We start from the raw sequence: 982,965 nt of genomic DNA on the forward strand, positions 1-982,965 counted from the left end.
AATATTTAAAATAGGCCTAGGCCTATATTATCAATATCGTATTAGTAATAGTAGATAGACTAGGTAACTAATATAGAAATCATCATAAATAAATAAGTCATATTCCATAATTATTTTCTTTTTTTAACAGATAATAATACATACAGTACTCACAACTGTACAAACTAATGGAATACCAAGTCCAAGTGGATTAAAATTAGGAACCATGTAACTGCTCAATGATGAACGTACTCTGCATGAATTCATTATCATTCAAATAACTAAGATATGAGTATCTAACTGGAAGCCTTCATCATGTACTGTTTACAATGGCTTCTGCCCGTACTTCTGATGCCTTTGCCAAAAACTGGGCTAGGCTTCGTCAATATTGGTTTGCTTCACAGCCACGCAATGTTCATCATTCTCTATCTAACAAGTTTCTTTTTAGAGAGACGCCCTTGCACCATATGTACAATAGTCTTTAGCGTTGCTTTGGGCCTGGTCTGTTATAACTGCTTAGGAAATTGTGTGTTCTTTTGTTGTAATGAAAGTGGTAGCTGTGATGCTATGGAAAGTTTGTAACATTGTCACCAGCCAGCATTTGATGACAATCATGAATATCAACATTATGGTGAAAATAGAAAACATGACGATGATATGAGAAATCCAGTTAAGACACACAAAAACATTATTGCAGAATCATAAGAACCTTTGCATGCAATGTGACAGTTTGGTTATAACGCATTAAAGTATGTCAAGTATAAACTAGTATTCAATGCACAGTTAAAAGCAAAGTTAGTGGGTCACATGATGTCCTAACTAAAAGTTTACCGGGTCACATGATGGCCTAACTAGATTACCGGATCACATGATGGCCTAACTAAAGATTACCGGGTCACATGATGGCCTAACTAGATTATTACCCGGTGACATGATGGCCTAACTAAAAGGTTACCGGGTCACATGATGGCCTAATTAAAAGGTTACCGGGTCACATGATGGCCTAATTAAAAGGTTACCGGGTCACATGATGGCCTAACTAGATTACTGTATTGGGTCACATGAAAGCCTACCATAACCAGGAAACATGAGTTTATTATTAATGGTTGCTTTATGTTATATGCTTTATTATGTTATTTCATATTTTATAGTTGTTCTTTTAGATAAATTTGAAAAAAATATTTTTATTGCTATTATTTATGTTCGACTATTTAGACATTCCATTAGAATAATTAATAATATGGCAATAGTAAAATATACTACAAGTAGTGAATTGATCTAATATGATGGTAATACGATTTAATAGATTAAGAGTTGTTTTGTATTTAGTTAACAAAAATAAGATTTCTTTTGTTAATTTGGCCTAATAATATAGTATTTGCTTATCTACATCATAGTCACTATTGACTATGTCTATACAGGTCTATACATACACTGTTGTGTTTTTACTTTTAGCACAGCAGGTAACTTGTCTCCTCCATTTTCTGATTGTATTATTCATTTTATAATAAAAGATCATGAATTGTATGAGAGTGTGCTTTTATTTTTTGTTTTAATTACAGTATAGTGTTTTATAAGCTATGTATTTTGTATAATATTAATAAGTTCTTCCCAGATATCAAAGATGTGTGCACTACTATCTCTCAACAGAGGGCGTAATCTGTAATGGTTCGCTCTTTTTAACACATGGGGAGCGCCATTTATCGCACGTCACACAACACATGTTGTGTATGCTGTCTGGCCGTTAAAATGACTTCAGAAAAAGACACGTCACTATTTGACGAACATACTTCCAACCTAATTCTTAAACGTTTAAATGCTTATGGTAAATTGATAATTCAGTTATTATGTTTTGATTTCTATTGTTAATTTTTTTAAATATTATCTAATATAGGATAAACAACTGTTTTAGTGTAGGCCCCCTGGTAGTAGGCCTGACTACACTACAGTCTAGCTCGGGTCGGCGGCGGTTCAGAGCAGAGCCAGATTACTTGAATCCGGGATGTTTCGACCCAAAACGTTTTTTATTATTTAGTGGTAAATGTTATAAACAGCATCGACGTTATCATCCAGTAAATTTAAAAGAATGAACTAAGGAACCAACCAATATAATCATCAGAATGTTATCATTTATTTTTAATTTATTAATAAATTAATGAAGTCTAAAAATACAAACAATGCATCATCCTCCCTACCACCAGCATCCATCATGCCATAGTTACTGTAATGATATTTATTTTGCACTTTTTGAAAACATGATATTGAATGGCGGGCATTTAAATAATAATTAGAAAATTTTATATGGTAGATAGTTGACCTCTGAACTGACTGAAATGAATTCACACGCAGAGCAACCAAAATGGTCCTTACCTTCATTTGATTAAATTTATTTATAGGAGATAGTTTACTTGAGGATGATTCCAGCAAAATAATAAGAAAGAAAAATGCAGTTGAAGTGGATAAAAGAAATGAGTCAAAAAAGAGAAAGAAAAAAAGATCAACTACCATGACAACAAATGATAACGATTTATTAACGCAAAAACACAAATTTACTGACTTTGACAAAGAAATTGAGATGTTCAAAGAATCGGAACATTTTAAAAAAGAACACAAGAAGAAGAAGAAAAGAAAGAAGAAACTCAAAACACAAAAAGAAGTAGAAGTGATTGTTTTTAATGACCCATCAAAGAGAAAACATACACAGGTATGATTAAATGTAATGACCCATCAAAGAGAAAACATACACAGGTATGATTAAATGTAATGACCCATCAAAGAGAAAACATACACAGGTATGATTAAATGTAATGACCCATCAAAGAGAAAACATACACAGGTATGATTAAATGTAATCCCATTGTCAATTTAATAAAACTTATTAAGTTGTAGAATTAAAGAAAACACAAATTTCAATAAACATTAAGACGTCTGATGTTAGAATTAACAATAAAATATGTCATTCTCAAGCTCTTAGCTATTCTCAAAAAAAGTTGTTTTGTGTGTGAAATTTACCACTTGCTTGCACTTGCTCATTGAAATCCGGATAAATATTACTTTATAAAAACATTATCTGTGTTAGAACTATTTGCACTTTATTTTAAAAGTTAAGTTTGCTTATTAATTCTGTACACAGGATGAAGACACGGTAGCAATGGACTCGAACACTGGCATCATGAGTTTGAAGAAAGCTAAAATTGACGTTCATCAGTTTGGTCTCAGTGGATTTGATTACGAAGACAAAGAAAAAATGGAATTGCAACGAGCGATCAGGCTTGGTGCTCAGGTAATTAGAAGTTCTTAAGCGCTCTGTCTACACTATTAAACTAGTGTGATGTTCCAAATATGGTAGTGATATGACATCATCATGTCCATATATGGGCACATCACATTTTTCTGTTGTCACATAAAGTTTGATAGTGTAGACAGAGCTTTACACAGTTCTAAAAATTGTTTAAATATCACATGTGCCTGTTTAATGTTTAAAAAGTGCGTATGAAGATCATGTTTTATTTTTTTTTTCTAGGCACCGAAAAAAGAATATATGAATTACAAACAACTAATAGAAACTAGGAAAAAAGAGCGAGAAACTGAAGCTAGTCAAAAAGAGATTGTAAGTATGCTTTGACCTGGAGCTATTGTGATAGGACCCTGGAATCAATGCTTTGCCTTGGTAAATTTACCTTGAATTTTAACCAGTATTTTTTTTTCTCTCGCAGAACCGTAAGCTGGGAATCAAAGTAAGAAAGAATCCAGAGAAAATAGTTTTGAAGTAAGCAACATTTATGACTTGTCTTTAGAATTAATGAGAACTTAATTATTATTTTTTTTATAGTGGAAAACAAATCAAGCTAATATTAACATCTCCTATATTGATACATTTCAGGAACAAAGGATTCTGGGTAGATCCAACTCAACAACGAGGTGTTTACATTGATGGGCAAGTTGGGAAGTTCAGGAGGGGTATGCAGATTGTCTCGAAAAAAGATTTAAAAATCAAATCAAGTAAATCCAAAATGCATAAAAACAGTCATATTAAGTTATAATGTTGTAAAATAAATAATAAATACAAATATATGCTATACAAGTTTTATTTTGTAAATGGTTTGTTTTTCTATTCTACAAAATTCTTATAAAAAGTACTGTATCATTTTGTTTTATTCTTCATTCCTTGTTAATTGCACAGTTTAATAAAAAAAAATAGGAATGAATATTAAATAAGAATCCTCAATAATTTGTCATACAATCATTTACTTCAGAGTAGGGCAAAACATTGACCAATTATAATCAAGGTGGTTTCTTAATTTACATATTTCAAAATAATATAAAAAGGTTTTTAAACAGGAAGTGAATTCAAAACTGACACTGACACTTCAAATATGTTGATAAAACAACTCTTTAAACATTTAAAAAGTTACCAGAAAACATTCAAACATTGATCAAAAGTTCTTTAAAATGTTAATTTTTAACAATATATTGGTTGTGGTACTACAGCATACAGTTTCTTAATTGTACTTAACAAAGTATCAAGGCTTATAATTAAGAGAGTGAAAATTGGAGTTGTTTAAGTAAAATTTGTGCCTCAGTAGTTAATATGAGCTACACAGTTGATAATAATTGACCCTGCAGTATCTAGTCCATCACTTGTATCTGGACTCATTTGTTGTTAGCAGAATAATGTTCTGTCGCCTTGTTGTTATATAGACATCTATCTCTGCATTAGAACAACCATTCCCTAACTTGTTTTAAACCAACTGCCTGAAAACCAGGAGGGTGCCACACCATCTACGTTTCGCAGCACCGATACCTCTGGTTTCATTAGACCGCATTTTCACATCATAGTCTCAATCTCTGATTTCAGGTGCATAACAAATTAACCATCAACAATAACATAATAGTTAAGATGTGAACATGTAGTATAGAAGCTGTTGAGAGTGGGTAGAAAAAATCATTGGGCAGTTCCACTTTCCACGGGGGTATTTCAGCAAGGACAGCGTCTGGATAGGTTGAAACGTCAAGGAATGCTACCGAACTAGCTATCTCGTACTTCTGTCTTAGATTCTCAGTTCCAGCCTGGCAGTACGGTCCTACACACTGCAAACAAAAATTACAAGTTCTGCTTATATCCTTTTTACTCTTATAAATCAATAAATAAGACGGTATTACACGGAGTACAATTTCACTCTCATGTACTGTAGATAGACATGGAAATCGACCATTTTAGTTCACAATGATTTTGCTTCTTACCTGGTATGTAAGTTTACCCGGAATGAATGTGTACTTAACTCCAACAATTTTAGCTTGTGGATTAGCCAATGAACCAATATTAGCATACAGAATCTCAATGCTTAAAGACAGAATGACATTATCACATTGTCCTGCCACGATGCTCTAGAAAATGAAGGAAGTTTACAGTAAAAAGTCAAACTTGATTGTGACTTAATTCACTAATTTCAAAGATCAAAACATCAAATACACTACTCAAAATAAAAGCTACTAGTGTATTTCTGATACCAATAATGGTAAAAGCTATAGGTATTTGACTAAGTAATAACCTTAACATAATTCAACCAATCAAGACAAGGGTGGATGATGATCCATTGCGTCATGATTGGTCAATTTACTTGCATTAAAAATGAACTTCTTACTGTGGGTTCAGCAACCGGTTCTTGGATAATAACTGGAACCCAATCTCCTACAATTCCCACATCAGAATTGCCAAACATTGCAACATACATAGATTGTGGCATTTCACCTGCAAGTGCTTGCTTTGCTATGGCATTTATTGCAGTACAAGCCTCAGTGACATCAGAGAACGATACACTGAAATAGAAAATGGTAAAAAGATAGTTGCCTTGCCTCACTGACATCTGAGAACGATAACACTGGGAATAGTCAACAGATAGTACAGTTAGTAATGTTTAATTCAACCATTTATCCTTAAAATGGTTGGCAAAGGGGTGACAAGAACACTCAAGTACAATTACATAAGTACGAAATAAAACGTAATTACTACGTTTCCAAATGAAATTATTTGAGAATTTAGAAAGAACCTAACCTTATAAGGCAACCTGATCGAATATCCTCTCCAAAGACAACCGGTATTCTCGAGTCTGGATCTGAAGAGCAAGTTCCACTTGCTGTAGCGGTCACCACTGTCATACGATTATAGCGGTCTTCACTTAATGATATTGCATATGTAATTAATGTTAGTTAAAGACAAATTATAAAAAAAAGTAAAATCCTTTGGGACACCCTATTCAGGGACACTTGTCCACAGTCCTAAAAAGAAAACTTCAAATATTATTGACAATTAAATGTTATCTAAAACCAAAAAAGTCAAATTTAAAATTCATTATTCAACTTGGATGGCAAATTAAATTTCAATCAAATTTTATGCTTAACTGTTTGATTTTGATGCATTGTTTCTCCTGGATGTAGTTGTTGCTGCTTGCATAACTATACTTTTATTCAGAACCCAACACAATTTACCCTTAATACTGTAGGAGTGTGTCCCCTGAAATGGTGTTGGCGTTACATACTGTATGTATAATGAAACTGAATACATTTTAAAGTAAAGGATATTTGACGTAGACCTCCTCGGTACCCTCATCTACACTTTCTTCATACGATGTAAGATTACCAGCAATAAGTGGTTCACCAATCACGTACCCGGGGTTACCACTCCTAGCAAACACATCCTCTTCATCAAACTGAAAGATAAGTATTTATTAGTATTTTATATTCACCTTCCTTGCCTTCCCCAAATAACTTATTTTATTTCAAGAATTATGAAACAATTTACTAAAACAAATGATAACTTTTTAAAGCAAGAAATTACATTTTGTTTAAATCGGTAATCAGATTTTACAAATAACTTTTTTTTAAATATTTTAATGACTGGTTAATAAACAGAAATATTGGTTTAGTAAACTAAGCTTATATGGCATGCAAACCAAAGAAGAACGAACATAAAATATTGATTCAGTAAACATACCTTCACAAAGCTTGTTGAGAACTTTTGTAAAAGTGGAAAACTTTCAGCATTCACAGTTGATAAAACAAACAACACTTCAGCATCAACTATACCATCAGTGGCATTATGGGTAATGGTATAAAGAACTTCTGTCACGACGTTGCTACAAGTCTCTGTAACATTGTTGTATGTCGGCGTTTGAAAAGATGAAATATTACAGGAAGTGCGTATATCAAGAAGATTCTCGCAAAATGATGGCTGCGCCAATCGAATCGGAACAAACTCTTCTCCGGAGTACAAACTTGGAGTCGTACTTGGTGTCTGCGTCGATGCGTTAACCTTGGGAGCGTCTGTTGTCACAGGGAAAACTGTTGTCAAATTATAATCTGTTACATTTACAAACATATCTCGAATATAGGCTGGTACCTAAAATCAAAATATAACACAAAAGCAAATTAAGTTTGTCCTGAAATGGATTCCTTATTTCAGCAGGAAAAGTTTTTTCAAAAAATGTACAACTGACCAATGAAAAGTTTAAAAGAAATTTACAACTGACCAATGAAAAGAAATAAAACAAACTTTTTTTAGTGAATATAAATAATTGCTCTATAAATTCCTTAGCAAGCAAAAAGATATAAAAAACAAACGACTTACAGCGACAATCTTAATTTCATTGTAGTACGAGTAACTCGACAAAGAGGGCAGTGTTTGGCATTCTGTCGCAAGGTCGGTAACCGTACGAACGCACTCTGTGTTTTCATCAACTAAGTATCCTGTTGAAACAAACAGGGTGTTGTACAGATTTCTTTGAATGAATAAATTTACCTTGAATGATTATCGTACATTGAATATGATATAATGTTACTTACTGGCAGGGTTGTTATCAGTACAAGCATTGGTGACAAGCAAAGCTGGTAGACCAAGGTACCCCAGAGCAATTCCTTTAACTCCCTCAAATAACGTGTAGATTTTATCACCATACTTTAACAATAAAAAAAATATCCATTCATAAACATTCATAATATAATACAGGAGTCTAATGTATAGTATGAAAAGTCCTATTAAATAATCACTGAGGCGTGCTATTTCTTATGCTTCAGAGGGTACAGTAAAGTACAGTACAAATATTAAATATAAATTATGATATTATAATACATGACAAGTTTCAAGTTTTCTGTTGATTGTAATGCTCAGCACTTAGATACGCCCTGTATTTTTTGCTATATAAATTGAACATTATTATTATTTCCATACTGTATGAATCCCAAAGTAGCTGAATGTATTGCCCATGGCAATAAAACTTTGGCTAGCCTGGGTAAAAATAATCTTGCTATTGAGCTTGAGATTGGACGGCAAGAATATTAACCACCAAGCTACTATACCACATTGGTTTCAAGGAAGACTTACCCTATAGTAATCACAAGGAAGACTTACCTTATAGTAATCACCAAATGTTTCATTAGTTTCTGATTGTTTAGCAAAGTTATAAGATCCATATTCTGTAACAAGTTCATCAAAAGTGTCAATACTGTCCACTGTATCTGGAACTGTGTAATAATTACGATCTTCATCTGAAGAAACAAAACATAATTCAAGTAGTTGAGAATTAAAACAGGAACAATGTATATTAAAGCTATAATATGGGCACAGCTCTGGTAGTGGTAGAACAAGAAGATGGATGTCCAGTGTACACATTTGGATTGTGTGCACTTTTCATGCAAACTTCCATTATTTCTATCTATCTATCTATCAAAGTTACAAATATGTTCAAATAGTGTACAATATTGTGTGTATTTTGTTGTGATGCTCTTTTTAAAATGTTGTGATACCAGACAACTAAATAATAAATACTGAGCACTATAATAAATCATTCATTCATTCTTACTGCAGTTAGATTCTACAATAAGAAAAGATAATGCTGTGCAATATGATTCTGATTTTATTTATTTGTTTTTTACCATATTTTAGATTTGTTTATTATTGTTGTGATTGCGCTTGCCTTGTATACTTTTTAAACGTTTTTTAAGAAATTGTATTACCACAAATGAATTTGAAATAATACAATTGTATTGTATTGTATGATTCTTACAGTTATCTGTATAAATACAGAATAGGCCGCCAACAGTCTCTGTTGTTACTTCGTCATTGTTGATGTTGTAAATTGTTTCTTTTGAGAAACAGACTCTATCTTCATTGCTAAAAATTATAAAGAGAAATTTTAAAGAATAGTAAGAATGTGAAAAAGATATTATTTGTGAAAAATGTTATATAATTTCATTTGCAGGACTTTTTGAGGGCGCTACTCAAATTACAATACACAAAATTAGACACCATTGGGCTGGCTCAAAAGCTCTGGTCAGGCAGATCCATGCTTCACCTTTGACCGCTAAAATAAAATTACTTTTTTGACATCTACTTTTTACAGACTAAATCATATTAATACCATATATTAAAAATATTATGTTAGCGCTCCTTCGTTAAAAAAATCCTAGATCCGTCCCTGGGACTGGAAAAGTTTGGTTTTCAGATTTTTCATTCTCAAAGGGAATCTAAGTGACTGATGGAATTTTATATTTTTAACCATGTTATATAGAATCATGTGAAAATGGTCTTTTACCTTAAATCTTGATTGTTACAGAAACTGAAGGTAGAGATATCATCAGCAGAACAATCTGAATCACAACAACAATTCACATCGCAAGCATTGCCAGTCAAATCACAAGTACATGGCCCAATATCTACAGAATCAAAACAGATATTAAATATATAATGGCCAGTAACAATAAAAATAAAACTATTTTTCATTAATAATATTAAACAAGAAATATTTCTTACAAAAAACGCTGCTCGACATTTTAAAATTAATCGTTGTTCTTTCTTCAGATATATATTTATGATTAATTATTTGCAAAAATATGGTCAATTTTTAACTTTAATGTGCTGTGTGTGTGTGACCTCAACCTGTTGCCATGCAACTGAATACCCTCCAGAGACAACATGACTTCACGGCCGCGTACAAGTGAGAAAATTCTTCCCAGTCTGTTGATTCGCGTCAACCAATCAAAGGGCGAGAATCTAAAATCGTTCAACCGTGAGCGCTCATAGACTCTCTTTTCACAGACATTTTTTGGGTCCAGCAGCTAGGATCTATAAATTATAGTTGAGTTTACAAAGTCGCAAAACTGTCGGCCTTAGATACTATAACTGCTGCTTGCTTTAGCTTCTGAATGAGTAGTCCTCATGGGACGTGGCTGGCTAGAGAGCAGCAGCGTGACAGTGAAAATACAAAGATTAAGAATATAATATAACATTGATCATTAGCCTTATAGGTGCTCAAGGCAATAATAATAGTAATTACTAACCCGTATTTGCTTGTATTGTACTGTATTCTATAGACATTTCTTCAGGCCTAGTAGGTGTTGTCTGTTGTTGTGGGTCGACGGGCTCCGGGACCGAGGTCGTTTCTCCGCCAGCAGTATCGGTCGTTGGCTCATCGGTGGTTGGCTGGTCACTCGTCATGCTAGGCTCAACTGTCGTAATATTGGGATTATCGGTACTATTTGTAGTTGAATTCATGTTCTGACTATTTACTAACAAAATAAACGTACATCCTAGGCTTATTACCAATAAAAGTAATTCAGGTATGCCTAGGTTTTGCTTCGCCATAGCGACGCACTTTTCCCACAAAAAAGAAAAATGTTTGTAAACAACCGATAGAGATTGAATTGAGAGAGGTATATTCAGAACGTCATTCTGACGACTGGAGCATTCTCTACTTCTCTACGGAGCGCCATTTATGCCTTTATTAACTTCAGAAATAGAAATAGTACTACGGTAAGCGTAAGTAGATCAGCTATCTTCCTATTCTTTATAATAGAAAATAATTAAGGTAATGAATTATTCATGATTTCTGCCAACGTTCGTCCTGGAAAAAAAAAATACGCCTACGGTAACTGGTCCAGTGGATCAAATTTGGCACCGGTGGAGCACAGTGATATAAAATAGAAATAAGTCACTAATTTAAATATATTTTCGTATGTTAATAACACTGTGCTCAAGTGGACCCAATTTGGCACAAGGAGAGCACAGTGATATAAAATAGAAATAAAATCACTAAAATGTTATATCTCATTCGTATGTTAATACACTGTGCTCAAGTGGACCCAATTTGGCGCCAGTGGAGCACAGCGATATAACAGAAATAAAGTCACTAAATGTTAATATCTTTTCGTATATAACTATTTTTTTTGTAGTTTTTTTTAAGTCGCCTCCATGTATAAACATTTAGCACTACAAACACTACTGATTTCAATATGGTACTATATAAAAGAATCATTACAAAATATGATTTATAATTTTTCTTTCGGTAATAAAAAAAAGTGAAATAGATTGAATCATGGTTTTGGTATTTGCCTCTTATATATACAAATATATTTTATAAAAAAATAATATATGACGTATAAATGCATACACATTATGTTGACCATATTCTAGAAAATAATGTAGCGCTTATTAAATAATATAAAATTATACTTTAAAGATGTATTATCCCCCAAAGACATGAACAATGAAAATTACTAAAATCAAACTTTCCGTAGAAAGAAAAACTCCAAAACAATGTTTTCACCTATAAAAAGACAAAATAAACGGTTAAATTCAACCAATTTGACTATTTTTGCTTTAAATGTTTTCAGGTAAATTTTTTTTTTCCGAGTATTAAAAAAATTTTTTTTTTCCGGGAGACAATATATCTTTAAATAATACGGTACTTTAACTTCAATCTTTAGATTCGATTGTGAACGGTATATGTAATATGATGCATTTATTTGTAAATGTGTTCTTTCATATTAATTGGTCTGGTTTTATTATATATTAACCCACCATATTATATTATGTTTTTTATTCACTAATGTGTACAATGACTGTAGCCAAATGATGTATATAGTATTGGTGCTCTTTCTTTGGCTACGGTACCCTAGGGGGAAAAGAGCGTTTTAGACCAGTCACAAACACCTATACACAAGGTTGTGGTAGGCGTAAGTTGATTGATGGAATGTTTGTGAATATTTATTACGTTTAATCATGTGACACGTCATCATAACGAGGCGGTCATTATAATGTGTGCGCATTGTCCTCGTTCGTTTAAAAGGTGCGGACATTGACTATGTAGGCCAATAGAATGTGGATATCCGTAAGTTGATTGGTGGAATGTTTGTGAATATTTGAAGACGTTTGTCATGTGACACGTCTTCATAACGAGGCTATCATTCATAGGCGTATACGTACGCAGTGACGGTGTGCGTTTATACACATCAACAAGTGTATACGTACGGACATTGAATGTGTACACGTGAGAATGTGTGTATACGCTTAAACCTACTACATACAGAAAATGTGTAATATATTATATTATACAATTATTACAGGTTTCAGGTGATGTATTATTTCTTAGAATGACTTCCAAGGAATTGTAATAAAAGTTTTTACGAGATAATAAAAGAAGAGAATTAATGAATTATTATTTTTAAAGTATTGTTACATCGATTAAGCATATTTGAATACCTACCTTACATGTTCGACAATACAGTGTCACATATCTCTCTTTAAAAAAAAAAAAATATTCATAAAAAAAAAATATTCGTTGAGGTGGTTCGAACCCCAGCCGATAGCACTCAAACCTGAGCATTACCCGTTACGCCACCAAGTACATGAATGACAAGCTGATAATAGTCTATTTATACGTGTATTACGTAATTCATCATTACGTCATAAATATCCTATTAATCTTGCTAAAACCAAAATGATCAGTTAGCTCAGTCGTCTGAGCGTCGTGTTAACAACACGTATGTCGTGGGTTCGATTCCCACGCTGGTCGGTGGAATAGAGTTAAAGGCATGCGGCCACTGTGTTTGGGGTTCACAGATCATACGTCCCCCTTTCCACCACACATCATGAGGCGACAACATCAATGCATCTGGTGATGTGGTGGGAACGACCCCAAAAGGCTGTGGCAGGGCCTTAGTGCTGAGGCAGGGAGAGCACATTTACCATCTTTTTTTTTTGGCTCTCGCAAACTGCTTCGGTGGTTTAAATTTTATGTTTAGCGCCCTCAATTTATTTTAATATAAAAAAAAGGGATTTAATTCTCTTCGTTACGTGTTTAGAAGAGAATTAATTTTATCTCATCGTAGCTTGGTATGCCGTGCGTTTGTTATGCAAATGAGTGTGCACATGTGCTGTGGGAAAGATGGTATTGTTAGTCATTCGCGATCAACACACAACACTGTTCAATTTTTATTTGTTAATCTTTTACATTAGAATTATAATTCTACCGTTATCTACCAATATCCGTTTCATGCAAGATATTGTATTGTAGGCCTACTAATATGTTGTGAATAAAAGTTTATGGTAGAATAAATAAATAAATATGTTTTAAGCAGATCTTCGAAATTGAAGCATATGAAGTCAAGTTTTTTAAAACCCAACCTAAAATTGGCATCTGGATAGTTGAAATTTAACATTATAATTATCAAAGGTGATAATTGTAATTGTTTTCTAAATTATAGAAATATTAAAATTAGTAAGTAGGCTTTTGTGTGCCAACTCTGTTTATATTTCATAATTTTGTTTTGTTGAATTACCGTGACGGCCGCGTGCATTGCATGTCTCACACTTGGGAAACAATCACCATTGTATGGCTGGTCCTGAAGACTTTTATATTTCGTTTCATTTCCGGGGACTAAGCTTTCATCCTTAGCTCTGCCCCAACCATGGTGAGCTTAACTGGAGACTTAATGTTTAATTTCATATTTCAATAAATATTTTTTTCAAAATTGTCTTTGCTCAGCCCCAATCATGGTGGGGTAGTGAAGACTCTTATATATCATGTTTCAAAATACTATAGGTGTCATTTCTGAGGACCTATTTTAAACAGTTTGGTAAGCCATGCGTTGTTATGCAAATGAGTTTGTGCAGGTGTAATGCGGAAGATGGTATTGTTAGTCCTACGCGGTGAACACGCCACAAAATTAAATTTAAAAGTTAAATTTTTATTTTGTTAATCTTTATTAGAAATTCAAATCATGTAAAGATACAATTTTCCGGGCGGGAATCTAGAAACTCTCCTCCTTTAGTTTACAAAAGTAATCTTGAAAAGAACCCCATGTGGAAAATAAGCTTATCCGTTGAAAAGAAGCCACCGTACCCAAGAGTAATAAAAAATGAGGAACATTCGGGGTGTATATGGTCTCTATTTAATGGAAAAATGAATGCCATACACTTTTGTTTATGATTTAAGGTCCACTTGCCTAGGCCTGACATTTTCAACCCTCCAAATATCTCTCTTTAAAAAAAAACCAATATTCATAAAAAAATATCCGTGAGGTTCGAACCCGGGCCAGGTGATACCCAGAATAAACATGTTTTAAACAGATAGTTTGTCTCCGATGGTTTTTGTATGGGGTTAATGGATAGGGAAATAAGATCAAATATAGAACATTTGCAAAGATGCCGATTTTTTTCAATTTCGAAGCTTAGACTAATTCCGCCGCCGGGCTAGGCCTTAGGCATATACGAAGTCGTTTTAAAGTAGAAAACCCCACCTAAAATGTTGAAGTCGCATCTGGCTGGATAGTTGAAATTTTAAAATTATCATAATTATCATAGGTGACTATGTATAGTAATAAGTATAAGTAAGTGCATTTCTGGGCTCTATTTTCATTGCTCTGCCTCAACCATGGATGGGCTAGTACTGGAAACTTAATATTTAATTTTATATTTCAATGAATAGGTGCACTTTCCGGGGACAAGCTGATATAATATTGTCCTGGTGAGTCTTCATAGTTTGTTTCATTCAAATCATGTAACGCCATTTTTTTCGGGCGGGAACCTACTGTATACAGCTCTTTTTTTCAAAATTGTCTTTGCTCAGCCCCAAGCATGGTGGGGTACTGAAGATTCTTATGCATGTTGTTTGAAAACATAATAGATGTCATTTTCGGGTACCTTGTAGCTCTATTTTAAACAGTTTGGTATGTGCGTGCGTTGTTATGCAAATGAGTCTGTGCAGGTGTATTATGGTGAAGATGGTATGTTAGTCATTCGCGGTCAACACGCCACACTGTTAAATTTTGATGCTATTATTATTTACATTAGAAGATTTTTAAAATCATGTAAATAAAATATTTTCCGGGCGGAAAGCTAGCAGTTCCCCTCGTTTAGTTTGCAAAAGTAATCTCGAAAAGAACTCCATGTGGAAAAGAAGCCCACACAAGAGTACTAAAAATGAAGGAGCACATGGGCTTCTTTTCGAGGTTTTATGGCAGTCTATTTAATGAAATGAATGCCATGCAACTTTGTTTCTGATTTTAAAAAGGTCCACTTCCATTCCATTTACAATCCTCAAAATATCTCTCTTTCAAAATAAAAGAAAAACAATATTCATTATTTTCCATTTTAAAAAAAATCCACTTGCGCCAAATTGGGTCCACTTCAGCACAGTGTATTAACATACGAAAGGATTGAAACTTGAGTGACTTTATTTCTATTTTATATCACTGCTCCCCTGGTACCAAATTGTGTCCACTTGAGCACAGTGTTTTATACGAAAAGATATTAAAATTCAGTGACTTTATTTCTATTTTATATCACTGTGCTCCACTGGGGCCAAATTGGGTCCACTTGAGCACATTGTATTAACATACGAAAAGATATTAAAATTTAGTGACTTTATTTCTATTTTATTTTTTTATTAAACCTTATTTTGTGAGGGTGACCCTAAACAGCATATGCAGACAGTCAAAAAAATATATGGAAAAAGAAAAACGGATAAACTATGTTAAAAAAATATAAAAATATATAATATATATGTACTTAAATACAAAAATATAGCCTACAATACTATTATACAAAACGTTGAGTTTTTTCTTTTGGGATTAAATATTTTTTTAGAGCAGACTTAAAATTATTTATTGTTACCGCATTTCTTAGTTTGGTGGGTAGCAAATTTAGGTATATTGGTGCTCTAGAGATGAAGCTGTTCTTAAAAGTTTAAGTTTTAGGGAAAGGGACGACAAATTTCCTCTCACTGACAGGCAGCCCAGTTGTAGATGCATGCTAACCAAAAAACTACAGCAATAGTCAATGTGTGGGAGGATTATAGTGTTATAGAGGAGTATGGATGTGTGTTTATTAATGAAATGACCGAGCACGCGATAAGATGGAGATGGACAAGCCCAGTTTGGAACGGAGTTTATTTACATGAAAAGAAAAAGATAAATTTGAATCAATGTGAATGCCAAGATGTTTCTGTTTGCCAGTTTGTGATATGAGTATATACGAAACGATATTAAAAGTAGTGACTTTTATTTCTATTTTATATCACTGTGCTACCCTGGTGCTAAATTGGGTCCACTTGAGCAGTTACCGTAGTACTATTTCTATTATTGAAGTTAATAAAGGCATAAATGGCGCTCCGTAGAGAAGTAGAGAATGCTCCAGTCGTCAGAATGACGCTCTGAATTATACCTCATTGAAATATCAAAATAACTGTGAATTGCGCCCTCATACTGGCACAACAAGATCTTTTTAGAAAAGTACTGATGTACCGTAGGCACTACATATTAATATTTTTAATAAAAATGTGACTATAGGCCTATCAGATCCATTTAATTCACACCCCAAAGCAAAGTAGGAAATATATACACATGTATGCATCATGACAGTTCATTAAGTATTTATGACATTCACATTTATTCAGCAATAAATATATTTTACAATATTGCAGGGATTACAGATAATTTATGACGGTAGGAAAAGATAGCTTACCTATTTCCTACATTAACCTAATAAATAACCCTATAAATATCTCTCTTTAGATTTTTTCAACCTCTTATTTGAAAAAAATAGTGGGAAAAACTCTTTAGAAATAGGAACCTTTACAGAAATAGGAATCGGAAGTTTTTCTACCAGCCCGTCTGCCAGGTAACCGGTATTACAAATCACTGTCATTTATTTTATTTAGGAACTGCAATAGGAACCGGAAGCCAAGTAGGCCGATACTGCGGGTTTTAATCGCGTCTTTCTATTTGTCTTTTTATAGGGCTAATAGGTGAATATGTTTTGTGGTTTTACATGAAGTGAATAACTTGATTAAAAAACAGGTAGCTGAGTCAACTTCGAATGGGCCTTAGTTAGGCCTAAAGGAAGTTGTTTTTCCAGTTTTCCAAGCACTGTGAGTCCATCTTATTCTTAATATATTGTATTCGTTTGCTGGCAAATTGGTAGGGAATCTCTCAAAAATTATATTGTAGTAGCATTCACACAATTTACGGCATTTCTTTCAACAAAAAAACCCTCTTCTTGCAATGTCGGCTAATCTAAAAAAAAACCCCCACCAATGAATACCGGCCCATGTTCCGTCATGAATTAATAAATCACATCCGATTCGTTGACTAGGGGATGAATATCGTTTTGTATTTTAATTCCATTAATTGAAATGAATGTTTAATCTATGTTTTTGTGATGACAACGAAAAATCGATATTTCTTATTGTTATGATGAGTGGTTCAGAGACGAAGCAGAAGATTTAGTATTTTGACTTTCGCGCCAATTTCAAAATGAATTGCCTTGCGCGGATGAATACCACAGTCTTGTTTTTTCTCTAATTATTTGATTTAAGTCTGAGCAAAACTACTTCATTCTATATTTTAATTAAACCGTTTGTGTACATTTATTATATTAGAATGCCTTTTATAATTTAATAGTCAAATTTATGGTTGTCGATAATTAAACTACTTTATTATTAGTTATGATACTTGAGTAAAACGGCCTTTGTCTCCTCTATATCTCCTCACCACACACAAAAACTGACGATGGAAAATGTTGAGTATGCTTTACATAAAACCTAACTAAAATGGTGAAAACGAGACATAATGAATGTGTTGAAGATGACGAAGGATCGGCCTTTATTAGCTTGAGGAGTTTAAGAGTTAGTAGACGATCAGGATTACAAGGAAATCAGGTATTCTTAGTGCAATCTTCCTACCCTATCTGACTGTCTGTGTGTAGGCTCGTCAAAACGGGACAAGGCCTTGCTAAGCCTTTGTCGATTGGTGGAGCTCTCCATATTTTTGGCCGACCAGCAAGATGGATTCGAGTAGAAATCTTGCTTTACGAAGGCTTGTTGGTAGGCCTAGCCTAACTGGAAACTCTCTGTAGGCCTATTTAAGTATGACGTAAATTAGAAAGTATATATATTTAGTTAGGCCTAGCTAGGCTACACTAGGCCTAGGCTAATTAATAAGCAAATAAACTTAAAACTCTAGGTAGGGCTAGGCCTAGCCTAGGCCCTAGCTAGAGTAGGAAGGAGGCTAGGCCCCTACTAACTAGGCCCTACAGCTAGGCTAGAGTAGAGGCCCTAAAAACTAGACTAGCTAAAGATAGTTAGGTCTAGCCTACTCAGCAGGAGAGGTTCTGGGACGTTTACAATATTATTGGGCTCGACTACCTACCTAGTAGGTCCTAGTAGCTAGCTAGGACCGCCCATCCATGTCGGGATTGGTATTACCAATTAATAACGAACGGTGAGGTTTTATTAAAATTTCCAGTTCTACTGTGTATACTCATATTTAATGATTTATGAAAAAACAAATACAACAAAATATTATGGCAATAAATTTTATTAAATTATAATTTCTAATGAAGCTTACAAAACATAATTTGTCTGTAGGATGAAGATGATAGTAGTCCTGAAATTGTTATGTCAGAAAGAAAAAGACGCCGGATTAGCAGAATTGAGAATAATGAAAAACATCAACAAGTAAATTGTACACATGCACCGGAAAATAACGAGGAAAACCCACCCACATTGAAGTAAAATATTTTGCTTTGTTCAAGATTTATTTTTATTATTCATTGTAAAATGGAAATGAATTAGAGAACAAGTATATGAATATACAGTAATTAATAAAAGGACATTTATACATTTATATTTAAAAATGTTGAAGAAAAATATTTATTTTGACATAAACAAAAATTAATTTTTTAGAAAAAGTAAAATAAAAAGACGTGTAAATCGGGATGAAGATAGTGGAGAGAGTATTTACAGCAATCACACGGTAACAAGAAAAAATTGGCGGTTACAGAGACGGAATCAGGTGAACGGTACGAGTATGAAAGATGAAGAGGTTGAAGATTCGGTGCGAATAAGAAGAAGTGGTCGTAGCCGTCGTCAAGTCTACAACACAATGAATACTAAACTACTGGGTAAGACAGCTTTGGCTTGGCATCTAATTAAGTTTGTACATAGGGAAAATATATTTTTTTACATTTTTTGTTGAATATGCCATTTTAATTTCACTTAATAGTTATTAACTTTAACCAAAAAATTGGATTGAAAAAAAAATAATTTACCAGAAAAAATTATAATTTAAAGTAAAAATAGTCTAATTGTCAGACAATGGATTTTTGGTTAAAGCTGTTTGTTTGTTTTTTTTTGCCTTTTATCTAAGTGAAACCATCATTTTGGTTCCATCTTTGTTTCTACTACCAAATGGCCTATTCGAAGTCTGGTTTTATTAATCTTCATTTTTCATGATTTTTGGGGACAATACATCTTTATTACGCTTGTGTTCTCTTCATACTAAATCTTATTTTTGTACAGGGGACTTAATGATGAGTGGAGGAATAAACTTAGCAACAGGACCAACAGATGAAGATGAGGAGGACCAAGAAGATGAAGAAGTGGAGGAAAGAGATGAGGAAGAAGAAGAAGAAGAGGAGGGTGCTAATAACGAAGGAGAGGCTGCAAGTGATGAAGATGGGGTAAATAGATTTTTAACATTTTTTTTAATTTGACTAATATATATTTGCCAGTCTTTAAGAAGAATTTCTATTATTATTTTATATGATAATGGACAAATAAAGATTTTCAGTATTCTGTATTCAAATTTATGTCAATGAAATTAAATGAAAACCATTAAATACTTATGGAGTGATTATTTATTGAAGAAGGAAGCATTAGTATTAGTGCTGATGTATTCCGTTACCAATACAAGAAGGAAAGCCAGTAGATAATGGCACTACTCATTGGCATGGTACCAGTGATAATAGTACTCTAAGCCAATGATACATTAAGAATATTAACAAATTCCTTAAACCATAATTGCATTTTTATAGGGTTTTTTAATTAACGTTTTTAAAAATATATATACATATTTACCTTTTTGGCAGGTCCATGACAGTCTTTCTTTCTCCATACTTCTCTATTTAATACTTAAATATGTATTTTTTTTTTTTACTTTTACAAAGTATATGATGTTTATATCTATAAAATTAGGAGTTGGAAAGCATGGATATGTACTCTCGTGTGAAACGACGTCACATCTTGGCAAGGAAAAAGCAGGATGCTTTAGAAAAGGGATCTGGATCGTCAGATGGAAGCTCAGATGATAGTGATGGTAAGCAAGTTGTTTACTGTTTCCCACCCCTGCCCAAATATGGTCAACACTATGTTTGTCCTCTCCATCAATGACTTTTTTTAAAATGATAGATGAATAAAAAAAAAAAAAATTTATGAATGAATATTAAATATTTTAAAAGTATATTTATACATTCAACATTGTGAATTTAAATTTTAAATATTTAAAGATTCTTCAGATGATAGCTCAGATGAGGAGGAGGAAGAAGAAGAGGTGCGCCCTCAACAATCAAATTACAGTCTACGAACAAAAAGATCAGTCACGAAGCGGTTTGAAGTTCCAATAGAAGCCCACAAAAAGAGGAACAAAAGGTCGTCACTATTTGATGGTGGCGCATGTTCCCCTTTTAGAAGTTACCGCCGACGCAAGCCAGGACCATCTACACCAGTCAGGAGCCCTGTTAAGAGGTAAGGTTTCGACGTCTCCACTTTATTTTTAAAGATTATCAATGAAAATTGTTATTATGGCTTTTACAGACGCATAGTAGTGACAGTGAAGACAATTACAGAGCTTTGTTTGAGACAAAGACATTTTTAAATCAACCAAACACAATTATGAAACAAACAAGATGTATATGATGTCTCAAACTCATTCTTTCCCATTAATCCAGCTCTCAATCTCAAATTGCTTCAAGAAGAATGAAATTTGATGGAGAGAGTAAATCTTTACAATTTTTAGAGCATAACTGTTTATGTGATTGTTTTTTCAGAATGAGGCGACGTCATGCCACTCACAATCGTTCTTCCACAAGTTCTGACTCGTCTGATGATGAACGCAGATTTGAACGGAGGAAAAAGAAAAGCATGGCAAAGGCTAGAATGAGGTGACATTTTTAACAATTATTTATAGCTGTTTTAATATCCCTATAGTGAAAATCCCATATGGTTCATTTTGAGAATGTTTAGAATAAATTGTTGTCATTTTTTTTTGGTTGTTATAATCATTAATTAATAACACATATATGCTACTGCATTCCATATCTATAGTATTATACTAAATGAGTCAATTTTTTTTTTATTATTAAACTTTGTTTAATGAGGGTGACTCATAAGAGAAATTTGTAATACCGATGCCTTCACTATTCATACCTGTACAGTATATTATAAATATTTTTGTGTAATTTGTTTTATAAGTATTTTAAATATGTTATATATGGTCTTTTTATATTTATATTCTTGCCAAGGAAGACAATTTTCATAATGTAATTTTATTTATTTTATGATGAATAAAATTTTATCTATCTATCTATAACAGCTGAGGCTGACATGCATGAGGCCCTCAACACTTAATAGGAACGATACAAACACAAAAAACGGATGACAAAAATGGAAAAAAACAGACCAATATATACATATATTACATATGCTCTACCTTGGTATTGAGCACTCTATCTATACATATATTACATATGCTCTACCTTGGTATTGAGCACTCTATCCTAACGGTCTGTTAATTTCAACCTGAATATATTACATATATATGTAATTTGTAAATATATAGAATTAAAAATAGGAATATAGTTTAAGAAAGGGAGAATCATGTGTTTTTTTTAGTTTCACAAATATTTTACTTAATGACTGGTTTTCATTTCAGATGCCTCCCAATGAATCTGGCACCTGATGACCTCACAGGTGTAATGAAAGATCGTCAGAAGATAGGTAGTAGTTTGGCAGACATCGATCCTATGACTATTGATTCATCGGTAATATTATTCATTTTCTTAATACTGTCGACTCTCAAAACCAGAAACTCTCTCAAAAGCAGAAACTGTCTCAAAACCAGACATGTCTTGTTGCCAAAAGGTCTTAAATTCTTGTTACCATTCAAAAAGAAACCCAAATTAGACCAGTCCAAGAGTGTCCGGCATTGAGAGAGTTGACTGTTGTCTCTAGGACTAGTTTATATTGAATCAATGTTTTACTTTTACAGTTCAAAACAAGTCTTTTTCCTTTCATATTATTTCATGTTTTTTTTTATTAGGTTACATTTGAAAATGTTGGTGGCCTTGGTAAACATGTTCAAGCACTTAAAGAAATGGTGGTGTTTCCTTTACTATACCCAGAGGTGTTTGAACGTTTTAAGATCACCCCACCCAGGGGAGTACTCTTCCATGGCCCCCCAGGTACAGGCAAAACCTTAGTTGCAAGAGCCTTAGCAAATGAATGCCGGCATGGGGATAAGCATGTATCTTTCTTTATGAGGAAAGGAGCTGATTGCCTCAGCAAGTGGGTTGGAGAATCAGAGAGACAATTGAGACTCCTCTTTGACCAGGTTAGTTATTTCATGTTTCTATGCATTTAATACAACAAGTATGAAAGTGATCAAATGTATAACCAGTATATATTTAGTAATGAAAGACTGAAAGATGTGGAAAAGAAAATAAATAAAGTTTGATAGAATGACAGTACTGTATGCCTTAATATGTAATTTGTCAAGTGATTATGATGTTGGATGAAAGGAATAAATGATTAAAAAAGACTGAAATAATATTTAGTGTGAATTCTATCATCTTTTAGGCCTGCACGATGCATCCTGCAATAATATTTAGTGTGAATTCTATCATCTTTTAGGCCTACACGATGCATCCTGCAATAATATTTAGTGTGAATTCTATCACTACATCTTTTAGGCCTACACGATGCATCCTGCAATAATATTTAGTGTGAATTCTATCACTACATCTTTTAGGCCTACACGATGCATCCTGCAATAATATTTAGTGTGAATTCTATCACTACATCTTTTAGGCCTACACGATGCATCCTGCAATAATATTTAGTGTGAATTCTATCACTACATCTTTTAGGCCTACACGATGCATCCTGCAATAATATTTAGTGTGAATTCTATCACTACATCTTTTAGGCCTACACGATGCATCCTGCAATAATATTAGTGTGAATTCTATCATCTTTTAGGCCTGCACGATGCGTCCTGCAATAATATTTAGTGTGAATTCTATCATCTTTTAGGCCTACACGATGCATCCTGCAATAATATTTAGTGTGAATTCTATCACTACATCTTTTAGGCCTACACGATGCATCCTGCAATAATATTAGTGTGAATTCTATCATCTTTTAGGCCTGCACGATGCGTCCTGCAATAATATTTAGTGTGAATTCTATCATCTTTTAGGCCTACACGATGCATCCTGCAATAATATTTAGTGTGAATTCTATCACTACATCTTTTAGGCCTACACGATGCATCCTGCAATAATATTTAGTGTGAATTCTATCACTACATCTTTTAGGCCTACACGATGCATCCTGCAATAATATTAGTGTGAATTCTATCATCTTTTAGGCCTGCACGATGCGTCCTGCAATAATATTTAGTGTGAATTCTATCATCTTTTAGGCCTACACGATGCATCCTGCAATAATATTTAGTGTGAATTCTATCACTACATCTTTTAGGCCTACACGATGCATCCTGCAATAATATTAGTGTGAATTCTATCATCTTTTAGGCCTGCACGATGCGTCCTGCAATAATATTTAGTGTGAATTCTATCATCTTTTAGGCCTGCACGATGCATCCTGCAATAATATTTAGTGTGAATTCTATCATCTTTTAGGCCTACACGATGCATCCTGCAATAATATTTAGTGTGAATTCTATCACTACATCTTTTAGGCCTACACGATGCATCCTGCAATAATATTTAGTGTGAATTCTATCACTACATCTTTTAGGCCTACACGATGCATCCTGCAATAATATTTAGTGTGAATTCTATCACTACATCTTTTAGGCCTACACGATGCATCCTGCAATAATATTTAGTGTGAATTCTATCACTACATCTTTTAGGCCTACACGATGCATCCTGCAATAATATTTAGTGTGAATTCTATCACTACATCTTTTAGGCCTACACGATGCATCCTGCAATAATATTAGTGTGAATTCTATCATCTTTTAGGCCTGCACGATGCGTCCTGCAATAATATTTAGTGTGAATTCTATCATCTTTTAGGCCTACACGATGCATCCTGCAATAATATTTAGTGTGAATTCTATCACTACATCTTTTAGGCCTACACGATGCATCCTGCAATAATATTAGTGTGAATTCTATCATCTTTTAGGCCTGCACGATGCGTCCTGCAATAATATTTAGTGTGAATTCTATCATCTTTTAGGCCTACACGATGCATCCTGCAATAATATTTAGTGTGAATTCTATCACTACATCTTTTAGGCCTACACGATGCATCCTGCAATAATATTTAGTGTGAATTCTATCACTACATCTTTTAGGCCTACACGATGCATCCTGCAATAATATTAGTGTGAATTCTATCATCTTTTAGGCCTGCACGATGCGTCCTGCAATAATATTTAGTGTGAATTCTATCATCTTTTAGGCCTACACGATGCGTCCTGCAATAATATTCTTTGATGAGATTGATGGCTTAGCTCCTGTACGTTCCAGTAGACAGGACCAAATTCACAGCTCCATTGTGTCAACATTGCTAGCATTAATGGATGGGCTTGATAGCCGGGGAGAGATTGTCGTGATAGGCGCCACCAATCGGATTGATTCTATTGATCCTGCATTGAGAAGACCAGGACGTTTTGACAGAGAGTTTCTGTTTCCGCTTCCTTCAAAAGAGGTAACAACATAAATAAATAAAACTAGACATGAAACTCGTCACTTTGACGAGTTAGTTATCCGCACCACGACAAACGCCACGTGCACGTCATACGTTGGAATATTGCACACAGATAAAGATTATGGCATTATGACAAGAACTGAAGAATATGACATGCTGTTAGTGCTGAATTTTGTGTCATATAGTATATACATGCAAACAGTATAAGCTGTATACATATTACATACAGTGTAGAATAGGTGAAATTACGGGACCCGCCATTTATTCCAATTTTTAACATGGCGACGGTATCAAAATGAAACACTTAGATAGCAATTTCAGAAGGAAATTATCTCAGGAACAACATATTAACGTGTAGAAGAAATTTGAATACGTAAAATATAGATGCGCACCCTTTTAAATGTGATGAACTATTACGCAAAATATGAAAATACGACTTTTTTTATTCAACTGGCCATATGATGACATCACAACATCCGATTGGCAAAATGTTTACATGAATTCGTATCTACAATCCAATAGCTTCCAGAAAACGTTTTAATCGTGATTATCACATTTTATTCTTACGAGCTATTACAGATTAAAATTTACTGTAAAGATGAAATTAATGACCCACGTAATTAAAATTTTTAGGCATGATGACGTCATAAAAATTAAAATATTTTTATCTCATGCTAAAGAAAGTTGATTGACCTACACAATATATAAATGTAGGAGAAAAAGGAATACAGATAAGCGCGATGCGCTCCATTGAATGTGATGAGCAATAACGAAAGAGACAAAAATCCTATATTTTACATTCGTGTGGCCATACGATGACGTCACAATGTTTTTTTAGCCTTATTGATGCATGATCCGATATCTACAACTCATCAACTTCTAGATTTTGTAATAAAAATAAACGGTTAACGGTTTACTTTAGAAACTATGACTGTTTAAAAAAAGACATAATTTTGACGATTTTTTAAGCTTTTTCATAAAAAACGCGCACGAATTGTCTAATTCAACGTGTTCGTATGGCGTTATTTAAACTGGAAAAGGTCTAAATTGTTTTCAAAATCACTGGGAAAGGCTTGAAAAATATAATTCAAGAGAAAAAAATATGTTTTTAACGCTACGTGCGCACCGCGCGCATAAAAAATTGCGCGCCCGTGGGAATTTTTGACATGCTCAAAATGACAAGAAACGCGTAAAAAGTTGATTAGAAATTAATTTTGCGCATTTTGAAATTTTAAATGCGCGTGCGCGCGTAACTTCTTGTCAAACATGCCATTTTTAATCCGTAGAAAGTTTGCCCCTGATATGACTTAAATTTTGTCAAAGTGTCAATACTAAATGACTTTTGGTTTTTAATCTATGATCAATCATTGAAATTCATAAAATTGCGCATAAGTCACGTTGCGCAACTATGACGTCATTCAAAAATAGGAGGTGCACAACTTCACGTAAATGCCCATATGTTGTCAAAGTTATGAAATGTTATGTTTACACATTTTAGAGGAACACGAATCACAAAAAGGAAGGAAGGAAAGAAGAATAATACAGAAAAAAAATATTGATCTCATACAATTACAAGGAGTTATCCGCTTGGTATACCAAGCGGATAACTAATAAAGTAAAATCATAGCATCCAACAAATTTTAAACTAGTTAGTCCTATTTATAAAATAGAAACGATAATATACATTTTGTTATTTTTTTAAAAATCTTTCACAGGCTCGCAGTCAAATCCTATCAATTCATACCAAAGAATGGAATCCCAAATTATCTGAAAGGTTTATCAACGAGGTTGCGGAAAAATCTGTTGGTGAGTTGTTGTTGATAAACGTTGTCGACAATCATTTGTTCATAATTCTGTTTACATTTTTTAATTTAATATGCTAATGTATTTAAAATAATAATGATAATGTATTTAATATGTTAATGTATTTAAAATAATAATGATAATGTATTTAATATGTTGTTGTACTTAATATGTTAATGAATTATTGCAGGTTATTGTGGTGCCGATGTGAAGGCATTATGTACAGAAGCAGCATTACAAGCACTAAGACGTCAGTATCCACAAATCTATGCATCCAAAGAAAAACTACAACTAGACCTCAGCCAAATACAGATCACAGCTAGAGATTTCCACCATGCTATGCAAATCATTGTACCAGCTTCACAGAGGGCGGTCAGTTCTCCCGGTAGAGGTTTATCGGTTGTTGTAAGGCCGCTGCTAGAATGTAGTTTGCAACAACTTGTAGACCTTACACGTAAGGTTTTCCCACAGTCATGGAAAAAAAGATCTGGTCTTGATATGAAGGGTAAATACTGTGTCTCCTTTTTATTTTGGTATACAAAATGCATGACATTGGTAATAATAATATAATAATTTTCATACCAGATTTAGTATTTTTATATGGATTATTTTTTATACCAATAATAATGAATGAAGTAAAAAAATTATAAAACAAATTTTTTTGTTAATATAAATAATTATTTTGTAATACATTTTAGAAGAGAAAGTATAAATAATCTTGTTAAAATACAAAATTGTTTTATTTTTATTTCAATATATACAGGTTCTTCAGATGCATCAAGCGTTGCCATGGCGTTATTGAATGATGATGAATACAGTGATGATGATGCTCCTAGTATATATGACAACAATAAAGGTCGTAGGTCAACAACTGAACTCAATGGACCAATTAACCCGTTTCTTAACTTTGCCTTGTAAGTCAGTGTTTGGAAGATTTTAAAATGCAGTGATGTAGAGATTTTTACAGGCATAAAAAAATCAGGTTTCACATTTACTTACTGTGTGTAAGAAATTGGTATTGTATTAGAAACAGTTGTATTTGAAATATTAGGGTTTTTTTTCTTACAGATCAGCCTATAACACACCATCAACATATCAACCTCGAATCCTGATAACAGGAGCACGTCACTTGGGTCAAAGTTCACATTTAGCGCCAGCGTTGCTACATAATATGGAGCATTTACCAGTGCACTGTCTAGATCTCCCAGCCCTCTATGCTGTCACTGCCAAGTCCCCAGAAGAATCATGTGCTCAGGTGATATAATATAATTTTTTTTTTTTCATCTATAACAACTTTAAAAAGATTTTTTAATCCACTAAAAGTTCTCAAAGAACTAGTCACAGAATTGGTAGTTTTAGTTTCTACTTTATACTTCATTAATATATGCCTCGGCAAAAAGGTATGATTTTAATGAATTTTTAAAATAATTAATTGTATGGCGATATGTAGAATGTTAATTGGACTGTGTCTTGTACTGCACAATGATTACACATGTACAATTAACCTTAAAATAATAAAAAACTAAAAATGAATGATATATATATATAAATATGAATGGTTATCTTCTGTAGGTGTTTCGTGAAGCGCGACGTACTTGCCCAAGTGTAATCTACTTGCCCCACGTTGTTCAATGGTGGTCAGCTTGTACAGAAACCATGAAAGCCACATTCCTGACCTTGCTAGAAGATCTACCATCAACCACACCCATCTTGTTACTTGCTACGTCCGAATCAAGTGATGAAAACATCCCAGAAGAGGTAAGGCTCTGTCTACACTATCAAACTAGTTAAGTGTGATGTGCCTAAATATGTTAGTGATATGACATCATTATGTCCATATATGGGCACATCTCATTTCATATGTTTAGCAATGTTAACTGGCTTTAGAAACAGAGCACTGCACTGCAGCTTATTGACTTGTTGAATTTTAGACAAGTTAAGCAACTTACAATTGTGAACAAGTTAAGCAACTTACAAATGTAAACAAGTTAAGCAACTTATAAATGACAAGTTAAGCAACTTACAAATGTAAATTTGGATGCATTGGTTATGATTACGATTATACCTTGCAACCTGGACAGTGATATCAATATTATGACCAATTCACTTCAAAATACATTTATTTCTCAAAATAAAACGGAAATCTTCTTCTATAGCAATAACAGCAACTTAGCAAAGATGTAATAAGTGTTTAGTAATATTTATCGGGTCTTTTTCAGATTGATGAATTATTTAGCACCAAATTCCGAGTAAAATATCCAACTGAAGCGGAAAGGAGAGAGTTCCTGAAGGAGTTGATAATCCAGCAGGCATCCAGAGCACCTCCAAGAAAGAAGAAAGCAGCAACAAGGGCTTTGATAGAACTGCCTGTAGCCCCAGCGCCTGAACCAAAGCGTATGAACCAAACTGAACTAGACAGACTTGAGAAGTTTGAGGAGAGTCAGCTTAGAGAATTACGATTGTTCCTGCGTGATGTGGTGTCTAGACTTGCCAAAGAAAAGAAATTTAGGGTATTTGCTCACCCTGTAGATCCAGAAGAGGTAATACTTTATTCTTAACTTGAAACATTACTTTCTAGTTTGGAAACATCAATCAAAATATATGAATGTAGCCACCATGATGTAAAAATGAAAAATATTATTCATGATGTTCAAAACTAACATGAAAAATGTAATTTTAAATGTTTCTATTTCTAGGTTCCTGACTATGAAGAAGTGGTAAAGACGCCGATGGATCTAGCTACCATGATGTCAAAGATTAACATGAAGAAGTACACATGTGCAAAACAGTTCTTAGAGGACATTGACCTTATCTGTAGCAACGCACTGGAGTATAATCCAGACAGAAATCCTGCAGGTTGGTACAGCAGCGTCTTTCAATAACATTTATTGCAAATAACTTGTATCCAAAGATGTACTAGGTTCTTTAAACTACACATGAGCTAGATGCTCTGGACCTACGGTTTATTGTTCCTTATCCACCAGAACCTTTGCCCCTTGATTGAACCTAATTGAATTGATAAGACCGATTATTTTTATAAAATGATTTACACTTTCTGAACATGTACACATTTGTTATTTCAGATAGGATTATAAGATTCAGAGCATGTGAGTTGAAAGACACAGCTTATACAATAATAGACGTAGAGATGAACTCAGAATTTGAAAAGTCATGTGTTGACATCATGCATTCCAGAAAAAACAGAGGTAACATTTGAATCTTGAAAATAAACTTGCGCCTGATTTGTCATTTGACATGTCAAACCTTTGAGCACTCGAAGTAAGAAACAATGTTGCCTGCTTTCTGCCTGAAACAGTATAGGCCTATTTAACAATACTGACAAATATAAAATAAACAGGAATCTGCTTTGACATATTGTCCCCCGGAAAAATATAAAAAAATATTTCAATAACTTTATTAAAACTGTAAAATTGCCTATTTAAAGCCTGATTTTATTAATCTTCATTTTTCATGTTTTTTGGAGACAATACAACTTTAAGAAGTAGAATTGATTTGAGGGTATTTAGTTATCTTTTCACTTTGTCTACATAACAAGTATAGTTAACAGAGGTGTAGAGTAAAAGCAAAAGTTGCACATAGGATGCTTAACCAACATTCCTATATCGACACACTACCTTCCTTTCTATGAACTTATTGCAATTATATTGAATGTGTTAAATAACTTAACTTTTCTTAAAATTTCACATTATAGGTGATAGTCCCACCAAGCATATACCAGATTTTTTCAGAGTGTCGCCTAAAAAAAAGACATCCGTAAACCGATTAATGAATCGTGCACATACGCATTCGCCAGCTTCCCAAGACACGCCCACTATGTCAGATGTGTTGACAGACGAATATGAATTGAGAAGCAGCGGTATGCGCCGAAAAAGGCGACGGCGTTCTGCATGGGCACGTGGATTTATACCATCAAACAGAAAAAGAAAATTAACGGAAACTTTTGAAGAAAAAGATACCGAAGAAAAAGAGGAGGATGAAAAGGAAGAGGAAGATACAGATAATGAACGCCCTCACAGGACGCGGTTTAGAAATCTACGTAGACCCTCTGCCGTGAGTCCTGTAAAGGCTCTCAGGGATAATAAACCAGAAAGTGCAAATGCTATTGAACCACATACTGTGTGTGAGAATGAATCACATACTGTGTGTGAGGATGAACCACATACTGTGTGTGAGGATGAACCACATACTGTGTGTGAGAATGGAACAGTTGAACCTAATGAGGCTGAGATGTCATCACACTCTAGTGGTGCTGATCCACCAATATTACACCCTATTCAGGATGTTGATACAGCAATTGTAACAAATGGACCTGAAGTATTACAACAACCTAATGAGGAATGTGATAAAGAATCAAAGAAGGAAGAACATTCTACGGAATGTAATGAAGAAGAAGAAGTAGAATTGGAAGACAGTGAGCGTGGTCAGTAATTGTCTTTATTATTTGAATTTCATTTATGATTATTAGATTTGATAGTTATTACACTTTTGTTAAAGATGTGTCCCCTGAAAAAATATTTTTTTTGTTGAATATGCCATTTTAATGTCACATAATAATTATCCATTTTCACAAAAAATTGGATCAAAAAAAAAATTATTTATCTGAAGAAACTGTAGTTTAAGGCAAAAATAGTCAAATTGGCAGCTGTCAGCCAATGTGTTTTGGTTGAATTTAACCATTAATTTGTCATTTTATAAGTGAAAATATTTTTTTTCTACAGAAGTGATTCACTTTATTAAACTACAAAATAACCTATTCAAAGTATTATTTAATTAATCTTCATTTTTCATGTTTTTGGGGGACAATACATCTTCTGTATGTTCTTCCTCAATAAGGTCCATAACGGCATATCACATTTATTGTTATTATTTTCAGTGACTCCAATAACTGTACGTATGACTAGGTCACGTGGGGCTAGTAAAACAGCCCAGAGGGCGCTGCAGATTTTAGAAGAACCTTTACCAGAATTGGTTGTTGATGTTGTCAAATTACAGGTATATAGATTGCATTTGGACATTTACTTGGCAATAAACAATTTTGCAATGGAACATGCCACATGGAAGAAGGAACAAAAACAGTTTCCTATAAGGGTCCTGCAAATACAATTAATTGAACAATTACACAAACCAATGTAACATCATCATCAGTTAGGTTGTCATCTTGCGAAATGCTTTACTTTGACGCTTTTCACACATTTTTACCATTTTCCTCCATCACAGGCAGGGTTGCAGTTACATATTTTTGTTAAAGCCTATATAAGGAAGTTACACATTTTAAAAAATGTCTTAAAAATTAATAATTACAGAAATTGTTAGAATTAGCTGTCAGTTTGACTGTCAACTATACAGTAAGCAGACTTGAAAGGTTACACAGCGCCCTCAGTCAGTGTATCTACCTCCATCGTAGGGATTACGATAAAACAAACTTAACCCAGGTAAGTTCATTTCTAATATTCTACGTGGTGTCTCTCTTTCATTGAGCCTGTGCGTTAAAGATATAGATGAATTTCCAAAACAATGTTTTTAATGTGATTGGTTCTACTTCTTGCGATAACCACCACACTCTCTTTGTATGATAACCACCACGTCACTCTCTTTGCATGATAACCACCACACTCTCTTTGTATGATAACCACCCCACTCTCTTTGTATGATAACCACCACACTCTCTTTGTATGATAACCACCACACTCTCTTTGTATGATAACCACCACACTCTCTTTGTATGATAACCACCACACTCTCTTTGTATGATAACCACCCCACTCTCTTTGTATGATAACCACCACGTCACTCTCTTTGTATGATAACCACCACACTCTCTTTGTATGATACCCACCACACTCTCTTTGTATGATAACCACCACATTCTCTTTGTATGATAACCACCACACTCTCTTTGTATGATAACCACCACACTCTCTTTGTATGATAACCACCACACTCTCTTTGTATGATAACCACCACACTCTCTTTGTATGATAACCACCACACTCTCTTTGTATGATAACCACCACACTCTCTTTGTATTATAACCACCACACTCTCTTTGTATGATAACCACCACACTCTCTTTGTATGATAACCACCACACTCTCTTTGTATGATAACCACCACACTCTCTTTGTATGATAACCACCACACTCTCTTTGTATGATAACCACCATGTCACTCTCTTTATATGATTATATGTCCACCTACTCATTATTTTTTTATAATGTATGTAACTATATATTGCTGAATAAATGTGAAAAATGTGAATTGAAATGATATGTTATGCTATATTTTTCAAAGCTTCTAAGCTAACTCATTTTCTTTTAGGATATGGAGAATGAGATCTTAAAACTAGCCAGATGATACAAGCATGTGCTCAACTTGCAAGTACTTCAGTTCTTTTTAATTTATTTTAGTGTTCACTAGGAAATTATTTTTATTTATAGACAATTATCAGGTGTAGAAAAACTCTTTGTCTCTCTGTTTGTCTTTGTTTAATATGTACAATCCATCATCAGTACTGAAACCCCTATTGCTATGTTTTGCATTCTCTCCCTCATCAATTGTAATACTTAATACTTAATAATATTAAAGCCTCTCATTAGAAAAGAATTTCAAATCCTGGAAGTGGAACTATTTTTGTTATTCAGCCTAAGCAACATTAATAATTGAATAAAGACCTCATTGTATACAACATTTTCTGCTGAGCAAATCTTTAATGTGTACATTAATGTTGTACTCAAGAGATAATGTCTATAAGTCACCCGAGTAGCATTAACATTGTACTAATGTTGTTGCAAGGGCAAGTCTTTCAAACATGTACTTAGTACTTGCTCTCTCACATCATTATGTTAGTACTCAGTAAATGCTCTGTTGGCAAGTCTTCCAATATACTTGTTGAATTAAGACCTTCTATGTCAAACATCAGGGCTCCTAATATATATATATCGTACATGAATTCCAGGACAAATATTGTAGTTATCTGTATGTGCCCAATGGTGCACATGCATTAGTTCTATAAACCAGTAGCTAAGTACTAAACCAGTACCTAACGGTTAGATTTATAAACCAGTAGCTAAGTTGTAAGCATGTACTTGCAATCAACAAGTATTTGTTTAAATCAATAATCTGCATTTGATGTTACAAACATTGCTGCTTTTATATTTTGTTTTCAAAGGAAAAAAATTCTTAATTATAACTACCTCACCGCCTCAAAGTTATTGCAACACTTAGAAAAATAACAAATGTATGTTTTTTTAATTTTTTTTTATTTTAAGAATGTTATTGTTTTTAATATTACCAAGAACATTTAATTTGTCACATTATAATGTGTATTATCAATTTGCTATAAATTTAATTTATTTTTACAATAGTAATGTAATGTATCTTATTCATTTTACATTTTTTAAACATTTTTGTCAAATGTAAATGCAGTACTACTAATTACTAATGAAATGGTTTTTCACATACAATCATCAAATGTCAGTAGTGTATTATTATTAAAAGTATTTGGTTTTGCCTACCTCAGAATCACTTCCCCATCACAGATAACATTCCCTCTGATGGACTCTTTCTAGTTGTGTTCAATCCATCAATACACTATTGATACTTTGATGATGATATTGTTGTAGACAGTAACCACCTGATTATCTGTACTGTATCTCACATATGGCATTGTATGTCCAGTATCATAGACAATTTCTGTAATACAGTGTGACATGTATTACATGGAACACCTGTGAAGGTTAGGCTTGTGGCCTATGATACTGGCGTTACATTTTACAGCATTTGCGTATGATACTGTACAAAATGATAGATACAGTACTGAGAATCGGCTACAGTAACTATGATGAATTTGTGATTCTAAAATGGCCTCCTCCTCCTCCTCAACAAGAGCGCCCACATCTTGATTCAAAGACTCAGGAAATTAAAATGCTGCATAATAGGGTTTCACTTGAATGCATAGATGTGGTACATGTCCTAAAATATTGCTGCATGCATTTTGAATACAGTTGAGTATCTTAGCTCACATAATTGCGGTGTGTCTATTGTAGAGCTAAGATCGTCATACTATTGTTTGCCGCCATTCCATCATTCATCAACTACTTCATCTTAAGAAGTGTATTATTTTGTGTGTGTGCATTGTTTACTGTTGAGATGATTTCTCATTCCATGTTCAATGGCCTTTTTGTATAAATTGTACAATAAAGAGAGAGTGGGATATTTGCTCATTTGTAATGTGTGATTCTTGTTTCTGTATACCTTGTGCTGTCGAGTAGTGAACTATCATTGCCACTCAACTGCTTACTCCTTGATACAGTACAGCCCCTACTTTGGGAGACACATTCAGGGGACACTTTCCATGGCATGATCGAGACGAAATATATGTTTAACACAACTAACCGCTATTAAAGGACGCATTCCCATTACAAATTCAAATAATCTTTATTGCAATCATAATATTTATAAAATAAATAAGGTTTGATAATTATAATTCATATAAATACAAAATAACTCTTATCATAACACGCATACAATTTAAAATTACCCACTACTAAAAGAGCGAGAGGAAATATATGTTTTAACAAAACTACAACCAACCTCTATTCAGGAGACACTTCAGGAGACACTTCAGGAGAAACTTATTTGGGTCCTGAAGATGTTGCCTTATAGATTTCCTGAAAACTTAGTGAATCAGTTATTATTACTCAATAGTTATTTATTTGCACACACATTCAATACAAGAAACAAACAAGTTAACTTCATACATAGAATAAACACAAGGTACAGTACGTATCTTAAGTGACGTCGGAAATGCACACGATATCTAGGACGGGCTCCGAAGACGTATGTTGAAATATCGATGCGTGCTTTAGAATAAGAATTAATAATATAAAGGACAGTTTGTAGAAGTGATGTCTTAACATGGAGGTGAACATAATAAATATAATATTTCACTTCCCTGCTAGTAATAAATATACAGTACTCCATAAGTGATGGGGTAGTAGATGTGTCCTAAACATAATCTGGAACGCTTAGTGAACATGAATGTTCAACGACGGCGAAGAAGTGATGTCCCAAACAAAATCTGGAACGAACATTTTGTGAATGTCGTAGCCAACGTGAACATGAATGTCTGCTTGCATGCCTACTACGATCATGGGTTGACATGGATATCGACGACGGCGAAGAAGTGATGTCCTAAACACAATCTGGAACGAACATTCCGTGCATGCCGTAGACAACGTCTACCGGAATCTCAGCTCGTGCTACTTCAGTAAATGTTTTAGCGTTGAGTATTAATAGGAAGGGTGGTTGTTCGCCTTTAAGGTGAATCACGGATGATAGGATAACTCCTATAAATAGAACAGAGTAATCATTTACAAACTAGTAGTCACGTGGTTCAAAACATAAAGCTCTGTCTACACTATCAAACTAGTCCGACAAAAAAAAGTGTAATGTGCCCAAATATGGTAGTATTATGCTTATATATGGTAGTGATATGACATCATTATGTCTATATATGGGCACATCACATTTTGTTGTCACATAAAGTTTGATAGTGTAGACAGAGCTTAAGATAGGAAAGGAAGTGGTGATTTACACTTACCCTCGTCTTCTTGCTGAGCGTTGGGTGATTCAACGAATATCGGCTCAGACGGAAACCAGTCAACCTCTCTCCATGATGTACTGGTCTTGGTCGAGATGTCCACTTTTAACAACTACATAAAAACAAGTACAATCATATCGGAGACTAGGGGATCGATAGTAGTCATTGGTGTATGGTAGTGAGCAGTGGGAGTAAAAGAGGCATATCGGAGACTAGGAAATAGCGCCGATATCATGGGTGGTTTAGTCAGTAGCGGAGATAAGAGAGGGGTGAACGGATTTGACAGTTGCGGTATTCATGGTTAGGTGATGTTACTGTATTTGTAGCCGTCTTCTTCTGAAAACATATGACTCGAGATCTACATTTACACCATGCTATACCTTTTATATTAGTTACTGATTAGTGAGTTTAGTTGGTAGAGAAAAGTAAGAAAGTGTTCTTACGGTTTGTAGTCCGTATCCAAGTCCGTAGAAGTAACGGTATGGTTTACCGTTATAAGATGCGTAGTTTATCTGTGGAACTTCCACAGCTGTAAAAAAAATGTTTAGATATCAATTTCATAATTGTATTTTTATAAACTTACAGAACCTCACAGTGGTATGAGATAAATTAAACAACTCCGATGGAGATTATGAAATCTTCTTTCATGGTTTGGTTCAAATTCATTTCTATACCTACTAGATTACAGCTTGAGCGAGGGTACAGTAAAACCTATAGATGTGTCATATTTGTTTTTAAAAGATAGACTTAGAAGAGATTCCTAAATATCAATATTATAGTGCGTTATTATTATTTTTAACAACCAACAGCAGTGTACTCACAAACGTCCGAAATCATTTCTGGCTCTACGTACACATGGTCAATTGATGTTAAATAGGCCCTTGCGTCACTTCCTGCCAACGTGACCAGTTGCTCTTTTGAAGTTCCAATATTCTAATTGAGATTATTAAAAAAAACATACAAACTGTTACAGCACTCGCATATTCCTTAATTGAATATGACATTCAGCAGAAGGGCTCAGAATCATCCATGCATTCTGTCCTCAGACAATACGGATGCTCCCTATATTATCAATTTGTACTTTATAGTACATAGTTTCTAGTTGTAAAACATAAAGCTCTATCTACATTATCAAACTTTATGTGTCAAAAACATGTCTATATATGGACATGATGATGTCATATCACTATCAGATTTGGGCACATCACACTTTTTTGTCAAACTAGTTTGGTAGTAGTATTTTTCCGAGGACTAATAAGTTATAGTTACGGTATCCTATGTGTTAACATCCTCCTAAATACTCTAAATGATAACATTCTCAGCTAGCTTTTCTTTCTATACCTGTTTGTAATCTATATTTACCTCAGCTTCTATAATGGGAAGTACAAATCTCATTGGTTTATTATCAGTTTCTGGAATAAACCCTGTTTTCATATTTTTAATCTTGAAAAAGTTCAAAACATCTACATTTTCATAGCAACACATATCGACAACAACATGGCCATCTTGTTCAAACGCGTTGACATGATGCAAAGTGAAAAACGCTTTGGCTGAGTAACGCGTTTTTACATGCTCCCCTGTGTCCCTACGAATCAGGTGAAAATACGTTCTTTTCGCAGGATTCCAATCCAAGCACGAGTCCATTGGGTTACCAAGCAACCTAAACGTTAACGCTCTAAACGCGTTTATTGTTAACGGTTGTTCAACAAACACTACAAAGTTTGACGTTATACCGAAGCTATGGAAATATGAAGGATGGATTCCTGGACACGTGATTCTAGACAGCACAGAAGCACGATTCAAGTCACCGCCGCCGGATCCTATGGAAATAAACAGACATTCATTTAAAACAATATTGTATTATTTTTTAAAAACACATCATAAATTCTTTGTTATCTCTATTTTTCAGTGAACGAGAAAGGAATGTAATTCTCTATTTTGAGAAGTCTCGTATTGTAAGATTTCCATTAAATAATATATCTATTGTAATGCAAATCATTTATACACATCGAAGAATATATCTTTGTATAATATGGAGAAAGTAACATTCGTCGTGGAATTTTGGTATTTCGAAAGCCATGGCTATTATGCTTGGTTTTCACAAGAACGAAACACAATTATACGTAAGTGCAAGCAAATTGACCAATGACAAGCTACAGTTGAATAATCCATTCGTGATTGGTCAAATTACTTGCGTTGTCTGGCGTTGTTGCGCGCGTCGTCCAGTGTGAACCAATCATAATCCTGGATGATACCATGGATGTGGTAGGGAGAGAAATAATAGCAAAGTAATATTCATTCGTCACAAAACAGTTTTGACCAACACCAATTAAGTAAGACCTATACGTCACGAATGTTAATCGTTGGAATGAACATATCACCATGACAACCTCACATCTATAAGCAATTAGGCCTTGTACAATTTATGTTTTAAAATTCTAATCATTAATAGTAAGTGGGCTAGTATAACTCTAATTCAAATTCTAATCATTAATAGTAAGTGGGCTAGTATAGCTCTAATTAATGGTAATCATCATAACATTAGTTGGTTTCTTTTGTCATTTTTATCTACGAAATTATCATCATGTTCATATATGGGCACATCACATAAAGTCTGTTAGTGTAGACAGGGCTTAATGATACAAAATATTACGGATTTATTTATAATATAAATAGGGAAGAACGCGCTAGCTCAAGACAAATGCAACTGTACACGACTATTCATTTTGTTGGAATGACCCTCATATACGATCAGCAGCAGCTGCTCTTTTAAAATAAAGTTAGAATAATCAATTGAGGATATTTCCCTTCTCTCTGACCTATTAAAGCAAGCAAGTATAAACACAATACAGTAATACCTTTTATTGTCTTCGGTGGAATTTCAATAATGTTGTATCGAATTCGATAATCGACAGAAGTACCCATGTTGTATACTGTTCCATCAGCTGCCGTGTGAGGATGCGCAGTTTGAGCAATCAAGGGAACATACTTACGAATATCGATCTAAACATGAAAAACAAATTTATTACTGAGAAAATGTTACTTAATAGGTACCTGTATGCTAAGTATGGGTCCTGTATTCTAACTGAAGTATTGTAACTTACTGATAATGCTACAACTTACTGATTCTTCTGTATCTAACGTACGGTCATTTATTTTTTGAATTGTGTAGGATTCTGTGAGAGCAAACATATCTTTGCCAAGAACCATTAAGTTTACGTTACAATTATCGGTTGCTGGTATTTCAAAATACGACATAAATCGATGAAATAGACTCTTGCATGGATCAGGATAAGTGACGGTACCAAAGCCAACATTAGTTAATTGTCCACAGCGTTGAGCGCTCTTATACCCCTCACTTTGAATTAGTTTATGGTCGTATGTCACAGCACCCTGCTTAATTTTGTATCGGTGTATCATGGCAAACCCGTCAAACCAGTGATCAAACTGCTGTTTACCAACTTCGAACTTGCCCGGTCCAAGTCTGAAGAAGTTGCCACATAGCCATTTTGGAATGGTACCTTAGATGAAATTTAAACACATCAGTGCATATATTGGGAAAAAAAATGTTTTTAAATTAAATATAAATACACATAAATTAATTTATATAAAATGAATATTAATAGGCCCAATGCTAAAGTGTCTCTTTACACACGTCACCCAGCAGCCACCGCCGCCTACCGGGTTTATGATTCATTACTCAAATTAAGTGCATATGTTATAGTATAATGCATGTATTTATCCATTGCAGCAGTGATTATGAAAACACTCGGTTTGAGCAAGCCAAATTGCTTGATTTGATTTTGGTCGAAATAAAATGTTGAATTGAAAGACGAATAATCGAGTCAATGAAGTCTTACCTGTAACTCGACCTGCTACGGGATGTTGGACATCTTTTGATATTGATGTGTATGAGATATGAGGGAATGTAATCGGTGCCTTCTGTGAACTTTCCATCGAAATACGCAACCTGTAGGCCTATGTGAAAATATTAAATAGAGAGTGCAAGGGAAATCCATATTATATACCACCAAATGATCAAAATAAATTGCCCCAATGTCAGCAAAAATAAAAGATAAGCTTAAATATACAGTACTGTAACAGGTGATCAACATTAAATCTGTGCATTATATTAATAAGTAACATTGATTCGGTAGTAGGCCTACTGCACGTCTCGCATCAACGCCTCCGAAAAATGAAGTCAACATTTATATCAGAATATAATATATTATATTAAATGAGAAAAAATGACGTGATTCTGCTAAAGAACCGTAATAAATCGTCAGCAGAGTGTAATACCTGATCTTGTTTGGTTCCTCAGCAGAGAATATTATTGATGAGTGACGTACGACGTGACTATGTGTACTGTCAATCCAGTATCTTCTTTAGGGACTTAATTGGATGAGTACGCATGCGCAAATAAGCAATGTTATTATCATAATTAATTATAATTACTTTTTCCTCATTATATGGTATTGCAGAAATGCCTTGTATTGTTTGAATCAAAATCTTTTAAAGGATAATGGAGCAATTTACGAAAACCATTTTTGTTAACGACATATCGAACATAATCGATTGCTTTTGCATGCTATCAAGCGAAAAGTTCGATAGATAGATCAAACAAGTTAAAACTGCCTCAATATAAGTTTCAGGCATAGCCCATCATGAGGTGAGAATTGTAACAAAGGATAACATATATCATTCACAAAATTATATAATAAAACAAATCAGCCAATAGATGTTAACAAACGAAAGGCATAGTTATAAAAACACGCCTTCAAAAGCATAATTGTTTACAGACAATCTCAACCAAAAAAGATGGTCTTATTTTTTGTGTACCGTTTTTTGTGGATATGAAGTCCAAAATATAAAGAGAAAATTAACTGAATAATTATATAAATGTCCGAAACGTTAATTCGTGAGGGTTCACAAAGAGCATATGTAGTTTTTGTTCTGTTCATTTCAGTTTTTTTTTCTTCTAAAATATATTCTTTTCATTCTTGGTTTTTTTAAATATTATATATTGGAATTTATAAAAAAAGGCATTTTATTTGATTTATCGAGTAATATTATATAAACTAGATGGTTATTTCAGAGTATTATTAATAGAGGGCGGGCGACTAATATGATTATTTTTGGCACCATTTCTTTTTCTTTTCTCAGCAGCTCATACAGTACACACAGTGCATACATTAGTATTCATTCGCATTTTGCGAATAAAATATAGTCCAAATAATATTAGTGGAAATGTTTTATAATAGTACGAAACAGAAGTACACTGTATGCAAATAGTTTTCTACATATTTATATATAGGCCTATATGCCTAAAGGGATAATTGTATCGAAATAGTAATATTTAAGGTCGAAATTTGATAAAAGATGATAAACCGCGGATTAATAAATTCATTAAAATGTGTATAGCTAGTTAGACAAGAAACGCATGGTGTTGTAGTAGACCACCGGTCATTTTAACGGCGTGTGTGAGTAGTGGTCTATTAAATTCAGTAAAAAATTGTGAAAAAGTCGTGTATTATTAACTTATTTTAAATAAAAATGGATGGCGTAAAGGTAGAATCAGTAGGTAAGTAAATATTACATTTTTTAAATTATGAAAAATATGTTTTTCAATGTTATAATAATGAAGTAATGACACCCATTGTTTTGTTGTCTGTGTGCACGATGGATGTGTGGTGTGTGTTGTTAATGTGAGCTATTGTGGTGAAAGAAAGAAAGAAAGAAAGAAAGCGGGATTTTCATCACATTTTTGTTGTCTGTCTGTAGGCCTACATCGATGACTTAAAAGAATGTTGTTTTCTTTACAATTTATTCCCTTTAAAGCTAGCTAGCTAGTGCCACAGTTTATGCTAGTAGGTTCTATTCTAGTCGCAGTAGGCCTAGATTAAGTAGAGGAGTTGGCCGAGGCTGGCTCGGTAGAGATACAGTGGGTATTGGCCGCGCCGTCATTCACTTCGGCCGCCGTAAAAAATATCCCTCTAGTCTATGTGGGATCTATAAATGTACTACCACATCATATACTGTAGTATAACCAATTGTTATAATTTGATTTCAGATGGCGATGGTGAACAACAGAGTATCATCAGGACATCATCGTCAACAGAGTTGATTGAAGTAAATTCAACAAAACCAATACGGTTAGAAGCTAAGGTCCGCATACCTGTAAAAGAGCACCCAAAGGTATGCTAATCGGTTAACTGTATATTTCTTTTAACTCTTCTTTACATGGTATCTAGACAGAGTTTTTTTAAAAAGTCAAATTGTTGATTGATTGTTGAATATGTTGGGAGAATGTACCAGTTGTGGCTTGGTGGTTATGATGCTTGGCTACCAATCCAAGGCTCCTGGGTTCAAGTCCCGTCACATGTCGGGATTTTTTCTAAGGACAAAATTACAACTCCACTCCCAAAGACTTGTAATAAGACTTTGTTTATGTAGAGCATCTTGTGTATATGTTTGTCTTGTGAACCTCTGAGGGTCCCTAATGATCAGCAATTGCTGGTTGGATCACCCTCATGAAATATGGTACAAACAAAAAAAAACAATGTAAAGCTCTGTCTACAATATCAAACTTTTATGTGACAAAAAATGTGCCCATATTTGAGCACATCACACTTTTTTGTCAAATTAGTTTGATAGTGTGGACAAGGCTTTAGGTGCAACTTTATTGTATGTAATTTTATGAACATTTTACAAGTTTACAATTTACTTTTAGTTCAACTTTATTGGTAAATTACTTGGACCAAGAGGTAATTCATTGAAGAGAATGCAAGAAGAGACAAAAACAAGGATTTCCATATTAGGGAAAGGGTCAATGAGAGATAAACAGAAGGTAAGAAGGCCTCTTGTAAACTTAATCTTGTGTGATAAAATGGTGGCGTTTTTATTTTTCACTTTCTGTTTTGTGATTTAATATTGTAGAATAATGATGTTCACAATTGACTTTGCTGTGTTTAATAATTGCCAATGTATACCAGAATGTTGCATAAAAGAAGACAGCAGCAATTCTCAGCCTTTTTTGCTGTCATGCCATACTTGTAGCCATATTTCCTTTTGACACATTGATTACCAACATGTACACGGAAATTATTTTAGTGAAGCTGTAGCTTGGTAGTTAATGTGCTTGCCTTCCAATCCCAAGGTCTAGGGTTCAATCCTGGCCTAGTGCCAGGGTTGTAACTCTCTTTTAACTCCACTCCCTAAGCCTCAAGTACGATAAATTGTTGAGTTAATCGCTGTTGGATGCTGGATGAAATTGATAAAAATAAAAATAATTTTTGTTTTGTTTTGTTTTTTTTTAAATAGGAAGAAGCATTACGTAATGAAGGAAACCCAAAATTTTCACATTTAAATGATGAATTACATATTCACATAGAGGCATACGCACAGGTTGTTGAGGCTTATCAGAGGCTGGCTACCGCTCTTGCTGAAGTCCAGTACCACCTTGTTCCTGTAAGTTTTAGCATTTTTATTCTATCATACAATTGTATGATAATAATATCAAACATTATAAGCGTCTTTACCATGAACATGAAAAGACTAACTTTTGAAATAGGTGAGTTTTCAGGACAAATTTGATTGCATGATTATCAAACCAAATTGTTGGAACACATTTTTTGATACTTTGTATTTTGTCAGGATAACAATGATGAAATCCGAATAAACCAGATCCAAGAAATGGCGATGTTAAAGGGTTCATTTGCAGAACCAATCGTAGGAAGAGGAGGCAGGCGAGGTGGGCCACCGCTTCGAGGTGCTCCACCACCAAGGGGGGGAAGAGGTATCCCAAGAGGAGGACCATCATTAAGAGGAGGACCAGGTAGAGGAGGACCACCTAGGGCAGGATTGAGAGGTGCAGCACCACCTGGTAGGGGACCATTGAGGGGAGGGCCATCAAGAGGAGGAGCTCCACGGGGTGGGTATGGCGGCCATGTTGGCTATCAGGGATCTAATGACTATGTGAGTACCCATTTGACAATTTGCTATTTAAATTGGTTTACAACTTTCTTAATTTAATTTATCAACTTTTATTACAATAATTTTGGATTAATATTTGTTCTTGTTTTATTTTCAATGGACATAATTTAGTATGAATATGGCCAGCAGTATGACCAGTCATATGATGACGGATATAACACACAAGGGTGAGTAAACTAAGTGTACTTCCCCCCTCCACTACCACTGATTAATATAAGCGTACTTCCCCCTCCACTACCACTGCTTTCATGGGTCCCAAAAATAAAATAATTATAAAAAAAACCTGAAGATAAAAATATAATTTTGATCTTATAATAATGCTTAAATAACTTAATACAGTATTTGTAAATCGCGGGATAAGATCTATTAGACATAAATATTTTAAATGGTATGCATCTGTGTAATGTATAAATTAGCTATATTTAAAGAATATTAATAATAATAATAATAATAATGTATCTGCAAAGTTTTTACACTAATTACAAACAATGATGTCATCAGTTACATCACATTTCATACAATTTTACACAAAAATAGAATTCATTGGTGCATCTAAATGGTTAAGTCATCACTGATCAACACCGAAAGTATCATAAACTTGCAGTTTTCTGGTACAATAACACTGAAAAGTCTATTTTATACATGCTACAATAACACTGGACTATATAAAATATACTAGTCAATAAATAAAAATACATAATTAAAATAAGTAAAAATTGTAATTTTTTTACAAAAGATTAAAATAAATCTATAAATTTAATATCCTAAACTAATACTTAAAATAAATGTTAATTAATGTTGTTGTCTTCCTTGTAGCAATGATGGTTACGGTTACGAGGACTACACGGGCAGTGCTATACAAAGCAGTGGTGATGGCTATGGTAAACACACCTACCCTTAATAATAATAAAACAACTAAACATGATTTAAAAGAAACAAGCTAGTTTTAGTATTAAACTAAACAAGCTAGTTTTAGTATTAAACTAAACATCATTTAAAAGAAACAAGCTAGTTTTATTATTTAATATTAAATTAATACATTGAAATAACATTTCACAAATAAACTAAACAAGTAAATGTGTATATTATTAATCATACCATACATAAAAACCCAATAGATGACATGTTTTAATGATTGACTAGCCTCAGCAATATGGAACATACTATGGTGTAAAACAAAATGTTTTTTTAATTTTATTAATGAAATGTTTTTATTATAATTTGGCCATGACATTTATGTGTTGTTTGTTTTTATCTTGTAGGTGGCGATGACACTTGGAGCCAATCCATGTTGCATACAAAGGCTCCAACCACCCAAAAGACGAACGCCAGGGCTCACCCGTACACTAGGTAGGCTGCTTGCATCCGACTTGGCTCAGGGTTGTTAAAACCCACATAAACATGCATTTCTCTCGCATGACTACTGTTTATTATTTGAATTTTCATACATTGTCCATTGTTCAGTACATCTGTCCCTTAAATTTTTTTGTTATCAAATTTTAAAAAATCTTAAAATATGTTTAAAAAAAATAAATAAAAGCCTAAAGTTTCAGATAATGTTCGTATCAAATGGGGTTTGGATTGATTGGAGCAACTAAATAAAATAATTGTTAAAAAATATTAAAAACGAGTAAAAAAAACATTAATAGATTGGTATTGTCTTGTGATAGATAAGCACATTAATTAGTTAAGTTAAAAATGTCAGATGTTAACTTAAATAGATCATTAATTAGATAAGTCATTAATTATGTAAGTTTAATTAATCATTAATGTAAGGCTCTATAATCATTAATTATGTAAAATGTTAAATGTAATTGTAAGTTTGTGTTAGTGAAAGTGATCTTGTAATAAAGTAGGTAAATAGACATAAACATGTTAAATGTAATTGTTGCTCATAATATTGTTGACTATAATAATAATATACAGATAATATATAATCTGCGTATCCCTATAAAATATAAACGTCCTTTAATTAATAATATGTGGTACTTTATTAATCAGAATGAAATCAAGAAATATGTGCTTCAATAACAACTTAAAAGATTATGAATATAAAACCATTCCCCTGAACAGCTTAAATGTTATTATAGAAATGATTATTATTTAATTGAATGTTGGGAAATGTAACATTTAAAATCATGTATACTTATTAAGAATATTTTTATCTAAAAAATAATAATACCAACATAAGCCTTGAAAGGTGTAATACAATCATCTTTTTTTTTAAATTAGAAAATAATTTTTTGTTAACTGAGTGAAATAATTTGAAAATACAAAAGTCGGAGAAACAAATGTCAAAGAAACTAGAATTTAACATCATTCTAGATAATAAAAGCGCAGTTTTACAGACAATTGAAGTTTACTAGAAATACAACATTAGTGATATATATACTTATTGTCTACTTTTAAATTGCCTGATTACTTGAAACATGTTTGCATGAAAATGTATTGCATTGAAGGTGTATATATACGCTAATTAGTAATCCTCAATAGGTGAGTAAGAATCAGGATAAATAGAGTAAAACACCTTTATGCTAATGAGGAAAAGGTCAAATACAGGTGCCACTATCTAATATGCTCTTGACTTGTCATTATGCTAATTAGTAAGTTGACATTACTAGTGTCAGCAATTTGTATTTTGAAGGCAGTATGTTCAGGTTTTAACTTTTGATGGATTGTAATAAAGGTTTTACGCCAAATTTATGCATTTAATTCTTTCCTACAAAGTTTAAAACATTCTCAATGGACCAGGTTCGATGGAATTAAGAGAAATCACATTGGTTGTTTCACCTGGTGCGAATCACCTGATAAATTTAAATTTAATTTATTATTTTAGCTGAAACGTAATTACTTTATATTCTCTTGGATTTCTTCTAAATAATTTAATAATAATATCCTGGATTTATATAGCGCCTAATGTTGTGAAACCTCTAAGCGCTGTACATAAACTAATACGATAAAAGGGATTCCAACCATGCCAAAAAAAAACAAAACAACAAACAAAACTTCGTCGCTAACCAGGGATCGGTCTAATTGTACCCCGGTCAGCATCAGTTGTGTTTCGGTCATCCCAGCGCCTAACTAGAACTAAAACAATACCAGTTGTTCATATAGCAGTGTTTCTAATATAAATATTTAAAATATAAAAATAATACTGAATACTGAGGAAGGGCTAGTATTACCCAAAAGGTCTGCAATTTCTTTCTGGCTGTTTTACTTTATAGTTTTAATTTAGCCTATTTACCAACATTTTTTCCAGCAATTTTCCTTTGTTTTTTTTTAAATATTAAAATATTAAATTAGTGTAATTGTAGGAAGGCATCTCTTCATCTTCCAAAATAAAATGTGCTAACAATTTGCTAACATTATTAAAAGAAATGATGATAAACAATTACTAACAAATCATAATGATATTTTTAAAAAAAGTAACCCATTGTAGTTTTGAGAACAGAAGACTGGATTCCATTACATTCTAAGCATACAGTATTTCATTTAAATACAATCATTTTTTATATGTAACATTTCCTGCCGATGGGTAATAGCTGTGATGTGTAACCATGTAACTCAATTATTGTTGAAATTACAGAAATACAACTGATTTATGATTCAAGTGACTGCTGCTGAATAACATAATTGCTTCTCTATAGGATAAAAACTAAATCATACTCAAATTAAAAAACTAAATTTTTAAGAAAAAGTACAGAGTATTTAAAAAGGAATGTTCAATCTCATAATGCATAATAATGAATCTAATTTTTGATGCAGTTAAAAGGTTTGTTTAAAACTAAAATAATTTCACACTTCACCTGATTAAAATAATATAATAAATAACATTGTAAATGTTACATGAACTGTATCGTAAGCTAAACAAGACTGAATTGGTAACGATGCACTTTCTGACTATAAAAAAATACATTGCAGTTTTGATGATGCTCTTTTTACATTATTTACTGAAGAGCTTTTAAATCTTTTTTTTCATAAAGACGGTTAATGTTCCAGTTATAACCAATGTTTATGGATACACTATCAAACTTTATGTGACAAAAAATGTGATGTGCCCATGGGCATGATGATGTAGCACTACCATATTTGTGCATATCACTACCATATTTGTGCATATCACTACCATATTTGTGCATATCACTACTATATTTGTGCATATCACTTCCATATTTGTGCATATCACTACCATATATGGGCACATCACTTCCATATTTGTGTAGTTTCCTCCTTGAACCACAACCAAGATTGATATTCAGAAGCTAAATAATATTTTTAGTAAATAAAAATAACTTATAATAAATGCCTGGTAATGGTACTCTGAGAAGACAAATGATGAACATGCAGTTATTTAATGTTTCGCAATTATCAGTTGAGAACGCTAATAATATTCTTTTAATATTTGCTGCTTGTGCTTGTAATATCACATTTTAATACCCCTGCACTGAAAATTAAATTAAAGTTGGATTGTATAAGATCGGTGTGCTACAATATAATTTACTCTATTTTGGAAATTTAGACCCTTATTTCTTATTCCAGCCGTACCTCAAAACATGATTCTGAACCGACATAGGTTTATAAACATCTGTAAATATAACATTCCACTTTTTACAGAAACATGTAAAATAAAAGTACAGAGCCGTAGCATTTCAACCTTTTTTTTTAAAAAAAAAGCAGAGATATTATGCTACCCCAAATTTTATTTATTTTTTTCTTACAACATTAATAATATCAACATTATCAAGTAATGATTTCCTATAGTAAAAGACATTAATAAATGATTGATAGTATCATTTCATATTAATAATTAATGGTAATTGATAAATAATTTAATAATTTGTGGTTAATAATTGTATGCATTAATATTGATACTGTAATTCACTGCTGTACCAAAAAACAGCAAGATTTATAGAAAACACCTTTGGATGATCAAGTTCTACATGTTTAAATAAACTATTTATTTTTATTATATTTCTCCATTAAACACACATATTCTTGGTTTAAAATAACACTTAACTAAAGGTCAGAGTTCGGCCATAGAGTGAGGCAATAGCAGATAATAATCTTATATGCATTCATTTTGATTACATTTTCAGTGAAGGATTTTGGAAATGATGTCCTAAATAGCAGGTAATAACAACTTCTTATATCTATAATGTTGTCATGATGGTGTAGACGTGTTAATGATATTAAAGGCCAGGTGTGGTCATGGTGGTGTAGACATGTTAATGATATTAAAGGCCAGGTGAAGGCAAAACATTTCTATTGATCATATATTCCAATATTTATCAATCTATAGTTTCCCCTATGTTTCATAATTTTTGGGTTTTATTTTTGTTACACGATCAGTGGGGGATAGTTCAAATTACACAGTAAAATCTCTCTTTTGTACACAAATCCTGTAAATAGAGAGGCATTTTAAAAAACCTATGAAAACTAAACGGCGTGGTAAAAAATCATCAAAATGAATAAAAAAAAAACATACAGTAGGCCTAATACTGTACAAACATGAATATTAGAATTTTAGAAACTGCAGATCGATATTAAAGGTGACCAGAACAAATAATGATTTTCCTTATAAAAGAGACCAAATAAATGGTTAAATCAAAATCCTATTGTCTTTTTGAAAATGGGCTCTCAATTGATGTTCTTTTACCGTTTTTTCAGGTTAATATAAATGTATTTTATTGTTCATTCTAGGTGATGTTGGTCTTTTGTGTGGAGTGTGGTGCTATGGCTAAGGAAATGATTCAACTCTGCAAAAATAATTTTTATATAATGTAAATAGTAAAGACAATTGAAACTGTGATACAAAATGTGGTAAAGGATAACCTGTGTTTATATTACATTAAAGTAGAAAGAGTTATGGTTATAACCAAAATATTAATTTACTAATACAGTATTTACAAAGCAAACTGATTTAATAATGAAATATAGGAGAAGAATGTTGCCTTTCTGTGTAAGGTAAACCGCAACGTTTTCCACTAGTTAATTGATCGTTTTATTTTAAAAGCAGGCGAGTTGTTATGCATTTTTCTGTTGAAAAAAAACTTTCATATTCTTTCATGATTTGCAGATTTCTTGTTAGTTTAATATCCTCCTCATTACGTTTGTGTTTTATTTTGTTATTTTTCTGTAAAGTGGAATTAGTATAAATGTAGATGACTGATCTTTCCAGTATTTTGTGTTTTTTCCAAATGTTACACCAACCTTGAAATGTGTTCTGTTTCCTTTTGTATGTATGTCCAGTCTGTGAATGTTCTTTTGTAAAAAAAAAGAAAAATAAAAAAAAACATTGTGTACAAAATGATTTTGTGTTTATTGGATTTCATTTTGTTATTCACCCAGCAGAAGAAAAATGCAATTGTATGTAACTGTAGGCTCTGTCTACAATATCAAACTTTATGTGACAAAAAATGTGATGTGCCCATATATGGACATGATTATCATATCGATATCATATTTGTGCACATCACACCTTTTTTGATAGAGCTTTACAGCAGATTTGTTCAAAAGATAATCTTATTGTTGAATAGTTTGACCCGGAATAAAATTATAGTAAATCGGTTTTGGCATCACTGGAATTTGTTGCTGATCAACATATCCATGGATTAAAGAATAATCCATGACATATATCCAAAATCCGTCTTGGTCAATTTTGAGAATGAATGGTTTGAATTATTTTTAAAGATGTATTGTCCCCCAAAAACATGAAAAATGAAGATTAATTAAATAAGACTTTGAATATGTTATTTTGAAAAAAAAACAAAAAAAATTGTTTTCACTTGTAAAATGTCAAAATAAATGGTTAAATTCAACCAAAAATCCATTGGCTGGCAGCCAATTTGACCATTTTTTCAGGTAAATACATTTTTTTTCGATCCAATTTTTGGTCAAAGTGGATAACTATTATTTTACATTAAAATAGAACATTCAACAACAAAATTTGCAGAAAGTAAAGATGTAGCACGCCACCTGGCGATTGGGTTAAAAAATGTCATTCATTTGATGTGCAGTGATGTGTGACAAAACAACGGCGGTGTTGTTGACAGTTTTCGTATAAAAAGCAAAGATCTTTGATAAAAAGGTAGCTTTTCTTGAGGTTTGTTTGTTTATTTATGCATTTTGCAAATGATACTTAGTTTATTATGTAAATAGGAACCACTGAAAAGAGATTTTATTATGTATATATGCCAGTTAAAGTGCAGGATCTGCACTCTAGCATCACAGTTAGTCCACCACTCTTCTTCATCTTTCATTCTTCTGTCTGTCTCCTCCACGACGCCTCCTTTTCTTCCTTGATGCCCCACCACTATAGCTAAGATTAAGACGGTAGATGGTAGGCCTACGTTGTACCTAAACAATTATCAACATACAGAAATGTGTTGTATAATAAGTATGTTCTAGCCTCTGTATTATATTTTGTGTGTACAAAATTTTATTTAAAGTATTTTTTTAATTATTTAAATTTTTTTTAATTGTTTTAATTTTATTCAATTTTTGTATTTACAGAATTGTTTTAATTTTGTTTTTAACTACCACTAGATTTTGATATTGATAGTTGTTGGCATTTACGATATTTAAATTGTTCATTTCTGTAGTAGCCCTAGCTTAGGCATATTTAATAATAATAGTAATAATAATATTTCTCTATAAGAAAAGTATAATATCGAACATTATGACATGTTTGTTGAATCGGGAATCGACATAATCACTTTAAAAAATGTCTATCAAATAAATTTGCATCTGCCTTCTGTGTATCTAAAAATATGTTGTTGCGTCAGTTAAAAAAGAATAAATGTGCTGGTATTTAATACAATTCATTCAAAATTATCAACATTTCTTTTTAGATATAAACACATTTAAATTTATTAAGTATTAATGTGGTAATTATGATACAGTCTATTAAAAAGTAGTTTTATTTGAGAACAAGCCGCTAATAAATTAATCAATGAGCCAGTGAACAATAGATTTGTGTGCATTTTAAAGGAATAATTATTAATGTTGTTTGCATTCAGTTAAAAATTAGTTTGTTCATATGGTATAAATAATTGATATTAAGTCTTGTTCCCTTGCATCAATAATGCTCATTAGAAATAGTAAATTACAAAGAATTGATTAAGACTTAGATTACATTATAATGTATGAAAGGTAATCAATATTAATAGAATGAATATGAACTGGGTTTCAGGAGTGAGCGGAAATCAATGTAAACAGCATGTGTAAGAACACGAATAAAAGGATTGAATGATATAACAACAGACTTGAAAAAAACAAAACAAATTCATGAGTGGATACTAAATGCTGATCACATGACATCACAAGCGTGTACAGCTGTTGAATTAAGTGTTTGGCTGAAAGTGAATCTGAAATAATGTACTGCACACTTGAAATCCGACGGAAAGCATCAACTTCAATTATTTGAATCAGAAATTCGTAAAAATACTAAATCACATGACGCCTTCCATTGTCAGGTGACTGGGTGCAACATTCGGTTTTTTGTGAACAATAAACTTTGCTGACGATTTTGTCTGATGTGCTATTAATAACTGCAGCTTTACAGCAATTTATTCTAAAATTTAATGTATGATTTCATACTACATTGTGATTGGCTGAAAATGAGTAAATATCTGTACTTATCGTGTTTTTTAAGCCTCGTACTTATCTTGAGTTCTCAAGGTCATCAATATGGACAATACAGTTACGCGAGGTCAAATGAAGATGGACGATTGGCCGGAGATGTCCAGAATTGGGCCATTCTTATTCAGAATTATATACTTCAAGTAGGTGTTATTTTCTTTTTATATATATTTTTGTTATCACGTTATTGATTTATAATTTATAGTATATTACAATGAACATTTTCGCAAGTGTAGCGTAGCCAAATTCTACATGATCCCACCTTGCTGTTAGCTACCCATTTATCAAAGACTAAGATAGCAATACAATGCAATAAAAAACTATATTTCCTATTAAAATTGATTGGTGATGGCTAATGAAAAATGTCAATGTATTATACCTTACAATAAAACCACATTATATTGGTAACTGTCAATTTAGAATTTATTATGATAATGAGTTCCATAATATGTGGTACCTAGTTTAGTTAGATAGAAAGGCTTAATTGTAAGATGCTGAACCAATATACTCAATACTGCGATCATTTAAATTATTATGGATTGGCACCTTTGTGTATTATTTCTTCTAATTGTCTTTGTCGGTTTTCTCTTGGTGTTATTGATTTCTTTGTTTAATTTCTTTTTGTGACTCCAACAAGCATGGAGTGTAATTTTCTATTATGCGTTGGACCATGAAAAGACAAAAATTAAAATACTTGCATTTTATGTTGTTTTTTTGTTTTTAAAGTAAAAAATGGTACCCATGCTTTTGGTGCAGCAAGAATAATATTTTATTAATAAAACATCAATAGTAATATTCTTAATTTTGAAATTTACAGTACACTATAATGTACTTGTGTACTATTATTGCTGTTATTTGTCACCTATAACAGTCATGGTATTATTTTTTTAAGCCAGTGTTTTTAAAGATGTATTGTATTTGTCCCCCTGAAAAAAATAATTTTTTAACATTTTTTGTTGTTGAAATATTCCAATTTAATGTCACAGATATTCACTTTGACCTAAAGTTGGATTTTAAAAAAATATTTACCTGAATAAACTGTAATTTAACTAAAAAAATAGTCTAATTGACTGGAAGTCAATGAGTTTTTAGTTGAATTTAACCGTTTATTTTGTGTTTTTATAAATAAAAACATTAAATTTGTGTTTTTTTTCTACAGAAGATTAACTTTCTTAAAGCTGTGAAATGTCCTATTAAAAATCTTTTTATTAATATCATTTTTCATGTTTTTGGGGTACAGGCCTACAATACATCTTATATATTACAAATGTTTTAAAACCTTACCTTTATTTTTACTTACTTTTGTAGGTTACCAGTGATGGCTTGCAAACACAGTGGACTCAAAAGTTCTATGATCTTGCAAATTATACAATAGATATTAAAAACGGAAGCAAAACTATTGAGAAGGTACAAGGAATTCTGGGAGATTATTTCACAAAGAAAGAGCAAGCAGCAAAGGTAGAATGATCTCCATCTTCTTTTTCTTTTTTTTTCTTTTTAACAACAGAATAATAATAATAAATAACATTTATAAAGCGCAAGAGACAAAGGTTTCAAAGCGCTGTGTTTTCCAAGATCTGTGCAAGTAGTAGCGTGTGATTATGCTTCTCTGAAGAGATGAGTTTTGAGTTTAGTTTTAAATGTGATAACAGATTTTGATGAGCGTTCCAGATCTAAGTCACTTTCAAGATGTGTTTTGTGTAAATAAAAATAAAATTACACGTAAGAATTACGAATTAAATTTAAAAAATAAGCAAAAAGTCATTGGTGAAATGTAGTTATACCATTGAAACATGTAGGAAACCTGTTCCCCAATAATATAAAGTATAACTTAATAGAGAAAAATTGCAACAAACTGAATTTATGCCTTTTTGACTTTAACTTTAATATTACTTTTGTTTTGTTCTGCCCTGCTTTTGCTTGGTCGTCCAAGCTGTGACCGGGAATGTACTGTATGTGACATTCTTGTGTCTATTTTTTAATAAAGAATGATTTGCTAGAAAAACATTTTGAGTCAGTTCCTGGTATTTGGGACTGTAACAAAACATTTTTAGAATAGTGCGTTGTACTGGGGATTAAAATCCGGGCACCACTGCTTTACACTAGGGGTGTTGACTGTAAAAAATATATTTGTTCCTTTTATAGAGGATTGTTAAAAAGATTGCAGATCTGCACAGCAAATTTACAGCTAATAATTCCTATGAGCATCTATCTGAACTTGACATTGATGAATATAAAGACGCTGATATCCCTAAACGTTTACCAGAACCTCTGGTTTTCAACCCGTAAGTACCTAGATAATTACCAAAACCTCTGGTTTTCAACCCGTAAGTACCTAGATAATTACCAAAACCTCTGGTTTTTAACCCATAAGTACAGTACCTAAAAATTTACCAAAACCTCTGGTTTTCAATCCGTAAGTACCTAGATAATTACCAGAACCTCTGGTTTTCAACCCGTAAGTACTTAGATAATTACCAGAACCTCTGGTTTGACAGGCTTTCCTTCCAATCCCAAGGTCCAGTGTTCAGTCCTAGTGTGTTGTGTTTGTAACTCACGGCTGTTTCCTCTCCACTCCCTAAATGAGCATGATCAATCATATTGTATACATCTTGTCATTTCTTGCTTTTGGATGCATATGAAATATGAAATGAATGAAATGTTGTGGTGGTGGACGGTCTTTAACTTACTTCTTAATAAGTTGTATTTTTGTATCTTTACAGTTACTTTAAACAAACTGTAAGTATGACCAAAAGTACAGTAAAGATATCTGATGAAGTGCCACGAGACGACAACAAGACGATTCAAACCATCCTGATGTTTCAGGGCCTGGATGAGGTCTTTACAAGTAACTCTAAGAAAGATCCATTACTAAGGTCAATACACTGTCAATATTGTTATTTTTATGATTAACTACAACAAGACGATTCAGACCATCCTGATGTTTCAGGGCCTGGATGAGGTCTTTACAAGTAACTCTAAGAAAGATCCATTACTAAGGTCAATACACTGTCAATATTGTTATTTTTATGATTAACTGGAAGCACGAATTCATTTAAGTTGAAACATCATCTATCTCAAACTAACTTGAGGCAGGGATACTTATCTAGGAGAACTGTAAATCAGCACTGCAACTTATTATTATGGAAATACCATGTATTGTGTTTATTGAGTGGCAGTGTTTTTGTTCCACTGAGGATGGTTCTAACTCACAATGTTTCATCCATTTTCATTTCTGATATTAACCCTTGATTTCTTTAAACATCCATTTCATTAGATGGCAATATTTTGGGTCTTCTGAGGGGATGGTGTGGACATTTCCAGGTCGTGAATGGGACACAAATTTTGCTGGTTTTTACAATGACTACGACCCACGAGTACGGCCTTGGTACATCGCAGCAACGAGTGGACCCAAGGATGTAGTTATTATAATGGACTGCAGGTTGGTTCTGTTCATTTGTTGGTTCATCTGCAACAAATCAAGTGTAAAACACTGCCATTAGTAACAAGGAAGTCATTCACCATGAGTAAAAAAGATTAAATATAATAAAAATAGGTTCCTTCAACTACCCATTTAAAATTAAAAATTGGTATCATCCATATTTTACAGCTATTCAATGAAAGGCAAAAAATTTGAAATTACCAAACAAGTGGTAAATGCTGTACTGAGCACGCTCACAAAACAGGACTATGTGAATGTAATCTGTGCTAGAGCTAGCCATTGGGACGAGGTTGGCAAGTAAGCTATATTTTATTGGTTTAATTAAACATTTTATTTATATTGTTTATTTTTTATCACTTTTCTCAACTTTTTCTTTTCATTAGACTTCTTAAGACTACAGAAAACAAACTTTTCTCTGTTAGAATCCCTGCAATATTGATGTAAATATATATTGCTGTAATGTACATTTAAATTGTATTGTACTTTTAATTTTAAACTTGTTTAGAATGGGTGCAGTGAATCGGCGAGACTTGCCATCCTGTGAATCCTTTTTTGTTTCCATAGACTCATTGACTTGCCATCCTGTGAATCCTTTTATGTTTCCATAGACTCATTGACTTGTCCTTTGAAGGGGATTCCAGCCACTTTGTTTATATTTCTATATTTTTCCTGTTTAGATGGCATTATTATAATACAGAAGTATTAAGTTGTAAGGATGACCGCCTTGTACCTGCATCAACAGCACATCGTAAAGATTTAAATGAAAAGACGGGGAACTTGGTACCAGGAGGAACCAGTGAGCTCAAGTTAGTATAAACTAAAGTTCTGTCTATACTATTAAAAAAAAGTGTGATGTGCCCAAATATGGTAGTAATATGCTCAAATATGGTAGTGATATGACATCATCATGTCCATATATGGGCACATCACATTTTTTTGTCTCTTAAAGTTTGATAGTGTTGAAAGAGTTTAACACAGTAGTGTTATGTACCTAATTGCAGTACACCCATCAAAGTGTTACTTAAATTGGAGTGTCTCCTGAATAGGGGTTACGCAAAGGGGCTGTATGTACATTTGAATAAAACCCAAAACATAATAACCATAGTACATTAAAACTTTATTTCTGTATTTATTAAAGGAAAGGTTTTGAGAAGGCCTTTGAACTTTTAACTGGTCCTTCGCGGACTGGTTGTCAAACTTTGATTGTCCTTATTACGGACGGTCAAGACACAGACGGTGAGCATGTACGCTGTGGTCCAGGTAAATTATTCTTTTATGGAATTTTCTTTTTTTTTTTTACTTTTTTTGTTAATTTTTTTTCTTTATTTGACTTCATCCTATCTACAATAATTCAAATATTACAAGGATGTGCTCAATGTTTTCTGTTTTTTCTCTTATCTAGTTATTAATGTGTTCTTAATATTTGGTTGTTTAATCTGTAATTTAAAATTCGTGTGAATTTTAGTAAATATTTGACCTATGTTGGAATTTGATGATTCAATTTAAGATAAGCATATTTTAATTAATAAATAGGTTACTATACAAGGAGTGGATACGTTCCTGGACCTATTTGCCGCTATAACTGGACTAAGGTGTTTGATTTTGTTGAACAAATGAATAAAAACATGAACCCAAAAGTAAGTATTTTTAATTTTTTGTAAACATTTTATTATATTGTGTCTTTTTTATCTAAAACAAAGCCAGGTATGAAGAAGTGAAAAATTGTGTTGTGCCCAAATATAGTAGTGATATGTTTAAATATGGTAGTGATATAACATCATCATGTCCATATATGGGTACATCAAAAAAACTTCTGAAGACTACACTAATCTCTCACTTGTTAATAAATGTGTTGATTTCAACATTTTCATTTCTGTTCATAGACCAGAATATTCAGTTATCTGACCAATTCTGCTGGCGAAGAGTTCCCTGGTAAACTAGCATGTGACAACGGTGGTCACATGCGGAAATTGGAGGACGGTACAAATCTCATCTCGCAAATGAGTGACTACTTTGATTTTCTTGTCACCAACTCAGTAACGCAAGAAGGTCTTTGGACAGCCCCTTACCTGGATGCCTGGGGTCTTGGTTTGATGGTTACATATGCAATACCTGTTGTTAGTACATCAAGTAAAAAGTAAGTAATAAGTTTGAATTAGGATACAGAAAACACTGGTTATATAGATGAACCTAGGGTAATCATCATCTCAGTTGCCAAAATACACTAGTTTGGTTGTTAAAATACATTTTATATAATTTTCTTTTCAGTCCTAACTAATGGTCATGAATTATTATTTTTCATTGGATGATCTTTGTATTGGTTTGTTTCAGATTATTAGGTGTGGTTGGTATTGACGCAACCCTAGATGAGATTGAGAACCTGATTGTAAGTGAGAAGTGGGGGTCAGTTTATGCATTTCTTATCAATAAGGAGGGAGAGACAATCTTTCATCCACTTCTCAAACCAAGCAGTAAGGTAAGAAACTACTTAAGTATTTGTAATAAGACTTTGTTTATGTAGAGCATCTTGTTTGTCTTGCGAACAGGATTGCCACCTTTAAGAAGGATAATGAATGAATTCGCTTATGGTTATCCTTGGCGATTTACCTAAATATAAATTTTCTCTTTTTGATAATGAAAATAAAGATGACTGATTACTGTCAAAACCTTTCTAAATAATAAAATGGGTTTATTTATATTTTAGTTATCGGATGATCCAATCTTTATTACCATATCAAAGTTAGAACAACGAGATGGAAAACCTGAGGAATTCAGTCAAGTAGAGAATGACATGAAAGCAGGGAAGAGTGGATTTAAATACATAAAAGAGGCAGTCCGTGGAGTTCCTAAAGTACGACCAATTGTCGTTTTCTTTTTCTTTAATATTTTTTTTTTTTTTGGTATTCATTTGTATTTATTCATAAAGCAAAAAGATTAAAACATGGCAGTAAAAATGGTGAATTGCGTTTCAATTTACAAAATATGTATAAAATTAAAATTACTTTAAAATATTAGAAATTACAGCTACAGTATAGGTCATAAAAAAAAAATTGAACATCAAAATACATAAATGAAGAAACTACATTAAAAAGCAAATCAGTTAGACTTAACAGATAATTATTTTATATAATAATTATATCATATTTAACCAAAATATTTTAAATGTACAATTTATTCTTGATTATTTAATTTTAGGGTGATTTTTCAGACGGTGTGAAGGTGTTAATAATGCCAGCCACTTATTACTATACATCTCTCAACCAATCAGATTATTCATTTGCTTTTAGCCTTGCTGATACAGACTCTGTAAGTATTGTCCAAGAATCAAAATATTCTTCATCTATGATCATTTTTATTTTTAGTAATTACTCAAGTTTCAAGACCCAGTTGAAGTCTTTCCTTTTCAAACAAGTTTTTCATTAATTTAAATTATTGTCACTTCTCGTCTATTTTAATTTATGTACAGCGCATTGAGAGCTTGCTGATTATATGCGCTATATAAGAATGAACTATTGTTATTGTTATTACTCAAGTTTGCACACTGTTTTCTGGATAAAGAATGTATGACATTTCATTTCTGATTTGTTGTAGACGTTATTTATTTCATTTCTGATTTGTTGTAGACATTATTTATTTAATTTCTGATTTGTTGTAGACATTATTTATTTAATTTCTGATTTGTTGTAGACGTTCCGTCGTTCAAATGAACCTCAAGATAAGTCATCTCTACCGATGAGTGTTTTCAACATTTTGACCGAGTACAACAGTTCATTGGCTAGGAAACGTTTGAAAAAAGACGGAACAAGTATTTATTGTTTGTTTTCTATTTTAATTTTCAGAAATTTGTAACAGATTTTCCCCATTTTACTCCTGTAATGTAAATGCATGGAACCAGTTCTCTGTTTACACAAAATCTCTTATTTACAACATATCACCATAAATATGTTTTCAATGAAAAAAATGGCCTATGTATTATTTAGTTTTGTATAACACCTACATAAATTCCTGTAATTTGATTGGACGATTGTGGGTCACATGGCGTGCAATAGTATGAACTATTTAACGATTGTTAAATAGTACTTTAAAAAAAATATGTTGTGTACGAACATTTAAAAAAAATTTTTTTTTTAATACCATTGCTTGGAAACCGAACAGCGAGCCAATTCTGCCGCGATATTACGAGTAATGTGTGTCTTCCCTTGTAGCATGACGGAAGTACATTTTTGGAGAAATATGTAATAATTTAGACCCAAAAATTAGCTTTAGATTGTGATGATGTGGTGATTGTTTCAATGTGAATCAAATGTAGACCTAGGCCAACCTTTTATTAAATTTAGATGTAATATTATACAAATAATGAATGTTTTAAATAATGAATGGTACAAATAATGGCATGAGGTGAATGGTGAAAGGTTATTACATAGCCTACAGTATGTAAATATGTGAACGTGATTGGTTGAAACTGCATCACCTGACTACCAAAAAGTGATGAAGATATGATTAATGTTTTAAATATGTTATTTTCTTCAGTTTTATATAATTTGATGGAGATAAAGGACAATGAGCCTCGATATAAAGGATTAACAGTGACTTATAAACATTCATCAATAAAGTTTGCACCAAAGTGTTACTGTAACCCAAACAAGTTCATCTTTGACGATGACTTAGGTCTCAAGACGGTGGTGGCTCATGAGTTTATGAATGGAAATGATAATCCTGGATGTCCTAATGGAACCTTTGAGAAGAATATCAAGTAGGCAGCTCAGTACACTTTTATTTATTAAATATTTCTAGTTCCAAGTTTCTTAATCTGATGTACTGTATTCATTGACATTCTTATTAAGTTTTTAAAGCTTACAGGTTGATATTACTGTACATTCTTGTTACATTCTTATCAACTTGTTGATGTTGATATATTGATAATGTATTGTTATCAACTTTTTTAAAGCTGATGTATTAATACTACTGTACATTCTTATCAACTTTCTAAAATCTAATATATTGTTACTACATTCTTATCAACTTTTTATAGTTGATTTATTGATATTACATTTCTTATCAACTTTTTTTAAAGCTCATATATTAATACCACTGTACATTCTTATCAACTTTCTCAGAGCGGATGTATTGATAACATCACAGATTGAAGCAATATGGAAGAAGCGTAACTTTGACCTTTTAAAGGATGTCAAGTGGACATATATTGGTTGCCGTAGTGGAGTATTTAGAACATATCCAGGTCATAGGTCAAGTCGGCCATATGACCCTACAAAGTAAGTACTGCATAGCATATATGTTTAAATAAAAACAAAAATCGCTATCAATATCATGCATCAACTGCAAAGTTAGTCATCATCTTGCCATATTAATAAATATTGACTAGGTAGCGCTCGTCAGTTGTTTTTATATTCAATATTTGCTGTGATAACCCATGATCATGGTCAACTTTGGTATCGCCTTCAGCACTTCTAGTGGATATGTGCGCTTTATAAATTATTATTATTATTTAAATATTTATTTTAGACGTCCATGGTATCATCGTGTGATTGTAAGTCCTCACAAAACATCCATATCAACAGCCTACATGGATGCTGCAGGAGCTGGCAAGATTATCAGCATTTCACAGGCCATCTTTGAGGGAATGCAAACACGCAATAAATCAGAATGTGAAGGCAATGAGGGACAATTGATTATGGGAGGCTGTGTCTGCACTCATGACTCAGATTGTGCTTCATGTAAGTGACAAAGAACTAATTCAAATGTCAGAAATCCTTTACTTGTAGATTTATAATTTCAGATGTTTATAAATGTTCTTTTTTGCAGCTCGTTGCTATGTAAGTGATGCCCCAAGTTACACTGACAGATCACGCCCTCGCTGTGCCATGGAAAGAGTGGAAGCTGTCACGTCACTGGATATTCTTTACAATGATTTTCACAAAGCTGTTTATGAACGAATGGAAGCAAGTGATGGCAACCACTCATGTGAAGCCAAATACCCATGTCCTGATGGAGAACCAGGCTGTCAAACACGGTTAGTATTATATCAAGTTTAAGGTCAAGCAATGCGGGGTAGCAAGTAGCAAGAAGCTCCACTTAACTCATTTACATAATACAGGTGATATACTCACTAAAGCTTCTTTCCCACTTGGATGCATTGACCAATCACAATGCGGTGGATCACCCAAGCTGTTGCTTATGATTGGTCAACTCACTTGCATTGTTGTTGCGTTTTGTCTAAGTGGGAACTAAGCTAACATATGTAACTAAGGAATATATTAAATAGACACGTAATACTCCACCAGTATTCATGAGAATAGGAGAAAAAATATGGTCAGAGTCAGACACATGAGAAGTTCCAGTTAAACTGAGAACAAAGTAAACTAGAATTATTGTAAGCTAAAACAACCACAACTTTTTAGAATCCATTCTGAATCATTTTGCCCAAGGATGGTTTTGGATAGTTCAAAATATTTGTTGTAAAACCTTCTATCTCAACATTGCAGGTGCTACTTGTTTGATAAGAATGCAAATATTGTGATTGATAAAGATTTTTTGGAAGCAACAGCATTGGATGAACGTAAATACAAACGGGTATCACTTGGCAAGAAAGAGGGTGAAGTCATGCATGACTTGATCTACAAACACCAATTCTTTGTACGAAAAGAACAGATTGATTTCCAAGGATCATGCAGTGTGTCTCCTTACGCACCAAAGGTGAATAACCATCAACTCTTAAACATGATATTTATTATTTGCAATTTTGTTTTCATGTTGAGACACAATAGCAATAGCTCTGAATAGATATACAGCTAAAATAAAATTATTAACTATTTTATTATATCCATGTTAGACTATTTTAATATTATATGTTAGCGCTCCCTTGTTTTTTCTATAATTATTGTTACTCAATGATAAATGGCTACATTGACAGCCAGACTACTGTCTGCATCTGTCTCACAGAATCTCTTCTCCCAGAGGTGCTTTAGGGTTTGAGAATGCCCAGTCCGAGTTTCCAAATACCCATTTTTTGCTTCCGTCCTCTTTGGTGCGTAAATCCTGGATCCGCCCCTGTAATAGTACTATAAATGAATCATGTGATAAATGCGTCCAATGTCTATATTACTTGGTTTCAGGTGAGCCTGAAGGGCATACCAATGACACCTGGTGAGTTGGATGATTACTACAAGACCAAGGGGCCTACCCCTTCCTTCTCAAACTCTTTTGGATGTATTCAAGATGTTGTTGGTTATCAGGCTAATGATAGTGTTGTAGGTATGTACACACATTATTTACTACATTAAGGAGTTGGGTAGCCAAGTCGTTAGGACACTTAAAGGTCATACGGAGAAACCAGGGTTCAACTCCCAGTCTACTCAGCTGTAAATGAGTACCTGGTTGAAAATAATAGGGATGATAAGGTGGCGTTGAAAGGAACTGGCCACCCTACCACATAATGCCAAGGCTTAGTACAATGAGCTCCTAACAGCTCATTTCCCTACGTTCAGAAATGGCAACAGGGCTTACTTTTATTTACTACAACTTAAGACTAAGGAACCTATTTTTCTCAAATCATTTTTGCTGTATTTAAAATGATATTTTTAAAGCACAAATTAAATCGCTTCTGAGGTTGATCTGTATGCAATGAAATGTGAAAACTTCACTGTTTGTGTGTGTAATCTAATCTTCTTTAATTATTAAATGATATTTTGATTTGCAGAGGCCAATGGAATTATAACAGGGAATGTATCAGGGCCGTGCAAGTCTGGTTTCTATTATGTGTCAGCACTCCCCAAGACAAATCTTTACCTGCTTGTTATTGAGAATTGGCGCAACACCAAGGAAAAAACTAAATACTTCAATTTCAACTGTAAAATTACAAATGCGTAAGTAAAACTTCTTGAATTTTCTTCTTCAAGAAAGCAGAAACAATAACTGTTATGCAAGATTTTCATACACACTTTATCTGGACCTGTTCATTTTATCTGGACCTGTTCACTTTATCTGGACCTGTTCACTTTATTTGGACCTGTTCACTTTATCTGGACCTGTTCACTTTATCTGGACCTGATCACTTTATCTGGACCTGTTCACTTTATCTGGACCTGTTCACTTTATCTGGACCTGTTCACTTTATCTGGACCTGTTCACTTTATCTGGACCTGTTCACTTTATTTTGTACTTAATGTCCTTGTTTTATAGACATTTAATTATGTAATTGTATGGTTTTACAAAAATCTAAAACATCAATTCGTTTCTTCTGCAACAGTAAAGCATACATTTGATCTATTTCCATATGTCCATTCTTGAATACAATTACAGACTTACTGACTAAATTTTGCTGGTTAGACCTTCAATAATTTGTAAATAACAATGTTTTTTGTTGTTTTTTTCAGTATTGCTGGAACAGGAGCTTTTCGTATCATCAATGGAACATGTGCACACAATGATGACAAACAGAGTTTAGCTCAACAAGATAAATGTCCCATGATAAATGATATTGAGGTGCCGTGTTTATACAGTGGTGCTGATACAACACTCGTACAAAGAAAACTACTACTGTTACTCATCTTTATAACGTTTATTACCTCGTCTTATTTATGAATTTTTCACTTCTTTCTTTTTGTAATTATTTACCTGAACCATGCCTCAACACAATTCTAGTTCAAATGTTTGTGGACTATTCCATTGATCTTGTAGGGGTACTGTTGAGCAGGGCACTACTATTATTTATTAGTCAATAATATGACTGGATGTTCATCATTGCACTGCGCTAATTACTGGCTGCAACATTATGTTTCCAGGCGTGTTTGATCCAAACATGACAGGGTAATTTTTATTTTATTTATTTGACTAAAAAACGACAATAAACCAGTCAGGAAATCAAAAGTGACCTAGACCAATGATGAGAAGCGCTTAGAAGTTTTGTGCATTAAGCGCTAGGTAAGATCATTGACTCAAAAGCCAACTTACAATTTTGTATGTGATTAATGTTTTGTAAGATATTTGTAATATTATGGTACTTGACACAATTCTTTTTTAATTATGCAATAATTTATTTACAAATGTTATTAACCATCACTATTTTAAGAAGTAAGTTACGTAAAAAGAATTCAAGATAATGTATATGCAATTCATTTTATAGATTGATAATGTCATCAAATGAAATTTGTTTCAATCAATGTTTATGAAGAAACTAAATACACAGAGTTTGTAAATGGAAATTAGAACTTTTAGTTTAGTAATTGCACCAAGCTGAAGCTTTACATTTAAATAAGATAGTTACACCTTTATATATAAGTACATACAAGTGATTTACCAATACAGTATTGTTTAGAAGAAGTATTGATAATTCTTAGACTAATTGTCACCAACCAGTGACAAACATACAATGTGTGATACCATCATAAGGTGTGGTACAGTACCATCATAAGGTGTGGTACAGTACCATCATAAGGTGTGGTACAGTACCATCATAAGGTGTGGTACAGTACCATCATAAGGTATGGTACAGTACCATTATAAGGTATGGTACAGTACCATCATAAGGTGTGGTACAGTACCATTATAAGGTGTGGTACAGTACCATCATAAGGTGTGGTACAGTACCATCATAAGGTGTGGTACAGTACCATCATAAGGTGTGGTACAGTACCATCATAAGGTATGGTACAGTACCATCATAAGGTATGGTACAGTACCATCATAAGGTATGGTACCATCAGTAGGTATAGTGTAAATATTTGTCTAAATACAACATAATTATTTTACAAATGTGAAGGAATGTGATTGATGAATAATGTATAACTTTCAAAGTACATTTGTAATTGTAAGTGTTTCAATTTTAGAATATTATTGTGCAATAGAAAATAGACATGTTAAAGACATTTGAGTTACAGTTACAATAACTCACACAGTGTATTATTATAACTGTAATAATACGTACAAGTTGAGTTATCAAAATAATAATTGTTGTTATAAATGCACATGCTCTGGGTATCAGATAATAATTGTAGAACACTGACAAGAAGTGAAAAAGGTTTATTTACCAATAACATAAAGGAATTTGTTATTTAAATTTAAAAACATTCATCTACTTTCAATCCTGTTTTTAATTAATACCTTAAATATTATACCTTGCTTTTTATAATATTTTAGCAATATGTGACATTACCTAAGATCACTTAAGATAAATTTATTTTAAAATGTTAACACACCTCTTGTATTTTTATTATCCTTGCTTTTCTTGTCGCTTTCCACCCATTGGTTTATCGCAAATAGCATGGGCGACGCATGATGGGAAGGGTTTGGGAGCAAACGTCACAACGTTCACGTACATGATTTGTAGTTTGTACGTACGCGTCGCGTGACGTTTGCTCCCAAGCCCTTCCCATCATGCATTGTGCAATGACGTTTATCGCGAAATCAAGGTATTTGCGATAAACCTTATTACAATGACTTTGAGTGTTATCTGTAAATATTTTATTGTATGAAATTTAACTTTGTACTTTTGTAGATGTTATATAGATGTTTCATATTGATATTTATTATTTATGTGTAAACAAAATAGTAACACGGCAACCACAAAACAAAGAGGGAAACATACAATAGGGGTGCCCTAAAAAGGAATAAAGTATATGATAGAATAATATGTAATATAAGATTTGGAACATCTAAAAATAACCAATAAACGACTAAATATAAATGAAAGATATTCCATTCATAAACAGTTAAAAAACAAGTAATAGTTCCAGACCTAAAAAAAAATTAAAATAGAAGAAAAATGGTACAGAAGTAATTTGCATTTTATGACAGATTCTGGCAGTAGCCTTTAATATTAAATAATTGTTCTGTATTTGTATGATTTTATAACTTATTGTTAAGCTGTGTCTACACTATCAAACTAGTTTGACAAAGAAAGTGTGATGTGCCCAAATTTAATAGTGATATGACATCATCATGTTCATATATGGGCAAATCACATTTTTTTTTCACATACAGTTTGATAGTGTAGACAAGACTCTAGACTATAGTATTTGAACAGTGGATAGTGGTAATGAATTTGTGCAATATATTTTAGGGCGTTCAGAATATCGATAGACACGGTTGTTCAGCATTCATTTCATAATAGGTGAAGACAGCATGTATTTTAATCGTAGAGAATATTACATAAGTTCACTAAAATCATGATAAATAAATTCATTTGAATAGTAAATACTATATTAGGCCCAAAATATCAACTTATTATTACTATAGTACTGTACAGGGATTTTTTCCAAAAATTGCCAAAATACACACTTTTTAAAATATTGTTATTATGCAATAATATTGCTATATATGCGCATATATTGCGTTATAATCATCTTATAGACGTATAGTAACCATTTATGTCGAAAAATAAAAATGTCGAAATTTGGCCATTTTTCGAAAAAATCCCTTACTATAGTACAGGGATTTTTTTTCCAAAAATGGCCAAAATACGCACTTTTTAAAATAGTCTTATTATGCAATAATATTGCTATATATGCGCATATATTGCGTTTTAATCATCTTATAGACGTATAGTAACCATTTATGTCGAAAAATAAAAAGGTCGAAATTTGGCCATTTTTCGAAAAAAATCCCTTACTATAGTACAGGGATTTTTTTCCAAAAATGGCCAAAAAATGGCGAAAAATAAAAAGGTCGAAATTTGGCCATTTTTCGAAAAAAATCCCTTACTATAGTACAGGGATTTTTTTCCAAAAATGGCCAAAATACGCACTTTTTAAAATAGTCTTATTATGCAATAATATTGCTATATATGCGCATATATTGCGTTTTAATCATCTTATAGACGTATAGTAACCATTTATGTCGAAAAATAAAAAGGTCGAAATTTGGCCATTTTTCGAAAAAATCCCTTACTATAGTACAGGGATTTTTTCCAAAAATAGCCAAAATACGCACTTTTTAAAATAGTCTTATTATGCAATAATATTGCTATATATGCGCATATATTGCGTTTTAATCATCTTATAGACGTATAGTAACCATTTATGTCGAAAAATAAAAAGGTCGAAATTTGGCCATTTTTCGAAAAAATCCCTTACTATAGTACAGGGATTTTTTTCAAAAATGGCCAAAATACGCACTTTTTAAACTAGTGTTATTATGCAATAATATTGCTATATATGCGCATATATTGCGTTATAATCATCTTATAGACGTATAGTAACCATTTATGTCGAAAAATAAAAAGGTCGAAATTTGGCCATTTTTCGAAAAAATCCCTTACTATAGTACAGGGATTTTTTCCAAAAATGGCCAAAATACGCACTTTTTAAAATAGTGTTATTATGCAATAATATTGCTATATATGCGCATATATTGCGTTTTAATCATCTTATAGACGTATAGTAACCATTTATGTCGAAAAATAAAAAGGTCGAAATTTGGCCATTTTTCGACAAAATCTCTTACTATAGTACAGGGATTTTTTCCAAAAATGGCCAAAATACGCACTTTTTAAAATATTGTTATTATGCAATAATATTGCTATATATGCGCATATATTGCGTTATAATCATCTTATAGACGTATAGTAACCATTTATGTCGAAAAATAAAAATGTCGAAATTTGGCCATTTTTCGAAAAAATCCCTTACTATAGTACAGGGATTTTTTTTCCAAAAATGGCCAAAATACGCACTTTTTAAAATAGTCTTATTATGCAATAATATTGCTATATATGCGCATATATTGCGTTTTAATCATCTTATAGACGTATAGTAACCATTTATGTCGAAAAATAAAAAGGTCGAAATTTGGCCATTTTTCGAAAAAATCCCTTACTATAGTACAGGGATTTTTTCCAAAAATGGCCAAAATACGCACTTTTTAAAATAGTGTTATTATGCAATAATATTGCTATATATGCGCATATATTGCGTTATAATCATCTTATAGACGTATAGTAACCATTTATGTCGAAAAATAAAAGGGTCGAAATTTGGCCATTTTTGGAAAAAAAATCCCTTACTATAGTACAGGGATTTTTTCAAAAAATTGCCAAAATACGCACTTTTTAAAATACTGTTATTATGCAATAATATTGCTATATATGCGCATATATTTCGTTATAATCATCTTATAGACGTATAGTAACCATTTATGTCGAAAAATAAAAAGGTCGAAATTTGGCCATTTTTTGAAAAAATTCCTTACTATAGTACAGGGATTTTTTCCAAAAATGGCCAAAATACGCACTTTTTAAAATACTGTTATTATGCAACAATATTGCTATATATGCGCATATATTGCGTTTTAATCATCTTATAGACGTATAGTAACCATTTATGTCGAAAAATAAAAAGGTCGAAATTTGGCCATTTTTCGACAAAATCCCTTACTATAGTACAGGGATTTTTTCCAAAAATGGCCAAAATACGCACTTTTTAAAATACTGTTATTATGCAACAATATTGCTATATATGCGCATATATTGCGTTTTAATCATCTTATAGACGTATAGTAACCATTTATGTCGAAAAATAAAAAGGTCGAAATTTGGCCATTTTTCGACAAAATCCCTTACTATAGTACAGGGATTTTTTTCAAAAATGGCCAAAATACGCACTTTTTAAACTAGTGTTATTATGCAATAATATTGCTATATATGCGCATATATTGCGTTTTAATCATCTTATAGACGTATAGTAACCATTTATGTCGAAAAATAAAAAGGTCGAAATTTGGCCATTTTTCGAAAAAATCCCTTACTATAGTACAGGGATTTTTTCCAAAAATGGCCAAAATACGCACTTTTTAAAATAGTCTTATTATGCAATAATATTGCTATATATGCGCATATATTGCGTTTTAATCATCTTATAGACGTATAGTAACCATTTATGTCGAAAAATAAAAAGGTCGAAATTTGGCCATTTTTGGAAAAAATCCCTTACTATAGTACAGGGATTTTTTCCAAAAATGGCCAAAATACGCACTTTTTAAAATAGTGTTATTATGCAATAATATTGCTATATATGCGCATATATTGCGTTTTAATCATCTTATAGACGTATAGTAACCATTTATGTCGAAAAATAAAAAGGTCGAAATTTGGCCATTTTTCGAAAAAATCTCTTACTATAGTACAGGGATTTTTTCCAAAAATGGCCAAAATACGCACTTTTTAAAATATTGTTATTATGCAATAATATTGCTATATATGCGCATATATTGCGTTATAATCATCTTATAGACGTATAGTAACCATTTATGTCGAAAAATAAAAATGTCGAAATTTGGCCATTTTTCGAAAAAATCCCTTACTATAGTACAGGGATTTTTTTTCCAAAAATGGCCAAAATACGCACTTTTTAAAATAGTGTTATTATGCAATAATATTGCTATATATGCGCATATATTGCGTTTTAATCATCTTATAGACGTATAGTAACCATTTATGTCGAAAAATAAAAAGGTCGAAATTTGGCCATTTTTCGAAAAAATCCCTTACTATAGTACAGGGATTTTTTCAAAAAATTGCCAAAATACGCACTTTTTAAAATACTGTTATTATGCAATAATATTGCTATATATGCGCATATATTTCGTTATAATCATCTTATAGACGTATAGTAACCATTTATGTCGAAAAATAAAAAGGTCGAAATTTGGCCATTTTTTGAAAAAATTCCTTACTATAGTACAGGGATTTTTTCCAAAAATGGCCAAAATACGCACTTTTTAAAATACTGTTATTATGCAACAATATTGCTATATATGCGCATATATTGCGTTTTAATCATCTTATAGACGTATAGTAACCATTTATGTCGAAAAATAAAAAGGTCGAAATTTGGCCATTTTTCGACAAAATCCCTTACTATAGTACAGGGATTTTTTTCAAAAATGGCCAAAATACGCACTTTTTAAACTAGTGTTATTATGCAATAATATTGCTATATATGCGCATATATTGCGTTATAATCATCTTATAGACGTATAGTAACCATTTATGTCGAAAAATAAAAAGGTCGAAATTTGGCCATTTTTCGAAAAAATCCCTTAATATAGTACAGGGATTTTTTCCAAAAATGGCCAAAATACGCACTTTTTAAAATAGTGTTATTATGCAATAATATTGCTATATATGCGCATATATTGCGTTTTAATCATCTTATAGACGTATAGTAACCATTTATGTCGAAAAATAAAAAGGTCGAAATTTGGCCATTTTTCGAAAAAATCCCTTACTATAGTACAGGGATTTTTTCCAAAAATGGCCAAAATACGCACTTTTTAAAATAGTCTTATTATGCAATAATATTGCTATATATGCGCATATATTGCGTTTTAATCATCTTATAGACGTATAGTAACCATTTATGTCGAAAAATAAAAAGGTCGAAATTTGGCCATTTTTTGAAAAAATCCCTTACTATAGTACAGGGATTTTTTCCAAAAATGGCCAAAATACGCACTTTTTAAAATAGTGTTATTATGCAATAATATTGCTATATATGCGCATATATTGCGTTATAATCATCTTATAGACGTATAGTAACCATTTATGTCGAAAAATAAAAAGGTCGAAATTTGGCCATTTTTCGAAAAAATCCCTTACTATAGTACAGGGATTTTTTCCAAAAATGGCCAAAATACGCACTTTTTAAAATAGCGTTAATATGCAATTATATTGTTATATATGCGCATATATTGCGTAATAATCATCTTATAGATGTATAGTAACCATTTATGTCGAAAAATAAAAAGGTCGAAATTTGGCCATTTTTGGAAAAAATCCCTTACTATAGTACAGGGATTTTTTCCAAAAATTGCCAAAATACGCACTTTTTAAAATACTGTTATTATGCAATAATATTGCTATATATGCGCATATATTGCGTTATAATCATCTTATAGACGTATAGTAACCATTTATGTCGAAAAATAAAAAGGTCGAAATTTTGCCATTTTTTGAAAAAATTCCTTACTATAGTACAGGGATTTTTTCCAAAAATGGCCAAAATACGCACTTTTTAAAATACTGTTATTATGCAACAATATTGCTATATATGCACATATATTTCGTTATAATCATCTTATAGATGTATAGTAACCATTTATGTCGAAAAATAAAAAGGTCGAAATTTTGCCATTTTTTGAAAAAATTCCTTACTATAGTACAGGGATTTTTTCCAAAAATGGCCAAAATACGCACTTTTTAAAATACTGTTATTATGCAATAATATTGCTATATATGCGCATATATTGTTATAATCATCTTATAGAGGTATAGTAACCATTTATGTCGAAAAATAAAAAGGTCGAAATTTGGCCATTTTTGGAAAAAATCCCTTACTATAGTACAGGGATGGCCAAAATACGCACTTTTTAAAATAGTCTTATTATGCAATAGTCATAGTAACCAGTTATTAAAAAAAAATGTCCCTGTACAGGGATTTGAAATCTTTCTAGCTCACAAGCATCAGCAAACTAGATCTATTAGTGAACAAGGTTATTGATCAGAAAATAAAATCTATATTTCCTTAATTCTTTATTACAAAATCTGGGTATTATATCTGGGTATTATATCTGGTTATCGTCTGTTATGTTATTTTGTTATTATATTTAGTTAGTTTACATGTCAATCTACAGCTCTACATTGTAGCATATTTTATTATGAAATAATAAATAACACAAATCATGTAAGAATCTTGGCAGCACAAATAAAAATAAAACTACAAAGCAAAGGTAATATATTTCTGTATCAAACTGGATTTACAAAGTGGTAGGTTTTAGTATACTAGAATTGATACCATGATGAATGTAATAAATGTAAGAAAACTGGAGCATATGTTGACCTTTGACCGGCTTGGTTCTTTTTCAGCTTCTATAAAAGAACAAAGATATTTAAATTATTATCCAAATACGAATGATGTATTGGCAACAAAAGTCACTGGTCTAGTATACCATGATTGGGAAAATGAAATAGTAAAATAAACATGGTAAAAACAATTCTGTACGTTAATGAGAATGCTGTTCAATATAAACCTGAATTTATTTGCTTTTTAACATTATTTTAGATTTTTTATGTTGTGATTGTGCTTGCCTTTTGTGTACTTTTTAAATGTTTTTATGAAATTGTACAACCACAACCAAACAAATTTCCCCGGAGTGGCATAATAAAGTTCTTATTGTAATGTATTATAATGATGAAATTAAATTATAATTAATTGGAAATGGAAGTGAAATTAAATGGTGAAATAAATGTGGAAATAAGGTAAAATCAGGGTAAAAATATGAAGTAGAATTATTGTAAATGAAAATAAACGACATAATGATGAAATAAGGATATAAACCTTGAACTGTGAATAGCGCCTCCATGCCAGCAAAGATGTGATCATTGACGTGGCAGTGTAAAAGCCAGGTTCCTACATTGTCTGGCTCCATCTCAATTGTCTTGTATACACCTGCAATGTAAATCATTTCATGAATATTCATGTACATGTAAATTGAATTTGTTGAATAAATATATTATTATAATCATATGAAAATATGAAAATCCATCAAAAATATCGAATTAAACAAAATAGAAAATTTTACATCGAAGAAGAAGATAATAATTTTTAAAACATTATTTGGAAAGGGTAAACATTGAAATTCACCTGGAAACAGTTCAAAAACATCGGCTCGCTGCGTTGTGTCTGTCTGGTAGGTTACCGTTTGAGCATGAAAATGCACAGAATGTAAATCAACATCTGTTCCCATGGAAATCAGGTACCAGTCGATTGTTTCTCCTTTTATCATTTCAAGTCCCTTTAAGTTTGTGTAAATAAAGCCATTGATTCCTGAAATAAAACAAAAGAGCCTGTAAGAGTTTGTGTAAATAATATTTCTATAACGTTACAGTCAATTAGGTCCTGGCTGCTTACGTGAGACAAGAAGATAATAATATAAACTGTACTAAATAAAATTATTAATATTTTATTTAAAAAGTACAAATGTCAAGAAGGAACACTACAATTTGGCTATTGAAATACATGAATTGTGAATAAAGTCTTTCTAAATTTGTTATTTTGTAATAATTTTTTTTTTTTTACCCATATTTAAAGAGGGTGATCCATCCAGCAATTGCTGATCAGAGGTTCACAAGACAAACATATACACAAGATGCTCTACATAAACAAAGTCTTATTACAAGTCTTTGGGAGTGGAGTTGTAATTTTGTCCTTAGAAGACATGTGACAGGACTTGAACCCAGGACCCTTGGAGTGGTAGCCAAGCATCATAACCACCAAGCCACAACCCCACTCTTAATATTGTCTCAATATTTACCATGCATTAAGTTGCTCTCCTCAAATTCTGGGTCAGACGCATCCACCATGGCTGGTGTGCCTGTGAATAGGTTAATATTTTCATCAAGATACCAGCTCTGATTTTCATCCATAACCATAAAGAGAAGCGCAAATTCACGATCAACATCCTTCCTCGCACCTGAATCATCAAGAACATCTTTTTTACACACCACTAGAGGGCCTATCAAGCCTGAATAGATATCTCGAACACGGTCCGCAGTTGAATAGTATGAATACGCCACGCAATTTGGGTCAGTATCTGTTGGAGCGACGCTCGTAGGTGCATTCCAAACGTAAGTGTAAGTTTCACCAGGTGCTACAGATTTCATTTTATTGCTTACAACGATGCCTTGCCCGTCAATTGAGTAATTTCTTGTGGCCATGTTTTTAAACACAATGCAGATCTTTTCATCCACTTGCATCCTGATGAGTGGTCCTAATGTTCCAAGATATGTTTCATGTTCACTTTGAACTTTGAACTCTTCATCTTCATACTGACGATAGAGGGCCTTTTTGTAAACACTTCCAATTAATGTCTCATTTTGAGTGACAAAGACGTGACCAGAACTGTCATGGTAACAAATTAAATGTACATTGTTAACAACAGTTGTCATGGTAACAAATCAAATGTACATTGTTAACAACAGTTGTCATGGTAACAAATCAAATGTACATTGTTAACAACAGTTGTATTATATAATCGAGCATGAACAAAAAATAAGGGGTGGGATTATATTTGGAATCAATTATCAATGGGGTGGGATTACACTTGAGTATGGGATTATATTCGGTCATATATGATATTTTTAAGCCCTGTCTACACTATCACTACACAAAAAAATGTGATGTGCCCATATATGGACATAAGGTATATGCCCATATTTGGGCACATCACCCTTTTTTTCCAAACTAGTTTGATAGTGTAGACAGAGCCTAACATGGGGTAACAATATCAACTTTGACAATCCATCTCATAGCCTGTGGTATATCGCCTCCAGCTACATAACAGCTTTTGCGAAAAAAAAACATAAATAATAAAAATCTTGGTTAAAAAACTTGCCTGTCCGGATCTTGCAGGGAAATATTGCGAATATAATCATATTTTTCCTTAGCAAAATCCCAATTCATCTCTACAGCAGCAATGTAGTATGTACGATCACAATCCTCCTTGTAGCTTTGACTTGGTAGACTGTTGCAGTTCTCAACTGAGAATCTTGCGATCATTCCACTGTCTCTTTGCACGGCTGATTGGCTCTCAATAATCCATTGACCTTATTATTCAGTAAAAAAAATGGATTGTTATTGACATTTGGCAAAAATAGAAAAAAATAATGCCTTAAAAGCCCCTTCTGGAATAAAAATCTGTTCGCTAACCTGATAAGCTTGGTCTCATTACCACAGTCTGATAAATTCCAGGAAATAGGGCGACCGAGTCTGTGCGAGCACCATTGAATATGAAGGTGTTGCCATGGAAATAGACCGTTGTTTGGTCCGTCTCTTTCCCTAGTGACATCAAATGCCAACTTACACCATCACCTTGACACACCTTAATGTCAGGAAGATTTGAGAAGGAAAAACCATTGATAGCTGTAAAAGAAAAAAAAGGTATCATCAGAACAATTTTATAGTTATTTATTTTGGTATAAATGTCAGTACAAAGTCTGTTTTCACAAATGAACAAATATAATAATGTAATTTTAATTAGATCAATTTTGAGAAAAAAATGTCCATTTTTTAGTCAATATAAAAACAAAGTGCGCAAAATGTATTTATACTTTGTGTTCTTCTATATAATCACACATTTCCCATTTTTAGAGAGACTAGAAAGGTATTGTAGGTACTGTAGTTTTCAGATAGTGTGTAAATTGAGAGCATGCACATTAGGCCAATCATAACGCACCACTCATTCTATTGGATGCCATAAAGTCTTCATCATCTTTCATCAACGTTGGATCAGTTGTATTTGCTGCAATGTTTTCATCAATATACCAACTTAAGTTCTCATCAGTTGTGAAGAAAAACAGAAATTTCTACAAAAATTCCAATAAAATAAATCTGATTAAATTTACATGCAACATTGAATTGACATATTGAATGTCACAAAAACATAAATAAAAGTAAAGTGTAAGGGGTGCGAATAGGCTGTGCAATTATTATATTTATACTAGACATCATTGTTCATATAAAAAAAATATATTAATTTTATTTTTTTAACAGTATTTGACGATCCAAAGCTGATCATTAGGGACTCTCACTGGTAAATTTATTGTTAATCTGTAATAATTGTTTACCTGTGTTGTGGATGATAGTGTTCCTGGTCTGCATGTAATCAAAGGGCCAACAAGACCAGAGTACAAATCTCTTTGAAGATCTACACCTGAATAGTACATCCATGTAAGGCAATCTTCATCACCTCCCATTGGTCCATAGTTATCAGGAACTGACCAATAGTAACTGTATGTTTCGCCTGGCTGCACATTAGCATCAACTCTGTCTTCCTCTGAAAGATTTGTTCAGTGTCCTTTAATTTAAAGCTCTGTCTACACTATCAAACTTTATGTGACAAAAAATGTGATGTACCCATATATAGACATGATGATGCTATATCACTACCATATTTTGGTACATCACTACCATATTTGGGCACATCGCAGTTTTTTTGTCAAACTAGTTTGATAGTGTAGACAGGGCTTTAGTCATGAAATAATAATATGACAGGCCTAGGTTCTAAACAACACTTACAAATGACTAAACATAGGCCTATAATATCCACCTATCATAGTCACAAAGCAGCCTAAAATGAATGATCCACAAACCTGAAGTTCCATCATTATAAAACATTCCCTCATTCATCTTATCATACATCACACCCTGGGCATGTATACTGTAATTTCTAGTAGCTAGGTTACGGAATGTTACATTAATCACATCGCCAACTTCAGCTTTGATGACAGGTCCCAAGTAACCATGGTGTTCTTCCTCCGGTGTTCGCACTTTTTGTTGTGTGAATGTCGCATCTGTGTACTCTCGATAAACAGCTTTCTTGTAAACTGATCCTATTCTGTTGGCTGCTTTGTTGAAAAATGGCTCCCTACAAAATACACAACTCTATGTTTATAATGAAACTTCCAATAATGGAACTAAGGAAATCACATAGATAAATATTTTATTTTACGAGGGTAGTCCATCCAGTTGAATTAAGGACCTTTGGCATAATACAGTTTGACAATGACAAAGACAATGAAAAATGAAAATCATTTGAGAACAATTACACATTAAATAGTTTATATAAACTACTCATTGTTCTGAGCATCTTTTATGCTATAGCAAGAAACATGTTTCTTAGTAAAACAAAAACACATTGAATTAAACAAACATTTTATGAAGTTAAAAAATCAATGTATGAACCACGAAGACAATACTAAATTTATTTATAAAATACTCACAGATTGTTTTCCGATGTGAGTGGATCTTCACCAATAGGCAAATAATCCCACTCTATTTCAACTGCTGCAATAAAATACTCTCTTACAGTTCCTGTCATTGGTGTAGGCTCCTGTCCGGTCACAGTATAAATAGCTTGAGACCCATCTAGTGAAAATATTTATATCTCTGTAAATTTGTAGAATAGAAATGAGCAGCTCCTATAAAAATTAGAACACTGGAAAACGATCCCCTACTTTTTTTTTAATTGGGTACCAAGTTTTTTAACCAACAGCTTATTGGAAGAACATTTTCAGACTTCTTAAAATTAAAAAGAAACATCACATACACACCTTGATAGTGTGATGTGACCGCATCGGTTATGAGCCAAGACCCTACGTTATCTGCAACCATTCTACCTGTGAAGAACGCTGCTGGTTCTACACTGATTGAGTCAGTTCGATGATTTCGGACATCCTGAAAGAAAAAAAGCAACTCTATAGCCACGAGATTTAAAGTGGTACAGCATCGTAAAAAGTGGGTTTGTCAAAGACCTCTGTCAAAGAGTAGTCAGGTTGAAACCTTACCAACCGTACAGGTGGGAACTAAGATAAAAAAAACCTCTATTATAAATGAACAAATTTAACAACATCACTAGGTGAAATTAAACCAAAATGTGTTGCAAAACCTACAAGAATATTGCCGTGGAAGTAAGCAGTGTGTATATCAGATTCAGTGCCCATGCCTAGTACATGCCATTCAACCCTATCACCTTGATTTATCTCCAATCCAGGCAAGTTGCCATACAAATAGCCATTGATTCCATCTTTCAGAAGAGACCCCTGGAAAGCTTCATCTTCTAAAATACCAATAAAATTAAGAAATAAAAAAAATGAAATGTAGATATAACTGTTATAGTATATACCCCATTCACACTGCCAGCAAAACTATATAAAAACTCATCAAATACTAAATAGGCAGTTAGGATGTGTAGCAATTTAAATCTAAATTTACTACTGAAAATATTGCAGTCTTTTGTTTTACTTAGTTTTTATAGGCCTTTTTTTTCAAATTAAATAGTTACACCATTTAAATAATATACGCTTGTTGCCCATTTTAATAGAATTCATTCAGTATTAATGGTGGTTTTAAAATTCTTAAACAAAACTTTGGGGGTGGAGATGTTTTTTTTCATGAAAACAAATCTGTACATCTGATGGGATCTGAGTAGTCAAGTATCTCAACCACCAAGCACTATAACCACACATGTTTAGGCAATGTAAATTATTTATATATTGACAGACTATAAATTACTGGGTTTATTACCTTTATCAATGGGGCTGGTAGCAAATTCTTGGATGTTTTCATCCAAGTAGTAGCTTAGGTTCTCATCAGTTACCGTAAACATCAAAACAAACTCTTTATCTACATCTGACCTTTGTCCATTTTTATTTAAGATACCTGTGCAAAAAACGATTATTTCTTAGTGAAGAATTTACACATTTAATCAAGTTCTGTAAGTTAAGCCTACATAATTAATGTTGTTATTGACAAACTGTGTGATGGATATAGGGGCGATAACAGTGACATTAACCCACAATTTTTCTCATTCCCATTAAAAATCAAATATGAAAAGCTTGTCTTGTTTTACCTAACTCACATGATTCATTCGGTTTTTTTTTAAGGTATAGGATATTGCGAAATACAAAAAAAAACATAATTGGCCCCTGTCCAAGTTATAGGCATTCATTTGATAAGAGTAAAGTATGTTTTAATTCTCAATAAGGAAAAACAATTTTGTATTTTAATACAAAATTGTATTAAAAGCTGTGTATACACTGCTGTGAAACTAATTTGACAACAATTAAAAGTGTGATGTACCCAAATATGGTAGTAATATGCCCAAATATATTAATATGACATCATCATCATCCATTATGGACACATTGCATAGACTTTGATAGTGTAGACAGAACAGTACACCGAAAGCAAAATTATTTTGTTCCCATTGGAGTATTCTACAAAGGAAAGGAAGTGAACAAAGCTAGAATTGACTGAACCCGTTATCAAATTAAATTATAAACTCTCCTCAATGCACAGAGCTGTAGCCACAAGAAATAAAGTGGTGAGCTGATCGCAAGAAAAGGGAGCAATCTCTGTTCAAGCAACAGGGTTGTCAAATGCTTTGTGAAAAAGTGGTCATGGTTGAAACCTTACCAACGGCCCTCATGCAATACATTTCATTTGTGCAAATCAAGTGGTATCATGATGAAGCATTTTATTACTGTCTACTGTTCTCAATGCAGGTAAGCCCATTGAATCTCTCTGTCTTTTTTATGTTGAATAAAGGACATAAAACACACAATATTTACAGATATGCTCCATCAGACAGGAATGTTTCTATGTATTATTAGGTTACTGTATGTTATTTGATATGATTGAATACTGAAAATAAGCAACACGCATGTTGTAAATATGAATATCATAATTATTAATAAATAGATTTTATATAAATATTATTAACAAATCACTTTCATTAGAAATAGAATACTGTTGATATAAAGTTTGCGGTACACCATGTATATTAGTTCTGAAAAGAACTGTTGAGTTTCTAATTGTTAAATATTAAACAATATATATTTCTAGAATACTATTATAAAATGGAAAGGTGGCAAACTTTTAACAATAGATGAAGAAACAAAAGGAAGTAGTTACATGTTTTGAAAAGTAATACTTTGTTTGTTGACTCCTTCTTGGTTGTGTTACTGTTTTGCATAACAGATTATCTAGGTACTTTTTTTAAATTGTTACAAAGTTATTGTTTGACCTAAAAATAACTGAAGTACTTGTTATCTATGAAGTGCAGCAAGTTCATAGAAATACAATAATGCTAAAATACTCTTTGTACTTAACCTTGTTTCCTGACTTGCCTAGACTTAAGAAACATTGAGAAAAAAAACAAATTCAAAAGTGGATTCTATGGTTTTTAATTATACAGTACGTATTCTTGAAAACTAAAAAAACACATTGGAGGACTGCAGCAGCGTCTTCATACTCAGGCCGAGCCGAGCAAGCTAATTATTGATAATCTTTATTGGTAGAAGTAGCTGTTTTAAATATGGTACCATATTAAGTCATCTTCATGTTGAAAATATTTATTTAGCCCAGGACTAACTTATTGCACATCACTTTAATTTATTATAAAAGTTACAAAATAAAATAAACAACTAGAATTTAATTCGTCACTTTGACGAATTATAGGTGATCATTTTTATCATTTTACTGAAATTAATTTTTTTTTAAACATGCACGTACGTTAACATACGATCGGAAAATGTTGATGTATGCCATCCTATTATATGCTTATAGTGCTGAGTTGTGCCTATATGCCATATACAATATGTACAGTATATACTGTATATCTATATACAGTGTAGCATAGGTGAAATTACGGGACACATGTTCTAATTTTTTGGCATGATGACGTTATCAAACTAAACTTTAAGATAACAATTTCGAAAGATAATTAATTGAGCAAAAAAATATAAGATTTGGAAAAAAATTTGGCACGTAGAAGCGCTGTGCGCGCTCTTTGAATTGTGTATAACTTTGACGAAAAATATGAAAAAACTACTTTTTCACTTCAACTGGCCATATGTTAACGTCACAACATCCGATAGGCTTAATTTTTATATGAATTAATATCTACATTTTATCAGCTTTCATAATAAATTATAATCATCAAGGTAACCTTCAATTCTGAAGAGCTGTAAGATATTCAAATTTACTGCGAAGGTGAAATTACACGGCCTACGTTATTTAAGTTTTTACGCATGATGACGTCATTAAAATGAAGGTAGTGTCAACTCATGATAAAGATAATTAATTAAGCAAGCACATACTGAAAGTTGTGTGAAATTCGAGCACACATAACCAAGATGCGCTCTGTTGAATGTGATAATCTACACAAAAAGATAACAAATCCTAATTTTTAAATTCAAGTGGCCATTTGATGACGTCAAAACATTTTGTACGTAAAGTGTGTACATGAATTCATATCTACAACTCAATGGCTTCCAGAATAAGTTAAAAAAATCGGGGGTCATCTTGCATTCTGAAGAATTATTTTCATTTTAAAAAAGACCTATTTTTCACCATTTTCAGAACTTTTGTAAAATTAATGTGCGCATTTTGTCATTTTTAACGTGCTCGTATAGCGTTATTTTAAGTCGGAACTGACTCAAATTTGGTGAATGTACTAAGGATGGTGAGTAGAATGAGATTTGTAAAAAAAATTCATATTTTTTACGCTTTTTAAGTATCGCGCGCGCAAAAACGCATTTTTGCGCAGTAATTTTTTGAAACACGCAAATGGCCTAATTCATGCTCTAAATTGATCAAAACTTAATTTTGAGCGTTTTAAATTTTTAACGCGCGATATCACGCGCATGAACCTACGTGCGCGTGCGTTTTTATTTGCTAATATTTTTACCCTTGATCTGAAGTTTACGTGTAGTGAATTTCATTAATATGTGATAATGAATTATGGAGATATGATTGATAATGTGATTTCGCAAAATGGCGTATAAATGTCGTCACGGATGAGTGATCACGCTGGAAAGCTTATTAGGATTAAGTTATATTATTTGAAAGATATTCTGAAATTTTTGTAATCATTGACATTAAACTTTTTGAGATAATTGTTACACAAAATAGTGTACAGAAACAATAAAAAGACTAGACATGAAACTCGTCACTTTGACGAGTTTGGTTATCCGCCGCGCAAGTGGTGAAACATGGACGTTTAACAACGTACCTTTTAACATTAAGGGGATAGGTTGAGGCCAAAAGGAAGCGTTCACGTTGGCATAATGACCTACAGGCCGGACAAGCAACTGACAAACAAACCAGAAAATGTAATAGAAATCACATACCTCCTAACAACGATGAACGGCTCTGATACGAAAAAAATATTGTTTGCCTCCCTCTATCCTATAAAAATAACGTCTTATTTGGCCTGCTACATTATAGAAATAGGTAGGAAGTAAACGATTTTGGGCTATTCCATTACAGTCGGTATAAACAGTAAAATCTGTTTACATATTACATACAGTGTAGATTAGGTGAAATTACGGGAGCCGCCATTTATTCCAAATTTTAACATGGCGCGGCATCAAAATGAAATACAAAGATAGCAATTTTGGAAGGATATTATCTCAGCAACAACATATTAACGTGTAGAAGAAATTTGAATACGTGAAATATTGATGCGCGCTCTTTTAAATGTAATGAACTATTACGCAAAAAATCAAAATACGACTTTTTTTATTTACCTGGCCATATGATGACGTCACATCATCAGATTGTCAAAATTTTCACATGATTCCGTATCTACAATCCAATAGCTTCCAGAAAACGTTTTAATCGTGATTATCACATTTTATTCTTACGAGCTATAACAGATTTAAATTTAATGTAAAGATGAAATTAATGCCACACGTAATTTAAATTTTTAGGCATGATGACGTCTAAAAAATTAAAATATTTTTAACTCATGCGAAAGATAGTTGATTGACCTAGACAATATCAAAATCGGGGTGAAAATGGAAAATGGATAAGTGGAGATGCGCTCTATTTAATGTGATGAGCTATGACGAAAGATACAAAAATCTTAAATTTTATATTCGCATGGCCATACGATGACGTCACAATGTCCGGTTAGCCATATTAATACATGATCCGATATCTACAACTCATCAACTTCCAGAAAATGTCATCCACAAAAAGTTGACCGTGCAGTTTAGAAATTACGACTGTTTAAAAAAAGGCATAATTTTGACGAATTTTTGAACTTTTTCATCAAAAACGCGTGCAAATTGTCCAATTCGACATTAAGGGGATAGGTTGAGGCCAAAAGGAAGCGTTCACGTTGGCATAATGACCTACAGGCCGGACAAGCAACTGACAAACAAACCAGAAAATGTAATAGAAATCACATACCTCCTAACAACGATGAACGGCTCTGATACGAAAAAAATATTGTTTGCCTCCCTCTATCCTATAAAAATAACGTCTTATTTGGCCTGCTACATTATAGAAATAGGTAGGAAGTAAACGATTTTGGGCTATTCCATTACAGTCGGTATAAACAGTAAAATCTGTTTACATATTACATACAGTGTAGATTAGGTGAAATTACGGGAGCCGCCATTTATTCCAAATTTTAACATGGCGCGGCATCAAAATGAAATACAAAGATAGCAATTTTGGAAGGATATTATCTCAGCAACAACATATTAACGTGTAGAAGAAATTTGAATACGTGAAATATTGATGCGCGCTCTTTTAAATGTAATGAACTATTACGCAAAAAATCAAAATACGACTTTTTTTATTTACCTGGCCATATGATGACGTCACATCATCAGATTGTCAAAATTTTCACATGATTCCGTATCTACAATCCAATAGCTTCCAGAAAACGTTTTAATCGTGATTATCACATTTTATTCTTACGAGCTATAACAGATTTAAATTTAATGTAAAGATGAAATTAATGCCACACGTAATTTAAATTTTTAGGCATGATGACGTCTAAAAAATTAAAATATTTTTAACTCATGCGAAAGATAGTTGATTGACCTAGACAATATCAAAATCGGGGTGAAAATGGAAAATGGATAAGTGGAGATGCGCTCTATTTAATGTGATGAGCTATGACGAAAGATACAAAAATCTTAAATTTTATATTCGCATGGCCATACGATGACGTCACAATGTCCGGTTAGCCATATTAATACATGATCCGATATCTACAACTCATCAACTTCCAGAAAATGTCATCCACAAAAAGTTGACCGTGCAGTTTAGAAATTACGACTGTTTAAAAAAAGGCATAATTTTGACGAATTTTTGAACTTTTTCATCAAAAACGCGTGCAAATTGTCCAATTCGACGTGCTCGTATGACGTAACTTTAAGTCAAAATTGTTTAAAAGTTGGTAAAATGACTAGAAGAGGCTGGAAAAACATAAATCACGCGAAAAAATAATGTTTTTATTGCTACGTGCGCACCGCACACGTAAAAATTTGCGCACGCGTAAGAATTTTTGACATGCTTAAAATGACATGAAACGCGTAGAAAGTTGATTAGAAATTAATTTTGCGCATTTTGAAATTTTAAATGCGCGTGCGCGCGTAACTTTGTGTAAAACACGCAATTTTTTTTCAACAGAAAGTTAGCGCATGATATAAATTAAACTTTTGCAAAGTTTCACTTTAAAATGTTATTTGGTTTTTGACATATGTTAAATATGAGAAAATCGTTAAATCGCGCGTACGTCACGTTGCGCAATTGTAAACATCATGAAAAGCTTCGCTTGACGACGTTACATAAATGTCAAAATGTTAACATAGTTAACAAAATGTTATGTTTGCAAGTTTTAGAGAAAAGCGTTACACAAAAATCATACAGAAAGAAAGAAGAGAAACTAGACATGAAACTCGTCACTTTGACGAGTTAGTTATCCGCACGACAAACGCCACGTGCACGTCATACGTTAGAATTTTGCACACAGAAAAAGATTATGGCATTATGACCTGATCTGAAGAATATGATATGTTGTTAGTGCTGAATTCTGTCAATTTTGTGTCATATAGTATATACAGTATAAACAGTATAATCTGTATACATATTACATACAGTGTAGAATAGGTGAAATTGCGGGACCCGCCATTTATTCCATTTTTTAACATGGCGACGGTATCAAAATGAAACACTAAAATACCAATTTCGGAAGGATATTATCTCAGCAACAACATATTAACATGTAGAAGAAATTTGAATACGTAAAATATAGATGCGCGCTCTTTTAAATGTGATGAACTATGACGCAAAAGATGAAAATACAATTTTTTTTGTTCAACTGGCCATATGATGACGTCACAACGTCGGATTGGAAAAATTTTGATATGAATTCGTATTTACAATACAATAGCTTTCAGAAAACGTTTTAATCATGATTACCGCTTTTTATTCTGACGAGCTATAACAGATTGAAAGTTACTGTAAAGATGAAAATAAGTGACCCACGTTATTTACATTTTTAGACATGATGACGTCAAAAAAATTAAAATATTTTTAACCCATGCGAAAGGTAGTTGATTGACCTAAAAAATATCAAAATCTGGGTTAAAATGAAAAACGGATAAGCGAAGATGCGCTCTATTAAATGTGATGCTCTATGACAAAAGATACAAAAATCCTATATTTTATATTCGCATGGCCATACGATGACGTCACAATGTCCTGTTAGCAATATTGATGCATGATACGATATCTACAACTCATCATCTTCCAGAATACGTAATAAAAATAACTTTTACCGTTTAGTTTAGAAACTACGACTGTTTTAAAAAAGGTATAATTTTGACAAATTTTAAGGAATTTTTGAACTTTTTCATCAAAAACGTACGTAAATTATCCAATTCGACGTGCTGGTATGACGTTAATTTTAAGTCGAAATTGTTTAAAAGTTGGTAAAATTACTTGAAAAGGCTGGAAAAACATAAATCACGCGGAAAAAATTGTTTTTAACGCTACGTGCGCACCGCGCGCATAAAAATATGCGCGCGTGTGGGAATTTTTGACATGCTCAAAATGACATAAAACGCGTAGAAAGTTGATTAGAAATTGATTTTTCGCATTTTGAAATTTTAAACGTGCGTGCGCGCGTAACTTCGTGTAAAACATGCCATTTTTTCCTCACAGTCAGTTAGCGCAAGATATAACTTAAACTTTTTCTAAGTTTCAAATTAAAATGTTATATGGTTTTCGATCTATGTTAAATACGCGAAATTCATAAAAACGCGCGTAAGTCACGTTGCGCAACTCTGACGTCATTCACAATAGCGGGTGCACAACTTCACGTGAACGCCCACATGTTGACAAAGTTATAAAATGTTATGTTTACACGTTTTTGAGTTACGTGTGACACAAAAATGACAGAAAGAAAGAAGAATACAGAAAAAAAAAAAGATGATGAAACAGGACAGTTACAAGGAGTTATCCGCTACTAAGCGGATAACTAATAAAAAGATGTTGATGTTGATGATTTCGTACAATCACAAGAGGTTATCAGCAACTTCGTTGCGGATAACCAAAAAAAAAAAAAGAAAAATAATAATAAAGATTTTATACAATAACAATAGGTGATCATTTTATTCTAAATGATCACCTAAAAACAAATATAAAACTATGCCTTATTTGATTATTCAATTTAAAATTGAGTGAAACAAGAAAAAGAAAAAAAATTGATACCAACCTTTTCTGCAAATGATCATTGACCCGACGAGGCCGCTATTTGTTCCGTGCGGACTTTTGATATGTGAGTGGTACATCCACGGTATGCAGTTAGTATCATCATTAGCTGGACCAGCTCTCTCATTAGCAAGCCATATGTATTTGTATTCTCCATTTGGTGCAATGTCATCATCTAGTTTGTCTTTACCTTTAGTACCATCTACGTAAAGTGCTCCTAATGAGAAATAAGTTATTTTATCAAACTAAAGTTTATTTTAATTTTATCATGCTGTCAGAATTTCGGCAACATTATTCACGACATCATCTTACACACTTTGGTGTCAATTGGAAAAGAGTATGGGTCCCTGGATACCCCACACCCTTCTTTGTGGAGTATTATTATTGAAACAATCAGAGAATCTGTCAAAAGGGAGTAGAGTGGGCCTCTTTATCACCCCCGTCCCCTTCTTTGTGGAGTAGTATTATTTTGAAACAATTAGCTTACCTTCGGAGTCTTTGTTATAAAAGACCCCATGGGGGTGAAGACTGACTGCTTTTGTAGCATTGTTTTTAAAATGGATGATGATGGTTTCACCCACTTCTGCATAGATGATTGGTCCAAGATATCCCAGCCAATCAGGATGCTCTAAAGCAGCCGTAAATGTATCATCACTATATGCTCTGTACACCAATTTCCTAAATATTGTTCCAATTCCATTTTCGCTAAAAAATTAATAAAGTTTTTGTTTTGTTCATTATAGTTTCCTGGTGGGATGCAACTGCGTAAAGCTCTGTCTACACTATCAAAGTAGTTTGACAAAAAAAAATGTGATGTGCCCAAATATGGTAGTGATGTACCCAAATATGGTAGTGATGTACCCAAATATGGTAGTGATGTGAAATCATCATGTCCATATTTGGGCACATAACAATTTGGTGGCACATAAAGTTTGATAGTGTTACGTGTAGACAGAGCTTTAGAATATTTAGCCTTCCTCCATGATTTCATATTCAATACTCAAGTACTGTAATATTTCCCAACTGTGGGAAAATTATTATCACAGTACATACTGCACGGCCTATACTAAAGTCCTGTGATGTACCACATGGCGTGTGCCATGGTACTTATCTTATTTCTTTGCTAAGAAAGTTTAGACCCGGTAGACTAACCTTGGTGGAAGTGATGTATTCGTTACAACATTCTTTCCAGTCGGAGCGTAGTTCCATATGATTTCTTCGGCCGCCAAAAAGTACGTACGTTCCTTAGCGCAATCAATTTGTTTGATATTTAGCGAAAAATACAGCAATGTTAAGTAAACCAAACGCAACATTATTGAAGATTTATGGCGAACACAGAACAGAGGTTAACACAACAAGTAATGAGACCCATGTGCCGTTGTGTGCTGTGATTTAAGCCCCGCCTCCCATCAACATTGCATCCAATCATTGACCGGATCAGAAAGTGAGGTCGCGTGTTTAGTATTTTTGTTTTTCAGTTTATTTAACCACGTGTGTATCAATACAAAAGTAAACACAACTCAACGAGAGAGCAGTCAGGGAAAATGGCAAAAGGTTTCCTACTTTTTATCAGATAATCTATATTGTTTTGAGAACGAAAAAGGATATTTTATATTGAAGCTGTGCAGTAGACCCACCACATTCATAAATCATAAATGATAATGAAAATATCAATTATTAGATATATATATTTTTTGATATGCCATTTTGATGTCACAAAAAAGTGATTTATTCCTTTCAGTGAAACATAAAAAGGGAGCACTAAGGAGAGACAAGAGCTGTCAAAGGCAACTGTCACCAAAGTTATTAAAAAATTGTCTCCTAGCAATTTGTGTTTTTTTTTTAATTTAACCATTTATTTTGGTTTTTTTTTTATATAAAATCATTATTTCTGTTTATTGAATAACTTTATTAAAACTTCAAAATCTTCTATTCCGAGTGAGATTTGATTAACTACATTTTTCATATCGGGAGACAACACATCTTTAAATAAAAAAAAAGATAATAATGGTAATCGATGTCTCAATGCAATGATTCATCCATTTATCCCCATGTATCTTTTTCATCCATCCATTCATTTCATCATTTTATTGTCCATCTCTCAATTACTCCATCTTACTACTTCCATTGTTTCTTTTCCATTATAATACAAACAAACTAATATTTTACACTATAAATTATTTTATTGAAAAGCTTTGCATAAAATTCTACTGGGCCTTACATCTGACTCAACAAGGCTGTATACATTAACTTAGCTACACTACTGCGATAAATGTAATTGTGATCCACACATTAAAATTAAAGTTTAATTCAGCTTTAACAAGTATTCAAACTTACATTCCAACTTACAAAGACTCAGCATTTTTAATAAATTTATTTACTTTTAACTTTCTTCCAGTTATTATTGTAACATTGTATAATGTTTTGCTTTTGACTGTATTTTAACAGAAATCGTCAAATTCTGTTACCATGTATTTTTTACCCAAATTGTCTTCAAAGTTAAATTATATACAATGCTTATAAATATAAATACCTTACCATAAATATTCCAGATTATAGATATCAAAGTGTAAAATTAAATAATTTAAATGAAAACAATTGTTAGTGTATCAGTAAATGCATATAAATAGACAACAGTTCTATCCTGTAGTTGCATGGAATACCTCCTGAAACAATTCATTAAATACACGTCTAATTAATTGGCAAAAATCTATATTCTATAGGAAGAGATCAAAATATACTTTTTGATCTTGAAAATAGCGAACATAAAAAACATGGCACAATGGTAGAGCGCAGCTGCTTTAATCTCCTTAATGATAATAAAGACTCTGAACATATTCAGATTTTTATATAAAATAGTTGGCACAAAAATAAATAATTGGCCCAAAAATAAATAATTGAAACAAAAATAGATACTTGGCAAGATATGTTAAGTATCACGGTGCTGACGTCACGACGGTAGGTGGCGCTGCGTGGTTGCTAGCCAACCAAAAATGCGTTCAACTTGCCTGAGTGATGCGTAGGTCACCAATGGTTTGGAATAGGCTTATTGAAGTAGTCATTTTAAAACTTAATAATTTTCAATAAAAACAAACTAAAATTTCAAAAGATCACTAAATATTTGTTTTTAATAATCTATTTATTCTTCAACTACAGTTTAAGTTAAAAAAAGTCAAGCTAAGATACATAATTTGATAGAAATACAGATCTATACAGCTTATCAACATAGTAGCGTTGAACACATTTTTTCACCGCGATACTCTATATATGGACATGATGATGTCATACCACTACCATATTTGGGCACTTCACACTTTTTTTTGATAGTGTAGACATAATCCTTATTTGGAGTTACCCTGATCATATTAATAATTTATAAGCAAGCAATAGTTAAATTAAAGCAGGAGCATAGACATGGGAAGTAGGGGAGCAGGGAGGTCAATTTCACAAAAATATAAATGATGGAGGTCAAGAATAGGTTTTTGACCCACCGACCTTTCATGATAGTTCTGCTGCTTAAAACGTAGAAAATAATCAACGTAAACCAATCATTAAACAACCCTTTCGATCAATAAATAAAATGTTCCATTCTTTGCTCAGTGTTTCTCGCTCGGTTTGCACCTCATTATCATAAATATTACTTTGACCCCCAAAAATCTGCATCGCTAGGGAGAAGGAGTAAGAGGGGGTACTTTAAGCAGAAGAGATGTATTGAATTTCTTTCATTCATTCTCTCTTTATTATGATGCATTGTGGGAATGCCATATTGAAACAGATTCTTCTCTGACCTCGGACTGTTACTGATGAGTGATGCATCGTGGGAATGCCATATTGAAACAGATTCTTCTCTAACCTTGGATTGTTGCTGATGAGTGATGCATTGTGGGAATGCCTAATCGCTGACTTACAATTTCTAGCATAATGTTAACCATTCCATTGAGGTCGTATTGGTGGCGCCAACCCCAATCCTTTCTAGCTCCTGAATCGTCAAAAACTTGTGGCCATGAGTCAGCTATAATAATACAAAAATAACGTTTTTTTTTTTTAAACCACACTCTTTGAATACTAGAAACTCTCCCAAAACCAAAAGATTTATAATTCTTTTATAAAAAAACCAGATTTGAAAAATAAAAAAAAACAGTACAGAGTATACACTTCTTACCGTATTCTCCAATACATTCTCTATTCTAAAAGCCACTTCAAAATGGGTTTTTTTACTGATAAGGCATGTAACCTTTGGAATCTTTCACTTCTTAAATTTAACATAAATGCCTTCACAATCCTAAAGCCTTGTCTACACTATCAAATTTTATGTAACAACGAAATGTGATGTGCCCATATAAGTATATTATGATGTCATAGCACTACCATATTTTAACATATCAATCACTACCATATTTGGACACATCACACTTTTTTGTCAAACTAGTTTGATAGTGTAGGCAGAGCTTAACATGTGAACTTACCTATAGCCTGCCTGACAGGATCGACGTCATACTCCATTATCAACTGTGGGATGTGTTTGCGTAATTCAGCAACAAGTTCTTCAGGTGTAAAGCTAAAAGCTGCTAAGTTGTACGTCCTTAACTTAAGTTCACTTTGTTGCGCTTCTAACATCTCAGTGATTCCTCGGAGACAGTCGTCGATGTAAATCATCGGCAACTTGCAATCAGGTCGAAGATAACAATTAAATTTACCAGATTTCAAGGACTCATCAAATATTGATACAGCGTAATCTAACAAATAATTTTGAGTATTTAAATTCTCATAATCATAAACTTCAATCAAGTTCCACAATATTTAAATACAGGAAATTATCATTAGCAAATAATTTTGAGTATTTGAAATTCTCATAATCTGTTAAGTACTTTAACCAAGTTCCACAATATGTAAAAACATCTGTTTGCAAATGATTCAAATGACTAGATTATTCAAATATACTTCTACTTCTACAAAAAAAGTTGATTTGTACGGCTCGTTAATAAACCTTTTCAATTTCAACATTTCTTTAAAATATCCTAACAATGCTCATGATAATCAACACAACTTTGCAGTATTTCATGACAACACAGTCAGATAGTATTATTAACATTTGTAATAATTCAAATTTATAATCAATACTGATCAGGCACAGACTGATTGATTATTATTGATCTTTTCTCACCTGTTGTACCACCACCTGGCTTTGTGTCACCTGATATAACACCTGGTAATCGTAAACACCTGAAGTCAAGTCCAAACCGATGATTGTAATACTAAGAAATATAAAGTATAGTTTTTAGTACTAAATATAAGTGAATACTAAGAACATAAAATAATTATAGATTTTAATTTTAAAGTAAGTAAATTATAATAGCAATACTAATAATAGCATATTCAAAATACTATTTTATTATAATATTTATTCTTTATACTAGGTGATCTCTTCAGTCAAAGATTGTTCACCCAGAAGGTCCAGAGTACCATGTTATGATTAGCGATATGACAGTGGCTGTGTGTGAACTAGTACACCTAGGTAACCCCCTACTCGTCTTGAAAGATGTACCAGGTTCGTGCACATGAGCCAGATGTGTACATCTGACCTGTTTATAGTCCTTTTCTGAGAAAACTCTACTACCAGATACATGGGGCGAGTGAGCCTTGCCAACCATGTTATGGCTATGGATTGCGGTTCCACTGTCTTAACCGTACTCACTCGCTCAACAACATCAATGGTTTCAAACTAAATATTTTACAACCAAATTAAACCATTTCGGTACAAATATTTCCTGAGCTTACCTCTCCCATTAATTCTGCATGTACTTTTGAGACGCCATATATTGTCCTAGGTCTCTGAATTGTGAGATCTGGAGTAGGATTACGAGGCGAGTCTGGTCCAAATGCGCCGATGGTACTGGGACAAAAAAGCCGTAACTGGTACATTTTGGACAGTTCCATTATGTTGTGTAGACCTTGAATATTTACCTTAATTGCCAATGGAACATCCTGAAATATAGTAATAATAATTAAATAAATTTTAAAGCAATTAATCTACAGTACATTTTATATACTACTGGTTTACAATATTCATAATCAATGGATCCATGTATAGTAATATAATTACCTGTTCACCAACTGCACTTAAGAGGGCGCTAAAGTGAACGAGCCAGTCAATGTTGTTGTTAACAACAATCTCTTGTAGGTTTTTAAAGTCTAAAATATCAGCATAGAGGTATGGACCTGTAAATAAAAAGAGAGAGAATAATCGATAAAAATCAAACAAATATAATAGAGTACAGAAACATAAAAGAAAAGTGGCTTAGTAAATAACAAAAGCCGATCTATGTTCAATATAAATTGTTTATTTTATTATCTATTTATGATACCTCCCCTGGCTCTGCTGTTAAATAATATCCATGTTAAGAAACAGCCAAAGTTCAAACATAAAAGATTTTCCAAAAATTCCCCTGATGTGTCCCATATTGTACACAGTTTGTCAGCATGGGAAATTATTTCTCCATATTATGTATGATAAGTAGGCTGAGATGTACATGTATGCATAAGGTTTTATAATTTGTCAATATATTTTAACTATTATCAGTGAATAATATAATAAAGCTAAGTTAATTATTAATGTTCATCAATTGAAATATGTCACTCATTATGATTATGAAAAAACATGATATAAAATTTGTAATTATTAATGTTCAACATTAAACAAATATAAATAAAAAAAAAATTTTCATATGAAATTGACATAAAACTTGTAATTATATTCCACTGGTAAAGTGTGCTACATTGTGTCATGTTAAGAGTATGTGAAACAGAAAGTCAAGGATTTGTGTGTGAATGCACGCTGTCTCTGAATACAGGCTGCCTCTGAATATTAGCTGTGTGTGAATACATGCTGTGTGTTGAACTATAACAATTCATGATGAAATGCAGGCATGAGACATTAATATTAAATATATAAAAACTAGAATTGAATACTGCACATTAACAAACATTAAAATATGCAGTTAAACTATTTGAATAATCATAGCCTACTTTACTGTCTTTTTATTTTCCTACATTAAACTGGTATATTTGTATTTATGATAATGAGCGTCATATTATGAAAGCACGATAAAATCGTAGGCGAATGTGCATCATATTATTTTCAAATTGTAGGTGAATGTGCGTCATAATACTGTCACATTGTTTATGGTTTATGATTAGAATTGTTGATGTTCCAGTTGAATTTTTATATTTAAAAAAAATATACATTTCAATTGCTGGTTATAGGTCCCAATTAATTTATTTTGTAGTGATAACACTTTTTTAGATTAAGTTTAAAGCTTTTTATAATAATTAATATTATGACATAATATTATTGTGTTTTTCATTCTGAATGCTTACCACTTTCTAAGATATGTTTTGGAGCTTTTATAATATCTGACATAATGACGTTGTCTTTTCCATATTTCTGCCGCAAAACACGAGCTAATCCTTGTCCAAGTTGACCCAATGAACCTTCAGAAAAAATATTAAAAAATTAATTAAAAGGAACAGTGATATTGGCATTGAAAATGGAAAGACAGTTTCAAATTTGGACATGTGTATAATGGACTGATGATCTACAGTATCGTTGAGGAGGTTGAATATTTTTATCACTAGGGAGTCAAACATGGTACTTAACTTAAGCACTGTCTACACTATCAAACTAGTTTGACAAAAAAGTGTGATATGCCCAAATATGGTAGTGATATGACATCATCATGTCCATATATGGGCACATCACATTTTTTTGTCAAATAAAGTATAATAATCATATTATCACTAATATAGCTGCCTGGCTTTACATGACAAGTTTGTTGCTACCGGTCTAAAAAAAATTCTAGTCCAATTAATATAATTAAGTCACCTTGTAATCTAACCTTTAAGTAAAAACATTTGTGGATACTAATTAAGAATTGAGTCACAAACTAATGTCACAGGGAACGTGGCAAGTGGCTTATACAAGGATTAAGAGATCACAGACACACACTGGAGGTTTAACACATGTACAGGATAAACTAGATTAAATTTCTATAAGAATATCCTCACTTCAACATATGTTTTAACAAATCATATTTTCAAAAAAAATCGCCACATCATGAAAAAGAAAAGTTGTCTATAATTTATTTTTAATATAATATTCATTTACAGTAATGATTTTGAATTTCTAAAGCGAAAAAAAAAGTCTCAAAGTGAAAAGGGAAAATAAAAAGTGCATACCAGCACCAGAGCAGACGTCTGTACTTTGTGTCTGGTTGGAGGTTCACTACACTTGCATTATAAATATTCTTATTCATTCAAATATTACAAAATGCTAATTCAATATCACTACAATATTTGGCCTTGCACTTTGTCTTACAACAAAACACCACGTTATTATACTTGCTTAGATATTTATTCATACAGTAAGTGCAAACATTATTGTTAATTAAATATCATTTGCATAGATTAGTACAATCAATAGACAGAACAGAACATAGTAGTCATTCTTATAAATGTCATTCTTGCGTAAATGTATGAAATACCGCTACATACAGTATGTATTTAACTTTAAAAATATGGAGATGGATTTAGTCTTACAAAATGGAATGTGTTTTCTATAAATAACCATAATCTTACTATTCTGTTCTTTTTAGTGTTTTTTTTACTGTTTTGACAAAAAATAAATAAATTTTCAAAATATTATTGAACAAAAATATATCTTATTTTATTATCTAAACACCACAGGCACAGAAAAATTCTAAACCACCCGGTGATATATAAAGATGAGGAAATGTCAGAATGAGGAATATTGAAATACACACTGACCTGTGATGAGTATTTTTGGATTGTCAAATGTATCAACATCAAAGACTTGATAGTTTTTAGGTGTTGATGATAAGTACACAACAGGGTGGCATCTTGTGAGTTGTCCAGCAACTTGTTGTCTTTGGTGGTGACACCCAGTTACAGCTTTTGTCACGAATCTTCTGAACATTCTTTGCCACTCTTCCTAAAATAATAGTACATTCAACTTTGAAATATACTGTAATGCCTAGAAATTTACAGTATTTTAAAATTCTTTTATAGAATAGTAGAATAGAATAGATTAGAAGTCAATCTGAAATTAGGCCTAGGCTACTATTTTTATGTGTGTAAAATACTTAAATGTGTACTCCATGGTACTAAACAATATAGTCAGACAATATCAAGTATGTTGTGTGAATCAATATGAATTAAAAAAACCCTTTTTAGTTTTCATATACAACAAGTTTAGACAGCCAACAGACAATTCATGGCTTCGATACAGAAACCATACCATACATATTTAGATCAGTTTCCGCTAAGCCCGTTGTGGTCAGTTGCAATTGGTAGTGGCGGATTTACGGATCCGCCGACATGGAATGTGTGTATTGTACTCCGCTACTATAAAACAAACAAACTGCAGTTCTAGCCTACTGCCTAGAGTGTGAGACACGTTGTATCCCATGACATCTGTCATCGATATTAAACATTGTAAAATTAACTTACCGTAAATTTAATCGTATCCTCCAAATGTATATTGATTAAAGTTTTGAAATAAATAAAAACTTTGTGCAGATTTAAACAAAAAGTATTTTATTTCCTGATATAATGACGATGATATTATTTTCTATTCTCGGTTTATTCGCCTCCGCTCTCTCTCTCCCTTCTTCAATGAAATCAATCATGTGTTGCCGTCGTCGCCTTAATGAATATTCATAGATTTAGTGACGAGCCTCTTTATTTTAGACCAATTACAACAGAGGATACTATGACACACCTCCTCTATAAATTATTATTTTATTATAAATTAAATTATATATTTTGCTACAATGTTGAATTTATATAAATAATGTCTCTTTTCATGGCCCAAGAATCAATAAAAACAAATTATAGAATAGAAAGAAATCAAATAATAATTTCAAATTGTATAGTAAACCCATTCCCAGTGTTTATAACAAAATTAAATCATCATGATTAATATGTCAAAACGATCCCAAATTGTGCGCGCGGCTCTGGTTAATTAACTTTTTTTAAATTCCTATTTATTTATTATATTATTTAATATTGCAAAGTACTTGGGTGGTAAGCATAAAGGGAGTAGACGATAGTGCTCTTTGCTCTTATGGAGATAGACGCCCTCTATCTTATTGACATCAACAAAGGACACGACGACGCCAGTATACAGTAGTAAGTTTATTTAGGCCTAGTTCTTTTTGCTGTGCTATTATTAGATAATGGAAGAACTTCGTACAAGGTCTAGACCTAAATACTGAATAACTAATTCGGGCTAGTAAATGAGTATATTATTCGGTAGTTAAGTCAGGCTTTCTCGAACTCCGCCGCTTGTAATTTTATTTTGAGAAAAGCAGATAACCGCTTGACTCATTTGGGCCGCCGGTTATGGAACGCCCAAATTCATAGCACGCCAATCGGGACAAAATGTTAATCTACATCATGCTAATTTCGGGCGCCAGGTATGGTACGCCAACATAGCAAAAACATACTACTGCATATACAGTATATATATTATGTCACAATCTTCTAATATGAAACCCTGGTAAATCATTTTTTAAAACAAAAACAAACATTTTAAATACAATACATTCCAATGAAGAAATGTCATTGGCATAAACAAGTATTAATGTAATGCAATTAATTTCAGTTAAGATGTCCGTGGTACCGCTGTATAGTCCTGATGGACAGAGACTCAAAACAGAAGCTTCTGAGAGATCATACTATCAGCCTATCATTGATAGAATATTCAAGAAACAACACAACTCAACGTTCTGTGGGGTCGTTAGCAGCGTGCTAGCAATGAACGCCTATCTTATTGGTACACATGGCAACGATGAACAGCTTTCATTCAGTGAAGCAAACATGTTTTCATTCAAAGAAACTAAGAGTATTTTGACTGAATCAGTGGTAACCAAGGAAGGGTGCACTCTGCGGCAAATCACAGACTTGGTCAGAGCTCATGGTTACCTAGCAACTATGTACCCAGCAGCAGACAGTTCAGTAGAAGAATTTCGTACAAAAGCAAAAAGCGCTCTCAGTCACAAGGACTCAAGTTCTTCGGTGATTATAAATTACGATTTAATGGCGATATATCCAGGTCAGACTGTTTCTGGTCACTTTAGTCCTTTGTGTGGCTATCACGAGGACAGCGACAGCTTCCTCATCTTAGATACGTGGCCTGCAACTGATGAATGCTGGGTAACATCTCATCATTTGTTTCATTCTATGAACACAATTGATACATCAACTTCTAAAACTCGTGGTTATGTCATTGTATCACAATAATTCAATTGTAAAGGAAGAATGGTATGCAGTATGGAAACCATGTGTTTACTGTATCAATTTTAAGCAACAATAAGGGGTCAAACCTGGGTGGAATGGGGTGAAATCATATGTTACTGGCTCCCAGAATAATTGCTTGGAATTTGGGCAATGAAAAGAACACTATATAGAATCAGCAGGAGAAACTAATTTAATGTCCTTATGATTTCTTGTGCCATGTATTGTTTTCTGTGTTTCTTTCCAGTAAATTCTCAGTGTATTTTGCAGTAATGTATTTCAACAAATAAAGGTTTATTTCTTCAGCTTGAAATGAAAACATCATTTTGAAAAATAAAATTGAAGAGTACATCTGTTTTATTATATACAGTATTTGTTTTTTGGAAAAACCAGAAAGTGTCTGTAAATAAAGTAGATTGTGCTTAAACATCTGTTACACACTCATGCATACCAATAAATTATGGTCCAAATCTATCTTTGTTTTTATGGGCATTCCTTGAAAATCATAGTTTTTACCTTTTTTTTTTCTTTAAATGACACCATATTTTGTTTTGGTGAAATAAACAAAATTAATATGTGACTACCTCAAATTAAGTACTGTATCAGTAGCTCATCAAATAAAAGTAAATTTATCTATAATTAAAATATATACACAGTATTTATTGCAGCAGCCTATAAAATTATATTTTTAAATTACTGTAGTGTATCTCTACTACATTGAAAACTTCTACTATTAATATTTTGTCCAAATTAATAGATAAGTTGGTCCTCATTGTACATACTGTACCATAAGCTAACAAGACAGTGCATTCATATTTAGTTTTTTGTTCCTTATCATGCAGCATCTTTTAAAATAAATGTCCTTTTTTAAATCTGATTACAGTATATGACATGCACTTAACATTAATACATAAACAATGTTCTCCTATTTAGTTTTGCCAGCAAGAATTGCGAGAATAAATTGGTTGCCAACAGGTGTAAAGTATAAACATAGTATGCAAATTAGGCTGGATTTGACACATGTATTATTTTGACCTTTATGTAGTTAAATTATATACATTTGATATTATACTTTGAATTAGGAGAACACTGTATCAACATGCACCAATACACTGTTTACTTTAACATTGTTGATAAATAAATGTTGAATGGTGATTTGGAACAGTGTTGTTGCCATCTTTCTTTATCAATAGACTTACCATCATCTTCCACTCAATTAAATTAATAATTTGTTTGTCATTTAAACAATGTTAACCATCATCTTTTGCTGATGAATTTAATATTCCATCCGCCTCCTCTCTAATTGTCCTTTGTTTAGCAATTGCTTTTGAATTCATCAAAAATGTATGCTGGTACGTGGGCTTCTACCATCTGAAAACAAGAAAATGAAATATTCTGTGGGTGTTTAATAAGGTTATATGGCCAATTCAAAATTTAAGCTTTGTCTACACTATCAAACTAGTTTGACAAAAAAAGTGTGATGTGCCCAAATATGGTAGTGATATGCCCAAATATGAGCACATCACATTTGTTGTCACTTAAAGTTTGATAGTGTAGACAAGGCTTTAGACAGAAAAGTATGTTAATAGCAGTAGTAGACCCAGAGGGCGCTCATTCTTGATCCATCTTACCTCCCCAATCAAGAATGTATTTTATTTCATTTTTTGGTTGGACATCAAATGAGCTGAGTTTTGCCAGTACAGGATATTTGTGGTCACATGACACACACAGGAGATTTAAGAACAAGTTACAGCAGCTACTTACCTTTCTAGGCAGGGAGCCATAGTGTACAAAATCATCAAGAAAGGCCAATACATTCACAGCTTCAATAGGAAGTTCTGGAGTCTTGGACCTGCAACATAATAACAATATCGAATATTTATAAAGCACTTTTTACCAGAGTCTCACAACGCAACATGAAAAGAATAACTATTGAAATAGGTGAGTTTTCAGGAGAGATTTGAATTAAAATGGAATCCATCTTTTAAAACAGCAAAAAAAAAAAAAATAGATGCAGCAAATCAACTCTGTTGTTGAATACAATTATTGCAATTATATTAATACATTTTAACCCTTTCTCAGCTACGCATTATTCCCACTTTATTCTCTGTGCATAATATATATTTAAGAAAAACATATGATATTTTAATAAATTGCAAAAAAATGCTAATTGAGATAATTGTGTAATTATTTTTGTGGTGTGTGATGGGCAAAGGGTTAGTCTACAGTTAGGTATAAAAAAAATTGTAATTTCCACATTGATGATGTCATGTGACGTCATTACAGGTATTTTGGATTTCGTGTTTTTTATCAAATCAATGAGAAAAACTATATTTTCTATAAGAAATTCTTATGGAATACGTTTTTCCAACTGGATATTGATGAAGATACGTATAACAAATAAAAATATAAAATTTGAATTATTTTTATTGTTTTATAAAAATTATGCACAAATCAAAGTTTTGGGGCAAAATCGTGAAATAATGACATTTTCCAAAAATTCACTATAGTACAAAAAGTAACTATTGTTTCTGATTTTTTTTTTTTGCATGTTGTGATAAACATGATGTTGCCCTATTGGGCGGGTAAATTTTGTTACTATTAAAATGGCCGCCATGACGCTACTCAGAACAAAAAATATAGAGGGTGATATATATTATAGGCAAATACGATTAAATCATTGTTTTGCCCATACCCGGTATTACCGTGTATACGTATTTCAACGACATTTGCTTATACCCAGTAGTACCGGGTATACGCAGTGAAAGGGTTAAGTACATTATGCATAAAAAAAGCCCTAGCAAAGTAATAAGATTTCAATAAAATAAACAGAAAAATAGATGAAAAAGGAAATGAAGGTGAAGTACATACACAGTGGCAGCAGCCTCCACGTGAGATCGGACATACTGGCCTAGAAGAGCAAGAAACTGATCGGTGTTCTCTGAATGGAACTGCTTGAGTAGTGTAATGGTTCCAGCAATGAAGGGAGGTCCATCAATAGGATCTTTAATCTGACGAGCAATCATACTTCCTGTAAACACAAACAATATAATATTTAAAGATATATTGTCCCCCTAAAAAAACATATTTTTTTTCAATTTTTTTTTAATATGCCATTTTAATGTTGCATAATAGAAATTCAAAAACACAACAGTTTGATCAAACACGTTTCTCACTTACCTACAGACTTGACATATTGGAGCTTTGGTAACTGTGACGTCACAAACAGGAAGGTGATTAAAGACAGATATGGCACTCGCTTTGTTGTGATATAAATCTACAAAATAAACAAATTGAAAATACAAGAAAATGCGTAACTAAATACAAGTTAGGAACACAGTGTGTTCAGTATACACAAATACTGAATGGAGTGTAATGGGGTTGAAAGATTGCAGAGTTGAATAGGACAGTACACAAACACTGAATGGAGTGTAATGGGGTTGAAAGATTGCAGAGTTGAATAGGACAGTACACAAACACTGAATGGAGTGTAATGGGGTTGAAAGATTGCAGAGTTGAATAGGACAGTACACAAACACTGAATGGAGTGTAATGGGGTTGAAAGATTGCAGAGTTGAATAGGACAGTACACAAACACTGAATGGAGTGTAATGGGGTTGAAAGATTGCAGAGTTGAATAGGACAGTACACAAACACTGAATGGAGTGTAATGGGGTTGAAAGATTGCAGAGTTGAATAGGACAGTAAAGCTCTGTCTACAAACTTTATGTGACAAAAAATGCCCATATATGGACATGATGATGTCATATCACTACCATATGTTGGCATATCACACTTTTTTGTCACATTTAGTTTGATAGTGTAGACAGAACTTTAGGAATGCGAATGCAAAATACACTGAATGAATACAAAACATTCATTGGTAGGTTGGGTTGTATTGCATGGCTACACTTATATATAATATGTGTTAAAGATGTATTTAATACTGACCTTGGCAAGTGGTTGGCAGAAGCCAGCAGACTCAAGGTAAGATGATAGTTCATACATGAGTGGGTTCTCTTCCTTAGGGTACGGTAAAGTTGGGTCTTGATAGTGAGCTTCTACATCCTTTAGTAACCCCCTAAAAATTTAAAATTCATTAAAATTAAACTTAAACTCTGTCTACACTATCAAACTTTATGTGACAAAAAAATGTGATGTACCCATATATGGACACGATGATGTCATATCATTACCATATTTGAGCATATCAGCACTCTATTTGGGCACATCACACTTTTTTTGTCAAACTAATTTGATAGTGTAGACAGAGCCTCAAACATTATAATTAATTGCTGACCCAAAGGTATAGCTATTATACCATAGATCAGTAAAACAGTAATACTTGGTGCTTTAAAATATTGTTCATACTGTATACAATGAATTTGTTAGTACGGGAAAACACTCGATTAGCGAAAGCTATTTTTGTTTGCCGATATATTTATTGAAATGCTATATTTTATCTTTATGTGCTACTTGGTAAGATGATTCACAGGCTCTTGTCATAGGGATTTAGTTCCCTTTTGTGTTTCCTGCCACTTACTTTGTAGTTGTTTGTTTGTTGTTGTTGTTGTTATGATTGGTAATAAAAAATAAAAATATAAACTGCTGTATAAGTAGACTTACTTGTTCATGGTTTCCAATCCATTTGATAAGAAATTAGAGTCAAATTTGCAAGTGAACTTAAGGTCATTTGCAATGAGTCGCCGTAGTAACTGCATCTGTCCCACCTTTAGCACCATAATGATAAAAGGCTGCCACATTTTGTTGGCTTTGTTTATGAATTGTGAATAATGCTTTGCTGGGTTAGCTGTAAAAAACAAAATTACAAAACGTTGAAATGTTTTATCAATGTACTGCAACAATCAATCACACCCACTAAATAGGTGTTTTACTGGGCAGTTTTTATCTAAAAGAAAATCAAAATACAAATAAATTCAAAACAAGATTACCTACTAATCCTCTGACAGGATTAAGAGATTTCATAAGACTACCAAACATATCCAGCCATTGCTTATCCCTTAGCACACCTCGTTCTAGAATGGCCAAAAAGTTTTGCAGTTCCCGTACAATCATGAAACAGAGTAGACGGTCAACTCCTGTCAACCCACAAGTACCAATGCTTTGCTGAAAAAGAAAGTATGATATGTTTTACGCATCCAAATCACACTTAGGTATAACAATACATTACAAAGTGAAGTAACCTTGGAACTATGGGTGAACCATAGACTGTACTGTATTTAGGTGATGAGAATTACTAACATATACATATAATAATTCATTGTTTATTTGCATAATAGATTTTCTCACCTGCATTTTAGAGAAGATTCGCTTATCAAGAACTTCAGTCTTGTTCTTCAACTCATACCAGGTGTTCATCTGGTCAATGAAAGAAGTCGTCCTGAAAAAAAAATATCATTCAACAAAATAAATTGCTGCTAACATTTTAAAATCATGATCATTTTTTCTTTTAAACCATACACAATGGGATGTTAATACACATTATACTTGAAAGTAAAACAAATGAAAAACTGAATATTATTTCTGTTACTGTAACTTTAGGATTTTTATAAAATTTATCAAATTTCTTGAAAATTAATATAGGATGCAAATAACAAACATACAAAACAAAATATCTTGGCATTTTGCCAAGTAATAGTTGAAATGTTTAAAAAATAAAATGCAATCTGATACATACAATGGGTCAGTCATCCGTAGAATCTCTCTGACAAGTCTGCCCATAAAGTTAATGGAAATATCAACTGGAGGGAATCTTGGGATAGGTATAGTTGGAGACTGGTATACACTCTCCCAGTCATGGACCTGCAACATTTAATAATTAGTTCTTACATTAACAATTACCATGCTACTACTTCTTCTTGGTATATTATTAGGAATAAAAATCTAGTCATCAAGAATCATAACTTAATTTCCTTGCAGGTGAATTGCAACACACATTATAAAAGGAATAAACACAATAAATTGTGTACATAGTACAGTAATTCTACCACATGTACAGGCTACAACTCTCACCTTAGTTCTCAGAAAGCTGTTACATTCTTGCTCAATATTGTAATTAATTATGCGCGATACTTCTTCATGCCAGATTTTGAGTCCATAAATGTTAACATAATCCTGAATATATTCAAATGACCTCACAAATCCGTTCATCTTCGCTCCTAGGCCGCCCAGTCTAGTAATCAAATCACCATTCTTCAAAGAAACAAACATTAAATATGTGAACAATTACATCTGGCTTCAATGTAGAATAATGAAGTCTAGTTAGTTGGAAAACATACTGGTTTATATATCTATGAACTTTACTTTATTAAACATTAAATTTCAACCACAATAGATTTTGATTTTAATTTATCAGTAACTCTAACTAATATATTTACTGAATTTGCTTACCTTGTTTTTAGCATTAAATGTCAGACCACTGTGCAGTGCTGAGGCAACCTGCATTACAAGCTCTTTCCTAATACCATCTTCAAGAAGTTGCTTTGGATCAATCTAAACAAACAAAAATTCATTAAATTTAATATTGGGTATGACTTTCTAAGGCTCCAAAACCTAGTCACATTATTGCAATTATCAAAAGCTTTTTAAGATAATCGTGCACCTTGTTTATTGAAGTGAATGCCTCAAGTATATACATTGAAACAATCCGAAAATTATTGCAGTAAATAAAATGGTTACTGCAGTAACTGGCATGATCTGTAACGGGAGAGTCTGTTGAAGTGAAAGTTATGTCCAGATCAGTAGAAAGTGAGACATCTCACTTGTCTGTCACTTTAATTAACAAATCAGGTAAACAATCGGCCACTGAAGTGAAATGTGTAGAAAATGAAGTGTACAGAATAAAAGGAAGATGCTATAAAGAAGGAGATTGGAAGATGAGTATCACTGCTAGAGGAGACCAGTGAATATTAAGGCAGAAGCAGTAGGACTTGTGCATACCATTAATGACATACAACATCTTAAAATACATGATAAGAATTACAAAGTTAATGATGTAATATTAGATAAAGATGGATATTTAATTGTATCTAGTTTGAGTAAAGATGTATTAAAGTTTAATCAAGAATATTCATTTATTGGTAGAATAGAGGTACCAGAAGATGTACAGGTTTCTTCCATGCATCAGATAGATAATGGCCCAATCAATGAACAAAACTGTTGTCATGTGTGACGATAAATTTCAACAAATTTGTACATTTGGACAAGGAACTTTAAAACAACCACATGGATTGACAGTGAATAAGGAAACTAGAACTATGTATGTTGCAGATAGTGAAAACCATTGTGTGTTTGACAAAAATAAGATGGTATTAGGAAAGAGCTTGTAATGCAAGTTGCCTCATCACTGCACAGTGGTCTGACATTTAATGCTAAAAACAAGGTGAGTAAAGGAAAGGAACCTGATTGTTGTAGATCATTTAAATAACAGAATACAACTGTTTGATCCAAATGGTAAATTTATGAGAATTCTCATAGAGCACAGTAGAAGAGATGGTTGTGTACGTTACCCTCAGGATATAGCCATAGATTGTGATGAGAACATACTGGTATCAAGTAGACACAAACTACACCAATTTGATAACAATGGTGTTTTTTTTATAAAACAAATAAATAAATAATGATGGGTTACATTTTCCTATCAACATAATTGTAACAATAGCCCAACTTTCAACTTAATCACTAAATGTCATACCGCCACCTATTGGCGGTTACTATGGTTGTTATTAAAATGGCGAAGGCCTGGAACTTTAGTACAGTTTGATCTATTCATGTCCTGTTCCTATCACATACCTAAACAATAATATCTAAAAAGTAAAATACCAAAGAGGATAGCTGTGGCAGAGTTTGGAAGAAACAGAGTGAAAATATATAATTATTAATAATGTATACAACAAATTAATATATGCTCATTAATCAGTATTGTGGTTTATATTATACCTTATATTTATTTTCTTATTTATACATAAAGAAATGTAATCAATTTTAATGATTTTGTATTGAAAAGTGTCAAACATCTGCAGGATTAAGGTTGGACACAGTTTTGGAAAGGAGTTGACTGGGAAATAATAGCTGTTACTAAATCAGTATGGTATCACCCATTTGATAATGGTTTCACCCACTCCCATTGAACCCACCCACCAATCAGCTTTACAAGACAACAACATGTATCAGTAGACTATCGATTGCTATAGACTACAAATAATCACTTCCTTTCTTTTTATGGTATATTTGACACGATTTTCATTGTTAAGAAAAAACGGGCATAATAAATGTAAGTATTTATAAAACAATTTCATGGTGTAAAACTGTAGTAGTCAGCAAAGTTTACACAAATAAGCACTTATTACATATAAACCTTCAAAATGTAGAGATTTGATTTAAAGATCAGAACATCACTATTCTTGCATTAGCCAGCTACTGAATATTTTGGAAAGTCCAACTAACTATTTTTAGAATATGACATCACTTCCTGGTTTTCTGTGCCTGGATTAATTGTATTGCAAGTTCGTAAGATCTCTTTAGATTCATTGGTTGCACGCTTTTTTTGTATTCCTTGTATAATTGTACGTAAATCAAAATGTAAACCAACCAACCAAACTCATTTGTACCTCATTGATAAAATGACAATAAATAATATTGTATCGTAAACATTTTAAAATACCAACGTCTCACTACATCCTGAATACTTGCTGCTAAATTTTCTCTTTTGTTTAAAGTTTCTGTAACTTATGTTATCATAGTATTACTATTGAACTTAATCTGTGTAATAATTATGTAGTATAGGTATAACAATTAAGATTATTCATAGACTTAATTGTTTCATTTTTTACAGATGTCTAAACAAAAAGCATTACAATTCTTGGACAAGAATGATCTTGAATGTGCAATCTGTCTAGAAAGACTGACAGAACCAAAAACACTTGAGTGTCTCCATAGTTACTGTCTTCATTGCCTGCAGAGTTTGATTAAAACAAGCGGCAAAATAAAATGTCCAAAATGCTGTAAGATGTACGATGACCTAAATCAATTTGATTTGAAAGATCTTACTACAAATGAAATGTTAAGTTATCAAGTTAAATTTGTTGGGAATATTGAATCTGAAAAACCACCAAAGTGCTCAAGCTGTGATAATCAACCTGAATACTACTGCTCTGAATGTCAAATGTATTTATGTGGACAATGCATCAAACATCATAAAATAATTCCATCATTGAAAGATCACCCATTGTACACACTGGACAACATCGAAGGAGAGGGTAAAGATCTACATAATAAAATTGACTTTGAGAAGATTGAATCTGCAAAACCACCAAAATGTTCAAGCTGTCAGAACCAACCTGAATACTTCTGCTCTAATTGTAAAATTTATCAGTGTGGTCAATGCATCCAACAGCATAAAATAATTCCTTCATTGAACGATCACCCATTGTACATACTGGATAAAAATGAGGAAGATGATCTGTTAAATAAATGTAAAGTTCACAGAGACCGCATGCTTGAATTTTACTGCAGAACTTGCTCCAAAAGTGGATGTAAGAAATGTGAACATGTTCTTAGTTGTTATCACAGTGAACACAATGTGATTCCATTCAAGATCGCTGTAGATGAGTTTAATCAAAATGTTACGGAAGTTATGAAAGAGGCTGAGGATATTAAAGAAAAACTAAACGGAACACGTGATACTATAACTAAACAAAGATCAGACTTTGAATCTCGAATACAAATATGCAGAACAGCGATTGACTTACAAGAAGAAAACTTAATCAAAAAGATTCAAGAGAAAACCAGAGCAATGGCGACTCATCTTGACAAGGTTGACAAAGAAAACAAAGAACTTGTTGATGATCGAGTTAAACATATTGACCAACAGTTGACTAAGGTTAATGAGATTATGCCATTAATCAATACAATGATGAACCAACCAGAAGAAAGAGAAACACTTAAATCTCATGAGGTAAATATTAATGTTGTTAGAAAAGAAACTCTGGAATCAAAGTATGATGAATCAATCAAGATAACTGCCCCTACTTTCATTCCATCTAAAAACTTGGATAAAGTGTTAGATTTGGAAGGTATTGGTAAAATGTCAAATGCTGAATATACATATGAGGTTGCTGAAGATGAAGTACCTATTACAGTCACAATGGGACAGACATTTGAAGTGAAAGTTGTGTCAAGTTCAACAAAAAGTGAGGCATCTCTATTGACTGCAACTTTAAATAACGAATCGGGTGAAGAATCAGCAACTGAAGTAAAACACCACGGAGGTGTAGACTACAGAGTAACAGGAAGATGCCACAAAGAAGGAAAATGGAAGATGACAATTATTGCTAAAGGAGAACAAATCAAAGGATCACCAGTAAATATCGGAGTAGAAGCACTGGGACTTGTACACACCATTGATAACATAAAACAGCTTAGTAAGGGTAACAAAGTAGCAGATTTAATATTAGATAAAGATGGATTTATAATTGTATCTAGTTTCAGTAGAGTTTTATTAAAGTTTAACCAAGAATATTTATTCATTGGTAGAATAGAGGTACAAGAAGATGTACAGGTTTGTTGTATGCATCAAATGGGTGATGGTCACATATTGTATTCTGATTACTTAAACAACACTGTTGTCATGTGTGATGATCAATTTCACCAAATTTCTACATTTGGTCAAGGAACTTTAAAAATACCACGTGGATTGACAGTGAATAAAAACACTAGAACTATGTATGTTGCAGATTATGGGCATCAGTGTGTGTTTAAATTTAATGTTGATAATGGCAAACTTCTTGGTAAAATAGGTTCATATCGTGTAGAAGGAGGAGAAATGTATGAACCTCAAGGTGTTGCTCTGACAAAGGAAGGAAACATAAATGTTGCAGACTATGGAAATAACACAATACAAATGTTTGATGCAAATGATAAGTTTATGAGAATTCTTGTAGACAGTGGAAGGAAAGATGGTCATGTTTATAATCCTCATCATGTAGCTATAGACTCTGAGGAAAACATGCTAGTATCAAGTAATCACAAACTTCAGTTATTTGATAAAAATGGTATTTTTATCAAACGAATAGATGATGGTGGGTTCACTTTTCCTTTTGGAATTGCAATAATCTCTAACCAACCAAGAAGGGTTGCTGTAGCAAACTATGGGTCAAACAATGTAAAAATATATAATTATTAATTTAGCACATTTAATATACTTCAAACTAGCAGAAAAACAATTAATTTCTATATGCACACTCAACATATGTTGAATAGTGGTAACATCCTTGTTGCTTGTGTTTGCAAACATATGCTCCATAACTCTAAAATGTATTGTAGATGGAGAAGCATTCTATATACTTAAGTTTAGAGTTTATGATTTTTCTTTTTCTGTTTATAAGTTTATTAATATGAATGATATTTGCGAAATAAAAAGAAATTGAAATTGAATTGAATACAACTGATGATGAACAACAGACCTGTTTTGTATGAGAATATTTAGTGATTTCCTTTAATTTGTTAATAATATAAAACTTAAAAATAATCAACATATACATGTACTGTATTATAGTATCAAGTAAGTAATAAAAGTTACTAAAATTTAACCAAGCATATTTGTTATTTATTTTTTGTACATTCAACAAAAAGAAAGATATTCAATGAGATAAAAATATGTAAAGTAAATATTATGGTTTGATAATCATCTTTTTAAGATAATCATGGACCTTGTTTATTGAAGTGAATGCTTCAAGTGTATACATTGAAACAATCCGAAAATTATTGCAGTAAATAAAATAGTTACTGCAGTAACTGGCATGATCTGTAACGGGAGAGTCTGTTGAAGTAAAAGTTATGTCCAGATTAATAGAAAGTGAGACATCTCACTTGTCTGTCACTTTAATTAATGAATCAGGTAAACAATCAGCCACTGAAGTGAAATGCGTAGGAAATGAAGAGTACAAAATAAAAGGAAGATGCTATAAAGAAGGAGATTGGAAGATGAGTATCACTGCTAAAAGAGACCAGATTAAAGGATCACCAGTGAATATTAAGGCAGAAGCAGTAGGACTTGTACATACCATTGATGACATACAACATCTTAAAATACATGATAAGAATAACAAAGTTAATGATGTAATAGATAGATAAAGATGAATATTTAACTGTATCTAGTTTGAGTAAAGATGTATTAAAGTTTAACCAAAATTATTCATTTATTGGTAGAATAGAGGTATACCAGAAGATGTACAGGTTTCTTCAATGCATCAAATAGATAATGGCCAAATCGTTTATAGTGACAAAATGAAAAAAACTGTTGTCATGTGTGACGATCAATTTAAACAAATTTGTACATTTGGTCAAGGAACATTAAAACAACCACTTGGATTGACAGTGAATAAGGAAACTAGAACCATGTATGTAGATAGGGAAAATCATTGTGTGTTTGACAAAAATAAGATGGTATTAGGAAAGAGCTTGTAATGCAAGTTGCCTCATCACTGCACAGTGGTCTGACATTTAATGCTAAAAACAAGGTGAGTAGAGAACAGAACCTGATTGTTGTAGATCATTTAAATAACAGAATACAACTGTTTGATCCAAATGGTAAATTTATGAGAATTCTCATAGATAGATATAGCCATAGATTGTGATGAGAACATACTGGTATCAAGTAGACACAAACTACATCAATTTGATAACAATGGTGTTTTTTTTATAAAACAAATAAATAAATAATGATGGGTTACATTTTCCTATCAACATAATTGTAACAATAGCCCAACTCTCAACTTAATCACTAAATGTCATACCGCCACCTATTGGCGGTTACTATGGTTGTTATTAAAATGGCGAAAGCCTGGAACTTTAGTACAGTTTGATCTATTCATGTCCTGTTCCTATCACATACTAATAAAACAATAATATCTAAAAAGTAAAATACCAAAGAGGATAGCTGTGGCAGAGTTTGGAAGAAACAGAGTGAAAATATATAATTATTAATAATGTATACAACAAATTAATATATGCTCATTAATCAGTATTGTGGTTTATATTATACCTTATATTTATTTTCTTATTTATACATAAAGAAATGTAATCAATTTTAATGATTTTGTATTGAAAAGTGTCAAACATCTGCAGGATTAAGGTTGGACACAGTTTTGGAAAGGAGTTGACTGGGAAATAATAGCTGTTACTAAATCAGTATGGTATCACCCATTTGATAATGGTTTCACCCACTCCCATTGAACCCACCCACCAATCAGCTTACAAGACAACAACATGTATCAGTAGACTATCGATTGCTATAGACTGCAAATAATCACTTCCTTTCTTTTTATGGTATATTTGACACGATTTTCATTGTTAAGAAAAAACGGGCATAATAAATGTAAGTATTTATAAAACAATTTCATGGTGTAAAACTGTAGTAGTCAGCAAAGTTTACACAAATAAGCACTTATTACATATAAACCTTCAAAATGTAGAGATTTGATTTAAAGATCAGAACATCACTATTCTTGCATTAGCCAGCTACTGACAATTTTGGAAAGTCCAACTAACTATTTTTAGAATATGACATCACTTCCTGGTTTTCTGTGCCTGGATTATGTCAAACACTAAACGCTGCTGACAATCATTTGTCAATCATTGTATCGTAAACATTTTAAAATACCAACGTCTCACTACATTCTGAATACTTGCTGCTAAATTTTCTCTTTTGTTTAAAGTTTCTGTAACTTATGTTATCATAGTATTACTATTGAACTTAATCTGTGTAATAATTATGTAGTATAGGTATAACAATTAAGATTATTCATAGACTTAATTGTTTCATTTTTTACAGATGTCTAAACAAAAAGCATTACAATTCTTGGACAAGAATGATCTTGAATGTGCAATCTGTCTAGAAAGACTGACAGAACCAAAAACACTTGAGTGTCTCCATAGTTACTGTCTTCATTGCCTGCAGAGTTTGATTAAAACAAGCGGCAAAATAAAATGTCCAAAATGCTGTAAGATGTACGATGACCTAAATCAATTTGATTTGAAAGATCTTACTACAAATGAAATGTTAAGTTATCAAGTTAAATTTGTTGGGAATATTGAATCTGAAAAACCACCAAAGTGCTCAAGCTGTGATAATCAACCTGAATACTACTGCTCTGAATGTCAAATGTATTTATGTGGACAATGCATCAAACATCATAAAATAATTCCATCATTGAAAGATCACCCATTGTACACACTGGACAACATCGAAGAAGAGGGTAAAGATCTACATAATAAAATTGACTTTGAGAAGATTGAATCTGCAAAACCACCAAAATGTTCAAGCTGTCAGTGTCAGAACCAACCTGAATACTTCTGCTCTAATTGTAAAATTTATCAATGTGGTCAATGCATCCAACAGCATAAAATAATTCCTTCATTGAAAGATCACCCATTGTACACACTGGATAAAAATGAGGAAGATGATCTGTTAAATAAATGTAAATTTCACAGAGACCGCATGCTTGAATTTTACTGCAGAACTTGCTCCAAAAGTGGATGTAAGAGATGTGAACATGTTCTTAGTTGTTATCAAAATGAACATAATGTGATTCCATTCAAGATCGCTGTAGATGAGTTTAATCAAAATGTTACGGAAGTTATGAAAGAGGCTGAGGACATCAAAGAAAAACTAAACGGAACACGTGATACTATAACTAAACAAAGATCAGACTTTGAATCTCGAATACAAATATGCAGAACAGCTATTGACTTACAAGAAGAAAACTTAATCAAAAAGATTCAAGAGAAAACCAGAGCAATGGTGATTGGTCTTGACAAGGTTGACAAAGAAAACAAAGAACTTGTTGATGATCGAGTTAAACATATTGACAAAAAGTTGAATAAAGTTAATGAGATGTTGCCATTAATTAACACAATGATGAACCAACCAGAAGAAAGAGAAACACTTAAATCTCATGAGGTAAATATCAATGTTGTTAGAAAAGAAACTCTGGAATCAAAGTATGATGAATCAATCAAGATAACTGCCCCTACTTTCATTCCATCTAAAAACTTGGATAAAGTGTTAGATTTGGAAGGTATTGGTAAAATGACAAATGCTGAATGTACATATGAGGTTGCTGAAGATGAAGTACCTATTACAGTCACAATGGGACAGACATTTGAAGTGAAAGTTGTGTCAAGTTCAGTAGGAAGTGAGGCATCTCTATTGGCTGCAACTTTAAATAACGAATCGGGTGAAGAATCAGAAACTGAAGTGAAACATCACAAAGGTGTAGACTACAGAGTAACGGGAAGATGCCACAAAGAAGGAAAATGGAAGATGACAATTATTGCTAAAGGAAAACAAATCAAAGGATCACCAGTAAATATCAGGGTAGAAGCACTAGGACTTGTACACACCATTGATAACATAGAACAGCTTAGGGGTGATAATAAGGGTAAAGAAGCAGCAGATTTAATATTACATAAAGATGGATTTATAATTGTATCTAGTTTCAGTAGAGTTTTATTAAAGTTTAACCAAGAATATTTATTCATTGGTAGAATAGAGGTACAAGAAGATGTACAGGTTTTTTGTATGCATCAAATGAGTGATGGTCACATATTGTATACTGATTGCTTAAACAAAACTGTTGTCATGTGTGATGATCAATTTCACCAAATTTCTACATTTGGACAAGGAACTTTAAAAATACCACGTGGATTGACAGTGAATAAAAACACTAGAACTATGTATGTTGCAGATTATGGGCATCAGTGTGTGTTTAAATTTAATGTTGATAATGGCAAACTTCTTGGTAAAATAGGTTCACATGGTGTAGAAGGAGGAGAAATGGATAGACCTCAAGGTGTTGCTCTGACAAAGGAAGGAAACATAATTGTTGCAGACTTTGGTAATAACAGAATACCAATGTTTGATGCAAATGATAAGTTTATGAGGATTCTTGTAGGCAGTGGTATGAAAGATGGTGGTGTTTATTATCCTTGTCATGTAGCTATAGACTCTGAGGAAAACATGCTAGTATCAAGTAGTGACAAACTTCAATTATTTGATAAAAATGGGGTTTTTATCAAACGAATAGATGATGGTGGGTTAAATTTTCCTTTTGGAATTGAAATAATCTCTAAGCAACCAAGAAGGGTAGCTGTAGCAAACAGGGGATCAGACAATGTAAAAATATACAATTATTAATAACACATTTTATATACTTCAAACTAGCAGAAAAACAATTAATTTCTATATGCACACTCAACATATGTTGAATAGTGGTAACATCCTTGTTGCTTGTGTTTGCAAACATATGCTCCATAACTCCTGTATTGTAGATGGAGAAGCCTTCTATATACTTAAGTTTAGAGTTTACGATTTTTCTGTTTATAAGTTTATTAATATCGATGATATTCGTGAAATAAAAAGAAATTGAAAATTGAATTGAATACAACTGATGAACAACATACCGGTTTTGTATGAGAATAATTAGTGATTTACTTTAATTTGTTAATAATGTAAAACTAAAAATAATCAACAGATACATGTACTGTATTATAGTATCAAGTAAGTAATAAAAGTTACTAAAATTTAACCAAGCATATTTGTTATTTATTTTTTGTACATTCAACAAAAAGAAAGATATTCAATGAGATAAAAATATGTAAAGTAAATATTAAGGCTTGATAATCATCTTTTAAAGATAATCATGGACCTTGTTTATTGAAGTGAATGCTTTAAGTATATACATTGAAACAATCCGAAAATTATTGCAGTAAATAAAATAGTTACTGCAGTAACTGGCATGATCTGTAACGGGAGAGTCTGTTGAAGTGAAAGTTATGTCCAGTCAGTAGAAAGTGAGACATCTCACTTGTCTGTCACTTTAATTAATGAATCAGGTAAACAATCAGCCACTGAAGTGAAACGCGTAGGAAATGAAGTGTACAAAATAAAAGGAAGGATGCTATAAAGAAGGAGATTGGAAGATGATTATCACTGCTAAAGGAGAACACATTAAAGGATCACCAGTGGATATTAAGGTGGAACCATTAGGACTTGTAAATACCATTAATGACATACAACATGTTAAAATACATGATAAGAATAACAAAGTTTATAGTGACAAAATGAACAAAACTGTTGTCATGTGTGACGATAAATTCCAACAAATTTGTACATTTGGTCAAGGAACATTAAAACAACCACTTGGATTGACAGTGAATAAGGAAACTAGAACCATGTATGTTGTAGATAGGGAAAATCATTGTGTGTTTGACAAAAATAAGATGGTATTAGGAAAGAGCTTGTAATGCAAGTTGCCTCATCACTGCACAGTGGTCTGACATTTAATGCTAAAAACAAGGTGAGTAAAGGAAAGGAACCTGATGATTGTTGTAGATCATTTAAATCACAGAATACAACTGTTTGATCCAAATGGTAAATTTATGAGAATTCTCATAAAGCACGGTAGAATAGATGGTTGTGTACATTACCCTCAGAATATAGCCATAGATTGTGATGAGAACATACTGGTATCAAGTAGACACAAACTACAGCAATTTAATAACAATGATGTTTTTATAACACAAATAAATATTAAATAATGATGGGTTACATTTTCCTATAGGGATCAACATAATTGTAACAATAGCCCAACTCTCGACTCAATCACAAAATGTCATACCACCACCTATTGGCAGTTACCATGGTTGTTATTAAAATGGCGAAGGCCTGGAGCTTTAGTACAGTTTGATCTTGTGTTTATATTCATGTCCTGTTCCTACCATATACCTAACAATAATATCTAAAATACCAAAAAAGGGTAGCTGTGGCAGAGTTTGAAAGAAACAGAGTCAAAATACATAATTATTAATAATGTATAACTGGGTAACAATTAATATATGCTCATTGATCAGTATTGTGGTTTATATTGTACCTTATATTTGTTTTCTTATTTATAAACATAAATTGAACACTATATATTTATATAACATTTTAGGTTTGTGAATAAGAAATATGTCATGTGATGTAATAAATTTAATGATTTTTTTATTGAAAAGTGTCAACATCTGCAGGACTAAGGTTGGATACTTCTTTTCTTTTCTTGGAAATCCAAGAAACATTTATTATATATGGCCTTTGGCCCAAATAATATACAATGTAATACAGTAGTTAAATAAATATCATTTGAGTGTGTTTAAAAATTCTGTTCTACGTTTAAATGAAAAAAATAAATATTTTCCAAGTTTAACAATAAGATCAGTATTTGTGGTAGACATAAGATAAATATATTTTAATTTAGTTGGGTTGTTTGTATAAAAGGAAAACATATATTTAGTTCTAATTTCTGAATAAAATGGACAAACTAAAGTGAAATGCTATTCATCTTCAATTGATTGTAAAGCACATAATTTGCATAATCTTTCATTCATTTCTATTTATACAATTCCATCTTCCTTTTTCAATTTCTAATTCTAATATTTCTAGTCTTATCTTAGTCATAATTTGTCTATGTTTGTAATTTGTTACTTTACAGTTTTGGAAAGGAGTTGACTGGTAAATAATAGCTGTTACTAAATCAGTATGGTATCACCCATTTGATAATGGTTTCACCCACTCCCATTGAACCCACCAATCAGCTTACATTACAAGGCAACAATAAGTATCAGTAGACTTTAAACTGCAAATAATCACTTACTTTCTTTTTATGGTATATTTGACACTGTTTTCATTTAAGAAAAAACGGGCATAATAAATGTAAGTAAAGTTAGCTGCAAATTTAAATTTAATTTTGTATTAACAATTTCATGGTGTAAAACTGTAATAGTCAGCAAAGTTTACACAAATAAACACTTATTACATATAAACCTTCACAATCTAACAAGATCAATACAACATCACTATTCTTGCATTAGCCAGCTACTGAATATTTTGGAAAGTCCAACTAACTATTTTTAGAATATGACATCACTTCCTGGTTTTCTGTGCCTGGATTAATTGTATTGCAAGTTCGTAAGATCTCTTTAGATTCATTGGTTGCACGCTTTTTTTGTATTCCTTGTATAATTGTACGTAAATCAAAATGTAAACCAACCAACCAAACTCATTTGTACCTCATTGTCAAAATGACAATAAATAATATTGTATTGTAAACATTTTAAAATACCAACGTCTCACTACACTCTGAATACTTACTACTAAATTTTCTCTTTTGTTTAAAGTTTCTGTAACTTATGTTATCATAGTATTACTATTGAACTGAATAATAATTAATCTGTGTAATAATTATGTAGTATAGGTATAACAATTAAGATTATTCATAGATTTAGTCGTTTCATTTTTTCCAGATGTCTGAACAAAAAGCATTACAATTCTTGGACAAGAATGATCTTGAATGTGCAATCTGTCTAGAAAGACTGACAGAACCTAAAACACTTGAGTGTCTCCATAGTTACTGTCTTCATTGCCTGCAGAGTTTGATTAAAACAAGTGGCAAAATAAAATGTTCAAAATGCTGTAAGATGTATGATGACCTAAATCAATTTGATTTGAAAGATCTTACTACAAATGAAATGTTAAGTTATCAAGTTAAATTTGTTGGGAATATTGAATCTGAAAAACCTTCAACATGCTCATGTTGTGATAATCAACCTGAATACTACTGCTCTGAATGTCAAATGTATTTATGTGGACAATGCATCAAGCAGCATAAAATAATTCCATCATTGAAAGATCACCCATTATACACACTGGACAACATCGAAGGAGAGGGTAAAGATCTACATAATAAAATTGACTTTGAGAAGATTGAATCTGCAAAACCACCAAAATGTTCAAGCTGTCAGAACCAACCTGAATACTTCTGCTCTAATTGTAAAATTTATCAATGTGGTCAATGCATCCAACAGCATAAAATAATTCCTTCATTGAACGATCACCCATTGTACACACTGGATAAAAATGAGGAAGATGATCTGTTAAATAAATGTAAATTTCACAGAGACCGCATGCTTGAATTTTACTGCAGAACTTGCTCCAAAAGTGGATGTAAGAGATGTGAACATGTTCTTAGTTGTTATCAAAATGAACATAATGTGATTCCATTCAAGATCGCTGTAGATGAGTTTAATCAAAATGTTACGGAAGTTATGAAAGAGGCTGAGGACATTAAAGAAAAACTAAACGGAACACGTGATACTATAACTAAACAAAGATCAGACTTTGAATCTCGAATACAAATATGCAGAACAGCTATTGACTTACAAGAAGAAAACTTAATCAAAAAGATTCAAGAGAAAACCAGAGCAATGGTGATTGGTCTTGACAATGTTGACAAAGAAAACAAAGAACTTGTTGATGATCGAGTTAAACATATTGACAAAAAGTTGAATAAAGTTAATGAGATGTTGCCATTAATTAACACAATGATGAACCAACCAGAAGAAAGAGAAACACTTAAATCTCATGAGGTAAATATTAATGCAGTTAGAAAAGAAACTCTGGAATCAAAGTATGATGAATCAATCAAGATAACTGCCCCTACTTTCATTCCATCTAAAAACTTGGATAAAGTGTTAGATTTGGAAGGTATTGGTAAAATGTCAAATGCTGAATATGAGGTTGCTGAAGATAAAGTACCTATTACAGTCACAATAGGACAGACATTTGAGGTGAAAGTTGTGTCAAGTTCAGTAAGAAGTGATGCATCTCTATTGGCTGCAACTTTAAATAACGAATCGGGTGAAGAATCAGAAACTGAAGTGAAACATCACAAAGGTGTAGACTACAGAGTAACGGGAAGATGCCACAAAGAAGGAAAATGGAAGATGACAATTACTGCTAAAGGAGAACAAATCAAAGGATCACCAGTAAATATCGGAGTAGAAGCACTAGGACTTGTACACACCATTGATAACATAGAACAGCTTAGTAAGGGTAACAAAGTAGCAGATTTAATATTAGATAAAGATGGATGTATAATTGTATCTAGTTTCAGTAGAGATTTATTAAAGTTTAACCAAGAATATTCATTCATTGGTAGAATAGAGGTACAAGAAGATGTACAGGTTTCTTGCATGCATCAAATGAGTGATGGTCACATATTGTATTCTGATTACTTAAACAAAACTGTTGTCATGTGTGATGATCAATTTAACCAAATTTCTACATTTGGACAAGGAACTTTAATAATACCACGTGGATTGACAGTGAATAAAAACACTAGAACTATGTATGTTGCAGATGAGAATTGTCATTGTGTGTTTAAATTTAATGTTGATAATGGCAAACTTCTTGGTTCACATGGTGTAGAAGAAGGAGAAATGTATGTAGGTGTTGCTCTGACAAAGGAAGGAAACATAATTGTTGCAAACTCTGGAAATAACAGAATACAAATGTTTGATGCAAATGATAAGTTTATGAGAATTCTTGTAGGCAGTGGTGAGGAAGATGGTCATGTTTATTATCCTCATCATGTAGCTGTAGACTCTGAGGAAAACATACTTGTATCAAGTAATCACAAACTTCAGTTATTTGATAAAAATGGTATTTTTATCAAACGAATAGATGATGGTGGGTTAAATTTTCCTTTTGGAATTGCAATAATCTCTAACCAACCAAGAAGGGTTGCTGTAGCAAACTATGGGTCAAACAATGTAAAAATATATAATTATTAATAACACATTTTATATACTTCAAACTAGCAGAAAAACAATTAATTTCTATATGCACACTCAACATATGTTGAATAGTGGTAACATCCTTGTTGCTTGTGTTTGCAAACATATGCTCCATAACTCCTAAATGTATTGTAGATGTAGAAGCTTCTATATACTTAAGTTTAGAGTTTACGATTTTTCTTTTTCTGTTTATAAGTTTATTAATATGCATGATATTTCCGAAATAAAAAGAAATTGAAAATTGAATTGAATACAACTGATGATGAACAACAGACCGGTTTTGTATAATTAGTGATTTCCTTTAACTTGTTAATAATGTAAAACTTAAAAATAATCAACAGATACATGTACTGTATTATAGTATCAAGTAAATAATAAAAGTTACTAAAATTTAACCAGGCATATTTGTTATTTATTTTTTGTACATTCAACAGAAAGATATTAAATGAGATAAAAATATGTAAAGTAAATATTAAGGCTTGATAATCATAAAGTTCTTGTTTAATAATAATCTCAATAAATAACTATTTGATTACCTTGATAATTCCAACTAGCGTGGTCTTCATCATCAGTATGCCCTCAGTGAACACGGAGATGGAATGAGTTAAGCGTGCAACCTAAACAAAGGCTTACATTGTTAGTACAGGAACAAAATCTTGGTTCAAGTTCTACTGAGAGTCAGTGACGTAACACAAAGGCCCCTGGTTTGGGAACCCTAGGTGGCCTCCAATGCTGGAGGCCTTAGCCTTTCTAGACATATTATTTTAATGCCTGTGTTTTCCTCTGGGCACTGCTCTGCGGTCATAGCTGTTGCGCCACTGCTGAGGGTAGAGCAAAACATGAACAAGGTACAAAGGTACACACATTAAGTCAAAGGGTAGGATCATACTTGGATTGAATCAACAATGGATTTAACAAAGTTTTGTGTCTGTTGCGAGTGAGCATGGGATTCATATTCATATTCAATTCATATACAATATTAAATTGTATCTCTTGACACTAATTTTGTAGATATGTATTTTATCAATAAAATAGTAACTTTTGATTACTTATCCTAATTATAAATTTTCACCATTTGTATAATCATGGATAAAAAGATGGAATGCAAAAACTAAAATTGACTTACTTCATATCTAAGATCAAGCTGAGCAAAGTCTCTAAGTTTATCTTTCTCTAGCCTTGTTGGAACCTCTTTAATTGAATTGGTCTGTAGCTGAATGATCTGAGATAACAGGCTGAACATGGTACGTGGTATTATCTGGAGCACTTTACGTACATATGAGACGAGTTCACCTGAGTAGTACTGAGATACACTAACAAGATCAGGACTTTGTGCTTGATTGATACGGAGTAGTGGCAGATCAAGAGCTGACGCAAGCTGGAAAGTAAATGAAAAAACAACTCAAAGCATCAAAATTGTATATAGTTAGTAGTAGTAATAATAATTTATTTGGAAGCTACACTTTTGAAACAGTGGCACACTTCTTGAATGAAGGTGCATCCAGAATAAGTAAAATAAAAGTAAAAGTTATTTAAGAATAGGCCTATTTATACTAAATTATGTACAAAATATTAAGGTTTCAATAACAAAGATAATATATATATATAGTTGGTTGTAATTATTATACGGCTGAAATAAACTATAAAAATAACAATTAAAAACCTTTAAGAATGTTGCTCTGAGCTTAGTGACAAGAGCTGGATTGCTCTTAATTCCAGCCTGCATGTAGTTTGTGTATCTATCAATCAACTCCCATGCGTATGATAAATCAGCTACAATCTGCATTGTGATCAAAACCTCTTCTTTGATGTTGATGGTGCGAATCATTTGGTGAAGGTACGTACGCGTCTCAGCCAGGAACTGACGCACCTGTAGGTTGGCTTCTAACTGGTGGAACTCTTGAACCTGAAATCAGTTAATTTGTTTTATTCAGTAAACATGACAACCATACCATAATGTTGAAACAGCTTATTTCGAATGGATTCCAATTTAACTTGCTTGTTATACACCAGTTTCATTTCTCAATTTCAATTTACCAACACATACTGTACACAGTAGAGTTTAAAAAGTGTAATCCACTATCTATTATGTAAAACCTATTTTGCTATAACAGCAGTAGGTAACTGTTAAGCCTTTTATAAAAATATCATCAAAATAATAATGTCTTTCTTCATTTGTACCTCTTCGAGAGCTTGGATGAGTTGAATAATTTTCCGTCCAGCCGATGTTGAGTCATCATAATCCAACGATCCAATCTGCTTTGCCATCTCACTAAACCACATCTTAAGATTATCTAAAGTAGCAACAAAATCGACCCTAAAACTTGTTACTTTCACTGAAAATGAACTCATTGCATTTTTTTGCATAGACATACATGAATCATCCGCCACATTCAAACAACTCCTCAAACCCCACCTTTTTAATTTTCAACATTAACTTTTTGGCCTTTTTTTCTGTTGATTGTTCAGAGCTTAGAAGCGCACTGTATTTTGTGCTATATTAAATTGAACATTATTATTATTATGGAATATTATTCCACTATAAAGAATGTAATTCCATGTGCCATTCCATTGATGAATAGAAAGCAATGATCAGGATTGATTTTTTTTATGTAGGCTTCCCACAATCCTATAATTTTTGTAAATGTAAACAGACAAACCAAATTTCATTTGTACCTCGTTGTTAAAATGACAATAAATAATATTGTATCGTATCCTGTGCACATTTAAAAAAAATGTTTGTACACTTTTATTACCCAATATATGTTAATCTTTTAAATGCATAGTTGAAAGCTCATACCGTTTCTGGCAATCCTGGTAAGTGGCTTAGTTCCTGAGAACACATCTCCAAGTTCTTCCATTCTTTCTCTTCCTTCTTTTTGGTAATCCTCCCATTTCTCTTGCTTCTCATTCAGCATTTTCTTAAACATCTAAAACAAAGTTAAGATTGGTTATTTTCCACCATAACTTCCACTGTTGGGGCTACCACATAGTCCATGTATTCTGTCTTATGTATGGTTTTCCCACATTATACTAATAATCCTTGAAGTGTTATACATATAAGATAAGATAACAAATTATCAAGTATAAAGCAGTAACTAACCTCTTTTAATTTAAATTCAAGTTGAGCCGTATCAAGAAGCAGTTCAAATAGTTGTTGATGGTTAAACTTAGAATCAAACAAGACTTGCTCTCTCACTTTAAAACACTTCTTATTCGTGTCCCATGCTAAAATAAAATAAAGTAAACTTAGAATCAAACAAGACTCACTCTCCTAATTTTAAACACAAAAACATATTTAATTGGTTGCTCAAACTCAAGTAGAAATAAAATTGAAATACATTGAACTAACATGGACTTCAATTTGAATCCTGGTTTGGTAACTCTTTCTATCTTTTGCTTTCATATTGAATTGAATTAAGAAAATCAAAAATGATGTTGTGAGTTTTGAAAAAGATGTAGAAATAAAGAAAAATACATACATCCCTCAGCCGTGTGCAGCATTAGCCATCGCATGGTCACATTACATTCACGCAGACAGTTCATTAATTTAGGTATGTTATCAAGTACATACTCCTCAGTCAATGAGCCTTCCGTCAGATAATGTTTGGTTGCTTTACGCACTTTACGTATACGCTCGTCATATCGATTGCTCTAAAATGACAAATATACCGTTTGTAAGTAAGTCATTCTAATTAAGGACACTGGACTTAAAGCAGAAGAGCTGTCAACAACTATGACAGATATAACCACCTGGAGAGCAATCATAGGAGTACGACCGAGGTCGCCTTAAGTAAGTAAGTAAGTAAGTATTTTAAGTAGTATCCAATTTTTCTTCAAAAATTACTTTATCTTCATTTATACACTGTTCATAAAAAAGGCTTCATCTTTGAGGTTTAAATGAAGCGATAGAACATGTAAAAGCAGCGATAGACAATCTACAGAGTATTATTGAGGATGTAGGCAAGTATACCTTAAAATGTGTAGTAAATTTGATTATACATTAGATAGAAATATAATGCTGAGGGGGAGGGGGGCTAAATTGTTTTGGGGAAAACTAACTTAACAGAAGTCAAGAAGTATACTTACCAGCTCTTTGATGTTAGTCGGATCAACTGTATTAGTGAGGGCAGTATACGCTGCCTTATATGGCATCCAGGCATCCATCAGATTTACACTAATCCCCATGTAAATACTAATCACCTAATATACAAAATACAAAAATGCAAAACAAAAAAAAAAATTACAAAATCTACCATATTTATAGTTATGTGTTACAATTAAAGCTAGGCTAGGCAGCCAGAAATATACAAACTAGGATAAATTATAATCTAAATAATTTCTCCATGATACATACAGTACATCTAGCATTTCCCTTATGTTTATGGGCTACAATCAACCTAGGACTGGCAGCTTGTGGAAAATAGCAAAGTGCCAAGGAATGTATGAACAAGCAATAGCAATAACAAATATATTTATATAAAAACAGGATGAGCAAAATGTGATGTGCCCATAAATGGACATGATGATGTCATATCACTATCATATTTAAGCATATCACTACCATATTTAAGCATATCACTACCATATTTGGACACAAGATTATTACCCAATTGTCTGGAAAGTGTTTATCAACAATTTCTCGCATCTTCGATTGTTGCGTTGCCAATATTTCAGGAGCAAAATAAAGAATGACGTACAACATGGCCGCTTGGGTTGCAAGAGCTGTACTACGATGCTCTGGTAGCGGGTATGCCGATATCTGATTGTAAATATCATCTGACCTTAATCGACCAATCACCATGTTTACAAACATCTTGTTAACTGGTATTCGACTGAAAAAAAAAAACAATTTTAAGACTGATTTTTGGATGAATTGAGAACCCAGTACGTCTTATAACTTAAGTTAGTTAAGTTGGTCAACTTAAGTATATAGTTTACCTGAAGTATGACGCTGGATAGTTAGGCACCCTCTTAGCGTTTGGATGAGTTGAGAACCCAGTACGTCTTATGACTTAATGAATGGTATATGTTAAGTTAATCAACTTAGTTTATATTTTACCTGAAGTATGTCTCTGAATAGTTAGGCAATCTCTTAGCGTTTGGATGAGTTGAGAACCCAGTACGTCTTATAACTTAATGAATGGTATGTTAAGTTGGTCAACTTAAGTATAGTTTACCTGAAGTATGACTCTGGATAGTTAGGTACTCTCTTAGCGTTTGGATGAGTTGAGAAGCCAGTACTTCTTAGTAGCTTGCAAACATCATCCATGTTGGAATCAACTGCAGCACGTGCAGCACTGGAAATAAAATAAATAAAAATATATAATAAACTAGCCTAATCTTTATGATCTATCTTACCTACTTTGGACAGGTAGATTTCTACCCTTCTGGGGAAGAAGACCAATGAACTACTGTATGTTGACTGTGTTGCAAGAGACACTAGCAGTAGCAAATTTATTCACTACCAAATCAGATGATGAACAAATGACTGTGGTGTTGCATTGTGAAATTCATCTCAGATATGTCTGCTTGATGATGATGATGATGATGATGATGATGCTGAGCATGTTGAACATGTGTCTGTCTGTCTGCAACGTGTATGAGATCCTCCCCCAGTGTACTATTGTGCAGAATACCAAGTGAGTCAACTTACCTGTAGCGATGATAAGACACTAGCATTCTCTCTCTAACGATACCTTCTATTCTCATGTCTACTAGAATAAGCATCACACCATACAGGTACAAAGCTTCACACTACAAAACAATACAAATCAATTCTTTGCTTATTGACTATAATATGTGTGAATACTACAATATTATTATTATACAATATTACTTTATTTTAATTTAATTTTTTCAATGTCTTTAGGCAAGGATTACCAATACTAAACTAATCACTTTCCTATCAAATACAGTAGGTGGTAATCTCCCTGTTACATGGACTATCTTGTGAACCAGTTCACCGGGGTAAATCCCCTACTCGCCTCAAATGATGAACTGAGTTCTTTCAAGTTCACACACGATTACAATCAATATCTTAACATTTAACATATTTACCAAAAGTTGTTTGCCATCTTCATTTAATAATACACTTTCAAGTGTTTGTTGAATGAACACGCCTTCATCTAAATCGTCTAAAAATCTGAAAGGAAAACAGACATTAATATATTAGGTTTTATTTTGCATATTGTTGTTTTTCAAAAAGCTACACAGCCATTACTGACAAAAACTGATTTTCATAATTGTTTTCGAATATAAATAGAGATTTCAGCTTTGAGTCATTTGTTATATTTTAAGTAGGTGTTACAGTAGGTTTTAAACTTGCATATTCCTTGGAAACTTTCAATATATGGAAATAAATAATAATACTAATAATAAACGTAATCAAAATCCTGTATACCTGTTTAAATCTGAAATGTATTTATGAATGCTTTCAAATGCTAGATAAAATCTCCGCAATATATCAATATTATTTTCACGGAATTCCTCATCTAAATCTTGCAATTCCTGATGAGAGAAAAAAGTACAATTGCAAACTAAAATGTTACCTATATTTTGTTATTGTCATAAATTGAAAGATCTGTGAATTAAGAAAGTCTAGAAATAGTTGGAAGTGAATTGTGAGAATAAATCCTGACAGCACTGCATGCAGGATTTGAACCAGGGAACCAAGGTTCAGTAGCTGAGCATCCAAGCTACAAATTACAACCAATCAAGTGTTTTTTAACAAATAGATTACACTTTAATTAAGTAAAATATAATGCTTGATGATTAATACATAAGTAAGAATCTTACTGGCTTTGAGTCAATCTTGTTATCATAATAATCAGAGGCTTTGAAATAGTTAAAATCAAACAAGATCTCTGAGTACTTCATTTGATCCTGCTTAGTTTCCAAACGGAATACCGGTGGAATAAAGTCTGCCAGTCGCAACAACTCAGCAATGATCGCATTTCCACGGGAAACCAACTTCACAATAATTTGCCCACAGGCATTGTTCTCAGCTAGAAAGTCAGCCATGGTATTACTAAAATGTAAATCAACAATTTATGAAATAACATTTTCGAAAAGTTAGAGCATCATCAAAACCGTTTCAAAATTGTTTAATTTTAAAGACCCCTTCCCTGCAATTTTGGACGTTTTTTGGAAAATAATACATATATATCACTTTAAAAACATTAAACCATGTCATTCCTTGTCTTAAATGTACGTTTTATGGTAAATTATGATAAAAAGTGAGAAACAATGCACTACCTAAGTAGCTCGCGGCGATCGACCTCTCGTGGACGGTCTTAGGCCTAGCCTAGCTAGGCTTAGTTTTGTAGGCCTAGCTGGTAAACATCGGTAACGTACGAACATCGTACGCTAGCTATATACCTAGCCTGACGTTGTATAGTTGCTGCATTAATTGTCTTTCTATTTTTGCCAGACTCCGTTGATACAAGTTGGGGAAAACCCGGTATTTTCACTGAAAGGTTAGGAGTCTTCCATTTGTTTTTGCCTCACGATTGATCGAAAAGTGGGCGAATTACAGGTGAAAAACAAAAATATCAATCCGCGCGCAATGCATTTTGGGATTTATAGCGGGCCGCTATAATTATTAGAATCGACTTATTTTTCACATTTTTAACCGTTTAAAGACGAAAAAAATTATCGCAATAGGACCATATAGTATTATTTTTACATTAAATATAGTTTGTGATGTTAAATTAGATCTAAAAAACGTAGGGAAGGGGGCTTTAACCGAAATAAACAAGCAGTCAATTACTATGGCCGGCTACACATTATTACTGATATTTAACATTATTTACTGAAAGTAAAGTTGGCCATTTGGTTTTTTTACTATGGGTCAGATCTAACTAATAAAATGTCAGGTTTTCTATCTCAAAGTCAACTAGCCTAGGCCTATACTAGGCCTAGCCTAGACTAGGCCTAGTATCCATACATAATATTCCAAAATAGCCACGGCCTAGGCTAGTATTAATTATGCTAAACTCTATTAACCAACCTAGAAAAATTAACTCATGGTGTCTGTTAATAAAATTGACCTAGGCCTAGCCTAGCTAGCCTAGTAGCTAAAGCTGGCCTAGCCTATTACTAGAGGGCGTAGGGAGAGAATCTAGGCCTAATCCCGTGACCAGTCATCTGACGATGGCTGGCCTGTCACTTTCAGTAGAAAATTAACACAAACCTCTTTATGATTAGTTAAACCGTAATCACAAAACACTTGCTGAGCAGATTAGCTTATCATAGGCCCTTTCTTTTCATGTATTTCCATGGGATAAAAAAAAATGAAAGAGAGGAAATCACTGCAAAAAGGAACCAACCGGACGGCGGATGTTTGTTGTGTAGAAAGTTATAATATGGAACGCCAAAAATGCCTTTCAACTCGGCTGGTAAGTGGAATCAAAGATGGTATGATCTTTGGTGGAAAGCGAAAAATAAAGAGTAGAGAGACGGGCAAATCTATTTATTGAAATACAGTATTTATTGAAAAAGGTAGTCATTTACAAAAAAACAATAATCAAAGATACATTACAATAAAAAAAAAACATATTTGGAAAATTAAATGTCAGTAAAACAAACAACTTTCGATTCTGGTTGGTTAAAAAATATTTCTAATTAATCTACACTTGAATGAATCAACGTTTATATTTATAAAAATAAGAAATGCTCATTTTTTAGTAGACATTTCATGGTGAAATTGAGTCCATTTCTGGGCAGCTTTACATAAAATAATTAATGCTCAATCTATTAGTCATACATGAGTGTGGAGTGAGGTACAATCTCTCATCATTTCATGTCAAAATTGTCAACACCAATCTTCTCTCTCAAAGCATTTTATATCAAATTTGAAATATGCATTCCTCTGTCTCATGCTAAACATGCACTAAATGCAACAGCATTTAAAAGTTGTTGAAATTTACACAAGTTCCTTTTTTACAATTCCTATTCATTCATAAAGCCCATGTTTGTTTCTATTTCCTGACATCAAAACTATGTTTAAAAACAGGTTGACAACATAATAAGCATAACATTTCAGATGTAAAATAGCTATAAATTGAAGCAGTAATTCCAAATCATGTCATAGATTGTGAATTATTTTAATGAAAGGTAATATCAGCATTTATACAAGGGTAAATCCATGTAATACTGCACTCATTGGCGAGTTCTACCACTAGGTTTCATGTCCAGTATCTAGTAATATTTTGCATAGAATATCATAAATATATATAATATATTAAGCTCTGTCTACACTATCAAACTACAGTAGTTTGATAAAAAAGTGTGATGTGCCAAAATATGGTAGTGATATGACATCATCATGTCCATATATGATGGCACATCACATTTTTGTAACATAAATTTTGATAGTGTAGACAGAGCTTTAAATTGTATTATTCTTGATGGGTATTCTTGACCACTTTGCCTTGAGGGTCAGCTATTTTGAGGGTCAGTGGTGTTCTTATTTGTCAATTACGATGTGTTGTGTTGTTTATTTGTCCTTCGCTAGTATAACAGTGTGTTGTCCTCCCGCTGATACCATAATAGCTTTACGATTTTCAAGTTGTTTGGATTTGATAAGTACAGGCGTTAGTTCATCATCTTCTAATCCTGTTCCAAGCTGTAAACTGCTACCCATTCCCCATGAGTACACCTCGCCTGCAAAAAAACGCATCAAATTTATCATTTATCGTCACCTTAAAATACCAACATACTAGAGAAGTACAACGATACAATTCTAAGTTTCTTATTATGTGGGAAAAGCTAAAATATTGGGCATACCTTCTTTAGTTGATGCTATGCTCATGCTAGCCCCACAGTCAACACTCGTCACGTTGCTCTTTTTTATTTTTTCCAACATTCGTGGAACGTATGACTCTTCAACATTTTCTCCAAGTCCCAGTCGTCCATAATCAATTCTACCTAGAGAATAAACTTTACCTAAAAAGAAAAAATATACAAATATTATTACATTTTTTAAAAGAATTGCCAGCAGTAGTTTGTTTGTGACAAGTCATTGATGCTAAAAACTATTTGATGAAAGTGTATTTAGATTGTTGTTTGCACGCATTATCTCAGCTGTGGACATTCAGCAATGTAAATTTGTCAATATGCGCAATATAAAAATAATTAATAAATAAGAGAGTCAGTTTCTCTCTGTAAAAGAATAAATAAATAGAATAATACACACAACCAAATACAGTAGAGCTAGCAAAACAGAGTTGGAGGAGCAGAGTCTTCACTTATGAAGTTGACAAGAAGAAGAAGATATATAACAAATTATTATTGTATTATTACTAACCTTTAGTATCAAGAAGTACAGTGTGATGCTGGCCACCACAAATCCATTCAACTTCAATATTAGAGAAACCTTTCACCTTCTGAGGTACAAACCACGTCCTAGTGTCCTTGATTCCAAGATGGTGATAATTATTTAAGCCCCACCCATAAACGTCGCCCTCATTAGTGCTTGCGAAGGTACAGTACGAAGAACACCACACATTACTAAATACCGGTGGTCCAGATCCTCGTATTGGCTTGAAACGAATTTGTGTTGGACTCAAAACTAAACCTAGTGATGGAATAAAAAGAAAATGATGTGTCATTTTGTATACATGATATTCACAGTAAATTCTCCTAATACAAGAATTCAAATCCCAAACTCCGAGGAAATTAATTTGGTTGTGCGAGATTCTTGAAAACATTTTACATTGTAAGTACGAACTTTGGATGCTTTCAGTTCAGTGCAAGTATACATCATTCACACACTAAGGGAAACATTTAAAAAAATCTCTTAAATTAATACAATTTAAGGGAAATGCCAATAGAATGCAACGCAATAAATGATTTGACTGACCAATCACAAGTGATAGATTATTCGAACTGTCCTTTGTCAACATATTTGTGTTGCGTCTAAATCCTTGCATCCCTAGTGGGAACCACGCTTAAGACTAGAGAAGCAGCATGATGAATTTTATGCCATTTAAAGCCAGGCTGTAATATAGCATAATAGTAGATACTTACCAAGACCCTTGCGACCACCTCTCAATGAAAAACATTCTGCCACTCGTCCTAACTGGCCTTGGTCAGCGCAGCCCATACTGAATATCATGCCTTTATCGGTCAGTAAGCATAGATGGTCATTACCAGATGCTATCTGAACTATTTTATGATCTAATGGTAAATGAAAAGGCTCCCTCACTACACCCTTCAATGTTAATCCAATGACACCCATTCCATCCTGCAAAAAAAATAATAAGTGTTAAAAATTACTATTTTGTTGATCTTTTTGTTTTCGAGGTGTTAACATAATACAGTTTTATGTTGTTTACAGTTATATTAATTTTGTGCGTAAACCAACATTTCTTCTAGATTTCTCATTATTTGAGAAGAACATCATTTACACTTTTAGAAAACAATGTCATAATGATCATGAATTATTTAATTGTTAATACTGTACAGTAGTTATATAACTTCAAACACAAATTAAGGCTATCTTATCTATTAACAAATGTGTGACATATCACAATAACATTTAACTTCACACAAAGAACCTGTGATATGACACAATATAAAAGATAATTACATTGATGACTTTCTAGGGTGTAATCTTTAGGGTGTGGCCAATTTGTTGGGTGGGAATTACTGTAGAATACAACCCTTTTAGTTTTTAAAGTCATGGTTTTGGCAATGATTGGAAACAAAATAGATGCCTTACCCTAAATGAACCCCAAATGTAGACTATACCATCATCTGTGAGAGCAGCTGTATGTGAATCACCGGCACTTATTTGTACCACCCTTACATTTAAATTCTCAACCTCTCTAACTTCAAACTCTGACCCTTCCACCGTCGTATCCCGACCAAGAGCACCGTCGTCATTGCAACCAAATGTAAAAACCTAAAATTATTAAAATTAAATTCATAATTAAAAGAGTATCGTTATGAGCTGAGGAAACTAAACAGTGCATTGAGAAAACAACTGTCAATGGGTAAAATCAGCTGGTTGGAAAAAGTTTTAAAGCAGTGTATATATAAACCGTAAATAATATATGTTTTCATCTAATACAATGTTTCTAAGCGTTTAAAACACAAAAATGATCCATAAAATATCGTAAGATAGGCAAAAAAAAAATCAAAAGCATGATGCACTTACTTTCCCACTTGATGTGAGGCAAACTGTATGCATGCCACCAGCAACCACCTGCACTATATTACCCTGGGCTTCTGCAGGAAACACCACTAAACCTGGCTTCTTCTTTTCATTTATGTCTTCACCTAGGCCTAACTGACCAACATCTCCTTGCCCAATAGTTAAAACCACCCCTGGTTCAACTCTATGTGATGGATGGCTCACTAAGAAATAAAATATTCATTAATTCAAAATTTAATGTCAAAATAGTGATAAAGAATGCAAATAAAAACCACTGATCTCTATAAAACTACAATTTCATCAACACATTAAATTAGACAGTAATATTAAATAAAAAAAAATTATAAAGACAGTATTTTGTGAAAAAAACATAATGGCTTAATTCAAAGATTAATTATTAAAATAGGAAATTAAAATACCTTTATTAGTTTTTGTTTGCTTGGGTTTAACAACTTCTTCCTTGGTGATTTTGTCTGTATTCTTTCTTTTCTTGGCTGGCATTTTGTATATAATTATTTTACTAAAAAAAAATGAAGTAGCATTAATTAATAATAATTAAACAGATAAATATAATAATAGTATTTATTTTAAAAGACATTCACTTCAGCAGAATCATAATGTAACCAAGTTTATATACAATCATAACCAAGTATATGTAACATTGGCTGCCTAGCAGCCTTTGCGGATGTCACCTGTCTGGTAGGTGGGTCAGCCGCTATACATCCATCATCATGCACTACTCGCCACTCAATGCGCCTAGCCTAAAAGGTAGTAAGTAGGCTAGCTCTACCGGTGTCCGCTCTATCTATCTATTACTGGCCTACTAGCTAGGCCTAGAGTCTACGAGTAGTAGGCTATGTTCCGGTCGGAGTTATTTTATGTTTATTGTACCTAGGCCTAATACGTTTGATCAAATCTGAATATTTTCTATAAAATATCGTTAACTTTAAAAAGTAATTTACCTTAACAAACCTTTTCTTTGCTTATAAAAATTGACTACAAACTTCGAACGAACATTCAAAATGATGCACGTTTGCTACAAACATCCGGCACGCGGTGGTAAAAACTACCGAAGCGTGACGACTCCTCGCGCTCGATTCAATTTTGTTGAAAAAACGCCCTCATTGTTACTGCCATTGTTTACTTTTTGGTCCCTGGGAAATATAGAACTTCAACTAGTGTTGTTGTGAGTTACAGCTTTTTTTTTTTATAGATTTTCTGCAATAAAACTCACCATAGCATTATAGGCCTACTCATAGGAAATTAGGTTTGTATTTATAAATATATTGACAAGACAATCTGGGCTGGAATACATTAAATAAAAGCAGGCTGCAAAACTAGCTAGGGCCTAGCTAGGCCTCTATCTATCTAGGCCTGGGTGGGGCCAGGCCTAGGCTAGGTTACAGGTATAGCTATATAACCTCTATCTATATAACTAGAGCACTAGACCTCCTAGCTAGGTAGCGTTTTAAGCCTTTATCCTATAGCTAGCTAGGCTAGCATTAATAGTAGGCCTACTAGTATACTAAAGTAATTAAGTAACTGCCTCAAGCATCCCTGCCTTCTCTGTACTACACTAGGCTAGGTACAGTGCAATCAATGATCTTCTTTTTTTCACTTTACTATAAATTATAAAGAGCAATAATAGTATTTTTTTTACTTTTTATTCATTAGAAAGAAATTACTTAAAAAGTAATTCTCCCTTTTTTTTCAGAATAAACTAAGATGGCTACTGCTAAGGATGAGGAGTATGTAATGACAACAGAAGACTGGACAAATTCCTGGACCTCTGGACATGATAGTACATTTATATCTGAACCTCATCCGTATGAAACTTAAAACTTTATTTTTAAGAGAACAGAAATGCCTGCAGGGTTTACCCAAATTCGGGCCCAAATTATTTAATTATTTATTTATAACAGCCAACCTTTTACTAAAAACACTTACATGCTGACTTGTGACTGCTTTTGCCTTTTTAAACTTTTGATGTGTTTTCTTTCTGTTTCTTTTATTTTTTATCTTTTCATAAAAATTTTACATTTTTAATGTTGTCTTAATTCTTACACATTTTTATGCAATATTTTTTACATGTTTTTTACTTGCAAATTGGCCATTTGGCTGAGATGTAAAATTGGTCAGTATTTTTTGGAAATAAAGAGAATATATATATTGCAATATACACTCAACAGTCTTGTTTAACTCATGAGCATTTCCTTGTTTTAATGTTGTAAAATAACAATACTTTTTATATAATTTGTTGGCAGAGCACTGGTTGCAAACATTGATACTTTGACAGCAGAAAAATCTAGTTGCAAAATATTTGTACCTCTTTGTGGAACCTCTGTGGATATGAAATGGTTAGATGTGATGACAGGTTTTTTTAAATTTACATATTCCATGTATTTTATTTAAATACATTAAATTAAAGCAATACATTTTGTAGAGTTACAGTATATACACTATTCTGATTTTTAGTTTAATTTTTTAAAATATTGTTTTAGTTATTGTAAGATTAGTTGTCCCTAGTCTTTAAGGACACTGTTTAATCATAACAAAAAAAAACAAAAATGAGTGATAGTTTGCAATGAATTTTACCATAGGTTAGCTGATAGAGGACACAAAGTGACAGGCTTAGAATGCTCAGGAGTTGCTATAAAGAAATTCTTCAAAACAAACAATATTGAGTTTATTCAAGAATCAGTTAAGAACATTGAAAATGCACAAATATATAAGGTAAAAACACTCTTTTTGGCGTGAGAAATAAACAATTCTGACAGGATTAGCCAAGCATCTTTTTAATCACCAAGCTAAGAATCTTTTGAGTGTTTTATCAAATCATATTTATTTCTAGGCTACTGATGGGAGTATTGAGATATACCAGTGTGACTTGTACACATTCAATGTGTAAGTATTATGTATTTTTTCATATACATTTTTATTCATTTTATTGTTTGTTAGGCAGGATAGTCAGATGCTCACATCACTATGACACTGGTGAATAAATAGCTAGCTTGTCTTGACAAGTTAGTGAAACAGTGTGGTGATGTGAGATTCCGTTATCGGACTTTTTTTCTGTTGTCTTGGTCAATTTATTCGGTTTTCTTAGGCTATTTGTGGTTTATTTTACATCAACATTTTCACACTTGTTCTAAACAGCACACACAGACTATTTGTATTTTGCGCTATATAAATTTAAAACCATTAAACCATTACAGTGCTTTAGTATAACCAATATAAAATAACATTATCAACAGAAAATGACATTAAAAAATATTTAAAATAAAAAATGAGTCGCATTCATCACACTTAAAATACAGTACTTGTGTACATAGTAGATGGTTGTTTTACTTGCAGGGATGTTGTAGGAAAGTTTGACTGTATTTGGGACAGTGGATCTCTGGAGGCCATTAACCATAAGGACAGATCAAGGTAATGTACACATAGCAATCAACATTTTATTAATTTATAATTCATAATTATTGTCTTCAGTTCATATGTGACTTTTTCTTATTTGTTTTTAGCTATGCTAAAATTCTGACGTCAATAATGGCCAACGAATGCAAATATTTTATTCACTCTTTCTCATATGACAAAAGTAAAGTAGAATTTGGTAAGTAATCAGCATATTATCTTATTCTTCCTAGTCTTTCATTAGTTTTTGATTACCGACAATCAAGGACCTAAATACGAAGTAAGCTATGTCTTTGGATTTATACTATAAATACTGCAGCAGTGTCACCGTAATCTATGAGTCAATTTATTCATATTTATTTGATGTTGTTTAAGGGCCTTACATGTTCAGTACAGAAGATCTTCAAACAATCTTTGGTGAGTTTGGAATGTAATTGTGTTGAGTTGGGACACCCACCTTTAATGTCATCTACCCCGCCCACTAAATGCTATTGTAAGACCTTGCACCCACCCTAATTGTGTCCATTTGTTCTCACTCACCCTCAACTTTTTGACACAACCCACCCATGTCTCTAGCTACACCCATGTTAATGTATATAAATACATGTTCCCTTTCAAATTAGTTACATTACTACTTCATTACAAGTTTTATCTTAATAATATATTTTATTTTTGTAGGTGACCAGTACAAAGTAGAGTTGGTATCTCGATATAAGATGCCAGACAACTTCTTGAAGGCTTATGATTTTTCCCCAGATTCAAATTGTTATGGAATCCTCCACCTTGTCACACAGACTAGGTGAAAAAAAAAATGAACCTACTTTATATTGACAATGTCTTATGACTCCATACATTGAATAATAATTGAATTTATAAACAAGATGTAAACAGATATTTTATTAAATTTTTAGATAAAATTAATAGATACTATTGTAAATATTTTTTACCCATTTTTCGGGAAATGTTCACTTAGTCATTATATGATAGAAATATTTTAATTTGATGTTTCATGTAAAAATTATTGCTAATTTTAATGTTACTCTAGACTGATTATAATAAAAATTATATATTTTAAATGCGTTTGGGGTTTTTTTTCCAATCACAACCAACAGTGAATGAAATTCAGCTATTTAAGGTGGCTTATACAACATTTATTAGAAGAAAAATAGACAAAAAATTAAATTACTTTGGCTAAATGTATATGAACTACTGTAGTATCAATCGTATTAGATGAGTTAGTCTAGGATTGATATTTGTAAAAAAGAATTTGTGCATACTTTGCGTGTCATAACTGTATTTGAGATGAAGTTTCGTAAAAAAGTGAAAATGCCCGATGTTGGCGCTTAAAAAAAACAGTATTATTACCATGAATGTTGACGATTCCACTTGAACATGACAACACCAATGAAGAAATATAAGCACTGTGTACGCAAATAAACAGGAGTAATATATCACTTTATTTCTACAAATATAAAATAACACAGATAAAATGGACGGATTAATTCATACACACATTTTTCAAAAACGACACATTACCTGGTCAGCTTGGAAGTAATCAAGTATTATGTACAGTGCTTTAGTATAATCAGTATAACATCAAAAGAAAATGACATTCAACTTAAAAAATAGTTAAAATACAAAAGTCACATTCATCACACACATTCTACGGACGGGCCGACTGGGCACGCCCCCTTGAATCCGCCCCTGTGTACTGTACTTGTAGGCCTACAGTTGACTGTTCTAAAACCAGAAACTCACAAAACATTTGCTGTGTCAAAACACAGGAAAGTTCGGTTTTGAGTTTTTTTAAAGTATTTGTTATAGCTGTAATGTAATATTTTGAAATGACTACTCGCCGCTGCTCAGTTATTTTTTCAGCCAATCACAATCCTTATAGGATACATCTTTTGCATGGCTTCATCTGATGGGTCCATTTTCACGACAACCACAAACTTGAAACGTTTTACTCTTGATTCAAGAAACTGGTCTGAATTATATTCTTTGCCATCAGATTCTTTGATAAGCTTTGTATACCTTAAATAAAAAAAACAAAATATTGGAAAGAATCAATCATTTAAATCATGTATTATACCACCAAACTTTTGAGTTAAAATCAAAATCGGGAACTAAGTACGCTGCACTAGATACTAACTTTTCTGGTTTCATTATCTCCTTTGTGATAACATCTTCTAAAAGTCCTTTACTAACTTCGTCAAATCGTCGTGCACACGCTTCAAACATGTCAACTTCTTGCATATCAATTACAAATGGCTTGCCATACCTGCAACAATAAATCAAACAAAAATTTGTATGTGAAATAAAAAATATGGTGAATAAATTATGAAAGAGTCAAAACTTCAACAAACCAAAATCAATTGTAGTATCGAAACATGTGTTGGGAAAGCCATACTAATTATCTTAAACACAGAGATAACAGTAGAACACATCCCCTCCCTTCTAGCAATTTATTCTTAATAGCCACCTTTCATGCACATGCTCAGAAACATTTTGACCATATGCAGAATGACTGTTAGACTCAATAGCTGCATAGTCATGTGGTGTAGACGTCGATAGTAAACACACACCTGAGGGCGCCAAGTAATGCCATTCTTATCATCTCTGGTTGCATTCTAGATGGGTTTAAGGCATGTAGGTAGTTTGTATCTTGGTAACGAAGAAATGTACTGGTTCGATCTGAGCTATCAATTAATATAGGCCATCTAAAAATAAACAAAATATAATACTTTTAAACAATGCATTTTATCGTATTCTAAATTCCAAATTTTAACAATAATGTGTGTAATTTTTTGTTTATATTTTATATATATGTCTGTTTTTTTATCGTACTAATATTTTCCAATTTTTAAGATGAATTTCTATTGTTATTTTATTATGATAATGGACAAATAAAGCTTTTTGGTATTCAGTATACTGAAATCATGTCACTCACACAACTACTGTTAAGATGATTTTATGTGGCTGAGGTGGATTAACAAGTTTATTTGATGACAACCTACCTGCCATCAGCTTCCATCTTGCCTCCTACATCTCTCATTAACACATCATCTAGTTCCTTGATGTTAACTTTTACTCCTGGAAGTTCAACTCCTTCTAGATCTGGTAAAGAAAAAAAACTTGTATTTAAGAGCAGAAACTGAGAACGGTTTAAAGTCAACCTAAAAAACAAAAACACAAGAAAGGTCTTATTAAATTAATATTTTAGCTTATTTTTGTCTTCAAAATTCTACTTACCCTGTCCTTGTCGTTTTTGCTCTCTTTTCTTTAATTTCAATTGTGATAATTTGTCTCTAGTTTCTTCTGCGGCAATCTTGCACATTTCAAGTTCATGCTCCGCATCATGCACAACCTAAACATTCAACATTGTTCCTTTATAAATATTCAAACCCGGTTGTCAACATTTGTCTGGCTCTTCTACTTAAGCTTGGTTCACACTAGGACGCAAGGATGTAAGCACAACGTAAGTAACTTGACCAATCACAAGCGATGGATTATCCAAACTGTCGCTTGTCATTGGCCAATTCAATTGCGTTGCGCTTACATCCTTGTGTTGCGTCCTTGTGGGAACCAAGCTTTATCGTTAATGTAGGCCTACTGTATACATGTTTACATTTATCATTTTAAACGAGGGTCCCTAGATATCAGCTGGCCAGTGAGTTCAGCTGGAAGGGTCACCCTCTCTAAATAAAGTTGAAATAAATAAATATATGTTTATCACATAACACGTTATGTTTCATCTGTGCATCTGTAATAGTTAAATTTTACATTGTGTCGTTTGCAGACGGGGACACTAGAATTTTAAAGCGTTCATTGTCTAATCCACAACCTGAGTTTGTACTTAGATGTGCATGTCACATGTGATTTTAGTACCTGTATAGTTATCTCAGTTTTGTGACCTGATAGGGCACATTTGTCATGTTCTGTTATACGTTTCTCAAGTTCTTCATAAGCTTTCTTTAGTAACTTTTGTTTGATGTTGTTATCATTCTCAGCAGCTTCTATTTGCTTCTCAAGTCTGAAAAGTAAAAATGAAAATAAAAAAATGAACTTTTGATTGAGAAAATTGTGAAAAATTACAAAAGAAGTCTGTTTAGCTGTATGCATGTAATCGATAACCTGTCTTCCAGTGTTGGAAAATTGAACATTTATTATTATTCTGGAAGTATTTATTTATTACATTCAGTGAAAAATAAAAAGGTAGCACTGAGAGAGACAAGAGCTGTCAAACTATAGCAAGGAGGGTGTCATACTTACTTTTGCATTTCTGCCTCTCTTTTTTTCTTTTCCTTCTCTCTTCGTTCATCATTTACTTTCTCAATCTTTTCAAGAAGTCGTTCAGTTTGTGTGATATCCCACCCTTGGAGCAGCTTCACTACAGCATCCACTGATGCAATCTACAATATCAATCACATTTAATAATATCTATTTGGCAAAGTAGTACATAGCTGCATCAGCAGCAAGTAATAGGAATGAGGCCTGAAACAGAGTAACTGTTCTTTTTCTGCTCCATCAACAGTTTTTCACTACACTAAAATAATTATTTGCATTATGGAACGCAAAAACAAAACCTAAAGTATACAATACAATATGAACATCAGTGGCGTAACGGCTATGAGTGCTCACTGGCTAAACCTAGGGGCCCCAGAGCTTATGGGAGCCACTGAGCAGGGCTCAGAGGAAGAAAACAGGTATTAAAATAAAATATGTCGAAAAGGGCTAAAAACGCTTCCAGTGTTGGAGGGCCACTTAGGGTCCTAAACCTGGTGCCTCAGGCCTCTGTGTTACACCACTGACAAACGCGTTATTTGAGATACTTAATTAAACAAAAACAGAATAAAGTAAGTAACCTGTTCAGGAGTAGCACCGTCACTAGCATAGAGACGAGGATCAGCACCACATTCTAGAAGCACCTGACATGCTTCAAGGTGGCCCCCAAATGCACACCTACAAAAACAAACAACATTTCAAATAAACCGATCAAAACAGATTTAGATACTGTGGTTCAACAAGGCCGTAGCGAAAGGTTAAAAACAGACGAGGCAAAGATGCTTTATATACAATTATCATATAAAATACGACAAGCTGTGCTGGGGGATTGGGGTGGGTGGTAAAAACTGAAAATTTTAGACGAGGCGCGCTGTCTGCTTCATGCTGGCTACGGCCCTGCTCAGTGCGAAGATAATAAGCTGACTCTATTGTGAAGAATCTTACTATTCACCTGTACAATGGTGTCCTTTTAAACTGGCCTTGAGAGTTAACATTTGCACCTTTCTCAATCAGATACCGTATTGTGTCAGCATTCCCCCCACCTGCAGCCTCAGACAATGCAGTGTTCCCATTCGCATCTTCACAATCGATGATGTTGAGAAGATCACGTGACCGCACTGCTTGCCCAATCACATCGCTGCCAATGTTACTTTTCTTATGTTCATCTTCTACCTACAGAACAATTTGAATATCTAATTTTCCATTACCTAGTTTACTTGTTTTGTAAAGCGCTGTCTATACTATCAAACTAGTTTGTTTGTGTGTGTGATGTGCCCAAATATGGTATTGATATGCCCATATATATTTATAATATAACCTCATGACAACAAACCTCTTGTACAATGATTTGAAGTTCATCTGTGTCTCCATCAAATGCTGCCTCCAAAAAACGTTTTCTTCTTTTTAATTCAGCTTTCTTTTTTCTTCGAATTTCTTCCTCTTTTTCTCTTTCCAGTTCTGCTCGTTCTTGCTCTTTCTTAACCATGGCAACAAATGCCTGTAATATTTACATAATTATTAGAAAATATAAATTATCTCCATACACGTGCATCTATTATCAACCATTTTCATTAAATGTTTCACAACTTTTGAACTGGGAAGCGCACATTAGCATAAAATTCAAAAGATTGAATTGAATTTATGTATATATTGTTATAGTTTATTATGCTTAGATTCAACCTGTTAGTGGAGGTTTCATCGGTTGTGAACTGAATAAAATAAAAAAAAAACTGGAATGATATAACCTCTTTTTCTAGCCTTTCCATTAACTCCTCATAATCTACCTTCTCCTTCTTCATCTTTACAAGCCTTTTCTTTGCTAGAAATCTTCTTATCCATTTCTGAATGACAATTGCTGCCAAATCCTGCTTTGTTGGTCCTTTCTTTGTTGCTGGTTGTTTGGGAGCTGTCTTTCCATAATTAATCATAAAATGTTTTTTTATTTATCTTTTTATACATTATATATAAACAAATTGGAAATATAAAAATTACTTTACAATATATGACTAAAAAAGACAATAGTTTTATGTTATACTAGGTTTATCTGTAAATTAAAATATACAGTAATATACTGTAAAACCTTATAACTTTATTCAAACAAGTACAACTACAAGTTTGTGTTTTTAATTTTATATAAAGTTTGATATTAATAATTAACAAATAAAAACACCATGCAGCATTTTGAAGGGTAGTAATTTAAATTACCTTATTTGTATTTTTTGTACCAGCCTTATTTTTACTTCCAACTGATTTGCCTTTAATATTACTGACAGCAGTTTTCTTTGAAATTGAAGCTGAAAAAAGAGAATAAACTTTTCTGCAACTTTTGTTTTTTGGACGATAGGCCTAGCAATTAATTCAGTAATAATAGAAAGAATGGCATGTGATTGCTCATCCCAGGCCTACAGTTATAGAAGGACTATCAACCAAACCTACTAGGCCTGGGCTTATCAACTCTCTCGTCCGCCGGCTATGTGGGGGAGAGGTCCATAATAATTTCACTCCCCTCTGCTGCATGCTGCCTGCTGCGGCTGCATATTATTATTATGCCGCTGCAGCAGCTGGCCTAGCTAGGCCTAGCCTACCTTTTTGTTGATTTACACTTGCCACGGGACTTTTTGAGTTTGCAATGCTCTTATTATTTGTTTGAGAAGTTTTTGTTTGACGAGATACAGGTTTAGTTATTGGCTTTTTTGGAGGCATTTTGCAGAATTTGCTTCACTTTTCACGGACGAGAACACACAAAACTAGCACCTTACCGTTACGCCATTTTGTGACGCTTTTTGGTTGCTATCCTTGCCTCTCCGGATCTATTAGTCAGGTTCAATATCCAACAACGGTTCTGCTGTGAATGGATCCGACTGGACTATTCCATTGCGTTCATGGGGTATTGTGGAATTCCCATTATTATTGTACCATTCAGGGTAGATCAGTGATATAATAACACTTTAATATTTAGCGGCCTATATCGCGCGCGTTGTGGTTGTTACTTGCGTTGTGCTTACGTGACTAATTGCATTACGTCTTAAAGTGGGAACCAAGCTTGCACAACGCAAATAATGTTATGCTTCCCCCAGACGTAATTACGCAACGACGCCGAGTGCAAGAGACTTTATAATTCATTGTTAGTCATTTATCATTTTAGCTTCAATGCTAACCAGGGCCGCACCCTAATTATGTCAATTTTTTTAGGCCTATATGTGACCAGGTCATGTATGTCTATGATTCTTCTTGATCTTCGTTAATTATTATGAAACATAATTTGTATGCATAGATAGCCAAGTACAATAATAATAAAATTCAAAATTTGCAAACGGCAAGCATTTATTTAAACATCTTATGTTAAATTCATTTATTGAATTATTGTTTATATAACATCGATAACTAATACTATAGATAACGTCCACAGGTGGTTAGAGGCATTGATGTATTCCTCTCCGCTCTATATAATATTCTTAACAACTCTCTAAAAACGTTATCATCTTCTTAACAAACATATGACAGTTATTGAGCAATAGGTTGTAGGTTCCTTCCACCAGGTGGTAGTTTTCAGCCCATGTTGTTGCCTCCTCCAGGCTGCACCTGCTTGTGCCACGAGGAGCGTCGTCCCACGAGATACACTTGCTCTCACTCTTCCTGTCCATCCAACCAAAGTTCCGGGATATCGGCGAAAGCGGCAGCACTCCCCATTCAAACACTTTACCGCGGAAAGTAAGCATGCTGTGAGTGAGGCGTAACTCGTCGATTGGGTTTGGGGGAGGTCCCCGTTTGGTGGGGTCTTCGTTTGGGCTTGGAAGAGATCGTCTGAGTCGTTTGTTCCATGGAATACCACACATCAAGTCTATGAACTCCACTTCTCCAACTGAGAAACTACCTCGGTCTTCTGAAATAATACCGTATAAAAATGATTGTTATTATTAAAAAAAGAACGGATTAATTAAAGAAACATTAAACCGAATCATGCTATAAATAGTCAGTTAGGTGTCTAATAGAGAAATGTGACGCAACGGCACACGCAAACTATATCACCACCTGACACTCTCTTATTCTTTGTTAAACCGGACAGACCGACAGACAGGCAGAATAATAGTCACTGAAGGGTTGCGAAATGTTCTCAGTAACTTTCAATACAGACAGCAGACGTTCAACGGAAAAAAGCAAATTACAAATTGCAATTCAAGTTAAAGGCAAGACATGTAAAATAGTTCTTAGAATGGTGATTGTTATCGTTAAGCTAGTGGAATTGCAACAGTCACCCAGCCACCCTCCTTAATATTGTTATTAATGTCCGTCAATAATCAAATCACATGGATATTGAATAAGGCCTTATCGAATTATCCAATCGTATCCTAGCATCATATCCATTTCATTGCATTTCTCTACATATTGTATAAGTTTGAGATTTGAATTGATAATTAATTTGTTTTTGTTTGTAAAAGTTCACTACCCTTGGATATTAATCTAGTTATCGAAAACAAAGAAGGCGATAATTGAACTGTTCCGTCAAACTTCAAGTTAGAAAACTACTTTTTTTAAATGTAGGCCTATTTATTACAACTTTAGTAATCACTGTATTAGAGTCATGGCATCAAGCCGAGTTATGACAACAAAAGAAAAAGAAACAAAACAGACTTCTTGGTCATCAGAGCCGCATACTTTAGGCAGGAAATTATTAAGAACATTATTTAGTATGTTTATGATTTTGTGAATGGAAAAAAAAAGAAAAAAAAAGCATTATTAGATGATTGTTTTACTTTTTCCTTTCATGAATTTAATATTTACATTTCCTGCTAACGGGGTTCAGGCGTGCCTTACAAGAAGTATATAAACAAAACCATTTTTTTCAAGAGCAAGGAAGGAGGATATTTCAAGACACTCAAATATTTGTTTACATACAGTATTCTTATTCCTTTCTTTAACAACAAAATAATTGCGAAATTATGCGCAAAAAGGTTATCTTTACGGGAAAATTACCACTTATCTTTTGACTTATACATTGAATTTAAAAAATGAGCAGCACGATAGTAAGTTTAACTGAGCTAGCTTAATATTAGGTTTTTAGAATTAACGTTTTCTCAAAATGTATATGTCTCAATTAATTGTTAAATTGAATTGTATAATAACTTTCACCTAACTTACCCTGACTAACAGTAGACACATCAGATGCAACTGCTTCTGTTGGTGATGATGTTGTCGTCTGTGTGGAAGATGGATTACAACCCCAAGCTATGTTTACCGCAAATAGTAGAAAAAACAATGTTACTGTCATCTTCTCTCTGGATTCTGTGACTTTGAAAATGTGAGTAGTACCACCGATTGTGTGTGATTAGCCCCGTCGTATAGGGTTGTTAACTTCGTAGATGTGAGTACACATTCACTAATACTACAGTTGTGTCACGATTGGTGGTGTGTTGCAGAATGTGGCCAAAGGAAAGGAACTTGTGAATTTATAAGACTTTCCTGTAAGAACACTTCCCGCCCTCAAACAACCGGATAAACTTATCCAGTAATTATGATTGAAGTGTTTTTATAACGATAAAAGTATCGTGTCAGATTCAACAAACAACATGTCATTGAAGTAATCTCAAAGTCGTTTAACGTTTTACAATAGTTGTTTTATACATGTTGTGTAAATGACGATTATGAAAACGTAAACACGGGTTGCCGTTATGGAAGTTATTAAACACTTTTATTGTACAATTATATTTACGTAACCTTTTACAAATCGTCCTGTATTTTTGATCATTTTGATAATTAACATCACTACAAGAAAGTTGGAGCTTCCGTACCTTGTACTAAGTTATATATCAGCATGAACATCCCTCGTGTCTAAAGCTCTGTCTATATATCAAACTAGTTTGAAAAAAGTGTGATGTGCCCAAATATTTTAGTGATATGATAAAATACGATAGTGATATGACATTATCATGTTCATGCGCACATCACACATTTTTGTCAAATAAAGTTTGATAGTGTGGACAGAGCTTGAAGTGTCCATACTAATACTAAGAGAGGAGAAAAAAAACAGTATTTGTTAAATTATTTGGGGTTTTTATTGTGGGTATACAGAAACGACCTTTGTTAAAATAAATATGTATACAAAAATGTATAATTCATTTTAATCAATTGCAAATTTCAATACATTTAATCATGGACCTATAAATTAGAAAGGTCTCTGCTTTAACAGTAATAAACACTTTAAAGTACTGGACCTATAAATTAGAAAGGTCTATGCTTTAACAATAATAAACACTTTAAAGTACGGCGAATATATTGCCAATAGAGGGCGGCATATAGCATATAAATTAATCATTATAAACATGAACAGTTTATGTTATGGTTTAAAAATTAAAAAAAAAATAAACTAAATTTAAAGAATAGAATTATAAAACATTCAACTTGTAGAAAACCTTACGAATAAATGTAATCTTTATTAAAGGTACCAGCTCCTAGCCAATTAATGTGATCTTTATTCAAGGTACCACCTCCTAGCCAATTAATGTGACCTTGATTCAAGGTACCACCTCCTAGCCAATTTGTTAGAAAATAGAAATTCTACATGAAATTGTAGTACGCTAGTTTCCAGAAACTTTTTTTTTTCAAGACATTATTTGGTCAATGTATTTGTAGGGTACTTGAATTGTAAACATTTACAATATTTACATTTGAAACAAATAGTTCACAAAATGCAGATCAAGTAAGCTAAGAAGGTGTTGGCTTCTTTCCAGGCCACACCTCCTTTAACTGTAGATCAAATAAGCAAAGAAGGTGTTGGCTTCTTTCCAGGCCACGCCTCCTTTAACTGTAGATCAAATAAGCAAAGAAGTAGTTGGCTTCTTTCCAGGCCACACCTCCTTTAACTGTAGATCAAATAAGCAAAGAAGGTGTTGGCTTCTTTCCAGGCCATGCCTCTTTTAACTGTAGATCAAATAAGCAAAGAAGGAGTTGGCTTCTTTCCAGGCCATGCCTCCTTTAACTGCAGATCAAATAAGCAAAGAAGGTGATGGCTTCTTTCCAGGCCACGCCTCCTTTAACTGCAAATCAAATAAGCAAAGGAGTTAGCTTCTTTCCAGGCCACGCCTCCTTTAACTGCAGATCAATAAGCAAAGAAGGTGTTGGCTTCTTTCCAGGCCAGGCCTCCTTTAACTGCAGATCAAATAAGCAAAGAAGGTGTCGGCTTCTTTCCAGACCACGCCTCCTTTAACTGCAGATCAAATAAGCAAAGAAGGTGTCGGCTTCTTTCCAGGCCATGCCTCCTTGGGAAAGTACTTTTTCTTTGGTTCTGCTGGTCCCACTGGTCCAACTATCGGTACTGATACCGGGTTAACTTGTGGTACCACACTTGGTGCTGGGTTAACGTCCGGTGCCAAATTCGGGGTGTGCATAAAGCTCAATGTTGAGCTCATGAGGCCATATTTTGGGGAGGTGGGTGAAATGGCCGACGATGAACTGGACTCTTCTTGTGGCAGGTCAGAATACAATGAATTGTAATTAAAACCTTGTAAACGTTTATTTATACTTTCTGTTGAAAACGTTGAATTGTCTGATCGGCGTTTCTGAACACATAAATAAAATAAATATGCATAAATACAAAAATCAATAAGATGGACACTAACATATTACGTTACTAATTATGTTATCTCCACCTTTTTTAGGCGACATAATTGTTTTTGAAAGTTCTGATGCCGTTTGTTTTGTTGCTTGCCTACCTTGATGTTAATTTTATTAAATTTGTTTTGATGTATTAATAAAGAATTGAATTATTATGGTCAGAAGCACAATTATTCTCACCTTTACAGGAACTACCGATGTTTGCACTAGGTTTCGAAAGCGACCAACAGAGGGGTCAATGTCCTCTGAAAAAATACAAAGTAATGATTAAGACACATTTGCATTTGCCTTTCACACAATATTACTTTTAAGATCGTTCAATGTCAGTTCTGATTTTCAGTTTATGTTAAAATTCATAATTGCATCTTACAATTAGGAGTATTCTCCTTCTTTATTCCATCATAGATTAGTAGTCATTTATTCAAACACAGTAAAATATAGTACATGGTTTGAAATTATTTTCATTTGTTCAAGTTAAAAATTCACATAAAAATGAGTTAAAAAGGTTAAAATTTGGTATAATACAGATAAAATACATTGTTTAAAATATAGATAAAATACATTGTTTAAAATACAGATAAAATACATTGTTTAAAATATAGATAAAATACATTGTTTAAAATATAGATAAAATACATTGTTTAAAATATAGATAAAATACATTGTTTAAAATATAGATAAAATACATCGGTTAAAATGAAAGATTGGTGTGTGCAAGGGTATAGCATAAAACCTTACAAACACCAATCTTGCTTGCTTCCTGTTTTCCCATTGGCTACATTATTCAGTACACTTACCAGGATTAATAATCTCATCATCTTCACTGAAAACAACGTTTAAATGTTTTCGTTTCCTTTTGGCACGTGCAGCTTCAGTGGCGGCCGATTCTTCTATCCCAACCGCCGTCAGACGCTTATTATGAGCGGTATTGAATTCTGTTAAATTCTAAAAAACAACAATATAATAATGATTACTACAAATTCTATTTTCAAGGGGCACTAGATAACATATAGTCATACAAGTCTCTTTCCTTGATCATGGTTCTGGTGGTAGAACAAGATACAGAGTTCAGTGTATACCTGTGCACTTTAAAGGACCCATTGAATCTTTTGGAAAGTAGGGGGTTACATTGTGTGTACTGGCCCATCTCAATTCCTATCATTCAGTGGCAGCTGTACAACACAATACGGTTTTGTGTCATCCACACCTATGCGCAATTCGGCCAAGTAAAGCTGATACACCCCCACAATTTACTTTTTACTATAATGATATCAAAAGTAACTCTGGTAGCAATTATGGGAAAGACAAGGAGATCAGGTAATAGTTATTCATTTATGCTGCAGGTCTAGACTTGGCAACAAGGACAATGGAAAGTGCCCATATATGGACATGATGATGTCATATCACTACCATATTTGGGCTTATCACTACCATATTTGGGCTTATCACTACCATATTTGGGCATATCACTACCATATTTGGGCACATCAAACTTTTTTTTGTCAAACTAGTTTGATAGTGTAGACAGAGTTTAAGACTACTCACAGCCAGTTCCGTTTCTTCCTCTGGTAACCCTAATAACCCTCCATGCATTTCTTCCTCTTCTAACTGTTTTTCAGAGTGTTCCGACTTGTTGCCAGGGGTGATAGCATTCTGCGGTTTTTCTCGTAGAATGTACGCCCTCGTTGAAGCGCCAAATCTGATTGTACTGTCTATTGGTACTTGTTGGGGTTTCTTTCTTTCAAGTCTTATACTGCCAAGGTAAGTGCCATGTGCTTGAGAAAAAAAGAACATCTTTACTTTACTTAATAAACTTTGTCTGTATTGTATTCTATGTATGCTATATTACAGTATTATAATTTTAATCACAACATACCGTTATTGATGGGTGTTCCAACTGTATTCTGTTTACAGAATTATGCCATATAGCTCTCGTTCATGCACTCTTTTTTATTTTGTTTTATACTACTCAATGGTACTTCATCTTATTATTAATGTAAAATTGCTATTTTTGATTGAATTAAACAAAATGAATTTAGTATAGAAACTAATATTAGAAGTACAGTACTATTACTATGGTTTTCAGCCATAGTAGCATTATCACCTATATTTTATTACTATAAGATGTAAAATTAAAAACAGCAAATAATAATCATATGTAACATAATAAATGCTGAGAGACTTACTGCTGTTTAAATCAATAATAAAAGACCGATTTAAATGTTTGTGGTACACGAGGGCAGCATGCACGCGTGAACAGGATGCGTGATCAATCACAAAATCACACGTCAATGAATTTCTTCCAAATAAATAGTATGTCTTCTCATCTATCATCATTTTCTGAAACAAATCAATTTTTATTTTATATATTTCAATTTTATTTTATCTTCACCCTACAGTAACCACAAAAGGCATTGGGTTGAAATACCTAATTAAATATTGTATAAATTAAATATTTTTTACATGCGACAAAACCTTCCGACAAATGACAAGAAAATATGAACTGATCAACTTCAATAAACATAGTAACTGATGTAATTACTACCTAACTTAACTTTGGCAGACAATTTCAGAACTTAAATGTTATCAATTAATTGTTGTTATCATATTGTTGTGAAATGTTTTATTTTTATGTAATAATATTCTATTTTTTAAAAATGTTTTTAATGTATAAACAAAAAGACAAGCAATGTAAATTGTAATCAACTTCCCTTATTTAAAGTTAAACACAGAATGAATAAAATGATTTTAATATTTATATATCTGTATCTTTATTTCTCCAACTCTTTATATTATTATATTGTTTAATTACCTCAATCATTTTTCCATCTTTAAGAACATCAAGATGAAGCCCAGGATGAGGTTTACCAGCCCTGTAAAAAGCATTGTCAAATTTATTAATAAATTCGAGACAAGTATTTCACATAAATCACATTTATGATAAAATCAAGATAGGCAGGGTAAATAAGGTAGCTCTAGCATAACACAGAACGAAAAGACTCTAGGACGAAGCGACCTCGTTTTACGTCCTTGCGGGACGGACCGGGTATTAAGAAAGCCAGCCAACATCATAGGAGGCATAACCCTAGGCCTAGATGGTCATACAAACATTTAGATTTACACTAAGGTTAACAAACTTTGGTTTTATATTATGCAATACAATTTTGGAATTTAAATAATTCTTTAGTTTTGATGTAAATATATCTAAAATGCAATATTTTGAGAATAAATAAATGAAATTTCATACCATGAGGGCACATCGAATTCAATAACCTCCGCCATCACAAAAAGCGTCTCTTACCGGAAGATACCATTTGGAAAAGAGGGTAGACTAGACGTACACGTAGAGATATCAGAATTGAAATGACGAGTTTATTGACGTTAAAAAAAAGAAAAACAGCATTGTTTTCAACATATCATAAAAAACAAATAATTTTCCCAATATGAACAAACAGAATATATGTGCATAAATACTGTAAGAATTTTAATTTTGTCAAAGTGACATTTTTATTGTTATTTCATATAAACTTGATTGATTTTGTTTTATAATTAATTTTATAAAAATTTGTATTTTATTGAACCAGTGTTATTAAAAAGACCATACATGGTGAAGATTTTATGTAAGAGGCCTAAACAACATGCCATAATACAAAACGTGAGAGAAAAGATACATCGTAAACATTCACGTTAATCACTTGCCCATAATAGGATATATTTGTCAAAAATAGAATTTCTAAACAATTAAAAATAACATTCGTGTAAGAACATTTCATAGAAAGTGTGTTAGTAACGAAAGTGTGATTAACACTGAAACCAACTAGTAGCAGGAAATGCTCATGTCACGTTTTATTGAACATTTTTAGAGTATAGGTTAGATTATCATTGTCAACATGTTATACAAACTATAATAAAAGTATAAAGAGCCTGTCCGATATATTATTAGCGATAGAAGACACCTTAATTTATGATAGGAGTAGGCCTATAGTCACTCTGTTGCATTTCCAATGGATTCCTAACCTGTTCACGTACGAAATCAATACGGGATTTCGAGAGTTTCAGAATTGTCGTCAACTACGTGCTAGGTTGAGAGCGGCCTAACATTAAAGATGGAAATTGATCACATGAGATACGATATTCGACTGAGTGCTCAAGAACTGTTTGAACTAGATCCAGCCTTGCCTAGTCTCGTTGGAATTGTGAAAAATGAAAAACAATTACTTTCACCTACTACTACGTTCGAGTCAGATATGGTGATGTTACACTACCGTTGGAATCTAGAAACAGTTCAGCTTAGAATACCAAGTAATCTTGACGATTCTAAGTCCAAACTTTATTTACCAGTTAGCTACAGCGGATGTTTTAATGTAGTTCATGATTGTTCAAAGAGTTTTTATACCGCAGCAGACTTGATTGAAATAAATCCTCAGCAAGTTCGTATAATGTCGAAGCTTACAAATGTTTCAAAATTAGTGAATATGCTTAAATTAGAAATTGGAGAAATAATACGCATAGTCCGAATTCGACGCTGTGCTTTCATTGACGGAATAAAGCCAGTTTTAAGGTAGGTATATTTTTAATTGTCACCATTGATAATGCTTGATTCACACTAGAGACGCAACAAAACGACGTAACGCAACGTAAAGGATTTGACCAATCATAAGCGATGGATTATTCGAACAGTTTGGCCAACTTGCTTGCGTCGCGTCCACATCCTTGCGTTGCGTCTCTATTGGGAACAAGCTTAAGGGATTTGACCAATCACTGAGCGATGTAGTTATTTGACTATCGATTGTCATTGGTCAACTCGTTTGCGTTGCATCTACGTCCTTGCGTTGCGCCGGCCCTAGTGGGAACCGAGCTTTAAAGCCTTAATTATTAGTCCGTAGCTCTAATGGAGCACCCCGTGGATGATACTTCTTTTTTATCGTTTATTTATTTCCAACTACTTTCATCAACAGTTGTGTGTGTCGGGAAAACATAACATTTACATTAACAACAAGCACAATTGGTTATTTTGAGGTGATCCCCGACGTGTTACCATATACTATGCAGGAGATTATAAACAAGTTTACTTTACCCGTCAAACTTCGAATAACTGGCGACCTCAACGACCACGAACCAGAATTTCTTTCTCGTATGAACAATTACACATCACACCCAATTGTAGCAGAGAAAACATGCGCAGAGGAATACTACGCGGGTTGTTCGTGTAATAATACTGGATATAAAACAATCTTTCTATTTTCTCATCTGGCTAATTTACAATTTTATGTTAGTGAATCTCTACTGACAAGACAACGTGAAAAAAAGGAAGCGGTTGAGACTTTTGGTCCAAAGTTTACATTGAGCAATATTGATGTTGTTCGGTTATTAAAATTTGACTATCCTCAGTTAGTGGTGGACACTAAGAAGGAGAATATTTATTGTCCGTCGCCTAAACTGCCCAGGCGAACTACATTGGACAGTACAGTACCTATTATGCCATTGTCAGATGCTACTATGTCTACTGAACGGAAGGGCATCGGTAAGTTTACTAATTCTGCAAAATTGAAAACTGCGCATCTAAAGTTTTGAAACATTTAAGTTTGCTTTAGTATACATTTAATGTGAATAACTAATAGTACGTAGATAATTGATAATGATGCGAAGGAGCAAAACGTTACATTAAGTTGATCTAGTAGATCAACCGGAGAGTGCGATCATGCAATTCATCCGAGCCATGGCGGTAAACCAATAGAACAAACATAAAATACATCGAGATGCGACTTCAAAGTTTTAGGTGGGTTTTCTCTACTTAAAAAACTCGGCTTCATATCCTAAGCGGCGGATAAGTCCAACTTCGAAGTTGAACTAGACATCGGCATCTTTACAAAAATGTTCGATATTAATTGTTCGTAATTTCCTGGATTAGTATAACACGGGTTCCTAAATTGAGGGCGCTAACCATAACATTTACAAGATCGAATACAGGTACGGTGGCGTAGGCCAAAGAAAAGAGATGTTAAATGTGCTCTCAGCACTAAGGGTCGTTTCCACCACATCACCAGATGCATTGATGTTGCTACCTGATGTGTGGTGGAAAAGAGGACATATAATTCTATGGACCCCAAACACAGTAGATCGCATAGCTTTAACTCTATACCACCACGATCAGCGTGGGGTTCGAACCCACGACACTCGTGTTATTAACACGACGCTCAGCCGACTGAGCTAACCGGTCATCTTGTTTATAACCAGGTTATTACACTAATAGTTTGGTTCCCTCAATATTACGTTCATGAATATGCATATTTATGACGTAACGATGAATTATGTAATATGAAGCACGTATAAATTGAATAGACTATTGTCCGCGTCAAATCAACGGAATTTTGTTATTAAATTAAAGAGAAAATTAATATTGTTTTTCTTTTATTTTAAAAGAGATATTTAGATTGTTAGGTTAAGTAGGATAATGGTAAGCTCTTTGCGATGCTCACAGCCATATGCATGATGCATACATTCACTATCTATTTACACTTATAATGGCTATCTATTTTAGCGGGACGCCTCTTGCCACCGCAGGCATGCCTGCCGCCTTCTGTCAAAAATGCACACATTGCACTCAAATCGGTTTTGGGTTCATTTAATAAAAAAACTCTTTAACACATTTTTTGTATTTAAGTTAAAAAAAAAAATTCAATCACAAATTATAGCCGCAACAAATCAAAGTAGTTTAAAATAAAAGCTTCATATGACGTCATTCTAATTGTAGCCCAGTCGACCGATTCATTATTGTAATTGTTTATGAATTGTACAAATTATATTAAATTTAGGCTTTTGCTCGCGCTGTTTGTATTTTATAATTTTGTTCCGTTGAATTTCCTTCATCATGGCCCACATGAATTGCATGCCTCGCTGGCTCGCACTCGCAATCTACCATGGTTGGGGCTGAGCTAAGACAAAAATAGAGCTGCTAGGTCCTCATAATTTGCACTTAAACTTGGAAAATGTCAGGCCTATGCCTAAACAAGTTTTTTTTCACCCGCACCCGCTCTATAAAATATACGTTATTCTTCTGATCATCTTTTTTATTATTGTTTTGCAATACATTTATTCTAATATAGATTGCCTATGCCCTATATTGCGTGCAGAACTCGATTTAAACTCATTATACATAATCGATACCATAGTCAAATATAGCGTTAGAATAAAAGTGAAAACAAAAGCAAACCTTTAGTAGAATTCTTCGGACCATTATTTATGTACTTATTCATGACAGAACGAGTGAATACAGAGAATTTTGATAATAGACGTATTTCAATGAAATCTGCCAGTGAGTATTACACGAGTGAACCAGTGACTCCATTATGCAAACGGAATCTCAACCACTCTGCTCCACAACTCGACCACACATCAGATGATGACTCCATCGGGTATACTCGTAGCTCTAAGAATACGAAAGCTAAAGCAACGACAGTCCTGCACACATTGTCAAGAAAGTCTCCTGAACTCATTGGTAACACCTTTTTGCATAGCCTAATTTTGTTAGTATTTGATGTCAGAATCTTATAGACTTCAGCTCTACACTATCAAACTTTATGTGACAACAAAAATGTGATGTGCCCATATATGGACACAATGACGTCATCACTATTATCACTACCATATTTGGGCACATCACACTTTTTTTGTCAAATTAGTTTGATAGTGTAGACAGAGCTTAAGTGGACTAAGACAATTGAATTATATCCTAGTACTATTTTACTTTCGAGACTATTATATATAATTATTTTTTTTTTTATCATCAAATATATTTTTTAGAATTCGTTAAAAAACGGCAATCAGTAGTTCCAAGGCCTGTGCCACCTCCACGTATAGATAGCAAAAAAGATGCTGCCACCCATCGGCTGCTACTCAACAAACCTGGTAATTCGAAAAGCAGATTCCACTGGCATTTTTTTAAAACTTGATGGTAGCTGCTGAGAACTTTCAAACCTTTCAAATTACAATACTAACTACAATTAAACCGCCGTTTTATTAAAACATTTGATAGTACTTTCTATTTTATAACCAATGTTTTGTGTATTTTTTTGTTGAGCATAACAATCATGCAAAGAAAGCTAAAAGTTAAGAAACAGGAATTGCGTATACACCGCCGTAAACGTACGTATTAATGGTTTTTCTAAATAGTTGCTGGTTAGTAGTAAAATACTAATATTTAATATAGAAAATAACATTATTTTGTTTGTAGAATAAAACTCTCTTACTTTCGTTTCATCATTGTTGAAATTACTTACTTTACCATCTTTTTCTTGAAGCATCAAATCATTTTATATCTGGTTTCAATTTTTTTACCTTATCAATACAAGTGAAACTTGCTGTACTTTTCTGTGCTATAGAGTAAAATGCGGAAATGATTTCATTTTAATCATATTATTCTTGTTGTACTTAATTTCAGTTGAAGAATCCAAAACTTTAACTAAATTAAAGTCTCAGCAACTTGGTCATCAATGCTACAATACAAAAGATTCAGTAAGTATTTATTAATGTTACTACATAACGTTGTTCCACAAAGTTTACATGTAAAATTGATAGCTAACTCTAAGCATAGTAATGTAATGTCTAAATGAAGAGAATGTAAATCCTTTTTAAAAAAATACAAAGAAGTAAACCATTACATTAGTATTAATAACTTTTTTTGGCCTTTAAGCATATTTTACACCATAAATTGTTCATATTTTTAAAGCATACATTTTAAAATGTTTAAATATGTGGAACTTTAAAAGCCACCAGAAGACCTGTGAAAACAAGGAAACTTTTTAATGATGAATGTGAATAAAAGTGGGTAGTTTGGAAAGAAAAACAATTTTTCCAGATTTTGCAGCATTCATAAACGGTTTAGTATTCTTCACACATTCTCAATAGGCAATATATTCTGCTGTGAGTATTACAGTTGAGGTATTCTTACACTATACAAGAAACCTTCCAAAAACTCACTATAAAACAATCTTCTTCTGAGAACGAAAGCTTTGGTGTTTCGTTCATGATCATCTTATTGTTTGCATCCATGATTTATATTCTTATAATATTCAATATTGTATTCTACAATAGGGGGACTCCGAAGACTGCTTGACACATGACGTCATTACCATGGTCGACAAACCACAGGTCAACAGATTTGCAACAATACAAGTAAGGCAGATGGTTATAGTTTTTACTAAAAAAAATTAAAATATATAAGTTTTTAAGTTCATTTTTTGAGTTTCTCAACAATTGTAATTACACGTTCTTATTGTCTTTTTAATTTTGCTTCTAGAGAATAAAGCGAGGATCTAAATGGCCATTTAGGACCCGTCGTAAATTATCTCAAGCTAAGAGTGATACCGAAATTCAAGAAAAACCAGACAGCAAATGTATTAGCAGAAATGCGTCAATGAACACTCCTATACGCGTCAAAACAATCAAACGACGCCCAGCTGACCCCCTACCAACCCCAAACACCACTATCACTATCAGTGCTTCGGTTGACAATCTATTTGAAGATGAACGTATATACGATATTGATAGTCGACCTCCGATGCCACTGCCCCAAATTAAAAAGACTAGTGAACCTAAACGATTATTATCAGCATTGCCATGCCGACCTCCTCCATTACCGCCAAGAGCCTGTCTGTCGCATCAGCGGACGCACACTACTGAAGATAGTGGCTCAGAACCTTCTCAGGACGGTAACACCAGCTCTAGTTACGAGGACATGGCGCGTATGGCACCAGGTTCGAGTGGTCACGTTGGTGGCACTATTAATCCAACTGAAGATACATATTACGTAACTGCAAAAGATTATAAGCCAGTGAGCTCCTACTATGGCTATAGGAAAGGACGTTGCTATCGTTATAACAAACGGTATGGCGAATTCGACAGCAGAAGTGAAAATGTCAACATACATGAAAGAATTACTTCCGGGTTAAGTACATCGCAATTAATTAAACATTTAAAATCACTGAAACTGAACGTGTCTTGTGATGAAAAGGTACGGAATCAAGCTATTGATGGATCCCTACTCTTAGATATGTCAAAACAATTGATTCAAGATTCGTTGGAGGTGACCAAGTTAGACGCACTTAAAATCTTTAAGTTTGCACACAAAGGATGGAGTCCATTGGTTAACAGTGATGATGGTTTTTAAAAGTGCATAATTAATACATAAAGTGTGATGTGTCAAAATATGGTAGTAATATGCCCAAATATGGTAGTAATATGACATCATCATGTCCATATAAAGGCACATCACATTTTTTTGTCACATAAAGTGTGATATATTGAATATTTGATATTTGAATTATGTCTTACCGACCGAAATTGAATCAAAGTATATTCCAACTTTATTAAAAGGACACATCAACATGACATCACTTCAAAATTTCGTAAAACAGCATTTGCACGTTTTTGATGCGGTTAACATCTTCAACTCTCCATAGGTTTATTATTCTCTTTTTCTTAAATTCACATACAGTTTGATAGTGTAGACAGAGCTTTAAACGCATCAACAAAAACAACAGGCTGAACAATAACGTGACACTCTTTAGGTGTATGGATTTTAAAGGCTAGCGGGTTTAAAATTGATATTGTTTATTACAAAATAAAACCTTTGCAACAACATTTATAATAACACCTTATTTTTCGTCATCGGTAAAGCAGAACTATAGCATTGCGAAATAACATCGCTTTAAAAAAACTTTATACCTCCGGAGCTATCCTTTAAGGTTGTTTTCTGGTATCATCAAGTACGTGGAAGGTTTCCATAGGAACGAACGCAAGGACGCCGCACGCTCACTGTAAGCTAGCAACGGATCAACCAAACTGGCGCTTGTGATTGGTGATTATGCGCGTTGCGCGTACGTCTTTGCCTTGTATGCTAATTGCGAACATTGATGATTCTCAGACGAAAATAATATATAATTTAGCAGCTCCTCCTGCATTCTCTATCAATTGGTTTTATAAAAAAGTAAAATCTATGATTCACTTTGAATATTTACACTGTGTCATTTCAATTTTTATATCAAAATTGTGTAATTCTATTAGATTATCCTCCAGAAAACAAACAGGTTAATAAACAATTATTAATATTTCTGCTTTAAACCTTAATTGGTGTAACTACGTTGCTAAATGGAAACACTTATGTACAGTGGTATAGGCCTACGTTTGTACGAAAAATATACCTTGAATTTTGAATAATTTTATATCATATCATATCATTTATTTCGTCAAACAAAAACATAGAGCAAACAATATGTATGTTTTATTTCCTTATTCTCTAAAACTGTTAAAACTGACGAAACTCATTGGCGTCAATAAATACAGCAACATTAATGTTATGACTGCTCTTATTTGGAAATAAGTTTCGACTTCATCTCAGTTTTGTATACGTTTTGTGATTATTATATTACTTTCTGTATACAGAAATGAGTAATTCCAGAATATCCAAATAAATAATAACTAAAAATATATTTCTCGTTTGTTTTTGTTTCATAGGGAAAAACACAATCATGCACCTAATTGACGTCGCTCTCGAAATATTACTGTTGTCTACACAGTGTACGTGCAATCGTTCACTGCGCGTGCGTGCATGACCTCGCTGTCGGGAAGACGTAAGCGCACCGAACGTATTTTGACCAATCACGGCGCAATTTATCATCCAAATTGTCTCGTGTGATATTGGTCAACTCACTTGCATCCAAGTGGCGTCTTCTGTATCGTTGATTCAAGGCCATGCTCATGCACTGTGCGAATAGAAACCAGCGATAGACTGAGCGCAGATATCTATAATGGGTTGAGATAGAAGAAGATGGTCGCTTCAAAGTATTTCAACTGACTATTAAAACACAAACTTCATTGGCTATATACGGAAGTTTGTCTACGTAATGGTTTCGTGTAATTTGCTATATCATTACCAGGCAATCTATTTTTCATTCTTTCCAAGGAAAGGATGGGCCTACGTAAAACCATTCAGGAAACAATACATCAAAACAAATAATAATAATACATTTAAAGGCGGTGGGTTTCGTGTCAACATGCTTAAGCGTACTTCATATTAAATGTCAAGTAAATAAGATTAGGTACAACAACAACAACAACAACTCCTATATATATAGTGTGTATACACACGTCCCTGTACTAATAGGTACTTGTTACCGGTTTTTACAGGATTTATGACGTGCAGTACCAAAAAAAACCCCCATTAAAGGAAATTATAACATAAGGAAATAGGTTATTGAACGATAGTCAGTATTTAACAAGCCTTGCCAAGTCTACAATGTTATTTTCAGTTTTGAAAGCAAACAAGCTGGTGTAAAATGACAGAAATTACAGAGAAGATGAAGCACCGATACACATCGTCCATCAGGCGTTTACGTCGGCAGTACACTTGTAAAAGTGAGGACCATACCGTAGAATGGCGGGACAAAGCCGTATCTGCCATGTACCTACATCAGCGGGAGTTAATGTTACCAAACATCGTTAAAATTGCCAGGCCCAGAGAAAATAACAATGAAGATAAAACCTATGTATTACATAAAAAGTACACAAACGAGGTGTTTATCGCTAAGCCTGTTACTGAAACATCAAACAAGTTTGCCCTACCCATGGACTATAAAGGACGATTCCACGTTCTGTATGACACTACGCGCGCGTATACGGTAGCACAGATTTCACGCATTCTTCCAAAATCCGTAAAAGTCACAGCTCAGTTAGAGAATATTTCAACAGAAGCGAATCAACATAAATTTCGTGTTGGATCCATCATCGATGTAGAAGGTATAGCGTCGTATGCTACCAGAACTGGAGTAACACCATTTTTAAGGTAAATTATTGTTACTACCAACCACATACATACACTACCGTATTACCGGTAGGCCTAACTGATAAACGCGCGCAAACTGATAAACGCGCGCAAATACCTTTTTAGTTCACTCTCACTACAATTGTCAATTAACCTATTTTAGCCTAAATTATACTTTTGTATTGAAAATTAGGTTAATACCTTAACACATGCTCTTAAAGGTTTGTGGTACACCATCGTGTGTTTCTAGAAAGGAAATATTATGATTTATGAAAACAACCTTTACGTTTCGGCATGCTTAATTACCTGGAAACACAATGGTGTACCACACAAACCGTATTTTAATATAGTACCTATGATAACATTTCATTTTCTTAAATTTGTTTGCAGATGTTCTTTTCGAGGAAAGAATTTCTTTACGTTGAACATGGATTGCACTGGGTATTTTGAAATCGTACCGGATCCTCTTCCATACACATTGCGACAGATAGAGTGCAAGTTTCCAGTACCACAGCGCGTGCGCGTTATTGACGAAGATTCAACCAATCACGAAGACTTATTTTGCAAATCAAAAAAAGGTGAATTTATACTGGAAAAAACTAGCAAGGAGGACTTTTTGGCGGGAAACTGCAAGGCAGACAACAGTATAATAGTATTTTCTTCAAAATCAGAAGTCAAGTTTCAAATTACGAACGCAGTGATTCAGGGAGAAAGAGATGATCGCATTATTGCAAGGCATTATGGGAACGAATACATGTCAGTTGATTTCACAAAAATTATCGGTTTAAATGGAATTTCATTTGTTGAATTAAAAAAAAGTCCTGAAATAATTTATGAAACAATTTAAATATAAAATACAATAATTATATTTAAATTGAAAATGAAAATCAATTAGTTATTATTACGTAAAATACAACTTCTAAAATGAGTGTCATTTATTCGTTTAAGATCGCATTTTTAACATTTTGTACAATAATTGATGATCAGTTATGGAACTTCTTTTAAATTAAAATATTTGCCTTTGCATGAATAAATAAATAAATGGATGTACGTGGACGGAGATTTTGATTTGTAAATATAGCATTTTGTATAGGGGTTGGGAAGGGGGTGGCGCTGTCACATCTCTAGCACCGTCCTCTTAGTCGTGTTCTCTTATTATTCAACATCTCAAATGCATATAAAAAATTAAGTTGGTACTATTGGCATATATACATATAAATCGAATCATTAATAAAAGTTGTCTAAGTTGCCTATTCAATATGTTAAACAGTATTATGTACTGTGTACTATAAGTGTGTATGTTTTGTATACTGTACGCGTAGGTCAATCAAATTTTCTATGAAGAATCTTACAGTAAAACAAAGGAGGAACACATTTTCCTTTTCCGTATAATTCCGTAACTTATCATTTACTTTTAACAATCCCTTATTATGAACAAAATACAATTGCGCCCTCAAAATCAATAAATTAACCGATAAACTGCCCGTGGAAACGGTGTTTAACCGATAAATATCTCATTCAAATCAGATAATTATCGGATAAATGCGATAATTTTTAACCCTGAAGGACAAATTGTTGCAATGTTATTGGGCTTGGTTGTTTGGTAATGACTGATCAATTAACCGATAATTTTGTTTTGGCTGCGGAAACACGGCCTATGGCTCTGCCGTATTGTGAACAGCGCTACCAACGGCCCTAATATGGACAAATTAAGTCCCTACAACGGTCAGATTTCATCAACCCTATTGGGCCACTGTAGGATCATACTTTACAGCTCGGTGTATAATATTATAAATAAGGAATAAAACATTTTATGGCCATTTCAACATAGATGGCAGCATACACGATTGTGTTAGTTTCACATTATGGTCATCCATAGTTTCACTATCTCAACACTGCTTCCCGATTGGTTTACAACATTTATAATAAATCCATTTCTGGTATTTGTTTGGTCTGTATACAGAAGAAACGGAAGTCACATGGTCCAATTGTTCTACCTATGTTTTCACAGTGACTAAACCAGTTATTATATTTCTGTTATTGTTATTGGTCTGCAATGCGTGACGCACAACAGTGCTGCATTGGGTTTACTAGTAAACACGTAGCCTATATTTGAAAAAACGAACGGTACACACTTTTGGTCCGGTAATGACCATGCTCCACACTTTCTAAAAGAGGTTGTAAAGTATACTAAACACAATGGTGAGTACAAGTTTCATTTTTAAAAGTATACTAAACAATTTGATTAACGAACCAAAAATACAGTGTAGTCTAAGATGCTGCTCTAATAAAACCATTTCTTAAGAAAACGGCAAAAGCATACAGACTGGTTGACGCAAGACGACGTGCACGCGACGCAAGACGACGCAACGACGTACGCGCAACGTTAAGCTTGGTTCCCACTAGAACGTAACGCAAGGACGTAAACGCAACGCAAGCATTTTAACCAATGACAAGCGAAGTTATAGACAGTTAGCAATCACAAGCGAATAAGCCATCGCTTGTGATTGGTCAATTCACTTGCGTTGCGTTACGTCCTTGCGTTGCGTTACGTCCTTGCGTTGCGTCGCCAGTGGGAACCACGCTTAAGTAATTTCACCAATTGCAAGCGAAAGTTCGAATGGTCTGTCGCTTCCAATAAACGCCTGCTTTGAATAAATCACCCTATACCTCCATAGAACATCGTTCTATTAGATAAATAAATAAACTCCCCGTCCCCCACCCCCTTTCCTCAAATAAACTTTCCGCCATATGTACATACACAATACGGTAGGCCTATTATAACTAATTATTACTAACTATTTGTAGACTAGACAATTTACCAAGGATATTGATACAATTTTTACTGTATCATATCACTTATTGGTATTTTAAAATTGTGTTGCATTTTTTAAAATCTAGGGGAATTTAGTTGATTATACAGGTTACATCCACAAAAATAAACGCCTTCTCCAAATTCAAACATAGGCCTACTTTCATCGTTAATAACACTCGAAAGACACATATTTTACGCGCGCGCGCATATGCCACCTACAACCATCATTTCCACGCGCGCGCAAATGTTACACTGAAAAGTTAAGTTAATTATATTTGAGACTTAAAGAAGAGTCATAATATTATTCTCTTTTGACAGAGGTCGATCAGAAAAATCTTCAAACGATCGGTTGACAATCTGGATGCCGATATTGAGAAAAGACCTAAATTAAAAACTCCAGAAACAAGTGATAGCGAAGGCGACGGTTCTTATGATTCACCAGATGAAATATTACAGTTCTCAAACAGAACAGAAGATGATTTGTCCCCAACACTTCCAACACGTCCAGTTTTTCATTCACCGTATTCCCCACCACCCCAGTTACAAACACTTCCACTTGTGTCACCTGACTTCCTGCAGAAGACACGTGTAAATTTGAATCGTAAGACGAGTGAAACACCTGTTAATAGAAAAAAACCATTGCTGCCGCCTAAGCTAAAATATCAAGTGTCCTGTGAAGAAGGCATACGGCCACCCGCAATACCAACAAAACCAGTAGGCTTCCCAACCAACAATAAGTTGGTGAACGTTGTCACCCCGATTATTCAACCACCTTGCAACAGAAGGATCGAAAGGGGTCTCCATAAAGAAATTGTTTATGTTCATAAACAACGTATGAGTGGTTTAAATTTACTTGAAATCAGCTTCAATGGTAAACCACCAATACCAAAGAAACCTGGCAGTCGAATATTGATCAAGAAACCACCGCCTTTACCCATTAAACCAGCTATTTCGTCAGCGAATGACAACAGCAGCGGTAGCAGTATTGATAGTAGTAGTGATGACGAAAGCAATATCGAGACAGTAAAAACGCTATCTGTGACTGAACTTGCAGAAGAAATATCAAAATTAAATGTACAACAAAAAGTTGTTGAAAACGTTAAAAAATTAATGGTCGATGGAGCACTGGCAACAAAAATGAGCAAAAGTCTAATATCGAGTTCTCTAGAATGCAACAGACTGGACACGTTAAAAATCTACCAATACATATACCATGGCTGGAAGCCGAATGTGTGATACCTGCTCTTGTATCGAGTTCACCGTAGAATTCAACAGACTGGACACGTTAAAAATCTACCAATACATATACCATGGTTGGAAGCCGAATGTGTGATACCTGCTCTTGTATCGAGTTCTCTAGAATGCAACAGACTGGACACGTTAAAAATCTACCAATACATATACCATGGCTGGAAGCCGAATGTGTGATACCTGCTCTTGTATCGAGTTCACTAGAATGCAACAGACTGGACACGTTAAAAATCTACCAATACATATATCATGGCTGGAAGCCGAATGTGTGATACCTGCTCTTGTATCGAGTTTACTAGAATTCAACAGACTGGACACGTTACAAATCTACCAATACATAATAGACCAGTATAAACATTCTTCGACTTAAAAGGCCATATGTAATTTATAGATTGACGCAGATAACTTTGGGTTGACAATCATCGAAAATGAAACTATAGAAATCCAGTTTATTATAACACGTATACGGATATAATACTCGTTTTTGAGTGAAAAATAAGGACTCGAAAACAAAAACAAAAGTAATATTTGTTTGGTATCAGCATGGACCTATAAATTAGGGTTGCACTATTCTATTTTGAACTCTGCTATCTGTTTTTTGTAACAATTCATAATAACTGTCTTTCTTTTCTCCATGTCTACAAATTATTCCACAAAAATTGCCCTTTTTTTTTTAACATTGTGAATTGTAAACAAGTCGATGTTTGATACAAAGATTGGTATGACGTCACCGCCACCCTGTTAACAAAACATGTGTATTACAAAAGTGTTTATAATAATTGCATTATATTGTATGTGCCATAGAACATTATTTATTTCACAAAGACTAGCTGCAAAGAAATGTAAATAAGTCTTGTAATGTTACCATAATAGGACATGCAGTTAAACCAGTATATGATCTGTCCTCGCAATTTATTGTGTTAAGTTTTATCACAGCAAGTTATTGACAATTATTTACTATTCGTATCATATTCGTAGAAAAATGACCATTCTAGTATCAATTGTATCTAACATATTGTGTATATACACTTAAAAATCTATACCAAATTTAAAAATAAATAATTTATCACTAATGCAAATAATAACAAACCAGATTTTTTGGTTTTTCTTCCTCAAAATAATGTTTACATTGTGTTTATGGTTTATCATGGGGAAATTAAACTGATTCCTACATGTGCATGGTTAGTATTTTATACCGTATTTTGAATACAAAATAATGTACTAAGACCTACTCAGTATATTGTAAAGAATTGCTTTTAAAACGTCTGAACGCTGGCAATAAAGTAATTTAAATAAGAAATAATGAATGCCTTTATCAGCAGTATACTTTTACTTCTGTACACAGGTTATTGTGTTTACTCTATAGTCTTTTCTATCGAACTGTTGAAACGGTTGAAGTACCACATTGTTAAGAGCATATTTTGTTATAAGTTATTTTTAACAAAATGTTTTATACCGTCATAATAATGGAAAAAGATATAATAGCTCCGAAATATTTTATTTATGTATTACAAAACGGGACGGGATTGTTTCTATGATTTAAATGAATACGGTACGGTACTGTAATTTTTTTTCACAAAACTAAAATTCTTTTTTCCCCAGATTTATTTTGTAAAAGACAGGACTACAATGCAACACATGTTGTTCTTTTACCTGATTGTGTAATCCTGGATAAAGATATTCTTAAATAAATAAATAATAGTTAATATATAATTTTAAACAACATTGTCTTGTTTTTAATGAATGTATAGAATATGTATAGTATTTTATTAACAAATGTACCATTGTATATTGTAAATAATTGTATTTTTGTATATAAATATATATATATATTTTTAAAATTTTATTTTTCTGTAATATTTGTTCTACTTTACCTAATAATTTTATATTTTGTTATTTTTGTTACATTTGAGTTAAGTTGAGTAAAATTTAAATAATAACGCGTATATCTACAATAAACTGTTTTAAAATGTTTTTTCACAATATCTCATCGTCTTTTCTTATAGGGTATTTACAATTTTGGAATATATTTCTATATTTTGCTTTGATCATCATAAATACTTCTCCTTCATTAACTTGTCTAAATTAAAGAAAGAAATAAAATAACAAGATTATTCAAGCAATAAACTAGAAATTGGAGATGATAAAAACTTCAATAAAATTAAACATTAAAAGCAGACAATGGTGTATATATTTGATGATGACGTTTTTGTATTTTTTGTTTATAGCAAAAATAGGTGAAATTGTTGATGACCATTGTAAACAATACTGCTGCATGGAGGTATACAACGACTGTACTTAAATGTATCGTTTTTATTAAGTTTATTTTGATTTTTTATAAAGTAATTTATTTTTAACTGTATTGTGCTAAAACACACCGTTTTCTAACGTTGGGGTTGTTGTATTACCAAATACTCCTTGCTTTATTTCATCTATTATTTTTATTCAGTCGGCCTTGCTTTACCTCATACCATACACCTATAAAGGTCTATGCTGATTCAATTTACTTTACCAAAATCGGTTATGCGATTTCTTTTATTTACCCATTCTATTCTATACGGTTCGTTGTTTAAACAAATACAATGTACCAAATGTTTATTTAGACTTCGTTCTTTACTATTTGGTTTACACGGAAGTTGTGTCGAATAAGGAAGCACTCACATAATTACTACCAAGTAAGGAACAACCATGATGGGTAGTTTGTATTGAAACATTATGCTTAACTACTTCCTCCTAATCCCTGTAATAATAATAATAACTAGTCGGTACCCGCCCAATGAACCGGCACCATTTTATAATGATTTTAAGGTTCGGGAAGCAAAAAGATAGTACAGCATAGTGCAGTATACACACATCTAAATGAATGTATAGTGCCGAGAGGTACATTGTACAGCATTTATATTAGAATGAAGATAAATTTAACAGACAGATGACAAATGTATAGTCCTGATAGTAGTCATGTATCTTTATTGGATATTGACTCTGAATTGGAAGATGAATATTATGCTTTACCTGGTTTTCAGAATCACACATCAGCATATGAAAAATGTGCTAATAGGTTAAAGCATAGTCTTGGTCTAAAAATCGGTCACATTAATGTGAGAAGTCTTATAAATAAGGTCGATGAAATAAGTTTTCTTTTACACATGACCACTCTTGATATTTTATGCATTTCTGAAACTTGGTTAAATTCAGACGATAGTGAACATTGATGGTTACAATATAATCAGACGAGATAGGAATACGACAATCTGTAATGGTAAAACGAAAAGCAGGGGAGGTGGAGTGTGTTTATACATAAGGAATTCACTATGTTGAAAGAGACGAACTTAATGTGTCAATATGGAAGCTTTATAGATTGAAATCACTAATAAAAAAAATAATCTGCTTGTTGGAAGCAATTATATCGACCCCCTAACGCAAAAAATCTTATTATTGAAATGCTCGAGAATATGGCAAACGAAAACAAGGAAATTGTAATCTTAGGAGATTTTAATATAAATTATGACCTTAATGTTGACCTGAACTCAAATCCTATAAATCAAATAAAGAATATGTTTGTACTTGTAATTGTACAACTAATACATAAACCATAAACCTACGCGAGTTACAAAAACGTCTGCAAAATGTATTGATCTGATACTTACTTCCATTCCTGACAACCATATTTATTCTGAGGTTGCACACATTTCTCTTAGTGTTTTATCTATACATGTATTAAATCTAATGAAAAAGTTAACGAACACAAAAGCATAACGTTTAGGAACTTTAAACAATTTAACCAAGAATCTTTTATAACTGACTTAAATAAATACTTTTTTCTTTCAAATAGTATATATAATTATGAGGACATAAACGTTTTTTGGAATGATTGGAAGAACTCCTTCTTAAGTAATAAACACGCTCAACTAAAGACAATGCGCGTGAAAGATCGCTTTTGTCCATGGATATAATAGAAACTATGTATAAACGAGACCATGAAAAGGTCCACTAGTATAACAAAATGCCTTTCCTCGTTAATAGACTTATCTATTGATTTAGGTACTGTGCCAGATGATTGGAAACTGGCTAAAACAACAACTATATAATATGAAAGGGATGCAATCAAACTATGAGTAAATATAGACCGATATCTGTGGCATGCCATATTTCGAGAATTGCTGAAAGAGTAATACAAAATCAATTAGTTAATTATTTAAATGAAAATGATTTCATAAGCGTGGATCAATATGCGTTCAGAAAGAACCACTTCACTGTTACTTGCCTCCATCATGTTGTGGATGAATGGATGGAAAATTTAAATGACCGCGAGTTGATTGGAGCCTGTTTTCTCGATATATCTAAATGCTTCGACTCCATTGATCACACAATTCTACTTACTAAATTGGAGAATTATGGGCTAAAAGGTAATGAAATTAAATGGTTCAAAAGTTATCTTTCCCAGCGTAAACAAATAGTTAAATGTAAAAAAAAAATAGTCAAAATTGGCATACCACAAGGTAGTGTCTTAGGACCAATTTTATTTCTTCTATTTATAAATGACCTTCCTCAATATGTATACCCAGGATCTTGTAGTATTTTTGCTGATGATGTTGTCATCTAAACTACTGGAAATGCAGTGGAAAATATCAACATCAAACTGCAAACAATTATGAATAATATTGGCAATTGGTATAATCATAATAAATTACGAGTACATTCTGGTAAAACTAAACTTATGTTAATTAGAAATCGTAATGTTCGCCCTCAGTCTTCTCTGAATATTCATGTTGGTAGTGAAACCTTTGATGTCGTGAAGAATATCCGGTATCTTGGACTTCAAATTGATGAGAATCTGAATTGGAATTATCATATTGGGCAATGAAATAAAACTATAGGATACAAAATTAACATCCTAAATAAGTTGTCTGAAACGAATCTCTTTTAAATATGCTATAGGCCTATACCAGCGTAATTCAGCCCTGTATGGACTATGCTATCTCTGTGTGGGGAACTACTTCTCAAAAAAATAAAAATATTCTTTTAAGGTTACAAAAACGTGCCGCTTGAGAAAAAATAATTTTGACTTCAAAAACTATCGTGGGATTGATTGTATTAAACAAAATAAATGGGAATTGCTAGATGAACGTAGAAACTACGCTCTAGCTTGTATTATGTACAAATGTATACACAAGGTATTGCACCTCCCCGTCTGTGCAACGATATTGGAATGGTTTGCGACCAACATGGATACTTTACGAGATATTCCCAATCTCTGAATTTTATACCACCTATGCCAAATTGCTTATTAATGAACGGATCGCTAAAGATTGCAGGAGCAAAAGCTTGGAATAAGATCCCTGTAAAAATTCAAGAAAGTGTGTCTGTAAACAGTTTTAAAATTAATTATAAAAAGCATTTCTTTAAAAAATAATTGTATTTCCCACGTATTATTATTAACGTTCTATATTTACTGATTGTTATATTTTTTTTTTTTTTGGATTTTTTGAATTTTTTGTGCTTTTTTTTTATAGTTGTTTCATTGCAGGACCATATTGAAAAACTTTTCTGAACTATGTTATCCTGCCTAAATATGTTTTAATAAATAAATTAAAATAAAACAGGCATACTGTATTCTTTAATTTCAGTGTCTATATTTCAGGAGAAACACATCGCTTACAGTTTGCAAAAGGTCTCTTTCCAACACACCACCCACACAATACCTATACACCTCTCCACCTCCCCACTCTACAAAATAAAACTAAGCAGAAACCTTCATTGAAATATCGCCAGACTGTACGTTTTTCTAAAGTTAGTTCCAAATCAAATATTTATAAAAAGTAAAAAATGAATACAAATGCGGCGCTGCACTGCCCATTGGTGGTCCACGAATTGTTGGACGTCATCAACTTACAAGATACAGACTGCCCTCAATAGTCCACCTTTATGAAAGCAGTAACATTTCATGGTAACGTCAAATTATTGCGGCATAATATTGATATAATCTAGGTTTAAGACTGAGTTTTGAATTAATATTAAACAAAATATAAATATTTTGGCACATATTGTGTCGAATCGAAACGCCGACTGGTGGAACTAACATAGAAATACAAATTAGAGACTTCGGGAAAATCTACATTAGGATGAAACATTAAATTAAATTTGATGTTTCAAATTGTGTCTTACCACTGAAATTAAATCAAAGTATATTCCAACTTTTTTGAAAGGAATATCTAGAGAGTTACTTAGGCCTACAGAAAATTCATTTACAGTTACAGTTATTTTTCCAAAATTTCGTAAAACAGCATTTCAACGTTTTTGATGCGGTATAACCTCTTTCCATAAGTTATTATTATTCTTTTTTTTTCAATTCATATTTTACGGTATTTTGCATGAAATTTAAAAAAAATAAAAAGTAGATGTAGAAAAAAAAAATGCTTTTAAAGAAAAGTGCGATGTATCACATTGAAAGAACGTTGGTAAAATAGCAACAGCTGTTTACATGTAAAAACAAAAATGACCAAACTGTCCCCCTACAGCAACTACAGCCAATCGGATATCGTGTGAATGTCACACGGTGCCTTTCTAGTGGTTTGCAGGGTTTGTGTTGTTTCCATGTATGGCCTAAAGTTAGTGTTAAGTATTATGCCACTGGCTACAGTGTCACGTGGGAGAATACTAAAGTATAGTGTCGTCGGAATGTGACATCATGCTAGGCTGTGAGGTAGTTCGGCTTTCACCTACCATGTACAGATGGTCCACCCAAGAGCCGATCCACCTGTAGTATTTCTTATTAAATCTTCGAGATATTTTCTGGCAGGTTTTATTTATCATCAGAATTTTACGACGTCATCGCCAGTGCCAATAATATGCCGCGCGCGTACAAATATTGATAATGTTCAAATTATATAGCGCAAAACAATCAACAGAAAATTGAAAAAGCACAACTTTATTATTAAAGATGTATTGTCCCCTTAAAAACTTTTTTTTTTCTGTCAGACAAGGTTTTTTTTGGTTAAAATTAAACGTTTCTTTGGTCTTTTAAAAATGAAATAATTTTTTTTTACAGAAATGAATAACTTTATTAAAACTGCAAAATGGCCTATTTAATGTCTGATTTTATCATGTTTTTCTTTAATGTTGAAAGTGCAATGTGTATCGTATGCTCGTATATTATAATAGGTTTCAGATAGATTGAACTTGTTTTAAGGAAAATACGAACAACACGAAGATGTAAGGAACCGCACAGAGTTGCGTTGCGCTAGAGTGACTACCATAAATCAAAACCAACCGGATATCGTGAGATCATTAGCGGGCTAACGTGCTTAACCAACTTGCTTGATTAATAGACATGTCTTTATACTTTTATATAAAAGAAAAACAATGAAAACAAGTTATTGGTATTTCGGATACTAATACATAGGCCTACCCCTACAACCATACAACACGACGAGAACATTAAATTAAAATTTAATTTTTGAAAAGATAATATTAATTCGCTATTCAAAATGTATTAAGTCTCAGGATAGTATCGGTAAAGTGTAAATTCATTCGTTGACGAATAGTATTTATACTGAAAACAAGCCATAGCTTCAAAATGGAATGTTCCATTTTCAAGTAAGAAACATATTCTGAAAAAAACTTTAATAAAACAAACTTAAAATATATAAATTATAGACTTTTAAAAACAATAAAATATTCAAAACATTGTACTCACAATGTAAAATTCAAACAGGAGCATTAATACATATTAAGTACTGGTGGTATTAGCATTTATATATGTATTATCGGTGAAAATGAATACCCCTACTTGAGAATGGTAGCGGCTAACCCGAAATTATTAATAACCATGGAGTACAACTTTATGAACTAATTCTGAATCTAACTACAGCACGGAAAGAAAGAATCAAATTCTTCCAAATTTTATTCACAAAAAATCAAAAAATAGATAATCTATTTAGCAGTTTAAACAGTCTGCGTATAAGTTTATGAAGTCATTTTAAACATTGAGCATACTGTGTTCTGAACCGGAGTAGCATAATCACCTGCTGTAGAGATGACAAAAACAGCTATAACCCATGGACAGAGACATGAAACACATACTGAGGATGCTGGAAAACCAAAGAAGGGTCGTAAACGAGGGCCTAGAAAACTGATAACACACGAAGAAACATACGACGGAAGTAGTGGAGATGAGGACCAGCAAAATGGAAGAAAGAAAGGACGATCCATAGGAGCGAATGCTGCGCGTGAACGATCGCGCGTTAAGACGCTCAGAGACGCGTTCTTAGATCTACAACGGACATTGCCATCTGTGCCACCAGATACTAAACTATCTAAATTAGATGTCTTAGTTTTGGCTACAACTTATATTGCTCATTTAATGAGAACATTAGATATGGAAAGTGGAGACAAATTACACGACACTGAAAGACAACATCGGTTACAGGCAAACGGTTACTTACATCCGGTCAAGGTAGGAAATGTATATTTTTTGTATTCTTGTTTTGTATATTGTAAAAATTAAGAAACATATTAAATCTAAATGCAATGAGTTAATTCAATCGACTAAAAGTATGGCTAGGCATCTCAGCTGTTAAAACATTTCTAAATTATAAGTAATTAAAAGAAAAATGACAAAATAAACGAAAACTTGGAATAAAAATAACATCGGTAAAGAAAGACCACATCAATATCGAAATTCTTATTTTGTAAAATCTACTTATAATGTGTATCTTGTTTTTTGTTGAAATAATTTAGGAATTTTAAAGTGTTAGATATTATTATTTTTTAAATAATTATCCATAATTTCCAAAATTAGTATTATTTTCATAATAAGAATTAACGGACAAACATAACTTAAAAAACATTTTAAAAAAAAAGACTGGCTAAAAGACAACACTATTAGAAAATGCAGTTATTTTCGCTAATATTAGAATATTACCAATATCTTGGTTTAGGTTTTCAACGTTAGGCCTACTGATATTTGAGGCACGATTTGATAAAATAAATAAACCTCTGAAATCACCATCTAATTAATGACAGTGAAAACATCGCTTAAGAAAACACAACAACGTGAATGGCGGTGAAGTAAAGATAATCTAAAAGTTTTGATCCAAAGCCATCCTAATAATTAATATCAGTGGATGCATCGTTACAATAAAACAACAAAACAACAATTGGTGAAGAAACAGCAAGTTTGAACAACTGGAAAATAAACGGTTAGAGTGACAATGACTGATGCTGAAACAGCTATCATCATTTATTATTCCATCACAACATTTGTGTTTGTAACTAATTTGGTACACCACAAAATGACGTCAAATATACGTCAATTAAAACAACACTGATTGTCTTATCGTATAGCTTCATATAGTCTACAATTGTATAATAAAAAAAAGTTAAAACTGAAATCAAATTAAAAAGCAACAATGCTGTATGATACAGTGACTGGATCTTAATATAAATAAACTAAACGTCAACAAAAAGTAAGTGAAATGAAATACATAGATATATAAAATACTATTCTCTCGTTGGGGCTGATTAACAAATGAAATACATAGATATATATGAAATAATATATCATAATAATCAAAGAATGAAATAAGTGGCTGCTCCATTCAACTTAGAGTATAGCACCAGCACTGGCTTGAGTCTAACATGGACGGCTAGTCAAATTAGTTAGCATATTAAAACATTATAGATCCTATAGAGAAACTAGTAACAATTAATTGTTACTGTCCAAATTAATCTTGTACACGCGTTAAATATAATCAGTCTTATTACAAATTTTGACCAAAACTCACGAATTGTCCATGAAAACAATATGAGTGGTTACAAGCGCTTTACCTTGGCTCTAAACCGTCAATAAGCACGTACTTACAACACCTAATCAGGTCAAAATGGTGGTATACCGCGTGTTACGTCTCGTGGAGTATTACTCCTTCCTCGTGGTACCAAGCCTACCTTAATACCACTTATTCGTTAAAACCATAGTCCAATAGTGTGATTTCATTTCTTTAAAAACAATATTGAAACTAATCAGTAGTTTTAATTATAAGTTAGGTAACTGTTGATATTCAACGATTTCCAATTTCTTACCTAGTTTTCAATTTGTTTATTACATAGAAATAACGGAGTTTCATTTTCTAACTAGCTTAAACAAAATATCGTGTTCAAAATCCTTTAATCTTTAAAAAAAAAAATAGTTAATTTTAAAAAGAAAATCTTTATCGTTCAAATTGTCTTGTTTTAAATAAATTGTTGTTTACAAGGAAATTCAATTATAATTAAATTTAAGTTAAATGTCCATTAGAAACTAGGACAGATAATCGGCTGTTGATAATTGGCCTAAATGAAAATGTTCGCTATCAAAGTGATTTAGGAACTGTTAAACTCAATTTTTAGAAAAAAAAAGCCGAGTGCAAATTCGGCCATACATTTCTGGTTTTCAGATTAGATTTTAGTTACCCAAGAAAATGCATGGTTGAGAAAGTATCGGAAGAGTTTAGTCGAAATAGGACTTCATACTTTTCTTTTGGAACTATGTTTAATTTAGTAACTTTTCTCCTGCATTTTGTTTTCTTCAAATTCTGGTATTTGTTATAATAAAGGCCTAATTGTTGAGGTATATTTTTCCCCAAATTTGTTATTTCATAAACGACTGGACAATAACTGTTGCAAAACATCACGTGACCAAAAAGTACAGTAGATAAATTAGCCTAGTAGTTTCATTTATTGTGTTTATTTTAAGCGTCTGAATAGTAACAGCTTTAGGTAGGATGTATAAGGGGGAAGCCGACATGCTAGGCCTACACCTATAGCAGTATTGTATATCAATTTTAATCTACAGGGTGCCATGCAATTCTTGAGAAAACTCCCGCGGCAACGATTGCTTCAACCCCGCCGGTAAAAGTTGAAAGTCATACGTCGGAATAAGCCTAGGAGAATGGTTGAACATTTCATTATTAGCTGTGCTTGAGTCTAATTTGTTTTCTTTTCTATAATCTACACGAAATGTGACATGTGAATTATCTTGAGGGTACATCTTTAAGACAAATTGCACCACAGAAGTAACCCATTCACACAATAGTATAAATGCAATTATTTAAAACAAAACATTCCGCTGTTTTTATTTGGAGAAAAAACAATTATATCTATTGTATAAAATTACGGTCTACTAAAATAATTCAAAAACTTTCAGTTGAAGTAATATACGCTTGTTAAAACGCTAAGTTATTTTCATAAAGCACAAAACATTTGAAAAATAAATCGGTGTTGCAATTATAGACCTACTAAGTTTTGTTTTTATTATCAAACATGTAACATTTTTGATGGGTTCTTTCCACTCAAAGGAAACATTAAGTTCGTTCTTATTTTAAAACATTTTCTTCTAATAGTAAAACGTGAATCAGTACACTAAACATTTGAAATAATCATAAATTAAACATTAAACAAAGTTATATATTTTCGTTTCGTAATAATTGCATGTTTTAGAATTTGAATATTGCATATGTCTGTAAAATAACCAATATCTTTTTTTTGTCGCATTTAATGTTATTTACTTGATAACTTTAATTGTAAAACATATAATACCATATTATATTGTGGTATCTGTATAAAACTTATCAAAATGTGGAAATAACGTTTGATTGATGTTTGTTTACATATGTTTAGTAGGCCAACTAAAAACATTCGGATGCTCATTTTTGAACTTCCTAATAGACTGATCATGAGAAAATGCCCTTGGCTACGTGGTCTAACGTTGCCTAGGTATAAACTCACGGAAACCTGGTCAAGTGTACGTACCCAAGGCTTAGGTACGTCAGGCCCAGTTGGCCAGGGACGTACAGGTGCGGTAGAGAAACTGTTTCGCGGGGCTAGAACGCTGCTTGGGGCTTCTAATTAAACTGTGCATAACATCAAGCCTGGCTTGAGGGAGTATACCTCATCTGGGAACCTCACTAAGAACAATAGACTACAACAATTTACTGGTTTTGATTGAGAAATTTAAGAATTGGAGAACAACATCAAACAGTCAGGAACGATGTAATGACTTGAGAACTTGAAGTGCAAGAAAACAAAATATCACATGGCGCTAAACTAAACTAAAATACAAAACAAACATCAATATTATAATTAATTAATATTATTGTCAATTGAAGCAGGTGCTATACCATATGTGTCTATAAATAGAATTTAAAAATATATATTTACTTCCAACAGCAATACGTATACAGGCCTAACATTTTATTCGAACAAATTATTGTTGTCTCCTAATCAAACAAGCTAATTAAATAAATAAAAAAGCTATAAGATAAATTATGTGAACGGTAGTATATGTGTCAGCGTGAAGTACTGTAATATTTAACAAATATTTATATTCATATTATTTTAACAAGGGCGTTTAACTGTAATTAGGCCCCTACTATATTTGGTTTTGATTTCCCTTTTTTTAATTGTCGCTTTGGTGTAATTTATGTATAATTATTTCTATTTCTTCCTCATCTTGGGATGAGGATGGACAAATTAATTGAATTGAATTAATAATTTTGAAGATTTATTTCTAACACATGATTATTGATATAATTTGATCAAGAAGCCGAGGGAATCACGAATTTATCTGACGTTGACTTAATTTAGAACCAAAATTAAAGGTAAATCACTGGGGGAAAAATGGAGATACTAATAAAATAAGAAAAGGCTGTAAATCAAGAAGATAAAGTAAAACAGCCAGAAAGAAATTAGGAAAAAGCGCTTTCGGGTAAAAAAAAAAAAAAAAAATGTATAACATTAGAAAAAGATAAATGAAACATATGGAACACAAAATTTAAGAAAGAAATCGTTGCTCACAGCAAATTAAGTTCATACTAATATGGAAAATACCAAAGACGCTCAGGATAGTCAGTACTATATGAGTCGTATCACAGTACATCTCCACAAATAAGTACAAATAAATCGGCATATTTATTATTTGTTATGTAAACTTGTTTATATTTAGGCGTAATGAAAGATCGTAAGTTTATTTATAAAATTCAGTAGCATAACTCTAATTCCATGAATCTCACCGATCTATGCGCTATACCCTTGCCACACGCAACGTTCAGAATAATTACCCGAAACTTTAGAAGCAAACCAAGATATTTTAAGCTGAATACACCGACCGCAAAAGCTGTAAGAGTCAATATTTTGATCATAGAAAATGTTTCGGAACATGTAAAGATTGTGACGTCAGAAATGACTATACCCTCCAGCCGGTTACCTGCGATCATGAACTTTAGTTGTCTCCCAAGATCTAAGAAGATCGCGAAATGACGAACAGGTGCGCACTGGACCGCAGTACCGCCTTGCTATGGCTTCCATTTCTGGGTTATACATACCATGGATATGATCTATCAGAATTGGTAATAAAAGAGTCACTTAAAAGGTGCATATCGTGCCGGTTCGCAGTGGGTGTTGGATGACAAAAATCAAACTTAAAACAACTATTGCATGGTTTACTAGATAATCTTCGTTCACACTCAGCTTGCTTACAATAACCAAAGATCAATTTCTTCAGAAATAAGATCGAGATATCGCAAAACAACATCAGTTTTCTGAAATAATCTATATAGGTGTAGGCCTAGTCCACTAAGTTGAAAACGTAGGTATACGTACACCTTTTCAGATAAACCAAATTATAGAATAATGTTTTTCTTTTTTCCACTTTAAGTTTATTTTGTTATGCAAATATTTTTTATTTTTATATAATTTTACCTTTAAAAAAACGTAAAAATAAGCTCAGAGAAAAAAAGATCCTAATTCATCCATACAGAAATAGTTAATCGTAATCTACATCTTTATTTAAGTAATACAGATTTCTATTTATTCATTGGTCTGTCACTGACACACTAACCCTATTCGAACCCGTTTTCAATAATATTTAAAGCTGATCCACTTTCTACCACAGGACGATGGAATTCGGTCAGATTGTATCAACATAATTCGTCCAATTTACGAATAATAACGTACGCCCGATTAACAGTTTCCGTTTGGTAAAGTTGACTCTGGTGAAATCAAATATAGACCCCTCTTGTTATGAGATAGGCTACAACCAAACGAAAGCAAACATTAAAAGTAGACTTTTGCAGAACAAGGATTAAAATTCGTTAAAATAAAGCAAATGATACCATAAGAAGATGAACACAAATCTACCATTATTCATAGCACCATGAATCTACTACTAGTAAAATATGATAGAACACTAACGCCTATAAGTTTTCATTGCATTATAAGTAACAATGTGAATTAAAAGACAGCTATTTAAGATTTACATTTTGAAAATTTTTAAAATCACGATCGGAACAGAAAGTCAAATGAACCATTATTTATCTCAAATTAACACAAGTTGATTTAACTTTTAAGTTTGCTTAACGACATTTCACGATAAACATTGCTTAGTTGTTTAAAAAATGAATCAAATGAATGAATTTAAACTTTAATATATTTTTGTTTCGATCAACATTTAATTTCTTTCTGTAAAATATTAGAATAAATTAAAATATTCGTTTATTTATTGATTATATATGAATGCGATTTAGGAATTAATGTAACTTAGTAATAAAGTACGATGTAAATGTTTAATATACACTAACATTATCTCGATAGTTCGTGTATTTATATCAACAAAAATCAATCAATTATTTACATTAAAATATTTAAAAAGATATTCATCATATGACTAACTACTAAATGAACCATTTTAATTCCGTAAAACATACGTATAAGTTACAAAATTCGTTGACAGTATTCAACATTTTAAAGAACATCACCATTTTGTTTGACTGAAGCGACACATAGCTAATAGTGGTGAGTGGTTTGTGAACCATTTAGACCCCTACTAAGCGTTTGAGTTCGCTGGCCTGAGTTGCACATCATGGCGGCGGCGGATGTAACACAATTTACTTGTTTATCCAATACAAGAACCACATGTTTTCTCGGATAACTCGGCATTATTGTTGTTTACAACATTTTTCGTGTCTTTTATTTCATCATCTTTTAAAATATGTAATTAATATTAATAAAATCAATAAATATAAGTAATATTGTATAGTGCATGCCATACAACAGAACTATAACCTTAATTTTCAACATATTTTTGAATTTTTTGTTGTTAAATCATTTCCATGCTTGTGAACTACATTTTTTAGATAAAATATTTTAAAAATCATTATTAACTTTAACAACTAAAAGATAACATGGAGAATTAGTATAAGAATATATTCTCTGGTTGGATGCCATGTTACAAAGTAATTTGGACATTCATAGTAGAGATTATAACAAACTGATTGGAAATTGATATATAAATGATAATTTTAATTTGTGTCGCGGTTTACGTATTCGTCAGAAAATTACATGTTTACACTTATTATTGTTAAATGTATTTTTGAATATAGGCCCTAATTAATAAAGTATAATAATAATTTTTGAAAAAATGATTTGATTATTTGTTATCTATAACTTAAATAGAAATAACGAAATATCTTAATAAGTGGTCAATAGCATATCAAATGTATACATATTGTAGTTATATCGATACTGATATCAAATGTATACATATTGTAGTCATTGCAGCGAGTACATTTTATGGTTTTTTTGGTTTCTTGTTGAGAACAATTTTTTGTTTGTTTTTGTTTTTTGTTCTTGTTGGTGGCGCGTTGTATTTTTAGAAATGAAATGATATTAATAAAAAAAAAGAATACATTTTATATTTGTTTTGTTTATTTCCATAATTATTATCCCTTCCTAAATTATTTTTTTTTCTTTTGGCAGAAATGGCCTATGCGATCCAGACTTTATGTGGGGTCAATAACAACGTCAACACCTAACAACCAATCTCAGATGCAACAAACTGTATGAAATGAATTACGTAATGATGTCAAGTGCAATTTGCTAACCAAACCTGCACATGCGTGATGACCTTTAAACTCAAGTGCATTATGGATAAATATAGAAAACATTAAACGAATCACAACACTTTAAAACGTTTGTTAGTAGTTACGAATAAGATGACCGTTAATTGTTAACAAACACCTTGACGTTTTTATATATTCTACGGAAAAATGACATGAATATATAATGTTGTAACATGAAATTTTACTAAATAGTAGACAAATAATTTACTATATCTATTTGTATTTTAGGTCGTTATTTCGTTGATATAGAAATAAATATAATAATAAACGTTTAATTTGAAAAAACGCTTTTTGCGTTATCTATTTTGGAAGAAGATAATTCTATTTAATAATACATAACAATAGCAACAATAATAATGTATTGTCAATGTATAAATTTATTTTGCGCGTAACCACGTGTTGCTTTGAATGTAAAAATAGTAGTGTAGTGTATGAAACAATAAAAATAATTTGTTATATTGTATGGAATTATGAATAAAATGTAAATAAACTCGAAAGTAGTATTGAGTACGTTGCTATTTATTGACGCTGGCTACCGATGGTACAGTAACGATCATATTGTGCTGAGTGTGAATGAGACGATCGATCATAAACGTTGATTTCTCACTAGACGCGCGCGTGCCGCTATGACATGCGCGCGTGTCGCTATGACGTACGCGCGTAACACAATTAATTCGACCAATCAGAAGCGACGGATCATCCGAATTGTCGCTTAGTACACATTTATGTTGCATCCGTGTGGGAACCAAGCTTTAGATTAGGGAAAAACCTTCAAGTGTAATTTATTTAATATTTTATCTGAGATAATTAGTCACGTGACGCCTACATTCTCAGAATTGGTTTCATTATGTTTCACTAGACCATTGTGTCTCATCCGCATATTTTATACAGTAAAACATTTAGATACAATTTGATCATTACCACGTCATAAGTGAGGCCTACAAAGAGAACAAAATGTATTATATAAACACAGAATTTTATACGTATGCTGGGCGCTACCCTAAGTAGGTATAAGTAAGACCAAACAACTGTACACCTACTGTACATCATATTTAACTAAGTGAGTCACATAGCAAGGACGACTGGTCTATTATGGATATGCCAAGACCGATATAAATAAACGGAATTTACGATGTGTTACTTAAGGTATGTTACTATTTCCTCAACATTCTGTGTTTCATCATTTCATCTTATATTATTTCCTTGACTACATCAAGATCCTATCAAATGTATCCTCAACGAACTACTTGAATCTGTCAACAATTTCCTTTCATTGTTGTCACAAACACATGCGTGTCTAAGAAGTTTTTTTTTCTAAAAATACTTTAAATAAGATCTCATAACAAAGATTATCACGAAATAGTTTCCTGTGAATAATAAAATGCTTATTAAAAATTTTAAAAAATCCTCCAAAACTGGAATGGAAAATGAAGAAACGGTAAAATCAATACCGTATCAAAACCAAATGAATATACAATATGAAAACAACTACAAAACAAGTCTTAGACACTATGGAGTATTCATTGAGTTCATTGAGTGCGTGAGGACTCTCTTTTGATTATTGTCGTTGGCGATGACGTCACAGTCAAAATATAAACTTACCGGCATCGGATACAATATCAGTATAATTCATTACCAATCTATTTTTATATTTGAGGAAAAACATTACAATAAATCTTAATCGTATATAGTTATTATTATTATGTCATATTGACTAAAATTATTAATGATTCACTTGCTCATGATTAGTTTAAAAAAAATGAATGAATAACATTTGAATTAATAATATCAGTTAAGTTACTTTAGATAAGTTACCGTAGATAAGTTACCGTAGATAAGTTATGGTAGATACGTTACCGTATATATGTAACCGTATAGATAAAGCCTAGACGAGACGAGACGAAACGAAATAAGGGCAGAAAAATGATAATAAAATGTAAATGAAAAAAAAAAGAATTCAGTTCCATTGACCAAAAATCTGTATTACATGATAAAAAAATAATACAAAGTTGGAGGAGTTGACCAGTAAAACTGCTCAGTGGTGCTGAGATTAAAATGACATTTTATAAATCGCTAACGAATACTTCCAGAAAAACTTACATTTCATATTAATTTTGGATTTTGTATACATACATATAACACACCTAGGCCTATAAAAAAACCGAAAGTTGAATTTTAACAAAAGACCAATATTTGTTAAAGATGTATTGTCCCCCAAAAACATGAAAAATGATTAATTAAATCAGACTTTGAATAGGTTATATTGTAGTTTTAACAAAGTTAATCATTCCCGTAGAAAAAAAAACCACGAAAAAATAATGTTTTCACTTATAAAATAACATAACCAATCAAAAAATCCATTGGCTGGTAACCAATTTGACAATTTTTTTGCTTTAATTTACAGTTTTTCAGGTAAAAAAACATTTAAAAGCACTATATTTCAAACAATGTTACGATACTAATTGATGTGAAGCGCCGCTGATTATAATTAAATGTTGTATAAATGTGCGCTATACAAGTAATAATAATAATAATAATAAATACATTTTGTTTAGATCCAATTTTTGGTCAAAGTGGATAACTATTATGTGATATTAAAATGGCATATTCAACAATTTAAAATAATTTTTCAGGGGGACAATACATCTTTAATAAAAGAAGAAGATATGTTCTGTTGCTTGCAATGTTGTGTCACTATAGGCCTATTCCGAGTTAAAAAGTCAAAAAACATAAATCGAAAGGTTAATGACAGACAATATGGACACGAAAGAGAATCATTGGAACGATTGGCGAACGTTATGTCTACCAAGACGAAAAGCGTAATAGATGATGATGATAATAATCTGAGTTATTGAAACAAAAAATCAAATTTCGTTTAGAGTGAATTAATTCAATCAATTCAAATTGTAAAGCAGTAATACAACGAACTTAGCTTCGGTTTACATTCAGAAAACATGCAATTAAATTTATTGAATTAAAACAAAAATCAATATATTCCGTATGGTAAAATCTAAAACATCGGATAATAAACGGGCAAATAATTTGCCATCCCAAATCTTTAATTTTTGATTAAAATTAAACAAACCGACATTTTGGTTGCAAGGTCTCTTCTCTTTTGCAAAACAAAAAAAAGGACAAAATGAATGAATAAAATCAATAACTTTCCAATCAACGAATATCGCCGAAATATTTTGTTTTAACAATAATTTTATGTAATATTTTTGTGTGAACATGAACTAGAGGACAATAACCCGGAAGGCGAGACTTGAGGCGTTTAATTACTATCACTGCCTCATGTAAAAATAACTAAATTAATATCACACCAAGCGCTGTCATAATTGAGTAACTTGGACAGAAAACATTCCCAAGCTAAGCCTCATCATCTGCAAGAATGACTACAACACCAGTTAGGGTCGCGAGAGCCAGGCGATATCCAGGCGATAGGTGTTACCTGCATTAACATTAAGGGAGATGCAAACCGGCCTGGAATCCCCTAAGGTCTTACAACAGCCGTTTGTCGGTATATGAGAAGTACATAAAATACCAGACACATAGCCATGTCATTATCAATATGGTTTTGGATCGAACGAGGGTACAGGGTTGGACCCGTTCAAACCTTTGTTTGCAATTCAAATTAACACCGTATTATAATCTTAGCACATGCTAATTGTACACTTGCTTAGGTACAGTGACACTCAAAGCAATTGGTCATCAACACAACAACTTAAGTTCGTCCACTAATATATCACTTAATTAATGACAGAAACTTAATCAAATTCGTTATATTTTATAAGTCATTCACTCCTGAAGATGATCGAAGCATATTGATCGAAACATCGAAAAGATTAAAATACATTTGCGAAACAGCTACAGCCTAGGCTTGTTATTCTGTTTTACACTATTCTTAACTTTAAAGCAACGAAAAACAACTCGAAATAACTAAAATAAAAACAGTAAAGATAGGAAAATATACGGACAGACAACCAAATTATGCCTACCAGCGGGCCATTTTGGGACTTTTATACTGGTTGATTGAAAACAACTTTTACTTAACATAATATTTTAATTTATATTTTTATTCATTATTCATTAGGTCCACTAGACAAGAAAACATTTTCTGAGAAAAAAAACAGTCCATTTTTGGGATATCACAGTTACTAAAAAATATAGGCAATTTATGACGATTTGCTTGTTTGAATGTTATTGTTATTTGCAGCAGAAAACGTTGAAATCGCCATGTTTAAACTCTCACGATAATATGACAAAACAAAGTGTTTTCCGTTTGTGGTAACAAGTATAAAATAACCTACATCGTAGAATGCATGTAAAGAAGTAAAACATTTAGTAATAAGTTGTTTACACAGCTTAAGCAGATTGTGAAAACGCCATCTACGGGTTGAGTTACGGTGAAGGTTATAGCCTCCAGCCACGTTCGTTCGTTGTCCAGCTTCGAATCAATTCACAATGAGATAAAACATTCGATCAATAACTATTAATAGTTTGTTTAATTGTATAAAGCAGGTAGTAATGTTAATATACAGATAAAGATCTTAAAGGTTTGATAAGGTTCAAAGGTCAAATGATTTATGGTGTACAATAACAAAGTTATAAAAATCACTCAGAAAGTAAAACAACATATAAAACAAAACAAATTATTTTAATAAACTTATTAATGTGACATATATACTTTTTCCAATGGATTAGGTGACAACAAAAATAATAAAAAATCAGAATTTACTCAGTAGCTGTTTATGGAATTGTAGGCCCTAATTTGTCTTTTTAGTATTATTATTATCTGATTACCATGTACAGTAGAACCTTTGGCACACACACACCTATTCAGGAGAAATCCCTACTAATGGGACACATTTCCCCTGGAACAAACAAGGAGAAATATCATGTGTCTTATAACACTGCGGCCAATGTTGAGTTTTGTAGTAGTTCTACTAATAAGGTCTTTGGAACTATTATCTATTAATTTTTTTTAATTTTATTTATTTATTTTAATGTGTCAACTATAAAGAATTTGTCCGTATTAAATCACATTCTAAAAATGTAATTTGTACAAAAATAGAAACAATGGTCTACTAACAATTACAACTGATTTCTCTTTTCATAAGAGTGCAGTGTATCCTGGTGTACAGGAAATGACAATTGCTAAACAGCCTAAGTAATTCCCTTTTTTGTTTTAATTATTATGTCACCACCCCTCATATTATATAATAAAAACAAGAAACTAAATTGCAAAAAGGAACTGGATTATACCAGTCTACTGGGTTTAATTATTTACTGATTCATGTATTAGCAAATTCCAAAAAGGAACCAGACTGTACCAATAAACATGTTTCCTGTACGAAAATGAAAATTAAAAAAAACAGGAATATCAAAATGATGAATTTTTTGAACTTTTTTTAGGTATATATCATCATTCACACAATACAAATCGTATTACAAAAATAACGTAATTGTTCCCACTTATAAATAAACAAATAAGACAATGTAGAGGGCGCCAAATGATAATATAGTTTACAAGATATTTGAAATGTACAGTAATTTGCATAAAACCTGCAGATGCAAATCAATTACTCTATTAAAAAAAATAGTTGTAATAAGTAATATACTGCCGCACTAAACAATGAAACACATTGGTCCTTAGATATTCTATTGTGCTATCCTATAAGATATTCTATTAATAAGACTTCTTGAAAAAAAGTATGTTTGTAAAATGACAACTGTCAGGCCATAAGTAATTTTTAAAAAGGATGACACATAGAATAAATGATGGCTCAACATAGTTTGTAATTTCTACAGATTTACAGTAATCTTCTCTTTGAGATTACCTAGTAAATCATTTGTTAATAATGTTTTGTACTTTGACTGGTGTGACCAGCCAGCTGTGAGTGTAACCGGTAGGTTTGAAACAAATGCACTCAACAGAGGGCATTCTTGAAACGCATAATAGATTTTAGAACAAGCTTTGAATTATATGAAATATAAGCACACCTAATCAAGGTATAAAAAAACTACAGCTAAAAATACATTTATACAAAAAATGTTGAGTAATTGCACATGTACTACAATTACTCAAAACCAAACATCATAACATACAAAATCCAAGGCCAACAAGTAACACAGGCCTGGGCCAGAGCACCATAAGTAAATAGTCTCATGTGATATTCTTTACATCAGTCACATTGAGGGCGCTACAACACAATTTTGTGTTTGTAAATAAACTAATTATTAAAAAGCACCAACAACTCACAGTTTGTGATTAAACACGTAAAATATACTTTACCATCCTTTCTGATAATGGCCTCCAAATGAGCCCCTTCCTCCTCCTCTACCTCGCCCTCGTCCTCCTCCTCCACGTCCGCCACCTCCTCGGCCTCCTCTTCGGAATCCATCAGCAGCGGCATTTTCTGCATCTAACTTTTCTTTATGTCTCTTCCATCTTTCAGCCATTTCAATCAACTCATCAGGAATTTCCTGCAAAATGTGGTTGAAACAAAGCAAAACTTTTTCATCATTGTTGAATGTAAATAAACTAAGTAGAGACTTGTGTAACTCACTTCTCTCATTATAAAAAGCAAGGAAATATCAGAATACCTGGTTAGCCTCTTGCATTATGTTGATGATGTCACCAGCCCATCTCCAATCTCTTCTCGTCATAAACGTTAAAGCTGTACCAGTACGCCTAAATAGAAATCAACATGTATTGTAACACCACATTCATGTTTGAAATGTTTAATCATACATTTGTAATTTTCTGTGTCAAAAATATATTGAACATAATAGTTTGCTTTCAATAAGTTAATTGTTGACTTGGCAGTGTTCAGATTTAGTTTCCACAAAGCTACGCAAACGATCATTATGCGCATACATGTTTCTGAGCATGTGCAGAAGGACTTTGAATCGATAGCATGTAGTCTAGTGGTATGTCACTATAAACACATCAGCAGCATCTCTTTTTGTGACCTGATTTTGACCGATGTATAAGTGGTATTGAGTCAATACTATAGAGATAATATTAGGCCGAAGGTTAGAGGGCGTACTAGGTGCCAGTAAATCAATACTTATTTTATATTTAGTATAAACATACCCAGCTCTACCGGTCCTTCCAACTCTATGGACATATTCTTCTATGTGACTTGGGCAGTCATAGTTCAGTACATATGTGATATCTTTGATATCAATGCCTCGTGATGCAACATCAGTAGCTATCAGGATCTTCACATAACCTGTACAAAACAAGATTTGTCAATGTTAGCTGGTTTTATTTAAGTGACAAACTTTTCATTCGTTGATGGTTTATGTCTGTTGTTGCCTTTATGTTCATGTAATGAAAGTTTGAAAGTTATAAATAAAAAAACAAGATTGAATATAAATGAGAAATAAGACGAAGTAGAAAGAACAAACGTGCTTCCACAAGGGAATGAAATATAAATTTTGAATATGAAAGTCTAAATGAATTCTACTTTCAGTACATTCAAAAGTAAAGAGCCCCACCAGAATGATGTTTTACTGCCACGCAGCTCTATTTGAGTAATGCTTTGTAACTTCATTTCAATTTTTGGAGGGGTGACAATGAAATCAAAACAATAGTATAATAGAATAATAGAGCTATGTACCAGTTTTGAAGTCTTCCAATGCCTGTTCCCTGTCCTCTTGCTCTCGTCCACCATGTATACATTGCACTTGAATACCCTGTAGACTGAGGTCACTTGATAGGTGATCAGCCCTGTGTATCAAACAAAACAAATAATAGATCAATTGTAGTTTAAAATTTAATGATAGAGCAATTCCATTTTTTTGTTTCATTTCTGATAGTACACAAACAATGTTATAAGTATCAATGAATATCAATATCAATGTAGACCAAAAGGAGCAGATCTTGAACAAGTTGGTCACCTAAATCTGATTCATTAGTAATTTAATTTTTCTGCCACTTACGTTACTTTACGTCCAACAAATACAAGAACCTTTTCCACTTCTGTCATCGCTTCAAAGAAATCTAAAAGCTGAGAGGGAATAAACAATTAGTTTGAATCTTTTTTTTCTCTAAAGCTCTGTCTACACTATCAAACTAGTTTGACAAAAAAGGTGTGATGTGCCCAAATATGGTAGTGATATGCCCAAATAGTATAATAAATATGGATAAGATAACTGACTTACTCTACTTCTCTTGTCTTCTTCATCAAGGACTTCAATAAGTTGCGTTACACTATGACAAGCCTAAATGTAACAAGTAGATGAGCTATTATCATTTTGACTATTAATATTATGCTACCCCCTCTAGAGTCCAAATGCAAGAACTTATCATTGTTACTAACACAATAAACACAATATTGTTAAACTGTACAGTATATTTACAATACTGACTGAATATTTGTATACAAATATAATCCACTTTTATTATTTTGTCTGCCCTAAAATAAACATATTAAAACCAACACAATATAGGTATGATGAATGTAGGTAGTGTTTACTTACAGCTAGATCTAGAGATCCAACATAGACCTGCATAGGATCCTTCATGTAGTTATTAGCCAGTCTCCTTACACCATCTGGCCAGGTTGCACTAAATGAAATAATTCTCACACATTAATAGATACAGCTTTATTTGCCTACATATTTACACAAGTTTTTGAGTCACGGTTTTATAATTATTTTTGTATATCAAATTACCTGGTCATCATTGTCTGGCGGTCTGGACGGACATCAAGTAAGATCTTCATAATCTGGGGTTCAAACCCTAGATCTAGCATTCTATCAGCTTCATCTAAAACCTGTTGAAATACAATTATTGATTTCAATAAAATTAAGAATCATTATCTAAATCCAAATATTGATTGTAGAGATTTAAATAAATTTAAGAATAATCAATATCTAAAATATCTCAATAAAAAAAATGTGTTTATAAAAATATGTAATTATATATTAATGTAATAAAAAAAAACTTACTAAGAAAGTAACGGATGAGACATCAATTATCCCATTGGAAATTAAGTCATTCAGTCGACCAGGAGTTGCTGAAAGCAAAGAATTAAAATATGATAACTGTATTTATTATTATTATTATTAATTTTAAAAAAATGGAGACTCATTATATTACCATGATGGCTTTACATTGATGTTTAAAGCAAATATGTCACTGGAAAAGTCTAAAAATCAAAAATTTAAAAATAATCAGCATCATGAAATAACAACTTACCTATAACAATTTCAACACCTTTTTTTACAATACCAATCTGCTCACGTCTATTTCCTCCGCCATATATACAAACACTGCAAAATGTAAATACAAAATGAATAAAGCAAGACTGATAACATTTTACGAGTAGTTCAAGACTATTTTTAGAGTTTTATCCATTGTTTAGTGAAACTTACTTTTGAATGACGAACGATGTAATAAACATTTTCAAAACTTAATTTTATATGATATAGCATTAATCTTACATTTTTTTTATTACTGTTTAACCAAACATAACATTTTGGAATGAGATAGAATTTCACATTCATTTGTTTTACCTCTTAATTCCTTTATAGTGGTATTTAATGACTTCAGAATGAATCTGTATTGCTAGTTCACGTGTTGGGGACAAAACCAAGACAGAAGGACCGGTTCGTTCAACACGAGGTCTGAAACGAAAAACCGCAAAACGTAAATTAACATTTAAAAGCAGTGCTAATAGAATGAATATTATTGTTACATGTTATAATGTTTAAACCAACTCTTATTTAATGAGAAAACACCCTGTTATTTTGACTGTTAAAGTTATAGTCAAAGTATCTTTATTTCTCCATTTAAAAATAACAGAAATTTGTTTTGAAAACTGGCATATCATCATATGTATAAACAAGGTCAAGTTAGTGTTTACCGACTGACATAGTGACTTAGTGAGACTTACACTGGCTGAACTTCAATGTGTAATAAAGCAGGCAAAAGAAACGCTATTGTTTTTCCACTTCCAGTTTGAGCAATCCCGATGAGGTCATGACCTTTTAGCGCTATCGGCCAACCTTGGCATTGTATCGGTGACGGTTTGGTGAATTTTTGCTTCTTAAGTTCACCAAGAATTTCATCTAAACATTTAAAAAATAATTTTAAATTAACTTGTTCATAATATAAGATTCTGATGAAGTTTATAATGATCAAAAACAGGTAAACAATTGTTTTTCCAAAAAAAAAATATTAATTTTTATGTTACAGAATCATAAATGTTTCTTTCTTGTCTTGCTGTTTGCAATCTATTTTTGTTAACCTGCATTATTTGGAAGGTCTGTTTATTTTGTTTTTTGACAATTCCCCAGAATGGTTTATGTTTTTCTTAAATTGTTTCCTTTTATATTATGTGTTTTTCTAAGGAAACAAACACATTTTTATATTTTGATTGAAACATGGTGTTATCTGAAACTATAACAATAAAAAAACAAACCATAATCGCCAAAAGCTTCCTCAAAGGTCCTGATAGGATTTGGAATATGTCTGTTGCCCTCTTCACTCAAGTCTTGTACAATTATGTTGTTGTTTTCACGTCTGAAAGAGTATAAATACATTCTTTAAGCACATTTTCAATTGAATATTTATATTCTATGTTGACAGCAAATCATCTTAGTAATATTTTAGTTACGTCGCAATGTTTACCTGAACTCTTCAACTTCATGCTGACTCATAGTTGCTACTTGCCGAGGTTCATTGTAAATATCTTTGATGATTGGCGGATGATCTACAATAAACAGGATAATTCACAAATTTCAATTTAAAGAATTTAGTCTTTAAGCTCTGTCTACACTACCAAACTAGTTGGACAAAAAAAGTGTGATGTGCCCAAATATGCTAGTGATATGCTTAAGTATGGTAGTGATATGATATCATCATGTCCATATATGGGTACATCACATTTTGTTTGCCACATAAAGTTTTATAGTGTGGACAGAGCTTTAGTGTAACAGGTAAAACGTTAATCTTTTTTTGGCCAGTATGTTTTTCTTTGTCTCAGTTGGGCAAGTTCCACTGTCAGATTCACTCATTCAACCAGGCTTGCACTTAGATGATATTTCACAAAGAAGACGTTTTGTTTGAGCTTGCAAAATGTGGTGTGCAGAAGAATGAATAGCGGGTGTAATTAAAACAATAGGATGATATGATACCAACACATACACTAAGTAGTAAAATTGACCCAATGAAATGCCTGGATTTGGACTAGTAACAGTTAAATTAAAATAAAATAAAGAAAAAAGGAACAGTGGGCTAGTGAGAAAAACATGTTAACCAAAGTCTGTTAATTGAGATTTAATTGGAATAAGTATACCTTTCCACCTTTCTTTTGAGGCTATGTCCGCTTCTTTGATGGCTTCTTGCCAATTAATTACCGGCCTGTCAGAAGAAATATTTCATACTAAATAATGATCAAATATATCTCAGCATTTTAGAGTTTTGAAATGAGATTATTAGCCAGTCTAAACCAATCAATTCAATATGATTATAGTAAAGCCCACCTTTGGACACTCTCATTCCTGAATAAGGAAATACAGCCAATCCTTAATCAGGGGACAATCCTATTACAGGGACAACTGGGTTCCAAAAGTGTGCCCTTAATTCAACCAATGTTCTAACTGTTATTGTATTTTAATTTCCAGAGTTTATTCTACTACCATTTTTTAAAAAACATTTCATTCAACAGAAACAAAAGTATATTATGACTAAATCTATTTGCTAAAAGTCCTACCTCTTTTCTGGTACATATGTCTCCTGGTAGTCTGTAAACAAATGTCAACAGAAAGTTAACAGAATATGATCATATTATATTCTTACAATAATTTGGCATGTCACTTAAAACTGTTTTTAGAACACACTATACAACCAAGGCAATCTAACAACAAGATGCTGAGCTCTGGAAATCAAAAGGTTTATCTGTGGCCGTGACATGTCCACGTCCCTTAACAGATACCAAGCGCGCAGAGAATATGTACATAGTACAGTGTAGTATTTGTCACAGCCAGACATAAGATCAAAGGACTGTTATGAGTTCCTATCTTCCTGTTGACAAAAAATGTTGTGATGTGCCAAAATATGGTAGTGATGAGCTTAAATTTGGTAGTGATATGACATCACCATGTCCATATATGGGCACATCACATTTTTCTGTCACATAAAGTTTAATAGCGTAGACAGAGCTATAGATTGCCTTGATACAACACTGCCATTCTGATTATAATGGCAGTGTTAATAATAACATCTCACCTGCATCAAATATTGATTTAGGATTGGCGATTTCATCTATGAGTATTGAAGCCTTCTCTACCGCTTCATGATTGCCACTGACGTGTACAGGTGTTGAATAATTATTGCTGTCTCTTGACACCTGTAAAATATTTAAAATAACCACCTGTAACGTTAAACTCAATTTATATACATTTTCATTGAATCATGGATCTATAAATTATATTTATAGGTCCATGATTGAATTGTTTATTCTTGTGATGTCTGCTTTGTTTTCTTGCTATTTATTATCTCAATCCACTTTTGTTTTACTATCCTTTCAACTTCTCCACTCATCCAAATCATAATCAACAATTCCAGCATGTTTTATTGTTTATACTGCATGTATATTCATTAATCCATGGACCTAAAAATTATTATAGGTCCAAGATTAATTCAAGCATGGAGAAATTCTCCTTCATCCAAGAGCAATTTCCAATGTTTGGTACATATCTCTTTGTGGCTGTTTTTTTTCTTCAAATGTTTATTTTTGCATATTTATTTTTTAAAATCATGTACAATCAGTTTATGTGATACTAATCTATGCCTAAATAAGTGATTTAGTTTTATGAATATTTTATAGTAAAAAAATTTGTATTGGTAACAAAAATCTGAGTCAGAGTGTTTTAAGTTTCTGGAATTCCCCTGTATGCTATTTTAGTTTTTGTTTTTATGCTTGGCTATTAATAACGATGACTAACCTCTGCTAGCACAAAAAGATTAAACGGTAAAATTGTAATTTTAAATATATTTTACTAACATGAATTCTGGCTCCACTCTCTTCTTGCAACTGTCGAATTTTAGAACCTTGCTTTCCTAAATAAAATATAAAAAAATACATTTTTAATCCATTATAGTGAACAGAGTTACATGCCAAATTATGATTGAACAGTAATTATTGGCATATTGATAGGCCTACTACTGTACTGTAAAATTATAAAATAATGGGCCGTAAATAATTGATATAAAAAAACATTTATGAAATCTATTTTATGCTTATTATATGCGGCCATACACTACAACATTACATATTTATTTGAAATCTACAAACACATGAACAAATCTGTTTAAATACCAATAATCTTTCCAATCATACTGCTGTCCACCTCAATGACCTTTTCATTTTCACTTCTTCCTCCTCCGAATTCTCCTCCTCCTCCTCGTCTATCTTGACGCTGTTGACCTCCTTGCCAGCCTCCTTGATCATTTCCATTCATGCTTCTACCATCTGAATTCTGTCTATAACCTCGACCAAATGCAGAAGATGAACTGTCATTATCTCTTCTCCAATTACCTCCATTAGACCTACCACGCCCGAAGCCCCTCATCTTGGAATTACTTGACCACCTGTCTTCCGCATTTTTCTCGCCTGAAAAGTTTCCCTCCCATGCATCGTTAGGGCTAGAACGAGGCCTAGCATTTGAATTATGATACGTTTGTGTCACAACCGGATCTTCTTCCCAGTTTTCCTCATCATCATGCATATTAATCTATGATATAACCGACTTGGTGGTTATACCAGTTTGGAATTTCTAATTGTTTTGACAAACAAAATACGATAAGCACATGTACTGTCTGCGTAGTATACGTGAAATTACAACAGTAACAGTAACACCAACACAACACGCGGACACTAAGTTAACAAATTGTCAGGCAGCGCCCTCAATCATAAGGGTACATCATGGAGAAATCCAAAATGACACCACAGAAAAATTAATATATACAGTAAAGGCAAGCATTAAAACAGACTGGAATAGTGTCACATCAATTTATTTATTATTACTGTAGAAATCTCATTATAAACAATAGTGACATTCTTCTTAAAGAGCATTAATAAATTTCATATCTTATTATAGTTTATACCTAGTTTAGATTTAGAAAATTTAATTATAGATGAAAATTATATTCATATTTCAGAAATAGTTGTATGACAAAAAGGTTTCATTTAAAATGCTGAATGTAATTATCTTGTCTTCTTTTCATAATATCTAATATGTTAAGCTTTGTTCCCACTAGAATGCACCGCAAGGACGCAGGTAATTTGAAACATTTTGTGATCCATCGCTTGCTATTGGTCAAATCGGTATTCGTGTTGTACAGTGCATCCTTGCAAATTGCGTGCTAGTGGGAACCAAGCTCACGTGTCTCAGACTGTACATTCTGACACTTAAACATCATTTCTAGTACATTATCTTTTTCATGCTTACTTGCTAACCACACGCCTACTATATTCCTATACTGCCTTACTATTTAGTTGCAGAAAAGATAAAATAAGTAAATGGAAATTCTGTAATACACCTAAATTCTGAGTTAATAATTATATTATTAAATACAAATAAAATAATAATTTGAAGCTATGACGAGTGACCATGATTTAAGTGTTCATATCAAATTGTAAACAATAATTATTTCAACCAGGGAGGGTGGATTTTGCTACAAATTATTTAAGGTGGGTGGCAAATATTTGAAGCCAAACAAAAAGGTATAAAACAGGTACCAAAATGGTGGGCATAGGGAAATATAGTGGAGTTAACTACAAGACAATCAACAGGTGAAAGAAAGTATTTTGGGTGACAAATTCGCCCCCTCCCCTCAACCCCACCCATTATTGCTATATATATTTATTATAGAGATTGAGATATTTGAACATGAAGTCAATGACATCTCCATGTTAGATCAGAGTATAAAACGTAATACTATAGTCAATTGAACAACACATACACATTTGTGTTAGGTATGTATTATTCAATATTTTGAGTTTGGGAGTAGAAACAGTTCTTACATTTATTACAAACTATAGCCTACCTACCACAAATCTATAACTGTTGCATAATATTGTCAATTGTGTTTTTTGTATAATTCATTATCTTCTTGTAACATTTGTTCCATACATTTAATATTATATCTGATATAAATAAATTCTCCTGAAAACATTCTACAATCTATAAATGTAAAAATGGCAGACATGTGTACTTATTGTATTAGTCTACAAATGACAGTTAGAAAATTGAATATTAAAAATGTTTTTTTTAAATCTAATATTACAAGTCTATCGTTTATAAATCTATACACTTTTACTTTATATTAAAGTACAGTATATCTTTCTTCTAAATTGAATGCAAAGCATGAATTATAGTGGCACAATACTTAGGCTATTATATATCCCCTCTCCTATAAATGGAATAGTCCAATAGAGTCCCAGTATACCTGTCTAAACTGTGCAATTTCCATATTTCATGTAACCGAGTAACCGGCTCTTGTCCAATGAGACTCATTAATGTATGTCGTGTCCATTACTATTTGAGTCACTTGTTGATAGTCACCTGGTTTTTAAGGATTCTTCAAGGTATATACTTTGAGAATGTTTGTATTTCTTTAGTTCGTTGAGGGCGTCCTTTATATTAAACCACATCCTTCTTCGACCTGTCAACAAATTAGGAACATCTTACTACACGTCTTAACACTAGGTTTGAGGGTCCTATCAATATTACAAAACCCCATCAATTGTTTTGCTTTTTAAACCTTTACATCTTTTGGAAGTGTAGCATAGTAAAGTATAATTAATGAGAATTAATGAAAAAAGGAGGTAATATGGAATAGAAAGTGATTACAAAATTTAAAATGTTATAGGCCTACCACTGACGGAAGTTGATCAAATTGTAATGATAAAAAACATTAGAAAATAACAAAAATGTGATAATAATGAAAATAATATGAAGATTTTATGGTGATGACATGAAAGATGATATTAATGTGAATAAAAGTGGTGCTTACGCCACAAAAGAGAAAAAAAACCACAAAAACTCATCAATTGATAAGGAATTGTTTCCTACAACATATAACTCATTTACCCCCTCAACATGATTGAACATGATTGCATTACTTACCTGATTCTGTTTTATCCAGCCACTCGTCCAACTCTTTCTCAAACAATAAACAAAATACTGAAGTCCTTTTCTTCTTTCCGCCTTCTTCAAGCTCAAAGTCTCCAATATGTTTCCCAACTCTACCAATAACTCCAGCCTAATAAAAACAAAACATTAACAACAGAGTTCGATTTATTTTGATATACAATACAAAAACAGATAAAGACAAAACAAAAAACGCAATAATTTTGTATGGTACCGGGTATAGCCCTCTAAATTCCTTAAGAGGTTTACATCCTGAGGCCCCCCCCCCCCCCCCCGAGTGTTGACCAATGAATCTGACCAATTTAGAGTACTACTTAAATATTTAAACATAAGCTACGTGAGAGTGGAAGAGAAAAAAAATGCATTGCTGACAACAAGATGTAAAACAACTGATTTATTTATTACTATACTGTACCTCCTCTTTGAGTTCTCTGACTGCTGCATCTCCAGCACTCTCCTCTGGTTCAAGTCCTCCACCGGGCACAACCCAGTTTTCAGGCGAGCCGGTTGATGAAACCAGTAGAACCTATATTGGACAAGCAAGAAGGGTGATAGACATTATTTGTATGAAAATGTTAAAAAGAAGCCAAGTGTAAAAAAATAAGAAAGTTTATTGTCCAATTTTTTTTTTTACTGTACTAGGAATACTATCTATACTGGTACTGATACCTTTAAAAAAATAGTTTGATATAGTTTACAGACACTAACAGTTGCTTGCCCAGGTTTAATTTTGTGCAAGTGTAATGTACGTGTCAAAATGTTTGGGGGAATTCCCGCCGTGATGGCAATTAAAATAACAAAAATGTAAATGTTGCGCAATCTATTACCATCCAAAATAATTAATAATTTAATATTAATACGACATACAGTTACAGGGATTTTTGTTTGGCATCCATATTATTAATATTAACAGCAGTACTAAATAGGCCTAGGCTTATTTTGTTTAACCATACCAAACGTCACACAAACACAGACAGGGGATGCCAAGCAACCAAACTGCGATCATGTTCGACTGATGATAACTCGCTTCCCTCTCATTCATGGCCTAGCTAGGCCTAGCCTATCTAGGTGGTCAATCGAAAGTTAATACCTCATCAAAGTCGGATGTACGAAAGCAAAGACTCGCAGACCGTTTTCGGTAACCATCGGCATAGTATGTTCTTTCTGAATTTGTTTTCTTCTTCATCTTGCTGTCTTTATTTCTAATTTCTCTCGCCATAAGTTCACTAAACCTCATGCCATCTCGCGCCGCCAGCAAAATGCTTATTTCATTTCAAAGGTCAACAATAGGTCAAATCGGTACTTTTATTACATCATCGGTACGTATTTTAATACGTGATACCACTTCAGAGACGGTATTTATCAGTTTACGTATGATGATTTCAATGACGGATTTAAATACACTGTACCTTGTATTTACAAAAAAACATTAAAACAAGTACTGATAGCACATTCTATAGAAAAAAATAATACAGAATATAGTACATTTGAAAAGGTCCAAAAAAAAGTTGAGAAATCAGATAAAGAAAACTTATATTTATTTGTTTTAAAAATTGTGCAATTATTCGGTGTTTGGTTATAAACATTATTCTTATCATAGAATAATCGTTGGATCTGGGCTGGTTGTATGTTACCAATTAACTCACACTCTTTTATCATCATCATTACTAATTCAAGAAATTTAAAATAAAACATTGGACAACAATTGTAGGCTATTGCACAAAGTTTATTTATAAAACCAGAATAGAAAACGATTTAAATGAATTAGGATATTGTTTATTTAAACAAGGTTCATTAAAAAACAATAGTTTGAACAGCATATTTTATCATGTTTATTTATTAGCATGCAGGCTGATGCAATCAATAGCCAATCACATTTTATGGAATGAATTTCTTTGGTTATAAAATATATAAATAAAATGTCATCAAGGTAGTCACATTCAAGGTAAATAAGTACATCATCCTAAAGCTTGCTTCCCACTGGCGACGCAACACAAGGACGTAGACTTAACGCAAACGAGTTGACCACTGACAAGCGACAGTCCAATAAATCCATCGCTTGTGATTGGTCGAAAATCTTACGTTGCGTTACGTCGTTGTGTTGCGTCTCTAGTGGGAACAAGGCATTGCTAATGCTTGGTTTCCTATATTCATGCTTAGTAATGAGGTGAAGACCTCTTGTTGCCGATGCCAAATATGTATCACTGTCTTTTGTTGCTGATGCCATAGTAGACCTACAGTAACTCTCTGGTGCATGTGCCATGTATCCATGTATAACTACAGTATCTATACATATGACTGTCTTTTGTTTCTGATGCCAAATGCATATCACTGTCTCTTGTTGCTGATGTCACAGTAGGCCTACAGTGACCTATCGCAGTTTCTCTCTGGGAGCATGTGCCATGTATTCATGTATACAGTACATCTTGTTGCTGATGCTATCACAGAGTACTACTTTCTCCTTGCTTAATGATGCACAACCTCTTTCTGCTCAATGATGGCATGTACTATATCTTCTTGGTAATTGGTGTCACCTCTATTCCTACCTCTTCCTACTCAACGACGCCATATAAATCCACAACGAGAGGATATTATTAGGGTAGGGATGGATGTAAACCGCAAGAGCAAATTCAATGTTAGCTGATTCATTCTCATGTATTCCAGTACTTTTGACTTTTTCAATCACAGTTTTCATGTCAGTGTAAGACATATGAAGAGGGAATCCACAAAGCTGTAAGAAAGACAAGCAAGTGATGGTGATGTTTACATGCTAAGAAGCCAAGTCCAACTAAATTTGTTCGTTTCACAGTCAAATGTTGGTGCCATTGCTGACTTGATTTACTATTTGGTTTGGTTGTATTCAGTAAAAAAAAAGTAAAATTTGCAATTATTTTGTTCAAATTGTAAAAACATTATGACATCATCAGTTTTACAATGACCAATCATCAGTTTCACTATTATGACATCATCAGTTTCACAATTATGACATCATCAGTTTTACAATTATGACCTCATCAGTTTTACAATAATGACATCATCACTTTTACCACTGTCGGACATCATCAGTTTTACAATAATGACATCATCACTTTTAACACTGTGACATCATTAGTTTTACAATTATGACATCATCACTTTTACAATTATGACATCATCACTTACATTGTAAGAACTAAGTATATCAGCAGCTTCAGTTTTGTTTTCAGTTACTCTGGATTTATTAAACTCCAAAGAAGTAAGTATTTTTCTAAAAACTTGAGTACAGTAGCGATTCCAGCGAGTAATATGACGAGGGCGCCAATTCATTATGGAATCACGTAGTTCCTTTTCAATTCTAGAAAACAAAGAAGAACAAAATATATTATACAGTACTTTTAAATAATGAACATACACAATATTGGAATACAGGCTAATGGATAGAACTTACTGTACCTGTTTTGAAGCCTAAGTACAGTCTGTGGGCTGGTGTCTATATAAGTCAACTTACCTGTCTTGAAGCCTAAGTACAGTCTGTGGGCTGGTGTCTATATAAGTCAACTTACCTGTCTTGAAGCCTAAGTACAGTCTGTGGGCTGGTGTCTATATAAGTCAACTTACCTGTCTTGAAGCCTAAGTACAGTCTGTGGGCTGGTGTCTATATAAGTCAACTTACCTGTCTTGAAGCCTAAGTACAGTCTGTGGGCTGGTGTCTATATAAGTCAACTTACCTGTCTTGAAGCCTAAGTACAGTCTGTGGGCTGGTGTCTATATAAGTCAACTTACCTGTCTTGAAGCCTAAGTACAGTCTGTGGGCTGGTGTCTATATAAGTCAACTTACCTGTCTTGAAGCCTAAGTACAGTCTGTGGGCTGGTGTCTATATAAGTCAACTTACCTGTCTTGAAGCCCAAGTACAGTCTGTGGGCTGGTGTCTATATAAGTCAACTTACCTGTCTTGAAGCCTAAGTACAGTCTGTGGGCTGGTGTCTATATAAGTCAACTCATTTGGCTGAAAAGAACCAATATAACAATTATGACCAAACTCAGAATAATAAGTGCAACATTTAACTATCTTTGTTTCATTCGTAAATGCAACCTTTGACCTTGTATTATTAATTAATTACTAATATTTTTAAGTAAATGCTATTGTTTTTAAATTCCCTATACCGTAATAAATTACAAATCCGCATACAAAATAGTACAAAAACATTTAAGAATAGCTAACCTGTACACTTGAGAGTCCGGGGTTTGGATAAGCACGATTAAAAAATGGTTTCCAGCATGTCGTCTTTGTGGTGTCAAAATCCATCATGTTTGCTGCATCTGATGGTTGAATGTTGGCCCAAATCTGAAGGAAGACAACCAAATACATGTACAGTATGTAGGTCAAGTGGAACAAAGAAAGATCTTTACCCGCATCATAAGAAGTTTGCAATGTTGAAAACAACTCAAACAATTAACAGACATGATCAATTACTCAAATGATGTTAGTAACACTGCTATTTGTTTGTACATATGGTCTTGTATCGAGATACAGAGAAAGAGACTATAACTAATGTTTTATTTCTAGTTAAGTTCAATGTTTATCACTTATGTATTATATATGAATCTGTAATTGAAAAATTTGATTTGAATACTACGGCAATAGATTTGATTAGTTATTATAGATGGCAAGTATCTGAATTAAAAGGAAAGGTATTTATTCTGGTCCTCAAGCTTAACATTAAATTTGGATTAGGTCTTCTATAGACACACGGCAGCAGTTCAGCACCTATCAGATCATCACAATACAGTACAATTAAAGATTTAGAAACTCACATTGTCATTATTCATCAAAGCTGTGACAGACTTCAAAGGACAGAAAGTGTCACTCTTATCATACCATTCACCGGTTGATGGGTTCCAGATCTTATACCCGTCATCATCAGCACTCAGCACATACACAGTTGAGCCTTCTGGAATGGCTGACCCTTTAATGACCCATGACCTCTTGCCCATCTGAAGGAAGTAGTTACAAAGAAGGACGGCGTGTTCTTCTTCATCACCTTGTAACATTTGTAGAAATTGCTACATGATGAAAAAACATAAAACTGTAAATTCAAGCTAATGCTATTTGTGTTATGTTACTTACAGACTCCAGATGAACCTCCAGAATATGGCTAAACGAGTTGTAGCGTACTGTACGTTGCTTAACCACTTGTCACTATTATTTCTCAATTTATTGTTTTCCTGTTTAAGTTGATTCTGTATGGTTTTATTTTATTGTACAATAATGCTATGTAAGTGGATTTCTTTGTAGAAATACTTACATCACAAGTGCTCCAAATATCACACAAACCTGGATACACGACACTGTCAGACACAAATGAGATCAAAGACACAAATCTGGCAACACGTTCCTAGAAACACAAACATTTGACAAGGTCAAACTTGTTTGATAGTGTAGACAGAGCTTTGTAGACAGAACTGTTTTTGATGTTGTATTGTTTTATGTTTCAAACCTGTTAGTGGCGGTAATTATCGCTGTTGGTTTTGATTGAATAAAATAAAATTAAAAAATGAAATTTAAGCGATCATTACAGACTATGCTAGCCAGTAACACAATTCATAGACTGTATGAAATATCTATGTACATGGTAACAGTGTAATGGCAACAATAATAAAAACATCAATTATCGCCAGTTTCAGTATTGTACAGTTCAGTCAATTCTCTCAATACTTGACTCTCTGAAAACCGGAAACTCTCCCATTAACAGACTTTTCTTGAGGACCAAAAGGTCCCAAATTCATTTTTAGTCGCGTAGACGCGACTCTATATTCACTATGTCGGTCGGTCGGTAGGTCGGTCGGTCAATCGGTCTGGTATCACTATGCGTTTTAGCACGCGACTTATGGCTGTTGGCCTTGTTACCTTTAAAAACACATTCTGAATACTAGCCTTTTTGAAAAACCAGACATATTTGGCCAGCCCAAAGGTGTCTGGTATTGAGAGAGTTGACCATTTATATATTTTCTTCATAACTGATTTCAAAATGTGTAACCTTTGAATTCATAAAATGACATACCATAGGGGTGAATTTGTTGTCGCCCTCTAGCACCTTGGTTGGTGGCGCTAGCGGTCTAAAATAACGAGTCACAAACACAGACTTTCCGTTGATGTCCATCACGGTTGTGATCACTTCTCGTTTCGGGAATTTCTTTTTGAATTCAACAACAAAATTGTCGGCATACGCAAGAAGTTTCTCATCCTCTTTAGAATCAAACTAAATGAAAACAATTTTTAGTTTACTTAATATCAATTACTGTTTATGATACACAAGTAGTAGAAATATGTAGACACTGTATATTGTACATGATAAAACACACACATTTAAAATAACTATACTTAATTATTAATATATAAGATGCAAATGTGGTTTATCATCAAAAAGTAATATAGGATGTAAATGTCATCTCAAATAAGCACATTATTTGTAATTTAATGTCACTACAGTAAGCAGCACATTTGAACATTTGCAAGAGCATCAGATGTGCTTTCAAAATCCAGTACTACTTGTACAGTGTACTAAAGTGTACTAAAATTCTTAAGTCATCATTTCTTAAGCTCTGGCTACACTATCAAACTAGTTTGACAAAAAAGTGTGATGTGTCAAAATATGGTAGCTATATTCCCAAATATGGTAGTGATATAACATCATCATGTCCATATATGGGCATATCACATTTTTTTGATATAGTGTAGACAAGGCTTCTTTACATGTACTTTCATACAGTACTAACCTTTTCCCTTGTGGGTTCCACTGGAGCCAGTGGTGGTTCAATTGTTATAAACATTGACAGGTAAGTTCTACCCAATGTATGTTGACCACGCTCGTAACCAAGAAGCGAGGTCGGAGCTTGAACACGAAAAGCGCCCTCAACCTAAAAACAGATGTTATTAAGCCATGTTAATTTTTAATGTGACAACATTTTGAAAATGACATTACTTTTTATGTTCTTGTAATTAGATCTTTCTGTTTCTGTTATGTGATGATTTAACTATAATTCATTATTTTAAAAAACTTTCTATTTTGTAAAAAACTTTTAGTCCAATTCAATTAATTTAGTTGTCTCATACATTATATTTAATATACATTTTACAAATTAAAATATCCAGGATAACAACATTGGGTCTCTATACTTAAACTAGTTACATTATTATATTTTATTAAAAATAGACAAAAAACATGCAAATAAAATGATGCATGTTTTCAACTACTGTACTGGTACATGCTTTAATAAATCAACATAAAAATGTTTGAAATATGAATAAATAAAGAGGCTTTTACATTATGCATGTAACTGTATCCTTCTGTTGTTAAATAGAGGTTATAAAAAATAACTATAATCAAATATTGTATAGGATGCAATAAAACAAACACATGCACAATCTATATTAATCATGCTAGATATGCTAGAGAATATAAATGTAAACAAACTGCCAATGAAACTATGAATTAAAATAATTTAAACTAAGGCATGGTACTGGTTAATGAAGGGCATGGGAACACAAGTATGGAGGCTAAAATGAAAAAGACAACTGTACTTAGGACAGACTGTATTGGCGATATCACAATGGCAATTGTTTGTAAAAACTGGATAAAGATGTCTAACTGTACTGTCAACAAGGAATTGTGGAATGTGTACTGTAGGTTGAGGGATCCAATAGCATATATAGAGCATCAATGAATGGTGGTTTGTAACAACTGGATAAAGATGTCTAACTGTACTGTCAACAAGGAACAGTATATGCATATACATACAGCATCAGTAATATCAATGAATGGTGGTTTTTAAAACTGGATAAAGATGAATGGTAGTAGTGGTACACTGTGATGTACTGGATTGGGGGATACATGCATGTAGCAAAGGCATCATTCAGAATCAACAGCCTGATACGTAATGTAAATGAGTGTACAGTATTTCTTAAAAATAAAATGTATGATATTTTTGGATTTATAAAATTATTTGATTGTGTGAGGTAAATTTAACTTAAATTGTAAATGGGCTGAAAATACTCATGTTGTATTCAACATTCATGATGTTTTAAAGAACCTACCACATTTGATTTGAAGAACTACAAAGAAAAAACATAAAAAAAATAATTACACAACACAAGTACTTTATATAGTACTACATTATAAAGACATAAAGTATGTGACAATGTTAGTACACTACAACAAAACAAGACATTTCTTAAATATAATTTGTTTTGAATATAAAAAATTAATATTTTACGAATATTGATCTTTTTAACTAAAGGACAGTTTAGAAATTTTAGGAAGAAAAGATTTCTAATAGAAAAAGACTGTTAAAACATGTTAGGTGTCCATAATGTATTAGTTTATAATTTTACTAAAGCAAAGTAAAATTAAGATGCAGCTACTAAACAGCATATTTCATACACACAGTAGAATAAATTATTTATTAAACCCTTCCAAATTCATACCATTGCTGACTGGTTGTTCTGTGAAAGATTAAACAGACAACAACATGTAAACAGTTATAGGTTTTTACCACAGGGCTACCAGGTGATTGACAACCACAACCATAGATTCACAAATTGATTGACAATAACAACAACGATCATTAACAGTAAAAACAACATTGACACATTCTGTATGTTATTTCAGGAACATTAAGTTAATCATATAAATGATGTTCGCTGCAATTACGATTTGAAAGCTTAGCTGAAGACTTTTCTTTTCAAACAATTTTTTAAAAGATTTTTCCATTCCTTGTTTTACTTTCAATGTATGTACAGTGCTTGTATGTACAGTGCTTATATGCACTATATAAGGATGAACTATTATTATCATTATCAGTATTATTACCCTTATTGAGTTTAGTGCTGTAGGCAAAAACGACTTAATAATTATTATTCATTCAAATAATTGTTAAAAAGAACTCCTGTTTATTCACATTGTCAGATAGTAAGGCTTCTTTAATAAACAAATAAATCTATATAAGATATTGCTGTGTCAAAGAAAACTTTGGAATGCAACAACATTTTGTAAGGTAAAATGCAGAGCTCAATGGTAACCAGTTAAAACTGAGCAACCGTGAGTTGAAACATAGCAATAATAATAATAATAGTAAATAATATGTTACCTTGCCCTGGAAATAAATGGTTGAGAATGGAATCTGAATACTGCCGAGCCAACGTCTCTCAACTCGTCGATGCACCGTGCTCGCTGACTCTCTGTTATCCTGTAACATGTCAATCAACACCTCATCAAACAGATTCAGGTAGATTAAGTCATTGATACTTTGTAAGTTGGTAGATGAGTAGTCATTATTTGGTGCTCTGTCAAAATCAAAGAGTAAAGCTCTGTCTACACTACCAAACTTAGTGTGACAACAAAATGTGATGTGCCCATACATGGACATGATGATGTCATATCACTACCATATTTGGGCATATCACTACAATATTTGGGCATATCACTACCATATTTGGGCACATCACACTATTTTTGTCAAACTAGTTTGATAGTGTAGGCAGAGCTTAACATTAATAATGTTTCAGGGTGTAATTTATTTACAGTTTATAAAGAAATAAGTGAAAGAAATTGATTGAAACACATTCTTACTTGAATGGCATTGCAATCTCTTGTTATTGTTTATACAAACACATTCTTACTTGAATGGCATTGCAATCTCTTGTTATTGTTTATACAAACACATTCTTACTTGAATGGCATTGCAATCTCTTGTTATTGTTTATACAAACACATTCTTACTTGAATGGCATTGCAATCTCTTTATACAAACACATTCTTACTTGAATGGCATTGCAATCTCTTCATTCCAGTTAGGATTTGGTCCTTCTGTTGTACTTGTTTGCTTCTTATTTTGCTGGAACAAAACCTCCACAAAAGGTCTTACAATATTCTAATATCAACAAGAACAAAGTTTACAGGTTAAAAAAAACAATGTGGAAGTTACAATTCTAATTTCTAAAACAAGATCACAAATAATAAAAGCAAAACAACAAACAAACCTGTGTTGTCGGACTTGATCCCGATTCAGAGCTGAAACAGAAAAAAAATACACTAATGTAAATAAAGATATTAAAGAAAATAAAATCACCATCATTTAAAAAGTATATTTTTACTGTCTGTCTTACCAAATACACACATTCATCCATCTACCATATGACAACCACAAATCATTGTTATTACCTTAATCCAGATGACCTGACAGGGATGTCAAAAGCTCTTTCAATGTTGATGAGAATATTAACATCAAGGCCTGCCAGATTCTGAGCTGTCACGGTCTTGCGTTCTTTCCTTTGAGGTCTGAGAGGGCGTCGTGGTTCAGCAAGTTTCAGAAGATTACCACCTAACAGTCTATGAAAAAAAATGATGTTAATTGGTACCTTTGTTACGTTGCATACACCTCATGAGTAGACACATACTAAAGTGTACCTACCCTATGTTTGGCACTGCCTCCTCATTCACAACATCTTCAAGTGAAAATTGATGCTGAGCTGCAAGAAATCTTGCCATCACTTGCTCACGTACCTACATTATATTGAACAAAACAATTATACTAGAATCAATTTTTTAATATATCATTTTGTCTGCGTGTATCAAAATATTGGCTGATACTGGTCTTAGTGGTAGGATTTAAAAAATAGATAAAGCAATAATATACCACACTATAAAACTCTACCAAAAACATTGATTCAAAACAGGACGCATTATAAAGTTTTTAACCTACTAAACATAAAGCTTGGACATTTTCAACTAAGAAGTTTCTCATCACTGCAATGGCTCACATTCTCCTTGACATAAAAGTTCAACTCTCTCTAATACCAGACTCTCTGAAAACCAGAAACTCTCCCAAAACAGACAGAAGTTTACAATTTACAAAAGGCCAGGCAGCGCATATAAGGCCAGATTATGAGTGTCTCACATTGGGAGAGTTGACTTGATATAATTTGTGATTTATACACAAGACCATATGTAAAACAGGTGCAATATCTAGACCTGATATGTTTTTATCCTGTCAAAATGTTTTAAATAAAATAAATAAATAAATAAAATAAAAATAAATAGAGAAACCTTTCCAAGGAACTTGGCTACTGCTGCTCTGTGTGGATCCATGTCAGCAGACACTAAGCCTTCTTGCTCTTTCTGCTTCCGTAATTCATAAGCCTGGAATAAAAGGAAATCAATATTTAAAAAACAAATTATTCAACAAAAGTACATTAACTAGGCTATTAATTCTCTAACAATTATGCTCAAAATTAACAAGAATATTAGTGAAGATTACCAAATATCTGAGATGAAAACAAAATTGAAACTCTTCTTTTAGAAGTCAGTAGTGGTCAGAATTTTTTGCTATGGTAAGCCCATTGTTAATAGAAGGTACACTTGACCATGGAGAAATAATTTCTCCATGACTTGACTAAACAATCAAGTAGTAAAAACCACAAATTACCTTAAATATATCATCTTGTATCTCCTTCTCCTGACATGGAACAAATTTAATATTCCTAAATTCAGGGATCTCCTTCTGCCGATATTCTATCATTTTAAATCTTTTAGAGAGAGCTAGTTCATCATCAGTTACAAAGTTGAACTCTTCTTGAAGTTGTTCAAGTCGAAAGAAGTCAGGAATATGACCTTGCTGTCCATCACCACCTCTCAACATCTACAAATATTTTATTCAATTTATTTTCTAATACACTGAAATCTAGTACAATAATTTAAACATTCTCAACATGCTTTTTACGAATTACACATAAATGCATGTTAAACTTACCTTGACCGAATGGATGATGTTAGCATTGACTGGGTCATTGGGGTCAAGTCTTGCGTCATTGATCCAATTAGAAAGCTTCTCAATGTCAATGACCCCACCAGCACCTAAAGCAGATAAGGCATCATACCGGTGCTGCATCCTAAAATTAATTGTAATTAGTTAAAAATGACATAATTTAAGTCAAATTGTCAATCATATAACAAATGGCAAAAACATGTAATATTAATAAAACATTGTTATATTAGATATTTGTATTTAAATATTCCAATTTGAAATATTTTGCTTTTACAGTACCAAAAAGTGTACTGTTTATATTTAATTTTTGTAAAACTTTTTGGAAATAAATCGTTTTTAGATTTAAAGGATCATATCCGACATCGCTCATATTTTTTTCAGTGTATTGTATTTTGGTATCTAATAAAAATAGCTAAATACATACTTGATATCTTGAGGATTCAGAGATTCTGGTGGAATCAAAGGTCTGTTATCATCCCCCACACCCCAAGCGACACTGGACACTATGGAACCAGAGGTCAACGGGGTCACATGCTTTACACTCTCCCCTTCACCAAGCTCCACTGTGTAACCTGTGAATTTTGAAAAATACATATAGATATATGGCAAAAATGTGTACTGCAGAGGTCCCCCAGTATAAAGAAGAAACAAACAAAACTTGCGGATTATGAGCTTTGTGAAAAATATTGTAGAAATATCATGAGATATGGTACAAATGATTTTTAAAAGGGGTTAAGCTCAATTAAGCAAACTCTGTGAAAAATACAGTACATTTTGGACAATTGGATCATAATGAATGTATATACACAACATGAAACCTACTAAACTACTGAACACTGAAAGCATTTTAAAATTAAAACCAACCAAACAAGTGATCAAAATCAAACTACTATTACTACTAGAAAAAAAATCTTACCACTGCCAACAGCACTGTGGTTATAAGATCTTTTATGGTCACTACTGAAGTCTATCTCCTCAAGTTCAACGACATCGGATGTCATCCTGGTGTCTGGTATCGGTAAAAAGACTTCTGCTATCATGTTGTTGAAGGCTCCAGATTCAAATACCTAACAATAAATATTCTATTAGCATTCAAGTACTATGATGCAGAATGCATTGAACCATCAAAATGTTAAAGGCTGCGGCGCAACGGCTATGAGCGCTCACTGGCTAAACCCAGGAGCCCTAGAGCTTACGGGGGCCCTGAGCAGTGTTCAGAGGAAACAACAGGCTAAAAAATGGCTGAAAATGCACAAGGTCTCCAGCGTTGAAAGGCACTTAGCATTCCTAAACCAGGGGCCTCAGGTTAAAGGCTGCTGTACATTCTACTTAACTAGAATAAGGGATCGTCTGGTATTACTGGCCATTTCATTATCAAAAGGACACCACTGCAAGGTGCAGTACAGTACAAAGTAATGCATTGTCAAATATCAAAATGAGTTAACCTACCTGCAGCTTAATGTTCAAAGGCCATTGAACAATCTGAACATTAAATATTTCTCCAAAACGAATTGTAAAATCTGATGATAATGTTCTGAAAAATCAAAATAATGGCCATTCAATGAATACACAGTAGAACCTCTATTATGAAACTGAATGTCCACTTAATAGGGTGTTTCAACAGTGAGAGGGGTGGGGGAGGTTGGTTCTACTTCAACTTTAAAAGGAATGTTGGTAATACAAAGATAAAACAATGTTTCTACTTTAAGAAAAAATTTTCTCATTTTATGCATTGTGTGATCTAAACAAAATAATACTTATACTGTATAAAGCCTTGTCTACACTATCAAACTTTATGTGACACAAAAATGCCCATATATTGACATGATGATGTCATATCACTACCATATTTAAGCATATCACTACCATATTTGGGCACATCACACTTTTTTTGTCAAAATAGTTTGACAGACAGAGCTTAAGAGTGACTCTATTTCTTTCTCTTACAAGACTACAAATGAGTCGACTATTACCTGACACCAGTTCTTGAGACCTCCTTGTCGTTGATGAGAACTTTAATGAAGCAGCGACATTTCTGCATGCCAGTTCGACGAGCTTGCTCAGACTTTGGACAATCACTAGGGGGCGTCACCACCGCAGTGTTACTCAGCTCAGGATAAATGTATGGTTCCCCTGTATCAAACAAACAGAATATTAAAAACAAATTGTCATCTTATAGGTTATTGGTGATAGTAGAATACTGCTGAAACATGTATATATAAGTGCCAAGTAAAGCTAACAATAAGTCAACTATATCTAGACTTAAAGATGTTTTGATGTATTTTATTCAAGCATTCAAGTCATCCATCTTCGTTGTTTTTTTTTGTCATTAATGGGTTGTCTTTGGTTAGCCCATTTCCTGGTCAGAGTCTAGATACTTTATCAAAGCGCTCTGATCTTTACGAAGTAGCTCTATATAAATGTCGAATTATTATTAATAGTAAACTTTCTTTTTACCTGGTTTTCTCCTAATCTGCTTGTACTTTTGTTTCAGTTTCATCTTCTCCTCATCTTCATTGAATGTTTTTTCTGGTTTTTCAGGTTTAGGTACTTCTACAGCATCATGTGTCTCTACGTCAGACTCTCCTTGGCTTTCTGCCAAACCTTCCCTTGATCCTCTCTTTGCTTTTCTGTTCTTTTTCTTCTGAAAATATAATTTTTCATTTTCATTTCATTTATTTATTCGACACAATCTTTTAATGAATAGACCATTGGTTTACACATGAAGAAATCTTGCACAAGAATGACATAAAGAATAGGAATTAATGTTGAGTACTCATCTTAAACTAGTTTAAGTGCACACTAGTGAATGATGCATTCTGGACTTATGATTTAAGACTTTCTTGAAGAATTCAATTTGGTATAACCCAATTATTATTACCTAATAATATTTTATTTTCTTTATGTTTATTTAAATTAATGGTGTCAACTTATGTAAGAGTATCTCTACCTGATGTAATGAAAAAAAAAAGAAAAAAAAGAAGAGGAAGTAATAAAGGTGGGTTGGTCACACGAAAGACAAAACAAAATATAGATTTGTTTGTTTGTACCCTTTCCTTCATAAATTGTTTCCATTGTTCCAGTTCTTGTTTGTACACTTTCATCTTCACATTATACTCCTTTTCATGTACTTCTTTAAGTTCTTCTAACTCTTCAGTTAAATCATATCTCCATGCTTGTTCATCAGTAGCTTTGTCGGACAGCTCTCTGGAGGCAAAAACAGAGATTCAGACCATTTAATATCTGCGTTTTTGTTTCTGTTTTTGCTCTATTATCTTTTTAGCGTTATTGTTATTTTCTACATTATTTATGAATAATTATTACTGGATGCAAAAACAGGGATCAGATTAAATAATTGACCATTTTGTTTCTGTTTTTTCTCTATTATCTTTTTCATTATTGTTATTTTGTACATTATTTAGTTCTGTTTCAGGGCAGTCCTTCTTAAGCTTTTGCTCTCCGAGATTTCAACTCTCTTATTTTTCTGTATTTAAAACTATTTTTTTTCATTACAATTATTGAGATAAGAGATATGAATGGAATTGAAATAAATTTATAATAAATAAATACTAAATAAATCTACTTACTTTCTAATGGTCAATTTAATTGGTGAATTTGTACATTCTTGTTTTTCTCTCAGTGCTTTTGTTTCTTTCCAAGTGTGTAGCAAGTTACGAAGTAGATTTCTATCACTTGACATTTCGCCATCCCGAAGCTTACGAGATTGTCTTTAAAAAAACATTTGCAATTTAATTTTTTATAATGGAACGACTTATACTGGTCTTATATACTTAACATCACAATCAATGCCACACAATCCTATACATAATATGTAGTACAGTAAAACCAGCACCTACAGTCGCTAATGCATATCTACTAAAAATAATCAACATCACTCCTAATACAACTGAAACTACAGTAACTCTCTAAATATTTCCTTTTAGAGTACTAAAGTGCAATAACACTATAACATAGGAGCATGATGTACTACTGTATTTTGTGTGTAGTGTGTGTGTGTGGTGTTTAGTAGGATCAACTAAATACAATTTCATTCATTTAACATACTACAGTGAACATTAAAACACAGTTATTGAAACTGAAAACGAATAATCACCAACTAAATACAAGTTTATTTCATCATTAACATACAATAAGGAACATTAAAACATATCTATTAAAAAGAATAATCACATTTTTCTGAGTATTAAACTTAATGAGAAATAACATTAAGTTTCATCAATTGTAAACTTTACCTGATTTCTTGCTGATAATTGTGAACTTTTGTTTCTAGTTCACTAACAATGGGTAGTTCAGAATCTTTCAGTTCAAAAAGTTGACCTTGCAGATTTGTCAACGCTGATTTCAAAACCCTCAACTAAAACAAAGAAAGTCATTTTTCAAACTCAAAGCAACAGAGAAGATGAATACAATATAATCAATCAATTAAATATATTTTTATTTTGTGAGTTGTCAAAATATAGTAAAAATTAGTTTGAAATAAAAATAATACATAAAGAGTAAATTGACTTAATCAATCAACTAACTATTTAATGGTTGCTCCTATTCAGATATTTGTATTCACTATGGATTAGTAATTATGAAGCATTGCTTTGAACATGTAATGATTACCTTATCAGAATAATACTCAGTCATAGCCTTCTTGTTCCTGGTCAGGTATTGGTCAAACAACTGCTGAAGTTTTGTGGTCAATAAATGCTCCTTGCTGAACATTGAATGATGTGTAAATATGAGCATGTTTACATCTATGTCCAGCTGGTACTGACCATAATCACTACCTTGACCATCTATGAAACGGTTGTCAAATTCTGAAAGAACCGGCTGAAAAAAAACCACTAATTTTCAATTTAGAAGAACCACACTCACTAACATTATATATTCATAAGTTTACATGAGTAGATTCCTGAAACAATTCTACCAAAAATAGACAATAAGTGAATTCTTTTCATACCGCTTTGTAGACAGTTTTCAGATCAACTTCAATATCTTCTGAGGTTAGGATCCTAGGCCTAGATGGAATAGTTTTGATCGGATTTGGCAATGCTTTGATCCTGCCGTCATCTCCAAACCAATTTTTACCCTACAAAAGATTCAGAAAGAATGAAGAATTTGTTGAACAATTTCAACAGAAGTTCAGACCTGTATGAACCAATAATCGAATAAATATGACATTCATACCTTATCAGAAGATTTCAAAAGCCTGGCCTCCATAACATTCTGGTTGCGTGAGGTCACCTGGGGTCTCACACCAACATAAAAACCTTCCTCTTCTAAATAACGAGGTTCAACGTCTTCTGATATCTTATCTTCAACAGCAACTGATTTGAAATATCAAATAAAAATATAGGAATATAAATAAAATTTCAATTACTACTACTACTACTCCAGAAACTAGTTTGACAAAAATAGTGTGATGTGCCCAAAAATGGTAGTGATATACTCAACTATGGTAGTCATATGACATCATCATGTCCATATATGGGCACATCACATTTTTTCTTGTGGACTATTTGTATTCTCTAGACACAATAATAATCAAGTATGTCAATAGCAAATTATTTCACTGTGCCGATATACAGGTGACATGGCATTCACAAAAACTTACTGGTGCGTACACTTGGTACAAAATAATAGCCCTCTAATTTATCTTCTCTCTCATGCATTGTAAGATAATCAGGTCCAAGATATTCTATGGGGCGATCACGCCAATCTTCTTTCTGGACAAAAGCATCTGATGTCAACGCCTCAAAATCATCTGGTTCTCCAGCTTCTTCTGGTTGGGGTTCTTGACTGGTGGATGGTCCTGCTTCATCCTCTACTGCTTGTCTTTCAGATTCTGGTGGGTTTTCAAAGTTTTTAGTAAAGAAATCGTAGCACATTTCATTGCTCGGGAGATCTTTCTGTATTTAAGAAAAAGAAATCAATAAAACAATTTGTGAACATTTTAGTGTAAAAAAAAGAAATTTATTGTAAAGAAGGAAAATAGATTGTTACTGTGCTGAATAATGGCTTATCACATGAAATTAAAAACATATTGTATTATACCCTCATTGCTATCACTGCCTCTTTCCACTTCTTTACTTTCTCTAATGCCGCAGCTTCTACCTCCTCATTCTTCTTTCTTTCTTCTTCCTTTGCTCGTTCCTCTTTAGTCATCTAAATAAATGTAATGATTAATAGTAAAACATACACCAGTCTACAATCAGAGACACAATATTGATAAATGAAACTGCACAATCTACTGTAGGAATACTACGACAAATACAAATGGAAGCAAACAATGATTTATAGTCTTTTCCGCAAAACTCTATTTAAATGCGAGCAAGTTTGTAACATAGAAATGGAAGTCCTATCTTACACCAACATACTCTTGCTGCTGTTTGTAATAAATTATAATAATCATTCAAATGGGTTTTATAATATTACTATATAAATATAAAACACTTTTTATTTACTGTAGTATGTATGTCTGAATAAACAAAACCAGATTAATAGGGATAGATAGGTGTATCAGAGAGACACAACATTGTTACAATTTATAATAATCATTCAAAATGGTTTTATAATATATTTTAATATAAAACACTATTTATTTAATATAGTATGTATGTCTGCATAAATAAACTACTAACCAGTGAAGGGTCATCAAATCTAGTGGTAGCAGTGGTCCTCGGTCGAGATCTTAAACGTCTCGTTGGCCGGTCCTTCTCTTGGTCATTCTCAACATCATCTTTCATTTTCTGTTCCTCTTTTTCCTATCAAGAAAAAATAATTATTGCTGGCTCGCTCCAAGAAAGTTGATATGTTAAAAGATTGTACAAGAGTTCCTACTCCAATAGGAGTTTTTTTAAATTTTTTAAAAATTTTGAAAGGTAAGTAATAATACAGTATATTGAAAATAATTATGAAATTTTGAAAAACCTTGGGATTTTGAAAGGTAAGGTATAATATTGATAAAGTCCATGTAATTTATGATCCTGCATTACATCATCATGTTCAAAATACTCAAAGGACTGGAGATGATTTAAAAGTTGCAGCATATTGTTTTAACTTTGCAAACAATATAAAACAAGGGGACTTCCAAATAAATGTTAAAAATCATGAGCCACTTGATTATAAGGGACAATATAAAACAAGGGGACTTCCAAATAAATGTTAAAAATCATGAGCCACTTGATTATAAGGGACAATATAAAACAAGGGGACTTCCAAACAAATGTTAAACACCATGACCCACTTGATTATAGGGACAATATATTAATATTACCTTATTAATATATGACAAATGTTGATATTCAGACACTGAGTATTAAACAGTTATTATCTCAAGTAAGGATAGAAAGTATTATTAGTACAATACTAAAACACTACAAACCTTTGTATGCTGTATCTTTCTTCTAATTCTTTCTTTGATTGCCGTGTTTAGATTTGAGGGCGTCTTATCGCCAGCAGATACTCCGCCTGCTTTTGCAGCTACCACTGCCTCATCCAAATTCATTGGTTCTGAAGATAAATAAAACGGATTTTACTACTTAAAACTCATTTTTAGGTAAATGCTTAACAGAATTGTATCAATAAAAACCAAGGGAAGTTACTGAAGATAACAAAAAATGACTATAATTTTTTTTTTACAGAAAAAAACCCAAAACTACTAATTCAAGAGATACAATTATAAAGAAATTATCTTTATTACCCTTACCATACAAAGTGTTGTCTATAGTTTGGACACTAAGTCTTCAATTATGTTTTCTTAAACTAATTGGATAGGATATATTAAATTAATTAGTTAAATATTGATTACCTTTTGATTGCCTAGCCTTTCTTCTCCTGCTGACTGGAACCTTTTCATTGGCACTTCCTTCACTGCCTTCTTTCTCCTCATCAGGTATCATTGGTATCTCATCTTCCTCTTGAAATGCCCGAGTCTTAGGCTTCCTTCTGGGTTTTGACACAGGAGGCTTAACACTGGACACATCCTCGGTAGATTCCAATGCAGTTGATAACTGAAATACACAATATAGGGCTTAGTTGGCACCTCTATACTTACACTATGCATTAAACAGTTGAGTTTAATTAAAGATATATTATTGTCCCCCTAAAAAAAATAATTTTTGTACAATTTTTTGTTGAATATGCCATTTTAATATCACATAATAGTTTATTCAATTTGACCAAAAATGTAATTAAAGCAAAAAATACCTAAATTGTCTGTTATAAGTGAAATAATTATTTTTAAAATTTTTTTTGAATAATTCAATTCAATTCAATTCAATAGACATTTATTTACAAAATCTGAATACATACAGTAGGAAAACAAGAAACAGGATTGTACAGAATTATAAAAGTATATCAGAAAATGAAGGCAAAAGCCCAGAAAGATGTTTGTAACATCTTGTGTTGGGCGAGCCTTAACACAAATAAAAAAGAAAAGAAATGCATTGAAGAAAATCATAATAAATTTCATAATCTAAAATATGAATAACAGAAAAAAAAAAAAAATCTGTTGGTACTGCAGATCGAGACATGACCGATTAATAAATATTTAATAAGTAGAAAAGGTGTATTTTTTTAATTTTGAGAGAAGTATCTTAGGGGAAGCAGATTTTAAAATGGAGGGTGGTAGGTTGTTCCATAGGGTGGGTCCAGAGTATCGAATGTTATGTTGGAAAAAATTTGTTCTATGGGAGGGTATAGATAATTTATTTTTAGTACGTGTGTGATGGGAATGATAGAAGGAATTGGAAGTAAATATATAACAAAGATGGTTAGGAAGGATGTTGTTTAAGGCAGAGTAGACAAAAATGGTTTGTTGAATTAAGTTGATATCATTAAGTTTGATGAGATTAAGATTTGAAAATAAATGAGAGGAATGGGAAAGCGGAGGCGCGCCAGATATAATTCTGATAGCCTTCTTTTGGAGGGTATGCAATTTATTAAGGTTTGTGGGGTATGTGTTGCACCAAACAATATTACAATAACTCAAATAGGGAAGAATCATAGAGCAATACAGGATGCGTAGGATATTAGGGGGTAAATATGAAGACAAACGAAAAATAATACCAAGGCTTTTGGAAATTTTGTTTTCAGTTACACTAATGTGTGTTTTCCACGTCAGGCCAGAGTCAAGATGGACACCTAAGAATTTTGCTGATTGAACAGAGGGGATGTTTATATTTTCAATGGTAATATTGTATAGTGATGGGTCAACATTTTTTAACTTCTGGGGAGTCCCAAACAGGATGAAGTTACATTTTTTATGGTTTATAGAAAGTTTATTAGCAGCAAAGTATTGGGACAACATCTCTAGGTGGGAGTTGGTAGTATTAAACAGAGTTTGGATTTCAGGGTGAGAATAAGTGACAGTTGTGTCGTCAGCGTATAGGTAAAAATCAAGTAATGGGGAAGAAAGATAGATATCGTTAATGTACAGAATAAATAAAAGGGGACCGAGTAAGGAGCCTTGGGGAACACCACAAGTTACATGATTGAAATTAGAGATTGAATTGGAGAATTTTGTGCATTGGACACGATTAGAGAGGTAACTTTTGAAGAGATTTAAAGCAGGGCCACGGATTCCATAGTGAGATAATTTGAATAAGAGTATATTGTGATCAATTGTATCGAAAGCCTTGGAGAGGTCTATAAAAATTCCTAATGTGAGGTGACGGTCTTCGAAACCATCAACAATTTTATTAGTTAGGTCGATTAGAGCGGATGCAGTATTGTGGCTTTTTCTAAATCCAAATTGTTTTTTGTAGAGAATGTTGTATTTATTTATGAATGAGGACGTACGTTCATAAATCACTCTCTCCAAGGCTTTCGAGAAAATTGAAAGAATTGAGATAGGACGATAGTTGGAGAGATCAGATTTGTTTCCGGACTTATAAATAGGAGTAACGCGCGCTATCTTCATCCTGTCTGGGAACACACCATTAGTTAAAACAAGATTAAAAATATGGGATAAAGGGAAGGAGATCAAATTGGCGACATATTTAATGGGTTTAGTTTTAAAATCGTCAATGCCAGGGGATTTGTTTGTTTCAAAGGATGTGATAATTTTTATAACTTCCGTCTCATCAACTGGATTAAGAAATAAAGAATTATGAGTTGGATTTGGCAGAAAGTCTTTAAATGAGTTGTTGACATTGGGAATTTTGTTAGCAAGGGAGGGACCGATTTCTACAAAGTATTTGTTAAAAGCATTACATATTGTATTGGGATCTTTAGTCAGTTCACCGTTACAGTTGATAGAGATATCAGAGTTTCGATTATTGGGGTTTTTGAGTAGTGAATTGATGGTTTTCCAGGTTGCCTTGATATTATTTTTATGTTTAATGAAAGTGTCCTTGTAATGTAATTTTTTAGCCAGTTTGACCAAAGTATTTAGTTTATTGCGAAATTTTTTGTATGTTTTTTCATTGGCGACAGAAGGACAGTGGAGGAATTTAGAATAAAGTTTCTGTTTATATTTAACTGAATTTAGCAATCCATTAGTCATCCAGGATTTTATTTTATTTATTTTTTTTTTTGATTTTTGGAGGGGAAAGTGTTTATTATAAAGTGATTAATAACTTTATTAAAACTGCAAAATGGCCTATTAATCATGTTTTTGGGAGACAAGAACTGATTTCAAGGCCTACACAGGTTCTTCCGACTTTGTTAGCCAACGTGTCTTGAAGATAGCTTGGAGACAACTAAACATAAGAATGACGACCCTTATTACCTCTTTTCTTTTTTCCTCTCTCATAGATGCAAGGTTTTCTACTAAGTTTTCCGCATCTTGTAATTCTTCGATTCTCTAGTATAAAAAAATAAAATGTATTTATTTAAGTTTATTTGTTAGCAAAACAATGTAATGTATTATTTCTTAAAGAGTAAAATCATAACATCATTAAAAACCACAGAACACATTTTTTAGAATTTGACATTTGTTGATCTATTTGATCATTTTCAAGAATCAAGAAAAATGGTTTTTCTCTTTTGTGGGGATATCCCATTTTTATTGCATACAGTATATGATAAATGGCGGATATTTAGATGATAGTACACAGTCTGAGGTCAATATGGTAATAGATTATATTCTTGAAAATAATAATAAAGGACAACTTACATCAACATCAGAACCACTCAAGTTGCCGTCCTCTTTATCACTAGCTTCCAAATTCTGTCAAAAAAAAAGGAAACATCAAATTATTTATTAGGATTTTAAAACAGTTTTAGCAGACTAGGGCTTAAAAATGGTTAAATTAAGTCCTGAACTTATCCTATCTTTTGCATTTTAATTTCTGAACTTTAGGCTGGGCCATTACTTGGATCTGCCTATGATTAGTCCTATAAATAGCTATTTATTATTGAGATATTAAAATAAAAAAAAAACATTTTAATTGTATTCCAGCAGCAGTTGTATCACTGCCTTTCTCATTTTCACAAAATATACAATTGAGTATATAAATGCTTACAGCTCTCGTTCTGAGTGGAATCGTATCCGCATTTTCCATTGTTGTTTCATCTTGAATGGTTGAATCTGTCATGGATTCCCTCAAATCCTTACGCCTCTTTTCTAGTCGTTTTTTTAGTGTTCTGTGAAAGGAACGTCTAGTTACATACTTTGAAAATGATTTTGAAAGTAAAACTTATTGGATGTGGGTATATAAAACAGGCTAGGCTCTAATTAGCCTCTTTCAGACCCACAGAACAGCTAGATTATGCAATAGCCATGTTATTGCAATATAGTATACTTGTGCAATTTTGATGGATGTTGCATTTTACTAAATAAAATCGTAATACTCATCATGTCATGCACATATCCCGATAAATGACAAATAAATTATAATAATATGGTATTAATAAAAGTAAAATAATAGTTTCTTATTATTAACTTCATTAAAACTTACATTTTATGATTAGAGCTATGATCTAAAATATCAATTAAATAATAGGCTAGGCCTAGTTTAGTATTTATAATTTTCATTTGGTAAAAAATAAAAACATTAAAATAATGACCAAAAAAAAGTACTTACGAACTCATTATTTTAGGCTATAAAGGTCTAGGCCTAAAAGACCTCCTGCCTGATCTGGACCCTACGTTAGAAGTTGTGGTCAGATTGTAAAAAACTCATTGGTCCAAACCTCAATGTAGTGCTAGCTAGGCCTAGGCCTAGATAGTAGTAGTAGTAGTAGTAGTAGTAGTAGTAGTAATAGTAGTAGCTGAGGTGAGTGGGTAACGGCGGCAGGTACGGATAGCGGTTGGTATTTCGGTAGGCTTGTTCGAGACTGAGCCTAGCCTAGGCCTAGGCTAATAATTTGATTCTGAAGCAGACATCTATTATATTTCTGAACGTTGAACGATCTTCAACAGATTAAAAAAGGTATATGCATATATAGTGGAAAATAATGTCTTATATCACAAGTATTAATAAGTAATGTATTGTTGTTTCTAACGTAAACAAAATGTACTTCAAGATTTATATTAGAGAGCGAGTGAGGGCGCTCTAAACATAACATTTACAGAGAGCCGGCCATATATATATTTACGAATTGAATGTGTGCGCATTTGGCTGCGTTCTCTTAAAAGGTCGGGCATTGACTATGCAGGCCAATAGACTACAATTTAAATTTTGTTAATCTATATATACTAAAGGAGGGGAGTTTCTAGATTCCCGCCCGGAAAATTGTATCTTTACATGATTTGAATTTCTAATAGAGATTAACAAAATCAAAATTTAACATTTAAATTTAATTTTGTGGCGTGTTCACCGCAGTAGGACTAACAATACCATCTTCCCCATTACACCTGCACAAACTCATTTGCATAACAACGAAGGGCTTACCAAACTGTTTAAAATAGCTGCAAGGTCCCCAGAAATGAAACATGACATATAAGAGTCTTCACTACCCCACGCATGATTGGGGCTAAGAAAAGACAATTTTGAAAAAATATTTATTGAAATATGAAATTAAATATTAAGTCTCCAGTTAAGCTCACCATGGTTGGGGCAGAGCTAAGAATGAAAGCTTAGTCCCCGGAAATTATGAAACAAAATATAAAAGTCTTCAGGACCAGCCATACAATGGTGATTGTTTCCCAAGTGTGAGACATGCAATGCATGCGGCCGTGAACGGTAATTCAACAAAACAAAATTATGAAATACAAACAGAGCGAGCACACAAAAGCCTACTTACTAATTTTAATGTTTCTATAATTTAGAAAACAATTAGAATTATCACCTTTGATAATTATAATGTTAAATTTCAACTATCCAGATGCGAATTTTAGGTTGGGTTTTAAAAAACTCGATCTGCTTAAAACATATTTATTTATTTATTTATTCTACCATAAACTTTTATTCACAACATATTAGTAGGCCTACAATATCTTGCATGAAACGGATATTTAAAAATACACTATAATGTGTAACGGTAGAATTATAATTCTAATGTAAAAGATTAACAAAATAAAAACTGAACAGTGTTGTGTGTTGATCGCGAATGACTAACAATACCATCTTTCCCACAGCACATGTGCACACACATTTGCATAACAAACGCACGGCATACCAAACTACGATGAGATAAAATTAATTCTCTTCTAAACACGTAACGAAGAGAATCTATTCCCTTTTTTTTACATTAAAATAAATTGAGGGCGCTAAACATAAAACTTAAACCATCAAAGCAGTTGGCGAGACTGAGCCAAAAAAAAAAAGATGGTAAATGTGCTCTCCCTGCCTCAGCACTAAGGCCCTGCCACAGCCTTTTGGGGTCGTTTCCACCACATCACCAGATGCATTGATGTTGTCGCCTCATGATGTGTGGTGGAAAGGGGGACGTATAATTCTGTGAACCCCAAACACAGTGGCCGCATGCCTTTAACTCTATTCCACCGACCAGCGTGGGAATCGAACCCACGACATACGTGTTGTCAACACGACGCTCAGGCGACTGAGCTAACTGATCATTTTGGTTTTAAGAAGGTTAATATGATAGTTATGACGTACTGATGAATTACGTAATACACGTATAAATAGACTATTATCAGCTGTTCAGTCATGTACTCTTTGTAGCTTAGCGGTTAATGCTCAGGTTTGGGTGCTGTCAGTTCTTGTAGATTGGGTTCGAACCTCAACGGATATTTTTTTTTATGGAAAATAATGAATATTGTTATTCTTTTATTTTGAAAGAGAGATATTTTGAGGCTTGTAAATGTCAGGCCTAAGCAAGTGGACCTTTTTTAAAATCAAAACCAAAGTTGCATGGCATTTTCCATTAAATAGACTGCCATAAAACCTCGAAAAGAAGCCCATGTGCTTCTTCGATTTTAGTAGTCTTGAGTGGGCTTCTTTTCCACATGGAGTTCTTTTCGAGATTACTTTTGCAAACTAAAAGAGGGGAGATGCTAGGTTCCCGCCCGGAAAATGTTTTATTTACATGATTTGAACAATCTTCTAATGTAAAGATTAACAACATCAAAATTTAACAGTGTGGCGTGTTGACCGCGAATGACTAACATATGATCTTCCCCATAATAAACCTGCACAAACTCATTTACATAACAACGCACGGCATACCAAACTGTTTAAAATAGAGCTGCAAGGTCCCCGGAAATGACATCTATTTTTTTTTTCAAATAACATGTATAAGAATCTTCAGTACCCCACCATGCTTGGGTTGAGCAAAGACAATTTTGAAAAATATTTGTTTGTTTTTTTTTTTTTTATTTATACTGGGCGACCTCTTCAGTCATTGAGCTCTATACTTTATTAAAATTTAGTGACTTTATTTCTATTTTATATCACTGTGCTTCCCTTTTGTCAATGGTCCACTTGAGCACAGTGTATTAACATACGAAAATATATTAAAATTAGTGACTTATTTCTATTTTATATCACTGTGCTCCACCGGTGCCAAATTTGATCGTAGTAGAGAATGCCTCGAATAAACAGTCAAAGTTGAGACATATTGGTTAGAATATTATTTTATTGTTTGGAATTCGTGAAATTTATATAAAAAATAAAATAGAAATTGAGTAAAACCAAATCGTCCCTGGGTGGGCTTGAACCACCAACCTTTCGGTTAACAGCCGAACGCGCTAACCGATTGCGCCACAGAGACATATCGGTTAGCATATTTTATTGTTTGAAATTTGTGAAATTTATATAAAAAATAAAATAGAAATTGAGTAAAACTATATCGTCCCTGGGTGGGCTTGAACCACCAACCTCTCGGTTAACAGCCGAACGCGCTAACCGATGGCGCCACAGAGACATATTGGTTAGCATATTTTATTGTTTGAAATTTATATAAAAAATTAAATAGAAATTGAGTAAAACCATATCGTCCCTGGGTGGGCTTGAACCACCAACCTTTCGGTTAACAGCCGAAGGCGCTAACCGATTGCGCCACAGAGACGTATTGTTTAGAATATATTATTGTTTGGAAGTTGTGTAATTTATATAAAAAATAAAATAGAAATTGAGTGAAACCTTATCGTCCCTTGGTGGGCTTGAACCACCAACCTTTCGGTTAACAGCCAAACGCGCTAACCGATTGCGCCACAGAGACATATTGGTTAGACTATTTTATTGTTTGAAATTTGTGAAATTTATTGAAAAATAAAATAGAAATTGAGTAAAACCAAATCGTCCCTGGGTGGGCTTGAACTACCAACATTTCGGTTAACAGCCCAACGCGCTAACCGATTGCGCCATAGAGACATATAGGATAGCATATTATTTTATTGTTTGAAATTTGTGAAATTTAAATAAAAAATAAAATAGAAATTGAGTAAAAAATTATCGTCCCTGGGTGGGCTTGAACCACCAACCTTTCGGTTAACAGCCGAACGCGCTAACCGATTGCGCCACAGAGACATATTGGTTAGCATATTTTATTGTTTGAAATTTGTGAAATTTATATAAAAAATAAAATAGAAATTGAGTAAAACCATATCGTCCCTGGGTGGGCTTGAACCACCAACCTTTCGGTTAACAGCCGAACGCGCTAACCGATTGCGCCACAGAGACATATTGGTTAGCATATTTTATTGTTTGAAATTTGTGAAATTTATATAAAAAATAAAATAGAAATTGAGTAAAACCATATCGTCCCTGGGTGGGCTTGAACCACCAACCTTTCGGTTAACAGCCGAACGCGCTAACCGATTGCGCCACAGAGACATATTGGTTAGCATATTTTATTGTTTGAAATTTGTGAAATTTATATAAAAAATAAAATAGAAATTGAGTAAACCATATCGTCCCTGGGTGGGCTTGAACCACCAACCTTTCGGTTAACAGCCGAACGCGCTAACCGATTGCGCCACAGAGACATATTGGTTAGCATATTTTATTGTTTGAAATTTGTGAAATTTATTAAAAAATAAAATAGAAATTGATTAAAACCAAATCGTCCCTGGGTGGGCTTGAACCACCAACCTTTCGGTTAACATCCGAACGCGCGAACCGATTGCGCCACAGAGACATATTGGTTAGACTATTTTATTGTTTGAAATTTGTGAAATTTATTAAAAATAAAATAGAAGTTGAGTAAAACCATATCGTCCCTGGGTGGGCTTGAACCACCAACCTTTCGGTTAACAGCCGAACGCGCTAACCGATTGCGCCACAGAGACATATTGGTTAGCATATTTTATTGTTTGAAAATTGGAAATTTATAGGCCTATAAAAAATAAAATAGAAATTGAGTAAAACCATATCGTCCCTGGGTTGGCTTGAACCACCAACCTTTCGGTTAACAGCCGAACGCGCTAACCGATTGCGCCACAGGGACATATTGGTTAGCATATCTTATTGTTTGAAATTTGTGAAATTTATATAAAAAATAAAATAGAAATTGATTAAAACCATATCGTCCCTGGGTGGTGGGCTTGAACCACCAACCTTTCGGTTAACAGCCGAACGCGCTAACCGATTGCGCCACAGAGACATATTGGTTAATATTTTTTATTGTTTGGAAGTTGTGTATGCCTAATTTATATAAAAAATAAAATAGAAATTGAGTAAAACTATATCGTCCCTGGGTGGGCTTGAACCACCAACCTTTCGGTTAACAGCCGAACGCGCTAACCGATTGCGCCACAGAGACATACTGGTTAGCATATCTTATTGTTTGAAATTTAGGAAATTTATATAAAAAATAAAATAGAAATTGAGTAAAACCATATCGTCCCTGGGTGGGCTTGAACCACCAACCTTTCGGTTAACAGCCGAACGCGCTAACCGATTGCGCCACAGAGACATATTGTTTAGCATATTTTATTGTTTGAAATTTGTGAAATTTATATAAAAAATAAAATAGAAATTGATTACAACCATATCGTCCCTGAGTGGGCTTGAACCACCAACCTTTCGGTTAACAGCCGAACGCGCTAACCGATTGCGCCACAGAGACATATTGGTTAGCATATTTTATTGTTTGAAATTTGTGAAATTTATATAAAAAATAAAATAGAAATTGATTAAAACCATATCGTCCCTGGGTGGGCTTGACCCACCAACCTTTCGGTTACCAGCCGAACGCGCTAACGGATTGCGCCATAGAGACATATTGGTTAACATTTTTTATTGTTTGGAAGTTGTGTAGGCCTAATTTATATAAAAAATAAAATAGAAATTGAGTAAAACTATATCGTCCCTGGGTGGGCTTGAACCACCAACCTTTCGGTTAACAGCCGAACGCGCTAACCGATTGCGCCACAGAGACATATTGGTTAACATTTTTTATTGTTTGGAAGTTGTGTATGCCTAATTTATATAAAAAATAATATAGAAATTGATTAAAACCAGATCGTCCCTGGGTGGGCTTGAACCACCAACCTTTCGGTTAACAGCCGAACGCGCTAACCGATTGCGCCACAGAGACATACTGGTTAGCATATTTTATTGTTTGAAATTTAGGAAATTTATATAAAAAATAAAATAGAAATTGAGTAAAACCATATCGTCCCTGGGTGGGCTTGAACCATCAACCTTTCGGTTAACAGCCGAACGCGCTAACCGATTGCGCCACAGAGACATATTGTTTAGCATATTTTATTGTTTGAAATTTGTGAAATTTATATAAAAAATAAAATAGAAATTGATTACAACCATATCTTCCCTGGGTGGGCTTGAACCACCAACCTTTCGGTTAACAGCCGAACGCGCTAACCGATTGCGCCACAGAGACATATTGTTTAGCATATTTTATTGTTTGAAATTTGTGAAATTTATATAAAAAATAAAATAGAAATTGATTACAACCATATCGTCCCTGAGTGGGCTTGAACCACCAACCTTTCGGTTAACAGCCGAACGCGCTAACCGATTGCGCCACAGAGACATATTGGTTAGCATATTTTATTGTTTGAAATTTGTGAAATTTATATAAAAAATAAAATAGAAATTGATTAAAACCATATCGTCCCTGGGTGGGCTTGACCCACCAACCTTTCGGTTACCAGCCGAACGCGCTAACGGATTGCGCCATAGAGACATATTGGTTAACATTTTTTATTGTTTGGAAGTTGTGTAGGCCTAATTTATATAAAAAATAAAATAGAAATTGAGTAAAACTATATCGTCCCTGGGTGGGCTTGAACCACCAACCTTTCGGTTAACAGCCGAACGCGCTAACCGATTGCGCCACAGAGACATATTGGTTAACATTTTTTATTGTTTGGAAGTTGTGTATGCCTAATTTATATAAAAAATAATATAGAAATTGATTAAAACCAGATCGTCCCTGGGTGGGCTTGAACCACCAACCTTTCGGTTAACAGCCGAACGCGCTAACCGATTGCGCCACAGAGACATACTGGTTAGCATATTTTATTGTTTGAAATTTAGGAAATTTATATAAAAAATAAAATAGAAATTGAGTAAAACCATATCGTCCCTGGGTGGGCTTGAACCATCAACCTTTCGGTTAACAGCCGAACGCGCTAACCGATTGCGCCACAGAGACATATTGTTTAGCATATTTTATTGTTTGAAATTTGTGAAATTTATATAAAAAATAAAATAGAAATTGATTACAACCATATCTTCCCTGGGTGGGCTTGAACCACCAACCTTTCGGTTAACAGCCGAACGCGCTAACCGATTGCGCCACAGAGACATATTGGATAACCTTTTTTATTGTTTGGAAGTTGTGTAGGCCTAATTTATATAAAAAATAAAATAGAAATTGAGTAAAACTATATCGTCCCTGGGTGGGCTTGAACCACCAACCTTGCGCCACAGAGACATACTTTGTTAGAATTATTTATTGTTAGGGATTGTGACATTTATTGAAAAAATCAAATAGAAATTGATTAAAACCATAATATCGTCCCTGGGTGTGGGCTTGAACCATCAACTCAGAAAACGGAATACAGTATTCATCTTTTACGCATGAATGAGTACAATATGACGTCATTTTTTGCTCATGTTTTTTTCCGGAAAACTGGAAAAAGGCCACGACACTCTGCGTTTCGTGAGGGGAGAGAGAGATAATAATTGTTTTGAACGTTGCTTATTAACTTTCTCCATTTTGTGGAGATGAATACAGAAGTCGAAAACTGCATTAGGAATAGCTATCAATACATTAAGCTTCCAGCAAATGTTAAGCAGGTAGGCTAAATATAGTTATGAGCGTATAAAATCCGAAATATGCTAGGCTAGTTAGCTAGGCTAGGCCTACTCGATCGTCAGTTATCTATATTTTACTATAGTTTTACTGACTGACACGCGCTGCAGAGGCCGACTAACTTGGCCTTGCTCACTCATTCTAGGCCTAGGCTTTAATGGCTATCTATGCCAATTCTTGGCTATACTACTATGCCTAAACATTAGACCAAGAAGGTAGTGCTGGTTTGTGTGAGTGCATTTTGCAACTGCATTAATTATTATATTATAAGGCCTACTATGACTAGGCTAGGCCTAGATAATAGATAGGCTTTTAGGTAGGCCCAATAAATTATGAATGAATTATTTAGGAGGTCTAATTATACTAGTCAAGTATTCCTATAGCTGGGGGGATAGGGCAAGCCTTTTAGTCTTAATAATTATAATTATTTCTTCTTTTTTTTTCAGACTCTTGGAAATTCAAGTAAAGAATATGAAAAGCAAGTTGTTAATTTTAGCATCAAAAATCAACTTCGATACCGGGGTAACCTAGGTAATGCTGTATAAATAATAGTTATGATAATATTATTAGATAAGGAATAAAAAAAAGAAATATATTCACATTGTCACTTACATAATGTGTAAACATATCCAATGTGTTACCTAGTAGTCTTGTAATTCAAATAGAGAGCAAAAACATAACAAAATTGATCAAAGTTCTTAATTAAAAACTTTGTGCCCCTGAATTAAAAACCTTTGAAGGCAAACATTTAGTAGATTAGTATTATACATTAGTCTAAAGCCTTGTCTACACTATTCAATCTTTATATGACAAAAAATGTGGTGTGCCCATATATGGACATGATGATATCATATCACTACCATATTTGGGCACATCACACTTCTTTTGTCAATGTAGTTTGATTGTAGACAGAGCTTTAACTCAAACTGAAAGAATGTTATTTTATTTCAACCATCTTATACATTATTGCTTGCCGGACAATACTGTAGCTTTTCATTTTTTTTTTAGTTTTCCATTCTTTATTACATCTTTCCCATTAATCAACATTTTGTCATCAGGTCAGTTTATTTTTATATCGTCATTCTCATATGTTATTCATCAAGAAGGTTTAAATCAATACCAACCAGTTTACACAATCTTTTTTCCTTAATTTCAGTGAGGCAGGTAAGAAAAGATGAAAAGAAATATTACGAGGAGCTATTGAAGTACAGTAATGAGCACCTGATGCTTTACCCATACCATCTATCAGACATAATGGTAAAAGGACTACGTATTACCCCATTCACCTACTATCATCGTATGATGCATGACACCATGTCCGGAGAACGAAGCTATGATTCTCTTCCCAATTTCACAGCTGCTGATTGTAAGTTATCAATATCTTCATTCATCTCAGCAAAACAATAAACATTGTGTTTCTTGAATACAATCAACTCTCCCAATACTGGAATCTATAAAACCCAGGGAATTCTCCCCAAACCAAGCCTTTTCTTTTCTTATTAAGACAGTCAAAGTGTATCTTTGGTATTGGGAGTGTACTATATACTGATACAATGTTTGTTTGTCTTTGACTTCTAAGAAACAACACATATTATGAAAGCACTGATAGTGTTAATTACACCTAGGAGCTATTTCTATTTTGGATAAAAATAAATATTTGATTCTGATGAATATTAATTAGATGTATATAATTTGCATATTTTGTTTTTTCAAGGTTTGCGTTTGCTTGGAATTGGTCGAAATCAGTACATAGAGATCATGAATCAATGCAGATCATCAAGAGTAAGTACAAGCTATCTATCGCTACATTGATTTGATTTGATTTGAATTGAATTTATTTGGAAAATCATCATAAAAAAAACATACAAAGTGATAACATAAATTACGGACATTACAAATAATACATTTATAAGAGATTTTCCAGGATAGCCCAAAAAGCTTATCAGCTTATTTCCATTGGGATCCTTTTACAATCTAAAATAAAAAATATAAACATTACAAACTGGTTATCTCGCGTCAGGGCAGACTAGCAATTAAGTACAAGCTATCTATCACTCCCGGGGATCAGCCAGTATAGCTAAAGTCCATGCTAAAATTGTGCGATAAATTGTGACATTTTGACACTTGACGGGCCAGGAACTTAAACTACTAATTTCACCCTTCATTTCCCACGCTTGTGCGTCCTCGTAAATGCGGCACCTCCTCGTATGTAAATATATAAGAGTGAGTACTGTAGATTTGTCATAATTGCTAGTCACAAATTTAAAACTAACTATTGTTTGCTGGTTGTAATTATTGAAGAAATAGATATTTTTTAATCTAGCAAAGTTACGTAGGCTTGGTGATCTGCCAATTGCCGTAAATTCAACTTTTTATAAAATTAATAAATTTACCAAACAATGTGGTTGCTTGATAGCAGCTTTGTAAAAACTCTTAGGGGTAGTGGACATTAACTATCACAACACTAATTAGTTTGTGCACATGCTCAGATGATTGAATCCTTAATTTAAACTGCATCAAAAGTCTGTCTCATTATGCTTCTATATGACCTGTGACCTGAACGGACAGCATGTGTACAAATGGTTTTAATACTGGCTTCAGTAGAGTAAACTAATATTCCAAATTTAATTAATACATTTGTGCAATTATGTTTAACAGCATTTTTTTGCTTTTAAAATACAGGATATATTTTATGCTTCAGTGGATACTGTAGGTTAAAGGTTATGCTCACATAATTGCATTTTTAGGTGGGGGTCTCAAAGACAAATACACTTTATACTGTTCACATAAAATAAATACTTTTTCTCCATTGTATGATTTGACAATACTAGGTCACCAAGACTTTCCACAGAAATCTTCAAAACAGTTTTAACGAATTTCACTGAATTTGTTTGCGTACATTTTAATCTTTATTAATTTTTTTCACCTTACTAATCACTTTGTTTTGATTTACTCATATTGCATTTGTTTAATTTATTTTACACAATTTTAGCCAACAATTAATCGCCCTGGTAGTATTCAAGTAAGTTAATACTTAGTGCTGCTAGTAGTGCTTGTAGAATTCATACTTATACTTATTCAGTTTATACTTAAGTTGACAATGTATGGAAATCTTGGAAATGTTATATCCAAGAAGGCTAACAATGTCAGCATACCTTAATTGCACTCTTACACACCACCAAGTTCATTTAAGTATTGCTTTAGTCAAATGCTTACTCTACTCTTAGTTGTATTTTGCACTTTCAGGCTTTTCTGCATTCCTCCTTCTGCCTTGTTATAATTTCTGCAGTTGTTGTGTGCATGGTAACATAGCTTCCATTGTCATATTGCTTATCTCATGCTTTTTCTTTAGACTAGGTTCATTTTAAACATTAACATAATTCACAAGAAAACATTCATTAAGCAAGTTATATTTCAAAATCACAATTACAAAATCCATACAAGCAACATACTTAGACCAACAAAATGGCTTATATTTCAAAATCAGTCATTTGTTTTCATAAAAGACATTACATGAACAATTATAGTGGGCTGTGTAAATAACACAACAAAAGGGTAACAACACATTTTATTAAATATTATGTACTGTTAGTATTTTTACCATGGGTACATACTGTAACTTTATTAGAGGTTCACAAAATCTGCTTACAATTATGTTGGTGTGTATGCTACGTATTAGAACATAGATTGTTTTTGGAGTTTTCTGAAACCATAATGTGGTGGTTAATGGTAAAATAGATAACTATTCTATATAATGTAATATTTTTCAGAAATTTTTCCGCAAGAAGCCGATCAAAGACCTTTTGCCAGTATCACCTATAGACTCTGTACCTATTGACCCTTGGTGGATCTCACAAGTTGGCTATATAACAGAAGATGATATCAAGGTAGTCACCAACTTGCACATTCATATTGTTATTTGTTTCAGAGTTTGCCTATGGGGATAAATAAAGTTTTAAATCAAATTTTATTTTTGTTGGTTATTGATCGTGTTTGATCATGTTTTCAGTCTTTCAATTAATTTTGCCAATTATATTAAGATAAATATTTCAAATATTAAAAATGTAACGTATATCTCCGGGTATAATCCCACTTCATGTCTAATCCCACCACCTATTTTATGTCTGATTTCACAAACAGGCATAGGATTTCACATACTGGGTATAGTCCCAATTGGGCATTGTGTAGCCTGGTATCTTAGTAGTAGTTTTCTAATATCTTACCATTCTTTCATCGTTTGTTTTTACTTAGTCTGTGTCTGTGGGAGAGAAAGACATTATTGATAAAGTGATTGATGTTGGTCCAATGAAGACGGGTGGACTTGATTGCTACTTAGTACAAAGTAAGATTATAAACCAATCATCTTAAACTAAGTAAGATCAACCATTCAACTTAAACTAAGTAAGATCAACCATTCAACTTAAACTAACTAAGATCAACCATTCAACTTAAACTAAGTAAGACCAACCATTAAACTTAAACTAAGTAAGATCAACCATTAAACTTAAACTAACTAAGATCAACCATTCAACTTAAACTAAGTAAGACCAACCATTTAACTTAAACTAAGTAAGACCAACCATTCAACTTAAACTAAGTAAGACCAACCATTTAACTTAAACTAAGTAAGATCAACCATTCAACTTAAACTAACTAAGATCAACCATTCAACTTAAACTAAGTAAAACCAACCATTTAACTTAAACTAAGTAAGACCAACCATTTAACCTAAACTAAGTAAGACCAACCATTAAACTTAAACTAAGTAAGATCAACCATTAAACTAACTAAGATCAACCATTCAACTTAAACTAACTAAGCTCATAAACCATTCAACTTAAACTAAGTAAGCTCATAAACCATTAAACTTAAAATAAGCTAAATCAGGTGAAATTATGTATGTGTAAGTGTTTAATATTTTGTATTTTTTAATTTACCAAATGTTTTATTCATAATTTTTCAAGAATTATATAGGAAAGGATTAATATACATGGATGTACCCATCCAAGATGATGATTGTATTGTTGGTGAGTTAACATACTTTTTAACTTAATGAAGGCTGCAGGTGAAATACATCCACTATACCATCTATATTATAATAGCAGTAACACAAACTAACTTACTCTATCTCCTAAACTGCAAGACCAAAATTAGTGCCATTTGAGATGATGCAACTTACAATTGCCTTTTAACCATTCGGCTATGTTAGGATGGCAACACATTGTATTTTTAGACCAATTTCACAATCAGGTCACAGAGAGGTCATCATGAATTGACTGCTAGTTTATTATTGTAATACAACATACTGTATTTGTGATGCATTCAAAATTCCAAGTTGAATAATATATGGCTAAATTATGACAATGTACAACAATAACTTGTTTATATATAATTCCAGTTCCACCTCTCGAGGGATTTGTAATGAATCGCGTCCAAGGTGATTACTTTGAAACTCTTCTCTACAAGATATTTGTATCTATTGATGAACATACAACTGTAGCTGAGGTAAGGAGCATTTGGGCTAAAACTAGGAACTTAAAAAAACAAAATTAACTTGTAGGTCATTTAAAGAGCCCAGTTTTCTTGTAAAAATAATTATTTTGTTCTCTATGATACTGTAATTATATACAGTAGCACTGTTCCGTGCTTTATGAGTAAAGCCTTGTCGACACTTAACAAAACAAAATTAACTTGTAGGTTAATTTGAAGAGCCCAATTTTCTTGGAACAGTAAAAAAAATTACTTTTAAGTAACTATATGTACCATATGGCTTTTAAGTAGGCCTACTCATCTAATAATACTACTATTACTGCTCTGTTTATTTATTCCTCTTTGATTTGAATGCAGCTTGCCAATGTGTTAGAGATTGATCTACAGTTAGTAAAGAATGCTGTGTCCATGTATTGCCGTCTTGGCTTTGCCAAAAGGAAAGGCAAAGATGCTGATCCTGAATCTTTACATCCGTCGTGGAATGAACCTTTGACTGCTATATCCACCAATAAGAAGTAAGTATGTAACCTTTGACTGCTATATCCACCAATAAGAAGTAAGTATGTAACCTCTCACTGCTATATCCACCAATAAGAAGTAAGTATGTAACCTCTCACTGCTATATCCACCAATAAGAAGTAAGTATGTAACCTGTCACTGCTATATCAACCAATAAGAAGTAAGTATGTAACCTTTGACTGCTATATCCACCAATAAGAAGTAAGTATGCAACCTGTCACTTTTTTTTTATTTTTATTTATTTTTTTTTTTCAACAATATTTTATGAGGGTTGTCCATCCAGCATCAGCTGATCATTAGGGACCCTCAAACAAACAGTAAATACAAAATAAACTATAAAAACACAAAATTAACAAAGATATAAAAAATAAATATATATATATATATAAAAATATACAGAAAGCCAACAATGAAATCAATAAGAAGTAAGTATGTAACTTTTGACTGCAAGTAAACAAGTAATTATTTAAGAAACATCTTAAAACTGACTCATTTCCAAAGTAGTGCTGATTTTTGTGTGTAATTGATTAAGTTTAATTTATTTAATGTACTAATCATCATCATTATCAACCAACACATTGGTCTTTCAAGAAAGACTTAATGAATAACTAAAATAATAATGGTGTTTAAATAATTGAGTTAATAAATGATTGAGCTTTTATCTTTCTTTTTTTTAATTCAGAACTTCAGAGAATGAAGATGTGTTACTGATAGATTGGACCGCTGGCATAAATGATAAGACACCCTCTATTGACAACTCTACTACAGCCTCTGATACAGCAAGTTTAGATGACCCTGGTTTGTATATTTCATTTGTTGGTCTAGTCAACATATACACTATAAAGTGCAAAGTGCCAGTGAGTGCTGCAAGCAGAGCTACAGTATAGCAATGAAGTGTGAGGTCAAATGAAGTGTGAGGTCAAATGAAGTGTGAGGTCAAATGAAGTGTGAGGTCAAATGAAGTGCGAGGTCAAATGAAGCATGAGGTCAAATGAAGCGTGAGGTCAAATGAAGTGTGAGGTCAAATGAAGTGTGAGGTCAAATGAAGCATGAGGTCAAATGAAGCGTGAGGTCAAATGAAGTGCGAGGTCAAATGAAGTGTGAGGTCAAATGAAGTGTGAGGTCAAATGAAGCGTGGGTCAATTTGCTTTGCAGAATGTGAATAGCTGCTACTAGGCAGCAAGTAAACAAAAGACCTTAATTAAGACAAGCAATTAGACCTACTGTATTACACCATTTTGTAACTAATACCATTATTCTATAAAGCTGTAATGTCTCCATCTAAACTTGCAACAGAGTAACACTACTAGAATGTTCATGCTCCATTGTGCTCTTCAGTCAATGTATGGAAGCTACCTTATTCCTTTTGTGTAAATCCATAAGAATAGTATAGTTTGGTTTTCTTGTAGAAATAATACCAAGTTTGATGAGTACAACATCCACAGCTCACAGTAAGAGGATAGCATTCCTGTTTGATTCAACGTTGACAGCATTTCTTATGATGGGAAACCTCTCTTCTGTAAGTGTGCTATAAGATTGTCACACCTATATATATAAGACACACCCATGACTGAGAGTGGAATATTGGGTCTCTATGTAGCTGATGTATAAAATGCACTTATTTCTAGGTAAAAAAATATCATCATCAAAACAATGTTGTGACATATTGTATATATATGTTAATATGTTATTGCACTGATGAATGGCTAGTGTTATTAGCTCTGCTTATTTTTCAGGCTGTTTTACTTTATTGCTTTGATTTAGCTTTTTGCTTATTTTATTTTATATCTCTGTTGAGATCCAGCCACTGATACCCACAACATTGTTATTTTTCCAGTGCTTATTTTATTTGTATCTCCATTGAGATCCAGCCACTGATACCCACAGCATTGTCAGTTTTCAGTAATTTGCCCTTGGATTTATATATGCTATTATATATAGAAGGTGCTATAGTAAATGAGCAAATGTTAAGATTAATGTTAATATTCAAGATAATATAGCTTTCAAAAATCTAAACATGGTTTTATTTTTACCTCCTCACATTATAGTTGCCTTCTTAGAAATAAGTTTTTAATTGGTCACATTAATTTGACAGGGACTAAAGAGTCATGCTGTCACAATGTTTGAAGTTGGTAAATTGTCAGATGAATCTCTTGATAGCTTTCTCGGAGAATTAGAAAAGGTAAACTACATTCTTGATATGCATTAAGAAAGGAAAACAACTGTAAATTGCAAAATTTATTACGGTAATTGCTAACATCTTGTCCCCAAATATGGTAGTGATATGCCCAAATATAGTAGTGATATGACATCATCATGTCCATATATGGGTACATCACATTTTTGTTGTCACATCAAGTTTGATAGTGTAGACAGAGCTTTAGAGTTTGTATTCTTTCAGAATAATTCCCAATGATTTGCTTATTTTCTAGGTTCCTGCTACAAGTTTGATAGTGTAGACAGAGCTTTAGAGTTTGTATTCTTTCAGAATAATTCCCAATGATTTGCTTATTTTCTAGGTTCCTGCTACAAGTTTTGCTGAGGGTGAAGCACAAAGATATTTTGAACATGCCGTCATTCTACGCAAGACAATATCTTATCTAAGGTAACTTACTACAAGAGTTAAAAAGTATTATTATTTTGGAACTTTTTTTTTATATTAATCATTTTCACTATTCATATAATATTAACAAAAAGAATCCACCTAAAAACAGAAATCGTAAAAAAAAAACATCAACAAAAACCAGGAAAAAAATAGGTATAGGTGTTGTGTGTAGACATTTATAAGTTCTAACTAAATGACAAATTATATTTTGAGTCGCGTACCTTCACACCCAATCGCTGATAACAAGTTAACAAACAAAAGCACAAATTATTTTGACAGTTAATTCAATTTGACTGCATTTTATGTTGATTTATGGTTTAACAAAATTTTACTTCGTCTTTTTAGGTATAATAAGGAAATTAGCCCAGACCCAGAGATGTACCCCACAGGCTTAGGCATTGATTTGTTAAGGTGTGAAAGTTTGCTGGGCTTAGAACCAGCAACATGTTCTAGGGTTCTACAAAAGAATTATGAGTAAGTAGCCTTACTGTAGGCTGTGGTTGGTTTTGGTGTTTATGAGTAAGTAGCCTTACTGTAGGCTGTGGTTGGTTTTGGTGTTTATGAGTAAGTAGCCTTACTGTAGGCTGTGGTTGGTTTTGGTGTTTATGAGTAAGTAGCCTTACTGTAGGCTGTGGTTGGTTTTGGTGTTTATGAGTAAGTAGCCTTACTGTAGGCTGTGGTTGGTTTTGGTGTTTATATGTACCTCTCACATAGTTCAATCAAGATCAATCGGTTGCCATGTCTTTCAAAATAGATATTTATAATAGCAGTTTATTTTGGTATTTGTAATTTTAAATTTTTGTAATTAAAAATGTGTTTAACATCTGCTGGCCTATGTATTTGGAAATAAATGCCCTGGACCTGAGTCTAGTGAAAAAGAAAAACGATTGGAAAGAAATGTTTTCAGAATGGAAAATGATGACTATTTGTTTTTGATTTGTCAGATTCCTAGTATCAATGGCACCTCTTAGTAATGAGATTCGTCCTGTAAGTAGTTGCATTCCACAACACATTGGTCCAGCCATACCTGAGGTAGGTACAAACAGTGTAAACAGATTGAATATGATTGGTAGTGGTCCACAATCATTACTTCTAAATGTTTAATGTTTGATGTTTTCTTTTCTAGGTGAATTCAGGATGGTTTAAGTTGTTCTTATATAGTAAGATTGGTAGTGGTCCACAATCATTACTACTAAATGTTTAATGTTTGATGTTTTCTTTTCTAGGTGAATTCAGGATGGTTTAAGTTGCTCTTATATAGTAAGATTAGTAGTGGTCCACAATCATTACTACTAAATGTTCAATATTGGATCTTTCTTTTCTAGGTGAATTCAGTATGGTTTAAGTTGTTCTTATATAGTAAGATTGGTAGTGGTCCACAATCATTACTTCTTGTTAAAGGTTCAAGACTAAGGTGTCTACCAAAGATGTTTCAAGTAAGTACAATCTTATCTTATCCAGCTTACCACCAGTGACACTACTTAATATCTAATTGATTTTTATAAATATTTGTCTTATTGTTTGACTAGTTAGTTAGAAAGACACATCCCAGTTGGATGATCCAGTATTTTGAGGGGAGGTCCTGAAAATGTTAAAATGCCTGAACCTAATGTCCTACCTTTTGCTTTAGCTGGCTTGAATCTGCATATACGCGATACATTAGTTGACAACTTCTCTCCCTCTTCAGAAATCAAATAAATAAATCTGGTAATAATGTGATAATTATTTTTATGCATTTAGGAATATGACAGATTATTGATTACGACATGGGGTCACGACCCTGGAATAGTTGCAACATCAAATGCGCTATTGACAATCAATGACGCCCTCTCACATTCTGCTGTACTTATTCAGGTAAGTTGTACACCTAGTCTACAATTATTTAGCGCCATTATTTTTAAATTCTTCATTGCTATAAAAACCTTTTCAATGTTTTTCATTTTATTAAAATCACAAAAATTAAATTGTTTGTAATGTATAATCATATATAAAGATATATTGTCCCCCTGAAAAAATAATTCTTAATTCTTAATAATTATCCACTTTGACCTAAAATTGGACCGAAAGAAAAATGTATTTACAGTACCTAAAAAACTCTAAGTTATAGCAAAAATAGTCAAATTGGCTACCACCAAATGGATTTTGGGTTGAATTTAACCATTTATTGTTTTTGAGAGGCAATACCATTTTTTAAAACATAACTAACACCAAAAGCTATGAAAAAGTATTAAAACTGATATTAGGAAATTTCACAGTACATATTTAGAACTGACATCCAACAACTTGAATAGACAAAGGAATACAACACAAGAATATTAAAAAGATTGGATCATTAAATATATGAATATATGTAAATGAATGACTGCTGTTTTGAAGGTTTCACTTATGTGGATTTCTGTTTTAGGTTCATGGCTGGCTAACAGACGGTGACACCACCTGCATACCATTCCCTCTACCAGCAGATTCTAAACAAGGTATTATTTTAATAGTTAATTACAAGTATTGTTAATAATCAGAAACACTGCCCAATTCGTTTTGAATCATACTGCTATCAAACATTGGCATATAACTATTTTTCTATAATTAATAATATATCAAAACAACAATGAAATTGCTTAGTTCTTTGTTTTTTAAATTCTGTATAGCTTTTGTTAATGTTATTTTCATAATTTAGTTTAAGTTTCCTTGTAAATAGGCCTATTGTTAAATTTTTTTTTTTTTAAATAAAATAAAATAAAAAATAATTTAGTTAAGTTTCCTTGTAAATAGGCCTATTGTTAAATCATTTTTTTAAAACTTTTATTTTATTTACTCTGGACGCACCTTCATCCAAATAAATTATTATATTATTATATCATAGGATTTTTAAATAAGATGTACATGGTTGAATTATGAACTAAGACAATTCCAATTCCATCTGGTTGAGGCATTCCATAAAAGGTGGAATTTTATCTTATGATTTTAATGAATAACTTCAGTTAGGTCTTGTTAAGATTGTATACTGAATGTGGAGATATATAGATTGAACTTAAATAGCACCTTCCAGTATGTAATGTAATGTTGTTCGATTTATATAGAACTTATACAATCAAAAGATTGTCCCAAAGCGCTGAGAGAAAAAACAGAAAGAAATTACAAAAAAAAAGATGGGTTTTTAAGAGTGTTTTGAAAACTATGATAGAGGATGCATTTTTAATAGGATCAGGAAGATTGTTCCACAGTTTAGGAGCTGCAACTGCAACTGCAAAAGCTCGATCACCATGGTCTTAAGGCGGCTGGGTGGAACAAAAAGTGCAGATGGATTATGTTTCCAACATCTAAATACTGAATAATAATGTTCTTTTTTTACAGATGAATTTAGTATGGAATGTATGCATCTTCACAGTGCAATAACTAACGTATCTAGCCTCCTTGATTTAAAACACTCCTGTGGTTATATCACGTTACTTAACACCGGCAAAGTTACGTTAAAACAACAACGCAAAATGCCGACAAAAACCTCATCAAGAAGTTCGGTAAACAGCAGCAATAGTGACGTACGCGTCATGCAGGAGCTTACAGATGCTGCGAAAGATCTCGACCAATCAAGTTCAAGTGCGTCGTTGTCATCGAGAGAGAAACTATCCCTAGATGTTGAATCAGCTTGCGATAAAGAAGCAAAGGAATCAGAATGGGTGTTGCTCGATTTATTCTTTGGCGTTCCTCTCTTTGATGATGCTGTCAATAGAGCAGTTTGTTGCAAAATGGCTGAAAATAAATTATGTCACAAAGATAGGTATGCCTATTAATATTTGTTTGCATATTTTAGTATATTGCTTGAATCACTGGCCTCATACCGGGGCAATCCATTCACAGAGCAATCACACACAAGAATGGCTTTGGGAATGGTTTTAAATCTTCAAAAAGAATTTGAACCTAGGTAGAGGCTATACTCTGAGGTGGAGGCTATACTACTCCACATGATGAGTTTATTATCACTATGAAATGTATACTATGAAAACCTGACCAGTAGAAATGACAATACAAAAACTTCTAAGCATTTGTTTTTTAATTTCTTTTTCTTTAACTTTTTCACTTTTTTGACTGGTATCCTAAAGAGTTCTACAAATACGTTAATTTCCTAATGTAAAATTTATTAATTTGTTTATTTTGTTGCAGTTTATCAGAACTACTACAATCAACTCGAAGACTTTCCTTACAGCTTTTAAATTTTATTGCAGAAAAACAGGTAAGCATAATTTAGTTCAGTTAGTTGCACTTTGGGTCGATATGCTTGCTTACTTATCCCAGGGTCCTAAGTTCAAATCTTGTCAAAGTTCAAATCTTGTCATAGTCCAAAAACCAATTCAGTGCTACAACTTGTTTAGAAAGTAGTCAGTTGATTTGAATAATAATAAACCTAAGATAGAATAATTTAAAAAATAAAAATAATCATTTTTAGAATTATACTGTTGTTTTATTACATTCATGAATAAGTTTTTATCTTATGTTTTTTTAATGCAGGACTTGCCTGTAATATCTGATCTGCCACTGGAGCCGAGTAGTCATAGAAACATCTCTGCTTCTCTCTCCTGCCCTACAGTGTCGTACCCAACTAAAAGTTTAATGTTTGATGGTGCTTTGTTAAAAGAATGGGCCGTAAGGTAAATGTCGTTGTCGGCTGCTGAAAGGAAATCTGTGGTGTTTTAGGGGTATTTTGATGATGTGATCAGTGGGTTTAAACATCCTGATATTTATAAGTGGCACAATGAAAACAGTAATGAGGGAGGGGGGAGAGGAATATTGTAAAAACTAATCTACAAAATGATAATTTAAATGTTAAAGTTAAGTGTGTCAATATGTTCTATACTATATAAATTCTGTACTATACAGAGATTTTGTGTTGTAAAAACAAAAATATTAATAGTACCGTAGAGATATTAAATCAATTATGATGTTCATATAGTTTGCAAATTATTACTTATTAAAATTTATGTTCAGTGACCAACAAGAAATTTAAATAAAAAATGTATTTGTATAGTGTACAATGTATGGAATTGACTACAGATACCCCTTAAATTAGCCACATAAAAATTATTGGAACATTTCTTTGTTAGTATTTTAAAATTGCAAGTTTTAACAACGTATGTCAACATACATAGTTATTTTAATTATATTCTTTTACTGTATATTAATGTATTATACTGCTAATTGACATTTTGTATTGTTTGTGATCATCGGCCATTGTGTATATATACCTCTAGATTTCTTATTTTTTATTGAATGATAATGTTGACTCTTCTAAAACTTGAATATACTGACAAATATAATTATTTTGAATCCTAGTAAAGAATTTTTGATCTTCTGACCGAGTAAAGTTGCATTCACACTTGTATCATGGAATAAAAGATGGCGCCATTCTATTCTCTAGGAATGTAGCTTGCATTCACACTTGTATCATGGAATAGAAGATGACGCCATTCTATTCTCTAGGAATGTAGCTTACTAAGTCTGTGAAATCATAAGTCATATCAGAGAGTTCTCTATACGATTTTCTATTATGTAACAAAACGGTGCCGTCAAGTGTGAATGGAGCTTAAGTCTGTGAAATCATAAGAGTTCTCTATACGAGTTTCTATTATGTAACAAAACGGTGCCGTCAAGTGTGAATGGAGCTTAAGTCATATCAGAGAGTTCTCTATACGATTTTCTATTATGTAACAAAACGGTGCCTTCAAGTGTGAATGGAGCTTAAGTCATATCAGAGAGCCAAACCACCGAACATGCAAACAAGTTATTTGTATTATAATTTTATTATCTCATTCATTTTATTATCTAATTTATTTTATTATCTTATTATATTACATAATACTTGACCAAATAGTGTGTACATTGTAAGAAATTATCACCATGTTTTAATACCTGTTTATAGACATAAATTGGACTGATGTAAGCAGTTGTTGATGTTTCTTTAAATTTTATCAATAATAAATTTATTTATGAACTGTGATTTTTTAAAGACTGATTTGTTTATTTCAACAAATTTCTTTATTTCTTTCAGAAAAAGTATTACATAACAATAAATTTAATACTGAATTAAAATATTTTATTATGAACACATTTTCTAACAAATAATCAACACAACAGGAAGCGGAGCTGAGGAGGGTTGAAGCATGGTCACCAAAAATGGTGTGACCCTCCTCTTTCTTTATATTGCATCTTTGTTTACTTTTATAAAATTATGGATATACAAATTAAAAATTATATATATTATTATTTACATTATTAATTATAATATTCTAATACCTGTCTGGATAGAAAAATTACTTAATTTGATGGTAACTTGATTTCAATACTGTTGTGATAGAGAGAACGATACTTTCAAATAATTATCAATGTTGATGGTTTTTGTTCTATTTCATCAATATCAGAATCAGATGTTTATTTTTGTTATTTATGAATAACTTGAAAAAAAGGCTGGTATATCAATGAACACATTTAAAATGGATCCAGCAAGGAGTTACTTCTATGCATAAACCTTGCAAGTACTGTAATCATTAAACCTCTTAAAATGGATTCAGTGAGGGGTTGGTTGTCTATCATCATCTATGCATCTCTTATCCAAAGATATTGGCTGGTAGTCCTCTGACCCCTAAACCAGTGACCTTAAAAATGGATCCAGCGAGGGGTTGCTTCTGTAACTCCTCCTCAGATATACCTTCTGCTGAAATTGTCACGTACAACTCATCGTAATCTTTTCCGCCAAAACAGCAAGACGTAACATTAGTGGCAGGAAGCGTGATCGTCTTTAGTTTTTCTCCTTTAAATTATTAATAAAATGTTATGATGATATCTATCTATATATCTATAGCAAAAAATAAAATATATAACTCTGTTCTGTACATTTTAATGTTACATTGCTATGTTATGATGACATAGCTGTAGGAAAAAATCAATAATAATAAATAATGTTACATTGGTAAATGTTATGATTTCTATTGTTGTAATTTTGTATTTTATTGTTGGAAGATAATGATTGGCTTTGCAGACCCACTTTTGGGAATCCTGTCTCTCTCTATTGTTTGTTTTTTTTTTCTGAGACAAAATAAATGAAATATAGATGTAGGAAAAAATCAATAATAATAAATAATGTTACATTGGTAAATGTTCTTTGATATCAACCAGTCAGAGGCAACGTAAACAATAACTCAACACACAAATCAAAGGTCATCTTAAATCTCATACCAAAGGTCATCTTAAATGTCATACCAAAGGTCATCTTAAATGTCATACCAACTTTTCAACAATAGATCAAAGATTGTTTGATTGATTTTCATTTTAGAAATTTATATACTTTTAATTATTATTTTTCACATAAAAATTCATAATAGAGTACATAAGAGAAGTAAAGTACAATAAAAGTATAAAAAGGATACCACAAGCAAGTAAAAGCTTTTAATCTGTGTGGCACCCTTAACCTAACAATATAAATGTTATCATCTCTTAAAATCTCTGTCTACACTATCAAACTTTATGTGGAAAAAAAATGTGATGTGCCCATATATGAACGTACCATATTTGGGCACATCACACTTTTTTTGTCAAACTAGTTTGATAGTGTAGACAGAGCTTTAATTACATGTTGTTGTTCTGCTCACTGTTCTTACCTGTGTTTGGGTTGTATCTATTGACTTTGGACTTTGAGAACATTGCAACCCACAGCATTCCTTCAGTGTCTATGCACATACCGTCTAGCAACCCTTCATTGTTGGGAACTTTTAGTATATGACGTCGATTTTCTAAAAAAAAAATCTTTTTATTATGAATATTTTACCATATGGATGAATGATTTACCTCCTCCATGATGTTACACACAGTTTGTATAAATGAATTCTAATATGACTGTGGTTACCTGGCTACATTCTAAAATCATTCCTCTCCCCCCCCCCCCCCCCCCACTAATTATTATTAACCCAACGTTTATTAACAATGGTATAAATGTCCAGAAAAGGGGAAAAAATCATCAAGGGATCCTAGGCTACATCCAAAATAAAAAAACCCTGGCTACGGGCGTGTCAAGTAAATTAGAATACATACTAATTTCACCAGTTTCTTTATTGTAGTCGAACGCATCAAGATAGCCTGGCAGAGTGTCTATGTAATACATAGTTTTGTGATCCAAACTCCAGGCTAATCCATTTGATATGTTGACTTGATCAAAATGTGATGTCACTTTAAGATCTGTGTTTAGACAATACATTGTTCCTTGATTTAATAACACCTCTGCTGGTTTCTTTTCAGGTCCCATTGTACCTTGAAATAAATATAATTTAGGTAAGTAAATTGATATGTTAAGTAAACCAAATTGTCATATATACTGTTGACATTTCGATCTGATATTATCAAATCATCATCAGACAATGATTGGTAATTGTATGTATAAAGATCTGTCTACACGTCACTATCAACAAAATGTGATGTGCTCATATATGAACATGATGATGTCATATCACTACCATATTTGGGCACATCAGACTTTTTTGTCAAACTAGTTTGACATTTTGGTTCTACAATTAAATTTCCCTATCTATAGTATAACAGGCAGCTGAAATTTTTTGTTGTTGCACATGATGTACAACAAATATGGCAAACGCGTCATCAAATTAAAATATTCTGCATATAAATAGCAAGTTGTACTTCTCACAGACCACATGGCTTTATTGATTGAAACATAACCAGGGTAATTATGGGTAATTACAATTCATCAATCACTGTCCATGTTTGCAATTTTTTTTCAATACAGAACTGAAATAGAAAATATGTACACTTTCCAATAGATTATAATCTGTGTTATTACAGCTCATATCAGCCGGCGGCTTTAATTTTAGCCACCACATACTTTAAATACGTTTATTTTGACATTCCATTCATGCCTACCACAAATTTTGTTTAAATAGAGGATGTACAGTAATTGGGAAGATTGGGATCAAATCACCTATATTTGATATATTAACATTGAGAAGAATGTAATTGATATATATGTTGTAGAAATGAATCACCTGCCCAGAATCTGCCAGCAGGATCACACTTCCCATCATTAAAACGATTATCTGGCTTATCTGAATCAACTGCCGCGATTTGATCTAGCTTGCCACTTGTCCAGTCTAAGAACGAGAAAGAGTGACGTCCAGCAATCAATGTCCGGCCATCCTTAGTGGGTACCACTGCTCCAACATTCTCATCTAAATAGATCAACCATGAATAATTGCATAACATATAAATTAAATAAAATTATAAAAAATCTCAATGTTTCCATTTGAAGCAGATGAGAATCCAAACCTTTCCATTGACCTGGGATATATTGAACAGAACCCTTCATTTATTAACAAATTTTGTTTATATAGTAGGCGTACTGTAATAATTATTACAAGTATTTTATCAAACATTTATACTTTCATTGTTGACAAAAAAATGTTGAGTGAAAACGACTTGCATGGGCATTCACCTAAAAATGAAACAAATTGATATTAAATTATGGCGAGAGTAGCGCACCATGCATTTGGGCGTTCCACATTTCCATATGCTTTTCTTATGATCCTTGTTCACTTTCACATCTCCGATTTCTCTTGCAATGGACCCCATTGGAAATAAATTGACATGTCGATTTTATGGGTCGTCCTTGCATCCATTCACTTTGGTTTTAATCAATTTTAATTTTCCAATTGTTTGTTTTTTTCTTTGTTATGTATTTTAAATGTATTGTTGAATGGATGCTAAATGAATAAATAAATGAAATGAAATGAAAATGTTGGTGTGGTCGTTTAATACAGTACATTCAGACTTTCCTATTAGTATTACGGAAGCCATCTTGACCTGCCGAGTGTAACCAACAGCGTTTTCAGGGACACCGTGTTAATTAAAACATCGTATCCCCTGAACGGTCGGTCGTATGAGAAAAAAAATTACTGTAAAAAATGTTCTTAAAAGATTGGCCTACATAACTGTGTGATTGAAAAAATTAAAAAAAACATTTTCACCGGTTAAAATCCATCGAAAAAAACACCCCAGTGTATAAGCATAGGCGTTTGTCACAACAATTTTTCTGCAGTGCAGTGCCTATGTTTATTTCACTGTGGTGTGTTTTTAACCGATTTACTAACCAATCTTAACAGACTGAAGCTTGTCTGTTTGTGGATGATAGCGATGTACGGCATTTCCTAATATATCAACGAATATCAAGGTGTCATTAGCTCCATCCCAGTGAGGTCCTTCTAGTAACTTTCCACAGTTTTTAACCACTAATTCCACCTTCTCCTCGCGAGCAGACATGTCACTGTGTTGAAGCAAGAGCAGATGACTCAATATAGTTATTATTACACTTTGAACCCTCGATCTATCGTCTAATCATATTAATAATTTGACTACGAATAACGACCTTCTTTTGTGATTTAAATCGCAAAGTTACAAAATGTTAATCGCATGTCACGTTGGTCTACAGAACACAAATAAATGAACTGTTTATTTGTCCCCATGGTGGGCTCTAATCTACAACCGGAGGCGATCTGCAGTTCAAACCAGGGTCGGACCTATAAATAGGACGCGAAAATTGTAAATGCGGAACTAACATTTACAAAATGGTCTAGGCCTATATAATAATATATAAAATAATTTATTTGGAAGCTACACTTTAGAAATAGTGGCACACTTCTTAAGTGAAGGTGTTCCACATGAAAATAAAAGAAAAGTGATTTGAATTATGGCTAGGCCTATTATTACAAAGAAATTAAATTATACTGTATTTACAAAATATAAAACTAACAAAAGTAATACAGGATTTGATGTAATTCAAATTGTGAATGTTTTACCATATTTTCTGTCAGGAAAACAATTTTTCCATGTACACATTTTATGTATGGAACACATAAAGATTTGATTTGATTTAATAACAAAGAACTAAGCATTTCATTTCATTTCATTTATTTATTTGACCAACAAAACATAATATACAATGTACAAAGATGAATTTGTCAGGGAAGTAATACGATTACTGTAACTACAAGAGTCAGCAATCCCATGATCTTAACTAAAATAAATATTAATTTTATAAACAAATAAAGTATAAAGCTGTGAGTATACAGGAAAAAAAAGAACAAATATTATATACAAAAAAAATGAATTAAATATACAATAAAAATCCCGTTTCCCGTTTCCGGGTGAAGCCTTTACAAAGTCGAAATGCAACTTCAATATTTCAAGGAATTAAGGTTGTATAATAATGAAAAAGAGAATAATCGGTATAAGGTAGCCCGAGAAAATGAAAAATGAAGATTTGTATAAAAGAACAGTAGAGATTGAGTGGAGTAAGGATGTAATTAAGATGGCTGACATGGTATCCTCCGATTAAATTAAAATACGTCACCATCTAAGATCGCACTCAGAGAGACTCAGCGAAAGACCAAAGACCGAAAACAACATTGATGGCAAAACATCAAAGTGGAAACTCCCTTCCAGAGTTGGTGGTTCTATAAAAGAGGTGGTCACTTAAGAGCCGGGGTGGTCGTTAAGAGAGGTGGTCGATTATGAGAAGCGATCCCTAAATAGAGATGGTGGTCCTAAGAGGTGGTCACTTAAGTGAGGTGTGGTCGTTAAGAGAGGTGTTCGATTATGAGAAGAGGTCTCTTATGAGAGGAGGTGATCCTCCTTACGAGAGGTGGTCAATTATGAGAAGCGATCCCTTAACAGAGATGGTGCTCGTTCAATAGAGGTGGTCCCTTAAGAGAGGTGGTCGATTACGAGATAGCCGCGTTTTGAAAATCGGTCGCTTACGAGAGGTGGATATAGGCTGATAGCTAATGGTCCGTGTGACGATAGTCAGGTGTCACGATAATAATCAGGTGTCGCATGCACATGAGTCAAGTGGACGAATAAGAAGGGAGCGTTGTGATGCGCGGGGGCTTTTTGGAAAGCTGTGTTGGGTGTCCGAGGAGACGAGGGAACGAGGGACTCGCAAGACGGTACAAGTCGGAGATGGTAGGCTATCCGGAGAGGAGATAAGACAGTGGATATGGGACTGTGGACAGTGTAATAAAGACTTGAAGTGAACAACTGTGTTCGAGACTTGAAGTGAGGCAGGACGCAAGGACAATGAAATGAAAACGTTTTGATTGGAATGTACGGATGCCTAGGCGAACCACCACTCGGTATCATTCGTATTGTCGTAACACCAGGGAAGAGTAATTTAACTCTTCCCTAGTAACACTAAGTAAATAGATGCATTTGCACATGATTTAGACCAGAGTTAAATTAATTGTAATTTAACTCTTCCCTGATTTAGACATAATAGGTTTGTAAAATATATATGTTTACATTAGTTGGCGATAGTAACTACATTATTAGCTGTGAGTGTGAGGCAATTTTCGTTACTACATTAGCTGTTGACCGTTCTACATTAGCTGGTGTTGATTTTTATTTACTACATAAGCTGTTGGTGTTTCGATATTAGCTGGTGTTTTCTACATTAACGGTTGTACAGTGAAACATGCTCTTCTGTCTGCTGTGTACGAGCTAGTCTCACTGGCTACTAGTACTAGGAGTTTTTGGATGGACTGTTGAACCCACAAATGTGGAAACAACCACAAATGTGAAAACGCATCACCCACAAATGTGGAAACAACCACAAATGTAATAGCGCCCACAAATTAATGTGAAAACGATCAGTAGCAGAATCGGCTGTGAGTTGGTTCAATACTAGTCTAGGATCCAGACGGAGTTTTGTCTTAACATAGTAAAAATATAAATATTTTGGCACATATGGCGTTTCATACGTGTATTACTTGAGTTTGGATATTTTCAGATAAAAATCGAAATAAAAACAAATAAATAAAAAAAAAAAGACAATGAATACAGACTTGGGGCAAGTCTAGTTCAATACTTATAATGGGTGCACGATGCGCGTTGGATTACTATATTAAGTCGTAGTAGTTTGTTTTTATGGGTTTGCTACGAACAGACATTGGAGAGCATATGCCCCCATTAAGATTTAAGAACTTGTGTGATCCATTGTAAGTTTGTTTATATTTAGACTGTGATTTTGGGCGACAAAGGGTGGACCTCGCAACCCTAGTGCTACCCCTCCCACTGGACCTGCCCCTGATCAGATTTACATGGTCTCTGCAGGTTTATTTTATACTGATACTGTAGACATTACACACATACTAAAAAAAAGATACCATTTAAAAAAACTTTATTATTAATATTTGTCCTCAAGAAAAAGTTATTTTACTCCCGTCATTGGAACAACATTTATAATAATTAACATTATTAATTATCAATAATAATTACATAAAAATATTCTAAAAACTACTGTATATACAAGACATAAGTTCATAACTATACACAGATGAAATATAACAATAAACACATTATACAATATATCAATTGCACGATTCATACAGAACTTATTTATTTACACTTATACTTTATTATACTGCAAAGTAGATTATTAATAATGCATTTAATATTGTCTTAATAACAGTAACACATTAATATATACACATTAATACATCACACATGTAATAGATAATGTAATATGGCAGTATGCTCACTGTATACACATTCACTACAAATGAAATATATCAAGATATTTTTTAAATAGGCACTGTTAAAGGGCCTAGTTTTTGTTTTGTGATTCAACCAAAATAAGATTTTGTGCAAATTTGTGTTTCATTGATTAATCAAGCAAGTATGAGATAAACTGGACATAGGCCTATCATATAAATTATAATTTAATGTTATATACTGTAGTGTATGTAATCATATATTACACGAAAAAAGAATACAAGAAAATCATTGTTTATAAGATTCATGTTTAATGTAAAAAAAAAATCAAAGAAGAGAGAGTGAAAAACTTTATATCACCCCTGTCTGTTCTAAAATACTTATTCTAGCCCTAGCCTAGGCCTAGCTAGTGCCCCAAGTCTTTACTAATACAATATATATTAATACAGTATTACTTACATTCAATCTACTTAAAAACTTTAACTTTCAATCGAATGACTGAATAAAAAGAACAACATTCCTCAAACATGTCAGACTAGACAAGCCGAGTTGAGGCAGCCAGTATTAGTAGGCCTAGCACAGGCAAACAAGATATAGAGGTTAGGCCTAGCTAGGCGCTACACAGTTTTGAGCTAGGCCTAGGGCTAGGCCCCTACCCTAGTTAGGCCTAGATAGAGAGACTAGCCGAGACTCATCATTTGCCTTGCCTATGTTGTAGTTACTCTATAGTAATAACATTTAATACAGATTTAATTACATTCTCTGTTGCTGCAGACTTTCAGTGTCCGATCTAAATAAATGTCTAGAATTAATATGAATTGAAAATGAAAATCGTATTTCTCTCTCCCCATGCCACACCACCAGCTAGCTGCTGCTATTTTGATCACGCGTATGATGTAGACGCGCGCGCGACAAGGAAGATGAATATGGATGAATTTAATGATTGACCAAAAGTATAACTAAAACAAACTTTATTTCTTAAAAAAACCAAAATTATAATAATAACCAATTATTATTAAACAGTTTTTATAAGGTATCGACTATATTACATGCCATTTTTAGATTTACAAATACAATTCTATTGAGAATTACAATATTGACACTTATCTGCTGCGACTTTTACAAATGCGCTGTTTATATGAATTGAGACGTACACTGTACAGTCATCGGTGGATGATGATCGTGAAATTATTTAATACATAAAACGTATGTTTCTATTTGAACACTCTTCGTGAATGTGTTTGATGGCATCAACTGATAGATTGCAACCCCTCATGTGAAGCACCTCCAGCTTAGGAAACATAATGAGTAATGAAGACATTGAATTAACATCAATGTTGTGAAGGTTATTACCATCGATATCGAGCCATTCTAATGCTAATTGAACTTGTTTGAGAGAAAATTCTGTACCCAAGTGATTGATTGACGTCACCTGATAGATTGCAATCACTCATGTCAAGGTACGTCAGCTTAGGACACATAATGAGAAATGATAACATTGAATTAACATCAATGTTGTGAAAGTTATTACCAGAGATATCGAGTCTTTCTAATGCTAATTGAACTTGTTTGAGAGAGCATTCTGTACCCAAGTGATTGATGACGTCACCTGATAGATTGCAATCACTCATGTCAAGGTACGTCAGCTTAGGACACATAATGAGTAATGAAGATATTGAATTAACATCAATGTTGTGAAGGTTATTACCAGAGATATCGAGCTCAATTAATGCTAATTGAACTTGTTTGAGAGAACATTCTGTACCGAAGTGATTGATGACGTCACCTGATAGATTGCAATCCCTCATGTAAAGCATCACCAGCTTAGGACACATAATGAGAAATGAAGACATTGAATTAACATCAATGTTGTGAAGGTTATTACCAGAGATATAGAGCCTTTCTAATGGTAATTGAACTTGGTTAAGAGAACATTCTGTACCCAAGTGATTGATGACGTCACCTGATAGATTGCAATCACTCATGAAAAGCTGCCTCAGCTTAGGACACATAATGAGTAATGAAGATATTGAATTAACATCAATGTTGTGAAGGTTATTACCAGAGATATAGAGAGTATCTAATGCTAATTGAACTTGTTTGAGAGAACATTCTGTAACAAAGTGTTTGAATTCATCAGAGTCACCCAATAGATTCTTAATAATCGTTACTTCGTCACATTCAGCTATGACTACAATGTGTGCAATTACTTTTCCCTTGCATTTCCCTGCCATCCTACAACTACTGGAACTGAAATGCACCATTTCATCCTTTAAGCGATTAAGTTGCATAATTAGACGTATGAAATGCCCATCACATTGTACACCTTCAGTAATGTGATCAATGAACATTCTTGTAGAGGTAGATATATCATCCAAATGATTGCTTATTTCTAAATCCTTGCTTTCCATGTAATTAATTAATTTATTTATCACAACATCTTTATGTGGTTCTTTAACACAATCTAAATACTCCGGCAAAGAACGATATGTTGACAAATTGTTTGTAATCCAGTGATTGAAAAATGCATACGCTTTATCACCAAGGAAACCGATTGCAAACTCTCTGGCCAAATCTAGATACCAGCTTTCTCTTATTACCTCCCATTCATTATCATCTAATGGTGTAAGTATTCGTCTTACATCTTCTGTGCATTCATTCTCGATACCTTCACTTTCACATAATTTGCACAAATAAAATCCCACCAACGACTCAACTATCAACTTGTGAGGAGGCATAAACATTCTTTCAAAATTAGATTTTGAAATTGGTGCTTCTTCGTAAACAAATCCAAGTTTTATGGCCATGTCAATCATATCTGTTGTGGATTGTGTATCATTTAAATCTTTCATGTTTATTGAAAGCTGATTTTCTTTTAAGCTTTTATACATACACTTTCCCAACAAAATCATAGCATTTACGTAATTTGCTGGAGTTTCTTCAAATTTAGAAATCTTTTGGAATTTTTCACGAGTTTCTTTAAACTGTTGTTTGTGAAACTGATTCAAAATACTACGAAAAAATTCTTTAAACAGGTCAGTCTTATCTTCAGGAAGACTTTGATTGTCTTCCCATAGAATACAAATTGAAAGAAGTAGCATTGGATTTTTGCACATTGAATATACCTCCTCGTGTTTTCGTAGCCAACCCTGATTCATAATATCTAATTCTCTTCTAAGGGATTTTCCCATTTCTGGTTTTTCAAAATACTCAAAGTGTTTGTCAATATACTTTCCTATGCTCTTTTCATTAAATCCCTTAACTATTACATGTACGTTACACTCTTTTTTAAATTCATCTATGTTTTCTGACCGGGAAGTAAGTATCACAGTACTTTTTTTTAAAGTGTCTTTTCTGAAAAGACTAATTACGCTTTGATTATTGAATCTCAATTCATCTAAACCGTCTAGTAGTAACACAACTTTATTGTCATGTTTCTTTATAAATTTCTTAATTAACCGTGGATCTTTTGGGAGATCTGTCTCTAAATTAAAATCTGTCATATCCAGCTGCTTTACAATTAAATCAAATATATCTTCATCTTTTTCCAAATCCCTTACACATAAAAGAAATACAATTTTACCTTCAAAGACATTAGATTTATTATGTGTAGCCCATGTGTATGATATATGCCTTAATATGGTAGTTTTTCCAATACCTCCCTCTCCTTCTATAAGAGCTTTACATCCAGGTGTGGAACTGATAATATCTACCATTTCTTCCAATGTTGTTGGTTTGCTTCCTTTATTGTTTTCAAGTTCTTTAATCAGTTCCATATCGGTAAACATCTGTGAAATGTCAACTTTGTATTTCTCACGCATTGTTGCAGGTGTAAATATACTGGCCCTGCTGCACTTGTCCTTTTGTATTTCAATCAGATATGTTTCTATCTTTTCTAAAAAACAAGGAAAGTTATTCAGTAGAGAGAATCTTACACTTAATCATATTTTATTAAGCATTATTATTGTTAGTGTTAATTCATCTTTTTGATATAATAATGTAGCACCGTGAGTTGTTGAACAATTAATGGTTTGATTGTTCTTTTAGCAGGCCTAGGTAATGTCATTGTAGGTATAATGAAATAGAAATTTGTTATAGAAATTGTTAAATTATTTAGTTTATGAAGTTATTGAAGTAATTGTTATTAGTTATACTAAAGAATTGGTTATAACAATATAGATTCAGATTGTTATATTTTTGTAAAAATTAGGCTATAGAGGGCGACAAACACATTTTCTTTTCTATCAAAAAAGAAAACTTTTGTTGAAAATATAATATATAATAATATTATAACTTTAGTTGGATTGACGCTTTTACAACAGCGGCACAAACCTACAGCGGCATCCTACAGTAATTATAAAATTACAAGAGAGGGCAGCAAAACGAAAAATAAATTTATCACGAATTTCAAATAGATGTTCAGGCCCAGTTTCCGAAGTCGTATAAATATGTAAGTGTCACTATTCTAGGCATCTTTAGTTGAAAATGTTGTTAATTTTGTTGCAATAACAGAAGTTTTCATATCCGACTGCACTGAGAACAATGCATGATGATTGGAATGCAATCTAAATTAGGACTAATAGTAGGAGCGCAATTCAGGAGTGAGTGAGTGGCCGAGCGGTTAAGACAGTGGAACCGTAATCACGTAGCCATAACATCGGCAGGGGTTCGAGGCTCACTCACTCCATGGTTCTGGTGGTAGAACGAGTCTTCTCGGATAAGGACTATAAACCGTAGGTCCAGTGTACACAACTTGCTCGTGTGCACTTTAAAGAACCTAGTACATCTTTCGAGACGAGTAGGGGGTTACCCCGGTGTATTAGTACATCACAGCCACTGATCACCAACTGGGCCCTCTGGGAGATCAGTCTTTGACTGAAGAGGTCACCCAGTATAAAGATAAAACAAACAAACAAACAAATACATTCATATGTAAAACTAGAGGTTTTTTTTAAATTATTATTTTTGTATTTCTTTTTTTTTTGTGGACATTGATCTTTAACCCTGACCCTTCAAAATGTAACCACAATTACATGATGAGTCATTGATCATTGTGGCTAAGTTTGGTGAGAATCGGATAAAAACTGTGGTCTCTGGGCAGTAAAATAGTTTTTTGTTAGATTTAGTGAGAATCGGATAAAAACTGTGGCCTCCAGGCTGTTCACAGACACACACACACACCCACACATGCACACACAAACATACAGGGGTATAATATGTCCATTCTATACACATTACCAATACAATGAATCATTTTGTTACTGTATGTCCTACATCCCAACACAATGAAATCATTTTGTTACTGTATGTCCTACATCCCAACACAATGAAATCATTTTGTTAATGTATGTCCTACATCCCAACACAATGAAATCATTTTGTTACTGTATGTCCTACATCCCAACACAATGAAATCATTTTGTTACTGTATGTCCTACATCCCAACACAATGAAATCATTTTGTTAATGTATGTCCTACATCCCAACACAATGCAATCATTTTGTTACTGTATGTCCTACATCCCAATATAGTGGTAACTAACCTGTTTGTAACATCACATTTGTTCGCATTCTTTTCTTACTACTAGTTGGCGCTTCCTCTGTGTCAAAAAAAAAAATTACAATGACTTTCACCTAGTGAATGAAAGGATTATTTCTAGAATTAATTGGAGTAAATTTGATAACTGGATTTCTTTGTCAAATTAATACATTTGTAAATTTTAATATTGTTGTATTATGGTTAATGTACATACTGTAAATACAATACCTGATTCTGAATTAGACCTGTTCGGCTGCTTCTTCTTCCTTCTTCTTTTTTTCATTTTGGATCGGCCCCTTTTATCCTTCTTTTCTATTCCTTGTTCGTTATTACTACTGGTCGCCGTTTCCTCTGTTTAAAATAAGAAAGAAAAACTGAATTTACAATGGTATCTACTTCGTGAATAACCAATGATTGGAGTATAAATCCCGCATATTATTTGTAACGTATTGTAGTAGAACGTCTAAGGGCGCACCTTCTGGACCCATCACATTGTCTCCTTAATAGGAGTGTCTCTCTATTGAGGGGACAATACTAAATTAAACTAATGTTCAGCATATTATTTGTAACGTATTGTAGTAGAACGTCTAAGGGTGCACCTTCTGGACCTATCACATTGTCTCCTTAATAGGGGTGTCTCCCTATTAAGGGGACACTACTAAATTAAACTAATGTTCAGCATATTATTTGTAACGTATTGTAGTAGAACGTCTAAGGGCGCACCTTCTGGACCCATCACATTGTCTCCTTAATAGGGGTGTCTCCCTATTAAGGGGACACTACTAAATTAAACTAATGTTCAGCATATTATTTGTAACGTATTGTAGTAGGAAGGGCGCACCTTCTGGACCCATTATATTGTCCCCTTAATAGGGGTGTCTCCCTATTAAGGGGACACTACTAAATTAAACTAATGTTCAGCATATTATTTGTAACGTATTGTAGTAGAACGTCTAAGGGCGCACCTTCTGGACCCATCACATTGTCTCCTTAATAGGGGTGTCTCCCTATTAAGGGGACACTACTAAATTAAACTAATGTTCAGCATATTATTTGTAACGTATTGTAGTAGGAAGGGCGCACCTTCTGGACCCATTATATTGTCCCCTTAATAGGAGTGTCTCTCTATTGAGGGGACAATACTAAATTAAACTAATGTTCAGCATATTATTTGTAACGTATTGTAGTAGAACGTCTAAGGGCGCACCTTCTGGACCCATCACATTGTCTCCTTAATAGGGGTGTCTCCCTATTAAGGAGACACTACTAAATTAAACTAATGTTCAGCATATTATTTGTAACGTATTGTTGTAGAACGTCTAAGGGCGCACCTTCTGGACCTATCATATTGTCCCCCTTGTCTCCCTATTAAGGGGACACTACTAAATTAAACTAATGTTCAGCATATTATTTGTAACGTATTGTAGTAGGAAGGGCGCATCTTCTGGACCTATCATATTGTCCCCCTTGTCTCCCTATTAAGGGGACACTACTAAATTAAACTAATGTTCAGCATATTATTTGTAACGTATTGTAGTAGGAAGGGCGCATCTTCTGGACCTATCATATTGTCCCCCTTGTCTCCCTATTAAGGGGACACTACTAAATTAAACTAATGTTCAGCATATTATTTGTAACGTATTGTAGTAGGAAGGGCGCATCTTCTGGACCTATCATATTGTCCCCCTTGTCTCCCTATTAAGGGGACACTACTAAATTTCCAATTTATAGGGTTCTCGCGGAAAAACAACAAATAAATATACCACAATAAACACTAATTGATATGAACTCAAGAAATTGAGAAGTGAAACTTTAGCAACCAACGTTTCACAAATGAAAACAGTCAAGCCAAGGAAAGTATCATAAATATTATGATATCCATTTTTTGTATTAATAACGAGTATAAATGAATGTTTATTATTTGTGTTGTGATGGGAAAAAAACCATTATGAACATTAAAACGCGTCTCCGTTCCCTTAGGATGTCCCTTGAGCAGGGGTTGGCCGTAGTGTTAAAACACGCCCCTCAGACCATTTCGAGGGAAAAGTGTCCCCTTAATAGAGGCGTCCCAAAGGAGGGGTTTCTCGTGTTACATGGTTGTACATTTTATTCAGACTGAATTGTACATTATATTATATGGTTAATTTGTATACTGTAAATACAATACCTGTTTCTGATTCAGACCTGTTCGGCCGCCTCTTCCTTTTTCTTTTTTTCATTTTGGATCCACCCCTGTTAGGCCTATTATCCTTTTTTTGTATTCCTTGTTCGTTGTTAGACATACTACTGGTGGTCGGCCTTTCCTCTGTTTAAATAAGAATAAGAAAGAAAAACTGAATTTACAATGTTTAAATTTTAGTTCAGAATCCATTTGAAAATTACAAATGTTATCATCTGTTGGAGGTCATGTTTTTAATTGAGTATTCAATCCAATAACAAGCCTACACAATAAGGCACTCAATATTTGTTTTTTTAATGACTGCGAGTGTCAAAAAGCATCCCAACTACGACGAGGCTAATGATCTCTCATATATTGAATACATATTGTGTTAAATAAAAACAAAATACACAAATTAACCTCTCTTTCCTACTACAACAATGGAAAACTGTGATGCCTATGTTTACACACTTATTTACGGTGTCCGGAAATTTTTATTTCACGTACAGTGAAAGAAAATGAAATACATACCTCTTCGTCTATCCTGTACAGATTTTCCAAGACAATCTGTAAACCTAGTAATGTTTGAAGATGTACTTAGAAGTTCTTCTTTATCTAGTATGAATACGGCATCCCATATATTTGTGAATTCAAATTTATTCAGTTCATCATAATTATGAATAACATTCTTCAACTCATCTTGTCCAATTTGTCTTAACATCTTGAACAGTTGTTTACGAGATGCTGCGAGCGTCTCTTCATCAACAAGTTGAACATTGTTATCTGCCATATACTGGTCAATTTGACCTACAGCTTCACTGAAACCTGTCAGATTAGCTATGTTGAGCAAAAGCCTGACTTTACGCGGTGTGATTTCACCGGTTCGTTGAAGTTCATTAAATAAACTCATTGCTGTAACATCATCACGATCAAGGTCTTCTAATTGTATGTATCCATGCAGGCAGAATCTCAACCACTTAAAATATCGACCATTATAGTGTTTGCTAAGTTGAAATTTTAAAATTTGGAACTTTTCTTTAAGGTCTTCATCACATTCAGTTTTGTCTGGCAAAACAATGACAACAAATGATGACAAAATAAAAATATGTCAATACATTAAAGATGTATTGTTCCCTGAAAAAATATTCTTAACAACATTTTTGTAGAATATGCCATTTTAATGTAACATAATAGTAATCAACTTTGACCAAAAAACTTTGAAAAAAATGTATTTATCTGAAAAAACTGTAATTTAAAACAAAAAAAGGTCAAATTGGCTGCCAGACAATGTTTTTGTTTATAAGTGAACTAATTTTTTTTTTCTACGGAAGTGATTAACTGTATTAAAACTACAAAATAACATATTATTATTAGGCTAGGCAATCAATCTAAAAAACAGCCCAAAGTGAAACAAATTGCAAACAGAGATTTTTTTTTAAACAAATGATGAGGAGATCAAAATTTGAGCATCACACCTCTGTCATTCATCCCGATGATATGCAAATTAGCGTAAATATGCAAATTAGGGTGAATCTACAGGGTTACCATCTAAAAGGAGAGTTGATTTTTTCACTGATTTATTCAAAATGTATATATTAATATTTGCTTTAATGAAGCATTAATTTTACGAAAAAATGACCGGAAGTACAATATTTGACCCTCAACCCCATTTCTCAATGTTTGCATACATAACGCGACTAAAATGTGTGTAGAGACTCAAATGACTCAGATACAGGTTTGCTATAGTCAGCATAGGACTGTTAAGTAAATCTCAAAATCACACCTGTATCACTCACCTCAAAAGTATGCAAATTATTAGTACAAAGTACATAAAATATGCAAATTAGGGGGTGAAATTACAGGTTCCAATATGTCGAAAACCACTAAGGCTAGAGAGTTGATTTTTTTTCAAAAACTTGCTCAGAATGTACATATTTATATTTGCTTTAATGAAACATTTTACGAACAAATGGCCGGAAGTACAACATTTGACCCTCAACCCCATTTCTCAATGTTTGCACACACAATGTGACTAAAATGTCCCTAGAGACTTTGTTTTGGACTCAAATGATTCAGATACAGGTTTCCAATAGCCAGCGTAGGACCGCTTTGTAATTCCCAAAAATCACACTTTAGTGACATACCTGGAAAGTACTGTATGCAAATTAGTTGTACAAATATGCAAGGAAGAGGGTTACAATTACAGTCGTCCTATATCTCGTAAACCACTCTTAATAGAGAGCAAATATAATTACATATATATTATTGTGAATAAATCAGTGAAAAAAATCAACTCTCTCTGACTAGTAGTTTTTGAGATGGTAACCCTGTAGATTCATGCTCATTTGCATATTTAAGCTAATTTGCATATCATCGGGATGAGTGACAGGTGTGATGCTCAAATTTTGATCTCCTAATCATATGTGACCATTTAAAAAAATCTCTGTTTGCAATTAGTTTCACTCAAAATGATAGATTGCCTAGCCTATATTTAAAGTCTGATTTAATTAAAATTCAAATGTCATGTTTTTGGGGGACAATACATCTTTAATTTTAAAAAAGCCAGTCAAAAACACTGTTCATTGTTTGTTACCTGTTGCCATGTTTTCAATTCAATTTTCTATCTTCATTTCTGACATCTGAAAATAGAATTGTTTACATACAAACCATGCTGTCAACTGGTTTTATCATTCTTTAACCCAACAAAACGAGGAAAGAGTTATACTGGTTAGGCCTAGTTGTCATCATAGTTGATCACAATTAATGGAGTGCTCAAACAATCATGGAGATACCTCCATGGCTCAATGTAATTCATCCTATAATTGTTTATGCCGAAATAATACTAATAGCCAAACAAATAAGTCGCTGTTAGTGTTAGTCTCCTGTAGCAAAAAAGAAAGTCTACTTACAACAGAATAATAATGGTGTTGTGGTATGTTCCCTCTTTATTTTAAAAAGACCAATGTTCCTCTACTTATCTGTGCTATATATATGCTCAATTTTTACTCAGGCTAATAAACTAGGCTGATAAAATAGGGCGTTTCCTCCATGGCATTAAACAATGGTGACTACTTCTTCGCATCATGCAGCTAAAGTAAAATGACGTCACCAAAAAGAACCAAGATGACATGATACCGGATGCAAAAATGGCTGCGCCACAATGGGATTTATACAAATCCATTCTTTAAACACACACCCTCTGTATTTTTAAAATTAAAATTCAGAATTCGTGTTTTGTGAAATAAATTTAAACCTAGGTAAACATATTATAATGCATATTATTTGTTCCTAATAACACTTATTAAAATGACAATGTGCTTTATGTAACAATAATATAAATATAATTTTCATAATATTTTATGGGGGTGACTTTATTATTTTCATTTTTAAAAGGAACCTACAGAGTGAGGGCAGTGTGTAGAGATCGCCACCAGAGCCATATATAGAGAGAGTTACGACTTCGAATGGATTAGAAGCCATGTTTGTGTCCAACTATTCCTATGTAGCGTATGGAGTTAAGTCTTTTGTTTTGAAAATGTATAACGTTCGAAAGGCTTTAATTATCGAATTTAATATCAAAACAATCAATTTGATTAAAGGTTTTTGTTAAAATAATAAAAAAATTATAAAGTTACTGCGAACATGATTTAAAACAACAAAAATAGCAATTTCGGAACGGCTCTGGTTGTGCGCTCCATGCACGCTCTACGCGTGCGCGTTTAGTTTGTACAGCGATTCTCTATAGTAATGCATTGTTTTTACATTTTGTTGTTTAAAATCATGTTCGCAGTAACTTTATGATTTCGTTATTATCTTACCAAAAACCTTTAAACAAATTGATTGTTTTGATATTAAATTCGATTTTTAAAGCCTTGTGAATGTTATACAATTTTTAAGCAAATGACTCGACTCCATACGCTACATAGGCATAGTTGGACACAAACATGGCCGGCGTGCACACCACGTGACTTTCTAAAATCTGTGAACGCAATGCCGTAACTCTCTCTATATACGGCTCTGATCGCCACAACTGCAGAGCCATATTATTATTGAGGGCGCTAAACATAAAATTTAAAACATCAAAGCAGTTGGCAAAGATGTTAATGTGCTCTCCCTGCCTCAGCACTAAGGCCCTGCCACAGCCTTTTGGGATCGTTTCCAGCACAGTTGGTCGTATACCTTTAACTCTATTCCACCGACCAGCGTGGGAATCGAACCCACGACATACGTGTTGTTAACACGACGCTTAGGCGACTGAGCTAACTGGTAATTTTGGTTTTAACAAGGATGATATGATATTTATGACGTAATGATGAATTACGTAATACACGTATAAATAGACTATTATCAGCTTTTCATTCATGTATACTTTGTGGCGTAACTGGTAATGCTGCTCAGTTTTAGCTGCTGTGGCAGGGCCTTAGTGCTGAGGCAGGGAGAGCACATTTACCATCTTTTTTTTTTGGCTCTCGCCAACTGCTTTGATGGTTTAAGTTTTATGTTTAGCGCCCTCAATTTATTTTAATGTAAAAAAAAAGGGAATTAATTCTTCGTTTCGTGTTTAGAAGAGAATTAATTTTATCTCATCGTAGTTTGGTATGCCGTGCGTTTGTTATGCGAATGTGTGTACACATGTGCTGTGGGAAAGATGGTATTGTTAGTCATTCGCGATCAACAAACAACACTGTTCAGTTTTTATTTTGTTAATCTTTTGCATTAGAATTATAATTCTACCGTTAAAAAAAATATCCGTAGAGGTTCGAACCCCAGCTGATAGCACTCAAAACTGGGCATTACCCGTTAAGCCACAAAGTACATGACGGAACAGCTGATAATAGTCTATTTATACGTGTATTACGTAATTCATCATTACGTCATTAATATCCTATTAACATTGTTAAAACCAAAATGATCAGTTAGCTCAGTCGTCTGAGCGTCGTGTTAACACACGTATGTCGTGGGTTCGATTCCCACGCTGGTCGGTGGAATAGAGTTAAGGCTATGCGAGCCACTGTGTTTGGGGTTCACAGATCATACGTCCCCCTTTCCACCACACATCATGAGGCGACAACATCAATGCATCTGGTGATGTGGTGGAAACGACCCCAAAAGGCTGTGGCAGGGCCTTAGTGCTGAGGCAGGGAGAGCACATTTACCATCTTTTTTTTTTTTGGCTCTCGCCAACTGCTTTGATGGTTTAAGTTTTATGTTTAGCGCCCTCAATTTATTTTAATGTATAAAAAAGGGAAATAATTCTTCGTTACGTGTTTTGAAGAGAATTAATTTTATCTCATCGTAGTTTGGTATGCCGTTCGTTTGTTATGCAAATGTGTGTACACATGTGCTGTGGGAAAGATGGTATTGTTAGTCATTCGCGATCAACAAACAACACTGTTCAGTTTTTATTTTGTTAATCTTTTGCATTAGAATTATAATTCTACCGTTACACGTTATAGTGTATTTTTAAATAATCCGTTTCATGCAAGATATTGTATTGTAGGCCTACTAATATGTAGAATAAATAAATATGTTTTAAGCAGATCTTCGAAATTGAAGCATATGAAGTCGAGTTTTTTAAAACCCAACCTAAAATTCGCATCTGGATAGTTGAAATTTAACATTATAATTATCAAAGGTGATAATACTTATTGTTTTCTAAATTATAGAAAGGCTTTTGTGTGCTCGCTCTGTTTATATTTCATAATTTTGTTTTGTTGAATTACCGTCACGGCCGCATGCATTGCATGTCTCACACCTGCAAAACAATCACCATTGTATGGCTGGTCCTGAAGACTTATATATTTCGTTTCATAATTTCCGGCGACTAAGCTTTCATTCTTAGCTCTGCCCCAACCATGGTGAGCTTAACTGGAGACTTAATATTTAATTTCATATTTCAATAAATATTTTTTTCAAAATTGTCTTTTCTCAGCCCCAGTCATGGTGGGGTAGTGAAGAGGTGTCATTTCTGGGGACCTTGCAGCTATTTTAAACAGTTTGGTAAGCCCTACGTTGTTATGCAAATGAGTTTGTGCAGGTGTAAAGATAGTATTGTTAGTCCTACTGCGGTGATTTTGTTAATCTCTATTAGAAATTCAAATCATGTACAGATACAATTTACCGGGCCGGAATCTAGAAACTCCCCTCCTTTAGTTTACAAAAGTAATCTCGAAAAAAACCTCATTTGGAAAAGAAGCTTATCCGTTGAAAAGAAGGTTCGAACCCCAGCTGATAGCACTCAAAACTGGGCATTACCCGTTAAGCCACAAAGTACATGACGGAACAGCTGATAATAGTCTATTTATACGTGTATTATGTAATTCATCATTACGTCATTAATATCCTATTAACCTTGCTATAACCAAAATGATCAGTTAGCTCAGTCGTCTGAGCGTCGTGTTAACACACGTATGTCGTGGGTTCGATTCCCACGCTGGTCGGTGGAATAGAGTTAAGGCTATGCGAGCCACTGTGTTTGGGGTTCACAGATCATACGTCCCCCTTTCCACCACACATCATGAGGCGACAACATCAATGCATCTGGTGATGTGGTGGAAACGACCCCAAAAGGCTGTGGCAGGGCCTTAGTGCTGAGGCAGGGAGAGCACATTTAACATCTTTTTTATTTAATTTCTTTTTTCAACCTGTATTCGATCTCGTAAATTTTCTGTTTGGCGCCCTCAATTTTAAATGACATTGAATTTTTTTTCATCGCAGGTGTACGATGATTATTGGTGCGATCGGTGGTACAGAAAATAAAATAATTCCGATATTGTTCCTGATAACAAAGAAGCAGATTAATATAGTTGTTTATTTGACCCATTTGGCTTAGATGCCTATATAGGCCTAGAGGACTTAATTAAATACAGTAGTCTAGAGTAGTAGTACTACAGGCCTCCATATCCTCCTTTATCGTTACCGCGTGGCATCGTACTAATGTACACTAACCCAGCTTACTAGCTAACTACACTCCCCGCCGCCCACTAGCTCTAGCTAGGTATGCACTGCACTATCACTAGGCCTAGCCTATTTCCCATGTCTTGCAGCATCTGAAATAACATACTAAATACTGTACATTATTATTATTTTTTATTCGCACTGGAAGTATCTAGGCTTTCATGTTATGTTAAAAAAAATTAAATATATTATTTATTATCCTCAGCAGTGAAAAAAATTATATTTTGTTGTCGAATATGCCGTGATTTTAATTGTCAACAACATGATCGTCAGTCGATGATGGCCGGCCGGCTCGGTTTCGATAAATCTGGCGTCGCGTGTACGTGTGGTGGTGGAAAACACTCTCAGCAAGTTTGCTTCATTATGACCCGCTTTGACTTGACGTCATTTTACTTTAGCTGCATGCGAAGTAGTAGTCACCGTTATTTACTTTTTCCTTTATATGCTGGTTTTTTAGTCTTAGGGTCAAAGAGAAAAACTCACTACAAAGAATTGTTAACTTAAGTTCTAAATTAATAGGTTGTCAACTTCGTAGTTTATCTTCTTTCTGTGACATGCAAACTCTAGAAAAAAGTAGAGCTATTCTAAAAAATATTAACCATGCCTTGTTCAGTGATTTCGAGCTCATGCCTCATGGGCGTCGCTTTCGATGCCCGGCATGTAGAACAAACCGGAAAAGGAATTCGTTTTTGCCAGTGGCTATTCGACTCTTAAATTCTTGAACCTTGACTCTTTTTTTTTTTCTATTTTGTACTGTGTATTGTGATATTTTGTATATTTTGTAAGATCATTTTAATCCAGACCTTTTTATTTGAATTGCCCCGTGTGGGATGATTAAAGAATTTTGAATTGAATTGAATTACCTTGCTATACAATCTTTGCGAAAACTCCCTATAAAGAGAGATAATAAAATGTGTGCGCGTGCGTGGATGATTCGGATGCGTATTCAGTTCTACGCGAATCATTTCGCGCGCAACATTTTGATGCATGCATTGTTTGTATTATTATTTATACGCGTCATAAACGCATTATAATATTATAGTTAAGCAGCAGATCAAGCAAACGGCTTCGGCGGCGACATCTCTTGTCATTTAAAATCCGACAATTAGGACCTAAAAAATACTATCATGGGAGGCTTTGACGCTACAGGATTTGTTAAAGACTTACTGGCTGGTGGTTGCGCAGCAGCAATATCAAAGACAGCAGTAGCACCAATCGAACGTGTTAAGTTACTTCTTCAGGTAGGCTAGGCTTCTGCTTTTTTCTTCTACCTAGCTACAGCAACTTTTAAAGTTACTTTTGTTTTGCTTATTGTTTCTTTTTTTCTTGCAAATGTTGCTTTGCCTAGGCTTGCCTCCTATCCTGTAGGCCTTGCCTAATACTAGGCTAGCCTAGGCTAGGCCTAGACTATAACTGTCCTATCTTTTTATCCTTTTCATTTTTAATTGCTAGAGGCTAATCTAGGCCTAGGGCCTAGGCCCATATCTTACTTATTAATATTATGCCTAATAAATACAGTTTTATAATCATACTTTATTCTGTTGATTGTACAGGTCCAGGCCGTCTCAAAACAAATCAAGCCCGAAGACCAATATAAAGGTATATTGGACTGCTTCAAACGCGTCACCAAAGAGCAAGGATTTACGTCATTATGGCGTGGAAACTTGGCCAACGTCATTCGATATTTCCCAACTCAGGCTCTTAACTTTGCCTTTAAAGACAAGTACAAGCGGATATTCTTGGGTGGGGTCGACAAGAACACACAATTCGCGCGGTATTTTATGGGTAATCTTGCTTCTGGAGGTGCAGCTGGTGCAACGTCACTTTGCTTCGTTTACCCGTTGGATTTCGCCAGAACACGTCTTGCCGCTGATGTTGGAAAGGCAGGAGGTGGACGTGAGTTTAAAGGACTTGGAGATTGTCTGACAAAGATAGCAAAATCCGATGGTATTCTTGGTCTGTATCGGGGATTCGGTGTGTCCGTCCAAGGTATCATCATCTACCGTGCAGCCTACTTCGGCACTTACGACACCGTTAAAGGTATGCTGCCAGATCCGAAGAACACACCGATCGTCGTGTCTTGGATGATAGCTCAAGTGGTGACCACTGGCGCTGGTATCTTGTCTTATCCGTTCGATACAGTACGTCGACGTATGATGATGCAGAGTGGTCGCAAAGACGTCATCTACAAGGGAACTCTTGACTGCTGGGCCAAGATCCTCAAGACCGAAGGTGGTGGGGCCTTCTTCAAAGGTGCGTTCTCAAACGTATTGAGAGGAACTGGCGGAGCATTAGTCTTGGTTCTCTACGACGAAATTAAGAAGCTTTTGTAATTTCTGCTACAGCTTATATAATAACTATTTTAGCATAACTTTACCAACGCACAACATAAGTATTTTGTTTTATTTTGAAATGTGCTCAGATCATTGTACAACATTAAAATGCTATAGTCATAAATAAATTTATGACATCGGAAAACATGTGTTGGTTATTATTTGAAGGGGGCCTACAACTTTAAAAGGAAGTGCCGGAATTGTGACCTAAATGTATAATACGGTCCCATGGCCCACCTCTCTATAGACCCATTGCTAAAGATGAGACAAACGAGTTAATTACCAATAATAACCAATATTTCTAGCTAATACAATTTTATAATTTAGTCGTTAAAAATCCTGCTATATTAATATTATTTATTTGTTAATATTTTATTTATTTATTTATTCAATTTAAAAAACAGATATATAAAAGACCTATGCTAGATGTTGAATCCAAAACAGACAAAAAATATAATGATGATTAGTACAAACAAAAATAATATTGCATAACAAAATGTGAGACAAAGCTATGGTTGTCCGTTGTTCGTCGTATTCCCTTTCCTTTGTTTAAATCTTTACATATTTCCTTTGTCTTCCCGTATTTTCCTTCACCACCCTAACAATAACTCTCTCTACACGCGAAAAATTACAATTTCTCATATTATTTCTCTCGCTCTGAAAACGTTGAGTTTTTCTGTTGTTTGCCAGCGCGTATCGCACATGTAGCGTACTTAACTTATAGTCTGCGACTGATATTGAAAGAATTAACCAATCACTGATAAGGGTTTTACCTTGATTGACCAATCGGAGTGTTTCTTTGACTGCTTACGGTCGAGTTCAATGACTGAACAAAGAACAACAAAGCGAGTGGCGGGAGATTGGGACACGCTTTGTGGTAAAATCCTTTTTTATTATGAATGGTGGCCACATGTTTTTGTTGTGTAATCAGAAGAAACGTGGGTTATCCCCAGCCTTGTCTACGACTTCATTGTAACCACATGGAACTTTATATCAAGGAATATTAATTGTTTATTTACATGTTTCGTCTTACAATGTTGGTACCTTGGAATGAATGGAATGGAATATATAAACATTAGTGGATAATTTAAATACATGGTTTTGGTGACGAGTTCAGTGTTTGTGGTTAGGCCGCAAAAAACAAGTGAATGTTGGGTGACAATAATATACTTATTTTGAGGTTAATACGACATTTTTGTCATCAATTGTTATAGAAGTGAATTATACACCATCTTCACAAACAGAATGAAGGCTAGGTGAGTATATTTTGTATTGAAATGAAACGGAAAAAGAAGAAGCAAGCCTGCCAAGGCTGCCACTGCCAGGCCAGCACTAGGCAGGTTGACTGTTCTTTTATCCTCCCACTCCCCCGGAGGAAGGCTGCTTCCGGTGCCCTGAGCAACCTGGCACTTCCTGGTTACTTTGGAATCAAGTGGGCTTAGTTAGACAAGACTTAATTTGATTTTCTATTTCAGTTTTCAAGGCATGTTGCCAAATTTCGTCGAATTTATATTGATAAAGGGGCTGGGCCACTTGTTGTTATACTACTAGTGGTTATTAATATTATTATAGTTACCATAAATAAATAATAGTTTAATGGTACTATTTGTATTGGTTGCAATTTATTCTGTTAGTAGTATGATCAGGACAGTACTACAAAAGTGTTATTCCCTCGGGCTGTACAAGGGGTATGAAAAAAGATTATTTTGAGATGCGGCTTGATTACTAGTTATATTAATCATGAAATATAGAATATTATAATTCTCTCCATATAGTGCAATATAGCGTTCATTTTTTTTTTTATCTTTTGTGGTTAACTACCACCTTTATTCAACAATTACAGAATCTCATATATATATATTTACATTATTTCCTGCATATTTTTTTGTTATGTTATCTATATTGTTATAAATATATTGCATGTTTAATGAAAAAGAATAAAAAATATAGCGTTCATTATCAGTAGGCCTCACACATCCTGCATGCCTACCACCTAAATTGTTTCTAGGTATCCGCTGATGGTCATCCTTACATACATGATGTAGGAACTCCCTGAATGTTTACAAACCTACATACTTCCCACGATCATCACCATAAATATGTAAATATGTTACATTAAGATATTTAAGTACAAACTTAAGTATCAGCAAAAAAAAGTGGAGGAAGATTAATAGGATTACATTCCCCTTCTCATCTCTATTTCAAAAAAATAAAAAAAAACTTTTATAAATATTATTTTGTTTACTGATAAAATTGTTTTTTTTTTGGGTGGGGGGGTGGGGGTGATTAATTGTAGGCAAGGGGTAGAAAGCTAGGAATGAAGTTACAAAAGAATGAAAAAAAAACATTCTTTTTATTGGTTCAATGTCTTTATTTTAGTTAATTAACATTTTAATAAGAAACTTGTAATGTTTACAAGGGATTTCCTGACTGCGTAGTGTGTAACCCCTACATACTGGTCATTGTTTCCATGGCGAAGACTTTTTCTTTTGTCTAGCGTTGCTCGGAGCACTTGGGTCTTTGTTTGCTCTATGGTCTGATAAAAATGATGGCTATTGTTCTCCAGTGATAGAAACCAAAATTGATAATTTGATTGTTTCAGATTTATTTTTTCATTTATATTGTTGACGTATGGTGTTTTTTTAATGTTTGATTTTTTAGTTTAGTTTAATATTCATTTAAAAATGTTGAAGACTGTAACATTTTTTTGGGATATTATTATTATTTGTTTTAATTTAACGATATATTGTCTCCCTGTTTTTACATTATTTTGTTGGATATGCCATTTTAAATTCACAATACCATTATTTACCTAAAAAACTGTAATTTATAGGAAAAAATAGTAAAATTGTCTGTCAGTGTCAGATAATAGGTTCTTGGTTTAATTTAACTATTTATTTTTTCTTTTAAAAGTGAAATCATTCTTTTTTTTGTTTTTTTTTTCCTATGGAAGGGAATAACATTAAAACTTTTCCTATTCCAATTCCGGTTTTATAAAATTTATCATGAAAAATAAATATTTAATATTTATTTTTATGATTTTGGGATACAATACATCTTTAAAGTTATATCCCGCCCCCAAAACATAGAAAAAATAAAGATGTATAAAACCAAACTTTGAATTTGTAGTTTTAATTATTTTTATTAACTTTTTAAAAATAAAAAATTTAAAAACATATAAAAAATGACGATTTCGCTTATAAAGAACACAAAATAAACTGCTAAATTTAACCGCAAGCCTGTTGAAATTCAATTTTAGATAAAATCGTTTTTATCAGATAAAGATAATTTTTTTCTATCTAATTTTTTGGGTAAAAGTAAAAGTGGTCAGGTTGAAATCAACTGCTAGGATTAATACTTATTTCATGTTTGTATGTTTGGGTACTGCAGTATTTATTAGGTGCTAACTATAGGTAGGATAACAACTCACTCCCCCCCCCCCCCCCCCCCACCCCCCTCGCATCATCTACCTCCTTCCCCTTTTTCCTATAGCTTCATAATATTGTACATATTTATAAATAGATTATAATATTCAAGACGTTACTGCTTCAAATCAATCACTTTCATAGAGGGCAGCAAACAGTATTTAAACAATAATTGTCACAAAATATTTAAAAGAATATTTTTACAACTTGTTATACTACCCTATGACCAAGTATAATCTCATGCTAGAATATTATCCCACCCCTTGTAGGACAGATTCAGACAAGGGTCTCCTTATAAAAGCTTTGCTTATTTAGAGTTTTTCTTTTTCATAACTTTTGATGATGTTGTGCATAAACCTAAGTTTTATAGAATACACATTGATTTAGAATGAATAAATGAAAGAATGAATTATTGATTCATTTATTGATTGATTGAATGATTGATTGATTGAATATATTTCAGCCAAATTTCATAGCCAGACATCTTGAGGTACTATGTGGTCATAAGCAGTATACAGTATGTATTTGTTCTTTTTAACTGTACCACTTTAACAACATTTGTAAGTGTGAAAAAGAATAAATATTTTCTCCACCCATTTACATAAACACACTCTAAAACATGCATTTTGAAGCCACTATCTTTTAACATTTCATTTCATTTATTTTGTCTCAGATATAAAAAACAAAAAACAAACAATAGAGAGAGACAGGATTTCCAAAAGCGAACTAAATCATGTGGGTCTCCAAATCTGAATCAACACTCATAAACCTAATAACAACAGTAAGACTTACTTAATAATATCCATGACTTAATTACATTTATTATGTGACCTATGACACAACAAGTATTGCCTACTACTACTACTCTAATAATAAGCTCATTAATCAAATCATGCATATTCATGAGCATGCCATTATATTAAAATCCTTTTGTCTTTGGCGATGTAAGGTGCAAATTGCTCGTCAGATATGGGCGATGATCGTGGATTTTATTACAATCATTTTCTATGTATTTTGGTGAGTTTTATTTTAAATATGTATATTAAAAATTTACAACCATGTTATGTAATTTTGTTAGGTGTGAAAGGTATAAGGAGTTAATTTAATATGCTGTTTAATTTAATTCTGTTCTATTATTTGAACACTTTGTGTATTCAAATCAGATATTATTGTTTATATTGTTCTTAGACATAAAAAATAATGTAAATGTAAAATAGGAAATAACCTACGACTTGCAGCCTACTGGGCTGAATTGCACACATGTGACACATACCACAACTTTCTTCTCCCCTAAGGGTTCCTTCGTGTCGAGTGCTGTCACCAAATGCTGCCCGTCGTCTGTCCACAACGACAGGGGCTGAATACACCAGTACATAATTCAGTAGAACCCCTTTTAATGGGACACTGCCAGGAGCTAAACAAGTGTCCCCTCAATAGGGGTTGGTGATCTTAGTCTTACAACATACTGTGTACTGTATATCATTACAATAAATCCCCAATAAATCAAAAAGACACCGAAAGAGGGACTGTGCTACCCCTCGTTCCACGGGAAAGTGTCCTCTTAACAGAACAAATTCTAATCTAACACTTTATTAAGAATTGATACATACATAAAACATTATTTAATCATTATGTTTTATATTATTAAATACTCGATTATTTATTGTACTTTTTCAAACACTAAAAGCCGTGATATTTTTAACATTGTGTCGGTAGAGAATAGTAGGTAGAGAATAGTAGGTAGAGAATAGTAGGTAGAGAATAGTAGGTAGAGAATAGTAGGTAGAGAATAGTAGGTAGAGAATAGTAGGTAGAGAATAGTAGGTAGAGAATAGTAGGTAGAGAATAGTAGGTAGAGAATAGTAGGTAGAGAATAGTAGGTAGAGAATAGTAGGTAGAGAATAGTAGGTAGAGAATAGTAGGTAGAGAATAGTAGGTAGAGAATAGTAGGTAGAGAATAGTAGGTAGAGAATAGTAGGTACAGTAGATAAGAGGAGGTCTATCTTTTTTTTGTCATTTTTAGTTTTATTTCAAATTCTGGATTATTTCTGAAATTGATTTGGAAGTTTTTCAAGTGAGCCACCTATTGGTGTTAACATTGTATTTTTTCCGAATAATGTACTTGGTGGTTTGTATACCTTCCAACTTTTCAGTGGCCAATATTAGTGAGACAAATAAATTAAAAATGTATAGCTCCCTCAATTGGTTAATCCTGTCTAGTGGTCCTCCTCAACCTCTGTTGTTGTGGACAGACAAATGATAATGCCGTTTGGTGGCAGCTTGACCTTTGAGGGGAGATGAAAGTTGACAATGCCATTTGGTGGCAGCTTGACCTTTGAGGGGAGATGAAAGTTGACAATGCCATTTGGTGGCAGCTTGACCTTTGAGGGGAGATGAAAGTTGACAATGCCGTTTGGTGGCAGCTTGACCTTTGAGGGGAGATGAAAGTTGACAATGCCATTTGGTGGCAGCTTGACCTTTGAGGGGAGATGAAAGTTGACAATGCCGTTTGGTGGCAGCTTGACCTTTGAGGGGAGGTGAAAGTTGACAATGCTGTTTGGTGGCAGCTTGACCTTTGAGGGGAGGTGAAAGTTGACAATGCTGTTTGGTGGCAGCTTGACCTTTGAGGGGAGATGAAAGTTGACAATGCCGTTTGGTGGCAGCTTGACCTTTGAGGGGAGATGAAAGTTGATAATACCTCTATTTTCCACTAAATTTATTGGGTTTTCCTGTGCTATATTGATCATAAAAATACATTTTAACAGGTCTTACCTATTAAGCTAGATTTACACTCAAAATTAATTAAATGTTATTTTCTAAATAAGACTTTTCTACTATGGTTGATTGTCTTGATTATTTGTCGTATGCACACTCATAATAAAGAAAAACAAAACATCACTCTGATGGCGTAATATTCTAGTAGTGAGCCCTCTATTGTCAGTTATAATTTAATCGTATTTGGCAATTCATAAATTACTTTATATAAAGTATACTTTGTTATTAAACTATTGTATTTTTTTGTCAAGGTATTATAATTAAATTTAAATAAATGAATAAGAGTTACAGCCAATAATTAATATTTATAATATTCATAAAACATAGAAATAAGTATACATGTGCTTGTCTGTAATTAACTGAGATTAAGTATATTACTATGGCCTTTAATACCAAACAAACCTGATTTGTGAATAATTAACAAGTGAGCCCCCTATACTTCAAAATTAGAAAATGATTTTAAAGTTTATTTTTTATGGTGGCGCTATACCGTACTTCAATAAATTATTTAAAAAAAATCAGAAACCAATAATCTAACAAATTCTGCATGATTTTTGTTGTTTTTTAGATAAGTAACCAAGTGTAGGACTTACTAAACTTAAGTTAGAAACAAATATTTTATGTATTAAAATATTGATAAACTGTGCACATAGTTAAAATTAATTCAAACAACCACCTGCTTTTGCTATGTAAAATGTTATAGTTTTTATGTTAAATGCCATATAACATTTAAAAGGTGTTTTGTATGTTATTTATGTTAAATGCCATTAACAGTTTGTGTATTTAGTGGTACTTTAAAAAGCAGACACTATAATCACATATTGTAAGAAATAAAAGTTGATTATAAGATTAAGAAAAATGCTTGAAAAAGAAAGTTATTAGAACATCTTCTCTTATATAAAAGTGATAATTTATCTTTGTGAAAAGGTTGTATTGTCACTGTAGGCTATGAATGATTCCCTTTCCTACTTTTAGAAGGCGGTTCCTATCACTTATACATTTATAAATAGCTAGAGATTTTCATTAAGAAATTAAAATATTTGACTCCTTTCAGTTATTTGTGATTCACTTTACAGAGAGGTTAACATTTGTCCTTATTTGTACATGACCATAAATTTAAAAAAAAGGGGATTTTTTACAGGGACAGTTATAAAAATCATAACTTTTTTGCTTGTAAATAATCCGTGATTTCAACCTTTGATCCCAGCCTTAATGGATTCTGTAAGCATGTGCAAATATAAGCACATGCTTTGCTTGCGATGTGCTCATGCTTATTAAAATGGCAACAATCACATCACACAATCATTCCAAACCACATGGAAACATTCTAGATAAGTTTTTTCTAACCAATTCATTTAAAAATGTTTGTTATTGTTAATTATTTTAATTATTATTTTATTATTAATACACTTTGTTTTCTTTTTTTAACATTGATAAAATAAAATAAAAATAAAAGTCTCAACTATACAAAGATAAGGACGTAGGTCTTCTTCTTAATGGATTCCTCCATTCCGGTTGATCCTGATCAGGCGCGGATTTAGCCCCCCCGCCCCACCAACCAAATTTAACAGCCATGTTATTTTAAAAGAAAAAAAAATGGCTATTTTTATTTTTCTGCAACCCCACAGATATATGAAATATTTAGTCCCCCTAATCTATAATGCTGGATCTGCCTCTGCTGGTAGTTAACACAATCTGAATTCTATTTATGTGAATTATTTTTATAATTTTGATTCGTATCACAAGTTATTAGTTCTTCCAATCATTTTAATCTGGCGTATTATTATCGTGATGATAATATCACTGTTACTTTCATTATAAAATACACACTGAGAAAAACACATGTGAAGTGATTCCGTTTGCTTCATGTTTTATCAGTTTGCTTGTCGGTGGGACGACTTGTATGCTGTATCCTCATTAATATTCTTTTAAAGTATTAAAAAAAAGACTGTTAAAGTCATTAAAAAGTCACTTAATATTTAACACTATAATCATGCATTCTGTTAAATATTGCAGATTCATTAAAATTCAATGGCAAACATAAAAAATGGAAAATTCCACTTGCGCAGTTTTAAAAATGTTCTGATCATCATCATCAGTTTATATTTTATAATTTTGAATTTACCAACATAGTTTTCTGTCATCTTATTTCAACATTGGAATAAAAAAATGCAGTTTATCTGATCTTAAGATTTAAGCTAGTGTTTAGGTGGTTACCAGCGTGGCTAGCTCTCCATCTCTCCAATTTAATTATTTCTTGTCTTATTTTTCATTGATTTTTGTGCTAAAATATATTTAAAAAATTTTACACAATATGATAAGGTTATTAAGATTTTTTTAAATGTGAAAATGTTATTTTTACATAATTTTAAAGTAAGTACAATTAAATTTGAAACAGAAAAAATAGTTTGTGAATAAAGTGATGCTTTGTTGGTAACATATAAATTGTTAAAAACAAAACAATTTTAATACCATGTATTTGATATTAAGACACTATATATTTAGAACATGGAAAAACCAACATACTTTTCCACTTATTTATATTTGAAATTGTTTTTAATGAAATGAAAATAATTTTTAAAAGTTAAAATAAAATGTTATTGGAAAAATGAAAATAATTCTTAGTTAACATCAATGAACTAAATTGCAACATGGTAAAGATAATATTTTGGTTTACTGGAATTTTTAATCAATATAAGTGTAAGCTCATTTTTTTTTCATCTATTTTGTCTGAAATGAGATAATTCCCCGTCTTGCTATCTGGAGTAATAGTGGTTTGCTAATCTTGCATCATGTAGTTTGAAGCCAAAAAACAAACCGGAGACAAAGCAGAATTTTGCCAGCAGATGGTCCGATGTAAGTGCATTAATTTATCCATCCATCTAACTCATTACCATTACAATGGAAAAAGTATTACAAGCACACAAGAGGGAGTAAGCATACACACACAGACAGGCAGTCATACGCACTCACAGTCACGTTATAAGCCTTCTTATAAAGATCCCATCAATTATTTTATGCGCTCACTCAGGCACGACTGTCAGCTGCCCTACCAAAGCTATCTAACTTGATTAAGAAAAACAAGAGCAGTCGTCGGCGATAACCCAGCAAGACTTTTGACTGGCTACTATTTTTAGAATCTGGTTGCTAACTTTTAGAATATCAATGCGTCGTAAATTAGTTGGTCCTGTCAATTCAAATCATTTGAATGGAACATGTTTATGAATATATTAATAAAACTTTTATTTGATATTTTTTTATACCAATTGTATGCAAATTTGTTAAATCATTTTCATAAATTATAGGCATAATGCAAACTAATAATTTTTACTTTGATGATAATTTTTTTTTCTATTATCTTTTCAATTTGGTTTTTATTTTCAGCCATATGATATATGGCTAATTCAACCATATTTCAGTGTTGAGGGTGATAATTGGTATTTTGATATACACCTTCAACATAACCCTCACCTTTAATGTATAGTAAACAACTTTTATACTAATAAAATGTCTAGACTTTAATATCAAGATGGTTATACTTTATCATATGATTTAATATTCCTTTTATATAATCCTAAATATTGCAATATTCTTATATTATAAAAAATTCATCACTCATATTTCAACATTATCTAATCACAAATTTTATCAATTTGAATTGGGTTATTTTTCCAAAAGTATATGTTTTTTAAATTAATCATTCAATGTTATTTTAATCTTTTTTTTTTTTGCTTTAGGAAGTTGCCTTCTTTTTACTCTACTTATTACTTTAATTTATTCATGTAGCGAAACTTAAAAAACTTGTTAGAATAGAAGAGTATTTCTAATTTTAATAATTTTGTATTTCTTTCTTTAACAACTGATAAATATTATCAAAGAAAGAACAAAGTACAAACATTATAGTAATAAATTTCTTATACAATAAATAGAATATTAGACATCATAAAAAGAAAATTTTTATAAGATACTATTTAAATAGAATACAATTTCAATTCACATGTATTTACTCATCGTTTATAAATATAGTTTCGTAGCATAAATGATGGCAAGGATCCTGCATAGAGAAGTTTACACTTCTGTTTTCGCAGGACCCTTTACATAAAAAACATAAAACAATAAACACAACATAATAGATATAAAATAAAAAAAACATTTCCTATATACATTTTAGAGTTGTTCATCAGCATAAAGCGATAGTGTTTTTCTAACATGATTATTTATACATTTATTTTTCTTAAAAAGAAGATATTCAGTTTATTACTTCCAGTACATGTGAATTCTTTCTTTAGGCCTAAATTTACAATTATTTAATTCATATAATCAACTTAGTTTTTGTTGTTTTACTGTATTTTCATAATTTCTTTTTAATATCAATTTGTAAGTAAGTTTTTACATTAAAACGACCTAAAGCTAAATTAATTGGCTTTAACCTTGCTTTAGTTTTTTCTTTTCATTCTAATCATACTAATTTTGTACTTAAGTGAGATCGTTAAAGTTCAACCCAAATTGTCTAATCAGTTTGCAAAATAAAAATCAATAATTGTCCAAAGTTGCTGTCAACAAACTCATAATACAGCAAGGTTATTCCAATCTTGGTCTTCAATCTTGTTAATATTGCTGGCTACTTTTCTGCGTTAAAAGCCAGAACTTGTTTCTATAGTTAGAGCCCCAGGCGGGCTAGAACTTCTTCATTCTCATGCAAAACAGGCCATTAATTTAGTCAGGGTCGCACACGCGTTCATCAATATGGATTGTTTTATATGTCGTGTGCCGGTATGACGCTTGCTATTAATATGCAAATTCAAAAGATAATACATTGGTATTGTAAAGATTTTGTTCTCTTCTCTCTCTCTCAAGTAAATACTTTCTCTCACTAGCGCGTAGCCTCAGGGGATTAGAATGGAGACTACGTTTTTGATTAGATCTAAATCATGATTTTGTTCGCTCTTTCACGTAATTTGAGATGAAAATAAAAGCTGGTAAAGAAATGTGAAACTGGATTTATTCCCGGGTCCGTATCCTTATTAGGATACCTGCCTAATTAGAAGCTTCTTTATTAATTTCATATCATTTTACATCATTAATTATCTTTGTAGACCATTTACTAAAAAAAAACTTTTCACTAGAGAAAAAAAACTAAAAAAAAAAAGTTAGATTTACCCAACCTGCTTGATTCTACTACATGGAGTTTCCTCCATGATTAAATTAATTCTTGTTTTAACTTTTGTTTTTAATGAAATTATTGCAATTTTTTATTATAATTTCACTTAATTATCTGTTTTAAATGTTTGTATTCAGTATGAGGGACACCAGGCTAATTTAAGTTTACAGCAAGGTATTGTTCATTACAGTAAGTTGCTCTTGTCCTTGTTTTATATGTTGTGTATTGTATGGTAATGTTATTTTATTTGATAGTATGCTGGTCGAATAATACAAACAAAAACGAAACGAAAGATACATACTGGAGAATAAACAATGAAACCATTTTCAAAATATAGATTAATCATTTTACAAATTATTTATGGATTTTAATTACATGTAGTCTCATTCAGTTTTATAAGAATCTATTTTCTCGAATCTTTTTATTGCGTCTTATTTTCAAACACATTTTTTGTGACGTTTAAATCTTTATTCGGTTAAAAGTAAACAGTATAATGTAAAGGACGTAAATCTTAAATTGATCAAAAAAAATAAGTAATTTTCAACTTAGAAAATTGATCTAATTTGTTTTATTTTTCCGATTTTCACATTAAAATATGAATATGACTGAATGTTCCACGAACATTGTTAAAATGGAAAATCAATCTTTTTTTTTTCTAAATTAAAATAGACATGCAACGGAGTAATAATAATTGATGATAACATTGATTATCAATATGTAGATAAATGTGCTGTCAAATCTATTCCACCCCTGCATATTTTAAACCAAGTGGATGAAAATTAATTTTAATAAAACATTCTAAAGTTGAGTAATCTTAAATGACATCTGCTTTTTTAAAAAAAAGTTTTTTTAAAATTTCAGTCGAGAATTTAAAATTATTTTTTTCCGTTGTAATTTAGTAATGTGTTTGTGTTTAGACATTTAAACATACTTTATTAATTAAGATATATCCCCTTGAAAAAATAATTAGTAATCAAGTTTGTGTGGAATAGGTCATTTTTAATGTTACATAATTTTAACTAAAAATTGGTTGAGATCAAAAAGGCAAGGATATTCTTTTAATAAGTACCATTTTCATTAAGTTTTAATATTTGTTTTTTTCATGTTGGTTTCACTAAATATAGGAATATTATTATCAACTCATCGACAGTTCAGTTGTGAGCCAATTTAAGTCCTTTGATTGTGAACAAGTTTATTTGTGTTAATACAAGCCATTCCCTGAGAAATGTAAATAAAATACTCATCTATTTCTTTCACTCGGTCGACTTCGTTAAAGCGTGAATGAAACGTAAAGATCATGTTTCAATTGGTTGGTATCTACCGCGTTCGGTTCACTCTTCAAGAATCAATACAATCTTTAAACGCATCAATATTTTATAACTAAACCAGAGCCGGTAACTATTGCTGTTGTCAGCAAATTTGCTATTGACCAACATTTGATGTGTTCAATATACGTGAATCATTACACCATTCAACGAGTAAATATTTAGACGATTGATCTATTAGCTTGTAGCCTAGTCGATGAGCATCCAATCAGAATGCTTGGTATAGAATTATGTTTATATCGATACTTTGAATAAGATTAATTATCATTGTACCACAAAGCTGAGTCGCTGAGAATCAAATTACATGTAAGGCGGCCCTCTGCCGCTTTTGTCTTCAACAAACAAGAAATGCTCTGAAAAATTTTCAATATAATAATTTGATTATTTTTCTCCATTTGGTGGAAATTTAGAAAAACAAGGATCAGGCATTTTAAATATAGTCTTTTCACAACTCAATAAGAAGAATTTAACATACTGTTTGCAGTCTTAGCTGCTAACCTAGATAAACTGACATAGGCCTTTAACTGACATAGGCCTTTAACTGACATAGGCCTTTAACTGACATAGGCCTTTAACTGACATAGGCCTTTAACTGACATAGGCCTTTAACTCAAAAAGCATTAAAAATGTTATTTAGTTATAGTTATTGCTCTCTCCTCAAAAAGGTCACTGTGTGTCAGTTTATCTGTGTATTGTATTGAGCAAAATAAACAATGGGCTTATGACATTAGTCTTTAGGTTAATTAAAGACAATAATATCTAGTTGAATTATATATTTAAACACTTAGATACACTTAATTGATAGGTCCATGCTGAGACTATTATGTAACTGCACTATTGTAGTCAAGGACAACAAACTTTGAACCAATCAAAATCCATACATTATACCTAGATGCAGCATTGCAGACTTGAATTGATTTAGGTCACAAAATCTTATCACCTTAGTATTATAATTACAGTCAATAGAGCATCGCAAATTAAGATGATGCCAAAATGCTGTGAAATCTATCATGTCTTGTCCGCACTCGAGGCTGGCTCTTACCCGAGTAGCGCCAACTAGATGTATGAACTGCCTTCACGCATCGTTAGACAGTTAATTAACATAAATTGCATTGTATGATGAGCTTGCTGTTTAAATACAATCACTCTCGTGATCTTTAGCAGTATTGATTTCTTTCAGTAATGCTGCCCTACTTTCACAATATTTTTTACGATACTGCATATATTGAGAAATCAGTCATTAATCACTTTACTATGTTTGGTTTTTTAGTAAAAATGAATTAGTCATTGAATAAATGTTGTATTAGCAATACTTAGATGGAAGTAATCAGTTTTTAGACCATTGAATGAAATCACTACCATATTTGGACATATCACTACCATATTTGGCTATATCACTACCATATTTAAATTGATTCCTGAATGTTTTGAAAATAGCATAAACTTTTAAACACAAATTTGTTTTCCATTATAATGTATATCAAAAAAAGGATTGCATACCAGTAATATACCGTACAAACAATCAAGTTTAATGTTTTTTCTTTGAATGATTGTAGATGAGTATTTGCATAATGTAACAGCATACATATTCATTCATTCACATTGTAACATTGGAACTTTGCCAACTTTTCATGTTTGTATTCATGCTTACTATTTATGCTGGTTGCTGCTTAGTTTTGCATAATCAGATTAAAACTTTCTTATGTTGATATTAATCTTCAATAGGTTGAATTGAGATAACTTTAATTAATAATTAATTGTTGAATCCATTTTTGATAAATAAGATATTGTTCAACCCATTCCCTACACTTACTGCATGTTTGTTGTTGTTTTATGTAGTGGTATACAATACCAGTCTATCATCACTCGTACAATTATTTATTTATTTATTTATTTATTTATTCTTTCTTTTGACTAGATTGTATTTTCAGTAACATAGTACTGCTTTTCAAAATGGTTCAGTTACAAGGTTTAAAAGTAAAGAAAAATATATACATATACATATATACAGAAAGTATACATAGGCCTAATTTGAAAGGTATATACAGAACAGATTTGCAAAAACTTCATTTCATTGTCTATGAATGTTGTTTAAAAAAAAATTATGTGACTCAGTATTTTTGTCTTGTAAATATTGTTTGTATCTGTGTCTCAGTTTTTTTTTTACATGTTTGATTTTTAAGGTGTATATACAGTAATTATTTTAATTTTAGATTTAGAATTACATAATTAATATTTTAATTTAAGTAATATTAATAATTTCAATCATATTGTTCATTATAAAATTATTTTTATATTACATTATGTATTAACAGGGAGATGTAAAATAATAATATTTTACATCTCATTACACCTGGTGTTAATAGACAGTTTAAATGTTATAAGATTCTTATGGTTGATAAAATAATATTAACAAATAAAAAAAATAATATGTACGAAATGATATTAATATTTTGCTTATTGGTTGCCAGACATATTCAAACATTTATGCAAATGTATTCATGTTTGATAACACCTACTATCAGACTAAACTCACAGCATCATCAAACCTGTCTTAAAATTGGCAGTTTGCCAAGATTTCACGAGAAAAAAAGCAATAGTAGAGCGTGCATTCCATTTGAATGAGTCCTCGCGACATAACATGTCAAGTGAAATCTCTCGTGGGATCAACGTAATGTTTACAGGCTTTAATCTTGCATCTAATTAGCATATAATTAACATTTGAATAAATGTGTGTTACAGTTATATTGAATCTCCATGCAAGTTAATAGTGAATTATTAATTTTTTAAAGCTAAATTTTAACAAAATCTTCAAAATGTTTAAAAATATTTATTATTATATTATAGTTCAAAACAGTCAAATAAAAACAACTTAATTTTGATTTAAGATTTATAATATTAATAAAATAACGAAATCTAATAGTAGCATAAATGTATCAATATTTATTATTTTAACTTTTTAAAAACAGGCAGATAAAAACAACATAATTATGATTTAAAATTTAATGATATTAATAAAATAATTCATGAAAAAAAGTCATGAAAGATGATTTCCCCAAAAACTTGTATTTATAAGTTTATTTACTGTTTTAACGTAAAGAATTGTTAAACAGGTAAAAAACCAGATGAAAAATAAATCAAACTTTGAATAAGCTATTTATTTAAGCTAGTTATTGACTATTGAACAAAAAAATGATTTCATTAAAAAAACAGTTGCGTTTAACCAAAAACCCATAATTTACTATTTTAATTATTCTCAAACATCACAAATTATTTTTCATTTTAAATGTAAGATCTTGGAATTTGACTAATTTCTGGAAATCCTGACGTATATGAAAATTAATTGGAAAGTTTTGCCACACTAATCTGGCTATTGCTTCACTTTGCATCACGTCTAATTAGAAAATCAATCGTTAATATCGATGGTAAATTAAACCCATTTATCAGATCTTAATATTTATATTTCGATCTTAATAATTAATCACTATCAAAGCATTAGTCATTTGGCAGAGCCTTTGAGGGTGTTGTTGTCAATAATCGGTACAGATTTTAGACCATTTTTTCAATCGTTCCACAGAAAAAAATATTTCACAGTAATAATATATAAAATTTTTAATTTAAAATTAGTAGTAATAGTTTAAAAGTAGTCGTGTGTCCCTCCTATAATCATGTTTTTCAAAAGATTAATTAAAATTTATTTAAGTCTACAAGTTGTGGCATGGTAGAGTTTGTCATTTAGTGGTTGATGCTAACAGGTGATATCAACTTTGTGATGTTTGATTCATAACCGTATCGGACCACGCTTAGGATTATGTTTACATTATCAATTGAAATTGGCGTATCCATCTAATACTGATGAGTGCTTAGCAGCCCTCATCATGGTGTCTTTGTTTGTCGTTTTACTCCCTAAAGTGGCACTGTACTCTTCTGTAATCTTAAGTAGTCATTTCTCTTTGTTTTAGATGATGTTTTTGGTCTGTCAAAGTTTATGAAGATTGCCAAGGCTTTGACAATAAAGTATGCCACCTTTGATTTTGATAATACAGTTTAAAATTTTTAGTAAAATGTTGTTAAATTGGATAAAAGTGATAAATAGAAGGATAAAGTAAACGATAGTAAAATAGTGATAAAGTAAATTTTGATTTGATAATTGACTATTCTAGAGGAAGGCCAAGCTGGGTTTATTCCTATGGATAGGTTAAAAAAGGCTTCTAAGAAATCATTTTTATTCTGGGGGACCAGAGGACCCCCCATCCCCTTAATCACTTTTTATGATAAGATGATGGGTAGTGATTTTTGTGATGTTGCAATTTTTGTAAAGTCAAGTACTTGCTTAAATAATGAAGAAAAACATCAATTTTTAGTTTGATTCTTAGTTTCTATAACTTTTTATATCTGTATTATGTTAGGAGTCATTGGTCCCTATTTTTTAAAGACTGGTTCCTTGTTGACCACTACCTAAATCATTAAATATTTCAATATAAAAACATAGGCTGCAATGATAATGAATATTGTTCTGGAGACTAGGATAAACCTACTGCAAAGAAACCCTACAGCTAATGTAATAAATCATACTTGAAAGGTCTCTATACCAAACAACATTAGTAATAACATATTATAGCCAGGCCTACTAAAATGTTATAGCTATGTTTACAGCAAAAGTTTATACAACCAATAACAAACAACGTGCAGGTCACATCTTCTGAAGTTACAAAAATACACTGTTAAGTTCAAGTATCAATCGTGAGGTTTTTTTCCCCTTTCCTAATTTAAGATTGTAGCTTATTTTTAAAAGTTTACTGACGTGAAGATTTATGTTGTGATCGTCTGTGAAGCTATCATTTCTGTATAAGACACGTAATCTTCAAAGTGTGTAGTAAATGACTGCACAATCCATCATGTATCTTGTCTGTATTCACAAGGGATTCATCCAACTGTAACCACACTGCTATAAAACTTTATATCACTGCAATCACATATGGTAGTGTGCTGGGTCTCAACTGGATTTATTGCACTATGTATGAATGCTGCTAAACTCTGTGTATTACCAAATGAGTGCACATTCTTTAGGGACTTATTTAAGAGTAGGGCTTAAGTCTTAAATACTTGGCTCACTCCAGGTCTTAATTGGTGCCAAAGGTAATAATGATTACTGTCACAAACATGGTTCCATTGTCCTCCGCTATTTTAATTATTATTTATTGATAAAGCAAAACAAATTTTCATTTTAAAGTGGACCAATAACATTTCTTGAATCTTGATATCAAAATGTACAATTGCATTGCATATCAATGATAAACTTTTAATATATTTATTTTTGTCATATGTAATTCACTTTCATAATTGTTTTGGTTTGGTTTTTGTTCTGTTGTCTTCTGCTTTTTCAATTATGGTTATAGTATTTATTATTTAATACATGTACATCATTGATGGCAGCCAATACAGTGTAAAAGGTGAAGAAGAGATTCTTTGATATATACAGTGGCTGTTGATACATTTGCTCTCTTTTTAAACTTTACTGAACTTTATTTCTTTGAAAGTAACGTCTAGAGGTGGAGCTTTGTGTTAACATGGTTTCCTTGTAATCCCAAAGTGAAGGGTTCAATTCTGTTGGTCTTTCTATTCTACTCCCTCGTTCCTAACCTTTAAATCAGTCATAATAGGTAGGATGTACACACTAGGCCTAACAGGTTTTAACGGTGGCTCCCAAACCTTTTTATTTACTTTTAGATAGTCCGTTCATAAATTTTTTTATTTACCTAACTTGATTAGTAAAAATATTTACATTTTAAAGATAGAAATTGGCAGTTTACTTAAAAATTGAAATTTTATTAGAAATATTTTGTCCAATTAAAAAAAAAATGATAAAGAGCGTACATTTGTTAATAAAAGATTTTTAAGATAACGATAAATTATTATTATTAAGATAATAAATAAAACTTACTGATATCCCTCAATTTTTGTTCACTTATTTTGTTTATTTATTTACCTAACTTGATTAGTAAAAATATTTACATTTTAAAGATAGAAATTGGCAGTTTACTTAAAAATTGAAATTTTATTAGAAATATTTTGTCCAATTAAAAAAAAAAATGATAAAGAGCGTACATTTGTTAATAAAAGATTTTTAAGATAACGATAAATTATTATTATTAAGATAATAAATAAAACTTACTGATATCCCTCAATTTTTGTTCACTTATTTTGTTATTGTATAAAAATGCAAATTAAATGCTTTATGGCCGTGAATGTTTTTATCAATTTCAAATATTTTTGGCATTACCGCTAATCCAATAAGTGCTGTGCTATTGCTTTTTGCTCAGGTTTAATTGAAATGCTACGGCTAAAATAACACCATTATTCAAATCATTTGTATATCTGCAGTATGTATTCATTCCATTCAGCTAAATCACCATAAATTTTGCATAATCTTTTTAAATAATTAATAACAATATATTAGAAAACCATTTCAATAGAATGCTATTCAATTATTATTTATTAAATTTCATTTAGGAGTCCAAATTTGATTGGTTCTACCAATCAAATAGTCAATTTATGCGATTACAAAATGGTGAGATGTTTGTAGGCTTTTTCCTGTAACCTACATCCATTGCTGAAACCCCCTGATTGATAATGGAGGCCTTCAAATCAAACATCCCAACTGTATTCTCCATCGTAGTCGCCTCTAGCTTTAAATCATCAGGGAGATATTTTAAGTTTTTTTCCAATCATACATTAGTAGTTCTGATGAAAATATGATTTCACACTTTGCCTAAAGAAACAAAGTGGCCCAGTTCCTGCTAGCAGCCAAGGGGTTGACCTTCCCACAACCCTAACAATGTCACAAGTCGTCCCATTTACCTCCCTATCTAGCTGATGGCAATGGCATTTAATGAAGACTGGGTGTAGGCAATATTACTCATATATGTACCACTCCAACAAGATGTATTAAATTAGGTCACCGTTCCTAATTCTTGATTGCCTCCTCAAGGAATCTAGATTACCACTCATTAAACTAGTTAGATTTTACCTTAAATTTAGCATTTAATTTATTCAGATTATATAATTGATTCTGATTCAAGCAAAATACAATTTATCAAAAACACATTTTTTGCAATTGGTCATGTCTTTCAACAGATAAAATGTTTATACCCCAGCCGTTTTAATAGGTCGAGACACCTTTAAAACTATATTGCTTATGGAATTATAGATGACAATTAAATTGAGATTAACTTTGACTTCTGTCCTTTTTAACATTATTTATATTTAACGCTTAGTATTGCTTGTTGATGTTGATTTAAGAAGAAAGTATTACTAGAGCATTACCAGCTTTGACTGGCGGTGTTGGCCTGGGTTAAATGAGCCTTGACAATCTTGATTTACAGCTTGTATTACAATGCTTATCAGTTGGTTGCCTATAAACTTAAAGTTTATTATATTCAGTGTTTTAAAGTTTTATGTTTAGCTCATTCTAAATAGGCCAGGCTTCAAATTTCACTATTATGTTTAGTGTTGATTCTAATGCAATTTATGATGAAAGATAATACTGGTAATTTTAATTGGTGAAACAGTAGGAATTATACACACTCACCGATTTAAATATCATTTGTATTGCGTATAAAAATCTTTGAAAAATAAAATTTTACAACTTTGTAGTACTCCTCTCTTAAATTTCTTCTTCAGATCAAATGATTTCACTAGAGTTACTGAGTTTGTATTTTCTCTATTTCTGAAAAATAACATTTTACAACTTTGTAGTATTCCTCTCTCAAATTTCTTCTTTAGATCAAATGCTTTCACTAGAGTTACTGAGTTTGTATTTTCTCTAGTTCTGAAAAATAACATTTTACAACTTTGTAGTATTCCTCTCTCAAATTTCTTCTTTATATCAAATGCTTTCACTAGAGTTACTGAGTTTGTATTTTCTCTATTTCTGTTTAAATTTTAATTGTTGGATGTTTATGTCATATTGTATTTTCGTGAGGGTCCCTAATGATCAGCTTCAGCTGGATGGACCACCCTCGTAAAATATTGTTGAAATAAATAAAATAAATAGAATTAATAATTTAATGTACCGATATCTTTCTTTCATATTCCTACTTTTAGTTTTACAAAAATTAATGTAAACAAATTAATTTTTAGGTAAATTCTTGTAGTTTATGACATAAAATGTCTACCAGTCAGGGAGAATTCATCAATGCATAATATTGGTTGTCTTCTTTTTCCTTATCTAGTTATTTTTTAATTTCTTTCACTTTCTCTGTTTCTGACCATCTAAATCATATTAACTTATTATATATAACACCTGAAGACAAATTGAGATTGTGACTAGAAATAGGTCATTGGTCTTAGCCATCCTACTTAATACTTAATTAAATTAAGTTTCAAGGGAAGTAAGTTCAATATACCCACCTTTTTATTATATATTATATTAGTATTTTTATTCAAAATAAAGAAAAAAATAGAAAAATAGTTGGGAATTTGAATTCAAGATTTGTGATCTGTAAAGTGGTGTAATATATTAAAGTTTTCTTTTTCTTTTAAATATTTTTTTTCAGGTTTGTAGGAATGGTTTCATTTCTATATTGATATTAAACACTCCTTCCTTAATTTTATTCTGAAATTTAAAATATTATGTAATGTTTGCCGCTGGTTTTGTAATCTTATAGGACTAACCAATCTTTAATTTGATATTGAAAATTGTTTTACTTGGCCAATCTTTTCCGTAGATGATTATTATTTCTCAATTTTTTAAGATTTCACTTTTGTTTTATTTTTATTTTTATCTATATTTTTTGTAAATCCCAAGCAAATCAGATTTCTCTGTGATTTGTGGATATTTGAATAGATAAATAAGTTTTCAAGTTATTTCATAAATGATTTTTAAGCCATAGAATGTTGATCTATCGTAGTACGTCGTAGCAGTACGACGGCCAATTAAATATTCTTTGCAATGTTTGGATTTGTATAATTTTACTACAATTTAAACTGTTAAACACATTAGTGATTTAATGAACAATTTCTAATACTGTATTATCTGTAGTATATATTTACTTGAGGGCAGTGTTTATAATATTAAACATAAACCAAAGGGTTTACAATTACGAGTATGTTACTTGTCCAATACAGCCTGAACATAATTCTTTATGGGTTACTTTATTATGTACCATTAATTATCTGACATTACTTTGAATTTTACTTTGGACTAGAGAAAACAGTGGTGTAGCCACGAGAAATAAAGTGGTCTGGTTTTCGCAAGAAAAGGGGACAATCTCTGTTCAAGTTCACAGGGTAGTTATAGTAGTAGTTTTGGAATAAAATGTTGTGTCTGTGACTATATCAGACTTTACACACAATTTGTTTTCTTGCCAGTTTACAGGAAAAACAATGAAAACTGGTGGCGATCTTGGTGCAGAAGAAATTTTGCACAAATTACTAAGGAAAAAAATTAGTAATAGTATCGTTTGTATAACTTGATTGAATGTCGCATACCAGCATAACTAATTGATAAAGTAGGCTGCGTTTTAACCGTAGCTTATAATAAAGTTTTATAAATTACATATTGGAGAAATTTAATATTCAAGTTACATTTAATGCACTAATTTCACTCATAAACATTTCTTTTACCGAGGGTCATGTACCTTGTAGATGTTATAAAAATATATCGTCTTGTGATATTTAAAATTATATTTAATTTTCTAAGATATACTTAAGTAATATGAATTCCCAACAATGATGTTTAATTTATTTAGTTTATAATTTGTTTTATCTACTAGTGTATTGAAAGTATTATTTACTTTTTAAAGTTTTTATTTTGTTAATTTGAAATAAGGTAAATAAATACAAAAATCCATTTTTTATTGCAGAAAAGTGCTAGAATTTCATAGAAACAATCACTGGTCCAATGTACTAAGGTAAGAGTGTTTAATGTTATCTATTTATTATGATTTAAACAAAGTCGCAGATGTTGATAAATGAAGATACAGCATAATGCGACCAACTCACCAATAAACAGCTAAAAGGCTGTTAAAAACATAGAATCTATGTTATTCCTTATTTACACACAACGCAGAGCGGACGCACGGTTTCCACCCAGGATAGATACAGATTCTACTTGGGACAAGCTACTCGTTTTTTAACGTTACCGCTCTGTCTGTGTAAACTGGCCTTTAGTCTGTGATTCCCACAATAACTTAAAGTGATATTAAATAAATCAATGTTAACTTTTTGGTTAAACCAGTTGACAAGTACTTACTTGCTACGTTTCAGCTACTTTCAGTAGCCTTGATCACGCAAATGACGTTGACATGATGTTCTGTCATTCGACAAGTACTTGTCAACTGGTTTAACCAAAAAGTTAACATTGATTTATTTAATATATATTTGAAACCAGATGAAATTTTTTGAGGAACTTAAAAGTGGGTAAGATATCCTACTAGTTTAGGAAAGTCTTACATAATATAACAACTCATTGTCAATTAATTGCATGATAATTACATTTAAATTGACAACTTTAGGAAGTGGCTTATTAACTTCAAAGGCTTGCTACATTTTAAGAGTAAACGTCTAATAAATTACAAAACTAATAGATAAGATAAATGACAATTTCAGGAAGTAATGATGTAACATCAGGGTTGTCCCAAAATCTTTGGAATATACTATTTTTCTTAAAGCTCTTATGTAAAACCTCCTAAATTAAAAAAAAATAAGATCTGTAGTCTGAGTATCATGAACTTGAATGAATGATGAATGGGAGATAAAGGAATAGTGCTTCTGAGATCTAATGGGCAATGAATACAAATTGTACTGATTTATATGTACGAGTACATCATCATTTACTATACATAGTAATGTTGTTGTTCAAAAGTTGTCGCCTGTGGCTAGTAGTATGGACTATTAAATCATTAACACTTTACATGAAACATCACATTATCGCTGGTTTATAAGTTCATTTCGTCTGATTGTTTTCTGTTTTTACATAATAATTGTTTGTTTTGCATTCAAACTGTTTATATGGTAGTTATAAAATTTCACTATTCGAAACCTTATGTACAAACCTGTTTAAAACTGAATCTTAAATTCTCTAAAGCTCTGTCTACACTATCAAACTAGTTTGACAAAAAAATGTCATGTGCCCATATGTGTACATGATGATGTCATATCACTACCATATTTGGAATTATCACTACCATATTTGGGCATTTGATACTGGCATATTAATGAAAACCATGTTTTTACACATTTTGCATTTTACAATATACCACTTGCCAGTGCCAATTCATCCGATATCAACTTATTATTGCTCTTTTGTTAAAACTTAAACATGAATTATAATTATTTTGAAATAAATTAGAATAAATTTTAAATAAATCATAACAGAAATAGTGGTATTACGCATTTTCCATAACCCTGGATATGCAATCAGCCAATGAGAGGTTGAGAAGCTCACGTAGCGATACAATTCATTTGCTACCCTGGATGTGTCATACAGCATCACTTGTAAATATTTAATTATTTTGCAATATTCTGTTACTATGTTTATTAGGCTTTAGTGAGTTTTAATTACTAAAATAATAGGTTTGATAAATCACAAATTATTAAATAATTATTCAATATGCAGGTGCAGATTTAGACGGGGCTAACATGCTAAAATTTAACAGCCATGTCTTTTAAATAAATTAATAATAATTTTTCTGCAACCCGACAGATCGGTTTTATCATTTACGAAATATTTAGCCCCCCCCCCCCCCCACTAAACTATAATGCTGGATATACTGTTACTGTAGAAGTTTTCCAGTTTAGTAATGAGCAATCATTTTGTAGAGAGTTGTCAGATGTTAAGTGAAACATAGGCGTCGCCAGGATTTTTTAGAAATTGTATTGCAATGCCAATCAAGATTGGCTGGGGTTATGAAATAATTAGCATGCATTAATGTTTTAAATAATTTTTATCAAAAATAAAAGTTGTGTTTGAAATATCACATTGCCATGGTCCCCCAGCATCCTTAGATGTTTCCATAAGATAGAAGCACCCAAGTTCAAATTCTGGTTGGAGCTTATTTTAATAGCTCTTCCTCATTGTTCATTTAATTTTTTATTTTATTTTTTTTTTGCATTTTTTTTTTTGTTAACTTTATAAATTCTATTTAATTTAATTTTTATTGTTACATGTTTATGCCTCATCATTTTGTATTTTTGTGAGGGTCCCTAATGATCAACTTCTGCTGGATGGACCACCCTCGTTGTTGAAATAAAACAAATAAATAAAAAAATGTTATATTATTTGTGAAATTTAGATTACTCCATCGCTTTGTAAAAATGTACATAAATAATAATGCTATCTTTTGTTCAAAAAGTGCTTATATAACAAATTGGGATTTTATTACTTTGAAAACCAATTACAGTCGTTTTCAAAATTGTTAGTGAATCATTGGAAAAATATTTAACGCTAGTTTGTTTTGCAACAACCCTGGATGGATTACGCCCTGCCCTGGATGATCAATAACGTTCAATATGACATTTAACTAACACTCGTAGCAGCATCGCATAAATTATATAGCATGGTAAAACATCATTTGATAGTTTATCTCATACAATTAGTTAAAATTTGCACTTTGTTGTACCATGTTTTAACAAAAACATAGAATAACTGACACAATTTTAAAAACTTATAAAAATAATTGTTTGAAATTAGTTGCATATTCAATTATTTTTAAAAAGGCATTGTATATAAAGGTACAACATTTTGACATTAAAGCTAATTATTTAAATATTATAAGACAAATTTAATTTGCTTGAACTAATTTGAAATGTACCTTTCTAAAATATAGTATAAATACTGTAGATATAAAATTAAATTTGCAAATAGATAATTAAAACAATTTATAATATGTTAAAAGTGTTATTAAAAGTGTTATTAAAAATGTTTAAATTAATTTATTTGTTTTTGATAGAAAAAAAAACATCTGGGCTTCTCAAGAGGCAATGAAGCTCTATAGCGTGTAAGCTAAAGTCCCAGCTTAAAATTTACGACATTATATACAGTACAAAAGTTAAAATTCATAAAATGATAAAATGATCAAACTATAAACTTTTTTGAGGTTTGCAGTTGGTCTGCGCTGTTTGCGCTTGGTTTGCGCAGTTTCGCAGTTTAGCAATACCCAACTATTACATTTACTTCTTGTGCAAAAATAAGAATTGAATAATTCCATCAAGTGTGAAGATCTCAGCACCTAAAACAAATTCAATTTTATAACTTAGGCCTACTTGTACACAGCGAAAATATCCAATAATGTACTTTTTGCAAATGGGTGTTTTTCCTGCAATATTGTATAAAACCATTTTATTTAAATAATATTCCACATTGTATTTTTTACTTTTAAATTAGTATTTTTGAATGATATTAAAATTATGGCCATTGTTGTTGCAATATCTCCATATAAGTACATATACATACTAATTTATGATATTACCTTTAAAAAAATTAAATATTAAAATATTCTTGTATTTAGCTACCATCACGCTACCCTGGATAGATAACAACCAATGAGAGAGCTATGTTTAAATATGGTGTAAGCAGTATTGCATAAATTATATGGCGTGCTTCTAAACACACGCGTCAGCTGTATATACATTATCTCGTACGTTCTCACGCTCTTGCCAGCTTTTTGGATTTCTTGCTTGATTTTAAAAGCGTCTGTGTTCGCGCCTCAGCGAGCATGCTCAATACGTGACAGAATTGCACTGTGTTTGAATTGTATTGTAATTAGGACAAACATAATATCATTATGCATCAACTACCGTTGCCGATTATGAAGACAATTTTAAGCAAACTAAACTTAATCAATACTTACTTTAACAATTTTACTCATGTTTTCTATATTTTGTTAATCAATAATTTTATATTAACATATTTTTTTTTCTTCATTTTCCATGCCTTATTTGGAGATGTTTTGAATTATTGATAAAACTGTCATGAATGTATTTTGATAAATTGATATTGCTCATAAAAACTGAAAATTAAAAAATTGAACAAAGACGTATTGTAGTTGTTATTCCAGTTTATAGAATTTGCTTTGAAATGTTGACATCATAAATAGTGTTTTTTTTAAATCAACAATTTTATGTTACTTCTCCTAATTTTGTTATTCAACTGTAATTGGCAATTTGTATTCACTTTTGGTTGAAAGAAATTACTAAAAGTAGAAAACTAGATTTCAATTAAAAAATTAATTATCCTTATATTGTAGTAATGTAAGTGCAAAAACCCACACAAAATATAGCAGTAAAAAGAAAAAAAAATATAGCAATAAAAAGACACACACAATTCTAATCAATCAATATGAAAAGGATTAAAAAAAAATTGTGCTTAAATTGAGATTTTGCTCCTCTTAATTTACTGTACATAACAATTTAACGATTCAGTTTTTCAGCTGGTGATTACTATTATTGAGATTTAGACAAACTACGTATAAAGTTGTTTTAAAACTAAAGACTGATCTGAATTGACACTAAAACTGATAAAAGTTTAACCAATACACATTGCCATCTTTGAATGTTTTCGCTGTTAAAGATTTTTATCTTTCTTTTGAATGCACTGTTCATGTTGATGCATGATGGCTACTAATAATAATAATGATGGTAGTCAGCGCCTAATACAATGTTTCTAAGAAAAATGATCTATAGTTTTACTTCCAAATATTAGTATTATAAAAAGAATCCTTGCCTTGTAAACATCTCGTTTAGAATTGTAATCAATATTTTTCCAGACCATTAAAACAGAATGGTTTAAAATATATTGTACATTATTACGATGTCAGCTGATTTATAATTCTATCAATACCATTACTTAACGCAATTAACCGTGCACACAATCGGAATTAATAATTAACCAAGACTGATTTGCATAACAATTATAATTATCGTGTGCTTGGTTAAAAGTTAATTATGATCAAAGATCCGATATTAATTCACAGTTATGGCAAAGTGTGCAGTTACTATGGTAATGAAGCAATGGTATTAACGCCGTAGAGTGCACCTCATCAAGTCCGCCGTCAAAATCACGATAGTAGTTCGTTAAAGATTATGCTGTATTGAAACAAGACTGTTTCTCTTGATTAATTTCTTTATCAGATTAGCAGGCACATTAATTACAACTATGTATTATCAAAGTCTACATTTCTGTTGTAGTTATCATGTAGAATTACTTTCTTATCTTCTCTTTGTCACTTTTGTATGTTTATTAAAATATACATATAAACTAATAATAAAACTAAATCAAGATTCAAGACATTTTATTGGTCTACTTTAAAATGGAATTCATTCTGCTTGGCATAACTAAGATAATAAAACAACAAGAAAAATACATCAAATTGCAAAAGGCAAGACAATGTTAAAATACTATTGAGGCCTATGTTAAAATATATTTGATGTAGACATATTTTGCAATTAATGATAATTTTCTTATTAATTAAATTAATTGATTTATTATTTTTTCATTTTGAACTATATATTTAATAAGCTGTATACATTGTATTTACTAAACAACTAATATTGTACTACAGTTACTTAAAAAAACTGCAGTAACATATTTCAATGCAATTGAATAGCCTCTGCTGCAACATACTTTATATAATTATATAAAAAAAATAATAAGTAATAAAGAAAAATGCAGTAACTGCAGTAACTGTAGAATAAGTGTTAACATTATAGTTCTTAACTTATTTTCCTCAAGGTGGAAGAAGACATTTTAGAGAAAGAGTAGACATATTAAGAAATCTAAAACTGATCATTAAACAAGTCACGTAAAATTCATTTCCATTATAATATATGGCACCAAAACATTAGTTGGATTGAGGAAGATCCAGTATCATATGTTGTTGTGACAGTTATGAATTTTGATTTCAAGCATCTCATCTTCCATATACAATTTGTTTTCTGTCCCAGAAAAGACTTGAACCTACCACAGGGTTGAAACTTAGAATATGATAGAATGATAATATCTGATTGGTCAATTGATGAACATTTTCTATTGGTCGTATACTCAACATTTACAAGGCCAACGTCTTGAAGTTTATGTATCTTTATAGCATGCATATCATGATTTTTGTTAAGAAGATGCTTTACCATTTAGGCATTATTTCAGCATTATCATTTTCAGAATTGATGAACTTGTATAGATAAATAATAATGTAGATTTTGGATACATAATGCCAACTTTTGTTTCATAACTATTAGTAACTGATGTACAGTAGTTGTATAGCAATTATGAAGACATTTTAATTGCAATTTATTTATATGGTTATCATTTCTTATATTTCTTCATCTTGTTTGTTTGATACATGCCTTGTATCCTCAGTTATTTGTATATAGGCAGCATTCAATTTGTCATATTTGAACCAGGTATCCATAGTAAACCTTAACAAAACAAAATAAACACTGTCTATCTTCATAACAACTTTTTTTTTGTGCCAGAAAATAGTTATTTTTTGTTTTAAATGACTTTTATCCCAAAAATAGGTAGTAATTGTTTTTTTAATTGATGATGACATACTTATTTATGAGCCAATTTTAGTTTAGTTAGGAAAGTTAAAGCTTAAACAGAAAGTACTTGAATGTTGATTTTTGTGATTTATGCTCAAATACTTAAATCTTTTTATTCATATTAAAGAGCTTATCTTAATCTGGCCTTTATTAATCTGTCTTTTGTTAATCCCTATTTTTTAATTCATGAAACCAGTTGATAAATTAAAGTTCAAATAACAATAGATGTATGTAATAAGAGATGTATTTAAATGAAATCAAATGAATTAATTGCCTGTGGCTAGGCTTCTCAATCTCTTTGCACAGGAGTACCCCAAAGCCACCTTCGATTTTTTATATTTGATATGAATGTGAGAGTGTGGAATCCCTGACGCATTCTGTTGTTATAAAGAATTGATTTTTTCACATGACTGCTTTTATCTGTTAAGTGAGCTGAGAATAGGGCCATCATTAAATCGGGCTTGTGTGATCGTGTTACCCTCAACTTTTTGATTATATCAAATAATGTTTAATTTAGACCAATACAATTGTTCCTGGATTGGTAGAGTACGAGCAGCTGCATTTGTTTCCATAGTGATCGGTCATCATATTTGCCTCTTATATTCTCTTGTATTTGTTGAAGCTGAAATGTGTTGAAATATTAGTTTGAACAAGATCTTGAGTACTTTAACAAATATTATTTTGTATTATTACTTGTTTGGATCAATATCATTTTTAGAACAAAGACTTAAATTTGATAAAATTATATAATAATAAGTTTAGATGTTTTAAGTGGTGTCATATGCTTTATATGATCACATTTTGTTTTATTTCATTTCATTTCAATCTTTCATTTTGGAATCTGTGGTCCATAGAAAGTAAAGTAAATTAATATAAAAAAAACTGTACTAATTACTACTACTCATCTCAGGATGGCATTCCACCTGAAGAGCATCTTTGACTTTTATAAGACGTTGTCTATAATCGTTGAGACTAAAACATTTATATTCACTTTCACAATAATAAAAGTTATGTTAAATACTCCTATCATTAGTAACGTATTACATCTTCAACTACAGATTCATTAATTTTATTTAGATGATAAGTGTGAATTTGAACAATTTTTAATATTAATGATAAATGTAAATAATGAGTATTCTATTTGATATATTTTTTGCACTTCAAGTTTTGTATAATTATTGAAGTACACATTCATAGGTACATTAAAAATGTTGTTTAGTTCATTCAACTGCGATATTGGTCCCGTAACAAGGTCAGATTGCCAGAAGGACTTGCAGAACACAATTTTATTAGGCAAACATTAATTGTCGCAATTCACAAAATCAATCTAGAATGAGAGAAAATCGTGCCCGGGGTTAGATCTTTACGTCCAGCGTGCTGAATTATGTATGATGCTTGCACCCTTGATCATTGTGAGGAGTCAAGATTCTCGCCGTAATGCTCGTATCACTTGATGAGTCGTCGTTAACTCAAGGACACAAACTAAATGGATATCTGTCAGAAAAAAAGTACATTTTTCTTCTCGTTCATAATCTTCAAACAATTTATAGATATTTTTCAAAAGATGATTATTTTTTAATCGTCTGTTTTTAATGATGTAGTAAAGTAGAAAAAGAATCTTCTAGTCTAAAATTAGCAAAATATAATCTTGTTGAAGAAAAAAAAATAACATTAATGTACTACTACTGCCTTTTGATAATAATAATAATAGTAAAGTAGAAAAAGAATCTTCTAGTCTTAATTAGCAAAATATTTTCTTGTTGAAGAAAAACATACAAACAAATAGCATTAATGTACTTACTACTACTACCTTTTGATGATAATAGTAAAGTAGAAAAAGAATCTTCTAGTCTAAAATTAGCAAAATATAATCTTGTTGAAGAAAAAAAAATAACATTAATGTACTACTACTGCCTTTTGATAATAATAGTAAAGTAGAAAAAGAATCTTCTAGTCTTAATTAGCAAAATATTTTCTTGTTGAAGAAAAACATACAAACAAATAGCATTAATGTACTTACTACTACCTTTTGATGATAATAGTAAAGTAGAAAAAAGAATCATCTAGTTGAAATTAGCAAAATGTTGAGTTTCTTTCATTATTTTAATTCATGTTTAATTCATTTATTGATGATAGTAAAGAAGGAGCAGACGACGAAGATATAAGTTTAGAAAACCAATGGCTGCTAGTTACAAGTGAACTAACTCTAAAAAAGTATGAAACCATGATCTTAATGAGGATTAAACAAATATGAAAAATTCACTAAATTCGATGTTTTGAATGAACAGTTAATGTTAACTTTGCTTAATTTTTATGTTTTTTCCTTTTATGGTTTTAACAAAGTATACCACCATTTCAAAATTACTTTAACAAAACATAGACATTTACTAAAGTTGTACCGGTAGTTCTATGACAAAAAAAAAAACACTTTTGTATGAATTTTTTATAACATAAATTTGATCTCAGTTGGTTTCATATGTTTATCAGTTTTAGCTATCAATTATTTCTCAATCTATTAATCTACCAAGTAAAAACACCTAAATTATTAAACTTCTGTGACGTCTATAACTTATGTTAATAAGTTCAATTTTTATTGATACTCCTACGTGACTGTTTGGCAAAAGTTTCCCATTTTGAGTAGAAAAACATGAAACCTGACAATTATTTAACTGGTCCTATTCTTGCTGATGCCAGTATGATTATTTATTACTAACATTGGAATGAGAAACACCGGTAAAGACACATAATGCACAGCACGACCATCTGCCAGCCTATTTCATCATAATTCCACCAAATTATCATAACAATGGTGATACTCTGAATAAGGTTTCATTTCACTGAAGATGATTAATATTCCAACTTAACACCACAACACCAGCTTCTTGCACAATTGGTTCACTTCATCTTTTTCTTTTCCTACTTTTAGCATAATTGTACCTCTTCTCTTGGTGGTTAATTTTGTATATATTTACATACATTAGTAATATTAGTTGTTAATGATGTGATATGTTTGTTAATGGGCTGTACCTATTAGTATTATCAAATGCCTTTAAAATGCTTTATATTTATGTGTTAAAGTTTTTGATATTAAAGATGTGTTTAATCTTACAAAAGGAGGTTTATATATATAAAAGTTAAAATATTAATTTTCATTTGTATTCAGGACATTTAGGAAGTTAATAATAAATACAGTAAATATAAGTCTGAAATTATCAAACTAAATTCTGCAAATATGATTAAAAACATAGATAAGTTTTTTATGGGGAATTTAAATAATTTTAGCAAATGGATTTTAAGAGAGATAACCATATTTTTCTCTTGTGTGATCAAATAAATTTCTGACAATAAATACAACAATTTTGTACAATAATCTTGTACGTGTATGTTAAAAAACATTAAGAAATTATCTTAAAAGTGATTTAAAAAAGTAGAACAGTTAATATTATTTGGATTCTGTTTTCGACAAGAGTGTTGTCATATCAACGTATCCTTGAAATGTTCTTTCATGTTTAAAGACATTGAGACCTATGTCATTCATTTTTATCTTAATTGCTGTTTCCTATATTTAAACTTTACAACGATTTGAATTAAGAACCGTTAAACTCCACATCCTTGCCTAGGTTGCTCAAATTTGTAAACATCAACTTATAAGCAAGGAAAACACAGTCTGGTAATCTTGTTTTCAGTAATGGAATTTCCCGTCCTTCCTAGGGAGTTTCCTTTAAACGGATTTCTCCAACTGTTTTACATTTCCTGTTAAAATATAAACAAATTAATTGCATTAAAATCTGTTATTTTTTTACCTTCAACCCAATTTATTTTCCATTTTACTTTATTCAACCTTACAGTAGAAGTAAATCAAACAAATCTTAGTCAAAAGACCAGTAAAGCATCCAAATACAAACTGTGCACATGCTAAGTTACCAGGAAGATTTAATTTGTATTTACCAATTTTATTGAATATCTTCGATAATTTTTTATAGAGGAGGTAAAAAGATTGAGAAATGTTTTGTATCCTACAGTACCTCCTCAACATTCTCCCCACCCCATCCTATCCCATTTTGTCTGATTTACAAGTTTGCAAAAAGGACCCATTCTCCAGTAATTTTTCCCTTATATAAATTTGATTACAAGTTTATAAAAATGACCCATTTTCCCCAGTGTCTGCTACGTGAATCCCTGCAGCTGTATAATTTGTATTCTAATACAGTTGTTGTTGACTGCTACTTTAGATTTATGTGTTCCTTGTGCTACAGATTGTTATACATTTCATCTTGAGTATTCATTTTAATAGCTGTGATTAATCTAATAATGCAAGAAGGGCGCCCTCATGGAGTGGTTGCTAACTTTATCAGAGCAAAGGAAGAATTAATGGAAGAAAGGAGTGTGACTTAACAGAAGGGCGCCCTCAATGGATGTTTGTTGAACATGAACATGAATGATAAAACTTCTTGAAAACTGGCACCATGTTATCGTATAGGTGTTTATCAGAACAGAAAGCAGGTCTTACTCTATCAGAACTGTTCTTGCTTATTCTACACTTTGTCTTTTCTCAGGTCAGAATAGAGTAAAGCCCAGCAAAGTCTTTCTCCACTAATTTTGCAACTTTGGTATAGCTCATCATCAAATCTGTTGAGAACATTGTAGTTAGGGATTTCCCCCTAATTATGCCCAGTTTCAGTGTTTCAATGTTTTCTATGTATTCATACCCTGCTTTTACTGATGGTTTCTGTAGATAGTAGGCCTATTGTTCACCAGGACTGAGATAAACATGTTAATATACAATAAGAACAGTTAGATAGAGGGGATTGTTCAGCACTGTGATGTCATACATTGCAATACCTTTCCAACGACTTGAACAAGTTTATATAATTTTATTCCTTGTGCACAATTTAGAACATGAATGTTTTCATTATTGCTGGAGATAATTTTAGTACATACTTAATTAGTATATCATGACCAGTATGACAGCATTGCATCATAGCTTTCCTATTAAGTTCGTATAGGCCTACTTATTCTCTGTTTTTATCAATTTAATAGTAGTAATAGGTGAAATGTGAATCATCCATCTGTCAGTCAATAAAGCCTTGTTCATACATTATGCATTCACTTCATTATAATAAAGTTTGAACATAAATATTCATCATGTGTGAGTTTTCTCATAATAAAACTCTTTATTAACTTTGTTTAAATTTTGTGTATGAAAATTCTAACAATACAAGTGTTTACACACTACGTACAAATATATATTTTTAATCCTATTATTCATTTCACTTTGCCATCAGCTTTAATGATTGTAATTTTGTGTTTTACAAAAAAAGATCTTTTTTGTTAGTTGTTATGATGTTAGGTTTCATTTCTTTTTTCTTCTTGATTCCACTTTAAAAAGAAATATTTTCAAGTTTAAAGGCATAAAAAAGATATTATAGTCCATATATATATGGTAGCTCTTTACTCTATTAGAGTTAAATTGCGGATCTACACTGCGGTTTAGCTTGTTCAATACACCAGGTGAACATTTGATATATCCCAGATAAGAAACGTTTGTCTGATGTTACATTCTGAAATCGGTTGTAAGCCTACATCTGAAACTTATCGTAGTTACCACGGATATAACTTGAATATGATTTGGATCAGCTTAAAGCCTATTTTCTACTAGGCGAATTTGTTCACGTGAATCGAAAGCGCCAACTTATAGGCATTCGTATTCATATTTCCATCTTCCTAATCCCTCTGTACGCATGCGTATAAGCTGACGCTTTCGATATGCCTAGTGAGCTTTAGCATGCATAGTACAGAGTTAACCTGTGTCATGGAAGCTAATATAAGATTAATATACAGATTCACTTCACTATCTTTTATCACACTTAATATTGCTGCTCATAAAAATATGTATATCATCTCATATTATGTAACAATTCCTCTCTTTAAACAAATATATTGCTTGCTTTTTCTGTGTTAAATTTCAATTTCAAATTTTATTTCTAAATATACGGTAATACATTCATCTTCATCTTATAGTTTCTGAATATTATAAGCCTACTTGATTAGAAATGGTAGTGCATAAAATATTATACATTTAATCCATGTTAAAACACATACGAGTTTAGGTACAATATTATACGGTCCATGTACACATATGAGTGTAGCATAATACATGTTTAAACACATTAGATTTGGAATTACCTTAAAAGTATAGACAAATTCACCTTTCAATACAACCTTTGAGCTTATCCAAAATATCTAATTTTCTTGAAATTTTGTGTTCTAATTTCGTTTTCCAAATGCATCTAAAATTTTCGATCTTTTGTGACATTTAGATTTAGATCCAGTTTCAAGAAAGCCAATTTATTCTTTAATATTTTTTAATTATTATAACATTCTTTTTTATTAATAAGTGTTATTCATTTATTCTACCCTGTGTAAATTTTATATTTAATTTTAAATTTTAATTACCGTTAAGGAACGATGGGAATGAACATCCTGTTGTTATTTTATCTACATAATTATTTTCTTGTCTAAATAAATATGTTTTCATTACCAGAATGTCTTAAAAAATGATGTCAGTTATTGGGACAATAAACAGCAAAGCTAAACACAGCTTCTTTCCAGTAAAATCAAAACTAATATAATAACTACAGAGTAAGTGTCTAAATTGTATTAAGTATACTTGTTTATGAGATATTCTTAGTCATTAGAATTAGTTTCTAAAGTAAAACATAAACATACTGTGAGAAAGCAACTTACAATAGAATTTATAAATTGTTATATGCTCAAATTTGGGGATAAATTGAGTAGTGATATCCCCAAAAATGGTACTGATATGACATCATCATGTCCATATGGGCACATCACAATTTTTGTCACATAAAGTTCGATAGTGTAGACAGAGCTTAAACATAAAATAGATATATAGTCTTTCACTTGGTACTATATAACTTAAATATCTGTTTATACTGCTTTAACTAAACCTGGTAAACAACTTCTCCTAAATATTTTTTTGATATCATAGACTTATAACCTCAATGGTATGAAACTTCCACTAAATATTTATACTATTTTAATACTTATATAGGCCTATAATGGTATAAAACCACCACTAAAGATATTCACTACATAACTACAAAGGTACAGAGCCTCCACTTATTTTGATAGTGCTTGTACTATTTGCTACCCACTTCCACCGATGGTTGAAACACACAAACACTCTGACGTTGTCGTATTCAAAATACTTACATCAATATCCAGCACTTTTCTCCGTTTAATATTATGGTACGCGGTTAAAATACCTGACGGTAAATGCTGTGCACGTTAATGAATCGACTGTCTTTGGGAGAACCAGCGTAAATACTAAATGTTCATTGATTACACCAAGCAGTGTTCAATAATATATTATATAAACTAATAAGATCACGTAAACAAGAGTGCAAGTCTATAGGTGGCAGCATAATAAACCCATACGCTTCAAGCTCGTCAATAATCAGTTGAAAAGTTCAATTATAATAGTCAATACGTTATAGTTTCTCATCAATTTTAATTTTCTCTCGTCTGCCGTGCTGTAATTCTCGCAATTGTTATAGGTTTTTGACCCTTGAATGAGATGGAATAATACCTTGGAAAATAACCACACCCAAACACATGCTTGGATTATCAAGAAAATTAATTTATTTTCATTGCAAAGCATTAGTCGTGTAAAAGTAATATCTTGTTTTTTTACTATCAAATATAATCGATTTGTGGAATGAGTCATCCGTAATTTGCATAATGTCATCGCAACTTATGCTGGTAGAATCGTCCTTTAGCCACTGTTGCTATGGAAACTATTTTAATCATGATAATGCCTATTAGAATAAAATAAGCCAAGGTTTTAAACATGCCTGTCAGAGCGCTTTACCGTAGTCATTAGCATTTAAATTAGTTCTATCGCTGTCTCGTTTGGCAACTTGCCAGACAACGTAAATGGGTAGAATATATTGACTAATGTATTGGCAACCAGATCATTATGGCCAGAATTTTTTAAGAATTTTTCCAAACATATCAATAATATCAATAATTCAATATTATTTTGATTTTTTAACTCCAAATGTAATCATAGAAATTATTTAATGTTTACAGTTATATTTTTAGAGTAAAAAGATAACTGAAATTAGTGAATGTAGAGTGTTATAAAGTTAAATAAGCCTGCAAATTAATTCAATTTCAAGTGTGGTATATTTATATTATCTAGCAACATTTTCTTATTTGCCTTTTCCACTTTTGTCGAACGAAAACTGTAATCAATAAAATATACTTTTTTCATTTATTATTTTTCTATTTATAATTTTAAATTCAAACTCTGTGAATAAATTGTAAGTAATCTTTTCAAATATTATTTTTTAATTTATTAATTTCTTTACAAACAGAATTTGAAATTGAGTGCATTTGAAATCTTACATTACAAAAATAAATTGTAAACAATCTTGATGAAAATTATACATTTTAATTCATTAATTTATCTTTACAAATAGAATTTTAAATTAAGTGCAGTTGATATTTTACATAACTATTCCATTTAAAGTGCACAAGTTTATCAATTTGAAATTAAGAGTGTATGCTTAAATCTTCAAAGCTGATGCTTAAACCCGCAGGTCAAATCTTGTGACCTTGACGCGATAGTATTCTTGTTTACGTGCTCAGTCGCAAGATTTTAACAAAGCCAAATAGAGTAATAATAATTTAAAATATAACGGTTTTGTTCCCTTTGGATCATCCAAAAGAAAAAAATGTATGAATATAACTGAAATTAATAGGTTAATAATTCTTAAAGGTCCATATTTGTTCTTTACAATACATTTTGAAAAGCGGAGATGTAGCATCCACAAAAACTGTACAGTTTTGAGAATGTAAAATTTACATTTTTACATATTATTTTAACTGCACTATTATTATAAAGTACTTTAATTGATAGTTGGAATAACTGAAATGAAAAGTGAAACCAATATCTTTTTCTATGTAAAATGAAGTGTTTCTCTTTAGTTACTAATAGTAATAGTTAGTCCTGTACAACTTTCTGTAATGTCTTTAAGTTTCTGAACGCTTGTTTTTTATCTTTTATGAATTCATTAACTTCCTTGTTTGTTTTACTCAAAATGCAATGGGCTCTGGCGGTCAATTCAAACGTTACTGCTGTAGTTGACTCATGGTCAGTGGCTGTCAATCAAATAACCGTTATTTTGCATTGCGGCTAAAAGTTTCACAGCAATTACTTTCATTAGCCTAATCTTTATGTTGCCAAATTGGCCACAATAAAATATTATGTCACTAGGTACCATAATTTTGACGTAATTGCTAATTGTTAATTTTATTTCATTTCTTTCATTTCATTAGCCCTGATAAAAATGGCATTTGTAACTCAATAATAGATAAATGTTGCATAATTTTATACATTTTCTGAAAGTAATTTAAAATATTGTTTTTCTTTTGTTTTGAAAAATTTACACCATCATGTTTTTTAAATAATCAATTTTTATTATAACTATAAATAATTCACATCGGAAGCTAAACAACAAATAAATATGTGATTTATATCATGTACCTCTTTAAATGATATGATTTGGGTTTTCTCTGATATGATGCCAAAATGTACATTAATAATGTAGAAGCAGCTTGCTAGTGATCTGGTTATGAGAGTTCAAGATGGTCAGTGTGTGTATGAAATATTGCAGAATCAACCACAGTTTGACCAATGATGATAGCGTACTGAATTTTATTTCTCGGAGCATGTTTTATATTTTAGTACATCAAAGGAGTTGTAATTTGTCATTAGAAAAAATCCTGACATATGACAGGACTCGAACCCAGGACCCTTGGACCCCAAGCATCACAACCACCAAGCCACAACTCCACTCTTAAGATGGTCAATGATGATAAGTACTCTATTGTGTTTCTCAAAGGAGTATGTTTTATACTTTCGTACGTCACTTTTATAAATTCATTCCAAAATATTTTTAAAAAATGATAGTTTATTTTAGTATAGCTGTAGCCTGGTCGTTTGTTGTGTTTGACTTGCCTCACCAAGGTCTTGGGTTCAATCCTGACCTAGTGCCACCGCCGTTGTAACTCACAGCTGTTTTATTCCAATCATTACGCCTCAAATGTAGCTAAAAGTAAAGCATGATAAAGTTGATTTATCCAGCAATAAGAAAGTTGTTTTTGGATGCAAATTAAATCATTAAAAACACATAGTAGACTTAAATCTATAATAATACAGAAACCAGAATGCATTCAACTATTTTCTAGATATTATATTGGTATCTTTATTTCCATAGAACAAGTGCCATGGTAACCAATAAGTTGAATTAGTTCACTCATTTACAATTGTTGAAATATATAAACATAAAAATCGTACATAAAAAATCATAAAAAAGATATTTATTGATTGCCTCTAATGAGATTTAGAATTAATTACTTTCATTATTTTTAATTACTTCTGTTTATGATGATTTATGAGTTGTCTTACAGTAATTTGTCATCATATTAATTAGGTAATAAAAATTAATTAAAATGGAAACAGTATATCCACTGGATTAAGTGTTAATATCGTTGTCGTTGATGAGCTCGTTAAGCGTTGTAGTGCCCTCTAATGTTGGTAGTGATTTTTGCTTATTTAACAAATACAACAATATACCTTGATCAAACTGTTTCACATTTTCATTAATATTTATTTTCCTTTTCTTTCAATCAAATACATAATAGAATACAATATACAATAGTGATAACAAACATAAAAGCTTAGGAAGGAGCAACATTTTTTATTTAAAACAAGTTATGGTTTTCAACATTTCAATATGCCAATGTTTTTTTTTTCAATCAGGTTTTTTCCCTCAAACTTTAGAAGTAATTGAGGTCAATGTAGAACTTTTTTTAAGTTTCAGTTTAAATTAACTCTTTAATTTCTGGTAAACTTTACTTGTCTCCTTTGAAAATTGCCGATGGTGTCAAAATGATTACTTATAATCTAATTTATTAATTTAAGTTTATTACTGTTTATAGGTCAATATACCTTGTGTTATTAATTAATTAAAATTAAAATTTAATTTAAAAAGTCTCTTGAAGCAAATTTGCAAACAGTGTGATATTAAACAAATTGTTTCTCTCTTCCTAAACAAATTGGTAATTAGAAATGACAGAAAACAAATTGACAAAAGTTTCAGGTGACTTTTAAGTAAGAAATTGGTGACCTGACTGGATGTCATCAGGTCATCATTAGGTCATCTGAAGATTAGAAGTTCTTCAAATAATTATAAATTTAATTTCTTTTTTTAGCCATAGTGTACCTTGGAGTACCCAAATTCGAGGACTTATTAATCCTCCTTTTGGTCATATTAAACATAGATTTATTCAAATTAATTTACATTTTTTTCCGAATGTTTTTGAATTCTGTATTACTCAAGTACCATACATACCACACTGCAAGTATGCTTTTTTAAATTTTCTAAATTTAGTCAATTTAATTTTACAGACAACCTAATTTTCTTCCTGTCGTAATCAAAAAAGAATGTTAGTTATTTTATTGTTCTTATATTGACACTTTAAGCGGGAAAATATTCCATTAAGAAATTGTACATAGATTTATGTTTTAATAACATATGTTTTGTACTGTTTGTTTTAATTATTCCCACCAGATATCGGCTATTTTAAGTTTTGAGTGGGAATGTCTTAGCAGGCTCTGTAAAGTCAATGGGTGTATAACAAGCAATAAATCACTGCCTCAGACACTATGATCAGATCCTCCACAATATCTGACATTAAACTCACTGTTGTTAGTGGTGTAATATAGAATGCCCCTCCAACACAGGGGACAGAGCCCTGCGCTAGGGCCCTGGGTTTAGCCAGTGAGCGCTCATAGCCATTACGTTACTGACTGTGTATTACATATGCATCCTTTGAACACTTGTGGGTAATGTTTTATATGATGTTATACTTGACCACCGATGACCCAGGGTACACATATGATGTTATACTTGACCGCCGATGACCCAGGGTACACATATGATGTTATACTTGACCACCGATGACCACCGATGACCTAGGGTACATGATGAGCTTTTACAACAGTCAATGTCAAAACTAGCATTTTTTATAGATTGATTTTAATGGAAGTTTATTTTGTAATATAAAACTGAAATACTATAAATATTCCTCTTCTACACAAGTCACTCCCAATATTTCATTGTGGTAATTGTTTAAACTAAAATTATAAATAGTATTAATAAATATATTTTATAATGTAATGAATAATCACATAAATTAATAAGCAAAACTAATAGTTAAATAATAAATTGTTAATAGCTAAAATTTAAAAACAATTAAATTAAATTCAATGTTGATTATTAGTTATGTTAATTTGTATTAAACATGATTAATATGCAAATAAGTTCTTGTTTCATTTTTCAAGACTGTTGGCAACAGGCTGAACAATTAATATGCTGTTTCCGTTCCGTTTAATTTATGCACATATAGCTTGTTGAGAGGACGTGGCACAACGATACGACTCACTGCCGTTCTTGCTATCAATATTTGGAAATATCGCTTTGTTGTTATTGCCCAGTATTCTTGTTTTATGAATGTTTAAATCTAAATACATTCTGTAGTAATCAAGGATGGCTTGTTTATTATTATTTACAAGGTAATATTATGGAATTCATTCTTGTTTGTTAGTTGAAATTTATAATCAGTGATAGTTGTTGTTGCTTTGTCGTTGAGTATGCTTACTATTATAATACGGTTACTGTGTATTGTTATACCATATCTACTCACTGTATGTTTTGCGAGTACAATTTGTTAGGATTATTATAATTCATTGTTTCATATGAAGGTATATTTTATACATTATTTCGTTTTGATATATTTTAATTATAATTTTTTACGTTACTTTTGCATTTTTATTGCTGCTGTAAAATTTGCTTTCCAAATATACTGGTAGTTTTTTTCTTTAAAAAATTAGATTATTCTAAGCAATAGTATAGCAATTAGTATATTTAACCATATTTCTATTGAATTTTTTATGATGATGAAATCATATCTTCATCAATTGCATGTTCATCATCATTGTCATCATCTCTATCATTGTCATCGTCCTCATTGTCATCATCATCATTGTCATCATCATTATCATCATCATCATCATCATCATCATCATCATCATCATCATCATCATCATCATCATCATCATCATCATCTCATAACCATCATCATCTCATAATCATCATCGTCTCATAATCGTCACCGTCATCGTCACCGGCATCTCATCATCTCATCATCATCATCTCATAATCATCATAATCATCATCATCATTATCATCATCATCATTATCATCATGCTTATTTTGTTGTTATCACCTTATCACCTCTCAACATTACATAATCCAAGCGCCTGCACCTACCCACCCTTTTTGATAGCAAAAATTAAATTGTGAACTACTTTTTAATATCTATTTTGGACATACTAATTACAATTATGATATATGTAATAACGTTCTCTGGTTTACAAAATCCTGGATCCTCCACCTCTGTTATTCATAACTAAAATAAGTAACATAGAGCCAATATGGATTTCTTTTATGACCAAACTATTTGCAGTAAACATGCCAGCAATAATTCAACTCTTTTTTTTTATTAATGCTATAATATAATTGAAAATATTGTTAATCAAATGTTATTGTTTTAAGAGGTCATGGAGATATTTCAACATTTTCTTTATGGTATGTTTGTCATTTATATAACAATTTATTTTGATCAAAAGAAGAATAATAGAGTGAGATGAAATAATAATTTCAAAACTATGATTTGATCTGTGAATCAGATCTAGAAGTTTGAACCAAAGTAAATAACACACCATTCATTTATGTAGTTTGATCTAGTTTGTGTGAAGATCAACATTTGCAGTAATAGTCCAGTTCCCTATGTATTTTCGTGTGCAAATCATGGGGAAAGTGTAAACATTGCGTTTTATGAATATTTGAAGCATGCTGGTTATAAAAACTCATGTTGTCAAATTTCTAAAATTCGTCTTTGACCTCTGACCTCAATTTGAATACTTTGACCCATTGAAAACAAAATGGTCATATCTTTGCAACGCTTAGATTAAATGAAATAATTTTAGTGTCAAATTATTTAGAAGATGCATATTAATATTCGTTCTAATGGAAAAGTTTGTCCAAAACAACTATTTATTTATTGATATAATTTCAAAGGAAAATTACTGAAAAATGACAATGCTGTGGGTATCATTGGCTGGATCTCAATGAAGATACAAAATAAAATAATCAAAAAGCTGAATCAAAACGATAAAGTAAAACAGCCAGAAAAGTTAGCAGAGCTTTCGGGCAACACTAGCCCTTCATCAGTGCATTTATTAATATCATGATGTTTATTTGACTTTTGTTTAGTATTTGTCTCTTAGAATGACAAGAGGTTATTTATTATTATGCTATATAAATGCATTATGAAATCTTGAGTTTTGTTACATAAGATGTTTATTTTAACGTTAGTTATTTGTGTCCTTCAGGAAGTCCTAAACTTTATTTTCTTTGTGTAGGACTTATATATAAATTTATTAATAATGATATATTCATATTGTTTAAAGCTTTTATTACAGAAAAGGATGTTAACATTATTTTATAGTGTAACACATGTCAATTACACATTGGTTATAAAGTTTAAACTTTTCTGTTTACAGAAAGTAAAGAAACCATGCTATAAGAGGAAATGAAACCAATATTATAGTTTTCATTTGATAAATTATCTCTTTAATTAGTTTCAGTTTGAGTTTTTTTGCAGAATACTATGTAGGAGTATATCACATGATGTGCACGTTCTTTCCATTTGGTCTATTCATTATTACCTTTTTGTATTTTTGTTTATTTCTTTCAGATATAGTAATACTAGTAGTGCGGCTATCGCACATTTTCTACATTTAATCATTGTTCTTTTAGTTCATTTAGTCCATCTATCCATTCATTATCTGTCTGTCTGTTCATCTCTTTGATTATTCATCCAGTACTCTATCTATCCAATAGTAGTATTGCGAGTGAGTGGCCTGGCGTTTAAGTAGGAGGTTACCCCAATGTACTAGTTCACACACAGCCACTGGGCCCTCTGAGAGAACAGTCTTAGACTGGAGAGGCTACCCAGTATAAAGAATAAATAATAAATAAAATAATATTTTATTTGTTTGTTCATTGAACCATAAACATTTTTATTTCATAGTAAATTCATTATAAATAATAATTATTGTTTTAAATTGTAAAAACCTGACCCTCAAACAATGTGCTAGATTTTCTGAAAGAACAAGCGACCAAAGGTTTGTAACCTTTAAACCTCTCACTTGGCAATTTACTGCTGCTGCTACATAGATAACTGGAAAACATACTTCTTTATTTTATTATTTTAAGAAATTTAATATTTTAACAGGAAATATTTCTCAGAATAATTAATTTTTAAAGTAATAATTAATTAAATATAATTATTATCCAGTATATTACCTATAAACTCCGAATACCAGTTTCTTTCCATTCAATAACACAAGGTGCTAGCTTATTCATATTATAATTACACACTAAGCAACATAAGGTAATAAAATACAAATTTACATTTTTTTTTTCAAAACAAAACATATTTATCATTTTATGACCTTATATGGTTCAATTCTTGGTGGTTGCAATCACAAGCAATTTTATGATTGAAATTATAATGAGTTTGTCTTCAATACCTCATTAAATATTCCCTGAATAATGTATAGCAGGATTGTGACTCTTAGAGTGGTTGATTTTAATACAATGGAATAACAATATTGAATCACATTCAATATTATTATACAAATACCAGTATTTTTACTAAAAAATGAACTTGAATCATTGCAGAATGAAAAATATAAACATTATCTCAGTAAAAATAGACGAATTAACTACCCAATGAAATTTCAAGCAGATTAGTATTATGTTTTACTTATATTTTATTTATTTTTTAAAATCTTGCATAAGATATTTCTATTTGAAGGCAAGGACAATTTTTATCAGTGTATCAAAAATAAAATTAGCAAAAAACACAAGCAAAAAATTCAGTGTAATTTTTTACTTGTCTACATCAACCTTTATGTGACAACAAAATGTGATGTGCCCATATATGGACAAGATGATATCACTACCATATTTAGGCACACCTTTGTTGTCAAACAGTTTTATAGTGTAGACAGAGCTTTAGATTATCTATTATTGCTAATCAAACTTTTCAAATGAAAATTTCCAATATCATTTGTCAGAAATAATTTGCCTTTATATATAAAACTATTAAATATCAGAAGTTAAAATGTAATTAATTGCAGAATGTTTTGGTAAAGAATGAATAAATTGGTTGGTTTTGTTTACAACCTCTCGTAAACAACATTTCTTGCATATAAACAATTTACAGTAAATTGCCTCGTTTGATCCTTGAATGATGAATCAATAGCCGTACACGCATATAATTGACCAAACCTAATAATCAGCTTCACGCATTGATCTACGAACAACTGCTACTTGTTAACGCGACAGCATGCTTTAGTGCGAGGTGTCCGGTTGATAATGAATTATAAGCTATATATTAGCAAAGCAATAAACGGCACAATCGATAGGTCTCAGTAACGAATACTGTGATTAGTCATGCATTCACTATCACACACACGTTGTTTTGACGCGAGAATCAATGGACTAGACTCTCGGCTTATTACTCATCATTTTGCGATTGAGTCATCGTTTCAAATGATGTCACACGATTGACTGGCAGGTTTTCTTCAATTAGGTTGATAAAAAAAACGATCTTCTGGCGTAAAGTGTTTTAATTAAATGCGGACAACAATCAATAACAATAATCTTGCAATAAAATGAGATGACACATTTTATTTTCATGTCATGTTACATGATATAATGAAATATATTTCATTTCAATTGTATGTCTTGGCATGTCAGTGATTCATTCATTCATGAGATACATTTATTTTATTTATTTGATTTCAACTATTATGCTGAATGTTGATTTTGGTATACATTTTTCAATTTTAGTTTTTAGATTATATGAAATATTTTGATGATCAAACATATTCCATTTCACATGGGTGTGGGTTTAGTGTCATTGCTTATAATAAAATAAATAAAATGTATACATTTATTTTATTTATTTGATTTCAACTATTATGCTGAATGTTGATTTTGGTATACATTTTTCAATTTTAGTTTTTAGATTATATGAAATATTTTGATGATCAAACATATTCCATTTCACATGGGTGTGGGTTTAGTGTCATTGCTTATAATAAAATAAATAAAATACAATTTAAAAAAAATTAAATTAAATAAACAGTCAACGTTTTTAAAAATAGTCAAACTTTTCAGTACAATCATATTGACAAATATATTTGAATATTGAAATAAATTATGTAAGTTTGTAGTTTTCTTGTTAAGATGATGTCAATAATTAGGTATTTAATCATTATTTAGTCAATATAAATACAATACTGATTATCTTTTAATCAATATGACAATAATATCTCGTTAACACATTTTAATTACAGATTATCTTTCATTATTATACAGGCCATAAGAACGTGTTATCTTGTGCTGTGTACGTCACGTCAAATTGAAAACATTTTGAGTATTTTATTGAAATATGGTTTATTTTGACACATGATTATAACAACCCATGTTTGAATTGAGTGATTGTCGCGTTTAAATCTCGCAATTCCTATATTCATCTTTTCAATGTATTGTTTTTTGATATCAATAATTCAACAAGTTGATGTTGTATTTAATCAATTTAGTTGATTAATGAATTACACGGCGCATAGAAACTGATCACAACACCTGTGGATCTATCCAAACAAGATTATTTTGACAGTTAAAAAATCTATAATCTATTGAACTGTTAAGTGTTTGAAATTATTTATCATTTTTCATAATGATTTTATGAGACTAAGCTATTGATTATCATATTGATACTATTTATGGTTAATCCACAGTAGTTGTAGAAATCAATACATGTGTGAGGGAGACTGACGATTGTTTGTTTTTGCAAACAAAACTATAACTATAAAATACCGGAATAATAATTTTATCCTTTTATACATATAATTACCATTGGTTTTATACTTTTATACAAATGTTTATATTTAGAATATGTAAATATCCTTGTAATTCAGCTTTGGCTGCGATGACGATATTTGAAATAAATGAAATGAAAAAAATAAATAAATAAACCAACCATAAGTAGCTTGTATTTAAGTACATACATATATATTGATGGAACTTTCATATACATTAGAACAAAACAATACTGACATATTATTTAAAATGGTAAAACATTGAGATATATTAGCAAATTAGGCTAAGTTTAATGTACAATAGAAATAAGGGAACACCTCTGGGACAAAGTGTCCCCTTAATAAGAGTGTCCCCAGAATAGGGTTGGATGTAGTTTAAAACATACTTAATAGGGATGTCCCAAAGGAGAGATTCTTCTGTATTGCCATATTTAGAGAGATGGGCCTGCGTTTATTTGCCTTCCCTCATGTGCTAGAATTGTAGTTGGACTTCTATATATTGAGATCTTGTGTAAAGTACTCAATCAAGTCAGACACTTAAGTATATTCTTGATCGAGAACCATTCATAAAAACCAAATCCAACTGAATTGCCGCCGGAAAACACAAACAGGTATTCTAATTACTTTATGGTATATTATTTATGAAAACTGTGTTAATTAATTATAATTTATGCAATAAAATAAATTATGAGGAAAATGTGTTAATTTATCTCTATTGTGACATGGATTCCTTACTTGTACTTTGTGTTAGAATAATTTAAAAACCACAGTTGATAATCAATTGTACTTAATGAATTTAAATTAATATAATTGTAAATGAACATCTGTTGATACGTAATTGTCTTTTTTGACAAAATTATTCTATCTTTCTGTAAATATTCAATAGTAAATATTGAATTGTAAATCTGTTTTGAATCATTGACTGGTTTTTGTCATATTTAAACAAAAACAAAACATATGTACAATTAACTATACTGTTTGTGTGCATTTAAATAATAGATTTGCATTTTGATATCAGACACAACTGTTAAAAATCAATAAGTGAATGGCAATGATCAAATCAACATTTAGATTTTTTTCATTTTGTTTTTTGAATCGTAAAGTAAAAGGCGTTAAATTTTCAGCTAAAACAAGAATTATTATTGTGTGTTATAAGATAGATTTGTGTTTGTCTCTGTAAAATCAATAACATTTTTCAATGATCAAGTTGATATTTAAAGGTTTTTTTTAGATTTGAAAATGAAAAAGTTTAACAATAAATAAAACATCTGTTGGGATTGTGGAAATTCTTATGAATATTTAATGTTATACATAAAAATTTCCAAGTATTTTAAGCGAAAGTAAAAAAAAAAATACTATGCAACAATAACAAATAAGAAATAACAAGAAAAGGAATATTATCACTTTTAAAACCTTGTCTGGATAAATTGAAAGCATCTGCTTTTAGTTTTACAAACAATATTCTACATCAGTTTATTTTCAGAATTTGAAGAAATAGTACAAGCAGATGTCACTCAATTGTAAAGTTTTACAGAAAGTATATTTTATTTATAGAATTTATAGTATTTAATAGTTTGATAAGATTTGATAGTTCAGAAATGACCTAACAAAACTGTTTTGAATGGGTATAGATATCATTGTTGTTATGTTGTAAGTAAGGCAGCTGTTCTATCAAACTATCAAGTAGCTCATCACTTAATGGTTACCCTCCCAAATAATGACATAACTACAATAGTAGGATGTTCAAACATCAAGTGATTACCAAATATGCTATAATTCTGATTTTAATCAATTTTCTTTCAGTCAAACTTGGTCTATAAAATTCAGTATTTATTTTGGAATAATTATATCTGGCGTTATCTACACCATTATTTGGATGCTTTTACTTGTGTACATACTTATTTTTTGCGTTATCAAAGCCATGGTTACTAATACATTGTGGTACGGTAACTATTTGTTTTGTAGTATATCACTACTTATTAAACTTGTTATGATAAGCGTGTTGATATTAAAAAGATGGAAATAATTTACAGTAACTAAACACAGTTTATTGAACTACACATGGTTTACTTACAAGTCCATATTCCTCACCAATTCAAGTAAACATTTAAAACATTAAATAATTAATTAATGTGAAACATTTAATTTACATGTACTATATAGGTCATTTGAATAATTGGTGGTAATCCAATATTAACATCTGCTAGTATTTAAGAAAATGTCAATTTGGAATTACAGCATTTTACCAAAAATCTAAAGAATTGGATTATTAACAATACACTGTACATTTTATGTGTCGTAGAGTTAGTTAATAATTTGAAAAGCTATTAAATAGCTTTTTGGTTTTCTATTATTTGTAAGAAATTATTAGTGCTTGTAATTGATAATGAGAACTTGCTTACTGTAGAAATATGTTTACCAATTGTGAAATATTCAATAAATAAAGTTAGGCTAAATGTTGTTTTTTCATAGTCCACCAATCTACCCTAACCCTCCTCCACTCTTCCACCCTCATCCACATAAGTGTATTATGTAAATATTTAAAACCAATCATAACCTTTTAATGTTTAGAATAACAGAATAAAATTTAGTTTAACTTAATTTTATTTATTTATTTATTTTGCTGTATTTATTTATTTTGCTGTATTTCACACAAAATGTTAATATTTTTTGCATTTATTTTGTTTCATTTTAAGTCATTATTTGGACGTACCTTTATTATCAAAGTGTGCTACTGTTGTAAACTTATAACTTATACCGTACTAGTAATAAGGTATCTTGCTCATACTTCTCCTGAAGAAATACTTAGCTAGTCTCAGTTGCCTACCAGTAATTTTGTAGATTAAAAGTTGTTGCATGTGTTATTATTAATCAATTATTGTATTCATAGGCTGTTATTTCAGTTAATAAGTAGAAAGGTGCAGGTAAGATCTTGCCCACTTCCTTTGAGCTATAAACAATTGTTTATTGTCAATGTCACCCTGTCCTGTTTTTAAATATCAATATCTTTTTATGACTTTTTTATTCTGTTGCTGGTAGAGATTATTAATTTATTATAATTGAATTATATACAATTTTAGAAATTAAGAATGAATTTATAGCATTTTTTTTTTGAAATCCATGCACAAAATGAATAACATTGACATGGTTCAAAATATCTCAGACTGCAGACTGCTATTTCCTTCATTCATATCAGAGATTCTGTACAGATTGGTTACCATGCTTCCAATCTCAATCTGGTACAATCAAATGCCAGGGCTAAGTTGTGATGCACAACTCTTTCTACTCCATTACATGAGACTTGGTTTATAAGCATGATTAGTTCCATCCTCTAAATGACGAGTTTCTCACTGTGGGATCGGTATGAAATAATAAAACAAATTTGTTTTAAAATGTCCACTAACAAGTTTTCGAGTAGGTTTAATATTATTTATATTTAATAGTATAAAATTAGATTATTAGATTTTCTTTATTAAAGTTTCAATTGCAAACTTTGTTTCAATCAATTTTGATAAATATAAATTTTGTTGATCTACATAAATTTACATTAAATTAAATTGAATATAACTGAATTTTTGAATGAATTACAATAACCGTTCAGCATGCATTATACATTTGCTATCACCTAGCATGTTTACTGTCCAGCCTTAAAGGCTCATTGAATCACAATGACTGAATTGTTTTCATTTTTGTTTACAGTTCACTTGCTGTAACAGCTAAGTAAACCAAAACCTATTGACCAAATATCAGTCCTTTTTCAGTCTTGATTCCGGAGCGTGTCCCGCTACACGCCAGAAAGCATTCTTTCTGTTCGTGCTCGCGTGGGTTGCCAAATATGACATATGTATATGTAGCGGAAGAACTTTGGCGTACACTTCTGTTTTTCTTTGACAGATATCGATTGATTTGATCGCTTGGTCACATGCTCAATTTGAATTATTGTTTGTTTCTTATTTTTGTGGTAACTGACACGTCATCCACTTGTGATTGGAGACAGAAAATTCAGCTTTTTTAAAATGAGCAGGTTCATTTTTAAATCTCAAATATCAGTTATTTTAATTAATTGCGAGTAATCAATAAAAATTTAATTGTCTAATTTATGAATTATGTAAACTTGTAATCAGTATTGGTAATCCTATGTAATGCTATATGCCACTGTATGTCACCATATCACAGTTACTGGTCATATTCTTAGTCCATCACTGATTTTGATGAAAGAACCTTCCAATACTGCTCTGTCAAACGCCGAAATAACCTATAAAGCTCTGTCTACACTATCAAACTTTATGTGACAAAAGAAAATAATGATGAAGAAACAGTAAATAAAGATTTGTGTGGTGCAAGTTTTGATAGGTGTTGTAGTCCCACCTGTGTATTCTCACGTATGTAATCAAGTGTTAAATTATGTTGATACAGACTTGGCTCTCATTGTAAAATAGCAGCCGGCCTAGCATAGCCCCACACACTCCATTGTATACCTCTGGGAATGTTTTACTAAAGCAATAATATCTAGGCCTACAATTTGAAAATTATTATTTTAATGACAAGGCAGTAGTGAATGAAATGAGTTATGATCTGTCCCATCTTGTACATTCACGTGAGAATGATAAGGGTACCAGATGGCTGCAAGTTTAAATGTTAATAGCCGTAACCTTGTCAGTATCGCCTTATAACACTCTGAATTATACCACAAAATACTTCAACCTATTCAATAATTAGCAAATAACATTATATAGTAGCTGTATTATTTGGTTATTTTTGTGGTGATGTTGTTAAGGCTTGGTGGGGTATAGTGTACCTGGTACAATGGAAGCCACCAGCTGCTGCTAACATACATTGTGCTCAATTTAATTGTGTTTTTTATATCTGGGGTTTTTGAATGCTTAATAGGGGATGTTAATAGTTGGTTGGTACAATAATTCCTTTCAGCTCCAGGGTCACAGAATTTGTTTTTATATTTTTTAATAAACATCAAATAAAAAGCTCCAGGCATAGCCAAGGTCTTACAAAAAAAACCATAATTTTCATTAAATTTAAATATAAAATATATAATATACAGTAACACTTTAGAATGAATAAGATTGTATTGGGCAACATAATCAAAATGTTTAGTTCCCACCTTTCCTATAATGAAAGACCCTTCCTACCCATCCTTTACATGATTCCTCCAATTTTAGTAGATCTTGAAACCAACTTTTGCAATTATTTAAATGTCATTATTAGCTTGTAATGTAACTTTTATTGCTGAGTATCATGAATTTCTGTATATTTGTAGTTTTTATGTGGAAATATAATTTTCTTTCTTAATGCTAATAATTCCAGATTTTTCCTTAATTTTTAGTTTAACACTGGATTGTAAATTGCTGGAACACACAATTTCAAAATGAACATCATCTTGAATGTGTGTAAACATGACTTTTTACACTTTGTGGCACAAAAAACTGAAAGCAATGGAACATAATATGTGAGTTTACATACAAACCAGTATAATATGTTTGTTAACTTTTGTTACAACAAAATGTGTGGTGTTTTTGCAGAAGCTACCAGAACATAAATTGGTTTGTATTCATGTACACATTATGATCTATTGTTATCTTTAGTTACCACTACTGTGTCAAGTCAAGAACACACATTGTTGCCAGGGTATGTTATCGTTTCAGTGCATTTTAAACAGTGCAGGCATTACTGATAAAATTATGCTTGTCTGGCAAAATGTAATATAATGATAATAAGTCTATCAACTGTTAACATTGCTGAATATTGGTACTATAATGCGCATCTCTCAATATTTGTGCACTAAAGAATTGATTGGTTGCACATATTATGAACCAATGGAAGTACAATCAGTGACACAATACAATAGAAAAAAACTCAGGTAACAAGTTACAATCATTAAGCAATAAAAAACAATAAAATAAGATAATATACATATCATACAGAAACACCTGTGTTTTACTAACCTCATATAACATGATATGCTCCGTCATTTGTACACAATCACAAATCCCAGCTTGTGCCATAACCAATCAAATATACTCACTCTTTTGTTAATTATGAGTGTCATTGAACAAGTTGATCACACGTTAAAACAAAATCAAAGTTATTTTTGAAATTAATGAAAAATATTGAATACTAAAATATAAACAACTGAAAAAAAAAAAAAATTCAACAAAAAGGTCATATTGTCCCTCGTTCGTTTCACAGGAAAGTATTCAGTTAAAATAGGGGTGTCTCCTCCTCCCCCAATAATGGGGGTCTCCTGAATGAGGTTGTCCTACAGGCCTTGCTCAAACCATCCTCTGGGAATATGGGGAAAGAAAACGAAACCATCCCAGAATATGACTTGTAGGGATAACATCAATGGACAAACATGCCATTCTACCAGCTTCTGGAGTCCGCCAAAGACCGACAAACATGCCATTCTACCAGCTTCTGGAGTCCGCCAAAGACCGACAAACATGCCATTCTACCAGCTTCTGGAGTCCGCCAAAGACCGACAAACATGCCATTCTACCAGCTTCTGGAGTCCGCCAAAGACCGACAAACATGCCATTCTACCAGCTTCTGGAGTCCGCCAAAGACCGACAAACATGCCATTCTACCAGCTTCTGGAGTCCGCCAAAGACCGACAAACATGCCATTCTACCAGCTTCTGGAGTCCGCCAAAGACCGACAAACATGCCATTCTACCAGCTTCTGGAGTCCGCCAAAGACCGACAAACATGCCATTCTACCAGCTTCTGGAGTCCGCCAAAGACCGACAAACATGCCATTCTACCAGCTTCTGGAGTCCGCCAAAGACCGACAAACATGCCATTCTACCAGCTTCTGGACTCCGCCAAAGACCGACAAACATGCCATTCTACCAGCTTCTGGAGTCCGCCAAAGACCGACAAACATGCCATTCTACCAGCTTCTGGACTCCGCCAAAGACCGACAAACATGCCATTCTACCAGCTTCTGGAGTCCGCCAAAGACCGACAAACATGCCATTCTACCAGCTTCTGGACTCCGCCAAAAACCGACAAACATGCCATTCTACCAGCTTCTGGACTCCGCCAAAGACCGACAAACATGCCATTCTACCAGCTTCTGGAGTCCGCCAAAGACCGACAAACATGCCATTCTACCAGCTTCTGGAGTCCGCCAAAGACCGACAAACATGCCATTCTACCAGCTTCTGGAGTCCGCCAAAGACCGACAAACATGCCATTCTACCAGCTTCTGGAGTCCGCCAAAGACCGACAAACATGCCATTCTACCAGCTTCTGGAGTCCGCCAAAGACCGACAAACATGCCATTCTACCAGCTTCTGGAGTCCGCCAAAGACCGACAAACATGCCATTCTACCAGCTTCTGGAGTCCGCCAAAGACCGACAAACATGCCATTCTACCAGCTTCTGGAGTCCGCCAAAGACCGACAAACATGCCATTCTACCAGCTTCTGGAGTCCGCCAAAGACCGACAAACATGCCATTCTACCAGCTTCTGGACTCCGCCAAAGACCGACAAAGATGCTATTCTACCAGCTTCTGGAGTCCGCCAAAGACCGACAAACATGCCATTCTACCAGCTTCTGGACTCCGCCAAAGACCGACAAACATGCCATTCTACCAGCTTCTGGAGTCCGCCAAAGACCGACAAACATGCCATTCTACCAGCTTCTGGAGTCCGCCAAAGACCGACAAACATGCCATTCTACCAGCTTCTGGAGTCCGCCAAAGACCGACAAACATGCCATTCTACCAGCTTCTGGACTCCGCCAAAGACCGACAAAGATGCCATTCTACCAGCTTCTGGAGTCCGCCAAAGACCGACAAACATGCCATTCTACCAGCTTCTGGAGTCCGCCAAAGACCGACAAACATGCCATTCTACCAGCTTCTGGAGTCCGCCAAAGACCGACAAACATGCCATTCTACCAGCTTCTGGAGTCCGCCAAAGACCGACAAACATGCCATTCTACCAGCTTCTGGAGTCCGCCAAAGACCGACAAACATGCCATTCTACCAGCTTCTGGACTCCGCCAAAGACCGACAAAGATGCCATTCTACCAGCTTCTGGAGTCCGCCAAAGACCGACAAACATGCCATTCTACCAGCTTCTGGAGTCCGCCAAAGACCGACAAAGATGGAAGGACTTGGTGCACTGTATCTCACCTACTACGCCCCTATGATATTCTAGGTCATGGGACAACTAAAACTCCATTTAATTGTTGGTATACAGAATATCTAAAAAAAGGAAGAATGTGAGTGAATTATTCCACAATATCTACCTTGGTATTGGATTATTTGCATGTGGTAATAATGTATAGAAAGCAATAGTGTAATACATTGAATGCCCAGGAGGTAGGAAAGGAAACGGTGTATTAAATATTGAGAGTTGATGGGACCAACACCAACTGTGCAAACCGCAACATGACAAGGCTGGCTAATTCCCACAAGTCCCCCTTATTGTTTGGTATTACATTCAATTTAATAATTTAATTCAAATCCCTCAACATTTTCATTTCTATTGTATTTTTGGAGACAGAAACTCTGAATGAAACACGAAAGTGAATCTATCTATACATTCTAGCTAGTATTATAATGAACTGTATGGGAAGATACAGATTTTGAATTTTCTTTATTTATAATATGATACGATTGCATCCTTTCTAAACTGTTGGTGGGGTTACTTTTAAAATGAACTTGTTTTGTCTTACGTGAGTTCGTCCCACTTTTATTTCTATGGTATGGTTCTCTTAACATGTCATCTAGTCAACTCTTTACATATTTTAACTTTATCTAAAATCTGGTGGAAATTTATTCCCCTTGAAAGGAGAAAAGAGGGTTCCTCCTTCCCCAACTGAAATGTTTAAAGGGTACATCATAATCAGAGTGTGGATTGACACTTGTGTTCGCATCGTCACTGCATTTAGACAGAACCACACAAAACAGGTGCAAAAGGATGGGTTCCGGAGAGGAGGAACTAAGGCCTAGATTACACCTAAAAACTGTAATAAATTACCGTTGTCTGCAAGCAAAGAATAGAAGATGGATTACTATTGTAATGCATCTGACTAACTATAGATTATCTTATAAATTTGTAATTTAATTTGTGTCCACATGGGATATGCTGAGTTTAGTGCCTCGTTTCTATCAGTAGTTTTACTAATTTTTCACCTTATTTAGTTCACGTGTTTTATAACTGTATACGTTTTACATCCTAATTTATGTCTTTATTTTTAGGTAAATCTGTAGAAAAAAACACAGGATGTCTGATTTGTTATCGATAACAAATATATTTTTATTAAAATAATTAATGAGGTATGTGTAGTTGACGACATCATCCTCCTTCAGATAAAAGATCGTGGGAAAGACTCACAAAACAATAGTTCATTAATTAAACACACTGAATAATGTAATTATAATAATTATGTAATACATCCAACTAAACAATGCTGATGTCTGAAAACAATTTGATTGGATAACCAGTTTATTTATAATTACGTGCAACAATGACAACATTTAATTTGTTGCTGCAAAACTTGCCAAATTGAGAGCCAGGGGATTCACTGCTTGTGTTGTTATACTAATTTATAGGCCACTTGCATCGTGAGAAGTTATTTTATTAAACCCACTTCAACACTTCTACAAGTTAATTAATTTGTCCTTTTGATTTTCATTAATGTATAAGTTGTATCAATGATAATGATAATGATGATGGTAGTGGTGATAATAGTGATGATGGTGATGATGACGATGATGATAATGGTGATAATACTTCTTCTTCTTCTTCTTCTTCTTCTTCTTCTTCTTCTTCATATTTGGAGCCAACTTCATATGTGAAGACTCTGCTCCTCCAACTCTGTTTTGCTAGCTCAACTGTATTTGGTTTGTGTATTATTATTCTATTTATAGTTATTCTTTTACAGAGAATTTCTATTTAGTTATTCTTTTCTATTTAGTTATTCTTTTACAGAGAGAAACTGACTCCCTTATTTATTCATAATTATTATGATTATTATTATCATTATTATTATTATTTTTTTATTTTTTTTTTTTTTCCCTTACTTCTCCTTTCACTTTTCTTTCTCTCTTTTCTTCTTTTTTTCTTCCCTTTCCCTTATCTCTTTTTTTTTTATTTTACTTATATAAATATATATACATGTTAGTATGAATATATATAATTATTTGATCTATCCCATCTATTATATAATTGTATAATAATGATCGTTGGTGGTGGTGATGATGATGCCTAAATGTTGATAATGCGGGAGATAGTGTATGATGGTGTTATTATAGTGTTAATGATGCTGGTGATATTATTGTGATGGTATAGTGTCATGAGGCGATAGTGTTATGATGGTGTTATTATAGTGTTAATGATAAGGTGATATTGTTGTGATGGTATTGTGTCATGAGGCGATAGTGTTTATGATGTGGGGTAGTGTTATGTATAGTATCATGAGGCGATAGTGTTTATGATGCGGAGTAGTGTTGTGATGGTATAGTGTCATGAGGCGATAGTGTTTATGATGTGGGGTAGTGTTATGTATAGTGTCATGAGGCGATAGTGTTTATGATGCGGAGTAGTGTTGTGATGGTATAGTGTCATGAGGCGATAGTGTTTATGATGTGGGGTAGTGTTATGTATAGTATCATGAGGCGATAGTGTTTATGATGCGGAGTAGTGTTGTGATGGTATAGTGTCATGAGGCGGTAGTGTTTATGATGTGGGGTAGTGTTATGTGTGTCTGGGCGATATTGTTATGATGGTGTTTGATGTAGGTCTAGATGATAGATGATTCTGAGAAATGAAGATTGTAACAATGATGCTCTTTTGGCGTGATTCCACTAGCATATTCTTTATCAACTTAATGTACACATTTCATGTCAATGACCTCACATTAAACAATGTAATATGTACGCGTTCATTTTAAAAGTAGGCCTGCAATGATCTCCCTTGGGCCTGTGTGCACGTATCAATCGCGGTTGCTCAATATTTGTATACCAGAAATTGTTTATACTTATGGGTACTTGTTTCTACCCGCATATTTTTTTAAGTACTTACTTATTGCCACTACTGTGGTACCTTCGAGTACGCCGCAGAGACTGCTGGATTGGTCCGTACTTACTAAATATACTGGTATTAAGCTCTTAGCTCTGGGTGATATAGAGTTATGCTCATGCAGACAAACGGCCGTAACGTCTCTTCAATATTTATGGTGGTATAATTCTTATATGGATTCTTATAATGCCTTTTTAATTCGATATCAACTAGAGTTTATGAACTTATCGCAAGCTGCATCAAAATCATCGTCATCATCACAGCCAATATCATTTGTATCATCGTAATCACCATGAAACGACTTTTTATTCTTTTTTTTATAATTATACTGAATATGGGTCTCCTTGTGTTTTAATTATCCACACATAATATGTTCCTTTCATATTAATGTTTATTAAAATCATAGTTAGTGGTGACGTCATAATTCATCATCTTTATCGTCAGTTCGTCGCCATCATTACAATTGTTAATCACGAGTATCCTATCATTACCTCCTCCTCCCATCATTGTAGCATCGTCATGTCGGTAGCTTATCATGTTTGTGTTGATGTCGTACATTTAACAATACACATCCATCATTGTACCGACTATTCCTGTTTCCTCGGCAGGTGTGCCAACATTAAAAAGGGAATTCCCTCGGGGAAATTACACATTATAATATCTTTTTATTATTTGATTGTATTGTGTGTGCATAATAACAAAGATACTGGAATTGATAACATGAATAACGGAGGATTTATAGACCTTCACCTTTGAACGGCCACTTTAGGCCCATGTCGACGAAAACCGCTAACATTCATCTAAATAAAAAATTATTTTATTATTTTTTTAAAATTTTATTTATTCTGCATCACATATCATTTAACAGTTAACAAACGTTATCATCTTCATAATTATTATAATCATTATCTTCACCATCATCATCATCAGTCATCGTAACCATCATCATCATCATCGTAACCACCAGCATCATTATCATCATCATCATCATCATCATCATCATTATCATCATCATCATCATCATCATCATCATCATCATCATCATCATCATCATCATCATCATTATCATCATCATCATCATTATCTCTGGTTAGGATAATCACTCTCAATCTATTTTGCCACTGATACCATTAGAGTTGCTGTGTGCGCGTACCATTTTTATCAACCTTTCAACCCGCACGTAAAATGTTTTTCCGTAGTGTTGTTACTATACAACGCAGATGGTACATTTATCGTAAGATCATGATTTCATATTCAAATACCTCATGTTTTAATTTTTGATTTTTCATTTTGCATGTTTCTCTTTGTTTGATGTACCTGTATTTGATTGACTCATCATGATTATTGAATGTTATCGATCATAAAGAGATAAAGAATAAACCGTGTGATGATTCGTGTAGACGTGATATTGTATTCAATAGCTTTATTGATCAAATTCATTTTAATCCTACCAACATCGATTGTTATAAACCTGTCTTTTGTTTTATTTAAAGGTGTATTGATCAATTAACCTGTTGATTAATATTTCAGAAAGGATTACGAAAAAAACAAAGAGCCTGATAGTGATTGTACGTTTGTGTTGTCACAATTAATATAACCTAGATAAAGCGATGCTTATTACTAGGCCTATATTATTTATTTATTAAATTAATTATTTGATGAAAAACAAGTTACTGAAAGTCAGAAATGATTATTAGAACTATTACACAATGAATGGTATCGTCCACCTTTTTAAAAACATCTTAGAATTATAAACAAATTCATAAGAACTTGACAATGCATGCCATATGCTATAAAGACTTTTCTGACGTCAACAGTTACTCGCCCAGAAGTTGTTTTTATTCCAAAATTGTTTACTTCCAAGTTTTTCTGCTTTTCTGCCATTGTTGTGGTTTTATTCCGGTAGGTCTATTAATAAAACTCCATTGAGACTAAAATGCCAGTTGGTATATACAATATTCGTGCACATAAAACGTCATACAAAATAGGTTTATTTGATTAAAAGAGTCCACATTGCTGTCTTTTTTAAAATTTGTTGTGAAATAAAGTTATTGTCTTTATTGAGGGTTTTATAACCATTGGCGTTAATTGTATAACCGTCCTGATTGGTTCAGTCGTGTCCTCATTTTTAACCGAAAAAAAACAAACATTCGGGGGGACCCGTACTTTACGAACTTGAATGTGTTTGTGTGATACATACCGCTAATGATATAAGTACAACCGTTTTTCAAAAGAATAAAGTACAACGGATGTGACACTAACCGTACCTTCTTCGTAAATTCTTATCGTCAACTCAAAATTACCTTTAACTCAATTTAATTTTATTGTGATCGCGGCACGCGAACCACTCATCATCTCATCATGTTATAGGGCCAATTGGTGCTATCATAATTATTATTCGTGTTATTATCATTATCATCCTCACATCACTGTGGTATAATCATTATCAGGACCAAAGGTGACGTGCATTATATCCTATTATTACAATAGTTATATAAACGATAAAATACCTGCGGTAAATATGTCTATCTTTAATACGTTAGTCCAGACATTTTGAAGAGTTAGCCATACACTGACGACTTCGGACGAGTAAAAGTTTATTTTGTGAGTTTGAAATGAACTGTGTTTACGTACTTTTAAATTTAACATGGTTAAGAAATGAAATTGAAGAGAGATGCTGGAATTGATCCTCATCGAATACCTTTACCAAAACAACCAGGAGTTGAATTCAATCGCAGTGCCAAACATAGTGTTTATGTGCATATTTAATGTAGGGAGATTCCGATTTTTTAAGGTCCGAGAGGACATCTGGATATCTCAAAGGTCCGAGGACACCTGGACACCTCAAAGGTCCGAAGACACCTGGACATCTCAAAAGATGATTTCCAAATGTCAGAATGTTCACTGAAATAATTTTGGATAATAACATAAGACGAGTGCAACTCCATACATAACACAATTCTCAAAATGTTCTCTCTCTCTTTTGAGTTGCACTCGTGATATTGTATGACGACACTTTGCAGGCGCGGCCTACATTCTCCCCACCTTACCCCCAACAACCACGCTTAAGATTTTACCTTACGATATGGAACCACATTGAGCACCTGTTTGTATTGACTTATTATTCTCAGGTGAAGTGCTATATTATCTTAACTTACTACATAATAGGTCTACTTTAGATACCGGAACAGACCTTTCCCCTTAAAAGCGCCGAAACGTTTACTATCAAAGCGTGACCCAATTGATAGACTGTCAAGCACGCGCCGTCGCGTGCCGTTCGCGTTCAAGTTCTGTTTGCAGACGAAAACGTTTATATTTGGCCTAGGTCCATATAAGAGATAGCAAGCACTCACCTACAAGTGTACCCACGCCGAATAATGTTTATTCACTTATTTGAGTAAATAAATGTAAATTTAGGTATCGCAATAAAAAAACGCTCTTGTTTGTTACCGTACTTTGGACCAATGCAGTGTTTGAATATTGTATTTTTTGCTAAAGAAATTACTATAGTTGTCATGGAGAAAATTTTTAAATGAGACGCTTGGGGTATTGATAAGTAATTGTGATAATATGTCCCGGATGTAACTTTACCTTACGACCCGAAATAAACACGTTATTATCAAGTGAACTACAATGCTACCAACATGGAGTCCTACATATCGTATCTGTTGGCCACTTGAGATTATTCGGCGACAAGGTTACCACAAACAGCAAAGAAACTGTTATGTTTCTTTAGATTCATTTTATATTAAGTACCGGTACTAAGAACACAACCTAGCAAACTGTGTCGCACACTTCAATACTTTAATTTATAATAAGCATATAATGTTTATATTAATGTTCAAATTTCGCTAATATTTCAAATTTTCAGTTTGTCTTTAAATCATTTAGGCCTATGCATAAAAACTCTCGACGCCATTTTTTTTAACTCGGAAGAAGGCTTATATAGTTTTCGAGGTACACGTAATCTTTAACACTTCTTAAATAGCTGATTATAACGGCATAAGGTGGGCTATTCAAGTAAAACGTTGTAGTGTATAGAAATGCCAAAATCCGTTAAAAGCCATTTTGGAGGATAATCCGGCGGCACGCGAGAATGCCACAGGGGGATAAGCGTGTTATTATGTACCTAACAACTTCACTGACATACCACCTCTTTTATTCTACCTTTGAGGTTTCTTTAGTAATCACCAGGTGGTGGAATATACATCACAATTCGCCTGCTTGATTGACAAACTTTACCTCCTCCAAACGTACTTAACTTCAATACTTTATTTGTTCATATTGAAAATGAAATCTCCTTTTTTAAGCTCGATTCCCACTTGAACGCACGACAATGACGCAACGCAACAACGTAAGCGCGCCGCAAGAATTTGACCAATCATGATGGATCTTGTGATTGGTCAAGTCACGCTGTGTCCACGCTTTACAGTTTTATTATGAAATTAAAAAGGGTGCACCCTCCACGTATACGGTTCTAATATTACATTTATATAGCATTTACATCAACATAAGGGCATGTTTAGCCTTAAGTAATATTGTTTTAAAAATTATTGTGTAGGCCTACATCCAGGTAGATTTTCAAAATCATTTTTCAGAGGTTTAAACTAATTTATTCGTGTTTTTGAAATTGCTGGTACTGGTAGACCGAAAGGCACAAATAAGGCTCCAATCATCATCGTGCAGGATCCGATATTCATTAATGTGTTATGAAAATCTGCCTAGCAACAACAAATAACTAATGCACTGGTACTTCTCGGGTTAAGCATTCAGTTTGATGTTAACTCCTGGTTTTAAGCAAACCCTCATCTTTATCTTAGCGTGACACAATAGGCAAGGCATGCAAACAGATGCCTAAATAATTAGCCCTCATTGCCACGCGAATCCAACAATGTAGATTATAGCCAAGGCACAACTCTATTGTCTTTTTTTGCTATCCCCCTTTAGAATTATTTTCTTAATTTAGTGTCGTGAATTTCTTTACACCTTTACAAAACTCTTTTTTCCTGATTCATTGAGGAAAAGTTTGGCGAATTCGATTGTAAAAGACGACATTTGATTGGTCAGATCTAGTTTGAGTGGCAGGTGTGTCGCGTGGCCCATTCATAACGGATAGTGTTAAGTATAACCTGTTTCTTAGGTGTGTGTACACCAGCAATGGCTACCTACATTTGAACTTTTTGTAGACCTGCAAGAAGAAAATGTATTTGATCCACAATAAATATAACAAAACAAAACATTTAAGAATGTATCAGGGAGACAACCAAAGTAACAGGTTATCTTGATCTCATGTTAGATGCCTATAATATCCTGTATCCTTGTATTGTATACAACTTCAGATAACGAACAGCCAAACCGTAGAGATATCATAGATACTATAATATCTCTATGACCAAACACACCAATACTAAATAGTATGGTAATTTACAAATCTAGATTCTGTGTTTATAACAGCGATAGTCAAATAAGTTTATGCGATTATTATCAAAAACTGTATAATTGTAGATCATCACTATACACAGATGACAGCTACACAAATACGTATAAGAGGATCAATATTGTTATCGGTCGAGTGGTGGCGTATGTTGATGCTATATCGGTCGAGTGGTGGCGTATGTTGATGCTTGTAATGCCATTTTATATACCAATCTTGTACTGAACTTGATGGCTAATTTAACATTTTCAACGCAAATGAATTAATTTCAAAATTATCAAAAAGTTACGACCAAAAAAAAAAAGCAGTTAGGATTTTTCACGCAAGCAAACTACCGTATTACTACACGACCATTGCCATCATCCCCACCATCAGCGCCACCAACAAAATCACCATCATTATTTTCATCATCATCATTATCGTCGTCGTCGTCGTCGTCGTCATCATCATCATCATTTTTATCATGATCAGTATCATCATTATTGTTGTTTCTCATCATCATTATTATTGTATTCTGGAACTGCAACCTTGTGAATTTCCTGTGAAGGATGAAATAAAGTTTATCTGTAGGCCTATCTTTATCTGTATCGTCATCATCATCATCATCATCATCATCATCATCATCATCATCATCATCATTTTATCATCATGATCATCGTCATCATCCCCATCTTCCTTTTGTCACTAATGTCTCAAACCTTGAGAAAAAGATGTCGGTCAACATAGTTAGCTTAAATGAGGCAGATTGACAAGTAGTATCCGTCACGTGACTAGGGGATTGACGTATAGAGCGTGGCAGTACATTACCTTTGTCGCGTGGGTACTTGATGGTATCTCAGTATCTAGCCACTATATACAGGTCAGCCTTGTTAAATATTTACTCACCGAATTGCTTCATAACAATAGCTGCTCTTAGATGTGAGAATATTTAACTTTATAATTACAAAAATCGACCCTATTCAGTCGGGAGAAAACTCATTTCAATGACGGATCGTGTCATTCAAATGGAATCACATCCAAATGCGTGTCTTTCATGAACGAGAATAATTAATTGCTTGATTTTGTTTATATAGTATTATTATTCTAGAATATAGTGTTTTGAACTTTTGGGGCACTTAATGAGTGGATTCATACACTGATCATGAACGTTCGTAGTAGTAGTAGTTCGTGATAATATTATTATTAATTATTCTGGAGATTTGGTTTTTGTTCTTTATAATTGTTTCGTACAAGTTACGTAGGTCCTGATGATTGACCAAGATACATGCTGTTAGTGTTGACCGTCACCATTCTAAAGATCTGTCTATACTATCAAACTAGTTTGTGATGTGCCCAAATATGGTAGTGATATGCTTAAATATGGTAGTGATATGACATCATCATGCCCATATAAGGGCACATCACATTTTTTTTGTCACATAAAGTTTGATAGTGTTAGTCCAATAGTCCAATTCTTTTTAACCCAGTGGTACCGTATATAAAGACCAAATAAATTCTGGTCGCGTGGCATATTTGACTCAATTGTGCCCCCTTTAATATACCCGGTACTGTATCTTAACCTTAATGGAGTTGAAAAATTGAATGAAATCGAGGCCAGGCTTATACGTTGATCCGCCTTGAATGGACTCATTAAAAAATGGTCGCGTGGCAGAGAATCTTTTCAATTGCTCCCATTGGTGAATTCAATACAACTTAGTTTGAGTATTAACGACTTTCAATTTCTTGGCATCAATTATTTACTAGAAATCAAACACGTCTTTTGTTCTACAGGTACCTATACAATGTGACAAGTCATCAAGAATAGATTGTAAACAGCTTTATTATCCTCCTCTGTCCGATATCTAGGCCTAGACCTACTTAGCATTTAGCCCTATTTATAACTATTCCTCGCAGTGGTTGCTCCCCAGGGAGTGCTTTCACAACGAGAAACTGTGATAAAATTAGAGATAAAATATGTTACTTTTAGGCCTATTCATCTAATAATACGTGTTGGTGTTCTCTCTTGTTTTTCTCGATGTGTTTAACCATTGGATAGGTCATTCTAATGCTATTGTATATGGAGTTAGAAATAGTGTCTACGAACCATATGCCATAGAATGACATTGGTGAAAACACCTCAACCTGGTTAGCGCTTACCAGAATAGCTTCAGTTCGATTATGAGGAAAATACCGTTATTTGTCCAATTCCAAAGGAAAGGGAACCGTCTACCATTCTGAATATATAATAGACCATGCTGTGGTCTTCGGCATACGTTATGTAATAAATAAAAATGGAAAGTAATTGCAGTGTTTATAGCCGACGTATCAACTACAAATAAACAAAATCAAACAGGTTGCTTCGTTTGGAACGAGACACGAGTTAAAGCGCTCATCCACACGACAGCCATAACGTGTAGAACGAGACACGAGTTAAAGCGCTCAGCCACACGACAACCATAATGTGTATTTATGTTTAATCTTGTAGCAATTACGTTCTGCTTTAATTAGTCCTCCTAACTTTTTGTCTTGCAGTTGTTTTCGTTTAATTCCCGTCCGTGTTCGTCACCAGAACTGGTAACAAAGCCGAATTACGAAGACATTAACATTCTTTACCAATACCGTATCAATTAGCAGCAGCAAAAAAAACAAAACAAAAAAGAAGAAGAAAGATGCACGCAAAAAAAGAAAAGAAAGAAAGATGCATGGAAGAATTAATTCTCCTCCATACTTTTTAGAGGTAGGCTATTAGGTTCAGCATTGGTTGGTCATGGCATCCAGGGAGACGCTCATTATACTTGCAATAAACAGAGAGTAATTAACCGTATTAGGCAAAGTTTTTTGTTTTAGTTATACTGTACTATATTATTAGTAGGTCATCGACATGTTACCAGTCTGAAACTGAATGAATCGCTTACATACATTTTCAACTTCAAGAAAATCATTTAAAATAAATGCAATAAATTGTTCCTGACGTGTGCCATAATCGAATGTTACGATTTTATTATCGGATTTTTTTTCCAGTAAAAATAAACAGAGGCGGCTCGAAAACCACGAAGGGAGTGACGTTTAACAAATTTATATCTTGATGGAAAATGGGAGGAATGGATTTAGTAATTATATTATGTATAGTTCAAACATGGAGAAGGTTCAATTGTAAACTAATCATAACAAGCACTAGTCATAATGTCATTTCCTTTATTTATTATATTGTGTATTAATCAGATGGATTTGAACACACAGGTAAAAAATTATAAAGCGTTATCATTAAACAAGAGTCCCTCTCTTTTCATATATTATCCAAGTAACATACCACATTAATGTCTTTTAATAACTTCAGGAAACTCACGCGAATGTCGTGTGTTGTTAATAAACGATCGCATATATTATAGCCTAATTTATCATCGTGTTTACGTTTTCGTGACTACTTCACCCATCTGCCGCCGCCGAGCTTTGGCGGTGTCTTTAGCAACCATTCATATTACTAGAGTCTGGGGAACGACGGTTAGTAAACAGAAGATCAAAATACAACAGAAAGCGTTAGCTTCTGTTTATTATCTTTGCCATTATATACGAAGAGTTACCCAACATATTAAAATATGTGTTTGGATTTTCCAGTTAGTGTTGATTAATTTAGGCACCTGTTTGTCCACGAGAATAAACCAGGTCGATCGTTTGAAAAAATAATGGGTCTTTTGTAAAATAGAGTCTGAAATACTTTACTTTTTTGTTATATTGTTGACCAATATTTCCGTGCAATTTAATTATCCTTTTCGATTAGCGTTAGGCTGAAGTATATAGGTACATACTTAGTTTTGTCTTCGTTGAAGCAATGCGAGTTTAAAAACTTCTCAATACCAATATAACGACAAATAGAGGTCGTGATCTTGTACGAAAATGGACGACGCGATTTAAACGTTATTTTGACCGTTAAATCGTAACCTCCGTACGTGAGCGAACTCAATGAGGGCAAGTTTACAGAACACGTGCCAGTCTCAAACGCGTGTCCCTCGCGTGGTTATCGTGGCTAAAGTTCACCACGCTTCAAAGATGACACCTGTTTCACATTTTATGCGCAATAAACTATAAACATGTTCAAATATGAGCACATCAACCTATCGTGCTCAATCTGCCGTATTTTATCTAATTAATTTAGTTGGCGAGGAGAGATTGTGGCACGCGACAAATTGTAGTTTTTAATTATTTATTACCTTTCAACGGTTCAATTTCAAAATTATTTGGTCATTTTATCTATTTTGAAAGACTTTTATTTCTGCCGCAAGGAATCACTTAATGTCTGTTGACATGATCACGTGATATAAACTAGCAGACAGCATCTGCTGCGAGTTAAATGTTTTATGTCATTTTGCTCTCACTTTCGTAAATTTGATCATTTCCACATTTTTATTTTCAATTTGGCGTCCTATATTTACGAATTTGTAAAGATGAGAGGGCCTGGTATATTGAAAGATAGTGAAGAAATGAAGCAGTAATATAACTGTAAACCACTTCAGTTAGAGGCTTGAAAAATAGTTGTTTGGATGTAGAGTCCGTCCTTTATTATTTTATTTGAATTAATTAAGAATTATTAAGATGTTTTTAAGATTAAAAACATGATAATACATTTTAAGCACTCGTTCTTAGCTGTAGTTACATATTGACCTTGCTTAAGTGTGCAGCTTGCTATATTATCAATTCTCTTGTAAAGTGATTGAATACAAGACTAGATCATTTTCCGACTGCTTTGCAGGTGCATATTCTCTAGGCCGGTTTGGGTCAAAACATCGTCCTTGGGTCATTCAATTTTACCCCTCTTAAGGACGCATTCGAAGACGACCAAATCAAACTGTTATCGGATTACGGCAGCTGGTCATCGTCCATACCCATCGATATTTTCTTATATAGGCTATTAAGGTAAACCCTATTGTTTGTGGATTTCGTATATCAGTTTAAACTCGTCGATAAGCTTGTTGGGATTGTATTTCTATAGATCCATTCATGAAGAAAATAGAGAAAATGATTCGCCACGCGTCGATATGGTGTCGCGTGCTGTTTGAACTAGAATTCGGGAAAGGTATGACCCTGTATAAAGCTCCTCAACAATGTTAGCCAGGGGCTTTTAGCCTATTCTTTTCACTGGTAACAAAAACTGATCAAACAGTCAAACCATCTGCTACTACCTGAGCTGAATAGGGTTATTGCAACGTGTGTCGTCGTCACTGTATTGAACAGAAGCATGCATCGAGTGAGCTTAAACCCCAAGTTGCACTTAGATTACCTGTAAACCCTTATCACAACCATACAATTGTATACTTGTGTACTCCCATAATAACTATGCAAATAGGAACATAATGTTTAATTATTCTAAATAATAAAAACAGTTCAAAGAGCCTTTAATAAACAGCAGATGGTGTCTGCCGGGGTTTGAGGTTACGATCACATATGGGCAATAATCGAACATTTTGTTATTTTAAAATTAATATTAATGAACTTGTCAACAAAGTAAACTAGGTCACGTGAGGATGTGATAATTGTAATGTTTGTCTTAATCAAGTATGGACGCCATTACAGGTACATGATTAACACAGGTGTAGGCCTAATGACTTTAGAAACATTATGTTAGAGAATAGAGATCAAAATGTATTAGGCCTATAGTATTATACTAGATTTTTCCCCTTTTCAGAGACTTTATTCAATAATATACTGCATTTTTTGGTGAGCAGGCATATAAAGTAACTTTTCGTATTTAAGTGTTATCAATACACAATTCGCCTGTAGGCCTATTATTTATTAAACTATATAGCATATTTCGCAACTTTTGCTCCCGCTCCCAACATAGAAAATACGTTTTATTGGATGAATCTCTGTTTATAAAATTAGCCTAAATCTATATTTTAAATGTGTCACAGTAGAAACTGTCCATTCTACACATGTCTAATCTGCTGGACATTATTAATTAATTCTTGAAAATAAACCTGTTTTTTAAAAACATCCGATGTCGTTGACGTTAAATTATTATACCATTAATAAAACTTTGAGCAGTAAGTTGCATAGCACCAATCTATTAATGATGATTTCCTGTTGGGACGATCGACTGGTTTCAATTTAGTTGTTTGTGATAATTTTCAAACGGCTACCACCGGCATGTTAATACACGGGAAATTGGCAAGTAAGAAGGATTAAACATTTGCCATTTTTCCAAGGAGACATGACGACGGTCACACAACGCGATCACTGTCCCACATTTTCGGCCGTCGTACTTTTTTATTTTCTTCAACCACCAAATAAGACTAATTGATTGCTTTCTATTTGCTTTTTGGATGGAAGAAACAAACTTTCCATTTGACAATTGAATGGAAAAAGACAAACTGTCTTGCCATTTGAATGGAAGAAAAAACTTTTCATTATTTTGAATAAGAAAAAACTTTCCATTTCACAGTTGAATGGAAGAAAAAACTTTCCATTTGACAATTGAATGAAAAATAACTTTACATTTACTATTTTGAATGTAAGAAAAAACTTTCCATTTAATATTTCGATTGTAAGAAAAAACTTTCCATATAATATTTCGATTGTAAGAAAAAAACTTTCCATTTAATATTTTTATTGTAAGAAAAAAACTTTCCATGTTTGCTAAACGGTAAGAAGTTTGCTATTGGAAGAAATAGACTTTAATATAGGGCGTGAAATATAATGATTCCATTATATTTCATTCTTTCCATTTCTTCAAAAGTAAAATAATATTTATTTTTTTTTTTCAGTTTTCAGTAATCTTATTACGGTACTTTTTTCCAAATTAATTGTATAAGATTTGCAGAGGCACAATTGAAAAAGACGTTTCCATTTACAACAGTAATACTGTACAATCAAGTTTAAATTTAGAGGGAAGAGAAAATGAAACACTTCATAACGATGTGTCTTTACACTTTTAGACTTCTTAAAAGTTCAGTACTTTTGTTATGTAAAAGTGTTTGAAGACATCACTGGGCTTAAGTAGCGCCAACACAACACGCTATTATTACTTTAAGAATGGTCGTGTGCCAGGGCTTAAGTTTCAAATGAGTTTTGCAAGGTCAAAATAAGTACACATCCACAAACACTAATAACAGAGTTGACACGTGACATAGTGACGTCAACAAGGTATACTTGAAAGTGAAAAACAACCGAGACAGAAATGCATAATAAAGTAGCATTTCCGGGCCTATTTATTTTAAGATTTAAAAATACATTTTAAGCGCCAAAAACTATTATGTTTACAGACGGTAATTTCATTTCTTGGAACTGTGCCAAAAATAAAATATATTAAAAAAACAAATATTCTTCAATAACCCAAATTACCATATATTTATTATTAACCTAAGTTATAGGTCACATGGTATTTATGCCTATGCTTATTTTTTCCCATTATTTGTATGTATATAAAAAGTCTATCAATTTTCAAAATTGAAACTTTTTCATTTGAGACAATAATAGGCCGATCAACAAACACTTACAAAGTTGTTTTCATTTATTAATACCAGGATCTTATTCTCTTTTCCGTTATTCGTGTTTATTCTCATGTTCCAAATATGCAATTAAACTTGATAGTATTTTATGTACCATACTATTACTGCAGCGAATTGCACAACGAATTCATAAAACCTGCCATGCCGACTCCTGCGGTATATCGCTGATTTCAACATCTTCATCCCCTGCAAATAAATTGGTGTCATTTCAATCTTTACAATTACGCTTTGTATTGGTGTCATCGCCATCTTTATTTATTGTTTCGAAGCAAAAGTGAAGCACCAATAACAGGTTGAATAAAACAATATTAGTAAAATTAAAATAATTTCTATCATATTGAGAAATTAAAAATATCTAAAGAATTCATTTGATAAAGGACAATCGTTTGATACAAACATTAACACGAGGAATGACATGAAGAAGGGTTTACGAAGATCACAAACAGCAGTAAAGTAAAACAACAAAACAAGATCACAATTTAACTACAAATTGTTCACTTTTCGAAATAGGGCTGCTGAATGAAGCAAAAAACTTGGAAGGAGAAAGGGTGGAGCAAATACAAAGAATACACCTTCATCAATATTACACCTAATAGCTCTCAACACACATTATACCTCAGTTATTTTATTTCGTGTCATGACAAAGTAAAACGGAATTTTCTTACTGTAAAGTTTAATTTTATTACGCTTAAACCGGTAAATATGATTTACAATGCCATATATTTTCTTCGTTTCAAAACAGACAGAGGGGTAGTATTTCTCAATTAGAAGTTTAATTTTATGGAACAGAGCCGTATTTACAGCAGTCCTTAATTTGTAGTGACATCTCGTAACTAAATCGAACAAGGCACGACCAAATGACGAGTTTGCGCAAACAATAATTACGAATTTTACATAAAAACAAGGCAAACATGAGAGATGGCAAGTGGATATTGACACGGAGGCCTGTGCTGCAAAATGACACTCATGAGAATACAGATTACCGGGTAAATAAATCTTGAAAATCTGCAGAATCGGTAGTGAAATTATTCCTACTTGTGTTTATTTTTATTGACCTCGTTTTTAGACTCTTATTAGAGAGTGCGATATATATAAAAAAAAAATTATATTTGGAAAACGGCTTGGTGGGACGATTATTGGATCATTGTTCATGGCGATGAGGACATTTATAGAACCTGAATTGGCAATGTTTATGTACCTCAAGTTCATAGCTGGGCACTCACGAACCACGACGTGTTTTCCCACTTCCGAGGTCATTCTTGGGGACGTATGTGGCTACACGATTACATCCACACGGACGCGGGGAAGGTGCACACAATTATATTTATGGTTCGTTTACAGTTCAAAGTCACATCACAATAATTGACTATCCTGATCAAACGTGATTAGGCCTAATAAAAGTGTTAGTTTCACGTCCCTACAATGTTTTAGGCCGCATTACTTTCTTTCACCATTTGCTGTTTTTTTTTAATGACATGGCCAATTTTAAATCAATATTGCGTGTTTGCAGACATTTGTTAAAAAAACATAGATTGACGATAAATATCACCATTTTTATTTTGTCGAAAAAATATCTAATAGGCCTATACCCATTCAGCTATTATACTAGTATGACGTCATCGTTACTGCGAAATTGCGCCATATTTCAATAATATAAAATTATATTACCGGTATACACATAAATTATTAAAACTAATCATATCAACGACCGGAAAAAATGCATTTGTACCAACGGTGATAAAATTCGTCCCAAGAAATGTAACGAACTTTCCACTTGAATGACGATATGAAAGTATACTATGTTATCTGATAGTCAGCTCTCTCGTATTCAATATTATTATTGGTACAGATACATGTAATTCTGTTGGAATAAACGCAAGAGAGATGACTACATGCATAAGATTTGTAAAGTATTTAAGCGGCAGATGGCAAGCGAGGGCTAGGCAACACAAGCACTGTCCTTGGCCATCGATGCGGGTGAAACTAATCCGTTGCCCAGCGTGTCTGTTTTATCTTCCCCTCGTTATGGATTTATAGCTGAAGCTTAAACATGATTGAAAAGTGCCAACTAGCATTAAATTATCAGAATTATTGCAATTTCAGATCAAAACAACTTGTCCGCTACCATGTCTTAAACAGCGCGAATAGATCGCGTTTCGAAAAGAAAAAGATCTTTAATAAATTAATCGGTCTTTAAGCTTCGATAACAGCGTACAGTGCCCGATCGATTTCGCGTTGTTTTGGACAAGTTTACTAAATCATTCTCACGTTATGTTAGTTTAATTTAGTTATTTCTATCATCACGACTGACTCTAGAAAGCGTGGTTCCCACTAGAGACGCAACGCAAGAATAATCCATCGCTTGTAATTGGTCAATCGCTTGCGTTGCGCTTACGTTCTTGCGTTTCGTCGAGTGGGAACTGGTGACTTTCCTTTATAAAACAACAAAGTGAAACTCTGTCTCCTTTTCTATATTAATTTTGGTCTTTTTATTTAGATAGATTTTATTAAGATTTCCTGGCCTACGTTTTCCCATAGAAAATCGTTCGCGCTTCCAAACAATATGTGTAAAGCAAATACATTTTTTACATCATTATATAGTAGAAATCCTCGTGTCATAAACAGAAAAAAATAGTTCCAGGTGAGAACAGGTGCGCGTGGCACACGTGGGTTTATTGTCACACTAACACCGAACTGTTAAAGTATTTTCACGGGTACTGATTCTTAGGGAAATTGGTTTCCGCGTGAGTCGAACGATCCAGTCAAAAAGAAAATCTTTACATTTGTCCGTACCGTGTAATTACTAATAGAGTAACGAAATATACATGTTAAATTTAACGGAGCGTATACCCATTTGGTTATACGCTTTGCAATCCGTCGGCCCACAAACTGTGCCGGAATAATACTACATTCTGTCCGCTCTGTACTTTTTATTGAACAAACACAGCGGGCTCCGTACTCCTTTGTACAGTAGGTGGTCTTTGGTCTACCAACATTTTAATTAATTTCGTTACTATTTCCTTTTTTTACATTAAAATTACCTGTTCGATTTACCTTCACCTTGTCAACAAATTCTTGTTATTTCCGTTTTCTTAATTGTCTTTGTCTTTTGTTTCGCTAGGTATACAGAGGACTATGACATGGTGAACGCAAAGACGACGTGCACGTAAGTGATTTGACCAATCACAAGCGATTTATCATCGTCGCTTGTGTACGTCATTGTGTGCGCCCTGTACGTAGGATATGACGTCATGAATTATGGTAATGTTTGATCTTCTCTTACTTGTGATTGTTATAGTTATTTAATTATTTTACTTACTTGGGGTTTTCCGACACTCGGTACGATATCGATGGCGGGAATTAAATGAGCCCGTTTATAAGTATCATTATTGATGTTATTATGAAACTGAAAGGTATTGATATTATCATTATCTTTACTCGCTTCAGAATACAATCGTTTGTTACAGTCTCTATAGTTATGAATTGTCCACCAGTCGGTGTTTCGATTTTCAGCTCAAATATTAAATTATACGTATGAAACGCCACATAGCCTATACGTCAAAGTATGTTACCATTAGTCCCTATATCTCATTATCTTTATTTCAACATTGAATATATAAAACATCAAAACAATTCAATGCAATAGTAGCCAAAAAAGCTGAGGATTTTTGTTACAAAAGGCCTTTACATAAATTGCAAACTATTTCATATAAATATCTATACCAATTAAGAAATTAAAAAAAGATTAAAAGTCTATGAAACAGATAGCAAACATTGTCTAAACGTATAATAAATACATTATTATATGATGTGTACGCGTGTACGTAATCAAGTGTGTTTTAAAGTTCTGTCAAGAGCTGCGCAACACACGCAATGATCCTTGGTACCTTATTTATCTGTTGAATGTAAACTTCGTATATGCGATATATAAATCAACTAGACACCTTAAAGTTATGAAACAATTATGATAAAAACAGTGAATTTAATGACAATTGATAGATGACAGTTGCTGCTGCCATGGTTCAGTCTCTATTGGTAATGTCTTAATTCAAATTATTACAACAACACTGAAACGGATGCTACATAGGACCCCCTTACACATCCTTATAGGCAACACTCATATATTATGGAATTATGACGTCATATTCCCTTGTAACGTCACAGAATCGTATTAGGGTATACACAACTGATGTGAGTTATGAGTCTCGGGAGAACGAACAGTTCATCAGATCGGAAATGAATGGTTATACACAGAAATGACACCATGGAGATTGATGGAGTGCAGAATACAAACGTACAGATACTAGCTAAATTAATTTAATAATGTTACCACGACCAAGTTTGTAGGCCGTATCATGAAACACTATATATTATATTGAGTCCAGAACATTCATTCCAGGACACTCATTCTAGGTCATTCTATCCAGGATATTGAGTCCAGGGCATTCAGTCCGGGTCATTCAGTCAAGTCATTTTGTTCAGGTCATTCAGTCCGGGTCATTCAGTCAAGTCATTTTGTTCAGGTCATTCAGTCCGGGTCATTCAGTCAAGTCATTTTGTTCAGGTCATTCAGTCCGGGTCATTCAGTCAAGTCATTTTGTTCAGGTCATTCAGTCCGGGTCATTCAGTCAAGTCATTTTGTTCAGGTCATTCAGTCCGGGTCATTCAGTCAAGTCATTTTGTTCAGGTCATTCAGTCCGGGTCATTCAGTCAAGTCATTTTGTTCAGGTCATTCAGTCAAGTCATTTTGTTCAGGACATTCAGTCCGGATATAGTTTTGTCTCCATTCTTCTTCCAGTACATTATCAGTCCAGGTAATTCCTGTGTCAGTTTGGTTTACATTACAGAATAAATGTAATCCTGTTTATAGGAGTTGATGGTTATTCCGTGATTATCTTATCCAAGCTAGCTATTTGATTGTAGGAGTCCGTCCTATGCAATAAAACTGTGTCACTCGAATTTCACCAAATGCGCGGCGAGAAAGAAATATAAAACCTTACTCCCGTGAACAGCTATTTAACCCAATTTAATCCCGTGCAGTATATTTTTATTTCATACTTATTTATAATTAAATCCGACGATTCGTGGATTAAGCTATTAATCCATGCGGATTATCCAGTTCACTTTACACCAGTTCGCGTATTCGTTGATCGTATCTTTTTTTCATTGATCCCTTTCCATGCTGTCGTTTTTAGTACCCATAATCCCCTCTCCCAATTTCCTGTTTTTGTAAATGAAGCCCGCGTGAAGCCACCATGTCACGTGATTTTATATTTGCCTTTGTTTCAGGCCGTCTCGTTGCTTAGATAGCGGATCAAGGACTGCAACTTAAAAGAACTAAAATTAGATTTGATTTTATTAAGTTAGGACCAAGTTCTTACTTCCCGGATGTAAAGTTCGTAGACGTGACGATCTTACCCTTCACGTGCCCTTTGCTTAGCAACAGGTGTTACGCCTTCTTCTGAACTGTATTTGACTGATCTGTATTCCATAACTTAGGCCTCCCTACTAACTACTGTTTGGGTTAAATTTAGTGGTAGGCCTAAACTTGTTTTTGCAATTCTTTTTTATATAACTACAGAGCGTTGCTGACATCACCATGCCAATAATTGTTATTAAGATTAACATCATAATCATCATTCATTCTATACATAAACAAACTATATCTAATTTTCGTCGTCATTTTTGTTCATCACCATAGAAATTATATATAAAGGTAAAAGAAAACCTATTTTGCATTGTAGTCCTGTCTTAAATACAAAAACAATCAGGAAAAAATGTTTAATTTTGTAAAAGAAAATGAGATCGATATTTTTATTTAGCTTTGAATGATTAATTTTAAACGTCTAAGCGCAACCTGTAATTTGACCAATCACGTTGAATGATGTATGATCCAAACTACTGTCGTCGCTTCTAAAACTCATTATGTTGCGCGTACGTCATTGCGTTGTGCGCCAAAAGTGGAAATTTGCTGAGGCTTTCAATATTTTAGTTCCCTTACAAATTTCATCATCTGTTTACCTTGTCAGCAGAATGCTAAGCTTACGAGAAGGAGTAAAAGTTCATATAGGCCTAGCGTGTTTACGTAAAGGCACGCTCTGCTTGATCCTTGACATGGGAGTGATGTTAAATAGTATCTCCACGTGTGTAAATAATATATAATGATGCTTAGCGTAAACATGGCTGTAAAAATAGATAGCACCTAATCCCCAATAAAATGCTAAAAACTATTTTTGGTTATAAAACTGGAATAAACAACTGGAAACCATAGCAACACCGAGGTCAAGATGTCAACACTTGAAGTTGTCTGACGTCAAAGTAATACAGAGTAGGAAACTGGTCGATGGGGACAAAAGCAATATGTTTTGGATTATTTCCGTCGATGCTATGGGGTGTAAAGTCTTTCCCAAGATTTTACTCCTGTTTTGATCTAAAGTGGGTTGAGTGTGGAAGTTTAGAATTAACCTTTTTATTGGGAAGTTTTGGATTAAATCGTCTGCCGATTGAGGGAATTAATTCCAACTATTTACCACAACTGACTGTGTAGGATAAAAGAATACCAACACCATACCCTTTGAATATAGGCCTAATGAAAAAGACACACTACGTGCAACTTGAGCAAAATGAAGGAAAAAAAAAAGAATAAAAAAAAGGAAATAATAGTAGGCTTAAAGTTAAAAACGAATAACGTTGAACGCAACGCAACCTAACGCGACGTATGAAAATGCCAATAATTGTGTTTTCCCCCGCCTGCGTGATATCAAATCTGTGATGTTGGCAGCACTGTTGCGTCGTTGGTTCCCATTGTGATTACGCAATACAACACTTTGCGTCAATACGTTGTTGCGTCGCTAGTGGGAACCACGCTTTAGTGAAACCCCTGCAATTACAATGACTTACAACAGTAGGACGAACAATCTGATACTCTGCCGCAAATCAAAATATGAGGTATATTCCCAATTTCGACTAGTCTACCATTGACCAAAGAAAATGTTTCCTTAGCTTATGCCTATACCAACTTCCAAGTCATTGCACTGCCTATGTACGAGTGGGCAACAACCCTAATATTAAGTACAAGAACATAATCCGACATTGGATACAACAATGAAATAATATAGATAGGTGCATTATGAAAGACGACAGGTGTATATGAATATGATTGTGATATTTATTTTTTCTTTCACTATATGACTATACGACGCAAGATTTGAGATGGGTTTACCAAAGTTAATTAAGTAAGCCTCTATAATAATCTTAGGCCTCGACATTACTAGTCTATACTATCACATCTTTCGTGCCTGAATAACAAATAATGTATACTTATATAAAATATTGGGGAAATACCAAGAAAAGGCATATAATAGATCACATAAAATAGTAGTATAGCCTCTTCCTAATATAAATACATATTATAATCAATTGTATATTTTAATGATATCTCGAAAGTTTATCATGGTGAATATAGATGTATAGATGGAGAGGGTGCACGGTATACCTGCCTATACGTCGGAATATAGATGTATGGATGGAGAGGGTGCACGGTGCCTGCCTATACGTCGGAATATAGACGTGTGGATGGAGAGGGTGCATGGTATACCTGCCTATACGTCGGAATATAGATGTGTGGATGGAGAGGGTGCAAGGTATACCTGCCTATACGTCGGAATATAGATGTATGGATGGAGAGGGTGCACGGTATACCTGCCTATACGTCGGAATATAGATGTATGGATGGAGAGGGTGCACGTTATACCTGCCTATACGTCGGAATATAGATGTATGGATGGAGAGGGTGCACGGTATACCTGCCTATACGTCGGAATATAGATGTGTGGATGGAGAGGGTGCACGGTATACCTGCCTATACGTCGGAATATAGATGTATGGATGGAGAGGGTGCACGGTATACCTGCCTATACGTCGGAATATAGATGTATAGATGGAGAGGGTGCACGGTATACCTGCCTATACGTCGGAATATAGATGTGTGGATGGAGAGGGTGCACGGTATACCTGCCTATACGTCGGAATATAGATGTATGGATGGAGAGGGTGCACGGTATACCTGCCTATACGTCGGAATATAGATGTATAGATGGAGAGGGTGCACGGTATACCTGCCTATACGTCGGAACATTCGTAACGAATGCTCTCAGCTAATAATTGCAGTCAAGATCAAAGAAATTATCGATGGACGATATCTTCATCTTTACTCAGATGGTCTCTCTCTTAACCATGCTCCACCTCCACCCAATTCCTGGCTACACCCCGCGATTAAACGACAGGTTGTTTGTCGAAAGACAAGTCATGTAGTTCTCCCGATGACTAGATTAATAATACTGAATCATATAGTTTATCAAATTGATGTCCGTTATTGGATGACACATGATGACGCAGTACTGCGCGTATCATATGAAGTAATAAATAGTATGACTCATTCCCAGGTATCAACAATATTATCGATATGTAAGTACCTGGACATTGATGTACGTACCTGGGAATAAGTACCTCGGAACATTGATTATAATATTTTTATTTTTTTTAAATATTATATTTCGTTAAATAATCACTAAAAATAGTGTTTTAACACATGATTTCATTTTATATATAGGCCTAGTAGCTGTATTCAAATAATGCATATAAAGCATACAGAAGCTGCATAATTTTGAAACATGGACATTTTAGGTAATTCTGTAACCAACCCTTACAAAAACAGAAACCAAATCGACCCATTCCAAATAAATTTAGTTAAGATATACTGAAACGACTCACAGATAACCATTCTTTATGTTATACTGTTTTAACATTAAAATGTATTGAACATGATTACAACAGCTGAAATGCATACATTTCAGTTTTTAATTCTGTGACCGTCGGAGTACAGAAACGTGCAGAAAATGAAATCGACCAATGGAGTTGTTATTATACAATATAAATTTAGTTAAAACCTAAAACATGAGCTCTGACAACCTTTCTTCAAATATGTTGTTAATGTATTGGACATGATTAGCACAGCTGAAATACAGATACAGATAAGCAGAAGGATTAAGATCCGACACAGAGCAACATTTTGAATCCATCAACAATAGCTCCATTGTTGACGAAGCTTGGGGAACGCCCGCCGCCGAGAGTTCATTGTCTCCAAAAATGCTCATTATTACAGCCTATATATAATTAATTCCAAATATGGTATAACTGTGATGTGTATTGTACACACACGTTGCAAATATATTTTCCTTGGAGTAAAATGGATTTGATTGTGTACTGAACGTTTGAGAGTTCGAAATATAGGCTAGGAACACCCGTTGCAACCTTACAACGTCAAAAGTGTCTAGCATAATAGCGAGATTTTTTTGGGGGGGAGGGGGGGGGGGGGAGGTGATATCTCTCGATGACCATGCTAGCGAGGTTTTGGGGTTTATCTCTCGGTGACCATGCTATCGAGATTTTGGGGGCTATATCTCGGTGATCATGCAAACGGGGTTTTGGGGGCTATATCTCGATGACCATGCTAACGAGGTTTTGGGGGCTATCTCTCGATGACCATGCTAGCGAGGTTTTGGGGGCTATCTCTCGATGACCATGCTAGCGAGGTTTTGGGGGCTATATCTCGGTGACCATGCTAACGAGTTTTTGGCGGGGCTATCTCTCAAGTTTCAGACATTGTTGTTTGAATGCACGAGTTGCTTGGAGACGAGTGTTAGTTCTAATGTAAGGAAACAAGTTTTACACAATATGTTTAACCGTGGATAAATCCGCTATCTGAAAACACGCTTAATTATTTTTTTAAAATCTCAAATTAAAATTAAACAAACTGATATGCAAATTAAAGAGGATTAGACAGGAGACTAAACTGATGCCAAATCTTGTAATTTTCCTGCCTCCAATTATACAACCTCCGTTATCAATCAACCCGTCTAACAAACCGTGAGAAATTTATCTATTTATTAAAAGTTTAACAAGTGGAACTTCCGTCAAAACTAACTCTTCTTCTCAATGACATCCTGTTGCTTCCAGTTGGTAACTCACCATGGTCCAGCGAATTTGGAAGGGGGAAACAGGTCTTTTTTTACCTCATGTCCCAGTATGACCCTCCCCTGCACATTGATTATAACGATTCCCAACTCTCACCTCCCAATTTTGTAAATATCGCAATAAAAGTTTATAGCCTTTAATTTTAATTGAATATGGAGTGTTCTTTTTTCTTTGGTCTTATTACACGAGTATCCATATTTGCAGCAGGCACCACAGATTCGGCCTGTCTTTTAATATAGTATTTAAATATTGAAACCACGATAATAAAATAACACAAACATTACTAAACATTGGTGAAATTACCGGTAAAAGTTCAGTAGGCCAGAATTGACAGAACAAAAGTTATGTTTACCATTTTAAAAACGAACACAATTGACGTCAATTGTCCCGTAAGAACCATGGCCTGCATTTTATTTAAATTCTCATAATCTATCACAATCCGTGTTTCCCACTTGTGTTTACCACTTTTAACCGACAAATTTAATTCAATAAAACATTAATTGGCAATAATAATTTAGTATTAAGTTTGTTTATCAGATAACCTGTTATAAAGGATGTGGGGAATGTATTCTAGGGCCAATCGAGGCCGGTAGCTGTCTACTGTTTATCAGGAAGGGTTCTGGACCACAATACCATCAATGAAGGCCGATATGATATATAAGTGGCGGAAATATTCAATATATACCTGGAGGTCGTCGATATGGTGCAGCAGGGCTATTTTTAGACTGCAGTGCGAACGTGAAGAAGCAGACGATTTTTACACCTGTGGAGTAAATAAGTTGTGACGTCATATTAACATGTGTCGCAGACGATAAGTGGCACACTTGATATCGATATTACCCTCTTTTACATGTGGCTCGTGCCCAGTGAATTCATATTCAACATTGCAGGGTTAATAATTGTTATATTGTATTAACAATGACGTCTCCTGGGTAAGTGTGTTGGCAAACAGATCATAAACTACCATTCGATTCGCAAATTGAGTTATATCGTCGTGGTAGCCAGGCCCTAATTGGCCAATTGCAGCCCGCCGTATTTGTCCACTTTTACGGGAAATGGGGTAAAAAAAGCAATTCTTGCCTCGTGGTAGACCCTAAGCGTTTTAACCAATTCTTGGTTGTAAATGTACTGTAGGTTTACATGTATTAAATCATACATGCTAGAATTAAGTCCCATAGTATACGGGCAACGTTGTATTCGAATACTGGTAAAGAACACAATCCATCAGGCAAAGATTGCATCAGATAATATTGTAATATTTAAAAAATCTTGAACAGTCGATTTGTTTTAACAATTGTCTTTATGAAGTATATGGTTGCACCCACTGCCCTCTCCTGCAAGGCGGTATAATTCTGATCGGTACGGGAGTCGCAGCAACCGTCAAAATAGTCTAGGCGTGTCGTACCGTTAGTATTTTCGAAACCGTTGGCGTGTCCGTTATCGGCAACGATGAAAGAATCTATGATGAATTGTGTTGGTCGAAAAAAGCTACCGGTACCAGTTTGAATAGACAAAATATACTATCTTGGCAGGTCACAACGTATACCCTTTCGGATTATACACGCAACTAGGCGTACAATGAGGCGTTTGTTGTTTCTGTCAAATACTTGCTGATGTTGTGTTCTAGAGACCTACTACTACCAGTATTCTTTATTCAGTTAATAGAATGTATTGATTGAGTTTAGTCCACATAAAACTTTATACGATGACGTTAATTAAATTATGACCACAAGGTATGGTTCAGTGTAACACCCACCCCACTCCAAAAAAAACCCCACCATTTTTTTACTCATTAAAATATGTTCATTAAAGTATTTTCATAACCTTATTTTATTACATAAAACTTCATTCAAACATAATATAAATACTATGCCTGATTCAGTTTTGTCACAATAAAGAAACTTAAATTAATTTATATATATATATAATATACACTTGCACTGATGAAGGGCTAGTGTTGCCCGAAAGCTCTGCTAACTTTTCTGGCTGTTTACTTTATCGTTTTGATTTAGCTTTTCGCTTTTTTTATTTGTATCTCCATTGAGATCCAGCCACTGATACCCACAGCATTGTCATTTTTTTCAGTAATTTGCCTTTGGATTTATATATAATATACATAAATATTAATTATATATAATATACATAATTATTATTGCGATTCATACCGTACTTATAAAAAAAACAAGCCGAATGGTGATACATTACTCCAAGCAATGATACTCACGATTACATACTTAGGACGTACACCTATAAAACATTATATATTCATTATTTCATAGAGAAATAAGTGCCTAACTTACGGTACTTCTCCGTGATTATATCTATTAAAATAACTCATGGTTAATAATGTAGTGAGGACTAAGGTTATCGTGCGTTTTTAATGCGTTTAATACGAAGAACATGCCCTCCCTAATGACAAGTTGGGATAATACCAAAAATCATAAATATTTAGAAATCAAATTAGTAATTGAAAACCGAATATCTTACTTAAAATTAAATCGACTACTTGACATATACCAGTTACTTGCTAAAAAGAGGGGGTGATTCTTTTGATTTTGGAACCACAATTTACCTGCGAAAACTAAGCCAAAGTACATAGCGCCCTCTCGTGACACACACCTGCTGAGGGGTGACCTCACTTTAACATTTTAATGGACTTTCAAATTTTATAGCTTACGAGCAACATACAATATAAACATTTATACCTGTTTTGACCAACTCGATCATACCTGTACATGAAAAAAAAAAACATCAGTATATTAACTGTAAGCGTTCGAAAGAAGGTGTGTGTATTTTTCGGTTTAATTATATTGATAAATTTGGCTGATTATTTATCGAGGATCACGTATGTCTGCTACAGTGTATGCAAGCCATTCACTGCTTACTTCACAAGGTCGTCTCTGATTGGACTACGCTCGCCGTAGCTCCGCCCCCGTTTACTTAGCAAGGGTATAAAGTGAAGCACACGCGTGTGCATAGGTAATTTAGTCACTTCTTGTCAACGAATTGCTTTGAAACAACGAATTCTGAAATACGAATTCTGTTGTAACTTAGTTTTTTTGTAACCTCTTTGGGAATTTACTTTTACAACGGACTTGTATTTTTTACCTGTGCTGTTTGCCAGCAAGTTACGATACATTCCAGTTGAACAATTTACACTACAAAATGGTTCCACAGCAGTCTTCACTTCTATCTCCGAGCGGTTCCAGCTCTAGCGGACCATCTTCACCAGAAAGCGAAGGCAATGTCGATATTTTTCATTCCAACTTGAAAATATCTGAGGATATTGTTCAGACGAATTGGAAAGCAAATAACGGACATATAAAGAGACCAATGAATGCATTTATGGTCTGGTCGCAGATTCAGCGACGAAAGATTATGGAGAATGCTCCCGATATGCACAACGCTGAAATCTCAAAACGACTTGGAAAGAAGTGGAAAACGTTGGACGAGGAGGAGAAACAACCATTTATCGAGGAGGCCGAGCGATTGAGGCTTTTGCACATGCACAACTACCCAGAGTACAAATACAGACCACGAAAGAAGGTAACGAAACCAGCTACTAAAACTACTACTGAAAAACCTAACGGACACGTTGTATCTAAAGGACGAGTAACTAAGCCAAAGTTGAAGGCTAATAAACCAGTACAATCACAACATAGCAAAGACCGAGTACCTAAACTTAGGTTAACAATTGACAAAAAATTCAGAGATAGTATTCGTGCAAGCAAAGCTGTTGAATTGGCACCAAATCAACTGACGCCACCAGCTGAAGTTCCCAGTCCTTGTGGAAGCCATCCGGATTCACCAATGGAAAACACAAGTATGTACGACGATTACAATTGTACAGTAAAACCAATCTACTCTCAACAACAAACCACGACCACACATAGGATCCAACAACTTGAACCTATTCCTTCAATGTTATCTGTAAGTAATACAACATTGCATCACCTTCAACAACAGCAGCAGCAACAGCATATTTCCCTAGTGGATAATAATCAGAACTTTACCTCACTTGAATATCCATTCGCTGCCGATTGGCCTGCACTCGATCTAGGCAGCATGCTTACGAATCTTGGAGATCTTTCTGACGAGCTGAGCCCACTAGATTCATGCGACAGCGGCAGCACACACTTCGAGTTCCCCGACTACACAACGCCAGAGGTGAGCGATCTGATCAACGTAGACTGGCTGGACTCAAGTTTATTATAGATTCATTTTTTATAGAGACATATTTATGTAAGATTATATTCCACGTTTGGACTAAATTTAACAACAGCCTTGGACAATGTTTGTATATTTTGTTGCTGATGATGAACCTTGTGGCCTCGGCTTCTTCTTCACAATTCATGAACGCTTACAGGACACAGTGGAAATTGTATCATAAAAGCTATTTATCATTGTATGCAATCATTTTTTATGTTAATTTTTTTAAATCATTATGTATTACTCTCGCTGCTTCCCTTTTTTAACAAAACTATTTTTATCAATTTTTTATATTGAATCTTAATTTTGTGTTAACGATCAATATTTAATGTTTAATAACTGGGTACATGTACTTTTTAAACCAAACTGAAACTGTTGTTTACGGATGCAAATTACAGCCTTTTTCACAGTTTTCACATTTCCTTTTAGAATAATTGTAATAATATATCTTAACGAGTTTCGTCCAATCACATTACTTGTAACTGGCGGGCCAGTATGTTTCCTAAAAAGTACAGTATTTTGCAACTCGTATATTTCTACAAACAAAACAATTACAATATTTAATAATCTTAATGTCTGTATAAACTGGTTTTGGGTAATGTTTTGTTACATTTCTTTAACTTAATATTTTTAACTTAGTATTTTTGTTACGTAACTCCTGCAATACATGAATGGTGAAAATATGCAAATGTCCTTCCCTATGTTTTCTTCGTAAAACCTTTTTGATAAAAATAATAATAATGATGATTCCAGTTTTGTATCCATTCATTACCTGTGCTGATTGAACTTCCAAATACTGTGTTTTCATAAGTCGAGCGTTTTCATAAGTCGAGCGTTTTCAAACCTTGCTTTATAGGTTGGGGGAGGGGAAATGGGAATTTGTTTCATTTCATGTAAATAAACTCTGTAACTATAAATCTAAATATTATCTGTAATATATTTTTGAGTAGAACTACCGTTGATTTGATACGAATTTGATAAAGAAAACAAATTTCTAGTTAAAAAAAATAAAAGAAAAAAGAAAATTTATGTTATGTTTCATGGTGTTTCTTTAAAGCTGTTCTATAGTAGCTGATGTGTACTATGAAATGATGATTCAAACATTTTGTGATGATGAAGACAAACTGATATTTTGTGCAGCAATAAATGTGGTGTGTATGAAAACGTGTTTGTGTGGACGAGGTTGCTCAAGTCTCGGATAACTGAAGATAACCATATCAGAATGACCATGGAAGAAATGACATTACGAGATAACCAACAATCCAGCAGGCAGCTGCACGACTCAACTGGCAAGCTAGGCTGCTAACACATGTGATGTATTATGTACCTAAAACAGCTGGGGGAGTCTATACAATTGTTCTCTATTCGCCTCAATAGACCCCTAACAATACCCTATATAAGCTACACACAAGTCCTATTAAGTTCCTACTTATTTCTTTTTAAAAGGTGCTAACTAAAGTGCAGGCCGCTTATATATCGTCATCAGGCAGAGTTCCCACTGTTACTTAAATCTACATTACCCTGAACTTAATACCTTCGTACTTCAACAATTCAAAACAAAATATATTGTTGCATACTCTATCATGCCATACATTAATTCGTATATAAACTCAATGCTATTATATGAATACATTATCATAGATTTTATATCGCGATATTAATTTACTTAGAAGCTACACTTTTGAAACAGTGGCACACTTCTTGAATGAAGGTGCGTCCAGAGTAAGTAAAATAAAAGTTAGAGAATTGATTTAACAATATAGGCCTATTTACAAGGAAAATTATTGACAACATATAAACAATAACATTGTGATACTGTATTGCAATAAAAATAAGTACACTAAATTTATATTTAAGTCCCTACTTAATTACAGTAAAATATACGGCCTATACCAGTACAATTAATGCAAGCAGAATGTTGTTTATGCACTGAATGGGTTATTTACAAAGAAGGGCGTTCCGAGCTACCTCCCAGCACAAGTGTATGTATTGCTTCTGGAGGTGCTACTAGGGTTACGTAATAAGCAATTTGACAGGGTACATTACCGATAAACAATTTTAGGACGCGATTGTATTTTTTCTAAATAGCAGGTTTGTACAGCGTCATGTTTTAGCAAAATAAACACATTGTATCATATCGATATTTATTTATTCATTTATAAACTTATTTTACATGGATGACATTTTCATTAAAAATAATGTTCTTACAAATGGTCCATGATGACAGAAATTTATGCATAAAAGTGAATATTCATAAGTTACAAAACATTTTGTTGTTGTTTTAGATTATAGAAAAACATACAAGAACAATTACATTTTAAATACAGATACAGAATAATAATAATAAACAGCTAAGTAAGTACATCGCAATTACACAGGTTCTCAAGTTGAGGTTTCTATTTAAATACATCATTTTTGTAGTGTTTTGTACTTATATTTAAACGCATTGTAAGAAGTCGCTTCTTGCAATGATATAGAAAGATTATTCCATACTTTACCACCAGCCACTTGAAGTGACATATTCATTTTGGTAACATTTATCTTGGGATATTATTTCTATGATTGCACTGTATCGAATGTAGGCCTATACTAGTTATGTCTAACAATTTAGGCTTAATTCTGAGATAGGAGACACAATGCAAAACTCGTGTAACCTTCTCAGATACCATATCTTACAATTTTAGAATAGGCCTACAGCTCCGTGATAATGAACGAATTTTATCGAAAGTGTGTCATCGTTCCTGATGATGTCATAATTAATGTTGAAATATTTATAATGTTACTTTCGTTTAGTAACTAGTAGCAGCGTTCCCATGTATAGTTCGTACTGTTGGTTCTTCGGACACTTGTGACTAAATTTATAGCTGCGTTGATATAGATTGCAATGTTAGAGTTCGTACTGTTGGTTCCTCGGACTAAATTTATAACTGGGTTGATATAGATTGCAATGTTATAGTTCGTACTGTTGGTTCCTCGGACTAAATTTATAACTGGGTTGATATAGATTGCAATGTTGTAGTTCGCACTTATGGCACATCGTGCATTATTTATAATATTATTGAGTTTATTAGTAGGATGTTCACCGGCAAATGACCCGCTTGTGACTGTAGCCTTGACCTACATCGTATGTTGTCTGTTGATTACTGATTGATTCATAAAATAGCTTACTCCTCCATACAGCTGGAGCTTGTTATCAAGTGGTCCGTTCAAAAACAAGCCTAGCAACAATTACTTCAATAATTAGGCATCGTGTATAATAATGATCGCATCCTTTAGTTATTATAGTAAAAGTATTAAACAACTCTTTGAAATTTCATTCGAACTCTTTGAAGTTACCGTTTAGTAAATCCACGATTTGATAATCCAAATAGTGCCATTCAGAAACACAGAAGAATGTGTAATCAAAATACTGTATATCCTATTCGATCACGTTGAACCAAGTAGAAAAAGTTGAACAACGATAGATATAGCTCTCGAAATAAAACAAGAAACATCTTGGAAAAACGTATATTATATTAGCTTACCAGTATTTATGTGTTTTACTTTGGTTGCTTCGGCTAACTATTAACGAAATGTAGATAAATAAACAATTATTATTAAACGAAATAAATCTCTCTTTTGTGAGGTTCACTCACCTTTATTTCTTTCAAAACATAATCATTTTGATTAATAAACAATTTTATTATGTTTGTGTATTATTAAATATATAATAAATATTAAGTTTCCCCCCTTACATCTTAAACAATTCTGCAAGAGATCATTCATACATTTACATTATACATACAAACTGAAAACGAAATACTCTTTTATTATGAGATAGTTTTTATAGATATGAGCAAATTCAAAAATACCAACTTGCGCTAAGAGGCCTTTTGATTTTATTTTTGTTTTGCTTTATTAATTTCTGTTTTTTTTATATACTGTGATTTTGTTTGACTCTATTTTGTTTTGACATAACTGCTTAGGACTAACATTGCCACTGTATATTTTATTTCTATAAGAAATACACAAGATGACCTTTGCTGTCGTCGTTTATAACTAATCTAAGCCACCGTACCTGCGTCATTTTGTATTCTTTATTTATCCTTCATAAACTAATATAATTTTCATTATAAATACATTTATAATTCGGATACATCAGGTTCACTGGCATCAGCATTATGGCTGTGTGTAACATGGTGTGAATCTAGTCCTACAACTTTTAGCTAGGCCTAGAATTCGTGATTTTTTTTGTAAAGGATTGAGTTTTGATGTTGACACAGCATTAGGCCTTCAATAGCCACCTACCTGCATCTATAGTCTAGGTCACAGGAGGCGGGTATAATGACCTCAGGCTGGGCCACAAGTTCGAGGTCCATTCGTCTACAAAATTAATATTAAACCTTTACACTTTCATATTCATTAACAATTGTACGGTTAATGTATGCCTTTTAATACGTTTTAAACTTTACAAACGTCTTTATCTCCCTTTCGACTTTCTCGCTAAAATGAGAGAGTATCGATATTAGCCGATTGCTGTTCAAGTTATCGACTGAAGGCTGTACATTATTGACAATACAAACAATTCAAGTCTCAATCATGTCACGGTCTCTAATTGAGTCTAATAATCAAATTAAAAAATAATAGCAAATTAATAGTATTTTTATCTAATTCGTCACAAAATTTTCACCGAAAACCATGAGACCACTATTACATTCAGATGTACTTTTATCAGTCTGGGTTCCAGACGGAGTTTTGACTTAATATTAGTAAAAAGATAAATATTTTTGCACATATGGGGTTTCATACGTATACTACTTGAGCTTGTATTTTCCAGACAAAAATCGAAACGTCGACTGGTGGACTAACATAAAAAAGACAATAAATACAGACTTGGAGCAAGTCTATTATATACTTTTAGGTGTAGGCCCTAACTGTATAATAAGAAGGTTGCTTATGATATATAACAATAATATAAGTGTATCTGTTCAAATTCCCAACTTCCGTTCGAATCTGTGATAATTAAAATAAAACAATGTTTCTATTCTATTAACTTTAATGCATCACAGATTAGCTGCAAATGATCTATTAGTACGGCTACGGATCGCAGCAGTGGGTCCGCCAATTAGATCATTAGGTCCAGACGTCACATATACAAAGTATCTATTTCCACTAAGGTATAAACGGAGACTTCGCGCATGCTCTGACGTCTGATTTCTACGACATGACATGATATAACTACTCAATATTTTGCATTTATCAGTCATATCTGTCATATTAGGAAAAAGCGGTCATGTCAATCTTCTCCCGGCAGGGCCCGTACGTCCGATAGGGCCCGCTATCGCCAGGTAGGGGCCCGCTATCGCCAGGTAGGGGCCCGCTATCGCCCAGCAGGGCCCGTACGTCCGACAGGGCCCGGTATCGCCAGGTAGGGGCCCGGTATCGCCAGGTAGGGGCCCGGTATCGCCAGGTAGGGGCCCGATATCGCCAGTTAGGGGCCCGATATCGCCAGTTAGAGGCCCGATATCGCCAGGTAAGGGTCCGGTATCACCGGCCTGGTGAAATTTCACTCTTTCCTGGTCATATATGCAATACAACATTCGCTAGGCTATGTGTTTGTTTACTCAATTTACATATAATAGTTTGTTTCGATTGAGCCTACAATTTTAACACTGTTTTGTATTCAAACAATAATTTCAATTTTATTAAATGTCAGTTGTACTTACCATAATATTGTATCAAGACAGTGTAAATAATCGTTATTTACAATATGCGTTATAACAACAAGATATTTATATAATTAGGTAAACAGGATGTGTGCGTAAGTAACAGATTATTTATTCTTAAGCATTCGCGTATTAAAAGCCAAGCTGGTTTACTTGTCAGCCCTTTTTACTTCAATTCAATTCAATTCAATTTTATTTAACCACGGAGGCCCAGATCAACACATGGTTGTTCTTCCCTGTGGCCGTGCACAAACAAAAAATTACAAATACAAATTCAACAATGTTTTTACAATATAGTATGTACATTATATAAATATATATTTAAAAGTTTTAATCAAGTTTATGTTTAAATGATGACCCTTTTACTTTACTCTATGCATGGCCTCCATAGCCTATCTCAGCTGGGCCCACCCTTCACGGATAAAATGTTCCAGTTAAAATACGGACGGAAGGCGATGAGCCTCTCTGAGTAAAATAAGGGAAGCCATAGAAGACATTGGATAGGCTTTAATGACGTCACTCAATCAATGGGTATTTAGTTAAATACCGGTAATTAACAGTATTCATTAATAGAACTTGAAATGCTGATGAACTCATCACACAGTTAGAATGAATAATGTAGTATTTTCTAATTTGTGTGTGGTTGTGTTTTAAGTATACATGCTTAAGTTGTCTTTTTACGACCAATTCTGGCGAAATACCACAAGATTTTGCCGAAATTTAATTCCATTTGGAACGAGGAACAGCTAGCATAAGTTTAGTTTCGGATCACTTCACAAGAGGAACTTTAGTTTAATAAGAAAACCTTGGGCGAATGACCCTATCAAGCCCTTCCACATAAGCCCCCTGCCCATGTAGACTAAACGATCGCTAATAAATAACTTAGCGGAAGCGATATATAACACATGTTTGTACCTTATCCCTAGGCCTAAAGTAGCAAGCAGAAACTTATCATGGTCATACAGGTAATCATGAGAGTTTCATGCCGAGCGACAACATTCTATACAATTATATTTTTAGACTGTGCTTATAACACCGTCTCTGTTATATTGTCTGCTTTTTAAATAGAAAGGAGCTTATGGAATATTGTAATAATTTGAGTTTTTCGGTAGGGGCTACTGTATCTAACCGAGCGATACAGCTTCACTAGTCCTGGGCCAGGAAACTCTTATATTTGTTAAAACGACGTTGAGATGCTATCACCTGACAGTAGGCACTTCCTTCTTAACCTAACCTTACAGGTACCACATGTCACACATAAGATGATACGGACATTTTCTGTGATGCTGGACAAAATATTGAAATACTCATGGACAAATCTACTACAGTTGTATACGGTATATGTGTGTGTGAACAGCATAGCCCGTTGGTTTGGTGCACAGACAGACTTTGAGGCAAATCTAAATGAATGAGCTCAATCAATCAAGACATGCATACATAACATTAATGTGAACTGTTTGAGTTCATTCATAATGTGACCAGCCTCTACAATCAATCTTATATAGGCCCGGTAGGTAGGTAGACACCGGGGTAGACACGTTTATCGGAATGTGAGAAAAATAACCTTAGAACATTACACCAAACCATGACGAAACAGATAAATAAACGTGTTTGTTTGAGGAATATAAACACTTCTGATTAGGCCTACTTGTAATGATAAGAGGGGTAAGTCTAAACTATGTTCAATGGTCCCTGTGTCTTCTGGCCTTGCAAGACACCCTGCAGCTAATCCCACCTACAACAGCCTGGCCTAGCCTGATTTAAAACAGATGTGTTCGTATAAATACTTCACAATTTAACATATTTCAGACAAACAAATTATATATTGTAATATTTGTACATAACATGTGTGCTACATAATTGTAACGGTTTCGTTTTGTATAATTTGACAGTCCATTGGTGTATTTTAAAAAGCAACGGTTTCATACGATAATTAATGGATGGATGAATTACCGTTCTCAATCGTTTTAAGCATGAGTGCTTATCGACGAAGATTTCGGTTAACCCTGCTGGAGGTATTAGTGTCTAATTCCTCCATGGGCTAACTTAGCACCAGGTTGGTACATTTTTAACTCGCTGGTCATCCGACGCATTGTGACAGTGGCAAAATTCAATTTTTATCATTTTAGTTTGTCATTGATTACCAGTTGCTTAAACCACGGAGTATTTTTACCTCATGCTTTAAATATGACTATTTTTATTTTGGGGATTTATAAGTCATATATTATATAATTAATAAGCCCCCGCATTGCGAGTCACCGATGGACATGTTATGTTAGCGGACATTTATGTTAATTAATGGACTTTCGCTTTCATTCAGATATGATTTAAATAAATCGAATGACAGATTTTAGACATGAATGCATTTAGACATATGAATGCATTATCCTAACATCAAAACGAATGAAGTAATATAAGAAATACCAAACAGTACATTTTACTCAGGAGTATATAGGCCTACTAATGTGAACAAGTGAAGTGTGACTTATCAACTGCCGGCCTCCTTTACATTAATGGAAATACTCTACCAGAGGGTGGGGGGGGGGGGGGGGGGATGACCCAAACGTGCCCTACTTTAATATAATTACCATACATTTTTGCAATAATATTAACTGTTTACATTTTTTTTTGTCTTGTGTGGATTCGTCCCACTTTTATTATAGTTCTCTGTTATAAATATAATAATATATAACTGTTTACATTGTACGCAAATACATCGCATGCATTGGCCCATAAATGGCCTATAGGAGGCCGTCGTGCAGCTGCTGCTGTGCTTAGCTTTTTCTGGCGGTTAAGTTTAAACCCCATTTCCGTTTGTATTCAAGCTGATTTCCATCGCGCTGGATGCTTTCATTCGGAACCATTTAGCCAGAAAGTAAGATCAAAGGAAGGATCAACATTTATGATATAGTTCTATCAATTATACGGATCAGCAGGCGCTTAAGCCGTGTTCCGACACGCTTCAGCTACCGATGGGGTAAGGACAGACTCCTAAATGTGTTTATTTACAAATTCAAACGGCAAAACGAAAGAAAATGAAGCATACCCGTCACCCGCTGATCCTGTAACAGCTGAACGTCTGTTTTTAAAAGTGAAAATTGAAACCCAACTTACGCAGATTTTGTGTGAGAACTTAAAACCTATTATAGTATAATATTATTTTTAAGTATAATTATTTTAACGAGTGTTGATAATTATATATTGTTGATTGCCATACACATATGCATTACGCAGGCCTGGTTTCGGCACTTTAAGATCCGTTTCTTCATGCATGGTTTTATTTCAATCACTTTACGATTTTACTAACACTGACCGACCGTGAGACAAAACCCATCAAATTAACACACAATTTTCATTAACTGTACCTATATGCATAATATTATGCCTAATATGGATAGAAGAGGATCGGAACATATCTTTGTATCTTTTATACGATCAAAATCATACTCAGTAAAAACCCCTTTAAAACACCCTGCGTTAATAACCCCCTTCCTAATATCCACTTTGTATTTAATTACACAAATAAACCAGGGAGTTGTTGTAACCATGGACCTAATTTAGAGGTAGTCCATGTTGTAATAGTGTATTGTAGTAGGGTGCGAGGGCTAAGCAAGGGCAAATTGATGTAATTATCAGATTCTGATGGAATTGATAGACCTTGTTTATTTCTCTTCTCGGCATGACAATGTTAAAGTGTTCTTGGAGGATGGAGTGATTACAGCTTGATTACCGTATATCACAGATTTATAGTTTATACTGAATTAATTCCTCCAAGACTAGATGAATCTAGGCTGTTGATTACAAACCTTGATTGGGGTGTAATTAGGGGATTACTTAGGGAGGTTAATACATGGTAGTAATTGCCTTGATTTGCGCTCATCATAAGATTATATTGGTTCCAACTTTCACATTATTAAGTGATTTAAATCTGAATCAACTTAATCTTAATCGCAATTGACAGTATCAACCCGCTATAAATGGAAAGACATATATCTGCGTATACCTTACGTTGAACATCCATGAATACAGAATGCTTACTATTTAGAAACGATTTATTAGATCTAAATTAATAGATTATAAGGTTAACCCTCCAAGATCTTTCAATCCACGAGTGTTTGCATTGATTAATATTAATTATAAATGCCAAATTTACACACAGGATAGATCAATGAGAGGGGATAAGCTGCAATGTGTCTATTGTTAGTCTTTTGACCAATATCGAATTTGCAAGATGGAATACTGTATGTACAAGACTACACAATTTGTAATTTAATTTGTTTCAGACGTAGGCTTATTCGTAAATGACTGATAATGACGTCATCATTAGTAATTAGGCTTTGATATTATGTTACATTGATTGTAGGACAGGTAAGTATTAATCACGTTTGATGTTGTACAGATACACAGTACGGTAAGTTAGTAGTAAATAATATTGATGAATGAGTCAGATTTAGTACGTCACACCAGAAGTATACGAGGCGACTAATCATTATAGAGGGCGGGCTTTGCCGAATCGATCCGTGAGTCAATGAATCACTCCGTAATTGCATAGTTTACAGTATGACTAATTAGTGAAATTGTAATAATTAAAGTAGGCTTAAACTATAGTATTATACTGGGTTAATTAGCGCTAACATATAGCAGAGTCTGAACATCGTGTGTTTGGTCCCATCATTACCGTATAATGGTAGGCCAGGGCCAGGTAGCAAGTAGGCCTATATATAAAAACTAAAATTTATTTTATTTATTTATATCGCATGATTGACAACAACTTCGTTCCCACTCTAGGACGTAACGCAAGGACGTACGCGCAACGCAAGGACGTACGCGCAACGCAAGGACGTACGCGCAACGCAAGGACGTACGCGCAACGCAAGAGAGTTGACCAATGCTAATGATCCAATGATCCATCGCTTGTGATCGATCAGTTGCGTTGCGCTTATGCGTTGCGTCATAGAGTGAGGACGAAGCGTTACACTAGGGCAGGCATCACAAAATGCGTTACCCGTACTTAACCGGTTATGTTGTCCTGAAGAATCTTTAATCATTTTTCACCCGTATGTAGGTGGTGTTATTTATGTATCGCGGTTTCTATTTTCGTCTGTGAGTTTGGTTCATGAATGAGAGAGGTTCGTTTGTTGGAAATGAGAATAAATTAAGTTCTATAAATAGAATGTGACTCATCGCCACTGACTCACTCGACGTGTTTTCTGTGGTATATACTCAATAAATTGTTTTCCATCATTAAAAAAGATCAGTCATATTTTAATAGGTCAAAGGGTAAACCACAGGTGAAATATAGAAACAATTTCGCCTTGGTAAGTTTTTACCACCATTACACACAAACGAGCACCCCCTTGTCCTTGTACCTTGCAAGTGTTGAAAGCACTCAGCGGCCCAACACCCCGTCTATTTACAGCTCCATGCTGCTTAACCTTGGCCTACAATTGAACTTCTTTGCGTTGACATTGAACTCGGTCTACGTCCAAGCTTAAGACACTGACCTTCTTTAGGAATATTTTCAATCAATAGGGAGAGATTTGGGAGGGTGTCCACTACCTTATAGGGATTGGCCGTAGTATTAGATGTTCCCTCGCCCCTTTTACGGGGAGTGTCTCCTGGTGGTGTCATCTGGAGGGAGCCTGCCTACTTACTGTGTTACCCCTTGCCTTATCGCACATTTACAGTGATATAATATTCCCTCTCTGGATTGTAAAATGCCTATGCTACCTTATGGCTATGTATCAAACGGAGATGATAGTGTTGATAAGAATAAATTATTAGTAGGGCCTATACGATTATCATGCGAATGTACCTTGATGAAGTTCTATTTGTTTTTCAAAACAAATCCAAAATGTCTATAGATCCCCATCAAACAAATCCAAAATGTCTATAGATCCCCATCAAACGAATTAAAATGTTCGTGATTTCGTGTACTTGGTTAGATAAAACATTCACAAGGAACATTCGACGGAAACCACGAGTTCTAGTTTCTATTACATATAATAAACAATGTGTACTTAAAACAAACTGATTTATAACATTCCCCTGGAGGAAACCCTGCACATACTGGTAAGTTGTCTTGCGTTCCCGCTGATACTATCAATCTAGACCTGGAGGTACTAGGCCTAAAGGCCCTTACTGACCTGAGTGCAAGAAAACACAACACTGGGGAAATCCAATATAGTGTTTCCCATGAATTAGTTACAGTAGTCACAGATTAATTATAGAAAATGGATTGTTAAAACAGGATGAATGTTCTAATAAACACTTCTCCTCTATGCACAACTTAGGCCTATTGTATAATACATCAATGATATAAGCGAACCCCAAAAAGCCGACAAGGACGAGGCTAGGACCACCCAGGCATATCTGAACTATGTTTACAGGTTTAGAGGATTTAAATGTCAAAAAATAAAATTCCACAATCTCCCATCTCTCTCATCCACTGTCGGTTATCTTAACATTCAAGGCCTAGCCCAGGTAAACTGTGCCTAGGTTCGATCGGGTGTAAGCCTATCGAGAGGGGTTTAAAGCTCCAAAGCGGATTAAGGATCAGGTCCATACATGCCCATCACCGACGTAAAGCTTCAAAAGGTCTCTGGCATTATCGTTTTAAACTATACCCACATATACGTCTATGATTTTCCCATGGATATGGCGATTTATCAGTTTGGTGTCCTGGTGAGTGTCTACGAGTTGGTAGCTAGCAACATCAGGACTGAAATGCTGCAGCCCTCAGGCACTGACCTGCTCATAACTGCTGTGTTTCCAGATTATTTTGAGTACTTACTTAAGTGGAAGATTAATATTGTATATAACCTAGCTTCAATTATAAGGTGTATGTTATTGAAAATGATACGTGAACGGTGGGGATTTGTGCAGAACATCCAAATTGGCATCACGAGGGTACTTAGTTGAGTAAGCTACACACTTTTTCGATCGAAATATGACGTCCGTCTAACTATCATGACATCAAAAAACATAAATTAAAACAACCATTTTTACGAACAGTAGAAAGTACTTAGGCCTAACAGTTTATATTGTATCTTTCGTTGAGTTTTATTTAAAGTACTTTTAAGTAGCTGCTGCCAGATACACACAAATGCCAAATGATTGTCATGTGGTAGATTATTTAGATGCCTAGTATTCTAAACCATTATCACCTCTCAATCCCAAGTTACCGATGCAAATCTGTAAAGCTCTGTCTGCACTATCAAACTAGTTTGACAATAAAAAGTGTGATGTACCCAAATATGGTAGTGATATTTCCAAATATGGTAGTGATATGACATCATCATGTCTATATATGGACATATCACATTTTTTGTCACATAAAGTTTAATAGTGTGGACCAGCGGCACTGCTGAAAGTGATGCAGTACTGGAGTAAATCTTGCATTCACACATTACATCCCGGTAGAAATTCCAGATTAGGTTTAGTAGCCTGAAAAACATCGTTCTTGATGTAACCAGGAAAAACTTTCCTGATGTAACTGAAATTGAGTCAAATAGTTTCTATATTTTGTAGAATGTCAATTAACAGTTTTCTTTCATCACTTAATGACGGTTAACCAGGGTACCAATCGGCAGATAATAATATAGCTTATCTTAGCCATACATCCATGGATGCGTGTTGTAATTGTTGAAATTTGCTTTCGTTGTTGTTATGCATCGAGTTTTTATTATGTAAATTATCGTGTATGTAAGTATACCACACTGTTACCACGATTGCTTGTCCCATAGGAAAGTATCTATCAACAAGAGGAAGTGTCTATTTCGTCTTATGGCACCCTTGTGACGTTTTTATGGGACCATGAACATCCGGGATAATCGCATTTAACACCCCATTTTTTTATGTGGCCCCGGGGGTGACGATGTTGCGTTGAAGGAAGACGCGCATCCAGGGTATTGCCTATTGGTGACACATTTGTCGTTTACCCCTTATATAATTTGTTTTGCTTATGGAGTGCGTGTCAGAATTATTCTGGCATGTCGATAGGATCTGTGTATAGGAAAAAAGACAACGATATTTGTCTTACAAAGTCTACCACCACCCACATCCCCATGCACGTGAAAGAAAATAATTATATTACCGACATTTATTATTATTATTACAATTTGGCGGCAATTTATTGGTTTCTTTGGTGTGTTTTGCAAATACCCCACGTTGATAAAATAAACATTGAGTGCGGAGCTCAATTAAAATTGTTGTTAACTGGCTGGATTAAAAAAAAAAGATGTTTTGACGAAAAAATAGGAATGTTTACGGATGGAGCGTTCCGTTTAACACAACGGGGGTTTCTTTTCTAACCTTTCTGCTACAATACCTTTAATTACGAACAAAAATACTGCTTTCTGGTAATAAATGAATCACAAATGTTCTATTAATACCGTATTATACACCAATTATGCATGTAGTCAGGAACAGCCTCTTGCATTTCCTGTACAATAGGCCTATTGGTTGGCAGCAGGGAGAACATTACCAAGTGGAGCTGTAGCTTGGTGGTTAATCCCAAGGTCCAGGGTTCAATCCTGACCTAGTGCAGGGTTGTAACTCACGACTCTTTCAACTGCACTCCCTAGCCTCAAATGACACTTAGTTTGCATGATGAATTATGAACAGTTTATCCATCCTGCACAATACGCCTATTGGTGGACAGCAGGGAGGATATTACCGATGATAATGACGATCATCGAAATCGTCATTGTCATCACCATCGTCTTTTCACCGTACTTAATATAATGTTCCTTTACCTTGTACATTAGGTCTATCGATTCATTGTTATATTTATTGTCTGACTTTCATAATACGGACCTAAATAAGACTACCGAATTTGTTTTCGAGCTGTTTTCGGTTTGTTTTCGGGTTGTTTTCGGTTGATTTTCGGGTTTTTTCGGTCGATTTTCGGGGTTATTGTGTGTGCTGTTTTCGGTCGTTTGTTTATTGTTTGCAATAATTTAGTCCTCCTGGTTGTTGTCAAAGAGTAATTTCGTGAGTTATCCATTTAAAATACCGGATAGGCCTACAAACATTTACAATGAGTTACGTCATCAGGACAGACAGGATCATTACACCTCTGTATAATATAGTAAAGGAGGTAAATAAAGTAACTAGATTGTGATGAAAGGCTGGATACTAGTATCATTACCCACTTTACATGGTTAAAATAGAGGTACATAAGTTACTATGTGGTACGTCATTGAGGGATATCTTGACAGTATCATACCTGTACATGGTAAAAGCAGAATTACACGTTTTATTTTCACTCCTTTAGGAAATGACTATGCGAATTATTGCAGTTATTCGGTTATCAATTAAGAAATGAAAAAAATCCAGAAAAGCGTCTTACACTATACAGTTTAATCTGGCATTCCTCTGTCTGCTTAGCCTAATAACCTATCAGATTATATTTAATTTGATTTAATGAATTGACTCGTGCCATGGGCAAACTTTCCGTTTTCTATATTAATAATAGATATTCTTTTAACCTATAAGCCATTATATAATTAATTAGAATTATGTAATTATAGATCATTAATTTTATATTTAAGGCTAGTATTGTGAAAAGATTCAATGTAATATTGTTAATATCAGGTTGTTTGTAGTAGTAAACATTTGATTATCCCAATTTAATAATATGCCATATAGTATAGAGTAAAAAAACCCAATATATTTGACAATTGATACTTTGTTTATACCGTACATTTTGGGCAAATAGAAAATCGGCTACCGAAATACGTGGCAATATTAAGAAAGGAAGCAGAGACACATAAAGCAGCACACCCTTAAAATTACCGAATGTTTATTAATCCTTTTTAAACAAAATTATAAATGGGAGAGGGGTGTGGTATTGCGGGCAGTGGTATTGCGGGCAGGGTGTGCGCGCAAGAGGAAGGGTGCAGCGGACAGTGTGCTACGGTCTGCAGATGAGGTGTTGTGGGAAGTGTTTTGTGGGTGACGTTGTTGTGGATGAGGTTGTTATGGGTGAGGTTGTGTTTATAATAGTGTACGGTAATTATAAGAAGACGAACCGTTAATAACAGGCAAACTAGAAGTTTAAGATATGAATTGTCGTCTGTCTGAGATTACTTTAATTGTATTTAATGCAGATTTGAGTTTTAGTCGTATTTATATAGACGGGAACCATGTATCATTAAGGTATTAATTATCAGAAATTAAGGGATTATCAGAAATTAAAGGATTATCAGAAATTAAAGGATTATCAGAAATTAGGGGATTATCAACCATCAACTGAAAAATTTATTGTTAAATAAATAAATAAAAGACCCATTATCTTGACACGAAGCAGCTTTTCCACGCCCAGCAGACAACAAACATCATAAGAACGAAGTAAAAACAGGCAGAGAATTGTTTATGTTTTGCACTTTTGTAATGGATTAGACAAGTGATAATTGAATGAGGAAGCTGTAGCCTAGCCATCCCTGCCTTAATGAGTTGATGAATTATATAATCATTCCTCATTACCTAATATACGGATTCACACTCTAACTATTCTAGGAAATTTAATAAATACAACACGTAAACATTAACTAACTATGGACATGTATGTATAATGTTATATCATGAACCATCCTATCTATAGGTTATTATTGAGTATACATTTCTCCATGGTTATTATAATGAATAGGCCTATTATTATACCTCCACTTCATAAATGTTAATTTAGGCCTAATTTAAGTATACAGAATTCCAATTGTCTTGGGCCTTGGTTAGCCTAGGAATACACCTCCTCATACACAATTTAAATGAAAGCAAATAATAAAAGATACATTGTCTAAAGCCTGGTTCGCACTATTGACGTAACGCAAGGACGTAACGCAACTTAAGTGATTTGACCAATCACAAACGATGGATTATTTGAATGAGTGGCTTGTCATTGGTCAACTCGCTTGCGTTGCGCGTGAGTCCTTGCGTTGCGTATAGTGGGAAACACGCTTTTACAGAATTTTGAAGTCTTATATATAGGAATAGGCCTTGGGTCTGATGATTCCCTTCGTAATCCGTATCATTTCTGACAGCTTGATACATGATTTAATATTGTACCATCGTTGATAGACTCGGATGTTTTGTTTTGTCAGCAACATCCGAAATGTACCCGAGGCCTTCCGATTTATATCGAAGATAATTGTACCTGATGATGTGTTTGATCTTTGTATTGTGTTTTTTTCGAAGGGAAATGTTTACTAAACTAGGCTGGGATGATTCCGTTGTTGTCTCGTCGGCCCTCGGGCGTTCGTTGACCCGAATGCAACCTATTGGTTTTGATAATAATTAGGGCCTATACTCAAATCGTATAAATTATCTGATATATCTGTACCTGTTGTATTCTTCAATGCCTAACTTGTATGTGTTTTCCGACATGCGATAAGCAATCAATCAATCTACTCATGTATGTTAGGCCTATAATATCTGAAATGTGTTATGTCTGTCGTTAGATCCCCTCCTAGGTAAAATACTACGGTACGGTATGTCCAAGGGAACATGCTTGTAACCAGTCCTAATTTTTGCTTGAAAAAAATAAATAGAATAGTTAAATTATTACCCATTTCCGAATAGGCCTATAATTATTCTGTTTTGCGATCACGCACACTGGTTAATGTACTGTGCAGTGGCATGGTGGTCCTTTTTTGTGTTTGTTTTAATTGCTTTACAAAGGAGGGAGTCCGATCTCTGTAGCATCTATATGAAATTGTTCTTATGACCTATGATAACAGTCGTCACATGTGATACATGTGATTCTGTATCATAGCATGTGCCTATGATACTGTAGCATCTCTATATTTGAAATTTTGCTTAGAGCCTATGATAACAGGCGTCACATGTGATACATGTGATTCTGTATTACAGCATGTGCCTATTATACTGTAACATCAAAATAATAAATAATCGTGAAAATCACACGCCCACTTTTGATATTACAGTCAGGAAATGTAACAATAGTTTATATATAAATACGTAACAGACCACAAATGATATACCAGATGGGTACAGGTGAGTCACGGAAACCTTTAAACAGGTTAAACTGTCTATTAGCCTCATGGTTCTATTCAACCGATCTATCACAACGGACGTTTAGACAATACAATACTTAGAGCCAAGAACAAATATAACTTCCTTGATAATAGGATATGTAAAGTTCATAATACTTGCTATTCTATAGAAATTAAAGTATAAGTGTATGTCTGTGGTTACTTCTTATAGTTGTTTGTATGCGTTTGAAGGTTGTAAACAACTTATTATCAGCAAAAATAATCTAATGAAAAAAATACTTCGAAATTGAAACTATCTAGATTTCAGTTTATCTGAATAAACACGTTATATGAATTCCAACCGTTCATCAGATTGTACGTGATGTAATAATATAAATACAGGTATAAAATAGCTCATATCGGTCAAGTGGTCAGCGTAGTGTAGGTCAGTCGGTCGGTTAGTCTGGCGGGTAAACACAACTGAATATCCTATAAATAAACATATTTTTGTCCCATTGGAGATTCCTTCATGGTTGTACGTTAGTGGGTTTGGACATGATGAGGTGACGAGAAGAAATGAGTTCCTAAGTACGTTCCCCTTGTTTTTAACTCTCCGATCCGTCTAGGTGTTCTTGATAACTCTACTCATTTCAAAGGTGACACATTTAAATCCATGCTCGAATCACGGAGAAACTAACCTTATTTCTCTCCATGCTAAACATGCTCTTGAAACATTCAGAGTTCAATGCACTGCTGGTGACTGAGCCTGTTTTACCGACTTTGACAGGCATAGAGGATGTTGGTGATGAATGGGTGTGGTTGAGAGAAATTATAAAACGTTTAATTTCATAATAACGCTACCGTTAAGGCCTGTGTCACAAAATGCCGGCCCTTCCTTTGCTCAGATTTATAAATCTATAGCTTAAATTTGGCGGGATTCGAGATACTGAGCTAAGGCTTAACGGTCCATGCATTACAGACTATAGAGATGCACCGTCCGTGAACGACTGTTGATATGTTTATTGAAAAGCTGTACAGCTGAGAATATATCGAATACAAAAAATCAAATGACGAAGAATAATTTTCTATACTACTGTGGAAGTGGAATTGGTGTTGTGGAATATGTTATTTCTGGTTCTGTGTCGTATTTGTGAATGGGAGCGAACATGTCGTTGAGATGACAAGGCCTACATGCAATAGGCCTACATACAATAGGCCTCATGCAATAGGCCTCATGCAAATAATAATTATTACTCTTTTCTTCACATTTTCTGTAGAAATACAAATTAACACTGGCCACATAGTTACTAGGTCAATGAACTATATTTCATCTGAGCAGAAGATTCAACAACTCCGATTACAGACAAGGTGAGTCATCAATCAAAAAGATACCCACACGCGACATGCGACACCTCACGTCGCAGACATTACGAGTTACGAGTTCGCAATTTGTCAGAATGGAAACGCCGCTAAATGGAGGACTGTGGAAATGCTTGCTACAGCAGTTAACATGCGTATAAAACAATGTGGCCATGCAGTAGAATCTAGATCATCTAGCCTAACGCAATAACGTATGACATTAGTTCGGAGAGCATCCGTTACGCGTTCATGGGAACCCGACGCATTACGTTAGCGCACACGCGTAAAGGCTAAAAACTGTCATGGAAAGACTAAACTAGGTTTGTTACGTATACCATAGGAGGACGTCGATCAATGGCCATGTCGTACCGTTAATGCTGGTTTAATTCAAATTGTTACGCGTGAGTACTTCCGCAAACATTAATGTGTTCTGTATGTTAAATTCTAAGAAGTGTATGTCATAACATTTAGGTGTAGGCCTAGTAGTTTGAGTAAAAGATGGATAACAGCTGTCCTACAAGTGCCATCGTCGCGACTTGATTACTATATACCGCGTAATGTTATCAATATCAGTTATTAAATAAATATTGACTCATGTCCATTTATCGTAAGTACGTTGATCAGTGTATCAATTGTACCGGTAGTATTATTGTTATTGATACATCTGGTTCAAGGTTGACTGAGTATTAATCTATACGGAAACGCATTAATATTTTATATGAGGTACTGTATAGTTGTTTCGGGACCGTGAAAAATGACGATATTGACCAGAAGAATCGAGTCCCAATATAAGTTTATACTGGTATGCTTATACGCTTTTGAATTACCGTTTCCTTCGTGTACAGTCCCAAACGAAATGATGGTCGATAAAAGTGAACGTTGATATTCACTTTAAAATAAGCTGAACCGATTCAGGCAACCTTCGCTCATCATACCTCAAAGCAATTCCTGCGATCACTCTTTGATCCCTCATTAAAGTCAATTAATGAAGTGACCCACATAAAAAAACAACTTCTGTTGATATTATGTAAAAGGCCTACTTACAATATAAACATTGGCTATATTAGAAATATAATATATTGTCAAAATGATTAAATAGGCCTACACTTCAATTATCGAAGGCAATTTTGGTATCTGGGTCTCGAGAGGCGAAAGTGGGGTTGATGGCATGGCGGACAACTGAGAACCCGGCGTGAAGTAGGCCTTGGAATTGGAACGTTATCTGAGCAACACTGTTTGTGGAAATCATGTTTGTATAACTGTACTGTGTATAATAAATAGTATATTATTTGTTAAATAGTGCAACGAGTCATGTGTAGGGGAGAGGTTGGTTTCTGACTGGGATAGTGCAACGAGTCATGTGTAGGGGAGAGGTTGGTTTCTGACTGGGATGGAAATTGTGGAGCAAGTTTACTGTAAGTCCGGCGGCACGCGCACTACCGATACGTCACCCGTTGCGTCAGATACATTTCACGTATGTGACGCATTTATGTAAGTTGATATGTTGTTACAGACAGAACACGGGGCGATGTGTGTCGGTTCATCTTATTTGACAGCATTATCATTGAATTAGGCCAGAGATAACCCAAATACAGATATCGTACGCATTGTAAACACTGATATGTCAAAATACCATCACCCAATGTGTTGTTGACAGAATGTATTCAAAATATTATTAATATTTCTACGATATGTCACACAATGGTTGAAAACGATGTGTGGTAAAATGTTGGCAGACGATAGCACTTACGTAACACCCGTAAATCTTCAAAAACAAGTTGATGACCAACATCTCTGTATGGGTTAGGCTGTCTATTTTCGGTTTTATGTAGAGGTAGTTTGGAGTTAGCGTAAGGTTATTATTATATTAGCGGCGGATTACGTAAACTCAGGCATACGCACACCCTTGCTAAGACTATGGTGTAACTATTTTGATGACATTGGAGTCACATTTGTTTATAGAGATAGATTTCATGTTCTTCGTATATTGATAATAAATCAGCTCATGTTTGTAATATTGAGCTGCAGGCCTACACTTGTCTCTAGCTTATCCACTTTTTTTTTACAGGTGTTGACACTCTTGAGCAGTCTTTTGCCAAAATAAATATTGGCGTTGAACCATAAATGATAACATCCATTACTTGTTACATTAAACGTCACAAATGTTCCCTTAAGATTAACTTTTTTTTGCTATAGTAGGCGTACATTTCTGGCTAGGCATAGTAGGCCTAACGCGACGTGTTTCGATTCTTATGACCTTAACGTTACCACATTAACGATTATGTTTTTTTTTATGTCAAGGACGTAGTACACTAATAGTAAACACTTATATTACACGGAGGAATTATTATTTATTCTAAATAATTCCTCCATTTGTAATGCTGGTTTTGTGTTACGCAATGTTAGTGACACCAACATGTATACCATGTATACCGTGGAGAATATAAGTAAACGTCATTTCTGAAAATCGTAGAAAGATATCCCACCTGTGAATCTCATCTTTACAGGTGATAACATCGATACTTGTATTACGTCATTTGACCTTCAAGTATTCGGAAAACTGTAGGCGAATACTCCAGACAGTCTCACAGGTAGATTATCTTTGATATTCCGAACACAGCGATTCGTAAGTGTTCGTAATGAATCGGTAATGGTGATAATAATGAGGTTCCGCCTACTCCCACTTACCTTAACGACGATTAAAATACTTCCGTAATCGAAGAGTGTCGTAAGAGTTCGGCGTATGGGGGTTATTGAACTTTTGTATACATGAATATTTTAGATAGTTATAGAATTCGACATTTAATTGGATTCAATATACATTATTTAGTGTTAAATATGTTAGCTTATTTCCTGGTGTATGTGGCCTATATCTTCACTCTTCACTAAAGTATATAGCAGCAGCTTCAACGTGTGCAATCAGCTACCTAGGAAATATACCAGTCTATCGCTTAGCTTTCATGAAGTCTGTTAAAACCAGTAAAACCGACTAAAATGTGCAATTTAACTTTTTTTCCTTTAAAATCGGTTGGGAGCAACTGTATCATTTTTTTTTTGCAGTTCGAATCTCGATTCTGCTAAGTAAATATCGTTTTTATGTCAAGTAATAGACTATTCCTACTTTATTTTAAGTCAGATTTGAATATTCTTGGAAAAGGTTGAATATCCTCAGTTTTTCTGTATATTGCTTAACTTGAAATAGTATAGTTAGTGTACGGAGAAACCTGTCCATGCTAATTAACATCAGTGATACACATGTATTACGTCATTAATACACGTGAATTAACATCTAAGAGTATGATGTCAAAGGATATTTGGCAATAGTGCCAGAATACATTAATGAAGTAGAACCCAACTTTTAGGACACACCTATTCAGGGGACACTTCTATTAAATAAACACCTCTATTATGGACACTTTCCCGTGAAGACTAGGAGGATAGGACATCCCTACGGGCTACCCTATCGGACACCCCTATCTTATACTGTAGACCTATATTAGGCATACTGTAAACGCGCATACTGTTCATAGATACACTGTACAAGACATACTGTACATAGACATCAATTTCAGTTTAGGCCTATATCTTGGTAAAGTAAAACAGTCATAAAGTTCTCAAATGATAAATGTATTGGTGAATCTTAATGAACGCATATTATGCCTTAAAAGCACTTATATCATCATATCCAAATACCACACTACCAACAAAATTCAAAACTGCAACGGACCTACAGAAAATACAGAACATAAGCAGAGCGACCGAGGCGGAAAAGTCAGAAGACTATCGGCGGAACGGCGTTAATTAAGCAAGTAAGAAGACTATCGGCGGAACGGCGTTAATTAAGCAAGTAAAGTCTTATGCCTTGATCCAGATCTTCCTCATAACAGCATCGTATTAGTTTAGTACACGTAAACAATAAGTCACCAACACGTCAGTCTGTCTGTCAGTCTAGTCAGTAATTAGTCAGACAATATCAATATGTGACGCATAATGTTACTGTTGTACGTGCATGTAAGAAACCTTGTACAATCATGCACTTGATTATTACGTATACGTTATGGATTAAGCTATAATATTATAGCTAGGCTGGATTAAGCATTAAATGAAATAGATTAATGCCTGAGTAATAACTGCTAATCCCTTTAACACTACACCACCTCAAAGTGAACAATCTGTTGCTATGCATAGCCGCTCATGGTGTAACTATGTAGTTACCATGGTTTTTTGCTAACTCGAGTGGTATTCAATGATCAAAACAGTTTTCATGATTTATGTAGCACATATACACTGATTTAGAACAATTAGGCCCACATCACTTTTTTTTTCAATTACTTTGTTGTGGTTTAATTTGTAAATAAAAGACTATTAATGGCATATTTACCCCTTTTAAACGTACTTATCTTATACCCATACAAGTTTATAGGCATTATTAAATTAAGTACAGTAACCCCACTATATGCTTTTCATGGGTCTGAATGTATGAATGAAAAAACGAAAATAAAGAAAGTGTTGAGGCTACAATCAGTAAAGTGAACTTCTCTGTTAAAAACAAGCAATTATTACTTTATTTTACTTCATGTGAGTCACTAATCATTTCTAAGCGTCTCTTATATCTTGCGCCATCTTATTTTACTTGCATATATCTCGCTATAGGTGGAGTCACCTCTGCTGGTCGAGTTCCATCTTAGACAATTTAATATGATCATAAGTAACATAGGCGCTATAGGATTTTGTTTTAAATATTTATATAAACGGTATATACAATATTCATGTACGTCTATAACGACACATGTTCGTCCCTCCAACCCCTAAACATGCAGGTTTCTACAAAATACGGCACTGTATATGAATGAGGTTTTGGCCACCACCCTGATTCACCAGACCATTGGACAGCTTTGACCATTGGAAAAAGGTCATCTTTTTAAAAGGACATTCTAATAATTCCTTTCTACCGTCTGAACCACTTCTAATTAATTGTCTCATCACCCAACACCATGACCTGCAGATTTTAATTGTTAAATTAAGAAGAATATTAAGTAAGTCTTGCGTGTATTCTTAGAATCGTGTCGAAACAAGATTCAATCCGTCGTCTTTAATTAGTTAAGGGGTGTAGTTTACTGGAAGTACTACGATCGGATGTTTTCAATAAAAGTGTGTTTTTGTGTCAGTATTGTTAACAACGAGTCCTTAATAAATGTAGTAACCGTATAATGAAACTACTGACACATCCGATTGAAAACTTAATGACAAACGCTATTAGGATTTTCTTTTTAAATTTACGGATTTCCAAGGTGTATAGAAGGATACTTTAAAATTGTGTTATGGTTTGGTAAATTAGTCAGCGAATTTGGACTCATGTATGTATGATTTCTGTAATAGCTTGTGTCACTTTATTTGTTGATGTATTCTAATGTGTTATGCCTACCTAACATAGTGTGAACTGTATCCGACAAATTGTATAATAGCTGAAATAATTCCAATTTAGTTTGTTATAGAAACAGTATTGCGAATACTTTTTATTTGTACTTTTTGAAAGCATGTCCCATTTGCCTAAGGGGTGGTTTTATATAAACAAGAAATTAGATACAAAGTTACTGTGGGCATATTATTTTTAAAACCTCTCAAAAATAAACATAAAATAACAAAATATAATGTGACAATTACAGTTAAAGTGACCCGTATTTGGGGTGATATGTTTCCTAAGCTGAAGGTAATTAGGGCTAATTTCTCTACAAAGGTATTGTTCGTGTTCAGTTAAATTAAAGTTATTCTCCGATTGAATACCATTAACAATCAAGGCGAGTTAGCCCCGATTAAACCTTTTCAAGGAGTAGGAGCTTTAGGCCGCCTTCCCACGATTAAGCCAAACCAAGCCTGTTAATTGTAACTATATACTTTATCAACTGGAAGGTAAATAACAAATACCCAGCTATTTTATTTGTTATGTTTATAGAAAACCTGTTTTCTTAAATAATTACTCAGGAACAGATTAAAAGATTTCCTTTTAGTTTCTATAAAAGTATACTTTTCTAATTTATTTTATTATTATTATAAATTGCCGGGTTACATTTTCTCAGGAACTGTATAAGACCCCTGCTGGGATTGTTTAGATGGTCGCTAACCGCCAGGTTAATATCAAGTATAATCAAACGATTACATATTCCCACGTAATCGACGTGCAGGGCTTTTTCTAAGTATCGCAGTGAACTAATTCGTTACAAATCACGTTAATATTTCACTAGAATTCAGTAGCTACAATTAATAAATTATGTTCAAAATTAGTTTATTTTTAGATTCAATACAGTCCCTTGAGTAAAACACTATTATCCTATATTTCATATTTTACAGATTTGTTTGTAGTGTATCAGAGGATAATAATTGCCGAAAATAAATACATTGTTTTCATACGAGACATTTCAGCGCGTATTACGAAGTACTGGAGACGCATCTGTGAAATGATATAATTACTTAATAGGCCTACACTGTAAGTATACATTTTAGTTATATAATACATAATTATTAGCATACTATAATTATGTAACACGTTGACATTTACAGGCCATCCATTCAATAGGATAATAGGTCTATATTTAAATGTAATCCTTCACGTCACCCAAAACTAAACTCACAGGTCAATCCCAAAGTATACATTTTAGTTATGATACATAATTAGTAGTATACTATAATTATGTAACACGTCTTGTTGACATTCACATGTCATACATTTAATATAGCATATAATATATTTAAATGTAATCCTTCACGTCACTCAAAGCTAAACCCACAGGTCAATCCCAAGTATACATTTTAGTTATGATACATAATTATTAATATATATAATTATGTAACAGGTCTTGTTGACATTCACAGGTCATCCATTCAATATAGCATATAATATATTTAAATGTAATCCTTCACGTCACTCAAAGCTAAACCCACAGGTCAATCCCAAGTATACATTTTAGTTATGATACATAATTATTAATATATATAATTATGTAACAGGTCTTGTTGACATTCACAGGTCATCCATTCAATATAGCATATAATATATTTAAATGTAATCCTTCACGTCACTCAAAGCTAAACCCACAGGTCAATCCCAAGTATACATTTTAGTTATGATACATAATTATTAATATATATAATTATGTAACAGGTCTTGTTGACATTCACAGGTCATCCATTCAATATAGCATATAATATATTTAAATGTAATCCTTCACGTCACTCAAAGCTAAACCCACAGGTCAATCCTATAAGCCTATGAATAAGGGGGGACTGTAAGTAATAATAACTAAATGATCGCTACATTGCTATTTGCCAATCTTGCCCCCACCACCGATTCACACGGTTTCAATTATCAATCTCTCTGACTTGTTTCATATTTTTCGTGACTCAGCCTTTAAAAGCAACGAATAATTCATGTCTTTCACTATCGCTTGCTTGCTTCGTTTTTCCCACAAACGAAAAACAAAAATCTAGTTTTGTATCAGAATGACCAATTCTTACGACGCAGTATTGTAATAGAATTGTGATTATTTCTGTTAGGATTCCCTAAAGTAATAGACTAATTACGCAAGCACTCTAGGGATGCGCCATGGTTCGTCGTCCTCTAGAGCGATCGTCTAGCTTTCGAGCTTAGCTGACGCTTCTCAAGTTATCCTCGCAGTTAATACTAATTATCAACACTATTCGTTCGTGTTACCCTTGTTGATAGAATACGGGATTTGCATTTTAATACCGAATGAACATACAAGATGTTCGTTTGTGTTTTTCAATTTTAGATGCACGAGTGAGTCACTTAACAAATATTTCAACAGAACACATTTTGTTTATTGAATTGAAGGTCTATATTTCTGATTTTAGAAACCGTGCAGAAATTACGACGTTACGTACGTCTTATTATGCGCGTGCGTGCGTTACCGCGTCCATACGACGCGTCGTCATAGGAGGACGTCTAGTTTGTTCTTCACGCGTTTCCACTGTCCCCATTGTCGACCTTTGACCTGTCTGGGGACGTTAACCATTGGTAACACGATGATTTTGCTTAAAAATCGATACATTTGTGACTTAGATATGGAAATACGGGCACAATGAACGTGACAAAATGAGTATTTTCAAACAGGTATGTTTAGATGAGAAAAGGGCAAGTCATTGACTGTCTCGGTACTAGCGTACCTGTCCTTAAAGTAGGACGACTTACGTGAACCCACAATTTGCTTTGCAATTGTAACAATTACAGGCTAAAATTGTACAGTTATCAAAGACACAACACCTCGCAGGCAGGTGTTGTCGCCAGATTGGAGACTGCAGGCCTCGCAAGGGGCTTAATGTGCGCCCTCGATCGTGTGAAGTCATATTTCGTCTGCTAACGAAACGCGCCAAAACATACATTTGGGACTTGGATTTCTAAACGCTGGGGTGGGGCTATTTATTTTTTAAAAACATTAATGACGACCAAATGTTACAAGTTAGTGTTGTGTCTGATATGTCCACATTTTGATATAAATAATAAAATAACAGCTCAAGAATTTGAAAGATAAGCTATGAATATAGAAACAAGGTTTCACACGACAAGGACCATGTGGGATTACGGTATGGTTTGGTAGACCGTGTACTCGGGTAATATTGACCCGGTACCCGTATATAGTCTATTACTGTATAACATTTAACAGGAATGAATATATATTAGTTACAAGATGGAAGCTTATCGCGTAGGCAACTGCTTTGTATCTGAGCGACAGAATTTACATTTATCAAGGCCTCTAAAGCTCTGTCTACACTATCAAACTTTATTTGATAAAAATAGTCATGATGATGTCATATAACTACCATATTTGGGCACATCACATCCATATTTCAAGTAAAATTGCGCGTCACGACAGAGGTAGAGTTGAGTTATTAGGCACATTTTCTTTTACCAATAAAAAATAAAGTAGTGTAGTAGAAGTACTGTATATAGGCCTATCATGTATTTACATAGAAGAACTTCTAAACCGCCCGGTGATACTTAAAATAAATAAATTTTGAAACGAAGTGAAGTCTGAGAGTATGAGAAAACGCCGTCCAAACAGAGATATAAACGTACATTTGCTTTATACAGTACCGTATGCTATGTGAATGGTCAGTTTTCATAAACCTTACTCCAATGGGTATACGTCTGTAATTCTATGGATATAATTGATATAATTCAAGATTATTTATATAGATTGTCTTAAAATAAAAACAATAAATCGAAAGTAGAGAAATCAATACTTCACAAATAACGAAAACAAACGTCAGAATATATCTTTATTTTTTAAAAACATTTTCAGTTTCTTTCTTGTTTTTCAGTTTCAAATATAACAACGGTCATGTAAACGTGTGTTATTTTGCGGCAAACTTTAGAATTCATGTTAACATGTAGGCCTACCCATTGTTATGTTCACAAAACCAGGTTGGAGGAATTATAGCACTATGGGGTCAATCCATCAACTTGTAGATGTGACGGTGTGACTTATTTTCATGCTTTTGCCTTCCAATTCCTAACCTCAACTTGCCCCATTAACCAACAATTTACGACGATTTATTTTAAATTCGTAATAATTACGAGCACTTATTTATGCGTTTTCAAAATCAAGAGGATGTCAATATTTTTACTACAGTAAATTTGTATTAGTGTTGTCAAGGCCATCTAATTTTAGTTTCTTAACATATATGACGTCAGAACTAATCACGTTTTGATTGGCTACAGTGTACATAGCAACTACTGTACGCACGCGTATTCCTGACGTCATGATAAAATGATCAGTTTGTTTTTTCTGGCGTACTTTTCAAAACAGTGGTTTGTCTCGAGGGAATGTACGATTGGTGATGTTTTCCTTAATGATGTGTTTAATGTCTCAATTATGAGTAGTGAATCGCCCATGAACCAAGCCATACTGTATACTGACTCGCCGATCTCTAGGGGTTCTGAATGCATTGCCAGAAACTAAACAGACAAGGCTATAAGCAATTGAAACCGACAGACATACGCGTAGAAAACTCACCTCTCCAGACCGATTATGTGCAAGTAGCCTACATCAGATTGGTTCGCCTCGGGAATACAGCAGCAATGTGAAGCATTTCCCCTCAATGTTTCCCCTTAAATTTATATTAAACGCAGACTTAAATGTTCGAATGTTGTGTTTTAATACACATACTTTTTCTTCTTCTTTTAACATTATCACTGAAAAAAAAAGTAGGAAGAAAGTTATCATATGAGGAAGTATTTCGGTTTATAAATTCAAGACATTTGTATAAATTATCTTGAGCAGAACACGACTGGAAATTTGGAATCTAGGGAAGCGGCAAGGAGTAGAATACACGTGTTGATGATTACACAGTCCCTTGTGTGTCTAGTGATGTGTAACGTTATTTCAAACAGCTTACTAAATCAAAGGTTTTCTGTTTGCGTATGTGTTGTGTTTTGACGACAACCGTGATTTTTCATATTCATCGATGGGGTACAGTTTAAGACAATTCGTACTATTTTCAATCATTCTGATTTCCACATATGTTTTCATTTTTCTAATTTACTGTTCTTGAACTTAATCACGTCGACATAACCGATAAAGGAAATGATAATGAAATATATTTAGGCTAATAACATGTTGAATAAAATAGCAAACTAATGCTATTTAATTTGATTTGAATCGTTGTTGTTGAAAGCAAGAAAATATTTAGAACAACTGTAAATAGTAACGTTTCTATATTTGTCGAGCTACGCGCGCGCGCAATGTGTTTATATTTGTCTTCGTTTTAAATGCGTGTCAAGGCATTGAGTATACATATTCTGTTCGTAAATGTTAATTCTCTTTAATAATCTGTGAAAACACGAAGCAACACAAAGTTGACAATGTAGACAGCTCAATTTATTACAAAGTTTGAGGGACTGAAAATGCGACAGCAGATACTACACTGCGACTGGTTATTAAGTGCGACAACTTTATTCAAAGTGCGACAGGTATTATTTATAAGTGCGATGTAACATCGCGCCTGTATTATTTTTATTTGTGTGGAAACAACAGATTTATCTTGTGGCGTTGAAAACAAAAGTTGCGAACAATTCTTAGTGGTGGGTCACTCGGTTCGTGCGTCGATGATGAAGATCTCGTCGAACCAAATTCGGAAACCGTGTGAATACGTACCGAGAGTGATGCTATATATAAGTATATTAAATAATTATGTCGCTCTTCATAAAGCTAAATACAAATTTGTTTTGATTAATTCAGCAACGTACACATGTTACACATTTACAGTTAAAGCATTCCATGTTTATGTCCGGTTTGGCGTGCCATACCCGTTCCAATGTGGCAAAACCGACAGCACCTGTTTGGTAACTTCCAACCGATCAGCCACCTCGCATTTCCCGCGTTTCTTCTGATCGTCTGCGGGACGGCATCAATCATTGATCTCCCCGTATGACTAAATACAGAGTGGCATATATACTAAATCGATCACTAACTTCAGGATGTGTTTAATCATCGGCAAAAAAAAAAAAAAAACATGTTTGTTTAACATTTTGCTGGTTTTAAGAACACTCACTCGATCTTAAATTGCTAAAGCAAAACAAAGTAATCGGGAATCGTTGACAACAATTTGAATGGAAAAATAGATAAATAGAAATTTGTCATGTTTTTTATAAATTCAAAACGTTTTCGTATCGACAAGTTCCCTCTTTCAATGTTTTTTTCTAATCCACCTCTACTCATAGGTACTTTGCTTTGATACGCTACATCAACTGGGAGGCTTATTTTGATGATTTAGTAGGCTTAGGATAGCCTGTCACTTTACGATATAAAAACTGTACATTTTGCAAGTAAATGTAGACCTGTCCATTATTTTATTATAATCATGGCGCATTGAGACCTAGTTTTGTAAGTTCACGTCGAAGGGTAAATTCCCGTAGGGACCGGTTTATCCCTCATCTTTAATCCTCAATAATATTCAATAATATTCACTTAACGAATACAATAGCAAAGATAGCTATAAGCGGTCTTGGTTTAATAGACGCAATCAATCATGTTCCATTCAACCCTCTAAAAACATCAGTCTTCGTAGCACGACTCTCTCAATGCCTTTTAGTACCCATCATGATGAAAGAATTACTATGTATCAAAATGTTTAACATTAAAAATCATGACATCAGTACTAACAGTTAAACCATTTGAGTAGGCCTAGTAGTCGTGTTATACCCCGAGGAATTAGAACAATGATACTGGCATGGACGGGCTAAAACCGCCGACTTGTGTGCGTCCCAGGAGGGGTTTATCGTGAATTAATGAAACACGTGTGATTTGCATTACGGTAGCTAATTTGCTTAATTAATTACGGTATTAATGGAAAATGCGTATTCTATTAATATTCTACTGTTGTGTGGCTGTTGTATTAGGATTGACAGCATAGCAACATCCTCCTCTAAACATAACATACGGACGCGTTTATGAACGATGATGACGCGTTTATGTTAACGCAATTTCCAGAAATCATATTTTTTTTAATAAATTACATCCTGACAATCCATTCACAACTTTAGGTCATCAATTCCCTCTTTATGATTTGCATAAATGAATCTCAGTCTTGGATCAGGGCTGGACCTATACATGATTTCAAAGTGCGGTACCGTATTAAAATCTGTGAGTCATCAACATTGTCGTAAAATGGTTGCCCAAATATTTACCGTGATATTAGACCTACATTTTTTAAACCATGACATCTATTACAAAAGTGAGAGGTATATCTTCATTTCAATGCAGAAGCAAACAATATGACACTGTTACTGGACAAATCACATTGAGTCATGTGACCTGTGACATCATCATGATCGTTCCAATTTGATTTTTGATAGATACACGCTAATCCAGCACAGGTACGAAGACGTCAAACTGGATTGCAAAGAGAAAGTCCATCGTTGAGGTTTCGAGCTGAGAGAGTGTGCTGATATATTCACATGCTTGAGGGAAATGAATAATCCAAAGTAGGGAAAGAGGTTTAGTTAGAACAGAAGTATTGAATTATAGATATCTTAGAAAGAGGTGATTTGTTGGCCATTGCACTGTTTGTTTTACCCAATGATGACTCGGCCAATTGATATTACTGAAGCGTTTATTACTAAATTCGATAACCATTTATTAGGCCTAGCATTTTTTTAAAGAACGGTGTTGTGAACTTTATAACCATTTGTATGACAAATTTTAAATTATGTTAAAGAGACCACAGAATTTTTAATTCTGATGATATGGCACCGGGTGAATCTTTATCATAATTAGAACAAACTCAACTTTGAAACGAAAAATGTATTTTACATCAAAAAAAAAAAAAATGTTATATAAGATTGCTATTAATGTCACCCAGTTAATATTATCTAGTCTCTTTTCCTAGCCTCGTTTATCGATGACGCGTCAATGTGTACATATCTTTGCAAGTGAACATGCGATAAACATAAACATTATTTATTTATATACATTATCTACACATGCCTCCCTTCAATGTAGTTTCATTACATGTGGTAGTGCATGTTGTATCATGCGTTTTCACGATCCGCAATAAACGCGCACAACACAAGAACAATAAGTTAACTTCATTTATATGTATTATACCTTCTGTAGATATGAAGCACATTATATAATTATCGTGTATTAAAGGTATTTAATACAGCTAGACATGTACCTAATTGACTTGCGATAGCCTGTTAGACTCTATCGAATGACAGCTTCAATCGGGTGTGGTTTGCTAACAGTGCATTACACTGATGATCCACCAAAAATGAACACTGAATTGCAAAAATATGAACCGAAGCGTCCCACAGCGCGCCATCACATGACTGCGTTCCACAGCGCGCCATCACATGACTGCGTTCCACAGCGCGCCATCACATGACTGCGTTCCACAGCGCGCCATCACATGACTGCGTTCCACAGTGCGCCATCACATTACTTGCATGCTGTACATGTTTGTATGTTACAGTTTTTGATGAATTTTATCCCAGCAAAGCTTACATGACATGACATTACATTACAGATAAGTTTACTAAAAAAATATCATTGCTACATTTAAACGAAGAAAAAGAAACTGAAACAAAACAATGTCATATGAAGTTGTACAGATTTAATTTTGTAACATAAAAAATATGAATGATTTACAAATATTTCAAATTAAAAAGATCATTTAGAAATAAAAAGAAAGTTGAAGAAAAGATAGATCGGATTGAGGCCAATTTTAAGGATCGTCTGTGGCGGTTTTGTTTACATTTGATGTTATTTTGTTTGTGTTTAATTGGCCAATGGGGCATTTCATGACGTCTGATTGACAGGCTGTGATTTTAAAATGTCGAACTTAGATGACCTTTTAATATTAATACATGTACTTTAATGTCATTATGTAATTCGAAACTAACTTAAGTAAGTAAAGTTTATGTCTAAAAATCAGAAATTCTGCAGTGACAGCTATAGGTAGTGTAGTAGTAAAAAATGATGTAGGCTAAATGAGTTATCTTTAATTTATGCAAATGAGTTATCTTTAATTTATTAACACGGAGAGGATTCTTTGCAGACATATTATGCAACACCAATGTGACGTCATCTGTCAATTATGTTCTCAATCTGTCTCGTAAATGTAGCGTAAATTGATTGACGTTTCGATGTCATTACTTTTTACTGCAAATTAATTATTCATTAAACTTTCGGAAGCTTATACCAGATCACGTATGGGTCTCATGTACCACCATATTGATTGTAGTCTATGTTCTCTACACTGAATGTTTAACTTAATATTAGTGAAAAGATATAAATATATATTTGGCATACATGGCGTTTCATACGTGTAATACTTCAAACAAAAAATCGAAACGACAAAAATCGAAACGTCGAATGGTGGATTATATACAGTCAAGTCTATATATTTGTAGAAAATGCAAAACCTAAACGGTACAGATACTACATTGAAATTTAAGCTTTTAATCAACAACAGCTGTCATTATACCTAATAATAAATGGTTTTTTTTTCAAAGTCAAATGTTCTACAAATTCTACAGTATCTCATGTGCGAAAGGTGTATAAAGTCGTACCACACAAGGGATATAGGACCATTCTTGAAGATATAGGCTATTAGCACTAATATCAATCACGCCATCATTTGTGTTTGCTATTATAGTGTGTGAGTTTAATTGGGCATGTTCCAACATTTTTAAATATAAACTTTGATTGTGTCCCTAAGGGAGGTCAAGGTGAGGGAAGGGGACATACTTGTCTTTTCCAATATAAACATGAGTATAGCGTTCTATAAACGGCAATAAATCCGTGACACTTTTCTCGTCATGACCGCACGATCGATGCTTCGTAGTCGCCTGTTCTTAGAACACATATCTTTGGTGGTTATTAATAACATTTGTAACATATTCGGATGTATTGTCTTCCTATTCATGCCCACTATGTTGCTGGAAGCGGTGATCGTGCAAAAACACTTTCGCGTGGTCTAAACACTGTCTCTCAATGACCTCGTCAGGGTACATCGATCAATAGCAACCGCTTCGATTTTCCTAACTTCTCGGAAATTAGTGTCTCTTTCGGGAGCTTTTACTTAATTTTTGTTGTGGTGTTTTCAGCATATTAGAATGAATAAACTCGAGTATTTCCTACTCTTCGGAAGTCCTTAGACGTTATAATTTAATTGAGATACATGAACATTTATATACAAAATTGTTCACATGTGGGACAGAAGGAGATGATACAGCGATTTTATGATTCCGCTAATTTTTAAATTGGTTGTTTTAGTAAACAATCGACGAATTAAAGGTGAATCTCGATGCAATTTTGGTTTTTGGTTAAACGTTTAAATTGGCCACATTTGAAACAAAATAAATTAAAAAAAATAATATATTTAAAAAAAATTGAACACAATGTGACGCACGCGTGCGTTCATCATACGCTGATAGAATATCATTTAATTTTGGTGGTTTTAATTAATTTCTATGGCTAATTACTAATTAGCCTACTATTATTTGTTTAGTATGACGTAATACATTCTGAAGAGGTGACGTATGTAAGTGGCATTAGCGATCTGTAATTGGTTCCCAGGACGCAACGCGCATCGCATGAACGCAAACAATTTGACCAATCACGACGCGATTGATGGTTATATCTTTTATCTTCAACCGTACTCACATTTTCAGAGGTTCTCTGGTTCAATTCTCCTCTTAGTCTATTCCAGGAATTTACTGTGGCTTATAAGTGACACACATATTCCTATAAGTTTCCTGTTTGCCTTCAGTATAACGGATGGTGACTTGAAAGCATTACTTTACTTTTCCCTCACTCTGTCATTTCTAATACATCAACAATCATCTAGAAAACGTCAAATCGGCCAAATTCTAAGTAAATAAAAAATTGCTTAATCACTGTGGGTCTGTATTTGTGCTCCGGTAATTTTAAATGTGATTTTCTTATCATTTCAATGCATTTGATACATGTTAACAAGGGGGCCTGGTTTTCGTCCATTTTTGCTTGTTTCAGCTGTCAGACCTATGCCCATAATGTGTCATAAGAGCTATTTTGATTATTTAATTTAACTTTTATTTCATAATTTAATTTTATGTTAACGTCTGGCTATTTTCGTTGCTATGACAATGTAACTAGCTTATGGAACTATATATTAAATCCCACAATTCGAATTATCTCCGGAATTAAAACAATACGTATAATTGGCTCTGAAGTATCACATTCATTAGTTACAGACAATATCAATCACAAACCAAGTTTCGTCTGTTGCTGCCAGAACGCGTTGACTAAGCTTGGGCGCAACGCAACTACGTAAGGGGCAACGCAAGCGCGTTTACCATGACAAGCGAATTAGTATATCTCGCATCGTGATTGCTTCGTAGTGGGGAACTTGACCACACATTGGTTTTGATTAAAATAATGCAGTCTAAATATTTTATCATTACATTGTATAAAAGATCAGAATATTAAACATTGTACAACTTTTTCTGACAAAATTGTACGTCTATCTTGGCACTAAATATAATTATTGTCGTCAGATTAACTGCTTCGTCAGTAGGCCTACAGTTCGTATTTTTGATTCGACGACTACGGTATGATAGTTGGAAACATGGATCGAAGTTGTTAAAAAATAGCGGCTATTTTGATTTTACGATCATTCGGGAAATTATCTCACAAAAAAGTAAACTAAAGTAAACATATTTATGTTTCTGTCGTCTGAGAAGACTGGTTTTATTTGTTTTTTTTGTGTCACCTTCTCCTTACATCTTTCGTCCCCTTTGAATTGTGGGTTTTTCCACTATGACGCCGCTCTGTTTGTCGCCGTGCCGCGGAATGCAATAACACAGACCAACATTATATACTGTGTTAGGCCTAATTTAAGTTATTTGTTTTGTAAAAGGTTAGGTTCAGTATAATGGGGGTGGGGGTAATTAATTTTCAGTAAGGATTAGGTTAAGTTTTTTTTTAGTCCGATCGTCTTATTTGCTTTATTGTGTGTTCTAAAAAGAAAGTTAGTACAGGTAGAGAATCCTACAGTAGTGCTTAAAAAATATATATATATTGCAAGAAACAAGCTCTGAAATAATGGCATACATTTGCCATACATTCATTGCCGCCAGACTTATAGTCTCAGTACAGTACCAGGAATTAGCTACTTAGAAGGCATGATCATGGTGTATTTAGTTCATATCGTTTAGCCCGGGGACAGGCTCACAACTGTGCTGAGTTCGTGTAAAGTGCACGGCTGCACGGGATATGATCTCTACACTATTTATTATATTTAAGTTACCGTAAGCCTACTATTTAGACATATGTATAACTACACGGATGTAGTTGTATTCTTAGATATGTAGAGAGGTGGGCTTATGTATTAAGCACATTCAAAGGTACGAGACATGTTGATTATGTAACAGTTGGTCACGTGGTATCGTATGTAAGCTACATGAGGATGGTCATAATGGAATGCCTTCCAATGTATACAACATGACCCATGCTAAGTGCGGTGGTATATACATTAAGTAGAAGCTTAAATACCTACCGATTATATTCGATAATATTCCCAAGGACAACAATCTGGTGGTCTATCATATTTTCCATGAATTATTGTTTTAATCGTAAATCACAACTTTTTACATTTTATACAAGGTGACGCCAAGTTCAGTCAAAGGGTGTTTAAAGTTTTAAATATTGTAGATTAAGCTATACATTACGTCGTGAACTTGAACTTTGCGTCACCGACTTTTATCTTTAAACTTGTATTTGCACAACATAGGCCTAGCCGCTGGTGGGTACCTCGCTAGGAAAATATTTTGTCCTTGGCACAATATTTCTAAATAGCCCGTCTGGCCAAACTTCATGTTTAAAATAATATAATAAGATCATAATTCATGTTGTAATCATCACAAATAATGTTCCAACGTAGTACAGAGCTATTTACTGTATTTCGTAATCGGTTTGTAGAGCGCCACCTTCAGTTTAACTTTTCATCAAACTGTTACAAGTTCCACTCAGACACAACCGAACGAATCTGCAATCGTATGAATAAAGGATTCTATTATGTAACATTGGACATTTTTATTTTTATTCATAATTTAACAATATTACCTATGCAAGCCTACATAAGCGGATGGATTCATTTAGCCCTTTTCCTCATCATGCATCCGCTCCTGACATAGGCCTAAACACACTTCTCCATTTTATCGTTTGTTAACTTGTTTCAAACGATTATTTCAAACTTTATAAACTACTAATTCTAAACAAACACATACTGTAACTAACAGGAATGTACATCTGTTTAAGAAAAAACTAAATAATCGGGTTGGCATGTACTTTTTGTAATTTTTAAACTAAATAGTTGTTTTCTTCGTCTTAATTCGAGCATACTCGTCTCTCATAGATCGGTTTCATTCATACAAATAGTTTGCTAAAACTTTTCGCAGCCTTGAATTCTTGAGCGGAACTAACGGAAATTAAAGAATTTAAAAAACGAATATTTATAAAGCAACACATAAGGAGCTCCATTGTGAAATAAAATAGCACTGTTCGTCTGTGTTTCCACTAAATTGAACAAAAATGACACAATTAGTGCAGTTTTTGAAAACATTGATTGAGCTTTACAATGCAGAGTAAACAAGGCGTGTGAATGAGCTTTTATTAAGCAACGTTAAACTTTTCAAAATAGACCTTGGGAAGGATTTCGTCTGACCCCTTTTTTACATCACCCGTTTAATCCGTTCTATCATCTGTTCCATTTCTTTAATCGACTAATGCTTTATAAACAAGAATAAATTACTATTACTTGATGGACCCCATTATTAAATTCTATAGAAATGACGCCTGCTATTTCCGTTGGATTGTTTGTAGTTTTTAAATACTGTAACTTGAGGTTTTGGTCAATACGTACATGAGGAGTGGTAGCGGGCTAGCTAAGCTGACCCGAGGCAATGGTAGGGACATGTTGAACACCCCACCAATACAGCGTTCAATGCGACTCGACTTAAGAACTATCGCAACAATTAAACATAACCTTGACCAACTGGTCAACTTTGTAATTATCGTAGTCTATAAATAGCCTTATGTTTTGTTACTGGTATTGACTAACAGTAACAATATTCTGAGAAGTAAAATAATGAATGCATGTTTTGGCTTAAAAACGACTGAATAGGGAGGTTTCGAAACGCTACGAATACGATAACGAAAACGGATACGTCATACATTTATGAAACTTTTGAGCTGATCCCCATTTCATATTCGTAAAGCGTATTTGTGTTGACGAATATCACCAGTCATATTCGTAACTACAAAACGAGTATAGTTTTTGATTATTTTCCACATTTTGCATTTGAATCAGAAATGATTCATGATTATAATATAATTATAGATTTATTGAAAGTAATTTACTAAAAGTAATTTACTAAAATAACAAGTCGATTTTGATAAATAGCAGTTTTTAAAGTGCTCACTCGCTTTGATGTTACGCTAGGCCTAGGCAGCCAAGCAACACGTACCTGCTGCGCTTCGAATTTACCGCAGTCACATTTTTTTTTTGGGATCGACGGCGCCCTCGATTTTTGCAGGCTTACGAAAACGAATACATGTGCGTGACGTATTCGTTTTCGTTATCGTATTCGTAGCGTTGCGAAACCTCTCTATACCTAATGAATGTAGTTTGAAAGCTGGTGGTGGTGCTGATGGTTCTCTCTCTAAGCTATTTAAATTGTTTTCGTGTTTATAGTTTACTACTTTATATTTGAAAGTAAAATGTGCTTTCATTGTTACAATCAACGTTCACCATTCCATATTATTCAATATTCCAAGACATCAATATAAATATGCTAAGTGTTAACTTAGGACAAGCACGCGACGCAATCGCGTCACTAAAAAGATGCGACGCGTTATAAATACACGTCCTTAACATTTCACCTCTCATCAACAGCTTTTCGTGTGGATTCATTACACGCGTGTTAAACCATCTACACGCTTCACTAATTTAAAATTCTTACTTTAACACTAGCATTATAACGCAGAAATGCACTCATTACCATGTCTAAATATGACACCATAAACAATTAGCAATACCCTTACAAACATTACATTGCTTGACAAGCATGGCGAGTCTAACGCGATAACATACTACAGATCCTGCCTAGGCCTCTAAATCATGCTTCAGCCTGAGACCCACTAGAGACGCAATGTAAGGACGAGCGAGTTGACCAATGACAAGCGACAGTTCGAATAATCCAACGTTTGTGATTGGTCAAATTACTTACGCTGCGTTACGTCCTTGACGTGTTGCGTCTCTATAGTGGGAAATGAACAAAAAAATGTGTTCAAAGCAAAAAAAAAAAAAATTTACGTCGTGCTCTGTGTGCGTCGAGTTCGACGGGACTTAATGTTTTAGGGCTTGTCTCTCGTATTCGACTTCAATTTCCTGATATTGTAGGCCTAAATAAATGGCATCATTTATATGACATTTCACATTGTACCTAAACATACCAGAGGCCAGTCCACCATTATAAGCATGGATTATGGAAAATAAATTTTACCCATGACTGCAACCTAAACAAAATAATGTGCGATGCCGCATAATGCTCAAAGAACCCGGCTGTGATTGATTATCAAACTCTCGTACATAAGTAAAGTTTGTTTTCAAACGATTAAATAGTTCCCTGTTTCAGAATCAACTGTGAGTAGATGAGTAAGATAGAGCAGGTTTTGTACTAGATATTGCACAGGTCACTTGTCAGCAGGCTGGCTATCAAACCCACTCGTCGTTATACTGCACTATTTTATATTTTAAAGTAAAATGTACTTTCATTATTACTATCAACGCTTACCAAAGGCTTCCATTTTAATACTATTCCAAGACATCTTTTTGAACAAACATAACGTTTGAACATATTAGGGATTCCGTCGGGAACCCCAAAACAATGCCCCCATGGTTGTCCTCTGAATGTGTGTTGGTAATACTATTATAGTGTTAAAGCATTACGGAACCTTCGTTCATTTCACTGGAAAGCCTCCCGTTCTTAATACGAGGAATGTCTCCCAAAGGAGGTATTCGTATTAAATGCTATACAGTATCTAACCTGCCATCAATTTTCATTAAGATGATCGTCAATATTTCATCTTTATGGATCATTTTTGTCTCTTTTAAATTTATTTTAAGTTAGGATTTGGATTTTTAGTTTCGTGGGTGTCGAGCGATCTGTGGCGTCCCTTATCGTGTCGTGACGAATCATCTCTATATAATGGCATGGAGTGCCGCTGCGGCATTAATTGATAATCGAACCGGCCTACATCGATACGTTCTCCTGATACTTCGCGTAATTTACCTCAGGGGAGATTGTCAGACCCACCCCCGCCCCAGGTGACACTGTCATTCGATTACTATTACAAATTGACCTATAGAATATTTCAATTTTAGTACTCAGTCCTCAAGGCTTTCAGTAAATTAAAGACCTCTGTGAAATAAATTAAATTCAATTTGTTTTTTAGACAGCAGATTGCTGACATTTAATATAATCTCTTTTTTCCTCCCGTGCCTGTGTTTAACAGCAAATGGCTAAATTTATTTAATTCGATATTTATGCTTAAGATTTCATACATATATTTCATTATTTTGTATTTGATAATAATTTCTAAGGTAGTTTAATATTAAAAACAAGTTGTTTTTCTCAACGAACGTGACCAATAAAGTGCAAACCTACCATCTTCAAGGACATGTATTTTGGGGGAGAGAGGAAGGCGGGATTCCATACTGAAAACCCGAACGGAAATCAAATACAATCAGATGCACTGCTACCCCTTATATTTATGACCTTGACCAAAACATGAACTATTTACGCGTTATTAAGAACCATGCTTTAGGACGTATAGGACCTGAACTACTTCCCATAACAACCAACCCGCTGTCAGAATTAATCAGCTCAAAATAGCCACTACCGAATCGAGCCAACGGTCTCTCTGAAGTGGTTTTTTTAATATTTAATCCACAAATCGTAGTTAATTCGTTAAGACCATTTCCCGTCTCTCGCATGGATGGGTTTAGGCGCTTTTATATGATTTCAATCATTTACCGTAATCCGTGTTCTCGCGTTATATTATACTAGGAAGCGTATTCCATTCGTTCTGGTCACCTGTCACCCAAAGCTGGGATTGGAGGTGAGAAACCATTGATACGCCAGACAAGAAGCCGATCAGACTCGCCCAACTAATTAGGCTTTGCTCTCCACCCTATAGCAACATGATTTGTATTAATAGTAGCTTACAAAAAATATCGAATTATTGCATCAACACCTAGATAAACAACGACTATTCTGATATACATGCCAAAAACTATGTTACGTACATTACCATAGCAACGACAGCCGCATTAGCCTATAGCGACAGACGTCTACAGGGGGTATGTAAGTTCCTAGTATGAGGTAACATTTTCTCTTGTTTTTTCTGGGTCAAAATGTTAATGATAATTTCAATTTTAACACTACCTTTTCTGTTCAATTGATTTCTGCTAATGTAGTTAACGCTGTAATTCATTAAATCTTCCACAGAAATGTCTCCGTGCGCAGACGACATAAAGAAAGCGCCAAAACAGTAAGTCCATGCTTGATAGACTTAATTCACATCTGTTGTACTATAAGTTTAAATTTAACAATAGTTCGCAGTATATAATAACATTGTCTGTGCAGACTCGTGACGTAGCATTATTGGCGAGAGGTTTGCCAAGTGGAGAATGTAGATAGAATTCTAGCGAGTATAAACCTTGATTGGTAGAAATCGACAACATGTGTGAGAATGTATCGATTTGGTCAGACACATCACATGAGGCTTCCGCACGGACCGTTCGTGCCGAATGTTTAGTTGTTATTATGCCGAACGAAAATGAGATATTTTTACTCAGGATTTTGTTGGGGATTGGGGGGGGGGGGGGGCACATTAGGGTCAACTTGGATGGTTAACACTGAGCAAACAATATGTTGTGGGCCTACAATGTCAATGTAGGCTACATTTCTTTGATTTAGCGTTAACCACGTGTTGCGTTCATTTAGTAAATGTGTCAAAATGAAACTTTATGTGAAACTAAAAAAAGATACCAGGACAGTAACAGTAAAGCTTAATTAAATAGATCCTAAAGCTTAATGAACCAGTGACGTCATCGTAATTCAGTGTATGGATATTTGCCAACAACTAGTTGCTTGTTAACCACTTCAGTTTACATAAATAGGAGGAGTTCTTCAAGCTTGGCAACCGACAGTTTGAACAATCCATCGCCTGTGATTGGTCAACTTGCTTGCGTTGCGTTTACGTCCTAGTGGGAACCAAGCTTTAAGGGCTCTATTTCATTTGTATTTTGTAGGCTTATATTAATTGTATAGATATTCTAATTTGTACATTTTCTTAAACCAATTAACTAGAGGGTGGTAGGCTTGTGATTCGCTTAATAAAATAACAACAGTACAATTGTTATTAGGTCTCTCCTCCATTGGTCAGAGAAAACCAGGTATACCGCTGCTACTACAGTTGAATGCGTTATTTTTGGTAACTGTTTTGTAATTGTTTCAATTACGCACGGTGCATATTATTTTGCATCATTCTCGAATTCCGTGACTTTCCCTTGTGGTTCTTATTAAAAGGTAGGTTTGCAGATTTGCACAAGTCTAGACAACAAACGAAATTGTTAATCGTATTTCGTTCCATGGAAACACCAAATATTGAATTAGATTAATTTGAGTGTGTTCGGTCAAACAAACCTATGACCCACCAAAATCCTCAGTGATATTTTTCTGTGTGGTCCTTCGGGTAAATAAAGGTGAATTGTGCAATAACATGAATATTCGAGCGTACTATGGTATCTAATTCAATTTACTAATACTGGACGTGTAAACCATACCTTATCCTAAAGCTTGGTTCCCACTAGGACACAATTTTAGATAAATAAAAAAAGTTGGTATAAGATAAATTCATGGAGTAAAAATGGTGTAAATAAGGTCTCTTAAGCGTGGTTCCCACTAGAGACGCAACGCAAGGACGTACGCGCAACGCAAGGAAGTTGACCAATGACAAGCGAAACATTGAACAAGTTATAGCTTATCATTGGTCAAATCACTTGCGTTGCGTTACGTCGTTGTGTTGCATCTCTAGTGGGAACCACGCATTAGTGACCTAGCCAACGCATAGTCTGAATGCAAGTTAAAACATGTGGGTATGCACACGTCATCATAATGTGAGTGACGATGTCTTTAGTGTGTTTCCATTTATTATCTGTTCTTCAGGAAATACAGCATGTTGAATGTAGTCCCCGGCGTTACCTCATTAGTTCATCACCTGGTATGTCTGTATACAGGTGTTTTACCGGTGGTCCATGTTGCTTGTCAGGTTGACTTGCACTTTGCCAACATTGTGGGTCAAGGATACATTAATTGCAGCTAGTATGTTACACTTAGCGGCCTAGTCTTCTATGACAGTCGCCACCTGTGCGTACAAAACGCTGATGTCATTATGACGATGTGTACGCGCACAATGTTTTAATGTTGGTGTTTTGAGATGTAAAGTCTAACTGACAGGCAGCATTATTGGTAACGTCATCCATGTTACAATCTAGGGTTTCAAATCGTGTACATTGTGCACACGGTGTGACTAAATCGTGGTTCCCATCAGGACGCAATGTGATGATGTACAGTACGCGCAACGCGCAATTCGACCAATCGCGGCAATCGGATGATTTTATATCGCTTGTGATCGATTACGTTAGGTTCTAGAAACCGAAGTTATACGATGTTCTAACGAAATCTCACTCAAAAGTAAAATTGTAAAAATTGTTAATGATGTAACCATTATGATTAATGTTATGCAAAGAGTCCGTCGAGTTCATCATAGTTTATCAAGGAATTTGTTTCATGAGATGTATACTTTTTATAGCCTTACCACTGAGTAGCTAGTAGACTTGCTAGATTTATCATTACCAATATTTCCTAGTATTTTGTGACTCATCGTTCATTCATTTATAGATGTTTACTTTGACCTGTATGACCTCTAGATTTCAAAGGTAGAAACAATTGCCAATTAGTTTAAATTAATAAGCGGTCACTGGAATGAAGAACGTCTGATTAATCACCTGAGTTGATCGGATATTAAATCCTATAAGGAAGGGGATAGCTGACCGATGCCCATGTCTGTTAATTATACAGTTGACGTGTGTGTAATCCCTTGAGGGGTGGAGTTATCTTGCTAAAGTATCAGTTTGATGTATCAGTTTGATCTTGTAAAAGAAACTATTACGACGTATAACAAGAAAAAAGTGAGGTTAAATTAAAACAACTTAAGAAACTGTAATATAGGCCTACACAGACTGGCATTGACTTAAGCACCAGTCTACATTGTCAAACGTGTGATGTGCCCAAATATGGTAGTAATATGCCCAAATATGGTAGTGATATGACATCATCATTTCTATATGGGTACATTTTTTGAACTCTTCCAATCAAGGTTGCAAGGCATGAATTTACGATTGATTGTTAGTCTAGAAGATTTAATATTGGTAACTTAAGATAAATATTTTGGCACACATGACGTTTCATACGTATAATACTTGCTCCTGAATGTATAGTTTCAAAATTTCCATTCCATTTCAATGTGTGATATTATTCATCTTGCTGTTTATTCCAGTTTGGTAGTCTGGGTCATTTAAGACAAGGGAGTGGCATATAGAAAAACTTGATTCCCCACACAAGAATGTAGGCCTCTTGCGGCAGTTAAGAGGGCTTCACCCGAGTCGATTGTCATTGGTCAAAACTTCCGTCTACGTCATTACGCTGAGTTAGTATACCATACCTAACATGTACACTTTTAGGACTTGTGTATATTGATTGATAATTTACCCAGAATATATTAATGATATGATATATAACAGTGTACATAATCACACGTGTTTGAGTTTAAACTGAAAAAAAATCATGTAACAAGGAATTTAAAAAAAAATTCTTTTATTCATTTATTCTTTTTTTAAATTCATTTTTTAAAGGCTCGCCCAACACAAAATGTTTTTTTTTTATCTTCCAGGCCATCTGCCTTCAAACTCTGACCACCTCATATCATTTTGTTTTGCTTTGTACGATATTATCTTTTATTTCAGAGTATGTAAATAATGTTTTTGAATGATTGTAAATAGAAATGTGGATGACGAACATCAAAATGAAATAGACGGCATAAATATGACAATTTCCCAGGGTAGTCATACATACGAATGAGACCGTTTAATTACAGTTTAATTGCGATATGTTACGCATACCAATGCGTCATATCACGACTCATTATTAAACAAGATTATGAAAATTAAGCCAGTAATTGTAAGCTTTATATTTGAAATTGCAAATAAAATTGAATGCGATATGTAATTGCACAATGACCTACATAGGTAAACTCCAGTTACTAATGTAGAAAAATGTCCATCAGCAAAGTTGATGGGTCAATCAATGTGGGTCAGAAGATGTGTTACACCTTCACTTGAACTTACGACCCTCACATACAGGTAACGGCAGGTGAGCTTGATAACATATGAACACGCCTTTAAGGTGCGATACTTTAATCCACAAGTGACCTAATGTGAACGCTATTACGGCAGGTGCGTTATTCTCTGAATATCTAACAAGTTTATTGAATTATTAATAATCTCGTGTGGACAGCTATTTCAGAATATCTGATTGAACTCTTAACTCGTACCTTTTGTTTATACTTGTTAAACTTAAAATGACACGCCTATTTTTGTGTAGACATAGTCCTAAAGCGTGGTTCACACTAGAGACGCAACGCAAGGACGTACGCGCAATGCAAGCGAGTTGACCAATGACAAGCCACTGTTCGAATAATCCATCGCTTGTGATTCGTCAAATCTTATAATTCAACTGCTGAATGAACATTGTTGGTTGGTACTTGTACAATCACAACTTTTACCTTTATTTTATTGAAGATTAGGCCTAAGTATCCAATACACAAACAGAAAGCGGACCTTATTCTGAGTTCAAACTGAAAAATTGGAAATCGCTGGTGTTGACCTATGACACAAGAAGTCCTTGGTTCAATTGCTACCGTTCGTGCGCAATGATTCTAGACGCAATAGCTGAATAGTCGACACGTAATGCGTCTTAGAAACGAAATGTCGCCACACTGTAAGTGGGCTAAAATGTCAATTTCAGTTAAATTTTTAAAAGGGGAGTAAAAAACGATTCATTTATCAGGTTTTAATTTACTGAATAAGGTGAAACCGTTAATAAGTCATGATTTTTTTTGGGGAAAACTATCCATTCACTTTTTTAACAACAATGTGGAGAAACCAAAAAATCGGCCTTTAAGAACGGCGTTATACTGAATCTATAAAACTCGACGTCTGAATCAGTAGTTGACGGTAAGTGATTAGCGAGTGAATCATGTAACGCTAATTAATCTTAAGTGAGTCATTACACTGATTAAGCATGTTTTTATTGCCTTTGACATTCAAACATCACGTAGATATGAATCAACCTTTTTTCCTTTGAAATCGTCCGAATGTAATCAAACACTACGATTACGCTTTCTTTAAATTAATTGTATTTATACTATCAACAATTGTCATCACACTCACTGATTGGGGTGAAGTATCACAACATAACATAGTATAGTGTATGATGAAAAGCATGCAGTTAAGATATTACATTTTTAGTCGCGTGGACGCGACTCTATAGTTCACTATGTCGGTCGGTCGGTCTGTCGGTCTGTCTGTCGGTCCGGTATCACTATGCGTTTTAGCACGCGACTTATGGCTGTTGGCCTTGTTTTGTTGATGTTTAACTGTTGATTCTTACAAAAATCATAATGTCATGTCATTATTTTTAAGATTTAAGGTCTTAATTAACATATAGTCACAGTGTATATATTTTAAGTTTTGTATTTGCATATATTTATATATATGTCTTTTCATAAAAGGAAAGGGTGGCAATGTAATACGCTATCGGCTACCTTTTTGGATTATCCTTGAAAATCTTCTCCACTGTTTTTCTGTAATGTCATTAGTTAATGTTATCACAATGGGTTTTTTTTAATGATTTTACGAATAAATTAATTCAAATCAAATCAAACTTGCTCTGGCATGATTTATTTAGTTAATTGGTTAATGTCTTAAACTTAAACTTTTATTTATAACATTTGCCGAAAGCAACACTTTACGACCATTTTCAATATATTTACTGAGTTTAGTTATGTTAATGCTTAGAACGTGCTTCAGTACATAACTCAGTTACACATTCATTTATCTGGTCTGTCATTATTTAAGCGTAAAACAAAAATGTGTTGTCATTAATTTAACTGTAATAATCATCATAAACAATACCAACACATGTCAACTTCGATTAATATCAATAATTAAAACCAAGTTTATTAGGTCACTTGTGTGCTTCTTCCTTCTCAAAATAAAAAGACTGTCGGCAGGTGGGATGAACTGAAAACTAAACCAGCTCAAGGTTAGAGGTTTTTTCAAATGATTTCTACCTGAGCCAATCTGACTAAATATTAGCGCCAGGATGATTTCCTTTCCCTCGGTGGGAGTTGAGTTTCGATCGTCTGCTGGGGCCGACCACAAATGTTTGTTTTCAGGCTAGAACACGTCGAGCTTATCGTCTGCGAGATGGTTGCAATTTTAAGGGTGACTAACTGGCAACAATACTTGTAAAGCTAGTGAATACCGGTAATTATTTGACAAAATGACATTCGATAAACAGATAAATCTGATTGCCATGAGCAACTCACCAGGGGCTCCAGGCCAGGTTTACTAGTTCATTAAAGCAGTGTTGGACCGACTATGTTCGGGACGTGTTGAGACTTGAACAGTACTCAATAGGGCCTATGGGGCCAGCTATTAAAGTATGTATAGCTGCCGTATGTAGTTATATAATTTAATAATAATAACATCGTAAAGCATATTATTAGGAACTATACTCTTTTAAAAAGTTGCAGCATTATTGAAAGTCGTGTCCACTGTAAAAAAAGCCTGATTCCTACAAGAAGATAATACTGTGCCTATTTTAAAATTAATTTAGGAGGCTTGTATATGAATTTTATTGGTGTGCTATTTGGTTGTATGAACGTAAGCGCAACGCAACGCAGACCAATCGCAAGCGATGAATTATTCTATCACTTGTCATTGGTCAACTCGCTTGCGTTGCGTCTAGTGATTGCAACCCAGCTTGTGTCATTATGTTATTTGAGCCCATTATTTACTATGCTATAGATATTTTTCATTTAAAGTTTTGACGGTGACTCAAATGAGTTTGATGATTTAATTTTGAATTTAGCTAAAATTGAAGTTTTTTTTTGGTGGGAATGAAATGAATTTGATTACTGCGAACATTTTATTTTTAGTGACTGCTGTAGGCCTAAAAGTGATGAAAAGATTCAGCAATATCGATCTCGCGGATGTCGGCTTGCGCGTGCCTGACAGAATGTTTCCCTTGAAAACTAATAGGACATTACGAAGGTATACAAATCCTGACTCATAATTAATGTTAACCGAACAGGCGTCCTTCTGTATATTGAAAATGTAAATATTTGTACTTATCAAATTATGATTAATTGTCAAGATCACGTATCAGAATTATTAGCGGTATGATCCGCCAACATCGCGCATTTAACGACGCGGTATTGCGAGATATCCACTTTAATCTGACACTCGGATTAGCCATGCGGAGAGCCGAATGGCGGCGACTGTCGCTCGCCTATCCTCGGGCGTCTTATCGGATCAACACCAAGTTCAAATGTATCTAGCTTTATGATGACGTCATATGTCAATCAAATTACACCTAGTTTTAATTTTCCTACACTCCGGCGGCGTTGATTTATCGACAATCTCGTTAACAATTGCCTGTGTTTAAACGAGTAATATTATTGTTACTTCAATAAGTGTTTTGATATTCGCGTTGCAGACTTGTTGGCGATATAATTCGCAGAATTGTAGCTACTCGTTTTGTGGATCAATACTAGAAGTCATGTATGTCGATACTCTGTCACTTTTAAACAGCTCTTTTTCGCAAACGCCTTCTTAAATTTCAGATTTTTTTCGGAGAGCTAATATAATAATAGTACAATATTGATAGTGAGGTACTCTGTATATTCCATTATAGATAGGCAACAGTCATTTGAACAATTTTCAGGTCGTTCCGTCTTCTAATCGCGAACGTGTCATGGGACAACCGACATTTTTAATTTTTGGAAACTGCCCACATAATTTTCGCATTAAATTTAGTCCTATGTTGGTGTACAACCATAATACCGGTAGTCGATGTAATACGCCTCCGGGAAATCGGGTTAATGTGACACTAGATGATATCAAAACACCAATAAATCTGGAAATCGATATCGAGTTAATATTGACGAAAGGGTGATAATTAACTTATGAATTGCCAGGTATGTGATAGATGTTTTAAGTGCTCACTCTTGGTAAATAAGATAATCACGACAAAATCAATTATACCTCGTCATAGCTTGGTTCCCAGGTAACGCGATTAGGGCGTACACGCAACGCAAGTGAGTTGACCAATCACAAGCAATTTAGATAATCTAGCGTGTCGTGATTGGTCAAATTGCGTTACACTTGCGCACTTGCGTTTCGTCTTAACGTAAACGCTAAGATAGCTAGTTGTAGCTAAGGCAGCGTAACGCTCACCATTGCTCAATTTCGACAATTCAAAATTAAAGAAACTTTTAAAAACAGTACGACCGCGAACTCGCTGTGTGCTCGACCTCTGACATAGGCTACGACGTTTCATTATATCATTTTAAAATTCAACCATGAATCAATCATGGTACCGATACATCAAGTATACGACGCGCAGGTCAATCAACCACATGCCCTTTCATTTCATTCATTTACATAAGGACTCGTGTAGTAGTTTGTAAAAAAACATGAAAAAATCTAATTTTATACTTCCATGGATCAATGTGTTGCTAATTAGGCAGTCATGACTCTTTTCCGGTCAACTGAAATATTCTTTGATTTGATCATCAGGAAATAAATGACGGATAATAGACTAATTAAACAGACACTCTAAAAATACACTCATTCTGGACAGTCTGGATTAAAGTCTAAACATGCGCATTGAATGATGTCCGTAGAAAACTTTTCAAAGTTTGTACTGATCGGTCGTTTAAACATTTAGGCCTAATTTAATGCGTGACGAAGCAAGCCTGAATAATTACAATGCTAGCTTTCCCAGGGGTTGTAGGCCCTCTGTGCCTTGGTAATCAGAACAAGAAATGATTTGACAGAATGTTTGATTTTTTTTTGGCCTGGGACGGGCAAGTGTCTGAACACGAACCGACGTACAACAGGACGTCTAACGCCGCGTACATCGCACCTGAAGTCAATCATTTAGGAACAACAGCGGCTAGAAATAGATTGAATAAATTGAAGATTGCTTATCAAATACATTCAGTGAGGAGAATGATAAACTGATGTAGTAGAATCATTTATAGAATAATTGCAGGGTGATTAATAATCCCAATGCCCAATTTCCCGTGTACATTTGGTGCATCCTCGTCAATTGCAGCCAGCTGCGGCTAGCTAACACGAATCAAGAACATACAAGACATTAGTATTTCCAAAACATCTTTTATTTTTGCATATAATATACAACATGTTGTTTTGTTCATTTAACACATCCAAAATGAAAGTCGTACCGCGAAAGTGAATCAAGGTGTGGCATTTGATGAAATCCTGGTGCGGAGAAACTACCTTACCTCCCATTCGAAGGCTTGTTCAGGAAATTCGGAAATCATGTTCGTATAGTGTTTATTTTATCGTTTACAAATTTCTTGGTTCCCAATCCGCTTCGTTTCCAATACCATACATTTATTAAAATATATGAGATTATCCGCCAATCCTGCGTATCACAGACGGCACAATGCGTTGATAGAGACCCATGAGTATTATTATATCAACATTACTCCGTTATTAATGATCTGTAAAAATGACATTACATTGTGACGGGGGATGAATGACTCGTTACATACCATATCATTGCTTATTGACTCAAGATTGGTTCTTTTAATAGTGGGAGTTTTTTTTTGTGTGAACCCATTTCCATTTTTCGTATTTTAAAACCGTATTTTTCTGCTCAGAAACGAGCTCATATTATATATTTTGATTTCTTTTGAGAACGTGTTTTTATAGCGCTTGTTTTCACGGACAATGTATCTCACTAAAAGATGATCAATTCTCACTAGGCCTAGCCCTTCAACCGTAACAGTTAGGACAATTATCAAGCACAAATATCGTCAAATTAACCTGGATATGTGAGGAGAAATCGGCAGATGATTCGACTAATACCATCCCACGAGGCTAAGAAATTCAATAGACCAATCCATATAATGATAGTAGTTTGTACATTGCTATCCTTATGAGAATACTGAGGTTTTTAGTATTTAAGGCTAACCATTGACCGACCGACTGCATCAAACGAAACTGCCAGAGGCGAAACAGCGCAAATTTCCATTTTATCTTTTACCGGTCTTAAAAGTGTGCTGATTATAAACGCATGTTCAATGAAGAGTGCGTATTTCAATTTCTAGAGTACATCGTGTTACAGGATTGTCATTTGACTACTGTGTTATACAGCACAGAATAAACTGACGATGAACACTCGTTATCAACACCAGCACAAAATGTACGCGCGCGTAGAAATGTTGTATCGATATTATCAGACCTTGTACGCGCACGTGGACCAAGCGGTTATTGGTCAGTTATTTTAAGGGCGGTCACTTTAGTTTTATACATTGTACAAACACTGTATGGGATAACCATGAAGATAGCTCCATGGGATCCATTGCCATGAAAATGACAAATTATAGTCGCCTTGAAACACGTGAAAATTAAAAATAATCTTCAAGGCGCAATAAATTACATTTAAAAGTACAGAGAGGTATAGAAACCCATATGTGTGTAATGGGTTTGAATGAACATAAACCTTATTAAAAACTGTGAGATTTTGCCCTAAACAACGGAATCAATTTGTTAGTTGTGGGAAATGATGTTACCTTATGGCAATAGCCGGAGGAGGAAACACGATGTCAAAACATTCACTTCATAAATACCGACGACTGTACCGGTACATCAAATATACGACGACGCAGGTCAAAGAACCCCACCACACCTCACTTAGTTCATTTAGCTGGGAAAAAATTCTGTATATTTTCAAATCCTTTTATTAGGGGACTAGTCAACAACCCACATTCCCCCCCCCCCCCCCCCCAACCAATTTGGAGTTCAGTAATTTGTAAACAAAAATTGTGTATATTTTCAACTCCTTTTTTTAGGAGACTCGTCTCTCAACCCCCTCCATTTGGTGTTCAGTATTTTGTACAGAAAAAATTGTGAGGCCTATATTTTTTCCTTCTCCTTTTCATTGTGATCCGTCCCGATATTAGTAAAGAGATACGTCGATTTAATGACATTAAAATATCGATATTCTAAATAAGATTTTTTAAGATCTATAATTAAACCACAACTTAAGCATGACGGCTTATATTTTAAAAAGGATGTATTTTTGACACTATCCTGTGTGTGTCAGAATAGTGCCGTGATGAGATAAACTTTAAATGATATGAAGATTCAACTAATATCCGTGCTATCGTTAAGTGCCTCTGATTTGATGTGAGGGTTGGTGGTTCATTAGGGTGACTAGGGAATGTGAAGGTATAACTATAGGGATCCTGGCTAATCTACAAACAGTAAAGAGAGAATGGAAACTTTAAAAGCTATATAGGCGTATTATTATTAAGGAAGACAAACTTAAGCTTAAGTGCCTTAACTTAAGTAAGGCCTTATATAGTCAATAATAGTTTATGGTGAAAATAACTGTAATTGTAACGAAGAATTGTGGACGTTTTTCTGTTGTAATTTGTTATTGCTAAAGTTAACAGAGTAACGTGTGACAACAGTCTCCTCATGAGATATTATTCTAACGAAAGCTGTGTTAAAATTGATACAAAATGATAATAATAAAGATAAAAACACGCGAATACCCCAAGGAAGTGATTCATAATGTTGATTTTCAACATCGATGTAATGATGTATGACCAGTGTTTCTGTTTTAAATTGACAAGATTGTTACAGTACATCTTGCTGCAGTATTCCTTCTGACATTAGTCCCCGCAGCACCAGGATTGTTAAAAAGGGAAATCCCCTTTATCGAACCGACCTACTGGTGGCGCTATTTGACAAGATATGATTTTCGTGTTGCGTTTACCTCTATACTTTCTCCCTACAATACAAATATTATTATCTTTACTTTATATGATATAGAAACAGTCGAATTTTGAAGGAAGAAATGTTTATTAATAATCAGTTGTTCGAGTGCCTGTATACAATGTATTTAATCTTGAATCATAAAACTACTGAATTCTACATTAGCAGAAGTAGCACTGCACTTGTAAAAACCGAAAGCACATTAAAAATACATTCATGTCTGTCACATTTAAAATTTAAATCAATAAGTCATTAATAAACACAACGACTAATCAAGCAAGGTTACTTGGGTGTCATTGTCCTTATCACGAATTGAATCACATACAACATGTTTACCACAAGGGAATACGTAGAAATTACGTTCATAAACATCTTACGAAACATTACGCACTAAAACCTGTATACTGTTACGCTTGTATGCTTATTTGTAAAGGGTTATACACGGGCCAAACCGAGCTGAAATAGCATTCGTAAACATCATTCCGAGAAAGATTAATGATGAAATCTCGCAGGACAAACTAATTATTGCTAGTTCACTCTCGATGTTTAATGTATTCAGTGAGTCACTTATCGCGCCAAAAAATATGAATAAGTTGTTTAAAGTACAATGCCCTACGCATGCGTCCTTTGGGAATGACGTGTGCGCGTAGAAATTACATCACGTATTCCTCGGAATATTCTTTTTAATTGGAAACTGAATTTTATGAATACTTATAAAGCTATGTCTAAACTATCAAATTTTATGTGACAAAAAAATTGATATGTGCCCATATATGACCATATTTGGGAATGGCACTACCATATTTGGGCACATTGCACTTTTGTTTATAGTGTAGACAGCTTAATAATAAGATCAACATTTTACAGGCATACGTTATCAATGAGGTATAAATGAAAATCAAGGTACTGTACTAAAACACAATGCGATTAGATGTGATCTTCATGTCAAAACACTTTACTGGTTTAGTACGTAGAGGAGGAAGAGAGGATAGAGAGAGTGGGGGCTGGGGTGGTGTTATTTGTAGCTGAATCATGAACATCATTGTAACATACACTTGTGAAAATTAAAGCGACAACATGAGGGCAAACTGTCATGTTAGATTTCGGTCTCTCGGGTTATTCATCGGTCGGTCGGTCGATCGGTCATTGTACCGACATCGGAAGTCGATCACCACTCTACAGATTAAAAGAAGTCTACCCCTGTGATGAACTCCTGCTCAAGGACCGTACAGGTAGCAATACACCTGTACAGGTAGCAATATACCTGTGGTACTAACCGCTGACCTTCCTATAACGCCTGTACACAGTGGCCTACCTTCATGAACAACCTGATGAAGTCACACACCTTAGCATTTTTAATAATTTTAATATTAGAGGAAATCGGGGTGCTCGAGGTCAATGGGTGCGAATGACCTTTGTCATAAAGAGTAATAGTAGGCTACAATAATTGTAATGCTGGTAATATTGATAACTCTTTGTTGGCATTTTTATATACGATGGCTAAAATAGGGCCTACGGTACCCCTTACAGATCTGAATTTCTCTAAAAAAGGCTCGTTTTCGTAAAATGTTGACTTTTAAGCCCGGTCACCTTATTTAGAATTATGCAATGAAATATCTGTACGGTATACTTCTATCATTTCCCAATTCGTGGATGCTGTCTATTATACTATATAATCCTATAGGCCTACAAGCTCTGGAGATATGCCAATGAAAACTAATGCATGAGGTACTGTGTATACAGTACGGTACTAGGCCTCATAAACCAATGTGTTCAAACAAATCATGTACACTACAGTTAGTCCTAGACATTTTAAAGTGTTTAGTGTTTATCAATGGTAACAGATGGACAATATGTATTATGATACGTGATGTGAAAAAAAGAAGCGATGAGATATATTGGTGATAAATAACTCATGAAGTTAGCGAAACATTTAGCATTAAATCAACTAATATGATTTAGTTTACGGAATGATTCATGTTTAGGAGAACTGTTTATAGGTGTTCTCCTCGAAGCACGAACACGAAACCACGGCATCTCACTGAAGTGGCAAATATTACACTTCATTTTAGTCATTTATCGAATTTCAATTCGCAGAATTAAAGATAGTTGTGGTGGCCTTGGCACGATCATGTAATTACATCGGAGTTGATTTTAGTAAGCGTTGTTGACCTTGGATTGACTATGATCGATCGCGTGTACTTTAGGGGGTCTTTGCCCTCCCTAAACCATGTCATAGGCCTAACTAATGTAATGATATTATCGTGTACCTTAATTCTTTGCCCTTCCAAACCATATAGGCCTAACTAATGTAATGGTATTATCGTGTACCTTAATTCTTTGCCCTTCCTAAACCATGTCATAGGCTTACTAATATAATGGTATTATCGTGTACCTTAATTCTTTACCCTTCCTAAACCATGTCATAGGCCTACTAATGTAATGGTATTATCGTGTACCTTCTCATTAAACACACACGTAGTTGGCGTGATGCGTGTAATAATTGTAATGTATAAACAATTTGTGTACAATAATTGTATAAGCAGGTTGGTTCGAAGATAATTCGTAACGTATCGATATTGTAAATAAAATGAGTTATTGTCTAATAGGCCTATTGTTTTAATTATAATTTGTTTATAATTATCGTTTGGTGATTATAGGCCTATTTTTACGAAATAAAACATCGAAATGAAGGCAATGAGAATTATTGACAAAAGTATTGAAGCTATCAAGATTAAAGATGATGATGTTATTATATTTTAAATACATTTTATTAATATTTCCCTCCAGGAGCCTGGCTTAGTCGCCGAGCGACATAAACACATAACATGAAACAGAAGATACTAAAAAGAGATATTCACTTAAACATATAGGCATATCTATGTATGAATCACAAAGTCGCCTCTTTTGACAAGAAATAAAGTAAATAATCGTCTAGATAATTTTAATCAAAATGTATTCCAATCAGGCTGACGACCGACCGTCTAGACGTCTGTCTGTCCATGTGTTTGCCTATTTCTGACCTAAACACGGACACGTTCGATACAAATACCGACAAATTTAAACACGTTTTTAAAAACAAGAATAACAGGGTGTTAGTGTACAGTTGAGCGTGATTGGAGCCAAGGAGCTGAGATTTTGAATCAATACGAGTGAAAATCAAACATAAGTTGTTAGGACCCGACCTTGACTGGCTCACCACACATACAATCATCATCTTTTATTATTGTTGACAAACCAAAATAAACAAAAATGATGAATAATGATATAAGCGCGGCCTAGATAAATAGGAAATATAAATGCAGTGGCGAGTGGTCCCTCATTGTATCATGAATGCAGTGTCGAGTGGTCCCTCATTGTATCATGAATGCAGTGGCGAGTGGTCCCTCATTGTATCATGAATGCAGTGTCGAGTGGTCCCTCATTGTATCATGAATGCAGTGTCGAGTGGTCCCTCATTGTATCATGAATGCAGTGGCGAGTGGTCCCTCATTGTATCATGAATGCAGTGTCGAGTGGTCCCTCATTGTATCATGAATGCAGTGTCGAGTGGTCCCTCATTGTATCATGAATGCAGTGTCGAGTGGTCCCTCATTGTATCATGAATGCAGTGGCGAGTGGTCCCTCATTGTATCATGAATGCAGTGTCGAGTGGTCCCTCATTGTATCATGAATGCAGTGGCGAGTGGTCCCTCATTGTATCATGAATGCAGTGGCGAGTGGTCCCTCATTTTATCGTTAAAAGAACGTTCAATTCATTAAAGAATGATTTTATTAAATATTGCTCTCAATTCGTTGATTTTATTGAATTGTTTGTATCCAAGATTTCGATGAGTTCAGAGGGTGAGCCTAGTGTTTGCTCATCTAGGCCTTCGAGACGAGTAGAGGGTTACTCCGGTGTACTCTAGTACACGCTGTGTGAGAACAGTTTACTACTCAAAGTTTTTTTTTTACCATATTTAATGTGGGTGATCCATCCAGCAATTGCTGATCATTAGGGACCCTCAGAGGTTCACAAGACAAACATATACACAAGATGCTCTACATAAACAAAGTCTTTGGGAGGGGAGTTGTAATTTTGTCCTTAGAAAAAATCCTGACATGTGACGGGACTTGAACCCAGGACCCTTGGAGTGGTAGCCAAGCATCATAACCACCAAGCGACAACTCCACTCCTCCTTCTCAGTATAAAGAATAAATAAATAAATAAAATAAATAATTCCTGTTTCATAATCGCATTAAAATTAGTAACTGTAGACAAACTTGATATTTCGAAAAGACCCCATGCCATACAGGGACTGTCTAGTATATCCGGCGGCCGTGGAAACATGGTGCGTGAACTTTATTTCACCTGTAGTAGTGGCTAGTAATAAGCTGGTAGTCATGTCCTGGTCTGGTCACAGTTTGTCCGGTAGAAGCGCGGTAAGCCCCATGGTGTAAGAAACAGGCTTCTAGAACGGTAATGTTACAACTGTTGTATTTAGACATTACTTATTATAAACCTGTGTTAAAGTTGTGTTAAGAAGTTCGTTATTTTTAGAATTCTAAATAATTGCTGTGAGTCATCTGTCTAGGGGATTGTATTAATATGAATCCCATTAATACTTACATGCATTATTCTTTAGATTGTTGGCGGGTCTCAGACGATTAGCTGCACTTCTTTGGTTACAGTATCCCGAAGGTGTAGTTTTTAGTACTACCGGCCTTCATGGCCCCACGAATCAAGGAGAACACGACAGGAGTATTACCCTGGATCACGTTCAGTCTCCATTTTAAAGATGCGTTTACATCATTTTGAACGCGACGACAATTACAGAACAATCAGTATCAATGGTATTCGGAAAACAATCCATCGATGTCGCGCATTCATTCAATTCCAAAACAAGTAACATTGTCTCAATCATTTATTTATTCATTCATCAATCCACTCTTTATATATAATGCATGTCCATTTACTCGAGCGGAATCCGTCGATGTCGCGCATTCATTCAATTATTAAGTAACATTGTCTCAATCATTCATTTATTTATTCTCAATCCATTCACTATACTTCCTTCCATTGTCGTCACATATTCACTATGTTTCATCTCTTGTTCACCCATTACCCAGCCAGCAATTCATCGACCAATCACGTTACGCAATCGTTTCGTCTTCTGAAGCCTATTTCTCACTAAAATCGTTCACACATAATTTGAGAGGCTAATTTGTTTCCTGTTGTATAAAGTAAGATGTACCAAATGAGTATCATAGGCTTATCCTCCATATCATTCTATTTTATTTATTATGTATTTTGTGATGGTGACGGACAAGTGTCAACATTTTGACATTTTGCGAACATGGCGTGAAGTGTGCTAGTAAAGTGTTGCGCAATGTGAACAGGTGCCACTAATAAATCAACACTCGTTATTCAACAAGAATTGTCACTGTCATATGTGTTGTCACACAAGCAAACAAACAGGACGTGGAATTGCGCTGTCTACTCGCAAATTGAATATCCATATTATTTACAAGACTATTGTCAATGTCACTCACAATCCATGCCTTTCATTAATCAATGTTTAGCTTAATTGGGTCATAGACAGACTTGTATGACATCATAATAATCGTGGATGACGTCATAATGAAGGGGAAACACCCGCCTCTCGCAGGAAGGTCAGTATATTACCGTAATGAGCCTCAAAGCAAATAAAATAATATAGTTATTATAGGAAAGAAAAGTGCCTTTAATTTTTCAAACTGGAAATTTTAAATTGATTCAAGTTATCCGTCTACTGCTAGTGTACCAAGGGGTTGGTTCCCTCCACCCATCATATTGTATGGGGTCCAACAAATACACACACGCCGCACTTTTCAACAACAGCAACCAAAACAACAACAACAACACTAAAAGCAACTTTTCCGCACAGAAAAGTTGTAATAAGGATAAACGTCGTTTGACTGTATATTTTTTGTATGAGTCATATTTGTCATTGAGCAAAATATGCAATTGATACTTATTACACACAAACCATAAATAGGTGTAATTTATTGATATTCTTTGGCTGATTGATATCGGATCTGCATCTTACATGTCGTGCTTGTGGGAAAGATTATAGGTCGATTAAAATCCAAAACTATTTTGGTTTATTTGTTAGGCCTCGAGGGCCATTCTCACCCTCCAGTGAGTCACGGAGGGAGGCGACCGAAACCCTGCTCTAATCCGGAGAATAAGTAGGATAAAGTTACAAAATCATGAGCCTGCGATCCGATCACTTTGATTTTTCTCAGGAGTCGTGTCTCAGCAATGATCTGATTCCCAAACCGCAATTGTAACTTCGTTACACTGGTTGCGTTTTACTAATGATCGATATCTACACCTTTTATTTTCATATCACTTGGAAATATCTAATCATTAGTGTAATCACCGGTTTAACAATCTGGGCGTTCTCTAGGCAGATGCTAAAAATAGTCTCAACTGGCAATGAATTCATGTTAATCTGTATTTTACAGTAACAAGTTAGAAAGGATAGTAACATAATGTTAGGAATGCATCGGTATAATTTACAAGGTTAAATTAATCTTTGTCGGCAACAAGACAAGATTAACAACATTGTAAAACTACTGATATGTGATAAGCCACTGGTATACGATTTCGATGGTGCATGCATAGATTTGTTTCTCGGTCAGACAGTCAAACCTACAAAACACTGAATGTGTATTTGTCGCGTCCCTCCCATTTAAAACCATTCCAGTAGTAGGGCTATTAAATATTTCCATCGTTGTCATCATCTACAGGAATTCGTTTCAGCTATTATTGTCATCATTGTCATCGATTACCATTGTTATCATCATTGTCATTGTCATCATTGTCATAAATTACCATAGTCATCATTGTCAATGATTATCATTGTCATCATTGTCATCGATTATCATTGTCATCATTGTCATCGATTATCATTGATTATCATTGTCATCATTGTCATCGATTACCATTGTTATCATTGTCATCGATTACCATTGTTATCATTGTCATTGATTATCATTGTCATCATTGTCATCGATTACCATTGTTATCATTGTCATCGATTACCATTGTTATCATTGTCATTGATTATCATTGTCATCATTGTCATCGATTACCATTGTTATCATTGTCATCGATTATCATTGTCATCATTGTCATTGATTATCATTGTCATCATTGTCATCGATTACCATTGTTATCATTTTCATTGTCATCATTGTCATCAATTACCATTGTCATCAATGTCATCGATTATCATTGTCATCATTGTCATCGTTGTCATCGATTATCATTGTCATTGTCATTAATATCATCCTTATCAATTCATCCATCCTCCTCATCATGAATTTCATAAAAACATTATTTCCAAAATAAGAAGTTGCATTTCCGCCAACCTTATTATTGCTAATCAATAGAACAAGTGTTTACTGATAAATACAACAGGTAACGTGTGTGCCGCAGACCTTCAATTTGTTCTTTGATTCCTTTACCTGACGTTGCTAGTTAATCATTTATAAAGAAACAAAATTAAATTTTAAAACTACATCCCACACGCTGCGCTTGTGTCATCGCGATATTTGTGGGCTAAATGAGGTCACCTTTCCAGACTTCATCCCAGTTACAACAACCCATTAAGGGAAGTTTTTCTCATCAACAGTTTATAGTATTCCAATTCATCAGTCTGAGATTAATCAAATCGGGTCTCTATTGGGACGAGAGAGGCAGTGGACCGATTGATAGAGACACGACTGATGACAGTACGACAGTGTTAAGAAAACATGCAATGGCGACGATCAAAACAGAAACAATGATAAACTGCCACTATTAAATTACCCACACTTCCGATCTGATCGTCAAAAGACGAATGGTCTAATTTTGACATTGCACTTTTTGTATATCCGTTATACACTACACATTAAGGCTATTTATTTCAGACACTGTACTTTTTATTCCATTTTTAGCTAATCGTATCTAATTGATTTTGGTTTCCGGCCGTCGGGTTAATAGTTCAGAAACTAAGTGTCACCAAAAACGAATAATAAGCGACTTTTGTGATATTATGAATGTAGAATTATTATAATATTGTGTAATTGTCATTGGATATATACAAAATTGTTGACAATACAATTGGTGACAATACAATTGGTGACAATACAATTGGTGACAATACAATTGGTGACAATACAATTGGTGACAATACAATTTATACAATTGGTTACAATATCTGTGATGAATAAGCATCATACTATAGGCCTTATTGTGACTATTATGATTGTCATAAATATTGGTTACTTTTGGAAATTAGACTTGTTCCCTTTGAACAGAGTGATTAAGAATATAAGTGATTTTAATATCTGGCTTTTTGATACTTTTCTATATTGGTACCTGCTTCTCACTTATTTCACCTTTCGTGTTGAAAATAGGAAATTATGTTACCAATAATAATATACGTGTTTCATACACAACAAGTGTGCCTTATAGAATGCTATAGAGGGATAGCAAAACGCGTGTAGGTCAAATAACATTTCATAGACTTTTTTCATTTAAAATTGACTTAATTATGGCCAATAAATGAACTGTTTTGGAAGAAAATAATTATAATCTAATTAAGACCCCCATTTGTGACCTGACCCTAAACAGGTTGGTAAAACCATTGAATCAAAGTATCTGAGGCCACGGACCTAACAGGGGACCAATTGGACTGAAGTTTGATAATCACGTGTTATCTATTACCTTTGAATTACATCCAGACGTTGTCTTGTACAGAATAAACAATTATACCAATGTCAAGTTGGGTGTTGATTACTCTACATAGTAGTTTGCTTGTTTGCTTATTTCAGATCTCTCTGGAACTTACCGTCGCAACAATTCAATTCAATTCAACTTTATTTCAGACAAACTCCATATGAAACATATACATACAATAAAAAAGAAAAAGAAAAGATATAAAAAGCGTTATATGACAACCATCATGGAGAGAGGACCAATAATTATTTGTTGACACATAGTGCCTCTCTCCACTTAAAATACATTTTGGAATCAAACAAATATTCATATATACAAGTTAACAAGCGTTACGTTTGTCATTACGTTGTGATGATACGAGGTACGGTGCGCGTACGTCATGTTTGTGTCTGCGTGATCATGTGCCGCAGACGAATGTATGCATGTGTGTTGCGATCTACTTTGGCATAGGAGGAGATGAGGAGGAGGAGGAACTTATGCATTATTAATATTTAAATAGCAGTACAGAGCTAGCTGCCAAGAACATGATTCGCGGAACTTTAGGGTTAGTTTTTGTCATAATCTTATATTCCGGGGAGCGGCTGTTAATAGCTCGTAATCACCCGATGTCATAATTCAGGAAATGATTAGTCGGGACCGTCAGCACGTTCGAAGCACCTTTCATAATCGGGGCTAGGCCTAAAGGTGTACATGGCACTCAAGTCCCACTTTAATATATAGTTTGAAGGCCAGTTATCTTACTGTTTCCTTCCTTCCATTTAGGTTAACCGCTGGTACTAAACCCATCTTAAAAACAACTAGAAAGTAAGTTCTTATAAACACACAGGTGCATATGACCTGTTTTCCGTCATTGTATGCTATATTTTGTATAGATACAAATAGTCTAATAAATGATATAAAAGGTAAGATATATAATATAATAAGATAACTTCTTGTTGTCTGCTTTTTTGAATGAAGATATAAAACGGTCAAAAGTCTTTATTCAAATGACGTCAACAATCGTAGTCGCTCTAGGCCTATATTCCGATCTTTCTCATCTACTACTATAGGCAATCAAATGTGAAATATCAAATATATTATATATATATATATATAATATTACCCAAAAGAAAAAAGGTTTAATATTGACCCTAGAAAGAGGTCAATAATAGGACATGACTTTGAAGAATTGTGAATTACCGATCAGCATACGGATCAGGTATAAGGTGTGTAGAGGAAGTGCAATATGACATGTCTGCTGGTATGAATGGTGACCTCGCGGTCGTTAAACCACGCTTTGCTACTGGCTGGTCTGTTTCTAGGCTTATTGGCACCTTCACCACCGAGGCTATTTCAAGTTCTTGTCCAAGGTAACACTCACCCCTTTGTGACCCTTTCAGGTAACACGTAGTAATAATTGACCGCGATTAAGCGATCAGGGCCATGCAAGGACGGAGAGTTTTTTTGACACCACCCACAGCAGTGACATTAATATTGTATTACCGTGTACGTCATCAAAACATTATTGTTTTATAGTCTTCTATTTTTAGATACCGTAAACAGCATCGCATAGTCTTTCTATTTTTAGATACCGTAGACAGCATCGTGTCTTTCTATTTTTAGATACAGTAAACAGCATCGTGTCTTTCTATTTTTAGATACCGTAGACAGCATCGCATAGTCTTTCTATTTTTAGATACCGTAGACAGCATCGCGTCTTTCTATTTTTAGATACCGTAAACAGCATCGCATAGTCTTTCTATTTTTAGATACCATAAACAGCATCGCATAGTCTTTCTATTTTTAGATACCGTAAACAGCATCGCATAATCTTTCTATTTTTAGATACCGTAAACAGCATCGCTTAGTCTTTCTATTTTTAGATTTTGTGCTAAATATAGCACAACACGATCCATAGCGTCCATTGTTAACATAAAATGAAGATTATGATGACCTTGGCTTAGTTCCCATCAGGAGGGAGCCAACGCAATAATTTGACCAATCGCAAGTAAAGGATCATTCGAACTGTCTCTTGCGATTGGTCAAATTATTTACGTTACGCGTACGTCGTATTATCATTACGTCCTGTTTATTCTCTTGTCTATGTCTGCTTAAATTGAAGTACATTATTTTTTAAATTACGGTACATTGCAACGGTTTAGAGTTAGGTGTTGACCATGGTTTTTTGAAAACGTAACGAAAATTTACAATTATGGAAAAGAGTTATATTTCCAAATAAGGATATCGGTCATTTGATAAAGTTACATTTATCATCAAAATACCAAGAGGGCCGCCAGTATAGTGCGTTTAGAGGTAATATACGTTATATTATGGACCTAAAAATTAATATATAGGTCCATGGTTATATTTATAGTTTTTAAAAGTTGAACCATATTTACTTGCTTATTTAACATAAAATAAATTAGGCGTAATGGAATCGCAGCGTAACGTATTTTACGTTCGACTACGATTGGACAACGTGTAAAAATGACACAGTAGTGCCACTGGGGAAATAAGTAGAACTCATATTTTTGTATCGTCGTAAGTATATGTAAAAGCAACACTGAGCTTGGACCCGTGTGAGACATTCACTCACGATATTACTCGTTTTATAAACATCATAAACAATAAGTTAGAAAGGAGTAACATCAAAAGTATTGCATACATTTGGTAGATTGGTAGATTTTGTAGTTAGAAACCAGTCGGTAGAACAAAGACATTTTGCACCTTTAATATTCAGATAAAACATTTAGATAGTTATTATTTAAACCATGAATGGAGAAATAATTTAGGAAGGAGTAACATCGAAAGTATTGCATAATTATATTTATTATTATGCATTATTATATATGTTTAAACCGACAAAACATTCTAATTTGATGCACCTAATTTAACACACGAGTGACTGCAGGTATGATACTTATTTACCTTCATATTTAGTTTAAGTAATTATTCACCTATTTTGTTTGATTCCTGAGTTGACCGATTTAAACGTATTCCAATTAAAATCGGAATCTTTTATTAGTCAAATCAATTTTACCGCCTCGAATTCTTGTAGCCAATCATTTATTGTGAGGAGGCCACAGCATGGATACACACCGACTACCGACGTGTGTATGGCACGATATGCCTTTGTGCAGGCCTACGATTCGCTTTGTCCTCCAGTTGTGTATTGGAATGTTGCACTAAACTTGCTAAAATTGATGATTTTTCTCCATTTATGACGTAAATTTGGATCTATACGTAATTTCTGATACGTAAATGTGGAAAATATACCCCGATGATGGCTATTTACGATTGCATTTGGCGTTTATACAGTTTCGGAAGTGTTTTGTTTACTTGGGTCGTCTGGTTTTCTCCAGAACAAAGGAATATCGTAGTTTAGTGATAATTTTGGGCGGAAACACACACCGACGAACGGCGGTTTCTTCGACAAAATACCCTGGATTTCCTATATAACATCTATGCATTAACACTTTATATTATATAATGGATATATACTTTATACAGGAGTTGATGGGTAAGTTATGTACACTTGCTAAAAGTAGAAAAGACAATCCGTTGTATAGGTCGGGTTGGTAGATTGTATAGACAGTAACCAGTCGGTAGAACAAAGGAATTGTACACGTTAATATTCAGAGAAAACACACTTGTCAAAGATTTGTGTAAAATGCATGAAGTTTATTCCTCATGCATCTTTTGTACAAGAGAATCCCACACATGCATTATACAGTAAGTCACAATATAAAGTTATGTTTTTGTTTAGACTTGGAAAATACTTAATTATTGATTTATTCAAAATGGGATGATATTGTATATTAATATACTAGTTATGTTTTTGTATTGATATCGTGTAGAACATTTGTTATTAAATATAAAAATAAATGCAATTTTACAAAGGTTAAAATATAAAGAAATCAGGAAAATTGTTGATAAAAGAGTTGAAAAAGAAACACATAAAACTCAAAATGAGCTTGATAAAAGTGTACCCTAAAACATTTTCACGAGAAATACAATTTCGTGGTGCTGGGTAGGGTACCTATCTTCTCTTAAACTGTTTTCACACTAGGTACACATAATCTCTTTAATCGTGGTGCTGGGTAGGGTCCCCATATCTTCTCTTAAACTGTTTTCACACTAGGTACACATGATCTCTGTAATCGTGGTGCTGGGTAGGGTACCTATCTTCTCTTAAACTGTTTTCACACTAGGTACACATGATCTCTTTAATCGTGGTGCTGTGTAGGGTACCTATCTTCTCCTAAACTGTTTTCACACTAGGTACACATTATCTCTTTATCGTGGTGCTGGGTAGGGTCCCCATCTTCTCTTAAACTGTTTTCACACTGGGTACACATGATCTCATCCGATAATGAATTATTTAGGACTACAATATAGGCATAATTGCAATTTTCTATTATATATTTTCATCTGAATTAAATTCATACAATACCATAAACTATACATTTATACAATTTAACATAAACTCTCATCAGCAGTTTTTGTTAATTTTAAGGTTCAAAGCCTAAACTCTGGATAGGATGTCGAATGACGATTGCCCGTTGCCCCTTGAACTGGTTGAAATGTTGGTTGATGTTTTTGATGAATAAAGTTGAGTAAACTGCAGTATTAATTGCCAATTCTTACTTCCATCCAATCAGCGATCGTCGTACAAGATGTTTATAATGCTTATTTTAATTTTTTTTTTTTTTTTTTTTTTTTTTTTTAAACCATATTTAATGAGGGTGATCCATCCAGCTATTGCTGATCATTAGGGACCCTCAGAGGTTCACAAGACAAACATATACACAAGATGCTCTACATAAACAAAGTCTTATTACAAGTCTTTGGGAGTGGAGTAATTTGGTCCTTAGAAAAAATCCTGACATGTGACGGGACTTGAACCCAGGACCCTAAGAGTGGTAGCCAAGCATCATAACCACCAAGCCACAACTCCACTCCTAAAAATCCGTAGAGGTTCGAACCCAATCTACTAGAGCTGAGAGCACCCAAACCTGAGCATTACCCGTTAGGCCACAATTCACAACCCTATAACCCATAAACAATATCTACCATTATTTACGGTAACCATAAGGGTGAGGGGTGGGGGAGATCGCGTTAAACCAGGTCTCCATGCGAACAAGGGGATCAGTTCGAGTTGCGAACTGTAACTAAGTAAGTTACGTCACTTGATTCCTGACTCATCTTTGACAGTCCGTATATCAGGTCCAGTCGACAACCATGACAATTCGTTGGTTCTCGGTTTCTATTATGTTTACAATTGTGGTCCTTCTAATTTGGATATCCTAAATGATTATTATTATTAATAAGTTGAACTTGAAACATAATTTCGAAATGAGAACACGGATTTGCTCTAAATCATATTGAAACAATAGTCTCAATAAAAAACAGGATATGTTATGAAACACGACACTTGTAGGCCTACAAGGCGGACTCTTTATTTTATTTGGAACCAGTAGGCCAGCCTACACATTTGAACTTATGGAACCTTATTACGAAATAGCATTGCACAACATACGTACAAATACAATATAGGTCTATAACAAATAAATAAGCCTTAGGAAATAATTATATGAAAGAAAAAACATGATTTTACTTCAATGTAATTAATTGAAACAGTTCTTAACCATGGAGGAAGTACGGTATGTAACAATGCATTCGTAATTATACTGTAGTAAAAAGAGATGGAACCTTACGTGTTGAATCCCATTAAAAATGAATTATGATTAGGCAGGCTCCTAAACAAGAACAAGTCCCCAAAACAAGGGACCAATTACCGGTACTTACTATACATAACATACTGTAGGCCTAATGCATACAATAAACAAATACAAGAAACTAAAATTGTATCAAAAGAAGCATTACATCCATTAACTGATACTGATATTATTTTATTGTCCATAGTAATATAAATGGAAATACATTTAGAACTATTATATTAATTATACATGATCATTGAATTATATTTTATTGTAATAAGGGGGTAATTCAAAAAAATGTCAATCAATTATGCACATACAGTAAGCGTGGTCGATTTACCATCTGAACTTTTTTCACTTTCAACATCTTTTGTTTTTTTCGTAGCGTATAGAACCCAATTTATAATGTATTGTTCATTTATGTTGTGAAATCAGTTAATTGGAAAACAAATTGATTTCAGCATTTTGGCTAGAGACACTTTGAATTGCCGGAACTCGTAAATTAACTGATGAGACTGTGTTATCTTCTTGGAAGGTGTAATGATACTCAACGGAATAACCTCATTTCGTAGAATACTCGTACATCTATGCGACAGTTTATTTTTAAATTATTTACAGTGTTTTAGACGTGTGAATTTCCATGTCCCTGGAACTAATTATCATTATACCCACTGCTATTTACACGCTCGGCCAATGTCCGAAAAATGAACCTGTATTTTTCATCTTAATTACGAAATTAACGTTAACAATACCGTAATTTAATTCTAAATCCAAAGGTAAGCTCTTACAGTAGAGTGTGATTGATGAGCTTGGTTGGTTCCAAGATACGATGCGACGCAGAAGGACGTATTACACGCAACACAAGAAGCACGTATCGCGCAACGCAAAGTAATTTTAACCAATCACACAAGTGCACATACTCAAAAAAGAAGACTGGACTTCATTTCGAGATGAGCTTCTTTTGTAGATACTTTTGTAAACCAAGGAGAGAGATTCTTTTTCGAGATGGACTTCTTTACGAAAAGAAACACTTGTGGCTCCTTTTCGATGTATTACGGTATTAATATCATACTTCCTCATTTGAACTCCAGTGGAACATGAAATAATTTTTATGTTGATTTAAGTTTAACTTGAAGGAGTTCAAAGTTCTCGTCGGCACTTAATAAGAAGAATATCATTTATATTAAATATCTAAAAGGATTTAATTTGAAAGGGAGGCGGTGTTTTAGTCATCCTTTCATCGATGAAGCTGATAAGTATTTAGTATACCTCCTTGTTTACACTGTTTTCAATTACGAGCTATTAAACTAACACAATATTGACCTATCAGTTGATTTAAGTAAACGATTCAACTAGTATACACTATATAAATATTATGAAGTCCTTCGTGTATGAAATAATTATATAAAGCATCAGGTTGTTGACCGTGTGTGTATTGTCCCTTCTGAACCCCTGTAGATAGTCATCGTCTGAACGGCCCGTCGGTTCATGGTGTTTTTACTTCACGCTGTATAGTTAGTGTTACAAAATGCATTGGGTGAATTCCTAGTTGTGTGTTTTCACAGTATTGTTCATTGTCGATTGTGTTTACTTTGTGGGTGAACTCGTCTGCTCAAATTGGCACGATATCAATTGATACAAATCTATACTTACCTGATGTTTACCTTTCAACTATTCTATCATCAAACACACAATTCAAGTTGGTTTCGTAGCGAAACAATACAGTCTAAACATATTCCCAGACAATTACTAACAATTTAACTGCTTCCGCAAATACTTAATTGAGGTACTTAAATAAATAATTTAGATTAGTATTATATTGTTAACATTTGTTGTATGCTAATTGAAATGCCACATTTTAACCAAGACTTTCTTTTTACCTCCGATAGATTTATGTCGATATAAAAGGTATAAAAAAGGTTGAGAGTGACTCATATAGATTGCAATTTAAGGGTCGTTGTTCAGTTTTAATCTTTTCTAATGTTGGTCTCCAATTATATTATATTTTCAATATGTCTGGTATAGTCTGTATTATGCTCAAAACCCTCACGCATCTAGTTTGTGGTCTTTATGTGATGTGTCAAAATATGGACATGATGATGTCATATCACTACCATATTTGGGTAGATCACTACCATATTTGACAATATCACTACCATTGTGGACACATCACATTTTGTTGTCACATAACGTTTTATAGTGTAGACAAGGCTTTAGAAACAACGAAGATGACCTCATTTTTTTGTAGATGCCCAGAGTTATTAAAATATGTATATTAGGCTATATGTCGTATGTCAATCATTTTGATTGACGGATGTACTTTATAAGGAAACAAACCACCTCTTCAATTGTATCTTGTATTCGTGACATACCACCATAGTAAAGACAATCAGCGTGGTTGGTTGTACAATGTTGAGTTATTTATGTGTGTATTTAGTGATACAGTTTGTAAACAAGTGTCGGTGTATGGATTCAGTATTTGACTGTGTTTTGAGGCGCTGTTTCCACAAGTATAAATATTGGTGCAATATGTTGGTACACTACCGCATGTCAATCAAACCAACAACAAGTAATTAATTACTCTTCTGTTTACAATCATCATTTAGAGTTAGTTAAATTATTTATGATTTAAAAACAGTGATAGGCCTATTAATAATTGTTAAACATGTCAATCTCAGTACGATACTTTTTAGACACAGAATATGCTGACCATCCCAGATTTCAATACCATGATTGCAAATGGACATTAAACAACTGACCATGCTAAAGCTTGGTTCCCATTTGGACGCAACGCAATGACGTGTATGTCCAACGCAAGTGAGTTGACCAATCACAAGCGACAGCTCGGATAATCTATAGCGCACCGCGTGATAGATCATACACTTGCGGTGCGCTAACAAGTGGGAACCAACCTTAATGCTGGGCCTAGTTGATCCCTTATATTCTTTCATTTTTTTTATTACTACCGTATTCTCTTTATTGTCTTGCAAAGTCATGCCAAGTCTTAATATTTTAATCCTTCATGCTTTATAATTAGAAGTTAACGAACATTCAGGGTTACGACGTTCTGATATAAAATGATTCATATTGATAGTGGGTGACGTTGCATTTGTATATTACATAACTATGACATAAGATAATTTTAGGCTACCTGTCTATGCTACCTTACGTAGCTTTATTTCACGCGCAACACAAGAACGTAAGCGCAACGCAAGTGGGTTAGGCCTACTTTAGGAACTTGCTCTCGTTAAATTCGTGTGACACGAAAAAGTTAGTTAGCCTATTCATACAGTCAACATTTTATTCATCTGGGTTTATAGGCCCATTAATACAAACCAAAAGTCTAGAGGCACGAATCTAGTATCTATCTTGTTCTCAAGCGTTTGTATAGCCGAGCCACACTATTAATTATGCCTCGAGAAACAGAGGATCAAATTATATAGGTACGCATTTCATATCTGAAACCACATCATTAATATAAATAAATATAGGTCTATATTGATAATAAATTATTGTTTGATTGAAGAAAAACGTGAGTCACTTTTTATGTTGTTTTGAGTCACTCTGTACACATGATGAATTAATGTACTTACACCTTGATACATAAACCATTGAAACGGCGATCTCTCCTTCCAAAATATATAGGACGAACATTAAAGGTTCAATCTCGCATTCACATATAGATTTATGGATTTGTTTTCTTTCGTTAGGGTGAATGAAATTAAATGTATAACGTATACTAGACTTAAATTTGGTTGTCATTAGGACGCGCAAATACGTACACGCGGCGCAAGTTTTTTGACCAATCACAGGCGACAGATCCGAACTGACGCTTTTCATTGGTCCATTTATTTGCATTGCGCGTTCGCGTCGTTCCGTCCCTGAGGAACCCAGTTTTAGTTTACGCTCATCCAGCCTACATCTACTTTATCATACTATTATTAAGCTCTGTCTACAAAAAAAAAGTGTGATGTGCCCAAAATGTGGTAGTGGTATGACATCATAACTTTTTGTCACATCAAGTTTGATAGTGTAGACAGAGCTTTAGCTTTAAAAAATGAAATGAGAAACAACGATTTTCTTCTCTTCTTTTCCGTCGTTTGGTTTGTAGTGTTGTGATTCCTTCTACCTTATAAACTATAGCCATGAGTTGACTGTTTCTATTAATACGATAATTAAAGAGTAATTGTATTTATAAATGACATCATTTGACGTTCAGTGTGAATCAAATGAAGGTTGAGGTCGTCACAATGTCGACAAGCTCGAGCTAAAATTAAAACTAATACGTCTAGAAATTGTCACAAAGTATCCGCATTCCTTTCATAGTGACATTTTGGGAACATTGTAACCATGTCGCTCATTGTACCGACATGTCCTTGTATTTGTGTGTAAGTGTCACCTTTGTTAAGTTTCCGCCTACTTGTTACAAATATGTAGGCATAGGTCTAATTCAAAATAATATTGTCATAGTGATCATCTTTAGGTATCTAGGATTGTTTAGTTTTTTAAAAAGCTCGCTTTAATACGAGTATAACATGAACGCGTTGCGCTATTGGAACTTTGCCGAAAACCAATACGTTATAACGCGTTTTATTACCCTACATGACGCTAACGCGTCATCTCTATGACGGTTCTGAGTCGTCAGACCGTAGCATAATGTATAATGCACTTAACGTGAACTCATCCAATACTGTTCATTTTTTTTTCGTAGCCAGTATACCTCCCGGTAAAGTGCTATTTCCGGAAAGTGTTGAAAGAAAATCCACCGACAAAGTTATTGACAAATTTGTTTACCAAATAACGGTGCTAAGATTACCTTTAGTTGAATATTTCCGACGTGATTTTGTTACCATGGTATGCGCGCCCCGAATAAGTATTATATAGTACATTGAAACATTTTAAAGGTATACATACAAGGAATTCGTTTAGGATTAATTGCTAATTCCTGCATGATAATATCACATTATGTCTAATGTTATTGGTATTCCAAAGGTATAAATCTTGTGCAGGGTTCATGTTGTTATTACGATTTGGCATGTAGGCCTACACACATTAAAACAAAACCCAGTTTATTGGGGCATGCTGTAGGAATGTTGGTAACGGTTCAGTGCAGTATAAAGTCGTCATTTGATGACCTAAATCCCATTTAGAGAATTTATAATAATAGTTAAAACAAAAACAATAGGTTTGGTTGATCAATGACAATTGGTTACCGTTTAATTTAAACCAAGTTAAAACACACACTATAATCCATAGTTCACAGTTTACATTAAAGAAACGGGTCCGTCCCTTATCCGAACTTGTGATTGGTCAAATTAACTGCGTTGCGCGTACGTATGTTGCGTCATAGTAATCATGTTATGACGTCATTACAACGTCGTATTGAAAACTAGGTCAGTGTACTACATTTTCCACATAGAAAACATTAAAAAGTGTTAATGAAATGCTTGTGTGTAGATGATGGTGTGTCTTGTTGTTTGTAATCTACAGCAGCATGATATGCTGATTCATCAATGAGAGAGTGTAGGTCAGGTATGGCTTGCCCGTTTGTTGACCTTTTTAGACGGATAGTGTCAATACACTATTGATGCTAAGTAAAAACATCTTTTATTATATTGTTTTTATGACTCGTGTTGTTGGTATACTTAAACCGTGTGCTAGCCAGGTCACCATTGTAATATTCAAAGTGTTTAATCTACCATTTTAAATTTACAATTTCCTGATTTAATTCTGAATACTGCCAGCTGTACTCGCGATAATGTAGACGTGCTCTGCGCATTTTTGCTCACTTTTTATACGCGCGTGCACGCAATGTTCTTTAGCAACAATATACCATAGGCCTAAAAATGTAAAAGACCTCTTTCTAGTAAAAGATTGATTGAGGAATTTATACCACGGACGGCATGTTTCCGGAAAAGTTCCTAACGAGAATTTAATGTGAATATTATTATGTCTCTGTAAACTATCAAGAATCTAGGCTGTCGGTTCATAAGTAACCGTCAGCCTAGTTTATGCTCTAATCCCGGTTTGTATTTTGGGTGTATTATGCTCCCCAGATCACCACCACCCGGGCTAGAAGAATGCAGACACGAATAGCGGTTTCTCTCTAATGTGGCTTTTAGACCGACTTCAAAATAGATTGTATTTATGTTCTTTTTGTCCCAATAGGCATTAGTATATTCTCATCCTTGACGATGATCCTCCCCTTTAAGAGCTTTGGTTTTCACTTGGATTGGACGCAGACGCAAAGGACGACGCCTGGATATCCAAACTATCGCACGCTTGTACCTGATTGGTCAACTTGATTCGATTGCGTCTACGCCGTTGCATTGCGTTCAAGAGTTGGACAGATTTATCGTCATCGTCACACAACCTTATTTTGCTTCGTTGACATCGTTGTCATGATCTGTATCATTGCACAATGTGGCCCTTTAAATGACAACTATCATCTTCTTGTGCATGATAGGACATTCACTATTGGCAATTAATGCGCCTAAATAAATATAACATTCGCAACACCGGGTCCAAATATTATCCTCAGAGGTGGCGCTAACATTTTTGCCAGTTCGTGTACCACAATTATTTATGTTTTTTTTTTCGTTTCGAACTAATCCGTTTTTACGGGTTAATATAATGTCAAAATGATTTAGGCAAAATAACCAAGTCGGAAGTTCATTGTCGCATGTGGTATTTTGATGTTGTATTAATCACATCAACCTAGACAGAAATCACCATCACATATTTACCGCTGATGGGTGGCCACCCATCGTGCTAGACGGGTTTGGGACCCGATAGAAACCGACATATTAACATTATGTAATCTTTAGATGCGGTCCCGCAGGTTGAGTATCACAATACGTGTGTATGTTGATGAATGTTTATCGTTAAGTAAAATTTGGTTAGTAAATCTAAGAAACGCAACATTAAGTGAATGATATATTTCTGTACAATGTCAATATACGAGGATGGCAGCAGAATAACAATTGTTCATCAGTCCTTTTGCATGTTTTCCTAATCTCAACAAAGTTTATTTTTACACGATGCCTCTGACTCAAGAGGACGTGCCATTTGTCTCGGCCGTACCCTCTTACCTTGGCTGTTTAGATACAGTTGGCTACTATAGTGTGAATTCATTGCCAATACAAATACCAATATTTCAGTTTATGTAATCTTTTTCACCTAATCCCAGTAATACACATCATTTGACGGATACTTCCGTCCGTCCATCACTGACCAACAAACGCCCTCTTGCGATCAACGCATCTTCACGACGCAGTTAAAATCCGCGCGCGTATACAACAACGCGTGTTGGTTACCCTGTGTGTTGGTTGCTAGTGACATTTCGAATGTTTGTATTTCTTACATTTGGAACTTAGTTACGTTTAGAGTAGTTGCCTTAAGTACTGTAGAACAATAAAAACATAAAAGTTATGTCGTTTTTCGTAGAATAGACTCAATTTTGATTATTTATTTAAAACGTTTATGACAATGACGCACCTGAAATCGATAGGACGGTATAGAATTGAAAATGAGACACTCGGAAAGGGAAATTTTGCTGTCGTTGAGCTAGCTACAGATACCGTATGCAACACAAAGGTGGGTACCATGTCAGTGCAAACATAAAAATCAAAATGTTTGAAACCATAAAAATACAATTTAATTAGGCCTACTGTAGGCCTAAATGTAGAGAAACATTTGAATTTGAATATTGCTAGAGTCAGATGATGTATTTTGTTTAAAAATATTTTGGGTAGAGCTAGGTAAAGATATTTGTTGTTGTTGCCTTATAAATATAGTCTTTAAAATATGTCAAGGGGTTGTTTGATCGTCGCAAAGTTTAAATAATAGCTGTTTACCATTTTACAGAAACCAAATGTCTGTGTAAAATAACATAAATAAATTGCATATCTTCGAAGTACGCCATAGAAGCATTAGCGTACCCTATTGCGATCCATCTAACTTAGCGGACCCAACGTCTTCCTTATATGGTGTTGTCAAGGCCTCGTGAGTTCCATGGTTTACCCTGTTCATCTTAACAGTCCACGAATTCTTTGCTCGTTGAGGTGAGACTTCTCTACCTGGTCTGCCGGCTGCGTTACCTTTTTCGGAAATTAAAGTTCACGAATTTGCACTCAATAACTCATTGGTATTTTTATATCAAATGCTTACTTTTAAAATAGCTACTGTAACTGACCTGGATTTGTGGAGGAACCTCAGAGGGTATACAAAATCAGTACAAACTTTGTCACATCATCATAATCATGATGATGATCATCGTCATCATCATCATCATAGTCATCATTATCATCATCGTCATCATCATCGTCATTAGCATCATCATCATTAGCATCATCATCATCATGATCATCATGATAATATAGTGTGAAAGTCACTTTTTTTGACTTTTAATAGACCTGGCATACTACATATTAACATTATATAATATCATAATTATTCTTCGTCTCAATATTTCTATTTAGTTTCCCCAACTTTTGTAAATGTATTTCTCTATCTGTTGGTAAGCATGTTATGGAATGCTACCGTGCTATGAATTACAATCGCATTGACTCGATTTAGTAGACATAATAAATGACCTATGTGTCTCTTTACAAGCATTCAATTTATATCTGTTTCGTGGCTCTTATCCATCAATTTATATTATACCCATCAACCCTTATCATATAATTTGTAAATTATTATACGTATGAAAATAATCAATTTGGTAAAAGATCGCAAGTTATTGACTGAGGCGAAGCTATGTCTGAGTGAATACACCCCAGGCCACTCCACTATCCGTCTAGCCTCATTAAATCACATATATAAATTAAGCAGCGGACTTATATATTTACATGTTTTATAGTTATGTTTAAAATAATAACTGTGTCAAGAATAACTAAATTGTTGAACAGCTAATAAAAGTATCAGCGTAAGTGTTTTGTTTGGGTTTTGTTTAGTGAACTATGGCATCTTGGAGAATGCCACTAAACTTCGCTCATGCCTTCCCTCATTTTACGGAATGTTCAAAATGTGATCGATACAACTGGAGTCTCGCAAAACGTCAGGGGCACCATCAAGAGACAGAAAGTTGACGCGCGCGTGCAAAAGCCGTTTCATTATTATCATTTTTTTCAACGCGCACGCCGCATCATACTACCGGTATCTATGAACCGTAAACTTAGACATACATTGTTTTTTTGCACATTTTGGCTCTGATGTTTCACCTGTACCAAAAAGAGATCAACGCACCAAGTACCATACCATGGGCCTGAAAGAAAGTGAAAGGGATCAGTTAAAGCCAAAGCTGTGACCTCACCGGTGGTGACCTATGGTCCAATTATTTGTGTACATATAAGCCAACTTTTAACTTTTGTCCAACCTTATTTTGTTCTATATTAACTCCGTGGTTAACCAAACAATACAAAGCGTCAATCGCAACACATCCGTCCTCTTTTTAGTATAATTAATATAACCTCTAGCCCCATGACTTGGTAATATGTAAGTAAATAAGTTTAAAATACACAATAAATAAAAACTACAATGTAAGGATTGTAGTGGGTTTATATGCTAAAAGTTAGCGATAATCCGACCTCTTTAATTTAATTGTACTTGCTAATTGTTATGTATTGTATACAGTTATTGTTTGATTAATTTGGCTCTAACTTTGTAGCGTATGTATTTTGCTAAGAAAATAATCCAGTATGTTATTTTTTTTTAGTGTTATGTTATAATTGGTTTCTTTGTTAGGCCTAATTGTTATGTTTTATTTCGTTGAGAAAAATCCTCCATTATTGTACATACGTTTCTCAAAGAAATGAACAATAATTAATATCGTAGTTAAATGTTTAGAAAAAAAATACGATGAACTGTCATTAAAGGATTTTGTTTTTACGTCATATCCAGGGAAGTAAATGCATATGACGTCATACCAGTTTATTTTTAGCTTGTTCCGTTAAGCAGTCACCGGCAGATTTACCTGACGTGCTTTTTTAATATATTTTTTTCAACTTGCTCTGCTCTTTTGGTCTTCCTCTTGTTCACTTAACCGTATATTGATATTAAAATTATTATTATTTTTCTTCGATAAATAAACGAAAAAACAAATCTTAGACGCCGTGCAGGGACACGAATTTCATGACATATTTTGGTGTTATTCTTTTTAGCATAGTCAAGATATGGCATGAGAGCTCTCTCACATGACTGTAGTCTTTTAGTAATGTTCACATCTCAGAGAAGAGGGCGACCGCGTGTTCGACGTCGATGAGGTTTTCTTAAATATTAAATCGCCTTGAATTAGAATTAGATTGGTTAATTGCTCATTAGGACACTCCTGTACATTAGCAAGTTTATTTTATTTGCCTTGTTGAAGAGATCAGCCGGTAATTATACAGAAGAATAGGAGACCAAGGCTGAACCCAGTCTGTTTTATTTAGGATATAGGTGCAATGTTATTCTAGGCAATCTTAAGTTAAACGTAGAATTAAATTGTATTTATTATTATTTAACGAGCCTAAATTAAATAGAATTCCTGGTATTTATCTTTAAAAAAAACAATTAACACGAATGATGTATATAGTGTGCTAATCTGCTATCGTCTGCGCACAAAACATGCGATAATTGGCGTATTGTGTTTTGGGTTCTAAAACTTCTGATAGAGGTTGCTGGATTAGAAAGTGTGAAATGTGTTACAATAGAGCACTTGTTGATCTAAATCAGACGTATTAGAGACATTTAATTAAACTTTAACACACCTGTTTGTACCAGGTGAGGGTGATTATAATGAAAGATGTGGGCTCAATTAGTTTACCCTTCTTGGTATATTCATAGGCGGATTCAAGGGGGCCCAGTCGGTCCAGGATAGGAAACTAATTTCAGTTCGGAACCTTAAATTTGCCATTTTTAGCCCCCCCCCCCCCCTATTTCAAAACACTGGATCCACCACTGATATTTTCAATCTTTTTGGGTCTATGCCTGCGGGTTCAATTGGAAGAGTTAATCTCTTTTAAATGTATACAATTAATGAATACATTTCATTCCATCTTTTAATTATAATTGAAAGATAAATAATAGTAATAATTATGATTATTGATTTTACGAATGTCGATAATAATTATACATGTTACAGGATAAATGTATGATAATGACGACGCGATAATAACAATTGTTTTTTTAAGTTATTAATGATTAATGAATTACTGTAAATTATATGTTTGTAGAATAAATGATTATAACGATGATAAGGTATATCATATACCGGTAATTATTATTATTAATAATAAATTGGATATTGTTGTTTTTAGGTTGCAATAAAAGTGATCGACCTTCGGAAAGTAAAAGAAGATTACGTTCGAGAAAATCTATACCGTGAGGCAAAAGTGCTCTCTCAACTAAGACATCCGAACATCATTCGCATTTATGAAACCATTGAGGTTGGTGGTCACTCTTTTTTGTTTTATAACAAACTAGCGGCCGTACTGCAAGCATTACCGGCCGTATTAATATGTGAGACGTGCTATTAAATAGTATTAGATAAGGGTGTTCAATTGTATCGGAATGCATGGTGAATGCGGCAAATATACATTACCTTACCCCCCATGCCGAATGTAAACGTTTTAAACTTCTTTTGTTTTTTACTTTCTTCTAAAGTACGTTTAACATGTTTATTTCCCTGACTTAAGACATTCCTTTATTAAAAAGAGTACAACAACAGTTATTCAGACGAAGGAAATATTGGCATTTTACAGTTTAACTAAACATTTCCACTTCCCCCACACCCATCTTGGATTTTGTATAGATTCTAATTTACCGTAAAGTTGGTCTACCTTTTTATGCTTAATACTATATTTACTTCGCATAGCCCTAAATAGAAACTTAATTGGATGGGTTGTGATTTATATGTTTGGGAGGGCATGACATGCCAATGACCGAGGATGCCTATGTAACACATTATACACAGGCCTTGGTCGAATAATCCCATGGATTTGTCTCCTGACCCGAAAGATCATTACTGGATAACCTATAACCACGAATTACGACGGCGGAAGGATGGGACCTCATCAACGTTCAACCTGTAAAATGCCCGTGAGTTTATTATGCTCAATATTGACCGGAGCGTGACATTACGCATAAATAAGTTCGCCGCATTTTTATACAATTTGGTGGTTCGGTCGCAAGATGTAAATAGCAACCACGTTTGTCATATGGGTTCACTTACCATTGACCATAACATGATGCTTGTGCGTTAAGCTCTGTCTACACTATCAAACTATCAAACTTTATGTGAGAAAAAAATGTGATGTGCCCATATATGGACATGATGATGTCATGTCACTACCATATTTTGGGCATATAACTACCATATTTGGGCACATCACACTAGTTTGATAGTGTAGACAGAGCTTAAGAAAAGTCAAGCTTCAACTATCAATACACATCAGCTAGCATTGCAATATGTTAGGGCCTAAGCACACGCTAAGTATAATACACATGGGTAAAGTAGTCCCCCTATTTCCAAGTGACAAGTCATTGCCAGTTTATTGATTATTGTATAACGATTCAAGGTTATGTTCTTATCCAAGTCCAACATCGGTGCAAAGCATCCGTCAGGACCATCTATTTAGGATTAATACATAACTCTTATTAAAGCCTATGTTTCCTCAATACTTTACCAAGTTCTTCCGCTACAGATGCTGCTGTACCGATGTACGCGTGTTGCGTGCATGTCGCCCTAACTTGGCCAATGCTCTTGGTTACCCTAGCCTAACATCAATTTGTCAATTTTATGGGTGAATTTTGTTTAGGATGGGATGGCCCCCCATACTTTTTAACGGCAAACCGCAGTTGTGTATAGCCATAGAAACCTATGTTTTATTGGTTATTTTTCTTCTCTTGAACATCCCACGACATACATCTCACCCTCACAACATTTAAAATTGATCGGGACCCTTAGCTACCATTTCTAGAACTTCTAATTGCCGTCATTCATATGTTTTAAAAATAAACAAGGTCACGTGATTGATAGGTATAGTAGAACGATTTAAACGGTAAATTTAAATTACCGACGAGTTACTCATGCCTTTCAAATGTAGGTTGATCCGTTTCCTGGTCCGCTTTGGTCGTTGTCTGGGTATTAGAGAATTTGGAGACCATACGGCGGTAATCCGTAATGGTTTATCTTGTTGATATTTTGTATCATATGACTTATCGGTGGTAGATCCAAGATTTGAAATAGGTAGGGCTCAGAGGTGGCGAACGTAACATTGGTATAACGTATCCGATGCGGATCCTATGTTGCAATTCAAAAATGCGGGACGGAGGGCGGGGCTGGACATGCGTATCCGTTAGGTCTATACATTCTCCCTCATCTAAGTGAAGAATACCATAATTTAGACCTTCCGTAATTACTGTATGCGTTAGTACAATTTATAAGCAAGTAGACCTAAGAGTTTTAAAAATATCACAATATTATAAGACAACTGTCCTTCGACACAGATACTTCAGGTATTATTAAAAACACCAGAAAGTACAAGTGGGGTTGCCCTGTACTTATATAGGAGTTCTTACACCTCCACCTAGACACAAGGTCATTGGCCTATTTATTCATATTTTTTTTCCCAAATCAGTCTGGTGAATCGATGGAAACCAAAGCTAACGAACGTGGTTAGGTGACACCACAGATCTCTATTGCTTATTGCCTTTTACGAGACAATTATATTAATAATGTATTAAATCAATGAACAAATTATTCAGGCCGATCCTTCAACTTCATGCACTATGTTACTGTTCATTTTTTTTAAAGACTTTTTATCATAGTCGGTATTTCCGAGAAAATGTTAGTTAGACGGCGATTTGGCTTAATATTGGTAAAATGATACATTTGGCGCATATGGCGTTTAATACGTATAATACTTTCACGCAGACAAAAGCCAAATCGCCGACTAGTGGCACTCATGTAAAACAACATAACACAAAAACTAGAGATAAGATAAAGTATAAGATAAATGGTACCGGCGTACCATACCCAATAATAGACCTACATAGAATATAATATTGTGTAAGAAGAGGGAATGAACAATTAAATGAAATATCTATTTGCACAAACTTCCAAATCATGTTGTGAAACGTAACCCCTTCATTCCATAAAAGTACAAAGTAACATAGAATCTTTACCGATCGATATTGATAGTAATTGATCATTTTGATTGATTAATGTCCATAACGTGTGTATGGTACTTAGACATGGGTCGTACACGGTCGATCGCTAATCGATATATTGATTTTATTTTGCATTGAGGTGTTCCTATAGTTGATATATTATTTATAATCCTGTAGGGTAAATATCCATAATTATACTACATTACTGTACTGCTATCTAGGGACATTATGAATGAATATATGAATAATAAGGAATAGGGTTGATTTGTATCAGATATAGGTCACCGTCTCAGAAGAAGCGATAGATATCATAAATCTGAGGAGAAGTCGGCACCCGAGGCAACAGATAAAAAGAGAAATATTAAATAATGTTTCAAAGGTCTCTGTAAGTTCAGTAACTGTATCGTAAATCAAGGAGGATGAGTCATCCACATTCAATGGAGTAAGCCAGCAATGACATTCATGTTGTATGGCACGCCGCACATATTGGACCGGCAAATTGCGCACATGTTGGACCGGCAAATTGCGCATGTTGTATAGCACGCTGCAACATGTTGTATGGCACGCTGCAACATGGTGTATGGTACGCCGCACATGTTGTATGGTACGCCGCACATGTTGTATGGCACACCGCACATGTTGGGCCGGCAAGTTACGCATGTTGTCCGGGCACGCCACACATGTTGTATGGCACGCCGCACATGTTGGGCCGGCAAGTCAGGTCAATTGTCAGTTCAAATCTCGAGTCATTCATGTCTTTGGTATGGTGAACTAAAATTATATTCTATATACCATGAGAAGTGTGCTAGGCCTATAATGAATGATTTATGACACCGTTTTGGTGGGTTAGGCAGGCGTCTGGGTAGTTCTTGAACAGACATATGAAACCCAACCCTCATATTACCATGACTGTGTCATTGTTGGAGGATTGGAGGCGTTGAGTTATTATTTATTGAATGATATAGAATATAACCTCATCGTTTATTTAAAATTATTAGAAATAAGCAAACAAATCTCCATTTCGTTATCGTGAGATGGTTTTAGTAAGAAGCGTTACGCTAAGTGTTTCCGTTTAAATTGATACCATGGAGAAATTAGTTTAGACAAAGTTTCAACCAAAAACCAAGAATTGCGATATTATGTGGCTTTAATGCTAGAGGCGTTTGCCTAATGTAGGTTTTTGATTATAAAGCGAATAATAATTGAATTTGTTTGCGTTCAGGGTAGAATAATTGTAAAGACACCTATCATTATGATTGCCATTTCATTTTGTTAACGTAAGCCCATACATCTTTGCTAATTATTCTAAAGCCCTGTCTACACTATCACATTTTATGTGACAACAACATGTGATAGTGCCCATATATGGACATGATGATGTCATATCACTACCATATTCGGGCATATCACCACCATATTTGGACACATCACACGTTTTTTTTTGTCAAACTAGTTTGATAGTGTTAACTATTCAGCTGTAAGATTCATATTATAATAATATATATAAGAACTTAAATAGGAGGTTATTAATAACAGAACAACTTATGCCATACTCGTTCAGTCACCTGGCGGCTTGCCTTTGAAGTTCGTGTTCATCCTCTATCTATTGTATAACAATAAAGGACGTATTTCCTATTTTAGTTGACAATGTACTTAAGTCAATACCAATTCCGGTGATAAGCCCCCTTCTTTTAAGTCCCACAGACAGTATAGTGATTCAGGAAAAAACAAATTGACCCTGTTGCTTGACCACTTCCGAATATACTACTTCGTGTTCTCAATTTGTATGTTATCTTTCCAAAGAATGTCCAGTAAATGACCGACTAAACACACCATATACCAATCAATATTGAACTTATCCCAACCCCGCAATATGGCACTTCTTTCATAATATTCAATGTTTGTATGAATAGGTCAAAGTCACTATACGGACATCTTTTATTTATAAATATAAAAAAACAATATTGAAATACAAATTTAAGTGTGATTTAAGTTTGCTTCCGTTTATTTATATATTATATAATACGTATATCTATAACTACAGAACAATTCTTGTTTTCTTCCTGTTAGTGCTATCACAATAATGTGAATTTTGATAGTAAAAATGTATCCTTCATAAATTCTGTTTCCGATTGCTTTTATTAAATTGATGGGATTCATTTTCCCCGAAACAAGCTTGGCATGAAGACTCAAGGTGTTTCTTGGCATGAAAACTCGACGCAACGTGTTTTTTATGTGGTGTTGTGTAAATACTATCTCGATGCCCACTTGTTGTGTACAAAGTGATTAATATAGGAACTATAGCAAGTCTAACGGGTCATGGACCTCCGGACAACAGTGGGCGCTATGATACAAATGTATGTTATCCTGTATGCATTACATTGGTCTGGGTTCCAGACGGAGTTTTGACTTAATATTAGTAAAAAGGTAAATATTTTGGCATATAAGGCGTTTCATACGTATACTACTTGAGTTTGTATTTCTCGAAATAACTACAGACTTGGGGCAAGTCTAACATGACATAAACATCAATACGAAAAATAAATGTATTTGACTTTGACTTTATGTTTTAAGACTTCATAGATACTTATCCATCGATTACAATACAAGGACCCTATAGGCAAAGGTATCCAATATAGATGACAAAATTTCGTTTTTGTAAAAGCTAAAACGGAGTACTTACTCTGACGTTTCGATCTCTATCAGAGATCATTCCCAATATAGTTTATTCAAATAGAATAGAAAAAAAAAACATGTGTGATTAACCTACTTACACAGACGATTTGTGACGTCACTAAGATGAAAAAGAATACAGTGTAAATGTTGTTTCAATTATGAATAAGATCGTCCTATATCTTAATATCAGAAATGTAGGATACAACAAGCAACTGGCAAAGTAACAGTGTACAGTGCTTCATAGTCAAATTACACGAAATATAAACACCGTTGGCCTAATTACTTGCGTGGTTGATGTCTTGTTAATTATTGATTACTGACCTGGATATGTGTCTTGTGTTTATTGATTACTGGCCTGGATATGTGTCTTGTGTTTATTGATTACTGGCCTGGATATGTGTCTTGTGTTTATTGATTACTGGCCTGGATATGTGTCTTGTCTTTATTGATTACTGACCTGGATATGTGTCTTGTGTTTATTGATTACTGACCTGGATATGTGTCTTGTGTTTATTGATTACTGGCCTGGATATGTGTCTTGTGTTTATTGATTACTGGCCTGGATATGTGTCTTGTGTTTATTGATTACTGGCCTGGATATGTGTCTTGTCTTTATTGATTACTGACCTGGATATGTGTCTTGTGTTTATTGATTACTGGCCTGGATATGTGTCTTATTATAATGCAGTATCTCTCTTATATCTTATTTCTATAATATATGGATAGTATTAGAATAGAGTATATATTTTAGCCAAAATGTTGTTCGATAAAATGCTCGTCCTCTTTTGCTATGTTATGGTGGTCCCAACTATCAAGGGTGTTTTTAAAATTCAGAAATGGCGACCATTTGGTAATATCAGTCTGTAAATGGCCAGGCAACTCGATTCATAGCAATTAAGAGCAGCACTTTAACCCTACGAAATAATATCTCAAACAATCGCCTCAAGTATCTATGTACTATTGACACTTATCGCCAAACTATTACCGCATTCAGATTACTGGCGACAAGGAGACACGTATCCGTTTGTTTAGACTAAAAATGTGATGAATGTTTCCATGGAATTCTGAAATATATAACTTATTAATTTCAACCACTGATCATTAAATCACTCATGAACTAGAAAGCGACACACTTATCCTGTCTAAGCATCAAATAAATGAGTACAAACTTGTCGAAAACTTAATTGAACAGGGCAAATATTTTACCTTCGTGTCGTCGGTCATTCCTCGACCCCATAGCAAGTTAGTGTCAGCCAATTAAGAACCACGGACGACCTATCAAAACATGATTGTATTTCCATCGTTAGCGATGATTGTATAGCTAATAAATACGTTACTGCTTATATTACGATGTGACCCCAATTTGTATACTGTATTATAATTTTGATTTGTATATTATTGATGGACACGGTTAAGGCCAATTTACACAGCAGACGAGCGGTAACGGTAGGCGCGCGAAAAAACGCGTGCTTGTCATCCTAAGCGGGTTTACGCTAAACCGCCCGTCTGCTCCGGATTTTGTGTAAATGGTCAAAAGAAATAACATAGATTGTATTATATGGATGTTTTCCGCTACCGCTTACCGTTTACCGCGCGTCGTCGTAAACTAGAAACGTGTGTGCCTATTTAAATAGTCACGAGGACATCGGCCGGCAGTACACCACCCCACATGTGGCTCATATCTTTCAACCCTCAGACCAACTTCCCTCCTTTAAACTCTGGATGCGGTTTGATTTCTGAACATGGGGAAACGTGGCCCAATTTAAAGATAATCGCAATAGCACAACCAATTTCGCATATTATAGTTTAATTAATTGTAAACTTTACATTTTAGAACATGGACTTTTTGAGTGCCTACTATAATAATATGTCAGCCATTGAGACACCCTCATTAAAATAAGTTGAAATATGATATTAGTAGATGGAACAATGATAATAATCCTGATATTTTGTGGTACGTTTGGTCATTTAACTGTTATTTTTTGATTTCTAGTCTACAAGCCTGTACTGCCTCGTTACCGAGTATGCCTCTGGTGGCGACCTGCTGTCTGTGGTTCGCCGTCACCGTGGGGGTAGGTTGACAGAAGGGTCTGCACGGCCGTATGTACGACAGTTGGTATCGGCATTGCATCATATGCACGAGAGAAGAGTGGTGCACAGGTAAGACGAATACCATTCTTGTTAACTATCCTGGTTTCCAATAACGTGCTTTTCGTCTAACGTACCGACTTAAGTATCGACTAATTAACACAGACGAGCGGTAACGGTAATACACAAATATAGAATCTATGTTATTTCTTATGACCATTTACACAAAACCTGGAGCGGACGGGCTGTTCCGCTCTTAGTTTGTATCCGCTAATAAGCTTACTTGGTTGGTTTAGTTATAGACAAAATAAACAAATAGAAGTTTAATCTTCTTCTTATACATAATGTTAACAATATTGGTATTATTATTATCAGGGACTGCCCCTAATTATTTTATCAATTATTGAACACCTGTTTTTAATGTAAGGTTGTTATCGTTTCTGTTCCTCTTCTACTCTAAATTTTCTGTGTTTTGGACCTTTAGTTTATAAAAGGGGCCCGATTGGTTTCGTTCTTTTGTTCTGCACAGTTAGACGATTTAATCGGTAGAGATTCTCTTAATATTAGTTGGTTTTTCATTTTATACACTTTCATAGTGTCATTTATTCAGGTAATTTAAGTTCTTTCGTTTTCAATTCGAGTGAAACGATAATTTTGTGGCAAAAAGTTGAAATGCGCTGTCTTGTACAGTAGTATCTTATTGCTATACGATATTCTTCATTTTAGTAATTTGTCTCAATTTTTGTGAAAGGTAGTCGACACTTGACTGTCACACAGACCAGGAAGAGTTAAATAACTCTTCCCTGCACAGACAGACCTGGGTTCAATTCCCGACACTCAGTTGTAAATGAGTACCTGGTTGAAAATACTAGAGAGGATAAGGTGGCATGAAAAGGAACTGGCCACCCTACGACAATGCAGAGGCTTAGTACAATGAGCTCCTAACAGCTCATACCCTTGTTTCAGAATATAGTATTTTAATTATTAATAAAACAACAAAAAGTGGCCCACTCTTTTGGAATACTGTTGGTGCGCATAGGCAATAGAGCCACAGTTGCACACCTTGGAATACTGTTGGTGCGCATGGGCAATAGAGCCACAGTTGCACACCTTGGAATACTGTTGACGCGCGCGCATGGGCAATAGAGGCACACTTGCAGACACAACACTGACACCTAATACTTCTACCAGTAGGCACGGATGTAATTGCAATAATTAATTTAGTTATTTGAATTATGACGGTACGCCTCTTGCACTACATTTGACTTTGCTTATTTAAACGAATCTTTCATTACTAATTGGAAATTAAAACATGAACGCATACCTCATAACATGCAGTTAGATGTTTGACCGTTAATTGCATTATCAGCCTACTTATTGATGTCTGTGGACGTACAGGCTTCCAAAGCCTAAGTGGTTTGAATAGTATATAGGCCTATATACTTTTACCGTTCTTAGTCGGAGCCTAAAGATCTGCCTACACTATAAAACTAGTTTGTGATTTACCCAAATATGGTAGTGATCCCAAATATGGCAGTGATATGAAAGCCTGAGTGGTTTGAATAGTATAGGCCTATATACTTTTACCGTTCTTAGTCGGAGCCTAAAGCTCTGTCTACATTATAAAACTAGTTTGTGATTTACCCAAATATGGTAGTGATCCCAAATATGGCAGTGATATGAAAGTCTGAGTGGTTTGAATAGTATAGGCCTATATACTTTTACCGTTCTTAGTCGGAGCCTAAAGCTCTGTCTACACTATAAAACTAGTTTGTGATTTACCCAAATATGGTAGTGATCCCAAATATGGCAATGATATGAAAGCCTGAGTGGTTTGAATAGTAATAGGCATATATACCGATACTTTTACCGTTCTAAAGCCCTTTCTACACTATCAAACTAGTTTGACAAAAAAAACTGTGATGTACCCAAATATGGTGGTGATATGACATCATCATGTCTAAATATGGGCACATCACATTTTTGTTGTCCTAAAGTTTGATAGTGTAGACAGAGCTTTAGTCGGAGCCATAAGCTTTTTATTTTTAATCATAATTTTTCGTGGGCCTGACATTGGGGGACAATAATACGGATATCGTGATGTCACTGAACACTTTATCGAGGGAGAAGTTCTTGCTCCTCTCCCCTACCTGTCTCAATACAAGTTTGTATTCTTACGTTTGCTGAATTTTTGGCAGTTTCATCCAATAATCCAATGTCTCTTAAGGTATGAATTAGGAGAGACTGACCACTACACAATACAATATGCACGTACGCACAGTATATCGTCAATCGAATGAAATACAGACATTGGTAGAATTTGTAAAAAATATAGGCCTAAGCCTAGCTTTCAATAGTGTAAATTTGGTTTATAAATAAGCGTGTTTTGAGAACGTGTTTGGAATGTTGGTTTCTTAGGCTTGCAAATGTCATACGATTCTTAGAAAACAACTTATGCCAATAGCAATCAATGCATTTACGCTCTACGTCACAGATGAAATAAAAGACGACTTATACATGTTCTTATTCAGTTTACAAGTTGAGTTTAATATCGTTTTTAGGAGAAAAACAGACATTGTAGCTTTTATTACCTTCTGAACTTTGATGAAAACGTGCAATTGGAAGCATAATGTGTTTGATGAGTTACTAGATGTTAAGACACTTATATCATTTGTAATACCCAATCCAATTGAATGTCCTTGATTGCGTATTGTAGAGATACACAGGTTCACTGAGAGTTTGTCAACATCTATTATGACACATCTCTATCCGATGAAATGAACATTTATTTACGTACATCAAAATGGTGGCGCTATCAATACCATCTCCAATTATCACGTAGATCGTAATACTGTATTTAATTTATAAAGTTTGACACGCAATTTGTTATATTTAATGCAATAATATATAAAACATTGACAGAAATAAGCTTGAATCCAACTTGAACGCAACGCAATGACGTAGGCGCGCCGCAATTAAGTTGGCCAATAACAAGCGACAGTGCGATAATCCGTCGCTTGTGATTGGTATATTTACTTATCGTTGCGCCTTCGTCTTTGCGTTTCGTCCTAGTGGGAACTAAGCTTTATTGAGGATAGCCATGGCTTTGAGTAGGCTATCATAAGAACTATTGTGCTTACCACCCTGCCTTGATTCACAGGCATTTTCTTTCTGACGGCATTAATACTTGTGACCTAGATGGTTTGCAGATATGGACTAACATCGGTACCATATATCACAAAAAACAACACTATTGATAAACTGGCGAAGACAGTTTACAAACATGAAGACTGTCTGGCTAAAATGTGTCCCGCATGGCACGCCTAAATAACATTTATAAATGTTGTTTTTTCCTTAGACAAGTAACATTGCTATTTTAACCAAATTCCGATAAATCACAACTCACTGTTGAAAGATGTTTACAAACATAATGGAACTGTATGAAAGTTAAAATATGTTCACTAGACCACAATACTGTACAGCAACAACACACCTCTCCACGTTTACAATAGAATACATCGCCGCTCCCCCCCCCCCCCCCATCCTCTGGATCACCTCTATTCAGAGGACACTCTCCCGTGAAACGAATGAGCAGAGGAACAATATTATAACCCACAGCTAACTTATCGACACCCAAATTTAAAACAAGAATATCTGATAGACAATCATTCTGTAAGATAATTTCCATAATAGAACTTTTTTATCTGTACTATGGACTACTACTACAGTATTTCTACCACCAGCCGTATCTCTCTCAAAAGAGCCGAGTTCTTCGGTACATGGTGATCATTATTATGAATATTGGGATCGAGTGTCAGAGTGTCTTGTATTAATATATTCGATCCATAATGTTCAAATGTTGGTGAATGACCGATATTAGCTTATCAAACAGTGCCTTGTGTCAAATCCCCCTTATCGAAGAAAATCACATTAAGTCATTTAAAACAGGTCACATTTGACAGTATCGAGGTATGCCGTCAAATCAACTGTACTCACCTTTACCTGTACTCGTCCCGACAACCTACATTAATGCTATTTAATACTTCAGGTAGAAATTAGGACGGTCGGTGGAATCATTTTTTTTGATAAACATACCTAAAAAATATATATATCCTGTTGGATTAGTGTGAGTAAGCACGAGACCATCTCTGAGACACGGTTTACTTTGATCGTACCGCCGATATTTTTAAGGCTCGTAATCTTTGCTTTCAGCTGACAACCATTGTCATTGGAAGGAATTGCACCTACAAGTTGCACCATAGCTTATGTAATGGGATACTAAATTGTTTAAACATTTTCAGAAATTGAAAATTCAGTCTGCGGTTTCAGAAAACATAAATATTTGTATAGGCCTACTGTTGTAATGTTCTTTTGTGCCGTTATATGTTTAATTCACCGTGTCAGCTTATTCCTCCACAACTCAAATATCATATATAACTTGTAAACGATACAATAAAGTTTATCTTATTTTATAATAGACCCAATACTCTGAAAACGTAAAAATTACGTTAAATATTTTGTCCTCATGTGCAATCAGATTTATTTTGTTCTGATCTGTAGCAATTTTGAGCTTCAACTTTGTCCGTTTATCAAAATGTTTTTGGAGCAAACAGGTGACTTTTGTGTTGAATCCACAGTGATTTAGAAACAATACAAATGCGATTATTGTCTTCCGATTCCTGCACCTATCGGTGTCAATTTGTGACTACAGTCATTTGAGGAATTAGGCCCTATCATGAGGCATCATCCACGCCTGTCTATCCTGTTGGTCTATAGTTAAAGCTAAAATCGTTCAGTTCCGTACCTTTAAGTCCAGTGTTTCCTGTATTACATTAGGGCTACGGTTTTATATATGTATATAAAACAATAGGACTAGGCATATAAAAAAATAATACATAGACCTTAATGATTATTATTATTAGCATTATTGTTCTCTTTTTAACAAGTATGTCAATAAAGCTACAGTAACTATTAGTATCGTTCAAGACTGTCAGTAAACCAGCAGTTATCCAAACATGAGACACACGAACCCTTATGACGTCATATTTATTAGACACCCTATGAAAATACGGGTCACTCATTTCCAACGACCTGGCCGTAAATCTGTCAGTCACCAAGACCCATATTCAGGTCATTTCACCCTTATTTTCAGCCCTTAGAGACCGCTGACTGCCTCGTAAACCTAACGCATGTATACCACGTTTGCGTTTTTACTATCAATACCACCCGCGAAATGGGTCAGTACCAATATTAAAGTTCATTGTGCGGTCCAGGATAATTCAATTCTAATTATTTTCATTTGAGCGTCAGATATGTTATCTGTTTTCTTTGCGGCCTGACACGAGTTGCAAGTTCTTAAATTAACGGATTTGTCAGTATACTGCTTGACACGATCTGACCAAATCGAACTGTCAAAAATTAACAGAACCGTCAACTTGGAAACATCAACTAAAGTACGCCCCTGAGTCATCAGTATTTACCTGGATGTGTGAATGTACTTGTAAAAGTTGAATTAGACATTGTTTAGGGTTACTTGTGTTCGACATATTGCGCTGTACGTCGTAACTAAATATTGGGTCCCACTTTAGGCACAACGCTGGTGAGTTGACCAATCACAAGCGACAGTTTGGATGACCGCTGTGCCGTAGCATTTGATTTTTAGTCGTGTGCAAACGCTACACTATACAGCTCACTATGTCGGGTCGGTCGGTCGGTCGGTCGGTAAACACTAACTCAAATTTGAGCACGCGACTGCAGCCATGTATTTATATGGCCTTGTTCTTTTATAAATATGGCTCCTTTTTCCTTATGTTTAGAAGGGGGCACTTCAGCTTTATGATTATAATGTTACATTGCATGGTCTGAGTCAACCGTTTTTATGAATGTAACTTACATTGAATCTCACCACCTAGAAATAATGTATTGATATAAAATTATTGTGGATAGCTGGTTCTTTAGAATTATTTTAACCATAATAAATGAAATGTGTCTGTATCTCGTCTTCATTTCATGTTTGGACGTTGTTGTACAAGCGTCCGTTCCATCCACCCATGATTTTAAATGGGCGTTGGTCTTACATGTTGTTCATCAGTAAAGACGGCAGGAAACATATCGCGTATCTTACTTTCAAACAGACTATATATGTCAGGATAGTTATTAAACAGTAACACTTACAAAACGCTTAGGCCTATAATGAAGTGCCGTCGTCGGTGTTTTGATCATCGTTCCCGCGTTGATTTACTTGATTTCCTCGTAACAATTACCCTGTATCTACAATCAGTTCGGCAAAATTTCGACAGCTTATGCTGTTTTATTTCAGGTTTAAGTGCATTGTGATAGTAAAGAACTACTTTAGTGTATTTCTACAGGTGGATTGATTGACACTATGCCTACCTCTGTTTATGATCTTCTTTTCTGCCCCATATTATAAACCGCAATCGTTCCGGCTGAAGAGCGAGCATTACATGCATACAAAAACAAGAATTGTGTCGATATATAAAAGAAGTTTGCTGAATACAGGTTTTATTTATTGTAAAAGAGGGTTGTATAATACCATATCCACTGAGAAAATCACCTAGTAACGTCAATCTGTGTTCTGCTCGTCGGCATGTTGTAAGAGTGCGACAGACAGTACTTCGATTATCATCGTGCCTACGCCTCTCCCTTTCAAAATCATAATCGCCCCGATTTTGATATTGTGCATAAGACAGTATCGTGAGAAATACGGTTTAGATTGTGCCGGTGCTATTTCATGCTGTATGCGTTAGCGTGTGAATTTTTCAGAAGGAATTTATCACACCCTTATATGGAATCATAATATTTGGTTTAACTATACGTTGACAGAAAAACAACAGAAAATTGAAAATACTGTACATACTTTTTGAGACAGCGTATACCACTTAGTTTGAATGTGTCACAAAAGTACAGTACGAGAACGGCCCTGTTTAAAAACCTTTAAAAGCCTTTAAAAAAATATAGTTTGAAGAGTAGGGCCGCGTTGCTTCTATCTCAGTGTCATGGGTTCTGTCCCGTCAGACAACAGACAGACAGCTCTTGTCGTAAACGATCACTCAGCTCTCCCAACAACGTTTGCGTCTTGTGTATGTGTGATGGCGCTAGTTACAAACCATTTACGCGTCTTCTTGCGTGTTTTTTTTATCGGATTGCAATGAACGCACACGACTCTGCCACATGTGGAGAGAACCGAAAAGAGTTGCCAAAGCCCACTGGTTACATTCAACGGACTGACATCTCCCATGCCCTCCTTGTCTGACAGATCATGGCGATTCGTTGGGATTGACATTCTAAGCGCAACAGGAAATAAGTATACAACAGAAACATCTATACAGACCACTTTCTCTATTGTTTTAAGTTATCAGTGTTTTAGTGAAATTGTATTTTATTAGGAAAATGAGTAAACTGCGCATTCTATTTTGAAGCAGGCGCTCACCAATTTCATAAATGCTAACTTGTAGGTATGGTAGTAGCGTCTACTGTACCTCCATGTTGTACCTAATGGTAATGATAAAGATACTTGGATACTGGATAAACGGGTACACATAGTTTCTAGGAAATGTACGACAACTTAAATAAGACTTAACACTGAGCTAAGGCTGCAGGGATAACTGACTACAGTACATATCTAGGTCTGTGTTCACATCTATTATGTACAACTGTTTGTTATTTTTGTAGACTGAGGTTTCTATACATTCTTACATAGTGACTCATCCATGCTATATTAACAATATCTCGTAAGCCTCTATTTGAGTGCTGGTACTTCATGCTTCATTATCGTTATAGTGTTTCCCCCAAAAAAATTATACAGTATAGTAGAACTCCATCGTTGGGGCACTTTGTTGGGTCCTGGATGTCAAGGGTCAAGGGTCAAGGGTCAATATTCTTAGAAATAGACGGAGGTCCGGGTACTCCGATGACAGTGTGTGAATTACTCACATATCACTATTTCTTACCACAGTTTAACATTTGCAATACATTTTCTAATTCTTATGTTAAGCCCCTATGTTTTGTTTTTATTGTTATGGCTGAAACGGGAGAAGATGAGCTATGAGAGGGGACATTGTTTTCGGTGATACAGTGCCGTATAGGCCTACGTCTTGACCACGGATGACTAATACTGCATAACCTGTACATTCATATTGATGTTAACAATGTATTATGCCAATAATAATTCCATGTCATGTTAACATCTGGAAAAATAATTAATGACCTCCATTTTCGATTTAAAGTTTCAATTATAATTCATAAAAACTGGACAATCTTTGTAACTCTCGGTTTCATGTTAATGAATGGAGTTTGTTTATTTAGTACAGTTTCGTATCGGTTGTAAACATTTACCTTATCTTTATTGTACCTGCTAAAACTTTTAAAGGATTGTCAGTTCCGGAATTTAAGGAATCTTAACCTTATTTTGTATCATCTTTTTCGCCAAATTATCTCCCGCCTTCCTGTTGAGTGACTAAAATAATAGAGGGCGACATACAAATAAATGAAAGAATGAAGTATCGAAAGTGTTTTAATTATAATACAATTTTAGTTTCATATTAAGTCCTATAAATTGATGGCAGTAGAATGTAGATGTAGTTCAATTGAGTAGGCCTATGTTGTATTATTATCATATGGTAACTAGGCCTATATCTAATGTTTCTAGCTCTGAGAGTGTAGGCCTATCTTCAAGCACTAAATACTCATCTTTTAGTTAATACTATTACTAATACCAAAACAGTAAGTACTTTGGTACTAACTACGATGTATACTGTCCGTACATATTATAATGATACAGTTAATTGATACACTTGTTTGATAACACTCCAAGAAGCTCCTATAGTTAAGTAGGCATTTGGTTGTGGCTAACTTTATTTTAATAAGACATTAAATTGACCGGCCGAATTCTGTCATCGCCACACCAGACGACACAATATGAATATCGCATTCCAACACGTTTGGTATAATTCCTGAACAAGAAAAAAAAGTATGTTAACTTTAATGCTGAATTTGATCGATTCTATGTAGACCCATATTTGAGGAACTATGCGAAATCAACGGATATTATTATTGTTGAAATGGTACAAAAACATTATACTTTTCTGAGTACTGTAGGCGAGGCATAAGGGCTGTTTATAACATGTACATCCTTCCTTGTTCCTTGCAAAATATAATTAGAATCTGATTTTCATCGTATGAACACAAGTAAACAGTCGTTTCTGCAAAATATGTTGTTATCTAAAGCTTGGTTTCCACTGGTACGCAGGAGCGTACGCACAACGCAAGTGACCAATCATAAACGACAGTTCAGATGGTCCATGTCGTCGTTATTGGGCAATTACTCATTTGCGTCGCGCTTACGTCATTGCGTTGCGTCCTCCTAGTGGGAACCCAAGCTTAATCAACTTGAACATTGATACATTACTCGATACGTAATAATAACGTATTAAACTAGTTCAACAAATTATATAAGGTTGACCTGGATTCGAGGTACAATCCAATTTATAGTATAAATTACACCATATTTACATTGTCAACTCATAATACAAAATCAGTCACATCTAATAAAAACATAAATCAATAACTAATAAAATACACTCATAATAATAACAACACAACTTGATTTTGAGTTGCCATGGTAGCTATCATCGCACGCAGACCAGGGTCGGTTCAATATGGAATGTAATATCGCTACATGAAGGAATGTTGCCTAATACCTCGTGCATACATTCATACATAAGAATGTGTCCACCCATGTTAGCAATGTTTATTTTAAACCAAATTAACTTTAGTTCTACAATCCAGAGTAGGGTATAGGGGTAAGGGGTGAAGAGTCTGCCGAAAGTATGTTTTAATAATACATGCTGATAATTCGGTACACAACCCATTGGTGCTATAGGACTAGAGTCTGGACATAGATAACAAATTGCAAAGCCAAAACACTGTTATGTATAAAAGAAAACGTAATTTCCCTGCATACAATATGTCTAGTATAAAAGAAACTCGTCAAGATTCCCAAAATTGGTATTGCACTCGCATGTGAGGGGCCAAATTAGGTACACCGCGTTCACAAATCGAAAGGTGTGCACATAATTTAGTTAGTGTATTATGACATAGTTATACCTGTTACACGTGACTCCTGTCAAACTAATTCTACCCAAGCGATCATCAAAAAAATTGTGAACGTTAATTGACTTAGTGAAAATAAACTTTTCTTTTCATATCAATCACTGTTGCATTGCTCACCTATCGCGCCGCACGCTTTCATTTCATACCTCCACTGAGTCATCTTGCAATAAAAAGTTTCTCAACTTTACAACATTCTTTCCACATAATCACGATCAGTACACTCGGTTATGCTCGGTTGTACTCGGTTTTACTCGTTTATACTCGGTTATACTCGGTTAAAGGCATTCGGTTGCTTTCTTGTACATAAATTGTTATTCAAATTCAATAATAAGGGAATTGAAATGATTATAATAACTGGAAAATGCAGCCAGATAACTTTTGTTTTGCATTGTATTTTATATAGGCCTACAGTCGAGGGAAAAAACTGCTTTTGAGCCTCCGTTACAAAATAAAATGTTGTTTTAAATGGTTTAGCATCGCTTAGAGTCACCCCACTTTCTAGGACTTAGTTTTAGGCTACCAATGTTCCTATCGTTGGTCAACCCTTGGACAATCTTCCAAGCACGCGTATCACCCGTATCGGAATTGTATATTATCTTTCTCGTTACACGTGTCTTGGTGAACCCATTTATATATGGCATCATTTGTAACTCTTAAAGCTGTCAGACCTATTGCTGTGTACTTCCTTATTGTTGTATATTTTCAGTTTGTTTGTAGCATACCAGAAAATTGACGGGTCTAGTTACACTTAATTCCGGTCCCTTGGTATCTTTGGAGATGCTTACCTTTTAAGGGAACGTACCGTACCTCATATACAAATGAAAGGAAATAACGTTTTGATTTATTTAAAAACTTAAATGAACATTAAAACAACATTGTTAACACTATAATTATAATAATTGCATTGTTTTTGCCGAAAATATGCGTTGAACTTGGAGGTCTAATGCTCAGTTGGTACCTTTTTTCCAAAACCATTTATAAACCAATTATAAAATAACATTTTATTATTGTATTTAATTTGTTTTTTTTTGTATTCTGGTTGGTTGATACAGTAAACCGCTGTATAGACCAGCATTTATTCATGTTTATTATAAAGATTTAATTCAGTTTTATTCAATAATGGTATACAAATTTATATCCTGTTTTCCGGGCGAATTATCGTATTCGAATCGAACGTTTCTAAGTTCTGCTATACTTTGTTACTTTCTTACGAATAAAATTAATTCATGTTAGGCCTACACAACACGCAAGTATGCACAAAAAAGCATTAATATACGCTATAACAGTACTATAATATAATACTTTGATTCTTAACCCGATTCATGGATGTTCCTCATCTTATGCCCAAATATGGAAAAGAGGTACAGCAAGCCTGTGATTTTTGGGGAATGTAACCTCTTGAGTAAACAGTGATGTATAATAACACCTCTGTGGAGGGTAGATAGGGTCCCGAAAATAATGACAGGTGCGTCGTGTGCCGCTGAGGTAATAGACTCGTGCGGAATGTTGATTATGGTTTCAAGTGGGCCTAATCTTAAAAGCCATTCCATTAGGAGAGTGGCTGATGGATCTGATCACGGGATGGTGGTATCATCTTACACGTACACCTCGCGTGCCTGTTCCTCTACCGCACCCTTCTAGGCCACGGGTCACCCAGTTGGAAAAGCCTCAAACAAACATTCACCAAGTATATTTAGTTGTTAACTTAAACCGTTAGGGTCATTCGTGTCATATTTGCGCTCATCTTTTCGCTAATCGAATTTGTTCCCTAAAATTGAGACGAGAAAAATAATACCTGGCGAGCGAGCGGCTAATAAACTACCCCGTGTGTCATAAAGGGAGGGCTGGCTTAGCCCAGTTTGACAAGTGCAGTTGCACATTACGACACAATTGTTTTCGAAATTGGTTGAAGTCTGTCCAGTTACGGAGACACTTCTCTATCAACATACCATGGTGTGAAAACAGAGCACACTTCTCGCGTTGCATATTAGGACTAAGTCCCACTTATCAAAATCGAAATGAGATCGCGGCACGAAAGGAAGCAACCGTAAAACTTTCGGTTTGTTTTTAGGGTCATATTTTGCTATTACTTATCTTCCTGCGGAGGTCCGTCGCTCGTCAAACGCAGCATTTTTGTCCTTATATAGTAATGGAGGTATTTACTGGCTATAAAGTCTATATAATATATAACGTATTTTACAAAACATACCAGCCACATTGAATAGAGTATTATTTATCACTTTGTGGCAATATTTTAGAAAATGTTTTTTGAAGGCCTACGAGGTCTACACTATTCTTTAAATTAAATACTTATATTGTTTGAATTGATCGTTTTGCACATGAATGTGAATAAACATATTTTAAACTAAGTGTTCGATAGTTGCGATTGGTTGAGCGCAGCTAATTTACTGTTGTGTACTTGAGTTAATCAATTAAGTTAATGATTTTATTAATTGTTGGAAACATGAAGCCATGAAGCTGCTGTAAATTATACTAAAGAGTCATCGGACACCACATGGGTTACGTATACTTTATTTGTATCAGGAGGGGGTGGGGGGGGGGGCTCGTAATTAGCATGCAGGTGACTGTATCTGCCTGTCCCGCTGGGAGAATCGTCCCGTGCTTCCTCTCATTGGTTATCTGTATGTTACTTGCCCGTTGGGGCACTATCTTGTTATATCTGCCTCGCATTGAGTGCTTTTAGTTTGTTTGTCCGTTGTTATAGTCCCACCCATTGGGTGTTTAATTGTAGGCCTATTACTTGTTGAACGTTGTAGGCATCACCCAATTATATTTTGTCTCCGATTTGGTGTAGATTGTTTTTTCCGTTTGAGAAATCATCCTCTTAGAGTAGTTTTAGATTCCTATTCCGTATTCTGCATCTCATAGGGTATTTATTGGGCATCGTCTTGTTTTAACATCTTCGCGGGATCTTCAGCCTTTACACGATGATTTCTTTCACGTGTATTTGGTTATGTTTTTCTAGTGTTGAATGGTGTTTGTTTGGCTACCACGTTGATGTGTATTTCGTCACAGTGTGGGTTCATGGATACATGGGTGGCCTAAAGTTGTCTAATTATCGTCATAAAAGTCACAATTGAGCAGGTATTTGGTCCCACTGATTGACAAGATCTGAGCCCATTAATAAACCCGTACTTTATATGAAAACACCCATTTTAATCTAACCCATCGTGAATACTAATACAAAAATTGGTGACGGGAAGAAGGCATTCGCTGTTGGACGGTCAAATACACGCCAGAGGGGTTGTCGACAATGTAGGCCATTAAAAGTATACAGTAGGCCTATACCAAATAGAACGAATAAAAAACACGTCCACCAATTCAAGTATATCCGAAACAAATATTATGAAGATAATTAATATCATAATATTACTATCTAAGGACACTGTTTAATACACATAGGAACTTTTCTCCTATTAAATTTGATATCAGGAGGCCGTGCGCATTGTCACCATAGCAACGATTGTTACCGTACATTTATTTTGATTTTTGAAGTTCATTTTCCGATGATTATGTCTTCATAACAAGCGGCTATCATTGATGACCTACTTAAGAAGGTACTTATCTATGTTGCTTCTTAATTAAACATTAAACATAGTAACGTGGTACTGTCAGTCAAACGATGTATCTTCATTATCAAACAATTATCAATAATGTAAAAAAATCAAACATTGGGTACACATTAAGACGCTTGTTGTCATAACAACTTTGACCAATCAGCTTTCAGAATGTTTAGAAAGTACAACTCCGAGTTAGATTGCCGCCGGCAATCGGAATAGAATCGATGAGTATTAAAATGATAATGATATCTTTAGCAACATTTACCTGATCTTCTCACCAGTCTATGACTCACCCACGGGACCACACATGTCTGTGACAAGATAGCTTTCGATATTAGGCCTGCGCGACGTGAAACTAATAATATATTTGGTTAAAATATCCCTCCGGATGAAAACTAAATGGAACTAAAGCAACACACTTACGCCATGGTTTGTCGGCGGGAGGGTGAGAACCTCGCGTTCACACGACAATGTATCACGCTTTGAGCGTCGTCTAACGATTATATGTGTCGTGTAAACAGAAACAGTTGCTAGCGCGATTTATTTACACCAAAGATAACACGTGACTGATTTGATTAGCAACAGGACATTTCTGAGATTAGAGCATGAAAACCAACCCTAATGAAATACAAAGCAATAAATAATCATACCTTCAAGTACAACTATACGTCACAATTAAGATGATTGTAGAATATGGAACGCTACTTGAGCATAACATGTCTCTTTCTGAGAATGTGTTTTACAGTAGTACGCTTGCGACTTTCCTTTATTTAGAGCTGGTGACATTCGTTTTTTTTGTAGGCCTATCACGACTTTTGAGCTGGTGGCTATAACATCTTTGCTAACAACTCAATTCTATTTCATGTTGAGCCTTATTTGACTTATTTACCTTTTGTGACTTTTGTTATTGGTGACTTTTTTGTAATAGGACCATTTTATACAGTAATATCATGTACATATTTAGAATCCGTACACACTTCACTGTACGTTTAACTTTGTTAATTCCTTTGATTCATAGCAAATGTTTTCACCTGTTGTAAATACAAACGACATTAAACGATAATTAGCGTCTGAACACCCACCTAAGATAATTACTAACCTTTCACACGATAAATTGCAAACCGGCAGGGGGTTGAGTACCAGCGACATTTTTATTCCATTTTCTAGTAATACAATTTAATCTAATTCTACCTTTACAAGGTTACCAATTAATTCCTAATTGAAGACTGTTTTTCATATCAAATGTGGTCATTTTTGTACAAGATAAAATGTACAGGTACGGTAGTTAAATTATTGTGACGTCATAGTCCCTTCAAGCGATGCAATTATGATTGTTGGAAAAGATGACGTGGATCTTTTTTTGTACCGACTAAAGTAAGAGTTCTTCGTGTTTCATTGGTAATTGGCTATAGGGCTAAATATGCTAAAAGAAAACCAGTAGTGAGTAAAGGTTGATTTATTCCGATGACCACTAATAAGTATATGTTAATGATACAATACCTTTGGTATAAATAATGGGATGGATGAGATGGAATGAATTGACGGTTGGCATGGTGACATATATGATTATGGTATAACTGTTAAGCGGCTGTATTCTGTACAACCATGTAACACTATTATATCTAGGTATTATATTAAAATAAGCTTGGTGTTATGCAATCAATAAAGTATTTAATTCAACATGCTGTCTTCTTCCACGTCGCTAACGACAGCTCGTTTTCAATTGCCACGTGGTCTGGACGAACGTTATCGTACATATTATACATAATGATACATTTCAAAACGTGCTCTGAATTGAAGCTAAAATATAGATCACGAGATAATTATATAAAACATAAATTATTTGTAGCTCTTGAAAAAAGATGTGGTGCGTCATCGTCATCATCATCATCATCATCATCGTCATAATCATCAATCATTATCATCATTATCACCGTCATCATTATCATAATCAATCATCATCATCATCATTATCATCATCATTATCATCATCATCATCATTATCATTATCATCATCAACGTAATCAACGCAACCAAGGCAACCAACGTCAACGTCATGATCATCATCATCATCATCATCATCATCAATATTATTAATATTATTGTTTAAAACAAGAATCAGGGGTATTACTGATTGGGTACTATGGTGTGTTCTGTATTACAAAGAATAGGAAAAGGAGTGGTCATTTAGGCTAAAAGTGAACATTTTTTTTACTTGTGTAAAAAAATAATACTGATACTGACAATATCCTGTTCATACTCCACTATATGTATGCTCGTGTCTTAAGCTATTGAGGCATCATTATTAGGCAGGTCATAGTTCAATCAAACAATACCGCAAACCACTCGTTAGTCTCATATCGGTACAATTGGTTCCATTTGTTGTTAGTTCATCAGCTGTAGTGAGATTAATAAAGGTGATTTAATATAAGATATTTCTTTATGAATAACACATTATTAGTAATGACATACGAAGCAACAGCAACAGTGTTACGACGCCGATACTTCAAAATATTTAGCCCGCATCAGAGTAAAGTGAAGATTCAAGGCCGAATTGCCGGGTCACGCGACGGGAGGACAAGTCGTATTTTGAATGTTATCTATTTTCCTAGGCCAGGTATGAGAAGCGAGACTGTTTGTTTTTCTAGATAGATGATTTTGCATATAAAATCAATCTGGTTTATTTCAGAATACTTATCGTGCTGGGCACTCGACCCAGGCGTTTAAGGTCAACTAATATTTAGGTTTACGTTTGAATTTGTTCCTTCTGGCTACTGACAAACGATATCGTAAGTGTTCACTCTACGGGAGAATATTCAAAATAACCAAATACTTGAAATTTATCAGTAGGGCCACATCCGAATGTTCATCATCATCATTATCAACATCATCACTAATGTGAGAAAATTTAAATAACGATTCTGAAGTAGGCAACTTTAAGTCGCCAACTGGCGTAGTGAGCGTTATGAATTAACGCCGCGGCCTAGTTTACATGCAAATGCGTAGGCTATACGCAAGGCGTACGTAACGCCAGGCTTACGCTGTACGTGTGAACACCCCTATTTTGTCGCATAGACGATCACAGTCCTACTACTCAATCCATAATAGAGTACTGGTCAGGGCGACCCAAAAATAATGAAAACAACACAGGAATAATTACGATCAAGGGACAACAAGCAGAACGTAGTGAAAGATGAACACCTTATCCTTGGCAAAGAACTCTGTGTATCTGTGTATCAACAACCGGAAAGGGATTGTCGAATATGCGGATATTGGTGGTCACTCACTGATTGCATTATTGTGTTTTATTGCACACTTGTTTGTTATTTTGATAATTAATTTGTGGTTACGATACACAAGACCTGGGTATACGATAAGAGGTAAACTTGGGATAGGTATGCTTGAATTCCCGTAACACTTCCTTGATGAACCCTTGATGCAATATCTTTACATAACACATTACACAACTTGTTTAATGTACTGCCAACACGACCACCTTAAACTAAGATCGCTTATACGTATTACTTAGCATAATACATTCTTCTAGCCTGTTCCCAACGACCACACTAAACCTATTTTAGGAAAATAACAACAAGATTTTGAAGTAGGGGGTTAAAAAAATTGATTCTGAACCTAATATTCTATCTGTTGTATTGTAAAGTTTCAAAAACATTGTATCCGCCTGTTTATGTTGATTGTACTGACGGGATAGACTTAAACCAGTGTTTTATCGAGGATTTAGTTTTTGTTCACATTTACATCTCATTCAATGGTATAGTTTTGTATATTTTAAATGTATAAATTATTTAATATTATAAATACCTGCTGTTCTTTTTTTGTTTTGATGAAACCAAAACTTTTACCACGAGGGCGCCAAACATATTTATTTCTTAATGAAGGATTCCTCACAACACGTTCGTCCTTATCACCTTCACATCGACAATATTCATATTTTTTCCTACTGTATGTTTCTTTATTAATTATAACTGGCATAGTATTTCCTGATCTTTAAATACAGCCTATTCTACTATTAATATCCGAGGCTGGTGGAATCTTGAAGCACCATCATGTTGTGCCAGCCGCTTGTAGGCCATAAATTAACTGTATTGCTTGTCTTTGATTGTATATTTAGGTTGTGCGGCACCTCATACAATCAATTCAAGTTTTATATTTTTCTTAATTACATCTTACCAAGAAACTGGGTTTTTTTTACCTGTGTTATCAATCTCGAACAGTACTCACTAAAAGAGGTGTTTACGAAATGTAGTCGCGACCCCGGATGTACGCCCATGAGGCTTCCCGTCGTATCCGTTTCCGGTGAGGACACTCGCGTGCCCGGCGTGTGCGATAAGCATTCACCAATAGATAAACTATACCTGCATTCTTCTTCAAATCAGGCTTGAACTTTTCTGGCATGTAGCCCAGGAAACGTCAAAATAAATCTTTTTTTTTCTTAACTGCATGTTCAATGCTCTAAGGATATACAATAGGATTTGTGTGAATAACACGCCTACAGATGGGCTTGCTATATTTAGCTACAGTAGCTATACACTCTTTTTTGTTATTACAGTATTATTTTCGCTAGATTGTGCGTAAACTATTATACGTGCACTCGTGCAGAGATTGCGTATTTCATCCGTATCTTGCGGTTACGTGTGAATCCTACAAAAGACGAGTTCAAGGAGACGTTCGCGTATTTTTAACGTTAGTGAGGATGTTGTACGTACTGTACCCTTCAAAGTATTGGCGGTGTCTTTGTACAGATTTTGATGTTCCTGCCTTTCATATCCACAGGCTTAGGCCACTCCTACTCTAATACTTTACTCTATTTCAAAAGTAGACTACATATAGTCTGTATTGTAAACATGACTGTACGGAAATTGACCAATGACCTATATACACCCTGTAAAAAATAAAACACTTGTTGATCAATGATTGCAGACGTCATATTATTCCCATCAGACTTAATAGATTTCCGGACAAGTTAACACTTACTTAAAAGCTCAGGGTTCAAGTCCAGCACAGTAGCCTTCACGTAATATGCATTTAGCTTGCCTGATTATGGTCTAGATTACACCAGGTGGCACTAAAGCTCTGTCTATACTATCAAACTAGTTTCATAAAAAGAGTGTGATGTGCCCAAATATGGTAGTGATATGCCCAAACATGGTAGTGGTATGATATCATCATGTCCATATATGGGCACATCCATTTTTTTGTCACCGTAAAGTTTGATAGTTTGATAGTTCATACGCCAGCCTTGCGTCATACATGTGAGTGTTTAGTATGCGTATTTTTACCTTTATAATGTACATTTACACCTAAAGTCGGATAGAATGTATATAAGGCAATTCGTGCGCGCAACGCAGGTCATTTGACCAATCACAAGTGATGGCTCATCCGTTGGATTTGATTGGTCAATATTGATTGAGTCGCGTCCCAGTGGAAACTAAACTTAAACTAGTGTACTTAAAATATTCCATAATTTATTGTACTCTCTAATCAATCGGATGTTTATTATGAAATAGACGAGAAGGAGGAAATAATAATTAATTCAAGCTGTAAAACCGATTACAATTGTGTCGAAAGCGAACAGGAAGAGAGGTGATAACTGCGCGGTATACAATGAATGCGTTCAAGGGGTTTTAAGGGATTGTAAATAGCGTAAATATAAGCCCTAACTATTCTAAAACACAGGCGTTGTCTATTGATACGGTTTCGAATTGTAATCAGGAGAATGATAGCGTAAGGTTTCGGTCATTTCAAGGTTTATCATCGTCACACTGAAAGCATGTAGGCCTACGGCAAAAACAGGTGATTTGACGATTGACAGTATGTGTAACATTATTCATATATAATGTATTCATATAATGTTTCCGAGAAATGTTTTTAACATGTTGTGTTGATAATTACCTATTCTATTTATAGATTTTTGTCATAAAAATGTCAACAGCTAATGTGTCCGTATTTCACGTTTAGCTTGGTTCCCACTAGCGACGCAACGTAACACAACCTACGCAACGTAAGAAAATGCCCTTCCAATAATTGTGTTTGCCCCAGTCTGCGTGAAATCAAACCTGCGAGGTTTGCAGCACTGTTGCGTCGTCGGTTCCCACTTGTGATTACGCAATACAACACTTTGCGTCGATACGTCGTTGTGTCACGTTACGTCGCTAGTGGGAACCACGCTTTTCGGAAATAGCAGACAGTCACAGACATTACCCCCAGTAGTCACAAGTTATTTAACATTTTTTTTTTTTTAACACATTTATTATGTGCACCACTTTTATTATGATGAATGAGTGTAAATTATGTAATTTATTATCAAACAATGACCACCCGACAGACTAGGCCGGAAACAGCCAAGACACATTTTTACCTATACCTGTCCTAATTTACAAGCCATTAACATGATGTACAAAACTATGTCAAAACAAATTAGATAATTTATTGCTGCTTCAAGTTGGTCTGTTGCTATTTTACCAAAACCATTCCAATCTATTGAAACGTACGTTCATCCCAACACATTGTGTGGCAAAAGGTTTTGCATATTGTGTTGTCAACAATTAAATTCAGCCGACGAAACCAGGTTACTGGTTCAAACTTTGGATTCGAATGTATAGTCTTAATTATTTTAATTGACGACGATGATAAATGATCGATGTATTGTATTTTATCGGTGGATTTAACCACGGTCGCCAAGAATACCATTGTCGTAGTAGAGTGCACACGCCATCACCGTACTTTATTGTCATCGAAGTTATCACCGTCGTCTCATGGCATCGCCCTTTTCATGGATGCCTTACCGTCGTAGAGGATGCCATCATACCGTCGTCGACATGAATGTCACCGAACTGCTCGTCATGGTTGCCTCACCGTCGTAGTGGATGACATCATACCGTCGTCGTCGTGAATGCCTCGCCGTAGTCTTGTACCATCATCATCATCGTCGTCGTTATTACCGTCGTCTGTTTCGTTACACCAGTGTACATTTTTACTATAAAATATCCACAGAGCTGGCATACGCACAAACCTGGTGTAGTAGATACTTTAAAAGGGCCAAAAGGGCGCAATTTATCAAAGTCTCTACTTTTATTATCTGTACACTAGGCACGCGAGATGGGGTTGAGTATTGAATTAACAGTCTGTAGGGATCTCGCACGCGAATCGCTGTTCCATTTATAACTTTCTAATGTAGGCCTCGTTTTTTGGTCTCCGAAAATAAAAGAACGTATGTGAATTATTTTTAAATAGTTTGTGTAGAATGTCACCGTTAAGTTGGCTCTTATGATAATTACGGTACTTGTTTTTCGTATGGTATTGTAATGTTAAATTGAATAATATTCTTGTGTGAGGTGGTTTATAACTTAAGCTCTGTCTACACTATCAAACTAGTTTGACAAAATGTGTGGTGTACCCAAATATGGTAGTGATATTTTCAAATATGGTAGTAATATGACATCATCATGTCCATGGGCACATTTTTTGTCACATAAAGTTTGATAGTGTAGACAGAGCTTTACTAACAATATAGACGCAATTGATTATTGTTTGCTGCATTATTTGTTTCAGTCACATTGTACCAGCAGAGTCGACAGGTACATGTTCCCATTCACTCAGCTGGAGATGGGTGTGCTTGGCGACTGTTCTGCTAACATAATAAACCTTCATTGCCTCCCGCCGTTATAGTTTTGTTCTCGTTATCATAAATGACTATATTGTTGATTAAAGTATAGATTGATCCATTATTAAGTATCATCATAGATATCGTCATTGTTATTAGTATTGTTACATTATCGCGTTTTAGCTTCATTTACATTATTGATGTCCTCGCACTAAGTTATACATCTTTACTCATATCATCGAAACACATCGTTCATGACTAACATACCAAAATTAAATGTATTTCATGCAATACAAATATAGCGACATTAGAAGATATATCATATGTGATGTTGACTTCCACACACGACACAAAACACATTTTCAAGGAGAGTTATACTGTTATTGTTAATGTTCTTGTAGCTGAGCTGTCTTCTTCTGTTATAGACGTATGCTAGCTGCTTGTAACTCAGGGTAGCTTAGCTGTTGAATTAAATCTTAACGCTCTTTCTACACTATCAAACATTTAATGTGACAAAAAATGTGATGGGTCCATATTATGATACATGATGATGTCATATCACTATCATATTTGGGCATATCACTACCATATTTAGGCATATCACTATCATATTTGGGCATATCACTACCATATTTGGGCATATCACTACCATATTTGGGCACATCAAACTAGTTTGATAGTGTAGACAGAGCTTTAGTTTTAAATAATGGTGACAAATAATATTGTGATTATTATACTGAATATTTTCTCCCACGTGTACCTATTTCTCAATTATAACTCAGTAATTAAACCGGATATATTGGCTAAAAATGTTACCAAATAATTTGACATATAATCACATACAAACTCAGGTCAAAACATGATTTTAATAAGTTACAGGCAGGTAGTAGGTCGAGGCTGAGCCGTCATAGCCCAGGGACCTAAAGCAAAAGGTGCAGTGTATAGAGTCATTGATAGGCCATGTGTGTTTACCATTCGTTTTGATTTCAGGGGGTAGAGAAAATAATTTGTGGACCCTGACCTCGCCGTCATGAGTTGGTTTACCGATTGATGTGCCTAAACCCACAACAATAGTAAATACACAGAAAAATATGTGTTTACCAACCTATATTTAGTTTAAAATCAACAATTAAAAATGTATACGTTATACAGTACTACTGTAATAAATCGACAAGATCAAAATCGGCACTGATCTACTCCAACTGCTCGCATACACGAAAAGTTCGAGGAGCTAAATCTGCTGATTTGTCTCCTTAACATATTAATTATATATTCCATTATTATGAACGTGATGCAATCAGTAACCAGCCATCTCTGTTGTGAAACTATGATGATGACTTGTTAAATGAAAGTATCGACATATTTAAACCAAGCTGAATACAGTGACTGTACTTTTCATGGCCAACGCTCTTGTCGCCACACTGTTAATATTGCCCGTGGTGACACTGGTGGTGGTACAAATATTGTGGTCATTTTTAGACCCATGGTGTTTGGACATTTGCTGATTTTGTCCGAAGACTTGATTCAGCCGTTGGTGTTGTCGATCGTATATCGGGTTTCACTTGACACTTCGCGGTGGTTTTAACGATGTTTGTTTTGCTATTTTTTCAAGTTTTCCTGATTTAAGCAACATTGTCCAAGCAAAGCAATCTAACAACAGGACGCTGAGCTCCGAAGATCAAAGGATTTATCTGTAGCTGCGACACGATCAGTTCTACGCCGCTTATAACAGACACCACGCACCGCGGAGAATGTGTATAGTACAGTACTGTTAGTGTTAGTATTTATCGCAGCCAGACATAAGATCAAAGGACTGTTACGAGTTTCTGTGTCATGTTGTTAGATTTCAAGTGTGAATGAAGCAACCCGTTTGTGTGGTGTGGTCTTTGGAATACATTTTCAGCATGCCATTCATAATTTACGTGTTCATAATGAATTAAGTTTTATAATACTAAAATAATTAATTCATCTCTGTCCCAATAGTGTTGAAATGTGCTGATGATATAACTTCATCTCATCTAAATGTAATGTTGGAATGTAACCGTTATCTTTTAAAGACACAAATGTTCAATGATTATTTGATAATAGTAGGATAGGATTATTCGTTACAGGATTGGGGTAAAAGAACCGCTTGTTTATACTTCCGTTTTAGGCCTAATTGTAAAGATTTCTTCGATTGATAAAAAGTAAATTATGCTATTGCAGTAGTCCGGTCTTGAGGCTATGAATTCCTGTACATGTCAAGGTTAGGCTCCGTTCTTTCGTTTCTTAGAATTACAAGGTACCGTATAAGTGCACTTGTACTTGTTATGTGAAATCATTGACATATAATAGTTGAATACGTTCACATAAAATCCGAATTCGGTCCGGTGACCGATAAAAAGTCCGTACGGAATAGGGTACGAGTCAAAGACGTGTGAACGCAACACTACACGCCATTTTTCCTTTTTTTTTATCCTAACAAGAAACGTAGCTCAGATTTGCCCGATAATACTGTACTCAAATTATACGAATAAAACAAGCCAAATATAAAACTAACATTTAGGACATGTGTGAGCAGGACAACACGTGATTGTTTCTCATGACTCAATCCATTTTTTTTGTGATGTAGACATTTTTTTATATAAATGCACACCACAGTCTCTCTTTCTTAACTAATTAATGTTGGTCATCAATCAGCCATGCCATAAATCCTGCCATCTAAACAAACACTTGTCAATTAGCAATGTGATTAAGTGACAATAGAGAAATATATTAGTGAAACCCAGGTTCCTGCTGACAGGTAATTCGTTGGTTCCTCTCATTAATGTGCGTACATCCAATTGTAGACAGATTTGTGATTTTTGAATGATTTGTATAAGAACTAGGCCAATCTGACAGTGGGTGTTTTGACTTGTATTTCAATAGATTGAAATGCAAGTTTAACTTTCTTTGACAGAATTAGTATTATTAGTAAAACATACTGTAATCTTCAGGAAGTCTGTGTTTTTTCTCGCATAAATTAAAAAATAAAGTAAAATCTTAACTCTGTATCGTATTCTTGTAGGGTTTTTAATGTCAGTTGTTATATGTGACTATTTTCATATTGCATCTTTGTAATTAAGAGTTTAAACAGTAAAGTATACAAATACGATACGAATGTGATACACGAAAGATAGAGGGCGTAATACTGTTTGGACGTTCAGCACACTGACAAGGTCATGCCTGGTCTATCTTTCATTCATTTGATTATTGATGATGGTCAATTTGAAAATAATCTCTCACATCTAAAGGATTTTGTTGATTGACATTTTGATTGACATCTCATTTTTCCCGATAATTTTACGATAAGACAGGTAGTTTTTAGTAGCTGGCTACTACTGTACTTTTAATAACACATTACGAAACGTGTAATTATTATGCTAAAATGTAATAGGCCTAATCATGGATGTCGGTCGGTCAGTCAGTATCATTAAGTTAACACATAAACCTATAAGGCATAAAAATAGCCTTTAAAGGGGGAAATGTGGTACGCTTGCACAGAAAGAGTGCCGCGATACGATTTTAATATTGCGATTTCACTAGGCGTGCCTACGGTCGGATAGAGTCTGTATTCCTGTAGTCTATATTTATTGTCTTTTTTAAGTTATTCCACCAGTCGAAGTTTCGATTTTTGTCTGAAAATACAAACCCAAGTAGTAGTGCCACAGTAGTAGCCATATGTGCCAAAATATTTATCTTTTTACTAATATTAAGTCATAACTCCGCCTGGAACTCAGACTAACGGTCGGCATAGTGTGATTAGAAAGGAGAAAAACAATTTACCGTCTCTTTTAGAACTGAGCAAAAGTATAGCTATACAAATTATATGATTTAGATTAATTCCTAACTAGCCCAGTATAAAACATAATTGTATCACCCTTGGGTTAAACTTCTGTAGCCAGTGTAGGCACCTGCACTTCATGCCAACTTTGACCTTGGCTATTTGCGCTAAAACTTGATTGAGATGTGTCCTCGATTGAGATGCTCCAAAATACAAGATGATCATTAGTTTAATCGTCTTTAAATCACAGGCTACGTCACAATACGTCAGTAATCTACGTAACGACACACGATACGAGAGTATTGTGTTTTCACGTGGGATCCTCGTTATATACCATCCTCATATCAAATATTAAACGTTTATCAGAACGGTCAGTTAGGTGCGGATTTCTTAATTAATCCTAGTGTTAAACAAGTGAGATTTTCTATTGAAACTTGATATATTTTGGAAGGTTGAATTGTCATCATATCTTTATCAATAACATTCAATCTCCCGAGTCCCGCTGAAAACTTTTTGATCTTTTCTTGTGTGTCAATTCGTGTATTTACATATGTTGATATGGGATTTAATACCCTGATGAAAATCCTAGATAAGATTTTTTTTTATGTTTGTCCTTCTAACATTTCTAATTCCTTTTCAGAGATTTAAAGATGGAAAACATAATGTTGGATGCAAAACACAAGAATATCAAAATTGTTGGTATGTTTTTTGTAATTATTTATGAGTACCGGTAATTAAAACACTGTGTATTATCGGAAGTTGTTATTTCTACAGTAGTTGATTTGAAATATACAAATAAATGAATGTAACAGTTTAATATCACAAAGTAGATATTGTTATAGTACGTATACATATCTTCTACTTTATTTATGTATCCCTTTATTTCCACTCCTTTTTAAAAAACATTGTAAATATTTTTCTTTTTTTGAGTGGGGGAGGGAGGGGGGTGAGTTTAAATGTCTTTTTATTTTATTTTTTAATCTATTGCTCTAAAAATCAGGACCATAATGTAAAACAGATATCTATACCTGATATGTTTTTATCCTGTATAATATGTATTTATAAATATAAGACCTATTTTATTTTGAAGACTTTGGATTGAGCACGACGTATGATTCGGGACAAAAACTCGAAACGCATTGTGGGTCGGCAGATTATGCTGCACCTGAACTGTTTGTACCTGGCCAAAATTATGGACCAGAGGTTGATATATGGAGTATGTAAGTACACAATCATTTTGATGTTTTAGTGTTTTTATTTTTTATTACAGGATAGATAAACCAGGGAGAAGTGAAATTACTAATCGTTATTAATTTAACTCTTCCTTGGATAAACTAAAGTTAATATTTAAATAAATAAGTTATATAAAAGTAAATGGTACATTTGTCTTCTGACACGATACTGGTTTGGCCTATCGACCAGGCTATTAAATGAGCGTTTGATTTGATTTTCACGTCGTCGTGCACGCGCGCGTCCTCTTCGCGACAAATCATGACATCATCAATGGTGATAGGCACAGTATCACATATTTAGTTGTTTTTTGTCTTCAAATTGATCTCCGGTTTTGAATTATTAATTCATGTCTTTATTAATTCACTTTCAGGGGAATATGTATGTATGCTATGATAACTGGCCACCTTCCATTTACGACTCCACACAGTGAGAACAAGCGTCTTCATTTACTTCAGCAAATTCAGTTTGGGCTAGGACCCAGACATGGCGCAGGTTTACAACATGTCAGTACAGGTAATCGAACAATTGTCAATACATTTCTATTATTTTAAAAACTGGAATATTGATGGAAAGGTAGAGAATGACAAAGTTATTCGTGCGAACGACCACTCTAAGAGGAGAGACCCGAGAAGACCGTATAGTAAGCCTACGTTGACACAAGACAAATCTGAAACTGTTACACTCAGGGGTTTTGAATTATAGAAATGTTTTCTCTTTTTTGGTCACTGTTTTAAAAGTTATTTTTTGTTTTCATAAGATTGTCAAGAGCTGTTGACGTCATGTATTGAGCCTAACCCGGAACGACGAATACCACTTCTGAATATAGAGCTGCACCCTTGGCTAACTAATCGTGGCAAGGAAATATTTACATCGTATCGTCAGCTGCCAAAAGACAAAAATACAAGTTTGAAGGTGTTACATTTATTTAAATGCTCCAATACATCTACACTTATCTTTCCAAATATCATTTAGGACCCCTTTTTAAATTATTTCCAAACATAAAGGGTCATCCTTTGCTTAAACTTACCCAATTGTCGTACAAAGTTTTTCTTTACGAGCGCCACCAGTCGCCGTTTTGTTTTTTGTCCGTAACTAGTATACGTATGACACGTCATGTGTGCCAAAATGTATAGAAGGATTAAGCAATTAGAGCATGAATATTTATTGTACGGTAACTTGTATTTTTCTCTTAGATTTTAGAGAAAATGTCCGAGTATTTGAAATTGCCAGTAAACCAAATTAAACAGCGAGTGAATGATTACCAGTTGGACGAATTTAGCGCCATCTATAACATCATGCTTGATGACGTCATGCAGAAAAAGCGTAGTGTTTATAACGATGATCACACCCTGAAGAAGAAGCCCACTGTTCAACATATATCGATATTAAAACCAGAACAAAGTGCATCCACTGTTAACGATGACACCAGTCAAGGTACATTATTCAATACAGTTTAACATTACCAGTTGTAATGTGTTTAGTAGCTACCAATATATACTTGTTTGTCACGAGACTAAAACAGGATTTGAACCCAGTAGCTAACGTCCATGGACATTATACTAAATAATGGAGGGGAAAAAATGTTTATCACTCCCAAGGGGCCATCCAACGCTGGGGCTGCTCATGCTCTGAGCCCCTTGAGCTCTGGGGTCCCTGCCTGGGATTAGCCAATGAGCGCTCATTGTCGTTACGTTACTATTTAAAAAAGTACACATACACAAATTATATGTAACGTCGAAAACAAAATGCTTTCTTTATCAGATATTCCAGAATCTCCGCGACCAAAAACGCCAGCTGTGGTGGGATTAGTCAACTTCAGCAATCATATGTTAAACAAGTAAGTATACGTTATAATATATTATTTTTTTTTCAAATAAAATTAGAATTTCTAATTTCTAAAGAGACACTATGTTAAGTTCATGGGTGATCCCTTAAGCGTGGACGCAAAGACGTTACGCGCAACGTTAGCGCGTTGACCAATTACAAGCCACTGTTCGAATAATCCATGACTTGTGATTGGTCAAATTACTTACGTTGCGTTACGCACGTCCTTGCGCTACGTCTCTAATATGGGGTTCTATTGCAGTTGCAATACATTTTGTGAATACAAGTTCTTGACGTTTGTATTTAAAATGTCTATTGTTTGAATATTTATAGGCAACCCATCGACAAACTATCATTTGAGCTTGCAGTTCTAAGTGACAGTGACACAAAAAGGTATGTGTCAATATGTATTCAATTCATAGTCAATATCGTTTTCATAACTCGACTACGCAGCTGTCGAGTCGAAAGGTCATTCTACGCATGCTCAGAAAAAATGAGCATACCATCAAGTTGGTAATGTGTAGGTGCGTAGTAATTTGCCGAAAAAGACAAAGTTTGAACTTGAACCATAATCACGGTGGTATAAGTGTATTGTCATTTTAAATTCAAATCATTCAATGACAAATCAATTAGTTTTTTGTTTGTTTTGTTATTTTTTTAGGAACAACAGACCCATGACAGCAATCTGCCCACCACCCACAGGAAATAAGGTAAAGTGTTTCGTGCTATAATTGTCGTAACAATCGATATAAACATATTTAATTCAATCAATAATGCAATCAATACAATTTAATGAATACAAGATATTCTGCATTTGCAACTGACATAAACAATTGGATTTTGTTATGCTCATCTACCGGATCCTTTTTAACGAAGTAGTCATGTTTTATTTGCTTTAGACAAAATTAATCGGAAACGCAACAACGGTAAATAACGTAATAGCGAGAAATTACAACAATACGAAAAGTAACGAGAAACGATATCGTCGACCGAAAACAACAGCAACCTGTCGGGCAAGCCAAACACACGCATATAGAGAAGAACTCTTAAGGGGACAGAAATGGCAATGTTCCAAATCACGTACCAAAGCAGATACTGGTAAAACAGCGAAGGAAACGTATCCAAAACCTCAAGCAACTCTAGCGATGTTAGCTGCTATTGACATTGCAGATGAAAAAAATTTCAAGGCGATTCTGAGACCAACTAAATCTCGGCTTACTCCATCACCAGACATCTACAATATAAAGTCTCTACAAACGAATCATGGAAACATACGTTCGAAGGAAATAAATGTTGTTAACATGAATAAAACATTCAAACATGGTTACCAACTTAGCTCAACAATGTATAATACTCAATATGCTGCTGGGAATGCTGATGCTATTAAGTTAGATGAATTTAAACCAAAACTAGAAATCAAATTAAAAGAATCGAGAGTTAAAGAAGTCAGCTTTGAAAATACTGATCGAGATGTATCTAGTCCAGTTCCAAGCACAGATCAAGTGTCCAGGCCTGTTACTAGGCACCAAACAAAGACCCCAACTGTAGTGTCAATGACGCCTATGCCCGGTGAGAACGAGGCGACCCCGAATGGCTTGCAGAGCTCTATGCCGCAAAGAATATGTTGGCAGAGGAGAGCGGGAGCCGCCGCCGGTAAAGAGAAGGAGAAAAATAAAGACAATAAGATCAAGATTTTGATATCTAAAAACAACATACATCAGACTTTTCCAGAAGGTGATATAAGGTATGAAACAAAAGCAATAGCTCTGAGGAGTGATTCATAATAAACCTAAATCAAAGGCGACAGCTCTAAAGTGTGGTTCCCACTAGGACGCAACGCAAGGACGTAGACACAACGTAAACGAGTTGACCATTGACAAGCGACAGTCGAATAAATCCATCGCTCGTGATTGGTCAAATCACTTACGTTGCGTTACGTCGCGTTACGTCGTTGTGTTGCGTCTCTAGTGGGAACCAAGCTATCGATAACTTTTTCGCTTAACTTCTTCAAATACTTTTTCTGTTTTGTTTATTTTTGCAAAATACTCACCATCATGTATTGTGTCATTAAATTGTTAGTGTTGTTTCGAAACGTGTCGACACCGGTAACAGTTCAAGACGTACATCCCGTCCTAAAACCGGTAACAGTTCACGTCGAGCACCCCGTCCTAAAACCGGTACCGGTTCTCGTCAGACTTACCGATCTCCACATTCTAGGAACACAGAGAATAGCATGAACAAGTATAATGCAGGTATAATAACTTAACCATTATGTTAACATTCTAGTAATACTTTATCCAAATGATTCGTTTTTGGTGGTTTGAAGCGTCTTTTGTATAATGTTTGTAAGTTTGTTTATTTGCTTGCACACATTCAATTTGAACAAAACTTTAAGCTTGGTTTCCACTAGGACGCAACGCAGTAGGCGAAACACAAGTGAGTTGACCAATATGACAAGTGACCAATATGACAAGTGACCAATATGACAAGTGACCAATATGACAAGTGACAGTTCGAATAATCTATCGCTTGTGGTTATTGGTCAAATTATTTGCCTTGCGCTTACGTCGTTGCCTTCTAGTGGGAACCAAGCTTTACGATGGGCTAACGTCCTTGCATTGCGTCCAAGATAGAACCAAGCTTTTAGGATAAATCCAAGTTTTATTTTGCAAATATCAAATTTTCCTTTTTAAAAAACGTGTTAACAATATACACACTACTTCCATAGCCGAGGATGCGCCGACTGAGTGTTCAGCTCTAATATGTAATGAATGCCAAAAGACGAAGGATGTCAGACTAGATTGTAAGATGCTATTTATGAGAGAGCCGTCATCGTACGGAGAAACCGCCAATAATTGTTCACATCAAAAAGTATGTATGACATGAACACTTTGTAACAACCAGTGACTTGTGAAACATATGACCAGACGATGATATGATGATGATATGATGGGGTTCTACTTGATTACAGCTAAAGTCCGGTTCCCACAACACAATTAAAGGGCGTATGGGTTCGTGAGCAAACGAGTTAACCGATCATAGGTTTGGTTGATCCACCGTGTTGTGATTGGTCAGAATACTTCCTTATTGTGATGATTGGCTATTTCCATTCCCCTGTATCACTCGATGCAAATGTCCATCCTTTACTTTTTAAAATGAAACCGTTTTTCTTTTAGAAATATAATTTACATAAACAATATGAAGAAATGAAGCAGAGCGATTATCTTTCTTACAAACGAGCAGTTTCTTCACCTCAAAATATACTCTCCAAGAAAGCTGTCAGTATGCTGAGGAGGCGCCAACATAAAGCTGCAGACAATAACGTTCAATCACAACCTCGTCCAAGCATGAAATACGGTGAAGGTAATGCCGATGTTCCACTATTTGAATTTGTTCGCGCGAATCTAAGTGTCGGCTTATACGCATGCGTAGAGATGGAGATTTGGAAGATGGAAACTTGAATACGAATGCGTATGAGATGACGCTTTCGATTCGCGCTAACAAATTCGCCTAGTGGAAATTGACTTAACGTAGACAAAAGGAATTTTATTTTTAAATAAAGCATGTGTTCCGTTCCGATATCGGCACTGTATATTTTGTTGATTTAATATTCTTCCACCAACAGCAAACAAAAGCTATAGAATGTGCATTGATGAAGTAAGCGGTTAAAATGGAGCTCCCGATATTTGCGATGCACCAGGGAAGAGTCAATTATTTACAATTGTACTTTTGCTCTTCATATGTGTACTACTCCTTACAGTATGTGATGTCGGGGTGAAATTTTTTAGATGTTTTACCAATTCTTATTAATTATATTTTCTTTGTTATAGCCAACATCGTGACAATTGTTACAAAACCACCAATTCTGAAAATAGATAAGAACAAGAATATTGCCGAAAGGAACCACATAGGAAACACCATAAACCAGTCACGTGCAGAGGACAAAGAATTGTATAAACAGGTAATAGCAGGGGTGAACTCTCGAATTGAAACACAGGGTCACAAAGACCAGACTACCACCCCTCACCTAAATTACCCCAACGGAAAAAAATACAGAAACAATCAAACAAAACGTTTCGGTTTTGTGTTTACAACATTTTGAGTTGACCAATCACAAGCGACGGTTAATATATCGCTGGGCTTGGTTCCTACGACGCAACGTACGCGCAACGCAAGTAATCTGACCAATCATGTTGGATCATCGGAGCTGTCTCTAATTGTTATTGGTCAACTCAATTTCGTTGTGCGTACGCCCTTTTTTGAAATATTATTATTAATATTATCTATTAATATTGCTATAACAAATAAAAATCGGTACATTTTTGGAAAATGGCCAGTCTGTGGAACTAGTCATATCGTTTTACCGTTTCAGATGACGTCATTCGGGTATACACTGGAAAGGAGACTGAGCAACGCTTTTAAGGATGGTCACATTATTTCAATGATGAAAAGGACACCTGATGACTTCGCACTTAATGTTTACTAACATGACTTCCTTGCCATTAAGAAATTGATTAAATTATTTCATACATTAAAAAATAGATCGTTTCTTTGTATTTATTTTAAAAAGTCTTTTAATACCTTTGTTTCAACGCGCAAACATAACAGTGGAAAATGCACAATATACGGTTATATTTGCATACGAAGCAGAGGAGAGGTATTTGATTTTAAACTATATCAACTATAATCATTATTAGGAAACATTAAATTCGTCATTATTGTCAACATACAACGTTATCGCCACAACAATATAAATACGGTATACATCTAATATTTAAGAATCATTATACTGTAATTATGATATATATTTCTATATATAATAAAGATTTCTTTTTGTAAACACAAATTATAAGCGAACTTACAGAACGTTTTTACAAAAAGAAATGTTTGTTATTATTATACCTATATAACATGTATTTATATACATTTTTTGAATAGTATGTTCTATTTAAATGGACATATTTATCTGAAATAAAATAAAGAATGAATTAAATTTTAATGAATGAATAATATAATAATAAATAATGCAGTATTATTCATAACTGATTGATTATTATCCTGTTTAGTAATACTCCTTGGCAATGGCAAGTATCCCACGAGAGATATTTCAAAGAAATTATCCTGTTTCTCCTTGGCGCGCGCAATGACAAGTATCCCACGAGAGGTATTGAAAGAAATTCAACCGGATGTAAAGGTATTTGTAGCCAGCAGTTTTGGTGAAAACAAAACGACAGTTTAATCCTTTTTCATGGTTTGCATTACTTATCATTATTTATATATTAGGATAGCATTTGCATTCGTCATTACTTGAACGGCGATTAGAAACTACACAGAGGCCAGGTGTTTGTAAGTACTACGACGAGAGGAATTGAATTAAGTTGAATAGACGTATTACATCAGGGTAAGTACGAATACAACATATAGGCTACAATAGTTTATCGTAGGCTATGAAATAGTATGGGCCGTATAGGCTATGAAATAGCATAACGTAGGCTATGAAATAGTATAACGTATAGGCTCAGAAATAGCATAACATAGGCTATGAAATAGTATAACGTATAGGCTCAGAAATAGTATAACGTAGGCTATGAAATAGCATACCGTAGGCTTTGAAATAGCGTACAACAACGTAGTCTGAAATACCATACAGCGTAGGCTAGAAGTAGCACGGTAAGATATGAAATGATAATGATGTAGACGCAGATATCAAGGTATTGTAGTTTTCTGAAAATCACAAATAGATAGACTCTGTATCAATATTCACGAGGAGGTTAATTAGATCGTAAACACATTCTACCGCAATTATTATTCCTAGTAATAAATCAATTATAAATCAATTATGGATTTATCATAAGAACTTGGAAATATCAATTACTATTAATGAGTACATGTTTAGTGTGCAATCCAGTCTACCATGTAGACATATGAATACAATCCTAAAGTTGAGAATCATGTTTTGAAGTACAGATCGTTCCTAGACTTGGCAGCATGTTGTCTTTTGAATATTTATTTTATTGTTTTATGCATAATTACTAGCATTAAGCTCTGTCTACACTATAAAACTTTATGTGACAAAAAATGTGATGTGCCCATGTATGAACACGATGATGTCATATCACTACCATAGTTGAGCATATCACTATATTTGGGCATATCACACTTTTTTTTTCAAACTAGTTTGATAGTGTGGACAGAGCTTTATAATGCTCTTTTACGTTTATGTAGGCCTAATTGATTAAAAACAAATGTAAGAATAATAATTGTATCAGAATTAGCTGATGTTAGTTCACGTTGAATAATTATTTCTTCTCTTATTACACTTTCGCCAAAACTCTGGAAACGTGCAACGGCTTCTTTTACATTCAAATAACATAATTCCATCTATAATTGCCAACAATCTCGCGGATACATTGACCTTACTTTGACCCACTTATCTCCATTCAATGTTTATTAAAAATACAAAGTGCAGGGCTTGATACAATCTAGATTTATGAATAAGTGACGTCACATTTATATAATTTTCTTTCAGCTAATAATAAAGAAAAATGTTGACTTTATCTGATCGCGAAGTCGACGAATTTTTAAAAGATGTTTTAGAAATCAAAGACGCGGCCCAGAGGTTTGAAGAAAACAAATTTGATCTTCTCAGAGAAATTCTTCGTAAATTTCTGCACACCCAGCCGTTTCAAAATATTATCACTCTTAGTACTAAGCCAACGGAGCGAAGATTACCAACGTTCGATGAAATTAAGAAAGATCTGTTCGAAAAGAAAGGCGGTCGTTGTTACTCAATGAATCAATTCATGAAAATATTACTTGAAAAGATTGGTTACGACGTGTTCCATACTAGTTGCGCCATTATGAAATCAGACAATAATCACTTATGTACATTTGTACGCGATTTGACAAAACCGGGGGATCTACACCTAGCAGATGTTGGTATAGCGTATCCCACATGGGATCCGATACCATTGACTTTCGAGTTGGAATCCCCCGTGTATCACGTTGGATTTCTGTATTTCAAGTTTGTTCGTAACGGTGACGTAATAACTCGACTACATAAACATGATAAACGGGAAGAATATCCGGTAAATATTGAAAATAAAGCCTGGAACGAGTTTATGGATATGCCAATAGCTCCACGTGAGCTTGATTATATACAACCAGTCATGAGCGAGATGTATACAATCCCAGGAGTTCACAGCTGCCCTTTCTTAAAATCATTTAGATGTATTGCATTTAAAGATGATAAACTTTATGGATTTAAAGATTCAATGTTCTTGTACGAGGATGAAGAACATCAACTTGTTGCTGAAGATATGCAATCCAGAGAACAGCTGCTTTCGAAGATTTTAGAATATTTTCCGCAGTTTACCGAGACGATGGTTGAGGCTGCGCTTAGTGCGTGTATGCTCAAATTTAAATAATCATTGACGTATTATGACATATATAAAGTAGCCTAGATAACATTTTATACACATCTAATTTTTTACCTTGATTTATTATTGACTATTACCAACAGTTTATTTAGTCTTTCGATGCTACAATTATCTAAAAGCATTTGCTAATTTGTATATATCGTATAATACACGATAGACTATTTATCAATTTACGGTATATTTAAACGGTGAATTATAATACTGTAATAAACAAACATTTGGTTATCAATTGATCGTAGTTCAGTAATAGTGTTTAAGAAATATTTAAGACATTTAGAAATAAATATTTTGTATTTTATAACTGTCACCATTTCTAAGATTATTTGTTAATAATATTGAATGATTTAACTGATGAAATAATGATGATGTTTGAGGCTGCGCTCGACGTCGTGTGTCCGTTTCTGAAATTCAAGTAACTGTTCACATATTCAGGTATTATATCAAATTCAGTATATTTTACCTCTTATAGTGTATGTATGTATTATACTCCTTAGACCAATAATCAATTTCTAAACATTGAATTATCAGGTACAAAAACAAACGTGTTTTATATAGATTGCATAGTAGTGTAGTACCAAAGTAAACGTGTAAACGAATTCCTATTTATATTAGTATTTACGTACAGTACGTGAATTGAATCTTGAAAAAACACATTATGTGTTGTTAGTATGGCTCTATAAGATGATGATAACACAATAACGCAATATTATTGCATAAAAATAGAATAAGAAGTAGATATTTTGGTCATGTACAGGACAATTTTTAGAAAATAACCAATTTTCCACCATTTTATTTTTTGACATAATTGGTTATTATGATTCTATACGATGATCGAAAATCGAAAAAGGACGAAATTTTGCAATTTTTCGAAAAAATCCCTTACTATAGTATAGGGATTTTTTCCAAAAATTGCCAAAATACGCACTTTTTAAAATACTGTTATTATGCAATTATTTTGTTATGTATGCGCATATATTGCGTTATAATCATCTTATAGACGTATAGTAACCATTTATGTCGAAAAATAAAAAGCTCGAAATTTTTAAAATAGTGTTATTATGCAATTATATTGCTATATATGCGCATATATTGCGTTGTAATCATCTTATAGACGTGAAGTAACCATTTATGTCGAAAAATAAAAAGGTCGAAATTTGGCCATTTTTCGAAAAAATCCCTTACTATAGTACAGGGATTTTTTCCAAAAATTTCCAAAATACGCACTTTTTAAAATAGTGTTATTATGCAATGATATTGCTATATATGAGCATATATTGCGTTATAATCATCTTATAGACGTATAGTAACCATTTATGTCGAAAAATAAAAAGGTCGAAATTTGGCCATTTTTCGAAAAAAATCCCTGTACTATTGTACAGGGATTTTTTCCAAAAATGGCCAAAATACGCACTTTTTAAAATAGTGTTAATATGCAATTATATTGTTATGTATGCGCATATATTGCGTTATAATCATCTTATAGACGTATAGTAACCATTTATATCGAAAAATAAAAAGGTCGAAATTTGGCCATTTTTCGAAAAAATCCCTTACTATAGTAGAGGAATTTTTTCCAAAAAGGGCCAAAATACGCACTTTTTAAAATAGTGTTATTATGCAATGATATTGCTATATATGCACATATATTGCGTTATAATCATCTTATTGACGTATAGTAACCATTTATGTCGAAAAATAAAAAGGTCGAAATTTGGCCATTTTTCGAAAAAATCCCTTACTATAGTACATGGATTTTTTCCAAAAATGGCCAAAATACGCAATTTTTAAAATAGTGTTATTATGCAATTATATTGCTATATATGCGCATATATTGCGTTATAATCATCTTATAGACGTATAGTAACCATTTATGTAAAAAAATAAAAAGGTCAAAATTTGGCCATTTTTCGAAAAAATCCCTTACTATAGTACAGGGATTTTTTCCAAAAATGGCCAAAATACGCACTTTTTAAAATAGTGTTATTATGCATTGATATTGCTATATATGCGCATATATTGCGTTATAATCATCTTATAGACGTATAGTAACCATTTATGTCAAAAAATAAAAAGGTCGAAATGTGGTTATTTTTTGAAAAAATCCCTTACTATAGTACAGGGATTTATTCCAAAAATGGCCAAAATACGCACTTTTTAAAATACTGTTGTTATGCAATAATATTGCTATATATGCGCATATATTGCGTTATAATCATCTTATAGACGTATAGTAACCATTTATGTCGAAAAATAAAAAGGTCGAAATTTGGCCATTTTTCGAAAAAATCCCTTACTATAGTACAGGGATTTTTCCCAAAAATTTCCAAAATACGCACTTTTTAAAATAGTGTTATTATGCAATGATATTGCTATATATGCGCATATATTGCGTTATAATCATCTTATAGACGTATAGTAACCATTTATGTCGAAAAATAAAAAGGTCGAAATTTGGCCATTTTTCGAAAAAAATCCCTGTACTATTGTACAGGGATTTTTTTCCAAAAATGGCCAAAATACGCACTTTTTAAAATAGTGTTAATATGCAATTATATTGTTATGTATGCGCATATATTGCGTTATAATCATCTTATAGACGTATAGTAACCATTTATGTCGAAAAATAAAAAGGTCGAAATTTGGCCATTTTTCGAAAAAAAATCCCTTACTATAGTACAGGGATTTTTTTCAAAAAATGGCCAAAATACGCACTTTTTAAAATAGTGTTAATATGCAATTATATTGTTATATACGCGCATATATTGCGTTATAATCATCTTATAGACGTATAGTAACCATTTATGTCGAAAAATAAAAAGGTCGAAATTTGACCATTTTTCGAAAAAATCCCTTACTATAGTACAGGGATTTTTTCCAAAAATGGCCAAAATACGCACTTTTTAAAATAGTGTTATTATGCAATAATATTGCTATATATGCGCATATATTGCGTTATAATCATCTTATAGACGTATAGTAACCATTTATGTCGAAAAATAAAAAGGTCGAAATTTGGCCATTTTTCGAAAAAAATCCCTTACTATAGTACAGGGATTTTTTCAAAAAATGGCCAAAATACGCACTTTTTAAAATAGTGTTAATATGCAATTATATTGCTATATACGTGCATATATTGCGTTGTAATCATCTTATAGACGTATAGCAACCATTTAATGTCGAAAAACAAAAAGGTCGAAATTTGGCCATTTTTCGAAAAAATCCCTTACTATAGTACAGGGTTTTTTTTTCCAAAAATGGCCAAAATACGTACTTTTTAAAATACTGTTATTATGCAATAATATTGCTATTATGCAATAATATTGCTATTATGCGCATATATTGCGTTATAATCATCTTATAGACGTATAGTAACCATTTATGTCGAAAAATAAAAAGGTCGAAATTTGGCCATTTTTCGAAAAAATCCCTTAGTAGGCCTATAGTACAGGGATTTTTTCAAAAAATGGCCAAAATACGCACTTTTTAAAATAGTGTTAATATGCAATTATTTTGCTATATACGTGCATATATTACGTTGTAATCATCTTATAGACGTATAGCAACCATTTAATGTCGAAAAACAAAAAGGTCGAAATTTGGCCATTTTTCGAAAAAATCCCTTACTATAGTACAGGGTTTTTTTTTCCAAAAATGACCAAAATACGTACTTTTTAAAATACTGTTATTATGCAATAATATTGCTATTATGCAATAATATTGCTATTATGCGCATATATTGCGTTATAATCATCTTATAGACGTATAGTAACCATTTATGTCGAAAAATAAAAAGGTCGAAATTTGGCCATTTTTCGAAAAAATCCCTTACTATAATACAGGGATTTTTTCAAAAAATGGCCAAAATACGCACTTTTTAAAATAGTATTATTGTGCAATGATATTGCTATATATACGCATACCGTATATTGCGTTATAATTATCTTATAGACGTATAGTAACCATTTATGTCGAAAAATAAAAAGGTCGAAATTTGGCCATTTTTCGAAAAAATCCCTTACTATAGTACAGGAATTTTTTCCAAAAATGGCCAAAATACGCACTTTTTAAAATAGTGTTATTATGCAATAATATTGCTATATATGCGCATATATTGCGTTATAATCATCTTGTAGACGTATAGTAACCATTTATGTCGAAAAATAAAAAGGTCGAAATTTGGCCATTTTTTCGAAAAAATCCCTTACTATAAGTACAGGGGTTTTTTCCAAAAATGGCCAAAATACGTACTTTTTAAAATACTGTTATTATGCAATAATATTGCTATTATGCGCATATATTGCGTTATAATCATCTTATAGACGTATAGTAACCATTTATGTCGAAAAATAAAAAGGTCGAAATTTGGCCATTTTTCGAAAAAATCCCTTACTATAGTACAGGGATTTTTTCAAAAAATGGCCAAAATACGCACTTTTTAAAATAGTGTTAATATGCAATTGTATTGCTATATATGCGCATATATTGCGTTATAATCATCTTATAGACGTATAGTAACCATTTATGTCGAAAAATAAAAAGGTCGAAATTTGGCAATTTTTCGAAAAAATCCCTTACTATAGTACAGGTATTTTTTCCAAAAATGGCCAAAATACGCACTTTTTAAAATAGTGTTATTATGCAATAATATTGCTATATATGCGCATATATTGCATTATAATCATCTTATAGACGTATAGTAACCATTTATGTCGAAAAATAAAAAGGTCGAAATTTGGCCATTTTTCGAAAAAATCCCTTACTATAGTACAGGGATTTTTTCAAAAAATGGCCAAAATACGCACTTTTTAAAATAGTGTTAATATGCAATTATATTGCTATATATGCGCATATATTGCGTTATAATCATCTTATAGACGTATAGTAACCATTTATGTCGAAAAATAAAAAGGTCGAAATTTGGCCATTTTTCGAAAAAATCCCTTACTATAGTACAGGGATTTTTTCAAAAAATGGCCAAAATACGCACTTTTTAAAATAGTGTTATTATGCAATAATATTGCTATATATGCGCATATATTGCGTTATAATCATCTTATAGACGTATAGTAACCATTTATGTCGAAAAATAAAAAGGTCGAAATTTGGCAATTTTTCGAAAAAATCCCTTACTATAGTACAGGGATTTTTTCCAAAAATGGCCAAAATGCGCACTTTTTAAAATAGTGTTATCATGCAATAATATTGCTATATATGCGCATATATTGCGTTATAATCATCTTGTAGACGTATAGTAACCATTTATATCGACAAATAAAAAGGTCGAAATTTGGCCATTTTTCGAAAAAATCCCTTACTATTATAGTACAGGGGTTTTTTCCAAAAATGGCCAAAATACGTACTTTTTAAAATACTGTTATTATGCAATAATATTGCTATTATGCAATAATATTGCTATTATGCGCATATATTGCGTTATAATCATCTTATAGACGTATAGTAACCATTTATGTCGAAAAATAAAAAGGTCGAAATTTGGCCATTTTTCGAAAAAATCCCTTACTATAGTACAGGAATTTTTTCCAAAAATGGCCAAAATACGCACTTTTTAAAATAGTGTTATTATGCAATAATATTGCTATATATGCGCATATATTGCGTTATAATCATCTTGTAGACGTATAGTAACCATTTATGTCGAAAAATAAAAAGGTCGAAATTTGGCCATTTTTTCGAAAAAATCCCTTACTATAGTACAGGGGTTTTTTCCAAAAATGGCCAAAATACGTACTTTTTAAAATACTGTTATTATGCAATAATATTGCTATTATGCGCATATATTGCGTTATAATCATCTTATAGACGTATAGTAACCATTTATGTCGAAAAATAAAAAGGTCGAAATTTGGCCATTTTTCGAAAAAATCCCTTACTATAGTACAGGGATTTTTTCAAAAAATGGCCAAAATACGCACTTTTTAAAATAGTGTTAATATGCAATTGTATTGCTATATATGCGCATATATTGCGTTATAATCATCTTATAGACGTATAGTAACCATTTATGTCGAAAAATAAAAAGGTCGAAATTTGGCCATTTTTCGAAAAAATCCCTTACTATAGTACAGGTATTTTTTCAAAAAATGGCCAAAATACGCACTTTTTAAAATAGTGTTATTATGCAATAATATTGCTATATATGCGCATATATTGCATTATAATCATCTTATAGACGTATAGTAACCATTTATGTCGAAAAATAAAAAGGTCGAAATTTGGCCATTTTTCGAAAAAATCCCTTACTATAGTACAGGGATTTTTTCCAAAAATGGCCAAAATACGCACTTTTTAAAATAGTGTTAATATGCAATTATATTGCTATATATGCGCATATATTGCGTTATAATCATCTTATAGACGTATAGTAACCATTTATGTCGAAAAATAAAAAGGTCGAAATTTGGCCATTTTTCGAAAAAATCCCTTACTATAATAGTACAGGGATTTTTTCAAAAAATGGCCAAAATACGCACTTTTTAAAATAGTGTTATTATGCAATAATATTGCTATATATGCGCATATATTGCGTTATAATCATCTTATAGACGTATAGTAACCATTTATGTCGAAAAATAAAAAGGTCGAAATTTGGCAATTTTTCGAAAAAATCCCTTACTATAGTACAGGGATTTTTTCCAAAAATGGCCAAAATACGCACTTTTTAAAATAGTGTTATCATGCAATAATATTGCTATATATGCGCATATATTGCGTTATAATCATCTTGTAGACGTATAGTAACCATTTATATCGAAAAATAAAAAGGTCGAAATTTGGCCATTTTTCGAAAAAATCCCTTACTATAGTATAGGGGTTTTTTCCAAAAATGGCCAAAATACGTACTTTTTAAAATACTGTTATTATGCAATAATATTGCTATTATGCAATAATATTGCTATTATGCGCATATATTGCGTTATAATCATCTTATAGACGTATAGTAACCATTTATGTCGAAAAATAAAAAGGTCGAAATTTGGCCATTTTTCGAAAAAATCCCTTAGTATAGTACAGGGATTTTTTCAAAAAATGGCCAAAATACGCACTTTTTAAAATAGTGTTATTGTGCAATGATATTGCTATATATGCGCATATACTGCGTTATAATTATCTTATAGACGTATAGTAACCATTTATGTCGAAAAATAAAAAGGTCGAAATTTGGCCATTTTTCGAAAAAATCCCTTACTATAGTACAGGGATTTTTTCAAAAATTAGTCAAAATACGGACTTTTTAACATAGTGTAATTATGCAATTATATAGCTATATATGCGCATATATTGCGTTATAATCATCTTATAGACGTATAGTAACCATTTATGTCGAAAAATAAAAAGGTCGAAATTTTGCCATTTTTCGAAAAAATCCCTTACTATAGTACAGGGATTTTTTCAAAAATTAGTCAAAATACGGACTTTTTAACATAGTGTAATTATGCAATTATATAGCTATATATGCGCATATATTGCGTTATAATCATTTTATAGACGTATAGTAACCATTTATGTCGAAAAATAAAAAGGTCGAAACTTGGTCATTTTTCGAAAAAAATCCTTGTACTATTGTACAGGGATTTTTTTCAAAAAATTACCAAAATACGCACTTTTTAAAATAGTGTTATTATGCAATTATATATATTAATCATCTTATAGACGTATAGTAACCATTCATGTAAAAATATAAAAAGGTCGAAATTTGACAATTTTTCGAAAAAATTCCTGTACCATGATAGTACTGGGACATTTTCGAAAAATTTCCAATTCGACAGTACTATAATACATGGAATTTTCGAAAAAATTGCCAAAATATTGACATAGTAACAAAAATCAACAATCTATCAATATTGATCAATGTTTTTACAACGATTAACAATCTATTTTTATTAAAAATAAATCATACATTTTGTATCACAAATACAGACTTAATGAATTAAATAAATATATTACACAATACAGCATAATTATTTTTTTCAATAATTAAATATAATTATATTGTTTTAACTTAATTATTGCAACTAAAATCATCAGTATTGGCATTTGTATAAAGCATGTATGAAGACAACTAAGCATACATTACTAGGCTATTCATAAATCTATAAAGATAACCTAGTAATTATAAACTGCACTAAAGCTTGGTTCCCACTAGCGACGCAACGTAACGCAACCTACGCAACGTAACGCAACCTACGCAACGTAACGCAACCTACGCAACGTAACGCAACCTACGCAACGTAAGAAAATGCCATTCCAATCATTGTGTTTGCCCCCGCCTGCGTGAAATCAAACCCGCGATGGTTGCAGCACTATTGCGTCGTCGGTTCCCACTTGTGATTACGCAATACAGCACTTTGCGTCGATACGTCGCTGCGTTGCGTTCTAGTGGGAACCACGCTTAAAAATTCGTTATGCGAACGTTTACGAACAATCTATAGACTATCGAGAGTGTTGTACGAGTCTAACTCCAACCTGTCGATTGTGGTCTGACTCTAATGATAACTTTCTTTCTTTATTTTATTTTTCACTCACATGTGAGTATTGTCATGTGTATTTACAACCATTTTGATTCTCTGGACTTAGAAATCGAACTAAACAATGGTACCAATGAAATAGACTTTCTAATTGAATATGACATAATTCTATTCAATTTATACAACAATACATTCTAATATTTTAAAGACTATACATCACGACGAAAATATTGAGTTGTTTAGAGTCACTAACTAATAATTGGTTCCAATCAAATTACCGTCTTTAATTGAAACTATCATTATCCAAGTTTGTTCTTATAAGTCGTCACTCGTCGGCTGGTTTTACTTTAGTCTTTGCTCAATTATTACAGATATAATTTTACAGTTGTCATACGTGGATACTTAGCCTTATTCTAATAGCTGTCAATGTTAATATTGTATACAAACATTACATTTATTTAGCAACACTTAACAGATATAACAAAATATATTTATGTCAATTATAGGTTGGATCAATGTACAGTTTTTCAGGTGTCATAAGTAACAGATGTCTTTGTCTGTTTTGTGATTTTAAAGTTTTTTTAAAATTTATTTTTATGAATGCTTTTAATCTTTTGCTCTAAAAAACAGGACCATATACTGTAAAACAATGCAATATCTATTATACCGAATATGATTTTATCCTGTCAAAATATGTTGTTAAATAAATAAATAATAAAGATACTCGAGGCACCAAAGCAACATTAGGTCGTTTCTAACTTTTCACTCATTTGGTTAGATTTGTTTCTGTTCGAATCAGGACATACATGTAATCTTTCCTTTGGATTTCTCTAGTTATATTACAAAGCAAAACAATTTACACTTTGTAACAGGTAAACGGATTTACACTCCTTAAAGCTATAGTCCCACATGGACGCAATTGAATTGACCAATCAAAAGCGACAATTCGGATTATCCACGCGACGTGATTGGTCAAATTACTTATTTTTTTATTACGTTGCGTTAGAGCCATTATTTAAAAAAACTTAACATGTCCAAGGCATCATCATCACAATATATAGACATCATTAGTGCGCTTTACCACTTTCTATCTAGCGTGTATAATTTCAATGAAATCATAAATTTTAGGATAAATTGGATAACCGAATTTCATATTATTGGTTGGAGGTACTCAACACAGAAAGTATTAAAGATTTGTTTTCTTATCAAGACAGATACACTCTCACAAAAGGTAGGTTTTATATACGCTTATTATCACTGGTGGGTGATTGGTCAGATTAGCGCGAGTGTCACGCGCGCGTCAGTGGGCGTCAATTCATAACTGTGGTGGTGTGATCTCTGAATCGTCAGAAAGACTGATAGTCGTAGCATCACTCTCCCTTTCTCCCTTTTCATTATCTTTCTCTTCGTCATCATCATCGTCGTCGTCATCCTCTACATCCTCATCAACTTCGTATACGTCATCTATAGCCCTAACCGTATGGTTATCAACCTTGGTTTTGTCCGTTTCCTCGTTGACTTCCTCTACCGTTGATACTCCAGGTAACACAGAAGATTCGCCAGAACTGCGCCTGCGCACAATCCCTAAACTTGAGGCTTGGGATAACTGGGTATGGAACGCTCTTAATACCATGGTCTGACGAACAACTTGACTTAAATGAACCCTTTGTAATAAAACATAACATATTACATGTTTGGAGGGAAACATTCAGTGGCACAACAGTCGACAAAAATAACATAGAGCCAACGAAACTGATTTGGCCACTTATACGAACGACTTAACTTCTCATTGGTCAAGTTAAATTGAAATATTAATCGATAATCGTAAGCAAAGGTTTTTTTAGATAAATTAACGAATTATTATTTTTGTTAGTACTTACTTATTTTTATCGCGGATATTGTCTCCTTCGTCCTGGTCATCTGCTTCAGATTTTATTTCCATTTTCTGTACAATGAGCTTCAAGAGATCCAACTGCTTTCCCATCTGCTGTTGCATTTCTTTTATTCTATTTTAAAATAAAGGAGTACATTATAAACAAAGATGGCAAAACCGTTTAAGATGGAAAGTATCTCATGGTATGTTTGTATTTTTAAATTGCTTTGAACTATGACACAACTCATAACGTATACACACCGTACGCACAACGCAAGTACTTTGACCAATCTGAACTAGCACTTGTGATTAGTTGATAACCTGCGCTGCACGTACGTCATTAGTTGGCATCGTAGTGAGAAACAAACTTCTCTTTAAGAAGGTTTTTCTTGTATTTTAGCATATTAATTAAAGAAAAAAAGCGAAGTAGTGAAATGTTTAAGTTGTATGAACAGGCTACCTTCGTTTCTGTTTAAGTTGTTCTTTATGTACGAGATCGAAAACCGGATCCGTCGTCGCTTCCGTTATCCTTTCCATTTGAGTGCTGTCATCATCCATTCCTGCCGTCGCCCGAATTTTCTTCCAAATCTAATAATACAAAAATAGTCATCAACAAATTACCAATACATTGCCACTTATGTTACTACATGGTTAATGAAACCCAAAAGTACATATTCATTTCTTCATTTTGTTGGGAAACTATGACGACAATGATCAACTTTAAGCAATGACTTTGCTATCAAATAAGTATTATTTATTTTGTTAAATCAAATCAAAACAGATATTTATGAGTAATAATAATTTAGCACAATGTCACAAACTGGGTTTTTCAAGAAGGTCCCGGAAAAGCAGGGAAAAAGGAAAACTTTTAGGCAATGAATACATAAAAACATGGTACAAAGCAAAGTAGTAGATTACTATAAAAAGTACGATTGTCATACCTTGAAGAGGAATAGTTTTGAACAATTAGGGTATACGGTGTACTCAGTCCTATCGACGTATTTAATGGCTTTTGGCGGTAACTTCTGTTCTAAGTCAGTGTGGAGATCAACCTGCATTGCAAGACGCTTTAACTGAGCATTACGCTGTACACCAGCAATATCACCAACCGCTAAACCAATCTATAATCACACACAAAACAAAATAACGAGAATTAGGCTACAGTTACAAATTTAACCAATCACAATCGATGGATTATTCAAACAGTGGCTTGTCATTGGTTAACTCGATGGCGTTGCGTCTCTAGTAAGAACCACGCTATACTTATATTAGGACACCCCATACCCAGGAAAACATCTATTCAGGGGACTTCGTAAAGGTGAAGTTCCTTGTTGAGCAACAACGAGGGGCAATATAAAAAGAGGCTACTTTGTTTGGTCATGGAATGGCGTCTCCTCAACAGAGATTCCTAATGTAATTTATACCATCACAGTTATTATCAACATCATAAACACTATTCATATTATAATTTACTCTTAATACTTGAGCCACAACCTAGTTTAACATCAGTTAAATAAATAAATAGCCGTAACACTACTATCAGATTTTAAAGATGTGCAGTACAAAATGATCCCATGACAAAGGCTGCACTACAGTTATAAAACCATATTTTAACCCATATTACATAATCATTGTTCTTATATGTTAGAAGTAATCCGTGATTTTTAATGAAAATAAGAACGCTAGAAGGATATACAATACTACATATGAGTTAATTCTTACCAGTAAGTTCATAAGGAGAATAGGCATTAGCAATATCAACATGACAATGAAGAAGAAGGAGAGGCCTTGAAAGTGCATTGTTTCATCTCTGCCATCGGTCGCTGGATCTACATACGAATTGATATAATCCATCTCTCCTAACGTCATCACAACAACATGCATCAGAGACAAACCTATCGTTGAATGGGCGTGGTTTTCCTAAAAGAAATATCGTATCAATATATATACAGGTTAAAATAAGTAGGTTTATCATAAGCTTAGCTAGTGGCAGTAATGATTGGAAGCTGCTCTCTCTGCATCAGCAAGGACCTACAAAAAATCATTAAAAACCCTATTGATATTCTTATATTGAGAATAATTTGCTCGAATAAATTTACAAACCTTAATTTAATTAATGTAAAAAGTATGTATAAAAGTATACACGCATAAAAAAATTGTAAATAATTAAAATATTACAGCAAGAATTTATCAACACTATCACATAAGATGGTGGTGTATGTGGAAAATAAATTGGAATTGAAAATTAGAATTTTGTCACGATTATATTTTTTCTTAGTAAAGCATATTACCAAGATTAATATTTCGAATAATGGTAAGTAATGGTGTCACTAAATCGGTAATGCATTTTGGTTTAAAAAAGGAAACGTACCTCTTGTGATAAAAGTATATACAGAGCGAGGCTAAAGGCTATGATAAGTATTGAAAAGACGAGTAAGACTTGTATCAAGGTTTTTAATATCTCCAGAAACATCACTACGTAGATGCCAAATATATCAAATCTGAAACAAATAACACATTATTTGAATACAAAAACATATTTTAAAAAGTGAACTTTCCATGCAAACAATGAGAAAGGTCCTCTTTAGAAACTAGGCATTCATAAACAAAAGGCAAACTGCTACAAAATTGATCATGTTAATAGTATCAGCAAGGAAAATTGTTAAGGCGAGTATATTATTATTATCTGATAATAACACAGAATAGTAAAATCTTCTTAATAAGTACACTATATTACACCAAATTTGTCATAAGATAACTTCTAACTGACTATCGCTTTCATGTCTTGCGATAGTCAGTTAGAATCTATCTAGTGACAGCTGTAGAATCGGGTCTATATTGATATAAAATATAAATCCTTACCTTTGAAGATACAGCAGAAAATTGAACCATGCCAGAAATATTGCAATGGCGCCACACGACCACTGGTAGTGGGTTGAGTAACCGCCTAAAAATGGCGCCACAAACAGCATCGAACTGATGTACAAAATCCACTCTACTGCGTTTGTTACTTCCCTGAAGTATTTATCTCTCTAAATTTAAATAAGTTATGATTCATCGATTATGTTTTGCTAAACCTCTCAACATTTTCTTACGTATGAATTGATTTGAATTCGTTTGGAAAACAAAGTCATAATTTTACTTCAACTTACAGTAACTCCAAAAGTTTAGGAGCTTATTTCTATTGGGGTCCTTTACGTTTTGTACCAAGTATTAACTTGTATCAATGCTAGATTTATTTAGTGTAAACACAATCTTTTGTTATTTATTTATCAAACCTTACCTGGTAAGACATTTGGACGATTTCTTTAAACATATTGAGTGCTGAAAACATCGTTATGACCCAACAACCAACGATGCTAAAATTTGTAAACTAAAAAGAAATAATTTAAATAAATTAACAGTCATATTTCATTTCATGTTATTTCACTTTACTAATAACTTGTGGAGGAACCTAAATGAAAGCATAGCTTGTAATGATAGGCTCCTCAAAAACAAAAAAATAATATTTCAAAATTAGGAAATCCAAAAATAGCAATAGGCTTCATATAATAATTTTTTTTTGTAATAAGATTTTTGTTCAACCAATGTGTGCAAACTAAATAGATAAGGAATGACTTAGAATTAACACAATTTTTAAATACTGTTTTTATGATTAATAAAAACATGGAGATACAGATTTCGTCATTGAAATATGGATTTATCAATAGGCCTAAGTGTGTTATTTAAAAATTTAGTTCAGTTATAAAAATCACAATTTTAGGTTTGATGCAACTACAGTAGTTTGTTGCAACTACAGTAGTTTGTTGCAACTGCAGTAGTTTGTATGCAACTACAGTAGTTTTTACGCAACTACAGTAGTTTGTTGCAACTACAGTAGTTTGTTGCAACTGCAGTAGTTTGTATGCAACTACAATAGTTGATTAAAACTCAAGAAACAAACTAACTTCGGAAGGTGGCGGGTGTCTGTACTCATAATGTGTTCCATCTGTATGATTCTTACGAGGAAGTACTTCAATGATCACGAATGACGTCAGGAACATTAAAAATATGGAATAGATGAAAATGTTTAGCATATAAACAGGTCTACCGTAAGCTGACCTGCAAGAAAAATAGCCATTATTCACAGTAATATACATGAAGCATGTTTTCCTTTAGCAAACATATTCGCACGAATCGACAATTACTGAGTTCTGATTGGTTGTTCATTTCTGCACGTCACAAGATTAAAATATTGTTACGCATGTAGATTTGTCAACTAAAACAAATCGCCTAGTGGAAAACAGACTTAAGTTCATGTGATGTGTTGAAATAAATATGAAATTATATTAAAACCATGGAAAACAGATATCTTTAAAAAACGCTTGGTGGATTTAAGTCGTAGTAGCAACAAGACTTTTTTTTTAATCTTCCGAATGATTTTAGAAAACAAATAATACAAGCAGGACGTATATACGTTGCAGAAACTTTTCTATCAGTCTTGGTACGCCATTGAAATTGCTTCATTGATAACTTTGAAATCTTCTGCGTTCGCGTTCAGATGATCATCAGTAAAGTAACAGTAAGAAAAGTAAACGTACGTACCATTTCATCGACAAGTAGTGAAGACATACGGGATGTGACAAGCAGTTGATTCGGTTGAATTGTACCATTTTCTATGTTATAAACAAACAATAGTTATCATTTTAGTAATATAATTCATTTTGTAGTATCTATCATCTATAGTATATTTGGTTTGTATGTTACTGTTTGTGGATTTACTATTCGAAATATAGGAAACAAGATGGCGCAGCTCGCAAGTCAATCTGAAGGTTTGGCTTCAATGACACGCCCATCAATTACAAAAGTAATGTTTATGTAATTCAAAATTATAACAATATTATTAACAATCAACTTACATTCAGTGGCAGTAGTGGCATAAGTTCCATTCCTTTCTCTTCGTATGTTTTCGTCACGTATCCGGAACATTTCAAAAACGTGAAATCATATTTATACTAGAATAGGAATATTTTTTAAATGGTTTAATTCACAACCCTCGTGGGACTAAAAGTAAAGATATATTTCCAATCTTCATTGAGTAATATTTTCTCAATATTGTTGTAACGTTGGGTTTGGTAAAAGCTAGTTGCCATCGTTGTAATTTGGTTAGCTTCATTTCGTTTTTACGACGCGCGCCACTGGACTATGCACGACTACTGAATCATTCAACGCACCACATTCATAATCATATGAGCATGCGCAGAATGATTATTAGACTCAATAGCTGCTTGTGAAAAAACCAAATTGATAATATTATCTATGATCGAAAACTGAATAAGTATTCTGTACGTCTTACCCAGAAATGTTCAGACTCGGGTTCCAGATCAGACTTGGTGACACATCGATCTAGTAGAACCTGTAATAAAGTAACAAGGACAATACATTTAATGGAATGAGAGATAAATAATAAATAATTAAGCATATGTCCAAATTGACTAATATTCTTCACATAATAAATATATACTACTTAAGCTCGTACACGTATTTTCAGACACAAATCGACTAACATAAAAAAGACAAAAACTACAGATTTGGGGCTATAGCATTAATGTAACTTACTAAACAAACGTCTGGAAGATGCTCAATAAGTCCAAGCGTGTATCGACAACAGGTGCCTAGAGCCTCCTTCCATCTAGCATAACAAAATAAAAATGTTATCATTGAATTAATTAGCTATATTATAATGAGCTTATTGTTGTTACAAAAGAGTCGCATAAAAATCGCATCATACTTAAATATATTAGTTATATTTATTGTTGGTTCTGTTTGTCACAGTTCTGAAAAGCTGAGCCCAATTTAGTTCTTTTCACTTTGGTGTTTTTTCCTTTTGTTTAATGAGGAAACATACTGTAAAACTATATAATAATAATGCTAGCTATAAGTACTGTACATTGTTTTTCTTCCTTTAGGAAGTTCGCTCACCTTCACAAATTCTAATTTGTATTATATTTATTTTTCATCTTTTTCTTTCTTTTGTATTTTCTTTGTTCTATAAGTTAATTGTTCTCTTATGATTTGTTTTTATTTCGTTTAATCTGAAATTGATTGTTAATAATACATTTTTTCCATGATCAAATTACCAACCGATGTGATTGATTGATACAAAACATTACAAAATTGAACTATGAAATAATACAATAAAACATACCTGTCGTTTTGTATAATGGCGAGGGCAACATACTTGTTCTTGTTTTGTATTGCCATGTCAACAATGTTTAGGTTCTCAATGTTCGCGATTATTTTGGCATCACTGTCTAATAGAAACTTGACCGCACCAGAATGACCGTACTGAGCCGCCAGGTGTAGTGCGGTATTCTTCAAAATAGAAGAAAGGTCGTTACTATTTTGAAGTGAAATTTATTTTTATAATTATACTACTATTTTTTTTATTTTATAAATTTATTTATACTGGGCGACCACTTCAGTCAAAATCTGGTCTCCCAGAGGGCCCAGTTATAATCAGTGGCAGTGATGTACTAGTACTACACCGGGGTAACCCCTACTCGTCTCGAAAGGGGGTAATATAGACAATTAATTCGCAAAGTTTACAATTAACAAATTGAATAAAATAGAAAAATAAATTAAACGTCAATGCAATTGATCATTAACACAGTAAATGAAATAAACTACACAAAGACAAAACAGATAAAGTATTGTTATTTATACACGAAAAGAACAAAAAATAATAACAAATTCATAAAGCTTGGTTCCCACTTGGAAGTAACGATGTAGGTGCAACGCAAGTGAGTTAACCAATCACAAACGATTCGGATGATCCATCACGCCATGATTGGCTAAATGTGACGTCATTGCGTTGCGTCACAGTGGAAACCAAGCTTAATTGTAATCTGTTGTACCTCTTCGTCGTCAGCCATGTCCAGTAGATGTGAATGAGTTGCTAACAACACACCCATTGTATTCGTGTATCCTCCCATGGCAGCAAGGTGCAGAGGCGTACGACCGTTGTAGTCCCTAATAGAAGCAAACGATAGTGTACTGTCTAGTACGTATAAATGCAGTTAGCATGAAATGAAAGCGTTTAAGAGATTTTGCAGAAAATAGAGTGATGTTATACAGATATTGAAGAGTGTGAAGTGATTTAGCTCAGAGTGTGCGTAAAAAAAGAGAGAATGACGTAAGCTTCGTAGTAGTTTGTGCAAAATGATACTCAAGCAAAAGATAATTATTGTTAGAATTTAGAGGTGGTGCAAGCTTCAATCCCAATTCCTAATATTCGTATTTGTAACAGTAGACAGTGATTACAAAGCAATTTCACCGATTCGAACATTATTATTGTGACGGATGTGCATGTTTTATTTCAAATCTTAAGTTTCTATTAAGCAAACAAAAACGCGTTGACACCAAGCAAACAAAAACGCGTTAATAGCAAGCAAACAAAAACACGTTAATACCAAGAAAATAAAAACGCGTTAATACCAAGAAAACAAAAACGCGTTTATACAAAGCAAAGAAAACGCGTTAATACCAAGCAAACAAAAATGCGTTAATACCAAGAAAACAAAATGCGTTTATACAAAGCAAGCAAAACGCGTTTACATCCATTGAAATGAACCAATAGTGCTTTAGTGAGAATCAATAAATTCATAGCAATATTAATTAATAAAGGAATGATTGAATCATGTTGATAAAATGTGAATGTGACGCGTCAGAAACAACGTGTTAATTCTTACTTATGAAGAAGGGCGCCTCTATGCAGTAGAAGTTGAACCACTTTAGCTTGCCCATTCATGGCGGCAATGTGAAGAGCAGTCTTGCCTTCACCGTCTGCTTCGTTAATGATCATTTGTCCATGAGGACTGTCTAACATTCGTCGACATGAGTTGAATCTCCCATATCTATTAAAGAACATGAATTAAAGTTGACGCGTTTAATGAAATCATGACGGATACCTTTTAACAAATTACTAGGAATATAAAACCACGAACAATAATGTTTGTATCCATACATCAACATGACAAACGTTGTGTGTGCGTGTCGTTGGGTGGATTTGTGTCTGCCATCAAATTATAAAAACAAAAGGATGGTTCAACTGAACTAGGGTAAATTGGGTAGACTGTTTGTGACGTCACGTCAACCAGTAGCAGAAGAGGATAACAAATATGAAAGTCGGTTCGTTATGTATAACAATTAGGTGCTAGATCAGCTGTATCAAACTGAAAAGTAAATAAAAACACAGGTATATTTAAACATTCGGCGGTTTATTTTTCGCTTTTGCTTTTTAAAAAGCAGTTTTTCCATAATTGGCGTTAATGATACCAATTTCTATACTCACTTGGCTGCAAAATGTAAAGGTGATTGTTTGTGTTTATCTTTAGAGTTAACGGTTGCTCCAAGTTCAATTAAACCCATAACAGATTTCATGTTTCCCTCTTTTGTGGCATAATGCATCGGTGTACATCCATGAGAGTCTTTCATGTTTATCAGTTCTCTCGCTGTTCTATTCTGTTAAAATTACAATAAGATTTGTTTAAAACAAAATATTGAAATTACGTCCCAATAAAATTCAAGCATGCATTCTAGGCTCGTCGATCAATGAGGTAGTGTGCTTACTATTACAATGTGATTTGCTTACAACAAATATCGTTATTATTATTATATTATATTACAAATACGTCCCAATGATATCCAAGCATTCTAGCTCGTCAGTCAGTGTTTACTATTTACAATGCGATTTGATTACAACAAATATCGTTATTATTATATTATATTACAAATACGTCCCAATGATATCCAGCATTAGCTCGTCAATGAAGTGTTTACAATACAATGCGATTTGCTTACAACAAATATCGTTATTATTATATATTATGCAAATATTGCAATTGCGTCCAAATGATATCCAAGCATTCTAGGCTGTCAGTCAGTGTTAACTTATTACAATGCGATTTGCTTACAAAAAATATCGTTATTATTATTATATTGCAATTACGTTCAATGAAATCCAAGCATTCTAGGCTTGTCAATTAGGTAGTGTTTGCTACTATTAAACTCATGGTACTGCGAAAGAACCAAGAGTTGAACCCTGGCTTAGGAAATTGGTAAGCAAGTATGTTACCACCAAGTTCATTGTGCCATTTGATCTACAATGAGGTTCGTAAGCATGAAATGATATTACTTACATTTGTAAAGTAACATAAATATTTTTTAAAGAAACTAATACACAGACGTTAAGTGGAATAGGTATTATCATAAGAACTGGTTCATATTTTATGTCTTTGCATATTATCTAGATTTTATTGCGCATGCGCACGTGACAGCAACAGGACAATCCGAGTGAACGACCGACTGGACAATCATCACATGCATTATGATTCATTTATAATCTTAATACAATTATTAAAAGAAGAAGGATCCTGATTGCAAGTAATGTAATTCGTGTTCGTTCTTAAACAACCATCCAATCAAATTAAACGTCTGATCAGCCAATCAGAGATTAGCCTAACATGTTTAACCTCGCAACTAATTAACTTCGTTTCTTAATTTTCTTTAGAAATTGAGAAAGATAAATGTAATTTCATTAGTCTTCAGATATTCTCCTTTTAACAATTATATTTGATATCAATGTTCAGTAAACAATTAGTTTCTACTTAAAGCACATTAATGTATTCAAGCTACGTTATTCATTCAAACTGCGCTCACGTTTTAGCTGTAAAAACTTTTAACTCGTAAACTTATTACTATAAAAACTGCACATTAACATTCTTGGCGGCATGTTATTTAATATTTATTACTATTTGAATCGAATTATTTAATGATACAAATGACGGCAACATTTAAGAACAATTTCACAATTTCGTATTGAAATGTTAACCAATACCTATTTCACTTTATGGCTGTATAATTATCAACTTTCATAAATGTGCTGTATTATGTTTCGGACATTCCAGGTAACAGAATTAAATCTAATCCTTACCTTAAATAGTTCTTTCCCAAAGAAAAATGGTCCAGCGCCATTAATTGCTGTAAGATGGAGTATATTCCTGTCTTGACTGTCGACGCAATTGTAGTCTGCACCACGTGACAACAACAGACGTACTGTACGCCACCCTCCACGTGCTGTTGCTAATAGCAACGGAGTACGATTGTGCGTATCTACTGGGTCAACACTTGCACCCTATAATAATAATAACAATACAGAATTACTTCATTTAATGGCAATGATGGCTTAAAGAGCACATACTTCGGCAGAAAGTTTATTTCAGTTTAAAAAAAATTGCAGTACTGTGAAAAAAGATAAAGAACATGAATAAAAGAAAGAAAACCCAGTTTCATCAAGAAATTTCGACTACTTTACGGTTTATCCTATACAGATTATTGTTGCCGGTATATAATGTTATACTATAGATAACTAAGTATTAGATATTTATTTTGTTATTACGTTTCTTATTGACGTGAATAAGTTACCTCATTTATTAAAAGTTTAACAAGCTCCTCGTGATCAAACATTGCGGCTCTGAAATAATAAATGGAGATGATTTAGTTGGATTGCTCAATGATCAAATTGTTGATTCTATAACTTGTATATTTATTTATAGGAATATTTAAGGAATAACAAACAGTATTGGAAAGGAAGAGTTCTTTGCAATTATGTATAAAAGTAAGCAACTTGTCTCACTAGAACCCAATGCATTCAACAGGACAACTGTATGACAAACAATAAACAAAAATAACAAAAGCAAAATAACATTAAAGATATATTGTCCCCCAAAAACATGAAAAATGAAGATTAATTAAATCAGACTTTGAATAGGTTATTTTGTAGTTTTAATAAAGTTAATCACTTCCGTAGAAAAAAAACGGAAAAAAATAATGTTTTCACTTATAAAATAACATAATAAATGATTAAATTCAACCAAAAATCCATTGGCTGGCAGCCAATTTAGCCATTTTTTGCTTTAAATTACAGTTTTTTCAGGTAAATACATGTTTTTAGATCCAATTTTTGGTCAAAGTGGATAACTATTATGTGACATTAAAATGGCATATGCAACAAAAAAAATGTAAAAAATTGTATTTCAGGGGGACAATACATCTTTAAATTAAGCCTGTTCCCCAATAAACAAATTTGGTTGGTGGTTTATGCGAATTCAACTATTTCCAATTTACTTTTAACCAGGGAACTCTTCCCTGCTTTTAACCAATCAGACTCATGAATGCATACTGTACAAACTAAAGCTCTATCTACACTATCCTAGTTTGTCAAAAAAGTGTGATATGCTTAAATATGGTAGTGATATGACATCATCATGTCCATATATGGGCATATCACATTTTGTTGTAAAGTTTGATAATGTAGACAGAGCTTAATCAATAGCTCTATTCAGTTCATTAAAGCTACAAATAAATGGTTGTATTTACTTGTGCAGTGGCGTTTGGTTTTGGTTGTCTTTAATCTCGAGTAGGTGCTTTCCTGGTTCCCGTTCAATCATCAGTTTGATAATCTTCAAGCAGCCTAAAGAACACGCAAGATGGATGGCAGTTGAACCATCATCCTAAAATAAAACAAAGTTTTCATTAAACACAGGTGAAACAGAGCGAGTGATTCTATACCAAACATTGATCATGATCATATCGTGATGTGCCTATCAGGAAAACGGAGGGGATGTTTTAGATTAAGCTCTGTCTACACTATAAAACTTTATATATGACAAAAAATGTTCTCAATATGGTAGTGATATGCATAAAATGGTAGGGATATAACATCATCATGTCCATATATGGGCACAACACATAAAGTTTGATAGTGTAGACAGAGCTTTACTTTGTTTCGAATTTTTTAGCAGCTAGTTAGAGTTTTTGTTCTGAAAATTGCCAAATAATGTATGAAAATGTACCTCATGATTATTAGTTTGTGTAAACAACTCTGATTTATTTTAACTGAAATCAAGCTTTGTGTTTTATTTACAATTATAGTGTGTTGTTGCGTTATTATACGCGAGTGAGAATTACACCATGATGCAATGCAACTTGAGACGCGTTTCTGACGACGTGAAGATACAATATTGCTGATTCATCTCAAAATAGCTTACTAATGGTAAGCTATATTTTGAGCTGTTTTGATTATAAAAGATTCGACACCCATTTATTAATTACAATCGCATAATGGAACTGTAGTGGTTTAACGCTCCTTTGCATCCAACATATTTTCATTATGACATTTCAGCAACTAACAAGATTTTCAACAAGCCATGTCGTAAAATCGTTTAGGATAGTATTAATTGTACATCTAGTCATAAAACAATGTATAGTAACAGTAAATATCTGCTTTCGCGAGTCATGCTTTTAATTAAATTGGCTGACATTTATTCTTTAATTGACTTCGTGAAAGTGCTTCATTACAAGCTCTCAATCAGTGCCAATTTCTATTAGCTCTATCATAAAAGTACACTTGCTTCCATAGTCATTAATCAAGAGTTCGTTTAAAACAATTAAATAGCACAAGCTACCTGTTACCGTGTAAACACGAGTTTAGCGGTCTACATCACAGCAACTACTAACAACGCGTGATATTCTACAAGTACTTTGACTCGCGTTCATCTCGAAGGTGTAATAAAATATATATATTGTGTGTTTACATTGCAATGAATACCTTGATATTAAGAAATGTATGATCATCATTATCTAATAATACATCTGGCGCTGTATGAAATTAAGGGACAGCAGATAAATAATTGCGCCGCTAATTTCATTTAAGCTTCAATTGATGAGTAAACAGGAAGATATTTATCATCTGACGGTTAAACAACGACATAGGCCTAAATTAGCGGAGATGATTATATTGGAACTTAATTCAATACCATAGTTAGTTTAACAACGATCAGTATTTACATATCATACATTATTTTACTAAAGCTTGTTCATTAAAATCTAGCCAACAATGACCTACTTAAATTATCAACAAACTAATCTTAAACAAGCAGCAAGATTTTGTCAAGATTTGTTATTATTATCATTATTTATCGGTAATGATTTTGTTAAAACATTGTCACGCATAAATATTGTAGTTTTTTTCTGTATAAGCTCAATATGACTTTCTGTCTTATTTATTACACTCTAGCCTGGAGTCCTTATTCACATTGGCGCCAAGTGGTTATTGACAATAAATAACATGTTGGAATTATATCCTTTAGGATGACCAAACATTAAAAACAACAAGGCCAACAGCCATTAAGTCGCGTGCTACAATGCATAGTGATACCGGACCGACAGACAGACCGACAGACAGACCGACAGACAGACCGACCGACATAGTGAACTATAGAGTCGCGTCCACGCGACTAAAAACAAGTCGGCGCTCTCTAACAAATACGTAAATGTATGAAATTTCGCTAGAAACACGCTAGAAAGTTTAAAATCTAGGCGTATTCCTCATTTTATTTTTTCTATCTCTGTTATATAGAATAATTAATTCTAAACAGGAGAGAGAGTAAACACTAGGAGGAATAGATTTTAAAATTTATAACGTGTTTATTTAAGTTTTATTCGTGTAGCCCTGAAGCACTATGTATAAAAACAAGTAAAGTGTTTACATGTCCACGTCATTCACGAGTTCAAAAGCTAATTAAATTAAAACAGGCGCATAATTAAAGTTAAACAAATGTGACATCGTAATGTAAAGCTTAAGTGGCCGTCACCAGCCTTGTCGGCTTAACTGTTAACATTATAATTAAAGTAAACTTGATGTTGTTATTTGTTCTTAAAAATCATATCACCTAACTCATTTCTGGCTATGAAAAATAATAGTATAATGATAAAATATTAAAAAACCATTGTAGCAAATCAACTACCTCGTCTGTTTATCTACTACTAGCCACTGCTGTAACTACATTCCTTCCCTTAAACAAACCCGATAATCATGCCATTTGCTCTATTTAAGTCCTTTTTAATTCCGAAATGTTTTAGAAATGCCCTAACACATTTTGGAAATTATCGGCTATTTTACAAGTAGCAGAGTGATACAAATACTATAAGCTTGTCTATTTATTATAAAATACCTATTTTAATGTCATTGAATACATACTGCCTATACAAATAGGCTCAAACTCACCTGCTTGACATCCAATGCCACCCCAAAATCTAGGCAGAGTTTGACTGCATTGATGTCCCCACCGTTGACTGCGCAGTGTAATGCTGAATTCTGCTCTCGGTCCAACAGAGATAACATGCTTTTTCTGGTACATCCAAACTTCTCACCTGCGAGACACAATCCAATAACATAATTATACAATAATATTAATTCCTCCATGATCTAACTTTCTTTATAAATCACAACAAATATACAACATTTCTACAATTGTTTAATTAAGTTCTACTTACTGGATAAACATAATCAGAACAATACTTATAATTGTAGGCTTATACAATATATACACATATGCTTGCAATGACGCATGAGCCATATTTATTTTCAAGTCCCAGATTTAAATTGCAAACAACACGTAACATAATGTTGAAGTTTTTACAAGTAAACGAGGATTCATTTTATATGGAAAAAAAACCAGAATCGTTTTTTATTAACAGAAATAACAATTACAGTAGTAGATAGGCTACACAACATGGAAAAGACATTAAACTATCAAAGTAATATTTTATTTGGACTCGGTGATGAGTTGTTATGTCGCAACTACTGACGACGTATGTTAGAATATGTGTGCGGAAATTGTATATTCCTTATTACCTAAAGTATAGGCCTACGTGATACAGAATTCGGTCTATCAACGTGACCCACCTACAGTTTAATCAACACGTCTATGATGAGACATGGTTGCGCGAGAATTTTCTCAGCAAGAACAAATTAAAAGTTTGAAAATCGTGCGTGCACGGAGACGCGAGATGCGCTATAGTGAATAATCATGATGAACTGTAGGCCTAACGAACGAAATGAAAATGCATTAAATGACGTATTTCATTCTTACCTTCTGTAAACAACAGATCAAGCACTCTAGACGAGGCATGGGTTGCAGCAGAATGTAATACATACATTCCGTTCGCATCTGGTATCGTCATTTTAGCTTCTTTTCGAATCTGAGAACAACAACGTTAATTACCATGGAACTTTATTACATGCTATGTCTGATTTGATCATAATAACTAAGGTAGTTTGCAACAATAATGACACTGACTAAGACTGAATGGATATAACAATGTTGATTTTAGAAATGGTTAAGAAACTTTGTTTTGGGTGGCTGAGTGTTAGAGTAGGTAAACCATAGCAATAAAATCAGCACTCTCGCTCCTAGTTGACCAGGTCCTGGTGGTAGAACAGGTCTTCTCGAATAAGGACTTTATAGGTCCAGGTTACACATCTGTCTCGTATACACTTTAAAGAATACAGTGTACCTTTCAGAAGAGTAAGAGGTTACACAGGTACTTGTTCATCTTAGCCCATGTCGCTGTGGATGGTCGAATTTGTTTGCTCATAATGGCTTTTCAACAAGTAGATGAAAGTACTTTTGTGTGTCATTCCTTCACATTGAAATGCATATTCTACTCACCAGTATGTTTGCTGTTTCTACACTATCTTTTACAGCACAGTAGTGAAGTGGGGTTTGTCCTGCATCCCCTGCTAAATTGATATCAGTCTTGCTGTCACTACATAAAATCTGAAGAAACATATTAATTAAATGAGTTAAATTATAATGGGTTTGGGAGACTGTTCTGTTATTATTTACAATTTCAAAATAGTTCTTCTTTGCACATATGGAGAATAGCTTGTGCAAAAGCATTGCTTAAATTGATTAAATAGAATTTCATTTTACTTATGTTTTCCTTATATATCTTGTGTCTCAGAGCAAAACAGAATTGTATGTAAATGATATTGCACATTGAATTTGTTGAAACCATTTTGATTTTCTTTTGCTACAGACCGTGCGAATTTTAAATCAAAGTGTTTTTTTTAAATTGTACAGTTTACTGTTTTGTTTTCTCCTAAGGGAGGTAACATTGGTGAAAAAAATTTAATAAAATTGTTTAATTTATTAATATTCACTGCCAGTTTCCAATCAACATTACATGTTCTTTACCTCTACAATGCTTGTATAGTTTTTATCACATCCAATATGGAGCGGGGCTTGGTGGCAGTCATTCAGTATATTCGGATTGGCTCCAAATTCAGACAATAACAATCTACAAGCATCGGGTTTATCATACAAAGCTGCCCAGTGAAGAGGTGTGTTCTGACTGGAGTCTTGTAAATTGACATCTGAACATAAATGAAAACAAAAATTGAAAAAAATAGTAAAGTTTACATTTTTTTATTATATAATTATATCATTTTGTACCTTGTTATGTAACATTTTGCGATTAATATTTACAAAGCAAAGCAATACAGAATTATACTTAACAATGACAAAACAACTAAACTAAGATTTCCAAAAATTCATAAAACGTTATCAAAAATTATAATTACACTTTAAAAAGTGTTTTGAACAAACTGCTCAAGATTAGAATAGATAAAATACATCTTTACATTTATACAGTAAGTACAGTAACAACAGTCAGCTAGAGAATTTTACATTCGTTTTAAAACACATTCAACAAAAAACATATATGTAAGACAAGCATGGCAGTCATGCTTAGATAGAAGATAAACGAAAGCATTTTAAAATCTCTTTATTTCAAAAACTTATCTTTTAGATTAATTTTCCATTTCATAGCCTTTATTGAAATTATTCATAATCCATTATTCTAATAACTTATTCATTTCAAATGAAAGGAAACTGCAAATTTGTTTTTTATTTCTATTTTCCTTTTCGGTTTAAATTACATTAGTTTCTTAAAAATACACAGCAAAAATACACAGCAACACATCAGCAAATGACATAAAGCCGATAAACAAACTTGACATACATTAGAAATAGTTTGTGATACAGTTATAAGATGCTGTGACGTATTAATGTTTACTGATCGATCGGTTTATATTTGTAGACAAAATGAGTCTACATTTCATGCGATTTAATAAATGAAGCTGTCAGAATGAATTTAAAGCTTTGTAGTAATGATATGACACGAAAGCGGATAGAAGAATCTAATTTCAAAATGGAATCCACGAAGCGAAATAAAGTTGAAATTAATTATCGTGGAATTGTAAATGTTGTATGTTCCGGAACTAACAACATTGTGCAAACCAAAGAAGGTTAACTTGATTAATGAAATTGAGATTGCAAAACATCGTAGTAATTTGCGACAGTACCGTTTCAATATATAATTATTATATGAATGTTAATCGTACAATTTATCACATTGTACTCAAGCCTCGTTATTTACTTGATAGATCGGGAGGAAGATTTAAATTAAACATGGAAGTAATCATGACTTTCAACGATAACGGATAATATTTTCTTTTTTTTGCAATTCAAATTAATTTATTTCTCTCAAATCAAATAAAATATATGAGATAAACCCTAACATAAGATAGTCCTAAACTACATGATCATATTGTTTTTTATATACGCCTAAATTACATAATGGAGTTTCTGAGAAAAATCGAACTAAATTTTTTTGTTTTTAACCATACGTTGATAATAAAAATAATAATCAAGTAAGGTGGTTAGGATAATATTAAAACAAGAAAAAAACGAGACAACAGAAGAAGATGGAGATACATATGTGGAAGAAAAAATGGAAGATTCCTGTTGATAATATAACCTGATGATGATGTTTTTTCTCTAAATTTACATTTTGACAACGGGAAGCTCGTCATGTAATATAAAACAATAAACAACAATTCAAGTCAAACTAAAGTTAAAACCTCAAGCAAGCTCAAGCATTTGGCAAGAAAAGTTTGCGTGTAGATAGAGTTGACAAACTCATGCAGAAGTAAAAAAGAGGAAAAATTTCGCATTTTGATACATTTTCAAGACTAGGCTTAGTAATTACAATTTCACTCCATATTGTAAATATGGAGTGAAACATAAACAACAGAGTATAATAGAATCTTACCAATTCCCTCAGATATGAGAAACTCCATGATTTGTATGTTGTTGCCTTTGACCGAATGGTGTAGAACACCGGCACCACGCTTATCTTTAAAATTGGCTCGGTCCGGTTTACTCCGATACAGCTCAATAAACTCATCGTAATTTCCCTTCTCTGCTATCTAAAAAAATTAAAAAAATTGGACGATGATGAAGGATATCGATTAAATAAAACGATGTCATTTCAAGTCAATAAATTATACAGACGAATTTCTTTTTCTTAATTACGTTATAAAGGGCCTACATTTACAACGAATATTACATATCTGAAAAAACCATAAAATATATGCATTAACAAACAAAACATAGTTAAAAAGTACGGTGTGTTTCTTTCAAAGAGGCAAAGTTGTTAGATTGCCTTGATATAACATGTTATCAGCATTAGTTGAATTTATTTACTTAAATTTAATTACTCGAGTCTGTCTAGTTTTGTGACTTTTGTGAAAACTTTCTTTTAGTCTGGAATGTCATCAAACTATAATAAGAGAATTATAAAATAGAATAATAAAAAGCTTAATCAATTAATACTAAAGCAATTTTGTTTGTGGCTAGTTGTGTTTCAACGATTAATCTGATGATATATTCACTATTAATTATGAATATTAATACAATTACTCCAATTAAATACACCTGCAATGCTCTACAGATAAGTACGTTAATTACAGAATTGATGACGTCATTCATTAGACTTCTAATATATATTACAACTAGAAACAATAATTATGAGGTTTAGAGTGTGTTAAAATGGTAGTAGTACTAATTAGGGTGTTTGTAAATTTGCTCTGACCGTACTTAACTGCATGGTACTTGCATCGTATTATCGCCTAGGCCATTTGGGAATTCAAAATATAGCACAAAATACAACAAATAAGCCATTAAAAACCGGCAAACTAACCAACCAACTCGAACTGAGACAAAGATATTTATTAATTTATTATTTTAGTCTTTAAAAATCACAATTAATTATCAGTATAAAATCACGTTTTTTTTTTAACATGACGTCATTAAAAAAATGATTGTAGAAACAGAAAAATCTGTTATACCTCTTTAGACAGTGATACAAACTAGATATGTTTGAGAAGACACTATATTTAACATGCTGGAACATATGCTATTGTGTGACACCCACCGTATTACTTCCAAATGTCCTAATGTATTTTATAAACGTTTATTAGAAAATCAGCCTTTTGCTTACATTTCCATGCAATAAGCAAATGTGGACATTATCTCAACTTTGTATCTCGTTGGAACACACGTTTGTATTAAGCGAGACTTTTCAAATCATCATAACGATGAAAAAACATTGATGGCAATTATCGCACATATTGAAATGATATTCACCAGTTTAGGTGTTACATAAATTGTAAGATGATGATGATGATGAAACGTTAGGCCTCCGATCACGTACATCAATATAAGATAGACGGTTAGTATTGTAATTATAATACCACGAAAGACTACGTATTTACTCAAAAGGAAGATTAAGTTTGTCATCAAAAGCTTAACTGAATTAGTCTAATCCACTCTTACATTACGACAATAAACAACACAGTTGCAGTGGCTGGTTGTTTTCTATAAATTATTACAAATCACCATGTCTAAACATCTTGACAGGCGTAGTGTATTTAATAGGCCTAATTTACTGTTCCATGTGTAAACAACGTTCCAATTGACTTTAAAAGTTTAGTAATTATTTTGAAGGTTTGCACCGTCGACGAGGGTACATCCATGGAGGACTAATTAGGTACATTACAGTTGCTGTAATACCTCACGTAATATGGCTCTTTTGCATACTACAGTAAGCCCTAGCACATTTCTTTGCCCTCTTCACTTCACTATTTTCTGGAAGACGCGGTCGATAATTGTAACCAAACGGTCAGATTCAGTTTACGATATATAAACATGGTTTTACCACACTTTGCTAATAGGTTAATAGGACCTGTAGTAAACTATCTACCAAGTTTAATAGCTCAAGCTGAACAAATAGTGTCGTGTAATTTACAACCAGTAATCATCGAGTCACTTCACAATCAATACCGTTAGAATGTCCAAAATGATATATGATTCGAACCAAACCGATGCCGTAGAATTAGTGATAACAATCAATTGAAATACACAAATAAACCACAATTTTGTCAACGTTTTGCATTCATGCAGACCTTTACTACGCACTGTTACGTCACATTCTTTGTTGAACACCAGCACTGAGTCCAACAGACATTTTTACATTTTGAATTGAATAGGTCATAGAACTTTACACACGTTACCGGTAAGTTGGCATGCAAATGGAATACGGAACATACTCAAATATACCTAAATACTCTAAGCAAACCGGTCAATAACATTGACTAACCAGACCTGACCATTAAACATAAGAATAAAATCACCATACATTACTTTTAAAATATAGGCATCATTTAAAACATCATCCCATCCGTCAACCATCTCGATATCAGAATTAGTGGTAGCGTTGGATTGTCGAGCGGATGAATGCAATTGCATAGCCTCTTCAGCTTCAATTCTAGTTTGAAACCCTCCAATATAAGCTCTTCTGGCTATATCCACGATTTCACTCAGCCTTCGTAAGCCGCTCATCCTGTAAACTGTGTAACCAGGAAGCCACAGGAAGTTCAAGGTGTGTATATACTGCGTATAACTCTTGATGCAGTCCTTCTACACCGGATAGATATCGTAGGATGACACTTTAAGTTTTAGCAATAATGTTTGGATCTTTTTTAAACTACAAGTACAAATGTAACAATGTCAAGAAGAGAAAGTGTCCAAATTTTAATGGATGACCGTTCACAGGTAATGGAATACTGTTGTATACAATATCAGTTCAGTTTCTTTCACCACTGATGGATGCTCGATTAATAGAGATCCAAGCCGGACAACGCATGCATACATTTCACATCAGATCTTTACAGAATATTCTTGAAACAAATCTTGTTTGTATAATTTTCCCATCATCCTAATTTTAGAGTTGCGCGTGTGCATTAAATCAACCCCACTATTGGCTAAACCTCAAATGACTTAACAGATATGCAAATTTGTCAACGATTTTCATTTATTCACTTGACATGAATCAATGTCAAAAAAGAAAACAAATTAATCTCAGAATTAAACGAATCTTTTTACATTAAAATTGTATTAAAGCAGACGATTGATCAAAGAGAACGCCCGGAGGAACGTGTGACGCGTGAACTCAGCGCGTGTAAACCACTCTCAAAGAACTCGGATTATTAATATTCAACCAGAATTAACCAGAATTCGAAAACAACCTCCTTAATCATCATGTTTACTAATCAATGATTGCCGATATACCTATTATCCCCAATCTTGAATATTACAGAAATAAAACAGCCATTATATATTTGATTATGTGATATTATAATATATGAAGGATGGTGGCGAAATCGGAAAGCTTGGCCTACTGCAGTGTAGACAACATACAGTTCATTCACACGACAAATACAAGCATGACAATGTACATAATCAAAAACCTGTGACGTAACAAGCCACTTGTATAGAATTCAAACCATTGACTTATAGCTTTCAAACCTGCTTCCCCTTGTGAACTATGTACATTATTTCACTTAGCAATTATTTCACATCCCCAATTCTTATTGATATTAATGTCATTACGAATGTATAATAAAACATCACAGTAGTTTCATCTGACAGATGTTATCCCCTATTGAATGAATCTTCCAAAAAGTATAGCAAAACTATAAAAAAAACAAAGTGTGACAGCCTATGTACAAAGTGCTCTCTCACACCGTCTAATATCACGGAGGTATATCGGAAATCGTAGCCTAATCCACAGGAAGTCTATATGAAGTACAATTGTGTAACCAGAACGAAATTCACTCTTCCCTAAACAAATACCGAGAAAACTAAGGGAATCGTTCATTTGAAAAAAGCAATTGACATTGAAAACTGCACACAGCTACGCGTACACAGCAACCCAATGAAATGGAATGTTTCTTCTTCTTCTCTTTACATATAATTGGATAATTATACATAATCATGATAGATTAGTTTATTTGTGGTTTATGAGCCATTCCAATCACCTGAACGTTAACATTCTTAGTTACGATTAATGAATAACATATCCAAAATATCTCACCTTACAGTCTGAACCGACAGAATAGCTACCACACACCATCTTTGTTTTCAAAGCTCATGAATATTCATGATGTTTTGGTACAAAAACAATAGCTACAATCCAGGTAACAATACACGCACCCGTACAGTATTATACGTAAGGTATAGTAACATTCCTCATTATATAACCGTACAGTATTATACGTAAGGTATAGTAACATTCCTCATTATATAACTTTTATTGTCAAAATATTTCATGTCGTGTAGCCATATAATATTTTTTATTAATTTATTCTTTATTTCGTAATCAAATGTACATATACAGATACAAAGCTCTTAACTAACATATGCATAATAAAACAATACAATAAAATACAAAAGTAGTACCGTTATAAATTTTTTTTTTTTTTGATTGAAAAGTAGACGCAACGTTTTCGATCATGACGATAATGTTTGTTGTTCCTTAGCAACACACTACGTGCGCAGAAGGAACGTTGACCAATCACAAGTGACGGTTCATTCGTTGCTTGTGATTGGTCAAATTATTGTTACGTATATGGCGTTGGACTGTACTGTATCAGAATATAAGAATGGGCCTATTAAGCAACGAGATCAGACAATTATGTAAACTGTTTTACACGGTTGGTTGCACGAAGGCAATATCGGTAAAATAATATAATACATTATAAGGATTCAAAATTGCATCTCTGTATATTGGCTTTATATCTGTAAATAAGGATATTTTTTTTAACGTTTAAGAAGTATTGAAATTACAATCATGAATGCAATGGAGGGATGTTAATCTATTTTGTAACACAATATAATCGTTCACTAATAATCAGTTTGAAAACTAATGTATCACGTGTAGATAACATTTGTTTTAATTATCATCAGCAAAGTCAAAACGTCAACAGTTGACGCACTAATAACCTTAATGAACGAGTATTATGCTTCAACATGACACAGGAAATACGCGATGATCTGGCAAATCGTGAATTGTAATAAAAAAAACGTTTTAAAGACGGCAGTTCCAAGGCAAAACAACGTAACGTAAAATTTGAATTGAAATTTGAGTGTTTGCATTTCAGCAACAAATTATCGTAATGATGTGAAATTTTGTATGAGTATATATACATAATATTTATGATTAACTACAAAATTTTAAATAATTTAAACACTTTGATCAAAAGTTATTTGCACTTTTAACAGATACGTTGAAATGAGTTCGAAAGAGAAGAAATCATAGATGATAGACAGACGCGTCCTTGTTCTTCATATGCGTCTGCTCCGAAGTTCGATATAGTTCATGAGCACAATTTAGGATGCCTTACAAATCAAACAACAAATCAAATACCAAAACCGTTTTGTGAAAATGGTTTCCATCGTATAGTCAGTGTATTATTGTTTACGAAACCAACCATCATGTATAAACTTAAGTCATAATCTTAAAATTAATTTGATCCTATTTTAATATTCTGGTGTTAGTTCCATTACAAACTGATTAGTTATTCCTAACTTAATCAACTTGAACTCAAGTTGAATTTTGTAATTTGTAAATTCTAAATAAATTGATTGCAATCTTTCGATAATTAAATATATTAAATTGTTGATAAATAATGTATGTTTCTAAATTTACTAATTCTTCTAATTGCTTGCTGTTTTCCAGTGTGTGTGACCCTTGTTCTGATTTGTCTACTTCAATATGTCAATGATTAAATTCTAGGAGGAGACAATGGAAAACTTTTATGAAAATAGCTGTCTCAGATGTTCATTTCTCTCTCACAGAGAGGCAACGCAATGACGTAGACATAATGCAAGCTGACCAATGAAGCGACAGTTCGAATAATCCATCGCTTGTCATTGCGTCTCAAGTGGAAACCAATGCTTCAGCGAGACAAACTAAATGTGGAATTGGAATATTTCAACTTCGTTCGCACTGAGAGCGCGATTAAACCATAACGGATTCGCTTAGAGGTACTTTGCCATACATCCGGAATCGCGCCTCTAGCGGCAGCCGAAGTGTATTACAAACTATTAATAAATCATATCTACTTAGTCGTCGTATCGTACGACGTGGTCGCTATGTTTATATAATTGAATGTGATTCAATTTGATTGTATTGATGTTACCGGCGGTCATTTAAGCTCAAATCAAAGTTTCAATTTGGACTCTTTAATGAATTCGCTTCGAGAGTCACTTCCGGATTCGCGCCCTCTTGCGGCAGTCGAAGAAGTATGGTACGTTTAAACATCAGATTAATAAAGTAAAAGATTCTTTTCTATTAATTTCTCTCTGATATTGCGACAGAATAAATTAAAGTTAGCATCATTTAAAGCAATATCAGTTCAGCAAAAGTAACGTTAAACTATAATAACCATCCTCTTTTTCCTTTACCATATCTGATGATTACCGTATCGTTCCACCATTTCATCTTGTTTCATGTTTTCTCTATTATTTGTTCACCAATTACACTTTGTATTACCCTGCCCTAATAGGACCAAGAAGTCGCAATATCATTTAAATCAGTTTCGCCATAAATAACAGTAAGTGTATTGATCGCTATATAAACAATTCGTGTATTTACTGCCAGCATACCCATATACTTTTACGACTGTGAATAGAAATTGTCACAAAATTGCAAAGTATTGTATTTCTAGCGCGACATTGTATGCTATGAATAAGCTAAATTAATTCGGTATTGGTTGTGATAGCACTGTTTTATAGGACATCATGAGAGTGAATAGCATCCTATTTTTTTAAAATATGACAAAATATGGTCTAATGTCCAAAAGCTTGACCTCAAGGCGCATACTACTGGTGTATCATAATAGTCATGTGAATACAAAATACTAAAGATATTAGAAAATAAATGTTAAGCTCTTTCTACACTATCAAACTATTTGACAAAAAAGTGTGATGTGCCCAAATATGATAGTGATATGACATCATCATTTGCCACATAAAGTTTGATAGTGTACAGAGCTTTAGTCGTAAAGATTAAAAATGTAAATGAAACCCACGTTCATAATAAAACCAAAACATGGAGGTTATTTTATACCTCCATGATCATAAGTAACCAAACTATTTGATGTATATCATCATTGCATACATAAATGTTCAATTTGAATAGTTTCCAATGTAATGTACTTATTTACTATACAAGAAATAATACACACATCAAGTAAATAAATAGAACAAAAGTTCAACCAATAGATCTATAGTCTATGTTGGTGAGAGGAGAGTAAAACGATTAGATGTTAATGTGTACACCTCCAGAATCACACCAAGGCTTGTAGAGATAAATTCAATAAACCTAAGTTTACATACAAACACGAAGCCTGCGTTGAAGTGGTTTAAGAAATGATCATTGATTTAGGCCTAGGCTAGTATAGGTCTACATGCTAAGAAAGATCTGTTAACCTACCGTGAACAACTTTGCAAAAGCCATGTGCTTTACTGGTCAGCCTACATCGGATTGTATTTGAAATTGATATTACGCGGTCTCTATAATCCAACATTCAAGAAATTCTGCCTAGATTTCTTTTGTGCAGGTGTGGATAGTTTTGGTTTCCGAAGAGCGACACGCTTCCACTATGTCAATATTAAATTCTCATTCACTGACCGTTTATATAGACACGTAACACGTAACAAAGAAAGGATATATGGAATGTTTGCATGACGAAAATAATAGTATGTTGATATATAAAGTTTGCGGGTACACCAAGATAGTTTCGATCAATACTTCGTCATCCGGAGTGAGAATGCAGAAAGTCCAGGAAACTGGCAAATAAGGGAAATTGGGAAGGACTGAAAGCTAAAACAACTTAGCAAGGTTCACAGTGGGAAGGATAGAAACTACTTAAACTTGCAAATAAGGGAAATAGGGAGACACTGGTGTGAAAGCTAAAACAACTTAGCAACTAGTGGGCGGGATAGAAACTAGCAAGAAAAGCATTGTTTCTCATGAAAATGGAAACTAGCTATAGAAGAGCCATGGGGGTATAATTTTATAACTCCATGTAAGAACATTGTTGAAAAAAAATGTACAAGAATACGTTCGATACAGAGATATGTGGTAAGTATTAAATATTATTATTTACTCTTTGTTTAAAATTTGAATTGATCGAGAAAAGAGCAGATTGCACATTCCTGTACATTAATGTTCCTATTATCTAACCACTCTAAACCCTGTTTAGACATTCATTTATTTGAAAATAATCAATATTTAAGTTAATTAACAAAAATTATCCTCACTTACTGTCAATATTAACTGTAGTTTATTTAATCTTTCTGCAGGCCTCATTGAATACATTGCCTTTACGTTGGAAATCTTTTAATATCTTTTAATTAACGCTAAATTACAATTTGATTATTTTACACGAGGCATTCTATTGTACTAGTGTTAGAAGGTCAAACGTATTTGAGCATGGTTTTACGGTTAACAAAATTATGTCAAACAAACGTAATCAAGTAAAATAGATTATTTAAACCATGTTTTTCACTCAATTTATTCTTGAGAATCGAAAGTAGATGGAATAGCATGCACATTAGTGCTGGCATTTCAATTTACTTATTATTGCGATATGAAACAAATGCACAACCAATCAAGGAATGTTAGATTTATGCTAATATATTGGCCTGCTGGAAAACAAGATTACTGTTTTCTATGTCTTTGTTTAGAATGTTTTTTTTAATGAAAACAGAATAATTTAAATTGGCTTTAAAGGACAAACAATCTCAATTAGGACATTAACGAATAGACACTAAGCATACATAGGTGAACTAACATTAAGCATAAGCAGCTCACACATTAAAACTATGATAGGAGGCAGCCTAGAGTAATACTCTTTGCATCCTTATTTCACTTAAGGTAGGCATCACTTAAGGTAAGCATCACTTAAGGTAAGCATCACTTAAGGTAAGCATCACTTAAGGTAAGCAAAGCTTGTCATTTCACAGGCAAGCTTTATGATAATTATTAGAACATAAAAACATTTATTCACTGAGACAGAATGTTTTAAGAATTAGAAATTAGTACTACTGTGTATGGTCTTCCTCTATTAACAGTGAAACAAACACAATTGTCAAAAGTGATAGTAAGAGATTGAAAAGGATTGATGTCAGTCTGCAATAATAAGACCATAGAAGCTAGCAGGATAATACCTTCATCGAGAGGAATCAGAAAATATATGACGTGGGTGTAGCTAAACTCTATACTATTTGTCGGAAAGAAGATAAGATTAAGATAGTAAGAATAAAGATAAATCTTCATTGTCATATTGTCATACAGTTAATTATATCAAATGCAAAATAAACTAATATCTACAGTAACAGTTTATATTGCGTTTTCTATGCTGGGAAATAGTAGAAATTCTTTCTCCCTCATGGAATCAGAAATCAAAATTATGCATTAGGCCTATGTAGATACAGTGTCACCTGCTGTCCCCACCCAACAATGTTAAACAAGAGATGTTCATGTATCAAACAGTTAATTATTCAATATCAAATACAAAATAACCTAATGTCTACAGTAACAGTTTACAAGGCGTTTTTCCATGCTTGGAAAAAGTAGAAATTCTTTCTTTGGAATCATTTTTCACATTAATGCAATCCATATAAATCAGAATTATGCATTATATACAGTAGATACAGTAATTCCTGTTCAACAATGTTAAACAAGAGAGATGTTCATGTACTCACGAACATTCTCTCTGATAATATCACATTCACATTTTAGACTATAAACTGAGATAATGTATAAATAATTATTCTAAATGCGGTCACTAATAGGAGATGGATAAAGTGGAGTCAAATGCACTGATTCCGCTTATGATAAACGATCTCTTTAACAAATATAATGGCTTTTATAATATCGTCATGAGATCGATTGCAGGTTTAAAGAAATGAGCTGTTCAATGGATTATTCATTCAACTTTTATTGACAAAAAAATAGATCATCAATAGTGGAAATGTAGGGCAATATAATTAGGATAAATGATATGAAAAAATACGTCATTCAACCATAGAGAATCACTACATGAGAAAAATATAATTTACGACTAAAATATGATTATGACATTAGCTGCTGCACACTTGTAGGCTACCATGATTATAACTTAAGTCAGTCACCTTGTAACTTAGCACACTTTAATTTTTAAAAAAACTATTAGCTAAAGAAATGGCAATTAGCACATATTACATGAAGTATGAATTCACAGGCCATTATACATTATTGTAGGACATTAAAATGGTATAAACGTAAAATACTTATATAGGTTATATCCTATAGTATGATAGAGTTATTGAATTGTAAGCCATGAAACCATTCTTAACTGTTTCTGAATTCTACTTGCTTCTTTTCTATTTTATTTTATGAGTTGTCTTCAATTTGATTTTTCATTGTATGATAGAGTAATTGCATATGTAAGCCATGAAAACATTTTTGTTTCTGAATTCACTTTCTTCTTTTCTATTTTATTTTATGAGTTTTCTTCAATCTGATTTTTCATCGAGTCTAGAATGGGAGTGTGGCAAATGACTGACTGAATCAGCTACAAGAATTGTGCATACGTTATTTGACTTTGATGGTTATAGATCTAACAAACTATCTGATGTCCTTCTTTAATGCTATGAATGAGAAAACTGAGATAATTATTCACGAAATTCATGCCATGATGCCAAACATAAGGGTTAAACCTAATGGATTATTTCAGTCATTTTATATAAGGGTTATTACACTATGAGAAATATGATAAGGGCGTACCTTATTGCAAAATACCATTGGAAGATCATTATCTTCATTACCTAAGTACTGATTGACAAATAATGTTATCGCCTGATTGTCAACTAAATTGATAGATTTGATTAGGATGTCCACATCATCAGATGTTATCAACACTCCTTCAGTCGCCAACATACCAAGCTTAATATATTATTTCAAAGTTAAATTATTACTGAGAAATGGAATGATATTATATACTTATTTTCTACATATAAATTGTTCAGTGAGCAAGTAAACTGTTAAGAAATATTTTCAACAGTAGATCTACGCATGCGCACGCTCAACGATGTTTGATTTTAATTTTTGTTACGAAGCCGATCGAACGATCCTCAGAACAGTTATACAGTTTTGTAAGACAATAACATAACAGTTGACAACAAGTAAAAAAAATGGAATTTATATAATCATAATAGAAATCTTAAAAAGGGAAACAAAAAAACCCAAATTAATTGGCCATCTGTGAGAGATAAAAGGCAGGAGCCAGGAAGCATGTAAAAAAAAAGGAAGATGTATGGTGACATGAAAACATTGAGAAATAGTTTTATAATATGTACATTTAACATAACATTTGCCAAATGTTGTTACCAAAAGATGCAGGAGAAATAATATTAAGATACATTTTTAAGCGCACGTGATACCACATGACGTCATATATAGCTATCATAACATAAGCACGTGGAATAATAATAAATATTGATAATAATATATAATAATTGATAACAAAACTAAGACGCGTCGTTATAGTTTTGCCGACGCAAGGAGTGGTTTATTTGTCATCAGCCTAATCTGTTTTCTTACAGCGTTGGTTGTTGTTGTGTTTGAACAACTGAACGATACCTCAAACGGTTGTTTATTTATCTGTAAGACTACTATACCAATTTCAAATATTTCGTTCATCTCACTAATTGGTATTTTCCTTTATGAAACGTTTCGATTCAATTACTGCTGTTTGTTCTCACCGACATGTCAACTGTTTTACTGTATGTTTCTTTAATTACACGGTGACGACGAAATGGATCAAATCGAAGAATATATTTTTCAAAAATAACGTTAGTTATAAATAAACATTTACTTTGAAAAGTAGACGGAACAAATAGGGTATTGGATCGAGGGGACATTGTTCTCGCTGGAATAAATCGAAGAGCACGCATTACCGTTGGTCAGTCATTGATTAAGTTGTAATTAAGGCACATTTGATATCCTATAGATGATGACGTAATGAGGAAAATGATGACGATTATGGAGAATCAGATGAAGAGTTATTTAATCCTTGTGAAACACATGAGAGGCACAATCGGTCTCATACAAATATATAACAAAACACATAACATTATTATGATGTTTGATACATTTGCTAATGAGTTTGATAACGATGAATAAAGTTGATATATTACTAAAAATTAATGAACAGTAGTTAATTGTGTAATAATTATGAAATATTGAAATTGAAATTTGTAACAATGTGTAAATGTAAAATTACTGTGTCTATCACATGTAAATTGCAGGCCTACTTTGTATTACGTATATGTATGTTGTAACAGTTAAAACGTCTATGGTTTTAGAATAAGAGTTTTCAATAGTGAAATGATCTTGTTAGACAGTCTAATATGCAACTATCTGTTACCAAGGAAGAATGTAATTCCACTCTTCTGTTACAATCTTCAAATCTCTTCACTAAATGGGAGAAAATCCTATTTTAGTGTGATTTTCCGTTTGTATTGTTTGTTGTATGGACTTTTTATTCTGAAATAAAGTGATCAGTCAAAATGCCATTGCTCAGTTATTATAGTATGAATTCACATTATTAAAAATATATATATTCTTCTCATTGTCCCAGTGACGATGATTATTTAAATTTTGTTTTAAATGCCAATTTTTTTATTAATTTTTTTTTTCAATAAAAAGAACAATAATTAAGAAGGAGGAGCTTAATAACTTAAGTTCTTAGTATTGTAGGCCTTCTTTGATGATAAATTAACCAATTAGTTAGTATTTCCTGTCACCCATTGGTGTTTGTTGTTTTTGTATAATTCGATCACTTTATCTTGTTTTTTGTCATTAAATTTTATTGTAAAAAAAGAACAAAAAAAGAAAAAAGCAATCAATTACAAATATCTAAGACAGGTAATAATGAAAAAAATAAAAATACAGTAGTCCTCTTCTAAAATAAATATTGTAGGCCTATTTGATAAAATAACAATAAAACTGATACAATTATTCTTATTGTAATTTATTAGTAACGTGGAATTTTAGATCAGCGTCCCTTTTAGCATATGGGTCAATTAAGGCAGTCATTTATGTTGTCACCATATTGTATGTAAAATATATCAGCAGTCGACAAAAAAACCTTTTTTCTGAATACTATAATAGTTTAATTGTTTAGTTAAGTGTACATTATTTAAAGATGTATTGTCCTCCAAAAACATGAAAAATGAAGATTAATTAAATCAGACTTTAAAGGTTATTTTGTAGTTTTAATAAAGCTAATCACTTCCGCAGAAAAAAATGAAAAAAATAATGTTTTCACTTATAAAATGACAAAATAAATGGTTAGATTCAACCAAAAACCCATTGGCTGGCAGCCAATTTGACTATTTTTTGCTTTTCAGGTAAATAAATGTTTTTTCGATCCAATTTTTGGTCAACGTGGATAACTATTGTGTGACATTAAAATGGCATATTCAACTAAAACTTTTTACAGAATTGTTTTTTCAAGGGGACAATACATCTTTAAATTAGTACTGTAGTTAATTAATTAGTCATGGGCCTACTGTAGTTAAATCATTGCTCATCTAACAATATTCAATTTTGAGCTAACGAAAGTATTAATGAAATGTATTTAATTATGAAATGATCATGTAAATATTGCAATATGATTCTAAATATTGGACCATTAATCATTTTGATATTATCATGATTAAATTTACGACAACGGAGTGACAGTGAAGACTACTTCTATAAAATATTATTATTATTCTTATTGATAATGTAAACAAAACTCAACTTCAAACGATTTGGATAAATAGCTATCGTGTACTTAAATTCATTTGTTGAGATAAGTTTGGTTACTCAAATAAATACAACTTAACCTATAACTCACGAATTCTCTACATTTTTGCAATTAAGTATTAATAATTATTAATAGTATCTTGTTCTAAATAAAATATTATGTTTTTCTCTTTTGTGGCGTAAACACCACTTTTATTCACATTCATATTATCTTTCATGTCATCACATAAAATCATATTATTTATCACATTTTTGTGTCATTTCAATTCGATAAACTTCATCAGTAACATTTTTAAATCTTGTAAATTCACTTTGTATTCCGTATTACCTCCTTTTTTCATTAATTTTCTTAGTAATAAAATAGTATTTTCTTATATTTGTTCTTACCTTTATAAGGCGAAATGGACTATCAAAGATACTACACACTTCCGACGTCATGACAATATCATCCAATGTGTCCTCCTCGTTTGGTACCATATGCATCATTGACGACGAGGTAGTTGCACCACGTCGCCTCATGCTTACTCCCCCAAAACTCTTTAAACGGTTGAGCATTTCCAATCCTGAGTGTGTCCGTCGGCGTATAAACGTCCGCAGGCTAATGCTCATACCACCTAGTTACCAGAAAACAATTTATCATCATTCCTTGTTTTATAATGAATCACAAACGATGCTGTTGTATAACTGGAGAATGATTCGTAAATACTATTCATTCAAGGTTGTGTAATTCTTATCGCGTATTAATCACATGCTAAATCCGGGATATCTTGGTCTATTTATATTAATATTCCTGATCTTGTGTCGGCGTAGATAGAAACGGATTGAGATACCAACATTGACAAGCAATCTTTTAGCTAATATTAATAACCAGAGTGAGATCCAAGAGCAGGCAATATCATTAAAGAAAAATACTCTCATCGCATAGTATTTCTACTATATAAAGTTATAATGCTTGACCTTAAAAGTACTTTGAAATATCCAGAATATTTTAATCAAAGTAGCTCTGTCTGCCGTACATACTGATACATTATGAATGTTTAGACAACCGAAGTCGACAGAAATCAGTTGATGTTTTAATATATAACTTGATTATTTTATTAATATGTAAGGATTTTTTTTATTGAATGTTAATAATGGATTATGTTTAATCTATAAAGTTTTTCCCACTTGAACGCAACGTAACGACGCAGGAACGCAAGTGAGTTGACCAATCACAAGCGATAGTTTAGTTGACGCATCGCGTCGTGTTTGGTCAAATTACTTGCGGCGCGGTTACGTCCTTGCGTTGCATCTTGCAATCAAGCTTCTATAATTTTTTCTGTCAATTTCTACAACTAATTAGGGCTGATTAAGTACACTGCAAAATAAAATTAAAAACGTTGTTATTGTTAGCAAAATATTGTTACTGTTTAACGCTTATATTATAATTGTGATTTCAGTGGACAGAATAATTCTTTCTAATAATAATAACTGCATTTCGAGGGAATGATTTTAGCAATGACACCGCAAAAAGAAAATGAGAAACACGGCCGTGACGACGGACACGTGCGTACAAAAGTTGCTTTTGTACGTGTGCGCGAAAACGTAGTTTGATGGATTTGAGCCGAATAGCTTTGAATGGAATGACTTTTTCCAGCATAAATGCTTTTATGACATATTGAACGCTCATATAGTTAATTTTACAAGGATTGTTAAGACGCGACAAATATAATCCATTCACTATTACATTCAAAAGAATAGTTTTTAGTCATATATCAGTGTAGCCCAGTAACAACAAAGCGTTACCGTAGATTCAACAATAATAATAATCAAGAATAAAAATCGAATGTATTGTTCTCCTCATTAATTGTTTCCGGTACAGAATCGATGACGTTTTATAATCAATACACCCCTAGGTGAAAGCAGATTGCACGACGACGACCAATATTGTGTGCAATAATAATGAATCAGGTGCAATCGGACTTAATCAGCGTAAGTATATAAGATATTTGTATAATCTACATAAAATGATATTTACCATTTAATAACTCTTCGTTGACAACTTCCATTCATGAACCCCGTCTTAAAAACCACCAAAATACAGCTTAGTCTTAAATTGAACAACACAAGCAACTTAATGACTTACCTATCTGAAGTATCTACTACGCCAATACCTCATCGAGGGCTATAACCATATAGATATATTGTTTATATTGTTAACAATGATATTGGCTAACGTACCACACACCTCATTAAAATCAAACGCTTTGTAATAAATATGTTTGTCATTTACGAAGACGCGCTCATCGATTCTGACTAGATTAAATGTTAATTACAGTCATTAATAAAGTTATCATTCGTTGGTGGCGTATATTTCTATCCGTATTACTATTTTAAGGTTCAGTGACGTCATTGGTTTATGCGAGACAAATGGTGATCCTATTTTGTTATATTCGCGTAGCCTTGATGACGTCATACATTCCGGTATGTAAACAATTCCCAAACGCACCTGATTTAGGCCGAAGTTTGTCTCCATCGTATTCTGAACCGTCGCACCACTGTATGACCTGACTTACCTTGGTGCCGAGATGTTGGTGGTGGGGCATTAGGCCTAGTAACTGTCCCGATGCCAATTTTGTAACAATTCTGAAACCACCTGCCTTGAATTTCCGATGACAAGATCGGTAGCCTACAATAGTGCACTCTTCTGTCTGGCTGCTGTGTGATGTTAGTTGCATCGCCGGCTTTAGCACTATTACATTCTCAATCAGTCCAGCCTATTTCCAGACGTGTTTCCTTTATACACATTCGGTAAATGTCAGTAAATTCTGTGAATAAAGAATGCAATTCATTTCATTCGTCATAATTTGGACATTATGTCGAGAGGACCTCTATTACGAACAAAGTGTCCCCTTAATAGTGTCCATTAAGCTTGGTTCCCGCTAGAGACGTAACACAAGAACGTAACGCAACGTAAGTGAGTTGACCAATCTCAAGCGATGGATTATTCGAACAGTGGCTTGTCATTGGTCAACTCGCTTGTGTTGCGCGTACGTTGCGTCTCTAGTGGGAACCAAGTTTATCTGGCCGTAGTGTTGAAACATATACAAAAGGAAAAGTGTCCCTCCTGAATATGGGTGCCCGCCCACCAACCCCCTCCCCCCGGGTGTCCTACTGGCGGAGTTCTACTGTATGGTTGATTAAACCGGAACACTATCATTTTCCTCTCACAAATACATCAATAATGGTGATGCGTCCTAATGTATACTAATCAATCTACACATCAAGCATGGCTGTATAAATACATTGACATTCTACAGAAATTTAATTTATAATCTCCTCGCCGTGAAATGACATAAGTTAATGATCAAGATTAAATTCACATAAAAAATGTTTACAATTTAAAGCTAACGTCAATTATAGGCATCATGCAATGGAAGTGCCGTCTTTATGTTATTAGTCGCGTAAGGAGCAAGTGTTGAGGAAGATGCCTCATCAACAATATACTAATTTATATACAGTAATCAACAAAGTAATCTGTCGCTTCAACAAATATTATTATTATTATGGACTATAATAATCCGTACTTCAACTTAACCGCTAATTATAATTTTTAATAACCTGTTTTAATTTATAAAAATAGGCCTACACTTTAGTTCGATCAAATTGGGGTTTTTTTTCGTAATTCACTAGAAACCACACGAATAATACACGTTGAATTATTGGTCTTCAATTAAATATTTCATATTAATAATGTCAGTGATTTGTTTCATTTTATATTCAAATTATATTATATATAATCGATCAGATTTCGGGCTATGAAAACTAACATTTTTTTCAAACACTCATCCTGTCCGATACTTTTTCAAGTGCATATCTATTGTAGCTTTTTTTGTGCAATGTGCCATGCCATATATCCAAATATTTTAGTTCGACTACGAAATATTTAGAGTGACTGTTTTTCTCCATTTACATCTATAGATATGTATTTATTTCCTATCAAAATAATGAGGCCTTCGATAGAGGGCAGTCTTTATAATTATTGATTAGCAATAATAATGATGTCGAACTGGAGGGATAATGAGATAAGAGAGCTGCTTAAAATAAGGGGACAAAAAGAAATTTGTAGCATAATCTATAGGCCTAGGCCATAGCAGCTCTTTGTTGGTGCCTGACCCTTCGTCGCCTTGTAAATTGTACAGCCTTCTAAGGTGTTTTACAGATTGCCGATGACGGCTAATTAATTGCTGTACCTGTATAATATATGCACAATATACTGTACATAGCATGTATTGCATAAATATGCTATAAAGGAAGATAATAATCTGTAACTTAAAATTCGCCGCCATATATCGCTAGGCAAAAATAATAACAATAAAGGACGCCCTCAATAATTATTTTGTCAGAGACTTTTTATTGGCCGAATATGCCCGACTCCTTTCTCACAGAAAGCCGGTATATTTCCGGCACGATAGTCCACAGTGTCATATCGCCGTAGCTGCACTTGCAATTTTATCTTCACTTCACAGCCTTCGTTCTGCCTCACCGCTCGCTTATAATAAGTGAAACTTTTACTGTTCAAGAGACAAACAATTATATTTTATATTTTTACTATTCATTTTAAACCCGGAACCTCGCTTTAATTTAATTCTTTTGTATTTTTTTGTAGTTTTTGAACGACACACAGTTTAAAAATAAAGCAGAAGACAAAGAATCAGCTTCAGAGTTTAATTTTGATGAAACAGTTATCTTTATCCACCATTATTCTCCATGATCACGCGGTAATAGGCCTACATTCAAAGTGAATAGTCTGCCTGGTAACAATACTCGTATATCGTGCATCCAACCCGGTTTCTATAATAAAAGGTAGGTGCTTTGTTTCATGGATTGCATGCCAATTATCAATTTTGTCAGGTGAATTGAGCGTTACTGTACTAGTGTGTTTCTGCTGAATAACCGAGTATTTTCATTTACAAAAGTATCACATAGGGTCACGATATTCTATCCTTGTAGGCATAGGCTATATACTATAGTACCATAAGTTAAGTGCAAAATCTTACAAATCACGATACGTGTCCGTGGCCCTATCACGACACATTTACACACTTTAATATATTGCATATAATTAAAGAGAAAGAAAGCAATAGCAATATCACTTCAAATCATATACGATAGGACTCGACTATGGATGAATTATTGGATCTAAATGTTGGTGGACACTTCTACACGACATCTCGTTCAACATTAACTCGTTATCCGGAGTCTATGCTGGGTGCTATGTTCATTGGTGACCTTCCTTCTAAAGTTGATCAGCATAATCGCTACATTATTGACGGAGATGGGCCTACATTTCGACACATTCTCAATTTCCTGCGACGATCAAAACTCATCCTACCTGACGGATTTAAAGAGTGGGATATTCTACAGGCCGAAGCGGATTTTTACCAAATTCCAGAGTTAATTAAAATGATTGACGAAAGAAGAAATCAACAACTGAATGGGTCTAGAGGAAGTAGATTTATTTTAGATCTTAGGTGTTCTACTCATTTTAATGGTGATATATGTACATGGTCAATATCTGGGCCACCTACATTTATCGATCTACTGCCATCTATAAAACACCTCTTTGAAGAGACTGAGAACAAAGCCCCTCCGTCGCGTAGCATTAGAGACTACAATAAAGAGTTGAAGATATCAGAATATGATGCACTCTTTATACATGTACGTACGTTTAAAAATTGGTTGAATAAGACACAATTATTTAAAGAAATACATGATATTGGCTTTACATTATTCAACACAGGATTTATTCCTCCTGATGAAAAGTTCGATCAAGGAATTGTAAATATTCAATGGTGGACATTTATACAGTAAGGGGATTTACCTGATAGAGCAACTTAAAAAGCACTGTAAGCGGCTGGTTGAGGTTATTTCCTAGAATAAAGCAAAAAAATGTACTTCTTGTGAAGAAATTAAAGTGGAAAATTACTGAATATTATGATTTTTTTTAAATACAGTAAAATAAATTCATTGTACTTATAATATATACCTGTATATTTTGTTGCAAAATTAAGCTGCAACTTGTTTTACATACAGACAAATCTAACAGGTAGTGTTGATATTAATTTAATTAGGTTAATTAAAATAATACATTAATAGAACAAATTATTCATATTATGAATATAAAAACAATATTCATATTTTAAAAAAAACAATATATTTTACCTTAAACAATATATTCATATTATGTAAATTATAATATGTGGACATTTTAAGATGTAAAGGTGGCATAATTGAAATTGTGATTTTCATAAAAAACAAAATTAACTAATTTTACTTGATTATTATACCTGTGGAAAATTTACGAAGCTATTGTTTTTATAGTGTAAGCTCAAAATGTAGATTTGACATTAAAGTTACAATATACGATATCAATATAGTGTATAAAAACAATGAAAATTGTGAATAAATGTAACTGTTGTTGTCAATGCCTATTCATTCATTATTTCCTTTATTTCGGATAATACACCCATATACAAAACATACAAAGCACATACTACAATATATTGTAGGTCTGAGACGTTGCTTTGCGCGGGACGAGGACTTAGAGGTGAAGAAGACAGACAACATACTAGCAATGAATGATCAATCACAACACCTGGTTGAAAATCATGGATTCAAGATGACAAGTGTATAAAAAGTAGGCCTAATATATTAAATCATTGAATATTTTGTATATATAAATACGACTTTACAATGATATGATGAACCTAGTGATATTTGTTCATCGGGGTTTTTACCCGTGTAAAGGGTCTTTCGCACGTCAGGAGCCGGCAAATCAAACGTCAATTGACGCATCTCCGCGTGGAACGAAACATAGGCCTAAGCGTGATGCGGACCAGCATTTTCGTATGATGGTATCTGTATTTAATAATAATAATAGTTCATTCTTATATAGCGCATATAAGCAAGCTCTCAATGCGCTGAATATTATTACCCCAGTCATTTTTTGGATCAAACACGTATGGAAACATAGGCCTACTCCCATAATGCAGCTAGTAATTGGCAAAGTTGTGTCTTGATTTAACCGGGTTCCCATTTATACACCTGGGTGGAGAGAGGCAAACGTAAGTAAAGTATCTTGCCTAAGGATACAACTAATGTTGATGCAAGGAAAATAAATGCTCAAAGTAAAATTTACCAATATAACCTGATTTTTAAAATATATAATACTTTGATAATTTTGTCTTGTTTCAGGGTAAAAACCCTTTTCAGTGGTTATGGAATTTCTATGAGGTCATTAATATTCATGAGCTTGTTGGCATTTCCTGTTTGGGCTTTAATCCGCTCCTAAGAGTTCCGTAAAAATAACAATAATCTACATCTTGCTTTATTTCGATGCTGAATGCTGTAATGGTTCAATTTCTGCTGAGTTTTTTTTTCATCATTTGCGGCCCATGTTAAAAGAATAGGCTTACACATTGTTCTTTTCTTTTGTGAATTTATTAATGAATCGATTTAAATAGCCAAGATATGTAAGTATATACCTATTTACACCGAATCAGTTAACATGAAAATGTCAGGCGTCATTGTGCTAACAAACAAACAAACAAAGCAAGTACTATACTTGGCAAAATTGTATTTTATATATAGGCTATCTATCTATAGGCTAGGCCAAAAAAAAGTGTAGGCCTAATGATTTGCAAGTAAATAATGTAGGCCTACTTGGAATGACTGTTAGTGTGTTAAATGTTACTCCAATGATTGGTACTGAACTTTTCTCAGAATGTGATGTTTTTTTTTAAAATTTCTTTAGCGAATATGGTTTAAATTGACCGATTCTTTAGATTATCGTCAAAACAAATAGTGTCGAGTAAACAATGACGTCAAAGGAACATTATCAACAATGTCAACAAACTACATTGTATTATGAGGCCTGCGATAGAGGGCAGTCTTTATAATTATTGATTAGCAACCTCGCCATGACAACCGAATGCCATGCAGGGATTATTTACGTAGTTACAATGGAATCAGCGGAACAAGAGCGATTAAAATGGGTCAGATAATCAGATGGTAGGTCACTTCACAAACTGAATCCAACCAGACAACTGATATATTTCAGTCTAGAAATCGAATTCGTGCGATTTAACATATTGTTATAGGACTTGGTGCTCACACGGAATACACTTTATAAATTGTACTTAAGTACGAACTTAATATTGCGAAAGTAATAAATCTGTGAGGATTAACTGGTTTTATACAGGTTTTGAAGAAAAGAAAATAGTTTACCGGTAACATGGGATGTAATAGTTCGAAAGTTGATATACAACCACGATCCAGTAGCGATGCTTGGTCCGCCAATAAGCCCACTTCCAAAAAAGGTCGTCCAAACTCAAATTTAGTTCGTGTTAAGCCCAAGAACAAGTCAGATGCTGATGTGACTAAAGACCAGCCACCTCAAACTGAAATTATCGTGCAGAAAGACAGTAATCAAAATGACTTTGTAGTTGATGGAACACCAGTAAATAGAGGAATTTCATCTGCAACAAGTAAAACCTCAACTCATACATTTGATAGTGGGTTAGAAGCTGACTATGCTCATGTTATTACGGAATCGTGTGACCCTAATTTGATTAAAACCGTGGAAGAAGAGAACCGACCTCCCACACCAGGTAAGCAACTCACAATTTAGTTTAAAGCCTAGGTCTAATTGTATAAGGGAACAAAAGTATAAGGGGACAAAAAATCCTTCTCATCGACTTAACTCACAATTTACTTTTAATTAATTTGAAACCGAGAAGAGAAAAGACACGACGACAACAGATAATAGTTTCCAAACCCGTTTTGGATGTATTCTCTTTATCAACTTATTTTTATGACGTAAATTGTTATTTATAAGTTTAAAAAAATTTGTAATAAATGTTATAAAAAAAATCCCCCAAAAAATAAATTTGGGAGTCTTCATTCATACTACAGGATTATTGTATTATAACCCAATATAGTATTTCTTCGTACTTCACTGGTCGTCAATAGATAATAACAACAATGTTTACCATCACTAAGGCCCAGTGTTAATACAGATAATACAAAAGATTGGCACAGATCAATTATCCTAACGTACAATGTACATAGACTTTTCACAGTGTTAGCTACCTCTGGAGATCCTCAATTAACTCATCATACAAAAATGTATATATTGCAAAAAATTTCAAATATGTAATTTCATTATCATGGCTGAGAATAATTGTTGGTTATACTAACATATAATATACTGTTACAGTCCGTGGTATTTGGTGGTTTTATAACTTCTGTAGAGTGGGCATAAAGCATGGGCATCAAATAAAACACTTGTATACTTTTATAACGTTGATATGTTTAAATCAATCTTTGTAATGTACGGGTGTACGAATGTTTTATGAAATATTTATGCAGTTAAATATTCCAAAACGTCATTGACAAGGATAAAATTACTTTAGCCAGTTAATGTTATGTCGCCTTAGAAACAATCTGTATTAAAATGATAATAACCTTGGTAAAATGATTACTAATTATAGATAACCTCCCACAAGTGTTGGGTTATTAAATACACCTGTATATGTACACGTACACTAAACCATCAATATATAGAGTAATTACTACAAGTGTCAGAAACAGTCTCAGCGTTCAATGTAATTTAATATAAACTTAATTATCTGTCAATATAACAGAGAAAAAAGTGTTTTTCACACCTAATGAAGCACTTTTAGAAGATAGTTCTTCCTACGCGAAAAACATCCTTTTTTAGCTTATTGTACCATGTAATTTAAAATGGTGTATAAAATAAAAAGATTTCTTTTTTCCCATACCTATAACTTCCGTTAAAACAAAGGTTTCTGAAAGTTGGAGCTGGTTTAAATCTCTATTATCACCTATTGTCTTTTCTTTTAATTTAAATTTCGTATAACAAAGAAAAAAAGAAACGGAGGTTCTGTAATACTATCACTTTCTTGTAGGATTTAGAACATCGTTTTTTAAATGCAATTGAAATATTTTTTTCCATTTTAAAATTGCAAAAAATGAAATCTTGGTGCTTATAGCTCTTGATGGAATCTTGATGCTTATAGCTTTTGGTTCATCATGATATGTTGCTTACCTATCGCGTCATACCTGGTATAAAACAAGCTTATGATAAATGTAAAATTAATCAGAATGTTATCATTTTGTTGTAGAATTTATGGTGAGTGGTACTCAAATAGAAGCACGAAAACGAAGTGGAGGAAAACGACGAAACAAAGAAAGTGCTGACATTCTCGCTGAACTCCAAAGTCAGGGGATTGTAACCAGACCAGCTTCAAGATTTGGTGGAGGGCTAGCATTCGAAGTTAATTTAGACTCAGGAGAAGAAAACAAACAAATAAGGCCACCACCAAGACTAGCTAAGTTGAAGAAGAAAAAGAAGAAATCGAAGAAGACAAAAGAGGAAATTGATGCTAAAATACAAGCTGCAGAGGAAAGAAGAAAGGTATGCAAATGTCACTTATCAATTGTTTATTGCAAAGTTTTTGTTACTTTAAAATAATGGGGTGTATTGTTAAGGAGTTAATCATATTTAAAATGAATTAGTAATAATATAAGTATAGCTGAATACTTTTGTCGAAATATGTATCAACGCATTTTCCGTATATAGTATCAACTTTTGTTTTGGTACAGTAATGCATTCGGTTTTATGTTTAAACTATCAATTTTATATTTTTAATTATTTTACAGAAAAAAGAAGCAGAAATGATAGAAAGACTGAACACAGCGAAAAAAGAAATCCAAGTTCAAACAGCATTAGATGAATCAGAACGTTCTCAAAAGAAACAATTGGAAGTAAAAATAGACGTTACTCAAGACAAGGCTGCAGAAAACAGAAAAGCAAAAATGGAAGCATTAAAGGAGAAATTAAAACAGAAACAACGACACGCTGAGAAGGTACGACAGGCAAAAATTGAACGAATGAAAGAAGGAAAACACGAATCAGAAATGACATCTGAGGTCTGATGAAGTTTGAGAACGATTTATGAATATCAATAATTATGCAATATGACGTCAGTTGCGTGAAGCCGCGTCACATCGCGTCACGCGTTGACGATAAATGCTGTTGTTTGAGTCGAGCAGCCAGACTTCCTTTAAAAGCGCAATAAAACCACCTGCGTTTCTCTACCTAGAACCGAATTTAATCGAAGATGCAGTGTCTGCAGAATATTAACATTGTTTTCTGTTTTGAATCCGTGGTAACGTCAACACGCTAACATGGCACAGCCACCATAAATAGCACAACGCGGGTGGGTATCTGCTGTGGTCGAACAAGTGGATGATAATTATCAGTATTATTATTATGGACAGAAATAGATTTTATCGAATAATCATAATTATAAATTTAAAGTGTGAACATCTGTAACTATGTTGGATATATTTTTATATTATGAGGAGTTTGTTTCTTTTAACCGTGCTCTTTTTCTCGTTTTCAATAATTATTCTAGTATCTTCGTTTGTCTAGGATCTTCCTTACACATTACTTGCTTAAAAAGGTGTCTATTTTAAATAATGTATAAAGGTCTGTGCATCACGATGCATTATATGCCTACAATGTGAGCTCTTAGAGAGTCATTATTTAGCCAATAAAATATTCTTAACATTGTGCTGATTAACAGGTTAATATTGGTAAAGTCATTTTATTTTGTACTGATTGGACTGGATCCTATCAACATAACTACGCGCCTGGTGCGTATATATTGTGACATTAAAAGTATATTTATGCTGTTATTAAGGCATGCACTATCGCATTTTTCCATAAAAAGAGTTGGAGAGTTTTTATTTTGTCTCCATTTTCTCTGATATTTTACTATGATACCACCAATAATATAACAATTTTTGTACTATATGATACCACCAATAATAATACTACCATTTTGTTTGTTGAGGTTTCCTTGAATAATGTGGTGCAGTATATAAATGTATGTTTGTTATTTGATGTTTTATATAATAAAACGAAAAATTGAAAAACTTATGTTTTTGTTTTAATTTAGTTTTAGTGGAGGTGATCTTGATATAATATTACACCCGGTGTTCTATCGCTAGGTTCTAGACTGCAATTTAGTTTTAGTGGAGGTGATCTTGATATAATATTACACCCGGTGTTCTATCGCTAGGTTCTAGACTGCAATTCGACTTAATATTTGTAAACAGATAAATATGTTGGCACATAGGCCTCTAACGTTTCATATGTATTTGAGGTTTTGGACACAAAAAATCGAAACGCCGACTGGTGGTGGACTAACATAAAAAAAGAAAATAAAAGAGAATAAAAGGCAATTCTACTACAGGCCTAGTACTATTGGTATTGGTACGAATATTCACCGAAAACAAACCACAGGGCTAAATAAGCTTCACCAACACAACAATTGACGATCACAAACCATACAAGTTGGTCTTCTTCACCTATTGACCATGATTCAAAGTAAAACTGTTCTTTGGTTCGGTCCTGTTCCTTCATAAAAAATACGAAGTAGCTCGAGTATTGAAAATCACGATTTTTATTCACATTTTTTTTTATACACATAAAATATTCAAGAAAAATTATACACACTGGGTTACAAATCCTCGCACATGGCCCTACCTATAATCTGGAACACAATTTATTCAACTCTGAAAGTTACATTTTCTAATTGGCAATATAATTGCATTATATAATTCATTCTTATTATCTACACATTCACTTTTATAAACCTCATCCAAGCGATATTCGGTTTACGGTAACGATCACGATAATCTATAACGCAGACATTTCATTGGAAATAAAAATGACAGAAAAGGAAAATCGTATTTTCATAATGCCATAACTTGTGCCGCGCCTAAATTTATTATTCGAATAAAACGTACAAGTTCATTCAACTCATATATATTTGGTGACCGTGTCTTTAGTTAACTAACTTCGTATAAAGCATTTTATTTCCTTAAATTGTTCAACTACATTAAAAGGTGTTTATATCTATATATAGTATATTACTATGAATGTATAATTACATACGAAATCGATGATGCAATTTTAACAGTATACCTACTGGGTTTAGATCGGTCTCCTACTAATAATTGGTAAGAATAACAATACTGATAAAGAATACTATAAATAATAGAATATCAGAAATAGGAATGTTTTCTATATCTTACAAAGAATAAGGATGGGTCGTAATGTTTGGTTCCCATTAGGACGTTAGCGCAAGTGAATTGACCAATCAATCACAAGCGATGGATTATTTGAACTGTCGCTTGTCATTGGTCAACTCGCTTGGGTCTAAGTCTATTGCGTTGCGTCCTAGTGGTGACCACGCTTCAGGACGCAACGCAAAGACGTACGCACGATTACTCGGAACTGTCGCTTATCATTGGTCAAACTTGAGCGTATGTCCTTCCAAGCTGAATTCATAATACGTTAACATTTTAATTATAGTCACAATACTTAGTTTAGTTGTTGAAATAAAAATCAGTGTGTTTTATCCGGTCGTTTTCCAATACAGTCGATTGTTCGATATCCACTGAATGTTATATAGGAACATTTTATACAGAGTACTGGACATACATTTAGACTACAATATTGTAAATGCTGATTAAACATATGTACACGTAATTACAAAACTGTCAATATATTATTTTCTTACTTCTGTGTTTACTTTCAACCTGTACCTACAATGTCAGTGTTTAATCTAAATGTTGAAGGATTGAGTTGAATTATTATTATTACATGTTGTGCCAAGTGCCTTCTATATAATAATAGTGTATCATTTAATATTCTTGAACCATTCCACATTATTTTGTTGATATTGTAAATTAATTGTTGTTTAAAGTATTATTACAGGGTAAATTCACAGTATTCTAAAACATTGTTACATTTGAAACAATAAATTATATACATCTATAATTTAATAACATTATTGATAACCCATATGAATATCATGCCAATGTACAATTTCATTTTTAGAGTCTGTCTGAAAAGACTAAATCAATAGTAAAGCATTTATTAAATATGTATTGTTTTAGGGTAGTTGAAACTAATTGTCTACTATGCTACCTTAAACAAGTATGATTTCCTGAAAAAGTACTGTATTAAATAAACTAAATATTTCATTTTAATGGCACATAATAATTGGTTTAAAAAGTTGGAGGGGAATAAAAAATGTTAACCGACTTCAGCTACAGTACATGCAAAATGAGTGTATTGTTTAATAGTAATAATATTCACACTAATCATTTTGGTTTCTGTACAAAACATATGTGTGTGAATGCAATGTAGCCTGTACTGTAGCCTTCTCAGTGTGAACGCAGCTTTAAATAGATTGAAACATTTTGAGTACGCACTTTCTTATTTGATAGAAAGTTAATCATAGGTCCTTCTGGGACTTAATTTAATGCAGAGATTCACACTTGTGGGTTGCTTATGTAGACTTCACAATTACTGTCTTTCATTAATGAAATCAAATGAGCATGTGTGATAATTGTTTTGTAAGATAATGAAGTATTTATTTACTAATTTGTGTAAATGGTTAAAATTCTAAGATAAAAAATCCCACTATATATACATAATATAATATGTCTAGTAAAAAAAAAGTATAAGAATGGGAATAATTGATGTACACACAGCGGCTGTGTATTGAAGGTAATGGTATATTATACTATACGTACATATGATAAAGATTTCAGTTATGGTGATGATTGTTGTAAGAAAGGGGAGGTTTGGATAAAGGTGGTGGTTGATACTATAGAGCAACATTTTCAGTTTAAGATCCAACATGCTACCGGGCATATATAATACTATTATGTGTAAATACACACCTAGTTGCTGTGCGTATATTATAATTTCTTTTCATTGTACATATAGTCACTGTGCATATAGCCCCACCCAATAATAATAATATATTTATCTGTTTGTATGTACACTTAGCGCTTTGATATGTATCTTACTATGTAATATCATGTGATATGTCAGGTGATCTACCATTTGATCTATCAGGTGATCTATCATGGTTTGAGTGTTAAATACAGAACAAGAGCAATGATAGCTAACAGAACAATACAAAAAATAAATATACAGCACATTTTCTTTCTTGATTTTTTCTGTAAATAGAAAAAAATATATTTCTAAAAAAAAACTGGAAATAGAAGAGCTATTTATTCCTCGGTCCTCGAGTTAAACTCACTGTCACCACTGAGAATTCTTTATTTTATTGTTGAATGTTCAATAATCGCGTGAATAGTGGTAAAGTTAATGTGTACTGATATGTGTACTGTATGTACACATATCATAACAGCACAAGTTGTCTTATGAATACCGAAATGTTTGTCCATTATCATAATAAAATAACAATAGAAATTCATCTTAAAGATTGGCAAATATTAGTACGATAAAAAACAGATAAATATAAAATAAAAATCAAAAAAATCATATACAGTACAGAGTATAAACACAATATTGCACAAAACAAAACAAAAAAGTTTTAAAATGCGGTAACAATTTAGAAACTGCATATCAAACAGACTATTTCAACTATATTGTTGATATTTATATTTGTATGAACATTTATATAACAGAGAACAACAATACAATAATAGATAGTGGTAGTGTACCTGATAATCTCTGGCTTTGTGTAGCTGTACATTAGCTTGTTCAACATGCATTTCAGATGACTCTACATTTGCTTCTATACTATCTACAAAACGAAACAAAAATGTATTATTTAACTGATTAGCTTACCAAGACCAAATTATTTTTTTGATTTGTTTTACCTTCTTCAGTTTTGTTTTTTATTATGTATTGTATAGGAATTTAAGTCTAATAATAAAATTGAATATCAACTGGAAATTTAAGAGGACATCTTAATATCAACTGGCAATGTTTTGTCAGGTTGGGCAGGTTATCCTGTGTATAGCTTTAACAAAGTTGAAATAGTTGAGATACCAGGTAGTATTAGAAGGCAGACCCTTAGGGAATGACAGTTGAAGAAGACAAAGTGTATACTACTTACCGATCATTTCTCCTTGTTCATGGACAATATGCGCAAGATCCTTAAAAATGTGATTTACATCCAAAATATCTGACTGCAAATAAACACAATAAAATTACATTATTATACTATGAAATATTTGAAGGGTAAATGTACTGTACAGTTTCTTATTTGAAACCTGGGTGGAGAAATCAAACACAATTCAAACTACAATAACTTGCACTCGAGTGACCGAGCGGTTTGCAAAGAGTCAAACAATGACACAGGTTGAAGGCATGCCTCAGCAATAGTTTTAGAGGTAAAACAAATTTCTTGGATAAGGGCTGTCGGTCCACAGCTGGCCAGTAGATCTTTTTGTCGACTCATCCACTTTCAACAGTTATGGAAAACAACAAGAGTGACCATATGTCTCAATGAAAAAGTAATAACTAACCTACTGCCATTAAGAGGGTGAAAACTAAAAATGCATTGATGATGGTGGTGAGAGTGTTAACTGATATAGTTATTATTATGTAAGAAATTGTACACATACCTCTAACTTTTTAAGCTGTGCCTCTCTTTCTTGTAAAGCATCCAAATCATCTTCTTGTAACATCACCTGTGATGTGTTAGTCCCTGATGAACCACTGTAGAAAAACAACACAACATTACATTGCATGATCTGCCAACTAACTAGAAATCTACTCAGTAACAAGTAAATTATATTGACTGTTCTATTCAATGAGGTACTGGTCCTTGTAACCGTGATCACATATGGTGGCTATTGACTGTATACATTTAGCGCTTACTGCATGTTGATGGTAAAAACAATATCACTCCTGCATCCCACTAGACCACTATTTTTTTATTTTTTTATGTTTTGTAGCTAAACCCATCTCTGAGGAATTGCTATCTGTCAACTACACTTCTGTCTATGACGCGTGGAGACAAGTTTAATATAATGACAGTCAGGATTTCAACAAATGGAATATTCTCAAATACATTCATTAATGTTTAATAATGGACTGACTGTGATATGAAAGCCACCAATGGCAAGGATACACTTTTACGATAGAAAGAACTGTATAGTCAAATATGTCTTACCCAAGATTTAGCAAATCATCACCGTGTGTGGAGTCATCATAAGGATTCTGAAAAACAAATTATTATTATTTAGGAATACAAGAAATGTGGAATTTACATGAAAAAAAAAATTCTATATTATTATATACAGTAAAATATGGAACGCCGTTTACGCACCATTTCGATGATATGAATTTTATGACTTGATATGTGAATGAAATGCATCAATATGAAATAAATGATGAAATGTTGATAGTAAAACGTCTAATTTCTGAACACCTATTTTATGAATTGATGCAATATTGACGTACTATTTAATATACATTTTTTAATCAATCAATCTTTTTAATCACAAACAAATGGGCAATTGAAACAACTTTCATTGTCAAAATACAACTTTTTTCACTCATTTTCTTTATGCAACAAATGTGAACAATGCCTATGCTTTAAATAAGCACTGTTTAAACAAATCTAAACCATGCTAGTTATTGCTTACCGTTGATGATCCTCCTAACCCAGAATTCGCTCGCACTCTATTCACGCAATCACGCTGTTTTTGGGCTGCTTCTCGCTGCACACGTTGGAATTGGTTCAACGATGTAGAGAAGTCGTTTGTCAGTCTCTCCTTCTGCATCCTTGCTTGCCTCTAGCGTAGTAAAGAAAACCATTTTAATAGAATTAGCTAAAGTAGCACTAAAGGCAAAATAAAACATTGTGTATATAGATCAGAGGTCATAAATTGAATTGAAGCAGTTTAAAATACATTAGAATTTCATTACAAAAGTAATTGTAATAATGTCTTTGCATTGCAATGTAAATTACTTTATTAGTTGTCTTATTATTTTTATCATATTGTTAATGTTCTCTACTGAAAGAACCACTTTGGAAATCAATGCTTTAGCAGTGAAAGTATCATTCAGTGTAAAGACAAAATAAATAAAATAAATTGCATTCATAATGCATATTAAAGATTTAAATAACGTAAACCTATTACAAAATGAACTGAAAAGGTGAATTTCCGGTCGAACGATGCTAAGTGTGAGGCAGCAGAGTGTCGAGTAGGTTGACTATAAATAATGATGACATACCGTATCTTGTCCTGATAGTGACAGTGAAGCCATTTCTTTCAGGTATTTGTTAGTATCTTTTGCCAGTTGATTGGTAAAATGTTGAACCTCATCACTATAATACAAAATTAAAGACACATATAAGAGTACACAGCTTTTAACTTTCCAAACATCCATTTTATTCGGTTTAATGGTGACTAAGGCTCGAAGATTCAAGGTAAATTCAAGAACAGATGCAATTGGCACATATTCCCCTTGTTGCTTTAAATCAAAATAAAAAGACGGTGGGAATACAGAAGTATATCAAATAAATTTATTAATTGTGATTTCTTACAGTTTTGTTCGTAAGTTGTGATTATCATCGTGTGTTCCAAGTTTCTCTACCATTCGCTGTACTTCACCAACTGTAACATAAATAAAGTACAAATGTTTTTTTTAATTCATAGAATAGAAATTACAGGTTCATTAGGTAGACTGGACTAAAACAATATGACAGAGTAAAGAGTCTTTCACACCAGTTCGGCACGGTTCTGCTCCGGCAAATCAAATGTCAATGTTTCGTTTTCACATGGCTATGCGATTATCGATTGGCGCATAGCCGCGTGAAGTGTCGTTAAAACATCAACGCTTGATTCTATTTGTAGGCACCGACCAGAACAGGTGTTAAAGACCCTTTAAGAGCAGTTATTCTGTTTGGACATAATTTACTTGAGCAAGTTACTACAAAATTCTTTGTTTTAGTGGTTCAACCATTATAACATTGACTATTAACCCATCACACACAGAGCAAGAAATTTGAATTCTATATGATAGGAAAACTTACCATTTGTGTTAATTTTCTGAATATTACTACCAATAACCTGTGATAGTCTGTTGAAATCAGAGGTATTACTTCTTCCTGTCATGTAAAAATTAGAAATATTAACATACTTTTTAGTAAAGATTTAGTGATATTATATTTATTCTACTTGTTAAGCACTCTTCAATAAAATTTGTAAAATGTATAGTGTATAATAGCTTATACTGAAATAGTAAGCTACATAACTGAAACATTTTTAAAATATTTTATTTAAAAATAAAATGTACATGAAAACCAAAATGGTATGTCATATTGAATACTGTATTTACGGCAGAATACTTCATAAATTACAGATACTCAAATCAGCTAGGGCAACATATAGTCATTACATGACAGGACAATTCAAAATCAAAAGTTTTATACAAATCTACATGAAATACAACACTTACCAGAATTACTGTAGGAAGCATCATACGCCTCTGATCCAAAGTCCCCCTTACCATAGGATGCCATTTTGGAATACTTTGTTGAATCCAGTATGTAAATAGACACAGCTCTGTTCCGACACTCAAATGCTATTACTGTATCTAAGATATTTTTAAAGTAGATCAAACATAATCAATGAATCATCAAATAATAAATAATTATTTAGACCGTCGTCGTCTCTGCGTGAATCTAATTTAAGCAAATATTTAGCTGGTAACTTATTTGGATAAAAAAACATATATATACCCTAAAAAATTGTGTTGCTCTGAGACTGTACTCAACTCAATACAAAACAGAAAAAACAATGCAATCACGACAAAAAGGTCACATCATTTATTAAATGTTAATAAATAGTCTATATAAAAATCCCTGAGTAGGTTTTATATATAATTCACTGTACTTGAAAATGATAAAATGATGATGAATCATTCAATCATCATATATTTCATCATCATGTATGTTATATAATTAGGCTAAACAGAAACTGATCAGTTGTTTTGTGTTCATTAAATTAATTAAACAATTTGATGAATCTACAAAATTGGCCTAGCTAGGCATAGCCTGTTAGTGGGTATACTGTTTTTGGTTTATTAGTTTAGTATCAACTGGAAATTTGAGAAGAAAAAAGTAAAAACACCTAGGCCCACAAAACAGACTGGCCATTTTCCAATCACGGTACGCCCACTGTGTGACCTTTCATAACAAACATCAGTATGTCAATCGTTAGCCTAGCGGTGTAAAACATATCCGGAAATGATATGTTCATGAACGAATTTCGAGCCAATATATTGGCTTATACACACTGGTAATATACAGCAAAGAAATTAGAATATAGCAATTTCTAAAACGCACAAAACGAATCGTGAAGAAATTGTAATATAATACATAAATACAATAATTATATCATACTTACATACACTTTTTATCGATTGTGGGTGGAAAATGTCGTCAATTAAATAGAGGGCGCAAATAAAATAGATGACGCTTTTCTCATAAGCTTCTCGTCTGAATTTCCTGAAACGCGTTTATCTCTAAAAGAGTACGATAGAATGACATGTAATCTCTTTGGAATATTATTAATTGTGGACATATGCGTTTAAAACGCAAAATTTGACACAAAATACGCGTTGTGGGATGGATCCGGGAGCACTCAACCATAAAAAATAAAACTGAATTCACTAAAAAATAAGCTTCTTTTTTAAGCAGTTTTAACAATTTTAAATGGTTTGTATATATTTATGATCAATCCGTACGTTGTATTAATACTTATCGGATCAGGTGCCGTTTTCGGCCACCTCGACTTGTATGGACTATACCATTATAAAAAGATGGGAAAATAGGGGTGTCCCATTTATTAATTGAGTGTGTTAATGTGTTAAAATACTGCTGCTTTTGTTCATTTGTTTAGTGCATTATGTTTCAGCAACAAAGGGAAAACAACTACGCCCTACACGTTGTAGAATTAATTTCAGTTTTCAAGTTATACAGTTATATTATGGCTCTTTATTTCTATATAATTTGTAGGTATCCTTGATCCCTAACATGGATATAGGTGGATTCCCTAAGGTGGATATTGAATAATTTTCACGGATTTATAGATACAGAAAGTATATAAAGAAATTAGTTTTTATTCCAGTTACAAATAAAAAATATAATGTATCTAACGATAAAACAGTAGTACATATTTAACAAAGATGACAGTAGTACATTTAATAAGATCTATCACACTGATTATTAGGTAATCAGTAAAACAAATAAGCATAATTTTGTCAATGAATCTGTAACAAACGTTTTAAACACGTTTTTAAACGTTTCTGTATAGAAATACAGTACATGTTCTAATTGAACAACGTTTGCATCAAAACGTTATAATAATGAACTCAAAACGGAGCTGACAATGTCGCCATGAGGAGGATGATTGGTGTCTAGCATGGAATATATGGGCAAGCCGTTTGCTGTAGAACGAGTCAAGCATTTGCATAGACAAACCAATTACTTTCCCCGCTCTACCCAGCATTCTCAATTCGTTTCCTTTAATTAATGTATACTGTCAGACCAATTTTGTTTTCGAAAATCAATCTTTATTTCTTTCGTTTTATTTATGTTTAGTTCAAGAAAATTGTTGCCATAATCGGTAAATCGAATAATCTCAAAAAGGTACAGAGAAAAATCGTTGTCCAACTATAGCCGAGTCATCGTAAAACAAAAATACATATAATTAAGTTGTCAATGAATCTGTTACCATTTTGTTTCTGTATCTACAATCGTTTCATTTATTTATATTTAACATTAAATGTAAATGTATCAGGTGATCAGTAAAGCAAACATACATATAATTACGTTAATGAATCTGTTACTATTTTGTTCTGTATCTACATTCGTTTCATTTATTTATTTACATTAACATTAAATGTATCAGGTAATCAGTAAAACAAATAAACATATAATTAAATCAATGAATCTGTTACCAGTTTGTTTCTGTATCTACAATTCGTTTTACATTTAGCATTAAATGTAAATGTATCAGGTGATCAGTAAAACAAACAAAAAAACATATAATTATGTCAATGAATCTTCAATTATACTCGTCTATCGATTCCAGGTTCTTGGGTTCAAATCCATGTTGTTGGGATTTATCCCTTGCAAATAAAAAATATGATTTATCTACCGATAGGATTGGGCCGATTTGAATGCATTTGCCAACATTTAGGATATTTTAATATCGATTGAAGATTGAAGATTTTTTACTCGATTGTGATATTTAGTTGTTTTGTAGTTTAACATGTTTTAATTCCGATTGTATTGTAGTATTTAGGATCGATGTTTTAATTTCGATTGTAGTTTTTAATATGTTTTGATTCCGATTGTACTGTAGTATTTAAGATTTTCTAATTTCGAATCCGATTGTACTAAAATTTAATGTGTTTAAATCTAGATAGACATAACATAGTATTTAATATGTTTTAATTTTGATTATACTGTAGTGTTTAGTTTAGTTTTATACAGTATAATAGTAAGTATAGTTACCTACTGATATAGTTAATATAGTAATATTGTTACAAAATCTTGGCATTCCGTAACACAGTACCTAATAATAACATGCCTTATAAAAAGTACATGCTTGCTTGTTTTTGATGTTCTGTATTGTAGTAGGTTACATAACAGAACAATTGTATTGTCTTCCATTCAATAATAGACACCATTCTCTACATAAAACATAATACACCACACCCCTATCATAATAATGGTATAGTCCATACAAGTCGAGGTGGCCGAAAACGGCACCTGATCCTACTTATCTAACCTAGCCTAGGCCTAGTGCGTCTTGCCACGTTGTAGCAATGTCACTGGTCAAAGCTAAGCCCAAGGCTAGGCCTAGTTTAGCTTAGTAGAGATGTGTCTTGTCAAAGAAAGTTATGTCACAGTGCAGTAGTACAGAAAAGAAGTCGTTTCGCCCATATAATGTTAATTTTGACACTGATACAATTTAAAGCTTGCTTGCTGTGGCGTCCCTTTTCCACTTATATTTTTTTCTTGCACTATAATATTATGTTCATTATTGGTTGTATATTTATTTTGTTGTCTATTAATTATGTCATTTAATACCCACATCCAATAAATTGTAAAGCTAGCGTCTAGGCCTAGTAGTACTATGTAGAGGGATTAGTTAGTAAGGAAGTAGTTTTATTAAAACCATCACAACATTTCTTTCTTTCACAGCTGTTATTTGATTGGTTAGTATGACTAAGAAGTTGAGTGTATGTATGTACAAAATGGTCAGTATACTTACCCCCAAGTCTTTACACCGGTGTGCTGTGTTTCTGCTGATAAGTGGTAGTTTAGTACTCATCTCTGGTATTGTTCTTCTTGTACTTAGCTTTATCCACTCCTTGCAATCAAATTTTTCTGTGCTCAGATGGGGAGGTGTTTTGGGTTTAGGTAAGTTATCATTGAATCTAACCAATCAAGCAAGGTTTTTACAGATTACAATATGATACAATATTATTTATTGTCTTTTGAACAATAAGGTACAAATGAAATTTGGTTGGTTGGTTTACATTTCAATTTACATACAATTATACAAAAAAAATACAAAAGAAAAGCAACATTCTTAAATGGATCCCCAAAAATGAGACAGATGACCGATACCAATTCAAATATTTATTTATTTAAAACAATGTGTATGTAATTGAAAACTGGTTGTTGTATTTTAATTACAGTGCTGGGGTTGATATTGATTGTTGGAGCTGTTATCATTTTTTATAAACAAGGTTCAACTGATGATCCAACAAGCTATTGTGTAGATGAGATGCAGACAGAAATAAGGGAACAGAGTATGTAGAAATATTTAGACAATTACTCACTTGTCTTACTCATACTATCAACACACATAAACCATTGCTCAATTTAACACTGCTGTGCAAGTATTTACTCTTATTAATAGGCTACTGGGTCAACAAGACTGTTCCTCCTCAGGCCCCAGCATACAACTCACAAAACAATTAAAATGCCTGCAAAATATATAACCACACCTATATGTATAAAAAAAACGTAGCCACGCCTATCTTTAGACAGCAATACACATAACATGTGTATAAAAAAAACCACCCTCCACACCTATCTTTTGACAGCATTCTATCAAATTTATTAACTATTATTAATGTGATTTTGTTTATTCATTTCTTTCTTTGTAGATATATTAAGATATGTGGAAACAACAGATATAGATTTAGTAACTGGTACTGACATGCAAGTCCAAGAGGTCATTGAAAGGTCAAACCTACCTTATAAACATTATACTGGAAATGTACGTGGTTTTCCAGGAGGCTATGTGAACAACATTTGTTGAAAATGTTTTTTTTTTTATTTTTACTCATTTATTTATTTTTAAATTTAATAATGGATGTTGTCAATTTATTTATTTATTTCACCATATTTCAAGAAACAGACCTAGCCAGCATCAGCTGATTTTATGGGCCCTCAACAATACAATACGTCTAACAATTAAAAAAAAAAATTACAGAATATAAAAATATATAGAGGAGAGATATATACAAATAAAACTCCATAATAGTGATTAAAATTACAAAAAATAAAGCAATAATTTAAAAAGATTAGTAATTTAAAAGGTAGCAATATACTATGTTTAGTTTTAATAATCATAGTACTGGAGTTTGGGGTGGGTGTTAGCAGGGTACATTCCTATCATATTTAAACAGTAATAAATTGAATAGGCCTACTACATTCATCAAGATACATTGTACATTTATGCATGGTGATGTAACAAATGTAATATAATAGTCCTAATAAGTAATCTTTAATCGCCTTGAATATATAAAACTTGACAATTATTTATTTACTTCTATATCTTTTACTTATTTCTTTTTATTCCTCTATTCATCATTGTATGTTAAATTTTGAATGATAAAAATGTGATAAGCAGGTTTTTAGAAATACTTTATGATTATAAATTTAAAGTGACAGCATGTTTTCATAACTAAAAACAAATAACAAAGCAAAAACACAATATGTAGATATTACAATTGCCCAAAACATGTCCTTTTTAAATAAACATGCTATGCTATTTTTATATCATTGTCATCAACTTTTACACTTTTAAAGTGCAGTAACAATATAACAGTAACTTCATTTGCTACCTCATTTTTTAATATTGCACAGGTACATTTCCAAATGTTATTTTTATACTGAAGTTAACGTTCGACAGGGTAATTTATTTGACTATTTAAAACATTCCATATATCGTCAGAGGGTAATATATTGTGACTATTTAAAATTCATTTAAAATGTGCTTATGATATAAAGTGTATTCTAAAATACTAGTTTAAGAATATATACCTATTTTTTAAACATAATTAATAATTTATATACATATAATAATAGTCCATAGTTTTGTAATGTGTATTTAATAAATTGTACTGTATTTTTTTACTCTCCGATTGTAATGAAATTAATATTTAAACTTGAAATAAATAAGTCTTGCCAACGTAGTGGAATAATATTATGTATCCAAAGAAAAGATCACTGACAAAAACAATGCTGAAGGTTTTAATCTGATGACGTCATAAATCATTTTTACGGTTTAGATTTTTTAAAGTACAGTACTGCAAAAATAAAAGACGCATGTACGGGTTGAATTGTGTACTATGTTACTGTACATTCGAAATAAACGTTTTATATTTTTTATAATAAAAATATTTATATCAACGATTTCTAGTTTTTGGGGTTTTATTTTGTGAGTAGTTCTTTTTCATTGGACGCAGCAACGGCGTAGACGCAACGCGAATTGAGTTGACCAATCAAATCTTTATTTGTTCCATATATAAAATGTGTACATGGAAAAATTGTTTTCCTCGACAGAAACATTCACAATTACATCATACATAGAACAAAATTACAATTAATCAAAATCACAAGTGACAGTTCGAATGATCAACGCGCGCGTCGTATTTTCACGTCGTTGTGTTGGCGTCAAAGTTGGAACCAAGGTTTAATACGTGTCATTAACTCGTGTCCTGTATGATGACACTCAAACAAACAATGACAAACTCCCTCATTTTGTCTTATTAATTACATATTTTGTTATCGATATCTCTTTGTGTTTACACTAGATGATGCACTTTGTACTTAGTCCATATTGCTAACAATATCCATCTATCACGTACTTAAATTTTAGGATTTCGTTAACAAAACAATGTAAGTAGTTGGTATAATAATTTTTCCTGTAATAGTTTATTAGAATAAAGATAGATATATTGTGGTCTAACCATTACGTTACACTTTGATAAGTTTAATATATTTTCCAAGAAGGTAATACTACTTCCATTAGAGTTATGTAATTCAGTGGTTTTATTTGTTATTTAACGTTCGTAAATATTAGCATGTATTGAACTAACATTGGCTGGTCCTGGTTGTTACGATCCAACATTGCATCCCTGTATTTCAAGATTTAATTAAATGACATTTGTACATGTTTTTATACTGTTTTATTTCATGGTTTGTCTCCTCCATCATTTACGTGACGTAAACAGCTATTTTTGGCCGCGCATCATGGTTCCTTTTCGGTTATTATTTTATGTAATTTGTTATGATAAACATTTAATAGAGTATGGTTTTGGCAATAAGTCACCTTTTTTAGTATTGCCAACATTACTATAGCATGAAGAATAAAAGTATCGTTTTTATAGTCAATTCAGTGTGTCTCACGAAATTAAATATAATATTTCTTCTTTAGAATTCATCGTGTACTAGATACTCCTAGATGGCCGATGAAAGTGCTAACTCATCGGACGTTTTGAATACAGTCCCAGTACCAGTCCCTGCCCAGCAGACTCCTAGCTCACTCCCAGAGACTTCCCCTCTTCTAGCACCTCCCAGTGTTGTACCATCACTGCCTCCAGAAGGAATACCCAATGTAGTTCTTGACCAGCCGCCTGAAATGTCTTCAACTCCGTCTCAACTTCCTTATCCAACTGATGGACAAATGGACACCGACGTTACTGGACAACCAACAACCACAAACCTTCCGTATCCGATTGATCCGTCTGGTGCAGTGTCATTTACCCAAACTCCTGTTGGCCCACCTCCAGCCTGCCCACCACCAACCAACGTGCCGTCTGCTCCAACTCAGAGTCAACTTCCTCCTAGTTATACAGCCCCACAATACACCGGTTACGGAGCTACTGGCCCAGGGGCTAATGGCGTGGATTACAATAAACAAACCAACTTTATTATGCCACCCCCACCACCAACCTATGAAGAGTCTACGTATAACATAAGAAACACAGCACCACCAAGTAAGATCCAGAGCATTGAGAGAATAATCAGTAGAATCATGCAAACCACCAGCTTAGTTCCCACTATGACGCAACGCAAAGACGTAGACGCAACACAGTTGACCAATGACAAGCGACAGTTCGAATAATCCATCGCTCGTGATTGATCAAATTGCTTACGTTGCGTTACTTCGTTGTGTAATTGCCTCTGTAGTAGGAACCAAGCATTACTAGGAATATCCCTTGAATATGAGTTCACTGTCAGTAGTTTTATATTTCTCAAAGAAGGGTGTAGACTTTCCTATTTTTGGTCATAAATGAAATAAGCTAGTCGGAGAGAAAGTTGGGTGGGAACTGGGAAGATATAAGCCAATTATCGCCTTAGATTTGTAGCGCCTCAGAATTAAATCAAAATAAAAACAATCCCTTCCCACTCCACCCCCTCACTGAATCAATAGATTAAAGCTGTGAATTTAACTTTTATATAATATTATTGATGATGTATAAATGACGTAATCTTTATGTCGAATTCTTTCTTTTCTCCTTTTGTTTTTCAGCTCAGCAATATGTAGTTGGAGCCTTTTGTGATTATCCTATGCAGATGAAGTGTCCACACTGTCAGAGCAACATCTTGACAGAGGTCGAGTATAGTAATGGCGGCCTTGTTTACCTGTGTGTTATCATTCTGATATTAATGGGGTAAAGTATTACTTTCGTATTTACACAGAATCTTTCGATGTGACCTAGGAGTGACTTATGTAATTCGTCGTCCTGCTTTTGAAAAATGATTTAGATTTTTCGAGACTTTACTGTTATGCTACAAACAGTCTGGACTAGTTTTTCTGGGTGGAGTATCCATAAAGATAAATTGTAGCATCAACCGAACGTCGAGACACATTCTCAACTTTCCTTTGTGGAAACACATGATGAACCCTCATACAAGCCTTTACGCAACATGGTTACACATTACACTCCTGGTTAAGGTACATGACAATCAAATGTAAAAACAGCCATATGATATAGGAAGCCAAAACATTTTACGTTTACATTTCATTCAATTTCACCCGATTGTGATCGTTTTAATCACCCGACTGTGATCGTTTCATTTCCAGATTATGGATCTTCTGCTGCTGCCTCGTTCCATTTTTTATCGATGGCCTTAAAGATGTATCACACAGATGTCCAAACTGCAAGACACTCTTGGGCCGACATAACAAAATGTGAATCGCCAACAAGTACTACTTTATAACACGGAGCTCAATGCAATGAAGTAGTCATAATGTAGTGTTTCCTCGTCTTAAAGGGTAGCTCCGGACATAACATTCCTAATGTTTATTTTAAATGTTACAAAAAAGTCATGTGCACCACTTTTTTTATAAAGGTTAATTTTACGACCCTCGTTAATGCTTTGTCGCTGACAAAAAATAAGAGGGGTTGTTGCAAAGGATTATTGTTTGTAATAAACAATAGTAATGTTAACCTCGGAGGTACTCTTTAATGTTAAATGTCATGATTAATTTTATTATTCAACTCTTATAAATGTTCACCTGGTTTGTAGTCACCTCAGAGTTCAGTCTGTTTAATTTACAACTATATAGTACATTTTTCTGAAATGTTTGTGTAAAGAACACATTTTGTATAAATTGTTATTGCTGGTTTGTTAAAAATAACTTCTTAAAATTCATTAAACTCATTGTGAAAATGGTAAGTACCAACTTTAGAAAATGATAATAGAAAAATATCGAACAATATAGTGGAGACGTATCCAAACAGATTTATGTATTTTTTAATCTTTAAAATAATAACATTTATGAATATTCTATACTCTTTTTACTAATTTTAATAATACAAAATATCAACATAACATGTAATTCTATAGCAATTTCTATAATTATAAATGACATCTACAAAGTGTAAAATATTAAGTTAAAGATCAAATCTTTAAAATAAAGTTGAAATGTCGATATTGATACCTTGCACTGTCTTAATAATCACCACAGTTTCAAGTCACTTATACAAACTCACTGATTTTCTTTTTGACAGCGCTAGAGACGAGTGTTGGACTTTTTTATTCTTATACATTTAACTTTTTACAACATTTGATATATACATGATTTGAAAATACAAGATCTGTAGACCTAGACACTGGCTACTGGCTGTCGATGTGTAGGCCTAGACACCCCAACAGAAGAAATACAACTCATTATATTATAATGTAACTTGTTTATCTAATTATTTTATAATATATGAGAATATTTATTTATATTTGCTTGGAGTAGGAGTGAGTTGGTTTTACATGAGTGTTGTGGATGGAGTGCGGTATGACCTAGTCCTGGACCGCGACATGGTTGCCTTTCTTACTGTTACGCGCCTCTTATCATCTCGACCATCCCTGCAGTATAAACAAAAACATATATGAAAGAAATGTATCTCTTAACATAAATATTTCTGAACTTTTATTCATCTCAGAAAGGATTTCACATTTTAAGGTAAGGTTCCCACTCAATACGCAATGGCGCAGGTCCTTTCATCAACCAGTCACCTGTGATTGGTCAGTAGTGTACGTTGCGTACAGACGCGAGAACCAAGCCTTACAGTATTCAACTTTCTCAGAAAGTTACACTAACATACATACCTCCAAATTTCCATAATAGTTTTGTTCTTTAACCGTACTTCTTCCGTTATAGGATACGACCATAGAAATACAAAGCCTATCAACACACAACCAGCAGGTAATGCTGTTACCAGCAACCGAAGTGTTTTACTAACTGACTCTGGCTGCTCGCATGATCCTGTTTCATACCCTGCAACTCTGATAAACAACATTATGATAGGCCTTAACATAATGCATTAATATCACTGGTTTGTGTACTAGAAAATATATATCAGGTTCACGATTTTAATACGTCTATTAACGCCTAACTATAACAACTCAAACCATAGATAGTCGGTTTTTATTTTCGTCATTTTAAATTCCCACATGAAACACTTTCGTTTGTCGTGAACCAAACCACCTGTCTGTGACTCTCTGTATGGAAGGAATTGTTCTAATTATAGTTACCCTAACAGAAGTGTAGATAGACTCAATGACAATCCAGCGGCAAACTTTGTAAACATTACGTAAAATGAGTAAAATATCGTTTCGTAGCTTTCACCAGTTTTCAGTACAAAGTCGTCAATTACATCTGGAATCATGGACCTCAAGACAAAAGTAAAATAGTTTAGCACAATATTAGTAACTGAGAATCATCAATAGTATAGGTAATGTTTTCGGTTTTTATGTATTTTAGTGGCGATGATTCGGTGTTGGATTGAAAAAATTAAATAATGATAATATTTGATAATATTGGTCACCAATGAACAAATAACCAGGAGTCATACTTATGATAAGGTCCCGTTTAAAGATTCTGCACTCACTGCATGTATATCACAGTAAACAAACAGTAAAAAAAACATTGGATACAAAAAATAATATATACAAAAAACAATATATTATACACAAAAAGCATGATAAAAGCAACCACGTTGAGACCATGCCGAGCACATGTAACACCGATTGGACGTTGAAACACTATTGAAATCAAACATTATAAGTTGTCTTACCACGGAAGAAGTTGTGCTACAGATATACAGTTTCCCGCCACTATAGATAAAACATACACTGCCCAAAGAGTGCCTTCTGGCAGAAATGCCCACGTGATCAGAACTGGAAATGTACCCTATAAATAATACATAGGCAGTTAGAGCAGGGAGGAGGCGGGTACGTTCATAATCTAAAAGAAGTTTACATGTTAGTTGTAGGCCTACGTTTTCATTCTGTTTATGGCATATACTGTAGGTCTGTGTGATGGAAAACATTATTTGGATTTTTGATGTTTTATCAAAGAACATAATATATTCAAAACAATAAAGTCATTACCGTCATTCCAATCGCCAATGCTTTCTTCTTTCCATATTTAAGAAGTACATGTTGCCATATTGGCATTGAAAGAAACGCAGCCACCTGCGAATATGCAAATAGAAATTATTATAGAACAGGTTCTGTTTTTATTTCATAATTCGTTCTACAGAACGTTCACAAATTGCATCAAGTGACGATATTTCACGTCTCTTGTGCGGGGTATTGGGATAAGTTTTCAACTAGCAATAATCACGCCTCGGATAAACCTCATTGGCTATGATATCGCCTCTGCGCAAAGATACCTTACAAATGCTAATTGTGTAGTATATGTTCTATTCAAACAATTGCACAATATAAGTGTCATTTTATGAACTTGAACGCACTGATCATCATCATGAATGTATGCAATGGTTAAGTTCATTGTTAGTATTTAAATTTTCGGATATCCAGTTGTTAGCAATAAAGAAATTAAATGCAGAATTTTAAAAGAAATTAGAAAAAAAAATGTTTCTGTTCTGTTCTGTACGGTTGAATCTTTTCTGTTACTGTAAAATGCAACTCAACATACTTTTCGTATAAATGTGTATTACGAACAAACTCATGATTTTTGTTCGTTAGAACTTTTACAAATTCCATTAAGTGACGATATTTCAAGTCATTTTTTCGTAAAGAGAAATTCCTACAAAAGACGCCATTTCTGCAAACATTTACACCGAAAAAAATGATGCATGGCGAGGACTCGAGCAGAACCATTCAAATGATATTACACTTCAACCTAGATCATTATAAAATGATCATTGTCAGTTACTTTCTGCCAATTAAAGCAACGCAGTTGTATTTCCAAATGTCTAACAACATCTTAGCATTTGCGTAAACATGTTGGTAACATGTATCAAGAACATTTTTAAATTGAAAATTCTGTTTTTATATCATTTTTTCGTTCGTTAGAACGTACACAAATTGCATCAAGTGACGATATTTCACGTCTCTTGTGCGGGGTATTGGGATAAGTTTTCAACTAGCAATAATCACGCCTCGGATAAACCTCATTGGCTATGATATCGCCTCTGCGCAAAGATAACTTACAAATGCAAATTGTGTAGTATATGTTCTATAGAGACAATCGCACAATATAAGTGTCGTTTTCAGAAATAAAATATAAAAGATTAAAACAAAACGGATTTATAATTACTTAAACGCCTCAATATCTAGACATTTAATCATTTTTCATCAACTATGGCTACTGTTTAAAAAAATCAATAAATGGGCCATTTATTATTTAAAAACTGAACCAAGTTTTAGTGACTTTAACAATACTTACGAGAATTGCTATAATAACATACTGGTAGTCGTCCACGCCCAGAGAGTATTTCAGGAACAATGCAAGATTTCCTTGGATTGACTGTAACAAAGAATACAATAGAAAAACAATGGAACACACCTTTTCTTTTGGCTAATATCAAAGATCAAGAAGTATAGTTAGTCTTGTTTCTTGCTTTGTAATAATGCACACACTCCTCTCGTGCATTTCTAACTCTCCTTACCTCCCGAATACGAGAAATCCAAATCGATTTTTTAAATTAAACTTTCAACTAAACCCAGATTTACAAAACCATCGACAATTATTAAGTTGTTTCAGAAAATAATGATCATACCTGAATGCATAAGGAAAAGAATAGGAAGGCCATAGTGAGCTTAATGTACGGTCCAAATGTTAAGACTTTCCCCACAGCTTTACGGAGAGGTTCTTCTCTCTGTGCTATCTTTTCGTTTGCTTCAATAAAAAAAACAAGGTTTTAGTGGAAATTAATTATCATCGACAAATTTACACCTCATTACACCATACATAATTCAAATGAAATTTTTCTTCTGAAGTAAAATAAACACAGTACTAACTTACGTTTCCTTTCTGTTGTTCCAGCAAGAACAATAACTGCACAAATTAAAAACAATCCAGATATTATACCAGCTCCAGTCATATACCCTTTTATCTGAGGGAAACGAAACAAGTACATCGATACATTATTCTACAAAGTACCCACGTTTCGTTTATTTCAATTGATAGCATCAAGACCATGCAGTTCTGCGACGTAACTTAAACCAATTAGCACTGTATATTTGAAGCTTCTTAACTCGACAGTAAATATTAAAGATTTTTAAAGAAAGTTTTACATTTTTTATGCATAATATTAATGTTTTCACTTATATTAATTGAAAAAATCACCTCATATTGTATCAAGGAGAGATAGCTTTAATTAGTTTTCAATTAGACTGCATTAGTACGAATTGACCTTAGTACGTGTCTTGACCTTTATGGGATTGACAAACAATTTTATTTAAAAGTTATACCCAAAAAAATGACATATTCATTGATTATTTCAGACATCAGTATTGTACCTCAGCATCAATAATTTCCTGTGGAACTTCTGTAGCATTTCCTGAACAATCTCTTGATTCTCCTGAGTTCTTAACGTACAAAAACACGGTTTGGCCCATTATTATGTTTCCAAGTAAGGTTCCTGCTACCTCGCTCGCCATTCCTAAAATTAAAAGCGAATTTTCCTATAGCAAACACCTTTCTTCTCTTTTTAATATTAGTTGTATTAGTATAGTTTTTGTATAAAAAATAACGTTAAGCTTCGGTTTTTAAAATAATGTTGTGGTTGAAATTCTGTAATTGTATGAACGCACCATCATCGCACGTTTGCCGCTGTTAAACAGAAAGTGTCGTAAATATTATTACAGTGTCACTTATGAGTATTTTCTGTTTTTATTTCATAATTCGTTCGTCAGAACGTTCACAAATTGCATCAAGTGACGATATTTCACATCTCTTGTGCGGGGTATTGGGATAAGTTTTCAACTAGCAATAATCACGCCTCGGATAAACCTCATTGGCTATGATATCGCCTCTGCGCAAAGATATCTTACAAATGCAAATTGTGTAGTATATGTTCTATTCAAACAATTGCACAATACAGGTGTCATTTTGTGAAGTTGAATATGGTATCATTATGAATGATGTCATGTTTAAAGTTAATAAATAAACTTTATCGGTTTCACTATAGTTGATGCAATGTATCTAATTTCATATCAAAATACAAGCAGGAAAAATATACTGTCAACATTGGTACGAAAGCAACTCAAATTTAGTTTTAAAAATGTCTTTCGAAATTTAAGATTTCTACTACTATTGGCAGAACGTAAGCCTCGTCAACACCTTTTTTGGTATCAATGTGTGTTGTACCAAGGAGAAGTGAATTACAATTTCACTCTTCCCTAGTTGTACTTTTGATAGAATATTCAGTTCTTAAAATCCTAAATAAGTTATTAGAAGAAGTTAAACAACATCTTAACCGGATCTTAACGTTGTAAACAATTCGGAAAATGTATCAAACACATTTTGAAATTGAAAATTCTGTTTTTATTTCATAATTCGTTCGTTAGAACGGTCACAAATTGCATCAAGTGACGATATTTCACGTCTCTTGTGCGGGGTATTGGGATAAGTTTTCAACTAGCAATAATCACGCCTCGGATAAACCTCATTGGCTATGATATCGCCTCTGCGCAAAGATACCTGACAAATGCTAACTGTGTAGTATATATTCGATTAACACAATTTCACAATATAGGTGCCATTTTGGAAACATAATTGAATACGAACGTTATGTGGGTTATAAAATCGCTACTAATTACAATGATATCGTACTATACAAATGTACACAACTTATGCGGCCATCAATTTAATTTTTAAATTAGGCCTAAAAGGTAACTTACTATAAGCAGTAGCAGAATCCCTCTCTGCTTGGTCCTCTGTGATAAATAAAGTGAGTGCTGAGAACGGCATATGGAATGACTGCAAGATAACACGTAAATCAGAGATTAAGACACTGGATTGATGAACATTTAAGATACTAGGAAGTATCTGGAGTACCTTATGAAAAAAAGTACTGTAATTAATACAGATGGCATATTATGTTCTGCAATCAATAAACAATTGACAATGATAAGACAGTTAATTTAGCCAATCAAAGCTTATCACCATCGTAAAAACTGCTTTAATGAGAAGAATATGAAAACCAATTTTCACTCTCTGTATAAAAGTCAATGTATTGAAATATAAGCTTACCGACAACAATGTCTGGAAAACACAATAAAATAAAAGATACCAAGCGAGTTTGTATCCATCCTGGTCAAAGCCAGGAACATACCAGAGAAAGAAGAATGTGACTACTGCAAAGGGAGCGGCCGTTGCCATCCTGAAATTAATTGTGTTTAAAATAGATTAATTTAGTTGCTATTTAGGTCGATTATCATTTCAAAGTTCTATAATTAAAAATAGTCAAGAAATTGAGAATGTCTCCACATTTCGGATATTCGTTGGAGACTTTTTGTAAACATCATGAAAGAATTAAAGTAACCATGGTGAAAAAACATTTTCTTTCCCTTCTTTTTTTATATTTTCCTCCATGAAGTAACACACAGTACGTAGCAAAACTGACTTCATACACACCTTATAATAAGTTATTGGGCCTATACTCTAACCATTTCTAAAGCTCTGTCCACACTATCAAACTAGTGTGATAAAAACGTGTGATACGCCCAATTATGGTAGTAAAATGACATCATCATGTCCTTATATGGGCACATCACATTTTGTTGTCACATTAAGTTTGATAGTGTAGACAGAACTTTAAACACGTTAAAGTCTATAATAATGATTAAACTCGTAAATTAATGATTTACCATGGTTTGAGTTTTCCGAATCTCGTATCCGTTTTAGTTACCAACAATCCGATGATTGGGTCGGTGAGAGCGTCCCATACTCTACCAGAAAATATAATTGCACTTGCGTATTGCGGTGGAACCTAAACGAAAAGTTTACATAATTTATTACGCCATCATGGTTGATGTTGATGTTGAAATAAAATACTGACGAATATTATTCATAGGATGTGTTGGCACACAATGGAGGTGATGTATTCGTTTTAAAAATATATCATCATCTTAAACGCTAATCGTCGTTAGAAATTATAAAAATATTATTAAAAATATATGTTACTGTGGAAAACCGACCATTGCAAAAATAATATTAGGGTGTTATAGAGAGAAATGATGATTTTCTTAATCTACACAGAAATAGGTTTGTTTCTTTTGTTGTTTTTTAGTTCAACGATATCATTTTTGCTTTTATTGTGAATTAAAATCGATCAATTCTTTTGTTATTTACTCACCCCTGCAGTTTCAAGAAGAAAAACTGAAATATAAAAACCAATGACTGTGTTTGTAAGCTGATATGGCATGCCACCGACACCAAAACATAATTTGTTAAACACTGTTAATTTCGGAGGTTTCCCGCGTCTCAGTGGTATTTTCTATAAAATAAAAATATTTTTTAACATCGTAGATTCTAAACAAATGGTCACATGATATACTATAAAGCTCTGTCCACGCTATTAAACTTTATGTGACAAAAAAGGTGATGTGCCCATATTATGGACATGATGCCATATTTAGGCACACTACCATATTTGGGCACATTACACTTTTTTTTGTCAAACTAGTTTTATAGTGTAGAAATATACGGAACCGTAAATAATTATCTTATAAGAAATTACGTTTATATTTGTGTGTGTTTATCTTTGGAGTTATTATCTTATTTAAATAGTATTCAATCGGTTGATAATTGATGTCCGCGTTTGCGGTTGCAGCAAATACACTTGTACCAATTGTTGTAAAACAGCGTCCATAACGATTCCATTACTTTTATTTATTTTTTATGGCGATAAAATGACTATTTAGTCTATTAGCATCATTCGAGCAAAACGATTAAATTATCAGGATCATTTTAGTACTACAGTTCTGTTCTTCTGTCTTATCTCAATGGTAAAATTAGAATTATAATCATACCACTAGCAGCCATAATCGATTGGACTTTGTCTACTACTTTACTTGATTTCTATATTTAGTTCGATGAACTTTATAAAAATTGGTATCTAAGCAGAATACGGGAATAAAACCACTAAAATACAGATCCTGGGATATGATACACGTATGGACTAAAACCTGACGATTGTGCAGACTATATGTTTTGATTTACGCTTCCAAATCGAAACTCATCTCACTCAAAAGTACTTTAATTCGTTCAAATTTCCTTAAAAGGAATTCTGACATGATTTCTGGGAAACCAAACGTTGTTTTTCAGCCATAAAAATCTTAAATTTTGGGAGAGATTAATTTTGTATTACAGTAGGCCAAGACGGTAAATTCATGGCCAAAAATAAATTTAAATTAAAACTATTTTACAACTTTATCAAACCTACCTCTTCTTCAATAATCCGTGCATGTTTTATTTTTGCAGACTCCATGTCAGCGTCCTACCCTTACTTTACTGTTTCTTCCGTGTTTTCTATTGTTTCATTAAGTCCCTTGATATAGGCATGTAGCTAGGCCTATCGTCAATCTTCTCAATTTAACGACCTTATTTATTTTATAGGTAATGGCTGATAATTCTTGACCGTAATATTGATAATGTATGTGTTTTAGAGGGCGCTCTGAACCGGCAGTATCATGTTCACTGCAGCTCCCGGTACCGGTATATTATATATTTGAAAAAAAGTTTCAAAAACCAGCAGTTTCCATTATGATTAGTATACCGTTAGTCTTTCAGAATGAATTTTAATTCGATTTGGATTTTGTTTTTATTTTAATGATTATTATATTATTAGTAGGCCAAGTTGAATAATTGTAACTAGACTTGAACTTGTCACATCCAACCAAAATAGTAATGTTGTTTCACATAAGAAAAGATGAAAGGGGCAAAGAATGTTGGGTAACATTAAAAAAATTATTATTATTATTTCACTAAATAATACAAATTATACGGTCTGCATCTTGCGGAGTAGTCTAGTCAGAGCATGGAACTATATTATAGTTCCATGGTCGGAGCTTGATATTTTGGAATAATACATTTAAATGGCGCCCTCGCTAGACTGAATGTTTCTCTGCATGCTGTGTGTTTATTATTGTTTTTCAATCAAGAGGGCGGGATACGAAGTGTCGTATAGTTTGTGTGTAGTGTTGTTTTGTCTCATGAAAATATTGTCGTCAGACGTTTATTTGTTACTTTATACGTCATTGAACATTTTGTGAGCCGTGAAATCGAATAAATCTAACGGTTCGTGGACCTTTTTATACATTTTTAATCTTAAAAATAACGTAGATACCAGCGTAGAATACAGGTACGCCCTTACTTAGCCGACAGGTTGATGCTAACCCACCGTACTAACAAGTCAACAGATCGTGTCAGGCAGTGATGTTGACCGGTAAAAGATGGGGAGATGATCAGCTGATGTTGATGTCTGCATGTGATGGTAGCGGAGGCTCTTACAAGGCTTAAATCGGTAAGAAACCCATTTATTGTTAACTTAACTCTAATAATAAGATTAAAATATGTACTCAGCTGTTCTTATTGTTACATACTTATACTCTCTGGTATTAATTCTAGCAGCAGAAAGGCAGGAGGAGTGACTGCCTGTCTATCTATTGTTGTTGCATATAATATAAATAGAACATGTACTCAACCCCAAAGGGCAATTCTAGCAGGTGAGGGGGTGTTTTTTAGACCAGGTGTCATAAGGAAATAGATTTGCAGAGATGATAAACAGTCGTGACCAGCCGAGCGTAAACAAACAAAAATAACATATCGTTTTCAGGGGATTTAAGACACCATGTTAATTTAAAAATCCATAGCAAAAATCGTCTATGAATGTGCTTAAACTAATTTTAATAAGCACTAAGTCCAGTAGTATTCAGTCCTACTTGAATTAAATTGAATATCATATTGAAAATTGAACGTCATTTTAAATTTATACTGAAGTTCTGCCGGTGGAGAAATGTGTACTTTTTCCAATGATAAACATCCATAGTTAATATTTTGGTAAAAACCAGCAGAAAATTGCTGGTTGAATACGACATTCACATGTGCATATTCAAGACTATACAGCCTAGCACCTTAATATAATTCATTTATTTCATTTCATTAATTACTTCACTAAATTAAAAGATCTTAAAGTCTTGCAATAGCCATCTTTGAGTTAATTTTCTCAATATGAATTTAACAAAATGGACATTGGTCAATAATACCATTTGATAAATTAATTTCTGTGTGGTCACTGACCGTATTAAGAGTGACTAGGCAAATGTAATTGAACAAAACTGTACAATTCAAAGACACAACATAATGAATCATTTTGTACAAATTTTGTGTTTGTTCATTAAAAAAAAGAAAGAAATTCATCATTTGCAATCACTTTCAAACAGTGACCAGATCAGTACAAACCTTAATTTTGAAATAGTCAGTGTCTGGTATTTTAGAGAAAGTTGAGTTTGGCAAGCTGCTGTACTAACTAATATGTTTAAAATAGTATTTTCAATAGTACAGTATTTATTTATTTTAATTTAATAAAGAAAAATAAAATAATGCGTATAATAACATTTTTTTCAGAATTTAGTAGAGTGCACATCTGTTAATATTTTCACAATTATTAAGATATAAAATAAATATTTATTTGCAATGTTGTCTGATAGAGAAGAATTCTCTCTTCTCAAAAAATTGTTTAGGTTGAATTATACTCCACTGGATCTGTAGCGGTCGTTGTTGTTTATCTCCACATACTGTACTCAATTTCTAGAAAAAAGATTTATAGTACAGTACATTAAATGTAGAAAATTGAAAATGTACAATGATTTCTGTTTATTTTGTGTAGTTACTAGTACTTTGATATTTGAGAAGTTCTCAATCAATTATCATTGGGTTGAAATATGTGTCACTTTGTTTACTTAGTTTATTGTACTTTAGTATTTAATAGTCTATGTCCACATCTCAACAAAAGTTTGTGTAATTTTGTCATGAGTTCCTGTTCAAAGGTTCTCACAAGTGTCCGTTGGAATCGTCCATTTTGATCAGTTCAATTTTAAATAATAGTTTGATACAAACAATGGTTGTATGTGATTACTGGTATATCTAATCACACCTTTTATGTAAATGGAAGTTTCCATTTTAGGAGTTTTCTCAATTTGAATTTTGAACATCATCCAATTGGAAGGATAGAATCTTTTAAAGTTGAATGCACAAATGCAATAGAATCTATTGTTAACGTTGATTCTCATCTTTTGTTCACAGATCATGTGAAGGAAGGAAGACCAGTGGATGAATAGTGAAATTAATGAACAGATGTTAATTATTATCAATTGCTGAATGAACCATATTCAATGGTTGGTGGTAGACTGCTGTGATACAAGTATTTTTTAACGATATGAGCTAGAATATATCAGCTTTATTATGGCTTTCGACGATGACACCGTCAAGAGAAAGACTCCTCTTCAAGTGGTGAATAAAAGTCCGAATTTTTTCCGTCGGAATACTTCAAGCCAACCGCGGAAACGAACCGCAGCTGAGCAACTGTTTCAAGGTAGAGGAGATCATACCATTTTTGCACGGGGTGGTGAGAATGAAAATAGTTTGAATATGAGTCACAACAGAGTAGAATATTTTAACAAGAATAAGAAAAGTCTTGGAAGTAAAACCGTACCAGTACAAGATTCACAAAGTAACAAGGTTCAGGATGATATTGGTTTGATTGAATCTAGACAGAGAAGCCGAAGACAACAACAACAAAGAGAGAAGATGCATCGAGCAAGAAGTGTTGAACGTCCTCACGTAGAATCACGGCTCGTTATAACAACGTTCTCTTCAGATGACTCGGATAATGAAATCCAAAGTGACCAATGCAACGATAATTTAAATAACATTCCATCCGGAAGAGTTTTCAACAGGATTACGTTCTTTTCAAACTCCAACGAAAAATTAACCAATAAACCGAGTGCAATTAAATATGACCAGCGTATAAGTTCAGAGACAGGTAGCAACATTGAAAAGAGCCACCATGCTAAGCCAAGCAGCCCAAAGAAACCTCCAACACCACCTAAACCACTTGGATACTCTTTAAGAATTAGCCATGGTAAGGAGAACCAGAAAGAAACTAACAACATCACAGGAACACAAAGAAAAAAAGAAACTGGATATCATATACAGCAGAACGACTATGTTAGTACTCAAGAAAATAATAATTCATTTGAAGCCATGAACCACGAGAGGCATAGAAGAGTAATTGAAGCGAAGCCTTTATTCCCAACGAGCAAAAGCAGTACCTCAAATCGCACTATACAACATCATGATAAAATAATGTTGAAATCTGATCAAAGTGGTATTGGTAACTCTGTACTAAGTAGTGCTAAGAACAGGCTGGCAAAGAACGATCACAATGCTGTCAAGGCACTGTCAATAGATCTTACACATTCCAATGTAGAAACAACGTCAAAGTTAAGTGTTGCCGAAAGACTTGGAGTTAGCACTCAATCAAAAAATGAGGGCGAACGGAAAATGGTTGCAAGTCATAGCTTCCATTATTTTCCATCTGATAAAACAATCGATAACAAACCTGAAATATTAAATAAACCATCTCAGGTTTCTGGTGGTTTTGTTAAGAAACATGTAAGACAGAGATCTGCACCTGATGCAAACACCTGGTTAAATCCTGATGCATCTCCATATATTGTTAGACCTATCAAAGACGACAATAGTATAGTATCACAACATAGTGCATATTCTGGAGATTTTCCAAGAAAGTCAATCAAGCAGGAATCATCTTCTTCCGTGAAACTTGGCATTCATACTAGTGATGCTCGACACCAGAGAAAATCACCAGAAACTGTTGAGATTTACAATCCATCAAATACTTCAACAAAACCTAAGATTCCAGAAAAGCCGAAAAAACCTATAATCCTTAAAAAACCGCTGAATGAAAATGTATTAAAAAGAATACAACATAAAAATGTGATGAAAACGGGATTTAATTCAAGAAAAAATAATGAAGTGATACAAATCAAATCTGATGAATTTGGAAGAGCTGGTACAAAACCAAGTATTATGCCCTCTACTAATATCAAGGACATGGACTTTACTATTACAAAACAGGACAATGATACAATATCATCACATAGAGAAAAAGATAAATATCAGGCATATTCTAAGACTAATGAGAAATCAGCGGATGGTCATTACGGCATTCATTCTAGCAATGCCAAACAATATTTAGTAACACAAAAATCAAAATTCACCAAACAGTACAAACCAGTCAGATTTCAACCGAGAAGAAAGTCTTCCACTTTGTCAACTTCTTCCAGTATTCGCTCTGACATCTCGCATGAGAATTTGGAAAATGGTAAACAGATAAAAGATTTGAGGCACGAAGCTAATGTAGGAGATACATCAGTTGATAATGATAATCAATTTACATCTCATAGGTCAATAACTTCAAATGAACTCAAAACAACTGTCAAACCAGGTGATGTTGATGGATGTACAAATGATATCAATTGGAAGATATTAAGGTCAACTACAGGTCAAGTGCTGGAGGCTAATGAGCCGAAATTTAATTACGGTTTAAAACCTGCAGAATTAAAAACCGTGAAAGGACAAGAAGGTAATGAATACCAGCACCAATCACATTTTCCGCCTTCAAAAGTTTTTAATGAATATTCATTATCTGGAGTCAGTCAAGCAAGCAAAAGTAAGTCATCCATGAAACCATTAGCTTTTAGTCTGAGACATAAGCCTTATGAATATTCATTACCATTGGATGCTGATTTGACAGGAAACCCAACCAAGCAATACACTAGTGTAGCTCCTCCCACAAGAAGTGAATCAAATCCTGCATGTTTTACTGAGAAAGAAAACGATTGGAGAATTCAAGCTCATGAATATTCAACAGTAAATAGTAAGCCAACAGATAGAAATGTACTGGTATCAGATTGTGGTAATGTTGTTCCAAGTTTAGACCAGGAAGGAAGGATAAAACAAATCACATCTACAGGCCAGAATAGTGCCTCAACTATTCAAGTTTCTAGGCCAACCTGTCCTCAACATAAAACATCTTATAGTTCTCTTAGCCAGACTGACTACGAACAAGATATTAAAATGGATCGTTTCTTTCGACCTGTTGTGAAACGTGTTAATAGTTGGAATGATCATGTTTCCAGAGAGCGACGGAGAGAAAAGGATTCTAAGGATTTATACAAAAAAGCATTGAAAGAAAATAAGCAAAAACTTGTTCATAATCAACAATGCAAGAAAATTTCAAATACAGAAGCAGAAAAACAAGAAAATGTATATAGGAAAGATACTACTACTAATGTGCAATTTTGTAACACTAAGAATGTGGATAATAAACCCACCGCTAAAGAATTGCTGATTATTAGAAAAACTGTTGAAGGTAATAATAATCGTGATGTATTTAAAACAGAACTTTCTGATGAAGTTAAAGTTGTTTGTCCAAGTCGTTATACTCAACCGCAGCATACCACTCAGAACACGCAACGTAATATAGAGGCTGAGAAAAATGAACTTAAAACAAGACAAGCAAGTATAGATGAAGTACACGAGGTGTTATCCAAGTTAAACTCCTCCAACAACCCACCTTCACCCAAACATTCCACTTCGCCAAGTATGGGTAGTAGTACCAAAAACATGTGTCATAGTTCTGGTGTTGTATCTCATAGTATTGGAACGTCAGATCTAAGTCGTGAGATGTCCACTAACAAGCCTACCTCAAGTAAGAACAACAGTCCAGATTCCGTTTTTGTAGAAGATAATGTTCAGGTTTTGTCAACTGAAAGCGTTGTAGAAGCTACAATGATGTCTGTTATGAGACATGATGAACAATCTGCCATGAGAGTCAGACGCAACTCAAAGGAATTACTAGAAAAAAGAAATAGTGGAAAAAGGAAAGAAAAACCTCAATTTCTTGATTTAAAATCTGTTGAAGAAAAACCTGATAGTGGAAGTAATCATAATTCTTTAAAACGGAAGCAACATTTAATGCGACGAAACTCTTGGGGTTCGTCATCGGACGTCAGCACACCGCAAGTTGCTACGCCGTCGCGCCATAGCTCACTGACAGAGTTGGACACGTTTTTTGATCAGATGGGTCTTGATGATAATGTGTTGTTTACTGCACAATCTCCACATGAACTTGATGATGTCTTTCACACGATGTATATGGCGGCAATAAACGATGATCATGTCGATGCCGACTCGGATGTCATGTCAGAAGGTAGTCGAGTCAGTGAAAGTGGACTAACCAAAAAGTTAAAGAAGATTCCAGATAACACTTCATCAATAATTACACGCAATGCTAAAGTCATAAAATGGTTGTGCCAGGTGAAGAAAGCCAAGACTCAACTCTCAAAATGAAAAGTTACAAAACTGGTAAGTTTTTCATTTTTGTTTCCATTTTTTTAGTAAGAAATGTTTAAACAGTTTTAATTCCACACACAGCATTGAATAATCTTTCAACTAAAAATAGATTACCATATACTGTAGTGTACCCTTATTATTATGAGAATATTTTATACTGCATACATCACATTAGCATAAAGTTATGATAAAGTGTAGTAAACCCCTACAATTCTGCAGTGCAATTTGCATTCAGTAAAACATTTTTTTTGTATTTTGAATTACCACAATACAGTATTTTATTATCATGTTTGTTTTCATGTATGAATTATTTTCAGTTGCTTCCATAATTTGCATAACATTCTATAAGTATTAAGAACATTCTGTCTCTTTGGCAAATGTTTCATTTAATTTATATCTAACATAAATTTATAGCTATCATTTACACATTTGATGAAAGTGGCACAAGTAATGCAAGGCTGATATATCTTCTTCGTTGTTCAGTAAATGGAGTAGGATTTAACATGTTTTCAACAAACTAGTAGACTATACTGTTATTGAATTTCCACTTTGTTTAAACTCACTGTACACAATTTTAAAAGCGTGCTAAGTCTTTTTCTGTTTGTAATGCTAATAACACTCTCTGCTCTCCATAAAAATGAAATGCAATTATTATAATTGTGTATTGTGAATGGTAGTAAAGTCATTGATGCAAATCTGTAGGTTAGCCCACTACAAATAGAGAGTCAAAAGTAGTGAGTGAGAGGTATTCTTTGTTCGTTCTGGTGATGAGTATCTATTCAAATACTTTAATATAATTATCTGTTTGTTTGTGAGAGTCACCCATGACTTGTTGCCTGTCATCCGTTCCACCATAGGTTACAATGCCAACCATCATCCTGGTAAAGATAGGAAGTTACTGAAGCCAATACAGGAAACTTATAAGCTTTTGTTTAACAATCATTAAGCCTTTATCTTTATGATAGTCCCCTCTAACCGTGCTATAGAACTGTATCAAACTTCCGCTGTAGGTAAATTACATTACATGCCGTACTTTATACCTTGTTTAAGAGCTTCATCGGTGATAGAATCTTCATAATGTTACATAATTACCATCAAATTGTCCATATTAAATTGCAAATTGTTTTAAAAACCTAAAGTTTATTAGGTTGTTATTCTGAAATATGAATGAAACAATGATAAGTATGCTATAAATTGAAATGAAAAAGTTTTTTTACTAAAAAAGGAATTGTATTAAATTAAGCAGCAACCATACACATCTTTTTCAATTTTCTTTATTTTGTTGTTCAAATCAGTTTACAGTTTTTCCCAATATAATAATATACTGTAGTGTATGACTACTAACCATCATGTACAGTTGATTATATTTAAATAATATAGTACAGTATAAACCTTTCTCCAAATGAGAGTAAAATCATTGATTCAACATTTCAATCTTTATTGGATCATCATCACAAATGTAGAGTATACATTGTTTTATAAGCAATATTGTGTACAATAATTTAACGACGTCATCAATTATAGATAAATAGAACAATCTGTCTTTAGTAATTTATGAGTGACTAATAAATGATGGTGAATAATAGATGAAAGGCAGAAATAACTCAATGAAATAAGGATTACAAAGTGGCTACTAATTATAATTGATTAATGAACAAATATCTAATTATACATTTACTCAGGGCATTGACATCAAGGGTACAGCGGATTATTGTAACAACAAAACCTATTAAACATCCCAAGGGAAGAATACATGTAATCCCTTTCTCATGGATTTGTACACTGCACTTGAAATGACAAATTACAAAGCAAAATACTAGAAAAACAAAGGAAATGATATTTACTAAAATCAACGAATAGGAAGTGAACCTGGTTTGATACCTGTCATGCAGGAATAGCACTTCTCTAAATGTTAAAGGTCAAATATTATGTAATTTTTGTGTTTTTAAAATTAAAAGATATTGCTGCCCAAAACAAAAATTAAAATCTTAGGTTAGGCATATTTCTATCTACTATACCTTAACTTTAACAAAAGTTAAAACAACAAATAACCAGGTACTTTTTAATTATCAAATTCCATGAAACAACCAAACTAGCTAGACAAATATTCTAGCACTCCAATCACAAGTACAATTGGAGACTTTTAAATTACTTTCAGCAGTGTATTTTGACTCTATACATTTTCTTTAAAGAGAAAAGAAATAAATGTTATATTGAATTGGTTTTGTATTTGTTTATATTTATTTTATTGCCTGTTTGTCCTCTTTCTGTACTAATCTTTAACAAGCAAGTAACATAGACCTATGATTAATCATTGCTTTTGCAAATATTCAATTTATTAGCAAAACCAAGAAGGTTTTTTTTTTATTTTTAGAAAGTACTGAATACTTTGAAATATTTTTGTTCAACAACAACCAATGAGATTCAAATATTTAGAATTAATCTAGAAATGCCAGTTATGTGTATAGCCTGTTTTCAGCAATTGTTTTTCTTTGTCATGCCATATATATTAGAGCATTTCTTTTACATACTGTGTACCATCTGCTATTTTATGTTTTATTTCCACACATTCATTGTTTGTGGATCTCCAATCAATCAAATAAATTTTATTAAAAAAAAACATACCTTATCAAAAGCTATGGAAAATGGAGCTCAAAATAATAAAAACTTTTAAACAGAGACCCTAATAAAAACAATAATACTTCATGTTTAAAAAAAGACAGTAATCAGTGATAACAACAATAAAAGCAAATTCAAAAATAACTTTAAGGAAGATGATAATTAATATGGAAATGTAACTTAAATTATTTATTATTTACACTAGTTTCAAATGGTTATGTGGATAAAAACTGCAATATATCATTCTATCCAACCATAATAATCTACAAGTCAAATCTTATATAGGTTACCTGTCAGACAATTACATTAACTAGTATATGTCTACATATTTTGGTGTACATTGTACCCCTGTTTTAAGACACACAACCAAATTGGCCACCTCTGTGAATTCCAAGGCCCATAAAACAATACCTGATGGGGTTACCTAGGGTAGAACACTTCAGGACCCTGGAGTTTTAAAGAAACACCTAGGAATGTTATTGGTACAGCGATAGAGTTTGGTGAGTTTGGTAGTATCTCATTCACCCGTAGGCTTACTCTCTAACCTCTGCTTCATGATTATATACCAAATACCTGAAATGTAATTAAAATAATTTTCTTAATTAAAATTTAATGAATGTAATCATGAAACTAAATTGCCACGAAATGTAGTTTGTGAAACATAAATATACCAATTATACTGTAGCATTTGAAAAAAAAATGTAATGTTTGTGTAGGATTCTTATTATTAAGACCAACAGTATCATTGCATCACATGCCTCATAAATTTACTTAGTAACTTCTGTCTAGTTATAATTAAGATTTACTCATAGTGCAGATGTACAGGTTAATTTCAATTTTATAATATGAAAAAACGTTTATGTTGAGTCTATGATCTTTAAACAAGTCTGTATCAAAAACATTGCTAACCACTATACCTTCCTTTTGCCATATTATTATGCAGGAGGATTTTTCAAATGAGGAATCAGGAGCGCTAAATAATATTAATAAATATTAATTATAGTCTGTCAAAAATAAATATCAAAAACAAAAACTAGTTCATAATTTAATCTTACATAAAGAAACTTATTCCAGCACAAATATTGTAACGGCTAGAGTAATGTCAAATAGGAAAACACAAACCAAATATATAAATTTATTTCTTTAAAGTTTACATTCATTTTTTTGTTGTAATAAATATATTTTGTAATAATAACTTTGTACTGTAGGATGCTTCTTTGTGATGATTTATATGTTTTCATTTTATTCAAAAGATCAAATACAGTTTTCAAAGCATCTTCTGATACATCTACCCACTACTATTAAAAAAGACATAAATTTGATAATAACAATCATTTCGTGCACAACATCTTGTGATCACAGAAAGCGGCTGAACCGACATTAAATCCCAATGGGTTTTGCTGATAACACGTGCCATTTAAATGTTCTAATTCACAGCATCCATTAGCAGATCGACATTCACATTTAAATTAGAGCGGCCGGCGTCAAATCCATGTGGATTTCTTTGGTCTTCTCATTAACTATTCTCTTACTTTGGTTTTGTTGACCTACGATGAGAGGTCACCGATGTTGTTAAATTCAGATTTGATTTAAAATTTTCTAAAGTGTTAATAAGGTATAGTTTACCCCTTTGTACATCAACATCTGGAATATCTATCTAAGTATGACAAAGAATTGAATAGAAGGAAAACAAAGCATGAGGCTGTTAAATAGTTTTGCATTTTGTTGTTTTAACAATGAAATCATTGAAAGTCTTTTATTCAAGTTCATTTATTCAGCATCAATGCAGAGAAACTTTTTTCTGTGGTCGCTGTAACAAAAACACATGATACACACTCATCTACTTGACTAATAGTATTAACAGCATTGTTAATTCTTGGCTGTTTAGAGTATCTTTTACACTTGGTATCCGGGGTTAAGAAGCCTAAAACCAAACTGATCTTGAATATAAAACAGGATATGGAATGAACTTGTATTTGACCTTGTGTTGGATTTGGATTTGACCTGACCCAGGTCAGGGGCAACGCTTGAAGCCAGAGGCTAGCCAGGTGTGTCTATATAATCCTAAGCACAAGATTAACGAAAATTAATATCACTTTATTTATTTTTTTTTTTTTACTAGGATAATACACACTCATTCAAAATAATATACTGTTTCAAAGTTTGTTTGTTTATTTTTATACTGGGTGACCTCTTCAGTCTCCCAGAGGGCCCAGTTGGTGATCAGTGGCTGTGGTGTACTAATACACCGGGGTAACCCCCTACTCGTCTCGAAAGATGTACTAGGTTCTTTAAAGTGCACACGAGCCAGTTGTGTACACTGGACCTACAGTTTATAGTCCTTATCCGAGAAGACTCGTTCTACCACCAGAACCATGGAGTGAGTGAGCCTCGAACCCCTGCCAATGTTGGCTACGTAATTACGGCTCCACTGTCTTAACCGCTCGGCCACTCACTCACTACTGTATATAAAATGCATTGACAAAATTGCACATGGTAATGTATGGTGTATACTTAATTAATTGAAAATGGAAAGCTACTTTATAGTTATTGGAAAGCAGACATTTCACTTAATAATTTAGGTACATTTCATTTTAAAATTAATTTACTAGATCATCATTAAAAACAAAATTTACTGTAGTGCAGCATTATAAAACTACCCTGGGATTTTTGGGAAGTGCAAGGAACTTGAAAATATTGCACTCACCATTTAAGGTGTGAAAGGATGTAGACATCTGGTAAAGGTGTGTATTGATGACTCATGTCTAAACACAATACCTGTATTAAACAATATCATTACAGCATCGAATGTGCTTTCCCAAAAGTGGTTTTCCATATAGTCTGGTTTCCCCGAATGCAAATTCATAGTAAATACTGTACTGTACTAAATACACCTTATTTTTTGGAAAGTTGAATGTTGAATTTATGTTTCATTGCATTTTGAACTTTTATTTTTTATTTCAACTTTATTTATAGAGGGTAACCCTTCCAGCTGAGCCCGCACGGCAGCTGGAACTATATACAGTTTTACTCATATAATAGTTATCTTTGTTTGTTATGGAGATTTCTATCTCCTATGAATACAACAATGCATTGGAGGAAGGTATTTAGTTGTCTAATCAGAAAATGATTGCATCATTAACAAATAAATAATGTTGTCATGGTAACAAAGTAATCTACAGTATTATACCTAATATTTGAATAGCATTGCCTCCTATAATATGTGACTTTAATTCATTTCTTTATTCTTTAGTACATTCTTTATATGGAATACTGTATATTTCTTTTAATGAGTTAGGCCTATGTTGTGTATGTATTTTGATTTAATAGCGAGGCCTACTTTTGCATATTTCTTTATGTGTGTCCACTACTTTCTTTATTCTTAAAAATAGTTCTTGTAGTAAATTCCTTCTAAAACAGGTCATACTCGATCTTTATAAAGATTCTATAAGCAGATTTGTATATCCACAGATTTGATTATATTATAGTACATCCCTCTTCCCCCTGGTTCCTCTCGAGTCAGTGTTTATTTCAATTTCTTTTGGTATTTACTGTCAATAGTTCTTTAGCATGAATGCAATGACTCTTGGCTGTAAAGAAGTATGTTTTTCCTTGTTTACATGCTCCAACTATGTTTATTCAAGAAATACATGTTTCATTTTTAAATATCTGTTTTTCAAGACTCAGTGTACTAATTACCTGTATTAATCTGTCAATACCAGGAAGTGAGGGTTCAAAAATCAGGAGTGTCTTAATGAGTGAAGTTCAATTACACAGCAAGGATATCAATAACAATAACAGTTTGCAACAATCATTAATTTTTATTATTAACACTCCTTGCCATTTGATCAGTTGGTTGTATCATGAGCCATGCAAATTATTATTAGTGATTTAGAGGTGTTATTGTATGGTAAGCTTTTTGAGACTTTATGGCATGGTGCGACGTCTTCAATTCAATGATTTGCTTAAAGCCTTTTTTATTCAACTCGTTGAAAAGTAGCAGTCAAAACTTATGAAAAGTAATTATTTGTACAATTTATGTTATGATCATAGGACCTAAAATGAAATTATGTACAAAATCATTTGTTTCATCAGACTTTAAAAACTCTAAAGATCTGTCTACACTATCAAACGAGTTTGACAACAAAATGTGCCCAAATATATATATGACATCATCATGACCATATATGGGCACATCACATTTTTTGTGACATCAAGTTTGATAGTGCTATATTTTATTCCACTACCAGCAAATCATCTAAGTCCTCAATTTAACAGCTCTTTGTTAGCATAACATTATATCTGCTTTATCATTCCTATAATAATTTATTACATTACACAAAGAGTACAACCATACTACACATTGCCATTGTAAATTTGTTATTGTTCTTTTTTATCGGATTTCCTCTACTTATACAAGTTAAATTGTTCAGATGAGTCACTGTTAGTTACCACACCCTCAAAACACAATACGCTATATATTATTAATTGGTTTTAATTTATTATTGGCATTTCTGCTCTGTATTAGATCAATATACAAACATATTTTGTATCTCAAACAATATCAACCATCAAACTCTTCTAATAAATATAGAATGTACATATCCTACTCGTGCCATGAACCCAGTATGTTAGGAAAAAAGAAGGAAAACAGGATGCCAACTAATGTGGGCCTCTGTCTTCAATTCAAAACTAGCAGAAGTGTATCAGTTTCATAAGATGTTTCACTTGTTGATTTCTTCCATTCTTTTCCTGTTCCTCTGAGTATTGAAGAAGATGTTAATGCAGCACAAATGCAGGGGCAAATTTCACAAATAGTGTAATGCAAAAGATAGGACATCAAATTAAGTTCAGCACTTCATTTCACTACTTTTAGACCCTGTCCATCCCCCTTTTTTTTCAACATCTTGTATCTGCCACTGAAATGTGGCAAACTGTATAGTATTACTTAATTAATTACCACAAACCTGACAGTATGTCTCTAGTGTATTCACCATACAAAACTTCAGTTAATTAATTTTTATCTAATTATTATTTATTTAATCTTTCAAATGCAGTATTATCTGTAATATCTCCTTGATATTAATGTATCATTTATATTCCACTCCACTTGGTCACGCCCTTAAAGTGAAGTAAAATGATTCCATAACAACAACATGATTATTGATTATATCCATTCATCAAGGCAACCTATGATAGTATTAGTATTACTCATCGTGTATAAATTGCAAGATAATACTTGTTTGATGCGTTGTTGCTTTACACCTGTACATCTTATATCTTGTTATACTTTAAAATTAATTGGTTCTTAGTTGGTGTCCACCAATACGCAATGACTCACAGTGTTGTCAAAACACAGCATGACTTCATATCTATTTTTAAACATTTACCGCACAGTTTTGAATAATAAACTGTATTGAAGTCGCACAGTTTGAGATCCAGGATTCGCTGACTTGCAGAATATTTAGAAGTTTGAGTTCATGTTTGTCTTATCTTTGAACTACTTTTGTAACCATGGTTTTAGTATCAAATTGGAAGATATTTATTATGAATGATAACAAATAATTTACATTTATTTTATATTTAGTCCAACTGTACAGTATTTTATGAGGTTGGTCCATCCAGTAGAAATATATATTTAAACTTTTTAAACATTTACACTGTATAATCAGGAAGTTGAACTCCTGGTATAATGCTGTGGTTTACATTCTGTTACACTAACAAGAGCCCAGCTACACCTCACTAAGTTCACACAATAACAAATTGATTAGCAAATTTAACCAATCAATATATTACAAAAAAAGTGTAATTAAGTAATTAATTTGTGTTGTGAATAATTATTAAGGTGTCATCTCGGCCTAATTATTGATTTACATTATGATGTGAATCCCTCGCCAGCAATCCCGAGCCACTCAAACACGCACACACATCGTAACGCAAGCATTTCATTCTATACGCCTGTCTAATTCAAATGTGTACCTTTGGTCAGGGAAGAGTGAAATTACTTCAATTTCACTCTTCCCTGCTTTGGAAGAAGAAAATGAATCGTTAATAATGTAGATCCTTTTTATAATTATTTAAACCAATGTTAATAATTTTTTATCAATAAAATGCTAATTTTTGTTCATTACACATGTGTGTACCAAATTAAGTCCAACTTAAAAATGCAATCAATGGTGGGTTTGTTTTGATATCAGTAGGCTTCCATGCTCAAAGTTTGCATACGGTTAGACTTGCCCCAAGTCTAGTTATTTCGAGGCTTTAGATATTTGTATGAACCTGAAATCGGGCCTGTTTCAAGCTCAAGTAGTATACGTATGAAACGCCATACGTGCCAAAATAGTTATCTTTTTACTACTACCGTAATAAGTCAGAACTCCGCCTGGAACCCAAACTAGCATTCGGTATTATGTATGCGGTCCAAGGTATTATGTATGCGGTCCAAGGTGTTATAAACTTCGACAGTTTGCAAATTTCACTAGATTTGGTATGAACTTGACTTCTGGTGGTATGTCCTCCATTATATTTGCTTCCTAAACTTTTAGAGAACGTTTTCCAACACTCAATAACCATGGATTATAATATTAAGTAAATCTAATAATAATTTACATTTTCTTATAAATTAAGATTAATTATATTGGTTTAAAGCAAGTAAACATTACTCTAGCTAAGTTGATCTTACTGTAAACATACATTAATGATTTAATGTTTTGTTTGCCTAAAGTGTCCTAGACAGTAATGTGTTTGCTTTTTGGCTGATAATGATATGAATATGATGGATCAGGGAGATGCTGGATAGATATTATCTAGGAGTAATTAGTTGAAAAATAGTTCCTTTTTTCCTTGAATCGGTTGAATACTGAATTCAGTAAGAGATTTTAACCCTCTCAATTAATTCAGTAATAAAATATAGGATAAAAGGGTAACCCAAACGACCCATTTGGTGTTTATCAATATAGTTGTGTACAACTCTTTAAAATAATCTAAACTAGTTAGTCAATCAACATTGCAAAATTAAGACTGCAGTGTATCCTAAAGCTGAAAATGGATGTTAAGCATCAACTAAGCATCAACTAACATACAATCTAAACTGAAAATAAAGATGAGATTATGAAGAGATTGATCAATACCTTCAAAACATAAACATGTTATTGAAAGAAAACTATTATAATATAACCTTGTATTGAATCAATCACAAACTAAATGACTATCTCGTCTTTATTAATTCATAACAATACCCTTGTCTAGATAATCTTCACTCGTCCAACTGAGCATGTGCGGTTCAATCACGGTCGTTGATCCGTGGAATATTCTTTCTGCAAATCGTAATTGAATTTTAACTGTCATGTACAATTAGTAATTTTGTAAGGGTTTGAGACTTGAAATACTTTGTCAAATGGCTTGTGTTTTTCCTCCTACTCTTCTTCTAGTCTTAATTGCTTTGTTATGGGTCTACAGTGCTTTCTTATTTTATTATTTAAGATCAAACTTTCTACATTAATATTATCTTCTTGCCAAGAACTTACTGTTTTGTATTTTTTTTGGTGTAAATTTTGCAAGAGCTTATGTCTAAAACATGTTCAGTGTAGCAAAACAAATGAAATTGTACAACAACTGCGTATTATCCATTGATTTATCCTACTTCCTTGAATGACATTCTGTCCTGATGAACATTGAACCAAATAAAATGTAGGCTACAGCTTATTAAACTTGACAAACAGTTGCTTTGTGTTGTTCATAACTCATTATACAGACACCTCTAATTTAGCCTGCATTTAATTGCATCAAATGTCCTAAGTATTCATACTTTACTGTTATACTTAATACTGCAATATGCATTTTAAGATTTACTAAGTGGTTCCTGAAAAGAAGGGAGGATTATCTTGGCTTATTTTTTACTTTAGGCTGCGGCAGGACAATCCTGGTAGGTTTTGTTGTCGTCTTCCACAGAAGATATCAAAATACAACCGTAAAACAGGACAATGTCCAATTAAATAATATTGTCATCGTAAACCTTGTAAAGCATAATAAATTACAGACCTACTTCTTTTATTTGTTTCCGGAATCCAATTAAGAACAGATTTTAAACAAATGATTATTGATGTGAAGATTGTATTAATTAACTGGGTTGATAATTAGAAGAAGATAGTATCAGTATCAACAGGGAGTTACAACTCCCTGCTATCAATATTTGATGGTGATTAATAAAGCTTATCAGTTTCTTGTGAATTCATAGAAGAATTCTCAAAATGTTTTTCAGTCGCTTTATAGGGAGTACCCTTGTTTTATTCTTTTCATGTTTTAACATATTTTAGAAGAAAGCAAAATAATAGAAGTTACTAAATTTACATTTTTACTATTTACTTTATTTCCCAATAATTATTTCTCACATAAAAATTTCATTTCTACCATAGGCCTTCATTATTCTTTATATTGCAGCTAGAGTGTAAACACTTCATTGCAATATAATGTATTTCACTTCCTGTTAGACCCTGGGAAAGGTCAATTCAAGGTCAAGCACACTGTATTCTTTTATTATGAATTCCTATAGCCATTTTTATTAAACTATAGTTACTTATTATTGTATATTTATTCCTCATTCTAACAATCTTTCCATGTTATACACTTGCTTACTCGCAATCTTACCCTATTGTAGTTCATAAAATGCTAAATTAGGATGCGAGTACAGAGTGCATCTATAAATGGTTTCTGTGCGCTCACTTGCCTGGGGTATTTTGACGAGAACTCTGTGAAAACATTGATGTAACATGAAGTGTGGCAGACAGCTATGCAGGAAGGTAGCTCCTTAATTGAATCATATCATGGTATTGTGATGGCAAACCAGACAGGTGACATGAGTCAAAGGTTCACAGCCCAGGCATGCAATTCATAATGAAAATGATATTATACAGAGATTGTTTATTTATGTACAAATAAATAATCATCAAATTGGAGTTGATTACACTAGGCTACTAGGTAAACTGATACTGAGTTTAAAACTATTTTTGACACAAATTCACAAAAAATCAGATCGTTTTTAAATTTATCAAAGGGACATTAAACTTTTAAATCAATTTTAAATGAATGAATGTAGCTGCTTACAATGCTGATTATTTATCTTATTTTATACTTACGCTTATTTCATATTTATTTAAAACTTTTGTTTATTTTATTGAAACACTACAATACTTCCATATTTTATTTACCCAGTGTTGTACAATACTTTCATAATATTCATTATTGTTTGCATTTTCATAATTATTATCACAAACCTCATTACAATTTATAGTTCAATCAATATCAAATACTGTAAGTTGTAACACAATACAAAGCAAAAAATGAAAATAAATAATTCACTTATGTAAGTGAATCACTAACTACCAAAGCCAATTAACGTTGATCAATAATAACTGTGATTTATTATATCAGCAATACCAGCTTTCTACATTTTGTCTTCAGATCTCAAATTTACACTGCCACATTCCTCCTTGTTATAACCATAATCCTTCAAAGCAACGAAACTCTTTGATTTTTATTGAATGTTGCCAATTTTATTCAATTTAATTTAATTTATTTCCACAATATAATAACATACAGGATAATAAATACAATGAAGTAATCATGTGAGAGTGTCATATAAGTCAGAAAGACTTTAAGTTTGACCCATTATAGTCATAAGTTTTATCTTTTATGAAAATTTTACGTTATTTGATGTTTAATGTATTGTGGTACATGCTTAGTTTTTTTTCTGTATAGAGCCTCTCTGCTGTTAGAGCTACATTTTGAAATAAAGTTCTTGAATGAATAAATAAATAATTTCATAAATTTTTTTTGTATCTTTGCAGAGTGACATTGTTGTAATGGAGTAAATGTCTACTTTAAGATACCGTCCGCCGACTGTTGGATGCACTTGTTCACATCAATGTACAGTAGGCTACATCATTCTTCATTCGTAACTACGGGAGAATTCACATAGATTCACGAGAGAGAGAAAGCAATACAATCAATGCATATTGAAATCTAAACAGCTGATTTATAGCCGCACTAATGCAAGCAGAGGATAGTAACTATATGAAGTTGAATTGCAAATGAAACCATCAAAACGCTTCTTAGATTGACTGAAGAGTTCATTGCACCTGGTTGCCATGGTGATATTGCAATGCATGTAGGGACATCCATAATTGACCTGTTTCAATATCATAGAATACATTGCTTTACAAATATAATTGTAAACAGTGAATATAAGTATATACACTGTAACTAATGAATACTATGTAACAAGTATTTCAATGATTATCTTCACAATGTGTAAAATTGTATTAATTTTTAAAATGCAATTTTACCCAAAATATTATATTCTCAAATCTGTTTATCAGTATTTTATAAATATTATAAAATATTATATTCTCAGATGTCAGATCTGTTTATCAGTATTTTATACTTTCTATGATATCAAAATGCTAAATCAAACTGTAGTATAATATTGTACATTTAACAAAAAGAATGAAAGTCAAATTTGCTGCATTATAAAAATGTATAATATATGAAAATGATGTTATTTGCATATAAATAAAATATTGTAAATATCTAGATTAAATCAACATTTAAAATGTTTAATTAATGTTAATTTTTATTGGAATATTTGCACTGGAATAATCATACAATCATTAAGCACTCACAACCATGTTTTAGTGTTGTAGGTAAAGTACCATAAAGTATTTAATTTTTTTTTCAAATTAGACTGCAATGTATTAACTCAGTGATAGATTGATAAAATACATATCCATTAAAATTAATTTTTTACAAGTTAAAGTTCAATTTTTTAATATCAACCTAATTTTTATTTGTTGTTTAAAAATATAAAATTCTTTAAATTATTTATTTATGAATAGGCCTATTACTGTTTATGTTCTTGTCATTGAAAATGTTATATAATGTTGTAACCACAAATGCCCATCAAAATTAAACATGAAATGCCATTTTGGATAAATGATATTTTACTGTCTGTCAGGCATTTGAAGATGTCTTGAAAAGAAAACTTTTAGAACTAGTAATTTTACACTTTTGTAGCAATGAAATAAAATGATATTAAAGTTTAAAATATCTAATATAATCACTAATATTATAGACATGCTAGAATATCATTAGTGAAAGTGTTTCCATTAAATTGATTTCACTTAAGTACCCTGAAGCATTTAAGAAATATTAAGTACATATACTGTACTTGCTTTATTGTTTTTGAACTATTTATTTTTGTCATAAACCAGGTTGGGTCAAACCCAGTAAGTTAAATAAATCAACATTCTTGTCATCATTACAGAATGTTGTAACATTGCTTCTGACTAAGCAAATGGAATTAACTTACACCGAATACAAAATATTACAAATTACAGCACTTGTAAGTTTAAATAGTCAAAAGTTTAAATAGTCATAAGTTTAAATAGCATAATTCATCATAGAAAGAATAACAGTTGGAATACTTTATAAACTTTGCACGTGATATTGATTTTGTGACGTCACTTTATGTGTCGCTTTTTATTTGATCTTATTGAATATCATTTTGAGAATTTATATTTATAATATTTATTACGTTTAATTTACGTTTAAATTGTTGTTTGTGTAATTGCTTACCCGCCACTATTGTCATTCAACACTGTGTTTGTTTGGTGTTTAAACTTGTATAAATAAAGATTCTGATAAAATTATAAAATATGTTAATAAAATAATTGCTAAATATTGACATCAGTAAGTTTATGTCTATTTCTTCATGGCATTTGTCACGTTTGTTACCAATACCGTCTATTATATTTAGGCCTACAACATCTAAAGCTCTGTCTACACTATCAAACTAGTTTGATTAAAAAAATGTGATGTGTCCAAATATGGTAATGATATGACATCATCATGTCCATATAGGCACACCACATTTTTTTGTCACATAAGTTTGATAGTGTAGAGACAAGGCTTCCTCGTCATTTTTTCCTTGCGATACTTTTTACAACCACATGTATATCCTCATCACACTATTTCTACATTACAGTCTTCGTATTTTTATCGTCAAAGTCGTAACGTCAAAGTCGTAACGTAAAAGTCGTAACGTCAACGTCGTATCGTCAACGTCGTAACGTCAACACAATGAAAGTTTTAACTTAAAAAAGTTGCCGTTAGTTTGTATTCGTTGCATTTTACGAAACGGTATAAAAACAACGCTTCATTGTCACCCCACCCTATCCTGCAATCCCTCTCCCACCTTCCCCTGAGTTCAAACTTCCGTCAACCTAGAATCCATGAGGCCTAATCACGATGTCTGTTACTTGGTGAATTATACATAAGACATGACACTGTATTAATTGAGTGGTGTCTCACTCCCGACGTACGAGTCCCGTAACTATAGTAACCGGAATGCCACTGTTTTTCCATGTTCACCTGCCGTACATTTAAATGTAAACATCCTATCTGAATGAGTTATAAATACGACCACAGAATCATATCTATATAAGAAAGTGAACTTAAGTATATAAAGTAGAAAGTATGTATAAAAAGTAGAGATGAAAAAGGTAATTCTTGAATTCGTTCTCTTGAATATAATTAACTGCCTACAAAAGGGCGGCGCGAAAAATATGTAAAAGTGAACTTAAGTAGGCCTATATAAAAGTAGAAAATATGTATAGAAAGTAGAGATGAAGAAGGTCATTCAATAGCAACTATTCATATCGCGTGTTTTTACTATAAATAAAGTTTCTAACGAAAGGTTACAGTATTCTGATTATCGATACGCCGCATTGAAAAGATAATTCTTTGTTAAATAAATAACTAGAAATAGGAAAGTGGCGCCAATGATATGTTCATCGTCTGACTTAATAGGTTGCCAGGTTAACTTTTCAATTTAAAACGCTCATTGATTTGGAAAACTTGCTTCTTCCGATTTGTAGTACGATCAATTCGTCTTATTATTTTACTTTAAGGCTACGGTAGAGAGTATACATGAAGTACAATAAGACATGGATAAATAATCTACTCTTAACGCGGGCGTTCTTAAAATTGAGGGCGCTAAACATAAAATTTACGAGATCGAATACAGGTGGCGTAAGCCAAAAAAAAAAAGATGTTAAATGTGCTCTCCCTGCCTCAGCACTAAGGCCCTGCCACAGCCTTTTGGGGTCGTTTCCAGCACATCACCAGATGCATTGATGTTATTGCCTCATGATGTGTGGTGGAAAGGGGGACGTATAATTCTGTGAACCCCAAACACAGTTGGTCGCATACCTTTAACTCTATTCCACCAGCGTGGGGTTCGAACCCACGACAGTCGTGTTGTTAACACGACGCTCAGTCGACTGAGCTAACCGGCCGTCTTGTTTATTGCTACATTAATACAAGCTTCGTTCTCTCAAGATGGTGCTCATGAATATGCATATTATGACGTAACGATTAGAATGACGTAATATGAAGCAAGTATAAATAGACTATTATCAGCTGTTCAGTCATGTACTTGGTGGCGCAACGGGTAATACGTCTCTAGTTCGAGTAGCCTACTCTCTGCTCTACCTGGGGTTCAAATCTTTACAGATACAGATTTTTTTTTAATGAAAAATAAATATTGTTTTTTGAGAGATTTCGTTAGGATTGTTGTTTTAATCAATTAACATTGTATGCGTTACCGCCATTTTATTTTGATTACGTCATCATGGCAAAAAATGTGAATTCATATACAAAAATGTATTGCCAGTCGAATTAAAAAAGTAGTATATCCATCTCTTTCGTCATAGTTTATCACATTCATATCCAGCTTTTAGATTTTAGAAGAGTTGAATTGCATTCCTCGCTGGCTCGCACTTTGAAAACGCTCTACAATGGATTATTTGGATGACTGGTAGAATATTCTAAACATTTCATAATTTCTTTATTTGTGTGCGATATATTTATTTTCTGAATTTTAATTCCTTTTAAATAACCTGATTGTTAGGTTAATTTCTTCTGAAGAAAATGTCCGGGTAAGACAGAAAAACTGTCAAGCAGGTTAGTTTCGCAAATTTGTTGCCGTTTCGAAAAGAATCCAAAACTAGATTAGAACATTTTTATTCACAGTTGTTTTCTACTGATGTCATGTGCCTCATTTTGTATCCGATTAGTTTCTTCTTATTTCTACTATTGTCAGAAACAGCTACAGTAGTCTGCCTGCTTTATTATAAACCATTGTGCTGATATAGAGGGCACACTTCTTTTTTGATAACCAAATTGTACTGTAGTTTGTCCAATTTGTAATTTATAAAACAAATAACAACACAAATGAATACAAGATTACATTTATTTTATTTGCAACCTCAATATTGTACAAGTCATGTTTGCCGTTTTAAAACTTAAATGCTGGAATTGACATCAATATATAAGCTAACTACATCACTGCATTGTGGCTTGATAAAAGACTGGATTAATAATTACTGTGGAAAAAAAACAAAAGAAGACTTTAGTTACATTTTATGTTAACAGCAGAAAATCAGACCAATGTAAAGCTCTGTCTACACATCAAACAAAGTGTGATATGCCCAAATATGGTAATGATATGACATCATCATGTCCATATATGGGCACATCACTTTTTTGTCACATAAAGTTTGATCGTGTATACAGAACTTCAGGATTGAGGTTGCTATTTCTGAGATGTTTAATGAATAGGGTTTGTGTTAAAATTATGACTTACTATAAAGATATGAAATGAATAAAAATAAATAAAAAATGTGTAGGTTCAAAATTGGGAATATCTAAAACTATTGCAAAAATCAAAAGTTATTTAGTGGTTTGGAAACAAGATTTTTTGCTCCAAAACCTAAGAAAAAGGGATAAAAGAATTTGACTTGCAATTTGAATTAAATTACAAATGTAACTGAAGTATTTACTTGGCAATTATGTTGTCTTCCTTTGACAGTCTAACCAACGAATCATCTGATTCACCCTGAAAAAAAATTTATAAAATCAATTGTTTTATTTGATATACACAATCAAAATATATATTGTTTAATAAACTTTATTTTCTCTTGAATATAACAGGTTATGTATTACTACCAAATTTGGGCACATCACACTTTTTTTGTCAAATTAGTTTGATAGTCAGATAAAGTTTAATGTGTAGACAAAGCTTTAGATTAGAAAATAAAAATAGTTATATAATTTAATATTTGGAGCAGATATAATAGGATCATGACGTCAGATTTAAAACCTTACCATTCTTCTGATGGCTCCACATAAAGCGTAGGTCTTAAATGTACCAGTGTACATCCCGGTAGTTGGATCAACCTGTACAAAATAAGAACATTTACATTATAGAGTAGAATGGCACAGTAATGTTGTAGATCATTCACATAATAATCTATGAATTCAAAACATTTAATATTACTAGTTCATGATTTTAAGGAAAATATATATTTTTTACATCAACTGGTATGACTTTTTATTGCTACAGCTTGCATATTTTTATCTTCCAATTGTATGTATCTGTGATGTCTTATGTGATGTCATAGGGATATCATATGTGATATCATATGTGATGTCATATGTATCTGTGATGGTACTTTAATTTAATTGCCAAGTATCATGATTTCCTCTTTATTTATGATTTTTTTGTGTTTTATGGATAATCATTTTCTTGAAGTTTAGAAGCATTTTAACAAATAATTGTGAACTTGCCTCTGCAATGTTTATCTGTACTGAGGCATGGTCCTTGGCTGAGATTATTCTGTTGCTGGTGGAACTGAAAAAACAAAATTAATGCACAATAAAAATTGGTGTTGTATCAAATATTTTGCAATCTACCAAGTGCAGAATAAAGTTAATTGTAAAAGCCTACTAGGCCTAATAGTAAGGTAGGCTAGCTAGGGCCAGGCTGAAACATCTCACTTTAGGCTATCTATGCAGCTATCAATATGTGTGTGGCCGCGTGTTCCATTATTGTAAAAATAAACATTGAGGTTTGATTTACTTTTCCAGAGCCGAAGTCAAAGACCTTTAATTAGTTATCAACAAATAGTAAAATACAGTTTAATATTATATAAAAAAATGTGGCTACACTAAATAGATTTATTTAAATTAAGCAAGATTATTTATAAACTTCATATTCATATTACTAAATCAGTTATTTCTAAATGCATATCATTGAAAAGCAAAGCTCCTAAACGTTCCTGGGCCAAATAAATCGTCCGTAGGCCTAGGACAAATCCTCCCGCTAGCGCCATGCCGACCGACATCATTCACCGTGCTGCTGCGCCTCTCCTTACCACTTTCTTGGAGTGTACAAATCCACGTATTCTCCGGCTTCGTTCTGCATCTTGGCAAATATTTCTGTTAAAAACGGATACATAAAATATTCAAAATACTAATAAATCGATATAAGATTATTGATTGTATTTATAAAATTGCTAAAATTACAAGTTTTTAACACATATTTTACTCACATGTCACGTTACGGCAACGATCGACAGAAAGGAAGACACCAAACCATCCCATAATTCAACATTGGTGGCGCTATATGATATGGTTCCCGGTTGTTCTCAATATTCTCAGTATTCGACGACGCCGCGGCAACGGCATGCGATACCGATCGCCTTTGAAATGCCGCGAAGTCAAATCAGCTAAAAAAAATGCAAAACTACTAATTCACAGTTTTCACCTACAACATCTATTAGATAAACGTCATCATATCAATATCACTTCTATGTTTTACTGTTTTAGGACATTATAATTGGAAACAGATTTCTAAATATAACACGTAAATTCAAAAGAAGCTAGGGTTTTTCTGCAGTGGGCTTCTTTTCGAGGTGCGCTACTGTTTTAGATGGGCTTCTTCTTTCGTCTTTTAAAAGTTTAATACGAATTTCGAATGAATTCAATCGATTTGATCGGTGATATTTAAGAAGTTATATCCGTTGAAATAATATCCTAATGTTTGTAGACTATAGGCCTAAATTGAATTTTTATTCTTCAGGTTATGTATACATTATACCAAAACTATGTTTACCGGCTATCATATGTTTTATTACTCTCTTTAATAGGCCTATCCTTTTATTGTCTGGATCTATTCCAGAAAACTGTATAGATGAATCACCGAAGGACGTGAACAAACATCTTTGAATCAAAAGCTGAAGCACTCTGTACAATGGTCCTTTATATATCATCGGTGAACCATTCAACACTTCACTCATTTCAAATAATACTCAGCAGCCTTCAGTTCAGCACAAACAATACTAACGTTAACTTTATTAGACTACACTTTACGTCATATATCGATGTAATAATTAAAACACTTTTTCAGTTTGGCGAATGGTTGAATAACACAGTTTGATAGCAACAAGAAGGTGGTCTAAAGGTAAGAAGCCCCCCGGTATGATTATGTTCACATTGGTATAAAGCAGGCTTGTTAACATGGGCTTATCTTACATCTTATTATATTTTTTTTTCTCGAAGTGAAACGTTTCTAGCGTAAATTTATTTAAATCATACAGGCGATTAGAGACACCGTTATTAGGTGAATTACTAACGACATGGAGTGATTAAGTTGTATACAGTAATATCTATACACTAATGCTGGGAAAATATTTATTAACTATTCAATTATTATTCACTGAGATAAATAATTTTTAATTTTGTAGATAAACGATGTCTGGAGAAAGTGACATAGCCGTACTGTTGGAGTGTTCTCTATGTTTTGAGCAATACGACGAAGGACACCATCTACCTAAAGGACTACCTTGTTATCATACCTTCTGTTTAACGTGTCTACAGCAACTAGAAGGTGACAAGAAACCGTTTCGTTTGAAATGTCCCGAATGCCGTACTCTTCATTCTTTACCGTCAGAAGGTTCAAAAGGGTTACCAAGTAATGTCACAATTACTAGCTTAGTGGAAATGAAGTCACAGTCTGTAGCCAGAGAACAACAAGGAAACAACGATCTCAAGAAATGCTTAGAGAAAAGAACAAGCGAACTGAAAGAGCAGGTCGATGCTTTCTGGAACATGGAGCGTCAGAGGAGACAATTGAACAGTAGAGCCGAACTGGCAAAAAGTGAAATTCAGAAAAGTTTCAAACAGATTGGAGACGAATTAAAGCAAAGACAGAAAGACTTGTGGGCGCAGATTGATAGTCATGTCAAAGTTGAAATTGAAACTCTTAAAGGAAAGCAAGCGACATACCGCGAGAAGATTGCCAAAATTGAAGAATTCAGCAAAGAAATTCCTAATGTCAAAGTTGAAGAGACACAATTAGTTGATCTCCTTAAAAAATGCACAGATTTTAGTAAATCAATGGCTGAAATACAGAGCAGACTGAGTTCTGAAATTAAAAAGATTGTCTACGTGGAATGTGGTAGAGAGCAGCTATCGTCTGCTCAGAGTTTCTTTGGAAAAGTTCAAGTCGGTCATTCCAAATCAGTTGATATACGCAGACCTTCAGCTTCAAAGGTTGACAACAACAATCCGCCAATCGTACAAGCTAAACCAAAACGACCCAGTTCCGTTGTCGTGTCCCATAGTACAGACAGATATCTTGAATTAGCCTCTGCAAGAAATGGTGTTGCGAATGAATCAGAAAGACGTCCTCGTCGAAATTCTCTAACATCTTCTTTACCATCTTCATCTTATTCCTCAATACCAGCAAATGAACGACAAAGAAATCCAACACCAAAACCTAGAGAAAGACGAGACTCTGGTAACAACGTTGATGGATCTCAGAAAGACATCACTCCCAGGTCAACAATATTTAATTTATTTAACATTGAACTAAAACAGACAATACATATGAAACAAAGAGAAACAGTCCTTAAGAACAAAGGCGAACCAAGTAAAGTATTTGGGGTTGGAGTTTTAGGAGTTCCTTACGATGTGGCTGTGGCCCAAGGAAAATATTTTGTAGTTGACTGTGAAAATCATTGTGTCCATGTTTTTAACCCGTCGGGTCAACATCTGTTGATGTTTGGTAAAAAGGGGATGAAGAAAGGACAACTAATGTATCCAAAAGGAATCTGTACAAATGCAATGGGTCACATTTTAGTTGTTGATGCCACTTTGTTCATCCAGGTGTACAATTCAGCAGGAACACCGTTAGATCAACTTGCAATATGTCGCCCTAAACGATCTCAAAGCTTTAATTATAAATCAACTGGTATAGATTGTGATGAAAGAGGTCACATTTATGTTTGTGATCCAGATCATTATTGTATCAAAGTGCTTGATCGACAAGGTGTCTACATCCGACAGATTGGACATCACGGCTGGGGAGATGGACAATTCAAATACCCATCTGGTCTGACAACATTCCACGACAAACTTATCGTTACCGATCTTCTAAAACATTGCATCATGGTGTTTGAACAATCTGGGAAGTTCTTTTGTTCAATTGGTTCTGAAGGCGTGAACGTAGGCCAGCTGAGAGAACCAACTGGAGTAGCCGTTGATGACTCGTTTCTGATTGTAGTTGACGCTGGAAATCATCGGCTGCAAGTTATTGATAGAGCGGGAAAATTCATAACATCGTTTGGCTCTAAAGGTGCAGACAATGGAAGGCTGGACTATCCAATGGGTGTTGTCATGACAAGAGGCGGGAACATAGTTGTGTGCGACTCGAAGAATAAGAGAATACAAGTATTTTAAAAGCTGAAAAATAACATAAATGTTATGAACTATAAAATGAACAGTTCAATTAACAATTACAAATTTGAATGGAGAATTTAAACAAAAATGTTTTCACTATACTGACATTATATCAGTTTTTGATTTGTTTCTCTCTAAAGAACTTTGCACATAAAACATGTTTGTATTATTCCAGGGAAGAGTGACATTTTACTCTTCCTTGATCATTCAAACCACTGTATTTTAAACTATTCTTAGTTAAATACAATTGAAGCCAATAGATCATACATTAATATTAAAACGAATGAAGTGAGTAGGCTTACTTTAGAGGGAGGAACCATGTCAGGGCACCAGGTGACCCAAAACCAAATTGTTTACCATACGTGAACTTAAGTACAATAACGGTACAAAGGATTGATTACCACCACGCACCTTAGACAAACATATTTACACATGCATCATTGGCACTTGTATGTTCAATTCTTTTCAACATACGTAAATGGTATAACAATGCTAAACAATCGTGTATATAGGCCTACTCAACATGATGACACTGTCAAAAGTTTTGAAACAATGTACCAAGAAACACTACGAAGATATTAAACATGATAAATATTTGTGAACGAACATGAACAACGAGAGCAATGGAATACATTAGGAGTATACTCACGATGACATGTGTTTCATTGTTTAATTCTAGGCGTCCAATACCTGATTTTAGTGAACTGTTTAGTCACGACAATAGAACCTGTTTTTAAATATGTTTGCTGTGCTCAACAGGTCTGAAAGCTTTCACACATATAAGATTCGTTTCTTACAAAACTATTTTTGTATCCGACGTTGACGAATTAAAATAATAATTCAATCAATTGGTAAATTTCATAAAGATCTGAACATTGAAGTCATTTTGAATGAGCTGAATTATGAGCTAATTTGGGTTAACACATTTAAGAACACTGCGAATAAAAATGAAACAAACCGTTTACCTTAACTCTGTTTAATGTTGTACTTACTTCGAATCATCCGGCTATTTTTGTTATAGTATGTAACTAAAATAATACAATCCAAGTAAAACTTAACTTTATATAGACTCTAGATATACGAATCTCTTTGTACAATATCTATTGGTTATATACGTTGTACTACGGTACTGCAGCATCAGAATGCATTTTGAAAAGATAATACTATTTAAAGCTCTCTATCAAACTTTTGTGACAAACAAAAATGTGATGTGCCCATATATGGACACGATGACGTCATATCATTACCATATTTGGGCATATCACACTTTTTTGATAGTGTAGACAGAGCTTAATGATAAGATAATACAGATCAAAGTAACAGATAATACTATTAAATTAATAATAAACGTTAAAAATAAAGAATGGCAATACAGTACCTAATAAATATTGCGAGCAATAAAAACATAACGTTGTTCAAGACATAACAGTTGTTTACAAAATGTGAGGACACTAACGCATCACTCTATAGTAACTAACTACGAATAGGGCAAGGATCCGAATCTCGGAACGATCGCCGTACATCGTCACCAGAATTGCATATAATATGCATGTTTCATCCTGGACTTTATTAGTAAGCCTAAACATAACAATACATATTATACAGTCAGGGGAAAATAACAATTATTACATGACATATAAAATAATTTTTGAAAATAAATGTTATAAAATATTATTTACTATAATATATTTGTGCTACCCAGAACTAGGTCAGTTACTCTGACCAGGGAGGAATTAATTCCCTGATGCTTTGACTAATATAAAATTTGTTTAAATTTGTTGAAAACCATTAAAGTAAAATATTCTCCCTGATCATTGGAATAATACCCTTCTCTAAATAGTATTCATTTTGAATCAGAATACATCTAACAGACACACACATATTTAAATTATTTTTCTAAATGCACTGTTTTGTTACAACATAACAGAGGTAGAAATAAAAATCATGTTAAAGTTAAACAATGTATATTTCATACACTTTTGCTTATACAGTGTTGTATACTTGTCTATTGTTAAACAAACCTATTAGTGCTTTTTCATTCATATAGTGTTCCATAATCGTCTATTGTTAAAGCTAACAAATATTTCACAAGATCTTTATTCATTCTTTATTCAATTGTCTATATTGTTAAACCTATTATTTATTTCCCACGCTGTATATTCATACACTGTAGCATTGCATTACACTGTTTATTTAAAACGCTTTTGTTTCATGTAGCGTTCCATTATCTCCAGTTGCAAGTCTGCTGCCCACAGACTTGTGAAAATATCTTTTTCTTTTTTCATAGCTTTATCAAGAGGTAGTTCCGAACCAGCTAAAACAACTTTTTTTATTGCTTGAACAAGCTGATATGGAGCACTAATAAAAGGAGCTAGCCAATCAGATGTTCCTTTAATTAGATCTTTGGTTTCTGGTAAAGTTCCATCAGATAAGCCAACTTTCAGAGCAGTTTCAGCATCCACTGGATCAGAACTACATAACATTTTTAATGCTTCTCTGTGTCCGACAATGTGGACAAGTCTAGCGCCCCCACCCCATCCGGGAGACAGACCAAGCTTTCTGTGCACAAATTGTATGACAGATCCTTCCGTCATTATTCGAAAGTCACATGATGTCGTGATTTCTGCACCGCCACCCATAGCTTTTCCATCAATGGCTGCAACGCTTATCAATGGAAGTTGTTGCAGCCGCAATAAAGTGTTCTGCATGAATAAACACATCATGGTACCTGCCTGAGGTGTTTTCAATTCTTTCATTGATGTCAGGTCAGCTCCAGCACTGAAATTGTTTCCATTTGGGTTGCCGACAAGTATCACAGCTTTACCTTTCTTCCAATTTTCAAGCTCAGAAATAACATCCGCAAGTTCTACCATCATAGATCCTAAAAAAAAACATGTTTTAATTCAATTATTGCTCCATCATTCATATATTAGTTAGCAAACTGGAGGGTAGTATATTCAGTGTTTATTCACTTTAATCCGGTTTTCCACTAGGCGAATTTGTTCATGTGAATCGAAAGCGTCATCTTATACGCATTTGTAGATAGTGATTTGGAACACGAAAACATGAATATGCATGCGTATTAGCTGCCGCTTTCGATTCACACGAACAGTGGAAAATCGGCTTTAGGTTTGATAAAATTGAAAATTAAATTGCTGTGGCCTCGTAGAAGAGAAGACAGGCAACAGATAACATAACATTAGTTTTTGGTACAGTAAAGTCAAGATCAGGTCATCTCTGCTGTAATCGGTGTAAGATCATCTAGATGAAGAAGACCAATGTTGACTGTGTGTTGCAAGAGATGTCATTCTACTGATGACCTATCAAGTCAGATGATAAACAGAGGAATGTGGTGTCGCAATGTCACCTTCATTTTGAATGCGTCCACTTGATTAGAAATTGAAGTAAAACATTAGCTCACATAATATGATGAGACTTTTTATATTAAATTTGATAGGTCAAACATTTGAAACATAAAACCAGATTTATATCAGAATATTAATTGAATTTAAGCTAATTTTTACCTGATAGTGCATTTGCATTTTTTGTGTTGCTAATAGTAATTGTTGCAATTCCTGTCTCATTATTTAAGTCGCTCTCAATACTTCCTCCACCTAGGCCCTGAAGTGTCACTCTTTGGGTACTCTCAATATACAATGGTGGTCTAAAACTGTCCTTTGGTGCGTTCAACTCCGAGTGTTGAAATTGTTGACTTGAAGTCACCTCAGTTAAATTAATTGCTGTGATGCCTTCCTTGTAACAACTTCTTTGTATCACATTTCTTACAAGCGGCAATGTTCTACAGAGAAATTTGCCTGGTGACATCATCATAAATGCAGCTACCTGAAAAATGGAAAATAATCATACTTCATAACCATTGCTTCAAGTTTTATGATTGAGGCTCCCTCGAACCTCAACTCATTGTTCAAGAAATAATAATGGTTCAATCAACAAAGTTTGTACATTTATTTAGACTAAAATTAATGTAACAATAAAATACTAGATGGACCGATAACCTTAGTAAATAGTAGGACAATCAATGATAAATAATGTATTGATCTTATATGTCTACCAGTCTACTAATAATAAATATGGACCAAACGACCAGGGATGAAGTGTCAAGCCGTCAGAAATGACCTCCTTAGGCTTTGCTTCCCAATATTTCTTCAACTTGTTAATGTTAGGAGCTAGGCCTAGGGCCTGCTACGGCGGCCCACGTACGCACGGGGCTAGCTAATGATCTCTCTATTTAATGTCTTACCTTTCAATTTATAACTATGTAATCCACACTGTACAGTATAATATGGGTTTACGCTTAGATTTCTGTGCAATATATAGGGATTAATGATCGTATAAAGTGATATTATATTATATTTATTTACAGTGTATACGACGTACGAATGAGAAAAAACACGTAAATGAGGTCAAAGCAGGTCAAAATGTTTGTTATTAAAAATCTGACTCAAGAAGAGTTACCAGATATAAATTAATTAAACTAAAAGAAGAATTTCTTCATATCAAATAATTTTGTGGTCATTTTATAATAATAACCAATATAATAAATACACTATAATAAACGTAATGATAAACAATAATAACAAATCTGATGATAATTTTTTTACGGTAGTGTTCGAATTATGTTTTTCCAAATTGGGTGTATTATACTATAACATTTGGCAACTAAACTCAACAAGAGAGAAAAAAAAATCGCGCGAAATTATTGCGAATTGTTTTGACGTACATAGAATATCTGAAACAACATGTGGGGAAACGAGTCAGGTAAGTCTGTGAATTTCTGTGATACATCTCTTGGTATACTAAGATTTTGTTAATTATATACAGATGATTTTTTAATCTTAGCTTCTTTCTACTCTAGGTAAATTGTAGGCCTAACCTAGGCTAGCTACTGCTAGCTAGTGACCAGGCCTACCTAGCTTGTCATGTCAGTCTATACCACCGTCTATCTAGACCTCTAGTACTAGGGGACGTTCCGGCCCGGGGACGAAGTGACTTTTAGGCCGACACCACACATCCCACATTTATTTAGGCAGACCAAATGATTGCCTAGTCTAAAATGTTGTGATATTTATCAAGTTTTTAAATTTTAACTAAAAAAATTAATTTTTGCATAATTATAAATAATTAGGCCTGGCCATTTAGGTAGGCTATAATATTGTTCTTCCCGAGACATTAATTTCTACTATACTTTTTTATACTAAACAGGATTTGGACAAAGCACCCAATCAGGTGGATATTTCAACTCACCAGGTGGATTTGACGCCACACAAAGTACACAAAAAAAGGTATAAAATAATTGGGTTTAGCCTACACTGTTAGAGTACTGGCAGGTTTGCAATTAATGTAACCTTAAAGTAAAGTTATAAAAACTTCTTTCTGATTATTTATAGTATTATTTGTTATTTATTTCATTATTAAAATATTTGAAACTTTTTGTTTAGGACAAGGAAAAACCAAAGCATTTAATACCATGTACTATTGCACAGATTAAGATGGCTGAACAACTTGATGACATATTTAAAATAGGTGATGTCCAGATCCATCAGGTAAATGTTTGTGTGGTCAATTTGATTGAATTAGTAGCAATTCAATTAGCTTCTCATATCAGGTGATTCCCCTAAATACAGACGGGCTCGAGCTTTCTAAAAGTGATGTGTGCGGGGGTGATAAACTAATAATTTTTTTATGGGGCCTTATAAATTGACATCTGCTTCAAGAATTTTCCCCTTTTTTTTGTTTAAATCAATTTTTTAATTATAAATGTTAATTTTGTCGTTTATTTATCTACTTTATTTACAAAGAAAATAAAAGAAGTTGTCATTGTCATTATTTATAATAAACTGAATCATAACATTCTGTACAGGTTTATTGTTTGTTGTTGGATACATTTTTACAATATTGTTGTATTTTCTAAGGTAACAATTGTCGGTTTAGTTCGGAGAATTGAAGTTCAGGCAACCTGTGTTTTGTATGAACTACATGATATGACATCATCAACCATGGAAATAAGAGAGTGGATTGATTCAGCAGTGAGTATCTGAGTGCAGTATAGTGATGCTGTAACTAGTGAAAAGAAATTGGTCTAAAAACACATTATTTCTCAAAACAAATGCTGTTCTAACATAGCCGAGTTGCTAAAGGATATTTGTAGTGATATGACATCATCATGTCCATATATGGGCACATCGCATTTTTTTGTCACATAAAGTTTGATAGTGTAGACAGAGCTTAACATAGACCTAATGTGTTTTCATATGCTTGTATTATCTTGTAGGAAGGAGAGGAAAACACAACTATGCTACACAAGGAAAATACGTATGTGAGAGTGACCGGCACGGTGCGTGTATTCAACAACAAGAGGATCTTAAGCGTGTTTAGTATTTTACCAGTCGTTGACCTCAATGAGATTTCGATGCACATGTTAGAGGTCACCAAATGTCATATGCTAATTAGCAAGTTGGCAACAAGTGTGAGCATTTAATAAATTTATTTTTATGTTGTTTCATTGCATTGTGGGTATAGTCAGTCAATCCCCAATATAATCTGTAAATGAGTACCTGGGTTTTTTCATTATCAATGGTATTCAACATCCATAGATGGAGTGTAGATAACTCAACACATGTACATAGAATATCATTGTGAGCATTTTTAATTCCAGGTATCAAACGGACATTCAAGCAGTATGATGGTGACCCCAGTAAAGGGAGGAGGAGGGGCGTATAATGGAGGAGGAGTTAATAATAATGGTCTAACTGGGGTGCAAGGCCAGGTAATGTATTTACTACTCTAATTGGTTTACCTTTGACCTCTCTGATCTGAATTTGTGACGTGTAATAACTTTACTTCACTGTTATTAGTCGCCTTCTCTTTCAATTGTTTTCAGTTGATATTTGAATAATTATCAGAAACCATCAAATTTCTTCTTTTGTACATTTTAGGTACATCAGTTAATCAATGCACATGTCGGCGACCAGTCCGGAATCAGTATTAGCGCCCTCTGTAGCCAGTTGAAGGGCGTGTCCAAAGATGCCATCAAGTAAGTGAAATACACTTTACTTGTTTACATTGTTAATATAATTATAACTTAAATTTTGCAAGATTATTAATTATTGATCACTTGGCTGTTTTATTAAAAAGTGAAAATTGTACCAAAAAAAAAAGAAGCTATTATTGTATTAATTTTGTTTCAGAAATGCTTTGGAGTTTCTAAGTAACGAAGGCCACATCTACTCAACAATTGATGACGACCATTTCAAATCAACTGATGGTTGAATGATTATGATGATCATGATTATGACTATGATGTTATTATTGGTACAGTACATGGAAAACAATCATAAGAAACTTTCTTTACACTTTCAGTTTAATATTTATCTTTTGTTTTCAAATCAAAGTGAGCTAACATTAGAAAATACCAATAATGTGAGTAATCTTTGTTAAGAAATACAGAGTTGTTGTAGAGTACTTAAGTGGTTTGCTATGCGCTTTACGTAGAGTATAGGTACTTTTCTATGGTATCCAATGTTGTTGGTTTGTGGGAAATCATAGAGATACTATTAAACTACTAGAGTGTAAACTAGGCAATTATGCTGTTGTTAAGTTGACTCTCTGGTGGTTTGATAATACCTCTATGGGGATGGCACAGAAGTTGCTTCTCATGTGCTAACAACATTTCAGTATCAATTTTCATGATTATATTTAGTTATTATTTAGTATATTCATCATTTAGGTTGAAAATTATTATTAAAATAAAATAACATTCAACATTCGTTTTATATAACTATATTTTGATAATAAAGAAGCACAAGTTTGTTATAAACGGTATAGGTAGCTAGGATATTCAAGGCCCACTTATTTGAACAGTCTGATGTTAAAGTCCATTGCATGATTTAAGCCATTTCTCTCATTGTGTCTCAAAAGAAAAAAGTACCAATTAAAGTTGCTTTTCCTCTTCAAATATGTATATACATTCTTTGCTAAATAAATAAAAATAATCAGTAACAGTTAAATTATACTCAATGTTTATTGTGTTTTTTATTTTTTTTATTTGATAAACAAAGATTGAAACTAGAATACGAAAGACGCTGTCTATGTTTTCTGTATTCAAAAAGAAAAGCCTCTACCCCATTTTAAATCTAATATCATATCCATGTTGGGACATGCAGACATTTTCCTGATTTTTCCAAACACGTACAATACAAGGAGCTTAATTTGTAATCTTCAGTAAAGCTCTGTCTGCACTATCAAACTTTATGTGACAACAAAATGTGATGTGCCCAAATATGGTAGTGATATGCACAAACATGGTAGTGATATGACATCATCATGTCCATATATGGGCACATCACATTTATTTGACATATAAAGTTTGTAGACAGAGCTTAACTTAAATTGACACTTTACAATTAAACAATTAAAAAATCTTCGTGTTTTTGAACACCGCCACCAAATTTACTACGTCACACTCCGATTCCGTCTGCCGTATTTTAACAATTCTCAACAGCGTAGTCGAGTCACGGGGAGAGAGCGCCGTCTATCGTATACTGACGCGGACTTGGAATTGTGACCATTTGAATACGAGAAAGTGACAGATGAGGCGTAGCGACAGATACCTTCCTGTTAATCTTGAATGTGACAATAACTGAATGACATTAGTAATGTATCTAGGAACATAACGTGGAGTGCTCTTGGATTCCATAGCTGTCCAATAAGGTAACATTCATTGAGGAAGCTTATTTCAATGCATGCGTCCCGGCATGGTTGGTTTTAATCCAAGCAATTTTGACTTATATTATTATTATTGAAGTATCGTTTTTTTAAACGTATAATTGTTAGGATTAAGTTAATCGCGTCACTATCATATCACAGTATTTTAAGGTACTTCAGCTCGTGTCCATGCAACTCAACAACCAATTTCGATGTAGGCCTATATTATTTTTAAGTCCGGTATTTTTATATAGCAATAATTTACTACTGTTCATCCAACTGTTGTGGTTTCCATGGTACCTGTAAACCTAACGATTGTTAATAACGCGGTGTTATTATTTCGACCTCTAGAAGCTTTGATATAATTACTGAACCCATTATCCTCGCATCAGTGGACATATTCAACTTTACTGGTTAAATTGTAATTTACAATATTATCGAATGGTAATGCTGATTTTTAATGTTAACATCAAGAAGTTTAACACATAAAAACTGTCAGGGACGCTGGGTGAGTTAGTAGCCTATTATCTCTAGTATCGCTTTTGTCGAAATTCCAATCAAGAAATTAAATAGGACTGCGTGCTAACACGCACAATGCACGCGTGCGCGCGAAATCGATACATTATTATAATTTATATTTTCGTTATACTTGTTTCTATATAATTATGATATGAGTGGTTTAAATAATGTTTGTATAGGTTCTAACTAATATAATGAAAGTGTCGCGTTTAAACGGTAATAACTGTATCAACACTACAGGAAGGCTTTCGATTCTCACTTTCCAATCTACCACGTAAGACTAAAAGGATATGGTACTTCCGGCGGCCAGGTTGTTGTCGACAATCAATAACTGAACTTAACCTTAACAAAGCTAAGAATTTTACAACTTGAATGGGAATTTATACATTGGCTCCCATTGTTATAATTTCACATTTGAACATATTAGTTGACTGACTGTATCCAAATGATTCATGTCGAACTACCATACCAAAATTGAAGTTGGATTAGAAAATTACGGTAGGTACTCTATGTAGTAAAGCGCACCAACTTTTAGTCACAATCAAATTAATTTCGGCAATAATTCTCAAGATCGTCTTAATACAAAAAAAAAATGAAATACCACTAATAGATCAACCAAATATGGTAGTGAGCAGACTACATTCTATGACGTCAGATTCCATAAGGGGAACGGCGTCATCATCTTCGTCGACAATTAGACCATTGGTCGCCTCACGTCCGTAGACGAATTCATTTAGGCCTAATATTATGAAGATAAAGTGTGAAATTCCTATAGATACTCTATCTATAGTAATCCTTAATTTAGTACTACTCAGCTCAAAAGCCTTGTCTACACTATCAAACAAATAAGTGACCAAAAAAATGTGATGTGCCCATATATGGACAAGATGATGTCATATCACTACCATATTTAAGCATATCACTACCATATTTAGGCACATCACACCCTTTTTATTGTCGAACTAGTTTGATAGTGTAGGAGAGCTTGGATCGAGCAAGTTTTGATGAGAGTGTTTTCTTTGTATTTTGTTGTAAACACCGGTAAGTTATATTATTACATCTGTCACCGTGGGGTATAACGCTGTCTCCATCTCTATTAATAATATTTGCCTTTCCACCTGCATCGTCATTATCGTTATTTAATAATAGTAAACACGTGCTCACTTCAATAGTACGCTTCCGTGTGACGTCAGCACGCCACTGAACTGCCCTAATGTAGACAATTCTATAATCACGCAATTAAAATATTTTCTTTTACAAACGAGTTGGTTTATGTTTCACGTTTGTTTATAGATGCCACGTGTCAGAATTACGCGAGTCGGGTGTCACGTGGATATAAATAGTTCGGCCGTTAGTCTGTGTTCTAGACTGTATTTCTACTTAATATTAGTAAAAGATAAATATTTTGGCACATATGGCGTTTCGTAGGTAGGACGTAAGCGCATCGCAAGAAATGTGACCAATCACGTGGGATGGACAGTCCGAACTGTCACTTTGATTGATAAACTCTCATTGCGTTGCGCCCGTCGTTGCGTGCGTCAACAAGGTGGTAACCTTACCATAACGTAAATTTACTGTGCCTCAAACATTAACAATAAAGATGAATTTGCCGGCAAAAATAGTAATAATATCTCTTATTACAAGAAAAGACAAAATAAACAATAATTTTAACCATAAGACAAGGCCTATAATTAATATACAATCATTTCGTTTACGATTAACAATATGTATTCAACTTTCGTTTTATAATTGTATTTGTATCATTTGAGGCATATTATGAAGTTGTAATTATCAGCATGACATTTTGGAACAATCCAAGCACGTGACGTCATCACTCGGCAATACAAAGTTTAATTCAATTCAATATTATTGAATAATTTTGCATGTCTAACAGCAGAAAGCCACAATCACTTTAACAGGTTACACAATCAACAATTAACATTATGTTTTAAAGAAATTGAAACCTTCCGCCATCTTGCGCATGCGCGCGGAAATAGACGATGTCAAATTAATTTTTACATTTTTGTCGATAATGGAATAATGAGAAAATCAGCGGGTATTTGTTTAAAAAGAGGAAATAACGTTTAAATGATATAATTTGATAGAAAATAACAGCGCGTCTATTTGTGGTTGCGTCATGTTGCGTTCTGTACGCGCAAGTTGAATGTCATGTTTTCGTCATGTGTGTATCTCTTCTGAGTACCCGTATGTGCCAGGTTAAGTGCAAGTCAGTTTATTGATAGAATTGACTTCCAAGGTTCCATAATATAACATCCATATTACAGTATGGATTATAGGCTTACTCTCGGTACATTAGCTGAGATCAGAGACTTAAAATTGACTCATGCAAATATTTCCATTAATTAAGATAATACAAGGTAAACCAATTTACGTGTAATTGGTGCTGTTATGTTGTATATACTTTTCCAATGTTATTTTTAGTTATGATATATAGAAGTGTAACCCGGAAAATATGTATTTTGTTGGTTAAAACCAACTTCTAAAGACTCACTGTTTATGTTTATGTATAGCATCTTATAGTCTGTATGTTTGTACTGTGAATTAATTCGCTGATATAATATCCTTGGTAATTTTCCTAAATTAAAAATATTAGCTAAGAGCACCGTTTATTCTTGAGGTACCGTAGGCCTACATATTGTATATCCATGGCTTCCTCTCCTTCTAGAATTTGTTTATTTCGTTATAAGCCTGATACATCTTTAAATAAAACTGTGCTTTTGGCGTGAACCGTTCTAATGGTTTAGACGTTATATTATTTTTCTACTTGAAAAGGATTGACGTCAATACTGTGTCGAATTTCTTCTTATTATTATTATTATTTCATATTAACTTTAATAATATCTTCGGGTAAAAACAAATGTATCATGTATGGACAACAAACAATGTAACATATTCTGGGCATAACCTCAAGTAAAACTTAATGACAACAACGCAAGCAACTTTATTTGTGAAAGCGTGGTTCCCACTAGAGACGCAACGCAGGACGTAACGCAACGTAAGCGATTTGACCAATGACAAGCCACTGTTTCATCCATCGTTTGTGATTGGTAAACATCAATTACTGTGACTTACTGTACGTTGCGTCGCCGGTTTTTGTCTTTCTTCTCATTATAATTTACCAGTACCGATTTAAATGCCATATAGAGTGGAATGTTTATTTTGGACTCGAGCGAGTGTTTTCTGAAAGATAATCTTTTCTGTGGACCGTCGAGTTTCAGGAATTTAAGATATGTTAAGAAATCCCATGCCCTAGCATAACTAATACTAAACTTTCTCCTGATAACTGAGGAAGGTCCAAAGTGATGTTAATATCATAAATCGAGCAATATCATTTTTTGGTACCGTAATTTTTTCTTATTGCTAAAATTTAGAAGGTATTTTCCACAGTTCATTGTCAACTATTGTTTCGTGCTCATAGAGGTGCATGGTAACCCCCTCTTCCTACCCTACTAATACGATACAATTTTAAATTACATCCGTAATTTTGATCTTAAAAATGGGTCGAGAAATGGGTCCGTGGGGTTTGCGTGCCGATAAACATTATGGAACAGTAGGCCTACCAATTTGAGTGAATTCTGGTGAACAAATCTTCTGCATAAAATTGAAAGACAGCTTAAGAAATGTTGCCATGATAAGATTCATGATATATGATGTAATAGATGCATTCACACCATGACAGCACCATGTTTACTAATGTAACCGATGTATGAAAGTCTTAGCATTCCACGAGCTTGTTTGTGATTGGGCGAAAAGAGTAGTTAGACACCGTGAGCAATACCCTGAGGGATAGATAACCATTAGGCCTGCTAAAGGTGAAACGAGTTAGGCCTACATTCATTCGAATGCATTACACTTATGTAAGGGGCGAAAAACTAATCGAACCATCTAGCATAGCTGGTTCCCTCCGAAGTTTCCCTCAGGACAAGGCATTACTATTAATTTGATTCATATTTTGTCAACATATTTTGAATTTTGCTTTGTGTAAATAAATAAATGAATGAATGAATGAATGAATGAATGAATGAATGAACCTATTTTCAAACTTTAAATTGGTAAGGAGTCCGACTCGCTTCAGATTGATTACAGGCTTCTGATTGATTACAGATCGATTACTGCTAAAATCAAACTTTTGAAATGCAAATGTTTGCTAAATTTTAACCATAGTAGCAAATTAGTACAACATTTTTGAAGCCGAATAATGCATTATGTTAACATAACAATCCTGGGATAGAGTGGTCAATACAATACCATGCTTTTAATATTTTAAAGTAATTATGACTGCATAAAGTAATTTAACACCACCCCACTCTTTATAATGATGATTAAACGTTTGTTTTCGTGCTCTAATGTAAGTGGCGAGCATTTATGACGGAAAGTCTTAATAAACAACAAACAACGCACGCCTGCTAAGTTCATAACGTATGCATACTTTGAAATGTTTCTTGTTTATTTTCTCAATCCTCTGTCAATAGGCTAATAAATGCGCAGCTGATAGGCGCAGCTGATAGGCGCAGCTGTAGCAATGAATGTTGCATGTAATGACACGCATTTGTTGTTTTTAGTACGCGGTTGTAAAATCGCGAAGCTATTGCGTATAGACCATGAATTTGCGGTTACGGCGGCCGAGTGCAGTTGCAGAATGTGGTTGCAGTTTACCGCAGTGGCAGCCTGGAATATGAAGTGGCTGTAATACAGTGTACTGATGTCATTTTGTGTATTTTATATTTAACGCAAATATTGAATGAGTTGTGTAATTATTGAGTGTTCATCATCTCGCTAAGGTCAACAAAGGTCAATGTACACTAATTGAAAATAATATGTTTGCATGTGCCTTTCAAAAAAAAGCCATAGTTTTGTTTCAAATGCCACACATCTGCTTGTGTAAAAAGTAATTTTACAAAAAGCGGCAGTAATCAATATCATCATTTTGAACAGATTAGAAACCACTTTTCAATAAAGACAAACAGTCCAACAATCAATACTCGTTCTTTTTTACCATATTATATGAAGTAGTAACAAATACACGCAAATCTGCCCAATCACTGAAGTGCTTATAGATGTATGTATTGGATAGTGTGGTGAAATAGCGGCGAGTTAGGCTCAATAGATTTCTTTCTATTCCTAATATCTAACTCTTTCTTTGGCCAATTGAAATCCCTTTATATGAACGTTTAATTTACTGCATCCTCTCTTTCTTTCTCTACACCCTCGACGTACTTCTCGACACATGCCTTCATCAATTATTACCATAGGCTAGGCCTAATTAGTTCTTCTAGTTTTCTTCTTTTTTTCTCATTATTCCGTCTTACTCTTCCACGTCCATTTTTTAATTTACTGATGGGCCTTTATGAAAAAATTGACTTAAAAGCGACATAAAGTCAATCTCAATAAATTCGAATCTGTATATTATATTATTATATCGTACACTCATGCTATATTGCCATGGTTGCAAGTGTACCGCCGGTGAGCAAGTTCTGTTTGCATTATTAGTTTCTAATAGTTGCTAATTGATTGTTAGCCTAATGGTTATTATTGATAATTGCTAAATTTGTGAATGTTAATTGCAACTAATTTATGTAAGCTTTATATAGACACAAACGGTAACGGTTTATTGTTTTGTTTGATTTTCATTACCTATTTATATAATACTATATTAATTATTAATTAATGATAATTGCTATATTCATTGTTCTCTATGTAGTTCTTTAAAGCAGTTGTCATTATGTGGTTTTCAACACATCTTCCCAATACGTCAAAAATATTGTTTATTAGTAAAAAAACATAAATAATCGGGACTACAATTTAACCCCATGATTGTGTTGGTTCTCCTTTATAGGCCTAATTTTCGTGTCCCGAACGGCACCCCGTATTTCTTACCATCGAATTGCGGGATGACATAATGTGTTATGCGTCAATCTGTTCTGTCAAGTATTCATCAGTACGTCCTCCGTTGTCCTACACTCCTTATATAATACGTGATTTATTTACGTCGTACTGCAATAATCGATCACAATAGATCACCATAACACATTTTAAGTTATAAAAACTTATGATTTTTAATCTAACGAATGTTTGGTTACCTGCAAATGTCAGTGAATTACCAAAGGTCGTCGATGTGCCATCCGGTCGTATAGTCCATGTTCGTAATGGAAGAAAAAGTCAACGTGCGTAACAACTAACACACTGGAGAAAAACAATAAATTTAATGCTAGTTTCGGATGAACAACTAAATTTAATTGGATGTTGATGTTGCGATGCTTCAATTTAAAATTACTATTTATCAAGATCAAGCAGATAAATAAATAAGAGTTGTGTGTCCTTTATTTCCAAATGTATGGAAATTGAATGTTTAATTATTATATTTCTAGTTATCTTTCACGGTGACTGATTAGTTTTGTGTAGTTAATGGTTCGTTTGGAGACTTTATTTCCCTAACGTATGATTCAAATACAAATTAACTAAATGTCATGTTTTGTGAGAGCGTACGAATGCATAAGCACTCGTAATTGTAACAGCTTAGTGGATGTATATTATTATTATTTTATATCAATTTTATCAATTTGAATGATAAAATATCATAATGGCTTGTTTAGGCGTATTTAAAAGTTAGCATTAACTATTTAGGCCTATACCATGATACATGAATCGGTCACATTGTGTGTCGGCGAGCATGCATTAAAGAATAATATTGATCATCAGCGAAAATCATTGGCAATTATCGGTAATCATCGGCAATTATCGATAATCATCGGTAATTATCGGTAATCACTATATCGGCAATTATCGATAATCATTGGGTATCCTACGGTATATCTTGGTTTTATGTAAAACTAACTAAACGTACTAGATTAATGTAGAGAATGCGTCTGTCCATGCCGAGTAACGGTTTGGTATTTTTAAATACAAAATGTTCGATTGTAACTTTTAAAAAAATTACAATCGAACATCAGGCCCACGGTACTTGTTTCCGCTCTTAAGGTTACCACACTTTTTTGTTTTTCCTTTTAAATTAAACATTACCTATTCTTAATTAAAGGCTACGATTTCTTCATAAATTTTCATTTTTACTAATGTACAACTATCAACAGCCGAAATATATGTAATGGTAATGATTATGGGGAAACGATATAACACTGAAATACCTCAAAAACTCGGGATATTGACCAAAATGAACATGACAAACTGACCTATATCTCAATGTGTGCCGCAATTCCTCCGTGACTACTGAGTATGTCGTCGACGAATTGCCCAACAGCAAACACAGTCTAATTCATTTATTATGTGCTTTGTGTTTATAGATCTCATGCTTGTCGTCAAACATAGTCTAACAAACAAACCAGGTGATGGAGTGGGTTTACTGCTCCCTATCCATGCATTCATTAGTCATTAGCTATGTTTACGCGCTCTTTTTCCTATCAGCGTTATATCAATCTTGCAATTTAGCCTGCGTTATAGTCTGGGTTCCAGACGGAGTTTTGACTTAATATTAGTAAAAAGAAAACATTTTGGCACATATGGCGTTTCATACGTATACTACTTGCGCTTGTAAATTTTCAGACAAAACTCGAAAAGTCGACTGGTGGAGACAATAAATAGAGACTTGGGGATAGTCTACCTGCGTTCACACACAGACCGGTTACAAATCGTGTATTTCGTTATTATCTGGATTGGAAGTTCAAATGTCAGTTGTGCCTTAATCTGAAACATATCGAAGTTATATTTTGGAGGTGTGTATGGAGTTACGTGGACGCAACACAAGGATGTAAGCGCGCCGTGTGCAATTTGACCAATCACGAGGTGATGAATCATCCGAACTGTTGCTTGTGATTGGTCAACTCACTTATGTTGCGTCTACGTCAATGCGTTGCTTCTAAATGGGAACCAATCTTCACACGATTCCCTTCGGTAAAAACTCTACCGACTACGTCATAGTGTCGAGCAGTTTCCCATGTGATAGAGTTTGTTGTTAGAAGACACAATAATGTTTATTATGTTCCATTTTTTTAATCATGGGGGGATACAGCTATTGCAACACATTTTTCACTTTGTTTTTAAAAATTATCTGTACGTTAAAAAATGTATACAATATATACAAACATGATGTTTTTACAGTCGTAATGTTGTGATTCCGAGCGAACATCATTTATCTTACTTTGATATTCCAGCTGCGACAAGCTAAGTCCGAGCTTTAAACAACAAATAAAAACTCATTTATGCTTTTAATCGAATTAATTGAGCAATAGAACACTTATACTGAAAGATAAAACTGTTTCCTTTCCGTCTTAGCTCTGAAAGAGATAATTGAACGCTTTTGTGTTGTGCGCAACGACATGCAACATCGAATTTAATTAATGTACAATGAAAATTATTCTATACGGTAGCGATTTTGTTTGCAATTTGAAGCTAACTTTTTGTAATATCCACATATTATCTCGAATGATAATGTAACATATATCCGTATTAATTAATGTCGTATCAAATCTGCCATTTGATTGACACAACATTTTAAGTAGTGAATTAATTGTACGACAAATTGATTTAATTCAGCAGCGTGTTTGATATCTCAATGTAAGCTTGTCAACCCTAATCTCGTTATCACGTTGCAAACTCAATTTACATTATGATGAGCAGCCAAATGCAGCTTTACAATATTACTAGATTTTTACCATGGAGTATAATAATTTTCAAAATTTTTAATATTATAATTATGATAACAGAGAAAACACTTTGCCCTGATTGAATGCGATACTCTAAAAAAAGGTACTATTGAACGACCGTTCAATAGTGCGTACTATTGCACGCCATGTGACCCACAATTGTCCAATCAAATGACAGGAATGTGTTTAGGTGTTATATAATGATTGATATTTCTTTAATCGTCGTTCAGAGTTACCGTTATCCAAGTAACTTAACAAAATGTCATGCGGAATTAATTGAATACTATAAATTTAGTTTAACATTTTAGTTAATGTCATAGGACGTATATTTGTTTAATGTCATAGGAAATGTTATGTTTAATGTCATAGGACATTATTGTTACAGAACATGATTGCATAGATGTAGACAGCTCTGTTTGAATAGTAAAACCCACGTAATTGCACGAGTTTAGTTTAAGTACAGGACACAGATCAGCGTTTCCTGATGACTTGCTGCTCCTGGCCACCGAGGCTGATTGAGGGACTGACCGAATAACTACCCAACTGACTGACTGTCAACCACTAAGACACAATGTACATGCATCATATCTCTTAAATCTACATTTAGACATCTAAACATTTGATTTGTTGGAGGAGCGGAGGGGAGTTACGCTTGGTTTTCTAGGAAGTAAAGCAATAAAATACTGTCACACGCAACGCACGTAGTAGCTTGACCAATTCAAAAGCGACGGATTATTTGAACTGTCGTTTATGTTTCGTGTACGTCCTTAAGTTCGGTTCCCACTCATGCAGTTGACCAATGACAAGCAACAGTTCGAATAATCCATCGCAAAAGCGTGGTTCCCACTAGGACGCAACGCTAGGACGTAAGCGCAACGCAAGAATTTGAACAATCACGACACAAGATCAGGTTGTCATTGGTCAACTCGCTTGCGTTGTGCTTACGTCCTTGCGTTACGTCAGTAGGAACCAAGCTTTACATCTTTGCGTTGCGTCCTGGGAAACCAATCATTAGGTATATTGCGTTGCGTGCGTGTGAAGCAAGCCTACATACGCTAATATATCGGAAAATATCTAGACTACTTCTAATAATACACAATTTATTATAATTCAGTCTTTGATAGAGCAAATTAAGTTTAATGTATTTATTAAATATGATTACAAAAGTTAATCTGAGTCATGCGTCATGTCATGTGATAGCCAGAGAACATTAGTTCCCAAAATGCACCAGACTTTATAATAATTATAATGATTGTACGTAATTAGTTCAGCGAACTATTGAATTGTCTGCAAAAATAATCAACTGATTCGACACTGTTGGCGCATTGATACTAAGGCGTTTTTGTTTCGTGTGTTCTAACCTAAAAGGATGCCTTACAGTAAATTTCCTCCTTCTTTTACCATCAGATCGATAGGGACTCTCACTGTGTACTACATGGCCGGCCCTCCAGCGAAGTGTCAATAGCCGTCGTTGTTATAGTGAATCGATCGTGCCCGTATTGGAACAGCAGTCAAAGAAATTCGATAAGTAAAGATGAACTGTGACTCTGTTGCACTGTGATGTTGTTACCAGGGATTCTTCATATATGATTATCAATCGGAATAATGGAATGTTAATATTTGGAATACACACAGTGTGTTAATATGGACATTGTTAAGACAGAGTTTGGTCAGTTGCCTTAGCGGCATGGTACGTATCAATTTAATTATATATTTTTTTCGATATTTTAAAAATGGATAGCTCTATTTGTGATTAGGAACACAAGTAGCAAAAACTTACGTAATTGCCTAAAATAAATGGTACCCGGTTAGATAAGACACAACTTTGCGCTGATTACTATAGCTGCATTATGGGAGTATGGTAATAATGTGCAGCGCTTAGTTAGACGCATTGTGCAATAAGCTATATAAGAACGAATATTATTAAACTTTCACTATGTTTTATATAAAATACTCAAATATTGAAACAGTGACAATATTTCAGCATAGTCCATCAATAGTTCCATTTCCCTATAAAAACTGTCTAGCGAGATTTGAACCGGTGACTTCTCGCATACAGGTCTAGTTAAATGTCATACCATTATACCAGGGAAGAGTGAAATTGAAATCTTCACTGGTTGTACCAAAGTTTTCTAATACCACAATTTTGTCTCTAATAAATTGAAAGTAATACAATCATTTTTCCTATTCTATGTACATCGAAAATAAGAACGCATCATATTACTGTAATTGGTAATTGTCTGGTTTTGACCTATAAGCCAAGGTGTGGTCTTAATAGGTTCTATTGGATCGCACCATTGTTTTCATGATTATGTACTTTGTAATTCAAGTTCACTCCAATTGATTGTTTTGTACTCATTTCTAAGTCAGGATTAGTTGTCAGTAACACAATAAGATCGTTCGTGTTTAATGCGTTTAGCGCTCGAATATTATCATTTTATTATCAGCCAAATTGTTCATGATTGAGTTAATGTCTTCTGAAAACAAAATCTTTTTTTAAGTTTCAAACTTTCTAGGAATCTAAGATGGTGATTAGTGAGTTTGACAGGTTGAATTACAATCTTTGATATATTAATTACAAAAGTTCATCTTCTGTTGCATCAACTGAAGTATGTTTGTCTTAAAGTCATAGTCTTATAGCGTCGACCTTTCCTTTTCTCGACGCACCAGGCGATTGCATCATGAACCTAATCTGCGCATATGTTTTTGAGCGTGCGCACATGACTGTTTTACTCGATAGGCGCGCGTAGTGTCTAGTGGTGCAAAAGGATCGCTATATGTACGTGAAACGCCATAAACGTTAAGCTTGGTTCCCACTATAGAAAAAAACGCAGGACGTACGTGTAAGCGCAACACAAATGAGTTTACCAATCACAATAGACAGTTCGGATCCATCGCTCGTGATTGGTTAATACTTACAGATCCCTAGTGGGAACCAACCATACATTCAAAATGTTGATATATTTACATTTTTAATGAGTTTCAAACATAAGACGGCACTGTAACAGCAATAGCTATCTATCTATAATTATGATTTGTCTTGTTTAAAATATTTTGAATAACATTGTTATTCTTAAATTATCTGACATTTTAACACAATTCAGCCTTAAGTTGCTGTTTGTTCAGCCTGTCATTATTTTATAAAATACAAACACGTAAATTGTCTCATTTCACAAAAACTTTGTGTACGAAGCCTCCGGTGTTTCTATTTTTAAAATGATTGTAAATGTGTGACGTAAATGAATTAATCCGCGATACATACAGTAAGTATTGAAGATTAAATAACATGAACACTACTGTTTGAGAATTGATTGCTTTCAGCCGCATCAACGATGAAGTCAAAACCTTTGTATCAACTCATTAATATAAATGCAACCATCTATTTTTATCTTTCAACGAGGTAAAATGATGCTGTCGTAGCTAGCATTCGGGTCTTAAAATTGATTTCCATTGTACTTTATGTTAATACTCACCACTCCAAAAAACCCCCACCCCCCAATCACCCCACACCAGAAGTCTTGACCGGTAAAGGCATTGTTGACCGGTCAGGCATCATGCGATTAAGCAATGTTATTTGACCGGTTCGCGCACCCTCGTTATGCTGCTGCGGCGGTAAACAGACGGCTCTACACGCGGAGATCGGTACCGGATGTACGCGCAACGCGCAGCTTAACGCTTGGTTCCCACTATGACGTAACGCAACGACTTAAGCGCGACGTAAGCAATCTAACCAATTACAAGCGATGGATTATTTGAACTGTCGCTTGGTCAACTCGCTTGCGTCGCGCTTACGTCCTTGCGCTGTGTCCTAGTATATAATAATAGAAATATGAAGTATACATGAAGCAAAGTAGATTATTATTATTATTAACAACTGAATCGACTCACATGAATAAAAAGTAATTTTAATCATGTTCCAATAACAATACAGATTCTTTATCCTTTTATTTATTCACCTAAGCTAAATACATTTTTCATTTTAAATTATCTACATGCATCGTTCAATCAGAGTATGTATAAAGCATAATAGTAATACACAAACAAACTGCACATCGCCAAATCAAAACCACTTGTAAAGTAATACTAATATATCATCGTATGTACAAGTGTCACAATTATGCTGCTATATCCAATGATCTCAGTATACTTGTTCATCTAGGTGTATTTATATTCAACATAAGCTGTGTGTTGACTAATCATTACGAGCATTACTACATACAGATATTTAACTGTAATTCACGTCAATTGGCTTTTGCTGTTGGTTGTTAGCGTCGCTACTTTTAATCCCAGAGTCTTGTGGTTGCTTGGCACACAATGACAGTACAAATCTAACTTGAATCGTTATAATTAATTGCGGATTCTGTACTGTGTCTAGCAAATATTATTTCTACAGCCGCAAAAACTTGATATTAAAAAGTGAAAATCAACGCGTAAACAATCTTTTTTTAACCCAATAGGCTTCAACATAATAGTGCAACACCAGGCCAGGGAGGTATTATGATTCGGGCGTACCCCCCCCCCCCCCCCCATTTACAGCGAACACCCTTAGCCGACTGCGAACCCCATCCCCGACATGCCCAATACCTCACCCCATCTCTGAAAATCCTCCAAATACGAGCCCCACAGTACAAAAGGTTATACGTAAATTGACAAATTCGTAAACTCGTTCGTAAATAACTCATACTTTCTTCCCTGTATGATTAATATTAATAATACTGAAAAGCATATTTCGAGCGAATTGATTTCTTAAAGGTTTTTTGTTGATTTTTTTTCCGGCTCTATAAAAGAAACGTATACAATCGGATTTAATTATACTTCAGTAAAAACGGAGAGCCATCCACAGAGATACACTTGCATTCACTGACATTACGAAACGGAAATAAAATTTCAGCTTGGAATTTAAATGGTAAATCAAAGGGGTTATTAAACTGTAAATGAACGATCATAAATACATATCACCTTCAGGCAGTAGACAAAACTCGATTTTTTTTTTAGTTTCAAATAAATTAATAATTACTAATGTGACATTAAACTATATAACATTGCATTTTAGTTTGAAAGGAAGAACAGCATGCTATAAGGAAGTAGACGCAACGCAAGCGAGTTGACCAATCACAAGCGAATAATATGCATTGCTTTTCATTGGTCAAATCACTTCGTTGCGCGTACGTATTTAGGAACCAAACATAAAACGTTGTCTGCTATTATGGTATTAGTCATCTAAGAGTCTGAACAAGGTGCATATAATACATCAGGAACGATTCATACATTAATGGTAAAGGTCCCGTATTCAATTCTGAACATAGGGTAATGAGCTGTTGGAGCTCATTTTACTTAAGCCTTGGCATTGTGTGGAAGGACGGCCCATTCCTTTCTACGCCGCCTTAGTATTTTCAACCAGGTACTCATTTACAGTCGACGTATCACTCGCCTAGCGCATGCGCATATCATACAAATGACTTAATATGGTAGCAGTCGACATAGTCGATGTGAAAATCTAAAAGTCCCTATAAAGTCATACCTGCAAGACATCAACCAGTCTACGCCTCTGAAGTGTAAATATCGTGAGCTTACAGACTATGAGAATGAACCCAGGTCTCTCTCTGTATGACAGTCACGTGTACTAACCACTCGACTACTCCAACATTAATTGATTCATAACAAAATAATCCGTATAAAACATGAATAATGATTGTGTTAAAAATAATTTTCGTTGATAATGTTTATCATGTGAACGAGATTGATGTTTTAAGTAGGATACATAACCTTTGACCTTTCTTGCTAATGAGGTTTAGTGTCTTTAGAAGAAGACCAGTCTGATTACCACAGATACAAAGGTGTTTATCACTTGTTTATTATATAAAAAAAACATCGATATTAATGTATTATTAAAATGCAAAATACGAGCAAATTAGCATTTCTGATATTGATGATTGTGGTTATAATTTATTTTAAATACCGACCTACATATTATCGTATAAGAAGTTTTCCTCATTCATTATGTATTTGAATTAATATCTATGCTTAGATGTAAAGCAGTCAGGCCGGGTTTATTAGTTAACCCTACTTTTTTCTGTTTAGTATAGTTAGAGTTTGTCAATGAAACATGCAAGTAGTGCTGGTCATTCGGCGTACTCAGCGTTTCTAACACGGGCGTTATTAAAATTGAGGGCGCTAAACATAAAATTTACGAGATCGAATAGAGGTATAGGTGGCCACAAAAAAAAAGAAATAAAAACGATGTTAAATGTGCTCTCCCTGCCTCAGCACTAAGGCCCTGCCACAGCCTTTTGGGGTCGTTTCCAGCACATCACCAGATGCATTGATGTTATTGCCTCATGATGTGTGGTGGAAAGGGGGACGTATAATTCTGTGAACCCCAAACACAGTTGGTCGCATACCTTTAACTCTATTCCACCAGCGTGGGGTTCGAACCCACGACAGTCGTGTTGTTAACACGACGCTCAGTCGACTGAGCTAACCGGCCGTCTTGTTTATTACTACGTTAATACAAGCTTCGTTCCCTTAAGATGGCGCTCATGAATATACATATATTTATATGACGTAACGATGAATTACGTAATACACGTATAAATAGACTATTATCAGCTGTTCAGTCAAGCATATGTACTTTGTAGCTCAACGGGTAATGCTCTGTTTTAAGTACTTTCAGCTTGGGTTCGAATCTCTACGGATTTTTTTTTTAATGGAAAATGAATTTAGTTTTTTCTTTTATTTTGAAAGAGAGATATTTGTGGACCTATTTCTTTTTTGGCCTACACCCCTACAATTTACAACTTCAAGTTTACTCTATTCTTCATTTGGTATGGAATTATTCTTTATACTTTCTTTATTAATTTACTCTTACCCATTTCATTGCAGATAATAATAGTGTTTATTTATAAGTTTATCAATGTTTATTATGTACTAGCCGCCATAACTTGAGAGTTTAGTTTACTGATACACTAATTACAGTATATATTACTATTCCACCGGGATGCTTTCGTTTCTCTCTTAATTACTTGTTTCCAAAATGCATCTTAAATAATTAAAACATTTTTCTTTTTCAGTATAACATGGAGGAAATATACAGTATATTTCCTCCATGAGTATAACATGTACGTTAATTGGCTGCTGTGGTTATTATCGATCCAAAACGCACTGTTTTTCTTTATCAGAAATAACAGATCATATAAGGCATTATAAGATATTACTTGACCACACGACATAATGACGTCATGCTCGTCATTATATAGAGAACATTGATTTAAAAGTGTGTCGATTATTAAAGATTGGTTTTTTAACCAGTTAACGAAATCATTCAAACATTATTATTATAGTATACGTATGAAACGCCATATGTGCCAAAATATTTATCTTTTTACTAATATTATGTCAAAACTCCGTCGGGAACCCCGACTAGTATACGGCCCTACCTGAACGATAATGAATCAACCTCGGAATTACGATAATACGATTATTATGATTCATGAATATGAAACACTACAGAAGCAACCAGACCCCTTGATGATTGTGTGATTGAACATTTATTATGTCACAATGTTTTAAGTATAACATTAAAAGCGTCCTTAAAGTAACAGCTGACATGGTTTCTAAACGGAGGATAACATAAATCATGTTACCATGACTACAAATATGCTTTAGAATGAGAAGGATGTCCATTAAACATACCTATAAGCATCATCGCAAAAGCAACAACATGTCTGTCAAACTGAAGAGCATCGTTGCAAATGAAATAACAGAAGCATGTCTGTTGACCAATCACAAGCAACAGAACGGTGATTCCTCGCACTGTGATTGGTCGAATTAATTCCGGTGCTTTTTCGTTATTGCGATGCGTCCAAGTCAGAACCCGAGACTGTTAAAACCTAGCTTTACGTATTTTTACTTAAATATCTGACACGTACACTCTTCTTGCGCGCGTAATGTGTAGGCAAAAAGTTCGTTCTAACATATACTGACAATATACGTAATTTATTCATGATTAAATATAATAATTGAAGTATGAATTTAATAGCAACGTAATTGCCTCTTTAATCATCCTAATTATGATAGTGATTTAATTCATATTAGAGTCTTACCAATCGGAACGGAACGAATACAAATCTCGCCATGGCAAATCCATCATATTGCATCGGTAAGGAATTAAAACATTCGTACGGGGCGCATGTGTACAGGGCGCCGTTCGGGACATTAAATCGTGAACAATCATGTTTACAATGACCTGTGCGTTAGATTCAGGTTATGATTGATAGACATGTCAGGCAAACTACGACCATAATTCATTGGATATCTTCACTCTATACCGTTCTACCTGCTCATCGCGTTTTAAATTCGTGAAATGTGTTTTTAGTATTTACATTTTTTTAGATATAGTAGATAGAATTTCCTGGTAATGAAGAAGCGATTTTCTCATTTTTAAATTCATAGGATGTAAATAGGCATTAGTAAACCGTTTATATTTGCACTAAGTGCATGCAATGATTGGAATTGTTCATTTTTATTGCATACACCGATCTATCATGAACTGTGTCGAATAATAACTATTCTGATTCACGTCATATTATTGTTTTATATATTGTCTCTGGATCTCAAACGAATGTAAAGCTTGGTTCATGTCCCGACGTAACAGTTATCTTATGTCTGACTGTCTACCAACAGTACTGTAGGCCTACTAACTATGTAGGCTACATATTTTGCGGGCGTCGTGGAATTGATCGTGTCGTAGCCACAGACACTTTGACATCCGGAGCCCAGCATCCTGTTTGATTGCTTGATGGGACAAAGCACAACTTACAGCGGATAATCCATCGTGTCGTGATTGGTCAAATTACTTGCGCTGCGCTTATTTACTTAATTCCAGTGAGAGAACCGCACGCTTTATGAGACGGTGACATAGAGTATTTTCGTTTCATGAAGTTTAATTTAAAAAGCAACAAAACAATCTAAATGTAGTGAAGGGATGCGAATGTGCAAATATTCAATATATTACCGTACACATACCTTCTGTATTTTAGAAGATGCCCAACATCCAAAACTATCTATTGGTAGTCTTGTATTCAAACCTAATTTCTATACTGTATTTGCATTTCAGAAATCGTGTGGGAGATGAGTGTTGGCAATAATGGATGAATATATTATGCCAATAAGTGAGCAGACAGAGCCAATCAGAAGAGACGAACGTTGTACGCGCCAACACGTGGTTCGATATCGTCATACTGCGCAGCAGCGCAAACGGCTACGTCAACAACAGATCAAAGAAGATCTACGGGGGCTCAGAATGCCCTCCATAATATGTTTAACATTTGGGATACTATTTACATTAGGAAGTATTGCTATGACTGCGTGTGGATATTACGCGGAAGATATCGCTACGTCACAGACGGTTGGAAATAGTACTGTATATGTGGATGTAGATTTAAAAGAACATCTTGAGGATTTTAAACGAATCGGTCCAGTTTTAATCGGATGCGGAATATTTATATCAATGTGTGCTCTCGTCGTTGTATTTGAAACCAGTACAGATACAGACAAAGATAGCCTTTCGAAAGAACAAGAACAAAAACAAAACAATGCACCTTGTTATATGGAATACAATTTTGGAGGAACGGATGAAGATAGTAACGATAGTACTGAATTGAGAAAACTGACAACTCTCGATGTAGATAATCTTCCACAAAATACTATGCAATATATCAACGATACAAAAGTCGAAAATGAAATGAAAACATCATTATCAACTGAAAGATTTGCGGATAACAACCAGTGTAGGACTTCCGCCGCCGATAAAAGGTCCAGTCATATATTTAACTTGAGCGAAACTCAACTCAATAATGATGGACCTAGTGTTAGTAGTTTCAAAGAGCATTCATCATTTACAGATAATTTTTTTAATTATGCACCAAGATCGCAACCGTTGCCTCCGTTAGATTTTAACTCGACTGCTCGTGAGGAGGTAGTCCCAGTTGGGTCAGAGGTCAAAAGAGTTGCACGTGGATCACATAACAAGAAACACAAAAGAATACCTATAATACACAATACAACAAACGAGTCATATCTACCAATTGCAGACGATAATAGTAAAACTGAGACAGACAAAGATACTTTTAAGTTGATTGAAGCAAATGGTGATTCAGGTCCCAAAAAGGGAAAGAGAAGGAGTTTACGAGGTTCGCTTAAAAAAAAGCGAAGATTAACAAATACCATACAACCGTCAGAAAATGCCGCATTTGACGTCACACAAACTGAAGACGATAAAAGCTCTGAAGTGCGCATGTGCACTGATCGCGCAGCATCCAGGTCTCAACCATCTAGTTCGACGTTTTCGCGGAAGTTTTCAAATGAAGCGTGGCCAAACAATAATGATTCGGAAACTCTCAGAAAGACATCTTTAAATGGAACATTCCGTTCAGAATCAAGTCTTGCATTATCAAGTGCAAAAGCTTCAACAGAAAATTCCACCAATGACAACTCGGAGTGCACAACGTCACACCAAACTAAGGAAACGAATTTGTTGTCCAAATAATAAAGTTTCAAACAATTTTTCGATTAAAATCGATTATCATTTTCATGGCGATAGTAAACATTCCCAAAGAAAGTTAGGCCCTACCTTATTATTTAATACATTACTGTGTTTGTAAATAGAAGAAACTCTGTTATTTATTTCATCGAAATATAAAATCTAGAAAACATTCTAGAAAAAAGCAAAAAATAAGAGTCACAACTTAGAAATTCAGAATAAAGAATTTGCTCATTTTGTTAAACTATTGAGGCAATTTATTTTATATAAATGATAGAGAACAGTTTCGTTCAATTAAAATAGTTTATACCTCATCTTGGTCTATATCAATATTAGGTTTTATGGAAATATGAATACTTACAATTTTAAAAGACAAGAAAACCAATTAGGTTGGATATGTTTGTTGATTGTGTTAGGCCAGAGTATTTCTAAATAGCAATGTAGGTATTTCGTTAAACATGTTTGCTTCTGTTTTACATTAGCAACAAGAGTAAGTGACCGACATGCTGTACAGTTAATTTGGTTTGGTATTTAGTTTATTTCAAAAAAACTCATTCAAACAATTCTACTTAAGCTTGTAATTTGTTTTACGTGTACTGATTCAACTATTTGTACGACTCCTTTTAGAGTTAACACAACGTTACATTAATACTATATAATTAATAATTATATATCGGAATTTCATTTGATTTTGGGGAGGAATTCCACTTGACAGCACTAAGCACTTATGCTGTTCCATGATCGCCAAATCTCGACTCAGACAGCGTCGTACGACGAGGTCCGACGAAACGTCTTGACTCGTCGATGCTGTCTGAGTTGAATACCGACGAGACGAGTCGTCTTGAGATAGCGTCGGGCGTAGATTTTAGCTCGTCGGGAGAACATTATGTTTAATTTTGACGCTGTCTGAGTTGGCCTTTACAAGTACATAATATATACACTGCTCCACCGGTACCAGCAATAAACATTGACATTGAGCTTACAACGTATTTATAAAACCAGTATTTATGCTTGGTTCCCACTAGAGACGCAACACAAGGACGTAAGCGCACAAGCGATGAATCATTCGAACTTTCGCTTGTCATTGGTCAATTTGATTGCGTTGCGTCTACTACGTCCTTGTTTTGCGTCTCTAGTGGGAACCAACAGTTGCACAATGCCATACAGTGCAGCATAGTTGTGTTTGTATTAACAAGCAAATTGAGATTGGCAACCAGCAAGCAACCAAGATGTTAATTATTAATATCATAGAATTTGTTGCCTGTTAATTTATTAATAGCATAGTGTTATATTATTATCATGATAAATATTTCATTTTTATAAATATCCCCTACTGTATGTGGAATTTCCGGATCTGACTATGAACATTGCAGTACTGGCTGATATGTTTAGTATGATATAATATAGTAATAACTAATATTGGTATTTGCTTACTTTTTGTCAGACATTTTGTTTGTTTTAAGAAACGACATACTTATATTGATTTCTAGCTTATTGGATGGAAGAAATACATAAAACTCTGTCTACACTAAATATGGTAGCGATATGCCTAAATATGGTAGCGATATGCCTAAATATGGTAGTGATATGCCTAAATATGGTAGCGATATGCCTAAATATGGTAGTGATATGACATTATGTCCATATATGGGCACATCACATTTTTTTGTCACATAAAGTTTGATAGTGTAGACAGAGCTTAAGACCTACAGAACTCCTACTTTTGAAGATATTAAAGGCCTACATCAGCTGTTTTTGTAAAAGTATAAACATCTCAACTGGAAGACTTTAAATATTATTTCGACTCAAAAGAAAGAAAAAAATATTACTATAAATTGAACAAAAACTCTGAAAGTCACTAAAAATAGCTGATTATTATTATCTTACTGAATAATTTTCTATTTTCTATAAAGAAGTTCATTATGGACGGAAAATTGCAATTAAATAAATGACATTAGAAAGATATTATGTGAATGTTTTATTTCATGGAAAATCATCTTCATCATCATCGCCTACCAATTCCAAGTGTCATCCATCATTACCCCTCGTAATCATATACTAATAATCAGTTTTAAATTATCACAATATACAATGGTTTACTATTTCGTTGTATATCACTCAGTTTAAGGCTTGTATCAAATTTTACTGTTTATTCAAGAATTCTGCAGTATATTTTTGATATTAAATTATTTTTAAAAAAAGTCTTTATGTGTACATAACATGGATAATATTACACATTGTTGATATTTTCATTATTCTTTAATTACTTATTACTAATTAATGTGTGCTTAATGATTCGTTAAGTGTAAAGTGAATGCCTATGTTGAAACTTGTATTATATGATGGCATTGACATTTTGTGTGTGTAAAGGCCACTGTAGCAAACTTGCAAAACAACGTCATGATGATCAATTGCAGGATACAAAATGTCAGAATAATACACAAGTATTCAATAATTGAAATGTGCCAATATTATTAAAAAGATCTAGATATTTTAAACATGAATTAATTGTATTCAGATAGCATTGTGGATGCTTCTGTCTGTCGCTGTTATTGTACTACTGCTCACCAGCCTATCTTTTATCAAGTAGGCCTACTTTCGGCCACCTAGTTATTGTACAATCTTATTAGAAAGCTTTTTTTGTTGTTTTTTCTAAATTATGATTTTCTACTTTCTTATAACTCAACAATACAGTACATACAGATAGCTAACACTCATCTCAACATCCACGTGGTACAAACACCATTTTTGTGTCATGTTCACCATATATTCATGTGATGTGAATGCGACGTTTTTTCCACGAGTCTGTTGACCAATGACAAGCAACGGTTCGAATAATCCATCGCTTTTGATTGGTCATACGAATTACTTGTAGATGATGATGATAATGATGATGATTATGACGATGATGATGACGATGATGATAATGATGATGATGATGATTATGACCATGATGATGATTAAGACGATGATGATAATGATGATGATGATAATGATGATGGTAATGATGATGACGATGATGAAAGGATGGTAATGATGACGACGACGATGATGATGAAGATGATGAAAAGGATAGTAATGATGATGATAATGATGAAGTTTATTTCGTTGATGATGATAATGATGATGGAATTAACTTTATAATGACAGAGAAGGGGTTGGCAATGATTACGATGATAAAGATGATTAATAAATGTGATAACAATACACGGAAGATACGTTGCTTGTAATTGGTCAGCTTACTCGGTCCTTGATAACAATAAACGTTGCCTGTGATTGGTCAGCTTACTCAGTCCTTGTTTTACGTCCTTTACTGTTTCACACGAGTAAAAGCAATATTAATTCAATGTCGTCGATAGGAAACACAAGCCTATATTGTGTAGGATACGAGTGTTAATTTCTTTCCGCTAATATGGACAGACAATTTAGATACTGAAACATTCACACATGAACGCCTTCTCATCTTACAGTCAGTGAAACAAAACAAATGGCGGCAAAGTAATAGAAACCACATCGAATGATTCTCCTTAAAACATTCGGAAAATAAATTAGAGAAAGAAGATGAGCATGATGGCGACAACATTATCGAACGTAGATTGTACGAACATTATGCTGTCATCGTGCTAATGTTTAAAATCTTTCTAATCCTAACAAGGACCTTTATCTGGATTAGTAAAACATTAAACCGGATCAACTAAATCCCATTATTAAATAACACAGATCCGTTGATAATATTCACATCTATACGAACTTATAGGCTTTAGACAATGACCATATAAAATGCTATATTGCAGTCTACAGAACATTTAGTAATGCAACAGGGGCGGTTTTTTTAGCAATTATTATGATGCACATATTTTTTATAATTATAAAGATTGATTTTCGTTAATGCTACAACACAACCAGCACATCATTAATTTTAATACACAAATCTAGAATTGACGTTTGGCAATTACGACCGGCGAATGTGATAAATGAGTCTACGTTTGGAGGAGACGTATAAAAGACATCTTAATACAATAATGACGGTTGAAATAGGACTTTTATTGCACTACACATTATGCTACGGCTATGTCATCTACAAACGTGCATACTCACTAATATATCGTGTTGTTTTACATTCACAAGACACATTACATTACATTTTATCCTAGTTCTGATAGTTCATCTGGAATTCACTTGGATAAATCACATCATTAATGTAATGACGAAATGTTTACGGATTGGAACATGAGAGCCCAGAATGTTACATTCTGTTGAGGCTGACACAATGTAAATTGATGTGTGACTCCATACTAGATAAATTAAATTAGTTTTCTGCCCTACGGGAATAACTTGCCTATAGCAATTAGGCTTACATCTGATAAGTATGTTCTTCGTCATATATTGTATTTTGTCCCACTAGTACGCGCGACGAGCAACGCGCTTAGCTTAACCAATCACGAGAACGACAGATAGGATAATTCGTCGCTTGCGATTGGTCAAATTATTTGCGTTTCATGTTCGTCGCATTGCGTTTTATACTAGTGAGAACAAAGCGTAACAAGGCGTACATTCTCTATTGAGCTTCAAATAACTTTGAACCAATAGGAATGACATCACTCGCATTTACAATACATATGCTTTGATGTGACAATGTATGCCAACCATTCTACTTTACGTCAAGGCCCTATGTAATGATTGGTTCCCACTAGAACGCAACGCAAGGACGTTAACGCAACATAAGCGTGTTGACCAATGACAAGCGACAGTTCGAATAATCCATCGCTTTTGATTGGTCAAATCACATTCGTCGCGTGACGTCCTTGTGTTGCGTTTCTAGTGAGAACCAAGCATTAGGGACACAGCAAGAGAGAGTTTACAATAGCAATAATAGCATATACACAACCTGCACAATATAGTCTAGTCAGTGGCTGTAGTTATTACGTTTAAGAGATAATAAATGGCTGCAAAAGACGCTCAAAACGCTCATAAATGACATCATTAGAATGTATTACTATTATCTAAACTGTATTGCGTTTCATTTTAATATCAGTTAATATTACTACAAAACACAAACAAAATACCCTTTCCTTACGTGACTATAACAATAATTATATTTCTATATATTATCATGAGCATACTATATACACATTTAGATAGATTTAAGCTCTGTCCACACTATCAAACTTTATGTGACAACAAAATGTGATGTGCCAATATATGGACGTGATGATGTCATATCACTAACCATATTTAAGCATATCACTACCATATTTAAACATATCACTATCATATTTGAGCATATCACTACCATATTTGGGCACATCACTACCATATTTGGGCACATCACTACCATATTTGGGCACATCACTACCATATTTGGGCACATCACATCCATATTTGGGCACATCACACCTTTTTGTCAAACTAGTTTGATAGTGTAAACAGAGCTTTAGATTCAACACAGATTTACCATACATAAACAAACTATTATTATTGCTTTTGCTGCTGTTGTACACAAATATACAAATGCATAATTGTATATATACGACACTGTCTAAATGTAGCACCAATATGATAATGTATAACTTATATCTGACACAAGTATAATGCAAACATATGAATAGTGTTGATTGGTTCATTTACATAATGTTTAAATGATACCCTTGCTTCTGATTGGACAATCAATCAGTTGTATTCTCCCATGATAATTTACCAGCTTCCTAGCAACAACTTTTATTATGCGCGATAAATGTTGGTTAATTATACATCTGACAGAATATTATGCTATGTAAATATTTTTTTACATAATTATATATTATAAATATTTAAACTATAAAAGGTGTATCCTGAAAAACATAAAATTCAATATATACAATTTAAATTACTATCAAAAAAGTGTAGCAACATCAAAGCAATTAACAATAAAATTATAATGTATCTATACGTGTGTACAATAAAAACACTAACGATTAAAAAAAAATGGATTTTATATTATTATTATAAGATGTTAGTGAGAACACATAAAACCAAAACTCATACAAACAAGTTTGTAAAAATGTCAAATATCAGTGGCAGATGAAATAATTTTGAAATTGAGAAGAGGAATACAGGGCCTGACAATTGTAAAATGAAGTTTTGAAATTAACCTATTGTTCCTTCTATTGCATTGGAATATTCAAAATTTGGGATCTTCCCCAACCTCCCCCTCCCATGGATCTCCCCCTCCCATGAATGTGTTAGCCCATCTAGTTGTCTAAAATTAGCTTCAGAAAACAATGTAGAAATTTAATTATGTAATATTCAAAATTATGTGCAGAATTTGGTTATATGGATTTGTTATTTGTATTATAAAGACTAATCAAATAAATAAATAAATGAAACGTCAAATATTAATGCTAATATTGCGTGCTACAGATGACATTGGTGAAACAAAAGAACTTGGTACACTATTGAAAATAGTTGATGGAGTGGCCATGTAGAGGTTCTGATTCATAATTAGATTTTAGAACCATAATATGCATACAAGCTTTTAATAAGCATGAGCTTACTGACACTAAACATACAATGTTGGTATAAGTCAAGGAAACACTCAACACATTTCAATGTCAAAGTGAATATTAATGTATAATATATTAATGCTTAATGTTTGCATACGTTTATTTGCATTGCAAAAGGTTCAGGGACTTCTAAATATGTGAATGCTTCTACGGCTCAATGGGTCACAAGTCTCAGTACATTGAACACTATCTGCACGCTATTATATTCCATTAGTCTCACTTCTTTACTCATCATACGAGATCCTTTCCTACTTCGCAAAACTCATCCTTTTTTAAATTAGATTTTGCTACAAAATTTGATACACTGTAGCAAATACATTATGCAAATTATAATTTTTGTAAATATTATTATATTGTATATACCTTATTAATTTCATTTGCATATCATAATTTCTGTCAGTAGACACAGAGATCAGGGAATGTCATCTCGTACACAGGGATAGATTGTACTTGTGAGGGGATAGCAGGATCTTGACGCAGGGGGCTACCAGCTGGCGACACTGGCGATCTGTCAAAATAAAGGTTTATATTTATTGAACGGTTAAGCTCTGTCTACACTATCAAACTTTATGTAAAAAAAAAATGTGATGTGACCATATATGGACATGGTGATGTCATATTACTACCATATTTGGGCACATCACACTTTTTGTCAAACTAGTTTGATAGTGTAGACAGGAAAGAGGAGAGTCTGGAACACATGCCAATTCATGGAGTGTTTGCAGCCATTTGGCAACAAAGAAGAATACGCCATTTGGCAACAAAGAAGAATACGCCATTTGGCAACAAAGAAGAATACGAACTGGTTATTTTTCAAGAGATTTCTAAACAACAAACCTGGTGACAACTTGCAGAATGTCATTCAACCTCTTTAACTGTCGCTCATTCTGTAAAAATAAACAAATATAAATTCTATTCAAAAAATTGGCACTGTCAAGAAATTGTAACAAGTGATTATAATGTTTACACATGTGAACATAATTATTCTGTTTTTTAAATACAGTTCGGTTTTTATCATAAACTTGAAATCATTTTACTTGATAACAATATTTTTCAGACAATCTTTTTTATCTAGTTGATTGTTTGATTTGACTATTTGTAAATGTCACCGTACAAGTGGAATAACAAACTGCTACACAAACCTAACTAATTGATAGACATTCAACAAATGCAGTATAAAATTAGAATATACTATTTTTACTATCAGACATTGATTATCAATTAACGTTATCCAAAATGACAAATTTTGCCGTGTATCTCTATATGAGGATTTTTGTATTCATTAAATTGAATTGGAATATAGTTGAATACTTGAAAGATAAAGAGATCTGTTTTTACCATAGATATATCAACAAAATTACAATATTTGAAATGTTATGATAATGAGTTTCCTTGAAGCAATAAAACAATTTAAAATAATACACATTTAATCAGAAACAGAAGCCTTGGGGTTATTTCATTATACAGTAGTATACAGCTATAAGATAATACTAGGCTGTAATTTATATGCTGCCTTAGGTATTGTAGCAGTACAATGCTACATCACATTATTCAAACAAACTATATATTAGTGTGTACTTTTCATAATATTATCATAATATAATACTAAAAATAATGAAGAAGAAGTATAATGGCAGCATAAATCACACTTTGATTTCAAAGAATATTATACAATTACAATATATATTATTGTGGATGGGTGTAGTTTACGATAAAATGTGCTTAAAATATATATTAATTCACAGGCATAGCAGAAATTAAACCGGTGATGATATACTTAAAAGGAATTAAATTTTGAAATGATAAAGATGAGGAATATTTTACATATTTTATAATTAGCAGCGATTGATTAATAGAATAGCTATATATATGTTACACACTAAATATTGGTTTTGAACATATACACTTTTCACTATGCAATAGAACTATTATTGAACAACATGTGATACAAAATTAACCAATCAAATAGCAAGTATAGGCTTAGGTCCGTTATAACAGAGTTGGTTGAGAAGCATTATAACCTATAGTAATGTTGTTGAAAAAAAAAATTCATTTTGAATGTGTTGTTTTAAAGAGAATGTGAAATGATCAACATGGGAATGTTGCTTAATGTAAAGAAACAAATTACAGATCCAGTCAAGTGTGACAAAAATAGAACTAAAAATAACCATAAACACATATTGTTGTTGAATTTCTTCCATTTGTGAAAGTTTAGTTTTAAGATATTAGGTAGAGTATTTTGATCAATTAAAATCTAAAAATAACCATAAACACATAATGCTGTTGATTTTCTTCCATTTGTGAAAGTTTAGTCAGTTTTAAGCTATATTAGGTAATAGTATTTTGATCAATTTGATAATACCAATGCCATATTGAAAACCTCAAAATAGCTCAACAGCTGTGAATTTAATGACGTTTAATTAATGATTTAATTTTAGATGTTAATTTAATTCAGTTTTACCATTATGATAACAGATATCTATGCAATTGCACTTTATTCCATGTCATAAACTGACGGGTTGAAACAGATGAAAAATCAAAAACAATATCCCCATGTGAAGATCTGTCTACACTATCAAACTTTATGTGACAAAAAAACATGATGTGCCCATATATAGACATGATGATCATATCACTACCATATTTGGACATATCACCACCATATATGGGCACATCACACTTTTTTCAAACTAGTTTGATAGTGCAGACAGAGCTTAAGAATTAAATTTTTGAATAAAAGTTAATATAGGTCCACGTTGGGGCATTGAATATGAATATCTGAATGAAACACACACACCGCAGTTTATACATCTTCATTGGCATGATTATGTGATGAATAAATGTGTTAAAAAAATAATTAAAAGAAAACATAACAGTATACTCATGCTGTTTATACAGTGTGCTAAAAACAGTCTTTAAAGCTATTTTTAACAACATGCTGCAAAGAAAATAACATATTGCTTATAGCATTCAAATCACATTTTTCCCCGATTTGTTACGATTCAGGTTTACATATTCTAGCATTCTCAGAAATATTAATATAAACAATTTATAAATATCCGGCCGCCTTTATGTAAAGATATGCAAAGCTCTATGCCTACCAGCAAATTTAAAATAACCAAATGCAGATGAATAGGAACTTTTGTTGATTATTGGAGTGTTTTCTGGGGATGTAGTGGGGGAATCACGGACACATTTATTTATTTGATGATGTCATAACATAATCAACAGATGGGACAACTTAAGGTGTAATTCCCCTTCAGGCTATCCCTGGTACCATGATAATCATTTGTTCTTTGTTATTTAAGTCTGTGCTTATTATTCTGTATTGTATAATAAATATTGTATAAATAAATAAAATGTTAAAATATTTTATTTTACTTTGAATAAGCTATTTTCAAATTCCAGTTTTTAGTCGCGTACAACACGACTCTACAGCTCACTATGTCGGTCGGTGGGTCGGTAAACACTAATTTGAGCACGCGACTGCAGCCATGTATATGGTCTTGTTTTCTCTTTAATACCCTTATTTATAGAAGTAGTTTTCACTGTTTAATTTTGACAAAATTGTAAAATTTCAAGAATTATACCGATGATGTCGCAATCATTGTTTGCTGAGTTAATATTTAGATATCATACCAATCAGTATCTGTCACATTCTTTTGCTTGTTTCTCTTTGAGAGTCTCTACACTACATATAGCTTCATGTCATGTCATATATCCTCCCTAAGCTAATTCAAATGGCATTATTGACTGACAAAACACAAACAAATGTCACGGACTATGAATGGATACAAGCTATTAATTTACTGCACTAGGTAAGCATAGGTAAACGCAACACTACAACATAACACAAGTGATTGCCCAATGACAAGTGTTGCTGATTGCGTTAGCGGACACAGTATGGACAGGATCACACTCAACATGTCAAGTGTATTAATGTATACAGTATCTGTGTATATAAACATTGTATCAAAGTTGATTATTTTTTTTGTTCGTTAATAACCACTCGGATCATCATTACTCCAACACATTTTTGCGAGCCTACTTAGTGACGTCCTCGACGACGGTAAAGAGATAACGCGGTATTGATGGAGGCTGCTAATGAATTCTGACCTAATATCTTTTAAATATTTCAATATAGAATGTGTTGATGATGAAGAAAGCTGGCCAACATTATAATGTCTTTTAATGACATAATGCAAAAGTAATGTATCTAATAAATAATAGCTAACTACACACTGTTTCAGAGGTCACAAAGCTAATTTCAATGTAGAGCAAAACTATAATTAAATAAGATCTGTAGAGGGGGCTAGAGCATCATTTAGCATAATTATAAATTTATTCTTTTGGTTTTTATCAGTGAAACTATTTAACATTTCTTTTTCTTATCATTTTCTTTATAATTAAAATGTCACCACTTTCATAATCAGTACCTACTGTGCAAGTACAGCAAAATAAACAATGTGTAAAAATCTATATTAATAGCATTAGCCAGTCATGGTGGAAAATCTGACATGATGATGTTTAATTATCGATTTTAACAGCATAACATAATAAATGAAAATGATATAAATTCAACTGTACAATATTTCATGAATGCGTTTAATGTTGCATCATGTTTTATTGAACAATCACGGATTCAAATTAAATTTCTAATTACGTGGAGCAGCAGCGTTCTATACATGATATAAAATGTGAGGTAACTAGGACGCATACAGTCAACTTAACAAAACATCTGCAATGCACAATATAAATATAATAAAACAACATTGTACTGTAGTACAACATAGTAGATATGATAAACTAAATCAATATATGACAGTTTTGAATATATTTCTGTTAGAAACTGTATTAAAAAATAATTCTGAATTTATATATGATTTATATCCATTTTATGTATTTTGAAAAATTATTAAATAAGTTTTGCATCAAAATGTCTGTGCATAGTTTGTTTATATTTTACAAAATATAACTTAATTGAAAAAAAATCTGATGAGAAAGAACATTACACGGCTTACATTAATGTTACAATGTACGTACCCTTTGTTCGGCCGACGAAGCTAGCACTTCTAGCGTATTATTCTGAAACTTCTCCAAGATGTCGCGGCGCTTCTCTATCGTTGACTCGATGCTGTCCTCGTTGTCGAGGGCGGTTAAAGTTTTCTTCAGAATTTCAAATGTTATCTGCTCTTCTGGATGTTTCTAAAATTGGTGTTCAATAAAAAAAAACATTGAAGGTGATAAAAATGATGGAGATATAGGAACAAAGTAAGGAGAAATTAGGGAGATATAGGAACAAATTAGGGAGATATAGGAACAAATTAAGGATTGTTATAATAATATGTTGTAATAATAACATTTGATGACAACATGTAAAAGTGAGCAGAAACATGTTATTCTTACTCTTGTTCCTGCTGGTGAATTATTAACAGATTCCATTTCTAAGACAACAGAACCAGGGTCAGTGGCACTTCTTATACGTAGCTCCAATGCTATAAAGAAATCAAACAAATAGAATACAATATTGGCAAAAGCTCTGTTTACACTATCAAACTGGTTTGACAAAAAAAACTGTGATGTGCCCAAATATGGTAGTGATATGCTTAAATATGGTAGTGATATGACATCATCGTGTCCATATATGGGCACATCACATTTTTTGTCAAACAAGTTTGATAGTGTAGACAGAGCTTTTATGTTGAACATGGTACATTCTAATAGTAACATTGCGTTGCTGCTTTAATTACGTTGGCCTCCTGGGATATTGTTTTTTTTTACATTCATTAATATATTAATTCTTTCTTTTGAGAGGATTGCATTTTAAAATGCTCCAGTTGCAAGGTTAATGAATTGAAATAATTCAAGTAAAAGGAAAGTGAAAATATGTACATACAAATGTTAAGATAAATTATAAATAAAAGTATAACGTCATATCTTAACAAACATTTCTAAAAATTCATAAATATTTATCTTAGTTGTAAAATGCATTAAAATCACAACAAATCAAATAAGATGATTATTTTTAACATGATGCATGTAAAAATTACAAAAATATACAAATATGGTGATCATAACATTTTAAAACAATTGTCTTCAATTTTAATAAAAATCTCTAACAATAATGATTTGCCCTTTTTCCTTCGTCTAAACTCTCTCTCTGATGAAATCATTTAGAAATTGAAATGCTAATTATAGTACAGAATAATATAAATAATTAGTTCTCATTATTTCAAATAACATTGTCTGTTGCCTGAAATTTGCCATTTAGTAATAACATTCTGTCTATTATCATTATCTTAAATGAAACAAAATGGATACAAGGCAGCAAAATGGCTACAAATAAAATAGCTACAAGGAAACAAAATGGCCTAAAAGAAACAAAATGGCTACAAATAAAATGGCCTAAAATAAACAAAATGGCTAAAATAAAATGGCCTAAAATAAACAAAATGGCTACAAGGAAACAAAATGGCTACAAGGAAACAAGAAGGCTACAAGGAAACATAATGGCTACAAGGAAACAAAATGGCTACAAGGAAACAAAATGTGCTTACCAGATTGACGGTGGACATAAGGTGTAGCTAGACGAGACACATCATAGCCACTACTTGCAAGTGCTTCACTGATCAAGTCAAGATTGAATAGGTGAGTGGCTGGTAAGTTATCCAAGTTTAGTGGGCTATGTGAAAATAGACAGATTTAGATTAATAATTAATAATATTAATAATACTTGAGAATGTACAGCATACACATTAATGTTACAAACAGCACTGAAACTAAACCTAAGAACATCCAGGGTAATTATTTGATGAAAGGTGATCACATAGTACAATACTAGGTAGTTATTACTACCTTACCAACATTATGTTGTAGAGTGCATATAGTATTGTTTAATCTATGGTTGTACAGAATATAGCATCGTACAATGAAAAGATAAAGGTAATAATGAACAATTCATAAATATTTATTTTAGTTGTAAAATGCATAAACCACAAGAAATCAAATAAGATGATTTTTTAACATGAATGAATGCATGTAAAACTAACTTCATTTTTTAACCGTAATTACGAAAAAAACAGGCCGAGAAATATGGCGAATCATAGGATTTTAAAACAATTGCCATCAATTTTATTGATATATAACTACTGTTAGAGTTTCATATTTGCTGAAAATAAAACTCTAATAAACAACATTAAAGAGTAGGTCAATGATTTACTAATTTAAATAAAAACTAGATCAGATATGAACAAACCTGAACATGCTATTTTTATTACACTATAAATATAAATAGTGAAACAAAACAAGTTACATATTAGGTTTAGTTTCAAAGGTATATTTCCTTAAAACATAAGAATAGGAAGAACAGTGTAGATGATTTTCTATTAGTAAAAGATCATTAAAAGAATGAAAATCAATAAGTCTACATTAATTAGTGGTATGGTACATCAATAATGAGTAATTACTCATATATATTTTTATTTATACAATAACATTAAATGTAATAAAGTACATGAGAAAGAAAATAAAAATAATTCTATTGTGTCTGGATTATAAATAAGGCTCTGTGACATCATTAATTCTGTATGATGAACATGGAAAACACAATAACTGGATGAGGACAATGGCGATACAAAAAACAGTATAAGATCGAACAAAACAATAGGGATATATGGATGAATGGGGAAGGGGAGTTGAGTTAAAGGTTTTATTGTTCGGCAAATGCAAAACAAAATGACATAGATGATTTATTTTTGAAAGTAGTTATGATTTAAAGCTGTGTATAGTATTACAATTATATGTAGAACAAAAACCATTCCATTGCTTTCAGCTAATTTTACTCATAAATTGACTACAACAACTTGCTATTTGTTATGATAGCATTCTTATGTAAATTGACTAGAATAACAAAAAAGACATTAGCACAGATTTAGTGTTGTTTTAGCATTCATACCTGGACTCTGTTTGTAGAGCTATTGGTGGAAGCATTACAATAGCAGACTTCTTTCTCTCTTCAATTACCTAGGAAAATAAGTCAGTTTCCATGTAAGGAATATTTGATGGATAAGACATAGTTTAACTTTATACAAAACGCTAATAATTTGAAAGCATTTTATTTAGTCTTAGATATTACTGTCAACACTTTTATATCATTCTATTTATCAAGGAAGAAAAACCATTAAGGTTTAAAAACTATCTTTTACCTTGAAGTAATAATTATGGCAATAGAACAAAAACAATAGTACATATAAAATATTTATAATACAAAATACTTTTTATATATATAATTATAATTCAGATAATAATAAATAGATAATAAATTGTTAATAATCTATTCTATGGCCATATTACAGTACTACATAATACTGTATACCCTGTAGTATTATATCACAATTCTATTTATAATTCAATTAGCATATATTAGAATAATTATACAGTACAAAGCCTAGTAGTTTATTCTAGAATTTAATGAGTACTTACCGCCCTCACATGTTGGCGGAGAGCTGGAATAGCGGACAATTCAGCGATAAGATGAAGATAGCGAGCTACTAGAGCATGAATACAGCAGCGATGGGAGGCGGGAAGTTGAAGGTTTGAAATCGCTAAATCCTAAAAATAAACAATATCAATGATTAGAAAAAAAGTGTTTGCAGCCATTTATATATATTTAACAAAACAAAAAGATTTATAAATCTGCATACATTTAAACTGCAACACCCTACAGTAAATCCAACCATGGCTCCCAAACCAAACCACATCTACCTCTCTAACTAACCCAACCAAATCTTCCTCTCTAATTAACCACACCAGCTAGCCCAACCACGTGTTGAATTTAGTTTTTGTGGATAAATTTGCTTGAGTCAACATCTCAAAAATATTCCAAATAAAGATTTTGTAAAAGTATTGTTCTAAACATCTGACTCAACCATTCAGGGTAGATAAAGCAACAAAAGCACTACTCAATACTTTGAGTAACTTTATATGTTACAAACTTACCTGTAGACCTAAAGCTAGGCCGATGAGATCCACCAATATGTCATCCCCTCCCAGCTCAATAAGCAGCAGGGCAAGTGTGCAGTACATGGCTTCAAAGTTCTCTACAGTGTTTGATGCTTGGCTCATGTTTTCATAGAAATGCCAGTATATGTCGGAACCATTCTAATTAATAAGAAATTGATAATCATAAAATTAACATTTTAAACAATTCAAACTTTGCAATTTTTTTCTACAAATGTTTAAATTTTTATTAGATTTAGAGATAATATCTATATAAGCTAATAATAGATAATAATAACACAACTGTTTCAGAAACAGATCCAGTAGGTGCAGCTGAATGCAATAATTATTATTTTTTGATATATATCTTGGACAGAATAGTAACATTCTGGATACGGCCGGTAATTCCATCTCCACACCACCATTTAGCATCACTAATTCTCTTTTGATTTTCTCCCTAATTTAGTACTAAACTAGGCATGGAACTTCGTTTACTTGACTTCTTTTAAAAGTTACAATTCTTTAATATTATGCACGTTACTTTTCTCATGAACATTGCGTCCTGTCTTGATGACTTGTCCAGTTTCAAACCAAGATGTTTAATATCGTCTGGGATTGGTCGGTTGCCAAGCAACTTATCAACATTGTCATGGCGATCAATAAGGGTCTGCAAAATTTGTTGCACAGTAAGTCGGATACCTGCAAACCAAAATGAAAACGAATTCATATTAATTATGATTTAATTGCAAAATAGTTCTTATTTTTTTCTTTACAAAAAAATTTAGCAAGACAGAAAATCATGAATATGCAAATGATACCTGAATCAGTGACCAATGACATGTTGAGTAAAGGTTGCAAAAAGGATGCTGGGAAGGTTACAGCCATGTTGCCTGTGGTATACTTGTTACCAACTTCTAACAAACTCTTTAACAGCATACTCTGAAGCAGTTGATCTCCGATGCCGTTGATTGGCTGAACAACTGTCGCGTCCTCCGAGTCCTCGGGAAACTTTGGGCTAGGTACTTTGCCCATGATGAACATCATGATCTCAATCTTCTGGTAGTCCGGAAGAATCATCGCAAAAGCCCCTAAATTAACAAAAGTCAAATAGTGACTCTTTATTTATTTCACTTCCATTCAACATTCTATCATATTGGATATCTCATGAGTCACTTTCACATTAGAAACTGAAGGCAGATGTATATTATATAGTTGGACTATCAACTTGATAATGAACAGTTCACATTGGCTATACATTGCAAGATAATTAGTTACAATAATTGTACTCAACAATACAAGAATTATTTTGTTTAAAAAAAAATGTTTTTGTCATCCTTCTAATCTCTTGAGTATGACAAAATCAAGGGTAATTTATACTACTGCTGCACCACACTTTGTTGGTCCCAAATCTTTCTCTTAACAGGGTTTAAAATTCATTTTATAATTTTTATTTTTTTCTTGCCTATGGTATCAATGATTGCCTCTTCAAACACGATCTCCTCATTCTCATTATAGCCTTGTCTATCCAGCGTTTGCTTAGAGGTTACACTGATTACAGACTGGTTTCCACCAGATAACCGCTGGTCAACAGATAGACGAAGATGTCTTAACAGAGTATTGAAAACTTCTAGAATAGATGGACCTACAAAAAATGTTTGAAAATTTAAGTTATAAAGCATCGTTTCATTATATTTTGTAGTTTCTATTAATAGATTTTCAAAACTATTTAATTCATACTATATATCTATCTGGAGAAGTCTAGGAGTGGATATCAAACATTATAGATGGAAAAAAAAAAAATGTATAAGGTTTTTTAGGTGGGTCCTGTGTAGTGTTGAAAGTACGCTGGAAGGCATTAAAAAAAACTTTAGGCAATGTGGAAGAGTTCGCCAAGCAAATAAATAAAGACTACTTAAAATTAAAGAAAACATGTATTAGGTTTGAGTGAAGATCAAAATGGAGGTACTGAGATTGGATTGAGTAAAGGAAGGGCACTTACCTACTGCGCCATCTGCAGCCACAGCAACCGTAGCCTTAAGTACCTCTACCATACTAGTCTTCATTGCAGGATTACTCTTGGTGTTTTCATCCAGATGAAGTAATAAGAAGTGAGGAGCCACATACAGATACTGAGATTGGATTGAGTATACTATTACCTTGAATACCTTGATAGCAAACGTATTAGGAACCCATAGCTCATGTAGGTCCATGTGCCTGTAAGCAAATTGTATAGATTGTCTTAATTATTCAATTGTTATGAAGAGGCTAAAGCTCTGTCTACACTATCAAACTAGTTTGACAAAGAAAGTGTGATGTACCAATATATGGTATTGATATGACATCATCAAGTCCATATATGGGCACATTACATTTTTTGTCACATAAAGTTTGATAGTGTAGACAATGCTTAATAGAAACTGTTCCCTGAAATAGGTAGTTAATTTTTTATATTATAAACAAAAAAATACATAATGTTGTAAAATGGTAAGCCCATCTTGAATTTGGAAACCCATTGGCTTTATCATTTAAATTTCAATTGATAAATAAATAATTACCTCAAAACCGGCTTCAATACAGAATGTATATTTCCATAAGCAGCTCTACACATAACATCTCGGAGGCATGTTTCTGCTAAAACATGAGGGCGCTCTTCAGAAAGTTCTTGGGCTGGCGAATCATGTCTAAAAAGATTTTATTATTTTTAAATCTCCTGATGAACACAGGTTTAAGATAAAATAAGCAATGCACAGTGACAGAATTGTTCTTTGAATTTGATTCATAGGCTCTTGAACCATCAATTAAACATTAAGCTCTATCAAAAATGTGATTTTATCATTGTGTACCTTTCAAATGCCTCTTGCATGTTGAACAAGAATGATGGAATGATCTTATCCATGTGTGCCTTGTCCCAGATGTTGACCTGAAGGTCATCTGTCACGGTCTTACGCACAACACCTTGAAGCCCTTTCAAACCTGTTACACGAATTCTGAAAATATATGAATAATGGCATTATAATTCTAATACAGTAATAATAGAAAACTACTGTCTACGCTATCAAACTAGTTTGTACCCAAACTAGTTTGTACCCAAACATGTAGTGATATGCCCAAACATGGTAGTGATATGCCAAATATGGTAGTGATATGACATCATCATGTCCATATATAGGCACATCACATTTTGTTGGCACATACCTTCTTCTGTGAGCCATATTATCACTGTTGTTGTGACACATTGAGCTGAACTTTGACACAAAGAAATCGTAGCGTCGATGATAAGATGGAGTGTCTTCTTCTATGTTTGAAAACTTCACAAACTGAAGAGAGAAAAAAATGAGTGAAAACGAAAATTCATCACAGATATTAAACCCAAACACGGTAATGATTGTCAGAATGTTCATATAAAAGGATTATTTTATCATTGCACAACAGGGTTTACACTTTTTAACACATGTGCTAGTTGTGAAGTTAGTATTTTGGTATATAATATAAGAAGTTTACCAAATTTAAGTGCAATATATATGGCACGCCTCAAGGGCATTTTAAGTGAGTGTTACAGTACTATTAGGTGTCACAAGCCTCAAAATACAAGGCCTGGCACAGAATTTATTTCTAATACAGTAATATCATTCAAATTGCAAATTAACACATTTTAATAAATGAATACAGTAGTAATAAAACAAACCTCTGTATTAATTATGAATTGAACAAAAAATGAATTTAAATTTTGTAAAATAATTTTAAAATAAAACTTACAGAGCTACCGCCAAGAATCTGCAAATCAGTATTGTTAGACTCAAGCAATTTTGAGACCATTTTTAGGAAACTCTCTACAAAGAGATTTAAGCTTTGAGCGTGACACGCTAGCAGAAGTTCATCTAACGCTTGCATCGCAATCATCACATGACTATAATAAAAAAAAGGGGGTTAATTTAAGAGATTTAAGATTTGAGCATTTTGAGCTCAGAAAGTTAACATCATGTCTGAAATGAAAAGATTCATGAAATCCTAGAAGAATCTATTATTAGTAACTTGAAAAGGAAATCTGCTATAAATATACAACAAAAAATATACCAAAAAAATACAAGAATTTTGTATTTTTTAATTATTTGTATTTCCATATTTTGTAAATCAACAATTTTTAGTATATACCTGAATAAATAAATTAAAAAACACTTGACAGTACATACCCTATTTTATTTCTATACACATCTCTGCTCAACCTCTTACTTAGATAGGTTCCAATTCTGTCAAGTTTCTCATTATGTGAAACAGCATAGAATGTTAACTTTTCCATCTGACTCCTAACAAGCTCATCCTGATATACAGTACAAAATCCATCATATTAATAAAGTATGGTAACCAAAATATTGGGTTTTTTTATTAATTAGTTATTTTTCAATGAATTCATTGTGTGTAAAATAAGACTCATCTCATAAAGAAGATTCATCAACTTAAGCTCTGTCTACACTATCAACCTAGTTTGACAAAAAAGTGTGATGTGCCTATATTGGTAGTGATATACCAAAATGTGGTAGTGATATGCCATATATATCATCATGTCTATATGGGCACATCAAATAAAGCTTGATAGTGTAGAAAAGGCCTTAGTGCACCCATTTAGCTTTAATGAATGCATTGTCAAATGAATCTGGTGACTTACTGTATGACAAATGGCAGGGTGAGGATGTTGGGGGTTATAAAATAAATTTTTTTTTAAAATAAATAAAAAATAATGTAAAGTGCCAAAATTGTTTGGTCATTACCTCTGCGTTAACTGGAAAGATACTGTCTACAAGTCGTTTGTAGTGCGGCTTGCATGCCGGAATACAGTGACAACAACCTGTGTGTGAAATATTGATATTAACATGGTCACACCTTATAGCACTTTAACCATGCATGGAGGTATAATAACTTTAACTATAGAACATATTAACACAAATAAATATAAATATGTGGTATTTTATTATAACTATTAAATTATCAATTCAACAAAGATGATATATAAAATATTTTATTGATAACTAGCCTAGGCCTAATGATTTTTAATATTAAAACATGAAATCAGAGAATATATGAGTTTAGTGATTTTGCGTAGATACAATACATAAAAGTCGGCCTATTTCTGGGTTCATGCTTAGCTAGGCCCCCACCTCACGAAGTCTCTCTACAGTCGATCACACATAACAGAACAGAACACCCGCACGCGTCGTCGAGAATGACGAATCAATGCAGCTCGATCGTCTTTACTGGCCTAGCTAGGCCTAATGTCATGTGGGCGTCACCGTCATTATACGGCATAGTCTACATAGTAATTTCCATTTTTGATTTGTAAACATGAACAAAATATAAATAAGTGGTTAAGTATGGTAATTTGAGTCATTATCTATGTAAATACCTGGCATTTTGAAATTGTTTTCTAGGGCCTACCCTACTAGCTTGCTCCTCCTCTCTATATCCTGCTAACTGTTTACATTTTAGAGTACAGACAATGGTGGCGTTTTCCATAATATTTTTGACAAGCCGTTACATCCGTTTACAATTCTTCTGAAAGCGTCAACAATCATCATACAGGGAACGCAAAAAAACTTGGTAAAAAGGCTCTTTCTAATTTAACCCTTTAAATATCTCTCTTTCAAAATAAAAAAAAACCAATATTTATTTTCCATTCCAAAAAAAAAAATAAAATATCCGTTGAAGTTCGAACCCAATCTAAGTTAGAGCTGAGCGCACTCAAAACTAAGCAATACCGGTTCCGCCACAAAGTACATGACTGAACAGCTGATAATAGTCTATTTATACGTGTATTACGTAATTCATCATTACGTCATAGATATACTTATTAACCTTGTGAAAAACCAAAATGACCGGTTAGCTCAGGCGACTGAGCGTCGTGTTAGTAACACGAATGTCGTGGGTTCGATTCCCACGCTGGTCGGTGGAATAGAGTTAAAGGTATGCGACCAACTGTGTTTGGGGTTCACAGAATTACACGTCCCCCTTTCCACCACACATCATGAGGCAATAACATCAATGCATCTGGTGATGTGCTGGAAACGACCCCAAAAGGCTGTGGCAGGGCCTTAGTGCTGAGGCAGGGAGAGCACATTTAACATCTTTTTTTTCTTGGCTTACGCCACTTTTATTCGATCTCCTAAATTTTATGTTTAGCGCCCTCAATTTTAAGAACACCCGTCTACGCCTCTACCATCAAGGCGTGGAAATGCGCATTAACCATAAGATACTCGATTTCATTTAATTTCTTTATTTCACCAACAAACAAAAATGTAATTGGACTTTGAAATAATGAAGTTATTCGCTCCATCCATGGATTATGTTCCACCCAATAAACAAATTGAGAAACGTCGCCCTCTATAGCAGCACAATACAATCTCCAATCCATATTACAGCTCGGGAACCAGCATAATAATGAATACATTCATATGATTATGCGGTGAACTAAGGTAGGTTCGCAATCGAACTACTCTAGCGCATCTTAAATTAGATTCCCGCCAGCCGGATTATAATGAGTACAATCTTAATTAGAAACTAAATTGACTTGAGATCACAGCATGATTGATAATTAAAACGAAGCCGCATTGCAAACGTAGGCCAACAAGAAGCGGCATCAACAACCATAGGACCGACGACGACCTATTATTATATTGCCGAATTGTTATCTATCGTATTGTGCTGTGATCTGGCATATAATACTGCTTGTTATCATAAATCATTATTTGCAAATGAGTCGTACGTCGTATTTCTTCGTATTGTATCGTAACACAGAAGTATACGTGATTGCTATACTGTGTAACATAACATGCCGATCTTTGATTTTAAAGACCAGACATCAAACTAACGGAGTAGTTATCGGGTCAACAACGAAGATTGTGTGTTGGATGAAGAAACAGCTTAATTTCTTGCCGGCCTAAGATCTCCTGAAAGAATGTCTTCAAAGGTAAGCCTAATTTGGCATGAGATATTATATCTGTTAGTGTATCGACATTTTATTTGTATGGTTATTTTCTGTTTTCATATTGTTATCAAATAATATTTTGTGTATTACGTGCGATATTTTTAGTGTTTCCTCAGATAAGATTATCACTATTTCGTGGTATATCCTACCTATGTTTAAATAATAATTATCATTGTTCATTCACCACCTTTGAACCTTTCATTCATTTGGATGTGTTTGCTTTTTGAAGAAACCTACCGCAGCTCTATATCCGTACTGACGTTTACCCATTCACAAGGAACATATACGTACATTAAAAATGTATTAGGCCTACTAAACCCACAAACATAAAGAGCCATTTATTATAGCCTAATATTACTCTCTGTTGTGTGATAACTGTAAGTCGAAACGTCGCACACGTATGTACGTATTCATGGTTTAACGTAACGAATTATATACAGACATGCAAAGATAGGCCACCTTTTAAACCTAATGAAACTTATAACTTTAGAATATTCTCGCAAAATTCAACAACGACCCATTCTTTCTAAACAATGGACAACTGCATAATATTATACTCAGCCAATTCAATACCGAAACTGTGCATAATAACTCTAGTATATGTCAACAAACTATGATATACTTTGACCCTTTTAAAATAATATAAACATACATATCCTTAATTTACCGTAACCCTTTATCACAATTATTCCACATATTGATCATCGTTATTATAAGAACAAGGGACTACATTAAGACGTATACTTAAATATCACGCGCTTCAAAGGTCAAAACAGAGCATGCAATCAAAAGTCATTACGTACTGGCGAAGATTGTGTAAAATGATATAACGTCCTCTCCCTAATTAAGACACTAAATTGACGCTTGTAACAATACCTTATTGCAATGGTATGCTTGTTCGTTTAGTATCATTAATAGTTCTGTCACTTATATTATGTTTAATCGACATGAGGTTATGTAGGCCTATACTAACACCGCTGCCGGCTAATATAGCGCAGCATCTGTCAAATCGATGAAGTACGCCATGTAAATGGCCATATAGCCGATTATTAAAGGTGAAATTGATGTGCGAATTACTATCTATTTTTTTACTTTAGCGCGGAGAGAGGTACGTACAGGGTGGTTTAATTGTGCGCTTGTTGAAAGAACTGGTTAATGACGACGTGTATTTAATCAACCGTGACGACGACGTAAAAGAAGACGGTTGCCACGACGTCTATGACAACGTCTAATACAAATTACGTTTTATTAAATTGCAATATATAATCTCTATTACATTTTTTTATACGATTCAGAAGGAATCTCCTTGGGACCAGCAGTTACACGAAGCGGCGATCAAAGGCGATCTACAACAGCTACGCGCAGTATTTGAGGCTGGACGCGTGCATGTTGATTGCTGTGACAAGGTAAGTAGCGCGTACTGCGTATGACGTAGGCACAAGATATGGCTTTAGACGATCTCCGTGACACGTCTATAGTATGATGACACGTCTGTGCGTCGTTGAATGCGATGCTGGGCCCCCACCAACATTAGTTTGCGTTATCGGTGTATTTGGAACGACATACCCCGACGCAATATCTGTGACGAATTCGGCGTCATAACCGCTAATATTACCTTTTGATAATAGGCTTAATAATGATGTACAATACCATGTTTGGTGCTAGAGATATTAGTTTGAAATCTATGTAGGACAGTTCATTCGAATACCAAAATAAATGCACAGCTATGATTCCATTACGCCTACGGTATAGCCGATATGTGAAGAACTTGACACAAAATATCACATCATAGCATGCGACAGTATAGGCCTATATTATCACAATGATAAGTTATGTTGATAAAAGTTGATACGAAGAATTTGTCCAAACCTATGTGACGTAATTCTGATAGTCGTAGAGAATGTTACTATTAACAGTTAATGTATGCATTATCGTACATTAAGCGTTTGTAGGCAATATGAGATCATAAAGCAATTCATACAGGAACATAATAGCATTTTAACAGAGTAATATAGTTTGTATGCATAGCAAATGGAGCATGATTTTCTTAATCTGATTTGACATCTTGTGTGCTGCGACGCGTTGCTGCGTCAGGTAACGATTATACGCGTCAAAGCTGTGAAAAGTGTTCGATCTTCGTAGTTTGGCGATGAGTGCGTTAACACAATACAAGGTCAAGATCATAATGAACAACTTACAATATTATTGTAGTAAAGCAATGTTTCACTATCTTGCTTCATCTTTAGGATGAGACGTCAAGCTGTCGGTTTAATGTAGGCAAATAACCAATTACCGTATAGTATCAAATAGGTGATTTGCCTTCACAAAACTATGGCTCAAGATTTAACGTTACGTAAAAGGCATGAATCTCTCACTTGGACGCATAGTGCAATGACACAAGTATTTTGACCAATCACAAGGACGGATCATCCAAACCGTTGTAATTGGTCAATGTTGCGCGTACCTTTTGTTGCGCGTACCTTTTGTTGCGCGTACTCTTTGTTGCGCGTACTCTTTGTTGCGCGTACTCTTTGTTGCGCCTACTTTTTGTTGCATCTTAAACCCAGCTGTATCCGTTGTTTTTACATATAACGTTCTTAAGATCACTTTTGATCATTCCTTGTCTAAGTGACGTGCAGCCTATTAGCAAATTATATACACCGTTTGTCACGTGATAGTTGAGTATATACTAATGGTACGACATTCGCAAAGTGAAATATTTCACACTTTTGAGCGCAGCAATACTTCTTGTTTGTCAACGCCTGCAATTATGCTTCTCTGCATAAAAATAAATGATGCGCTCGTTAGGGCCTAGGTTTATGGCTGCTACGGTTAGGTATACTTTATCCCTTGTAACACGAGAGTGATTGATTAGCTATAAACCATGTTATTATACTCTTGGGAAAATATCAAACAGCTTCAATATTGAGTGGTCAGTCTTTAATAGATGAGGTTACATGTTCATATTATGTATTTTAGTTTCTCGCTAAAAACACTTGTCATAAAGACTAAAAAAGTGATAATGCAAACTCTCAACATCGTAAAATAAAGTTTGATAGTGTAGACAGAGCTTTACGTGAAGTTTCGAAAGCTGTTGTAACGATAGAGCAAATAATATCAGGCCCAACTCATTTTTCTTTTTATTATTTCCTCGTATTTAGGAAGGAACGACTCCATTAATTCTCGCTTCAGCTAATAATCGAGTGGAATGCGTGAAGGAGTTGCTGAAACAAGGAGCAGACCCAAATCGACAAAGAACAGTAAGAATATTGTTTTTGGTTGGCCTATTGGGCCAGTGGGCCTAGAGATCACTTGGTTATAGACATTGATTGTTATACACCTAACGTCGCCTCTTTTGGAAAATGGTACTACAGTAGGTACAATTAAATAATCGGTATTATCGACCAAAAATAGTAGCAAATTTACAACAATAAAGCGTGGTTCCTATACTAAAACGCAACGCATCGACGATCATACAGTTTTAAGTCCACCTTGAGTCAGCAAAAAAGTTGACTTCCAATTAAACAGTGATTTTCTGACCGACTGATTCCCTGCTCAAGAACTAGGCTAAGTATCTATTTTAAGTTTGTAATAAAATAGGGTACGGACGCGTGTCTGAATGCGTAACGAGACACACATTGAGATACAAACCGACATTTTGTTTACTTAATATCAACAAGATAGCAACTTACTGAATAGTTTCATCTTCAAGTTAATGACCAAATGTGTTTATGATGTTATCACTGCTCTCTCAATGTTGACACATGCGTTATTTTATGACGTAATATGCGTCAGTGATGACCTAATTGCGTTTTTCAGGTTCACGTAAATTTTTTCCTTTCATATTCTTATTCCGGGCAGTGATTATAGACACCATTAACTTTTAACTGCTTTCAAGATGCGTAATTAAAGAATCCACCAAAGCATCCACCAATCCAACCCTCCATCCATTGATAGATTGATTGATTCGTTCATTCGTTCGTTCGTTCCTTCGTTTGTTCGTTCGTTCGTTCGTTCGTTCATTCATTCGTTCGTTCGTTCGTTCGTTCGTTCGTTCATTCATTCATTCATTCGTTCATTCGTTCGTTCGTTCGTTCATTCGTTCGTTCGTTCGTTCGTTCGTTCATTCATTCAGCGTTTATTTTCTTCATAAGCCTATTTTAATCCTATACTTTTTTTTAGACGGGGACATACGCGTTGTTCTTTGCCGCACAAGGTGGGTACCTAGACACAATAAGAACTCTAATTGAAAACGGAGCACAAGTGGATCTACCAAGCCAAGTAAGTTTTTATCACTTTGATGTTTTATTTAGTCTATACTATGTTTAATTTGTGTATGGTTCAACAAATGAAGATGTAGACGAATAGAATGTGAGGAAGAGTGACGTACGATGCTCTATGGATTAATGAATATTCATCAATCCATGGATGCTCTAACCACACACACCTTTTTCGAATAAACGACCCGGGGCGTTTATTGTTCTGCATGAGTTTTAGGGTGGGGTTGGGTGGGGTAATGGTAACATCATATAATACCCCCAAGATATGAAAAAATACAACACAATTAATACTAGAAGTGATCAAATACATTAAAAAATAAGGGAGAGACCAAAAAGACAATCCCAAAATAATGAAAGACGGGAGCGAAAGACAGAGAGAAAGAGAAATGACTCTTTGTTTATGAATTCTTAATTATGAATTATAAGCAAATAATCGGGAGGGAAAGAGACATTTTAAAAAATCTCTCATATAATTAGGAGATTTTTAGAAGATGTCTAATATTTTGTTCTAGTATAGTCAAGTTTATACGTCGTCGACAGCTAATTCATAATCCTGTTCGTAGTTTATCACATCGCCTTGAGTAGATTGATGTCATTAACGCCTCGGGATGATTCCACGATATGGCTTTATTAGGTCAAAGTTTCAGCGATTGATTCATGATCATAGAAAAAATATGCTGAATCTTGCACATGTTTTGACAAATGTAGGCTGTAATCATATAGGTTATGACAAGTTATTCAACGTTATTTCTGGCTTCACTTCTCAGCACGAACGCCAATGATTATATATGGAAAGTAGGCCTACAAACACCTATAATTCAATTTTCCTCGTTTTTCATCTATTGTGTAGACAATAGACGTAATATCAACATTAGTTAGATCATTGAATTATTAACTGAATTTAAGATTGGTTTAATGAATTATTATACAACAACGAAATGAATGGACTTATATTATAATAAATATTATTTTGTTTTTATAGGATGGTGGTACACCACTGTTTGTCGCCTGCCAGTGTAATAAACTCAATGTTGTCCAAGAGCTTATCGAACGTGGAGCAGACCTTCACAGAATTATGAAGGTAGGTTTGCTTCAGTCGATGCATAGTCTCAATGGCCTTAACAAATTAATGAAAAGGAGGAGACAGATATATCAGTGACGTATAACGTTGATCTCTGTCTGCAAATCAAACTAGTTTTACAAAAAAAGTGTGATGTGTCAAAATATGGTAGTGATATGCCAATCATGTCCATATATGGGCACATCACGTAATATTTGATAGTGTAGACAGAGCTTTAGATAATATATAATAATCATGTCCATTAACGAACATTCGCGTTTCTTCAACTCTTACCTTTGATCGATTCTGCTCGGTGTGGATCCTGGAATTATAGAGCCTAAAAATGCTAAACCCCAGTGCTGAACTAATGTTTTTATCGTTTGCTTTGTATTGCTAAAATTTAGAGCCCAGACCGGTCCATTAGACGTGCCTTTTCAATGATATAACTATTCTTTTTATTTATTTTTTCCATGAAAGAGTGAACTTACACTTTAATTCAACTCTTCCCTGATTTTTTTCATTTTTGCCCAGCAGTGCGGCACTCGTTCAATATTTAACTCGATTGCGTGCGAGTCTAAAGTGTAAACTTGACAGCGTCACCTAAATTCACATATATCAAAGTGACGTCTAACGGTAGCCTATGGGCGGAATGTTTGCGGACTGTGAACATTAATAAAACTATTATTAGTTTAGTTGCCTTGGTTACAGCAGGATGTTTGAATTATTAAATCACCTGTCCCTTCGTTTTGACAGAGGAGGAGAATGCGTACATTTTCTGTCTCCAAACGAAGTAGGTTTATTAACGATATAATCGTTGCGATTAATAATTAGTATTATCCGTCGTGTAAACGGTATTCAACCTGTTTGACGAAACCTTTTAAAATTAATATGATATACCCTTTATAAGTCGTAATTGACGCCAAGATTATAAAGTTTCTAAAGCTTTTATGATTAACTTATATAAACTTTATAATTATCTTGCTTTCACAGGATGGAGCTACGCCGTTATTCATCTCGGCCCAGAATGGACACTACAACTTACTAAAGTATTTGATAAGCAAAGGGGCTAACGTCAACCATCCTCGTCACGTAAGTGTATACTTGTAGTCTACCTAATCTACCATCAACCCATGAGTTTTACGATTATAAAATAAATTAATAATGTTATTTGTATGTTTAACAGGATAAAGCGACTCCACTTTGGATTGCTGCGCAGTTAGGTCACGCTGATATTATACAAGAACTACTTTCTGCAGGAGCGGAGGTTGATATTGCTAGACAGGTAGGCCTAAATTTAATACTTCTATAATATGTTTTGACAGACTACTGTAAAATAATTGACAGGGCGCAGATGGTATTTACAGTACTGAACACACACACGAATAGAACAAACAAAATTATATAGTACACAGTATAGAAATGTTATTTTTTCAGCTGATTCTCCTTTGCTCCGAGGTCCATGATGACTAAAATCCGCCAAACATAGGGGAAACTAAACACCATGTGTACTACCGTAAGACGCGATGCGTCTGTTTTCTACTGCTGTATAGGCCTACTTGTGGTCGCGCGCCTACCTTAGACGCGCTGCGTCCACACGTTGTTGAATACGGTAGGCCTAGCAGTCTTGAACTTTTTGTATTTGCAGGATGGTGCTACGCCTTTATTTAAAGCCTCACACAAAGGACACATAGAATGCGTCACAGAACTGGTTCGTAATGGAGCCTCTCTTGGCTTACTTGAAGTAAGGTTGTAATGTCATCAAATCATATCATGATGCTTAGGGCCTAATTAAACATTAAAATTGAGTAGAATCGTTCGATTCTGCAGCTATCATATATATATCTTAACAGTCATTGAGATACAAGTATACTATATTACCCCGTTTTAATCCATTTTCCACTTCAACAAGCTCCTCTGCAGACAAGCTATAATGTATTAAGTAGGCCTACATTTTATTAGCAAACAAATGACTTGCAATAGTCATTTAAGATATATCTAATGACAGTTGCAGAATCGGGTGTGAAGATGCTGTTTTAAAGTATTATTCCCATAATAATTTCTTATAAAAACCTGATTTTTTTCTCCGTGCGTGAGAAATTCACTATAATTAATATTGATACTTTCTTTTTTATGTTTTAAGAACGGTGAAAGTGCGCTGCACGCCGCTGCCTTATTTGGTCATTTAAAAGTTGTAAAAGAACTTGTATCTCAAGATGCCGATGTCAACTTAAAGAACAAGGTAATTATACTTTAGTAACTGCGTAATTACGCTTACTGACGCGCAACGCACATATTTTTACGGAAACCGATCACATTGTAATATTTTGTTTTATTAGGAAGGAGTAAAAGCCGACGAACTTGCCAGAGAAGCAGGATATGACATAATAGCTGAATTTCTTGCCAAACACCAGGCCTCGCTACATACCACAGTATGACGAAAACAGTCGTCAGGAGCGCAATATACCACAGTATGACGCAAACTCTCGTCAGGAACGCAATATCGCAAAGCAATGAAGACGAGGCTGACAAAATAACTTTTGTGTAATGCCATGATTTTTGTAACTTATTTTCTGCGCTAAAAAGTTCTAAGCCTAGCAATGTGTGTGAGATTTAGATTTTGTTAGGTTAAGACTCAATATTAATTGACATAAAACTATGCCCCTATAGAACAAACCTGGTGGTTAATTGCATGCGATTGAGATGAGGCCTTTGAAAGTTTGGATTCATATACTACAAATAGTTTATTATTTCATAGTTATAGTATAGGCCCATAGCAGCAAAAGAATACCAACAAAGTACTTAAGGTCCACACTCCCAATAAAGCAAATCCTTAAAATGAGTAAGTTATGAGAACTTATTAATATTTTCATTATTGATTTTAATTCTTGGTTATAGTCTATTAATTATGTATATAAATCAAGACTTCTGTGTGTGTGTGTTTTAAAGTTATGTGAATCTAGTTAGGGGAGTCACGGTAGAATTTATTTAAAATAAATATTACAAATTAAAAATTATACATGTCGGTTCATTTTTGTCGTCGTTTTTAACGAAATGCCTTGGTATAGAATCGTACTTTTATTACGTCAATGATCACGCTAGTGACCGACTACTATCTACACAAATCATCAATCTTAAAGATCAAAAGTTATCGAACATTTTTATTACAAAAACATCGACTTCTAATATTTATAATTAGGGTTATGATTAAATTATGACCACGACCACTCGATCGGGATCACTATAACGTGGTTGTTATTATATTGTCCGTAAAATAGTAATACTGTATAGAGAGGTGCTTCCGGTTACTATCCTTAATGTGACCCCTTCCAAAAATCCATGACATCCTATTGTATGCCTACTCGTTTACATTTTAATAATATTCTTGTAGTTCCCTGTAGTCATTTTTTAATCAACGTATACTCGCGCCACTACTGTACTCTTCCTAATAAAAATTGGTCTCTGATGAATAGATTATTTGTAATGTCGCCCTCTCCCGTTTAAATTATAACCCTAATTATAAAAAAAATAAAAGAGAGGCTATCTTTCTAATTTGCATATTTGAGGGCCATGGACTCTTCCATTTTCATTGTCTGGTAGCGGTTCTTCAAAATTAAATTCAAAGATGTCTTCAACTGCCGGTAAAAAACGTGTTTGTTACTATTACGATGGTAAGTAATTACAAATATTATTTAATTATATAAAAAGTATGTAATTATTAGTATGTTTGAAAGGTTGCAATTGTATAAATTGCAACAACATTTGCTTGAATTCGAAGCGAATCCTAGGCTGAGAAATCATGCTTCTTTCATGAGCGTCCTGTCGCGATGTAGATCCGCATATTACCCGGTACCCGGGGCCTGTCGTACCGGCGTGGTAGCGGGGTATCGTCCGACCTAATGAGGCCTAACGACTCTAAGTAATAACACATTATACTGTATGTAAAACAAGCAGTTTATTGTTACATATAACTTTGATTACATTTTTGTAACAAAACTGTCACTGAGATTTCCTATTGTGGTGGTTAAAAAAAACAATTCATTTTCCCAATCAATCATGTTCAATTTTCATATACATACAAAATACAAGAAAACAACTCCATCAATTTTTAATTTATAGGCCCAGTTTGTATTCTATTTGGAATTTGATGAATTCATAAGTAAATATAAAATCATCGTTAGAGTATGATGCTGATACAGTTAATTAATATAGTTTTATTTAGTGATATAAAATCGTAAATAATTGTTTATTTTGTTAATTTATTGTTAATTATTTTATGTTACTCTTCTTGTTTGAAACAGGTGACATTGGTAATTACTATTATGGTCAAGGTCATCCAATGAAACCTCATCGTATACGCATGACCCACAATCTACTACTCAACTATGGGTTATATCGCAAGATGGAGATCTATGTAAGTAATTATTTGTTGTCAATAAAGCTGTTTATTTTGTTTAGGATTTTAAGAGTGAATTAAGAAATCTAAGATTTGAGTGTATTTGTAGATTGGTGGTTATGATGCTTGGCTACAGTACCAATCCAATGACATCTAATGACAAGTTACAACTCCACTCCTAAAGACTTGTAATAAGACTTTGTTTATGTAGAGCATCTTGTGTGTATGTTTGTCTTGTGAACAGGATTGCCACCTTTAAGAAGGATAGTGAATGAATTCACTTATAGTTATCCTTGGTAATTTGCCTAAATATAAAAAGAAAAATCGGGAATCAATTGAGAAAACACATCTGAATGTCCCACAAATCAAAAGCTCCCTAACAATAAATGGACAGATAATATCTTTAAATAATAATGAGAGCAAAGTTATAATGAAAATGTTTTGATCCTTACTTTATTGTATTTTTTCAATGCAGCGCCCTCACAAGGCTGTACAAGAAGAGATGACAAAGTACCATAGTGATGATTATATAAAATTCTTGCGCACAATCCGACCTGACAACATGTCAGAGTACGCCAAACAAATGCAGAGGTGTAAGTAGAAATGCCAAGAATGCATTGATTAAGTTTTGCTTAGTTATCACATTTTGTTTGTTGTTCACTCATCAAATACAATATTACAAATACATACATACAACAGACAGGGTGAGAGCAAGAGGATAACCCCTATAAGCTCTTGTTTCAATAGGGGATATCATTGAGTTGTACCAATAGGTGTTAACAATACCACTACTTTTTTTAAAAATCCAGTTACTTTCTATGATAAACGTACAGTACACACATGTAAGGATGAAATTACCTAAAATCTTACAATTTGAATTTAGATTTTGTCATGAGTTCACTGCTTTTTTTTTATCATTTCACATTTTTTTAAAAATATTTTTGATTGATAAAACAATTACTCACTCTCATGAATTACGTTTGGCATTTCATTCACATTTATTTGAAACAATCCAAGAAAAAAATAACAACCATACATTTACAATAAGTTAAAATGGTAACAATAAATAGGAACTGTTTCAGGGATTGGAAACAGAAGTAAAATAACTTTTCACGTTATTTTTGTGTTAGTTAATGTCGGTGAGGATTGTCCCGTGTTTGATGGCCTCTATGAATTCTGTCAACTCTCAGCTGGAGGTTCTGTTGCCGGAGCGGTGAAGCTTAACAAACAACAAACAGACATCGCCATCAACTGGGCTGGTGGTCTTCATCACGCTAAAAAGTCTGAGGCTTCAGGGTTCTGTTATGTCAATGATATTGTCCTTGCCATATTAGAACTTCTCAAGTAAGAATCAACATTTTTTCCATTTAAGGAAATCCTTGTAACTTTAAATCCACTTCTGCTGTTACTTAATAACAATTTGTTTTTGCAATGATATAAATTCATATGATTTACCTTCTGATTGAAGCTGTTTATTGTATTACATAAAGTATCGTGCCTTGCTGCACAATACTGTGTTTTCCCAGTTTGTCAATGAATATTATATGCATTCTCTGTCACAGTCTGTTGTTATTTCCCGACTGGCCCAATTTCTAAATTTAGTAATGGCCTTTAGTATGGCCCACTTTTTTGTCATTTTAGATGACAATTATTTTACATTAATAATATAAAGAGAATTAAATCTTATTGTCATTGACTGTGCACATGTGATTATGTTGCCACATCAGCAGTGCACATTAAGTTGAATAGTCATTAAAATAAATGGTTTATTTTTTCAAAGATACCACCAACGTGTTTTATACATTGATATTGACATTCACCATGGTGATGGAGTTGAAGAAGCTTTCTACACAACTGATCGTGTTATGACCGTGTCTTTCCACAAATATGGAGAGTATTTCCCTGGTACAGGTGACCTCAGGGTAAGGTGCTGTTCAGTTATCATGTGTATTATATATTGAGGGTGAGAGTATTTCCCTGGTACAGGTGACCTCAGGGTAAGGTGCTGTCCAGTTATTGTGTATTATATATTAAGAAAGATATTCGTATAACTACTACTGAAACCCTTTGTTTAATTTTCAAGGAGCCACGTATTTGGTCAGACTTAAATATATATATTCAAAAATTCTTGTATGGGACTCATGACTTCTAGATTACAAAATTTGACCAATTACTATTATTCATAACCATATAGTGACTTAAGTCGCTATGTCATATGTGATTAATACACTATAAATAGCCCATGATTCATAACGTTTTTAGCTGTCATAGTGGTTTTTTTCAACCATCATATTTTTATATGATTTTTATTGCAGGATATTGGAGCAGGACGTGGCAAGTACTACGCCGTCAACTTTCCTCTCAGAGACGGTATTGATGACGAATCCTATGAACAAATATTTGAACCTGTAAGTTTGTTTCTCAAAAAAAAAGTGAATTCACTCTAATGAATGATTGAGGATTTGGTGAGAGAGAGTGAATTTACTCTAATCTATGATTGAAAGGGGTTCTTAAGCACTGTCAACACTATCAAACTAGTTGAAAAAAAAAAATATTGTAGGATATTCCCAAATATGGTAGTGATATGACATCATCATGTCCATATATGGGCACAACACATTTTAATATACCTTCTTCTGTGAGCCATATTATCACTGTTATTGTGACACATTGAACTGAACTTTGACACAAAGAAATCGTAGCGTCAATGATCACATTTTGTTGTCACATAAAATTTGATACTGTAGACAAGACTTTAGTTTCTTAATAAGATGATGATGCTATCAGCACAATTAACCGATAGCTGTAGGCTATTGGTAGAGTATGCATCAAATTCATAATAATAGTGATTTAAATTAATACAATTCATAATGCATGCTCAAGAAATGAAAAACAGATACCATTATGTTTGAACTTTATACATTATTTCAACATTTATTATGTATTCTCGCAATTAAACATTAAACACTCTCAGTTCTATTCATCGTAGTAGTTATTACATTCAATGTTACATTTTATGATTGCTACAGATATCATTATAATGTAGGATGTTTTATTACCACTTTTTTGTAGGTTATATCAAAAGTAATGGAGATGTACCAGCCAAGCGCCATTGTTTTACAGTGTGGTGCTGACTCGTTGTCTGGGGACAGACTTGGCTGTTTTAATATTACACTTAAAGGTAATAAATATACACCTTAAATTGCTGGTAAACGGAACGCAGTTATGTGGGTTTTGTTCTAGTTTGGTAGGTTATAGGTTTCATGAATCAGTTTCCTAAACAATCTTCTTATATTAATTGATGTTTGGTGTATTATTTCAGCTATCTGCTAAGTTAATATTGAAATTGATTGAAATATATATTTATACTGGGTAACCTCTTCAGTCAAAGACTGGTCTCCCAGAGGGCCCAGTTGATGATCAGTGACTGTGATGTACTAGTACACCGGGGTAACCCCCTACTCGTCTCGAAAGATGTACTAGGTTCTTTAAAGTGCACACGAGCTAGATGTGTACACTGGACCTACGGTTTATAGTCCTTATCCGAGAAGACTCGTTCTACCACCAAAACCATGGAGTGAGTGAGTCTCGAACCCCTGCCGATGTTATGGCTACGTAATTACGGTTCCTAGCCTATAGATAACCATCATAAGTTTGTATACTACAAACATGATGAAATATACAAGTATACAAACATCAAACTACAGTGGGTGGTTTAATATTATCAAGCTAACTTTTAAGTTAACAGACCGTGACATTGCGCAAATGCTCTAGTCTCCTTCGTCTATCGTCCCAAGATAAAAGCTTGCTATATACTTAAATTTAGAAAACGCGAGAACTTTATGCACCCATCAGTACAGTGAAAGTGTGATTAACTATTAAAGAAATTTTAAATTATTTTCTAATAATACACAATCTTTAATTGTGTATTTGCAGGTCATGCACGTAGCGTTGAGTTCATGAAGAAATACAACCTACCGTTATTGATCCTCGGTGGCGGTGGATACACGATCCGTAACGTTGCTCGATGTTGGACTTACGAGACTGCTGTCGCCCTCAATGTAGATGTGGCTAATGAACTACCGTATAATGATTATTTTGAGTACTTTGGGCCAGATTTTAAACTCCATATTAGTCCGTCTAACATGACCAATCAAAACACGCCAGACTATTTGGAAAAAATCAAGTGAGTTTCCATCAAACCAGACAATTATTATGTTTGTGTATTTTATTGTTTTGAGATGAATAGATGAAATGAAACAAAACTGCCTCATAACTTCTAATATTTGTATATATAAAACAAATGTAATTGGCTAATGAATAAAATGATTTAATAATTGCCACGTTCTATATTTCTTTTTATTCAGGACACGATTATTTGAGAATCTGCGTATGATCCCGCACGCACCCGGTGTTCAGATGCAACCAATCCCAGAAGACGGAATGCCAGAAGAGAGCGACAACGAGGATGAGGACCCGGAGAAACGTATATCTATCATGTCACATGACAAGCGCATTGCTTGCGATGAGGAGTTCTCCGATAGTGAAGATGAAGGCGAGGGAGGAAGAAAAGATCATAAAAGTCATAAACGAAAACCTAAACCAGAGGACAAAGGAGGTAATGTGCTAATATTTAAAGAAGAACATGAAGAATAATAAAAAAGATTTTTAATAGGCCATTTCGCAATTTTAATCCGGTTACTCACTTCCGTAGAAAAAAAATTTGTTTTCGATTATAAAAGACAAAATAAATTAATTCAACCAAAAACCTGGGGACAATTATTTAAAACTCATCTATTTAAGTTATCTTTTGACTAATTTCTCTCTGTTTGTAAAGCACATTGGGGCTATTAGCATAATGCGCTCTATCAAGCCTGATTTATTATTATTATTAATATCTTTAATACATATTTAATAAAATGAGATTGTAGTTGTTAGCATATTTGCAAATTCTTAAACTGTACTACACCTTTTACTTGTATTAGATGTAAAGAAAGATGAAGGAGGTACAAAGGATGACAGAGCATCACCAGCTGGATCTAAGGACTCTAGCAAGTCATCAGAACTACCAACTAAAGAGTAAGTTACCTTTCTTATTTAATTAACTCTTTTAAGGAGGTTACTTGTATATACAGACATAGATGAGATTATTTCTCTGTTTACTATCTGATCTAAAGTCAGCTAGAGAGATGTAGAGTGACGTGGTGTGCAGAAAGTAAATTAGTAACCCGTAACAAAATCTAATGACGAATTGGCTTTAAAGCTCTGTCTACACTATCACATTTTATGTAACAAAGAAAGAAATGTGATGTGCCCATATATGGACATGATGATTTCATATCACTACCATATTTGGACATATCACACTTTTTTTTGTCAAACTAGTTTGATAGTGTAGACAGAGCTTTAGACATTCATCATATCACCACCATATTTGGGCACATCACACTTTTTTTGACAAACTAGTTTGATAGTGTAGACAGAGCTTAAGAATGAAACTGATGCAAAAACACCAATAATTTTGTATTAATTAACATAAATTAAACATTAAATTTTAGGTCTGACTCTGTTAAAAGCACTGAGGAAAAAGCCGACAGTTCTGAAGCAAAAATGGACACTGGTATGTCTTGAGTTTTATGTTTGGTTCTGTAAAATGTCGTCTGGTGTTAAAACATGAATTAAGTAGTGATGCAAGCCATGCTAAGTGAATTAGGACCCCAATGGAAATAAGTTTGCCGTTTCGGTACTTTATTATTATTTATTTTATGTCAGAATAAAGAAATAAAAAATAAATGTACAGTGTTTATATCCAATCAATTTTAATTTTCAGTGAATGTCTAAGCATAGATTTTCTTTCTTGAGGAAAACAAAACATAATATTCACAAACTGACGTACAAGTAAAATGAATATTATTCACTTAATCTATTGCTTTAATATTGGCTTTGTTTGAAGACCAACAATCAAATTTTGTTGTTTAAATGTATATGTTTCATATATTTTATTTCTACTAATCAGGTGATTCCAGTCAACAGGTCAAGGAACAGACCAAATCCACAGAAAGCTCTGAGACCAGTAAAAACAACTCACCTCCTCAACCGCCACCACCAGCGGAATCTAAGATGGAACACTGAGAATCTTGCATGACCTTTAACCCCTCCAGACTTAACTTATTTCATGATAGTTCAGATAATACAACATAAGTAGGTTTACTATAAAGGCGCCCCATCATTTTTATAATCCGGAATAAACTTTAAAAAGAAACCTAATAAGTGATAATTTAATGTTTCAATGTGAAATGATTCCTAAATCGTACAGAAGCAAAACTGTAAATTGCATCAGTTACTTATTTACAAGTTTATAGTTAAATTTGAGGTGCTTTTCTATTAAACCTACTCTATTTTGCTGATTGAAATGTTAAGCCTTTATTTTGCACAATTCTGGGTTTGGGAAGCTCAATCCCAAATATGGTGTTCAACGGCTGCACCATGTTACCCCCGTGCTCAATGTCTTCTACTTTTTCTATTTAACAAAATTCAGACTGTATTTGTTACCTATTTTTATATATTTTTAGTGAATGTAAAATCAGTGACCTATTCTGGTGTAGAAATTAGTAATTGTATAATATGTTGTAGGAAGATTGATCAGTTTACTGATGATGATACAATTTAAATTTGTCAAATCATACAACAAGCCTATTAGTAGTCTGTTATTACATATGCACAGATGTTGACTATTTCAATGATGCCAAGAAAACCCTTGAACTCTGTCTACACTATCAAACTTTATGTGACAAAAAATAAATATGATGTGCCCATATATGGACATGATGATGTCATATCACTACCATATTTGGGCACATCACACTTTTTTTTTTCAAACTGATGTGATAGTGTAGACGGAGCTTTACAAACCGTTCTTTCATTTTGTGTGCATAGAAAACTGTTTTTGTCAAAAAAAAGAATGTTTCCCAATCATCATTATTTTATTGTTTTTATTTTGTCATTAAAATTGTTAAATTCCAAGTATTATCACCTTTTTAGTTTATAGGATTCCATTTCCAAACAACACAGGAATATTCTCTTTTTTTGTATAGACTTAGTAACTATATACACAGTATAAATAATATGTCCAGTCGCATACTTTATTTTGATTATGGGAGAGCATCTTATATCTATTAGTTACTGCAACTAAACTATTTTTGTGAATTGCAATGTTTACTAAATGTTTTAAAAACTTTTTCTTTAATTAAAATAGTCCAGAAATAAATGTTTTGACAAAATTTCAATTATTTGTAGTACTGTATTTTGTTACTTTTAGTCAAATGAAAAATATGTCTAGACTATTTTTTCTACTATTTAGAAGTGTGTATTATTAGGCTGGCCCAAAGGTGTCCGGTATTGAGAGAGTCTACACTATCAAATTTTATGTGAAAAGAAGTGCGATATGCCCAAATATGGTAGTGATATGCTTACATATGGTAGTGATATCATCATGTTCATATATGAGCAAACCACATTTTTGTCATACAAAGTTTGATAGTGTAGACAGAGTCTTCAGTCAGGCTTATTCACCACAAATATGTTCATGGACCAATTATAGCTACCTTTGGTGGGTAGGTAAGGATATTACTACAGACTTAGTGTAAAGCTCTATCTACAAACTACACAATTAATCTTTAGGCACATGATCAAGGATCACCAAACTAATCACTGTCCTATTAGATAGGTGGTAATACCCTGATACAGGGCTACTGTATTTTGTGAACCACTTTACTTTGTCTCGAATGATAAACTGGGTTCTTTAAAGTGCATACAGGCACCCTGTGTACACTGGACCTACGGTTTATAGCCTTTTTATCCGAGAAAACTTGACATCAGAACTAGGGGGAAGTCGGCCTCAAACCCATATTGTTGGCTCTTTAGTATGGTAAACGGTCTCCCCCGCCTACCTTAATTTGACCCGTCCAATGGAGCACCTTTGTTTACATGAATAGAAATGCTTCTCACAAGAAGTTGTCTCCCTTCCCCAGAAGACAAAAATAAATTACACATTTCAAAAGCTTTTCTGATACAGACAATAATTTAATCTTACATCATGCCAGATTTCACTTATACTTGCTGTAAAAATAAAATAAAACAAACATTTTTAGTTCTGCATAATTTACAGCATACAGAATGCCTCAATACATCAATGTTCTCTAGGTAATAGAGTGTTTATACAAGAGGTCATACGGAGGTCATATTATACGTCATTATATTATACAAATCTTAAAACTGGATTAAATCAAGTACAACAAATAAAACTGGAATTTCTTTTTTTTGTAAGAAACAAAAATAATATCAATTTTGAAGAATGGACAATTTGTAACAAAATAATGAAATTTAAAATTACTATTTTCACAATTTATTTATAATGAACATATTAACTAAACCATGCTCTTAAGCTGCACATGGCCATGTCACATTCAACGCTGCCACCCCCACCCCCCCCCCCCCCAACATTTTCCCTAAATATATCTACTGTAGGTGGAGTGATAAAACAGATTCGATCAAAACAAAATTTCCATTGCCAAACCCATGTTTTAGTATACAATATAGTTACATCTAAAACCTCCTACAAATTATATACTTAATTTTTCCTAGAAAACATTGATCAAGATTGGCATGGATGATTGAATAACAAGGAAGGAAGTGAAAATAAAATTATTTAAATTTTGATTATTTCTTCTCAGAACAGATGACCCTCTGAATGATTTCCTTAAAATCAAATATTCTAAAAAGTAAAGGTGGTACACAAAAAATACTTCCACCCCCCGCCCCACCCCCTCCATCTCATTTACAAGGCCTAATACTGGATACAGTAGATGTATATCCTATGATTTAGACACTCTATCCAATCTAGCGCATCATGTAACAGATTATATGGTTATACCATCTGTACTTTATTTGCCAAGTCAATACTCTATCTTATTCATTAAAATCACAATAATCACTCTTTGATCAAAATATGGAAGCAGTTCAAACAAGTGACAAATCCATCTAAATTTGCAAAACACAGATATAGTTCGCAAATTAGTTAATAAAATATGATAAAAAAAATAAACTTAATTAATAAATAATTGCCTATTAATGTACAAGATAGGAACACCATAGTCGTTATACTTTTAGTTGGCATGGTTACAAACTATGATGAGAATAACATGCACCACTAGAGTTTGAAAGACAGAGCAAACATGTTTACAAACATTTCTACGAAAACAAAATTCTAATCATTCAAAAATAAAATTAAACTATAAACATTAATGCCATTAAATCTAAATCACAACTACCCCTCCCCCCATTGTTGCATATTAATAGTAAAGTAATAAAATTAAATTAATCAACTAATAATTACCAAAGCTACAATATTTGTTTTTATGTTTAGCCTCATATTGTTTGAATTGGTTGGTTATACTATAGGTAAAACTTACAGCAATGTAGTAATTAGCATTGCATTGTGGGAATAGCATTGCATCATTCTGTGACTGAGGTCACTTGGAGCTCAGCTCAGTTTTTTGACCTTTCATAAATTACAAAAACTTAAAATTATAAGTTCAAGCAGGTTCATTTCTCTTTTAAATATAAAATGTTATAATGTGTTTTGCAGAAAACATACAATCATTATCTTAAATACATACAGAATATACGTACAGTATTAAAAGTAAAATATTTATATGAATGCAAACAATAAATCCTGGTCACATGTACAAATGCAAAAAGGGATGTTTGATATACAATTTTATTATATTGCAACCTATTCACATTTGTACCTCACAGGATAAATGTCTTATTATTTTATTGGATTTTGATATTATACAGTAAGTAGTAGAAAACATTTCATTATGGTCACACTCAATTGACCTACAAAGCCTAACTTTTAAAACTGAGCATGTAAAGGCCAACTCAGACAGCATCTCAAACACCTCGCCAGGCCTCATCTTGCAATGCTGTCAGAGTTGGCCTTAAGCCTACTAAACTATTATAGCCAGATAGGTTTAAAGATCAGAAGCATACAATATATTTTAGTAGAATAAACCATTGATTTTGTGAACATTTCCTGGTTGAAATGCAGTATAAAGCCTTGTCTACACTATCTAACTCTATGTGACAAAAAAATGTGATATGCCCATATATGGACATGATGATGTCACATCACTACCATATTTAGGTATATCATTACCATATTTAAGCACATCACACTTTTTGGGCAAACTTTGATAGTGTAGACAGAGCTTTATACCAACATATATATATGTAGTATATTGAAGTTCAAGTAAAGTTCCACACGTTCTACATGATATATGGGTATACTATGAATGACTACATCATGTGAGGATAACCACATCATGTGCAGAAACCCATTCAGTATGTTTAGTTGCCAGCTAATCCAAACTATAAAATACTATTAAACAAAGAATCTACATCTTTCTAAATGTTTTACTTAACCACAACTAGTTGTATACTGAATTGAAATTTATAAAATATAACTTATTTAATATCAATGTGTTTTAATAAATGTTTGTACTGTACTATTACAATTTAAAAATAAAGAAACCCAGATCAACTGTGTCTCTCTGTTACAAGGTTTCCTTCAAATTCATCGTCATTTTCACTAATATAAACTTTTTTATGCTGGAGAGGGATATTTGTTGGTAGTGGGAAGTGGGGATATATTATTTTATTTATGAATTCAATCCGTGTTTACTACACATCATACATTCTATGCTTGGCACAGCCTCTACAATATCTATGGTCATTCTGACCACCACACCGGAAAATAACACAATGGCCATTCTGACCACATCAGAAAATGACACAATGGTCATTCTGACCACCACACTGGAAAATGACACAATGGTCATTTTGACCACCACACTGGAAAATGACACAATGGTCATTCTGACCACCACTGGTTCTGTACAGTAAAATTGTCAAGACTTTTCTATTCTATAGTAAATATTGCAAACAACCAACCAACTTAAACATCTTCAGTAGATCTTAATAACCCAGCTGTAATTTTATTAGAAAAATTGAAACACAGTTTCATTCTGATCTATTGGACATTCCATTTTAAAATAAATTTTCCAACATACAAACAGGCCTCTATGTAAATACAGTACTACCAAGATTGGAAGAAGAAGAACAACAACAACCTACCATAGCCAATACACAGAAGCAGTAACAAAATGATAATTAGTTCAGCAGATAATGGAGGTGATAATTGAAATGTAACAGAACTAAAGTAATTCTGTTATGTTACAGAACTAATTCTGTTATGTTACAGAACTAATTCTGTTATGTTACAGAACTAATCTGTAAACCAAAACATCATTATTTCAACATACGAAAATGTCTTTATAAAACACATATGTGTATACAAAATTGAATAAAAACAAATCATAATATTTGGCAACCTTAAAGATTGTTGTCTTGGCAACCTTAAAGATTGTTGTCTTGGCAACCTTAAGGATTGTTGTCCAAAACGGAATGTATGTAATGCATGGAAATAATCGCTGTTTTTGTTTCATTTTTAAAATTCTGTAAACTGTACAACACACAAGTTAAATGAATACATTATTTTATGTCAGCAAGTATTATACATAACACGACACTTTAAAAACATTATCAGTATAACAGGGGTACACACTTTTATACAAAAACTATGTAAAAAAGCTAACACTATATTGTATAGGAGTGTACAGCTGATGTTTAAAAGTTTATTTTACTGTATTTTTAAAATTATCAATGCTCTTTAATCTAACTTGTTTACTCACTGCATACTTCAGATTACTACGCCCAGTTAAAATAGTCATATTTACTTTAGTACATTACATTTAAATGAAATAACATTAATATTATAAACATTTTTGCCCAAATTTACAAATGTTATTAAACATTATTATCCCAGTCGTGTAATTATGTCGGAGTATTTAAGATTTACTTGTTTTTAAATACACCTTTATGCTAATTAGTTCAGCCAAGTGTTCTCAATTCTCTTGATCTTCATTCAAGATATACAACATCTTGACATGAACAGATTATAGTCCATAAAATAATAGTTGACAATTAATGTATACTCTCATTATATAATACTTAACAGCATTGTAGCGCTTCGAGTTCATTATCGCTTGCGTCGGAATATCGCTGCAGTAGTTGTTGATATCCGCTTCATCGTATAACGCCTTGTTCGTGATACACCGTCGGATCAATCGTGAAGAATTCTTCTAGTCGCCACTGTAAGGTTTCAAACGTGGGTCTTTCAATTGGGTTTTGCTTCCAGCATTCTAGCATTAAGGAGTAGAGATCCTCTGGACAGCTTGGTGGACATGGCATGCGGTAACCACGATCTACAGCCTCTAACACTTCTTTATTGGTCATGCCTGTTGAAATAGAACATTTATTTAGCAACAGTTAAGAATAAGTACATTATTGCATGTTAACTAACTGTATCTATCTTGTCAGGAGGCCAAACAGAAAGTGTTAATTAATATTAAGCTTTGTCTACACCATTAAACTTTATGTGACAAAAAAATGTGATGTGCTCATATATGGACATAATGATGTCATATTACTACCATATTTTGGCATCTCTACCATATTTGGGCACATTACATGTTTTTGTCAAACTAGTTTGATTGTGTATACAGCTTAACAGCTGTATAAAAACTAAGAATTATATTTATTATATGAATATATTAACAATACAATATAATACCAATATGTATTCTGGAACTGCTATTTCAATACATTATTAAAGTATTATTCTCTCATGAGGCCCAGATAAATAAATACCGGTAAATTAGTGCTTGTTTTATTGAAAAGGCGCTATATAAATGTATTATTATTATTATTATTAATACAAAAATAAATAAATACAAATTATGAAGTAAACTAATTGTTTACAGTAACATAATATTAGTCATACACCTATTAATCTTATAGTTGGTAGACTTGATACAATAATTTAATTGTTTAAGTTATTTTAATCTGAACTGTAAAAAAGCACCCACACAATATGTGTGCGATTTTCTGATTATTTGAAACCAACATGACCACAGATTATCATCTGTACTTTTTGATAGAAGGATATGTGACAAATGGTTACAGTTAGGACACTAAATTATGGAACTTTTTAACCCATAATAAATGTGTCAAATACAATTACCATTCATTGTTTTAGTTTTCTTCTAAAATGTAGTTAGATCCTGTTTATATCTGACAGTTCCTTATAATAAATACTACAGTCTCCAAAGTAGGAAACAATTATTTTAGATATCACAATTGAACTTCTGTAATAACCGGAACTTTTTATTCGAGAATGTTAAAACTTAATATGAGGAAATAAGAATAACATATCAGACAGACTACTTTTACAGCATGAACTAAAAAAAATTTTAAAAAATGAAACAATATAAAAAATATAATGTAGTATTATGCAAAATTTGAGCTTCATAATTTCCAATTTTTGTAGCAATTTTATAACATACCAAATTAACTTTAACAGCCAATAGGATTGTAGCAATATATATTACATAATGTTATTGTCAATAAAGCAACCGTTCGATTACCCATAAGATAAAAAAAGAATCGTTTGAATAATAAAGTATAAGAGAAATAAAGACATTACATTGAAAAGCCTTGTCTACACTATCAAACTGTATGTGACAAAAAATGTGATGTGCCCATATATGGACATGATGATGTCATATCACTACCATATGTGGGTATATCACTACCATATTTGGGCACATCACACTTTTTTTTGTCAAACTAGTTTGATAGTGTAGACATACTGTAGAGCTTAAAAAGACAAGAGAAATAAACATAAAGAACAAACCAGAATTAAAAAAAAATAAGTCTGGAAAATGATTTTTGAAATGTTTCCTACCTGGGTAAGGTAATCTACCATAGGTGACGATCTCGGACAACAGGACGCCAAACGACCACACATCCGATTTTACCGTAAACGTGTTGTAGTTTGCCGCTTCCGGTGCCGTCCATTTGATTGGAAATCTTGCACCTACGTGGGACTCGTATATATCATCCTGAAAATAATACAAATTTACCGATACAAATTATTAATTGTGAGTAGGGACTGGACACTATTTGTATGTGACAATTCACATATAAAGACAACCATGGTGGTGATATGGCCAAATATGGTGCTGATGTGCCCAAATATGGTGGTGATATGTCCTATATATGGTGGTGATATGACATCATCATGTACATACTGTATGGGCACATCACATAGAGTTTGATAGTGTAGACAAAGCTTTAAACAAATTGGATTCAAATTTTAGATTATTAATTATCATTTCTTTCACAGAACAATTGTTTTAGTTTTACTCAATTTTCAACATAAAAGTGATATTTATCATTCTATTTTACATTTTGCTTTCTAGCTATTAAATTGCCAAACGATATTGTATTATTTATAGTGTGTAGATTTGTACAGTAGAGGCAACCTATTTTATTGAGGGACATGTGGTATTGTTATAAAAACTTTAGGCAAAGTTTATTCACACACTTTAGTTTTATTTAGGGAAAACCCCTCTTGTGTTTATCTACAATAGAAGCAATGACAGAATAAAAGAAAGAATGTGTCCCCAATTGCGACATTTATTCTTTTAGAATTTGTCCTCGCTTTGTGTCCTAATGGGAACCAAGCTGTATGTAACGTAAAGGCTATTCCATTAAGCTCTGTCTACACTATCAAACTTTACGTGTAAAAAGTGATGTGCCCATATATTGACATGATGTCATATCAATACCATATTTTAAGCATAGCACTACTATATATATATTTTTGACACATAAAGTTTAATAGTGTAGACAGAGCTTTAAACATCATCTTACATTTTGAAAAGATTGTTACTTTCCTAAATCGATCACCCATAAATGACACTAGCATAACTGAACGAACTTGAATTCCAAACAAACAGTAACTGTACACAGTATATGTACACAGTAACTGTACACAGTATATGTACACAGTAACTGTACACAGTATATGTACACAGTAACTGTACACAGTATATGTACACAGTAACTGTACACAGTATATGTACACAGTAACTTGACACAGTAACTACAGTAATACTTAAATTGAAACATTACATTATGTGTTTTTTACTACAGTTTAATATCGGTCAGATGTTTTGTTTCGCAAGTAATATACTATGTTAATACACTATCATATCATAAACAGAGAGGTTAAACTGCATCATACATTAATATCAAAACTAAGGTAGAGTTTTGAATGGTTTTAGTTGAATAGATTTGACGTTATGTTATTACACACAAGGAAATTCAAACAAAAATCTAAATAGTGTAAACAATAGGAGTAGTAGTAGCACAGTAGCCATGGAGTTGATCAACAACAACAGTTAACAATAGTTATTGTACAATGTTTGACGTTTTAGAGTGCAATGAACCGTGACAACAATACACATTAGTTGTTGGAATCATCATTTAGGAATTTTTAAGGGGAAAACATAAAATTCATGATTATGGTATGTCGGGGGTGTAACAAGCCTTTTTTGGGCTTCACTGTTCCAGTTTGTTGGTCATTTTAATATTTAATAAGATAAGAGAATAGATGCACTGGGCCAATGAAAACAGTGTTATATTAAAGTGATCAACCTAAAACTCTGTCTACACTATCAAACTTTATGTGACAAAAAAATGTGATGTTCCAATATATGGACATGATGATGTCATATCACTACCATATTTGGACATACCACTTTTACCAAACTTGTTTGATAGTGTAGACAGAGCTTAAAAAATAAAATAAGCCAAATTAAATTGTACAAATACCTTAATAATTCTCGCAAGACCAAAATCTGCCACCTTACAGATGTTGTTTTCACCAACGAGCACGTTTCTAGCCGCTAAATCACGGTGAATGTAGTTCTGTGATTCCAAGTAAGCCATCCCAGAAGCCACTTGGGATGACATATCAATCAACTCTGGAAGCTTTAATGACCTTCCTTTATCTGTTTTTATAAAACAAAAATTATCAATTGTATTACTGACATCCCGATTGAATTTTACATTTGTACGTACAACATACAATTACGGCACAAACAATAATGTTATTTCAGGTAGGAGAGTTTCAACTAGAAATTTCTCTTTCTGAATTGTTCTCTCACTTCGGAGGGCTAGTGTTGGTTTATCCTACTATGGATAGGTGAGGAAACAGATAAAGATCATGGAGTACTTACTGTTTTGTAAAAAGTCCAGGAGGGCTCCATTGATCATAAGTTCTGTTACAATGTATATTGGTTCCTCTAGCGTACAAACAGCGTATAGTTGAATCAATTTGGGATGGCGTAGTTTCTTCATTATCATTGCTTCCTTTAAGAAATCTTCTTTGTTCATTGTTCCTGTGTGAAAAGCAAAAACATAATCTGTTGCTGAATTGTGATATTATTATTCATTTGATATAAATTAATAATTTAGTTTTTTTAATTCAGAAACAATGATTTATTTATGATTGAAAAATCAGGTGAAAATAATTCCATTTATTGATGATGAATAAACGCATTATTCCTTTCTTGCCTTTTAAATCATGTTTTAGTTTGCAAGGTATGACCTTTGAACTCTGTATAGTCAATAACATTTATTATAGCCTGGGTATTATGACATCACACACATTCATTGTTGCTATAAAGATATATTGTTTGTAGAAAACTTTGATTTTACTGTGTTGCAATCACATCGCATACACACAATATTATTAAGGAAACATTGTGAACAAATATCTCTTTTTTAAATGGCAGAAGCAGTAAGGGTCTTTAGCAGGGCTCTATAGACATGCACCAGGGCTCTATAGACACCCACCAGGGCTCTATAGACATGCACCAGGGCTCTAGTCTTAGGCTGTGTTTACGAAATGTACACAGAGCATGTTTCTGGCACCAGAGAACTAGAACATCATAGAATCTAGTCAGCCGTTAATGAAAACTGAACGTCACTGGCTAACAATTTAAGTTTTTGCACAAAAGTACTAATGTATACTGTACTGTAGGTTCATGATTTTCATAGAATTCATGATCATATTAAAATCCTTTGTTTAATTTGAAAGGACCGGTGTGTATTCTGAAAATTTGCTAGGTCAACAGATAAACTAAATTCAGAGATTAAAATCCTGTTAAGGAATGAATAATCACAGAGTTATTTGGGGATGTCCCAGAATTTCGTAAACGCACCCTTAGAAAAACGAGAACTGCAAAGGATTGAGTTGTAAGTACTAAAGTGTACTGTAGTTATTTTCTATCTGTACTTATTCTTCAGAAGTCATACAATTAGGAAATTTAAATATGCCCTCAAATTGAAGTGAAAACAGATCAATGTTTTTCATAACTACAGCACAGATGAAAAGCAGCGAACTAAGTTTAGGGTAAAGACACACTAATAGCTCACATGCAAAAAGATTAAACCTCCCTGGTTAACAGGGGAGGTATCTCCATTGATAACAAGTAGCATCATTTAATCAATTAAAATAAACATTAATTAATAAATGAATAAAACAACACGATGAACTACAATTTAAGGTAAACAAATTTACTACAGATTTTATTAATTCTAATTGAAAATGGAGCGTTTCTCAATTCCTTCTGGTCTGGGAAAGAAGGGGGTAGGTGACTTTAGGAGCCTAATTTAAAACCGTTCACAGAAATAATCAATTTAAAATTAAACTGTAAAAATAAAATAAAAATAGTTGAAGCCAAAGCAGCAAGGAAGAAAGTGCTTTAAAATCTGGTGAAATGATGTGAATATTATGTTGAAGCAGAAAACATAATAATAATATTGAATGTATGAATAAGTTGTGAACGACGAGGACGAAGACAAGAAGCATGAGTATGGATGGATGACATGCGTTACCTGTGGCTGCAGCAGATAAGTTATTGTTAGAGCCGCCCTCACACGTACGTACCACTTGTCCTGCGTTGCATGACAAGTTTAAAGGACAGAGAAAACGCAACTACTGTATTTTCAGTTGCAACTTTTGTATTTTGAATAATTTTAAAATGTAAAACTCTCACATGTCAACGTTACAATGCAACTTGCTGACATTAGATAAGAATCAGAACTCGAAAGGGAAATTTAAGAATCAGGACTCGAAAGGGGCATTTATAAGAATCAGGACTCGAAAGAGGCATTTATAAGAATCAGGACTCGAAAGAGGCATTTATAAGAATCAGGACTCGAAATTATTGTTAATTTTAAATGTTTAATCTTATCTTGAGAAGGACACGTCATTTTCATAATGTAATATGTTTATGACAGATAAAGTTTATCTATGTCTGGTTTTGGCAATAATTTATGATCAAAATGACTTTAGTGAAATGATATGGCACATCTTTTACAACCAAGGTCAACAAATGACATGGTTAATGTTCAGAGTACAGAGATAAAACAATACTCTTCTATTGACATAACTTTCAGTACTATGTACTGTAGATGTAAAAAGACAGATGTCTATTGTGTTATCAGCTTTCATCTATCTAAATTGAGCTGTTTTTCAATGGATTTCAAAGAATAGTTTATAATATTAGCTTTTTTTCACATTGTTTTCAACAAGAAGCTACAGAGAATGAGCGGTGTTTAGTCTAAACTCTATGCCATACAGTATGCAGTAACCTACTATATGAAAATTAGTACAATTTCCACAAAAAAAAACAACTGCTATGTAAACCATAAGAATGGAAAAACAAATTGTGGCATACAAGTACTTTGACAAATCATGACGTAATGAATCGTCCAAATTGTCGCTTGCGATTGGTCAACTCACTTGTATTACACTATGTCCTTGCGTTGTGTTCAGTAGCAACCAAGCTATATGATCTTTATCATTTTGTATTTTTCTTTTCACATTATATTTGTAGTAGGGTGCTTTCGCACATTCACATTGTAGTAGAGTGCTTTCGCACATTCACATTTTGTAGTAGAGTGCTTTCGCACATAGATCAGACTATCTTAAAAGTGATACTCTTAGGGAGTTATGCTTTCATATTGCAAGCAATGTAACATTATAATTAGCATCGTAAGAGCAAAGTGTTCAGATTTGGGTGAACATCTGGTATGCAGGAGTAAATTTGATTGGCTAGAGGTCAAAATCTTCCTACTGTAGGTATAAACAGGCCCTTAGTTGCCGTGACCAGAACCTAACCCTAAAGGTTCTCAGTAGTGGCGTTTGAATGTACAGTAGTACCTTGTACTTTGACACTACTGTATAACAATTAGCATCTGTCTTTACTTACTATTGAAGGAACTAATTCCTTCAAGATTCAACTACCATATTACATTACATTGAATATATTTTTACTAATATACTGTACCTTGCTTTAATGTTTTTATTGCTACAGGCGTAACACTATTCCATAAACCTTCCCATACTTCACCAAACTGACCAGAACCAAGTTTCTGCGTAAGACAAAGTGAGGTCCTGGCAATCTCCCATTGATCAACTGTATTGTATGACAGCCCAACAGTCTGTGGTTTTTCTAACTGTAGAAATGAACAGAAAAAAGAGAAATATTAATGAATAAGGAATAAAGTAAAGGGCTTAAATAATAGTTTACTATTTTTGTACAGTATTGTCATTGTAATTAAGCTACATAGGACACTATACTTCTATTTTTCAAGTTATACTGTATCTCGCTCTTCAAGGATAAAAGGCTATTTGGCTTATCCAGGTAGGCTAGGCACGAAATAAACTGAGCTGTTTAGTGAATGGTATTAACTATTTGTATTGTGTACTAGTACTACTGTATAAATAATCTTTATTTTGTTCTATAATATTAATACCAAATAATTTCAGAACTGATGTTTGTTCCTAGAAAGTTCTGGATGAGAATATGAAATAAACAACGACGGTTGACTGTAAATCCTTATGATCCTGATTGATGGTGTTACTGTTACTGAGTGTCTTACTTCTTACTTACAGTATGTAGATTGAATACAATGAAAATACTATACAACAAATATTACATTACAAGCGGCATTCCTTTCAAAAAGAAGCCAAATAGTTTACTGAGAAACTCATCTATGTATCTCCAGAGAACCCAAATCATGGCAATAATTTGTTTACTGATAGGTTAATGAAATTTAATTTTAATGAAATAAAAATCCCTAAATTATAACTAAATGAATGATGGGAAAATAGATTGAATGAACTAAACAATGGTGATATTGAAACCTAGCATCCACTGAGTTCAACGACCTCAGTTTTACCAGTGAAAATGATTCATAGTGTGGTGTGTCTGTGATTGCAAAGATTAATACTGGATTGGGAGTCTAGCCAATATTTAACAGACTGGACTTGGAAGTCTAATAAGCAAGGCTGGAGGAAGTAGGTATCAAACAGCTCTTCTCACTAAAACAAGTAATTTATTTATGAAACATCTAGAATACCAATAATTTATGCGTTCCTTCCTAGTATCACAAAACAACATTCTAAAAATGAAAATATCTTTCTTATTTTGTTTTAAAATCTATTGTAAATGTATTTGTAAGTGAAAATCACCCTTATTCATTTGTATAAATTTAGTTACAGTGACAAGTTTACCGAAGCAGATCCCTTATAACTCATTGAGTGTAAATTAATTAATTAAGTACAACCTTCGGTTTCATTAAAGATACCCGATTCTCTTTACCGTTTCTCCACATCAATCCAGTATCATAGTCACATTCCATAATACAGTATCACATACAATATCACATGTGGTTCCTGCTTCATGTGATACCATGTGACCTATGTATTACACAACTTGCATGATACTGGACAGAGAGTATCATGCAATATAGTTTGCTTACCAGAACACAAGGTCTTCTAAGGTTGACACACAATCCGTCTGGATCTCTCATGTAGTGTATTGTTAATTCTGCTAGTGTACGGAATGTGCATCGTCTTGCTATGAAGTATCCACCCTCGTCCAGTTGTCGAATCCGATAGTGTTTAACTGTGTCACCATCTCGCACTAAAAAAAAATTATATTTTTTTGTAAAACTAGTTTGATAGTGTAGACAGAGTTTTAGACATTCATCATATCATTACCATTTGAGTATATCACTACCATATTTGAGTATATCACTACCATATTTGAGTATATCACTACTACCATATATGGGCACATCACACTTTTTTGATAGTGTAGACAGCAAATTGGTGTAGTAAATGTACTAACTTCTTCTACTCTGTGATTGATTGATTGATTTTATTTGATATTCATACATAAAAGTTAAAATATACAATGTATAAAAAGAATACCTGGATAACCCATTAAGTCGACAAAAAAGTAAACTTATTTCCAATGGGGTCCAATCCGTAATGACTGAAAAGTGAGTGGTTGGGCCTAGTACAATTATCGTTAAGTATGACTCAGTAAAAATGAAAAAAACAAGAAAATACATACAAGACAAGAAAACATCAAAAAAACAATATTAAAAATAGCTTAATTAAACTGAAATACCAAGCTGTTCATTATTAAAATATTCTTTAAGTTTTATTTTGAAGGTTGCATTATTTTGTATTGATTTGAGTGAATTGGGGAGCCTGTTCCAGTCACGGATACCTAAGAAATAAAAAGTCGTATCATTAACGCCAGTAGCCTTAGGAGTGACAAAATTAAATGTTGTACCCCTGGTGAAATGGTTGTGATGATCAGAAATTAACAAAAAGTTATCCTTAAGGAAAGAAGGCGTATTAAAGTTATAACGAATTTTGTGAACATAATTTAATCTTAAAAACTTATTTCTGAGGCTGACATTAAGAAACCCAAGATCGGAAAGCTCTTTGGCACCTATGTGAGACCTCGGACCAACATTTAAAATGAAACGTGCCATCTTGTTTTGGGCAGTTTGTAATTTATGTTTAAGATTCTTATTGACACCGCCGTACCATGCCGAGGCAGAATAGTCAAATGTACATTGTATTAAAGCAGTGCTTAATAGTTTACGACATTTTTTATTCAAGCACATACTTTGCCTATGTAAAAACTTCAACCTTGACTTAACTTTACTGATAACACTAGTTGCAATGATATCACATGATACATATTGGTCTAAATCAATACCTAAATATTTAACTTGCTTAGTACTTTTGATTCTACGGCCCATTAATTCTACAGAGAACTCTTTTACTTTGTTAAGCTTCGCTCTGCTACCAAAGATAATACTTTCGGTTTTGCCAACATGTAAAGATAATTTGTTTTCAGTTAACCAGTCCTGGCACTTAGCTAGGACAGTACTTAATTTATGAGCGATTTTGGTGGCATCGTGATGAGAATACAGAATCGTAGAATCATCAGCATAAAGCAATAATTGAACATCAGAATCAATACAAGAAGCAATATCATTTAAATAACATAGAAAAAGAATAGGGCCCAAGATGCTACCTTGCGGTACACCATGAGTAACTATAAGAGGTTCAGAGCAGGTACCATTCACACTGACAACTTGTGTGCGGTTAGCGAGATAAGATTGAAACCAGTCAGTACACTTAAAACCCATGCATTTTAGCTTGTTAATTAAAATCACATGATCGACGGTATCGAAAGCTTTTTGTAAGTCAATTAGAACCATTCCAGTAAGAAGGCCTTTGGACTTATTGTTTTTTAAACCGTCGATGAGATTTATGAGGTTGCTTTCAGTTGAATGGGCCTGCCGAAAACCGGATTGATAGGCATAAAGTATATTATTTTTGGAAAGATACCTTTCAACTTGTATAGCTACAGATTTTTCAAGAATCTTAGATACCGTAGGCAGAATACTAATCGGCCGATAATTCTCAACATTTGTTCTAGTATTTTTCTTAAATAGAGGAGTAACTTTAGCAATTTTAAGATCATGAGGAAAACAATTAGTTTTAAACGAAAGGTTAATGATATGAGCTATCGGTTCAGCCAAGATTATCGCACCGTCACGTAAGAATCTTGAGGGAATATTATCTAGACCGACGCTTTTGTTTACATTTAGGCTTTCGAGTTGAGTTTTAACAAATTCTATGGTAACAGGCTCTAGCTTAAACATTTTTCCTTTTAATTTAACGTAGTATTTAAGAAGATCGTTAGTGGACATGGTGAAAAGACCTATGCATTTTGGGAGTTTTTTGACGAGTGTTGACGCAACATTCGTGAAAAACTCATTAAAACGAGAGGCAACGCCTTTTGGACAGAAAGTTTGTTTACCATTGTCATCGAGAACGATTTTAGTGTTTGTTTTACATTTCTTCTCGTATCCGAGCTGTTTGAGGGTTTTCCATAATTTTTTAGGGTTGTCTTTATTTTCATCAATCTTATTGAGAAAATAATTAGATTTAGCTTTTTTGATCAGCCGCTGAGCTTTGTTCCTAGAGGCACAATAATATTTGTATATATCTAGATTAGATTTATCTTTCTTGAATTGTTTTAAAAGTGTGTCTCTTACTTTGATTTCATCGGCAATTTCGGAGGTAAACCAGGGTGCTATGTTTTGTTTAAGTCTAACTTTTTTTATTGGCGCTATTGAGTCGATCACCTTAATGATGATATCTTTAAGAGTTAACCACGCGATATTTACATCGACATTATTAGTGACAACAGACCAATCGATATCGTTAAGTGTTTCAAGATAGTTATTTACATTATAGTTTTTTAAAGATCGTAATTTTGCGGAGTTGTGTTCATTTTTATGAACATGAGACTTAGGTATTTTTCTAGTGCAATAAATAAGAAAATGGTCACTAAGGCCAATGTTAATTACTCCAGATTGCTTCACATTATTTTGTACATTAGTAACAATGTGGTCCAAACATGAGCTTTTTTCTTTTCCTATTCTAGTTATATCCTTAATAACATTACTAAAACCATTTCTTATAAGGCAATCATTATATCTTTGCGATACTGGATTAATATTTAAAGTACATATGTTAAAGTCACCAAGAATATAAATTTCACTACTCTCTTTGATTTTTGATACAGTTTCTTCAAAGTTGTTCTGAAATAAAGTTACATTCTGTTTTGGTGGGCGGTAGCATGTACCAATCACAATTTCCTTTGAACGAGGCAGATATATATTTATCCAAATTGCTTCAAAATCGTCGATATCCAGATCATTTCTACGTGTGAAGGCGCGTTCATTTTTTACGTAGATACAAACTCCACCACCAGACCGGTTTCTGTCCTTCCTGAGCGCTGTATATCCATCAATTTTGATCTCGTTATCGGTGATGGATTCGTCCAGCCACGACTCGCTGATGGATATAACAGTAGCTTTGGTCTTCGATGCGATGTGCCTTAGTTCAGACATTTTATTAACTAATGACCGCGCATTAAGGTGAATAAAATGTAGGCCTTTGTTAAACACGTTGAATTCCTCGCTTAAATGCTCGTAAATGTCTTCTGTACATGTATGTCCATCTTGTTGGGTTTCATTCACATTATTTGTGTCGGCAATAAATTCGTCATGAATATTAATGTCACTGATGCATTCATCATTCGGAAGCTGATTGAAGAGGCATTCTTGACATAACCAATTATCTTTCGAGTTCCGTTGCTTATCATATACAATTTTATTTATTCTTCCGCACTTGATATGGTAGTTACATTTACATTCAGTGCATTGCATTGCATTTACATTCAGTGATTGATGAATATGGTCATCAGTACTGTGCATGGAACACTTGTCTAACATTGTTTTGTCAGTAGGCCTACTGGGCAAGACACCTCAGTTCAAAAGATTAGCCATGTATTAATTTATATTGTACAATATTCTATTTAGCAGCATTCAATCAATTCAAAGTTACAAATATGCCAATTTATTCTTTTGTTCAGAACAATAATCGACAAAAATCAAACAAAAGAAATTGACAACTTTAAATAAATCAATATTAATACTCAATGGATAATTGAAATAAAACAAATACTTGAATTTGTGATGTATAGTGTACAGTACATCAATTGACTGACATTTGATTGAATTGTACATTAACGATATGTACATTTTATACATTATGTGCAGTAATTTTAATGTATGTTGATATAAGATTATTCAAAACATTATAAAATGCTTAATAAAATAATATGCTTCCTCCAAATGCTAAAAAAAAAATGGTTTTATTACTGTTTGTACACTAAACGAACAATAATCGATCTCTCTGAAAAGAGGGTCTATATTATTAAAGAAGAATTTTGTTGGGTTTTGAATAAATTGAAAATTAATGGAACAGTCTATTAACCACACCCTCTATTATTATTGGGATTATTTCAAGTGTATTTGTAACATTAACAATTAATTCAATTGTCATATATAATGTAAAACATATTAGCACTATGCCACAATGTATTTTGCAGAATAATGGAATAGAAAATAGCATACTGGATAGTATCAGTATAATTTAACTATACCGTACAGTTCAAATTTTATGACAGACAATAAGACATAAGAATTGAATAATACTAAGACTAAGAGTAAAGAAGGGATTCAATGTCAAGGCTGCTGTTGTAGTCTACAATGTTTACAAATCATTGTGACCTTTAGTTATTAAATATATTCATTATTGTAGTTATCTGCATTGTTCTGCACATAGCAGTGCTTCTTGGTCACAGCCATAAAATCTTGAACAAAGACTATACGCAGTTGAAGTTTAACTTGCTACGTATTGAATACCGTGAGTGTACAACAAAGGAACAAGATTAAAACAGAATATACACTGTACTTAAAAGCAATCATAACATGCTAAATTATGTACAAATTGACACAATAAATCTTATTAAAAAACCATAATTGTCTTATTAATTAAGTAATTAGATTAATTAAATAGAGTCATTGTTGTACAACACAGTTGTTTCTGTTTAGTCACTATCATTCCTATTGATTGAATAATTTTTTTTTAAAGCATTTCATTTTTTTTAGTTCATTATAAACTCAGGTGTTTGATGACAATAGTACTTTGCTTAAAAAACAATAAACGGAGAAAATATTCCGTGTGAATCAATTCCCGCAATACTACAGTAATCGTAAAGAATCGTTAATTATGATCGGAGACTAAAGCAAGTCCAGACAAGTCTTGTCATTTTACAGTAACGAAACGTGTGCAAGATGCAGTTTACCTTAAAGAGGCATTGTCATTGTAAAAAACACAAATTGTACTGAAATAGAATGGTTTAAACACTAAAAACCTCAGGATATACTGTATATGTTCTAAACCAAGGATGAACTACCATATGACTAATTAATAAACGCATTGATCATTTTATAATGTACTGTATATTGTGGTTTTGCCACAAATATTGATGATACTTTAAACATTTAAAATTACCATACAATACGACAGAACGCACTACTAATAATAATATTGGAGGGAATGATGAACTGAGTCACTGAGAATTATTTACTCTGTAATAGTATGTAATTGATTATTCAATGAGATAATCTGTGTGTAGTATGAAGTCATTGTTTTAACGCAGAAACATAATACAGTATATTTAATCCGAACAAATTTTTTTTTACTTTCGCAGACATTACATAACGTTTTGAAAAATATGCATTTTATTCCTTTGTCAATAGATAGAAAATTTTAGAGTTGAAAACATTTTAAAATAGGAACTGTGACTGTACTACAGTACTATTGTATAAATAAATTAAATTACTACTAATGTAATAAGTTACTGTTATCTCTTTGATCATCCTGATTTTTAAAACGATGTGTTATACAGTAGTACATGTGACAGAAGTATAGACTTCTACACACTACAGCAGTCAATATTCTGTTTGGGCCTTCTTGTTAAACAGTTGGAACGCTCCCAACATGAGGGCCGTAAATAAAAGACACACTGCTTTTAAAGTGTAACATTTTATGTACAGTGTACTGTATCAATCAGTAGCAAACTTGCCTAAAAAATCCTATAACCACCGTAATAAATTAACATTTATTAAAAAAATTACATCATATCTAAAAATAGATTGCTGCTTCAAAAGCAATAAAATGTAATATACCATGCTAAAGATTATCTAATTTAACAAATGACATCATATCTAAAAATAGATTACTGCTTAAAAAATCAATAAAATGTTAACACCATGCTAAAAAATGATCTACAGTACAGTACAGTACACATATTGCACAGTGCTATCAGGTACAGGTTTTTGAAATTACGAAAGCAGTGACTTGGCTATTTTTGGATCCACAATATATAGTGGTGTCTACTGTAGGCTATGCTTTCTTAAACATTGCATACAGTAACAAATAGCATTGGACCTATCAACACTCGAAAAACCCTTTAGTGAATACATTTTTTGTGGAATTCCCCTTCAATCAAGTGCCAAACCTGATCCACTATCTAACCATTCTAACACTTGCCACTAGAATTAATGACTAGAACAACTAGAAAGAGACTACCAATCCATCAGAGAGAGCTCAACAAACAATAAGAATAATTGATGGTCACAAAAGCGAAAGCTTAAGAAGACTCTACAACAAATGAACTAGTACAACAAAGTTACCAAACAAGATCAATACTCTAGGAAATCAATACAGTAGATTAAAGGTCTTACAGTGTAATGTAGAGTAGTAGCTAGAAAAGTCTAGGAATTATGGGTGTCAAAAGTTAAGAGGTGGTGGGTGTGAACAAATAAAACAATACATCCCGCTATTATTAGAAGTTCCTTGGGTGGGTGCTACATGTTAAAATTAGGCTGGGTGGAATGCCTTAAAAGAAGCTATTTTAGTTAGGTGGTAGGAAGACTTAAGACGTAAGTGGTATGTGATACAACGATTTCAGCCTTTGACGTTGTTTGTAATTTTATTTTATGGATTTTTAAAATAAAGTATGAATGATGAATTGAAGATGGGTGTTCATCTGCTCACGTCCGCCCAGCACACTTACTGTGTGTGCGTTTTATCAAGGAAATCTAACAACAGGATGGTGAACTCCGGAGATCAAAGGATATATCTGTTGCTGCGATCAGTTCCTCGCCCCTTAACAGACACGAACAGCCGAGATAAATACTGTGCACCAGTTCTGCAGTATTTGTCACAGCCAGTCATAAGATCATACTGTTACGAATTCCTATCTTGGCAAGGCAAGCTCAGTGTCCTGTTGTTAGATTGCCTTGGTTCTGTTAAATGCATACATGTTTAATGTGTGCAGATTACACATGTAATATGTAAATTACAGGTGGTTGCCTTTCCTTCAGTTACTGAAATCAGTCATCGAATAAATGAAATATTGATTAAATAATTTAATAATAATAAATAATTGATAAATACCTGATAACGAATAATCATCCTTCCTGCTCTCACTCTCCCTAATTAAAAATGTTCCATGATCATTTTGTGGTAACAATAACTTCTTCTCTGCATCAGCTCTTTTAATTTTACCAAAGAACCATCTTTAAAAAAAAAGGTTATACTTTTAGAAATAAGACTGGGCCATGTGTATGGAGATACTGCTGTATAGTACAGTCTACTGTAGACCTACTATAAACTGTAATGAGGACAGACTAACAGACAAATAGAAAAAACAGACATCACAGATATGGCAATGAAAACAAAGTATTGCTCTGAAATCAGGTTTGCAATATTCATGAACAAAGTAAATTTTACAGACAGTTAAGCAAATTTGTTTCAGTATCAATTTCACCCGTTTCTAATGAAGAATGGCGACAGTGTTATTTTAAAATGGTGGTCTGCTAAAATTGTTCAAAAATTGGAACCTTCTTATACAGTAAGGGGGAGGGTGCAAAGTGTTATAATTAAATATAGAGTTGTCTCTCTTCTCTGTTTATTTGTTTGATGTACTGAGAATTACATTAAATATTATATAGGCAACGAGTTGACAATTTAAAAATTTATAAAAGATGTTTAGCATTACACTGTGTTACTCCAAAAAGTATATCAACGCTGCAAGGTACAGTAACAGTACCTGTACATATTATGGGTCATAATCTACGCCTGGTATGGCTTTAATGGTAATAAAATGTTATAGTACATACTAACATTATATTTAATGTTATTTTGATATTGAATGTTACTGTGATATTTTATTGCACGTTTTATTTTTATAAATACAGATTAGGTTTATTCCAAAACTGAAGACCACCTCTATGTGATAAAGTGATGTTTTGTTGTTTACGTGTTGTAACAAATGAAAAGTTTAAAATATTTAACCGATCTTAACTTGTTTCTGGAAAGAAAAATATATATAAGTTAAATTTACCAATAGCGCATGTATAAATAACATGTACTATCGGGCGTAGATTAGTTTAATACTTACTGTAACATTAAAGCATTCTGTCTGTAGTTATATTCTAGGCTGTAGTAGGGTATATACAGTAGTACATTGTTTATGGACGCACCATTTTTGTTGAGTGGAAGAGATTATTATGTGTTAGTACAGTTGAGCAGGTAGGATAAAATAAGGGGTTTAGTTTCGGAACAGCTTTTAAGTTTTATATATAAAACCATGCTGCTGAATTTGTTAGTGCCCGTAGTAACTAAACGATGTTGTTTATTAAATTACACAGTCATCATACCATATTCAATCATCATCATACTGAAATAAAACACGTTTACTTAACATGAATACACTGTTAATTTACACTTACGGTTCTGATTGTAAAGATTGTACTTTGGCTACATAATTACATGGTATATATCCTTCTTTTCCCGATGAACGAGACCTAGCTAACCACCAATCGCCTGTGTCATTGGCAACTTCCAAATGATCCCCTTTTTTAAAACTTAAGTCCTCAGCAGTTCTAGCATCATAATCAAATAACGCAATATATATTTTCAAATTATCTGGAATAATAGAAGAATTTGGATAATGTATTGGGCTTGGATTCGGTGTACTTGAGTTCGTATTCCAGCCACCAGGAATGCTAGGCCTATTTGCTGGGCTAGGCGAGTGCACAGATGCCGGGTTGCTACCACCTCTGTGGTGGTTTGGACTTTGATGGCCATTTCTTCTCGGAGAAGATGGATCGCCTGGGTTCTTTACACAAGAACAGTGACACAGACCCATCGCAAATCAATGTGTATAAACACACACTGATATAAACTTACTCCTGTAACAAATCCTCTCAGAACATGAGTTTTTAAATTCCAATGTTTTATGAAAAATTTGACAAACAAACACGGAAGTCAACAAGCTTATATACACCGTACCCGCGAAGCACAGGCAGCAAGCAATTCAGGAGGAGTCTCGTATTAATCTGACAATCAATAAATGTAAAACGCCGTCTAAACCAACTAACGCCCAATGTCTAGTGTTGAGTCATAACAAAATAATCCCATATACCACCAACTCTGACGCAACCAGGTAAATAAAATATTGGAACAGTGTATGAAACTCTTAACGGAAACAGCCACATTACCCTGGACTTATCCTTCTCCTTATTTAAAAAAAATGTATTCAATTTTTTGTACCAAATGCAACTTAGACCTATATTATAACACATATCTATTGTCACACTTTATGCAAACGTAACTTTTTCCAAATGCTAAACAATCAAAATAGTATACAGAGGTAAAAACAGACAAATCTAAAAGAAAGTTAAACATTAGGTATTGCAAGAGGAATCATCAAGCATTATATTTAATATATAGTTATTTTAATTAATTTAAATTAATTTAATTCTTATAGACACGTATAGGATGTAAGCGGCCGGATCAGTTAGTTGTATATTCGAGATACAATGGGTGGGAAAATCTTTAATAATGATGTATAGTTTCTTAAAGAACGTAATTTGTATAGGTACGGTATTTAGATCAAATGACTTATGATCTTCAGGCTGATTTTAATATTAAGAAATTACTGTGGTTGACTAAAGCTCTGTCTACACTATCAAACTTTATGGGTCATCAAAAATGTGATGTGCCCATTATATGGACATGATGATGTCATATCACTACCATATTTGGGCATATCACTACCATATTTGGGCACATCACACTTTTTTTGTCAAACTTTTACAGTGTAGACAGAGCTTTAGATAGGCCATGAATTATAGTTGCTAACTAAAACACTTAAAATGTTAGTAGGCACTGTACAGTATTTGAAAACTACAAGCATTTAATAATTCTTTAATTTTATCGTTTTTTACATATTTTTTTCTGCTCCTCGTATTTAAATCCGGCATAATTCTCGGAAAAGTTTGTTGACACTAATTTTGAGCAGGATACTGTTACTGAGTCCACTTCGGTTCGGTGGAATATTCTTCTTTCACGACTGACGACGACCCTTAGTTTTTGGTCTACATCATTTGGACGACTGTTATCTGAATTTAAAATAAAACATTGTTTAATATTAATCTGAAAGGATTGGGGTCGGGTGGCGGGGTTGTCATTTTCTTTCAAGAAAAATAAAATTGCCCATGAGACTTCATTTCTGAAAGGGCAGACTAATGCGATTGAATGATGATTAATCTGTAAATAATCAACTTTATTCATAGAATAACACAGAAAAAAGCATGAAAACATAAAATACTATTATTATTTTGTGGCACCTTTGTAACTTCAGAAAATTATTTTTCAAAATTGAGGGCGGTAAACATAAAATTTATGATATCGAATAAAGAAAAAAAAGTTGGGCTGAAAACTATGGTCGGCTTTTTTGTAAAAAGGTGTCTAGCGCCCTCTGTTTTGTTTTTTTAAGTATTCAAATAATATGGCACGCTACTTTTCACATTTTTCGTATGTATTCAATACAGTCAGGTTATATTAACATTAATGATAAATATACTATTGAATTAAGTCCTAGCATTGTGAATATTAATTTGCTATTCAATAAACAGTGAAAATAATGTTAAACTTCATAATAAATGTTAAATCACGTGCCTAGGTCTAAGCTTCCTATTCGACGTTTCATATGTTTGTTGCTATTTTGGGAATAAGAGACCGTCCTTCCTTGAATGTTGGCCATGAATAGATTTCGGAATTTACCACCAATTATACAGTTAGATGGACCTGAAATCTAACATTAACCCTTTAGTCTAGGCTGTAGTTCCAAAAACAACACTTTTATAAAACGTTGCAGGCCTAACTTCCTGGAGGTGAGTGATTTTTTCCTTCCCACTTTGCATCAAAACATTCAATTCAAGCGCGCGTATGTAGAGTGACGGACAGAAAGGTGGGGGCCTGGCTAGCCTAGCTAGCTAGGCTCTGGTAGCTAGTAGGCCTAGTCATAAGGAGAACAAACTATCTGCTGGGTGGATTATTTAGAGGGTAAATTTTACAACCATCTAGGACCATTATTTTTATTCTACGCCCTAGTGAATAGGCCCCTAACTAATCTAAAGAAAAAAAATTAACAGTAACATGTATGTTTGTTACAATTTCCAACAGAAACCATTACAGGCATGTCGGGTCTTCAAATACTTATGATAAATCCGAACCAGGAGTCAGTAATACCTGAGGATGTCTTCAAATACAAAGTAAGTTAACCAAAAATCACATGTTTAACTCATAAAATAATGAAATGAAAATAGCAATAAAATGCAGTTTATTCACCGAATTCATATACAAATGCACTGCATTCAAATACAAATTTGCATTTAATAAATTGTTTTTGATAAAGTTGTTCATTTTTTACAGGTGCCTGATAAATTCCATATGGGCAAAGATAGACTTTCTGGACAAGTGATCGAATGTTCTATGAAGGAACTCACTGGTGTCGACGAAACGTACATCATCTGTCGCATTTGTTTTAAATGCCTGCATAGACCAACAACCCTGCCGTGTCTTCACATTTTTTGTTTGCATTGCTTGTATGGGTTTGTCAGAGAGTATGGTATGGTGTGTCCACTTTGTATGCAGCAGTTTACATCTCCAGGTGGTAGAGATCTTTCTCTTTTGCCTAAGAATAGTTTTAGTTATCACACCATATGTGTGGCAATTGCAGGCAAACAGATTGATGATTCACTCTGTAAAATTTGTAGCTTGAAGCCTGATGTATTCTGTTACAAGTGTGACGTGTATCTGTGCGAATTGTGTTTAATGGTGTGTCATAAAGTAAAAGGCAGAGAAAACCACAGCGTCAGTACAGTAACTAAATACAAAGAAGAAGTCACAGGTAAAGAGCCCGATTGTGTTGAACACAATCTCGCCTTAAGTGGGTTTTGTTATACATGCAAGCTTGTGATCTGTGAGGAATGTGACGGCCATAAAAACCATAGAATTAAAAGTGTAGAATATGGATTTGATTACTATAAAAAAACGACAGGAGAGATGTTAGTTCGTTATCCATATGAGAAAAGCCTACTGTACAAGTCAAAGGTGCAGAAAGGTTTACCTTTGTACCCCCCACCAGATGTTGAACAGAATTACTACGAAAACCTAGGTACAGAACTGACCGGCAACAGCAATGATTTTTTGTCAAAGGAAGAAGTTGAAAAGATGCAAAGAGATCTCGAAAATAAAACATTTGCAACACGCATGACTGACCTGATTCAATCGCAAACGACGAGGAAATTTACCGACGTTGTAGACGACCTCTTGCATTCTAATCAATTAACCATCGAACCGATGACGGCAATGGCAAACGGTGAACCACGCAAGATAGCAGAAATTCGTATAAATAGAAAACATTTCGAGGAACAGTCTAAGAAAGAGTCTCAGAAAGCATCGGAATCTCCAAAAGCAACAAGTTCTGAGAAAGCAAACGAGTCTAAGAAAACGAAAGAGTCTAGTACGTCTGTCAAAGATCAAATTGAAAGTCAGATCCGGCAAAATTTGAAGACACCTAAAACATTTAGAAACTTTGAAGAGTTTATGGAGCTTCTAAAAAAAGACGCCCCTCATGAAATACTAGGTGGTTCTAAAGAAGATGTTATGGAGACATTGTTTGATGTAACAGACTTGATATCAAGCGGTAGGCTGGCAGACGTCATTAGAGCCAGACAGGAGGCAGCGGAGAAAGACACGGCAGCTTCAGATACGAAGAAGAAGAAAGAGAAGAAGAAAGAAGAAAGAAAAGCCTGGACGGAGAAAGAGATATCAATGCTAAATCATGTAATGGGTAGGAAATGGAGCACATTCCCTGACCAACCAATCAACCATTCCATTTCAGTAACACTTCCCAAATTAAATTCTACTAGTGTTGACTTCGATTCAATAGATTAGAAATGACAATGTTTCTATGTTAGCACCATAATTATCATGCCTAGCTTACATGGATAAACTGTAATTGGCCTTTGACTTCTGTATAGGGAAAATAACGCAAAAGTTTAAATTTAATAACTGCACCGCTTAGGCTTAGTGGTTTAACATTGAGGGTTGTCAGCCTGTTTCAAGGTGGGATCCAGTGACTGCAGTCAAAATTGCACTGCTCTCCCCCTTTCTTTTCAATTTTGCGTAATTTGTACTACTTTAAGCTATCAGTATTTTTATTTTCTCATCCATTTTAATTTTTTAAAACAAACCTAGTATTTAGTCTTGAATTGCTGATGGTTAGCAAAAATTATATTTCATTGAAAATAAACAGATTCTCGATAAGTAAATAAAATCATTCCAATACATAGAATGCAATTCGTTTGTTAATTAAATTTAAGTTATTTTGCTGTAGATAATCATTTTATGATTTTACAGTAGTGTAGTTAAAATAGAGGTTTATGAATTAGAGGATAGACTCAAATTTAATAAGTACAGTATCGTATTATTTTTCTGTTTTGCACATTTTAGTGGACTCTTTCAATTCAAATCAGTTTGTATTTGTAATACCTATAGCGAGAGTATAAAACGAATCAAATATAGTCTTTACTTTCAAATAAGTTGGTGAATTTTTTGTATATAAAGTGACACTATAATAAATAAAAATGAAAAATAGAAATGCCACAAATGACAGCTTTTAACTGTCATTACTAGTATAGTACTAGATAAAGTATTTTAATCCTACTCTTAATATTTGTTTAATTATTTAAAATATACTTTATTGTTGTATATATTAATAAGAAAGCAATTACTTTATGGATTGACTGTAAAAAATTGTGTAAATTAATGAATTTGTTATTTCTATTAGTTTTTTTATAGATTAAACGACCTGAAATTTGGAATCAATTCATTTAAATAACATTGTACTAAGTACAAAACCGTGTATGATGGTCATTAGAATTGGTGCAGGGGTGAATTAAAACTAAATACTGTATAATTAGTAAATAAAATAATCGTTCTTTTAAACTATTTTTAGTTAATTGTTTTAAAATATTTTTGCAAAGAAATAATTTGATCATGAAATAGATAAAAATGAAAATTTGTTAACCATTTTATATTAATAGTAATAAAATGAAGTGGCAGATAGGTTGTTGTACACTAGTTGTGTTTATTGGTTTGTCTTGAATAGCACTTCCTCAACCAATGTCAGCTAAAAGTGTGATGTGGCCAAATATGGTAGCGATATGATATCATGTCCATATGGGCACATACAATTTGATTGTGTAGAGCCTTACTCTATCATGTTTGAGGAAACTCATGTTACAATACTGTACAGAGTATTAACTTTGGAACACGGATGCCATATTCACCAACCACTTCCAGGTGATTATTTTTCCTGTTAAAAAAAGTATCTGCAACCATAGCTATACAATTGGCACATGTTCAAGTCATTCCTCGACCATTGTTCTGGTGGTAGAACAAGTCTCGGATAAGGACTTAAAACTGGAGGTCCTGTGTATACATCTGGCTTGTGTGCACTTTCAGAAAAGTAGGGGGTTACCCTGGTGTGCTGGTCCATCCTGTCGTGGAAAGATGAACAGGCTCCGTTTGGTTGCACTATTCAAAATAAAGGGACCCTTAGAGCAGTAGAAAGTTGTGCACAATTCAGCCCAGTAGGTTGCAGGTTATTTCCCCATTTACATTCAATCAACTTATTCATTTATACATCCGTCTTCCAACCCCCTTTCAGTGACAAATTCTTGTAAGAGAGATCAATAGTTTCACAACCAAAGCTTGCATTCATGCGCACTCATGCGACTGAAACAGCTTAGCAGACATGCGATAAAAATTGCAGCTATTCGCTATTGTAATGGAAAAGCTGTGGCGCACTTTTCTGTTCTGCAAAAACATTGGATCATGAACCTATAATTATAGGTCCCTGATTGGATAAATTGCTACTAAATTCATATACTGTACAGTAGTGGAAAACAGTATAAGTATTACGGATTTCCTTAAGTGGTACTGTATTCACTTAGATAAAAGATAAGCGTGTTTCCCTTCGACTACAACATTATTTTGCATGTTATCATTTATCTGCTCTGTGTGAATGCATTATGGGTAACCATCAACATACAGCTACTAACACCAAAGATAAATAAAAATCAAAGAGACAATTCACAGATCTACAAGAAATATTTATTAAATTACATTTTACAACTTGTAAATTGCAATCCGGCTGTTAGATGATTTAGTGTTGACTCTTGAAGTGCTCGGTTAGGACATCCATGGCTGGGGTTTCTTTGCCAATGTCCTGCAAGAAAATGTAAGATTGATGACAAGATTAGATTTGATGTGAAATTAACTTGTGTAAAATGTGTAATGTATTTGCAGTGAAATCCTCAGACACGGTTTGGAGAGATATGGGCAAGACTCAGCACTGATCATAAGATGAGGGAGCTTGTGCCATTCATCACAGGATTTCAAAATAAAATAACAAATGAATGCATTTCTATGGAATTTACACTAAAGGAATTATAATATTACTACTCCTGTTGCTAATTCAGTAAATTCATTTCACCCATAACAAACTATTTCCTAAAGTATAAAAATCCCAAATTTCCTCCTCCCAGTCTTGATTACCGGATATTACAGGCCAGTACACACGTGTCCGATTGTTAAAACTGACAATTTAAAAGCTGGGTATTTATAGTAAGAAATGAAGCAATGAGAGTACCTTGACAACAACACAACTACAAGCAACGACTTTTCTTGCTTTGCCCTCACGATCAATCTTGCACAAACCAGCCCACTCACCAAGCATCTTGTTGTCGTCAACCTGCAAGTCACAAAACATTACACACGTTCAACTACAATTGTATTTGGTATACAAATCGGTTTTCATACATCAAAATATATATATATATATCCTCAGACATGGTTTGGAGAGATATGGGCAAGACTCAGCACTGATCATAAGATGAGGGAGCTTGTGCCATTCATCATAGGATAACAATTTCATATTTCTAAATCATGTTTTCAACTTTACCATTCCATTTGCTAGTGAAACGATTGCAAAACATCATAATTTTTAGGAACATCACAAACTAAATTTGTATTCATTCCATATACAATATCATAGTATAGAAAACAAATGTTATCACCTTCAGAAGGTCAATGCTATGCTCTGCACAAAGTGCTTCTACAAGTTTTTTGTATTGTGGTTCGTCGCAGTTGCTAGCTAACACACAAAGATGAGCTTGCCGCCTACAAAAATAAACCCAGTTTAAAGTTAATATATTATTATTATTATTACTGCCTTTCCGCTGAAAAGTCTGCCGACATTTCCGCTTGGGCTGCTCCGTAAATCTCTTTTACTAGTTTCTTCCAGTCTGATCTTTCATTGGCTAGTTCTTTAAGTTGTTTCATGTCTTTCTTGGTTTTCAATTGTCCGGGATACTTAATGTCAAGTTAATATAAAGTTAATATAGTCAATGAAATGTAATCATACAACTCATATAATATTAAGAAAGAAAAAGTATGTCCTGATGACAGTAATCACTGATACCAGATTTACATGTAGAACACAAATTTAAAGCATTACAGATTTCTTAGAGAGTCACGCTTTCACAAACCAATTTATCTTTGTACCTCATTAGAAATATATGTGCATTTACCAATGTTATATCAATATATTATGTTATTCAGACTTGTTCCAAAATCACAAAACATAGTGCCATGTTTACTAAGGGAACAATTTGTTGTTGTTGTAAGATGTTTGTATGTATGAACCAAGCATACAATGTCTTTGCAGTGAAATCCTCAGACATGGTTTGGAGAGATATGGGCAAGACTCAGCACTGTTCATAAGATGAGGGAGCTTGTGCCATTCATCATAGGATTTCACATACAACACAACACAGAACTTGTTAAAATTTCTTGTTAAAATATTTAAGCTAAGAACACTCAAAATCATCAGTAAAAAAGCCTTTTTGATACAAAAACATTCAGAAATTGTGTTTATTTGTTTTTTGTTCAGCGATAGAAATTAACGATTGGTTGGCCCCTGGTCAAACTGAAGAATGTTTTCAGAATCTACAGCAAGACAGACTTACTTGTCAAGTGCCTTGGCAGCTTCGTGCAGGCCTCTGGCTAGACCATCGTGAATGAGGGCGGTCTTTAATACTTCTTGCAGAGCGGTGTTTACATCCATGGGGCCACCAGCAGCTGCTACTGGGGCAGCTACGGGAGCGTCATCTCTATAAATGTTAACAAATTAATTAATCAGAAATATTGGGAGAGGTGGGGTGGGGGAGATATTTTTGATCTTAGATTTTTATGGTTGTGTGTGTAAGGACCAATGCAATCACAATAAGGCTTTGTTACGGTACTGTATCTCCTATATAAATTCAATTATGATAACATATTCAAATAGATAGCCTAGGCCTATATAATATATATATATATTCTCTTGTGTATTTTCTAAATAGGATTTGATAGTGATAGGTGGTTAAGTAAGTTGGCAACATTCATTTTTTTTAATTGGATAATACTAGTAATTTTGCTAAATAAATAATACATTATTGACGGTTTAGTTTAAACATCCTGGTTCAATCTAAAAGTGGGCAGGGACAAACGTACTGGGTCGAACCCGTCCACGATTCCTCAATCAACACGGTACATAACATGTACACCACTTACCCTTCCGCATCAGACATATTGTTAATTTAGCGGACGTCCTCGCTATAGATAAAAAACATAAACAAATAAAATAAACATTACAAATAAATACCACATTATTCAACTTATATTTCATATTGTTTATATTTATAAATGATACATCTTTAGTGTGATTTTTAATGATTTTAACTAGCAACTCACATGCACGCAAACCAAATAGTATGAAGAGATTTCCAAAAAGAGGGCGTCTTTCTATAACCTTTGACCGATTTGGAAATAATTATTCTCTTCATTCTCTGAATTAAGTACGTAACAAAATTAATTAAAAACTTGATTTATTAGATATTATTTTTAGTATGTATGTCTTTCTATTAATTCAGGATATTGAGATATCTTTTTAATATATACTTTTAGTATGACATTAACATCGTATAAAAAAAAAGAAAAGGGTCAAGGAGAAAAAGAAGGGAGAGGGCGCTAGGAAGTAGAAACTTTTTGGTGACAGATGGGAGAGAGCAGAAGAAATTATAATTTTGATGGTTGTTTATGTTAATTAATGGGCTAATAGAAATATTATTATAGTGGTAGGTATTCCTACAACACGCCTGTGCTACTTTTGTTTGAACATGCCATCCACAATTATTTATATTAAACGCTAGTAGGCTAGCCTTTTATTAGGCCTAGCTAGCCTACTCTTATTATTATAGACCGCTGGCTTTGATCTGGCCGCCTGGCTGGGAGGAGGCCAATCTCTCGGCATGTCTAAATGACACTTCTCCTGGCTGGGGGTTGTATTACTGTAATAACTAGGGCCTAGGCCTAATAATATTTTAATATTTAGAAATACCAATTTGTGTTTTTGTTTACACTTACATAGGTTGAATCTTTGGCATCATGAAGGAACATGTTAATAAGGCCTCTTATGGATTCCAATTATTCAATAGCAAAAAGAAATTTGTTTTTCTAATTTTAACCATCTGTGGTTCAATTCTGATTACTTTGCTCATGTTTGGCCAAGATGTATCTTTAAAACATGTAATCTGTTATCTGAAACCAGAGCAGCAACGAAACAGGTTTATAGCTGCCAACCGAATGAAACAACCAAACAGATTGGAAGATAGTCATCAAAAAGGAATGAAAAGACGGCTTCCTCAAGCCATTATAATTGGTGTGCGTAAAGGTGGCACTCGTGCGTTGCTAGAACTGATTGCAATACATCCTGACGTCGCGAAATGTGGAAGAGAAGTTCACTACTTTGATAAGGAGGAAAACTATCGTCAAGGACTCGAGTGGTATCGTCGTAAAATGCCGTACTCATACCCACATCAGGTAACCATTGAAAAGAGTCCCGCATACTTCATCACAGAGGAAGCCCCTGGTAGAATCCATCAGATGAATGCTTCAATGAAATTAATTGTAATTGTTCGAGATCCAGTTTTGCGTGTTATATCCGACTACACGCAAATCCATGAAATCAAAACCGAACAAGGCTTAACGCATGAGCGATTTGAAGATCTTGTCATCCAAAATGGTGAAATAAACACATCTTACAAAGCAGTTCGCATAAGTATGTACTCAAAATATATCCAGCGTTGGAATCAATATTTTAGCGGTAACCAGATTCTCGTCGTAGACGGTGATGCGCTTATTTCAAATCCGTTACCCGAGTTAAAACATGTCGAACGGTTTCTTGGTTTACATGATTTTATTTCGGATCAAAATTTATACCTTAACAAAACAAAAGGATTTTATTGTATGAAAAAAGAAGATGAGACTTCTAAATGTTTATCAAATAGCAAAGGACGAAAACATCCTGATATTGATCAAACTGTCATTGAGAAACTGCAGAAGTTTTATCAGCCGTATAATGAGAAATTTTATGAAATAGTTGGACGTACATTTAACTGGCCATAAACGTCATAAATGCTGTATAATTAGCATACTCATTCCGCCAGTTTTAATTTAAAGATTTCTACCCAGAAAAGCTGCTAATATTATAATATTGCTCAAACCCACCTGTATTGAAGAACGCTAGTGTACTTTGTTTAACAACTCTATTTTTGTGGTAAAAAATATGTATGTATTCTAATAACAGTAATTAATATTAAATTGAAAAGGTTATTATATTCTCCTCTAAGACTAGAGTAAATATTGAATAAGTTAAAAGCTAAAGTGGCTGTGTGTGGTGTGCTATCCCTGTCTACACTATCAAACTAGTTTGACAAAAGATAGACCCTCAGAATACTCACAAGTCTCCAGATTTTCCAAAATAAAATCAAATTTTCCTAATTTTTTATCAGGAACATAACCTTTAGATAAAGTTATCTCCTGTATTGTATTGTCTTTCTGAGTTTGGACATTTTAATTAAGTAAACATTGAGAAGAAGTGCATTATTTCCATTTATGAGTCTCTTATTGTATACCAAATAAGGTGTTATTATATATATTATCTTTCAATTTTTGTTACATATGTAATTACTGTATTAATGAATAAGCTGCCAATGTGATCTACCTGTATATTTATTTGTATTACTATTAAGTTAATAATAAATTCACATATATACCATTTAAATTTGTGGTAAAAAATAATGTGTGAATTTTAATTTTTGTGTAACTGTAAATATGATAGAAAATCATGGAAAAATCACCTCAGAAACAAACTATTTTTATTATATTAATCAGAATTAATATAAACATTTAAAGTTATTATGTTGTTTGTATTTATGAGACCACCGTGCCATAACAAATGTATTTATTTTTATCAGTTTCTTTTTTATACAGTTTTTTTACATTAGTTTACATTAGTGATTTTTTAATAATTATAAAGGAGGCTTTGTTTTAGATCGTAACCAATCGTATTATACTTGGTGTACAAGTCTACTGTAGTGTACTTTAACGTTGATTAGTGGCCCTTTTTGTTTTAAAATATCGTGTATTCATTATATAATATCGTGTACATAGTTTTTCATAAGCGTTTTGTGTGTAGACAAATAGACCAATCAAATATCCCCTCACTCAATTTGTATGTGTTTTCCCAAATTTTAAAACATTAACATAGATATGTACTTTGCTGTTTGATTTCAGTTGTAAAATATGAAAAATAGAAATGTTTTGACTGGAACTTGCCTTTAGCATAAATATATCATCAGATTTCGGACATATACAATGTATTAACATGTACACTTTTTAAGATACAAAATGTATTATTTTGAATGCATCTCGGATTTGAATATATACAGTGTATTAAGATGTACACTTTTAAGATACAAAATGTGTGTACATTATTTTGAATGTATCTTGCATTACATACTGTATGACATCATTCATGTTATAATTTCAATTGATGAATGAGTTTAAATGTTGTAAACCAGGTTAATGTACACATTATACTCATCTTCATTTTGTAGCTTAATTTATTACCTTTAACTAGAGTGACGTACTAATTTCATCATGTTAACTGTAACATAATTGTAAAAAATATGTAATTTTTTGTTGTTTATTAATATAAGAAAACGGTTATATACATCTTTTGCATTTTTATACTGGCACAGTATTTATATTTTATCTATTTAAAACAATTTTTTAAAATTCCTAACTGGTAATTAAGAAATTAATTGTTAGTTCACAATGTAAACAAGATGATTGGAATTCTCCATCATTTGAAATCTCAATTTATAAATGTTCTGCCAACAATATCAACATCTTAATTCATGTTAACCTTTGTTATTTTTACTGAAGATAACACAGTTGTTTATTTTAGCATTATAACAAGATTAAGACCATGTGAGTTTTAAAGAAAGCACATTTACGATTATCATTCGGTTATAAAAACAATCTTAAGACAGATTTCATTTTTTTGTGATTACCACTTTGATATTGTAATACTGATATTGCTTTTAGCAACCTACTTTGAGTTTTTCATTGAAATCTACACTCATTAAGCTGTATATTTCCTTTCGTGACCTTTTGTGACCTTGTGACGTAATCAACGACGGGTTTTATCTGACTTTGAAATGCATTCATATTTCTCATATTGTTCTTGTTAATAGTTTACTGTCTTATCGATGCACTATAATTGAGATATTATTTTAGATGATTTTTGTGCTAATTTCCTATTGACTTATAAATTGTATGTTTGTAAATTTGTTTTATATGGACTGTGCGTTATATGTACGCATGAACTGTGCGTTATATGTACGCATGAACTGTGCGTACATGAACTGTGCGTTATATGTACGCATGAACTTAGCGTTATATGTACGCATGAACTGTGCGTTATATGTTGTATGCATGGACTGTGCGTTATATGTACGCATGAACTGTGCGTTATGTACGCATGAACTGTGCGTTATATGTACGCATGAACTGTGCGTTATATGTACGCATGGACTGTGCGTTATATGTACGCATGGACTGTTCGTTATATGTACGCATGGACTGTGTGTTATATGTACGCATCAACTGTGCGTTATATGTACGCATGAATTGTGCGTTATATGTACGCATCAACTGTGCGTTAGGTCCTGCTATACAATATTTAATCAAGTATTCCAATTATATTGACAATTATAATAATCGCATTATGTATTATTTATAGAAATAGATTTTTTAATTTGAAATAAAATATTACACAATATTAATAGTTTTTTATTAATTTGGGATAGTCTTCAAAAAATGTTTTCATCTGGTTTTTAAATATTTGTACACACGTACTTATCTATTTCTGGTTTAACGTAACGAATTGTATACAGATATGTCTGGGATAGTATTGATAGGGAAATGTCAAGTGTGATGTGTTGAATCCACAAGGTGTTCTTACAAACCGATTGGTTGTTATCATGCCTTCCTTATGACAACCCCATCATCCCACTAAATGAATTAAGCGCATCTCATTGAAAAGAAATAGGTTAATTGAATCCAGGTACCAGTCTCGGTTCCAGACGGAGTTTTGTCTTAGTAAAAAGATAAATACTTTGGCACATATGGCGTTTCATACGTATACTTGAGCTTGGATTTCAGACAAAAATCGAAATAAAATCAAATAAATAAAAAAAGACAATGAATACAGGCTTGGGGGAAGTCTACCAGGTACCAATTATTTTCCAAAATTCCAAAAAAATTAAATAATACGTTTAAATAGGAAATGAGGATGTAATCTTCCGTCGTGTCTTAAATGCATTAGTTGATTTGAGGGTGACCATTTTTACATTATTGTAAAAGATTTTTTATATGATTATTGCTTTAATGATTAGAATTACAAACTAATTAAACAAAATACTAGAGAATCGATACAGTTTACGATCAGAATAATAAGCCGTCCAATTAGGCAGATGTTCTCTTATAATAAAGATGAAATTACGGATTGCTTCTTCCCTTGTGGCGATCGCTATAATAGAAAATCTATTTTTTTTCTTCATATTTCTAACTACCTGAAGCACTTCCGTCGTGCATGGACATTATAAAAATGTATTTTCATAGCTGTGCTTGTTCAGTTTATGCCAATGACGAGATTTCAAAGGTTTGACAAAAAATAGGTAAGCTTGCCAGTTTATATCTATACTCTATTAAAGAACCTAGTAGTACATCTTTCGAGACGAGTAGGGGGTTACCCCGGTGTAATAGTATATCACTGTATAGCCACTGATCAGGCTTTGGAGACCAGCCTTTGACTGAAGAGGTCGCCCAGTATAAATACAATATTTCAATTCATCCATCCACTATTATTAGGCCATAATTAGGCCTACATTATGATAAGCAATTAGCCTCATAAATGTAAATCTCTGTTCTTTTATTCGGCTAGCTGTCCCCACTAGGATGCAAGGCAAGGACGTAAGTGCAACGCAAACGAACTGACCAATGACAAGCGTAGTAGTTTGGATAATAATCAATCGGGATTGGTCAATCAATTTACGTTGGGCTTACGTCTTTGCGATTCGTCCAATGGGAACCAATATTTATCAGATGATGAAAACAGCATTGAGTGGAGGAACTAATAAACAAACAATACATTTTAATCGAGTAGTGGGACTAACATTGCAGTTTGTTACAATTAAACACTCTTACTTAAAAAGAAAGATGGAGTCATGATTGAACATATGTTTAATTGTTTATCAATGATGACAATGCCTTGCTTAATAAAAATGAGTCGGTTTTTAATAATTTAATTCATGTAAAATGAAATTAATAATGTAATTTATTTATAGACTTATTTATGTATTTTCCTCATGTGTGTTATGTGTTTATTATTATAACCGTAAGTTTACACGCCATGAGAATTGACTTGTCACGGAAAGCAGGTTTTTTTCCAGTTCTATAGATTGATGAGTTACATTACGTGTTGACGTGTTGTTGATGTGTTGTCCGTTTGTCTCCTTCGAATAAACGTGTAAATTTAGTATATTTTTCCATTTAATTACATCATGTCACGCGCGTGTTACAACAGCGGCGGACCACAGTTGACCATTCAGGGGCAGCAGTGCATTTTGGGATAGCAAGTCTGGTCAAACTTGGTGTTATCTGATAACTCTGTAATTAGAAGAATAAGAATGGATAAAATATATATTCGTTTACTTCACATGTCGTCACAGAAGGTAAGCTATTTGTCTCATACACAATAAACAGGCATAGTGTACTGTAATATACTTTTATTGATTTAAATATGTCTATATAAAGTGCCTTAAAATGAAAGTGTTTAATGTAAGATTTAGTTTAGTTATTTAGTTGTTATTACGTTATTGGTATACATTATATTTACATTATTTTACGTACTGTGCGTGCACGTCGCGCGACGTTCAACCAATCGTAGATCTCGCCCAATTGGTATACATTATTTTACGTACTGTGCGTGCACGTCGCGCGACGTTTTCTCATCATACATCTAACCCATGATTGGTTTACATTATGTTACGTACTAGACTGTGTGTGCACACGTCGCACGACGTTCTCTCAATCATAGATCTCGCTCATGATTGACCCATCATTATTTACGTACCGTGCGTGCACGTCGCGACGTTCAACCAATCATAGATCTCGCCCATGATTGGCCCATCATTATTTTACGTACTGTGTGTACTGTGAGTGTACGTTGCGCGACGTTCAACAACCAATCATAGATCTACTCGCCCATTTTACTGTAGTTTCAATTCTCAGAACAGCCTAATGGTTTAGAATGACTATCATCCCCAGGGATATGTTTATTACGCCACAATGTTTTTGTGTTTGATGGAGTTTTTACTGCTCATTTAGTATTTTTTAAATGTGACTGAACAGAAAAGGACCATAAGCACGTTCCGTATCAAAACATTTGCAATTGATGTAGAATATAGATTACGCTTATTAAGTTAACATCGTAAAATGCAATCCAGTTCGCTCGTTAAAACATCACCTCTTACTGTAGAACGAGGCGGCGGCTTCTATTCGATATTTTTAGATGGTTACTCTCATTTAGTATAATTCTAGCATAAATTTAAGTAAAAATAAACATAATGTATTCATTTTTATTTCTTAGAAACGTCATAGAAACGTTACAATGCTCATTTTAATTAACAATGTAGTCTAATGACGTGACGTAATTACAATGTACGCGCGTATCATTATCTCATCAAGATGTTATATTTGGAAATGGCTTCATTAACCTTTTGTATAAATAAAGAAATATTAGAAAAATCACCTGCCATGACGGTAAGTAACAATTATATAGCATAATTACAGTTTTCGTAATTATTGACACATTGCCGGAATGGCACGTGGGCGTCTTTAGCAGAAGCGCCGTTTGTCTTCTTGCGTTATAGATAATATCATTAGAGATCATAGTATACATACAACAACCCTAAAACAAACAGATCCAGTAACCCATTTATGTAAATATCTTCAACTAAAACATTTACAAGATAGTTTGTTTTTTCTTTATTGCTATGCATAGGCCTACTTGGTACAATACATTTCTCAGACAGTTATTGTAGTGTAGAGTTTGACGATAAAGTGTATATCGTATCGCTAATCAGAAATACTTTAACGGTTGATAGTAAATTGTTAGATTTATTTATAAATATTAATCATATATTAATATTCAAGAGGGTCTAATTAATCAATTGAACAATTAAAAATCAAGGCCTACTAAAACATAATAATTGTTTATATTGAAACATAAATAATGTTTTAAAGAACATAAAAATCACAATCGCGGAGAAGTAGCGTGCCTTTCGTTTTGGGCGGAGACAACGAAGAAGGATGAACGTTGTTTAAACCGATAAAGCGTACAGTTAATAGTCTCGATATAAGGAACGGGGCTGCTTATACCGTACCCATGCGCAAAAAATATATTTTGATATCTTTGTCCCGAGTTACTAGTAATTTCTCGTAACGTTTTTTTACCACCACGAGATAAATATTACATGCATGAACGCCGTATCCATTTTGTAGCCTGCCTGCCTACCCTACCCCCTCCTTCTATCTATCTCTCTCCCTCCCTCTCCACCTAACTAGGACACATTTCTTCATCGTAAAAACCCATTTAATCTTACTCGCTGATAACTCAGAGCTCTGCATTGTCATATGTCCTTTATACATCCGGCCAAAATCATCGTATCATAATGACAATTTAATTATTTCGAGGATTTTTATTTTCTGTGCATTTTAATTTGAAAACATCCTAAAGATATTGCAGATGGAACAGTTTTGAGAGCAAGGTTTAAAAATGAAATTGGCCGGAAAATGTCAAGCAATTTTACTTATAGCCAGATTATCCTCCTGTTTATGATTCAATAGACTGTGACAATGGGATAAATAGAATTTGAACTTATTTGAATTACGATACGATATTTATTGATTTTCATTAGTGCTGTTTAAGCGTGATTCTAACTAGTGACGCAACGTAACGCAGCCTACGCAACGTAACAAAATGCCCTTCCAATAATTGTGTTTTTCCCCGCCTGCGTGAAATCAAACCTGCGGTGTTTGCAGCACTGTTGCGTCGTCGGTTCCCACTTGTGAATACGCAATACAGCACTTTGCGTCGTCAATACGTCGCTCTGCGTTGCGTTGTGTCGCTAGTGAGAACCACGCTTTAGTTTTCTTGCGTTTGTTGTTCCATGACGCGTGTTGCATCATTTATGCTGTATTGCCATCCGTCCGTCGTGCTGCTTTGTTGATTAGGCATACATACTTGTTTCATGTTGTACGCATGCGTGCATAATTAATCTTATACAACTTATTTAAATCACTTTAAGACATCAGGTCTATTAATACATTGTCAGCATGACAGCCATACAAGCCATTGTATCGACACAGCGTCGTACCTGTGAGGGCGTCGCGTGGAACTTGAAGCTTAAGGCAACAGGCACTTAGCTCCACAGACTCTTCCTGTAGTCAGGAAGTCAGGACGGACGTGATATCCTGCTGTAGAAGTCGATCATTTGTTGAACTATGTTTTATCAACTACGACGAGCTCCATATACATTACAGAATCAATAATGATTCATAACATTATCGAGGAGAATATGTTTTATTTTGTGAACTGATAAAATTGAACTTTGTTCGGTAGGTTGTTGATACCAGTAAAGTGTTTCTTGATTGATATATCACGATTTTGTTAACACTTACGCGAGTGTGACTTTGTGTGACTTTATCCGCTATCAATTTATCAGGATCAACATGCCAGGATCTTCGCCACTGAATTTAGCATGAAACTGGTGAGTTCTTAGATTTTTTTACGTTAAGTAAGTACATGCCGCTTGCATGCCTTTGATCGTACTCATCCGACTTGCTTAAAATTGACATTTGTTGGCGAAAGCTTGAGAGAAAAAATGATTTTAAATGACGGTTAATACAGGGAGATCAACAAGTAACGTCCAGTTACCTTTTATGTGTACCACTTTCAACCTTAAACACAACATTATAGAAGCTAAGCGATATCCGTCTTTCACATTCGATGTCTGGAAATGTAGATAAGAAAACATTAATATATAACATACAGACACAGAGGCCTGCGTCAACCGGCCACCAAATGAGTGAGTTTGGGCCTACTGTACGACGACGGGTGGTTTAAGCATGGTTCACTAGAACGCAACACAACGCAACGCAGCGACGTATCGACGCGAAGTGTTGTATTGCGTAATCACAAGTGGGTACCGATGACGTAACAGTGTTGCAAACATCGCTACAGCTTGGTTCCCACTAGCGACGCAACGTAACGCAATCTACGCAACGTAAGAAAATGCCCTTCCAATTATTGCGTTTGCCCCCGCCTGCGTGAAATCAAACCTACGATGTTTGCAGCACTATTGCGTCGTCGGTTCCCACTTGTGATTACGCAATACAGCACTTTGCGTCGATACGTCGCTGCGCTGCGTCCTAGTGGGAACCACGCTTACGGGATTTCACGCAACGACAAGGCAAAAGAACATCGGAAACATAGTACAGCGCGTACTCAAAAGTATGCTGGGTGAACCAGGTCACAGTCTACGGCATGCTAACGTTGACGCGCAACAAGCAGGTTTGATTTTACGCAGGCGGGGGAATACACAGTATTTGGTATTTGTTACGTTGCGTAGGTTGCGTTACGTTGCGTAGGTTGCGCTACGTTGCGTCGCTAGTGGGAACCAAGCTTTAGGATAATTCTTGAATTGTTTTTAATTATTTTTGTTATTTAACCGCATCTTTCAAAAGAGTAGACTGACGTATCTTCATTGCAACCGACTGATCGAAACGAACATTTTGAATTAGTTTCATGAATACATATGGTTAATTGAGGCCGGCCATTGACCTTGTTTTGTATAAAAAAATCGTGAATATCATAATAATTATCTACTTTTCATTTATAAAAATCAAGGCAAGATCGTTACAGTTTTAAGCTCTGTCTTCACTATCAAACTTTATGTGACAACAAAATGTGATGGACCCATATATGGACATGGTGATGTCATATCACTACCATATTCGAGCATATCACTACTATATTTGGGCTCATCTTTTATTTGTCAAACTAGTTTGATAGTGTAGACTGAGCTTTACTGTACGAATGCATCAGCGTTACTTTTATTGGCCAGCAGTGAGCGATAGATTACAATTGCCTCAAGTGGATACACTACTGTACGTTATAGGTGGTTAATTTTTCTGGAAGATTAATTGCATTTTTAATTATTAAAATAAATTACACTTCACGATGTCAACCATAACCTTTCTATCTACTTTAGCGCGTATCAGTCAATTATCCTTTTTATTATTGAAATAATATCTATTTTATATGCAAAGTACCGTCAAACGGGTTACACGTTCAGCTCGCGATGTCTCAGATGATTAGGACGTAAAATACTCGATTGATTTTGGTTAATTAATGTTCACTAGAAATAGGCCTACAATAGACTCACGTCATCCGTGCCGTTGTCATTAATCATGGTATAGGTGCTGATGAAGCGTGGAGAAGAAACTGCGTGTATAGTTATAATCATCTTATTTTCTATACATTTGAAATTTAAATACTGTTAGGGCTATACTGTATAAATTAATATTTTCTATACGTAGATTATCCTTCTCATAGTTATTAAGCTAAGCTGCTTTTGAGGTTTATCATCTGCTTTCCACGTGTTTCTCTTATTTGTTATACGGAGAGCAATACATTTATTCCACATTTATTTAGTCATCAATTACAGTAAATCATAATCACAGAACAACTGAAAACAGAGATCCTGCATAAAAAAGCTGTAGCTTCGTTTTTTTGACAATAGAACACGATCAATAGGCCTATAGTATAATGTCAGACAATTCTAGACGAAACCGACTTGACGTGATTCTGTTTATTGTTTTTTTATATACTATTTCCCTTTTGCATCTATTTTTATTTCACACATCTAAAAGCAACTTGTCAATAACAGGATGGACAGACTATTGTTTATTGTACATTGCACGAGATCTCATTTACAGGATGGTGGACAAACTATTGAGTATTATGCGCCAAGTCTCATTTTATAGTCTCAGGGAGTGGTGGAGAAACAATCGAGTTGTTAGTATAGGTAGCAGGAATGTATTGTCATTCCCCGATAAAGCTTGGTTCTCACTGGCGACGCAACGTAACGCAATCTACGCAACGTAAGAAAATGCCCTTCTAATAATTGTGTTTGCCCCCGCCTGCGTGAAATCAAACCTGCGATGTTTGCAGCACTATTGCGTCGTCGGTTCCCACTTGTGAATACGCAATACAGCACTTTGCGTCAATACGTCGCTGCGTTGCGTTCTAGTGGGAACCACGCTTAAGATATGCGTATATTCCATTACGTTATTATACGTTATCCACACGTCACACACCGGTATATTTATATTATGAACTTTGGTCTTTTTATATATACTTATTACAGTATCTATTATTTCTGACTAATTTAACAGGATGGGCCTAACAGTAATTCCTATTCCTATAAATTATTTGTTAGTATTGTTATTTTTACCATTATTAAATATGGAACGCCGTTTACGTAACATTTCGATGATATGGATGTTAATTATTATGCAATTTGTGAATTAAATGTGCTATTGAACTTAAACTTATTTGATTCAATTGAATTCAGTGTTTTTTTAATATAATTATTCTGGCTTTCATTCAAAATAAAGTTGTTTGAAATTCAAATATCTTCTTTTAATAAGTCTATATTTATCACCAGCCCAAATAATGCTATACACTTTGAAATGTTGTCATCGTGTTTCACAATACCGCTAATATTTATAACGAACGCGATTTCTCCTCATTGAAGTAATCACGTGCTCTTCGTGGCAATTACTCACTGGCGTAAACCGTGACATTTGCACACATTTTAACAAAAAGCATCAAAACGAACGCAAAAAAAAAATATCAAGACAAAGAAAATGATCAAAGTGTGATTTCATTAGAGTTTGATTGCTTCGTATAGTTACACGTACGAGTTTGACAGTTAAACAAGACGTTATAGATATTACGAGATATGATGTGCTGAAAATGAAAGTATGCAACGGGAAACAGAACTGAGAGAGGGTCACACTATTTCGACAAAGGTTATGTTCAAACCTGAACGAAACATACCTATGACGTGCCCGTAATGCATGTATCATACAGTCACATTGCACGCGTAATGTTGAAAGAGGTGGAAAGTGTAGGCCTACAACTTCATTTGAGGATAGCAGCTGATTTTGCCTTTCATCATTATTTTAACGAATAAAGGAAGTTGATGTCTGCGATCGAACGCCGCCTGAACCTAGGTGAGACACACAACGACCTTTATAATGTTATGATGCTAAAAATATAACGGATGAGCTTACATTTGTTCTTCGTAATGTTGATGTAGATTCGCAAAGAATAATATTAATATCTTCCTACGTTGCATCGCTTGCATAGTAATAATTATAACGTTCGACTAATATGTTGTTTTTGATGTCATAATAGAGACATATAGGGTCGACTACAAGTCACGAAGATTCATTACGTCTGCGTTTGGCACAGCCTCCGTAAAACCTCGAAAAGAAGCCCATCTAAGAAAGAATCCCCCTCTTTTGTTAAATTAGTTTCGTTTTTACTGTTCAATTTTTTGATGGTCATTTTATTCATGTTTTAAACCAAATCAATAAAATCATAAGAATACAAGTGTCAATGTTGACGTCTTTATAATTTCTTCAAACGTATATGGCGCCCCGTAGAGTATTGAAAGCTTGTTGAGAAGGCGTCTACGTTATAATGGGAACACGTGTGCGCGCCTCCAGAAACCTCACAACAAATTAAGGTACACTTATTGAACCGTAATTTGTCATGACATGTTCATACAAGTGTCATTCCAATTGAAATACCAATTAACGTTTTTAAGAATGAATAAAATAGTCTTCAATTATATGAGGCAGGTTTATTATTGACATTGGGTCTCAAACTGTTTTCAAATATCGTATTTGAAGGCTTCTTATAATTTAATAATTGACCTTAACCTACCACCGAGAAGAGCCAACCGGAAAAAAGGGGATAAACACAAATATAATATTTGTGTCAATGTAAATAACGAAGACAATACACTAATTAAAATATTATCTCGGATCTGATTTAAGGTCAAAGGTTAATCGATATTCAAACAAGAGGCGTTGTAATATTAATTAGAAACAACATATGTTTTGTTTATATTTAAAAGCACTACCACTCACAACTCATAACTCAAAGTTATTTTCAATAAAATCCTTCCAATTGCATTTGTGTTCAATTTATAAGCTTGAATAACAAATAGACTAAGGACTTCACGAACACCATGGTCAAAAAAAAAATTAATATACTTCATGGTGATCATAGTCATTTGATCGAGTCATCTTAACTTTTGTACACATCATGTCTTCGTTTATTTGGGATCTTTCTGGTGGAGTACCTTATTCTTGTATTTTAAGCTTTAAATTAGTTGATTTAGAATTAACTGCAGCAGGGCAGACTACAAATTGTTCCATGCACAGGAAAATATCACCATTGAATAGTTCGTTCCATTGAACTCCATGCTTTCTACTCTCTATTGACTATACTGGTATGCGTAAAACGAGGAAATATCGTTTTAACACTGTATCAAAAAGATTTGCAAAAGTGAAAATCGCAGTCGCCGATGGGGAAATGGAATTAATTTAATGAGAGAGATAAACACGCCTGTAGTACGGCAATTTCAACTGTCTACTGTATATAAATTTACTGCGATTAAAGAAACTAACAACTCTAACAATTTAGAGTTTACTATAAAAGAACACATAAATCACATTTATAAAGTGATGTCTGTCCATTTCTAAGAACATTCGCTACAATTAAATCACAAAACCAGGATAACGCTAATTACTGCTTATTTCGTATACTGTACTTTACTTTAAAAACCACGTGATGTTATTTGCCTTTATAGATATTTTAGTTTATTGTTGAAAATGATCTAAACTGCTGCTTTTACCAGTGTGTTTCTAAATCTTGCTTTACATTAAGCAGCTTGGTTTCCACTGTGACGTAACACGGGAACGCAACGCAAAAACTTGCGCATAACGCAATTATGACCAAGCTTCGGTTTTTTGACTAATCATACGTGACAGGTTCGTCGTCTGTGATTGGTCGAATTTACTTACGTTACGTTGCGTCCCGGGGAACCAATCTTAAATGAGCAATTTCTGATGTTAGCTGCCGTGTGATGGACATGGTTCGTTTCTAAAAAAATCATATGACAGCGATGTCCATTAAGATTCTATCTAGTCATTATTAACCTATAAAATATAGTACAAAACAAATCGATTACGTTTATGTCGGTGTCATATGGACAAATCTTTTCGGAAATTATTATTTCAATCAGACATTTATTAGTCCTTTCACCCAAATTAAAACTAGTTTTATGTTCTTTTTATTCCCCGAATATTGACATTCATTGACGATGTTAATATAACTGAAATTGCAAAAATAAGTCTCAGGAAAATAAATGTTTTTCTTGTATGTAGTTGCACTTCATTCACAAAATGAAATAACAATATTAATATTAATATATAATAATAATATTTTTCAGTAGATCGAAATTTCCTGAACTCTGTTCGGTTGCGAAAATGATGAAGGTGTGCGCATGCGCATTTTAGATATGAGAAGCGCATTTTAGATATGAGAAGTGCCTTTTCAATTTGAATAAGAATGTATTTTTTGATTTAGAATCAGTTGATGTTGGCTATGAGAGCTATTAAGAGAGTTATTTGGGTGTTTCCTAACAATTGAACGTTATGTTGAAAAGAGAACGTTTAATGTGTAAGACTCTTCCATTCACCCTTGAGTTCAAGTCTGGTCAAAGCTCCGGGATTTATTCCGGACAACATTTATAAAAATACTTTACAAAGGATCTTCTAAATAGGTCCATGTTTTAAGTGTTGCATCATTGGTTTGAAAGAAGAACGTCCTACTGATAATGAAAGCCGTTGTATACAGCATCCGGCGGAAGATATAAAAGTTATGAGAATAGACAACAGTCTACCAATTCATATTACCTGTAGGTGACTATGTGTTTTTCTGTTTTCAATTTTCATGGTCAATTGTGCCCGGCTTGTATTGGTGTAAAGATATTATGGTATCGTTGTTCTATAGGCCATGAAGAAGGACTATTATTGACGCTTATTAACCTTTCAGTCACAGGTCATATGATAAATATCAGCCCGGTAGGATGAAATGAAATGTATGTTCCATTTCTTATTGCTTTCAATTTATTTGAATCACGGGCAAAATAGTTTGTTTATTAATAACACCAATTTTGGCAGTCTGAAGTGTATGATGTTTTAGCTCGTGAATATCAGGAGTTAGCCAAGATTCAGCTTCAGGGACTTTTATAACCATGAAGTCAAAATAAAGAATCAATATACACTGTTAAGTCAAAATTATTGCAATTTCGTCATAGCCTGGTTCCCACGTGCCAGCAACGCGTAAGGAACAAAACGTGCATCACAGGTCATTTTTGGACCAATCACGACGCGATGGATCATCCAAGTTGTTGCTTGTGATTGGTCAATTCACTGCGTTGTGCTACGTTGCGTCCAAAGTGGGAACCAAGCTTTGGCTGATGAACCAAACATTAACAATTTTTCTAGTTTTAAATCCTTAATTGTGTTTGCTTGTACAATAACCTTAATCATTTTGATTCGATCAAAACCTTAAGAGATTTGCATGGATGTAAGCAGATGATCGATCGCTACTACTTCCAAGTGTGTTATTTTAATTTTAATGAAAATATGACGTTAATATTTATTGTGACGATCATCAATTCCCAGAAGGTATTTTTCAATTGGATTGAATTATGTAAAAACCAAGATGGCGCATGACGACGCCCATCCTCGATTTGGTTCATGATTTCACTGCTAATACACCTCACGGGCAAACACTAATCTCTAAGAAATGTCTCTCTAAAAAAACAAAAGGTTTAATTATTGAAATGTAACTGTCTACACTATACAAAATAGTGTGATATGCCCAAATATTATATGATAGTATTATGTCATCATCGTGTCCATATATACACATCACATTTTTATGATAAGGTAAACCTAATAGGAGGGACTATATTGAAATTTAGTCCTAGACCTATTTTAGACCTATTTTAGAATATGCTGCCCCTGTTTGGCATGGCGCTATCACTAAGGATATGTCCAAGTCTATTGAAAAGGTACAAAAGAGAGCATTGCGAATCATGCTAGGTAACAACTACTTGTGCTATGATCATGCATTGTCTGTTACTGGTTTACCTACTCTTGTTGAGAGAAGAAACAAACTGGTGTTGTCTTTCGGGGAAGGCTTACTAAAATCCGAGCTGTTTAGAGAAATACTTCCCCCTCTTCATAAGCCAGCTCGGTCTCTCAGATTCAACCGATTTCTAGAAGTACCTCATTGTAAAACCAGCAGACTTAGGTCGTCTCCAGTTCCCACCATGGTGGATATAATTAATAGGCATCACTAGCTCTTTTTTTAGATATGTTATAAGTGAATGTTTTAAGGTTTTTTATTCATGTATGGTTTATAATTTTATGGTACGATATCTAATTTTAATAAGATGTTTCTATTTTTATAGCAATTTTAACTAATTTTTATTTATTTGTAATACAATTCATTTCAGTCTTTGACTGTCGTTTTGTAATATATTTTTATATACCGATTAAATAAAAAAAATAAATAAATAAAATGTTACAATACGTCACAACCTGATTCTCGTACTGTTTACTAATCTACACATAATATTAGTTGTCCAAATGTATACCGACAATTATGGGAAAACATGTCAGTAATTTAAAACATATTCAATTTAGTACATATAATATTGTAATTGTTAATGACACACGTTCCGCCATAACGCGTGATTCACACTGCAGCATAATGCAACGACGTACACACAAGACAAGTATAATTTGACCAATCACAAACGAATAATTTTCCTCACTGTTACTTGTTACTTGTGATTGGCCAAATTAATCGCGTAGCGTGTAGCCTAACACGCATGCGTACATTCATCGTTTCATTTTCATTACCGCTTTTGAAGCCAAATGTCAAATTTCTTGTCTTTGTTGCGATGATATAAAAACTGAAAGTAATCATTATTAGGACAAGTAAACCAATACCACATCAATACATAGAATAATGGCGTCAAAACGTTCACATAATCTGTTCTCTTTTAGAACAGTGTCAGACACTAATGTGTCCTACATTTAAAAAAAAAATGCTGCGGTGCATGTGTGATATGAGAATCGTGTGAAGGTCTATTATGTATTTTAAGCTTGGTTCCCACTAGCGACGCAACGCAAGAACAGTAACGCAACGTACGTAAGTGATTGGACCAATCACAAGCGATGAATTATTCGAACTGTGGCTTGTCATTGGTCAACTCTCTAGTGGGAAACCACGCTTTATTTAGAGTCTTAATAACATTAATCCGCCAACGCATCATATCTGTACTTCAAATATTCTTTGTACCAAATTGCTGATGACGATAAAAATGAACAATCATTAAAAATGTCCCGATAGTAAAATGTCATTAGTGTCAGAGTTATTATTTCTGTTCATGTATATCACATTATGTTTTAACATATTATTGTTACGGGTCGTTTGTCTCTCTTTTTTACGTTTAGACATTCTACAAAAACATCTTGCTGAAGTAAATTGTTTTTACAAATTATTAATCGAGTTCAATTTAATGTCTGCTGCATGAGCGCCACTGATATACCATGACTGATTCGTCTGATATTTAAAAGTGAACGCTGCTGAATCGGAATTGTTTCATTTAAAATGTCCTTAAAACCTTCTGTAAAAAAAACCGAATAAGCTCTAAATTTATTTGATAACGCGCCGCTTTCAAACGAATGCCGCGCGCCGCATCATTCATTCACCGCGTATCTAAAGCTCTGTCTACACTATCAAACTTTATGTGACAAAAAATATATGCCTATATATGGACATGATGATGTCATATCACTACCATATTTAAGCATATTACACTTGTTTTTTTTTTGTCAAACTCAACTAGTTTGATAGTGTAGACAGAGCTTAAGTTTAAGTCATATTTGTAATTTTGTCTTCCTCTTAATTTAACAATTGTTTTCTTTTCCAGAATCATGTTTTGGATTGAAATGACTCGTGGTCTGTTGTTCAGTTGCTCGCCGATGTTTTGTACGACAAGAACAATGTTACGTAATACTGTGTAATATTTACGCAGGTGAGTCGAATGGTTTTTTTCAATAATAATTTAATCAGATCTTTAAGATCGGTTCCAACTTACGCGTACAACGCAATCAATTTCACCAATCACCAGCGACAGTTCGGATCATCCGTTCAGTGATTGGCTGAATTATTTGCGTTCTACTGCGCGTGCGTACGCCTTCCTTGTGTCGCATCATCCTAATGGGAAAGTACCAAGCTTTACCAGAAACTTACCATAGGCTATAGACACGACATGAAACATAATAATAAATCATTGGAAATGTATTTTTGACTTTTTGGTCATCGCCATCTTAGTTGGACGCAGAGACAAAGATGATCATGTAGCCTAATCATTACTTAGAAATGATTGAAGTTTAACATTTCGCGAGTTCATTAAACAGGTCAAAGTTTAAACTATATATATTGATAAAAAGTATATGACCCAACCAGGAAGAAGCAAAGCAGTATTGTTAGGGATGTCGTAGTCAACAAAAGGATTATCTAGTTTTACTTCCTTCCTTTCATTTTATAACCTCCATAGGTTTGGTTTCTTCTGATACAAACAAACCAATTGTACGCCCCTGGATAAACATCACATTTCCTTTTCATATACACAATAATAATATCTTGTCCACAACTTTGTTTTCGAAGTATACTAATTATGATAAACAAAAACGTATTTAAATTAAAGGTGTAAGGTTAAATTAAATGCTTGGCTGGACGTGTCATCTCATTGCGCGCATTGTGACGTCATCATATTTATTAAAGCTCTGTCTACACTATCAAACTAGTTTGACAATTGCGGTGTGATGCGCCTAAATATGGTAGTGATATGCCTAAATATGGTAGTGATATGCCTAAATATGGTAGTGATGTGACATCATCATGTCTATATATGGGCACATCACTTGTTTTGTCACATAAAGTTTGATAGTGTAGACAGAGCATTATAATTTATTTATAGGCTATTGTTATCAAAACTGTTTTATTTATCATTTCAGATCTACAAATTTTATACCGTTTTGCGATTCATGTTGACAACGATGACCTGTCGCAAATTCAAACGAGTTGGAATTCGAGGCATCAATAAACTAGTGCTACTGGTGATGACAATCCTAACGTCCTTTGCATTGATGGTTGCATTAAGCGTCACAAAGACCAGCGTTACTTTAGATGAAATTCGTCAAATTAGACGTCAACCGCTAAAGGTTGACGAAAACACTCTCGCGTACTCGCACAATTTACTAAACGACATATCACAGACAGACTCTAATAATAGATCTATGCAAGTACTCACGGGAACAATATTAAATGGAGGGCGCTCGACGGGAAGATTGAAACTAAAGGAAATATATAATCTAGTCGTCCATGGTAACGCGTATCAGGAAGTTTCAACCAATAACAAACACGAACATGAACGCGTGAAGAAACTACCGCAGGTGATTATCGTTGGAGTACGGAAGTGCGGAACAAGGGCGCTGATCAACATGCTAGCGATGCACCCTGATATCGTACGACCGTTGAATGAAATTCATTTCTTTGATTTTGATGACAATTACTCCAAAGGTTTAGAATGGTATCGTAAACAAATGCCCTTTTCTCATAAAAACCAAATTACTATAGAAAAAACACCAGCATACTTTACTTGTAAAAAAACGCCGGAAAGAGTGCAACGTATGAATTCGTCAGTGAAAATCATTGTGATCGTACGGCAGCCTACAATACGTGTTGTGTCTGACTATATACAAGGAGTTGTTAAACATAATAATAAGGATAAACCACCGTTTAAAGATTTTGCCGAACTTGTAATGGATAACGGTAAAGTTGACCAATTTTATAAGCCTATTCAGACTAGTATATACTGCGTGCATTTGTCGCGATGGCAACAATACTTTAATAAGAGTCAGTTTCATATTGTGGACGGAGACGCATTGATCACTGACCCGTACAAGGAGATCAAGTTAATCGAACGATTTCTTGGAGTTTCTGATTATTATTCTCCAGATAATTTCTACTATAACGAAACAAAAGGTTACTATTGTCTGCGCTGGGGTAAAGAATCACGATGTCTTGGTGAGAATAAAGGTCGCAAATCACTTTATCCTAACATTTCTGAGCCATTAATCGCCAGAATGAACGAATTTTTTGGTCCATATAATGAAATATTTTACAATCAAACAAGACATAGATTTAAATGGGAAACGATAACTTAAATTAAATTACTTGAATATAGGCCCTACTTGAAATCCGCTAGAATATTTCCACCCGCCTTGGGCAACTAATTCGCTTGCTGCTTTTTTACAAGACTGCTTTTTACTTTAATAGATTGCGATAGAACAAATAAATAATGTGGAATACGTATCGTTCTCTTGGAAGTTTATTATTTTGTTGGACTGTGACCTAATTCACAAATCAATCATGAAAAACAGAAGAAGAAATCGAATACGTAAATTTATTCGGAAATGCGCTTATTTAAGGAATACCCAGCCGGCTTTGTAAGTGGACTGGTGTGTTTCATGTACTAGGCCTACTTTGGTACAGAACAACATCAAGGTTAGGCCTCCACAAATAGGCAACCTTTCAATGTAACACGGCCTATATTGCTGTTAGCGCATTTATTGAAACAGATAGACCTCTGTGAAGATAGTGTTTTGCATTTTGATCGACTGCCACCGACGAACTGTACCTAATCTATTATAAAATCATTTCATTCCAAGCTATGCACTTATAACAATGCAATCGCCATGGTTTTGGTTAGTGTTATACAAACCTAACCGGTACAACTTAAATAGGCATACATGCCATTTTTAACAGTGTCTATCCTAATTATATTATGATAATAAAATCATAATTTAGAAAAACATTTCATGTGTTTCAATATATTGACTGGTTATCCGATAATTATATTCACTCATGTACAAATACAGTAGTATAATACAATAAAGACCTAATCATAATAATAAAAGTAAACAATTTCTCTTTCAAAATAAAAAAAAAATATTTATTTTCCGTAGATAAGAGATTCGAACCCAAGCTAGAGCTGAGAGTACTCAAAACAGAACATTACCCGTTACGCCACAAAGTACATGACTGAACCACTGACAATAGCCTATTTATACGTGCTTCATATTACGTAACTTATCGTTACGTCATAAATATGCATATTCAGGACCCTCGTCTTGAGGGAATGAATTTATATATATTAACTTGGTTATACACAAGATAACCGGTTAGCTCAGGCAACTGAGCGTCATGTTAGTAACACGAATGTCGTGAGTTCGATTCCCACGCTGATCGGTGGAATAGAGTTAAAGCTATGCGAGCAACTGTGTTTGGAGTTCACAGAATTATACGTCCCCCTTTCCACCACACATCATGAGGCAATAACACCAATGCATCTGGTGATGTGCTGGAAACGACCCCAAAAGGCTGTGGCAGGGCCTTAGTGCTGAGGGAGAGGGAGAGCACACTTTAACATCTTTTTTTTTATTTTGCCTTTCGCCACCTAAATTTTATGTTTAGCGCACTCAATTTTAATAAATTTTATTCGTTACGCGTTTAGGTAAGAATTTTTATATCTCACCGTTTAGTTTGGTATGTCGTGCGATGTTATGCAAATGAGTTTATGCAGGTGTAGTGGGGTAGACGGTATTGTTATTCATTCGCGGTAAACACACGACACTGTTAAATTTTGATTTTGTTAATCTTTTACATTAGAAGATTATTATTCTACCGTACCACATTATGCTGTATTTTGAAATATCCGTTTCATACAAGATATTTTGTACTATATGTTATAAATAAATGTTTATGGTATTTCGCGTTCTGGGGCCGCACCGTCCCAGAATAAATATGTTTTAAACATATAGTTCTTGAATGGGGCTTGTTAATGGGGACTGATGAGATCAAATATAGAACATTGTAACGATGACCATGTGTCTTATGTAATTTTTTTTATATAATTTCAAATCATGATGTAAAGTGATATTTTTCGGGCGGGAACCTATCAGCTCTAGTTTTCAAAATTGTCTTTGCTTAGCATTAAGCATGGTCGAGCTACTGTGTTTGGGGTTCACAGAATAATACGTCCCCCTTTCCACCACAAAAGCAAGTCAATGCATCTGGTGATGCTGTGGAAACGACATTATATGTCTCTGCCACAGCATTGAGGTCTTCCACGACATTACCAGATGCTGGGAGAGGACACAATGACAAGGTAATACTGGGTCATTTAATTTTTTCGATCTCGTAAATTTTATGCTTAGCGCCCTCAATTTTAAGAACATAAAGACATGTCAGCAAATTAGGAACAAATGTAGAACGTTGTAAAGATAATGCCGATGTCTAGACCAACTTCAAAGGTAACACCAACAACTTTGAAAGTCGCATCTGGATAGTTAACATTTTAACATTACCATAGATGAATTGTTTTATGAATTGTACAAATATTAAAAGAATTTAATTAATTTTATTCGTTACGTGTTTAGAAGAGAATTTATGTCTCATCGTAGTTATGTATGCCGTGCGTTGTTATGCAAATGAGTTTGTGCAGGTGTAGTGAGGAAGATGGTATTCGCGGTTAACACACTGTTATTTTTGTTAGGACATTAGAAGATTATTATTCTACCGTACCACATTGTTAGTCATTCGTGGTCAACACGCTACACTGTTTGATTTGTGCAAACAGTGTGTTAGGTAGAATCTTCCTCTGATGATGAGAAACCATACATCTTGAAGTGAAATGTAATTGCATTAGCGCCATCTAAATCACAAATACTACTGGTTATAATCAGCGCAGAGTAATGCATGGCTGCAGAGATAGTACGGTATTTTAGTTTTCAAGAATGAAAAATGGTGTTTTTAGTCGCGTGGACGCGACTCTATAGTTCACTATGTCGGTCGGTCTGTCTGTCGGTCCGGTATCACTATGCATTGTAGCACGCGACTTAATGGCTGTTGGCCTTGTTTTTAAATAGGTGAATAAGCCCCTGGAAATCACAAAACCTTATACCTGGTCGGGTATCGAGATATGTCGTAATAATAATGAACAATAATTTGGATTATTCGAACTCGCTTGTCATTGGTCAACACGCTTGCGTTGCGTTACGTCCTTGCTTTTTAAGCGTGGTTCCCACTAGCGACGCAACGTAACGCAACCTACGCAACGTAAGAAAATTCCCTTCCAATAATTGTGTTTGCCCCCGCCTGCGATATTTGCATTACTGTTGCGTCGTCGGTTCCCATGTGATTACGCAATACAGCACTTTGCGTCAATACGTCGTTGCGTTGCGTTACGGTACGTCGCTAGTGGGAACCACGCTTAATGGGAACCAAGCTTTAGCATGGCTTGTACAGAGGATAGAAACACGTGGGCTTAATCGAGGTATCACACACAGTGTAGTGAGCATGATTGCCCTGCATGAGCCTGAGGACGACTAACACACGAGATACATCTCTCCTCATCATTTAATTAATAACCATTTGCATATTCAATAATAGAACAAATACAGATAAAAATATATAAAGTAAATTTGCTCAGATTCCAGTGAAAGAGCACAGTAAATATACGAGCATCAATAAAATTGCTATGTACTGTATTTTTATACAATATTAATGTATGTAAAGTGTGCGTAGGCTCGATATTGTTCGTTTCTCGAAAATTGATTTTGATTATTAGCATAACAAATATTTTCGTTGTAACAATCTGTTGTATAATTTATAAAGGTTCTAAAATGATCTAGTTATTGAATAGACTGGGGGCGCCTGACCATATCAGCCCTACAAAACAGCAAATGTACAGAAATTGCTGTGCACGACACACCAATTAAAACCGTGGTGTTCAACAACAAATGTCATAAAAGTTGATTATTTGGTAACAACAGACAGAAATGACGTATGTGAAGTTGGAATTTTTTAGAGAGCTTTGAGTTAATTTCAGGTATTTGTTGACAAGATCACAGTGTGTTCGTCCTTCCCACAGCAGGAAATGGAAAGTATTGCAGTTACCAACAATGTTAGCAAGCTTGCTTTTCATTGGTCAATTAGAATGGGAAAAAAAATCTTACAACCAAAATAATGTAACCGGCTTCGATTGGCTGTGACGTAAGATGGGAGGATAAAAAAGGCTACACTTTGTGTGAACAGCTTACATGTTCTGTGTATCATATTGGAAGTAAACACGAACGCACGTGGAAAGCAGACCACACTAGTACTTACTGTGGTACGTATATCAGTGGAAGTAAACACGAACGCACGTGGAAAGCAGACCACACTAGTACTTACTGTGGTACGTATATCAGTGGAAGTAAACACGAACGCACGTGGAAAGCAGACCACACTAGTACTTACTGTGGTACGTATATCAGTGGAAGTAACCACGAACGCACGTGGAAAGCAGAACTTAGTTCTTAGGGGTATACAAGTGAAACACGAACGCACGTGGAAAGCAGACCACACTAGTAGCCTACTTACTGTGGTACGTATATCAGTGGAAGTAACCACGAACGCACGTGGAAAGCAGAACTTAGTTCTTAGGGGTATACAAGTGAAACACGAGCGCACGTGGAAAGCTGCGAACTACACTAGTGGTAAACCAGTGGAAGTAAACACGAACACACTTGGAAGACAGGACTACTAAAAGACAAAACATGGCAAGTATAATATTTATTGTTACTGATCTTGTTTCGCATACTGTAAACTCACTTGTTTAACAAGGCCATATACATGGCCGACCGACCGACCGACCGACAGTGAGCTGTAGAGTCTAAAACTAAAAATTAATAATAATCATTAGGCCTACTTAAATCACAAATACAATGTTATGCGTAGCGTATACTTTACGGTATGTGATGCATATTACCGTTATACTTCATTAAGTATGCACTTACCGCGTACTTTATGATATTAGCAGCAGCAGTAGTAGTCACATTAATTTGATTAGTTCATAACGCGTCGATTTGTGTACACAAACAGTGGTCACTAAAAATCAGGGAAAAGGGAAATTACAATTACGCGTGTAATACTCGTGGTAAACGCGAGGACTAGGTGTATGTTATAGGAAAAGGCAACTTATAACAAGCGAGTGTTGTTGTGATATGCTACACCTACGTAAAATGATTAAAAAAACTAAACGACAGGTTTCATAGGGAAGAATTTTTCTTTGTTGATCCAATCGATCGAAAATGGTACTTACAACAACGTTTCGCAAACATTCAGTTGATCTTAGTTACAGTCTGGTCAATACGTCAACTCGAAACGTCAAAACCATTTTTAGTACTTTTCGATCGATTTGATCAACAAGAAAATTCTCCTATAATAATAGAATCCAAATGAATTTTTTTCAAGACAGTTTTAATATTGTCCTAAGCTACCAATGTGTGCATGTGGTAGGCTATTCGAGAGTGTCCTCTTCTCTCGTTATTAGTAAAGTGATTGTAAATGTTAACAACTATCCTACTTCTACATCAACACTTCATTGTATTGTAATCTTTTTCTATATTAATTTCTGTTCTAAGAGACACGTTGTCTATATCTGACGTTTTCCTTATTTTTATTTAACTAGAAGATATTAGTTAATGTTTCAGTACTGACTGTCGAATTGACATTATAACCATATTAGGCAAATCCATTGAGCAAACAATTTACTTCCTTTTACATTGAAAAAAACGTAAATAAGTATTACAAGAACGTGTTTACAGCTTGAAATATCTTAATATAATCCTCCGCACGAGTTTACATAAAACGGTCGAGACAATTCAGATTTAGATGTTTATGTTTCTCTACTTTGAAGCAATATAATAACATAAAAATGAATTGTGATTACAGCGTTGTTATAAACAACAAATAATTATCCTCGGAATATTGAGCTGGAGAGGGAAAATTCTAGTTCCATGAATATTTTTAATATAAAATTGAAATTGAAATAATCCCAAACAAGATGTATTATATTCTACTTGTTTTAAATTGCGCATATTGCGGAGCATAATTCTATGTGGTTCTGTAACTAGATAGTGTATAATGATATTCTTGTTTTGAATATACAGAATTTGAGATTATAATCTTAAAAATTGTTTAACGGTATAGACGAATTACGTCACCTTTTATAAGATAGGGTTTGTTGCGCCAGTATAAAGGGTCTTTCACACGGACCGGAACCGTGTGAAAGACCCTTTATGCTTTATTTCGTCTATGTTTCGTTTTCACGACGTTCCACGCGGCTATATGCGCCAATCGATGTACGCGTAGCCGCGTGAAAACGAAACATTGACGTCCAATATTAGCAGGGTTGAAAGACCCTTAAAATAGTACAATTACATTTATCATTTACAATCTGATGATGATGCACCTTGTAATGTATATTGTATTTTTATTAAATTGTTGAATGTTGAGACAATAAGAAAATGTTAACTGCATTTTAAATAGAAATAAATATGATAGGCCTTCCATACTTTTTATTTACCGGTTTGGTTCGTCACCGCCAAAGTAGCGAATGCTTACTTATGCCCATGACACAGACTTACTGAGTAAACAACTAAGTTGCAACAATTCCTAGAATGTATGTCAACAATAAATTACATTATATCGCTCCGTAACATTATTATACCATGTTGCATGTTAATGACATCCAATTCCCACTAGGATGTCTGTCAGGTTCATTTCTAATAAGAGGTTTATAATATACACCTGCAGCCAACATAATAAACACCATGTGTGTCCGGGATGAACACACAATATAATCTAAAAAAATCTCTTTTCTAACAAATATGAATAATGTAAATAGGTCCAGTGAACACACATGATGCCAACTGTTTTCAATTTACATAGACAGATGATACACATAACCTCGGAATAATAATAGTATTTATTCTATTTTTAGAATTCCTAGAACGGTAATGGAAGCAATAGTAATAACTTTCAACCAACAAATAATTAGTATTATTAGACGAATATCCTGCAAAGGCCTATAGACATGCGATTGTTTGAAATGCAGCCCAAATAATAACAAACTTTTGTTCCTACATTCAGATTGCCTTGTGATCCTTGATTTCTGAAAGAACACTGAATGTGCTTAAATAATTAAAATTTACAAAATAGGCACGGTGATTGATATCCGATTGTGTATAGCTGTCACTAGGTAGACCTTAACTGACTATTGACAGTAATCAAGATATCGAGTCTAGGTTAATAATGTTAATAATATGTATATAACGCGTTCCACAAATTTCGTCTTAATGCGTTAAATATTCGTAAAAAGTTTTTTTTTCTGGTGGAACGAGTGTTATAGCTGTTTGGGCTGATTTAGTCTCTCCGGACACTCGGCTAAACTATTATGCCTATCATGCATTTGAATACCGGTATTGCTTTGTGTGAATAAAATGAACTATATTTCCGTCTCAATGTGTATTACTGTATATACCTTTAATGTATTTTTTTATTTTGTTTATGGGTCTTGCGTGACAAGTATTCTCTTCTTGCAAGATCCTCTATTAGCCTAATGGTATTTTTTGTATTTTCTCATTATAAATTATCATTCTTTTTTATTGTATTGTTTTACCATTGATAGAAACTAATAAATGTTGAATTATGAATTATTATAATTCATGTTAACCTTATCAAGAAGTTCGTATATGTAATGACAATGCATAATGTAAATGTATTATTAGCATCTCCCACCAGATACAGAGATAAAATGTAGTATTTAACATAAACACGATATCTAGATGACTGCCAATAGTCAGTTAATATCTATCTAGTGACAGCCTCAAATGAACTGTATCGTGATGTATTAATTATTTCCACTGATGATCACAGTTAAACTGAATGTGCTTTGTCATCATGTAACAATAAGCAGATCATTACAAACATGCCAGATTTGTAAAATTTGAAAATTGCAGAAAAGATACCAGTACCTTAATAATACATGCAAGCCGTTTAAACTTAAATTCAATAGACATAGCCAAACCAGCTGTGTATTTTAGCTATACTGTATCTGCATATTGATTTAAAATGATCATAGTGTTCGCCAGAGCACTGCCCTAGATTGCATTCACATGGCATAAATTTCTAAGTATTAACCGTTTATTCGAACCTAGATAGTAAAATATCCGCCTTTGTATTTTAGCTATATCTGCATGTTGATTTAAAATGAACATTTCGTCATAGAGCAATGCCCTACATTGCGTTCACATGACATAAATTTGTAAGTATTAACCGTTTATTCGAACCCAGATAGTAAAATATCCGCCTTTGTATTTTAGCTATATCTGCATGTTGATTTAAAATGAACATTTCGTCATAGAGCAATGCCCTACATTGCGTTCACATGACATAAATTTGTAAGTATTAACCGTTTATTCGAACCCAGATAGTAAAATATCCGCCTTTGTATTTTAGCTATATCTGCATATTGATTTAAAATGAACATAGTGTTCGGCAGAGCACTGGCCTACATTGCGTTTACATGACATAAATTTGTAAGTATTAACCGTTTATTCGAACCCAGATAGTAAAATATCCGCCTTTGTATTTTAGCTATATCTGCATATTGATTTAAAATGAACATTTCGTCATAGAGCAGCAATGCCCTACATTGCGTTCACATGACATACATTTGTAAGTATTAACCGTTTATTCGAACCCAGATAGTAAAATATCCGCCTTTGTATTTTAGCTATATCTGCATATTGATTTAAAATGAACATAGTGTTCGGCAGAGCACTGGCCTACATTGCGTTTACATGACATAAATTTGTAAGTATTAACCGTTTATTCGAACCCAGATAGTAAAATATCCGCCTTTGTATTTTAGCTATATCTGCATATTGATTTAAAATGAACATTTCGTCATAGAGCAGCAATGCCCTACATTGCGTTCACATGACATAAATTTGTAAGTATTAACCGTTTATTCGAACCCAGATAGTAAAATATCCGCCTTTGTATTTTAACTATATCTGCATATTGATTTAAAATGAACATAGTGTTCGGCAGAGCACTGGCCTACATTGCGTTCACATGACATAAATTTGCAAGTATTAACCGTTTATTCGAACCCAGATCAGAAAATATATGCCTTTGTTTTTCAAATGAACCCTTTGGTTATTGGCAGATAAAATAGTACTAAGTATAAAAGTAATTAGTGTCGGTAGGTTTATTTTGTACTATTCTTGGGCTATATAACCTGAATTATGAGACATGTCCTATTACAGAGCAGACAACGAGGCCCCGTAAGAAACGTCACTGGTTACATACACATCGTAAACTCATGTTCCAATATTCAATATTTGGTCAATAAAAAGAAACGAATATTGAAAATATAGATCATTTCTGTAGTGTTTATTAATATGCCTCGTATATCTAGAATGAATGTCTTGTTTAATCATTGCAACAAAACGAACAGCATTGTCCTACATTGAGTCACTTTCTTATCAGATATTCTTCATCATTATCATCGTTATCAACATATCTTACGTAATAATGATTATGATCACACAGTTTGGTTCCCACTGATGCAACAACGTATGCGGATCGCACGTACGAATCGGGTCGTGACCAATCAATGGATCACCCACCCCTCATTGTATTGGGATCTCTCACTTCGCGTTGTGCCTACGTCGTTACGTTGCGCCTACGTCGTTACGTTGTGTCTACGTCGTTGCGTTGTTCCTACGTCGTTGCGTTGTGCCTACGTCGTTGCGCTGTGCCTACGTCGTTGCGCTGTGCCTACGTCGTTGCGTTGTACCTACGTCGTCACGTTGTGCCTACTTCGTTACGTTACGTCCAAGTGTGATTGAAGCAATACTATTGTATCCCTTTAATCCAATCAATAAGTACAGTATTATTTTAGACATTGAACAAGTTTGGCAAGTCCATCAATTTGTCGCCGGAAGATGATGAAAAATGAGTATAAAAAAGATGCAGTATCTGGCTCTCCAAAAATAGTGAGACACTTTTGGTAATTTTGTTCTAGTTAGATTCTAATTTATGATAACACCAGCTTAAAGTCAGGTACGCATTCCTTAATGCTATCATTGGAATTGATTGTTTTACCAGAGTGATTCAATCGCAGATGTCTCAGCCAATCAAAACACGAGACAACATTATAGTATACTATGCATCGATGTTGGAAATATTCTGGTATTGACATTGTTCGTTACAAGTACGTACGAGTTTTAGGTACTCGGACATTTTCGGTGAATAGTCTGTCGGAAAAGTGGCGTTCGGCAAAACGTCCCGTCACCGAGTTTTAGATATTGATTATGATTTTTTCCCAGCCGTCCACAGAGAGGAAGCCCACTAAGCGACAGCTCATACACATTCTATAAAGTTTGCTTTATAATTTATGTAAATTTATGTAGTAAAATATTGTCTGACAAAAATAGGGCCGCGTGTAGCTTATCCAGGGCCGCGTGTAGCTTATCCAGGGCCGCGTGTAGCTTATACAGGGCCGCGTGTAGCTTATCCAGGGCCGCGTGTAGCTTATACAGGGCCGCGTGGAGAGAATACGACGGACGCTCCACCAGTTTGAGACCCACAAGTTAGGTCTATTATTGTTTCTATGACAGTATTAGGTTCGCAGTACATACGTGGTGTACCGCAAACTTATGACAATGCTCGATTATTGTCAAAACAGTGACGTCATATTACCAACGTGTCTGTCACGGTTTTGAACCTTGCAGTGTTACGATTACATTGTGTTTAGTTAAACTTTAGTTACTGTCAATGATTCTGTGGCATTATTTATTTTCATACTTTTTTTTTCTAAACACTAAGTGTTTCCTCTGTTTGGATGTTTCCTTCCATCAACACATTTTTATTTCCGATAATTTTGATTTGTGAATAGGCCTAATTGTTTCGAATTTAAATAATAATAATGTTCATGACGCATATAGACAACTTTCCAAAAGATGAATTTAAATTATATTGCTATGGAGACAAGGTCATTTTATTAGTTGTTATGACATTCTCATTTTTCATTCTGAAGATAAATTTAAAAAGAAGAAATGGATATGTTATTATTCCCACGGGCCGGGAAAGTATGACTACCAAAATCAAACGTTATTAACTCAATAATAATTTTAAAAAAGCTTGCTTCCTGGCGCAACGCAAATGATTTGACTAATCACAACGATCCGACTTACTTAAGCTTGGTTCCCACTACCGACGCAACGTAACGCAACCCACGCAACGTAAAAAATGCCCTTCTTATAATTGTGTTTTCCCCCGCCTGCGTGAAATCAAACCTTCGATGTTTGCATCGTCGGTTCCCACTTGTGATTACACACTTTGCGTCAATACGTCGATGAATAATAATAATAAGAGATGAATGTTATAAGAAAGATTTATAAAGAATATATTTTAGAAAGCCGCAGAGAATGATGGTTATGTGAGTTTGTGGTCCTGGAACGAATTAGGTAACATTGGGTACAAGCGAACGTAAACAGCTTTAGATAACAATCATCGCATGATTTATAACATTCTTCCGTAATGTGGCGCAGCGGTTGTAAATCAACGCCCACTACCTTACCGTCTTCACTCATTAGAAAGACATTAAACATTAATAAAGTGCGAAGAAAGAAAGAAAGAAATAGAGGAAGAAAAAAAGAAAGAAAGATAGAAAGAAAGGAAGAAAGAAAGAAAGACAAAAAGATAGAAAGACAAAAAGATAGAAAGAAGGAAAGAGAGAAAGAGAGAAAGAAAGAAAGAAAGGAAGAAAGAAAGGAGGAAATGAAGAAAAGGAAAGAAAGAAAGACAGAAAAAAAGAAAGAAAAAAGAAAGAAAGAAAATGAGAAAGAAAGAAAGAAAGAAAGACAAAAAGATAGAACGAAAAAAGAAAGAAAGAAAGAAAAGTAAAAGAGAGAAAACTTTGCCTAACTGGGGATAGTGTGGAATTATTTAACGAAATACAGTATTCATAATCCACAATTTAAATAGACCTCAACCATCTTATCGATGATACCATATTCTTTACACAAAGCCACATCCAATTTACATGTGAGTACTGATGCTTCGGGGCCTATTGACATGCTAAGCACGTAAGTCATGTTAGAACGTGTGTATGAACGGTCACGCCAACGAACAATGTCGCTGTCATAAAATAAATTTTAGTTACAATATATTACTTAATCGACAAAATAAAAATTGATTGGAAATAATAATAATACCGCATTATAAATTAGTAATTGAAATGTTGATATGTTTTTGTGTCGTCACGTCAATGCGTACGTAATAAATAAGGTTAATTTATAGGTTTCACATATGAATAATCTTCGTGGCAATTATTTAATTTAATTTTGAAATTGTTTGCAGTTGGTCTTTCCTTACATACTTATATACGTATATCTGTGTTTGTTTTTTAAATTTGGCAGAAATTTTGAATTATAAATTATTATACGCCTAGTCGGTCTACTTGTGATGTCGACTCACTTGCGTTATGCGTGCGCCATTGCGTTGCTTCCAATTGAGAGTCTAATCTATCTGTCTACACTATCAAACTAGTTTGACAAAAAGAGTGTGATGTGCCTAAATATGGTAGTGATATGCCCAAATATGGTAGTGATGAACATCATCATGTCCATGGGCACATCACATATTTTTTTTAGCAAGCAGTGTAGATCCGTATGTGAAAAGTTTCTTTTTGAATAAAAAAAGAACAATATATTTACCTTTGACGTCAAAATCTCCAAGGATATGTCACTTAATTGTTTTTATAAGTAAAATGTTATCTATAACAAATATAATGGAAACGTTTTATTTATATTATTTTAATGATCACCTGAAGACATTTTGATTTTTAGTACCAATTTTTATTCTAGAGAAACTGGGTTAAGAATGTCATATACTATTCTCCTAAATTAAGATAGGTCTTAAAAAGAAAGTTGACATTCACTGACTGTCACTTTTGACTTTAATAATAAACACTAAAAAAGTTTTTTTTTTCTTATAAGCAAACTGAAGGAATCTGACTTATCTATCTTCAATGTTTTCACTCTTCGGAATCTAAGTGCACAGTATTGGTGAGCTGGGCTTTCGCGCGCATGCGTATAGGTTTCCGAGGTGACGTATAATCTTTGAGACGCAGTAGCCACGGACATCGAAACTTACGCCATAAAAAGGAGTTTTAGAGTTAAGCTTGGTTCCCACTAGTGACGCAACGTAACGCAATCCACGCAACGCAAGCAAATTCCCTTCTAATAATTGTGTTTGCCCCCGCCTGCGTGAAATCAAACCTGTGATGTTTGCAGCACTGTTGCGACGTCGGTTCTCACTTGTGATTACGCAATACAACACCGTTGCGTCAATACGTCGCTGCGTTACGTTCTAGTGGGAACCACGCTTTAGGTGAAGATTATTCGCGGCAATCAGTTTAATTTTTCAACGCGACACGTGATTTACATGTTGGGTGGAGAAGCCCTGGCTCTGCTCATTCTAGCATTACCACTTGAAAACACGTAATGATTTTATCATAATTCATATCATGCATTCATTTCATTCCAATGATTGCTCAACAATCCCATTGAAGATGCCTGGTCACATCCGGGACCTGTCTCTAACGAGGAACACAAATCACACAGTATTACAGTGTAGACAGGCTTTTATTTACAACAGCGCCATCCCAAGCCTGTTTCCAGCTGGTCCCGTAATTGGTGCGTCATGTTTGCTTTGGGATGTGTGTGCGGTAAAATATATCAATAATACGAACAATACCGATACTATTATACCAGAAGATTTAGTGAATAATTTCAGATAACATTATGCAAGTTGTAAACTTTAAATAGAGAGACAATGTGTGTGTTCGTCTCTTTATACAGAGTTCGTGGATTTCGTATTATTTATCTAAAATATCATTTTATTGATGTTGGTATGCCTATACTTTACGAGGCGGATTTGTTCTAGATTCTATATCTAGAGGAGGAGGTTTTGTCCTGTCACATTAACGTAATATCATGATCGAAAACCAAAAATGTAGCATAACCTGGGCGATGTTAGAACTTTTTTTTTCTCTTTTGTGAGGTTCACTCACCTTTATTTCATTTCAAAACATAATCATTTTGATAAATAAACAATTTTCTTTTTTTTATGATTGTGTTATCTTTTTAAATATATAAATATTTTCATTTATAAATATTAAGTTTCCCCTTACATCTTTAAAAAAAAAATGTTAGAACTTAATGTAACCTTGCCTCTGTAATAATCACTTTAACAAAAACGTAAAGAATACGAAAAAACGTATCGTATACGCAAAACGTAACGTATACGAAAAAACGTAACATAGGCCTATACGTAAACACGTAACATATACGTAAACACGTAATGTATACGCAAAAATGTAATGTATACGCTTCATACGGCGGCACATGCTCAATTTTACCAATCAGGACGCGATAGAGCAGGGCCAAACTGTTACTTGTGATGTCGACTCACTTGCGTTATGCGCGTTGCTCCAAATGAGGGTCTAATCTTAAGCTCTGTCTACACTATCAAACTAGTTTGACAAAAAAAAAGTGTGACATCATCATGTCCATATATGGGCACATCACATTTTTTGTCACATAAAGTTTGATAGTGTAGACAGAGCTTTACGCATTCTTCCAACGTATGCCCAGTTAAAAAATTAGTTTCATTATGGAAATTAATAAGTAAATGCTAAATGAAAACAAATTTTATCCGGAAGGCTTTAGGTAAAAAAACAATTAAGTGAACGAAACGAACGTGGCCATTATAAAAGATTTTGTTGAATGATCCATTGAAACGCTAGATAAAAGACTGCTAGTAAACGTACTGCAATATCAGGATATGCGGGTTACTCACAAGAGGCAGGGTTAATTCTTATTGATTCTGCAGATGTGCAATATTAAAGTATACACATGAGATTTCAATATTAATTGATCAATGTTAATAAATAGAATATAGCCTATTACAGCGAATCTTTCCGTTCTACAGTGATTGTTAAAATGGGAATGTTATAGTCATAGCTTATGAATGATTTAGTATGCAATGTAAGTCATAAACTGGAATAAAATTAATTAATTCCAATACAGAATCGTCCTTGATCAACAAAAAAGACGCACGTGCGCGCGTACTATAATCATCCATCACGTCGTGATTGGTCAAGTTAATTGCGTTTCACTTACGTCTTGCGTCCTATTGGGAACCAAGTTTTATTAGTATAATTACGATTTTACTCTCAACAACGAACGATATTAATGTTTATCTTTTTGCTGTAAGGGAACACCGTGGAATAATAGTCGATAGATATATTATTAAGTTAATATGAAGTTGCGTTGAGGTTCACGTTGTAACTTTTTATTCAAGGAAATATAAATAATATGAACACATGGGAGATGCACGCTTATAATATCCACACACGAATGATAAAGTAAAAAAATAGATTTAATATCGATTAGATGTAGCTTTAGAGATACTACTTACTCTAAATGAGTTTGTTGCCAGTAATTGAATTAGTTCACTGTTTAGTTTAAAGGTAAACTATATATTTGTATGTATGCAAAGTCTTGAGAGAGACAGATGATCAGAAATTACCTCCGAATCGCTTCATTAGAAAACGTACTCGCCTCATCAACGACGTACGGGGGTTGTAGGTTTACTGTAATGCTTTCACGTATGCTGTTTTCATGTAACGTGTCCTTCATATACAAAGACAAACTGTGACAGATACCAGCCCTAGTGATGTGAAAAGGAAATTCCACTGATATGTGTCGATATGTGTTAGGGTTATATTTCTCGTGAAGCGTAAATATTACAGTTTTACATCTCCCTGGTCGGAGTAAATACACACGGCCTATAAATTCATACATGCAGCTGGGCATTGTCGGACTCATGTTATGTTATGTTATGAGACTGACAAATAAAACAAAGTATTTACAAACATTACTTCACATAGGCCTAGGTCTAATTTCATCATTATTTTGGTGTCATGTCATCCGGGCTTTTTGTGTCACGTTCGTCTACTTTACTTTACTGTAAACTATTGATGATTATATTTATTCCAATCAATAATCAATCGATGGGTAAAAACGATATTAAAATATTTAATTATCGAGCATTCCTGCGCGTTCTGGTTGGTTGCGCACTTTGTCGCATTGCAAAAAGACGTAAATACACGCATAAGGCACGTTTCTGAGCCTGTAAAAACAGGCTATGTAAATTATGGCAAGTATGTATGATGTATACGGTGTATACATGCCACTAAAATCGATAAACTAAAATCGATATCTATCGATAACTCGTCTCATGTTACGACCAGATTTTCCGATATGTTATGGATATACGTTATAATGTTTCGGCATCGCGTTTCTTTGAACATGTGTGTATTGGTCTATTGGGTTAAAACAAAGGTAATCATTTTATGTTAGTGCTATCATAAAGTAGTGATGTTTGTGATGTGACATGCTTTTGTGTTTGTTTGAACACTGGGCTTTTTAAAGTTGTCATATGTTATATAACATGGTATATTGCTTCAATTCGCACATTATAATCGGTACAATATTTTCAAGAAATTACAGTAATAGTAGGCCTAGCCTATACCTTATATAATAAAACTGCATTGCATGCACTGACTGACTGACTGACTTTTTATACATTGTGACTGAATAACAACTTTCATTGTGTACACCGTAAGTGCATTTATTTGATGGATGCGACTGTCATTCACAGATGAATATAAAGCAAACGATTTAGGAACAGAAATCTTCCAAATGATTTCTTTTCTCGTCTATCGCGTGCTATTGCTGCCTAAATCGATAATACGTGTTAGAATCAACTTCAAGTTTAAGTAGTCGCTATCAATCGATTCCAATAACACATTACATGATACAAAATGGTATTATTCCTAATGTTTTGTCGATATACTAATGAATATTGTTACAACAAATGTTTTCCACTTCATATTCTTAAATTATTTCAGAAGAAAGTGAATTAAAAGCTTTTGATTCGCGACTACCAAGATTAGGACCTTATGACGTCATGGGAATGTATTATGCGCGTTGCGTTGGTTTGGCAATTTTGCATGTCAAGTCGTAGACTTGCCCCAAGTCTGTAGTTATTTTAAGGCTTTTCGATGCTTGTCTGAAAGGTCTGAAATGCAAGCTCAATTAGTATACGTATGAAACGCCATATGTGCTAAAATATTTAACTTTTTACTAATATTAAGTCGAAACTCCGTCTGTTGCTCGTCGTCGTCGCAAATTCGTCGATTCTGGTCACATCGTCCAGGTGATGACGACACACAGTCGTCGCAAAAACAATTCCAAAGCATCTTGGTACCGTATGATAAAAGCTTACATTTCTTCTGCATTTTACAAGCTGTTTTTTGTAAAACATTTAAAATATATATCAATCTTATATGTTAAGATGTCATTCACAAGTTTTTAAATAATACATTTTAAAAGGCTTTCAATTTGTGACCTTTTTCCGATACCGTTAGTATTCATTCACACGACATCATTTAAATATCAATAGCACTCCAAACTGACAGCAATTACAGAATATTCTGTTGCTAAAAGCTAAGCTTGTGTTCACATTGCCTTAAGCAGGATAAAGTAATTGCTTATTTTTCACCGTTTATACTTTAATGTGGCAGTACTTTAAAATCCATATATTTTCATTTTTAAGTTTATGTCTTATGCACGTACTTATCATTGCAAATGTTGTTTTTATAATTTCATTTGATTACTTTTCTAGCACCTGTTTTTCTAAATTAGTTTACAATATCGTTTACAAACCAACTTGGCAAATCCAGTACAAACGTTTTATGTTACGTTACGTTACGTTATCGTGCAAAAACAAAAACAAACCGAAGTCTATTTTACCAAGTAACAAACAAATAAACAAAATGGATCGCATAGCTCTCTTGGTAAAGGTAATATGTTGCATTGCGCATAAGCAGATTCCCAATGCACTGTAAATACATTTCAAGTAAAACCGAAAAATGAAAAAGATTGTTTGGAAAACGTCCACTTTCGGCAATTCATTATGTTAATTTTAAATTTGAATGGGTTTCGTAACGTAAGATTTTATATTTCTTATTTTTCAGAATGATACCGACTACAACTACTTTTCATTTTTTGATCCCGATGATTTCGAAATTACAGAGAATAAACACCCCGGAGATTATGTTATTGTAGCATTTGCTGCATTTGGGATATTTCTGAATATGTTTGTAATCGTGCAGCACCGCTACATGGCCATACACAACCCGAACACTAACAGTTACCGTTACTTTTTTGTAAATGCCTGTTCTGTTAGCTCAGTGATTTTCTTGTTGTTGTGTTATATCGTTCGCTATGTGACTCCTAACAGTAGTATCACCAACTCAACCATCTGCAAATGTCTCAGTTCAATTGAGTTCATGTTCCAGTCCGTCATGGTGTACACGTTAGCGGCCTTGAGCGTGGACAGATACTGCATTGTCAAGACAATGATTCGAGAAAAAAGTTTCATCGCTCGAAACCGATATATGGTTATGGCAATCATTGTGTTTGCTTCTTTTCTGTTCACGGTACCAGTCATTATCGAAGCTGATATTATGGATAAAAATTGTGTATTTCTTGATTATCATTCAACTTTTGCCAAATGTTATGAAATCAGTCGAGCATGCGTTACATATCTTTTACCGGTAATCGTCATAGCATATTTATATTCAACAATGGCATTCATTTTATTTCAAAGCCGAACAAATGAAACCGTTAAAAGTGTTACGAACTATAAAAGTCAGCTGGCCGCACGAAGTCGACTTGGAATCTCTGTTCTAGCCATCACTATTCTCTTCGCTGTCTGTTACTTCCCCAACACTCTCCACAGTGTATTGTACCAATTTTCGATGGATCATCCAAAGATCGAAAAAGTTTGTTCGTGCTTGGCAAAGTTTAAAGATGTGTTTGTTCTTTGCTACGCATGCGTACATCCTATTGTTCTATTCGCCACCAACCGTTCATACAGGAGGTTCGCTCGTAGCTTTGTTCACTGCAGATTCCACGACATGCTTAATGATAGACATGTAAATGCCGCCGGTACAGGTGCTACACTTACGTCTGAAACCGGTAGAACACTTGGAAAGCGAACTCTGACGCCAGGAACTCTTGTTGAAAGAGTCAAGTTAACGGATGTTTCTGTAAACAAACACGAACCAGCAACAATGGTTTAAGTTATCCTATTATATTAAAAAAAGTATGTGCTGACGTCAAGGTAAAGTAAAATTAGAAGTTCATAGATGAAGAACTTATGACTTTAATATAAAGAACATAATGACTTCCTGGTATGACTAAGAATTGTATATAGACCTAATCAGAATAGTCAGAAAAGAGCATGTAGTGACAGACTGGCAGACAGACTGGTAGACAGACAGACAGACAGACATAGATTGACTGATTTGCGATGACAGAAATAAAAAGATTGACTGACCTGCTTTTATTCAAATAATGTAATTGTTATTATAATCTGTAGGCCTGTGTAGGTAATATTAGGGAGTTTCCGCAGCAGGAACACGTAAACGTTAACGCTATTTCAACACTTTGTAAACAAATCGATCTGCGCGTTATGCAAATGAGTAGAATGTTGACGTCTCCGTTAAAATTAACGTTTACGCGCTCCTCCTGCGAAAACACCCTTTTTAGGCCTACACCTGGCATGGGCAAGAGATGATATATAATGATAGATTAGCGTGGAAAGTAGCGTTGTTTGCTACACCAGATTGTTAACTGTCTGCTATACACAATGATTATTATTTTCATGTTAATATCAGTATTATATGGCCTGCTAAAGTTGGGTTCCCACTTGGACGCAAAGCAAGAACGTAGCGCACGGAATGAATAATTTGACCAATCACAAGGCGTCATGGATGATTGAACTGTCGCTTTGTATACTCACTTGCGTTGCGCTAAACGTCGTAATTACCTAGCGTTGCTAATTGCGTTGCGCCCTATTGCGTTGGATCCTAATTGCTCAGCGTCGTCCTAATTGCCTAGCGTCCTAATTGCGTTGCGCCCTAATTGCGTTGCGTCCTAGTGGGAACCCAGCTTAAAAACTTTCAACGTACACTATATACCGTATAATATAACCTATAGCGAACGTGAGAATGTATTATTAATGTCGTGTCAAATGTTTCTGTCATAAGTAACAACAAAAAAGTAAATAATAATTACGAACAATAAATGTGAGGATGAGAACCTGTCCGAGTATCGGTAGTTTGAACCATATTTAATGAAGATACAAAGATAAATTAGAAATACACTGTAAATTAAAGCCTTCGAAAAAGTGTTTCAATTTCATTTGGCGTAGTAGGCCAGGTGAACTGAGCGAACGCGCACGCTCTTCCGAGGCACAACAGTTTCTTCCGCCTCAAGAACATAGAAAGTAACAAGTCGAACAAGCAAAAACTATTTGAAGGGACACTGGTAAGAACCAAACTTCAATTTACAGTTAAACCAAACGAATTAAATTAAGTTTGATGTATAATTATAGAACGGAAGTAAAACTATTGTAAAAATAACAACATTTTGTGGTACATGTATAAATAATTGATAATTGTGATGTTGATATGTGAAGTCGCAAAGTGAAAATGTCGTGAAAAATGACACACAAAACACACACGCACATTACTTAGTACGGTATACATTTTCTGACCTCGTCTGATTAACCCTAAAATATTGCAGGCATTATGTATATATATTCTCGCTACTGCATGAGTGAAGTTAATATAAATATTGTATTCATTTTACTTTCTCAGATATTTTATTTTTTCAAACATAATAATTCAGTTTGTTGCTATTTTATAATTAACAGATTAGTTTAGAGATCAATATTTTAGAATATATATATTTAATAAAGTTATTTTTTATAATTAAGTGTTTATCGTTCTTACGAAATTGAGGAAACGTCTATATGTCCCATGTGAAGGACGAGTCAATGGGTATCTTGCATAATGGATACAAGCGATGTTAGAGTACAAACTAGTTGGGAAGACTTGCGATTCCTTGTAAGAACAATCCAAGCTCTGTTTCCTTATTCAATTTCAATTAAATTTTATATATCGAAATCTCTGTGTTGAAAAAATAATATACAGTATATAATTACGTAAATTAGCAAAAAAAAAAAAAAAAAGTATGAGTGACGCTCTGTCACCTTATTATATCATTTTAATTTGTAATTACCTTACTTTCATTAATCACGTTTATTTGTTTCAACAACTCTGCTGGTAATAAAGGTAGATGACATAAATATTTTATAACTTATAGTATTGTTCCAGGTTGATTTATATCTTATTCTGTTGTGTGGAAATACATATGACAACTTACTAATTATAGGCTGTGTATTGTCTGATAGCCTTGCTGTGTGCTAAGTATTAAACCTTCGTGAATAAATAGAAATAAATATAAATTTAAATTGTTTGATTGAACGTTTATTTAAAACAACAATTGCTTGTGTGTTGAATTATTGACTCAAAGACATTATTTTATAGTCACATAATCCAAGACAATCCCCGCTTTAAATTAAAGTGCGTGGTACGTGAACAACGATTAACATGTTAAAGATACATAGAATCACTATAATCACATGAATGGCAAACAAAAACAAGGAAACAGAACTTTTCACATGCGGACCTATACACATGCTTGTTCAAAAACGTACAGCCATGTGAGACTGTCTATACACTATCAAACTTTTTGTGACAAAAAAATGTGATGTGCCCATTATGGACATGATGTCATATCACTACCATATTTGGGCATATCACTACCACATTTCGGTACATCAAACTTTGTTTTGCGACGATTAGCGGTTAAGATGATAAGGTGAGCATAATTTAAATACGATTTCCATGGATATATCCAGAAACCTTTAATAGATTATTTTATACGATTTAAACTTAAATATAAACGGATAATAATTAGTGTATTTTATCTTTAAAGTTAACTTGTCGACTTAGCTGTTTTCGATTTGATGGATACAACGTGCAGGTATTACAATATAGCCTAATTTAATAAACATAGCAGTTGCAGGAGATTCCTTCCGCCAAACACTCCGTGACTGCAATTTATAGCAACCTAAATTGGCGTAGGTTTTACATTATCAATAAAAACAAAACCCCTATATCCAGTGCCTGCAAAGTCAGTTCCATCATAGAGGAGGTATTTCTAACAAATTCCATGTGCTTTAAGCGGTCCGGACTGAAAAGATGATCAAAAAAAGAACGAAATCTCAGCGGATCAATATACATTATATAAAATGAACGCTGTTTCTAAAAAAATTGTGATATAAAAAAAAGTGATATAAAGTTATCAATTGTCTCATATTATATTATTATCATAATGAGATACAATAAACACATATAAAATGCAACCTTTACCCGAGGTGAAAGCTAAGTTGGATACTTATTACTCGAAGCGTAAACATTAAAGCGAATTGAAAGATGTGACAGCAATAAAACCTGTTATTTTTTTATGAACAATTAATATCAATTGTCTGGTGAGTATTTTCATCAATTGATTTAAAAAAAGCTAATTATAATAAGTAATGAAAATAAAAAATGACATTTAAATAATTCTGAGCAATAATGTCCAAATATTCACCTACTTTACTTTCTTTTTTTTGTACGTATGCGTCTTTGTACGACGTGTGCGCGCTAGGCTAATTTGGCTGGATCGTTGGACTATGCGCATGCGTATTCATATTTCCATCAAATTACTTTTCGATGCCAAAACTACGCAAAAAATAAACAAGAATATATTCGCTCTGTAATTCTTACAATCGCAGAATTTTAAATAAACAGTTGGCGGGAGGAGGAGGAGTGGGGGGATTATAAAAGAAAATTCTGCCAGATGCCTTTACATTATTAACGTGCGCGAGTTGTTCATGTTTGTGTGATGTGTTATGTAATCGAAAAGAGCCTATACACGACATCATTAGAATGACAAGTACAACGTCAAAGGTCAATACAAGAATACGTCGCTTTTGGCACAACAATATTACTGAATAAAGTCAGTATATTAATAGCTAAGATTTTATCGAGAAGGGACATTTATCTGAATAAAATCTGGCGGGTTGATTTACATGGACGAGTTGGTTAAGGGCAAGACAAGATGATATTGTCTTTATATTCCATGTCAAATTATGATATTTAAAAAACTATGAATACAGTATATTAAGTAAGATATAAAAATGAATCGCACGTTCTTCTCAGATGATAACAGAACACACTGCTGATAGCCACTGACGTGGTTATTTCTTCTAAACAAAATTAATAGTCATTAGAAAACAAGAAATACTACAGAATACAAATAATTTAAATTGTAAATAACAACCAAAAACAAGAAGTAAACAGGAAGAAAACAAAAACCGATTACAGCAACAACAAAAAAGAATATAATATTCGCTTGAATCGAACATTCATGAGTTGTGAATACGCATGCGCATTAGTGAACGCTGCCGTTTCAGGCGAATAAAAATTCGTCAAAGTGGGAACCAGCTTAAGAGAATGGAAACCCACTAAACATATCAGTTATTATTAAACACCATCGACGAAACGAAACCTTATACATACTCAGATATGTATCTGGTAGACTGGCAACAGTTTTCAACACGAGTCTCGTGACAGCCACAGAATCGGGTGCTTATACATACATGTTTTCAGGACCCCAACGGAAATCTAAACCTAAACCTATGTGAATGGTATTTTGGGATATCCTGCCAAAAATCTACGTCAATTGTTTACCTATTCATTTTAAAACATTCTTACTATTTGTATACATTTTTATACCTATAATGTATTTGTTAATCTCACGTTTTCTGCTATGATATCCATTTTACCTCCAATTTCTTGTGTATATTTACTTGAAATATGCTTAAGATGCGGTAGAAACAACCTAAACAGTCCGGAAATGATATTGTTACATTTAGTAGGAAGCTCAATTTACAAATTAATTAAACAATTTTCTGGCAACCTCTTGGGGAATCCCCACGCAATGGGGGTGGACGTGTCCTCCGGGGTTGCCATGTTTTCATCTAAGGACTGTAGTTAAACATTATAAAATAAAAAAACCTTGATCCTAATTCATAAGCACGAAGTCTTTACGTGATATTTAAGAGCTTAATTAATCGGTTACCTCTTGGGGCCCTAAATATAACTTGAATCACGACGTCCGTACAATTGCCATTAATTGTAATCTCTCAATTATCACGAGTAAACGTTATCATCAGTTATATTTCAAAGTTACGTAATAAAATCTATAATGAAATTTGTACTAAATCGTAAAATACATTTCGGTAGAAAAGTCCGACTTTGTGGTAGACGTTGCGGCCTAATTGATACACGTTTTGGAATTATTACCAGAATCAAAAACTAATTGGTTTTAGAAAGGTAGCCAGGCTTAATCCAGTATCAAATCAAAGAAAAAACACACATGACTTCACTCTAGGACAATATAATCAAATCACGTGTTTTTTTCCAAACCGAACTAATCGTCGTTCAAGACATAGGCCCACGTGTTTAAAATTGTACATACTGTAAATTCCATGATCGGAATAACAATTTTAAAGCACATTATCCAAAGCTTGCGGCCACAAGAGATACATGAGAGAAAAAGATTTGTAATTTAAATGTGTTTTATAAAATGTATGTGTTTGAATCCACCACGTGCATAAGGTTTATCGCAAATAGCGTGCGCGACGCATGGTGGGAAGGGTTTGGTATCTAAGGTCACGACGCGTACGTACGTGATTTGTTATTTGTACGTACGCGTCGTGACGTCGTTTTCCCCCGAACCCTTCCCATCATGCATTGTGCAATAATGTTCTGCGATAAACATTATTAGTTTGTAAAATAGTTTTAGCTTTATTTATGGTGTGGCGATAATGGGACACTTTCACAGGCAAGTTTAATAACATTTAACCTTCTATAGTATTTACACAATCACTGACAATAAAATATTATAAACATCATTTTTAATATCAAAATCACATGATACGTACAAATATAAAACAATCAAACCGATAAAACCACTCAATATTGCAGCAAAAATATTAGTATTGTAATATTGTATTGTAAAACTACTGTGGAGTGCAGTACCCGCTACTTACTTGGGCTAGAATCTAACCCCTAGCCATCAGCGAGCTCGATGGTCTAGAGGTATGAAACGCCAGGCTAGTGATCTGAAGTCCCACCCGAGAATACCTAAGTACAAATGACGTCAGAGTAGGGCAAAACATCCGACCAAAAATATTAGTATTGTAATATTGTATTGTAAAACTACTGTGGAGTGCAGTACCCGCTACTTACTTGGGCTAGAATCTAACCCCTAGCCATCAGCGAGCTCGATGGTCTAGAGGTATGAAACGCCAGGCTAGTGATCTGAAGTCCCACCCGAGAATACCTAAGTACAAATGACGTCAGAGTAGGGCAAAACATCCGACCAAAAATATTAGTATTGTAATATTGTATTGTAAAACTACTGTGGAGTGCAGTACCCGCTACTTACTTGGGCTAGAATCTAACCCCTAGCCATCAGCGAGCTCGATGGTCTAGAGGTATGAAACGCCAGGCTAGTGATCTGAAGTCCCACCCGAGAATACCTAAGTACAAATGACGTCAGAGTAGGGCAAAACATCCGACCAAAAATATTAGTATTGTAATATTGTATTGTAAAACTACTGTGGAGTGCAGTACCCGCTACTTACTTGGGCTAGAATCTAACCCCTAGCTCGATCGTCTAGAGGTATGAAACGCCAGGCTAGTGATCTGAAGTCCCACCCGAGAATACCTAAGTATTATAAAGTACAAATTACGTCATTTTATAGTGTGTTTTATTAGTGTTTCATTTACACATAATTGTTATATTTAAGCTTCACTTAGTAATTCTCATTAAGAAGAATTGGGCTATCATTGTATCGGTTTCTTGCAACTAACAGAAACCTAACTACGATGTGACCTACTTAAACAGTAAGATGACAATTTGTTGCACGTCGCATAAGGCATTAGGCCTAGCGCTTATTCATCATTACATCAATTATTGAACATGAAAAAAAAAGAGGTTGGCAACCACAAATACTATTCTTTGTTTTATTCACAACACGTATGCTGCACTGTTACGTGTGCAGACAACATCTTCAAGTGCTGTGCAATTAGAGTAACGGCGACCGTTCATAACCTACCGAGTTCTGCACAAGAGTAAAGGCGGCCGTTGGCATAGCCTTCGAGAACAAACCTACTAATAGTGTACTAGAATAGCTGATGATGATGACCTATGATCGGAAGTACTAGTGCAATAAATATTTTACTTTTGAGACAGATTACTTAGACATTTCTACTTTATTTATATACAAACTGTCTATGCAGCAAATTATACATGTTGAATAATTGGTTCTAGCCTAGATTTAATATTGGTAAAAAGAATATTTTGGCACACATGGTCGTATTACATACAGATCATATTAATAGAAATGAAAGAACATGCAAATTATGTTCTACAATCAATTGAAGATGAATGTCACTTTAGTTTGTCCATTTTATTTAGATATTAGAACTCATATATGTATTTTCCTTTTATACGAACATCTGAATTATATTGTTTGAAGGTTTTCATGGCGAAATCAAATGTTGATATAAAGTTTGCGGTATACCACGTATATATATATTAGTTCTGAAAAGAACTGTTGAGTTTCTCGACGTTTCGATCAATATGCTTTGATCGTCCTCATGAAGAGCTTGGAAAAATATTTTTTTTTCCATTTAAACGCACGCTAATGTTATTGTTATTTAGGCCAAAGCAGTAAATGTAAGGAATACATGTTACTTGGATTGATTTACAAATTATTCGTATTCATAATAAAATAAATCCCGGAAACAGTATATATTGTTTATGTGTACGGGTAGAGGTCTTGCATACATCTATACATTTGTTAAATCTATAGGTGCATGTGATCTTGAGATAAAATAAACTACCGCAGGCTATATCCGATGATGAATGCAATTTGCATATAACTATTCTTCAATATAAAGCTAAGATTATAAGTTCACATGCATAAAACACATTAGTTTAAAATAGCAGTTCATAGTGGACAATAGCTTGGAAAGAGGTATACAAACGATAAAAGTGTTGCACGATAGTTTTGTTCAAATAACAAAAAGAACTTGTTACTGGATGATACTACTCGTAGCGGATTGAATGGTATCGAATATTCTATTCAAATTCCTAGAAAATCTGCATAATAAACAAGATCAAAGACCTACTTTTACAAACTGTTAAAAGGGCCATTATTTGATTCTCAACTGATACGACGACGACATTGATTACTGCTAGCTGTTTAAACTATAACTGTAGGCCCACAGTGTTTTATATGAGAGTCATGGAAGACTACGATGTAAGTATATATTATATTTTTATTTTGTTTCCTGATCATAGTGCCAAAGTTGTATCTCACTACTGGTGTCTATGTACTCCACTAACTGAGATTAAAATTGACTAGTTTATCTAGGTGGGTACCATTCTGTATTGGCGAGTTACTTCTGTTGGATGCGTTGAAATAATATTGATCTTTAAAAAAACATTTTTATAATTTTATATTTCAATTTTTTTTTGTAAGCGTTTCTATTATGTTTTAGTTGAGAATAGTCCTATAACCAATCTTAATAAAGCAGTCGAACCCACAGCTATCTCAATTTCTCATCAACTCTTAAATTATTTGTTTGTAAAAATTATGGCTATTTATTTTGTTTATCATTGCAGGATATAAGTTCAAGCTTCCTATGGAATGAAACAGATTTCAAAGTACATGAACCTACCGACATTATGTTGCTCACTTTAGCTGTCTTTGGCACCATTTTAAACATTCTCCACGTGTTTGTGATGATCAGACTATCGAAAAGAAAACGAACGTCAGTCGCGCCTCATAGTATTGCAGTTGGAATCACCATTATCTTATGTTTGTCCGTATGCTTCATTTCTCGTGAAGTTTTTCCAAACTTTGTCATCGAAGAGAGTGTCGTGTGCAGAATGTATAATTTCCTGGAGATTGTGTCACAGTGTATGGTTATCAGTATGCTTGTGCTGATCAGTGTTGATAATTACTGCGTGGTCATAATGACCTCGCGTGGTCAAACGTTTATTTCGCGCCATTTTTGTGTCATTCTGGTATGTTCTTTGATTACATCATCAATTATAGGACTACCCTTTTTAATCGAAGAATTCAATGATGTGACAATATGTGGTGGATTGGCTCTAGATTCAACGTTCGCTAAATGTTATGAAATAATAAGAGGCTGTTTTACATACATCATACCACTGGTTGTTATCGCAGTTGTCCACGTCAAGATGTCGTGCGCTTTGGTAAGAAGCGAGCGCACAATTGCAATGGGAAGCTTCCACGGAAGACACAATAGCAACATCGCTTCGCGCCGTCGCCTGCGCGTTGCCATCTTACTACTGGCTGTCTCATTCTCTATTTGCTACTTACCAACAACACTAGCATTTATACTTATTCAGTATGATTTACAGATAGGCCCCGAGCTGAGCCCAACTGCTCATAAGTTTAAAAATCTCCTCTATAACTCACATGTTTATTTCATGTTGTGTTACATGATCCTGCATCCATTGATTCTGATGACGTCAACACAGAGTGTTCATCGAGAACTCGGGTATCTTTGCTGCCGATTTCAACATAAACACTACAGGCATAATGTATGAAATGTTGTTACTGAATATGTAGATAGCCCCAATAATACGAGTTGAATCAACTAAGTTCCCCGTCTTTTTATAGGTGTAATTCCCTGGGTAGGGGTTGGCTGTATTCCCCTCGTTTTGGAGGAAAGTAACCCCTTAATAGGGGTATCCCAAAGGGGGTCTTCTAATTGCCATCCAATCGGTGTATGCACACTCTAAGCAGAATGATCCAAGTTTAGGGGTCACCACCTTGAGGTCACCGAATATTCCCCCCTCATACTACATGAAGAACACGAACGAACAAGAAAAAATGCAGAACATGACCTTTGTTTTTAATTTTAATAATACAAGAGAATATATTACATATTATATGCCTTATTATAGTGAACTTGTATATATTTAAATAATTTGTACTGCAAACTGAAATAAAAGTGGGACGAACCCATAAAAGACAAAAAAAAGAACACGAACAAGAATGATGTACTATACCGAAACTCGTATGTGCCTTTTATGTATAATTTGAATTTAGTGGTTTTTTTTATACTTGCTTAAGAAAGTATATGCGGTTTTTAAGAACTTGTTTTGCTTTTTTCAAATACACTAACATTGTAGATAGTTGATTTTAATAAAGATGCAGCAACTACTTACCGTAGTACTTAGCTTGTTTCATAATGAATTCAATATTGTTTCCTGAACAACATGTTTACAACTTTAAACCAAAACAAAACCATCAATTTATTGGTGGTTTAAACCTAATGCAGACAATCAGAAGAGCGTGGCACTGAAAGGATTTAATAAAATAAATTACTTTATGAGATATTTAAAAAAAAAGTTGTGACAACAGGATGTTTCTTAAACGTTTGTATTTAGTTGTTTTGTCTGTTTACCGTTGTATTACTGATTGTCACTTAATTACTAAGTCGTAACTAAATCTTACTCTCATCCAAACATCTCTGACTCAATTGACGGAACTGTTTAAATGCAATTAACGGTAATGCGTCAACATATTACTACTGCACTTTCTTTCAATTTGACATCCAACAAACTTTTATGTTTTTTTTATTAGCATCATCAAAGTTCTTAGTGATTATAATAACATATAACATTATTTAACACACAGCACTAATAATTCCACCGCTGAAGAATAACTTAGCAGACGATGGTGTAAACAGTGCTGTAATCAAAAGTTTTGTTTTTTATTTGTCTCAAAAGTGTAAATCTAATTAGCATGCGTGACGCATCCAACCAATGGACGTAATGCAATGACGTATGCGGTTACGCAAGTGTGAGAGTGACCAATCACAAGCTGTGGTGTGAGTGCGTCCCAAGTGGGAACCATTCAAGCAGCTCGGATGTTTTTTGTTCTTTTTGAATATATTGAACACGGAGTATTCACATTGAGATCCTATGCGCGTGTACGAACTCAATTAAAAAGGTCGACATAGTTCATTCAACCCTTTCATGCACACACGTTATTGATATTTTCAAATTGTTTTTCCGCGTTCCCCCTCACTTCGGATCTATAGCCTTACAAGTTCACCTATAAATAACACCTAAAACCCCAGTTAACCTTTTCACATTGACATTCAGCTGCATTTTTGAAATCTTTTATTCATATTCCGTCTATTTTTAAGATTTTCTTTAATCTTGACATATAAAGTTCGTTTATTTCCTGGGACATATGTAATGCCTACAGCCAGGTATCTTAGATTTTTATATCTTTTTAATATTATATAAACAAAATACATTTCTCACATCAAGGTTCAATATTAGGAGTAGTTTGAACAAGATTGTGATTTGACACGATACGAAAACTTACGCGTGCAAACATTTATTAATAATTTACCTATACAATCTGCCATGCTCCGACTGCTTTATCATGGTATTTGTTTTAATTTATCTATATCTATATTAACTTCACTATACAGACCGTCTCCTTTTTTTTCTGCGCATTCTTTTTTGTAAGTTATGCCGGTGTTAATGTAAACCCACTATGTAAACCCACCAGTCATCAAGCAGTTGATATAATATCTCCTTTTAACATGTTGTCATGACAGTGGCCAAACAATATACATTCAGTCGAAGGCAGTTATAACTTATTCTGTGATTAGTTAACACAAAGAATTTTACCATTTATAGACCAATCAGATCATCCGTTCATTTTGCCTTTGTCAAACTGCTTAGCAACGACTCACGCGTGTTGTATCCACACAGCAACCACACACTACATTATTACACTGTGTACAGCACTTTAATTCTGTATTGAGGACATTTATCTCGCAGAAGTTAATTAAGTAAAGACATTATTTCCAAATTAGTTTCAATCTGTAAACAGTAAGTAAATATATTACATTGTCTATCCAATATTTAATCAATTTTGAGGCTAGGCTGGGCTACACTAGCGACCTATCTATTTATGGCCGGCTGGCTAGGCCTGGGCTAGGCCTAGTAGGCCTAGGCCTAGGCCTAGCCCAGGCTAGGCTAGGCCTAGTTTGTTTGTCTAACTGAATTATTAGCCTAGTAGGCCTAGCGGCCTATAGGTCGGTTAGCCGGCCTAGGCCCAGGGCCAGGCCTATGCCTAAGTAGAATAAGGTCTGGGCTGACATTATATGTAGTCCCACCCAGGCTAGGCCTTATACTAAGCTATTCCACTACTAGCCTACTCTACTACATTAGCTAAGCTAGAGTTATAAAACTGCTAACATACTTTTTTAGTACTGACGTAGTTTTGATTGAGTTTTTTTTTTATCATATTGATTGTTGATATTTACACCAATAACTTTGTTTTGCCCACACAGCAGTAAACAACATGTCGATTTCAACAGACGTAGCCAGCAAACCCGTAACTCATTATGCCCCTTCAGATTGGCACACCAACAATCATCTTCTCTCAACAAACGCTGAGAAATTACGGGAAAACTCACACAGTCAACGCCAACAGGCCAGACATCTACGAAATGAGACAGATAATCGTACATCATGGGGTATCCATGACAACACAACAAGACTGTCCAATAGAATCGATGATATTGAAAATTGGAGGCAGACACTAGAGAGGACATTGAAAGACATTGATGAAGAAATTTCCAAGTTGACTGCTGATAAAGACTTGGCAGAGAAGGCTTTAGAGGCAAAGGCATTGCCACTAGATGTCGCCATTGAGTGCTTGACGTACAGAGATAGTCGACGGTCGATTGATGTCGTTGATGACAAAGCTAACTCTGAGCTTCAAAAGGTTTCAAATTATTTATTTGGCAACAATGGCTTGGGTCAACAAGTGGTCAAGGGCTTGGGTCAGCAGAGTGTACAGTTCCGGGTCCACTTTAGTGTCCGCAACATTTATACTAAACAATTTCATGTGACTCTTTGCCTCATTTTATTAGGATTCAAACACACAATCATTTTTCTATAAAAGAATAAACATTCAACTGTTTCACACAAACAAAATTAATGTACCTATGAAATTTATGTCTATTTAGAATTATTCAGAAGGCAATAAGTAAATATGTACATTAACTTGTCAATCCAATATTTAATCAATTTTGGGGCTAGGCTGGGCTAAACTAGCGACCTATATAGTATTATGGCTAGGCCTAGCTAGTTGGGCTAGTTTGTCTAACTGAATTCACATACCTGTGAAATTACATCTATTATTCAGAAGTCAATTTAGCCCAAAATATATTAATTTTTACCATGATTTCAGGAAGTAGTTGTGATTGATGGTATCAAGGAGGAATTGCAAGCAAAGATCAGTGCAGCGTTTGAGCAATTATGTGTTTTACAAGAAGCTAGACAGCAGCTTGCCGCTGACCTTCGACACAAGACAGAAGCAAAGAAGATTGATACATACTGCCATGATCTGTCAATTAATTCACCTGACATCTGCTATCAACCAAACTCAACACGAACACCAAAGGGGTAAGTTAATCATGCGCACATTCTGACCACCTCCGGCGGATATACTGTTCGACATCATTTTGTATGGTTGAAAAAAAAAGCTCTTTCATACTGCTGTAAATAATGCTGTTTAGATTCAATTGAAACGTTGTTACGTCAATCTTATAAGTTAGACAGTGAAATAATTTGAAACTAGTGCTGGTAAGACCAGTTCAACTGAAGTAGTGAGCCAATGTAATACATTATACTGTACAACACAGAAACCAGTAGGGGAATAAAAATAATTAACTTTATTTGAAAATGGAAAACTTGTGTGTTTTTAACGAGGCCGTTCAGTTTACAAAACTATTTACAAATACAACAAATAAAAGTAAAAGAAGTAATATGAACATATTTAAAACAATACTAAAGTCAAATGGTGTTTACAAAAAAAATGTATGCATAAAAGCGAAAACCAAACAAACAAAACTTAATATTGTTTAAGTTTATTCCATAGATTAGCTCCTTGAATTGAAAAACTCATGTCTTTAATATTCAAGGTTTCAGTTTAGAGACCTAATGAATGTCAAGAGGACAGTATAGTATTGTTGTCTGCCAGACTGATGAACATTGTAGGCGTTGTTTTTGTCGAGCCCTTCCAAATTTCCTCATGTGGTGGGATCATAAATTATAACATTAAAAAAAATAAGTACTGTAAATCATTTAAAGATGTATTGTCCCCTGAAAAAATAATTCTTGTTGTTTTTTTTTTTGAATATGCCATTTTAATGTCACCTCATAGTATCCACTTTGACCCAAAATTTGATCGAAAAAAAAAATGCATTTACCCAAAAAACTGTAATTTAAAGCAAAAAATAGTTTTGAATTTAACCATTTATTTTGTCATTTTATAAAATATAAGTGAAAACATTAATTTTTTTCCCACGGAAGTGATTAGCTTTATTAAAAAACTACAAAATAATATATTCAAAGTCTTATTTTATTAATCTTTATTTTTCATGTTTTTAGGGGACAACATATCTTTAATAATTAAATGTAAGTACATTTTCCTAAACGAAAAATAAGCTAATTGAAAGTCTTCTCTAAAGCCTTCATCTTGTGCAATTCTTCTTAAATGGCCCCTGAGTTTAAACACTACCCTTTTTGATAAGCGAATCGTTTCAAGTGCTTAATGATTGGATTAATTGATGTATAGGTGATTTAAAACGCAATTTTATTGGCTGTAACTAGCAGTAGAAGAAACTAGCGAAGCATTATTAAGACGTTTCTGACAATAGAAATCTTGAAATAGTATATAAATCATAAAGTTGCCAGTCTATATATCATTGTTAGTAATGTGTCATGTTCAATTTTTCAAAATATTCGTTAAAAACTCTTTCACGTCCTATATACAAAAACAAATTAAAATACTCTTTCACTTCCGTTATAGAAAAACAAATTTAAAAGTGGGTTGGGGGTCGAATGAGCTTTACACAGCCTTAATAAGAGTTCACTAATAAAACACTGTGATTTATTTTTAATTTACGTAAATATACATTTCAACCGTTAGTTGAAAATCATGTACAGGTTATACACACAAGCTTGATTCTGCCGCAATCTTTTTTAAATTAACCATCAGTATTTGATTAAAAAGTTTTTACTTGATGATGTACTTGTTTGTTGATACCGTTTCAAATCTTATACAGTAGTATATCAATCAAATAAATAGTATTTCATTTTGTACAAGCATTCATAACATAAATACTGCACATGATAGTCACATGATCATGTTTAATTTTAGAGTTTCCATTTTAAAAAGTAGGCCTAAACCTGAATATGTTCAATTATCATATTATTACTGTTCACAAAGTGCTTTTTTAGTATATTAATTATTTCATCTAAAGTAGTTTTTGATTTATATAAACATTATCAAACATTAAAAAAAGCAATACATTTGTTGGGGCTGGAGATTACTAGTTATCATAGTTAATAGTGTGTACTTTACTTTACTGTTGATATAGTATATTACAATGTATAGTTATTGCATTTGATTTCAATTTGTAGTCTATTGGTTATTTTGTGCAATTTAATGTTTTTTTTTTTACTTAATAAAATATCTACTTATATTGATTGATTTTTGAAAAAACTTCAATCATTAATTTTGAGAGAAGTTGTTTTTATTTGTTTAATTCAGGTATGAGTAAAAGAACAGTAAATTATAAACACCATTTTTAAAATTGTTTGTTTTACCTTTTAGAAGCGTAACACCACAAACATGGGAAGATTTTAGTCGCTACAATAAACAGCGTGCAGACGCTGAGATGACGTCTTCCAACCGACTACGTGAAGCAATACACAGTACCATTGCGCAAACAGACAATGACCTTGAGGCCCAGCGTCAGGCTAGCGAGTTTGCTCTACGTAAACGTATTCATGAAATGAAGAGTGCGAAAGTTGAACATGAGTGGCAGAAAAAGAATGTAAGTAATGTGAACAAAATTTGTCCCGACGCAAATTTATTTTTGCTGGTTTTGGTGTTATATTTCCTTTGGGTATTGGACAGGGCGCGATATTTCTTTTCATACATAAGTTGGGGACCCCTCATGAAACGTTACAAAATAAACATGAATATTCATTAGTTATATCCATAAATTGTGACTTAAGAATTGAGCTAACTACAATTCGCTAAACTTAGACTCTAGAATGTTCCTACCTGTATGCTTTCCAGGTCTGGTTTTTTTTTTCTGGTTTTTAGACTACTTAGCATAGCTGCATACTGTATTTTTAAATAGTTTTGTTCTTATGATTTTGCTTTACCTTCCCAGTCTATGGCCTTTAGACTAAGTAGGTTAGTATAGCCGCATACTGAACAGTAATAGTTTAATAGTTTTGTTCGTAATGTATATGTCTGATTCAGTTCTTATTTCTACAGATTTAGAGTTTCAATGTATTACTTTTGTCAGTAAGTAAAGCGTGTTACATAGATGATCGGAGAAGATTGTTTTTTTATAAAGTAATCGAGTATTAAAATGTGAATAATAGCAACAGTTGCCCACTTAAGGGAGCGTAATTAGTATTTAATGTGTATTTCAAAGTATCACTGTCAACTGTCTAAGTGTTGACATTTCATGTACTAATTGATCTTATACAACAAAAAAACTAGCTTCAGTTTCATCTTGAAATCTGAGTATCAGCCTTTGTATGATGACGATAAATTGGATTTATTATTGATACACAATGTTTAAATCTAAAGTTACTTCTTTCTACGGAGTATGTAATTTGGTGTTGAATCTCATTAAACCTCTGTCGTTGATGTACAGTAATAGCACATACGGAGTACTATGTACGAGTAACATACAGTCAATGCAACATAGCACAAGTTAATGAAGCATTGATGAATTCATTTTTACCTGCAGTAGTAGTACTAGCTAGTTGATAACACTACTGTACCTCTATTATTTTGACAACTATGGCTGGATCTCAATGGAGATACAAATGAAACAAGCAGAAAGATAAATCAAAATGGTAAAACAGCCAGAAAATGCCAAGTTTTTGGAAAACACTATTCCTTTGTCAGCTGGGCTATGATTTATAATTTTATGTTATCTTCATCTTTATTTTTTTACACACTTGACTCAGCGATTGTAAATGCATGTCAGAACACATTAAAATTTAGAATGCTAGACAATTCTGCCGTTAGATGATATATTATTGCTCATCAGACGTGGTAGTCAAGTTCTTGTATTAGATACATCGATGATCATCACATCACTTTTTACCCTAGTTTTAAATTTAAAATGCTAGTACAGTACTGATGTTAGGCAAAGCAATCAATATGAATAATGTTATTATTATACAGCTAAAATGCATGCTTGCAATTTAAACTCTTGATTTTGCCATCAAGTTAAGAAAACATGATTGCAATTATAATGACAAAGATCTGAAACCATGATAAAAGAAATTAAGGAAGATTAAAGAGACGAGAGTGAGACATCAAAGATTGAAAAGCATAGTGACACCACCTCATTCCCAAAAACCCAAACCTGCTGAGTGTCATTTTTAATTTTATATACTTTTATTCTATTGAATGCTACTGATAGCCAGCACAAGACAGATGAGGTGCTCGCCTCATCTGAAATTTTCAATACCCACCCCGATTCCCCAGCAGAGATTGTCATATTTTATATTAATAATTATACTTAAAGCATCTTTGCTTCGTCATTTTATTTAAACCTCTCGCTACGGCCTTGCCTGACAAAAGGATAGCACTGTATCTCTGTTGCGCATAAATGTACTTGCATACAAAATGTTTGTACTGTTTAATAGAATGAATGTAGTACTAGTATGCTTCAATTCTGTTTAAAATCTAGAGAGTGTTTTTATATTTTAAGAGATTGCGTTAATATCAATACATTGAACATTACATCAGTCATAAAAAAACTACTGTTTAATTCAATTTCACAAATTGAATTTCACAAGACAAGAAAAGTACCGTCTTGGTTTATTCCCTTGCCAAGGACTGAAAGCATTTTTCTTGTTATGCGTTATTGCATAATGTAATAATATAAAGCGACCAATACTCTCTGCTGCAAAGTATCACTTTTTTTTTTACGAATTCATAATATATTTGTGTACAGTATTCTGAATTAATTTGTATTTTCTTTGTGTCAATTTTTTTAACAAATTCATAATACAGTTTATTTATGTGGATTCAGAATTAATTTGTATTTTTTAGAGCATAATAATATCACATCAAATCATATCATATCACAAACTGTATATATTATATCTTTAATTAAATGCTAATACATCCTATTATATTTTGATAGTAATGTCTAATACTTTCGCATTCATGCTTCATACGTTTTGAGCTAAATTTTGATTCAATTCAAAAGGGTGAATGTATAACTGTATAAATGTTAATTGAAGTCTAACCTTGTATTATATTACTTTACAATTTAATTATATTGCAGACCGAGGAAGAAATCAAAGAGATGGAAAACGATATCCGAAACCTGGAGCAATCAATTCGCGACAAAGAGAATCCATTAAAGTTGGCGATGACAAGATTGGAGAACCGAACGTATCGACCAAACGTAGAACTTTGTCGGGATAATGCACAGTACGGTTTAGTTAACGAGGTGCATGAAATACAAGACAGTATGAAGGCGTTAAAGAACAAACTTAAAGATGCGCAGTAAGTCACTAGAAACATGATATAATACACTTTATTATTCCACGATTTAATACACTTTATTATTCCACGATATAATAAACTTTATTATTCCAGGCAGACTACTCATTTGACCCGTGATAAAAATACTACAATAAAAACACAACCTTACTAAGAACAATAGAAATGTATCCATAATATTGACAATATATAAAGTAGCATCTGTTTTCTAGTAATTCATTTCTGTTATTGATCAAATTATAAAAAAAAATATTCAAATTCTCTGAAATGAAAGTGAAAGTAAACAAATTTGTTATTGATATATTTTTAGTATTAATTACCAAAGCTGGTTTTGAGCTAGGCCCACCATCTGGATCAGACAGGTTAGATAATACTAGACCTAAGGGTAACAAATCGAAATATCATCATTGCATACTGTATGTAACCTAGATTTTGTACAGTCAATGTTTCAGCCCCAAACTTGGCATGAGGCATACCTGAAAGGCACTCAAAATGCCTCATCTACCATAGAGAAATAAGTGTTAGATAACTTATTTCTCCAAGCGAAACTAAATGATGCATGTGGTTCATATTAAAATATTTAAATTTATACTGTAGTGCATTATTAACAAGCTAGTTATTTACAGTAGTCCTGTTTTAAAATATTCCTTCCACATACGTACTGTAGAGGCTGTTAATATGTTATAATGAAAATTCTGTTTTACACTGAACAGATTAGGGATACTGTATGCATACAAGCTCTGTCTACAGTATCAAAGTTTATGTGACAAAAAAATGTGATGTGCCCATATATATAGTCATATCACTACCATATTTGGGCATAGCACTACCATATATGGGCATATCACTACCACATATAACATAGCACTACCATATTTGGGCATAGCACTACCATATATGGGCACTGTAGACAGAGCTTAAGAGAAGCAAAAGAAATCATTTTCATGCAGCTTTTTAAAACTTTTTGTAAAACATGAAGTGACCTTTAATTTGACCTTTAAACTTTCAGCAACGCCCGTGATGCTTTGGAGAAGCAACTTTACCGCATCAACCAAGACTTGGAACTAAAGAACAACTCGTTGGATCTGGACAATAAGTGCATGCAAGACCGCCAAAGGTTGACCACTCCCGCTGTCAGTCAGACCACCAAAAATCTAGCAACATTTTCAACGGACAGAGCGCTGTATACTGCAAAATCATCCTTGTACGCATAAACACAATACATCTTAATATCCAATTTTAATCAGGAAACATTTATGATTCATTCACATTTAAAATAAAAACAGGAGAATAAATTATAATGAAAACAGACGTCCACTATAGTAGTTTTGTAATGTGTACACGTTATTAAAAATTGATGTTAAATGATAGTTATTATTTGATACTAATTTATTGATATAATGATGTTTAGCAGTTGGTATTTAGATACGCTGGGTAACGTACTGCATGGATCATATGTTGTTTAATGAGTACATCCATCAGTTGATACCTGAAACAACTGTATGCTTGACTGATATACAGTATTACCTCTAGATTACTATATCGGCCTTCATTCATTGGCCTGCTGCTCCTGTATATATTTACAGTAGAGTATAAAGTTCTTTTAAAGTTTAAAACTAAACACGACAATTGGAGCATGAACAACATGGAAAACCATTCTAGTTTAATTACTTGATCATGTGACATAGTTGCCGCTGTCGTACAACATTATCAGTATGGTTGCGTATCAAATATTCTTTGCGGGCGGGATCTTTGATATTGTATACTGTTTAATCTTTATCTAGTTGGGCTGTTTGTCCCTGAAGACTCTTTGAGAGAAAAGGTAGCAAATCAACATATAAATAAATGAAAATTGTACAGTATCTAAAGCTCCGTCTACACTGTCAAAACGTTATGTGACAAAAGAAATGTGATGTGCCCATATGGACATGATGATGTCATGTCACTACTAAATTTGGACACATCACACTTTTTTTGTCAAACAAGTTTGATAGTGTAGACAGAGCTTTAGTATTCATGAGGCGCAAACACTTTCATTTTGCTGCTTTTTTTCTTTGCATTCTTTGTTTTCAACCAAAAATATAAGCACTTAGCACTTCTTATATAGTTGTACTGTATATAGTAGTATATTATTAAATGCAATATTAATAAGAAAAAAACTGAAAAGTATAATTTATTGAGTTTTAAACTATAAATAATTAAACTAAGAAATTATGCAACTACAATAGGTAGGTAGTTAGATTGTTAAAATAAAAACTATTACTAAAACTTAATTGGAAAAAGCATTTCAGTCAGTATTTGAAGGTATGTTTAATAACTACATTTGCAATGTAAGACAATGTCAGCCTAAAGCTTCTTCACTTAAACAGAAAGAAAAATAATGTGTGCTTAGAACACTGGCTGCGGGTTGCAATGAATAATGCAAGACAAATTACTGAAGCGCGTATTTAAATGCAAAGCCCCCTTTTTAATCTGTACATTTTAATAAGTATTTTTTTGTGAAAATGTATTGTTTTTCTTGTTCCTACTGTACAGTATGATATTAGATATAAAATGAAAGTGAATAAATTGATGTATTTTGAAAATTATTATGTGCAACGTCTGTTACTAAAAGTGCCTTTTTTTATATAAATTCTACGTCAGTTTTATTGACGTCTTTGTAAAGTTTTAAAAAAGTTTTGAAAACTTAGTCTTTTTTCTTTTATGTAAATTAGTGTCGTTACAACCGCTTTGGCGCAATGCTAACGTAAGCGCGACGCAAGTAATTTGACCAATCACAAGTGATGGATTCGAATCGTCGCTTATCATTGGTCAACTCACTTGCGTTGCGCTTGTGTCGTGTCACGTCCTAGAGTAGTAGGAAACCAAGCTTCTAAAGTTGTGTCCACACTATCAAACAAATGTGATGTGCCCATATATATGGACACGATGACGTCATACCACTAGCATTTTAGGAATATCACTACCATATTTGGGCACATCACATCTATTTTGTCAAACTAGTTTGATAGTGTAGAAGTGTAGACAGAGCTTTACTAACGTTAAACTAGTTCAGCGACGACTTTCACCAAAAAAAGTGCGATTTGTAATTAGCACTATCTCTATTGATAGTAATTTATTTTTAATATAGTTCCAAGAAGGTGAATCAATCTATTATTTATGTTTAATTCAAATTAATTGTCAAATGTAAGCACATGATTTAAACATTTCTTTGAAGTTTCGCCGAAACGTGTACATACTGTATGTAAATATACCTTTCGGCATAAATGCGTATTTTTAAGAATACAAGTTGTATATATAACCAAGATCGGTTACAATTCAAACATTGAGTTCACACGGCGTAATCGACCAGCAAATGTATATCTTGTGACAATGTCAATTTATTGTGTATTTCTAGTTTATGTTGATACTTCATTACAAAATATACATTTCTAAGTAAGCCTAAGTTATAATTTAACTAATCATAACAATATTTAATAAAGAAATAATAATTTTGAAACTTTAGAAACGATTTATACTGCTGAGATGGATTGAAATGAAAGAGATGACGATAAAACAGAAACGTTAATTCCATTATTTGTTATATCTGGTATAAGAGGAAAACTTGGTTCCCAGTCTAAGACGCAACGCAAGGACGTAGACGCAATGCAAACGAGTTGACCAATGACAAGCGAAAGTTAAATAAATCCATCGCTTGTGATTGGTCGTGCGTTACATCGTTGTTTTACGTCTCTAGTGGGAACCAAGCATAAGATGGGTCTACATCAATTCGATACAGTATCGCTATAACTCTTTTATATGAGACTCGGCTGTATACGATTGAGATTATAACACGAATAGGCGGCCTATCATGTAGATTCTTATTCAATTGAATACTAGCTCAGTATACACTAGTTTGTATTTAAATTTGGAGATGAAAACAAAAATTGCGTTTTATGAGTAAAACAGAATTCATTAAATTCGTCCTTCTGATTATCGAAATTTAATTAAATTTGATTAAATTGCGTGAATGAAAGATTAGGTTTATAAGAAAAAATGAGGGGGAAAAATTAAATAATAATCAATTCTAAGAACTTAGCATTCAACATCTGGAGGTCTATCAGCTAATAGTGGGATTGGAACCCGGATTGTAGACAGGATGCACGCCGACGAGTACAGTAGGCCTAATTAATTTCACACGAATCAATGAAAAACATACTGGTTATTACATTTTAGAAACATTGAAACATTTTAATATATAGCTTTTTGCTAGATTAAATTAGAAAGGCAAAGATAACACGTCACCAGCAGCAATAATATGATGTATTTCGTTATTGTACTACTTTTTGTTTCATTAAATTTTTGTTCTCATTAAGTTTGTACTTTTCAGAACACGTTCACATGACGTCACACTCCGTACACCATTACAGTGGAACTGGTATTTTATGGTAAAACATACTACTGCCCTCTATAATTAAGGAAAGCACATTGCAGCGAAACATGGCGATGGGAAAGCATGGCGACGAAAATGTTGTGTGGACGAGTTTGTCCAACTGTTGTTGTAGTTTTAGGTGCAACAGGAGCTGGGAAATCCAAATTAGCATTAGATATAGCAAAACGTGTAAATTCTGAAATTATAAGCGCTGATTCTATGCAGGTAATAGTTTTTAAATCTTTCGATTGGTAGCTAGGCTAGGCTACTAGGCCTACACCGCGCGTACATCATAGGAAAAAAGGCGAATATACATCCTTTTTTTGGCGTACAGATGGTGATGGTGTTGGCGTTTGTAGATTAGGCCTAGGCCTAGAGAGCATTGTCATTTCCTGCTCTTTCTTGTTGTAGTTTAGTGGCAACCCTTAATCCTAGGCTAAGGCAATTTTTGACATTTTGAATAGTTTAAAGATCTATGAACAAATTATCTGCAATAATAATTTAATTAAATTAGGCCTAGGCCTAGCCTATAGGCTCATAGGCCCATCCGCATCCATAAAACAAATATAAATACTTTTCAGGCCAATAAATTATTATATAGGCCCTCTCTCTAAGCTAGGCTAGCTAGTATTTAATTTTACCAGCAACTCCCTGGTTTTACATTACAAAAATGATGTTTTTGACCTTAAAACATCAAGAGAGTGTCTTTAATTTTATAATCCAATATAGGCTAGGCCCAAAGTAATAGTGTCAGTTGAAATCATTTTGTTTGAAATTGATTGCGATAAAATAAAATAAACTTCCTGTTTTAAAGCGCCAGCTAGTTATTACAACCAAAATAAACGACCGATTTCAAATGTGCCGAATATACTATCATACACCATTCTAGTCTATAAAAAAGGAAAACTTACAGTAATACATGAAAAGATAGACCTTCTCAAAGACTATGAATGCTCTCTTTTTGTTTAATAATAACAGGTTTATAAAGGCCTCAACATCATCACAAACAAAGTGAGTAGTGAAGAGATTGAAACCTGCCCTCATCATGTCATTGATTACGTGAACCCCCTCAGTCGATACACAGTGGTGGACTTCAGAGACAAAGCGCTGCCAATCGTTGACAGTTTACTGGAAAAAGGTAAACTACCAATAATAGTTGGTGGAACGAATTATTATATTGAAGCTCTGCTGTGGAAAGTTCTTCTTGATCCTGTGGTAAGTAAGTTGATTGTAATTAAGTTGATGGGTGTGGTACAAGAGGTTGTTGGGTGCGGTACAGGAGGTTGTTGGGTGTGGTACAAGAGGTTGTTGGGTGTGGTACAAGAGGTTGTTGGGTGTGGTACAAGAGGCTGTTGGGTGTGGTACAGGAGGTTGTTGGGTGTGGTACAGGAGGTTGTTGGGTGTGGTACAAGATGTTGTTGGGTGTGGTACAAGAGGTTGTTGGGTGTGGTACAAGAGGTTGTTGGGTGTGGTACAAGAGGTTGTTGGATGTGGTACATGAGGTTGTTGGGTGTGGTACAAGAGGCTGTTGGGTGTGGTACAGGAGGCTGTTGGGTGTGGTACGGGAGGTTGTTTGGTGTGGTACAAGAGGTTGGGTGTCATAATACCTACCAAAGTCTCACAGCAATCAAGTAAGTGAGTGGGTGATTATAGAAATGTTGCCATTCTTCATTTAGCCACCACCTGCTAACCCCATTTTTTGGAAAATCTCACATATTTCAAATTTGTCTCTAAATTGGTCGGCATATGATGTACCATTGCGTATGGTGTTACTAAGTATGGTACTGATTATACATACTGTATGTATGGAAAGTATTAAATCATGGATTTTCTTTTTCTGTCGAAAGAATTGTTTATAATATTGCAGTGTGATAAATATATATCAAATGAAGGATTAATATACTGTGTATATGATAAAAGAAATGGAATTGATTAGTGGGAAAATGAAAGACATAAAAAAGGATAATTAAAATGATACAAGATCAAAACGGACTATCAGATTACAAGATCAAGTTGCTATATGAAACTGATCACAATTTTTTATATTAAAATTTCTTGTAGGAAAACACGGGTGATGACCTGTTGATAGACAAAAGAGGGGGCAACATCAAACTGATACAACTCCGCAAACGCTCTTTACCTGACAACAGCATGGCACCTAAGGCTAAGTACCAGCAAATTGATCATGCATCAGCTACTGGAGAGACTGTTAGTGGCAGTTCTGGTGGTAGTGATCTTGAAGATGCAACAACTTCCAAGTCTGGCAGCAGTGATATACACAATATCAATTCTACTTGTTCCAACAAAACGGATTCTAAAAACTTGTTTACTTGTGGTAATGAAACAAGTGACTATGTTAAACGAGATAGTGAATGTAATATGACCAATAAGGCTTTAGAATATTCAGTTAATGCAGGTGTCTCAAACACAGGTGTTACTGGAAAAAACACAGGTGTCGCATTGGAAAACACAGGTGTTAATTTGGAAAAAACAGGTGTTGCTGTGAAAAACACATGTGTCACTGTAGATAACGCAGGCCCAACATTGGAAAACACAGGTGTCATTATGGAAAACACAGCTGTTACTATGGAAAACACAGGTGTCACTGTGGACAATACATGTGTCACTTTGGACAATACATGTGTCACTGTGGACAATACAGGTGTCACTGTGGACAATACAGATGTCACTGTGGACAATACAGATACCAAGGGTCAATATTTTAACATTGAAGTTGAGAAGTTTTCAAGTGAACAATTACACAGCATCTTAAAAGATGTTGATCCAGAAATGGCAGATAGACTCCACCCAAAAAATAGAAGAAAAATAATAAGGTAAATTAAATCACATTTTAAATGTGAAACAAAATATTTTTCATAATCTAAATCAGGCATCAAATACAGTTTTGTAAATGGCAGATATACTGTATACTTTTCTGATTCATTGTTGTACTTTGATGTACTTTACTTTGTCTATCGGACTGAATGTTAAATCGACCAAACACAGTTTACTGAGCAGATTAATATTTTATATGAAATACCGTCTCCATTCATCTACCGTTGCCTTTTGCCCACCGTCCTAATGCGAAAGCCCACTAATATCCACCGTGGGTGGAAGTACAATAAAGTACGCACTATTTTACAAGTTGAAATCATCAAACTAATTAATACCTGTAATTAATAATGTCTTGTCTAATGAGTTTGATAATTATTCTTCAAATTGTTCCTATTTGTGTATTTTAAGCAATTCAATTATTTGAGCAATTCAATTATTTGTGCAATTCATTTAATACTCAAAGCATTAATAAGTTTGAGATCATCAGTAATCTACAGTAGCAACTTTCATGTGCTATGGAATTATGTGCTAAATTAGTTGTTTGATTGAATGGTCATTGATTGTTTTTAATTACTTTCAATTCCAATTGTAAACAGTTTAGTTACAGTATGCGTTAATTGGAATTGATTTAAAGTAAACTTTTTCAAGTTCATTTTCTGAGTGTAAATGAAAACATCTACAAAGTTATACCAATATAATTTTGTTCTTATTTTAAGTGAATTATTTAAAAAAAATGTAAGTGTAAAGCTCTGTCTATCAAACTTTACGTGACAACAAATGTGATGTGCCCATATATGGACATGATGATGTCAGCACACCATATTTAGGCATATAATTATCACCACCATATATGGGCACAGCACACTTTTTTTGTCAAACTAGTTTGATAGTGTAGACAGAGCTTAAGAAATAACATTTTTTCTCTAAAGCTTTGTCCGCACTTGGAAGCAATGCAATCACAAGTGATGGTTTATATTGGTGTCATATTTAAGTATCTTATGTCCTTTCCTTTGCGTCCTAGTGGAAACCAATCTTAATAATCAAATATCGTTGATTTACAAGAATTTAAAAAAAAAACCAAAACTTTTTAAATATCATCACAAAGTTTGTATTTCTACTCGACCTGTTTCTACATCAATTGACCAGACCCAATCCATTAAATAAAATTCCAAGGGAATTTTAATGTAATATTTATCACAGGAGACTGGAAAATAACACTATTATCACCATTTTAAGTAATATCATTTTTTATTGCAATTCAGCTGTTCTGAATTTGTAATTCATGAAAATTTAGAATCAAGCTATGAAAAAAAATTTATCTTGTCAAAAATATTTTACTGTGAAAGGATGTTTAAAACATGTTTGATGACAACTCAGTTTTAATGTAAAATCTAATATATTCTAAGGATGACTGATGTTTATTATTTTTTAATTTAACTATCAGTATGTTTAAAGAGACTTTATAACACACCTTGTCATTTTAATATTGGTTAATTTCATATGTACCATTTTCAAAATTTTCAAATCTTTTTAAATTGTCTTTTATTATATATTAGAAGCCTACATGTTTTTGAGCAGCATAACATACCACACAGCCGGTTACTAGCTGACCAACAAGCAACAGAGGGAGGGAGTCCATTAGGTGGACCATTACGTTATAGCAATGTCTGTGTGTTTTGGGTGCAGTCAGACCAAACTGGTAAGAGTAATATTTTTATTTAAAGTTGGTGTATCTAAAGTTAATACTGTACCAGTTTCATGCTGTGTGGCTTAGATTTGGTTCCAACTAGGACACAACGCAAGTAAATTGACAGTTGACAATAATCTAATGCTTTTGATTGGTATTGTATTGCATCTTATGTACTTTCCTTGCGTACTAGTGGGAACCAAATGATTTTGTGTGAGGAAAGTTATCTGTTTTGACACTTAGTTACATTGAGGAAGACCTAAAAAATCATTAAACATTACAAGATAATGACTTTCCATTGGGGTCCTAAATTAAGTTTGGAATAAAAAAAAAACACTTAATAAAGAGAAGAGATTCACCATGTATCGAATCAAGTTTGAAAAATTTACATTTCGGTGACGTGACTGTGTTACAAATTGGTGTATTGAATTTCTGAAATGATTTTTAATTTTAAAAGTTCAGTTCAGTGTTCAATATAGTGATACTTAAAGAGCATGCCGATTTTGTTGGTGAGCCTTGATTGCACGGACATTAATTAAAACTGCTGGCTAAATTGACCAAATACTAAATACTACAGAGCTACACTTGCCCCAGGGTTAAATTAACTGAGCCAAACGATTACCTTTTATACCAACTACTGCCTGTTCAATAGACTACTGCCTGCCCAATAGACTACTGCCTGCCCAATAGACTACTGCCTGCCAAATAGACTACAGCCTGCTCAAAAATAAAAAAACTGTAATTACCATCTTCCAATTCTTTCTAATATAGTACTTGATGACCGACTTGATAGACGAGTGGATGGTATGCTGGAGCAAGGGCTTCTGAAGGAACTGTCTGACTTTCATTCAGAATATAATCAACAAAGATTACAAGGAAGCCTTCACAAGTAAGTTCATTTCAATCCACTATTTGATAACTTTCTGTCATTTTCTTGGACAGCTGAGAGATGAATAACATTTCAAACAATTTGTTTTATTTGTAAACTAATACTAGACTTTGAATATGTTTGATTCCATTTTTGTATTGTGTATTGATTCCTAAATGGTCTCAAAGACTTTTAAGCAAGGTTCCCACTAGAACGCAACGCAGCGATGTATTGAGGCAAAGAGCTGTATTGCGTAATCACAAGTGGGAACCGAGGACGCAATAGTGCTGCAAACATCGCAGGTTTGATTTCACGCAGGCGAGGGCAAACACAATTATTAGAAGGGCATTTTCTTATATTGCGTAGATTGCGTTACGTTGCGTCGCTAGTGGGAACCAAGCTTTAAGGTGACTCCTAGAATATCAGGGGAGTGGGGGTATGGGGAAGTTTTAATATCTTTTAGATGGGGAGCTGGTTTGACCTTAGATTGTGCCCATGGATTCAAATGTTGCCGATTTGTCTTGAGTCAGATGATCTATAATTCATTCCATGTTTGTTGGTTTACTTTTCATATTATCTTTTACCTCCAGGGTTCTCTTTCCTTTGTTAATGGCCTGATGACACTAAATGTTTGTTGTGCCATTATTTTTACAGAGAAGAGTTGTATTCACAAGGAATATTCCAATCAATTGGCTTCAAAGAATTTCATGATTACTTATTACTTCCAGAAGAAGAAAGAGAAAAAGAAATTGGCGTCAAATTAAAAGAACAAGGAATTGAGAAACTGAAGCAGGTCACTCGGAGGTACGCACGTAAACAGTTGAGATGGATTAACAACCGGTTTTTAAAGAGTATGTTTATGTTCTACTAAATTCCAAAACATATTATTTTTTTATTTTTTTTTAGAATTTTTATTTGGCGTTGTTCATGTTAAGCCAGGAAAAAAAATATTTCATATTGACTTTAACTGGTTAATATTGGCCTGAACTGGTTAATATTCGCTTGACCTGGTTAATATTCACTTGACCTGGTTAATATTGGCCTGAACTGGTTAATATTCACTTGACCTGGTTAATATTCACTTGACCTGGTTAATATTCACTTGACCTGGTTAATATTCGCTTGACCTGGTTAATTTTTGCTTAACCTGGTTAATATTCACTTGACCTGGTTAATATTTGCTTAACCTGGTTAATATTCACTTGACCTGGTTAATATTCACTTGACCTGGTTAATATTCACTTGACCTGGTTAATATTCGCTTGACCTGGTTAATATTTGCTTGACCTGGTTAATATTCGCTTAACCTGGTTAATATTCGCTTGACCTGGTTAATATTCACTTGACCTGGTTATTTGCTTAACCTGGTTAATATTGGTCTGAATTGGTGAATTTTTTCGCTTGACTTAATATTTGGCCTAACCTGACCTCTTTTCATGATATTTGAATATTATTTCTTGTTTATAAAAGCCACAAGCATTTTGCTTATGCGTAATATGAACACTACTAAATATACATTATTAATAAATGCACATAGATAAATAACATTTTAAATTATTATATTATTCATGGTCCATTGATTTATTGCTGTACACGTGTCAAATATTTAATGTTTGTATGATGGATGCTTTTGATTGTTTTTTTTATTTTAACAGGACGACCTGGTTTCAATGTACCCCCTGTATATGCCCTAGATGCTACTGACCCCACACAATGGGATCGCACAGTACTTGAGCCAGCGATGACAATCCTTAGTGATGTCATGGAGGTAAGTTTAGTTGTAGCTTCGTGGTTGGTTCACTACTACCAAAGTCCTGGGTTCAAATCAGATGCTAGGATTTGTTTTCAAACTCCACTCACAAGGACTTGTTTACAAATATTTAACAAGTTGCATTGGCTTATTCACAGTCAATCAATGATGCCAAGCTAATCAATATCATGTTAGTTTTTCAATAAATCAAAATATTGCGCAATGTTTTATTTATATACACACATATATCTTGAATTTACATTTATGCCCAAGAGATTACAATTCAATCCATTTATTTTCCTGAAAGACATATAACATTTGAGCTTAAATAATGTTAGTCTTGCGGCAGATTGTAGATAAGTGATGAAATCACTATGCAATGTAAATCCCAAGATAAATCAAACTCACTTTTTTTTTTCAATGAAGGGTAAAATACCAAGTGCAAAACCGTTGGTGATTGAGGAGAGGTCAGAGGTCAAACCAGAAACCACCTTCGTGTGTGATATATGTAGTGGTCGAATAATCGTTGGACATCAACAATGGCAAGGTATTTGTGAGATAGATTAAAAATTTTATTGTATGCATATATTCCGACAATAGTAGCTAGCGCCCAGTCGCCAACCTCTCATATTGTAATGTACCACCTAATTGTCAAATAGATTTAAACAAAGTTAGGATACACTGTTAGAGACAAAGTTAGAGACACATGGTGCATAATCCACCAATCAAATGGCAAGGATACACTGATAGAGACAAAGTTAGAGACACATGGTGCATAATCCACCAATCAAATGGCAAGGATACACTGATAGAGACAAAGTTAGAGACACATGATGCATAATACACCAATCAAATGACAAGGATACACTGTTATTTTGTTTGTGTAATTCTTTATTTCAATTTCTACAGCACACTTAAAATCCAGAGTTCATTTCAAACGTGCAAAAAAGAGTCGGAAGAAAGAATTGCTGGCTAAGTTTGCCCAAGACTCTCAAGAATCTTGACATAAAAGGTACACTTTTATTTGATATGTACTGTGATAATTTAAAATTCAGTTATGAAACTATTATATACAACAACGTTCACATGCTACATAACAATACAATTTTTTTCAATAGTGCTTTATCTATATATATATATATATATAAATCCAAAGGCAAATTACTGAAAAAATGACAATGCTGTGGGTATCAGTGGCTGGATCTCAATGGAGATACAAAAAAAAAAGCGAAAAGCTAAATCAAAACGATAAAGTAAACAGCCAGAAAAGTTAGCAGAGCTTTCGGGCAACACTAGCCCTTCATCAGTGCAAGTCAATGTTAAAAAATATATATATATATATATATATATATGTTTATTTTAAGTTGAGAATAAAAATTTAGGCCCAACAACTATTTAAAATATCAACCAGCTGTAGCCTGCAGTATGCCCAACAACTATTTACTATATCAACCTATGTGTAGCATAAAATAGGCTAATTTAATGCCAAGAAAAAAATGTAGAAAATATAGTTGAGAATTTTGAGAATGAATGTTGGATATTTTTTAACATTGTTGTCTATTTGCGGTATTTGTGTTTGACTAGCATTTGTGCAACAACTTTGAGACAAAAACTACTGTTTGGTAAAGTGCGAAAGGTACAATAAAAGTGCAAAAGCTACGAAAAAGAAGCTACAAGAAAGTGCAAAAACTATGAAAAAGAAGCTACAAGAAAGTGCAAAAACTATGAGAAAGTGCAAAAACTATGAAAAAGAAACTATGAGAAAGTGCAAAAACTACGAAAAAGAAACTACGAGAAAGTGCAAAAACTATGAGAAAGTGCAAAAACTAGTTTATTGTAACGCCAGAAAAAAAACCCTGAATGCACTTGTTGGGCAACTTAATGATAACATTAAAACCATTAGCATAATACTAGATACAAGGCAAAAGTTAGTGTGTGAGTGATGGATATACAATTGGCATTGTAAACATTTTAGTGAAGTGTATCCCCTGACAATACAGGGCTTTCAAATAATAAAATATAGCATAGATTTCAAATAAACTATCTACAGTATTTGTGTAATGGATCATAAAAGCAATCTCTGCTTCATTTATATCAAACCATCTTATTTTGATTGAATATAAACTACTACTTAATTAGATAAAAGCACATCAATCACTAGAGGCACGTTTTAGTATTTAACCTTTGACCCTAAGTCATTTACTTCCATTAGGAAGAAAAAACTGTCAAAATAATACAGTTAAAAGGCATGTTATTGTTGTAGCTTATTATACAGTAACGTATGATGGTATAAACTGGACTCTTGATATATAGGCATATTCCACTTTACGATTCCTTTCATCTTGCAAAGGCTTATAATGCCTCAATCTTTTGTTTTTAAGTGAAGAGTTTGAAGTATTTGCCGCCTTAAGTTTATTATTCATCCTACTTGGTCCACCCTCTACCTAAAACTGAACAATTTTATTTTTATTTTATTCATTTAGCATCCATTCAACAATACTTTTAAAATACATAACAAAGAAAAAATACAAACAATTGGAATATAGATAGTTATGAATCTACAAAAAGAGTGTTACTACAAAAATAATAATATTGAATTAATTAAAGTAGAATCCTCAAATCATCTACCGCTCTATTTTGAAAGGATAACAATTCAAGGATTTTGTTTAATTTATACAGTTAGTACCGTCTATGACATCAAGCACATAACACAACATCATAATGTATTTCCCAGAGTACAGGTAAATGTTCATGTTCCTGCTACATGTTCACTTTAAACCTATTAATATAATTGTTAAAAACTTACAAAAACTAATTACCACAATAATTTAAATACATAATCCCAATTACGGTATTCATTTTTTATTAAAAAGCCAATTAATTACAAAATTATGCTACCTAAAATAGACAAGTCAATAATTGTATACGGCATGCACCCCAGGGCCTAATATACATTAATGGCATCCGTTCAATCACAATATAATCTATAAACTTTATTAATATTCTGTTGATAATAAATTATAAAAAATCACCCAATTTACCTTGAATATTAATTATCATTAATGTAAATTCTCATGCGGTTATAAAGTTACAAAAAACGTTGAATTAATCACGCATTGTGTGCTATATGATGCCTTGGGGAAAAACATGTATAAAGCTTGCCAGTTTCAATACAACTAGCATATTATAATCAATATTGATGATAGATGAAAAGCTTTAGACAAATGATGTAACTAAATAAATAGGATTGCTCCAGTTTGGAATTTCAATTTTACACAGATGACATCATAGAATCATGCATGATACAAGATTATTTTTTAATTTAAAACTGAAATTCACAATATTGTGTCTTTTTAGCTTTATTACAGTTGGTATCCATTAAATAAAGTCCATCAATCACATCATGATCAATTGCCTCTTATCAGATGCATGTCTAGCCTAAAACCAGTTAAATTAAACCTCAAGAAGTTCAATATTTATAGTTAAAACAACACCCTGAAGGGTAAAGTAGACTTGTATGTAATAAGGGTTTAGAAATTTACATAGCTGATTTATAAATTGATGCCCCTTCAGCAAAGTGAAGACTTAAATATTATAAGAGTTAGCAAATTATATTATATAAATTGACACAGGCTGCAGTCCCTTTAGCAAAGTCAAGACTTAAATATTATAAGAGTTTACAAATTATATTCCATAAACATAGGCTGCAGTCCCTTTAGCAAAGTCAAGACTTAAATATTATAAGAGTTAGCAAATTATATTCAATAAATTGACACAGGCTCCAGCCTCTTTAGCGAAAATCAAGACTTAAATATTATAAGAGTTAGCAAATTATATTCCATAAACTGACACAGGCTGCAGTCCCTTTAGCAAAAGTGAAGACTTAAATATTATGAGAGTTTACAAATTGCATTGCTGATTTGTACAAATTAATGAAACAAGTCCCTTTAGCAATGACTTTAAGTGTAAGAGTACAAATTGACAGACATTTATGAACTTCTGTAAACAAAGTGACCTTAACATTTGCAGATGGATGATGTCATCTGCATTCATTAGTTTATACAGTTGTTCCTAAGGCCAATTAAATTCACAATTCGATAAAATCCACACAAAAATGTTTTCTTAAATATGAACTGCACTAACATTGCTTACACATAAAGAGGACAAGGGCAATCAAGAAATTATACTATTATATACTGCTTTAAAAAGTTTAACTTGTTTAACCAAGATTTTACAAGAAGGGCGGCCGGTGATGGATTGAAAAAACATCCGGAGCAGTTGCAAATGTTTGCCATTAGTGCAGGAAAAGTGCCTACAAATGAACTATTGCATATCCATAAACCTGCAAACGTGAATAAATAGCTCACAGCAGCATATTTACTTACTATACAAATATACACTGAGATTTTATCTCTAACAACATGTACAAAATCTTTTATTTATTACACTATAATTTCTTTTTACAGACTACTGACTGGCGTTATGGCGTAGGCCAAAGTTTCATGAATTCTTCCGGGGTAAGATTTTGCTGGGTCACAACAACGTCCGAGAATTGTCTAGTTGAAAACTCTGGGGTTATTTCTGCTGAGCATGGATGACCACCATCCTGAAAGAAAAATGACCACAGAATAAGACAAATGACCATATGGTACTAGAATGACCATACAGTGCCGGATACAAGATAAAGTATAAACTTTAAATAAAATATACACAGTATCATGTTTAAAATACATTTTAAAAATTTAAAAAATTTAAATTAAAACATTTTTAAAATAAATTAAGAAAAGTGATGAGAATACAACTCCTCAAAATTAAAAAAACCCAGCAACAACATTTTTTTTAAATACAAACTCTATTGGCAATAACAATAAAAATTAATTTTTTTAAAGTAAATTTGGAGGATCATTTATGAAATATGTGTTGATACACTCGACATGCTCGTAACACAGGCATGGTGGTTGCAATAATTTTCAAGTCGTGATTGTATGTTTTGAATTTTACATACTGACTTCAAAAGAGGGCAGCAGACATGATTTTCATAAAAACAAGTAGTAATGTGTACTCACTGTCCAATAGATACAGTTACAGTGATTGCATAGGTTTAACACATTGTTGTATAATTCCCTTGTTCCATGACGATGACACAGCCTACTATACACACCCTTCCAATTCACTTCATTGTCACTGTCAAGGAATTTTGGAGATACAGAAGTAATCTGCAGGACAAAAACAAAAAAAACAAACGGTTTAAATTTACATTTGATCTTTAACAACAAATTTCATGTGGTTCGCAATTGTATAGAACTGTTAAACTTCATCACTGTAAACTACAGGCCTCGTATTTTGTGCCGTGGTAGTGTGATCACTCGCCAGGCCAACTCAGACAGTGTCGTACAACGCTGTCTAAGTTGGCCTTAACGCTCACCAGATGTCATTGACACTCAAATTCGGTAAACTTCTACAAGATACAAGGAGCAAACCTACAGCGCCCCTAAATGTGTCTAGGAACGTAATTTGTAGCACACCTTCCTACAGTTTTTAAATGCAACTAATGTTGTGTTTTTATACCTGTTGCTGAGTGAAATGAAAACGGCAAAGCCTTTCCCAGCGCAACGTGTATTCACTGATTTCATGTATGTATTTGCAGGTTAAACCAAAGTTTACAATATCTTTTGCATTCGCCAATGATGACACAATGCGGTTAAGACAATCTGGTGGTAGATCCATCAGTTGTAATGAGTCTACTCCACTCTCAGTCGGCTGAAAGAAACAAAATGGCCACCATGGCTTTATTATGCTCTAAATGATCCTTAGATATGCATAGTATTATGGGATACATCACTTGATTGGGTCAAGGTTCATTTTCAGTTGACATCACTTGATTGGGTCAAGATTCATTTTTACCAGTTGAAATCACTTGATTGGGTCAAGATTCATTTTTACCAGTTGAAATCACTTGATCGGGTCAAGGTTCATTTCCAGTTGACATCCTTGATTGGGTCAAGGTTCATTTCCAGTTGTTAGATAATACACTTCAAAATTTGAATTCATAACTTACTGTATAGTCAATTGCGTTAAGTTGTTGTAACCAGTCTTTTACCAAGTCTAACCACTTGTTCCATGTTTTAGGACTACCCACGTGGAAGTGCGGGTTCTTCACAAGGTTCTTGGAAATGTCCTGCAGTATTTTCTTCACCCTATTTACATAAAGCTTGGTTTCAGACACTGGAAAAATAAATCGTGATTAATTTCATTTTCATTTTAAATTAATTTTCATTCGTTTCATTTTATTGTTGGGCTAAGCATTTTGACATTCAGATCCTGACAAATCAAGTTTGCCTCATGAATTATTCATGAATCAAGAGGTCGTGCAAGCATAATGATCATTCGCAAATTGACAAGCCAACTTGTATCGGATCCACCAGTCGTTTCTGGCAATTGATTAGCCAAAAGTGTCGGGCAGTGTATGCTTAATTTTGAGGTATATTCTTTGCATTCAAAATGTTTAGTTGAATACTGATGTTTGGAGGACGAGACATTGAGAGGGTTAGGTTCCAGGTGTGAAGCTATGGAGTAGTTTTGAATCTTACCAACTGTAACTGATTCTTCCAAAATAAAAAAGAAATTTTTCTGTGCGAGGCCGCTTAATGCAAACAACCAACTTTCTGTTATGATTTCCAAAATCTGAAAAAAAACCCCAAAATTATAAATATAGTACAGACTTATTTGTGTGGTTACCTAGAATTATTTGTGCATCATGGTCAACCACCCTAATAGTACATAAATTGAAGGAAATTAGCTGAAACTTAAACTTCAAGAAAATAAAGTGATGCAAAGCATAATTTATAGTAAATTCTGAAACCCAGCCATCATTAATTATAACGGTCAACTAAGTGATCGTGTAATTAATACTTACCCGGCACACATAATTGAAACGTCTGTGATCGTGTACAGCACCTGAGAAATCCAGTCGATTCAAAACCTCTCCAATAGTAAAATAAAAACCAGTCTATCATTTGGAAATAAGAATTCATAACAATATATTATTATTTATCTAGTGTATAATTTAAGGGTATATAAGTACAGAACTGAGTCTAGTAAGAAAGGGTTACTGCAATCCACAGCCATAATACTCCTTGACCATTTAGCTCTGGACTTACAACTCCCTGGACACATTCTATAAGCCAAATACCAACTCACCTTCATAGCACCCCCTCTTGGTAAAAAGATATAACAGCTTTGGTGATCTACAAATTAAACAATAAAAAATAGATTAAAATGTCATCATATAAATAATGGATGTAATTTTATACATTTCTGAATAATGTATGTATAATATATAACTATATACTGTATATGACCTGTTAAGGTCAATTTACACAGCAGAGCAGTGGTAATGGTAAGTGGTAAACGGTTAGATCAAGACACAACTTTGCGCTGATTACTAGATGCATGGGAGTATGTTTCTATACGTGTTGATCCAACAAAATGACTGGGGTAATAATGTTCAGCGCTTACAGGTGTCACAACATTATGCGCTCTATATATCCAGGATATTATTATTAAAACAAAAATATAGAATCTAGGTTATTTCTTATGACCCACGAACACAAAAACGATAGATACAGATTCTACGTGGGACAAGCTTACTGTTGCCGCTTGTCTGTTTAAATTGGCCTTTATTGAAGCACATCTCCCACTCATCAGATGATTTAATTATATGCTTCTGACAGCCTCTATCAAATAGAGAAGTTTTAACAAGTTGACCGGCAGAGCCAGTCCATTTAAGACTGGTCACTGGAGGTGAGAGGAGAATGAAGAACTTTTATCAATCCGGCATTTTGTCCCTTTCTAATTTTTACAGTCTTAATTATAATGGCAATTCTGAATTTAAATCCACAACAACATAATTACACAACAAGAATGTAATTTATTTAATAACATAGAATCTGCTTGTGACATGTTCTTTTCTTGCAACAGCTGCTCTACAGCCCACTTTGTGATTGTATTCAAAGATTGAATTTTGATTTCATCACAAACTTGGAGTTGATCCCACATTCCACTTTTAAGTCTTTTGGCTATCTTCCTAACAACACTCCCACAAGAGTTACTTGGTAATTATTACAGATTGTATCTTGCTTTAATATGACAACACAATGTTACATGGGCAGCTGATGTGGCCTACTTACTATGATCAATCAAACTTTGTTTGTTTATTATTATTTGTTTGGCGAGGAGATGGTCAAAGACCTTTGTCAAATATTATTTAATTACCTAATTTAATTATTAATTCAACATCACTTTGTCAAATCAAAGCCAATACTTAGTTATGTCATTTCAGTTTCAACACTTCATTAAAGCAATATACTGTACATAATAAATTGTTAAAAAATTGTTGAAATTGTATTTGTATTTTGCGCACGACCCCAGGGAAGAACAAGTCAACCATGTGTTGATCTGGGCCTCTGTGGTTAAATAAAGTTGAATTGAAATGCATGGCATATGGCCAATATTTAAACCAGGAGCATATATCCTCTCCTCACCACTCCCCCACCCCCCCCCCCCCCCCACCGCCACTCACTCCTCACTTGCGCCATGGGAGTACTCGCACCTACCTATGGATTTCTTTTTTCTGTTTGATTCATTTTCTTTATTTTGATCTTGTGAACTTTCAACTTCTTGGTTCCTGTTATTAATATTACTTAATCTGCAATAAAAACAAAATTGAACCAATTAAATGTATTGAATATAATAGTAATAATCACTCATTATATAGTACCGTAATTCTGTGAAAATTAGGCCCAATTACGAATGTATGGAAAAAAATAAATACTATGGGAATACAAAACTAGCCAACATTGTAACATTTGACCTTAAATTATGGGAAATCCCCAGGCCACGAAAAAATCATGTCGGGCATGTAGGATTTTACTGCTCAAAAGCAACCTCACAAAAAGTGTTAATAATATGGTAATAGAAAACAAAGAAAGAAAGAGAGAATATACGCCATGTATTATAGTAATGTTCAAAGAAAAAGTGTAATGAATGTACATTTTAAGTATTAAAGGAGATTGACTAGACAATTACGGAATATCATGCAATAATATACCACGGTAAAAACTAATAATATTCACAAAATATGAAACAAAAAAGAAATACCAGTAGAACCAGAAGGCCTAGATAGAAATAATTAACAAGTGTTTGAACTGTAACTATTAACAAATATACCCACCTCTGCGTTTCGGTATCAATTAAAATACGGTTAAAATAATGTGAGGTGGTGATTGATATGTGAATCCAACCCGAGATGTGGCGTACCCAGTGACCTCGCAAATGACCCTCGTTCATCACTAAAGCCATGTTAGCTTAAAATCAACTGTGTAAAGCTAGCTACAGTAGTTTTTTAAGCATAAACTGATGATCAGGAACATAAGACAATAGCAGATTTATCCAATAATTCCAAGTCAAATTGTTATTTCATATAAGCTGTTGGATACTACAACGTTGCTCTAAAGACCACAGCTTAGTGAATGAACTTAGATCAATGAATATTGACATTATTAACAATAGCCTTGTTGTGGCAAGATTATTTGTTAACTTTGAACTATACCATATATGGTCGTATTGTGAGAGCCTGGGAAATCATATCTAAAAATAACTCAGTATGATAGAGCTTCATTTAAAATAAGAGGCAAACCTAACAAGTTGTTGACCATATTTGGGCATGCATCTAAAATGCATCATTACTGCTACCTCTGAGTAGGCAAAATTTGAAATCAATTTATTTTTATTGACCTTTATGATTGGCAATTGGCAAAGAAATTAGATAAAAATACTAATGCCTATTTTACAGAGCAGAACTGTACATGTGATGGGGTACTGGTCTGACTATTAAAAACCAACAAAAAAAACATTTCTTTGAGAAGATTTTTATCTTTAATAATATATTCAAATGTTCACATGGTAATGTCAATGAAAATTCATATAACTTCCTTGATCAAATATCTGTTATGGGAATGTTCTTTTCAAAAATTGTTCTATATTCTTCTATTAATGGCTAACATTTCCATTACAAAATAGATTATCTGACAAGATGGATTATAACTAGGAATACACTATTACTATACTCAGCTTCAGTTATCAAATCACTTTTTATCACTATGTTGTGTCAGTCTATAAATAATTAGTCCTTTAGTATTGTAATAAAATAATAGTTCATAAACTGTACATGAAATACAATTTGATGGAAAAAACAGTCTCACAAAACAATGATACAAATTACAAAACTGATTCTAGTAACTTAGCTATATAACCCCCTTCCTCATCAACCATCCCACCCTCCTCCTCCCCCTCTTCATAAAGTATCCTGGATCATGAATCATGAAAGGGGGGGGGGGGGTGTCAAGATTGAAAAAGGCTTTCACAGTGTACCCTGAATTCAATGTTATGTAAACATTGGCTCAGGGTGGGTTTAAAACTGAGTACATTATTTACAGTTATAACAAAAGAATCTGTGCAGAAAAGATTTGATGGAAAAAACAAAACTGATTCTAGTAACTTAGCTATATAACCCCCTTCCTCATCAACCATCCCACCATCCTCCTCACCTCTTCATAAAGTATCCTGGATCATGAAAGGGGGGGGGGGGGGTCAAGATTGAAAAAGGCTTTCACAGTGTACCCTGATTCAATGTTATGTAAACAATGTTTAGTAGTAATAAAAAGAGAATATAAAGTAGGTTATGTAAACAATGTTTAGTAGTAATAAAAAGAGAATATAAAGTAGGTTAAGGTTATAATCAAGTCAGCAAACAAAAAAAAAGAAAAAAAGACCATACAATATAAAATGTGTAGAGGCAAACCATACTTACATGACTCTTGAATTTGAACTTTTAGCAAATGTTACAATTAAAAAAGAAAAAAATCTATGTACAATAACTTAATGACCTAAAAAAACTTTTCAGTGTCAGTCTTGAACCAAATAAATTAAAGTTTGTTTTTCAATTTTAAACACACACACACTCTCCAACTGATAATTGCGAAAGTCTCCAGATATTTTGTGTAATCTCTCACTCTCTGATTTTTTTTGAAACAAAAAAGAATATACTGATATTTTTAATGATAATGAAGATTGAGTCTGTTTTCTTGAAGTGTATTTAAAAAAAGTTTATGTATAAAATTTATATTTTTAAATATCAGCAAAAACTTAAATAGTCCTTTTTACAGAATTAAGCTTTGATGTTAAAAACAGCATCATTGGCAATTTTCAAGACTGATATTTATTAATTAATAATACATTATATTATAATATTTACTTCCTCAATCCCTGCACTATTATTGTCAATGAAAAAAATGATAATGCATCAAAACCACAAAACACAACAGAACAAAAGAATGACGTTATGTCCATGAGCGACACGTGACCAATGTTGTGACTGTTGACATTTCATGTGATGATTTTTTATGTTGTTTATTATATTGTTAAATTAAATGTATTTAATGTTGAAAAAATAATGGTGTATACTTACCTATCTCTGGCAAGCCTTTTGATGTGCCTGTTGAGGTTTTCACGAAGAGCAATGAATTTCTCCCATCCGCTGCCACTTCGAACCCAGTTGGAATTGGACACTGCTGGAGGAAGAAGTGATGATGATGATCTCGATTCCTTAGCAACAAAAGGCATCGTCTTTGGTCAAGAAAAGCTGTTTTAAGGAAAACAGTTTGACTGCTTTTTCCTAATTGTAACCGAAAATACCAATCGATTTGATTTGACTACAATTCTCGTATAATTTTTTGATTTCAAAATAACAACTGTTGATGAGAAGAAACGTTTATGAAATTGCTTTGAAAACACTGACGATTACCATCTGGTTTTGTTTTGATCACGTGGTTATTAAAGATCAAGACAAGTGGGCTATACCATTTTATAAATGTGGATTAACAAATATATAAAACTTCAACACTACGTACTTTTCAATAGGTTTTGAAATAATTAATACAAATTTCTGATATTTAAACAATATTTAATAATTAAACTCCTAAATATTAAGTTTTCATTACCAATATTTTGTGTAAGAGTTGTAAAAAAAGCTGAAACCCCAAACTTGTTATTTAATATTCTCATGATGTGTCAACAACATTGTTGAGGGATCATCTTGGAGTAGCTTACATTGATACTTGTTTTCTTATTTTAATTATATTAATACATTTTGAAGATACGCTTTTATAACAGCGGCACACTTATAAATAAAGGTGCGTTCACTTAAACTAAGCATATCAACCAAAGTTGTAACTAAACAAAGAAACTAATATATAAAAAGACATTAAAGAAATTGTAGGCATAAACGGCCTAAACATTATTTTGCATTGCTGCATGTAAAATTAATAATCTTATACTGACTGTTTGTGAATGCGATCCCTGAAGGATGACACATACCGAAAATTACGTCATCAAAAGTGAACATGCGCCCGTCGCGCGTCGTCAAAACAAAGATGGCGACTTTTCCATTGCAAGTCATGAAATTCATTCATTTTTACTCATATTTTGAATGAAATAGATGTTTAAGTATATAGAAAATAATATCTACCGTAAGTATTATAGTTATTTTTAGTATCTGTATTGTTAGAATGATTGATAAAATGATAATAGAATCTTTTTTTGTTGAATGATTTTGGCCTCTTTTTTTTTGCTCCTCTATCTCCGTGACACTATCATTGGTCGAGTCCAACCGGCCTTGCTTGCTGTGACTGGCTGTCCCGTCTAGGCCTAGAGGCTAGGCTGATTAATGGCGCAATAATACATGAGTCTAAGCGCTCCTTCCTATACAGTAAAGCCCCACGTATCTGGCGTGAGGCTCAATAATGTAAATAAGCTAATCACTTTTTTGTGTTAGGCTAGGCTATATCATGGAAAATCTTTTATTAATTTAAATGTATTTAATTTATTGTATTGTCAGTAATTTTATTTATGTTAGGCCTAGTCAATAATATCACTTTATTTTTTTATGATGATTTTCCTAATACTGTATATAAATTTGAATCAAATCAATCGCACCGAAACTCTTACGCTTTTTCACATTTCACAAACATTAAACAATCTCAATTTGATTTCAACTCATACTTGAATACATGGGTTTATAATTAACTAATAAGTACAGTACATAAGCCAGCAGCAACCTCAAACAACTTGACATGTATAATTTATAATAGGACAATTATTCAAGATGAAGGATATTTACAGTACTGTAGGCCTATGTTGAATAATTTATGATTTAATTTAATTGTAAAAGATGAAAGTGTCAAATGATAATATGGTTCACTTTATTGATGGTCCTGTCTACCTCGTCCTTCTAAAGTGTTTTGTACTTTGTGACCAGTAATCTTATTGAAAAGACAGAAGTCCCATTCCCTACGTTTTTTCTTGTAAATGTCTATAACAGCATAGTAGTTGTGCCACACTTTGAGTAAAATAAATAATATGTTATTTTGTCTAGCTCACTGTAGATTAACTATAGCTAAGCTAATACGCTTTACAAGTTATTCAAAATCGAGCAGGAAGAATATTGTTGGCATTGCCACCACTATTAAATTATTATTTTATATTGTATTTTTTACTATTATGGTATATCATTATTTTACATGTCTTTTAAAGGACTACTTTAAATGATGGCTTCACCAAGTACAGCTGTTGATGAGATGGATATGCAGTCTATGTTTAAAAAACTAAGAGTTGATCCAGAGTAAGTATAGACCTGTGTTTCAATTTTAAGTGTAACATATTCTAGGGGTTGAGGGTGGTAAAGGGTGGGGTTGTGTAGTGGGAGGGGTTGTGGGTGGTAAAGGGCGGGGTTGTGTGGTGGGAGGGGTTGTGGGTGGTAACCTAGTACTCATCTTGGAATTACCTTACCCAAAATTTGAACCCTTTTACTACCCTTGTTTTACATGTACATCTCAGTGTTATTGTACACTTTGGTTAAGTGCATTTTGTTTCATCATGTTTCTCTTTCTTATTTGTAGGCCGGGATGTTCTAAACGAAGCTCATCAACTAGGCGATCTAGTAACGGAAACTACTTCAGTGTGCGATCACGGAAATCCAACCTAAAGGCAGTTCCCTGGAAATGGACTAAGCATCGCTTAGAACCCTATGTCACAATATCAGGATCATCGCCTCCTCAATGGCAGCCAGAGTTATTTGGATCCTCAACAAACCATAACAATGATGATCTTGTTAAAAGTGTTAAATTGCCAAGCACGTTCCAACCATCATTTTCAACCGGGAATTTATTGGCAAAGGCTAAAAGCGATGAACGAGCTGTTTTTGGACCTATTGTGAAACCTTCTAAAAAGACATTAACGTGTAAAAAGTTAGCGACGATTCAGGAAGAAGCACCTGAAGCAGATAATTCTGCTAACAATTTATTTAAATCTTCTTCTCTTATTCAAAGATTCAACAGCTTTCAAATGAATCCTAACAATTGTCAAACAAGAAGAAGAAACATTTTTTGTAATGATCATTTGAATACAAGAGAATTGACTGCCAAAACACAATCTACAAATTATTTTGATAAATATCGTGATCAATCTTGTGCTTTTTCATTGAATCGAAAACGATCGTCGTCCGAAGATGTTTGTGCAACGTCGTTGTCGGAGTGTAGGCGGACCGAATGCAGGCACAAGGCGTTTTCGGTGGCCCGAGGCGAGGTGGCGTACACTTGTTCGCAAGAAGCTCTCCAGGTTCATCCACCTCTGGACGACACCAGTATGGAGGACCTTGCTGGATATTTTGAAAACATGATTTACATCCCAAAAAAGATGTCTCACATGGCAGAAATGATGTACACATGACAAACAGATTAAGTAGCTCAGAAGTGTATATTACATGGAAATCATCAGATTAAAGCTCTATCTACACTATCAAACTAGTTTGACAAAAAAAGTGTGATGTGCCAAAATATGGAAGTGATATTCCTAAACATGGTAGTGATATGACATCATGATGTCTATATATGGGTGCATCACCTTTGATAGTGTAGACAGAGCTTAAGTAAAGAAGTGTGTGATAGACAGTGCTAACAAGAAGGTGTACTCATTCCTACTGTGTTTTTTACAGCAGTGATTTAAGCAGTGTTGAGATTCTAAAGATGAATTCAATTCTTCATTATTTGAAATTCAAATAACAATATTATATATTGCAGTGCCTGACCGTTCTGCTATGTCATTTAACTATACGTTGCATTGCACAGTTTAAACAACATTATTCTATTGTGAATATTTTGATATTAATATATTCACTTAAGTGTAATTTAAGAATAAAGCACATTTTGTAATGTAATGATGTAAAGATTCCTGGAATTTTTAACCGAATGTTCCTTAATAACATCAATTTAAGAACTTTTTTTAAAGAAATTTATTACAGAAAATAGTATGGAACTTTTATATTAATTTCTTGCTAGAAATTTGTTTAGGGTTAAATATGTATATTTAGATATAGTGCATAAACAGTATTATGTTGTTTGTAAGGTTGTTATACACACACAACGTCTTAAAGATCACAATTGCATATTTTGTTTGCAATTCGTGGTGTTTGAATTTTGTTTCGGTAATTTGTGATGTTTATTGTAAAATTTGTGTTTTCTAAATCTGAATTCTAATTTATTAACTTTCACACATCTCAGAGTTTATGTGTTGGTGGTGTTACACAGAAAAAAACAATTGATATGATGGTAGGTAGTTATTATAGTATGTGTTGTATTTATAGCAATACTGGTAAAATGAGGTCATTTTGTACAGCCGTTTTGATAACAAAGTTAAAAAACAAAATAAAATTTATAAAATAGTTTTTTTGTAAAGATGTATTGTCCCCCAAAAACATGACAAATACAGATTAATAAAATCAGACTTTGAATAGGCAATTTCACAGTTTTAATAAAGTTATTCACTTCTGTAGAAAAAAAAATCATCAAAAATAATTATTTCACTTATATAAATACAAAAGAAATGGTTAATTTCAACCAAAAACCATTGTCTTCAAAAACAATTTAGGTATATTTTGCTTTAAATTACATTTTTTGGGGGGAAAATGTTTTTTTTTTATCAAGTTTTTGGTCAAAGTGAATAACTATTATGTAATATTAAAATGGCATATTTAAAAAAAAAAAATAAAAAATATTTTTTTTAGGGGGACAATATATCTTTAAACTTCATAATCCCTGCATTTTCTTTGATGTATTCATAGGGGTAGTAGTATATTATAATATGAGTGATATCAACTATTAACAATTAAAATTGAATTAATTTAACTACTGTATTTTCAAAAATGAAAGGTAGAATAAATGATAGTAAAATTTATTGACTATAATTATTATTATAAGTTTCGAGTCAAATATGAATTACGAATCTGTAACATTGACATTTTTGTTATGTTATTACTACTGTATTAAAAACGTTCTGTTTTGAGTTAAGCTCTGTCTATATTATCAAACTAGTTTGACAAAAAAGTGTGAGGTGCCCAAATATGGTAGAGATATAACGTCACCATGTCCATATATGGGCACATCACATTTTTGTTTTCACATAAAGTTTGATAGTGTAGACATAGCTTTAGAAAGTTTTTTTTTTATATATAATGTAAATGAAAACACAATTAAAGGTGCAATCACATGTTCTGTTGTCATACCATTTAAGTTGAACTATTAAATTATAATATTTGTTATTTACATTATACAACATTAACTGATATAAAAACATGATGTCAAATTGTTTAGTATACTTTATTGTACAGTAATTGTATGTGTTAAAATAGTAAGTTACTCATCGCAGTTTGTTTTCCAATGCACTCTAGTCTACACTGTCAAATTTTATGTGACAAAAAAATGTGATGTGCCCATATATGGACACGATGACGTCGTATCACTACCAAATTGTTGATAGTGTAGACTGATCTTAAAGAGTGCCACTCGGACTCAACGTAAGCGCGCCGCAAAAGTAATTCAACCAATCACGACGCGACGGATCATCCGACGGTCGCCTGTGATTTGTCAAAGTATCGATAGCCGAATTAATTTTTAACACCTATTCACAATCCAGTTTTGCACTTTATATTCGGGATACACAAGTTAAGTTACACACGTTAGTTTACCGTTACAACAACTCTCTTACATAAAATATATAATACAGACTAATACAGCTAATAAAATGTTCTTGCCCATACCATAATCTTTTAATTGACTTTAGAAACTTAACCGAATCCTCGTGTTTCTGACGTCACATATGCGCGCGTAAAACACCAATCACGTGCTCAGTTCATTATTCAATTTTCAATATTAATCAATTCTACTATGTTACTATTGAACTTATACATTTGAGGGAAATATTTCAGTAGAATACTACGTAATTCATCATTTGTTAAGATTGGTTTGGTTACTAATTCATCTTTATCATTTTCGTAAATAAATTCTTTATCTTTAATTGCAACTAATCGCTCGTTGCTCATAATTACCGCGCGAACCTGAAGCAAAAACGGGAATTTACAGTAATAAGGATCAACATATAGTGACTGCAGATTTGCTGTGAAATCGTCAATTGTACAAGGCGTTAGGCAAATGTCATAAAATAAATACCACTTATCCTTTTCTTTATCTGTGTTTTCAGGGTAATTACGTTTTGTGAATAACGATATCGTATTGTTATCTTTACGAGAAAGTTTATATTCTAAAAATCCTTGTTTGTACACAGGTGATGCTTCGTTGAAATCAAGTGGTATAACTCGCCATGTTGGTAAGGACGTGCTTATATCAAGAAAGTGTGAATCTCCAAACTGAACGAGTGACCGAATTATCAGAGTCAGGTGGAAGTTGTCTATGCCGAATGCAAGTGTTCCTGTATAATCTACCTGGTAACCAATAGACACAAGGACCTCTCTCAGGAAATAATTCATCGAATAGCAACTGCCTCCTTGCCGCGTCATCATCGATGATTTGATTTCGTCAAACGTTGGTACATGGCGCGCATCTGGCGGTACATTTATCGCATGTACCGTTTGGAATGGTATAGCATGCATGAACGAGTACGCAATATCAGACAGGAGTTGTACTTTATTTTGTTCAAACTTCTTAAAACAATCATCAATTCCTAGAATACTGTTCAAAAAGTCTTTAGATTCTTCTTTAGACAACATCGTTTTGACCTGACGTCGATGCTGGACTGTGACGTAGTTTGTTACCTAGGCCTAAAGTAGAAAAAAAAAGTAAATAAAAGTAGTCTGCGCGCCAACCATGGCACTAGTGTGGTTCTTCCCCCCCCCCCCCCACTACCGACGTAACGCAACGCAGTGACGTATCGATGCACTGCGCTGTATTTCGTAATCACAAGTGGGAACCTATGACGCAACAGTGCTGTGAACATCGCAGGTTAGATTTCACGCAGGCGAGGAAAAACACAATTAGGCCTATTGGAAGGGCATTTTCGTACGTCGCGTAGGTTGCGTCGCTAGTGGGAACCAAGCTTTAGTATAGGACGCAACGCAAGCAACGTGGTTGTGGTTCCACTACGACGCAATGACGTACGCAATAATGATGAACTCGGATATCGACTACCAACTATTATTGTAGGGTCTACTTTGCGTCACATGTCGTCCCTAAGCTTGAGTTGGGTCTAGTGAGAAACGATATTGCACTCTAGCCTCCCTCTCGTATGACAACCAGACTTGTAGGCTTACATAAGAATGGTAAGCGCGCATATTGGTTAAAAGAAAAAATAAAGAAAAAAATAATATTGGGTGTTTATAGACAAAATACTTACTTTTACTACACGAGTGACGTTATACAGAATTGGGCCTCATCCGACTAGGCTTACCTGCATGTCTGCAGATCTGTGCGTGAGGGGCTGAAGTCACATTAATTGTGACTTGTGGATTCAATATCATATATGATAAAATGTGTCTACTCATAGTTCAACCATTGGTCCAATAATAGCATAAGAGACACAATAAAACAATGATGTCAGAGTCGGCTATTGAGCAAAATAATAAACTGACTTATACTTGTCGTCGTACGTAAAACCATATGGTAAAACCAAGTATACATGGCGTCATATTATCAAACCATACAATAGGCCTTTTCACGAAACGGAAGACATTTTCGATAACAAATGCTGTGTGCAGGGAAGCGTAACCAAATAACATAGTTCAGCGAGCATTATTATTATGTTCACATTATTAATTCATGATCGCTTAAAATCCAACGGCAAAAAGATGGACACCGCGACTGCACCGCGCGGGACAGTCATATATGCTTCAACACTGTGTATTTTTCCGTTGGATTTTAGACGATCAAAGCAAAATATTTATATATAATTAATTTTGTTCGGGAATTTGTTGTAATTGTTTAAGTTATTTTGTTTCTCCGGAGTTACGATTTTTTTTTATTTATGTCCTGAAATTCACTGAAAACTTTTGAATGTTATTTCTGTTGGTTTACGCATCAATCAAAGATGTCTTCCGTTTCGCGAAAGGCCTATTAATAACGTTTATGAGCATTGATTTAAAAACAGTGTTTAGTATCGGAAGCCGGCAACCGTTTCGACTGATCGCGTCGTTGAAGTTTTAATTAATTACACCTATCCTCAATAGGGTTGGTGAAAAATTGCTTTGATGTATCTAGAATAGTATAATAAGATACTAATTACATTTTTTCAGTTTGGAATTAAACAAATGTATAATATTGAACTTTTACTTTCTAAGGTTTTCATTCATGGGCACAGTTAAAGGCTGTAAACATTTTAATTTTTGTTTTCTTGACTTTTCTTCTGCACTGGACGGTGTCTAATAAAAAGAACTTAATAACTCAGTAGCTGTTGGTGAAAACACCAATGGATTACAGATTTTATTTCAAATAAAGCGCAAGTCAAAGTTGGTGATATTGTAAATAATATTTCTTCTTTTTTAATTTGCTTATCTTTTTTAATTTTCTTATCACGTCCTATAAAAATAATGATTGTATAATGCTTCAAATAGATTATATTTAATTGCTAAATGAGCAAATGTCAACAATCTTAAAACCTTAAATCCTGTACAATGTGCCATAATATTCTCTCAAACTATTTACATACACACTGTAAATTTTGGAACATAATGCATTTCGTAAATTACGCCCTCAGTGAGTAAAAACGCTGTGGCCATTGACATCATCAATGCTCTGACATTCGAGTTCGAATCCGTGAAATGCGTGTAAATAATAAGTATCTCGGTTCTAGGACACCTACCCCCTAGACAGTTACCCCCCGGATGTTTACCACCCGGACAACTTGTTGTCCTAAGGGGGTAGTTGTCCGGGGGGTATTTGTCCGGGGGGTAGTTGTCCTAAAGGGGTAGTTGTCCTAAGGGGGTAGTTGTCCAGGTGGTGGTTGTCCGGGGGGTAGTTTTCCGGGGGTTAAATGTCCAGGGGGTGAATATCCGGATACGAGTATCTCACCGCATAAAGCAAAAAATAAATTTAATTACAAAAGTAACAAAAAAGACAACATAGCGCCCACAAAAAAATTGCACAATATCAAAAACCACTGAAATAAACAAATGTAAATGAATAAAAATTAAACATACACAACCAAAGCGACGAATATAAATTGTTGAACATGAAAAAAAAACAACTTTATATTACCAATTACGGAAAACAATTAACAATGTATTTTCATTCGATTTTGTCCACATTTTTCTTCTATCTATAGGTAAATGTGACTGCAGTTTAGGTCACAAAAAACAACAAAATATCAAATAATACACCACGAAAAGCACCCAAAATATATATTTCAAAGTGAAGGAATACCTATCAGCAGCTCTATTTTTGAAAATTGTAGCTCAGCTAGGAGTTGGGGTGGGGTGTTTAGTTCTGCATTTACCATTTTCGCACCCTCCCAGCCTACGGCTCTCATGCCTTCTTATTTAAAGTTTCCTGACAACCATTGGTTTTCTATTTCCTCGATGCGGCATTTGGTTTTAGGTAATACGTCCGAATTTAAATCAATATTAGTCATAAACGTTATTGTATGTTGATAATTTAGTTTTACGACCAAATTTAAATAGTCATTGTTTTTGTTGTGTCTCTATTATGCATAATTGAACCTTTGTTGCACTGATATTTATTGTTACTGGTGCCATTCAGAATTGTGGATATGAGATCCAGATCAGCAGGCAGGTAGTCGGTTAAGCCCAATCTGTCTAACGTTGTGGATACACCACTCAGATAAAAGTAAGTACGCTTTGTCACACCCAATGATATTATTTTCTTTTTTGAAATATAGGCGTTCTTACATTATAATTCTTATGTAAGCCTACACCACCAACAACCCCCCCCCCCACCCTCCCCTTCCTCCGCCTGCGTGAAATCAAACCTGCAATGTTTGCAGCACTGTTGCGTCGTCGGTTCCCACTTGTGATTACGCAATACAGCACTTTGCGTTAATACGTCGCTGCGTTGCGTTCTAGTGGAAAGCACGCGCTTAAGCGTGGTTCCCACTAGCGACGCAACGCAAGGACGTAACGCAACGCAAGTGAATTGACCAATCACAAGTGATGGCCGCATTCGCTTGTGATTGCTAACTGTCTATAACTTGTCTATGCTTGTCATTGGTTAAAATGCTTGCGTTGCGTTTACGTCCTTGCGTTACGTTCTAGTGGGAACCAAGCTTAAATAGACTAGGATGAACACAGTTAAGCAGACTCTATCAAACCCCCTTGGTAAGTGGATGGACACCGTGCTTGAGCTTAAAGTGATTGGTATACGCGCGCTGTCTCTGTTGCGACACTTGTCATTATACGATTTAATCTACTGTATTGCAACCGATGGTTGGCGCGCAAACGACTTTTTAGGTGATCATTTAGAATAAAATGATCACTTATTGTTATTGTATGAAATCTTTATTATTATTCTTCTTCCTTTTTCTTCTTCTTCTTCTTTCTGTACACTATTTTGTGTAACAAATATCTCAAAAAGTTTAATGTCATATATGATTACCAAAATGTCTTTCAAATACTTTAATTTATATTAGTCCTAATAAGCTTTTCACCATGATCACTCATCCGTGACGTCATTTATACGCCATTTTGTGAAATCACATTATCAATCATATCCCCATAATTCATTATCATATATAAATGAAATTCACTACACGTAAACTTTAGATCAAGGGTAAAAATATTAGCTAAATAAAAACGCACGCGCACGTAGGGTCATAAGCGTAAAATCGCGTGTTAAAAATTTAAAAAGCTCAAAATTAAGTTTTGATCAATTTAGAGCATGAATTAGTCATCAAAAAATAACGTAGGTCATGTAATTTCACCTTCGCCGTAAATTTGAATATCTTACAGCTCTTCAGAATTGAAGGTTGCCTTGATGAAATGTAGATATGAATTCATATAAAAAGCAAGCCTATCGGATGTTGTGACGTTAACATATGGCCAGTTGAAGTTAAAAAGTAGTTTTTTCATCTTTTTCGTCAAAGTTATACACATTTCAAAGAGCGCACACAGCGCTTCTACGTGCCAAATTCTCTTCCAATTCTTATATTTATTTGCTCAATTCATTATCTTTCGAAATTGTCATCTTCAAGTTTATTTTGATAATTCCATCATACAAAAAAATTAGAACATGATGTGTGTCCCGTAATTTCACCTATGCTACACTGTATATAGGTATACAGTATATACTGTACATGGCATATAATAGGCACAACTCAGCACTTATAAGCGTATAATATGCATAAATCAACATTTTTCTGATCGTATGTTAACGTACGTGCATGTTTTTTTTTTTTATTAATTTCAGTAAAATGATAAAAATGATCACCTATAATTCGTCGAAGTGACGAATTAAATTCTAGTTATTATTATTTTTGTCTACTTTATACTAGGTAATTACAAACTAGCCTATACGTCAGAAGTCCAGCATCCACGTCGGGTCTTTCCAAAACGATGTTGTCTAAAGAAGAATCTGAAGACTTTCTGAATAGTATTCTGGGAATTGCTGATTGTTTTAAGAAGTTCGAACAAAATAAAGTGCAACTCTTGTCTGATATTGCGTACTCGTTTATGCATGCTATACCATTCCAAACGGTACATGCGATAAATGTACCGCCAGGTGAGCGCCATCTGCCAACGTTTGAAGAAATCAAATCATCGATGATGACGCGGCAAGGAGGCAGTTGCTATTCGATGAATTACTTCCTGAGAGAGGTTCTTGTGTCTATTGGTTACCAAGTAGACTATATAGGAGCAAAAGCATTCGGTATCGACAACGTACACCTGACTCTAATCGTTCGGTCACTCGCTCAGTTTGGAGATTCACACTTGGTTGACATAAGCACGTGCTTACCAACGTGGAGGCTTATACCACTTGATTTCAACGAAGCATCACCTGTGTACAAACAAGGATTTTTAGAATATAAATTTTCTCGTAAAGATAACAATACGATATCTTTCTTCACAATACGTAATGTCTCTGACAACACAGTAGGAGAAGAGGATAAGTGGTTTTTATTTTATGAGATTTGCCTAACGCCTTGTACAATTGACGATTTCACAGCAAATCTGCAGTCACTATAATGTTGATCCTTATTACTGTAAATTCCCGTTTTTGCTTCAGGTTCGCGCGGTAATCATGAGCAATGGACGATTAGTTGCAATTAAAGATAAAGAATTTATTTACGAAAATGATAAAGATGAATTAGTAACCAAACCAATCTTAACAAATGATGAATTACGTAGTATTCTACTGAAGTATTTTCCTCAAATTTATAAGTTCAATAGTAACATAGTAGAATTGATTGATATTATGAAGTTCGGCAATCTTAGCACTGGTGCGCATGTGACGTCAGAAACATCTTACACATAGAGTTGTGTTAAGTTGTTCAGGCCAATTAAAAGATTATAAGAACAACTAACATTATTGTGTTTTATTATTATATCTTTTATATTATATAGGTCAATTAACATCTATTATTATCTATATGGGGAGAGAGAGAGCTAACATTGTGTCTGATGTTCGTTATGAATTTAGTTAGGCCTATATAGATTTTAAACATTTTATCAAGAGTTTTAAATATTTATAAGTCACCTTTTTATTCCTAGATTGTTAATGTTTTATTTAATTATAGGCCTAATACTTTTATATTTTAACTTCATTGATTTTAAATTTTGTATTAAGAATTTCAATGTATTTTAATTATATAACTCTTTTCACTTTTCATTTTGGTGAGCCACTTGGCAGTGTTTGCTTTTTGGTACCGGTCTTTGGGATTTTGAATTCTATTTTGTTTTTTGTTTTATGTATTTGTTCTGACGAAATAAATGAAATAAAATTAATGAAATTGTACACATTTTTGTTATTGCACGTATGCCACTAAAGGTGCAGTTTCACTCTCATCATAAACTTGTACTTACTTTAAGAATTCTAACTAAACTATTCTGGTGTACGCCTAGGCCTATAACAATGTTTCTGTAAGTGTTTAAAAGTGGTAGTTCAAGTGTCATTCGAGTGGAAACTAGGGGGAAATCTGTAAGCCAACCATCACCGTCGCCAAAAACAGCTGCTAACCCACATTCCCCGAAGACTAGCCAGATTTTTGCTCGCGAAACGTGTCTCGCAAGTATGACGTCATGACCTCATCAATATTCATGAAATATGCACGTCTTCTATAGTTTCTGTCTTAACCTAATAGGAAAAAAATAAACAAGTGGACCTTTTTTAAAATCAGAAACAAAGTTGCATGGCATTATTTTCCATCCATTCTTTTCGAGATTACTTTTGCAAACTAAAAGAGGGGAGCTAAAAGGTTCCCGGCCGGAAAATGTTTTATTTACATGATTTGAACAATCTTCTAATGTAAAGATTAAGAACATCAAAATTTAACAGTGTGGCGTGTTGACCGCGAATGACTAACATACCATCTTGCCCATAACACACCTGCACAAACACATTTGCATAACAACGCACGGCATACCAAACTGTTTAAAATAGAGCTGCAAGGTCCCCGGAAATGACATCTATTATTTTTTCAAACATGGTATAAGACTCTTCAGTACCCCACCATGCTTGGGGCTGAGCAAAGATAATTTTGAAAAATAGAGCTGCATAGGTTCCCGCCCAAAAAAAATGGCACTTTACATGATTTTAAATTATATGAAGCAAACTATTAATAAGACTCACCAGGGACAATGTTAAAAAAGAAAAACAATATTCATTATTTTATTTATTTATTTATTTTTTATTTATTTTTTTTTTTATTAGAAAAAAAGTATCCGTAGAGGTTTGAACCCAATCTACTAGAGCTGAGAGCGCCTAAACCTGAGCATTACCCGTTAGGCCACAAAGTAGTACATGACTGAACAGCTGATAATAGTCTATTTATACGTGTATTACGTAATTCATCAGTACGTCATAACTATCATATTAACCTTTTTAAAACCAAAATGATCAGTTAGCTCAGTCGCCTGAGCGTCGTGTTGACAACACGTATGTCGTGGGTTCGATTCCCACGCTGGTCGGTGGAATAGAGTTAAAGGCATGCGGCCACTGTGTTTGGGGTTCACAGAATTATACGTCCCCCTTTCCACCACACATCATGAGGCGACAACATCAATGCATCTGGTGATGTGCTGGAAACGACCCCAAAAGGCTGTGGCAGGGCCTTAGTGCTGAGGCAGGGAGAGCACATTTAACATCTTTTTTTTTATTTAATTTTTTTTTTCAACCTGAATTCGATCTCGTAAATTTTATGTTTGCCGCCCTCAATTTTAAAATAAATTGAATTTATATTTTCATCGCAGGTGTACGAAACGGTTTGGTATGCCGTGCGTTGTTATGCAATGGTTGTGCAGGTGTAGTGGGAAAGATGGTATTGTTAGTCATTCGCGGTCAACACGCCACACTGTTAAATTTTGATTTTGTTAATGTTGCTACATTGGTAGCGAAAATGTCCGATTCATGCAAGATATTGTATTGTAAAATGTTATGAATAAACTTTTATGGTAGTTGGTGTGTATGGCCGCACCGTCCCCAGAATAAACATGTTTTAAACAGATAGTTTGTCTCCGATGGTTTTTGTATGGGGTTAATGGAGAGTGAAATAAGATCAAATATAGAACATTTCCAAAGATGCCGATTTTTAGACCAATTTCGAAGCTTAGACTAATTCCGCCGCCGGACTAGGCCTTATACGAAGTCGAGTTTTAAAGTAGAAAACCACACCTACAACTTTGAAGTCGCATCTGGATATTTGAAATTTGAACATTACCATAATTATCATAGGTGATTATGTATAGTAATAAGTATAAGTGCAATTCTGGGCTCTATTTTCATTATTATTAGCTCTGCCACAACCATGGTGGGCTAGTACTGGAGTACCTAATATTTAATTTCATATTTCCATGAATAGGTGCACTCTCCGGGGACACTAAATAAGTATTTATCTTAGACAAACGCAAGTTATTAAAATAACTGATATGGTTTGAAACTAATTTTTATAGAGTACCGATATTTAACATATATACCTGGAAGTTTGAAATATTTTTGAAGTATTTTCAGAAGTATTTTTCAAAATTCAAACATGATGTGGGTCCCGTAATTTCACCTATGTTACACTGTATATAGATATACAGTACACTGTAGAGTATAGAGCATATATTCTATGACACATAATAGGCACCAATCAGCACCATAAGCATCATATCAGGTCACAGGATTGCATAAATCAATATTTTGCAGTAATATTCAACATACGTGCATGTTTTAAAAAAATTAAATATCAGTAAAATTATAAAAATGATCACCTGAAATTGGTCAAAGTGACAAATTAAATTCTTTTTGTATGTGACTATTTCGCTGTGCTCCACCACTGGTGCCAAATTGGATCCACTGGAGCACAGTGTATTAACATACGAAAATATATTGAAACTTAATTGGGTCCACTGGAGCACAGTTTAACATACGAAAAGATATTAACATTCAGTAACTTATTTCTAGTTTACATCACTGTGCTCCACTGGTACCAAATTGTGTCCACTTGAGCACAGTGTATTAACATACGAAAAGATATTTAAACTTAAGTGACTTCAAATTAGGTCCACTTGAGCACAGTGTATTAACATACGAAAAGATATTGAAACTTAAATGACTTTATTTCTATTTTATATCACTGTGCTCCACTGGCGCCAAATTGGGTCCACTTGAGCACAGTGTATTAACATACGAAAAGATATTACAATTTAGTGACTTTATTTCTATTTTATATCACTGTGCTACCCTGGTGCTAAATTGGGTCCACTTGAGCAGTTACCGTAGTACAATTTCTATTATTGAAGTTAATAAAGGCATAAATGGCGCTCCGTAGAGAAGTAGAGGATGCTCCAATCGCCAGAATGACGCTCTGAATATACCTCCATCCATTCATCCATGATCCATCTCTCTACACGTACTTGCTTACTTTTACGCACTCCAAAAATTCCGTGGCTCTAGTAACTAGGCTAGTAGTACTAGGCTATATAGTAGGCCTACATCAACTAATACTAAGTGTATTTATATAACTGTACTTATTTTCTGGTTGATTCGTTAACATGTCTGCTGTAGTAAGGAGAATAATAACTGCAGCAAAAGATGCACCTGCAGCTATTGGAGCATACAGGTTAGTGAGCCAGGCTAGCTATTAGTATAGGCCTAGGCCTAGGCCTAGGCTAGGGTAGCCTAGTACTAGGGCCTAGTAGTAGTAGGCCTGCCTATAGGCCTATTTTAAAAGTAACTAGGCTAGGCCTAGTCTAGGCCTAGATCTGTGTCGTCGGCGAGCCTACTTAACGACCTTTACAGGGCAGCCCATCCCTATACTACCTATCCTGCTACTTAGGCTGAGTTAGTTGAGTGAGAGGAGAGGCATATCCTCCATATATTATGCCAGCAGCCATGGGCCATCATGATGGACCTGGCCGGCTGGCTGCTGGTGCGACACTGTCAAATGACAATGTCATCATAATTTATTTAGCCTATAATTCTATTCACCTAAATGAAGTGATTAAAGCCCCTTTTCACACACCATATACTTTATATTAACCTATCAACCATTTTTGATTACATCTTTTTTTAATTTATAAACTTTATAGTCAAGCTGTAATAGTGGATCGAACTATGTACGTCTCTGGTCAGCTCGGTATGAATCCAGAGACTCTTAAGTTAGTTCCTGGTGGAATTGGCCCGGAGACGGAACAGGTAGGCCTAGTGAATAAAGCAAATAAACACTCAAAAACATAATTATCTTTCAGATTCAAAGAAGTTTTGAGAAATACACTTTTATTACTACTGTACAGATGGATATCAGTTGAAGTGATCATGCCTTAGAACTAGCCCAGCTCATGACGATGTTTTCCCAATTTGTGGAAAAAAAGACCCACCCCCACCCCTAGAAAAAAAATCTTGTCAATAGGCTTTGAGAACTGCGCATGTTTTATGATCTTAAATAAAATTAATGTGAGAAAATTAATTAAACCAGAGAACAGTGCTTTTGATACCCAATTTACTTCACATTTTTCTTTTAGGCTTTGAAAAATATGGGGGCTGTACTTCGTGCAGGGAATATTGACTACAGTCATGGTATGTTTGGGAAAAATATCATTTACAAAACTTTGCATATAGATTTATATTTATTTTAACCCATTATGAAACTACCTGTATGGCAATATTATATCCAAAATTAGCTTCAATTTCCAAGATATTTTAATGACCGTTTTTGGATGTTTGCGGCCACGCCCCCTTTTTAATTTTGGTATGATTTTGTATGTTTTTTACAAAACCTAACAAGCCTCTCATTTTATTGATTACAGTTATAAAATGCACAGTGATGCTAGCAGATATAAATGACTTTAATGAGATGAATACTATCTATTCTAACTGTAAGTGTTTTACTTCGGCATTATATGTAATTGTCTTCAACGTCGATACCATCTGTTTAAAATAGTTTAATGATTGCCAATAACCATCTTGTTTGTTAAGCTCTGCCTACACTCCCAAACTCCAAAAAAAGTGTCATGTACCCAAATAATGGTGGTTATATATCCAAATATGGTGGTGATATGACATCCATATATGGGCACATCACATTGGTTTGTCACATCAAAGTTTGATAGTGTAGACAGAGCTTAAGCATGAATGGTCATGGTGGTGATAGGATTTATCTTGGTTCAAAACACTATTATTTTTACTACTAGTTTTATTGGCACTATTATCATCACCATCATCTATCCATTATACATTAAATAACATGATTGTCATACTCATAAAAATAGTCATTACTGTATTAAGGGTCTTTCACACCTGTTCCTGCACACTTCCGGTCCGGCGCCGGAAAATCCAATCGAACGTCATTGTTTCGTTTTAACACAGCTACGCGCATTTAGATTGGCGCATAGCTGCATGGAGCGTCATGAAAACGAAACATTGATGTTCGATTCGCCGGACCGGAACCGTGCCGGAACAGTGTGAAAGATCCTTTATTGTTGTTTACCTCTCATCAATGTTCATCATCATGATTAGTGTCATCATTATCAACATGTCATAACCATGACAGTTATCAGTGTTTGATCAAAAACCAATTCTTTTTTAATGGCTGCCCGCCGTCTAATTTAAGAGGAGTTGATCCGGCAAATATTCAAGATATTATATTAATAATAATATAATGACCTTTGATATTTATAATGACCTTTAATGACATTTTACAAACATGTAACAGGCTTTTTGAATTGTTGTTATCTGGTTGCGTTTGATTTTTATGAATGCCAGGCTGGATTTGAAGAAGTACTTGCTCTTTTGTCAGCAACATGTTTCATACTTTAAAATGACACCATTATCAAAAACATAGCAGGTTTAACCAGTCATAAGGTTGTCAATGTCAGTTTTTATTTAATTTACTTCTTTTGTTTGTATTCCTAAGTAATTATATCGTTTTAATATTTTAGATTTTTCTGACAATCGTCCAGCTCGTGTGGCGTTCCAAGCTGGTGCACTTCCTAAGGTTAGACTTGTTTTATTTTACATTTTATTGCTAACCCACCATGAATAAAAAGTATACAACATGAGGTTCTTTCACAATACAGAATTTTTTTTTTTTAATAATTGAAATTTAAAGCATCTTTGCCTCATCTGTTTTTAACCTCTCGCTACGGCATTGTAATCTGATAGCCACATTTGCTCTGTTGCAGTGTGTTGAATGTAATTATTATTATCTTTTATATAGTCCTTGTATATGAAAATTAAAGACTTAAAGACTATTCATTTTTATTACCGTTTTTAATATGTTGTAATTCTTCATATTATGTTTTATATTATTATTAATTTGATATAAATAAAGTACTAAAGACTATTTTTGACCAGATATGGTGACCATTTTGTGGAATGCATGTTACCTAGTTTATTATCTAGTAGTTTAATAGTATCTCTATGTATGTATGTAAAATATGCACAATACAGAATAATCTTGCTGCGTTGTCTAATGTTTCCTCAGAAAATTAAAAAAGGAAAATTTATTAATGCACATGTATAATAATAATAATGGTAGTCTTATATAGTTTTATTAATTTTATTTAAAACATATTTATACAGGATAAAAACATATCAGGTATAGATGTAGCACCTGTTTTACTTGTGGTCCTGTTTCCAAATATAACCTAAAAATGAAGAACTTAATTGTCACTTGTTCAAGGATTTCAACATATCGCCCTCTATCTGATATTTGAGGACAGGCTCTGTGTGATATGGGGACTACAGGTTGTTCTAAATCATGTTAGAATGATTAAGCTGATTTATTTGATAATTGTGTGTTCACATAAAATGTCTTGATCATGATCAGTAATCATGATGAAGCTAGTCATTTTACCTAACATGAACCTACCTACAGATTTAGTTTAACCTTCTTTTGTAGAACCACCTACAGTAACACTGAATTCAACTGAAAATTTGAATTTAAAAAAAGTAGATTACTGTTTAGTCATATTAGGGAGGTTTCGTTGAATATGATATATACGAATATGAAATGGGTATCAGCTGCTCAAAAGTTTCACAAATGTGTGACATATCCGTTTTCGTTATCGTATTCATAGCATTGCGAAACCTCCCTAATGACATGTTTTTCTTTATTTGTGAACAATCTTGAAATGTATACTGGACCAAATCTACACACAATTTCAGTTATGATAACACAGCCAGCCTGACTGGTTCTATTATTTAAACAATCTGTAGCTGTTATTGTTGTTATATAATACCTGAATAATTTAAATAATATTAATTTCTTGTTTTTCTTTTTAGGGTGCAAGAGTGGAGATAGATGCAATAGCAATGGTTGATCAGATCAAAGACTCTAATTGAAGGAATTACAAACAATCCTATGGTTCATTACAGTATTTAATCCCACTGAAATAAAAGTTTATATTTTGAAGATTTATTAAGTTTATGTTTTAGATTTATAATCTGTATTCAACCATCCCATTTACACACCACTCTGAAAGCAGTTTGTAAATCAGAAAGTTCGTAAATAATAAGTCCAGAAGAAAACTTTATATTATCAATACTAAGTATCAAAATATATTTATTTTCAATTCTACATCTGTTTTTATCATAAAATACTTTTAAAGAAACCCATTTTGGCCAAAATGTAGCAATGATTGAGGACCATTGGTAAAATAGTTTATAATAATATGGTTGACTGAGTTTTCAATATCCTAACTGTAATTATTTCATATTTATAGCATAATTGTTATAAATAAAATAAAAAAATCATGTAGTAATACACATTATTATTCTGATAGATCTAATTTACTGATAAATAAAAGCAACTGCATTTTAATTAAATTTGTTTAATCTGCGATATTTGTAATCTTAAAATAAAACTAATTTATCGGACTTATATATTCAGTATACTCATGGATAAATGAGAGAGAAGGGTTTGTATCAGCTGTACATTTAAGCTTGGTTCCCACTAGGACGTAACGCAACGTTGCGTTTTGTCCTTGTGTTGCGTATCTAGTGGGAACCAAGCTTAAAGCACAATCCAATCTTTGAACACCATGTCTCTTGTCGCCGCCCTCTCGGATGTCGAAAAACCAATTTGCAATGTAATAAATCGTTCTATTGAATTGTAGACGATCAATTTACAAAAAAAAACGAATGAATAATTTGTTTTTATTGCCTCAAAATAGGACGATTTTTTAACGACCGTACGAAGGTATTTGAGAGTTATTCAAATACTGTATGTAAATGGTTTAAAGGAAAATTATTGACAAATGGCAATGACGTGGGTACCAGTGGCTGAGTCGCGTTACGTCTACGTATTGTGTTACGTATACGTCTTGCGTTACGTCTACGCCTTGCGTTACGTCTACGTATTGTGTTACGTCTACATATTGGGTTACGTCTACGCCTTGCGTTACGTCTACGTATTGTGGTACGTCTATGTCTTGCTTTATGTCAACGTATTGCATTACGTCTACGTCTTTCGTTACGTCTACGTATTGCGTTACGTCTTGCGTTACGTCTACGCGTTGCGTTCAATTGGGAATCAAGCTTTACATTAAGCTACATGTGTTTCTCTACACACCGTAAAAGAATCCGGCGGTTTTACAAAGGGCCGTGCATTTGCCATGATTCCCCAATCTTAAAAATCATGGAGGAAATGTATTTTAATTCCAGGAAAGAAAACCCAAGAATGAATACAAAAGTGTGTAGAAGCAATTAGAATATTTGCATATTAATTAACAGGTGTTGCGTTCATCTCATTCTTAGAAAAACTTTAATTTGTCTCTCTCTACGGATCATAGAACAAGCAGGACGTATTGATACTGCGTTGTATATTTACCTATAATAAGACATTTAGCGTATCCTGTACATAGAAGAAAAGAATAAATAGTGAAACACAGTATTAGAGGCTTATATAGTGATACGGAGCCAACCCAGAAGAACTTGATTTGAACCAGCAAACGCTCACACAATATGGGTAAGTAACAACTCACTACAATTAGTGTTTGACTGTAAACAAGCAGGCCTGAATAGGCCTATAAAGTACGTATACTTGAATAAGACTCAATTGAACCATGGAGTAAAGAATATTATTTTTTACTCCATGATTGAACTCAGACGTTCAATTCCGGACAAATATGTGAGAAGTAAATAAACAGCTCTTGTATTGCAACTTCTAGTGGCATATGAATAGTGTTCGGTGAATTATAAGACAAGTTCATGTCCCAAATGTCTATGTAATGGATGCCCATTCCGTGGAAAGTTTCACGCATCAGACGCCGGAATTCGTACAATAATACGTCACTCGTCAGCCTAGCGATTATGAATGTTTGTAAAGATTTCGAACTGTGTCTTCTTGGATGTGGACTCTTAATAACGAATTTAGTTTGTGGACATTTTTTTCTGAAAGCAATGATGGCAGCTTTGATATGTTCTAAACGACTCAGATATGCTTCTTTTGTCCACACCTCGTAGTGTGCCCATGGACTTATCATAATCACGTATTCACAACTATCAGTTGGCAACGATTCTAAAAAGTCAACCTCAAACATGCCGTCACCGATTCGCTCCAAACCGTTTCCAAGAACATACGGATGAAATTGGAAGGTCAAATTAAGAAAATCTGTGAGGATTGTATAACGTTTCTTTGATAAATCTTCAGGTACATCGATATGCAGATACATCAGTAACTTTTCACACCACTGTCTTGTCGTAGAGTCTCCCAGAAAGACAAGACGTTTGGTTGATGTACACTGTCCTATCATTTTTCTTGACCAACTTCGGCTCCGACAAGCAAACGAATGCCATGTATCTCTATACCAGAACCCGTCACTTAGGGGCTCAGGAGTATCTGGTGCGCACTCGGGTCGCTCTATGCTGTCCAATAATTCTCTATGGAATGTTCTTGATGGATCTAACAAATAATAAAATGTAAAATGTGTGATGTAAAGCGGCAATATATGCGGTGTGCAACGCAAGGACGTAAGTGCAACACAAGTCAGTTGACCAATGACAAGCCACTGTTCGAATAATCCATCGCTTGTGATTGGTCAAATCACTTACGTTGCGTTACGTCCTTGCGTTGCGTCGCTAGTGGGAACCAAGTTTTAAACGTACCTCATCCATCCTATCACGCAGTACTCAAGTGTGTGTCGTGCATTACAACACTATGTTTACGGCTGAACACAACACTTTTGTAAATCTAGCGTTTTATTTTATTTATTCTTTGAACTGATTAATGTTTGTTGTTGTCAATACGTACCTGATCTCAGAATTTCAAATGTACTTGTTCCGTTTGTTAATTTACCAAAATTAATTTTCCTACAAATAAGACAAGTAAAGATTTAAATTGTAAAACTTCTCCACATTGTATCCCACATGGTCTTGAGAAATAAACAAGATAGAACAGTGATCAAGTGAAGTTTGAACACATTTTTCTTAATAGACAACTTTGTCAAATCACTTTAAAGCGTTAAAAACAATGTTATGATTTGATTGTTGTTAAAAATAGTATTAGTAACAAATCCAAATTGTTAGAAATATCTGAATATCAGTCTCGGACCAATAGCATTAGGTAGTATCAGTAACATCTTTTTAATTGCTTTGCACTAGTAGAAAACAATCACTTACCTTTGAAATAAATCTTCATTTTTTGTTATTAATCCCGTATAAGACTTGGATAGAATTTCGTGAACGTTTCCTTTGGATCGTATACCGTATAAAGAGGAACAAGGTAACGTAGAGGGTGGATCACACAGCATCAACGAACCTCCCATTGCTTTAGGTTGTGGATACTCACACTTGTCTTGCCATACCCCAACGTTGTGTATTCGACACAATCCATACTCTTCTTTATTACCAACTTTGTATGTAGCGTTCCATAGTTTACGTTCCTCCATAGACCAGACGGTGTGTTTGTAAAAGCTGACAGTTTCAACAGTATGGACGAGAATAATACTCAATTGTACTTTTCCATGGCAAGGTGCAAAGAAAATCGCTTCGTAAGTTCCATTTTTAAAATCTAGAATTTTAGCTGCTGTTGAACAACGAGCTGTTGAAATGGTAGCGTACCAGAAATCGCCACCAAGAACACGATGGCGGCCGAATTCGTCAAATGATTCAATTATTATACTAAAGAAATCACCGACATGAATATCAGTGTTGTTGTCTTTGATATGAAAAGTAGTTTTGTCTGTATCAGTAAAACCCATGGAGCCCGGAGTACCTTTGCTGTTGAATACTGGCTCAGGTACCGGAATGTTATTCTTCAACGAGTTGTACGTTGGGATTTTAATCTTTTCATCTTCATAAAAATTCGAAGAGAAATTTCTATAATGCCCTCCTACTAGGTAGATGTTTCTGGTTCTTTCCAATATATTCTTAAAGTGAAATATTAAACATGAATGACTATAAATAGCAACAAATCAAATTTGAAACACTTTAAAAGTGTTATTTTATAGTATAGATTCTAGACTGAATTTCGACTTAATTTGGCAAAAAGATACATCTTTTAGACTCACGTTGCGTTTCATACGTATACTACTAATTCTCAACAAAAATCCAAAGCCTACTAGCGATGGACTAACATAAATCATTATAAAGGCCTACTTTTATTCTAGCAAAATCAATAGTGTTATTTTTCTTGCACATAATACATTTACTTCCTATCACCATAGCATAATTAACATTGTTAAAACATTAATTTATTTTAGAAAACATTCTTGGAAGATTACATTTAGAATTACCATGTTGTTAATAGTATTTATATCAATAATGTTCGGTTAATTAGTTATAGTATTCCACCATATCCATCAGATTTGTATGTGTTGCATCAGAGGATGCACCACCTGTTTGTGTGCCACCGATGTAAAGGTGTAATCCAAATTGATTGATTGATATAGGCAGGGAAGAGTGAACACTTCCCTGATATTAGCTAATAATTGTGTTGCTGCATGATATCACAAAACTGACACAAATTAACACTGAATCGGCGTACCACAAGAAGATATTACATCAGTCCAGACAGTAGACAATAAAAAAACAACAATATTAAAAGTACATACCGGAAACGTCATGTTTAAATATACCAATATCGTTAAGCCAATGGCTATTGGAAAATATAATAACTTCGTATTTGTAGCCATTTTTAAAAAGAGATAAACCACGTAGCTACCACCTTTAATGATATTCTACCATGACTGCTTTTAACTGATGACGCCGATGTTTTTTTTTAGTTTGTATACGTAATAAAATAAATAAACCTTTGTACGATCGGCTCGGTGTCTGCTAACAGAGAAAAAAACCAAGTTAGTTAAGGAGAAATTATTATTAATTATGACTGGAAATACTTTGGTGCACTCGGCATAGAGCGTATACAGTGTTAAAAATGTTGATGATGTAAATTATTGTTCAGCTTTGATTCTATTATAGTTTATGATCTATCTCAGGCCCATTGTTTTTGTGTCCCGACCAGAGAGGACTCTAACAAAACCGTAAATGTAACGTAGAAACACGTCGCGCCCAACTGTAAGCAGAAAACACTTCAATTCTTTTATACTATAATCGATAACAGTTTAATAAGAAGTAACATAGGCCTATATATATATATTGACCTATCCTGCAAAATATCAGAACAAAATAACATTTTTTAAAGTAGCAATGTTGAATTAAAGCTTATTGAATAATTCACCGATTAAAACTTATAGTTGAACACAATAAAATAAGATGTGATGATTTTACAAATTTAAATCTTGAATGAATACAGAACTGAAAAAATGGGTATATAGATAAACAAACAATACGTATACTTAAATAAGACTCAATTGAACTTAAACGTTCAATTCCGGACAAATATGTGAGAAGTAAATAAACAGCTCTTGTATTGCAACTTCTAGTGGCATATGAATAGTGTTCGGTGAATTATAAGACAAGTTCATGTCCCAAATGTCTATGTAATGGATGCCCATTCCGTGGAAAGTTTCACGCATCAGACGCCGGAATTCGTACAATAATACGTCACTCGTCAGCCTAGCGATTATGAATGTTTGTAAAGATTTCGAACTGTGTCTTCTTGGATGTGGACTCTTAATAACGAATTTAGTTTGTGGACATTTTTTTCTGAAAGCAATGATGGCAGCTTTGATATGTTCTAAACGGCTCAAGTAGGCTTCTTTTGTCCATACCTCGTAGTGTGCCCATGGACTTATCATAATCACGTATTCACAACTATCAGTTGGTAACGATTCTAAAAAGTCAACCTCAAACATGCCGTCACCGATTCGCTCCAAACCGTTTCCAAGAACATACGGATGAAATTGGAAGGTCAAATTAAGAAAATCTGTGAGGATTGTATAACGTTTCTTTGATAAATCTTCAGGTACATCGATATGCAGATACATCAGTAACTTTTCACACCACTGTCTTGTCGTAGAGTCTCCCAGAAAGACGAGACGTTTGGTTGATGTACACTGTCCTATCATTTTTCTTGACCAACTTCGGCTCCGACAAGCAAACGAATGCCATGTATCTCTATACCAGAACCCGTCACTTAGGGGCTCAGGAGTATCTGGTGCGCACTCGGGTCGCTCTATGCTATCCAATAATTCTCTATGGAATGTTCTTGATGGATCTAACAAATAATAAAATGTAAAATGTGTGATGTAAAGCGGCAATATATGCGGTGTGCAACGCAAGGACGTAAGCGCAACACAAGTCAGTTGACCAATGACTGTTCGAATAATCCATCGCTTGTGATTGGTCAAATCACTTACGTTGCGTTACGTCCTTGCGTTGCGTCGCTAGTGGGAACCAAGTTTTAAACGTACCCCACCCATCCTATCACGCAGTACTCAAGTGTGTGTCGTGCATTACAACAATATGCTAACGGTGAACACAACACTTTTGTAAATCTAGCGTTTTATTTTATTTATTCTTTGAAATGATTAATGTTTATTGTTGTCAATACGTACCTGATCTCAATATTTCAAATGTACTGGTTCCGTTTGTTAATTTACCAAAATTAATTTTCCTACAAATAAGACAAGTAAAGATTTAAATTGTAAAACTCCTCCACATTGTATCCGACATGGTCTAAGAAATAACTAAAATAGAACAGTGATCAAGTGAAGTTTGAACACATTTTTCTTAATAGACAACTTTGTCAAATCACTTTAAAGCGTTAACAATAATGTTATGATTTGATTTTTGTTAAAGATAGTATTAGGCCTAGTAACAAATCCAAATTGTTAGAAATATCTGAATATCAGTCTCGGACCAATAGCATCGGACCAATAGCATCATGAACTAGTAGTATCAGTAACGTCTTTTTAATTGCTTTGCACTAGTAGAAAACAATCACTTACCTTTTAAATAAATCTTCATTTTTTGTTAGTAATCCCGTATAAGACTTGGATAGAATTTCGTGAACGTTTCCTTTGGACCGTATACCGTATAAAGAGGAACAAGGTAACGTAGAGGGTGGATCACACAACATCAACGAACCTCCCATTGCTTTAGGTTGTGGATACTCACACTTGTCTTGCCATACCCCAACGTTGTGTATCCGACACAATCCATACTCTTCTTTATTACCAACTTTGTATGTAGCGTTCCATAGTTTACGTTCCTCCATAGACCAGACGGTGTTTTTGTAAAAACTGACAGTTTCAACAGTATGGACGAGAATAATACTCAATTGTACTTTTCCATGGCAAGGTGCAAAGAAAATCGCTTCATAAGTTCCATTTTTAAAATCAAGAATTTTAGCTGCTGTCGAACAACGAGCTGTTGAAATGGTAGCGTACCAGAAATCGCCACCAAGAACACGGTGGCGGCCGAATTCGTCAAATGATTCAATTATTATACTAAAGAAATCACCGACATTAATATCAGTGTTGTTGTCTTTGATATGAAAAGTAGTTTTGGACGCATCGGTAAAACCCATGGAGCCTGGGGTACCTTTGCTGTTAAATACTGGCTCAGGTACCGGAATATTACTCTTCAACGAGTTGTACGTTGGGATTTTAATCTTTTCATCTTCATAAAAATTCGAAGAGTAATTCCTATAATGCCCTTCACTGTAGTACATATTTCCATTTTTTGTTCTTTCCAATAACTGTAAAATTGAAGTTTTTTTATTTAGTTCGTTAGTTATATATAATAAATAATTTTATTTTCTGTAAAATAAATAAGTTGTCTTCCATAATAAATACAAACAAGAGAAAAAAAAGCACAATCATAACAACCCTCGACTCTTTGAATAAACAATTTTTGTTAAAAAAAACAACAAACTCAACCGTTCTTTTCAGAACAAATATACGTGGTGTACATTTTTATCAACAAAAGAAATAGGCCAAAACAGAATTAAAGTAAACAATGTCAAGGACACAATCCATGAAACAATTCTACTTACCAGGAGATTTCGGATTATATACCCAATTTTGACAACATATTTTTCTTTCCAACCGAAACAGAACCACAAGAAAGAAAGATTTTAAATCCGGTTTCACAAAATCCAATTTGATCCGGGTTTTAGAGCAGTTTTTTTTCTTTTAGCAACAAGGTGATCTCAAGAAAACTTGAGAAAGGCGCAGGATTGGTCAAATGGACAGTTAAGAGCATGTCAATATAATAACATTAGCAATGCTAAAAATAGCAATAGCAATTTCAATTAAAAAGCAAAATTAGAAATAGCAACATCTTAAGCAGTGAATAAAACAGCATTAGCAGTGCTAAAAAACGCATAATAGCTTAAGATTAAGTAAAACGTAAGCTATGCACAAAAAAAAGGGGGAAAGAGGTTATATAAGAGCTTATATTATGCTTAAATGTGCTAAAGATATAAATGCTATATTCTGCTTATTTATGCTTTTCTGTGCTTAGACCAATCCTGCGCCTGAGTGGAAAACTTTTGGAATTTTTCAATAGAAACAGGCCCATGATTTTAAGATAGGAGCAAAATTGTGAAATTACGTCACGAGTGTTCTTCTGTTCTTTAATGATTATTTTAATGTCTGATCTTTTGCATTAATTACCAAAATTCAAGGAGAGGGCCTCCCTTAGATCCGCTTTGACATCTTTATCTTTACCTTTAACGTGAATTTAAGTTTTGAAGATTGATTTCGGATAGTATCCACTATTAGATCAGAATGGTACGTTGTAGGCCTACAATTTAATTCAAATTAATAACTTTTCATTACACATTTTTTAAATTTTCTAATGATTTTATCATTACAATTTGATCAAGTTCATCAGTAACATTTTAAATCTTGTAAATTCACTTTATATTCCATATTACCTCCTTTTTTCATTGATTTTCTTATCTTTTTCTATACTATACTTACAATAGAAATTTAAGAAATTGAAATTGATAACTAATTAAACATTTAACTCGCATAGTTCCCCTTTCATAATCTGGCTAAAGGTAAGACGGACGTAATCTATAACTGACAGAGTGTTTTAATACCACTCAATTTCACCTTTCACAGTCTGGTAGAAACCTCCATGGTAGGATCGGACCATGGAGGTATAATGTTATACCAGGGAGTTGTATTTACAACTCCCTGGTTACACCTCCATGTTAGGACCATGTTAAAAACAGGGAGTTACAACTCCCTGGTTATACCTCCATGTTAGGACCATGGTAAAAACAGGGAGTTACAAGTCCCTGGTAAAAAGACGGACGTAAACTAATATTTGCAATATTCTGAAGAAAGTCAAACAATTATAATAAATACATACCGGAAAAGTGCTGTTATAATATACCAACGTCGTTAGACCAATGACCAAAACAAGCACAAATAATTTAACGTTATATTCAGTCATCTTAAAATCCGTTTGAAGACCGTTGAGGAAACAAGTACGTGATGCTCATTGTCGACAAGCGTGAACAGATTGAAATACTAATGTAAAAGCACTCGTTGTCGAGGAGGTGTTTAAGATTCTTCACGCCCAAAAGGTTTTATTCCGTGTGACGTTCGATGACATCATAGTCGTTAACGAACTAAGCGTATCCTTAATAGTATCCTAAATGACTAGATTTTTAAAATGTATTTATTCTTTATACTGGGTAATATTAATTCAGGAAAAAAATTTTTTCTCTCAGACACAAATCACAATCACAGTAAAATTACAAAACAATTTAAAACAAACCAACGATACAAATACAACAAAAATATATAACAGACAGAATAAAATACAAACCCACCCAACCCACGTGATTGGATTGAAACACCAATGTTAATTATCATATTGTAAAATTTATTTGATTGTTGTTACTTCATATTTGAGATGTAGTCTATAAATTTATATAATTGCTATTCTTTGACAACTAACGGTGAATATATGGTTTCGAAGAATTACAATTATAGCATTTCAAATGAAAGTTTGCGGTAGGTTACACCACGTATATAGTTCTGAAAATAACTGTTGAGTTTCTCGACGTTTCGATCAATATGCTTTGATCGTCCTCGGGAGTGAGAAAAATAGTTGTCAATCATTTTTGAAGTATCGCGTTATTCATAGAATGAGCACATACCGCATTAGACAATGGAACATGAACATCGGATACCGAATGCATTCATTTAAAATTCAAAAGAATTACAAAATATTACAAAAGACTTCTGTGTAGTTCATTCAGCTAGAAAGTTACCTTATGTTTTATTAGCAAACCATTTAATCCACTGAACAATAGTTACGTTAGTTATGTGTTGGATAGCGAGAAAATATTTCATGAGTTGTAACAACGCCGGCAAATGATCGTTGTGCCACTGTAATTATAATCGTTGCCGCCGCACAAAAACCCAGTTTTAACGAAACAAGCGACACGTGAGCATCGCTCGTTACTGTCCGAATATTGTCCGAAGTCGGTTTCAAATTTGTCTTACTTCGTATTTATATGGCGTTTTATTAATTTTGTGATATCACAAACTTGTGTAAAAAACAATCAATGTTGTGTCTCGTGAATAAATACAGTTTATATATCGCGATCATTCCATAGAGATATTTTGATCATTTTTATGACCCCAATTAATTACCACAAACAATGCACAGTGCATCATTCTAAAGTCGTATAGTAGGCCTATGATACTGTTCTTTTTCTACCAACGACTATAAAAAATTGTCCATGTCTAGATGCTTGAATTTTTATGCGCAAATCAGAGCGTAGGCCTATAAAAAAACGCTTAAAATTCTAAAATATGTCCTCGGATCATCTGTACGACAGTACGCATTACTCCCCTACCCCCGCCGGGGTTCCGCCCTGACCCTTGCAGGGGTCACAGGCGGATTCCCCAATATAAAATGTACCTGTTGACGTCCACGGCTATCTGCTCTCAGCAAAGATTGAACATTTTGTGGAATTGAACCAAAAGTTCTATAATTATAAACCCATAACATATGACTTGAACAACTACATAGAATCAGAATACTATATAATAATGTGTGTGTATTTGTGTATACTTTCCTTCCTAAAGCAATATGGTGAAGTTAATTGCAGGTCTATAATGGAGCGGTAAAGTAGACGATTTATTTTCATCGTACAGAAATATCAGAGGATCAACTAATAATTTTTAACCGCGTTTAACGCATGGTTATGTCAAATGTGTTAGTGTCTCTTCGTGGTGTGTCGCTGACGATATTATTTATGATCAATTTAGAACAACTCCGAAAGTGAGGTAGGCTAATGTAAAGACATTATAATTCTATTTTTCAAAATATATATAGTTTATCTTTAGAAAATATGGTAGGTCTACTGTAGGTAAAGGAGTTACACCTACAGCCTACAGCAATTATAGTAACACGACGTAGAAATGTTCTTGTGTACATGACACTGCAACTGCATTGTGAGTGACGCACACTGTATCTTGACGAGTTTTAAGCAAACATGCACGTAAACTATCTTCATATTAATTCAGTGTACATTTCTGTTAGCTTTGCTCTTGACCCTTCACGATCAGAGACTTGTTTTTCACAAAAAAATGAATAGTCCTGCAGACCTGTCACTGTATGTTTAGACCTAATATTTATTTTTAGGCCTACAATACCAATCTAACTTCTAGTGCGGACCAGAATTAAAGCTTGGTTCCCACTAGGACGTAACGCAAGGACGTAAACACAACGCAAGCGTGCTGACCAATGACAAGCGACAGTTCAAATAATCCATCGCTTGTGATTGGTCAAATCATTTACGTTGCGTTACGTCCTGTGTTGCGTCTCTAGTGGGAACCAAGCATAGAGCACTGTATATAGTCTATAGATTTTGTTATATTCCTGCCTACCTACAGGTAAACATAACACAACAATCAATCTGCTTTAAAAAAAACACGGTAGTTTGTCCTTGAAATTAGTATACCTGTTCCCGGTTATATTATTATTATTTACGGTTTATTTATTCCGGTTCATTTACAACTTGTAAAACTGAAGTAGGTCCTGCAGTTTATGGAATCTTAAAAGAAATCCACATTATCCCTTTATTCCGCAAGATGCACTTACGTGAAAAGGGCACAATTGAACCGTGAAAACCAAAGTCAACCCCATTATAATCCACTTTTAAAATACAAGCATACACTTTTTATTCCAAATGGGTGTCAAGTCATAGTCAAGTATAAGCCAAAATAAGTCTGAAATGGCGGCCACTTTGTCTTTCTCATTTTAGGGGTGAAGATCTAAAAATGGATCCAGTTAAACAGCATATTTGAATTCAGCACCCTAAAATTACCGTAAAACACATGTTTATTCGCTTTTAACTCGAAATGCCTACAGCATTTCATTTTTCTCAAATATGGACTATTCTAGTTCACAAAACAGAATCCGTTTGGTGTTTTGGATTCCTCCCCCAATTTGTTCAGTATAAAAACATTTCCCGAGAGAAAAGTATGGGGGGGGGGGGGGGGGGTAACATCGATGTAAGTAGAACATAAAATAGCAAATGACTTGTTTAAATCTTAGCCTAGTTATAAGATATTATATTTTTCTGAACATTTTTGCAACAAATTGTTGGTAGGCACTACGAGATTTAAAAGCAGAAGCGCATATTATTCTTACAGCTCTTTTTTGGAGTCTCACGAAGTTCGTCAATGTAAGTTGTTTTGACATAAGTTGACAAATGTATCAATAGTCATGGCACAATAGAAAAGATAGGACAAAACTATAGTATTATTACTATAAGTATTATTAATATTATAAAGAGTTACGGTAATAATATATTAGAGGAAATAAATAATTTAAACGTGTTTATGATTGTTTCTAGCGATAAAATTACTGTATATGGACCTCTCATGAAAAATTAGAATCCGACAGTTTTCAATAACTATTTGGGACCCCGCGGAAAATTTATATTGCAGTAAATATGAAATAATATTCCGAAATTAGAAATATTAGGGTATAACTTATTGAGTCTAAACCAATTCGAAACTGAATACTTTGAAATAACATTGTTTTATTGAGAAAAAAACCAGTCAAATGTTTCATGTTCTCTTTTTTACAATCCACACCCTGCCTGTACAGTACTAAAGTGGTTATTTATAATAACCACGACCATGTTTTGTTTTTTAGAAGAAACTTGACAATCTAAACCAGTAGAAATGGGCACTGAACCATGACGATGTTGATATGGGTTGGATCCCAATGGAGGTACTCGTACACAGTAAGTACAAACGCCGTAGACTATTTACATTTGACAAAAAAACAATTAGAGAGAGTACTAAAAATCAACCTGGAATGATTTAGAATATTATTACATCATATGTATTAAGTACTGTACAAAAAGCCCCATCAAAATTATTAGGGACCGAATAAAATAATTTGGGAACACATATTACAATTAAAGACCTTCATTGAAATAATTAAGGAGCTCTATTTAAATAATTAGGGAACGCCATTGAGACACAACCACACCCCCACCCACCAACACACCACCACCCACCAACACTCGCATCCCATCACCCATTAAATTAATAATTTTTTTTTAAAACTTACATACTATTATTATGAAAAATGAATGCGATAAATCGGTTACTTTCAGTTCATCATCATTTCATCTTATCCAATATTATTAACTGGCTTAAAAGAATGCTATGGCCGCCATACCTACTTCAACAACAAACAAATATCTATCTCTTTCAAAAATGGTGTGTAAAACCGACATAACTTTGCACTTGATAAATAATTTTAAAAAATAAAATAAAATGGAATCCGGTTTGTCTTAAAAGAACAATGTAGTACTAACAATAGGCGGATAGTCTAATTATCAGCATCAAAAAATGTCTTGCCAGCAATAAAAGTTTGTTTAAGATTTAAATGTTCGTCCATAAGCAATAGATCTGCCCTGTATCCAACGTCTAACTTTCCAACATTTTTTAGATGTGCAATGCTGTAAGACAAAAAGAAAAAAAAAAGCTATTTCACAAGAATGCAATGACATTGATAAATCTAAAAAAAACAATATTAAATTTCGCAAATATTTAACAATGAAAAGTTCATTGTGAATGGGCGTGTTAGATAAATTGCTTGTAAATAGGTTACGCAAACATATTGTGTGAAAAGAACATAAACAGCAGTGAAAACCAATATCAGTCATCTATAACCCAAGAACAAAACAGAAGTATTAAGATACAATGGTAATTGTGTAATCACTAATAATTATTGTTATGACTGGGTACAATAGATAATGTCAGCAAGGTGAATGATGATGTCATCATTCTTTAGTCTGGGTATAACCACAAGGATATATATTACTAAAACCAAGGTTGATAATTTTGATATGATAATATAAAAAAAAACTGTGAAAAAAAATGAGGCTAGTCATTATGATTCAATATTTCAAACTTTATTTGTTAATCTTCATGTTTTGGATTCCTCCATTTTGTTAAAGATATAATATTGTCCACCTAAACAATTATTTCTTTTTTTTTAAATTTTTTGTTGAATATTCAATTTTAACATAAGAGTTATTAAATTTGACCAAAAACTGGATTGAAAAAAAAAATTAAAAAAAATAAAATTTAATGCAAAAAATACTTAATACTTTTTTGGTTTAAATTAACTGATTCTGTTGTCTATTTATAAGTGAAATAATAATTTTTTTTTTTTTTTCTACAGAAGTGAAAAACTTTTAAACTATTATAACTGCAAAATGCATGGCCTATTCAATTCTGATTTTAGTAATCTTCATTTTTCATGTTTTTGGGGACAATACATCTTTAAATATGAATCTAAAAATACAAGTTACTACAGAATTTCTTAATTGAGCTACTAACTGCAGTTAGCACCAGTCTCTGCCTTCTTAGACTACTCTTAGCCTCCTATCCTAGTAAAGCTATAGAAACTGGCAAGTATGAACGCGAACTAATGAAGCTGAACCGACAAAAGTGATAGTGGTCTTGTTACAACTGACAACATTGGTCTACATACCGTGCTGGTGTCTCAGAAACCATAGCGGATGCTTCGCCAATTGATATATGAAAGATATTAACCAATGATTTGAAAGCATCGTGACTTGTACAACAACTGCCAGCTAAAGTAGAAGTGCCACTAACAAATAAACATTTCCCATCTTCTGAAACTTCCACTATAGAAATAAAAGAATCCATGTCAAAGGTCAAATATTGCAATTATTGGGTTATGATTTCTCTATGTTTAACTTTAAAAGAAAGATTATTTTTTTATAAATATTAGACAAGTTTTATGATTATCTTTACTGTTTGTTGTAAGTTATGTATATTTCCACTCAACAGTGAATTAGTTCACTTTTGGTGTCATTGTCCTACCATGCGTTTCTTTCTATTATTTGTCTATCTGTATATTTTAGTTTTGTTATGTCGGAAATTTTATTATTTCCCAAGGAAATTTACCAACGGTGACATTTGGACTGTTTCCACCTAGATAATTTTCCCATGGATATATTTCCTCTCAGAGGGAGAAACAAATCATTACAATTACTATTGAAGTTGAAAGTAGCATTTCTCCATAGGGTGTATCTTAAAAGTATTAGTGACTCAAGTCAGTGACTTAACTAACAATTTTCAAACTAAGTCAGTTGATCAGGTTTAATTTTAATTTAGTACAAAAATATTTCAGTAATAATGGTTATAAAAGTTTTGTTTTTGTGATAGGATTATTCTCTTTTCAATGTTTTTCTGCCCGAGTGCACCTTTGTGGTGTATCCTGTAATACAGATTAATCAAAATTTGCATCATAGTCAGCATGTAAACAAAAATCTCATTGGTTTAATTATTCATTTTAAGTCTTCAACCCAGCCTACAGCTAGGCCCTCCACAGTCCAACTTTAACACACCACCCCACCCCAAACGTGGGCATCATCATCAGACCATAATTTACTTACTTGTTCTGCCACTATAATTAAGTTTCTTTCCTGGGACAGACTCTGCCGTACAATCTGATATAAATGCAATTTGATTAAAGCACCTAGCTTTAAGTAATATGCCAACGGTTAATGGGTGTCTGTAAAACATAAGTTAAACTATATTAATCTAGGAAAATTAATGAAAAAATAACAATACTGTGGGTGTCTTAGATGGGGCATACATTTCCGATCCATCACCTCTCATAAATAGAGATTCCAAAATATATATACTGGATGTTAGAGAATGATTTTTGTAATGGTTTTGCACTGTTTTCTGTTTTGTATTTTCAAAGCAACACAAATTTTCTATAATAAATGGGAATTAGTTTAAGAGCACTTTCTATCCCTTGCTATACCTTCAAATAATAACAAAATTTACTTACACATGACACATGTCACCTATGATTTCTACAGTTGGGGGCGCTAACCTCTCGTACCCTGGAATATTTGGGAAGACGTCTACTAGTCCAAAGTTGACAAGACTTGGTGTTCTAAAAAGTTTTAACAAATAACATGTTGAATATCTAAAGCTCTGTCCACACTATCAAACTATTTTGACCAAAAAAGTGTGATACTGTACATGTGCTCATGGTAGTGATATTCCCAAATATGGTAGTGCTATGAAGTTATCATATCCATATATGGTACATCACATTTTTTGTCACATAAAGTTTGATAGTGTAGACAAGGCTTAACATTTGGAAAGTCAAGGAAAGAAAAGTTTTACTTTATTGATATGGTTGCATTAAGAGCTACAATGAAAGAAAATGACCATTTATAGATTGTTGATTATAAGAAGTTGTGGCTTTTCAATATGGTTTTTAAAAGAAGGTGGTCCACTAAGTTTAGATTTACTACTGTACCTGTGATGGAAGTTTGTAACGTTAAACAGGTGGGTCACATGACACTGTGTCGGATGTGCCGCTTGAAGAGCTCCGAGAATTTCAGCTTCGCTCGCAACACGATCGTGACCAAGTGATGGAACAATTCCCCTATCATAAAATGAGGTTTTGATTTAAAGAAATTGATATCGATACTTAGTAATGCTTTGAATTTAATATCATTATGTATGAAAAATGATTGAAATATAGGATTGAAATAAAGGATTGAAATATAGGATTGAAATAAAGGACTGAAATATAGGATTGAAATATAGTATTGAAATAAAGGATTGAAATATAGGATTGAAATAAAGGATTGAAATATAGGATTGAAATAAAATGACCTTTGAACCAATGCGTTTATCCTCTCATATCCAGACTGCACATCAATGTGTGGACTAATTGTCATCAGTTTACAGCTGGGCATGGAGTCTAGTAGTTTATTAAAGTCTGTCATAGACATCTGGTTGTTACCCTTTGGAAGTCCACCTAAATCATTAACAATAGGACCCTACAAATAAATGTTAACATCGTAAACAAGATGTATAAGATAACATTATATGCCTCACTGATATTATTTGTATGGCATTTGATGAAATAAATGTTTGTTGAATTGAATTGAATTGAATTTATTTAATATTAAAATTGTATTTACAAATTTGTAACCATCTTAATGAATTAAGTAATTTCTGTTTTTCTTTTAGTCATTCTGAAAATTTGAAACGATAAAGATGAAGAAATCTGTGAGAATGAGAAAATGCTGCGCCAACCGAGTTCGAACTCGGAAACTTCTGCTTGATATGCAGGTATCCTAACACTAGACCACTATTAGGGCTTTCATGCTATTGTTCAAATTTGATTGAAGCAGTACTAGTTTTCGAATGTACACAAATGCAAAAAAAAAATAAAATTGATACGCCCTCATTTTTCAGTATATTAATTCAGAAACCGTGATCTCAGAAGAGATACTTATATATATATAATATTTATATAGTCTCAAAAAGTCAAGAGGCCATTGGCTCACGGTATCCTTTTGAGCTGTTTTTTGCTGATTTTTTAATAAATAAATAAAAAAACAAGTGGAATTTGAATTCAGGCTGACCTCTGCATGAACCCCTTGACACACAGCACCCCTGCTGGAGTCGCCAACAATAGATTCCACAAATTGAATGGTTTCCATCGTTCCATCAGTAAAACATGTCTCAGGAAAGACTAAAGTTGCTAAAAAGGATGTCACACCGTATTTAGGAAGTCGCTGTTGACTGTATTCTGAGAAGAGGAAATAACATTATCAAACTCTTTACCAGTATTAGTAAAAATAATCTTGTATAAAGCTCTGTCTACACATCAAATTTTATGTGACAAAAGAATGTAATGTGCCCAAATATGGACACAATAATGTCATACCATATTTGGATATGTCACTACCATATTTGGGCACATCACACTTGTTTTTGTCAAACACTGATAGTGTAGACAGAGCTTATAAGGTCTTGTATTTGAAGGTTTTATATACCTGCATTTTGCCAGAATTTTACAAGATCTTCTGCACCACCTGTTTAAAAAATAAAAACATTTTAAATTTGCTTTTGAAAAGTTTTATTTTTTTTTTAATTTACTATGTTACATGATGATATGTATAAATGTATTAATACCTACTGTTTATCCTGTGATAAGTACACTTTAAATGACTTTATATTTTTACTCGATTATAAAAAAGAAAAATTAAAAGAACTAAATCAAAAGAGTACTGTATTTACAAATCACTAGCAAGTGCAATTTATGTGAGATTAATTAAACATATTGTGATTGTTGTTACCCATTCCATGGTTGTGTATGTCTACAAATCCAGGCGTAACTATATCAGCAACATAATGATGTTTTGCCATTTTTACCATGTCTGTTTTTTGATTAAATAAACCTGAAAAATTAAACAATAATAATTGTCAGTAGAATAGAATTAAAATACAAAATGCTATGTATATGTATTAAAGTTCATGATGAAAATAAATAAACAAACATTTTGCAAATGTTTCAAATCTCGCCTTCTCACTGGTGGGAAGGGGCTGTCCTGCAGCATGAAAGTTGTGATTCTAGTAGTAGTAGGTGGTCCTTTTATTAATATTATAGCTACTACATGAGAGGGCCTCCTTTCTTGAATTGAATTAACTTGAATTTTATTTAGTACTACTACTATACTAGATTCTAGCAGGACCAAACCTAACAGAGAAACACTCCATGCACAACATTAACAACACACACAGTAAACACACAGCACAGAACACACACCTGTTATTATACCATCTTCAATAATAATATGTGTAGTTTCGTCAGATGTTACACCTCCTGGAAGTGCAACATGTTTACATGTAATACATGTTATATTTTCCTCCATTTCATAAAGGCTTAACAACACTTATTTAAACTCTTTCGCTACACTCTACTCTACTACTCTACTCGCTCCTCCTAGGCCCTCCTTTTGTTTATTATTTACTTACGTGCAAGGTCAACAATAGTTCTGTTTAATTTTTACATAACGAATAGTAATTACACATTTATTAATCTAAGTCATTTAAAACTAATAAATTCATTTTATAAATTATATATTATTACAATGTAATAACATATATAACGCTATTTTATTAGGCCTATATTTATAAAGGTAAAATTTAATTAAATGAATAAAAGGTCACATTGACACGCTTGAGTAGATTCAGTTACACATGGTTGTGAAACGACAAGCTATAAATAAGAAATAAAAACTCCCAATTGATGTTTATAATTTAATAGCTTAGATAGTACAGTAGTAGATACTGTCTCTTGAAGAACTAAACTAACTTAGAGTGTTAATTGTAGTGAGCAATATGTCTGAAGAAGGACAATTTGACGATGTTACAGAACTGTAAGTAAACACAGTCAGTTATCTATCTAGGCCTGGCTAGTAGGCCTAGCTAGAGGTTAGGTAGTTTGATAGATCATAATAAATAGAGATGGATAGTAGATAGTACACAATATCTAGGCCTAGCTAGTACAGAAGTAAGATATAGCCTATCTATTATTAGACTCTAGTCTAGGCATGGAGGTATAAAATATGTTATTTTAGTGTGATACCACCATTATTGAAGGAAAATCAACTCATCATAAAGAATTGTTTATGAATTTGAAAATGTTAATTTATCTTTTTATGTTATTTTATTTTTAGTGTGATACCATTGAAGGAAAATCAACTTTATGATCAGGGTAAACAAAACTATATTTTAAATTTAGATACAAATAATAAGTTTATGAGTCAAATATAAAAATTACTCATTCAACAAATGTATTTGTTTTATACTGTATCCTGTAAAAAGAAAATGTCATATGATTGGAGAGTGTCGCAAAATTGATGATGTGCATACAAATTTGCTCTTTCATAACAAAGAAATGCACTCTTGATGGTGCATGGAGCATTTATTGAATGTCATGTGACCCATATCATGACAAGGAACTAAGAATATGTTTTTATACCGGTGCTAAAAGGTTTGCTATTCTTCATTCAGAAGCATGTTGTTCATATGTTTATTTTTGTACTGTTCAGTTGTAAAAAAACATTTTAATTTGCTAATTAATTCAGTGAACGACTTAAATGTAAGTGATGCGGAGGAAGAGCCCTTTGACAGTGAAGATGATGATGACATGTGGCAGTGGCAGGGACAGACTGCCGGTAAGTCATAAATTATTTTCAGTTTTTGTTTCACTATGTTCATTCAAACCTGACATTATGCTGTCTTACCGTGAATTAGTGTTGCAAGTTGTTCAAATTCAGTTAATTAACAAAAACGTTTGTTACAAAGTGAAGTGTCACAGATCAGAGTGCAAGAGTACTTTGATTGCTTTGAAAGTAAAAATCATTGTGCATGACTTTCGTATCATAAGTGTCGTACACTGATCTTATCAAACAAAGGATCAGTTTGGTAAAAGTGGAGTTTACTATTAATACTAATATTTTCATAGTTTGATATGCAACCGTACCTCTGTAGGTCTGAACAGGCCTTTACGTGTCATTGTCATGCAGTAGATCGAAAAGACAAAAACCAAAACAAATAAAATGTCAAATAAAAGTTTTCTGTATTTAATTTATTGTATTTAATTGTATTTGAGAATTGTTACTGGCATATTTACCTTCGATGAATACTGATATTGTAAATATTTTGTCTTGGTATTGTAGATTTTACTAAAAGGTTTAATGCTGCTAGATCTAATGTTCCACAGGTATGAATGTTTTACATTATTAACCCCTTGATATTATAATGATACCTTAAGCTCTTTCTTTACTATTAAACTTTATGTTACAAAAACATGTGATATGCCCATATATGGACATGATGATGTCATATCACTACCATATGTAGTCATCAAAGCAAATGTCTGATGTGTTATTAATTGTCATCTTTTATCATTTTTTATTTATCAGAATTTATCAGAACACATACAGTAAATCTATATTAATTTCAACTAAATATCTAAAAGATGAAAGCAAGAGGATAAAACCTTATCAAATGAAAAGCTTGTTTCCAGGAGTCCTTAATAAGTGAAAAGCCAGTTACAAATCCTGTAAAATGATATAATTTGTATAAGTTGTTGTTTATATTTATTGTTTTGATTGCAGCCCAATGCTCACCAACCAAACAAACAAAAGCAAAAGACACAGAATTATCAGGTACTGTCAAATATCTACATAAATTATAATCTTCATAAAAGAGATGTTTTTTTTAGAAATAACACAATTATAATTAATTCCTTTTGTGATAAAATATTATTTTGTTCTCAACAATGAAATTGAAACCACAAATATTCAGTAGATATATCTGATAAACAAATCAGATTATTTGAAAGTTTCAATTACATAATGGACCATGTCAAAATTATATGTTTTACACAATGTTATGTTTAATATTGTTTGTATACTGTAATCTTTTCATCATCTTTTCTAGCCACATGAAAAAAACTTTCAGAAATTTGTAAACAAAATAAAAGTTGAACGTTATGAAGGGCCAGCACTGCCAGGCTCTGCCTCAAATCAACTTCTGCGTAATAGCAAGAAACAAGAGACAGGAAGGTAAACAACAAACAAACAAACAAACATTACTAGACTATTAATAATGAATATTGAAGAATTCTAATGTGTGTGACAGTATATATAAATATACATAAGGAGAGAATATACTACTAGGCTTTAATGCATTACATTTAAAGCTCTGTCTACACTATAAAACTTTATGTCACAAAACAATATGCAAGATATGCCCATATATGGTCACGGTGACACATCACTACCATATTTGGACACACTTTTGTTAATCTAGTTTGATTGTGTAGACAGAGCTTTATGTAAGAATTTTGCAAGACTAAAATCCCTCACTGTGGACCAGTACTGAATCCGCATTTGAACAAATAAATTATGTTAAAAACTAAGAATTTAAGTTAAAAAACTAAGAATCTAAGTTTAAAACTAACAATCTAAGTTTAAAAACTAACAATCTAAGTTTAAAAACTAACAATCTGGCATCTTTTTACAGAGTAAGAGTGAAAGAAAAAGCTGATAGGGCTACAGTTGAACAGGTAAATTGATATAATTACAATTTTTTACAGTAATACAATTATAATCCATTATCAAGTATAATCCCACCCCTAATTTGAACTAAATTATACTTTGGCAAATTCTATATTAATGCAAACTCAGGCTAATCCCACCCACTGATTGTCTCTACATTTCATTGACTTTAATAACATTTTGACTTTGAAACTCTCTCCCAATACTCGACAACTTTGGGCTGGACTAATAATTTTCTAGTATTCAGGAAAGTATGGTATTTTGAATATGTTTTTAATGTCAAAATCCTTTTGAACCTCAAAAAGTCTGGTTATCTGGTATGGTATTTTCTGGTTTCAGTATTGAGCCCGTCCGGTATTGAGCGAGTTGACTGTAAATAAAATAAATTATGTTCTTATAAAATATTATAATCATATTATATTTATACCAGGTGCTTGATCCAAGAACTCGTATGATTCTGTTTAAAATGTTGAGTCGTAATGTGATCAGTGAGATTAATGGGTGCATTAGTACGGGCAAAGAAGCTAATGTTTACCATGCAACGACAAGTGACGGATACCATAAAGCAATCAAAGTAAGACTTTTCAAATTGTTTAAAGGTTCGCATCGCAAATAAACACTCTACTTTGTGGTACAGCATGCGTTTTCAAACAGGAATTAAAATGCAGTGGTGGATCCAGGGCCATAAAAATGATAAAATGAACTCAGTGAATTGGTCAATAGAAAGAGGCCTATAAGTCAACACTACAAGACCATATATTCTCCTCTTAAGTATGTCCTACCCTCACAAACTAATATTAAACCAAGTATTTAAAATGTAAATTTTACAGGTATATAAAACATCTATTCTAACGTTTAAAGACCGTGATAAATATGTGAGTGGTGAGTACAGATTTCGCCATGGTTACTGTAAACATAACCCCAGGAAAATGGTTAGAACATGGGCAGAAAAGGAGATGAGGAATCTAACGAGGTTAGCTTTATTAATCAATGTTGCTTTTTTTTTAAAGTTCATAGTTTTTTTATTATTATTATTAATGTTGTTAAGAGAATTGTTATACAGTTAACTCTCCCAATACTGGACTCTCTGGAAACCGGAATCTGTCTCAATACCATATTTTCCTTGAGGACCAAAAAGTCTCAAATCAAATAAAAAACCATACATAAAGGGAGAGAAATAATAGTACTAATACAGTCAGAGGTGTTTTTGAATTAAGTTCAAACAAGAGTGGGATTTTACATTTGTTAAAGTCCATTACTTATTATATATAAATAAGCAATTAGTTTTAGGATTAAATTGAGTTTTAATAAATGGTTAACAATCTTCACTAGATCATGTTAAGCTGATCACATTATTTGATGATTTTAGGATTCACATAAAATGACTGGCTTGATCATGATCAGTAATCATGACCAACAGTGAATGTGAACATACATAAAATGACTAGTTTGATCATGATCAGTAATCATGATCAACAGTGAATATGAACCTACCTAAAATGACTAGCTTGATCATGATAAGTAATCATGATCAACAGTAAATGTGAACCTACAGTACCTATTAATTAATTCAATTTCTGATTGAATAGCCTGTGTTAAATTACTTGTGACCTTGTTTTTTTTTGCAATGTATTTTCAATGAATAGTCAATATATGTTGAATGATCACTTTCTGTAGGTTACACAATGCAGGGGTAAATTGCCCTCAGCCAGTCATCTTAAGAAGTCATGTATTAGTTATGGAGTTTATTGGGGTTGATGGATGGTGAGTTATCCAGCAGTTGTCACTTTAATCAAACATTTTACAATTTTTTTGGAATTTCAGTCCGAGTTTAAATTTCTTTTTGAAACACTTTTTATTGAATGTGCCATTTTAAATTCACAAAATAGAAAAAAAAATATTTACATGAAAACACTGTAATTTAAGGCAAAATTGTCTGTTAGGAAATGCGTTTTTGGTTAAAGGTAACCGTTTAAATAAAAAATTATTTTAATAATAGCCTATAGTTAATATGAATGGTTTTCCATATTTATGGCAAAATGGTTTCTTTTTTCAGAATAAAAATAAAATTTAATAATGTTGTATTATAGAAAAAAATAACAGTTCTTTGTATTCCTTGTTTTGTAACTTCAATTATTTGATTGTTTTACAGGCCTGCTCCATTATTAAAAGATGTACCCTTGTCTGAAAGCAAGTCTCGTGAGCTTTACTTAGACTGTGTTTACACAGTACGAAAGATTTACCAAGAGAGTAAATTAGTTCATTCAGACTTAAGTGAATTTAACATGTTGTAAGTTTAATTATTTCACTTCAAATCTTGTTTTATTTCACTTTCATGATCACAAACTAAATTTTTTTGATGTGTATCAATCTTGAAATCAGTTGTGTTTTATTTGGTGATGATAAATCAATGTCTGCCATTATGTATGGAGCACCAGTAGTTAAACCTGTTTCCATCGTATCTATCTACTTGGCAATCTAGTATATGAATCAATTATGAATTATTCGTAGCTTTCACACGTTATCTATTTGAGATTAAATCATTGGATCTTTTGCTTTTTGTTTCTATGTGTACTTTTATCTTTCTTATTTAGATATTGTAACGATAAAGTTTACATCATTGACGTATCGCAATCGGTAGAGCATGACCATCCTCTTGCTCTGGAATTTTTACGTAAAGATTGTACAAATATTACAGGTGATTGATTGATATAGCTAATTTTGTTTGTGTTTATTTGATATACCATTCTGTAGCAGGATTATTACCAACCAATTAAAGATGTATTGTCCCCCAAAAACATGAAAATGAAGATTAATAAAAAAGACTTTGAATAAGCCATTTCACAGTTTAATAAATTTCGTATAAAAAAAATGTTTTTCACTTTACTTTCACTTTATAAAAAGACAAAATAAATGGTTAAATTCAACCACAAAAACCTAGTCAATTTGACTATTTTTTGTTTAAAATTATAGTTTTTCCTGGTAAATAAATTTTTTTTATCATCTAAATTTTGGTCAAAGTGAATAACTATTATGTGAAATTAAAATGGCATATTCAACAAAAACATTATTATTATTATTTTTTCAGGGGGACAATATATCTTTAAGCTATATTTTTCTTATTCATTTTGTTTATATTTGTACTTTGTACAATAGGTTTCACCCACTTTAATTCACCATACAATAAATGACGTCATTGATATCCTAGTGGAAATTCATTCATTCTTCTTGTACCATAAATGTTATCAACCCAACCCTTAATACTATGGTTGTTTTACTCATAATCAGTTATGGTTGAATGCATATTGTTCAGTCAAAAGTTTTTAAAATAACAATTTGTTTCAACCACTCTATTTTATCGTACAATAAATGACGTCCCTGATATCCTTGAGAAAACATTGTGGTCACGCTTGAAATCACAAAAATTTCAACCAATAATTTCTCTATCCTTTTTCTAAGTTTTTTATATTTTATCTGGTCAATATTTCTACTTACTGTATACATTGTTTTTATCTTATTTTTTACCATTTACCATTCATCCATTTCATATTGTTTTTTACATTTTTTTTTTTACAGAATTTTTCCGTAAAAAGGGTGTCTGTACAATGACAATGAGGGAGCTGTTTGATTTCGTAACTGATCCTAATATTAATGCAAATAATGTTGATGATTATATAGAAAAGGTAATACTCACTCTCTGTATACATGGAATTTATGATATGAAAATGATATGATAAGGCCTTGAAAAAAGTATTTAAATCCGTATTCTTCTTCAGTAGAAACCGGCTCTTACAAATAAAAATAATATTTGACCGTTTTCTAATTTATTCTCAGCTTGGACAACATAACAATTCTTTTTTACGCCTAGCGGTAGTGACACTAACATCCCAGACTTCTTTTGAAGTTGATAATTAACTTCTCTGGAAATTATTATATTTTTTTTTCTATTTTACAGGCAATGAAAATTGCATCTGAACGGTCCGAAAATGAACCCACAGAACAAGAAAAAGTAGATGAAGGGGTAAGCATATTTCTCTAGTTTAAGATATTTTCTGAAAATTATGTTCATGGTTCATCCTTTTAATAAGCCTCTCAGAATTCACAGTTTGTGTTTTAAAAATTGATGAATGTTTAAGTAGGCCGGCCTATTCATGGAATGGATAGAATATATATATATATATATATAACTTTACTATAATTTTAACATCTCAACATATTCAACTTTGAATACACCACTGCACGTGTGTTTAGTCTTTGTTAGTCTGTTTTGTCTGCATGTATCTTCTTCAATGATATTCATATATTTAATATGATTGTTTGCTGCCCTCTACAGGTGTTCAAACAGACGTACATTCCAAGAACTCTTGATGAAGTAGATGATTATGAGAAACATATCCTAAAAATACAAGGTGGAGCAGGCGAAGAGGTTAGGTTAATATAATTATTATAAAATTAATAATAATTCTTATTGTTTTATTTATTAATGAAGGTGAAACAATGAATCAAGAAAGTCACAATATTTGAAGATAAAAATATATGATATTCTTGAGTTTGGACAAGGAAAAGATTAACTAGAATTTAATTCGTCACTTTGACGAATTATAGGTGATCATTTTTATAATTTTATTGACATTAATATTAATAAACATGCACGTATGTTAACATACAATCGGAAAATGTTGATGTATGCCATCCTATTATACGCTTATAGTGCTGAGTTTTGCCTATTTATATGCCATATACATTATGTACAGTATATACTGTACATCTATATACAGTGTAGAATTGGTGAAATTACGGACACACAACATGATCTAACTTTTTGGTACTGATGACATTATGAAAATAAACTTGTGGATACCAATATCGAAAGATAATGAATTGAGCAATAAAATATAACAATTGGAAGAAAATTTGGCACGTAGAAGCGCGGTGAGCGCCTTTTGAAATTTGTATAACTTTGACGAAAGAGATGAAAAAACTACTTTTTTGCTTCAACTGGCCATATGATAACTTCATAACATTCGATAGGCTTAATTTGTATATGCATTCATATCTACATTTCACCAGCTCTCATAATAAGTTATAAACATCAAGGTCAACTTTAATTCAGAAGAGCTGTAAGGAATTCAACTATACGTTGTAGGTGAAATTACGTAACCACCATTATTCAAATTTTAAGACGTGATGACGTCATCGAAATGAAAATATTGGCAACTCATGAGTAACATCATTGGTTGAGGTAGAATATATTTAAAATAAAAAAAAAATCGAGCACAGATAAGCGAGTTACGCTCTGTTGAATATGGTGGTCTATGACAAAATGGGAAAAAACCCTAATTTAAAATTCATGTGGCCAAATGATGACGTCATACCATTTTGTATGTCTAATGGGTATATACATTTATATCTACAACTCATTAACTTCCATAATAAGTTTAAAAAAATGGGGGTCATCTTCCATTCTGAAGAGTTATATTCATTTTAAAAAGGCCTTATTTTTTACCATTTTTAGCACTTTTGTACAATTAATGTGCGCATTTTGTCATTTTGAACGTGCTCGTATAGCGTTATTTTAAGTCGGAATGGACTCAAATTTAGTGAATGTACTAAGTAAGATGACTAGGATGCAATTTGTACAAAAAATTGGTATTTTTTAAGCTTTCTATGTATGCACGCGCAAAAACACGTTTTTGCGCAGTAATTTTTAAAAACATGCAAATGGCCTAATTTATGCTCTAAATTGATCAAAACGTAATTTTGAGCTTTTTAAATTTTTAACGCGCGATTTCACGCGAATGACCTTGAAACGCGCAAGTTTTTATTTGCTAATATTTTTACCTTTACCTGAAGTTTACGTGTAGTAAATTTCATTAATATGTGATAATGAATTATGGAAATATGATTCATAATGTGATTTCACAAAATGGCGTATAAATGACGTCACGGTTGAGTGATCACGCTGAAAAGCTTATTATGACTAGGTTACAGTATTTGAAAGACATTGTGAAATTTTGGTAATCATTGACATTTAACTTTTTGAGATATTTGTTACACAAAAAGTGTACAGAAAGAATAAAAAAAATAAAAAAAAAATAAATAAAGATTTCATACAATAACAATAGGTGATCATTTTATTCTAAATGATCACCTAATAATATTTAATAACCATATACAATTACAATGTTATTCTTTCTTTCAGATATATTACAGTACGTTAACTGGAATGAAACCAGACTTAAGTGGTGTACAACAGGTAAATCACTATTAGCCACCAAATCTCAACTCACCTCTTAAATATTTTGCTTTTTAAATCACCCTAGTAACGGCTAAGAAATAGTTTTTAATTTTTCAAATGCATTTAAACTAATGGTTTAAAATAAAGGGGACATTTTGTGAACGCTCGCAATTTGAATGAATTGCGAAATAGTTTAATGAATTTAACAAAACATGTTTGTAAAAGACGTATAAACTTATTTAATTATTATTTTGGCAGCAACCAGCACTGTTATCAGAACAAACAAATGAAGAAATAGATGATAGCGACACTGGTAGTAGTGACGAGGAGAGCGAGGGCAGTCTAACAGAAAGTAGACAAAGTCATAAACACCAAAGGTCAAGGGATGAATCACCAAATACTAAAAAGGTCAGTTACGGTCAAGAAACTTAATTCTGATTCCACTCGTTATTACGGGTCACAGTTTTATGTAGTACTCCTCATTTAAATCCTTGTCTACACAATCAAACTTTATGCGACAACAAAATGTGATGTGCCCATATATGAATATGATGTCATATCAGTACCATATTAAGGCATATCACTACCATACGTGGACACATCACACTTTTTTTGTCAAACTAGTTTGGTAGTGTAGACAGAGCTTTAGTCGTAGCTAAAAACCGTCTCTCAAATGGAAAAATAATTTAATTCAAAGTTTAATTTGAAATCCTTTTCAAAGACTTCTATTATAATACATATATATTTTTAAATTGTATTTAATGATCAGCTTCGGCTAGATGGAATGCCCTCATAAAATGTAGTTAAAATAAATACAAAGTCATAGTCAGAGTTGAAAAAGTGTTAAGGCAACGCAAGCCTAAATGTTTTTGTAATAATCTAAACAATCATGTGTTGTGGATAAATTACAATTTTGAAGAATGTTGTGCCACATACTGTCTACGACCTAAATAAAATAAACCCATTAAAAATCTTGTTCAAATCTTTTCTGTAATAAATTTTGCCTAATATTTAACATCTATTTCTAGGAACGAAAACAAGCAGTTAAAGACGAAAAGCGTGAAAAGAGAAAAACTAAAGTACCTAAACATCTGAAGAAACGAAAAGAAAAACTTTCAAGAATTAACAAAGGTGGCAAAAAGTAAATTTTAAAAAGTTGATTTTTTATTTTAAATGTTCTTTAACTCCCCGTGGATTAAAATATATTATTATATTATAAATTGTATGGATTGCAGTATACAGATTAAAAGTAATACTACAGTAATTCCATTAATTTTATTTAAAAAGGTGAAATAAATACAAAATCAAACATTGAATTTAAGTAAAGTGTATAACACAACATTTAATAGATTCCAAAATAAACAATGTAGTCATTACATGCTATATTTAGCACCATTTACTTTTATATAAATAAAGAATTTATTGAAAATATTGCACCATTTTCTCGTATAAAACTCTGTCTGCACTATTAAACTAGTTTGACAAACAAAGTGCGATGTGCCCAAATATGGTAGTGATATTCCCAAATATGGTAGTGATATGACATCATCATGTCCTTATATGGGCACATCACATTATTTTGTCACATAGAGTTTGATAGTGTAGACAGAGCTTAAGGTTCATTGCTTGTTTTGATAGAAAACACACAAGTAACTGCAATCTGTGCCACTATACAAAGATAACATATTAAAGCTACAATCCCTCATTGCATTCAGTCAATAGCATTCATTTATTGAAAAACCCAATATATAAGGATTAACTATTCATTATAAAACAGATTTTGTTGAATATGACTTTGGTTATAAAAAAAATATGGCATAAATAAATTATATTACTTGCAATTAAAATTGTTTTATTCAAATTAGTCTGACCATATTATTATGAGCTGAACCCATCTCTGAAATATTCAATAAGATTTACTTTTTCAAACTTAAAAAAAAATTTATTATGACTGATTTTAAAGTTTGATTGAAGAGTTGGCTCTTGTGTATAAATATAACACTATAAACTATGAAGAGGGTTAAAGAAAAAAAGAAACAAAGAAAAAAGAAAACAATACGCAGTATTAATTTATGAATAACAATATGAATTATCGCTTAGGGTCTTTGCAAGCTACAATTATAGGAAGGAAAAGCTGTATTGTAGTACTTCCTGCCAGAAATATTCATAATAAATGTGCACATTTTTTGTGCTACAAACCTGAAAGTTATTCAGAACCTTGTATAAACACGGACCTATTGCTCCATGATATAAGATTTTATAGTATGGGAAGCTCAACCTGCTACACAGTATGCATGGTTTTGGGGTTGTGTAAAGGACTTAAGAAAGTTTAAAATGCTTTGGGGTGGGAAGGTGCAGTTATTTCCCTTCAGCACAAGCCAATGATGTTTGATGCCATGTATTTTCAGCTGTGTTAAAGCATTTTAACTTCATAGAAGTGTAACTTATTGAATCTTTCCCAAAACATACAGTAGCTTTGTTTTTTTTTTGTGCAGAAAAAAAACCCAGTATTTTTGTGCCTCGGACCATTTCAAATACATTTGTCGCTGATCTTGTTTAAATTCTGCATTCAAATAATTTGTTGTAGTTGGTCATACATGACCAAGACTAATGCACTCCCTGTACTCTTCAAAAAGTTTGAAACAATCCCTTTGAAGAACGCTTCTGGCCCTTCCTCGTAGTATATCTTGCGGCAACAATGCATTGCACTTTTGTAAAGCATCTCAGACTTGGGTTTACCGCTCTGCATCATCAACCTCCTCCTTACTGTATCAAACGGATAACTAATCTGACTAAATATCATCGCAAACTCTGCAATTGCTAGCTGGATCGCTATAGATGATTTTCTCGATTCTGGTAAAGATTCTTTCAGCGTATCATAAATGCCAAAATATGCAGCCCTGTAAAGTACAAATCCATAAATCGCAACTGAAAATCCCCTATAAAATCCAATAACGCCATCTGAATAAAATATCCGTTTTGCACAATCTAATAGTCCTTTAAATTCTCTATCTGCGGCATTTTTACCCAAATCCGCGCCAAGTCTAGTCCTAACAAAATCCAAAGGGTAAACAAAGCACATCGCTGTCCCACCAGCTGCACCCCCTGCGGCTAAATTACCAAATAGGTAGCGATAGAAATGTTTTTTGTAGTCTACACCATCAAGAAATATTACTTTGTATTTATCTTTGAAAGCAAAACCAAGGGCTTGTGCTGGAAAAGAGCGTATGACATTGGCAGTGTTACCGCGCCATAGTGAGAAAAAGCCTTGTTCTTTGGGAATTCTAACCAAACAGTCAATAAGTCCCTTGTATCTTTTGTTTGGTGGAATTGAAAGTGTTGGCTGCACCTATATAAAACAGTGAAAAGATTTAATTTATATTATTGTTTAAATAACTAGGCCTAGGTAGGCCCATCTTGGCATAGACTTAGCCTGGTCCACTTAATATATATATAAAAAAATTTACTTTATCGTTTTGATTTAGCTTTTCGCTTTTTTTTTGTATCTCTATTGAGATCCAGCCACTGATACCCACAGCATTGTCATTTTTTCTGAAATGATATACTAATATGGGCCTAACCTAGGTCTTAGCCTAATATAGTAATAGTATTTAGTAATATAGGGCCTAGGCTAGGCCTAGTACTAGTAGTATGGATGGTCACCTACCCTATTCTTCTACGGGGAACAGACGATCGGGACCACGGACGATCGGGCCCAAGACGATCGGGCCCAGAAAACGTGGTCCCGATCGTCTTTAGCGTTGGGCCCGATCGTCATACCAGTTGGGCCCGATCGTCCAGTGTTTTCAGAACCATGTTGGGTCCGATAGTCTTAACAGTTGGTCCCGATCGTCTTAGCGTTGGGCCCGATAGTCGTTTGTGTTATATAAAATAATGTGCCACATTTCATCATTTTTAATTCCTACTGCTAGTGTCAACGTGCTTTTCTTGCGTAATTAGGATTTTAATTAAAAAGGTTAATTAGATTTTTTTCTGATTTTATCATAATTTTCCCCTAATTAACACTACTGGTTTTAAGAATTTCTTACCAATACTCTCGATTTATGAATAAATGTGATTGATTTGATTGCTATTAAGTATTATTGTGTTGTTTGTATTCGCGTATTTATTTTTTAAAATTTTCTGAGAATGTTTTGGGCCCGATCGTCTTGTTTGTTGGGCCCGATCGTCTGGGCCCGATCGTCTCTGGGCCCGATCGTCTTTCACCCTTGATGGGCCCGATCGTCTCACGATTTGGGCCCGATCGTCTTGAAGTGGGCCCGATCGTCTGGGCCCGATCGTCCGTGGTCCCGATCGTCTGATAACCTTCTTCTACTAATTAAATAGGGCCTAGGCCTAGCTTTAATAGTAGTAGGCCTAGTACTAGCCTACTAATAATACTAAATAGGACTGTTGTTACTAATAAATCCATTTTATATAGTCGCCTATACTATAAGACCTAGGCCTATCCCTACTAGGCCTAAATAATAGATTTAGGCCTAGGCCTATAGCCTATATAATATTATAACTAGGGCCTACCTGCAGCAACAGCTGGACACGCTCAAGAGGTGCCACGGCAACTTTGGCTATGATTGCGGACAATCCTCCACATGTGAGGTTTTTTAAGAATGAAGGAACACCAGCCATAGAAGAACAGTGATGATGTACAGTAGATAAATGGTGATCTGGACACAGCATGATGATTTTAAACACTTAAAACAATTTAATGTTTTCACGTACACACACAGCAGTTGACGTACTATTATAGTAATATTTACGGCGTGTGTAGTAGGAGCGCACGTACGCAGTTTGTTTCGTTCGATATGAGACGCGGAAATCAGCCAATAACCTTCTGTGTTGTTTTTTGTTCACACACAACACGTGGTTTTGTTATCGGTTCATTGTTGTGAACGAGAGGTCATCACAGCGGATTACGTGCCTAGCATAATGTACGTGTTTAAACATTAATGACACTTCATGGATAATCGATCGTAAGTGACTTTACACGTCAGCAGTAGCAGCATATATAGAACCCACATACATGTTCTTTGTGTATTAAAGATATCGCCTGTATACCATGCAAAAGGGTAACAAATATTTCAGTGAGGCAGGAATAGCAGAAAAATTACGATTTAGAATATTTAAGTAGGCCTATTGTTCCCCCACCCGAAAAAAACCATCAAAGGTTTTTGGTACACCACGTATGTAGTTCTGAAAAATTTAGATCAATACATTATTTTCGGACGTCCTCAGGAGTGAAGAAAAACAAATGGTACAAAAAATTATGATTTGGAAGTAGGGCCTACTGTATTGTAAATACAACTTTGAATAGGCTTTTTTTTGTAGTTCTAATACTATTTTGATATGAAGTTTGCGATATACCCAAATAAATGCGCATATATGGCAATAATATTGCATAATAATTGAATTTCAAAAAGTCGATAATTTGGCCATTTTTTAAAAATGACCAAATTTCGACCCTTTTATTTTTTGACATAACTGGTTACTATGACTCTATACGATGATGATAACGCAATATATGTGTATATATGGCAATATTATTGCATAATAATTGAATTTTAAAAAGTCGATATTTTGGCCATTTTTGGAAAAAATCTCTGTACTATAGTAAGGGATTTTTTTCGAAAAATGGCCAAATTTCGACCTTTTTATTTTTCGACACAAATGGTTACTATATATAGCAATATTATTGCATAATAAGACTATTTTAAAAAGTGCGTATTTTGGCCATTTTTTGAAAAAATCCCTGTACTATTATAGTAAGGGGTTTTTTCGAAAAATGTCCAAATTTCGACCTTTTTATTTTTCGACATAAATGGTTACTATACGTCTATAAGATGATTATAACGCAATATATGCGCATATATAGCAATATTATTGCATAATAACAGTATTTTAAAAAGTGCGTATTTTGGCCATTTTTTAAAAAAATCCCTGTACTAAATAGTAAGGGGTTTTTTTCGAAAAATGTCCAAATTTCGACTACTTTATTTTTCGACATAAATGGTTACTATACGTCTATAAGATGATTATAACGCAACATATGCGCATATATAGCAATATTATTGCATAATAACAGTATTTTAAAAAGTGCGTATTTTGGCCATTTTTGGAAAAAATCCCTGTACTATAGTAAGGGATTTTTTCCAAAAATGGCAAAATTTCGACTACTTTATTTTTCGACATAAATGGTTACTATACGTCTATAAGATGATTATAACGCAATATATGCGCATATATAGCAATATTATTGCATAATAACAGTATTTTAAAAAGTGCGTATTTTAGACATTTTTTGAAAATATCCCGGTACTATAGTAAGGGATTTTTTCCAAAAATGGCCAAATTTCGACCTTTTTATTTTTCGACATAAATGGTTACTATACGTCTATAAGATGATTATAACGCAATATATGCGCATTTTATTGCATATTAACTGTATTTTAAAAAGTGCGTATTTTGGCCATTTTTCGAAAAATGACCAAATTTCGACCTTTTTATTTTTCGACATAAATGGTTACTATACGTCTAAAAGATGATTATAACGCAATATATGCGCATATATAGCAATATTATTGCATAATAAGACTATTTTAAAAAGTGCGTATTTTGGCCATTTTTTGAAAACTTCCCTGTACTATAGTAAGGGGTTTTTTCGAAAAATGGCCAAATTTCGACCTTTTTATTTTTCGACATAAATGGTTACTATACGTCTATAAGATGATTATAACGCAATATATGCGCATATATGGCAATATTATTGCATAATAAGACTATTTTAAAAAGTGCGTATTTTGGCCATTTTTTGGAAAAAATCCCCGTACTATAGTAAGGGGTTTTTTTCGAAAAATGGCCAAATTTCGACCTTTTTATTTTTCGACATAAATGGTTACTATACGTCTATAAGATGATTAAAACGTAATATATGCGCATATATAGCAATATTAATGCATAATAAGACTATTTTAAAAAGTGCGTATTTTGGCCATTTTTTGAAAAGTTCCCGGTACTATAGTACAGGGATTTTTCGAAATATGGCCCAATTTCGACCTTTTTATTTTTCGACATAAATGGTTACTATACGTCTATAAGATGATTAAAACGTAATATATGCGCATATATAGCAATATTAATGCACAATAAGACTATTTTAAAAAGTGCGTATTTTGGCCATTTTTGGAAAAAAATCCCTGTACTATAGTAAGGGATTTTTTCGAAAAATGTCCAAATTTTGACCTTTTTATTTTTCGACATAAATGGTTACTATACGTCTATAAGATGATTATAACGCAATATATGCGCATATATAGCAATATTATTGCATAATAAGACTATTTTAAAAAGTGCGTATTTTTGCCATTTTTTGAAAAAATCCCTGTACTATAGTAAGGGGTTTTTTCGAAAAATGGCCAAATTTCGACCTTTTTATTTTTCGACATAAATGGTTACTATACGTCTATAAGATGATTAAAACGTAATATATGTGCATATATAGCAATATTAATGCATAATAAGACTATTTTAAAAAGTGCGTATTTTGGCCATTTTTGGAAAAAAATCCCTGTACTATAGTAAGGGATTTTTTCGAAAAATGACCAAATTTCGACCTTTTTATTTTTTGACATAAATGGTTACTATACGTCTATAAGATGATTATAACGCAATATATGTGCATATATAGCAATATTATTGCATAATAAGACTATTTTAAAAAGTGCGTATTTTGGCCATTTTTTGAAAAAATACCTGTACTATAGTAAGGGATTTTTTCGAAAAATGGCCAAATTTCGACCTTTTTATTTTTTTACATAAATGGTTACTATACGTCTATAAGATGATTATAACGCAATATATGCGCATATATAGCAATATTATTGCATAATAAGACTATTTTAAAAAGTGCGTATTTTTGCCATTTTTTGAAAAAATCCCTGTACTATAGTAAGGGGTTTTTTCGAAAAATGGCCAAATTTCGACCTTTTTATTTTTCGACATAAATGGTTACTATACGTCTATAAGATGATTAAAACGTAATATATGTGCATATATAGCAATATTAATGCATAATAAGACTATTTTAAAAAGTGCGTATTTTGGCCATTTTTGGAAAAAAATCCCTGTACTATAGTAAGGGATTTTTTCGAAAAATGACCAAATTTCGACCTTTTTATTTTTTGACATAAATGGTTACTATACGTCTATAAGATGATTATAACGCAATATATGTGCATATATAGCAATATTATTGCATAATAAGACTATTTTAAAAAGTGCGTATTTTGGCCATTTTTTGAAAAAATACCTGTACTATAGTAAGGGATTTTTTCGAAAAATTGCCAAATTTCGACCTTTTTATTTTTTTACATAAATGGTTACTATACGTCTATAAGATGATTATAACGCAATATATGCGCATATATAGCAATAATATTGAATAATAACAGTATTTTAAAAAGTGCGTATTTTGGCCATTTTTGGAAAAAATCGCTGTACTATAGTAAGGGATTTTTTTCAAAAATGGCCAAATTTCGACCTTTTTATTTTTCAACATAAATGGTTACTATACGTCTATATGATGAATATAACGCAATATATGTGCATATATAGCAATATTATTGCATAATAAAAGTATTTTAAAAAGTGCGTATTTTGGCAATTTTTGAAAAAATCCCTGTACTATAGTAAGGGATTTTTTTCGAAAAATGGCCAAATTTCGACCTTTTTATTTTTCGACATAAATGATTATTACGCAATATATGCGCATATATAGCAATATTATTGCATAATAACAGTATTTTAAAAAGTGCTTATTTTGGCTATTTTTGGAAAAAATCCCTGTAGGCCTACTATAGTAAGGGATTTTTTCCAAAAATGGCCAAATTTCAACATTTTAATTTTTCGACATAAATGGTAACTATACGTCTATAAGATGATTATAACGCAATATATGCGCATATATAGCAATATTATTGCATAATAACAGTATTTTAAAAAGATCGTATTTTGGCCATTTTTGGAAAAAATCCCTGTACTATTAGTAAGGGATTTTTTCAAAAAATGGCCAAATTTCGACCTTTTAATTTTTCGACATAAATGGTAACTATACGTCTATAAGATGATTATAACGCAATATATGCGCATATATAGCAATATTATTGCATAATAACAGTATTTTAAAAAGTCCGTATTTTGGCCATTTTTGGAAAAAATTCCTGTACTATAGTAAGGGATTTTTTCCAAAAATGGCCAAATTTCGACCTTTTTATTTTTCGAAACTTTGCGTCGATACGTCACTGCGTTGCGTTCTAATGGGAACCACGCTTTAGTGAGTTGACCAATCACAAGAGATGAATTATTCGCTTGTCATTGGTCAATTCATTTGCGTTGCGTCCTAGTGGGAATTAAGCTTAACAGAAATCATATAATTATATTTTAAAAAAAAGTATTTACTGGGTATTGTTTGAACTACTATCAATTACAAAATCAAAATAAATTATAAAACTATAGGTCGATAATGATGATGAATAGATTTTTTAGCTGTACTTGACCATTTAAACATTCTGAGAAAAAAACACCTTTTCGGTTACTCTTTGTAGTGTTTCGTAGTCCGTGAATTGACGTATTTTCTCCAAATTGTTGGAAACAATCAGATAAGCTTTCCTTTCCAGTTTGTGTTTCTATTTTTTATCTCAATAATGATACAGAGAACGTCGTAAAAAACCCCACCAGAAATGCCAAATCAGTATGATGAAAACCAATAAATACGCTAAGATACCAACACAAAATACGAAGACTATGTACAGTATCAATATGCAAGTTGTACCAACACGCCAGAGAGAGAGACCTAGAGAGTAAATCATACACTGAGTACAACATGCCAACACGGTGGGAGTATCCCACTATGAATACACTGAAATCACCAACTGCGGATCAAAACATCCAATAAGAAAGCAGCTATAACAATAACGTTACATCACCAACAAAATCGTCAACAATATTACATTTCACCAATATTTCCGTTGTAAAATTTATTAAACGGATATTGCTATGAAATTAATATCGTTTTAATAATGTATATTATAACTAACAATCTCATGTTATGTATGGTTATTAATTTCGTTTCAATTAAACCATGGACATGGTTAAGAGCTGGTCCATGATTAAAAGGAAAGTGACGCCGTGTAAGTCATTTTTGGTAATTTAGATTGTATTATATTCAGATAGATAGTGCTAATTGACTTTAAATGAATGTCTTGTGCTTTGATGTATAAGTTATTGAAATCAATAACTAATAAAACTATATAAACAAAGATGTAATTCTACCACACAATCGATTAAAGGCTTTCACCGCTAGCTTGGTTCCCACTAGGACGCAAGCGTGTTGACCAATGACAAGCGACAGTTCAAATAATCCATCGCTTGTGATTGGTCAACTTACGTCTCTAGTGATAACCAATGATGAATATTCTAAATACTTTTCTACATATATTTAACTGTATTTCACTGCGGGTTACAACATTTGATTAGGCCTTACGTTTATGCTACTTAAAACAAAATAAAATAATAAAAAAGAATGAATCTTAAAAACTAGTTTGGTGTTTTCGAACATTATTGAATTAGAGCGTGAACTCCAGATAGACAACCATATGAATATGACCAATATAGATACAACTAATGCATTATATAATTTAAGTTAATCCGCTAATATAAATTCACAAAGAGTTTATCAATTCTTAGTATAGTATTTAGTCTATCATTTCCAATTTAATTTACACAGATCAATACAAAAAAGTGAGTTACTAAGTCAGGTGCGGATTTAAGGTGGACCAATCCTCCCCCCACGCTACATTTCGCAAATGGTAATGCAAAAGATAGGACATCAAATTAAGTTCAGCACTTCATTTTACCATTTTTAGGCCCCGGGCTCCCTTTATTTCAAAATCCTGGATCCGCCACTGGTCTTTGAAAATCACGTAACTCTCACTTCCATTATTTACTAAATATAATTAATTACTAGTACAAGAAACACTTTAATTAAACATTGTATTCTCAAATAAACTGTTGATCTAATGTATTTTAACATCAGTTTCTATTTCGTCATTACGTTACTTCTACAATCCACAGTCACAATTTTATTATTTATTTTGGATAACTTTGTTATCAATATTGAGTTCAAGTTGCAATGACCTCTACTGTTGATTTCTTTCTTTTGTAACCCTGAATTAACCAGAAATCAATCGTCTCAAATATTGCCACGATACTTGCTCCGAAGAACAACCCAAGAGCACCACCGAAATCACCTGAAAAAATAAGAAGCAGGACTTAGAAATCGAGTCTGTGAGCAAGCAGAAACGGCTAGTTCTAAAATCTATTGTGGTGTTGTACTACACTAAATACCGTAAGACTAAAGCGTGGTTCCCACTAGAACGCAACGCAGCGACGTATTGACGCAAAGTGCTGTATTGCGTAATCACAAGTGGGAACCGACGACGCAACAGTGCTGCAAAGTTTCAGGTTTGATTTCAAACACAATTATCGGAAGGGCATTTTCTTAGGTTGCGTCGGTTACGGTGCGTCGCTAGTGGCAACCAAGCTTTAGAGTAGGCTTACAAGAATCTGACAATTGAACAAAAAAAATTATGTTAAATTTTAAATTAACTTTTAGACTTTTACGCATGGTTTCCACTTTGACGCAACGCAATGAACGTCAGCCCACCGTAAAGCTTTGTTCTCACTAGCAACCTACGCAACGTAAGAAAATGTCCTTCCAATAATTGTGTTTGCGTCTGCGTGAAATCAAAGATGCGATGTTTTCCGTCGGTTACCACTTGTGATTACGCAATACAGCACTTTGTGTCGATACGTCGCTGCGTTACGTTGCGTTGCGTTCTAGTGGGAACCACGCTTAAAATAATATACTTACATATGAGAGAAAATAGTTTGTATTTCGGTTGATCAATCAGTTCTTCCACTTTCAATGTTTCAAAGTAAACATGTACTCGAGCGAAATTATCTCTAAAAAATTTAGACACAATTTAGCCTACAGTTGTACAGTTTCTGACATTTTATGGTTGTCAAAATAGTTATTGAAAATTCTAATAAAACATTTCCAAATATTATAAACATATATATCCAGAAGAATTAATAATAACTTAGAATAATTAAACTCACTTAACTGTTACAATAAAATAAAATATTAAAAATGCTTTTACCTGATAAATTCTGTAGCCAATTCTAATATGTCGTTTTCTTGTATCAACACTTCCAACTTTTTGACAAACAGATCGTTTATATATACATACTGATCTTTATAAATGACATCAAACATGTAATCATAAACCTGGTCACCCATCGTGTTGTTCCAGCCTTCAGGATCATAAAGCTGAGCCCCACACTTATTCAGCTCACTTTGTACGTTTACATCTAGGCCAAATTCCCCAATGTAAAATTCAGTTATATTTTTTATTTCAAAATATATCAACGAATTATACTCGGTTGAATATTGTGGATCGTTTGAATATTCTGGATCGGTTTTATATAAATAGCCGATGTACATTATATTTAGAAGTTGCGATGAAACGATGTATTTAATACTATATACAAACTCGTAGAGGACGAACTCAAACAACGAAGTACAACCCCACATGTCACTGTTGCCGACTTGGTATTCTGCTGGTTTTACTGTATTCATGGCATCTCTTGTAGTATTTAAAATGTACAAGTTCAACACATCACCCACATCTTTGTCGTACAGGTCATACGAGGACTGTTTACTGAAATCAATAAACGAATTTAACGAAATAAACGAATAAACGAATAAAATAATTATAAACAAATCATCTCTGATTTGTTCAAATTGCCTGTTGTTATTATTGACGAAATGAAGTGAAATGGATTTAGCCCAATATCTGTTTCTTCGTTTATGTTTACACCTAAAATGTCACTTTTCTATAGACACATACACTCTCCACTGGGTCTATTTCATATTGATTACTGATATCATATTGATTACTGACATCATATTGATTACTGATATCATATTGATTACCGATATCATATTGATTACCGATATCATATTGATTACCGATATCATATTGATTACCGATATCATATTGATTACCGATATCATATTGATTACCGATATCATATTGATTAGTGACATCATATTGATTAGTGATATCATATTGATTAGTGATATCATATTGATTACTTATATCATATTGATCACTGACATCATATTGATCACTGACATCATATTGATTACTGATATCATATTGATTACTGATATCATATTGATTACCGATATCATATTGATTACCGATATCATATTGATTACCGATATCATATTGATTACTGATATCATATTGATTACTGATATTATATTGATTATTGACATATTGATTACTGACATCATATTGATTACTGACATCATATTCAATACTGATATCATATTGATTACTGATATCATATTGATTACCGATATCATATTGATTACCGATATCATATTGATTACTGATATCATATTGAATACTGACATCATATTGAATACTGGTATCATATTGATTACCGATATCATATTGATTACCGATATCATATTGATTACCGATATCATATTGATTACCGATATCATATTGATTACCGATATCATATTGATTACCGATATCATATTGATTAGTGACATCATATTGATTAGTGATATCATATTGATTAGTGATATCATATTGATTACTTATATCATATTGATCACTGACATCATATTGATCACTGACATCATATTGATTACTGATATCATATTGATTACTGATATCATATTGATTACCGATATCATATTGATTACCGATATCATATTGATTACCGATATCATATTGATTACTGATATCATATTGATTACTGATATTATATTGATTATTGACATATTGATTACTGACATCATATTGATTACTGACATCATATTCAATACTGATATCATATTGATTACTGATATCATATTGATTACCGATATCATATTGATTACCGATATCATATTGATTACTGATATCATATTGAATACTGACATCATATTGAATACTGGTATCATATTGATTACTGATATCATATTGATCACTAATATATTGATCACTGATATCATATTTGTTACTGACATCATATTGATCACTGATATCATATTTTTTACTGATATCATATTGATCACTAATATATTGATTACTGATATCATATTGATTACTGATATATTGATTACTGATATCATATTGATTACTGATATCATATTGATTACTGATATATTGATTACTGATATCTTATTGATAAATATTGTTTAACCAGTTCACAAACCTGATAGAACATCCTAAAGCCAATGTTATCATGTCTATATCATCTGCCACTTTCATTATATCTGCAACACCCCTCGATGGATAAGCACTGAACGACATCGACGTCTTGTACACCTCTTGTATACATTCATCCGGACAATCACATATTTCATTCCTCATAGATAAAAAATGTGCTGGAATAAAGTTCATTACAGTCTTTAATTATTTTAAAGAGAAAGAATTATACACCTGGTTAATGATTGGCCTATCGGTGGGGTTTGGAACATATTATTTGTATTGGTTGTGAATCTGCTCCTCGACTCTGGAACACACTGCCCATCTCAATTCGCCAATGTACTAACTTAATTTGAAAAAAATATTAAAAACTCATCTTTTTTCCAGGCTTATACATATAGTCATAGGCCTAATTCCTCTTAATTTAAATTCGCATATTTATTGTGCATTTAATCTGAGGTGATTGCATACTATAAGCATTCAAAAGCGCCTGAGCACCTTTGGTGGCGAAGTGCACTGTACAAATTTTTATTATTATTATTATTATTATAATTATTATTATTATAATTATTATTATTAAATATTATTAACGGATGAATTGATACAGAATGGATAAAGATGGATGTGATCATTAGACATTCTTTTTATAGAAAGTTGGTATACTTGATATTCATTGAAATATAATGCTCCTGATGTATAAAATACTTACTGTAACTATGGAGATAACATTCGGATATTTGCTTTGGTGAACAAAATGGGGTATTTTGTCCTGCAAAAAATGAAAAAAAAAATATAATATAACGCAACGCAATATTATATATATATAATATAAAATAATATAGTTTTTTTTAATAATTGAACTCTTTAAATGTGGATAAATCTTGAATGTTTATCCAATAATTAAATTTACACTTTTTACAAATTAAGGATATAACAATATAACTATTGTTGTAACAGTTACTCTTTCCTTTTAAATAAGAATCACTTTTTTCCTCTCTAGTTTATCATTATCTTAAACTTAAGTGTTTTAAATAAGTGAATTAAATAGTCCAAACCTCCTGGTAAATAATAATCTCTGCAAGAGCAATTTTGAACCATAAACTCTGATTCACATTCCATAAGACATTTATTCTGTGTGTAAGGTCCACTTAAGTACTTAAGCGAACGAGCGCCCTCTTCAATACATTCACCATATGGGTTAGGTAGATTAACAACCTGTTGATGAGACAATTGATTAACTTATATATACTATTAAGGAACTTCAAACGTTCGATGACTTGTTACCTTTACTAGGTCATTAGCTTAAAAGACAACTTTACTGAGCCATATCGTAAATCTCGCAATATGTTCTGAAATAATTTGTACATCCCTAATACGTTGTCAAAATATGGTTCTCGGTGAAAGTCGTCCTTTATTTCGAATGCGGAGATACTGGACATGCTTCTCCACTCAATGAAGGTCCAGGCGATGACCGATAACACAAGGTGCTAGCTCGTGACGTGGCACTCTAATAATTATCACACATGCAGACAATTTCAAATAGGATCGGAATTGATTTCAATTCATTATAGGAACTATTTTGCATATTATGTCATCCATCAGTCGTGTCGTCATGTTTTGTATATATTTATACTGCATGTGAAAACGTACCTTAGATTTTCTAATTGTAATTTGTGTTTGTGTTCCCGTTGAAACGTCAATACCAGAAGATTGTAAATCTGGAATGTCGTGTTTGCTCGCAATAGAAATTCTAAATCCAATATTTTCTCTCGGTGCTGAATAGAAGTCATATTTCTCTACATTTAAAATCAATGATAACCCGTATGTCGTGCCTGAATATATAAATAAATAAATACGTTTAAAATTAATATTATGCACACTGGTTATTGATCATTCCAAAAATAAGTGTGTTTTGTTTTGGCGTCTTGGATAGTAAACTGGAAAAATGGAGTCGGAAGATAAACAGAAGAATGTTAAACTGGTACGGTCATCTAATAGGACTCACAGAAAATACACCTGTAAAATTAGCTCTACTGGATAACAAGAAAGTGAAAAGACCAGTTGAAAATATGGAAAAAAGATAAAGGATGAATTAAAAGCAGTATCAAATTAAATTGGCCCGCCAGGAATAAATGGCACATAATAGTTGAACGACCAATGTCTCCTATCTCAAAGACCATTAATCCGAACAAAGCTTGAGCACAAGTGTCAGTACAGAAGATAATTATGTTAGAAAGAAAAAGATTTTTAACTTTTTGTTCAATTTATGCCATTTTGTATATGAAATAATAGTTATTCATTGTGATCAAAAATTGGATCGAAAAAAACATTATTTACGTGAAAGAACTGTAATGTAAAGTAAAAAATTTAAATGGAGATAGGCAATGTTTATATTTAATAGTCATTAAATGAATATAGCTAAAATTGCATTGCATATGTTTTTTTGTTTTAATGTTGAAGCCATTCATCGTACTTTTATGGCAAAACGTTTGCACAAGTTGTCCAATTCAAGTAACATCCACAATAATGAACATTATGATATTTTAATCTTACCGGTTCCGTTGATAAGGTTGCTAGATGGCGGTACAAATCTGTAGCATAGACCATAATTCGTTATCGTTTTCTTAAAGTCATCAGCTGTACATGGTTCCCCATTAAAATAGCATCTAGTAACACAACAAAAAGCGGTCGTAAAAAGCGATTCAAAATTGTAGCATTTATCTGTGTGTTTGTGTCGATATGTCTTCCTCTTTTAACACATAAAAATAGTAATAACATTAGGCCTATATTGGCAGAAAATACTTAGTAAAGCAAGTTACGTTGATGGCTAGTCGGATAAAAGTGACAAACTAGGGAATTAAAAAGTGGAACTAATACTAATATTCACTTACACCCTCAGCATTGAATTGATATGATGTCCGCTTCGTTCAATAAATGTCTTGACGTCACCGCCGCCTGGGAACTCATCTTCGAACTCCAATGGCGGTCCGCGACTTTCTTTTATGAAACTGACTGACGGAAACAGTGTTTTAAGATACAGTAGCCCATAATTTTAATAGCTAAGAAGACCTCCAAAGTCCGTCATTACTGACGGTGATCTAAAAAAGAATATAATCAAAATCAAGGTTTAGAGACGAGAAAGGGAGTCGATGGATAGCGACAGAAAGAGTTCATGAGGTAGCAACGAAGGGAGTCGAGAGGTTCCAATGGTAACAAAAGGAGGAATGCAACGTTTAAATTATTATTGATCAAAGAGAGCCTTTGTTTCTCCGTTGTTGTGTGCAATTAAGAAAAAAAATTTAAAGGTACGGATTCAAAATTTTTGAATTATACAGCTCACTATGTCGGTCAGTTGGTCGGTCGGTTGGTTGGTCGGTAAACACTAACTTGAGCACGCGACTGCAGCGATGTATATATCCTTTTAGTAATGTAATTCCCTATTAGAACAAGAAACAAACTTATCCCATTCACACGTATACGATCTCTAGCATTTAACAAATTGTTACCTTGGTACGAACGTTTGAAAGAAGTGTTTTCTTGTTACATCGATATAAAAAAAAGTCGGTAATCTTCACAGGCATGTAATATAACATCAATGTAACACCGCGTGCTATATCTATTGGAGCTTGCTTCCCACGAGGGCGCAGCGCAACACGAAGACTTGCATGAAGCACAAGCATGTTAAATCACATGTACCTACATTTACATTGTTGTAACATGCAAAACTCTTTCACACGTTACGTTAAGTTACGTCCTAGTTCACATGGTACGAATTTAATTGTAATAGTAATAATGACAATTATGATAATACCTTAACATGTTTGAGTTGCAAATGACCACATTTGGAAACTCCTGTGGTCCTCTATACTTCTGCTGAAATTTGGTGTTTGTTTCAAACTCCAAGAACGTATTAACAGACGAATACACTTGATATGACAGAGTTACAAATGAAACACACAACACCACCGTCCACAAAAGCCTGTGGAAACACATAATAAACACACAATTGTAAAAAAACTTAAATAATGGACGTTTTAAAACATTTTTTAATTTTAAAAAGTAGAAAACAAAAAAATAAAAAGAATTTCATTAAAAACCAGTTCAAGTTCAACTATAACATTTCCAAAAAAAAATGGCCTAAGCAGTTTTGTGAATGTTATTAGAAATGTCAATGGAAAAATTGACAACGAAGACACTTTCTGCAAATGGTCCTGTTGGAATGGTACCTCTCTCACCCCCCTCTCCTCCCTTTTCTCTCAATGTTTAGTATAGTAATGGACGATTGCGATTATCCAACATTTTAAAAAACATTTTATATTTGAATTTATAATTTAAATTTGATAAATGTGTTTTTATTTTGTTTCGACTGGGGAAATCGAAATCGAACATTGTATGGCCTCACCAAATTAAGAATACGCATGCGCACAAACCAAAGCTTTAAATTCGTATGAATGGCTTCACTGTAGCGAGAAGATGTACGGGTGGTATATGAATAATGTGCTGCGTAATAAAGTTTAATTAGTGTAAAATGAACTGGAGATCAATACGGATGAGTATAATAGGAGCCACGCCATTGATTTACTGTACTCAACAATTTAAATATAAATAAGTAAATGTTAGCTTTGTTTGTTCAGTTTTGACGTTTTCTCAAACTAATACAAAATAAATGAAAATAAGTATTTATGAGATGAGTGAAGAGTTGATTTATTAGAAAAACAAAAATCGAGAACTTGTCACGTGCAAACCCCTGAAAAAAAGACACACACAAACAAATGAAGCAATGATGACAAAACAAATAAATGCAGCTTGCAAGTGCAATAATTAATAAGCTGGAGAATGTTTTCTTTTTGCTAATTTTTTTTACCTAATTGCAAGGAGTAAAGAGATGTATATTGTTGGTGCTTTACCAATTTCATTACATAATTTTGGCCAAAACAGAAGAGAAAAATAAAAGGCGGCAAAAAAAAATAATGGTAGTTAAAGATGAAGTTACATTTGATGAAGACTGCGTATTATAATCATGGTAGGATTTCGACATAGGCATAGATGAATAAGCAACAAGGTGTGGCCAAACTATCTACTGTATATGTTTGAATCTCTGTCTACACTATCAAACTAGTTTTAACAACAAGAAATGTGATGTGGCCAAATATCGTAGTGACATGCACAAATATGGTAGTGATATGACATCATCATGTCCATTTTTTTGTCGCATAAAGTTTGATAGTGTAGACAAAGCTGAAGATATTTCTTTAATAACTACGGTACAGATTTCGATTTTGTAAATTATATCGTCGTAGCAAATTAAAATTCAATTTGCGGTCACTACAAGAATGACACATTGCGCTTTCTATCAATCATAAACTCAATTAATGCAACTGGTGGAGAGGCTATTGATTTCTTCTTTATTCTTGTACACGGATATTGAATTCATTACTGTTTGTGATATAAACACTTACCGCAAGTTTTCCATTTTCTTTCTAATGTTTTAATGACGGACTGTAAACTGGATATTTTACATAATGATTTATGAAGCAAAAGACTGTTTCAAAGAAAGGTTTTTATTGGCCGAGTTGACTTTAGACTGACTTTATTTGGGGCCGAGTTGACTTTAGGCCGAGACGGTTTAGGGGGCCACTTGAATCGAATTCATGTCAACGATACGGTATATAATTATAATAAAAATGAACTTAGAAATACAGATGAGTGTATCTCATAAAAGAAAAAAATTAACTTAGGTCCGAGATATTGGAATAAAGTGAATAATAAAGGAAATTAACCGAGATTGCAACAACTCTTTCAGATATTCCTACTGATTTCACTCTCTTTCGATCTTAGAATCTTGCCAAACTCCATACACATCTTTACGGGTCACAGCATTATGTAAATTCTTTTATGGTAGTCTTTCCTATGTAAACAATGTGTAAGATTTATTTTGCTTATGTTATTGTATAATTGTAGTTTTTGCTGGTCTACATTGTATCTTGGTGGTTTGACGCTTGTATCAGGTATCACCAATTTATCATTAAACCGTTGAATCACGTTAAATCAACATTATTTACGCGAATTCCGATGCATATGTACATAAAATAATTACATATAACTTATGCTGCGAAATAGAATAGAAACAAAAATGTAGACAAAAATGAACGAATTCTTCAATCCATGCAGAATAAAAGAGCAACAGCGCTTCACTCAATTAACAAAAAATAAAGAGGATAAAGGAATATAATTTAACAATTTATTGTAAAAAAAATACATAACGGATAATATTTGTGCAAATAAAATAATAGGCGTTCTTGTCCATTTGTTGGTTTAACTATTATAATCTTTCCACTAAGGATAGAATACCAGTAGGGCCTATTATTATTATTCTATTTTTATTACCATTTCTAGCTTCTTTTCTTAAAATATCGTTGTATATTCTTAGTTATAATACATTGCCACAGTATATCAGAAAAAATTTAAGAAAAAAAGTACAAATTAAAGTAAAGAATTTACAAAAATACCTTCGTGTCCACCTGTTACCGGTAGTGATGTTTCTTATTCCGTGAATAGATGTATTTTCTCCGAATATTTGCAATCGGTCATTTGTCGGCAAAATCTCGTCTTGTTCAATCTCGATTTCAGGTTTAACCTTCATGATTGTCGTATGCCTTAAGATGAGACCGTGGTAGACTTGGTTGTTGAACCGTACGTGTAACTTGAATCCTTGCGAATGATGACAAAACCAAGGTTTACTAGGCTATCTACTAATTTAACAGTTCAGTTCACCCAAATATCGTACACTAATCTAATATCAAACACTGTCGGTAATATCTAAATTACACTGTAACGTCGGGTGATTGTTATCCGGGTGTTTAATGAGACAATTAATCCAAGTATTGCTTGTGATTGTCTAACGTCAACGTAAATGTCAACGTAAATATAAATGAATCATGCGCAGAATCAGTAAGTTCAACTTACTTCTGCGTAGTCGTCACGTGACCACCAGTGGCTTACAGAGATAAGTATCACTTTGATGACGTATTGCACTTCATCCTCATTAATTTAACAAGTCTGTATCAATAGGTGGCAGCATTTACATACCGATCCTGGTAAGCCTACGTAATAAGTTATTAAACCTTTCTGTCTTGGTTGTATTCACATATTTGGTTTTCATAAACAAAAGGTCAGCTACGTTTTCTTCTAATATGATCGAAATACAAAAAGACAATATCGATTCAATGTAACCACCGAGAAATTCTAACTATTTCCAGAAGACATTGCTTCTGGCTTGTCAAATTGCCGTGTGTTGGCTACATACATTGTGTAAGTTAGTTATGTACATTTCTACAAGCTACACAAACAATAATAAACTATATATGAGCAGTTTACCCCTAGCCATGGTAATACAACAGCAGCTTGTATTACAGCACGAACTATTCCATAGACTCGATAAAATGCAGTGGAGGCATTCTTATATAGCAGCCTCATGCATACAAGAGCATATGCGAAAATTCTAAATACACAGGTGTTTCTAAGTTTGCGAATTTAGGAAGTTTTCTGAGAGACGAAAATAAAAAAGAAACATTTGAGAATGCAAATGAATCTTGATTTCCTAAGAAGAAATAATTAATTTCTGCAGATTTTGTTAAATTTGAAACTGCCATTAATAATCATTAGACATTATTATACCAAGCTGCATCAAATTCCAACTGAATGCCTATATGGAATTGAATACATTTTTATACACGTAAAAATAAACATATTTCTGTGTGTGGATATGTGCCACTTTTAGCCTAGACTATTTGGTCTACCTTGAAATGCAACACACTTTTGCGCGTGGAAAAATTAAATTTAACTGAGAACTTAAGCGTACTATTTTACAGTAGTCCGGAACATACAGTAGTCCCTCCCTCCCAATTCCACCTCACCCTCCCCCATTACTTTCTATTTATTATTTTATATTTAATTAGTTGCATCAACGTCCACTGTTGGGTCCTTTCTTTTGTAACCCTGAATTAACCAGAAATCAATCGTCTCAAATATTGCCACGATACTTGCTCCGAAGAACAACCCAAGAGCACCACCGAAATCACCTAAAGAAAAAATATTACTAGATTTTAGCTTTATTCATCAAGAAGCATGTTTTTTTTTTCATTTCATTTCATTTTACATTTATTCAATTAATGAAAACTTAAACAATGTAAACAATATAAACAAATAATGATTTCATTAATTTGGATCAGACTTAGAGGCCATTAAGGCCTGTCTCAGAAAGACCCAACAAAACATAAATACAAAATAAATACAAAATAAAAATGTGTACAAATTAGGTAAAAGTGGCATAATAATAATAATATATTTATGAATGATAATTTTCCAAATAATTAAACTTAATTTGATGTCTGTTTTTTTAGATTCTCTTTTAAGTTATTCCATAATTTAGGTCCATGAACTGTTTAATAAAAAATTGGCTTTTGCTAAGTTTTACAAAAGGAACATAAAGTAAATTTGAGTTCTTAAGATAACAATCTTGTTTTCATTTGGAAAATGGCCTACATTAATGAAGATTGTAAACACAAATAAAAAGTCGTCTATAGCAAATTCCTTTGTGGAAAAAAATGAATACTTTTCCGCTTATATTTAATGTGGTAAGTATAGTTTGGCTGCACTCGCTCTCGAACTTATTTCGAAGAATATTATGTTTTTCATTCACTCCACTCCGAAATTGTTGGTGCCGTTATTGTTGTAAGTGGTGAGGACAACAAAATGCTCACACAAGTACTTGTTATACTCTGAAGGAGACTACTTGTTAATATTTTTGAATAATAAAGAAATATGTTATTGTACGGTATTCCTTATAATGGTGTAAATAAAACAAATCTCAGTAAAACTCAATTGCGATCAAATGAATAATGAGTTTAATTGCTCATGGTACAGTAAAAAATCAATTAATTTAGAAAATTGGTGATGAGTAAAGTAGATAAACTTATCTAAAAATCTAAAATCTAAAAATTACTGTAAAGTCAGATCTTCTCCTGCTGTATTCTGGAGCGCAAGAAAATAAACATTTCAAAACCAACACCGTTGTCATGACTCCACAGTGGGTAAGTCACACTTAACTCTCGACCCATTTAACATAAAACAATGAAGCATGCAAGGAGCAAGGAAGTATAGGTCGACATCAACTACATTAAGTAAGAGTACAACAAACCGACAAGTATCTAAACACAATTGAATGGTTATGAAAATAGAGATGATAAGACATGAAGAAATCAGTCGCTTCTTAAGCTCTGTCTACTTTCAAACTTTATGTGACAAAAAAAGTGGGATGTAATGAAATATGGTAGTGATATGACCAAATATGGTAGTGATATTACATCATAATATCCATACAGTATTATGGGCACATCACATTTTTTTTCTCACATAAAGTTTGATAGTGTAGACAGAGCTATAGTCAAGCTGCACTATTTTTATTACAGTACTTACATATGAGAGAAAATAGTTTGTATTTCGGTTGATCAATCAGTTCTTCCACTTTCAATGTTTCAAAGTAAATATGAACTCGGGCAACATTATTTCTGAAAAATATAGAAACATTTTAATGGTAAAGTATTTTAACCTAGATTGTATATTGTTGTATGGTTGTGAACGAATGTGAGTATATTTTTGTTGAATATTCAATTGAAATATTTCCAAATATCAAAATCTTTTTTATTACCAATGAAATATTAATATCTAAACTATGATGATGAAATATGTTTAATACCTTTACCTGATAAATTCTGCAGTCAATTCTAATCTGTCGTTTTCTTGTATCAACACTTCCAACTTTTTGACAAACAGATCGTTTATATATACATACTGATCTTCATAAATGACATCAAACATGTAATCATAAACCTGGTCACCCATCGTGTTGTTCCAGCCTTCAGGATCATCAACCTGAGCACCACACTTATTCAGCTCACTTCTTAATTCTGCATCTTGGCCAAATTCCCCAATGTAATATTCAGTTATATTTTTTACTTTGAAATAAATCGACGAATTATACTCGGTTGAATATTGTGGATCGGTATATACAAAGTCTAGGTATATTTTATTGTAAATTTCCAATATAATGGTGTATTTGATACTGTATATAAAGTCGTAGAGGTACTCAAACAACGATGAGCAACCCCACAGGTCATTGTGGCCGACTTGGTATTCTGGTTTTACTGTATTCATGGCATCTCTTGTAGTATTTAGAAAGTAAAAGTACAAATAATGCAGATCTTTCTCGTATACGTCATATGAGGTAAGTAGACTGAAATAAGTAAACAAAATGATTATTAAATCTTATCTCTGATTCGTTCAAATATGATTTGTTATCTGGTCATTGACGAAGAGGTTCTTGAGTGTTGAGAGTTTTTGGATTTTCCAGCATTTTTCGCTAAGCCTTCGTTTTGAAATATTTTAGTTATTTTCAGGGAAGAGTGAAATTTCACTCTTCCTCTGGTCATAAGGTTTATCCCAAATAGCGTGCGCGACGCATGTTGGGAAGGATTTGGAAGCAAACGTCACGACGCGTACGTACGTGATGTGTTGTTTGTACATACGCGTCGTGACGTTTGCTCCCAAACCCTTCCCATTATGCATTGTACAATGACCTTTTTTTGCGAAATCAAACTATTTGCGATAAACTTTATCGACAATGTCTCTGTCTCACTATACCGTAACACCTTCGAGCGGGATCGTGCAGGATAGATCCATGCACATCCAGGCGCCTATTTCATTGATTCCTTCAATTGAACTAATTCACAAACCTGATATAGTATCCTAACGCATTTGCCATCATTTCGAAATCTTCTGAAACATGCATTATATCTGCTACACCACTCGATGGATAAGCACTGAACGACATCGATGTCTTGTACACCTCTTGTATACATTCCTCCGGACAATCACATATTTCATTCCTCATAGATAAAAAAATGGCTGGAAAAAGTTCAAATTATTTCAAACATTCGAAAATAAACTTGTAGAATTATTGAATTATTTAATTGTATACACAGTGAGCATTTTTAATGCTCTCAATGTTTTGAATACTTACAGTAACTTTGGTGATAACATTCAGATATTTGCTTTGGTGAACAAAATGAGATATTTCGCCCTGAAATAGAGAATAAAAAAAATGTATGGATTGCAACGTTGTGGTTCATTATTTGAGAAGAAATAAAAACTTGAATATTAAACCCAGTAAAGCGGCCGAAGGGTAATACAGAAGAGTAACTAGAAGTTCTGTGAACGTATTTTACTTTTTAAATAGAGCCATGGAATTGTATGGCCGGTTTCATTAACATTGGTAATGTTATTCTATTCTATTCTGAATCCTGGAATCTTGAATTTAATTCGGCTTTAATTTTATTGTATATTTGTTTACAGTGGTAACTAGAAGTAACAATTCATCTATTCCACCCACCTGGTAAATAATAATTTCTGCACGAGCAATTGTTAACCATAAACTCTGATTCACATTCCATAAGACATTTATTCTGTGTGTAAGGTTCACTTAAATACTTAAGCGAACGAGCGTCCTCTTCAATACATTCACCGTATGGTTTAGGTAGGTTAATAGTCTGTGGAAACCAATAGAGAGAAATGGTTATAACCATGGAAGAAACATAGTTTTACAGTAAATAAATGAAATGGGTATCAATCAAAACAAACCGTTTGAGGGCACAAAATTCCTTATCAATTTCTATTATTTTGGTAATATTTATATCAAAAAACTTACGCTTGAATATGGCTCTGTCTACACTATTAAACTATTTAGGGAAAAAATGTGATGTGCCCATATGGTAGTGTGGTATGAAATCATCATGTCCATATCACATTTTTTTTTGTCACATAAAGTTTGATAGTGTAGACAAAGCTTAATAAATGTCACAGCAAGGTCGTCCCATTGAAAGTGGTTAAGATCACTGAATGGCTCTGTCTACACTATTAAACTATTTAGGAAAAAAAATGTGATGTGCCCATAGATGGTAGTGTGGTATGAAATCATCATGTCCATATCACATTTTTTTTGTCACATAAAGTTTGATCGTGTAGACAGAGCTTAATAAATGTCACAGCAAGGTCTTCCCATTGAAAGTAGTTAAGATCGCTAGTGTGACGACACTTTTTGTTCGAAATGCTTATAAAATACAGAATAGATTGAATCGAATTACCTTAGATTTTCTAATTGCAATTTGTGTTTGTGTTCCTGGTGAAACATCAATACCAGAAGATTCTAAATCCGGAATGTCGTTTTTGTTCGTCACTGAAATTCTAAATCCAATATTTTCCCTCGGAGCTGAATAATACTCGTATTGCTCTACATTTAAAATCAATGTTAACCCATACGTCGTGCCTGAATATAAAACAAAATGTACATATATATTTAACATTTTATTGAAAGAATTTGATTCATGTGCCTCACAGATTGTGGAACATGTAACTGAATTGTCCGAATTTCATCCGCGGAAAAACTGCGTGGGTAGGCCTATGGTGAATGTTTTCTGGATGGTACTGTATAACATAAAGCTTTTACATGCAAGACATTTAGATGTATTGTTTTTAATAAATAACGTAATAAATGTCTATTTATTTGATCATTTTCAGATATTTTCTTAATAATATTAATATTTCCTTAATACATCTCTTTTTTATTGCAGCGGTTATACGGCGGCCAAAATAAACGGCGGCTAAAATAAACGGCGGCCAAAATAAACGGCGGCCAAAATAAACGGCGGCTAAAATCAACGGCGGATATGAATCTTACCGGTTCCGTTGATAAGGTTTCTAGATGGCGGGACAAATCTGTAGCATAGCCCATAATTCGTTATCGTTTTCTTAAAGTCATCAGCTGCACATGATTCTCCATTAAAATAGCATCTAAGTAAGTGACAACAAAAAGCTAATAACAGTTTTACTTTAATATAACTATCACGTTCCGTTGGGTATTAGTTCGGTGTACTTATCGAAAAAGTGATATGCAATGGTGATATATAATTATGTTATGACAAGTTCAGCTTTTGTAGGCCTATAGTGCATTTTTGTCACGTGAAGCTGGGTTCAAAAACAAACTTCATCGTCTAGGCCTATATCTTGTCTCACTCTCCAAGTTTATATTATCAAAGAGCATGCCTTTTTATTAGCCTCCCATCTACTATTGATTCAAGATGGAAGCAGCAGATTAATTGACTAAAACTAACTTTAGTAGGTGTGTATGTAGAAGAGCATGAACAGAGAGAACATTTCATTCTTATCCTCATTAAAATAGAACAGTCAGTCTTATACAGCAAATGAAATATTTTGACCATTCAAAACATAAACAAAATGTAATTAAATTATATATACATATACTTAGTAGTGCGATCAAAGACAACAAAGAGAAAAACTCAGTATCACTTACATCCTCAGCATAGATTCGATACTATGTCCGCTTCGTTCAATAAATGCCTTGACGTCACCGCCACCTGGAAATTCATCTCCGAACTCCAATGGAGATTCATGATTTTCTTTTATGAAACTGACTGAAGGAAACAGTGTTTTAAGATACCATAGCCCGTGAAAGTAATAGTCTGTAAGACCACCAAAGTCTTTCAATACGCTTGATGTTCTAAGAAAGAAGATCAACATTAGGATTTCCTCAAAAAAAAAAAAAAGAAGCGCGGAAATAAATGGAGTCTATGGATAGCAACGGAGGTAGCAAAGTACAACTAGGCGTTCTTGCAGTAGTACACCTAGACCTGTATCTAACTGTCAACAGTCAGTTAGACAGTGACCAGCTGCATCATCCGGTGAAACAAAACGAAGGGAGTGTTCAAGTTTAATATATTGTGTTCAAATAATCGAAAAAGTAAATCTGTCAGAAGTACAAACATACTTTTCTTAAGCCTATACTTCTTTTATATAATCACATTTAAATAAACATTTACAAAAGAAAAAATAAATATGCTAATACCTGAACATGTTTGCATTGCAAATGACCACATTTGGAAATTCCTGTGGTCCTCTATACTTCTGCTGAAATTTGGTATTTGTTTCAAAATTCAAGTACACATTAACAGATAAGTATACTTGATATGTCAGAGTTACAAATGAAGCACACAACACAACCGTCCACAAAAGTCTGTAAACAAGCACATGAATGCCAAAATGTAACGTTATGGTAATTTTAAAGCATTTCTAACTAAAACACGTGGGTGGTGAGTGTGAAAAGTAACAAAAAAGATGAAAGAATAAAAACAGAAGTTTCTTATAAATAAATTTTATAATACAACAATCCAAAACATCTTATTTTGGTGTGGTTACTGAAAATAAAGTAGAAACCCCTCTTAAAATAGTTTCTGCCCAACATTAGTAAAATACGTTTTTGCGGTAGTTCCAGACGGTTGAGTTAAACTAGTATTGATTTATAGCATTTTTGCATCATTTATTCAGTAATATATTTAACCATAAATGTGAAGATACATTCCTGTCCCTCTTCCTAGCAGCTTAGGCCTATATTTTATCTATTGTAACTGGATAACATTTATATTTATTAGAAGATTCCTGAGATCTGATTTTTTTCACATTGTGTATACTATAAATACGCATGCGCATAAACCAACTCTTTCGAAAAACACTTAGTGGTGGAAACAGGCTTGGTAATGTCAGGGAATAGTGAAATTATTATTATATTATTATATTGGTAATGTCCAATTAGTGTATAATGAACTAGAAATCAATGTTGATAAATTGATGGGTTGTGTACATAAGGAAATAATAATAATTGATTTACCGTTCGTATTGTTAAATAATGCATCCTGACGTAACCTACGTCTTATAATTTGTAAGCGTCACAAAAGATTTGTAAAAAAAAACTTCAGCTTTTTCATAAGAAACAATTTCGACATTATTACAACACAGTGGTCGTATTCACCAATCACACTTAGGCTAAGGGAAACACTTACCCTTACAATTAAAAAATCTCCTATCTAAGTGAATACCATTTAGGGGAAATACTTTATTTATTGAGTTAAGTGAAATACTTAATATTTAAGGGAAATATCGCACTTAAGTGTGATTGGTGAATACGGCCGCAGAATCTTTGTTGGTAGCTAAACATTTCCTTCATATACTTAATATAGAGCATTTCTTTATGACAAATATTTTTCACAGAGAGGAACTTATGTCAAAGGTAATTAAAGTTTTAAAATACGCTGTACAAGAAAGGTAAATATTGTTCTTTCAATCACCGTCCACTTAATGCATCTGAAAAGATATTGATTTCATTTGTTCTTTATTGTTTTATAAGAATATTGAATTTATTACTGTTTATGGAAGAAACAAATATTTGTTATTCTGAGATATTGAAAACAAATTGTGAATATTGAATAAAAAGTCGGGCGTGACATCACATTCACTCTTCCTTCATTCTACTGTAAAAAAGAATTAAACTATCTACTATTATTATGGCATTAATATTCTTATTATTACAGTTACAGTTACCCATATTAAGAGGACACTCTGGGGTCCAAGAAATTGTCTCCTTAAGACCTCTAAGTCACAGCATAATCTACTGAAATATATTGTCAATCATAATAGTCCAAATACTTTTTGTCTGTAGAATAAAGTTAAATATAGAAATAAAACGTGAGAATTAAACTAAACATAGAATAAATTACAAATTCATATTAAATTCATTGTGATGTAGGCCTACGTGTAAATATACAATGGAATATTAACGGCTCAAAGAACAATATACTGGTTATATGAATTATGCATACTGATTTCTTTATTTCAACAACAAATATTATATGATGGTAGTCCATCCAACCGAAGGTAACCACTCTATCCTTCATCATTGTTGATGGTTGTTCAACAATGTATTTATTTTCTTGTGTTTGTATATATCAGGGAAGAGTGAAATTACACTTTTATTGTTTTCTCTTTTGCGGCAGAGGTGTAATTCTGTATAGATGTGGAAACTAATAAGTGCATACAAGTGGTTTAAAAACATACATAATAAGAATTAACATAAAATAATAGTTAACACGTTATGAAATTGTAAGTAAGTAAAGAGAAATAATAGTAAAAAGTTGTATCATGTAATAATACTATATAAGGTTTCATTTTGTTCTTTCCATGCAGTTTTTAAAAACAATATTTGTCAAAGATTATAGTTGTAATTTCACTCTTCCCTGGTATTATGTACATATGGAAAGTCTGTTCGATATAAAAGTTGAATTGAATTAGGGACACTTACAGAACAAACAATTTTGGGTGCAGAATTAATTTGATAAAACCAAATAAAATGAAAGGCTCACCTTCGGCTCCACCTATTACCAGTAGTTATGTTTTTTATTCCGTGAATAGATGTATTTTCTCCAAATATTTGCAAACGGTCATTTGTAGGCGGTGGATTCCCTTCGCCTTCTTTGGCTTTTTCTCCCATGATCTCGCTGTTAACCTGCATGGTGTTTCTTGTATGTTATATCATGAGCGTAGATACAGCATCTGAAGCCTCGGCTGTTATTGTAGCATAGCCATGCTTTAAATTCAATACCAATGTTGTTATAACGAGGTTTGTTTAATTTATATATTATTCAACAGTTCAGTTATAGACCAATTACAATACAAAATCAAGCATAGTGCAATAATTGATCAACCTCTGCCTGTATACTCGATAGCTCAATTATACCGAAGTGCTGTGGCACATTTATTAAAACAATCAATTGAATAATTATTGGAATTTTAGTACCGATAGTTGAGGGCAACATACTGCACAGAAAACAGTTATGGATGAACAGTTTGGAACTTCATGTAATACAATAGTGTCTATGATCGTATAGATTGTTTTTATGATATTATTTTAAGGTTCACCTAAATACGCCTCTCCATAATCAGAAAATTTAGATTACTAAATGTGCCTATTTCCAATGGATAAATTGTACGAGACAACCGCTTCACATTTTTTTCTAGGCCTCACCTGTTTTAAATATGTAACACTTTTTAAAATTTAGATTCAAGAATAATAGACACAAATTAGTATCGTTACCTTTATCTTCTAAAAAACATAATTTTATTATTAACTGTACCTACTTTATATTGTCTATTGTGTATTAAACGACGGTAGGTTAAAATAATCTAGATATTTGATGAGCTGCTCAAATTACGATTGATATAACAATGAACAAATCTCTTGGCATTTTGGCATAACAGTAATGCAGGTTACCATTAAATAATACAATTTATTTGATAATAATAATTGAATCATCATCTATTATTTCACAACACTGAACAGTACTCACTCTTCATTGATCCAATTCTGTGTCGATAGGGGGCAGCATTTACACACATACCACAGATCCATTATTATGGCTCTGACATACCGATACCGGTCCTTCCTTGCAAATCAGGTGTTAGTAGAACTTTCTTCATAAGCTTTATTCACCAAGTTGTTAACCTTAGCGAGACATCGGTTTGTTCAAATATGAAAATATATGAATGCATAATATATCAGTTTAACATTATTATACTTGCTAAATTCAAAGGTTTTAATTCCTTTTTTCATAACGTCAACAAACACAAACAAAACGCTTCGTTCTACTAAACTATTGATGAACTGTTAAACTGTTTAACCATTAATTATCACCAACGTTATGCTAAACGAACATACATTGAATAGGCCTATACGTTTATAAGTAACAATAATAATTTATGAACAGCCTGTAACAATAATTATTTAATAGGCTTATGTAGCAGTTAAATTAATAATACCTTGCACTATTACGAATTACTAAACAGAGCCTTCCACAGCTAGCCATTTGTTCTGTAAAAAAGGCAGGGTATGCCCTGTCCACTTACCGTATATTCCACGTTCTTTCTTTAAAGTACCAAAGCTATTTAAAAAAGTACAAGTGAGCCCCCTATCGTTTGAAGTGCGCCATCTATGATGTATTTCCAGTAAGAACACATTCTTTTTAAGCAAAGTTATTTAATTTAAAGGCCACCTGTTATAATTTCCTTTAGTAAGAGTGTGATAAGTTAATGTTTAATAAAAAATAAATAGATGTTTACGTTTATTTTACTACGTTTGCGCTTTTCTGTTACCGTTACCTTTTGCTTTTAAGGGGTTATTTAATGTAATGATAACTAGCAAAATGTAGAAATGGTAGAAAAGAGCTTGCACGCTAAAAAAAGACATTTATTCCTTATGTATGATCGACTTTGTGCTATTTTATTGTATTGTATTGTGTGCTAACACTATTTTAAACATTATGAATCAATGTGTAGTAGCAACATTGAACATTCATGAAGAATGTGCGTGTATGCTGCAGTAGAAGTATCTACAAGTATGCTACCTCTATAATTGCCCGTGCAGATAACTACACTCTTTGCATCTAGCTCTACTATTATTTTAGGCCTAGATAATATTAAAGTGTGAATGTATTATTGTCCTTATTAGTACATGATACTGTCCATTGGGTGATTTAAAATGTGGAGGCCAATGTATTCCAAATTGTCAATATAGCTTAGCATTAAAACAAACTCAACAACAAATTGTAAATTTCTCTTATTTTTTTTTTATTTCTGGACTTAAATCCTTTGAACAAAACAGCTACGCTCCACCCTAATACATATCTACACATTGTAACAATTGGCTTAATAAACAATTAATACTTTTTTTCACAACTATTCAGGGTGAGGCATTGGATGAAGAAACTTAAAACTAGGTTTTTACAAGAGCCTACAAACATAAAAATAAAGACTTTACAATACACTTTAAACAAGAACTGTATGAAAACGACGTATTCGCACCTCTCAGTTGTTTGATGATTGAAGAAAACTTTTTTTTTACAATTTACAGGATATTTTATTTATATATCAATAAACAAGTGTATGTATATACACTCTTATACGTCCGAAATAAACCAGTCGTTTAAGAATATATAAAGAAATTAAAAACACATTATGTAATGACGATGCCAGATTGATTCGATTGTAACATGAAAATGACCAGAAATTCAGCAACCGAATGATATCTATACCAAAACATAATGAGCAACAATTCTGATTTATATTCTTTTCAACGTTTGTTTATTACACGGATTTTAGAAAACTAATAATACTACTCTCTGGCGATGTTTATTTTAAAAGTAATTTTCAATAATCCCCAAAATCTATAACAGACCCGGATGATGCCGATTGATAATATTTTTCAACGTAGTATAAAAAAAACTAGGTTTGTTTCTAATCATATACTTTGGTCCCCCAGATAAAAAGTACAATTATTCCAATGTAGAAGTTAATTGATTCGGTATATATTTCATAAACGCTGCACTATAATAATATTGAAACAAAATTAACCATAGACAAACGTGATGAGGTTTTGCATAATTTTATAGAATTGAGAACATATTATAAGAAATGAATTTTGAATTGAGTTGTACAGGTGTATGTTAAATATCATATCTCCCACCAACCCCTACCACCCAAACGTGGTACAACCAACTACATACAACAAAAGTGATCTTGTGAAAATATTGACTCTTCTTTACAATTACAATAAACAGAATAGTTTAACACAATCTGAATATTTTCTTTAGTAATTTACTTCTTTTCTTGCTAAAACTTAATATTGATCAAGTTATTTTGTTGAACGTAAAAATATTTTTAAAATAACAAAAATATAACAAATGTAATGAATTGTATCGAATCACAAAACAAGTAAAATTGATCAAGATATTTTGATTTAAAAATATGAATATAGTTTATACTGTTGTGTATAAACGGGTTACAATAATGAGTAGTCTCTAAACAATACTGATTCGGATGTAATTTCTAAACACTTATGTACAAGGTAAAATTATCAAACCATAAATATTCTGAAAGGTATAAATATTGTCATAAAAATATTATTAAAGACGACGACAAGGTAAGCAATATTGTCAAGAAAATGAAATTCTTCACAAATATTTAAAACTCAATCTTAATACTTAAGTACGTTTATTAAGTATCTCGCACAAATGTACATTTTGTTGACTGTCGACATAACCTTAACACAACTGTGTTCCGTATGTATCGATTCTACCTTTACATGTAAAGTATCATAATTGTTGTACAGTCTTACCATTACTAAATCATGGTACTGTAGATCGAGAATCGGCGTTTAAGTATTTGAATGTGGCTATTTTCGGTGGGTTTAAAAATACAATCCTTACTTGAAGCGATATACTTTTTGGTCGATGATGTTTCATTATCAAAAACATTAAGTTTAAACTTTATCTTTCAAATTATAAAAAGTGGAATTTATCTACAATATAGCTACAGGTTAGCATCGTATCTCTAATCTGATGCCACTTTTAAATAATATTTTAAAAAACACATCTATTTGCACTGCGGTCGTTTTGGACTTAATATACATTTATATAAGAGGTAATTAGCAAAAATGTTGGCGGACAGTTAACCCACATAATGGGTGAATAGACGGATGTGTATAAGGTGGGTTGATTAAAACAACAGTTTGCAGAAATATTTTCTAAAAATGCTCTTCTCATTAATAATTGTCATAGAGTTTGACGTTGTAGAGTAGCGCTAACCAACTTTCGCTATTTGGTTTTTGTTATTTTAAGCACCTTGATAAGAGTATGTAACGCACAAACACACGATGACATGGTAAACATAACCCTCACCGAGACTTGTCTCATGAGCTTCCATGACGTAACAGTTGACCAGTTCTTTTTATTAAAACATGCTGACAGGTCAAAAATGAAATCTAACTATTCTGGTCTTTTACAATCTTCAAACCCGAGAAGCGTTTGTACCGCGTCTCCGTTCCTCCTGTTTTTTTACACGTTTTATCGAATAGCATTTGTTCATACATCTTTTACTCGGTCATCTCCTTTGTCACCGTTGCTTTTATTTGAATTAGAGTCTAATTTACCACCGCCATGTGGTGATATGATACTTGGATATGCTTTTTCCATATATTTGAGCATTTCTGTCAAACAGTTCTGTAGTGTGGCAAAAGATGCTGAAAGAGCAGGCGTTCCAAATCCATGTGTTATCATACTGAAATGTGTTAAACAACGTTGAATGGACGGCTCTAGAATGGGCTGCGCACGCGTGTTTCCAAGCGGTGACCGGTCTTGACATAACACATCTTGCATTTCTTTAAGAACTTGTCTAAAAAATAAAAAGAACATTGTTAAAATATGGTTAGAAAACAACAACAATAGAACAAATAATCATCTCAACCTCTTTTTTTCTTATTTTTTTTCTTTTATATAGGCCTATTTAGGCAAATTGCCAAGGATAACCATAAGCGAATTCATTCCCTATCCTTCTTAAAGCTGGCAATCCTGTTCACAAGACAAACATACACAAGATGCTCTACATAAGCAAAGTCTTATTACAAGTCTTTGGGAGTGGAGTTGTAATTAGAAAAAGTCCCGACATATGACAGGACTTCAACCCAGGACCCTTGAATTGATAGCAAGCATCATAACCACCAAGTCACAACTCCACTCACTTTCATCATTTTAATAGCATACATTTTTATTTTAATTCAATTACCAATGACTTACTTTGTTGCTAAGACCATATTCTTTCTTGTTTGTTGTTCAGATGGGTCTGTGTGTTGCCTTGCTGTATATTCACCAATCTGCCTAGACGGGAACTCGGTTTCACACACATAGCCGAAATCACGCGCCAGATGTATTGCTTCACCTAACAAAATATTAATAAAATAAATATTACAGAATTTGTATAAAAATATACTACATTTTTTATCAAGTTGCAGTGTTTTGTTCAGAACATACAGTTTTCCGAGTGCAGTTAAATTAGTTTATTTGAACAATAATAAACATCATTTTTTGAAAACGTAATTTTTTCCATTTTAAATGAATTCTCACATGTTGATAAAATGATTGAATAAAAACTATAATTTAATGTTTTTTTACTTCAGTACTGTGAAGTTGTATGACATACAGTCGTCGACTATCTTGTCCTCAATTATTATACAATCATTATATACTCTATCTAAAGACATCCGTCTTTTGATATGGTTAAACGCATTGTTTTTTTATGTTGTAGCTATAACGCAGTTACGTTAGTTGCATAATTAACGACAAATAATAATGAACGATAAATCGGGATATAAGTCCCATGTTCAGATTAGTTAGGACTATATACGCCATGCGCGTGCGTAGATAACCAAATCAATTACGTTGTGTGCGCGTAGATATCAAAGTATCTACGTTATGTGCGCGTTTAGACGTCACAATCATTTCAATTTGACAGGTTACGAGTTTAAACTACAAATTTAATTAATTAAAAAGACCACAAACCAGAGTCATCAATTAACTCTTGTAATAACGCACAGTACATGTACTTTTCTTAACATGATATCTATAATATTAATAACATGAATTGGTTTATCAGGCATAAAGTTAATTGTTTCGACATCCGACTATATTATATTGACACTAAATAGAAATTTGAGTCCAAAATGTAAAGTTTACACTGTGTACAAATTTCAACGTAACACATGTTTATAGCCGAATACAATAACAAATATAGATCTCATATCCCGTCAATAGCTTGTTTTAACTTATGGTTAAATGATTTTCTGTTTCTATCTTAATCCTTTATTAATTTTAATGTTTGATTTAGCGCACGGCATCGTCAAATAACACGAGGAACGGTAAATACCCGGAGGCCGGATCCTATTCACCGTAAGCGAATTACTGAAAGCTACGTCTGTCGTACATATAGCTATGAACAACTACCTATCTTACCCAACTTCTTGTTTGAAAATCAGAATATTATTTAAAGAACAAAATATATTGAATATCTAATAATATGCTTCTATGTCACGTGTTTTAGTTTGTAACCTATTCTAAATTATATAAGGTTCAATATTAATATATGATCTAAACTTCAATCAATAATCATCGTATCTCGTTAATAATAACAACAAAATGTACAAAGTTTCTTTATATAGAAAAGGGTCGTTAAACCATAATTCAACCTGAGGTGTACTTTTTGACAAAGGTTAATATTTGGCTACGTACAACAAACGTCTGGTTAGCAATTCACCAACACCACCAAAAGAACAAAAAGGCTATTCAAAGAAACTAGGTTATGAATGCAACTACTTCACAAACCTTATACAATCGATTTAAACAGTAGCTCTAAAAAAAGCCTTGGCTTATATTTGCACCCATATTTACCTGGGATTAGCTGGTGTGAAACAGGACACCTTTTTGGAATATTGTTCATTTTACATCGCTACAGAAAGTGTAATTGAAATTATGTAAATTCCAAATCGTTCACGTCTTTATTGAGTAATAACTGATTATCTAAAAACTAACAAGCCTTTATAAAGATATGGAGTGACCTATAGCCATAGTATAATATTCATATGCCTATGAACAGATTGAAGAAAACTAAGAGAAAATTAAAATAAATGAGTTTAAACAAGTACTGTATTAATGACATGGAAAACGCTAACTATACATTTGGTTTATAGATAATTCGACAAGAAATGACAACCAGTAGGAGAACGTATCCAATTTGTAGAATTGCCTTTGAATTAAGAAGATTTAAAAAGTGCGAAATACTGAGTTGATGAAAGAGCAATATATTTGGATTGTGAGATCGTAAGTAAATCCTCACTACTTATTATAAATTATGTTTAAAGGATACAGTAACAGTTGTATGCGATTACAATAAAACAAATTATACTACGAAAGTTGTATTTTGGTTGGGCCTCTTTTAGATGAAAGGAAGTAAACATATTCTAATTTTAAATTTATATTACGTTTTAATTTTAGAATAGATCACCAGAAATCAGTAAGAAATACAACCACACCATCTGAACGTCGTGTTCAAGTAAAATTCCATCCAATTGTTTTACGAATGAATTTTATTGAGTGGATATTTTGATAAAGGGATGGAGGTTATTAAAGCATATCCCATATGCGACACAGTATAAACGTATTAGTTTATTAAAACCATCATCCATATAGGTATAAGTTTTCTTTTAATTGCCTATCTTTGTTGAAATAATGAGATGTTATTAAGGTGAGCCAGTTTGAATGACATCCTCACCCAAAATATTCATGTCAGTAAATGAGACAGACACCGCCAATCAAAGTACTGTACTACCTGTATCCCCGTTTATACTCTACGGGAATCCCATCTTGGTAAACTAGGCCTAGCAAATTTGCGTTATTAGTGGTTAGGTCTGCGCAAGGTGGTCTGGGTTCGCACCTGCGTACTGTCCAGGGGCGAGGTCAGTGTGGTAGGTCAATGGATCAAGTGGACACTGTAGGCTAGCAGCTACTTGATTGTTAATTGATACGGTCAATAATAGTTATACCAACACCTAATCAAGGTTAATACAAAAATGTGTCTATTGTGACGCGTATAATTGGCGTGTCGCGCGTATAATTGGTGTGTCACGCGCCAAATACAATAAATGCCTGACCATGTAAAATATGTATAAAATCATACACTAAGTTATTAATATTTTCGGCCCTCACCAACAAGACAATACCATTTTTATAACGGTTTTAACTTCTCCCTAACCACTCGTTTAATTTATAAATCATAAAATATTTCTATCACAACAATCTAATATTCTTCACAATCAAAACAAAACTCTTATGTTATATTCTTTACGTCACATTTGTTTAATTTGTAGTTTTTTTCTTCATATTTTCTGTTAATTATAGATCATGAATTACTATCTTGTCATTTAACAGTTTTATTGTTATCATTAGGAGAACGTGTAATAACAACTTGATAAAGAAAGGGATAAAAGTGCGCATATTTACGAGGTTGACCGTACGGTACAATCAGTGTTTTATTACTTTTACATGGGGAAATATAAATAACAGTATTTTGTATAACATATTGCATTCAACATCGAGGAATTACTACTGCTTTACACAACTGACTTAGCCTATGTTACGGTTATTTAGTTTCATGTGAAAAATTTCTAATGACGACACGTGCCAGAAGCGGATATGGTATATTGATTATTTGAAGTACGAAATACAGTGATTGGCGCCAAAATGTAAATAAATGTACAGATTTGTGTGTTTCGCGTATAATTCCAGTACAAAAACACCTACCTTCAACTAAAGATGTAAATAATGTAACATTCGCTGCCTTTCGTCGACCAGCTGGTAAATTTAAACCAATTTTCTCTAATCTTTCCCTTAGATACCTTCCACCATTTTTTGATTTTGCTCTATAAGAAAAAAAAATGAAAATGCATTGTTTATTCATATTATTAATAATCAGAAACTTATTTTGCATGTACAAATAAAGGTATCAAGACAGATATTTCTGAAATCAAACTCAATTTATTTGTATAAAAGGTATCGTAACATAATATTATTTTATTACAAACAACATGGCTGTTCATTTGAAAATGTCGTACAATTCACAAACGATATATAATTTCACATCTTTAGGCCTATACCCACCGGTTCGATAACCCCTGAATAAGTACTCTACTTAAATATTTTCTCGCCTTATTTTGTTTTCATTTCATTCTTAAATTAGAGTCTCTCATGTAGGCCTAAGAAGTATAGAATTCATGTCGATGATAAGTATGGCATATGGCATCTTTATTGAAATACAAACCTACAAACAATTATCAAACCGACTCTGGAATTGTAATTGTTTACACTTGAACATGAAACAAGTCCACCTATTTATCACAGATGACATTAAAACTAATGAACACTTGCATTTAAATAGGTTCAACAGATTTTTATTTTCATTTTGGTTGATGTGATGATGTAATTTGTCACCGCCTCTTGGATGGTAACACTGTTAAAGTCATTTATTTATGTTTGTCCATACCTGCCCTATGAATATTTCTTGTATATTTTAGCCCTAGGCTACTCTGGACCCGCCATGAAAATGGATCATAGCACCGGTAGAAACAGCAGGCGACTGCCCTGGTACAGGTTAAAGAATCCACGTTCAATGACCCTAAATATTAAGTTTTCAATTTATATTTTAGCCTCCTCACATTATTCCTACTGAAATTTCATTTTTCATAATTGAAATAATTTGGACATACAGGTGACACTATCGATTTATGCTAATTATGTTTTACCTGAGGGGTGATTGATAATATCTTATCAATTGAAAGGTCCTGTAGTTGCCCTGCTGAACCAAAGCCAAGCATTTTGTACAAGTAAATCTAATCCCCGGAGATACAACAGAAACACCTTAAGATTCGTCATCATTTTTATTTAAAACAAAGTGATTAAGAATGATAAAATTGAATTACACCAGACTAATTCATTATTTAATTAATATTATTTTGTTTCTAATGAAAATATAAAGTAATATAAAGACTTTACTTGTAGATACAACTTTAATAATAAGAAGGATGGTGTGGTATTTTGGCCACAAGCTCTTTTGCCAAAACTAAAAACAACTCTTGCTGAAGGAGACCATGTTTCAGCAAGTACATGTTCTACCGTACTTAAATAAATTCTCACATAAGTAGTAGACAAAACCTTGGAAAGTAATGTATAATATCCTATCCGTGGATGTACCAAAACAAAGTTATCTTTCTTATGAATTACTACCGCTGTACTACAGCAATCAATTATTAACAGGATAATACATCCTTAAATTAAATTATCGCCTCTTTTGAAAGAAGCCCTGTGGGACGCAATGTATTGCAGTCGGTCACACACTAATTATATCTCGTGAATTGCAGGAAAGCCTGGGACTATAACGATTATTATCAATTATACCCGAATATTAATCTTTCCGAATTTGATTCTAGCTCACGTTTGATACCTGTCATTTCATCAAAACTTGTCTTCAAATCACAATGTCCAAATACACATACATGTTTTGATTATGTTTATTACTTTCCATCTTAACGTACGTTAAATGAAAATGGTTATATAAAGCATTTACTGTTTGTAACATTGGTCCTATGTTGGTTTATATATTGCGAAATTTACACACTAATACCACTAATTTGCACTAATACCTACTAACTTTAAAAAAAATTACCTAACGAGGTTACACAACTTTATCGAGTTGTTCTGAAAGACATATTTTAATTTGAATTAAGAAATTATAATTTAATGTCTAATAACACAGCAAGAAACCCAGGTCTATCTTCCTCATGCCGCTTACTGTCCGATTAGAAAATGCCTCGGGAACATACACTATCACTACTAACTGTTCCAATAAAATTCCTAATCAATTGTCACTCAGAACTATCAGATTGCAATTAAAATTGACATCTAAGGCGTTTTCTTGATTTGGTAAAATTGTCAGCAAATTATGAATTGATACGGTGTAATCCTCTGTATGACGAAAATTTACAAAGAAATATTTGATGTAATTTAATTGGTTAGTTTGGTAAATTACATTTCCTATTGCAAATCTTGATATGGATGTGACCATCAGACATTAAGTGAGTCAAATCAAGTATCTAATTAATAACAAACTATTTCCTTAAAATAAAAACATTGCAATGAATGTTTTTTATTGATTTGTTATTAAGCGTTACCGTAAGTAAGCAATGGAATTTTCTGCGATATATAATAGGCGGAATATTCTGAAACAAGCTTAATTATTACTAGTTTCATCATAAGCATCCCAGTGATTACAATTTTGTTATTATTCCGCATGGTTAACTAATAATTTCCGATGTATAGCTACTGACTCATAAATAACAATTTCCAACGATGATTAAACAATGACTGTATAGAATATTAGTTTAAAAATGTTTAAATCTGCAGATTTACTTGAAGTCTTCCTTTAGTTCAATACGATTATCAACCAACGACAGCAGATGGCTGATAAAAATAATACTACCGATTAGAAACGTTCTGTACAACAAGGTAACTGTAATTATTTACTAATTGGAACAAGAGGTGCTACAAAATACAGAATTCAAATTATTATAACAACATCATTAATAAACCACCCGGATAAGGTTTATCGCAAATAGCGTGCGCGACGCATGATGGGAAGGTTTTGGGAGCAAACGTCACGACGCGTACGTACATGATTTGTTGTCTGTACGTATACGCGTAGTGACGTCCCAAACCCTTCCAATCATTTGCGATCAACCTTATTAGTACAAACTAACGGAGGCCTGTAGAGGTAAACCATAATTCCATTAGAATAACCAAACGCATATTAACAGAGACTTCCCCACTTGGCCAGAGGGATATTGTAAATATCAATGAATTACTGTGCAAGGAATCGAGGCGTATAATCGCGAGTTATTTTACTGCTTGCCTAAATCCATTATTGTTAAAGTTAAACCTGATACTTTTCCTGTAAATCCCCGAGAAATCGGTTACCTAATATCATTAAAACCATGAGTACTTTCCCACATACAGCATTGTACGTTAGAACCAAACTTATTTTGATTCAAGAAAAAAATATTTTTACGATGTATAGAAATATATGCTGGCTTAAATACCTGCACACATGTTAGATCTTAAAAATAGCATTGCATTTTTTTTTTATTACATCAAATTCTCAGTGGCTCCATATTATGATGATACCTGTCCAGTATCTTAGACAAACTCAAAAATACAGAATCGCATGTGTATCATGGAGAATAGACTGATAAACTGATACCGATTACAAAATAGAATTTGTGTAAGGTCAGGGGTTATTGTTTCTGATATCCACGTTCTAAAAACGAATAAACTTCCGAATCTTCTTAGAGAGTAAAGTACTCATTTAATTTAGAAGAAAAAATGTCATGGGACGCGTCATGTCATTTTCTATCGTAATATCTTTCGCATCATTAAAATATTGTGTGTGAAAATTGCCAGTCTGTCAATTCAAAACTACTCAAACTTGTGTAACATTTCAATGTGCTAGGCCCGATTTAGTCAGTGATAGCGAAAGAGTCTTGACCTGCTCACCGGAATCTGGGGCACGCAGCAGTGGGATCTACCGTAAGCTGAGGTTATTTGAAGACCTAGCCCAGCGGGTGATGGTACACCAACAAAAACATTTATACTTATGGAAGAATTTGTCGGTATTGTAGTTCACAAAGACACGATGGAAACAAGTCAAATTCCAATAAAATGGCAAAGAAGGTGAATTTGGTGTGTGTCAGAATAAACAGTAAACAAGCCAAAGGGCCTGGTTCTTTAAATTTACCAATGGCATTCCCACTTGGGCCAAATGAAATGGAACGCCCTCTGGCTCCGGGACGCACGTACCACAATTACGCATGGTCACACTCTTTTTAGGCCAGGGGGTTGGTAAGGCTAGTTAAGTCATGGCTATTATCAGGTGGAATACACCAATCTAAACAATAGCTTTAATGAACTAAACTTTAATATGCTCGGTTAAGAACGCACCTAGAGCAATTATTTGTGTTTCTTTGGTGGCATTCAACGGGGCTATTGAAGAGGAAGAATAAGTACGAAATATAAGTCACTCCAGAAATGCATTGAAAAGTAGCAAATTTAGGCAACAAATACGGTCTCACCTTACAGCACTAATGCATCTGTAGATTATATTACTTGTAAAGGTTCCAGGACTAACTGATCCATATAAATGCTACATTAGACATTAAACAGCTGCTGCTCTTTTAAGCCACAACTTAAATAAGTTTTTACTTGGTTTTCATTACCGGTAGGCCTACATGTACTTACTTTTAACTTTTACAACAAATTGGAGAACTTAATATTTGCATTGTAATACCAATACTTGAGCATGGTACTAATTATATACTAAATATTTTATATATTTATAAATTTTAAACTTTGAAAAGACCTTTAGGCCTAGGTCTATTTACTTATTATCGACTTTCTGAAGTTAGATAATAATAGTACTACAGTCTAAACAAAAAAAGAAAGAAAGAAAAAATATACAGATAGAAGGGATGAACCATACAAATGAAAAGACGTAACGGAGTAAGTTACAGATGAAATGAAACGAATAAATTGAAAATAAACACTTGAAAAAAAATATTTAGGGCAAGAAGTAGGACAACGTAAGTTATTAAAGAAATGGTAATCGCGTTCACTGAACCCATAGTAACATCCATGTCAAGCCTGCTTTCGGACCTACAGTGTTTACTGCAGTTGGAAGCCAGTGTAGAAGTCTTCGTATCCGATATCGAAACACTGCGTGAAGTAAGTTTTGATGTGAGACAAATACAACTATGACAAGGTGTGAAATTGCTATCTGCGTCCCTTGAATTGCATTGGTATGCTGGGAATTACACAGGGTTAAGAACCTCTACCGATTATATACATGTGAAGAAGAACATATATTGCCTGAGAACCTCCCCAATAAGTTAATTAAAAAGTTACTAATTATTGGAAAAATATTAAACAAACTTTAATACAAATTTGTTTCTTTGATTACAGCAACGAATTTAAATTTAAAAAACATTAAATGTTAACAACAACTAAAAGTTTAAACTTATCGTTTTCTTATTAGATATTTGGAAAGACGTTGACAATGTTATCGATACAAAATACAGAATGTTTGTGAGATAGATGAATTGTATCAACTTATCGTAAAGATTAAATCTACAAAACGTTGATGAATCGTTGAGAATGGTCGTAAACTGGCCGCCGGTCAGTAGCCCTTACATAACTGAACCCCTGGATCTAAAAACTGGACATAAATCCAGATTTTTACAAAACCTCAACTGGATTTGTATGGCGTCTGAAACCATGGAGTAATAATTACTCCATGCTGAAACATACACTGTTTTACTCAAATAAACTAAAAAAACAAAATAGATTAATTGATACTGTCTTTATCTTCAAACATGTGATTAGTAGTGTCTTCTTCTAGGCTTAACATTGGCTACTTTTCCTGTTAGTAGTTATCCCTTCTATTTACGCTTTCTGCGGGCTAACCTTTTCTTATTTTTAGGTCAGATGAGTTTATATCCCTTGTAGATTTATCTTTTTGGTCTAAGTTGATTTTTATCATTGTTCGGACATGAGAGGTACAATTGCCAGTTAATCCCTCAAGATGGACGAGATTTTAATGCGCGAATATGTTTTATTATTTTTTTGTTGCCAATTCTGAGGGCGGTAATGCGACGGTTTGAGGATTGTCAACCAGTCGTCGCCACAGCGGTTATGGGTCTTCTGACCTTATACATAATACAATGATACCATCTTATAGGGAGCTTTATTGCCATGGAAACACGTCAAAATCAAGTATTTTGTACCAGTAGGCACGACTTTTGTAACAGTGTAGTAAATGGTAAACACTAAAACAAAATCATTATTGGCATATGTTGGAATTGGCTTAAACTATACGTTAACCAACGAGTTCCTCAGCAGACAGAGAAGATGAGCAACGTACGGTAGTAGTCAATTATGTACCAGGTCTCCTCATAGTGTAGCCGAAAGAGTACTTTGCGTTACAAAATACAGAAAATGCAACTAATTTCAGCCACAGCAGCCGATTTGCATCGTTGTTTTATACCGAATAAATGAATAAAAATTATATAATGTAAATCAAAAGCGTTTGTGCTGTCATGCTTATCACTATTTTATGAATAAAAACCATCGGAATAAAAACCATCCAAGGAAAAGCCGTTTATAAAACGTTACGCAGGCGAAGCTACCAAAATGAGTGATGGCATAAGCCTAAGTGGACATTTAACCGTAGTGATTAATTCTTTGAATGAAATATATCCATATTTTTTTTTTAAATGATATGAAACTGACGAGTAATTCACTTGATCAACTGTTGTAACTCATAATGTAAAATACTGTTTACATGTTGTACGTTGAAACATTGACAAATGACACAGCACTAACTAACTAACTAATAGGCCTAAAGATTTGGTTTTGATTTTACCATGGATGTCAACAATTTGAAACCACGAGACTCGAGCTTAGATAAAGCGACAGAGAAGATTAGCCCCTGTGAACAAGAAGCCTCCAAGCCCGCTGGCATAGGAAGCGATTTGCACCATCACTACTTATAACAATCCTACGGGGATGCTGGGCTTAGGAGATATCTTGTCCTTAAGGTGTATCGCTAATAAACACTAAACTTTCATATCAACTTAAGAAGATGGGGTAGCGTCTAGGCGGTGTGCTTCTAGAAATAAAATTAAGTAATCCCTGTTAAGCCTTATGTCATTGGAAGTCTATAGACGAGTGGTTTATTTTTGTGTAAAAAATTCCAAACAGGCATCTAGGAGAAATTAACAGTGTCCTGAGACTTGAATAAAAGGCATCCGAAACCTGAGGCGATTAACAACCCAAATGTTTGACCTATCCAGTAATAATGTTTCTATTTAATTGTCCAACTGATAATATTAATTGTAAAACGTTTAGTTAAAGCGGCATGAGTTTTAGGAAGTTTTATTAATAAGATGGATCAATCGATGACGTAGTTAATCACATGTCGCTTTAGAAACAAAATGGATAACTTGTCAATTTACTATGACACGCCAATATAGTATAATAATTAAGTAAATATATCAATTAGAAATCTCCCACCAAAGATTGTAAATTGGTATGGTACGCCAACATAGGCCTCCTATACACTGTATTACGCCGAACAGGAAGGACAAATACGTTTTCACTTTACGATTTACTAAGTCTTTGATTACATTTTTTTACTGCAATTAGTAACATTTATTCCATTTCATTTTCTCTTACGATCTTGCGATTATGATTATGATTACAAAGTGAATATGAACGTACCTTCGAAGTACTCCCCCTAACAACGATGCATTCAAACACTCGGGCGGACTTAGCCTTCGTTGAACTTCTGCTACAGTGACCTTGTATTTAGACGTAGAGCTAAGCAGAGACAGACGACCAGGAACAGAACAAAATACATCATTCGGCGACGTAACGTTTGAAATCATTCCATCTTTGCCATTTTCACTTGGTTTTCTTACTACAGCTGTAACGAGAAGAAAAATGATATATATAACAAATATGTAATCCCTTGCTAATAATAATAATCGATAAAGTCAATTTGTATTTTTATTCGCAAATTTGAAATAAAATGAGATAATTGTAGAAGGTAATCAGTGATGTTCTTTCTGTAATAACATCATTATGTTTTCATAAGAATTGTTTTGTTAAGAGATGCACTTAATGATCTCAAATGGTTACAATCTTGTCAAACGTACAATAACATTACGATGTTATTCAATATCAATGTACTCCACAGAATGATAAGCAATATTAATATATTATTTAGACAAGTCGTACCCATCAAAAGAAGCTCATTTTGGTTTATTTTTCTGTTGTTATAAATATTGTTTTGATAATTAAAATTTAAGTAAAGAAAATAATTATTACGATATTTACTTATGTCTACAGAATAACGAGATATATAAGTCCTAATTTTTTAGAGGTCAATTTGGCATTACTTATGTTTACTGAAACGTTTGTACTAGAAGTCCAAAATTACTTCATGTTTGATAAAAGTAAAGACTGCTTGTAGTGTTGAATCGTGTATGTCATGGTTATGACGAATTGGTCGACGACACAAATAAACATAGTTTGGGTAAAATGGGTACAGCAATATCTTACCTCAGTAAAGATAAATCATTTTGTTGACAAATAGCTAAATATTTGTCAAGAAAATTACCCATAGATCATAATGGTTAAACATCTTGTCAGTACACGTGCAATTACCACGTTGATTTGACTTAATTACGACATACATTTCCAACGAAATTGATGCTGAAATTGGTAATGTAACCATTTAGGCCTATATATTTTGCATGTAAAATGAAGTGATTGAGCGTGTTCACCAACATACGTTATAAATCGTTTTTAAATTATTGATGATTTGTAGTCTGTTTTGCCATTGAACTTCATGATCTTTATTTATTGTGATTTATTATTTCTTTCATCATTTTCACAAGAAAAAAAACCACAAAAAACGTTGGCATTAGGTCTGCATATGTATACAAAGAATTCATACATAACGTTGTATTTTATTTCTTTATTACTGATTAATTTGAGGAATTTTGAGTTTTTGGGGAGGATCGCGAACATACTATGTAATTCAATTACCCAAAGCACGCCCTCTGTCACTAATTTTCTCTGCCTGGTGGCAACATACTACATGAGTATATCTTATATCTCTTACAATACAGTAAGACGTACACAAAAAAGTGAGAAAAAAAACACAATTTTATTGTAATATAAAATAAAAGCAATCTCTCTTCTTTGTTAAGATTCACATGTTTCAGAAAATGGCAGATTTACTGTAATTCTTATCCATGTAACACCCAGTATTCTTGTGAGTCGACCAAGCATATAACAGCTGTGGACAAGGCTTTGAAGGCCGTTTAGTTTTCCTGTTCTTTCTGCTATTTCTTTAATGTAACAATGTTTTGTGGATTTCCTATTGTTTATACATGTCACACACAACAATTGTGGCTTAGTCTTGTCTGTGTGACATGGAAATAGTTCCTTTAATTTTCTCTCATTTTTGTGTTGTTGTCAAAACAACTTTTTATCAACCAATGCATTATTACTTTGATGAAATATTTAAAAAAAAAGAAATTTAATGTCGAATTTTACTTCAATTAATCACGTTACAGTCATATTTCTAGGAAAATAGTTCGTTCTTTCGTGATTTTAAATAACTCGTTGACAAAATGGGGTTAAGAGTACTTTTGTTAAATTTGTTACTGCGCATGTGGTTGTCGATTCATCAAATATAAATATTTGGTAAGGTTTTTAATCGACCATTAGGTTTAGACCTATGTGTTTCTCTTCTTTTGATACTGGATCAATCGTGTTTGTTCCGGTTAACAACTTTCCTGGTTGAGTCAACATTTAAGCCCAGTGACCTAATTTTTACGTATTGTAGACATTTTATTTGAGCAAATAGACTTAATGAAGTGATACATGCACTATAAGCATATGACTACCACTTTCTTTTTTTATTCGGTTGATATAGTTGTTCTTTTAAATTTAGTAGAAAATAACCAATACACGTTGATTAAATGTATTTATTTTATGACTATAAACATAAGAAGGTCTTCTTTAATATTACTCATTGAGTATAGTATAACATTGGTGGAATGCTTGTTGAAGATGTATCACAAATCAAAAACCGTAAATTATCACCTCGTCAAACACGTTATTCATGACAGAACAGATAGTAAATTTCCATAAAATCTTTACAGTGATTCATTAATCTTAAATACTACATTACTGAATGAGTCGTATATCGTTTTTAACTCATCAAAGTAAGATATATTATGCGTGAAGTGGTGTGTTTAATGCGAAGACGTTTATTAAGATAATATTTTAAAACCAAAATCAAAGTGACTACTTATATCGTCCCATGAGTTTATGCGTACAAATTTCACTATCGGAAATTCACTGTAAAAATCATATGCATATAGAGAGAGACATGTTACTGTATTATTCATGATACACAGTTATAGCAAAGTATAATAGAAATAATGGTTTTTAAAAAGAGTATCTAAAGTCATTGACATTGCCTAATTATGCTGTGAAACACGGCATTCATGAACAATATTTGATTATTCATCCGTAGCAAAAAGCCTTTGGGAAAATTGTTAGTTTCCAAAAGTACAGTGCCGTTTTAACGCATTGTTGTCGGCATATTTATTCACTTTTCAGAAGCGTATTTACATTTAGAGTTATGTTCGTGGTTGTGTTTACCGTTTACAACGTACTCTACGTATTAACTTACACTTACGGTTGCCTGTGAAAGCGAGATGCAGTTCAATGAAAATAACTATAAAATGATTTAATTTAATACACGCGGATGTGATTGCTAGTTCAGAAAAAAATGAATTAAAAAATATCAGTTTTATATTTAGGTCTTAAAATTAAACATAATGACTTAGACACCGAGTTAAATTCTAAAATTCGAACCAAAGAGGCCTATTTCTTCACATTAATTAATACGGTAGGCCTAAGTCAATAGGCCTATTTATGTCCCATACGAAATGTAATTTCTGAATAAAAGTTAAACAAATTTAATTATTTCTTTATTACATCCAATAAATACAATTATTTTGTTCACTATTACTTTTAATTGAAATTCGTTAATACAGTATTAAATTGATATTCTTAATTTTGAAAAAAAAAAGAAGTTTTTTTATTCATAATATGGGCAGAAGATTTCTGAAATGTTGACATTTTCAAGGAAATTAAGATAAACCTTTTCAGCTTTCTAAAAACATCTGGTATATATTCAAAATAGTTTAGCTGTATACTTTTCCTAAAAAATAGAAACATTTATTCAGAATTGTTACCCGTAAATGTTTAATTAAATGTAGGCCTTAATACATTTTTTTTCTTCAGGCTTCAGAAGTTCCAAATAAGGTTGTTGCATGTACTCCTTTGAAGCCTTCAACTTGTGCGATTCTTCCTAAACGGCCCAGGTTGAGTTCAAACAATTTTTGATAAACCAATCCTTAATTGTTTTAGTCTATTTTACAGTTTCTAAATTGTTTTACTCATTTTTGTGAATGTATTTCAACACTTTATTTTGAGCTTCTTTCTAAATGGGTCAATCAAATAGAATTTCCAGAAAATGTTTACAACTTATTTACATCATAAACAACATACCGTTGATAAAATCTTCTTAACCTAAATGAAAGGTACTTAAAAGTGCAGAGGGTCTTGTTGTTAATGTACAAATGATATGCAATAACATTAACAAAACGTAATAATTTTAATTTAGGGTTGTATTTAAAAAAACATAACAACAATGACATGCCCTTGTAAGTAATATCAATGTCGTTATAATACGAGTTATTGTACTATTCGTCTATTTGTCAGAACCAGATTGAAATTCTGACATTACCATGTAAATTGGCGAGATTAATTCTCTTTTTGGCCGAAAGCTGAATCAAATGGTTAGTGTTACTTTACTAATGGTTCCTTGGGGGTGTTGTATTATACGAAGCAAGTTATCACAATACCAATATACTACGAACTAATGATGCTTTTCAAAATACATCCTTTTAAACTCAATGATTCTTGTCTTGAAGAAATAGATAAACATGTCAGATTACGCTACACGTCGGAAATAACTATCGAAAAACATTGGTAAACAATAACACAATGACTATACTCATTAATCACAAAGATAGATAGGAATTGAATACAAACAAATCAACGAATTTACACTGATATTGATTAACAAGTGCTTAATTTATATTGTATTTCTATATGTATGCTGCTAAAATGTTTTTAGTATTTTCTTTTTTACTTAAACATTGATCAACTTGCAATGTTCATCTTTGTGAGTATTTCGAAATGATTACAGAAATAAAGCGAACGCATCTTCTAAGAGAAGTAATAAAACGACTAGAATTAATGGCAGTTGACCTTGACATCGCGGCTCTCTTTTATCTATTTAATTCTATATCACGTGTTCTTTAAAAAATATGTAGATAACGAATTAATAGTATTGTACATCAATAAAATAATTACAATAATTGAAATCAGCAAAAAATCCGACGTGTAACTTAGGCCTTCTTTCAATTATCTTTTTCTTAAAAATAAACTTAAATTTGCGGATCAGCATAAACAATGCGATTTGGGTTAATTATTTCTTTGTCTATTGGGGTTGTCTTAATTTTATTTCTTCAGACTATTTATAAACATGGTACAAATTAGTTTTACAAGATACCCTTGAAGTAAAATGGGGCAAAACTACTCTTCTGTTGTCAATAATAACAATAATAAACACGTTGGTAATGTTGTAATTTTACGTTTCGCGAACTGTTCTATTGGTGGTAAAAATCTTCAAAAGTGTGCATTTCAAAACGCTGACAACCGATGGTCATTATGAATTGTTAGTTGTTGTAATGGTGTAAAACTATTGTCAATGCATTTCACGCTATCCAGAGTTTCAAACGAACAAGGTGTATTGTAAAATAATCTAAGAACTATATTGTTTAATTAAAATGAATGGCGGAAGAAATGAAAAGTATATCAAATAGCAGGTCAAAAACCCGAGATCTTTGTGTGTGAATATCACACGGTCCACTTGTTAGGCTTATTCCTACCGAATATTTAAACTAGGCCTATCAATCACAGCACAATCTATTGAACAATTAATTACCAAAGTCAGAATGCATTTAAACATTACAAGTGCTTTGTTTCATATTGTATTTAATATCGTTACTTATTTTGACTTAATCAATTATTTGTTGTTTTAATTCGTGAACTTCTTTTTAAAACTTTAGTTATTGAAACATTTAATAAATCTTGAAGCATTTTATAGCCATAAACAAATTGTTTTTAATTGAATTATTATTTTAATTTATTAATGATTATTAAATAATATCCCTCGAAAGTAATGACCACATTGGTTTAATTAGTTATTGCTCTTTTTAAGTAATCAAAGTAAAAAAAAGCCAAAAATAATTTTCGATACCGGTCCGTCTAAATAAGTTATGCATTTATTATTATCAGGCCATCTAATATGAGTATTTAGTCAGAACTAAAACATGCATATATCATCTCATTCGCCAACAATCAAAGATTATAAATCTAGGCCTGTTTCTCGCTTTAAACACGATCAAAGCGCCTGCACTCGCTTTAGTTTCCAGCGAATTGAGCAGCTAACGAACTTTCGATATTTTCTATTATATTTTATACGCTGTGTTTACGGGATAACACTTGTATGAAAAGGCATTATTAATGAGATCGGTTATACTTAAAGAACGCACTCTTCTGAGTTTAATTAATCTATTCATAAAGTGAGGTTAGTTTCGGTCAATTTAGGATTAAAATCTATAATTTGTAGAAACTACGGAAGTGTGTGGCAGGTTTGTTGTTTTTGAGAGTACATTGAATTCTAAATATTCAGCTATACAAGAGTAAAGTACTCTTTTTATTATCATTTGATCGTAAATTACCTATCGAAGTCAAGATGTTATAGATACAAAAACAAGTCGGGAACTATAATCGGGTATGTTGATTCGGTTGATTTGTACAAAATACAACGAAATGTTTCACTTTATACGGCATATAATGTGGTATTGTTTCATTATTATATATTGCCATTTTTATTGTATTGTTTACCATTGATAGAAATTAATAAATGTTGAATAAACATAAACATCATAGATTAATTATTTCGTCTGTTAATTAATAACAAAAAAATATTTTAAGATGCGAATCTATCAACGTAAAAGTAACGTAATGTTAAGATGACAATTTCATTAACGTAAATATGTAACGTTATTTTGTGTATCATTGATGACGCGTGACTCAGTGATTAATTTTCATATACCTCTGAATCCGGGTATATTTTATCTTGTAACAAAAGCGCATAAAAATTATAATATTTAAATAATTTCATAGGCTTTGGTTATTATCCATGTAATATGCGAAATAGGGTAATTATTACTAAAACGAGTACGTTGTGTTGTTGTTTTCCTATTATCTTATTTCTATATCTTCGTTATTGTCAGACAAAGGGCGTGTGCTTAATGTATTGTTTCTTTGTCGTCGGAAAAGAGAACCTTATCGTTTAATACATTTTACTATCTCAACCATGTCCACAAAAAAAGATATTTAAAAAAGGTTGTAGACATTCGTATTATAATTAATATAAAAAAAACAAATGTTAAATTCAGAATTTAACATTAATGCACGGACGCCTACTGGAAACGGTTTAACAAGACGAGCTGTATCACTGATACAACCACTGATCCATAGAAACATTATTGATCGTACAATATTACCGACACTCGTAAAAATAATCTTCTGTACTACATCGATTGGCACAGTAGTTAATAAAATGTATTATACAACAATTACAAAAAATATCTAAACTCGTCCGTTCATATGGGTATCAGTATTACAAACATTAATTTTGATGTAAAATCCTTAATGATACAGAAGATACATGTGAAACACATTTGATGCTGTATTACTAAGTATTCTCACGATACTGGAGAAACAGCACCGGCAATCGGGTGTATTGGCAATGCTACAATATAAGGATGATAGGCCTAATTGAAGTAGGCCCTAATCTAAAAATATTTAATGAAACTGTTGACAATTTATCATAATCGTTATCAAAATTTGATTCTTACCTCGTTTGATTACAGAATGATGATCGCCGTATATGTGCTGCGATGTATCGTCATGCGCAGTCTGCAAAAAATAACAATACATTATTAAATATAAACATAAAATGCACATCTATTTAATTAAAATGGATTGATTCAATTTTACATTTATTAAGTTATCTTTTAAGTGTTCTAAAGCTCTGTATACACTATCATTGAAAACTAGTTTGACAAAAAAGTGTGATGTGCCCAAGTATGGTAGTGATATACCCATATATGGTAGTGATATGACATCATCATTTCCATATATGGGCACATCAGATTGTTTGTAGACAGAGCTTTACACCGAACATAAACAAAATCATTAAATTAGAAAAGGAATAGGCAGACAATTTTAAAATATCCTATTCTTCAAGTGGTCGTTTCAACACAATTATATTAGTGCTTGGTCACTATTGATTGTCCAAATATCAAAAGAGGCCGGTCAAATGCAACGATTCTCTGAAGGAGATGTTATATTTATTTTAGTTTGTTTGAAGAAAGAATGTTGTGTCTGAGTTGGTTGTAACAAAACGTTTGTGGTGACGTTCATTTACAAGATGAATTCTTCCTCTGCTATGAGGTGGCCATGATGATGGATTAGAATGCCAACTGACAATACGAATATTTAAATCACTACAATATAAACAAAAAGTATGCTTTGTTACCAGCCATCGTCGTTGAATTTGAAGAGAAAAAACAAATGCATTTAAGAGTTGTTCATACAGAAGAGTTCGTTTAAATGAAGTAGCCGTACTGCATTGTGGGACGGATTACGACTACTGGAAGCCAAATGCAATTTGATGTTTGTCAAATTATTGCAATTATTCATTATTATGCAAAAAAAAACAATTAAAACATCGTTTACATTTAGAATTCAACGTCATCTGTAAAAATTGACAAGATGTGTGAACCCTAATTATTGAAGTGGACAGACGAAACACAGCACGGTCAATAATTGTTAAAATGGCTCGGCCCTCGGGCACATATCGTCTGCGACTTCTTTCACCAAGAATTCGATTGTGTCTATTGCTATACAGAAAATTATATCTATTCTATATCTAGTCTATAGGATATTTATTTCTGCAATTTAAATTAACAATAGGTATGTTTGGGTGAATTGATTTGGTTGACCATTCTAGACATTTTTTTTTGTTCTGGTATATTATACACGGAATGCCACGGTCGGTGAGTTAAGGAAGATACATATTGAATAATACTATTACTTCCTATTCCATTTCGGATATTACCAATCGAGACTAATGTGATTCAGAAGATGTTAATTAACAAAATGACTTGTACTTGTTGAGTTATCTCGAGAAGACGGAGGAAAGCCTGTTGCTTGTAATGGATTAAATACTTGAGTGCAACTCGAATCATTTCGCACTTCGCTCTCATCCAGTAATCTGGACATTAAACATATGCCTTGTACATGTCGTATTAGGGGGGACTTCCGATTTAAATCTCTTTAAATCCACTGGCTTAGTTAGTGGGATAGTGTAAGGAGCGTAGCGTAGCTAAAACAAGGGAATACACTCGCAATGTCTTTCAACAAACACTGATATTGCTTGAACGACGACACGCATCGGGTTAGGCACACACAGAGTGTTTAGTTGTAATAATAATTACCATAATTAGTAAATAGTGCCTGGTAATTACCAAAACATTGGTTCTGACAGATTCAGAGTCCGTTAGAAGAATTATAATGGCCATTAGAAAGAAAACTGGTTGACAGTAATTTCACACTTAGGAATCATGCACACTTGAACTTGAAGAAACTTGTGAAAAATCTCATTCGGATATAAATTACGCGTAACGATTATTCACAAACTAACTATATATAAATTTAGACATAGATTATTAAAATCAACTGAAATGAACATTAATTCTGTACAAATTGCATAACTGAGTCATCTGCCCTACTTTTCTCTGCTCACAATTTACATCAATTTGAATACACTGTAGTTGCTACATCAAATTATATAGATTTTTTAGAAATCCAAATATTACGAATAGCTACAAATTAATGCTATTCATACTAATATTAGCCTATTATTATATATAAAATATATTTTTGTTTGGAAAGATTATAAAGTTATTTTTATTCTATTATATTATAAGTTTTGTCTTCTGACCTAAGATCAGTTTAGCGTGCAAGACAACGGATGTGAAATGCAGCATAACTTTCACGAAATAAAATACAATACACTCGTTCCGTTTTCAAGACGCACCATATGACTACGCAGCTATTGAGTCTACCAGTCATTCTGCGCATACTCACATGTTTCTTACAGAATAAAGTTAGTAACCTTAAATATTGGAATACATTTTCGACAATTAACAATTGAATATAATAACTATAGCCAAGACACGTAGGCCTAATCTATCAATAGAACAACTTAATAATATAATAATACAGGTGCGATTTCAAAGAGAAAATAGATGAGCAGAGCTTCTTTTATGATCGACAAAAATAACAAGCAGGCAGACGAGTATCATTGATGTTTTCAAAAGGTTGAATCAGTTGTGTTTTGTCTAAGATGTGACAGATTTGTAATGAATAACCTACACATCCGTAGCCTCTTATATACCATAAGAAAGGAGCGCCATTAGGATAATCGATAGAAATAAAACGTGGATTACGCGGCAAAGCTGTAATAACGTTCAGGCACTTGGCGTGATGATGAACGAGTTGCAAGAAAATCGTTTCTTTTCATTTTGAACATAGTGCAACGAACGCCTCATCGGAATATTATGAAAATAGGTCATCATAGCAATGGTTTTTTAGTAATTAAATAAATAAAACATCATTGAATTCAGAATAATATTCATATATCTCCATTTTAGTATGTTTACACTTTGCACAGCAATCAACGAGGTTGTGTGTACTTGTACCATTGATTGTAAACTGTTATCATCATCAGGGATGTAATCTCCATACTATTGGATGAATGTTATGATATATACGCTTTAATTAAATACTAACGTAGTTAAAGCATCGCTATTTTTGCCTATATCTTAATAAGCATGTTTTAGATCTACAATAATAATAGTTCACATTAAATTTTCAAAAACTGACAATAATCGATGCTCCGTATTTAATAATATTTAATAATATTAATATTTATTTCCACAAACATAATAAATATACAACCGATTATGAACACAATTAATATAATGCAAGAAAAGAAATATATAAGTGGAAAAAGGATGCCACAGCAAGCAAGCTTTAAATTGTTCGAAAAACAATGAGTATTAGGCTATAATGCGTTAAGGGCGTAAAACTAAATTGCGTTTTGGCAAAACTTGTTCTGTACGGAATGGCTTATAGAGGAGGTTCACAAGCGGTTATGTCAAAGTTGGAGATGAGAGAACTGCAACGACGCAGGAGTCCCGTGGAGAAAGTAATGATCAGTCAGACAGTGCGTTATTTTCATCTTCTAGATACCATCTAAAGTTCACTGAACGATATGGAGGAATATGCATACAAGATACGCTACATTATGTCATACAGGTTGAGGCACCTAAGCTGATAGGATGTTTTTATATAGTTGCATTATTATATACTTTATTGTACTAACTGTACTGAACACTAACAGGAGACAAAATCTCTAAAACACATCTCAACTTATTCGACTCCAACTTTCCTTAATTCCGAACCGCAGTGATACTGTTGTCTTTTCCATTACTAACACGTATGCTATGTAATGTTTTTTTGTATATATATACAAGGTCTATTTAATACAATAAGCGTGTAATAACTTACTTAACTAACAATACGGAAGAGTCTACAGCAATTACTTCCTGTTATTAATATTGTAGTACAGTTTTATTATCATTATCTAGGCTTTGATATATCTATCGTATAGTATTACTATATCGTCTTTTAAACAAGTTCTATGCCGTGTACATTGATGGATATCACAGGCCTGGCGGATGTGTACATGAAAAGATCTGTCTCATCATATCGGTGTTCTGTGACCCCATACCTAGGCATAGTGTACTTTCTACAAGCTCTTTTAACTTCCTATTTCATCAAGCGAGAGAATTCATCACAAGTGGGGCTGGTGTAGAGTGATGCCCTCGTACACAATCCTGCCACCTATCAACAACATCATCAGTGTTGTACATTCAACACACTTGCATCGTGTAAACACAGGGACAGAATAGACCATGACGTGGAAAAAGCGGTCTAATTTTAATGAGGATTGATGTAATAGAAATAACAGTTTAGTTCGTTATTTTCCGCGATGACTTCATAATTTAATTTACTGATGCTAAACTTGATTATTCTCTTTCGCCGTTGTTCTCGTTTTAAACTAGGCCTAACATAGGTCAGCATTAATTGTTGTGCTTCTTAGCCATATTTTGTTCCTAATAAAACTTTTGTACTATAGTCTATGCTGTTGTATAACAATGTGCGAAACGAGAGTTCAATCATCAACGCATTTTCACAAACAAACCTCTAATTTTTATTAACTGGAAACTAAATTCAAAAATAAAAAGTACACTCACTCAAGTGATAAAAAAGAATATGAGATTTTAAACGGCGGATAATAAGAGATTATAAAAGTGCTTTAATTCCTGTGTTTAGGATCGATCAAATCTGCCGTAGGCAAACTCGAATATTTATGGTTAAAAGTGTCGACTTTAACACGACGTCGGGGCTTTGAGGAATCCCATGGCTTCAGTTAATGGTGTGAAAATCACGACGCGTTAACTCCTTTTCTGACGCGCTAAGAGTAGGTTCAACCAACGAGAGAATCTCAAATGATTTTTAACGTACTCGGCACTCCATTCGACTAATAAAATCAGATAAAATCTTCTAAGCAATGGCCGCGTCTGTAAAGTGATTACCATGGCCTTTGTAATTAATGAATTGATTCTGTTAATTATTGAGAGTGTTTAATCGATGGGAAATGATCGAATTTAACAACAATTATCACAATCGTCATGGCGAAGTGCAAGCTTTCATTGTAGTAGCCTACCTTATATTTAAAATTAATAATGTATATATATTTTTTATAAACTAAGAGCAACGAACCTCCGTCAAATCAGCTCGGTATTTTAAATCATTACGAACGAATCACTTTTAATGTAGGCATATTGGTGTATGGAATGGTGGAATACATTTCTGTCTTGAAAACAACTTGCTATTTTAAAGAATTTAATTGTATGTAATCAGAACAAAATTTACAAAATATCACGTGACTTTAACCAATCATGTTAAAATTATTACGACCATAGATTTAAAAAAAACAATGTAATTGAAGTATATTTAAATTGAACAATTATTAGTAAACCTAGTGGTTATCATAAATATGAATCAACAACGATCTAATCATGTACACAAAGAGGCTTCATTAGAACTTAAACTAAAAATTCTAAGCATCAAATATTTTCTGAACGAAGATGCGTCTCCTTTTGATTACTCTAGAAAGGTAATTAGTGAGATCGCAATTATTGCAATCGAACCGGCAAAGTACATACTTTGTAGGTGAACCTTTTTTTGATGTCGTCGGCTTGCCATAGTGCATGGATATTACAGGGAGGTGACGTAACTCATGGGAATACTGATGCATAGGAAGGGGATATTCTTTGTGTTGAGGTAGCATGTCTATTCCCCAACCTCTGAACGCTACGCGCACGGCTGCCTTTTAAGTCCAATGGAATATCAATTTTGTTTGTTAATATCCGATAATTATGTACCATAGTCATTTATAATGGTATTAAAAATATAATTATCATCAGAAACATCATCTGATAACATTATGAAAAATGAAAAAAAATATGATGCATTGTATAGACCCTATATTCGTTTAAAGAAATGTGATTAATTTACTAAGAACGTTTACAAGAATCTATTTATTCTGTAACTAAAGTATTGTCTTCGTACAAGTAAAATAATCATAATTTCCAAAAATCAGCGCGTATGTAAATTGAACCATGATAAACCACAGAACGACATGCATTCCCGGCCAAATTGTATCATGAACGCTTGGTTTACACTAGAATAAATGAAGCAAAAACCAGGGCTAGTGTTACTAAATTTATCGACCGTTTTTCGACTACTAAACATTCTCGGCCGACGGCCAGGACGAAATGACAGTCATGTATACGTAGCTTAATTTCATTAAAGGCTTCTGGGATAAATACATTACCAATGATAGTGTAAACGCATGTCTAGCAGCAGCTATCTAATCAAGGTTAACATCTCGTGTAAACACAGCTTAACTTAATACGATATTGCATACTTCTTAGAACAAATTAAGTACTCGGATGTAATATATTGTTACGACCAACAGAATATACAGGCCAATTATGCAATGTGAAAAATTGCAGTTTAGTTTTAATACATTGGAAAAATTTAATATGTGTATACATAGGATGTTTGCGGGATCTATGTACACTTATTTGGTGCTGCTAACATTTGGCCCCGATCATATCACATTCAAATCTTTTCAAATTCAAATTGTTTTTGTGATTTTCGTTTATTTCTTTCCAAATCGCATCACAATAAATGGATTACTGTTCGTCAATTCGTTTTCTTGTGACTTGTAAGACACCCAATTAACCGAACAACATTTAACCGTTTGTTTTTATACTTAAAATCTCGTTACCATTGTTTACACCGTAACTCTTGTTCCGTTAATTGTTGAGCTACAAAACAATTAATGTTCTTATTGTGTAAGTGTAACAATCTGACACTCATTCGTCAGATTATTCAATCGTATTTCTTTTAAATTACAAGAGAGTGCACTTTTTGTTACCAGATTTAACTCAGTACGAACGCCCAAGGCTTTAGGACGAGATACAAAAACCAATTGTTTAATAAGACCCTTTAAAAGTGTTGTACTTGAAAAACAGAAACGGTTTTTCAACTACCTATAGAGTGATACTTAGTGGTTAATTGTAATGCAATTTGTTGTATTATAAGCTAATTCAAATGATTTAATTCCGTTACTGGTTTATATCATCGAGATGTATAATTTCAACCGCAGATGTACGACCTGGACCCGCCGGGTGGCAGTTACTTTAAGCAGACTAGCCTAAAATGAAACCTTAAAACTAGGTTGCGTAGCTTAAGTTTAAACTGAAAAGAAAATGGTGCGACAGATCGTGGTAGCAAACGTACATTGCTATCACTAACAGAAGCTGTATTCCCCGGAGAGAAACCCACTGACGATCCTATTGTCATGTTCTTAGCCAGTCTCAATTCAAAATCATTCCATCAACACTATTATTACTCATAAAGTAGTTGTTATGATAATGAGAGAGCTCCACGAATATAAGAATTAATTTTCTTTTTCTGAATGGTGGTGTTGGTGTACTAAATAATCCTTTATCCTATAGCAAAATGGCTGGAAAGATACAAAGTAGCTTTTATAGCATGTTACATTGTTCGCCATTTCAGCGAGTCGTCGTTTTGTTATTGTTTCGTTCCGTGTCTTATGTACAAACTGATATCATGACCTATAGGCCTACTATATTCAAATATGAAATAATAACAAATAGGTATATCTCTTATTAATATTACTGAATACAAAACATGGAATTGTTCACCTATAATTAAAAAGCTTATTAGAAAAAAAAATATTGTTTAAATATTTTATTTAACAAGAAAGGAAAGCAATAAATCGGTAACATCTTAACAAAATAAATACAGAAGGAAAAACACAACAGTGCGTGAAATGCTTACTAAATGAAGCGAATAGTTGATGTGCTACATTTAACACAGTGATAGAACACATTGGTATGCTACATAACGACGTGCTATGTTTCATGTTTGCTGGAGATTTTTCAATTAGGTGAGATTTTTCTCTATAGCCAAGTTTACAAAATAAATAATGCCTGTTTCTGTCGGTAGATCCATGATTCACACATTTTACTAGATTTGAGGATAGCATTGTTCCGTTCCTACACAATTGTACGAGGGACAATTTGCGGCTAAATTTTTTTTTTCTAACTTCCACACAAACTTAAATCCAAATCTTCTACAGTTGGTTTTATACACATAGATTTAATCTAAATATTTTATGAATACATTTTAGGTTGGGAATTTAATAATTGCAGGGAAATTTAACTCTTCCCTGATAATTGTAAAGTCTTAATTGGCTTTTAGTTTTCGTCGTATTGTAGCTCAAAATTGTGAGATACAACAGAGATGCAAAATATTATTATGATATTACTCAGTGCAAAGGAATGTGTATCTGAAATATTGGAACAGCTAGAGACTGGAGGTCAATGACATGAGTTCATCCACACCTACCCCCGGCTGGGAGAATGACCTAGCGACCCTGCCTCAGTAGGGGGATGCAACACTAGTATTGGGAACGTGCCTTTGAGGCGAAAATACCGAGGTAGTCGGCAAAGCAACCAATTACATCGCACTATCTAAAAACTCTCATCATAACAAAACCTATAACATACGATCGTGCTCTGTGGTATTATAATAGGGAAATTGAATAGCATTTTGAAGTTTACAATTTAACTTTTAGTAAGTAAATAACGCAAGCATGGAAATGTGTACTTCAGTAAGATACACCGATTAAATACCACATCTGATAATGTGACCACGCCCTCCAAGGGAGGTCTGAGAATGTGACAAAAGCAAGAAGGGCGAGGATTGTCACAGATCATTGTATATTCGAATATGTTATACTTAACATTGTGCCATCCACGCCAGACGTGTTTCCATCATGCCAAAGTAAACTTTACTTATTTTTTAATTGTAAAAATTAATTGTAATGAGTTAACGAATAATCAACGTTAATGTATATTGATATAATTTAAAATTAATAATTAAAATTGGCAATGACATAAATCGACTATAAATACGCTTTTAATCATCGGGTGTACATGAGATGGCCTGTTTTAGCCAATAATCTCATTCCAGGGACGTAGTGGTGGGAATGAGTCGGGAACATCACGGAGTATCAGAACACAAGGTGATGTGGATCTGATCGAGGACAGTAAATTATACCATGAATAATCTATCTTAAATCTTAACTAATCTTTAAACGAAGTAAACGAATAAATGAACATTATTATTTAAATTCACTTAAACTTGAAGTTTATTTTATATTTATATATTTAGATTTGTATATTTTCCTTGTGCCTTGCTATGCCCCTTTTGCGTTGGCTAGTCTTTACTTAAGATAAGCATTTGTCCTAGGTTTTTATTTTCTTATTTTATTGTATTCGTAATGTATTGCCTTTTGTTTTATTGAATAAAACTGGTATAAGAAATGGACTAAATCGTGTTGCTTATATTTATACTTAATGAATTCAAAACATATGTTGGAGTTACCCCTTTTAATTTAATTCAATTATTATTATGTATTTATTTCTAACGATGATTGTATTGTTATAAAAGGGAGGAGAATTTATTTTTTAGAAAATTAAATTAAATTTTGCTACTGGATCGGTTTGAATTAAATTCATTATTCGTTTCAAAGGATATCATAATACTAAATATATCTGTTGTAATCTAGCGTAATAATAATAACCATCTTGAAACGCCGCGTATACTGGTTACAGGGTTCAAACCATGATTATGTTATCAAAGTATTATCTACAATATTATAATACATACATTATTAAAATATGAATCTCTTTAAAATTCACGCCGCGTTTTTAATTCATACTGACGATTATAACGGATTGTGTCACCCAACACAATCCGCTGTAGAGTATTTCAACGAGTTAAATATATTGCCTCGACTGATAAGAATTTTCATCTTATACTTAGAATTAAAGAAACGCTCGATAAATGGTATAATGTGACGTCACGAGTCTGGAGACGCATGTCATCGGGAAATGTGTATAATCGGGAAATGCGTACTTGGAAGTATGGAACGCCCAGTTCATTATTGAACATACTAATCATTCGTACGTCTTATTTTGTCTACTGTATTCGATGCGCTAGTATAATCATAATAAACACGAAATGAATTATATTATATGGGTCGAGAGATCACGTCTATATTGAGAGTTCAATAAATACAGCAATGTATATTTGTATAATAACAATAACATAATAACAGTGTGGATTGTACAAGTACTGATACACGTTTGATAATAACTATAGGTCTACTGTATAATGCAATAGACATTGTATTCCGCTAATAGCTTTGTAATCAATTCAAATGATAACGTACAGGATCCAGAAGATTATAATAAATTATATCTTATTTTATTGCATTTATATTGAAACAACATCATATTTTTAGAAGCGCAAGATCCTTTTCTAATTTCAACAATTTTCTTTCAAATTTTGTTTGAGAAAATATTTAAAAGAAAATCATAGTTTGTTTCAAGACAATTATTAATGAGACCAATATTATTGGTTCTTGAACAATCTTGCAGATATAAATTGATTAATTGTTAACTAAACGATCTCGTAATTCATTACTGATACTTAGGCTTAGACATTTATTATTTTAAATTCTACCCCGCGGGCTTGAACTTGCCTTGTCGTCCTTTGAAACGCACAGCGTACGATTTTAAATGAGCCTTAAAAACAAAATAAATTGTCTGTATCATTTGGGTGTTCTGATTTGTTTTCTCCAGGGGTCGAGGGTTAACATACAGTGTAATAATCACCGTCAAACACTTCACGCCATTAATTCTTAAGCTCTGTCTACACTATCAAACTAGTTTGACAAAAAAAATGTGATATGCTTAAATATGGTAGTGATATGACATCATCATGTCCATATAATGGGCACGTCAAAGTTTTTGCAACATAAAGTTTGATAGTGTAGATAGAACTTAAGAATATAATTTCAGTGAAGATCACTTTATTAACTCTCTTCGTAATTGTTTAATCCTAAACAGACTTACATCAAGTCAAATGGATACCTTCTTATAAATACAATCTTGATCGTATTCAGTGTCCGTTTGTTGCTGCCAGTGTCAACACAACAGTTTATACGTAATCAGCGTCACGTGATTAATTAAGGTTAACATTGTTTATTGGTTCCGACATTAGTAATTAAATGCACTGGAACGAATTGTGTGCCTTGGAGATACTATTATTTCCACCACCTTGCTTCTTTTTACTGTTAGTTTGTTTTTCTTACATAAATTTATACTTTTGTTGGTACTCCATGAACTACCTAACTACTGAGAAAATATCTAACTTTGTTTTATAGCAAACTTTTGCCAAATTCTGTATTTTGAACGTATCAAAGAAACATCCATGTTTTTTTTCGTTTTATACACATTTTGAAGTTATATAAATTTAACCAGATATTATATAAATTTATGACTGGACTGTGTAACTGTGCTTTCAGATTATGTAATCAACAAAAATATATACCAGGATAATTTCCCCATGCTTTAAATCTATGTGTATTTTGCTACATTTTAAACAAGGTGCTATAGTTTGACATGCTCTGATATGACAACAATATGAGGTCAAACCAATAAGTTGACCTATCTAATGATGCGTAAGGGGCAACATGATTTAAGTGTTTTAACATACTTTATATCAATCAGATACAAATTAGCATTTATACCAACATGCAGTATTTTACATACTATTGAGTATAGAATCTATTGTAATTTACTATTGAATTTTGGAACTTGGAAAAAAATAAAATTTGGCTTATATAATAAATCAAAATATTATTAGTATTGTAAACAATTACAGTATAATAATAATTGAAAATATTTTATATATTAAACTTAATTAATGACATGTGGTCTGTTTAAATGATTCTAAAAGCCATACACAGATTAAGTTGAGCCCACCCGACCTGATAGTAAAATCAGAGCTGTAGATAACAATTATTGAGTTACGTAAAACCAGAACCTACTAATAACAATTAATTACAAACAGACATCAATCTGTAAGACAATTACAGGCAAATTAATTAACAACGTACTGAGGTTTTGTAATCTATAATCCGAATAGCAGATAACAAGGGGGTGGACAAGGAACGGAAACAATGGATGCATTGTAGAATTAGAAGATATCTTAAAAATGGTGTTAAGGACAACACGGGGGGAACATCTGGTTTTTAGCTAAAACGACGGGACACAATAAACGGTGTAAAACTTCCGATAAACAACAGGTATCATGAATTCAAATTAAAAAACACCTGAAAAGTTTTTTAAAACTGTTCATGTTTTTCCTTAAAAGGTCTTTTAAAAGTAAAAAATGTTCGTTCATTCGTATTGCCATCTGAAATTCTATACAAATTACAACATATTTTATCGCATTTTTATTCATACCAAATCGTGTCGTTCAAATATTTTTATCCTGTTTCAGATTTAATTTTATTTCCAAACAGACAGGAGGAAATGAGTAAGAAGCATAAACTTCTGGTGAAACGTTAAGGGACTTTATAAAATTAATTTACAGTTTGATGTATTTTGGAAGAATAAATGTGATAATCAAACAACACATTTTGTTTCTTTTTGTTACATATTATCGCGTAATAAACATTTTTAAGCTATCCAAACTTTGGAAAATCTTTTTTTATTCAAACATGTTTATTGCACCGGAAAAGAATCGCACCTAAATTAATTGACAAAGTCAAATTATTTAAAACGCTTTATCAAGTCACTTGAAGGTAAGGTCTAATTAATAGTTGAGAGTTATCTGCGTCTTTGAGGTTGCGACTCAACAATCTTATCAATATTTTATGAAATATGCTGTAATTTACATTTTACTAAACTACCACAATGCCCGAATAATAAGATGTAATATGCACGAGTTTTATTAATAATCTGAAAAGGTCTGGATTCGTACACGAAATGAACCTTCCTTGTACAGAATCTATTATAGTTTATCCTATTATTAAGTACAATACAACGGCCTTGGTTTATTGTTAATGACCGAGTTGTAAAACCTTCCTAGGTTCTGCATGATATCAATCGAAAATAATAAAAAGACAAAGTCCTTTATATATGATAACTACGGAATATAATTGAAAAATACATGAACAAACTGTAAAATATACTGCTACAACGTATTTGCGCTTTTAAACGAATACTTATTGTGACATACAACATGTAATTTAGTGATTTTAAAATATAGAATTAAAATTATTAAAATGGTTTAATAATTTGAATAATTTTCAGATATGATTTTAAATTTTGAATTTTTATTTTGTCGTTTTAACTGAATTTATTCAGAGCGATAACAAATAAACCACGTGATTCTTTCTTTGCTATGTATATTTGTACTAATTTATGGTGTTACGTTTAATAGAGAAGCAATGAAAAAGTTAACATGTACTTGAATAGACAAACATTACACTGTCATTCATTGATGTTTAGTGTTATCAACACCATGTTGTGACGATTGTCAATATCAGAGGGGAATATTAACAAAAGGACAGCTTGTTTATGAATACATCAAATTATGTGTATCATGCAACTACTGTTAATAATACGTGTATTTCTTATCGTATACAAAAAACAAAAGGTTTTAAAACAACATTTAAAGAATTTCAATTTATAAAATGCTAAATGTATTAATTATTATCAATATAATATTAACATACGTAACATTAGTTATGAGTATTATTGAACAATCTAAAATATACAGACATGAGCAGACAGACATTATTTAGAATAAAATGTATACTGCCATTATTATGGCGGTATACATTTTATTCTAAATAATGGTATATTTTTTTTAAATTAAATTTAATCGATATATTTGATTAAATAACTTTAAAATAAATATTGATGACCACTGTACGGTTTTAAATGGACATTACAGGACAAACGTCGTATAGGCCTTATATAATACTACCGTTAAATTTATAATTAATCCCAAATAAATATTGGTAACAAAGAGGCGTTAAAAACACCTTTAAAAAATTAGTTTTACGCAATTTTATAAGAGAGGTTTAGTAGCTCTATATAGTTTGTTTCTTTATTGGATTTTAGTGCACTTTAGAAAATTGCTATTTTCAGCAAAACCTCTCCGCCTTCGTCTTATTCTAATTACAGAGAATGAAAAATTTGTGGACGATGATTGTTATTATGATTAAGACGCGCAGCGGTCTTATGATTACCTAATACAATGCAGCCCAACATTATATAGACAATATTAAAACGACCAACAAGTACAACGGCTTTGATGATTACAATGACCGCATTACTCTGGATGAATATTGAATATGAAATTTGCTACGCATCAACGTATTCAACTCATCAAATTCACTCGAATCTTTTCAATGGGAAATTACGTATACGATGAATTACCGTATGTTGTATTTTTGTTCACTAGTACAATAAATCGATGATTATTCTTATATAAGAAAACATAAATTATTACGAATTATAATGGGTGGAAAATATAAATTAAATAATAAAGGGTCTTACCGTGTTGTCATCCATGGGATGAAGACCAGGTGGCGGGCCATGAAGCATTAACTCCGTCTGGTCGAGTCCATGATGGCTACCTGGAATCAAAACATCGGGCCTACGGATACTGTAATCTCGATTTGAGAGCTGGTGGACGTTCGGGTGTTGTATGTGTAGCTCGTCATCCCGCGGGTGGTGTCGAAGCATCTGTGGACGTTGTTGATGAATTTGATATTGATGGTGTTGGGGTTGGTGGAGGGTGTTCAAGTGAGCGTAAGGGTCCGAATTCATATGATGAAAGTCCAACTGTGATTGCTGGGGAATGTTGTACGGAGGCGGAAAATACGGTGGTTGAAAATCGGTGGACGGCGTGTGCGTCAAACGCGGAGCCGTCGAAAACGACGGCGTGCTCCCGACAGATCCAGAGCTAAACCCAGGCCTGTGGCTCGGGATCAGGTCAGATCGATCCTAAAAAAATAAAAAATAAACCAACAATAAATACATATGAAATGAAATATCCATTTAAAAAATTCAAAATCTTGTATAAAATCTTACTTCGTATGTGTTAAGAACCATGGTGACGTTTTTCAACATTTGTACATGTTGTGTCCAATAGTGTAACAATAATATAGACAAGAACGTTAAGTGCGATTTTCCTGGCTGACTGCAAATCGACAACTGATGAACTGCCTCAATGGATCACAGTACACAGAATAGACCACACGAACCCGTAGGCTACTCACAAAGAAACTCATCGTTGTGCTATTGTTTGTCGACACATCGCCGTGATCTGTAGTGCGTTTTGACTGTCTACTGCCTACGGCGAACTGGGTTCACCCCTTCGTACAGTAGGGTGGCTAGGCTAAGCAATTACACATTTAAGCATAACAACAACGTCGTATTAAATTAGTCGAAATTAATTTCAGATATAATTAAGCAAGCGTTAAGTAAGCTACCGACGATTTAAGTACAGTACGTCGTACTTTAGTTGGCGATTTATTATTTTTAAGTACGGGAAATGTAATGTACCTTACCATGTTACTATTCGTATCTATGCTACATCTCATACTAAATGTCTGGGGTAAACTTGTACACTGGAACCCATGCATCACTATAGTTGAGAGAGGAGAGCGCTAAATCACCTTAGGCTTCACTGACACACTTGTGTTTACGTGATCCGAGAAAAAAACTCAAATTAAAATTTTGTTTACAGATTTTTGTAAGTGACAAACTTAAACGTGTAAGTTTCTCCTCCTTATTTCTTCGTTTTGTCTCACTCTCTGAACTTAAATAATTGTGATAATTCCGGTGACAAGTTTCTAGCCTAAAGGGGACTTTACATACGCAAGCAACTACACGTAAGACGGGACGTCTAGCTCGTCATGACGTACTAAGGAATAAATAAGAAAATTAAAAAGAAATAGTTGACCAACCACCAGATACCAGATCAAAAAATATAAGTACGTTACAGTTGTTACAGTTATTAATAGTACATTAATCATAAAAATAGAATATTAAAAAAGAGCACCTCGTGTTTGGGTTGAAGGGGGCTACCAAATGCAGAAGGCATCCCGTATGAGTTTGCGTTGCCAAGGCGACTGTTGATAGAAGATGGACTAGTTGAGCTGTCTAGAGATGTTAGGCGATCGACTGTCGTATGTGATGTTAGTTCTTCGTATGAGTTATGTGGTGAGAGCGCTTTAAGAGGGCTCACCTGGGCCATGTGTGATACGATTAGCAGCAGAGGAAGACTTGCTTCTTGGCCTGTTACTCCACGATTGTTTTACGTAAACTGCACTCAACACAATGCTTCAGTTAATGTTGATGCTTGACCTTTGGAAACGTCGATGACTTCTAGTGGTAGATGATCATTTAATGGTTTTCAGGAGATTCTCTTAAACACATCAGCTGATATTAAATAGATCATAACATCTTTCATAGAATAATCCGTCAATTGTTGTATTACAGTTCAAGTAATTCAGGAAAATCCACACGACAACAACACACTATTCTGCCCAAGGCTCACTGCCTAGAGGTTGTGATAAAAATAGAAGAATTTTCCAGCAAATGGCGCATTCAATCGTATCCTCTAGCCTTTGTAGTAGCACCAGAAAAGCTCAGTTAATTCGTATCTGCCAGTGGCGAATCAACTCCTACTAAAAAGTGTCCACTCCAGAGCCTCGATTTCATCCAGCCCTGTGGGTACCCTCCTAGTTACTTTACGCCCTGCCCACTTTATGCTAGAGGTGTGTTTAGCTACTTCAGAAGGGCTATTGATATTATCGTTTAATTAAGTGCTCTCAAACAGATAGCCTATTGGGTGAATCCAAGCTAGCGACGTCACGACTAATCAACCAATTGTAAGCTAGAACGACTTCTGGCGTGTAACACAGTAGTTAAGTATAGGCTTATGCTTACTAATAAGGTAAATAGCTAGTTTTCATTGAACGTTATTCCAATATAGCTGGGCGGAGTTTGTCTAACCGATTTATCAAAAATGAGTTACAATTGAAAAAATAAAACTTAAAATTTAGGTCCTCAACAATTTTTTATGAAGATAATTTTTCATTGATTACCTATATTCGTCTATAAAGGATTTATTCATAATACTTCAAACGGCAGATTGAATTATATATTTTTATTTATATTATTATTAACTCCAGCATGCGAGGCAAGAAAGATATCTTTGTTTTCTTTCGTACATTATCGTTTTTTGGGGTTTTTTTTGTTGATTTTTTATTTGGTGCAATATTGGAATGTAAGTAATATAGGTAAATTTTTATAATTTGTATGTCATTGTAATATATTGTCATGGACGAAATATTATCATATATATATATAAATCCAAAGGCAAATTACTGAAAAAATGACAATGCTGTTGGTATCAGTGGCTGGATCTCAATGGAGATACAAAAAAAAGCGAAAAGCTAAATCAAAACGATAAGTAAAACAGCCAGAAAAGTTAGCAGAGCTTTCGGGCAACACTAGCCCTTCATCAGTGCCAAGTGTTATATATATATATATATATTATATACATTTGCACGTCGCTGTAGGTGAAATAAAATAAAATATATAATTCATTGACATTATTTGAACACTACTTTCACGAGGCCTGTTATTATGAATATACATTACGATAAACACACATAAATTAGTTAGTATACTGAGGATCGGCAATAAGGCAGTAACAAGACAATACACATGTAGGCCCATGGAGAACATGGATACATGTTGGCAGAGCCTATATACAATCAATAACATTGTATAAGATATTTAGGCATATGTCCTTATAAACAATAAAGCTCTGATGTTAAGTAGTACGTAGGCTCAATGGAGTACTAGAGTATATGCCTTGATATAATGCTATGATTATAAAGGGGTTTATCGAGAAGCGTTTAAGAACAATGTTCAACATGTGAATAATACGTTTACGAATCTAAGTACTTTTTTTGTTGCCCTACACATTGTCTACTTAATATTGTGTAAAGGTGAACAAAGGTGTCTTTCTGAAACAATTAGGTGGACAGTGCATTTGTTAATGGAATAATCTTATAGTATTAAGCCTAGGTTTTCTCACATTGGCCTATTCACGGTGGTGAAAACCCCATGCCCGGAGCCCCATGCAGAGAGGTTTGGTAAGCTAGTTTGAGCTAGGCCCATCAATATCATGGCCGGGTTCATGCTGGGGGCTTCCTTGTGGATAAGATATCGTTCTTGCCTCATTAGAATTAAATACTGAATACCTTTGTCCTGATGTAGAGTTTAAAACAACCAAGTCTATTCAGCGATACTAATTATTTGTTGATAGTGGGACGTAACCCAGCGTGGTGCCTCAAAATGAACATTACACACATTTCAAAACAATGGAATCTAAACAGACGAATAATTCTTCAATACATGTTCTTAAACTATTATCACAATCGAGCAGAATCAATTATACTAATTGCTATAATTCCTAAAGAAATCGTTCCTGTTTGGTGGGACAAAAAAAGTTAATTTATTAGGGTTTGAAAGTTGTTAGATGTTGGTATATTTTAAGATAAAGATTTAAGAAATAACATAATTTTTATACTATATAGATTATATAGAACAAGGAATAGTAAGCTAACAACGCATTATATAATAATATAATAATATTTATTGAAGCTACATCTTTTAAACTGTGGCATACGTTCATATACACGGTCCTACGTTGTTGAATTATACAGTGCAAGAAGGCGGCATGTACATCCGTGTCATTGGGCCTAGCAACATATAGTTTATAATAATTATAACTTTATATTTTAGACTTATGTAATAATGGATTCCATAATAACTTTAGTTGATTCATCAGGCGCGGCCTACTTAAAAACAACTATCCTACCTTATAAGTATTTTAACGATATAATATAGCGTTAATGTGGGCTTCGTTATAGCTTTGTAATACAGGTTGATTTATGCCTACATACGTTCACGTTGTTTTACCATTGAGGAAACTAAAAGACTGTTATGCAAATTATATTACGTAACCGACCGTTTGGTGAGCATAGTATGTAAATAAGTTGGATTGAATTGAATTAAAACCCGTACATGATGGAGCATTATAACCGAACTAAAAAATGTATGGATTATTATGAGATACATTGTCTTTGATTTGTGAATGTAGGTACGTACATGTTTTACTTCTTATTATTGTTATTGGTATGTTAATCTTGTTCTATAAACTTTGTATATATGTACATACACATAATAAATAACGATAGCCAGGCCTACCATACAAACGACATATGCACAGATACTGATAGCATGAGGAATTATTTAGCATTAAAGTGCACGCCTGAATAATTACTATTTAGCCTATAAACAAAACATCGAAAGATATAAACAAATAATATTACTTTATTAATGTACAATTAAAAGAATTTTGAAATGGTTCATCTGGCTTAAAGAAACATCATATCGCTAAGCCGTGTGTAATTCTAGGCCACTAGAGAATAGATTTGTACTTGTGCTGAGCTGATCGTAAAGGGTTAAATAATCGTTTAGGTGAGTGACCGGATTGGCCTAAAAATTACTTATAATATTCAACGTATCATATCAAACATAAAGAGTTTTACAAAGTGGAATAATACAGTGCTATTATACTTCTTCATTGGATCGGAATAGTTGGATTGAATTTTTGATCCCTTTACTCAAATACAACAAAGAATAAACATTCGCTACAGGTATACTGAGTTCTATTCAATTTGATATCAAAGACTATGAAAACAATTGAAGACAAATACCAAAACTATTAAAAGAGAGAAACGTTCGAGAGTAACCTCGGCAAAGTGTTGCTTTGGCTTATTAAAAAGTGCAAAGGCTGATCAACATAAAGAAAGTTTGGCCTACTAGCATGTGTATTTTGTACAGTAAATGTTGTAATATTATTTATAATGTTTGTAATAAATAAACTAAAATAAATTCACTGTTATTCTAATTAATGATTTAATACCTGTTAATGGTAATTATTTTGATTGGTAGAGGGCGCGCTGCCATCCCGAGTCGTTTTTATGATTCTAGATAATTAATTATGATTATTCACTTGATATATTTTTGAAACAAACTTAACAATAATTTTTAGGAAATAAATATTGATAATATATACAAACACTGACTTAAATACATATTGGTATGACAAAACTAAACAAAGTCATGCCTACCTGTGATTAGCCTATATCAATCACTGCATTAACAGGCTCATTAAATTATAATTGTTCAATTTATTAAGTAGAGCATGTGCAGGGCTTATTAGTCTTAATTTATTCTTTTTTGACATTTTAAATGATACTTAAGAACCCTTAAGAACTATTGACTGAATATTTACAAGCCTATCACAGTCACCAGACTAAAGAGACACATTCTTGGATTGGTATCATATACATAATGCTAAACGTTTAAATAGTAATTAATTATCACCAAAAGTTGACGTCATTTTTAATTAAAATAATTAAGAAAACGTTGATAAAAGAATGCACAGTTAATCTGTCTCTAATGAGACACAGAATATCATTGTATAATGTGCATATGACATAGTAAACATACTGTAGGCCTACAAGCATGACATCAACTGTTTTATTGTTCGGCAAATTTTCAAATACGGTTCAATGTTGGAAAGCAACGTGATTTTACGATTATGTAAAACAACACAATAAACATAATGTAATTAAAAATGGGCAGGTGGTCTTGATTATGTTAATTACATCCGCAAATTAAATACGTCATCTTCATACCGATTAATGCTCTAATAAAACAAGAGGACAGAAAAGCACGGGAAATAACAGTACAATTGTCATGACGAATAGCGAGCAGACGACATTAGAAAGCAGGCGAAACGTATCCAAGGTATACTAACTTAAAATATCTTTACAAAGTGACAGGATTGAGCTAAATTGCGCATTGACCGAGAACTAATCAAGTCAAACATTGCTGTTTATAGGGGATGTGGCGAGAGCTTGTATCTTGAACAGCTAATAGATAAAACATGTAATATAAGTTCAGTTGCTGGTGTTTCTCTATTTTTTACAAAAAAGATTCTCCTAACTTACAAATGGACCTGGCAGAGTTGCACTGTAGTTTTGCCGCTAAAGCTAGCAAAAAGGTAATACATCATACACCAGTAGGCCTACATACAAAATATTAGCTTACTGTACCGTTTTTCAACCTTAACTAAGTGGAAAAAGTTGGAATACAACTAGGCTTACTTGGAATACAGTACGCAGTGACTGTACATTCTTTTGGTAATAGCTGTCTCGTTTAAAGCATGGGTCTATAATAATGTATAGGTCCATGGTTAAAGCAGGGAGTTGTAAAATAATTATTTTACAACTCCCTGGTTAAAGCATGAAAGTACGTCAGTCAAATTTAACTACGCCGAGATAAAAACATTAGCATATACAGTGTGAAAACACGCGGAAATAATGCTTTAAAAAATGTCTCCTCCAAATTCTACTCATCTGATCTCCGGATGAGTATTACGCAGGGACCACACATGATTTAACAAAATGAACTTAAGAAGTTACTAAATATATAAACATCTCGTTCTCTATGTTCGAAGAGATGCATTATGGAGTTTTTCCAACTTAACACTTGTAGTTAAATTAATGTAGGCCTAGACATTGAACTAAACTCTCTAACTGGTAGCACTTTATGTGAAAGGGGGACACTTTATTATCAATATTATTATAAAATGAATAATGTTTTCAAAAACGTTTTGGAAATCTTCCTTTCCTTTATTCTAAAAAATTGGTATGAATATGCTGTCCCAAAATTTGGAAACAATGATATGTCACAATTCAATGGGCCTCTCTGTTGAATCAGTTAAGTAAAAATAGAAAGTAAATTAATCTTTAGAAATTGTGGGAATCTTGGTCTTAAGGTGGAAGAAATTACGTTAATGAAAATAACACATGAAAGTTAATAATTCCATAGGAAGAGATGATGTCATAAAAAATGCACACAGTTGAGCCAAATAGGGAAAACTTCTTAGAAACATGAAATCAATAAATTGTGTGTAGAACATTAAGGTGTGGATATTTCACATTGGTGTAGCCTATTTAGTTATTTATTCTGCCTTAGTTTCCTCCTGTTTCTACTGCCTAGGCCTCAAATGAAACTTGCTTTCTATTATAATGATTAGGCCTATAATTATATAGTTTATACACGTCATTTACGTGTTAATTGCTGTTAGATGTAAATGATTTTTTAAAAATCTGTTTCATGTTTAGGATGCTAATTTGATGAAACCAGGGAAGATTCACTCTTCCATGGATGAAACAGGGAGGTATACATTTATGGATGAAACATAATTTAAACATTTGTATGTAGAAGATTGCTTAGCTCTTCGCATACAATATTATTTGAAAAATGTATTGCCTGTATGCTGTTTTACTAAACAAAATAAGCCTTGAACTATAGATGTTTTGAAAACAAACAATCTCAAATTTCCGAAATTAATGAAATAATCATTCCTGAAAATTCAAACAGTTTCGAGGTATGTCAAGTTGGTCAGTAAATGAATGCATTCATGTTAATAGCATAAACAAAGGTGAAATTAATATCTTTACCGCTGGTGCAATTCGGACACCGTTGTTTATTTGGCTTCGAGAAAAGCATGTGATATGAATCGTCTGTTTGATACATTTTTATTTTTCGTATCGAGCAAATTTCAAGTTTTAGATTTATCAACATAATAAATATTTTGTTATTTTGTTTCATAATGTTCCTATACAAAAAGGATTGCCCTCTATATCATCAGTTTACTTTTTGGAATAGAATAAGTAAAGACAAAATTGCGAACGATTAACACGAGTGACATCTGCATAATGTAAAAACTCAGTTTGTATCTTTATCGAATTATAGGCCTGACACACATACAGGCTATACCTGTTTTACCCTTCACTGTTCACTTAATTTATTTTATATAAGTTTAGACTGTGATTATACACCTCTACGAGTTGTTTAATACACGTGCTTCTGAGGTTTTAAATATTAAGATGGGCCTGCAGCTGTAGAGGGTAAAGACACGCAGGTATCCTGCAGAGTAAGCGCTCCTCTCCGGTCACGATGAGGGCAAACTTGCCATAGCAGAATAATTCCTAAAATTGCTTGATATAAACTAATGTAAAAAGAACCCGATCGACCGATCTCTGAAAAGGCGGTCAGTAACCGCTATTGACTTAAAATGAAAATGGAAAAATAACGAGCTGGGAGAGAATGATCAACAGATATATCCAAGGAGGCCAATTTGAAACTGTCACAAAATGTTTTTTTTCCGTTCGGCAAATATTATTTAGGTGGTATTAAGTGTTTTAGATTTGTAGGATAGGCAATGCAGGGTTGTTTATAATTATTTGATTGATGAATAGCATTCCAAGATTAACTTCAGTTAAATTCTCTAACTCAAAATCATATAGATTTGTCAAACCATGTGAAAGTAGACCCTGTTAAAAATAAAACGTACTTTTGTGTTGGTCTTTAATCACATTTGAATTTTACTAGAGATATTTGTTAAAAATAAAGATAACTAAACTTTACAATGAAATTTCTTTTCTTTTAATGTTATTTAACCAAATTATGCAGTTTGTAACGTTGGTGGCGCTGTTGAAACTACAAGCTCAAAGAAAAATGTGTTCACAGTTCACTGATTTACACATACAAACTCTACAAGATAATTACAGCCTAATTAACACATCCAAGTAACAATAAACAGATCAGTAATGGAAGTCTCAGAATGGCTCGTACAAGTCGAACAACGCGCTCATAATAAACAGTAATCTCATATGATCCAAAGATGCTCTAATTATTCTCAACATTCAAGAAGTTGGCGACATTCAAGAAGTTGGCGACATCCAAGAAGTTGGCGAAATGCAAGTTCTCAATAATACCTAACATTACAGTACAAGAGCAACAAGTCAATCACAGTGCTAATTATTAGAGCGCAGCATAACGCGCCACCCCATCGCGCACCATGCGGATGGTTTACTTCTATTCGTATCTCAGATTCTACTTGAACTTTGAAGGAATTGTATATCTTCAAATCATTGCATTACTTTATTAACCTTAGCCCTACTAACAATATTGAAGATGTTTTGCAGCTTCTGTAAGTTTATCTACGAATATTGTTTCCAACACAAAAATAAATAAGACATTTCCGCTAAGAAAACAAATTTATAGTTACAGCAGAGAGTTGTAACAGTTCAACACAAATTATTCTAAATAACAAAATAGAACAAAAACAGAATAGTAATTCAACTAAACTTTTATACTTTTGACGCAAATTTTTTTTTCATAATCGTATACTGATCACAACGCGTTGCAACGGCGCCCTCAATTGTTTAAAACTTTAAAATGATTGAGAAACTAATTAATATGTGAACAAATTTCATTGCATTTCTGGCAACTTCTTAGTTCAAATATAAATACCATTCTAAAAATTATTCTACAAAGTAAGATTTGATTTGTTAAATGATTTGTTACAGTTATCCTATTCACAGAATTAACAATGCAATTATAGTAATATTACGGTACCGTACAATTCTCGGTGAAAAGATATAATTAATTTGTTAATGTTAATTTAACAAGTACATTTCCTATTAAAACGCTAATAAGTGATCGTGCATTGTAAGTTGCCGGCGGACAGACGGTCAGTCACCTTCTACTGGCCTACTGCTGATTTTAATCCGGTCCCTGGATGTTGGCAGAATACCGATGCGAGAGATGAAGAAACAAAACGAAGAAGAGGAAGCTGTAAGGATGACGAGATACTGCAGCGTATCATGTTGTATTTTTAAACATATACATTTGTTGAAGAAACGCTAATATATAGTATACAGTATATACAAATATCACTAATAAAATAAGACACACACAAATATTTTTTTATTTTTAACGGAACCTGTTTTCCAAGGTTTGACAAAATCAAAGAACTTAACTGAAGTTAATCTTGGAATGCTATTCAATGCCTATCCTACAAATCTACAACACTTACACTTTGATGTTGTCCGAGATCCACCGAATTATTAATGATGTTGTAATCACAATATAACTTATAACGCATAATTCTGAAAATAAAATTCTTTTAAATTTGTAGTTTAGTTCGCTGTTAGCACCTTTCTAGCTACAGTAGGTAGGCTTAGTAGTAGTATTTTCTAACAAGCTAAAGTGTCGCAAACAATTGACTTTACATGAAATATCATTTCAAATTTTGTTTAATGTTTTTTTTTTATAATAAATAGTTATTACAATTACTAAACGACGATCTGTTTTAATCTCATAATTTAAGGTATGCCTAAATACCATAATAATAACCTCGGTAAATAATAGATTCTCACTCACAATAGAGAATAATATGTAAGTTATTAGTACATTAATGTACGCAATTTAACATATTGTGTTATCATAATAAGTTCACGTGATAATAATTATATTATGACTATTTACTGAACAATACTTAATAAGGTTCTCCACGTGTATTTTATTCCGATTTCATTGTTATACGTGATGCATCAAATACATGTTGCTGATAAAATAATTGTATTTGGCATTGACTCTGCTAAGGGCCATTCGTTTCACTCTACCAAGGTGAAGAACCAGTTTACGTCGAATGATACCGTTACATTTTGCAATAATAACTTTAAGCCTACTCTTAAAATGTTGTAATACCGGAAAAGCACAACATTTATCCAAATTATTGAATAATTCGTCAATTTTCAAAAAAAGTCTATAAGGTCACTTACGGTACTACAAATATCATAATTCGTCATAATTGACAACTATTTTAAAAAGTAAATTAAGTGAAAATGGGAAAAAATGTCCTACTCCGCTACATGAATAATTGAAGTTACTAAACCCAAAGTTTAAAATAGTATAGTTTGGAAATATAACTGTAAGACTGTGTTATGTACAACTTTTCGCAGTAAACCTGCAATGATTTGGGATTGTTATATCTTTTAAATTGATAAAGTTCCGTTAACACATTTTAGTTTTCAAGCCTTGTGTTTATTACATTGATTTATGAATTCTGCCTGCTTAAATTTTTAAAAATAAAAGTGGAAAATATTAACAGTTTTGAAACAAGTTTTATGTTTTAGAAATATATTAACGGGAAGAATTAACACCGTATACCATTATGTGTTTATACTCAAGGTATTTAACAATCACAAAACATAGTTTCGTTAATGTATCACCGTAATGCCTGTGTACATCTCATCTGTCTATTTTCTACGTCTTTTAGCATCAGTTGCTTTGTACATAAATGTAATTTCTGTATAGTATAACCTTGGCCTTTTACAATTCGTTATTGAATTTGTATTCTTTTAAAAAAAACCTCATTATGAGTAAATATAAATCTTGTAATTGTTCGGAATCTGTGAAAGGAATAGACATTGTGTTTTTGCTATAGAACAAATTATGTTCACCTGTGTATATAGGAAAGTACATCTTGTTCGATATGACATGGTTCATATCCTAGGTTTAGTATAACAATAATGATCCGCCTCAACAATAGCTTACGACTTACCGTTGGATTTACGAAAAACGAATGTGTTATAAATAAACGCGCTCTAACAGTCTTTTAATATAGAAAAGATAATGCAGCTAAGGCCATAGACATTGAATGAGAATGTTGTTGAATGTTCATACGAATATATGCAATCAGTATTCTTGTATAATTCAGGAACAGGTTTTACATACAGGCTAAGCCACTTACATAATAAAATAATAGGTCTAGGCTAGAATTATACTAATAAAATAACTTTTTCATTAACGTAACTGAAGGTACAGTAACAGATATCAGACCGGGTAGAGGTTTCAATTACAATTTCTATCTTTAGGCCTACATAAGTAAATTGCAGTTTGCATACCAAATGATACAAACAATATAATAATACCGCAAAGAATATGCCTAATAACGTTCGTTCGTTTAGATACAAAGGCTCGTAGTACTAAGGTAAAGACAGGAATGTGTAGGCTAAGCACAACGCACAGGTAAGTTACGAACACCATAAGACATCGCTCTCAAGCTAAGGTTCGCTCGTTAAGTCGATACTAACTTTTTAAAGGTAAATATATAGTTAAATGACTTGTTCTGGGTCTTTTTCTGTTACGGTGATATCGTTGTATACAAAATATGTAACGTTGTAAGGTCCACAATTTTAATATAGGCCTACTAATGTTTAGTCCATGTCATACAACAAATTGAGATTTGAAATTCGTGATCACTGAAAAATGTCGATAATGATAATTTCTAAAAATAATCAGATCAAAACCATATCGAAATTATAGATAAAAATAACGGTAACATTGTAATGCATGTTTTGTTTAACATAATAGTCCACGTAAACCAGTGTACGTGGTACAACACGCCGATCTTAAATTGATTTATACTTCAAATTAAAAATTGAAAGCGTTTTCCAAATTACCGATCATGAAATAAATATATCAAATAAGAAACAGCGTTACTGAATACAAATTCGATGGTTTAATGATTCTGTTGTAAACTGAAAATAAAAGGACAAAAAAACACTTACCATCATCATCATGATGCTAACGGGCTGAAAATCCTCGAGCTAAATATCAAAAGAATTAAACCGTGTAATGTTTTATGCCTCAATGAGGCTCTTCAGAACCACGCGTAAACTCAGTTCGCTGGTATATTATAACAACTGACTGTGTCGTATTGTAGCCTTCGGGTTTTGAATCCCAATCAGAAATGTATGAAACGAGCCACACAAATCTACCACTCAGGTGAGACTGAAGGCGCAGTCTTGCGGAACACTCTCAGTCAGAGTTTTTCACGTGCGATAACTGGCTGCTGGGAAGCCAAATTGTTGCAGTGTATAATCACACACACAAACACAGATTCAAAGGTTCTTAATTGACAGTTTCAACGCTTAGAATTGTTTTGTTCTACGCATAGAGTCACTTAATTCAACCCCTAACTCGGTGGGTAGCAATATTCAACTGATTGAGAATGACCGGCATTGCCTCGGCAGCCACCAATTACTGGGACGTTGCCGGCAGCCCGCCCCGGAGCAAAAGTCAAACGGCTCTATAACGGCCAATCAAATAATTTTTCTCCTTATCTGATTATACCAAATGCGAAGTGTACAGAAAGCTCTATGTTTGCTAAATACTCTTTTTTAAACGTTAATACTGTCTGCCAGAATGCAACATACGCGTGATGCCGTGTTATGTGTATCGTGTTATGCGCGCGTAACATTTTAACGTTGGAGTTAGCTTGTGATTTTAAACAAAAATCGTTTTGTTTTGATGTTATTTTGTGTAGACTATTGTTTTAATGAAGGAATATAATTTTCCCTTAGTAACAGTAGCCTACCCTTTTGCTGTGTTGTTGTGTATGTTCAATGTCTTGTCTTGCCAAATTGAATAAAACAAAACTGTAATATTTACTGTAGAATTTATATCATCCATATATAAAAACTCTGATAACTGAGAAAGAACAATTCGATTTAACTTGTGATTAAAAATCGTTTTTGTAATTTTTGTTTAGTATTATTTTGTGTATTGTTTTAGTGAAACATTACCCTTTTGCTGTTTTTTTAAATGTTTTTTCTTTTTGTGTGTGTGTGTGTGTGTGTTCGGATTTGTCATTGATATTGTATACAGTATAGGCCAACTGATAATATTTTAAGTTATTTTGTACCGTGTCATAAAGTTTAAAATATAATTAATTGATTGAATTAGCAAACCAATGATATCGTTCATAGTACGAAATAAACATCGATGTAAGGATTGGATATCACAATGATTTTAAATTTTTATTTATTTAACAATACATTACCATTATTTTAACCTTTCCTTTTTTGTGTGTATCAAAATGTGATTACACGGCAAAGGCCAAGTAAACGTGAAAATAACTTTCGTTACTTATTAAATGTGTATGCCTATCCAACAAAAATCATAAACATGAAAAAAAAAATCAAACTTCGAACAGGCTATTTTTGTAAATGTAATCAAGGTAGTTCCATAGAAAAACAAATGTTTTAACAGTTAAATTGAACCAGAAATCCATTGGCTGACGGGAATATTTTACTATTTTTTGCTTAAAATTACATTTTTCTTTCAAGTCAATATTATTGTTTGGATCTAACTTTTTATGGTCAAAATGAATAACTATTTTGTGACATCATATTAAAAAAAAAATGTTCGTCAGGGGGACAATATATCTTTAAATTGCTTTATTACATTTAATACACCTTTAAGATAAAGGGATGTAGGCCTACCGTTTACCTATCCAAATATAAATTCAGCATCTATTTAATGTTATGATGTAGAACTGGTAACGCATTGGGGAATAAAGGGTCTTGTCGTTCGGCATAGCACTCTTGTGATTAATTATTATTACATATTGCTGTTTTTGTGAACAATTAATTACAATAGAACACCTTACATCTTGTAAATATCTAAAGCCTTGTCTACACTATCAAACATTATGTCATGTGCCCATATATGGACAAGATGATGTCATATCACTACCATATCTGGGCATATCACTACCATATTTGGGCATATAACACTTTTTTGTCAAACTAGTTAGATAGTGTAGACAGAGGTTTATACTGTTTACTTTTGCGGCATAGAAATACTTGCTATAGCAGTACAGTTTAAACACAGTCCTCTCTATCGAAGACGCGGCGGATCAACAGCGAAATCAACAAACTGTATTTGACAACATCACATGTTGTCGAAACTAAACGTGCATTAACGATCATGTTAGAATTGGAACAGCCATCTGACGTAAGTTATTATTTTACAAGACCCTCCTGAATGAAAAATGAAATTGACATTTACAAGTGTTGTTTCGTGCACACCGACATTTTGTTCATGTTTTACTTTGCGCACGATTGAACAGCTTAAACGCTTGTACACGCGTGATTTCGTTTTAAACGCGTTTCAAACGACGCACTGTGGTGGTCAAATATCTAAACTTTATTGCACGCTGGTGCACTCCGAGTAGAGCGTTTCAAACGCGTTTACATACTAGCATTTGCGTCAAATATGATCAGTATATATATATATATGACTCATGGTTTTTGTTTTATATAACTATTTATATTTTGTTTAAATTTTGTTTATGCGAATAAGTTCTTAGTTAAAAAGTGAAAAATAAGAAAGATAACGAATAAATTATTCTTAATATTGTCATTTATCATAGCTCTGGGATTGGCAACCTTCAAAATATGATTGCTAATTACAGTTTTCATATATTTATCGTAGTTTGTTCATCATTACCATGTTTATAACAATGATAGGCCGTAATGATTACAAATATTATTTTTTAAATAAATAAAATCATTAATCTTTATCAGTATTTTAACAATACCAGCGATTATAAAGCTAAATTTCTTTTTGAAACATAGGTAAGTAACATTAAAATTATTATTTACAAAATATACAAAATGTTTAATTTACAATAATAATTGTAGGCAGGTGAAAATATCATACTGTATGCATACATAAATTGTTAAACAAATCTTTTCTATTTAATAATGAATATAAATGAATGCTATTGATACACACAAACAGGATACAAAGCACAAAGGCATTGAGTTTGATAGATTGTCTTACGACGACTCGCGTGCTGATCTTGATACGGGTATAACATCTAGAAAATGTGATTCTAATACAATCTTTCAACCTATTTATTTAACATAATACATAGAATCATTGATTTATTAAACAATTAAATGAGCCCGAAGGAATAAAATCTTATTACGTCACTTGCCAAAAGTTTCGTCTGTCAGATTTTACAGATGACATGAATTGCCATGGTAACAACGCACGCGTTGCTTCAAGTAGTGTTTCCTATTGTTTTTGTTTTTGTACATCTTTGTAATATTATTTTGCTGGTTGCAAAATTCATTAGTATTTTTCTGCATAGAGAGAGTAGTGGCTTTATCTGGGCTCAGCATATAGGATTCACTCGTATAGGGCGCCGCCTAACAATGTGCTCTAAATTTTTTTGTTGGCCTGACTGTAATACAAAATTGGCTACCCACAAATACTATCACATTGCCGTTTAATGTTGCAAATTTACATGGAATTTATTTCAGTTTTTGCGTCATGTGGTTTGAGCAGCCAACAAGATAAAATTACGGGTTTTTGTGAAGTTCTTCAGAAACTATTTTTTTAAAATATTAAAACATTCTATATTATAGACAAACATAAGAAGACGAAGCATACCTAAGTCTACAAATAATTCAACTAGAAAATGTACTTGGGTAACGGAGAAAATAATTAGTCAAACAAATTTTAAAAATAATGAGTAAAATTTACGAAAAGAAACATAATTCAATTCAAGTCAATTTGAACCGTGACATGCCTATTCATGATAATAATTTATAAAAAAAATAAACGAATAAAAAAAAATATCGACTGTAAAGATGTTTGAAACATATAATTTGAAATTCTATATAAGATTCACAAATTATTTTTCCAGAGGTCGTGTTTGAATTTTAAAAGCATTATTGAAAGAAGGGATATTGATTTCAGTCTCAATGGCTATATTCATTTAATTAAGATGATCATACATTTTTTTTGTAATATTCATAAGTCATTAGCAAAACTGCATATAGTTACTTTTAATAAGAGTGCGTTGCTCCATTTTATCTCTGTATACGTTTTACTTCTTGACACGTGATGCTAATATGTATAGGGTCTCTCATGCGGGCATTTGCAACGAATAAAATTAAGGCTTCGAAGAAACGCATTGTATTCTGTGTGATATATATATAGATATGGGTTTGATATTTACATGCGTCTGTATCATGTGTTTTCATGCATTCGTTAACAATTTCATGCTTTACCGGTACTATATAAACAAAAAGCATAAAGCTCTGTCTACACTATCAAACTAGTTTGACAAAAAGGTGTGATGTGCCCATATGGTAGTGATATCCCCAAATATGGTACCGATATAACATCATGTACATATCCATGGCCACATCACATTTTTTGTCACATAAAGTTTGATAGTGTAAAAAGAGCTTTAGAAATATTAATAATATATTATTATATTATTAGTGAATAATTCATAATTTTCAAATCCCTACATTGTAAAGTTGACTATCAACGATAGTTATGTTTTATCACAATCGTTACTGTAGGAGAAAGCTGTATGTAAATGCACTATATCTCGACATTATTGTACTATAGTTGATGTCATGTTCACATCGAAGTGAAATGGTTATATTTAACCGATTGAAGAGTATAAATCCGTTTACACTTGAAGTAGCGCCGATGTTAATAAGGCATGATTTACTTGGCATGAGTTACCATTTTGCATTGGTAAGATGCCATCATACTTCCAATCTGTATGTCGGTAAAGGATATCAGAAAAAAATTGTTTGATATGAACTCAAATGTTCAAATTGTATGTTTATCTGTAGCTTGGAATGTAAAAAGTTGTTTGCATCACTTCTGTTGAATAGTCTTATCATGGCTGTATATATTATGGTCTTATAAACATGTTGAAAACTATAGGCCCTATTGGTCTAGGCCTACTACTAGATTTATTTATACAGAAAGTCGTTTTTTGTTGCAATGATTAGTATTTTTCCTATTGTTAACTATCATTTGAAATTAATCTTTTTTTTTCACATTTCTAGACCTGTATTACTGATGCTCTATTTTTAGAGATTTTCCTCTGGTACCATTTTCTTGATGCTGTCCCATTTCTAGACCCATTGTGCCTTTCATGTATAACTGATGTCTTTATTTTTAGAGTCTTGGTGCTGGTGCCTTTTTCTTGATGCTTTTAGAACCATGGTGCTTTCTTATTTTGGTATGTCCATTTTAGACCCACCGTGCCTTTCTATTGTTGTGTCCATTTGTACAGGACTGTGCCTGTGTGTCCGTGGGCGCTTTCGGACCACTGTGTGGGGTATGGTTGGTTGAAGGGTGTCGATGCCTACAACATAATCATATTCCATACTCAACCGACAAACAACATCATTTATTTCCCATCCATCATATTGATTGACAAGTTACGCTTATCTTCAACACCCCATGACATTTTGATATATAGAGGAAGATGGCACGAACTTTGACCTTGCCTCTAGGTATGACGTAGGAGGTGAAGATTTTCATCGTCTAATTCATCATATCCGTATTCTAAGTTCAAGAGTCTACTAATCCCACTGTAGTCTTAGCAGCAGTTAAAGAAACAGTTTCATGTTAGTGTCACGAGCACAGGAGTTACATGATTATGATTTTAATATTGATTTTGTGATGATTATGATGATGACGATGACAACTTGTCTCTTCTCTACAATGTTCCTAAAAGTAGAAAATGCGCATGCGCTTATTCGGGTTAGTCTACGGTATTATCTTACGAAAGGTGTCGAGTAAGTTTTTAAGTTCGGTTAAAATGTTCGAGATGAAATCTTTTCTGAGGCTATACTGTATTTGATATATATTATCGTCTGATACTCTCTGCTAGGAATACAAAACGAATAATCAGAATAGATTACCCTTTGGGCCCAAAAGATGAATTAAATTAAAAGAATGTTCACGATATTTATTGAAATTATACTGTAGAAAGTGACAAAGATATATGGTACCTGTAAAAGATCAGACAACGTTGAACTTTTAGCCCCTTACGGATTACTTAATACAAATGACTTTTTTAACATTCAGGCTACAGTCTCAAAGTTATCAGGGGAGAAGGTAGGATTGATGGGAAAAGCCGGGGGAGTGCGACCTGTCATTGATAGGTTGAGCCAGCAGCAGAATCCTCAGCCATGTTACAGACTAATCATGGGTTCGAATGATTACATACATATCAAAATGTAAAAATATACAATATGCTTTGGGTGTAGAGTTTTCACGTGAAGTATTTATAAACTTTCATTTAACGTTTGTCTTATGAAAGCTAATGATAGTCCCACAATGCCGTCGGCTACGTAGATACAGCAGTTCCTCTAACTTTAAATATATATTTTGTTTTCATGTAAAAATCAAATAACTACCACTGCAAAGTATATCTATTGACTATGGTGTCTGAGAAGGTTTTTTATAGATCTAAAGTTGCTCAGAGAATGTAGCTATACATTTTCAAATTGGGTTTTCAGTTGATACAATACCAATTTCTTTTGTTTGACACTTAATGAAAGTAAGGTAAACTATAATATTAGCAAAATCAGGTTTGTGATACATGTATTTCCAAAAAAGAAAGAATTTTGGTTGACGCAACCTTCTTCCAAAACGCGTTTACTAATTCAAACTTTTAGATATTACAACTCAACATTTTTCAATTCAATAATTATTTATTAGGTAATGTTGTTTTAATATTTGTAAACGCTTTACTTACATTCAATCATAAGCGGTGGTTTGTCGGTATTTGTTAAATAAGATTATGTTAATGTTTAATATTTATTTTGTGGGTCGGAAATCTAGCAGTTTCTGTGATGAATTTGACAGCATTCGCGTCATAACGCCTTTAGACCATTTATAAATGCGATTATTATTATTACTAAGAGAAACAGAAAATATGCGTTAAGACACACGGTTAGTTAGCTAAGTTTATGGCCTATTGGCTTCAGCTCGTTTTTTTACTGACAGGCAAAATCAGAAACTTAACATCTGAAATTAGCCGTAACAAGTTAGAATATTAAACCCTAACACCCACCAAACGATGCGGAAAAACACAACAGCAATTATAAACAAGAACAATATTGTTTTGTATACTCGAATATGACGGTTTCACAATAATATTTAAATGTTGAGTTTGGCTTTAAGCTATCGATTTGTAGATAGCTTTAAACCCTTGGGTAGGTATCACCAAATGCAACCATCCAACAATACATTCGATATTGAAATATAATTATGCTTGCTCTAAGCTACTATGATGAAAAATAAATTAAAAGGTACGTCAATATCTTTGTCAATATGAATGCGAGGAAGATACTAGGCCGACACCTTAGTTCTATTAGTGCGTAACAATCTATAAAGACAATAGTTAGCGGCGATGACAACCAGCAAGGCTTTATAATTACCAAAAGATACACGGGCGAAAACCAAGCGATTGGGTTACGTATTGTTGATAATTATAACACACTACGTCAAGGAGCCGCATTCATGAAACTAAGTAATTTACTGTGTAAGAGCTTATGATCAACTATTAAAAAGTACAGAACACCGTTCTAGAATTACGTTTAATTATCAATGATAGACAATCTACGTATTTCGGTGGATAGTATTTCGTTTAATATCCCAAATAATGGCATTCTTGATGATAGTGTTGCATTTTTATGAAAAATAACAAAAATTGAAACTGGAAGTGAGGAGTGAGTTTTTATCATCATTGTTCCTGATGCAATAGTATATTCCCATTGTTTAACTTTCAACCAATCACATGCCTCTAAAGTTTGGAGGAAAAACATATGCAGGTAAACCTCACATCCACAAATAAATATCTGGATTCAGCTTTCTAAGAAATGGTGACCAATCACATGCGTGTGAAAACACTGCCAATGTTCAGCAACAGTATGTGTTTGCACTCTATAATTATCAACCCATAGTTATAATTAGAGAAAATAAGATAATAAATAAGATTTATATTTTACTTAAATTGTATGGTACTTTATTATTAGCTCTAACAAACATTAACAATACTTTCTTATGGCTAAACATTGTCATCATTCTTCTATGTAAACGAGATAGATTCAGTTTTCAGGCTACAAATAATTCACATAGCCGACGAGAATTTTGACATCATGTAAAAATAAAAATGGATATTTAGTATACGACAAACGTAATGACTATCAACAGAATCTAGAAAACGAACATCGAACTATTATTACTGAATAAATTATTCAGATTTGTAGAAGCATATCCATAAGTCTATTTCAATTTGTATGTTTGAAACAAGTAGTATAGACCTTCTAATTGTCTCGGAAGATCTCTCTCATTTAGCAGAAAGTAATTTCACTATAAACGTAAGGACTATTAACAGAAAATGACCAGCAACATAATCAGTGAAATTACACTATCCTTAATTGGTATTATTAAAAAAATATTTCAGCTTGAAATCACCAAGAGCAAATTCCCTGCCCAGCCATCTTAAATATGACCCTAAGGATTGCAGATTACATTCAGTAATTTGTAAGACAATAAAGTTCTCTGCTCGTATCAATATAGCCAGAAGAAATTCACTTATTACTATTCAGAAATCTAGTATATTTATAACATGGTAGACTGAATCTAAGCCTGGAGTCTTTAAGCTTAAGTCCCTAGTCTCATTGATTCTGGGCGTACCCCGGTAGCACTAAAATGCCTGCTGTTAGATACCACAACAAGCTGGAAATTAGCCTTAATTTTGATTCATTTAAGAGGTTTATTATGTCTGTCATATATCTACAGGCCTTGTTTGTTTGACATATTTTAATTAATTGTTCAATAAGAGGATATAAAGTGAAAGTTTATAACATTTTAGAAGACAAGTTACTATAAATAAATTCAAAGGTAAATTAATAAAATGGCTGTCTCAGTAAGATGAAAATAAAAATAATTAAACATCTAAATCAAAACAATAAAGCAAAACAGCCAGAAAGAAAATGCCAAGCTTTATCAATAAAAAGTTATTATATAAAGGATGTTTATTAATTTATTTGCAACTTTATCTTTAATGATGAAGACTTTTTGAAATGTAGGCCTATACGCGTTAAATTTCGTAATTCTAAGAGAAATATAAATGTGTAAACCGTTGAGTATACCGTATTCTTCATTACGTCACAGCCGAAATACCGTATTTTGTAAGTATATACATAACTGACTCGTGGTGATTTCTTTCAACATTATTGCAATGTTTCATATTTTATTGTCAAACCTGCCATGTTTTCTGTCGACAGTAACTCGTGCGCCGCCAGCGACACTTAAGGTGTGTTTTAAATTGGTCCTTTTTCAAAATAAATTGGTAAAAAAAATGTTAGATCATTTTAAACATGTGCTCTGTGAGATGCCTGTCAAACAAGATAACACGAAGTCTTCACACGTTGTTGCTGAAGGTTAAATGGCAAAAACAAATATTTAAAAAAAAACCTTCTACTTTAAAATTTGTTCTTAATTAAAGTTATTTTCATTACGATAATTTTTTAATGGATTCAAATTAAGTAAAAATAAAACAATGCTATAATTGTCCTGTTGAAATGTTGAGTATAGTCCCTTTTAAATGTAATACAAATAGTTATTCCCTTTGACAGAAAAGTTTCGATAAAAAAATGTATCTGATAAAACTGTAATTTAAATAAAAGAATAGACTAATTTCCTGCAAGTCAATGATTTTGGTTAAAATTTAACTGTTTGTTTTGTCTTTTTTATTAGAGAAATCATTATTTTTTTCAAAAGTGAATAATTATTAAAACTACAAAATGGCTTATTCAAAGTTTTCAAATTTATACATTTGTATTTTTTAATGTTTTTTTCAGGAAATGCATCTTTAAAAACAAATGCTGTTGTGGTGCTTTAAGTTGTTGATTATCTACTCAGTTCTCTCTTCCAATATAAAGTCTAAGTTAATTAAACAGAATCTAAACACCGTTAGTTGCTAAAAACAAATACCGAGGTATTGAAGACGTTCGATTAAAATAACAAACGCTAAAAGAAAAGCTTATCTGTAATCTTGTAATACGGCTGAAGCCATGCCTGTGATCCTGGCATTATTATTAGAATGCATATTTTATACGTTGTATTTTTACAGCAATTCGATCAAGCAACGAACATTATTGAACATAAACACACGCTCATCTCCCAAACTGTATGCAATTGCAATAGACCAGTATTAATCGATATAATTAACCTATATTTAATGTGATATACGTGTAATAACGTGTGTAGATTTTAATTGTTCGTCTTGATGTCCTTTCTTATTAATATTCTTGACAAGAAGTTAACTGATAGCAATATGCTGATGTCCAATTACTCAATAGGCCTGTTATCGTCAATGTAATTTCAAGAAAATCAGCCATTATTATAGTAAATACTTTAACGGTAATTTGGCACTTGATATTATAATGCTTGCTTCCAGGACGCAACGCAAGAACGTAAGTCGCAACATTTTTTTCAATTGACCAATCACAAGCGACAATTCGAATAATGTCGCTTTTGATTGGTCAATTCGCTTAGGTCCTAGTGGGAACCAAGATAGTTTCACGGCGCGCCACTCAAATGCGCAGCCGCTGAGGAGTCGAAAACCCGTTATGCGCACGCCCAGAAACATACGAGCATTATGCATATTAATGACTAGAATATTATGATTTGCCTTAATACTATTTTGCTTTCTTGGTAACTGTGAGATACAGGCAAGCAAATATCTTGTTAGTAGATCACACAGGAAGCCGAGAAGGATGCGATGAAAGCGGGGGAACTGATTCAGATACCTCATGTTGAGTGAAAGTGGCAGGCCTAGCGAATAAGTTGCCTAACTTGTTAATTGGCAGTGCTATTCTGAAGTTATTTAATTCATGTAATTGACAAGCTCAGATAGCTTAACACGTTTAAAGAGGGTTGTTCACTTTTTTTCCTGAACACTTTAAAAACGGAAACAAACCAAGGAAATAACCATTACCAAACACGATCGGAAATGACCGTGTTCGACTAATTGTCATAATGTGACTTGTCGTCTTCATATAACCAACTAACAAACATTTTCCTTTTAATTACCACTGAGTGGCTCACCTTAATGTACTAAACCATATACAAATGAGTCAGTTCATTTCTCAATTGTCTCGATTGTTCTTGTATAGCTTTACATCAAAAAAGTGTCGAATCATACCTCATCTACTACCTCACCAATGTTAGTGTTATTTCATTGTAATCACTGGCTGTTTTAGAAAGTCTCTCCTTATACGGTATACTTTAATATGCCCACCGTTTATCGGGTTTAAATGTAAACTTAAAGTTTAATTATTAAATATTTATTATGTAATTTAAAAAAATTAATTAAATAGATTAAATGTTGATACTCTACTTTTGTAGTGAACACTAAATTGTTTTGAAGGTTTAAATGTCAACTGAAAGAGTAATTAAAAAAATTCTAAAAATACTAGGAATATAATTGTTACGCCATTTTTAAAGGTGTTTTCCGAAAAATTTTTCTTTGGCTGTTTTACTTTACCGTTTTAATTAGCCTTTTGCTTATTTTATGATCTTCAACACCATGATCACTTCAATTCTGCGAACAGTTTTAAAGTTGGTTGATACCCTTATACAAAGAATTCTACTCCAAAACACAAACCAGTAGGAATCCGATTGCCCCAAGGGTCACCAAGTTGGTAAAGAGTTAAAAAACATATTGAAACAAACATTAATACAATAGTTATTCTGTTAAACTTGTTTTAATATAAGTACCAGCCTTTCTACCTAGACTCAGATGATTTTTCCCGGGTTTAGCCTCCAAATGTCATTTAGGCCTACTGTACACATAATCTAAATACATCATTTCAAACGATCAGTATAACTATTTCTTTCGCATGATCTGTAAGTTTTTTGTCCTTTTCCTAACTTTACAACTCAATTTAAACATTCATAATTTATTTGTGATTTATGTTTTTGAAAATATAAAATATGTCAATTGTAACTGCTTCTGTAAATGAACATTTGTTCTTATTTTATTCGTAATATATTTTACTTGTATTACTATTATTATTTTAGTTTCAAATTTTAACTGGACTTTATTTTAGAATGTCGAATATAATTGAAAAATATAGTAAAATAAACACAGCTAGAGGCTAACGGTAATTTAATTCTATTCCATTGTTAAACGTATGTAATCAGTTACCGTATAAAATAATATATATTTAAATCGCCCAATCTATCATTTAATATCATATTATAAATTAAATTAATTTTAAATGAAATTGAAGTTTACGTTTTCTTAGTCATAAAGGATTTTTTTAAAGTTTAATACTTTTTTTAAGATTAAATTATTTGTTATTGTTGAACCTAATCGATCATTTCAATTGTATTAAACAAGAAGGTAACACAACACAAAGGTCGCTTGGATGTTCGTTAATTTTTCTCTGTGAAAAAGTTCTAACTTGTAACTGATGTCTTAAACTCGTTTTTATTGTTAGCTTTATAATGTTAACACCTGGCCTATGGCTTTTTCTGTTAATAATTGATGATATACCTGTCTTTTCAATCGACCAAGCCCAATTCAATCATTTTCCTGTTGAAATACAAAAATCCGTATTTTTCAACGTTTTTATTCAACAAGAACCACATACTGAATAACATTCTTATACAATGAAATGTATTTTATATGTACATTGAGACGGTTTAGAATGTATTCTCTGCCTGTGATATTTATAATACCGGAAATTGTATTATTATTTTACTAGTTTTATCATATTAATACAATATGCCCTTTATAAAGATATACTACCGTATATGATTTTGAGACTAGTTTTCGCTGTACAAATTCATAAACATAGAATATAGAAATTATTATCAATTTTTGATTATTTTTATAACAAAAATTGTGATAGCATATATATTAATTCATTTTTGTGCCTATAGTTATGCAGACAGGATGTTATAATGCGCAACAATTAGAATTTCAGCGAAATAAAATATATTAAGATTTGACGATTTGCTGGTGAAAGTTGGCACTTTATGGCCGCTAGAAACGCTAATGGAGCGCGTTCATTTCTCAGCCGTAGGCTTGTGCACGTCGTACGCCGGCTTGATTTTACTAACTCCTTCTTTTTGTCCGAATGGGTAATATGAAAAGATGTCTTTGATTTAATATGTAGAGTTCACGATCAAACACTTTAACGCCTAATTAGTCGATTTGTGGCTAGCTAATTTGCCTCAATTTCAGCCTGTCAGAGTTACTTTTTCAACAAGAAATCTTTCCGCATTGTCCACCATGACCTTGACTAAACTACGCTGAAATTATCCAAATAAGTGATTTGTCTACATAATAGTTTCGACAATACAGTGACCTAAATGTGTACTATTCAGCTACGACGAATTTCCGTTTCGCGTTGTTTGACCTGGGATGACCGATTGGTGAAGGGGAATTCTAAAACCGTTTTCATTCATTTTGACGACGTTAAGTCGAACTGTCAACACACGCGCTTAATTCAATTCGGTTTGATTCTATCGACGAGTCGAAATGTGTTTATTATAGAAATCAAGGCTCACCAATTGTAGCATAGTACGGTACACTATGTAACTCCATAAACTCATTTGCAAAATGCTATAATAACTATAATAATAATAATAAGACTTATACAGCGCATATATCCACAAAAGTGCTCAAGGCGCTTGTGAAAACCATGAAACATATTAAACTTAAACCTAAATACTACTGATAATAGTACAAAAACCGAAATAAAAAACAAGACCAATCGAACCCACATCACTGCTTCCGTTTACCAGCAATTTATGGTGCATAGACCAGCCTGTACATAACTCACAGGTGTTCTAAGTGATGTGGGTATCTAGCAAAACAAATTAAAATATATAACTTTAACTATTTTAAAAAGTAGAATTAATCTTTAGGTACGTACTTGTACTTGTATTATAATTTAATGTTAACAATGTACTATCTGTGAATATTACTTGAATGTGAATTTGAATGTGAATTTGATAACCACCACCCCCGCTCCAAGAACACCACAAATATAAAACATCTAATTGGGATTCATTCCATCAAATTGATCCATTGATAGCTTAACTGCCTGTTGTATTGTTAAGCAAGTTTTAAACCAGTATTGCTTCCTTTCTATGAGGTGACTTTCAATTGTGGTTTTATTTTTGTTTACTATTTATTCATAAAGTTCACTCCGTTAGCTTGCACTATTTGCGGTTGTTACGGTCTATTTACAAGGGCTATAGTTTGGGATGTAAATTTAATTAGGTATAATTTGTTTATTATAGCACAAACAAAGACACATAATCGATTTATTCACATATATAATACCTCCATTATGGAATGTATTGCACTGAAATAGAATTGTGTATACATCCGTTTAGGTATAAACCACTGGGCTATTATTCTGGAGCGGACACAAGCACTACCCTGGATCCGCTCTTTACAGGGAAGAGTGAATATAATAATTATTAATTATATTATTAATAATAATCTATGATTATATTATTAATAATTTGACTCTTGCTTGGAAGATTCAAGTTAAAATGTCCACTTGGTACAGGTATCCAGGTTAAAGTTATAGTGTGAATCATTCATTAGCCAACTCGGCTGCCATCTGTCTTAGCTATTGCATATATCCAACAGCGCTTCAATCAACATTATACAAGGTGTCTGGCCCTTTTAGACTAATATCGCATACATTGGCCTCTTAAATGAAATGATATAGGTTAACAATTATTAATATGACTATTATGTATTATAGCTGCTATTGAAGTTTTTTCCACTCCTTGGCTCATTGCTCGTGTCATTTTTGTGGTGATCAGACTGTTTATCACAACATTATTCATTTTTTGATAGGCCTACTTTTTATTCTGTTTACAGAAGTTATACAAATCTGAAATTAAATATTTAATATAATAATATGTCATTTATTTATTAAAACATTATTCTTATTAAATTCTAATGTTTAGGCGTTAGTTTGCGTTTTGAACATTCACAAAACTTACATAGGCTTAAAAAGAAAACGAAAATACAACATTTGCTGAGGCAGTGTCGAAACAAAAGAAACGAAATTAAAGTTATCAAAAAATGTAAATATTTGTTTACTCTTATATTTAGGCATATAAGTATCAGTATTCTTACTTCTTCTTCTGAAGTATGTCATAAAGTGTAGGCCTAGGTCTAGGCCTACTGTGTTAAGAACGACACCGGCCTATACTTGTAAACCATAACCTGAAAACAGAAATTTTCCCCGTTGTGTTATTGACATTTATGTTATTAAGAGATAAAGCCAATTATTATTACCACCCTGAAGTATTGTACAACATGACATGATGTTAAAACATTACTAATAACTTAACTATGTTATAGCTCTACTATAAAGGTCCGTTATTTAAATATCATTATATTGTTACATGGTATAATCAAACATCTTTATTCTTTAATCTTCGTTCATTATTCTTTCACACTTGGTTTACAGTCCATAGCCCCGAGCTCCTAGAAGCGCAAATATTCTACTAGTCGAGGTTCAATGTATAATCGGTCTTCGCTATTGAAGAAAAAACTCGAATAATGCCATTATTGTTAAGCTACCAATTGAATTGACTTAAGTCTTCGACAACTTTTATGCTCTTAACGAAATTGAGCAAATATTCGGTACACTTCTAGCCTCTACGTTTGAACATATCCAAGGTCCCCTAAAATACTAACCGTTTAGCAAATACTGGCGCTTTGTGTTGCTCTGGTTTTGGGCTATAGAATTTCAATCCTCAATTTATTTTCTTTTATTCTAATCTATATTTCCTTCACAAGAACAATATCAATCACCTTTTGTGTGTGTCACTGTACTTTTAGGTTTGTTTTTGATCTATACAACTCAATTAATTACATGTCCTATTTTTGGTCTTAACAAAATTTGCAAATTTGATTGGATGTTGGGTTCAAGTTCCAACTACAGTATAGCTGATGTCGGTTGCTACACTCACAGTTATTTTCTTTTTGCCACATTTTGAATTTGTCTGCCACAACTATGTAACTACAACAGCTACGCAAAACTATTGGATCAACTCATAACTTTTCACTAAAATCATTTGCTATGCTATTTTGGGTGTTTTTATTTTGAATTTATTTTGTTACTACTTTTTATCTCACACGACTATTCAAATGTTAATAGACAAATTCAAAGTTATTGTGGAACAGGTTTTGGTTAAAAAGTTCAATCTGAATTAACTTAAAAACATTTTAAAGAACCTCTTAGTGAAAAGCGCCCTCAGCCATCTTGCGAGCTAACGATAAATATAATATACCTTAAATTCCGAAAATGTTGTCAGCCTAAAACTATTTTTTTTTATTTTCCTTCCCTTACTTTCTTCTGAAATATTATGCCTTTAATCAATTATCAAGAACAAGAAAAATAGTACAGATATCAGATGCCACCTTCATTCTCACTAATACCGGTATTATTTACGTCTATTTTTCCAATATAATCGATAGAATGTAATAGTTTTTGATAAAGTGATTGTGAAGGTGAAAGTATTGTATTAGGGTTAAACACAGAGGACTTTCGTGATGAAATTGTTGATTTTAGGAATCATTTCTAAACTGAAAGGACATAAGATGCTTCTTTATTTTCTGTATTTTAATTTTTTATTTATTTACACTGGGTAACCTCTTCAGTCAAAGACTGGTCTCTCAGATGGCCCAGTTATGATCAGTGGCTGTGTATGTACTAGTACACCGAGGTAACCCCCTACTCATCTCGAAAGATGTACTAGGTTCTTTAAAGTGAAAAATGTGATGTGTACACTGGACCTATGGTTTATAGTAATGTTATCTTAATTCGGTTATTCTATCTATGTTGTTTAACAAGACAGTTAAGACTGTGAATGTGAATCTATAAACTAAGTATAAATAAACGAAAATACTTTTGCTTAACCTTTATTATTTCGTAGGGACTGAGCTGCAATGCTGATGAGAATAATACAGGCATATACTATCATTATGATATACAAACATGACGGAACATGAAAGTACATCTTGCAAAGAATCTTTGAGAAATCTGAAAACAGTGCAAATAGAGAAGACAAAAACTGACAGGCTGGCAATTTAAAGTAAAGACGTATATAGATGCATCTTACAGATATAATATGCAAATGCTTATTATACAGAACATATGGAATTAACTGTATGTATGCTTTTAATTATTACTTTTGTGCTTATTTAAGTTTACATTCACACGAATGGTCTAAAAGAGAAACATCTTCAGAGTGTCGATAGCCACTTTGAGCTTCTATGTCCCTGTGTAAACACTAATTTCAAACGTGAAACCGGTGAACAAATGTATACACCCTCCCCTGAGAACTCCCACCACTTGTCTGCCAAATTATCAATAGAAAATCCACCAGCATACGTCAATATAGGCTTCTGTGTTACACACGTTTTGAGGAATAGGTGTTACACGCCATTGTTACTTGTGCAAATTAACTGCTTAAAATGACAAAGATTCTTCTGAAACCAGAAGAGTCTTACTGATGGGTACTTCATGAGTTAGATTACCACTAAGCGTATGCTAATTTTTTAATACATCAATACATTAGTAAATAGGTGTCCTCGTCCCAGTTATATTATATTTTTGGATAACTGAATGGCCTATTTCTCATCACTTTGTTGGTATAACACGTACTTTAACAATCAATGTATGTATTACGGTTATTAAAAAGGAACAATAACCATTAACAAAGAAACAAAGTTTTCAACATTAATATACTATTAAATGAGTGTGCTTTTATCAAAATGAGACAACCTTTGACCTAAATATAGGCATAATTTCAGATGTTAGTGTTTTTTACCATCAATTTAACTACAGTTCCCTTTTTAAAACTTGGTTTGCAAAAACAACCCATTAATTACTATTTTGGTGAAAATTCAATCTTAAAACTTTTTTTTTTTGGCGTATGCTAGTGGCAAACTTACTTCCTAAAATATATTTGTAGTAACCTAAATGAAATCAGAATTAATTTATTATTCATCGCTAAAATACTTACGACTACTCGGATTATGCTAACCAACAACAGAATGCTTTTTAAAAATCGAAATCAATCATGGCCGCCGGGGGCGTCGTTCAAAGGTATCGATCCACATTTTCATAACGAATAATATCTTTAAACGTAAATCCCATATTGTGCTTTTGACTAGTAGTTAGCATTATTAGTAGTGAAAGAGTAAATAAATTATTATTATTAATTAGTGTTATTATTTTGTTAAAGATTTATTGTCTTAAGGTCTAGATTAGAAATCGCACTGCGCTTTGTACCCCCCAATTCAATCTAATACAATATTTATTTACTTAATTAATTAAAACAATATAGTCGAACTTTAAAATAAACAAGAAAATAGGCAGGATAAAAGAAGGATAGTACTTGATCCGGGCATGACGAAATAGAGATGAAAGGCCATCAAAAAGCACATTGAATTTACCATTCCGAATTGCTTACTGCGCTATATACGCTTAATGTCACAGACAGATGACATAAACACTTCCAAATATTATTTTGTTTTAAAGAAACATGGACTTTCTAATTTTCCTAAATTATTATCTATCAATTACCATCATCAACATAGTCGTCAACAACGTCATAACATCGTCATCAACATTTTTAATTTAAAGTTTCTAATCATAATTAAAACTACAAAACATTTTGTGTGAAAGTGGTGCCAATTTACAACTGTTTACGTTTTTGCGTAAAGTCACTGCTTTCTTCCAATTAAAATCAGTTAAAAAATACCTAATTCATGTCAAATAATCATAATCATTGCTATCGAAATCATTATTCAGATCATAATTGTTACTAAAATGAGTTGCTGGAGTTTATCATAAACAGATGGTGAAATTGACTATGTGTCTTAAAACACAAAGAAAAAGTTAAAGGTTTCTTTAGTAGAAACCATCGCCTATAGCCAACAATAACAAAGAAAGTAAGTGTGTCAAAAAGAATAATAACTGATTTAAGCTAACATTTACAATATAGTATATGCACAGTTTATAAATAGACTGGAACGGTCATCCCGGTAAAAATATTGTTTTAAATAAAAAATAATAATTTCAAATTAGAAAAAATCTAAATCTAGTCTGTGTAGATCTTAAATTAAAAAACCAACATCAGGAAAACTAAACCATTAGTGCTTATACATATTTAGTAATAAAGTTTTTAGAAGTGACAGTAGATCAGTTTGCATCAAACCACCCGAACACATCCGAATACACGAACGCATCCGAATGCACAAACGCACCCGAATACGTCAATAGAATGTTAAAAAACCAGGTGGTGTTGGTGTCTTATTGATATTATATTCAGCTCTCTAAAAATAGTTCTTAACTGAAGAAGCTAAGAAAAAGAAAATTGATAGACTTTCTGGAAGGAATTTAATAGCTAAATGTAACTTTTCTAATAACAATATTCCTTTTTTGATAGACACTTAATGTTTTGCTTTTCACATTGTTCTACTGTATGTCTCGCCCCAATTGTAGTCATTCGTTTCGGTATTCCCAATATCTAACACAGTATTGTTGTATATAGGCCTATTACAAACATTACTGTTTTTTGTCGACCTTATGTTATAATGACATAGTTTATTTAAATTGAAAACACGAATTTTGAGGTAGCAATACGTGGACGGGAACATCAGGATATTAGTTCGTATGTTAGATTGTTGAGGTAGCAAATAAGATATTAGTAATATAGTTTGTATGTTAGATAACGGCATTTTAACTATTAACTATATTGAATATTGTTTTTTATATACCCTTTTGATTATATTTTATTACCTAAGTTTAATATTATTTCTTAATTATAGAACCTTTTTCATTTTTCTCTATCATAATTTATCTCGTAATATCAGACATCACGTGGCATCAATGAATCAACATACAGTAAAGATTGTACACACTTAGTTTGTACTTACTTATGGTATCCACTACACATGGTATTTCAGATAGTTTTCTTATTTCTTTTGAATTGTCAATGTTTGAAACATTTTACTGTTAGATGTAATTTTTTACATTAAAAAAACTGTAAATTTAACAGTTTTTTTTTACAGTGATACATGGTATTTCAGATAGTTTTCTTATTTCTTTTGAATTGTCAATGTTTTAAAACTTTTTTTAAAGAGAAATATATAAAATTGACGATTTAGATGTACAGTATTTTGTTACTTTATCTATTTTTGCATGGCTTTTTGTTTTATTCGGTCAAAGCACATATATATCGAATCTTTTCAACTTGATCCATTAACTTTATTTTCATTCTATCCTATGGTTTTACGTAATATTTCTCATAAATTCCTATAATAAATATTTTGAAAACTGCCATATTAAACAATAGAATAACCAATTTAACTGTTTGAAAAAACGGTTGTGCAAATGTACAAGAAAAGGTTCAATGTTAAAAAGCTAATATTGACTACGACCTTCTCATGAAACTTGATATTCTTCTGTTAAAAGTCGTTCTCCAAATCACATAATCAATTTTTATATTGATCTTATTTATCTGCTATTTGTACAAAGATCTGCTCCACAAACGAAAGCTATTTGAGAATATAAAATATGAGACAGGGTACCAGAAGTGTAAACTTAGAACAACAATAGTGTCTTAGCTGTTCAAACAGTAAATGTGATACGTTTAGAAGCATCAACTATAGTTTACAAAAGAAGACAAGAATTACAGAACAAATACAATTCGATATGAACGTGTGAATGAGACAAAGATGATACGATAGGAATATAGCGAAATAAGCAACTTGTTTAACATTGTCAGATTATTGTGATGTTAGGCGAATTTATCTGTACGAATCAAAAGCAATGTGTTTATGCGAGCACTATTTCCACTCACTTTTTGTGAAACGAAAAAAAATGCGCAACCACACCAATAGAAGTTCAGAAAATATTCGCATGAATAAACTCGTCAGTGTGAAACAGACCTAATACATTTTTGATATACAGGATTGTTAATTTATTGATATTTGTAAAATATTATTATTTATATATTTTGTCAGGAATGTTATTTCTGCATTGGGCTATAAAACTATATTCCATGATCTCTGTCATGTTAGATCATTTAAAGTTTTCTTTATTTTTGTTTATTTTTAGAAATGTATTATTGAAAACATAATTACATTTGCTAATTTTATTAACAGAACCCACTTTCAAGTTGAGACTAATATAGGATCTGTACGGTTCAGTCACCTCTAGCGCTAGTAGATGGCTGTAAGTGATTTAAATTGAATTTCGCCTGTACGTAGGAAGAGCAGCTCTTTTCCCTGAAGATAAAGCCCGGTAGCCACTGTCATTTTATAAACCTGTATTATTACCGTATCATGTTTCTCTCTGTAGAATTTAAAGGCAAGGTGTTGGTTGTGAGATTCTCCGGGGAGTGATTGATCTAGATGTATTTTCATTAACGTCAAATCCAATGCAACTAAATTCCAGTATTGTCTTTGGAATATGACTGTGTAGAAATTAAACTTATAACGTTTTTTTTCAAAGATTATGAAAAAGTTAATATAGAGTTTCCGCTTATTTTCTCCTTCCTTAAAGCAATGAATTGTTATTGTCCCGTAAGCTTAATTTGGTATTACATTATATATCCTATCTAATTGCACTAATGAACGTTACTAATTGAGTGGAGTACGATAAATTAGCATAAATAGCGGGCAATTAACCTTGTATATAATACAGATTACATTCTGTAACCATTCATTATGGAACCACTAGTTGTTCATTATAACACACCTTTCTGTTTTACAACCATACACTTGAGTGTCATTACCAATGACGTCATTATCAATGTTTTCTTCCTCTGTTTACTATATCGAACACGAAACTATTAGTGCCTTTATTGTCAGAACTGAAAAAGGACTGTAAAAAATAGGACCATTACAAATAGGCCTACTTGTTCTCCCCGCCCGGAATTAGAAACTATTCAACATATATTTTATATAAATAGGCCTATAGATAATTTTTTTAAAGATAATTTCCATTTTGCGCTATAAAGTCAATAAGAAATGTAATTTCCATTTTTTTTTGTAGTAAAGAAATGTTGTATTACATAGTATAGGCCTATATGTATATAAATGTATTATCACTCTAAAGAGCACCCCATCAATTATGGTCATATCCTCGACATCACCAACATTGCATAAAGGCAAAACAGTTTCTAATTGGTCGTGTCGAATTATCAATCAGATAATTATTTATTTGGCAAATTTGTTAGGCCTAACTACCGAAATTACTTTTCTTATATTTTCAATCAAATCAAAAGAAAACTTAGTTAGGACCAAGGCTTCAGTAATGTTGAAATACGCCTTCCAACAAAAAGATTACACATAAAACAGATAGGCCTAATACATTTTTTTTAAATAACAAAGAATTCGTCATTAAAAAAATGTGATTGGTTGTGCTTGACTGAACAGCGCGTAAATTACGCTAATGCTGATTGGTTGTAATTGGACTGATGTAAATTGGCGAGCGTTAACTTGTGAGAACTAATTACAGTGTCATTACACACAACAAGTGACTCATTATTGTACATGAATGATATCTAAATGAGTCGAATGTGTTCCAGTTAATTAGCGTAGTCCGAACTATTATGAAGGATGGTACTAATTATAATTACCCATTTGTTAAATTGTTGCATATTCTTAGATATAAAAAAATTAACATCTGGGACATGAAACTAAAATTTCAGTGAAGGCATTTTCGATAATGTATAAGTAAAATGTTGGAGTGATAACTTTGTACATATTATAATAACGCCAATTGTAATTGCCTCGTCTATATTATATATTCATTGAACTGCAGATATGATATGAATACAAATTAATAATTACAAGGAACATAATGCTCATAATGCAACACATTAGTACACTAATTCTATAGCTCTGTCTACACTATCACACTTTATGTGATAAAAACATATGATGTGCCCATATATGGACACGATGATGTCATATCACTACCATAATTAGGAATATCACTACCATATTTGGGCACATCACACTTTTTGGTCAAACTACTTAGATACCGTAGTGTAGACAGAGCTTTATGCATTCAAGAAACGTGTTTATGTTATCCGTTTATGAAACACTCTGAACAGTTATCAAACGTTTAGGCCTAAACACATTTAAAATACTAAAATTAAATTTAATCTCTTTTGATCCACATTTGTTCTTTTTCAATGTATATGTTCTGTTTCATTGTTTGAATGTGATCTTGGTTATTTTGTATAATAGGAAAATGAACCAACCATTGGTCTATGTGTCCTACAAAAGTGGGAGATTCATTATGTGTAGGCCTAAGTAACTTGGCGGAATAGGAAAAAAATAAGTATGTTATAAAACAATGGTATAACACAGCATATGTTACCGTGATTGAATTGAAAGTGTGTACGGTAGATTCACTAACAAGAAAACAATAGCAAGGATTTCTCTTCCATTCTAATAACGCGGCTTAAAATTTAGCCTCGGGGTTTCAAGTTGTAAAAAACTAAAAAGAAGAAAAACTTAAGCATCTTTTCTTAATTCTAAATCAAATAGTATGTTGAAAGACGTGACCACTGGAACAAAGTATTTAAAGAGGTTTGAGTTGATTGTACGTCTTAACATCCACAACTACTCTGTTGTTTCAGCTCATAGTTTGAACAATAATACTTGAAGTCCTATATAACTTGAAATATTTTACTTATTGTCATTTAAGTTGATTTAAAAAATAATAGTTTGTCGAATAAACATTGCTGTAGTTTCTTCTAAAATTATATTACAACTATTTACTGCATGTAAAATAAATAATTTTAAATAAGAAATTATAATAATAATATATAATAAAACATGAATCAATAATAAAATTCTATACCATTCATTTCTGGAAAGGTATCGTTGTTTAGAAAATCAAATTATTTCAAACATGAATAAAAAATAGTAAGAGGAATATTGAAATTGGCAGCGTCATCTTGTTTACCGATAACTATAGAGATAGATTTTATTCTCTATGAGTGAAGAGGTTGATCATCAAAAAACGTTAAAAGAAATTGAAAAATCAATAAATAATTATAAGGAGACGTTCGAAACATTATTATGTATTTTTGAAAGAAAATGAAGAAAATGTATACGAGAACAAATGGTATTATAAACTATTAACAAATATACATATACCACTAATAAACAAACTTATTTTTTTTTAGACTCAAAGAAATAAAGTTCAGTAAACCAAAATACATCAATTTATATTGCTATGCATAATGAGTATACATCATATTGATTTTGAAAGCACAAGCAGTTGACTGTGCAGTGGGTTAGCCATAACTTGGCATTTGTATACATAGGCCTATAACCTTTTATAATAATAACAATAATAACAACTTTATTTAAAAACGGATGCAACACTTGAATCACCATATTGGTGCTTTTCACAAGGCCGTTACTTACTACAAAACTATTTACATAAGTTATTTACAGTACATATGATTAAAAACCTATAAAAAAAAAATTAATAAAAAAAATAATAATAATAATATGTTTTAAAAGGAATATTCTATTACTAAACCATATTATTCTATTAAGCCTATCATTATTGTTGTTAATTATACAAGCAAACTATAATAATTTAAAAAATAACACAAAACCATAGTTTAAAAGCAAATGTGTACCCGAATTCTGAGTTAAAATGTAACATTACGAGTTTAGTATTTACATTTTAGAAAATTGCAAATTTTGAGTTAAAATTTAGCGCAATATGAATTTCGAGATAATATCTAGAGCAACAACTTAACATCAACAACTGATTGATTGACTTGACACGTACCTATTACAAAATGCAAGTTACACCAGCTCAATGTATTTATATATGTTGCTTGTAAAGCCATGCCCTGTTTTAATGTTTGTATTCAGGGGATAAAATTGCAAATTTCGACGTGTAAGTCCAGGTGAAGGTTGCTTACTATCTTAAGGAACGCGTAATCCGTCATTAAGTAAGCGTTTTCAAACATTGAACTTAAGGAATTGAAAGTACGCCTAAATTACTACACAGCTTTTTCTCTGATTAAAGTCATGTTTCCAGAGGCAAGGCCAATCATGACATGTTTAACTGACTGTCAGAGTGACTGTTGAAGAGTACATTATTCTACAGTGACAAATACTTTGGATTGTAACGACAAAACAGGTATTGTCACCTACTAAATGCCTTCTATCCCAAATTGTGATTTTTTAAATTTTTTCCAGAGATTATAATCAAAAACATACTGAATTCATCCAATTGACTTGACACCTGACGTATGATGTTGAGATCCTTTTTTTTGTGCATCCACTCATAATAGTGTGTGCATTTACTGGTAGTTCTTAGTTCTACGCGTCTACACAGCTGCGCTGCGCAACTGCGCATGCTCATTGTTTTTCAGAACGTGCGTTTCGACTGCCTAGTTTTGTGATGCGTCCTGTCATTACCTTCATTGTTTTCCACTTTATTCATTGTCATCATGTTTGTGGCCCTGTCCGTTTTACAGCAAGTGATGTACATTATAAAGAATTTATTATGATAATGTTAGCTTTCCAAGATATTGTCTGAATCTATTTCATTTACTATCTGCAAATATGATTAATGTTTCGATTTCTAGAGTATTTTAAATGCCTCTTGTACATACCTTGAAGTTGTTATAGGCTACCCTACTCTCTACATGATTAGACTAGGTTACATTTTATCTGGATTTTTACTCACCCATACATTTAAAGAACAAATGAATTTATCTTAAAATGGAATTCTTATTAACTTTTTTATTTTACCGAACAACGTTAATCAGTTCATTACAAATTTAAACATATAGAAATCATTATATACACGGCACTGGTTACGTCACAAGAAAAAGTAAACCGTTGATCAAAACAAAATAATTTATTCATAACAATGAATACACTATTTCTTCATACACTTATACTGCACTTTTTTTAATGATTGAGAAGGCTGGATCACGACCGCTCAGCCAACTTTAGCCAAAGGTTATACTACATTCATTAGGCTATTGATTTAAGTAATGTTTTTCATATTATTTTGGAATAATTTGACAGCGATTAGCCTTTTAGAATAGAGGAAAGCCTGGCTCGTTCATGTTGTTTACACGTAATGGATTTTGACCTACCCATTTAACGTTTGTTATATTTAAAATGCTAGCGGGTTGCAATACCTGTACATCACTACATAGTACGAGTATTTATTCTTTATATCGTGACATCTATAAAAAATACACATCTGCAGAAATGTGAATAATAACTAAATAATTTTAAGCAGTTAGCCTCATGAATACAGATGTCGTATGTAATTTGGAGTGCGCCTGTTATTTAGTATATTGCCTCTTGCAAATGTATTAATCCTACGCTGTTGTCATTTATTGGATGTGAAGTAGCGCGTAACTTAATACGCGCTCACGTACCATAAGTATGCTAGGTATAGTAAAAACCAAGACTTGAATATTTATGGTTAATTTGTGTATGTGTCATGTTAGTAGCCTCGTTGGCCTTAGTTAAGGACGCAACGCGACGACGTTAAGTGTAACGGTTTGACCAATCACAAGCTACAGTTCCGATAATCCATTAAGCGTCGCGCTTGCGTCTTTGCGTTGCGTCCTAGCTTAAACAACACTTATGCCACTAAAGGTTTATGTCTTGCCGGTTTCAGTTTATTTCTTCCCTTATTTAATTCGTACAATGTACCGGTTGTACACCTTTTCATTGACGACGAAAACAGACACTGATATATCTAACAAGGTCCCTCTGATTTAAATCTTTTCTGTTTGTTCTTAAATTTTAGTTTGTTTTGAAATATTCCTGAAATATTTAAAGGTTATGAAAACTAAATATAAACCAGTAAATAATAATGTTTGAAGAAAAAAAAAACCCCAAACAAAATACAGTACATATTAATAATATTGGACATAGGCACATTGGAGTGGAATAGGATCCGTGGAATTGTATGACGTTACTGAGCAATGGCTAATACGGTGTCTATAATTGTCGAAACACTCCTACATGATTTTTAATGTCACTTTCTTTGTCAATATCCACGGTATGTCACTTGAAATAGATACAACTTACCAAATGACTTACAAGTCGTAAATTTGCTGCATCATTTACTAGGCTTAAAGCTAACAAGCCCCAGGAGAATTTGACTCCCGAAAACAATAAGTAATAAAACAACGCATTAGTATCCGAAACATTGATCATATCAGTCAATTAATTCTCATTTTTTATAGAACTGGACAGATGTGGGGGGAAATGTCTTACGTTGTAATGCTATGAGAATGGTTACAGCCAGGCTGAATGCTCGGCACACGATAGCCAGACAAGATATCATGAGAACACCTTTATGCGCGCTGATAGGACGTATTTGTGAGTCCTGAGAGGGCGATTTATCATCAGTCTCGTATGTAGGATTGTAATACATGGTTATATTCATTATATTTATACGGAATTAGCGACCAAATCCCCAATGGCGAATGTATTGTAACAAGATCCAGTGATATATCGTGTAATGCAGCGTATAAATACCGTTAAAGCCAATATGATTCCGACTTCCGACTTATTTTAATGCTGCGGGATAATTCTACATAAATACACACGTGGGTAAAATTCATTTATGAATATGAAAAATAATAAGATTAATGGGCACGAATAGGACATTCTGTTATACAGTAATTTAACATTATATTGATTATTTCTATGTAAGTATTACATTGACATTTAATGTTTACATTTGCAGCATAATTTTAATTATTACCTTTCATACGATATCTTCTCAGCAATGTCTTACTCATATATTATGAAATTATTGAGAGGTATACTAGTAAAGACATCTTGCAATAAAATATTAGACAGATAATCATTCGTGTTCTCACGAATTATCACGTGACTCATTAGGTATGCGTGTAAAAATAATAGTTTGCAAATATTTTTGTAAAATGTATGAAATGAAATTTAGATGAGGTATCATTATCAAAGCAACAGAAGAATAATTCTAATCAACATCATTATCATTATCATCATCATTGTTATCAAGATTGTTATCAATGTCATCATCGTTATCAACATATCTTCTTCTTATCATCATTTGTTATAATTTTTTGTTACCAACATCGTTCTCATCATCTTTATTATCATAATTGTTCTCATCTCCTTTGTCATCATTATCATATAATATTATTATCATTATCATACTTACCATAAAAAACAGTGTTGCTATTATCAATATCGTTATTTTCAACGTTATTGTTTCAACATTTGTATCATCATTGTTGTCAACATCGTTCTCATCAACATTATTATCAACATCATCATCAATATTGGTATCAACATCGTTCTCATCAACATTATTATCAACATCATCATCAATATTGGTATCAACATCGTTCTCATCAACATTATTATCAACATCATCATCAATATTGGTATCAACATCGTTTTCATCAACATTATTATTATTAGCAACATCATCATCAATATTGGTATCAACATCGTTCTCATCAATATTATTATAATTATCAACATCATCATCAATATTGGTATCAACATCGTTCTCATCAACATTATTATTATTATCAACATCATCATCAATATTGGTATCAACATCGTTCTCATCAACATTATTATTATTATCAACATCATCATCAATATTGGTATCAACATCGTTCTTATCAACATTATTATTATTATTATCAACATCATCATCAATATTGGTATCAACATCGTTCTCATCAATATTATTATCAACATCATCACCAATATTGGTATCAACATCGTTCTCATCAATATTATTATCAACATCATCACCAATATTGGTATCAACATCGTTCTCATCAATATTATTATCAACATCATCACCAATATTGGTATCAACATTGTTATCGTCGTCATTATTATTATCAACATCATCATCAATATTGGTATCAACATTGTTATCGTCGTCATTATTATTATCAACATCATCATCAATCACTCTTTAAACCAGCCAACAACAATAGTAAGTTCGTTACTTATAACGCATTTGTCGTGCGCATTTTCCGAGAAATCATTCCTGCCATTGTAAACTTCTAACCAATCATCACGAGTTTAGACAATTAGATAATTAATTATACAGATTTAACGGATAAAGTGTGGGGCTCATTTTATATGTGCACGTGATATTGCCGTCAAAAAGTACAATAAAAGTTGAATGATCTTTATGGTCATTTACTAATAACGCCGTGTCCAAATATTTGCCTAGGCTTCTTTCTTACGGGCTGGTCAAAGATCGTGTTTCAGTCCAATTCGATATTATTTTCCTTATTGATTTTCGCAGTTTATCAATGGTTTTACAGAATCTACATAGCAGTTCTCTCGCTCAAGTACACTCCGTACACAAGCCTTGACAATAGCCGTATTGTGTACGTGACTTGGTGGTGTTAGTGCTACTTATACGTGGATGTTTAGATACATTACCGCCGTTGTCAATCGACTCGTTCTATCAATATTTTTAGTTTATTAAATAAGCTAGATGCCCGCATGATTTATAGACTTTACGCTTAACATTGTTTGGAAAGGGTAATTATGGTTATAAGTGTATGAAATTTGCAACTTTTACTGCTAACATCTTTTACACTATTGTCTTTTTTCTCGTTCAGAAAAACGTTAATAAAAACAAAACTAAAACACGATAGCCTACCATTGTGCTCTAGTGTATAACATACTATATTATAACATGCAATTTAAAGAATCGTTAGATATTCATAGACTGTCAACAATTAAGTAATAACCCATGAGTTTGCCTCTTTGGCATTATTTCGATAACAAACTTCATCGCTTAAGCTCTGCCTACACTATCAAACTTCATGTGACAAATAAATGCGATATGCCCATATATGGACATGATGATGTTATACCACTACCACATTTGGGCATATCACACTTATTGTTGTCGTCATACAACAATCAATATCTCTATTGTCCTACATCAGTATACATATTTTTTTTGTAAAATCATTAAATATTATTATCATTAACCTTCGCGTTGTTTTCATCATCTTTTACTATCATTAACGTAAACATTCCAATAGATAATAATTTAATTATTAACAATATTTTCATTAGTGATAATGACTATTTTTATTTCATTTCGCTGAACTGATATATAAAAGACAAATTGTCAAAACTGTTTTACTCAAATATCAGAATCACTAATACACTTCTTCGACTCATATTTCTCGACACTCTCACTATTTACAGATGTTAATATTATCAGCTTATGACTGTGCATGACCATACAGCAGACGACAGATGGGTCCCCGTAATACCTGTCATCTTGCGTTCCCGCTTTATAAACTCCAAATTACATTCGGCAGATGATTCGCTCTATGTAGGTTGTGAGCATACAACTCCATGCGTAATGCGTTTTCTTCAATTATATACGGAGTACACTACTCTCAAGCCAGTACGCAAATGAATTATTATTTTGCTGTTGCCGTTGGCTACGAAATACAATATTCACTTTCTTACATAATAAGAAAACATTAGTGTGCCGTCCTGAAGATAGTAAATGGCACATTGGACCTGATCCCATCAAAGAGTAACGCGATACCTAACGCAATACTGAAAAACTGCCGAACTCACTTTCTTTTAAACGTTCAACGCTAGAAAGTCAATAAAAGAGTTCGATTGAGTTTAGGAGTCTAGATTTAGTAAATTTAAGATATAGTATGGTAATTTAGAGCTTCTTGGTTGCCGAGTGATAATTTCAAAAGTTATGACAAAGAAACTGATTGAATTTATTTAGGAATTAATACTGCAGTATTTGCTAAATTATGACTGTTATTATTCAAAATACTCTAGGACTATAATTATTAGTTTGATGATAATAATACTTATGATTTTATAGATTAGTAAATAACGATACTGATGTGACAATAAATTATAAATTAACTTGACTAAAGAAGAGGAGAATAAGGAAGAAGAGCGAAAGTGATGGAGACAGAAAATGAAGGTGGAACACGAGGGTGCCAAATTGAAAAAGGATAATCGGAGTCACTGCTTATATTTACATCTGCAGTGTTAACTAATACATTTATTATTTCATCACACTCTGGTATTAAATAAGACCAACCAATTAATATGCTTTATGAGAATACAGTCGAACACATCTATAGGCCTATAATATTTAAAACAAATACAATCGATACAAATATGGGAATCATTTAAACATACTAATATATTATTACTACAGTAGATGCATGATAGAAGGATTTTTAAAAAAAGCATTTTTTTAATCGAGGATAAATTTCCATAGTATACTTATAAGGGTGCAGTAGCTACGTGTTAAGGAATCAGATATCCCATTTAAAGCACTAACTTGTTTGCCTAGTGTGCCTCTTTGCATACTAAACACCATTAAAATTCTTTACTTTCGTCAGGTTCGTCTATTTTAATCAGTGTCTTTTTCAACAACGTTACTTTAAATTGTTGTAAGTAACTTACTTATCTGTATACTAAACACATATATTTTTTTGTTTAAAATCGATGTGTATGAATTATTGCATGAATCACATGTTTTGTTTCGTCTTACCATCTTCAAATATGAATGGTCCTTTAAGATCCCAGTTGATGAAATCTTATCAATTGATTTATAACATATCCATTAATCTGTTTTTATTTGAAATAATTAAACTTTTGCTTAAAGAGTCAAACCAAATGTCAATTGATTGATTGGTTTGAATTGATTTGAAAAACTGATTCATTATAATTATAATATTTTAAATTTTAAATCATCGCCTATTTAGGAAATTACTTGAGGAATAAAGATTGATAACGGGTGAATCACCTTAGTTTGAACTAATATAACTACATATCCATTATATTGCATGTGAACGGTGACAAGAAAGACAAACTTATAGAGAAACATCCAAAGAGGACATCATAAGATATATCGGAAACTTAATACAAAACAATAAAATTAAAAATATAAACATATATTATCCAATCTGCAGACAGTATAACAAACGGAAACACACAATTTCAGTTTATAAATTGATCTCAAACAAACAAGAATAGAATGGAAACAGAAAATAAATATTGGAAAAAACAAAGATAGAATGAAAAGATAGAATTAAAAAGGAAGAATAGGAAGAGAAAAGAATAAGTTGAAAAGAAACGAAAGAATGACTAAAGCAAAGAAAGAATGGGAAGAGAAATGAAAGAATGGAAATGGCAAAGAAAGCACGAAAAAGAGCAAAGAAAGAATGGGAAGAGAAAAGAAAATATAGAATAGAAAATGCAAAGAAAGAATGAAAAAGGCAAAGAAAGAATGGGAAGAGAAAAGAAAATATAGAATAGAAAATGCAAAGAAAGAATGAAAAAGGCAAAGAAAGAATGGGAAGAGAAAGGAATGAATGGAAAAGAAATAAAGAATAGAAAAGGAAAATAAAAGAAAGAAGCGAAAATGCAAAGAAAGAATGAAAATAGCAAAGAAAGAATGGGAAGAGAAAGGAATGAATGGAAAAGAAAATAAAGAATGGGAAGAGAAAGGAATGAGTGGAAAAGGAAAAAAGAATAGAAAAGGCAAAAAAAGAATGGAAAATAACGGAAGTAGGCCTATGAAATACAAACATAATAAGTTCAACAAGACGGTTTTTGCAAAATTGTAAATATCTAAAATATTGTACTGTATATTAGAGTGAAGATTTGTTGAAGAATTTGTAATATCAAATAACATTCTTTATTGATTAATATATGACTGTCAACGGTTCTTTTTTGTTTGTTCAAATAATCAATTCTTTGTGAATTAGTGTAATTCAGTTAACTACGTTAACACACTGATGTTTACCAATTCACCAATTATAAAAGTCATCGTATACAGTGCCAATGTTTACATAATTCCATATTAAACTGATTAAAGTTCTCATTCACTTTGAAGCAGCTACCAAATTGAAAACTCACTTTATTCATTCAGTATGATAGCAGCCCAATTGATTTGCTTTAGACGGTTAATAGATTTATTTCGTATACCTGATCTTACCTCGTAACGCGTTTTATATTTAATTTACGAACGCGAGTTAAAGAGGAACCATTTAATACGCTAAACAAAGTCAATAACCTACGATTGGTAATCAATAGTACAATACAATAGTTAGATATTTGGTATTTGAAGTTTGTTTTGTAAATTCATTTTTTTAATTGCATACTTTAGATTTAACTCTTATTCCTAACGACGTCACCTGACTCAACGAATGATTTATAAATGTTATCAAGGTACAATTTCATATATAAAAACAAATCAGAAACAATTATGTTAAAAATGAATCTAATTGACGACAGAAAATTAAATTATTTAATAGCATTCCAATCAGATCTCCTTACCTTGCCTTTATAATATTAATATTTGAATATCATGGAAAAGAAAAAAATGAGGAAACAAATAGTATCTGTATTCCATGGTACCATTGTTGATAGAACCAGCAATAATTGTTTTGCAGAGTGTTACGCTCGACTTTCATTTCTTGGTGGGCGATATTGTTGTTTCCATATTAATGAGAATTGCCGATTCTTTTACAAATTCGTATACTTGAAGATATGAAACAATAATATTTGTACATCACTAAAAAAGTGTTTTAAACATATGAATATAGTGGGGGATTTGAACTAAAGTCCTCCGGTAAAAAAACAAATGATGATTCAAAACACATTCATTAATTTTTTAATTTTATATAATTATATTATATTATCATAGATAAAATTAAAGAAGAAGATCGGAGTAAAACCTTCTTTGTTTGCTTCGAAATTTTTGTAAACTGGAACTGGAAAATTTGAGGTTTCTGCTTCGGTGCAAGCAAACGAACCAGTACAGGAAATTTCGTTACTACTTCGTTATAACGTTCATTTTTTTCATCGTCTTGTTACAATCTTACTTCCAACAATCATATTTAATCTTGTCAGAAGTTGTTAGCATTTGAAACGAGAATTCCTTCCTGGCCATGCAAATCAATAACGCGCCCATAGGTGAAGAGCTAACGGGCGCGAGATGCCCTCGAGTCGATCGTTCTAGGCTCTTACATAACCACCGTAATCACTGGTAAGTCCCCGGGCTTAGCACGTACAGGCGCTCGTAGTATTGCCAGTTATCTGTAGCTTGGAAATAAATGAATACGTCTACTGTGATAAAACATTGCTTGTGTTGCAAGGCATGTTCGCACTTTTAATGTTTACAAGTTCAAACCTTCCAATGAGTCGACAATATTTGGGAAGGATACATCCGGGATTTCAGTGGACCATCTCGTACCCCTAGGCTATCTTGAGTGGGTCATGACCATAATAATAGTGGCATATAGATAGAGCAAGTTTCTGTCATAATTGTTTATTGGATTTTTTTGATAGATTTAAAGAAGTAGTTAAATGCAATTGAATATTGACACTACTTTATCTTAATACATTTATAATTCCTTACTTAATGACCCATTGCATAAATTATGTTTACAGGTATATATTTGTATTACACAATTATTGTATTATAAATGATAATATTCAGTTGAAAAAATATGCATTTTAACTTCTTTGAAGTTTTGGTCTTATTTTGATCGTAAAAAAATCTGTTTTTCAACAACTGTATAGTAAATACAGAACTGCCTATTATCAGCATGCCTCAAAACAAACTGTCATACCTTGATATATTAATTTTTCAATGAAAAGCAAACACGTTTATTATTTAATATTCGACGTATTTCGATGTTCATGTGGCAGCAGGCATGTCATTCCTCCTCCTCGATGTAACAGATAATACATTTTTCTTTTTTAAAAATAGAAATGCGCTGAATGCGAAAATATTTGTTAGCACAAACAATATACTGTGTAGTTTAATGATGATTATATTGTGAAACCATCCCTCATACAGCACAATGTAAATAATAAAAATAACCTTTCTGTGAAAATAATTTGTTTTTAAAGTTTCGAATTGCTGATATTCCTTTGGCTCAGTGCGTCCTCCTCACACAATTACATTTATTAATTTATGTTCTGTATATTGTATTGTGTGAAACAATAGACTGAACTAAAATGTTAAACACCAATACAACAAGGCCATATACATGGCTGCGGACGCGTACTCAAGTTAGTGTTTACCGACCAACCGACCAACCGACCGACCGACCAACCGACCGACCGACATATTGAGCTGTAGAGTCGCGACTAAAAACTGTTGGAAAGACCTTTCTAAAATGTTATAATAATAAGACCTTGCAACCGAATGGTAACCGCACTGTACGCGGTAGAACACGCATAACATCTTATTTATAGTTGTTAGTTCACTTTACCGGTGCATTTAAATCTTGACATCGTGTTGATTCAGTATCTACATGTGATTATGCACTTAAGACGTATTTAAGTTCATTATTGTTCATGTTCTTATGTTGTGATTGTTGATCATTAAGTGTGTTCTCTGTATTGCAAGAACGTAATCTTAACAAGGTTGCTTTGCTTGTGTTAAACAATACAGTGTGTTGTTATTGCTATTCTCAATCGCAATGTTCGTAATGTTACAACCTCATACTAACTAGGCCTAATAATAATTTGTTAAAATATCATAACTATGATATTCATATTTTAAAAATATACAACACTTGTCTGCTTTACTTCTGATAAACAAATACAGTATTTTGTTGCTATACTCAATCGCAATGTTCGTTATTCACAATCTCATATTAACTAGGCCTAATAATAATTTGTTAAAATATCATAACTATGATATTCATATTTTTGAAAAATTCAACATTTGTCTGTACGTTTGATAACGTAACAATGCAATCTATTCAATTCTTCTTTCAATTCTAATTTGCGACTTTTACCACTTAGTCAAAAAGATACACAATGCATAATTTATAGTTATTCATTTTAAATTAATACTTTTGAATTAGGCCTATAATCTATGAAATTAGTATTCCTTGTGATAAAGACCTAGAAATGTTTACAAATGTATTTTAATCTATTCATGTTTGTTAAAGAAGAATATAAATTATGTCTAACGACGATGCCTATCTTTCTACTTTATATGTTAAATGGTAACAGAATACGAACGATAACATATCATATTTCTGCAGTCATATTTAATATCAATAATCTTGACTATATAGATAATTTATATTCATTAAAGATGTATTGTCCCCCAAAATCATGAAAAATAAAGATTTATAAAATCAGACTTTAAATAGGCCATTTTTCAATGTTATTGAAGTTACCACTACCATGAGAAAAAACGAACACAAACATATTGATTTCCAAAAAACAAAATAAGCAGTTGACACAATTTGACTATTTTTGCTTTAAAATCCATTTTTCAGGTAAATAATTTTTTGTTTCGATCCAATTTTTGGTCAAATTGAATAATTATGTGACATAAAAAAACAAAATTGTAAACAAATGTTTTTTATTCAGGGGGACAATATATCGTTAATAAATACATGATTCATATTATATAAGACGTTATCGCATCAGCACACAACTGGTCGTAGTCGATCATTATCGTTTGTTTATTTCCATAGACATTATTTCAGTGAATATCTTCATATCTGTTTATTACAACAGATGCAGTGAGATTATTCAAATCGTGGATGAATGTTAAATGACGTTGAATTCACTTACAAAGGTTAAATCTTTAGCATCATTTAGTGCGCCAAATACTCTGAGCAGACGACAGCAGCATTTGCAAAGTTTATGGGTAATAACAAGGAGTGACTTGAATAAGTTGAACGCCGTTACGATAACGATCAAGCGCGTACACACACGAGAACGCCGGCGGCGTTTTGTGGAGAATGAGTTAAAATACATCTCAGTGATAGTTCAGGTTTCAGAAATAATTACACATAAGGAATACGACCAAGAGACTTGGTCATATTATTTTGAATAGATAAAGACGCTTCTCTTACTGTCTGTTCTACTAACTCGACAGTTATGCTTGCCTCTTGATTTGCCTCGGGAATATATTATGCTAGCCTAATGTTCTGTTTTGGATGAATAATGATTCGAATAATTTGATTCTGTTTAAAGGGAAGACACAGTGCACATTGTAAACACGTGTGGTAGAAAACGTGACAATGATATACAAAGAAAGCATTGTCATCACTAAAACGATCATATTATTTTGCTTCATTATTTGCTTAACATTTTTTTTAAATAATACAGTAGTATTATACAGTACTATAATATCTGTTATGTGTACATTTATTATTATTATGACTCTTCCGTGGTTTACTACTATAATTATTACCAGTAGTATATTAATATATTTAAAATAATATAGTATATTATATTTATTAAATAAAACAACGAAATGAAATATTATTTATCAATAAATAATAGTGCAACATTACAACAAGTAATCATTAATATTAATTAGATCTAAAAGCAAACGATTTGTTTCCTCACCAAAAAGCATTAATTACAATGAGGACGCTGTTTCGGCCGGGTCGTTTAAAAGTTTGTCAACATTAGAGGGCACTCTTAGGCCCTGGCCAATCCATCAGCAATGCATGCATTTGTATCGCTGCCCCGGGCTAAGGGTTTCTGTGATGCCATGTTATTTCAGGCTTGAGCTATTGCATATTATTAAGAATGCCCACCAGTAAAACTATTCTACAGTAACTGTCAAATTGACTGCTATGGGTTCACTAAACCTTAACATTCGTCAGTTTGTCTGCTGATAACGACATTGCGTTTGCACGACGCACCACGCGACTACGCAAATAAGTATCAGTCATTCTGCGCATGCTCATCAGTTACAGTACTGAGCTACCAATTTTTCCCATAGAGTAAAATGGTCTTTTTAAAAAATTTAAACATTGCACTAGTTTATTAATCAGATCTTTTAGTAAATATTGTTATTCTCATTTCCAAAATATATACATTTATAATATTTAATTCGTTCTTATGTATTTGTTTTTGGGTAATTTTCCATAGAAATGTTTACAACTTGTCGCATTTATATGCTTGATGATACAGGCTTGATAGATAATCCGTCCATCATTTGTTTTCAGTTTAGAAACTAAAATGTACAAAATAATAAAAAGTCAAATTCAGTAAAATGAAAATACTAGAATCCACATCTGACAGAATTGAAAATGAATTGAAACAATTTTGTTTGATTGATGATGGTTCCACTTGGGTAACAGAAACCCGAGTGAATTTAATAGAGCAACAAAAATAGGCTGCTTTGCTGTAATCTAGTCTGTGTAAACCGCCCTACAAATAAAGAAACGGTCGCTCAGTTTTATACAGATTTATTTCATTTAGGCCTACTTATAAAACTAACAAAAATATAATATGTGAACCAGATACGATCCCCAACAAAAAAAGAAATGAAAGAAAATCATAACTGGCCAGAAACTAGCAAATGTAAGGAATGTATTTTCTTTTTTCTGATTATGTGATGTTCTCGATAGTCAACCGCCGTTGTACAACAAATAAAAAGTTAAAATCAAAAAGTTCTAAAAACACTAAAATCAATCAATTTTAAATAAGTATCTATAATTATATTTGTTTATATTGGTTAAACATATGCTACCCTCCAAACTAAGAAATGCGGTATCAATAAACAATTTTAAGTCTGCTCTAAAAGAAAACCTTAAAGTTTTATATAATATTGTAGGCTATATTTTTGTATTTATGTATATATTTTTTTAATATAGTTCATCCATTGTTTTTTTTCATATATGTTTGTTATAATGTTTAGGGGCCCTTGATTATCAGCATATGCTGTTTAGGGTTACCCTCACTAAAACATATTATTAAATTATAAAGAATAAATAGGATTTTGTCAGTATATTGAAAGTAATTGATTTACAAGACCTAAAATCGTTACATAATTAGCTAAAGTAGAAAACGCTCCGTATTAGTGTATTACATAAAAAGTACAAGGTAATGTACACTCGTTACACGGGTAGTTTGTGTCACCATCTATCAACATAAAGTGGTTTTAAATTCGTATAAAGGTTACTATGTAAAGATACGAATTTACTGGTCTATCGTTCAGTCTTTGATAGTACCATACACTTTACACAATCAGTTATATGTTTTGATAATAATTATGACTGGTAATTTAATAATTATAATAATATATATTATAAATAAAACGAATACATTGTATATCTTGGGATGGGTCAAACTTAAAGTCTTTCTGATTTTATGACCCCTCTCCCACATGATTACTTCATTGTATTTATTATCCTGTATGTTATTATATTGTGCAAATAAAATTTAATTAAAAAAAATATTACAATTTATTTTTAAAGATTAAATATGAACAATAAAAAAAAATCAGATTTAAGATGTTACGATTTTAAAGTAAGTACACGTGGAGTAGAAGGCCTAGATTATAACAATACCCTACTATACCATTAGTAAGATGAACTCGTTGTTAAAAGTTGCAGGCGCTAAAATATGGAATAACCTACCAACTGAAATTAAATATTCCCCAACATTTGTTTCATTCAAAGCTAGATATCGATCTAATTGTCCCCTGATTTGTTTTTTGGGGCAAAAAAACCCATTTATTTTTTACCTGATTGTGTAATCCTGTATGTTGTTAAATACAAGTCCCAAAAGGGTATTAAACCGGGTTGGAAATATGGTTTAACAAAGTACAAAGTGAGTATGCTTTTGTACTGAATAGGCCTGTATTGAGTTTAGGAATCATCAACACTATACAAAATGATTGACGTCATCTGTGATACAACTAAAATACTCGACAACACATTGATGCACAAGTATCAAACGTGTTTGTTGAGAGGAGTTGCATATTCTTCAAACTACTAAAAATACAAAAACCACTTGTGTTTGTTTTCTTTGTGATGAAGATAACTACTGTATTACGCGTAAGTAACGTGTACAGATTGCAATATCCAACGTAACATAGTACTGAGTAAACAGTACACTTATTTTAACCTGTAAACACACTTGTTTACTTGCTTTTAATACATTAACAGTCAAGTTTTAAAACAACAGATTCTAAAAAGAGCTTTGTAAACATCATCTTGTATATCGAATATTTCGTGTGTTAATTTAGCTTTTTCTTCTTACCAAACCTATTCAAGTTAGAATGGATATTATTTTGATTTACGTAATAATAAAAAGGATGAACTATAATTATGTCGAATAAATAGTTAAAACCTGCAATCCATTTGATGTCCACAATATCTTTCAGTTAAGATCTCTATATCTGTGTATAGATTTTTCCAGTTCCGTAATACAGCCTAGTTAACAGGACTATTAACAAACCTTACATGACACAGGAAACGCATGTGATACACATGGGATGCTGTATTACTGAATTTCCTATAATACTGGCCAAATATTGTCATATTATGTGGAGATACAGCACTGAGAATTCTTTAATTCTGTTCTATCACACGTGTCTCTTGCAGTACAACATAGTTTAGTGAATGGGGTGGGGGAGGGGTGCTTCAACATAGTTTAGTGAATGGGGGCGTTGCTTGTTTATTACATTTAGGAAATAATAAGATGAACACGTTTCTAATTGTCAAAGACACATTGAAAGAAAAACATTTGCTCTCACTTTTCTTCGATAATGAGAAAGAAGAATAACAAAGATGACGTTCTTACGTCGCACGAGCGGTTGACTCCCTCCGGCTCCTGATCTGATCACAGAGACATCAGAGTATACCGTTTCTTAAGCTCTGTCTACACTATCAAACTAGTTTGACAAAAAAAAGTGCGATGTGTCCAGATACGGTAGTGATATGACGTCATCATGTCCATATGTGGGCACATCACATTTGTTTGTCACATAAAGTTTGGTAGTGTAGACAGAGCTTTATACAATATTACAAACCAAAAAATAGAATTTGTATATATTATATTTAATTATCTTCGAAATATTGTCCTGGGGTTACCGGATTAGAGTGAATAATTTCGTACCGCATGCCTATAATCTTGATAGTAATGTGTGCATTTTGTAGCAAGTGCAGATTAATACCTTTGCATTACGAATATTATATACTAATCTGACGTTATTAGATGACAAGGAAAAGACATATAAAAGTCCAGTAATCCAGATATTCTTAACTTATACAAAGATTTAAAAATATGTAAATACACGTCACTCAGTTTATTCACTGAATATATTACAAATATGTTTTATTATTATATACATATATTATTTTTATCCAGACGAAGGTTTTAGTGTTAACAAAAAGCTTGACATATTCCTTCTAGCTGTGTGTTTTTTTTTTGTTTTTTTTTGTCGTTTGGTTTTAGCTTTCTGCTTATTTATATTGAGATCAGGTCATTGTTTGCCACAGCATTGTCCCTTTGGATTTTTATTATTTTAATTCTTATAGATAGTACCTGGACCTTTATTAGTTTTAGCCAATATAAAATAACGTCGGTTTTTTATTTCATATTTACATCATCCTCTCATAATTTACCGTATTGTAACATTACATAAAAACAGTAACTTTGATCTATGTATTTTTTCTTTAAATTTGCTAAGTTATATAAATAGAAATGTGCATTATAATGTGTGCATTATCCATTTAAAGTCTTTATTAATCTTTTAGCGAAGTGTTAAGGAATGCTTCAGGCAGCGTCTTAAAATTCCTTCTTTGTTTAAAATTTATATAATTAAGGGCCTATGCTCTCATAACGTTAATTGCATTTTGACTCATCGAAAGAGTTTGGTAAATTACTTGTGTATTTATTAAAAAATGTTTCTAAAATCGCAAAGTTGGATAACAAAAGCTTATTCATGACTCGTTTCCGCGGTTAGTGAAGACTGTTACTTGCAATTAACCTAGTATTCTATCACTGCAGAGTAATACATTTCACTGGCGTAATATATCATTGCAAGTTGTTAAGAAAAACCAATTTAACTAGACGAACTTGAGAAAGGAGAAAACTTTGCTTACGGCAACCTTGTTTATCCTAGATAGCTTAGAATACTCTTCGGAGATTTGGATTAAAAATATAAGCATTTCAAAAAAGGTAACGTAATTACAAAATAAGCCTTCATAGCCGGATTTACACTTATGTCAGATAAATTAAGATATTGTACAGTTTCATTAATAAACGTTTTTTGTGTATTATTTAAAACTCATGCATTCACTGCGAGAAAGTTCGTCGCTAAGCTCTGTCTACACTATAAAACATGTGAGGTGCCCATATATGGACATGATGATGATCATATCACTACCATATTTAAGCATATCACTACCATATTTGTGTACATGACACCTTTTAGTCAAACTAGTTTGATAGTGTACACAGAGCTTTACACCAAATGCCACAATCTTTCAATCGTGCGTTTAAATTCAGATAATAATGAGGGTCGTTTTTTATAAGACAAAGAAAAGATAATAAATAATTGTTCTTTATATTTATTGTTATTTGAAATAAATTTAACTTTCTTATTATTGTCATCTTCATTTGATAAACTGCCAATCATTTTTATCGATGCCCTTTTGTCAAAGGTTCCAAAACTGTTACTATAGAGGAGTTACTAATGTTGTAATCTTGAGAGGGTAATTACCATAAGAAGAGTAATTTCTTTGTATGTTAACTTGTATTAACGTTATGGTAACTTGATTCAAGAATAATGTACATTTGATGCTATTCGAATTTACTACAAGTCTTTCTCAAACGATCGTGCGGATTATCAACACTTTAAAAGTACATTAGGTTTTGGTCTGCGCAGTCTGCCCTAGGACTTGAATTCAATGTATTTGTATTTTCAATATCAGTAGCTGGAAACTTCATAAATACTGTTTATTTACGAGTTCGAATTCATCTTTCTTCTTTGTTTATATAACTTTTGCATAAAGTTTCACAAAACCAGTGCTGTAGTCGCGCGACCGAGCGCGCATCCTCCGGCCCCGGAAAATGCGCACGACTTTGCGATGGTTATTTTAGGGATGGTTACCATTAGTGATATTATTAAGGGTGTGGGTCACACGGGGGTCCCTTATTTAAAAGTGCCACTTATGTTTTACTTTTGGAAAATACCAACCAATACTTATTGGAACCGGATGAATTTATTAAATATTGTACGGAGGTGGTATTTGAATAGGCCTATGAGCAAATCAAACGTTGGGTTAGTTATTTTTTGTGTTTTTCCTTCGTGCTTAAAGACAATACATGCGGTGACATTATTTGGCTCTCTTTAAAATAAATCTTAGACAATATTGCGTTGTCTTGTGGCATATAGGCGTTGACCCTAAAACAATTGGAAGTAGTGAATATGTATGTATCTACGCTATCGGCTATTTCTTTGATTCATTAACTTTTTTTTCTTAATAACGGTTTAAAACATTTGTTTATGGTAAAATTAATACCATTGAACTTTTTATTCACTAAATGTTCTTTTAAATACTATAATTTCTGGCATTAATTATTGTACAAAGTACAAAAACCTCGACGAAATGGATTTTTATTGCAATGCGTATCACAAAGACAATAGTCATAACGTAACCTGGAGATATTCACAATGGAATTGTTAGGTAAGATTTGATAGAGTGCCGTGTATTAATAGCATTACGAGTCTTTACATACCTCACGACAAATCGTTAATACCTCCGTCGCTCAGCATCATCAATTCTCGTCACGATTTCAAATTTTTAAAACCTTGGTTAAGTATTATTTATAACAGTTATCCTTAATTTGATAACTTGATGAATTACTTATTGAGTCTTTGTTCTTAGAGTTTCTCGAGGAATGTATAATATTTAAATATTGTTTTATAAATATTCCGCGAGACTTTGTTTGAACTTTACTCTTTGACTTAATTTATTGTATGTATTCGTCATTACAAATGTTTACCAAACTTTAACTAAAACTGTATGTTTTGGTTGTTTTATAAAATAACCGAATAGGAATATTTTTAAATAAATATATTTTCTTAAGATCCTTTTGATTGCCTTGGTATAACTCTATTGTCATATAAAATAAACAAAACTATAATGGTCAATTAAATGTAATTGTAGCGTATAGGCTTAATATATGCTAAATTATAATCCATTCTTTTTTTTTTCTCTTTTGTGGCGTTAACCACTATTTTATTCAGTTCATTCTCAAATGATCAATACAATGATTTTACACTTCATCCAAATATATATTCCCTTGTTATTCTGTTCTGTTATTTTCTTGTACTTTCTTTTATCTTTAGTACGATTTGATCGAAACAACTCTATATAATCCATTCTTTATTTATATGCAGAATATAAGAAATAAATAAATTTATTGAAAAAAAAAGAACAATATTGGCATCTATGATTTTTTCATTTTTTTCTTCATTTTAATAGGTTTAAATTTATTCATTATTAATTGCTTATTTATTTTAGATCATAACATATAAAATTCATATTTTTAGTTTAGTTTTAAAGGGCTTGAGGGTTAATTATTCAAAAGTACCTTTTAACTTAAATGAGAAGGTTTCTTTTCTACAGGCTAGAATTGAATGAATTACTTATATTAATATTGTTATGGCATTTATTATAAGTATGTCTAATATGACATTATATTTATTCTTAAATTGGAATTGAAGACTTCTTTTACATTAATCATTTAAACAATTGCTTGTAATTATAATATTTTTTTCAAATAATTATGATTTGAATAATTTTATGTAATTATAGTTTAATTATTGCCCATTCTAATGTCATCATGCGCTATTAGCAATAATTAGCATCACCCGAAAATTATCATTGAACTTGAAATATATAAGAAGATACGTTAGCTATAGGCTAGCCTAGGCCTAGAGGTCTTGTCTCTAACAGGAAGCGCTGAAGGGATCACTAGACGCTCTACAGCACGGCTTTAGGGTTGAGCTGTCGCGTATGGTTAAGCCCGGATTTAACGTTTGTAATTTTAACCAACTAAGACAGTACATCGACTGCCGTTATTCTATGAAGAAATAATAATATTAACATGATATACAACTAACAATCTCTTAATCTCGTAAACTAAACAATAGCTTTGGTTAGGCCACACTATATTTTCTATTACTCCTAATTATAAGTATAATATACTGAAATGTCAATGGTTGCAATTGTAGTATTTTGTTCAATATTCTGATAAAAAAAACCCCGTAGGCTTTCGTTACCCACAAGCATTACTTTGCGAAGACCATGAATGCTGTGGCTGTTCTTATAAAGTTTACCAACATCATTACAAATAAATTATTTGACAGGAATTAACCAACGAGGAAAGTCTACAGAAAACACAATTTATACAAACATTAGGCCTAATCAGAGAAAATGTTTCATGAAGAAGGGGTTTACAACGAAAATCATATAAACAGGGACATTTTCCTATTTTTACTAGGCGTAGGGTTAATTAATTTTGTTTGCTAAACTTAACTTTATTGTCGACATTTTTGGTGAGCAGGTTTTCAATTTGTTACCAAAATATTTTCAGTAACTTTTAGTGATTTTAATTGGAAAACCATTAAAAATGTTGGTGTATTTTTTTATAATTGTTTAGAGAAGACAGCTATTTTAATGAATTATAACGAGAATGACTAAAGAAATTGCAGCATTGAGTAAATTGCGTCGATAAGACTTCACACACTATTCAGTCTGTCACAATGATTGAATACCATAGGCACATGCGACCAAGAAAACTCAATCATTTTTTCTTCTTATCCGTCATTGTGTTAGCCCCTTCAATACCTGATTGTAAAATCGAAGAGATTTCAACATACAAGTCTAATGTAGATGTATGGGATTTCAGAGTTATCGACCAGTTGCCGACAATTCTTTCTTTTCTATTTCATTGAACGCTTGAAATTTCACCCTTTCGATGTGTGGATTTACACGTAAACAATACAACTAGTTTTATTCTAATTTCCTTACGTGTAACTATACGATTCAGGCTGTAGGCAGTCTAACGGAACACCTTACAAACTGCGTCACTTCAAAGAAAAAATGCGAAATAATTCGTAAGAAAGAAAGTGATATACATGTGGCTATGTGACTTTCACGAATATTCCGAAACATATCAATTGGTTGATTTGTATAACTATTTTATAACTATAATGTTGTTTCTTAGTTATCTTTTAATTTCTTTGTATTAATATCTATCAAATGACAATCATCAATATTATCATGATGTTATGATACCACTTCTGTACATCACGATGACATCCACGGCGTGACAGCAATGCGTATCGACATCTCGTGTTCACGATGCGCAAACGCGACTAGTAGCAATTATGCGCTTAAGCTTGGTTCCCACTTGACGCAACGCCAGGACGTAGACGCAAAGCAAGCGAGTTGACCAATGGTGATATGATGAATAATCAATCACTTGCGATTGGTCAAATCACTTGCGTTGCGTTACGTCGTTGCATTGCATCCCTAGTGGGAAACAAGCTTTAACAATCTGTCTGATCATGCGAAGATTAACTTTTTACTCGAGAAGATGCGTAGTATGCTGCGCGTCGTGGAAAGGTCGCTGATTTTGCAACTTTAAGAATTCTATTTAAAACAGAGGTGTAATTAAGTACCTTGCATTATTATCAATGATGTAAATTAATTCACACTAGATTACATCTCCAGTGTGTACTAATTAACGTGAGTATGTGTACGCTCCTATGACTTATGCTCATAAGTCATTTGTAAACGACATTTCATACGAGGTTTCCTCGGGTTCAAAGTCAGTGCTTTGTACCGTAGTATTGAACATGTTCCACAGGCAAACTATGATTGGAAAAACCAATGATTTACTTGCCATTATCTCTCAGTTTGTGATGTACAGAAGTTGGTTAATTTGCAGCATTGAGGGTGTTTATCTCCAGGGGAGGACTCGTCAACACTGTCAGTTATTATAGAATGGTATCTAATATACGCGTCACTTACTGATCACGTCACACCATTATAGGCCTGCACGCTTTAATCTCAATGTGCAGCGTGCATGTTTTCCTCTTTTAAAACGTGTATCCCTTTTAAATGCTACATCTAACATGCTATAAAATACAATGATTAGCCTGGATATGTTACGTGGAATACTTTCAATGAAATTTATGAAGCAAAAATATGGTTCTGTGCTTAGTGGATTCGCGACATACATTTTTTGTGACGAAAGTAAAAAATTAAAAAAATTGTTTTTGTTTTATGATAGAAGATTGAAATAAATCTTTATTTATAATATTATCTTATTATAATTAGATAGTGAGTTAACATTAAAGTATGGACAATATTGCTATCTTTTTGCGAAACCTTTCATCAGCATTGTTGTATGTCCACGTTGTCTTCTCACCCACTCATCTTATACCTTGATCTACCTAGATTTTGAGACTTAAAGCATCAATGCTCCTTTGCCCCTCTTGACCAAACTCTTACTTTTGAATCAGTTACTATTATTTTAGTTTAAAAATTATTGTTTTACTGATTGCTAATTAATATTACTGTGTATAACTTAAAGATCTGTACAAACAATAAACTAAACTAATGTGACATTCCATAGAACAGGCGTCATAGAATATGGACACATTTGAACATTTTTTTAAATTATGAAAGTAACTAAATACTAAAACTTAATTGTTGATCCCAATTTGACATGCATGATATTAGGTTAAATTTGTACTTGAATATAATGTATTGACGTTAATCTTTGATTGGTGTTTTTACCAGTTGTATCACAAATAATTGAACAGTAAATATAACAATCAGATACAAGTGTTTCACACCTTTTTGTCAAAAACAACTTTAACAAAATGTTAATCTTGTTTAAACTAGTGATAGTTAATAAAAGGAATCCATTGAAGGTTGAAAATAATACGGCTTATACCCGGAATAAGTCGAAGGTAAGTGCTACAATTGAACTGATTCCAGCCTAGTGCAGGATTTACCTATTAAAGCTCACTTAAGACGCAAAAGCAACACATCTCCACGCTGTACAAAATGTAAAACAAACGTTAGCCAGCGTAATCTAAGTGGCTTATAATACGTTTTAAGCATGCGAGAGGCGCTAATTCTAAAGCAATAATGAACGCACTAACAAGCACTTAAGGAGTAATTCGTTAAGAAACTAAGTTGTCTGAACTGCGACTCAATTATTATATATTTGATTATGTAAATCAGTGCTTTATCAATACCTTGTTGTTTGAATGTTTTACCTTGTAAATATAACCGATGAAAAGACGTTTCGTTTACTTGATTACGTACGACTGTCTGGACCTTTAAACCACTGGCGACATTAAGATTATCTGTTCAAATATCATTAATGTTTAGACATCATTAAGACATTATGGAGATAGTAGGACCATCTACGATAAACCAATATATAAACATGTTGTGAGCAACCCTCAATCGTAAGTGACAGCGGTACTTTTAAATTGGGTATACGAGAGACTGAAGTAATATCTTATCAACTGATTCTCTTCTTCAATTATGAAGCCTCGTAGACACATCCTACGCGACCATCTTACACCGGTAGGCCTACATCATCTTCTCCCTAATTCATAAGCCAACGAATCTTTATTCACATGTATGTGTTTACTAGTTTAGGTATGTTTTTAGGTTTACAGATTAGTTTCTTTTTGATGTGGCCTACACAAATCTTAAAAACTTTAAAAAAAATCTCCTTAGTATTATTGTTTTATCGATTGGTGTTTGAGTATTTATTTTAGTTATCAGCAAATGTTTACCTATAGGTATAATCATCACAAGTTTGTAAAATTACAAACACGATGAAGAAAAGTATATACAGTATGTAAAACATTGACATTATTAATTGATGGTTTCCTTTCCCCCTAAAAAAAGATCAAATTTAGTAAGGTATTTAAATTAAGTCAGTAGTAAAACAGTAGTATAAAATGGTGTTTAAAACACTATGTTCTTCCTTTAAATCCTCCTTTGTTTTACTCTTTACCCTACTCAGAGACAGATTTTTGTAATCCATTCTCTCCATCATGTTTGTCTACAAATAATTGTAATGTTACGCTAAACTTACTTTTTCTTAAAGTTTTTTTTTACAAAACATATTTCATAAAAATATTTCATAGAGAGTTCTTTTAAAACTCTGGATGCGATAAATTTGTTGTTAAATTTAACCTAAGAAGAGTTGGTTTTTGTTTTGTTTTTTTTCTACAAAGTATCAATTAATGAAAATACATAAGATTACAATCAGGGAAGTGATTAATAAAGACAGTTATAAATTTGCTAAGAAAAGTTAAACATCTATTTTAATCAAATATATTAGAAGCAAACATATCTTGCCGTTACTGTATATTTCATGCTGTTATAGTTTTTGTTCGCTCGTTTAATTAGCATTTAACTGCGATTTATAACACTTTGCTGTTTTGGTGAAGATTCATTTATCGCCGTTGGTAATTTTTACAAACAAAAACTACTAAACAGAAAATGTGTTTGTCAGATTGACAAACTGGATTTATTAGCACTAAAAAGACCAAGTAATGCTCACTTTTAATCTCACTGAGGTTAATATTTCTAATAAATTGACATAATTCGAACGACGGTGTTTCTATTTTTAAAAACACACCGTGAGTTAGGCAGAAAGCTAATAGATTGATCGATAGTTTTCGTCCTGTTCATTTTACATGACGTTAGCCTCAAGAAACAACATTGTATTAAGGTAATCTTTTTTAAACGATTTAACTGATTTTACCTAAAACAGTGTTTGTGTTTAGTGTGATGTTATGTTGTACACAACCCTGGGGTATTCAAAACGTTGTTTGTATGGATACATTTCTATTTTAAATCCAGCATTCTGTCAATCAGACATAGACTATTCATTCACCAATATAATGAATGGCATTGAAAAGCTATTAAAGCCAACAAAATGATTCCTCTTCAAAAGTATAGGGTGGCAGTTTGATGATACACTCCGCCCTCGGTGTCACCACCGTCGGCTAAAGTGCGCCGACACACGGCCAATTGTTGCTTAATCGGAAACGAACCTCTTCCATACAAACTGTACAGAAAAGATTTTGTTAACGAGAATGTTATAAAGACAGATCTTACCATCGATTTAGATTTACTGAATATCTCAACTTGCCTTACGGATAGATTGAAGCACCTTTGTTTCCATCGGTCTACTAACTACAATTTTCTCTAGGCCTATAGTGGCATATTTTGGAAATAAAAACCGATAATTTATTTTTTATCTGCAATAAAGCAAAAAATATAACAAAACTATTGGCCTCTTCTAAACAGGCTTGAATCTCAACTGTTGTTATTTGTATGTGTGAAATTAAATCTGAAAATATATTCCATTAAAAACACATGAAACAACAAATTAAAAATACATGAAATGAAATTATGCAATGTCATCCTTTGTTGTTTGTACGTCTTATACTTCTTTAGATATTTTCTACTATATATGGTTCAATCGCTGTTACACCACAGTTTAAAAGTTTAATATAATTTAAATGTTACTATATAGGCATTATAGTCAAAGGCAAATATTAGTAAGTCTTTATCTAATTCACTCAATAGTACATAACATTTTGTTAGATGATTGATCGTTATTGTCCAAAGCTGATATAATCTATTGTTATGTTAGCTTCTCTATTATCCGATTGATGGATATTTTTATTGCCTTTTAATAACCGGTTTATCAAATACGATTAAAACTTATTTTCAGTAATCTAAAGAAGGCGATAGAATTTACACATTTCCGTTAAATCTTCTCGCTTGGCAATTTCCTTTCTTGATGATAAATACCGTCTATTCATAATACTCTCGTCGAACAATTTATAAATTTGTATTCTTTAAGTGTAGTGGCAGCATCTATACATGCGTTCACACCACTGCCGCGGGGAACGTGTGTTAAAAAAGCGCGTGGCATTTAGTAGACGCGGTTACGCTCTTTCACATAGCCAATCAAAAGTGGAGAGCTCAGAATAATTTAAACAAATTAAGAAACAGAATTTCATTCGGGCAATGAACTTTAAATTTTTATTTTGCATCGACCTGTTGAGGAAAAATAATAATATCGCACGATCATATCCATTCAACAAAAACGATTAAAACCCTAAAAGTGAGACGCGCGATGTATAATCACGATTATCGTTTAAGATGATGATAATATGACCAGGCCTATGTATTGTGTTCATTCAATACCTAGGCCTACACTGCACTTCAATGACTACAGCCTTGTTATTGACAACTAAAGATAGTTTCTTGCATATAGCAAACAAATCGTTTTACTTTTTATTAAGTCAATGAATTTAGGCTACTTAATTAATTAAAAAAATAAGTCCAATATTGTAATAGCACCGCATAGCACAAGGTATAAAAACATTATTAATTGTAAACAAACATACAGTCATTTCTAAAACTTCTTAAAAGAAGTTTTAGAAATGACTGTAACAATAATTTAATAACTAGAAGAAATTATTACAGCCTGAAAAAATATTTACCACTTAAATAAAAGAATTGCATGTTCGATGTAATGGCTAGAGCTGGGAATAGGATTCTGTATGAACAAGTAGGCTAAAGAGCTTATCAACAGTAAGCTATATCTTGCTAGCATCTTTGATTTTAAGAATCTTGAAGAGGAGGATGTTACCATTGTTAGAAAAAGTTATTTTCTAAATCTTTATATTAGATTTGACTCTAAAGCTTGGTTCCCACTAGAACGCAACGCCAGGACGTAACGCAACGCAAAGTGATTTGACCAATCTCAAGCGATGGATTATTCGAACACTCGCGTGTGATTGGTCAACTCGCTTGCATTGCGTCTACGTCTTTGCGTTGCGTCCTAGTGGCAACCAAGCTTTTCCAAAGGAATGTTACCATAGAATGCTCGATATAGATCATCTGTTAGCAATAATAATGGCTGCTATGATTAATTACAGGGTAGGGCACACATGCAGGTGTTAACATAGTGCTCTAATACATTGTTTCCTGTAATGCATACATATGTACAGTAGCGAAAGATAACTCATTGTTTACTGTACGTTGTGCAACGCCTCTGGGTCATTTACGTAGGTTACTACATGACCATCTCACCTTAAAACCGCCGGCTAAATATTTTATCGCGTGAAATGCTAATTGAATATTTCATTTTTCATTAATTTGTATTAAATTTAACATTACGTTTGTATTCGGTTATTGCTTAATGTGCGGTACATGCTCCCAGCAACATAATCCAATAGGTGGTCTGAATTTCGGATTAAATAAGTGTTTGTTGTATTGATTACTGTTATATGTTGATGATGATGTTGAGAACAATATAGATAGGCTTACTCTATTAATATGTTGATGATATTGTGTAATGATTTAAATAACTTGTTATTACCTTTTTAATTTTTTTAGAGGTCTTGACTTAAAAGCTTTGCTTATTTTGAGTTTCCTTTTCATAACTTTTTGAAACATTTTTGTACATATCTTTTTGTATCATATTTTTATTGATTGATTGATTGATAATAATGAAGAATAGTAAGATCTTAGTAATGATTATTATAATGAATGAGAATGTAGGTTTGTTTTCATTTTTGTAACTATATGTAACTAAATTAACCAATTACGGTAATGTATTTAATCGTAATTTTAATCAGAACAGCCAAAGTATGTCAAAAGTTTCTTAAGAGATGCTGCTACACCTACATTACATTATTAATTATGTTATGAAATAGAACAAATTATAGATTCAAAACATTATTCATGTTTGTGTTTAATCTCTTACAAATGTGTCAACATAGTTAGAATTACTGTCAAACTAAGAGATAAAATATCTTAATCTATGAGGCTTCAAAATTGCTTATGTATTCTGGTCACGTGTGTTGTGCGTGACTAAAGACGCCACAGGAAACCGATTGCATAGCAACTAAACTGCCACCAAGATTTTCAAAAGAAAGACTTTCTTTACATTTATACAAAATAAAGATTGTACTATTCATTCAATAACACGTTTTATTGTCGTTTTAAACAACGTGAACGTAATTGTATTACTATTATCAAAGATTGTATACTTATCAGTGATATATATTTCCATTGATAGAAAAAACGTCTAAAGTTCTGTCTACACTATCAAACTTTATGTGACAAAAATGTGATGTGCCCATTGATGGACACGATGATGTCATATCACTACCATATTTGGGCACATCACACTTTTTTGTCAAACTAAGTTGATAGTGTAGACAGAGCTTAACAGTTTCAAACAACGTAAAGCTACATAATTCTATACATCATCCAACAACGTTCATCCCTAACTTGGACTTTGGTTTTACCTTGTAATCAACCTAAATGTAGGCCTATATGTTATAAAATAGACCTATAAAATGCATTAGAATTAACCGTTCAGAAGATCGTTAACAATTTAAAATATATACACCATGTTATTATTTATGATAATGAAAAGACGTAGGCCTTATACATTATGAACTTTCACACGATAATGTTAGGCCTAAGTGTAGAGTTAAATCAACGATTATTTCCTTAGTTTAGTTTTAGTTCGTTTTTTATATTCATATGTATGGTTATTTTTAATGTTTTACGAACTATTATAGATAAAAAGGCCAACAAAATAAAAGAAACACATTTTAAAAAGGAAGGATTTTATTGGTAATATAATTTTTTTATGTTAGAATTACAAAGCAAATTCTAAACAAAACTACTGATTAATTTGATTTATCATGAAAAGAATAAATGAATAGAAATGGTGGTTCACGTCATAAAGAAAACAAAATACTAATATTTATTTGCCATTTGAAAACAATTATTCAATCCAGTTATATTAAAAGTTGAAAATACTGTATTTTTTTCCTATCGAAAATGACCTATATCTAGTCAATTTAAAATTATATTCTGTGATAAGACACAAATCTGTAATACACAATAGAGCCATTTGATTCAGACATTTATAATATAAAATATACACAAAAAAACGAAAACCTTAATGATCAATTTCATAAAAGAAAAATCTTATTGTGTCTAAGTTTTTACAAAATGAATAAAACATGAGTGATTAGGCGGTAAATAGCGGGATGGTATTAGAGGCTGATTTACATAGTAATGACAAAGATAAGTAATACTGCGTATTCAATAAACGATTTTATGGACGTATATAAAAAAATAAGCTCGTCACAAAAGAAACAATATGATGTGTAGACATATCAAATATGTTGTATGAAATGACTTAATCCAATACTTCGTTCTTTAAATTTGAACTGATTGCGATAATGATTTTAAAGAATTGTTAGTCACTCGTCGATTTTTGTTACCGCTTTGTCAGAAGAGGAATATTGAATCTGTCTTTGTTTTCACTGTTATCGAGAGAATAATAGATTGTATTGTTATGATGACATGACAACTGTGTACAATTAGTTGATCGTTTTTAAAGCCAGCATCTCTACTACATTCATTTATCTATTTGTTATTGAAAATTGCCTCAATTTAATTCATTTATTATTATGGGTAAAATTGAATAAACCGCTGTAGTATTAATGGTCTTTGGTAATAGACACTTTGTGCAGTCATATATATTCACATCCATTAAACGATTTGTTTATCACTCAGTTTTATACAATATTTGGTAATAATTTTTCATTTTTTTCTTAGGCCCATATTATACAATTCTAAAGGTAACAACGGTATAAGAAAATCACTGCGCAACCAACAGCGGGCGCTATGCAATTCGCTACGCGCTTTTTACGTAAAGTACGGTAACTTTTGATGAATCGATTAGGTTTAAACAACCACCCAGAGAACTATAAATCTAACATTATTTAACGGGTTCCGTAAACGATAATTCATTAAAATATATTAAATATCTTTACAAAAACCACGTAGGCATATATTATGCACAATTTTAAATAAAGGGAAGAATGACGCGTGTGTTTATCTGCAACTCTCTTTTTATGCAAGTGGTTTTATGAAATCAGTAATACTTAACAATAGTTTAAACAAAATAATTGTTTATATATTTTGAAAAATAGAATGTTTAAATAATTATTTAGTTAATTATAATTGTGTAACAAGAAGCATAATATAGCCATGTACGTTTGTTAAGTTGCCATGTCAATGATAGTTCTTAAGCCGATGATATTAAATGTAATGTCACAGATTATATATAAACATTGCGCTGCTTCAGTGTAATGATATGCTGAGCGATCTATGTGACACAATACATTTAGACATCAGTTTGTTCATGTCCGTATTTACTGCAGGGACATCCTTCTAAACGGCATTACCGCAAGCATAGGTGTTTAAATTCTAATTTGTATTATTTAATGTTCTCTACAGGCTATTCGTTCGATATGTTGTTATCATAACACTATGTGTTTGAATGCAGAATAATAGAGAAATAAAAAGGATAACTTCATTCATTTACTTTAAGACGTTATTATTCTTATTTAATTCATTAGGCTAACATTTGATTATCATGTATGCATTTCATTTTTATTCTTCTTATGCCTATATTTTGTTACACAGTGATTCATATTATTTTCTTTGGAAAATGATTTTAGCATTTATAAACAATATTCCAAGTTTTTATTACACAATTACATACTTCAGTATTACATTTATTGCAGTAAATTAGTTATATTCTTTACGCGCTCCACGTAGCAATTATCGCTTACATTGGTTTTCCAATATTGGAAAAGAAAGATTTTCTGTGAGTTGTTAGTTTGTTAGTTTTTGTGAGTTTGTTAGTTTCTGTGAGTTGTAGTTTGTATAGTTTGTTAGTTTCTGTGAGTTGTAGTTTGTTAGTTTCTGTGAGTTGTAGTTTGTTAGTTTCTGTGAGTTGTTAGTTTGTTAGTTTTTGTGAGTTTGTTAGTTTCTGTGAGTTGTAGTTTGTTAGTTTCTGTGAGTTGTAGTTTGTTAGTTTCTGTGAGTTGTTAGTTTGTTAGTTTTTGTGAGTTTGTTAGTTTCTGTGAGTTGTAGTTTGTATAGTTCGTTAGTTTCTGTGAGTTGTAGTTTGTTAGTTTGTTAGTTTCTGAGGTGAGTACGTAGTTGTAGTTAGATCCACATCTGCGTAACTTTCCGTATCCGTAAAAACGTATTTGATTAAAAAACAAATTCATAGTCGGTATAGAAACAGTTATTTGTAAATTAATCCGTTTTCACACATGCTTATCTTTATGAACTTACAAGAGAAACAAAATGTTATCAATTTACTATTTTTTTTTAGTTTTCAGTAAATATTTATATAGGCCTAAATCGTCTCAAATTAATTACAGTAATTGAATTTCAGTATCACCGTGCCTGGTACTCTATATCATTAGAATTTGTTAGAGGTAATGGAACCATAATTTAAAAGGTCATTGGTCTCTAACATATGAACTTGTCACATACGTCAACAACTAAGAAAGTTGGATTCCATAAAGAAACATATCACAAAACATTACATCTCAAATGATTATTTCAAAAATGAGTTTTGGCAGACTAAGTGACCACCCGGGGCGTCTTAAGCCTCTAACCAACACCACGATCATCTGCACAAATAATTGCCGGTTTAAACACAGTTGTAGAAATATTTGTACTTTAGATAAACTTAATTAATTCTATTGGTTGCTTGGTGGTAACGTTGTGTTATTGTTACTGCGATAATACTCCTATGGATTATTATATTTAAGTGGGTTATTATGAATAATTATAATAATAGTAGGGGCTACAATCACCATAATTTAATTTTAATATAACTTATTATTGCTTTTATATTGTTGTTAATGGTTGATTGTACATCTAAGAGGTCAAACTTACTGTAAATTATGTAAAGAATAGAAAGAACAGATTAATACTTTTGAGAGAGTTAGAAATTCTCCCCAACCAACAGATGCTCTATATGAATAATTTTTAATAATATTAGGAGGTACAACTACATAATTCAATTTTTTAATATAACTTATTGTTTTTATATTATCGTTATTTGTTGACTTCTACAAGAGGTCAAACTTACTGTACATATTGTAAAGCATTTAAGGAACAGATTAATACTTTTAAGAGAAATTCTCTCCAACCAAACATCATTTTCCAAACATAGATTTAAAACTATACCGGTGGTGTATATTTTTGTAATTCATTGTTTTCACTTTCCTCCTTAAAATTGTTCGTAAGCAAAGAAAATACGGTACCGTATTAAAACAACGTAGCTTTAAAGGCAATTACCAACATTTGAAAATGGAATGTGCGTATTTTCGTGATTTGATGATACGAGTGTTGTATTTCGTTTTGTACAAGTAACTTGTCATAGCCGTCGCCTCGTTGTATAATCGGAACTTTTCGTAAGCTGCGGGCGATATGCTTAGAACACCTACGCGCTGACGCTACCTAACGTGACCGAACACCATGTCACTATTTTGGACGATTGGTGAGGCACGCTCGATCTTTGTCGCTTTGCTAGGGTTAACATCAGATTGTGTCACTGTCAAACATTTATTATGTGAACCTTTGATGATTTGATTTGATTAATTCTATCGTATATATACGATAGAATTATTAAATTCAAATCACCAAATCAGATGTAAATGTACGGTACTGTATCAATGCAAAAGATATTTAGCCCTTGTTGATAAAATTTGAAAAAAAACCCAAATTAATTAAAGGTTGTATTGACATTTTTACACCATAAAAAATATCAAAAAATCAAACTCTTCAACTGTTTGTATTTTGTACTATCTGTATGCAACAGCACGCAGGCAAGTGTATTATTCGATACTCTACCAAATACCCGAAGATACAAATCTCCATAATCACTCTAGAAATATGCTCTATGAATGATTCAAAAGATTTTAAATTTTAAAAAGACAATTTTAACAGATTCAGCAGCAGCGCTTGATTATTGAACAACAGTTCCCCCAGAATCGAACACAGATCAATAACCCAAAGGCGATTCTAATTAAGGTTAAAAACAACACATTGAATGACTAAAATATATATTTATTTATATATTATTTATATTTGTGTTAAAGCCAAATACCTAAATAAGATGAACTTATTTAAAATGAAAAGAGATTGACATCGCAGAGGAATTTTAGTTTGTGGTATCAATATATGGGTGTAGAGACTGCTTAACTTTTATTGGTGGAAAGACCATTCTGTACCTCTGCATTAAAAGATGTCCAGATGCATTATAACAGATCTTCATTTTGTTATATTTTTACATTTAATTTTGAACATTTAATAAATATCAATTAGTAAAATAAAGAGGTAACCTCTTTAAGATGGTAAAAAATAATAATAATAAATAAATAGAACAACTTATTAAGTAAAGAGTTTGCAAAATAAAGATTTAGGCTAAAATCAGAAGCATGGTGTATAAATAGATGAAAATCAAAGTAGTGCTATACCGCATTGCATCCATTATTTTTACTTGCATGATTTACTTTACCTTAGCTTTTGCTTAATGTACACACTCTATTGACGATTATGACATAAGATAACTATCCGATATATTATTGTTTAAACAGTTTGGTCCTGGAATATAGCTGCTGTTACACTCCTGAATATCCATCTAGATAACTATATTAGATGACTTAACATATTGAGAGAATTGTTGAACATTTTGTCGACTTCTGACCCATCAAACATGAATATAACCCATTGGCTTTATATTTTACTCTTAGCGGTTATTAATACAAATTTAATCGAATGAAAATGGAGAATTAATCCATCAAAAACACTGAATTTCGGCATCTGTTTAAATATCTACAATACTTTATATACCTTAAAGCGATCGTTTCAAAATAACGTAATAATAACCGCCAGCGAATTCAATACATTTCCTTAGCTGACAAGAGAATAAGATGTTTTGCTTGAATCATCATCGTTTTCAGTTAACACTAATTTCCAAACTAAAATTAATATTAATTATTCAACTGTGTTGTTAACCGTTATTATGGATATTTAGTCCAGTAATTAACATTTATTAAAATCACTTTAAAGTTGTTGAAATACACGTTCCTTTCTCTAATATTGAATTTGTATTTCAGTTAGAATATCATGGCTTAGTGCAGGCTGGACATTTGAAATGATATTTTCGCCCAAAACATGACTAATTGTTTTATATACAGTATTTGCCAACATATAAACCAGGGAAGAGTAAACAACATGATGATTTCGCTGATGAAAAACACACATAAAAGAGACTTTTTTAAATGTTTAAAATCTGTAGGCCTACAGTTATAATTTTAACTGAATAATTGTGATTGCTCGATTTGATCATTTTGGACCTGCTGCAGGATTGCTGGGTTAAGACACTTTGTATTATGCTGCCTACAGCTTCTCAGAGTTAAGTGCTATATATTTTAATACTGCCATTCCACAAGATCAATATTTGAAATTTATTAGTTAAAACAATTCTTCATGAATATTTAATTTTGAAGTACGAGGATCGGGTTAGACGAGGTTATATACTTCTATCTATTTTTAAACATAAATTGTATTCCCTTTAAGCAAGGAATTTGATATTCTGGAGCAAAGCTCTGGAACAAATTGCACCTGACTTCAGGTGTATTTTATATATGAGTAATGAGTAGTTCTAGCATATGCTATATACATGCAATTATTATCATAACAATATTATTCAGAAAATAAGAACATTCTACCATTTTAAAGCACTGTCTACACTAGCAAACTAGTTTGACAAAAAAAGTGTGATGTGCCCAAATATGGTAGTGATATATCCAAATATGATAGTGATATACTCAAATATGGTAGTGATATACTCAAATATGGTAGTGATATGACATCATCATGTCCATAAATGACATTACACAATACTATACAAATGGTTATTTCATGTTCTGAAATCATGAATTATAATAATCAGAATGTTAAAAGAAAAAGATTTTATCAGTCGATTTTGATGACAATGTCTGTCATTCCGATAGATGATGATAATAATAATAATCAAAATTTGTCTTTGTTAACGAAATATACAATTAAACATCAGAACATGTGGTTTAGATTGTTCATATGCTATGTGTCCTTTAATTAATATCGTGTATGATACCTTTTGGAAAATTGCTATTACTGGAATTAGCTGAAGCAACCGCGTAACGATGTGTTATTGTAATTTAGACGAGATGACATTTCTATGTCAAAACTTAAGAAATTGAAATTGTGACAACTTCGTCGCTATTATCATTAGATGTAACTGAAATCATTGTGTTGACAGATGATTCAAAAGATTTATTCATCAATTTCAATTATTCTTATATTTCAAACCAAATATGCAGCACATGTCTTCGCTTCATTGTGTATGTGTAGTGTGCCCTTCAAGTTTGGTTCCCACTAGATTACCTTACGCAGCAAAACGTATAGTGCAAGTACAACGGACGTGTAATTCCTATAAAGTTAAACAAAGTACTCATTCTCCGTGTAATTATTGTGTTCAACTCAATACCAAAAACATTTTGAGATTTGAAGACACGTTACGGATACTAAAGTCACTCTTTCCCACTCTATATGCTCGACTGTATCTGACTTTCTCCTATCGAGGAATAGTTTGTAATTATTATGTGTTTCACATGTATTTCCTAGTATCATACCATGACTTAACCTAACCTTACATGATAAGGCACCACCTGTGATACAAATGAGATGCCACCTGTATTAGAGTATCTTAACGATACCCTTTTTATCCATTGAAACTTTAATTTGACAACATGACAGCCTTTGTTTTAAAAGCATTGGAACAAATACTTAGTTATCTTGCACAGAAGTTCCCTAAACTACGTCACTTGTAAAAGACTATCAATTTATAATATAATGAGGCGCTAAATATAATCGTATCAAACGCTCTAATACCTCGTCAAAGAATAACAACAATGCGGTGAGAATAGACAGTATCACATGGTGTGAGAAAATATACGCTTGTTACCAAACAGAGTGTGATATTAGTTGTAAAACGATTGATTAAGATGTTAAAGGCTCAACATTTGACCAACTATCTAGCTCGAGGTAACAGATTACACAACGGCTGTAATTCTCTGTCGGATTTATCATTTCATAATACTATTACGATAATAGTGCAACAACGCAGGTTTTCTTGCGTTTCTTCAGCCCTAGGCTAGGCCGTATACTCGACTTTCCTCGGATTTTAACGCTAGACTAGGCTGGGATGAAGCGTATAAACAAGCACAGATCATTTAGAAATAGCTAGAGCATTAAGGTGACCGAACCTCTTCCTATGTTGGTTATCAGGTATAATGCAAGCACATAATGCTCGTCTTCTGATCATATAAATCTATCCTCGTAAAATAAATTTATTATAATCTGCATTTGACTTAATGAATTGATTTGAATTAACAATTTCAAATTAGTCAAATTTTCCCCACTTGTTCTATACTTTATAATTCTATTCTAATCATTCTGAAATCTATCTTTACTGTCTTAAACACCGTGAGAGTAAACGTTCTTAAAATTCCCACTTCATCGATTTCAATCGATAGAGAGAAGCCCTCTAACGATATCCATCGAATTTGATCATGTGCATACGGTACCAACTCATTGATTGGATTAATGATCTGAAATAATACAAAAACTGTGAACGAAACGGTCAAAGACCTATATTAGTAGTTTAAAGTAGTCTTGCTCTTCAACAACTGCACTTTAACTTTGACAATACGTCACAGCGCGTAAAACTTAGAATACGCGAGCGATGACCTACGCTCAATTTGCAGCAGACAATCATGGCTGTGCTATTTTTCCTATGAACGTTTTTAATCAGACGAAGAGTTAGAAATACGTTTAACAGGAAACCAAATAATATAACGGCTTTGAGAACGCCGCTATAAAATACTTGAAAGGTATTGAAGCTTGGGGCGAAATCAGTTGGTTAAAACAATTCAGAAACGTACGGAGTGCTAGATAATTACGCGATACTCCCTCGCTCCATCAGCTCATGAATACATATTTTTAATTGTTTTCCTTCTAGCGGCAGAAATATTTCAAGAACAAGTCAATGCATTATTGTAATAAGAAAATTGAAATCAATAGATTTTTATTAAGTATTCTTTCCTTCCGGTTATAGGTTACATCGTAAGACTAGCATGCACTATCACAACTGGTTTATTTTGTACAAAAAGGTAAACAAATTCTACACATTCAACTTCTACAGGAAAAGTGTCAAACAAATTTAGAAACAATTGACGTCTAGGTCAGATCTCAAAATGTGACTACATTCTCTACTTATCTAAATAAAATAGGCATTAACAAACAACATTAAACATAATGTCATTGTTTATATATGTAGTGATGCCATCTTTAAAATAGTGTTTGGGTATAAATAGACATGTCCATAGCGCAAGAAAATACATTTTCTAAATGCGATGACAGACCATTAGTCAGATCTTGAATTTGGCTACTCTTCTCAATTTATCTAATTCACGTTGTTAAATGATGTTTTAACAACATAAAATATAATAATAATAATAATTAAAAGATGTGGTCAGTTGACTGACAGTGGTGGAAAACTAAGGTAAAGTGAAAATAATAGAATAAGGAAAAAAATGATAAGAATAATTTTTTTTAAAATTCAGAAGCAAGATGTTTCCACTTTTCCATTATAAAGAGTATCCTATTTTTCTGACCCGACCTGTTTGGATTTGTAAATTACGTTTTCCTTACTTCGAGTTTGTGTAAAACTCCATTATTTATAATAAGAGATTTAGGAAAATGTCACGTGGTTGTTGTATCTAGGTCATAACGACACACATGTAATCGAATGTAAATGTGTTCTAATTCTGATTTGTGGGTTGTTTCATGATGCAGATGAAACGGGGCAATGTCTTTACTTTCAAGGGTACATGGGCCATTTCAACATTTTATTACCCTTCTTAATATGCCTATAACTTAATTCTGTCGCCAAAATAATTTTCATAAAAATGAAACGAATTCGAATTTACTGGGGTTCTTTTGTTGTTTTTTGTGGAACTACCATATTTACCCTTAATATGGATTTGTAACAAAACTAATGTATTCAAAATAGATGGTGATGTATGACAGCATGACAATGATGGAAAAGAATACTTTTTTTGTCGTGACTCACATGAGCGAAAAACGTAATATGTAAATTATTCATTTGAATTTTAATGACTGTATTAGTAATACATATAAAGATATCTTGCATTTAATTGTTTTACTTTTTTATTTGTTAATCGTTTTTAAATCTAAAGGAAATTCTCTGTTTGTGGAAGATTGTGAACAATTAAGAATGGATAACTTTACGTAAGCAGACGACATTTTAACATGTAAATTGAGTCAAACACTTTTTATTTAGGTATGAAATGCCAACTGGTGAAATGCGTCAAAATGTTCATATTTGATTCGAATAATCTTATAGTCTATAAATACCCTGAATATGCAAATGGAAATAAAAGGTAAACTTAAACAACATTAAACAAAGATTCTTCACCTAACATCATTGTTTCTAGATTTGAAATAATATAGATACATTGTGACATACTCCTTAAAACATTGGAAATGGATAAAATGGTAAACTCTTAAAATATAGTATCTTTAAAAGTGGATACAGAAATGGATGCCTAAAACACAAGAAAATGCCTTTTCCGGTTAAGAAAACTAAACAGACAAATCCAAGAACATTTCAGAGAATAACTTGAATAAAAACGACAGAAAATCCCTGTAGGTACAATATAGTGTTTTTAAGATGGTAAATATTATACATATTTTTAATGGAGCACGTCTTGTTACATATAATGTATCAGAGAAAAAATCTTCTTTCAGTTTCATGAAGTGATTTTTGGCAACTAAATATTTATTTGAAAAAATGTACGACTGTACAGAATACAAAGTAATAGTTAAAGGAAATATGCTTGCTGATAACAACATTAGTATTCAATCATTTACGGATGGTACTTCTTCATATGATAACTTAAGCTATAGGCGACATATTCTTAAGTGAAACACAATTTGCATAAACAGTTAGAGAAATTGAAGAACGGACGTATTGCTTCGATAATTCTCTTACACACGGATATCGTCAAATGGGAAACTCTCATTTGCATAACGTTTCTGAATTTCTGATTGGGTCAATGTCATGCTAAGTTTTCCTTGAGGAGGAATAAAGGAAATGTTACTGTCTATGAGCGGCCATTAGATACATAACTTTAAAAATATTTGCGAGTGCATGTAGGTTAAACTCTATAAATCGATAGTATCAAAATATATTTGAATTTATAATTCTTAACATTATACAAAATAGGAAATTATTTAGAATGACCTATGGGTTGAAAGATAGGAATTTATTAATTAATTCGTAATACTTTCACCAGCACTTATTGGTGGTAAGTGAGATATATCTATGTATTACCTATTAATTTAAGTACGCTACTACAAACCAGATGAACATTCTTACATGATATATTTACTAAAATACGACAGGTTGAATAACGAAATTACGAGTTGCGGTAGCCAAGTGGTGCGGACATACGGAAAAATACTAGGAACGATACTCATGGAGAGGCGCGGAAAGGATCTGGCCACCCTCCATAAATACTAAGCTTCTGGTAGCTCATTCTCTTCGTTACGGGACTCACCTTAACTTAATCGAAATTAATATTTTATATAATATTCAATTGAATCAACTGATCTAATAATAATCTTCACGATTCTGGAAATCAAAATAGTGTTCTATGTATATTCTACTTTTATATCTTATTTGCTCTTTCAAAAGTGCAAAGAGTTATTCATTTATGTTCGTTATCGAATCTGTAGTTTTATTTCCTTTCAAGAATGAAATAAGAAGCAAAGTTAGACATTCAACGGTTAACAAATGTTAAATGAAAATCAAAACTTTTCGGTTGTCTTTTATAAAATCACTGATACATACATACAAAAAAATAAACATTAACTTACAGGCCAGCTGTTAGAGTCAATAGCCAGGAATGACATGATCTCAAGACCAGATTTAAACAATCTGTGAACGAAAATAAATTTGAAAAGTTTAAAAACATGAAATTATTCAAGTTTTTATTTTACTTATTTTGATCATATTTCACGCATTTTTATTTTTTTTTTCTGTTGTACTTTGTTAAATGGATGGAAAATAAATAATAAACAAAAACATTTGATTATTGTCGAGACGGATTGGATATCTTGTTTTAATAATTTGCTATAAGGAATTGAAGTTCCAAAGCGTTATACAATCTAAAATCAAATACGAAAGTAGGAAGAAATTACATTGAATGTAGTGTATTATTAAACACGTACAACAATGTTTTCATAAGTAGTTTATTCTTAATTTCAAAAATCAAGTTTTATTAAAATATATTTATTTCGAATAATCAAACCAATCTATACGCCTACATTTCATAAAAATAATTATGCAACAACGTATTCTAAACAAAAAGATATGTTTTTATGTATTCATAGTGTTATGGGAGTTACGTTGAACCCACACAGTGCTGCTGCCAGGAGGCTAAGCCTTTGGCTACCGTTGATGGCAGAATTTCATTACATCTTGCTTGCTCTTGGCAAAGAGACAAAACATCAATAATAAAAATAGAAAGAAAAATAATATTTTCCAAAAACGAATTATTGTATTATGCTTATTGTTATATTTAGTGCACTATCAATTGTGTGTAGAAATACATTATGTTTAAATAAGTGTTTCGTATATGTTATTATATTTAAAATCAGTTAATTTATTTCATTTGAAATATGAGAACAAAACGCACTTAATTCAGCATTACAGTAGGCATGTAGTAATAATGCGTGCCTTCAAATCATAGGATCCAGTGCTTAGATGTATCAAACTTTCTTAGCTAAAAAATCATCTTATTAAGATGATCTTATTTTAAGTGAATCATTTTGTTAAGTCAAAATAACCTAAGCAAAAATTTTAAGAAGTTCTGTGATGTGCCCATATATGGTCATAATGGTGTCATATCACTACCATATTTAAACATATTACTACCATATTTAGGCACATCACACATTTTTGACAAACTAGTTTGATAGTGTAGCTTTAAGATAATATTTTTCAGTTTTTCACTATCTTACCTTAAGCTAAAAACTTTTATACGAATCATTAATTCACAAATTAATTAATTGCTTTAAAAAAAATAAAACTTTTTTTCTGTACGTTGCCATGCTTGATGGTTTACAGTAAGAATATATGTTTTTCCTTTTTATCTAAAAAAACAAACCAATTTGCAGCAAATCTGCTGAATTACATAATATGGTAAGGAACAATATACATTCAAAAGACAAGTAAAGTAATGGTGATCATTAAACAAAATTATCGCAATTACAACAAATATGTAAATGTAAACACATAGTATTTAAAAATATAGTCTTATTGTTAAGATACGGTATTTACATCTTTATCTGTTATGCACATGGCTTATTGTTTTCTTTGTTTAGTGTACATCATAATGGCTGCATGTTGACAGCAGAACAAAGCTAAAACTGGTGGATACAATCAATGTTTTAAGTTTGCCTAACCTCAAATGCAGTTTCTTACAATTTATTTCACTTTTTTTAAAGAAAAAAAATCCCCGAATTGATTGATGTTGTGTTAAGTAATGTTCTTGAACGGGACAAAGACCTAACGGATTGATGTATGCCCCTTCACGCTTATTGTAATGATGATGTATCGAAGTTCGTATACTGAGGGCCATGTGCTTTGTTGCTAAGATACATTTCTTACGCGCAAATTTAACTGTCAACGCGGATTACGTCATGATTAGTCACTTTTATTCAAAAATTCAAAATGCTCAAGTTTAACGGAATATTTCCTCAATTAAATATGTATTATTAATCTGTATCCGCCGGGATGATTATTAATCTGTTGTAAAGGCTTCTTTTAATGAGTATAACTTTAGGTGACGGTATGTAGATTAGAAGAATTTGCGGCAAAACTCAATTAGTATTTGAGTTTGTTTAGCCTATGGGTGTTCCTATTTGAATATTACTGCATAATCCGTTCTAACAAAAAAAAAATCTGTAAATAATTTCTCTTTATATCACGTTTATGTAAAACATATCTGTATAATCGTAATAAATTGCTGGATGATGCATGTTTGTTAAACCGATGATGGTATGTCATGGACAAAGTACGAATTCCAATGCTGTTATATTAATGATGATTACAAAAATATTACAATATTAAGGGATTACTTATTTCGTTATAAACACACCTTTTTAAATGTTTTTATGTTTCATAATGTAATTATTATTGTATTCTATTTAAGGATTACTTATTTAATTATACACAGACTTTGACATTTATATCATAATGTATATTGTGCTCTATTTTACAGTGTTATAGTAGGCCCCTACGTTTTTGTTGTTGGTGTACAAAAAAAAACAAATTTCTGTAATTTTTATATTAGACTATAAAAATGCAATGATGATGGCGCCTTCATTCAGTAATGTTTCTGATTATAATTGTTGTAATGTTTACTTCTTTTTATAATGTATTATTATAACATTTTGATATTAATTAATTGATGAAATCAATTATATTATGTTCACTGTTGGTCTTTCTATTGTTAAATCGCCCTACTGTATAGGTTCTTCCTATTTTTGCTTAAATAATTCAAAAACCGTTGTAAGAGAATCAGAAGTAAAATTGCTATCATTCATGTACGGAGTACCATAAGCATACTTCGTATATATTTCTTGCATTATTGTTATTATCTCAATTAAATTAGTAATTGTTTTGTTAATTAACATTGTGCATTATAAATACATATCAATAGGTTATCAATAATAAAGAATGCCTTTGTAGCCAAAATCGCAGTTGACAATTAAAAATGTCAATTATCTGCCTGTGGTGTTGTTCGCACGAGGCAATTACAGGCTACCCTATAAATATGTACGCTAATTGCAAAATAATTAATTTAATAATTACTTCACGCCAATAAGAAATTAGCCGCGTTTCAGGTAAATTATCTAACCACGTCTGTAGCCTGCTAACGAGGAAGGACGGACTCTGAGAGAGCTGACCGCACTCTCCGCCGGAGGTAGCCTACTGAGTTCGACACGGTACACAAATAACTAATCACATTTAAACACTGACAACAATAAACCAAAACAGTAACTTTTATTGTAAAAATCAAGTCTTACCGGTCTGTTTTTTAAAGCTTTAGTTTTCCAGATGTTGGCGGTTTATTTACTCAGCTATAAACTGCTCCTTCGAATTACCAAACCAGACACTGTACAGGTGATGATGTTACAAAAGGTAGAAAAATACTTTGTACAGATAATATAATATAAAAACACGTCTTGTTGCCTGTGCAATAATAATGTTTACGATGATTCTAAAGAAGAAATAGCAAATTATATGTAGTTTCACTGTATGTCGCTTTGTTTTCTGTATCAGACTTGAAATATTGTTCGCTGTTGTATTCGTTCATAGATTCAATATATCGTCTGTTATACCTTGTATATTCATCAAACTACGCAACCTGTAAGCGACTGATGGTAACGAGATTGAGGTGTTTGATTCCAAAGTAATGGTAACAACTTCTCAAATAGATATTTAGTTATATAACATAACAGACTTGAGTAGTTCAGGAATCAATGCCCAGGTATAGACGTCTTCCTAAGGGTGATGTGCTCAAATTCAACCAATCGAAACCACGTCTGCAATACAGCAGTACGCTTCCATCATCATCACAACGACACTTCTTTTTTCTAAATATAATAGTATTCAATTGTTTTATATTAAATTAATATTCATTGAATTAAATTAGGCCAAGTATTACCTATTGCCTATATTCGGTATGTTAGCAAATATGCATAACTTAACCAGGAGCAACATTTGGAAAAAAGAAAAACTGCTCTTATATTATACAAAAATACATAGAAAGTTGTACAAATTATCAATCAGTTTTTCTATAATTAATAAAAAGCCAAAAATGTCTAACTTTTAATCCTGTTAACGACTATAATCACACAATCATTCAATGATCTGGGATTTTAAATATCTCTTATGATAAAGATAATGCAGAGAAAACATTCCTTATACTTCTTTTTTTGTTGTTGAAAATTTGAGCAAGCCAAAACCAATAATTGAAAAAATGGTTAATCTAGATCTAAAAATCGTAGAGTAAACAGTAAATATATAGAGTAATATGTTCGTTTATTGACATACAAATAATATAATAATGCATAAACAGGAATGGTACTATAATATTCAAGTTTGTAATTGCATAAGTCGTGCTACCATGTTTTCATAACTTGTTAAGCTTGGCCCAGAATTAAAAGTCAATTTCTCCAGATCCGCCGTAAGCAGATGTGTGTTCTTTGTTTATTCCTTCCACAATAGGCTTAATCAATAAAGGATTAAAACAGGGCTACTTTTTTTCGAAAGCTTAATTTCGGATTTGTAAAAACAACAACATTCAAGCCAAACCGTCATCATCAACGTTAAAACGCACGAAGTTTTCTGCCCAGTCTCTCAGTCCAACGTTTCCGTTTGAAACGCGTCAACTATCCTCAAACTATAGGCTAACAAAACTAGTTAGAAATTGAATCTTTCCACATAAACGTCTTTCTTATATTTTTTTCTGGAGTAATATTCAAAATTGACCTCGACCTGTGTTGCCAATTATCCCGGAGAAAGAAACGTGACCGTAACTAAAACCAGTTTAGGCCTAATGTTTCCAAGAAAGACTATTCTATCCTTCATTATAAAAAACACAGTGGAAATTTATAATTATTTTTAAATCGTAATGATTGATGTTATGTTAGAAGATGTTAACTTACTTGTTTAAATAAACTTTAAATATATATACTCTGATCCATTTTTCATTAAGTTTTTATTTACTAAACAGAAACCATTAATATGTTTGGTAAAATGTGCAAAAAATAATGTTATCCACACAGTTACCGACAATGCTGTGGCATTATTCAAAAATTCACCTTTACAACTATCACAAGTAGTCATATTATACTGTAATGGTAATCAGATAGAAGAAAGGTTTAGACAAGAATAATCATTAAGCCTATGGTATATTATGAGGAGGAGGCCTATTTATCAACTGTTTGTATTTAATAAATTTATGAATGTAGAGGGCGATATACAGTTTTTTATTTAACTTTTAACTAAAAGCTTCTTTTGACCCGCAAGTTTATACAGTACAACGAAAATGTTTAATTCTTGATTTAGATTTAATTTAATCTAATTTCTAATCTAAGAAACAAGATTACTTAATTTATTTATTTCCATATACGGTACCTCCTAATAATGTGCTATTAGTGTTGTTGTAGATTGAACTGTATTATTAGACACAAATGGCGCGCCATATCATAAAAAAATGGCGACTTACGGGAACGGCGTTATAAAACGTGGGTTGGAAATCGTGCGAAATATGCCTAGAATCAGGATAGACAATGTCAAAGACAACCCTGGAGCACGTAAACAAGTACGTATTATTGGATTGTAATGTTATCTAATTGTTTATAATTTAGAGGTAGTAGAAGGACGGTCCTCTTCTAGCAGAGGTAGGCCTAGCTAGGCCGGAGGAATGAAAGAAGAAGTTCCAACAAAGGTAGCTGCCCGGCCGTGTGGCAGCCGACCTTTCCTACTTCTAGTAGAGTATGGTAAGGCTAGGCCTACTACTAGTACTAGAAGGCCCTCTAGCATCTAATATATATTACTTGCCTATAGACTCTAGAATACAGCACTACCTCAATCTTGCTTGTCATTGTTAATTACATGTATTTTTCTAAAAAGGAAAAAAGACGAGGACGAGGCCAAACAAGAGGGAAGCGTAGTGGGCGTGGTCACAAAGGACAGCGACAGCGTGGTATACCGCCAAGACTTGGTTACGAAGGAGGACAGTCGCCGTTTTACCTCAGTGTTCCTAAAGAGCCTTACTATGCTGGCCACCAGTATGTCTTATCTAAACTATAAAAACCTAATTCTTTGAAATTATTAATTATTACAGTGCTGCCTTTTTCATGATACGGAAATAGCACATCAAATAGGAATTATAAATAAATGAAATCCCAAGTTTGAAAAATGAATTACTTTAAAGTTCTGTCTACACTATCAAACTAGTTTGACAAAAAAAGTGCGATATGCTTAATGATAGTAGTGATATGACATCATGTCCATATAAGGGCACATCACATTTTGTTGTTACATAAAGTTTGATAGTGTACTAAACAGAGCTTTACACAATAAATGATGATTTATAACAAATATTTGCAAACTCAATTTCAGTTTAAGGAGGCAGTATTTACCAGTATCATTACACATGTTGCAGTACTTGGTTGACATGGGTCGTCTCAACCCTGAGGAACCTGTTGATCTTACATCGTTAGTCAACGCTAGAGCTGTCTCAATTGATATCATTAAGAAGCATTATGGTGTCCAACTTGTTAGTGAGGTAAGTTCATTTAATTCCTTGGTTTTGAGTGATATATATATTGTCTAAACTATCAAACATTTTTTTGTCACGTAAAAAAACAAAAAAAGAACATATTTGATATTCAATTCTTACTTTAGGGTAAAGATGAATTCCAAGCTCAACTAAATATTGAGGTTCAATGGGCAACAGAAGATGTGATTGCAGCAGTTGAACGCAATTCTGGCGTCATCACGTTAGGTTTCTACGATCTTCAGAGCGTGGAAGCGCTTGCACACCCGCTTATCTTCTTCCAACGCGGACTACCAATTATGCGCCGTTCATTACCACCTAAAGATCTCGTCAATTTTTACACAAACCCAGAAAACCGTGGATATTTAGCGGATCCTGAAAAGGTTCGTAAAGCAAGGTTTGATTTGGCGCAGAAGTTTGGCTACGAGCTGCCAGATTTATCAAAAGACACTCGATATCAAATGCTATCAATGCGTAAAGACCCTAGGCAGATATTTTATGGACTTCAACCAGGTTGGGTTGTGAATTTGAAAGATAAGACTGTATTGAAACCAACTGATGAAGGTTTATTGGAGTATTACAAATCCTGAGAAGGATGCAGTCTTGGTAAGCAGAAATATATAAATTCAAACTACAGTTCTCTGTTAAATAAAATTAAAATAAACAGTTTATTTCAATTCATTGATTTTGTTATTATTATAGTATTTGTAACACCAGGAAAGAGTGAAATTATACTCTTCCCTGGTAACACAAGACAACAAACATTGTAAAAATGATCTCATAAATATTCTAAGATTCTACAAGATGCATCAAGCCAATCTTTGAATAATCATAATTGCCATATTCGATTCAAAATCTTTGTGCTTTTTACTTTTTATATTCGAATGATAAATTATAAATTCTTTGTTCTTACAGAGAATACACTGTATTCATTCAAATGCCAACAAAATAAGCCAGACATAGTATTTTTTATTTGAAACAAAATGCAATCTTCACATCATCCATGTCCAACCCAAACATGCTATCAACATAGAATCTGTATTCATTCGATTAAGCCAAATTCCAATAAAACATTTACAACTCCACCCTGTTGAAACAATGTTATGGGACCAAAATGCAACCTTCACATCATCCATGTCCAACCTAAACATTTTGGCCCATCTCATTGGATTTCATGCCTGGCTTGATCTCGTAGACTATGTTTATGATCAGCTGGGTTAGGGAAGGCCTCGTACGACACTAACAATACTTCTTGCCTTGGAGCAGGTGAAAACTCGCCTCGTAAGCCTATGTAATATATCTTGGTTGAGTCTTCACCAAAGTTCTTGGAGAAATGAATCGATAGTGTGTGTACTCCACTGAATCTTGCAATTCTAAAATAATGTTAAACATTTTCATATTCATACATTTTGGATAACCTGTAAATGATTTAGAATTTTGTATAAAATTTAGAGTGTGGTATAACCTATGCGAGTAGGAAAAAACGCAATGCTAGATTAGACTTACATTTTCAGCCAAAATACAAATAAAAGTAAATAAACAATCAGTTTTTACTTAGCTGTTTTAAGCTTACTTACTTAGTAGAATATTCCAGATCACCTGTGCTGTCTCTCTGCATCTCAAACACTTGATCAGGCTCGGCCCTTGCATCATCAAAGGTCATGTGAGGTCGATTCTTAAATCTGAAAATACAGTATTAAAATGTTGCATTTAATTCACAGTATTTTGATGTTTATTATACTTAATAATAAGAGTGTTTTACTTTTGTTGATTATACTAGATGTTGCTATTGTTCACATCTACCTTTGCTAGTACCGGCTATAATATTTATATTGCCAGTATTATTAATATTTATTATTATTTATTAAATAATAAATATTTTCATGTGTTTTAATACTTACAACCTCATTTGAGACGGATGATAATCTTCTTCTCCTCCAATCACAACAATTCCTTTCAATTTTACATGACCTGTGAATCTGAATAAAAGTTAAAATTGTTATTAGACGAATCATCCACTAGGCACTATATTGTCCTGTCAACAATTTCATTGGCTTAATTATTGTATTGGTTCTTAGATGAAATGATGCATGAAATGTTCAACCAATCTATTCTACTCAGTCTCTATTACTTTACCTACATCAGTGGCATAATATCAACAATGATGTGTTTCAATGATTTAACTTACGGAATGTTAAAAAGTAGCTCCTCATCAGCATCACTTTCAACAAACTAAATTTTGGAGAAAATCAAATGTTTAAATAAAGCAACTGAAAACGTTATATTGCTTTTTCTTTTATGCCAGCTAGACATGCGCTAAATACTGTAATTCTGCACCATGTATGAACATAACACCATAGACTAGTAACTAATAAACCGGTCTGTAGTAAGATTATCAATAATAATAATTTAATAATAATAATACTGTAATATAATATGAATACTTGATGTATGATGTAACCAGGCCTGCCTGCCCCATGCTATGTAACCTAGCCTAGTTGTATACTCTACTGCTACCGTAATGCTAAACCCATTATCAGTTAGTATAGGCCTAGATCCAGTCCAGCCAGCAGGCCAGCCAGGGAGATCGACCGGTTAGGCAGGAAGGAAAGGAAGGGAGTGTGGTAGGCCCCCTACCTACCTTTTCTTTGTCCAGTCGCTCATCCCAGGGTTTGAATACTAATTTCCCCGACCCATCATCTACTTCATTTAGACATTCTACATTATCTTTATCAATTTTTGTAAACAAAGTAAATTGCATTCCTCTTTCTGGATCATCATGCGAGTGTTCATCAGCACAACTCCCATGGCCGTGGCCACCTCCTCCACCGTGACTGTGACCAGACATGTTGTTTTGCAAAAAAGAAAATATTAAACAGCGCCATCAATCTGTATATAGTATTTTCCTATGGAAGGCCGAAAGGGGAAAAAATAGATAGCTTCTGATACAACACTGGGAAATTTTCGAAAAAAGACCAAATTTCGACCCTTTTATTTTTTTATGACTCTATAAGAAGATGATAACGCAATATATGTGTATATATGACAATATTATTGCATAATAATTGAATTTTAAAAAGTTGATATTTTGGCCATTTTTAAACAAAATCCCTGTACAGGGAAATTTTCGAAAAATTACCAATTTTTTACCCTTTTATTTTTTGACATAACTGGTTACTATGACTCTATAAGATGATAACACAATATATGTGCATTTATGGCAATATTATTGCATAATAATTTAATTTTTAAAAGTTGATACAGTATTTCAAAAATGACCAATTTTCGACCCTTTTATTTTTTGACATAACTGGTTACTAAATCATAATCTACATGCGCTGCTGCCAGCTAATGGGTTTCTGGTTGAATTTACCCGTTTGTTTTTTTTTTATCATTTAGCTAAAATGAACAAAATAAAATCATAACAACCTAAAGTTAAAATGCACAATAAACTAACCACAAAATAACAAGGACAACAATATAAGCATTTTGTTTCTTTAATTTTCTATAAACAAAACCCGTTTTCAATCAGCTTTATACCTAGGCCTACAGTTTTATACAAAAATAGATTTTTTAAGACACTATACATGCAGTGTTTAATAGCATACAATAGCTGTACATGAGTTACATAAAATTATTAAAATAAAAATTTATACAGTGTAAAGTATAAAGTTACAAATATATAAATTATTTGCATTATTGCTGTTTTATAAGTAATATACAGAAGCTGCGATTAATATTATACAATTTAGCTTATTAAATTGGAAAAAAAATGGTTGCATCATCAGCATTTACATAAATTATAGATAAATTGTTTTGCATTGTGTAAAGAAAAGTTCAAATGGTCACTAACCATATAATAATAGATGAATACATGTTTGCACAAAAGACAATTATAACTTTCTACATTAAGTTCTTGATGCTAACAAAATATTTTTTATAGTTTGAAATTGTATTAAATAAATCCAAAATAAATATTACGTAGAAATCGAGGTAAAACCTAAACGAATACAAACATTGTTGTTACAATGTATTTTACCTGAATTAATATTTGCAATGCAAATCAAATAAATACAAGAAATTAAATTAAACAATAAAAATAAATAAAAACCTAAAAGCATCCCTCAAATTATATATACGAACTTAACTTAATATTACTATAGTATTTACTCATTTATGGCCACCATTGACGATCATCGAATCAGACTCCCTGATCCAATAAAGGTTAAAATGTTGAATCATGACTTATTATTGAAGTTATTCTGTTATTTAAACATATAAATCAATGCATTTATTGGTTATTGTGTAATGCATTGTTTGTTTGTTTGTGAAATTTATTGCTATCCATAATAAATATAATACATTATAATAACAAAATCATACAGAAACTAAATAATTATACATTTAAAGCAGAGGATAACCCTTTAAGCTGGGAAGCTTGTTTCAGAAAAGGTGTCCTCACCACATCTACTTCACTTCTATTTAAGTTCACAAAAAAAAACTAAACTATTAAATCCGAGCTGCTGAAGAGTTGTAGAGGAAATGTCACATGTATGAAACATAACAATGTGAAAGCTAACAAAATATGGACAAAATAAAAACGTTTTAACCTTGAAATAATAATATTGAAAGTGAAAACATTTTCATCTGGTTTTGATTACGGTAGCTCTGTCTACACTATGTGACAAAAAAAATGTGATATATGGACATGAATCCGCCAAAACTGAGTCAAGTAAAGCTCTGTCTACACTATTTTGACAAAAAAAGTGTGATATGCCCAAATATGGTAGTGATATGACATCATCATGTCCATATGGGCACATCACATGTTTTTGTCACATAAAGTTTGATAGTGTAGACAGACCTTTAACCAGTATTAATTGAAATTACGTTTCAAGGTAGTTTGGTCAAGGTAAAACCAGGGACTTCCTGCTGAAACTAATACTAATGGTTTCAATTTTGACTCCTAATTATGTTATAGTTTATTGTGCATGGAAAAGTGAAATTATACTCTTCTCTGATTGTGAGTTAATTTGTATCCAATAATTGGAAATCAATTATCAATAATCATGACACTCTGCTGTGTGAAATTCATACAGCTTCTTAGTACATGGTGTTTTAAGGCTTTTGTTTTCTGTCAGTAATCAATCCAATGTCAAATTGTTGTTTGTGTGAATCTACCTTTACGCTTAAACCAAAAATTAATAGTTTCATCAACACAAACATATGTTTATTTAAAGATAGTTTTGTAGGACTGTATTGAACATTTTAAAATCACTGCTAATTTTGGAACATTGTATTAAGTTCACCTAGTACAACGGGCTCCGAATAAAATGTTATTCGTATCAAGAGTGGATACAGAAAGTTTTGATTGGGTGGTAGATATTCCTTTGAAAATATGTTTTAAAAACTGTTCACCTTTCAAAAGAACTAGTATAAGTTATTTTAATAACTTATACCGTGATTGAAATTATGAATAAGTATTTAAAAATAGTTATTCATAGTACAATCAAAGGAAATCATTGTAAAAGTGACAGTGTACAACCAATAAAACAATAACTCAAAATTTAAATATAATAGTATAAAAATGAAAGTTGTTTGTAGTGAACTGGGCGGAAGTATAGATTTACAATTGTTTTCAATTTGATTTGGCAAGAACTTAAATTACAATTTAATTTTGCCTGAGTTTACTTATCATTTATCTTTCTAAATGTAATCATAGTAATAATTACATTAAAAACTATTAATCAGCAAAATTATATCTAACAATCATTTTGGTATGGATTAATGTAGTTGTGCGGCCTGATATCACATTTACTGGTACAATCATACCGTACCAGTAAAAATTACTATTATTTACATAATATATATGAGATGAATAGGAAATGTACAGGTATTTTGGCAATAAAATGTTTAAATCATTTGACAATCACATAGAACTAGGACTACTACCATATAGCATGCTGAATGATAGGTGTCCTAGTGAGTAGACCTTTTGATTACGGCATACAATATCAAATCTCATAAAATCTTCTAATTTTGCCAGCAAAAGATTTCTTATAAACCCGTCTTTAGGGTAAAACACACAACATCTTATTCATATTCATTTCTATGTTTGAAAATCCCTGAACTTGCGTTCAAAAGATACTACTGTAGTATAATATAATAATATAAGGTTTTGCAATTTTTAGATTTATCACGCGCTTATACCTTAATTAATAGGTTCATGGTTTGTCTATATTAGTATATAAATAATTATTTTGTTTGAATTGTTAAACCAAAAAATAAAAATGAATAATCATAATAGTCTTTGATATTTTTTGTTATCAGTATATGGTAACAAATTTTTACTTTTGACGTGCGTTAGTTTTCAACAGATATTTTTGACAATCATTATTCAGTTAAATATTCAATTATTTAAATTAACAAAAAAAGTTATGAAATATTGCATTATAAAAATAGATGTTGTACAGTAAAATAAATATATTCAATTTATATGATAAATTTACAATTATATATTAATATATTAATATAATAAACAATACAATTATATCTTTAAAACAAAGGGGAGATGATTGTCCTAAACTTGAAGTTCCCTCCTTTTCTCACAACGTTCGATTTGTTGAATAAATGTGTAACTATATTTCATGTTATGTTAATAAAGTATGTTGTTGGATGGATGTAGTGGCAGGTCTGACTGGCTAAACCCAGGGGCACACAGGAAAAAACAGGCATTAAAAAACTCCCTAGCCTAGGCCTCCAGCGTTGGTACTTGGAGGGCCACTTAGGTTTCCTAAACCAGGGGCCTCAGTGTTACGCCACTGCATGGGGGTATACTTCCATGGTTGCTAGAAGTAAAACATTATTGTATTGTATATTATAAAAATGTAAATGTTTAGTAGTGATAGGTCAAAGGTCAGTATCAAGCATTAACCCCATTATTGTTAATGGCATTATTATCATCAACCTGAAAGTAAAAACAAGAAAAAAGATTAACACCTTATACAGTACTTGACATGCATGCTTCAGTGTGTTCGATACTTCATTGTTGTTGACAAATATCACAACAGACTTTCTTTTCTTAACACCTGCAAGTAAAGTGTCATCAACATTAAACACCCAACAAAAAAAAACATAAAATATTTGAGACCTTCATCAGTATATGTATTTTTTATATGATTTCATCAATATTAAACAACCCAAAATAAAAACAACAAATGTTTAGACCTTCATTTCATCAATATTGAACAACCCCTCCCCCCCCCCAAAAAAAAAATGTTTTAGACCTTCATCAGTACTGTGTATTTTCTATAATGATTTCATCAATAAATAAATAAACAACCCAAAAAAACCCGCCTAAAATGTTTGAAACCTTTATCAGCATAATGTATTTTTTTTATAATGATTTTTTCAAAATAAATAAATAACCAACAGAATGTCTAATAACTCATTGAACTCCTTTGATTGGTGCTCGCTCATGCATAATTAATTAGTTTTAATTTGAAAGGTCTTGAAATGGTCCATTTGACCATGGAGTAAATTTGAAAGGTCTTGGAATGGTCCATTTGACCATGGAGTAAATTTGAAAGGTCTTGGAATGGTCCATTTGACCACGGAGTAATAATTATTATTACTCCAAGATTTGACTTATACTCTCTTTCGATAATAATGGTGTACGAACCATGAACTACCACAATGACAAAACAGTTTTATTTTGAGTAAACACTAACCTAAAACGCGATTTTTGACATATAAATTAAACTATCATACTGATTTCAAAGAGTATCATTCCTTGTATTTTTTATATTAGAATCAGGCCATTTATGGAAGGATCCTTGAAATTTCTAATAAACAAAAAATTCTTAAAATTCTGTAACAAGTGGAAAAAGAATACAGTTTATATTAAATTAGAATCCCGCCCTTTGTGAAATCAAGAAAATCTGTTCTATATCAGATATCCCAAAAATTGTATGGGTTTGTTATTACCTCACTGTCCTGGGCGGCAATCTGACACGCCTCTTGTTCATGCCTATCTTTTGTAGATACCAATGAATATTGACCATTGCTGCAAATCTTGCGCTGAAATAAATTAACATTTGCAATAATTGTATAAAACAAAAAATGATTTCAATTATAGACACTTTTAATAAGTGGTTTATTATTAATTATAGTATGTCAAATATTGTCATATTACAACCTAAATTATGCATGCATTTTGTACTGTAATCTATTTAATGTATCATTTTAACATTTAAACTTACCAAATGTGAAAGATACGAGACTGGTTCAAATTCGTCGACTCCATCTATACTAAACACGACCTCACCAACAGACCTCATGGTTCCCATAATAATCAGCACAGAGACGCCTACTACATGCGCAACAATGCCGCGATAATGTTCATTATGAGGGAACACGTGGGTGTCGAGTATATACCATACGCCTCTCCACATACTGTTAATAGCAGTAAATTTAATAAATGCATAGAATTGCAAAAACAATAATCTCAACAACCAAAATCTGGAAAGTTTGACAGCAGCTCGTTGAACAAATGGATTCAATACAAATAAAAAGAGAAACATTAAATACCCGTATGATGCGGACACAATGCCGGTCATTACGGGGTCGTTGGGGTCAAGAAGCGCATCGATGCATTCCCATAAACTTCGCCAGATCGTAATATCAGCCAGAATAAGTAATAAATACGAGAATAGAACATCACCGATATGTTTAAGATCGTCCACAAAGCTTGCGTCGCCCTCCTTCCTTTCAAAACGCGTATGGAAAAGATCAAACTGGTTATCTTGCCAATCAAATGACAAAAACGAAGGAGGGAACGATAAATTGTTTATGCCGCGCAACGGTATTAGCACGGCGAATCCCACTAAACTTGATATCACAGCTTTCTCAATGCCTTTCCCTAAATATATATCCAACAAGCCCCAAGCTCCTCGCCAGACGTTTATTCCAAAAATTGCCGCAGCATAATAATACAAGCGTGTTAGAAATACGTTAACAATTTGATATTTTCTAAGTTTAATTCTTATACGATTTAACACATCTTGAAAAAAATGGCAACAGATACAATATGATATACCAGCTGTATAGGAAATCCAGTAACTATATTTTGGGGTTGAAGAAAGCAAGTAAGAGTCCATTAAAATCCATGTTCCTCTCCAAGTAAATACGCATGCTGGCGTAATAATGAACAAAATCACAAACAGGTCGAAGAATTTGTAAACTAGCTTTCGTAGGATGTCTCTACAGCACGACTCGCCCATAATGTCTACTAAGTAATTCTACTAAAAGCTGATAAGTAGACTTTAGTGAGATTGAAATGAAGATCAAAACTTTGGTTTTTAATTTACTGAGAACTCAATCACATTTGGTTGTTACATTGTGCAATCTACTGAATGCAGTCAGAGTAAAAAGCAATTTATTGAGGACATCAAACCATTGCCTGAAAGTAAAACCAAGAAACATATAATTATCAATATTCATGATTTAATTAACAAAAGTAATGTGAAATAACTATAAAAGGCCACTACCTAGGCCTATATTATTAGTTGGTATTAAAAAGTAACCGTAAATACCTACACTGTACACATATTAATTATACATCCAATTCCAAGCAAGCAAGGAAGACTTAATATACCCCAAGACTACATAAATATCTAGGTTATCTAGGTAGGCCTAATCTACCACACAACCAACAAATAAAGACATACAAAAGAGAATTTCCCCAATATTTTCCACTGCAATCAATGGCTTGGACACCACCTACCACCTACCACCTAGGCCTATCCCACAGCACAGTAGGCCAACTTTCCACATGACATAGGAGCCGGGCTATGGAAACATGTCAAATCCACCGTCATAATTAATACTACTTAGTTGCTAGGCTATTAAATAGTACTGTATAATTACCTATATTTGTTATAACTGATTTACGGTTTAATAATGAACTAAATCACATCGTAAAACAAAAACAACGAATGGTAAAGAAATTCCCACCACGTCACATACCATTTAGAAAGGACATTTCCATTTTCACGGTCCAGTGAGCAACAAAAGGTGGCCTCTCTCTATGGCGCGCCGTTAGAGTTTAAAAGATTCATTACTTGTTTTAAAACACCAAATATTGCAATATAGGGATAATATACTAGTATAATATAATTCTTTGGTAATCTCATACTAATATATAATCATATTTACAACAAAAAAGATAATATACATTATCTGATATCCGTATAATACCTGTAAATGTAATTTTTCTGTTTAGCGCCCTCTATTTATACAAGGTTGGTTTGAATTGTTTTTTATGCGCACGCGTCAATTTTTGGCAAGCAGATTTGAGACTGTTGGTGGCGTCTTGTTATCTTTTTTGAGGTATATTCAGAGCGCCATTTCGACGATCGAGCATTCTCTACTTCTACGGAGCGCCATTTATGCCTTTATTTACTTCCGAAATAGAAATAGTACTACGGTAACTGGTTCAGTGGACCAAATTTAGCACCTGTGGAGCACAGTGATATAAAATAGAAATAAGTCACTAATTTTAATATCTTTTCGTATGTTAATACACTGTGATCAAGTGGACCCAATTTGGAGCCACAGTGATGTAAATAGAAACAAGTCATTGAATGTTAATATCTTTTCGTATGCTAATACATTGTGCTCATGTGGACCCAATTTGGAGCCAGGGGAGCATAGTGATATAAAATAGAAATAAGTCACTGAATTTTAATATCTTTTCGTATGTTAATACTCACTGTGCTCAAGTGGACCCAATTTGGAGCCAGGGAGCGCAGTGATAGAAAATAGAAATAAGTCACTGAATTTTAATATCTTTTCGTATTTTAATACACTGTGCTCAAGTGGACCCAATTTGGCGTCAGTGGAGCACAGTGATATAAAATAGAAATAAGTCACTGAATGTTAATATCTTTTCGTATGTTAATACACTGTACTCAAGTGTACCAAATTTGGTACCAGGCGAGCACAGTGATATAAAATAGAAATAATTCACGGAATTTTCAAATCTTTTCGTATGTTAATACACTGTGCTCAAGTGGACCCAACTTGGAGCCAGTGGAGCACAGTGATATAAAATAGAAATAAGTCACTGAATTTTAATATCTTTTCTATTAAGCATATTTGAATACCTACCGGTATGGTACCATACATGTTCGACAATAGAGTGTCACATATCTCTATTAAAAAAAAACAATATTAAAAAAAAATAAAATATCTGTCGAGGTTCGAACCCTAGCCGATAGCACTCAAAACTGAGCATTACCCGTTCCGCCACCAAGTACATGACGGAACAGCTGATAACAGTCTATTTATACGTATATTATGTAATTCATCATTACGGCCGCGTGCATTGCATGTCTCACACTTGGGAAACAATCACCATTGTATGGCTGGTCCTGAATACTTATATATTTCGTTTCATAATTTCCGGGGAATAAGCTTTCATTCTTAGCTCTACCCCAACCATGGTGAGCTTAACTGGAGACTTAATATTTAATTTCATATTTCAATAAATATTTTTTCAAAATTGTCTTTGCTCAGCCCCAATCACGGTTGGGTAGTGAAGACTCTTATATAGGCCTATCATGTTTTAAAATACTATAGGTGTCCTTTCTGGGGACCTTTTAGTTATTTTAAACAGTTTGGTATGCCGTGCGTTGTTATGCAAATGAGTTTGTGCAGGTGTAATGGGGAAGATGGCATTGTTAGTCATTCGCGGTGAACACGCCACAAAATTAAATTTAAAAGTTAAATTTGGATTTTGCTAATCTTTATTAGAAATTCAAATCATGTAAAGATACAATTTTCTGGGCGGGAACCTAGAAGCTCCCCTCCTTTAGTTTGCAAAAGTAATCTTGAAAAGAACCCCATGCGGAAAAGAAGCTTACCCGTTGAAAAGAAGCCCACCGTACCCAAGAGTACTAAAAAATGAGGAACACATGGGCTCCTTTTGGGGTTTTATGGTGTCTATTAATGGAAAAGTAAATGCCATACAAAATAAAAAAAAAAAAAAAACAATATTCATAAAAAAAATATCCGTCGAGGTTCGAACCTCAGCTGATAGCACTCAAAACTGGGCATTACCCGTTAAGCCACAAAGTACATGACGGAACAGCTGATAATAGTCTATTTATACGTGTATTATGTAATTCATCATTACGTCATTAATATCCTATTAAGCTTGCTAAAACCAAAATGATCAGTTAGCTCAGTCGTCTGAGCGTCGTGTTAACACACGTATGTCGTGGGTTCGATTCCCACGCTGGTCGGTGGAATAGAGTTAAGGCTATGCGAGCCACTGTGTTTGGGGTTCACAGATCATACGTCCCCCTTTCCACCACACATCATGAGGCGACAACATCAATGCATCTGGTGATGTGGTGGAAACGACCCCAAAAGGCTGTGGCAGGGCCTTAGTGCTGAGGCAGGGAGAGCACATTTACCATCTTTTTTTTTGGCTCTCGCCAACTGCTTTGATGGTTTAAATTTTATGTTTAGCGCCCTCAATTTATTTTAATGTAAAAAAAGGGAATTAATTCTCTTTGTTACGTGTTTAGAAGAGAATTAATTTTATCTCATCGTAGTTTGGTATGCCGTGCGTTTGTTATGCAAATGAGTGTGCACATGTGCTGTGGGAAAGATGGTATTGTTAGTCATTCGCGATCAACACACAACACTGTTCAATTTTTATTTTGTTAATCTTTTACATTAGAATTATAATTCTACCGTTACACATTATAGTGTATTTTTAAATATCCGTTTCATGCAAGATATTGTATTGTAGGCCTACTGATATTATGTTGTGAATAAATGGCAGAATAAATAAATAAATATGTTTTAAGCAGATCTTCGAATTTTTTTTTTATGTTAAAAAGGAATTAATTATCTTCGTTACGCGTTACGTGTTGAGAAGAGAATGTATCTCTCATCATAGTTTGGTATGCCGTTCGTTGTTATACAAATGAGTTTGTGCAGGTGTAGTGGGAAAGATGGTATTGTTAGTTATTCGCGGTCAACGCGCCCCACTGTTAAATTTTGATTTTGTTAATCAATGTTGCAACATTGGTAGCGAAATGTCCGATTCTTCATAGTAGTTGGTGTGTATGGCCGCACCGTCCCAGAATAAACATGTTTTAAACAGATAGTCTCCGATGGTTTTTGTATGGGGTTAATGGAGAGTGAAATAAGATCAAATATAGAACATTTGCAAAGATGCCGATTTCCAGACCAATTTCAAAGCTTAGACTAATTCCGCCGCCGGGCTAGGCCTTAGGCATACACGAAGTCGAGTTTTTAAAGTAGAAAACCCCACCTAAAATGTTGAAGTCGCATCTGGATAGTTGAAATTTTAACATTATCATTATCATAGGTGACTATGTATAGTAATAAGTATAAGTAAGTGCATTTCTGGGCTCTATTTTCATTGCTCTGCCTCAACCATGGATGGGCTAGTACTGGAGACTTAATATTTAATTTTATATTTCAATGAATAGGTGCACTTTCCGGGGACAAGCTCATATATTGTCCTGGTGAGTCTTATAATAGTTTGTTTCATTCAAATCATGTAACGCCATTTTTTTCGGGCGAGAACCTACTGTATACAGCTCTTTTTTTCAAAATTGTCTTTGCTCAGCCCCAAGCATGGTGGGGTACTGAAGATTCTTATGCATGTTGTTTGAAAACATAATAGATGTCATTTTCGGGTACCTTGTAGCTCTATTTTAAACAGTTTGGTATGTGCGTGCGTTGTTATGCAAATGAGTCTGTGCAGGTGTATTATGGTAAAGATGGTATGTTAGTCATTCGCGGTCAACACGCCACACTGTTAAATTTTGATTCTGGTAATTATTTACATTAGAAGATTTTTTAAATCATGTAAATAAAATATTTTCCGGGCGGGAAGCTAGCAGTTCCACTTGTTTAGTTTGCAAAAGTAATCTCGAAAAGAACTCCATGTGGAAAAGAAGCCCACCCAAGAGTACTAAAAATGAAGGAGCACATGGGCTTCTTTTCGAGGTTTTATGGCAGTCTATTTAATGGAAAATAATGCCATGCAACTTTGTTTCTGATTTTTAAAAAGTTCCACTTGACATTTACAATCCTCAAAATATCTCTCTTTCAAAATAAAACAAAAACAATATTCATTATTTTCCATTTAAAAAAAAATCCACTGGCGCCAAATTGGGTTCACTTGAGCACAGTGTATTAACATACGAAAAGATTGAAACTTGAGTAACTTTATTTCTATTTTATATCACTGCTCCCCTGGTACCAAATTGTGTCCACTTGAGCACAGTGTTTTATACGAAAAGAAAATTTAGTGACTTTATTTCTATTTTATATCACTGTGCTCCACTGGGGCCAAATTAGGTCCACTTGAGCACATTGTATTAACATACGAAAAGATTAAAACAAATTTAGTGACTTTATTTCTCTTTTATTTTTTTTATTAAACCTTATTTTGTGAGGGTGACCCTAAACAGCATATGCAGACAGTCAAAAACTATGAAAAAACG

General features: G+C 33.1%; 72 protein-coding genes, 3 long non-coding RNA genes and 28 other non-coding genes across 144 annotated transcripts; 40 read left to right on the top strand and 63 right to left on the bottom strand.

The window, feature by feature from the left end:
• Positions 1-558: 558 nt before the first annotated feature.
• Positions 559-1,506, top strand: LOC144854161 (uncharacterized). The gene is made up of 2 exons (XR_013614519.1): positions 559-929; positions 994-1,506. It is a non-coding gene; the product is annotated as an uncharacterized LOC144854161 (long non-coding RNA).
• A 167-nt stretch (positions 1,507-1,673) lies between these two features.
• LOC144854104 (40S small subunit processome assembly factor 1-like) lies at positions 1,674-4,069 on the top strand. The gene is made up of 6 exons (XM_078711989.1): positions 1,674-1,804; positions 2,376-2,683; positions 3,113-3,262; positions 3,503-3,589; positions 3,696-3,748; positions 3,863-4,069. Exons 1-6 carry the CDS (start codon positions 1,729-1,731, stop codon positions 4,020-4,022), a joined length of 834 nt encoding a protein of 277 aa, XP_078568115.1. The 5' UTR covers positions 1,674-1,728; the 3' UTR covers positions 4,023-4,069.
• A 219-nt stretch (positions 4,070-4,288) lies between these two features.
• LOC144854103 (tectonic-1-like) lies at positions 4,289-10,655 on the bottom strand. The gene is made up of 12 exons (XM_078711988.1): positions 10,315-10,655; positions 9,570-9,690; positions 9,042-9,148; positions 8,387-8,523; positions 7,822-7,933; positions 7,607-7,725; positions 6,974-7,378; positions 6,571-6,689; positions 6,035-6,184; positions 5,625-5,799; positions 5,224-5,367; positions 4,289-5,070 (listed from the first exon to the last, which is right to left on the bottom strand). The coding sequence occupies exons 1-12, from the start codon at positions 10,616-10,618 to the stop codon at positions 4,834-4,836; spliced, it is 2,130 nt and encodes a 709-aa protein (XP_078568114.1). The 5' UTR covers positions 10,619-10,655; the 3' UTR covers positions 4,289-4,833.
• Positions 10,656-17,811: 7,156 nt separating this feature from the next.
• LOC144854801 (ATPase family AAA domain-containing protein 2-like) lies at positions 17,812-35,097 on the top strand. 2 transcript variants are annotated; one of them, XM_078712787.1, is made up of 23 exons: positions 17,812-17,972; positions 18,681-18,823; positions 18,999-19,216; positions 19,614-19,774; positions 20,289-20,409; positions 20,600-20,837; positions 21,140-21,253; positions 22,024-22,132; positions 22,411-22,701; positions 24,807-25,055; positions 26,771-26,861; positions 27,049-27,363; positions 27,622-27,772; positions 27,927-28,113; positions 28,431-28,616; positions 29,078-29,398; positions 29,555-29,714; positions 29,942-30,064; positions 30,571-30,993; positions 31,039-31,299; positions 31,753-31,871; positions 32,183-32,311; positions 33,198-35,097. In XM_078712787.1, exons 1-23 carry the CDS (start codon positions 17,865-17,867, stop codon positions 33,231-33,233), a joined length of 4,254 nt encoding a protein of 1,417 aa, XP_078568913.1. In that variant the 5' UTR covers positions 17,812-17,864; the 3' UTR covers positions 33,234-35,097. The 2 variants fall into 2 exon arrangements, with proteins under 2 accessions (XP_078568913.1, XP_078568912.1); XM_078712786.1 differs by having other exon boundaries at positions 30,571-31,299.
• Positions 35,098-35,869: 772 nt separating this feature from the next.
• Positions 35,870-40,446, bottom strand: LOC144853633 (carotenoid-cleaving dioxygenase, mitochondrial-like). Its single transcript, XM_078711370.1, has 8 exons — positions 40,341-40,446; positions 39,604-40,001; positions 39,339-39,483; positions 37,843-38,300; positions 37,302-37,413; positions 36,924-37,009; positions 36,481-36,592; positions 35,870-36,226 (listed from the first exon to the last, which is right to left on the bottom strand). Exons 1-8 carry the CDS (start codon positions 40,435-40,437, stop codon positions 36,072-36,074), a joined length of 1,563 nt encoding a protein of 520 aa, XP_078567496.1. The 5' UTR covers positions 40,438-40,446; the 3' UTR covers positions 35,870-36,071.
• Positions 40,447-41,904: 1,458 nt separating this feature from the next.
• On the top strand, positions 41,905-50,780 carry LOC144853636 (KH domain-containing, RNA-binding, signal transduction-associated protein 2-like). 3 transcript variants are annotated; one of them, XM_078711373.1, is made up of 10 exons: positions 41,905-42,061; positions 42,551-42,675; positions 43,211-43,327; positions 43,801-43,947; positions 44,134-44,454; positions 44,584-44,639; positions 45,289-45,353; positions 45,735-45,822; positions 49,569-49,602; positions 50,173-50,780. In XM_078711373.1, exons 1-9 carry the CDS (start codon positions 42,034-42,036, stop codon positions 49,585-49,587), a joined length of 966 nt encoding a protein of 321 aa, XP_078567499.1. In that variant the 5' UTR covers positions 41,905-42,033; the 3' UTR covers positions 49,588-49,602; positions 50,173-50,780. The 3 variants fall into 3 exon arrangements, 2 of the variants coding, with proteins under 2 accessions (XP_078567499.1, XP_078567500.1); XR_013614402.1 differs by lacking the exon at positions 45,289-45,353; XM_078711374.1 differs by lacking the exons at positions 45,289-45,353; positions 49,569-49,602; positions 50,173-50,780 and having other exon boundaries at positions 45,735-47,171.
• Positions 50,781-53,078: 2,298 nt separating this feature from the next.
• Positions 53,079-66,867, top strand: LOC144854163 (voltage-dependent calcium channel subunit alpha-2/delta-1-like). Of its 3 annotated transcripts, XM_078712058.1 has the most exons (23): positions 53,079-53,255; positions 54,421-54,570; positions 55,258-55,397; positions 55,836-55,988; positions 56,390-56,554; positions 56,723-56,851; positions 57,232-57,360; positions 57,693-57,814; positions 58,088-58,191; positions 58,438-58,691; positions 58,886-59,030; positions 59,259-59,405; positions 59,750-59,860; positions 60,242-60,359; positions 61,085-61,307; positions 61,672-61,827; positions 62,078-62,289; positions 62,378-62,585; positions 63,058-63,268; positions 63,688-63,826; positions 64,272-64,437; positions 64,948-65,917; positions 66,262-66,867. In XM_078712058.1, the coding sequence occupies exons 1-22, from the start codon at positions 53,091-53,093 to the stop codon at positions 65,153-65,155; spliced, it is 3,555 nt and encodes a 1,184-aa protein (XP_078568184.1). In that variant the 5' UTR covers positions 53,079-53,090; the 3' UTR covers positions 65,156-65,917; positions 66,262-66,867. The 3 variants fall into 3 exon arrangements, with proteins under 3 accessions (XP_078568184.1, XP_078568182.1, XP_078568183.1); XM_078712056.1 differs by lacking the exons at positions 53,079-53,255; positions 54,421-54,570; positions 55,258-55,397; positions 55,836-55,988 and adding an exon at positions 56,031-56,112; XM_078712057.1 differs by lacking the exons at positions 53,079-53,255; positions 54,421-54,570; positions 55,258-55,397; positions 55,836-55,988; positions 66,262-66,867 and adding an exon at positions 56,031-56,112 and having other exon boundaries at positions 64,948-66,045.
• A 6,213-nt stretch (positions 66,868-73,080) lies between these two features.
• LOC144854448 (hephaestin-like protein) lies at positions 73,081-89,010 on the bottom strand. Its single transcript, XM_078712410.1, has 16 exons — positions 88,792-89,010; positions 88,127-88,344; positions 87,644-87,856; positions 79,648-79,782; positions 79,014-79,180; positions 78,675-78,798; positions 78,345-78,489; positions 77,715-77,989; positions 77,190-77,398; positions 76,799-76,928; positions 76,273-76,485; positions 75,959-76,169; positions 74,879-75,465; positions 74,209-74,391; positions 73,903-74,013; positions 73,081-73,433 (listed from the first exon to the last, which is right to left on the bottom strand). The coding sequence occupies exons 1-16, from the start codon at positions 88,950-88,952 to the stop codon at positions 73,339-73,341; spliced, it is 3,177 nt and encodes a 1,058-aa protein (XP_078568536.1). The 5' UTR covers positions 88,953-89,010; the 3' UTR covers positions 73,081-73,338.
• LOC144854450 (uncharacterized) lies at positions 80,377-99,426 on the top strand. 3 transcript variants are annotated; one of them, XM_078712415.1, is made up of 2 exons: positions 80,377-80,627; positions 98,321-99,426. In XM_078712415.1, exon 2 carries the CDS (start codon positions 98,326-98,328, stop codon positions 98,956-98,958), a length of 633 nt encoding a protein of 210 aa, XP_078568541.1. In that variant the 5' UTR covers positions 80,377-80,627; positions 98,321-98,325; the 3' UTR covers positions 98,959-99,426. The 3 variants fall into 3 exon arrangements, with proteins under 3 accessions (XP_078568541.1, XP_078568539.1, XP_078568540.1); XM_078712413.1 differs by lacking the exon at positions 80,377-80,627 and adding an exon at positions 97,792-97,845; XM_078712414.1 differs by lacking the exon at positions 80,377-80,627 and adding an exon at positions 97,971-98,132.
• LOC144854449 (L-threonine 3-dehydrogenase, mitochondrial-like) lies at positions 89,755-97,314 on the bottom strand. Of its 2 annotated transcripts, XM_078712411.1 has the most exons (9): positions 97,165-97,314; positions 96,463-96,646; positions 95,017-95,130; positions 93,743-93,858; positions 93,418-93,624; positions 92,804-92,894; positions 92,106-92,375; positions 91,493-91,651; positions 89,755-91,427 (listed from the first exon to the last, which is right to left on the bottom strand). In XM_078712411.1, the coding sequence occupies exons 2-9, from the start codon at positions 96,629-96,631 to the stop codon at positions 91,366-91,368; spliced, it is 1,188 nt and encodes a 395-aa protein (XP_078568537.1). In that variant the 5' UTR covers positions 96,632-96,646; positions 97,165-97,314; the 3' UTR covers positions 89,755-91,365. The 2 variants fall into 2 exon arrangements, with proteins under 2 accessions (XP_078568537.1, XP_078568538.1); XM_078712412.1 differs by having other exon boundaries at positions 89,756-91,651.
• Positions 99,427-99,431: 5 nt separating the features above from the next.
• LOC144854447 (WASH complex subunit 5-like) lies at positions 99,432-128,976 on the bottom strand. The gene is made up of 26 exons (XM_078712409.1): positions 128,840-128,976; positions 127,444-127,675; positions 127,049-127,155; positions 126,706-126,790; positions 126,302-126,402; positions 125,826-125,945; positions 125,255-125,480; positions 124,735-124,848; positions 124,128-124,299; positions 123,749-123,873; positions 123,446-123,575; positions 122,827-122,939; positions 122,309-122,551; positions 121,772-122,023; positions 121,182-121,262; positions 105,364-105,465; positions 104,986-105,165; positions 104,651-104,775; positions 104,263-104,353; positions 103,905-104,079; positions 103,579-103,762; positions 102,904-103,033; positions 102,133-102,229; positions 101,824-101,983; positions 100,717-100,804; positions 99,432-100,323 (listed from the first exon to the last, which is right to left on the bottom strand). The coding sequence occupies exons 2-26, from the start codon at positions 127,666-127,668 to the stop codon at positions 100,267-100,269; spliced, it is 3,483 nt and encodes a 1,160-aa protein (XP_078568535.1). The 5' UTR covers positions 127,669-127,675; positions 128,840-128,976; the 3' UTR covers positions 99,432-100,266.
• On the top strand, positions 107,156-110,427 carry LOC144854038 (E3 ubiquitin-protein ligase TRIM71-like). The gene is made up of 2 exons (XM_078711918.1): positions 107,156-107,245; positions 107,807-110,427. Exon 2 carries the CDS (start codon positions 107,807-107,809, stop codon positions 110,153-110,155), a length of 2,349 nt encoding a protein of 782 aa, XP_078568044.1. The 5' UTR covers positions 107,156-107,245; the 3' UTR covers positions 110,156-110,427.
• On the top strand, positions 112,283-115,439 carry LOC144854031 (uncharacterized). Its single transcript, XM_078711911.1, has 2 exons — positions 112,283-112,348; positions 112,805-115,439. Exon 2 carries the CDS (start codon positions 112,805-112,807, stop codon positions 115,166-115,168), a length of 2,364 nt encoding a protein of 787 aa, XP_078568037.1. The 5' UTR covers positions 112,283-112,348; the 3' UTR covers positions 115,169-115,439.
• On the top strand, positions 117,682-120,910 carry LOC144854142 (uncharacterized). Of its 2 annotated transcripts, none has more exons than XM_078712033.1 (2): positions 117,682-117,724; positions 118,315-120,910. In XM_078712033.1, exon 2 carries the CDS (start codon positions 118,315-118,317, stop codon positions 120,640-120,642), a length of 2,328 nt encoding a protein of 775 aa, XP_078568159.1. In that variant the 5' UTR covers positions 117,682-117,724; the 3' UTR covers positions 120,643-120,910. The 2 variants fall into 2 exon arrangements, with proteins under 2 accessions (XP_078568159.1, XP_078568158.1); XM_078712032.1 differs by lacking the exon at positions 117,682-117,724 and adding an exon at positions 118,179-118,211.
• A 137-nt stretch (positions 128,977-129,113) lies between the features above and the next one.
• On the bottom strand, positions 129,114-133,894 carry LOC144853543 (regulator of chromosome condensation-like). Of its 2 annotated transcripts, none has more exons than XM_078711236.1 (8): positions 133,768-133,894; positions 133,225-133,325; positions 132,809-133,008; positions 132,371-132,553; positions 131,677-131,893; positions 130,955-131,224; positions 130,435-130,593; positions 129,114-130,311 (listed from the first exon to the last, which is right to left on the bottom strand). In XM_078711236.1, exons 2-8 carry the CDS (start codon positions 133,304-133,306, stop codon positions 130,145-130,147), a joined length of 1,278 nt encoding a protein of 425 aa, XP_078567362.1. In that variant the 5' UTR covers positions 133,307-133,325; positions 133,768-133,894; the 3' UTR covers positions 129,114-130,144. The 2 variants fall into 2 exon arrangements, with proteins under 2 accessions (XP_078567362.1, XP_078567363.1); XM_078711237.1 differs by having other exon boundaries at positions 133,778-133,796.
• Positions 133,895-133,981: 87 nt separating this feature from the next.
• Positions 133,982-137,262, top strand: LOC144853545 (putative thiopurine S-methyltransferase). The gene is made up of 9 exons (XM_078711244.1): positions 133,982-134,072; positions 134,520-134,631; positions 135,070-135,162; positions 135,406-135,538; positions 135,657-135,709; positions 136,160-136,234; positions 136,327-136,415; positions 136,592-136,633; positions 136,895-137,262. The coding sequence occupies exons 2-9, from the start codon at positions 134,531-134,533 to the stop codon at positions 137,017-137,019; spliced, it is 711 nt and encodes a 236-aa protein (XP_078567370.1). The 5' UTR covers positions 133,982-134,072; positions 134,520-134,530; the 3' UTR covers positions 137,020-137,262.
• A 380-nt stretch (positions 137,263-137,642) lies between these two features.
• On the bottom strand, positions 137,643-143,298 carry LOC144853544 (IQ motif and ankyrin repeat domain-containing protein 1-like). 5 transcript variants are annotated; one of them, XM_078711241.1, is made up of 13 exons: positions 143,260-143,298; positions 142,706-142,794; positions 142,246-142,410; positions 141,834-141,998; positions 141,453-141,673; positions 141,082-141,178; positions 140,489-140,628; positions 140,105-140,249; positions 139,469-139,583; positions 139,234-139,333; positions 138,802-138,936; positions 138,369-138,497; positions 137,643-138,250 (listed from the first exon to the last, which is right to left on the bottom strand). In XM_078711241.1, exons 3-13 carry the CDS (start codon positions 142,297-142,299, stop codon positions 138,091-138,093), a joined length of 1,461 nt encoding a protein of 486 aa, XP_078567367.1. In that variant the 5' UTR covers positions 142,300-142,410; positions 142,706-142,794; positions 143,260-143,298; the 3' UTR covers positions 137,643-138,090. The 5 variants fall into 5 exon arrangements, with proteins under 5 accessions (XP_078567367.1, XP_078567368.1, XP_078567365.1 ...); XM_078711242.1 differs by having other exon boundaries at positions 142,246-142,406; positions 143,260-143,294; XM_078711239.1 differs by having other exon boundaries at positions 142,285-142,410; positions 143,086-143,294.
• A 508-nt stretch (positions 143,299-143,806) lies between these two features.
• Positions 143,807-145,908, bottom strand: LOC144854371 (uncharacterized). Its single transcript, XM_078712320.1, has 2 exons — positions 145,640-145,908; positions 143,807-144,383 (listed from the first exon to the last, which is right to left on the bottom strand). Exons 1-2 carry the CDS (start codon positions 145,767-145,769, stop codon positions 143,956-143,958), a joined length of 558 nt encoding a protein of 185 aa, XP_078568446.1. The 5' UTR covers positions 145,770-145,908; the 3' UTR covers positions 143,807-143,955.
• A 221-nt stretch (positions 145,909-146,129) lies between these two features.
• LOC144854841 (nuclear inhibitor of protein phosphatase 1-like) lies at positions 146,130-151,418 on the bottom strand. Its single transcript, XM_078712830.1, has 7 exons — positions 151,359-151,418; positions 150,924-150,984; positions 150,298-150,451; positions 149,657-149,886; positions 148,909-149,056; positions 148,292-148,356; positions 146,130-148,056 (listed from the first exon to the last, which is right to left on the bottom strand). Exons 1-7 carry the CDS (start codon positions 151,391-151,393, stop codon positions 147,712-147,714), a joined length of 1,038 nt encoding a protein of 345 aa, XP_078568956.1. The 5' UTR covers positions 151,394-151,418; the 3' UTR covers positions 146,130-147,711.
• Positions 151,419-153,476: 2,058 nt separating this feature from the next.
• Positions 153,477-158,414, top strand: LOC144853634 (uncharacterized). Of its 2 annotated transcripts, XM_078711371.1 has the most exons (5): positions 153,477-153,635; positions 155,373-155,609; positions 156,552-156,625; positions 157,205-157,285; positions 157,410-158,414. In XM_078711371.1, the coding sequence occupies exons 1-5, from the start codon at positions 153,590-153,592 to the stop codon at positions 158,277-158,279; spliced, it is 1,308 nt and encodes a 435-aa protein (XP_078567497.1). In that variant the 5' UTR covers positions 153,477-153,589; the 3' UTR covers positions 158,280-158,414. The 2 variants fall into 2 exon arrangements, with proteins under 2 accessions (XP_078567497.1, XP_078567498.1); XM_078711372.1 differs by lacking the exons at positions 153,477-153,635; positions 155,373-155,609 and adding an exon at positions 156,200-156,256.
• A 1,960-nt stretch (positions 158,415-160,374) lies between these two features.
• On the top strand, positions 160,375-162,114 carry LOC144854382 (uncharacterized). Its single transcript, XM_078712327.1, has 2 exons — positions 160,375-160,952; positions 161,322-162,114. Exons 1-2 carry the CDS (start codon positions 160,447-160,449, stop codon positions 161,776-161,778), a joined length of 963 nt encoding a protein of 320 aa, XP_078568453.1. The 5' UTR covers positions 160,375-160,446; the 3' UTR covers positions 161,779-162,114.
• An 805-nt stretch (positions 162,115-162,919) lies between these two features.
• On the top strand, positions 162,920-166,903 carry LOC144853997 (uncharacterized). The gene is made up of 2 exons (XM_078711880.1): positions 162,920-163,133; positions 164,065-166,903. The coding sequence occupies exons 1-2, from the start codon at positions 163,131-163,133 to the stop codon at positions 164,980-164,982; spliced, it is 921 nt and encodes a 306-aa protein (XP_078568006.1). The 5' UTR covers positions 162,920-163,130; the 3' UTR covers positions 164,983-166,903.
• A 5,937-nt stretch (positions 166,904-172,840) lies between these two features.
• LOC144854173 (transcription factor 24-like) lies at positions 172,841-180,973 on the top strand. The gene is made up of 2 exons (XM_078712068.1): positions 172,841-173,452; positions 180,787-180,973. Exons 1-2 carry the CDS (start codon positions 173,033-173,035, stop codon positions 180,871-180,873), a joined length of 507 nt encoding a protein of 168 aa, XP_078568194.1. The 5' UTR covers positions 172,841-173,032; the 3' UTR covers positions 180,874-180,973.
• Positions 180,974-185,565: 4,592 nt separating this feature from the next.
• Positions 185,566-194,794, bottom strand: LOC144853975 (putative ATP-dependent RNA helicase DDX43). Its single transcript, XM_078711854.1, has 19 exons — positions 194,267-194,794; positions 193,952-194,007; positions 193,174-193,294; positions 192,659-192,689; positions 192,242-192,306; positions 191,575-191,656; positions 191,366-191,466; positions 190,838-191,012; positions 190,458-190,568; positions 190,141-190,214; positions 189,891-189,958; positions 189,615-189,715; positions 189,420-189,507; positions 189,102-189,161; positions 188,880-188,947; positions 188,558-188,667; positions 188,029-188,167; positions 187,536-187,623; positions 185,566-187,415 (listed from the first exon to the last, which is right to left on the bottom strand). The coding sequence occupies exons 1-19, from the start codon at positions 194,673-194,675 to the stop codon at positions 187,221-187,223; spliced, it is 2,142 nt and encodes a 713-aa protein (XP_078567980.1). The 5' UTR covers positions 194,676-194,794; the 3' UTR covers positions 185,566-187,220.
• Positions 194,795-194,945: 151 nt separating this feature from the next.
• Positions 194,946-198,344, bottom strand: LOC144854000 (diphosphoinositol polyphosphate phosphohydrolase 1-like). Its single transcript, XM_078711881.1, has 4 exons — positions 198,193-198,344; positions 197,518-197,628; positions 197,079-197,214; positions 194,946-196,614 (listed from the first exon to the last, which is right to left on the bottom strand). The coding sequence occupies exons 1-4, from the start codon at positions 198,337-198,339 to the stop codon at positions 196,511-196,513; spliced, it is 498 nt and encodes a 165-aa protein (XP_078568007.1). The 5' UTR covers positions 198,340-198,344; the 3' UTR covers positions 194,946-196,510.
• Positions 198,345-198,856: 512 nt separating this feature from the next.
• On the bottom strand, positions 198,857-221,341 carry LOC144854748 (coiled-coil and C2 domain-containing protein 2A-like). Of its 2 annotated transcripts, XM_078712709.1 has the most exons (37): positions 220,944-221,341; positions 220,383-220,503; positions 220,034-220,087; positions 219,647-219,721; positions 216,725-216,926; positions 216,299-216,426; positions 215,556-215,678; positions 214,969-215,079; positions 214,529-214,823; positions 214,102-214,241; positions 213,875-214,003; positions 213,535-213,744; positions 213,159-213,280; positions 212,493-212,633; positions 211,956-212,112; positions 211,363-211,549; positions 210,879-211,038; positions 210,355-210,439; positions 209,822-209,972; positions 209,330-209,477; positions 208,891-209,029; positions 208,567-208,779; positions 208,188-208,280; positions 207,553-207,644; positions 207,303-207,470; positions 207,122-207,152; positions 206,903-207,012; positions 206,230-206,425; positions 205,568-205,585; positions 203,860-204,000; positions 203,145-203,342; positions 202,389-202,478; positions 201,898-202,146; positions 201,305-201,427; positions 201,030-201,088; positions 200,265-200,436; positions 198,857-199,833 (listed from the first exon to the last, which is right to left on the bottom strand). In XM_078712709.1, the coding sequence occupies exons 1-37, from the start codon at positions 220,949-220,951 to the stop codon at positions 199,645-199,647; spliced, it is 5,028 nt and encodes a 1,675-aa protein (XP_078568835.1). In that variant the 5' UTR covers positions 220,952-221,341; the 3' UTR covers positions 198,857-199,644. The 2 variants fall into 2 exon arrangements, with proteins under 2 accessions (XP_078568835.1, XP_078568836.1); XM_078712710.1 differs by lacking the exon at positions 205,568-205,585 and having other exon boundaries at positions 198,858-199,833.
• Positions 221,342-223,960: 2,619 nt separating this feature from the next.
• On the bottom strand, positions 223,961-224,034 carry Trnan-guu (transfer RNA asparagine (anticodon GUU)). The gene has a single exon. It is a non-coding gene; the product is annotated as a tRNA-Asn (tRNA).
• A 79-nt stretch (positions 224,035-224,113) lies between these two features.
• Positions 224,114-224,187, bottom strand: Trnan-guu (transfer RNA asparagine (anticodon GUU)). The gene has a single exon. It is a non-coding gene; the product is annotated as a tRNA-Asn (tRNA).
• A 70-nt stretch (positions 224,188-224,257) lies between these two features.
• Trnan-guu (transfer RNA asparagine (anticodon GUU)) lies at positions 224,258-224,331 on the bottom strand. The gene has a single exon. It is a non-coding gene; the product is annotated as a tRNA-Asn (tRNA).
• A 79-nt stretch (positions 224,332-224,410) lies between these two features.
• Trnan-guu (transfer RNA asparagine (anticodon GUU)) lies at positions 224,411-224,484 on the bottom strand. The gene has a single exon. It is a non-coding gene; the product is annotated as a tRNA-Asn (tRNA).
• Positions 224,485-224,718: 234 nt separating this feature from the next.
• Positions 224,719-224,792, bottom strand: Trnan-guu (transfer RNA asparagine (anticodon GUU)). The gene has a single exon. It is a non-coding gene; the product is annotated as a tRNA-Asn (tRNA).
• Positions 224,793-224,871: 79 nt separating this feature from the next.
• Positions 224,872-224,945, bottom strand: Trnan-guu (transfer RNA asparagine (anticodon GUU)). The gene has a single exon. It is a non-coding gene; the product is annotated as a tRNA-Asn (tRNA).
• A 79-nt stretch (positions 224,946-225,024) lies between these two features.
• On the bottom strand, positions 225,025-225,098 carry Trnan-guu (transfer RNA asparagine (anticodon GUU)). The gene has a single exon. It is a non-coding gene; the product is annotated as a tRNA-Asn (tRNA).
• Positions 225,099-225,176: 78 nt separating this feature from the next.
• On the bottom strand, positions 225,177-225,250 carry Trnan-guu (transfer RNA asparagine (anticodon GUU)). Its single transcript has one exon. It is a non-coding gene; the product is annotated as a tRNA-Asn (tRNA).
• Positions 225,251-225,328: 78 nt separating this feature from the next.
• On the bottom strand, positions 225,329-225,402 carry Trnan-guu (transfer RNA asparagine (anticodon GUU)). Its single transcript has one exon. It is a non-coding gene; the product is annotated as a tRNA-Asn (tRNA).
• Positions 225,403-225,479: 77 nt separating this feature from the next.
• Trnan-guu (transfer RNA asparagine (anticodon GUU)) lies at positions 225,480-225,553 on the bottom strand. Its single transcript has one exon. It is a non-coding gene; the product is annotated as a tRNA-Asn (tRNA).
• Positions 225,554-225,637: 84 nt separating this feature from the next.
• On the bottom strand, positions 225,638-225,711 carry Trnan-guu (transfer RNA asparagine (anticodon GUU)). The gene has a single exon. It is a non-coding gene; the product is annotated as a tRNA-Asn (tRNA).
• Positions 225,712-225,790: 79 nt separating this feature from the next.
• Positions 225,791-225,867, bottom strand: Trnan-guu (transfer RNA asparagine (anticodon GUU)). Its single transcript has one exon. It is a non-coding gene; the product is annotated as a tRNA-Asn (tRNA).
• Positions 225,868-225,952: 85 nt separating this feature from the next.
• Positions 225,953-226,026, bottom strand: Trnan-guu (transfer RNA asparagine (anticodon GUU)). Its single transcript has one exon. It is a non-coding gene; the product is annotated as a tRNA-Asn (tRNA).
• A 79-nt stretch (positions 226,027-226,105) lies between these two features.
• Trnan-guu (transfer RNA asparagine (anticodon GUU)) lies at positions 226,106-226,179 on the bottom strand. Its single transcript has one exon. It is a non-coding gene; the product is annotated as a tRNA-Asn (tRNA).
• A 79-nt stretch (positions 226,180-226,258) lies between these two features.
• Positions 226,259-226,332, bottom strand: Trnan-guu (transfer RNA asparagine (anticodon GUU)). Its single transcript has one exon. It is a non-coding gene; the product is annotated as a tRNA-Asn (tRNA).
• Positions 226,333-226,570: 238 nt separating this feature from the next.
• Positions 226,571-226,644, bottom strand: Trnan-guu (transfer RNA asparagine (anticodon GUU)). The gene has a single exon. It is a non-coding gene; the product is annotated as a tRNA-Asn (tRNA).
• An 85-nt stretch (positions 226,645-226,729) lies between these two features.
• Positions 226,730-226,803, bottom strand: Trnan-guu (transfer RNA asparagine (anticodon GUU)). The gene has a single exon. It is a non-coding gene; the product is annotated as a tRNA-Asn (tRNA).
• A 79-nt stretch (positions 226,804-226,882) lies between these two features.
• Trnan-guu (transfer RNA asparagine (anticodon GUU)) lies at positions 226,883-226,956 on the bottom strand. The gene has a single exon. It is a non-coding gene; the product is annotated as a tRNA-Asn (tRNA).
• A 79-nt stretch (positions 226,957-227,035) lies between these two features.
• Positions 227,036-227,109, bottom strand: Trnan-guu (transfer RNA asparagine (anticodon GUU)). The gene has a single exon. It is a non-coding gene; the product is annotated as a tRNA-Asn (tRNA).
• Positions 227,110-227,188: 79 nt separating this feature from the next.
• Positions 227,189-227,262, bottom strand: Trnan-guu (transfer RNA asparagine (anticodon GUU)). Its single transcript has one exon. It is a non-coding gene; the product is annotated as a tRNA-Asn (tRNA).
• A 238-nt stretch (positions 227,263-227,500) lies between these two features.
• On the bottom strand, positions 227,501-227,574 carry Trnan-guu (transfer RNA asparagine (anticodon GUU)). Its single transcript has one exon. It is a non-coding gene; the product is annotated as a tRNA-Asn (tRNA).
• Positions 227,575-227,659: 85 nt separating this feature from the next.
• Trnan-guu (transfer RNA asparagine (anticodon GUU)) lies at positions 227,660-227,733 on the bottom strand. The gene has a single exon. It is a non-coding gene; the product is annotated as a tRNA-Asn (tRNA).
• Positions 227,734-227,812: 79 nt separating this feature from the next.
• Trnan-guu (transfer RNA asparagine (anticodon GUU)) lies at positions 227,813-227,886 on the bottom strand. The gene has a single exon. It is a non-coding gene; the product is annotated as a tRNA-Asn (tRNA).
• Positions 227,887-227,965: 79 nt separating this feature from the next.
• Trnan-guu (transfer RNA asparagine (anticodon GUU)) lies at positions 227,966-228,039 on the bottom strand. Its single transcript has one exon. It is a non-coding gene; the product is annotated as a tRNA-Asn (tRNA).
• A 361-nt stretch (positions 228,040-228,400) lies between these two features.
• On the top strand, positions 228,401-243,152 carry LOC144854730 (protein FAM91A1-like). 2 transcript variants are annotated; one of them, XM_078712684.1, is made up of 21 exons: positions 228,401-228,533; positions 228,996-229,080; positions 229,706-229,915; positions 230,264-230,331; positions 232,320-232,436; positions 232,801-232,891; positions 233,514-233,576; positions 233,948-234,054; positions 234,397-234,554; positions 235,241-235,356; positions 235,968-236,077; positions 236,654-236,740; positions 237,078-237,163; positions 237,509-237,637; positions 238,108-238,195; positions 238,489-238,599; positions 238,904-239,017; positions 239,568-239,637; positions 240,515-240,938; positions 241,322-241,391; positions 241,667-243,152. In XM_078712684.1, the coding sequence occupies exons 1-21, from the start codon at positions 228,462-228,464 to the stop codon at positions 241,808-241,810; spliced, it is 2,520 nt and encodes an 839-aa protein (XP_078568810.1). In that variant the 5' UTR covers positions 228,401-228,461; the 3' UTR covers positions 241,811-243,152. The 2 variants fall into 2 exon arrangements, with proteins under 2 accessions (XP_078568810.1, XP_078568811.1); XM_078712685.1 differs by lacking the exons at positions 228,401-228,533; positions 228,996-229,080; positions 229,706-229,915; positions 230,264-230,331 and adding an exon at positions 231,548-231,571.
• On the bottom strand, positions 242,937-247,611 carry LOC144854731 (regucalcin-like). Its single transcript, XM_078712686.1, has 5 exons — positions 247,303-247,611; positions 246,202-246,384; positions 245,240-245,455; positions 244,810-244,941; positions 242,937-243,962 (listed from the first exon to the last, which is right to left on the bottom strand). The coding sequence occupies exons 1-5, from the start codon at positions 247,469-247,471 to the stop codon at positions 243,760-243,762; spliced, it is 903 nt and encodes a 300-aa protein (XP_078568812.1). The 5' UTR covers positions 247,472-247,611; the 3' UTR covers positions 242,937-243,759.
• A 2,515-nt stretch (positions 247,612-250,126) lies between these two features.
• On the bottom strand, positions 250,127-261,455 carry LOC144854008 (NACHT, LRR and PYD domains-containing protein 3-like). The gene is made up of 7 exons (XM_078711891.1): positions 261,306-261,455; positions 260,990-261,035; positions 258,928-259,461; positions 258,406-258,543; positions 256,467-256,589; positions 256,243-256,299; positions 250,127-254,594 (listed from the first exon to the last, which is right to left on the bottom strand). The coding sequence occupies exons 2-7, from the start codon at positions 260,997-260,999 to the stop codon at positions 252,049-252,051; spliced, it is 3,408 nt and encodes a 1,135-aa protein (XP_078568017.1). The 5' UTR covers positions 261,000-261,035; positions 261,306-261,455; the 3' UTR covers positions 250,127-252,048.
• Positions 261,456-266,356: 4,901 nt separating this feature from the next.
• Positions 266,357-267,825, top strand: LOC144854875 (ADP,ATP carrier protein-like). The gene is made up of 2 exons (XM_078712876.1): positions 266,357-266,594; positions 266,907-267,825. The coding sequence occupies exons 1-2, from the start codon at positions 266,481-266,483 to the stop codon at positions 267,684-267,686; spliced, it is 894 nt and encodes a 297-aa protein (XP_078569002.1). The 5' UTR covers positions 266,357-266,480; the 3' UTR covers positions 267,687-267,825.
• Positions 267,826-268,498: 673 nt separating this feature from the next.
• On the top strand, positions 268,499-342,245 carry LOC144854465 (uncharacterized). The gene is made up of 4 exons (XR_013614613.1): positions 268,499-268,942; positions 290,239-290,286; positions 334,024-334,228; positions 342,115-342,245. It is a non-coding gene; the product is annotated as an uncharacterized LOC144854465 (long non-coding RNA).
• A 9,756-nt stretch (positions 342,246-352,001) lies between these two features.
• LOC144854461 (transcription factor Sox-11-A-like) lies at positions 352,002-354,243 on the top strand. Its single transcript, XM_078712421.1, has one exon. It carries the CDS (start codon positions 352,194-352,196, stop codon positions 353,241-353,243), a length of 1,050 nt encoding a protein of 349 aa, XP_078568547.1. The 5' UTR covers positions 352,002-352,193; the 3' UTR covers positions 353,244-354,243.
• A 40,991-nt stretch (positions 354,244-395,234) lies between these two features.
• Positions 395,235-473,369, top strand: LOC144854538 (uncharacterized). Its single transcript, XM_078712485.1, has 18 exons — positions 395,235-395,239; positions 395,366-395,408; positions 432,828-432,956; positions 440,351-440,517; positions 466,224-466,282; positions 466,674-466,803; positions 467,187-467,329; positions 467,574-467,728; positions 468,010-468,250; positions 468,578-468,653; positions 468,974-469,033; positions 469,302-469,350; positions 469,540-470,384; positions 470,720-470,892; positions 471,369-471,511; positions 471,817-472,003; positions 472,471-472,601; positions 473,013-473,369. Exons 1-18 carry the CDS (start codon positions 395,235-395,237, stop codon positions 473,124-473,126), a joined length of 2,850 nt encoding a protein of 949 aa, XP_078568611.1. The 3' UTR covers positions 473,127-473,369.
• Positions 473,370-473,776: 407 nt separating this feature from the next.
• LOC144854089 (uncharacterized) lies at positions 473,777-476,588 on the top strand. Of its 2 annotated transcripts, none has more exons than XM_078711973.1 (2): positions 473,777-473,834; positions 475,170-476,588. In XM_078711973.1, the coding sequence occupies exon 2, from the start codon at positions 475,186-475,188 to the stop codon at positions 476,065-476,067; it is 882 nt and encodes a 293-aa protein (XP_078568099.1). In that variant the 5' UTR covers positions 473,777-473,834; positions 475,170-475,185; the 3' UTR covers positions 476,068-476,588. The 2 variants fall into 2 exon arrangements, with proteins under 2 accessions (XP_078568099.1, XP_078568098.1); XM_078711972.1 differs by lacking the exon at positions 473,777-473,834 and adding an exon at positions 473,845-474,041.
• Positions 476,589-484,007: 7,419 nt separating this feature from the next.
• On the bottom strand, positions 484,008-518,930 carry LOC144853976 (transient receptor potential cation channel subfamily A member 1-like). Of its 3 annotated transcripts, XR_013614473.1 has the most exons (27): positions 518,758-518,930; positions 504,439-504,595; positions 502,521-502,699; positions 501,993-502,100; positions 501,414-501,522; positions 500,546-500,691; positions 497,857-497,990; positions 496,903-496,951; positions 496,412-496,612; positions 494,771-494,940; positions 494,169-494,333; positions 493,335-493,449; positions 492,626-492,792; positions 492,037-492,109; positions 491,774-491,833; positions 491,337-491,432; positions 491,023-491,093; positions 490,386-490,539; positions 489,722-489,811; positions 489,301-489,470; positions 488,810-488,939; positions 488,161-488,358; positions 487,380-487,559; positions 486,899-487,026; positions 486,446-486,571; positions 484,320-486,229; positions 484,008-484,262 (listed from the first exon to the last, which is right to left on the bottom strand). XR_013614473.1 is itself a non-coding variant. In XM_078711855.1 (26 exons), exons 1-26 carry the CDS (start codon positions 518,923-518,925, stop codon positions 485,881-485,883), a joined length of 3,693 nt encoding a protein of 1,230 aa, XP_078567981.1. In that variant the 5' UTR covers positions 518,926-518,930; the 3' UTR covers positions 484,008-485,880. The 3 variants fall into 3 exon arrangements, 2 of the variants coding, with proteins under 2 accessions (XP_078567981.1, XP_078567982.1); XM_078711855.1 differs by having other exon boundaries at positions 484,008-486,229; XM_078711856.1 differs by lacking the exon at positions 518,758-518,930 and adding an exon at positions 506,871-506,994 and having other exon boundaries at positions 484,008-486,229.
• A 4,197-nt stretch (positions 518,931-523,127) lies between these two features.
• On the top strand, positions 523,128-524,223 carry LOC144854793 (BTB/POZ domain-containing protein KCTD21-like). Its single transcript, XM_078712778.1, has 2 exons — positions 523,128-523,215; positions 523,525-524,223. Exon 2 carries the CDS (start codon positions 523,534-523,536, stop codon positions 524,221-524,223), a length of 690 nt encoding a protein of 229 aa, XP_078568904.1. The 5' UTR covers positions 523,128-523,215; positions 523,525-523,533.
• A 2,000-nt stretch (positions 524,224-526,223) lies between these two features.
• On the top strand, positions 526,224-530,091 carry LOC144853777 (uncharacterized). Its single transcript, XM_078711601.1, has 3 exons — positions 526,224-527,021; positions 528,558-528,850; positions 529,096-530,091. The coding sequence occupies exons 1-3, from the start codon at positions 526,646-526,648 to the stop codon at positions 529,369-529,371; spliced, it is 945 nt and encodes a 314-aa protein (XP_078567727.1). The 5' UTR covers positions 526,224-526,645; the 3' UTR covers positions 529,372-530,091.
• Positions 530,092-530,883: 792 nt separating this feature from the next.
• On the bottom strand, positions 530,884-538,722 carry LOC144854028 (syntaxin-7-like). Its single transcript, XM_078711909.1, has 11 exons — positions 538,696-538,722; positions 537,746-537,883; positions 537,321-537,395; positions 536,832-536,901; positions 536,519-536,612; positions 535,927-536,076; positions 535,452-535,498; positions 534,901-534,994; positions 534,390-534,462; positions 533,992-534,074; positions 530,884-533,481 (listed from the first exon to the last, which is right to left on the bottom strand). The coding sequence occupies exons 2-11, from the start codon at positions 537,807-537,809 to the stop codon at positions 533,386-533,388; spliced, it is 846 nt and encodes a 281-aa protein (XP_078568035.1). The 5' UTR covers positions 537,810-537,883; positions 538,696-538,722; the 3' UTR covers positions 530,884-533,385.
• Positions 538,723-538,983: 261 nt separating this feature from the next.
• Positions 538,984-544,010, top strand: LOC144853771 (uncharacterized). Of its 2 annotated transcripts, none has more exons than XM_078711594.1 (4): positions 538,984-539,006; positions 541,501-541,721; positions 542,003-542,116; positions 542,477-544,010. In XM_078711594.1, the coding sequence occupies exons 2-4, from the start codon at positions 541,523-541,525 to the stop codon at positions 542,629-542,631; spliced, it is 468 nt and encodes a 155-aa protein (XP_078567720.1). In that variant the 5' UTR covers positions 538,984-539,006; positions 541,501-541,522; the 3' UTR covers positions 542,632-544,010. The 2 variants fall into 2 exon arrangements, with proteins under 2 accessions (XP_078567720.1, XP_078567721.1); XM_078711595.1 differs by lacking the exon at positions 538,984-539,006 and adding an exon at positions 539,015-539,031 and having other exon boundaries at positions 541,503-541,721.
• Positions 544,011-547,448: 3,438 nt separating this feature from the next.
• On the bottom strand, positions 547,449-555,847 carry LOC144854539 (sodium-dependent lysophosphatidylcholine symporter 1-like). Its single transcript, XM_078712486.1, has 14 exons — positions 555,803-555,847; positions 554,714-554,854; positions 554,226-554,347; positions 553,609-553,738; positions 553,257-553,335; positions 551,874-552,016; positions 551,377-551,467; positions 551,132-551,250; positions 550,798-550,878; positions 549,495-549,578; positions 549,179-549,294; positions 548,637-548,774; positions 548,211-548,387; positions 547,449-547,967 (listed from the first exon to the last, which is right to left on the bottom strand). The coding sequence occupies exons 1-14, from the start codon at positions 555,845-555,847 to the stop codon at positions 547,868-547,870; spliced, it is 1,566 nt and encodes a 521-aa protein (XP_078568612.1). The 3' UTR covers positions 547,449-547,867.
• LOC144854914 (U4 spliceosomal RNA) lies at positions 549,638-549,776 on the bottom strand. The gene has a single exon (XR_013614724.1). It is a non-coding gene; the product is annotated as a U4 spliceosomal RNA (small nuclear RNA).
• LOC144854915 (U4 spliceosomal RNA) lies at positions 550,416-550,555 on the bottom strand. Its single transcript, XR_013614726.1, has one exon. It is a non-coding gene; the product is annotated as a U4 spliceosomal RNA (small nuclear RNA).
• LOC144854917 (U4 spliceosomal RNA) lies at positions 552,261-552,400 on the bottom strand. The gene has a single exon (XR_013614728.1). It is a non-coding gene; the product is annotated as a U4 spliceosomal RNA (small nuclear RNA).
• Positions 552,915-553,054, bottom strand: LOC144854916 (U4 spliceosomal RNA). The gene has a single exon (XR_013614727.1). It is a non-coding gene; the product is annotated as a U4 spliceosomal RNA (small nuclear RNA).
• A 754-nt stretch (positions 555,848-556,601) lies between the features above and the next one.
• Positions 556,602-577,145, top strand: LOC144853930 (uncharacterized). Its single transcript, XM_078711797.1, has 3 exons — positions 556,602-556,656; positions 558,664-562,813; positions 575,262-577,145. The coding sequence occupies exon 2, from the start codon at positions 558,823-558,825 to the stop codon at positions 562,792-562,794; it is 3,972 nt and encodes a 1,323-aa protein (XP_078567923.1). The 5' UTR covers positions 556,602-556,656; positions 558,664-558,822; the 3' UTR covers positions 562,795-562,813; positions 575,262-577,145.
• A 2,565-nt stretch (positions 577,146-579,710) lies between these two features.
• LOC144854248 (small ribosomal subunit protein eS21-like) lies at positions 579,711-581,803 on the bottom strand. The gene is made up of 5 exons (XM_078712177.1): positions 581,688-581,803; positions 581,101-581,164; positions 580,639-580,710; positions 580,314-580,369; positions 579,711-579,857 (listed from the first exon to the last, which is right to left on the bottom strand). The coding sequence occupies exons 1-5, from the start codon at positions 581,768-581,770 to the stop codon at positions 579,848-579,850; spliced, it is 285 nt and encodes a 94-aa protein (XP_078568303.1). The 5' UTR covers positions 581,771-581,803; the 3' UTR covers positions 579,711-579,847.
• A 699-nt stretch (positions 581,804-582,502) lies between these two features.
• LOC144854459 (uncharacterized) lies at positions 582,503-585,997 on the top strand. 2 transcript variants are annotated; one of them, XM_078712419.1, is made up of 2 exons: positions 582,503-582,775; positions 583,059-585,997. In XM_078712419.1, the coding sequence occupies exon 2, from the start codon at positions 583,066-583,068 to the stop codon at positions 585,052-585,054; it is 1,989 nt and encodes a 662-aa protein (XP_078568545.1). In that variant the 5' UTR covers positions 582,503-582,775; positions 583,059-583,065; the 3' UTR covers positions 585,055-585,997. The 2 variants fall into 2 exon arrangements, with proteins under 2 accessions (XP_078568545.1, XP_078568544.1); XM_078712418.1 differs by having other exon boundaries at positions 582,503-582,767.
• Positions 585,998-586,078: 81 nt separating this feature from the next.
• LOC144854462 (ethylmalonyl-CoA decarboxylase-like) lies at positions 586,079-589,453 on the bottom strand. The gene is made up of 3 exons (XM_078712422.1): positions 589,316-589,453; positions 588,579-588,897; positions 586,079-587,935 (listed from the first exon to the last, which is right to left on the bottom strand). Exons 2-3 carry the CDS (start codon positions 588,883-588,885, stop codon positions 587,244-587,246), a joined length of 999 nt encoding a protein of 332 aa, XP_078568548.1. The 5' UTR covers positions 588,886-588,897; positions 589,316-589,453; the 3' UTR covers positions 586,079-587,243.
• A 265-nt stretch (positions 589,454-589,718) lies between these two features.
• On the top strand, positions 589,719-593,086 carry LOC144853963 (replication protein A 32 kDa subunit-B-like). The gene is made up of 8 exons (XM_078711842.1): positions 589,719-589,833; positions 590,278-590,357; positions 590,514-590,618; positions 590,988-591,101; positions 591,347-591,541; positions 591,731-591,841; positions 592,011-592,108; positions 592,263-593,086. The coding sequence occupies exons 1-8, from the start codon at positions 589,815-589,817 to the stop codon at positions 592,342-592,344; spliced, it is 804 nt and encodes a 267-aa protein (XP_078567968.1). The 5' UTR covers positions 589,719-589,814; the 3' UTR covers positions 592,345-593,086.
• A 593-nt stretch (positions 593,087-593,679) lies between these two features.
• On the top strand, positions 593,680-638,057 carry LOC144854460 (uncharacterized). 2 transcript variants are annotated; one of them, XR_013614611.1, is made up of 4 exons: positions 593,680-593,784; positions 604,383-604,665; positions 612,091-615,621; positions 638,046-638,057. XR_013614611.1 is itself a non-coding variant. In XM_078712420.1 (3 exons), exon 3 carries the CDS (start codon positions 612,121-612,123, stop codon positions 613,519-613,521), a length of 1,401 nt encoding a protein of 466 aa, XP_078568546.1. In that variant the 5' UTR covers positions 593,680-593,784; positions 604,383-604,665; positions 612,091-612,120; the 3' UTR covers positions 613,522-615,622. The 2 variants fall into 2 exon arrangements, 1 of the variants encoding a protein (XP_078568546.1); XM_078712420.1 differs by lacking the exon at positions 638,046-638,057 and having other exon boundaries at positions 612,091-615,622.
• LOC144854802 (protein EFR3 homolog B-like) lies at positions 619,725-634,492 on the bottom strand. Its single transcript, XM_078712788.1, has 19 exons — positions 634,453-634,492; positions 633,821-633,897; positions 633,245-633,372; positions 632,811-632,961; positions 632,250-632,371; positions 631,898-632,041; positions 631,610-631,735; positions 631,054-631,268; positions 630,517-630,696; positions 629,873-630,142; positions 629,596-629,753; positions 629,055-629,216; positions 628,539-628,667; positions 628,012-628,079; positions 626,615-626,739; positions 625,464-625,552; positions 625,101-625,262; positions 620,895-620,944; positions 619,725-620,565 (listed from the first exon to the last, which is right to left on the bottom strand). Exons 1-19 carry the CDS (start codon positions 634,457-634,459, stop codon positions 620,454-620,456), a joined length of 2,475 nt encoding a protein of 824 aa, XP_078568914.1. The 5' UTR covers positions 634,460-634,492; the 3' UTR covers positions 619,725-620,453.
• Positions 634,944-644,360, top strand: LOC144854463 (uncharacterized). 3 transcript variants are annotated; one of them, XM_078712423.1, is made up of 11 exons: positions 634,944-635,009; positions 635,897-636,012; positions 637,326-637,436; positions 639,192-639,290; positions 640,213-640,311; positions 641,293-641,391; positions 642,361-642,459; positions 642,554-642,652; positions 643,016-643,111; positions 643,511-643,609; positions 643,707-644,360. In XM_078712423.1, the coding sequence occupies exons 2-11, from the start codon at positions 636,001-636,003 to the stop codon at positions 643,803-643,805; spliced, it is 912 nt and encodes a 303-aa protein (XP_078568549.1). In that variant the 5' UTR covers positions 634,944-635,009; positions 635,897-636,000; the 3' UTR covers positions 643,806-644,360. The 3 variants fall into 3 exon arrangements, with proteins under 3 accessions (XP_078568549.1, XP_078568550.1, XP_078568551.1); XM_078712424.1 differs by lacking the exon at positions 634,944-635,009 and having other exon boundaries at positions 635,538-636,012; positions 643,707-643,838; positions 643,879-644,360; XM_078712425.1 differs by lacking the exon at positions 634,944-635,009 and having other exon boundaries at positions 635,538-636,012; positions 643,707-643,814; positions 643,854-644,360.
• A 575-nt stretch (positions 644,361-644,935) lies between these two features.
• LOC144854166 (histone deacetylase 1-like) lies at positions 644,936-653,049 on the top strand. Its single transcript, XM_078712061.1, has 12 exons — positions 644,936-645,038; positions 645,669-645,781; positions 646,239-646,356; positions 646,894-647,107; positions 647,544-647,685; positions 648,079-648,171; positions 648,836-648,944; positions 649,700-649,949; positions 650,131-650,381; positions 650,749-650,842; positions 651,322-651,383; positions 651,780-653,049. The coding sequence occupies exons 1-12, from the start codon at positions 644,993-644,995 to the stop codon at positions 651,893-651,895; spliced, it is 1,608 nt and encodes a 535-aa protein (XP_078568187.1). The 5' UTR covers positions 644,936-644,992; the 3' UTR covers positions 651,896-653,049.
• Positions 653,050-657,240: 4,191 nt separating this feature from the next.
• LOC144854168 (tyrosine-protein kinase Src42A-like) lies at positions 657,241-675,989 on the bottom strand. Its single transcript, XM_078712063.1, has 8 exons — positions 675,398-675,989; positions 674,061-674,182; positions 666,629-666,792; positions 665,152-665,320; positions 662,032-662,193; positions 661,625-661,803; positions 659,691-659,847; positions 657,241-658,182 (listed from the first exon to the last, which is right to left on the bottom strand). Exons 1-8 carry the CDS (start codon positions 675,814-675,816, stop codon positions 657,971-657,973), a joined length of 1,584 nt encoding a protein of 527 aa, XP_078568189.1. The 5' UTR covers positions 675,817-675,989; the 3' UTR covers positions 657,241-657,970.
• Positions 675,990-677,757: 1,768 nt separating this feature from the next.
• Positions 677,758-681,087, top strand: LOC144854167 (uncharacterized). Its single transcript, XM_078712062.1, has 3 exons — positions 677,758-677,845; positions 678,138-678,226; positions 678,387-681,087. Exons 2-3 carry the CDS (start codon positions 678,152-678,154, stop codon positions 679,911-679,913), a joined length of 1,602 nt encoding a protein of 533 aa, XP_078568188.1. The 5' UTR covers positions 677,758-677,845; positions 678,138-678,151; the 3' UTR covers positions 679,914-681,087.
• Positions 681,088-682,114: 1,027 nt separating this feature from the next.
• On the bottom strand, positions 682,115-684,901 carry LOC144853686 (small ribosomal subunit protein eS12-like). Its single transcript, XM_078711453.1, has 6 exons — positions 684,819-684,901; positions 684,639-684,680; positions 684,053-684,196; positions 683,102-683,204; positions 682,675-682,776; positions 682,115-682,251 (listed from the first exon to the last, which is right to left on the bottom strand). The coding sequence occupies exons 2-6, from the start codon at positions 684,653-684,655 to the stop codon at positions 682,189-682,191; spliced, it is 429 nt and encodes a 142-aa protein (XP_078567579.1). The 5' UTR covers positions 684,656-684,680; positions 684,819-684,901; the 3' UTR covers positions 682,115-682,188.
• Positions 684,902-685,103: 202 nt separating this feature from the next.
• On the top strand, positions 685,104-689,257 carry LOC144854139 (heparan sulfate glucosamine 3-O-sulfotransferase 5-like). Its single transcript, XM_078712030.1, has 2 exons — positions 685,104-685,201; positions 685,495-689,257. Exon 2 carries the CDS (start codon positions 685,512-685,514, stop codon positions 686,529-686,531), a length of 1,020 nt encoding a protein of 339 aa, XP_078568156.1. The 5' UTR covers positions 685,104-685,201; positions 685,495-685,511; the 3' UTR covers positions 686,532-689,257.
• Positions 689,258-693,964: 4,707 nt separating this feature from the next.
• Positions 693,965-706,645, top strand: LOC144854169 (heparan sulfate glucosamine 3-O-sulfotransferase 1-like). Of its 2 annotated transcripts, none has more exons than XM_078712064.1 (3): positions 693,965-694,306; positions 703,694-703,798; positions 704,784-706,645. In XM_078712064.1, exon 3 carries the CDS (start codon positions 704,814-704,816, stop codon positions 705,993-705,995), a length of 1,182 nt encoding a protein of 393 aa, XP_078568190.1. In that variant the 5' UTR covers positions 693,965-694,306; positions 703,694-703,798; positions 704,784-704,813; the 3' UTR covers positions 705,996-706,645. The 2 variants fall into 2 exon arrangements, with proteins under 2 accessions (XP_078568190.1, XP_078568191.1); XM_078712065.1 differs by lacking the exon at positions 693,965-694,306 and adding an exon at positions 697,801-697,838.
• Positions 706,646-708,106: 1,461 nt separating this feature from the next.
• Positions 708,107-735,086, top strand: LOC144854170 (gastrin-releasing peptide receptor-like). 3 transcript variants are annotated; one of them, XR_013614522.1, is made up of 4 exons: positions 708,107-708,143; positions 723,836-724,986; positions 732,991-733,155; positions 733,521-735,086. XR_013614522.1 is itself a non-coding variant. In XM_078712066.1 (2 exons), exons 1-2 carry the CDS (start codon positions 708,117-708,119, stop codon positions 724,943-724,945), a joined length of 1,137 nt encoding a protein of 378 aa, XP_078568192.1. In that variant the 5' UTR covers positions 708,107-708,116; the 3' UTR covers positions 724,946-727,182. The 3 variants fall into 3 exon arrangements, 1 of the variants encoding a protein (XP_078568192.1); XR_013614523.1 differs by lacking the exon at positions 708,107-708,143 and adding an exon at positions 709,951-710,432; XM_078712066.1 differs by lacking the exons at positions 732,991-733,155; positions 733,521-735,086 and having other exon boundaries at positions 723,836-727,182.
• LOC144854164 (serine/threonine-protein kinase RIO1-like) lies at positions 708,598-816,513 on the top strand. Of its 2 annotated transcripts, XM_078712060.1 has the most exons (19): positions 708,598-708,607; positions 806,160-806,254; positions 806,555-806,592; positions 806,966-807,055; positions 807,560-807,603; positions 808,001-808,051; positions 808,326-808,450; positions 808,911-808,953; positions 809,376-809,519; positions 809,776-809,918; positions 810,623-810,709; positions 811,098-811,235; positions 811,540-811,643; positions 812,522-812,628; positions 812,901-812,966; positions 813,279-813,371; positions 815,148-815,201; positions 815,442-815,591; positions 816,212-816,513. In XM_078712060.1, exons 2-19 carry the CDS (start codon positions 806,217-806,219, stop codon positions 816,326-816,328), a joined length of 1,632 nt encoding a protein of 543 aa, XP_078568186.1. In that variant the 5' UTR covers positions 708,598-708,607; positions 806,160-806,216; the 3' UTR covers positions 816,329-816,513. The 2 variants fall into 2 exon arrangements, with proteins under 2 accessions (XP_078568186.1, XP_078568185.1); XM_078712059.1 differs by lacking the exon at positions 708,598-708,607 and having other exon boundaries at positions 806,070-806,254.
• On the top strand, positions 736,666-746,108 carry LOC144854249 (tektin-B1-like). The gene is made up of 6 exons (XM_078712178.1): positions 736,666-736,787; positions 737,252-737,688; positions 738,157-738,371; positions 740,587-740,809; positions 743,303-743,526; positions 744,533-746,108. Exons 2-6 carry the CDS (start codon positions 737,263-737,265, stop codon positions 744,735-744,737), a joined length of 1,293 nt encoding a protein of 430 aa, XP_078568304.1. The 5' UTR covers positions 736,666-736,787; positions 737,252-737,262; the 3' UTR covers positions 744,738-746,108.
• LOC144854660 (tRNA dimethylallyltransferase-like) lies at positions 748,002-772,963 on the top strand. Of its 5 annotated transcripts, none has more exons than XM_078712597.1 (10): positions 748,002-748,159; positions 748,913-749,149; positions 749,996-750,768; positions 752,326-752,468; positions 753,228-753,345; positions 753,979-754,175; positions 754,980-755,092; positions 755,501-755,621; positions 755,984-756,086; positions 772,808-772,963. In XM_078712597.1, exons 1-9 carry the CDS (start codon positions 748,019-748,021, stop codon positions 756,076-756,078), a joined length of 1,938 nt encoding a protein of 645 aa, XP_078568723.1. In that variant the 5' UTR covers positions 748,002-748,018; the 3' UTR covers positions 756,079-756,086; positions 772,808-772,963. The 5 variants fall into 5 exon arrangements, 4 of the variants coding, with proteins under 4 accessions (XP_078568723.1, XP_078568722.1, XP_078568721.1 ...); XM_078712596.1 differs by lacking the exon at positions 772,808-772,963 and adding an exon at positions 759,550-759,677 and having other exon boundaries at positions 755,984-756,091; XM_078712595.1 differs by lacking the exon at positions 772,808-772,963 and adding an exon at positions 759,541-759,676.
• Positions 759,555-766,944, bottom strand: LOC144854661 (F-box only protein 32-like). Of its 4 annotated transcripts, XM_078712599.1 has the most exons (10): positions 766,602-766,944; positions 765,945-765,962; positions 763,690-763,781; positions 762,275-762,321; positions 761,991-762,083; positions 761,665-761,758; positions 761,133-761,299; positions 760,643-760,834; positions 760,141-760,290; positions 759,555-759,680 (listed from the first exon to the last, which is right to left on the bottom strand). In XM_078712599.1, the coding sequence occupies exons 1-10, from the start codon at positions 766,754-766,756 to the stop codon at positions 759,555-759,557; spliced, it is 1,134 nt and encodes a 377-aa protein (XP_078568725.1). In that variant the 5' UTR covers positions 766,757-766,944. The 4 variants fall into 4 exon arrangements, with proteins under 4 accessions (XP_078568725.1, XP_078568727.1, XP_078568726.1 ...); XM_078712601.1 differs by lacking the exon at positions 765,945-765,962 and having other exon boundaries at positions 763,690-763,760; XM_078712600.1 differs by lacking the exon at positions 765,945-765,962 and having other exon boundaries at positions 766,602-766,943.
• On the top strand, positions 767,532-772,101 carry LOC144854664 (uncharacterized). The gene is made up of 3 exons (XM_078712603.1): positions 767,532-767,661; positions 768,725-768,812; positions 769,090-772,101. Exons 2-3 carry the CDS (start codon positions 768,736-768,738, stop codon positions 769,916-769,918), a joined length of 906 nt encoding a protein of 301 aa, XP_078568729.1. The 5' UTR covers positions 767,532-767,661; positions 768,725-768,735; the 3' UTR covers positions 769,919-772,101.
• Positions 771,825-774,116, bottom strand: LOC144854665 (uncharacterized). Its single transcript, XM_078712604.1, has 2 exons — positions 773,873-774,116; positions 771,825-773,300 (listed from the first exon to the last, which is right to left on the bottom strand). The coding sequence occupies exon 2, from the start codon at positions 773,247-773,249 to the stop codon at positions 772,383-772,385; it is 867 nt and encodes a 288-aa protein (XP_078568730.1). The 5' UTR covers positions 773,250-773,300; positions 773,873-774,116; the 3' UTR covers positions 771,825-772,382.
• Positions 776,200-779,093, top strand: LOC144854488 (uncharacterized). The gene is made up of 2 exons (XM_078712445.1): positions 776,200-776,316; positions 777,977-779,093. Exon 2 carries the CDS (start codon positions 778,038-778,040, stop codon positions 778,665-778,667), a length of 630 nt encoding a protein of 209 aa, XP_078568571.1. The 5' UTR covers positions 776,200-776,316; positions 777,977-778,037; the 3' UTR covers positions 778,668-779,093.
• Positions 782,517-786,541, top strand: LOC144854158 (2-iminobutanoate/2-iminopropanoate deaminase-like). The gene is made up of 6 exons (XM_078712053.1): positions 782,517-782,743; positions 783,213-783,318; positions 783,645-783,699; positions 783,930-783,998; positions 785,061-785,116; positions 786,406-786,541. The coding sequence occupies exons 1-6, from the start codon at positions 782,676-782,678 to the stop codon at positions 786,463-786,465; spliced, it is 414 nt and encodes a 137-aa protein (XP_078568179.1). The 5' UTR covers positions 782,517-782,675; the 3' UTR covers positions 786,466-786,541.
• On the bottom strand, positions 788,226-791,186 carry LOC144854540 (NXPE family member 3-like). Its single transcript, XM_078712487.1, has 4 exons — positions 791,175-791,186; positions 789,742-790,490; positions 789,374-789,432; positions 788,226-789,025 (listed from the first exon to the last, which is right to left on the bottom strand). Exons 1-4 carry the CDS (start codon positions 791,184-791,186, stop codon positions 788,226-788,228), a joined length of 1,620 nt encoding a protein of 539 aa, XP_078568613.1.
• Positions 791,922-795,953, bottom strand: LOC144853938 (NXPE family member 4-like). The gene is made up of 4 exons (XM_078711807.1): positions 795,850-795,953; positions 793,473-794,224; positions 793,080-793,138; positions 791,922-792,739 (listed from the first exon to the last, which is right to left on the bottom strand). The coding sequence occupies exons 1-4, from the start codon at positions 795,931-795,933 to the stop codon at positions 791,940-791,942; spliced, it is 1,695 nt and encodes a 564-aa protein (XP_078567933.1). The 5' UTR covers positions 795,934-795,953; the 3' UTR covers positions 791,922-791,939.
• Positions 799,513-805,819, bottom strand: LOC144853922 (N-acetylglucosamine-6-phosphate deacetylase-like). The gene is made up of 10 exons (XM_078711789.1): positions 805,642-805,819; positions 805,172-805,273; positions 804,869-804,907; positions 804,455-804,621; positions 803,697-803,863; positions 803,335-803,463; positions 802,855-802,962; positions 802,451-802,569; positions 801,520-801,676; positions 799,513-800,479 (listed from the first exon to the last, which is right to left on the bottom strand). The coding sequence occupies exons 1-10, from the start codon at positions 805,745-805,747 to the stop codon at positions 800,350-800,352; spliced, it is 1,224 nt and encodes a 407-aa protein (XP_078567915.1). The 5' UTR covers positions 805,748-805,819; the 3' UTR covers positions 799,513-800,349.
• Positions 816,514-817,752: 1,239 nt separating the features above from the next.
• LOC144854171 (ADP/ATP translocase 1-like) lies at positions 817,753-820,028 on the bottom strand. Its single transcript, XM_078712067.1, has 2 exons — positions 819,723-820,028; positions 817,753-818,532 (listed from the first exon to the last, which is right to left on the bottom strand). The coding sequence occupies exons 1-2, from the start codon at positions 819,879-819,881 to the stop codon at positions 817,753-817,755; spliced, it is 939 nt and encodes a 312-aa protein (XP_078568193.1). The 5' UTR covers positions 819,882-820,028.
• A 5,675-nt stretch (positions 820,029-825,703) lies between these two features.
• LOC144854003 (acid-sensing ion channel 1-like) lies at positions 825,704-832,531 on the bottom strand. Its single transcript, XM_078711885.1, has 9 exons — positions 832,420-832,531; positions 832,082-832,194; positions 831,179-831,360; positions 830,584-830,743; positions 830,238-830,297; positions 829,536-829,707; positions 827,417-827,977; positions 827,128-827,219; positions 825,704-826,504 (listed from the first exon to the last, which is right to left on the bottom strand). The coding sequence occupies exons 1-9, from the start codon at positions 832,428-832,430 to the stop codon at positions 826,377-826,379; spliced, it is 1,479 nt and encodes a 492-aa protein (XP_078568011.1). The 5' UTR covers positions 832,431-832,531; the 3' UTR covers positions 825,704-826,376.
• On the bottom strand, positions 832,514-837,353 carry LOC144854006 (bile acid-sensitive ion channel-like). Its single transcript, XM_078711890.1, has 3 exons — positions 836,038-837,353; positions 833,340-833,507; positions 832,514-832,626 (listed from the first exon to the last, which is right to left on the bottom strand). The coding sequence occupies exons 1-3, from the start codon at positions 836,169-836,171 to the stop codon at positions 832,581-832,583; spliced, it is 348 nt and encodes a 115-aa protein (XP_078568016.1). The 5' UTR covers positions 836,172-837,353; the 3' UTR covers positions 832,514-832,580.
• Positions 837,354-837,467: 114 nt separating this feature from the next.
• Positions 837,468-843,635, bottom strand: LOC144854002 (uncharacterized). The gene is made up of 10 exons (XM_078711884.1): positions 843,507-843,635; positions 842,955-843,161; positions 842,322-842,434; positions 841,729-841,910; positions 840,978-841,134; positions 840,609-840,668; positions 840,322-840,493; positions 839,292-839,822; positions 839,006-839,097; positions 837,468-837,609 (listed from the first exon to the last, which is right to left on the bottom strand). The coding sequence occupies exons 1-10, from the start codon at positions 843,512-843,514 to the stop codon at positions 837,479-837,481; spliced, it is 1,653 nt and encodes a 550-aa protein (XP_078568010.1). The 5' UTR covers positions 843,515-843,635; the 3' UTR covers positions 837,468-837,478.
• A 1,408-nt stretch (positions 843,636-845,043) lies between these two features.
• LOC144854007 (uncharacterized) lies at positions 845,044-847,461 on the bottom strand. 2 transcript variants are annotated; one of them, XR_013614482.1, is made up of 4 exons: positions 847,394-847,461; positions 846,838-846,992; positions 845,854-846,077; positions 845,044-845,147 (listed from the first exon to the last, which is right to left on the bottom strand). It is a non-coding gene; the product is annotated as an uncharacterized LOC144854007 (long non-coding RNA). The 2 variants fall into 2 exon arrangements; XR_013614483.1 differs by lacking the exon at positions 847,394-847,461 and adding an exon at positions 847,307-847,382.
• A 972-nt stretch (positions 847,462-848,433) lies between these two features.
• On the bottom strand, positions 848,434-965,223 carry LOC144854678 (transcription factor AP-2-alpha-like). Of its 4 annotated transcripts, XM_078712620.1 has the most exons (8): positions 965,151-965,223; positions 961,935-961,995; positions 883,974-884,423; positions 869,613-869,673; positions 862,249-862,453; positions 854,671-854,789; positions 851,116-851,257; positions 848,434-850,714 (listed from the first exon to the last, which is right to left on the bottom strand). In XM_078712620.1, exons 2-8 carry the CDS (start codon positions 961,968-961,970, stop codon positions 850,405-850,407), a joined length of 1,323 nt encoding a protein of 440 aa, XP_078568746.1. In that variant the 5' UTR covers positions 961,971-961,995; positions 965,151-965,223; the 3' UTR covers positions 848,434-850,404. The 4 variants fall into 4 exon arrangements, with proteins under 4 accessions (XP_078568746.1, XP_078568747.1, XP_078568744.1 ...); XM_078712621.1 differs by lacking the exons at positions 961,935-961,995; positions 965,151-965,223 and adding an exon at positions 897,002-897,426; XM_078712618.1 differs by lacking the exons at positions 961,935-961,995; positions 965,151-965,223 and adding an exon at positions 885,484-886,317.
• Positions 965,224-967,302: 2,079 nt separating this feature from the next.
• On the top strand, positions 967,303-969,090 carry LOC144853773 (large ribosomal subunit protein uL15m-like). Its single transcript, XM_078711597.1, has 4 exons — positions 967,303-967,453; positions 967,765-967,922; positions 968,257-968,422; positions 968,542-969,090. The coding sequence occupies exons 1-4, from the start codon at positions 967,346-967,348 to the stop codon at positions 969,001-969,003; spliced, it is 894 nt and encodes a 297-aa protein (XP_078567723.1). The 5' UTR covers positions 967,303-967,345; the 3' UTR covers positions 969,004-969,090.
• A 75-nt stretch (positions 969,091-969,165) lies between these two features.
• LOC144853775 (PITH domain-containing protein 1-like) lies at positions 969,166-971,288 on the bottom strand. Its single transcript, XM_078711598.1, has 5 exons — positions 971,055-971,288; positions 970,602-970,645; positions 970,315-970,392; positions 969,991-970,095; positions 969,166-969,786 (listed from the first exon to the last, which is right to left on the bottom strand). The coding sequence occupies exons 1-5, from the start codon at positions 971,259-971,261 to the stop codon at positions 969,576-969,578; spliced, it is 645 nt and encodes a 214-aa protein (XP_078567724.1). The 5' UTR covers positions 971,262-971,288; the 3' UTR covers positions 969,166-969,575.
• Positions 971,289-974,992: 3,704 nt separating this feature from the next.
• Positions 974,993-978,424, bottom strand: LOC144854364 (uncharacterized). 2 transcript variants are annotated; one of them, XM_078712313.1, is made up of 4 exons: positions 978,341-978,424; positions 976,675-977,873; positions 976,400-976,492; positions 974,993-975,380 (listed from the first exon to the last, which is right to left on the bottom strand). In XM_078712313.1, the coding sequence occupies exons 2-4, from the start codon at positions 977,692-977,694 to the stop codon at positions 975,336-975,338; spliced, it is 1,158 nt and encodes a 385-aa protein (XP_078568439.1). In that variant the 5' UTR covers positions 977,695-977,873; positions 978,341-978,424; the 3' UTR covers positions 974,993-975,335. The 2 variants fall into 2 exon arrangements, with proteins under 2 accessions (XP_078568439.1, XP_078568440.1); XM_078712314.1 differs by having other exon boundaries at positions 974,993-975,501.
• Positions 978,425-982,965: the final 4,541 nt, after the last annotated feature.

This window comes from Antedon bifida, chromosome 10 (genome assembly GCF_963402885.1).
Source record: "Antedon bifida chromosome 10, ecAntBifi1.1, whole genome shotgun sequence".
Classification (NCBI taxonomy): Eukaryota; Metazoa; Echinodermata; class Crinoidea; order Comatulida; family Antedonidae; genus Antedon; species Antedon bifida.

Coding starts and splice junctions, on each gene's coding strand:
- LOC144854459 (XM_078712419.1), top strand. CDS start 583,066: ATGTCTGGAGAAAGTGACATAGCCGTACTGTTGGAGTGTTCTCTATGT.
- LOC144854167 (XM_078712062.1), top strand. CDS start 678,152: ATGTCGGGTCTTCAAATACTTATGATAAATCCGAACCAGGAGTCAGTA. Junction 678,227..678,386: donor AGGATGTCTTCAAATACAAA/GTAAGTTAACCA, acceptor CATTTTTTACAG/GTGCCTGATAAATTCCATAT.
- LOC144854461 (XM_078712421.1), top strand. CDS start 352,194: ATGGTTCCACAGCAGTCTTCACTTCTATCTCCGAGCGGTTCCAGCTCT.
- LOC144854793 (XM_078712778.1), top strand. CDS start 523,534: ATGGATGAATTATTGGATCTAAATGTTGGTGGACACTTCTACACGACA.
- LOC144854664 (XM_078712603.1), top strand. CDS start 768,736: ATGATGGCTTCACCAAGTACAGCTGTTGATGAGATGGATATGCAGTCT. Junction 768,813..769,089: donor AAACTAAGAGTTGATCCAGA/GTAAGTATAGAC, acceptor TCTTATTTGTAG/GCCGGGATGTTCTAAACGAA.
- LOC144854139 (XM_078712030.1), top strand. CDS start 685,512: ATGAAGGAACATGTTAATAAGGCCTCTTATGGATTCCAATTATTCAAT.
- LOC144854875 (XM_078712876.1), top strand. CDS start 266,481: ATGGGAGGCTTTGACGCTACAGGATTTGTTAAAGACTTACTGGCTGGT. Junction 266,595..266,906: donor GTGTTAAGTTACTTCTTCAG/GTAGGCTAGGCT, acceptor TTGATTGTACAG/GTCCAGGCCGTCTCAAAACA.
- LOC144854166 (XM_078712061.1), top strand. CDS start 644,993: ATGTCTTCAACTGCCGGTAAAAAACGTGTTTGTTACTATTACGATG. Junction 647,108..647,543: donor GCCATATTAGAACTTCTCAA/GTAAGAATCAAC, acceptor ATTTTTTCAAAG/ATACCACCAACGTGTTTTAT. Junction 647,686..648,078: donor CTGGTACAGGTGACCTCAGG/GTAAGGTGCTGT, acceptor TTTTTATTGCAG/GATATTGGAGCAGGACGTGG.
- LOC144853634 (XM_078711371.1), top strand. CDS start 153,590: ATGCCATTGTCAGATGCTACTATGTCTACTGAACGGAAGGGCATCG. Junction 153,636..155,372: donor TACTGAACGGAAGGGCATCG/GTAAGTTTACTA, acceptor TATTCATGACAG/AACGAGTGAATACAGAGAAT. Junction 157,286..157,409: donor ACAGATTTGCAACAATACAA/GTAAGGCAGATG, acceptor TTTTGCTTCTAG/AGAATAAAGCGAGGATCTAA.
- LOC144853777 (XM_078711601.1), top strand. CDS start 526,646: ATGGGATGTAATAGTTCGAAAGTTGATATACAACCACGATCCAGTAGC. Junction 527,022..528,557: donor GAACCGACCTCCCACACCAG/GTAAGCAACTCA, acceptor ATTTTGTTGTAG/AATTTATGGTGAGTGGTACT. Junction 528,851..529,095: donor CTGCAGAGGAAAGAAGAAAG/GTATGCAAATGT, acceptor ATTATTTTACAG/AAAAAAGAAGCAGAAATGAT.
- LOC144853976 (XM_078711855.1), bottom strand. CDS start 518,925: ATGCTCAACCGTTTAAAGAGTTTTGGGGGAGTAAGCATGAGGCGACGT. Junction 491,834..492,036: donor ATCTTCCAGACGTTTGTTTA/GTAAGTTACATT, acceptor ACTTTATTACAG/GTTCTACTAGATCGATGTGT. Junction 487,027..487,379: donor CAAAACTATTCCTCTTCAAG/GTATGACAATCG, acceptor TTGTATTATTAG/ATTTGGAAGAAAATTCGGGC.
- LOC144854382 (XM_078712327.1), top strand. CDS start 160,447: ATGACAGAAATTACAGAGAAGATGAAGCACCGATACACATCGTCCATC. Junction 160,953..161,321: donor GGAGTAACACCATTTTTAAG/GTAAATTATTGT, acceptor ATTTGTTTGCAG/ATGTTCTTTTCGAGGAAAGA.
- LOC144853543 (XM_078711236.1), bottom strand. CDS start 133,306: ATGCCAGCCAAGAAAAGAAAGAATACAGACAAAATCACCAAGGAAGAA. Junction 133,009..133,224: donor GCAAACAAAAACTAATAAAG/GTATTTTAATTT, acceptor TTTATTTCTTAG/TGAGCCATCCATCACATAGA. Junction 132,554..132,808: donor GCCTCACATCAAGTGGGAAA/GTAAGTGCATCA, acceptor TAATAATTTTAG/GTTTTTACATTTGGTTGCAA.
- LOC144853771 (XM_078711594.1), top strand. CDS start 541,523: ATGACTAAGAAGTTGAGTGTATGTATGTACAAAATGGTCAGTATACTT. Junction 541,722..542,002: donor GGGAGGTGTTTTGGGTTTAG/GTAAGTTATCAT, acceptor TTTTAATTACAG/TGCTGGGGTTGATATTGATT. Junction 542,117..542,476: donor GACAGAAATAAGGGAACAGA/GTATGTAGAAAT, acceptor CTTTCTTTGTAG/ATATATTAAGATATGTGGAA.
- LOC144854248 (XM_078712177.1), bottom strand. CDS start 581,770: ATGTATCCGTTTTTAACAGAAATATTTGCCAAGATGCAGAACGAAGCC. Junction 581,165..581,687: donor TTGTACACTCCAAGAAAGTG/GTAAGGAGAGGC, acceptor TTGTTTTTTCAG/TTCCACCAGCAACAGAATAA. Junction 580,370..580,638: donor GTGGAGCCATCAGAAGAATG/GTAAGGTTTTAA, acceptor ATTTTTTTTCAG/GGTGAATCAGATGATTCGTT.
- LOC144854448 (XM_078712410.1), bottom strand. CDS start 88,952: ATGTTGCGTTTGGTTTACTTAACATTGCTGTATTTTTCGCTAAATATC. Junction 76,929..77,189: donor CACTATCATCCACAACACAG/GTAAACAATTAT, acceptor GAATTTTTGTAG/AAATTTCTGTTTTTCTTCAC. Junction 76,170..76,272: donor AATGAGACCAAGCTTATCAG/GTTAGCGAACAG, acceptor CTGAATAATAAG/GTCAATGGATTATTGAGAGC.
- LOC144854169 (XM_078712064.1), top strand. CDS start 704,814: ATGTTGACAACGATGACCTGTCGCAAATTCAAACGAGTTGGAATTCGA.
- LOC144854665 (XM_078712604.1), bottom strand. CDS start 773,249: ATGTTGTCTAAAGAAGAATCTAAAGACTTTTTGAACAGTATTCTAGGA.
- LOC144854000 (XM_078711881.1), bottom strand. CDS start 198,339: ATGAGGTTTAGTGAACTTATGGCGAGAGAAATTAGAAATAAAGACAGC. Junction 197,629..198,192: donor GTACATCCGACTTTGATGAG/GTATTAACTTTC, acceptor TGTCCAATATAG/GTTCTACTGGTTTCATCAAC. Junction 196,615..197,078: donor GCTGGATAAAACAGAATCAG/GTAAGTAATGCA, acceptor ATTTGTTGACAG/GTCGAAGAAGGATGTGGTTT.
- LOC144854038 (XM_078711918.1), top strand. CDS start 107,807: ATGTCTAAACAAAAAGCATTACAATTCTTGGACAAGAATGATCTTGAA.
- LOC144854104 (XM_078711989.1), top strand. CDS start 1,729: ATGACTTCAGAAAAAGACACGTCACTATTTGACGAACATACTTCCAAC. Junction 2,684..3,112: donor CAAAGAGAAAACATACACAG/GTATGATTAAAT, acceptor TTCTGTACACAG/GATGAAGACACGGTAGCAAT. Junction 3,749..3,862: donor CCAGAGAAAATAGTTTTGAA/GTAAGCAACATT, acceptor GATACATTTCAG/GAACAAAGGATTCTGGGTAG.
- LOC144854371 (XM_078712320.1), bottom strand. CDS start 145,769: ATGACAGTAACATTGTTTTTTCTACTATTTGCGGTAAACATAGCTTGG. Junction 144,384..145,639: donor TGTGTCTACTGTTAGTCAGG/GTAAGTTAGGTG, acceptor GTATTATTTCAG/AAGACCGAGGTAGTTTCTCA.
- LOC144854660 (XM_078712597.1), top strand. CDS start 748,019: ATGGCGACGAAAATGTTGTGTGGACGAGTTTGTCCAACTGTTGTTGTA. Junction 754,176..754,979: donor TAACAACCGGTTTTTAAAGA/GTATGTTTATGT, acceptor TTATTTTAACAG/GACGACCTGGTTTCAATGTA. Junction 755,622..755,983: donor TGGACATCAACAATGGCAAG/GTATTTGTGAGA, acceptor CAATTTCTACAG/CACACTTAAAATCCAGAGTT.
- LOC144854731 (XM_078712686.1), bottom strand. CDS start 247,471: ATGTCTGCTCGCGAGGAGAAGGTGGAATTAGTGGTTAAAAACTGTGGA. Junction 245,456..246,201: donor TGCTGGCAGATTCTGGGCAG/GTGATTCATTTC, acceptor ATTTATTTCAAG/GTACAATGGGACCTGAAAAG. Junction 244,942..245,239: donor TAAAGAAACTGGTGAAATTA/GTATGTATTCTA, acceptor TTTTTTTTTTAG/AAAATCGACGTCATATACTA.
- LOC144854463 (XM_078712423.1), top strand. Junction 637,437..639,191: donor ATGTTGATTGCTGTGACAAG/GTAAGTAGCGCG, acceptor CCTCGTATTTAG/GAAGGAACGACTCCATTAAT. Junction 643,610..643,706: donor ATGTCAACTTAAAGAACAAG/GTAATTATACTT, acceptor TTGTTTTATTAG/GAAGGAGTAAAAGCCGACGA.
- LOC144854089 (XM_078711973.1), top strand. CDS start 475,186: ATGTTGACTTTATCTGATCGCGAAGTCGACGAATTTTTAAAAGATGTT.
- LOC144854142 (XM_078712033.1), top strand. CDS start 118,315: ATGTCTGAACAAAAAGCATTACAATTCTTGGACAAGAATGATCTTGAA.
- LOC144854003 (XM_078711885.1), bottom strand. Junction 831,361..832,081: donor CAACCTTATCAACGGAACCG/GTAAGATTAAAA, acceptor TTATATATTCAG/GCACGACATACGGGTTATCA. Junction 829,708..830,237: donor ATGTTATCTCCATAGTTACA/GTAAGTATTTTA, acceptor ACTTTATTCCAG/CACATTTTTTATCTATGAGG.
- LOC144854163 (XM_078712058.1), top strand. CDS start 53,091: ATGAGTAAATATCTGTACTTATCGTGTTTTTTAAGCCTCGTACTTATC. Junction 56,852..57,231: donor CATTGGGACGAGGTTGGCAA/GTAAGCTATATT, acceptor TTTCCTGTTTAG/ATGGCATTATTATAATACAG. Junction 57,361..57,692: donor GGAGGAACCAGTGAGCTCAA/GTTAGTATAAAC, acceptor TATTTATTAAAG/GAAAGGTTTTGAGAAGGCCT.
- LOC144854171 (XM_078712067.1), bottom strand. CDS start 819,881: ATGCTGTGTCCAGATCACCATTTATCTACTGTACATCATCACTGTTCT. Junction 818,533..819,722: donor GTGTCCAGCTGTTGCTGCAG/GTAGGCCCTAGT, acceptor TGTTTTATATAG/GTGCAGCCAACACTTTCAAT.
- LOC144854460 (XM_078712420.1), top strand. CDS start 612,121: ATGGATGAATATATTATGCCAATAAGTGAGCAGACAGAGCCAATCAGA.
- LOC144854164 (XM_078712060.1), top strand. CDS start 806,217: ATGTCTGAAGAAGGACAATTTGACGATGTTACAGAACT. Junction 806,593..806,965: donor AAATCAACTTTATGATCAGG/GTAAACAAAACT, acceptor TAATTAATTCAG/TGAACGACTTAAATGTAAGT. Junction 810,710..811,097: donor TTTATTGGGGTTGATGGATG/GTGAGTTATCCA, acceptor ATTGTTTTACAG/GCCTGCTCCATTATTAAAAG.
- LOC144853963 (XM_078711842.1), top strand. Junction 590,619..590,987: donor GTGATGTCCAGATCCATCAG/GTAAATGTTTGT, acceptor GTATTTTCTAAG/GTAACAATTGTCGGTTTAGT. Junction 592,109..592,262: donor GTGTCCAAAGATGCCATCAA/GTAAGTGAAATA, acceptor ATTTTGTTTCAG/AAATGCTTTGGAGTTTCTAA.
- LOC144854540 (XM_078712487.1), bottom strand. Junction 789,433..789,741: donor AATGAAGATTTATTTCAAAG/GTAAGTGATTGT, acceptor TCTTATTTGTAG/GAAAATTAATTTTGGTAAAT. Junction 789,026..789,373: donor ATTTGAAATTCTGAGATCAG/GTACGTATTGAC, acceptor ATTATTTGTTAG/ATCCATCAAGAACATTCCAT.
- LOC144854450 (XM_078712415.1), top strand. CDS start 98,326: ATGTCCGTGGTACCGCTGTATAGTCCTGATGGACAGAGACTCAAAACA.
- LOC144854447 (XM_078712409.1), bottom strand. CDS start 127,668: ATGGCTGACTTTCTAGCTGAGAACAATGCCTGTGGGCAAATTATTGTG. Junction 125,946..126,301: donor GTGTCTTATCATCGCTACAG/GTAAGTTGACTC, acceptor TTTTATTTCCAG/TGCTGCACGTGCTGCAGTTG. Junction 104,354..104,650: donor CTACGGATGACTGACCCATT/GTATGTATCAGA, acceptor TTTTTTTTTCAG/GACGACTTCTTTCATTGACC.
- LOC144854249 (XM_078712178.1), top strand. CDS start 737,263: ATGTCGATTTCAACAGACGTAGCCAGCAAACCCGTAACTCATTATGCC. Junction 737,689..738,156: donor CTAACTCTGAGCTTCAAAAG/GTTTCAAATTAT, acceptor CCATGATTTCAG/GAAGTAGTTGTGATTGATGG. Junction 740,810..743,302: donor ATGAGTGGCAGAAAAAGAAT/GTAAGTAATGTG, acceptor ATTATATTGCAG/ACCGAGGAAGAAATCAAAGA.
- LOC144853975 (XM_078711854.1), bottom strand. CDS start 194,675: ATGCATGATGATGAGGAAAACTGGGAAGAAGATCCGGTTGTGACACAA. Junction 189,162..189,419: donor TTGGATCTCTAGATCTAGCT/GTAAGTAAACAC, acceptor TGTTACATTTAG/GCTTGTCATAGTGTAACGCA. Junction 188,668..188,879: donor TTTGTTGGACGTAAAGTAAC/GTAAGTGGCAGA, acceptor TTTGATACACAG/GGCTGATCACCTATCAAGTG.
- LOC144854173 (XM_078712068.1), top strand. CDS start 173,033: ATGACAAAAACAGCTATAACCCATGGACAGAGACATGAAACACATACT. Junction 173,453..180,786: donor GTTACTTACATCCGGTCAAG/GTAGGAAATGTA, acceptor TTCTTTTGGCAG/AAATGGCCTATGCGATCCAG.
- LOC144854031 (XM_078711911.1), top strand. CDS start 112,805: ATGTCTAAACAAAAAGCATTACAATTCTTGGACAAGAATGATCTTGAA.
- LOC144854488 (XM_078712445.1), top strand. CDS start 778,038: ATGTTGTCTAAAGAAGAATCTGAAGACTTTCTGAATAGTATTCTGGGA.
- LOC144854103 (XM_078711988.1), bottom strand. CDS start 10,618: ATGGCGAAGCAAAACCTAGGCATACCTGAATTACTTTTATTGGTAATA. Junction 7,934..8,386: donor CATTTGGTGATTACTATAAG/GTAAGTCTTCCT, acceptor TTATTGTTAAAG/TATGGTGATAAAATCTACAC. Junction 7,379..7,606: donor ATGAAATTAAGATTGTCGCT/GTAAGTCGTTTG, acceptor TTTTGATTTTAG/GTACCAGCCTATATTCGAGA.
- LOC144854006 (XM_078711890.1), bottom strand. CDS start 836,171: ATGAAGGTTAAACCTGAAATCGAGATTGAACAAGACGAGATTTTGCCG. Junction 833,508..836,037: donor GGTAACAGGTGGACACGAAG/GTATTTTTGTAA, acceptor GTGTTTCCACAG/GCTTTTGTGGACGGTGGTGT. Junction 832,627..833,339: donor TGCAACTCAAACATGTTAAG/GTATTATCATAA, acceptor ATTCTTTTTTAG/ATCACCGTCAGTAATGACGG.
- LOC144854168 (XM_078712063.1), bottom strand. CDS start 675,816: ATGGGTCTGTGTCACTGTTCTTGTGTAAAGAACCCAGGCGATCCATCT. Junction 674,183..675,397: donor CAATCTTTACAATCAGAACC/GTAAGTGTAAAT, acceptor TTTTTTTTAAAG/ATGGTTCTTTGGTAAAATTA. Junction 661,804..662,031: donor CCTGGACTTTTTACAAAACA/GTAAGTACTCCA, acceptor TTATAAAAACAG/ATAAAGGAAGGTCATTAAAG.
- LOC144854539 (XM_078712486.1), bottom strand. CDS start 555,847: ATGGAGTCTGCAAAAATAAAACATGCACGGATTATTGAAGAAGAG. Junction 554,348..554,713: donor TTCTTCTTGAAACTGCAGGG/GTGAGTAAATAA, acceptor CTTTTCGTTTAG/GTTCCACCGCAATACGCAAG. Junction 551,468..551,873: donor AGGAAATTATTGATGCTGAG/GTACAATACTGA, acceptor CGTTTCCCTCAG/ATAAAAGGGTATATGACTGG.
- LOC144853922 (XM_078711789.1), bottom strand. CDS start 805,747: ATGGAGGAAAATATAACATGTATTACATGTAAACATGTTGCACTTCCA. Junction 804,908..805,171: donor CATACACAACCATGGAATGG/GTAACAACAATC, acceptor TTTTTTAAACAG/GTGGTGCAGAAGATCTTGTA. Junction 804,622..804,868: donor AAAATTCTGGCAAAATGCAG/GTATATAAAACC, acceptor TCCTCTTCTCAG/AATACAGTCAACAGCGACTT.
- LOC144854002 (XM_078711884.1), bottom strand. Junction 839,098..839,291: donor TTGACTGCAGAATTTATCAG/GTAAAGGTATTA, acceptor TATATTTTTCAG/AAATAATGTTGCCCGAGTTC. Junction 837,610..839,005: donor CAAACTATTTTCTCTCATAT/GTAAGTACTGTA, acceptor TTTTTTCTTTAG/GTGATTTCGGTGGTGCTCTT.
- LOC144853775 (XM_078711598.1), bottom strand. CDS start 971,261: ATGTCTGGTCACAGTCACGGTGGAGGAGGTGGCCACGGCCATGGGAGT. Junction 970,393..970,601: donor GAGCTACTTTTTAACATTCC/GTAAGTTAAATC, acceptor ACTTTTATTCAG/ATTCACAGGTCATGTAAAAT. Junction 969,787..969,990: donor GATCTGGAATATTCTACTAA/GTAAGTAAGCTT, acceptor ACATTATTTTAG/AATTGCAAGATTCAGTGGAG.
- LOC144854170 (XM_078712066.1), top strand. CDS start 708,117: ATGCCGATGTCTAGACCAACTTCAAAG. Junction 708,144..723,835: donor TGTCTAGACCAACTTCAAAG/GTAACACCAACA, acceptor CTTATTTTTCAG/AATGATACCGACTACAACTA.
- LOC144854730 (XM_078712684.1), top strand. CDS start 228,462: ATGAATACAGAAGTCGAAAACTGCATTAGGAATAGCTATCAATACATT. Junction 236,078..236,653: donor TGATGGGAAACCTCTCTTCT/GTAAGTGTGCTA, acceptor TTAATTTGACAG/GGACTAAAGAGTCATGCTGT. Junction 239,018..239,567: donor ATTCTGCTGTACTTATTCAG/GTAAGTTGTACA, acceptor TTTCTGTTTTAG/GTTCATGGCTGGCTAACAGA.
- LOC144853686 (XM_078711453.1), bottom strand. Junction 683,205..684,052: donor GCTGCCAAGGCACTTGACAA/GTAAGTCTGTCT, acceptor TTATTTTTGTAG/GCGGCAAGCTCATCTTTGTG. Junction 682,252..682,674: donor GTAGTTGTGTTGTTGTCAAG/GTACTCTCATTG, acceptor ATTTTCTTGCAG/GACATTGGCAAAGAAACCCC.
- LOC144853636 (XM_078711373.1), top strand. CDS start 42,034: ATGGATGGCGTAAAGGTAGAATCAGTAG. Junction 42,062..42,550: donor CGTAAAGGTAGAATCAGTAG/GTAAGTAAATAT, acceptor ATTTGATTTCAG/ATGGCGATGGTGAACAACAG. Junction 42,676..43,210: donor CTGTAAAAGAGCACCCAAAG/GTATGCTAATCG, acceptor ATTTACTTTTAG/TTCAACTTTATTGGTAAATT.
- LOC144854462 (XM_078712422.1), bottom strand. CDS start 588,885: ATGATGATGTCACCAGGCAAATTTCTCTGTAGAACATTGCCGCTTGTA. Junction 587,936..588,578: donor AAATGCAAATGCACTATCAG/GTAAAAATTAGC, acceptor GTTTTTTTTTAG/GATCTATGATGGTAGAACTT.
- LOC144853930 (XM_078711797.1), top strand. CDS start 558,823: ATGGCTTTCGACGATGACACCGTCAAGAGAAAGACTCCTCTTCAAGTG.
- LOC144854449 (XM_078712411.1), bottom strand. CDS start 96,631: ATGTTCAGAAGATTCGTGACAAAAGCTGTAACTGGGTGTCACCACCAA. Junction 93,859..95,016: donor AAAACATATCTTAGAAAGTG/GTAAGCATTCAG, acceptor TTTTATTTACAG/GTCCATACCTCTATGCTGAT. Junction 92,895..93,417: donor ATGCAGAATTAATGGGAGAG/GTAAGCTCAGGA, acceptor TATATTTCTTAG/TATTACAATCATCGGTTTGG.
- LOC144854008 (XM_078711891.1), bottom strand. Junction 256,300..256,466: donor CAGGTCTAATTCAGAATCAG/GTATTGTATTTA, acceptor TTTTTGACACAG/AGGAAGCGCCAACTAGTAGT. Junction 254,595..256,242: donor AAATGTGATGTTACAAACAG/GTTAGTTACCAC, acceptor CTTGTTTTTTAG/AAAAGATAGAAACATATCTG.
- LOC144854538 (XM_078712485.1), top strand. Junction 440,518..466,223: donor GAGAGAAGAGTGGTGCACAG/GTAAGACGAATA, acceptor ATTCCTTTTCAG/AGATTTAAAGATGGAAAACA. Junction 468,251..468,577: donor TAACGATGACACCAGTCAAG/GTACATTATTCA, acceptor TTTCTTTATCAG/ATATTCCAGAATCTCCGCGA.
- LOC144854802 (XM_078712788.1), bottom strand. Junction 625,263..625,463: donor ATTCACCAGCAGGAACAAGA/GTAAGAATAACA, acceptor CACCAATTTTAG/AAACATCCAGAAGAGCAGAT. Junction 620,566..620,894: donor ATTCTGCAAGTTGTCACCAG/GTTTGTTGTTTA, acceptor TTATTTTGACAG/ATCGCCAGTGTCGCCAGCTG.
- LOC144853545 (XM_078711244.1), top strand. CDS start 134,531: ATGGCTACTGCTAAGGATGAGGAGTATGTAATGACAACAGAAGACTGG. Junction 135,163..135,405: donor ACCTCTGTGGATATGAAATG/GTTAGATGTGAT, acceptor ATTTTACCATAG/GTTAGCTGATAGAGGACACA. Junction 135,710..136,159: donor GACTTGTACACATTCAATGT/GTAAGTATTATG, acceptor TTTTACTTGCAG/GGATGTTGTAGGAAAGTTTG.
- LOC144853633 (XM_078711370.1), bottom strand. CDS start 40,437: ATGGAAAGTTCACAGAAGGCACCGATTACATTCCCTCATATCTCATAC. Junction 39,484..39,603: donor CGTTAGATACAGAAGAATCA/GTAAGTTGTAGC, acceptor TTTCATGTTTAG/ATCGATATTCGTAAGTATGT. Junction 37,010..37,301: donor AGAAATGATTTCGGACGTTT/GTGAGTACACTG, acceptor TTTTTTTTACAG/CTGTGGAAGTTCCACAGATA.
- LOC144854841 (XM_078712830.1), bottom strand. CDS start 151,393: ATGGCGGAGGTTATTGAATTCGATGTGCCCTCATG. Junction 150,985..151,358: donor GAATTCGATGTGCCCTCATG/GTATGAAATTTC, acceptor TGCTTTTTACAG/GGCTGGTAAACCTCATCCTG. Junction 149,057..149,656: donor AGGAAGAAACGGAACTGGCT/GTGAGTAGTCTT, acceptor GTTGTTTTTTAG/AATTTAACAGAATTCAATAC.
- LOC144854678 (XM_078712618.1), bottom strand. CDS start 885,678: ATGGCCCAGGTGAGCCCTCTTAAAGCGCTCTCACCACATAACTCATAC. Junction 884,424..885,483: donor CCCTTCAACCCAAACACGAG/GTGCTCTTTTTT, acceptor TTATTTTTTTAG/GATCGATCTGACCTGATCCC. Junction 854,790..862,248: donor TTAGGGGGAGTACTTCGAAG/GTACGTTCATAT, acceptor TTTTTCTTATAG/AGCAAAATCAAAAAATGGTG.
- LOC144853544 (XM_078711238.1), bottom strand. CDS start 143,203: ATGCCTCCAAAAAAGCCAATAACTAAACCTGTATCTCGTCAAACAAAA. Junction 142,795..143,085: donor AAGTGTAAATCAACAAAAAG/GTAGGCTAGGCC, acceptor CTCTTTTTTCAG/CTTCAATTTCAAAGAAAACT. Junction 138,251..138,368: donor GAGATAATGAAACCAGAAAA/GTTAGTATCTAG, acceptor TTTTTATTTAAG/GTATACAAAGCTTATCAAAG.
- LOC144854028 (XM_078711909.1), bottom strand. CDS start 537,809: ATGGCATCCTATGGTAAGGGGGACTTTGGATCAGAGGCGTATGATGCT. Junction 536,613..536,831: donor CACAACTTACGAACAAAACT/GTAAGAAATCAC, acceptor TTTGTATTATAG/TGATGAGGTTCAACATTTTA. Junction 534,075..534,389: donor TGAACAAGGAGAAATGATCG/GTAAGTAGTATA, acceptor TTCGTTTTGTAG/ATAGTATAGAAGCAAATGTA.
- LOC144854158 (XM_078712053.1), top strand. CDS start 782,676: ATGTCTGCTGTAGTAAGGAGAATAATAACTGCAGCAAAAGATGCACCT. Junction 783,319..783,644: donor TTGGCCCGGAGACGGAACAG/GTAGGCCTAGTG, acceptor TTTTTCTTTTAG/GCTTTGAAAAATATGGGGGC. Junction 783,999..785,060: donor GAATACTATCTATTCTAACT/GTAAGTGTTTTA, acceptor TTAATATTTTAG/ATTTTTCTGACAATCGTCCA.
- LOC144853773 (XM_078711597.1), top strand. CDS start 967,346: ATGGCGACTTACGGGAACGGCGTTATAAAACGTGGGTTGGAAATCGTG. Junction 967,454..967,764: donor ACCCTGGAGCACGTAAACAA/GTACGTATTATT, acceptor TTTTCTAAAAAG/GAAAAAAGACGAGGACGAGG. Junction 967,923..968,256: donor CCTTACTATGCTGGCCACCA/GTATGTCTTATC, acceptor ACTCAATTTCAG/TTTAAGGAGGCAGTATTTAC.
- LOC144854748 (XM_078712709.1), bottom strand. Junction 212,113..212,492: donor ATTAAATTGACCATTAGAAA/GTAAGTAGATTT, acceptor TTTTGCCTCCAG/AGAGCTGTCCGACAAAGCTA. Junction 202,147..202,388: donor ATATTTGGAGCACTTGTGAT/GTAAGTATTTCT, acceptor TTCATCATGTAG/CAATTTCTACAAATGTTACA.
- LOC144853938 (XM_078711807.1), bottom strand. CDS start 795,933: ATGACTGAATATAACGTTAAATTATTTGTGCTTGTTTTGGTCATTGGT. Junction 794,225..795,849: donor ATTATAACAGCACTTTTCCG/GTATGTATTTAT, acceptor TCAATTTTACAG/TTATTGGAAAGAACAAAAAA. Junction 792,740..793,079: donor ATTTGAAATATTGAGATCAG/GTACGTATTGAC, acceptor ATTATTTGTTAG/ATCCATCAAGAACATTCCAT.
- LOC144854801 (XM_078712786.1), top strand. CDS start 17,865: ATGGTGAAAACGAGACATAATGAATGTGTTGAAGATGACGAAGGATCG. Junction 27,773..27,926: donor CCGTTTCTTAACTTTGCCTT/GTAAGTCAGTGT, acceptor TTTTTCTTACAG/ATCAGCCTATAACACACCAT. Junction 32,312..33,197: donor ATAAAACAAACTTAACCCAG/GTAAGTTCATTT, acceptor ATTTTCTTTTAG/GATATGGAGAATGAGATCTT.
- LOC144854364 (XM_078712313.1), bottom strand. CDS start 977,694: ATGGGCGAGTCGTGCTGTAGAGACATCCTACGAAAGCTAGTTTACAAA. Junction 976,493..976,674: donor TCTCGTATCTTTCACATTTG/GTAAGTTTAAAT, acceptor AATTTATTTCAG/CGCAAGATTTGCAGCAATGG. Junction 975,381..976,399: donor TTGCCGCCCAGGACAGTGAG/GTAATAACAAAC, acceptor TTTTACTTTCAG/GTTGATGATAATAATGCCAT.
- LOC144854661 (XM_078712599.1), bottom strand. CDS start 766,756: ATGCCTTTTGTTGCTAAGGAATCGAGATCATCATCATCACTTCTTCCT. Junction 762,084..762,274: donor CAAGAGGGGGTGCTATGAAG/GTGAGTTGGTAT, acceptor TCCAAATGATAG/ACTGGTTTTTATTTTACTAT. Junction 761,759..761,990: donor GTTTCAATTATGTGTGCCGG/GTAAGTATTAAT, acceptor GTTTTTTTTCAG/ATTTTGGAAATCATAACAGA.